The sequence below is a fragment of the Salmo salar genome, chromosome 01 (assembly GCF_965601325.2).
Source record: "Salmo salar chromosome 01, fSalSal1, whole genome shotgun sequence".
NCBI lineage: Eukaryota > Metazoa > Chordata > Actinopteri > Salmoniformes > Salmonidae > Salmo > Salmo salar.
The window spans coordinates 146,012,108-147,039,610 of record NC_138291.1 but is presented as its reverse complement, the minus strand read 5'-3'; the positions used below and the strand labels follow the sequence as shown (position 1 = coordinate 147,039,610).

Genomic DNA, 1,027,503 nt, shown 5'->3' with positions numbered 1-1,027,503 from the left:
ACATATCAGCAAGTTGGAGGAATACGACAGCACTGTTTACAGTCCAGCTTGCAGTTGCTTTCATGGTAAGAGGCATGACATCTTTTGACTCTCAATCCAATGATTATACAACCTCAGAGGATATGTTAACATGCTGTAAGTATGGATCAATTACATGGGTAATACATCATTCATAGAAGTGGCGGTGTATTTTTTGCCATGCAAAAGCAGTTCACACATTATCATCAGAATGAAGACATAACCATGTAAACAGGTGTTAGTCATACATTGACAACACTTTCAAAAAACGTATGGTTCCTTATAACAGCCTACAACAGACTCTACAAGGTTTGAAAGCATTCCACAGGGATGGTGGCCCATGTTGACTCCAATGCTTCCCACAGTTGTGTCAAGTTGGCTGGATGTCCTTAGGGCGGTGGACCATAATTGATACACACAGGAAACTGTTGAGCATAAAAAAACACAAACCGGTGCTCTTGACAAAAACCGGTGCTCCTGGCACCAACAGTACTACCATACCCCATTCAAAGGCACTTAAATATTTTGTCTTGCCCATTCACCTTCTGAACGGCACACATACACAATCCATGTCTCAATTGTCTCAAAGGTTAAAAATCAATCTTTAACCTGTCTCCTCCCATTAATTTACACTGATTGAAGTGAATTTAAAAAGTGACATCAATAAGGGATCATAGCATTCACCTGGATTCACCTGGCCAGTCTATGTCATGGAAAGTGCAGGTGTTCTTAATGTTTAGGTACTCAGTGTATGTAGGCCTGCTTACAGTACAATTATTTTCAAGTCACCGTAGATGTTTATCAAGTGATGCACCAGTCTGTTTGGCCTTCAAATATCCACACAAACTAATCAAAATGCTTTTGATACAAACTGATTTATTTACAGTTATGTTTTGAGATGGATGCCTGATCATAATGAAACCATGCTCTGGAAATGGCCTCCAAAAGAAAGAAGTCCGTTAATTCCTAGCACTGCACAGACTTTGTAAACCCCAAAACATAAAAGGGTATTGTGCAGCTGCCCGCCAGGTCAGCCTCTCTTACCTGACTGCACACAGCTCCCTGGTTTTAATCTGGAGCAAATGGCACACAGCTTGGGGCTGATTGGTCAGATGCCTCCTCTGTATTCCGACAGTGATTTTCTCCTGACCTTTACCGCTGTGTGATGCTGCCCATGGTTTCACTGAGAGGCAAACAACAAGAGGAGGAGGAGAAAGAGAAAAGTGCTAGGGTGGGGAGTTGAGTGGATGGGGATGCTCTCTTGAATACATTGTGATTTATTATGTTGTCCAAGTATTACAAAGCTGGCAATGCAGTCAATTATTCTATTGCAGCATGGTAACATTCGGTCAAGTAATGGATTTTATGTGCAGGGAGAGAGGAATCTATTTTACATGTCATTGTTCTCAGAGGACCTGATGAGGGTCACCATCTCAGTACAGTCTGAACCTCATGTTTTAGGAGCTGACTTCCCTAGAACAACCCCATAGTAATACCCTACTTGAGCAATAATTCCATGTCCTCTCACTGACCCTATGTTCACACACACACAAACTAATACATAGGAGATTGGCCACCAGCGCCGTTTACTTCCAGGTCAACATTTAATATTACTGAGTGTTCAGTGTTTTTTTATTGTCTCGCTTTTTCCTCCCTCGTTTCTCTCCGGATGTTTACCATATGCAAATGTTTTTTTTGTAATTGCCTTAGAGGATTCTCAGTGGTAAATAATACAGGATTACGGTATGCTTACCAGTATGAAATCTTACTGCAGTACATAATGGATTACAGACTCAGGAGGTAAGAGAAAACATCCATGATGGTGTTAAGGGAGAATATGGTGAGATGGCAGAAAAACATCTCATGCAAACCAATAATATGTCATGGACTGTGTAGAACTGAATAATATAAATACATTTAATACTAACAACCCCAAAGTCAATAGCAATTATTTTTGTTGACAATATACTGTAAGTCACTCACCAAGGAATTCACGTTACATACAGTAAAACATGGCATATTATAAGGCCTAGATTCAATCAGATCTGCCATTACCCGGGATAACCAACAACTGTGTAGCATATAATTGTTTTTGTTTAGCGTTGTTCGAGGTGTAACTGCGTTGGAGCTGTCAATTCAGCCAGCGGCTCCCTACATTATACCTATTGGGGACATTGCCATTGGATGCACAGAGATGCATTAGTAGAAATCGAACACTGGAATTTGAGATGCAGTCTACACCTCGATTAGGCTGATAGAAATCCTTATTATTTTGTTTAATTATATTACATTTGAGTGTCATTATTTCTATATAGCCTACACTTTCTCATTCTAAACTTCTAATGTGGCTGAGACGGGTGTGGCTTCGTGACAATGAGCAGCCGCTCACCGATTTGACAGCTCCAGCTTAGTTACACTTCCGACATCGCCTAAACAAAAACTATTTTATGCTATGCAGTTGCTGGTTATCGTGGGTTACGGCAGATCTGATTCAATCTAGCCCCTAATGAAATTAAAACACATGATGGGTGGCAGTGGGAATCAAATGAACAGAAAGCAGGCAGAAGGAAACCCTGTTTGGTAACGTTAGTCTTGCAAGTGTATTTCCATTTTCTTCCCGAATTTATATCAACATATCCAAACACCATGTCAGCATGTGACTGACTCGATTTTGTTTTTAGTCTTACCTTGCTATTTTAAAGTTTAAAAAAAAATGCATTTAGTTGGGGTAATGACAGGCACCCTGCCACCAGCAACAGAGCACTGCAGAAAGCTTAGACAAGCCACTAATTTATCAGCATAATAGGGCAAATTTATCAAGGCCACATTGGTCTCTGCAGGGCATGGATTTGAGCTGGCAGGGGTCTAATGGCTGAAGGGGGGGAAATATTTATCAAGGCGGTGAGAGATGACCACAGAGGAGGGATACATAACCTTCAACCTCCAGCTACAGCATAGCTGGGAGAGAGAAGGATTATGGGAGATACAGGGAAGCAGACTTTTGTACCCGGGTACTATTTGGCTTTGGTCCCTGGGAGGAGAGCAGATGGCACAGTTAGAAGATTCATTTATATATGTTTGATCTTTGCCTTTGAGGAAAGGGATTGAAGCCCTATGGATAAACTGTAGTGTATATAGGGCCATGGGTTTGCTGTAAATCATTATGGTAAGTAGCTATCAGTGGTGGAAAAGGAACCCAATTGTCATACTTGAGTAAAAGTAAAGTGTCACGTCCTGACGATAGTAAGATGTTATTTTCTATGGTAGACTAGGTCAGGGCGTGACAGGGGGTGTTTTGTGTTTTCCTATGTTTTCTATATCTATTTTTAGTTCTAGTTTTCTATTTCTATGTTGTTGTTTTTTGGGATGATCTCCAATTAGAGGCAGCTGGTCCTCGTTGTCTCTAATTGGATATCATACTTAAGTAGGTTTTTTTCCACCTGTGTTTGTGGGTAGTTGTATTCTGTTTAGTCTATGTACCTGACAGAACTGTGCGCGTTCGTTTTTCTCTTTGTTATTTTGTCTTTAGTGTTTTTGAGTTAAAATAAATTTCATCATGAGCACTCAACACGCGGCGCTTTGGTCCCCTCTCTACAACAGCCATTACATAAAGATACCTTAACAGAAAATTACTCAAGTAAATGTGAAAGTCACCCAGTAAAATCCTACTTGAGTAGTCTAAAAGTATTTGGTTGTAAATATAGTATAAATCATTTCAAATTCCTTATATTAAGCAAGCCATAGCCAGGGGCACGCTCCAACACTCAGACATCATGTATAAACAAAGCATATGTTTAGTGAATCCTCCAGATCAGAGACAGTAGGGATGACCAGGGATGTTCTCTTGTGTGAATGTGTGAATTAGACCATTTTCCTGTCCTGCTAATCATTCAAAACAAGTACTTTTGGGTGTCAGGGGAAATGTATGGAGTAAAAAGTACATTATTTTCTTTACAAATGTAGTGAAGTAAAAATAAAATTCTAAGAAATATAAATAGTAAAGTAAAGAAAAAAAATACCTAAGTAGTACCTTCAAGTATTTTTACTTAAGTACTTTACACCACTGGTAGCTATAGGATTATTCCAAATGTAATAAGTCATTGAGGGCTCCATTTTAACAAACCTAACGCAATGGTAAATCTTAGCACTTGCCATAGCATTATATTTCTAGGGCAGTGGAGGCTGTTGAGTGGAGGACAGCTCATAATAATGACTGAAATGGAGTGGAATGGAATGGTATCAAACACATGAAAACCATGTTTTGATGTCATTCCATTTACTCCATTCCAGCCATTATTATGAGCCATTCTCCTCCTCAGCAGCCTCCACTGGTCTAGGGGTGTGTCAGAAATATTTTAACTATATTAACAGCAGGAATTATGGGTGCAGTAACTGGCGGTGGTGCAGAGGGCTGTGTTTTTGATGAATAAACAAGTTGTAGGTGTGTTGAACCCTGGTTACTTCAAGTTGTGTATTTACAGTCTTTTATGTATTGTGTTGTTATCAATTCCATTTTGAATGTTAGTCATTTATAGTCTAATTTGTTAAATAGCCTGCAGAAACAAATGAACAAAATATATGCCAATCCCATATTTGCAGTCCACATTACTTGCATGGCTTTAATATGGACATATGTTGTTAAATATAGCACTCACACTGATGTAGGCCTACTGTAACATGAATTATGTCTGAGCCATGCCAAAAGTTGTCAAAAAGCAAGATTATACTCACTATTGACAATACCTAAAAAGACAGTGATTAATTCTAATCAAATTAAAATAAAACAAAACAACAACTTACAGTTAAATACAGTAAACGCTAAATACAATTACAGATACCATAATTGCTCCCCGTGCTCATATAATATTAGGTCTAAAACAACGTAGACTATGGAGGGTTTACGCACATCCAAACTTTTCCTATGAGCTGGAAATAGATCCAATATAAAGAGAATGTCCACTCACCGTTATAATGCACCCAAATATAATGTTTATAAACCTAATGGAACCATCTTACAGAGGCTACATCACCGCTACTTTTAATGTAATCTCAACTGCAATCTAGGTCCTGGTTTTGCTATTAGATGAAGCACAGCGATAACACATTCAGGAAAACTCCACCCCAAATCTATATTTTGGTATTTACAATCTTATGATGCTGTTGCATCATATGACACTGTTTGCTAACTGAAACTGGCAATATTGCTGCGCGCTTTTAAGAACACACCTCAAATATTTCCACCTCTCCCACCACAGCGCAAGCAAGCTGATGTTAGACAGGTAAATTACCAATCCTGGCGCAAAGGTTGGAAAAAAGAAGAGCGCTGGCTTTTACAAGTCGAAATTGTCAACGAGTTTGCATTTGACACTTAACACCAGTCGAAAATAGAGCCCTGAGTTACAGAGAAGCATATTTTCAACCAACCTGTAGATATACTTTGACCATTAAATTCCTTCAAAGATAACTACCAGTAAGTAATAATGTTTGCTTTTTTGATATCCTTCCTCCAGACACAACTTCCGTCTCTAACTTTATATGTGGTAATCTGTAAGGTCAGGGAGTCCAAACCCTTTAGTCCCCAATCTGTTTGAGCCAGAGAGCTCAACATTACTCCTCCTTGGCAACAACAACAGCAAAACAGGAAGAAAGCAGTTTGAGAAACAGATATTAAACAGGAAAAAAATGATGTTCTGCCTTTCGTCTTTGAAAATGTGTGGTGTGTTATTTTTAGTTAGCTCTTGTTTGCATCAAGGCGGCTGTCTCCTAAAGAGATGCATCACACCACAGCGATGAGAGCAACAGGCATAAACCAGCACCTGTCACTCTGTCCTTTGTGTATTTGCAACAGTGATGGGTCGTTCCATGAAATTACTCCGTTTTGTGTCCCTTTGATATTTTAAGTAGAAATTGTGCACCAAAACTGAATTTTAAAACCCTGTTATATTAAATGATGTGCCCTAATATAGAGAATAACTCTGTTACATGAACTTAACTCTCGTTTTTATATGGTGAAATTATTCATAAAAAAAAACATAAAGAAACATTGAACATCTAATAGTAAAATAATAGTTCAAAAAGCAGGTGAGCTGGTTCTACTCTTTTTGGCCATTTTCTGTCACGACTTCTGCCGAAGTCGGTTCCTCTCCTTGTTCGGGCGGTGTTCGGCGGTCGACGTCACCGGTCTTCTAGCCATCGTCGATCCATTTTTCATGCTCCATTTGTTTGTCTGGTTGTCACACTCACCTGGTTTCAATTAACTAATTACATGTTGTATATGTTCCCTCTGTTTCCCCCATGTCCTTGTTGGGAATTGTTTATTGTAAGTACGTGTGCGATACGGGTTTTGTTGCCCATGTGTTTTGTTATTTTTGTATGCCGGTAGTTATGTATATTAAACGGCTCTGGCTATTTACCAAGTTCTGCTCTCCTGCGTTTGACTTCCATGCCACCAGTTATGCACCCCTGACATTTTCTAGTGTTTTGTGGTGGAAAACTGTGCAGGTCGAGAATAACACGTCAATCCTGTTGCCCATAGATAGACAGGCTAGAAATGTTTAAACAATTTAAATGTTTTGGGGAATCTTGCATTCAATTGAACCTTCCTGTTGCACACAACAAGCTTCCATTCCTCCTGTCACAAGGAGATTTATAGGTGATTTAAGATGAAATCGTCAACCCTGTTACTTTATTTGGCACTTAATAGGCACTTACTATAGTAATTTTGTTATTTAACCTCTTGAGATGGGAAAACATGTTTTTTATGAAGTTGAACATGTTCTCTTTATGAAATAATGTTAGAATTATGTGAACGACCCCAATAGAGTATCATCTTGAGGCATGGCTTGTCCACTGAGCTCCCAATCAATTTGTCTTGTTCATAAACACATAGTTTTAGAACAATATTGAATAGCATAAACTCAACCTACGCCTGGTCATAGAAAATAGGTATTACACTTGTATCTAGGTGTATTGTATTCCTAGAGAAACTATATCATGTAGTGGAACACAGCATAGCTTGAGTAGCATCTCTGAAAACATTTTGTGAATCATTTATGCTAGTATTCTGACTGAGGCAATAACTCCCTTACTGGAGCAATGGAGGAACTCAACAGAGAACTGAGATACAAATCCATAATGCCCTCGCTTGGATAACACTCCTTCTGCTAGCTCCATGAAAGAACACAGAATGTGATGCTCTGCTGGTAGCACACTGTTCCTTAAGGGACTTATTCAGACTTAGGAAATGTACAGCTTTCCTACAATTGTCTTTCCTACGCACTTCTCAGTATTTGGTATTCAGACTTACCTTACTCAGTTGTGTAATACATTTCATTCAACTGCTAAAAACCCTCCCACTTACTGGCCAATATCTATTCTTGTGGAGTTTTCATTCAATAGGGTTTTCAGTTCATTTATCTTAAGCCATCCCTTTAAATACCGTGTCCTTTGTAGTGCAGATTTTGTTGACAAACTCACTAGAACGAGTTCAGAATATTAGGGATCAATGAAAGAAAGCCATCTATTTTATTTATTTATTTATTTAACCTTTATTTAACTAGGCAAGTCAGTTAAGAACAAATTCTTATTTACAAAGACGGCTTACCTCGGCCAAACCCGGACAACGCTGGGCCGATTGTGCACCACCTATGGGACTCCCAATCACGGCCAGATGTGATTCAGCCTGGATTCAAACCAGGGACTGAAGTGACACCTCTTGCACTGAGATGCAGTTCTTTAGACCGATGCGCCACTCTGGAGCCCCCATCTAAATACAGTACCAGTCAAAAGTTTGGACACACTCATTCCAGGTTTTTCTTTATTTTTACTATTTTTTACAATTACATTTACGTCATTTAGCAGACACTCTTATCCAGAGCGACTTACAAATTGGTGCATCCACCTTATGATATCCAGTGGAACAACCACTTTACAATAGTTCATCTATATCTTTTTTTTTTTTGGGGGGGGGGGGGGGGGGGGGGGGGTTAGAAGGATTACTTAATCCTATCCCAGGTATTCCTTAAAGAGGTGGGGTTTCAGGTGTCTCCGGAAGGTGGTGATTGACTCTACATTGTAGAATAATAGTGAAGACATCAAAACTATGAAATAACACATATGGAATAATGTAACACAAAAAGTGTTAAACAAATCAAAGTGTATTTTATATTTGAGATTCTTCAAATATGAATTCATAGTTTTGATGTCTTCACTATTATTCTATAATGGAGAAAAAAAATACTCTGATCTTGTAGATTATTTAGGTTTAGGAAAGTATTTATGAATCATAAAAAAACAGGTTTGGAGAGCCTTTACATAGTAAATATATTGTAGAATCAATAATACAGTGGTTTGTTTCATCCTTAAAGGCACCATGTTCAATTCTTAAATTCATGTTCATTTTGGAAGATTAGTGTACATATAATTATAATAGGGAGAATAGTATACAATAGTAGACTATATCCTCATCTATTGCCTGCACTCATCATCCTGTTCACCGACGGTTTGGTCTGCACTCCGTTCCATAACGATGTAGCTCTTTCCTGCAGTGAATGGCTAAAAACGCCCTATTCGGCCTCATGGGTGGAATGTTAATATTTTTCATCATTTCATCATTTCAAAAACCAACTAAAATGTGGTGTACAGGTTTATTCTTTTGTTAATGTCCATAACCATGTGTGTGAGGTGTATACTTCAGTCTCAAAGTAGATTTGTTTAAGACTACCAAGAATCACTCTGTGTGACCCTGATTTAGCCCACTGCAGTAAAAGGTTAATTAGTCTACATGTCATTTTTTTATGTTATCAACCGTTATTAACGATCCACAGCAACAACCACACGGCTGTGATGGCGTTTACAGGGGAAGCAAATGAAGGTAAACGAAGCAATGGAATTAAATGGAATGATAATGTAGGCTATACCAACTGAGGGGAACTAACAGTAAATTGGCAGTTGAATATGTGTGGTTATTAAGCCAACTGACGGTCGATACTGATAGTGGCTAATATTTAACATGATAGAAATAGGAAACAGAGAAGGTCAGGGTAGCCTATAATTAAGACATTGGAGAGTGCCCATCCCTCCAAGTTAAAAGGCCATACAATTTAAATAATGACAAATAAGTTCATAAACTTTACTGTAGGAAAGTTGATATGTTGATATGCTTCAGTTTGCTGATTTATGACTGGTTTAATATTTGTCTCCAGCGAATATAAGGTAAAATAGATGTAAAACAAGTGTAATTTATATTTACAATTTCCTTATCCAAATGGCTTGTTCGTTTACCTAGCTCTTATCAATAGCTCTTATCAATTAGTAAATGATAGTGCCTGGAGAATGGTGTTATTTCTGTTGGACAAAATAAAGTGGATGGTGTTCCACTTAGGACCGGTAGGTTGGCTAGACCTTATTTATAGTTTCCTAACGTGTAAAGGTGGTGGAAATATTAGGGAATTAATTCAAGGTCAGAATATGGCGTATCTATAGACACACCTCTGCCACACCTTCATTTATTCGATCTCAACCCCAAACCAAAGGCTGGTGAATAGCATTACATTTGCATAATCATGTATTTACTTTGATGTAGCCAAGCAGGCATCAAGCTTTTACTTAGAAGCTTTCCCAAGGTGTCCCTAAGTATGTTCAAAGAAATCTGCCTGCCTAGTACCTATACGGTGCTATAACACTAACTCCCAGAAGGAAAAGACGGATGCAGAGACAGCCTGTGAAGGTGAGTATTAAAACGTGGATTCTCTACTTCTTTACAAAGAGCTAAGAAAGAAATGTCTCAAGCAAACCTTGATGCTTCAGTGGCAACAACCACATCTGTGTCATTATGTAATGAAAAGCTTTTTAAGTTGTAACAGCCTTGCTCACAAACAATACGGCAACAGACTGGTTCAATGCAGAATACAAAGTAGAAAACAGTATTTGTTCATTTTATTTATGTTTTAAAGATGGTTAAACAGAATATATTCGTAGAAGGAACCTTTAACGACAGACATTATTTTATTTTATTTAACCTTTATTTATTCTAGCATGTCCAACTTGTTTTACATTTTATTTTATTTTTGTCTCTGGGTAGCAGCAGAAACACTCAAGAGTACAGAGGAAATTAGATATCTGACAGTTATAATATTAGGTCTTGTCAAAAACACATAGCTGTCCTTTAAATAAGTGCTGTGATGAGTCATCGTCAGCCAGAAAGTTGTCTTGGCCACTGCAACTGAGAAGTGAGACAATGTGTTTGTGTGACAGGGAGTGGAGAAAGACTAAGACACACAGCTCATTTAGCTTACGTTGATTTCCAACATCAGTCTTTAGAACAGGGGTAGGCAACCAGATTCAGCCACGGCATGATTTTTGTTGGAGTGGATGGTTAGGTGGCTGGAATTTAATTATAATAACTTGTACACTGCAAGTGGACCACAACTAAGCCCAAAAAAGAGATTGTATTAGAAAATAACAATCATTTCATACCTTGATTACATTGCCACACGATCACAGATTGCTGTTGAAATGGTGCAAAATTGCACAGAGACTCGCATTTACATAAGCAAACATTGATCACATTGCTCTACAACAGCTGCTAAATAACCTGTCAACATTTCAGTAATGCCAAATGCTATAATCACAAAGACTTGTTAATTCTGTTTAAACCCATCAATAGGACTTCAATGAGGGGGAAACCATGAGTTCTTTCTGCACATCTTCATGGGAATACTTGGTGAACATACTTCCTAAATGTATACTTTTTTTTTGCTGAATTCATTCATGGTGGTTTTAGTCTTTTTTTATACCAAAAACTAAAATAAAAAAATTATGAAAAAATGTGTACTGTGAATATATTATAATACACACAAAGCTAAATGGACATCAAACCAGGCTCCAGTTCCAAACCAATGTTTTTATCATATTGTTGTGCATATCTCTGTTTGATGTAGGTGTCTTCTGAAGGAGAGATAGAGAGGATGCATTCCAGGCACAAGATACCTGCCTCCACCCAATTGCGGGATCAGTGTCTTAATTACTGCCTGTAATCAGCCAGCGGAAAACAGATCTTCTCGCTCATTACATGAAATGCTAGTGTCACAATAGACTTTCCATGGCAACAACTGTTATGGCTATGCCAAATGAAAGCGAAGTCAATTTCCCTCTATGGGGAAAATTCCACTGTAACTTGAAACAGCCCAGCATTGTGGGGAAGAGAGGGAGAGGAGAGGTAGCTAGAGCAAAATAAAACAAATTGCCAAATTGCTTTGAGATGAAGCTGACACAAAAAATGTAGAAGCACTTTGGGTGGATGTGTCCTGTCTGTTTACGTTTCAGGAGTGACAGTTTTGTTTCTCCATCAGTAGAGGCCTGAGGCTAGGAAAAGGATGTGTAGGCTACAAACACTTACCACCAGAGGTGATGAGATGAAGGGAATGAACTGAACACAGGTTGGCGTGTGCGGTTAAGGGCATGTTTCTGTTCCTCACACGTGTGGCCTCTGGTGCCTAGTTTCTTGATGTAGAACAGGCTGCTGTCCACAGGCAACCTCAAAGGCTATAGAAGCCATTACAAGGTGCTGTAGTCATGACCAGCCTGTTGCCGTGGTCCTATTATCCACCTTAGCAACATCTCCACGCCCACGCTGCACAAAGACAACAGAGAACACTCATCCAGGACATGATGCCACCGCAACCTCCGCCGCCGTGCCAAGCCACACAGTTAATCCTTAAGAGTCGATTGACGCACCCGTCCGTCAACATAATAAAACAATCCCCATCAATCCACTACATCCGCCTATGTCGGCCTTCCGCATCTGCGGTGGAAAGTGGCAGAGCGTTGTTTGTCAGACCAGGAGACGTCCAGATAATTGGTCTTCTCGCGAAAACGTCAGTAGTATCCGAACGGCCATTAGTTTGGCCTACAAACTACTATGACCACTCTATGAAAAAATTACTCTCACAAATACAATGGTGTTGTCCATTTTGCTCTACGACCCCCACAAATCCCACGGGACCAGACTGAAGTCGGCGCCATCAATGTGCCAACTTCTGTAGCGTCCCAACCATTTGGGCTACAAACTAATATGACCCCTTTCCAACGTCATACACATTTAAGGGTTAATTACCTTCTCTTTCTTGCCGTGGCACCTAAATGAAATATCCAACCAACTGTATTCAGTCACTGTAGCATTCATCCTCCTTCACTTCCATCAAGAAATCAAACAGTCAAACATTTATCTTTTCTTGTCAACATTTGACTGCCATCACAACATGAATTACAGAAATTCTAAAGCACGCAGTATGTTGTCCTTTTGATTATCTATTACTTGTCAGTGGGAGAAAAGAAGAAACCCTGCAATCTACAGTTTGGAAACATGAAATTGATGTCTTTGATTGCTGTGGGAGCAGTAATGTGTGCACACAAAGAATGAAGAGGTGTCCTTGTGATTCTCCTGGTGAACAAGTACATAGAATATATTAGGCTCCAAGCACTGTTCAATTTACTGTGAACATAGATGTTTAGGCACAAAATAATGAATACATTTTACAAATTGAAAAATCATGGTAGGAAGTGCAAGTGGATGAACCAAAAATTTCAGACCAAAAGCAATTAATGTCTCATTTTAAGTGCTGCACAAAACCATCTTTCTCCCATGAGCAAAGCATTTCCCCATCCTCTCCCACACGACTTCACAATTCTAAGTCATACAGTGGAGAGAGGAAAATACCTGAACAAACTTTACCTTCAGTGTCAGGTAAACATGCAGAGGCCCTAGAGATATAACTAAGGGTCAACTTGTGTTTTTCCCTCTTAAACATGGTTCTTGTGGATTTGGTTAATTAGTTGCAGACAGGTGTTAATTAGCCCTGGCGAGGGGGTGATTCAAGGATTGGTTTGGTTCTGATCCATCCTCATATGTCTCTGGGAGGTCTATGCTTCTTTGATCTTACCTGTAGGGCTGAACGCACCGCAGCGCTTGTCATTTCCAATTAGGATGTTAAACAGATCTCCCAAAGATATCCTGAATCTTTCTATCTTTTTCTCTTCCCAATCAGGTGGGATGAACAGGGGAGACCACAAATCTATAAAGAGCTAGGGGGGGTTTGCACACATTTTCTCTTTCAGGTGTCCGACTCGAAACTGTAGCTCACGGTTGGAGAGACACAGGAGCACCATGGTAAAGAAGAGGAAGCAAAGTCAAAGAGGCTCGGAAACATTCTTCATCTGGGTTGGAATATCTGAGAGCATACATTTTTTTTGTCATCGTTCCGAAGACAGCATTTAAAAGGATGCCTAATAAAGTTGTGCAGGTCTACTTTGTCAGCTGCCCTTGATAGATAATCCAATGCATCCTATTAAAATGAGTTTTAAGGAAGAAAATCATCAAAGCCCTCTCCCAACCTTGGGAATAGCAATAGCATACCTTTGTACTGAGTTTGATTTGTTGAAACTGACATGCACATTGCTTCTTTCCCTGAATATAGATTCCAGTCAGACTTTAGCTCATGATCAGCACTGAGATGTGGATAAGATTTCCAATAGATCTCTATGGAGATAGAAGTTTGGCATCATCTTGGGAGCTTATTATGAAAATAGATCATCTAAAGATTATTATTATTCTAAACATACATTTTATCTTTCTGCAGTGCTTTGACATATCCCTGTTGCATCATGGTTCCAGCATTTCTTTCTCATAATTCTTCCTATAGTCTAAGGCTGTAATGTAAACATCCCAAAGGGCCCATTACGTTCAAAATTAAACTGTGATTTATGAAAAAAACGACGTCATGAGAATCGGGGCCTGGAAATGGATTAGACGCTACAGCATTTCACCTGTGTCTCATTTTGATCCCCGCAGAGACTCAAGCTATGTTCCTCACTGCAGCATTTGCAACAGTGAATCATGTAAGTACCTTTGTTTTGTAAGTGATGAGGGATAGGTAGGGAGAGCGCAATTTCTCTGAATCGCGTGCAAATGGAGAATAATGGAGGATTAAAGAGTAGAATTTGCATATGAACAAGCCATTCACTTCTGGGAAATGCTTGCCTTGAAACGCTGATGTGCGAATGCTCAGTGCCTTGTGTTGGAAGATGTGCAGAAAGAGCTCATGGTTTCCCCCTCATTGAGGTCCTATTGATGGGTTTAAACAGAATTAACAAGTCTTTGTGATTGTAGCATTTGGCATTACTAAAATGTTGACAGGTTATTTAACAGCTGTTGCCATGCTGTGGAGTAATGTGATCAATGTTTGCTTATGTAAATACGAGTCTCTATGTGCAATTTTGCACAATTTCAACAGCAAAATTATATTAACAATTCACATAGGAAAGAACAAAATAACTGGGCTAGAAACACAAATGTCCTATTTAGCACTGCTTGGGTAATAAATGACTATGTATTGTACTGTATGGAGAATGTGGCTATATTCAGCTGCATAATCACAACTTTTGAGACACAAAGGAAACGAGAGAGGATGAGAGAAGAAGGGAGAGAGAGAAAGAGAAAGAATGGTTGGAAGAGAGAGGGAGGGAAAATCCATCAGATATAGAGACATGTCACTCATGAGACAAAATCAGACAGCTTTATTTCCAGAGAGAATGAACAGGAGAAAGAGAGGGATAGACGAAGGTTTGAAAATAACGTGGGGTGCAGACAGACAGAGAGAGAGAGAGGAAAAGAAAGAGAGAGAGTGACAGTGAGAGAGGTTGCCAAGACTACTGCAGAATGTTGAAAGAGAAGAAATTACACAAGAGAAGAGAAAAATAACAAGTTCTCAGTTACATATTTGAAGCAAATACTTTCAATCATGAACAGGACACTGAGGTCCGGATCAGTATGCAAAAATAGAGAAAATCAGATAGGGGGAAAATACTTTTTTCATGGCACTGTATTACCTTTTAATGTGGCACAAACACAACCACTCATGAAGTTCTCATCTTTGTCAAACGAATCACTTCAAAAAGTTAGACACCTTCGCACATTCGCCTACTCCAAAATAGTTACATTATCCAAACAGTGAACCAGCCAAAGAATGAAAGGAAAGAGACATTTCTTACAAAGGACCAAAAGGTGTAATGACATTCAACGATTGTCATTAGGCCTACAGTCTTGAAGCCTGAATTAATTGCTGTGTCTTGCTGACAAATTTACCTTTTTGTAAAAAAGAAAAGTCGGGACACCTGAAAACGGGCTGAAATCCGGGACGCAAATACAGCTGTATCTCTCCGGAGGTCATAGGCACTGGAAACAGTGAGGGCCCACTTGAAATAATGTTGCTAGGGAAAGATAAAGACAGATTGAGAGAGAGGCAGACAGGCAGAGTAGACAGAGAGAGGCAGACAGGCAGAGTAGAGATACAGTGAGGGAAAAAAGTATTTGATCCCCTGCTGATTTTGTACGTTTGCCCACTGACAAAGAAATGATCGGTCTATAATTTTAATGGTAAGTTTATTTGAACAGTGAGAGACAGAATAACAACAAAAAAATCCAGAAAAACGCATGTCAAAAATGTTATAAATTGATTTGCATTTTAATGAGGGAAATAAGTATTTGACCCCCTCTCAATCAGAAAGATTTCTGTCTCCCAGGTGTCTTTTATACAGGTAACAAAATGAGATTAGGAGCACACTCTTAAAGGGAGTGCTCCTAATCTCAGCATGTTACCTGTATAAAAGACACCTGTCCACAGAAGCAATCAATCAATCAGATTCCAAACTCTCCACCATGGCCAAGACCAAAGAGCTCTCCAAGGATGTCAGGGACAAGATTGTAGACCTACACAAGGCTGGAATGGGCTACAAGACCATCGCCAAGCAGCTTGGTGAGAACGTGATAACAGTTGGTGCGATTATTCGCAAATAGAAGAAACACAAAAGAACTGTCAATCTCCCTCGGCCTGGGGCTCCATGCAAGATCTCACTTCGTGGAGTTGCAATGATCATGAGAACGGTGAGGAATCAGCCCATAACTACACGGGAGGATCTTGTCAATGATCTCAAGGCAGCTATGACCATAGTCACCAAGAAAACAATTGGTAACACACTACGCCGTGAAGGACTGAAATCCTGCAGCGCCCGCAAGTTCCCCCTGCTCAAGAAAGCACATATTCATGCCCGTCTGAAGTTTGCCAATGAACATCTGAATGATTCAGAGGACAACTGGGTGAAAGTGTTGTGGTCAGATGAGACCAAAATGAAGCTCTTTGGCATCAACTCAACTCGCCGTGTTTGGAGGAGGAGGAATGCTGCCTATGACCCCAAGAACACCATCTCCACCGTCAAACATGGAGGTGGAAACATTATGCTTTGAGGGTGTTTTCTGCTAAGGGGACAGGACAACTTCACCGCATCAAAGGGACGATGGACGGGGCCATGCACTGTCAAATCTTGGGTGAGAACCTCCTTCCCTCAGCCAGGGCATTGAAAATGGGTCGTGGATGGGTATTCCAGCATGACAATGACCCAAAACACACGGCCAAGGCAACAAAGGAGTGGCTCGAGAAGAAGCACATTAAGGTCCTGGAGTGGCCTAGCCAGTCTCCAGACCTTAATCCCATAGAAAATCTGTGGAGGGAGCTGAAGGTTCGAGTTGTCAAACGTCAACCTCGAAACCTTAATGACTTGGAGAAGATCTGCAAAGAGGAGTGGGACAAAATCCCTCCTGAGATGTGTGCAAACCTGGTGGCCAACTACAAGAAACGTCTGACTATGTGATTGCCAACAAGGGTTTTGCCACCAAGTATTAAGTCATGTTTTGCAGAGGGGTCAAATACTTATTTCCCTCATTAAAATGCAAATCATTTTATAATATTTTTGATATGCATTTTTCTGGATTTTTTTGTTGTTATTCTGTCTCTCACTGTTCAAATAAACCTACCATTAAAATTATAGACTGATAATTTCTTTGTCAGTGGGCAAACGTACAAAATCAGCAGGGGATCAAATACTTTTTCCCCTCACTGTATGAATGTGATGAAAGAACCTGAACCAACTGTCACTAGTTAAACTGACAGAAAGGTGGGGGTGTTCATTTCATTTGGAATAAGCTTTTATTTTCATATTTACCACAGTATCAGTACAAAATTGCATTTTAAACAAATAGGACAACAAATAGTAATTTGCAACTCCCTTTGGTCCCACCATACTATACTCCCTGCTATGTGATGGCTTATTATGTGACTGCTTTGCCATTTCATGACCCCTCTGTCTCAAACAAGGCCTGTGAGTCTGAGGAGGCTACGGGATCAGTGTCCCCCCACGGGACGGTTGAGCTAACGTAGGCTAATGTGATTAGCATGAGCTTGAAAATAACAAAAACATTTCCCAGGACATAGGCATATCTGATATGGGCAGAAAGCTTAAATTCTTGTTAATCTAACTGCAATGTCCAATTTACAGTAGCTATTACAGTGAAATAATACCATGCTATTGTTTGAGGAGAGTGCACAATTATGAACTTGAAAATGTATTAATAAACCAATTAGGCACATTTGGGCAGTCTTGATACAACATTTTGACCAGATATGCAATGGTTCCTTGGATCAGTCTAAAACGTTGCACATACACTGCTGCCATCTAGTGGCCAGAATCTAAATTACGCCTGTGCTGGAATAATGCATTATGGCCTTTCACTTGCACTTCAAAGATGATGGTACAAAAAAAATACAAAAAAATGTATGTTTTTTCTTTGTATTGTCTTTTACCAGATTTAATGTGTTATATTCTCCTACATTAATTTCACATTTCCACAAACTTCAAAGTGTTTCCATTCAAATGGTATCAAGAATATGCATATCCTTGCTTCAGGACCTGAGCTACAGGCAGTTAGATTTGGGTATGTCATTTTAGGCAAAAATTGAAAAAAAGGGTCTGATCCTTAAGAGGTTTTTAAGTGAATGCAAAAGCCATTTTGGTTAAGTTAAGCTGCTATTCAAGCACCATCTCAGATCATTGGCGCTCTCTGCCTAGGATGGCGCCCGCCTCAGAGCACGCACGCGCCATCTGACACCCGTCTTCCGGAGTGGTCATGGCAACCTGAAGGCTTTTTTCAATAATTTTTCTTATCAGAAACAATTATGCCGAGATCCACTTCTAAAACCAAATCATCACGATGCATCGTGTTCTTGGAAATAATAAGTAGCAAGGCTACCATTCAATGGCGGAAATCGAAAAGCATGCTGTCACGCCTAAAGGACTGTTGAATAGTTTTGATAACAGAGGACCAGGAAAGAGCTTATTTCTACCACTCACATCACACAAATCATCTAATTGAGATCGGCTGGAATGTTCTCGATGCAAAACACTCAATATTTCCCTCCACAAAAAACCTTTCAATGATATGAGTGTATATGAATGGAGACTATCCTCAGACCCCAAAATAATGTCCCATGGGCTTAATTCCAAGTGCTTTACAGGCAGGGCTGGGTCAGTTACTTTTCAATGTAATCCGTTACAGTTCCTAGTTACCTGTCAAAAATCGTAATCAGTAACGTAACTTTTGGATTACCCAAACTCAGTAATGTAATCTGATTACATTCCATTATCTTTAGATGACTTTCCCCTTAAGAGACATTATAAGAAGACAAAAATGTATGTTACCAATTGAACGACATCTATTGCAGGATAAATCAATGTTAAAGTATACATATCTGGCCATATATAGATGTAAAATTGTACTTTATGGGCTGGTTATGTAGGCTTCTTCTAACCCATCACTTTCTACTACATATAATAATATGATTAAATGATATCTTTACATTAAAAACCAAAGTCTATCAGAATTCCAGTCATTCCAATAACTGTTATACCCCTTGTTCTTCAAGAATAGGACTTGGAAATATGGAAGTATAGATTAGACAAATTGTTTTAACTGAGCATCAAAGCTAAGGACTTATTAGCCAGCCCTACTCTATTGTTTATTTTGTCATCATGAGGGACTGATTGGGCTCATTGATTGAGTTGAAAATAAATGCTGCGCTCATGGAATGGTATGCTTTGATCAATAATAAGTGATATCCGTATCGCAATAGACTACACCACTGCTGTCATCCTTACCTCCAAGCATTTATTCATGTTGGAATATCTTTGGATGCCGACAGTAGTCGCACCATTGGAAGACATAGCTTGGACTGTAGCCTACAAAAGCCTATTCCTGCTCTTTTCCCGCGATCCATTAAACACACATAGTGGTCTCTGACTTGTGGTTAGACTCGCTCAGGTGAAACAAATGTTGATTTGAATGTCATTGAGAAAACAGAGGTGTCTAATTTTTTGTTGTTGTTGCAAACTTCCTTTCTGAATTTAAATGTAATCCTCGAGGTAATCATCTAGTTTTCAAAAGTATCTGTAATCTGATTACAATATTTTTGCTGGTAACGTAACGGATTACAATTACAGTTTTTTTGTAATCCCTTGCATGTAACGGATGCAAGGGATTACAAAAAAACTACTCCCATACCCTGTTTATAGGCATAGAAAATCACTCTCTCTCTCTCAACTGACCTGTGGATGAAAATGACATGGATTCCGGTATACCATTCTCCCTCCCTCCCTCCCTCCCTCTCTCACTCCCTCCCTCCTCTCTATATGCAGCGGAAATCAAAGAGTGCTGAGCCAGGAAAAAAAAAGATGCCATCAATCTCCACTTGTCCCTGACAGTCACGTTTTCCAGACAGAGTTACACAGCACTCAGAGATGCAGTTTTCTCCCTTTCCAAGCTGTAAATAGTGCTCCTGTAGCAACCTTCTCATGTTATCTACCCCTTTCTATTTAAACACACACTATTTACCAAGGGAGGACTCACACAGTGGGCCTATCTTTACATAACCCCCGTGTGTGTATTCCACTGTGTATGACTCATCTTATATGACATAATAGAATCCACGTGGAGATTTAGAAATGTATTAATACATTCCAGTTGCTGAATCGCATATGTGAGGAATTTTATATGAGTAAAGATTTACTTTTTTGCAGTCTCTCCAAAGTTGGAATAAATCAGTGGTCATTATTCTAATACGATAGTCTACAAAGCAGATGTTAGCCTCTCTGATAGGCTTAATAATCTTCTGCATCCCCTTTTTTCCCCCTGCTTGGATAATGCTATTTCAGATATTTTTATGATGATCTTTCTAAGTATATGAAGTGTATTTTGCAGCACTCCCTGCTCCAGCCTAAGCCCTGGAAGATCAACAACATTATTGTCGGCCGGGAGAACAAATTCCCTGATTTAATCCCTGGAGTGGTTTTTATAGACCGACAGAGACCCACTCCACCTGACATAACCTGAAGGATGTGAGAGAGACCCCTGGTTTTAGAACCTCACACAGAAACTGACTGACCTGCCTGGAGCGTATCTGGTAAACAAGACCGCAGGGCTTCTGTTGCCCTTGTCCTGACCCCAGGCTGCTTCCGTGTAAGTCGCCGACACATCAGTTATACTGCTGTTTACCTCGGCACAGGTGGGCTAGACTTAACAGATCATGACTCCCCTCTCTGCTTGGGCCCTATCATGTGTTCTGAGTGCCTGGCTGGGTGAACTCTCCCAGACTGATGCATCGTAGCTTCCTCCTTCCTGTCATTGGTGTCATAATGACAACACCTGTGTCACATGGCAGGATTGTCCAGGACGGTGTATGTTGCTCTTAGATGATGTAGCATCAGGAGTCTACCGAGCAGAACATTACAAGTCCAGCATAGCTATGGTCTGTTGGGCATCTGAAATATCCCCCTCACTCTGTAGCCTGAGGCGGGGTGAGAAACAGTTGCTTTGTGTAGGTGTTTCTGTCATGGGATGACTGGAGCTGGCTGAGGCACATCTTGTGTTTACAGAGTTTCTCAGTACTTTCCACATAATAGCACATAGGTAGGTGACAAAAGCCAGTTAGTTGGAGGAGCAACATCTATTTTAATCAAAATAGCACATTTTAATATTCATGGAACAGCTACAGTATATAGTCTAGAGACAGTAGTATATCAACCAATTTGGAAAGACTGGCAGGGGTCTAATGGTATTCTCAAGTCACATTAATAGTCTATGAACACAGTTCAAGGTGTGAAAAAAATGAAACATCACTTTCCGATGTCCTTGTTTCCTCAAGTTGTTAAAAGACTGAAGATACTCAAAGGGCATTGCTTTATTCGGTGTAAGCACAGAGAAGCCGTGTTTTTGCAACAATGTGTGAAAAGCTCACAGCCAACATTTTGTCTCCAAGGCCCTCCTCTAGTCTCCCTCGTTGTGTGCTTCAACGGCAAAGCTTTTACTGTATCGACAACCAAGGAACAGTAAGAGGACCGAGCAGAGAGAAATTACATGTGAAGTGAGCTATTTGAGGTGGGAGACCAACTACAGCCATTATTATGGGTCGTGAGCATCTGGAGGGCATGTGAGAGTGGTGGTAGGAGCGAGAGAGAGAGAGAGAGAGAGAGAGAGAGAGAGAGAGAGAGAGAGAGAGAGAGAGAGAGAGAGAGAGAGAGAGAGAGAGAAAGAGAGAAAGAAAGGTTGGCACTGGCCCTCTGCAACCTCTGTTGCAAATCATGATGCAATAAGCGAAGTAGCTCACTTTTCTAAATGAGAATATAGACAAATGACGGATAGCGATAATCTGAGAAGTCAGCAGAGCACGTCGAACGTCTCAGTGCCCACACAGCCATGTTAAAACACTGGGAGGAAATAGATGGGGAGGGAACCAGGGAACCGCATTGGATGTAAAAATGTTTAAAAAAATAGCCAATACGGCATTAGCATCGCTCCAGTATTCCAAACAGAGCAACGACACCGAAGGCATGCCACAGCCGCTGAGCTTAAATACAGTATACATATACACCTGCTGGGCTGAGAGGACTGGGTGGACTGAGAGGACTGGACTGAGAGGAAATGTCTTCACTGTAGCTCTGTTCGAATACCAACCATGCCATGTAGGACTGTGGGCCAACAGTATGTGTGAGGCTAGAAAAAAAGGAAAGATTAGATGTATCTCTCTCAGAGCCTATCCATACAACAGAACGCCAAAGATCTTAACCAGTACACGTTCCCTCACCTTGGTATGACCGGGCCATATGTACTGTGTGGTTCCAGACAGTTTAAGCTATGTCAGCTGCCCTAAATAATGCCATCACCTTAACAAGCAGGCATCAGCAGTGCAGTGGGGGAGGATTAGCCATTGTTCGGCTGGCTGCTTGTTGTCTCTCCTGCTGAAGGGCAGATGGAAATTGCTTGGGGGGAAAAATTATTTAATCACCAATGTCAATATTAATATGAATCACCCAGAAAGCAATTGTGTGAACAAAACATAGCCCAGGGTTGACGAGGCAAGAAAACACGTGTACACACCTATGCACACGCACAAACGCACACACACACACACACACACACACACACACACACACACACACACACACACACACACACACACACACACACACACACACACACACACACACACACACACACACACACACACACACACACACACACACACACACACAGCAATCTGGATCAAGCCAAGTATGATTCTTTGCAGGGATAAAGATCATTTAAGGCCTAAAACTGCAATAGTTGCGAGCGAACTCCATGGAAATAGTTTAGGGCAGACAGAGATAGGCCATATCCAATAGGGCATATATAGTGCAATCAGAAAGTATTCAGACCCCTTGACTTTTTCCACAATTTTTTTCATTACAGCATTTTTCTAAAATTGATTAAATTGTTTTTTTTCCCTCATCAATCTACACACAATATCCAGAATACCCTTAATAACAAATTTAATACAAATAAAAAACTGAAATATTACATTTACATAAGTATTCAGACGCTTTACTCAGTACTTTGTTGAAGCACCTTTGGCAGTGATTACAGCCTCGAGTCTTATTGGGTATGACGCTACAAGCTTGGCACACCTGTATTTGGGGAATTCCTCACATTTTTCTCTGCAGATCCTCTCAAACTCTGTCAGGTTGGACGGGGGGCGTCGCTGGACAGCTATTTTCGGATCTTTCCAGAGATGTTGGATTGGGTTCAAGTCCGGGCTCTGTCTGGGCCATCAAGGACGTTCAGAGAATTGTCCCAAAGCCACTCCTGTGATGTCTTGGCTGTGTAATTAAGGTCATTGTCCTTGGAAGGTGAAACTTCTGAGCACTCTGGAGCAGGTTTTCATCAAGGATCTCTCTTAACCTAGCACCATCAGCAAAGTATTCTCCAGATGTGACGCTTAGCATTCAGGCCAAAGAGTTCAATCTTGGTTTCATCAGACCAGAGAATCTTGTTCCTCATGGTCTGAGAGTCTTTAGAGAACTTTTGGCAAACTCCAAGCAGGCTGTCATGTGCCTTTTACTGAGGAGTGGCTTCCACCTGATTGGTGGAGTGCTGCAGAGATGATTGTCCTTCTGAAAGGTTCTCCTATCTCCACAGAAGAACTCTGGAGCTCTGTCGGAGTGACCATCAGGTTCTTGGTCACCTCCCTGACCAAGGCCCTTCTCCCCCGATTGCTCAGTTTGGCCAGCTCTAGGAAGAGTCTTGGTGGTTCCATTCTTCCATTTAAGAATGATAGAGGCCTCTGTGTTCTTGGGGACCTTCAATGCTGCAGAAATGTTTTGGTACCCTTCCCCAGATCTGTGCGTCAACACAATCCTGTTTCTGAGCTCTAAGGACAATTTCTTCAACCTCATGGTTTGGTTTTTGCTCTGATATGCACTGTCAACTGTGGGACCTTTTATAAACAGCAGTCTGCCTTTCCAAGTCATGCCCATTCAATACATTTACCACAGGTGGACTCCAATCAAATTGTAGAAACAACATAAGGATGATCAATGGAAGCAGGATGCGCCTGAGCTCAATTTCGAGTCTCATAACAAAGGGTATAAAATATTTCTGGTTTTTATTTTTAATAAAATAGCAAACATTACTGAAAACTTGTTTTCACTTCGTCATTATGGGGTATTGTGTGTAGATTGATGAGGAAAAAAATGATTTAATATGTTTTAGAATAAGGTTCTAGCGTAACAACATGTGGAAAAAGTTAAGAGGTCTGAGTACTTTCAGTATGCACTGTACCTTTAACCTTCAGTGTATCAGTGTAAGTCATGTATGCTTGACCTCTCCAAACAAATATTGCCAGAAAAGCTTCTACACTTTTTGTCTCAATTGCCTTTTGAACTTCAGTTGCCTTGGTGTGGTTGGAGGGTTAACACATTATGTTTACGGTGTCCAACGTATCAACCTTGGCCCATTCATCATTATACTACATTTCATGAACCAAACTATTGACTCTCACGACTGCAAACTGATTATGAGTGGGCTAAAACATACCAGTATTCTATACTGCTCAAAAAAATAAAGGGAACACTAAAATAACACATTCTAGATCTGAATGAATGAAATAATCTTACTAAATACTTTTTTCTTTACATAGTTGAATGTGCTGACAACAAAATCACACAAAAAGAATCAATGGAAATCCAATTTATCAACCCATGGTGGTCTGGATTTGGAGTCACACTCAAAATTAAAGTGGAAAACCACACTACAGGCTGATCCAACTTTGATGTAATGTCCTTAAAAAGTCAAAATGAGGCTCAGTAGTGTGTGTGGCCTCCACGTGCCTGTATGACCTACCTACAACGCCTGGGCATGCTCCTGATGAGGTGGCGGATGGTCTCCTGAGGGATCTCCTCCCAGACCTGGACTAAAGCATCCGCCAACTCCTGGACAGTCTGTGGTGCAACGTGGCGTTGGTGGATGGAGCGAGACATGATGTCCCAGATGTGCTCAATTGGATTCAGGTCTGGGGAACGGGCGGTCCATAGCATCAATGCCTTCCTCTTGCAGGAACTGCTGACACACTCCAGCCACATGAGGTCTAGCATTGTCTTGCATTAGGAGGAACCCAGGGCCAACCGCACCAGCATATGGTCTCACAAGGGGTCTGAGGATCTCATCTCGGTACCTAATGGCAGTCAGGCTACCTCTGGCGGGCACATGGAGGGCTGTGCGGCCCCCCAAAGAAATGCCACCCCACACCATGACTGACCACCGCCAAACCGGTCATGCTGGAGGATGTTGCAGGCAGCAGAACGTTCTCCACGGCGTCTCCAGACTCTGTCACGTCTGTCACATGTGCTCAGTGTGAACCTGCTTTCATCTGTGAAGAGCACAGGGCGCCAGTGGCGAATTTGCCAATCTTGGTGTTCTCTGGCAAATGCCAAACGTCCTGCACGGTGATGGGCTGTAAGCACAACCCCCACCTGTGGACGTCGGGCCCTCATACCACCCTCATGGAGTCTGTTTCTGACCGTTTGAGCAGACACATGCACATTTGTGGCCTGCTGGAGGTCATTTTGCAGGGCTCTGGCAGTGCTCCTCCTGCTCCTCCTTGCACAAAGGCAGAGGTAGCGGTCCTGCTGCTGGGTTGTTGCCCTCCTACGGCCTCCTCCACATCTCCTGATGTACTGGCCTGTCTCCTGGTAGCGCCTCCATGTTCTGGACACTACGCTGACAGACACAGCAAACCTTCTTGCCACAGCTCGCATTGATGTGCCATCCTGGATGAGCTGCACTACCTGAGCCACTTGTGTGGGTTGTAGACTCCGTCTCATGCTACCACTAGAGTGAAAGCACCGCCGGCATTCAAAAGTGACCAAAACATCAGCCAGGAAGCATAGGAACTGAGAAGTGGTCTGTGGTCTCCACCTGCAGAACCACTCCTTTATTGGGGGTGTCTTGCTAATTGCCTATAATTTCCACCTGTTGTCTATTCCATTTGCACAACAGCATGTGACATTTATTGTCAATCAGTGTTGCTTCCTAAGTGGACAGTTTGATTTCACAGAAGTGTGATTGACTTGGAGTTACATTGTGTTGTTTAAGTGTTCCCTTTATTTTTTTGAGCAGTGTATATTCTATACAAACAGTCTATATACACTGAGTGTACAAAACATTAAACATGAAAAGACATCTGTTCTTTCCATTAAATAGTCTGACCAGTGAAAGCTATGATCCCTTATTGATGTCACTTGTTAAATCAAACTTAATTTGTCACATGCGCTGAATACAACAAGTGTAGACTTTACCGTGAAATGCTTACTTACAAGCCCTTAACCAACAGCACAGTTCAAGAAGAGTTAAGAAAATATTTACCAAGTAGACTAAAATAAAAAAGTAATAATAAAAAGTAACACAATAAGAATAACAATAACAAGGCTATATACAGGGGCACCGGTACCGAGTCAGTTTGCGGGGGTACAGGTTAGTTGAGGTAATTTGTACATGTAGCTGGGGGTGAAGTGACTATGCCTAGATAATAAACAGCGGGTAGCAGCAGTGTACAAAGGATGGATGAGTGGGCGTATGACGCGAACATCTATCAATCCAAAGATTGTGAGTTTCAATCTCATCACGGACAACTGTAGCAAAATTTTTTTTTCTCTGTTTAGTTAGGTCAGGGTGTGATGGGGGTGGGCATTCTATGTGTTTTGGTTCTATGTTTTGGCCGGGTATGGTTTCCAATCAGAGGCAGCTGTCTATCGTTGTCTCTGATTGGAAGCCATACTTAGGCAGCCTTTTTCCACCTGGTTTGTGTGGGTAGTTGTTTTCTGTTTCGTTAATGTAACCTGACAGAACTGTTGGCTGTCATTTTGTTTCTTTTGTCAAAGTGTTCGTTTTCATTCAAATACAATTATGACCACTCAACACGCTGCGCCTTGGTCCCCTCTATACGACGCCCATTACAATGGCAAGCCTAACTAAAATGAGTATAATATGTTACGTTTGGTATGGTTAGGTAAGACAGATGATTACTTAAGGCAAAAACTAAAGTAGGATGGATGAGTGGGCGTATGACGCGAACATCTATCAATCCAAAGATTGTGAGTTTCAATCTCATCACGGACAACTGTAGCAATTTAGCTATTTAGCAACTTTTCAACTACTTATTACTTTTTAGCTACTTTGAAACTACTTAGCATGTTAGCTAACCCTTTCCCTAACCCTAACTTTAACCCTTTTAGCTATCCCTTCCCCTAACCTTAACCTTAAACCTTCCCCTAACCCTAACCTTAACCCTTTAACCTAATTCCTAAACTTAATGGTTCATCTGAGGGCATAGCGGGATATCTCAAAAGCGTCCGGATTAGTCTCCCGCTCCTTGAAAGCGGCAGCTCTAGCCTTTAGCTCGATGCGGATGTTGCCTGTAACCCATGGCTTCTGGTTGGGATATGTACATACAGTCACTGTGGGGACGACATCGTCGAAGCACTTATTGATGAAGCCGATGACTGAGGTGGTGTACTCCTCAATGTCATTGGATGAATCCCGGAACATATTCCAGTCTGTGCTAGTAAAACAGTCCTGTAGTGTGGCATCTGTGTCATCTGACCACTTCCATATTGAGCGAGTCACTGGTAATTCCTGCTTTAGTTTTTGCCTTTAAGCAGGAATCAGGAGGATAGAATTATGGTCAGATTTGCCAAATGGAGGGTGGGGGAGAGCTTTGTGTGCATCTCTGTGTGTGGAGTAAAGGTGGTCTAGGATCTTTTTTTCTCTGGTTGCACATGTGACATGCTGGTAAAAAATTGGTAAAACTGATTTAAGTTTGCCTGCATTAAAGTCCCCGGCCACTAGGAGAGCCACTTCTGGGTGAGCAATTTCTGGCCTTATAGACTTGGTTGAGAGCGGTCTTAGTGCCAGCTTCGTTCTGTGGTGGTAAATAGATGGCTACGAATAATATAGATGAGAACTCTCTTGGTAGATAGTGTGGTCTACAGCTTATCATAAGGTACTCTACCTCTGGTGAGCAATACCTTGAGACTTATTTAATACTAGACATCGCGCACCAGCTGTTATTGACAAATAGACACACACCCGCCACCCTCGTCTTACCAGAGTTAGCGTCTCTTTTCTGCCGGTGCATGGAATATCCCGCTAGCTCTATATTGTCCGTATCGTTGTTCAGCCACGTCTCGGTGAAACATAAGATGTTACAGTTTTTGATGTCCCGTTGGTAGGATGATCTTAATCGTAGGTCATCAATTTTATTCTTCAATGATTGCACGTTAACAAGAAGAACAGTTGGCAGTGAAAGTTTACTCACTCGCCTACGGACTCTCAGAAGGCTGCCCGATCTGCGGCCCCTTTTCCTGTGTCTTTTCTTCACGCAAAAGGCATGGATCTGGGCCTGTTCCAGTGAAAACAGGATATCCTTCTCGTCAGACTCGTTAAAGGAAAAAGTTTCTTCCAGTCCACGGTGAGTAATCGCTGTTCTCATGTCCAGAAGTTATTTTCGGTCATAAGAGACGGTAGCAGCAACATTATGTACACAATAAGTAAAATAAATAAGTTACACAAAATGCAAAAAAAAATACAAAATAGCACAATTGGCTGGGAGAATGTAAAATGTCAGCCATGTTCTTCAGCGCCATCTTAAGACAGGTCCTCTTCAATCAGTGTAGATGAAGGGGAGGAGAAAGGTTAAAGAATGATTTTTAAGCCTTGAGACAGTTGAGACGTAGATTGTGTATGTGTGCAATTGAGAGGATGAATAGGCATGACAAAAGACTTAAGTGCCTTTAAGTGCTATAGTAGTAGGTGCCAGGCGGTTGACACCGGTTTGTGTCAAGAACTGCAACGCTGCTGGGTTTTCACACTCAACAGTTTCCCGTGAGTATCAAGAATGCTCCACCACCCAAAGGACATCTAGCCAACTTGACACAACTGTGGGAAGCATTGGAGTCAACATGGGCCAGTATCCCTGTGGAACGCTTTTGACACCTTGTAGGGGCCATCCTCAAACGAATTCAAGCTGTTCTGGGGGTAAAAGGAAAGTGGACGGGGTGCAACTCAATATTAGGAAGGTGTCCTTAATGTTTTATACACTCAATGTATACAAACAGTGAATGGATTTCCAGGACCTGGTATAAAACACCATTGTTCCAGTGCTGGAAGAAAGCATGTTTGAATTCATGCCTTTGTTTTTTCTGCTGTAGACATTTTATATCTTGTGCATCCAGAGGGAGAAAAATATCTAATGCATCGGACCATTGCCATTGCTTGGTCCAGTACATGGCCATTGGTATGTACAGTAGAGGGGATGGTGAAAGCACCGAGTGTTCTGATAATATGCATCTAATTACCCCCTGGCTGTTGCTGTGGTAAGCGGACAGGGAGGTGGCATTATCTCCAAAGTTCTATGGCAGATGGCAGGATGTCTGAGAGGGCTGCTTGAGAGAGAGGGAGCGAGGGAGGGAGAGGGAGAGATAGATGGAGGGATGCATAATCACCATCTGACTCTTCCTCCCCTATCTCCTCTCTTCTTCTTTTCTCGCGTCTTAAAGGATCCATCAGTTCAAATCGATTCAGCACTCTGTGGCACATTAAAATGCAAGTCGTCCGAATCCATTCATTCATTGGACAAACGGAGGGCCTCTCAATATTCTGACTGGGGTCAGACCAGAGTATGAGTCAGTGTGGAGGAGAGGTGAGGAAACAAGAGGGGTTCTTCCATTTTAATGTGCAGAGAGAACAATTACACCTGCTGCAGAATGACCTTTCCCCTGACTTTTCATTACTCATCATCTCCCTACTCTCTGGGTTGCTGTACTGTATAACTTACAAGTAGAATTCAGAATAACAGTTTTATCATAGCTACTCTTCTTCACATCACAACCCATGTCCACTGACGTTGATTACTGCAGATAATGACATATCTGGGTAGGAGAGGCTGCTTGTGTAATAACCACCATACTTTCAAGTAAAGGTGCAGCTGGGACTTCTATACAGTAGAAGTAAACCAGGGATGGGCAACTTTGATGGTGGCCACAAACAATCTGAACTCATCATGAAGGGCAGAAGTTGCTCGCGGGTCTGCATACCTACATCCATACTGACACATGCAGTCAGAGCCCGCACTAGCCTTTTGGGTGCCCTAAGCTAAATTTTGTTGAGGAGCCCCCACTGACCTTGCAAGCAAAACATTTTAGCGGCCCCCATCTTGACAGCGTTGAGAAAAGGTTGCCATTTGCTGCAATTCAACACATTTTGCCATGGGGCGGAGAGAAGATATTGCAATTTTATAACAAATGTTATGCAATACTATTCATTTTTCCATGGAGCAGAGGGAAAATGTTGCAGTGGAGAGAAAATGTTGCAGGTAATTTCATGTAATAATTTTTGGGTGAGGGGGATATTGATCCGCTGGCCAACAAAAGGGGGGCCACCAGTTGCCTTTCCCTTCAGTAAACAATATTACTCTACTTCTGCTCTCTTTTTCAAGTGTAAATCGTTTTTGAAAAATGATATTAAATTTTTCTCCTTGTAATAACAAAAACAATAATGTATTGCTTCAACCAGTGGTGTAAGGTACTTAAGTAAAAATAGTGGAAAGTAATACTTAAGTATTTTTTGGGGGGTATCTGTACTTTACTTTACTATTTATATTTTTGACAACTTTTACTTTTACTTCACTACATTCCTAAAGAAAATTATATACTTTTTACTCCATACATTTTCCCTGACACCCAAAAGTACTTGTTACATTTTGAATGCAAGCAGGACAGAAAAATAGTCAAATTCACAAACTTATCAAGAGAACTGCCTCTGATCTGACAGACTCACTAAACGCATACTTTGTTTGTAAATTATGTCTGAGTGTTGGAGCATGCCCCTGGCTATCCATAAATTAAAATAACCAAGAAAGTGATGCAGTCTGGTTTGCTTAATATAAGGAATTTGAAATTATTTACACTTTTACTTTTGATACTTAAGTATATTTTAGCAATTACACTTACTTTTGATAGTTTAGTATATTTCAAACCAAATACTTTTAGACTTTTACTCAAGTAGTATTTTACTGGGTGACTTTTACTTTAACTTGAGTCATTTTCTATTAAGGTATCTTTACTTTTACTCAAGTATGAGAATTGTGTACTTTTTCCACCACTGGCTTCAACACAACAATTGTGACCATCAAAGCAGCCGTAAATTAGCCTTCGTAATGTCTCTGAATCTCCTCTCATTTATTCTCTTTTTAATTGTATCTCTCTTCTATTCTCTCTATTTTTCCATGCCTTCTCCTAACATTCTTTAAATCCCTGCCAGAGGAGTGGTGCTGATGGGCAGCAGAATCCCCCCCCCCCCCCACGCACACACACACACACACACTATTTCTGGTTATTGCTGTTGTTGTTATTAGTTAGATGTCTCTCTCTTTCCCTTTTCCTCCCGTCTGTCAACCAGCGCTGTGCCTGCAGGACACCAGAGAGGAGGACTGGCATCCTCTATGAGGAGGAAGCAGCAATTGCCCTCACGCTCCACTGCCCACAAGCCCCCGGGGGACCACAAGGAGAGGGGAAGGTGGAGGTTGACAGCCCCCAAACACTCTGCTTTCGGTTTCACACGTATCATGTGAGCACGCATACACACATGCATGTGCACATGCACGCTCGCACACAGGCAAGCACACACACATCGTGCATGCACACACATACACACAAGCACACACAGAACATGCAAAGAATATTCTGCAGTTTACATCCGGAGGAAGGTAGCCTGACTAATGCTCGGATGAAGCCTGACCAATGCTCAATGCACTTTGCTTATTTTCAGTTATTTTATGTCTAGTCCAGTTCCTTACATAATCCAGTTTGAACCCTAACTTATTCCATGGACATTAAGCCAACCTCACAGATTGATAGTGTGTCATGTTTCTCAAGGAAGACGTGTTGTGAACAAGTGAACAGATCGCTGTAGCCCATCACAGCATGTTGCCCCTTTGGTTCTCATTGCTGTGATTCTGGTGAAAAATATGATGACAAATGGTCTAGTAAGGATTAATATGGTTAGGAACACATTGGCAGAGGTGTCGGCTCCTCTTTAATATCCAATTATTTAATCCAGATTAAAGATACGGATACATACATGGAGGAACATTCTCCAGGAGAGATGGACTATGTTGAAAGAGTGATTGGTAGCATGACATTATAGCTCAGTAATAATCGGGTAATAACTAAGTATTTGCAACATTACCTGTTTCTCTTTAGTTATACCGTTATATCCCTTTAAATATCCCAACTAACCCATGGTTTGTTACCTGGAAACAGAGATGGTAGTTTATATGTAATAACATAGAATCAAGGCTGGTGTCGTGTCTTTGGCTATGCCGGATTAAGTGATATGACAGGCTAATTTATAAAATGATTTCTCTGTAATTAATATTACCTGATTAAGCTAATCATGTAAATGTAATTAACTACAAAGTCGGGGCACCACGGAAGAACGTTTATAGAGCTGTTATCTTCCGAATAAACTCTTAAAATACTTAGTAATATTTTACATCGATAGCCGTCATCTCAATCCTCACCTTATTTTCAGTCTCATAATGAAAGTTGTAAATTCTTGGCTATCTTCACGAACCCTGGCTAACAAGTTGAATCAGCAATACAAAATTGGGTTTCATTATTTATTTACTAAATACCTAACTAATCACACAGAATTACAAATACACAGAATACAATGACGTCATACAGAAAACGTCCTGGTGGACGGAACCTGTATCATGGCTGGTTACACAAAGGAAAGGGGGTTGGGCTTGAATGAAAGAGCGGGAAGATTTAGGAACAAAGAAACAGCAGCTATGCTATCGTAAATACATTATCTTATGCATTCTAAATTACCGCCCATTTGGAAAAGGAAAATGCAATAAATATTTACTCTGAGCTGCGCTTCGGTAGATTGGTCGTAGATGCTGGCCGGGTTGGCCAACAGATCTTCCTGTACTCGGAACAATGTCTCTGGTGGTAAATTGGATACCTGGTGGTATCTTCGTCCATCTGTTAGACTGGATCCGTTGTCCGTCCTTTCCTAGCCCACGTCGACAGCGGTAGCTGCTAACTCAACGGCTAGGAAGTATCACTTCTGTAGTGAATAAGCTCAAAGTTCATACCATTCGCCATCAAAGCTCACGCCGAGGTTGGCATAGTTCTGTCCTTGATATGTGTGTCTCCTTCTAACGTGGAGGCTGCAGCCCTCCCGTACTGGAACTGGTGAATGTCTTTTCGTCAAAGGGTTATATAGTGGAGTGAGGGGAAGGAGGTGTTTCATCGTTTATAACCCTTGTCTCTTCACAGGGTTGGACCACTGATCGAGCAGGGCACTTTCCTTATGAAAACCCAATTCTCTCATTTGGAAGCTAAAATTACATTTAATCTCCTAACAAACAATTTCAATATCAAACATTTCAATTGCATAACAATTCCATGTGACTCTGATAACTAGAGGGTGTATACTTTCTCAGATACAGTTTATGTCGTCCTGTCATCAGTCATAATGTCTCAGATGACAACCGAACTGACATACATACTCATTACGTTCCCAAGCATATTTCCAACTGGTTTTATTAACAAAATATGTGGTACCTTTCCACATTTGTTTGATGTTCCCAGACTCTCTATATTTAACAGGACAGCAGTCCTTCAGTAGGGTCAGTAAGAGAGGGGAAGGGGGAAAGGTATTTATGAGGGGGGGTCATAAACCTTACCCACAGGCCAATGTCATGACACTGGAAAATGCAACATTACCTGTTTCTCTTTAGTTATACCGTTATATCCCTTCCCCATAACAGACAAAACATGACAGTGGCATATGTCCTTGTATAGTGACACTAAGGGCTCTATTCAATCCATATTGCGGAAGTTCAGCATTACAGCGTGAAATTTGAAATGTAATTGAAATTTAAAGGAAATGTTCCCGCATTAGCACAGACTGCATTCACAGTAAACCGCTGCATATGTCAGTTCAATCAGAAATTACCTTTACATTTCTATCACACAATCTGAAACGCTTCAACTATACAGATTGAATAGAGCCCTAAATTACTATGACATGACAAACAAAGCCCAGTTCACAATCAGAGGGTTTTTTATTGACAAAAAATATCTGCACAAGATATGATTAACATGGATATACATGTAACAAGTGACATTTGGAGACATGCTCTAACAAAAAGGGAAAAGACTGCTCAAGGATGAGTTCTTGATTACGGGAGAACGGCATAAAAATGACACAGTGAAAGTTGAATCCCCCTCCTATTTTCTTGAGTTCAAACCAAAAAATGTAGGAAGAGTTAAGCAAGCTACTTATTTCTATGTGTAGGCTCTTTGCATTAGCCTAGACATACAGCAAAAAAAATATCTTTCTTAACTCTTCCTCAGTATTGGTTATTTTATTAATTTAGTCTTTATCAAGAAAATAGTGGTGACTTAACGTTCACTGGGTCATTTTACCTCATTCTCCTGTGCGTCATCAATAACCTTTCTTTGAACAGTCGTTTTCCTTTTAGCTACAGCATGTCGCCGAATGCCACTTCTCATATCTTGTGCATATCTTTATTTGTCAATAAAGAAACCTCTGATTGTGAAATGGCTTTGTTTGTCACTTGAGCACTTCAATACATTATTATAAATCACAGACATTTTGGATTTGGAGGAAACTCCACTCCATGGCCATGTTGACACCTGCTTGTCGACCATCTCATTCCAAAATCATGGGCATTAATATCGAGTTGGTCCCCCATTTGCTGCTTTAACAGCCTTCACTCTTCTGCGAAGGCTTTCCACTAGATGTTGGAACATTGCTGCGGGGACTTGCTTCAATTCAGCCATGAGTATTAGTGACGTCGGGCACTGATAAGGCCTGGCTAGCAGTCAGCGTTCCAATTCATCCCAAATGTGTTCGATGGGGTTGAGGTCAGGGCTGTGCAGGCCAGACAAGTTCTTTCACACCAATCTCGACAAACCCTTTCTGTATGGACCTCGCTTTGTGCACGGGGGCATTGTCATGCTGAAACAGTACAGGGCCTTTCCCAAACTGTTGCCACAATGTTGGAAGCACAGATTTGTCTAGAATGTCATTGTATGCTGTAGCGTTAAGATTTCCTTTCACTGGAACTAAGGGGCCTAGCCCAAACCATGAAAACCAGCCCCAGATCTTCATTCCTCATCCAGAAAACTTTACAGTTGGCACTATGCATTCGGGCAGGTAGAGTTCTCCTGGCATCCACCAAACCCAGATTAGTCCGTCGGACTGCCAGATGGTGTCGCGTGATTCATCACTCCAGAGAAAGCGTTTCCACTGCTCCAGAGTCCAATGGTGGCGAGCTTTACACCACTCCAGCCGACGCTTGGCATTGCGCATGGTGATCTTAGGCTCGGCCATGGAAACCCATTTCATGAAGCTCCCGACGAACAGTTCTTGTGCTGATATTGCTTAGAAGCAGTTTGGAACTCGGTAGTGAGTGTTGAAACCGAGGACAGATGATTGTTACGCGTTACGCACTTCAGTACTCGTGGTCCCGTTCTGTGATCTTGCGTGGCCTACCACTTCACGGCTGAGCCCTTGTTGCACCTACACGTTTGCTCTTCACAATAACAGCACTTACAGTTGACCGGGACAGCTCTAGCAGGGCAGAAATTTGAAGAACTGAATTGTTGGAAATTTTGCTATGACGGTGCCACGTTGAATGTCACTGAGCTCTTCAGTACGGTCCATCCTACTGCCAATGTTTATCTATGGAGATAGATATCTATGGAGATAGATATCTATGCTCGATTCTATAGACCTGTCAACAACGGGTGTGTCTGAAATGGCCAAATCCACTAATTTGAAGACGTACTTTGTAGTGTATTTTGGTAACTTTGGTCACTACTAGCTAATATAGAAAGAGGTGTCAGCTCCAGGACGGAGAGCAGGAGAGGGGATAGTGTCTCTTGCGTTTGGATGCCTCCAGACATCTTACAGAAGAGAAGGCACATGGTGGACATCCCTCTCTTTCCCCCTCCCTCGCTCTTCCCCTCCCTCCTTACTTCTCCCTCTCTTTTCCCCTCTCCCCCCGTCGCCCTCCCTCTCTTCCCTTCACTCGCTCTCTCTCTCCTTCTGTGCCATGTCTTTCGGGCCTATTCCAAGCTGCTCTGTCCCTGTCAGCATCTGTTAGACTCAGAGACATTCAAGGTGTTTTCCCCCTGCAGAAAAACATTCAGTGCCTCCAACCCCCCAGTCTGACACAGCAGCCCACCCAATTTATTATACTGTAATTTATCCATGGGCCTTATATTGTATATAAACTGCATTATGCATGCAGGGCTCACAGTTATCATATTTATGATTTACACCTCCATACTAATCCAAAGCCGTGATTAACTACCAATCTTCCAGCTTGTGCCTACATACATAGACCCGCAATGAACCACCCAACTTCATCTTCCTGCGTTCATATGCTGTGTTCCTGATTGAGATATTACTCATGTGGCAAACTGTGATTACGCTATGAACTTTTTCTCAGGAAGGTTTTCCCATATGGGAAATACTTCTTGCTGGATGCTATTTTTGATCTGCATAGTGATATTCCGAGGTGTTTTTGCTGTATATCTGTACTATACCCTGGCAGCTGGTATCAGTGAATAGCAGCGACCTTTCTCAGCATGGTGAAATGACTGGCTCACAAGCCCCTGTGCCAGACTCAGCTCTCCCCAGACGCTAGTTAAAAAACAATGTTGACCTATGCATGTCTCCAGGACTGTATATCTCAGCCAGAACAGCACAGAGGAAATAATCCGCCCATTTTAAATTATTATGTAGCCCTGAGTCCCTAAATTGATTTTCTTTTGAGCAACGTGCTCCTAGCTGCGACTGTTGGACATCTGAGTATTCTGCACTTCTTTTTTTATTTGTATTGATTTAGTATTAGACTAGACTTCCATGATCCCACTTATTTAATTGGATTTCAGACAGTTTTTCTCTAACGTAGGAAACAAATAACTAATCTGATTTGGACATGTGTTGGAGATTAATTAGGCATTAATTTAGACCTGAACTCTAACAATGGCCTGCTTCATATGCAAATTCAATTGAAAAGGTGACCTTCTTTCTTCCTTTTTTTACAACATGAGTTTCATTTAGCTACCATACAGTGTTTGTCTGACTGTTACGTTGAATGACCAGGGTTCGGGTTTCTGAGTGTGTTTTATGACTGAAGATTGTATTTGTGAGCTTTCATCACATAATCTGATACAGAAATGACATTTACAGATTTAGCCATCTCATTTTAAGAGCTCTGTGTTTTAAAGGTATATTGGGCACTGGGAAACAGGTGATAGTGTCTGGTCACGTCGTCCCAATCTCTCAAAGGTCAGGCTGGACATCGCTCAATGCTCTCATTATGTCTCCGTGGAAACTAGTGTCTGGGGAGAAACAGTTGAACCTTTCTTTCATTACAGCACTATCAGGGTATTAGTTTATATTGGGGTGAGAGTTCACCGCTAAAATTCTATCAGTCTCTCTGTGGTCAAGAAGCGACTCCACTCCTCTGACAGACAGAATGTCTTGAGAGTGCTTGGTTGATTGCCTTCCTCCATCTTTTGCCTCCTCCATTTTTTAGGATGGTACCTATTGTTGCCTGCTGTGATGGATAAACTTTAATAAAAAAGACAACTCTGAAAAACTTACAAAATCCTGAAAGCTGTCTTCTTTATCCCCACTTTGCTGTTTTTTTATGTCTTGTTGTCGCCACGTTGGAAAATATTAAATCATCATCCCTTCTCCCTGGGGTGAATTTGCAAAACCATCCGTAAAAATAAGAAGGCAGCCACAAAAAAGCAAAAGCACCAAAAAAAAATCCATAAATAAAAGCTTCAAAGAGGGCATCTGAGAGAGAAAGGAGGAAAGCTCAAAACACGTCTAAAAAAAAGTCCAAGATGAATCCTCCATAATTCTCCTGGATTGGTGTGTCGGAAGAATTCTGCTACACTCTGTGGCTTGAGATCACCTCCAAATACTTGAAGTATCGCAATTAAACTTTACAGCGTTGAACAACTACGTTAAACAACACCTGTGTGTGCAGCGTAGAATCAAACCAGAAACAGTTAATTTACTGTACGTCTTGCTGCTCCTTTCATGAAATAATAGATATCCATACTATATCTCATGCACACACAAGGGTGGAGGCAAGGGTGGGGGCAAGGTTGGGGGCATAGAGAGAGAGAGAGTAAGAGAGAGAGAGAGTAAGAGAGAGCAAGAGCGAGAGAGAGAGAGAGAGAGATTAAGAGAGTGAGTAAGCAGGAGACTTAAAAGGTGATGGTCAAAAGAGAGTACCTTAAAACCCTCAGAAGGGTACTGTAAGACCAATTTAAATGAAGAATATCTGGCAGCCTCCATCCCCAACGCCGAGATGGCAGGGAAGGTGACCTCCACTAAACAAGTGCCTGAGCTCCGACTTGCCTTCCCTGCATCTCTCTTCTGTCACTTGGGCAATCAGGGAGCCAGGCACAATCCCCCTATCTAAATTGCTATCCCTTAATGGAACACTTTAACCTCCTCCTTAAATAGCTACGGGAAAATGAGCCCCTCAGACTTCGGTAGCGCCGGCTGAAAATAGGACTCATCAAACAACACTTTTCCAGAATTGCTTGACAGATGCTTTCTCCTTTCTCTCGTTGCTGAGGGGGAAAATACAGTTACCTGTTTGACACTTGTAGACATGTGGTGTAATAGTACCTCGTCTTTCACAGCCTTTTCCAGACAACGCGTATCTCAACAGTTTCTGCAGCATTGCTCTTCAGGGGAAGCTGAGGAGGCTCCTGTGGCTCGTTTCATAACTATTATTAACTGCTTCTCAGTTTACTCCAGCAAGACCTGTAGGCATTGTCTTATGCATTTTGACTTTTTCTGAGAGCAAGGGCATAGACACTCCTCACAATAACTGCTTTAATGGAATTGAACAACAATTGAACAATTCCAGGTATTCTTGTTTCCACCAGGTGGTCTGTAGATACTGAAAGCACAAATATCCCTCCAGATGAAAGAAAGGCCAGCATCAATCTGATCAAGCCTGGACCGACAGCAAAAATTAGATACATGGGAAGAAATTAAATGATAAACTCTCTTGGAGACCAAGTCATGATATAGCTGGCAAAGACTGGCTAATGAAGTTGTATATAAGGATATATAGGAGGGAATATAAAAGTGACATTAGTCACATTTTGTATTTATATAATGGGTTCGTAACGTGTAATAAAGCTATTCGCTCTCTTTTGTCACTCTCCTATTTGACGCAATCTTACTGTTGGCCTAAGAGTGGGAAAAGCAGGGGCTTCTATAGAGCAAGTATTAGGGACTGGCTAAATAGGAGGAAATTAAGGCTAAGTCTTATCAACACCTTCCCCTGACTGACCTGCCATGAGGTTTTTCTAATATCCATGTCCCCAAATGTACATTCACTGCAAACTAGTCCCGCCAAGTTCAGTGGGAAATCCCAAGAAAGCAATGATGAGAACTGATGGCAAATTTTAACACACCATAAGGCATATGCACAAATTAAATGAAGCCAGATAGAATCTAATTAATAATGATCGCTGATTGAATGACAACTTGTTTATGCAACACATCGATGAAAGACAGAGACATATTTGCCAGACGCAAGGTTAGAAATCATTAGGGTTAGGAATCATTCCCATCAACCGACTCAATGGCAAAAATCACCTTAATTGACCATTTTGGTCCCCTTTAAATGATGTTCAGCTTATAAAACTTCATAAAGCCTTCATAATGCCTTCCTAAGAACTACATAAATGTGTACAAAGCATCCATAACAGTATGGCATGCGTTATAAAGGGGTCATAAATGTGGCATAACTGTGTGACATAATCACCAATGTCAGATGTGACATAAGCCACTATGTCGAATATGACATAAACATGTGCTTTATAAAGGGTGACATGTTATGCTGCAGGATGACACGCGCTCTAAAGAGAAGTCATGTTAGTCACATTACACCAGGCAACAATTACCTTGATGAAAGTGGCTTTCTTCTGAAACCAAGTTACATGTTCCTCAGTACACAAAGACGCACACAAAATATAACAAGCCGTACCGTGGGGTTCTAGACCCAGTCAGGTCTTTGACACAACAATATAACAAGCCATACCGTGGAGAGCTGGACCCAGTCTGTAGACCCAGGTTCTGTAGGACTACTCCAAATCCTCTTGGCTCTGACACACACATACACTCAAACGCAAGCTTTGCAGTTCCATCAACCTATCTAAATACCTATCACACCCTGTGTATCATGACAACTTTAAAAAATTGTCAGAACGTTTATAACCTATTAATTGACACATTATGTAGTGTCCTGTACTACTCAGTTTGAAGTGAGGCACCTTCGGTCATTCATAACACATTCATAAAGACTCTATAACGCATGACAATGTACTTACCTTAAAAGTCAGACACCTTTGGTCATTCATAAAACATACATAAATGCCTTATTTCATATGACGCTGTACTTACCATAAATTCAAACACGTTTGGTCATTCATAACACATACATAAAGGCTTAATGATGTAAACACAAATGTATTAACTCTAAAGGAATCAACAGTAAAAACAAAATAAACATTAAAGAAAAGTTTAAACCATACATTTCCTTTTATTCATACATTTTTAAAACAATACAAATACATTACATTTTCAAAAAGTCCAGCAATGCAGTTACATTGAACATTAGACAGGTCTGTGAATAGTGTAGCTTGACCCTGAGCTGGCGGACTAATGGTTCTTGCTTCTCTGCCTGCTGGAGGTACTGCATGTTGGTTCCAACCTTAAAAGTAACATTAAAGAAAGTTAGCTAGCTAGCAATTACTGTGAAGTCACCGAAATTATTTGAAATAAGGATTGAGCTAGGTATGTAATATAACTCACTGCTTATATAACTACTACAAACAAATTTAAAATTACAATAAATAAAGGTTAACTTACTTATTTCTTTGCCGTCCAGAGGCACCACAAGTGGGCATTTGATTTGTGAACTTCATCACATGTGCATTTACTGCCCTACAGAAACACCGCTAACCAAACAGCGCACGCACATTGAATTAAATCTAACTACACTCAAAAATCTAAGTGTCTTCGATTTTTCCAAGACCTCAAAAGTGGTCCCTGATGTGGTTTAAGCATTGTTGTGAACACAGAAAATCCATAAAATCCCAGTTTTTCTATTAAAAAAGTGTGAAAAAAGTGTGGGGAATCCCCCTGAGACAATGGAATATGGGGAAAAACCTGAATTTGGCAAAGAATAAATATGGATTTTAAAGGGCCCTACCAATGTCTTTTTGCTGTCCATGACTGCACTTTGGAGTGTGTGTCATCCTGCAGCAATGCATTTTGGAAAAAGTAGAAATCAGGTCCAATATTTGCTGTGCACCCAAGAGGGAAAGAGGTTGGGCCATCCTATAAAGGGTTTAGAGTAATAAAATATATGCCATTTATCCAAAGTGACTTACATACAAAGTGCATGCATTTTTACGTATGGGTGGTCCCGGGAATCTAACCCACTATAATGGTGTTGCAATGCTCTACTAACATGCAAGACAAGGTTATAAATAATTTGTGAAGACTCATATGATTTATAAAGCCTTTATTAAAGACGCACTATGCAGAAATCGCTCTGCCATTTCCTGGTTGCAAAAATACTAATAATTCGCCTAATTTCAGATTATGTGACAAAACAAGCAAGTAAAGTGTAGAGAATCGTTGTACCATCTAAACCACTGTGAAATATATTTTCCATAACCAAAGATATTGTATTTTGAGCTGTTTGAAGCTGGTGTACAAAACCGAAAGTAAGATGCAAAAACAGATCTACCGCTTCTTATACTTGCTTTCAATAAGAATGACAGACCTATAACTTACATTTCTTGTTCAAGAACAGGTTTATGTCACAATTGACATTGGTGGATACTCTATGCCACACAGTTATTCCACATTTATGAAGCCATTTGTGTAGCAATATTATTTGTATCTCAAAGTCATTTGCATTGCTAGTTATAGCCTAATGTTAGCTAGCTAGCTAACATTGAACCAATTTGGTTAATTTTTAGCTACCAGCAGATTCATGCAGGGTAGTAACATTATTGTTGGGATAATGGTTCATTGTTTAGCTACCAAGCTACATGTCTAAACAAAAGACTCCACTATGCAAGTAACCATTTCACTGTACCCTTTACACCTTCTGTTTCCTGTGCATGTGACAAATAAACTTTGATTTTATTTGATATAGTATGTGTTTACCAGAGATGGTAATATGAAGAACATGAACTGCACCAAAGTCAAATTAGGATATAACGTTAGGCCAACGAGACAGTGTCTAAATTCAAAAATTCTACTGGTAAATTGCCCTGATTTTATTTTGTCACACTCACAACCGTAAGCAGTTTTCTGTGATTAGCTCGCCATTAACTTACACAGTTGAAGTTGGAAGTTTACATACACCTTAGACAAATACAATTCCTCACATTTAATCCTAGTAAAAAATCCCTGTCTTAGCTCAGTTAGGATCACCACTTTATTTTAAGAATGTGAAATGTCAGAATAATAGTAGAGAGAATGATTTAATTTAGCTTTTATTTCTTTCATCACATTCCCATTGGGTCAGAAGATTACATACACTCAATTAGTATTTGGTAGCATTGCCTTTAAATTGTTTAACTTGGGTCAAACGTTTTGAGTAGCCTTCCACAAGCTTCCCACAATAAGTTGGGTGAATTTTGGCCCATTCCTCCTGACAGAGCTGGTGTAACTGAGTCAGATTTGTAGGCCTCCTTGCTCGCACACGCTTTTTCAGTTCTGCCCACAAATGTTCTATTGGATGAGGTCAGGGCTTTATGATGGCCACTCCATTTCCTTGACTTTGTTGTCCTTAAAGACATTTTGCCTCAACTTTGGAAGTATGCTTGGGGTCATTGTCCATTTGGAAGACCCATTTGCGACCAAGCTTTAACTTCCTGACTGATGTCTTGAGATGTTGCTTCAAAATATCCAAATAATTTTCCTACTCATGATGCCATCTATTTTGTGAAGTGCACCAGTCCCTCCTGTAGCAAAGCAACCCCACAACATGATGCTTCCACCCCTGTCCTTCACGGTTGGGATGGTGTTCTTCGGCTTGCAAGCCTCCCCCTTTTTCCTCCAAACATAACAATGGTCATTATGGCAAAACAATTCTAATTTTGTTGTTTCATCAGACCAGAGGACATTTCTCCAAAAAGTATGATCTTTGTCCCCATGTGCAGTTGCAAACCGTAGACTGGCTTTTTTATGGCGGTTTTAGAGTAATGGCTTCTGCCTTGCTGAGCGGCGTTTCAGGTCATGTCGATATAGGACTTGTTTTTACTGTGGATATAGATACAGCATCTTCACAAGGTCCTTTGCTGTTGTTCTGGGATTGCACTTTTCGCACCAAAGTACGTTCATCTCTAGGAGACAGAATGAGTCTCCTTCCTGAGCGGTATAACGGCTGTGATGTCCCATGGTGTTTATACTTGCGTACGATTGTTTGTACAGATGAATGTCGTACCTTCAGGCGTTTGGAAATTGCTCCCAAGGACGAACCAGACTTGTGGAGGTCTACAATTTTTTTGAGGTCTTGGCTGATTTCTTTTGATTTTCTCATGATGTCAAGCAAAGAGGCACTGAGTTTGAAGGTAGGCCTTGAAATACATCCACAGGTACACCTCCAATTGACTCAAATTATGTCAATTAGGCTATCAGAAACTTCTAAAGCTATGACATCATTTTCTGGAATTTTCCAAGCTGTTTAATGGCACAGTCAACTTAGTGTATGTAAACTTCTGACCCACTGGAATTGTGATATGGTGAATTATAAAAGTGAAATAATCTGTCTGTTGTTGTTGGAAAAATGACTTGTGTCATCCACAAAGTAAATGCCCTAACTGACTTGGCCAAAAGTATAGTTTGGTAACAAGAAATTTGTGGAGTGGTAGAAAAATGAGTTTTAATGACTCCAACCTAAGTGTATGTAAACTTCCGACTTCAACAGTAAATAATGATTTTCTTGTGAGTTTATTTTCCTGTAATAATGAATACAAATTAGCTAAAGTCAAGACGTTGCCAGCTATATGATATGGTCATTATTTGAACTGGCTTGCAAGCTAACTTAGCGTTAGCTAGTTGGCGAACACACTAGAAAGATCCAAAACATTGTTTAGAAAGTTGCTTTTAGTTGCCTGGTTTGCTAGATTGAAATACACAAATTAAATTTTTAAAGGATGGATTTATTGGTGTTAAAATACACCAGTTATGCTATTTTGGACCATCAGGTTGCTGATGTCATGCAGCATGTCGTTTTTGTGTTGATACTTTTTCATAACGGCAACGACAAGTTTGAGGTCAGACAGCAATAGAATGTACAGTACCAGTCAAAAGTTTGGACACACCGACTCATTCAAGGGTTTTTCTTATTTAAAAAAAATATTTTCTATATTGTAGAATAATAGTGAAGACATCAACACTAGGAAATAACACATATGGAATCACGTAGTAACCAAAAAAGTGTTAAACGAATCAAAATATATTTTGATTCAAGCTATATTTTAGGAGCTTCAATGTAGCAACCCTTTGCCTTGATGACAGCTTTGCACACTCTTGGCATTCTCTCAACCAGCTTCATGAGATAGTCACCTGGAATGCATTTCAATTAACAGGTGTGCCTTGTTAAAAGTTAATTTCTTTCCTACTTAATGTATTTGAGCCAATCAGTTGTGTTGTGACAAGGTTAGGGGTGGTATACAGAAGATAGCCCCCTCATCGATCTACAGACAATAACCCAAAAATGACAAAGAAAAAACAGGTTAAAATTTTTTTTGCAAGCATTTACAAAATAAAAAAATTAAATATCACATTTACATAAGTATTCAGACCCTTTAATTGGTATTTTGTTGAAGCACCTTTGGCAGTGATTACAGCCTTGAGTCTTCTTGGGTATGACGCTACAAGCTTGGAACACCTGTATTTGGGGAATCTCTCCAATTCCTCTATACAGATCCTCTCAAGCTCTGTCGGGTTTGACGGGGAGCGTCGCTGCACAGCTATTTTCAGGTCTCTCTAGAGATGTTCGATGGGGTTCAAGTCCGGGCTCTGGCTGGGAGACTCAGGGACATTCAGAGACTTGTCCCGAAGCCACTCCTGCATTGTCTTGGCTGTGTGCTTAGTGTTGTTGTCCTGTTGGAAGGTGAACCGTTGCTCCAATCTGAGGTCCTGCGTGATCTGGAGTAGGTTTTCATCAAGGATCTCTCTGTACTTTGCTCCATTCATCTTTCCCCCAATCCTGACTAGTCTCCCAATCCCTGCCGCTGAAAAACATCCACACAGCATGATGCTGCTACCACCATGCTTTACCATAGGGATGGTGCCAGGTTTCCTCCAGACGTGACGCTTGGCATTCAGGCCAAAGAGTTGAATCTTGGTTTCATCAGACCAGAGAATCTTGTTTCTCATGGTCAGAGGTCCTTTAGGTGCCATTTGGCAAACTCCAAGCGGGCTGTCATGTGCCTTTTACTGAGGAGTGGCTTCCGTCTGGCCACTCTACCATAAAGGCCTGAATGGTGGATTGCTGCAGAGATGGTTGTCATTCTGGAAGGTTCTCCCATCTCCACAGAGGAAGTCTGGAGCTCTGTCAGAGTGACCATCAGGTTCTTGGTCACCTCCCTAACCAATGCCCTTCTCCCCCGATTGCTCAGTTTGGCCGGGCGCCCAGCTCTAGGAAGAGTCTTGATGGTTCCAAACTTATTCCATGTAAGAATGATGGAGTCCACTGTGTTCTTGGCTACCTTCAATGCTGCAGACATTTTTTTGGTACCCTTCCCCAGATCTGTACCTGTCTCGGAGCTCTACGGACAATTCCTTCAACCTCGTGGTTTGGTTTTTGCTCTGACTGTGGGACCTTATATAGACAACAGTGTGCCTTTCCAAATCATGTCCAATCAATTGTATTTACCACAGGTGGACTCCAATCAAGTTGTAGAAAAATCTCAAGGATGATCAATGGAAACTGAATTTCGAGTCTCATAGCAAAGGGTTTAATACATTTGCAAACATTTCTAAAAACCTGTTTTCACTTTGTCATTATGGGTTATTGTGTGTAATCCATTTTAGAATAAGCCTGTAACATAACAAAATGTGGAAAAAGGGAAGGAGTCTGAATATTTGCTGAATGCACTGTATACCAGTTTCTTGGTCTGAGTTTCTACTTTCATCCAATGTAAAAAACACTATTTCAAATGTTGCTACATAAGACCGAATCGAGCCGGTCGGTCACATATGGTAAAGATGCTCTGTAACACATTTCTGTAGTGCTTATGAAGGCATTATGAAGGCTTTATGAAGTCTTTATAAGCTGAATGTCATTTAAAGCGGGAACACAATTTTTAATAAGGTCCCAAACCCTGAAAATCATGTTTTTCATCAAATTGGATAATATTTGAATAAAACCAGTTCATAGTAGGTTGACTTAAGTATATGGAAAATTATTGTAGCTGGTACATTGACAAAGTTACTGGTTCCCTCCCCCCATGTCAAATGCTTGGATTCAGGAGGCAGGCATTACTTCCATCTTTATGCAACTTCACGTAAAGCCACAACTTTTATACACCAATGGTAGCGTGTTTATAATCTTAACTAACTTAAAAATGTAACGCATTAAAAGCATCATAATGTGCGCATCATATGGCTTATTTTTGATAGCTCAAGCAGAACGTGGCAGAATGACACTGGTAACTAACCCCTTTTCGTTTGTGTTGTGACTTTTAGGTAGAATGAAAACATCAGACAGCACTGGCTGCTTATCATTTTGGGTGGATAGGCTGAGGATGCACTAGAAATTACGAAAATGTCACGCGCATGTAGTGCACATTTCTAGTGACGTCGCTTTATTAATTAGGGAGAACAATAGATGGGTCTTATGAGTAAGGTAATCCTGAAGACAGATGCTGTACCATCATTGACAGTGAATCTTGCAAGCGCTGACCATAATATAAGTATCAGAGTTGGACACTGTAGCCAACATTTTGGTGTGATGGAGGGCTAACGTTAGCTAATGCAACTGTGTCTGTTTCTACTTTGATTTGTGAACGGTATCTTTTCTGTAACATGTGGGGAATTTGAGTGTGAGACATTTGCATAATGATTACAATTTAGGCTGTACCTGGCAGCTATGCATTTCAATGAGAATGCCGACCGCAGCCAGGCAACCACCGCAGCACGAATGCTGCGATACAAAATCAGCTTTCCCAAGGCAAAAAAGGGGGGATATGCTGTGAAGCCTGTGAAGAGACCCAACATACTGTAAGTCATAGTTCTTCATTCCAAGTCTGCATCAATTTAGCATTTCAGCCACATGATACTGTAATTCCAAATACTAACATTGAAAAGATGTACTAAAAAGTCCCCAACTAAATATTGCATATTTCAAGAACTTCTAAAACATCAGAAAACACATTGCAGAATAAGTAGCTCACTACATAAACTAATTGATAGCATCATAAATCAGTATAGTACTGTAAATTAAATTCACTACCCATAACATTTCCCTTTTCAAACACATTACAGGCTACATAGACAGGTTCCTGGATCTCCTCTTCAACGAGGTCACCCTTGATCCAGCACCATATGTGGGGAAGCTATGTGATCTGTCCATCCCAAGACCCCTGTCTGCCCAGTATGGGAGGCATGACAAGGAGGAGGCCATCGTTGGATTTGTGCATGACTGCTGCCTGCTTGAATGAAGCCAGGGGCATGGGTCCCCCTACCCTTCTCATCAATCTCCCCTCCCCATCGAATTGTACAAATGGGCCCTGCACAAAGTAGGGGGCCTATATTAGGCTTATGGCTCTAATAAATTGTTTCATGTCAAATGACGACACCATTATTTCTCAACATATTTTTTTCATGAGTATTCATGTTGATGAATATTTACACTATGCTGACCTAATGTAAATGATCAACTAAATGTCTGACCAAAAAACTAAATATTGAGCTTTTTGAAATGTATAATGTTAAGGCAGAGATACCAAGACATTGTCCAGTACACTTCTTGTATGCGGTTTTCCCCCTAATGTCTTTTGACGAAGTGTATCAGTGAACTTTATTCTGTTGTTAGTTACAAAACAGTTGAAAGGCAATTGTGTTTAGCTCCTGTTCGTCAAATACCCAACAGTCCATGAAGAATTCTGTTTAACCCACAAAGGAATTTTGGAGAGAAAATGGGTTGAGGCAAACTATTTACCCTTGAAAGTCAAGTCATCAATAACATGTGGCCCATTGTTTACCTAGTTACTTGGCAACGACCACAAGGGCATTTCAAAGAGCTGTCAGTCAAGGTGAGCTCATGAATATAAGTTCCCTGCCCACTCAACCTGTTCTTTCAGGCTTCCTGATAGTTGGAGATGAAATTTGGAGCATTTTAATTGTGTAAAAAAATTATAGGTGATGTTTTGGTCACTAAAAGGCTGTTTTTACTGTGTGGGACCTTGAAGTAATTTCCAAGATTTTCAACTAAATTAATTGATATCATTATATCCAAAATCAAATTTTCAAATTTATTTTTATATAGCCCTTCGTACATCAGCTGATATTCTCAAAGTGCTGTACAGAAACCCAGCCTAAAACCCCAAACAGCAAGCAAAGCATGTGAAAGAAGCACGGTGGCTAGGAAAAACTCCCTAGGAAAAACTCCCTAGAAAGGCCAAAAACCTAGGAAGAAACCTAGAGAGGAACCAGGCTATGAGGGGTGGCCAGTCCTCTTCTGGCTGTGCAGGGTGGATATTATAACAGAACATGGTCAAAATGTTTGAAAATGTTCATAAATGACCAGCATGGTCAAATAATAATAATCATAGTAGTTGTCGAGGGTGCAACAAGCACGTCCGGTGAACAGGTCAGGGTTCCATAGCCGCAGGCAGAACAGTTGAAACTGGAGCAGCAGCACGGCCAGGTGGACTGGGGACAGCAAGGAGTCATCATACCAGGTAGTCCTGAGGCATGGTCCTGGGGCTCAGGTCCTCCGAGAGAAAGACAGAAAGAGAGAAAGAGAGAATTAGAGAGAGCATATTTAAATACACACAGGACACCGGATAAGACAAGAGAAATACTCCAGATGTAACAGACTGACCCTAGCCCCCCGACACATAAACTACTGCAGCATAAATACTGGAGGCTGAGACAGGAGGGATCAGAAGACACTGTGGCCCCATCCGATGATACCCCCGGACAGGGCCAAACAGGCAGGATATAACCCCACCCACTTTGCCAAAGCACAGCCCCCACACCACTAGAGGGATGTCTCCAACCACCAACTTACCGTCCTAAGACAAGGCCGAGTATAGCCCACAACGATCTCCGCCATGGCACAACTCAAGGGGGGGGCACCAACCCAGACAGGAAGACCACGTCAGTGACTCAACCCACTCAAGTGACGCACCCCTCCCATGGACGGCATGGAAGAACACCAGTAGGCCAGTGACTCAGCCCCTGTAAAAGGGTTAGAGGCAGAGAATCCCAGTGGAAAGAGGGGAACCGGCAAGGCAGAGACAGCAAGGGCGGTTCGTTGCTCCAGCCTTTCCGTTCCTCTTCACACTCCTGGGCCAGACTACACTTAATCATAGGACCTACTGAAGAGATAAGTCTTCAGTAAAGACTTAAAGGTTGAGACTGAGTCTGCGTCTCTCACATTGGTAGGCAGACCATTCCATAAAAATGGAGCTCTATAGGAGAAAGCCCTACCTCCAGCCGTTTGCTTAGAAATTCTAGGGACAATTAGGAGGCCTGCGTCTTGTGACCGTAGCGTACGTGTAGGTATGTATGGCAGGACCAAATCGGAAAGATAGGTAGGAGCAAGCCCATGTAATGCTTTGTAGGTTAGCAGTAAAACCTTGAAATCAACCCTTGCCTTAACAGGAAGCCAGTGTAGGGAGGCTAGCACTGGAGTAATATGATACCATTTTTTGGTTCTAGTCAGGATTCTAGCAGCCGTATTTAGCACTAACTGAAGTTTATTTAGTGCTTTATCCGGGTAGCCGGAAAGTAGAGCATTGCAGTAGTCCAGCCTAGAAGTAACAAAAGCATGGATTAATTTTTCTGCGTCATTTTTGGACAGAAAATTTCTGATTTTTGCAATGTTACGTAGATGGAAAAAAGCTGTCCTTGAAACAGTCTTGATATGTTCTTCAAAAGAGAGATCAGGGTCCGGAGTAACGCCGAGGTCCTTCACAGTTTTATTTGAGACGACTGTACAACCATCCAGATTAATTGTCAGATTCAACAGAAGATCTCTTTGTTTCTTGGGACCTAGAACAAGCATCTCTGTTTTGTCCGAGTTTAAAAGTAGAAAGTTTGCAGCCATCCACTTCTTTATGTCTGAAACACAGGCTTCTAGCGAGGGCAATTTTGGGGCTTCACCATGTTTCATTGAAATGTACAGCTGTGTGTCGTCCACATAGCAGTGAAATTTAACATTATGTTTTCGAATGACATCCCCAAGAGGTAAAATATATAGTGAAAACAATAGTGGTCCTAAAACGGAACCTTGAGGAACACCGAAATTTACAATTGATTTGTCAGAGGACAAACCATTCACAGAGACAAACTGATATCTTTCCGACAGATAAGATCTAAACCAGGCCAGAACTTGTCCATGTAGACCAATTTGGGTTTCCAATCTCTCCAAAAGAATGTGGTGATCGATGGTATCAAAAGCGGCACTAAGATCTAGGAGCACGAGGACAGATGCAGAGCCTCGGTCTGACGTCATTAAAAGGTCATTTACCACCTTCACAAGTGCAGTCTCAGTGCTATGATGGGGTCTAAAACCAGACTGAAGCGTTTCGTATACATTGTTTGTCTTCAGGAAGGCAGTGAGTTGCTGTGCAACAGCTTTTTCTCAAATTTTTGAGAGGAATGGAAGATTCGATATAGGCCGATAGTTTTTATAATTTCTGGATCAAGATTCGGCTTTTTCAAGAGAGGCTTTATTACTGCCACTTTTAGTGAGCCTGGTACACATCTGGTGGATAGAGAGCCGTTTATTATGTTCAACATAGGAGGGCCAAGCACAGGAAGCAGCTCTTTCAGTAGTTTAGTTGGAATAGGGTCCAGTATGCAGCTTGAGGGTTTGGAGGCCATGATTATTTTCATCATTGCGTCAAGGGATATAGTACTAAAACACTTTAGTATCTCCCTTGATCCTAGGTCCTGGCAGAGTTGTGCAGACTCAGGACAATGGAGCTTTGGAGGAATACCCAGATTTAAAGAGGAGTCTGTAATTTGCTTTCTAATGATCATGATCTTTTCCTCAAAGAAGTTCATACATTTATTACTGCTGAAGTGAAAGCCATCCTCCATTTGCGAAGGCTGCTTTTTAGTTAGCTTTGCGACAGTATCAAAAAGAAATTTCGGATTGTTCTTATTTTCCTCAATTAAGTTGGAAAAATAGGATGATCGAGCAGCAGTAAGGGCTCTTCGATACTGCACGGTACTGTCTTTCCAAGCTAGTCGGAAGACTTCCAGTTTGGTGTGGCGCCATTTCCGTTCCAATTTTCTGGAAGCTTGCTTCAGAGCTCGTGTATTTTCTGTATACCAGGGAGCTAGTTTCTTATGACAGATGTTTTTAGTTTTTAGGGGTGCAACTGCATCTAGGGTATTGCGCAAGGTTAAATTGAGTTCCTCGGTTAGGTGGTTAACTGATTTTTGTCCTCTGACGTCCTTGGGTAGGCAGAGGCAGTCTGGAAGGGCATCAAGGAATCTTTGGGTTGTCTGAGAATTTATAGCACGACTTTTAATGCTCCTTGGTTGGGGTCTGAGCAGATTATTTGTTGCAATTGCAAATGTAATAAAATGGTGGTCCGATAGTCCAGGATTATGAGGAAAAACATTTAGATCCACAACATTTATTCCATGGGACAAAACTAGGTCCAGAGTATGATTGTGGCAGTGAGTAGGTCCAGAGACATGTTGGACAAAACCCACTGAGTCGATGATGGCTCCGAAAGCCTTTTGGAGTGGGTCTGTGGACTTTTCCATGTGAATGTTAAAGTCACCAAAAATTAGAATATTATCTGCTATGACTACAAGATCCGATAGGAATTCGGGGAACTCAGTGAGGAACACTGCATATGGCCCAGGAGGCCTATAAACAGTAGCTATAAAAAGTGAGTGAGTAGGCTGCATAGATTTCATGACTAGAAGCTCAAAAGACGAAAACGTCATTGTTGTTTTTTTTTTTGTAAATTGAAATTTGCTATCGTAAATGTTAGCAACACCTCCGCCTTTGCCGGATGCACGGGGGGTATGGTCACTAATGTAACCAGGGGGTGAGGCCTCATTTAACACAGTAAATTCATCAGGCTTAAGCCATGTTTCAGTCAGGCCAATCACATCAAGATTATTATCAGTGATTAGTTCATTGACTATAACTGCCTTGGAAGTGAGGGATCTAACATTAAGTAACCCAATTTTGAGATGTGAGGTATCACAATCTCTTTCAATAATGGCAGGAATGGAGGAGGTCTTTATACTAGTGAGATTGCTAAAGCGAACACCGCCATTTTTAATTTTGCCCAACCTAGATCGAGGCACAGACACGGTCTCAATGGGGAAAGCTGAGCTGACTACACTGACTGTGCTAGTGGCAGACTCCACTAAGCTGGCAGGCTGGCTAACAGCCTGCTGCCTGGCCTGCACCCTATTTCATTGTGGAGCTAGAGGAGTTAGAGCCCTGTCTATGTTCGTAGATAAGATGAGAGCACCCCTCCAGCTAGGATGGAGTCCGTCACTCCTCAACAGGCCAGGCTTGGTCCTGTTTGTGGGTGAGTCCCAGAAAGAGGGCAAATTATCTACAAATTCTATCTTTTGGGAGGGGCAGAAAACAGTTTTCAACCAGCGATTGAGTTGTGAGACTCTGCTGTAGAGCTCATCACTCCCCCTAAAATAACTCTTTATTAATGGTAATACAAACTCCCAATGCATCATGTGCATACACTTAAACAATAACTCTTCTCCAAAGACAGCTACTGCCTCTATCTGTTTTTGCAGTGGCAGGGTGAGTAAACTGCAAAGCCAGTCAGTTTTCCCTTCTTTTCTATTTTCTATGTGCTGTTACTATCTTTCTGAACTTCTACCCGACCATAATTCCCTCCTCAAAGCATCCTACTCTCACAAGCAGTTCCATTTCCCCTCTCTTACATTGTTGATCGGCTACCTCTCACCTTACCCCATCAGGATTAGATTTGAGCAGAAAGGATGTGTGTAGTGGGACCTGCCAGGGACTGCAGCATCCATAATACATTCCTACGAAGTCCCTCAAACCCTCTCCAGTAGCCAGCCTGCTGCATCGGGGGGAATTGGGAAAGACATAATCACAGTCCCATTGACTTTCTCAGTCGGATGTCGCTTTCATCTCGGCTGGAGTCCCCTCGCCTGCTGAGCTGATTCTGATTCACATGGAGGGAGAGCTGAGAGAACCATCCCAGGCCCAGGGGACCAACAGAGACCAGCACCAAGCAGGATTAGCCTCAGACCTCCAGCCAGACCACCAGCCAGACCACCAGCCAGACCTCCAGCCAGACCAGCAGCCAGACCAGCAGCCAGACCACCAGCCAGACCCGGGGTGTAGAAAGGAAAATGTGGAGCTTGACTCATCAGAGTAGACTCTGCAAAAGTGAAGCTGCATGGTCATTCGTTTGGTTTGATGACTTTCATGATCTGCGTCCAGTCTCAGACACTATACCCACACTGTTGATATTACCCAGGGCCAACCAGGCTGTGGGTGTTATCCAGTCATTTCAAAGGGCACATCATTTTACTTGATGGCCTCATCAAAATACAAGCCTGGCAAAGAACAGATAGCCCGGTAGTGCAGTATAAAGTATGTTTCTCTCACTATGGCCATTGGCCAGTAAAAACTGAGGCGTCCTAGTTTATGAGGAACACAATTTATGTAATGCCCCACATCCACCTCATTAATTCTCTCATCTCTAGTTCTCACCCACCTACCAGGATCCTGTTAGCCCCCTATAATCCGGCTCAGAATGGCACCGTTCCTAGATTGTCCAAGGCAAAGAGATTATCTACGGCTTTCATTGGAGAAAGCAGCAGAAGCAGGACCGAGCCTATGCTTTTCTATTGAGGAACTACAAGGTGCATATATGCTACATTCTACCCCTTCAGCACTTGAACTGCATACTGCACCTAGACTCAGTACATGTTTGCAACAAGTCAAAACATACAGGGTTGAACACATCCAGTAGGTATACGGGTATGCAGTTGTTTCTCTCTGTATAGAGATGAAATAAGATGTCTCCGTCATGGCAACCTATTTTTGGTATGAACTTGTAACCTTTGAAAGACTGGTCCTTCTCTTTTAGAGTTTGGATCCTGTTTGGAGGCCTACTGTTGATTATTCAGATACCTGGCATGGAAAATGGGTCAGTTACTTTAATCAAAGCATCTGACCTGGCTGGTTTAGTGCTTCATAGTCTATGAACAGATTAGAGTGAAGTGATGTGGGTCACCCTGCATGCTGGAACATCATCAGCATTGGGAAAAATAACAATCCTTCTAAATATTCTGTTATTCTAGTTGCATGGCTTATATTGCACAATGGTCCATTAAATAGTGATTTACCTAGTCTGTGATGTCCTTATACTCTTGTTCTTTCCCAGGCAGGTCCCTGAGTAAGCGGGTCTGCTGACTGACCTCCGGGGGGCGAAGGGCATTAACGTCTACTGTGGTGTGAAACTGACCTGCACCCTGTGACCAAGGTGACTGTTTCTGCCACATCCCATGACACACTTCTGCTTCTGATGGATTGACTGACCACTTTGCTCTGTGTGGCTGAGTGTGTGTGTGTGTGTGTGTGTGTGTGTGTGTGTGTGTGTGTGTGTGTGTGTGTGTGTGTGTGTGTGTGTGTGTGTGTGTGTGTGTGTGTGTGTGTGTGTGTGTGTGTGTGTGTGTGTGTGTGTGTGTGTGTGTGTGTGTGTGTGTGTGTTTGTGTGTATATGTGTTTGTGCGTGCATGTGTACATGTACGCACAAACATGTACTGTACGTGTTTTGTGTCATAAGGTTTTGATTGTCCCTAAAAAGCAGGGAGATGCAGTATAATATGATACTATACACTTGTCGAGCAGCTGTTTCTCTTGATGTCTCTGCATAGACAAGAGTGGGTTTTCTGCATGTCTCATGCTAATGACTCCCCACACACTTTTTCCCTCTAATGATCTCTCGCTCCTCTTGTCTTTCTCTTATCACTATACTGCATGCTCCCTCCATTTATCTTGCATGCTCCCTCGTTTTAGAAAGCTAGTAACAATATTCCTAGATTTTCTACTCATCAACAGTAGCGGTGCGTGGGTTAAATCACTGAGGAAGCCAAGCCAAACCAGAACAACCTATGTTGTGATAACTGCGTTGTTTGCTCTATAACCCATTAGTTCATAAGCACCCGTGTTATACAAATAGGCCGTGACAACAAAAAGACAACAGTCACACATATGTTTATTTCATCAGAAAACCGGAGAGAAATATCTGTCCAGTGAAGTCCACAAAGCAAATACTGCATGTAACAAACAGTTACAACACCTGCAGCATGGTCAAGCAAGTTCATGTTTTCGGCAGTTTACTGAACAACTACTGATTTAGAACCACATAGTTACCACAAGTCAACACAAAGACAACAGGAGCACTGCCTCAGCTAATTCCAGCACCATTTTAGCTTAAACCTTTAAACATCATCAAATCAACTGGGCTATATATGCTTACTTTAATACACCAAAAACAAACTTAAAGATGCCAAAACTATTTAGTCCAATCAATGTTGTTAAATATCACGTGGCTGTCCATAGTACTGATTTCTGTTTGTATGTGTGTGTGTGTGCATGTAAAACAAAAAATGCTGACTCACACATCTTGTAGACTAGTTGAACGCCAATGCAATCCTCCCGAGAGGCGCAGCGGTCTAAGGCACTGCTTCTCAGTGCTAGAGGCGTCACTACAGACCCTGGTTTGATTCCAGGGTGTATCACAACCGGCCGTGATTGGGAGTCCCATAGGACGGCGCACAATTGGCCCAGCGTCGTCCGGGTTTGGCCGGGGTAGGCCGTACATTGTCAATAAGAATTTGTACTGACTAAAATAAAAATAAATAAAAATCCTCTCCTTCATGTTGGCAAAACGGTCTATGGCTGTGTCATACAGTACACTTCCTGACCCCTCCTGTCTCAGCCTCCACTATTTATGCTGCAATAGTTTATGTGTTGGGGGCTAGGGTCAGTCTGTTATATCTGGAGTATTTCTCCTGTCTTATCCGGTGTCCTGTGTGAATTTAAGTATGCTCCCTCTAATTCTCTCTCTCCTTCTCTCTCTCTCTCTTCTCTCGGACCTGAGCTCTAGGACCATGCCTCAGGACTACCTGGCCTGATGACTCCGTGCTGTCCCCAGTCCACCTGGTCATGCTGCTGCTCCAGTTTCAACTGTTCTTCCTGCGGCTATGGAACCCTGACCTGTTCACTGGACGTGCTACCTTGTCCCGGACCTGCTGTTTTGGACTCTCTCTCTATCGCACCTGCTGTCTCTAACTCTGAATGATCGGCTATGACAAGCCAACTGACATTTACTCCTGAGGTGCTGACCTGTTGCACCCTCTACAACCACTGTGATTATTATTATCTGACTCTGCTGGTCATCTATGAACGTTTGAACATCTTGGCCATGTTCTGTTATAATCTCCACCCGGCACAGCCAGAAGAGGACTGGCCACCCCTGAGAGCCTGGTTCCTCTCTAGGTTTCTTCCTAGGTTCTGGCCTTTCTAGAGAGTTTTTCCTAGCCACTGTGCTTGTACATCTGCTGTTTGGGGTTTTAGGCTGGGTTTCTGTGCAGCACTTTGTGACATAAGCTGATGTAAAAAGGGCTTTATAAATACATTTGATTGATTGATTGATTTAGTTTTGTCGTCATGGGCTACCTAGCTAAAATGCTGCTAGCCTAACTTCCTCGCACGGGCAACAATGACCCAGTTAAGTTAGATAGCTCCTGAGCCTGCTAGGCTACATCTAGACTACATATTCAACTTCAATCATCTCAGGCCAGAGGCACAACTTAAACATGTATGGTTAGATCAGAATCGCCATCATAATCATTGGCCTGTATAGAGAATTACAGTGCAGTCGGAAAATATTCAGACCCCTTGACTTTTTCCACATTTTGTTACGTTTTCAGCCTTGAGTCTTCTTGGGTATAACGCTACAAGCTTGGCACACGTTTATTTGGGGAGTTTCTCCCATTCCTCTCTGCAGATCCTCTCAAGCTCTATCAGGTTGGATGGGGAGCGTCGCCGCACAGCTATTTTCAGGTCTCTACAGAGATGTTCAATCGGGCTCTGGCTGGGACACTCAAGGACATTCAGAGACTTGTCCCGAAGCCACTCCTGCATTGTCTTGGCTATGTGCTTAGGGTCATTGTCCTGTTGGAAGGTGAACCTTTGCCCCAGTCTGAGGTCCTGAGTACTCTGAAGCAAGTTTTCATCAAGGATCTCTCTGTACTTTGCTCCATTCATCTTTCCTTCGATCCTGACTAGTCTCCCAGTCCCTGCATTTGAAAAACATCCCTACAGCATGATGCTGCCACCACCATGCTTCACCGTAGGGATGGTGCCAGGTTTCCTCCAGATGTGACGCTTGGCATTCAGGCCAAAGAGTTGAATCTTGGTTTCATCAGACCAGAGAATCTTGTTTCTCATGGTCTGAGTCCTTTAGGTGCCATTTGGCAAACTCCAAGCGGGCTGTCATGTGCCTTTTACTAAGGAGTGGCTTCTGTCTGGCCACTCTACCATAAAGGCCTGATTGATGGATTGCTGCAGAGATAGCTGTCCTTCTGGAAGGTTCTCCCATCTCCACAAAGGAACTCTGGAGCTCTGTCAGAGTGACAATCTGGTTCTTGGTCACCTTCCTGAGCAAGGCCCTTCTCCCCCGATTGCTCAGTTTGGCTGGGCGACTAGCTCTAGAAAGATTCTTGGTGGTTCTAAACGTCTTCCATTTAAGAACGATGGAGGCCACTGTGTTCTGGGGGACCCTCAATGCTGCAGACATTTTTTGATACCGTTCCCCAGATCTATGCCTTGACACAATCCTGTCTCGGAGCTCTACGGATAATTAGTTTGACCTCATGGCTTGGTTTTTGCTCTGACATGCACTGTCAACTGTGGGACCTTATATATGCAGGTGTGTGCCTTTCCCAATCATGTCCAATCAATTGGTTCTTCTTGGTTCTCTCCAGACCTGACTACCCTTGACCAGCACAAAAACATCCTGTGGCGTTGTGCATTAGCATCGAACAGCCCCCGTGATATGCAACTTTTCAGTGAAGTTAGGAACCAATATACACAAGCAGGTAGGAAAGGCAAGCTTCTTCAAGCAGAAATTTGCATCCTGTAACACAAACTCAAAAAAGTTCAGGGACAAGGTAAAGTACATGGAGAATAACAGCACCTCCTCCCAGCTGCCCACTGCACTGAGGATAGGAAACTCTGTCACCACCGATAAATCCACTATAATTGAGAATTTCAATAAGCATTTTACTACGGCTGGCCATGCTTTCCACCTGGCTACCCCTACCCCGGTCAACAACCCTGCAACCCCCACAGCAACTCGCCCAAGTCTCCCCCTTTCTCCTTCTCCCATATTCAGTTAGCTGATGTTCTGAAAGAGCTGCAAAATCTGGACCCCTACAAATCAGCCGGGATAGACAATCTGGACCCTTTCTTTCTAAAATTGTCTGCCGAAATTGTTGCAACCCCTATTACTAGCCTGTTCAACCTATCTTTCGTGTCGTCTGAGATTCCCAAAAATTGGAAAGCAGCTGCGGTCATCCCCCTCTTAAAAAGGGGGGACACTCTTGACCCAAACTGCTATAGACCTATATCTATCCGACCCTGCCTTTCTAAGGTCTTCGAAAGCCAAGTTAACAAACAGATTACCGACCATTTAGAATCCCACAGTACCTTCTCCACTATGCACTCTGGTTTCAGAGCTGGTCATGGGTGCACCTCAGCCACGCTCAAGGTCCTATACGATATCATAACCGCCATCGATAAGAAACAATACTGTGCAGCTGTATTCATCGACCTGCCCAAGGCTTTCGACTCTGTCAATCACCACATCCTTATCGGCAGACTGAACTTGGTTTCTCAAATGACTGCCTCGCCTGCTTCACCAACTACTTCTCCGATAGAGTTCAGTGTGTCAAATCGGAGGGCCTGTTGTCTAGGCATCTGGCAGTCTCTATGGGGGTGCCATAGGGTTCACTTCTTGGGCCGACTCTCTTCTCTGTATACATCAATGATGTCGCTCTTGCTGCTGGTGAGTCTCTGATCCACCTCTACGCAGACGACACCATTCTGTATACTTCTGGCCCTTCTTTGGACACTGTGTTAACTACCCTCCAGACGAGCTTCAATGCAATACAACTCTCCTTCCGTGGCCTCCAACTACTCTTAAATACAAGTAAAACTAAATGCATGCTCTTCAACCGATCGCTGCCCGCACCTGCCCACCCGTCCAGCATCACTACTCTGGACGGTTCTGACTTAGAATATGTGAACAACTACAAATACCTAGGTGTCTGGTTAGAATGTAAACTCTCCTTCCAGACCCACATCAAACATCTCCAATCCAAAATTAAATCTAGAATTGGCTTCCTATTTCGCAACAAAGCATTCTTCACTCATGCTGCCAAACATACCCTTGTAAAACTGACCATCCTACCGATCCTCGACTTCAGCAATATAATTTACAAAATAGCCTCCAACACTCTACTCAACAAATTGGATGCAGTCTATCACAGTGCCATCCGTTTTGTCACCAAAGCCCCATATACTACCCACCACTGCAACCTGTACGCTCTCGTTGGCTGGCCCTCGCTTCATACTCGTCGCCAAACCCACTGGCTCCAGGTCATCTACAAGACCCTGCTAGGTGAAGCCCCGCCTTATCTCAGCTCGTTGGTCACCATAGCAGCACCCACCCATAGCACGCGCTTCAGCAGGTATATCTCACTGGTCACCCCCAAAGCCAATTCTTCCTTTGGCCGCCTCTCCTTCCAGGTCTCTGCTGCCAATGACTGGAACGAACTACAAAAATCACTGAAACTGGAGACACTTATCTCCCTCACTAGCTTTAAGCACCAGCTGTCAGAGCAGTTCACAGATCACTGCACCTGTACATAGCCCATCTGTATATAGCCCAAACAACTACCTCATCCCCTACTGTATTTATTTATCTTGCTCCTCTGCACCCCAGTATTTCTACTTTGCACATTCATCTACCATTCCAGTGTTTAATTGCTATTTTGTATTTACTTCGCCACCCTGGCTTATTTATTGCCTTACCTCCCTTATCTCACCTAATTTGCACACATTGTATATAGACTTGTTTTTCTTCTGTATTATTGACTGTATGTTTGTTTACTCCATGTGTAACTCTGTGTTGTTGTATGTGTCGAACTGCTTTGCTTTATCTTGGCCAGGTCGCAGTTGTAAATGAGAACTTGTTCTCAACTTGCCTACCTGGTTAAATAAAGGTAGAATAAAATAAATATATAAAAATTGAATTTACCACAGGTGGACTCTAATCAAGTTATAGAAACATCTCAAGGATGATCAATAGAAACAGGATGCACTTGAGCTCAATTTCAAGTCTAATAGCAAATACTTATGTAAATAAGGTATTTCTGTTTTTTATATTTTATAAATATGTTCAAATTTATAAAAACCTGTTTTCGCTTTGTCATTATGGGGTATTGTGTGTAGATTGGTGAGGAAAAAAATGTATTTAATCGATTCTAGAATAAGGCTGTACGTAAAACAATGTTTAAAAAAAGTCAAGGGGCCTGAATACTTTCCGAATGCACTGGTACAGAGAATCAAGTCAAAACCACAAGTCCAAATCCCCATCAATGGCTTAGGAAAGGGCTGATTTAGCAAATCAAATCAAAGTGTATTTGTCACGTGCGCAGAATACAACAGGTGTAGACCTTACAGTGAAATGCTTACTTACAGACTTTAACCAATAGTGCAAAAAAGGTATTAGGTGAACAATAGGTAGGTAAAGAAATAAAACAACAGTAAAAAGACAGGCTATATACAGTAGCGAGGCTATAGAAGTAGCAAGGCTACATACAGACACCGGTTAGTCAGTGTGATTGGGGTGTATGTACATGTAGATATGGTTAAAGTGACTATGCATATATGATGAACAGAGAGTAGCAGTAACGTAAAAGAGGGGTTGGCAGATAGTGGGTGGGACACAATGCAGATAGCCCGGTTAGCCAACTGGTTGGTCGGCCCAATTGAGTTAGTATGTACATGAATGTATAGTTAAAGTGACTATGCATATATGATAAACAGAGAGTAGCAGCAGCATAAAATGAGGGGCTGGGGGGGCACACAGTGAAATAGTAGCCATTTGATTACCTGTTCAGGAGTCTTATGGCTTGGGGGTAAAAACTGTTGAGAAGCCTTTTTGTCCTAGACTTGGCACTCCGGTACCGCTTGCCATGCGGTAGTAGAGAGAACAGTCTATGACTGGGGTGGCTCGGGTCTTTGACAATTTTTAGGGCCTTCCTCTGACACCGCCTGGTGTAGAGGTCCTGGATGGCTGACAGCTTAGCCCGAGTGATGTACTGGGCCGTACGCACTACCCTCTGTAGTGCCTTGCGGTCAGAGGCCGAGCAATTGCCGTACAGTGATGCAACCTGTCAGGACGCTCTCGATGTAGCAGCTGTAAAACCTTTTGAGGATCTCAGGACCCATGCCAAATCTTTTTAGTTTCCTGAGGGGGAATAGGCTTTGTCGAGCCCTCTTCACGACTGTCTTGGTGTGTTTGGACCATTCTAGTTTGTTGTTGATATGGACACCAAGGAACAGCCCCGTCAATGAGAATGGGGGCTCGGTCCTCCTTTTCCTGTAGTCCACAATAATCTCCTTAGTCTTGGTTACGTTGAGGAATAGGTTGTTATACTGGTACCACCCAGCCAGGTCTCTGACTTCCTCCCTATAGGCTGTCTCGTCATTGATCAGGCCTACCACTGTTGTGTCATCTGCAAACTTAATGATGGTGTTGGAGTCATGCCTGGCCATGCAGTGGTGGGTGAACAGGGAGTACAGGAGGAGACTGAGCACGCACCCCTGGGGAGCTCCAGTGTTGAGGATCAACGTGGCAGATGTGCTGCTACCTACCCTCACCGCCTGGGGGCGGCCCATCAGGAAGTCCAGGATCCAGTTGAAGAGGGAGGTGTTTAGTCCCAGGATCCTTAGCTTAGTGATGAGCTTTGAGGGTACTATGGTGTTGAACGCTGAGCTGTAGTCAATGAATAGCATTCTCGCATAAGTGTTCCTTTTGTCCAGGTGGGAAAGGGCAGTGTGGAGTGCAATAGAGATTGCATCATCTGTGGATCTGTTTGGGTGGTAGGCAAATTGGAATGGGTCTAGGGTTTCTGGGATAATGGTGTTGATGTGAGCCATTACCAACCTTTCAAAGCACTTCATGGCTACGGACGTGAGTGCTACGGGTCTGTAGTCATTTAGGCAGGTTGCCTTTGTGTTATTGGGCACAGGGATTATGGTGGTCTGCTTGAAACATGTTGGTATTACAGACTCAATCAGGGACATGTTGAAAATGTCAGTGAAGACACCTGCCAGTTGGTCAGCACATGCACGATCACACGTCCTAGTAATCCGCCTGGCCCCGCAGCCTTGTGTATGTTGACCTGTTTAAAGGTCTTACTCACGTCGGCTACGGAGAGCGTGATCCCACAGTCGTCCGGAACAGCTGATGCTCTCATGCATGCGTCAGTGTTGCTTGCCTCGAAGCGAGCATAGAAGCGATTATGCTCGTCTGGTAGGTTCGTGTCACTTGGCAGCTCGCAGCTGTGCTTCCATCTGTAGTCTGTAATAGTATGCTAGCCCTGCCACATAAGACGAGCGTCGGAGCCGGTGTAGTATGATTCAATCTTAGCCCTGTATTGACGCTTTGCCTGTTTGATGGTTCGTCGCAGGGCATAGCAGGATTTCTTGTAAGCTTCCGGGTTAGAGTCCCGCACCTTGAAAGCAGCAGCTCTACCCTTTAGCTCATTGTGAATGTTGCCTGTAATCCATGGCTTCTGGTTGGGGTATGTACGTACAGTCACTGTGGGGACGACATCCTCGATGCACTTATTGACAAAGCCAGTGACTGATGTGGTGTACTCTTCAATGCCATCGGAAGAATCCCAGAACATGTTCCAGTCTGTGATAGCAAAACAGTCCTGTAGTTTAGCATCTGCTTCATCTGACCATTTTTTATAGACCTAGTCACTGGTGCTTCCAGCTTTAATTGTTGCCTGTAAGCAGGAATCTGGAGGATAGAGTTATGGATAAATTTACCAAATGGAGGGCGAGGGAGAGCTTTGTACGCGTCTCTGTGTGTGGAGTACAGGTGATCTAGAATTGTTTTCCCTCTGGTTGCACATTTAACATGTTGATGGAAATTTGGTAGAACTGATTTAAGTTTCCCTGCATTAAAGTCTCCGGCCACTAGGAGCGCCGCCTCTGGGTGAGTGGTTTCCTGTATGCTTATTTCCTTATACAGCTGGCTGAGTGCGGTCTTAGTGCCAGCATCTGTCTGTGGTGGTAAATAAACAGCCACAAAAAGTATAGCTGAAAACTCTAGGCAAGTAGTGTGGCCTGCAATTCATCACAATATAGAGACTTCCTAGAGACTTCCTTCGATTTCGTGCACCAGCTGTTGTTTACAAATATGCACAGACCGTCCCCCCTCGTCTTACCGGGGTGTGCTGTTCTATCTTGTCGGTGCAGCGTGTATCCCGCTAATTGAATTGCCATGTCGTCATTCAGCCACGATTCCGTGAAACATAGGATATTACAGTTTTTGATGTCCCGTTGGTAGGATATTCGTGATCGTACCTCGTCTAGTTTATTGTCCAATGATTGCACGTTGGCGAGTAATATTGACGAGTATTGACGGGTGAGTAGCTAGCAAGCTAGCTACTCATCAACTCAAGCAGACCAGAAACAGACAACGTTTTTCTGAAGCCAGGACAACCCACAGTTGAGCTCAGCTCACTGCTGATTGGCTATTTATTTTTATAAAGGGAGACCAAATGCTTGCTTGCATCAATCAAATACTACAATGGAGACATGTTATACTCTTTTGGTCCAGACGGCATCAGTCACATGGGCTGCACATACTGAGACACGGGGGCGTTGTTTCCCTCGCTCAGAGGATTTCTCCATTGAGATTCAGCCACCTGCGAATTGACGGAAAACTACGGAAGCACAGAGAGCACTGAGAAATTATTTCACAATTTAGTGGGTCAAATATTTGGGGAAGCCTTGCTTCCCTTGGCATCCATGAATACACATCAATGTTCATCACTCTCTGCCTCCCCCTCTCATTGTTCCACTCTTTCACCTCTCTCTCTCTCTGCATCAATGTTGTCACAGCATTTCTCTATCTCTCTCCCTCTCTCTCTCTCCCACCCTCCCTCTCTCCACCTTTCCCTCTCTCTCCCCCTCTGATTCGGGGTGATTTAGTAGATGGACAGAGCACCCGGAGGATGACAGCAGTGCTGAACTCCCACACAGTGGTATGGTGCCAGCTTCATTTATGGGATGAGTTATAGATTTCCTTCCCTATGCGTGGATGGGAAAAGTTAAAAAGTGCTAACGACATGACTGAGTTTGGATTTCATTACAACACGGTGCCACCGGCAGCCTTGGCTCTGTCTCCTAATGGAAGCTGGGTTTGTCAACTACACGTTCTTGGTATTTGGAGATGGATTTTAGAGTTGATTGACTCTGGACTAGGGATTGCATGGAAGCTGAAATGTGTTTGATTTGATTGTTCATAGGTTGATGGTCTTTCAGTCCATGCTGTTTGATGGGATGAGACCTTAATAAATAGTGTTTTAATGGAACACGTCAATGTTATGCAGGGCAACGACACAGTGCTATACAAACTCATGCTCTGAGTCATTTTTTGTTATTGGAGCCAGGCATAATTCATAAAAGTGCATATACACTGAGTGTACAAAACATTATGAACACGTGCTCTTCCATGACATACACTCTTAGAAGAAAAGGTGCTATCTAGAACAACCTTCGGCTGTTCCCATAGAACCCTTTGAAGAAACCTTTTTGGTTCCAGGTAGAACCCTTTTGAGTTCCATTTAGAACCTTTTCCAGAGGGTTCTACATGGATCCCAAAAGAGTTCTACCTGGAACCAATTTGGAACCCTTTTTTCTAAGAGTGTAGAATAACCAGGTGAATCCAGGTCAAAGCTATGATCCCTTATTGATGTCACTTGTTAAATCCACTTCATTCAGTGTAGATGAAGGGGAGGAGACAGGTTAGATAAGGATTTTTAAACCTTGATACAATTGAGACATGGATTGTTTATGTGTGCCACTCATAGGGTGAATGGGCAAGACAAAATATTTAAGTGCCTTTGAACAGGGTATGGTAGTAGAAGCTAGGCTCACTGGTTTGCGTGTGTCAAGAACTGCAACGCTGCTGGCTTTTTCACACAACAGTTTCTTGTGTGTATCAAGAGCAGTTCACCATCCTAAGGACATACAGCCAACTTGACACAACTCTGGGAGGCATTGGAGTCAACATGGGCCAGCATCCCTGTAGAACACTTTTGACACATTGTAGAGTCCATGCCCCGTTGAATTGAGGGTTTTCTGAGGGCAAAAGGGGGTGCAACTCAATATTAGGAAGGTGTTCTTAATGTCTTTTTGACATTTCTGAGAGGCGTATGTATAGCTCTCATTCTTTCTAGTGTATAAGCTCACATCAACGTTGACAAATTACCTGCTTAGGCACTCTGTATCTACACGTCTACACTCTTAGAATTAGTGGTGACTCGAGGAACCCTGGAGATCCTCAAGGAACCATTGCTAGTCAATGTTTCATATTTGCATTTTTGGTTACTTGAGCGGTTCTTGGTGTGTTGAGTCGATAGAGATGACGATCGCGGCTCCAAGTGGCATTTCTCAGCCATTAACCTCTTATCCTACTTATCCCCTCAGATATCCTGCTCCTCTGTTTTTCAACTAAGTCGTTTTTCTTCCCTTGCTATGTTTTTTCATTTAGTTTTTCATGTTATTTTCAACTATTCTTTTAACAGGAGAATTTAAGGACATTTTTGTCTCTTACCCCATGCCGTGCATCCCCCTGGCAAATGAAAGTCACAAATTAAAACCAAATAAAAATTATATTTTTAGAGTCGCCCACTTCAAAAGTCACCCCGTAGTCTGCCTGGAGGAACAACTGTCGGCACAGCAACATCTAAAGGCATCACAGCAGGGGGCACGCCAGTTGAAAGAGGCCTCTTCCAAAAATGTGTCCGCAGGGTGCAGGATATATGCAGTACCACAGACCTCCCTCGCCCAGGCACAACTGAGATAGCATCAACCTCAGACATTACTTGATTAAAACCTGTGGGCTTACCAGCTCCTCCTCCTTCTCCCCTGCCATCCTTTCTCTTTCCAATAGGAATCTCTCTCTCTCTCTCTCTCTCTCTCTCTCTCTCTCTCTCTCTCCTCTCGCCCCCTCTCCCTCCAGTGTGGCATAATGCTGTCTACTGACACTTACCCCAGCCCACCCACCCATGTCTGATGTTGGTTTGCCCTCCCAACCGGCCCCAGCATCACTGGAAAGCAGCAGAGGGCTCCACGGGGTCAGAATCGTTCTCTCTCTCTCTCTCCCTCCCAATCTGTGTGAGAGTGTTTACAGGGGACTAATTGAGCTGTTGGCCTTGTTAATCTCACTAATTATACACTTCATACAAGAGGGGGCAGCACCCCATGGGGTTTCTCTGGGGTTAAGAGCCCCATTGTTGACAACACAGCCAGATGGACAGACACAATGAAGAGAGGAAGGAGAGAGTTAAGGAGAGAGAGAAAGGAAGAGAGATAGAGATAGTAAAATCAATGTTATGCACAATAACATTCTCTACAACTGCTAAGAGAAAGACAGACAAAGGGACAGACAGACAGACAGACAGACAGACAGACAGACAGACAGACAGACAGACAGACAGACAGACAGACAGACAGACAGACAGACAGACAGACAGACAGACAGACAGACAGACAGACAGACAGACAGACAGACAGACAGACAGACAGACAGACAGACAGACAGACAGACAGACAGACAGACAGACAGACAGACAGACAGACAGACAGACAGACAGACATGCACACTAATAATTTGATATTCAACTGATTATGGCAGTAGGCCAAGTATGGCATTAGTCATATAAACACCTTACTCTGCTTATCTTAATCAGCCAAAGGTCATCATTTAAGTAAGCATACGCCGAATAAAACACCTGGTTTTCTGAGCAATCTTTTGAATTATTAGGACATGTAAACACCTTTATCTGAGTTCCAACAGTGATCTGCGCATGTGAACGTTCCGTATTTATGAAAGTCCCATCAGGTAGCCTGAATTCAGATGTGTAAACAAGACTATTAGGGAAATTGTTCTCCTTGCAAAGCATGTTAACGTTTTAATCAAACTGTTATATTCATCTGAGTATTCACAATAATCGTATTAGAGAGAGAGATAGTGAAGCTATCTAAGGGAGTGAGAACAGCACTGTTCAAGCCAGCCTTTTCTATTAATGAGGTGATTGTTGTATGAAACTGTCCAAAACTTAAACTTCAAACTTCTGAGAGGAGGAGAGGAGAGGTTGTGTCCTCGACCAGGAGTCTGCTGTTCTTTAGTTTGATCTGTGTGTAATTAGCTACTTTACACTGCAGTAAGCAGTAGATTAACGAGGTGGATTTCTTCCTGCTAAAGCTTTGATCCGGCAAATCTTTATTCTATTAGTCAACGTATTTGAAGTGTTTTATTCGCATAATAATCTGCTAATACACAATTCAAATGCATAATGCAGTTTCTGCCACTGATATATTTGCTTCTGTGTTTTTGCATGATCATTTTGTTGTGAGATGTACCGGTAGGTAGTTAGCAAACACACATACTTAGCGGAGTGTGATGATGATATTGTTGATGTCAATTTGTTCACCTACACACTGACTAATGTGTGAAAGTTGTGCATAAGTGAAATCAAGTGAACAAGAGCCTTAACTTTTCATACAGTAGTCTATAACCCTGTCATGGAACCTAGCCTCTGTGATGTTGTGACTCTCAACACTGTGATATCGACACAGATAACTCTGAGGTATTTTGTTGCCCTGGTTGGTTAGCCTCAGCATAGGGTCACTGAAGGTTGGACTCCTGCCAAAGGCCAGACAGACTCATACTTGGTCTTATGTCGTCAGAGAGGTAGGAGAGGTCTAATCTCATTAGAGAGAGATATTAGGTAGTTTCAAACAATATTGAATAAATAACGCCAATCTTAGATTTTGTATGTGTGGGTTGCTGCTGTATTTCGATGGACTGCTGAATGGTCACCTAAATAATGCAAATAATGAGGGGGGTAAACTAGGCAAATGGAATATTAACACATAAAACAGAAGTGACGGGAAAGGACAAAGCAAGTCAAGCATGTCGTGACCTGTCTAATACATAATGTACATATCATGTGCATCTTATAGAAAATGATTAATCTGACAAGTAAAGGATGCTTAATTTGAAAAGCAACCATGCAAACCTCTTCATTACAGGGTTGTAGAAACATGCTTTATGCATTAGTGCAGCTAACTGGAACTGATTATGACATGTTCAAGTATGGTTTCCTTAAATGAGCTGTTGCCACCCCCACCATTCACACACACATTGTTTTTATCTATGATATACAACACTTCAAAGTAGATCTACATACAGTTGAAGTCAGACGTTTACATACGCCTTAGCCAAATACATTTAAAATCCGTTTTTCACAATTGCTAACATTTAATCCCAGTTAAAATTCCCTGTTTTAGTTCAGTTAGGATCACCATCTTTCATCACATTCCCAGTGGGTCAGAAGTTTACATACACTCAATTAGTATTTGGTAGCATTGCCTTTAAATTGTTTAACTTGTGTCAAATGTTTTGGGTAGCCTTCCACAAGCTTCCCACAATAAGTTGAGTGAATTTTGGCCCATTTCTCTGGACAGAGCTGGTGTAACTGAGTCATGTTTGTAGGCCTCCTTGCTCGCACACACTTTTTCAGTTCTGCCCACACAAGTATGCTTGTGGTCATTGTCCATTTGGAAGACCCATTTGCAACCAAGCTTTAACTTCCTGACTGATGTCTTGAGAAGTTGCTTCAATATATCCATATAAATTACCTTCCTCATGATGCCATCTATTTTGTGAAGTGCACCAGTCCCTCCTGCAGCAAAGCACCCCACAACATGATGCTGCCACCCAAATGCTTCACGGTTGGGATGGTGTTCTTCGGCTTGCAAGCATCCCCCTTTTTCCTCCAAAGATAATGATGGTCATCATGGCCAAACAGTTCTATTTTTGTTTCATCAGACCAGAGGACATTTCTGCAAAAAGTACAATCTTTGTCCCCATGTGCAGTTGCAAACCGCAGTCTGACTTTTTTATAGTGGTTTTGGAGCAGTGGCTTCTTCCTTGCTGAGCAGCCTTTCAGGTTACGTCGATATAAGACTCGTTTTACTGTGGATATAGATACTTTTGTGCCCGTTTCCTCCAGCATCTTCACGAGGTCCTTTGCTGTTGTTCTGGGATTGATTTGCACTTTTCGCATCAAAGTACGTTCATCTCTAGGAGACAGAACACGTCTCCTCCCTGAGCGGTATGATGGCTGCGTGGTCCCATGGTGTTTATACTTGCAAACTATTGTTTGTACAGATGAACGTGATACCTTCAGAAGTTTGGAAATTGCTCCCAAGGACGAACCAGACTTGTGGAGGTCTATAATTTTTTTCTGAGGTCTTGGCTGATTTCTTTTGATTTTCCAATGATGTCAAGAAAAGAGGCACTGAGTTTGAAGGTAGGCCTTGAAATACATCCACAGGTACACCTCCAGTTGACTCAAATTATGTCAATTAGCCTATCAGAAGCTTCTAAAGCCATGACCTAATTTTCTGGAATTTTCCACGCTGTTTAAAAGGCACAGTCAACTTAGGGTATGTAAACTTCTGACCTTCTGTAATTGTGATACCGTGAATTATAAGTGAAATAATCTGTCTGTTAACAATTGTTGGAAAAATTACTTGTGTCATGCACAAAGTAGATGTCCTAACCGACTTGCCAAAACTATAGTTTGTTAACAAGAAATTTGTGGAGTGGTTGAAAAACAAGTTTTAATGACTCCAAGCTAAGTTTATGTAAACTTCCGACTTCCACTGTATCTAGGCTGAGTGTACAAAACATTAGGAATGTCTGCTCTTTCCATGTCGTAGACAGACCAGGTGAATGCAGGTGAAAGCTATGATCCCTAATTGATGTCACTTGTTAAATCCACTTAAATCGGTGTAAATGAAGGAGACAGTTTCAATAAGCCTTGAGACAATTGAGACATGGATTGTGTATGTGTGCCATTCAGATGGTGAATGGGCAAGTGCCTTTGAACAGGTTATGGAAGTAGGTGCCAGGTCCGCCGCTTTGAGTGTGTCAAGAACTGCAACGCTGCTGGGTTATTCACGCTCAACAGTTTCCCCGTGTGTATCAAGAATGGTCCACCACCCAAAGGACAACCAGCCAACTTGACACAACTGTGGGAAGCATTGGAGTCAACATGTGCCAGCATCCCTGTGGAACACTTTCAACACCTTTTAGAGTCCATGCCCGATGAATTGAGGCTGTTCTGAGAGAAAAAGGGGGGTGCCACTCAATATTAGAAAGGTGTCCTTAATGTTTTGTACACGCTGTGTACTTTTACCACTGTACAGAGTTTACTGTGTTTATGAATAACTTTTATTGTGTATCGTTAAATATACTTTTTCCATTTATTTCCTGTGTTATTTCCCAGTATATGGGAGACAGACACAAGGAGAGAAGTCATAAACTGGAAAAATAGCATTTGGAAGAGAGAAAGAAAGACAAACAGCTAGTTAACAGGGAAAGGAGGAGGAGAAAGAGATGACAAGGAAGGAGATAGAGCAGCTTCTACAAAAGAAAGCCAGCATCCTGTCTTTTGTGTCTTGGAGCACTTCATGCTTCTGCTTCCATTAACCTCCAGCATGACAGGAGGAAAACAAACAGATAGTTCCCCCTCTTTCTTCCACAGTGTGTCAAACTGAAATGGGCCACGTGTATCAGAGGTGCGAGATGAATCACAGGCGACACAGATTAGGAGTCAACAGGGTTCCCTTCCTCTGACGGGGCCCTGCTGGAGGGACCATTAGAGAATCAGAGCATGTGCAAGGAAGGGGAGGCCCAACACTATCAAAGCATCTCAAACAGAATTCCTCTCAGGCAACTCTGCAGACAGCTGTGAAATCGATCAGGCCCTCAAAGTGTGTGAGAGTGATGTGTGAGGGAAGGGAAATTAGCATAACTGCCATTCCCACAAAGAACTTTCAAGAGTTTTCAGACAGCTACCAAAGAGTTCCAAAGAATTTAAAGTGCTTGACCTAATGCCCGGTCTCATGTACTCACTTGATTTATATTCTAAATTGATGTACCTTTGATAAGTTAACTGATACGATCAGAGGCCAGAGCAACCATCCACAGGTACACAGCCCACACCCAGCCTTCCACCAACGGAGAAGTATTTTCCATGAGAGAAAACAGAGAATGTTTCCATTGCCCTTAGTCACCTGTGTTCTATATTCAACATGTGTCTCTCTCGGTGATGTCACACAGAGAGCAGATAGGATCTTCCTTTCGAGACTGATGGAGCGATAGGCATCTCTCCGGAATTTAGCATTTGGGGGAATGGATTGCCTGACAGGTCAGAAAAGCTCTCAGCCTCCTCAAAGCGAGCCCCCGGCTAATCGTCCAAATTGAAAAAGTATTTACAGGCAATCTGCCATGCCTATCTGGAATGGCCTAATCGGATCTGAGGGCTAGCTAGTTTGGTCCTGGTTGGATTGTTTGGAGTTGGAGACCAGAGTGTGTACTCTTTTTCCCTCTGATTTTTCCTCTCTACTCGCTTACCTACTTTTGGGATAAGACTTTAACTTTGTCTCACCTGCCAGTCACATAGCTCAAATAGCAGGTGAGTAGAGGTGACTTTTCCTTTGTCAAACACACTTCTCGACTAAAGAGACATGGCAGGTAAGACACATTGCAGGGCTAAGTGCAGCTTTGTTGTTCCCTAATCCAGACCAAATCTGGATGCTACACAATTGCCATTTTATGGCTCTACAACTTTAGAGGAAGCACACCAAAGACAAATACCATAGAAACTCTTGACAGTCAGGAGATGAGTCACTAAATGCCGTATTCTTTCACGTCAGACCCTGCTTTGATGTTAGAACTACACACTGCAATCGCACACAAGAGATAAGAGATGAATGCAGACATATGTAACTTGTGCAGTCATAAACTGTCAACAATTCATGTAAAACCACAGGGAGAAGCTGACTTGCATAAAAGCTGTTGTATAGCAAAATGCAGGAACTCAGTTGGGGTCTCAATGTACTGTTTTCATCTCGTTTAAAGCCCCCAAAAGGCTAAATGCCCTAGCAAAATGCCGTAGTGACTGGGTGTAGTGTATGATATAGGGATGAAGCTGATAATACACAGGATGAAGCTTATATACTCAACATACTGGAAACACTTGATAAACTCAGTGCCCTTTCCCTCCACAAGGGCCATGGACGTGCGTGCCACGAGGGTGGGAATTGAGAAGGACCCATTGAGGATGAATGCTTGAAAAGGGTCGTTTTGGATGGAGTGTGAGGTTCTATGCCAGAGTGAATTTGCATGTGAATGTAGCTGAACGTGTCTGGGTTCGAGTTGGCTGGGCAATGGCCCTGAAAATCTTTTGAGTCTCAGTAAAGCCAAAGCTCCTCTTACTCGTCATTTACATAACCCAATAAAAGGATAATGAGCAGTCACTGAGCTGTCAATTAAAGGCCCAGTTACCTTCTCTATAGCCGGTTTGTTGTGTAGCTCGACACACCAGGTTGTTTCAGGTCTCCTTGAAGGTGGTGGTCCTCCAGAGGATTCTAGGATGTACTGAGGCCTGCTAGGCTGCTAAGAATAGAAAACCATGTTACCAACCTAATCAACACCCCCTTCTCTCGCCACCCACAGCTTGTCTGTGTCAGCGTGCCTGTGTGTTTATAAGTGCATGTGTGTGCATTTATACAGATTCCTAATTACACTTAATTGTATGTGATGTAAGTATGGGATAATTACTCTTATAGCGGAGAGATAATTTGCAGACTTGTTTACGCTGCTGTGCGTTTTTGTTGCCGATCTTACTTTGATACCTGACGGTTTTTTACTTTTTCATTACCGTATATTTTTACTTTTTCCCTCACTCAACTTTTTTCCTCACTCAACTTTTTTCATTCATCCCCGGAGGTTTTATCTGGACATGGTTCGTCAGGACTTCAAACAGCCGAAGCTAAGTAACATTAACATGATGCCTTCTAATTGCAGTCGTTGTATTTATAATATACAGGAGAACGATCGCCTTACGGCAAGGATAGCTGTGCTGCAAGCCCAGCTTCAGACGCGATCGTTAGGCAAGGGTAATTTCAGTGTAGGAAAGGATGAAACAGCGTCTGTGCCACCAGTAAGTACAGATAGTAACGTTAGTATAAACCCCCTCGCACGGTCCCCGCAGCCGGACATCTTTCTCATGGCTTCTGGAGGGAAACGCTGTAGGAATGCTCAACCGGTGTCGCTTATTCAGCCGACAGAAACTTTCAACCGGTTCTCCCCATTAAGCGAGTCGGAGTCGGAGGCCGAGACTTCTCTGGTCTCTACTCCTCCCGTTGTGGGGTCTGAGACGCCGACGGCTCCCACCATTAGCTCTGACAAATTGAAAACCCTAGTCATTGGCGACTCCATTACCCGCAGTATTAGACTTAAAACTAATCATCCAGCGATCATACACTGTTTACCAGGGGGCAGGGCTACCGACGTTAAGGCTAATCTAAAGACGGTGCTGGCTAAAGCTAAAACTGGCGAGTGTAGAGAGTATAGAGATATTGTTATCCACGTCGGCACCAACGATGTTAGGATGAAACAGTCAGAGGTCACCAAGCGCAACATAGCTTCAGCGTGTAAATCAGCTAGAAAGATGTGTCGGCATCGATTAATTGTCTCTGGCCCCCTCCCAGTTAGGGGGAGTGATGAGCTCTACAGCAGAGTCTCACAACTCAATCGCTGGTTGAAAACTGTTTTCTGCCCCTCCCAAAAGATAGAATTTGTAGATAATTGGCCCTCTTTCTGGGACTCACCCACAAACAGGACCAAGCCTGGCCTGTTGAGGAGTGACGGACTCCATCCTAGCTGGAGGGGTGCTCTCATCTTATCTACGAACATAGACAGGGCTCTAACTCCTCTAGCTCCACAATGAAATAGGGTGCAGGCCAGGCAGCAGGCTGTTAGCCAGCCTGCCAGCTTAGTGGAGTCTGCCACTAGCACAGTCAGTGTAGTCAGCTCAGCTTCCCCCATTGAGACCGTGTCTGTGCCTCGATCTAGGTTGGGCAAAATTAAAAATGGCGGTGTTCGCTTTAGCAATCTCACTAGTATAAAGACCTCCTCCATTCCTGCCATTATTGAAAGAGATTGTGATACCTCACATCTCAAAATTGGGTTACTTAATGTTAGATCCCTCACTTCCAAGGCAGTTATAGTCAATGAACTAATCACTGATAATAATCTTGATGTGATTGGCCTGACTGAAACATGGCTTAAGCCTGATGAATTTACTGTGTTAAATGAGGCCTCACCCCCAGGTTACATTAGTGACCATACCCCCCGTGCATCCGGCAAAGGCGGAGGTGTTGCTAACATTTACGATAGCAAATTTCAATTTACAAAAAAAAAAACAACAATGACGTTTTCGTCTTTTGAGCTTCTAGTCATGAAATCTATGCAGCCTACTCACTCACTTTTTATAGCTACTGTTTATAGGCCTCCTGGGCCATATGCAGTGTTCCTCACTGAGTTCCCTGAATTCCTATCGGATCTTGTAGTCATAGCAGATAATATTCTAATTTTTGGTGACTTTAACATTCACATGGAAAAGTCCACAGACCCACTCCAAAAGGCTTTCGGAGCCATCATCGACTCAGTGGGTTTTGTCCAACATGTCTCTGGACCTACTCACTGCCACAGTCATACTCTGGACCTAGTTTTGTCCCATGGAATAAATGTTGTGGATCTAAATGTTTTTCCTCATAATCCTGGACTATCGGACCACCATTTTATTACGTTTGCAATTGCAACAAATAATCTGCTCAGACCCCAACCAAGGAGCATTAAAAGTCGTGCTATAAATTCTCAGACAACCCAAAGATTCCTTGATGCCCTTCCAGACTGCCTCTGCCTACCCAAGGACGTCAGAGGACAAAAATCAGTTAACCACCTAACCGAGGAACTCAATTTAACCTTGCGCAATACCCTAGATGCAGTTGCACCCCTAAAAACTAAAAACATCTGTCATAAGAAACTAGCTCCCTGGTATACAGAAAATACACGAGCTCTGAAGCAAGCTTCCAGAAAATTGGAACGGAAATGGCGCCACACCAAACTGGAAGTCTTCCGACTAGCTTGGAAAGACAGTACCGTGCAGTATCGAAGAGCCCTTACTGCTGCTCGATCATCCTATTTTTCCAACTTAATTGAGGAAAATAAGAACAATCCGAAATTTCTTTTTGATACTGTCGCAAAGCTAACTAAAAAGCAGCCTTCGCAAATGGAGGATGGCTTTCACTTCAGCAGTAATAAATTTATGAACTTCTTTGAGGAAAAGATCATGATCATTAGAAAGCAAATTACAGACTCCTCTTTAAATCTGGGTATTCCTCCAAAGCTCCATTGTCCTGAGTCTGCACAACTCTGCCAGGACCTAGGATCAAGGGAGATACTAAAGTGTTTTAGTACTATATCTCTTGACGCAATGATGAAAATAATCATGGCCTCCAAACCCTCAAGCTGCATACTGGACCCTATTCCAACTAAACTACTGAAAGAGCTGCTTCCTGTGCTTGGCCCTCCTATGTTGAACATAATAAACGGCTCTCTATCCACCGGATGTGTACCAAGCTCACTAAAAGTGGCAGTAATAAAGCCTCTCTTGAAAAAGCCGAATCTTGATCCAGAAATTATAAAAAACTATCGGCCTATATCGAATCTTCCATTCCTCTCCAAAATTTTAGAAAAAGCTGTTGCACAGCAACTGACTGCCTTCCTGAAGACAAACAATGTATACGAAACGCTTCAGTCTGGTTTTAGACCCCATCATAGCACTGAGACTGCACTTGTGAAGGTGGTAAATGACCTTTTAATGACGTCAGACCGAGGCTCTGCATCTGTCCTCGTGCTCCTAGATCTTAGTGCCGCTTTTGATACCATCGATCACCACATTCTTTTGGAGAGATTGGAAACCCAAATTGGTCTACATGGACAAGTTCTGGCCTGGTTTAGATCTTATCTGTCGGAAAGATATCAGTTTGTCTCTGTGAATGGTTTGTCCTCTGACAAATCAATTGTAAATTTCGGTGTTCCTCAAGGTTCCGTTTTAGGACCACTATTGTTTTCACTATATATTTTACCTCTTGGGGATGTCATTCGAAAACATAATGTTAAATTTCACTGCTATGCAGACGACACACAGCTGTACATTTCAATGAAACATGGTGAAGCCCCAAAATTGCCCTCGCTAGAAGCCTGTGTTTCAGACATAAAGAAGTGGATGGCTGCAAACTTTCTACTTTTAAACTCGGACAAAACAGAGATGCTTGTTCTAGGTCCCAAGAAACAAAGAGATCTTCTGTTGAATCTGACAATTAATCTGGATGGTTGTACAGTCGTCTCAAATAAAACTGTGAAGGACCTCGGCGTTACTCTGGACCCTGATCTCTCTTTTGAAGAACATATCAAGACTGTTTCAAGGACAGCTTTTTTCCATCTACGTAACATTGCAAAAATCAGAAATTTTCTGTCCAAAAATGACGCAGAAAAATTAATCCATGCTTTTGTTACTTCTAGGCTGGACTACTGCAATGCTCTACTTTCCGGCTACCCGGATAAAGCACTAAATAAACTTCAGTTAGTGCTAAATACGGCTGCTAGAATCCTGACTAGAACCAAAAAATTTGATCATATTACTCCAGTGTTAGCCTCCCTACACTGGCTTCCTGTTAAGGCAAGGGCTGATTTCAAGGTTTTACTGCTAACCTACAAAGCATTACATGGGCTTGCTCCTACCTATCTTTCCGATTTGGTCCTGCCGTACATACCTACACGTACGCTACGGTCACAAGACGCAGGCCTCCTAATTGTCCCTAGAATTTCTAAGCAAACGGCTGGAGGTAGGGCTTTCTCCTATAGAGCTCCATTTTTATGGAATGGTCTGCCTACCAATGTGAGAGACGCAGACTCAGTCTCAACCTTTAAGTCTTTACTGAAGACTTATCTCTTCAGTAGGTCCTATGATTAAGTATAGTCTGGCCCAGGAGTGTGAAGGTGAACGGAAAGGCTGGAGCAACGAACCGCCCTTGCTGTCTCTGCCTTGCCGGTTCCCCTCTTTCCACTGGGATTCTCTGCCTCTAACCCTTTTACAGAGGCTGAGTCACTGGCCTACTGGTGTTCTTCCATGCCGTCCATGGGAGGGGTGCGTCACTTGAGTGGGTTGAGTCACTGACGTGGTCTTCCTGTCTGGGTTGGCGCCCCCCCCCCCCCCCCCCCCTTGGGTTGTGCCATGGCGGAGATCGTTGTGGGCTATACTCGGCCTTGTCTTAGGACGGTAAGTTGGTGGTTGGAGACATCCCTCTAGTGGTGTGGGGGCTGTGCTTTGGCAAAGTGGGTGGGGTTATATCCTGCCTGTTTGGCCCTGTCCGGGGGTATCATCGGATGGGGCCACAGTGTCTTCTGATCCCTCCTGTCTCAGCCTCCAGTATTTATGCTGCAGTAGTTTATGTGTCGGGGGGCTAGGGTCAGTCTGTTACATCTGGAGTATTTCTCTTGTCTTATCCGGTGTCCTGTGTGTATTTAAATATGCTCTCTCTAATTCTCTCTTTCTCTCTTTCTGTCTTTCTCTCGGAGGACCTGAGCCCTAGGACCATGCCTCAGGACTACCTGGTATGATGACTCCTTGCTGTCCCCAGTCCACCTGGCCGTGCTGCTGCTCCAGTTTCAACTGTTCTGCCTGCGGCTATGGAACCCTGACCTGTTCACCGGACGTGCTTGTTGCACCCTCGACAACTACTATGATTATTATTATTTGACCATGCTGGTCATTTATGAACATTTTAACATTTTAACATTTTGACCATGTTCTGTTTTAATATCCACCCTGCACAGCCAGAAGAGGACTGGCCACCCCTCATAGCCTGGTTCCTCTCTAGGTTTCTTCCTAGGTTTTTGGCCTTTCTAGGGAGTTTTTCCTAGGGAGTTTTTCCTAGCCACCGTGCTTCTTTCACATGCTTTGCTTGCTGTTTGGGGTTTTAGGCTGGGTTTCTGTACAGCACTTTGAGAATATCAGCTGATGTACGAAGGGCTATATAAAAATAAATTTGATTTGATTTGATTTGATTATAGGTGTCTGAATTATTATGATGTTCTTACAGTGACTGTATGGAATATTCCTCTCTTAGCACTAGTTGAAGGTCACTAGAGTGGTAGTTTATGTTGCCATGACAATTAGTTGCTGGGAAAAACAAGAAAAAAAGAATAAGTAAAAGAGTCCAGAATCTGTGGACTTCTTCCCACTACCACACGTTCTTTACTCTGTCCCAGAGCTACTTTCTCGATTACACATCGCTCCCTTCCAGTGAACCCTGGCGAATGACAGTCAGCCTTTTGAGTGGGGCTGAATTAAGCAAGCAGAAGCTCATTAGGTAAGCAGGCTGAAGTAATTGAAAGCTAGGAAGGAGTTGGAAGGTGTCAGGAAACTTGGATCCATATTCATCCGTACACTTTGCAATGTGTTCTTACTTCTGTGTTCACATTCATCTGACCCCCGACTGAAGGGGCGGGCTTAAACCATCTAAACACATGTACAGTTATATCAGTCTGCCTTTAGACAGTCAGACCAATTCAGATTTCCCCCCCCCCCCCGACTAATTGGTCTTTTGAGAGCTGATCTGATTGGTCAAATGACCAATTAGTGAAAAAAATATCAGAATTTTGCTGCCTGTCTAAATGCAACCATAGTGAACAGGCTGAAACCAATGAACTGGAGAAGTGGAAGAGATTGTATATAGGGCATTGTCAATTAGGATAATGGTCTGACTCAACATTTTGTGTTTGCTTTGTGAACCATTCCAAAACAGTGTGATGTTTAGAATAATCATCTACATGTGTATGTTTCCATCCCATGGCTCATGCTATGTTGTTGTGCTCTGTACCTCTATGCTCTGCTACATCACACTCTGCCGTGCTGCAGAGGCCCAGGCAGCAGACTCCGCTATGTGTGGTGATTAATCTCCATGTGACCTTGTGTCTTGGGGGCCTGTCAAACACACAGGCCACATGGGGTCTAGAGATGTCTGGGGACAACTGGGATGACCGTGGCCATACGTCTCCCGGGGACAGTGGCCAGACAGTCCACCTCATGACCATGTTTCATGACGCCCAGAGTCTTTGTCCCCAGCAGACCATTCACGGACGATAGATGCCCACATGAATTACATAAACAATAATAGTGGTCCAACTGTGAAAGAATCCTCCAGAGGTGGGGGTTACGTCTTTATAGAGCACATCAACAATAACAGATTCAGCTGGTAGTATGCCTCTGGATAACAACACATAACACATAAAGCACAGCAACAACCTGCTGGTAAAGGCTAGGGATTACAATAACACTTAAAGAGGAGGCGCTGTGAAGTAGACTGATGTTGAAGTGTATATCTCAAAGTAATGCTTAAAGGAGCACATCAGTGGCCTGATACTGAGAAAATGTGGTGCTTGAAGAGTCAACAAAAGCTAGGGAGAAAACAGAGTGGTGTCAGAGACTCCTTTCTCCTTGCAGGGTTGTAGAGTCAGATCAGTGGCGCTGCTAGAAATAACTTCACACAGACTAACAATGCCGCTTCCAAGGAGTTCAACCAGGGGCGGACTAGCCATCTGGTTTTTCAGGCAAATGCCAGATGGGCTGGTACATTTTTAGCCCAGCGGGCCTGTCCAACTTTTTTTCTTCGCACAAAATTATAATTATCTTGTAAAAAAAATGGGGGCTTCAACAAAAAAAACGGTCTGGTTCGTTAGAAATGCCTGGGTCGATTTTTGGTCACAGTCCACCCCTGAGTTCAACTAGAGCTGCGTAATTTCCTCTAACCAACCACTATGTGCTCTGATGAACAACACTTCTTCCATCATCAGGTCATCCATGTCTATAGCAACTCTTAAACGTGCATCAAACACAAAAATCCAGTAACACAGAATAAAGGTTTTAGCACTGTTTTTACTAATGTTACTGCAACATAGGGTTATGTTTAATACCCATAAAGGAGATCATGCTCAATATAAGAATATGCAAAAAACTTTTACAGATTACAATTACTGCCTAAAGGTTACTATCTATCTATCCATCCATCCATTTATACATCCATCCATCCGCCCATTTACCGTTGAAGTCGGAAATTTACATACACCTTAGCCAAATACATTTAAACTCAGTTTTTCATAATTCCTGACATTTAATCCTAGTAAAAATTCCCTCTCTTGCGTCAGTTAGGATCACCACTTTATTTTAAGAATGTGAAATGTCAGAATAATAGTAGAGAGAATTATTTATTTCAGCTTTTATTGCTTTCATCACATTCCCAGTGGGTCAGAAGTTTACATACACTCAATTAGTATTTGGTAGCATTGCCTTTAAATTGTTTAACTTGGGTCAAACATTTTGGGTAGCCTTCCACAAGCTTCCCACAATAAGTTGGGTACATTTTGGCCCATTCCTCCTGACAGAGCTGGTGTAACTGAGTCAGTTTTGTAGGCCTCCTTGGTCGCACACGCTTTTTCAGTTCTGCCCACAAATTTTCTACGGGATTGAAGTCAGGGCTTTGTGGTGGCAACTCCAATACCTTGACTTTGTTGTCCTTAAGCCATTTTTCCACAACTTTGGAAGTATGCTTGGGGTCATTGTCCATTTGGAAGACCCATTTGCGACCAAGCTTTAACTTCCTGACTGATGTCTTGAGATGTTGCTTCAATACAGCCACATTATTTTCCTCCCTCATGATGCCATCTATTTTGTGAAATACACCAGTCCCTCCTGCAGCAAAGCACCCCCACAATATGATGCTGCCACCCAAATGCTTCACGGTTGGGATGGTGTTCTTCGGCTTGCAAGCCTCCCCCTTTTCCCTTCAAACATAACGATGGTCATCATGGCCAAACAGTTCTATTTTAATTTCATCAGACGAGAGGACATTTCTGCAAAAAGTACGATCTTCGTCCCCATGTGCAGTTGCAAACCGTAGTCTGGCTTTTTCTATGGCGGTTTTGGAGCAGTGGCTTCTGCCTTGCTGAGCGGCCTTTCAGGTTATGTCAATATAAGACTCGTTTTACTGTGGATATAGATACTTTTGTGCCCGTTTCCTCCAGCATCTTCACAAGGTGCTTTTCTACTGTTCTGGGATTGATTTGCACTTTTCGCACAAAAGTACGTTCATCTCTAGGAGACAGAACACGTCTCCTTCCTGAGCGATATGACGGCTGCGTGGTCCCATGGTGTTTATACTTGCAAACTATTGTTTGTACAGATGAACGTGGTGCCTTCAGGTATTTGGAAATTGCTCCCAAGGATGAACCAGACTTGTGGAGGTCTACAATTTTTTTCTGAGGTCTTGGCTGATTTCTTTTGATTTTCCCATGATATCAAGCAACGAGGCACTGAGTTTGAAGGTAGGCCTTGAAATACATCCACAGGTACACCTCCAATTGACTCAAATGATGTCAATTAGCCTATCAGAAGCCTCTAAATCCATGACATCCTTTTATGGAATTTTCCAAGCTGTTTAAAGGCACAGTAAACTTAGTGTATATAAACTTCTGACCCACTGGAATTGTGATACAGTGAACTATAAGCAAAATAATTGTCACGATTCCCACCGACGGTGGCGCCCCCTCCTGCTCGGGTGGCGCTCGGCGGTCGTCGTCACCGGCCTATTAGCTGCCACCGATTCCCTTTGCTTTTCCCTTTTTTTATTTTTTAAGACACCTGTGGTCAATTAGCCATTAGAGGGGCTATTTAGGTTAGCTGGCCCGCTCCTTTTCGTGCGGGATTAATTGTTGTTTCCGACTGTCTTGTTCATGTTCGGCTTGGCATTGTCACATCTTATTTATTCCCGTGTTTGGGAACTTTGTTTTTTGTTTCTCAAAGTGTTATTAAAAAACAACACTCCCTGTGCTCGTTGCTTCCTGTGCCTCATTCCTAAACCACGACTACCAACGCTGTTACAGAATCCCGCACCACCATAAAGGTATGGAATCAGCGGAAGCAGCGGGCACTCCTCTGCCCTCGATGGAGGAACGCGTGCTCCACCACACGACGGTCCTACATCGCATTGGATCGGCAATGGACCAGATGATGGGGAGGATGGACCGATGGGAGAGAAGTGGTATCCTCTCTCCACCTCCACCTCCCCCGATACAGCCATCTTCGCCTCCCATGACGTCTGGCTCTGGCGTGCTTCGTTTGGCGCTCCCGAGGGAGTATGATGGGGCGGCGGCTGGGTGCCAGGGGTTTTTGCTCCAGCTTGAGCTGTACCTGGCCACCGTCAGACCTGCTCCCACGGGGGAGGAGAGCGTGAGTGCCCTCGTTTCCTGCCTGACGGGCCGAGCTCTGGAGTGGGCTAATGCGGTCTGGAACGGTCCAGACTCGGCGAGGGACCACTACCCAGAGTTCACCCGCCGCTTTCGGGCCGTGTTCGACCACCCTCCGGAAGGAAGAGCGGCGGGTGAACGGCTGTTCCACCTCAGGCAGGAGACGAGGAGTGCTCAGGACTTCGCGCTGGTGTTCAGGACCTTGGTTGCTGGGGCGGGGTGGAACGACAGGGCCCTCATAGACCACTACCGCTGCAGTCTCCTGGCGGACGTCCGCAGGGAGCTGGCCTGTCGGGACACAGCTCTGTTCCTGGATGAGCTGATTGATATGTCCATATGTCTGGACAATTTGCTGGCTGCCCGCGGGCGTTCGGAGAGGGTCCTGCCCGTTCCACCCCCGTGCACCCCTGCCCCTACCCCTATGGAGGTGGGTGGGGCCGTGCCAAGGGGCACCGGAGGAGGTGGCTCCTCCTGCACCAGCTGTGGTCGGAGAGGACACACGGCCGACCGGTGCTGGAGGAGCCATTCTGGGAGTTGAGATGACAGGCAGAACACTTCTCGGTCACCTCAGGTGAGTCAGCACCAGATTCACCCAGAACCCCCTGTTGGTTACGTGTTTTTACCAGTTTTTTTTACTACATTTTTCCCCTCTTCCCAGCATAGGGCGCTAGTCGATTCAGGCGCAGCTGGGAATTTTATGGACCGTGGACTTGCCATTAAGCTGGGCATTCCGCGGGTGCCGATAGATTCCCCTTTCCCCGTGCACTCCCTAGATAGCTGACCATTAGGGTCAGGGCTAGTCAGGGAGTCTACGGTGCCATTGGACATGGTAACGCAGGGGAATCATATGGAACGCATTAGTTTTTTCCTTATTGATTCGCCTGCATTTCCGGTGGTGCTGGGGGTCCCCTGGCTGGCTGGTCACAATCCCCATATTTCGTGGAAACAGGGGGTTCTCCAGGGGTGGTCAGAGGAGTGTTCAGGGAGGTGTCTAGGAGTTTCCATAGGTGCCACGTCGGTGGAGAGTCCAGACCAGGTGTCCACCGTGCGCATTCCCCCTGAATACGCCGATTTGGCGATCGCCTTTTGTAAAAAGAGGGCGACTAAATTACCACCTCATCGACAGGGGGATTGTGCGATAGATCTCCAGGTAAACGCTGCGCTTCCCAGGAGTCACGTGTACCCCTTGTCACAGGAGGAGACGGCGGCTATGGAGACATATGTCACGGAATCCCTGGGACAGGGGTACATTCGGTCCTCCATCTCACCCGCTTCCTCGAGTTTCTTTTTTGTGAAGAAAAAGGAGGGAGATCTGTGTCCGTGCATTGATTACCGAGGTCTAAACGCTATCACGGTGGGATTTAGTTACCCACTACCTCTCATCGCTATGGCGGTGGAATCATTTCACGGAGCACAGTTCTTCACAAAATTGGATCTCAGGAGCGCGTATAATCTGGTGCGTATCAAGAAGGGAGACGAGTGGAAAACCGCCTTTAGTACCACATCAGGCCATTATGAGTACCTCGTCATGCCGTATGGGTTGAAAAATTCTCCAGCCGTCTTTCAATCCTTTGTTGACGAAATTCTCAGGGACCTGCACGGGCAGGGCGTGATTGTCTATATCGATGACATTCTGATATATTCCGCCACCCGCTCCGCGCATGTGTCCCTGGTGCGCAAGGTGCTTGGTAGGCTGCTGGAGCATGACCTATACGTTAAGGCTGAGAAGTGTGAGTTTTCCAAATGAGCCGTCTCCTTTCTGGGTTATGGCATTTCCACCACGGGGGTGGTGATAGAGTGTGACCGCGTTAAGGCCGTGCGTAATTGGCCGACTCCAACCACGGTGAAGGAGGTGCAGCGGTTCTTAGGCTTTGCCAATTACTACCGGAGGTTTATCCGGGGTTTTGGCCAGGTAGCGGCTCCCATTACCTCACTGCTGAAGGGGGGGCCGGTGCGTTTGCGATGGTCGACGGAGGCGGACGGAGCCTTCAAGAAGTTGAAGACGCTGTTCACCGACGCACCCGTGTTGGCGCACCCGGACCCGTCTTTAGCGTTCGTAGTGGAGGTGGACGCATCTGAGGCTGGGGTGGGTGCCGTGCTATCACAGCGCTCGGGTACGCCATCGAAACTCCGCCCCTGTGCTTTCTTTTCGAAGAAGCTCAGTTCGGCGGAGCGTAACTACGATGTGGGGGACAGGGAGTTGCTAGCGGTGGTCAAAGCTCTGAGGGTGTGGCGGCACTGGCTTGAGGGGGCTAAACACTTTCTCATCTGGACCGACCACCGAAACCTGGAGTACATCCGGGCAGCGAGGAGACTGAATCCACGTCAGGCGAGGTGGGCAATGTTCTTCGCCCGGTTTAGGTTTACCATCTCCTATAGACCGGGTTCCCTGAATACTAAGGCCGACGCGCTGTCCCGTCTCTATGACACGGAGGACCGGCCCATCGATCCAACTCCCATCATTCCAGCATCTAGGCTGGTGGCACCAGTGGTATGGGAGGTGGACGCGGACATCGAGCGGGCATTGGTGTTGGAACCTGCGCCTGCGCAGGTGCCCGTGGGGTGCATGTATGTGCCGCTCGGTGTTCGTGATCGTTTGATTCGGTGGGCGCACACGCTACCTACTGCGGGTCATCCTGGTGAGGCGAGGACAGTGCGGAGTCTAAGGGGGAAGTACTGGTGGCCCACCTTGGCTAAGGACGTGAAGTCCTATGTCTCTTCCTGTTCGGTGTGTGCCCAGAGTAAGGCTCCTAGGCATCTACCGAGAGGGAAGTTACAGCCCCTCCCCGTTCCACAACGACCATGGTCGCACCTGTCCATCGACTTCTTAACAGATCTTGCCCCCTCTCAGGGGAACACGGCGATTCTGGTGGTTGTGGATCGGTTCTCTAAGTCCTGCCGTCTCCTCCCATTGCCCCGGTCTCCCTACGGCCCTGCAGACTGCGGAGGCCCTATTTACCCACGTCTACCGGCACTACGGGGTGCCGGAGGACATTGTCTCTGATCGAGGTTCTCAGTTCACATCCAGGGTCTGGAAAGCGTTTATGGAGCGGCTGGGGGTCTCGGTCAGTTTGACCTCCGGTTATCACCCCGAGAGCAATGGGCAGGCGGAGAGGGTGAACCAGGAGGTGGGCAGGTTCCTGAGGTCGTATTGCCAGGACCGGCCAGGGGAGTAGGCGAGGTATATTCCCTGGGCTGAATTAGCCCAGAACTCACTTCGCCACTCCTCGACTAACATATCACCCTTTCAGTGTGTGTTAGGTTACCAGCCGGTCCTGGCACCATGGCACCGGAGCCAGACCGAGGCTCCTGCGGTGGAGGACTGTGTTCAGCACTCCAAGGAGACCTGGAGAGCCGTTCAGGACTCACTAAAGGAGGCCAGTGCGCGGCAGAAGAGGAGTGCTGACCGCCACCGCAGTGAGGCGCCCGTGTTCGCACCGGGAGACAGGGTCTGGCTCTCGACCCGGAACCTGCCCCTCCGCGTGCCCTGCCGGAAGCTGGGGCCGCAGTGTGTGGGGCCCTTCAAAGTCCTGAGGAGGATAAACGAGGTGGGTTATCGGTTGCAACTCCCTTCCTATTACCGTATTAACCCCTTGTTTCATGTGTCTCTCCTCAGGCCGGTGGTAGCTGGTCCCCTTCACGAAGATGAGGTGCCGGAGGTCCCTCCGCCCCCTCTGGACATCGGGGGGTCCCCGGTGTACAGCATACGGGCCATTCTGGACTCGAGACACCGGGCAAGGGGCCTGCAGTACCTCGTGGACTGGGAGGGGTACGGCCCGGAGGAGAGGTGCTGGGTGCCGGCGGAGGACGTCCTGGACCCATCTATGTTGAGGGATTTCCACCACCTCCGTCCGGATCGCCCTGCGCCTCACCCTCCGGGTCGACCTCGAGGCCGGTGTCGGTGCGCTGCAGGAGCCGCGCGTCAGGAGGGGGGTACTGTCACGATTCCCACCGACGGTGGCGCCCCCTCCTGCTCGGGTGGCGCTCAGCGGTCGTCGTCACCAGTCTATTAGCTGCCACCGATTCCCTTTGCTTTTCCCCTTTTTTTATTTTTTAAGACACCTGTGGTCAATTAGCCATTAGAGGGGCTATTTAGGTTAGCTGGCCCGCTCCTTTTCGTGCGGGATTAATTGTTGTTTCCGACTGTCTTGTTCATGTTCGGCTTGGCATTGTCACACCTTATTTATTCCCCTGTGTTTGGGAACTTTGTTTTTTGTTTCTCAAAGTGTTATTAAAAAACAACATTCCCTGTGCTCGTTGCTTCCTGCGCCTCATTCCTAAACCACGACTACCAACGCCGTTACAATAATCTGTCTGTAAACAATTGTTGGAAAAAAGTACTTGTGTCATGTACAAAGTAGATGTCCTAACCGACTTGCCAAAACTATAGTTTGTTAACAAGAAATTTGTAGAGTGGTTGAAAAAGTTTTAATGACTCCAACCTAAGTGTATGTAAACTTCCGACTTCAACTGTATCTATCTATCTATCTATCTATCGATCTATCTAGATATGCCTTGTAAATGCTTTACCTACTATTCATAGATTATTTTTATGATAAGATATTGTCATCACAATGTTCCTTCGGTACAAAAGTATACCAGTGATTCACAGTCAATGAATTCAATAGATTTTAATGAGCTTCAATGCATAAGACCTTGCTCAAGCATAAGACCTTGCTCATTATACAGCCATCCCTGTGCTTATTCAAGGGACTGTAAAGCAGAGAAGCATGTGCTGTGCTCTCTTGGGTCTGGTCCCTGGTCTGTGACGGTATGATGAATGATGGCCGAGGGGGGAGGAGACAGTGCCAGGGCAGGTCTGACAGACGTTCCGTGTGCCACGTGTGTGGCTTTGTCTCAGAGAGCATGCTCATCTTTGTCCTGCTGTCCCAGCGGCTGCCGGTGGCATCAACGCAGGGCCTGTCGGGAGCCGAAATGGTGGATTTAAAGAGCCTCCCGCCTGTGTGACGTTTGGCAGGTGGTGGCTTCAGAAAGCATTGTTTTCTCAGAGGGAGGGATTTCTGCAGTAAAACCCTGCCATGCTTACTGTTGTTGGACTGCCTGGGCATGCACACTGGGGCTATGGAGACTTTAATACCTGTGACAGGACTAGAGGGGGACTCCAGGCAAACTGTACTGGAATTCATACTGTTTTAGAGTTATTTTGTTATGAATATCAATATTTCTCAGGGTCAATCTGTAAATCATTGTCACTCCCGCATACAGTACACTCACAGAGATTGAGCAACTACATGCGCTGTCCTTGGTGCTGAAAATGGTATGCGTATTCAAGGACAAGATGGTCGCTGTCCAGTGCTGAATTTTATGTTAATTCTTGACAATTGAATGCTATAGGTTTATCTGCTATACAAGTGTTGATCCCCAAGGCTGCAGTATTCTACACTGAATTCATTCTATACTGGTATCAGTATGGAGACTAAGTGCCCTTATTACTTTTATCTCTGTGTGCTTATGGAAATGTACTTTGTTCAAAACTGTGTGTACACACACACCAACCCCCATCACACGCAACCCAACTGAGTTTGTTTGCTTCATTTGGCAGTGCCTCTGTCACGTTGAGAGACCTCTCATCTCCAGGCGCCAGTGGAGTGAATGGCCTTTCATTAATCTGCCTGTCCACACTGGAGACCTCCCCTAATTAAAGGAATTGTTTACCTTTGAGCTGGCACGACCGCTGAATTATTGATGATTAGCCTGCCCTGGTCACTCCACTGGGTCTGCCACTGCGAACACACCGGCCAGTGGATGGATACATGCCAACACATACCCTAAGTCTGTTGTCTACACTGTTAGAAAAAAAGGGTTCCAAAAGGGTTCTTCGGCTGTCCCCATAGGAGAACCCTTTTTCGTTCCAGTTAGAACCATTTTGGGTCCCATATAGAACCCTCTGTAGACAGGGTTCTACCTGTAACCAAAAGTGTGCTTCCTGCAACCAAAAAGGGTTCTTCAATGGGTTCTCGTATGGGGACAGCCGAGGAACCCTTTAAGGTAGATAGCACATTTTTTTCTGAGAGTGTAGGCCAGGGGTATGGTCTCAGGGTAGTAAGTTAGGGGCCTGTTGATATCCCTTTAGTGGTGTGGGGGCTGTGCTTTGCCAAAGTGGGTGGGTCATACCCTGCCTGGTTGTCCCTGTCTGGGGGTAACTTTTGGGGTGTTCCCCGACCCACTATCTCAGTCTCCTGTATCTATGCTGCAATAGTCTATGTGCCGGGGGGCTTTTGTCAGTCTGTTATATCTGGTGTAATTCTCCTGTCTTATCTGGTGTCCTGTGTGAGCTTAGGTATGCTCCCTCTAAATGATCCCATCTCTCTCTCTCCCCTCCTGGAGGACTTGAGCCCTAGGACCATGCCTTTAGACTATCTGGCCTGACAACTCCTGGCTGCCCTTGTCCCCAGTCCACCTGGTCATGCTGCTGACTCAGTTGCCTGCGGCAATGGAACCCTGACCTGTTCACTGGACGTGCTACCTTGTTGTGCTACTGACCCAGTTTCTGTTGTTCTGCCTGCACTATGGAACCCTGACCTGTTCACTGGTCGTGCCTCCTTGTCCCGAACCTGCCGTCCCCCCTCGCACATGCTGTCTCGACCTCTGAGTGCTCAGCTATGAAAAGCCAACTGACATTAACTCCCGAGATGCTGACCTCTTGCACCCTCTACAACCATTGTGATTATTATTTGACCCTACTGGTCTTCTATGAACGTTTGAACATCTTGAAGAATGATCTGGCCTTAATGGTCATGTACTCGTATAATCTCCACCCGGCACAGCCAGAAGAGGACTGGCCACCCCTCAGAGCTTGCTTCCTCTCTAGGTTTCTTTCTAGGTTCCTGCCTTTCTAGGGAGTTTTTCCTAGCCACCGTGCTTCTACATCTGCATTGCTTGCTCTCTGGGGTTTTAGGCTCATTTTAGGTATTAGCACTTTGTGACAACTGCTGTTGTAAAAAGGGCTCTATAAATTAAATTGATTGATTCACAGACTGTAAATGTAGCGTGATATGTTCTCCTATTTAAACTAAGATTCTATAAACTAGAACAAAATGATGTAGGTAGCAAGGCCATGGTTACTGTATGTGTCTTGTTATGTGAGCATGCATTGTTATAGGTTTTAGGATGAGAATGATTCTGAAAGCTGGCTCCAGATGCAGTAATGTACTGTTGTATGGCACTAATGTAATATGTCCTTGATAATCTAATTGCTGTAAAACTTGACCTCTAATACCCAAAACTATGAACTCTGTCAATGTCAATACATCTGGTACATTATAGAAAAGGCTGCTGAAAGCTGATCCCATACTGAATGACTACTGAAAACAATGGTCCTTGGGCATACATTTAAACCTAATTAATTAATTGAAACCTTATCTTTAGTAACCAATGATATTAATTGTATTTAGCTTTAATGTGAAAGGAGACAACTTTAATAGCATATACAGAATAAATCCCTGTATCTTTCCTGTGGATAAAAAAGCAACTCAGATGAAACCAAATCCATGAATGATTACCCCCAACAATAAGTAAATCCGCAGAACTAAAATTCAATTTTCAGAAACCCCAAAGCGAGACGCCATTCAAAGCTCATGAGGATTTGGACTTAAGACGACTTAGAGGTGATTTATGCAGTAAGCCAAATGGCTATGCTGGGAGGAGAGGGAGAACGAGGCCCCAGCAGCCTTAAAGAGGGAGCCTGTCTCTGTGTCATGACTCACTGAAGCAATGTGCTGTATGACAAGCAAAGATGCCGGTGAGCATCAGATTGCCACAGGATGTGTTCCAGTGGGCGATTCCAGTGTCTATTCCCCTCTAAATCAGCTCTTACCTCCTACCCTTTGTCACCAGAGGCCAGCCTGTGAAAGAATAATGGTGTAGGCTAAAGTGTCAAACTGCTTATCCATGCCCACTGGGTATGACCATTCCAAATATATCTGACAAAAACATTTACATTCATGTTTGAGTTTATTCGCAACTGTGAACAAAATAGTATTTTATAGATAGCATTTGTCAGTAAACAAACAAAAAACTTGGGCTCCCAAGTGGAGCAGTGGTCCAAGGCACTGCATCGCAGTGCTAGAGGCGTCACTACAGACACCCTGGTTGGGAGTCCCATAGGGCTGCACACAATTGGCCCTGTCCGGGTTTGGCCGGTGTAGGCCGTCATTGTAAATAAGAATTTGTTCTTAACTGACTTGCCTAGTTAAATTAAAACAAAAAGTTACACATGTTTATCCAGGAAGGACACTCCAATCAGCATGAAATGTTACATTTGTAATGGTATGGTATGTATTCATTTGTGGATGTCCATCATCTGTTTTGTATGATATGTTCCGAATTACAATTTGTACAATATTTTACGAATTGGAATTCGTACAATATGTTACCAATTTTCAAAACGTATGATATGTTACGAATTCCAATTTGATGTGGCTAACATTAGCTAGGCTAGGAGTTAGGTTCAGGGGTTAAGGTTAGGGATAGGATTAAGGGTTATAGAAGAAGGGTTAGCTAACATGCTAAGTAGTTGCAAAGTAGCTAAAAAGTAGTAAGTATTTTCAAAGTTGCGAATTATCTAAAATGCGAAAGTTGTCTGTGATGAGATTCAAACACACAACTATTGGGTTAATAGGCGTTTGTGTTATACGCCTTCCCATCCACCCCGACCAACCACCCTACTTTCGTTTTTGTCTTAAGTAACCTTCAGTCTTATGCAATCATACCAAACATATCATACTGATTTGAGTGTCCAGGATTTACATTTACTTTGTTACATCTAGTCTTGAGACCAGGCTGAGATATACAACCTGCTGCTCATAGAGACCTTGCTCTTCACAATATAAAAAGACCAATAAGAGATTGTACTGCTGAGACCTACATGAAGGTTTTGTGAAGAACATTTATTGATCATTGAAAACATCCTGTGGCGTTCTGCATTAACATCGAAAAGCCCCCGAGATATGCAACTTTTCAGGGAAGTTAGTAACAAATATACACAGGCAGTTAGAAAAGCTAAGGCTAGCTTTTTCAAACAGAAATGTGCATCCTGTAGTACTAACTCAAAAAAGTTCTGGGACACTGTAAAGTCCATGGAGAATAAGAGCACCTCCTCCCAGCTGCCCACGGCTCTGAGGCTAGGAAACACTGTTACCACCGATAAATCCACTATAATTGAGAATTTCAATAAGCATTTCTCTACAGCTGGCCATGCTTTCCACCTGGCTACCCCTACCCCAGTCAACTGCCCGGCACCCTCCACAGCAACCCGCCAAAGCCGCCACCATTTCTCCTTCACCCAAATCCAGATGGCTGATGTTCTGAAAGAGCTGCAAAATCTGGACCCATACATATCAGCCGGGCTAGACAATCTGGACCCTTTCTTTCTAAACTTATCTGCCAAAATTGTTGCAACCCCTATTACTAGCCTGTTCAACCTCTCTTTAGTATCGTCTGAGATTCCCAAAGATTGGAAAGCTGCCGCGGTCATCCCCCTCTTCAAAGGGGGTGACACTCTAGACCCAAACTGCTACAGACCTATATCATCCTGCCCTGCCTTTCTAAGGTCTTCGAAAGCCAAGTTAACAAACAGATTACCGACCATTTCGAATCCCACCGTACCTTCTCCGCTATGCAATCTGGTTTCAGAGCTGGTCATGGGTGCACCTCAGCCATGCTCAAGGTCCTAAACGACATCATAACCGCCATCGATAAGAGACATTACTGTGCAGCCGTATTCATCGACCTGGCCAAGGCTTTCGACTCTGTCAATCACCACATTCTTATTGGCAGACTCGACAGCCTTGGTTTCTCAAATGATTGCCTCGCCTGCTTCACCAACTACTTCTCTGATAGAGTTCAGTGTGTCAAATTGCAGGGCCTGTTGTCCAGACCTCTGGCAGTCTCTATGGGGGTGCCACAGGGTTCAATTCTCGGGCCGACTCTCTTCTCTGTATACATCAATGATGTTGCTCTTGCTGCTGGTGATTCTCTGATCCACCTCTACGCAGACGACACCATTCTGTATACTTCTGGCCCCTCTTTGGACACTGTGTTAACTAACCTCCAGACGAGCTTCAATGCCATACAACTCACCTTCCGTGGCCTCCAACTGCTCTTAAACGCAAGTAAAACTAAATGCATGCTATTCAATCGATCACTGCCCGCACCTGCTCGTCCGTCCAGCATCACTACTCTGGATGGCTCTGACTTAGAATACGTGGACAACTACAAATACCTGGGTGTCTGGTTAGACTGTAAACTCTCCTTCCAGACTCACATTAAGCATCTCCAATCCAAAATTAAATCTAGAATCGGCTTCCTATATTGCAACAAAGCATCCTTCACTCTACTCAACAAACTGGATGCAGTCTATCAAAGTGCCATCCGTTTTGTCACCAAAGTCCCATACACTACCCACCATTGCGACCTGTACGCTCTCGTAGGCTGGCCCTCGCTTCATACTCGTCGCCAAACCCACTGGCTACAGGTTATCTACAAGTCTCTGCTAGGTAAAGACCCTCCTTATCTCAGCTCACTGGTCACCATAGCAGCACCCACTCGTAGCACGCGCTCCAGCAGGTATATCTTACTGGTCACCCCCAAAGCCAATTCCTCCTTTGGTCGTCTTTCCTTTCAGTTCTCTGCTGCCAATGACTGGAACGAATTGCAAAAATCTCTGAAGCTGGAGACTCATATCTCCCTCACTAGCTTTAAGCACCAGCTGTCAGAGCAGCTCACAGATCACTGCACCTGTACATAGCCCATCTGTAAACAGCCCATCTATCTACCTACCTCATCCCCATACTGTATTTATTTATTTATTTATCTTGCTCCTTTGCACCCCAGTATCTCTACTTGCACATTCATCTTCTGCACATCTACCATTCCAGTTTTTAATTGCTATATTGTAATTACTTCACCACCATGGCCTATTTATTGCCTTAACTTACCTCATTTGCACTCACTGTATATAGAATTTTTGTTTTCTTTTGTTCTACTGTATTATTGACTGTATGTTTTGTTTATTTAATGTGTAACTCTGTGTTGTTGTATGTGTCGAATTGCTATGCTTTATCTTGGCCAGGTCGCAGTTGCAAATGAGAACTTGTTCTCAACTAGCCTACCTGGTTAAATAAAGTTGAAATTTAAAAAATGTAAAATATAAAATTGACTGCGTTGCTGGTTGTAATAAAATAAGCTGCCTGGGGATAATGGAGAGCATGCAGGTGCATAGGTTGTTAGATATGGTGCATATGCAGAAGGATATGACAGAGTGAGAGTATGTACAGTATAGGAGAGATGGCTGCATATATGCTTGCTGAAAGGATAGCAATAATTGCCCACTATAAATAGTCTTGAAGTAGAGCCGGATGGGAAGAGAGATGGGACGGGTCCTTTCACCATTTCTCTCCACCCTGTGGAGTGCTCCTGCTGAGAGGAGGGAGGGGAAATGAAAGATGAAGGAGGGAGGGGAAATGAGAGATAAAGGAGAGAGACCCCATATGGGTTCTCTTAACCAGCCGTGCTATTAGCAGCCAGCATGATCAGACTCCCACATCCGCCAGGGTAGACAGTGGGTGGGGTCAGAGCCTGGTGCAGGAAGTCTTTCTAGCAGCCGCTGCTGCAGTATGGGCAGAGTGGGCGAATAACAACCAGGGTTCTGGAGAGGCTGTACTCAAGTGCCTGCTAAACTACGTCATTCACATTTACAATGCAAATCATTATAAGGGGATTTGTTAAAAGCATCTGGTGGAAAGTTACTGCATCACGGGCTTTGGTTTCTTGATTGTACCGTAGCACTTTGTTCATTCAATGTTTTAAACATTTTGGTTGGACAATGTTATGCTATGATGGAGATCAGTTGACTGGTGAAACAGGACAATATCAACCATACGTACAAAACACTCCGTATTGATATGTTATTTAACAAAATATTGACCATATTTTGGTTCATAGCCTGCCATAATCAAGTGGAATTCAAAGTCTTAAAGAGAGACTGAAACCACCGATTCACCAATTCTGCATGTGTTTTCCTGTTGCTCAAGGCCGCAGCCATGGAGTTAACATTGGGGGGACCAAATCTGCCGGGGGGTCTGCCCCCACACCTAATTTTCCTGCCATTTAAAATATTTCAAAAATTCCCTAACACATGGGATTTTTTAAAAATAATGTCTTATAGTGTATTGTATTTTTTTTAACCTTTTCTTGTTTCATTGTCTGTAATGGCAGAGATTAGGGATTAATAAAGTACAACCATAACCATATAAACAGAAATCTATGCATTTTTAAATAAAGACAAGTCCAGATATTGTGGCCAAGGTTTAGCAAATTGTTGTTTTTATTTACAAGTAAACTTGGGTGGGCAGCAGGGGCATTTGCTCTGCTCTCTCTCCTCTTGTCCTATCATGTCTCCAGCCCTCTCTCCTCCGGTCCTATATTCTCCTCTCCTCTCCAGTCACCTCTTCTTCTCTCCTCTCCTCTCCTCTCCCCTGCTCTCCAGTCATCTCTTCTCCTTTCCTCTGCTCTCCTCTTCTCTCCAGGCAATGACATGTGTTTTGACTTTACATTCTTCAAGCAAAGGATCCAAAGGCCTTTTTGCGCTTATCGTTGACACCGATAAAAGACTGGCATATTCCTTCAAGGTCCAGTCTGTCCAGTTACTCCTGGTGCACATGACACATGGCCACATTATTCAGCCTTGTTTGACTCATCGATGATCTAAGCCATGTCTTAAGCCTCCTCAGGGCACTAAAACTCCTCTCAGCCTCTACAGAGGAGGCAGGGACGACCAGCAGAAGCCTTACTAAAGCTTCCACCTGACTGAAGAGACTTCTCACCTCTGGCACCATTTCCCAAATAATGCTAGCAACATCTGAGCTCGTTTGATATGTGTTATTAGTCCCAAACATGGCCAACTGTGCACCTGCAGTAGTCTTGAATTCAATTCAGGATACTCGTCTACCACCTTGTCCATGTTTCCGCGTACTGTAGCAGCACATTTTCAAGCTGCTACACATTTTCAAGCTGCTGCTTGTGTAATCCAGCTTGATCAAACCTCTGTATGAATTGAGTATTCACTGTGTCCAAGGCGTTGTAGAATTGGGCTCTGTTCAAAGACTGGGCATCCGGATGGATATGGGCTGCAGCCTGACCGGTGTAATGCTTTGTAGGTTTGCGGATATGAGGCATCTGAATAGGTTGTAGGTCCAACTTTGTTGCCATAGCACTTGCTTTTGCGAACAAGACATCAAAGTGCTCCTCCGTTCACTTGTCCTGCATGCTTGTTTTGACATGGTCCACAGCCTCCAACATGCCTGAAACAATCGGTTTCCTAAGCTGCAGGGAGGTGTTCAGGCACTCAAGCCATTACAAGGCCGAGCACAGTGTTCCCTTTTAGAAATGTTCCATGAAGACCATTAGCCTTAGTTGAAGTGTCAGATGAGCTGCATGATTTCATTTCTTCAAGGGCTGTCAGCATTGACTCATACTGGCTGAGAACTGAGTGGGTGGCAGGGGTGCGAACAGTCCACCTGGTCGGACAGAGAGGTTTCAACTAGAGATTGACCGATTAATCGGAATTGCCGATTAATTAGGGCCGATTTCAAGTTTTCATAACAATCGGTAATCGGCATTTTTGGACACCGATTATGGCCGATTACATTGCACTCCACGAGGAGACTGCGTGGGAGGCTGACTACCTGTTATGCGAGTGCAGCAAGGAGCCAAGGTAAGGTGCTAGCTAGCATTAAACTTATCTTACAAAAAACAATCAATCTTAACATAATCACTAGTTAACTACACATGGTTGATGATATTACTAGTTTATCTAGCTTGTCCTGTGTTGCAAATAATCAATGCGGTGCCTGTTAATTTATCATTGAATCACAGCCTACTTCGCCAAACGGGTGATTTAGCAAGCGCATTCACGAAAAAAGCACTGTCGTTGCACCAATGTGTACCTAACCATAAACATCAATGCCTTTCTTAAAATCAATACACAAGTATATATTTTTAAACCTGCATATTTAGTTAATATTGCCTGCTAACATGAATTTCTTTTAACTAGGGAAATTATGTCACTTCTCTTGCGTTCTGTGCAAGCAGAGTCAGGTATATGCAGCCATTTGGGCCTCCTGGCTCGTTGCGAACTGTGTGAAGACCATTTCTTCCTAACAAAGACCGTAATTAATTTGCCAGAATTGTACATAATTATGACATAGCATTGAAGGTTGTGCAATGTAACAGCAATATTTAGACTTAGGGATGCCACCCGTTAGATAAAATACGGGAACGGTTCCGTATTTCACTGAAAGAATAAACGTTTTGTTTTCTAAATGATCGTTTCCAGATTTGACCATATTAATGACCTAAGGCTCGTATTTCTGTGTGTTATTATATTATAATTAAGTCTATGACTTGATAGAGCAGTCTGACTGAGCAGTGGTAGGCAGCAGCAGGCTCGTAAGCATTCATTCAAACAGCACTTTCCTGCATTTGCCAGCAGCTCTTCGCTGTGCTTCAAGCATTGCGCTGTTTATGACTTCAAGCCTATCAACTCCCGAGATTAGGCTGGCAATACTAAAGTACCTATTAGAACATCCAATAGTGAAAGGAATATGAAATAATAACTACAACCTAAAACTTCTTACCTGGGAATATTGAAGACTCATGTTAAAAGGAACCACCAGCTTTCATATGTTCTGAGCAAGGAACTTAAACGTTAGCTTTTTACATGGCACATATTGCACTTTTACTTTCTTCTCCAACACTTTGTTTTTGTATTATTTAAACCAAATTGAACATGTTTCATTACTTATTTGAGACTAAATAGATTTTATTGGTGTATTATATTAAGTTAAAATAAGTGTTCATTCAGTATTGTTGTAATTATCATTATTTCAAATATATATATAAAATCGGCCGATTAATCGGTATCGGCTTTTTTGGTCCTGCAATAATCGGTACCGGTGTTGAAAAATCATAATTGGTCTCCCTCTAGTTTCAACAAGGTGAAACCATGCTTGATTTTGCGATTTCCTGGAAAATTACCTTGAACTTGCCAGATCGATTAAAGAAGCCCCCCAATTCATGCACCAGACCCATTGAATCTCTTACTAGTGGAGAGGCTACACAGGAAGCCTGTGTAACTAAGTTCACGCAGTGTGGACCACAGTGACAATACACAACCAGCAGTTGTTCTTTCCTTAAAATGGCTTGCACCCCCTGCAATCATCCAGCCATGTGTGCGGCACCATCATAGGTTTGTTCTCGAAGTTGGGACAAAGAAAGGCCTAAACGCATCATCACATCACATGCCATCTTGGCTATATTTTGCCCTGTCGTTGATGACACTTCATAGAGTCCCAGGAATTCTTCCTTTGGTTGTAGATATGCATCTACAAAGCGCAAACATATTGACTCCTACTCAACTCCTGATATATCCTGGGTGCCATCAATGATAAGTGCGAACTGGACCACTGGCATTGATGTTATTTCCGACACAATTTCTTTGACGATTGTATTGCCCACTAATTTTTTTATTTTTTTTTGCATTTGGGGACTGCTGAAATCAAAGTGACATTTCAGCCAGGTGGTCAGCTCTGCATCGCCCTCTGCCGTGTACTTTAGAAGTTGGCTAAAATTCCCACTCTCCTTATCAAAGCCTCAAAAAGCCTGACCTTGCCGCGCCAATTACTTCACACCCCTAACAATCTTCATAAGATTTCTCCTCGCTTGTTGCTGCTGTCTTTCAAGCTCATGTGAAAGTTGCATATTAACAGGCTTTGGCTCCTGAATCCGAGTCATCACAGCTCATTTGTGACACTGGCTGTCTTTATGCGCACTAAATTTCTCCGGTGCCTTCTTCCAATTTTGAATGCCATTCTTGAATCTGCATCTGCTTTTAACGCAAGCTTAGACTTTTGTGTTGCAAAGTATTTAGCACAATAGAAACAGAGGACCCCCTTTAAGGAGGGGCTGTAATGGAGCCAAGTATAATCTTTAAACCATTTCTCCTGAAAGTAGAGTATTTGATAGGGTTTGACTAGGTATGACATTCACATTTGGCTGATTTGGGCGAGGTCCAAGCTCCCCTCCCTCCCTCTCCTGCACCTTCGTCTTCACCTGCCTGCCTGTCTGCTCTCTCTCTCTCTCTGTCTGTCATTGTCTCAAACTCACTCTCCCTGCTTGATTATATTATCTGATATACACATGAGAAGCCATACTTAGAGGAATATCTCAGCTTAAATGAACATTAGGACTAGACTGTTGTGATGTCATTTTTTGGTCTTAACCCTCAATATTTGCTCCTTTTCTCACTCACCTCCATGTCACCTGCTCTCCCTGTCCTGTTGGCATCCTTGTGCAATCTCTCTCCCTCTTTACTCTGAACGCACCAGAGTGGTCCCTGTGCCTAAACTCAAATCAAATCAAATCTATTTATATAGCCCTTCTTACATCAGCTGATATCTCAAAGTGCTGTACAGAAACCCAGCCTAAAACCCCAAACAGCAAGCAATGCAGGTGTAGAAGCACCTAACCTCAGTGGGCCCTGTGCCTAAACCTAACCTCAGTGGGCCCTGTGCCTAAACCTAACCTCAGTGGGCCCTGTGCCTAAACCTATCCTCAGTGGGCCCTGTGCCTAAACCTCAGTGGGCCCTGTGCCTAAACCTAACCTCAGTGGGCCCTGTGCCTAAACTTAACCTCAGTGGGCCCTGTGCCTAAACTTAACCTCAGTGGGCCCTGTGCCTAAACCTAACCTCAGTGGGCCCTGTGCCTAAACCTAACCTCAGTGGGCCCTGTGCCTAAACCTAACTCAGTGGGCCCTGTGCCTAAACCTAACCTCTGTTGTGCCAACATTAATTGTGTCGTAGGAACAACACCAACACGGCGATATCAGATCAGTCATCAATATGTGCTCCTTTTTTCACTCACCTCCACATCACCTGCTCTCCCTGCCCTGTTGGCATCCTCATGCTCTCTCTCTCCCTCTTTACTCTGAACGCACCAGAGTGAACATGAAATAAATATTATCAGTAAACAAGTGGTGTTTCTTGCCATGATGTTCAGGAATGGATAACTAACCATTTCTGATCTGAATGGCAATAATTATTATATCAAGAAACATTGACTCATCTGTTGTACTACTGTGTACTTCAATCATCTGACTGGTACTCATTTTCTCACTGCTCTCAACTTACTTTTCTTCTTTTCTGATGCCCAAAAAACTGACGACTGTCACTGCTACCCATCCTCTTTTTCATGATGACACTCACTGTGAATGAAAGCTGACTGTAATAAAACTGCTTGCACTTTAATCAAACAAACACTAATAATGCTATTTATCATAAGCAAGTACAGCTATAAAGTATACTATACGAATATGCAATAAAAGAAAGCTACTACTGTCTACATAAATTACACATGCAGCGCAACATAAATTATTGACACTTTACTCAGACTTCACGTGGGCTTTCTGACAAATATAACTTAATAAAGACATTAACGTTAGTTGAATACGCCCGTGAACACCATTGTTGGTCCCTGGGTGAATGTGTGGCAAATGAACTTTCCAGGTAATTTTCACTAAAACGTTTGTTTCCACTCCATGCAATTACTGTCACTTTTAAGCAAAATATTATTTATTTCCACAATTACTGTTACAGCGCAAAATGACGTTTTGACGTTGATGTAGCCTACATAACACTCATATTACATTTGAAAGTAATGAAAAGGACAGACAGTACAGTGCTTGACATTGATTGTACCTACCGACAGCAGTCGGGGCAAAGGCTTCTGCTGGGGTACGGCAACACCACTTGGACAAACCACACGCAGAACTGCAGTACATCGTAAAACGAGAACCGGTAGTAATACTAATGGCAATTTGTTTGTTTAGTTTAGTTATGATTATGATTACATTTGCTAATAATTATTTCAAATGGCGGTGCGTGGTTGCCTCTCTTAGCATAGTAATTATTTTTTGTAACTTTTTTTTATATCAATATATTGGGGGGGAACATTTTGAGCATATATATATTATAATATATATTATAATTACGGCCTTGCTGTTGCTCAATAAGAAAAAAAAATGTTCAGTCTTGGAGGGTGTGGTTCGATGTGGCAGTTACTGATGTTTGTCCCCCATGAGACACCATATGACTGAAGGCAGTATCACTTCCTCAAAATAGTCAGAATGAATCTAAGATAACTCAAATCTGTTATGAATTTTGACGTTTTTTGCCGAGGAGGTTTTAGTCATGCAATTTTACAACTAACTAAGGTTTCTGGTGCAGTATTTCTCAAGTTACAAGATGCGCAACATTTTGTCTTATGTAAACAAATTCCGAGCTGCTGCTCACTGCTGGAAAGGTCTCAGTCTGTGCCATTGGATAGAGTGCAATTTACGCAGTTGTTCATCCCGTGTCAATGGGCAAATGGACATTGTGAAAATCAAAACCCAACCCAACCCTCAAGTAGGTCATGACAAACTCAGTTTTGGACGATACTGATTTTATGACCAAAGTTAAGCTAGGAACTTGCACTTAAGTAAATTCTAGCAATGGAATAAATGTTTCTGACTAATACCGTTTTCAACAAGAGAAGTTGGTTCTTGAGTTCAGCTCGCCTTTAAGGCTGTTAATTCTGGCTCCAAGCATGCATCAGCCGCCTCCAGTCGCTCCCTTGGCATGGAGATACACAAGACGAGTCTGTGGTAATTGAATACAGCCAGCCCAGCCGCCCAGGCCCCTGCATGATCCTGCGGGAGTGCCGGTGCACCTGTAAGTGAGGCTGAACACTTTATCCCGTGGCATTAGGCCTCCATGTTTGAGTTAATACCCCAGAGTAGAGCCTCTATCCACTGGCATTAGCATCTGACACTCCACCGCAGAGCAGGGAGCTCACACTTTTACTCACAGCATCAAAATCTCGACTGGGTTTCCTCACTGTATATATACACAGTGATTATTATATATTATTTTACTTTGGAACAGATACGGTATGTATTGAGTTGTAGTTATTGGATGTCAGATATTGGTTGACTTCAAATCCATGCACCAAAGACAAATATTTACTTGGTCACTGTCCCCTGAGGGTTTTGGGTTGATCCCTGTGGTCACACAAGTGTCCATAATCACTATACTTAACATGGGTGCTATTTTATCCTCTTCTTTCAGACGAATCAGCCTTCCGAAGTGGACCCCCTCTGATCTGTGGTTTCCTTGGGATGCAATGTGATGTACTGGCCTGTGTCCTCTGTGCTGGAAGAGCAATGCCATCCCTGAATTAGAACTGACAGGGTTATTTCATTTGTGCTCAGTGGGTGGACCAATAAAGAGAGCAGGATCAAATTAATAGAGGAGATTCTTTTTCCGTGACATGTCCAGGGGAATTTCCATTAGCAGAGGGGAGGATGAACAAAACCACCTGAAATCAAGAAGGGATGTATGTGTGTGTGTGTGTGTATGTGTGTGTGCACATTCGTCATCTGGTTGTTCTCTCTCCAAATGCCATCCATGGAGTGTTCTTATTTTTCCATTCATTTCCACAATGTCAAGCAAAAGTCTACCTCAGTCCTCCTCCAATTACTGACATTCTTTACCCTTTGCTGCCAAAATGCCACGATATATTCCAGTAGAAGTGTTGCTCAGATTCCGTAAGATATTCTCTACTCTTTTCATATTGTCGGGATACTTGTATACATCTCCTCGACAACTACTTAAGCTGTTGTTTTAGCTTTAGTCTGTAAGGTCCTAAATCAAATGAAATACTCAGTGTGTGTAATGGGTGTGTAGGTGGGCGTTATGGGGGTGGGATTCGCAAGATGTATCACTGTTGGAAAATCAACATCAACCGGCAGTAAGCTTGTACATTCAATACGTAATTCATCTGTAGTTCCAAGCTAATGGCCTTCTAAATGAGTCCTGTTGAGATCTCCTAGATCGATCATTAGGTCATTTCGCTTGAAGTAAACATGCGTTATTTAAAGAGGACCACGGTCCACAGAGAATACTATGAGCTTTGAATATAAACACTTTAAGGGTCAACTGCCACTATCACTTTTTACTTGTCCTTCATTTGTTTTCCTGTCCATGTCTTCCCCCACTTTCTCCCTCCTTTAGCCTCAGTGTCTGTCTGCACCATAGATCTAATGTCTGGACAGGTGCTTTTCAACGTGGTCTCAAAGCATTTGGTATTATTCTGTGAGTAAACCTGTGACACTCCATTTAGTATGATATGTTACATTTTGTATGGTATGTATTCATTTGTGGATGCCAATCATCCATTCCGTATGATATTTTACGAATACAATTACTATGATATGTTACTAATTGCAATTCATATGATATCTTACGAATTGCAATCGTATGTGGCTAACGTTAGCAAGGTGGCTAGGTGCCTAACGCTAACATTAGCTAGGCTAAGGGTTAGGGGTTAAGGTTAGGATTAGGAGTTAGTCTTATTTATTCCATTTTATTTAACCTTTATTTAAGGTTAGGGTTAAGGTTAAAGGGTTAGCTAACATGCTAAGTAGTTGGAAAGTAGTAAGTTGTTGCAAAGTTGCTAATTAGCTAATGTTGTCCTTGATGAGACTTGAACACACAACCTTTGGGTTGCTAGACGCTCGCCCACCCATCCACTCTGACTAACCACCTTAATTTTGCTTTTGCATAAAGTAACGTTCTGTCTTAATTTAGCATACCAATCCGTAACATACACTACATGGGCAAAAGTATGTGGACACCTGCTCATCGATCATCTCATTCCAAAAATCATGGCCATTAATATGGAGTTGGTCCCCTCCTTTGCTGCTATAACAGCCTCCATTCATCTGGGAAGGCTTTCCGCTAGATGTTGGAACATTGCTGCGGGGACTTGCTTTCATTCAGCCACAAGAGCATTAGCGAGGTCGGGCACTGATTTTGGGCAATTAGGCCAGGCTTGCAGTCGGAGATCCAATTCACCCCAAAGGTGTGCAATAGGGTTGAAGTTCTTCCACACTGATGTCAACGAACCATTTCTGTATCGACCTTGCTTTTTGCACGGAGGCATTGTCATGCTGAAACAGGAAAGGGCCTTCCCCAAACTGCTGACACAAAGTTGGAAGCACAGAATCGTCTAAAATGTAATTGTATGCTGTAGCTTTAAGATTTCAATTCACTGGAACTAAGGGGCCTAGCCCAATCCATGAAAAACCGCCCAAGACCATTATTCCTCCTCCACCAAACTTTATAGTTGGCACTATGCATTCGGGCAGGTAGCGTTCTCCTGGCATCTGCCAAACCCAGATTTGTCCGTCGGACTGCCAGATGGTGAAGCATGATTCATTGCTCCAGAGAATGCGTTTCCACGGCTCCAGAGTCCAATGACGGCAAGCTTTACACCACTCCAGCCGATGATTATCATTGTGCATGGTGATCTTAGGCTTATATGCGGCTGCTCGGCCATGGAAACCCATTTCATGAAGCTCCCGACAAACAGTTATTGTGCTGGCGTTGCTTACAGAGGCAGTTTGGAACTCGGTAGTGAGTGTTGCAACCGAGGACAGACGATTTTTACACACTACACACTTCAGCACTCGGCGTCCCCTTCTATGAGCTTGTGTGACCTACCACTTCGTGGCTCAGCCATTGTTGCTCAGCCGTTTCCACTTCACAATAACAACACTTGCAGTGTTGGGGCAGCTCTAGCAGGGCATAAATTTGACAAACTGACTTGTTGGAAAGGTGGTATCCTATGACGGTGCCATGTTGAAAGTCACTGAGCTCTTCAGTACGGGACATTCTACTGCCAATGTTTGTCTATGAGAGCATGGCTGTGTACTCAATTTTATACACGTGTCAGCAACGGGTGTGGCTGAACTAGCCAAATCCACAAATTCTAAGGGGTGTCCACATACTTTTGGCCTGTAGTGTATCTTACTTATTGAACGTCCCGGGCTTATGTTTGATATGTTACGTGTAGTCTATGAGACCAGTCTGTGCTTTTTGACCTGTCTGTACTTTGCTACCGGCCAAGAGGTTCCTGTCTGTTTGTCTGAGCTAAATGGCAAAGCAAAACGAGACACAACCTTCCCTCTTCAGCTCAGCAAAGTGGTCAAGATTTATGGCCAAATACCTAGACCACTGACCTCCAGCTTTTACGCATCATCTGATGTCTTCTACCACAGAATGATCAGCTCTTGAGCTACAATGAAGATAGATACAGAGAGAGGGATACAGAGAGGGAAACTATTCCAAAACAAATATATAACAGGTGTTATTTTTTTTACTTTTTAGGTTGACAGGTATGACTATGGTGGTAGCTTGGATGCTGTGATCTACTGCAACAACAGACTGAATAGTAACACACACACACGGTTGGCAAGGACGCTACATTAAGGTATTCCACAGGCGTTTCTCTCCCACTCGTCAGTGCATGGTGTTTCTCTGACCTGTCTCCTGTCACAGCACTTATATTTACAGGGTGGAAATCTGAGCTGAAGGGCTTTCAAACCAAAAACAATCACTGTCCAGGTCAGGATGGACAGAGAGAAGAGAAGGGAGGGGGAGAGAGGAAAATGAAGAAATAGAGAGAACAGGGGAATCAGAATAGAACAATAATGAGAGGAAAGGGGAAGATAGAGCAGGCAGTGTGTAGCTGGGAGACCCACAAGGGATGGGTGAACTCAGTGCATCCCAATTTCCATTTGTTGCTGCACAACCCCAGATGATTATAGTGTAATGATGGTTATTTTAACTGGGCCTTTTTCATATTGCTTATTGCTTTAACCCTTGGGAACCGCCACACACATGCATGCATGCATGCACACACACACAGGCACACACACACACACACACACACACACACACAGCTCAATAAGCATTCACACAGACAAGTCAAACCCTCACAAGCCTCTATTGAAATACTTGTTCAAGGTCATGCATGTGTCTAGTGTTTGACTCGCAAACACTTATGAGAGAGTGAGCCTTTATGTACTGCTTTGTTTAGCGAGTTTTCCTCTTGAGATGGCCTAGCATCCAATCATCCATTTTGAATCAGATCGGAGACGATAAGTGGATGGCTGCTGTTATCCAATCAGCACTTACCTCAAGATCAAAACAAAAGCCTGGCTGTCTTTCTTTACTCCATCTCTCTGATATATGGCTATATATGCACAGGGCCTGTTTAATAAAGGGGCTTAGGGGGCCCTCGAGGCAGAGAAAAATGGAAATATGTATTTAGAAATATATATTTCACTGCAACAAACAACCACAGGCCTTGGGGGCTGAAGAACCAGAGAAAAATTGAAAAATATACATTTTTACAGTTAAATTACATATTTACTAATAGGCACATACATTTTTTAATTTTTTAAATGTCTAATTCTCTCTCAGTATGAAGTGAGGGTGAGGGGGAGCCAGGCATGCAGCGTAAATACTTATTCAGATGTTGTTTGTTGAAAGCTAGTGAATCCCTCTCTTCCAATCATCGGGGCATGGTGTCATGTGCATGCATCCAGTAGGTAATGTAATGGACACCAGCTTCTATACCGCAACTCATTCAAGCATTTCAGGTCTGCTCTCCTGGGACCTCGTTATATGCAGAGCACTCTGTAGAGTACCCACAGCTACTGTACAGGGCTGACTGAACAGGATATGAGGTGCTTCTTATGTAGGCCATTCCTCCGTTTCAATGCAATTTGTTCCTATGAGAAGATCTCACATTGTTTTCACCAGCAGCTGTTTTTTTCAAGGTTCAGTGCCTATTTGATGGTTAAGCGTAAAACCCATCACCCATGATGAGTTGGAGCGAGGGTATCTGTGAGTGTTGTGTTCTGAGCTGTGCTATGCTACAGTATGCTGTGCTGTGGGGCAGGCCTGTGCTGAGAGGGAGGTCATGTCTGTGATGTCTTCTGAAGCCTCCCGGTCTTTTATCATCCAAAAGGGAGCAGACCCGGCGGGCTGTTGGGAAAGGAAGGCTATCATCAGAGGACACGTTTAATTTCCATAAAGAGGACTTTGTTTCCTAATTAATCTCCTGGCTCCGGCGCCCTGCTCCACTCCTGTCACTTCCTCGGAATGAAACACGGCCGGCAATTTGTTAAATCAATTATTCCGGAGAGGAAGCAGCCTTTTGGCGAGCACGCACACAAACATAGGCTAAGCCGCACACACATGCATGAGATAGTTAGACGGTAGATGAGATGGGCTGCTGTGGAGAGGCAGGATGGCCTTCAGGAGGATGGTGGAGTGTGTTGTTGGAATAAGGGGCTCAGCATTAAGAGCGCAAGAGAGAAAAGGAGTTTGTCCTTGTTGACATGGCAGAGAGATTTGTAAACATGAGTCTGATAAGGACTCACCTTGGCCTTTCGTCCTGAGCTCCAACAAAACAGCACAGCGGCTTCTCAAGAGACACGATCCACACAAAGAGGGATGAGGAGAGGGGACATAGAGAGGTAAAGAGCCGGGGCAAGAGAGAAAGGTAGATGCTGAGAAGGAGAGGAGGCAGAGCGAAGCAGAAGAAGGGGTTAGAGAGAAAAAAAATTGGAATTCTCTCAGTCTCTTTCTCTCTTTTTTAGGGGGTGGATCAGCTTTAATATTGCAAATAGATTGTGGCTTCTATGAATGTAATTTTCTGCATAATTTCCAATCCCCCATTAAAAAAAATAATAATAATATTTTTTTTCTGTTTTTATGTACAGTATATATTTTCCTTTATTATTTTCCCCTAACCCTATCACCCCTCGCCTAATTGGAGTAAACTAATGGACAACAACACTTAGGCCTCTACTTTCAGCTTATACATACTATATACAGTTGAAGTCGGAAGTTTACATACACCTTAACCAAATACATTTAAACTCAGTTTTTCACAATTCCTGACATTTAATCCCAGTAAAAAGTCCCTGTCTTAGGTCAGTTAGGATCACCACTTTATTTTAAGAATGTGAAATAGTAGAGAAAAATAGTAGAGAGAATGATGTATTTCAGCTTTTATTTCTTTCATCACATTCCCAGTGGGTCAGAAGTTTACATACACTCAATTAGTATTTGGTAGCATTGCCTTAAAATTGTTTAACTTGGGTCAAATGTTTCGGGTAGCTTTCCACAAGCTTCCCACAATAAATTGGGTGAATTTTAGCCCATTCCTCCTGACAGAGCTGGTGTAACTGAGTCAGGTTTGTAGGCCTTCTTGCTCGCACACACTTTTTCAGTTCTGCCCACAAATATTCTATAGGATTGAGGTCAGGACTTTGTGGTGGCCACTCCAATACCTTGACTTTGTTGTCCTTAAGCCATTTTGCCACAACTTTGGAAGTATGCTTGGGGTCATTGTCCATTTGGAAGACCCATTTGCAACCAAGCTTTAACTTCCTGACTGATGTCTTGAGATATTGCTTCAACATATCCACATAATTTTCCTCCCTCATGATGCCTTCTATTTTGTGAAGTGCACCAGTCCCTCCTGCAGCAAAGCACCCCCACAATATGATGCTGCCACCCCCGTGCTCCACGGTTGGGATGGTGTTCTTAGGCTTGCAAGCCTACCCATTTTTCCTCCAAACATAAGGATGGTCATTATGGCAAAACAGTTCTATTTTTGTTTCATCAGACCAGAGGACATTTCTCCAAAATTACGATCTTTGTCCCCATGTGCAGTTGCAAACCGTAGTCTGGCTTTTTTTATGGCGGTTTTGGAGCAGTGGCTTCTTCCTTGCTGAGCGGCCTTTCAGGTTATGTCGATATAGGACTCGTTTTACTGTGGATATAGATACTTTTGTAACCGTTTCCTCCAGCATCTTCACAAGGTCCTTTGCTGTTGTTCTGGGACTGATTTGCACTTTTCGCACCAAAGTACATTCATCTCTAGGAGACAGAACGCATCTCCTTCCTGAGCGGTATGACGGCTGTGTGGTCCCATGGTGTTTATACTTGCGTACTATTGTTTGTACAGATGAACATGGTACCTTCATGCGTTTGGAAATTGCTCCCCAGGATGAACCAGACTTGTGGAGGTCTACAATTTTTTTATGAGGTCTTGGCTGATTTCTTTTGATTTTCCCATCATGTCAAGCAACGAGGCACTGAGTTTGAAGTTAGGCCTTGAAATGCTTCCAAAGGCACACCTCCAATTGACTCAAAAGATGGCAATTAGCCTATCAGAAGCTTCTAAAGCCATGACATCATTTTCTGGAATTTTCCAAGCTGTTTAAAGGCACAGTCAACTTAGTAAACCTCTGACCCACTGGAATGGTGATACAGTGAATTATAAGTGAAATAATCTGTCTGTAAACAATTGTTGGAAAAATGACTTGTGTCATGCACAAAGTAGATATCCTAACCGACTTGCCAAAACTATAGTTTGTTAACAACAAATTTGTGAAGTGGTTGAAAAACAAGTTTTAATGTCTCCAACCTAAGTGTATGTAAACTTCCGACTTCAACTGTACATCTTACGGACACAATCTATTTTACTTTAATTATCTTTTGTTTGTTTTTAGTCCGTTCATTCAGCTACCCTCAACCCCTCCCATCTATCTCTGAACACCATCCAGTTTTGATGGTGTTCATTTGCCATATATCTTTCAAATTGGTGATGTTTCACAAAAGTTCTGAACCTTTCTATTTTCATAGTTATTACAGATTGTAAATTAAAGATAAACATTTTTGCTAAGAGTATTATTATATTATTGATCGATTGACTATGCCTTTTCAGATCACCCAGTAGTGCTATCTGCAGAGTTAGCTCCAGGTAAATGTTGCAATTCTTCAGCCATTCCTGAACCTGCGACCAAAAATAAGCTACATATGGACAGTACAAAATCTGCAGCGCTGGGATGGTTGTGTTCCCATATATATATAACATTCTGTTGGTTGCAAGAATTTTCTATAATAATTTAAATTGAAAAACTGTTGTCTCTTTCTCTCTTTGTCCCTCAATGTCTTCCACAAAGTTTTGAATGAGCAGTTTCACCTTGAATCATTTATATGGTGAAGGTGCTATTTTCTAAAAAGTTTCCGAACACCTACTCATTCAAAGGTTTTTCTTTATTTTTACTATTTTCTACATTGTAGAATAATAGTGAAGACATCAAAACTATGAAATAACACATATCGAGTCATGTAGTAACCAAAAAAGTGTTAAATAAATCAAAATATATTTTATATTTGAGATTCTTCAAATAGCCACCCTTCGCCTTGATGACAGCTTTGCACACTCTTGGCATTCTCTCAACCAGCTTCATGAGGTAGTCACCTGGAATGCATTTCAATTAACAGGTGTGCCTTAAAAGTTAATTTGTAGAATTTCTTTCTTTCTTAATGCATTGTGTTGTGACAAGGAAGGGGGGTGTACAGAAGATAGCCCTATTTGGTAAAACACCAAGTCCATATTATGGCAAGAACAGCTCAAATAAGCAAAGAGAAACGACAGTCCATCATTACTTTAATACATGAAGGTCAGTCAATGCGGAAGTTTTCTTCAAGTGCAGTCGCAAAAACCATCAAGCGCTATGATGAAACTTAAAAATATATATATATATATATTTAACCTTTATTCAACCAGGAAGGGCTCACTGAGATTTGAAATCTCTTTTTCAAGAGCATCCTGGCCAAGATAGACAGCACTAAGTCATTACACAATTACAGACATACAACATGAACAACTACAGGTAATCTAGTAAAAAACATAGAATTCACAAGAGTCTAACAAACTCATAAAACAGCAAATTAAAAACATTGACAGGTCATGGAATGCGCCTCAAAATCCTTCATCATTGATTTAAAAACACCAATCGAGACAAGCTCTTCCAGTTTAAAAGTATTTTGTAAGGCGTTCCAAGCCGATGGCGCAGAGTACATAAAAACCCTTTTACCAAATTCAGTTCGGACATTTGGAACAGTTAGCAGGATAAAGTCATGTGAACGAAGAACGTACCCACCACATTTCTGAACAATAAAAATGCCCAAATAAAATGGTAGTAAACCCAAAATGGCTTTGTAAATAAAAGTATACCAGTGACTGAGCCTATGATTGACTAGAGAAGGCCAGCCAACCCTTGTATATAAAGTGCAGTGGTGCGTGAAAGTTTTGCAGTTTAAAATAAATCTCAATGCTCCATGGTAAAGGGTGTCAATTGATCTCAAACACTGAACGGAAGCATTCATATATGAAATATCCACATCATCTAGTAAAGGCATAAATGTAGCTGATACTAGCCTACCTCTGGCTTAAAAAAAAACAGGCCTTATTCCAAAAATAAAATCCTAACTTCAGCTTTAATTTAAATTTCTTTGTAAGTTGTTGAATATGCAATTTAAAAGAGAGGCCGTCATCAATTAAAATTCCAAGATATTTATATGAGGTTACAGTCTCAATCTCATTGCCCTGACAGAAAAGTTCACAGGTCTATTTCTTGCTTTAGAAAACACCATTAGTTTAGTTTTGTCAGTATTGAGGATGAGCTTCAACTGTTGAACAGTATAAAAAGCAGTTTGCAAGTTCTGGAAAGCTTTTGTGAGAGACGAGGCACAACAATAAATAACAGTATCATCAGCATAAAAGTGAAGTTGCGCATTTTGCACATTTTTGTCTAAATCATTTATATAAATATTGAATAAGAGGGGACCAGGTAGAGAGCCCTGGTGCACACCATTACAGACAGACAATTTAACATACATGAGCCCATCAAATTCAGTGCACTGAGCAACTGCATGCTCCGAAAGACCTACACTCGACAATCTCTGCCTCAGTATACCATGATCAACTGTATCAAAAGCCTTAGAGAGATCAATAAAAAGTGAGACACAGTGTTGTTTTTTGTCAAGGGCTTCAGTGATATCATTTAAAACCTTCATGGCTGCTGTAATTGTGCTATGCTTCTTCCCGAAGTCCAATTGGTACATTGATAAAATAGACTTAGTATATAAAAACTCTTTCAGCTGTTCAATAACAAGTGTTTGAAGTATTTTCGCCAGAGGTGATAGCTTTGAGATTGGCCTATAATTATTTAAAAGAGTTGGATCTCCCCCTTTTAAAAGTGTTAGGACAAATGCTGATTTCCAGATCTTTGGAATTTCATTACATTCCAGGGTTAGATTGAACAGATATGTAAGTGGTTCAGCTATGACATCAGCTGCCAGTTTTAAAAAGCAGGGATCAAGAAGATCAGGACCTGCAGGCTTTCTCTGATCTAAGGATTTCAGGGCTTTATGTACCTCCTGCACCGAGAATGACAAAAAGCTAAAAGTTTGACCAGCTCTCACTGGTTCATCCACACAGGGATGTACAGAGAAAGAGGATACTGAATCAAACAGCCTACCAGATGATACAAAGTGCTCATTGAAACAATTCAGCATTTCAGTTTTGTCATATACAGCAACAGAGTCCTTCAATACACATGACGGTAATTCATTAACACTTCTTTCACCTAATAGCCTCCCAAAACTTTCTACGGTCATTCAGGTTATTAGTGGTAACATACATAAAATATTCAGACTTGGCCTTCCTGAGAAGAAAAGAACACTTCGCAGCTGCCTAAAAATAAGCCAATCAGCATCAGAACATGATTTCCTTGCTTTAGCCCAGGCTAGATTACATTTGTGAATAATACAAGACAGCTCAGAAGAAAACCATGGATTATCCCGCCCTTTAACCCTGAACCTGGGAATGGGGCATGTTTGTTTATTATTTGGAAAAAAAACATCTCGAAAGAACTTCCAGGCAGTTTCCACATCAGGAATAAGCTCCATCTTGCTCCAGTCAAAATAAAACAAATCATGAAAGAAAGCCTGCTCATTTAAACTCTTAAAATTTCTCTTACGAATAAAGCATGGGTTTATCTTAGGAACCTTAGTATTTCTAACAGCAACAACAGCACAATGGTCAGTTAAATCATTACAAAAACACCAACTGCAGAATATTATTTTGAAAATGTGTCAATATTAAATCAATCAGGGTAGATTTCTCTGGACATTTGAGATTTTGGTGGGTGGGTGTGTTAATCAACTGGGTAAGATTCATAGGATAAAAAAAAATTAAATCATCAGACACCGGCTTTAACCAGCACCAGTTGAGATCACCAATCAAGATAATTTCACTGTAAAGAAGTTGAGACATAACGTGCATCAGAGAAGAAAATGCATCACCGAGAGCAGAGGGGGGTCTATAACAACCAATCACAGTTATAGAGAGACTGGCTCTCATGAGGAGCGCCATAGGAATGGAAGACCCAAGAAACACGAGCAATGGGCATTAGATCGTTGGAAATTTGTCCTTTGGTCTGATGAGTCCAAATTGGAGATTTTTGGTTCCAACCGCCGTGTCATTGTGAGACGCGGTGTGGGTGAACGGATGATCTCTGCATGTGTATTTCCCACTGTAAAGCATGCAGGAGGAGGTGTTATGGTGTGGGGGTGCTTTTCTGGTGACACAGTCTGTGATTTATTTAGAATTCAAGGCATACTTAACCAGCATGGCTACCACAGCATTCTGCAGTGATATGCCATCCCATCTGGTTTGGGCTTAGTGGGACTATCATTTGTTTTTCAACAGGACAATGACCCAACACACCTCCAGACTGTGTGAGGGCTATTTGACCAAGAATGAGAGTGATGGAGTGCTGCATCAGATGACCTGGCCTCCACAATCCCCCGACCTAAACCAAATTGAGATGGTTTGGGATGAGTCGGACCACAGAGTGAAGGAAAAGCAGCCAACAAGTGCTCAGCATATGTGGGAACTCCTTCAAGACTGTTGGAGCATTCCAGGTGTAGCTGTTTGAGAGAATGCCAAGAGTGTGCAAAGGCAAAGAGAGGCTATTTGTAGAATCTCAAATTTAAAATATATTTTGATTCTATTTTGATTTGGTTAATACATGATTCCATATGTGTTATTTCATAGTTTTGATGTCTTCACTAGTAAAAATGAAGAAAAACCATTGAATGAGTAGGTGTTCGAAAACTTTTGACCAGTAGTGTACATCCATGTGAATGTGTGGAGGGGACCTAGCAATCTATCTTCTGTCTGCTAGTGTAGAGGTAGTTCTTCACAGAAACTGCTTAACAAGGACACTTGTGAATTCAAGCTCTTTCTCTCTCTCTTACTGTATGCTTTGAAAGTGTCTAAATACACTAGCTCTGTCTGTAATAGAATGGCTATAGAAATAAGAGGAGGGACAGGCCTGAACACAAAACATATCTGTAGATTCTGTCTGACTCATTCTTGATCTTAAGACACAAAGAACGGACCACTATTCATTTTAGAGATGAGAGATATTTGAGGGGTGCAAAATGAAAAAACTGATTCTCAAATTGAAAGATAAACAGTAGAGAAAGTGATGCTGATGGCTATTCTTCCGGGCTGTATTAGAGGAAAGAGGAATAGGCATCGCAGGATGTGTTTGAATAATGCATTCCATCTTGTTGTGGGACACATTTCATTAAGCCTAGCAGATGGGGCCGACGCTCCATGCGTCCACTCATCTATCATAGGAAATTCATCAGGCCTATCCTCTTCCTGCTCAGACAGCATGTATGTGATAGGACCCTGTCCATCTGATCAGATAACTGACTGCCCACACTTATTCATTTCTCTTTCCATCTTCCTTTACTTTCTCTCCTCCCCAATCCCTGTCCTCCTCCCTCCATTGCTCTTTCCTCCCCACGCCTTCTCTGACTGACCCTAATGACCGCTGCATATAATCCTGATTCCCGACCCTGCTGCCTGCTCTCTCTCTCTCTCGCTCTCTCTCTCTCTCTCTCTCTCTCTCTCTCTCTCTCTCTCTCTCTGTGTGGAGGGCACATTCACTCTGCAACTTGCTAACACTACTGTAATTGGTATGGGAATGACTTCTGAGGGAGGAAAGCAGCCAATTAAAGCCTTTAACATGAGCGTTGGGGTCATGGGCAACAGTGTAGACAGGGGCCATGCTGATTTGAGAAGAGGTCAAGATGGATAAAGAACATCTGTATGTCTGACATTGTGTTAAAGCTCTCCCACAGCTAGCCTTGGGTTGATGTGTGTGGGCTTCACTGGGTATGATGGCTAGGGCATCGGGTAATTGGTATTTGGAAAGTGGAGGTCAAAGCATTAAATGCTTGACCTATGGAGTGCTTGTTGATGCATAGTTGATAATCAACCCTCAGTATCGAAGCTCATCATATACAATAATGAATGGAGGTTGAGATTACCAGATAATGACTTGATCTATTTATAATCTATTTATTTGTGGTTTTCAACATGAACATGTTCAGAGTTGGATGCACTCACTGAACAATCATTTTGCTTATGAGTGATTCCTCACAAAACCCAGACAATTTCGAAATGTAATCATAGAGTAGTCCTTTGGAGGAAGGATTGTTGACATATATATCTAAAAGCATAATTGAGAAATAATTTAACAAAGTTGGAATATAAATGACATTTTATCCAGGCCTAGTTTATGACTTTAGTGTTTTAATCTGTATGTGCTACAAAGCAAATATTGCTTGCTCTGTAATATGAGTAGCATTTTGTTTTCAATGACTTTGTTTTACCTTAATTTGTGAATAATGAAAAATCAAAACATGTTCCAGAGTGGATTCGCTGCTACTTTTAGAGTTATGAACCAATTTGTAAGCATTACCAACAGAGTGAATGTGAAAATGGATTCAAAATGGTGCCCTCGGCTGGTGATTTGCAGGGTGTGCAATGATACAAGTAAAAGGAGAGCTGTGATTGGTTACGTAGCTGTCTATGCCAATTTCTCTGTATAAAATAATGTTCAACAATATATTTAAAAAAATGTGCAAAAAAAACGTTATATTTTAACATGCATGTTTATATTTTTCAATATTAAATTAATTAAAATGTAAAAAAAGATTGAAATCAAAATACTACTCATATTACAGAGCAAGTGGTAAAGCTTCATATGACACCAATGTTTGCTTTGCAGCACCTACAGACAAAACACTAGAGTCTTAAAGGAGGCCTGATACAAATGTCAAATATATGTTAAGAATCCTTCCTCCAAAGGATTATTCTATGTAATACATCTTGTGAAAATCCCTGAAATCATGGTATTTTTATGTCTGGGTTTCGTGAGGAATCACTCTGATTTTGTCCATTTATTGTGTCCTTGTTGTTGATCAGGGGAAAACCTCTCCAAGGTATTGAAGCCAAAGTGATCCATCCGAAGGGGATTTTCAAAGAGCTCGCTACATATCCCAATCCTAAAAGGAAACAATGGCTCTGACGGCTATTCACAAACTGAAAAGAGCAGAGTCCTACGGGAGCTAACGGCAGGTCATCCCACCCTCTCCACAGGCACTCGATGCAGACAGATCTACAGTAAGTAAAGAAAGAAGCTGGGTGGATGAGAGTTAAATCAACAAAAGGTAGGGGTAAAAACACAAGAATGAAAAATATACTATATTTCAAAGAAATGAAAAGGGTTTGGAGGGAACCGGGAGAGGTGAGGAGAGATGACATATAAGGGGAAAATAAAATTGGAAAATTGCAAGTAAATCCCTGGCTCAGCTTCAGAGAGGGGTGAAGGTTGAGGTGTGTGTGACAACTGGTGTATACAGTACATATACGTGTGTGTGTGTGTGTGTGTGTGTGTGTGTGTGTGTGTGTGTGTGTGTGTGTGTGTGGAGAAATCAGAGGATCGTCTCTGTAATGGTTGGAATGGAATGAATGGAAAAGTATCAAACACATCAACCAAATGTAAACAACACAATGTTGCTTTCATTCCATTCCAGCCATAACAATGATCCCCCCCCCCTCCGGTTTAAAGTGACGCCAGACTCCACTGATGTGCACGTGCATAAACGTGCAAATGTGAAGCAAGCTGGTCAAAATGTTCCAACGAACACCCTGCTGTATTAATCAGTTCAGGGCAAGGAAATTGAGTCATAACTCTCAATTCCAATGAGGCGTGGCTGGATCATGATGTACACAGTGTCTACCCTCACCGCATTCCCAAGGCTTCTTATCACTCCATGACCTGACCTGGCTTTCTGGCCTCACACCTCCAGGTCAACAAAAATCACTGCTGTGTTTGAGCAGGATAACCTTGTCCCTCTTTATCAGTGTGTAATCTCTCACCGTCTGTTCTTTTATATTCCTCGTGAGTGGCAGATGTGAGCTCATCTCAGACAGGGCTGATACAGTCTCTGATTCCATCTGGCTCAAAAACCTCTCTCTCTCCTCGTGAGCTGCTGCTGCTGTTTCATAAGCATCAAAAGTGCTAGAAGGGGTATTAGTGGGAGCAATATGTGTGAGAGTCGTACCAGTAAATACTAATGGTAGTATTTATTTACAGATGAGTTTAGCTATGATGGTCCAGATGTTGATAATACAACTCACTCCTATCTGTCTTGCACGGCTCTCTATCTATCACTCCCGCCTCTTCCTCTATATCTATAATTTACTTTCTCTCTCTCTATCTATATATATATCTCTCTATTCCTCCTTCCATCATATGGTTGAGGGGGTGCAGCTTTCTAAGACAGTAGTGCTCTTGGAGAGAGGATAACCAAATCCCCGCCAACTAAATGACAAGGGGAAGGGTACATGGTGTACTTTAGACGCTGCAGCGATACCAGGGACACGTGGGTATCCTTGTATGCTAAATCCCCCCTTTACCCCTGTCTGGGTGTTAACGCTCTGCGCCATATCGCTCCCAATCTGTAGTCCTGGCTCTCCTGAAAACCCCATTATGGGAGCTAATCCCCAGCAGTGCTCCCTCCATGCTCGCTGCTACTCCCCGCTCAGGGAGACCCAGGCTGGGCTAAATAATTCAGGCACCGCTGGGCCCGTGCTACAGCCTGCCCAAAGCTAGGACCCTGCATCAAAATTAATTGGTGTGTTTTTTCTCTATCTCCTCTTATCCTCCTGCCTTTATCCTATGCGGTAAAGTATGGCTTACGCCATTGTCAGGCTTTTGAATTGTTTTTGCAGTGGAGAAGCAGCAGGGAGCCACATATGACACCACAAGCTAAGCATATGTGTCGACGTGGAGAACAAGAGAGAACACTTCAGATATGTTTGATTCTGAAGACTACACTGAATGAGTAGCTTTACTACTACCAGTAATGATTTTTTGTTGGGCTCTCATAAAAGTGCTGTACTTTTCTACAAAGTGAGAGAAAACACGGAAAGGAGAGAGAGAGAAAGGAGAGAGTGCTGGTCCCTTTGGGGGCCGTCCCAGACTGACTCATTTCTGCCAGATCTATCTAAATGGATCTGGTCTCTGTGAAAAAGCCTCGGTCTGATGAGAGATGGGAGGCACAAAGAGGATAAGAAAGAAACCATAAATACAGAGAATAGTTATTGAGGCTGCTGAAAACTAGGCTGGCTGAGAGGATCTGACCCGACTGACCCGACTGAAATGCAAAGGTGTCGTCAGAGTCAGTGCTGCGGCAGATGAGAACATAATTACTGGTACTGACACAAACTGCTGGACTCGGCTTTAACTAGGCCTATCTGTCAACATGGCTTATTGTAGATACTGTAGCTATCCTGTTTAGCAACATGGGTGCTATATCACAGTTGGTACAGTATGTGAGCTCAGGTATAATTGCCTTGCTGTTAGAGATAATATTACGACCTAAGAAACCATCTACAATAGCAGGTACACTTCTCTGGCAACATGCTGTATTGAGAATCATTTTAAGCTAGTATTTCTCTATTTCTTTGTTCTTTAAAATAGCACTATGATTAAAGGGAAAAGTTATTCAGGTCTGAGTGCAAAGTTATGAGGTCACGTCTCGGCCACTCATCACACACATAGAACCAGAGAAGAGTACAGGTACACAACAATAATGTCTCATTAAAGAAATGGCTCATAATGGCTTATTAGAAACATAGTTAGTGGTTGACCCAGTGTGGAGAGTGCAATGTGAAGAAGAAAACGAGGGATATAAAATACCTGATCTGTTTCTCTGATGTAAAGAGAAACAGAAACTCATTCTTAATAACAAATATTTAGAGTAAATATTGAGTTTCTGAAGTAGTCATCAAATATTGATATATGCAAATACCAGCAGAGGAATACAGGGGGGTATGGACCGCTTCTGGCAAGGTTATTGCTAAGGGAATGAGTCATTCTGAGAACATGAATGGTCTGAAAAAGCTCTCTAACCACCAGAACCATGGTATGTACTGTGAATGAGACCGACTGATGCACATTCCCACCAAAGCCGTTAGAGGCTGGCCACCCTGTGTAAACATGAATGTAGGACTTCTCCTCACCTATTACTAATTATATTCTCTCTCCTCTAGGATTTCCACCAGGCACCTATTGAGCTGTCTGACAGATCTGCTCAGGCCTGGCCTCCAAGGCTGTGGAGATCAGATGCTGTACAATGCTCCCATAGCATCTGCTTTGAAAACAACACATTATTGCAAAGCCTCATAAATTATGTTGTTTGCTAGCGTAAGTCCAAGCCAGAAGCAACTACTAGCATCTTCTCTGGCTTACATAGAGCTGTATTGACGAGAGAGAGCTAGTGACTCAATTGCCTCAGAGCTATGGTTCCAACAAGTGAGGACCACTAGAATTGGATAGGGACCGATCTCAAACCGTCTCCAGATCCATAAATGAATGATGAATGGCATACAAGTATCAATACCAGTTTTTTTTACTAGATTAGGGCCACACAGAATGAGAGGTTGGAGTGAGTAGCAGATGTGGCAAGGTCTTTGGGCATTGTGAGTATTGTCTCCTCTTAGACCCCCCTTTAAAGCCTCCTCAGGGGGCCCTTAATGGAACAACAGCTGTGCCGGCGCTATTTCTCATTTAGTTCACTTAGAGGCTGCCTCCTTATCAGCGGCTCAGAACAACAACACAAGGTTGCCCTTCCTGCGCTCCTCTCTTTCTCTAAAGCTCCTCTAACGTGATTGTAAACTTTTTAAATTACATTGTGCTTCTGGAGAGTTGCAACATTGAATTTGATAAAACCCTCTAGAAACCAAATGCAGCGTTTTCTCTGAGGCAGCTCCCTGATCACCCCAAACCAACAGCACACACGCACACACACACACACACACACCACACAAAGGAATGCATGCGCACACAGCAGCACACACACAAATGTACAGAATGGTTAGCTGGAGGAGAATGGGGGAGGGTCATGCTTTTTCAATTTCAGACAAGGGGAAGGTTTAGTATTTTTTGTATCTAGTCCAGGGGAAGGTCATGTAATTTGTAATTGATGAAATTTCAATATTTCTCAGTTTTAGAATTGGTAACTTATTATGCTATGCATCGATGTGTGCCCAATGCTGCCCCTTGTCTCTGATTCTCCTCTGGGCCTGCAATATCAAGTGCACCTATAGGCTATTTATTGTGGTCTCAATCAAATTATCCATAGCCTATAAGCTATAGGCTATGAAGTGCATGATCAGAAAACCACAGAGCAAAGTTATATTTCTAAGATAGCTGCTGGAATGGTGTAAATATAACTAGTCTGCATTATTCCAACCCTGAGCCCCAGCCTGCTCTGCTCTTACTGATCAACAACCTTTGTGTGCTGCCTATCCAATGCTGTGCTGTGTAGGCCTACAATGACAGTTCAAGAGGAGAGACAGTACGGAATAAAAAAAAATTATGAAATGTATGCAATGTAAGTCGCTCTGGATAAGAGCGTCTGCTAAATGACTAAAAATGTTTAAAAAAAATGTAAATAATTAATTTGTTTTTAGGCCTATTCCCAAAAATGAAATAGCTTGTGCGCGGACTAGCCTATAGCCTATGTTCTGTTACATTTTAAAAGGAGAGCGCGAAGTTGAGAAGGAAGGACCAGAGGTCAAATTTGATAGCTTGTGAATACTACAATGGATTTTATTAAAAACAATGTGCTTTTTACCCATGATGTATTTATCAGAGTTATTGACCTCACAACACACCAGATTCGAGTAACTCACAATGTGGTGCTGAAACTTGAAGCAGCAGCCGTGGCACCATCTGTAACGGCAGTCATATAGAGGGGACCAAGGCACGGCGTGTTGAGTACTCATGATTATTATTTAATGAGAAAATGAAACACTTTACAAAGGAACAAAAACGACAGCAAACAGTTCCGTCAGGCAACAACCACAAAACACCTACCCACAAAACACCATAGAAAACCCCCAACTTAAATATGATCTCCAATTAGAGACAACACGAACCAGCTGCCTCTAATTGGAGATCATCCCAAAACTCAACATAGAAATAGAAAAACAAGAACTAAACATAGAAACAACAAACATAGACTGCCCACCCATATCACACCCTGACCTAACTACACAGAGAAAAAACAGCTCTCATAGATCAGAGCGTGACAGTACCCCCCCAGGGGGTGCTACGCCCCAAAGGTGTGGACTCCCGGCCGCAAACCTGAGGGAGGGTCCGGGTGGGCATCTGTACTTGGCGGCGGCTCTGGTTCGGGGCGTAGCACCCCCACCGCCCGCTGATCCCACCGCTTCTGTATGTCCGGAGGAACCAGACCGTGGATCATCGCCGGAAGCTTTGTACCGCCAACCGCCGCTGAAGACTCCGGGATGCAGACCGCCTGAGGCTCCGGACTGGGAAGCGTCATTATAGGTTCTGGACTAGGGACCGTTGCTGCAGGCTCCATGCCATGGATCATCTCTACAGGTTCCGCACCATGGATCATCACTGGAGGCTTCGTACCATGGATCATCTCTACAGGCACCAGGCCATGGATCATTCCTACAGGCTTCTTGCCATTGATTATCCCTACAGGCTCCGGACCATGGATAATCCCTACAGGCTTCTTGCCATGGATTATCTCTACAGGCTCTGGGCCATGGATCATCTCTACAGGCTTCGGACCATATATTATCACTGGAGGCTTTTCTCGTGGAGCTGGAACAGGTCTCACCGGACTGGAGAGACGCACTGAGGACCGGGTGCACAGAGCAGAGCAGGCACCGGACGTACTGGGCTATGGAAATAAGAGCAGGCACCGGACGTACTGGAAATAAGATAAAATGAACACGTAGGCTAATACGATGCAAATACAATGATATTCATGCAATGCCTTTACTATAAATGAAATCTTTCCACCCCTACTCTTGTTCACGGTGGTCTGTGAACTCACAACCTTCTGGCCCGCAGTCATGTGCCTATCAAATTCCTGTGTTGCCATGCAATGCATACATGACAAAGAACAGTTTCCAAAACTCTGGTCTGTCCAAGAAGCGAGGGTAAATGGTAGGCATGTTCTCTGCTATCTACTTTATGTTTTAATTATTATTTTGGTTATAGGAGAGGGTCGCTTTTTTCAAGGGTTCAGGGAGTGTTTAGGTAAAATATATTTTGCTGAAGGGAGGTCCATCCATTTTCATTTAAGAGGTCAGATTTTCTCCATGTAACCCTTAATATAAATCCACTATTCCCCGGTAAGACGTCATTGTAAATACAAATTTGTTCTTAACTGACTTGCCTAGTTAAATAAAGGTTAAATTGAAGAAATGTAAAAAAAAATAACATTCACTCCCTAAGCATACCCACACAAACCCAAGAGGACACTCTAATACAATTAGCTGCAAAGCAATTATTCAAGCACTGAGTTTAGGTTTGATGATGTGTCAAAATGCTTGTCAATGCTTTTTCCCCTCTCTCATTCCCCAGGTTGCAGCAGTGATCATCCAGCATTCTGTTCATCGACATCAAGGGGGATTTCAGTAAACATCACACATTGCAGACCTCCTAGTCTCCTAAATCCTTATACTTTTAGCTGCAGCAGATGGTCCGGTGGAGAAGAGGTCAAAAATGTCCTCAGTGAATATGATGACACAGCAGATTTATTACAGGAAGCATTCTAACAACTATATTGGCTATGAAGTGTTCCATTCACAATTAGGATGCAAGTCTGCATGACTAAGAGGTGGATAGAAGAGAAGACGAGAAATATACTGAACAAAAATATAAACGCAGCATGCAAGAATGTCTGAGATTTTACTGAGTTACAGTTCATATATGTGTTACGTTCGTCAATGGAAGGATCGGACCAAAGTGCAGCGTGGTAGGCGAACATTTTACTTTTATTTAAAAATGAACACCGACAAAACAACAAAATACAAAACGAACGTAAAGTTCTGCAGGCTACACAGCAACTATACAAAAACAAGATCCCACAAACTAAAGGTGGAAAAAAGGCTGCCAAAGTATGATCCCCAATCAGAGAGAACGATAGACAGCTGCCTCTGATTGGGAACCATACCCGACCAACAAAGAAATAGAAAACATAGATTGTCGACCCTAGGCACACCCTGACCTAACCAAATAGAGAATAAAAGGGATCTCTAAGGTCAGGGCGTGACAATAAGGAAATCAGTCAATTGAAATAAATTAATTAGACCCTAATCGATGGATTTCACATGACTGGGTAGGGGTGTACCCATAGGCCCACACACTTGGCAGCCAGGCCCACCCACAGGCGAGCCAGGCCCAGCCATTCAGAATTAGTTTTTCCCCACAAAATGGCTTTATTACAGACAGAAATACTCCTCAGTACCCTCCCCCCACCCCTCCTCAGATGATCCCGCAGGTGAAGAAGCCGGATGTGGATGTCCTGAGCTGGCGTGGTTACACGTGATCTGCGGCTGTGAGGCCAGTTGGACATACTGCCAGATTCTCTAAAATTACTTTGGAGGCAGCTTATTGTAGAGAAATTAACATTAAATTCTCTGGCAACAGCTCTGGTGGACATTACTGCAGTCAGTATGCCAATTGTACGGTCCCTCAACACTTGAGACATCTGTGGCGTTGTGTGACAAAAATGCACATTTTAAAGTGTAATGTTCCTGCTGTTTAAACTGCTTTTTGACTTGTCAGGTGGATGGATTATCTTGGCAAAGGAGAAATGCTCACTAAAAGTGATGTAAACAAATGTGTAAACAAACATTTGAGAGAAATAAGCTTGGAAAACATATTGGATTTTTTATTTCAGCTCATGAAACATGGGACCAACACTTTACATGTTGCGTTTATATTTTTGTTCAGTGTAGATAGTGCCATTTGAAACCAGGACAGTGTAGATAGTGGTGCATGAAACGAGGACAGTGTAGATAGTGGAATTTGAAACCAGGACAGTGTAGATAGTGGAGTTTGAAACCAGGACAGTGTAGATATTGGAGTTTGAAACCAGGACAGTGCAGATCAGGACTGGGAATATATATTTGCCATCACGGGCCAGAATCATATTACAGGATTATACATCATGTGTATGATTGTGTTGACAGATATATCTACTGTAATTCATGTCCAGAAATGCTAATTATTTTATTTTTTAACATGCACAGAAATAAACCACATCCATGTTCTCCTTTTGGTAGTTATTTTCATTATTAAACATGCAATGAACTACACAGAGAGAAAAAATACTGTGCAATCAGCAACACAGACAGAACTCTTGTCAACGGGTATGCACAAAAACACAACAAAGAGAGAGAGCTCAACATTACATGACTAGAGCAGCGAAGTCAGGTTTTGTTTCTGACGTCGCTATGCGCAGGATTGCTGAGAGGTGAGAGTTAGTAAGAAATTATATGTGCCTTGACTTGTTATATTTCATCAATGAACATGTCTGTTCACATACATAGGTTGGCCCAAACAGTACAAACATCTTCTGAGCATGACTTCTAATCTTTCAAAAGTTTTGTTAATTGAGAGATGCATAGAACCTCGTCCGTGACATTGTTTTAAATAGTTATCCAATCACTGCATCAGACTGAAGATCGATATGCTCATGTTGCAGGTCAGTGGGAGCGTTATCCACATTGAAGGAGAGGAAACTATAGTTTTAGCAAGTCTACTTTGTGCATGACACAAGTCATTTTTCCAACAACTGTTTACAGACAGATTATTTCACTTATAATTCACTGTATCACAATTCCAGTGGGTCAGAAGTTTACATACACTAAGTTGACTGTGCCTTTAAACAGCTTGGAAAATTCCCCAAAACTATGTCATGGCTTTAGAAACTTCCGAAAGGCTAAATTACATCATTTGAGTCAATTGGAGGTGTACCTGTGGATGTATTTCAATGCCTACCTTCAAACTCAGTGCCTCTTTGCTTGACATAATTGGAAATTGAAAAGAAATCAGCCACAGAAAAAAAAGACTAAAAAGAAAAAAAGACCTCAGAAAAAAACAAATTGTAGACCTCCTCAAGTCTGGTTCATTCTTGGGAGCAATTTCCAAATGCCTGAAGGTACCACGTTCATCTGTACAAACAATAGTACGCAAGTATAAACACCATGGGACCACGCAGCCGTCATACCCCTCAGGAAGGAGACGCGTTCTGTCTCCTAGAGATTAACGTACTTTGGTACGTTAAAGTGCAAATCAATCCCAGAACAACAGCAAAAGACCTTGTGAAAATGCTGGAGGAAACACATACACAATTATCTATATCCACAGTAAAACGAGTCCTATATCGACATAACCTGAAAGGCCGCTCAGCAAGGAAGAAGCCACTGCTCCAAAACCGCCATCAAAAAGCCAGACTACAGTTTGCAACTGCACATGGGGACAAAGATCGTACTTTTTTGGAGAAATATCCTCTGGTCTGATGAAACAAAAATAGAACTGTTTGGCCATAATGACCATTGTTATGTTTGGAGGAAAAAGGGGGAGGCTTGCAAGCTGAAAAACACCATCCCCACCGTGAAGGACGGGGGTGGCAGCATCATGTTGTGGGGGTGCTTTGCTGCAGGAGGGACTGGGGCACTTCACAAGAATGATGGCATCATGAGGAAGTAAAATTATGTGGAATTATTGAAGCAACATCTCAAGACATCAGTCAGGAAGTTAAAGCTTGGTTGCAAATGGGTCTTCAAAATGGACAATGACCCCAAGCATACAGTGAGGGAAAAAAGTATTTGATCCCCTGCTGATTTTGTATGTTTGCCCACTGACAAAGACAAAATGATCAGTCTATAATTTTAATGGTAGGTTTATTTGAACAGTGAGAGACAGAATAACAACAAGAAAAATCCAGAAAAACACATGTCAAACATGTTATAAATTGATTGGCATTTTATTGAGGGAAATAAGTATTTGACCCCCTCTCAATCAGAAAGATTTCTGGCTCCCAGGTGTCTTTTATACAGGTAACGAGCTGAGATTAGGAGCACACTCTTAAAGGGAGGGCTCCTAATCTCAGTTTGTTACCTGTATAAAAGACACCTGTCCACAGAAGCAATCAATCAATCAGATTCCAAACTCTCCACCATGGCCAAGACCAAAGAACTCTCCAAGGATGTCAGGGACAAGATTGTAGACCTACACAAGGCTGGAATGGGCTACATGACCATCGCCATGCAGCTTGGTGAGAAGGTGACAACAGTTGGTGTGATTATTCGCAAATTGAAGAAACACAAAATAACTGTCAATCTCCCTCGGCCTGGGGCTCCATGCAAGATCTCACCTCGTGGAGTTGCAATGATCATGAGAATGGTGAGGAATCAGCCCAGAACTACACGGGAGGATCTTGTCAATGATCTCAAGGCAGCTGGGACCATAGTCACCAAGAAAACAATTGGTAACACACTACGCCGTGAAGGACTGAAATCCTGCAGTGCCCGCAAGTTCCCCCTGCTCAAGAAAGCACATATACATGCCCGTCTGAAGTTTGCCAATGAACATCTGAATGATTCAGAGGACAACTGGGTGAAAGTGTTGTGGTCAGATGAGACCAAAATAGAGCTCTTTGGCATCAACTCAACTCGCCGTGTTTGGAGAAGGAGGAATGCTGCCTATGAACCCAAGAACACCATCCCCACCGTCAAGCATGGAGGTGAAAACATTATGCTTTGAGGGTGTTTTTCTGCTAAAGGGACAGGACAACTTCACAGCATCAAAGGGACGATGGACGGGGCCATGTACCGTCAAATCTTGGGCATTGAATATGGTTCGTGGATGGGTATTCCAGCATGACAATGACCCAAAACACACGGCCAAGGCAACAAAGGAGTGGCTCAAGAAGAAGCACATTAAGGTCCTGGAGTGGCCTAGCCAGTCTCTAGACCTTAATCCCATAGAAAATCTGTGGAGGGAGCTGAAGGTTCGAGTTGCCAAACATCAGCCTCGAAACCTTAATGACTTGGAGAAGATCTGCAAAGAGGAGTGGGACAAAATCCCTCCTGAGATGTGTGCAAACCTGGTGGCCAACTACAAGAAACGTCTGACCTCTGTGATTGCCAACAAGGGTTTTGCCACCAAGTACTAAGTCATGTTTTGCAGAGGGGTCAAATACTTATTTCCCTCATTAAAATGCAAATCAATTTATAACATTTTTGACATGCGTTTTTCTGGAAAAAAAAAATTCTGTCTCTCACTGTTCAAATAAACCTACCATTAAAATTATAGACTGATAATTTCTTTGTCAGTGGGCAAACGTATAAAATCAGCAGGGGATCAAATACTTTTTTCCCTCACTGTACTTCCAAAGTGGTGGCAAAATGGCTTTAAGGACAACAAAGTCAAGGTATTGGAGTGGCCATCACAAAGCCCTGACCTCAATCCTATAGAAAATGTGTGGGCAGAACTGAAAAAGCGTGTGCGAGCAAGGAGGCCTACAAACATGACTCAGTTACACCAGCTATGTCAGGAGGAATGGGCCAAAATTCACCCAACTTATTGTGGGAAGCTTGTGGAAGGCTACCCGAAACGTTTGACCCAAGTTAAACAATTTAAAGGCAGTGCTACCAAATACTAATTGAGTGTATGTAAACTTCTGACCCACTGGGAATATGATGAAAGAAAGAAAAGCTGAAATAAATCATTCTCTCTACTATTATTCTGACATTTCACATTCTTAAAATAAAGTGGTGATCCTAACTGACCTAAGACAGGGAATTTTTACTAGGATTAAATGTCAGGAATTGTGAAAAAATTAGTTTAAATTATTTGGCTAAGTTTTATGTAAACTTCCGACTTAAACTATATACGTACCTTCAACATAAATGTCCCACAAGCAGTGGGAGTGAAATCAATACACAAAGGCAAGTATTCATTGGCTTTTAATTTGAATAACAAATACATTTTTCAAAACTTTACTTACGCAAATTCTTTATGTGATCTGAGCATGATTCCATGGGCCATGCATATGGCCCCCGGGCTAGCCTTTGACCAGGCCTGGTGTAGATAGTGGAGTTTGAAACCAGGACAGCTATTTTGGAAACAGAAATAGAAAGACGGAGGAACGTGGGTGGGAAAGTATAGATAAGGAGGATATTATCTGAATAGGGAGACAGAGATATAAAATGGGGGGAAGACTGAATAGAGATTTAATTTGATTTATTAGGATCCCCATTAGCCAACGCCAATGGCGACAGCTAGTCCTACTGGGGTCCTACAAAGAGACAGCGAGAGACTGAGGAAGCAGGTTGAATGGTAGACTACAGTACATGACTAGAGTTTAAACCTCCCACACATGGCATTTCTCTCTGACTGTGGAGCATCTCAGTCCTGCCCCGAGAGCAGGTTATCCAAATTTCAGAGACCATTCCCCTGACTACATGACCGTTGCCAAGTCTTTATTGCAGGAAAGTGCGCTTTTGGATGGAAAGTCTTTCATGATTTTATCCAGCTCCCCCTGAGTACAGCCCTCAATGACCAGTCGAGTTCTGGTCACCCAGGAGATAAGCAGGAACTGCCATTAAAAATTACTTTTCCCTTCTTCTTAGACAGTCACTACCCACTGCATTTTTTTATTTATTTCTTTCTCTCTTTCTTTCCTTTTCTTTCTTTCTTTCATTCATTTTTCAGGCTGAAAGTTTTACTACCTTCTCTGAACATTTTAAATAAGCATTGACTTGACACTTGAGGTGCACATCAACATTTATACTCATTAGTAGGATAAAAAGTTCTGAAAGAGGTTAGTAGCTTGAAAGCATGAAAGTGAAATTACAGCGAAAAATTAAACATGGAAAGTAGCCTCAATGTATTATTCGTGGTTAATTACATTTCCCTCCAAAGGGGACAACCAAAAAGCTATATGTTCAGATTGCCATATTAGCTACCTTCAGCAAGTCAAAACATAAACGGCAGATACTTTGCAGCAGGTGGATGTCAGCACCCAACCACTCACCTAACTAACCCTGAAGAGACAGCAGGCCAGCAAAGATTACAGCAGCAGAATAGCACTGGGCTCTCCTATCAGTGACCACAGAGAGACTGGGGCTCTGGTGCTTGATTGGCATGTCTGCAGTCCTATCTCTCCGTCTGTCCCACCCCCTCCCCATCTTTTCACCCTTCGCCCCTCTCCCCATTTCTCATCCCATTAATGCCTGAATTATTCAAAGCAGAATAAATTGATTTCTTGATAGCTGATAGTCTCAAATCAAAACCATATCTCAGGCCCGTCCATTTGTTAGGCAATTTTTGACAATCAAATATTCATAGAGGAATAAACGTTAGGAGATCATTTGGCTTCTGGAGAGATAAAGTAGACACATTGGAATTTCAAATGAGGAAAATCAAGAAATACACAATTAACTATGACAATATGCAGGTCCAGAGTAATGAAAAACTGAAAAGTTACTTTACATTTCATACTATTCATGATCCCTTTTATCTTCAGTTTTATGAATCACAAAAACACCAGACATTATGCTTTAAAGGGGCAATCTGCAGTTGCTACATCTATTTTTGGACTTCTAAATGTATGATATGTAGGAACCCAAAATGTTTGTAAACAAAGTAAATGTAAACAAACACTGTATAACCTCAAGACATGGTTAATAAGAGAAAATGAGCACGAGCAGGAGGGAGAGAAAGAAAGAGGAACGGAGCGTGAGATCAAACGGCAGCCAACCCCATCACAGGGAATGAAGGAGTAAGAATTAGTCAAGAGACTGTGGTTTTGATTTCCCAGAGTGTACTGCTAATGTACTAATGAACTCTCCCGGTCTTCAATGAGAGGCCAACGCTGATTGATTCACCCAGGATATAGAGGGAAAAACACCAGAGATATTAATCATGCTGATAACATCAGTACTCAAATCAAGAGAACCTTTGTGCAATTATATGAAATTGCTGTTTGCGTTTCACATCTTTCCCTCCTCGCTGTGCATGACGTCGAAACATTGTGTCTGAAATTAGAGCAGTATTCCAGTCATGCTCAATTCAAAGACCTACTGTAAACCAGTGGTGTAAAGTACTTAAGTAGTAACACTTTTCCAAGTAGTACTACTTAAGTCGTTTTTTGGGGTATTTGTACTTTACTATTGATATTTTCGACTACTTTTACTTTTACTTCACTACATTCCTAATGAAAATAATGTACTTTTTACTCCATCCATTTATTGTGACACCCAAAAGTACTCGTTACATTGTGAATGCTTAGCAGGACAGGAAAATGGTGCAATTCACGCACTTATCAAGAGAACATCCCTGGTCACCCCTACTGCCTCTGATCTAGTGGACTCATTAAAGACAAATGCATTGTTTGTAAATTATGTCTGAGTGTTGGAGAGTGCCCCAGGCTATCTGAATTATTTAAAAAAAATTCGTTGTGCTGTTTAGTTTGCTTAATATAAGCAATTTGAAATTTTTTATACTTTACTTTTGATAAAATTGTGCCGTTTGGTTTGCTTAATATAAGCAATTTGAAATTATTTACACTTTTACTTGTACTACTTAAGTATATTTAAAATGAAATACTTTTTGACTTTTACTCAAGTAGTATTTTACCGGGTGACTTTCACTTTTACTTGAGTCACTTTCTATTAAGGTATCTTTACTTTTACTCAAGTATGGTACTTTTTCCACCACTGGACCTAACTGGATGGCATTTAATTAACAGAGTCTTCTCTCCTGGGAACTGAATCCATGACATAAGGCCTTTAATAATGCAAAATCCATGAGATGGGACACTCCTGTAGGCTGTGCTCAGAGTTGTGAGACTAGAGTATGCAATAGCTATGGGTTCATAAGATGCATTAGAGGAAAAAGGTTACAGTGAGCAATAGTATTTTGGACTGTGATTTCACATGGTAACAAAGAGGATTCATCATATTGTAGCAACAGTTTCATACCGTATAGCTTGGGGGACTGTGTTTCATAACATGAAACCATTTTACCCCACCATATACTGTTCTATTAATGCACTGTAAAAACAGAATATGGGCTTTATATGATATGAATGCACAATACGTTGCAGATTGCATTTAGTGTTTCATTGCTGTGCTTTGTACCCAACTTTATGAAAGGAGCTGCATCATTCCCAGGATATAACTGCGTCATACCACAGTACAAATAACTGTTTCACTAAACAACACAAGAGCAATTGTTATTACTGTCTCGCAATTGTTTGGTTGGCATGGTATTGTAGCAAACGGGGAGCAGGGACGCGAACCCGAGTCCAAGGCCAGCGCTATGGTGTGGCAAAGCCGGGCAAGGCCACCCCAGATAGAATTTGTGCCACCCCAATCATAATATTACAATTTTTAAAAAAGGATCTGTCGCTGTGCACTTGAGCAAGCAACGTAACACTAATTGCTCCAGGGGCGCTTTACAATGGCAACCCTGGCCGTGACCCCACTCCTTGCAGGTGTCTCAGGGTGAGTTGGGATATGCAACAACAAAAACACTTTTCCAGGACAAATATAAGCACCCCCCCAAATAATAATAATATGAATAATTATTATTATTATTATTTAATGACCATGTAGCGCCAATGTAGCGCCTCCAGGCCTGCCAGTAGTGCAGACCAGGACCAAGGCTATATGCTGGTGTGCACTCATGATCTGAAGAGGCGGGGGAGGGTGAAATAATGTAATATTTAGTAGTTCAAATCCAAAAATGCATTCTGATTGGGCACCTAGCCATGCAATGTCATAAGGTACCATCTTCATTACCTTGTTTAGGAAGCTCATTGTGTCCTAGGGTGAGGTAAAATGTACAGTTTATTTTCTCACAGAGAGGGAAAAGGTTGTTCATTTTTGCAGACGACTACAGCTAGCTTCGTTAAGTTTTGGTAGTGGCGAACAGAGTAATTATAGCTAGTTGGCTAAGCTTTGATCAGCATGGATATCCGAAAATGGCTGGGCACTGACAAAAGCAAAACAACTGAGGACCACCATGTCGAAACTGATGCCTGGCACACGAGCAGCCTGCTAGCCTGATAACCAAGGTTCATATGCCTAGCAGCAAATGCAATGCCAGCCAATCCCCCACACCGCCTGCTGACATACAAGAGCACGAGGGTAACATCACAACTGCCAGGCTCCCGAGTGGCGCAGCATCTCAGTGCTAGAAATGTCACTACAGACCCTGGTTCAATTCCAGGCTGTATCACAACTGGCCGTGATTGGGAGTCCCATAGGGTGGTACACAATTGGCCCAGCGTTGTTAGGGTTTGGCCGGTGTAGGCCGTCATTGTAAATAAGAATTTGTTCTTAACTGACTTACCTAGTTAAATAAACCTGCACATCTGTTGCCACTAGCACCTGACGATGATAATGAGCCAACGCAGGTTTGTCTTGACACTTACCCAAGCTGCATTTTCAGTGGAAGAAAGCGGATCTTTTGTAGCGCCTGGTTCAGCGACAGAGAGTGGCTTGAATATTCCTGCAAGTCAGATGCAGCCTTCTGTCATCGTTTTAGCATCGTCTCCAATGCTAATTTAGACAGAGCTTTCACTCAAAATGGCTACTGAAATTGGAAACATGTCATTGACAACACTCAGGGCTGGGGAAGCAAGCCTCTTGTATAGAGCATTTGAAATGCATGATTTTATGGAAGACAAACACGAAGCACAATGGGAAAATAAATGTCTCACTCTTGTGAATACTGAGCAGCTAGGAAGATATCATCTTTATCTGTGGACATTTCTTGCAGTAAATGAGCTTACTTTGCGAGGGAGTTTGAATGCGATTGACTCGATGGAAGAAGGAAGCAGTGGACTTTTTCTGTCAATGTTGGAATACATGCTGAGAAAAGACAACGAACTTGCAAAAGCATTTAGCACAATTCCACGTAATGCCACACATACATCCCATGACATTCAGAACGAAGTCATAGATCTTATGGGTAAGATTTTCACAGAGGAAATTGTGAAGGAAAGTGGTATACACTGAAAGTAGATGGAACCAAAGACCCAACTGGATGAGAGAACATTTATATTGTCATTCTTTATCACTAACTAACCTTGTTATCGCTAACTAACAAACCACTATCGCTAACCAACCTTGTTATCTCAGCACTAACAAATGTTGGCCTCAGCACTGAAAATATTCCAAGTCAATGCTACGAGTGGGCTAGTGTTTCCCTGTGTCCAGGAAACACAGGGGTGTGCAGAAAATATTTCAAGATAACTTTAATTGCAAAGTGCCATTACCGACTGCATTTGGCTGTGGTGCACGCTATGTTGTATGAGGAGGCGGCATAGGACTTTTACAATATGTGTAACTCCCTGTACAATTTCTTTAGGAAACCCACGGTGGCTGCACAGTACACTGGGGAAAGACTTAAAAGACTTATTGATCAGAGATGGACTGGCCACCTCGCCATGGTGTCAGTTATTTTGAAATCAAGTGACCACATCACAGAGATGATCTGTGAAATCATATATACTTGCGCATATGGCACAGAAGTGAGACTTATGGTGAAGTGGCCAGACGGAAGCCACTCCTCAGAAAAAGGCACATGACAGCCCACTTGGAGTTTTCCAAAAGGCACCCAAAGGACTCTCAGATCATGAGAAACAAAATTCTCTGGTCTGATGAAACCAAGATTGAACTCTTTGGCCTGAATGCCAAGCGTCACATCTGGAGGAAACCTGGCACCATCCCTATGGTGAAACATGGTGGTGGCAGCATCATGCTGTGGGGATGTTTTCCAGCGGCAGGTACTGGAAGACTGGTCAGGATCGAGGGAAAGATGAACAGAGCAAAATACAGAGAGATCCTTGATGAAAACCTGCTCCAGAGTGCTCAGGACCTCAGACTGGGGCGAAGGTTCACTTTCCAACAGGACACCAACCCTAAGCACACAGCCAAGACATCGCAGGAGTGGCTTCAGGAAAGTATCTGAATGTCCTTGAGTGGTCCAGCCAGAGCCCAGACTTGAACCCGATCTAACATCTCTGGAGAGACCTGAAAATAGCTGTTCAGTGGCGCTCCCCATCCAACCTGACAGAGCTTGAGAGGATCTACAGAGAAGAATGGGAGAAAGTCCCCAAATAAAGGTGTGCCAAGCTTGTAGCATCATACCCAAGAAGACTCGAGACTGGTGGGGTCTGAATACTTATGTAAATGTTATATTTAAGTTTTTATTTTTAATACATTTGCAAAAAATTATAAAAACCTGTTTTTGCTTTGTCATTATGGGGTATTGTGTGTAGATTGATGAGGGGGAAAATCTATTTCATCACTTTTAGAATAAGGTTGTAATGTAACAAAATGTGGAAAAAGTGAAGGGGTCTGAATACTTTCTGAATGCACTGTAAGACCACAGGCTTATTGAAAGCTACGCCAGAGCCGAGCTTTAAGTTTATTGCTGACATGAATCAAGATCCTGGGGCTCCTCGACCCTCCTAACAAGTTATGTCAGTCAGAAGCTACTGATTTGCACACTGGTGTCAAACTTGCCCGCTGTATGTATGGGTGCTTGAAAACTGTGATATGTGACGAGAGGGAGTGTAAACAACAGTTTTTCAGCACTTTGGATGCCGTGCTGGGGGAAATGTCATCACAATTTAGCAAAGGAAATATTAAACTGGTGTTAGCTCGTACTGCCATGGATCGGAAGCGGAGTTTATTGTGGCTTGCACATTCTTGCAAAGTGAAATCGCAACCACAGCCAGCGACAACAAATGGAGCCCAGTCAGTGTTCTTCAAAGATATGGCAGGCCTTTGTCAGCAGTGCCAACTGTACTGTTGGCACTGAAGCATGAATTAACATTTGGGGCATCTACAGCAATGTGCAAAAATTCCTTTTCCACCCTGAAGAACGTATTCAGTGAACACAGAGAATCCTTGTACCATCTAAACCGCTGTGAAATATATTTTCTTTAACCAAAATATTGAATTTTCAGTTGTTTGAAGCTGGTGTACAAAACCGAAAGTAAAAGACTCAAAAACAAAACTTAACGAGAAGCCTAGAACAGATCTACTGCTTCTTAGACATGCTTTCTATGAGAATGAGATCTATAACATACATTTCTATGTGAATTTAGTCTATTTGCACAAAAAGTGACAAATTGCAGCTTTCATTTATTGGTTTTCCCTCATGTAAGACTGGTTGTTTGGCAGATTTTTTTATGTAATGTATAGTTACTAAAGGCCTTTCCTTTTTACTTCAATGCATGTTATATTTATCTGTGATTCTTAATGTCATTGCTTGTTTTTGCGGGTCGAATTTCTATTTATAGATATACTGCTTTGCGCTATTTTATGGATATAGGGATAATGACCAATGTAGCCTATTGGTTGTGCTCTAAGGTGAGGCCTGGCGCGGTGCTCCTATTGCCCTGGCTGTCCATTTTGGTGGTGCTGAAATTGGCAGCGCATCCTTTCATCACGCTGACTGGCAGTGCCTTCTGTCCATGGTCCTGAATCAAAATCAAATCAAATCAAATTGTATTTGTCACATGCGCCGAATACAGCAGGTGTAGGCCTTACAGTGAAATGCTTACTTACAAGCCCTTAACCAACAATGCAGTTTTAAGAAAAATACCCCCCAAAAAGTAACAAATAAAAGTAACAAATAATTAAAGAGCAGCAGTAAAATAACAATAGCGAGGCTATATAGAGGGGGGTACTGGTACAGAGTCAATGTGCGGGGGCACCAGTTAGTCAAGGTATTGAGGTAATATGTACATGTAGGTAAAGTTATTAAAGTGACTATGCATAGATAATAACAGAGTGTAGCAGCAGCATAAAAGAAAAGGGGGGGGGGGGGTCAATGCAAATAGTCTGTAGACATTTGATTAGATGTTCAGGAGTCTTATGGCTTGGGGGTAGAAGCTGTTTAGAAGCCTCTTGGACCTAGACTTGGCGCTCCGGTACCGCTTGCTGTGCGGTAGCTGAGAGAACAGTCTATGACTAGGGTGGCTGGAGTCTTTGACAATTTTTGGGCCTTCCTCTGACACCGGCTGGTATAGAGGTCCTGGATGGCAGGAAGCTTGGCCCCGGTGATGTACTGGCCCGTATGTACTACCCTCTGTAGTGCCTTGCGGTCGCAGGCACTACAGGGTGAGCAGTTGCCATATCAGGCAGTGATGCAACCCGTAAGGATGCTCTTGATGGTGCAGCTGTAGAACCTTTTGAGGATCTGATGACCCATGCCAAATCATTTCAGTCTCCTGAGTAAGAATAGGTTTTGTCGTGCCCTCTTCACGACTGTCTTGGTGTGCTTGGACCATGTTAGCTTGTTGGTGATGTGAATGCCAAGGAACTTGTAGCTCTCAACCTGCTCCACTACAGCCCCGTCGATGAGAATAGGGGCGTGCTCAGTCCTCCTTTTCCTGTAGTCCAGCGGTCCCCAAGCACCGGGCACATTTGCTACCGGGCGTCATGGAAAGGATGAATCATTTAAAAATAATAATTTTAATCAGTAAAATAAATGAATAATTATATATAACTATAGGCTATTTGTGCAGTAATTACATTGAAATTGGTGCAGTCTGTTCTGTTGGTCCTTTTCTCACCACTCTTTAGTAATGCGAGCGCCGCGAATTCATCACGGTCTGCGTGAGTTGTGTTGCCCGCCAACTTTGTACTAGCTAGCTATGTTAGCTGACATGAATGAAAACAAACAAACGTCGCTGGAGAGCTTCTTCAGAAGGGGTAAGGGAGATAAAAGGCCCAACAACGATGTCGATAATGCAGAGACAGCAGAGCCAGAGACTGCAAAGAAAAGAAAGCCTCATTCAATAGAAAATATTATGAATCCTACCTAAAATATGGCTTTACTCGCATGTTCCAAGCCCCCTGTGCGTAGTATGTGGAGATAGGCTATCTAACGAGGTAATGAAGCCCTCAAAACTGCTTCGGCACGTCAAATCCAAGCAACCTGCATTTAAAGACAAACATGTTGAATTCTTTGAGCGAAGAAAACCTGAACAAGAAGGACAGAAGCAAGTCTTGAAAGCCACCGCATTAACAAATGTGGTTGCACTGAGAGCGTCATACTTAGTGGCTAGCCATATTGCTAAGGCCAAGAAGCCTTTCACTATTGGCGAGGAGTTGATTCTACCTGCTACTAAGGACATTTGCCGTGAACTCTTAGGAGAGGCTGCAGCTAAAAAGATAGCACAGGTTCGTCTTTCAGCTACCACCGTCACTAGGCAAATTGATGAAATAGCGGAGGACATTGAGGCACAATTGTTAGAGGCTTAACAAGTCACCATGGTACGCAATCCAGAATGACGAATCTACTGATGTCGACAACAAGGAAATACTGCTTGTTTATGTGCAATATATATTTCAAGATGATGTGCAAGAGGATATGTTGTGTGCGCTGTCCCTGCCGACTAACACAACAGAACTATTCAAGTCTTTAGATGATTACATGTCAGGAAAATTGGATTGGTCATTCTGTGTTGACGTATGCACAGATGGGGCTGCTGCCATGACTGGATGGCTGTCTGGTTTCACTACCCGGGTTAAATAGGTTGCGCCTGAATGTGAGTCTATGCACTGTGTCATTCACAGAGAAATGCTGGCTAGCCGAAAAATGTCATCTGAATTTAACGTCGTATTAAATTATGTTATTAAAGTATTCAATCACATCAAAGCACACACCCTTAACTCGCGTATGTTTGGCAGCTTTGTGAGGAAATGGACGCAGAGCACAAACACCTCTTATACACAGAAGTCAGATGGCTATCCAGGGGGAGATCGCTTGCTAGAGTGTTTGAGTTACGAAAGCCGCTGCAGAGATTTCTTTCAGAAAAAATGTCACCACTGGCAGCACATTTCAATGACGAGGAATGGGTCGCAAAACTCGCTTACCTGTGTGATATATTCAACCTGCTCAACGAACCCAATCTGTCACTTCAGGGGAGAATGACAACTGTCTTTAAGTTGGCAGATAAAGTGACTGCATTCAAAGCCAAACTGGAACTGTGGGGATGACGAATGGACAAGGGCATACTTGACATGTTCTAAACATTAGCGGGGATTTTGTGAGAGCCTGGGCCGTCTTTCTCCCAGCTGGTGCGCAATCAACTAGCTTTGCTGTCAACGGACTTCGAGCGTTACTTCCGAGCCGCCAAAGACCCACAAAGGGCGAAGGAATAGATCCGCGACCCATTTGTGAATGTCCCAGGTGAAATGTCCATGTTTGTGCAGGAAGAAGATCAACTCCTTGAGGTTGCAAATGATGGTGGCCTTAAAAGTATGTTTGAGATAACTTCATGTCTGCCGAACGTTTGGATTAAAATCAAGGCTGAATATCCTGAGATAGCCATAAAAGCACTGAAAACCTTGCTTCCATTTCCAACATCCTATATCTGCGAAGCGGGGTTTTCCGCAATGACGGCAACAAAAATGAAATTACGGAGTAGACTGGACATAAGGAACACCCTTCATGTCACCCATCACCCCTAGATGGGGCCGTCTTGTTGCCGGGAAACAAGCTCAGCGACATGGTGAGTTGCAATGTTTTTGTTATATGGTCTTTAGAGAAAAATAAAAAATAAACTTTTTTTATAATATCATCAAGTTAGACCTACTTAAACTAAAATGTTATGAAAAAAGCGTCTATACTAAACTTATAGGCCTTATCAATATTCCGGTCATGTTTGAGGGCACTATGGTGTTGAACGCTGAGCTGTAGTCTATGAATAGCATTCTTACATTGGTGTTCCTTTTGTTCAGGTGTGAAAGGGCAGTGTGGAGTGCAATAGTGTGGATCTGTTGGGGTGGTATGCAAATTGGAGTGGGTCTAGGGTTTCTGGGATAAGGTGTTGATGTGACCCATGACCAGCCTTTCAAAGCACTTCATGGCTAGAGACGTGAGTGCTACGGGTCGGTAGTCATTTAGGCAGGTTACCTTAGTGTTCTTGGGCACAGGGACTATGTTGGTCTGCTTGAAACATGTTGATATTACAGACAGACAGGGAGAGGTTAAAAATGTCAGTAAAGACACTTACCAGTTGGTCAGCGCATGCTCGGAGTGCACATCCTGGTAAACCATCTGGCCGTGTGGCCTTGTGAATGTTGACCTGTTTAAAGGCCTTACTGAATCAATGGTTACATTGTCTGCTGTTTTAATGAGCGCATCATAGGCTATCAGTCTTCGTGTGGCTTCTCTTTAACATTGCTTGCTTTCTTGTGTGCAAAATGACAGATGTGAGAGCTTTCAAGGAGCAGGACATTAATCCGGACACTTACAATAAATCTTGCTACGCCCTCCGACAAACCATCAAACAGGCAAAGCTTCAATACATGACTAAAATCAAATTGTACACCAGCTCTGACGCTCGTGTGGCAGGGCTTGCAAACTATCACAGATTACAAAGGAAAACCCAGCTGAGAGCTGCCCAGTGTTGCGAGCCTACCAGAAGAGCTAAATGCCTTCTATGCTCACTTCTAGGCAAGCAACACTGAACCTTGGGTGAGAGCACAAGCTGTTCCGAACGACTGTATGATCACACTCTCCATAGCGATGTGAGTAAGACTTTTAAACGGGTTAACATTCAGATTTATTACCAGGACGCGTACTCAAAGCATTCACTGACATTTTCAACCTCTCTTTGACCCAGTCCGTAATACCTACATGTTTCAAGCAAACATAACCTGTCTAAATTACTACCGCCCCGTAGAACTCACATCTGTAGCCATCAGTTGTGTGTATTCATGAATGCCAAGGTAAGCCAGGCTTCCACAAATATTTGACCAATATTATTTTGTAATTATAAAATAATTCATCTTTTGTCTCTGTGTTTTCACAGTTTTTCCGTCAATTCATCAAAACAGCCCCACTGTCTCAGTATGTGTAGCGCATGTATCTGATGCTGTCTGGAACAAACGAGTATGACATGTTGCCGCCGTAGCATTTGATTGATTGATGCCCGCAAGCATTTGGTCTCCCTTGATTTAAAACCTCTTGCGGCTTGGTGTAGCGTTCCACTACGTCAACATCCGGTGAAATTGCAGAGTGCGAAATGCAAAATACAAAAATTGTAATATTAAACATTCATGAAAATACAAGTGTCTTACATTATTTAAAAGTTTAACTTCTTGTTAATCCAACCGCGTTGTCAGATTTCAAAAAGGCTTTACGGCGAAAGCATACCATGCGATTATCTGAGGACAGAGCCCCACATCAAAATACTTTTTTAAACCAGCACAGGCGTCACAGAATCACAAATAACGATAAAATAAGTCACTTAGCTTTTGAAGATCATCCTTTGTTTGCAATCCCAAGGGTCCCAGCTACACAATGAATGGTTGTTTTGTTTGATAAAGTCCTTCTTTATATCCAAAAAAGTCTGTTAAGTTGGCGCCATTGATTTCAGTAATCCACTCGTTCAACATGCATAAAAACGAATCCAAAAAGTTACCAGTAAAGTTCGTCCAAACAAGTCAAATGATGTTTCAAATTAATCGTCAGGTACTCTAATATCTAAATAAATGCTAATATTTAAGACAGAGAATAGTATGTTCAATAGGGAAGATAAATAACGAAGAGCGCGCACCTCATTCACGCGCGCAACAAGACTACTTTGCTAATGAGGGACACCTTGGATAAACTACAACTACTTGTTCATTTTTCAAGAAACAAGCCTGAAACCCTGTCTAAAGACTGTTGACATCTAGTGGAAGCCATAGGAACTGCAATCTGGGTCCTATTTATTTGTATATCCCATAGGCTAGCATTGAAATTGCCTGTGACCTCAAAAATACATTTTCCGGATGGATTATCCTCGGGTTTTCACCTGCCATATCAGTTCTGTTAAACTCACAGACATTATTTTAACAATTTTAGAAACGTCAGAGTGTTTTCTATCCAATGCTACCAATTATATGCATATCCTAGCTTCTGGGCCTGAGTAACAGGCCGTTTTCATTGACTACAGCTCAGCGTTCAACACCATAGCGCCTTCCAAGTTCATTACTAAGCTAAGGACCCTGGGACTGAACAGCTCCCTCTGCAACTGGATCCTTTACATCCTGACGGGCCGCCCCCAAGTGATGAGGGTAGGCAACAACACATACTCCACGCTGACCCTCAACACAGGGGCCCCTCAGGCTTGCATGATCTGTCCCCTCCTGTACTCCCTGTTCACCCATGACTGCATGGCCACACACGACTCCAACAGGCTCAACATTAAGTTTGCCGACAACATAATGGTGGTAGGCCTGATCACCCCCGACAATGAGACAGCCTATAGGGAGGAGGTCAGACCTGGCAGTGTGGTGCCAGGACAACAACCTCTCCCTCAACGTGGTCAAGACAAAGGAGCTTATCTTGGACAACAGGAAATGGAGGGCCGAACACACCCCCATTCACATCGACAGGACTGTTGTGAAGAGGGCATGACAATGCCTCTTCCCCTTCAGGAGGCTAAAAAGATTTTGAGAGCATTGAGAGCATCTTGACTGGCTGCATCACCTCTTGGTATGGCAACTGTGCGGCATCCGACCACAAGGTGCTACAGAGGGTAGTGCGTACAGCCCAGTACATCACTCGGGCCAAGCTCCTTGCCATCCAGGACCTCTATACCAGGCGGTGTCAGAGGAAGGCCCTAAAAATTGTCAAAGACTCCAGCCACCCAACTCATAGACTGTTCTCTCTGCTACCGCGGTACGAGAGTGCCAAGTCTGTGACCAAAAGGCACCTGAAACAGCTTCTAACTCCAAGCCATAAGACTGCTGAACAGTTAATCAAATGGCTACCCGGACAATTTACATATGACCCCCTTTATTATTAATGTATTTATCTTCATTGTTATGCACTGACTCCCTTGCACTGGCTCAATGCACACTCACTTGACTCTACCCACACACTCACTACACTGACAGTCCGACATACACGCACACTAACTCACACACAAAACACACACACATGCATATTAACAAACACACACACACACACACACACACACACACACACACACTGCTGCTACTCTGTTTATTATATATCCTGATTGCCTAGTGACTTTTACCCCTACCTATTACCTCGACTACTGCTTTGTTATTGTTTTGATTGTGTTACTATCTATCAGGTTTCAGGTAAGACCCAAATACAGACTGTGTTGAAGTAACATTGTTTATTACAGCAACAGGTTAGGCAAACGACAGGTCAAGGCAGGCAGGGGTTGAAAATCCAGAGTAGTGGCAACAGTACAGGACGGCAAGCAGGCTCAGGGGCAGGCAGACAGGTCAGGCAGGCGGGCTCAGAGTCAGGACAGGCAAGGGTCAAAACCAGGAGGGCAAGAAACAGAGAGACTGAGGAAAAACAGGAGCTGAGACCAAACGCTGGTTGACTTGACAAACAAGACGTACTGACACCAGACAAACAGCGGACACAGGTACAGTATTAGTACCCAGGGGGAAATGGGGAAGATGGGCGACACCTGGAGGAGGGTGTAGACAAGCACAAGGACAGGTGAAACAGATCAGGGCGTGACACTATCTCCTTTTTTATTTAGCAAATATTTGTTTTACTTTTAAAGTCTGCACTATTGGGAATGGGCTCGTAAGTAAGCATTTCATTGTAAAGTCTACACCTGTTATATTTGGAGCATATATAATTTTATTTTATTTTATTAGAACATTTTATTATTATTATTTATTATTATGCGATAGGCTACTGTAAAAGTGACGTCAATACTATAAAAACGACACAGCTTACTTTTCACCCCCACCCTGCTCTCGTGCTATGGGCATTTACTTTTATTTGCGGCAGATTCAAATTGGCTACTGTCATATAGGACATTTCACATTAGCTATGAACATAGAATATGCACTTAGTTTGATTTAGTTTGCTTTTCTGAAACTCTCTTACAGAAAATATTTGGCACCTGGAGAAGTGGCAGCTTGGCTCACTGTAGGTTACACTCATTGCGTAGTGTAACAAATTCAACAGAAATGTTGACTATAGCTCTAATTATTGAAGTTCAAGCTATGAAGCCTGTAAGAAACTTTGATAGCCCAGTGGGGCATATCCTGTCCAGCTGATCTGTGCAAGTTGGTAGGCAAAAATTATGTGTAGATCTACGCAGCTACCGCTGCATTTCGGATACACTTGTATGTCATAGTGAGACACATATCTTTGTGTTATTATGCTGAACAAAAATATAAACACAACATGCAACAATTTCAACAATTTTACTAAGTTACAGTTCATATAAGAAAATTGAAATGAATTCATTAGGCCTGAATCTATGGACCTCACATGACTGGGCAGGGGCACAGCCATGGATAGGCCTGAGAAGGTATAGGCCCACCCACTGGGGAGCCAGTCCCAGCCAATCAGAATTAGTTTTTCCCCCACAAAAGGGCTTTATTACAGACAGAAATACTGATCAGTTTCATCAGCTGTCCGGGTGGATGGTCACAGACGATCCTGCAGGTGAAAAAGCCCGATGTGGAGGTACTGTGCTGGCGTGGATACACTTGGCCTGCGGTTGTGAGGCCGGTTAGACGTACTGCCAAATTCTCTAAAATGACGTTGGATGTGGCTTATGTTAGAGAAATTCATATTCAATTATCTGGCAACAGCTCTGATGGACATACCTGCAGTCAGCATGCCAATTGCACTTTCCCTCAAAACTTGGCGTTTGCATTGGCATCGAATAGCCCCCACGATATGCAACTTTCAGGAACCAATATCCTCAGTCAGTTAGGAAAGCTAAGGTTTGCTTTTTCAAACAGAAATTTGCTTCCAATAGCACTAATTCCAAAATGTTTTGGGACACTGTAAAGTCCATGGAGAATAAGAGCACCTCCTCCCAGCTGCCCACTGCACTGAGGATAGGAAACACTGTCACCACAGATAAACCTACGATATTCGATAATTTCAATAAGCGTTTTTCCACGGCTGGCCATGCTTTCCACCTGGCTACCCCTACCCTGGTCAACAGCTCAACACCCCCTGCAGTAACCTGCCCAACCCCCCCCCCCCCCCCCGCCCCCCCCCGCTTCTCCTTCACCCAAATCCAGAAATTGTTGCAACCCCTATTCAAACTCACTTTCGTATCGTCTGAGATCCTCAAAGATTGGAAAGCTGCCACGGTCAGCCCCCTCTTCAAAGGGGGAGACACTCTAGACCAAAACTGTTATAGACCTATATCCATCCTGCCCTGCCTTTCTAAAATCTTCGAAAGCCAAGTTAATAAACAGATCACTGACCATTTCGAATCCCACCATACCTTCTCCTCTATGCAATCTGGTTTCCGAGCTGGTCATGGGTGCACCTCAGCCACGCTCAAGGTCCTAAACGATATCATAACCGCCATCGATAAAAGACAGTACTGTTCAGCCGTCTTCATTGACCTGGCCAAGGCTTTCGACTCTGTCAATCACTGCATTCTTATTGGCAGACTCAATAGCCTTGGCTTCTCAAATGACTGCCTCGCCTGGTTCACCAACGACTTCTCAGATAGAGTTCAGTGTGTCAAATCGGGGGGCCTGTTGTCCGGACCTCTGGCAGTCTCTATGGGGGTGACACAGGGTTCAATTCTCGGGCCGACTCTTTTCTCTGTATGTATCAATGATGTCGCTCTTGCTGCTGATGATTCTCTGATCCACCTCTACGCAGATGACACCATTCTGTATACATTTGGCCCTTCTTTGGACACTGTGCTAACAAAACCAAACGAGCTTCAACGCCATACAACTCTCCTTCCATGGCCTCCAACTGCTTTTAAATGCTAGTAAAACTAAGTGCATGCTCTTCAACCGATTGCTGCCCGCACACTCCCGCCCGACTAGCATCACTGCTCTGGACAGTTCTGATCTAGAATATGTGGACAACTACAAATACCTAGGTGTCTGGTTAAACTGTAAACTCTCCTTCTATACTCACATTAAGCATCTCCAATCCAAAATTAAATCTCGAATCTGCTTCCTATTTCGCAACAAAGCATTCTTCACTCATGCCGCCAAACTTACTCTCGTAAAGCTGACTATCCTACCGATCCTTGACTTCGGCGATGTAATTTACAAAATAGCCCCCAACACTCTACTCAGCAAACTGGATGTAGTCTATCACAGTGCCATCCGTTTTCTTACCAAAGCCCCATATACTACCCACCACTGCAACCTGTACGCTCTCGTTGGCTGGCCCTCATTACATATCTGTCTCCAAACCCACTGGCTCCAGGTCATCTATAAGTCTTTGCTAGGTAAAGCCCCACCTTATCTCAGCTCACTGGTCACCATAGCAACACCCACCCGTAGCACGCGCTACAGCAGGTACAGTTGAAGTCGGAAGTTTACATACACCTTAGCCAAATACATTTAACCTCAGTTTTTTACAATTCCTGACATTTAATCCTAGTAAAAATGTCCTGTCTTAGGTCAGTTAGGATCACCACTTTATTTTAAGAATGTGAAATGTCAGAATAATAGCATAAAGAATTATTTATTTCAGCTTTTATTTCTTTCATCATATTCCCAGTGGCTCAGAAGTTTACATACACTCAATTAGTATTTGGTAGCATTGCCTTTAAATTGTTTAACTTGGGTCAAACGTTTCGGGTAGCCTTCCACAAGCTTCCCACAATAAGTTGGGTGAATTTTGGCCCATTCATCCTGACAGAGCTGGTGTAACTGAGTCAGGATTGTAGGCCTCCTTGCTCGCACACACTTTTTCAGTTCTGCCAACAAATTTTCTATAGGATTGAGGTCAGGGCTTTGTGATGGCCACTCCAATACATTGACTTTGTTGTCCTTAAGCCATTTTGCCACATCTTTGGAAGTATGCTTGGGGTCATTGTCCATTTGGAAGACCCATTTGTGACCAAGCTTTAACTTCCTGACTGATGTCTTGAGATGTTGCTTCAATAATTCCACATAATTTTCCTCCCCTCATGATGCCATCTATTTTGTGAAGTGCCCCAGTCCCTCCTGCAGCAAAGCACCCCCACAACATGATGCTGCCACCCCCGTGCTTCACGGTTGGGATGGTGTTCTTCAGCTTGCAAGCCTCCCACTTTTTCCTCCAAACATAATGATGGTCATTATGGCAAAACAGTTTCATCAGTTTCATTTTGTTTCATCAGACCAGAGGACATTTCTCCAAAAAGTATGATCTTTGTCCCCATGTGCAATTGCAAACCGTAGTCTGGCTTTTTTATGGCGGTTTTGGAGCAGTGGCTTCTTCCTTGCTGAGCTGCCTTTCAGGTTTTGTCGATATAGGACTCGTTTTACTGTGGATATAGATACTTTTGTACCTGTTTCCTCCAGCATCTTCACAAGGTCCTTTGGTGTTGTTCTGGGATTGATGTGCACTTTTCACACCAAAGTAAGTTCATCTCTAGGAGACAGAACGCGTCTCCTTCCTGAGCGGTATGAAGGCTGCGTTGTCCCATGGTGTTTATACTTGCGTACTATTGTTTGTACAGATGAACGTGGTACCTTCAGGCGTTTGGAAATTGCTCCCAAGGATGAACCAGACTTGTGGAGGTCTACAATTTTTTTCTGAGATCTTAGCTAATTTCTTTTGATTTTCCCATGATGTCAAGCAAAGAGGCACTGAGTTTGAAGGTAGGCCTTGAAATACATCCACAGGTACACCTCCAATTGACTCAAATGATGTCAATTAGCCTATCAGAAGCTTCTAAAGCCATGACATAATTTTATGGAATTTTCCAAGCTGTTTAAAGGCACAGTCAACTTAGTGTATGTAAACTTCTGACCCACTGGAATTGTGATACAGTGAACTATAAGCAAAATAATCTGTCTGTAAACAATTGTTGGAAAGATTACTTGTGTCATGCACACAGTAGATGTCCCAAATGATTTGCCAAAACTATAGTTTGTTAACAAGAAATTTGTGGAGTGGTTGAAAAACGAGTTCTAATGACTCCAACCTAAGTGTATGTAAACTTCCGACTTCAACTGTATATTGCACTGGTCATCCCCAAAGTCAACACTACTTTGGCCACCTTTCCTTCCAGTTGTCTGCTGCCAAATACTGGAACGAATTGCAAAAATCTCTGAAGTTGGAGTCTTATATCTAACTTATCTCTAACTTTAAGCATCAGCTGTCAGAGCAGCTTACCGATCACTGTACCTGTACATAGCCTATCTGTAAATAGCACACCTCATCCCCATATTATTACTTACCCTCTTGCTCTTTTGCACCCCAGTTTCTCTACTTGCACATCATCATCTGCTCGTCTATCACTCCAGTATTAATGCTAAATTGTAATTATTTTTGCCTCTAGGGCCTATTTATTTCCTACCTCCCTACTCTTCTACATTTGCACACACTACATAGATTTTTCCATTTTTCTTTTCTTTTGTGTTATTGACTGTACGTTTGTTTATGTGTAACTCTTGTTGTTTTTGTCACACTGCTTTGCTTTATCTTGGCCCGGTCGCAGTTGTAAATGAGAACTTTTTCTCAACTGGCCTACCTGGTTAAATAAAGATAAAATAAACAAAATAAAAACATTTGTGGCATTGCACATTTTAAAGTGGCCTTTTATTGTTCCCAGCACAAGGTGCACCTGTGTAATGATCATGCTGTTTAATCAGCTTCTTGATATGCCACACCTGTAAGGTGGATGGATTATCTTGGCAAAGGAGAAATGCTCACTAACAGGGATGTAAACAAATCTGTTCACATAATTTGAGAGAAATAAGCTTTTTGTGTGTATGGAAACTTTCTTGGATCGTTTATTTAAGCTCAAAAGACATTGGACCAACACTTTACATTTTGCGTTTATATTTTTGTTCAGTATATATATATAAAAAAAAACATAAGTTATACCACTCTTACAGCCTACATTTCAGATCCATTTTCTTCACATTTGAACAGCAGTAGGACCAATCTACCTTATTTTATTAGGGCTCTAAAGCAATACTAGTTGTGCCTCCCCATGGATTTAAAATGCATCCTCTGGCGTGTCATCCTGGAGCCGGGCCTTCCTGGCGTTAATAGCAAACACCCTACGCATTGCGCCAATAGGGTTAACCCACTTGGTGGGAATTATAGCATGGCATACAGCAAGGATTGCTACAGTATAATACTCATACTATTTGAATCCAATGTCTCATTTCAGTCAAGTACAGTAGTACACTACCAGCAGCCTATGTAGGCCTACAACATGACAGCATTACACAGTTAAACCCTCAAATTACTGTTCGATTTTAGCAGGGCGCACCTCCCTCACCTGCTTCGCCTGGTCATGTGACAGGCAATAGTCCTGTTCAACACGGGCCAACTTAATCAAATCCCCTCTTTGTTCCAGTATACACTGTTGCCCTCGGGCTGGGATTTCAATAGAGATAGTTGGAGGACTCTTGTGCCCAAAATACAATTTTAGTATGGGCAGCGCCATTAAGGACCTACACCATTTTGGGTGGGACTTCCTATGGGTCGAGGAAGGATGTCATAATTCCATCCAGGTCATCAGGAGGGATCAGTTAACCTTGGCTTTATACCTGTACAAACAACACACTCCAGGTGGGAGTATGCACCCTTTTAGTTTGTTTACCAACTCATAGAAGTAGAAGAAGAAGAAAATGTACTACTTCAAAATGGGGATGGCCTCAGTGGCGCTGCCAATGCGCTCACAGATGACACAATGGGACAGATATAATGACGCATCCTCTAATTATTTCTATGGGGATTTCTGAAATATCAGCTGGTGGACATATTGGATTTTGCCGGAAGTCGTATTTCATAATAATAATAATGATGATAATAATAATAATACATGTTATTAATGCCTTTCAAGATACCCAATAAAATAGCAAAAATAAACATGACAATAATAAAAGTAAAGTGCATTACAACTAGAGTGGAAAAGCTTAAACATTAGAAGTAATAATTACTTTTCATTGACTTTGAATTCAACTTACTAAAGTATTTGGGGTTTTCAGTCAGCATAATGCATCGTTCAGAAACATACATCTCTTTTCCATAAAATATATGTTCTAATTTTCAAACAAGGTTTAATTGGGAATGTCGATAAAGCATTTTTATCAAAAGCAATCACTTTTGTATGTGAAAACACAGAATCCTACTCAATTCATGGGGGAGGCCACCCGGTTCGTAGCCCGGTTCCAGAACAAATGCCATCACTTTGCACCCAGTGCAAAGTCCTCTCACCCAGGCGCCCAAGCCAGCTTAATCGAATCCCCTCAATGGTATTGTGGGAAGAAACCAGTCACAGGAGGTTGGTGGCAACTTAAATGGGGAGGACGGTATTTTATTTCCTCATTGTGTCGTAGCCAAGCGGAACCTGATGTCAACGATTCCCAGGCAAGGTCATTTGACATGGAGCCCAGTCTACTGTCTCTGTTCCAGCATCTTTTCATGGTGTTTATTAGGCTTGGTTTTAACAGGATGAAGGTGCTGCTAACTGTGAGTCATTCCAGAAACTGTATCATTCATTTTTGAGACGGAGGCAACCAGTGGATCTTGGCACTGAGTTTTGGATGAGAGTGCCAGTAAGTAAACAACATATTGCCTAGATGATTTCTGAGAGAATGAATGTGTGCATATAGCTACAGGAAATGTGAAGGCTATGGTCAGTGAGTGAGGAGAGTGAGTGACACTGACAGACAGATGCACTTGGTTGCTGTGTCAATCCACACACTGAGCAGTGACTCCAGTGCTTGGCAACATGGTCCTATGCTGGTTTTCTTTCAGGGCAGGGTAAAAGGGTGCATTTTTACTGCAAATATTTTAAGGGCTTCTATCTTTCTGTCTGGTCTGATGCCAGATGGAACATGATACAGACATGGGCAGTGGTCCAGTGAATTAAGCTCTCCTTTTTTGAAAGGTAACATTTGTTATATGCTTTTTCTTGTGGGTACACTGCATCACGGAACCAACTCCACTGCGTGACAGTTTACAAGATGTCCCATTTGCTATCAGGATATTCAAAGCTGATGCTTCAGCGTCATCAAGTGGAGCTACATTAAATTACACCTAAACAAAAAAAAATAATCATTGCGATTTCTGTAAATCCTCTTAAGTGTAGACCCCATTCTGTACATAATATCCCCCATAATACAACTTGCTGAGAGCCGTACTGCAAAATCACATAATTTTGTAACAGGAAATGAAAAGCATAATGGATATACATTAAAAAAACTACAACAGCAAAGAAACAGCATCCATGGACCTTGAATGAGATGATGAATGTTCTATTTAAAACTGCAGATAGAATCCCTACACACACACACACACACACACACACACACACCCACGCACATTTACACACTATCAATAAGTGGTAATTTAGTATATGGACTCACAGAAATCAATGATTTTCAAATATAAAACTGCCTTGTAATCAATTGCATTTGCCGGTTAAAGTGAATCAATGGGGATTACTTGACCAAATTTGGAACATCACTTTGGCTCAAGAGACACAGTCCATTCTGTTATCTGAGAATTCTAATTTACTGAAAGAACCATGTGGGCTCCTCAGGGCCAATGTCACATTCCCTTTATTCATGTCCTCCTAATTTCTCTTTTGATCACTGACTGCAATTATTGTACCTGCTCTTCTGTTTTGATCAAGTCATATTCATTTTGCTGTGGTTACTATTGGTACCTTTTTTTCACTTCTCTTTAATAACAAACCTAGGTTTTATTTTATGCGGTGGTGTTTAAAACCACCCCCTAACAATGTGATCAATCACATTTGCAAAAATCTACATCCTATTTATTGTGAATTTGTTTGTATTGCTAATAATAATCTTTCCCTTATCTCTGATTTACAGCTAATTGAAACCTGAACATCAGTTCCAGACTTTCAGGAATGGTTGTTTAAGGACATGTATTTTCTTTGTTATTATGAACTGTGTGATGAATCTGGCACCTCTAGTGTCACATCTGGTATCACATCTGGTATCACATCTGGTATCACCTCTGGTATCACCTGCCACTGTCCATATTGATACACTATTCCACTTCTCTATTGAAGGTTGGGATATCAGAGATTAGATACTCTATCAGCCTTTAGTAAGATTATTTAGGCCCCCAGTTTAACTTTGTGTGACTCGTTTGATTCAGGTTGAAGGTGAAAGTTTCAGCTGTCTCCTCTACTGTCTGTGTCTATTGAATAAAATGACCCAGCAATGCTTTGTTCTGGGAACAGTCTCTTTGATCCCAGTGCAATTTACAGTTAATTTATACATGTAAAACACTAAAATCAATGACCAGTTCTGATATTCAGAGACGGAGTCAACTATCTAGGGATATACTAGGGATACGCCTACTTTCCTCATATTCTTGCCAGCTATCCGTCATCTTTGAACCACACACTGTATTGGGAGAGAAAAAAAAGAAAAAAAAAGGTTTTAGCCTGGAACAATAACCAGTTTTCCTCTGGACAAATGAGGCTCAGAGGCTGGCATGCAGGCAGACAAGTAGGAGGATCGGCAGACAGATGAATAAACATACAAATTATAGACAGATTGACAGACTAACCTTAGTCATTGACTACTGTGTGAGTTTACCAGTGAAAGCGGCCATGCAGTAGACGTGCATTGCATAAGCCAATGATGTCACTTCACCAAGACCTTTAGTACAGCTGTGCTTGTATGTCTGGGGATGATAGGTCAGCTGAGGTAAGGCCCTGTTGAAAGACTCCTATGGCTGTGGGGAGAAAATAAAGGTTGAAATAAAATATCCCATTTAATCTGATTGCAAAAAAATCTATGCAACAGACCTTTCCTAGACACGCCCAACAGCCCTGTGAAAAACCTTTATGCTTTTAATTAGCAACATAACTCGTTTTTAACTGTCATAAATAACTTCATCTGTATCATAGGAGACACCCTGAAAGTATAATTGTCTTAATTGGCATCATTCACACAAACATTCATTTTTATTGTATCATGTTTAAATGGCAATGCCATTTTTAATAACACCTGCCCTAGACTGCTTGATTCGTTTTTTTAAAAGACAACACAAAACAGACAGCAAAAAAGCTGATGCATCCTTGTCTGAACCTGAATGCAGGGTTTGAGTTCACTCTGACAATACATTCCTAATGACAATGTGCCGGTTCAATAATATTGTGGTTTTGTTTCTATGCCTATTTTATAATCCTGTGTTGTGTAAGACAGTTCAGCCTGGGTCATTTCTGTAGGGCTTACCCATGTAGGCAACCCTATAACCAGAGCCATGCAGTCACATGACCAAGACTGATCTCCTGGTAGACTGGGTCAATAGATGGGTCTGTCCCTCTACCTCTGTCTTGAGGATGTGCTTGCAAGTGGCAACATGGGCGTGGGCAACAGAAACAATGTAGTAGTTTGTAAACAAACACACTGTAAACATTGCTATGGCTGATTCAATTGAATTCCAGCCATTCCAAGTGAGAGGATTAGACAAATCCTTTTTATTTATGTGTACGCTGTGTACAGGATTACCTTATAATGTATCTGTAATGCACAGTACCAGTCAAAAGTTTGGACACCAACTCATTCAAGGGGTTTTCTTTCTTTTTTACTATTTTCTACATTGTAGACTTCAAAACTAGGAAATAACACATATGAAATCATGTAGTAAGCAAAAAATTATTAAACAAATCAAAATGTATTTTATTTTTTATATTCTTCAAAGAAGCCACCCTTTGACTTGTTGGCTGCTTTTCCTTCACTCTGCGGTCCAACTCATCCCAAATCACCTCAAATGGGTTGAGGTCAGGTGATTGTGGAGGCCAGGTCATCTGATGCAGCACCCCATCGCTCTCCTTCTTGGTCAAATAGCCCTTAGACAGCTTGGAGGTGTGTTAGGTCATTGTCCTGTTGAAAAACAAATGATACGCCATCCCATCTGGTTTGCGCTTAGTTGGACTATCACTGCAGAATGCTGTGGTATCCATGTTGGTTAAGTGTGCCTTGAACTCTAAATAAATCACAGACAGTGTCACCAGCAAAGCACCCCCAGCCCATCACACCCCCTCCTCCATGTTACACGGTGGGAACCACACACAGGGAGATCATCCGTTCAACTACTCTACGTCTCACAACGACACAGCGGTTTGAACCAAAAATCTCAACCAAATCTCAGACCAACGGAAAGAATGTCTATTGCTCGTGTTTCTTGACCCAAGCAAGTCTCTTCTTCTTATTGGTGTCCTTTAGTAGTGGTTTCTTTGCAGAAATTGGACCATGAAGGCCTGTTTCACACAGTCTCCTCTGAACAGTTGATGTTGAGATGTGTCTGTTACTTGAACTCTGTGAAGCATTTACAGTGCCTTGCGAAAGTATTCGGCCCCCTTGAACTTTTCGACCTTTTGCCACATTTCAGGCTTCAAACATAAAGATATAAAACTGTAATTTTTTGTGAAGAATCAAGAACAAGTGGGACACAATTATGAAGTGGAACAAAATTTATTGGATATTTCAAACTTTTTTAACAAATAAAAAACTGAACAATTGGCCGTGCTAAATTATTCAGCCCCTTTACTTTCAGTGCAGCAAACTCTCTCCAGAAGTTCAGTGAGGATCTCTGAATGATCCAATGTTGACCTAAATGACTAATGATGATAAATAGAATCCACCTGTGTGTAATCAAGTCTCCGTATAAATGCACCTGCTCTGTGATAGTCTCAGAGGTCCGTTTAAAGCGCAGAGAGCATCATGAAGAACAAGGAACACACCAGGCAGGTCCGAGATACTGTTGTGGAGAAGTTTAAAGCCGGATTTGGATACAAAAAGATTTCCCAAGCTTTAAACATCCCAAGGAGCACTGTGCAAGCGATAATATTGAAATGGAAGGAGTATCAGACCACTGCAAATCTACGAAGACCCGGCCGTCCCTCTAAACTTTCAGCTCATACAAGGAGAAGACTGATCAGAGATGCAGCCAAAAGGCCCATGATCACTCTGGATGAACTGCAGAGATCTACAGCTGAGGTGGGAGACTCTGTCCATAGGACAACAATCAGTCGTATACTGCACAAATCTGGCCTTTATGGAAGAGTGGCAAGAAGAAAGCCATTTCTTAAAGATATCCATAAAAAGTGTCGTTTAAAGTTTGCCACTAGCCACCTGGGAGACACACCAAACATGTGGAAGAAGGTGCTCTGGTCAGATGAAACCAAAATCGAACTTTTTGGCAACAATGCAAAACGTTATGCTTGGCGTAAAAGCAACACAGCTCATCACCCTGAACACACCATCCCCACTGTCAAACATGGTGGTGGCAGCATCATGGTTTGGGCCTGCTTTTCTTCAGCAGGGGCAGGGAAGATGGTTAAAATTGATGGGAAGATGGATGGAGCCAAATACAGGACCATTCTGGAAGAAAACCTGATGGAGTCTGCAAAAGACCTGAGACTGGGACGGAGATTTGTCTTCCAACAAGACAATGATCCAAAACATAAAGCAAAATCTACAATGGAATGGTTCACAAATAAACATATCCAGGTGTTAGAATGGCCAAGTCAAAGTCCAGACCTGAATCCAATCGAGAATCTGTGGAAAGAACTGAAAACTGCTGTTCACAAACGCTCTCCATCCAACCTCACTGAGCTCGAGCTGTTTTGCAAGGAGGAATGGGCAAAAATGTCAGTCTCTCGATGTGCAAAACTGATAGAGACATACCCCAAGCGACTTACAGCTGTAATCGCAGCAAAAGGTGGCGCTACAAAGTATTAACTTAACCTGTTGGGGCTACAGGTTAGCAATGAACCCCGAGTCGGGATTGCTAACAAGGCTGGAAATTCAAAACATCAAAAATCTAATAATTTCAATTTCTCAAACAATCAACTATTTTACACAATTTAAAAGATAAACATCTCCTTAATCTAACCACATTGTTCGATTTTCAAAGAGGCTTTACGGCAAAAGCATAAAGTTAGATTATGTTAGGACAGTACATAGCCACAAAAGTACAAACATCCATTTTCAATTCAAGGTCAGGCGTCACCAAAAGCAGAAACCAGCTAGAATTATGCACTAACCTTTGTCAATCTCCATCAGATGACACTCCTAGGACATTATGTTATACAATACATGCATTTTTTGTTCCATAAAGTTCATATTTATATCCAAAAACAGCATTTTACAGTAGCGTGAAATTCAGATTTTTTTCTTCTCTGAAATGCTTCCGGTGAACATAACAAAATTACTATTCGAAAACATTGGTAAATTATAATATTGTCATTCAAAGAATAATATATTATCATCTCGTAATTGCTACCGAATGGCCAGATCTCAAAATAACTTTACTGGGAAATCACATTTTGCAATAAACGGGGTGCTATGCTAAGAACAATAAGCTATGCTATACAGTTAGCATCATCTAATATCGATAATAACATTGTAAATATCCCCTTACCTTTGATTATCTCCATCAGAAGGCACTGCCAGGAATCCCAGGTCCGGAACAAATGTGGTTTCTTTTGACAAAGTTCATAATTTATGTCCAAATAACACCAAGTAGTTAGCGTTCATTATGCTCCCACAAAACGTGGTGGTGGGGGTGTAAAATCACGCCGAAAAGCTAAAAAAAAACTAGTAAATAATCTATTTACGTTCGTTCAAACATGTCAAACGTTGTTTAGCATTAATCTTTTGGTCCATTTTTAACGTTAAACATCAGTAATATTTTCACACAACCTATCCTATGTCTAGATAAACAATAATGACAACCTCACGCTTCTCAGATTTATGCGCAGGCGCAAAAAAATGAAGTGATGACATGTCAACTTCCTTGCATTCTAATTTGCTCTCTGTTGATCATAGACGCTTCAAACAACTTTTATAAAGATCGTTGACATCTAGTGGAAGCCGTAGGTGTTGCGAAATTAATCCTTTCTCACTATGGTATCTATAAAACAATGACACTAAATAGTACAGTCACAAAATTCACTTTTTTTTTAAATCTATTTTTCACAGGTTTTTGCCTGCAATATGAGTTTTGTTATACTTACAGACACCATTCAAACTGTTTTAGAAAATTCAGAGTGTTTTCTATCCGAATGTGTTAATAATATGCATATCCTAGCTTCTGAGTTGGTGTAGGAGGCAGTTAAAAATGGGCACATATTTTTTTCAAAATGTCTCAATACTGCCCCCGAGCCCCAACAGGTTTTAAGGGGGCTGAATAATTTTGCACGCCCAATTTTTCAGTTTTTTATTTGTTAAAAAAGTTTGAAATATCCAATAAATTTCGTTCCACTTCATGATTGTGTCCCACTTGTTGTTGATTCTTCACAAAAAAATACAGTTTTATATCTTTATGTTTGAAGCCTGAAATGTGGCAAAAGGTCGAAAAGTTCAAGGGGGCCGAATACTTTCGCAAGGCACTGTATTTGGGCTGCAATTTCTGAGGCTGGTAACTCTAATGAACTTATCCTATGCAGCAGAGGTAACTCTAAGTCTTCCTTTCCCGTGGCGGTCATCATGAGAGCCAGTTTCATCATCATGCTTGATGGTTTTTGCGACTGCACTTGAAGAAACTTTAAAAGTTCTTGAAATGTTCTGCATTGACTGACCTTCATGTTTTAAAGTAAGGATGGACTGTCGTTTCTCTTTGGTTATTTTAGCTGTTCTTGCCATAATATGGACTTGGTCTTTTACCAAATAGGGCTATCTTCTGTATATCACCCGTACCTTGTCACAACACAACCGATTGACTCAAACGCATTAATGAACTTTTAACAAGGCACACCTGTTAATTGAAATGCATTCCAGGTGACTACCTCATGATGCTGTTTGAGAGAATGCCAAGAGTGTGCAAAGCTGTAATCAAGGCAAAGGGTGGCTACTTTGAAGAATCTCAAATTAAACATATATTTTGATTTAACACTTTTTTGGTTACTCTTTGATTCCATATGTGTTATTTCATAGTTTTGATGTCTTCACTATTATTCTACAATGTAGAAAATAGTAAAAATAAAGAGAAATCCTTGAATGAGTAGGTGTGTCCCAACTTTTGACTGGTACATTACGTCTGACTGTAAGCACTGCAGCCCATTTCACGGGCGTAGGAGGGAACAAAGTGATTCATAGCTACATCATGATTAGGGAATGCAGTTTTTGCTGGCTAGACAACATAAATCTAATTTGTGTCTATAGCACTTCCAATTATTTTTATAGAAACAAAGAAGTTGTGTTTATAATGTCTTCCCTAATGCTGCTTTTTTTAAATAAAATAATTGGCTCACAACAGAGGGTGTGTGGTAATAGTATTGATTAATGACTTGAAATGTTTCACCTAGTTGCTCTGATTGGCCAGGGTGGAGACTGGAAACATCTGATTGGTTATGCGACACGGATCACATGAAGAATCAAAAGCTAGGGGTACGAGTAGCATCTCATTAAAATAGAGCTTAAATGTCTTGTGAAAGAGATCATTCACATTGAGTGTCGAAAGGTGTGATCGATACCGTAACAATATTTCGAATGGAAAGAACTGGGAGGTGATTTTCACATGCAGACACACACTCATGACTCACACATGCACACGAACACACAGACATTTACACTCTGTCGATAAGTGGTAATTTAGTCCAATCTAGTACAGGTTTAACTGAATGGACAGCAGAGACAGAATGCAATATGACATTTTATTAAATAGTTCAGGCAATGGCCTCGTCTCCGAGGGAAGATCCTCGGAGCCAGATGATATGATGGCAGGTAGCCCTATGCGGGGCTGCTGGCATCAACACCCTGCTGGGAGAAAGGACTTCCAATGACGGGCCTTATAAGGTTATTATAGCTGGTGGTGGGGAGGTGGAGGGTTGTATAGGCTCACAGAAATCAATAATTTTCAAGTGTAAAACTGCCTTGTAATCAATTGCATTTGCCGGTTAAAGCGAATCAATGGGGATAACTTGACCAAATGTGGAACATCGATTTGGCTCAAGAGACACAGTCCATTCTGTTATCTGAGAATTCTAATTTACTGAAAGAACCATGTGGGCTCATCAGGGCCTATGTCACATTCCGGTGGAAAGTCCAGACCAGGTCTCCGCCGTGCGCATCCCCTCAGAATATGTCGATTTGGCTCTCGCCTTCTGTAAGAAGAGGGCGACTAATTCACCACTTCATCGACGGGGTGTACTGTGCGATAAATCTCCTGGTAGACGCAGCACTTCCCAGGAGTCACGTGTATCCTCTGTCACAGGAGGAGACGGTGGCTATGGAAACATATGTCTCCGAATCCCTGGGGCAGGGATACATTCGGCCCTCCACTTCACCTGCCTCCTCGAGTTTATTTTTTGTGAAGAAGAAGGATGGGGGTCTGCGCCCATGTATTGACTATCGAGGTATCAATCAGATCACTGTGAGGTACAGCTACCTGCTGCCTCTCATCGCCAGTGCGATCGAGTCAATGCACGGGGCGCGCTTCTTCACAAAATTGGATCTCAGGAGCGCTTACAACCTGGTGCGTATCCGGGAGGGGGACGAGTGGAAGACGGCATTTAGTACCACCTCAGGGCATTATGAGTACCTCGTCATGCCGTACGGGTTGATGAATGCTCCATCAGTCTTCCAGGCCTTTGTTGACGAGATTTTCCGGGACCTGCACGGGCAGGGTATAGTGGTGTATATCGACGACATTCTGATATACTCCGCTACACGCGCCGAGCATGTGTCCCTGGTGCACAGGGTGCTTGGTCGACTGTTGGAGCATGACCTGTACGTCAAGGCTGAGAAATGTCTGTTCTTCCAACAGTCTGTCTCCTTCCTAGGGTACCGCATTTCCACATCAGGGGTGGAGATGGAGAGTGACCGCATTTCAGCCGTGCGTAATTGGCCGACTCCCACCATGGTAAAGGAAGTGCAGTGGTTTCTAGGGTTTGCCAACTACTACCGGAGGTTTATCTGGGGTTTTGGTCAGGTAGCAGCTCCCATTACCTCACTGCTGAAGGGGGGACCGGTGCGACTGCAGTGGTCGGCTGAGGCGGACAGGGCTTTTGGTCACATGAAGGCTCTGTTTACCTCGGCTCCCGTGCTGGCTCATCGGATCCCTCTTTGGCGTTCATAGTGGAGGTGGATGCGTCCGAGGCTGGGATAGGAGCTGTGCTCTCTCAGTGCTCGGGCACACCACCAAAGCTCCGCCCCTGTGCTTTTTTTTCGAAGAAACTCAGCCCGGCGGAGCGAAACTGTGATGTGGGGGACCGGGAGCTGTTGGCTGTTGTCAAGGCTCTGAAGGCGTGGAGACATTGGCTTGAGGGGGCTAAACACCCTTTTCTCATCTGGACTGACCACCGCAATCTGGAGTACATCCGGGCGGCGAGGAGACTGAACCCTTGCCAGTCAAGGTGGGCTATGTTCTTTACCTGTTCTGTTTTCACTCTATCTTACAGACCAGGTTCCCAGAACGCTAAGGCAGACGCACTGTCCCGGATGTATGACACAGAGGAGCAGTCCATGGATCACACTCCCATACTTCCGGCCTCTTGCCTGGTGGCACCGGTGGTGTGGGAGCTGGACGCGGACATCGAGCAGGTGTTACGCACAGAGCCCACTCCCCCCCAGTGTCCAGCTGGGTGCCTGTACGTTCCGTCTGCTGTCTGCGACCGTTTGATCCATTGGGTCCATACTTCACCCTCCTCTGGTCATCCTGGCATCTGTCGGATGGTGTGATGCCTTAGTGGGAAGTACTGGTGGCCCACCTTGGCCAAGGACGTGAGGGTTTATGTTTCCTCCTGCTCGGTGTGCGCCCAGTGCAAGGCTCCCAGGCACCTGTCCAGAGGGAAATTACAACCCCTACCCATTCCACAACGGCCGTGGTCGCACCTATCGGTGGACTTCCTGATGGATCTTCCTCCCTCACAGAGCAACACCACGATCCTGGTCGTTGTGGATCGGTTTTCTAAGTCCTGCCATCTCCTCCCTTTACCCGGTCTCCCTACGGCCCTACAGACTGCGGAGGCCCAGTTCACACACGTCTTCCGGCACTGAGGACATAGTTTCTGATCGGGGTCCCCAGTTCACGTCTAGGGTCTGGAGAGCATTCATGGAACGTCTGGGGGTTTCGGTCAGCCTCACCTCAGGTTTTCACCCCGAGAGTAACGGGCAGGTGGAGGGAGTAAACCAGGATGTGGGTACGTTTCCGTGGTCATATTGCCAGGACCGGCCGGGGGAGTGGGCGGCATTCATCCCCTGGGCAGAGATGGCCCAAAACTCACTCCACCACTCCTCCACTAACCTCTCTTCTTTCCAGTGCGTACTGGGGTATCAGCCGGTTCTGGCACCTTGGCATCAGAGCCAGATCGAAGCTCCTGCGGTGGACGAATGGTTTAAGCGCTCGGAGGAGACCTGGGACACCGCCCATGTGCACCTACAACGGGCCGTGAGGGGGCAAAAAGCGAGCGCCGACCGCCACCTCAGCGAAGCCCCGGTGTTCGCACTGGGGGGCCGGGTCTGACTCTCAACCCGAAACCTGCCCCTCCGCCTGCCCTGCCGGAAGCTGGGTCCGCGGTTTGTGGGGCCATTTAAAGTCCTGAGGAGACTGAACGAGGTAAGCTACAGGTTACAGCTTCCCCCAGATTATCATATTAATCCCTCGTTCCATGTGTCTCTCCTCAGGCCGGTGGTGCCTGGTCCACTCCAGGAAGCTGAATTGCGGGAGGTTCCTCCGCCCCCTCTGGACATCGAGGGGGCCCCAGCGTATGCTGTTCGAGCCATCCTGGACTCGAGGCGTCGGGCAAGGGGCCTTCAGTACCTCGTGGAGTGGGATTTCTAGCCACCGCCGATCCACTTTTCATTTTCCATTTGTTCTGTCTTTGTCTTACACACCTGGCTTCACTCAACCAATTACTTGTTTATTATTTAACCCTCTGTTCCCCATGTTGTGTTTGTGAGTGATTGTTTATTGTAATTCGGTCCGTCTTTGTGGGCTCGGGATGTTACTTTGTAAATTTGTCTTTTTGGGTAAAGTACGTTGATTACTCATATCTGCTGTCCTGCGCCTGACTCTCTTCACCAGCTACACACAGGACCCTTACATGGTGAGAAGACCAATTTTTGGGATGTCTCAGGGTCTGAAAAACACAGCTGTAGCTCGGCCACCTTCCACCGCAGATGCAGAAGTCCGCCATAGGCAGTTGCGATAGATTGAGACGCAGCCGATGAAAACAAAAGGTCTAGCTTAATTTGATGGATTTCGATGGGGATTTTTTAAATTATGTTACTTAGATTGATGCACCGGTGTGTCAATAGACTCATGTTTAATTAGGCCTACAGTTGCATAGGGCAGGACTACACGATGTAAAACTGCATAAAGCAAGCTCAGCCTTGTGAGTTGTATGTCCAATCATGTTGCTTTCTCTGTGTAAAGGAAACCCACCTAGTCCCCTTCTTTAAAATATAATTCATAAGAACAAGTACAAGTTTGCTGCAGATTTACAGGGTTTTCATCCTCCTCAAGGCCGGGAGTTTTTTTAACAATGTGACCTGATTAGAAAAACTCTGGTCACATCATAGCCCATATTCAAACTTTTTACAACAGATTTATCATGTCATACAGTATGATACAGTATAAGGTCCAAGGTTTTACCTGGTTAGGTTACCAGATCAGGAAAAACAACAGCCCCAGAATTGTTTTCTTTGCCACACTGCTCTGGGACCTATGGTGCCATCTCTGTTAGCAAGCATCTACATCCTGTAAATAGTGAACTTGTTTGTATTGCTCAATAATCTTCCCCTTATCCATGATTTGCAGTAAATCCCCAGTGCCCAGCTAATTGACCATGAACATCCGTTCCAGACTTTCAGATATGGTCGCTTAAGAACATGTCTTTTCTTTGTCTTTATACATCTGGCACTTCTAGTATCACATCTGGTATCACCTCTGGTATCACCTCTGGTATCACCTGCCACTGTCCATATTGATACACTATTCCACTTCTCTATTGAACGTTGAGATATCAGAGAGCAGATACTCTATCAGCCTTTAGTGAGATTATTTATGCCCCCAGTTTAATTTTGTATCGCTTGTTTGATTCAGGTTGAAGGTGAAAGTTTCAGCTGTCTCCTCTACTGTCTGTGTCTATTGAATAAAATGACCCAGCAATGCTTTGTTCTGGGAACAGTCTCTTTGATCCCAGTGCAATTTACAGTTAATTTATACATGTAAAAAACTAAAATCAATGACCAGTTCTGATATTCAGAGACGGAGTAAACTATCTAGGGATATACGTGGGATAAGACTACTTTTCTCCTATTCTTCCCAGCTATTCGTCATCATTGAAACATACTGCATTGGGAGAGAAACATTTTTCTTAGCCTAGAACAATAACCATTTTTCCCAAGGCATATTAGGCTCAGAGGCTGGCATGCAGGCAGACAAGTAGGAGGATCGGCAGACAGATGGATAAACATAAATAATATAGACAGATTAACAGACTAACCTTACTCATAGACTAGTTGTGAGCTCACCAGTGAAAGTGTCCATGCAGTAGACATGCATGCATCAGCCAGTCACTTCGTCGAGACCTTCAGTGCAGCTGTGCTTCTATGTCTGGGGGTGAGAGGTCAGCTGAGGTAAGGTTGAAATAAAAGGTCCAGTTTAATCTGAATGCAACCAATCAACTCCCTCAAAGATATTGCCCAGACACACCCAAAAGCCCTGTTAGAAACGTTAAGCTCTTAATAAGCATCAGGTTTTATATGACTAGTTTTTAACTGTCATAAATAACTTCATCTCTATCCTAGTAGTCACCCTGGATGAACAGTGCCTTCGGAAAGTATTCATACCCATTCACCTTTTCCACATTATGTTATATTACAGCCTTATTCTATAATGGATTTAAAAAAACCTAAAACATCCTCAGCAATCTACACACAATACTCCATAATGATGAAGGGAAAACAGGTTTTTAGAAATGTTTGCCAATGTATTACATACAAAAAACAGAAATACCTCATAAGTATTGAGACTCTTTGCTACGAGACTCAAAATTAAGCTCAGGTGCATCCTATTTCCATTTATCATCCTTGAGATGTTTCTACAACTTGATTGAAGTCCACCTGTGGTAAATTAAATTGATTGGACATGATTTGGAAAGGCACACACCTGTCTAAATAAGGTTTCACAGTTGACAGTGCATGTCAGAGTAAATACCAAGCCATGAGGTTGAAGGAATTGTCCGTAGAGCTCAAAGACAGGATTGTGTCGAGGCACAGATCTGGGGAAGGGTACCATAAAATGTCTGCAGCATTGAAGGTCCCCAAGAACACAATGGCCTCAATCATTCTTAAACAGAAGACGTTAGGAACCACCGATACTTCCTAGAGCTGGCCGCCCGGCCAAACTGAGCAAATGGGGGAGAAGGGCCTTGGGAGAAGGGAGGTGACCAAGAACCCGAGGTCACTCTAACAGAGCTCTGGAGTTCCTCTGTGGAGATGGGAGAACCTTCCAGAGGACAACCATCTCGTTAGCAGTCCACCAATCAGGCCTTTATGGTAGAGTGGCCAGACAGTGGAAGTGACTGGGAGACTAGTCAGGATCGAGGGAAAGATGAACGGAGCAAAGTACAGAGAGATCTGTTGAAAACCTGCTCAGGACCTCAGACTGGGGTAGAAGGTTCACCTTCCAACAGGACAACGATCCTAAGCACACAGCCAAGACAATGCAGGAGTGGCTTCTGGACAAGTCTTTGAATGTTCTTGAGTGGCCCAGCCAGAGCCCAGACTTGAACCTGATCAAACATCTCTGGAGAGACCTGAAAATAGCTGTGCAGCAACGCTCTCCATCTAACCTGCCAGTAGCTTGTAGCATCATACCCAAGAAGACTCAAGGCTGTAATCGCTGCCAAAGGTGCTTCAAAAAACTACTGGGTAAAGGGTCTGAATACTTATGTAAATGTGATATTTGTTCTTATTTTTAATAATTAGCAAACATTTCTACAAACCTATTTTTGTATTGTCATGATGGGGTATTGTGTGTAGATTGATGATGGGGGGAAAAAAACTATTAAATCAATTTTAAAATAAGGCTGTAACTAGGGCTGCCAGGAACATGTGATACAGCTGCCTGGTGAAGCAAGTGCAACTGCTGCCCATTGGGAAGCAATAGTGGAAAGCACTTTGATACAACACCGTTGCACTGGTCATTCACACAAGCTTGTCGTTATGTTAGCTACAGTAATTGGAATTTCAATCAAATTAATTTATAAAGCCCTTTTTACATCACCATTTTACATCAACCAATGTCACAAAGTGCTGTACAGAAACATCTCAATCTAAAATCATGGGATTAATATGGAGTTGGTCCCCCCCCCCCCCTTTGTTATAACAGCCTCCACTCTTCTAGGACGGCTTTCCACTAGATGTTGGAACATTGCTGCGGGGACTTGCTTCCATTCAACTACAAGAGCATTAGTGAAGTCGGGCACTGATGTGGGACGATTAGATATTGCTAGCTGTTGTACATATGTATATTATGGGGTTTTATATAATCTATTTTACAAGTGTACTGAGAAGTGACTGATTCCAGCTGCATCAGAAACCAATGAAGTGTTGACTTCAACTTCTGGATCATGTCATTGTGAAATGTATTTGGATAAACTAGCTTCAATCTTACTTCTAAAACAAATCATGCAGGGAGCTGGTGTATCATTTAAACTTTAATTTGTTGGCAAGTAAACATGTTTTAATAAAACAGATTAGTCTGTCAATATAGCATATAAGTAGACATGGCTTGTATTCAAGACGGTTTATTTGCTCTGGAAATCTATGCGAGTTTACACAGCAGTATGCAGGATCAGTAATGTATGACATATATACAGTAGAAGAAAAATATACTACTAACATTTATAATAAATTATAAAAATATTAGCTATAGTGGAATAGTTATGTCTGAAACACCCTCTCATCAATCAGAATTATGTAGGGAGAAACACCCCAAATAGTGTCCAGCGGTGAAGTATCCTTTTAATTAACCAGCGCCATGCTGCTGTTGTTGCCAACTAGCCAGCATAAACTAGCTAGCTGGGAAGAGCATGGCTTATCAGGACAACTGACTGAACCGAATCCATTCAACTCCACTCGAGTCTCAGCTGCGCAACATACGTCATCAATTTGGGAACCAGGCGTGTCCATATAGCTGCTCCCATGTTCCCTGAAAACTGGAACATCCGGTTGTTGGGTATTTGGAACATACTAGACAAAGATGGATATACTGACAAGATACACTACATGACCAAATGTATTTGGACACCTGCTCGTCGAACATCAATCAAATTTCAATCAAATGTATTTATAAATCCATTTTTACATCACCCTTTTTACATAAGCCAATATCACAAAGTGCTCTACAGAAACATCTCATTCCAAAATCATGGGCATTAATATGGAGTTGCTCCCCCCCTTTGCTGCTATAACAGCCTCCACTCTTCTGGGAAGACTTTCCGCTAGATGTTGGAACATTGCTGTGGGAACTTGCTTCCATTCAGCTACAAGAGCATTAGTGAAGTCGGGCACTGATGTTGGGCGATTAGGCCTGGCTCGCTGTCGCATTCGAATTCATCCCAACGGTGTTCGATGGGGTTGAGGTCGGGGTGCTGTGCTGTGCAGGCCAGTAATGTTCTTCCACCCCGATCTCGACAAACCATTTCTGTCTGGATCTTGCTTTGTACGCAGGGGCATTGTCATGCTGGAGCAGGGAAGGGCCTTCCCCAAACTGTTGCCATGAGGTTGGAGGCACAGAATCGTCTTGAATGTCATTGTATGTTGTAGCGTTAAGATTTCTCTTCACTGGAACTAAAAGGCCTAGTCCAAACCATGAAAAACAGCCCCAGACCATTGTTCCTCCCCCACCAAACTTTACAGTTGGCACTATGTTTTCGGGTAGGTAGCATTCTTCTGGCATCCGGTGAAGTGTTATTCATCACTCCAGAGAATACATTTCTACTGCTCCAGAGTTCAATGGCAGCGAGCGTTACACCACCCCAGCAGAAGATTGGCATTGCGCATGATAATCCTAGGCTTGTGTGCGGCTGCTCGGCCATGGAAAACCCTTTCATGAAGTTCCCGACAAACAGTTATTGTGCTGATGTTGCTTCCAGAAGCAGTTTGGAACTCGATAGTGGGTGTTACAACCGAGGACAGGCTATTTTACACGCTACGCGCTTCAGCACTCGGCAGTCCTGTTCTAGGAGCTTGTGTGGCCTACCACTTTATGGCTGAACCGTTGTTGCTGCTAGATGTTTCCACTTCACAAGAACAGCACTTACAGTTCACCGGGACACTTCTAGCAAGGCAGAAATTTGACTAACTTACTTGTTGGAAAGGAGGCATCCTATGATGGTGCCACGTTGAAAGTCTCTGAGCTCTCCAGTGAGGCCATTCTACTGCCAATGTTTGTCAATGGAGATTGCATGGCTTCGTGCTCGATTTTATACACCTGTCAGCAAAGGGTGTGGCTGAAATAGCCAAATCCACTAATTTGAAGGGGTTTCCATATACTTTTGTATATATAGTGTACATGTCTCTACGCCCCAAACAATGGGAGCCATTGTTCACAAAGCAGCACGGCAGGCTCTCTAGCTCCCGACTATCCTTTATTTGGATTGGTGGATACATCTAATCATTGTAATCCTTTTTTAATATTCGATGAGTATTGTTGACATCAACTGCCTGTATTCAATGGAGAGAGATGCTATGCTACTAGCCTCATACCATGAATATGCATAGCCTTCTCGAAACAAAAGTGTTTTTTCTCAAAGTTGCCGAGATATCACGTGTCCTACTTTTATCAGTAAACACGTAACAATTTAAGCATTATGAAACGTCTAATAGATCAAGTAAACATCACATAGCAAATAAGTCATACATTTTTTTGCTGACCAAATTTGACACTTTCTCATTGACCTCCAAAAAAAATCCTTTCTTGGTGGGCGAAATGTTGGGGTGCCCTTGTTGCTGGGGATTGGAAGTGTCCAGTGTAAGAGAGGCAGGTTGAAGTGGCCAGAGTCAGAGTATTGCAGAAGGTGAAGTATGCTGAGGCAGTGATGAAAGTAGAGGAGGATGGGTCAAGGGTGAGGGATCCAGAGAGGATCCCTGTGACTAGCAGATCTGTGCCAGCACAGAGGGCTAGGCCAACGAGTGATATATGCTTCAGTAAGGTTGGCTTCTTAGCGTTCATAGCAATGGTTATAAACTGTGCCGCAGAAATGGAACTTAATCATAAAAAATAGATGTAGGCAGCTGCAGAGAAGTATTTGGGTATACGAGGTTTGACTTCAGAAGAGTTACAGGGTGTGTTGAGTGTTGGTGTCCGGTCCTCTCAAGCCATTGGCATGGTGCAGGAGCAGATAGGTTCAAAGTAGTGGAATGGGGTAGTGGATTTTTAATGAGTGTAGGGTTAGTTGGAACTGTGTTTTTTTTGTATCATTAATAAATAAATAAAAATGTGTGTGACTTTTTTCCATTTTGTATCACAAAGTATAATGGGTTTATATTATAGTCCAGTTGGGGGTGGTAATGCAACATATTGGATGCCAACTGCCATTAAACCCCAAAGAAGAAGAATGCCCCAGTATGTAGGGGATCTACTTTCAGGCATTTATTTTTGCCTGCTAGCTGCAACATGGACTCATGGATAGACATTACATAGTAAATGTACATTTGTCATACTTCAATTGGTATGTATATATTTGTTGATGTTCATCATCCATTTCATATAATATGTTACAAATTACAATTTGTTGTGACTAAAGTTAACTAGGTGTCTAACGTTAGGGTTAATGTTAAGGGAAGGGTTAGCTAACACACTAAGTAGTAAAAAGTAGTAAGTAGTTGCAAAATGTCTAATTAGCTCATGCTGCAGTTGTCCTTCATTAGATTCAATATGCTTGTTACACGTAATGAACGTTCACGTTATGTAACCATACCTAACATAACATATCAAATTGAATTTGATTGTCTCGGATTTACATTTAACCTACTATGTTACGTCTAGCCTACTATGTCTATTAGACCAGTCTGCAACATTAGATTAATTTGATCATGCCACACTTCATTCATACAGGAGGCTCCGTTTGACGAAGGTGGAGACAGGAGACATTTGATTGGTTAAACCACACGGTTCACGTGAAGACACAACTGCTGGGGGCACGACTCACGAGTTGTAACTCATTAAATAGCACTTGGCTGTCTTGAGAGAACATTCACATGAGCCGTCGAAAGAGGTGATACTGTAACAACGTTTAGAATGGAAACAACTGGGAGGTGATTTTTCCGAAGCTATTCAACGTGTTTATTCTGTTCTTCAAGCTAATTACAGATAGACTTTATCAGAGTGGTTTTGGAGTGAATATTCCGTAAGTAGCCTACGCTTATTCTTATTTTTTGGCCATCTTTTCACAAATTAGGGCTACTTCGTATGAAATGTGTGTGTGTGTCCATGTGTTTAGTTTTTATAGCTCGTTAACTGGGTCGTTTTACGAAACGGTGGCTTTCCTGTCCCACAAGAAGTGTCTGACTGACAATGTTTTTTTCTTTAAATTGAAGTGTTTTAAGTTAAATTGCATTTTTTTTTTAACGTTGAACAGGATCAGTAGCATTAAATTGGCTAATCTCTGGGGTCATGAGTTCAAGAGACATATATATTTAGTGTTAAAAATAGTTGTCTCACTTTAACTGTCGTAATACAGAAGCAATAATTGGCTTTATTTAGTTGTTTACTTAAAACCATTACTAATGTAAAAAATAATTTCAGGGAATAGCTGCCTCAAATCCATATCACTGGTGTTAGCATACGCTTTCATAGAAAAATAAAATAAAAATACCACTTTGAACAAATTCAACATCCCTGACTTTTTCCTGGGTCAAATGTTCATTGGAGGCAGGGCCATTTTTTTTCAATTGCATGGTGGGTGTGCATTCTAGCAATTTGGTCATTTCATGCAAGGTCTTAAGATGTGTCAGTGGTTTTATAGTAAGGGGAAAGGACATTTTAATTATAATGTATCAAATCATATGATTAAGTGATTTTTTTTTTTTATGGGTGCCATTTTAGCTAGGCATCTTGTCTGTAGATTTGTCACTGGTGTTTAGTGTTACCTTCACTGATTTTACACATTTCTGTTTTTAAAGTAAATTATTACTAATGAAAACATTTTCTTAAATGTACATCTTGTCTTTGGTTTATGTATGCAACATCCTGAACTTCCATAGTGTAGTTTGGGTTTGAATCATCTCAAATGTAAAATTGTATAATTGTCAGATGCTCATTCCAGTTATTTCTGTCTGTCCATGACATTAGGGTTTTAACAGTATCATTATAGATTGAGTATTACATTTTGTGTTTTTCTTGTTCACAGATATCATTCTGGTCTTTGCTAGAACAACTTTTAGCTCCACTCCATACAACGTCCATTCTGAGAATGAACTGTACACAGTAAGTGTTCACTAAACCTTTGGATCTCACCTAAAACATTTGTTGATGTTAGATATGTTTTGGGGGGGGGGATGCATCCCCATTTCTAACCAGAATTTTCTCCTTCCATCCTCAGAGTGCTTCATGTGTTTGGAGGCCACTCCATACCCCAGCAGTCTGCCATGCCAGTGGACCTTGCCATGCGACTGCGACTGTGCCTGAGCCAGAGCCTGCCCCTCTGTCACCTACAAGGTGTGTCCCCTCTGAAGGTCCTGAGACCTCACCTTCACACCAGAGACTACCGGTCTCCCAGCCTTCACACTGCGGCGCTGCACTCCTCATCTTCATCCTCCTCCTCCTCCTCCTCCTCCCCAGAGCGATCAAAGACCAAGAGCTGTGTGCGCAGGAGCAGTGCCAGCCCTAAGAAGAAGCGTGTAGTGTTTGCTGATACTAAGGGGTTGTCTCTCACTGAAGTGCGACTGTATATTCCAGACAACTTCTTTTCCACGGCCCAGAGGGCTGACTCCTCTACCTCCTCCTCCCCTGTCAGACCGCAGGGCCTGTTGCCGGGTCCTGCCGGTGGGAAGCAGCAGCTCTGGAGATTAAGTCTGGCCTTCCCCCAACCCATGGCAGACTTCAAGACCTTCCAAGCCCGCCTGCAGGAGGTCCTGGTGCAGCTGGAGAGCTGCAGTGTGACTGAGCGATCACTGAGTGGCACCGTGCGTGTCTGCAATGTCAGCTTTGAGAAGGCTGTGTACGTGCGAGTAACCTTTGACTCGTGGCGAAGCTACCAGGACATCCCCTGTTCCTACCTGCAACAGCGCTACGGGGGTGCTGAGACTGACGGGTTTGCCTTTGATGTCCCCCTCCCCCAAAACCTGGATCCCAGCGAGCGTCTGGAGTTCTGTGTGTTGTTCCGGCCAGGCAGCGGGACCATACTGCGTTGGGACAACAACGGGGGACAGAACTACTGTGTGTGTGTGGAGCCCGAGGGGGCTGGCTATAGTAAAGCCCCGGTACAGCGCCGCATCACCACTCCCCGCTCCCTCCAACGTCCCCCCTCATGGCCAAGGAGTGGAAGAACCAGTCTGAAGAGCCCCCCTTTACCCTGGACTCTCCCACTCCTCAGAAGCCTTCATCAGCCAGAGTTCGGGGTGACTGGATAACTGTCACTTTCTGGTAGAGTGAACTCTCCCTAGTTTGGTCAGGAGCGAGCCAGCTTTGCCTTTTCTGATTCAGGTGTGGATCTAAGTAGCTGTCTCAACTTGCCAGCTGGACAATCTGTTGCTAAGAAAATGTGCAATGTTAAACCTGATTTTAATCTTGATTGAGGAAGTGACTCATTGAATTGACTGTTTAAAATTGACTTGACCCCATCTGATGGTCGACGTTAGGACTACAATGTGTTCCTTTGTAGTGGCCCTTACGTCCACGGCTCATCTGGGCCCCAACTAATGTGAAATTGATTTGCACCTTTGTATTTCTTACAGAATATTGTCCTGTGTTACTGTTATTACATTTTTTTTTTAAATCAATTTCAGTGGTTAAGTTTCCCAGCGCCAAGATCATAATATCTTATTATTTTAGTGTACCTAGGCTTCTGGGAAATGTCCAGATGTTTTTAGGTGTATATGGGGCACTAATTGTACAAACCCAATGCCCTCCCACTGAGGCTGGATGTTCTTTATAACTGCCATGCAGACACCAACTTCAGCCACCTTAACTGGCCTTTGAACAAATGTAATGTGCTTTGTGTTTTTATTAAACATTTGAAAATAACATTAAGTTCTCATTCTACTACTTGCACATAGCAATTGACACAAATGATACATTGTAATTACTTCAACACTATGGCCTATTTATTGCCTTACCTCCTTTGCACACACTGTATACAGGTTTTTTGTTTGTGTAATTGTTTTTGTCGCTTTGCTTTATCTTGGCCAGGTCAGTTGTAAATGAGATCTTGTTCTCAACTGGCCTACCTGGTTAAATAAAGGTGAAGTAAATACATTCTGAAACTTCATGGATAGTTAAACAGACACAACATACCACCCTCCAGTTTCCTATACTAGTTATCAGAAGACATCTAAGCTAACCCCTACTATAAGCATGTATACCAAAATGAGCAACTCAAATGAGCTTACTTTGACAAATGTGGATGGAATCTTGCACATTCTTTCTGTTGTCTCATGAATGGAATGCAGTAGGAACAGGTTTTTGTCCAAAGCCGATGAACAGCAGCGATTAAAACTAATCAAGTTTTATTTATTACAAAAAACACGGGGTAAAATTAAAGTATTAGAACATGAAGGACAAACAATACAGCATCAAGACACCATCAAACATGTATCAGTCTTTCTGCAACAGAGTCTTATGTGTGAGGGTGCATGTGCATGATAGTGATATAAAATATATGTCATAGTTTCCTTTTTCATGATCACAATCTTGTGAAACCTGAACCCTCCAAGATACCCCCCCCCCCCCCCCAGTTCCCCAATAGCTGTCCCTCAACCATTCGAGACCCCGCCCACAGTTTCCCCCCCCCCCCCCACCCCCCCCCCCCCGGAAGAAAAATAAATAAATACAATTAATTCCATTCCCCACCGCCAAATGGACCAACAACCAAGAGAATGAACTAAAGAGAAAAAAGGAAAAGAAAACAGCAAACAATGCAAAAAATATAAAATAAAAAAAAATATTTTTTTTAAACAAAGGACATCAAGGACAACTGAAATAACAGCAATGCCAACTGTATATGTTTGTGTGCATGTCTGGCACTATTACATGTATGTGTGTGTTCTTGTATGTGTTTATTTGAATGAGAGTGTGTGTATATGCATGTGTACAAACACTTGCACGGCATCAGCCTCAGGCAAACCGGCATTAGTTGTAAAAACACTGCCACTTAGTGTCATTCAAATGCACTTTTGTTTTATTGAGACTTTTTTTTCCCCCTTTATCTTTTGACCATCATTCTCTCTCTCACACAGCAACTCCACTCCCACTTGTCTCCAATTCCACATACCAACCCTCGCTTCCCTCAGCCCATCCCATCTATCTCTGCTGGCCACCCACTTCGGGTTTCTACGCAACACATATCTTTCAACTATGCTGTGATGTTTAATGTACAATTTCAATCTATCTAATCGAATAGAATCTACAGATTGCGTGTTGAAGATAAATACTTTTACTAAGAGTATTAGTAATTGACTGACCCGTTCTCTCCAGATCTCTAACAGTACAATTTCTCAGGTCAATTTTAGATCAATGCTATGCATTTTCAGCCATTCCTGAACCTGAGACCAGAAACAGGCTACCTGAGGGCAATACCAAAATAAATAGTCTATTGATTCTGTATCCTCACAACTAAATCTGCAGAGCTTCGATGATTTTATGCCCCAAATATTTAAGATTTTGTTGGTGGGAAGAATTCTATATAATTTTAGCTGAAAAGCACGAAGTCTTGAATCTTGCGTTGTTTATATATCAACTCATACACCCTGTACCATGGAATCGGTACATCAGAAATCTCTTCCCAACTATTTTGCAATCTGTATGGCACAGTTGTCAACATCCTAACTTATCAAGCTTTTGAGTTGTGTCCATATTAGTATATAAGTCAGGTGTGCAGTTTGCTCATGCTTCCACTACCGAACACTATCTAAAGGCTTGTTATTGTGCTCTACATCAATAAGGCTCAGATTTCCCTGGGTGTCTTCCTATCTGCCACATCATGCATTCCAAACAGCCTAGCCTATGTCAATGGATGTTCTGGGTGGAGGAGTGATACAATGGCATGCCTCCACATGAGCCACCCTGACTGGCACGCCCAACTATCTGCAGTACTGTTGGGTAATGCTGTAGAGCCTCCGGCAACGTGAACATCAGCTCACTTGGGCGGTAGAAACAGCAAGTGGTTTGTTACCATGGCAGCATTGGAGCCTGTGTTTACATGCTAGGGTGGAGTCACCATGTGTTCGGAATAGGGAGTGATGGGAGTCTGCTTTCACTTGTTCTCTCTTCCCCCCCTCTAGGACTATAATGTCCTTGGACTAAAGATGTTGTGAATAGTTCCAGGTAGTTAGGTCAGCCTGAAACTAGTGTGTGCGTGTGAACACGGATCTCACATTGTATGGTCATCATGAAAGGTGATGCCATGTGTCATGACCCCTCCCCACAAAACATAAACATGATAGTTCTCTATTTCCAAATACAACTCAAAAGCCAGCATGGCATGGGTCCACTATTGTATGTTTTGACCAACATGGACTTGGAGCATTTCATATTATTCTGTATGTAAATCCGAGACACTCTATTTAGTATGAAATATGTTTCGTATTGTATGTATTCATTTGTGGATATCCATCAGCCATTTCGTATGATATGTTACAATTTTGCAAAACGTACAATACGTTATGACTTGGCGAAACGTACTATATGTTATGAATTTGCAAAATGTATGATATGTTACCAATTCTAGCTATCTGGCTAATGTTAACTTGGCTAGGGGTTAAGTTGAGGAGTTAGGTTAAATGGTTAGGGGAAGGGTTAGCTAAATGCAAAGTAACTAAAAGTATTAAGTAGTTGAAAAGTTGCTAAAATGGTAAAGTTGTCCGTTGGCCTCCCGAGTGACACAGCGGACTAAGGCACTGCATCGCAGGTTTGATCCCGGGCTGTGTCTGAGAGAACCATGAGGGGGTACACAATTGGCCCAGTTGTCCGTGATGAGATTCGAACTTGTGTTATATTTGCCTGCCCATCCACCTCGACCAATCACCCCACTTTAGATTTTGCCTTAAGGTAACCGTCGGTCTTATGTAACCAAACATAACATACAGGTATCAAACTAATTTGAGAGTCCTGGATTTACATTTACTGTGTTACGTCTGACGTCTGAGACCAGGCTGTTCTGGCAGGCTGGTACAGGTAGGCCTACATGTTGTGGAATGTTCCAAGTTCCAACCCCACAACGAAACGGCACATGCTGTTCCAAAGAACAGAAACACTACATATTACCCAATAATTAAGCCAAGTTAAAATGTCTGGACATGTGTAAAACTCTCCCAATGAAATGTCAGTCGGTGGTCTTTTTCTAAGATGCAGGCCAGTAATTTGCCGCCAACCAGTCTGCTTCTCAGTGCCATTCTGAAAGCTCCCCTGTTGAGTCTAGTGTTGTCCCACCTGAATGCTACTAACATTTATGAACCACTCGCTAAACATAGGGTTTATGTTGCTGTGTGAAGTTTTTTTGTCGCTTATTGCTGCCGCTCTTCACCATGACAAGAGGAAGAGGGGGAACGCTCTTTTGTCTGTGAGCTCTTTTGTCAGCAGCACACCTGAGATGGGCCTGAGCAGACAAACAGAGAACTGGTCACATTGCGTTCCACAGTTTGGCAGGTGTTCAAATATGTTGTGCATATTCCTCTCAAAGTGCATGACTTGTCACTAGTAGGACATATGAAAACATTGGTTCCCTCTACTGGGGGTTTGAATGTTGGCCTGCAGAGTACAATATTTGGGCCCTGTTTGAATTATAATCTCTTTGCCTCCCTCTTTCTTTACTTCCATAGTGGACAGTTATCCAAATAGAGAAACAGTGACACTAGTGTGAGTTTCTCAATCTTTATTAAGTTTAATCTGTTACTTAGTTTATCATCCACACAATCTCAAATATAAATAAATCCAGAGTACAGTAGAACGAAGTGTGTTACTGGCTGGTAGGTCGTGAGTTACTGGCTGGTAGGAGCGAGTTACTGGCTGGTAGGTCGTGAGTTACTGGCTGGTGGTCGTGAGTTACTGGCTGGTAGGAGCGAGTTACTGGCTGGTAGGTCACAACCAGATATAGGACACAACAGGCAACATCAATAGCTGACAACCAAATAGATTCAACTCAAAAGTCATGACTTGAAAAGATAAGGTGGTTTTAGCAGGGGAAAGCAATTGAACAAGGAGCTACCTGGAGCACTGAAGGAGCAATGGTGGAAAAAGTGCTAAATTGTCATACTTGAGTAAAAGTAAAGATACCAGAAAATGACTCTAGTGAAAGTCACCCAGTAAAATACTACTTGAGTAAAAGTCTAAAAGTATTTGGTTTTAAATATACTTAAGTATCAAAAGTAAATGGAATTGCTAAAATGTACTTACTGTAGGTATCAAAAGTAAAAGTAAACCATTTCAAATTCCTTATATTAAGCAAACCTGTATTTAATTTTTTTTTTTTTTTAGGATAGTCAGGGGCACACTACAACACTCAGACATAATTTACAAATTAAGCATTTGTGTTTAGTGAGTCTGCCAGATCAGAGGCAGTAGGGATGATCAGGGATGTTCTCTTGATAAGTGTTTGAATTGGACTATTTTCCTGTCAAAATGTAACGAGTACTTTTGGGTCTCAGGGAAAATGTATGGAGTAAAAAGTCCATCATTTTTTTAGGAATGTAGTGAAGTAAAAATTGGCAAAAATATAAATAGTAAAGTATAGATACCCCAAAAAACGACTTTAGTATTACTTGAAAGTATTTTCACTTAAGTAATTTACACCACTGTGAAGGAGCTATCTGAACCATGTTGTGTGATGGCTGCAGGTCTATCCAGCAGGAGCAGGGTCCTCTGGGGCCTTATTTCCTGTCACACTCACAGATGAACTTCTCACCACCATCATTGTTGCCTGAGGATGTGAGAGAAAGGACAATAAGGAGGGTAGAGAAAGAGAGTGACATGGAAAGAGCAAGGTAAAGAGTGTGATGAATACCATGAACAGTACTATAAATAATGCAGTACATCGCTAATCATTGTTGTGTATGAGGTGAGAGGGAAGGGGACTCTTTGGAGCAACAACTGACCTTTCTGAGGCTCTGGTCACAGTCATGGGCATAGGACTCGGTGTAAGGATTGTCAACGATGGCCCAACATTCATTGTGCTGCATGGTATCATTGTACTGTAGCACTTGCCATGGATGATACCATAGAACACACTAACTCTGAGACAATATCAGAATAACACACACGGGCAAAACTTTGGTCAGTACTTTGGTGGCAGCGATAAGTAACAAAGAAACAACACTTTAAAGCAAAACCTTCATTAATGTCAAGTCAACATAGATTCATTAGTGGTTGGGATAGAATGTGTGTGGACTGGAATGGTTTTAACCCTATTGCCATATTCCCAACCCTTGTCCCTTGACCCTTAACCCCTGACCTGTCCAGATCGTCCACAGGGGACCAGAGCCTCACTTGTCACAGTAGCATCCGTAGTCAGTGTAGTCCAAGATGGGCCAACTATCAGGCATGGTGCAGGGGATCATGTCTCTGAACTGCCACAGGGCCCTGTCGTTAAGGTTGGTTCCCTGGGCTGTAAGAAAGATGATAAAGGATGTGTCAGATCAGATTAATATAAATATTAAGATTTGACCCCTTTACTTGTTTTCTTCATCCATTGAATACATTTGACATATTCACAAATATTGGATAATGCTAACGAGGATGATGATAATGATCGAGACTTACGCATGACAAAATTCAATTGAAACTGTTGCAGGTAAACTTGCCCGATTATAATTAGATCGTATGAAGCTGCTAGTCAACAACAGAGAAGCCCAAAGCCACAAGGAAAACTGCTTGGAGGGTGTTCATGTTGTCAGCCAATGAGAAGTGAAGTTCTGGACCTACAGTAAATCTCTGAAATAGGGTCTACTTATATTACTTGTAACTCAGCGACCTTGAGGCGCTTTCCAAGACAAACCAGTAGTAAACATTGTGGCAGATACTGTTTACAGGAGAACATGCAGCCCCTCTTTCCAGACACATATGGTCATGTCTGAGATTGAGATTTTAGTCATTTAGCAGACGCTCTTATGCAGAGCGATTGGGGTTAAGTGCCTTGCTTCAAGCCACACCAGAGATCACAGGAGAACATACAGTCCAGTCCAGACAGACACAACTGAGCTTGTCTTGTCTCAAATAAGATAAAATAAATGACAGTCCATCATTACTTTAAGATATGAAGGTCAGTCAATCCGGAAAATTTCAAGAACTTTGAAAGTTTCTTCAAGTGCAGTCACAAAAACCATCAAGCGCTATGATGAAATTGGCTCTCATGAGGACCGCCACAGGAAAGGAAGACCCAGAGTTACCTCTGCTGTAGAGGATAAGTTAATTAGAGTTAACTGCACCTCAGATTGCAGCCCAAATAAATTATTCACAGAGTTCAAGTAACAGACACATCTCAACATCAACTGTTTAGAGGAGACTGTGTGAATCAGCCCTCCATGGTCAAATTGCTGCAAAGAAACCACTACTGAAGGACACAAATAAGAAGAAGAGACTTTCTTGGGCCAAGAAACACAAGCAATGGACATTAGACTGATGGAAATCTGCAAAACACCAGTTTTAATGTCAACAGTGAAGAGTTCCTCTGTCCAGTGTCTGTGTTCTTTTGCCTATCTTAATCTTTTCTTTTTGTTGGCCAGTCTGAGATATGGCTTTTTCTTTGCAACTCTGCCTAGAAGGCCAGCATCCCAGAGTCGCCTCTTCACTGTTGACGTAGACACTGATGTTTTGCGGGATCTATTTAATGAAGCTGCCAGTTGAGGACTTGTAAGCCATCTGTTTCTCAAACTAGACACTCTAATGTACTTGTCCTCCTGCTCAGTTGTGCACCGGGGCCTCCCACTCCTCTTTCTATTCTGGTTAGAGCCAGTTTGCGCTGTTCTGTGAAGGGAGTAGTACACAGCGTTGTACGAGATCTTCAGTTTCTTGGCAATTTCTCGCATGGAATAGCCTTCATTTCACAGAACAAGAATAGACTGACAAGTTTCAGAAGAAAGTTCTTTGTTTCTGGCCATTTTGAGCCTGTAATCGAACCCAAAAATGCTGATGCTCCAGATACTCAACTAGTCTAAAGAAGGCCAGTTTTATTGCTTCTTTAATCAGTACAACAGCTTTCAGCTGTGCTAACATATTTGCAAAAGGGTTTTCTAATGATCAGTTACCCTTTTAAAATTATAAACTTGGATTAGCTAACACAACGTGCCATTGGAACACAGGTGTAATGGTTGCTGATAATGGGCCTCTTTACTCCTATGTAGATATCCATGAAAAATCATCCGTTTCCAGCTATAACAGTCATTTACAACATTAACAATGTCTACACTGTATTTCTGATCAATTTGATGTTATTTTAATGGACAAAAAATGTCCATTAAAAAAAAAGTCTACAAAAAAAAAAGGAAATTTCTAAGTGACCCCAAACTTTTGAATGGTAGGTTGTATATAATGTTGAAGTCGGAAGTTTACATAAACTTAGCCAAATATATTTAAACTCAGTTTTTCACAATTACTGACATTTAATCCTAGCAAAAATCCCCTGGTCTTAGGACAGTTAGGATCACCACTTTAAGAATTTAAGAATGTGAAATGTCAGAATAATAGTAGAGAGAATGATTTATTTCAGCTTTTATTTCTATTCTTTTCTTTCTTTATTTTTATTACATACACTCAATTAGTATTTGGTAGCATTGCCTTTAAATTGTTGAACTTGGGTCAAATGTTTCGGGTAGCCTTCCACAAGCTTCCCACAATAAGTTTGGTGACTTTTGGCCCATTCCTCCTGACAGAGCTGGAGTCAGGTTGTAGGCCTCCTTGCTCGCACACGCTTTTTCAGTTCTGCCCACAGATTTTCTACAGGGTTGAGGTCAGGGCTTTGTGATGGCCACTCCAAAACCTTGACTTTGTTGTCCTTAAGCCATTTTGCCACAACTTTGGAAGTATGTTTGGGGTCATTGTCCATTTGGAAGACCCATTTGTGACCAAGCTTTAACTTCCTGACTGATGTCTTGAGATATTTGTTCAATATATCCACATAATTTTCCTCCCCTCATGATGCCATCTATTTTCTGAAGTGCACCACCCCCGTGCTTCATGGTTAGGGTGGTGTTCTTCGGCTTGCAAGCCTCACACTTTTTCCTCCAAACATAACAATGGTCATTATGGCCAAACAGTTCTATTTTTGTTTCATCAGATCAGAGGATATTTCTCCAAAAAGTACGATCTTTGTCCCCATGTGCAGTTGCAAACCATAGTCTGGCTTTTTGATGGCTGTTTTGGAGGAGTGGCTTCTTTCAGGTTTTGTCAATATAGGACTCGTTTTACTGTGGATATAGATACTTTTGTACCTGTTTCCTCCAGCATCTTCACAAGGTCCTTCGCTGTTGCTCTGGGATTGATTTGCACTTTTCGCACCAAAGTACGTTCATCTCTAGGAGACAGAACTCGTCTCCTTCCTGAGCGGTATGACGGCTGCATGGTCCCATGGTGTTTATAATTGCATAATATTGTTTGTACAGATGAACGCGGTACCTTCAGGCGTTTGGAAATTGCTCCCAAGGATGAACCAGACTTGTGGAGGTCTACAATTGTTTTTCTGAGGTCTTGGCTGATTTCTTTTGATTTTCCCATGATGTCAAGTAAAGAGGCACTGAGTTTGAAGGTAGGCCTTGAAATACATCCACAGGTATACCTCCAATTGACTCAAATTATGCCAACTAGTCTATCAGAAACTTCTAAAGCCATGACATCATTTTCTGGAATTTTCCACGTTGTTTAAAGGCACAGTCAACTTAGTGTATGTAAACTTCTGACCCACTGGAATTGTGATACAGTGAATTATAAGTGAAATAATCTGTCTGTAAACAATTGTTGGAAGAATTACTTGTGTCATGCACAAAGTATATGTCCTAACCGACTTGCCAAAACTATAGTTTGTTAACAAGAATTTTGTGGAGTGGTTGAAAAACAAGTTTTAATGACTCCAACCTGTGCATGTAAACTTCTGACCTCAACTGTATATATATCAATATATATATACATACACACACACACACACACACACACACACACAAACACACTGGACTCCGACATTGCTCATCCTAATATTTCTTAATTCCATTATTTAACTTTTTAGATTACTGTGTATTGTTAGATTTTTCTGCACAGTTGGAGCTAGGAACACAAGTATTTCGCTACACCCGCAATAACATCTGCTAAATATGTGTATGCGACCAATCAAATTTGATTGGATTGATATACATTTATTTGAAAAGTACTGTACGAGATGAAGTACAGTAGTTTTAGTGAATTTATAGTGTCCCAGACACTCTGACTCAGGCAGATGTGTTCCCAGAATAGCTTTGAGATAACATGGCATGACACAACAGACACACTACTAGATAAGAAGACGAGGTAACATTGTTGAATTTCCACCAATTGGGTGAGTGGTTGGAAACATATCACAACTTTCATTGCAATTGAGCTCAGGGCAAACCAAAGAGTCACATTACTAGTTGACCAAATGCTTTTTTTTGTTTTTTTTTTTAAGTTGATGCGACAATACATCAAAATCACACACATTTATACTCATGTAGATTAAACATATATGTTGTGGTTGTATGGGGAAAGACATGGTGAGAAATATGTGTCTGAAAATTGGGACTGTGTGTACTCCTGCAATCACTCTCTTCAAGGTCTCTATCCTTTTCACCCCAAAACATGTCCAGGAAAGAAATGTCCATATTGCATTGGGGAAGATTTTTTTGTTCCTGACATATTGCTGTCTTCACACTTTTAGAATACCATCTGGCTCCTCCCCCTAGGATTAATAGGGCCATGCCTCAACAAAATGTTACCTATTACTTGAACATGAAAGAATACTAATATAACACTTCAATAGATTCACAATATTCGGTTCAACGAATACTGTGGAAATCAAATCGAACAAAGGGGTGGATACATTTTGATTAGATCTTCCATATGTGACACTCAAATTGATAGTCAAGGGGCTATGCCCATCTACAAGAGTTGTATTCCTATCCATACTGGTAAACCCTTTATTTCAGAGATACCACACAATAAGAATGCTATAAAATCAATTATCTTTATTGGGATAGAAATCTGGAAACAAAGAAGAAAAATGTACACAACATGGTCCAAGAGGGTTACATTAACAAGGATGTCGAAGGAGCTTCAGCCTCATTAATTCATCTCCATCTCTGCTCGTCTGTCACCCCACTGAGTTGGTCCCTTGGATTCACATGTAGGGGAGGTGTTTTGACCATATATAGTCATTTAGAAAATATACACAGCACTATCTAATAATTACTTAACTTACTACTATTTAAATAAAACATGTGCACTGATACGCAAACGGATATAGCTGGTGAAGCATAATGATACAAAGGCCAGGCACACTGGCCAAATGGCAAGTAACAGAGGCTGAAGAGAAAATCCCAATAAAAAGGCAGGAAAAAAAATCTATGATTATTACTACTGTACAGCAACACTGGGGCATCCATCCAAAATCAAACACTATATGGTTTTCCATGATATTGTATCTTACCTACTACTTCCTGTTCTACTATTTCCTGTTCTTGTCTGATGAAGGGACCTCCTGTCATCAAGCACAGGCCACAACACAACCCTTATGTATTATCAGTCAGAATTCACCACCACCCCCAAAATGTCTCTATCCTTCCTATGCGTAACTAATCTGCTACCTAGTACTCCTCTATGTCTATAACAAAGCAAGGTTGGCGATCAGCAAATGGGATGGCAGTCATTGAACAAGAGGAAAGGCAGACTGAGGAAGATTGGGGTGATAGAAATAATTCAAAACTGAGATATGTACAGGTGTAATGCTGGAGGCTGTGCTGTGAGAAGCTGTGGTGTCTGCGGTGCAAAGGCAGAGAAGCCATAGACCTCTGGTCAGATCGGCTTATACAGCAGGGTGGTGACATACTTCTTCTTGTAGCGATGAGTCGCACTAAGCACCATCACACCATCCTGAGAGGAGAGAGAAATATACTCCATTAGCACATACTTGACATTTCCCTTCACCTCTCCAAAAGCAACTCTCCTGGGAGTCCTTCTGTTACCTCTTGCAGACGTTGAATCAATCTACTAAGGCTCCATGGCTTTGATTTAATCTTTCTGATCTCCCTGTGGTCTTACCTTGATGGACAAGGCGTAGAGGTGATTGAGCATGACATGATTGGGTTCTGGGAGCAATGCAGGGTCACACTGAAGAGGAAAAGAGAATACATCTTACTCCAGTGCATGCACATTACTGTCAATTACATGAATAGCTCTCATGTCTTCATCATTGATATTCCCATGAGGGTTTGGATTCAGTTGTTAGAGTCTTCTACTCACAGAGATTCCTGTGTCCTTGTTAAGGATGACCTGTAGCAAGTGAGGTGGGAGAATGGGCGGAGACTTGAACTTTTCTTCCTGCTTGGGTATGTAAGGGTCCTGATGGTACGGTCCGGGAGGGGAGCTGGACAGGTCTAACTCACAAACAGATGGGAGGAGGGGCAAGTTAATAAATACAATGGGAGAGCGAACACCAAGATTTGTCTAGTTCATATTTTGCTATTGCAAGTTGAAATCTAACTTTATAACACCATGGAGACATTTTCCAATACAGTAGCATAACTTGAATGGATGAACACATTATGGATACTGACCTTGACACTGACCTGACATATCAGAGCATTTCTGTGAGTCCACCATAAGTGCATCAAACACCTCAAAGTCAGTCTTCTTCACTTGGATGACATTGTTGACTGTGCCTAGCTGGTTGGTTACAACAGGCTGGCGGGCCACAAAACCAGCAATCAAACAGAGAACTCATAAACATTAAATCTGTTACAGTCATTCACTCCCATATGCCTGTGTAAATAGCTAAGTAGACAGTTGTTCCTATAAAGCCATTACAACACGTAAAACAGAGGTCGTTCTGGTCCCAAAAACACGCTGCTCACCTCAGCTGGATCATGGGTCCACGTCCCGTCCACATAGAACTTATACTGATGCTCCCCTTCAGGCAGATCCACAATTGCCACAAAGTTGTTCTGACTGAAATAGAGAACAAACTAACATTAAGCGTTATGAATTCGGGGGCAGAAATGATTAAATATTAAAGCATTAGACCTCTCACTAAAGGACTTCATTCATACAAAAGCTATACTTAAATCCAAACTGGTTCTCTAGCAGATAGGTAAGAATGGCTCACCCAGTGTTCAAGAATTGCCTTTTTCCTTGATTCAGATTACAACCTCTCACTTATTTGAAAATGAAATAATTTCCAAAATATCACTATTTTTAGAACAAGCCATAGAAAGTTGGTTGCAATTTCAGTTTAATCCACCAGAAAAGACAGAACAAATGTTATAACAAATATTATAGTTAAACTCAAATATACTAATTGATTTTTAAAAAAAATATGGAAATGTCTGCTCTGTCCAAAATTACAACCAACTTATTGCAGCATTACCGCAAAAATGGAGGAGGAAAGTGAAAGGGGGAGAAAGTAAGTAACTTGTCTGTTGGCCCTAAATTAAAGACCATAATTGGTTAAAGAAAACTGTGATAAATAAAATGTATACCAGTTTGATTTAAGGACCAAAGAATTGACAGCTGTGTTGTATAGATTGCAAAATAGTTGGGAAGAGATTTCCAATGTACCAATTCCATGGCACATGGTTCATGAACTGATACACAAAAGGATGCCGGATTCAAAACCTAAGAGTTATTCATTTTAAATGATTTTACATTTTACATTTTAGTCATTTAGCAGACGCTCTTATCCAGAGCGACTTACAGTAGTGAATGCATACATTTCATACAATTTCATACATTTCATTAAAAAAAAATGTCTGTGCTGTTTACAAAACTCTTGCAACATATATAATGTTATATATATGAGGGATACAACCATCCGAGCTCTGCAGATTTTGCCACGAATAGACAGAATCATCAGATCATATGTTTGGTACTGTCCATATGTAGCTTGTTTTTGGTCACAGGTATGGCTGAAGAATTCAAATGAAATTGTATTTGACACATGCGCCGATTACAACAGGTGTAGACCTTCCCGTGAAATGCTTACTTACAAGCCCTTAACCAAAAATGCAGTTAAGAAAAAAAGTGTTAAAGTATTTACTAAAATAAACTGAAGTAAATGTATAAAATAAATAAGAAAAATAATTAAGGACCAACAATAAAATAACAGTAGCGAGGCTACATACAGGGGGTACCGGTACCGAGTCAATGTGCGGGGGCACCGGTTAGTCGAGGTAACTAAGGTAATATGTACATGTAGGTAGAGGTAAAGTGAATATGCATGGATAATAAACAGAGAGTAGCAGCAGCATAAAAATGGGGGTGTGGGTGGGGAGGGGGGGAGGACAAGGTAAATAGTCCAGATAGCCATTTCATTAGCTGTTCAGGAGTCATATGGCTTGGGGGTAGAAGCTGTTAAGAAGACTTTTGGACCAAGACTTGGCGCTCCGGTACCGCTTGCCGTGCGGTAGCAGAGAGAACAGTCTATGACTAGGATGGCTGGAGTCTTTGGCAATTTTTTGGGCCTTCCTCTGAAACCAATTCTTAAAAAGTAGCCACCCTTTGCCTTGATGACAGCTTTGCACACTCTTGGCATTCTCTCAACCAGCTTCATGAGGTAGTCACCTGAAATGCATTTCAATTAACATGTGTGCCTTGTTAAAGTTAATTTGTGAAATATTTTTCCTTCTTAATGTGTTTGAGCCAATCAGTTGTGTTGTGACAAGTTAGGGGTGGTATACAAAAACTGCAAGACAAACAAAGAAGATGGGCTTTTGAAAAAGTAACTATTTTTCATAAAATTGTACAGTTATCTTAGCTAGCTGAATTGTTTACCAGTTGCTAAGCAGTTGCTAAGGACTCTCCTGGAAGAAGCTAGCTAGTTAACAAAGAATAACAAAGAATATCTAGTTAACAGAAGAAAAGAAAGACAAAATAAGGACAGAATAAAAAGGACATCAAAGTGAAACAGTCCTCTAAAGACACAAGAGACAATAGTACAAGAAACAACGCTTCTATTGCATTTATATTCTATTTCAATAGCTTCTTCAAGGTTTCCAAGATGGCGTAGCAGTCAGACGTCCTTTGTCCTCGTCTTGTCCCGTGTGTATGTATTTTATGTATTTTTCTTCGCATATCTTTTTGTATATTTTTTCTAGAAACTCAACTTCAAAACACTCTCCTGCAACCCACCTCACCAAATGTGGTGCTGATCTGTTTTTTTTATTTATCCTTTTTTTTCTTTCTTTTTTTTCTTTCAAAAGTATTATTCACCTCGTAAAGCTATCGCCAGTTTTGTACAACGCGACTCAGACCAGAGCATACCGGACCTATTTTCTCTCCATATCCCCGAATTTCTACTGCAGCTCTGGACATTTACACCTGGATCTTGCAGCTAACTAGCTGCTATTCGAGTGACTATTGGCTAACATCGATTCCGGAGCAAACACCAATTATCCCGGAGCTAGCCAGCTGAAGAGTTCCATCAGCCACTCCTGGGCTACAATCACCTATCCGGACCCGTTTTACTGCCGATGCGGAGCCCCACTGGGCCTTCACGACTGGAATTCCGACGTTACCTGCCCGAGGGAGTTATTCAACTGGCCCCTCCACCGCAACAGTAACCTGAACGCCCATCTGCTAACTGCGGCCCGCTAATCGTTAGCTGTCTTGAGCATATCGGCTGCTATCTGAACAGGTCTATCAAACAATCTTCTTGGGCCACTATAACTGTAACTATTTTGTCAATTGGATTGGTCCCCTCTACCACACGGAAGCCACTAATCTACCGACGGAAACGCACGGAGTGGCTAAAAACAGACCTCCATCTTCTGCTAGCTTGCTACCCATGGCTCGGCTAGCTGTCTGAATCGCCGTGACCCCAACCAACCTCACTACTCACTGGACCCTTATGATCACTCGGCTAAGCATGCCTCTCCTTAATGTCAATATGCCTTGTCCATTGCTGTTCTGGTTAGTGTTTATTGGCTTATTTCACTGTAGAGCCTCTAGCCCTGCTCATTATACCTTATCCAACCCTTCAGTTCCACCACCCACACATGCAATGACATCACCTGGTTTCAATGATGTTTCTAGAGACAATATCTCTTTCATCATCACTCAATGCCTAGGTTTACCTCCACTGTATTCACATCCTACCATACCTCTTGTCTGTACACTATACCTTGAATCTATTTTTATCGCCCCCAGAAACCTGCTCCTTTTACTCTCTGTTCCGGACGTCCTAGACGTCCAATTCTCATGGCTTTTAGCCGTACCCTTATCCTACTCCTCCTCTGTTCCTCTGGCGATGTAGAGGTGAATCCAGGCCCTGCATTGCCTAGCTCCACTCCTATTCCCCAGGCGCTCTCTTTTGATGACTTCTGTAATCGTAAAAGCCTTGGTTTCATGCATGTTAACCTGTTAGGGCTAGGGGGCAGTATTGACACGGCTGGATAAAAAACATACCCGATTTAATCTGGTTACCACTCCTACCCAGTAACTAGAATATGCATATACTTATTACATATGGATAGAAAACACCCTAAATTTTCTAAAACTGTTTGAATGGTGTCTGTGAGTATAACAGAACTCAAATGGCAGGTCAAAACCTGAGAGATTCCTTTACAGGAAGTGGCCTGTCTGACCATTTCTTGAACTTCTTTTCCATCTCTATCATTTACTAAGGATCTCTGCTCTAACGTGACACTTCCCACGTCGTCCATAGGCGCTCAGAGCCCGGGAAAAAACAGAATGTCGTCATTCCAGCCCCAGGCTGAAACACATTATCGCCTTTCTCAAGTGGCCGATCAAGGGACACTGGGCTTATGCTCGTGACCCGACCGCCCCCGCCTTTGGGATTTTTTTCCTCTGTTTGCCGAAAAGGAGATTCCCTGTCGGAATATTATCGCTTTTCTACGAGAAAAATGTCGTAAAAATTGATTTTAAACAGCGGTTGACATGCTTCGAAGTACGGTAATGGAATATTTAGAATTTTATTGTCACGAATTGCGCCATGCGCGCGACACTTCTTTACTATTTCGGATAGTGTCTGGAACGCACGAACAAAACACCGCTATTCGGATATAACGATGGATTATTTTGGACCAAACCAACATTTGTTATTGAAGTAGCAGTCCTGGGTGTGCATTCTGACGAAGACAACAAAAGGTAATGAAACTTTTATAATAGTAAATATGATTATGGTGAGTGCTAAACTTGCCGGGTGTCTAAATAGCGAGCCCGTGATGCCTGGGCTATGTACTTAGAATATTGCAAAATGTGCTTTCACCAAAAAGCTATTTTAAAATCGGACATATCGAGTGCATAGAGGAGGTCTGTATCTATAATTCTTAAAATAATTGTTATGCTTTTTGTGAACGTTTATCGTGAGTAATTTAGTAAAATGTTAGCGAATTCCCCGGAAGTTTGCGGGGGCGTATGCTAGTTCTGAACGTCACATGCTAATGTAAAAAAGCTGGTTTTTGATATAAATATGAACTTGATTGAACAAAACATGCATGTATTGTATAACATAATGTCCTAGGGTTGTCATCTGATGAAGATCATCAAAGGTGAGTGCTGCATTTAGCTGTCTTCTGGGTTTTGGTGACATTATATGCTGGCTTGAAAAATGGGTGTCTGATTATTTCTGGCTTGGTACTCTGCTGACATAATCTAATGTTTTGCTTTCGTTGTAAAGCCTTTTTGAAATCGGACAGTGTGGTTAGATTAACGAGAGTCTTGTCTTTAAATGGCTGTAAGGGAGCCCGATAGAGGTTAACATTAGAAGCCTCCTCCCTAAGTTTGTTTTATTCACTGCTTTAGCACACTCTGCCAACCCAGATGTCTTAGCCGTGTCTGAATCCTGGCTTAGGAAGACCACCAATAACTCTGAAATCTCCATCCCTAACTACAACATTTTCAGACAAGATAGAACGGCCAAAGGGGGCGATGTTGCAATCAACTGCAGAGATAGCCTGCAGAGTTCTGTCCTACTATCCAGGTCTGCACCCAAACAATTTGAACTTCGACTTTTAAAAATCCACCACTCTAAAAACAAGTCTCTGACCGTTGCAGCCTGCTATAGACCACCCTCTGCCCCCAGCTGTGCTCTGGATACCATATGTGAACTGATTGCCCCCCATCTATCTTCAGAGCTCGTGCTGCTAGGTGACCTAAACTGTGACATACTTTACACCCCGGGCCATCCTACAATCTAAGCTTGATGCACTCAATCTCACACAAATTATCAATGAACCTACCAGGTACAACTCCAATGCCGTAAACACGGGCACCCTCATAGATATCATCCTAACCAACTTGCCCTCTAAATACACCTCTGCTGTTCTCAACCAAGATCTCAGCGATCACTGCCTCATTGCCTGCATCCGTAATGGGTCAGTGGTCAAACGACCTCCACTCATCACTATCAAACGCTCCCAGAAACACTTCAGCGAGCAGGCCTTTCTAATCGACCTAGCCCGGGTACCCTGGAAGGATATCGACCTCATCGATATCCTTCCAGGATGCCTGGTTATTTTTTTTAAATGCCTTCCTCACCATCTTAAATAAGCATGCCCCATTCAAGAAATTTAGAACCAGGAACAGATATAGCCCTTGGTTCTCTCCAGACCTGACTGCCCTTAACCAACACAAAAACATCCTGTGGCGTTCTGCATTAGCATCGAACAGCCCCCGTGAAATGCAGCTTTTTAGGGAAGTTAGAAACCAATATACACAGGCAGTTAGAAAAGCCAAGGCTAGCTTTTTCAAGCAGAAATTTGCTTCCTGCAGCACAAACTCAAAAGAATTCTGGGACATTGTAAAGTCCATGCAGAATAAGAGCACCTCCTCCCAGCTGCCCACTGCATTGAGGATAGGAAACTCTGTCACCACCGATAAATCCACTATAATTGAGTATTTCAATAAGCATTTTATTACGGCTGGCCATGCTTTCCACCTGGCCACCCCATCCCGGTCAACAGCACTGCACCCCCCACAGCAACTCGCCCAAGCCTTCCCCATTTCTCCTTCTCCCAAATCCAGTCAGCTGATGTTCTGAAAGAGCTGCAAAATCTGGACCCCCACAAATCAGCCGGGCTAGACAATCTGGACCCTTTCTTTCTAAAATTATCTGCCGAAATTGTTGCAACCCCTATTACTAGCCTGTTCAACCTCTCTTTCGTGTCATCTGAGATTCCCAAAGATTGGAAAGCAGCTGCGGTCATCCCCCTCTTCAAAGGGGGGAACACTCTTGACCCAAACTGCTACAGACCTATATCTATCCTACCCTGCCTTTCTAAGGTCTTCGAAAGCCAAGTTAACAAACAGATCACCGACCATTTCGAATCCCACCGTACCTTCTCCGCTATGTAATCTGGTTTCAGAGCTGGTCATGAGTGCACCTCAGCCACGCTCAAGGTCTTAAACGATATCTTAACCGCCATTGATAAGAAACAGTACTGTGCAGCCGTATTCATTGACCTGGCCAAGGCTTTCGACTCTGTCAATCACCACATCCTCATCGGCAGACTCAACAGCCTTGGTTTCTCAAATGATTGCCTCGACTGGTTCACCAACTATTTCTCCGACAGAGTTCGGTGTGTCAAATCTGTGGGCCTGTTGTCCGGGCCTCTGGCAGTCTCTATGGGGGTGCCACAGGGTTCAATTCTTGGGCCGACTCTCTTCTCTGTATATATCAATGATGTCGCTCTTGCTGCTGGTGAGTCTCTGATCCACCTCTACGCAGACGACACCATTCTGTATACTTCTGGGCCTTCTTTGGACACTGTGTTAACAACCCTCCAGACGAGCTTCAATGCCATACAACTCTCCTTCCGTGGCCTCCAACTGCTCTTAAATACAAGTAGAACTAAATGCATGCTCTTCAACCGATCGCTGCCTGCACCTGCCCGCCTGTTCAGCATCACTACTCTGGACGGTTCTGAATATGTGGACAACTACAAATACCTAGGTGTCTGGTTAGACTGTAAACTCTCCTTCCAGACTCACATAAAACATCTCCAATCCAAAATTAAATCTAGAATTGGCTTCCTATTTCGCAACAAAGCATCCTTCACTCATGCTGCCAAACATACCCTTGTAAAACTGACCATCTTACGGATCCACGACTTCAGCGATGTCATTTACAAAATAGCCTCCAACACCCTACTCAACAAATTGGATGCAGTCTATCACAGTGCCATCCGTTTTGTCACCAAAGCCCCATACACTACCCACCACTGCGACCTGTACGCTCTCGTTGGCTGGCCCTCGCTTCATACTCGTCGCCAAACCCACTGGCTCCAGGTCATCTACAAGACCCTGCTAGGTAAAGTCCCGCCTTATCTCTGCTCGCTGGTCCCCATAGCTGGACCCACCCGTAGCACACGTTCCAGCAGGTATATCTCACTTGTCACCCACAAAGCCAATTCCTCATTTGGCCGCCTCTCCTTCCAGTTCTCTGCTGCCAATGACTGGAACGAACTACAAAAATCTCTGAAACTGGAAACACTTATCTCCCTCACTAGCTTTAAGCACCAGCTGTCAGAGCATCTCACAGATCACTGCACGTGTACATAGCCCATCTATAAATAGCCCAAACAACTACCTCTTCCCCTACTGTATTTATTTATTTATTTTGCTCCTTTGCACCCCAGTATTTCTACTTTGCACACTCATCACCTGTCAAATCTACCATTCCAGTGTTTTAATTGCTATATTGTATTTACTTCGCCACCATGGCCTATTTATTGCCTTTACCTCCCTTATCTCACCTCATTTGCTCACATTGTATATAGACTTATTTTTCTACTGTATTATTGACTGTATGTTTGTTTTACTCCATGTGTAACTCTGTGTTGTTATATGTGTCGAACTGCTTTGCTTTATCTTGGCCAGGTCGCAGTTGTAAATGAGAACTTGTTCTCAACTTGCCTACCTGGTTAAATAAAGGTGAAATAAAAAATAAAACAATTAAAATACAGAAGATAGCCCTATTTGGTAAAATACCAAGTCCATATTATGGAAAGAACAGCTCAAATAAGCAAAGAGAAACGACAGTCCATCATTACTTTAAGACATGATAGTCAGTCAATCTGGAAAATTCAAAGAACTTTTAAAGTTTCTGCAAGTTCAGTCGCAAAAACCATCAAGCGCTATGATGAAACTGGCTCTCATGAGGACTGCCACAGGAAAGGAAGACACAGAGTTACCTCTGCTGCAGAGGTAATAAATGCATCACAGAGTTCAAGTAACAGACACATCTCAACATCAACTGTTCAGAGGAGACATCGTGAATCAGGCCTTCATGGTCTAATTGCTGCTAAGAAACCACTACTAAAGGACACCAATAAGAAGAGACTTTCTTGGGCCAAGAAACACGAGCAATGGACATTAGACCAGTGGAAATCTGTCCTTTGGTCTGATGAGTCCAAATTTGAGATTTCTGGTTCCAACCGCTGTCTTTGTGAGACGCAGAGTAGGTGAATGGATGATCTCTGCATGTGTGGTTCCCACCGTGAAGCATGGAGGAGGTGTGATGGTGTGGGGGTGCTTTTCTGGTGACACTGTCAGTGATTTATTTAGAATTCAAGGCACACTTAACCAGCATGGCTACCACAGAATTCTACAGCGATACACCATCCCATCTGGTAGTGGGACTATCATTTGTTTTTCAACAGGACAATATTCCAACACACCTCCAGGCTGTGTAAGGGATATTTGACCAAGAAGGACAGTGATGGAGTGCTGCATACAATGAACTGGCCTCCACAATCACCCGACCACAATCGATCTGTAATTTTAAAGCTGGTCTACCCCCTTAAATAAAAAAATAAAAAACAGTAAGGGCATACATACAGTATACACTGAGTGTATAAAACATTAGGAACACCTTCCTAATATTGAGTTGCACCCCCTTTTACAAGGTGCCGAAAGTGTTCCACAGGGATATTGGCCCATGTTGACTCCAATGCATCCCACAGTTCTGTCAAGTTGGCTGGATGTCCTTTGGGTGGTGGACCATTCTTGATAAACACAGGAAACTGTTGAGCGTGAAAAACCCAGCAGTATTTCAGTTCTTGACAGACTAAAACCAGTGCGCCTTGCACTTACTAACATACCGCGTTCAAAGACACTTAAATCTTTTGTCTTGCCCATTCACCCTCTGAATGGCACACATACACAATCCATGTCTCAATTGTCTCAAGCCTTAAAAATCCTTCTATAACCGGTCTTAATCTACACTGATTGAAGTGTATTTGACAGGTGACATCAATAAGGGATCATAGTTTTCACCTGGTCAGTCGATGTCATGGAAAGAGCAGGTGTTCCTAATGTTTTGTACATTAAGTGTATACTCACTCACAACACTGTGTGAATTGCACCAAAGGCAGGTCAACAATAATGTTATAAGTATGATGCCCTTCTCATAGCTGCTAACCCACCTCCTGGTTAGGGGGATCTTGTTGGCCCAGTTGTTGAAGGATCCGGACAGAAAGACCTCCTTTCCGCTTCCAGTCCAGCGGAACACAGTGGGGCGGTCCAGTGTGGGCCCTTTATCAGCCTCCAGGTCCTGCCGCCATGCAAGGTACTCCTCTTTCTCTAGTGGAGCCTAGGAGACGAGGGAAGAGGGAGAGATGAGTCTCTGTGTGTGTGAGAAATGGGAAGAGGGAGAGATGAGTCTCTCTGTGTGTGTTTTGACCAATGGGTAATATACTATGTTAATACTGTAGATAATCCTCTAAGAAAACCAATGGTCCAAACCTAATGTCTCCATCATAATCCATTCAAAAGTTATTGAAGTTTTTACCCTTGAAGTACAGACAGAATTAGTTTGTCATCCTACAGGGTGACTAAATGGAGGACAGAGAAAAAAAGTGGTAATAAATCTGGAAAAAATGGCATCAAGTCAGCTAGGCGGGATTCTGTGCAAGAATTAAGGCTACTGTCTACCTGACAATCCACAGGACATAAAACAATGGAGGTAAGATGGATAGGACACATGACATGTAGTATTTTATTTAAGATTCCCGTTCTTTTTCAAATATTTCTCACCAAAACAGGCGTATCTCTGTGAAATGTCAACAGAGCACTGAGCTTATACCCAGCTTTTTATTTTCAAAGCCTTTTACATTTCATTCAGCTCATGTCATGCTAAATTAGCTTTTTAAGACCCACTGAAATAACTTTGAAGACGACGACCACAAAATGTAAAATCCTCAACAAGAAGAAAGCGAGAAATCTGCACCACTATCAACAGAGCTCGGTGCTTATTATGGGATGTATTAGGTTACGAAATCTGTCTTTTTGGATAGAATGTTAATGATATGATAGAGAACGACCACACTTGAACGATTCAGAACATGAATAATCATATTTGTCTTGGTAAAATGTATTTTAGAAACATAAGGAAGATACATTTTATCACCAAAGTACGTTTTCTCTGGGGCAGAGTGGTTGGACACCCTACATAATTACAGAGGTTTACTCCTGTAAAACTGACCTTGATGTCCTCTCCATGGAACATATCAGCATCCTCTGGACTGTCTATGAGGATTTTAGGCCTGTCGCCCTCCTTGGTGCGGCTGTCCCGTCTGTGTCCCGTACCCATACCGGTGTTAGTGTTCCCCATGGTCCCCTCTGTGTCAATAAGCCAAAATCACTGTGGACAAAGGTTGGAAAATTGCTTAAACTAATGGGACAACAGTAAAAAAAAAACTAAAATCAATAAGGGACATCAGGAACAGAGAATGTGGGCACATCTAAATACTATGTGTAGGGTAAATGCATTTGAATTCAACCACTTTTTCACAGCATCCCCTTTAATTTAAATGGAAGAAGTGGTCAGAAAGATTGTTTTTGGACATGAATGCCAAAACATTCAGGAGATAAAGGTGCTCAAAGCGGACCCATTTTGCATACCCAACAACAACATGAGACATCCATGTCTTCAGCACTGGAAAAGATAAACGGTTGAGTTTTTATATAATTAAAACTCTCACAGTGTTGACAAACTATTCTGTTACTTCTTTGAAAATATATATATAATCTAAAATGAGTAAACTACAATTTTTTTCATATTCGCATATGTTGAAGCTTAGACCTTATTTCACATCATCGGAGGTTTTGGTGTGCCCACAATCGGTTAAGACACAACATGATCTTGAATGAGTGTCATTTAAATCATAGGCCCATTCTCTGAATTACATTTCTATCACTTTAGACCACTGCAATTTAGCTCGTACACATTGAAATGTTAATTGAATTTAAATTGTAACTTGTAATTACTACCACAAAGACGGCTGCCAGTTCACCCACCGGCGAATGTCAACTTAAATGGTCATGTCTATTCTATGATCTATATTTCTATGATTTCAATGTCAGAGTGACCATCGGGTTCTTGGTCACCTCCATGACCAAAGCCTTTCTCCCCCGATTGCTGTTTGGCCAAGCAGCCAGCTCTAGGAAGAGTACTGGTGGTTCCAAACTTCTTCCATTTAATAATGATGGAGGCCAATGTTCTTGGGGACCTTCAATGCTGCAAACATTTTTTGGTACCCTTCCCCAAATATGTGACTCGGCACAATCCTGTCTCGGAGCTCTATGGACAATTCCTTCGACCTCACGGCTTGGTTTTTGCTCTGACATGCACTAAAGTTGCAAACGTTTCTAAAAACCTGTTTTTGCTTTGCCATTATGGGCTATTGTGTGTAGATTGATGAGTATTTTTTAATTTTCTCTATCCATTTCAGAATAAGGCTGTAATGTAACAAAAGGTGGAAAAAGCCAAGGGGTCTGAATACTTTCCGAATGCACTGTGTATATACATATATATAGTACCAGTCAAAAGTTCAGACACACCTACTCATTCAAGGGAATTTCTTTAATTTTACTATTTTCTACATTGCAGAATAATAGTGAAGACATCAAAACTATGAAAATAACACATATGGAATCATGTAGTAGCCAAATAAGTGTAAAAAAAAATCAAAATAGATTTTAGATTCTTCAAAGTAGCCACCCTTTGCACACTCTTGGCATTCTCGCAAACCTTTTCACCTGGAATGCTTTTCCAACAGTCTTGAAGGAGTTCCCACATATGCTGAGAACTGTTGGCTGATTTTCCTTCACTCTGCAGTCCAACTCATCCCAAACCATCTCAATTGGGTTGAGGTCAGGGGATTGTGAGGCCAGGTCATCTGATGCAGCACTCCATCACTCTCCTTCTTGGTCAAATAGCCCTTACACAGCCTGGAGGTGTGTTGGGTCATTGTCCTGTTGAAAAACAAATTATAGTCCCACTAAGCGCAAACCAGACGGATGGCGTATCGCTGCAGAATGCTGTGGTAGCCATGCTGGTTAAGTGTGCCTTGAATTCTAAATAAATCACTGACAGTGTCACCAGCAAAGGACACCCTGACAATCACACCTCCTCCTCCATGCTTCAAGGTAAAAACTACCCATGAGAAGATCATCCGTTCACCTGTTGAAACCAAAAATCTCAAATTTGGACTCATCAGACTAAAGGACAGATTTATACAGGTCTAATGTCCATTGCTCCTGTTTCTTGGCCCAAGCAAGTCTCTTCTTCTTATTGGTGTCCTTAAGTAGTGGTTTCTTTGCAGCAACCTTCATGTCTTAAAGTAATGATGTAGTTTCTCTTTGCTTATTTGAGCTGTTCTTGCCATAATAAATATATTTTATTTAACTAGGCAAGTCAGTTAAGAACAAATTCTTATTTACAATGACGGCCTACACCAGCCAAACCCAGACGATGCTGGGCCAATTGTGTGCCGCCCTATGGGACTCCCAATAACGGACGGTTATGATACAGCCTGGATTTGAACCAGGGTGTCTGTAGTGCCTTAGACCGCTGCACCACTCAGGAGCCCAATATAGACTTGGTCTTTTACCAAATAGGGCTATCTTCTGTATGCCACCCCTACCTTGTCACAACACAACTGATTTGCTTAAACACTTTAAGAAGGAAAGAAATTCCACAAATTAAGTTTTACCAAGGCACACCTGTTCATTGAAATACATTCAGGTGACTACCTCATGAAGCTGGTTGAGAGAATGCCAAGAGTGGGCAAAGCTGTCATCAAGGCAAAGGGTGGCTACTTCGAAGAATCTCAAATATAAAATACATTATATAAACACTTATTTTTTGGTTACCACATGATTCCATATGTGTTATTTCATAGTTTTGATGTCTTCACTATTATTCTACAATGTAGAAAATAGTAAAAATAAAGAAAACCCTGGAATGAGTAGGTGTGTCCAAACTTTTGACTGGTACTATGTGTGTGTGTACATATATATAACACACACACACACACACACACACACACACACACACACACACACACACACACAAATAAATAGTTTGACAACCCCGTTTGTAAGCTTTTAAATTATATACATCTCAAATGTGATTTTTGCAGTGATTAAGACATGGTATGGTAGGGAATGCAAAATAGGTCAACTGAGCAGCTTTGTCTCTTGAATGTTTTGGCATTCAGGTCCCAAAAAAATCCCTTTCTGAGCATTTCTAAAATTGGAAAGGTTTCGTTCAAATAAAAAGGGGTGCTATCAAAAAGTGATTAAATTCAAATGGATTTACTCCATAATGTTAGCTAGCTACAGTGCCTTAAAAAAATATTCACACCCCTTGACTTTTTCCACATTTTGTAGTGTTACAAAGTTTTCACTGGACAGTCACTTTAAGCTGCAATATCTAACTTTTTAGTTACCCTACCAAATTTACATATAAAATGTGAGTTATAGGACTCTCATTCTCCTTGAAAGACAGTCTAAGAAGTGGTAGATCTGTCCTATGTGGAATATATCTATGCTTCACGTTGAAAATATATTTCACAGTGGTTTAGACGGTACAATGATTCTCTACGCTTGTTTTGTCACATACACCGAAATCAAACTATTAGAAATTTAGCAACCAGGAAATGGCAGAGCGATTTCTGCCCAAAAATGATGGATATAATGACAAGATACTTCTCTCCCCACCTAACAGCCTCATCCCATGAATATGCATAGCCTTGTCAGGACAACTCCGATATAAATAGCAAATAAGCCATTTGTTTTTTGTTGTTGATCAAATTCAACAATCTCATTGATCTCTATACAAAAACTCCTTGCTTGGTGGGCGAAAAAAACACCAACTGCTTGAGGGAGACAGATTTTCCATCAAGTGGAGGCTCTCTTTGCCGCTTCCTGTTTGTTTCTGCATAGTGCACCTTTAAAACAGGCTGACATCAATGGATCAACTACCAATTCCGGGAAACGCAGTAAACAATACGGGAATTACGCTTTTTATAACCCTTACTTGCAGGTGAATGGATAAATTGCTTTGGGATAATTTAAACACTATATTCTATTTTAAACAACGAAAATACATCCGCAACAGGGCCCGGATACGCTACATAATTGCAATTTGTTTTTTGGAAGGAAAACGATTTAACTCAGATTGTAATTAATTATAGGTCATATTTCATACTAGACATCTGGAAACACCGGACAGTTTAGTATCCCTGGTTAGGGTGTTGTGTTAACTTAGCTAGCTAAAAACATTAGCTAACGTTCGCTTTACGTTACCAAGCAATGTCTAGTAGCTATGTCAAATAATTTGTGTGTGCTTCCCTGGGGTCAAACTTTTCCACATGGTCGGATATTAAATGTTTTACCGGGAACAGATAATAGATGCGTGTTGTGTAGGCAATCGGGCAAGCTCTTTTCGAGCTGCTGCAACCGATGGATCATTGGATGCTATAGTTACTAACTAGCTAGCTAAAGTAAACAGCTAGCTCCCTCTGTGGCTATATCTGATTTAACGTTGACAAGAACCACAAACTGAGAAGGAAATATGAATATTGAAAACCATACCTTAGAATTGATGTCAGTTTACACCACTAAATTGCTCGTCTTTTATTTTACAATTTTCCCACGTTCTGTTGTTGACACCACAACCTTCCTCATCATTCCAGAGTGCCCCGCCTCCTTTCTTCCTTAACTGTCAGTGCATGCAGTTTCACTTTCTTACCACCAGGTGGAAGTGTCGACCTTTGATGGGCTATCAAGGCTCAGTCCAGCAGGGAAAATTTGATTTCTAGGACATAAAAGTTATAGACCATCCCAGCTAAACACTCATTATTTAAGCATTATTTAGACATTATTTCAAACATTTTCCTTGTGTATATCTATAGTCACATAACAATGTATAATCCCTGTGCTGAAAGTCAAACCAGTAGTCCTTGTGTTTTTCATGCAAGTCTTTCAAGTCAACTTTACAATCATGATGGCGGGCAGTCAAACAAACAAGAATGGTCACTTGCTTATAAACTTCTGATATGGTTTTTCCAACACCCTACAGTTCTTAGCAGCTTGTGAAATAGCCCTGAGTGGCTGGCTCTGGCTGCACTGTCTGGTGGCTCCCTATCTTTAGTCTGTCTGGGTGTGAGGAGAGCTACAGAGGAGACTGCAGATGATTCTGTCCCTGTTTCATCCTCACCTTCTGCATGTCCTTAATGCCAGTACCAATTACTCCTTTACCAGCCTCCCTCCATAATACACAAACAGAAGGCTAGTGAGGGGAGGATGGCTCATAATGATGCCTGAAATAGAGAGAATGGAATGGTATCAAACTCATGGAAACCATGTTTGATGCGTTTAATACCACTCCATATTATTCCGTTCCAGTCGTTACTATGAGCCCATCATCCCCAATTAAGGTGCCATCAGCCACCTGTGATACACACGCTCATCCACTCATAAACAGACACACTCATTATACATAGTTGCAAAAATCTCTGAAGCTGGAGTCTTATACCTCCCTCTCTAACTTTAAGCATCAGCTGTCTGAGCAGCTTACCAATCACTGTACCTGTGCATAGCCAATCTGTAAATAGCACACCCGACTACCTCATCCCCATATTATTACTTACCCTCTTGCTCTTTTGCACCCCAGTATCTCTACTTGCACATCATCATCTGCACATCTATCGCTCCAGTATTAATGCTAAATTGTATTTATTTTCACCACCAGGGCCTATTTATTACCTACCCCCTTACTCTTCTACATTTGCACACACTGTACATAGGTTTTTCTATTTTTCTTTTCTTTTGTGTTATTGACTGTACCTTTGTTTATGTGTAACTCTGTGTTGTTGTTTTTGTCCCACTGCTTTGCTTTATCTTGGCCAGGTCGCAGTTGTAAATGAGAACTTGTTCTCAACTGGCCTCAAACACACTTATCAAGACATAGACACGTACTCTCTCTCTCTCTCTCTCTCGCGCTCATGCATAGGTCAGGTACACATATACATAAGGCATCCTCACAAACATACGGATACCCTCCAGTTTTGCTTGCTACCGCACAGGGAGCCTGTGCCCTTTGCTGTGGCTCATAATGAGGTCTCGGATCAAAGTGCTGTTCAAAGGGATGCTGGGTTGTGAGGCTCACAGACAGTAGGAGGCTAATTGTTACCAAGCTATCTAAAAACATAATCATTATATTATAGTAACATGGCCCCATGTTTAAAATCCAATCTACCTTCACCCGAATGCCTTTTATTCAAATATTGAGCTTTACTTTCTAGCTGGGAGCAGGATGGTGCTGATAGTCCAGTATCCCTGTGGTGCCCTGTCTGTCAATCACACGGCACAGCATGCCCCTAGAGGCCAGGCCAGTCAGCAGTCCTTCCTTTGAGCTCAGTGGGACATTTGTTACCCTTTACATTGATTTACACTGACCTTCATTCAGTCACACAAGAGACTCCGTATAGACACACTCTAGCTTGAATGGGCCTTGACCCTGCTGTCACTGAGTGGATCATTGCTGTGGTAAAGAATAGCAGTGCTGTGAGCTATGTTTGAGACAAAGGCTAAATCAAATTCAACTTCAAATTAAATTGTATTTGTTACACTTTGTAAAAAACAGTTGAAATGCTTACTTACCAGCCTTTCCCAACAATGCCAAGATATTGTTTTTAGAAATAATAGAAAAATAATAACATGAGGATTGCATAATGGGTAACGATAACGTGGCTATATACACAGGGTACCAGTACCAAGTTGATGTGCAGAGGTATGAGGTAAATAAGGTAGATACAGTTGAAGTTGGAAGTTTACATACACCTTCACTAAATACATTTAAACTCCGTTTTTCACATTTCCTGACATTTAATCCTAGTAAAAATTCCCTGTCTTTTAGGTGAGTTAGGATCACCACTTTATTTTAAGAATGTGAAATGTCAGAATAATAGTAGAGAGAATTATTTATTTCAGCTTTTATTTCTTTCATCACATTCCCAGTGGCTCAGAAGTTTACATACATTCAATTAGTATTTGGTAGCATTGCCTTTAAATTGTTTGACCCAGGTTAAACATTTCAGGTAGCCTTCCACAAGCTTCCCAGAATAAGTTGGGTGAATTTTGGCCCATTCCTCCTGACAGAGCTGGTGTAACTGAGTCAGGTTTGTAGGCCTCCTTGCTCGCACACGCTTTTTCAGTTCTGCCCGCAAATTTTCTATAGGATTGAGGTCAGGGCTTGTGATGGCCACTCCAATACCTTGACTTTGTTGTCCTTAAGCCATTTTGCCACAACTTTGGAAGTATGCTTGGGGTCATTGTCCATTTGGAAGACCCATTTGCGACCAAGCTTTAACTTCCTGACTGATGTCTTGAGATGTTGCTTCAATATATCCACATAATTTTCCTACACATGATGCCATCTATTTTCTGAAGTGCACCAGTCCCTCCTGCAGCAAAGCACCGCCACAACATGATGCTGCCACCCCTGTGCTTCACGGTTGGGATGGTGTTCTTTGGCTTGCAAGCCTCCCCCTTTTTCCTCCAAACATAACAATGGTCATTATGGCCAAACAGTTCGATTTTTGTTTCATCAGACCAGAGGACATTTCTCCAAAAAGTATGATCTTTGTCCCCATGTGCAGTTGCAAACCGTAGTTTGGCTTTTTTTATTGCAGTTTTGGAGCAGTGGCTTCTTCCTTGCTGAGCTACCTTTCAGGTTTTGTCGATATAGGACTCGTTTTACTGTTGATATAGATACTTTTGTACCTGTTTCCACCAGCATCTTCACAAGGTCCTTTGCTGTTGTTCTGGGATTGATTTGCACTTTTCGCACCAAAGTACGTTCATCTCTAGGTCGACAGAACGCGTCTCCTTCCTGAGCAGTATGACGGCTGCATGGTCCCATGGTGTTTATACTTGCATACTATTGTTTGTACAGATGAACGTGGTACCTTCAGGCGTTTGGAAATTGCTCCCAAGGATGAACCAGACTTGTTGAAGTCTACAAATTTTTTTCTGAGGGTGTGTTGTGGGTGTGCTGATTTCTTTTGATTTTCCCATGATGTCAAGCAAAGAGGCACTGAGTTTGAAGGTAGGCCTTGAAATACATCCGCAGGTACACCTCCAATTGACTCAAATGATGTCAATTAGCCTAACAGAAGCTTCTAAAGCCATGACATCATTTTCTGGAATTTTCCATGCTGTTTAAAGGCACAGTCAACTTAGTGTATGTAAACTTCTGACCCACTGGAATTGTGATACAGTGAGTTATAAGTGAAATAATCTGTCTCTAAACAATTGTTGGAAAAATTACTTGTGTTATGCACAAAGTAGATGTCCTAACCGACTTGCCAAAACTATAGTTTGTTAACAATAAATTTTTGGAGTGGTTGAAAAACGAGTTTTAATGACTCCAACCTAAGTGTATGTAAACTTCGGACTACAACTGTATGTACATATAGGTAGGGATAAAGTGACTAACCAACAGGATAGATAAACAATAACAGCAGCGTGATGAGTAAAACGTTTGTGCAAAATAGTTACAGGGGCTAACTACACTGCTCAAAAAAATAAAGGGAACACTTAAACAACACATCCTAGATCTGAATGAAAGAAATAATCTTATTAAATACTTTTTTCTTTACATAGTTGAATGTGCTGACAACAAAATCACACAAAAATAATCAATGTAAATCCAATTTATCAACCCATGGAGGTCTGGATTTGGAGTCACACTCAAAATTAAAGTGGAAAATCACACTACAGGTTGATCCAACTTTGATGTAATATCCTTAAAACAAGTCAAAATGAGGCTCAGTAGTGTGTGTGGCCTCCACGTGCATCAATGCCTTCCTCTTGCAGGAACTGCTGACACACTCCAGCCACATGAGGTCTAGCATTGTCTTGCATTAGGAGGAACCCAGGGCCAACCGCACCAGCATATGGTCTCACAAGAGGTCTGAGGATCTCATCTCGGTACCTAATGGCAGTCAGGCTACCTCTGGCGAGCACATGGAGGACTGTGCGGCCCCCCAAAGAAATGCCACCCCACACCATGACTGACCCACCGCCAAACTGGTCATGCTGGAGGATGTTGCAGGCAGCAGAACGTTCTCCACGGCATCTCCAGACTCTGTCCGTCTGTCACGTGCTCAGTGTGAACCTGCTTTCATCTGTGAAGAGCACAGGGCGCCAGTGGCAAATTTGCCAATCTTGGTGTTCTCTGGCAAATGCCAAACGTCCTGCACGGTGTTGGGCTGTAAGCACAACCCCCACCTGTGGACGTCGGGCCCTCATACCACCCTCATGGAGTCTGTTTCTGACCGTTTGAGCAGACACATGCACATTTGTGGCCTGCTGGAGGTCATTTTGCAGGGCTCTGGCAGTGCTCCTCCTGCTCCTCCTTGCACGAAGGCGGAGGTAGCAGTCCTGCTGCTGGGTTGTTGCCCTCCTACGGCCTCCTCCACATCTCCTGATGTACTGGCCTGTCTCCTGGTAGCGCCTCCATGCTCTGGACACTACGCTGACAGACACAGCAAACCTTCTTGCCACAGCTCGCATTGATGTGCCATCATGGATGAGCTGCACTACCTGAGCCACTTGTGTGGGTTGTAGACTCCGTCTCATGCTACCACTAAAGTGAAAGCACCACCAGCATTCAAAAGTGACCAAAACATCAGCCAGGAAGCATAGGAACTGAGAAGTGGTCTGTGGTCTCCACCTGCACAACCACTCCTTTATTGGGGGTGTCTTGCTAATTGCCTATAATTTCCACCTGTTGTCTATTCCATTTGCACAACAGCATGTGAAATGTATTGTCAATCAGTGTTGCTTCCTAAGTGGACAGTTTGATTTCACAGAAGTGTGATTGACTTGGAGTTACATTGTGTTGTTTAAGTGTTCCCTTTATTTTTTTGAGCAGTATATTTAGCAGTCTTATGGCTTGGGGGTAGAAGCTGTTCAGGGTCCTGTTGGTTCCAGACTTGGTGCATCGGTACCGCTTGCCGTGTGGTAGCAGAGAGAACAGTATGATTTGGGTGGCTGGAGTCTGACAATTATTATGGCCTTGCTCTGACACCGCTTGGTATAGAGTTCCTGTCCTGGATGGCAGCGAGCTCGGCCCCAGTGATGCAAGTTGCCATACCAAGAGGTAATGTAGCCAGTCAAGATGCTCTCAATGGTGCAGCTTTACAACTTTTTGAGGATCTGAGGGCCCGTGCTTAATCTTTTCAGCCTCCTGAGGGGGAAGAGGCATTGTCATGCCCTCTTCACGACTGTTGGTCTGTATGGAGCATGATAATTCCTTAGTGATATGGACACAGATGAACTTGAATCTCTCAACCTGCTCCACTACAGCCCTGTCGATGTTGATGGGTCTCTGACCTTCTCCCTGTAGGTCTCATTGTCGTCAGTGGTCAGGCCTACTACCGTTGTGTTGTCGCCAAACTTAATGGTGTTGTTGGAATCATGCGCGGCCACACAGTCGTTGGTGAACAGGGGGTACAAGAGGGGACTAAGCATGCACCCCTGAGGGGCCCCAGTGTTGAGGGTCAGCGTGGTGGTTATGTTGTTGCCTACCCTTACCACTTGGGGGCGGTCCGCCAAGAAGTCCAGGATCCAGTTGCAGAGGGAGCCATTTAATCCAAGGGTCCTTAATTTAGTGATGAGCTTGGAGGGCACTATAGTGAGCTGTAGTCAATGAACAACATTCTCACATATATTAGTTGAGTTTCTTCAGAGCTGCCAATAAACAGAATATCATCACTTAATCTGTTATGAAAGCGTTATAAAACGCTCATCTAAGAAAATATCCCCAAGCTTAAAACTCCATTTAGAGATGGATCCAATCTTTTATTTTTCAGAAGAACAGTCTTGACAAACTCCTGAGGATAGTGTTCAGTGGTGTTGGTGGCAGTAGCCACTCACAGTAACCATTGTACTCCTACCACCGCAAGGTAGGGCTTCTTAGAAAACCACCCAGCCAGGGAGAATGTGGATCACTCTGTGCCTTTCACGCTTACTGGCGCCACATGAACACCTGAGGGGTTTCAATGAGCCACTCCACTCAACACTCTATGGGCAAACTCCTTTGTTTGTCCAGTGAGCTGCTTAGGATACAATGGTTAGTCACTATCGATATAGTGCTCTTGGCATTTATTTACAGATTTACCTTGATAGAGCAAATGTAATCTCGTAAAGACACTAACGTTTGTTCCCTGAGCATTGGACACTTAGCAAAGAAACACGTAGCACATAGAGTCCATTAGGAGGGTTAATGTCATGCATTTATTTCAGCACTGTCACATATTCCCCAGCCTTAACCATCTTAGCATTCAAGTACCAGACATTAGACCTTCATTACATGAGCATAAACATGATATACTGTAGCACCTGGGAAAATGTATCAACATGTTCCCCTAACTAACCCAAACTGTAATGTCACTCCATAAAGCCAATACATTTCACAGTTAAATGTACAAGTCGAGTCTGAAGCAATGCTACTGCAAGTATCATCAAGGCCGAATGTGTGGGCGCCAACATTACTCATCCTACGGAGATCCTTTTAAATGCATGATTTCAATTCCAAGAAATAACCCTCAAAGCTGTACAATTCTAAATTTCAGTGTTCAAATAAAATTAGAATGGCAGCAGCAGATTATTCCACTTTGTCATGTGCAGTGGTTGTACAGGAGCAAATATACTTATGGATGAATGAACAGGCCAGCTACTGGATTAGTGTCCAATACAACAAAATTCACAACCTTCCTCATAGTCTTTGCTTAAAGATAGCATAAATGGATCTTAAACAAGTGAGTGGAAAAATGGAGGGTAGAATAAATACAGCGTTTTAAATGCATAATAATATATGTCATTATACTTATATGGCATATGTCTTGATATATAATATTATGTATGCACATAGCTTTCATTCCTGTTTGGTACATGTGCTGATCAGGAGCAGTTGCACTGTCAGTCTTAACACAGAAGTCTATCCGTTCGTCAACCAAGATTTGAAGGGGCTTCAAAATCTCCCTCAATGACAGATACTATTTTACTTTCAACAATTATGATACAATACAGAAGATGATCCAAATATGATGCTTGAACCAAAACAGGTTATGTGATAGCCTATCAATCTGATTCTTATCGAATTCAAAATCAATCACACAAAGGGTGTCTTAGACTGTAACATGACAAATGGAATGTATAAAGTAATCATTTAGGGCAGCGTTTCCCCAATTCCGGTCCTCAAGTACACCAAAAGGTACATATGTGTTGTGGCCCCAGACAAACACACCTGATTTTACTTGTCAACTAATCATGAAGCCCTTGACAAAAACATCTGATTTAATTTGTCCGGGGCAACAACAAAAATGTGTGCCGTTGGGGGTAATCAAGAAGCACTGATTTAGGGGAAAGTGAGCCTCCCAGGATACCCCAAGCCTTCAAAGCACCACTGAATTGTTGGCTTGTGTGTGAAAATGGACTGTTGCCTTTTTATCCTTAGTGTTTCATGAGTGTCTATAACAAGTGGGTTGTCAGCTTGTGTTGTCATTTTACTGTCAGTAAGTACTTGTAGGTCATTGAATGTTGTTTTCAGTGGGCCGTTGATCTGTGGTGTCAGTGGACCGTTGATCTGTGGTGTCAGTGGGCCGTTGATCTGGGGTGTCAGTGGGCCGTTGATCTGGGGTGTCAGTGGGCCGTTGATCTGGGGTGTCAGTGGGCCGTTGATCTGGGGTGTCAGTGGGCCGTTGATCTGGGGTGTCAGTGGGCCGTTGATCTGGGGTGTCAGTGGGCCGTTGATCTGGGGTGTCAGTGGGCCGTTGATCTGGGGTGTCAGTGGGCCGTTGATCTGGGGTGTCAGTGGGCCGTTGATCTGGGGTGTCAGTGGGCCGTTGATCTGTGGTGTCAGTGGGCCGTTGATCTGTGGTGTGAAGCAGGAGATCTGTTGATGGCTTGTTCTGTCCAGTCCCTTAGTGGTGCAGGATTCCTCTATTGGGCTCAGGTTTGTCCCCTACAGTGCCATGGTATATGCTCTCCCAGGCAGGGTGAGGTCTCGTGGGCTATAGTGGTAGGCGGATGTGCATGGCCAAGCTGTTGGGCCGTGCAGCCAGGATGTAGATGGCACTCTCCCTCAGGAAGTCTTCCCAGCTCACTGGTCTGGTGATGGGAACAGAGAGGTTAGGGAGCCAACTCCTCTAAACCGAGGCCTGCTTACTGCAAACACACAATTATATTTAGTACATACCTGTTGTCATCTTTCTGACTGCTTCTCTCACTGCTGGAGCTGGCTGGACTGCTCTCAGATATGGGGCCAACGTGGCTAATACTGCCTCAGGAAACACACATGACAGAAATATTGTATCACTATACAGTACAATTGGCGGCATTGAGTTTCCAACATGTCTGCCAAGGACAAGACACCCTTTTCTTTCAAAAAGTGTTTTGTTTCAGCTGTGAAGAGGTCAGGTGCAAATATAGTGCAAAACCACATTCCCACTGAAAATGTCTCAGTGGGTTATTGAGACCAAATGGCTCTCTTCCAGGCCACAGCCAAACTCATGAATTATTAAAGATTGAGAAAGGTTCAAGGTCTGCTTTGTGAACCTCCTCTGTGAAAGATTAATACTTGAACACCTTCTGTTACATCCTCAATCTCCTCGCACTCTGGCTTAATATTATGTTTATATTATACATTCTCCAGCTTAAAATGATGTCTATATCATATACTATACGTAAGCTCTATGCAAAAGCTGAAAAAAAGAAGAAAAAACAGAAAACAGCAGCTTCTGACCTAAGAGATGAATTAGAATGCATTCTCAGTTCTGGGCGTAGACCCTCTCACGTCAACTTAGCCCCCTGTGTCCCCAAAGCTGATGAGTGAAGCCTTCTAGAGCTTCTCACAGAAAAACAAAAGCCTATCTTTTGAGCTTTCTAATGAGAGGACTGGATCAATCTTATCAAACCAACAGGGAATCATCACAGGAAGGACTCTTGGAGTATAGGCTAGACATCTCAATTGTTCTTTCAACTTTATAGCTACCACCTATAGTGTTTGATCTGTGATTTCATTATTCCTCAGGTGGACTTTATCCTGGCCTTGGTGGGTGGGGAAGTGAAATGATGGGTGGAATGTCAAAAGGGAATAGGTTGTGTGAGATTACTTGTGGATTCAGGGCTTGGATGTGCCGAAGAGAAGAAAAATACGTATAACCCATGCCGTGCTGTGTCACTTACCCACAATTCACAGGAGAACACAATCCAAAGAGTCTGTGAAGGATGGAATGGCATTACATGACATATAACAATGAAGGAGGGTAACACAGGGTAGTGCATGCACGCACACACTTATTGTGAATTAATTGGTATCAGAGAGAAGGTCTAGATCAATGTGAGACCAACACAGATGAAGAGAGGTGAGTTATAGAAATAAAAGCTAGCTTAAGTAAATTATTTCATACAGCTCAGAGCAACCCTGAACAGGGCCAGCTCTACGAGGTAGCAAAGCCGGGCATGGTTATGTCATAAGGTACCTCCATTACCTTGTTAAGGAAGCTCATCGGATCCCGGGTTGGGGTTTCTTTCCTCACAGGGGGGAAAAAAAGTTGTTCACTTTTGCAGACAGCTAATAATAACCTAGCTAGTAGATACTAGCTTTGTTACGTTTTGGTAGCGACAAGCTGAATAATTATAGTTGGTTGGCTAAGCGTGTATCAGCATGGACATCCAAAAATGGCTGGGCACTGCCAAGAGCACAAAAAAATAAAAATACATTTTAAAAAGAGGACCATGTCGAGTGCGATCCCAAGCTCACTGATGAGCCTGCAGCAGGCACGACCACTGAGATGGAGAAGAGCCAGGGCCTATCAGCAGCTGCACAAGGGTAACATCACAACAAGCACCTGTACCTCTGTTACCCCAGTCATAGCAACTGACAACCTGTTGTAGCTAACCAAAACTGAACCAGTGGAGTTTATTGTGGCTCGAACATTCTTGCAAAGTGAAATGGCAACCCCAGCCCCCAAAAAATAGAAATGGACCCCACTGAGTGTTCTTCAAAGACATGATGGGTATTTGTCAGCAATGCAGACTGTGCTGTTGGCACTGAAATATGATTAAATTCAGATGAAACCCCAGCAGTCAGCTTTAGTTCACAGCTCTCACAGGCACAGTCAATTTGCTGCATCTCACACCATAAAAAAACGAATATTAGTCATTTGTTTGTAGAGCAGGGTTCCCCAACTGGCGGCCTGCAATTTCATAGATATATTTTTTTATTATTGTTGGACAAAAAAGACTGAAAACACCAGTAAAATCAGCTCCAAGGGAGCTTTGGAAATCTGTTCCCAAGTATTCCCACGCATAATAGAGATATACTGTATGTGATCGTATACAAATTCAAGCAAGGTTTGAAATGATTATGTTTTAGTACAAAATTATATCCGTTTGGGCTTCTTGCAGTCAATTTGCAGTCTACAAAATATTTGTAATTATGAAAAATATCCTCCCGCAGCTGAATTTTAATTGATGTTCGCTGTTGTAGAGTATGAGGTGGATAGAAGAGCAGAAATGGGTCACATTGAGTAGGAGCGCTTGACTGCGAGTCTGTGACAGACATTAAATTAACTTTTCAACCTCATCTCCTGTAGATGGATGGTCATGGGCTCAGTCTCAGCAGTGTTACGCTCACCTCACGTTGCAGGACTGGGACTCCTTGCTGAACTTCTGAAACCAGGACTGCTGGGCCCAGCGGGTCTCTGCTCCCGTAACCACACCATCTTTATCCAGGTCCAAACCCACGAACACTAACCGCACGTGGTCCCTCTCCTTAGCGCTCAACAGACGCACCAATGAGTTCTGGGGACAAGGCAGTGTTAATTATGGCTCTCTTTTTTCAGATTTAGTCCAGTCTCATTTTGACTAAAATATCATTAAGTCTTAGTCACATTTTTGTCATTTGATTAATGATTTAGTTTAATTATTGTCAAAATGATGAAAACAGTGGGCCATTTGTCAAATAAATGCCCTTTCATTTTAGTCACATCACATTTTTATTGCCTCATTAACCTATATAGTTAACATAAATCAGTGACCATGTGCACAAACATACATAGCCTTGTCCTACCAACATATTGTAATACATAACATCCTATTCTTCCCAATAGCAGAAATATGACAAACAAACTCAGCAAAAAAATAAACGTCCTTTTTTCAGGACCCTGTCCAAATAACTTCACAGATCTTCATTGTAAAGGGTTTTAACACTGTTTCCCATGCTTGTTCAATGAACCATGAACAATTAATGAACATGCACCTGTGGAACGGTCATTAAGACACACAGCTTATAGACTGTAGGCAATTAAGGTCACAGTTTTGAAAACTTCAGACACTGAAGAGGCCTTTCTACCGACTCTGAAAAACACCAAAAGAAAGATGTCCAGGGTCCCTGCTCATCTGCGTGGAGGTGCCTTAGGCATGCTGCAAGGAGACATGAGGACTGCAGATGTGGCCAGGGCAATAAATTGCAATGTCTGTACCGTGAGATGCCTAGACAGAGCTATAGGGAGACAGGACGGACAGCTGATCATCCTCACAGTGGCAGACCATGTGTAACAACACCTGCACAGGATCGGTACATCCGAACATCACACTTGCGGGGACAGGTACAGGATGGCAACAACTGTCCGAGTTACACCAGGAACGCACAATCCCTCTATCAGTGCTGAGGGCTTGTAGGCCTCACCAGACATCACCGGCAACAACGTTGCCTATGAGCACAAACCCACCATCGCTGGTGATGTAGTTGAGTCACTAAACGTCATGTCCAAATCGGGAGTCCCAAGTCCCCTGTACTCGAGTCCCAGTCCAAGTCCGATTCCCCAATAGTCACAAGTCCCTATGGCTGAAGTCCGAGTCCCAGTGCTCAAGTCCTGGTCCAATTGCTCAAGTCTGAGTCACTGGGTCCACATTAACTCAAAATAACAATATTTACCAAGTCAGTGTAGTGGAAAAAGGAAATTGGTCAATAAATTGTTTGCTATCCCTTTTCCTTTTTTTCTGTGCCACCAAATATTTCTGGTAATGTTACCAGTTGCAAAACGTTGTTGAATGTTGCAGGTAGAAATTCCATGAATAGAGCCAACGTTGTTCCTTATGCAACACGTCAGCGAGGCATGTTTGTTTTACAGATCATATTTCTATATCTGAATGTTCCAAAATGTTCCGTCCTGCTGAACACACCCCATGTTAGCTATAGCTAGCTAATGAGGTAACATAACTGAACAAGATGTAGCCTAAAATGGTTAACGGTCCGGTTCACAAGTAGCCTAGTTTAGAATGGCCTGCTATGTGCTCTATGAATGTAAAATGCGGCCCACCAATGCACGGTATTATCGGTCAGATCTTTGAACGGTAAGGGCTAGATTCAAGCCTTTTTCTCTGACGAAAAGAGGGAGACTTGGCTACAGAACCTGGCTATGAAATGCAGTGGGGAATGTGGGAAGGTTGAATGAGACTATAACTTCAAAGACATTCTACTTTCCTACACTCAAGGGAGATAAAGGCATAGCTAGACTGTTGTTTTGCCATTAAACTCAATGCTGTTATTGTTTTTAATTTCGTAAAGCTGCTTGTGTTTCTTAACCAGGCAAAGGGTAGCTAACTAGAAGGCTGATGGTGACTGGTTAGCTACAAGGAAGCAAGAGAGTGCGGCGGAGCTGGAGCGGAGCCGGTCTGCCCACACTCCCCGGAGCCGAGCCGGTCTGCCCACACTCCCCGGAGCCGAGCCGGTCTGCCCACACTCCCCGGAGCCGAGCCGGAGCGGAGCCTGTATGCCCACACTCCCCGGATCGGAGCCAGAGCCTGTATGCCCACACTCCCCGGATCGGAGCCAGAGCCTGTATGCCCACACTCCCCGGATCGGAGCCAGAGCCTGTATGCCCACACTCCCCGGATCGGAGCCAGAGCCTGTATGCCCACACCGGTCGGCCGGCGGATCGGAGGGCCAGAGCCTGTATGCCCACACTCATCGCTTTCTCCCCTGCAGTTCACCAGCTGATGCAGGCTGTGCACCAGGTGTGGCATGTACATCCCATTGCTAAACAGAACTGTGCTTCTAATATTAATTGTGCTTATCACTGAAAAGCTCTCAATCTCTCCAAAAACTCTTGTCCAGTCCACTTAGTAGTCAGATTTAATTTTGTCTCGTTTTAAACACCTGAAATAAAAGAATGTTTGTTTAGTTATAGTTTCTGGGTCTATTTAGACAGTTATGGTCTCGTCAATTGCCACTGAGAAATAGGTGTTTGACTAATATTTGAGTCACTATTTTTGTTGACGAAATTGACACTGGAACAAGGGAATCTGGAGTATGTGAGGGTGTATGTGTGTGTTTGATGGGTTCTGGTACCTCTGTGCGGAACTTCCTGAGCACTCCCAGGGACTCATGGTATAGGAAGTCAGACCACTCAATCTGGCCCCTCTTCTCTGGGTCCAGGGCAGCGAACTGAGCCAGTACCTCCTCTTCCTGCTCATCAGACAGGTCCTTCTCAAACAGTTGCTTGGACACAAAGTGGCGGTACTGCAGCAGCTCATCCGACACCAGGCACGACTCTACACAGCAAGAGCAATTGAACCAAAATTAATCTCCACAAGCAGTGATCCAAAATACAATTAGTTTATGATTAATTTTACAAAGGTGAAATGCCTCTTGTTGATTTCCCTTCACACAGTAGGAAACAAGGCTGAAATAGTGTGCAGTTTTATAGCTACCTGTAAACAGACAATTGCTAACAAATACATACATTAACAGGTAGTTACCAATAATTCCTGTTTAGACCATTTTTTTTGTTATTATGAGCATGTGCGCGTTACAACAGAGAGCTTTTGGCACCTTTCTGTACTCAGTAATTCATAACGCGCTCAGAGGGTTGGTTCAGAGATGCTTGAAGAGCTGTATGAGAACAGCCCTGTATGCATGTACTGATCTATTCATCTGTCAACTGTGCTGTACCAAATAAAGCATACTTGTCCCGGCTTATGGAGATCTGTCAGCTATGAAATGTATTGTTCTCTAGAGCTTCAGCAGTATGACTGACCAGGGATGATCTTGCACTGCTTGAAGGTTTCCATTAGGCTGTACATCTCCTCTTCAGTCAGAAGCAGGTTCACATTGTCCTGTGGGAAGGAAAGGTCATGGTTAAATGGGGAGAGATCTGATACAAACTGGCATCTGAAGTAAAGTCAAGTAGAAGGTACTGGAAAGCAGCACAAAGTAGGCTTGGGCGGGATACCGTATACTGAGGTATTTGGAAATAGCCTCAGGATGTTTTTTTCAATACCTTTGAGACGTTTTCTTCGTTCAATAGATTTTTATATTTGTAGCTTCTTTAAGTAAATACTTGCAGTCAACTTGTGCAATACGATAGGAAATAAAGCAGATCACGGTCTTCATTTCACATTATAAAACTTACCGAAGTTCCAAAAAACAGCTGAGCCAGTCATATGTTTGTTAGAAAATAGCACAACAGGAGAAAGCGGGAGCAGGTGAGTCCAGCGGTGTATTGACAGGGGTTGCGTTTTATATTGAAAGGCTGTTGTTTTTGATTCAATAGAGTGATCAGTGGCGTGCAGCTACAGTTTTCCTTCACAGAAAATACATTAGTGCAACACATTCGGCAGAAAAATAGCTTAATTTATCAGCTGACAACAGAAGCGCAACGCTATGAAAAAGCAAAGTCTTTGTTGCAAAATCGACGCATGGCCATCATATTTCTAATGTTTATCATAGAAATAATGTAGCCAGCTACATTTCCTAATGTTTTGCTTAATTAAAGTTAATCTTGCATTTTACCAGAGAAAAGTAGGCTACACCACAAAAAGTAGGCAACTGAAGCACAAAATGTGTCTGATGCCTAGCAATTTTTTTTTAAAAAGAAGCATTTTAGATCTGTGTTTACAAAATGCAGCAAGATATCTTAGGGATTGAACGCTATTTATAATAAGGGTTACATGGAGAAAATTGGACATCTCTAAAATGAAAATGGCTCTCCCTTGACCAAAATATATATCACCTAAACCCTCCCTAAAAGTTTGAAAAAAAAAACAAAAAAACAAGTGACCCTCCCCTATACCCAAAATAGTAATTAAAACAAAGCTCATTCTAAAAATGTAATCAATCAATTACATGACCCTCCCATGGACTAGATTAAAAAAAAAGAAAAAAAAAAGTGTTATCTAATCCCTCCTCTTGACTGAAATTGAAAAAGCATGACCCTTCACCCTCCCCAATATTCCTCCAGGAACTAATTCTGTGAATTTCGATCCATTCCTTATGGGTTTTATATTTTTTCATTGTGAAAAACAAATATAATTTTGCGTTAACGCGTCCCCTAAGTTTAACTTGCTAGTTAACTAAGTGGCTGAATTAATAAGGAGATGGGGCATCATATAGTGTTCGCTTTGTGCTGTGTTTGAGAAGTCTGTACAGCTGCCACTGCTATGATTTTCTTGCGTTTTTTCTCCTCTCTGTTTTGTCCCTCTGCTCTTCCCCTCTCTTCTCTGAGCAGAGCAGGCAGAGCATGTACACATGCTGCTCCAGGGCCAGTACGGTTCTTCCTAAAAGACAAGCATGCATCAAAACTTTGTTCAATGCACAATAGAGCTTGTTCACATTAGCTTGTAAATGTCCAAACTCAAAATTCGGTAGTTCCTACCTATATGTATAAAACGTTGACCTTTGCAATTCACTTATTTACATTCCCGCTATGTTAGAATATTTAGCTAGCAGCCTCCATGGAAATTCACTATTACTTCTGCAAATTTGGTAATAGACACGCAATGGGATTTTGTGCCCCATTGTGTACTATGCCAGTAATACCATAAATCCCAGGATAAGAGAAGGACGGTATGACGAGATGAAAATCTGGATACCGCCCAGCCCTAGCACAAAGTGTGACCCACTGCATGCGGTATAATCACATGTACCATAATTATTTGAAGTGTTCTGTAGTAGATTATATATGGTGTGTGCCCTAATGGATAAATGTGCAGTGTGTCTGAACGCATGAAGTTCAGCATGCGTCATACATGTTCCAGAAAGCCTTGGCGTGCTTATTATGCAGTTTCTCTGAAGCTATTATTATCAAGTATGTCAAGTGTATTAGATGGTTTTATAGTATCGCTTCTTAGAAACTGTCCTGAAATAAACAACCACGGTAATAGGAAAATATAAGCCTAGCAGCCATTTTACTACACTCCAGAAAGGTGATGAGTCTGAATGTGCACCATATGTCTACCTGATTCTGTCTACCATGCTGTTCAAGCTAAAAACTTGGCAAGGGAGCAGCTCAGGTCGAACACATTAAAACTTAAATTAAGTTAATTATCTGCAGGTGTGTGGTGGATGCGGAGGCACTCAACCCTGATGAGCAGGTTGAGAGGAGGGAGTTGGAGGACAGAAGGTAATAATTGGGTTGGATAATTGTCCATGATGGGTGAAATCTCTGGGTCGCCCAGGGTTATGAGATCACATGAATATCAAACCATTTGATTTCCAGTAGCGTCACCCACCAAAATATGTTTAGATTATAGCTTTACGCACTAATATGGAGCTTGAAAACAGGATATGGAGTCCAGTGTTCTTTGGGCTTTCACTAGCCCCTTTAAGGAATCAAATAAACAGTAGCTTCGGGAAAGATAGGAGTATTCTTTAGAGCAGTGGTTCCCAAACTTTTTATAGTCCCGTACCCCTTCAAACATTCAACCTCCAGCTGCGTACCCCCGACAGCACCAGGGTCAGCTCGCTCTCAAATGTTTTTTTGCCATCATTGTAAGCCTGCCACACACACTATACATGTATTAAACATAAGAATGAGTGTCACTTCCCACGAGGCAGTTTGTGACAAAGAGCTCTTATAGGACCAGGGCACAAATAATAATAATTTTGCCCTTTATTTAACCATCTTACATATAAAACCTTTTTTGTTCATCAAACATTCTGAATAACAGGTTAATGAGAAGGGTGTGCTTGAAAGGATGGACATAACTGCAATGTTGGGTTGTATTAGAGAGAGTCTCAGTCTTAAATAATTTTCATGCTAGTGAGGGCCGAGAATCCACTCTTACATTAGGTACGTGGTTGCAAAGGGCATCAGTGTCTTAACAGCGCGATTTGCCAATGCAGAATCCTCTGAACGCAGCCAAATCCAGAAATTCAATTTTCACAGAACCGCTTGTTGCAATTTGATGAGGCTCTCTTGTTCAGATATCGGTAAGTGGACTGGTGGCAGGGCATGAAACGGATAACGAATCCAGTTGTTTGTGTCATCCGTTTCAGGAAAGTACCTGCGTAATTGCGCACCCAACTCACTCAGGTGCTTCGCTATTTCACATTTTATATTGTCCGTAAGCTTGAGTTCATTTGCACATAAAAAAATCATACAATGATGGAAAGACCTGTGTGTTGTCCTTGTTAATGCAGACAGAGAAGAGCTCCAACTTCTTAAATCATAGCCCCAATTCTGTCCCGCACATTGAATATAGTTGCGGAGAGTCCCTGTAATCCTAGATTCAGATCATGCAGCGAGAATGTTTTTTAAAATCACCCAGATAGGCCAGTCATGTGAGAAACTCATCATCATGCAAGTGGTCAGACAAGAGAAAATTATGGTCAGTAAATTCTTCTTTTTTTTTTTAAGTGTCAATACTTTGCCCCTTGATAACCAGCACACTTCTGTACGTTGTAAAAGCGTTACATGGTTGCTGCACATATCATTACATAGCGCAGAAAATACACAAGAATTCAGGGGCCTTGCTTGAACAAAGGGTTAGGTTAGGTGTCACAAAAGCTAATTAATTTGATGTCACAAAGCTGACCAGTACTTTAAAAATATCCTCTGCCGTTGTCCTGGTTTCAAGTGGTTTGCAGAAAAGGATGTCTTCCTTAATTGACCCCCCATAAACATAACGGACATATACCAGGAGCTGTGCCAGGCCCGCCACGTCTGTTGACTCATCCAGCTGTAACGCGTAGAATTCACTGGCTTGTATGCGAAGCAGTAATTGTTTCAAAACATCTCCTGTCATGTCACTGATGCGTCATGAACCAGTGTTTGATGAAGGCATTGGCCTTTTCCCCCCAGCCATATCCATGGCAGCAGGAAGCATTAAGTCCTCCACACTAGTATGGTGCTTGCCTGTCCTAGACACTCGGTAGCTCACCATATAAGATGCTTCTAGCCTCTTCTTACTAATGGTACATGTTGCTTTTATACATGTCTTACTACTCAAAAGTCGTCTTAATTCTCGCTCAAAAAACTAACGTGGCTTATTTTTCAAATTGGCATGTTTTGTTTCTAAATGTCTGCGCAAGAGTGAAGGTTTCATCGAGTTGTGAAATTGTACTTTTGCATATATAACACACTATGGCTGAGGAAAGGTACTACTCCCAATATAAGTGAACCCCAAATCAATGTAGTTCATCATATTTGTGCCTTTGATGGTCCAACGTCCCTGTCTGTTGTTCAGCGCTTTCCCCGGGCAACGGGGCAGTAGCTCGTCGGCTGCATCAGATTCACAACTGTCAGTGTCCATGCTAGCTGGGCTAACAACAAATGTAGAATTACTGATGCTAGCATTGAATGTGCTCGTGGAAGCAGAACAACTTGTGTCGTTGACAGGTGCAGGTGTAGCACTGCTGGTAGTAGCAGTACTACCAGTAGAGCTGGTCCATTTAGACACATATGTGGGCCTTATTTTATTTGAACCATTTATCAATTTGAGCAAACGGAATGAGCAGCAGCTACGTTTGGCTACATACGGACTGTTAGTGGAATTCCCACGAGAGTGTAACGGTTAATGTGATTGGATGTTAATTATTTGACTAGGCTACCTGTATTTGACATTGTGTTGTTATTTCGCTGAACACTAGATGGTTCAATTTTCTTTTTGGCAGTGAAACGAGGCTATTCAGTCGAGAAAAAAAAAAACTCACCCAAATGTACAGCCACGTTGGAAAATATACAAATTTACTGTTTGAAAATGTGAAAGGCCAATATTTTTTAATTTGGCGTACCCCCGACGGCATTGCGCGTACCCCAGTTTGGGATGACCTGCTTTAGAGAGTTTATTTATCACACATATGCTAAATAGTCCAAACTCTGCCTGCCAGACTATCGTAACAGGGGGTGTCCAAACAGGAGAACGTCAGAAGAGGAGGGGATGAAGAGGTGGTGAATCAAATCTGGGGGCTGCAAGAGACACACTGCATTCAATACGAGTCAACAAATAATACCATCATTGTGAGTGCATTGATTAGCCTGCATGGGGAGACAGTTTCCTGGGCCTGGCAGTGTACCATACTCACTCTCACTCAATATCCACCATGCTCAAATCACCTCAGCACCGGGAGACTGCTGACTTCATGTTTGAAAGAGCAAAATCAGTTCTGTATCTGTACATAGTGGGATGTGTTGAACTTGGTGTATAATTAAAACACCACAACCCACTTTCTTGGCTACTGTATGCATGTGTATTCTCTGGCAGGTTTGTTAAACTATTGCTCAAGATCAGTTCATGGTGAAAATAATCCCATTTGAAATCCTCAGGGAGCTATAGTAAACATACACTACATGAGAAAAAGTATGTGGACACCTGCTCATCGAACATCTTATTCCAAAATCATGGGCATTAATATGGAGTTAACCCCCCCTTTGCTGCTATAACAGCCTCCATTATTCTGGGAAGGATTTCCGTTAGATGTTTGAACATTGCTGTGGGGACTTGCTTCCATTCAGCCACAAGAGCATTAGTGAAGTCGGGCACTGATGTTGGGCGATTAGGCCTGGCTCGCAGTCAGCATTCCAATTAATCCCAAAGGTGTTCGATGGGGTTGAGGTCAGGGCTCTGTGCAGGCCAGTAATGTTCTTCCACACCGATCTCAACCCATTTCTGTATGGACCTTGCTTTGCACATGGGGGCATTATCATGCTGAAACAGGAATGGCCTTCCCGAAACTGTTGCCACAAAGTTGGAAGAACAGAAGAATTGTCTAGAATGTCATTGTATGCTGTAGCATTAAGATCTCCCTTCACTGGAACTAAGGGGTCTAGCCCGAACCATGAATAACAGCCCCAGACCATTATTCCTCCTCCACCAAATTTTACAGTTGGCACTATGCATTCGGGCAGGTAGCGTTCTCCTGGCATCCGCCAAACCCAGATTAGTCCGTCGGATTGCCAGATGGTGAAGCGTGATTCATCACTCCAGAACGTGGTTTCCACTGCTCCAGAGTCCAATGACCACTCCAGCCAACGCTTGGCATTGCTTATGGTGATCTTAGGCTTGTGTGCGGCTGCTCGGCCATGGAAACCCATGTTATGAAGCTCCCAACAAACAGTTCTTGTGCTGACGTTGATCCAGAGGCAGTTTGGAACTCAGTAGTGAGTGTTGCAACCGAGGACAGACGATTTTTAAACGCTTCAGCACTCAGCAGTCCCATTCTGTGAGATTGTGTGGCCTAACACTTCGTGGCTGAGCTGTTGTTGCTCCTAGATGTTTCCACTTCACAAGAACAGCACTTACTGTTGACCGGGGTAGCTCTAGCAGGAAGAAATTTGACAAACTTACTTTTTCGAAAGGTGACATCCGATGACTGTGCCACATTGAAATTCACAGAGCTCTTCAGTACGGCCATTCTACTGCCAATGTTTGTCTATGGAGATTGCATGGCTGTGTGCTCGATTGTATACACGTCATGAACGAGTGTGGCTGATATAGCCGAATCCACTAATTTGAAGGGGTGTCCACATACTTTTGCATATATAGTACAACAACAGTAATAAATTGGATGCCCTAGATATTTCTGATGATATTGTCATCTCCCGAGTAACGCCTGGAGTGTTTTTTTTGTATGTGTTAATCCACAATCCAAACAAGTTTAAATAGGTTACTCTATCGTGAGCACTTTGGGGATTTGTGCACCGAATCAAATTATAACATATTAAAAGTAATTCCTTTTATGTTACAAAGACCCTTAAGCAATAACAATAAAATTTAGGGACACTGTTGCTGTGACTTTCTGGTCCCCTTGACAGTGGAAAAGTCTAGTCAGAAGTGACAGCAGCACCAGCTCTAACCACTTCAGTCAAAGCCTGTGGATGAGAAGAGAGGTGATAATGGCACAACACCAAAGCTGTGAAATTAAAATGTCAAATGGGGACACAGCTAGACATTTTGGATGACTGTACTAGGCAATAAAATAAATAGTATTTGTTTCTGCAGCGTCAATGAAGGTTCTTTCGCTGTCCCCATTGGATAACCTTTTTTGGTTCCAGGTAGAACCTCAACCTCCTTTCTGTGGAAAGGGTTCTACCTGGAACCAAAAAGGGTTCTTCAAAGGGTTCTCCTATGAGGACAGCCGAAAACCACTTTTAGCTTCTAGATAGCACATTGATTGTAGAGCTGAACTCTTCTGAGATGAAAATGTGTCTTTTTCTCACTGTCATCCTCTTCTACTATCACTCTTCATCTCCTCCCTCTCACCCATACTAAATGCATGCTCTTCAACCGATCATTGCCCGCACCTGCCCGCATCACCACTCTAAACGGCTCTGACTTAGAATATGTGGATAACTATAAATACCTAGGTGTCTGGTTAGACTAAACTCTCCTTCCAGACTCACATTAAGCATCTCCAATCAAAAATTAAATCTAGAATCGGCTTCCTATTTCGCAACAAAGCATCCTTCACTCATGCTGCCAAACATACCCTCGTAAAACTGACCATCCTACCGATCCTCGACTTCAGCGATGTCATTTACAAAATAGCCTCCAACACTCTACTCAACAAATTGGATGCAGTCTATCACAGTGTCATCCATTTTGTCACCAAAGCCCCATATACTACCCACTACTGCGCCCTATACACTCTCGTTGGCTGGCCCTCGCTTCACTCTCATCGCCAAACCCACTGGCTCCAGATCATCTGCAAGTCTCTGCTAGGTAAAGCCCCACCTTATCTCAGCTCACTGGTCACCATAGCAGCCCCCACTCGCAGCACGCGCTCCAGCAGGTATATCTCACTGGTCACCCCCAAAGCCAATTCATCATTGGCCACCTTTCCTTCCAGTTCTCTGCTGCCAATGACTGGAACGAACTGCAAAAATCACTGAAGCTGGAGACTCATATCTCCCTCACTAGCTTTAAGCACCAGCTGTCAGAGCAGCTCACTGCACATAGCCAATCTGTAAACAGCCCATCTAACTACCTCATCCCCATACTGTATTATTATTATTTTTTTAATCTTGCACCCCAGTATCTCTACTTGCACATTCATCTTCTGCACATCTACCATTCCCGTGTTTAATTGCAATATTGTAATTATTTTGCCACCATGGACTATTTGTTGCATTAACTCCTTAATTTTACCTCATTTGCACTCACTGTATATAGACTTTGTTTTCTTTGTTTTGTACTGTATTATTAACTGTATGTTTTGTTTGTTCCATGTGTAACTCTGTGTTGTTGTATATGTCAAACTGCTGTGCTTTATCTTGGCCAGGTCGTAGTTGCAAATGAGAACTTGTTCTCAACTAGCCTACCTGGTTAAATAAAGGTGAAATAAATAAAAAAATACTGATCTTGGGCCAGATAGGAAAAAGTCAATTGTGTTGCATAGTATTTGGGGACATGGTGTGTTCAGGTTCATAAAGTGTGTGCTGTTAACAGTTAGTAGTCAGAGCGTTGGGCCAGTAACCGAAAGGTTGCTGGTTCAAATACCCGAGCCGACAAGGTGAAAAATATGTTTGTGCCCTTGAGCAAGGCACTTAACCTTAATTTGTATTACTATGGTTACCATGTAAAATAACATGTCACAGCACCAGTCCGGTGTATGTGACAATAAAACTATTTTTTTCTTATTTTTTAACAGTGGCAGGTATGACTCTAGGTAAAAAATAAAAAAAATAGATACAAAAAATGTAAAACAACTTTGTGGAGCGTGGTTGGTCCATGTGAATCGCCAATGGGAGGTTCAGATTGAGTGACTCACGCAGTAGTAGCAGCTCCAGCCTGTCGCAGTGTGGGCTGTCTCCCTCATCTCCTGCAGGAGTTCGGTGCGCAGGTAGCCCAACTCCCTCAGACAGCCGTCATGGAAGACTCGTGTGCAGGTCCTGCAGGGGAACAGGTCGTTGGCCGTCCACACCTCACACACCTCGCACATCTCATCATTGACCGGCTGGAGGAAAAGGCAATTAAGGTCACTAGGTTAAAGGGCATACTCAATTCATAAAACTCATTGGGGTTTGATGCCTACGTAGGAGGACTGCGAGTTGTATTTCAAATCAACTATGGTGAAAGATGCATCCGTATGTCTGTGAAATTGAAGTCACTCACACACAGACTCTCAGACAAAGCAGCTTTGAATGATGAAGGCAAGCGGTCCTCTCCTTGAAGTTAGTCTTGGCTGGGTATTGGCTTGATTAAACAGTGAATACAAATAATTATGCCATTGTCTGCTGATTATGCCATGTACTCAAATATTTTATTTAAGTTTGGATTCAAAGCTTAGACAGCAATGTTTTCTTTCGTAATAATTTAATAAGTATGGAGTGACATTTTAGCAGTATCAGTTTAGTCTTGGTCTTCTCCTCTGATTTCAGGTCTGTCCCTCAGAACTGGATTTACAGGAGGTACACACTTGACTGTCAACACAGTGAAAATGATTATAGTGGGAAGTTGACTATAGCACAGGCAGTTATTAGAATAATAATAAGTTAGATTCAATTCACTGTCTGGGTATTTACCTTTTTAACCTATCATGGTCATCTGGACTGACCTTGTCAAACCTGGTCCCTGACAGGTGACCATAGCCAGATGGAACCATACCTCCTCCATGCTCAATACTCAAACCTATGAATTATATCCCACAGACAGTGTGGTCTACACGCTCATCACATTATGAAACGGATGTAACGCTACAGTAGTTTCTAACTAGCTTGTCTTCTCATTATGTGGGAGGATTCTTATTATTCTGAAGAGGCTGATAGGAAAGGAGAAATGACTATTGGTTCTACCCAACCATGAAGGAGGCTGAAACTGCTTTTCAATATCACAATTATAGCAGATTTTTTGTAACTCCTTGATGACTAATTATGATTTTTTTTTATACTCTTATGTGAAGTATCCTACAGCTCCAAATATAACAGTTTAATTTAGGTCTGATTTGGAGTGCTATAATAATATATGCCATTCAGCGTTTTGTTGCTGCTATGGCCATCCGTTTCAGTCAAACGTTTATGTTTTATATTTTCCTCTCCAGTCTGACCCTGGAGCTCGTGTTATTGTAACATATCATTATTAATTACTGCAAGTAGTCCACTCTCTATTCAATTTGTTATATCTGAATAGCACCATTAGTGATAGCAAGCATAACAATCCTCTCTAAGAGTCCTTTTATAACAATGTGCTCTTCCTAATAGCCCCAACCAGCTGATTGGTCATCTGGTACACTGCTGAACCCCGCCCCCATCCCTGACCACCTCAGGATCCCAATTAGTTATGGTGGCCCTGGGTAGTGAGGCAGGGCCAAGGCCTCCTCTCTGAGACAGCCCGAGTACCCGCCCACACCACAGCACGCGCTCTATGAAGAGCACTTAGACAAAAATTTTACGGTGGAGTGGAAATAGCTGGTGTGTTTAATTAGTCATATGTACGGGATAGACATGGTCCAACGAAATGCTTCCTTGCTCATCTATAAATGCTTATTTCACCCATGGGAGAAAATGATAGACTCACCATACTTAACAGTTGTTTAGGTCTCTTTTCAGTCAGAACATCAACTCAACTGGAGTGCATGGGAGATAAGACTGTTGCATGGGAGTGCATGGGAGATAAGACTGTTGCCATGGTAATTCCTTTAAAATCTCACACGCATCTTTAAAATCCCAAGATTCGGGGATTTAAAGAACAAAAAGTGTGGATTTAGTCAAAGTAAACCCTTTATTGAACAATACCTTACCTGCTCTCTCTGTCCCAGTGCTATTTCTACAGGCTGGTCATCATTGGCATCTCTCTTGGGACGTACAAATGCAGGTGGGGTGAGCTGATGGCCAGTCTTGTCCAGTTCCTCAGGCTCCACCCCCTTCCCATCCCGTAACCTATTCCAGGCCTCCTGGTTGACCTTACACTCGTCCCTGGTGGGAGCCGGAGCTGGAGCAGCAGCTTGCTGGGAGGTCCCCGAGGGTCCCACTTTGCTGTCTGCCTCCCCATGCTCCCCCTCCTCCTTTGGATTTGGTGGTGGCAAGGATTCAGCCGGCCCCTCTCCTTCCTCTCCAGATCTTTCCCCCTGGTTTGTTGTGGATGGAGCGCGTTCCTTCACGCCCTGCTGAAAGGCAGAGACGACCGAGGTGCATTTCTGCACCTGCTGCTTCTTAGACATGAGCACTCCCATTACTATAGATAGAGAGGGGAATGAGAGAGAAAGAGATGGAGGGGGGGGGGGGGGGGCGAGAGAGGTCTTCATTACTGCGTGCGTGCATGGCATAAATATCGATTGAGCGATATGGTTCATTAGACTTGCCATTTTATCAAGAGTTACTATCAAACTGATATACTGAACAACTTTTTGTGGTGTTTGTGTGCTTGCATTACTTGCCTTGCTCTTAATGGTTCCATTCTCAGGCCTAGTGACATATGATCTATCACCAGATTGATGAGCAGAAGCGGCTGAGCTCAATCACATCCCACTGGGCACAGATGTCAATTCAACATCTATTCCACTTGGTTCAACATAATTTCATTGAAATAGAAACACGTAGAAACAACGTTGATTCAACCAGTGTGTGCCAAGGTGGATAAAATGGAGCAGTAAACATAAATCAACAAATGAAATGGATGGGAATCGTAGAATAAAACCCAGTAATCTCCAGACAACAAACAGAACATATGTAACTAACTACTTGTGCTCATAAGTGATCATGAATTCCATTATTGAAAATGGGGCAGTTGGATTCAAGTTGATTACACGGTACTTAGAGGACACATGTTGTGATCTGAAATCCAATCCCATTCATCAAGAGTACAACAGGAGTCCTTCCGTGACTCTGTCCTCTCCTGTCATTCTCCAGTTGAAGGGCTTTAGGCTTCAGTTCTTAGGGCTTTTGGTGTACTATTCCCCCCTGCTCAATGACAGGATTTGGAGGACATTCTCTCCTCACACCCATAGGCCTTTACTGATACAGCCTCCTGTGGACCTCCACTAACTAGCAGCTCAGACAGACAGAGACAGAATGTGAACACAAGCTCAAAGTCCTCTTAGTGACAGGAGGAGATAATTATGCTGGTGTAATTAACCTCACCCAGTGATGTGTCCTTCCTCCCTTAGCTCAGAGTGTTGAGGTGATGGGGGACGGGTGATACAGTGACACAGTGATGAGGCTTAGGAGCCAGGATGTGTCTGCGGAGTGGTCTGTCTGGGTACTGTCTCATATTAGATAGTATTGAAATCAGGAGTAGTGGCAAGGTCCAGGGTGGTCATCTTTGTTGAATCTACTCAAAATGTACTGAGGAAACATACGATTTGTCACGTGCACAGGATATAACAGGTGTAAAACAGTACAGCGAAAATGCTTACTTGCAAGCTCTTTCCCAACAATGCAGTATTAAATATCAATGGTAAGAGGAAATAATATAAAATGTTAGCTAGCGTAAAAGGTGTTTCCAGACACTAGAATTAAGTTAAATGAAAGTGAAGAGCTTGCACTGTGAATAAGGAAAGAGCATGCAGGGGATCATATAAAAACATGAGCAGGTTAAAAATAATAATCTCCTTTGCCCATGTCAGATATCTTCTATGATGGGAAGTCTGACTGTGTCTGGGAGTTGGAGCTCACATATTGCTGCAAGACTCATGGCACCAGGTTGTGGGAAGAGTCTATAGAGCTCACAGGGCATCTGAGGAAAACCACAGGGAGGCTACAGTCAGGCTCCACTGGAGGCCATCGCTGGCTGACCAGACCTGGCACACACACTACCATCCTGACTACAGGGCCTGGCACCCCCTGATAGATATAATAAATAATCCACCTCTCATTACTAAACATCTTCCCCTGGAGCTGGAACTGCTCGTAGAGACTGAGCAGCGTAGCAGTCCTCCCCGTTTTGAGGTTAAAGGGGCAGTGCAATTAAAACATGATTTTCAATTTTTTTTAAATGATATTTCCACACTATGTGGTCGAAATAACACTCTGAAATTGTGAAGATTACATATAAGCCATTTGGAGAAGAAAAAGAAAACAGAATTTCAGCCTTTTCAGATGGGATGGAATTTTTGGCCCATATCATGATGTCACAATGTGATCTGGTTATAATAGACCAATGACTGTTCACCTGGGTAAGGGAGTGGGCTCTAGACCATCCTATCAGCCAATCAAGGCTGTGTGTAACGTGTATGCTGGGAGTTGGGAAGCAAGTACAGGGAGTGAATTTAATAATAAATAGACGAACATGGCCAAAACAAGAAACATGAGCAGCATACAGACATGAACACAGAGTCAATAACACCTAGGGAAAGAACCAAAAGGAGTGGCAGTTATAGGGAAGGTAATCAGGCAGGTGATTGAGTCCAGGTGAGTGATGAGGCGCTTAATGATGGTGACAGGTGTGCATAATAATGAGCAGCCTGACGACTTTGAGCGCCAGAGAGGGAGTACACGAGAGTACCCTCTCCCTGACGCGCAGCTCCAGCTGCCAACCAGAGGTACGATCCCGGAGACCAGGAGCAGGTCGATAGCTTCTGCTGAGGCGCGGGGGGCCTGACAAGCCGGCTGAGGCATGGGGAGCCCAGCTGAGGCATGGGGAGCCTGTCGCGCCAGCTGAGGTATGGGGAGCCTGTCGCGCCAGCTGAGGCATGGTAGCCTGACAAGCTAGCTGAGGCGTCCTCGGTAGACACGGCAACGGACGCTTGACGGGGCAACCGGGTCTTGTAAACCTGACGAGCCGGCTGAGGCATAGAAGCCTGATGAGCCAGCTGAGGCACCCCCGGTTGCTCCGGTACCTGGACCCGACGTCACCTACACAAAAAAAAAAAAAACACAAAACACTCCCCGATGCTCCCCTTTGGTGAGGCGTTATTCTGTAACATGTACACTGGGAGTCGGGAAGCAAGTACAGAGTAAATATTTTAATAAATAAATAAACACTGGAACAAACCAAGAAACACGGGTAGCATACAGACATGAAACAATAATGCCTAAGGAAAGAACCAAAGGAAGTGACATAAAGGGAAGGTAATCAGGCAGGTGATTGAGTCCAGGTGAGTCTGATGAGGCGCAGGTGTGCATAACGATGGTGGCAGGTGTGCGTAATAATAAGTAAACTGGCAACAATGAGCGCCAGAGAGAGCGAGCAGGAGTAGACGTGACAATGTATGTAAATATCATCCCATTTGTTTCCTAATGCCTGCATGATCACTGAGCATTTCAAGGGCCAAAAGAGGCTCAGGGAAATAAATTATTAAACAGTGGTTTAGACATAGTGATTACTTAAATTAATAAAGACTGCATGGGGGCTTTAACTTATTTATTTTTCTTGTGGAGGCAAGTTGAAGCTGACAAGTTGGTCAGTGCTTTGTACCATAAAGGGAATTGAGAAATATGCCACTGGTTGTCTAGCAGGTCTGCTAACCCAAAGCTTTTGCCAAGTAACTGTCACAAAATAATATACTTCCCCTAACACTTGGCTGGTGTTTTGGTAAGAATGTTTTACACGAATCTTACCTCATGAGACACTCAGAATGTGTAGCCTATAATCCAGAATTTATAGTAGTGAAAACTGCATTTATTTACAAAAGGGGATAAAGACTCAATATGTCTAAGATGGCAACAACCTTTATCTTTTGGCCCACATACTACAACTCAGGCTAAATCCAGAGAAATGTGTAGGGGAGGAGTGCTGTGGTTCCGTCAGGCTGGCTTTTCGCTCGTTTCCTACAGGAGCAGCTGGGTCAGACCACTCTGAATGATTTAAATGCCCCTGGATCATTTGGGGAGGGGGGGGGGGGGGGGGGGGTGCATGGAGTGGAAAACATTGCCACTCCTTGGGGCCGGACCTGACATACATGCATGGCAGAGAGAGAATCCCAGTCTGAATGAGCTGCACTGCGACAGCCTGAATATTCTCCCACTTGGTCTTGAGATATGGGCATCATTCTTGGCCCTTTTATTGGCACTTGTCTCTTTCATATTTTTCCGTTTAACAAGACCCGTAATACCTATGGAGAACTGGGTATTACTGTAATAAAGCAAGAATAACGATTGTGCGGCGTTTTTCGTCAGAGCAGCAGCATAGTGAATTTGCTCAAGCTAAGAGGAGCACTTTCACATGCAGTGACCATTTCTGAATGTAATTTTTTTAATGAGTGGGCAACACACACTGTTAGATGTCTTACACAACTACTTACTCAATGTGTGGATCCAAGTGTAGATTGTTGCCTACAGAAACTTCTGAATCAGTCTGATTAGCTTGTTCATTTTAACTAAGACCTCAAACTGGGTTTGCGCTCTGTAGAAGCAAGGCACCCGATGGTGGTGAACAAGATGGATGACGCTCACTGCACCGTCTTGGTGTAGTTAAATATTGATCATGTTGGAGGAAGATAAGAGCACCATGGTGCTCTTTAAATCCCTCTGACCTAGCGCTCACTCCCAGCAATCCTGTTTGTAGACTGTCTACACTCCACTGGTCAGACATGATCTATCAGAACGAGACCATGTCTGGCACTGCTAGGCAGCTCTAATGGAAGTTCTTGGGTGTTATATAGAATCTCATTTTGTCCCGCAGAGATGATATTTTGGCAAAGGCAGAGCATATGCCAAACAGGAAATGAATCGTGGACTGGAATTAGAATGGGTTGGATCCTGTGAGCCGTGTATCAGGGGCAGATCAGGACGTCTTGGTTCTCCATTAGTATTCAGTCAGACACCTCCACTGCACAGGTCTCTAAAACACGTTTTATGCACGTAAAGTCATACCGTATAACAAAAATAAATCACGACAGCTGTGATGGAAACAGGAAGGGTCGGTACAGTTTTATAAATGTCGATAGACAATTTGTTTGTTTGACACAGTGGGATCTTTTTGTGCCTGTAAAATTATTTATGCAACAAATTGAAGTGGAAACAATTTCTTGCTCAATTGTTGATAGAATAAGCATCATGTAAAGGCAAATTTGCGGTCATCCCACTAGGCAGAGACATCAATTCAACATTTTCATTGAAATGACGTGGAAACAACGTTGATTCAACCAGTGTGTGTCCACTACATTTTGAAAAAGCATGCAGTTTATTATGCTACAGATGAAAGTTCGAATGAACTTCACAGGGTGGTGAAAGTGTATGGTGATGAGCTTGATGCTCATTACCAATAAATATCTAGGGTCATAATTTGTATGCAATGACATCATGTGTCTGTGTGTGTGTCCTCACAGTCCCTGCCATTCCATGAGATGTTGTTTAATCCATTATTTAATAAAGGTAAAGTTGGTGTTAGCTTGAGTAATTGGAGATGGGAGTGAACTTTTGCCTTGAGCGCATGCGCAAAAACCTGATTGGGTAAGTTTGCCATTTATTGCAATAGTTTGTGACAAAACCATCAATAGATTACATTTTCCAATGGAAACATTGAATTTGTGTTTTTATTTTGTACATGAGAACTTAAAGAGTGGTTTTTATGTGCACTGTTGTCACACACAGCCTTTTATTCGCAACAAGTCAGGTTGATGGAAACAAACCTCTGCTGGGAAAAATTTGATTTTTTTCCTCCCCATGCAGATTTTATATAATATTCGCATGAAAATCTATCGCAAATTGGATGGAAACCTAGCTACTGTGGAATGTCATCCAAGTTTAGCGCCTTCATGATTTATTTTCTTCCTGCATTATACAAACTGGTGGATTTAAAAGATTAGTTCAATGAATCCAGTTTCACAGTAAGGCCTGAGGTTCTAGGTCTGACTACAGAGTTGACTGTACATGTGACATGTTTTTCTTCACAGGTCCATTCTGGGTATGTGTTGATTAGAATCCCAACCAGTCCTCTTTTTCATGCTGGGATCATTTGGGGGGGGGGGGGGGGGGGGGGGGGCAAAGCGTTCATGGGAATGAATCCCATTTAGCCAAAGATCTCATCCACGGACCCACAGAGCAAAGACCTGGAACTAATTACACTAACAAGTTTGCCAATGAGCAGAATCGTTTATAAAACGTACACAGACACACACACAGACACACACACACACACACACACTGGTAAGCATACATAAAAATGGCAGAGACAACGGTTTCTTTTTAGAAATACAGCCCATCAGGCAGAGGCTGTATAATCACATCTGCGTGAGGAATACTGCCATAGTTCTCTGTGCATGTAGAGAATGACAGACAAAATCTCCATGCCCTGCTGGGATTCCTCATCTCTGGTACACCGAGAACACCTCTTCTCTGTCCCAGAACCCAACAAAGACACCCAGGGGGCTGACAACTGTCTGGTTAGTCCCAAAAACAACATATGGTGAGTTAAAATTCTGTTTGTGTGCCGTCTGTGGTGCACAGACAGAGGCGCTTGGAAGTAGAGGAATTTAAATCTAAATGCATCCTTAGAGAGCAGCTCCTATGTTGGCATTGACAGGCTGCCAGGCAAGCAGAAAGGCTGTGCCAGTCAATACACTGAGGCTGAGCGAAGCGGACAATGGCCACTGTGAGAACGGCAGAGGAACATGCACAAGCTGCAGGGATCTGTCGCAGGCTGTTGAGCAGGACTCAGTCCAGGGCTCCAGGACTCCCTAGGTACAGGACCCGTGTTGACCCCAGGATGGGACATACTACCCCAGGTAGTATTGAACTCTGTTGCTCTGTTCTGCTCTGTTGCAGGTAGCCTACTTAGTGGGACATGATTCAGCCTTTGGTCTTGAGGAATAGCAGGCTGTTATTTTCCCCCCCACCCACAAGACTAACTCCTTTTCCTGCCACCATTAACTGAAGTGAGCCATCCTACACTGCCCAAAGAGAGGTTATGATGCGCAAAATGATCAAACGTGGCTAGGATCTACCCCCCCCCCCTGCTGAGTGCTGACCTAAATCGGCTGCGAAACGCTCTGTATTCCAGCCAGTTTAAGTGGAACGATTCCAATCATTTTTCAAATGAACTGTCAGTATGCCAACATTCCATACAAACAATGCAGTCAATCAACAGCCATACAGTAGCTGAAATCAGTTGATGACTTAATGCAACAAGTACTGATATTTTATAAACACTCAGTTTTCCTAGAAAACAAACATTGAGACATTTATGGTCTGTTTACATATATTTTAAAGGCTATTTATATTGGTATAAAACTGGTGTAAATGTATTTATAATCATGACAATATTTTAGGTTGACAGTAATTATTACACAATCTCTGATATACATCAGATGCCTTACTTTCAATTTCCTGCATAAGAAAAAGAAAGAACTGCATCACCTATGCCACAACTACCATTCATTCAAATTAGACTGGTTTGGATTTCTCCCTGACCACAATGGCTGCCATTTCATATCATTTTGGAACTTGGGGCCATAGCCACTCTAGGAATTGAATAGGATATCTGTGGTTTCACCCCTATAGCACACACATAGCGTTGCGAAGGCCTTGCTGACACCAGGTCACTATATCCAGCCTATGAATGTTTAGTTTAAAAAAAACACAGCCATCAATCATTGGCAGATGAAGAAAAATGCTATAGCCTAGCTCCTGCAAATCACCCGAGATGCCTTTTCGTCATGCATTAATTACATGCAACTCTGAAATGTGTTATGCAACAATTTTGCTGTTGGTCTGTATGTCATATTGAAAATAAATGGAATTTACCTGAGATAAAAATCGGACAACTCTCCACCGCGATTTGGGACTTTTTTTCCTTGTGTCTCACGAACAGCTACCCAGCATTGCAAGGCTTCGATTGAATGAAAAGTACGCGTTTAGCCTACTCAAAATAGCCTGGATTTCACAAATATATACTGCAAATGTGACACGAATTACCTATCCGTGATAAGAGTGACAAGAGTCCGTCAAAACGCTGACGTGGACAGCTCCAGTGCTGAAATATTTTTCTTGCCACTTGCACGTGTGGAGAGCGACAGTACAGCTCCGCCAAGAGGAACGCGCCCTTGAAAATGCAGCCGTACGCACAGCACAGTCACAGCCAATATAAAGAACCATGGAGCAGGTGCTGTGCACTAATCACACCCACACTAACAACACGCCTTGCTAGTCAATCGAAAGCATCGAAGAGCTAGATAACTTGTAGGCCACTAAATCTACCTTCTTGATTGGCCGGGACCAGTTCTAAAAAAAAATGACGTTTGTGCCAGGATACACTTATAGCCAATAACCTCCCAGAAAGGTTGAGAACGTCATGTAAATGGAATGTGGAGGCTTTCACAGCCCTCACTCACTGCTCTCATGGATCAATATCATCAACTCAAAACAACATGATGCAATCTGTCTGGAGATCTAATGGAAGCCTATAGAACTATCTGTTGACACAGTTAGGATACTCATCGGTACAGCACAAGACATGCAACCAAAGGACTCTTTACAGTCCCAGAACAGAGGCTGGGAAACTTTACATGGAACTCTGCCACCCCTGGTAACTCAAGCTAGCAATAAAACCAGTTTCAAAAATCACTTTACTGCACAAAGGGGCCTGGAGAGAGACAGCCACATACATACAAATGTACAATGTATTAGACCTAGATATTGCGTGTATATGCTGACATGTAGGCTGTGTGATGTTTTAAAATGTATGTATGTATTTCACTCCTTGACTAATATGTTATGTACTATGTATCATGTCATGTGGACCTCAGGAAGAGTAGCTGGTGCTTTTGCAGCTGCCAATGGGGAATCCTAATAAATACCAAATAGTTCAAATTTAAGTTCACATCTTCCAAATGCATTGGAACTTATATTTTGACATATTCAATTGCAGTACTGCACATGTGAACAGAGAAGAAATTCAAATGAATATCATAAATTGTAGTCCTTGTGCCTGAACACTCAGCTTCTGACCACATGACTTCAAAAGCCCTCAGTTTCTGAGCACATTGCTTCACTAAGATTGCCCTTTCTACATACACTCCCCTCCATATGAATTTGGACAGTAAAGCAATTTTTTTTTAAATTTGGCTCTATATTCCAACATTTTAGATTTGAGATGCATTTTGTTGGATGCATTTGCGGTTTGTTTTGGACTATGTTTAGCCCAAAAGGAACTGAATGTTGAAAAATATTGTACCATTTTGGAGTCACTTTTGTCATAAGTAAGAATAGAAGATGATTCTGAGCACTCCTGCATTTATGTGGATGCTACCATGATTATGCATAATCATGAATAATGATGAGTGAATTTACAGAGGCACAAAGATCATACACACCACCCCCCCAAAAGAAAATGCTAAGCTCCCCTGTTATTGGAAAGAGGTTAGTTAGCATGTTTTGGTGTAGCCTCTAACCTTTATCATCATTATTCATGATTCATTTTAAATCATGGCATTATCAGGATTAATTTATAAATTGTTCGTAAATATCTTACCTACTCACTTCAAAATAAAATTCCTTAAGGTCGTTATTCAGTTACTATTGGGCAAAACATAACACAAAACAAACTGAAAATGCGTCCAATGAGTTTGTAGAGTCACAAGCTTGATGTAGTCATTGCGGGCAAGGATATGGGACCAAATACTAACCGCTTTTGACATTAATACCCTTTAAGTGACTAGTTTCCTTTACACACTGACCGGCTTGGATGGTGCAATGGAACAGATCATTAGCAGTTCATCCACAATGCAATAGCATTGCCATTAGCATTCATTTGGCTGGATTTAGGAGAATAGCCTTGGCTGCTTTTCATGCACCCTAATGAACAAATTCCCCAGCACCATACCAGAGACAGTGTGTCACAGTCTCCTATCCCCTTTCGTTCGCACCCGTACCCTCCATAGATATGGTAATTGTTGCATTGCCTTATGGTTGAGCCAAGATTGATGTGAGTGAGTGATATGCTTGCTTCCTTTGTCCTTTTCTTATACAGACCTTCAACTCAAGTATGAACCTTTACAAGGCCTTTCATTCTTCCGTCTGCGATCCTTGTGACTGTCCCACTGTAGATGGAATTTCCTAAATGGTTGACTGTTCAGGATTCAAACCAACATAATGAAAAGCACATCCACGCTCTCGCTCTGCTCAAAAGAAGATTCAGAAAATAAAAATGTAATTCAATGATCTGTTTTATCAAACAACCCCAAAACATTCATTCATCAAAGGGCAAGTCAAGGCTTTCATCTGTTGTATACCATGCAACAAAAAAAAAAAGATTTACAGAGCACAAAAGAGAGCTGGCTATTATCCAAGTTGTATCCATTCTCTCATTTCTAATCCATGTCAAATGTTTTAATTGGAGATTTTCAAAGGTTATAAAAATATTTCAGTGTCTCCAGATTGATCATCTTTCATTCCCTTTTTTTGTTCAAGCTGGACTGTTGCATTACAATTACTGATATGCCCACAGCCTCTCCTTCCAAGTGCAGTTATACTGTATCTGTATTTTGTCTAAGACAGCCGAGACAACGATACCTTTCACAGTGTACTCTTCATCAAATCAGCTCACACTGCCAAACAGTGTCTGTCAGAGACTTAAAAAGGAATGTTTAGAGGCCAAATGTGCTGCCGCAAGGAGATTGTTCCAGATCATTGTGAGTCATGATTTAAATATTAACCAAAACTTTGTTTTTCAGAGAATATGGGGATTTTCTTTTTTCTCTTCAGTTCAATTCAGTCCCCATCAGAGGACCATCAAAACTCAGTAACAGAGTGAGCAGACAGTATAGGAGGAAAAGTGAGTTTAGAACTGACGTGGTGCTGTCCAACCTATTTAGTCTAACATGATTCAATCATGTAACCGGAGGCTGTACAGTATAATACTTTAAGTGCAATGCTTCACTATAGAGAAACTCCCAACCTTGGCGGTTGGTCTTTCTTCCCTTTTCAAATAGCTACGATAAAATATTCTAGTAGTGCAGGGGTTTACACAAAGAGATAGAACCCTATGGGTTTACACCCTTCCAGAAATAATCAACGACCTACATATGACTGACCCTGGAGTGTGTCATTCTCTGAGATAACCCAGTTTAGCCTCCTTTCTAAACTGGGTTAAAACAGTCCTTCATGGTTTGATAGGATTTAAAATAGAAACTTAAGAAAACATCTGTGCATCCCTATGTTACTGTATTGTGTTAATATTTACTAAATAAACTATAGTTTAAAAAAAGTAACGTTTCTTAACTGCATTGTTGGTTAAGGGCTTGTAAGTTAACATTTCACTGTAAGGTCTATACCTGTTATAGTCAGCGAATGTGACAAATACAAATTTGATTTAAACATGAATAGGAGGGGGGGTGGGGGTTGTAAAAGTATAGTGATGCATGTTGATGTCAGGACTGTAGTCGAGCAACTAAAACATCTGATTTAGAACTACTCCAATTTGTGAATTGTTGCTCTTGCAAAGTGTCATGTCTCGATTGGCACTGTGCAACTGTCCTTATAGGCCCTTCCTTCATAAACCTGGGAGATAGAAACAGCTGGTTACACCACTGGTTACACCAGTGGTGTAACCACCTTACCAGACATAATAGAATGTAATGGTGACTAGATTAGGGTCCTAATGCTGAAACGCGATAGAGACTACTACAGTTAATAGTCTCCTTCATTCAGGTGTCAGAATCACATTTATTCACACTATAGGCACTGAAGCTAAAAACTACAGACTATATTTTAAACACTAAGCTACATTGTAACTAATATACAGTTGAAGTTGGAAGTTTACATACACTTAGGTTGGAGTCATTAAAACTTGTTTTTCAACCTCCACAAATTTCTTGTTAACAAACTATAGTTTTGGCAAGTCGGTTAGGACTGTGTGCATGACACAAGTCATTTTTCCAACAATTGTTTACAGACAGATTATTTCACTGTATCACAATTCCAGTGGGTCAGAAGTTTACATACACTGAGTTGACTGTGCCTTTAAACAGCTTGGACAATTCTAGAAAATTATGTCATGGCTTTAGAAGCTTCTGATAAGCTAATTGACATAATTTGAGTCAATTGGAGGTGTACCTGTGGAAGTATTTCAAGGCCTACCTTCAAACTCCATGCCTCTTTGCTTGATATCATGGGAAAATAAATCAGCCAAGACCTAAAAAAATAAAAATAAAATAAAAATTGTAGACCTCCACAAGTCTGGTTCATCATTGGGAGCCATTTCCAAACACCTGAAGGTACCACGTTCATCCGTACAAACAACAGTATGCAATTATAAACACCATGGGACCATGCAGCCGCCATACCGCTCAGGAAGGAGACGCGTTCTGTCTCCTAGAGATGAACGTACCTTGGTGCGAAAAGTGCAAATCAATCCCAGAACAACAGCAAAGGACCTTGTGAAGATGCTGGAGGAAACAGGTACAAAAGTATCTATATCCACAGTAAAACAAGTCCTATAAATCGACATAACCTGAAAGGCCGCTCAGCAAGGAAGAAGCCACTGCTCCAAAACAGCCATACAAAAAGCCAGACTACAGTTTGCAACTGCACATGGGGACAAAGATCGTACTTTTTGGAGAAATATCCTCTGGTCTGATGAACCAAAAATAGAACTGTTTGGCCATGATGACCATCATTATGTTTGGAGGAAAAAGGGGGATGCTTGAGAGCCAAAGAACACCATCCCAACTGTGAAGCACGGGGGTGGCAGCATCATGTTGTGGCGGTGCTTTGCTGCAGGAGGGACTGGTGCACTTCAGAAAATAGACGGCATCATGAGGGAGGAAAATTATGTGGATATATTGAAGCAACATCAAGATATCAGTCAGGAAGTTAAAGCTTGGTTGCAAATGGGTCTTCCAAATGGACAATGACCCCAAGCATACTTCCAAAGATGTGGCAAAACAGCTTAAGGACAACAAAGTCAAGGTATTGGAGTGGCCATCACAAAGCCCTGACCTCAATCCTATAGAAAATTTGTGGGCAGAACTGAAAAAGCGTGTGCGAGCAAGGAGGTCTACAACCTGACTCAGTTACACCAGCTCTGTCAGGAGGAATGGCCCAAAATTCACCCAACTTATTGTGGGAAGCTTGTGAAAGGCTACCCGAAACATTTGACCCAAGTTCAACTATTTAAAAGGCAGTGCTACCATATACTAATTGAGTGTATGTAAACTTCTGACCCACTGGGAATGTGATGAAAGAAATAAAATCTGAAATAAATCATTCTGTCTACTATTATTCTGACATTTCACATTCTTAAAATGAAGTGGTGATCCTAACTGACCAAAGACAGGGGATTTTTACTAGGATTAAATGTCAGGAATTGTGAAAAACTGAGTTTAAATGTATTTGCTAAGGTGTATGTAAACATCCGACTTCAACTGTATATAAAAACTAAGAAACAATTTAACAGGATGATGTGCAATGGGATATATATACACACATAAGGTGGCGGGAGGTTTTCGTTGTGATTGACCTGAAACGTTTGCCAGAGGGGAGTCTTCTGAAGCGGGAGGGCTCGGAGTGAACGAGGTCGGCGAGGATCTTTCCTGTAAGCTTCCTTTTCCTGAAGGGCAGGACCTCGATGGAGTGCAGGTGCAACCGATGACCCTCTCAGCAGACTGGACAATTCGTTGCAGTTTGCCCTTGGACCACGCATTCCCAAACATTGATCGAAGAGGTGAGAATGGACTCGAGGATGGCTTTGTAGAACCAGATCACTATCATCTGGGAGAGTCTGAATTTGTTCAGCTGTGCAAGAAGTACATCATCTGGTGTGCCTTTGTGACTGCTGTAATGTTGTCCTCCTACTTGAGGGAGATGATGGTCCCCAGGAATCTGAATGATTCAACCATACTTTCAGCTGAGCCATAGATTATTTTAATTTATTATTATTTAACCAGGGAAAAAAGGCATTGAGATCTAGGTCTCATTTGCAACATTGCAGAAAATAAAATTATACACAATTTAAAAACAAAATTAAATAGCAAATATTACATACACAATCAAACATGTATCAATATGCTTCCTGAAGACAATCACCATCTCCACGGTTTTGATAATGTTCAGCTCCAGGTTATTGAGCTGGTCCTCTGTAGCTCAGTTGGTAGAGCATGACACTTGCAATGCCAGGATAGTGGGTTTAATTCCTGGGACCAACCATACATAAAATGTATGCATGCCTGACTAAATTGCCTTGGATGAAAGCATATATTATACTACTGTGACTGCACTAGGAAACCATTCGGCCAACTTCTCTCCAGTACATAGACTCATCATCGTTGGAGATAAGGCAAATCAGGGTGGTGTCATCTGCAAATTTGAGTAGCTTGACAGACACGTAGAGTGAGTGGGGGGGGGGGGGGGGGGGCACGCAACCCTGTGGCCCCTATGCTGAGTGACAGAGACGTCGCTACATTGCTGGTAAATTAGTCTGTGGCTTAGCATTCACAATCAAGCAACATAACTTAACTAATATTAGGGATGATAAGAGATTTTGCTTCTTGTAGAGTGTATAGGGTAGATACCAACACTAATGTATTAAACAAATAATTGACTGGTTGAGTTTGCTAGATGAAATCTATCGATGGTGCCTCCTGCTGAGCAGTCGATTGCAATGCTTTATGGCCTCTGAAGGAACCAAGTCAATAATTCACATATGATGGAAGAAACCCTGCGGAATGGTGCTTGTCTCCTCTTGGGTAGGAACAGTTCAATCTTGAGGTTTGGATCCTTGCATTTTACAGCTTATACCTTAAAGGGCAACTCCGCCACTTTTCAACCTCATATTCATGATAACCAGTGTCTACATCTGAAAACTGCACATTTTTAAGTTTGGTATAAAACATTTAAAAAAGTTCTACCCAATGACATCAAAAGTTACATTTTAAAAACAGTGGTTTTCAAACACTGAGAATAACGGTGACATGGGGAGCAAGAAAATACCATCCCTCTGGCTATAAACTCATTGCAGGTTTTGAAAAATCACTGGTTTTTCTTACTTTTAATCCTAACGTGTGATGTCACAGACGCATTTTTCACAGATAGCGTCATTTTCACAGACACTGGTTTGGTGCTGGAGATAATGAATATGAGGTTGAAAAGTGTCGGAGTTGGCCTTTAAGGCTAGGTGACGGCGCATCAGTAGTCTAGTAAGCTGAGCCAACAGTGTGGACCTGCCAAACAGTCATTATGGACCACAAAACATCCATTAGGACCAGTGAGACGGCCAGGCAGAACCGCTGACAGCCTTGAGCAATGAATTTAATTAAATGTGTCACAGGTTTCTGCCTATTTATGGCACAGCTGGAGTACAGAGGACAGGCTGTAACGCTGGTGAGCACAGCAGGAGATTTATATCATATAATCTCCCCTGATAAAAAATAAAATAAAAATAGACCAAACACCATTTCAAAACCTGAACATTATGATGTGTAGCTTGCCAAGTGGAAAATAAAAAAAGTATCTTAAATGCAGATAAATGTGATATATACACCGACCTGTCATAAATATGTGCGGAAAAAGAGAAGAAAGCTAAATGCAATTGAACAGATCAGCTGGAGGGTCTAATTATCTCTTGGGGAATGCTGTGCTAAGGAGAGTCATGTTTGATGTTTTGTTTACGCAATCAATTACTTATTTTTCTATTTACACAGTATTTGGGTCATGACTCTTGGGTCCCGTGTGGCTCAGTTGGTAGAGCATGGTGCTTGCAACACCAGGGTTGTGGGTTCGATACGATTCCCACGGGGGACCAGTACAAAAAAAGTATGCACTCACTACTGTAAGTCACTCTGGATAGGAGTGTCTGCTAAATGACAAAATATAAATTACCAGCTGTGTGTACATCGCATAGCCCTACATTAAGTTGATGGATATCGATTATGCCGGAATGAGGACATTAACACAAATGAAACATAGGGTTTTCAGAAATGGGGCATCGGGGAGAGTATCTGCCACATCTCTACCTAAGATGGAGAGAGGATGATTTGGGTGGCGGGGGGGGGGTGTTTGTACAATGTAAATCAAGTTAATGCTTCCTCTCTAAAATGTACACTGTCAGACAGGAAGCATTAACTTGACTAGCAATGAACCATCTGAAGAAATGCAATTAGCAGCTTACAATAATAGATAAGATTATCAAACTGTACAGTAATGCTTCATCTAGAAATTTTTCATGATTATTCTACAAACCATCAATAGTGTTGAAGCATTTTTCATATTTATTTCTGTGTCTGGATGATGAGTGAAAGAAACTCTTCATCATTACAGTTGCAGACTGTTGCATGATACAATAAATCCATAGGCATTTGGTTAAAAAAAAATTGAAAGCAGAAAAATTATATTTTTTGTTGTTGAGTTTACAGACTTCAGACAAAAAGTTGACTGAAAACGTGCTACTTTCATAAGTATATAAAAAAAACCTGCTGAGATGAAATGCATAGCTGCAGAGGAACACATATCTAGTCTTGACAAATAGGATGAAATGCGACGCAATCATGCTATGAAAGTGTAATATTAATTAGAATGGATTCTAATTAAAATGATTTAATTAGGTTATTTTAAAGCAGGAATCCCTAATGGTGAAACTGCCATGTCCGTTTGCGATATTGCAACGACAGAGAAGTTACTTCAAACAACGAACACTGTTTTTTTTCCTTCTGACATCATTGCACACATTTACCACGATGTTGGATGCTCCTCAGTTCCATTAACAAAACAAAAACAAAAAGTGCTCGGGCGAACAGTGGCACTGTTTCCCTTTTGCCGATTTCAGCTTTAAGTATTCTGTTAATTTAATAGACCTGCTGCCTCAGTAATAAGTAAAACAGGATTACTAACAAAAATAGATACGTTTAAATACTATTTATACAGCCAGCTGAAAACTATGGCTGACAGCAGCCTGACAAAACCTCAACATGAGAGGACCTCTGCTGATTAAAGAGGAGAAAGAGATGAGCAGAGAATGGTCACCTCTGACTTCATTCCTCTTGATCAAATCTCTTATTTTCCAATAGGGTAGTTCATTGTTCATTTGTCTTTTAGCAATATATCTTTGATTTACTGTGAGGGCACTTCACTGAAGAGTAACTTCATAAAAGTTGGACAGTAATGAATTGAAAGTGCATTAGCTTTAGAGTGAGGAGAAAGAAGGCCCCTTCTGTCTGCCAGACAATCACTCAGATGTCAAATATAAATAGTGTTGACGGCACAAAAGGAATTCCATCTTACCGTGGCAGTAATCCAACAAACCGCTTTACAGCACTTCTTCCTGTAAAGGAAATAGGTATAACCAGAACCTGATGTTGTGGTGCACTGAGCATTCAAACTTTCAAAGCATCAGAGGGAACCTCTCCTGCCAGAGTGTTAAGACAACACATGTGACAAAGCCTGTCTGCACTGCTTTCCATTGCATGCTATTTGCAACCAATTGAAGGCTGTCTAATTACTGGGCTCCTCTCATTTGCTGATAAGGATTTGGGTGTGGCCGTCCAGAGGAAGGAGCTCCATGGAGTGGACACCAGGGCTGTGTTCAGTACGTTTTTACGTTCTGGAAAGTTAAATTGAACAGAAATAGTGCTGTACTGAACGACCAGTTGAAAACGGGGAGGGGTTGGGCTGTGGAATGCTGTCAGCACGCTGTCAGACACTTCCCTTTAAATATGTCACTTATTACTTCAAGCCACACCCACCAAAGGGGAGCAAACGTACCTCAAAGTCCGTTTAAGAACATTTTGGGGGAAACGTGTCTTTCAGTAAACCGTACCACAACATAGCAAATATTCAAGCTAACTGAGTGCACCTACAGTAAACACTTCCTTGTATGTAAAGAGAAAATAAATTACTCTTTACTTGGTCTTGGTCTGTTCATTTCCATATTTGCCAGCTCAAGCAGATTTCTTAGAACCTTAGAAGACTTCCCCGCTAATGAACATCATAGCATAGTCTTTGCATTGTTACATTGGCCTCACAACCACAAGGCTGCAACTGTACCCTATTACAGTGCCCTATTTACAAGAATACATTTGAACTTTGTATGTCCTTCCAAATGAACATAAAAAAGTAATCACCGTAATGTTGAATAAGTCAACACAACATAAGATAGGCCTACTTTAATAAGTGGTCAACAAATTACTGTTGCGTAAGGGAATATGTGACGTCATTTGGAGGTAATGCTTGAAAACTGAGAGCTGCAGGGGAACATCTACTATCTCACTGATCTAATTACCCTCTTCCGCACATCCTCACAAATTACTGTACGGCTGTCTACCCAAATCACCAGTTGGATAAGTAAAAAGTGCCTCTCTCCAAGGCAGCATGACACCTTGCAAACAGAGAGATGGAGAGACATGCAAAGGCAACATGATCTCATCAACTCACTGCGCTAAAGTTTGTTTTTGTTCAGATTCAGCACCAATGAACCCAGCTGTGGTTCCTGAGATTGCGGACTGATGGGCGCAAGGGAGACGCAAGATAAAGATATACATCCATCACATCCAAACTGAAGGCGTCACCGCTCCAGTGATGATGCTCTAATGTACTTGAGTCAGAAAGACAGGCTCAGCTTGCATGCATAATTGATTTCGTTGCTGGGCCAGATTAAAGATGGGCATGCTTTTGTGCGCGATGAGAGGCGGAAAATGTTTTCTGTTTGGCCCTAATGTGAAAGGAAATGGACTGCCACTTATCAGGATGCACTGTTATGAATGCCTTGTTTATTGGTTCAACTCATCCTGTTGTTGGCATGGATACAGTGTGAAAAGAGAGGGTTAGACAAAGAGAGGGGAGAGGTCAAGAGTCTGAATCTACAGTGAGCTCCAAAAGTATTGAGACAGTGACACATGTTTTATTGATTTGGCTCTGTACTCCAGCACTGTGGATGTGAAATGATACAATGACTATGAGGTTAAAGTGCATACTGTCAGCTTTAATTTGAGGATATTTTCTTCCATATCGGGTGAACCGTTTAGACATTACTGCACTTTGTAGTGAATAATGATGAGTGGGAGTACAATATTTGAGTGTCTTTTGAGAGTTTTTTTCACTCATTATTCATGATTCATTTAGGATTCAAGATTCATACAGTCTTGAAGGAGTTCCCACATATGCTGAGCACTTGTTGGCTGCTTTTCCTTCACTCTGCGGTCCAACTCATCCCAAACCATCTCAATTTTGTTAAGGTTGGGTTATTGTAGAGGCCAGGTCATCTGATGCAGCACTCCATCACTTTCCTTCTTGGTCAAATAGCCCTTACACAACCTGAAGGTGAGTTGGGTCATTGTCCTGTTGAAAAACAAATGATAGTCCCACTAAGAACAAACCAGATGGGATGGCGTATCACTGCAGAATGCTGTGGTAGCCATGCTGGTTAAGAGAGCCTTGAATTCTAAATAAATCACAGACTGTGTCACCAGCAAAGCACTCCCACACCATCACACCTCCTCCTCCAAGCTTCACGGTGGGAACCACACATGCGGAGATCATCCATTCACCTACTCTGTGTCTCACAAAGACATCGAGGTTGGAACCAAAAATCACACATTTTGACTCATCAGACCGAAGGACAGATTTCCACCGGTCTAATCTCAATTGCTCATGTTTCTTAGGCCAAGCAAGTCTCTTCTTCATATTGCTGTCCTTTAGTAGTGGTTTCTTTGCAGCAATTCGACCATGAAGGCCTGATTCACGCAGTCTCTGAATAGTTTATGTTGAGATGTGTCTGTTACTTGAACTCTGTGAAGCATTTATTTGGGTTGCAATCTGAGGTGCAGTTAACTTTAATGAACGTATCCTCTTCAGCAGAGGTAACTCTGAGTCTTCCTTTCCTGTGGCAGTCTTCATTAGAGCCAGTTTCATCAAAGCATTTGATGGTTTTTGTGACTGAACTTGAAAAAACTTTCAAAGTTCTTGAAATTTTCCAGATTGACTGACCTTCATATCTTAAAGTAACGATGGACTGTCATTTCTCTTTGCTAATTTGAGCTGTTCTTGCCATAATATGGACTTGGTCTTTTACCAAATAGGGCTATCTTCTGTATACTGTACCACCCCTACCTTGTCACAACACAACTGATTGGCTCAAACGCATTAAGAAGGAAAGAAATTCCACAAATTAACTTTTAACAAGGCACACCTGTAAATTGAAATCCATTCCAGGTGACTACCTCATGAAGCTGGTTGAGAGAATGCCAAGAGTGTGCAAAGCTGTCATCAAGGCAAAGGGTGGCTACTTTGAAGAATCTCAAATATACAATATATTTTGATTTGTTTAACACTTGTTTTTTGGTTACTACATGATTCCATATGTGTTCTTTCATAGTTTTGATGTATTCACTATTATTCCACATTGTAGAAAATAGTAAAAATCAAGAAACACCCTGGAATGAGTAGGTGTGTCCAAACTTTTAACTGGTACTGTTTCAGGCTGCCTGGATGGCTGTACGGCCTTGTGGTGAGGATGTGCACCTACAGTAATTGGACGAGGAGAGCAGTGTGAAAACCATACCTACGGTATAAGCTGTCATTGGATCCAAGACAACAGACTCCGGAGCCCATGGATTTTGTATTTTGTTTAATGTTGATGTTTTTTGATGTTTGAAGTATTTTACACTTGTCAGTATAAAGATGGCTGAGTCATCAGCTACATCTGCTCTTCCTTCATACCCGGCAGGTCTTTCTTTCTGCGTGCTTTAGAAAATCACTATTTTGTACCTATCAACATTTTCCATTCTTTTTTCTTGAGGATATTCAATTGTGTTTGAAAGAGGATTGTTGTTTGGAAGCAGATAGGACAGCCTCTTGTAGCAACTAGATTGAAATGACAGGAACAAGATAGGCTAAGATATTACATTGCTTCTAGCGGTTTGTCTGTGTGTTGTTGGATAAGGAAGGTAGATATGTGGACAAATGGGTGAGTATGTATTCCCTTCCGATTGCTTATTTCTGATGTAAAATTGTAAATCAAGGCACTGAATGCTGTCATTTTTTTCGGACTTATATTTCTCTGAGATGGCTATTTTTCATGCGTTTATGATGGCCTCAAAAGAATAACTGTAATAGTTTTAATGCCTGTAAAGTTGAAATTTCATATGCTTTTATATTGAATAATCAATTTCTGGGGCCCATTCCTTAAAACTGAGAACAAATATGCCTGGAGGATTTTTATGAGCATTGACACATCCCATTGGGCACACACTGGTTGAATCAATGTTGTTTTTAACGTAATTTGTCAACGTATTGTGACATGGAATCAACGTGGGAAATACATTGGATTTGAAAAAAGTCATCAACCAGTACTGTTTTCATCTCATTTCAACCAGTGTTGTAAACATGGTCTAAAGCATTGCATTTCAGTGCATTAGGTGTCACCACAGTCCCTGGTTTGAATCCAGGCTGTATCACAAGCGTCGTCTGGCGTCGTCTGGGTTTGGCCAGGGTAGGCCGTCATTGTAAATAAGAATTTGTTTTTAACTGACTTGCATTGTTAAATAAAGGTTGTTACGTCAATCTCATTTCGACATAATCATCAGAACTATGTGTACATTGAAAATGAGTACAAAATTCCACATGGAAACATAAAAAGTTTATTTATTTAACCGTTATTTAACTAGGGAAGTCAGTTAAGAACAAATTCTTATTTACAATGACTGCCTACCCCGGACGACACTGGGCCAATTGTGCACTGCCCTATGGGACTCCCAATCAGAGCCGGATGTGATACAGCCTGGATTTGAACCAGAGGCTTGTTTCAACGTCATGATATCAACCAAAAATGAAGAGATGTATTGAAATACAATGTGAAGCTACAGTTCAGCTATTTCTGCCTGAACAGTGACTCCTACTGGTACATGAGTGAGTAATACACTTCAGTGAGAACAAGGCTTCCATCCAAATGCCTACAATACCTTTATGTAACCTGCTTATCGTTGGAAATAAGCTGTGTTCGTTTCAGCTGAGCTATCATGTCAACACATTTAGGTATTGATCAGCTTTCATATTCATTTGCATAGACTATCTAAATAACATTGAGCAGTTGAAAGTAACTCTAACTTTTCTTATACAAGCTGTATGTGAAAGTAAATTCAGAGTGAGGTTGGGTTTATGTCAGTTTCATTGACATCTGATTTGCCAAACAAAGGACACCATCATTTCAATGTGAAGCTAGGTATACTGTCATTCATCCAGGGTTGATTGGATCTTTGGAAGTTTAGAAGTAGTTATCATTAGCCCTAAAAATAGGAAGCCAAATTCTTGATATTAATAGAAAACATTTACCTTTGAATATAAAATATATATTGAATATTGGATGAGATTGAAAAAATATTTAAACAAATATTTGTAACGTATCTACATGGAATTTTCAATGCAATTTCAACATATGCGGCAGGTAGCCACGTGATTAGAGCGTTGGGCCAGTAACCGAAAGGTTGCTAGGTTGAATCCCTGAGCTGCCAAGGTAAAATCTTTTGTTCTGAACATGGCAGTTAACCCACTGTTCCTAGGCTGTTATTGTAAATAAGAATGTGTTCTTAAGTGACTTGCAAAGTTAAGTACACTGAACAAAAATGCTAAGATTTTACTGAGTCACAGTTCATATAAGGAATTTAGTCAATTTAATTGAATTAATTAGCCCCTAATCTATTGATTTCACATGACTGAGAATACAGATATGCATCTGTTGGTCACAGATAACTTAAAAAAACAAAGAATGGATCAGAAAACCAGTCAGTATCTGGTGTGACTGCACATTTTACAGTGGCTTTTTAATTGTCCCCAGCACAAGGTGCACCTGTGTAATGATCATGCTGTTTAATCAGCTTCTTGATATGCCACACCTGTCAGGTGGATGGATTATCTTGGCAAAGGAGAAATGCTCACTAACAGGGATGTAAACAAATGTGTGCACAAAAAAATCTGGAAATAAGCTTTGTGTGCGTATGGACATTTTCTGGAATCTTTTATTTCAGCTCATGAAACATGGGACCAACACTTTACATGTTGCTTTTATATTTTTGTTCAGTGTAGTTTATGAAGATTATGTTGAAATGAAATTTATGTAACAACCTGTTAGTGAGTTTAGTCAATGTATTTAAGTCAACGTTTGACCCATAATTTCAATGTTTACGAAGCTGGTTGAAATTAGATGATGTACTGGTTGATTACTTTTTTCAAATCCATTGATTCCACGCCATAATACGTTGACAAATTACATTGAAACAACGTTGATTCAACCAGTGTGTGCCCAGTGGGATTGCCATAGATTCTTTATTATGACATATCCCATTCTGAGGACAAATCTATAATTAGGAAGTACACAAACACATTGAGTCCTTCTCGTTCACATTGTGAATTACAAAGTAGTAATTGGCTGTGAGAGAAACATTTTGACAAATTACAGGTACAGGCAATACTGACAAGTCTCAGACTCATTTTGTCCTTTTTTCTCCCTCTGTTATTTTTTGCCCCAGTTGGTGTTGTGCTGAGTGTGGCTGCAGAGAAAAGCTGACAAAGATAGATTGTCCCTTCACCACAGTTTAACATGGAGTTTACAGTACCAAACTCCTTCCATTTGTTTTAAATGGTTATTGCTCCAATTCTGAGACCAACATATGCTGGCTTGTTTGTGTCCACAAACACATTTCTATTTACTTGATAAATGAACATCTGTTGCAGTTTTGATGGTGCACTGTGATGTAATGACGCTGGAGAGGATGGCTGCTGTTTTATTGGCTCAACTGTGTTATTTTGTTAGTTTTTTTGCATTGTTTGTAACTTATATTGTACATAATATTGCTGCTACCGTCTCATATGACCGAAAAGAGCTTCTGGATATCAGAACAGCAATTACTCACCTTGAATTGGACTAAGAATTCTTCTTTAATGAGTCGGATGAGAGGGATTTACTCCAGACACCCGAACAGGCCCTCCTCTCTGTCATTTGCAGGAGAAAGAGACGGAAGTGGTATCGCGGAAGGAAATCAGGGCGCCTTGTGAGGATCCGCCGACCAGTGGCTAATCTGCCTTTGCCATTGGTCCTATTGGCCAACGTACAATCACTGGATAATAAATTGGACGAACTAAAAGCACATAACCTACCAACGGGACTTTAAAACTGTAATATCTTATGGTTCACCGAGTCGTGGCTGAATTATGACATGAATAACATACAGCTGACGGGTTATACACAGTATCGGCAGGATAAAACAGCAGACTCTGGTAAGAGAAGGGGTGTCGGTCCAGGTATATTTGTAAACAACAGCTGGTGCATGATATCTAAGGAAGTCTTGAGGTTTTGCTCACCTGAGGTAGAGTATCTCATGATAAGCTGTAGACCATACTATCTACCTAGAGAGTTTTCATCTGTATTTATTGCAGCTGTCTACATACCACCACAGACCGATGCTGGCACTAAGACCGCACTCAATGAGCTGTATTCCACCATAAGCAAACAGGAAAACGAGGACGTGTACTCCGAGCACCAACTGGCAAGTGTCTTCACTGACATTTTCAAACTCTCCCTGTCTGAGTCTGTAATACCAATATGTTTCAAGCAGACCCCAGATCCCTGTGCCCAAGAACCCTAAGGTAACCTGCCTAAATGTCAGCTGACCCGTAGAACTCACGTCTGTAGCCATGAAGTGCTTTGAAAGGTTGGTCATGGCTCACATCAACACCATTTTCCCAGAAAACCTAGACCCACTCCAATTTGCATACCGCCCCAACAGATCCACAGATTATGTAATCTCTATTGCACTCCACACTGCCCTTTCACAGCTAGACAAAAGGAACACCTTCAGTATGTGATAATGCTATTCATTGACTACAGCTCAGCATTCAACACTATAGTGCACTCAAAGCTCATCACTTAGCTAAGGATCTTGGGACTAAACACCTCCCTCTGCAACTGGATCCTAGACTTCCTGACGGACCACCCCCAGGTGGTAAGGGTAGGTAACAACACATCCACCACGCTGATCATCAACACGGGGGCCACTCAGGGGTGCGTGCTCAATCCCCTCCTGTACTCCCTGTTCACTCATGGCTGCACGGCCAGGCACAACTCCAGCACCATCATTAAGTTTGCCGATGACACAACAGTGGTAGGCCTGATCACCGACAACGACGAGACAGCCTATAGGGAGGAGGTCAGAGACCTGTCCGTATGGTGCAAGGACAACAACCTCTCCCACAACGTGATCAAGACAAAGGAGATGATTGTGGACTACAGGAAAAGGAGGACAGAGAACTCCCCCATTCTCATCGACGGGGCTGTAGTGGAGCAGGTTGAGAGCTTCAAGTTCCTTGGCGTCTACATCACCAACAAACTAATATGGTCCAAGCACACCAAAACAATCATGAAGAGGGCACGGCAAAACCTATTCCCCCTCAGGAGACGGAAAATATTTGGCATGGGTTCTCAAATCCTCAAAAGGTTCTACAGCTGCACCATCAAGAGCATCCTGACGGGTTGCATCACTGCCTGGTATGGCAACTGCTCGGTCTCCGACCGCAAGGCACTACAGAGGGTAGTACGTACGGCCCAGTACATCACTGGGGCCAAGCTTCCTGCCATCCAGGACCTCTATACCAGGCGGTGCTAGAGGTAGGCCCAAAAAATGTCAAAGACTCCAGCCACCCTAGTATTAGACTGTGCAAGCAAACGGTACCGGAGCGCCAAGTCTAGGTCCAAGAGGCTTCTAAACAGCTTCTACCCTCAAGCCATGAGACTCCTAAACATCTAATCAAATGACTACCCAGACTATTTGCATTGCCCCCCCTCTTTTAGGCTGCTGCTACTCTCTGTTATTATCTATTTATGGTCACTTTAAAAACTCTACCTACATGTACATATTACCTCAATTACCTCGACTAACCGGTGCCCCCGCACATTGACTCTGTACCGGTACCCCCAGTACATTATATAGCCTCGCTATTGTTATTTGATATTTAAATTTTTTTTCCTATTTTTTGTTTTATTTTATATACATTGCTCAAAAAAATAAAGGGAACACTTAACCTGTTTTGGATAGGGGGCAGTATTTTCACGGCCGGATAAAAAACGTACCCGATTTAATCTGGTTACTACTCCTGCCCAGTAACTAGAATATGCATATAATTATTTGATTTGGATAGAAAACACCCTAAAGTTTCTAAAACTGTTTGAATGGTGTCTGTGAGTATAACAGAACTCATATGACAGGCCAAAACCTGAGAAGATTCTATATGGGAAGGGCCCTGTCTGACCATTTCTTGGCCATCTGTAGCCTCTTTATCGAAAATAGAGGATCTCTGCTGTAATGTGACATTTTCTAAGGCTCCCATAGGCTCTCAGAAAGCGCCAGAACGGGGAATGATAACTCTGCAGTCCCTGGGCGAGAAACAGTAGGGGTTTTGGAAAGTGGTCGTTCTGGGAACAATGACACTGGCGCACGCGTGCATGTGAAGACTCCATTTTCTATTTTCAGTGTTTGAACGAAAACAACGTCTCCCGGTAGGAATATTATCGCTATTTTACGAGAAAAATCGCATAAAAATTGATTTTAAACAGTGTTTGACATGCTTCGAAGTACGGTAATGGCATATTTCGAATTTTTTTGTCACGATACGCGCCGGCGCGTCACCCTTCGGATAGTGTCGTGAACGCAAGAACAAAACGCAGCTATTTGGATATAACTATGGATTATTTGGAACCAAAACAACATTGGGTGTTGAAGTAGAAGTCCTGGGAGTGCATTCTGACGAAGAACAGCAAAGGTAATCCAATTTTTCTTATAGTAAATCTGAGTTTGGTGAGTGCCAAACTTGGTGGGTGTCAAAATAGCTAGCCATGATGGCCGGGCTATCTACTCAGAATATTGCAAAATGTGCTTTCACCGAAAAGCTATTTTAAAATCGGACACCGCGATTGCATAAAGGAGTTCTGTATCTATAATTCTTAAAATAATTGTTATGTTTTTTGTGAACGTTTATCGTGAGTAATTTAGTAAATTCACCGGAAGTTTTCGGTGGGTATGCTAGTTCTGAACAAAACATGCTAATGTAAAAAGCTGGTTTTTGATATAAATATGAACTTGATCGAACAAAACATGCATGTATTGTATAATATAATGTCCTAGGAGTGTCATCTGATGAAGATCATCAAAGGTTAGTGCTGCATTTAGCTGTGGTTTTGGTTTTTGTGATATTATATGCTAGCTTGAAAAATGGGTGTGTGATTATTTCTGGCTGGGTACTCTCCTGACATAATCTAATGTTTTGCTTTCGTTGTAAAGCCTTTTTGAAATCGAACAATGTGGTTAGATACAGGAGAGTCTTGTCTTTAACCTCTCTAGGGTCGGCGGGACGAAATCGTCCCACCTACATAACAGCCAGTGGAATCCTGTGGCGCGTTATTCAAATACCTTAGAAATGCTATTACTTCAATTTCTCAAACATATGACTATTTTACACCATTTTAAAGACAAGACTCTCGTTAATCTAACCACACTGTCCGATTTCAAAAAGGCTTTACAATGAAAGCAAAACATTAGATTATGTCAGCAGAGTACCCAGTCAGAAATAATCACACACCCATTTTTCAAGCTAGCATATAATGTCACATAAACCAAAACCACAGCTAAATGCAGCACTAACCTTTGATGATCTTCATCAGATGACACACCTAGGACATTATGTTATACAATACATGCATGTTTTGTTCAATCAAGTTCATATTTATATCAAAAACCAGCTTTATACATTAGCATGTGACGTTCAGAACTAGCATACCCCCCGCAAACTTCCGGTGAATTTACTAAACATTTACTAAATTACTCACGATAAACATTCACAAAAAGCATAACAATTATTTTAAGAATTATAGATACAGAACTCCTCTATGCACTCGATATGTCTGATTTTAAAATAGCTTTTCGGTGAAAGCACATTTTGCAATATTCTGAGTAGATAGCCCGGCATCACAGGGCTAGCTATTTAAACACCCAGCAAGTTTAGCACTCACCAAAGTCAGATTTACTATAAGAAAAATGTTATTACCTTTGGTGTTCTTCATCAGAATGCACTCCCAGGACTTCTACTTCAATAACAAATGTTGGTTTGGTCCCAAATAATCCATAGTTATATCCAAATAGCGGCGTTTTGTTCGTGCGTTCAAGACACTATCCGAATGGTAAAGAAGGGTGACGAGCACGACGCATTTCGTGACAAAAAATATCTAAATATTCCAATACCGTACTTCGAAGCATGTCAACTGCTGTTTAAAATCAATTTTTATGCCATTTTTCTCGTAAAAAAGCGATAATATTCCGACCGGGAATCTCTGTTTAGGTTCAAAGACGATAGAAAATAACAACATGGGGTCGACTCGTGCACGCTCCTAAGCCCATTGTCCTCTGATTGAGCACTTGCCAAAAGCGCTAATGTGTTTCAGCCTGGGGCTGGAATTACATCATTCAGCTTTTTCCCACCTTCTGAGAGCCTATGGGAGCCGTAGGAAGTGTCACGTTACAGCAAAGATCCTCAGTCTTCAATAAACAGAGTCAAGAAGCTCAAGGAATGGTCAGACAGGCCACTTCCTGTAAGGAATCTTCTCAGGTTTTTGCCTGCCATATGAGTTCTGTTATACTCACAGACACCATTCAAACAGTTTTTGAAACTTTAGGGTGTTTTCTATCCAAAGCCAATAATTATATGCATATTCTAGTTACTGGGCAGGAGTAGTAACCAGATTAAATCGGGTATGTTTTTTATCCGGCCGTGCAAATACTGCCCCCTATCCCCAACAGGTTAAAATGGTGTAAAATAATCATATCATAATTATAATCATATTAGCGGAACATCTAGATGTCAGAGGTTTTAAACAACACAATGTAACTCCAAGTCAATCACACTTCTATGAAATCAAACTGTCCACTTAGGAAGCAACACTGATTGACAATAAATTGCACATGCTGTTGTGCAAATGGAATAGACAACAGGTGGAAATTATAGGCAATTAGCAAGACACTCCCAATAAAGGAGTGGTTCTGCAGGTGGGGACCACAGACCACTTCTCAGTTCGTATGCTTCCTGGCTGATGTTTTGGTCAGTTTTGAATGCTGGCGGTGCTTTCACTCTAGTGGTAGCATGAGACGGAGTCTACAACCCACACAAGTGGCTCAGGTAGTGCAGCTCATCCAGGATGGCACATCAATGCGAGCTGTGGCAAGAAGGTTTGCTGTGTCTGTCAGCGTAGTGTCCAGAGCATGGAGGCGCTACCAGGAGACAGGCCAATACATCAGGAGACGTGGAGGAGGCCGTAGGAGGGCAACAACCCAGCAGTAGGATCGCTACCTCCGCCTTTGTGCCAGCAGGCCACAAATGTGCATGTGTCTGCTCAAACGGTCAGAAACAGACTCCATGAGGGTGGTATGAGGGCCCGACGTCCACAGGTGGGGGTTGTGCTTACAGCCCAACACCGTGCAGGACGTTTGGCATTTGCCAGAGAACACCAAGATTGGCAAATTCACCACTGGCGCCCTGTGCTCTTCACAGATGAAAGCAGGTTCACACTGAGCACATGTGACAGACGTGATAGAGTCTGGAGACGCCGTGGAGAACCTTCTGCTGCCTGCAACATCCTCCAGCATGACCGGTTTGGCGTTGGGTCAGTCATGGTGTGGGGTGGCATTTCTTTGGGGGGCCGCACAGCCCTCCATGTGCTCGCCAGACGTAGCCTGACTGCCATTAGGTACCGAGATGAGATCCTCAGACCCCTTGTGAGACCATATGCTGGTGCAGTTGGCCTTCGGTTCCTCCTAATGCAAGACAATGCTAGACCTCATGTGGCTGGAGTGTGTCAGTAGTTCCTGCAAGAGGAAGGCATTGATGCTATGGACTGGCCCGCCCGTTCCCCAGACCTGAATCCAATTGAGCACATCTGGGACATCATGTCTCGCTCCATCCACCAACGCCACGTTGCACCACAGACTGTCCAGGAGTTGGCGGATGCTTTAGTCCAGGTCTGGGAGGAGATCCCTCAGGAGACCATCCGCCACCTCATCAGGAGCATGCGCAGGCGTTGTAGGGAGGTCATACAGGCACGTGGAGGCCACACACACTACTGAGCCTCATTTTGACTTGTTTTAAGGATATTACATCAAAGTTGGATCAGCCTGTAGTGTGGTTTTCCACTTTAATTTTGAGTGTGACTCCAAATCCAGACCTCCATGGGTTGATAAATTGGATTTCCATTGATTATTTTTGTGTGATTTTGTTGTTGTCAGCACATTCAACTATGTAAAGAAAAAAGTATTTAATAAGATTATTTCTTTCATTCAGATCTAGGATGTGTTGTTTAAGTGTTCCCTTTATTTTTTGGAGCAGTATATATATATATATATATATATATATATATATATATATATATATATATATATATATATATATTTTTTTTTTTTTTTTAAATGTAAAATTAAAACTGTATTGTTGGTTAAGGGCTTGTAAGTAAGCATTTCACTGTAAGGTCTGTTGTATTTGGCGCATGTGACAAATAACATTAGATTTGATTCTGATACGATTTTTACTGTATGTCTTTCACTGGTTTACACAAAAAGATCGTATGCAAACTATCTTCAGTTTTTCCTGAAAAACATTTAGCTCTTTCCTCAAACTCTTGATATCTGCTGATATAAAGCTCATCAGTTGCTCAACGGCTTTCAAAGGCTTAATTATTTCAAAATCAAATTCAAATCAAATGTATTTATATAGCCCTTCTTACATCAGCTGATGTCATAAAGTGCTGTACAGAAACCCAGCCTAAAACCCCAAACAGCAAGCAATGCAGGTGTAGAAGCACGGTGGCTAGGAAAAACTCCCTAGAAAGGCCAAAACCTAGGAAGAAACCTAGAGAGGAACCAAGCTATGAGGGGTGGCCAGTCCTCTTCTGGCTGTACCGGGTGGAGATTATAACACAACATGGCCAAGATGTTCAAATCTTCATAAATGACCAGCATGGTCAAATAATAGTAATCACAGTGAACAGGTCAGGGTTCCATAGCTGCAGGCAGAACAGTTGAAACTGGAGCAGCAGCACGGCCAGGTGGACTGGGGACAACAAGGAGTCATCATGCCAGGTCCTCGGGCTCAGGTCCTCCAAGAGAGAGAGAAAGAAAGAAAGAGAGAAAGAGAGAATTAAAGAGAGCATACTTAAATTCACACAGGACACCGGATAAGACAGGAGAAATACTCCAGATATAACAGACTGACCCTAACACATAAACTACTGCAGCATAAATACTGGAGGCTGAGACAGGAGGGGTCAGGAGACACTGTGGCCCCGTCCGATGATACCCCCGGACAGGGCCAAACAGGCAGGATATAACCCCACCCACTTTGCCAACGCACAGCCCTCACACCACTAGAGGGATACCTTCAACCACCAACTTACCATCCTGAGACAAGGCCGAGTATAGCACACAAAGATCTCCGCCACGGCACAACCCAAGAGGGATGCGCCAACCCAGACAGGAAGACCACATCAGTGACTCAACCCATTCAAGTGACGCACCCCTCCTAGGGACGGCATGGAAGAGCACCAGTAAGCCAGTGACTCAGCCCCTGAAATAGAGTTAGAGGCAGAGAATCCCAGTGGAGAGAGGAGAACCGGCCAGGCAGAGACAGCAAGGGCGGTTCATTGCTCCAGTGCCTTTCCGTTCATCTTCACACTCCTGGGCCAGACTACACTCAATCATAGGACCTACTGAAGAGATGAGTCTTCAGTAAAGACTTGAACGTTGAGACTGAGTCTGCCATTCCATAAAAATGGAGCTCTATAGGAGAAAGACCTGCCTCCAGCTGTTTGCTTAGATATTCTAGGGACAATTAGGAGGCCTGCGTCTTGTGACCATAGCATACGTGTAGGTATGTACGGCAGGACCAAATCTGAAAGATAGGTAGGAGCAAGCCCATATAATGCTTTGTAGGTTAGCAGTAAAACCTTGAAATCAGCCCTTGCCTTAACAGGAAGCCAGTGTAGGGAGGCTAGCACTGGAGTAATATGATCACATTTTTGGGTTCTAGTCAAGATTCTAGCAGCCGTATTTAGTACTAACTGAAGTTTATTTAGTGCTTTATCCGGGTCGCGGGAAATAGAGCATTGCATTAGTCTAACCTAGAAGTAACAAAAGCATGGATTAATTTTTCTGCATCCTTTTTGGACAGAAAATGTCTGATTTTTGTTACGTAGATGGAAAAAAGCTGTCCTTGAAACAGTCTTGATATGTTCGTCAAAAGAGAGATCAGGGTCCAGAGTAACACCGAGGTCCTTCACAATTTTATTGGAGACGACTGTACAACCATCAAGAGTAATTGTCAGATTCAACAGAAGATCTCTTTGTTTCTTGGGACCTAGAACAAGCATCTCTGTTTTGTCCGAGTTTAAAAGTAGAAAGTTTGCAGCCATCCACTTCCTTATGTCTGAAACACAGGCTTCCAGCGAGGACAATTTTGGGGCTTCACCATGTTTTATTGAAATGTACAGCTGTGTGTCATCCGCATAGCAGTGAAAGTTAACATTATGTTTTCGAATGACATCCCCAAGAGGTAAAATATATAGGGAAAACAATAGTGGTCCTAAAACGGAACCTTGAGGAACACCGAAATGTACAGTTGATTTGTCAGAGGACAAACCATTCACAGAGACAAACTGATATCTTTCCGACAGATAAGATCTAAACCAGGCCAGAACTTGTCCGTGTAGACCAATTTGGGTTTCCAATCTCTCCAAAAGAATGTGGTGATCAATGGTATCAAAAGCAGCTGCAGAGCCTCGGTCTGACGCCATTAAAAGGTAATTTACCACCTTCACAAGTGCAGTCTCAGTGCTATGATGGGGTCTAAAACCAGACCGAAGCATTTCGTATACATTGTTTGTCTTCAGGAAGGCAGTGAGTTGCTGCACAACAGCTTTTTCTACAATTTTTGAGAGGAATGGGAGATTCGATATAGCCCGATAGTTTTTTATATTTTCTGGGTCAAGGTTTGGCTTTTTCAAGAGAAGCTTTATTACTGCCACTTTTAGTGAGTTTGGTACACATCCGGTGGATAGAGAGCCGTTTATTATGTTCAACATAGGAGTGCCCAGCACAGGAAGCAGCTCTTTCAGTAGTTTAGTTGGAATAGGGTCCAGTATGCAGCTTGAAGGTTTAGAGGCCATGATTATTTTCATAATTGTGTCAAGATATAGTACTTGAGCGTCTCCCTTGATCCTAGGTCCTGGCAGAGTTGTGCAGACTCAGGACAACTGAGCTTTGGAGGAATACGTAGATTTAAAGAGGAGTCCGTAGTTTGCTTTCTAATGATCATGATCTTTTCCTCAAAGAAAAGGGGTGCAACTGCATCTAGGGTATTGTGCAAGATTGAATTGAGTTCCTCAGTTAGGTTGTTAACTGATTTTTGTCATCTGATGTCCTTGGGTAGGCAGAGGGAGTCTGGAAGGGCATCAAGGAATCTTTGGGTTGTCTGAGAATTTATAGCACGACTTTTGATGCTCCTTGGTTGGGGTCTGAGCAGACTATTTGTTGCGATTGCAAACGTAATAAAATGGTGGTCTGATAGTCCAGGATTTTGAGGAAAAACATTAAGATCTACAACATTTATTCCATGGGACAAAACTAGGTCCAGAGTATGACTCTGGCAGTGAGTAGGTCCGGAGACATGTTGGACAAAACCCACTGAGTCGATGATGGCTCCGAAAGCCTTTTGGAGTGGATCTGTGGACTTTTCCATGTGAATATTAAAGTCACCAAAAATTTGAATATTATCTGCTATGACAACAAGGTTCGATTGGAATTCAGGGAACTCAGTGAGGAACGCTGTATATGGCCCAGGAGGCCTATAAACAGTAGCTATAAAAAGTGATTGAGTAGGCTGCATAGATTTCATGACTAGAAGCTCTTTATTCTAGTGAGATTGCTAAGGCGAACACCGCTATGTTTAGTTTTACCCAACCTAGGTCGAGGCACAGACACGGTCTCAATGGGGATAGCTGAGCTGACTACACTGACTGTGCTAGTGGCAGACTCCACTAAGCTGGCAGGCTGGCTAACAGCCTGCTGCCTGGCCTGCACCCTATTTCATTGTGGAGCTAGGGGAGTTAGAGCTCTGTCTATGTTCGTAGATAAGATGAGAGCACCCCTCCAGCTAGGATGGAGTCCGTCACTCCTCAACAGGCCAGGCTTCGTCAACAAAGTTGGTAGTTTCTGCCTCAGCGTTTTATTCCTGGACCCCCCCCAAGTAAGGTCAGGTAACGCTGTAAAATTCCAATATGCTATCTCACGGGACTAAACAACAATTCAGACAGCAGACTGTGCACACGCTTCAAAAGAAGATAGGTGGACCAAAACACACTGTGAAAACACAAAACACACTTAGCAAAAACACTGTCCCTCTTTTTTTCTCCCCATTATAAATTTTCCAACACTATCGATTCTGCTCGCTCCAGGAAGTGAGTGGTAGCCGGTGAAGAGGCTTTCACCCTGTAGTCCTGAAAACATCCTTCCTCTGTGTTGCCAGTAGCTGCAGTAACATAACAGAGCCGTGATAGACAGCCTCTGGGAATCAGGCAGAATTTCATGATCCAATCCGCCAAGAGTGGTGATCCTGAACAGGCTTCATTATCATTATGGTCCCCTGAAGACCTCCAGGGCTATGATCAGCCATGCACATTCCTCTTACATGGCTTCTTAGGAGCACTTAAGGGGATTACTGGAGAATAAGGGACTCCTTGAGTATCCACTCGCGGACTTGGACATTTAGTATGCAACAATAAGACATGGAGCTTTCTGCAATCCACAGCTGTGCAACCCTTGACTGTGGTGTGATGCACTTTAAGCATATTATAGAAGGGATAGGACTTCTGTATATTTACAATAGAGACTTTAATCTCATCTGCTTAAAAGCAGATAACTGTTAGAATGCCAGTTGGTGAAGAGAGGTGCATTTGGAAGGTAAGCAAAGGAGCCCTCCACAAAGATCCACATCTGGAAAAGAGGCCTATTTTGGTGATTTAGTTTGGTTCTTCCTTTGCTTTCCTCCTGCCTTGCACAGACAAACGTAGAAAATGCCTGCCCTTTGCTCTCATCAACAATGATGGTTAGTTATGGTAATATGTTACTCAGCATCCTCATCCTGTTTCACTTTATCAATGCAGAAGTTATCCACTCCCCTCCCACTGTCCAATGATGTTAACAACTGCAGATAAAAATGTAAGATGGAACAAGATACATAATTGGTTTGAAGGCTTGCTTCCATGTCCTCTAACACATTTTCAAACAGTCCATTTTATATTTTCCAACGTGGCTGTACATTTGGGTGAGGTTTCTTTCTCGCCTGAGTAGCCTCGTTTCACTGTCATAAATAAAATTAAACCATCTAGTGTTCAGCAAAATAACAACACAATGTCAAATACAGGTAACCTAGTCAAATAACTAACATCCAATCACATTAACCGTTACTCTTTAGCGGGAATTCCACTAACGGTCTGTATGTGTAAAACCCCAAACGGCAAGCAATGCAGATGTAGAAGCACGGTGAATAGGAAAATCTCCCTAGAAAGGCCAGAACCTAGGAAGAAACCTAGAGAGGAACCAGGCTCTGAGGGTTGGCCAGTCCTCTTCTGGCTGTGCCAGGTGGAGATTATAACAGAACATGGCCAAGATGTTCAAACGTTTATAGATGACCAGCAGGGTCAGATAATAATGAGAGTGCGCTGACCCTGGTGCTAGAGGGGGTATGCAGCTGGAGGTGGACTGTTTGAAGGGGTACGGGACTATAAAAAGATTGGGAACCACTGCTCTAACACATCCCATACAGAACTAAACTGAAGGGTTTTGAGAACACCTTGGGAAGTCCACAGCCGGACCAGGATGTGATGGACCAGTGAAAACATCGACTCCAGGTTAGCTTATACCTCTAGTCATGACAGGCAAGTCCTGAAAGGATGAGAAGGTCTATAGTTGCCCACAACAACCGTGGTACCTAGCACTGTTTCTTACTTTAAACAGCCATTAGGTCAGAGTTCAGAACTCTCTTATGATATTCTTCCAATACAGCTAGAGAGGAAGAGGCGAAGCGAGAGGGCTGACACTGCCCCCCAAAATCTGTCCGTGTGAGAATAAAGCGTGAAGGAGACCAAATGGAGATGTTTTGTATGGAGGCCAATGAGAGTGTCGAATTTGGTCAACATAACATTTTATTGGTAATTTGCTAAGTGAAATAGACGTTTCGTAATGTTTTGGTTGTTATGAATGTACTGATATAAGCGGACGCACGTGGCTTCCTGGCAACTTTGAGAAAAAATAGTTTATATCGTAGTTGTGCCTGTTGTTCACGTGGATCTTCCCTCTAATTGGCTAGAATATTCCCGCCTGTTCCCCCCTCCTCCAGCCTGCCTTCAGCCTTTGAGGAAATGTACTCCCATTGTTAGAGCAGACATTCCAGTATCTTGTCAATATAATAGATCATCCTTGATACATTATATCTCAAGTATAAATACAAAAACAGGCTCAATATTCGTGCAAGAAAATAGTATACTGTAGCTTCTCCAACAAAGTCTGCTCTTGCAACACACTGATAAAAAGCCTCCCATAGTTTCTCCCAGGCAGACCCAGTGATTATCCTGGATGCTTTGTGTAGATGGTGCATTAGTGAACAGAGGTTGAAGGTTAGAGGAGTGTAAGGAGTAGCCCACTGGCTCCATCCATTAGCCTGGGTTCCTTCAGCCAAATCAGTACCACTGCCCCATCCCAAACACACAGACACACACACACACCCTCCCATCCTCTTTCAGTGCACTGTCAGAGCTCTGCTCCGGGGAACTGAAAGAAAGAAAAGAGATATTATCACAGCCCCTCGTCTCTCGCTATCTCTCATCCTCAAAGTGGCAAGGGGTTGAGAAGGGCGGGAGCAGCTCTGAGAAGTGCCCACATGAGTGAACTGCTGAGGGGAGCCCAGAGAGTGAGAGGTAGACAGAAAGAGGCAGAGAGAGCGATAGAGAGACAGACAGAGAGAGAGATGGGGAGAGAGAGAAGAACATCATTCCTGTGTGAGAGGCAGAGAGGCAGAGTAAGAGGCTGCTGAATGGGTGTGTGATTGCAGAGTGTAATAGTTGCCAGTGGGATGGAACACTGGGAGGACCAGAAACAGGGTGCAGTGTATGAGACTGACACAAAGTGACTATGAAAGGGAATAAATGGAAGGGAAAGAAAATAGAGCAGCAGGAGACAGATGGGAACTTTATTTTCGTACACAAGCCCTTTCCGGTTCCACTTCTGCAAAATTGATGAAGGCTAAATCAAAAAGTGCTTAGATGTAAAAACTTTGTTTATTTTTTATAATAAATGAAAAGCATTCCCCAGATATCCTCAATGTTGGTGAAGAAAACTACAGTAACATCCTCACCCTTGCTGAGAAAGCAATTTACAGTGTTGAGAAAGCTGAATTTTGTCTCATATCATAGAGTGTAGGACTGTAATCGGTTCGTTCAGGGCTGCAGGCAATGAAGGATTCTGGGACATCTGGGATGTGTGTGTATATGTGTGTGTGTGTGTGTGTGTGTGTGTGTGTGTGTGTGTGTGTGTGTGTGTGTGTGTGTGTGTGTGTGGTGTGTGTGTGTGTGTGTGGGTGTGTGTGTGTGTGTGTGTGTGTGTGTGTGTGTGTGTGTGTGTGTCTGGTGTGTGTTGTGTTGTCCAAGTTCCTAATCTTAGCAGTAGCCCCAGTGGAGAGAGAAATCAGTCTCAGTCCAGGGACAGAAGAGACCGACTCAGATGATTACCCGCCAGCTGGGAAAATATCATATCCAAAAGAAATCAGGATCTGTCTGGTGTGTGATCCTATGTATGTGTGCTACTCTTCCTGTAATATAACATTAGCATTAGACAGCTTTTGATATCAATCAAATCCACCGAAAATGATTCATGTGAATCTCTAAGGTCATATTCAAAGTATCCCCAGCACTAAATATTGTTTTTATACAGCAAAATGACTGCCTAATGATGTAATTCTATTCCATTACCCTGTAGCCATCCACAAAGCAGGTACATATTTCCTGTGGAGCAAAAGGGGAAATTAATCTAATTTACAAAGCATGCTCTGCCTCACCTCATCTTCATAAATCACCAGAAGATGACGCACTTTGACCATCACCTCTTCATGACGGTTGATTCTGCTCAAATCAGGCAAATTGACCCTGTATCAGAAAATGGAGACAATCTGCCGCTATAATGAACTGCCCTCATCTAATGTCTGTATAAATGACTTTCAGTGGCACATCCCATTTGAGGTATTTTTCATACAGCATGGGTTAGAAATACTAGAAACACATTTTATATGGATAGTGGATTGAAACTTGATAGGAATATGAATACAGCCCAGGCTCTGTCACATCCCTGACAGAACAGACTGGTTGTTTCAACTTCAACTGTCAATCTGAGGGAGTAAGTATGTTCCCACATTAGTCTGCCAGGTTTTGGTGTGAAGCTGGGATTTAGAGGAGTAGCCTGAGGAAACTTCACCTACATATTTACATTTACATTTAAGGCATTTAGCAGATGCTCTTATCCAGAGCGACTTACAAATTGGTGGATTCACCTTATGATATCCAGTGGAACAACCACTTTACAATAGTGCATCTAAATCTTTTAAGGGGGGGGGATTAGAAGGATTACTTTATCCTATCCTAGGTATTCCTTAAAGAGGTTGGGTTTCAGGTGTCTCCGGAAGGTGGTGATTGACTCCGCTGTCCTGGCGTCGTGAGGGAGCTTGTTCCACCATTGGGGTGCCAGAGCAGCGAACAGTTTTGACTGGGCTGAGCGGGATCTGTGCTTCCTCAGAGGTAGGGAGGCGAGCAGGCCAGAGGGGGCTTCCATGAATATAGAGATGTCACATTCTCATGAGCCATTAGATGGTGAGTTACAGGGAGACATGAAGCTGATGTCCCAATGCTCAATTCTTCCAGCTGGCATACTGTTGTCATCGGAGACAGATATGCTAGGCCACAACTTGGGCCAGATTCTTTTTTAGAGGAAAATAAACATAGAACTTGCATAGAACAGAATTATGAAATAAAGGTTATGAGAATAAGGAATAACCCATCCAGGTAAAAGTGTAAATCTGTCTTAAAGTCTTTTCCTAGAAATGTCTTGCACCAGCTTGTTCCTAAGTAACCTCATCAAAGATACAACACCTTAAGCATGTACTGAAACTCATAGACTTGTTTCTCTGTACCTATCCCTTGACGTTGTTAGAACCTGCTCTATCCTACTAACACCAGAGACTGTACTGGTATGAGTTCCTCATTGTGTTTTAGAAATGGATGTGAGTAACAAACTGGTGTAAGACATTTCTTCTCCACCATGAACAACTCTCTCGTTACTTTACAAATACTATAGGAAAAGACTTAAAGACAGATTTACACTTTTACCTGGATGGGTTATTCCTTATTCTCATAACCTTTATTTCATAATTATGTTCTATGCAAGTTCTATGTTTAATTTCCTCTAAAAAAGAAAAGGTGCAATCTCTTAATCTGGCCTAAATTGTGGCCTAGCATACCTCTCTCTGATCATAACAGTATGCCAGCTAGAAGGATAATATCGACGTATACCCTGATTCGATGAGTGAGTTTATAAGGAAGTGCATAGGAGATGTTGTACCCACTGTGACTATTAAAACCTACCCTAACCAGAAACCATGGACAGATGGTGGCATTCACGCAAAACTGAAAGTGCAAACCACCTCATTTAACCATGGTAAAGTGACTGGGATTATGGCCGAATACAAACATTGTAATTATTCCCTCCGCAAAGCAATCAAACAAGCGAAATGTCAGTATAGAGACAAAGTGGAGTCGCAATTCAGCGTAGCAGGCACGAGACGTATGTGGCAGGGTCTACAGACAATCACGGACTACAAAAAGAAAACTAGCCACGTCACGGACACCAATGTCTTGCGTCTAGACAAACTAAACACCTTCTTTGCCCGCTTTGAGGATAATACAGTGCCACTGACGCGGCCCGCTACCAAGGACTGTGTGCTCTCCCTCTCCTTCTCCGTGTTAACCCTCGCAAGGCTGCCGGCCCAGACGGCATCCCTAGCCGCGTCCCCAGAGCATGTGCAAACCAGCTGGCTGGTGTGTTTACGAACATATTCAATCTCTCCCTATCCCAGTCTACTGTCCCCACATGCTTCAAGATGGCCACCATTGTTCCTGTACCCAAGAAGACTATCGCCCCGTAGCACTCACTTCTGTCATCATGAAGTGCTTTGAGAGGCTAGTCAAGGATCATATCACCTCCACCTTACCTGTCACCCTAGACCCACTTCAATTTGCTTACCACCCCAATAGATCCACAGACAACGCAATCGCCATAACACTGCACACTGCCCTATCCTATCTGGACAAGAGGAATACCTATGTAAGAATGCTGTTCATTGACTATAGCTCAGCATTCCAGACTCACATTAAACATCAATCCAAAATTAAATCTAGAATCGGCTTTCTATTTTGCAACAAAGCATCCTTCACTCATGCTGCCAAACATACCCTCGTAAAACTGACCATCCTGCCGATCCTTCAAATCAAATCAAATCAAATTTATTTATATAGCCCTTCTTACATCAGCTGATATCTCAAAGTGCTGTACAGAAACCCAGCCTAAAACCCCAAACAGCAAGCAATGCAGGTGTAGAAGCACGGTGGCTAGGAAAAACTCCCTAGAAAGGCCAAAACCTAGGAAGAAACCTAGAGAGGAACCAGGCTATGAGGGGTGGCCAGTCCTCTTCTGGCTGTGCCGGGTGGAGATTATAACAGCACATGGCCTAGATGTTCAAATGTTCATAAATGACCAGCATTGTCAAATAATAATAATCATAGTAGTTGTCGAGGGTGCAACAAGTCAGTAACACAAGAGTAACTGTCAGTTGGCTTTTTCATAGCTGATCTTTGAGAGTATCTCTACCGCTCCTGCTGTCTCTAGAGAGTTGAAAACAGCAGGTCTGGGACAGGTAGCACGTCCGGTGAATAGGTCAGGGTTCCAGCAGGTCTGGGACAACAGGTCTGGGACAGGTAGCACGTCCGGTGAACAGGTCAGGGTTCCAAAGCTGCAGGCAGAACAGTTGGAACTGGAGCAGCAGCACGGCCAGGTGAACTGGGGACAGCAAGGAGTCATCAAGCCAGGTAGTCCTGAGGCATGGTCCTAATGCTCAGGTCCTCCGAGAGAGAGAACAAAAGAAAGAGAAAGAGAGAATTAGAGAGAGCATATTTAAATTCACACAGGACACCAGAAAAGACAAGAGAAATACTCCAGATGTGACAGACTGACCCAAGCCCCCCGACACATAAACTACTGCAGCATAAATACTGGAGGCTGAGACAGGAGGGGTCAGGAGACACTGTGGCCCCATCCGATGAAACCCCCGGACAGGGCCAAACAGGTAGGATATAACCCCACCCACTTTGCCAAAGCACAGCCTCCACACCACCGGAGGGATATCTCCAACCACCAACATACCATCCCGGGACAAGGCCCGAGTATAGCCCACAAAGATCTCCGCCACGGCACAGCCCAAGGGGGGGCACCAACCCAGACAGGAAGACCACGTCAGTGACTCAACCCACTCAAGTGACGCACCCCTCCCAGGGACGGCATGGAAGAACACCAGTAAGCCAGTGACTCAGCCCCCGTAATAGGGGTAGAGGCAGAGAATCCCAGTGGAAAGAGGGTAAACCGGCCAGGCAGAGACAGCAAGGGCGGTTCGTTGCTCCAGCCTTTCCGTTCACCTTCACACCCCTGGGCCAGACTACACTTAATCATAGGACCTACTGAAGAGATGAGTCTTCAGTAAGGACTTAAAGGTTGAGACTGAGTCTGCGTCTCTCACATGGGTAGGCAGACTATTCCATAAAAATGGAGCTCTATAGGAGAAAGCCCTGCCTCCAGCTGTTTGCTTAGAAATTCTAGGAACAATTAGGAGGCCCGCGTCTTGTGACCGTAGCGTACGTGTAGGTATGTACGGCAGGACCAAATCGGAAAGATAGGTAGGAGCAAGCCCATGTAATGCTTTGTAGGTTAGCAGTAAAACCTTCAAATCAGCCCTTGCCTTAACAGGAAGCCAGTGTAGGGAGGCTAGCACTGGAGTAATATGATCACATTTTTTGGTTCTAGTCAGGATTCTAGCAGCCGTATTTAGCACTAACTGAAGTTTATTTAGTGCTTTATCCGGGTAGCCGGAAAGTAGAGCATTGCAGTAGTCCAACCTAGAATTAACAAAGGCATGGATACATTTTTCTGCGTCATTTTTGGACAGAAAGTTTCTGATTTTTGCAATGTTACGTAGATGGAAAAAAGCTGTCCTTGAAACAGTCTTGATATGTTCTTCAAAAGAGAGATCAGGGTACAGAGTAACGCCGAGGTCCTTCCCAGTTTTATTTGAGACGACTGTACAAGCATCCAGATTAATTGTCAGATTCAACAGAAGATCTCTTTGTTTCTTGGGACCTAGAACAAGCATCTCTGTTTTGTCCGAGTTTAAGAGTAGAAAGTTTGCAGCCATCCACTTCCTTATGTCTGAGACACAGGCTTCTAGAGAGGGCAATTTTGGGGCTTCACCATGTTTCATTGAAATGTACAGCTGTGTGTCTTCCGCATAGCAGTGAAATTTAACATTATGTTTTCGAATGACATCCCCAAGAGGTAAAATATATAGTGAAAACAATAGTGGTCCTAAAACGGAACCTTGAGGAACACCGAAATTTACAGTTGATTTGTCAGAGGACAAACCATTCACAGAGACAAACTGATATCTTTCCGACAGATAAGACTTAAACCAGGCCAGAACTTGTCCATGTAGACCAATTTGGGTTTCCAATTTCTCCAAAAGAATGTGGTGATCGATGGTATCAAAAGCAGCACTAAGATCTAGGAGCACGAGGACAGTCGCAGAACCTCGGTCTGACGTCATTAAAAGGTCATTTACCACCTTCACAAGTGCAGTCTCAGTGCTATGATGGGGTCTAAAACCAGACTGAAGCGTTTTGTGTACATTGTTTGTCTTCAGGAAGGCAGTGAGTTGCTGCGCAACAGCTTTTTCTAAAATTTTTGAGAGGAATGGAAGATTCGATATAGGCCGATAGTTTTTTATAATTTCTGGGTCAAGATTTGGCTTTTTCAAGAGAGGCTTTATTACTGCCACTTTTAGTGAGTTTGGTACACATCCGGTGGATAGAGAGCCGTTTATTATGTTCAACATAAGAGGGCCAAGCACAGAAAGCAGCTCTTTCAGTAGTTTAGTTGGAATAGGGTCCAGTATGCAGCTTGAAGGTTTAGAGGCCATGATTATTTTCATCATTGTGTCAAGAGATATAGTACTAAAACACTTTAGTGTCTCCCTTGATCCTAGGTCCTGGCAGGGTTGTGCAGACTCAGGACAACGGAGCTTTGGAGGAATACGCAGATTTAAAGAGGAGTCTGTAATTTGCTTTCTAATGATCATGATCTTTTCCTCAAAGAAGTTCATGAATTCATCACTCCTGAAGTGAGAGCCATGCTCTCTTGGGGAAAGCTGCTTTTTAGTTAACTTTGCGACAGTATCAAAAATAAATTTCGGATTGTTCTTATTTTCCTCAATTAAGTTGGAAAAATAGGATGATCGAGCAGCAGTGAGGGCTCTTCGATACTGCACGGTACTGTCTTTCCAAGCTAGTCGGAAGACTTCCAGTTTGGTGTGGCGCCATTTCCGTTCCAATTTTCTGGAAGCTTGCTTCAGAGCTCATGTATTTTCTGTATACCAGGGAGCTAGTTTCTTATGACAAATGTTTTTAGTTTTTAGGGGTGCAAATGCATCTAGGGTATTGCGCAATGTTAAATTGAGTTCCTCGGTTAGGTGGTTAACTGATTTTTGTCCTCTGACGTCCTTGGGTAGGCAGAGGGAGTCTGGAAGGGCATCAAGGAATCTTTGGGTTGTCTGAGAATTTATAGCACGATTTTTAATGCTTCTTGGTTGGGGTCTGAGCAGACCCTTGACTTCGGCGACGTGATTTACAAAATATCCTCCAACACTTTAGTCAGCAAATTGGATGCAGTCTATCACAGTGCCATCCATTTTGTCACCAAAGCCCCATATACTACCCACTGTGACCTGTATGCTCTTGTTGGATGGCCCTCGCTTCATATTCATCTCCAAACCCACTGGCTCCAGGTTATCTATAAGTCTTTGCTAGGTAATGCCCAGCCTTATATCAGCTCACTGGTCATCATAGCTGCACCCACCCGTAGCTCCAGCAGGTATATCTCACTGGTCACCCCCAAAGCCAATTCCTCCTTTGGCCGCCTTTCCTTCCAGTTCTCTGCTGCCAATTACTGGAACAAATTGCAAAAATCACTGAAGCTGGAGACTCATATCTCCCTCACTAACTTTAAGCACCAGCTGTCAGAGCAGCTCACAGATCACTGCACCTGTACATAGCCCATCTGTAAACAACCCATCCAACTACCTCATCCCCATACTGTTATTTACTTTTTTTGCTCCTTTGCACCCCAGCATCTCTACTTGCACATTCATCTTCTGCACATCTATCACTCCAGTGTTTAATTGCTAAATTGTAATTATTTCACCACTATGGCCTATTTATTGCCTTACCTCCCTTATCTGACCTCATTTGCACACACTGTATATATACTTTTTTTCTATTGTGTTATTGACTGTATGTTTGTTCATTCCATGTGTAACTCCGTGCTGTTGTTTGTGTCGCACTGCTTTGCTTTATCTTAGCCAGGTTGCAGATGTAAATGAGAACTTGTTCTCAACTGACCTACCTGGTTAAATAAAGGTGAAATTAAAAAATAAAATAATAAAATCATGAAAAAATTCAACACCATAGTACCCTCCAAGCTCATAATTAAGCTAGAGCACCTGGGTCTCAACCCCTACCTGTGCAATTGGGTCCTGGACTTCCTGACGGGCCGCCCCCAGGTTGTGAAGGTAGGAAACAACATCTCCACTTTGCTGATCATCAACACTGGAGCCCCACAAGGGTGCGTGCTCAGCCCCCTCCTGTACTCCCTATTCACCCATGACTGTGTGGCCATGTGTGCCTCCAACTCAATCATCATGTTTGCAGACAACTCAACAGTAGTAGGCTTGATTACCAACAACGACGAGACAGCCTACAGGGAAGAGATGAGGGCACTCGGAGTGTTGTGTCAGCAAAACAACCTCTCACTCAACGTCAACAAAACAAAGGAAATGATCGTGGACTTCAGGAAACAACAGAGGGAGCACCCCCCTATCCACATCGACGGGACAGCAGTGGAGAAGGTGGAAAGTTTTAAGTTCCTCGGCGTATACATCACAAACAAACTGAAATGGTCCACACAGACAGTGTGGTGAAGAAGGCGCAACAGCACCTCTTCAACCTCAGGAGGCTGAAGAAATGTATTTTGTCACCTAAAACCCTCACAAACTTTTACAGATGCACAATTGAGAGCATCCTGTTGTGCTGCATCACCGCCTGGTATGGCAACTGCACTGCCCACAAGCGCAAGGCATTCCAGAGGGTGGTGCGCTCTGCACAACGCATCACCGGGGGCAAACTACCTGCCATCCAGGACACCTACAGCAACCAATGTCACAGGAAGGCCAAAAAGATCATCAAGGACAACAACCACTGCCTGTTCACCCCGCTACCATCCAGAAAGTGACGTCAGTACAGATGCATCAAAGCTGGGACCGAGAGACTGAAAAACAGCTTCTATCTCAAGGCCATCAGACTTATACAGCCACCACAAACACAGAGCGGCTGCTGCCTACATACAGACTTGAAATCATTGGCCACTTTAATAAATGTATAACTAGTCACTTTAATAATGCCACTTTAATAATGTTTGCATATCTGCATTACTCATCTCATATGTACATACTGTATTTTATACCATCTATTGCATCTTGCCTATGCCGCTCTGTCATTGCTGATCCATATATTTATATGTATATATTCTTATTCCATTCCTTTAATTAGATTTGTGTGTATTAGGTAGTTGTTGTGGAATTGTTAGATTACATGTTAGATATTGCTGCACTGTCAGAACTAGAAGCACAAGCATTTCTCTACACTCGCAATAACATCTGCTAACCATGTGTATGTCAATAACATTTGATTTGATTTGATAACTTATTTTCCCAATAATATAAGACCAAGGATTTGACTGAATGAAATTATTAAATCATTGATACCAAGATGAAAAATGCAATGTTTCTTAAAAAAATAAACACTTTATTTATTTACATAAAATGAGCTATACAATATAAAATCAAGCTTATAGTAACTGTGAGCAACATTTTGACAATTATGTTCTGCAATACATGACACATGACACAGTGTTGGTCAAAAATAATTAAACGGTATCACAGCGCCATCCACCTTAAAATGAGAACTAACTTTCAGTCCCATTCACTAAATATTTGAAATATTGAATCTTTTCAAAGGACGTATACTGGAGCTCCGAGGTTTAAGGATCACCCACAGCCTTTCAGTGTCTTTTCTTGCCTGATGAGAAATAAAGCACATAGAGTAACAGGTTAATACAGAGACAGGTTGGGAAACCTCACTGTTAAAGGAAGAATATAGATGAGCACCATGACTGACTATTTGTATCATTAATAGAATTGTTTATTTAATTGCATCATAGTTTTACATAGAAGCTCACCATTCTTCCCTTTTCTGGCCTTTCCCTTATGCGATTTCCTCTTCAGTTGCTTGATGAGTTTGGCCACCCAGTTGTTCTTGGTGGCAGGAGGAGCACACAGTCTAAGATTCTTCTTTGTGACAAACCTGTTGACAGAAGTAAATGGCAGATCAGACACATTGCATCAATGCAGTCACACACAGGCAGAAAACATTCACTTGTGGCTAGGGTGATGGGTTCAATTCAGTCTGTAGAAGGTATAATGTTGCTTACACAGTGGCAGCTATCCGACATCCTCCACTGACTGTCTGGATACTGTATGACTTCACCACTCTGTGGGGAAGCTTGGTATCGGTCGTTGTCAAGCAGCAGTCCATAGCCTGATCTGTGCTTGCTGAAGGGACACACACACAAACACACAGCAGGTTGGATTATACCCTCTGTGTATCCCTTCTGTGTGCGTATACTGTTCTACTCAAATTAAATTTCAATACTCTCTTGAGAAGATGAAGAGTGTGTTTACAGTTCCACAGATGATGATAACAACTAGTGATTAATGCACAGCATCATGTTACTAAGAGGTTATTAGAGTAGTTACTATAACTTGCAGCAAAAGTAGTAATAACAGCAACTCTGCAGTAGAAAAGAAGAGGATCTCACCTGCTACATGGCTCCAGAGGACTGATGCCAACAGAAGAAATGCAGCCACCTGTAAAGACATCCTGTCTCAGTTGTGCTCTGTCTTAATGCGTTAGACAAGGATCTGCAGATCAATGGACTTCTGTGGTTCAGGCACAGCTTTATATCCTCACTGTAGAACTCCTTTCACTTTCACTGTCCTCAAGTCACGCACCCATTTCCCGTAAACCATGCTTCAGCTCAGTACGCCCCTTGACCTCTCACCTTTTTAAAGAAAACTAAATAGAGGCTCTGCCAGTGCTTTCTTCTGAGTTCAAGAATACTTTCACTGCAGTTACGCCTCCAGGCAATAATGTCTGTAAATCATTGTCACCGTTGATGGGGAGATAAGCAACCTATGAGAACTGATAATAGAGGATGGCCACAATCCTGTGCGTGGGTGTGTTTTAATGTGTGTGGCTTGTGTCAACTTGTGTTGGTTTGTGGTTGTTTGTGTGTATGTAAGAGGGGGGCTGTTACTGTAAGTCAGTACTCTTTCTTTTATGTATGTGTTTTACTGTGTGACAGAGGGAACACACACGTCTGAGGCAGGCTACGTCTATGATGTGTTTGTCTGCCCTTACCTGTCTCTCTCCCAGATATGAATTGTGTGGAACCTTCTCAAATGCACCATAGCATAAAATGTACATTCCAGTGGTTGTCTTACTAACCCTGTGTCAGGTCTAGGCTGAAACGCTTACGAAGACTGATGAGGCATGAAGAGAGACAAAGGCTTAGTGTTACCTTTGATCCTGCGTTGAGCTAAATGTGTCTCCCTTCCAGCTCGTTTTGCTATTATATGCTACCCAGTCTCTATGATGGATCAAGCCAGAGAGAGGCAGCCTTCTCCTTCAAAACCCAGTGATTAGAACAACTCTTTTTACACTGCGTTTTATCAAAGGGGTACACAGTGTGGCTTCTCAATACTCAATACTTATCATTAAATCTCTTCCCTTGTTTAGAATATCTCTGCACACAGAATGGGCCAGTAGCTTGTAACAAAATAAGCTGCGGAACATAGTACTGGCACTGCCCTTTTCCCATTTTGTTATCTGACACATAACTAAACCCATCAGAGTCCTAATAAACTTGCTTGTTCAAACTTGTATCTCGTAAAATGTGTTCAGATCGGTTATTAGGAATGATTATCTAATCACTGTGAAGTCTCTTCAAAGTGTCATGTCACATAAACACCACATTGTGTCAATTCATACCAGTTTCACATAACTCTATTCAAAGCCTGCCAGATCTATGCTGGGATCTTTGTTGGGTAAGCCTATTCCGGGAAAGAGAACCCTTGATAATGTACTGGCATGAGAGATATAGGTTATGCAGGTAAGTAAGGCATGGCACAATAGATGGCAGTCCTCCAGTGGCAACAAGGGGACTGTCAGTCAGTGCTTTGTTCTGCTGTGACAGAGACATGTAATTACCAACGGCTGGAGCTACAGAGACCTGATGAAGATGCCAAATGGAGGATGACAGTGCCAATGACTGTTCTCATGTTCTCCTGTTTCATAGGCCATGAATGTTTAGTACCTTAACAATTAACAACCCCTCGCAGCAGTCAAATCCTAATAGACTGTGGTGGTCATCCGTAGGTGAGTAATTTGCCCCATGCTCACCTCATGTCAACCGTAAAGTTGGAGCTGGCCTGCCGATGCCACTACAAAGTTATGTAGATGTCCAGTCAACAAACAATTAGCCAGTACTAAGAGGGTTGTATGTGTAATGGTATGTCTTGTTTTTGGCCAGAAGCCAAGCAGAAATTCATTGTAACAGTTCCAAGAATACTTGCTTTTTGGGAAGTCATTCCACAGGGATCCCTGACAGATAACATAAGACCAACAATGACACGCTATGTACACCTCATTTCACAAGAAAGCAATGTCGTACCAAATCAATCCTAGCTTCTAAAATAAGCAGTACGAGACTGTTTAACAATGTATATTGCACACTTATTTTGCACAACCATTCCTTTATACTCTGACAGTGTTCGTCAAGTAATCTTTAGTAATTAACCTTGTGTTCAAGGAAAGGCTGTAGCAGTGGCACTGCATATTTGTACATGATTATGATGTTAATCTTCTACTGGGTGGTAAAGGAGAGCCAGGGAGTTGTGGAAAGCCCCAAGTTCACTCTGCAAAAATCAGAGATAAGGCTGTTTGACCCTATGGCAAGTGTCACCCTGACCAGGGGTCAATAGCTACAATTCCCAGAAATTCGTCAGGCAGTCAGCAGGGGATTCCCACCCTCTCACAAAGCTACGGAAACTGCTGATGTAACCTTGAATCGACAGAATGTATCAACTCCTACCTCACAGCCTGAACCAAGCTATGGAAATGGGCTGCACATGGACTCCTCTCTTCAGGTGGGAGTGCCAAAAATGTGGAAAAACAGTTCTTTCAGCTTCACTTTGTTCTGTTTTTTAAAATTGGACATTGTTTCATGTCTCAATTAGCAACACATTTCAAGCCTAACTTCCTTGAGCAGAGCTGTTCTGTTGTAATGACTGTGACTAGTAATGACTAGTGTGACTGACAGACCAACTTCGGTCCTGCTTCATAAAGCCTTCATAAACACCACATACATGTGTTACAAATCATCTTTAACCATATGTCATGCTTTGTAAAGGGTTCATAAATGTGGCATAACCACCCATGTCAAATGTGACATAACCCACTATGTCAAATATGACATAAACCTGTGCTTTAAAGACCTTATAAATCATATTAAATTGAGGCTTCACAAAGCATTTATAACCCTGTCATGCATCTTGGTAGAGCATTGCAACTCTAGGATAGTGGATTCCCAGGACCACCCATACTTAAAAATATATTCACGCATGACTGTAAGTCCCTTTCGATTAAAGCTTCTAAATTGTATATATTATATTATATTACTCAAACATTTCTAGGATGGCCCAACCTCTTTCCCTTTTGGGTGCACAGACAATATTGGACCTGACCTCAACCTCCCCAAAAATGCACACTCTAAAGTGCAGTCATGCACAGCAAAAAACTTCGGTAGGGCCTTTTAAAATCTGTTTCTATTTTTCACCTTTTTTCAGACTTTTTAAGTAGAAAAACAACAACATTGGATTTTAACACTTATTTTGCCAGGTAAGTTGACTGAGAACACATTCTCATTTACAGCAATGACCTGGGGAATAGTTACAGGGGAGAGGAATGAGCCAATTGGAAGCCGGGGATGATTAGATGGCCGTGATGATACAGTATGAGGGCCAGACTGGGAGGCAAGCTAGCAGTGGGATGCAGGGTGGTATGCTGCTAGCGAACAATGCCTAGACCACATAATTGGATGACTTTTGAAGTCTGGGAAAAATCTAAGGAAAACTTACATTTTCGAGTGTACTATCCCTTTAATTCAGTGAGCATGCCCTGTACTGTTGTTTGGTTAGCGGTTTTCTGTAGCTCAGTAAGCCACGTGATGATTATGTATTCCATATTCAGTGATTTGCTTTGTGGCCAATGGAATGGGTGGCGTAAAAGGCCAGCAACACTCCGTATTATTCAGAGCCCCATGACATTACACCATATATACATTCTACACACCTTACTGAGTATTCCCTACAATACTTTTACCAAGGCACCCAGTATAGTTCTTGCTCTTCACCGGACAGATGCTTCTCTCCGGTTTTGTGATGTAGTTTAATTTATTCCGCCATGGTGTGACTGTTGTCTTTATGCTGTCACAGCCTTATTGTATATCACGTGGCGTATGAACGAATGGGTTATAGAGCAAACCATGCAAATATCACAACATAAGTTGTTACATGGGTTTTTTACTGGCTTGGCTTCTCCAGTGATTTTACCCATGCACAGCTACCGGCTATAAGCCAATATGTATTCCATACACAGTGATTCGAATTGGGGGCATTAATGTGATCTTGGAAAATGTTTTTTTTAAACCCCCATTAAATGCAAATGTCCCTTAAATATGAACACGTGGATTATTGTTCATGTTTAGACAATTATTTTCATATATCATGAATACAGGTTATTGACAGTTTTCTACTATTTGTTGGGGACTTTTATTTAGAACATTTCTGAAATTCTGTGACCCAGACGTACTTTTTTAGTGTTGCTGACTAGATGCTGATCATGTGAGTTCAAAAATTAAAGGCCCACTTGTGGTGCCACAGGACAGCGAAAAACAAGTAACTTAACCTTTATTTATTGTAATTTAAATTAGTTTGAGTTAAATGACATACTGTACTTACCTCCATTGTTATTTCTAATAATTTCGGTGACTTCACAGCAATTGCTAGCTAGCCGAAATTAAGCTAGCTAGCAGGCTCAGCAAAAATAAAATTCCCCTTAGATAAGGCCACGTCTCGTCTCATTCACGTCATGAGATTTGTAAAGGAAAGAGGAATATTATAATATGAATCTAATGGATTTTCTCATCTCCCCATTTAGAGTTTCTGGCACAGCACAGAAATGCCCTTATCCAGATGGTGTGACAAAAGGCATTTCCTAACAGACCTGTTAGCTTTCTTTGTTGTTACTTTTAAGGTTGGAACCAACATGCAGTACCTCCAGCAGGCAGAGAAGCAATAACCATTTGTCCGCCAGCTCAGGGTAAAGCTACACTATTCACAGCTCTGTGTAATATTCAATGTAATTGCATTGCTGGACTTTTTGAAACATAATGTATTTATTTGTATTGTTTAATAAAAAATACAAATAAAGGAAATGTATGGTTTAAACATGTCTTTGTTTATTTGTTTTAGCTTTTATCTATGATTTCCTAAGTGTAAATACATGTGTGTACATCATTAAACCTTTTTGTATGTGTTATGACTAAAGGTGTCTGACTTTATACTCAGAACAGCATCTTATGATACAAGGAATTCATGTGTGTTATAAATGGAAGTACTGCGTCATGAATGACTGAAGGAGTCTCACTTCAAACTAAGTAGTACAGGACATTACACAAAGAGTAAATAAATAGGTTATTAACATTCTGCTGATTTATGAAGATTCACAGGTTATTGTAGTATGTGAGGGGTATTTAAATGCGTTTGTGTGTGTCAGAACCAAGCTGATTTGGAGTAGTCCAACCTGAGACTACCGCACCAGGTATTCCTCTTCTGTTCCCATGCTGGAGACCAGGGCTTGATTACAACCTGTTACAATGGTGACAACATTCTGGAGCTGATCTTTCAGCGGGGAAGTGGGTGAATGTGTCAAAGACCTGATTGGGCCCAGCACCCCACGATATGGCTTGTTTTTGTGTGCATGTTTGTGTACTGCGGAACATGTAACTTGGCTCCAGAAGAAAGCCACTTTCAACTTCTTTAGGTTGGGGGCTTTCATCAAGTTAAGTGTTTCTTGGTGTAATGTCATCCCCAGGTTATTGCACAAGAAATATAAGCCTGGGATATCAACCATTCAGAGTTGGCCTTAGTGGGAGTGACCATAGAATTCTACAGGAGTGACCTTACGGAGTAAAGTATGTCATCATAATTATGGCTAAACCCTGGCCATTTCCACTATTTATTTCATTTGAAACTTAACTAATGAAGGCCAAGTGTGATGCGTTGGCACACCGGACCTTCCACACATTTGGCCGATAGTGTCTGGGAATGAGATTAGGTGTAATGTGACTAATATGACCTTACTTTAGAGCGTATGCAATCCTTCAGCAAAACATGTGTCACGGTTGTCGTCGGTGAATGAGGACCAATACGCAGCAGGTACGTGTATGCTCATCTTGATTTTTAATTACTCTCAAAATGAACATAAAAAAATAAACACGAAAAAACGAACGACAATAACAGTCTGACTAGGCACACGGCTAAGCACAGAACAATCACCCACCAATAACACATACAAACACACCCTAATATATGGGACTCTCAATCAAACAAACATAGAAACACACACACTAGACTAACCATAGAATTAACTAAACATAAACCAAAACCCGGAAATACTAAATCAAACACCCTTTACACAAACACACCACCCCGAACCACATAAAACAAATACCCCCTGCCACGCCCTGACCAAACTACAAAACAATTAACCTTATATACTGGCCAGGACGTGACAGTACCCCCCCCTTAAAGGTGCTACCCCAGAAGCAGTTCAGGGCAGTCTGGCCACTCCGGCAGTTCAGGGCAGTCTGGCCACTCCGGCAGTTCAGCGCAGTCTGGCCACTCCGGCAGTTCAGCGCAGTCTGGCCACTCCGGCAGTTCAGCGCAGTCTGGCCACTCCGGCAGTTCAGCGCAGTCTGGCCACTCCGGCAGTTCAGCGCAGTCTGGCCACTCCGGCAGTTCAGCGCAGTCTGGCCACTCCGGCAGTTCAGCGCAGTCTGGCCACTCCGGCAGTTCAGCGCAGTCTGACCTCTCTGGCGACTGTTGACTGGCGGGCAGCTCTGACGACTGTTGACTGGCGGGCAGCTCTGACGACTGTTGACTGGCGGGCAGCTCTGACGACTGTTGACTGGCGGGCAGCTCTGATGATGACTGTTGACTGGCGGGCAGCTCTGATGATGACTGTTGACTGGCGGGCTGACGCACTATAATCCTGGTGCGTGGTGCTGGTACCGGATATACCAGCTAATGAACACGCACCTCCAGGCTAGTGCGGGGAGCGGGAACAGGACGAGTCGGACTGGGTTGACGCACTTCCGGGTCCGCAGGAGAGACAGGAGCTGGAAACCCAGGCTATGGAGGCGCACAGTCGGTCTAGATCTTACCTCCTGCACAACCCGCCTTGGCTGGATGGAACTAGTAGCCCTGTACGAGCGGGGTGCTCGTACAGGGCAGACTGGGCTGTGCAGGGGCCTGATGGTAGCCGTGCGTAGAGCGGGAGTTGGGTAGCCTGGTCCTCGGAGGCGTACCGGCGACCAGATGCGCTGCGCAGGCATCCTCCTACCAGGCTGGATGCCCGCTCTAGCACGGCACCTGCGAGGGGCTGGAATAACGCGCACCGGACTGTGCGTGCGTATGGGTGAGATAGTGCGCTCCTCAGCGAAACATAGCGCTCTCCACCCCATACGCTCCTCCATATAACCACGGGTAGCTGGCTTCCGGCTCTTCTTACGCCTAGCCAAACTACCCGTGTGCCCCCCCAAACATTTTCTTGGGGGTGCCTTTCGTGCATCTCCTTCAGCGCGTCCACTCTGGCCTCGTACCACCGCCTCTGCCTTGGCTGCCTCAATTTCCCACTGCGGGCGGCGATAATCCCCAGCCTGATGCCAGGGTCCGGCCCCGTCCAGAACTTCCTCCCAAGTCCACTTCTCCCGCCAGTCCAACTCGAACTCCGTCTGCTCCTTCCTCTGCTGCTTGGTCCTTTGGTGGTGGGTGATTCTGTCACGGTTGTCGTCGGTGAATGAGGACCAAAACGCAGCAGGTACGTGTATGCTCATCTTGATTTTTAATTACTCTCAAAATGAACATAAAAAAATAACAAACACGAAAAAACGAACGACAATAACAGTCTGACTAGGCACACGGCTAAGCACAGAACAATCACCCACCAATAACACATACAAACACACCCTAATATATGGGACTCTCAATCAAACAAACATAGAAACACACACACTAGACTAACCATAGAATTAACTAAACATAAACCAAAACCCGGAAATACTAAATCAAACACCCTTTACACAAACACACCACCCCGAACCACATAAAACAAATACCCCCTGCCACGCCCTGACCAAACTACAAAACAATTAACCTTATATACTGGCCAGGACGTGACAACATGTCACATTTATGAACCCTTTATAAAGCATGACATACTGTTATGGATGCTTTGTAACACATGTAGTGCTTATGAAGGATTTGTGAACACAGTATAAGCTAAACAATTTAAAGCAGGACCAACACTTTCATAAATGTACAAACTATTTAATTTGAGTTTCACAATAAGATCAATTTAGTTCATTGGTTATATTAAACAAAAGTAATATTAACAAAAGTATTTGTAACAAACAAAATCTATGGCAACTGAACCTATCAACTCACCAACACTTATAACAAGGCATGACTCAGATTGGCATAAATATAGTACCCACTACCTTCCGCCAAGAGAAGTAGACATCAATCATTCACTTAGACAGCTTGAGCAAGGGAGCTCTATTGCATTGGGGCAAATTCAACCTGAGCTCAAATAACATCCCTTCAGTTTCATGCATTGCAGACTAGAGGTGAGAAATGTAACATGTCCTTGTCCAGTGACCTACAGCACACTGTACCTACCACAGAGAAATAAATAAAAACAGTCAATGCTTATGTCCTCAATTTCTACTTTTTCTTTTTTTCCCCATCCAACAAGTCACATCACACAAGGCATTCATTAAAGCTAGGCACCTGTCCAAGGGAAAAGGTGCTTTAATGGCTCACATAAGACTACAGACCTGTATATTTGTGATTAGAAAACATTGAGGATTAGAAAACATTGTTATAAATCATACTGTTATTCGAGATGAATTAAGACAGTTATTGCTGATGCTGTAAAATATTGTAATATAATCGTCAGTGTTGGCAGTAAGAAACCACCATTTTTAAATATAAAAACAAGATAAGAATTGATAATTTCCTTCAGCAGACACTTGAGATGACAGACATAATGCACTTTGCTGGGATGGATTAATTCATTGCTTTTTGCACACTATCCACCCATTTCCTGTTGACTTGTCATACATAACTGAGCATGTGCCAGAGAGCATTGTGGGTCCCATAGGCCCCTTTCCCATCCACTCTGTAAACAGCCTCATTAACTGGCCACCCGATAGGCAATACAATGGAGAGTAATGCTGTGAAGGCTTGGATCTGTCCCATACATGACCAAGGAGAATAAAGTGGAGTATTACAGATGTTCTTCAATGGTTTTAGAGTTTGTCGTTTTGAGGATGGACGTGAAAAGTTCCAACCATCCAGTTCCATTGTGGTCCGTCTGCATTGACAGAGCAAGAGGAGAGAGCACCTTTGTTGACATCATACAGCCTACACTGAAGTTGAGTTTGAGAGGACAAGTCACCCAAACACCTCAGTCCTTCTAGATACTTACGGCTGCCCTTATGGCGAATTCCCCCCCCCCCCCCCCCCCCTCTGTCCATCCTTGCACCCCCCCAGAACCAGAGAGGGATGTACAGTGTAGGGTGCCTTAGTGGGCCCTGGTCAATTGCAACAGTGCAATAGCAGCTCTACCCGGAAGTGTCAGGGAGGAGTCTCTTAAACCAGCGCCCCACTGCCACATCCACCCTCATCACCAGGGTCACCCCCACCAGCACAAACACACTGCTCACCAGGAACCCTGAGGCCTCAAACATCAACCTGCAAATATATAGGAAACATGTTAAGAGAAGACATAATGCTTAATAGCATGCTAGAGAAGACAGATGACACATTTTGAGAGCATGATCAGGGACTTAGACAAACCCAATCACACAGAGTAGGAAGGAATGACACAAAGCCAATGCTGTGGTTACTGTGAGTTGGGAAAGATACTTACTTGGGTGCAAAAACCTTCCACACCATTAAATGTCTCCTGAGGATAGCAGCTGCACAGACTGATGCAAAGACCTGAAAGAGGGGAGAGGAGGTCCTGAGTCAATGGCAGAGCAGTAGCGTGTGTGTTAGGGATGGGCATGGTAATTCTACTATCCGAAGGGGCGTTATTATTCAAACACTTGTGAGAGTATTCATTTTGATAAATGTAGGTCTATTTTAAAACGTTGTCTAAATGAAATAGTTCAAGTTACCTTGTTACACACAGGCATATTTTCATGACGTTTGAAATTTTTAATTTAATAAAAACAAACTTTAAAAATGTAGTGTTTATGTACGGTCCATTGAGCTACTGCTGCTTCAGACGTCACATGGCTGACAGTACACTGTTTACAGCTGTAAATGTAGCCTACATTTGAGGACACACAAAGTGATTATTTTAATATCATTGTCTCTCTCATGGACTATGGGTTATGTTTTACATGAAAAGGCATTTTATACTATTACAGCATTTATCCCTCCGGTCAGCCCTGACAACGATATGCTATTTTCCCTACTTTAAACAACGATTAGCCTACGGGCACACACCAACAGAGACCTGACACAGATCAATGCAAAAATCTCACCAGAACAGAATCAGTTCTACAATGGCAAACTTCAGACTTCTTTTTCACTGTTGCTAATAGCCTAGGCTACTGTTAGCCAGAAACTACCGGAGAATAGCACCCAGAAAACAACTGCATACGGTTGTGGCATTTTGCGTCATTCTGATTAGTCAAGAGCAATATTTTTGTTATTTAAATAAACTTAAAATATGCATGATATTATTCTAATAGTGCTTACCTGTGCCCCGTTAATGAAGAGGTAGCGTGTTGCGAGCTGTAGAAGGGCAGAGCTGAACTGCTGGGGACTCTCCCTTAGTCTCATCTCCATGATAGCATTGTCCTCTCCTTCCTCCCCACCCCCTCCTCTTCCTCCTCGTCCCCCTCGCACCTCACACACCAGCGGCCAGAAGAGAAGCAGCGGACAAGCCACTGTATTCACAAACATACAGACACATCAGCATAAACTGACCATCATATTCATGATCAATATTCAGGTACACTGTGTAGCCATCAATTAACTTAAGTGGTTGTCAGTATTGAAATGTGGTACGGTATTACGCATAGACTGAAATAATGTCTGGAGGGATACGATTATAGCCACATTAACCACGATGTCAATCAACCTAAACACATTAGAATTCTTACTGTACAACACAGTAAACGGGTGAGTACCTGCAAAGAGGATGTGTGAGGAGAAGGTGTTGAGGGTGACCAGTGAAGCGGGGAGTATGGTGCCCGTGTGCCCACTAGGGAAGCCCACGAAGGCAGCAGCCCACTGGATGGATGGGAACGTAGGCAGATGGCCTGTGGCATGGAAGAACTGAGTGGCAGCCAGGGACCACAGCACTACCGGGGTCCAGGGCACAGAAAAGCCACCTGGCAGAGGGAGAGACAAGTCAAATCAAAGTAAAACCTTATTGGTCGCACACACATATTTAGCAGATGTTATTGCAGGTGTAGCGAAATGCTAGTGTTCCTAGCTCCAACAGTGCAGTAATATCTAACAATACACACAAATCGAAAAAGTAAAAGAATGGAATTAAGAAATATTAGGACGAGCAATGTCGGAGTGTGTCTGTCTGTCTGTATGCATGTATGGATCTATCTAGGTATGCACACTACCGTTCAAAGGTTTGGGTCACTTAGAAATGTCCTTGTTTTTGAAAGAAAAGCACATTTTTGTCCATTAAAATAACATCAAATTGATCAGAAATACAGTGTAGACATTGTTAATGTTGTAAATGACTATTGTAGCTGGAAACGGCAGATTTTATATGGAATATCTACATAGGCGTACAGAGGCCCATTATCAGCAACCATCACTCCTGTGTTCCATTGGCATGTTGTGTTAGCTAATCCAAGTTGATCATTTTAAAAAGGGTAATTGATCATTAGAAAACCAAATGGCAATTATGTTAGCACAGCTGAAAACTGTCGTCCTGATTAAAGAAGCAATAAAACTGGCCTTCTTTAGACCAGTTGAGTATCTGGAGCGTCAGCATTTTTGGGTTCGATTACAGGCTCAAAATGGCCAGAAACAAAGAATTTTCTTCTGAAACTCGTGTCTATTTTTACTCTGAGAAATTAAGGCTATTCCATGCAAGAAATCACCAAGAAACTGAAGATTTCGTGCAACGCTGTGTACTACTCCCTTCACAGAACATCGCAAACTGGCTCTAACCAGAACAGAAAGAGGAGTGGGAGGACCCGGTGCACAACTGAGCAAGAGGACAAGTACATTAGAGTGTCTAGTTTGAGAAATAGACGCCTCACAAGTCCTCAACTGGCAGCTTCATTAAATAGTACCCGCAAAACACCAGTCTCAATGTCAACAGTGAAGAGGCGGCTCCGGGATGATGGCCTTCTAGGCAGAGTTGCAAAGAAAAAGCCATATCTCAGACTGGCCAATTAAAATAAAAGATTAAGATAGGCAAAAGAACACAGACACTGGACAGAGGAAGATTAGGAAAAAAAGTTATGGACAGACGAATCTAAGTTTGAGGTGTTCGGATCAAAGAAGAACATTCGTGAGATGCAGAAAAAATTAGAAGATGCTGGAGGAGTGCTTGACACCAATGTGATGGTCTGGGGTGCTTTGGTGGTGGTAAAGTGGGAGATTTGTACAGGGTAAAAGGGATCTTGAAGAAGGAAGGCTATCACTCCATTCTGCATCGCCATTCCATACACTGTGGAAGGCACTTTATTGGAGCCAATTTCCTCCTACAACAGGACAATGACCTAAAGCACAGCTCCAAACTATGCAATAACACATTAGGGAAGAAGCAGTCAGCTGGTATTCTGTCTATAATGGAGTGGCCAGCACAGCCACTGGATCTCAACCCTATTGAGCTGTTGTGGGATCAGCTTGACCGTATGGTACGTAAGAAGTGCTCATCAAGCCAATCCAACTTGTGGGAGGTGCTTCAGGAAGCATGGGGTGAAATCTCTTCAGATTACCCCAACAAATTGACAACTAGAATGCCAAAGGTCTGCAAGGCTGTAATTGCTGCAAATGGAGGATTCTTTGACGAAAGCAAAGTTTGAAGGACACAATTATTATTTCAATTAAAAATCCTTATTTATAACCTTGTCAACGTCTTGACTATATTTCCTATTCATTTTGTAACTCATTTCATGCATGTTTTCATGGAAAACAAAGACATTTCTAAGTGACCCCAAACTTTTGAACGGTAGTGTATGTACAGTGCATCAAGAAAATATTCAGACCCCTTGAATTTTTCCACGTTGTTACATTACAACCTTATTCTAACATTTGATTAAATCGTTTTTTTTCTTCTGTGTGAGACACACACACACAGTACCAATCAAAAGTTTGGACAAGCCAACTAATTCAAGGGTTTTCTTTATTTTTAGTATTTTCTACAATGTAGAATAATAGTGAAGACATCAAAACTATTAAATAACACATATAGAATCATGTAGTAACCAAAAAAAAAGTGTTAAGAAAAATATATTTTATATTTGACATTTCTTCAAAGTAGCCACCCTTTGCCAAGAGTATGCAAAGCTGTCAAGGCATTCTGACAATCAGCTTCACCTGGAATGCTTTTCAAACAAACAGTCTTGAAGCAGTTCCCACGTATGCTGAGCACTGTTGGCTGCTTTTCCTTCTCTCCGCGGTCCAACTCATCCCAAACCATCTCAATTGGGTTGAGGTCGGGTGATTGTGGAGGCCAGGTCATCTGATGCAGCACTCCATCACTCTCCTTCTTGGTCAAATAGCCCTTATACAGCCTGGAGGTGTGTTGAGTCATTGTCCTGTTGAAAAACAAATGATAATCCACTAAGCGCAAACCAGATGGGATGGGGTATCGCCGCAGAATGCTATGGTAGCCGTGCTGGTTAAGTTTGCCTTGAATTCTAAATAAATCACAGACAGTGTCATCAGCAAAGCACCCCCACAACTCCTCCTCCATGCTTAACGGTGGGAACCACACATGCGGAGATCATCCGTTCACCTACTCTGCGTCTCACAAAGACAGAGGTTGGAACCAAAAATCTCACATTTGGACTCAGACCAAAAGACAGATTTCCACCGGTCTAACGTCCATTGCTCAAGTTTCTTGGCCCAAGCAAGTCTCTTCTTCTTATTGGTGTCCTTTAGTAGTGCTTTCCTTTCAGAAATTCAAACATGAAAACCTGATTCATGTAGTCTCCTCTGAACAGTTGATGTTGAGATGTGTCTGTTACTTGAACTCTGTGAAGCATTTATTAGGGCTGCTATTTCTGAGGCTGGTAACTCTAATGAAAGTATCCTCTGCAGCAGAGGTAACTCTCGTTCTTCCTTTCCTGTGGCGGTCCTCATGAGAGCCAGTTTCATCATTGCGCTTGATGGTTTTTGTGACTGCACTTGAAGAAACTTTCAAAGTTCTTGAAATTTTCCAGATTGACTGTTTCGCTTTGCTTATTTGAGCTGTTCTTGCCATTTCACGTGTTATTTCCACGTGTTTTCATAGTTTTGATGTCTTCACTATTATTCTACAATGTAGAAAACTGCAAACATAAAGAAAAGCCCTGGAATGAGTAAGTGTGTCCAAACGTTTGACTGGTACTGTGTGTGGATATATATATATATATCCTTGCAAAAGTATTCATCCCCCTTGGCGTTTTTCCTATTTTGTTGCATTACAACCTGTAATTTAAATTTATTTTATTTGGATTTCATGTAATGGACATATACAAAATAGTCCAAATTAGTGAAGTGAAAAAAAAAAAAAAACGTGTTACAAAAAATTACAAAAAGGAAAATTGGTGGGTGCACATGTATTCACCCCCTTTGCTATGAAGCCTCTAAATAAGATCTGGTGCAACCAATTACTTTCAGAAGATACATAATTAGTTAAATAAAGTCCACCTGTGTGCAATCTAAGTGTCACATGATCTCAGTAATATATATACATATATACATATATATATATATATATACACACATACATACATACATATATATATATATATACACACACATACATACACACACACACATACACCTGCTCTGAAAGGCCACAGTGTCTGCGGCACCACTAAGCGGCACCACGAAGACCAAGGAGCTCTCCAAACAGGTCAGGTACAAAGTTGGAGAAGTACAGATCAGGTTTGGGTTATAAATCTCCACAGCGGAGATTGGAGTATCCGTCCACAGGACCACTTTAAGCCTACACTCCACAGAGCTGGGCTTTACGGATGAGTGGCCAGAAAAAAAAGCCATTGCTTAAAGAAAAAAAAATAACCTTTTGGTGTTTGCCAAAAGGCATGTGGGAGACTCCCCAAACATATGGAAGAAGGTACTGTGGTCAGATGAGACTAAAAATTTGCTTTTAGGCCACCAAGGAAAATGTTATGTTTGGCGCAAACCCAACACCTCTCATCACCCCAAGAAAACCATCCCCACAGTGAAGCATGGGGTGGCAGAATCATGCTGTGGGAATGTTTTTCCATCTACAGGGACTTTGAAACTGGTCAGAATTGAAGGAATTATAGATGGCACCAAATACAGGGAAATTCTTGAGGGAAACCTGTTTCAGTCTTCCAGAGATTTGAGACTGGGAAGGAGGTTCACCTTCCAACAGGACAATGACCCTAAGCATACTGCTAAAGCAACACTAATGGTTTAAGGGGAAACGTTTAAATGTCTTGGAATGGCCTAGTCAAAGCCCAGACCTTAATCATATTGAGAATCTGTGGTATGACTTAAAGATTGCTGTACACCAGCGGAACCCATCCAACTTGAAGGAGCTGGAACAGTTTTGCCCATCCCAGTAATTGCTGCAAAAAGTATTGACTTTGAAGGGGTGAATAGTTAAAAAAAACTGAACTTGAGCGTGCTTGTCTTATTTCTTGTTTGTTTCTCAACAAAAAACATTTTGCATCTTCAAAGTGGTAGGGATGTTGTGTAAATCAAATGATACAAACCCTCCAAAAAATCAATTTTAATTCCAGGTTGTAAGGCAACAAAATAGGAAAAATGCCAAGGGGGTGAATACTTTTGCAAGGCACAGTATATTCTGAAAAATAGTATAATGAACAGCAATAGTTAAATAGGATAGGCCTTGACTACAATACAGTATATACATATGAAGTGGGTAAAACAGTACGTAAACATTATTAAAGTAACCCGTGTTCAATGACTATGTACGTAGGGCAGCAGCCTCTAAGGTGCATGGTAGAGTAACCGGGTGGTAGCCGGCCAGTGACAGTTACTAAAGTTCAGGGCAGGGTACAAATAAGTCAGGGGCAAATAAGATAAATCCATAATCATTAGTATCTCTAGTAGTTAGTTCGAGACAAACATGCAACATATGCAAAAGTAAAAATTACAGGCATGTTATAAAAGATGAAAAGAGGAACAAATAGTCAGACCATTGATCACACACTGTGAGCAGCTTACCAGAGTGCGCCCCCTGCAGGGCTTTGAGGGTAGTGGAGGAGGCGTGTATCTGCAGCAGGGCTCCCATCTCCAGGAGCAGCAGCAGGAAGGACAGGGACATGCCCTCTGGATGCAGCAGCAGCAGGCCCAGCCCTAGCAGGCCGCACAGCAGGACCACGGGGGCCGAGTAGACCGTACCCAACCCGTAGGCCTCCACGGCAGGCCGGTCGCCCCCCTCAGGAACCCTGGCTGGTTCTCCATCCTCCAGGGAGCGGCGCATGCGCTGGTAGAGCTGGGGGATAAGGTGGTGCAGCTCTGCCTGGGTGCTGATGCCCGTGCTGGCCCGGTAGCGGGGTGGGGGGAGCGATACAGGGCCTCGGACAGGGGTTGCAGCCCTGCTCTTGATAAATACGGTGAGCGGGTCCAGCCATAGCAGCGCCAGCCCTACGCCCAGCAGAGAGAAGGCAACCCTGGGGAGGGCCCGCTGGCCCAAGCTGATCAGCTCAGCCAGGTTCCGAAAGCTGTCCTCTGGGGTGGCAGCCACAGCCCAGTGGAGCCCCAAACAGACAGACAGCAGAGGCAGGATCCAGCGGGCCGTGAACACCGTGCCACCAGGGCTGTTCAGGTTGCCGTAGTGCCGCAGCCAGCGCCGCAGCAGGTAGGTCCAGGCGCCCAGAGAGGCCAGAGACAGGATGTAGTGCAGGTTCTTCAGACGGCTGTCCTGCACCCGTGACAGGGGGGAGAGGAACGGGGAGGGCTGGCAGGAGCCCTGCTCCTCACGACAGCCGTGGAAGAAGAGGGAGAGGTAGAGAGAGCCCACTAACACACCCAGGCAGGCCAGGAAGGTGCTGCTCTCCCTCCTCACGGCTAAGGGGGACAGAACTGGGGAGGGCAGCAGCCCAGCGGGTTTCAGGGGGTCATGGACAGGGGGCAGCAGGAGGCCGTCCCAGTTGAGATGGAAGGGGACATAGAGGCTCAGGGAGAAGAGCAGAAAGGTGACCACACGGCCCTCTGCTATTACATAGCTGTCAGAGAGCAGGGAGGCACAGCGCAGGAGGAGCACCAGGAGGGGAGGGGTTAATAAGAAGCGAGGCAAGGTCAGCCAGCCACGTCTTGGGGCCACCTCTCCACCCTCAGCCGCTGTAGTCTTCCTGGCCCGTCGGGCTCTCCAGAGGACCAGTACCTCAGAGGAGAGGGCTGCAGCCGCCAGGCACCAGGACCCCTCAGCATAGCCCTGGGTGAACAGCTGACTTGCAGCCACACACACCCCCACCACAGTGGCTGCCACCAGAGGGACCCTCAGCAGACCACTCTCCCTCACCAGCACAGAGGACATCTCAGAGAGGACGTAACACAGCACGCAGGCACACGCCAGGACAGCTATGCCGGCAGCCATCTTGGCTGGGTTGAAGTGGGCCCAGGTGGCGCGGCAGGTGTCCCGGACAGAGGTCAGGTACTCCTGCAGGGAGGCCACTAGTTCTGGGGTGGGAGAACGGCCCTCTTTGACGGTGCTGAGGTACTTGGAGGAGAGGCGGGAGAAGTCTGCCTGCAGCTGAGACAGACTCTCTGGAGGGATGTCTTTGGCCATGCTGGAATAGGTCTCTAGGAAACGGTTGACCTTCAAAAAGACAAAAAAGGGTCAAATTTATCATTTGTGTGGTCACGATACCAGAATTTTGGCTTCGATACCGACACCAGGTTTAGCATCACAATACCATCACCATGCTTGATACCACGTCAAAACAAGATGTATTAGCCAAAGTCACAGAACGGGACTTGATCCAGAAAGATCTTTTGAGTTCAATATCAGTCATGCCATTTTTCAGAGATAGCCATGTATGCATTAATGAAATCAATTTTACAATCAATTTGACTTTGTTTTTACCAATATATACTGAACAAAAATATAAACGCAACATGTAAAGTGTTGGTTCCATGTTCATGAGCTGAAATAAAAGATCGCAGAAATTATCTATACGCACAAATTGCTTATTTCTCTCCAATGTTGTGCACAAATTTGTTTACATCCCTGTTAGTGAGCATTTCTCCTTTGCCAAGATAATCCATCCACCTGACAGGTGTGGCATATCAAGAAGCTGATTAAACAGCTTGATCATTACACATGCCAGCCCAGGACCTCCTCATCCGGCTTCTTCACCTGCGGGATCGTCTGAAACTGAGGAGTATTTCTGTCTGTAATAAAGTCCTTTTGTGGGGAAAAACTCTTTCTGATTGGCTAAGCCTGGCTCCCCAGTGGGTGGGCCTGGCTTCCATGTGGATGGGCCTATGCCCTCCCAGGCCCACCAATGGCCTAATTAATTTATTTCAATTGAGTGAAATTGTTGCGTTTATATTTATGTTCAGTATAACTACATAACGGTAATCATTTATTTGAATGGTAAATCTCTATTGACAAATTGAGTCAATCAAGATGTAGCCTATCCACATTACAAGTGAATGCATATTCAATAGGAGTGTGGGCATGCATTGAGTTATTGAGCTTGTCTTGGCTGATTTCAAAGGGCTATAGACATAAAACAATCTGTTTCCTTTCCATTTGGGACTTATTGTATTGAACTGATGAACAACATTTGCATAGAAGTGCGCCATATCTCTTTATCCCGTGTGGCTCAGTTGGTAGAGCATGGTGTTTGCAACGCCAGGGTTGTGGGTTCGATTCCCACGGGGGACCAGTACGGCGAAAAATGTTTTATGAAATGTATGAATTGTATGCATTCACTACTGTTAGTCGCTCTGGATAAGAGCGTCTGCTAAATGACTAAAAATGAAATGTAAAATTACTTCATTCACACAGAGCGAGAGAGACAGGAGAGACGTGGCTGAGGCGAGGGAGATGAAGTGAATGAATACATTTTTTTGCAATGACTATGTTTTTGGTGACAATGAGCTTTAAAAATCATCATATTTTGCATTATGGTTTGCATATTATCACAAACAAAGTACAAGGGTCATGAATTGATGTTAGCTTCACCTGTAAGCTAGCAAGGAAAGTTAGCCTACAAAGCTGGAAGCTACCTGTATCTTCTTGCATTGTAAAGTGTTCTAGCCTGTAATGGAAATTATTTTCTAAACAGTTGCAACATTTCTACATGCCATATTATTGAAGTGTGTTAACTTCAGTGTAGCATGAGTGAGGAGCTAACATGCAGCCCAGACTCCCAGTGAGGGAAGCGGTTCCTCAGTACAGGCTAAAGCTAGCAATGAATAAGTGGAGCAGGTACGGTGAGCTTGCGCTATAAGGGGACATCAGCTGCACTTATAGAGAGTTGATCCTCTCTCAAATCAGTAGATGATGTGAGAGAAGTACTGAAAGTAACAAATTCTAGTACTGAATCATTTTCCATGTTCTAGTATCAAAAAAGTACAGAAGTTTCGGTATACCGTACAACAAATGTGCAGCCAATTGTAATGTTCAACATACATCACATGTGCATCTGACATGATAACAGATCTTTGGGATTACCTGTTTGGCATTGATCCACAGTGCCTCTGTCTGGCTGAGACCTGCTGGTGCACCTCCTGTCTGGCTGTCTGCAGGGAACAGAGGCAGCAGGACCTGTCCCACACTGCTGTAGGGGATGGGGATGCCCAGGAGCAGGGCCAGGGTAGGCACCAGGTCTGTCTGGGGCACCATCTCAGGATCACTCTACAGGGAGACAGAGACAAAACAAGGGTCATTAAATGTGGAATGATTAATGCAACACTCACTATTCCTATCATGATTGTTGAGGATATTATAGGAATGGTGGGAATGTGCAGCTGCTATACTCACCTGGGAAGGGGATGCTGGAAAGAGGGGAGAGGGGCTGTAGAGGAAGATGGCAGCATCAGTCTCCTTCTGGCTCTCTCCCCCGTGGTCACCTGTATCTGTCATACCGTGATCTCCCATAACCACTAAAAGGGTGTCATTCTGCAGCCGATCAAGCACAGATCTTGGGGACAAAACAATGGTCAGACTGGTAGAGCCATGGTATGTCATCTGACATACCGCACACAGTATTTTAGAGAGCATTGTACAAATGCAATCCTAAAGACAGTTCTTTAAAATGGCATTGATATTACATTCTGTACTACTGAATCTAAGAGAGTATGATATAGCCTAGTGCTACTGTGGCCAGGAGACCTTATAATTCCCACTGACCTGATGACCCCATCCATCTGGGTGAGCTTGTCAGCCATGGCCGGGTGGTCAGGACCAAACCTGTGGCCACAGTGATCCACCCCCAGGAAGTGAGCTACCAGCACATCCCAGTCATCACTTACCACTGAGGAAGAGAGGAGAGAGAGAGATGTGAAGGAGAAGTCCAATACTGTACACCACAAATGCAAATGTGTCTGGCTGTCTGCCAATGCTTACTGATGTTGTACAGGTGCTGCAGAATTCCATTGTCCACTGTGTGCAGATCCTTGACATTGAAAGAGGGGAAGGGCAGGGAACGGTGGAACTTTTTGGGGAAGAGACTTTCCCATGTGTCATCACCCATGAAGACCACTCTCTTGCCTATAGAAAGGAGAAAGGGAATAATCAGGCAAAGCCGAGTTCAAATCTTCATCATGTCCCATCTGTGCCTTTCTGAGTATAACCTTAAATGTTTTACTTACAGGATAGCGAATTGAGCCAGACTTTATAGACTGTCACTCACCCACTTCTGCTAGCTGGTGAACTAGGTTGTCCTCCAGGATGGCGCTGGAGGCAAAGTTATTGCCCACATCAATGAAGGTGGGCAGGGAGCCTGTGGTGAAGCCCTTGATCCTCTGCATAGTGGTGGTGGGGGGGTCGGCACGGAATGGGAACAGGCGGGCATGGGAGGGCTTTGATGAGGTCACTTCCTCCAGCACGGGCAGCTTGTTCTCGAAAGGGCGGGGCTCTTTGTTTGCGGGGTCAAAGCGGGCAAAGTCGATCTTCAGGGCGTCTATGATGAGAACCACAGCTTTGCGGAAGCGTGGCTGTCCTTGGCAAAAGTCCCCCTGCTGGCCCCCTGGCAGCAAAACATCCCCACAGGTGCTGGTCCGGTTGACCTCCAGCCTCACCAGCAGGAAGCCGCCCACAAACAGGAAGATGCCAATGTAGAACATGGCACACAGCCACAAGAGCAGAACTAGGATGGGGAGTCTCTTCATCCTAGGGACAGATCATAGACTGTATATGGGCCAAATGCATGAGTGTAGAAACAATTTGCTGGTTGTAGCTGGAATCTTGATCATGACATACAAATGTCAATAGCCAACTGATAATCACGTTCATTGCTATAGCGGCAACATTTCTAACGTGATTTAAAAATAGTATAGAATCTTGCAATATATGTACACATTCAACCTCTATGTAACCGTAGGCTACCACTAACAGCAAACTGGCTAACGTTCGCTAGCTACTGGTACACAAGAAGTGCCATAGCATCCATAACCATGGGCCAAAAAGTTAAATTATCTGACGTGTCCTTTCCTTAAGACTGGCTGCGTTAGAATTCAAGTTAGCGAGCTGGACTTGTAACTTGTTACCACGTAGCTATTTACATGATCTGTTTTAAATGCAACAGCCATATCGCTGATCAGTTGCTAGTGCTAGCTAGCCTAGCTACCAATCTGTACCGTTACTAGCTAACGTTACTGACCTTGTAGAGCTCCGTTTTGTCCTCTCTGAGACGGGTCTTGTCGATAACGAGTGTATACACGACCGCCAGCAACGAGACAGGTGCCTCAGGTACACACAGTGCGATAATATTCCCTCTTACCTTCATTGGGACTCCAGCTCAGCTATTCATTCAACTACCAGCGCCTAGCAGATCGGAAGCGCATGTCCCTACACGGTCACCTTTCGCTGTAACCCCACTTCCGGTATATACTTCTTCTTCTTTGGTATTATTGTGGTCTGCAAAAAATATATATAAATAATAATTGCATGCTACCACCTACTGTATCGGCTGTGTATCAGCCTACTATTCTGTAGTACGAATTAATTACACAATGTGAAAACATTTCCCTACTAAGTAACCCTGCTTACATTAAAATCTCACCACTATTCCACTACTTTGGCCCTATCTCATCCTACTCCAGGCCAGCAGCCTGGAAGGACGGAACACTATCATTCAAAACATCCTGTAACTCTTCCGCAGTAAAATCTAAGACACCCAAGTACTTCTCTGCAACTGCCACCACAACATCTATCCTCTGTGATTTACGTTCCATTCCTGCGGTACAATCGACAACCAGGGCCATGAACACCAAAAAAGCAACCTTACTGAAGCACATTATTCATATCACTATAGGCCTCGGGCCTACTCACAGGTATCCTCATAGGATCCCTTACCCTGGACCCATTTTCCTCTACTATTCTCTTCACTGCCTCAGCATACGACACCTTCTGCACTACTCTGATCCTGGCAACCTTATCCTGCCTTTCTCTCAAAGGACACCTCTGATCTCCAGCACCATGGGCACCCCAACAGTTTACACACCAGTAGTGGAAAAAGTACCAAATTGTCATACTTGAGTAAAAGTAAAGATACCTTAATAGAAAATAAAGTCAACCAGTAAAATACTACTTGAGTAAAAGTCTAAATGAATTTGGTTTTAAATATACGTAAGTATCAAAAGTAAATGTATTTGCTAAAATATACTTAAGTTTCAAAATAATAAATAATGATTTCAAATTCCTTATATTAAGCAAAGCAGACGGCACCATTTATTTTTATTTTATTTTATTTACGGATAGCCAGGGGCATACTCCAACACTCAAACATAATTCACAAAGTATGTGTGTTTAGTTTGTCCACCAGATCAGATGCAGTAGGGATGACCAGGGATGTTCTCTTGATAAGTGTGTAAATTGGACCATTTTCCTGTCCTGCTAAGAATTCAAAGTGTAAAGAGTACTTTTGGGTGTCAGGAAAAATGTATGTTGTAAAAAGTACATTCATTTCTTTAGGAATGTAGTGAAGTAAAAGTTGTCAAAAATATAAATTGAAAAGTAAAGTACAGATACCCCAAAATACTTTAGTACTTTACAGTATTTTTACTTAAGTACTTTACACCACTGTTACACACACAACATTTCCACCAATACTATACATTCCTTTTTGTCATGTCCTCCTGCATCAAAACTCAGTAGTAGAGACAGTGTCTTCCCTGGTCTATGCTGACATTCGCACTGCAACATATGGAAAGTGCTGGAAATTCGGACTCGGGTTATTGTCAAGGCCTACATAACAATGATTAAAAACATCTGAAAGTGTTAGAAATATTAAACATTCACAATGTATTTTTTATTATATTTACAATAATGTAAACGTATATTTTTTTCATGAAACAACGCATCATCTGGAAAGATAATCGCCAAAGTTCCATTTCCCCTATCAACAGGGGGACGTGTTTAACCAGTGCACCAATTCGATGTTGTAACTTCGTTTCCTGAATCGGCCGAGGGTCACACATGAACAAATATTCATTCATTTCACCTAAACCACATAGCTACATATCAGCCAACAATTAAGTTAAGAAAATGTTCCGAACATTGTGCCGGACTGGCGGTGCCCTTTTAATGGTAAGAGACATGCTAATTCAAACTAGCTAACTTTAGGTAATTACTGTTAGTCTACTGAGTTAGCTTGCTACTGTACGCCAGCTAGCTTGCCTTGCTATCATGTGTTCACTGAGATGTTAGTCAGCTACCTAGATAACTAGTTACACAATATATACAAAAGTATGTGGACATCCCTTCAAATTAATGGATTCGGTTATTTCAGCCACACCGTTGCTGACAGGTGTTTAAAATCTAGCACACAGCCATACAATCTCCATAGACAAACATTGGCAGTAGAATGGCCTTACGGAAGAGCTAAGTGACTTTCAACATGGCAACAAGTCAGTTCGTCAAATATCTGCGCTGCTAAAACTGCCCTGGTCAACTTTTAAGTGCTGTTATTGTGAAGGTGAAACGCAAAGTGGTAGACCACACAAACTCACTGAATGGGACCACCAAGTCTGTCCTCGGTTTTGAACACTCGCCACCTAGTTCCAAACTGCCTCTGGAAGCAATGTCAGCACAATAACTGTTTGTCGAGAGCTTCATGAAATGGGTTTCCATGGCCGAACAGCCGCACACAAGTCAAAGATCACCATGTGCAATGCCAAGCGACGGCTGGAGTGGTGTAAAGCTCGCCGATATTGGACTCTGGAACAGTGGAAACGTGTTCTCTGGAGTGATGAATCACGCTTCACCATCTGAAATAATAAACTGGTTGGCTGGGACGATGGGATCTCCATACATGCAGTCTTCCTCCAGGTTTAGCGGATTTAGCGGATGCCAGGAGAACGCTACCTGCACCAATGTACAGTGCCAACTGTAAAGTTTGGTGAAGGAGGAATAATGGTCTGAGGCTGTTTTTCATGGTTCGGGCGAGGCCTCTAGTTTCAGTGAAGGGAAATCTTAAAGCTAAAGCATACATTGACATTCTACACGATTCTGTTCTTCCAACTTTGTGGCAACAGTTTGGGGAGGGCCATTCCTGTTTCAGCCTGACAATGCCCCTGTGCACAAAGCGAGGTTTGTCGATTGATGTGGAAGAACTTGACTGGCCTGCACGGAGCCCTGACTTCAACCCCATCGGAACACCTTTGGGATGAATTGGAAAGCCGATTTGAGCCAGGCCTAATCGCCCAACATCAGTGCCCGCCCTCACTAATGCTCTTGTGGCTGAATGGAAGCAAGTCCCTGCAGCAATGTTCCAACATCTAGTGGAAAGCCTTCCCAGAAGAGTGGATGCTGTTAGAGCAGCAAAGGGGGGACCAACTCCATATTAATGTCCATGATTTTGGAATGAGATGTACGACGAGCAGGTGTCCACACTTTTGGTCATGTAGTGTGTCGTTGGCCAGTTGAAAATGCCCTCAACAGTACAATCACATTTTATTTGTCACCTTAGCCGAATGGTGCTTTCACAGAGTTTATAAACCTAAATCTGCGCTCTTTGTTGCTATTATATTTAGTGTTGCACGGTGTACCGGTACCACGGTAATATCATGGTACCAAAACGTTTATGAACCAACATATTAGAATACCATTTCATATGATAGATACTACTGACTTTTTCAGCCCTACCCATCTGAAGAACCTGCTTGTGTCTGTTATAAAATCTTTATAAAGTCAGTTTTGTTTATAAATTCAGTTGAATTTAAGCTACAGCAGCTAGTCTCTTGTATGTGCAGATCCAATAATATCCACTTTCATGTGCATATCACTTGTGGCATCTGTAATCGCCAACCGCATCCCCTATCAGCCCTCACTCACCTGCTTCTCTCCGTCCACTCTTTGCTCGCTTTCCTCAGTCAGTTTGAAAAAATATATAATTTAGCCGGGATGCAGACCCTGATGAGTCTTCTGTTACAATGTATGAACATTGCTCTTTTGTATCATTTCATCACATGTTATAACCAAGAGCACAGACCAGTCTGAGTAGCCTTTGCAAGCTCACTGTCATGCAGCCTCTGAGTGTTGGAGATGGAAAAAGCACCGCTCCGCGACAGGCATGCTTGCAGCTTTACAGCAAAGAAAATGGCTTGTCTCTAGCCTAAAAATTTGCCATATTACCAGAGAAGCCTTTTTTCTTTCTATCGGGATTCACACTCATTTTATATAATTTCACAAACCATGTCGAGGGACACCTTAAACTAATCCTGGGTTGCGAATTATTGGTTTGATAATATACAATATTGTTCAGTCATCTTACCTAGGTAGCTAGCAACCTGGTAACTTGACAGTAGGTTTTGGCAAATGTAATGGCACATAAAGAAAGGAAAAGAGCTTGCTACTCATGAGATGTGCTTAAAAATTTAGGATTCATATAGGCTTAATGTAAGCCTAAACTATCGTGTGCCTCCCATAGCCTGTTCTGGACTTGGATTGTGAAGAGACATCTTGTGGGGTATGCATGGGTGTCTGAGCTGTGTGCTATTAGTTTAAACAGACAGCTCAGTGCATTCAGCTTGTCAACACTTCTTACAACAACAAGTAGTGATGAAGTCAATTTTGAGCCATGAGCGATTGACATGCATATTAATGTTAGCTCTCATGTAAATTTAAGGGCCAGCTGTGCTGCCCTGTTCTGAGCCAACTGTCATTTTCCTAAGTCCCTCTTTGTGGCACCTAACCACACGACTGAACAGTAGTCCAGGTGCAACAAAACTAGGGCCTGTAGGACCTGCCTTGTTGATAGTGTTAAGAAGGCAGGGCAGCACTTTATTATGGACAGACTTCTCCCAATTTTAGCTACTGTTGTATCATATATATATATATATATATTTTTTTTTTTTTTACTATTACAGTTACAATCCAGGGTTATTCCAAGCAATTTAGTCACCTTAACTTGCTCAATTTACACATTATTTATTACAATATTTAGTTTAGGGTTTAGTGAATGATTTGTCCCAAATACAATGCTTTTAGTTTTGGAAATATTTAGGACGAACTTATTCCTTGCCACCTGTTCTGAAACTAACCTCAACTCTTTAAGTGTTGCAGTAATTTCAGACGCTGTAGTAGCTGACGTGTATAGTTTTGAGTCATCCGTGCACACAAAACACTGGCTTTACTCAATGATATGTCATTAGTAAAGATTGAAAAAGGTAAGGGGCTTAGACAGCTTCCCTGGGGAATTCCTGATTCTACCTGCATTATGTTGGAGAGGCTTCCATTAAAGAACGCCCTCTGTGTCCTGTTAGACAGGTAACTCTTTATCCACAATATAGCAGGGAGTGTAAAGCCATAACACAAGTTTTTCCAGCAGTAGACTATGATCGATAATGTCAAAAGCCGCACTGAAGTTTACTAAGGGTTGGTAACATGCTGATTGGTCGACTATTTGAGCCAGTAAAGAGGGCTTTACAATTCTTAGGTAGCAGAACTACTTTTGCTTCCCTCCAGAACTGAGGGCACACACATTTCTAGTAGGCTTTGATTGAAGATGTGGAAATATCGTCTGCTATTATCCTCAGTAATTTTCTATACAAGTTGTCAGACCCCGGTGGTTTTTCATTGTTGATAGACAACAATAATTGTTTCACCTATTCCACACACATAATTCAAAATGACAATACTTGTTTTTCAAAGTTTGGTCAGTTATACTTGTATGTGTAGTGTCAGTGTTTGTTGCTGGCATGTCATGCCCAAGTTTGCTAATCTTGCCAATGAAAAAATCATTAAACTAGTTGGCAATATAAGTGGGTTTTGGGACGAATGAGCAATGTGATTCAATGAATGATGGAGCTGAGTTTACCCTTTTGCCCAAAATTTAATTTAAGATGCTCCAAAGCTTTTTACTTTCATTCTTTATCATTTATCTTTGTTTCATAGTATAGTTTATTTTTTTTAAATTCAGTTTAGTCACCTGATTTCACTATTTGAAGTATGTTTGCCAATTGGTTGTTCAGCCAGACTTATTTGCCATTCCTTTTGCCTCATCCTTCTCAACCATACAATGTTTAAATTCTTCATCAATCCAAGGGGGTTTAATAGTTTTTAGTCATTTTCTTAATCAGTGCATGCTTATTATTAACTGGAATAATCAATTTTATAAATGTTTCAAGTGCAGTGTCTGGTTGCTCCTTATTACACACCACGTACCAGCGAACGTTCTTTACATCATAAACATAGGAATCACTACAAAACGTAATGTATGACCTCATACTTTGGTTTCCCAAGATATGGCTTCTATATTGTGATTACTGCATCCGATGGATTTGGATACTGCTTTCAAGCTTATTTCTGCAGCACTAGTAAAGATGTGATCAATACATGTTGATTTCATTCCTGTTCTGTTTATAACTACCCTTGTCAGTTGACTGATAACCTGAACCAGGTTGCAGGCACTAGTTACAGTTTGAAGCTTTTTCTTGACTGTGCAGTTTGAAATCCATTGAAATCACCCAGAAAATAGAGAGGTATATCACATACATTATCAAGAATTTCACACATTATCCATATACTGACTGTTAGTACTTGGTGTTCTACAGCAGCTTTAAAAAAGTTTGTGGCCGTACGCACATCCTTAGCATAAAGAAGCAGCTTCCCACAAGAATGGGCTTTAGGTGAGACAGATGAACTGGTAGCCATATTATTTCAACAGTATTTAACATGAGATGCTCTCTTAGCTTTACAGGAGTGTGGTTCGGAATATAGACCGCAACACCGCCACCATGGCATTTCTGTATTTTCTGTAGATGTCATAACCATGTATTGCTACCACTGTATCATCGAAGGTATTATCTAAGTGAGTTTCAGAGATAGTCAGAATATGAATGTAATCTATAACTAGCAAGTTATTGATTTTATGAACCTTGTTTCTTAGGCTACATATGTTAATGTGGGACATTTTTAGCACTTTTCTGGGATGCTTGATTGTTTTTATTGCTTTACTGGGAAGCTTATCAGAAGTAGACATGCTCGTGTTTATGTTTGAGCTGATAGTGCAGGGTGAGCTGCACATGGTGGACTTCCTACTAGGGCACACCGCCACAGTGCTAACAGTGTAACTCTGGTTCATAGGCACATGATTACTGCATACAATAGCTGTAGGATCAACAGAGACATTCAGGGCATTTAGAAGGACAAATTAAGTTACTTACGTTGTTTGCCAACGCCCCTGGGCTAATGTATATTTGCTGCAGCATTATGACAATTTAGCAACACAATGGTAGGGATCAACTGAGCTGGTCTTGGGACATTAAGTCATTCTCAACGCAGCCTTGAAATGCGTGGAGAGAGTCCAGGAGCCAAGATGATTTGGACGGAATCCGTCATTCCTGTAGAGCATCTTCTATTTCCAGAAGGTGTCGAAGTTATCTATGAAAGTGATTCCAACAGAACTACATAATCTTTTAGCCAGGTGTGTAATGCCAGTAGCCTGTTGAATCTTTCACAACCGCGGCACGACGATGGTACCGGACCTGAAATAATTGGCTGCTTTTTGGGATCTTTCAGTGCTAGAATCAGTTATTTTAAAATCAATTTTCAGAAGTTCCGAGCTAGCCCTCGTCATTTGACCCCAAATGGATTACGACAGCGTCAGCTCTCGGCATCTGTCTTAGAACAGTCAGAAGCTGCCTTGTAATGTCCTGTACTCGTGCTCCAGCATAGCACAGGGTTTTTTCCCCCGGGAGCCAAGATGTTTCTTGGTTTCTGTTCATCACTCTACTTTTAGAAATATTGATATTGACAGTACGTTTGTACATCCACTGTATATCTGTAAAGCCACTACTCATTCTCTTATAGCTCTATGTTCTCTCTACCTATTTGTATATAATGTATGTAAACACTAAATTCTAAGGTCGGTATTCTGTCTCTTAATGTTGTCTCTAAATGTTGTCTATCACTAGCAGCACCATATCACCAAGTACAATTCTAAGTGTGTAAATGTACCTGGTGAATAAAGGTGATTCTGAAGTTGCAACTCTAATGGAGTAACCTTCTGATGCAACAATGTGTAATGTACATTGATGGTGATTTTGTTTCCCTCAAGCATTCCCAGAGAACAGTGCCCACAGTCCCAGCGTTGTGGGCGACACAAGCCCAGCAGCGATGGGCGTCCAGTCTGCCCATGAACACTGTGGTTCTGTTTGTGCCACAACAAGAATCCTGGGTTGTGGAAAGGATGGGCCGCTTCCATCGCATCTTGGAGCCGGTAATTTAACCATTGTTTTCCAATTAGCCAGTGATCTGCACCCTTAATTACACTTTCACACTATGTCACAGTTTTATATCCCGAATGCATAAAAATGATCAATTTACTCATTTGTCTTTCACTTTTCTGGATATTCTGTAGGGCTTGAATTTCCTAATACCAATACTGGACAAAATTCGTTATGTGCAAAGTCTTAAAGAGATAGTTATTGATGTCCCAGAGCAGTCTGCGGTCTCTTTAGGTGAGTGGCAACTGTGTCACTATTGTCTTCACTGTAAGCCAGTCCTCATTATTCTCAGTCGGTCCTTGTCTCGGAATGAACTGATATCTGATTACATCCACAGATAATGTGACACTACAGATAGATGGAGTCCTCTATCTTAGGATATTGGATCCTTTTAAGGTAAGTTTGTAAAGTCCATGATTTCTTGAGGTTGTTGTTCATGGAAGTTTTTGCTTTGTTTGTAGATATTGATAACAAGATGTACTTCCTTCCAGGCCAGCTATGGAGTTGAGGACCCAGAGTATGCTGTCACCCAACTTGCCCAGACCACCATGCGGTCAGAGCTGGGGAAACTGACCCTGGACAAAGTATTCAGGGTGAGTCTCGGGTTCTTTTTTACAAATTTTGTTTGATATTTTTTTTTAACCTAATTTCCTTGTTTTATATTTCTCTATTTCTCCAGGAAAGAGAGACCCTTAATACCAACATAGTGCACTCCATCAACCAGGCATCAGATGATTGGGGAATCCGTTGCCTTCGTTATGAAATCAAGGATATACATGTTCCACCACGTGTCAAAGAGTCCATGCAGATGCAGGTGAGAGGGGCTGGCCCTGCTGCCAACAAACTGAGAGACAGGTCTTGAACCTCCAAACTATTTCTGAACATGATCTTATCTATAGATTAGTGATACATTGCACATTATTAAGACTTAGCCTATCAGTTTTGTATGTTTACACTCTTTCTGACTGCCTTCCGTTGTGTAGGTGGAGGCAGAGCGTAAGAAGAGAGCCACTGTGCTGGAGTCTGAAGGTCACAAGGAAGCAGCCATTAACGTTGCTGAGGGTCGCAAGCAAGCTCAGATCCTGGCCTCGGAAGGACAGAAAACAGAACAGATCAACAAAGCAGCTGGTAGGTTAATACACATATCTAGATGACTTAAGGCCTTTGTTAACTACTAATGATGGTGTGAAAGTTGGACCGTTGTTTTTGATGTAAACTAAGTAATGTAGACTAAGTTTGCTTTATCTGCCTTAGTTGAATGTAAGTCGATCTAGATAAGGGTCTGCTAAATTACGTAAATGTTTCTGTTGTGCGAGGCAGCTTGATGTACTGAGCTTTCAGAAAGTATTCAGTCCCCTTTTTCCACATTTCAGCCTTATTCTAAAATTGATTAAATAAACTCAGCAAAAAAGAAACGTCCTCTCACTGTCAACTGCGTTTTATTTTCAGCAAACTTAACGTGTAAATATTTGTATGAACATAAGATTAAACAACTGAGACATAAACTGAACAAGTTCCACAGACGTGACTAACAGAAATGGAATAATGTGTCTCTGAACAAAGGGGGGGGTCAAAATCAAAAGTAAGTCAGTGTCTGGTGTGGCCACCAGCTGCATTAAGTACTGTAGTGCATCTCCTCCTCATGGACTGCACCAGATTTGCCAGTTCTTGCTGTGAGATGTTACCCCCACTCTTCCACCAAGGCACCTGCAAGTTCCCAGACATTTCTAGGGGGAATGGCCCTAGCCCTCACCCTCCGATCCAACAGGTCCCAGACGTACTCAGTGGCCATGGCAGAACACTGACATTCCTGTCTTGCAGGAAATCACGCACAGAACGAGCAGTATGGCTGGTGGCATTGTCATGCTGGAGGGTCATGTCAGGATGAGCCTGTAGGAAGGGGACCGAATGAGGGAGGAGGATGTCTTTGCCGTAACGCATAGCGTTGAATTTGCCTGCAATGACAACAAGCTCAGTCCGATGATGCTGTGACACACTGCCCCAGACCATGACAGACCCTCCACCTCCAAATCGATCCCGCTCCAGAGTACAGGCCTCGGTGTAATGCTCATTCCTTCGACGATAAACGCGATTTAGACCATCAGCCCTGGTGAGACAAAACTGCGACTCGTCAGTGAAGAGCACTTTTTGCCAGTCCTGTCGGGTCCAGCGATGGTGGGTTTGTGCCCAAAGGCGACGTTGTTGCTGTTGATATCTGGTGAGGACCTGCCTTACAACAGGCCTACAAGCCCTCAGTCCAGCCTCTCTCAGCCCATTGCGGACAGTCTGAGCACTGATGAAGGGATTGTGCGTTCCTGGTGTAACTCAGGCAGTTGTTGTTGCCATCCTGTACCTGTCCCGCAGGTGTGATGTTCGGATGTACCGATCCTGTGCAGGTGTTGTTACACATGGTCTGCCACTGCGAGGACGATCAGCTGTCCGTCCTGTCTCCCTGTAGTGCTGTCTTAGGCGTCTCACAGTACGGACATTGCAATTTATTGCCCTGGCCACATCTGCAGTCCTCATGCCTCCTTGCAGCATGCCTAAGGCACGTTCACGCAGATGAGCAGGGACCCTGGGCATCTTTCTTATGGTGTTTTTCAGAGTCAGTAGAAAGGCCTCTTCAGTGTCCAAAGTTTTCATTACTGTGACCTTAATGACCTACCATCTGTAAGCTGTTAGTGTCTTAACGACCGTTCCACAGGTGCAGGTTTGTTAATTGTTTGTTTTATTGAACAAGTATGGTCAGCAGTGTTTAAACCCTTTACAATGAAGATCTGTGAAGTTATTTTGTTTTTACGAATTATCTTTGAAAGACAGGGTCCTGAAAAAGGTTCTTTTTTTTTTTTTTTGCTAAGATTATATTTTTTTCTTCATCAATCTACACAAAATACCCCATAATGACAAACCGAAAACATGTTTTTAGAAATGTTTGCTAATTTATAAAAAAATAAGCATACCTTATTTACATAAGTATTCAGACTCTTTGCTATGAGACTCGAAATTGAGCTCCGGTGCATCCTGTTTCAATTGATCTTCCTTAAGATATTTCTACAACTATATTGGAGTCCACCTGTGGTAAATTCAATTGATTGGACATGATTTGGAAAAGCACACACCTGTCTATATAAGGTCCCTCAGTTGACAGTGCTTGTCAGAGCAAAAACCAAGCCATGAGGTGAAGGAATTGACCATAGAGCTCCTAGTCAGGATAGTTTTTTTGGCTCAGATTTGAGGAAGGGTACCAAAACATTTCTGCAGCATTGAATGTCCCCAAGAACACAGTGGCCTCCATCATTCTTAAATGGAAGACTCTTCCTAGAGCTGGCCGCCTGGCCAAACTGAGTAATCGGGGGAGAAGGGCCTTGGTCAGGGAGGTGACCAAGAACCCAATGGTCACTCTAACAGAGATCCAGAGTTCCACTGTGGAGATGGTTGTCCTTCTGGAAAGTTCTCCCATCTCTGCAGCACTCCACCAATCAGGCCTTTATGGTAGAGTGGTTAGACGGAAGCCACTCCTCAGTAAAAGGCACATGACAGCCCGCTTGGAGTTTGCCAAAAGGCACCCAAAGGACTCTGACCATGAGAAACAAGATTCTCTGGTCTGATGAAACCAAGATCAAACTCTTTGGCCTGAATGCCAAGCGTAACGTCTGGAGGAAACCTGGCACCATCGCTACGGTGAAGCATGGTGGTGGTAGCATGCTGTGGGGATGTTTTTCAGTAGCAGGGACTGGGAGACTAGTCAGTATCTAGCGAAAGATGAACAGAGCAAAGTACAGAGCGATCCTTTATGAAAACCTGCTCCAGAGCACTCAGGGACTTGTCCCTAAACACACAGCCAAGACAACGTAGGAGCAGTGGTGGAAGAAGTACCCAGTTGTCCTACTTGAGTAAAAGTATAGATGCCTTTTAATAGAAAGTTACTCAAGTAAAAGTCACCCAGTAATCTACTACCTGAGTAAAAGTATTTGGTTCTAAATATACTTATGTATCAAAAGTAAAATTATAAATAATTTCACATTCCTTCTATTAAGCAAAGCAGGCGGCACCATTTTTGTGTTTTTAACATTTATGAATAGCCAGGGGCACACTCCAACACTCAGTGTGTGAATTGGACCATTTTCTGTGTCCTGCTAAGCATTCAAAATGTAATGAGTACTTTTGGGTATCAGGTCAAAAGTACATTATTTTATTCAGGAATGTAGTAAAGTAAAAGTTGTCAAATATAAATAGTAAAGTACAGATACCCCAAAAAACGACTTAAGTAGTACTTAAAGTATTTTTACTTAAGTACTTTACACCACTGGACAGGAGTGGCTTCTGGACAAGTCTCTGAATGTCCTTGAGTGGCCCAGCCAGAGCCCAGACTTTAACCCAATCGAACATCTCTGGAGAGACCTGAAAATGGCTGTGCATCGACGCTCCCCATCCAACCTGACAGAGCTTGAGAGGATCTGCAGAGAAGAATGGGAGAAACTCCCCAAATACAGGTGTGCCAAGCTTGTAGCGTCATACCCAAGAAGACTCTAAGCTGTAATCGCTGCAAAGGGTGCTTCAATAAAGTACTGAGTAAATGGTCTGAATACTTATGTAAATGTGAGATTTCAGTTTTTTATTTTGAATAAATTTGCCCAAATTTCTAAATTCCTGTTTTTGCTTTGTCATTATGGGGTATTGTGTATAGATTGAGGAGAAATAAAACAACTTAATCGACCGATTATGATTTTTTTTCAGCGCCGATACAGATTAATCGGCCAATTCGGGGTGTGTTTTTTTTAATTTTTTTACATAAAAAAAAATATATTTTATTTGTAATAATGACAATTACAGCAATACTGAATGAACACTTATTTTAACATAATATAATACATCAATATCAATTTAGTCTCAAATAAATAATGAAACATGATCAATTTGGTTTAAATAATGCAAAAACAGTGTTAGAGAAGAAAGTAAAAGTGCAATTTGTGCCATGTAAAAAAGCTAATGTTTAAGTTCCTTGCTCAGAACATGAGAACAGAAACCACTTCCTTTTAACGTCTTATTAACTTGTCTTCAATATTCCAAGTTAATAAGTTTTAGGTTGTAGTTATTATAGGACTATTTCTCTCTACGATTTGTATTTCATATACCTTTGACTATTGGATGTTCTTATAGGCACTATGGTATTGCCATCCTAATCTCGGGAGTTGATAGGCTTGAAGTCATAAACAGCGCTGTGCTTCAAGCATTGCGAAGAGCTGCTGGCAAACGCAGGAAAATGCTGTTTGAATGAATGCTTACGAACCTGCTGCTGTCTTCCACCGCTCAGTCAGACTGCTCTATCAAATATCAAATCAGACTTAATTATAATATAATAACCACACAGAAATATGTGCCTTTTGGTCATTAATATGGTCAAATCCGGAAACTATAATTTTGAAAACAAAATGTTTATTCTTTCAGTGAAATACGGAACCGTTCTGTATTTTATCGAACGGGTGGCATCCATAAGTCTACATATTGCTGTTACATTGCACAACCTTCAATGTTATGTCATAATTATGTAAAATTCTGGCAAATTAATAACGGTCTTTGTTAGGAAGAAATGTTCTTCACACAGTTCGCAACGAGCCAGGCGGCCCAAACTGCTGCATATACCCTGACTCTCTCTGCTTGCACAGAACGCAAGAGAAGTGACACAATTTCCCTAGTTGAAAGAAATTCATGTTAGCAGGCAATGTTAACTAAATATGCAGGGTGAAAAAATATATACTGCTAAAAAAAATAAAGGGAACACTTAAACAACACAATGTAACTCCAAGTCAATCACACTTCTGTGAAATCAAACTGTCCACTTAGGAAGCAACACTGATTGACAATACATTTCACATGCTGTTGTGCAAATGGAATAGACAACAGGTGGAAATTATAGGCAATTAGCAAGACACCCCCAATAAAGGAGTGGTTCTGCAGGTGGGGACCACAGACCACTTCTCAGTTCCTATGCTTCCTGGCTGATGTTTTGGTCAGTTTTGAATGCTGGCGGTGCTTTCACTCTAGTGGTAGCATGAGACGGAGTCTACAACCCACACAAGTGGCTCAGGTAGTGCAGCTCATCCAGGATGGCACATCAATGCGAGCTGTGGCAAGAAGGTTTGCTGTGTCTGTCAGCGTAGTGTCCAGAGCATGGAGGCGCTACCAGGAGACAGGCCAGTACATCAGGAGACGTGGAGGAGGCCGTAGGAGGGCAACAACCCAGCAGCAGGACCGTTACCTCCGCCTTTGTGCAAGGAGGAGCAGGAGGAGCACTGCCAGAGCCCTGCAAAATGACCTCCAGCAGGCCACAAATGTGCATGTGTCTGCTCAAACGGTCAGAAACAGACTCCATGAGGGTGGTATGAGGACCCGACGTCCACAGGTGGGGGTTGTGCTTACAGCCCAACACCGTGCAGGACGTTTGGCATTTGCCAGAGAACACCAAGATTGGCAAATTCGCCACTGGCGCCCTGTGCTCTTCACAGATGAAAGCAGGTTCACACTGAGCACATGTGACAGAGTCTGGAGACGCCGTGGAGAACGTTCTGCTGCCTGCAACATCCTCCAGCATGACCGGTTTGGTGGTGGGTCAGTCATGGTGTGGGGTGGCATTTCTTTGGGGGGCCGCACAGCCCTCCATGTGCTCGCCAGAGGTAGCCTGACTGCCATTAGGTACCGAGATGAGATCCTCAGACCCCTTGTGAGACCATATGCTGGTGCGCTTGGCCCTGGGTTCCTCCTAATGCAAGACAATGCTAGACCTCATGTGGCTGGAGTGTGTCAGCAGTTCCTGCAAGAGGAAGGCATTGATGCTATGGACTGGCCCGCCCGTTCCCCAGACCTGAATCCAATTAAGCACATCTGGGACATCATGTCTCGCTCCATCCACCAACGCCACGTTGCACCACAGACTGTCCAGGAGTTGGCGGATGCTTTTGTCCAGGTCTGGGAGGAGATCCCTCAGGAGACCATCCACCACCTCATCAGGAGCATGCCCAGGCGTTGTAGGGAGGTCATACAGGCACGTGGAGGCCACACACACTACTGAGTCTCATTTTGACTTGTTTTAAGGACATTACATCAAAGTTGGATCAGCCTGTAGTGTGGTTTTCCACTTTAATTTTGAGTGTGACTCCAAATCCAGACCTCCATGGGTTGATAAATTGGTTTTCCATTGATTTATTTTTGTGTGATTTTGTTGTCAGCACATTCAACTATGTATGATTATTTCATTCATTCTGATCTAGGATGTGTTATTTTAGTTTTCCCTTTATTTTTTGGAGCAGTGTACTTGTGTATTGATTTTAAGAAAGGCATTGATGTTTATGGTTAGCTACATTAGTGCAACGCCAGTGCTTTTTTTCACTAATGCGCTTGTTAAATCATCACCCGTTTGGCGAAGTAGGCTGTGATTCGATGATAAATTAGCAGGCGCCGCATTGATTATTTGCAACGCAGGATAAGCTAGTTAAACTAGTAATATCATCAACCATGTGTAGTTAACTAGTGATTATGTTAAGATTGATTGATCGTTTTTTTTATAAGATAAGTTTAATGCTAGCAAGCAACTTACCTTGGCTCCTTGCTGCACTCGGGTAACAGGTGGTCAGCCTGCCACGCAGTCTCCTCGTGGAGTGCAATGTAATCCGAGTCCAAAAATGCTGAAACTTGAAATCGGCCGTAATTAATCGGTCAACCTCAACTTAATACATTTTAGAATAAGGCTGTAACGTAATAACATTTGGAAAAAGTCAAGGGGTCTGAATACTTTCTGAATGCACTGAACAAGTACACCCACTGGACAGGACGCTAGCCTTTGTGACCGTTTCTGATGAGACTCTTGTTATCTTCACCTAGGTGAGGCCAATGCTGTCTTAGCCAAAGCAGAGGCCAAAGCTAAGGCTATCCGGCTGTTGTCAGACGCTCTAGCTGAACAGGTAAAATAGTTGTGATGGCTTCATTGTGTATATGTGTGCGCACATCTAGATGGCACATTGACCCAACTGTGATTGTGTTTCGAACAGAATGGAAATGCTGCAGCCTCCCTCAGTGTGGCTGAGCAATACGTCTCCGCTTTCTCCAACCTGGCCAAAGAGTCCAACACCATCCTGCTGCCCTCCAACTCTGGTGACATCAGTGGCATGGTCACACAGGTCTGTCTCTGTTTCTTAAGCTATTTATGTGTGATTGCTCAGCCCATCTTCCCTGGCCCTCCCTTTCAACACACCCCTGTCTCTCTGTCTCCTCTCTCAGAACAGTAACAGTCTATATCTTCCCCTCAGGCTATGACTATTTATGGCAGCCTGGCTAAGCAGAGCTCAAAAAAGTTAGAAAGTGTGTCCCCAGAGTGGGCCATGGAGAAGAGTGAGGAGCTTGTACCACCAGCCCCGTAGTGAATGACGTCAAGACCACTCAAAGCAGTCACCGAACCGGAAGCAGTGCCAGACAACCATGAGGCGCCAAGGCATTGTTGCCTGGTTAGCACCACCACTGTCTGGCCCAAAGGACACACTATCTGTTGCCGATTGAAGGACATTGAAACAGGAACAGGATAAGAACGTAAAGACTTGCTTAGAGGCCTGGAAACATCAACCCATTTGGGAGGATTCATGTCACTTACACATTGTTTAATTTTGATTGAGTGTTATTGCACACATTACATACATATGTTCCAATTACAAATCCACAAGCTGTCATCTTGGTACTCTTCTCTTGCATCAAATACCAAATGACTGCGATGATGGGTATGATAGTAACTTATGGTAAACTAGTAACCTGATTTAAAGCGTTCTGTTTAAGTGCTGTATTGTTGTATTTTATATTTCCAACTATTTGTCCTTCATATGTTTTCATTTCATAGTGTCATGAATGTTTTACTTCATGTGAGAGCTTGTGACCTGACATTAAGATCCTCCCAGGGTCAGAGCAAGCAGAGGAAGGAATAAAGGTCAGGTATTTGAATAGTTAGGATGCAATCTCCCCTGGAATACTTTCAATTTGGCTGCATTTAGACGGGCAGACCGTTCTGATCTTTTTTCTACTAATTGGTATCAGATCACATCAGACCAATCACATCAGATCTTTTTCAGAGCTGATCTGATTGGTCAAAAGACCAATTAATGAAAAGAATGATACCTGTGTAAATTATAAACTACATCAAGTTAAGTCACCAAAAGTACTTGTAAGAAAATGACCTTGGATGGAAATATAATTGTTGAAGTGGAATGTTTTGGAGGAAGGTTTTGCATAACATAGCAAGTTTATTGATTTAAATGGCCAATATACCAATAATGGTCATCCATTATTATACTTTCACTATTAAAGGAATTGTGATTGACTTTAGGGACGATTGTAACACCTCATCACAATAAATCTTGGTTGCGAAAATTATTGGTTTGAATGATTTGGAAGTGGACACAGCAGTGATTTCATGTGATTTTTTTCTCCATATTAACTGTAGTAAATGTACATACAGAAGTCATGCTCTCTGAAAACGATCTCAGTGAGATTTCTCCTAAGATGCAATTTTCTGAGGATTTTTCACCTTCGATATCACATGATTTCCATCAGTATGCATGTTATACAAAGGAAAAGCCTCAGGGGGGGGCTGTTGAGTTATTCAGTGGTAGTTTGTCTACAAAGCTACTTTACAGCCTTAACCATTTCTGTTGCACCGTGACTGGGGGCTCAACTCCTTATGTCGTCCTCCATCCTCATTTCGCCTGCTTTCGAAAAATGTCAAAGGTAATCTCGAAGGCAAAGGGAGGAAACGTGGAAACAAATGCCCTTGTATGAAATGAGACTAGGCCGCTAGCACGTCATCAGGCAGGAGGAATCCCAAAGTATGTGTTAAGTGCCCCAAAAATTAAGCTTCTTTTGCTAGACATTTTATAGATCAAAGGATAAATAGAGAATTTTCTCCTCTGAGAAAACAGCTGATTCAAAGGGGAATCAGCAGATTTTAAAACGCGTCCATGCTAGCTTTAGGGAGGATGCTCTTGTGCATCCTCTGCCGAAGTAGATAATCGAGGAGGTGAGCATACTGTTCGCCTACTAACGAATTGACACTTTGACCACCTATCGGTTTCCGGGTCACAGAGGAGAGGATGGAATTTTGTATAATTGAGAATTGTTCAATATCGTCAATTATCCCATGAACCACCCAATCAAAGCTTTACATGCTGACCAAACCACCTCTGTGTCATCGTGCGTATGTTGATTTTCACTATCCCCACCAAATGTGTTCATGACACGCAGGTTAAAATACCAAAACCAACTGTGAACCAGCTATATTGGTCAAATTCTAGGTTATCCTGATGGTTATATAGGCATAATGACATCACTCAGACTCAACAATGACAAGGTATTGGCCACCTAGATATGTACATAATGTAGTTTATTTTAAATAGGAAGCACTGTCAGCAGAAAATACAATAGTCTAGAATATCCATGTGAATGGACAATAAAGGGCTATCAAAATGTATTGTTGATGGCAACATTGTTTGTGATATTGTAGGATTTACTCTTGTGACACCATTGCTTCCAAGCAGTTTTGTGATAATCATTTTAATCATTAAGAAAATTACTCCAATCCTTAGTGGTTATTTATTTATTCTTTCAGCATGGGTTGTTGTCATTTGTATCATACGCTTGCCCGACACATTTTACTGAACATACATTGTGATATTTCTATCCATTTATGTCTCTATAGAAAATGAACATCTGGAAAAAAGCACAAGCATACTTTTTTAATCCTTAAGGGAAGATAAATATGTAGCCTTATGTTGTGTGCAAATTTGATATAGGCCTATATTTTGACCAAAAAGTTACACTTTTTTAATTCTATATTTTTTGTACAGGTGAAAACGACAAAACAGGCCACTAACTGGGAGCGACAAGTCTGCGTCACCACCTGTTCCCTCATTCTGTGGTTTTTAGTCTCTCTTCATTGATTGGTCAGAACTTTCTGTACGGTCCGCCCTTTTCAGAGATTATGCTCACTCAATGGATGGACTAGATGTCATTAGAGAGTATTTCGGCGCCGCCTTCTTATCTCAGTGCCCTCAGGTTAGTCTAATGAATTTTATCATGGCGTGCCCGTGGCAGGGGGCTATTGCTCTCTGCCGAACCTTTATGTTGCCCTTTACAGCATCTCAAGCCCACCTGTAACTCTGTGACAACTTAAAAAAGTGATTGGAGACATTGTTTGCAATGTTACCGGGCTGAGCGCATTTTTTCTGAGACGTTTGGTACATTTCTTTAACTAGAGGGATTGTCAGAGAAAAGCTCTTGCCATGTCTCTACTTTGTGTAAGAGGTGAGTTTTTCCCTTTTTCTTTAATACATTTTCATGGATTTTTGACTTCATAAATCGAAAGCAAAACAATGGTTTCAAGTGAAGTAACGTTAGATTGTGAATCCCAGCAGTAACCGGTTTGAAAACCAAATAGACCAAACTGGATTAATTGAACTTTTGCGGCTGTGATTATTTTTTTATTTTCCTTGTTGAAACAAAGTTGTTTCCTTATGTGTCTCCCTTATGCAGATGTAAAAGATAAACGCTCGAAGTTAATATATTGTATAAAAATAGTTTATTTAGGCAATTTAATTTGGACATGGAGATGATCTATTACATAATTCTGAGATGGGAGCCGTCACCTCTACCACCAGCTGTTTCCCAGCGTTTCTGCTCTTGTCAGCTGAGTTAACGTTTGTTAGTTTGACATGTCAGTTTCCAAATTACAGCATTAGCAAAAAGCAGTTTTACTTGCTAAACATTTTTTGCTTGTGTAATGGTTGTTATTGGCTATCAAAAGTATATTTAGAATTTGGTTGACTATTATATCAAGTAAACCAAAGCCACCTAAATTAGATTGTGTACTCTTATGGTACACAATCTGGTTTTGCAATAGTGTTATCGTTTGTGTGGTGTGTGTGTGTGTGATCAAGACACTGGACAGCCTTTTATCTTTAGTTTGTGTGATGTCTAAGATCACCATTGCCATGTCCTCTAAACATCTCATTTACTTCACAAAGAGTAGCCTACAATCCAATTTGTGTGGTAGTGTTTCTGCTTAACATCTAAAGTGTCTTAACAAGACTGTATACTACAGTTCAGGTAACATTTTGCAAATGAGGTTGTCTGAAGTCAAATAAGTGTCAACTTAGTCAAAACCACATTTCTGCTCTTATACATGTGTAGTATACAGCCATTATTCATGCTTGACTGGCATTTTTGTCGGGGTTAAGCTGGCTACCCATGTTTGATTCTTTTTCTGGGGGTACTTGATACTGGCACAATGTATGCTTGTGCAGTGACTCATTGTTCAATTGATGATGTAATTAGTCATTGAAATTATGCACAAAATACCATCAAGGAATAGAGGCAAAAAATACAATTTTGCTTGACTGAGTTCTCTGAACTTGTCAATTATTTATACTGTAAGAAAAGCTTTTCCCTGTTTCCTTTTTCAGTTCTGAAAAATACTAAAATGAAGCAAAATATGACTCAGATATATCTATTAATGAAACTGAAAAATAATTACTAGTATCTGATTAGTTTTATTAGCTCCCCCTCTGTCGTCAATACCTGTGGCTCAGGATCAATACCCATGAATCTGCGGCTGGTACGGGAAATCTCTCTTTTTGGCACTGAGGGAAATAAAACTGCTTTTTATCCCAGTCTTTCAGGCCTATCTCCATCAACACTAATAATGTTTAAACAACATTTTATGCCCGACATCTCATGTTAGTCTACATAGCAGACCAGGTAATAGACCAGTGTCAACCATGCTTGAAGCATTATTTTCATTATCTCTTCAAACATTATATTTTGGCAGGTACATAATGGCACAGATGTGTGATTGTGGTCATTAGGAACAGCAGTTGGCAGAGGTACTTTTTGATGGAACTTGTGTGCCTTGTCACAATTTCATAGTAATCAGGCTCCTCCCACCTAACAAGTGAGGCGTCTAAGTTTTTAGCTCACTTAATTGAGTCAGTGGCTTTTGTTGTCACATCCAGACTTACAGCAGGTGCATGACACCAGATGGTGAGGTAATAAAACGGTAGAAATGATAGCCGTCTTCTCTTGGCATCTCTCCATGGGCTAACCTTAATTCTCCACATCCAGTAGAATCTTGTTTGACACCTCATTAGGCCAAGCCTCTACCTGGGCCTGTCACAGGCCAGAAGAGATGAGGGCTTGTGGCAGTGTATGGGTCATGAGGAGTCTGGACAGGTGAACACAGCACATCCAGAGACGAACACTCTAATTTACAGTAATTTAGCATGTTTGTTTAATATCCTGTGGTTTCCTCGAACACGTTAGTCCTAGAAAATGTACAACATCCATTTATTGATTAGTATTGGGAAAATGGAAGCTGGAGCCACCGTAGTTTAGTCTACCAACAAACAGATAGTGGTGCATTGAATCCTAGACCGGATGGTCGGCCTGTATGTGATTGGCTGCTGTGACTCACCCCTTCCCCCATACAGCAGTGTCATGGTTTTTTGTTTATTTATTGCCCCTAGAAAGGCCCATCTCCATGGTGATGTCTTTACACAACAGATATGTGTTCTAGCCCTCCAAGTGTGACAGGTGGACAGTCACAGAGACCCCTGCTGTGTGTGGATGAGGGCGGAGCTGGGTGGACAGTACACATGGACCTCTCATAATAATATGGTCCTGCAAACCTAGGGATTGTATTGTGTGGATGCTGAATAGGCATCCTGGTTTGGTAGATGATTATTATTGCAGACTGAGTGTTTTAGGAGTACCACCAAGCCTTTTCAAATGCTAAGTGTGCCATTGACATGGAGAGGGATTTATTCTGTGGCTCCTTTTGAATAAACACTGATGTGTGTCTCTTAGTGCTATAAAAAACACAGTGTTCGTGACAGTCTTGATGAAATGAAAGCACACTGTGCATGATGAAATGGGCCATGTTGACTTTGTCACAGATTCAGCTGCGTCAATAATCTGATATGTAGATAGAGGGACAGAAGGATAGCTCGAGATGTATGGACTAGGCCTATAAATCATGACGATGTCATGTTGACAGGGCGAAAGAGAATTGGTCAGAGAGGACAGCGAGTTTGAGAATAAAGTGCAGTGAGAGAGCTGAGAGATTGCAACAGTAATCCCCTGGCCATCTGTTGTTCTGTCTCGCTCTCTCTGTCTCTGTTTCTCTCTGCTCTCTGGTCTGCTTTCCCGCCCATAGGCTCCACCTGATCCGCTCCAGTGCAGTGTGTAAATACAGAACAATAGAAGCCTCTTACCCTGCTCTTCTCTTCCTGGCTCCCTGTGCCGCCTGACAACACTCCCTAGGCATGCGTGGCCGGAGTCAGCAGTGTGTCTGTCCCATCCACAATATGTGGTCACGTGACTTGCATCCTCTGACCCCAATTTAAGGGTTACCAGTACTAATCCTCCGAGCTGAGTAACAGTCGCAAGCCAGGCAGGCGTCCAGTGAATTCACTGGTGGAAATCCCTTAACTCAATATTCAAATGCACCTTGTGCTGGGCAGCTGCCAACTCCCAAACATATCTTAAAATTTGACTGGATGTGATCAATGATATAGTTGGTATGTAGTATTCTTATTGGACCTTTTTTCTGTCCCATCATTTTATTACTCTGCTGCTGTGTGTTTTCAGTCTACTAAAACTAATATATACCTTATCTTCAATTATATATAGCCAATTGTTTCCTTTTACTGCTTTGGATACAGTTAGGGTTCTTTTGTTGTTCCTATCTTTTGGTTGAGAAACAAAGCTATGGTCACACATCAGGTGAGCACACAGTAGAGCAGATTAGAACAGTAGGTTGATAGGGGAACTGAGCAACTGCCCCTGGCCAAACACTGATGGCTTCCTCCAGTCACAAAGATGAACGGCTGAGCAGAAGAGAGATAAGAATCACTTTCCATCATAATGGCCCCTCGCTTTATGGCCCTCTGCTCTGTTCGCCGCCGCTTACAATGACGTCAGCTTGATTGGGACATCATGCCTGCCGTCGTGCCAGCTCACAGGCCAGAGTCACAGCCTGGTGGCCTAGAAGAGCTGTTCTGGAAACACTGACGTCACACTCCTGACCCTCTGCTTTTCCACTGCTCCCTTTCCTATTTCCGCAGCCAGTGGGAGAATCGCAATTGGATTTCCTTGGTTCCTCCAAGAGGAAAGATAATAAATAAATAAATAAATAAATGAGCTTGTATGAAATTACTCTTCTCTAGCGCGTCATCATCAGGCAAATGACAATTACAGAAGTGGAATCCCAAATGAATGTGTAAAGTGATGAATAGAATGTAGCTGGTGTTGCTAGACTTTTTATATATAAAAGGATAAGTAGCATATCAGTTTGTGCGCATGCTTTTCTCATCTGAGAAAACAGCAGTTTCAAAGGAAGTGTGGTGGATTCCAAAACTCTTCCACGGTAGGATACACCAGAACATCCTCCCCCACAGGAGGCAATCGAGGAGAGGAGCAAATTCCTCCGTTCACCTATTAATGAATTGATGCTCTCCTACATATGGCGACCGCTTGTCGGTTTCCGGGTCACGGAGGAAAGAGGAGTCGGAGTGGACAGACCTTTGCCCAATTGAGAATGTCTCTGTGTGTGTGTGGAGAACGGAAGATGGCAGGTGCATTTTGAAAGCGCTCTCACCTCCATTTCCCTCCTTGGGGTCGTCTCTTTGCCACGTTGTTGCTGGGGAGGTTAAGAGGCTAACTAAGATGGGCAAATAAATGGAGCCACACTCACTTGGGCTGCATGTTATTCTAGCTGTGTGCAGAGCGAGAGAGGGGGAAGAGCTGTACGGGCTGATATTAAAATCATGTAGAGTCAGCTCCTGTCACTCACTGCCACCCGATCCTGCCCATCTGCCATCCCAGCCCTGTCGTTTAGTCGCCGGTACATAAGGCTGAAGCAGCCATCACAATTAATCCCATCTAAACCATCTTTCAAATCCATAACCCTTATTGTATAGATACAGGAAAGGACTGAAGTCCGCCAGGTCTAAAAATACACCGGAGTGCACTAGATGTTTTTCTGCTCTCGTTGTCCACATAGTAGATGAAAAGAGAATTTGCTATTTTTTTTTTTTTAAACATCTGGTAGGCTTATCATCATCATTGCCCTTGTTGTATGTTACATTCTGCTTTGTGATACCTATATTTTGTGTAGATTAATCCGCCATTCAACCAATGACTACCGTTTCACCATTCTGACTTGTGCTTCACACACCTTACACTGGAATGATAGGTATGACTTTGACTTTCTGCGAACTGAAGGTCATTAGGCCAATATTAGGCTATCCCTAGACATTTGAAATATCTTCATGCCGAGAAGAGCCTTCAGGCTTCTGTCATAATGGTCCATTTTAAGTAAAAAAACTAAACAACTATTATTGCAGGGGAAGTTTGGTAAAACTAATTCCGTCTGAGTTGTCCACTGGAAAAACGGACATGCTGTGGTAACATTTATATAACCAACATTCTATAGTAATACTAGTCCTGTGCGACTAGGATTTAGGGCTCTCCATATTCCAGTCTATCAGGGTTTTGTCCAGGCAAAGGTTGGGATTATGGATCCAGTGCCAGAGAACATAGCCTATCTGGGAGGGCTAGGTCAGTACGGGAGTGGATTGTGTATTATGGGATTTGACTGTGAAAGATTACAGCACAGAGGTCAATATGAAAGTGTGGCCTCAGATTAGTGGTACATTTATTAGAAACATCTGAATATTTACATGAAAAAACTTGATAATCATGTAACATGTTATTTTAACTCCTTTTTATGATGTTCAATGGCGTATTGAAACATCATTGTTTATTTTATTTTTAAAATATTGATGTTTTCAGCCTTGCTGTTCTCCATCGGAATAACTAATCAGTTTTTATGAAAGTATCCCACATATTTAGGGTATAAACTTTAGGGTTTAGATCCATTTTTTTGTGAGTATTTAGTGATTGTCTAAAATGTGAGAGGCTGGTGTTTTCTGCTGCTAGGTTTAGGTTGAGAGGATATTGTAATGCTGATGCTCACTCATACAGACATCACCTGGATGGCCACGTCTCACCCTGAACAGGTTCCTACTCGACGCTTCATCAACACGTGCTCCATCTGTTGGTCTGCATACATTATTCATGAATTTCAGGCCTCACCTACACATGTCATGTGCTCTTTTTTCTCTGTGGTTGTGGCTGATTGGTGTTTGTGACTGGTTCCTGGTCCCTGATTCACCAATTGGTATGCACTGCTGGGTTACACTCAGCATGATGGATCTGACTGCAGCCTCTCAGGGGATGCCATTGAGGAGACATGAAGTGACCACGGGATCATAGTCATTGTACACAATGTAGTCTACAGCAATTTGTTTCTGATAAAGCTGTGTGATATCCCTGAAGTAAGCCATGAGCAGGGATACTGACTTGCTGTCTCTTTAAAAATAAATAAAAAACACATCTTTGATGTTTCTAATGGTTATTTTATGTTTCTTTTTCAGTAAAGAAAGCCAAGCTACATGGATCACCGGGTAAGTCCTTAAACTCTTTATTTTATTTTAGTGTTATGTCTTTGAATGTTGTCCCAAACTAGAAACTTGTGGGTGTGTCATAAATATTTTAGCTATTTTGACAGTGGGAATTATGGGCACAACACCTGGCGTTAGCGTGATAAACGCAACATACGTTTTATAGGTCTGACGAGGGTTTGACCACTCACTGGCCAATGAAAACCTGCTCCGAAGCTTTTTGAGGTTGTAATAAACAGAGTGGTGTCTGTTTTCTACCTACAAATATAGCTGTCTTTTGAACGGTTTAAGCTACCAAATATTATGACCCCATCACTGAAAGATAAGACTCGCAGGAACACGTATTGCCTGATGATCTTCTGAATTTCACAATATCTTTTTGATGCATTTGTCACTGCAAACCATACATCCTTATGATTGAAGTACTGTCAGACTGATTTGGCACTGGTGCACGTTTTTAAGGACACACCTCAGATATTGCCATCCCTCCCACCTCAGCGCAAGCGAGCACATAAAACAGGTAAATTACCAATCCTGCTGCAAGGGTTGGAAAATAGCAGAGCACCGGCTTTAACAAGTAGAAACTGCCAACAAGTGTGTGTTTGACAATTTTCAGCCTAAAAATAGAGGTGTTACCGAGGTATTTGGAAATGGCCACGGGATGATTTTCAATACTGTCAATGCCGTTGAAACAATTTATTTGAAGTTTTCATTAAATTAGAATATCTGTAGTTACTTATTCAGTAAATACCTGCAGTGAACTTGTGCGATCGTTGGAGATAAAGCAGGTTGCGTTCTTCATTTCACCTGTCACATTATTTTACATTATGAAGCTTACCGGTAGTCTCCAGTCTAGGGCTGTCCTGACAAAAAAACAATCTTGGTCCAATCGATTGGTCTAAATTTTTAACATGTATTTTTCCATATATAGACACACCCTATGTGTTTTTAATAAAATCAACTATGTGCATTGAGCTTATCTGATGCTTAAAGCTTATGGTTTGATGAAATAAGACAAATGCCTCACGAGGGCGCCAGAGATCTATATAACCAGAAGAAAAAACACTTAACTTGACCCAACTATTCTCCTCCAGCTCCTGCTGGCTTTCGCAGATTCTGCTATTACTCTCCTGAAGTTGCTTGTAATACGCTACACGAGGAGTTGGCAACCTTTCTCATATTGAATGCCAATTTATCTTTTCTACCAATCTGTGTGCCAGTTATGGTTTTCATATGCACATTTGTGTGTAACAGTTTCATTTAATTTATAATAACGTCTCCATATCTCAAAATCATTGCCATGTGGTTAATCAAAATTCCATCAAATCTAAATGAAAATGATGAACCTAAAAAAGTAAATGCCATTGCCAACTATGTAAAAAATAGCCTACATAAACCCAACAAATAAAAACATTGCAGCCTGCAGGTAGAAAAAATCCTATACAACCTCCCGACTGGTGCAGTGGTCTAAGGCACTGCATCGCAGTGCTAGCTGTGCCACTAGAGATTCTGGGTTAGAGTCCAGGCTCTGTCGCAGCCGGCCACGCCCGGGAGACCCATGGGGCGGTGCACAATTGGCCCAGCGTCGTCCGGGTTAGGGGAGGGTTTGGCCGGCAGGGATGTCCTTGTCCCATTGTGCACTAGCGACTTCTGTGGCGAGCCGGGTGCAGTGCACGCTGACACGGTCACTAGGTGTACAGTGTTTCCTCCGACACATTGGTGCAGCTGGCTTCCGGGTTAAGGGGACATTTTGTCAAGAAGCAGTGCGGCTTGGTTGGGTTTTGTTTCGGAAGATGCGCACAGCTCTCGACCTTTGCCTTTCCTGAGTCCATACGGGAGTTGCAGCGATGAGACAAGACTGTAACTACCAATTGGATACCACAAAATTGGGAAGAAAAAGGGGTAAAACATTTTTTGCCAACACCTTTCTGCAACGAACTTGAAACTTTGTATCAACTATTAAGATGGGTCCAGTCATGACGTTTATGCTAGCGAACTTGCAACATTGTATAAAATATTCCGGGCACTCAGTTTCCTGCGCCAGTGAGCTCGGGACAGACACAGCTCAACAGGTCAACATTCACAAAGCCGCAGGGCCAGATGGATTACCAGGACATGTACTCAAAGCATGCTCTGACAAACTGGCAAGTGTCTTCACTGACATTTTCAACCTCTCCCTGACCGAGTCTGTAATACTACATGTTTCAAGCAGACCACCATAGTCCCTGTGCCCAAGGAAGCGAAGGTAACCTGCCTAAATGATTACCGCCCCGTGGCACTCACGTCGGTAGCCATGAAATGCTTTGAAAGACTGGTCATGGCTCACATCAACAGCATCTCCCGGATACCCTAGACCCACTCCAATTCGAATACCGCCCCAACAGATCCACAGATGCCGCAATCGCAATTGCACTACACACTGCCCTTTCCCACCTGGACAAAAGGAACACCTATGTGAGAAATGCTGTTCATTGACTACAGCTCAGCATTCAACACCATAGTGCCCACGAAGCTCATCACTAAGCTAAGGACCCTGGGACTAAACGCCTCCCTCTGCAACTGGATCCTGGACTTCCTGACGGGCCACCCCCAGGTGGTAAGGGTAGGTAACAACACGTCTGCCGCACTGATCCGCAACACTTGGGCCCCTCAGGGGTGTGTACTTAGTCCCCTCCTGTAATCCCTGTTCACCCACGACTGCGTGGCCAAACACGACACCGACACCATTAAGTTTGCTGATGACACAACAGTGTGGCTGATTTGAGAAGCTCCTTGATCACTGACAACGATGATAGCCTATAGGTAGGAGGTCAGAGAACTGGCCGTGTGGCACCAGGACAACAACCTCTAACTCCGTGTGAGCAAGACAAAGGAGTTGATTGTGGACTACAGGAAAAGGCGGGCTGAACAGGCCCCCATTTAACATCAACGGGGCTGTAGTGGAGCGGGTCGGGAGTTTAAAGTTCCTTGGTGTCCACATCACCAACAAACTATGGTCCAAACATACCAAGACAGTTGTCAAGATGGCACGACAAAACCTATTCCTAGACTGAAAAGATTTGGCATGGGTCCTTAGATCCTCAAAAGGTTCTACAGCTGCACCATCGAGAGCATCCTGACCGGTTGCATCACCGCCTGGTATGGGAACTGCTGTGAGTACAGCCCATTACATCACTGGGGCCAAGCTTCAAGCAATCCAGGACCTATATAATAGGCGGTGTCAGAGGAAAGCCCATAACCTTGTCAGACTCCAGTCACCCAAGTCGTAGACTGTTTTCTCTGCTGCCGCACGGCAAGCTGTGCCGGGGCGTCAAGTCTAGGACCAAAAGGCTCCTTGGCAGCTTCTACCCCCAAGCCATAAGACTGCTGAACAATTAATCAAATGACCCCCCCCCCCCCCCCCCCTCTCCTTTGTTTTGTACACTGCTGCTACTTGCTGTCTGTTATCTATGCATAGTCACTTCACCCCTACCTACATACCAACAAATTACCTAATCTGTACCCCGCACATTGACTCTGTACCGGTACCCCCTGTGTATATAGCCTCGTTATTGTGTTTTTATTATTTTTTTCCCCCTTTTTTTCAAGTTTATTTGTTAAATATTTTCTTAACTCTTCTTGAACTGTACTGTTGGTTAAGGGCTTGTAAGTAAGCCTTTCACTGTAAGGTCTACACTTGATGTATTCGGCGCATGTGACAAAGTTTGATTGGATTTTCATAAGAAGTAGTCAGGTAGGCCTATTTTATTAGGTTTCTACTGGATGAGAGCATGACATTTTTCCCCTTTCACGCTGAGTGGTTATCAAAAGGGAGAGAGCTGGAAAGATTTTTCAAATACATCAAGGAACTATTGTAATTATCAATGGATGTAAAAACATACTTTGTTTGCTTGCTGTTTGAAGCGAAGAAAGCATTACTTTGAGAAGCTCCATAGGTCATTAGTGGTGGTGCGTTAAGCCAATCAGACTATCAGATCCCCAAATGGGCACATTTTATATGCCAACATTTGCACCTATAGGCCTACATCTGTGTGTGCGTCCTTACTCAACATTGACAGGAGCGCTCCAAACAAAAGACAATGACTACATTGACAACTTGTAAATGGAATGAAATAAACCAAAACTTGTTTCTCACAAGTGTAGCATTGTTTGTGCACTCAGCAAACAATGTTTCCACTCCTACATTGAGAACGGGAAGATTGGAATAATAATATTGAATGCATTAACAGAAATACCATAACCAAAGAAACAAACATTGTAGATTTAAAGTTCATTCCTATAATTTCTGATGTACTACTGGTTATATATGTAATAGGGAATTGATATACACTAACGATCAAATGCGAACAATTCACACAATTAAGTAACAATGAATGTGCACAAATTGGCTAGAGAGCGCATTCTGGAGAGAGAAGTGCATTGTGCATCTGGGTGCATGGTCAATCTGATGTCTGCATTGGTCATGCAGCATTTACGGTCATACAGGCTCAGCAGAAGTCAGGGCATTCATACTTCTTGTGATTCATGGAGCAGTGCAGTTGTTGTCAAGGAAGTGAGTTTTTGTTTATACAGGATTTACCGCCTCCACCTAGCGTCAACCAATCATGTCAATGCGGAGCTATACAGAGCCCTCCGCATTGTTACAACATTTGGGAGGTGCATGGTGATGCGGTACAGAGCTGGATTTGGCCTCTGCATGCCTCTGGAGGCTCCACGATTGCGTCACACCCTGCATATGGTGCTTCCGACCACATTTTCGGATCAAGCATAAATTGGCTTTTAGTCTAGGTCTCCACAATGGATTAGTTCACTGAGATGGGGGCAAATATATATTTGTTTGTTTGTTTCAGTCAAGCAGTAACAAACACTCTTGGTCAACCAACAGCCTAACGACCAAACAATCGACCGGTCGACTAATGGGCTAGGGCTGTCCTAAGTCACGTTTGTTTACAAACACACAACGACAAGAGACCAGAGCCTTGTGAGTCACTCACTGTGGGGCAGCACGCACCAGGTGATCTAGTTACAGTATGGAATTCACAAAATGATAGATATCTTATAATTCTCACCTTAACTGTCTAAAATGTGCTAAATGTTGTGCATTTGGTTTGCTAACTTAGTAGCTAGTTATATAGTCTTGCAAAATGAAACTTATCTTGGTAACAGCAGAGAATCCCCTCCTGGATCAAGAGCCTTCCTTGCTGTCTATTTGTTTTGTGTGCAGCAAACTGTGAGTAGAATGTTTGAGTTGCTTGCATAACTTTATGAGTTGGGATGACTGTCCTGCAAATAGCTTGCATTTTGCTATGAGATTTGACATGTACTTGTTAGCATTGCTAACCTTCAGATTACAGAGGCTCAGTGGGGTTTGCCCCTTGTGTTCAGTGCCGGTGTTACTGAATATCCCAGGATGGCACAAGGTCTGTTTGACAGTCAGAAAACTGCCTAAATCTAACGTGCACAGACCTTTTGTGGGGGCATCCCAAAAAAGGTTTCCCACAACCGCGGTCACAGATTCATTCAGCAATTATTACAAGTGGGGAAATCAGCACAATCGGATAAGTAAAGTATTTTGCAAAACTATTTTGATCTAGAATAAATTATCAATTTATTGACAATAATTCCAGTCAAAATAGAAGATGGGCTATAATATTTATTACTAACATTACTATATCCAACTCCATTTGTTGCCACTAATATGTATCCCGGTGGTTTTCAAACTTTGACCCGCTACCCCCCCAAAAAATTGGTACAAAACTTGTGACCCGTACATGTGCACATTCAGTGCATTCAGAAAGTATTCAGACCCCTTCCATTTTTCCACATTTTGTTACGTTATAGCCTTATTCTAAAATTGATTAAATAAAAAAATGTTACTCGTCAATCTACACACACTACCCCATAATGACAAAGCAAAACTGTTGTAATTGTATTTTTAAAAAAAAACAGTATTCAGACCCTTTGCCATGAGTCTCAAAGTTGAGTTCAGGTGTATCCTGTTTCCATTGATCATCCTTGAGATGTTTCTACAACTTGATTGGGGTCCACCTGTGGTAAATTCAATTGATTGGACATGATTTGGGAAGGCACACACCTATCTATATAAGGTCCCACAGTTGACAGTGCATGTCAGAGCAAAAACTAAGCCATGAGGTCGAAGGAATTGTCCGTAGAGCTCTGAGACAGGATTGTGTAGAGGCACAGATCTGGGGGAAGGGTACCAAAAAATGTCTGCAGCGTTGTGAAGGTCCCCAAGAACACTTTGGCCTCCATCATTCTTAAATGGAAGAAGTTTGGGACCACCAAGACTCTTCCTAGAGCTGACCTCCCGGCCAAACTGAGCAGTGGGGGAGGAGGGCCTTGGTCAGGGAGGTGACCAAGAACCGATGGTCACTCTGACAGAGCTCCAGAGTTCCTCTGTGGAGATGGGAGAACCTTCCAGAAGGACAACCATCTCTGCAGTACTCCACCAATCAGGCCTTTATGGTATGGTGGCCAGACGGAAGCCACTCTTCAGTAAAAGGCACACGACAGCCCGCTTGGAGTTTGCCAAAAGGCACCTAGACACTCTCAGACCATGAGAAACAAGATTCTCTGGTCTGATGAAACCAAGATTGAACTCTTTGGTCTGAATACCAAGCATCACATCTGGAGGAAACCTGGCACCATCCCTACGGTGAAACATGGTGGCAGCATCATGCTGTTGGGATGTTTTTCAGAGGCAGGGACTGGGAAACGAGTCAGGATCGAGGGAAAGATGAATGGAGAAAAGTACAGAGAGATCCTTGATGAAAATGTGCTCAGCACCTCAGACTGGGGTGAAGGTTCACCTTCCAACAGGACAACGACCTTAAGTACACAGCCAGGACAATGCAGGAGTGGCTTTGTGGAAGTCCCTGAGTGGCCCAGACAGAACCCGGACTTGAACCTGATCGAACATCTCTGGAGAGACCTGATAATAGCTGTGCAGCGACGCTCCTCATCCAACCTGGCAGAGCTTGAGAGGATCTGCAGAGAACGATGGTAGGAGATATTTCCCAAATACAGGTGGACCACGCTTGTAGCGTCATACCCAAGAAGACTCGAGGCTGTAATCGCTGCCAAAGGTGCTTCAACAAAGTACTGAGTAAAGGGTCTTTATACTTACGTAAATGTCATATTTCTATTTATTTTTAATAAATTTGCCAAAATTTCTAAACATGTTTTTGCTTTGTCCTTATGGGGTTGTGTGTGTGTGTGTGTGTGTGTGTGTGTGTGTGTGTGTGTGTGGACATTGAAGGGAAAACATTTATTTAATACATTTTATTATAAGGCTATAACGTGTAAAAAGTCAAGGGGTAAATATTTCCAAGTGCACTGTACATGCAAGTGTGCACACGCTCACAATTGCTGTACAAATCTAGCCTGTCATTACAGCCATAAACGTTGATGCATTTTCAAAATGCAAGATCGGCTACAGAAATAAACTGTTTTACAACTGCATTTGGAGCAGAAATTCATTCATGTTTGCAGCCAATATCAACTAGGGATATATCATGTAGCTTTTTTGGAGTCCAGGGCAAAGAAAATCATATACCCTACATTAGCGGATGTTGCAGGATTGGACGGAAAGCATGTTCTGTCTGCACTGCGCCATCACTTTGGAGGGCAGCCTGCCTGCAGAGTGCTCGTTGCCAGCCGGGAAGCCTTGTTCTTCCTTGTCATAAACACATTTGCAGAATATGTTACGTCTTCATCTCATAATATTGAAGGCAGTGCGATGTTACAGCTGCTTATATTTAGACATGTAGCCGCTCAAACTAGGCCTATATGGAAAATGATCAATCAAATCGCCAGGTTGCCTATTATTGTTTTGGCAGAGATGCCTCCGAAGTATGTTTGGTCATTGGTCAACATCAACAATCAAGACGTGCAACTATTGGTTCTGAAGCGTAGATGAGAATTTAACCACGACTTGTGGGTTCCTAACAACAACGACAAAAAATGTATACAAAATAAATTAATATTTTGGGGGAAATTCTACCACCACTGAAAAGGGCACTTTGGAGGGACAAAGGGTAAAGTGCTCTGCACAGGTAGAGCCCTATCTGTGCACGTGCCTGCCTATGTGTGTAAACCTTAAAGCCTTCATAGCAGCTAGTCACTTGCACCCATTTATCTTGTAGGTCAAACAGTTAAATGTGTCAGGGCAGTGATTGGTTGATTTGTATATTGCATAATCTCATGGAGCTGTGTGTCCCTGCTTCCTGCCTAGCTCTAGCCCATGTGTTGCAGGTTAGCTGCTCAGATAAGTGTTGGCTAAGTCCAAATCCCCACGCCCTCCACCTAGGCAAATCCTTCCACTGTTTGCCTTCACACCTATCCCATAAGCCCCATGAGCGTGTTCCTGGCTAGCAGTAGCTGCAGCAGTGCAGTGAGTCACTGCTGATCTTACCATGGGATCTCCCAGTGTGGTGTAACTCATACCTCAGGTCCTTGACTAACCCTTGTCTTGGTTAATGATCACTGATTCCCCAGACTTTATCTCTTAAATTTGTTTGATTCTTGTCTTAAAACAGTTAAACTTCGTACTTTTTCTGGGATGTGTTGTATAGTCCTAGGTGAACAGCCTATGTCCTAGGAGGTAAGAGAGCAGTATCCCTCTGGCCCCTCCTCCACTTGTGACATCAGCTCAGCCGCAGAGCAAACACTCCACTCCACTCCTTCTCTGCTCAGAACAGAAGACAAAGTCTGTTCAGTCTCCTCCATTGTGCTGTGGGCTACATGTAAACATTCACCTCACAGACAAGGACAGGACCAGTTTGCCGGCTGTTTTTGTCTTTTGTCTGTTTATTCAGTTCTATTGAGCCTGTAATCATGGCTTGATTTGTAAGCTCTGGTCTGTGAGAAGTTCTGTGACTTGACTGAGGTGATAGAGGTTAGTTGCAGAATAAACATGGACACGCATATGCAGGCACACACAGACACGCACATTCACGCGCGCACAAGCCTTTTAATGTTTTGGTCTCTGGTCAAGTGCTTTTACCAAACATTAAGATTGACCTTGAATTGGCCTGGGATTTTTGCGAGGGCTTGCATCATGCTGCTTCCATATTACCTTGAAACCGGCCAATGGTTTGATGGGTGATTCCTTTGTTTTCCGCTCTAGCAGAGTTCTGGTACTCAGAATGAAGACTTGACACGAGGCTGTGTGGTTGATTTTAAGTTTTCCTGGAAGTATCAACGGGGTTATATAGTCCTAGAACTGGACAGAATGTGGCTGTGTTTTATGGTGGTCACTGTGGGCAGGGGAAAGAGGATGGTGTAGCTATACTGCACGGTACAGTACGTGTCTTCTGAGGCAGTGTTTGGTTGAGCTCAATGTTTTGACTACTCCGTGTTAGAATAGTTTTTCAATTGCAGATTAATCCAGCTGGTCATGCTTGACATGAATTGTTGTTGTTGCCCAGAATACAAATATACTGTAGCTACTAGCAAATACTTACCCACCACATACATTTGTACTGTAAGCTATTCATAAAACACAACTACCTCAGGTGCTTCTTGTGACAGAGGAATATGTCTCCTACAACATTGATGAGAGGTCTTAATTTTAAATGTCAGCCTTTCCAACCACACGTGTTTTCCGACTAATTTATTGAAAAACTCAGCATGCGTTAATAATGAATGAAGACACTTGACTAAGGCATGTGGGGTGAGTTGGAGCGACAGACAGAGGGGCTCGGTGAGCTCCCTAAGAATGGCTTCGTAACCTGTGCAGATCATTACATGATCTTCGCTGATCAGTCTCCACACTCTGATCGTAGACCGTCAGCAATCATTTCCTGCTCGAAGCTGGACTGTCTATGCTTCTTGATGCTGGATCAAATCAAATTGTATTTGTCACATGTTTCATAAACAACCGGTGTAGACTAACAATGAAATGCTTATGGGTTCTTACCAACAATGCAGTGTGAGAGAGGAAAAAAAGAGATGAGTAAAAGTAAATACACTGAGTAGCGATTACTTGGCTATATACACAAGGTACCAGTACCTAGTCGATGTACAGGGGCACGAGGTAATTAAGGTAGATGCAGTTGAAGTCGAAGTTTACATACACCTTAGCAAAGTACATTTAAACTCAGTTCTTCACAATTCCTGACATTTAATCCTAGTAAAAATTCCCTGTCTTAGGTCAGTTAGGATCACCACTTTTATTTTAAGAATGTGAAATGTCAGAATAATAGTAGAGTGATTTCAGCTTTTATTTCTTTCATCACATTCCCAGTGGGTCAGAAGTTTACATGCACTCAATTAGTATTTAGTAGCATTGCCTTTAAATTGTTTAATTTGGGTCAAATGTTTTGGGTAGCTTTCCACAAGCCATTTTGCTACAACTTTGGAAGTATGCTTGTGGTCATTGTCCATTTGGAAGACCCATTTGCGACCCAGCTTTAACTTCCTGACTGATGTCTTCAGATGTTGCTTCAATATATCCACATAATTTTCCTCCCTCATGATGCCATGTATTTTGTGAAGTGCACCAGTCCCACCTGCAGCAAAGCACCCCCATTGCATGATGCTGCCACCCCCGTGCTTCACAGTTGGGATGGTGTTCTTCAGCTTGCAAGCCTCCCCCTCCAAACATAAGGATGGTTATTATGGGCAAACTGTTCTATTTTTGTTTCATCAGACCAGAGGACATTTCTCCAAAAAGAATGATCTTTGTCCCCATGTGCAGTTGCAAACCATTGTCTGGCTTTTTTATTGCTGTTTTGGAGCAGTGGCTTTTTCCTTGCTGAGCGACCTTTCAGGTTATGTCGATTATAGGACTCGTTTTACTGTGGATATAGATACTTTTGTACCTGTTTCCTCCAGCATCTTCACAAGGTACTTTGCTGTTGTTCTGGAATTGATTAGCACTTTTTGCACCAAATTACGTTCATCTGTAGGAGACAGAACACGTCTCCTTCCTGAGTGGTATGACGGCTGCGTGGTCCCATGGTGTTTATACTTGCGTACTATTGTTTGTACAGATGAATGTGGTACATTCAGTCGTTTGGAAATTGCTCCCAAGGATGAACCAGACTTGTGGAGGTATACCATTTTTTTTCTCATGTTTTGGCTTATTTCATTTGATTTTCCCATGATGTCAAACAGAGGCACAGAGTTTGAAGGTAGGCCTTGAAATACATCCACAGGTACACCTCCAATTGACTCAAATGATGTCAATTAGGCTATCAGAAGCTTCTAAAGCCATGACATAATTTTCGGGAATTTTCCAAGCTGTTTAACCTCTTACATCTAGACGTTCCGCTAGCGGAACACCTGCTCCAATATCCAATGATAGGCGTGGCGCGAATTACAAATTCCTCAAAAATACAAAAACTTCAATTTTTCAAACATATGACTATTTCACAGCATTTTAAAGACAAGACTCTCCTTTATCTAACCACACTGTCCGATTTCAAAAAGGCTTTACAGCGAAAGCAAAACATTAGATTATGTCAGCAGAGTACCCAGCAAGAAATAATCAGACACCCATTTTTCAAGCTAGCATATAATGTCACAAAAACCCAGAAGACAGCTAAATGCAGCACTAACCTTTGATGATCTTCATCAGATGACACACCTAGGACATTATGTTATACAATACATGCATGTTTTGTTCAATCAAGTTCATATTTATATCAAAAAACTGCTTTTTACATTAGCATGTGACGTTCAGAACTAGCATACCCCCGCAAACTTCCGGGAATTTACTAACAATTTACTAAATTACTCACGATAAACGTTCACAAAAAGCATAACAATTATTTTAAGAATTATAGATACAGAACTCCTCTATGCACTTGATATGTCCGATTTTTAAAATAGCTTTTTGGTGAAAGCACATTTTGCAATATTCTAAGTACATAGCCCAGCCATCACGGGCTAGCTATTTAGACACCCGGCAAGTTTAGCTTTCACCAAAATCAGATTTACTATTACAACAGTTTGATTACCTTTTGTTGTCTTCGTCAGAATGCACTCCCAGGACTGCTACTTCAATAACAAATGTTGGTTTGGTCCAAAATAATCCATCGTTATATCCAAATAGCGGCGTTTTGTTCGTGCGTTCCAGAAACTATCCGAAATGGTAAATCAGGGTCGCGCGCATGGCGCAATTCGTGACAAAAAAATAGTAAATATTCCATTACCGTACTTCGAAGCATGTCAACCGCTGTTTAAAATCAATTTTTATGCAATTTTTCTCGTAAAAAAGTGATAATATTCCGACCGGCAATCTCCTTTTCGGTAAACAGAGGAAAAATCACAAAGACGGGGGCGGCCAGTGCACGCGCCTAAGCCCACAGTCCCTTGATCGGCCACTTGAGAAAGGCGATAATGTGTTTCAGCCTGGGGCTGGAATGACGACATTCAGGTTTTTCCCAGGCTCTGAGAGCCTATGGAAGACGTAGGAAGTGTCACGTTAGAGCAGAGATCCTTTGTAATGTATAGAGATGGCAAAGAAGTTCAAGAAATGGTCAGACAGGGTACTTCCTGAACAGAATCTTCTCACGTTTTGGCCTGCCAAATGAGTTCTGTTATACTCACAGACACCATTCAAACAGTTTTAGAAACTTTGGAGTGTTTTCTATCCAAAGCTAATAATTATATGCATATTCTAGTTTCTGGGCAGGACTAATAATCAGATTAAATCGGGTACGTTTTTTACCCAGCCGTGAAAATACTGCCCCCTAGCCATAACAGGTTAAAGGCACAGTCAACTTAGTGTATGTAAACTTCTGACCCACTGGAATTGTGATACAGTGAATAAGTTAAATAATCTCTGTCAACAATTGTTGGAAAAATGACTTGTCATACCTTTTTCCCCCACTGTACTTTGTGTATTTGATCCCCTGCTGATTTTGTACGTTTGCCCACTGACAAAGAAAGGATCAGTCTATAAGTTTAATGGTAGGTTTATTTGAACAGTGAGAGACAGAATAACAACAAAAATATCCAGAAAAACGCATGTCAGAAATGTTATAAATTGATTTGAATTTTAATGAGGGAAATAAGTATTGACCCCCTCTCAATCAGAAAGATTTCTGGCTCCCAGGTGTCTTTTATACAGGTAACAAGCTGAGATTAGGAGCACACTCTTAAAGGGAGTGCTCCTAACCAAAGCTTGTTACCTGTATAAAAGGCACCTGTCCACAAAAGCAATCAATCAATCAGATTCCAAACTCTCCACCATGGCCAAGACCAAAGAGCTCTCCAAGGATGTCAGGGACAAGATTGTAGACCTACAGAAGGCTGAAATGGGCTACAAGACCATCGCCAAGCAGCTTGGTGAGAAGGTGACAACATTTGGTGCGATTATTCGCAAATGGAAGAAACACAAAAGAACTGTCAATATCCCTCGGCCTGGGGCTCCATGCAAGATCTCACCTCGTGGAGTTGCAATGATCATGAGAACGGTGAGGAATCAGCCCAGAACTACACGGGAGGATCTTGTCAATGATCTCAAGGCAGCTGGAACCATACTCACCAAGAAAACAATTGGTAACACACTACGCCGTGAAGGACTGAAATCCTGCAGCGCCCCCCCTGCTCAAGAATACATATACATGCCCGTCTGAAGTTTGCCAATGAACATCTGAATGATTCAGAGGACAACTGGGTGAAAGTGTTGTGGTCAGATGAGACCAAAATGGAGCTCTTTGGCATCAACTCAACTTGCTGTGTTTGGTGGAGGAGGAATGCTGCCTATGACCCCAAGAACACCATCTCCACCGTCAAACATGGAGGTGGAAACATTATGCTTTGGGGGGTGTTTTTCTGCTAAGGGGACAGGACAACTTCACCGCATCCAAGGGACGATGGACTGGGCCATGTACCGTCAAATCTTGGGTGAGAACCTCCGTCCCTCAGCCAGGGCATTGAAAATGGGTCGTGGATGGGTATTCCAGCATGACAATGACCCAAAACACACGGCCAAGGCAAGAAAGGAGTGGCTCAAGAAGAAGCACATTAAGGTCCTGGAGTTGCCTAGCCAGTCTCCAGACCTTAATCCCATAGAAAATCTGTGGAGGGAGCTGAAGGTTCGAGTTGCCAAACGTCAGCCTCGAAACCTTAATGCCTTGGAGAAGATCTGCAAAGAAGGAGTGGGACAAAATCCATCCTGAGATGTGTGCAAACCTGGTGGCCAACTACAAGAAACGTCTGACCTCTGTGATTGCCAACAAGGGTTTTGCCACCAAGTACTAAGTCATGTTTTGCAGAGGGGTCAAATACTTATTTCCCTCATTAAAATGCAAATCATTTTATAAAATTTTTGGCATGCGTTTTTCTGGATATTTCTATTGTTATTCTGTCTCTCACTGTTCAAATAAACCTACTATTAAACTTATAGACTGATCATTTCTTTGTAAGTGGGCAAACGTACAAAATCAGCAGGGGATCAAATACTTTTTTCCCCCACTGAAGATGTCCTAACCGACTTGCCAAAACTATAATTTGTCAACAAGAAATTTGTGGAGTGGTTGAGAAACTAGTTTTAATGACTCCAACCTAAGTGTATGTAAACTTCCCACTTCAACTGTACATATGTAGTGTCTTCAAAAAGTATTCATAACCCTTGATTTTTCCAAATTGTGTTACAGCATGAATTGAAAATGTATTAAATAGAGATTTTTTTTGTTGTCACTGGCCTACACATGATATCCCCATAATGTCAGTGGAGTTATGTTTTTTGAAATTTTAACAAACGAATACCAAATGAAACGCTGAAATGTCTTGAGTCAATAAGTATTGAACCCCTTTATTATGGCAAGCGTATGTAAGTTCAGGAGTAAAAATGTGCTTAAGTCACAATATGTTGCATGTGTGCACATGCATATTATCTGTAATATTATCATATATCCCTACACATACATATTATCTGTAAGGTCCCACTGTTGAGCAGTGATTCAACCATAAAGACCAGGGAGGTTTTCCAATGCCTCGCAAAGAACGGCACTTATTGCTGGATCGGTCAAAAACAAAAGTGACATTGAATATCCCTTTTGAGCATGGTGAAGTTATTAATTCCACTTTTAGATGGTGTATCAATACACCCAGTCACTACAAAGATACTGGCATCCTTCTGCTCAGGGATTTCACCATGAGGCCAATGGTGACTTTAAAACAGTTAGAGTTGAATGGCTGTGATAGGAGAGAACTGAGGATGGATCAACAACATGGTAGTTACTCCACAATACTAACCTAAATGACAGTGGGAAAAGAAGGAAAAACATTCATCCTGTTTGCAACAAGGCACATAAGTAATACTGCAACAAATGTGGCAAAGCGATACTTTTTTTTTTGTCCTGAATACAAAGTGTTATGGTTGGGACAAATCCAATACAACACATTGCTGAGTACCACTCTTCCTATTTTTAAGCATCGTGTTGGCTGCATCATGTTATTGATATGCTTGTGATCGTTAAGGACTGGGGAGTTTTTCAGGATAAGAAAAGAAACGGAATGGACCTCAGCACAGGAAAAATCCTAGATGAAATCCTGGTTGTCTGCTTTCCACCAGACACTGGGAAATAATTTTCCTTTCAGCAGGGCAATAACCTAATACACAAGGCCAAATCTACATTGGAGTTGCTTACCAAGGCAGTGAATGTTCCTGAGTGGCCAACTTACAGTTTTGACACACATCTACTTGAATATCTATAGCAAGAACTGAAAATGGTTGTCTAGCAATGATAACAACCAATTTGACGGAGCTTGAAGAATTTTGAAAATAATGTGTACATTTTGCACAATCCAGGCGTGGAAAGCTCTTAGAGACATACCCAGAAAGACTTACATCTGTAATCGCTGCCAAAGATGACTTAGGGGTGTGAATACTTATGTAAATGTCTGTGTATTTAATTTTCAATACATTTGCAACATTTTCAAAACATGTTTTCACTTTGCCATTATGGGGGGGGGGGGGGTTGTGTGTGTGTGTATAGATTGAATTCAGGCTGTAACACAACAAAACGTGGAGTAAGTCAAGGGGTATGAATACATTCTGAAGGCACTGTAACGAGGAATAAAGTCACTAGGCAACAGGATAGATGATAAACTGTAGCTGCAGCATTATGCGATGAGTCAACATTTTTTTTTGCAAAAAGAGTCCATGCAGATAGTCCAGGTAGCTATTTAACTAACCACTTAGCAGTCTTTTATGGTTGTTCAAGGTGCTGTTGACTTCAGACTTGGTGCATTAGTCCTGCTGGCCATGCAATAACAGAAAGAACAGTCTGGCTTGGGTGGCTGGACCCTTTGACATTTGTTAGGGCCTTCCTCTGACACCGCCTGGTATAGAGGTCCTTGATGGCAGGGATTTTGGCCCCAGTGATCTACTGTGCCGTACGCTCTACCATTTGTAGCACCTTGCGGTCGGATGTGAAGCAGTTGCCATACCAAAAGGTGATGCAGCTAGTCAAGATGCTCTCAATGGTGCAGCTGTAGAACTTTTTGAGGATCTGACAATCTTTTTAGTCTCCTTAGGGGGAAGAGGTGTTGCCATGCTCTCTTCATGACTGTGTTGGTGTGTGTGTGGGGGGACTATCATAGATCCTTAGTGATGTCGACACCGAAGAACTTGAAGCCCTCAACACACTCCACTACAGCACAGTCGACGTGAATGGGGGTGTCCTCGGCCCTCCTTTTCCTTTTGTCCACAATCATCTCCTTTGTCTTGCTAACGTTAATGGAGAGGTTGTTGTCCTGGCTCCACACTGCCAGGTCTCTGACCTCCTCACTATAGGCTGTATATCATCGGTGATCAGGCCTACCACCGTCGTGCTGTCAGCAAACTTAATGATGTTGTTGGAGTCATGTCCGGCCAAACAGTCATGGGTGAACAGGGAGTAAAGGAGGGGACTCAGCACGCACCCCTGATGGGCCCACGTGTTGGGGGTCAGCGTGGCAGATGTATTGCCTACATATCCACAGATGTGTAGGCACCTGGGGGTGGGCCATCAGGAAATCCAGGATCCAGTTGCATAGGGAGGTGTTCAGTCCCAGGGACCTTGGGTTAGTGATGAGCTTAGTGGGCGCTATAGTGTTGAATGGTGAGCTGTAGTCAATGTACAGCATTCTCATACAGGTGTTCCTCTTGTCCAGGTGGGAAAGGGCAGTGTGGCGTGCAATAGAGATTGTCATATGTGGAGATGTTGGGGCGGTATGTGAATTGGAGTGGGTCCAGGGTGTTGATATGAGCCATGACCAGTCTTTCAAAGCATTTCATGGCTACAGACGTGAGTGCTACGGGGCGATTATCATTTAGACAGGTTACCTTGGCGTTCTTGGGCACAGGGATTATTGTGGTGTACTTGAAGCATGTAGGTATTACAGACTGGTAGGTATTACAGACTGGGAGAGGTTGAAAATGTCACTGAAGACCCTTGAACAGTGTTTTCCACCAGCGCCGGCTGTCGGCCGACTACAGTGTCATTTTCAGCCGGGTACTTTTTCCATTTCCATTAACTAGGCTACTTTTCAATTCACTAGTCAGAAAAAAGTCTGCCGAGCCATCTCCCGCTAAAATGAACAATATGCTTCTTCTAGCGATCTATTGTTAAGACAGGCGCCTGTCAGTCACGAAGTGAGTGATGACAGGGAAAGACTGCTCGTTTGACAGTCTGCTGTCGGTCCGACCTCTCGATACCTGGGTGTGTGTTGTGTGCACAGTGTACTGTGGTTGCAGTCAAATTTCTACACGGTGGGATAGAGCATGAATTTGCACGTCCCATATAATGTGGTAATGATGAATCTAAAATCAGTTAACCTATTGTTTTCTGGCATATTCATTTTCTTTCGCGTGCAGGGTCCGACTTAAACGATGGCCTGCCGGGGCCAGTGGAAAACATGTTGGGCCAGTAGATCTCGTCAGTGGCCAGTTACTTTTCATTATAGGATTTGTTTTATTTTTATAAACTTTATTTTCATGCAGATAAACTTTACCTGAAAGTGGGAGTGTTCACTAATGATTGATTATAAGCAAGTGTTTTGCTAACTTAGTCTAAACATTCTACATCTCCTCTTTCCAACTGTGATGCTAGATGCGAGGGGGGTGCAGAGCGCTGTAGGCCGTGGCACTTCAGAAAAAATATTTGTGGACTTTTATGCAATGCACGTTTTCATTGCTTGCTAGTAAATGAATATATCGTGTTTTTTTTGTTTTGTTTTTTAAAGGTTGGATATGTCTGACTTTAATTATCAGCAGCAGTTGACAAGGTGATTCTGGCGCTGAGGCCTATAACCTAATGTGCTAATGTTGTGTCAAATGGACAATGCGCCAATCCTTTCCAACCTGGCATGGTATAATTTGATAGTCTTTTCTTAATTTATAGACCAACACCGATCAGGCCCGGTCCTGGCCGATATGCCGCCCTAGGCGAGACCCAAAACAATTCCGCTCTCCAATCCCCGCAATGTAGAATACTAGCCTAGGCTTTAGTGTCGGCCCACAATGCACTTTTATGAATGCCCATGTGGTAGCCTACTGTTTGTAAAACAATTTACTGTTAATCCCTGTAATTTAGTTACATTCATTTCTGTTAATGCATGTATCAATTACTGTAATCAATCTCTGAGTGGAAATGTTTGCAGAGTTCATTCATAACCTGCTACACTTGTGAGAAACAGGTTTTGGTTTATTTAATACCACACTCCATATGAGCATGTGTCTGGTTTCTCTGTCCTGTTAATGTTGACAGAGCGCACACGCACCTGAGGATTCATAGAAGTAGCTGGCATGCTTCTCGCAAATGTCAAATGTAGTAAAGTGTCTAGCTCGGCTTCTCAGTCATTTTTTTCTTCACTTCACACAGTAAGTCGAGTCTTTTTTTAAATCTTTTTTTTTTTTACATCCATTCAAATTGTTCAAATACTGTGCGTAACTATTACAATCTTTACAACACTCTCCCCCTCGATAATCAGCATCGCTGATAAATAGGCTATGGACGTGGTGTTTTTGTTTCTATTTTAATGATTGTCAATTTCATCTTCATAGCTATCCCCTTCATACATTCCTTGTCAATTCATTGTCAAATAACCATGCAGAATTCTTTGTTTTTCACGCAGGAATAAAATATAAAACGTTTATTTTGTAAATGCAGTTCTAAAATGCTGCTTATTGTAATTTCTGCTCGGCATCAGACTAATGTTGTGCTTTAGTTGCACTTCTCCACTCTGACATGGGCATTCTATCATCAGACAGCACTCTGACTGATATGTAGCTACTTTTCTCAGGTACTTTTCTCAGTGTAGCCAGCCTACTTTTCTCAGGTACTTTTCTCAGTGTAGCCAGCCTACTTTTCTCTGGTAAAATGCAAGATTAATTAAGAAAAACATTAGGAAATGTAGCTTGCTACATTCTTTCTATGATAAACAGAAATATGATGGCCATGCATAGTTTTTTTCGGAAAATACCTTGCTTTTTCATTAAACTCATTTAGCCTACTTGTGTGGCTACCAGCCAAATAGCGTTGCACTTCTGTTGTCATCTGATAAATTAAGCTATTTTCTGCCTAATGTGTTGCACTGTGTGTTCTGTGAAGGAAACTGTAGCTGCACGCCCCTGATCACTCTATTGAATCAAATACCCCGGTATACGGTAAATACTATATACCGTCCAAGACTACTCGTGGCTTTGATTGACGAGTGCTTTTACAGAGGTGTGCACGTGTGAGTTCGCTGATTCTCTCCATGTCCATTCAGAAAGTTATCTTGACTGTCTGAACTCCATCTCTTTTAATAAAAATCTAATGCACCTGTCATGATTTAATCTTGTAAAAGGCCTATTTTCGGTAGCTTGGGCTACATTTTATTTCTCTCTTTACGGCATCATCTCTTTGAAGAACATATGCCATTGAATGACCACAGCACAGGGCTTGTGACGTTATGCAAATATTTCTGGGAAAAGTGGGAGAACACATCGGACTTAGTTTGAATGGTTTTGTGCGTCGAAATATGATCTGTATTAAAAATGTATATATGCAGAAAAGTCAACGGACAAGGTAGACATCTTTATTTTCACTCCGTTAATATTGTCAATATGAAAATGCAACATCCTCTCCAACCTGCCATTATTTAACTTGTTGGTTTATTCATATTTAGGCCTATAAGTAATAACATGAATAAGATTGAAATGACATGATAATAACAAAGTGTAATGGCTTGTTTCAAATAGCTTTTATTAAGAAGCATATCCATGAAAACAAGTGTACAAACAGAATTTAACCATTGTCAGTGACAGTGTACATTGGCCTGGCCAATTACCGTAACCTCATATTCCAAGACAGTAACAGCCCTATTTCAGTTTCCCTGTATTACAATCACCGACCACTAGGAGCGCAACCTGGATGAGCATTTTCTTGTATGCTTATTTCCACCAGCGTGCAGGCATGCGTGCCGCTGCACGTGGGTGTGTGTTATGACAGAGGGTGAGTGTTTCTTCCTAAAGGTAGATGGTATCATTCCTTTGTGCAAGGTGGAAGAGTTCTTTCAGGGAGAGACCGCAATCACTACGTGGCTCTGATCTAATCAAGGCCTCCTCCTTCTCCCCTTACCTTTTACCTAGTATTAATGGGAAGCAGCAAGTGTGGTCAAGACAAGGCATGGGGCATCTAATTTGTAAGGGGGAGATGGTGAGTGTCTTCAGGGCATGGTTGTAATTTAATGGCTGTTGTTACTGACTGCCTGTCATCCTAAGACTCTAATTAGACCTGTGTCTTCTCACCCCAAAAGCCCTGGGCCTGGTGTCACTGCTAGGGACCTAATAGCTTACAGCTGGTGTCAATATAACTAGTCCTCTGGGGCTAACAACATAACTGCAGGGCTCAAAACTGTGGCCAAACATTTGCAAGGCTTTGACAAAAAAAATGTTTTATTGGTGCTAGGGTGCCAGTAATAATTTATTTTTTTCCTCAACTGTTCAGAGGAGACTGCGTGAATCAGGCCGTCATGGTCGAATTGCTGCAAAGAAACCACCACTAAAGGACACCAATAATAAGAAGAGATTTGCTTAGTCCAAGAAGCACAAGCAATGGACATTAGACTGGTGGAAATCTGCCCTTTGGTCTGATAAGTCCAAATGTGAGATTTATTTTTTGTTCCAACAGCTGTGTCTTTGTGTGACGCATGGTAGGTGAACGGAGGATCTCCGCCTGTGTGGTTCCCACCGTGAAGCATAGAGGAGGAGGTGTGATGGTGTGTGGGTGCTTTGCTAGTGACACTGTCAGTGATTTATTTAGAATTCAAGGCACACTTAACCAGCATGGCTACCACAGCATTCTGCAGCGGTACGCCATCCCATCTGATTTGCACTTAGTGGGACTATCATTTGTTTTTCAACAGGACAAAGACCCAACACACCTCCAGGCTGTGTAAGGGCTATTTGACCAAGGAGAGTGATGGAGTGCTGCATCAGATGACCTGGCCTCCACAATTGTCCAACCTCAACCCAATTGAGATGATTTGGGATGAGTTAGATCGCAGTGAAGGAAAAGCAGCCAACAAGTGCTCAGCATATGTGGGAACTCCTTCAAGACTGTTGGAAAAGCATTCCTATCTTCACAATTATTCTATGCATAAAAGAGTAAAAAAAAAAAGAAAAACCCTTGAATGAGTAGGTGTCCAAACTTTTGACCGGTTATGTATGTATGTATGTATGTATGTATGTATGTATGTATGTATGTATGTATGTAAAGTCAAGGCGTCTGAATACTTTCCGAATGCACTGTATGTATGCGTGCATTCGGAAAGTATTCAGACGCCTTGACTTATTCCACATTTTGTTACATTATTCTGAAATTGATTAAATTGTTTTTTCCCCCTTATCTACCCACAATACCCCATAATGACATTTTTTTTTTGTTGTGCCTTTTGGGTAACTCCAGGCTGTCATGTGCCTTTTACTGAGGAGTGGCTTCCCTGGCCACTACCATAAAGGCCTGATTGGTGGAGTACTGCAGAGATGGTTGTCCTTCTGGAAGGTTCTCCCATCTCCACATGGGAACTTTGGAGCTCTGTCAGTGACCATTGGGTTCTTGGTCACCTCCCTGACCAAGGCCCTTCTCCCCCGATTGCTCAGTTTGGCCGGGCGGCCAGCTCTAGGAAGAGTCTTGGTGGTTCCAAACTTCTTCCATTTAAGAATGATGGAGGCCACTGTGTTCTTGGGGACCTTCAACGCTGCAGACATTTTTTGGTACCCTTCCCCAGATCTGTGCCTCACACAATCCTGTCTCGGAGATCTACGGACAATTCCTTCGACCTCATGGCTTGGTTTTTGCTCTGACTTGCACTGTCAAATGTGGGATATTTTATATAGACAGGTGTGTGCCTTTCCAAATCATGTCCAATCAATTGAATTTACCATAGGTGGACTCCAATCAAGTTGTAGAAACATCTCAAGGATGATCAATTGAAACATGATACACCTGAGCTCAATTTGAGTCTCATAGCAAAGGGTCTGAATACTTATATAAATAAGGTATTTGTTATTTTTAATACATTTGCAAATATTTCTCTAAACCTGTGTTCGGTTTGTCATTATTGGGTGTTGTGTGTAGATTGAGGGAAAACAATTTTATCCATTTTAGAATAAGCCTGGAACGTAACAATGTGGGAAAAAGTCAAGGAGTCTGAATACTTCCCGAATGCACTGTATGTGTGTAAATATTAAAAAGTGTATTGTTGTTTCCAGACCTAAAGTGGTCTCCTGATGTGTTTGAAGCATTGTTGTGGACTGAGAACATCCCATTTTTGTACGTTTTCCTATAAAAAAGTGTGTGTTTTTTTTTTTTGAGAGTGAACCTGAAAAACCTAGGACAACTCGGTAACCTGGAAAATAATACCAGGAAAAAGGTTGAACTGATTTTCATAGGGCCTGTGGAGTGAATCGCTAACAATAACACCCTTTTTGAGATTGCGAAAGGTTGTATTTCTTCCCTCCAAACAATCAATTTAAATATATTGTCAAATTGGAATTAATTATGTTTGGAGGGTAGGTCATTATTGGCTATAGACTTCTTGCTCAGCCCGCTAATTAAGAACATTTTAAATTATGTGCGCATCGTTCGCTTTCTCGGGCCATTATTATTTTCTTTCGGACCAGTAGCTTTCAGTTGGCACTAGCAAATGTACCTGAATGTCAAGCCCTGCTGTTGTTAATTCGCCTGGTTATCTATGTAATGAGTCCTCTGGGGCTAACAGGTGTTATTCCATTAGTGTTAATGCTTTGTTTCCTTCTCTGTAGAATGTGGTCCGTGCGTGGATGACGTTGTTGCCCTATACAGTCTCATTCTGTACCTGTTCTAATGATTTAATCTGAAGTTTTGTTGAGCTTGTGTCCATGGCATAATAAATGTTTATTTTTGTCATTTTTGAAACCTGTGTAAACCGGTGGAGAGGCATTGGGATGTGACGTAACCAGTCTAAAACTGATCTGGTGACATGTATATTTTCCCAGATCGACAGACTTGTATAAAGGTGCGTGTTTGTCGGCGATCACAGCTCTTCTTGGAAAACAGGTAATTTTCCTGAGTGTTGTGTATAATTGTCTACTGGTTTGTTGGACGCCATTCAAATCCATAGTCTGGGCGCTTTGGTGCTGGCGTGTTTGTGTAGCTGTGTTACGGTACCACTACCAGTGTATCTGATAGTTTAGATTACTGTTTCTAATCCTGGCCCCTCCCCTCTGCCCCAGGCTGTGGGTCAAGCAGAACCAACAGCACTATGGGAGGGCGGGGTGGACGGTGGCGCGGGGGCTGGTAGCTGGCAGAGTGCGTCAACAGGCACGTGTCGGGCCCGCCCGCTCTCGCAAACTGGCGCAGGAAATGAGAAGTGGTGGTTATGTCACACGGGCTCTCTAATCTCCCCTGGGCTGGCGCTGCTGCAAACCGCTGTTGGCTCCTTTTTGGGAGAAACCAACCAACAACGTTATGTTATGCTGACGTTGAGGCTGAGCACTGGCTGTGTAAAGCTGTACGCTACAGCCAGGGCCACTGGGATGGGCTCATCCCGATCTACCCTCCTCCTTTCATCCCTCTCTCCATGTCAGTGCTGCTGGAGGGATAGAGGGAGTTACTACTGCAACGTTAGACAGAAGGGCCAGCCGACGTCTGGTTACATATCCTCCTACCACTAAAGTGGAATATGTTTCATGTTGTAGCCTTCATATATTTCAATAACAATCAAGATGGAGATTGTCTTCTCTACCTATTATTTAGATTTGATGCAGAACATAGTATACTGTACTATACACTGAGTGTATACAACATTAGGAACACCATCCTAATATTGAGTTGCACCCCTAAAGTTCTTTGGGCATGAACTACAAGGTGTCAAGTGTTCCATAGGGATGCTGGCCCATGTTGACTCCAATACTTCCCACAGTTGTGCCAAGTTGGCTGGATGTCCTTTGGGTGGTGGGCCATTCATGATACAAGGGAGACTGTTGAGCGTGTAAAAACCCAGCAGCGTTGCAGTTCTTGACACCCTCAAACCCCGTTCAAAGGCACTTAAATATTTTGTGTTGCCCATTCACCTTCTGAATGGCACACATACACAACCCATGTCTCAAGGCTTAAACCTCTTTCACCTGTCTCCTCCCCTTCATCTACACTGAAGTTGATTTAACAGGTTCCTAATGTTTTCTACAGTCAGTGTATAATATCCTCCATTAAATGTGAAATAGTTTGCCAATCATTGTTTTATTAAATGGAACTACCTGCTTCAGTGCTGCCTTTTTCAATATGTTTATGAATCAATGGTATTTTAACCTTGGTCTTTAACTTGATAGTATGATTGATGGTGACCTTTTCTGCTGTAGAAGCAGGTCACAAGTATAACGACTTTCTCTGCATCACGTAGGCCTTATGTACTGGCTTGTTTCAGTATCAGAGGTGAAGTGGTGATCATGCCCAGAGCTATGTTCGGGAGGCTGCTCTGCAGTGAGGGAATCCAATCTGCCTGGGGAGAGAATGGCTCGGCTATATTTTGCTGCCTTCCTGGCGGTGTCCGACTCTGTAGTGAGATTAGCAGGGTCAGTGCATGGGGCTGTGTGCAGGGCATGGGGGGGGAAGGGGAAACAGACTTATCTCCTTGGACTCTCACTAATGTCGCCAACTGTCAGTTGGCGAGTGAAGCTGCTGGCCAAGCTAGCTTTACTGCTACTGTACAGGCCCCAAGTCTGATCTATGGTCAATCATGTTACTATCCATGTTGCATCCCATCATGGCCACGTCTGCCACCATGTTTTTTTTCCTTCTGACCTGCATACAGAAGTTGTATGATTCTTGTCTGGCAAATCATTTGATGTCCTGCAGATTACTGCCTATGTCATATAAAGACAAAGTAATATGGAGACTTCGTCTCCTACATGTACACAGTAATATGTTTATGACTCAATGGTATCTTTCTCTTTTGTTCCCTCCCACAATTACTGAGGTACTTTCAGCATGACTATCCTAATTATGTGGTGGGGATAAGTACTGTTTATCAGTATTGTATACTGAACAAAAATATACCACCATTTGCATCATGGAGCGTGACACATCTCCTTCGCAAAAAGTTGATCAGGCTGTTGATTGTGGCCTGTGGAATCTTCTCCCACTCTTCAATGGCTGTGTGAAGTTGCTGGATATTGGCGGGAACTGGAACACGCTGTAGTATATGTCGATCCAGAGCATCCCAAACAAGCTCAATGGGTGTCATGTCTGGTGAGTATGCAGGCCATGGAAGAACTGGGACATATTCAGCTTCCAGGAGTTGTGTACAGATCTTTTCGACATGGGGCCGTGCATCATGCTGAAACATGAGGTGATGGTGGCGGATGACAATGGGCCTCAGGATCTTGTGACGGTATCTCTGTGCATTCAAATTGCCATCGATAAAATGCTATTGTGTTCGTTGTCTGTAGCTTCTGCCTGCCCATACCATAACCCCACCACCACGGGGCTCTCAGCAAACCACTCGCCCATACACATGGGCTTCGGTTGTGAGGCCTGTTGGACGTACTGCCAGATGTTCTAAAACGGCTACTCCCACCCAGAGGTACGTGACAATGCCGTTGGGGGTACGCCAAATAAAAATGTGATTCACATTTTCAAATAGTCCATTTTTATATTTTCTAACGCGGTTATACATTTGGGTGGTTTTTTTCTTGCCTGAGTAGCCTCGTTTCACTGCCAAAAATCAAATTAAACCATCTAGTGTTCAGCGAAATAACACAATATCAAATACAGGTAGCTTAGTCAAATAATTAACATCCAATCACATTAACCATTACTCTTTCGTGGGAATTCCACTAACAGTCTGTATGTAGCCTAACGTAGCTGCTGCTCATTCCGTTTGCTCGAAAACCAGGACAACAGAAGTGGATATTTTTAAAGTACTGGACAGCTTTGTGACATCAAATGGACTTTGGTGGTCAAGATGTGTTTGTATCTGTACTGATGGCGCAAAAGCCATGACAGGAAGACGTAGTGGAGTGGTAATGTGCATGCAAGCAGTTGCTCCCAACGCCACTTGGGTACACTGCAGCATCCACAGAGAGGCTCTTTCTGCCAAAGGAATGCCTGACAGCTTGAAAGACGTTTTGGATACTACAGTGAAAATGGTTAACTTTGTTAAAGCAAGACTCCCTCGCGTGTATTTTCTGCACTATGCAATGATATGGGCAGCAACCATGTAACGCTTTTACAACATACAGAAGTGCGCTGGTATTCAAGGGGCAAAGTATTGACACTTATTTATATATATATATATATATATATATATATATATATATATATATATATATATATATATATATATATATTTATTTATTTATTTTAATCATTTTTGTAAAATTTTTTACTGACCATCATTTTCACTTGTCTCTGACTGCTTGCATGATGATGAGTTTCTCACACGACTGGCCTATCTGGGTGATTTAAAAAATAAATAAATAAATAGAATATATTAAAAAAATATATTCTCGCTGAATGAACTCTCCAACTGTATTCAGTGTGCGGGACAAAATTTAGGCTATGATTAAGAAGTTGGAGCTCTTCTCTGTCTACATTAACAAGGACAACACATGTCTTTCCATCATTGTATGATTTTTTTGTGTGCAAATATACTCAAGCTCACGGACAATGTCAAATGTGATATAGCGAAGCACCTGAGTGAGCTGGGTGCTCAATTACACAGGTACTTTCCTGAAACGGACGACACAAGCAACTGGATTCGTTATCCCTTTCCTGCCCTGCCTTCAGTCCACCTACCGATATCTGAACAAGAGAGCCTCATCAAATTGCAACAAGCGGTTCTGTGAAAATTTTTATCAGAAGCCACTGCCAGATTTCTGGATTGGGCTGCGCTCAGAGTATCCTGCCTTGGCAAATGCGCCGTTAAGACATTGATGCCCTTTGCAACCACGTACCTATGTAAGAGTGGATTCTCGGCCCTCACTAGCATGAACACTAAATACAGGCACAAACTGTGTGTGAAATGATTTAAGACAGACTCTCTCCAGTACAACCCAACATTGCAGAGTTATGTGCGTCCTTTCAAGCACACCCGTCTCATTAACCTGTGGGGAATTATTCACAATTTGATGAACAAATACTGTTTTATATGTAAGATGGTTAAATAAAGAGCTAAATTATTGATTATTATTATTTGTGCCCTGGTCCTATAAGAGCTCTTTGTCACTTCCCAGGAGCTGGGTTGTGACAAACTCACTAATTATTATGTTTAATGTGTGATTGAAGCAGGCTTATAATGATGGCAAAAGACATTTGAGAGTGCTCTAACCCTGGTGCTAGTAGCTGGAGGTTGAATGTTTGAAGGGGATCGAGACTATAAAAAGTTTGGGAACCATTGCTCTAAAGCAACGTTGGAGGCGGGGATAACATTCAATTATCTGGCAACAGCTGTGGTGGACGGTCCTACAATCAGCCTGCCAATTGTACACTCCCTCAACTTGAGACATCTGTGGTGTTGTGTGACAAACTGCACATTTTAGAATGGCCTTTTTTAATGTCAACAGCACAAGGTGCACCTGTGTAATGATCAAGCTGTGTAATCAACTTCTTGCTATGGCACACCTGTCAGGTGGCTGGATTATCTTGGCAAAGGAGAAATGCTCACTAACAAGGATGTAAACAAATTTGTGCATATGGAACATTTGGGCAATCTTTTATTTCAGCTCATGAAATATGGGACCAACACTTTACATGTTGCGGGTTATATTTTTCTTCAGTGTATATGAGTCCCCTCCATGACCTCATGTCATCGTGCAGGCTTTTGACCTCCTTTCTCATCTCTTTGTATTACAGACAAGTTCAATTCATATGTGACGCTGAAGGTACAGAATGTCAAGAGCACCACCATCACCGTGCGAGGGGACCAGCCATGCTGGGAGCAGGACTTCATGTTGTAAGTGACCAGTGACCACACACTTCTTAGACTGCTCTTCCTGTCCTATGCACTCACACATTGTCGTATAGGCCACAACACACCTGCTGTTTGTGTGGAGTATAGAATAGTCTGTCTGAAGGCTCTAAGTGTCGCTGTTTTCATACAGTGTCAACAGAATCATGTAACATCAGGTTTGTTTTGGTTGATGAGGATCAGAGAGTGAAGGTAAAGGGAGGCTCTATGGCTCTGAGCTCAACAGACTTTATTGTGACAGTATGTCCTCCATGCTCAGTCACTAACACCTTTTTTTGATTAAGGCTGACGTGCTGATTTGGCTTTTGTAATTATGCAGCAGATGCAATCACCCGAGTGCTCTATCCTACAGACAGGTGAGAGCAGGAAAGCTAGCCTGCCGCTGGTGGTAATGCTCTGTAGCTACACTTCAGGTTTATGATTTTCAGACAGTAATACGTGGCAGTAGGTCACAGTCAGGGATTTCCAGTTTTGTCCCCATTGTTGACTACCGGGTGGGTTGTTTCGGGAAAGGTAGCTAACCGGTTCTCACAGCTGTTCACTTCCTTATTGTTAATAATCTCATTTTCTCTTTTTAGTGTTCTGATTCTAGGCTGTGACGTTGTAACTGTAGATTTAGTCTTTGTGTGTGTGCGGTCATTGTTCTGTTTATTTTTCCAGAACTGTCACAAGGATGTTGCGGAGTGTAAATGCTCTGCCTTAGTGCTGTTTATGAAACACAATACGATAGCTTAGCACATCACTCAACGGTGTTGCCATCAAACATTCAGCTCAGGCACCTTGACGAGCACCACCTGTTACTGTAAATCATGTTTAGCAAATGTGTTAGTTTAGCACAAACTACAAGTCCTATGCCAATGAACAGGACAGTGTATGGTCTAGCTGAGGTGAGCAATTGAAGCGCTAGCGAATGGCATTGGCATGTTAAAAATGATATCTAGTGTATGTAGGAAAATACACAAGTTTACTGTTATATGGAAACTGGCTCAGCTCAATTTCTTCCTTCTCCAGTGATGTCTTTTCTTGCCAGAAAGCTGTAGCCTATTGGTTCTGTGGGTCAACCTTTATGTAACAGCTTCCCTAATTGATATCGATCACGTTCTATATAATTGACTCCGAATACTTTAGTGGATGGCTGCACGTTGGTCTTCTTAATGACACAGCAGATTGCCAAAGGGTCTTATGGTTTGTCAGGGCAGGCTTCTGTTTCTATGTTAGCCAGAGGGCCTTGGAGACTAGAGGCCAGATCAGACCACACCTTCCTTGTGAGATAATGGCCATCCCCACCTAGAGACGTGCTCAGGCCACCAGAGGTTACAGAAAACAGGCGTGTAGTGACAGCTGTGGATGGATATGTATATCTTACATCCCACACTCGCCGTATCTCTAGGTAGGGCTTTTTCCATAGCGCCTCTGCTATGCTGCTCAGAGTCATTATAGACCTATTGTTCTTAATGCTCTTTAGGTGTACAAATACAACACGGTTTGATAGAGCTTAGCCTACAGTATGTGATGTTAAGAGCCTACATGGAATTGTCTCATTTGGACTGGGGCTTATGTTTACACTGATGGTGTTGTTTTTGACGATTGAGGTAATGGAAGGATCTTTCACTGTTTCCGTGACGCGGTGCTCCAGGAAGTGACATAGAGGAGAGCCTTAATGTTTCTGTGCTTGAATGAGGCCTCAACAGAACCATCTGTCTCTATGGCAACTCATCAATTAATCATTATTCTCTCCTATCCCTGCTTTTTGAGTGTTTAGAGAAAGTAATGGGGGAAAATTATAAATGCAGTATTTTCCAGCGTTGTTTCCCGAAGCCTGTTGGGGTGGGGTCCTGTGGTTCATTCCCATCTCACTCCACAGACAATGGGAAGCTCAAATGAAACATGCATGGATTTCTGAATGCTGCTTTCACATGAATCAGTCCGTGCCGTGGGTTCTTTAGTTTGTGTTTCTATGCTGCAGAAAGAGAGAGCTCAAAGTGAAGTCAGTGTGTGAATGAATCTGTTTACTATTTTGATATGTTCAAAATTATCTACTTATTGTTTGTATTTGTTTTCTAAAAGTATATTGGTATGACCATAAGCAATTTATACAAGTACCTGGTTAATCATGTTTGCATCCACTGTGGCCACGTAAGAGCCTAAGATTGACAGTGGTTGGTTTTCTCATTAGGGTAATAGTGTAGTCGTCATTTGGTGCATCTCTTTAAGTGTGAGTGGTTTAGAATATCTTTGTTTGCACCTGGGCTCACTCTTACTGCCACTGTTACTCAGGGCAGTGCACTTTTGATAATTATCTTCTTTCTTCTTCCTATTGTTTTTGCCGCATTAAGTTGTCAACCACAGTAGATGCCAGTATGCAAATGAGATGGATACATCATGAGTAATAGTCGCTTTCGAAGGAGATGCTCTTTTATTGTTATCAAGCTTTACTTCCATTTGAATGGCAAATAAAGGACTGAATGCATCACAACGTCTGACATGATGCGTAAACAAACAAAGACCACAAGTAGTCGATGAGCAGCAGGCCAGACAGTAGTACTTATCCTAGTTTCTGTTGTCATAGTTACTTCGATGTTTCCATTTGAATGGATGTGACTCACTACATAATGAATGCAACCATCCTTTAGAATATTTACAGTTTAGTCCTATACAATGTTACCTATGGGCTCAATCACTTTGTCTCTGTCTATCAAACGTTATCCAATGAGAGTTGATTATGACCCAATCTTCTTCATTCCCACCCTCTGTCTCTCCAGTGAGATAAACCGTCTGGACCTGGGGCTCATCGTGGAGGTGTGGAACAAAGGCCTTATCTGGGACACCATGCTGGGGACTGCCTGGATCCCCCTCAAGAGCATCCGCCAGTCAGAGGAGGTGAGGAACACAGAGAACGCACACATGCATCCAAACGTACACACACAATTACATCAGACATCCAGCTCAAATGTTAAAACCATGTACACAGATATGTCTGGGCACTGTTTTACCACCCGGTTAGTTTAATCTGGTCTGTCTATGACCTCTGACCTTGTCTTTCTCTTCCTTCAGGAGGGCTCAGGGGAGTGGACCTTCCTGGATGCTGAGGTTCTGATGAAGGCTGATGAGATTTACGGCACCAAAAACCCAACGCCCCACCGGCTTCTGCTGGACACGCGCTTTGAGCTGCCTTTCGGTAAAATGTCAAATAGATCACCATTTTTCGATTGGGCACATAGCTATCACAGGATATCTCTTTTATATAATAGGCTCTCTTTAAAATGTATTTGTTGCTTCTATAGACTAAATCATGGTCAAATAGCTTTTACCGTTACTGTAGCTAAAGGTACGATGCTGAAATGTTGTAGGTCTGTTTTTGTTGTTGCATTGGAAGAAGTGACAGACATGAGGCACAGTAATGATTTGTACAGTAGTAGCTTTTCCAATGACCTGTGCTTTAACGTACGTCACCAGACATGATATCGATTGGCTGAAATGCCAGCAGGTTGAGTAGTGAGCCTCTTGGATGCAGCCGCTCTCGTCTCTCTACACTGAGAGGGAACAGTTATGTAATTTGTACGTCACTTTCGACATCGCTGTCCCTTAATGTTGCCAGTATTGGCGTCGGCGTGCATAAAACACTTCAGATCGGTAACTTCAAAGTTAAAACTGTGGGAGGAGCTCAGGCTGCTTTCAGGTGTTTAAGGGCAGGCCTTTGAAGGTAGGGGAGATGAGGCTGTGTGTTTGTCTGGGTTCTTTGTACAATTGATCCCATTCATTCACCAGGAAAGGGGTTTGGTTTCATCTGCCTTTGAAGCCCTGGCCTTTTGTGTTTGGCTCTCTTTAATGTCCAGTGTCTCTGTAAAGGATCATGGCCCATCTGGGCACAGGGAGGGAGTGGGGGCTCTGCTCTAATAGACCAGCGGCATCAAATGAAGTTGTATTTGTCACATGGGCCGAATACAACAGGTGTAGACCTTACATTGAAATGCTTACTTACAAGCCCTTAACCAACAATGCAGTTTCAAGAAAATACCTTTAAAAAAAGTAAGAGAAGAATAACAAATAATTAAAGAGCAGCAGTAAATAACAATAGTGGGGCTGTATACAGGGAGTACCAGTATAGAGTCAAAGTGCAGGGGCAACGGTGTCGAGGTAACTGAGGTAATATGTACATGTAGGTAGAGTTATTAAAGTGACTATGCATAGATAATAAGAGAGTAGCAGCAGCGTAAAGGGGGGGGGGGGGGGTTAGCTTGGGGGTAGAAGCTATTTAGAAGCCTCTTGGACCTAGACTTGGCGCTCCGGTACCGCTTGTTGTGCGGTAGCAGAGTCTAATACTAGAGTGGCTGGAGTCTTTGACAATTTTTAGGGCCTTCCTCTGACACCGCCTGGTATAGAGGTCCTGGATGGCAGGAAGCTTGGCCCCAGTGATGTACTGGGCCGTTCGCACTACCCTCTGTAGTGCCTTGAGGTCGGAGAACGAGCAGTTGCCATACCAGGCAGTGATGCAACCCATCAGGATGCTCTCAATAGTGCAGCTGTAAAACCTTTTGAGGATCTGAGGACGCATGCCAAATCTTTTCAGTCTCCTGAGGGGGAATAGGTTTTGTCGTGCCCTCTTCATGACTGTCATAGTGTGCTTCGACCATGTTAGTTTGTTGGTGATGTGGACGCCCCGTCGATGAGAATGGGGGTGTGCTTGGTCCTCCTTTTCCTGTAGTCCACAATCATCTCCTTTGTCTTGATCACGTTGAGGGAGAGGTTGTTGTCGTTGCACCACACGGTCAGGTCTCTGACCTCCTCCCTATAGGCTGTCTTGTCGGTGATCAGGCCTACCACTGTTGTTATCGGCAAACCTAATGATGGTATTGGAGTCTGGCCAGGCCACGCAGTCATGAGTGAACAGGGACTACAGAAGGGAACTGAGCACGCACCCCTGAGGTGCCCCTGTGTTGAGGATCAGCGTGGTGGATGTGTTGTTACCTACCCATACCACCTGGGGGCGGCCCGTCAGGAAGTCCAGGATCCAGTTGCAGAGGGAGGTGTTTAGCCCCAGGGTCCTTAGCTTAGTTATGAGCTTTGAGGGCACTATGGTGTTGATCGCTGAGCTGTAGTCAATGAATAGCATTCTAATATAAGTGTTCCTTTTCTCCAGCTGTGAAAGGGCAGTGTGGAGTGCAGTAGAGATTGCATCATCTGTTGGGCGGTATGCAAATTGGAGTGGGTCTAAGGTTTCTGGGATAATGGTGTTGATGTGAGCCATAACCAGCCTTTCATAGCATTTCATGGCTACCGACGTGAGTGCTACGGGTCGGTAGTCATTTAGGCAGGTTACCTTAGTGTTCTTTGGCACAGGGACTATGGTGGTCTGCTTGAAACATGTTGGTATTACAGACTCAGACAGGGAGAGGTTGAGAATGTCAGTGAAGACACTTGCCAGTTGGTCAGTGCATGCTCAGAGTACACATCCTGGTAATCAATCTGGCCCTGCGGCCTTGTGAATGTTGACCTGTTTGAAGGTCTTACTCACAACGGCTGCAGAGAGCGTTATCACACAGTTGTCCGGAACAGCTGATGCTCTCATGCATGTTTCAGTGTTCCTTGCCACAAAGCGAGCATAGAAGTTATTTAGCTCGTCTGGTAGGCTTGTGTCACTGGGAAGCTCTTGGCTGTGCTTCCCTTTGTAGTCTGTAATAGTTTGCAAGCCCTGCCACATCCGACGAGCGTCGGCGCCGGTGTAGTATGATTTTGATCTTAGCCCTGTATTGATGCTTTGCCTGTTTGATGGTTTGTCGGAGGGCACAGAGGGATTTCTTATAAGCTTCTGTCAGCTCTAGCCTTTAGCTCAGTGCGGATGTTGCCTGTAATCCATGGCGTCTGGTTGGGGTATGTACGTACAGTCACTGGGGACGACATCCTCAACGCACTTATTGATAAAGCCAGTGACTGATGTGGTGTACTCCTCAATGCTATCAGAAGAATCCCGGAACATATTCCAGTCTGTGCTAGCGATGCCGTCCTGTAGTTTAGCATCTGCTTCGTATGACCACGTCATTGTTGCTTCCCGCTTTAATTTTAGCTTGTAAGCAGGAATCAGGAGGATAGAATTATGGTCAGATTTACCAAATGGAAGGCGAGGGAGAGCTTTGTACACGTCTCTGTGTGTAGGGTAAAGGTGGTTGCACATTTAACATGCTTATAGAAATTAGGTAAAACTGATTTAAGTTTCCATGCATTAAAGTCCCCGGCTACTAGGAGCGCAGCCTCTGGATGAGTGTTTTCCTGTTTGCTTTTGGTGGTATACAGCTCATTGAGTGTGGTCTTAGTGTCCGCATCGGTCTGTGGTGGTATGTAGAAAGCTACGAAAAATACAGATGAAAACTCTCTTGGTAGATAGTGTGGTCTACAGCTTATCATGAGATACTCTACCTCAGGCAAGCAAAACTTCGAGACTTCCTTAGATATTGTGCACCAGGTGTTGTTCACATATATGCATAGGCCCCCGCCCGTGTCTTACCAGTCTGCTGTTCTGTCCTGCCGATACAGTGCGTAACCCGCCGGCTGTATATTCTTAATGTCGTTTTTCAGCCGCGACGCAATGAGACATAAGATATTACCGTTTTTAATGTCCCGTTGGTAGGATATATGTGCTTTCAGCTCGTCCCATTAATTTTCCATTGATTTGAACATTAGCTAGCAGGATGGAAGGTAAGGGTAGATTAGCCACTAGTCTAATCCTCGCAAGGCACCCTGATCTTTTTCCACGAAATCTCAGTTTCCTTCAAGTGAATCACAGGGATCTGGGCCTGGTCGGGTGTCTAGTAGTATTTCCCTCCCATCCAACTCATTGAAGAAGAACTATTCATTCAGTTTGAGGTGAGCAATCGCAGTTCTGAGGTCCAGAAGCTCTTTTCGGTCATAAGAGACAGTAGCAGCAACATTATGTACAAAACAAGTTGTGAACAACGCAAAAAAAAAATAGCATGGTTGGTTAACAGCCGTTAAGACGGCAGCCCTCCCCTCCAGCGCCATCATAACATCATAATACCTTGGTAGTAGCTATTAATGTATACTTTATCTGTCTGTACATTAGTCACTTGTTGGGCTGGTTATGTCCTCAAGTAAAGGCTTGTGCAGTTTTGCAGCCCATAAAAGTCCTGTACTCTGCTTCTTATGTCTCTGTGAAGTTCTGCCACTGTCAGGACTATGATCCTTTTCTTCTGGGCATTCATTTGCCTCTGTCATTACAAACGTTTCTACGGTGGAGCTGTAGTACCGGTCCCTGGCACCCAACAGTGCAGTTTGAGGGCCTAGCCAACTATTAGTAATGTCTTATTCTTAAGTGGCTTATGATATATTTAAAGGGCCATGAATATGTAATGGCAGCATGGTGTATGTGGGAGCACAGATGGTGTAGGTTAGGATGCAGCTCACCAGTCACCTGTGTGTGTGTGCGTGCACCCCTCTCTGCCAGACATCCCAGATGATGAGGCACAGTACTGGACCGGCAAGCTGGATCGCATCAACACTATGAGGATCCATGATGAGGTAAGGCCTACCCAACATGCAAGGCGCCAGGAACAGTGTGTCAAATATGTAGATGCAAAATGTACGTATTTATATTTCAAGCAGTTACACCGGTAATCTATTTATGGAAATAGCCTCTGTTTGCATATTGTAAAATACCATGTACATTGCGGTCAAATGTTTTGTCACCTTATCTCGTGGATTACACTTGGCTCTTTGCATTCACTAGCACACAGTAATACATGTAACTAGACAATGGAACTAACTCTGGTCATATGACTCTTTCCTCACAGAAAACACTGGTTAGGTACTGTATTGACATGTGTTCATCACTGTTTGCTGTGCTCTGAAGTGACAACATAGATTGTAGATAATAACTAACTATTGCATGCAGTGGCATTGAAGTCATGGTGGTGATACAAATATTATACAAATGCAGGAGTTTGAGAGTGACGATGATCCTTTGTTGTTGTGGATGATGGTCAGAGGTCACAATTCCTGTTCTCTTTTCCTCTCTCCAGTACCCTCTGCAGGATGAGGTCCAGAGACGCCCCATGCCGCTTGCTGCCTCCCAATGCTGTGAGTGGCTGACTTCCACACCATAATATCCCACTAGATGGCGATCTCTCATCCCCGTCTCTCTCTGGCTTACCATTTAGTTTGGGCTTTTCACGTTCTATATTTGCTTGTCGTATTCCTGAGTTATGTGTGAATCTCCTAACCCAGACTTAACATCAAGTAAGCCTTTTATCCAATACATTTTTTCCAAAACAGTCACTGCTCATGCAAAGTTATGAAGAATGTCAACACACAGGGATGCCACTTTCATGCATGGTCATAATTCCCCCTCCCAAGTCAGGCACTGTTTTTGCATACTCTCCACTACCTCTCACTTTACTTCTCTGCCAACACCCTCACCAGGCAACTATTTCGGATGGGCTGACACACTGAGTATGTAAAACAGTCTTTTTTGTGATGAATTTTATCCCTTCCCAAAGCTTCACCTTGGCCTATCCTCAATGCATTGTGCATGTTATCCAGCACCAAAAACAATCGCTACAGCCAGCCCCCCCCCCCCCCCCCCCCCCCACACACACACACACACACACACTCCTCTACACCTCATGTCAGAGTTTCATCTATATTTCTTGAGTTTCATCACCTTTATCAATTTCCCCACGGGACATGGAAATACACACATCGTTATTATTTCTACCTGCATGTAAACAAAACTGGACAATAGCAGTTAAGCCAAGATCTGTTTTTGCAGTCAGCGGGTCACCTTGATAAGCATAGTGGAAGTTGATGACTTCCTGAACAGATGTCAATGAGATGCAACCGCATCGTCACACAGACAGGGGGCAGTGTTCGCCAGCCTGTTTTGAAAAATGGAAACATCAGTTTGTCCTGAACTATCTATTTCACTTATCAGTCTGGAGCGCAGCCCAGCTCAACTTGCACCTTAAGCAGGCCACTCAGCTCAGGGTCAGCATTCTGCAATCCAAAGGACCTGTCTGCGTGCCAAAGTTGAGACTGCGTCACTGAGGAGAGACAATGTCAACATTGCATTTGAATTTCTTAACTGATTCATTTTGGAGTTTCCCTTTTTGACTGTTTAATGACTTATACGTTCAGTCGCATCACATTCCCCTTCCCACTGTGGTTTACTTCCTGGTTGGCTTGCATTCAAAGGTGCATGACCCTTGCCCTCCTTACCTCCCTCTTACCTGACCCTTCCTGACCCCAGTGTATATCACCACTTGTTCTTATTGTGTAACTCATATATGTATGAGGCGAACATGTTTTTCTTTTTTTTTGTGAAATTGTGAGCATCAGTGGGATATTGTAGTGGAGATTCTGTAGTCATTTTTAGCAGTTGTTATAATGCCTAGGTCTCTAGAAGTTATCTTGTGGAGCTTGTCCTTTTGCCCCTCTTACAGCCCTGGATGACCATGACAGTGCGGTGGACGACCGGGACAGTGACTACCGTAGTGAGACCAGCAACAGCTTGCCCCCACGCTACCACACCACGACCCAGCCCAACTCCTCCATGCACCAGTACCCCATGGGCCCCCGGCTCCAGAACCACCTGGACTCCTGCACCGACTCCATCCGCAGCTTTGACATGGACTACAGAGACCACCGTGGTAGCAGGTAGAGCTTCTGAATATCAACCGCAAACGTACAACACATGCCTCTACACAAAATTCACAGAAATGCACAAATTCAACCCGTAAAAGATTGCACACCTGTTCATATATTCTACAGTCATACATATTGACAGATAGTGAAGGATGTCCAGAGTTAGGACATTAATAAAACATGTTTAGTGCTGTATCGGACATTTTATTTTGTTTTGTTAATTTTCTATGTTTAAAACAAACTATGTAAATAAATCATATTGCAAATACACCCAGTTAGCTGAGGGCCTGGATCTTAACTGTTTTGTTTGTTAGAGGGCTTCCCTCTTTCAGACGATTAAGGGACATCCACCCTCCTGGGACAGAATGGCAGAATCAATTGGCTGCCTTTGTTGTACCCGGAATCCAAGCATATTTCTCAAGTAATATGAGTAGCTTTAAATCTAGTCAGTTTATGTTCATTTGTCACTGGCACATGGTTTGACACCGCATAGGAAGGAGGTAAACGATGTCACCTGCTTGAATATAAGAACAGTGCCCCCGAGGACGTGCTACTTCCATCTGCTTAGGGTGTGCGCAACCGTGCAAGATAACCCAATAGCAATTGAGTCTTTGGTGTTTTGTGTATTTGGATCTAGTATAGAATTTCATTTAGTTAATGGAATGTGAAAATGCAGTGTAGCTTTGAAGAAGGAACAGATTTGGTCTTAAACAATGTCGAAATTGTCCAACTGCTTAGATTGTTTTCCCATATGGAGCACAAATAATCTGCCAACTCCATTCATGTACCCAGTGTAGAGTGGGTCTTTGCTCTCTTACATGTGTGACTTGCTGTGGAAAACATGTGCTTCAGTGAGATTGTGGTAAATCTCAGTCTGTGTGGACAGATAGAAAGCTGATCCGGATAATTCCATAACATCTGAAAAGAAAAGTGGGATTACAGCCAGGAAAAACTGATTTAAAATTGACGTATTGTTATATGAAACTTCTTTGGCAGTTTGAATGAAACTGAGCTTAGTTAAGCCTGCTCTTGTCTCATATGGGTCTTTGTGACCCTGGTTTTGGAAGGGAAGGTTCAGTAAGAGGGAAATACTGCCCTCCCTGACCATATTTCTATGCAGTCTGTAAAATTACTTTGGACAGAGATACTTCAGGTTGGATTTCAGGGCTTTTGTGCTGTTATTGATAATCCCCCAGAATGACAAGATCACGCACATAACACGGGCATATCAAACAAACTGAACACACATTCACCAAATAGTTATTTACACATGACAAACATTTTTATTTATCGTATGTATTTAATGCTTATTGTCTGTCACATGGGCTTTATTACTTTTCTGTTCTCTTATAATTTGCAATAATTTCTGTTTGCTTTTTTCTTTCCGGTTTTTGTCCCCCCTCGCTCATCCCATTTTGCCTCTACTTTAATCCATGAACCTAAACTAGAGCAATAAACCATAAAGGGAGGGTCAGGATCATCCCTGTAGATTCTGGCATGGGTGTGGAGGATTGGGAAAGCAAATACAAAGTGCAGGGGAGAAATCAGCTGAGCGAGTTCCTGGACAAGGAAGAGAATTGTTGGGTTGAGGATGATGTTATTCTCCGAATGGGGAGAGCTCTCACTGAGCCCTCAGGCAGCTCGCTCTGCCAAAGCACACAACGCAGTGGCATCCTACCTGCCACCTACCCAGTGTGCTATGACACTATCGATCGGCGGCGGAGAAAAAAGATCCGGGATCCAGGAGGGCTGGCCTTCTCAGAGGCGGAGAAACTCACAGACGAGCCTTTTCCCCCTGACCTTGCACTCCTCCGCCAGAAGAGAGGGGAGCTAGTGCTGCGGCAGGTGGCAGAGATCGAGGAAGAGGAGGAGCAGATGACGCCATGCCTCAAGCCATACAAGAATGGACTTCTTTACAAGACTAGGATGTGGGCCAAAAACAAGCTGGGGGACACCTTGGAGAACTATGTGGCGTATCAGGAGGAGGAAGCTGCCAGAATGAGAACAGGTTTGGCGTACGATTCAGAGGAGGAGCTCCAGCACTCCATGGGATCAGAGGAGGAGCTCGAGGAAATTGCCTCCTTAGCGGAGGCCATTCACTCTGAGAATGGGAGGGTCCAAGGCAGGTATGCTTCATCCCATGGAGGTCACATAGACAAGTATCAGAGTTATCTGGTTAAGAAGAGTGGAAAGGGGAAAATGGGAGGATGGGCTCCTGAAGCAATGCTGTCTCCAGTGGAGGAACCAAGTGACGAGTATGTAGATCCCATGGATGAGCTCCAGTGCCTAGTTGAAACAGTATCAGAGTACCTGGCTGAAAAAGAGGAGGAAATAAGCAGGTATGGGTCTCTTCCCAAGTCATCCAAGTCAAGGTTATCTTCCCAGGGCAGCATAAGAACAGAATCTACTGGAGAGGACCCAAGGACCCCTATTGATGTCAAGGAAGAGACCCAGACAGAGGCTCCACCTGAACCAGGAATATCTGGAGTGAAACATGCAATGAGTTCATTATTCAGTTCCTTCACAGACAAGGTTAGTTCAGCACCCAAGCAGCCACACTCTGGTTCTGCAGAAACTAAAGAAGTACCACCTGCACCATCTTCTCAATCTGGTATATCTAAGCTATTTTCATTCATTCCAAAATCCACCAGTCCTGCTCGTGTAGCTCTTGTATCTCCTACAGCTCACCCCAACAGAACATTTTCCTTCAATTTGCCTTCCCAGTCTGATGCCAAGACACAAGTCCAGAATCAAGAAATGCCAGCCATGAGAACAGAGATGTATAGTACAAGTGATGAAGTTCAGGACTCTGCAACAAAGCCACAAACACCAGCAGTCACTTCAGTTGTTGAGAAAATGAGTTTTGCTATAAAAAAATCTGGTGAAGTGGTAGTGAACTCCACCGAGGGAAAACAATCCCCAGGGAGAAGTGGCTCAAGAGAGGGCTTTCAAAATCTTGTAAACTGGGAGGAGAAACATATCCAGCAAGGTGAACAGTCAATGGCTGTGGGAGGAGGCAGAAGACTTGATAATTCAAGAAATGTACCCCAAAATAAACAATTTGTTAATACACAAGGAAAAGTTGTGCATATGAGACCTGACTCTATGACTGCCTCTCAGCAAAATGTGCCTACTTCAGTGGATGGGAAGTCCATCAGCCAACCAGAACCAGCGAGTTCAGGGTTCTTTAGCCCTTTCAAGAAATCGTTCAGTTCATTGATTGCACCAGTTAACCCTGTTCCCCCGCAGGGCCCTCCACCTGTTGCAGTGTATCCTGTATTTGGGTCGGCACCAGATATTACATCAGAGAAGCCTGTGGAGGAGCCATCTTTAGGCAGTAAGCTAAAACTCCAGTTTCTCTCCTCTGACAATGTATCTTCCCAACAGCCTCCAAAAGCAGCAGGAGGAGGAATGTTCTCTGGGTTCATGAAATTTGCTTCTGGTGAGGATGTCAGTGCTTCCAAACCCCTAGAAATTCCCAGTCAAGAACAGGCCCAGCATCACCAATTGCCCCCAGTTCCACATCAGCAACATCAAAGGCCTCCACCAATGTCTCTTGGGATGCAGCAAGCTCCTCCTGAACCTCAAGGTTTTTTGACAGGTCTTTTTAAAGGGGCCGCCACTGACGATACATCTAAGGTTGGCTCCAATCAGCCCCAGCAAGGAGGGCTGTTGTCAGGACTTCTTAGATTTGGCTCTGGAAGTGACTTATCTGGGAACCCACCACCACAGCAAGTCCCCTCAAACAGTCAACCTCCTAGTGCCAGTAATCGTCAACAGTTCCCTCCTCAACCTCCCCCACAACAAATTGCACCTCCTCCTTCTCAGCCTGGGGGTATTCTCTCAGGGTTACTGAGGTATTCCTCTGCAGAAAACCTTTCACCTAATGTACAATCTCCCCAGGGCCAACAGCAAGGGGTGTTCCCTAGAAATCACCCCAGTCAGAAACAAGCACCAAGCCCATCCCAACAACCACCCTCTCAACAAGCACCCCCACAACAAGGAGGACTTTTCTCTGGGTTGTTTAAATTGGGTTCCTCTGATAATGTTTTGAGCACCCAAACAACTCCCCTCCAGCAGCAACAACTGCCGTCTGGTGGTCCTCGTAATCAGCAGAACTTCAACCACCAGAATATGCAAGGGCCAAACCGTGGTCCACTGAGGGACCAGGCTTTTCTAGACAATAAACCAGGCTTCTCTAGACAACATACAGTTCCGAAACCTGCTCAACAAGGTGGTCTCCTTTCTGGACTTTTTAAGTTTGCTTCTGCAGACAATGTATCTACCAATCAGTCCCCAATACCTCAGACACATTCTGCAGCTCCTCTCAATCAGCCTAGCCAGCAGTACCCAAACAGGCAGAATGTGCCGTTGCAAAACCAAAATCAGCCTAGTCAACAAGTACAAGACCAAAATCAACCAACACAGCAGCCTAGTCAACAGGTACAAAGCCAAAATCAACTAACTCATCAGCCCAGTCTGCTGTCTGGGCTATTCAAAAAATCTTCCACAGAAAATGTGCCTCAGCAGTCGCCACCAATCAGCCAAGAAAGACAGCAACATGTAATTTCGCCACCAAATGTAATCTCGCCAAATACCAGACAAAATCTAACTCCTTCACGGCCAGAGACTGCAAGCCAGCCTGGAGTTCTCTCTGGATTGTTTAACAAGTTAACAAAACCCTCTGGAAATGTTGAGGCCTGCAATCCGTCACCAGCCATGCAAATACAACATCATACAGTAACTCCAGCTGGACAGCCTACACAGCAAACTCATCCATCTACACACATACCACATCAGGTCCCACATGAACCCAATGAGGAGGCTGACAAAAAGCCAGGCTTTCTATCAGGACTATTCAATAGGAATCCAACAGATGAAGCCTCCACTCATAAATCAGCAGAAATTGTCAAGCACAATCTAGAGCCAAAGACACTATCTGAAAGCTCCCCAGGTTTTCTCTCAAGCATGTTCAGAACTGGGCCAAGCAACACTGTAGCGAACCATACTTCTGAGTCTGAAATGGAGAGGAGAGAAAGTGGTCTCCTTGGTCGCTCCTTTCCAAGACAAAACAGAAATGTTGCAGAAATTGCACCTGGCTCATGGGAAGCTGAGACTTTAGATTTAAGGACATCAGCTACTTATGCTAGGTCTTTTCAGAGCCGACCATCCTACACATCATGCAGCACTGGCCATTTACCTCAGTTAATGCACTACCATGGTTCTCTTCAGTCAAACCACCCAGTAGCCACCTCTTACAGTGCAGAAAATATGTTATCCCTTTTACAAGGGCATCCAAATACTGCAGTGATGTCATCCCAACAATATCTTAATCAAAGTAACCATTCTTTATATTCAATAACCGGACAGGATGGTTACCAAGATCTGTTGGAATCATATGGAGTCAATTCTAGTTATGGTGAAAACCAATGGATCCAAGAATCAATTCTGTGGCAGCAGCTTCAAAATCAGTCACAGACTTATCACACAAGTGATGTGAGTTATGTACAGCCTCCAGAAGGAGCAGTGTTCCAAGACTCCACTCTCTACTGTAGCTCCACAAATATAGATAATCAATATAGTTCCCCTCAACCATGGCATGAAATTGACTATAACAAAGAACCGATTAAGCACCACCAACAAGAGGTGCCCAAAAATGTTGACAGCAATCCATATGCCAAGAAAAAATTATGGAACAGCTATGATGACTTGGGAAATCTGCATACTAATCAAATGATGGAACAGAAGGAGTACTGGACTGAAGAAGAGGGTGCATTGAACTTGAGCACCAAAATGAGTAATGCTAAGTTTGGTAAGTGGAACTCCTTTGATAATGGTAGCTGTTACAGTCTGAATGGCATTTCATATCATGAGGGCTATTATGAGGAAAATCCACCTAATCTATCTTATTCAGCTAATTGGCAATATAGTGACCAAGGCATGGTTAATCAAAGTCAATTGAGTTTGACTAGGTCATTTGATTGCAGTTACCCTAAACCTCACAATGGAGAGATGGAAGAGTGTATGTACTTGGAAGAGACAGAATGGTACCAGCAATGGCTTGTACTTTTGGAGCAAGGTATGTGGTGGCCAGCTGATGATGGGGATTGTGGGTACTTTGTTTACACTGATCATGAATACATATATGCCTTGCTAACAGATGCAGGAGGTACGATGGTCTATGCTTGTGCACCTGAGGGAGAGTCCTTGGGAACTGGGCCTGATAACTTCCCAAGTGCTTGGCTACAAAATGAAATGGTCACAGTATGTGGATTTAAAGTCCCTCTCTATAATGAAGATGAGCTCCTCTGGCTCCCTGGACAAGATCAGGGTGATCCCAAACTCCTCAATGCCCCCCTGGACCTATCTGCTGCCTATAGAAAAGGAAATCAGATCATGAATTTGAACCTGGAGCGCTTCTCTCAGATGTTTGAGAGCTCCTTCCTTGCACAAAAAGAACAGGCTGTAGATTTCTCACTATATAGACTGAACAAAGTCAGAATGGATCCAAGACAACCCAACCATGCCTATCATAATCCATATATGGAAGTCATAGACCTTTCGTGTTCTAACAGGGATCAGAAAGGCCCTTATTGGAACAATCAGCAAATGAAGGAACTTCTCTCTCAAAAGGTTGCTGTCTCACATAATGCTACCCCCACCATAGATTCCTCTCAACAACGCTTGAACAACTGTTACCAGCCTCGTCAAAGAAGGCGTTCATCTTTTGGGGTCAGAGTCAGGCATGTAGATGACACACCAGAGGAGGAATGGAGACAGAGAGTGACTCCAGGAGAGGAAATACCTAATCGCCAAGTCAAGAAGTTCTCTTCATTCATTTCCTCAATGGTTGGCAAAACCGCTGAGTCAGATTTGAACAAAGGAAGAGCTGGCTTGGCTTCTCGCGTTAATGGAGAACAACATAAACCACCTGGGACTGAGGCTACCCCAGTGGACCAACAGGCCAAGAGCATACTTTCATCAGGTTTCCAGAGTCTCAAATCAAAGATTATCAAAGAAGATCCCCCTGCTACAACAACTCCGGCTCAGAGTGCAGTTCAACAGACAGAGAGACCAGCCGCATCCACCTCTTCGAGAATTCTACCCACACCTCCCGCATCTGGACAATATGGGCAACCTCCAGCACAACCACAGACTGTTACTCAGAAACCTAGACTTGCACGACAAGCCACCATGTCTCAGCAAGCTGCTCCACCAACACAGCCCACAGTGCCAACCAGTTCCATGGACCCACTCAATAAATCTGTCTCTCCCCTACAACCACAATCACAGTACACCACAGATAGATCATCTGTAAAACCAGTGGAAAAACCAGCTGAACAACCACAGGGAGGATTTATGAGCTTTTTCAAGTCTGCCCTACTGATCGAGGAGCCAATGCGAGAGCCCCCTAAACCCCCAGAACCATTGTCAAAACCACAAGATAGAACTGGTTCTACTGCTAGCTTACCTGGCAGCACATCCCCGAATAAACAGGAGGACACAGGCGCTTCTAATCTTTTTGGGTCAATAGGCAGCTTCTTTAGTGCAGAGTCTCCTCCATCACAGCAACCAAAACCTGTTGTTAAAAATGAGCCAAACAGAGTTGTTACACAAGGTTCTCAATCAAGACCATCTCTACAGAAACAACAAACAATGGACGGAGTGCAACGTGGGGTACCACATCCAGCTCCTGGTCAGCCACCAGGTAAAAGCATGTCACAAGTATTTCCTCCCAATACAAGCACTGGCCCCACCCCAGGCCGATCACAGACTATGACACCAACCGGACAAACCAAACAGGAGCCACCCCCCAAACCATCAGGTGGACTGTTCGGCTTTATGGGAGAAATTGGAGACATGATCTCTGGTACACCAACAACTACAACTGCTACTAAAGAGGAATCTCCTGGTATGGGGTTATTGTCCATGTTTGGGGGGTCTAGTCCTCAGCAGGCACCAACCCAAACTGAGTCATCTCAAGCACCTCCTCCAGAACCACATGTTAAAAGTTTATTCTCAATGTTCGGTGGACCAAGTCCACCACGGGGACCATCACAGGCGGCAACACCACAGGCACCTCAATCTGAACCCAGTCCACCACAAGCTCAACCACAAGCTCAACCTCAACCAGAGACTAGCTCTATTCTTGGGGGACTCTTTTCTGGTTCATCTGCCAGTGAAAGCCCACCAAAAGGATTATTTTCAATGTTTAGTGGCCCCAGTGCCCCACAACCTCCAGGACAAGTTGGGTCAGCTCCAGAGTCCTCTGTCCCAGAATCTACAGTGCATAAAGAACCACCTACCAAAAATGTGTGTTCCATGTTCAGTGGCCCTCTGTCACCCCCACAAGCAAGCCCTGTTGATTCGGTAGCCACAGTACCTACTCCTGAGTGTGCCAATGCCCAGAAGGAATCCATCTCAGGTATTCCACCTCAGGAATCTGCCCCACCTAAAGAGCCACCAGCTACAGCTGCCCCTCAAACTGCGGGTTCTATGTTGGGAGGGTTGTTTGGAGGATCTAGTCCGCAGCCAGCTACAACTGCCCCTCAAACTGCAGGTTCTATGTTGGGAGGGTTGTTTGGAGGATCTAGTCCACAGCCAGCTACAGCTGCCCCTCAAACTGCGGGTTCTATGTTGGGAGGTCTGTTTGGCGGATTTAGTCCACAGCCAGCTACAGCTGCCCCTCAAACTGCGGGTTCTATGTTGGGAGGGTTGTTTGGAGGATCTAGTCCGCAGCTAGCTACAGCTGCCCCTCAAACTGTGGGTTCTAAGTTGGGAGGGTTGTTTGGAGGGCCTAGGCCCCAGCCAGCTACAACTGCCCCTCAAACTGCGGGCTCTGTGTTTGGGGGATTGTTTGGAGGACCCAGTCCACCCCCAGCACCTATTCAAACAGCAAAACCCCCTGAGAACAAAATATCAACAGCTGCACCTCGCACAACTCAAGCAGATGGCACTATAAAAATAAAAGAGCAGGGAAATGCACCTGAAGATGGTCCTGCAGTTGAGGCTGTTGATTCTGCAAGCACATTACCTACCCCTGAGTGTGCAAGTGCCCAAAAAGAATCCATCCCAGAGGGTGCACTTCAGGAACCTGCCCAACCTAAAGAGTCCGAAGCCCCTAAAGAGCCACCAGCTTCAGACACTCCTCAAACTACAGGCTCTATGTTGGGAGGGTTGTTTGGAGGGTCTAGTCCCCAGCCAGCTACAGCTGCCCCTCAAACTGCAGGTTCTATGTTGGGAGGTCTGTTTGGAGGGTCTAGTCCCCAGCCAGCTACAGCTGCCCCTCAAACTGCAGGCTCTATGTTGGGAGGTCTGTTTGGAGGGTCTAGTCCCCAACCAGCTACAGCTGCCCCTCAAACTGCAGGTTCTATGTTGGGAGGTCTGTTTGGAGGGTCTAGTCCCCAGCCAGCTACAGCTGCCCCTCAAACTGCAGGTTCTATGTTGGGAGGTCTGTTTGGAGGGTCTAGTCCCCAGCCAGCTACAGCTGCCCCTCAAACTGCAGGTTCTATGTTGGGAGGTCTGTTTGGAGGGTCTAGTCCCCAGCCAGCTACAGCTGCCCCTCAAACTGCAGGTTCTATGTTGGGAGGGTTGTTTGGAGGGTCTAGTCCCCAGCCAGCTACAGATACTCCTCAAACAGAACCCACAAAACCCCCAGAGAACAAAATATCAACAGCTGTGTGTGATACCACTCCAGATACCACTGCCAAAATAAAAGAGCCGGGAGACACCCCTAAAGATGGTACTGCGGTTGAGGCTGTTGATTCTGAAACCACAGCGTCTACCCCGGAGTGTGCCACTGCCCAAAAGGAATCCATCCCAAAGGGTGCACCTCAGGAACCTGCCCTACCTAAAGAGCCAGAAACCCCTAAAGAGCCACCAGCTACAGGACTTCTCTCCCTGTTTGGAGGTTCTAGTCCCCAGCCAGCTACAGCTGCCCCTCAAACTGCTGGTTCTATGTTGGGAGGTCTGTTTGGAGGTTCTAGTCCCCAGCCAGCTACAGCTGCCCCTCAAACTGCTGGTTCTATGTTGGGAGGTCTGTTTGGAGGTTCTAGTCCCCAGCCTGCTACAGCTGCCCCTCAAACTTCTGGTTCTGTGTTGGGAGGTCTGTTTGGAGGTTCTAGTCCCCAGCCTGCTACAGCTGCCCCTCAAACTTCTGGTTCTATGTTGGGAGGTCTGTTTGGGGGTTCTAGTCCCCAGCCTGCTACAGCTGCCCCTCAAACTGCAAGTTCTATGTTGGGAGGTCTGTTTGGAGGGTCTAGTCCCCAGCCAGCTACAGCTGCCCCGCAAACTGCAGGTTCTATGTTCAGCGGTATGTTAGGAGGGTTAAGTCCCCAGCCCGCAGCTACTTCTCAAACTGCAGCTTCTATGTTTGGGGGGTTGTTTGGAGGGTCCACTCCCCAGCCAGCTAAAACTACTCCTCAAACAGCACCAGCAAATCCCCCTGAGAATAAAATATCAACAGCTGCCCCTGACGCCACCCCAGCTGATAGCACTGACAAAATAAAAGAGCCAGGAGACACGGGCACCGTTACTTTACACGAACACTCACAATTATCTGAGGCACCAAAACAACCTGACACCAAAACTCAGCCTCAGGAGTTGGTTGGACTCAAACCTGATGGTAATGCTGTTGAAGTAGCCCAGGATCAAGGGATTGAGAAACTTCCTGCTCCAGCTGTGGACTGTCAATCAAAAGAAGCGGAAATCCCTGCATCATCAGGGCAACCTGATAAAACAGAACAGCCCTTGAAATCAGAACAACCTCCAACGAATGATCAGTCCAGTTCTGGAAAAGAAAAGGCTGCATCTGTGGAAGGAGAAGTAATACATGAGAAGCCCATTGTAATTGTGGGAGAGCCTGAGAGTAAGGGAATGGACAAATCAGGCCCACCAGTGGAAAGTACCCAGAAAATTCCCCAAGCTGACCAGTTGACTAAGACTGAAGAGCCAGCCCCCAAATCCCTGTTTGGGGGTTTTATGACAGGAACCAGTGATGCAGGAAAGTCTTTTGGATCCATGTTTTCATCTCCCCCCACAATTCCCAAAGCCATTCCCACAATGCCTCAAGCAGAAGCAGGTGGTGGTCTGTTCTCAGGATTCAAAACGATGTCTGCAGGCCTGTTTCAGGAGGAGAAGCCAGGCGCAGCAAAGCAAGAACCATCCACAGCCTCTCTATTTGGGACAAAATTAGGTTTCTGGGGGGCTGCTGCCGAACCTCCCAAGCCACAAGCTCCTCCGGTTATTACCACTCAGCCCAAAGCTAATGATAAGCCAACCAAGGAGACAAGTGATCAAAGTTCGGTAGGTCCCCATGACTTAGCCAAACCCCAGATTTGCATCTCCACACCTGACGTAGATCCTTCAGCATCCCTGTCCCAAATGGAGAAGGAAAGCCTTGTAGAACCACTCCCCTCTGCAGATTCCACCTCTGAAGTGCTGCTGGACAACCAGTCCAAGAAGGACCTATTGAGTTCTAAAAGGCCAGTAGAAGCATAATAAATGGTCTTCCCCAACACCATTTATGATGCATTGATATTTTGGGGAGAGTAATCCGGGTCCAGCTTCGCACTCCACCCCACTGAATTCTGTGTTCTGTTTTTCCTTTAACCGTGTTTGTTTTTAGCGTTTGTGCTACTGTAGCCTTGTGGTGTTGGTGGTTGATTGTGAAGTATATTATACCCATCGTGGTATAGTGATAATAAGCTAAGTATTTCTTACTCTTGAACTCCTAACGTAAGATTAATTCTATTTGCAATTAGAATTCTATGAATGCATTCAAAAGAAAGTCTAACCTTACAGAATTCCCTGTTGTCATTGTTTGATCAAATTAGAGATTTCAGTAACTCATTGTCCCCCAGATATAGAAATACAGAAAACCAATACAGACAAACAATGATTGAGATAATTTAGTACATTCAAATTCATTTCAGGCAATTGGTGTATGCATTCTAATTTGCCAAAATGTAATTTTTTTTCTCTCTCTAAGGTTAGATGTCTTTTAAAATGGTGTACAATTCAGTAGAAACAATGGACTAGTTGTAATAACGTCTATATCCAATTAATGAGCCCAATCAGTTGCATGATTCAAAGTGTTTTTTTTTCCTCACAACAGTTATTATTCTAATATTAAGTCTCTTCCCTTACCTCTTTTTCACCACTCCAGTCCGGTGGAAAGTAGTCGCTTTGGGTCCTCTGGAAACCTGAGCCAGACCAGCTCCCAGCTTAGTGAGACAGGCCAGGAGAGTGCTCCAGGCTTAGGGCTAGAAGAGTCCTTCCACTCTTACCACAGTACCACCTTCTGCCCCTCTACCAATGGCCAGCAACCCACCAACGGACACCTCCCCAGCAATGGACACGCTGTTTTGGGGCAGGAGGAATTGCGCAGACCCTCCCTGGATGTGGGGAAGAGCTTAAATGGCTCTATGAAGAGATTGGACCACTCAGTCGAGAAAATATCCAATAAAATGCTGCAAAGGTGAGTCTGACCTCCAGCAAGTGTCATACATTTCAAACACTTAGATAAGCATCCACATTTTCGAGCAGTAAATATTACAAGTACAGTATTAGTGAGTGGTCATTCTATCTCTTTCTCCCCACACACCCCAGTTTCCACGACAATGGGCCTCCATTGCCCTTCTCTCCATCCAGAATACGCTGGTTGAAGGCCATCAACAAAGTGAGGGTACAGCTGCAGGAGGTAGGAAGTTATCGCAATGTAACTTGTCGGTCCTTTGCTCTTATCTTTTACTCACTCTCTACACATTTGCAACCACCATTTTATTATCCTGCTACCTGTTTGTATTGTTTCCCCATCTGCATGGTTGGGTTTCACCTCTATGGTAGTTTGAACTAGGCAAACTATATTTCTTATTGAAAGTGTATTTAGATGGATTTACTTGTTTACTGCTATCTGGGTGTTCCCTCAGTGAGGTACCAGAGGGGTTTTCATGTTGTACATGCAGATCATCCCTCTAAGGTCTACTGGGAGTTACTTATTGTTGCATAAACATGTATTGAACAACCAGAATGTGTTACTCTGCTTGGTATTTCAGTACAGTACACAGTTTACTCTCTGGAAAATGTACAACCTTTAATTTCTTGCACTCTGGCCTCTCCAAACAACCCCCCCCACTCCCTCCCTCCCCCCTCTCTTCAGACCCCTCTAGTTAATTTCACCTCTCATCCTGACACCATGTAATTGTGAGAGGTAGGCCTTGGCTTCTCTTTGTAAAGTTACACGTGACCTGGTGGCCCTGTGCTTCAGAGGTGGGTAATTATCATTAATGGATTGTTAACTCAAGAATGAATCGCTCTCTCACCCAACAAAGAACCTCTCAAATGTAGCCTCTCGTCTTCTCGTGCTATATCAGATTAGTGTTTTCCATAATACAACCCAAGCTACAACCAAATTATGTGTAGTTCATAAGTAAGTATGTTGATGTCCAAAATATCTTCTGAAAAACAGAGTTCAGTCTACAGTACTTATTTATTTTGCTCCATGATCCCTGTTGTCGTCTTCCCTGTCTATGGATCTATCCCTCTGCAGCAACTGAGCTAATGGAGTGGTGAATTGAGCCTAGGGGAGAGACTGAGCAACTGAATGAGAGAAAGAGGGAGAGATGCAGGAAAATGGGGAACGAGTGTGAGGGGAATAAAGTACAGCTTCAATGTTGTTTATCCCATTTTTCTTTTGCGTATTTTGCCGAGCAAATGTAGGCCATGCTTTTTCCTGTGATGAAGATGCTCACTTGGGGTGAAAGGATATTGGGGAAGTGTTGCACATACGGAAATAAAAACTGACACGCCCAGTTAGATATAAAAAGGTACAAGGTAAAGGAATGGGCTGAGATGTTGGCAGAATAATACTGTCAGAAACCATGTTGATTTCACATAGTAGACTTGGTGCTTAGGACTCATTTGAATGAGATGGTGGCCAAACCAGTATCTCCAAACTGTCGCTCAAGGAAATTGAATACATCAAAAAATGAATGACCTCTGTCAACCTCAATTTATCCTTATTCTCTGTGAGGTCGGTATCTGGGTTGGTGCTGCTTTGAGGTTTTACATTGAAGCCAGTCTGTCTGTTGGTCAGAGACAGTTCATATACAGTGTGAGGCCTGCTTTCAGCTGTAGCACAGATTATGTTGTCTAAGCATGCACTCGATTAATCAAACTCCACCCGCGGTTAGAGACCAGTGCTGGTCGTAATGAACAGGTTACAGTTGTTGTGCAGTGTCTGGTTATGAGGGAGCAGTTGTCATAGCCCTGATCCATTATACTAATTGCTATAGGGCCGGTAGAGAGAGGGCCATGTAAATGCCTGCTGATGGAAGGCAACAGGAGAGATGTAGAGCAAGGTGAAAGCCATACACAGTAAGTGTTATTTATTTTGGGACATCAGGAGGGACTTAAGACACAAGCCTGTATCCTGACAAGACTGTGTAATGAAGTACAATTAGTCATTCATCAGTCAATAAAGGTGTCAAAGGACAGGATAAATCTAATTGGGTGCTACAATGCATCTTAACACACATTTTCACACATTTTGGAATGGATATTAGCTTGTGTGTTTGTCTGGGTACATCAGTGTGTATGTCATATACAGTGCCTTCACATTTTGTTGTTAGTCTGAATTTTAATTGGATTCAATTGAGATTTTGTGTCACTGGACTACACATTACCCCATAATGTCAAAGTGGAATTATGTTTTTAGAAGTGTTTACAAATGAATAATAAATGAAATGTATTCAACCCCTTTTTTTATAGCAAGCCTAAATGAGTTCAGGAGTAGAAATTTGCTTGACAAGTCACATAAGTTGCATGGACTCTGTGTGCAAAGAGATACAGACATCCTTCCTAACTCAGTTGCCGGAGAGGAAGGAAACCGCTCAGGGATTTCACTAAGTCCAATGGTGACTTTAAAACGGTTAGAGAGTTTAATGGCTGTGATAGGAGAAAACTGAGGATAGATCAACAACATTGCAGTTACTCCAATACTAACCTAAATGACAGAGTGAAAAGGAGGAGGCTTGTACAGAATACAAATATTCCAGAAACATGCATCCTGTTTGCAATAAGGCACTAAAGTAAAACTGCGAAAACTGTGGTAAAGACTTTTACTTTATGTCCTGAATACGAAACGTTATGTTTGGGACAAATCCAACAACACATCACTGAGTCCACTCCTCATAATTTCAAGCATGGTGGTGGCTGCATTGTGTTATGGGTATAGTTGTCATCAGCAAGGACTAAGGAGTTTTGTTTTAGGATTAAAAACAAATGGAATAGAGCTAAGCACAGGCAAAATCTTAGAAAACCTGGTTCAGTTTTCTTGCTAACAGACACTGGGAGACATTCACCTGTCAGCAGGACAATAACCTAAAACACAAGGACAAATGTACACTGGAGTTGCTTATCAAGATCACAATGTCTTGAAAATCTTTGGAAAGACTTCAAAATTGCTGTGTAGCAATGATTAACAACCAACTTGACAAAGCTTGAAGAATTTAAGGAATGTGCAAATATTGTACAATACAGGTGTGCAAAGCTCTTCGACTTACCCAGAAAGGCTCAGCGCTGTAATCGCTGCCAAAGGTGATTCTAACATGTATTAAGTCAGGGGCCTGAATGATTAACTATTACAAATATATTAGTGTTTTATTTTTCATAAATTCTAACATTTGTAAAAATAAAAAAATCTTCCACTTTGACGTTAGTGTTTTGTATAGATTGTTGACAAATCCATTTTAATCCCACTTTATAACACCAACAAAATGTGAAAAAAGTCGAAGGGTGTGAATACTTTCTGAAGGCACTGTATGTGTGAGTTATGAAGTCAAAAGGGTAGGCACACAGCCAAACGGAGAGAGTGAGTGAGGACAGCGGGAGGAGACCGATAAAGAGGGGGAAATGAAGAGGGAGACTGAGAGCTGGCATTTTCACAGTTTCAGATTAGCTTTGTGCTGGAATATGTCGCCAGAGGACAGAGCGAGCGAGAGAGAGAGAGGGAACAAGAGAAAGTGAACGCACGAAAGAGTGGGAGAGAGGGGTGGGAGGGATACTTAACTGGGAATGAACTGTCATGTGAGCCTACACTCCTCGCTCCTGCCCTTCCTGTGTTTGTACATCTGGAATGAGAGAGAGTCAACACTTCCCCTGCGTCTGTCAATCTGGGTGAAGACGACCAGTCGTATGTGCTTTGAATGTAGAGCATGGAATTAAATGTACAGTACCCGGAGATATTTAACGAACGGAAAAAAATCCATGGTGACTTTTACGATTTTGCGCTTGTCATCTATTGAGCAGTTTTCCACATGGGGTAAGGTTTATTGAATGATATGCATCTGTAGAAATTGTGTTCTTGCATGAAGTTTGCATTCAATATTGCACTACATAAAGAGAATGTTTGCTCCTGACTTTTATTTGTGAAATGTACTACTAATAGAATATCTGCTTTTCATAACAAAGTGTAATATTGAATTATAGTTGAGTAATGTTTTTACAAATATTAAAGGACAACTTTGCTCTTTGTTTACCTTTATTTTACTAGGCAAGTCAGTTAAGAACAAATTCTTATTTTCAATGACGGCCTAGGAACAGTGGGTTAACTGCCTTGTTCAGGGGCAGAACCACAGATTTGTACCTTGTCAGCTCGGGGATTCGAACTTGCAACCTTTCGGTTACTAGTCCAACACTCTAACCACTAGGCTACGCTGCCGCCCCTGTTGCCTGAATAAGAAAAAGAGCGGCCAATCGATCAGTTGAAAATGAACAAAGCAAACCAGACTTTTTTTCCCCAGGCCGCAGACCATGAAGGAAAGAGAGAAAAGACATTGCTCTTGGGCACTTCAGTGACTCTGTCAGAATTACCCAGACAGGCTCCTAGCAGCTGCCTCCCCCTCTCCGTAGTCTGGACAGCTTACTGTGGAGGCTGAGCCACTGGCCATTCAGACTATATGGGCCACTGGCTGGCTAGGTTAAATGGGCCAGTAATGGTCTTCAGGAGCTTCTGCTGAAAGTAATTTGTCTAAATTACATTTAGATAATCAATGTGTATTTTACCTCAACGTTTCTGTTAATCTTGTCCCTGTTTATTTTCTGATTGTCATAGTTAATGGAGTATGATATGAAATGGCTAAAATGGGTCATTTAAATGGAAAGTTAATGGATGTGGATATCTAATTCCTGACAGTCGTGGACAGCTGTTATAAATGTATATACATCACTAATAGCCAAATGGTTCTGGCAGGCTAGCTGTTCTTATTGCTATGCATGATTATGCCTTCCTGCCAACTGTGCTCTTATCATGCTAATGCACACCTCCAGAACTTGAGTGGTATTGGACAGAGGTAAAACCTCTGGTATAGGAGCGGGTTAATGAAGTTTCCCACCAAAATTAGTTTTGTGACCAACTGTGGTAAATTTGCAGCAACTTGTGAACGTCTGGCAAACAATTCTAGGAAACTTGTGGCCAACTTTCTGTTTGCTGCAAACTCCGTATGAATATGCAAATTAGATCAGGTTTTTGGTTACTCTGTTAAACAACATTGAAATGTATCGACATAAACCAAATCTCATAACTTTAAATGAACTTCAGAGAAAAAAACTAAACATACTAAATGTACAGTACCAGTCAAAAGTTTGGACAGCTACTCAATCCAGGATTTTTCTTTTCTTTTTACTATTTTCAACATTGTAGAATAATAGTGAAGACATCAACTATGAAATAACACATATGGAATCATGTAGTGACCAAAAAAGTGTTAAACAAATCAAAATATTTTATATTTGAGATTCTTCAAAGTGGCCACTCATTGTCTTGATGACAGCTTTGCACACTCTTGGCATTTTCTCAACCAGCTTCACCTGGAATGCTTTTCCAACAGTCTTGAAGGAGTTCCCACATATGCTAAGCACTTGTTGGCTGCTTTTCCTTCACTCTGCAGTCCAACTCATCCCAAACCATCTCATTTGGGGTGAGGTCAGGTGGTTGTGGAGGCCATGTCATCTGATGCAGCACTCCATCACTCTCCTTCTTGGTCAAATAGCCCTTACACAGCCTGGAGGTGTGTTGGGTCATTGTCCCATTCGAAAAACAAATGATAGTCCCACTAAGCGCAAACCAGATGGGATGGCGTATTGCTGCAGAATGCTGTAGTAGCCATGCTGGTTAAGTATGCCTTCAATTCTAAATAAATCACTGACAGTGTCACCAGAAAAGCACCATCACACCACCTCCTCCATGCTTCACGGTGGGAACCACACATGCAGAGATCATCCGTTCACCTACTCTCCAACTCACAAAGACACGGCGGTTGGAACCAAAAATTCTCATCAGACCAAAGGATGGATTTCCACCGGTCTAATGTCCATTACTCGTGTTTCTTGGCCCAAGCCAGTCTCTTCATATTGGTGTCCTTTTAATAGTGGTTTCTTTGCAGCAATTTGACCATGAAGGCCTGATTCACGCAGTTTCCTCTGAACAGTTGATATTTAGATGTGTCTTACTTGAACTCTGAAGCATTTATTTGGGCTGCAATCTGATGTGCAGTTAAGTCTAATGAACTTGTCCTCTGCAACAGAGGTAACTCTGCGTCTTCCTTTCATGTGGCGGTCCTCATGAGAGCCAGTTTCATCGTAGTATTTGATGTTTTTTGTGACTGAACTTGAAGAAACTTTCAAAGTTAATGAAGTTTTCTGGATTGACTGATCTTCTCTTAAAGTAATGATGGACTGTCGTTTCTCTTTTGCTAATTTGAGCTGTTCTTGCCATTATATGGACATGGTCTTTTATCAAATAGGGCGATCTTCTGTATATCCCGCTACCTTGTCACAACACAACTGATTGGCTCAAATGCAATAAGAAGGAAAGAATCTCCACAAATTAACTTTTAACAAGGCACACCTGTTCATTTTAAATGCATTTCAGGTAACTACCTCATGAAGCTGGTTGAGAGAATGCCAAGAGTGTGCAAAGCTGCCAAAAAGGCAGGCCACTTTGAAGAATCACAATTATAAAACATACTTTTTTTTTTGGTTACTACATTATGCCATATGTGTTATTTCATAGTTTTGATGTCTTCGCTATTATTCTACAATGTAGAAAATAGTAAAAATAAAGAGAACCTTGAATGATTACAGTAGGTGTGTACAAACTTTTGACTGGTACTGTACATCACGTCAGAGAATGTGTAGGAATATATGATACATTTTTAAAACCCAGTGAAACAAAGCCCTATTGTCTAAATATGTTTTTCACAAGATAAGATTTCATAAGATAGGATTTATTATTAGAATTGATGTGCACTCTCTGATTGCAATCTGAGAAAAACAAAACGTGTGTGTGTGACAGTCTTAAGTGGTGTTAACTCAGATCTGTCTAAAAGACAGTGCCAGAGCAAATCAATAGATTTTCACATTCACTGACACACTTTGGCTATTTTAGGTGACAACACATACACACACACACACACCATGCTGTTTTGCCATACAAATACGGTCTACATTTGGGTCGAAAATATTGGGTTAAAATATTGTTACACAGAGAACATGTTTTAAAATGTTACATTTGAAGTTCACTCTACTAAGGACATGGACTAATAACTCATTACTTGTATGTATTTTATTCATAAAGCACTTTTCACAATCGCTAAAAAGGAACATTTTGTATTTAAAATAAATTGTTGCGATAGAATGAAAGTGTAACACAACGCGCTTCAGTAGTTGAACCAAAGGCTAATAAGCCAGATACCATACTGTAGGCAAAAAGCAGGCACAAATGCATTGAAAAAGAAACTAAAAGTAATTTTAACAGAGCTATAAATCGTGGCTTAAGAGCATATTAGCATTGGAATGAGACACTCATGGCTCATCCGTCTATTGATCTATTAATTCATAGGAACATATCAGCAGGAGGGCTGTGCGTCCTCCTGTCACTTCTCACACTACATACAAGAGCAGATACTTATCCACTATTGTTCAGTGGAAAAAATACATGCTCGCAACAGTCTTGCTGCGGGGGATTTTGTTCTTTGCAGCTAATACACTGTGGTCTGTAGGAATTCCCATGCTGGGGCACAGTGGGAAAATTGATATCAACACATCATAGTACTTGAAGCACACATCCAGTGCCCAAAGCAGTGTGTACCTTGCTCCAATGCTGGTGCATTAATGACCGTAAACACCTGTGAGCAGTCCCTAAGAGTCAACACAAATGGGTAGGGTCTGGTCACCTCCGCCTGGTGCAGGTACTCAACCATGTTGGTCCCAACTTGTTAGAGAAATAATTTGCTTTTAGAATATGAGGACTTGTCAGGCACACTGACAATGCCATCACACACAATTTATTTGGTATATTTTATAGCAATTTACATCAATCAACACCCAATCCCTGTTTGATGCCTACGTCTTCTATTCATTTTGGGCTGGGGCATATAGTTTCATTTACACAACACTAACCATGTTTCCAGCCAACCACGTTCATTTGGCTGAATTACCTGACGCATGAAAAGTCATGACCGGGCTGATGGAAAGATTAAATGCCTACAGACAACTTGTTTGTTTGACGTAGTGGGATGTCTCTTTTAACCCAGAGTAACCAAAATGTATTACGTGAGAAATGGCAGCGGAAACTCCTTTACCACAAATATTGCTATAATAACCGTCATATCAAAGTAACCCTGGACAAGCACACCTGATTCAACTTGTCAACTAATCATCATGGCCTGAGTGAGTTGAATTGAGGTGTGTTTGTCAAGGGCTAAAACGAAACTGTACTGTTGGGGGTACTCGAGGACCAGGGTTGGCAAACACTGGGCTAGAACGCATGTGCCAGAGGGGGCACATTTGCTATATAATGCAACCACAACCGTTTGTGACAAAACTATCAGTAGAGTTGAAAATGCAATGTAAACCCATTTAACTTGTTTTTTTTTTTATTAGGTACATGAGAATTTAACAGCAAAAGTTATTTTTATGTGCACTTCGTCATCACGCATAGCCTTTTATCCGCAAAAGGTCAGTTTGCTGGAAACGTCACCGGTGGGAAAATGTGTATTGTTTTATGCAGATTCGTTTTATATTTGCATTTAAATCTGTCGCAAATTGAATGGAAATCTACCCAATGTCTTTGAGTGTGCAGTAATGCGTAACAGATTCTGGAATGCTGTTCCTTTCATTCAAGGTTTACAAAAGGCCATCTAATTTTCCCATCAATCTCCCTATGCTTATCCAATATTTAAACTAACAGGCTGAAAGTCAATGAAGGGCTTTCTGGTCTCATTGAAGCTGGGTCGGAATGTCTTCCTGCCTAATTTGTATACTGGTGTTGGGAGGACCACTGTCAGAAGTCTTAAAGCGATGTCACCTTGTGTATCTGGCGAGAAGAATGTTTAGTGAATAACTTGATAGTTTCAGGCTAAAAATTAATGAGCATGTGAGGTACCACCAGCAGGGTTATTTCAAACTATACCTGCACTTCCAATATAAGTATTTAGGTCTGTTTCTCTCTGGGCTGGTAAAGCAAAGTTTTTTTTTTATTTTTTTTGGTCCTTGAAGACTGCAATCCAGTACCGGTGAGTTTCCATGAGCAGTCCGAGTTTGAAATGTAGAAGTCCTGAACAATCTGTTGTAAAGCAGACTAACTTTTTTTGTAATATTTTATTACCGCCCCATATGACTTCAAATTGCGTTATGTTGTAGCCAGACAAACGATTACTTTTCCGTTGCAGTTGATCGTTCGTCTGGCTAACACCTAACTCTTGAAGTCCTCCTGACTTCAGAGTCTGGAATGGCTCTTTGATGTTGTCGGCGCAATGCGTCGATAATGAAGGGGGCTGTGCTTTTACTGGTTGGCTCTCCTCTGTCTTTCTCACTCAAACAGCCATACACTGAGTACTGCCCACTTCTATTACAATGGTTGGATTTTCAGATCCGAACAATGAGAGGTCTCAACCCTGAGGGAAAAATAAACATCTGAGAGAAACAATCAAACCCTATTGTGCAATTTATTAGAACATATTGCATTAACAAACAGCCTCCTTTCCAAGACCAGTGTGGTCACAGCTCTCCCTGCGCTGTGAGTCACGTGGGTTGCGTCAGCCAGGCTAGTTAATCCCAGCAAACAGAATAAAATTAAAGTCTGTTTTTGTAAAAAATGTAATCCACCATGGCCTGGAGTATCCAGCAGATGTGGATACTCTCTGACTATCTCAACTGTCTTGGCCCCATTCTGTCTGGTCCACTGAGCCCTCCGGATCATGGTCTCCTTCATGTACTCTGCAACCTGGTTGGCTGGCCAGATGTTGTTCAACCACTTGGTCGTCTGGGCTGCGCTCTCATATTTGACTCTGTTGTGAGCACAAAGTATTCAATAAATAATAATACTCCTTTTAACAATCAGTTTTCATAATACACTAATCTTTCAACATATACCTGGCAAGACCCGGCTACTGCTCAAGCTTGGTGTGTCGCTTGGTGCGTCCACAGTCCTATATGTTTCCTGAGGACCTTCCCTTGTATATCAAAAAAGGTGGCGTTTACAGAATACTCACTGCATGTACGGCTTATGTTCTTTAACTTTAGGCTATAGTTGAGTCGCTAGCTAACATGCTACTGAACCGTGACACTAGCATATTGACATGCATATTGGTATTAAAAGACTGCAACGTATTCACCTAAAAATGTGTTTAGGCAAATCATTAGTTATCTAGCTACCTAATCACATGAATTGTGCAAAAATATGATAGTTAACATTAACTATTTAAGTGCTAGCCAGCCAGTCAGTCAGTGGCGCTGACCGATTTGAAACTGGTATCACAAAAATGTGTTTCACTCTATCCCATAAAACATGACATTGCTAACTAGGCACCATTTAGCTAATAAAATATTAGGAAGTTTAATAATAAGTTACTCTCACTGGCCAACTTTGGCAGGTACTGTAGCTAGCTAGATGGATTGGTTTCTAATTTCCAACTGATGTTTCTCATTTCTAATCCCCTTGATTGGTCAGTAACGCTTACTGGTCTTGGAACTCATGTGTTTACCACAAATGCTGCTGGTAAACTGTTTGCCACTAGTGGAAATAAATGTTGCTACCAAAGGTTTGCCACAGATGCAAATAGAATCTTGGGAGAAGTGTCTGCCAGAAAAAACCTTTGGCAAACTATTTCATTTGTAGCATATTTGCCACAAACTTGCTGGAGGTTTGCAGCAACAAATTCATTTTTGTAAGGGAGGGCCTTCTATGCCTTTAGAGAAGGCCTAAGGATTAATGAAATTATTTGTAGTTTTAAAATACAGATGTATTTTTAATTTCATTACTATTTCATTGATATTCAAATTCTAATTTTCTTTTCAGTGATATTCTGATTTAATCGCTTCAGTTTGTGTTGGGATAGAAAGGGTTGGAACAAATGAATCATAGTGGACAGAACAAGCAAGGAGATGGGCAGAGCCAAGCACGAGCTAGTGAGATCCTATTGGCGCGTTCAAGCATGCATTTGCATATTCCCATTAGGGAACACCTGCTCTTCCATATTTGGTAGTGAGTTGAAACTCCAAGTGGATGCTTAACATTTATACATCCGGTGAAATATCTGTCTCATTGTTCGATCTGTGGTATTAGGGCAGAATTTTGGAGTGACAGTGGAATCAATCAATAACATTTTGACTTGTAATAAGTGAGAAAGTTTTTGCAGAAACCTATGGAAACAGGTTTCCCACGGTCTCGCTAGCTAGCTTTTGTTGTAGGCAAGGGGTATTCACCTGGGGTCGGCGAACCCCTAGGTACTGCTGAGGATTTTTATGATCGCTAGCAACAACAGAATAAACAAATTACATTCCTACAGAAGAAAAGAGGAGAATGTCTTCTTTCTAATGATGATTCTCAACTCCTAATCTTGAGCAAATTACACTCATTGGAGCCAGTGTATTTACTGGAGTATCTGACATACAATAGGCTTTGAAAAAGCACCCTGCGAATAGGTTAGCAGTGTGGCAAGTGCTGCTGGTAAGCTTTCTTGACTTGGACTTACATTTTTGCCAACACATGGTTAACATTTGTTAAACCAGCTAAACAGCTGCTCTTAGTGAAAATGTGTTTGGAGTTACCTTTTGTAGCTAATAGACTATGTTAAAGTTTACACTTCCTCTTCCAATTATAATGTGGGGAGGTCAAAATAATGAAAAATTATCTACCAAATCAATTCATTTTAATATGTTGATTACTTCTCCTTGCCTTTGTCATTCACTTGATGATACGAAGAGACGTGACTTTGTTTTGTTTTTGCTAACGCATGATGGGTGTCCCTGGGTCACCGGTTTGTCTAGGAGGGGTCCCATGGCAAGAACATTTTGAAGACCCCTGTTCTAGGCTAGTGTGCAGCGACTGCAGCAGGTGTTATTGAAGAGGATGGTGCTAATAGCTTCACCCTTTTCAAGATTAACTTTGAACAGGAAGTTAAGTTTCATCGTCTGGTGCGTGAAAGTGTTTTTAAAAAATGTTTTATTGCATCTCACTTGCTGTTAGCTATCTCTTTGAAAGTAACTTGTGTGTGAAACATTGCTGTATTTAAACTTTAGCTCGCCGGTTACTTTGTGTGCTAAACGTGAGATTTTTTTTGCGCTGGGAAGTAATATTTGTACATTTTGGTTGGGAAATGCTTAGCCTAATGGTTGTGTTTTGTATTCTTATGATTGGGACCTACTGGCTTATTATGTCAGTGAATGGGCTGCTTATCCTTTAGCATCATGCTGTGTGTGACTGCTGTCTCTATCGGCTCTGCATATTATGGTTGCTGTTAGGCATGGGCGGTATACTGTATACCGGGGTATTTGGAAATAGCCACAGGAGGGTTTTTCAATAAATACCGTTGAAAGTATTTCTTTGAAGTTTGTTTTTTGAAATTGGAATATTTGTAACTACTTTTTAAGTAAATACCTGAAGTCAACCTGTGCAATACGTTAGGCGATGAAGCAGATCGCGTTCTTCATTTCACCTGTCACATTATTTTACATTATGAAGCTTACTGTAGATCCCCAGAACAGTTGAGCCAGTCACGTGTTTGTTTGTAAACGGCACAACAGGAGAAAGCGGGAACTGGGAGGAGTAAGGATTTGGCCTGCCTCAATTCTGAAATAACTTTATTTTGATAAGCTTGAAATGGGCATGGTCTACTAAACTTAACAACCAAAAACGCATATCTAAGTTTAGCTTTCAGGTGGTTTATCAAAGTTATCTGGCTAACTCATTGATCCTGCTTTTGTAGTACACCCTCCTGGTGAGTCCAGCTGTTTATTTGGTTTAACTTGCTTACGAGCCCCTAACCAACAATGCAGTTTTTAAAAATACGGATAAGTATAAGAAATAAAAGTAAAGTAAATAAAGAGCAGCAGTTAAATAACTATAGTGAGACTATATACAGTGGTACCGGTACAGAGTCAATGTGCGCGGGCACAGGTAATATGTAGGTAGAGTTATTAAAGTGACTATGCATAGATGATAACAACATAGTAGCAGCAGTGTAAAAGAGTGGGGGGGCAGGCAATGCAAATAGTCTGGATAGACATTTGATTAAGTGTTCAGGAGTCTTACGGCTTGGGAGTAGAAGCAGTTGCTATCCCAGGCAGTGATGCAACCAGTCAGGATGCTCTCGATGGTGCAGCTGTAGAACCTTTTCAGGATCTGGGGATCTGATACTATGTTCATGTTCTTTTTCTTGATTTGGGCATTTGGTACAACATGTTGGAAAAAAAAATTCCCCCACTGAAGGCCGAGGACCAATACCCACGTTTCGCCACTGTCTCCTCCTATATTTGTACATACTCTTAGTTTCTCCGCCTTAACACCAGCCAGAGAATTACTCCCCTATCAATTTCAGATGGGAGCAAAGCCGTTTTTGCAGTACTTTTGTGATGTTACATTGTGAACTTGCGTCTAATATAGTACTAGGCATAGGAGGCACGTCCATAAGGTACATTGAATTAAATTGTCAAAATGATTTAGCCTAATTAGCCTACTCCTGTCAATACAGAAATCAATTAAATCATAAAAAATGGGCTACTACACCAGAAAGCATGATTTGGCCACAGAGGATCATTGGCTGCTGTCGGAAGGGTGTGCATGTTCAGTCTTTTATCATTTTTGGGTCAGTGCTACTTGAAAAAAATAATTCTAGCAATTTCGTCCTCGGTTAGATGGATTTCATAGTGTATTTGTCTCCCCTTCTTGTAGGCCTATTATATGCATGCGACAATGTTTTTTTATGTGCAACTCAATATTGGGAAGGTGTCCTTAATGTTGAGTATACTCGGTGTATGTTTTATCTTATTGGTCATTTTCATAGATATGTTTGGTATGTGCTCGAGCTACAGTATATGCAATCAAACTCCAGTCCAGTTAGACGTAGATGATAAACGAGCTCAAAAGCTGACGGGAAAGAAAGTTAAGCCAACAACCCTGTGCTCTGTTTGACACAGACTTTTTGGTCTGGGCAAATGGCCACAGAACCACACAGAATGATGGTGGTTAAACTGACCATTCTGTCATTCAGTCACAGACAGCAGCACGGGGAGGGAAATTGTGCAGCACTGATTCCCCTCAGCGGGTTGGTTCTTAACAGCATAATGGCACACAGTGAGTGGATAGGGTTTGGCTTTCACTGTGTCTGAGCTGCTTCAAACAACCAGGATCAGTGGGGATGAGGGTTAGATGAACTAGCAATGAATCCTTAAATGTTAGTTGGCTGTTGCGTAAGTGCGTGTTTACTTATTGCCTCACTATAGAGTACATTTGTGGATTTCCATGTACATTCAGGTTCATAATTATTGGCACCCTCTAAGAATCTGTTCGATGTGCTCTATTTCTATGCTTCCCGGTCTAAAGTTTCTTTTTTTGCGTCTTTTGCTTTCGGTTTTGTACACTAGCTTCAAACTGCAGAAAATATTTTGGGGGGTATTTAATGACAAGATACTGTATTTTACAGCGGTTTAGATGGTACAATGATTAGCTACACTATCCATTGCTTGTATTATCACAAACTGATATTTTAGCATCAAGGAAATGGCAGTTCGATTTCTATATTTTTCACCTTTAAACTAAATATATTTATCTGAGCAATTGTATTAGTAACAGCCCCAGACCATTATTCCTCCTACACCAAACTTTACAGTTGGCACTATGCATCGGGTAGGTAGCGATCTCCTGGTAGCCGCCAAACCCAGATTCGTCCGTCTGACTGCCAGATGGTGAAGTTGAGTCATCACTCCAGAGAACACGTTTCCACTGTTCGAGTCCATTGGCGCTTGGCATTGCGCATGGTGATCTTAGGCTTGTGTGCGGCTGCTCGGCCATGGAAACCCAGTTCATGAAGGTACGGACAAACAGTTCTAGTGCTGACGTTGCTTCCAGAAGCAGTTTGGAACTTTGAGTGTTGCATCCGAGGACAGACGATTTTTACGAGTTACGCGCTTCAGCCCTTATCGGTCCCGTTCTGTGAACTTGTGTGGCCTACCACTTTGCGGCTGAGCCATTGTTGCTCCTAGACGTTTCCCCTTCACAAGAACAGCACATACTGTTGACCGGAGCAGCTCTAGCAGGGCAGGATTGTGAAGAACTGACTTGTTGGAAAGGTGGCGTCCTATGACGGTGCCACGTTGAAAGTCACTGAGCTCTTCAGTAAGGCCGTTCTACTGCCAATGTTTGTCTTTGGAGATTGCATAGCTGTGTGCTTGATTTTATACACCTGTCAGCAACGGGTGTGGCTGAAATAGCCGAATGCACTAATTTGAAGGGATGTCCACATACTTTTGTATATATTGTGTATCTCTACTGCAGCTGGTGTGTGCACAAAAATTACCCTGACTCAGAGGAGAGAATTGAGCAGTCAACTAATTACCAGGCTGTCTTCTGATCATGTCCTAATTATAGAGTTTATACCAGCTGTACGGTGTCCGATCATTTCCCTGCTCCTTCCTTCTCCATGACTGAAGAGAGGGGGTGAGTGGCCAACCCACTGATGTACAGAGCCTTGGTTTGACTCACAATGACCCCCAATATCAATGTGGGGTTTTTATCACAATTCCACGCTCCACCATAATCTATCTCTCTGGCGTTGCAGAGATGAATGCCCTCTACTCCCACTCTCCCATGCCTGAGTGTCTGTGTTTTGTCTGTGTGTGTGTTTTGTATGTTTCTGCCAGCAGTGTAAATAGGAGTGCATGAGCTAGCTAAGTTCTTATGTGTGTTGTTTGCAAACCATATAGAAACTGACTCCTCAAATAACTCATCCAGTCATCCATTGCAATTTGACTTATCTTGGCTATAGCACCACTTATTTAATTAGTTTTTTAATGATATCACCAGACATTATATAGCAGCCATTATATAGCAGCAGGAATCTGGTGTTTTTCTCTCTCTACTTTCTGGTCTGTTGGACTGAAAAATGTGTATACTGGCAAGGTCTCAAAATGAAGGTGGAATTATAAATATGTTTATTGATTCTCTGAGGGGTTTGTGTACTGTATGCCAATGACTGAAATGTAAAGGATGAAATGGCTTGTACGCATGCATAAGGGAAGGTTCATGTTGATAGGAAACAAGCATTGCAAAATAAAGAAAATCATTGTGGATATAATAATGTTTAGAAAAACAAAGTTATGAGAGAAATAATACGTCTCTGTCTTCTCTGCCTTGCCAGTCATGGACAAGGCTCTGTGAGCAGATCAGTCTCTTCTACATCATCAGGATGTTGTGTGGTCACACAAAGAACTGAGGCCCAGGGTGCTGGTTGGCCCCTGAGGACGAAGACCAGGAAGCCAGGCCCCCAGACAGTCCTCAGGGATGTTCTCTAGGGGCCACGAGAGGGGCCTCAGTGGACCAGATGAATCCAGCGATGTAGAGGCACCTCAGAGTCCACACAAGTGGTCCAAGAGGAGGGAGCTGGGGGGTAAGAAGAGCACTCAGAGCCCCAAGGTGGGCCGGAGCCTGCGGAGGAAGTTCCAGAAGTTCCAGCAGGGCCCGGCAGGGCCGGGGGAGCCCTCCATCCACCAGCCCCAGGATCTGCTCTCCCCTGTGGAACAGGACATGTTTATATGCGGCCTGAAGAGAGACCCCTCCAGTGGGGAGTTCACTGGACTCCACTCCTCCCTGCCCAATGGCCGAAGTCACACAGGGACTCTAAACCTACCTGTGGCTGGGGATATGGCGCTGAACAGAGAGTGCTTCATCAACGCCCCCGGTACTGTAAGTACCAACGGCCCGACCGCAAGCCTACCCACCTCTCCCTCTGGAGAGAACAGCAGCGCTGAATGTCAGGATGGGATTGGGGTTGTGGAGGACACACACAGACCTTCTCCTAGTGAAGGGGAAGAAGAGGAGGAAGATGAGGGAGAGAAATGCTCCAGTGACATCGTCGAACACATCTTGAAAGAGCTGAGAGGTATCAACAAGATTCAGGAGGAGATCGCAGACCTGCGGCAGTACCTGACCTCTGTGAGAGGCTCAGTGGACGAGGTCTCCTGCTGTGTGGATGCAGTGCTGAATGAGATAGGGGAGCTCTACTCCTCTGGAGCCTCAGCACCAGGACCCCAGACCCCTCAGAGGCTTAGCGTCAGACGTGGCAGCCCGGGCAGTCAGAATGTCGTCACAGCCTTCCACAGGAGGGCCACCAGTCCTTTACTGGAGCACCGGCAGGGGTCTTGGGACAAAGACCCAGTGATGATGATGGTGCCACCACAGGGGTCACCTAAAACATGGAGAGAAAGGTTAGCTCCTTGCCAACCCGAACCAGCCGACCAGGAGAATTCCGACCACAGCTCAGACGTGCCCTCTTCACGACCAGGGCCAAGTCAAGCCAGCCTTTCCTACCTTGAGCAAGGGTATGCCCATGACTGCCCCAGCACCAGCTCCCTGTCGTCAGGCCACAGCTCCAACACTCTGGACCGGGACGCCAGGTACCGCTCGGTTAAGGCCAGGCTATGGCAGAGTGGCTGGGCCTCGGCAGGCATGCAACACAGTGTGAGTGGAGATGGGGGGTGGAGCGAGGAGAACGGCTGGAGTGAAGAAGACATCTACTCCTGTCAGAACAGTGGGGAGGAGGTGGAGGACCACTGTGCAGGGCCAGGTGGCTGGGACAGGTACACCACAGGAGAGACCAGCAGCACCCCAGGCCAGTCATCCCACAGCAGCTCAGAGCACCTGTCCCTGCTGTTCGGCATCCACAAGAACTCCCCCTCCAGCTCGTCCAGTGTGGTGGACTGGCGGCACCCCAGGCAGCAGGGCAGCAATGGACACTTAGTGTGTGACTGTTCAGCCAACTGCCCATATTCTCGGAGCTCCGGCTACCACACAATGGACGCCTATGCTGATGTGGGGAGCTGTGGGCCGTCCAGGAGCATGAGTCGCTCCACTGTGCTGCTCACAGACTGTGATGATGGCTACCTGGAGCTGCACTCCCCCAATGACCGCTATACGTCCTCTGCTGACACCCTGGATGTGGGATCCGTTGAGAGCCTGGACAGGGAGTGGACTGAACAGTCTGTCCCAAGAGACGATGCAGGAGAGTGGGGGTCGGGGAACCTGCCTAGCCCTGAGCCTGAGAACACCCAGCTCCTCAATGTGGGATTTGATGTGAAAAGCATTGGGAAGGCTGTGCTCACCTTTAGGTCTGCTCTGAAAGGGGCTCTGAGGAAGCTGGAGGGATCAAGCCCGGAGCCTGGCAACGATGACAGTGAGTCAGAAGCAGCTCCCTCTCCTGTCAGACCTTGTTCCCCTGAACCCCCGGAGGGAGAGATCACTATGCCAACTGATCACGTTCGCCCTGCGTCTCCACTGGAAGAGTACAGCGAGGCCTCAATCTATGTGGACTGCAGCCCAGCCCAAGAGAACCTGCCTTGCTCCCTACAAGCATCCCCAAATGAAAGGACTCACTCCCCCTGCACCCCTACCGAGTATCATTCCATGGAGCATTTAGAGAGCCAAGGAGAGTATCAGACTGATGGAGAACTGTCCAACCCAGAGCTGACACCAGACCACAGTCCTCCAGGAAGGGCTGGGAAGAGTTCAGCAGATTTTAACATCAGCCCAGAGAGGATAGGGTTAAGTCCAACAGGGTTAAGTCCAATAGGAGAAGACCACGATGGAGCTGATCAGGATGAGTTTAGAGAACAGGATGTTGTTAGCCCTAAGAAGGAACGCCTTGCTAATCTGCAGCGCATCCTGAAAGAAAAGAGACAGAGATGTAAACTTTCCAAAACTTCCCAAGGATCCCAGTCCATGTTCTCTGAGGAGGAGTTCAATCCAGGTAGATCTCTTTTCGTGTGCTACATTATTTGCAAGTACAGCAAAAGAATTAAGTAATCTAACACTCATTCCCTATGTACCTAAACTCTGACTGCTTTTCTCTGGCTGCATTAGATGGAAATTACACATTTAGCCCATGATTTATAACTTTTAATGTAGCAGTATAAGATATGATTGATCCTGACACCTTGGATTGAAAATTGTCACTATTGATTGCTTGTGTAGTTGACCTGGTTATTTATGATCTTCTTAGCTATTTATATCCATGAACCCTAATGTTGTCTTTTTTGATGGATGTTCTTCCTTCCAGATGGCAGCAGAGAAGATGACCAGGTTACTCTCATGAATTTCAAATGAGCTCCCTTTTCAGTTATGTTTTGTTGTTTTCGTTTACACAGATATATTTTGAGTTTTGGTGCGACTGTTGCATTTGCCGTTGGGTGTTTTTATATCGTATGCATGGAGCCAAGCATGGTCCCTTTTGTTTGTCATATTTTCAACTGAGCTGTTTAACTCTTTGCTTGTGATTTATTTTTGAGGTTTGCTCCTAATGAATGCATTTTCAAATGGATATAGAATAATGTTTTGATCGAATTAAAAGCACCTATTATTTCTGTAAACCTGAATAGAGTAAAATAATGATGTTCTTGGCAGGATCAGACCAATAGAAAACACTGTGGTTAAGTTGTTTTTCGAGAAGCAATATTCTCGGCACCGGCTTCAGTGTTTACATGCAACAGCCGATCCTGCCTGGTTCCCTCAGAACTGTTTCAAACGCTGTCAGAACCTCCTAGTACTGGGAGAGGAGAGCCCCAGAGGGGTCCAGCTACCTAACTGTAGCCCCATTCATCTGAGTGGAAGAGGAGCACTGGCACCGATGAAACACTTTACCTCGGAGGAAGAGAGATTAAACATTTTTCGTTATTGTAAAACTTCAAAAGAATTATCCAACGTACTTCCCCACCAATGTTCTCCCTGTTGTACTCTGAACTGCGCAGCAAAAACAAGTTGTGCCTTGCTTTATTTGCATCTGTACATTGTAGTGATGTGGGACAGCAAACTGCTCGTTGTGTTCATCTCCTTCCCACATCTGATTTGACATGCACCCCCCTCTTGCTATTGAGATAAACACATATATACATATACCGGTCAAAAGTTTTAGAACACCTACTCATTCAAGGGTTTTTCTTTTATTTTTACTATTCTCTACATTGTAGAATAATAGTGAAGACATCAACTATGAGAACACATATGGAATCATGTAGTAACCAAAAAAAGTGTTAAACAAATCAAAATATATTTACTATTTGAGATTCTTTAAAGTAGCCTCTCTTTGCCTTGATGACAGCTTTGCACACTCTTGGCATTCTCTCAACCAGCTTCACCTGGAATGCTTTTACAACAGTATTGAAGGAGTTCTCACATATGCTGAGCACTTGTTGGCTGCTTTTCCTTCACTCTGCGGTCCAACTCATCCCAAACCATCTCAATTGGGTTGAGGTCGGGTGATTGTGGAGGCCATGCCATCTGATGCAGCACTCCATCACTCTCCTTCTTGGTCAAATAGCCCTTACACAGCCTGGAGGTGTGTTGGGTCATTGTCCCATTTGAAAAACAAATGCAGAATGCAGTAGTAGCCATGCTGGTTAAGTGTGCCTTGAATTCTAAATAAATCACTGACAGTGTCACCAGCAAAGCACCTCCTCCTTCATGCTTCACGGTGGAAACAACACATGCAGAGTTTATCCGTTCACTTACTCTGCGTCTCACAAAGACACGTCAGTTGGAACCAAAAATCTCAAATTTGGACTCCTCAGACCAAAGGGCAGATTTCCACCGGTCTAATGTTCATTTCTCGTGTTTCTTGGCCCAAGCAAGTCGCTTCTTATTATTGGTGTCCTTTAGTAGTGGTTTCTTTGCAGCAATTCAACCATAAAGGCCAGATTCACGCAGTCTCTTCTGAACAGTTGATGTTGAGATGTCTGTTACTTGAACTCTGAAGCATTTATTTGGGCTGCAACCTGAGGTGCAGTTAACTCTAATGAACTTATCCTCTGCTGCAGAGGTAACTGGGTCTTCCTTTCCTGTGGTGTCCTCATGAGATCCAGTTTCATCACAGCGCTTGATGGTTTTTGCTACTGCACTTGAAGAAACTTTCAAAGTTCTTGAAATTTTCAGAATTGACTGACCTTCATGTCTTAAAGTAATGATGGACTGTCATTTCTCTCTGCATATTTGAGCTTTTCTTGTGTATACAACCGCAACCTTGTCACAACATAACTAATTTGCTCTAACGCATTAAGGAAAGAAATTCCACAAATTAACTTTTAACAAGGCACACCTGTTAATTGAAATGCATTCCAGGTGACTACCTCATGATGCTGGTTGAGAGAATTCCATGAGTGTGCAAAGCTGTCATCAATGCAAAGGGTGGCTACTTTGACGAATCTCAAATATAAAATATATTCCTACATGTTTAACACTTTTTTGGTTACTACATGATTCCATGTGTTATTTCATAGTTGATGTCTTCACTATTATTCTACAATGTAGAGAATAGTAAAAATAAAGAACAACCGTTGAATGAGTAGGTGTGTCAACTTTTGACTGGTACTGTGTATATATAAACAATGATCGTATCGGTTGTTGAATTTTATCTATTTTAGGCTTTTCAGTTTGGCCACAATCATGCCATGTATGGATCAAATGTAATCCTCTCCTTGTCTCGAGACATTACTTAATATGCTGCTGTTCTGAAAGCGTTTTGTTCTGCATGTACCATCCAAGAGGTGAAACTCAACCTGCTGTCTTTTTCCATTCTCTCTAACCTCTGTGTACATTTTTAACATATAAGATTAAGTATATTACTGTGGTCTAATTACTGAATCTGAAAAACTAATGTGTGTTAAATCCTGCAGGGACGAGATGATGGACCCAAATCCAGACAAGCTTGGATCAAACCAGGGTAAATCATGATGCCCAAATCATTTCTGTCAATGTTGATTTATATTTCGCATGCCTTTTTAATGTGCTGGAAAAGCTGATGCATGTGTTTCTGTGTATTCTGTACGAGTGTATCATTCTGTTCCGTGTCCACAGCGGTGGAAGTGGTTTGTTTGGGATTGACAGCATGCCAGACCTTCGTAAGAGGAAGCCAATACCTCTGGTCAGTGACGTGGTAAGTGTTGCTTCCCATCCGTCTCAATGCTTCAAATCACACTTTCTGTCCTGTCTGTCAGTACATGTTTTTCTATCCTGTAATACCAGAACAAGAGAAGCATCTTGATAATTAAGGATTCAATTGATATTTTCAGCTTTTGCTTGAAAAAAAGTGCTATCATCATAAGGAATCACAGAGCTATCACCCAGTGAGGCAGATGTGAAACCAGTGTTACAATCTCTCTAATTATTCCCCACAACTCTCTTGAATGCAATCACTCTCCTTGGTCAGGCTATGGTAAGTGGAAAAAACACAATTGCTCCTTTCCTTTTGTAGTCAGAAAAAGAATATGACTGTATATCAAGTAGGACAAGAGATTTTACACCATGCAGCTGTTCTGCAAATAATGGGCAACAGGGGTTTCATGCTGCACCTGAGTAACCAAATGCACTGTAGTGTTCCTACTTGATATAATCATTTAAAACAATACTCCCTTCCTCGTATTCTACCTCCCCTTAATTCATTCATATGATAGATTGATTTGTTCTGTTGGGTTTTATTCTCCACCCTTACATGCTGAGCCATGTACAGACCATCACTACCGGGGTTTTATCTGAATCCTCCATTGGTAACACACACACCTGGGTTAAGTGTCTCGACTGGTCAGTGATGGTTTAGTTCCTCCCATGTTGTCACCTTACATGACGTGTTGTAACAATCCTTACATTAGTTCCTTCCTTCACCCGGTCTGGTGTTTAAAACTCTATGGGCCTTGTACTACTCACTTGGGTAGTACACTCACTGGGTAAAGGTTCACAGAACACTTACAATACTCCACCAATCTGTGTGATCACTGTTTGGGTGTAGTTGTGTTAACATGGCAACTAACAAGATTTTCCCCTGTCGTCCACAGTCACTGGTCCAGGCTAGAAAGGCTGGAATCACCTCTTCCATGGCCGCGCGCTCCTCCGTCAAAGACGAGGAGCTGGTGAGTACATTATGGGATGCATGTTACTCAACTGAATTAATCAAGACTCTGTTCAAAACTCACCTGAGAGGACCAATATCATAGGAACAAGTAATATCTCAGTATCCTCTCTCCTCCCCCTCTGTAGAAGAACCATGTTTATAAGAAGACTCTACAGGCTCTGATCTACCCCATCTCCTGCACCACGCCCCATAACTTTGAGGTGTGGACGGCCACCACGCCCACCTACTGCTACGAGTGCGAGGGGCTGCTTTGGGGCATCGCCCGCCAGGGCATGAGGTGCTCCGAGTGCGGGGTCAAGTGTCACGAGAAGTGCCAGGAACTGCTGAATGCTGACTGCCTGCAGCGTAAGTACAGCACAGCTGAAGCTAGACAGAGGAAGTATGTTTAGGATCCTTTTGCGACGACACAGCCGTATTGCTAAACTGAGCTATCTGATGCATTCAAAAGCTAGTCACATGATTGACAGTGTATGAGACATAGATATGCATTTTGCAATAGATTTGTTTTATAATTTCTCTGATTGGCTGGATTGACACTTTTCCAGACTTTGTCTACCGAGTTAGTGGCTCGAACTTTCCTATTGAATTACTTCTACCTCCTCACCATCCCAGAATACAGCTGTCAGTGACATGTAAAGTACAGTGGAATTATATGGTGTACTCCGTTGGTTATGATTGATGTTGCACAAAATACATAATTATACATCCAACTGCTTTCAGTCATTCCACTCGGATGGTCAAATAAATAGCTTTTAACAACTGGGTAGATATATTCGAATGTTTACATCACAACCTTCACATTATGGTGCCAAAAAGAGACTCCTATTCCATGTACTGTATTTGGGTGGTTTCTGATGTTCTAGGTGCTGCGGAGAAGAGCTCCAAGCATGGGGCTGAGGATCGTACCCAGAACATCATCATGGCCATGAAGGACCGCATGAAGATCAGGGAGAGGAACAAGCCGGAGATCTTTGACGTGATCCGGGATGTCTTTGTCGTCAGCAAGGCGATCCACGCTCAGCAGATGAAGACCATCAAACAGAGTGTACTGGACGGAACCTCCAAGTGGTCGGCCAAGATCACCATCACAGGTACACAGACATAGAGAGTAATGGTATTGCACCAGTGGTCACGTTCCATGAACTGTTCTATTGTACTGTAACTAGTCTTCTCTCCCCATCTGACTATGTCCATGTCTCCTTTATTGATTTCGAATGACTCTGTGTCGTCCTGTCTGTCCACCTGTGGTATGATGTTTCCCTGTCTCACTGTTCATTTGTCTGTCTGCAGTGCTGTGTGCCCAGGGACTGCAGGCCAAAGACAAGACGGGTTCCAGCGACCCCTATGTCACGGTCCAGGTGGGCAAGACCAAGAAGAGGACCAAAACCATCTACGGCAACCTCAACCCTGTCTGGGAGGAGAAGTTCCACTTGTGAGTCTGACTTGGCCCTGCACATGTAGTCAGTAGTATTATCTCGCGAGAGCGCGTGTTCCTATGTGTAAGCAGGCCAAGACTTCAAGCCTCAGGCAGTCTAGGTTTCCTCACCCAAAGGAAGTACGTGGTCATGTTTAACCCACTTCCAAAATGTCCCACGCTGTCTGGAGCCCTTTGACAATGGGAGACACTAATTTATTCAGGGTAGTGGTGCACACAGGCGTAATTAACTCTTCCCCTTAAATTACATCAGGCCACACCTAGTTCAGTTCAACTACCTTAGAATGAGCTGCAATATTAGCATCCACGCAATGTAATTACCATGCATATCTGTTCTTGGTATGAAATCTTCACATTAACGCTACCTTACTCATTTTCTCCCCCAGCGAGTGTCATAACTCGTCGGACCGCATCAAGGTGCGTGTATGGGACGAGGACGATGACATCAAGTCCCGGGTGAAGCAGCGTCTGAAGAGGGAGTCCGACGACTTCCTGGGTCAGAGCATCATCGAGGTCCGCACGCTCAGCGGAGAGATGGACGTCTGGTATAACCTGGGTATGTCCTCGCTATCCTGCAGTATAACGTCGACTGTATGTGAGACGAAGGTGGCTGCCTGTGTTCATGAGACCCATCATTATTATGTTAAGTGAATGTACAGATAAGTCAAAGGGATCAGAATGGTAAGAATGACCGCGTCAAAGGGGGACATTCCACTGCATCGCAGCCCTGAGAAATAGTAGTGGGTTCACACAGGGCCTGTTTTGGAGTTGTTGATCCAATGTTAATCTAATGTCCATTGCTTCTGTCCATACCAGGCCAACTCTGAGCCATTGGAAAGTGTCCAGGCCCTCTCCCTTTCACAGCCTCTCCTCAGTCCTCACATGCCCCTGTGCTCCCTCCTCATTGTGTCCAAGAGGCTCTATTTTTAGTGTGTGTACACGGGTCTCAACGTGGAAGTGCTTTTATTCAGCCACCGCGTTGAGGGAATATTCCCTTCTGATCTGATGGGGTTGGTGTGCGAATCAAAACGTTTCAGATGATCAAAGGGGGAAGGTTGTTTGTTTTGTTCATGCTTCTTTTATCCTGGAATCCTCCGTTTTCCAGATATGTACTGCTCTAATCCCTATCACTCATACATCTACTCTTCTAAGTTATGCCAAAGGCATATTCTGTTAGCTTCCTCGTTGCATCCGCCAATCCCCTCCCTTTCCGTTTTGAATTATACTCTATCATTATTATACTCTATAGGAGGGCTGAAATCAACCCTTTGAACTACCAGATTGTTAGTTGCTACACAGTGCTTTGTCTTAATGGCTTGTCTCTCCCAGGGTTAGTTAATGATGGGTAGAAAGTCTAAGGAAAAAAAACATTGAATCAAAATGTATTTGTTACATACACAGTTTACAGCAGGCATAAAATGTGCAGTGAAATCCTTATGTGCTAGCTCCCGCAACACCCAAGACCTCTTACGGTAACACAGTGGGTTAGTTAGCACCCTAGTGTATCTGCCTCTCATATGTCACCAGCTCTGTTCTACATCTTAGCCCTCTTCTGTAGTCCAGTCTGTGTTGTGCTTGTACCTCATTACCCACGTCTCCCTTGGCCAGCAATACCATTTTTCTCGCCCAATGGCACAGGCGAGGAGTGGCCCTAAGGCTCCTACTTGCCCTGGATGAAAACATTGGCTGTCACCACCATGGTCTTTACTTTCCCCTGGGCTTACTCTCACTTGTGCTTCCTCTCCTGCCCCTTTCTGTCTTCCTTTGTCCACATGGCTTCTTTCTTCCTCTGTTTTCTAGCTTTTACACTCTCCATTTTGGAATGGGCTGGTTAGGGACTCAGGAGGAGGGTGGGGTGTTGAAAAAGCTTGTCAATGTTCTTCTAGCTTTAAACACTTTCCAAAAGTGAATTGTTTCATCGCCCTTAGCTTTCCTTTTTCTTCCTCATCTTAATGATAGTCAACCTTTTTAGGGATGCCTCACTGTCTGTCATGGACTTCCTATCCCTGCAGATGAGACACACCATGAGTTACTGATGTGGTGTTTGTTTGCGTGCATGGGTATGTGATTAACTGTGCCATTCTGAAGCTGCAGGCCTCTTTCTTTGCCTGTTTAATCATGACTTTTTGAAAACGACTCCACCATGATACTGAAAAGGCCTTCAAAGGAACAGCACTTCTTGAATGTTAAAGTGGTTGTGCAGTGTGTTAGCCTGATGACAAGCAAAACATCTGTACACTTTCCCTAGACTGTGAAATATACATTTAGCTGATGTTACTCATTGACTGTGTTCGATACGACACTAAAAGAGATGTGAAATCATAAGCAAAGCCACTCTCTCTTTCACCTCCTCCATCCTCTTAGGGGAGATCTCCTCCTTGATTAATATGTAGCACACTCCAGTCGTATCGCGACCGCTTAGACGACACGTACGAATTACCCTGATAATGTGGCTGTCAGGGGAAATAGCCGGGGGTGAGCTGCCGAACACGCCACTTCCAGAATAAGACCAGCTGAAGTGTCTTCAGCCGGAAGAACAAGGACAAATCCATACAACCCTGAGCCCTTGTCCTCAGTACAAACTGTAGTAATACTAGTAGTATATTACCCACTGAATGGCCTTGTAGCGGAGCCACTGTACACCCATTGATAGTAATAGTCTGTAATTGCCATTTGATTAGCAGACCTGGTTAGTGTGACAGATCTAGATTATAGTAATTGACTCACTGATGTGTGTGTGTGTGTGTGTGTGTGTGTGTGTGTGTGTGGTGTGTGTGTGTGTCTATTGTTACAGAGAAGAGGACCGACAAGTCAGCCGTGTCCGGCGCTATCCGTCTCCACATAAGTGTGGAGATCAAGGGAGAGGAGAAAGTGGCTCCCTATCACGTTCAGTACACCTGTCTACACGAGGTACAACACTCAGTACATCTCTCTGTTCGTATGAATACTGCAGACACCATCAGTGAAACTAGTCCTAAACCAGCTCAGAAACCCAGCTACTTGTGGGTCTCTGTATCACACGGACATTGTGGCTGTCTGCCTTCCAGAACCTCTTCCACCACTCAACGGACGTTCTGGGCCAGGGGGTGGTGAGGATCCCAGATGCCAAAGGAGATGATGCCTGGAAGGTGTACTTTGACGAGGTGGCCCAGGAGATAGTGGACGAGTTTGCCATGCGATACGGGATCGAGTCCATCTACCAGGCCATGACGTGAGTCAGAGGAATCTGACGACCTACTCTAACTTTCTCTTGCTCTGTTCAATCTCTCTCTCATTCTCTCTTGTTCGCTCTCTTGTTCTCTCACTCTCGTTTCTTCTCTTTCTCGTTCCCTCTCTTTTGTTCACTCTCTTTCTCTTGTTCCCTCTTTCTTCTCTCGTTCTCCGTTTCTTCTCCCTCTTGTTCTCTCTCTCTCTCGTCTCTTATCTCTGTTATTTATCTTATCTCTCTCTTGTGCTCTCTCCGTCTCACTCTCTGTCCTTCTCCCCCTCTCCTCCCCCTTTTCTCTAATATGAAATAGCCATTTGGTGCTGTTGTCATTCGCTGGTGGCCCCAAATGAAGGAAAGTCAATTATAAATTGTCTGAAAATGTCTCTGTCTCCATGAGGTGCCATTTTCCGTACAGATGCCTGTTAACCAGCTCCATCATTTACACAAAGCACACTCAGGTGGCCATCCCTCAGACGGAATGGGGCAGGGGCCTGATGGGAGAAATGAGACAGCCATCCCACGTAGTGAGGGATCATTGGGTGAAAACCTGACCCCAGAGAGAGTGCTAGCTAGCTAAACATAGGCCTGCTTTTGTGCAGTGTGTTGTAAATCCTGATACGTCCCTGAAATCCACTGCTACTGTATATTATTTTGCCCCATAATGAAAGATGTCTGTGTGGTATAAATTGGGTCAAATTACATAAACATGTTCTTAGCATTTTGACCTGAACATTACATTGCGATAATTATGGTATGTGAACAAGAGACATAATGAAACTTTAAAATAGTAGAATCAACCAACATTGAGCTGCTGTCTCTGAGCCCTCCCTGACAGGGCCCTCTCCTGGTGTGTTTAGGCACTTCGCCTGCCTGTCCTCTAAGTACATGTGTCCTGGCGTTCCGGCGGTGATGAGCACCTTGCTGGCCAACATCAATGCCTTCTACGCTCACACCACCGCCTCCACCAATGTCTCCGCCTCTGACCGCTTCGCCGCCTCCAACTTTGGGGTTCGTATGGCCCCACACCCCTTTCTCTCCCAACCCTAATAACACCATCTGCCTTGTAGTTGTCATATACCACAGGTTGTCTTCCTCTGGATGATTTTCACCTTAATTCGCTCTTCCCTCCAACAGAAAGAGCGCTTTGTCAAGCTCTTGGATCAACTCCACAACTCCTTGCGCATTGACCTCTCCACATATAGGGTAAGTTGAGAAGTTTTAACATTGACCTCTAAATATGCACCTTCCCCTTTTATCTCTGTTTTTCTCATGGAATGGTCCCCAATTATTCTCCCTCAGAACAACTTCCCTGCCAGCAGTAAGGATCGTCTCCAGGACCTGAAATCCACTGTGGACCTACTGACCAGCATCACTTTCTTCAGGATGAAGGTATAGGCCAAAGGGCTAGGCTACAAAGACTCTCTGTGAAGAAAACTTTTCTCTACTCCTGCCTTTGATGTGTTTTGTCTTTCTAACTCTCAATGAGTAAGAAAGACAGTACGGTGCTATGACAGTAAATCATCACCATATAATATCACTCTTTATAGTGCTGTGTAAGAGTTCTCTCTCTCTGTAACGCTCATCTCCCTCTGGTGTTCAGGTCCAGGAACTGCAGAGTCCCCCCAGAGCCAGTCAGGTGGTGAGGGACTGTGTCAAGGCCTGCCTCAACTCCACCTACGACTACATCTTCAACAACTGCCAGGAGCTGTACAGCCACCAGTACCAGCTGCTGGACACAGTGAGTCACACAGTCGATCTCAGTTCTACTCACTGCCATTTACACTAACAGAATTAATGCAGGTTATTCATATTAGGGTGTCTATCCATTCTACCCAGAGTGGTTGAAAATGCACTTTGGTGACGACATTTCACTTCATTATGTTAGAAAATACATTTTACCAAGGCAAGTATAATTGTTCATGTTCTGAATCATTCAGTGGGGTCTTTCTCTACCATACCATTAACATGATATCAAAAAGTCAGATGTCAGAACCTAATACATCCCATAATAAGCACCAAGCTCAGTTGACAGAGTGGTGCAGCTTTATCGCCGACACTTTTGAGGAATTTACTTTTTGCCTTCCAAGTTGTTACTGAGTGTCGCAAATATCAAAATTAGCATGACATTGAGCTGAATTAAATGCAAAAGGATTTGAAAATAAATAAAAAGCTTGCAGTACTCTCAGTGCTCCGTTGACATTTCACAGAAATGCGCTTGTTTTTGTGAAGTCTTTGGGAAAAGAACAGGAACTTCGCATGAATATGAACAGCGTATATTAAAATACTACGTCACGTCTCAAAATCACTATTTATCTTACCTCTCATTTGTTTTATGTCCTCCGGATTCGAGAAGAAAGATGGCGGGTTCAACAGTGAGCCTGTCAGTTAACCTTATATCTTGCACAGTATCCCCCCTAGCTGACGTGATGCTGTTTTCCTGATTTATGACCACTTTTTTTCCTCTGGTCTCCATTCATTTTGTCACCCTAATTTTAACCATCCTACAAGGGTAAAAACTCCAAAAACCTTTGAATGGATTATGATAGAAACATAAAGTTTGGATCATTGGCTTTCGTAGAGGAGTATCTATACAATTTACATATCATTTTGCCCGTTGGTCCAAATTAGTTTTTGAGTCAACACCCTTTTCATATGAATATGTCAAGGGATATCACTTTAATCCAGCAGTGTTACATGCGGTGTTTTGTCTGACTGGGAGTGTGGTTGTGTTCTGGTCCAGCACAAAGAGGATCTTCCCCTGGAGGAGCAGGGCCCAAGCATCAAGAACCTGGACTTCTGGCCCAAACTGATCACCCTTATAGTCTCCATCATAGAGGAGGACAGGAACTCCTATACACCCGTGCTCAACCAGTTAGTATCCACACACACTAATAATGTATGTACTCCTGTAATATTTCCAGTGTGTAATGATGCTCTCAACCATCTCTCCTCCAGGTTCCCTCAGGAGCTGAATGTGGGGAAGGTGTGTGCTGAGGTCATGTGGGCGCTGTTCTCTCAGGACATGAAGTATGCCATGGAGGGTGAGTCACCACGGATGACCTATCAGGAGCCGAGCAGACACGTGTCCAATCTGCGTCAATTTGGGGTCAAGCTCCTCAACCACTAATACCATTTTCCCAGTCTTAATGGCCCTACCTGGCCTTTTGTCTGAGTGTGTTTGTGTGCGTCGTGACTATATGGCGAAAGAATGAGCCCCAGAGTATACAGTTGAAGTCGGAAGTTTACATACACTTAGGTTGGAGTCATTAAAACTTGTTTTTCAACCACTCCACAAATTCTTGTTAACAAACTATAGTTTTGGCAAGTCGGTTAGGACATCTACTGTGTGCATGACACAAGTAATTTTTCCAACAATTGTTTACAGACAGATTATTTTGCTTATAGTTCACTGTATCACGATTCCAGTGGGTCAGAAGTTTACATACACTAAGTTGATTGTGCCTTTAAATGGCTTCGAAAATTCCATAAAATGATGCAAAACCGCAATAAAAAAGCCAGACTATGGTTTGCAACTGCACATGGGGACAAAGATCGTACTTTTTGGAGAAATGTCCTCTGGTCTGATGAAACAAAAATGGAACAGTTTGGCCAAAATGACCATCGTTATGTTTGGAGGAAAAAGGGGGAGGCTTGCAAGCCGAAGAACACCATCCCAACCGTGAAGCACAGGGGTGGCAGCATCATGTTGTGGGGGTGCTTTGCTGCAGGAGGGACTGGTGCACTTCACAAAATCGATGGCATCATGAGAAGGAAAATGATGTGGATATATTGAAGCAACATCTCAAGACATCAGTCAGGAAGTTAAAGCTTGGTCGCAAATGGGTCTTCCAAATGGACAATGACCCCAAGCATACTTCCAAAGTTGTGGCAAAATGGCTTAAGGACAACAAAGTCAAGGTATTGGAGTGGCCATCACAAAGCCCTGACCTCAATACTGTAGAAAAGTTGTGGGAAGAACCGAAAAAGCGTGTGTGCGCAAGGACGCCTACAAACCTGCCTCAGTTACACCAGCTCTGTCAGGAGGAATGGGCCAATATTCACCCAACTTATTGTGGGAACCTTGTGGAAGGCTACCCAAAACGTTTGACCCAAGTTAAGCAATTTAAAGTCAATGCTACCGAATACTAATTGAGTGTATGTAAACTTCTGACCCTCTGGGAATGTGATGAAAGAAATAAAAGCTGAAATAAATCATTCTCTACTATTATGCTGACATTTCACATTCTTAAAATGAAGTGGTGATCCTAACTGACCTAAGACAGGGAATTTTTACTCGGATTAAATGTGAGGAATTGTGAAAAACTGAGTTTAAATGTATTTGGCTAAGGTGTATGTAAACTTCTGACTTCAACTGTACATGTGGAGTGTACTATAGGTACTAAGTAACAGTAGAAGGAAAAGGAAATCTCCCCAGTCTGTCTTCTCCACCCCGTCTGTGGCTCCGTCTCTGTCTCAGCATTGTGTGTGTCTTCTACCATGTCTTTCTTTCAGTAATGGATAACGTTGATCATTACCAGTGGCTTCAGGGTAAGACTGCATACTGTACTGTAAATAAGAGACCCTCTTCTTATGCTATTCTACAAGATGTGCCAGTATTCTGTTAGCCGTTAGATATTTCAGCAATAAGGCCCGAGGGGGTGTGGTACAGTATATGGCCAATAAACCACAGCTAAGGGCTGTTCTTAGGTACTGTTCTGGATACAGCCCTTAGCCGTGATATATTGGCCATATACAACAAACCCCCGAGGTGCCTTGTTGCTATTATAAACTGGTTACCAACTTAATTGGAGCAGTAAAAAAAAATGTCATACCCCTGGTGTACGGTCTGATATACTACGGCTGTCAGCCTGTCGGCTATCAGGGCTGGAACCACCCAGTTTATAAAACGTATTTTAGTGTATTTCTACCAGAGCACTACTGTGTGAATCTGGCCAAAAGTTGACAGAAGTTACGTTGGCAAACCATTTGCATTCATCAGTTGTGTATGGCTCGTCTCCATTCCATCCTCCTCTCCACTTCTATCTTCATCTATTTATTTCTATTGTGTTGCCTTGTTCTTGTCTTTCATTTCGTTCCTTCGGTCCGTGCTCATTTCTCTGTGTTCTAGCCCCATCTGAATTCCACCTTCGTGGGCAGACGTTTTATGCTGGTAAGAGCATCAACTCCCACCCCATCACTCCTCTTGTCTTGTTCTCCTCCCAGAACCCCCAACATATAAACATAGTTAGATCTGTGTTTCCAGTGAAAACTGTCATTCCCATCAGAGATGCAAAGGTAATCCTATAGGGAAGGCTGTTTCTCTGTGGTCGGACAGTTTCCGACGATGTTTTACTTATTCCGTCTCTGATTTCATTTCTGAGGATAGAGAATGATGTGTAAGGCGGAGGGCTGAGTGGGATGACTAGGGAGGGAGAAGAATGGGGAGCCAAGCTACACTGAAGCCGAGTATGGAGAGAGGGATGAGGCGGGATGGAGCGAGAGAGGGGGATCCCAGGGGAGGATGGAGGAGTTCTGGGGATGTGAGATACAGTAGAGCTTCATGCGGTGCAGAGCGAGAGGGCTACAGACGCAGGGAGTAGATGGGCTGGGTGTGAAAGCTGCTCATGTCTCCCAGGACCCCATCTATTACCTCCTCTCCCCAGAGGTGGATTGTACATCTCTAACTTTCCTCTGTCCTCATGAAACTCCTTTTCACACTCCCAATGAAAGATGTCTCTCACAGGAGAGTTGTGTGTGTGTGTGTGTGTGTGGTGTGTGTGTGTGTGTGTGTGTGTGTGTGTGTGTGTGTGTGTGTGTGTGTTAATCACCGTGCCCAGGGGCACAAGGGGAGTGGAGCCGCCCACCACACACTCAGCCTGCAGTAAGCCCACTTCAAAGCCCAGTTGAGAGAGGAGAGCCCTCATGTCACCTGGCTGTGGCTGTACAGCCCGCTGGGGGTGGCTGGCTGCTCTTCACTCCTCTACCTCCAAGCTTACTGAATCCTACCTGTTCTGTGCCCTAAATATCCATACTACTCTTACAGTAATATTATGACTCACACTCATACATAGGTGCATATTTATGCACACTTGTACACAATGACACACACGCGCACAAGAAAGAAACACACCCTCAGAGACACACCGTCACTCTCTGGTGTCTGTCTCCACAGAGCATGAGAAACACCGGCTGTGTAAGAGTGCTGACTACATGAACCTGCACTTCAAGGTCAAGTGGCTGTACAACGAGTATGTGAAGGACCTGCCAAACTTCAAAGGGGTTGTACCCGACTACCCATCGTGAGTTAACTATGACTTGTCTAAACTTAAGAAATGTGTATAAAAATAGGTTCACTCTATTTTACCCCTTACGCCAATCTTTCCCATGTGCAGGTGGTTCTTACAGTTTGTGCTGCAGTGGCTGGATGAGAATGAAAGTGTTTCCATGGAGTTCATGCATGGAGCTCTGGAGAGAGACAAGAAAGATGGAGTGAGTAACGGGAAAATAACCCATCTTTGTCAGCTCTTCACTATAAACTATATAGTTACAATTGTCTCCGTCCCCTTCTCCCACCAGTTCCAGCAGACATCTGAGCATGCTCTCTTTTCTTGCTCGGTGGTGGACGTCTTCACCCAGCTCAACCAGAGCTTTGAGATCATCAAGAAACTGGACTGTCCTGACCCAAAGGTCATGGCCCACTACAGCCGACGATTTGCCAAGGTAACCTTACCCTCTTTGTCCTAGCTACCTGTCTGACCTGTAGACAAATGCCTGTTGGGATACATTGCTCTCTCATATCTCCACCATCTGTGAGATTCATTTTAGGGAACCTCTCCCTGAGTCATGCTTGAGTTCTACTTTTGGCTTGAAATGTTTTTCAAACAATAGCTAGGTTTCCAGCAAATTGACTTGTTGCGGACAAAGGCTGTGCGTGATGACGTAGTGCACATAAAAATAACGTGTGGTTACATTTCCATGTACCAAATAAAACAAATACAAGATAAATGGACTTCCACCGCATTTTCAACTCTAATGGTTTTGTTCATAAAAAACGTGTGTTATATTGCGAATGTGCCCACTCTGTGCTTGGTGTGTGCGCTCTAGCCAAGAGCTTGTACATACAGTGCAGATGTGCTACCTACTGAACCAGTGTCTGGGCAAGGGAGAGGATGAATATGATGACATCTCTGACCAGAAAGCTACCATTCACCAGCTCTGCAAGAGTTTTGTCAAAATATGCTTGTTACTCACCAAATTTGCCTGCATCTAATGTAATTTACTGCCGTTACACCTGGTATGTATTGTACTTCCAAAATGGGTCTAAATAAAAATTTACAAGCAATAATTTTTTTAATGTATTGTTTTTGACCGGAAGAGGCATCGCTAGGGTTGCAAAATTGTGTGAACTTTCAATAAATTCCCTGGGTTTTCCAGAAATCCTTGTTGGAGGATTTAGCATGTCGTGCTCATTCCCTCCTGATTCTGGGACCCTCCAACTGGGATTTGGGGGAAAACCAGGAACATTATTCAAACCCTAGCAGTGCCTTTTCTGGTCAAAAACAATACATTAACAAAAACAATACATTTGCTTGTACATTTTCATATACACCTATTCTGGAAGTACGTACCGGGCATAACTGCAGTAAATGACAATTGTTGCATATTTGGTGAGTAGCAAACATATATTGACATAACTCGCAGAGCTGGTGAGTGGTAGCTTGAATGGTAGCTTTCTGGGCAGGGAAGAGATCTTGTCATATTCATAATTTATTTTCCCCAGATCCTGGTTAAGCTACCTACATGATGAGATTATTAAGGACTAAATAGTGAGATTATTTTTGTTTCTCAAATGGCAGCCAAGCATTGATCATTATGTCACCAGAATAAGACCCTAAATATTTATTGGAAAGCAACATCAAGCTCATCACCATGCACTTTCATCACCCTGTGAAGTTTTTTTAATTTAAATTTTACCCCCTTTTTCCCCCCAATTTCCATCTTGTCTCGTCGCTGCAACTCCCCAACGGACTAGGGAGAGGTTAAGGTCGAGTCATGCGTCCTCCAAAACATGACCGCGCTCCTTAACACCTGCCCACTTAACCCGGAAGCCAGCTGCACCAATGTGTCAGAGGAAACACCATTCAACTGATGACCGGAGTCAGCCTGCAGGCGCCCGGCCCGCCACAAGGAGTTGCTAATACGCGATGAGCCAATTAAAGCCCCCTCCGCCAAACCATCCCCTAACCAAAATGACGCTGGGACAATTGTGTGCCGCCCTATGGGACTCCCGGTCACGGCTGGTTGTAACATAGCCTGGGATCAAACCTGGGTCTGTAGTGACACTGCGATGCAGTGCCATAGACCACTGTGCCACTCGGGAGGCCCAACCCTGTGAAGTAGATCAGAATTTATTTCATCTGTAGCCTAATAAATTGTATGCTTTCCCGAGTTGTAGTGTGAGGACCACGCAACATATCATTGCGTGACTCCAAGTTTATCCCGCCATTTTTCGCCCAATGAATTTAATCACACAAAAATATCCCACCTTGTCTAGTGTATTTTGTTTTCTCGACGTTTGAAAAGTTTAGCGACAAATTAGCTTTTCCATCAGGCCTGTCGTAAAAAAATGTTATCCAACATGTACTTTACTCGCATGAAATGGTTGGATGGAAACCTGGTTACTGGGAGAAAAAGTTTGGCATTTGCTCAAACCTTTTGAAATAGCCCCAAATCTCATTAAAGTGATTCATGATCATGACCGCCCATTGCGTTTTCTTCGGAAAGCAGCCAACTCTGCCCTTTAGAGAAATCCTTACTATTGCTTTTTTTATTTTAGAGTACTATACCCTTATTACAGATATTAGCCCCAGAAAATCCTATTTGTATAAAAGCAGCCAGAGCATTGTCTGGGGGACTTTAACATTTGTGTAAAGGAATTGGTTATGATATGTTCTCATTAAATAGAAATGTCTAATGCGACAGTCGTTCTTTCTAGCTGAGCTTGGGCTGGCACAGTCTATAGAGAGACTGAGGTTTTTCATCACAGAGAATATATTCAGGGAATGCATTCCTACTTTGAGGACTCTTTCCAGCAGTAGGGCAGAAAAGTTACCCGACAGTTACCTCACATACCCTCACTCTAACTTTACCTAAAAAAACACACTAGCCTCTAGCCAGTGTTAAAGGCCACTTCCCATTAACAGAAAAGGATGACAGTCGTTTAGTGGTTGTAATGAGATAATATATTTCCAATGACACTGTAATGACCTGTTTTCCTCCCCACAGACTATTGCCAAAGTTCTTCTGCAGTACAGTGCCATTCTGACCAAGAGCTTCCCCTCCTACTCTGACAAAGAGAAGATCGTAAGTCTTCATATTCTGCCTTAGACAACATACAGTGCATTCGGAAAGTATTCAGACCCCTTGACTTTTTCCATATTTTGTTACGTTAGACTTATTCTAAAATGTATTTAATTGTTGTTTTTTTCCTACATACAATACCCCATAATGACAAAGGGAAAAACAGTTTTTAGACATTTTAGACAACATTTTGAAAAAGTCAAGGGGTCTGAATACTTTCCGAATGCACTCTATCCTTAGTGTTTTCAATGGGAGTTTCAACCTCTAAATGGTCTCTCTATCGCTCGCTCTCTTCCCCTTTGTAGCCCTGTGTACTGATGAATAACGTGCAGCAGTTGCGTATCCAGCTGGAGAAGATGTTTGAGTCCATGGGTGCCAAACAGGTAAGCAGCAACACTATGTACGGGAAAAGATGATAACAAATAGCTTTTTTTCACAGATGGGTAAGATGGCGTTGGGGTGAACAATGTTCATACTCACTGTGCTCCGGACCACCAGGAACCTCCTGGAGAAGACTACAGGCGCGTTGTGTCTCTGGGCTCATGCAGGCGGTTGAGCAGTCATAGGTGTTTGCAGGTTTTGATTTAAAGCAGTGAATGATGTGCTACTCTGGCATCACACCTAGAGAAATGAAGAACCTCAACTATTTGCTCTATGTGAACACATGGTTCAAATTGCTTTTGTGTGTGACTGTTCTTCATAGACAAGATTATGAACATGTTGTTTGTGTCTTTCCGTACCAGATTGCAAAAGCGGAAGCAATGGTAGGGAGATGGTTCACGTGACTTAGAGTTGAGAAGTGGATGTGTGCTACTGTAGTATCCTGCCATGTGGAATAAAGCATTAGATCAATAGCCGCTATAAGCCAGTGCTTATTGTGTAGACTACTAGACTGTTACATTAACATATGCCCTTGGTGATTCTATTATGTCCCTAGATCAATTTCCTAGAGTGCATAAAGCTATGTGCGGTCTATAGGTTTTCATTACCGTCCCTACAGTATGTTTAGCATCCCTACTTAAGAGCACAATGTAGTATCTATATGTTTAGGACATGCTTTATTCTGAATGATTGTTCCGTTCTTACTGCGTAGTAAGTCACTTATTATGTGGTTTGGATGTTGAGTAAAGCAGTTTGTAGTTTGGCCTAGTAATCCCTTCGTTTTGGTTTACGCGTCCATGGCTGAATTGTAGCACTAGACTTTGACAAATTGACTTGAAATAGGTGTTTCCTTCGCTGCTTAAGCTTGACGAGCAGGTGGATGATGAGGAAGAAGAGGACGAGAAGGTGGGTGTTTACTTTTGATTGGAGGCTGTTTGATAGTTGCCAAAGTGGTGTTGTAGATCCTGTTGCATATTAAGTATTGTCTAACTCACCTTCCCCCTGACTAGCAGGTCATAACTGAGGATGAGGAGAGAAAGACTCTGGTGGGTATTTATCATTAGAAGACTGTAGAATAGAATTCACCCTCTATAGAGCCTTTAGGTACCCCCATTGTAAAACCATAGACAGTCAACTACTGGAGCTAGATTTCTCACATGATAGTTCCCTGTGGCCAATTAGATGAGTCTTTAGTCTTTTGAGGGTATGGAAGTGTAATGGTAAGAACTTCTGCACCCAGAGGATCCGTTTCAGATTATTGGGGCTGTGAAAGTGTGAAATGCATGGAATAAGATAGTATCCAGAATTGTTTGTTTTATTCACTGCTGATGAATGGCACATGGCTTGTGGTTGGGTTTTTCTAAGGTAAGACAATCAGTGTTCATCTAATGAATGTAGAGAGTGGAACTTTAATCTGAGCTGTGTTTTCAAAGAAGCACAACTCTGGGGTTGTGTGAAGCCGTGATGTTGTCGTCGAAGCGCTGCATCGTGCTGTGAGGAGATGAACTTGAAAGGCGGACTGTTCTGGGCTCCTGTAGAGAAGCAGGGGGATGTGGGAGGGAAGGAGTGATTAGGAATTGAGTTATCCCAGATGAAGCTTAGTAGGAAGAGTTCACAGGAACTTCACAGTGCACGCTGACTCGCGCTCTTCTGCCTGTCAACACAAATTAGACACTTAAAAGACAAGACACACTGTTCAAGTTTCATTGTCAACAAGCACCAATTTAAAATAAATAAATAAATAAATTCTGTTTTGTTTATTTTGACAGAAATACTCAAATAAACTACAGTATCTTCAAAATTGTACAATATAATGGAATGGTCATAAACCGTTGACTGATAATGAACATTCTGCTGTTACCACATGTCTATCTGTGTCCTGGAAAGCCAACACACAGGTCTTCATTATAATCACTCTGACCTTCAAACTGTGGTGCTGACTTTGTGCAGTTAGCAGGAATAAAAGAAACTTGGGCATTTTCCCCCTCTTTTTCCCCCCCTAGGGCAACATGGGCAAAATGATAGAATGGCGGCAGGTGGGTGTAAGACGAGGACATTATGTATGTGCATGTATGGACGTTCTGTACATGGATATATATAAAATATATTGTTTTTGAACCTCAAATAGAAAACTGACGATCCCTTTTCCGTACAGTGCATTCGGAAAGTATTCAGACCCCTTGACTTTTTCCACATTTTGTTACGCTACAGCCTTACTCTAAAATGGATTGAATTGTATTTTTTTTCCATCATCAGTCTACACACAGTACCTTATAATGACGAAGCAAAACGTTTTTTTTTTTTTACATTTTTGCAAATGTATTAAATAAAAAACGGATCATATTTACATAAGTATTCAGACCCTTTTCTCAGTACTTTGTTGAAGCACTTTTGGCAGCGATTACAGCCCTGAGTCTTCTTGTGTATGACGCTACAAGCTTGGCACACCTGTATTTGGGCAGTTTCTCACATTCTTCTCTGCAGATCCTCTCAAGCTCTGTAAGGTTGGATGGGGAGCGTCGCTGCACAGCTATTTTCAGGTCTCCAGAGATGTTTGATCGGGTTCAAGTCCGGGCTCCGGCTGGGCCACTCAAGGACATTCAGAGACTTGTCCCGACTGTGTGCTTCGGGTCGTTGTCGTGTTGGAAGGTGAACATTTGCCCCAGTCTGAGGTCCTGAGCGCTCTGGAGCAGATTTTCATCAAGGATCTCTGTACTTTGCTCTGTTCATATTCCCTCAATCCTGACTAGTTTCCCAGTCCCTGCTACTGAAAAACATTGCCACAGCATGATGCTGCCACCATCATGCTTCACCGTAGGGATAGTGTCAGTTTTCCTCCAGACGTGACACTTGGCATTCAGGCCGAAGAGTTTAATCTTGGTTTCATCAGACCAGAGAATCTTGTTTCTCATGGTCAGAGTCTTTAGGTGCCTTTTGGCAAACTCCAAGCGGGCTGTCATGTGCCTTTTACTGAGGAGTGGCTTCCTTCTGGCCACTCTACCATACAGGCCTGATTGGTGGAGTGCTGCAGAGATGGTTGTCCTCCTGGAAGGTTATCCCATCTCCACAGAGGAACTCTGGAGCTGTCAGTGACCATCGGGTTTTTGGTCACCTCCCTGAAGAAGGCCCTTTTCCCCCGATTGCTCAGTTGAGCTGGGCAGCCAGCTATAGGAAGAGTCTTGGTGGTTCCAAACTACTTCCATTTAAGAATGATGGATGCCACTGTTTTCTTGGGGATCTTCAATGCTGGTACCCTTCCCCAGATCTGTGCCTTGACACAGTCCTGTCTTGGAGCTCTATGGACAATTCCTTCGACCTCATGGCTTGGTTTTTGCTCTGACATGCACTGTCAACTGTGGGACCTTTATATAGATAGGTGTGTACCTTTCCAAATCATGTCCTATCAATTGAATATACCACAGGTGGACTCCAATATAGTTGTAGAAATATCTCAAGAATGATCAATTGAAACAGGATGTACCTGAGCTCAATTTCGAGTCTCATAGCAAAGGGTCTGAATACTTACGTAAATAAGTACATTTCTGTTTTTATTTTGAAATTTGCACCAATTTCTAGAAACCTGTTTTCGCTTTGTCATTATGGGGTATTGCGTGTAGATTGCTGAGGAAATTGTTTATTTAATCAATTTTAGAATAAGGTTGTAACATAACAAAATGTGGAAAAAGGGAAGGCGTCTGAATACTTTCCGAACGCACTGTAAATACAGAACATGATACTGTACTGTCTGATACTGCTGTCGTTGTTGACATGGTCGGCTGATGTAACTTGTAAACCGACTCAGTGTATCAATCAGTTCTCTGAGGGTTTATCAAGTGTTCCGCCTCTAGCTGGAGGTTCACAGTATGTTTTGTGTTCTGTCTCACTCCAACCCTTCAGGAAAGTGTGGAGGAGGAGGTGGTTGAGGAGGAGCAGGTTGAGGTTTGTTGGTGTAGTAGAGGTTGTGTCAGTGACACACTGTCACTGATATCGTCATGGTCACATATCGTCATTCCCACTCACTGCCCTTCTCTCCACTCACGTAGTGGTGGTCACACTCGCATTCGCCACGTCATTGTGCCTTCTCATGGTGGGAACGGACACCACCATCGTTACCGGGGTGACTTTGATCTTGTTGGGTTTTTCACTGGTCATCTGTTTGGTGCAACACTCTTCCCCTATATGACTATGGTACTGTTGTCCCTTACCTGTTCTCTAAATCCAAGTGCAGCTGTCTTGCGCTTCATTACAGACATCTCCTTCCCACAACTTCATTTACTTTCAGACTACTATGCAGTTTAATGATTTAGTTATTTTCCCTTTTCTTTTGTTTTCAATAGACTGACAAAGAGAAGGTGGGTTCATTACAAACAAGTGTTGCATACATACAGTATGTAGTCCTACAGTTTGTATGTATGCAAAGGTTTACTGTACCTCTTTTTACAATTTTGTCTTTTGGTTAAGTCTATTATCCTAAATCTTCTCCTGCTGTTAGTGCTAGTTGGATTTGTTGCTGGTCCGTACTCTAGTTATTGCAACAAAAGACACATTTGACAGATGTTCTTTTTATTTTATTTTTTACTTCTCTCAAAGATGGATGCACCCCCAGAGGAAAAGGTGGGTTAGAGTTTGTGCCTTTCTCCCTGGGTTATATAGTTGAGCAGTAGCTATGCTGCTCACAAAAATGTCACTGGTTCATTGGTCAACACATTTCCCAGTTGGTACCATATTATTTTATAGCACCATCAGATATTTGCCATGTATTTCTAGTTTTTACCTCATACTAGCTCTTGATAAATACGGTCATCTCCTTTTTTTCCCCCTCCCACTCTCTGATAGCCTGAAAAGAAAGACGAGGAGAAGGTGAGTGTAGTAAGGATGTGACATCATCAGTGCCCATCTCCACTAACACTGTATCACTCTCACTAACTGTCACTTACTCAGCAGTATACACACGTACAGGAGGCTCATGAAAAACATACTCAATCTCTCCCTATAGCCCCTGTAAGCCCTCCTCGTATCCACTGGTGCAGAACTCCTTCAGTAGTCTCCCCTACAGCTGTCCTATACTCTTGTCTGGAATCTAGACATGTAGTCTAGTCCCTGGCAGTCCATGTATCAGCTGGCCTATTGAAGCATTAGCTTAATGGGCCACATCATGTTGTCATCTGTCTGGCTGGGGTTGCTTTAGGCCTCTGAGATGGTTTCTGTCAGACTGATGCTGTGGTTGTTGATACGGGACACATTGTGACCCCTGGTGGTCCTCCAATACGATATACTTCTGAGTCAATGAATCTGCTGTCATATTAAACCGCCATTTTCTTTCATCTGCTTTCTTTGAAGGTGGTGATTATTACCGACAAAAAGGTGGGTTAGTCTACAGGAGTGTTGGCTCTAATAACAATGACTGTAACTAACTGGAAGGGAAGTAGCAGTGACATTGCAAGTATAGGGAATCTCCCTACTTCAAACATTTTTCACAGTTTCTCTGAAAAAGATGTTTGAGTGACCATTGCCTTCTCTTGCCATGCTTGTTCATCTACTGGCAAAAAGCAAAATAACACGTTTTCTCCATTGCTGCTGGATTATTGTGTGTGCTCTACTTTGGCTTACAATCCGCATACTTTACAGTATGTGTATTATCTGGCATCAAAGGGAATTATGTTGCTGTTTTACCCCATATCTATGGTTTTTGAGAATCATGCTTAACTGTTGTACAAAAAAATGTTCTGTACTCAGACTTATTACACTGTCTCTGTGTGCTCTCTGCGTCTGTCTGACTATCTGCCTGTCTGTCTGCAGCTGGACACAGAAGCCAGTGACCTCCTGAATGAGCTTCAGGTCAAGCTGAACAATGTGCTGGATGAGCTGAGTACCACGTTTGGAAACAGGTACACACATGCTCCCACACAGTCCCAGGATTCCAACATGTACACTCTCCCCATACTATGTCACTCATAATGTTTCTACTGTAGACTCATGCACACAGCTTCAGTCTGTAGTATATGGAGTCCATTTTGGCTCTGAACCCTAACCCCTGTGGCTCCTTTCTCTCCTGTAGTTTCCAGGTCCGTATTGATGACTGTATGAGACAGATGGCCTCTCTGCTGTACCAGATCAAGGGCCCAGTCAACGCCAACAGCCGCAACATGGTGGAGGCCGACTCCGACAACATGCTACGGCCACTTATGGACTTCCTGGATTCCAAGTGAGTGGATCCCTCCTGCTTCTCTATTGGCTGCTGATTTGGTGGCGTCCATTTTGGTGCATTCCCACTGAAGTCAGTTGTTTTTGTCAGTATGTTGTGCCATGTTGCGTGATTGTGTATTTGTTGATTTGCTGTATGTGTTGTCTCATTAAACGTCTGTGTGTCTATGCAGGTTAACGCTGTTTGCCACAGCGTGTGAGAAGACTGTTCTAAAGCGGGTTCTGAAAGAGCTGTGGAGGATTGTGATGAGCAGCCTGGAGAAGACCATCGTCCTGCCCCAAGGAAACGACACCTTCGTAAGGCCTAACACCCCTCCCTAACATTTACCTTCAAACCTGGCCCTTTTCCTCACCACACTCTACTCCAAACACACCGTCGCCTAATGTTATGTGCATTCCTCTCCTCAGGGGGCCCAGATCCTGTCTGCAGCCAAGGAACTGGGGCAGCTCTCCAAGCTCAAGGATCACATGGCAGGAGAGGCCAAAAGCCTGACCCCTAAACAGTGTGCTGTCATGGATATAGCACTGGACACAATCAAAGTTTGTGTTTGAGTTTATAGGCGAACATACACATGTGGTAAAGTGACTACTTAGATGATGAGGGGGCTGTGTTGCTGATCCTTTAATTACAGGCCTCATTCATTTTATAGTAGGGAACCAAACCTTCTCCCTCTCTCTCACTCTTCTGCAGCAATACTTCCATGCAGGAGGGAACGGTCTGAAGAAGGCGTTCCTGGAGAAGAGTCCTGAGTTGACCTCACTACGCCACGCTCTGTCCCTCTACACGCAGACCACAGACACGCTCATCAAGACCTTCGTCACAACACAACACACACAAGGTGAGGCGGCGCGCATGCACACACACACACAATAGCATCAGTCTGCTTCCCATTGTGTCTAACTAAATACTGTATATTAGTCATAAAATAAGACCTTTGCTTCTCCCATGATTTGCCACCAGGGGTCACCAGAGGCTCCAGTGCTCCCTCTTGAGTACTGTTCTATTTAGTATTGGGCTTGAAGTTGATCTATCAGCTAAATACTGTGTGTGCCTCTGTTACATACCTGGAAACTAACTTTCTCTGGCTCTGTGACTGTTCTGTGTGCTGGGATTTGTCTAACTCTAAAATGACTCACTGCTGCCATTTGACACTTTGTTTGCTTATTTGTCTTCTCTCCTGTGATCTTTTCTGCTGCCTCCTCACCAGTGCACAATGGGAAGGGTATTAGGTTAACTCCCAACGAAAAAATACAACCCTCCAGGGGTAGGTGGTGTCAACAACCCCGATCTCCTTTACTCTGTGTACATAAACCCCCTCTCATCTCCCCCTGTGGGTGAGTTCGCCCCAAACACCAACCTTGACTGCTCCTCCTCCTGGTTGTATGACCCTACCCATACCCTCTCCTCCTCCTCCTCCTCCCTAAAGGATACTACTGGTATCTATAATCACACTGACCACCACTGGAAGATAATGTCTTGTGTTCCCATCTGTGTGTGCTAGGGTCAGGAGTGGACAAGCCGGTGGGAGAGATATCCGTTCAGATCGACCTATTCACCCACCCTGGTACTGGGGAGCACAAAGTCACTGTCAAAGGTTTGTATATTTGTAGAGTTAAGGAAAACAATTACTGCAATAAACCCTTTTCTGTGTCTCCCCATCCCAACAAACAAACTAATCTCCTTCCTCGTTGTACCAGTGGTGGGAGCCAATGATCTGAAGTGGCAGACGTCTGGGATGTTCCGGCCCTTTGTGGAGATCACCATGATTGGACCCCACCTCAGTGACAAGAAGCGCAAGTTCCAATCCAAGTCCAAGAACAACAGCTGGGCGCCCAAGTTCAACGAGACCTTCCACTTGTGAGTCCAGAGTCAAGCAATAGTACAGTAGCCTGTTGCCTAAAATGATCAATGTGTAGTCCCTTGAAATAGCCATTGCTCATTGTAAAAAAAAAAAGTGTAAAAAAGTATCTCTCTCCCTCCCCTCTTCCATGTCTCCTCAGTATCCTAGGTAACGAGGATGGCTTTGAGTGCTACGAGCTGCAGATGTGTGTGAAGGACTACTGTTTTGGCCGTGCCGATCGGGTGGTGGGCATGGCTGTGATGCAGCTGCAGGATGTGGCAGAGAAGGGCAGTGTGGCGTGCTGGTGCCCCCTGGGTCAGCGGGTCACCATGGACGAGACAGGCCTCACCGCCATGCGCATCCTCTCCCAGCGCTCCAACGACGAGGTGGCCAAGGAGTTCGTCAAGCTCAAGTCTGAGATACGCTCTGAGGAGGAGGGCAGATGAGGTCTCCCTGAAGGAGGGGTGTGAAGGGCCTCTAGTAAAGTGGGAAGTAATAGGAGCACATTGACTACTACTACTTTGGACTAATAATGTCCCCTGGCTGCTACTGGCTGTTTGATGGACACTGGTTCACCATTACACTGTCACTCACTGTGTGTTTCTCAGACTCCCATTTTGTGTCCCTCACTCCCTATCTCCTACACAGACGTAGTTAGTTTCTCTCTCACTCAATGGTTATTAGACACAATCTCACACGATATTGTACTTACTGTGGGTTGGCCAGTCTGGCACTATGGACATGCCATGGGCGCTATATGCCAATCAATTCCTGCCAGCCTGTATGCACTTCAGCACAGGGTCTCCCCCTCACCCCACAATCCCCACCAGTGTTCATGTGCAATACCCCCCAACTGTGGCCATATGTTTGATGCCTTACACTTTAGAAGCTGTGAATGTGTGAAGTTCAGACAGAAAACTGTAGCTGTAGTAGAAAGCTGTTTATCTTCCTCAATCTCTCTTTAGTGTTCTTCAGGATCCATGTTCAAATCTCATTGATGCCACTATTCGGGTCAAAACGCAGGATGTCATTGTTTGTGTTTTGGTCGAAGTAGATTCACCTGGTTTCTATCGTTTGGACTTCTACCACATGTCAAGTACCCTACTCCTAAATATAGTGTACAAATCCAGTTTTTTTTCCTGTAGAAAAGTGAAGTGTGTTTTTTTTGTATTGAAATTAGTGCCGTGTGGTGGTTCTGAAGTGAGTTTTACATTTGACTCTCCCCCCTATTTTTTTGACATGAGGTACTGTAACGGCAACAGCACTCAATATAAAGGGTTTGTAAGTTGTGTGCCTTGTCAGGTGTTGGACTTCTATTCATAACCCATTAGTCCCATACAGTGTTAACAATGCACTTTGAATGAGAATTACTGTAATACTTTTTAGTCTAAATTGTCATAAATGTTGTTAATGCAAAGGGCTGCCTTCTATCCAGAGAGAAACCTTCCTTTTAAGGATAGAGAGTGGTGAGCACTTTTTAATATGGACTATTGCTTCTTACATCAAAAAACGACAATAGTGTATGTAGGGCCCTGTCTTGAACTTAGTAATCACTGCTAAATAACCCTGTTGAATACAACATTTTACAAACATTTGGCTAATGTTGCCAACCCTCAATGACAGCCATTTTATTTTTAGTTTTTATGTATTTATTCTGTATGTAGAGTCTGGTCTACTTTGCAAACAGAGGGCTGCTAGATGGCATTTGAGTATAGTTTTGAATAGCTTTTTACTGCAGTTTTCTAGCAGGACCCTACAGATACTAAGTGGACCTAGAGGGGCTTTTGGGACCAGAGGAGTTTAAACAATTTTCATCTCAGATGAGGGAAAGGCTAGCCTCGTATGGTTCGTAACGAGGCTAGGAAAAGGCAGTCCAAGCCCTCGGTTTGCAAATATTTTCCTGCTATGTTTCCTTGTATCTCTGAGTGGCCTTACATTGGTGATAATAGAAGATTTCTATATACATGTTTTTACCCCCCATTTTCTGTGTATTTCTTTTCTCACAACGATGCAGAGAGTTGGTCAATTTGACCTGAATCAACCGTATCAGACTGCTGTTACTTTATTTTTGTTTTTAATTGTATTGGAGGATTTATATTTGTTTAGATGTAGTCATTTTCTTAGATATAGTATTTATATTTTTGTTGTTTTCCATTTTGATCCCTCTTAAAAAAATGTTGGAATGATGTGGAGATGTTCAGTACGGTATCATGAGTTCTGTTGGATCTACAGTATACAGTAAGGGGTAATGCATGAGTTCTGTTGGATCTACAGTATACAGTAAGGGGTAATGCATGCCTGTCATATCCCTGATAGAAATGAGAACATATCACTCCTAACAAAAATATTTAGCGATTTGTCAAGTTACACTGCCGTTGTCCATACAATAATAGTCAGTTTGATATTCACACAAAGAAGAAAACTGCAACATCACACACTGTTAAAGCTATGTCTGGGCTTTATATGCAGTATCTACAGTACCAATGTGAATACATCTTTTTGGCTGTTGATTTAGGGGGAAAAGTCTACTTCTAAGGAGGGCACTGCCACTAAGATACATGTTCCTTGTGCCAAGCTGTGCAAGTGTTCACTTTTTATCGTTTCATTACATTTTTTTAATACATATTTTTTAAATCTTGTGAACCATTGCACTATAATTAAATCACTACAATAGTTAGTTAGCACGTGTTGTATGTCTGAGTAACTGGACTTTTGTGAAGTTTTATTTGTATTTTGCAACTGGAAAGATCATGGTATTGATCATTAAAATGTGTACATTACAATTTATTAATTTTGTATAAAGTATTTAAGAAATAGCTATTGATGTGTCTGGCTAATTTATTAGGGGTTCACAGCGAACTCACATAGATTGGTTACTTTTATTTCAAATTTGGCACACAGAAACTACAGGCCAACTACCGATTGGCCTATAGGTGACAGTTATAAGCAGTCTCACTTAAACCCTCATATCCAGCGGCCCGTTTGACCTAAACACTTGAAACCTTGTTTGTAGGTGTCTTTCCTCATCCTGAACAAATTCTCCTCAAGGACCCATAATGTCCGTCAGGATAGATTTTCCTCCATATTGGACTTTTTTTTTTTTTTTACTTTTTAAAAACGTATTCTCATGAACCATACACTCTAAATAACACCAAATGCAGTATGTAGGCCCATGGTACATCACTTAGATTTTCTCAAATTAAGGGATTGGTTAAGAGATGACTGAGTAATTGATAAATCAGGAAATCTGCTTTTATTTGTCCATTTAAATCCACTAGACAATGGCCCATCAACTCAAAACTTTTTAGGGTCATCACAGACGTTACCATGATGAACCGTGTTAAGTTTGGCATTTATCTTCAAAAATAAGGAACCTTAGCAATCAAATTTGACTATGTAAAACTAATGCTTTAAATAATGATAAAAAACCTCTGACTAAATTTGGAATGTAGGACCATGGTACTTCTCCAAACTTAGCTTTTCTCAAGCTAAGGGATTGGTCAAAAGATGGCTGAGTTATTGACAAATCTGATTTGTGTCCATTTAAACCACTGTAAATCCACTTCCACAGTGGCCTATCAACTTGAAACGTGTCATCGCTATCATGGTCGTCCCTAAAATGAACCACACTGAATTTCTTGTTGATTTCTCAAAAAACAGGGAAACTATTAACAACTAGTTATTTTCATATTTAACGCTAATGCTCAAAATCATCTTCTGCTCATGAACCATATGCCAGATTCACTCCAGATTTTGTGTGTATAGACTCATTACATCAGTCGCTTAATGGTTTTGAGATTTTTTGTTGCTGCATTCAAATATTGTATGGCCGGACTGTACCTAATAGATGCACGTTAGCACTTATGCTAATGAAAAAAATACTTCATCTTCTCATGAACCATAAATCAGATTGACTCCAGATTTGGAATATAGACTCAATGAATTAGCCTCTAATGAATTTGAGAATAGTCAGCCACACTACACTACTAGATGACACCATATCAAACCAGGGCTATAAGAACTGAGCCGATGGACATGGGGCCAGGAAATTTGGCATGGAGCACCTTCCTAATATTGAGTTGCACCCTCTTTTGCCCTCAGAACAGCCTCAGTTCGTCGTGGCATGGACTCTACAAGGTGTCGAAAGCGTTCCACAGGGATGCTGGCCCATGTTGACGCCAATGCTCCAACTTGTGTCAAGTTGGCTGGATGTCCTTTGGGTGGTGGACCATTCTTGATACACATGGGAAAATATTGAGTGTGAATAACCCAGCAGTGGTGACACACTCAAACCGCCTGGCACATACTACCATATCCTGTTCAAAGGCACTTAAATATGTGGTCTTGCCCATTCACCCTCTGAATGGCACACACATACAATCCATGTCTCAATTGTCTTAAGGATTAAAAATCCTTCTTTAACCTGTCTCCCCCCCTTCATCTACACTGATTTTGAAGTGGATTTAACAAGTGAATTCAATAAGGGGTCATGGCTTTCACCTGGATTCACCTGGTCAGTCTGTCATGGACAGAGCATTAGTTAGTTCCTAATGTTTTGTACACTCAGTGTACAGTGCCTTCTGGAAGTAATCAGACCCCTTGACTTCTTACACATTTTGTTAGGTTACAGCCTTATTCTAAAATTGATTCAATTGTTTTTTCCTCTTATCAATCTACACACAATACCCCATAATGACAAAGCAAAAACAGTTTTTTTCTAAATGTTTGCTAATTTATAAAAAATGAAATATCACATTTACGTAGGTATTCAGACACTTTACTCAGTACTTTGAAGCACATCTGGCAGCGATTACAGCCTTGAGTCTTCTTTGGTATGGCGCTACAAGCTTGGCACCCCTGTATTTGGAGAGTTTCTCACATTATTCTTTGCAGATCCTCTCAAGCGCTGTCAAGTTGGATGGGGAGCATTGCTGCACAGCTGTTTTTTAGGTCTCTCCAGGGTTCAAGTCCGGCCTATGAGTGGGCCACTCAAGGACATTGAGACTTGTCCCGAAACCCCTCTTGCGTTGTCTTGGCAGTGTGCTTAGCTATTTTTTGTCCCACCCTTCAGCTCTCCTCAACGCCTCCCATCTACAGCTGAAGTCAGAAGTGTACATACACCTTAGCCAAATACATTTAAAACTCTGTTTTTCACAATTCCTCACATTTAATCCTAGTAAACATTCCCTGTTTTAGGTCAGTTAGGATCACTACTTTATTTTAAGAATGTGAAATGTCAGAATAATAGAGTGATTTACTTCAGCTTTTGTTTCTTTCATCACATTCCCAGTGGGTCAGAAGTTTACATAAGTTTGCCCACTGACAAAGAAATGATCAGTCTCTAATTTTAATGGTAGGTTTATTTGAACAGTGAGAGACAGAATAACAAAAAAATCCAGAAAAACGCATGTCAAAAATGTTATAAATTGATTTGCATTTTAATGAGGGAAATAAGTATTTGATCCCCTCTAAATCAGAAAGATTTCTGGCTCCCAGGTGTCTTTTATACAGGTAACGAGCTGAGATTAGGAGCACACTCTTAAAGCAAGTGCTCCTATTCTCAGCTTGTTACCTGTATAAAAGACAACTGTCCACAGAAGCAATCAATCAATCAGATTCCAAACTCTCCACCATGGCCAAGACCAAAGAGCTCTCCAAGGATGTCAGGGACAAGATTGTTGACCTACACAAGGCTGGAATGGGCTACGAGACCATTGCCAAGCAGCTTGGTGAGAAGGTGACAACAGTTGGCGCGATTATTCGCAAATGGAAGAAACACAAAAGAACTGTCAGTCTCCCTCGGCCTGGAGCTCCATACAAGATCTCACCTCGTGGAGTTGCAATGATCATGAGAATGGTGAGGAATCAGCCCAGAACTACACGGGAGGATCTTGTCAATGATCTCAAGGCAGCTGGGACCATAGTCACCAAGAAAACAATTGATAACACACTACGCCGCGAAGGACTGAAATCCTGCAGCACCCGCAAGGTCCCCCTGCTCAAGAAAGCACATATACATGCCCGTCTGAAGTTTCCCAATGAACATCTGAATGATTCAGAGGACAACTGGGCGAAATTGTTGTGGTCAGATGAGACCAAAATGGACCTCTTTGGCATCAACTCAACTCGCCGTGTTTGGAGGAGGAGGAATGCTCAAACATGGAGGTGGAAACATTATGCTTTGGGGGTGTTTTTCTGCTAAGGGGACAGGACAACTTCACCGCATCAAAGGGACGATGGACGGGGCCATGTACCGTCAAATCTTGGGTGAGAACCTCCTTCCCTCTGCCAGGGCATTGAAAATGGGTCGTGGATGGGTATTCCAGCATGACAATGACCCAAAACACACGGCCAAGGCAACGAAGGAGTGGCTCAAGAAGAAGCACATTAAGGTCCTGGAGTGGCCTAGCCAGTCTCCAGACATTAATCCCATAGAAAATCTGTGGAGGGAGCTGAAGGTTCGAGTTTCCAAACGTCAGCCTCAACCTTAATGACTTGGAAAAGATCTGCAAAGAGGAGTGGGACAAAATCCCTCCTGAGATGTGTGCAAACCTGGTGGCCAACTACAAGAAACATCTGACCTCTGTGATTGACAACAAGGGTTTTGCCACCAAGTACTAAGTCATGTTTTGCAGAGGGGTCAAATACTTATTTCCCTCATTAAAATGCAAATCAATTTATACAATTTTTGACGTGTTTTTCTGGATTTTTGTTGTTGTTATTCTCTCTCTCACTGTTCAAATAAACCTACCATTAAAATTGTAGACTGATCATTTCTTTGTCCGTGGGCAAATGTACAAGATCAGCAGGGGATCAAATATTTTTTTCACTCACTGTACACTCAATTAGTATTTGGTACAATTGCCTTAAACAATTTAAACTTGGGTCAAACAGTTCGGGTAGCCTTCCACAAGCTTCCCACAATAAGTTGGGTGAATTTTGTCCCATTACTCCTGACAGAGCTGGTGTAACTGAGTCAGGTTTGTAGGCCTCCTTGCTCGCACACTTTTTCAGTTCTACCCACACATTTTCTATAGGATTGAGGTCAGGGCTTTGTGATGGCCGCTCACATACCTAGACTTTGTTGTCCTTACGCCATTTTGCCTCAACTTTGGAAGTATGCTTGGGGTCATTGTCCATTTGGAAGACCCATTTGCGACCAAGCTTTAACTTCCTGACTGATGTCTTGAGATGTTGCTTCAATATATCCACATAATTTTCCTCCCTCATGATGCCATGTATTTTGTGAAGTGCACCAGTCTCTCCTGCAGCAAAGCACCCCCACAACATGATGCTGCCACCCCCGTTCTTCACAGTTGGGATGGTGTTCTTCAGCTCCCCCTTTTTCCTCCAAACATAACGATGGTCATTATGGTCAAACAGTTGTATTTTTGTTTCATCAGACCAGAAGACATTTCTCCAAAAAGTGCAATCTTTGTCCCCATGTGCATTTGCAAACCATAGTCTGGCTTTTTATGGCCGTTTTGGAGCAGTGGCTTCTTCCTTGCTGAGCGGCCATTCAGGTTATGTTGGTATAGGACTTGTTTTACTGTGGATATAAATAATTTTGTACCTGTTTCCTCCAGCATCTTCACAAGGTCCTTTGCTGTTGTTCTGGGATTGATTTGCACTTTTCACACCAAAGTGTGTTTATCTCTAGGAGACAGAACGGTCTCCTTCCTGAGAGGTATGACGGCTGTGTGGTCCCATGGTGTTTATACCTTCAGGCGTTTGGAAATTGCTCCCATGGATGAACCAGACTTGTGGAGTTCTACAATTTTTTGGCTGATTTCTTTTGATTTTCCCATGATGTCCAGCAAAGAGGCACTGAGTTTGAAGGTAGGCCTTGAAATACATCCACAGGTACACCTCCAATTGACTCAAATGATGTCAATTAGCCTACCAGAAGCTTCTGAAGCCATGACATCATTTTCTGGAATGTTTAGAGGCACAGTCAACTTGGTGTATGTACACTTCTGACCCACTGGAATTGTGATACAGTGAATTATGAAATAATCTGTAAACAATTGTTGGATAAATTACTTGTCATGTGCAAAGTAGATGTCCTAACCGACTTGCCAAAACTATAGTTTGTTAACAAGAATTAGTGTAGTTTTAATGACTCCAACCTCAGTGTATGTAAACTTCCGACTTCAACTGTATCTCTGAAGACCATCCGGTTATGATTTCTATTTGCCATTTATTTTTCAACTGTGCTGTGATGTTTCACAAAAGTTCTGAACCTTTCTATTCTCATAGTTTCTACAGATTGTAAATTAAAGATTTATTTTTAATTCTAAAAGTATTATTGATTGAATGACTTTTAAAATCACCCAACAGTGCTATTGTAGTTAGCTCCAGGTAAATGTTGCAATTCTTCAGCCGTTCCTGAACCTGTGACTAAAAACAAGCTACATATGGACCATACCAAAACAAATGATCTAATGAGTCTCTTCGCAGATAAATCCACAGAGCTGGCATGGTTGTGTCCCCCATACAAATAACATTCTATTGGTTGCAAGAATTTTGTAAAATTTAAATTGAAAAACTACTGTAAATGTTGTATCCCGCGTTGTTTCGTGTGCCATGGAATCGGTACATTGAAAATCTCTATCCAAATATTTTGCAATCTATTTAGCTCAGCTGTCAATTTTTTGGTCCTTAAATTAAACTAGTATAACTTTTTTTTTCTACCAATTTTCTTTAACCATTTTGGTCTTCCCTTACTTCTTCCACTTGCCTCTACCATTTTTGTGGTATTGCTGCAATTAGCTGGTTGTAATTTTGAGTATAGCAGACAATTCCATATATTTTTGATAGCTGCGTGTGTCAACTTTTAACCCCTTTTTCACCCCAATTTTGTGATATCCAATTGGTAGTTAGTCTTGTGCCATCGCTGCAACTCCCATACGGACTCAGGAGAGGCAAGGGTCATGAGCCATGCGTCCTCCGAAACACGACTCTGCCGAGCCGCACTGCTTCTTGACACACTGCTCACTGAACTTGGAAGCCAGCCGCACCAATGTGTCGGAGGAAACACCGTCCAACTAGCGACCGAAGTCAGCTTGCAGGTGCCCGGCCCGCCACAAGCAGTCGCTAGAACGCGATGGGACAAGGAAATCCTAGCCGGCCAAACCCTCCCCTCACCCGGACGATGCTGAGCCAATTGTGCACCGCCTCATGGGTCTCCCGGTCATAGCCTTCTGTGACACAGCCTGGGATTGAACCTTAGACTGCTGCGCCACTCGGGAGGACCAGATTATACAATATTTGTAAAAAAACATTTTTTTTTTCTTAATCATTTTAGTTTAAGCATAATATTTGTTGTCTAATCTGAATAAAGGGGAAAAGGCCATTCTTAAGGTGCGACATTCTTACGAGTTCGCTAGAGAACCAGTTCGAATTTAAGTATCTTTTGTATGACTGAGGACTTTAGTGAGAGGTCTAATGCTTTAATATTTAATCATTTCTGCCTTCTGTTTCATGTTCATTATATAAATATGTCCGTTTAATTTTGTCTTGCCTGCTGTTCCAAATTAAATGGAATATTTTTTGCTCATAAAATTAAAAAAAATAAGTCGCTAGGTGTAGGCAAGGCCATAAGCAAGTAGGTAAACTGGGATATGACTAAAGAGTTAATTTACACAAACATACAGGTATTTTCCTTTCCATGGTAGCAAGATCTTATCCATTTTTGCTAACTTTCTATTCAAATGAATTGTAGTGAGAATTTCTTTCTTTTAGAATATGAATATTGAGTAAGTCAACTTCACTCTCAGACCATTTTATTGGTAAACTGCACGGTAATGTAAAAATGATCTTTTTTATCCAATAAGTAATATAGTTCACTTATCATAATTCGGTTGTAATCTAGAGAGGTTAGAAACATTACCTAGATCCTCTGAGGCTGTGGAGGGATCCAAATTGTGGATTTAAAAGAAAACATGAAAGGAAACGCTACAGCATACAATGACATTATAGACGATTCTGTGCTTCCAACGTTGTGGCAACAGTTTGGCGAAGGCCCATTGCTGTTTCATGCAATGCCCCCATGCACAAAGCGAGGTCAATATAGAAGCGGTTTGAGATCCATGTGGAAGAACTTGACTGGCCTGCACAGAGCCCTGACCTCAAGCCCATCAAACACCATTGGGATGAAATGGAACGGCGACTGCGAGCCAGGCCTAATCGCCCAACATCAGTGCCCGACCTCACTTATGCTCTTGTGGCTGAATGGAAGCAAGTCTCCGCAGCAATGTTGCAACATCTAGTGGAAAGCCTTCCCAGAAGAGTGGAGGCTTTTATGGCAGCAAAAGGGGGACCAACTCCATATTAATGCCCGTGATTATGGAATGAAAGGTTTGACGAGCAGGTGTCCACATACTTTTGGTCTTGTAGTGTATGTTCTACAGGTTTTTGGCAATACCTTGAGTTATAAAAGACACATGCCCTGTAAAGACCACTGTGTCATTGAAGAAGGGTCATGAAGATGTCCATACCCACAAGGTAAGACTTACCCACAGTTATAATGACATGATGTGTCTCTTCAACAGCTTGGTATCATGTGTCTATATTCGTGTCTGTGCGTCCTTTTACCCATTGGCTCATAACGTAGTCCTCGGGACTACAGAGGACCCTTTGTACTCATGTCCAGGTATTGGATTTCACCTGTAGCTCTGAAGGGCTGAGATTCTGATCAACATCCTCCCACTACTTTCATAACAATTATCGCAACTCCGATGGTACTGACACTTCAAGTCCACGTATGAGCAATTTCATTGTCTGATAAGAGTAACATTTATAGACATGAATAAATCTTGTCAAAATCAATATGTAATCTATTGTAACTTTGGGCAGTATGCCTGTTTGATATGAATTCATATTGGAAGTGGAAAGTGGTGTGCGTCTGCGCATGTGTCCCCCCCTCCGGGTGTGTGACATACCTTGCATCCTCTGATCTCCCTGGTCATTGCTCCATTGTTTGTTCTGATTGGCTAGTGTCAGTCCCTTACCTCACAGTTTTACTGCCTCTGCTCCTGCCCTGCTCTGTGGCTCACCATCGAAGTCCAAAGATCGCTGCCTGTAGTGTTTGCTCAAGCTTTGTGCCATTACACTGAATGGGATCCCGTTCCGTTACCTGCTGCTGACTGTGGCTCCCCCAGCCCTTCACATCCCAGCACTGGGACTCCACCTTTTCTGCTCTGCTCCTGCCTTCTACCTAGGGGTCTGTGAGGAGCGTCTGTGTCTACGTCTCGGCCTGTGTCTGTATTTGACCAGACGGAAGCACAGGTCTGTCTCCTGGATTTCTTTCTAGTTCAACTAAAAAAGGGAGGGCGCGCTGAGTGAGAGAACTGGGAGTCATTGGTGTTGTACTTTCTCCCTGCTCCTCTTATTTGTACCTATCTGTGTGTTTTGCTGAAGGACCTTGCCGTTCCTAAGGACTCTGATACCATTCTTCTCACTGACGTAAGTGACTGAAATGATTGGATGTTTTTATGACTTTCTACTGATACTGCTGCTAACAATGTTGTGAACCTGTTTCTGGGGTCTAGGAGGGAGTCTCTACAAGTTCGGAGACTTCAGAGATACAGTATTTGGCTATGGAGTAAAACCTGATCAAAGTCTAATTGACCTCCAGCATCTCAATTATCTTTAACACAGTAAAGCACTGTATCCAAGTGTATTTTCTGGTACAATGAAGGGAGCAGAGATGTCCAATGTGAGTCTCAACTAAAACAAAAATGAATGGAATACTGTGTGTGTTGTTTATGGGTGTGGGAAAGCATTGTGATTACCTAGTTGATTTAGTTTTGGGTGTTGTGGTGGGCGTGAGAGGGATAGATCACCTTATGACCTCTGGTTTGGAGTTGTGGATACAGCTGTTGATTTGTCAGTTTCTGCCAAAAATACATTTAGCTGTGGTGATTGAACTGCACAGTGTCATGGTGACAACCCTGTTGACATTATGGACGCACAGAGACTTCAAGTCGTCTCCCTCAAAAATATATGACCCATTATTGTAAACCCATTGTGGAAAGGAAAATTGCTCTGTTGAGAATCTGAAATGGCAAATTATATAAGTGGCTCATCATGTTATCTCCATTGCTATATACTATAAATACATATAAATTAAATACAGTTTATGTAACTCTAATGCTTTCCATTTACTTAAATAAAAAGTATATGAGGTTGAGCTGGTGGCGCCCATCACGAAGGACCTAGAAAACAGATAAGAATAGAGATAAGAACTTGAGAGGAGCTTTGTGAATATACTGTAGGGAATACCAGGTCTAATGTTCAGGGTTATAAGCTATCTCAAGTGTACTGACTCAGTATGGATTATCAACAGGATATTTTTCTCTGGTACTAAGCGTTGATAAGGATTGGTGTTACATCTCAACATGACATACAGTGCATTCAGAAAGTTTTCAGACCCCTTGACCGTCTCCAAATTTTGTCACGTTACAGCCTTATTCTAAAATGGATTAAATCGTTTTTTCCCCCTCATCAATCTACACACAATACCTTATAATGACAAAGATAAAAACGTTTTTAGAATAAAAAAAAAAAACTGAAATATCACCTATACATAAGTATTCAGACCTTTTATTCAGTACTTTGTTGATGCACCTTTGGCAACGATTACAGCCTCGAGTCTTCTTGGGTATGACGCAACAAGCTTGGCACACTTGTATTCGGGGAGTTTCTCCCATTCTTCTCTGCAGATTCTCTCAAGCTCTGTCAGGTTGGATGGGGAGCGTCGCGGCACAACTATTTTCAGGTCTCTCCAACGATTTTCGATCGAGTTCAAGTCCAGGCTCTGACACTCAAGGACATTCAGTGACTTGTCCCGGTTGTGTGCATAGGGTCGTTGTCGTGTTGGAAGGGGAACCTTCACCCCAGTCTGAGGTCCTGAACGCTCTGGAGAAGGTTCTATCTAGGATCTCTCTGTACTTTGCTCCGTTCATCTTTCCCTCGATCCTGACTAGCTATCCAGTCCCTGCCGCTGAAATCATCCCCACAGCATGATGCTGCTACCACCATTCTTCACCGTAGGGATGGTGCCAGGTTTCCTCCAGATGTGACGCTTGGCATTAAGGCCAAAGAGTTCAATCTTGGTTTCATAAGATGAGAGAATCTGAGAGTCTTTAGGTGCCTTTTGGCAAACTCCAAGCAGGCTGTCATGTGCCTTTTACAGAGGAGTGGCTTTCGTCTGGCCACTCTACCATAAAGGCCTGATTGGTGGAGTGCTGCAGAGATGGTTGTCCTTCTGGAAGTTTCTCCCATCTCCAAAGAGGAACTCTGGAGCTCTGTTAGAGTGACCATTGGGTTCTTGGTCACCTCCCTGATCAAGGCCCTTCTCCCCTGATTGCTCAGTTTGTTGGGGCAGCCAGCTCTAGGAAGAGTCCTGGTGGTTCCAAACTTCTTCTATTTAAGAATGATAGAGGCCACTGTGTTCTTTGGGACATTCAATGCTGCAGACATTTTCTGGTACCCTTCCCCAGATCTGTGCCTCGACACAATCCTGTCTCGGAGCTCTACGGACAATTCTTTCGACTTAATTGCATGGTTTTTGGTCTGACATGCACTGTCAACTGTGGGACCTTATATAGACAGGCGTGTGCCTTTCCAAATCATGTCCAATCAATTGAATTTACCACAGGTGGACTCCAATCAAGTTGTAGAAACATCTCAAGGATGATCGATGGAAACAGGATGCACCTGAGCTCAATTTCGAGTCTCATAGCAATGAGTCTGAATACTTATGTAAATAAGGTATTTCTGTTTTAAAAATGTTATACATTTGCAAAATGTCTAAAAACCTGTTTTCCCTTCGTCATTATGGGGTATTGTGTGTAGATTGGTGAGGAAAACAATTAATGTAATCTATTTTAGAATAAGGCTGTAACATAACAAAATGTGGAGAAGGGGTCTGAATACTTTCCAAATCCACTGTACTCTACCAGTGAGTATAGAGTGAAGAAAACTTAATCCCTAGCACGTTAATGTACATGAGCTTTTACAAGAGCTTCACCCTTGATAGATGAAACTAATATGGTACAGTCAATGTCTTTATGAGGGACTATACATTTTACTTGCTCTGATCAGATTTGTATTTTCTTCTATTTTTGGGTCATTACACCAATTAGGTGCTTTTTGAGTAGTGTATCTTTTTCCACCATCTCAAGAGGTAGTAAGTGCCAAATAAAGGGTAACACTTTATTTGGATAGTCCATCTGTAGATGGTCTACAGACTATTTACTGACTATCAGAAACATTTCAACAATCTCCTAACCTTAACCCTTATCCTAACCTTATTCTAAACCTAACTGTAACCTTAGCAAGCAGTTGCTTATCAGCAGATAGTTTGTTGATAGTATGACCATCTGTAGAGCAGCCCATCTACAGATGGATTATCCAAATAAAGTGTGACAAAATAAAGTAACAGGGTTGACCGTAACAGAGTTGATGACTTCATCTTAAATCAGCTGTAAATCCCTTTGTCACTGGGGGAATGGAAGCTTTTTGTGTGCAACAGGGAGGAGGAATTAAATGCAAGCTTCAGATTCTTATTTTTGTATTATTAATATTACGTTTCTAGCCTGTCTATCTATGGTTGATGTGTTATGCTCGAACTGCTCAGTTTTCCACCACAACATACCAGAATTTTTTTTTTTTTTTAAAGAGTAGACCCAGATCACCTGCTGTTACACTATAATTTGACTATTAGATGTTCAATGTCTCTTTAGATTTTTTTTAAAGGAGTAGTTTCACCATATTAAAACAAGACTTAATTTCATGTAACAGCATTGACCTTAAAATGAGAGACGGGGTTTGTTTTACTTTAAAATAAATCACTAATAACATGAAATAAATAATCTTTAAAAATGACTTTGTCAAAGCAACAAAATAACTAGGGTTTCACAATGAGGGTGAAAACTTGGAAAAATGTGTGTGTGTTAAAATCTTCCTAGAAGTCACAGAGGATGCACAGAGGGAAACTTTAGCAAGTCTTTATTGAATTTTACATGTGGTCTATATTAAAGGCCCTTAATTTTATATAACAGAATTTTAAAATTAAATATTTGTGCACAAATTACTGAAAATATAAAATATCATCGAATGACCCTTTTAACACGTTTCAAAGACTCCTAATGGAACAAATTACACTGTACTAAAGATGAGTCATAGTTTGGCGACATGGACTAAGATATTCCCAGGGACTATGGTTTATTTTAATTTAAAAAGGCTCCAGCCACAGTAATCCAGAACAACATTTATGAAATTCATATTTCAGGGATTCTTGAAAGATGGGACAATCTCAACTTTTCTTCACAAATATTTGTCTTAATATTAACAACATTTGAAATATACATTTTGATAGACTAAAGTACAGTATCTATCACCATGTAAAGGAACAATATCCTGATTAAATGCAACTAAATGGATTTATGTGACCTCTGCCAGACACCATAAAAGGCATTTCATTTCTGCATTTATTGTTCAGCAAGTGATAAAAGGCCTTGAATGTTTAATTCTAACATTAGATTAGTCAAATATGTAATACAAATCTCCAAACATATTTTTGTTTTGTGTTATAGCACTATATAATGCTCCAGGGTTAATTTATTTAGCTTTTTGGCATGTTTTTCTAGATTCAGAACATAAAACAACATTTTTATAAAGCAAACATACCTTACTGTAGGTCTGGAACTGCAAATACTTCAATAAGTTAAGAATATGTTGCAGAACAGTGATTCAAATAAAATTCTGAATATTGACATAAACTTGGATTTGAAAGAATATCTGTCCCTAAAAAAAATACTTTTCATTTAGAAAACAGCCTATTTGGCATTGATATGAGTCAGAAACATTTATTCTACTGTCAAAATTGACTAAGTGTAAATAGGATAATTCTGGTCATAGTCCGTCTCGTCCAAAACAGAGTTTTGTGAGACTTGTGGTCGTGACTGCATCACAAGTTTGGGTTTGTTTCAATTGTTTCAATCCTGCCCACATGCCCAAAGCTGGCAGCACACAAGTAATCATCAATTCAGAGTGCAGCAGTACACTACCCAATCATAATGCCTGTGGTAAATTTGGATCACCTTTGGATATCTCTATGGGGCTAGGTAAGGACCAATGGTAAATTACACAATGTACATGGGACAATATGTTAAAACTCCAAATTTGAATGACTTAACTTTAAACCAACTATAAATTGTAGAAATTAATATACAAATATTGAAAGCATATGTATATTATGGAGAGTGGTACTCAGTAATATGTTGTATTGGATTTGCCCCAAACATAACACTTTGAATTCAGGCCAAAAAGTTAATTTCTTTGCCACATGTTTTGCAGTATTACTTTAGTGCCTTGTTTCAAACATGATGCTTGTTTTGGAATATTTGTATTCTGTACAGGCTTCCTTCTTTTCACTCTGTCAATTACAGTAGGTTAGTATTGTGGAGTAACTACAATGTTCTTGATCCATCCTCAGTTTTCTCCTATCACAGCCATTATACTCTGTAACTATTTTAAAGTTACCATTGGCCTCATGGTGAAATCCCTGAGCGGTTTCCTTCCTCTCCGGCAACTGAGTTAGGAAGGACACCTTTATCTTTGTAGTGTTTGGGTTTATTGATACACCATCCAAAGTGTAATTACTATCTTCACCAAGCTCAAAGGGATATTCATATGTGATAAAAAACAAATGTACCCATCTAGGTTCCCATCTTTGCGAGTCATTGGAAAACCTACCTGGTCTTTGTGGTTGAATCTGTGGTTGAAATTTCCCTACTCGACTGAGGAACCTTAGAGATAATTGTTAAACACTATTATAGTCCATGCAACTTAAGCATAAAACTTGTTAAGAAATGTTTTACTCCTGAACTTATTTAGGCTTGTCATAACAACGGTGTTGAATACTTATTGACTCAAGGCATTACAGCTTTTCAAGATTTTGAAAAATATAATTCCCCTTTGACATTATGGCGTATTGTGTGTAGGCCAGTGACAAAAAATCTAATCAATTTAATACATTTTAAATTCAGGCTGTAAAAACAAAATGTGGAAAATGTCAAGGGGTGTGAATACTTTCCGAAGGCACTGTACATGTTTTTGCCTCTAAAAATACAAATTCAACGCAAACATTTCTAATATATGGAAAATTATTCAATCAAAAATCTTCAATAAAAACAACCATTCTCTGAGATCTTTCAGTACTCAGCACGGAGTTGACAAAAAACCTAATTAAAATGTACATATTTTAACAAAAATTCATATTCTATCTTAAAGGTCCAATGCTGCCATTTTTATCATATCAAATGATTTCTAGGTAACAATGAAGTACCTTACTGTGATTGTTTTCAATTGAAGATGCACTTTGTAGAAATCGCTCCGCCATTTCCTGGTTGCAAAAATTCTAATAGTTCACTTAATTTCAGTTAATATTCATTATTGCCAGTTTTTAGAATTTGAAACACATTTTTGGAGATTTTGAAAATGGGATCCTTTGCTCCAGACAAGGGCATATTTAGAAAATTCCAAAAACTAAAACTAATCTTTTCCCATATAAAATTCCACTAAATATAATTGTGTTGTTTAAAATAATGTAAAAATTATATAAAACAATCCACTATAAAAATTAAGTTTCCCTGCCTGACAAGGATTGTCTCGATTTTCAAGAGTCCCTGATTTAGTTGAATTAGGCCTCCTCCAGGATCCATTTAATCTGTGTATGAGAAACCTATTCATAGAAACCTGCTCCTTGTCCAAAACTTAAGAGAATCCCTATAAAGCCCATTAGAGCACCTCTGTAACGTTATCAATGCTGTATTGTTGCTCAATTTCACCTAGTCAATTCTCTGTGTTCATTTCGATATCAGGAAACTCACTCTGTGTTTAGGGAACAGGTGTGTGCCTCTGTCTGTGGGCAGAAGGATATGTATGGAGGCGGGGGAGGTCATTAACTAATTATTGCTCTCAGTAGTGTAAAACTGATAAGAGTGGTCGTTACCAATGACACTACATTTAAAGGCCTACATGAGTACAACACTGCAAGGCTCACCATGAACTTGTCATAATAAAATTATAGCTGTTCTACACTTGCTGTTCCACACATTGGTTAGAGAATATAGACCTAGTATACCATCTACTGCATCTTGCCTATGCCGTTCGGCCATCCATATATTTATATGTACATATTCTTATTCATTCCTTTACACTTGTGTGTGTATAAGGTAGTTGTTGTGAAATTGTTAGATTACTTGTTAGATATTACTGCATAGTCGGAACTAGAAGCACAAGCATTTCGCTACACTCGCATTAACATCTTCTAACCATGAGTATGTGACAAATAATATGTGATTTGATTTACTAGAGTAAATGAGACCATTCCTGTCGTTAAATAGTTACAGTATACTGTAGCTGCACCACCCTTGTATGAAGAAATCACGGTCAGGAATTTTCCCAACCTTGCTTCTCATCATTTTAGATAACAAGTTTCACTATTATTCCATTATGTTTGTAGCTACTATTCCACATCCCCCATCTGTTTTTTTCCCCCAGGTGGAATATGGAAGTGTTGAGGTGAACATGGGATCCCTACTGTCACAGTTGGGTCTGGAGTGTGGGGGGAAGGCTGTGAAAGGTGAGTTAAATGACCTGCTGATGTCTGATGCGGAATTTATTATTTTACTGCCACACCTATGTCTCAGCCCTAAAGTGTGCTAAAACCAGAGTTTATTGGTGGAAAAGTTGCTACTTTTATGGCCACACCAGTGATCTTTAAATTATGTTGTGTTTCCACCTACAGAGGAAGAAAGACATCTACGAGCAAATGACAGAGAACTCAACTTGTCTTACAAGTACGCTGTGAGTACTGGGGTTGACTATTCATTCCAAACCAATGTTTACACGATGTGTGTCTGTATATATGTTGTATGCATGTTGTATATGTTTTCATGTGTATGTGTCACAGTAACACGTTCCCCTCTTGCTCCCCATGCAGGACAATGCCATCAAAACCTCCAAATACAACGTATTCACCTTTCTCCCGCTCAATCTGTTTGAGCAGTTCCAGAGACTGGCCAATGCCTACTTCCTCTTCCTCCTCTGTCTCCAGGTAACCTTTACACAGCCACTCTGAGCCGTATCCTCTCAATGCTGCACAGGGCTGAGTCCTGTAGACAAATGTACTGGGACTGTACACCTACATACTATACTTGTTAGGAGAACATCAGTATGACACAATGTACATGTAATTGGACATCTTCACTTGCTTTCAACAGACATTAGATATGCTTCTCTGAACTCTCTTCATTTTAACCAGTTATAATATCTTATCCAGTTATCTTTCAGCATATCTACGTATGATTTAGATAGCACCAGTCCAAGGCCAAATCAAGGGAATCATTGTACACATATTCAAACTCCTGAAAAATACAAAAAACGTACATTGAATCTGAGTGCAAATGTGTATTTCTTCATAGTATCCACGTAAGCTTCCTCATGCCAATGGAGCTGGCTGTAGGCCTATACAGTACTATACACAGACTGTACAAAACATTAAGGACCCCCCCCTATTTGCACTCAGAAAAGCCTACATTTGTTGGGGCATGGACTCTACAAGGTGTTGAAAGCGTTCCACAGGGATGCTGGCCCATGTTGACTCCAATGCCACAGTTGTATCAAGTTGGCTGGATGTCCTTTGGGTGGTGGATCATTCTTGATACACACAGGAAACTGTTGAGTGTGAAAAACCCAGCAGCGTTGCAGTTGTTGACACAAACCGGTGTGCCTGGCACCTACTACCATACCCCGTTTAAAAGCCCTTAAATCTTTTGTCTTGCCCATTCACCCTCTGAATGACACACATACATAATCCATGTCTCAATTGTCTCGGCTTAAACATCCTTCTTTAACCTGCCTCCTCCCCTTTATGTACACTGATTAAAGTGGATTTAATAAGTGACATCAATAAGGGATCATAGCTTTCACCTGGATTCACCTGGTCAGTCTATGTCATGGATAGAGCAAGTGTCCTTAATGTTTTGTATACAGTGTATAGTAGGGAGTATAGTAGTACAATATAGCAGCAGAAAGGTGAGTTTTGTCTATCCTGGCTCCTCTCAGAGCATCCCAGAGGTATCGTCCCTGCCCTGGTACACCACCGTGGTCCCCCTGGTCCTGGTGCTCTCCATGACCATGGTCAAGGACTGCAGCGACGACATGGTGAGCTCAACATCTACTAACTACAGTATTAAGACCGCATGCAAGAGATGGTCCACATAGACCTGTTTGTCGTCACAATTATGTACGTGTCCTGGTCTCCAAATCCTCATTCTCTTTCCGTTTCCTTTGCCTGTGTAGAACAGACACAGATGTGACAGACAGGTGAACAACCGGAAGGTGGAGGTCCTCATCGAAGGAGAGTGAGTCTCTTTTTTGTTGTTGTGTAAACCAGATTCTCAGTGCTTGGAAAGTGCTTGAATGTCACAGATTAGCAACAGTCTCAAGAGGGAGAGGCTACAAGGACATGCCTGGTACCCAAAGGATATGACTTATGTTGCGCAGTGAGAGTTTTGTGGGGACAAACGGATTCGGTTCAGTCAGTCATCATAATGAGACCTCTATTTGGATGTTAAATGACGAGACAGAGTCATTGATGCGAGTAACCAGTCTTGTTCGGTACATTGCAATACGTCCGGGTATATCAAGCACGCCGGTAAAAAACACCGGTGTTGCAGTAATTAACATTTACCAACAGATGGTATCAACGTGCCATCTTACACCCATAACAACCTCCCCAGCTTGCTTAGTTTATGCTTGTGACAAGAAACTTAAATTTCAGAATCATTCCGTTTTTATAGGAGTAATTGTTCCTTATTTGTAATAAATTTTTTAACTTTAATGCCGTAGTTGTAGGCTACATTGAAAATCACTAGAATAAATGTCCTTTAGCTGTCCCCCTGATATTGGCTACGCTATCTAACTACTTCCCTCTCCTTAATCCAGGAAAGCAGTCCTCAGCAAGTGGGAGCATAGGGCACCTTGTGCCAATTTCAAAGATTTTACTGAGTTACAGTTCATATAAGGAAATCAGTCAATTAGGCCCTAATCTATGGATTTCACATTGGTTGGTCACAGATACCTTCAAAAATAGGTAGTGGCGTGGATCAGAATACCAGTCAGTATCTGGTGTAAACAGACACATCTCCTTCACATAGAGTTGATCAGGCTGTTGATTGTGGACTATTGATCAATGGCTGTGCAAAGTTGCTTGATATTGGTGGGAACTGGAACACGCTGTCATACACGTCGATCAAGAGCATCTAAAACCTGCTCAATGGGTGACATGTCTGGTGACATGTCTGGTGACATGTCTGGTGACATGTCTGGTGACATGTCTGGTGACATGTCTGGTGACATGTCTGGCCATGGAAACACTGAGGCATTTTCAGCGTCCAGGAGTTGTGTACAAATCCTTGCGACATGGGGCCGTGCATTATTATGCTAAAACATAAGGTTGATGGCGGCGGATTAATGGCTCAATAATGGGCCTCAGGATCTCGTTACAGTATCTCTGTGCATTAACATTTCCGTTGATAAAATGCATTTTTTTTAGTTGCTCGTAGTTTATGCCAGCACATACCATAACCCCACCACCACCATGGGGCTCTCTGTTCACAACTACTTGCCCACACGATGCCATACACACTATCTGCCATCTGCCCGCTACAGTTGAGACCAGGATTCATCCGTGAAGAGCACAGTTCTCCAGCGTGCCAGGGGCCATCGAAGGTGAGAATTTGCCCACTGAAGTCGGTTGAGGTTCCCTTAAACTGTTTGCGACAGTTTGTGCAGATTATTTGGTTGTGCAAACGCACAGTTTCATCAGCTGTCCGGGTGGCTGGTCTCAGACGATCCCGCAGGTGAAGAAGCCAGATGTGGAGGTCCTGGTCTGGCGTGGTTACATGTGGTCTGCAGTTGTGAGGCCGGTTGGACGTACTGCCACATTCTGTAAAACAACATTGGAGCGGTTTATGGTAGAGAAATGAACATTTCATTCTCTGACAACAGCTCTGGTGGACAGCATGCAGTCAGCATGCCAGTTGCACGCTCAAAATATGCCACACCTGTCATGTGGGTGGATTATCTTGGCAAAGCAGAAATATAATGTAAACAAATGTGTTCACAACATTTTATAGAAATAAACTTTTTGTGCGTGTGGAACATTTCTGGGATCTTTTATTTTAGCTAATGAAACATGGGACCAACACTACATGTTGCGTTTATATTTTAGTTCAGTATAAATGCCTGGCTCTCACTGAACCAAATCCATTCGTGTCCAATCAACTGCGCAACACACGTCATCAATTTGGGCAGCAGGCATGTCCATATAGCCTCTCCCCTCTCAAGAGGTCTATATATTTCTTATGAATGCATCTGGTGGTGACGTCAGTCAGTGTTCTTAGCGTTCTCAAACACCAGAGGTCACTGTAGGCTTGCTTTAGCGCTGCATCATTACATTCTTGCTCTTTTCAGACTACAGAGTGAAAAGTGGATGGATGTTCAAGTTGGGGACATCATCAAGCTGGAGAATAATCAGTTTGTCACGGTAAGGATGGAGGTGATAAAGGTGTCTGCAGATGGTGATAAGGTCAAAGGGCAGATGTACAATAGAAATACAATCAGCCAGTGAGGTTCACCAGACATTCTACAGAATTGAAAATCGAACTGATTTCATAATTTATGGGGTCTCTCTCTCTCTCTTTTTCTCTCTCTTTTTCTTTTTCTCTCTCTCTCCTTTTGTTTTGTCTATCACTCCTTCTCCAGGCTGATCTTCTGTTGCTGTCCAGCAGTGAGCCTCTCAATCTTGTCTACATAGAAACTGCTGAACTAGACGGGTGTGTTTCTGTGTGTTGCATGTGTTTGTGTTTACCTTTCACACCTGTGAAATTTCACAGCATTTTTTTAATTGTATCAGCTCTCCCTCTGTGTTTCTCATCCTGCTTTCTTCCTCCTCTAGAGAAACTAACTTAAAGGTGAAGCAGGCCCTGACTGTGACAGGGAAGCTGGAGGATAGTGTAGAGAACCTGGCCAACTTCAATGGTAAGACTGGAAAAACTGATAGATTATCATGGCTTAAAAGTCTAGATCGTATTATTTAGAATACTCTTACCTGTTCATCAGTCACTGTTGTATAGTCCCTGAACCTTTCTGTCCCTGCGTAGGCGAGGTGCGCTGTGAGCCTCCCAACAACCGCCTGGATAAGTTCACTGGCACCCTGACCCTGAAGGGAGAGATGTACTCACTGGACAACGAGAGGATCCTGCTGAGAGGTTGCACTCTGAGGAACACCCAGTGGTGCTTCGGCCTGGTCGTCTTTGGAGGTGAGCCATATCGGTCCACATAATGACAGAGACATTACCTAACAGGTTAGGGTGTCCCTTTATATGGCCAAAACATTCATTTAAAAAAAATCCTCAACCGACGATAGATCTATTCATTCTTTTAGGTCCAGACACCAAGCTAATGCAGAACTGTGGAAGGACCACATTCAAACGGACCAGCATTGACCGCCTCATGAATGTGCTGGTGCTGAGTGTGAGTATGAGTATTATACACACACAGACATACACACACACACACACACACACACACACCACACACACACACACACACACACACCTCTTAACTGTTGTGTTTGGTCTTCCAGATCTTTGGTTTCCTGATGATTATGTGTTTAATCCTGGCCATTGGGAATGGGATCTGGGAATACCAGGAGGGCTCTAAGTTCGCTGCCTTCCTGCCCAAGGGGGTTAACGCTCCCTTCTCAGCCTTCCTCACCTTCTGGTCCTATGTCATCATCCTCAACACTGTGGTGCCTATATCTCTCTATGTCAGGTCAGTGCACTTCACATCTTCTCTAGGAGTGACAAACATATATTTTAGATGTTGTTGTAAAAAAAAAGAAAAATATGGAAATGATAATGGACCTACATTCATACCGGTTTTTTGAATGTGTCCAGACAATAATCACTGAAATGAAAGCTAGACAGTCAGGGAGCATAAAAAAATCCCCAAAATATGGATAGATGACTATTTTTTGGCCAATTTTGACGGTGAGGAAACATAACCAATTTTCAGTGCGGCCCTCCGGATCTCGTTGAAGGCCACGGCCTCGTGGCAAAATGAGTTTGGCACCCCTGATCTAGTCATTCACTGCATGTGCATCTAAATGTGTTCCTCTTACTGTGCCTTTGGTGACAGGACTGTTTCACCACTAATCATCAAAGTGAATTGATTGCATTTCTTTCTCTCTCCCTTTCTTTCTCTTCCTCCTGTGTATTGGGTGCAGTGTGGAGATAATTCGCCTGGGGAACAGTTTCTACATAAACTGGGACAGGAAGATGTATTATCCCAAGAGTGACACGCCTGCCGAGGCCAGGACCACCACGCTCAACGAGGAGCTGGGCCAGATCAAATACATCTTCTCTGACAAGACCGGAACACTCACACAGAACATCATGACCTTCAACAAGTGCTCCATCAACGGAAAGTCCTATGGTGAGGCCTGGCGCTGGAATACACACACAAAAACAGTTGTCATGTGTTTACACACACAAATGCATTAAGACTTAATTTAATACACATTGGCGCCAATCAATCACTGTACCATGTAACTGACTAAATGTGCTTCTGTTCTCCAGGGGAGTTGTTGGACTTTTCAGGACAAAGAGTTGAGATTAATGAGGTGAGAGGAGGAACAGGGTGTGTTGGGTTTATGGATTTAATGTATGAAAGAACATCTCTAAGTCCCTTTCTTTGGCAGTAAGTCTTTACATTCTGTGGCACAAACATTCCTAACCCTCCCTTTTCTCTCTCCGGTAGAAAACAGAGAAGGTGGACTTCTCTTGGAACAACTTGGCAGACCCAAAGTTCTGTTTCCATGACAACAGCCTGGTGGAGGTGGTGAGGGAGGGCAACCCTGAGGTGCAGGCCTTCTTCCGCCTGCTGGCACTGTGCCACACTGTCATGCCTGAGGAGAAGAAGGAGGGTGAGCAAGCGCCTCCTGCTGGATTCACATGTTATTGCATGGGTGTAGGTGACCGTATGGAGGCTTGAGGTAGAAGTTGTACTTCACCACAGCCCTATGTCTACCCCTTAATGGGAGAACTATCTGTGTTACCAGTGGTTGGGACAACTGCTACCTACTCCATAGGCTAGACTAGTCTGGCTACCAGTCTTTTTAGCTAGCATTCCACTCTTTGCCATTCCTCTGGCAAATGACAGGAGTGGCAAGGAGTGGAATGTTAGCTAGAAAGACTGGTACCCAGGACAAGGTTAGACACGGTGACAAATGAATCACTCCATTGTGATCTTCTAGGTGAGTTGTACTACCAGGCCCAGTCACCAGACGAGGGCGCTCTGGTCACAGCAGCCAGGAACTTTGGCTTTGTGTTCCGCTCTCGTACGCCAGAGAGCATCACTGTGGTGGAGATGGGAGAGCTGGTCACCTACGAGCTGCTGGCTGTTCTGGACTTCAACAACGTCCGCAAGAGGATGTCGGTCATCGGTGAGTCCAACCAACACTAACCGTTATGCTTTTACAATTTTAAGGAAATATGTGAAACCATAGCTATCTAGAATGATCTGAATGACATGAAGAATCTATGAATCTATAAAATTTGTTCAAACTTTGGTGGCTTTATTGTAAGAGGTTGACTTTTTTAGTTTTTTGATTTGAGCAAACCAAACCTGATTATATCTTGTGTGGCCCCAAGTGCGCAGTCCAGAGGGAAAGCTGACTCTGTACTGTAAGGGAGCAGACACCATCATCTTTGAGAGACTGAGCCCTTCCTGCAGCAACCTAACAGAGGTCACCACCGAGCACCTCAATGTGAGTAACCAGTATGTCTGTGTCTGTGTGTGTGTTTATGATGATGTATTTCTTGTGGACCATGTGAATATATGTAAAATCTTACAAGATTGACTATATCTTGTGTCCAACCCTGTACATGTGTATACGACTATAACTCTAAACTGTTCCATTGACAGGAGTTTGCTGGAGAGGGTCTGCGTACGCTGGCTCTAGCCTACAAGGACATAGACCCAGAGTATATGGAGGATTGGAAACTGCGCCACCATGTGGCCAACACTGCCATGGACGAAAGGGAGGAGAAGCTGGATGCGCTGTATGAGGAGATAGAGAAAGGCCTGCTGGTGTGTACCACAGAAAAAATATATCATTTCAATGTCTTATCATAAGCCCCACAAGACAATCTACTAGCATAGACTGAATCTTACTGAATCTTAGCGTTTTTACCGGTATGTGTGTAGCTGTTAGGATCCACTGCCGTAGAGGATAAGCTACAGGATGGAGTACCCCAGACCATCGAACAGCTCTCCAAAGCCGACATCAAGATCTGGGTGCTCACTGGAGACAAGCAAGGTGGGTCATCTTCCTCAGAATACACTATCAGGCTGTATCACATCCGGACGTGATTGGGAGTCCCATAGGGCGGTGCACAATTGGCCCAGCGTCGTCCAGGTTTGGCCGGGGTAGGCCGTCATTGTAAATAACAATTTGTTCTTAACTGACTTGCCTAGTTAAATAAAGGTTAAATAAATAAAATAAAAATCAATAGGCAAAAAAAAATATCTGGCACTTCCTGAGTCTCTTTTCTCTCTGTCGGGATCAGAAACAGCAGAGAACATTGGCTACTCCTGCAACATGTTGAGAGAGGAGATGAATGAGGTTTTCATTGTGTCGGCAAACACAGCAGAGGAAGTCAGAAAGGAACTTCAGTGAGTCCACAGACAGACCATTGGCAACCACATTCGTAGCTTGAAGCACCACAGTACGGCGACATGTAAAAGTACCTATCTCTCCTTTTCGACCTGACCAGGACTGCGAGGAGGCAGATGACACCTGATGGACCAGAGGAACCTACTGTCAAGAAGAGTAGAAGTGGCCTGTTTTGTCTTCTAAAGACGGAGACGGTGGCGGATGAGCCAGTGAATGGAGAGTACGCTATGGTGATTAACGGACACAGTCTGGTAAGGACAAGGACCCTGGTGGGTCACAGGACAAGGACCCTGGTGGGTCACAGGACAAGTTACTGGAAACATAATAACATAACATAATATTCTGAGCCCTGATTGACAGATGTTGTAATTACTTTTTTAATGATGATCGTACAATACAAAAAATAAATGTTTTAAAGTGAACAAATGACACACACACACACACACACACAAAAAGGAGGAATCTATTGGTCCTAGTGATGGTCCTAGTGATTGTGTCAATCCACTGTGTGTGTGTGTGTGTGTGTGTGTGTGTGTGTGTGTGTGTGTGTGTGTGTGTGTGTGTGTGTGTGTGTGTGTGTGTGTGTGTGTGTGTGTGTGTGTGTGTGTGTGTGTGTGTGTGTGTGTGTGGTTCTTTGTGTGTCTGGTTCTTGCGAAAACAGGACGTGTTCCAACACTAGTGGAATTGTTCCAATATTTCATGAACAATCCTTCATTACTTTCCTTCTTCCCGTCCCATCTCACTCTCCCCCCACCCTCCCTCTCCACCCAGGCATTCGCCCTGGAAAAGGACATGGAGATGGAGCTGCTGCGGACGGCATGTATGTGTCAGACAGTGATCTGCTGCAGGGTGACTCCACTGCAGAAGGCCCAGGTGGTGGAGCTGGTGAAGAAGTACAAACAGGCCGTGACTCTAGCCATCGGCGACGGGGCCAACGATGTCAGCATGATCAAGGGTAGGAGGGAGATGGGGAGACTGGAGAAGGAATCCGATTATATGAACTACTGTAGTTAAAGACTGATCCTGATGCTAAAAGTTTGACTGCTATTATACGATTCCTCTTATCAACTCATACACACAAGCACACACTCATCCTCTCACTCTCTCTGTCTCCCTCGACCCCTCTCTCTTGCCCCCCCCCCCCCCCAGCTGCTCATATAGGGGTGGGTATATCAGGTCAGGAGGGTATGCAGGCGGTGCTCTCCAGTGATTACTCCTTCGCTCAGTTCCGCTACCTACAGCGCCTCCTGCTGGTGCACGGCCGCTGGTCCTACCTGAGGATGTGCAAGTTTCTGCGCTACTTCTTCTACAAGAACTTCACCTTCACCTTTGTCCACTTCTGGTACGGCTTCTTCTGCGGTTTCTCAGCACAGGTGAGACAAAAATGCACACACCGACACATAGAGGCATGACGGAAAAGCTGTCTGAGATTCCTCTTTTTGTCAAGCAAATAAAGTATGTTTTGGTTCATTTAGTTAATTATATTTTCGCTAGTGCCAGGAGTTTTTGCTGAGCACATGGCCAGGCCAGGAAAAACTCTGGCATGTATGTAATGTGTGTATGCTGTGTCGTTTTCCCACAGACGGTGTATGACGATTGGTTCATCACCCTGTTTAACCTAGTTTACACAGCTCTACCTGTGCTCAGCTTAAGTCTTTTTGACCAGGTAATTATAGTGACATATCTGACATGTCTGTAATGTACGTCAGTGACATATTATTCACACCAAGTATTTATTCCAATGTGTGTACTTAATATGTTTGTATTCACGTGTTTATCTTTAGGATGTGAATGACTGGTGGAGTTTCCAGTACCCCCAGCTCTACACCCCAGGCCAGCTGAACCAGTACTTCAGTAAGAGGGCCTTTGTCTACACAGTGTTACACAGTGGCTACAGCTCCCTGGTCCTCTTCTTCATTCCATGGGCAGCCATGTACGACACGGTCCGAGATGACGGCAAAGACATTGTGGACTATCAGTCCTTCGCCCTGCTGGCCCAGACCAGCCTGCTCATTGCCGTCAGTATACAAGTAAGTAGGGAGGAGTGCATTGACTTACGATACAACATACGGTATGGTCAGTTTGTGGTGGTACATGAGTGTCCTGTGAATTAATGTTGGGTGGGGTTACAGCTGAGGTGAAACCATATCCCTATAAATACACACACACACACACACACACACACACACACACACACACACACACACACACACACACACACACACACACACACACACACACACACACACACACACACACACACACACACACACACAGTAACAGAGTCTGAGGTAGCTGCATGTGTCTTTGTTAAAGCTGGGTCTGGACACCCATTATTGGACAGCAATGAACCAGTTCTTCCTGTGGGGCAGTCTGTCTGTGTACTTTGCTGTCATATTCACCATGTACAGCAATGGCATGTTCCTCACCTTAACCTCCTCCTTCCCCTTCATTGGTGAGTAGTACCCCTCAGCACCCCCCATCAATCCACCTCCTCTCCCTTCATCATTCATGTCTTTCTGTCTGAACGTTTGTTAGTACTGTGGTGTGTATGTTCATAGGCATGTCAGTTGGTGACATCATCTGTCACTATGTAGATAAGTGTCTGTATCTAAACGCATGTTGTCATGCTGTACTGTATGTAACAGGCACAGCCAGGAACTCCCTGAACCAGCCCAACGTGTGGCTGACCATGCTACTCACCTCCATCCTCTGTGTGCTTCCCGTGGTGGCATACCGCTTCCTGCGCATCCTGTTGTGGCCCACCATCAATGACAAGGTTAGAGGTCGAGGGTCAACACATTTTTCATTGGCATAGAAGATTCACAAATGATTACATTTCCCTCACTGTCTCTCTCATTTCTCTTCATCCCTCCCCCTCTAGGTGAGGTACAAGGTGAGACAGGACAAGGTGCTGCCCCCTACCCCTCACCGTGTCCAAGCCCGCCGCACCAGTACCCGCCGTTCAGGCTATGCCTTCTCCCACGCCCAGGGCTACGGTGACCTGGTGACCTCAGGCAAGTTTCTGCGGAGGACCCCAAAGAGGCGGCCAGCCCTCTTCTCCCAGACAGACTCCCCATTGGCCCAGACCCGGCCTCAGTTCTACCGCACCATCAGTGAGCGGGAGGAGCCACCACTGAGTCCCTAGGACTGATGACCTAACAAGCACACAGTGTTCAGGTCATTAAGTCTGAAAACCATCACTCAATCCATTCCAAACATCTATCAAATATCAATCAGCCATGTTTCTGTGAAACACTTCAACACTTGAGTCTGATTTCCACTGATGTGAGGATGTGTAACATTCTTTGACTGGATTTAAAAAAAATACAAGGACAACCCCAAGCCTGAATTCAGCATTTATTGAATTAAGAATGAATTAAGAATGAAAATACTGTAATTTAATAGGATCTCTATGGTGCCAAGCTTAGATGTATGTGTAAGTACTTGTAACTGTGAAACAACTATTGGTGAAACAGCAAAAATATCATGCTGGACATTAGTCAAAGTGATAATTATGTGGTATTATGTTCAAGATTTTACAATGCAGATGTATAATATGTTTTATTATAGATGTATACATGAAATGTAGTTATTATTGAGTCATAATGGTGTTATTATACGATTTGGTGAGACTAAAATGATCTTGTTGAATCTTAGACAAACTTTCTTTGAATATTGTTCAACTGACATTCTGACTAACTCACATAGTAGATGTATTTTTGTAATATTTGTTGGACCTACATTAAGTTGTAATCTTTTTTTTTAAATCTGGGAATAATGTAATTTGTTTAATGTATTGTCGTTATTGTATGACAATGTGAAATGATTCTCAATCACTGAAACACTAATCATAGACACTCTCCAATATGATTTCAATTATGTACTTTTTCAGCATTGTAGGCTACAGCCATAATAAATGTTTGATATTTTTGTATTCCTTTGTTGTTGTGATTGTTGTTTTTAGTCATTGATTATTTTAAAGTAGACGAGTCTAAATAGCCTACATTTATTCCTATTCGCTATTGTTATTGTTGGAAACGGCTTGAGTGGCAAGTCCTGCGCTGTGCGCATTGGATAGACACGTTGTGACGCAAATATACTGTATACCGCTGACCCGTCTGGCCTCTGTTTTCATCAGCACTAGAAGCGCGGCGCCCTGACTGTTGGAAACAAGGAACTGTCCTGCAACGGTTGGAACTATTAAACAATGTACAACAAAATTATCGATTGAAACCTTCAAACTACCTGCAACATCCACCGTATGTATATTTAATGTTGTTTATTTTACGTAATACATCACCATTCGAGGGGCGCATGTTTTATTAATCATTCAATTACATTATGTTGAAGAGTTTGAAGGAAACATATATCGTTATTCTTCTCAATTATATAATATGCATATGCATCCATTGTAACTTTAAGTTGGAAAATTGGGAGAAGATTACAGTGCAAGTTTTTACCTACAGCTATTAGAATAAAATGTAGGTTAGGAGATGCCTATGCGTAGGCTTTTCCATGATGCTTTCCTGACAAATGTAAATGCATTTCTTTGTTTTTTATTGCTTTAGTGTGTGTTCATTTTGAATGTTATTTAATGTAAACGGATTTAGGACATTGTAGTGCGACTGGCAAACGTTGGTCATGTGTGTGTTGCGGTAGACTACAGGCATGATGCGGTGACACACACGTTCTGGGCTCCGCTGTCAGTTTCTCGCTTTCACACTCGCCCTATTTCACTCGCCTTCCCCATCTTTCATGCAGACCCTATGTCTGGAAAGCTGTGTGTGTTTTGGAGCGATTTCAGTGCGAACAGAAATTGTAGTTCAATTAGGCTACATCATTTGTCATTTATATTAGGATATAGAATTTGAATTTAATATTTTTAAATTTGTAATGCACAAATGTAATTATAGATTTCATCATTTGAACTTGTATTTCATCATTTGAAACTGAATTTAATCAATATTGCATTACATTTTAAAATTCAATTTCATTTAATATTCAAATTGAATGTTTATATATTCAGTTTCAATATGGTAGATATTGAATTCATTGTCTGTGTATCAAGTTTACAAACTATTATTGAATATGTTAATATATTTCATATATTCAACTTCTCAGATGCATTCAGATTCAGTTTTCTAATTCAGTAATCTAAATTCCTATTCAAAACCAGAGACAACATCATGGTACTTTGGCAGCCAGGAAAGGTAGAAGAGAACATATAGAATAAAACACTGTGGTAAACAGAAGCTTCTGGTGGTTTCTGAAGCCAATGTGGCATGTTGAATACATTTTCTTCCTATGAATTTGGCTCTACCGTTGGAACTGTTTTGTCTATAAACTATTATGACCCCTTTCCTGAAAGCTATACTCTCTGAAGCATGGACGTGCCTTCTGTTCCCCTCTATGATGATCACATGTCGCGTAAGACACGTTAGAAGGGAGTGTCACAAAAAACACAATTTGGCCCCCATAAGAATATAGTTGAATAGCCCTGTCATAACCCCTCAGGATAGTCTTTCCACTCCCTTTTCAATTTTGCTCTTGTGACTGACTGGGTTCGAAACAGGTCTCCTGCATGTCACAAGACTGTGTTAGCCCACTTAGCTAAAGCCTGTAAGTTCAGGAAGTTCATATAAAGCTACTGCTGCTACTCGCTGTTCATCAGATATGCATAGTCACTTTAACCATATCTACATGTACATACTACCTCAATCAGCCTGACTAACCGGTGTCTGTATGTAGCCTCGCTACTTTTATAGCCTCACTACTGTATATAGTCTGTCTTTTTACTGTTGTTTTATTTCTTTACCTACCTATTGTTCACCTAATACCTTTTTTGCACTATTGGTTAGAGCCTGTAAGTAAGCATTTCACTGTAAGGTCAACACCTGTTGTATTCGGCGCATGTGACAAATAAACTTACATTTACATTTAAGTCATTTAGCAGACGCTCTTATCCAGAGCGACTTACAAATTGGTGGATTCACCTTATGATATCCAGTGGAACAACCACTTTACAATAGTGCATCTAAATCTTTTAGGGGGGGGGGGGGGTAGAAGGATTACTTTATCCTATCCTAGGTATTCCTTAAAGAGGTGGGGTTTCAGGTGTCTCCGGAAGGTGGTGATTGACTCCGCTGTCCTGGCGTCGTGAGGGAGCTTGTTCCACCATTGGGGTGCCAGAGCAGCGAACAGTTTTGACTGGGCTGAGCGGGAACTGTGCTTCCTCAGAGGTAGGGAGGCGAGCAGGCCAGAGGTGGATGAACGCAGTGCCCTTGTTTGGGTGTAGGGCCTGATCAGAGCCTGAAGGTACGGAGGTGCCGTTCCCCTCACAGCTCCGTAGGCAAGCACCATGGTCTTGTAGCGGATGCGAGCTTCAACAGGAGGCCAGTGGAGAGAGCGGAGGAGCGGGGTGACGTGAGAGAACTTGGGAAGGTTGAACACCAGATGGGCTGCGGCGTTCTGGATGAGTTGTAGGGGTTTAATGGCACAGGCAGGGAGCCCAGCCTACAGCGAGTTGCAGTAATCCAGACGGGAGATGACAAGTGCCTGGATTAGAACCTGCGCCGCTTCCTGTGTGAGGCAGGGTCGTACTCTGCGAATGTTGTAGAGCATGAACCTACAGGATCGGGTCACCGCCTTGATGTTAGTAGAGAACGACAGGGTGTTGTCCAGGGTCACGCCAAGGTTCTTTGATTTGATTTAACCTTCCTGGGCAAGGTGGGACGTTTGCGTCCCACCTAGTCAACAGCCAGTGGAATCGTGTGGCGCGAAATACAAATACCTCATAAATGCTATAACTTCAATTTCTCAAACATATGACTATTTTACACCATTTTATAGACAAGACTCTCGTTAAACTAACCACACTGTCCGATTTCAAAAAGGCTTTACAGCGAAAGCAAAACATTAGATTATGTCAGGAGAGTACCCTGCCAAAAATAATCACACAGCCATTTTCAAAGCATGCATATATGTCACAAAAACCAAAACCACAGCTAAATGCAGCACTAACCTTTGATGATCTTCATCAGATGACACTCCTAGGACATTATGTTATACAATACATGCATGTTTTGTTCAATCAAGTTCATATTTATATCATAAACCAGCTTTTTACATTAGCATGTGATGTTCAGAACTAGCATACCCACCGCAAACTTCCGGTGAATTTACTTATTTACTCATGATTAACGTTCACAAAATACATAACAATTATTTTAAGAATTATAGATACAGAACTCCTTTATGCAATCGCGGTGTCAGATTTTAAAATAGCTTTTCGGCGAAAGCACATTTTGCAATATTTTGAGTAGATAGCCCGGCCATCACGGCTAGCTTATTTGACACCCACCAAGTTTGGCCCTCACCAAACTCAGATTTACTATAAGAAAATTTGGATTACCTTTGCTGTTCTTCGTCAGAATGCACTCCCAGGACTTCTACTTCAACAACAAATGTTGTTTTGGTTCGAAATAATCCATAGTTATATTGAAATAGCTCCGTTTTGTTCGTGCGTTGAGGTCAGTATCCGAAGGGTGACGCGCGGGCGCATTTCGTGACAAAAAATGTAAAAATATTCCATTACCGTACGTCGAAGCATGTCAAACGCTGTTTAAAATACATTTTTATGCGATTTTTCTCGTAAAATAGCGATAATATTCCAACCGGGCGACGTTGTATTCGTTCAAAGAGAGAAAGAAAAACATGGAGTCCTCTCGTGCACGCACGCTCCAGTGTCAGTGTTCCCTGCCTGACCACTCACAAAATCTCCTGCTTTTTTTCGCCCAGAGACTGCAGAGCTCTCATTCCACTTTCTGGCGCCTTCTGAGAGCCAATGAAAGCCTTAGAAAATGTCACGTTACAGCAGAGATGCGATATTTTTGATAGAGATGCCCTAGAAGGACAACAAATTGTCAGACAGGGCACTTCCTGCATGGAATCTTCTCAGGTTTTGGCCTGCCATATGAGTTCTGTTATACTCACAGACACCATTCAAACAGTTTTAGAAACGTTAGAGTGTTTTCTATCCAAATCTATTAATTATATGCATATTCTCGTTTCTGGGTAAGAGTAGTAACCAGTTTAAATCGGGTATGTTTTTTATCCGGCCGTGAAAATACTGCCCCCTAGCCCCAACAGGTTAAAACCTCTTACATCTAGACGTTCCGCTAGCGGAACACCTGCTCCAATATCCAATGATGGGCGTGGCGCGAAATACAAATTCCTCTCAAATCCGAAAACTTCCATTTTTCAAACATATGACTATTTTACAGCATTTTAAAGACAAGACTCTTGTTAATCTAACCACACTGTCCGATTTCAAAAAGGCTTTATAGCGAAAGCAAAACATTAGATTATGTCAGCAGAGTTCCCAGCCAGAAATAATCAGACACCCATTTTTCAAGCTAGCATATAATGTCACAAAAAACAAAACCACAGCTAAATGCAGCACTAACCTTTGATGATCTTCATCAGATGACAACCCTAGGACATTATGTTATACAATGCATGCATGTTTTGTTCAATCAAGTTCATATTTATATCAAAAACCAGCTTTTTTACATTAGCATGTGACGTTCAGAACTAGCATACCCCCCGCAAACATCCGGTGAATTTACTAAATTACTCACGATAAACGTTCACAAAAAAACATAACAATTATTTTAAGAATTATAGATACAGAACTCCTCTATGCACTCGATATGTCCAATTTTAAAATAGCTTTTCGGTGAAAGCACATTTTGCAATATTCTCAGTAGATAGCCCAGCCATCACGGCTAGCCATTTAGACACCGACCAAGTTTAGCCCTGATCAAACTCCGATTTACTATTACAAAAGTTTGATTACCTTTGTTGTCTTCGTCAGAATGCACTCCCAGGACTGCTACTTCAATAACAAATGTTGGTTTGGTCCAAAATAATCCATCGTTATATCCAAATAGCGGGGTTTTGTTTGTGCGTTCCAGACACTATCCGAATGGTAAATCAGGGTCGCGAGCATGGCGCAATTCGTGACAAAAGATTTCTAAATATTCCATTACCGTACTTCGAAGCATGTCAACCGCTGTTTAAAATCCATTTTTATGCAATTTTTCTCGTAAAAAAACGATAATATTCCGACCGGGAATCTCCATTTAGCTAAACAGAGGAAAGAAAACAAAGCTTTCGGTCGACGCGGGCACGAGCCTGAGTCTCACAGTACTGTAACCAGCCACTACCCAAACGCGCTACTTTGTTTCAGCCAGAGCCTGCAAAGCCACGATTCAGCATTTTGCCGCCTTCTGAGAGTCCATGTGAGCCGTAGAAAGTGTCACGTAAGAGCAGAGATCCCCTGTAATTGATAGAGATAATCAACAAGGCCAAGAAATGGTCAGACAGGGTACTTCCTGTACAGAATCTTCTCAGGTTTTGGCCTGCCAAATGAGTTCTGTTATACTCACAGACACCATTCAAAAAGTTTTAGAAACTTTGGAGTGTTTTCTATCCAAAGCTAATAATTATATGTATATTCTAGTTTCTGGGCAGGAGTACTAATCAGATTAAATCGGGTACGTTTTTTTATCCGTCCGTGAAAATACTGCCCCCTAGCCATAACAGGTTAAAGGACGATACACTGCTCATACTGAGACTCAGGACCTCTGCATCGCAAAAACACGTAACCCCCCCCCCCCCCCCCCCCCCCCAACCCCCCGAAGCATTCCAACCCAACGCGCTATTGAAAAAGGCCTCCTTCAATGGCGCAAGGTGAAACACTTCAGGCTGAAGAGTGAGTTTATGAATCCCCATCTGTTACATTCACACCCCAAATTCACTCCACAGCGACCCCAGTGGTTAAACTGAGCGCAACTGTAGATCTGAGTCCAGTGGCACCATTGTAAAGGATGCCAGGCTGCCTGCGAGTACCGCTTCCCTATGATATAGGTCAGATGGAGACTCAAACTCAGGACTTCTGCCTCATAAACACACGTGACTGCCATCCTGAAGCATTCCAAACCATCACGCTATTGAAAAAGGCCTCCTTCAGTGGCGCAAGGTGCACAAGGCCACTTCAGGCCGAGGGGTGAATTTCACAGATCCCCATCTGCTACACTAATACATGTTAGAGGTGTTCGTTTCAAGTCTCCGGCAAGGGTAGTCATAAGGGTAATGTGACTGACTAGGTTAAGAATGTGTTAGCCTGTTGAGCTAAAGCCTAGACATTGGTCCTGTGACTTGGATGGGCCTCTTCAAGGAGGAGGTCAAAGGGGGGTGAAGTGTAAGACAGGTGGTTTGGTGACCACACTCGCATAATGAGTAACTTGTCTGAGACCTGAAAAGTTGCATTGCCTGGCACACAGGAGCCCTGGGTTAGAACCCCATCAAACAAACAAACACGTCATTAGGTCTCAGGCAAGGTTGCTCATCACACGCATGGATCACCAAACCATTAAATGGGGTGGACAGATCCTTCTGCTTCTGTTTGCCACAGGAAGGGTTGTTGTTGTGCAACAGGCCTGATTTCGAACCCAGTCAGTTATATTGGTGCCATGATCTCTGAGTTGGAGGTCAAAGGGGGGTGAAATGTAACGGAGGTGGTTCGATAAACCACGCTCTTTTGATGAGTAACCTTGCTGGAGACTTTAAGACTTGTGTTAGCTTACTGAACTCATCCCGTTGAGCTTTAGCTAAGTGGGCTAACACAGTCTTGTGACATGCAGGAGGCCTGGTTCGACCCCAGACAGTCACAAGAGCAAGATTAATAGGGAGTGGAAACTGGAATGACTATCCCTAGAAGGGCTATGACAGGGCTAATGAACTATTCAGCCAAATTGCGGTTTTTGGGACACTCCCCTTCTGATGTGTCCTGCGCGGCATGTGATCATCATAGAGGGGAACAAAAGGCACGTCCATGCTTCAGAGAGTCTAAGCTTTCAGGAAAGGGGTCATAATAGTTTATAGCCAAAACGGTTCAAACGGTGGAGTCAAAAAGATAATTATTTCAACATGCCACATTGGCTTCAGAAACCACCAGAAGCTTCTGTTTACCACAGTGTTTTATTCTATATGTTCTCTTCTACCTTTCCTGGCTGGCAAAGTACCATGATGTTGTCTCTGGTTTTGAATCGGAATTTAGATTACTGAATTAGAAAACTGAATCTGAATGTATCCGATAAATTGAATATATGAAACTTTGATAAACTTGACATAATAGTTTGTAAACTTGATACACGGACAGTGAATGCAATATCTATCAATATATAAATATTGAATTTGAATTTTCAATTATATTGAAATTGAATTTTAAAACTGATAGCAAAAAGTTCAAATTATGAATTCTATTATTCAATTTCTGCATTACAAATGAAAAAATATTCAATGAAAATTCAATATCCTAATACAAATTCGAAATGATCTAATTCAAATAAAATGTCTGTTCGCACTGAAATTGCTCCATAATACATACACACACACACTTACCCTAACCTTAACTCCAAAACCTAACCTTAACCCTAAACCTAACCATAGCTTCTAACCCTAAAACGAACCCTAGCTCCTAACCCTAAACCTAATTCTAACACTAATTCTAACCTTAACCCTAAACACCCTAGAGATAGCATTTGACCTTGTGGGGACCAACAAAATGTCCCCAGTTGGTCAAATGTTTTGTTCGTTTACTACTCTTGTTGGGACTTCTGGTCCCAGTGAGGGAAAAAACTCACTATACAGTGAGGGAAAAAAGTATTTGATCCCCTGCTGATTTTGTACGTTTGCCCACTGACAAAGAAATGATCAGGCTATAATTTTAATGGTAGGTTTATTTGAACAGTGAAAGACAGAATAACAACAACAAAAAATCCAGAAAAACGCATGTCAGAAATGTTATAAATTCATCTGCATTTTAATGAGGGAAATAAGTATTTGACCCCCTCTCAATCAGAAAGATGTATGGCTCCCAGGTGTCTTTTATACAGGTAACGAGCTGAGATTAGGAGCACACTCTTAAAGGGAGTGCTCCTAATCTCAGCTTGTTACCTGTATAAAAGACACCTGTCCACAGAAGCAATCAATCAATCAGATTCCAAACTCTCCACCATGGCCAAGACCAAAGAGCTCTCCAAGGATGTCAGGGACAGGATTGTAGACCTACACAAGGCTGGAATGGGCTACAAGACCATCGCCAAGCAGCTTGGTGAGAAGGTGACAAATGGAAGAAACATAAAAGAACTGCCAATCTCGCTTGGCCTGGGGCTCCATGCTAGATCTCATCTCGTGGAGTTGCAATGATCATGAGAACAGTGAGGAATCAGCCCAGAACTACACGGGAGGATCATGTGAATGATCTCAAGGCAGCTGGGACCATAGTCACCAAGAAAACAATTGGTAACACACTACGCCGTGAAGGACTGAAATCCTGCAGTGCCCGCAAGGTCCCCTGCTCAAGAAAGCACATATACATGCCCGTCTGAAGTTTGCCAATGAACATCTGAATGATTCAGAGGACAACTGAGTGAAAGTGTTATGGTCAGATGAGACCAAAATGGAGCTCTTTGGCCTCAACTCAACTCGCCGTGTTTGGAGGAGGAATGCTGCCTATGACCCCAAGAACACCATCTCCACCGTCAAACATGGAGGTGGAAACATTATGCTTTGGGGGTGTTTTTCTGCTAAGGGGACAGGACAACTTCACCGCATCAAAGGGATGATGGATGGGGCCATGTACCGTGAGAACCTGGAACCTCCTTCCCTCAGCCAGGGCATTGAAAATGGGTCATGGATGGGTATTCCAGCATGAAAATGACACAAAACACATGGCCAAGGCAACAAAGGAGTGGCTCAAGAAGAAACATTAAGGTCCTGGAGTAGCCTAGCCAGTCTCCAGACCTTAATCCCATAGAAAATCTGTGGAGGGAGCTGAAGGTTCGAGTTGCCAAACGTCAGCCTCGAAACCTTAATGACTTGGAGAAGATCTGCAAAGAGGAGTGGGACAAAATCCCTCCTGAGATGTGTGCAAACCTGGTGACCAACTACAAGAAACGTCTGACCTCTGTGATTGCCAACGAGGGTTTTACCACCAAGTACTAAGTCATGTTTTGCAGGGGGGTCAAATACATATTTCCCTCATTAAAACGCAAATCAATTTATAACATTTTTCACATGCATTTTTTAAATTTGTTTTATTCTGTCTCTCACTGTTCAAATAAACCTACCATTAGAATGATAGACTGATCATTTCTTTCAGTGGGCAAACGTACAAAATCAGCAGGGGATCAAATACTTTTTTCCCTCACTGTAGTTAAACACGTACACACACGCACAGTTTTCCTTCCACTCTGTTTGATAAATATTCTGTTGAAATTACTGAACATCGTCTTTTTTTACCTTGTCAATCACCTTGCCCATTCCGTATTACCCCTACCTTACAACAATTATTTTCACAGAATATAGGCCAAGCTGTTCTAATCTGAGCATCATAATGTCTTCTGTACTGCCCTCCAACTGCTCGTTACAGAGAAACAAACTTGATAGAAACAGACAACAACAACTGAAGTTTGTCATCTTGATCTGTCTTCCACTAGACCACAGCCTCTGATTCCATGGCTAAGAACAGAATAGTGAGTTGTCTGTGTATCTCATGTTACGACAATTTCTTCTCTCATATGAATGGATTAGTAGATCTGACAGAAATGTTGCTACCGCAATAGTTGGGGTTAATCACATCAGGTTGATCTGGTTTCCTCTAATATTCCTGTATCCAGGCCACAATGAGTCTTTGCTCCACTAGTTTGTGTCTATTAGTAGCCAGGCAGGCATGGGTGCTGACTGGGACACAGGGGGCATATCAAATATGCAGTGCAGTGGTTAGTCATCTGCAACAACATCCTGTCAGCCTGCATGGCCCACTTTCCACAGGAAGTTCTCTCCTGGTATTTAATTCAATTATCTTATTTAAAGGTGAGAGGCTCCAAGGTACTGTCAGTGCACAAATCCCAGTTCTCACTGATATGACATCTATGTGATCAGAGATCATCTTCAACTGGGTAGTTCCACGAAAGGAGTACCTTTTGTGTCCCTTTTATATTTTAAGTAGAAATTGTGCAACAATATAGAATTTTAAATGAAGTGCCCTTTAACAGGCACTTACTATAGTAATTTTTTTAAATGTAACTTCTTGAGATGGGAAAACTCATTTTTTATTAAGTTGAACATGTGCTCTTTATGACAGAATGTTACAATTAGGTGAAATCAAACTTAAAAAATTTTTTTTTTTACCAAGTTGCACTTCTCAAAAGGCACTGAATTGGTGGAACGACCCAACTGTTGTGCCAAATCAGGAACAGTAATCTTGTTGATGACAAGTGATGCTGTTATGTATTTCTCCAGTAAACCGATTGATTGAGACACAGAGACACATAGGCCTATATCCTGTGATTAAAATATGAGGTTATTTATGAAAGTGTCTGCAATGGATATTACTACAGGTATTGTTATGTTATGGCAGTGATGGATAGGTTGGAGATATTTGTTGACGTGTTATTTATTAGAAACCTTTGAGCATAAAGAGGATTTTTCCAGTCTTTCCCTGGTCCCTGGCGCCAGATGTTGCTGAGATTATTTACAGATTACACCCAGATGAGGCACTGTGAGGGGTGTGAAGGATGCAACACCTCTCACCAGCAACACCCTGTACCCCAGAAAATGCAGCAAACAGACATTTTGAATTTAGAATCTCTTCAGGGTTATTTATAGTGACTTGACTGCAATGTGAAAATAAGCTTCAAAATTCAAGATGATAGACTATTTGGATGATTTAACAGAATTCAGAAAATGACAGGGGTTTCATATTATAAAACAGAGGCATGACATACAATCATACACACTCACATCAAGCTCCCTTCATGCCAGGAGGAGAGTACAGCCCACCCTCGCCCCCCAAAAATACAAAATATATACTCTGTCATTGAATTAGAAATTCAGTTTAGTTTCATTCAGTTCTTCGAACCTGATTTGCTAGTTTCAGTTGTATAAAAATATTTATATTTCGTTTTTATATTATTTAGATTTAGTGGGACAGAAAGCATGCATGTGAGTCTCAGAGGCATTTGTGTTTATTTTATTTATGTATTTTTTTATTTTTTGGGTGGGGGGGTCACTTGCAACTGGAGGGCAGAGGGCAGAATGGCAGGTAGGCTCGGGGTCAAGGCAGGCAGAATGGTCAAAACCGGAAGAACTAGAAAACAGGGACTAAAGAGAACAGGAGTACGAAAAAACACGCTGGTAGGCTTGACGAGACAAGATAACCTGGCAACAGAAAACACAGGTATAAATGCACAGGGGATAATGGCGAAAATGGGCAAGCACAAGACAGCACAAGACAGATCAGTGTGTGACACCAGCCAGATTCCGTAGCTTGAAAACTCCCAAAAAGCTTAAAAACACCTTTGAAAACCCCATTAGATTTTTTCCCAAAGTCTAGAAAAAAATACTACAACTGAAAATAATTCATGATGGTTTTTATTTTTGTTATTTTTGGAGTAAGCAATATTAGTTTCAGTATGGTTTTAGTTTTTCAAACGGGTTTGTTAATTATTTTATTTCAGTTTACTAAATAGTTTTTTCAGGATTCGTTTTCATTTCAGTTTTCATTTACTATAATAACCTTGATATATATAAACAGTATGTGATAGTCTGCTGTGTGCATAGGTCTAAATGTTAAAGGTCCAATGCAGCTGTTTTTATCTCAATTTCAAATAAGTACCTTACTGTGATTGTTTTCATTGAAAATTGTCAAAAAGATACAAAAATAGCTTCTTAGCAAAGAGCAATTTCTCAAGCAATAATTTTTCAAGGACTGTCTGGGAGTGGTCTGAGTTTGGAAGGGGAAACTGAAATCTAGCTGTTATTGGCAGAGATTTAGAACTCTCTTTATTACTGGTCTATTAACACTATAACTGCTAAAGCAGTCATTTGGACTGCTCATGAATGTATTATTTACTGTAAAAAAAAGTAAAGTCATGCCCCTCCTTCATTCTTGACTTTTCCTAAATAAGTCTATATAACACACTGTTGTTGTTAGAATCTTAATATCACACACAGAACTGGAGTTATAACCACTTTTAGGAGGGCATGTCATTTTTTGAATGGTTTTCCCCATTGCCCCTCCTTCGCCTGGCAGTAGGGCCTGTTCCCCTCTTTTTTCTAACAGTTGAAGGTGCCGTGCCCAGTTGATAATCACCCCGATAATTGCTTGGAAACTGAACCTAAACTATACTGAAATTAGTTTCACATATATAACAACAGATGAAATAAATGAAGTAAAGTATGATGGGGAAGTAAAAGTATTATGGGGAAGAAAAGGGACAAATGGGTGAGTTGAAAAATCTGAAAAAGGTGGGTAGGCGTTTACTTGCGTTTACCCTTCACTAGGCTTACACCACTGTTGGTAGCCTACCCTCTCAGGCAAGGCAATTTTTAACAAATGAACACATGCAGAATAGCATACATTCAGTATAAAACATGAGTTGAATCAAAACATATTTTACACCGAAGTTCAAGAGTTGTCCATAATTCATGATTTAAAGTTGAGCTGACAGACGTTTTGCACTGTTTCGCTATGGCTTTAGTCATCAATCTAACAAGAGGGTAATATTTCGTTAATCTAGTAGTGTCCCCTCCCTAGAAAGCTATGACCTTTGGCTTTCACCAGGAATTGTTCATTTATGTCTGAGAAAGAAAAAAAACTTTTCAACCAATATGATCCAGTACACAATAAAAGTACTATAAAATCTATACCAAGATGATAATATGATAAAATACAATTGTGAATGAATAAGCCTTTTCATACTTTATAATATGTCCATATATTGCTATAATCTGTTTTAGGAATATCTACCAAAATATTTCACCTTCTTTAATACTTTACCAAACATATTATGACATTAGTGAGAGTCAAAATCTGTTAAATTTGTGAACGTCTAAATCAACATTTTGTCCATTTAAACAGAGTGCGTCCCTCTTATAGACGAGGGGGAATCCTTAGCATATACAATGTGTCTGTCTCCGACGTAAAACAAATTTTGACTTCCACACAAAATTACTTCTTTACTTATTTTAGGTTTAAGGAAATGTGTAGGTTGGATTCTTTGTCGTAGAGCTATGAAAGTGATGTATTTAGATCCGCCTTCTCAGGACAAATTCAAAGATTGCTTTGACATAACATTACGGTGAAGTGATATAAATGGATGTAATGATGCAGCCGACCACCAGAGGGAGGCAAATACAAGTTTAATCGACAGAGGACATTTACATGGTCCTAGGAAGGTCTGGATGGCTGTCTTCTGACTTATAAAACGGTGGGAAATAAATAAAATAAGTAATGTAAACATATACATATTTTTTTCAGCAATTCTAGTGTACGATTTTGGGAACTGTCAGTTTTAATGCATGGAGTATTCACAGATCGTGTGACATAAAACACTACCTTTCTTTCTTTACATTAATGACATTTATGGCAGTGTTATTTGTCATTATTAAGCGTTTAACAATAGCGTTAGCCTTGATGCTAATTGTTGCATTCCTCCAATAGAGTTCCAGACACTTGTAGAATCTATGCCAAGGCACATTGAAGCTGTTTTGGCAGCTCGTGGTGGCCCAAAGCCTTATTAAGACACTTTGTTGGTGTTTCCTTTATTTTGGCAGTTACTTGTATATAAAACACAGGAAAATCACATTTCTGACTGCACTGGGCCTTTAAGAGGTGTACATGAATAGCTGTGTTGTGTAACACGGTCTTTCTATCAGACTATCAAGTTTCAAGTTTTATACAGTATGTTTGTCCATGTAACGTCCTCTGTCATGTGTATGCTGACAAACTTAAAACTCCTGATTCTCTCTACTGCAGTCCCGTTGATGTGGATCGGGGCGTGTTCCATCCTCTAATTCCTTAAGTCAACAATCAACTCCTTTGTTTTGCTGAGGTTGAGGGATAGGTTGTTGTCCTGGCACCAGAATGCCAGTTAACTTACCTCCTCTCTATAGGCTGTCTCGACGTTGTTGGTTATCAGGCAGTATTGTTGGTTATCTCGTCTTTGTTGGTTATCTGCAGTATTGCTGCCCCAGTTGCAGTGCAGAGTCAGACAGACTATGAGTAGCCAGTGGCGATTTTAGAATGTAAATCTTGGTTGGGCAAACTAACAAAAAAAATTGGGGGATGCATGCCAGCAAAGCCACTACACAACACAACACTAAACAATACATGAATTGCAATATAACGGTGACAAACAGTGCCCACAAACTGTTAGGGCCAACAGCAGTCCAAACACCTTGCCACTACTACACCTGGCTATCAGCAGAGCCTTGTCTGACAGCGAAACAGTTCATTCAGCCTCATTTACTGCCTTTAACACACACTGATATGGCTGACTTGCTTAAACAAATGTGGTTTCTACTGACAATTGAGATGTACAAACTATGGCATAAGGGGACGATAAGCAGACGAGGCAATCCGTAATTTTGATTAAGACATTAATGAACATAGTTAATATAAATATTTGTTCAGCACTTTTGAAATGTACAGCGACAGAATTCAGAACATGGGCCGTTCTTACAGTATTCTCCCTGTACACCAAGTCAGAACCGTAGTATAAATAATGGGGGCATATAAGCAGACAATGAAAGCTCTTACAATATTCAATGATTACATTTCTCTAAACCGGTTATAGGCTACATGTGCACCACCAAGTCAGAACAGTAGGCTAAATTAAGAGGGGAAAATAGACCAAATTATTAGGGTGAGGCACATGGGCAACTAACAGCTTACTACACAACATACACTTAGTATTACTTTCTAAGCTACAGTATACATATCTCCCTGGCATTTTACATCATTTATGCAGCAGCTTTACAATACAATTTTGGACTCACCTTGTTGTGCTCACTTGAACTGGAAGGTGGTGTGGCGGTCTTTCGCAGGCAAATTTTGTCATCAAAGTCTGGCATTCTCTGGATTTATGGTGTTTTCAAGACAACAGGGAACTCAGAAAAAACAAGGTATAATCATGATGACGTCAATGATCTTCAGGTTGTAGCTCTAGAAAGAGGCCAGAGATCCCGATTTGGATGACCATTCAAAATGTATTTTCCCAGTCGGAGCTCGTTTTTTCCTGAGTTCCCAGTTGTCTTGAACTCACTGAAGTCAGATTTCCCAGTTCTGAGTTAACTGTTGTTTTGAGCGCGGCAGAAATCATGCTGGATTGACAGCATGGCTTATGCTAGCGTCCCACCTGCGGGACACAGCCAGTGAAATATCAGGGCGGCAAATTCAAAAACAACAAAATGTCATAATTCAACTTTCTCAAACATACAACTATTTTACACCATTTTAAAGATAAACTTTTCATTAATCTAACCACATTGTCTGATTTCAAAAAGGCTTTACAGCGAAAGCAAAACATTAGATTATGTTAGGAGAGTACATAGACAAAAATAATCACACAGCCATTTTCCAAGCAAGGACATGTGTCAATAAAACCCAAAACACAGCTAAATGAAGCACTAACCTTTGACGATCTTCATCAGATGACACTCCTAGGACATTATGTTACACAATACATGTATGTTTTGTTCGATAAAGTTCATATTTATATCCAAAAACAGCATTTTACATTGGCGCGTGATGTTCAGAAAATGTATTCCCACCAAAACGTCCAGTGAATGTGCACATCAATTTACAGAAATACTCATCATAAACGTTGACAAAATATATAACAATTATTTTAAGAATTATAGATAGACTACCCCTGGATGCAACCGCTGTGTCAGATTTTAAAATAGCTTTACGGAGAAAGCACATTTTTCAATATTCTGAGTACATAGCTCAGCCATCACGGTGAGCTATTCAGACACCCGCCAAGTTCGGCGCAACCTAAACTCAGAATTAGTATTAGAAATATTCTCTTACCTTTGCTGATCTTCATCAGAATGCACTCCCAGGACTGCTACTTCCACAATAAATATTGTTTTTGTTCGAAATAATCCATATTTATGTACAAATACCTCCGTTTTGTTCGTGCGTACAGATCACTTATCCAAAGGCATAACGCGCGAACGCGGAACGAGAGACGAAAAGTCAAAATGTTCCATTACCGTACTTAGAAGCATGTCTTTATGGTATTTTTTATCTCAATCTTTATGGTATTTTTAACGGAAAATTGCGATAATATTCCTACCGGACTATAGCATATTCATTCAAGAAGAAAAAGAAGGAGGGGCGCGCTCGCGGGACCGAGCATATCCAATCTCTTTGTTGCCAGGCAGACCACTCATTAACTGAGCTCCTATTATCTGCCCAGTGACAGGAAAATGCTCAAACCACTTTCTGAAGGCTTTAGACAGCCAATGGAAGCCTTAGGAAGTGCAACGTCCCCCACAGACACTGTAGCTTCGATAGAGAATCAAAAGAAGAACTACAATTCTCAGACTTTTCACTTCCTGCTTGGATTTTTCTCAGGTTTTTGCCTGCCATATGAGTTCTGTTATACTCACAGACACCATTCAAACAGTTTTAGAAACTTCAGAGTGTTTTCTATCCAAATCTACTAATAATATGCATATTCTAGTTTCTGGGCCAGAGTAGTAACCTGTTTAATTGGGTATGTTTTTCATCCGGCCATGAAAATACTGCCCCCTAGCCCAGACAGGTTAACAAATACGCGGCCATAAAGAAAATGAGAATTAAAAACAGGTTCAGCCCCTGGTTCGACCATGATCTGTCAGAGTTACTCCACCTCAAGAATTCAATTTGGCAAATTGCTCAGCACATGCATACTCATGCTGATTGGCTCTCGTTAAGGCAAATTAGAAAAAGTGCACTCAGGCTATCCGGAAGGCCAAAGTTAGTTACTTTAAGGAGCAGTTCTCTCTCTGTGGGTCTAACCCCAAGAAGTTCTGGAAAATGGTTAAAGACCTGGAGAATAAACCCTCCTCATCACAGCTGCCCATGTCCCTTAATGTTGATGATGTGGTTGTTACTGACAAGGAGCACATGGCTGAGCTCTTTAATCACCACTTCATTAAGTCAGGATTCCTATTTGACTCTGCCATGCCTCCTTGCCTGTCCAACATTTCCTCATCTCCCACCCCTTCTAATGTGACGATCCCCGATGCTCCTCCCTCTTTTTCCCCTGCCCCACTACAGAGTTTCTCACTGATTCCGAAGTGCTAAAGCAGCTCCTTAAACTTGACCCTTTCTTCTTTAAGGTTGCTGCCCCTATCATCGCCAAGCCTCTCTCTGACCTTTTTAACCTGTCTCTCCTCTCTGGGGAGGTTCCCATTGTTTGGAAGGCAGCCACGGTGCTTCCTTTATTTAAAGGGGAGATAAAGTTGATCCTAACTGTTATATACTGTAATTTCTATTTTGTCCTGTTTACCCAAAAGTGTTGGAAAAACTTGTCAATAATCAACTGACTGGCTTTCTTGATGTCTATAGTATTCTCTCGGGTATTCAATCTGGTTTCCGCTCAGGTTATGGATGTGTCACTGCAACGTTAAGGGTTCTAAATTATGTCACCATTGCCCTTGATTCTAAGCAATGTTGTGCTTCTATTTTTATTGACTTGGCCAAAGCTTTTGATATGGTAGACCATTCCATTCTTGTGGGCCGGCTAAGGAGTTGTCACGACTTCTACCGAAGTCGGCTCCCCTCGGGCGGCGTTCGGCGGTCGACGTCACCGGTCTTCTAGCCATCGCCGCTCCACTGTTCATTGTTCCATTTGTTTTGTCTTGTTTCCCCGCACACCTGGTTTACATTCCCTAATCACACTACATATATATTCCCTCTGTTCCTCCCATGTCTTTGTGTGGAATTGTTTTTGTTACATGTTTCGTGTTACGCGCCAGGCTGGTTTTCCCTGGGTACCGTGTTGTACCCGAGTGTGTTTAATTGTTTAACTTATGCATTATTTTGACTGTTGTCGCGCTTTGCACTTTTGCCATTTGGCTGGAGGTTTTTGACGCAGTTGCGTCCGTCTGTTGTTACTTCTGCCAATTAAAGTGTGCGCCTGATCACAACTCTCCGCTCTCCTGCACCTGACTTCTTACCAGTAGCGCACAACCTGACAGGAGTATTGGTGTCTCTGAGGGGTCTTTGGCCTGGTTTGCTAACTACCTCGCTCAAAGAGTGCAGTGTATAAAGTCAGAACATCTGCTGTCTCAGCCACTGCCTGTCACCAAGGGAGTACCCCAAGGCTCGATCCTAGGCCCCACGCTCTTCTCAATTTACATCAACAACATAGCTCAAGCAGTAGGAAGCTCTCTCATCCATTTAAATACTTATACTCAGCTGGCCCCTCCCTGTATTTTGTGTTGAACGTTCTACAAAAAAGCTTTCTTAGTTTCCAATGATCTTTCTCTGCCCTTAACCTTGTTCTGAACACCTCCAAAACAAAGGTCATGTGGTTTGGTAAGAAGAATGCCACTCTCCCCAAAGGTGTGATTACTACCTCTGAGGGTTTAGAGCTTGAGGTAGTCACCTCATACACCTCACACATCCCTGGGTTGCTCCTCTTTTCAGTTTGCTGCAGCTAGTGACTGGAACGAGCTGTGAAAAAACACTCATACTGGACCGTTTTACATCTTCATTCAAAGACTCAATCACGGCTGCTTCGCGTGATGTATTGTTGTCTCTACCTTCTTGCCCTTTGTGCTGTTGTCTGTGCCCAATAATGTTTGTACCATGTTTTGTGCTGCTACCAAGTTGTGGTCATGTTGTGTTGCTACCATGCTGTGTTTTCATGTGTTGCTGCCATGCTATTTTGTTGTATTAGGGTTCTCTTTATGTAGTGTTATGGTGTCTCTCTTGTCGTGATGTGTTTTGTCCTATATTTTATTTTTTATTTTTAATCCCAGCCCCCGTCCCCACAGGAGGCCTTTTGCCTTCTGGTAGGCCGTCATTGTAAATAATAATTTGTTCTTAACTGATTTGTCTAGTTAAATAAAAGTTAAATAAATACAATTCTAATGTACCTCTATGGCAGCACCTAAGGGGCTAGAATTTTCGAGCTCTACCCTTAGATTTGGCAGTGACATAGTGTCCCCATGAGTGACAGAACACTGAGCCACTCACGGCGTAACTAGAGAACATTACCAACCCCTACGCTCCGTATTTTCCGCTGGCTGCCCCACCACCACAGAAAGCACGGATCTAGGCTGAAACACCTGTATTTTGGACCTGCTTTACTCAAGAAAGCAAAAAAGAGACCATGTTTGTATGGAGGCTTTATTAACTCAATATAACTTTTTTTTTTACATCGTTTGCAAACTGATGTGTGACACATATTAATGGCAAAATAACATGAAAAACAGGCAACCTCCCCCAAAAAATTGGTCTAAAAATGTGGGGCCCCGCCCAGCCTGCCCTGAATGACGGGTCGCCACTATGAGTAGCTATGGGTGACTTTTGCTATGTGAGGAGGAAGGGAGCACGCCATGGCTGACTGAGTGAATCATGCAGCGCTGGTCATGCTGATGGCTTGGGGCAGAGGAGGCATTAGTAGTCCGAGTCTGACTATAGACTCCAGAATTAGCATGAGGCTTCATAGTAGCATTGGGCTGCTTATCTGATCTAGTATCATCATAACCCATTTAATGCTCTCCTTTCCTCCTGTTTCAGATGTTTCCTTCAGAGCATGGAGACTCTTTCAGTAATAACATCAACTGCTGAGCTGAGAGAATGAACAGGACAGCCAGCCTATCAGGGGACACCCTGATCGCGTGTCACTTTCCCCTGGTGCAGCTCCCCCCCTGGCAGCTTCCTGTGCAGGCGGCTCTGTGCAGCAGCTCTTCCAAGCGGCCAGGTCGACTGTGTTCCAGCTCCGTGGGTCTGACCCGCGCTGCCTCCCTCCCCGAGCAAGGCAACCTCCACAGAGAGCCCTTCCACAACCGCCTCAGACATATCTCCTCCAGCTACTGGAGCCTCAACGAGGACTGGGGCGAGGGGGACGGGGAGGGGGGCAGTGACAGCAGTGGGAAGTGTGACTCTGGATCATCATCAGAGGAGGCGTCACAGATGACAATCTCTCAAAGACATAAACAACACCCTGTAGTTAGAGGTACTTTACGGCTACACAACTCCTTTCTCCCTAATGAAGGGGTGGATGAAGATGAGGAGGATGAAGATAGTGATGGAGATAACCTGCACAGATACCATGAGGACTCCTCTTTTGTGCTGCAGCTACATGGAAACTCTAACTGGGCCCTGAGTAATGCTGGGAGGCGGACCTCCAAACCTTCTAGCCAATCAGCCAGTCAGAACCATGACAACAGGGGTAAAACTGTGTTGAAGGACTGTGGGGAGCAGGAGAGACTGGAGGAAGTTGAAGATAATATGCTAAAATGTGGTGATGAGAGCTACTGCTTCAGCTATGGCCAAACAAAATGTTTCCCTGAGTCTTTCTCTGATGGGCTTCTAGAGTACGTCACAGACTCCTCCTGCAACAGCTCAGATGGGGTTCTCGTCAACTTTAGCGCGATCTACAACAAGAGTAACAACCCTGCCACCCCAAACGACCTCAGCAGCCCTGCAATGCAGTCATCCCAGCCAGCAGAAGGCACTGTCGTCCTAAACCTGCAACCTTTCCCCCAGGAGCCCCAGGGTCCTCAAGCTGCTGGCCCCAGTCAGGGGGGCAGAACAACCTCCTCTTCTCTTGACGGGGAGCCTTCTGTCCCCTGCTGGTCACCACAGGCGCTGGACTCCAACTGTAATGTCTACCTTCCCCACGCCCAGGGCCTCCTGTCCTCTCTGGAGGTCTCTGACCTCACTTCCTGTCTCCAGAGCCAGGCCAGGCTGCTGCCCACAGGGACCACCCAGAAGTACTACAAGCTGGTGACCTGTGACCTGTCATCCCAGTCAGCCTCGCCCAGCCCAGCCTGGTCCAGCACCACCAGCGTCACCTCAGAGGGCCACTACTTCCTCTTCAGTAAGGCCCGGGGAGAGCAGAACCAGGGGGAGAAACAGGTTGGCATACCACAATGACTTACAGTATGTTTAAAAAGATGCACAACTTTTGAATTTCTTCTTCAGGTTTTGACTAATTTGTAAGATGTATGATGAGCAGAATGACTTTCATAGCAGTTGACATTCCTGTCAACTAATCAAAGTTGTATCTCTTTCTCCATGGCCAGCAGGAAGAAGGCTTAGACAAAGAAGGGAGGAGAGCTACCCCATTGCACCGTTCTCGCTGTATGAGCTGGGACTCCCAGCATGTCACCTCCTTTGCTGAGATTGCCTACTGTAAGAGACATACAGACAGCTGCCAGAGCTCCAGCCACTCCCACACCTCCCAGGATCTGTGTCCCATTCAAGAGGCAGATTCCCTGGGCCAGAGTAGCAGCCACTCCCCCCTACTCCTGAGTTCCAACCAAGGCAGTATCACTGTGTCCAACCAGCCTTCTGTGTCACCGAACCATGAGACGGAGGAGGAGGGTAAGAAAACAAGCCAGTTGGTATTTTTACATGAGTAATTATGATTCAGCTGATCTACCCTTGTTTTTTCCTTGTCTTTAAAATGTTTCATCCCCTCTCCCTCTCTCCCTCTCAGGGGCATGTTCATGGGCCACTCCTGTGGTTCGATACAGTAAGGCTCAGAGGCCCACCTCGCTGCCCATCCAGCCCTTCGTCCTGCTTCCCCCAGCGGGTAAACCTCAGAGCCAGCCCCTGGGCTCCCTGCTGGACCAGTACATCAGCCACAAGAACACCAAGCCCAGCTCTAGCTCCCAGACAGGGTCCAAGTGCATAGGCAAAGGCAACAGACTCCTGACCCACCTGCATCCCTCACCACTAGGCAGCTATGGAGCCATCCTCCTGGAAGGCCCCTCTAGCTCTGATACCTGCTCCACCTGCACCCCCAGTCCACAACACTTCCAGTCCAGACTCAACTGGACACACTCCAGTCCATACAGGCCCCACACTAGCCTTGGTCTCACTTCGACCAGTCCAAAACAAGCACAAACAAGCACCAAACTAACCCAGGCTTATTCATGCCAGGACCAGCTCTATGAAGACCTAGACCAAACCTACCCCAGCCCAGCTCAGGCCCACAGTAGCCCAAACCAGTCTCATTGCAAAGATTCAATCAAACGGAGCCAAGGCATGGCTCAGATCTGCCAAGATCTCATTCGCCTGTCCCCAGTGCAGAAGAGCCTCAACCCAGTCCTCCTGACCCACAGCCCTCACTGCCCCATCTCCCATGTAGCAACCATGTCACCCTCTGACAGTCACATCCATCATCCAGACCTGCTGGTGTCCTTCTCTCCAGACCCACCCTTACTGCCCCACAAGACTATCCCACTGTCCTCAGTCCCTATGACTGGGTCTGCAGCCTCTCATCGTAGCCTGACAGCTGCTCTCTCGTCAGTGTCCTCTCTGAGCGCCCTTCTGCAGCCCCTGGTGTCTGCAGGGCCCAGTGTAAAGCAGCATCAACAACAGCCCTGTGACTCCTTCAGCCTGAGTGACAGTAGGCCACCTGTGGAGTTCTGCCTGTCACCTGAAGCCTCCTACGAGTCTCTGTCCATCAGCCACCTGCAGAGGAGAGGTGAGGAAGCGGGAGGGGCCTGATCTGTGTGTAGGTGATAGAGCATGGATCAACCTGGTCTCAGAGCATTTCATATTATTTTCAAGTCAAATGAAATTGTATTTGTCACATGCGCCGAATACAACAGGTGTAGACCTTACCGTGAAATGCTTACTTACAAGCATATAACCAACAATGCAGTTTTAAGAAAAATATTTACTAAATAAAATTTAAAAAATAAAAGAACAACAATACAATAACAATAACGAGGCTATATACAGGGGGTACCGGTACTGAGTCAATGTGTGGGGGTACAGATTAGTCGGGGTAATATGTACATGTAGGTACAGTAGGGGTAAAGTGACTATGCATAGATAATAAACAGTCTTCTTGACACCGCCTGGTATAGAGGTCTTGGATGGCAGGAAGCTTGACACCAGTGATGTACTGGGCCGTACACACTACCCTCTGTAGCTCCTTGTGGTCGTAGGCCAACCAGTTGCCATACCAGGCAGTGATACAAGCAGTCAGGATGCTCTAGATGGTGCAGCTGTAGAACTTTTTGAGGATCTGAGGACCCATGCCAAATCTTTTCAGTTTCCTGAGGGAGAATAGGCATTGCTGTGCCCTCTTAACGACTGTCTTGGTGTGTTTGGACCATGATAGTTTGTTGGTAATGTGGACACCTAGGAACGTGAAGCTCTCAACCTGCTCCACTACAGCCCCATCGATGAGAATGGGGGTGTGCTCGGCCCTCCTTTTCCTGTAGTCCACGATCATCTCCTTTGTCTTGATCACGTTGAGGGAGAGGTTGTTGTCCTGGCACGTGGCACCACACTTCCAGGTCTCTGACCTCCTCCCTATAGGCTGTCTCATCGTTGTCGGTGATCAGGCCTACCACCGTTGTGTCGTCGGCAAACTTAATGATGGTGTTGGAGTCGTGCTTGGCCACGCAGTCATGGGTGAACAGGGAGTACAGGAGGGTACTAAGCACGCACCCCTGAGGGGCCCCCGTGTTGAGGATCAGCGTGGTGGATGTGTTGTTGCCTACCCTTACCACCTGGGGACGGCCCATCAGGAAGTCCAGGATCCAGTTGCAGAAGGAGATGTTTAGTCCCAGGATCCTTAGCTTAGTGATGAGCTTTGAGGCCATTATGGTGTTGAACACAGAGCTGTAGTCAATGAACAGCATTCTCACGTAGGTGTTCCTTTTGTCCAGGTGACAAAGGGCAGTGTGTAGTGCAGTAGAGATTGCATCATCTGTGGATCTGTTGGGGCGGTATGCAAATGGGAGTGGGTCTAGGGTTTCTGGGATGATGGTGTTGATGTGAGCCACTTCATGGCTAGAGACGTGAGTGCTACGGGTCGGTAGTCATTTAGGCATGTTACCTTAGTGTTCTTGGGCACAGGGACTATGGTGGCCTGCTTGAAACATGTTGGTATTACAGACTCGGCCAGGGACAGGTTGGAAATGTCAGTGAAGACACTTGCCAGTTGGTCAGCGCATGCTCGGAGTACACATGCTGGTAATCCATCTGGCCCTGCAGCCGTGTGAATGTTGACCTGTTTAAAGGTCTTGCTCACATCGGCTACGGCGAGCGTGATCACACAGTCGTCCAGAACAGCTGGTGCTCTTATGCATGCTTCAGTGTTGCTTGCCTCGAAGCGCGCATCGAAGTCGTTTAGCTCGTCTGGTAGGCTTGTGTCACTGGGCAGCTCGCCCAGTGACCCAGGGCTTCCCTTTATAGTCGGTAATAGTTTGCAAGCCCTGCCACATCCGACATGCGTCTGAGCCGATGTAGTAGGATTTAATCTTAGTCCTATATTTACACTTTGCCTGTTTGATGGTTCTTATGAGGGCATAGCGGGATTTCTTATAAGCGTCCGGGTTAGAGTCCCGCTCCTTGAAAGCGGCAGCTCTAGCCTTTAGCTCAGTGCGGATGTTGCCTGTAATCTATGGTTTCTGGTTAGGGGATGCACATACGTTCACTGTGGGGACAACGTAATCGATGCACTTATTGATGAAGCCATTGACTGATGTGGTATACTCCTCAATGCCAACGGATGAGCCCTGGAAGATATTCCAGTCTGTGCTATTAAAAGAGTCCTGTAGCTTAGCATCTGTGTCATCTGACAACGTCCGTATTAAGTGAGTCACTGGTACTTCCTGCTTTTGTCTTTGTTTGTAAACAGGAATCAGGAGGATAGAAATATGGTCAGATTTGCCAAATGGAGGGCGAGGGAGAACTTTGTATGCGTCTCTCTAGAGTTTTTTTTCCTCTTGTTGCACATGTAACATGCTGGTAGAAATTAAGTAAAACGGATTTACGTTTGCCTGCATTAAAGTCCCCGGCCACTAGGAGCGCTGCATCTGGATGAGCATTTTCTTGTTCGCTTAAGGCTTTATACAGCTCGTTGTGGTCTTAGTGTCATCATCGATTTGTGGTGGTAAATAGACAGCCATGAAAAATATAGATGAAAACTCTCTTGGTAGATAGTGTGGTCTATAGCTTATCATGAGATACTCTACCTCAGGCGAGCAAAATCTTGAGACTTCCTTAATATTTGATTTTGCGCACCAGCTGTTATTGACAAATAGACACAGACCGCCACCCCTGGTCTTACCGGAGGCAGCTGTTCTGCCTTGCCGATGCACGAAAAAAACAGCCAACTGTATATTATCCATGTCGTCGTTCAGCCAAGACTCAGTGAAACATAAGATATTACAGTTTTTAAAGTCCCGTTAATTCTCCAATGATTGCACGTTGGCCAACAGGACGGATAGTAGAGGTGGGTTACTCAGTCGCTGACTAATTCTCACAAGGCACCCAGACCTGTGTCTCCTGTATCAGCGTCTTCTCTTCATGCAAATGACGGGGATTTGGGACTGGTCAGGTATCTGGACTAAATCCTTTGCGTCCGACTCGTTAAAGAAAAAAATCTTTGTCCAGTTCGAGGTGAGTAATCGCTGTTCTGATATCCAGAAGCTCTTTTCGGTCATAAGAGACAGTGGCAGAAACATTATGTACAAAATAAGTTACAAACAACCCGAAAAAACTAACATAATGCCACAATTGGTTAGGATCCTGTAATACAGCAGCCATCTCCTCCAGCGCCATTCTCTCACGTACTCTGTACGTAAATCCGAGACAATCCATTTAGTATAATATATTATGTTTCGTATGTATTGTATTCATTTGTGGGGGTCCATCAACCATTTCGTATGATATGTTACAAATTAAAATTCGATCATAGGTTACGAATTTGCAAGTCTAAGCCCTGTCTAAGCCAGGGGAGGGGGGGTGGGCTGTTCTACTAAGCTATATGGAATTGTTTTAAGGTCATACCAAAGATCATTTAGCTATTTGATTTGTAATTTTAAGAACCCTTAAAGTATCAGAAATATACAGTACCAGTCAAAAGTGTAGACACCTACTCACTTCCTTTAGATTTGTTTTTTTTTGGCTATCTGTTGTTCCATGTAGTGAATCTGTTATTCAATGCATTTATATGGGCTAATAGTAGAGTAGTAAGGCCAAATAAACATTTTAATATATTGTTTTTATATATACAGTACCAGTCAAAAGTTTGGACACACCTACTCATTCAAGGGTTTTATTTTAACTTTTTTCTACATCGTAGAATAATAGTGAAGACATCAAAACTATGAAATAACACATATGGAATCATGTAGTAACCAAAAAAGTGTTAAACAAATCAAAATATATTTTATATTTGAGATTCTTCAAAGTGGCCACCCTTTGCCTTTTTGGCAGCTTTGCACACTCTTGGCATTCTCTCAACCAGCTTCATGAGGTAGTCACCAGGAATGCATTTCAATGAATAGGTGTGCCTTATTAAAAGTTAATTTGTGGAATTTCTTTCTTTCTTAATACGTTTGTGCCAATCAATTGTGTTGTGACAAGGTAGGGATGGTATACAGATGATAGCCTTATTTTGTTAACTTCTCTAGGGCCAGTGGGACGATTTCGTCCCACCTACGTAACAGCCAGTGGAATCCAAATACCTTAGAAATGCTTATTCAAATACCTTAGAAATGCTATTACTTCAATTTCTCAAACATATGACTATTTTACACCATTTTAAAGACAAGACTCTCGTTAATCTAACCACACTGTCCGATTTAAAAAAGGCTTTACAACGAAAGCAAAACATTAGATTATGTCAGCAGAGTTCCCAGCCAGAAATAATCAGACACCCATTTTTCAAGCTAGCATATAATGTCACATAAACCCAAACCACAGCTAAATGCAGCACTAACCTTTGATGATCTTCATCAGATGACAATCTTAGGACATTGTTATACAATACATGCATGTTTTGTTCAATCAAGTTCATATTTATATCAAAAGCCAGCTTTTTACATTAGCATGTGACGTTCAGAACTAGCATACTTCCGGTGAATTTACTAAATTACTCACGATAAACGTTCACAAAAAACATAACAATTATTTTAAGAATTATAGATACAGAACTCCTCTATGCACTCGCTATGTCCGATTTTAAAATAGCTTTTCGGTGAAAGCACATTTTGCAATATTCTAAGTAGATAGCCCAGCATCACAAAGCTAGCTATTTAGACACCCACCAAGTTTAGCCCTCACCAAAGTCAGATATACTATAAGAAAAATGTTATTACCTTTGCTGTTCTTCGTCAGAATGCACTCCCAGGACTTCTACTTCAATAACAAATGTTGGTTTGGTTCAAAATAATCCATAGTTATATCCAAATAGCGGCGTTTTGTTCGTGCGTTCAAGACACTATCCGAAAGGGTAAAGAAGGGTGACGCGCCCGACGCATTTCGTGACCAAAAAATTCTAAATATTCCATTACCGTACTTCGAAGCATGTCAACCGCTGTTTAAAATAAATTTTTATGCCATTTTCTCGTAAAAAAGCGATAATATTCCGACCGGGAATCTGTGTTTTAGTACAAAGAGAGAGAAAATAAAAACATGGGTCGCCTCGTGCACGCGCCTCAGTCTCATAGTACTCTGACCGACCACTATCCAAACGCGCTAATGTTTTTCAGCCAGGGGCTGCCTCGACATCATTCAGCTTTTTCCCGGGTTCTGAGAGCCTATGGGAGCCGTAGGAAGTGTCACGTTACAGCAAAGATCCTAAGTTTTCAATAAAAAGAGTCAAGAAGCTCAAGGAATGGTCAGAGAGGGCACTTCCTGTACAGAATCTTCTCAGGTTTTTGCCTGCCATATGAGTTCTGTTATACTCACAGACACCATTCAAACAGTTTTAGAAACTTTAGGGTGTTTTCTATCCAAAGCCAATAATTACATGCATATTCTAGTTTCTGGGCAGTAGTAATAACCAGATTAAATCGGGTATGTTTTTTATCCGGCCGTGTAAATACTGCCCCCTAGCCCTAACAGGTTAAAAGACCAAGTCCATATTATGGCAAGAGCAGATCAAATAAGCAAAAAGAAAGGTCAGTCAATCCGGAAAAGTTTAAGAACTTTGAAAGTTTCTTCAAGTGCAGTCGCAAAAACCATCAAGCGCTATGATGAAACTGGCTCTCATGAGGACCACCACAGGAAAGGAAGACCCAGAGTTACATCTGCTGCAGAGGATAAGGATTAGTTACCAGCCTCATAAATTGCAGACCAAATAAATGCTTCACAGAGTTCAATTAACAAACACATCTCAACATCAGCTGTTCAGAGGAGACCGCGTGAATCAGGTCTTCATGGTCAAACAGCTGCAAAAAAACCACTACTAAAGGACACCAATAAGAAGAAGAGACTTGCTTGGGCCAAGAAACATGAGCAATGGACGTTAGACTGGTGGAAATCTGTCCTTTGGTCTGATGAGTCTAAATTTGCGATTTTTGGTTCCAACTGCTGTGTCTTTGTGAAATGCAGAGTAGGTGAACAGATGGTGTGATGGTGTGGGGGTGCTTTGTTGGTGACACTGTCAGTGATTTATTTAGAATTCAAGGCACACTTAACCAGCATGGCTACCTACAGTATTCTGCAGCGATACACCATCCCATCTGGTTTGCACTTAGTGGGACTATCATTTGTTTTTCAACAGGACAATGACCCAACACACCTCCAGGCTGTAAGGGCTATTTCACCAAGAAGGAGAGTGATGGAGTGCTGCATCAGATGACCTGGCCTCCACAATCACCCAACCTCAACTCAATTGAGATGGTTTGGGATGAGTTGGACCGCAGAGTGAAGGGAAAGCAGCCAACAAGTGCACAGCATATGTGGGAACTCTTTCAAGACTGTTGGAAAAACATTCCTCATGAAGCTGGTTGAGAGAATGCCAAGAGTGTGCAAAACTGTCCTCAAGGCAAAGGGTGGCTACTTTGAAGAATCAAAAATATATTTTAATTGGTTAAACACTTTTTTTGGTTACTACATGATTCCATATGTGTTATTTCATAGTTTTGATGCCTTCACTATTATTCTACAATGTAGAAAATAGTAAAAATAAAGAAAAACCCTTGAATGAGTAGGTGTGTCCAAACATTTGACTGGTACAAAAATATGAAAATGTTTATTTGGCCTTACTACTATTAGCCCATACAAACGCATGGAACAACAGATAGTCCAAAAAACAAATATAAAAGGAAGTCTCTATCCTATATCTGAGACATATAAGAAAGATCAGGAAACATATATTTCTTAACCAGTGGTGTAAAGTACTACTTAAATATTTTGGGGGGTATCTGTACTTTACTTTACTATTTATATTTTTGACAACTTTTACTTTTACTTCACTATATTCCTAAAGAAAATAATGTACTTTTTACTCCATACATTTTACCTGACACCCAAAAGTACTCATTACATTTTGAATGCTTAGCAGGACAGGAAAATGGTCTAATTCACGCATTTATCAAGACAACACATGGTACTCCCTTCTGCCTCTGATCTGGTGGACTCACTCAACACAAATGCATCTTTTGTAAATTATGTCTGAGTGTTGAAGTCTGCTCCTGGCTATTCGTACATTTTAAAAACAAGAAAATGGTACTGTCTGCTTTGCGGAATTTGAAATGATTTATACTTCTACTTTTACTTTTGATACTTAAGTATTTAGCAATTACATTTACTTTTGATACTTAAGTATATTTAGAACAAAATACTTTTAGACATTTACTCAAGTAGTATTTTACTGGGTGACTTTTACTTTTACTCGAGTAACTTTCTATTAAGGTATCTTAACTTTTACTACAGAATGACATTTTGGTACTTTATCCACCACTGTTTTTAACCCTGTCACTAAACAGTCTCCATATATACAGTACTTCTCAACTTTACACAAAGAGGTCATAGTTAGTGTGTAGCCCAAACTGTACGGAAGCTACAGACAGAAGTTGGCAGGTCGGCTGTACCGACCTCAGACTAGTCCCAAGAAACTTATGGGGGTCGTAGAGCAAAACGGAGTTAAGTTAATGGGGTTAAGGGTGTTTTGAGCTGAGAGCATATAATGTGGATTGTGTGATGTGATGTTGACTGTGTGTGATGTCAATGTATAAATCGGAGGATGTATGTGGTAGGTAAACAGTGTCAGTAATCTAGTGTTATGTCACAATGGAAAGTCATTAGACTATTACTGAACAGTCATTATGGGAAACTGGAATCCTGTTACTCTGTGCTGCTGCTGGGTTCCAAAGAGAGTAGCAGCAGAGCTTTCTGCAGCAGTGCCTTCAATACCCTGAAGGGGGTTTCTTTAAAACATGACCTATTTTTCTCTCCCTGCATTGGATTGGCTGAGACATTTAGTGTGTGAATGTGAGTGTGCAAGCTCCAGTGTATGTTTGTTGCAGTGGGTGCAGTGTTGTTGATACGTTGGATATATGATTCACAGATTTATGTTATTTTAGTGTCACAATACAGACACACATGATTATAACCAGACAATGTAAATGTCAATCCCATGCTTGTGTGCACATTGTCTTGTGAAAGCAAAGCTTGCACAGTGATGCACTGTCCGTTTGGCAGGGAAGAGCATTGTAGGCAGATTCAATACGCATTAAGAATGTACCCTGACATTTTAGAGAGAGCCAGAGCAAGATGGAAGGGAGATGAATCATGGATGTTCCCATGTGGTTCTGTATATACACCCTTTTTATTCAGTGTCTGATGTTTCTGGTTAATGAATCAAATCTGTTTTATGTCAGTCCCTCAGGCATTTTGATAACCCCCCTGCATGGCACAGAATATGAAATGAGCTAACTCCTGATTGCTTCTTTCCATGTTTCTCCAGGTCTGCTGAAATCTGTGAGCTTGGCAGTGGATTTGATCATGGCTCATTTTGGCACCAGTCGAGATCCTGGGGAAAAGGTAGAGTACAGCAGAGCTAAAAGCAATCTGAAGGGAACTAGGAATAACCAATTCCCAAAAACTGACAGTAACCTTGAATAGGATGAATCAACTCCCATAAATGTATGGTATTTTTAGATTAAAGTGTAATTATTGATCATGATCATACGATAATGTCCCACTTCTCTCCAGATCCGGCTAGGGAACAGCTCTAGGAGTCCCACCATTGGTGGTCTAGTCCTGGAGCATCTGTGTCCCACCATCCAGAACATTCTGCAGGATGGCCTTAGGGACCACAAACTTGACCTGATCATCGGTCATCGACGCAACCACGCCTGGAATGTGGTGGAGGCCTCCACTCAGACAGGTCAGAGACACATGGTGGTGATGATGGTAATGATGATGATGTGGGTGGTTGTGGTAGGTTTGATGCTGATGAGGGAATGACTACAGTGCTGCATTTGCTAATGGGGGTTGTAGTTCAATGGTCTCTGTTCCTATCTAAGGCCCTACCAACCAGGTGCTCCACAGCCTGCTGTCCAAGGTGAGGCAGTGCTCCCTGCTGACCAGCCACTGTATGAGACTACGAGCCTTCATCATGGGCCTGCTCAAGTGAGTCCCTTCAAGTCTCAGTCTTTTTTAGTGTATCAAATTGTGTTCTAATGGTGATTTATTAAATGTTATGATTGTAAAATGAGGGACTTATATTCTCTCTTTTAGCTTGAGAGCCTTGGAATTCTGGCTAAATCATCTCTACAACCAAAAAGGTATGTGTTTAGATTTTTTTAATTTCTCCAAATTGTTATTAGAAAACATATGGTTCTTGGAACATACCTCTCTCATACTCTTCCCAACTCTCCTCTCCCCAGACAAGGTGACAGATCACTACCATCCATGGGGTTTCCTCGCCATGTCACATGGGCAGTGTCAGCCTCTGTTCCAGGAGCTCCTCCTCCTGCTGCAGCCTCTTTCCATGTTACCCTTTGACCTCAACCTGCTGCTGGAGCCCCGCCTGCTGCAAAACAGACAGCTCTGCTCCGAGGAACAAGCTTCACCATGCTCCACCTTTCTCATGACCAGTTGGCCCCTATTGAGAGGAGACAGACAGGGGGCATATGGTTCTATGGATGGTCCCAGAGATAACAGCAGGCCACCAGGTGACCGACACCAGCTGGTACAGCATCTTCAGGGGTCCACCCAGGGGTCAAAGGTCATGGGTCAGGAGAAGTGGGTGAGGCATTTAGGCAAGTCTAGCAGAAGTCTGTGGTCAGCCACCAGTCCAAGGTGGTGGCAGAGACGGCCTGCCCACGCAGAGGGGGGGGTGGAATATGGACAGATTTACATGGATGTCATCCACACTGAGCCTCAGCAGGGGATGGAGGGGAGGAGAGAAGGTGAGAGTTCACAGGAGGGCAGGAGGGAGGGAACTGGGCTGGAGACCCCCAGGATGCCGGCAGACCCCCAGGATGAGAGTCTCTCCCAGGGTGGGCTACGCTGGGCCAAGCTGTTTGGATCAGGAGGGAATCCCCCCACCAAGACACAGAGGGCACCTCAAAATCTCAATGGGACACAGGCCCAGAAAAGGTCAGAATTACTGAACTGAACTATGGCTAAGCTGTTCCTATGGTGTTATTACAATTCCTCCTTTATAACTGTATTTCTCTTGTCTTAAAGGAGACCTTCACAGTGGCTGCAGTTGGACAGGTCTCAGCTGGGCCTATTGGCTCATACAGTGTGGTCAGGGAAACTCCCAGCTCCACAGCCTGACCAGAAACACCAGTCATAGACATGGTGCCCCTATGACCACACTCACCCAACCCTCTGATGAGTGGAGAGGGATAGGGCGGAGAAGAAAAGTTACACCACCAAAAACATCAACCGCATGATCCTGATTCAGTGTTATAGTGCACAGTGTTACACACAGACACCTCAGCTAGAACACACTCACACTGGTCAGAAAAGCACAGTAGACCAGTTGATACAACTATCGGAGCATGGGTGATACTTTTTGCTATGTTATTATTAGGCAATAACAACTCCCCCCATGTATTATTAGATTTACAAGTGCTTCTTTTCATCTGTCATGAATTGGGATTTATGCACTATATTCTCCCTGTAAACCTGTCAATCAAACTGTGTGGTCAGAGAGGCTCCTCCCATGTTAGGGTCTTGCCTTAGTCTGAAAGCCTTGTACAACATCCCAGACTCTGCAGAAGAAACCAATTAGTATGTCATGGAGCTGCATGCATACCATACAGTAGCATCCTATTCTCCTAATAGTGTCCATCTGATCCTCTACCTTCCAACCCCTACCCTGTGACTATCCTATGTGCGAATGGAATGACAACAAAAAATGCAGAAAGGCAATCTTTACTAGCCATGTTTACTAGTGCCACATATTAGGCCAGTCAGCAGCCTTGTGCAGTGGCTTATCTTCCAAAAGGAGGTTGCCTTCACATTCAACTAGACAAACATGTTCATGAGGTAATCCTGACTCTAGCATGGTAAAAACAAACGTTCAAGGAGTCATTAGGTGCTAATTTAGGCCTACTACTGTGTGTGGTTGTACTGTACTACCTACGTCAATATCCTATTATACTGGGGTTTTTTTATGCGAGAACTAGAGTTTTGTAAATATTTAGGAAAGAAAAGTCTAGATTTGTGGAACTGTTAGGTTCCAAATGGAGTGTGTTGTTTGCACAATATAAAGCTATCATGTTGTGTTTCAGGTGTACACCGTTTTGATAGGCCAGTACTACTAAGCTAAAGAGAAAGGCAAAGTCTGGATTTACATGACAGGAATGACTTGGTTATTATAGCCTTTGCAATAAATGTGAAAGTGAGTTTAGCATATTTCCTCCACAACCTAACTGTCCTTCCCCTAAAACCTTAGAAGAATGGGCGACGCTGGGGCGGCAGGTAGCCTAGTGGTCAGAGCGTTGGGCCAGTAATCGAAAGGTCGCTGGTCCCCGAGCTGACAAGGTAAAAATCTGTCGTTCTGCCCCTGAACAAGGCAGTTAACCCACTGTTCCCCGGTAGGCCGTCATTGTAAATCAGAATTTGTTCTTAACTGACTTGCCTAGTTAAATAAAGGTTACACAGAATGCACCCTCTCTGAGTGTAAGTTCCCAGTGACAATCAACCTTTCTGAATAAAAAGGTATTGATTTCTCTTGTGACTTATGTTTCACATCCACTTGTACAGCAGGTTTAAAAAAATCTACACTATCGTTCAAAAGTTTGGGGTCACATAGAAATGTCCTTATTTTTTAAAGAAAAGCACATTAGCTAACACAACGTGCCATTGGAACACAGGAGTGATGATTGCTGATAATGGGCCTATGTAGATATTCCATAGAAAAATCTGCCGTTTCCAGCTACAATAGTCATTTACAACATTAACAATGTCTACACTGTATTTCTGATCAATTTAATGTTATTTTAATGGTCCAAAAATGTGATTTTCTTTCAAAAGTTACCCCAAACTTTTGAACGGTAGTGTATATCGCTAAATACAGGAGAAACAGTGTTCCACTGCCCATATTGACAGTGTGTACATGTTCTGTTCATATATCATTATTATGTTTCACTCTGGGATGTACATAGTCCACAGACCAAAGTTTTGCTGTTCCACAGACATATGCATTTATTTCAAAGTCCTTGGATTCATCACTCAAAACAACTCCATGATGTGTTCTCTACCCTAGTTCTTTATCAAGTCATGTGATTGTCTTGTGGATTGTACCTCCGTTACTGAGCTCTGGCCTCTATCTTCTGAGTGCCGCTTAGCCCTAGGGCATTGTGGGTAAGCTGTCCAAAGGTCTGCCCGTACCTGAACTTGTGTCCTGTGGGCAGATCAAAATAATATTATAGTTAAGCATTAATGTTACAGTATCACATGATCTACCATGTGATGATATGATACATTTTAAAACAAAATATGGAGATTTCAGAGCTGTGTGTGTGAGGCTTGGTACTATAGTGTTTTGATGAAATTTAGGGCCACCTGGAACATGGCCGGTGTAGGAGGGCAGCAGGCCCCGGTGGGACGGGTAGACTGTGGGGATGGGGGGCAGGACTCCTGATTCCTCCCCAGGGAGGCGCAGGGAGGTGGGGTCACTCCTCATTTCCTTTCCAAACTGGACCAGGGCCTTGTTGGTGGTGATGGGGTAGCCCGTGCCAATCAGGAAGCGAGATTTGGGCACGTACCCTGTGAAACCTAAATACATGCCTCAATGGAAGATCTAGTCAATACAGAGACTCATATACAGTTGATTGCATTGCATACACTCATACACGCAAAAGTATGTGGACACCTGCTCGTCGAACATCTCATTCCAAAATCATGGGCATTAATATGGAGTTGGTCCCCCCTTTGTTTCTATAACAGCCTCCACTCTTTTGGGAAGGCTTTCCACTAGATGTTGGAACATTGCTGCGGGGGCTTCCATTCAGCCACAAGAGCATTAGTGAAGTTGGGCACTGATGTTAGGAGATGAGGCCTGGCTCGCAGTCGGCGTTCCAATTCATCCCAAAGGTGTTCAACGGGGTTGAGGTCAGGGCTCTGTGCAGGCTAGTCAAGTTGTTCCACACAATCTCGAAAAAAAACATTTCTGTATGGACCTTGCTTCGTGCACAGGGGTATTGTCATGCTGAAACAGGAAAGAGCCTTCACCAAACTGTTGCCACAATGTTGTAAGCACAGATTTGTATAGAATGTAGTGTTACGATGTCCCTTCACTGGAACTAAGGGGCCTATCCCGAACCATGAAAAACAGCCCCAGACCATTATTCTTCCTCCACCAAACTTGACAGTTGGCACTATGCATTGAGGCAGGTAGCGTTCTCCTGGCATCTGCCAAACTCAGATTCGTCATTCGGACTGCCAGATGGTGAAGCGTGATTCATCACTCCAGAGAATGCGTTTCCACTGCTCCAGAGTCCAATGGTTGAGAGCTTTACACCACTCCAGCTGACGCTTGGCATTGTGCATGGTGATCTTAGGTTTGTGTGCGGCTGCTTGGCCATGGAAATCCATTTCTTGACGCTCCCGACGAACAGTTATTGTGCTGACGTTGCTTTCAGAGGCAGTTTGGAACTCAGTAGCGAGTGTTGCAACTGAGGACAGACGATTTTTATGCGCTACGAGCTTCAGCTCTCGGCGGTCCCATTTCTGTGAGCTTGTGTTGGCTACCACTTCGCGGCTGAGCCGTTGTTGCTCCTAGACGTCTCCACTTTACAATTACAGCACTTACAGTTGACCGGGACAGCTCTAGCAGGGCAGGAATTTGACGAACTGACTTAGAAAGGTGTCATCCTATGACGGTGCCAAGTCCTACTGCCACTGTTAGGCTATGGAGATTGCATGGCTGTGTGCTTTATTTTATACACCTGTCAGCAACGGGTATGGCTGAAACAGCTGAATCCACTCATTTGAAGGGGTGTCAACATACTTTTGGCCATGTTATGTATGAGTTTTTTTTAAATGGTACCTCTGGTATACTGTACCTACCTGAGATGAAGTACTTGTGTGGACTGCTGTCCTCCATGAAGTAAGGAGACACTTTGGGCTTCCAGGGGTCCAGGGCCTCGTAGGGGGCTGGATCTTTGGAGATGGCCGTCAGAGGGGTGCTCAGTCTCCGAGGCTGAAGGGGGTATACAGAATGGCAGACAGACAGACAGACACTATGGTTGAGACAGAGAAGGTGTTCAAGCTTCTGGCTCCTACCAACGGCCCTATCCCAGACTATAGACCTTTGATTATAAGAGGAGAAGATTTTCTCGCATGGTATCAATGTAAAGTTATCATTCACTCAACCTAAGTGACTAACAGTAATTGCTTGTGTTGTTGAGCTTTCCTGTCAGCTCCTACACAACGAGAGATAATGGGTGTGAATCTCAAAGACTTAATTGGTTTGAATCTATGGGTGGTCTATGATTGGAGAGCTCTCCAGGTCATGCAGCCGGCCTCATTTAGACTGAGACAGAGAGTGATAAATGACACAGGATCTCAGCATGGATTATTAAACAGTGTGTGTGTGTGTGTGTGTGTGTGTGTGTGTGTAAATAGGAGAGAGATTAGAGCTGATTACTTTAAACTCGGAATTGGTGGTGTTGCTGACAAGCGGTATGTCTGCTGATGCCAGACGAACCCTCTTCTGCTGGTCTCGGTCAAACTCAGACAGTGCCTCGCGACACGTCTCAGCATAGGTACGGGAGAAGTAGTTCTGGCTTTTGGGGACAAAGCCTGGAAAAGACACCATGTCAACACAATGCAAAGCATACTTTACAGATGGAAGAGATGTTGGGTGTTCTGCTTAATGTATGGAAACTGAGTAACAGTGTGTTTACCAGTGTAGCCCGGTATCATCCTCTCTAGATTCCTGCGTTCTCCATGGTGGCTCCTCCAGTTCTCGTCCCGCGGGCCCATGTCTGTCTCTGTGGAGGGGAAGCGGCCCGTGTGGAGGACCAGGCGACGTGAGCGCGACACCTCCGGAGAGGACAGCAGCTTGGCAGTCAGCTGGCCGTAGGTCTTCCCCAGGTGGTACTTCAGCTGGGGGCAGTAACCTGCATACCTGAGGGGGGAGAGAGAGAGAGAATTGTGATTAGATTTCAAACAGGCCTATTTGGCAGTATTCTCTGTTATGTTGACAGTAGGCCTAGCGTAAATATTTGAAACCCTTTTTTTATTTACAATGCTTATATCAAAGTAAGGCTTTATTGAGGTGAAAGGTGACTGTATGGATCTCATGGTATTTAGTTTAAGCTGTGTTGTGTTCCTTAATGTCAGCGAGTGTAGCCTCAGAGTTCAACCTTCCTGGGAACAGTTGCCATGGGTGATGGCCATCACAAAATACTTCTGGCCTCGAGCACTGGACTTGCTCTTGCTCATGGACATTTCTTCGTGTAGCTTTGTTCAATTGTTTGTGTTAATTCCTTAGGCCTATAGTAGGCCGAATGTATGCTATGTGTAACGACATAAAAAGGCATAATATAATCAAGTCAAATGTAAAGGTATGCGCAAGCATAAAATCAATGGAATGATGCACGAATACAATAATGCGTCATTAAAAAGGTTTAGAATTTCACTATAAATAGCACACCATGCACGTAATACAAATAACATGTCAATACAACACGCATCTAATTAGAGTGTATATTTAATTAATTAATTTGAAAGAATTCAAAAGCAAAGAGGCCGTTTCAATGTGAATAACCTACCCCGGTATGTACTGCGGATCAGGTGTCACCAGCACCTTGCTGAATTTGGGTGGGAATTCATCCATGTTGACCGCACACTGTACCACTGAACACGGAACTTGAGATGGAGGCCGAACAGCAGCCAACTTTGCAGTTCTCTGTTTGCGTGTGGTTGCCAGGTGGAGAGGATGTGGACAACGCGCAGAGATATTTCTTCGACTAGACCAGGTCAAGAATCCATTATTCCGTCATTGTTGGCTTTGTGAGGTAAGACGTTCATTGCGTTGACGTTCTGTGCGCCCTTTTGCCACCGACATTCTAAAGCTTGTTGTGGTTGTTAAGTACTGTACTGTAGGCTACAGCTTGTTCCTTCTGTCCGCGGTGGTAAATAAGCACCGCCATCACACATTCCCATGCACCTTATGGTCAAATAGGTGTAGTGTCATTTGAATAAACACTATCCTACCAAATATATACATTTCACATTTTAATTTTATTCAATAGCCAAAGTTGTTTTTACACAAGCCCTCCTGTTTTAGCCATCTCACATGTTTCCCCCACTTTTTATTATCAGATCTTATATTTCCCTCCTGTTTTAGCCATCTCACATGTTTCCCCCACTTTTATTATCAGATCTTATATTTTCCTATGGGAAAAATGTATAAATAAATGAATTGATGAATTAATTGTTCATTTTGACAGCATGAAATAGCGACACCTGGTGAATTAAAGCAGTATTGCTGCATTGGCTGGGATATTTCCTGGGCCACTCGAGCTACTACTCTTCTGAACTACATCGTCATCCCGCTGTGGAAGATCGTCTCCCATGAACTGCCAGCTCCTTTGAGATTCTTATGAAAGCACTATATAAAATACATCTATAGTATTATTATGTGTTCACAGTAAATCTCTGAAACCTGTTGTTGTTCTTGTATACTTTTTCTTCCTTGATATGGTAAAATATTTCAAACATAGATTGGTAACTTTTTACTAATTTGGCACACAAACTAGAAGCGGTTAGTTATAAGCAGTCTCACTTAAACCCTCATATCCGATGCCCAGTTTGACCTACAGACTTGAAACGTTGTATGTAGGTGTCTTTCCTCATCCTGAACAAATTTGCCTCAAGGACCCTTAAGGTCTTTCAGGATAGATTTTCCTCCACCTTGGAAAGTTTGGAAACCTTTAAAAAATGTATTTTCATAAGCAATAACAACACCAAATGTGGTATGCTGGCCCATGGTACATATCTTAACTTAGTTTGAGAAAGCTAAGGGACTGGTTAAGAGAGGGTTGAGTTATAGATAAATCAGGAAATCAGATTTTACATGTCCATTTATATCCTTTGTACCCCTAATAATAGATGTATTATATACAGCGCTTATCAACTTCAACGGGTCAGCAAAGACATTACCATGATGAACCATGTTAACTTTAGCGTTGATATCTTAAAAAGTAAGGAAACTATTACTACAACAAAAAAAATATATGTAACTCAATAAAAATCTTCTCATGGACTAAAAGTCAGATTCACTCCAAATGTGGTATTTGGACTCCTCACAATAGTCCCTAAAGAGTTTGAGAAAATAACGTTGATGTATTCAAAGCTGGCCACACTATACCAGTAGCACTAGAGGCATCACTACAGACCCTGGTTCGATTCCAGGCTGTATCACAGCCGGGACGTGATTGGGAGTCCCATAGGCCGGCGCACAATTGGCCCAGCATCGTCCGGGTTAGGGTTTGGCCGAGGTAGGCCGTCATTGTAAATAAGATTTTTTTTCTTTAACTGACTTGCCTAGTTAAATAAAGGTTAAGTAAAACAAAACATAAAGGATGCATTTTAGCACACATGCTAAAATATGCAAAAAAACACTTAAAAAATCTTCTCATGAACCATAGGACCAAATGACACCCAAATGTGGAATGTAGGCCCATGGCACATGTCTTACCCTAGTTTGAAAAAGCTAAGCTAAGTGATTAGTCAAAAGATGGCTGAGTTATTGACAAATCCAAAATCAGATTTCATGTGTCCATTTAAACCACTGTAAATCCACTTCCACAGTGGCAGGATAGTTCCTGCATGATAAAGTGCTTGCTTTGTTATCCAGCTGATCTTGTGTCCTTTCTATCATCATGTGAACCCCGTTCATTGCTGCTTGCATCTATATTTATTATTATCATCATCATAGGGCATGTGTAGAAAAAAATGTAATACATACATACAGTGGGGGAAAAAAGTATTTGATCCCCTGCTGATTTTGTACGTTTGCCCACTGATAAAGAAAGGATCAGTCTATAATTTTAATGGTAGGTTTATTTGAACAGTGAGAGACAGAATAACAATAGAAATATCCAGAAAAACGCATGCCAAAAATGTTATAAATTGATTTGCATTTTAATGAGGGAAATAAGTATTTGACCCCCTCTCAATCAGAAAGATTTCTGGCTCCCAGGTGTCTTTTATACAGGTAACGAGCTGAGATTAGGCGCACACTCTTAAAGGGAGTGCTCCTAACCGCAGCTTGTAAAAAAGACACCTGTCCACAGAAGCAATCAATCAATCAGATTCCAAACTCTCCACCATGGCCAAGACCAAAGAGCTCTCCAAGGATGTCAAAGACAAGATTGTAGACCTACACAAGGCTGGAATGGGCTACAAGACCATCGCCAAGCAGCTTGGTGAGAAGGTGACAACATTTGGTGTGATTATTCGCAAATGGAAGAAACACAAAATAACTGTCAATCTCCCTCGGCCTGGGGCTCCATGCATGATCTCACCTCGTGGAGTTGCAATGATCATGAGAACAGTGAGGAATCAGCCCAGAACTACACAGGAGAATCTTGTCAATGATTTCAAGGCAGCTGGGACCATAGTCACCAAGAAAACAATTGGTAACACACTACGCCGTGAAGGACTGAAATCCTGCAGCGCCCGCAAGGTCCCCCTGCTCAAGAATACATATACATGCCCGTCTGAAGTTTGCCAATGAACATCTGAATGATTCAGAGGACAACTGGTGAAAGTGTTGTGGTCAGATGAGACCAAAATGGAGCTCTTTGGCATCAACTAAAATCGCCGTGTTTGGAGGAGGAGGAATGCTGCCTATGACCCCAAGAACACCATCTCCACCGTCAAACATGGAGGTGGAAACATTATGCTTTGGGGGTGTTTTTCTGCTAAGGGGACAGGACAACTTCACCGCATCAAAGGGACGATGGACGGGGCCATGTACCGCCAAATCTTGGGTGAGAACCTCCTTCCCTCAGCCAGGGCATTGAAAATGGGTCGTGGATGGGTATTCCAGCATGACAATGACCCAAAACACACGGCCAAGGCAACAAAGGAGCGGCTAAAGAAGAAGCACATTAAGGTCCTGGAGTGGCCTAGCCAGTCTCCAGACCTTAATCCCATAGAAAATCTGTGGAGGGAGCTGAAGGTTCGAGTTGCCAAATGTCAGCCTCAAAACCTTAATGACTTGGAAAAGATCTGCAAAGAGGAGTGGGACAAAATCCCTCCAGAGATGTGTGCAAACCTGGTGGCCAACTACAAGAAACATCTGACCTCTGTGATTGCCAACAAGGGTTTTGCCACCAGGTACTGAGTCATGTTTTGCAGAGGGGTCAAATACTTATTTCCCTCATTAAAATGCAAATCATTTTATAACATTTTTGGCATGCGTTTTTCTGGATTTTTGTTGTTGTTATTCTGTCTCTCACTGTTCAAATAAACCTACCATTCAAATTATAGACTGATCATTTCTTTGTATGTGGGCAAACGTACAAAATCAGCAGGGGATCAAATACTTTTTTCCCCCACTGTACATATATTCTAATATCATATTCCTGAGTGACAATTGCATTTCACATCAGTGTTTACAGGTGCCGATTCTGCCTGTACACTCAAAACAGATTAGTTATGTGTAAATCCAAATAGAAAATAAGCGAGTGGCAGCCTATGTATAGGCTATGCTTGTGTAAGTAAGTGGCTCAGATAGGTCACAGCCTTTGGAGTTTTAGGCCACGTACAAACTTCATGAATGAGTGACAACCGACAATATTGTGTGGACATCTTGATGTATAAGTCTTCTTTGTGTCTGTGAGCTGATGAGACATACCGCCACTATTCACGAGGGAACTGGAATGTAGATCCTTATCAGAATAACCAGACAGGAAGGCTCCTTCTACACATTCCAGGTCCTGAATCTGAGATGCTTTACCTAGATTATGTCTTATCAGTCTATGTCTTGTCACACCTCACATCACACCTACCCAGTCACGTACATGACAAACCTCTCTGTTATGTAAGGTATTATTTTCCAAAAAGATTGATCTTTCATCAGCAGTTAACTGGTTGAGAGGCACCACAGTCAGTCTGTGGGACTGACACATGGTGTTGCTATCACTTTGGCCTTGTCATGGCTTGCCCCTGTCATACCTGAGTTTCATGGTGTTTGGTGGGGGAGTTGGGGGCTCAAGTGAGCGTGAGTCATACTCCCAAGACAAACCACAGAGATATGCCAGCGAACAGCCACTCCACACAGGCCTCCATATGCATGCAGCATCAGCGCCGTGATAGGATGATTGATGAGGAGGTGTGTCATAAGAATGCAGGCGGACCGTCAGGGATGTTTCAAATTCTACATCCCAAACTCACTTCAGTTAATGACTATGTGGGCGTCTCTAAACCAGAGACTTTTCATTTTCCTCCTCGTGCTGCTACCATTTAGCAGAAGAAGAGTGAAGAGGAGGAGACAGGATTTGGGTTTTTGAAATGGATTTCATGCGCTTTAGCCATCTTCCGGAGACCTGGGTGATTGAGGGCCCCCAGGAGAGAGTAGCTATGGAGGGCCAGTGGGAAGGAGGTGAATCTGGAGAGTCCATCACGCTTTCAGGGGCCACTTTCATGTCTAAATCTAACGTGGGGACACTGATGCGGTCTGATACAGAGGATTCTGGGGTGGAGATCTGTTCTGAGGCTTCTCTCCCCTCCTCTCCTCCCTCTGTGTCCATGAGTAATACAGATATTGATCCTACAGTCAGTGACGAGGATGGATTCCCCTCTACCTCTCCTCCATGCTCTCCTGTCTTCTCTCTGCCATCTTCTTGCTCCTCTTCCTCCCTGTCCCTCTGCCCCAGGGCTCAGCGGCACAGGGAGATGGCTGCGGTCATGCACCTAAAATTGGAGCAGGCACTGAGGAGGGCAGACTCTGGAGACAAAGACGCTGTGCCCCGACAGCGGTGTCACACGGCTTCACTACCATCACCTCACTCAGTGACCCGTATACAGAGGGCAGGTCACAGGTCAGGGAGTGCTGGTCTGAGGAGGACAGTCAGCCAGTCAGTAGTGGAAGAACAGGCCTCAACGGCTGTGCTGCAGCACAGAGGAGGGCTCTGCCCACATCACAACACTCTGCCTGCTCAGACTGACACAGAGGTAGGTTTCTATTGAAAGGAGTTGTTTACTTCAATCTCATGATTCTCTGACTGTTTTCTTACCTTCAAAGTAGTAGTGGTTCAGAGTGTTGTGCCAAAAGGTTGCTGGTTCGAATCCCCGAGCCAACTAGGTGAAAAATCTGTCGATGTGCCCTTGAGCGAGACACTTAACCCTAATTGCTCCTGTAAGTTGCTCTGGATAATAGCGTCTGCTAAATGACTAAAATATCTATGTAATCTAGAGTTTTCGACTAGACAGTGATCCATAGTGTTTTTTCCTCTTCTTGGTTGTATAGGACATGTTCAGTAGTCATTTGAAAGTTTATTCCCAAATGTACATTAGAATCGGATTGTTATCACTGTTGTTGTTGTTATGACATATGTTATTACACAAAAACATATTACACAATATGCCGGACAGAAGTCCATTGTCATGTTCAAGCGGTATACCAAGCATAAATCCTTTCATGTCTTTTTTTACAATGAACTGAAGGAATGTCAGGGAGGAAATTAGCGTTTTACCATTACCACAGTTAACAGTTGCAACACACACACACACAGTTAGACACACAGAAAAACAAACACTAATTGCATCGACTGAATCAGTGTCGTGTCTGTAGGTTGTCATCTTTCAAATATGTTAGCTTTGTTTAGGAACTCAGACTTTTAACTTACTGCTGCTGAGACTTGTAATAGTAGAATGTATTTTCGACATTTTGTAGTGCATGGGCAGTTTTCTTCTTGTTATGTCATTCACTGACAGACCTTGGAGAGCTATTTTAAACCTGTCAAATCAGATGTCCAGCTGATCAATTGCTGGCTATGTTAGCTGGTTAGCCTGACTTTCCCGTCTAGCTATCTAAATATTGTAGTTATCATGACAAGATTACGCGCCCAGGGGCTTCAACTCCCCCAGGGGGCCCACATTGATTTTGTTGAGTCACTCAGGTACCATAGCACACACAAGACATGGCAAAACGTGTATACTTGCTGGAAATTATGTTTAAAACTGCAACATTTTCTTTCAGCCTCATGGCCAAATGTGTAGAATTACGGGGAATGATCTTTAAAATGGCAACATTTTCTCTCCGCCAACAAGAAGGGTGGGAACAGTTTGAACAATTTGGGGTTGCATGGGTCATGAGGTGGTGTTTGTTACTATGCCGGTAAATGACAGTATCCATCCGGGCCTACAGTCTGTTGTAGAGTATCAGACAGTGAACCAGTCTGTCCAGGTGAGCAACAGGAATGAGTGGAATGGAGCCAAGCTGGTGTGGTGCTGCCTGGGAAGATAGAGTGTGTGGGTGATGACCTGAGCAGTCTGCTGTGTTGTTGATAAGACTGTGACGGACATGTCACGCTTCTGCGTCAGATGGCAAAGCGAGGGCAGTCCCATTGGGGAAAAATTCTTTATTTAGTCATTTTGGCGGAGATAATATTTAATCGTTATACAACTTATCCGTTTTCTGCACCAAGGATTCCTCTTTGTATAGTTATTATCCAGTGGTCATGTAGTGTTGACAATGTTTGGTGTAATGAAGCAAAGAGATGCTTGTGTTTCATGTTTGCCTCAGTAATAGAGGATCATTAAGTCTTATTAAATGGGGATATTAGTCGGTGTATGTGGAGGTCTTTGCTCTCGCCAGGACTCAGAGACTGGGTGCTGAGTGTTTTTGAGGAGGGCAAAGACCAGTTAAAGGCCACCTCATTAGCTTAGCTCTCTTTGGGGAAGAAATATATTTCCTGCTCCTAATGATGGTGCACTTTATGTATTTGTATTTATTAAGGATCCCCATTAGCTAGTCTTCCTGGGGTCCAGCAAAATTAAGGCAGTTACACAATTTTAAAAACATTACCATACATTCACAACAGATTTCACAACACGTTAAGTGTGTGCCCTCAGGCCACTACTCAACTACCACGTATCTACAACAAATGTGCATTGCTGATTAGTTAGGTCTGCTGCCCCAGAAGTCATAGCTTTAGATTGCTAATCTATTCAGAGCAATAAATGTTTTGTGAAGTAATACACCAGAGTTAATTTACTGTATACTTTTCCATGTGCACTGTTATCTTCCTGCATGTGTCGTCTTTACAGATCAGGGAGAAGGATGTGTGTGAGGAGGAGTATGAGGGGCTCACCCCTGGGCTGGGCTACCTGGAGCAGGTATGCCGGATGCTGGAGGAGATCGCCAGGCTACAGCTACGTAACCAAGGGTTACAGGTGGAGATGGATGCTCTCCGGGAGCAGCAGCGGAGCCAGGTAAAAATATATGTTGACATTTGGCATCTCAGGATCATGTGTAAATAAAGAATTATGTGGATGAAGCTATAAACAAGTCAATATTTGACTAGATGTGCTGTGACCATTGACACAGTCAGTGTAACAGGTACAGTTGAAGTCGGAAGTTTACATACACTTAGGTTGGCGTCATTAAAACTCATTTTTCAACCACTCCACAAATTTCTTGTTAACAAACTATAGTTTTGGCAAGTCGGTTAGGACATCTACTTTGTGCATGACACAAGTAATTTTTCCAACAATTGTTTACAGACAGATTATTTCACTTATAATTCACTGTATCACAATTCCATTGGGTCAGAAGTTTACATACACTAAGTTGACTGTGCATTTAAACAGCTTGGAAAATTCCAGAAAATGTCATCATGGCTTTAGAAGCTTCTGATAGGCTAATTTACATAATTTGAGTCAATTGGAGGTGTACCTGTGGATGTATTTCAAGGCCTACCTTCAAACTCAGTGCCTCTTTGCTTGACATCATGGGAAAATCAACAGAAATCAGCCAAGACCTCAGAAAAGAAAATTGTAGACCTCCACAAGTCTGGGAGCAATTGGGAGCAATTTCCAAAAGCCTGATACCACGTTCATCTGTACAAACAATAGTACGCAAGTATAAACACCACGGGACCACGCAGCCGTCATACCGCTCAGGATGGAGACGCGTTCTGTCTCCTAGAGATTAATGTACTTTGGTGCGAAATGTGCAAATCAATCCCAGAACAACAGCAAAGGACCTTGTGAAGATGCTGGGGGAAACAGGTACAAAAGTATCTATATCCACAGTAAAACACGTCTTATATCGACATAACCTGAAAGGCCGCTCAGTAAGGAAGAAGCCACTGCTCCAAAACCGCCATAAAAAGCCAGACTACGGTTTGCAACTGCACATGGGGACAAAGATCGTACTTTTTGGAAAAATGTCCTCTGGTCTGATAAAACAAAAATAGAACTGTTTGGTCATAATGACCATTGTTATGTTTGGAGGAAAAAGGGGGAGGCTTGCAAGCCGAAGAACACCATCCCAACCGTGAAGCATGGGGGTGGCAGCATCATGTTGTGGCGGTGCTTTGCTGCAGGAGGGACTGGTGCACTTCACAAAATAGATGGCATCATGTGGAAGGAAAAATATGTGGATAAATTGAAGCAACATCTCAAGACATCAGTCAGGAAGTTAAAGCTTGGTTGCAAATGGGTATTCCAAATGGACAATGACCCCAAGCATACTTCCAAAGTTGTGGCAAAATGGCTTAAGGACAACAAAGTCAAGGTATTGGAGTGGCCATCACAAAGCCCTGACCTCAATCCTATAGAAAATTTGTGAGCAGAACTGAAAAAGTGTGTGCGAGCAAGGGGGCCTACAAACCTGACTCAGTTACACTAGCTCTGTCAGGAGGAATGGGCCAAAATTCACCCAACTTATTGTGGGAAGCTTGTGGATGGTATCCCGAAACGTTTGAACCAAGTTCAACAATTTGAAGGCAATGCTACCAAATACTAATTGAGTTTATGTAAACTTCTGACCCACTGGGAATGTGATGAAAGAAATAAAAGCTGAAATAAATCATTCTCTCTACTATTATTCTGACATTTAACATTCTTAAAATAAAGTGGTGATCCTAACTGACCTAAGACAGGGAACTTTTACTCGGATTAAATGTCAGGAATTGTGAAAAACTGAGTTTAAATGTATTTGGCTAAGGTGTATTTAAACTTCCGACATCAACTGTAATTAACCAACATTTGACTTGATGTTTCTATCCATATAGAATTCAGAACGCAACCAGTGTGACTTCAAGGCTTCTGAGGAAGGCGGCCCCTCTGCCAATGAAAGACTTGAAGTCAAAGATTATGAGGACTTACCCTACCAATCATCTGATAGCAATAGTAATGTGCATCAGCATTTTCGACTTAGGTCAACATCGGACATAACACTCATGATGGGACATCTAAGTGAGTTACAATCCAATGTTAATTCCCCCAGTGTAAACAGTCAAATACTGTGTCATCATTGGTGTATTTAGGTTGAAACTGAAGGTTTTGAATTGTGTGTGTTCTAGAGAAGGGGAAGGAAGTGTCTGGAAGGAGGTACCGGACAATAGAGTATCTACTTGAGCATCCCGAGGATGATGAAAAGCAGGTGAGATGATGTGAACTCAACTCACACACGCACACATACACACACACACACACACACACACACACACGCACATACACACACACAAGCATGCATATATGCACAAACACACACAAGAACAAGCATACATGTATGCAAGAACACACGAACACAAGCATGCACGCACACACACACACACACTTACTTATATTGTATACACACTGAAATAGACACAATTGTACACTTCTGCTACTCGCTGTTTGTCTGTTACCCATGCATAGTCACTTCACCCCCACCTACATGTACAGATTACCTCAACTAGCCTGTACCCACGCACACTGACTCGGTACCGGTGCCCCCTGTATTTAACCTTGTTATTGTTATTCTTATTGTGTTACTTTTTATTATAACTTTTTATTTTAGTCTACTTGGTAAATATTTTCTTCTTCTTGAACTGCACTGTTGGATAAGGGCGTGTAAGTAAGCATTTCATGGTCAATTTTACACTTGTGTTCGGCGCATTTGGCAAATAAAGTTTGATTTGATTTTGATATTTAAGCTATATTTTTGTATTTGTGTGTGTTGCTAGATGCATACAAACCTATGGTAGAGTATGTCTGTGTGAAAGTGTGCTTGTATGCTTGTGTCTATGTGTAAATGTTTTTTGAATGAGTCTGCATCAATGTCTCTGTTGACAAATATCTACTGTATGCTTCTCTCCAGGAAAAAGAAGAAGCAGGAAAGAAAGAACGGGGAAGTAGGACAAAGACCTGGAAGCTGAAGATTGGTTCTCTGAAGAGGGAGACCACAGAGAAAAGCAGGTGAGACAACATTGACACCTAGAGGACAGTGTGTGTGTTGTCATACTGTGCATGATGCTCTTAGAAAATGTCCATGGCTGCTCTAACATGGCAGCCAAATGGGAATGATGCACTGTTGCATATATAATGCAGAGTGTGCTGAGGAGCTGTGGAGAGCACATATTTAGCCTAGGCATCTGTTCATGAAAATTCACTCTGACCCATCCCAAATAGCCTCTTTGTTTACAATCACACATAGGCTTATGTTAGTGGCCTACCTCAGTTTCGCGAGGCCCCCTGCAAGGTCTTTCTGCCCAACCCCCCCAAAAAATATGTTTTAGGACTTCTACACATTTTGCCGTGGGGCAGAGAGAAAAATGTGCAGCTTTATAGCTAATCTCATGCTATTTTGCATATTTTGCCAAGAGACTAAGAGAAAATTGTGTAGTTTTAAAGCTAATTTCCTGCTATTCTACACATTTTGCCATGAGGCAGAGAAAAAATGTTTCAGTTTTAAAACTAATTTCCTGTCACTCTAAACATTTTGCTATGGCTTATGACATGTTCATATGCTATCTTGGGGGGAAAGGCCCCCAAACAGTGCTTGTGAGGCCCCCCACAATGGGGGCTCCGGAGTGGGATGTGGTACACCAGTGCTCGCTGTACATCTAAGGAATTATGTTGTAAGACATAAATATTAATTTCAGTGTTTTAATGGTTCTGGTGCATTATTTGTCTTTCACATAAAGCCAACAGATGAATTCATCCGTGAAGAAAGCTAGCGGGCGTTGGTTGGGACAGCTGTTCAGGAGCAGGAAAGCTGTGCCAGAATGAGAAGAGCAGAATGTTCCAACATTACAGTCATTGGTAACATTCCTCCTCTAAGACTTGGAGAATGAGGACATATACTGTAGCACTTTTTGCACAAAGCTGTGGAGGAATAGGACTCAAATCTATTTAGTCATCTCATTATATGGATATTGACATGTATATTTATTGTCTAATTCTTAGTAATTAAATAGGAATTTTAATGTGATCACAGTGATCATTGTCCCACAGTATGTTTTAAAGATACCAAACAGCAAAATACGCAGTAAGGCCTGAGGGGGTGTGGTATATGGTCAATATAATATTGGCTAAGGTGCTGTTCTTCGGTACGATGCAACGCTGAGTGCCTGGATACAGGCCTTAGCCATGGTATATTAGCCATATATTACAAACCCCGAAGGTGCCTTATTATCTATTATAAACTGGTTACCAACGTAATTAGAGCAGTAAAAATAAATGTTTTGTCATACCTGTGGTGTACGGTCTGATATACCACGGCTTTCAGCCAATCAGCATTCAGCGCTCGAACCACCCAGTTTATAATCTGATTTAGCCACTCTCTCTTGTATTCAGGATCCTGAGTTGGCTCTAGAAAATGTCTCCTCCATATTTTTTCACTCCATATACACGCCCCTTTTAAACAATTCAGAGGCAAAGATAAATATAACCGTTGGTTTTCTTATGAGCTATCTGAGGAGTATTTCTGTCTGTAATAAAGCCCTTTTGTGGGCTCCCAAGTGGGTGGGCCTATGCCCTCCCAGGCCCACCCATGGCTGCGCCCCTGCCCAGTTGTGAAACCCATAGGTTCAGGCCTATTGAATTTATTTAAATTCCTTCTATGAACTGTAACTCAGTAAAATCTTTTAAATTGTTGTATGTTGCATTTATATTTTTGTTCAGTATAAATCAAGCTATTTTTTAAGCTCTATCTCAGGATTTTGAAAAATCAAGTCCTGTCTGAATCTGGCATTATAACTGAGAAGAATGGGATAAGTGATGCTTTTAATCGTCATTTTATCTCGGCAGGCTTTTTACTTGAGAGAAACGGTGGTTTAATTGACCCTGGTCAGTCAATAGACTGCTCTTCACTCTGCCAGCCTCTCACTGACTCGACAGTTAACCCGTCAACTTGTAGTTAATCTTTGTTTTCATTTAAACATTTTACTACCTGGGATGTGCTAGATGCCTTGCTTATGATTGATGTAAATAAAAATACACTGTGACTGATATGCTTGATCCATTTTTTCTGCAGCTCTCTGCCCCCCTGATTGCTGAATCATTAACCCATATTTTAACCTGATGATTATATCTGGTACTATCCCCAACGTTTGGAAGGTGGCCCATGTACTCCCCCTTCACAAAGGTGGTGACCCTTGTGAACTAAATAATTATCGCTCTATTTCTAAACTTTCTTGCCTAGTTAAAATATTAGAATCCTTGAATAATTCTCAGCTAAGATCGTTCTTATCGTTGAAATGTATTCTAATTGTACATCAGTAGGGTTTTAGAACAGGTCATAGCACTATCACTGCTGCATCCCTAGTTATTTACGTTTACATTTTAGTCATTTAGCTGATGCTTTTATCCATAACGACATACAGGACAAATTAGGGTTAAGTGCCTTGCTCAGCGGCACATCGCCAGATTTTCCGGGGATTCTTAACTGCTAGGCTACCTGCCGCCCCATTAGTTATTTAGTTATAAATTATGTGGTTAACTGTATGGATAAAAGGTAACGTTGTGTTGCCCCCTTTATTGACCTGTCAAAGGCCTTCGATACTGTTGATCACTCACTGCTAATTTAAAGGTTTTCCTCAATTGGCCTAGACCAGGCTGCATGTAACTGGTTTAAAAATTACTTGACAGATAAAACTCAATGTGATGGTGTTAAATCAGGTTTTCTGGACATAACGAAAGGTGTCCCGCAGGGGTCGATTCTGGGTCCTGTACTTTTTACTGTTTATATTACCATAATTGACAACCTGCACTTGTATGCCAATGATACTGTTGTGGATGCTATTGCCGAAACACTTGACCAGGCTCTATCTGAACTACAATCTGCCCTCATTGTATTACAGAAAAACATTATTAACCTGAAATCAGTAATGAATGCAGGTAAAACTAAGGAGGAGGTCATGCCTCTCGGTAAATAGTAGAAAGCAGATTATTCAGTCGACGTTCCTATCAGTCCTAGACTATGATGACATTATCTGTATGAACACAGCTGCCACCTCATTAAAGCCGTTAGATGCAGTTTATCATAGCACACTGCTCTTTATTACGGATGACAATTTTAGTACTCATCACTGCATTCTCTACCAGGAAGTTGGTTGACCCTCTTTGATGTCGTAGGTTGATGACGTAGGTTGATACATTGCTATGTTTTCATGTTGATACATTGCTATGTTTTCATGTATAAAGCCCTTTTACAAAAAGTCCCTCTGTGTCTAACATCATTACTAAACTTTAGACATATCAGTTACCACACCTGGTCTCAGGGATGGATAATTCTGGAAATTCCTTTGGTCTCTACTGAGTTAGGTAAATCAGCTTTTTGTTTTCTTGCTCCTTATTTGTGGAACATTCTTCAAAATGTTCTTAAATTTGACATTTTGGTTCCTCTAGGGCCCTCAAACTCAACTCAGGACCTTGAAGTCAGTTCCACTGCTTTTTCCCCATTGTTTTCCCCACTGATTTAGACCTGGGACACCAGGCAGATGCAATTAATTATCAGGTAGAACAGAAAACCAGCAGGCTCCGGACCTTGTAGGGTAAGAGTTGAATACCCCTGCTCTAGGGAAATTCAGAAAGCTGATTGAGGACCTTATTACTGATTAATGTGTTTGTTTTATTGACCGTGTTTTCTTTCAGGTTGCATTTTGTATTTCTATTTCATGTGTGTATTTTCTGTAATTTCTGTAATTCGGGGCTCATCTGTAAAATACACCTTGGTGTCAGTATGACTCCCTGATAAAATAAAGGTTAAAGAAAAACAAATAACATTTTCAAAGAACATTTTCCAAATGAATAAAAAATGAAGACGTATTGATTGTTTGTCTTCACACCCCATAGTTAATACTTGGTGGAAGCACCTTTGGCAACCAGGGATGCTGGCCCATGTTGACTCCAATGCTTCCCACAGTTGTGTCAAGTTGGCTGGATGTCCTTTGGGTGGTGGACCATTCTTGATACACACGGGAAACTGTTGAGCATGAAAAACCCAGCAGCATTGCATTTCCTGATAGAAACCAGTTTGCTTGGCACCTACTACCATACCCCGTTCAAAGGCACTTCAATCTTTTGTCTTGCCCACACATACACAATCCATGTCTCAAGGCTTAAAAATCCTTAACCCATCTCCTCCCCTTAATGTACACTGATTGAAGTGAATTTAACAAGTGACGTACATAAGGGATCATAGCTTTCACCTGGATTCCCCTGGTCAGCCTATGTCATGGAAAGAGCAGGTGTCCTTAATGTTTTGTACACTCAGTGTATTTCACCACTTGTCCATGTCTGTATGGATCCCCATGTCTGCAACAGGATGATTATTTTCACATTTGGTCTTTTTTAAAGGGCCAGTACAGTAAAAAACGTGATTATCCAGTGTTTTATATATATTTCCACATTGAGGTTGGAATAATACTGAAATTGTGAAACTTGTGATAATGCCCTTTTAGTGTAAGTGCTGTTTGAAAAGTCCACTTGAAATTTCAGCCTGTTTTGGTGGGAGGGAGTTGTGGCCTTCAATGGTGACATCACCATGTGGTAAATTAGTTAATAGACAAATTAGAAAGAGAGTTCCTAACATAACAGCAAATTTTCAGTTTTCCTCTCCTAGACAGTCCTAGCAAAATTCTTTCTTGAGATATTGCGCTTTCCTAAGAAGCTATTTATGTTTCTTTTTGACCATTTTAATTGAAAACAAGAACAGTATGGTGCTAGATTGTTGCCCAGAAATTATTTGATATTGAGATAAAAACGGCTGCTTTGGACCTTTTAAGTATACCAAAATACTGCCTGCCTTCAGTAGTTAGAGTGAAAAGAATAATAAATATGCTGTCTTAAATGAGAGAGTAATGTTTGTTCAGAACACTTGTTCTGTGCTGCTATGCCCTGTACCAAGATATGAAACATACTTTGATTAGATCTTCATTGCAACAAACTATAACGATACCCAATTTATGAGATTTGAGGCACTTATTAATGCAATCGTAACAGAGATTTCTTCATCCTTACTGGATCTTGATTGAAGCCGTGATATAATTTATGCTCCTTTTATTGGATCTCCAATCCATGACTACCCCAGTTGTTATGCACCTGATCATGACTACCCCAGTTGTTATGCACCTGATCATGACTACCCCAGTTGTTATGCACCTGATCAAGACTACCCCAGTTGTTATGCACCTGATCATGACTACTCCAGTTGTTATGCACCTGATCATGACTACCCCAGTTGTTATGCGCTTGATCATGACTACCCCAGTTGCTATGCACCTGATCATGACTACCCCAGTTGTTATGCACCTGATCATGACTACCCCAGTTGTTATGCACTTGATCATGACTACCCCAGTTGTTATGCACCTGATCATGACTACCTCAGTTGTTATGCACTTGATCATGACTACCCCAGTTGTTATGCACCTGATCATGACTACCCCAGTTGTTATGCACCTGATCATGACTACCTCAGTTGTTATGCACCTGATCATGACTACCTCAGTTGTTATGCACTTGATCATGACTACCCCAGTTGTTATGCACTTGATTAGTTCCAGGAAAATAAAATCTTCCATGAGAAAAGGGCCAATTTATTTACAGTAACTGACAAGTCATCAGCACTCCAAATAACCCTGTGGGGAAATGTATAGGCTGTTCATCATAACAATTACACTTACACGATTACCAATGTACCGCTTATTATTGACAGTAAACAGTGCAGCGGTAATGACGCGCGGAGGAGTTAGTCTGATGATGAACTGAGCTATAGGGCTTTTTCCTCTTTCACCACAAGACAGAGGTGTGACTTCAGATAAATGTATAAACATCCTAAATCATCAACCTAACAACCTTATATAATAGTCTCTACATGACTGAACATCTACAGCCAGTTCAGACCAAACAGCAGTGGGTTTTTTTAAAATCATTTGTTTATTCTTTATTGACCTAGGTTGAGGGGATAGGCCTCCCCTAGCATTCCCATGTAAAGAGATGTCAATGACAAACACATCCGAACAAGAGAGGGGGAATAGGATTCATACTTCATACATAAAATACATTTATTTGCTATTTCCCTGTTTTCGTCTGCAAGACAGTGTCCTTCACGATCCATTTGACCCAGACAGCATCCATCTGTGCTATTAAATATAGAGATACATCTGTGTGGGGTTGTATGTACGTGAGAAGAGAGGAGGCAGGTTGTATGTACGTGAGAAGAGAGGAGGCGGGTTGTATGTACGTGAGAAGAGAGGAGGCGGGTTGTATGTACGTGAGAAGAGAGGAGGCGGGTTGTATGTACGTGAGAAGAGAGGAGGCGGGTTGTATGTACGTGAGAAGAGAGGAGGCGGGTTGTATGTACGTGAGAAGAGAGGAGGCGGGTTGTATGTACGTGAGAAGAGAGGAGGCGGGTTGTATGTACGTGAGAAGAGAGGAGGCGGGTTGTATGTACGTGAGAAGAGAGGAGGCGGGTTGTATGTATGTGAGAAGAGAGGAGGCATGCCAGTTTGGCCCCTGCCTAGATCTCTACATGATGCCACAGGAGGACAGGGGGTTGGCGATCTGGCAGGTGCAGGCTGACTGGCAGTACTGGCGTACCGTCTGGTAGCAGCTCCGGTCGGCCTCCCCGCCCCACTGCACCGGGCCATTGGGGTCAGAGGGCAGCCGGCTCAGGATGCTGGTGTTGATGGCCAGGGCAGCCAGCCCATAGTCAGTGAACAGCACCGTCTCACGCCTGCACGTTGGGCACGAGATGAACTTGTACTTGGGGCAGGACTCGTAGAGGATCTGCAAGCACTCCTCGCACACCGAGTGCAGGCAGGAGAGGATGCGTGGACGCTTGCCTGCAAAGTTGTAGGTGTGGCCGCAGGTGGGGCAGTCCAGGGGCTCACAGGGCATCACGGGCCCCGAGGAGGAAGAGGAGGTGGAGGAGGAGGTGGAAGAAGAACGCAGCACGTACTGGTTGACTATGACGTCCTCCATCTTGTAGTGGAACTGGTGGTAGCAGATCTCTGCGGCGCTGGCTTTGCGCTGGGCCAGGTAGCTCTCCCTGCGGCCCATGCGGGCCATGGGAGCTGGGGGAGATGAGACCATGGGTCTGGTGGGGGCCAGGTCAGTGCAGGTCATCTCCAGGGCTAGGTCACTGCACGCCTGGTTCACAATGATCTCTCCCTCTCCCCCTCCATCCCATGCCACCCGCGGGGGAGGGGTGAAGCAAGGCTGGGTGACTGGCACCGTGCATTCCCGGGGGAACTTTTCCGACTGGATGATCTTGACGGTATCCATGGGGATGGTCACAGGCTGCCGCCTGAGGCAGGACATGGACATTAAGCTTATTTGTGTGTCTGTGTCTTTGTTAGAGAGAGGGGGCTGTGGGTGGTTCAGCGGGCGATGCCCCTGGCTTGGGTTGGGCGTGGGGCGGGGCTCTGAAGTGAACTGGGGGTGTCAAAGTCAGCCATTAGAGGGGACATGGGGACGTATGATTCTGTCCATTGTTTCAATTAGAAGGCCTCCCACGTCTGTGGTGCTGTTACCCTGAGTCTTTATGTGGGACAGAAGGACAGAGGACTGTAGCCAGAGGCCTTAAACCTGGAGCAGTGAAATAGACTTTCCTATTACACAGAAACACTGTCCTCTGATAACACTACTGATAGACAGCGATAACAGTCCGAGCCTGGAAGTTAGTCCTCTTAAAACTAGTCTGTGCAGTCTTAGATATACAATAAAGATATGTACTGGATATTCAACCACAGTAACAGCTGGACAACAGACAGGACTCAACACATCAGCACAAAGATATGTTTTCAGTGATAAGACCAATAAATAATCTTATATGTACATATATAGATACTAATATTATACACTTACACAACAGGGTTGTGAAGAGTTCTACTCTCTCAAAATGGAGAGCTCAAGCAGCACAGGCTGTTCAGTAGTAATTCAGTCTGTATTGTCTCACACAGCGTCCTGTGGCTTGTCAGGGGAAACTGACTCAAACAGGGCTTGGGGCTTGCTTGTTTCTAGGTTGTTGCTGCTCAAACCAGAACTTCCTTCCTGTTTCTGAGGCTGTGGAATGGCCTTGTGTGTGAGAACAACCTGTAGACACTCAGGCTGGAACCTTCTCTCTCTCTCTCTCTCTCTCTCTCTCTCTCTCTCTCTCTCTCTCTCTCTCTCTCTCTCTCTCTCTCTCTCTCTCTCTCTCCTCTTGGTCGAATATGGTTTTGTGTCCTTTGGCTTCCTTGGCTGGAGTCTGATAAGGCAGAGGTCTTTTTTTAGGAGGCAATGGAAATCCCCTGCTCCTTAACAAACCACTCCTGAATTCCTCTAAGGAAGGGGTGCTTGACTTTCAAACTGAGTCCACTAGTGTAGCTGTTAAAGGTCTCTAGGGAGACCGTGTTCTCGTCACGGTCTGTCTGTCTGTCCCTCAGCGGTTCAGAGTGACAGCAGTGGCCTTAGACAGTCAGATGGTGTGACTGTCGTCCTCACAGTCCTCTTTGGCTGAGTTACCTGAGGAAGGAGAGGAGAGTTTGCTAAGTTAACACCACTCATCCAGATAAGTCACACATGAATCTGCCATGACTATGTATTATTGTTAACTAATGTTATTGCAATACTATAGGATGGATGTGATACGATATGTGGATGGATATGGATACTCTCTCTATTTTAAGACATGCCTCTTTAGGGAGTACACTGAAATATTAAGAATAGAGCACCCTTCTTTGAAATCCTTAATAACTGTAGAGAAGGGGCTCTATTTATTACCAAAGCATACTGTGGTCGTAGTTGTCTGAAAGAATGATGAGTCTGGGTGGTTTTAGTCTCCTCACGCCGCTAGCGTCCTATCAACTCCCATTATCATCCTACTATATGGTGCATGAAAGAGATGCATGTTTGGTCAGCGGCAGATGAGCAAAACCATCGCTATCATGAGGGTGTGTGACTAGGTTTCATTATGCAGGTGGTGTAAATGTATGACTGGATGTAATACTATGTCTGTTTCCACAGCAACGCAACAAGGAGTAAAATTGCACATCTTATCTCTTCCACACAAGGCTCTCGTTAGACGTGATGCACGAAGAGAGAAGGAGAGAGAGAGAGAAGGAGAGAGAGAGAAGGAGAGAGAGAGAGGATGAGAGAGAAAGAGGAGTGCAGCGGTCCTAGTTACTATTAATGGTCTATTTCTCTATGCATTTTACTGTGGTTTCCTGCCCCCAACCTCCCTTTATGATGCCTGGCTAATTCACATCAATACTGTATGTCTACAGTGTATATGTTTCACCATTGAGGTAGAATAGTATTCATTATTCCTTTCAGTGTCCATTCATCCATCCACGCCACCACACGCATACCAGACACCTGAGGTACTGTATGTACAGTATGTAATCATGTCAGTCAGAGACAAGGGAGCTGTCTTATGACGTTGGACGAGCAACATTCAGGCCGACTGTCCAAAGAGCCTCACAGCAACACACCCTCGGAAATTAATCATGCAAAATGAACATCTCATTTGGCGACAGTGATATAAAAATGGAAGCTGATGACGAAGGAGGCCTCCTGCTGAGGCGTGACGTTGGTGCCTTATGATAGACGCCCCTCTTCAGTTATGTAAGAGGCTAATATCAGAACTAGACTCAGTATTAACACACATAGAGGAGGGTTACAGCTGTAGCAGCCCCACATTAGTCAGTCAGGCCTATGTTGTTAAGATACCAGGCCTCTCTCTCTCTGTCTGTCTGTCTGTCTGTCTGTCTGTCTGTCTGTCTGTCTGTCTGTCTGTCTGTCTGTCTGTCTGTCTGTCTGTCTGTCTGTCTGTCTGTCTGTCTGTCTGTCTGTCTGTCTGTCTGTCTGTCTGTCTGTCTGTCTGTCTGTCTGTCTGTCTGTCTGTCTGTCTGTCTGTCTGTCTGTCTGTCTGTCTGTCTGTCTGTCTGTCTGTCTGTCTGTCTGTCTGTCTGTCTGTCTGTCTGTCTGTCTGTCTGCAGCCCTGCCCAGCCCAGTAGTCAGCCTGCCTGCCCAGGAATTAAACTAATGAAATCATGTGCTGAACATTTGACCCTGTCAGCACAAACAAACAAGGGAGAAAAGGGAGAGCCGGAGAGATGGCGATAGCAGCGCTCTGGCGAGAGGAGAGACACACAACACACACATTCCTACATATGTACGTACACACACACTAACACCAAGAACACTCTCACCCTTATTCTGTACTTCCCAATCACATACACCACCCATAACATTTTAGGACACACAAATTGAATAGACAGATTAACATGCGTGCAGAGATGCTATTAAACGCTAATAAACCAGACTACTTATAGTCTCATCTTCCATGGACTCATTACAGATTCAAGAATACAGTTAGTATAGAAAGTCATCACCCCCTTTCAAAATGTTCACCTATTGTTGCCTTACAACCTGAAATTAAAACACATCAAATCAGACTTTTTCCGGCTTTATTTACACACTGTAATCCACAATATCCAAGTGAGAATTTATTTTTTTAAATGTACTCTGAAAATGTATTCAAATTGAAATAGTAAAATACTCTATTTGAATAAGTGAACACCCCCCTGAGTTAATACTTGGTGGAACCACCTTTTTCTTGAATTACAGCCATGATTCTCTTTGAATACGTCTCTACTAACTGTGCACACCTAGACTGTGTAATATTTGCCCATTCTTCCCTGCAGAATTGTTCAAGCTCAGTCGAATTGCATGGTGACCGCTCATGGACGTGAAGATGGTTCACGTTTCAACATGACATTGACACAAAGCACACTGCCAAAGCAACCGTATTGTGACTGAAGAACAGGAAGGTGAATGTCCTTGAGTGGCCTAGTCAGAGCCCCGACCTAAATCCCATCCAGAATTTGTGGAATGACTTGAAGAGTGCAATCCATGAGCGGTCACCATGCAATTTGACTGAGCTTAAACAATTCTGCAAGGAAGAATGAGCAAATATTACACAGTCTAGGTGTGCAAAGTTAGTAGAGACGTATTCAAAGAGACTCATGGCTGTAATTCAAGCAAAAGGTGGTTCCACCAAGTATTAACTCAGGAGAGTGTTCACTTATCCAAATAGGGTATTTTACTGTTTTACTTTTAATAAAATATTATTTTTTTTTTACTTGGATATTGTGGGTTAGTGTGTGTAAATAAAGCCGGACGAAGTTTAGTTTGATGTGTTTTCATTTCAGTCTGTAAGGCAACAAAAGGTGAACATTTTGAAAGGGGGTGATGACTTTCTATACTAACTGTACATGTAGTCTGGATTATTCACATCCATTGGCATTTCGCCACACATGTTTGTGTGATTGTTTACGTGTGTCGGTCTGTTTTTCAAAATGTTCTAGATTATTTTGGAAGTTCCTGAAAAACAGAACCAATGCAGAAACAAACATGACCAACAACAACAAAAACTGCCAGAACATCCCTACCATCTTCCACTCCCCCATTCCTCCTCCCTCCATTTTCCTACACACACACCTAAACTGCTGAGTCCAGCTGCCTCCCTCACACTGCCTCCTGGCTGCATTCCACCTGTGCAGTGCAGGGAGCAGGAGAAGGACACGGTGTTCTGACTGAGTCAGACACTATCAGCAGGCTCTCTCTGCATCTCCATGACACACACCTTCACCCTCAGCCAGGGGACCTGAACTGGACCAGGCAGAATGACTGGTTGACTGGTACCTGTGCCTCTATAACACACCCAGCAACGGTACACAGAGAATGTTGACTATGTTCTGATTAGTATCCACAGCTCTGTCTTGGCTGATAAAAGATATGTGCTGCTCTGCTCTACCATGTGGTGGTTATAATGTATTATGATTACATAAATGGTATAATGACCTTAGAGCTGGCTGTGGACAAATCCCCAGATGTGTCCCTGTTGACTGCAGTGAATCTGCATAAAGTGCTATACTCTAAATGCCTGTGAATTCCATAAAGCACCGCTTAATGTTGTTGTCGATTAGTATAGGCCTATATAATGCTGATTATGATAGGATTCTAATTTGCATGGTTGTTTTTTTAAATCATTAGATGTTGGTCGTTATCATTTTCATGTCTGCGCTGTGCTACCATAAAGTGGTATTCAGATGTGTACATTCAATGTTGTCAATGTGTAAATCCATCTACTGTAAGAAATCTGTTTTCTGAATTCTGACTAGGATGTTGATGTGCATTCTGCTCTATTCTTTGTACATAATCCTGTTGGGATTGAATGAGGAGATATGAGGAGTGATTATGTTAGTGTATGTGTGAGGGGGAGGTTAAAGAATTCAACTCCTTCCATTCAGGAGTGGGTGGCAGGTAGCCTAGTGGTTAGAGCGTTGGGCCAGTAACCAAAAGGTTGCTATATTGTATCCCTGAGCTGACAAGGTAAGAAATCTGTTGTTCTGCCCCTGAACAAGGCAGTTAACCCACTGTTCCTAGGCCGTCATTGTAAATAAGAATGTGTTCTTAACTGACTTGCCTAGTTAAATAAAGGTTAAAAATAAAAATGAATAAATAAAAAATTCAAAGCAGACGTCAGCCATTTTCCCCACAATTCATTACAGCCAAACACTCTTTGTGCTCCCTCTCTCTCTTCTCGCCTCTCTCTCTCTCTCTGTGGCAACATGGCCGGCCACAGAGCTTGTTGGTGTCGACACCAGCAGAAAAATTATAACGATAATGGCCCCTCTTGACACACAGCCTCATGAAGGACTTATGAGGGACACGTCGAGCCACATACAAATCAATATTCCAGTGGCTCGATTGATTGAGCTGATTGATTTTTGTGGAGACTTATGTCTCAGCTCAGGGAGAAACAGACACTGTTGCTGTGATGAGGAGGGGTGTAGATGGAGATCTGTAACTGATGAGCATGTGTGTATTTGGGGAGCTTGGCTCAGTGAGAAGGAAGGAGCAGGTTTAGCACGGTGGCAGCGTGTGGGAGTGGTGCGGCAGTGGCAGCAGCAGTTATGCAATCACAGCATGGCAGCAGGAAACAGCACTCGGACTGCAGTCAGCACCAGCACAGTGCATGGTCAATATGGAGATCCCTCAGTGCTGTTGACAGCTACAGAACAGGCAGTTCCAGCCAGGCCCCTCCCCTCCCAGAGATCTGTCATATGTCATGACCTCTGGGGATATGATACCCCAAAGGTAGCTTAAAGATACCCTTTCCCCTGCAGTCAACACACAATGGAATATCTGTAGACCGAATCGGACCCCCCACCAGGTGTGTGTGTGCTTGTGTATGTGCGTGCATGTGTGTGTGTAGCTGATGCATACGTGTGTGTGTGTATGTCTGGGCGCGGGCATGTGTCCAAGGAATGGAGGATTGTGATGCAACAACCCTCTCATCTACAACAAAGACACGGTACTACAGCTGTACGATTTTAATTTGACCCCTTTTGCCGCAGGAGGAAAATAATTCTGCAGCAGGAGGATTTGAATATCTGAAGAATGGTTAGAATCGCCGCCAGGGGGGAAGCTGGAAGTGGTGTTTGTATACAGTGCACACTGTAACTACACTTTACCTTATGTAGGTTACGTACAGGCAACAGCACGACTCGTGTTAATTCTTATGTGGATTATCATAAATTAACATTTTTGTAGGGGGTAGATGCATTTTTCGTTAGGGAAAATCTGTTTTTTTTAGATCAATTGTCTTATTATATGTGGAAGGCAAGCAATAGGCAGAATCTATGAATGGCTTTCTCAGTGCCTGTGTGGTCCAGTGGTTACAGCCACTGATCCTGGCACACATATGCCAGAGTTGGTGTGGATTTGAATCTGGCCCTTTGACTCATGGATCAACATCTATTTTTGAAGCATTAATTCAGAGTGGTTACAGGGTTGATTCCTCTTGGTTACAGGGTTGATTCCTCTTGGTTACAGGGTTGATTCCTCTTGGTTACAGGGTTGATTCCTCTTGGTTACAGGGTTGATTCCTCTTGGTTACAGGGTTGATTCCTCTTGGTTACAGGATTGATTCCTCTTGGTTACAGGGTTGATTCCTCTTGGTTACAGGGTTGATTCCTCTTGGTTACAGGGTTGATTCCTCTTGGTTACAGGGTTGATGCCTCTTGGTTACAGGGTTGATTCCTCTTGGTTACAGGGTTGATTCCTCTTGGTTACAGGGTTGATTCCTCTTGGTTACAGGGTTGATGCCTCTTGGTTACAGGGTTGATTCCTCTTGGTTACAGGGTTGATTCCTCTTGGTTACAGGGTTGAAACAGAAACAACTCAAAGGTTAACAGTTTAGGCGTTAATTCCAAGTTGTTAAGGTTAGGGCCATGGTTGGGGGAAGGCTTAAAACAAAACAAATAAAATGACGCACCTATGGATCATCAGTATTCATAGTATTCTTAGTGAACTGCCATAGAGCAGTGGTCTAAGCAGCGCACTCCGAGCCTCATGAGTGCTGGGCGATATAGCGTCCAGCCTGAGTCTACATTGGGCCCACAAGTTAAATGCATTTATTTCCATGTTTTCAAGAAGTCAAACAAATAGTCTGATAGTTTACACATCCAAGAAGTGTCTCAGCTCAACAAAGTCGTCTTTGGGTAGGCTCAAATGCATAAACATCTTGACAGCTTTACGAAATAACATATTAAAGCCACACAATACAGGCTTTCAATCCAAAGACCAGAACTATGTTGACAAATAATACATAGCCTAACTATAAAGCGTGGACGAGCATCCACACTGGAGGAAAGTGTATCGTTCTACAGTAGTGCTACATCTGTCAATCAACTGATGGCCCAAATCAGCTCATCAACTCTGACAGGGAAACACAGTAGCATATTATCCGTTTTCACATCTTTCATTATGTGACAATGATAGGCTAACGGGTAGCCTAGAGAATGTAGCCTATTGGAATATAATCAAATAAAAAGGGGCCTATTGCAGCCATCGATGGCACTAGATTATCGCCAGCTGATGTCTCGTTAAACCATCAATATGCTCTAAAATCACCTGCACAGCTGATCTCAATTGCCACCTTTATTGGTCACCTCTACTGCTGCCTGAAATATGACGTCGGTGTTACCTTAGTCCTGCTTGCAACCAAAGTAAATCGAGATATGTTCGCCCTCTGGCTGGTATTGTAATCAGAACAACTTAGTCCTTTTTAACAAACTAGGGGCAAATCATCTATTTGACAAGGATTCCGTACAATAATAATAAAGTGTTTCCTCGTTTACCACGGCAAATCTACCGTGGTAATTTACCCGACTCTTTGTATGAATGGAAACTAATGTTGGTGTAGACTATTGTTATTATTTTATTAGTTTCCTATTCATGTTATCCAAAAGGGTCTGGTAAGGTCATTTCTTATCAAGACCGCGGGTAAATATCCCTGGACTGTCCATTTGAAATGTGTGAATATATCAAGTCAATCTAGGGGATTGAGTTAGTTGTGCCAGTAGGGCCAGAATCGAACCCACGGCGACACAGTAGACCACCTATATGCCCTAACCTCAAGACCATAATGAGCTCAATTTTGCTGCATTCCAAATACATGTTTGTACATTTGAATGTTGCAGTAATAGGTCCTAGGCCTAGCGTTTGAGCGAGGGAGAGAGAAAATGATTTTGAGAGCAAGCCCTGATCCAAATGACTCGACAGTCCCTGCATGGAGAGAAAGAGAACTGCTCTTTATCAGGGACTTACGAGGCTCATTCTAATTTCCTGATGCAGCAGGAAAATTCTCAGCGACAAAAGAGTGATCAAGGCAAGATCCGACATCTGGACAAACACACACAGACACACACACACACCAGCACATACATTGGCACACACACAATATGGAACGCACATGCACAGACATAAATATTCCACAGAGCCCTCTTTCAGTGTACACGGACACATTGATGCATCCTTGATCAAGCCTTTTACCTGTGTTGTTGTTTAGTCCTGTCGTAACATATCGTCTCCCAGTTCTCTTACCACCTTGCTGTGTGTTGTTGTTGTTGTTGTTGTTGGTTTTGGATATTACTGAGCTGTGAGGTGACAATAGTCTTGTTACAGGGTAAAGCTTCCATGTGCGTGTGAAGCTGATAACATGGTCCATTGGTCTCAGTTCGTCTGAGAGTAGAACAGAAGGTGTTTTGCCAGAGGGGCAGAGGAGGAGGAGGAGGAGGAAGAGGAGGAGGAAAAGGAGGAGGAGGAGAGGAGCGACGGAGGCAAGGTGATCATTCCTGTCTGTGAGACCCTGAGAAAACAAACGATGGAGGTGGAGGGAGGAAGGGAAGGTAAGATGGAGGCTGAGCTGTCGAAGGATGGATGCGTCACTCCTTCCTTTAGTCACAGTGATGGAGGACAGAGACTGGTGGTGGAGCCCACCTCTTCTTCTCCTCTGTCGGTTCCCTTCGTCCTTCAAACTCTCTCCCTCTCGCCCTGTCGTCTGCGGTGTGGCCGAGCGGCGGTTTCTAGCAGCTCCCTCTCCATCCCTCCTCCTGTCTCTTTCTCTCTGCCTGTCAGTCAGCCAGCCAAATAGGTTGTGTAATTACGTGTGCTCCTGTGATGCCTCTCTGGGTATCTTCCGCTCCTCTCTCTCTCTCTCTCTCTCTCTCTCTCTCTCTCTCTCTCTCTCTCTCTCTCTCTCTCTGCTCTCAGAGCCTCAGGTCTTCAGGTACTCACTGCTGTCTTTCTTTCATCCTCTCTTCTTTTCTTCCACTCACTCGTTATCTCTCCCCCAGTGGCGTCTCTGTGCTCCTTTTCGCTCACGCCTGCCGTTTGTTAGCCTTGCTCCTTCTCTGCTGCTGTCAATGCGCCTCTGTGCACACACTCACACACTGGCTCACGCATACACACACACGCTTGTTCTCTGTTTCTGTCTCCCTTACCACATGTATGTGGCTCTCTCTCTCTCCCTCTCTTTCTCTCTCTCTCTCTCTCTCGATCTCTGTCTCTGGACCTGACAATTTCTATTGCATGTTTTCTCCTCCCCCTCTCTTGCTCTCTCTCTCCTTGCTCTCTCTCTTATCTTGCTCTCTCTCCCTCCCTGCCTCTCTCTCTCTCTCTCTCTGCAGTCTCCGCTGCAGTGCCTCTGCAGGCTGGATCACGTTTTCTAGTTGCCAGTGAAAATATTTCAGCCAATGAGGGCCCTGAAAACCCACCCCCCCTTCTACCCTACACTCACTCACACCACCTACTGAAAGATGGAGGCTATGTGCAGAGAGCACTGAATCATACTCCATATACAATATTAATCCATCACACACAAACAAAAACGTATTCTCGGTACACAGGCCAGGCACACAGGAAATACAGGAAGCTGCTAACAAATAGATCTGATCTGCAGAGTGCAGCACTGAACATAAATCCAATAAACAAATTCATTCAAATATGGAATATTTAACAACACAACACCCATGAATCATACATTACAGACCAACATACTATAATGAGCCACACAGTTCATATAGGGAAAACAGACAACATACTAAAATTAGCATTATATCTGCATTTTTCAAAACAACATAGAAATGTTGAATACTCATGGTGAGATTTCACTGAAACGCAGTATCACAGAAACATGGGATATTCATGTCATTAGCTCGCTTTCACAAACACAAAGTGGCAGACACTTAAAAGCAGTGTCCCTGTCTGGCCGTCATGCCACAGCCTCAGCCATCACAGACTAGCATTACGTAACGAGGATTTGAATCAGTTTCCCATCTCCACAGGCCTGCATGTTGACCTATAAATAATCCTCAACTCGGACTGAAAAGATGATCTATGAAAGAATATCTGTGTGTGCTTCTGTATAACCCAAGCATTGAGAAAACATTCCATTGAAGTTGCTTGATTCTTTGTACTTTGGCTGTAACAGAGAAAGAAATATCTCTCTATACACACATGTATTGTATGAGCTAGATACAGTAAGTAGCCTAATAACCTAATGTGTTTTTCAGTGTGTTAAAGGAATACTTCACGATTGTTCCCCAGAGTCAGATAAACTCATGGATACCATTTGTATGTTTCTGCATCCATTATGAAAGAAGTTAGAGGTAGTTTCGCGAGCCAATGCTACCGTTTGCACAATGACTTGAAGTCTATGGTATCTACTAGCATGCTAGCAGTTACCATAGACTTCCAGTTATTCCTCTGTTAGCAACTTCCTTCAAACTGCACGCAGAGACATAACAATGGTATCCTCTGGGGAAGTATACTCTGGGGAAGTAGATAAAGAGTTGAATTGCCAAAATCCCGATGTATCCCTTTAACAGTCTGAAAAACAAATTAGGTTATCTTTATGATGATATTATTATTATTATGTTATTATTGTTATTATGATGAAATAGGGATGTGAGAGTGTTACACAGCAAGAAAGATACAGAGACAGTGTGTGTGTGTGTGTGAGAGAGAAAGAGAGAGAGAGAGAGAGAGAGAGAGAGAGAGAAACTTCCAAAGCCATCACCTACAGAGAAATTAACCTGGAGAAGAACCCCCTAAGCAAGCTAGTCCTGGGGCTCTGTTCACAAACAGACCCCCAGAGCCCCAGGACAGCAACACAATTAGACCCAACGAAATCATGAGAAAACAAAAATATAATTATTTGACACATTGGAAAGAATTTACAAAAAAACGGCGCAAACTGGGATGCTATTTGTCCCTAAACAGAGAGTACACAGTGGTAGAATACCTGACCACTGTGACTAACCCAAAATTAAGGAAATATTTGACTATGTACAGACTCAGTGAGCATAGCCTTGCTATTGAGAAAGGCCGCCGAAGGCAGACATGGCTCTCAAGAGAAGACTGGCTATGTGCACACTGCCCACAAAATGAGCTGCACTTCTCAAACCTCCTGCCAAATGTATGATCATATTACACAGACCCACAAAGAATTCAAAAACAAATCCAATTTTGATAAACTCCCATATTTATTGGGTGAAATACCACAGTGTGCAATCACAGCAGCAAGATATGTGACCTGTTGCCACAAGAAAAGGGCAACGAGTGAAGAACAAACACCATTGGAAATACAACCTATATTTATGTTTATTTATTTTCTTTTGTACTTTAACTATTTGCACATTACAACATCATATATAGACATAATATGACATTTGAAATGTCTTTATTATTTTGGAGCTTTTGTGAGTGTAATCTTTACTGTTCATTTTTTATTGTTTATTTCACTGCTGTCTATTATCTATTTCACTTGCTTTGGCAATGTAAACATGTGTTTCCCATGCCAATAAAGCCCCTTAAATTGAGAGAGAGAGAAGAGAGAGAGAGAGAGAGAGAGAAGAGAGAGAGAGAAGAGAGAGAGAGAGAGAGAGAGAGAGAGAGAGAGAGAGAGAGAGAGAGAGAGAGAGAGAGAGAGAGAGAGAGAGAGAGAGAGAGAGAGAGAGAGAGAGAGAGAGAGAGAGAGAGAGAGAGAGAGAGAGAGAGAGAGAGAGAGAGAGAGAGAGATTTTGTGCAAAAATAATACAATTCATATGTGGATGTTTTGAGACAAGAGACAGATGCTTCTAAGATGGCAGCGTGTTAGAGGGACTGGAATAGCACCAACAGGCAGAGTTTTCTGTGTTCTTTTACAATTACGCCAGGATTCAATCCAAAACCTCACTATAGCACACTTGACGTTGAAGGGTTATGGTTGCGCTCAGTATTACAGCTGTAGGACATTATAATACCATTCTAGGGTTAGGGTTAGATGCAATATAAGGCAAGTGACTTCAATGACTCATTTCTCTGAATAGGGGTTCATGAACATCACCAGATTCACTGGGAATACATTACATAGTATGAAGAAATACTCCAGGCCGCAGCGTCGTACTACTTGTCAGACATAGAAAACTGAAACTGTTTAGGCCTACTGGGCGTTGGGGTGGGCTTGGTGTGGGGTTTGGGGCGTCCGTTGGTGGCTTTTGAGCATTTATTTGGAATCATGTCTTAAAGGTACACTCAGTAAAATCATGTTGCCACGAGCAGCACCGGAGATATTGAGATGAGCGAGATGCAAGACTTCGCTCTCACATAGTCACACACAGTATCTGCTCACGTGCACGGGTTCGCTTCACGCTGTTCACAGCGTCGTAGCCAGGGCACCAGAACAGTGGAGAATTGTATGAATCCTATAAATTAAAATGGCCAATTTGGGTGCAATCCATAGAGTTCAAATTGTCTTTCAACAAAATAATCTGTTTCTAACTACAGAAACCATTTTAGAACAATCTGCAATGGTGGGTGTCATGGCTTGCTGAAATGACATGGAACAACCCTAATACCATTCTAGGGTTAGGGTACACTACTTGTAACAGGTATACTTAGGGCTCTATTCAATCTGTACAGTTGAAGTGTTTCAGATTGTGTGATAGAAATGTAAAGGTAATTTCTGATTGTACTGACATATGCAGCGGTTTACTGTGAATGCAGTCTGTGCTAATGCGGGAACATTTCCTTTAAATTTCAATCACGCTGTTAAAAGGAACTTCCGCGATGTGGATTGAATAGAGCCCTTACACTAAAAGAATGTAAACCACCCCATGTGACTGTGATATTTTACATTCTTGGTCCTCCAGATGCATTTACTGTAATGACAGGCAGGGGGCAGTAAAGAGAAGCATGGCTCGGATGTGTGTGCGTGTGCATGGAGTGGGTTATTACTCCAGTACCATGAGGAAATGTACTGCTCCTTCCATCTTTGAGATATCATTCATTAACACATAGCAAAGCAAAATAGCGAGAGGAAAGAGGAAATATGGCACCACTTTTGACCTTTGATCGCCAGGCTCCATTTACCGTAGTCAGTCAGAGATTGCATGTGTGATAGTGAGTTTGTGAGTCCATCCCTCATCTCTGAAAAATAGGGTAGTTCTCAACTTTGGTCGAACTAAGGTTGAATACTTTATTAATTCAGTAAAAGAAAGCTACCAGATACATGTCATACGTGTTCAGTTGGTAGTGCATGGTGTTTGCAATGCCAGCATGGTGTGTGCAACACCAGGGTTGTGGGTTTGATTCCCATGCGGGGCCAGTACAAACAAAAAAAAATGAAGAAAAAAAAAATGCATGAAATGTATGTATTCACTACTGTAAGTCGCTCTGGATAAGAGCGTCTGCTTAATGACTAAAATGTAAATGTGTTGTATTGGCCTTTTTCCTCTCATTGCCAACAACATTTGATGTGTCAATGCTTTAAAATCCACTGGCTGTACAGTGTTATCTTGGTAATGATACTCTTTCAAATCTCAAATTATGGAAGTTTATTCCTACTGCAGCCCCACCTGGTGTTAATATACCAAACCATAGTAACTTCATGAAGGGCAGAAAGTTCAAAGTGAACATTGGATACCATTGGACACCGAGTTCTATTCAGATCCTTCATCAGCATCATCATCAGTATCATCATCATCATCATTATCCTCTTTATCATCCTCATGATCTTCATCACACATTCAACATACATGCACATACATTTAAAGTCCACAAAGCAAAGAACAAAAACACCAAACGAAGGAGCGTTGTGACTCCCAGTTAGAGGGCCTAGGCCAGTCGTTTACGTATGGAGCCAGGTAAGGCGTTCGTAGCATTGACCACGTTGCGGGGGTGTGGAGATTACAGAGTTAAGAGGTTAAGAGCGACCTGTACAGATGATGGATAGAGGGAGGGAGTGTAAGAGGGGTGGCAATTCACAGTGTGTTGTGGGCCTGTGAGTCTGGGGGGATTTCAGGGTTGAAAGAGGAGGCTACTCAAGTTTATGGTTAGACAGTGCAGACTCCAAGGCAGTGGAGGTCCAGTATGAGGAGATGTTTAACCGTAGAAGCCGTGCAAGAAGACACAGACGCACAGGAGGATGATGGCGTTGGCATTGACCACGTTCCTCCACATGGGTTTCTCTGAGGTGTCTGTGAGTTTCCTCTGCAGCTCAGCCTGCTCCTCAGCACTCAGCTTGGGAGCATTCGATTTCTCCAAGCCACAGAAGCTCAACACTGCCTTCTTACAACAGCCTGGCTCCTCTGTGGGCTCTGCACAGACACACAAACATACAGGGATGACGAAACAGTGTGTGGTTGTAAATGTGAGAAATCAAATCTGTATGTGTGTCACGGAGTAACAGATAGAGATCGGAGAGAGACCTCTCTTACCTTCAATATCCACAAAGGCAGGTTCTTGATTTTCTTCCCAATTGTCTAGCTCCAGATCCACCCTCTCCTCTGTGCTGTTCCTCAGCTGCCAGCACAAGCGGTGCAACTGCAGATGGATGGAGGGAGAGGCACGGGACAAACACATGGGAAGAAATGAATTTAGAGATAGCAGAGAGACTGCGTTTTTATTCAATTAACATTCACGGATGGAAGAATAACTAAATAAGTTTGACTATTGGGGGCGGTTGTAACTTACATGTTTGTCGTCGATGGGTTTGGTCATGAGGGAGATGCTGACTATCAGCAGGCAGGAGATACAGAACAGAATAATGGAGAAGTAGAGGTAGTGGACCCCACAGATGATCTCTGGACATTTAGTGGGGGTCACACAGCTTCCTGTCCCATAGGCAAACTCACTGATCATCCTGGTTAAGCCAATAGCCAGGCCTATCGTAAGGCCATAGAACACACCCTGAAAGTGGGGGGGTCTGTGACTCAACACATTTTCATAGTTCACTTCCAATTGCACAAACATCACGTATAACATGAACATACACAGGAACAAGGTATTAAATGGTGAAAGTGGTAACCAGGGTCCTTTGAGCCTAGCCAGCAGAGTTCAGATAAACTACTTAAGCAATAAGGCCCGAGGGGCATGTGATATATGGCCAATACACCACGCCTAAGGGCTGTCATTTATGCACGACGCAACGCGGAGTGCCTGGATACGGCCCTTAGCTGTGGTATATTGACCATATACCACAAACCCCTCAGGTACCTTATTGCTTAATTGGACAACAGGTTAAATAAACCAGTTCAAACCACAAGTAGCTCAAGGAAACTAGTTTATATCACACTGACTTTGGTTAAGTTAGAGACTCACCGGCTCATTGACGCGCTTACAGAAGATGGCGAGCATGAAGGTGGCGGCGATGGGCGGGGTCAGGTAGCTGGTGATGGACTGGATGTAGTCAAAGAGCTGGCCGCTCTGAGCAGACTGGACCACAGGGATCCACGCTATACTCACCCCGATCAGAACCAGGATAAACACCCTACACAGCCAAGAATAATACATCAATATCAATATTACCCATTTATCTAAACTCTAACATAGACAAACACAAGCATATACACACATGTATTATAGCAAGTGAAGTCCAAAGAACTGGAGCAGGCTGAGCTGTGTGTTACTGTACCTCCCAGCGATCATGAGTTCCTTCTCGGAGGCGGAGCTGCGTATCTTGGTGTAGATGTCCATGGTGAACAGGGTGCTGGCGCTGTTGAAGATGGAGGTCAGGGAGCTCATCAGAGACGCCATCATCACCGACAGCATCAGCCCTCGCAGACCTGCAGGAGAGAGGGGGAGGATGGGAGGAGAGGGCAGGGCGGGGGGGATGCAAAGGAGAACAGGAATGGAGGGAATGCGGATTAGGATAGGTGTGGAAAAGAGAAAAGAGAAGGAATGAAGAGATTAACAAATGTGATGGTTGATTGTATTGGCAGCAACAACTGTTTTCCTGGAATAAGGAGTAGTACTTATTGAATCCAGTATTTGTAGCAGTAGTAACAGTGTTGTAGTAACATAGTCCCTGTGCAGTGCGGTGCCAGGACAACAACTCTCCCTCAACGTGAGCAAGACAAAGGAGCTGATCGTGGACTGCAGCCGAACACGCCCCCATTCTCATCGACAGGGCTGAAGTGGAGCAGGTCGAGAGTTTCATGTTCCTTGGTGTCCACATCACCATCAAACTATCATGGTCAAAACACACCAAGACAGTCGTGAAGAGGGCATGACAACACCTTTTCCCCCTCAGGAGGCTGAAAAGATTTGGCATGGGTCCCCAGATCCTTAAAAAGTTATTTAGCTGCACCATCGAGAGCATCCTGACCGGTTGCATCACCTCCTGGTATGGCAACTGCTCGTTATCCGACTGTAAGGGGCTATAGAGGGTAGAGCGTATGGCCCAGTACATCACTGGGGCCAAGCTTCCTGCCTTCCAGGACCTCTATACTAGGAGTGTCAGAGGAAGGCCCTAATTCAATTATTTTTTGTCAAAGTCACAGACTGTTCTCTCTGCTACCGCACGGCAAGCGGTACCGGAGCGCCAAGTCTAGGTCCAAAAGGCTCCTTAACAGCTTCTACCCCCAAGCCATAAGACTGCTGAACAATTAATCAAATGGCCACCTGGACTATCTACATTGACCTCCCCCCCCTTGTTTTTACACTGCTGCTACTCGCTCTTTATTATCTATGCATAGTCACTTTACCCCTACCTACATGTACAAATGACCTCGACTAACCTGACTCGGTAACGGTACCCTGTACATAGCCTCAGTATTGTTATTTTATTGTGTTACTTAATATTACCTTTTTTTTACCTTTTTTTATTTCGTAAATATTTTCTTAACTCTATTTCTTGAACTACATTGTTGGTTAAGGGCTTGTAAGTAAGCATTTCACGGTAAGGTCTACAACTGTTGTATTCGGCGCATGTGACAAATACAATTTCATTTCATTTGATAGTGGTGCTAGGACTGTCATTGTTACTAGATGGACTAGTATCTTCTGTTACCCACCATTTGGCATGAGGTCCACCACCAGTTTGGGATAAGCAATGTTGGTGCAGCCAACACTGGCCCCACAGTACCTCAGACACTCCTCTGGTTCCACGCACGCCACCTCGTTTGGGTAGAGGATTCGGCTGATCATGCCAGGGAAGACCATGAGGAACATGGGCAGCAGCTTCAGGTAGCCACACAGGATACAGCCAGCCTTGACATGGGAAAGATTCTTGGCAGATAGACAGCGCTGAACAATCACCTAGGTGACAGGAGAGATAAAAGGCCTTCAGTGATAAAAGGCCTCCAGGTGATGGATTAAGTTTTCATGGTCAAAACATAAGTATGGTGCCTCTGTATTGCTTGAATATGTCAATATCCAGAGTAGAGGGGAATGAAAGGGGTTTGATGTAAAATGCACTCATCATTCCTTCCATGCACCATACAATCACAGATCTTCTGACAGGCACAAATGTGTATGCAGCTTTTCTAGCGGAAATATTCATCAAATGAAATGTTTCCCTTTCCAAACGTGACCCAAATTGCTGATCACAGAAGAAGGCATGGCGCTATCATATGTGAATTAGAGAACCTTAAGCTTTGAGTTCTGCTAATTGAATAAACTGTTTCAACTTGCATATTTAACGTGTGTGAGTGAGCGCTCGCTCATGTGTGTGATTGTGTAAGTCAACATCCTGTTCTTTTTTCACAGTCACCTCTGTGTTCCCGGCTTTTAGTCTTATTTAAGTCTGTGGGAAGGAAGTGCATTTGGGTCTAACTAAAAGCATGCCTTTCTTCATAAGGCAGCCACTTAAGCTAAGACAAGCTGAGAGCTGTTTGGAAAGAGTGGCCATAGTAATGATACACACATTAGTGTGTGTGGGGTATATATGCAAGATACAAGTGTGTGTGTGTGTGTGTGTGTGTGTGTGTGTGTGTGTGTGTGTGTGTGTGTGTGTGTGTGTGTGTGTGTGTGTGTGTGTGTGTGTGTGTGTGTGTGTGTGTGTGTGTGTGTGTGTGTGTGTGTGTGTGTGTGTTTGTGTGTGTGTGTGCGCGCATGTAACTAAGGGAGGGTGTTAGACTTATTCATTCCCTATGGAGCAGTAGGCTACCTGATCAGTGCACCAGTACCAGGTGGCCTGGACAGTGAGGCCAAACACCAGGCCTGGCCAGGGCAGGTCCCCTGTCACCGCGTCCCTGAAGATGTGGAAGGAGTCAGGCCGAGGCGTGTAGCAGCTCTCACTGATGTTGACCCCAGTTAGAGTGGGTATGGCCTCCATGTAGCGCGTCTGGAAGTTCTCATAACCTCCCACCTCATTGAAGGCTGAGGAGACAGGCAGAAGAGGGTTGGGAAAGAGGGATGAGAGAGGTTGGAGGAATTGGAAGAAGAGAATAAATCAAGGAAATTATCCTCTGTAGAAAGGGGGAAGGAGAAAAAGGAATGCATGGAGGAAGGGAATAAAGAAGGGAGGACAAAGAAGAAGAGATATAGAGTTATAGGAAAAGGAAAAGAGGCAATGAATAAATACATTACCATAACCCATGAGGGTGAATAAATACATTACTATAACCCATGAGGGTGAATAAATACATTACCATAACCCATGAGGGTGAATAAATACATTACCATAACCCATGAGGGTGAATAAATACATTACTATAACCCATGAGGGTGAATAAATACATTACTATAACCCATGAGGGTGAATAAATACATTACTATAACCCATGAGGGTGAATAAATACATTACCATAACCCATGAGGGTGAATAAATACATTACCATAACCCATGAGGGTGAATAAATACATTACCATAACCCATGAGGGTGAATAAATACATTACCATAACCCATGAGGGTGAATAAATACATTACCATAACCCATGAGGGTGAATAAATACATTACTATAACCCATGAGGGTGAATAAATACATTACTATAACCCATGAGGGTGAATAAATACATTACCATAACCCATGAGGGTGAATAAATACATTACCATAACCCATGAGGGTGAATAAATACATTACCATAACCCATGAGGGTGAATATAAACATTACCATAACCCATGAGGGTGAATAAATACATTACCATAAACCATGAGGGTGAATAAATACATTACCATAACCCATGAGGGTGAATAAATACATTACCATAACCCATGAGGGTGAATAAACACTTTACCATAAACCATGAGGATGAATAAATACATTACCATAACCCATGAGGGTGAATAAACACTTTACCATAAACCATGAGGATGAATAAATACATTACTATAAACCATGAGGATGAATAAATACATTACCATAACCCATGAATAGGAATAAATACATTCCCATAACCCATGAGGATGAATAAACACATTACCATAACCCATGAGGATGAATAAATACATTACCATAACCCATGATGATGAATAAATACATTACCATAACCCATGAGGGTGAATAAATACATTACCATAACCCATGAGGATGAATAAATGCAATACCATAACCCATTAAGATGAATAAATACATTACCATAACCCATGAGGATGGATACATGCATTACCATAACCCATGAGGGTGAATAAATACATTACCATAACCCATGTGGATGAATAAACACATTATCAGAACCCATGAGGATGAATAAATACATTACCATAACCCATGAGGATGAAAGATCCCACGACCATGATGATGGTCTGCAATGTGTCTGTGTAGATCACTGCAGCCAGTCCACCTGAAGCAGAGTGCACATGGTGAGAGTCAGCACAACACAATCCCACTCATTACTCATACAGGGTTACAGTCAATGACTAAGCTGTGGAAAACTACTGTAGTACTCATTTACACTGTAGACGTGATGTTTATTTTTTACTTTAATGATTGCCCTTGGTCAAAAGGGATAGCCTGTTAGTGATCCAGTTGTTAGTTTGATGTTTGTCTATCATATAGACTCTATAACTCCCCTCAGTAGTTTTGTACGGTATATGAATATACATGTAGGTCATTGATATTCATTTGAGCACAATGGTAATAGAGAAGATACGGTGGCCTACATACATTTGCGTGGGGCTGCCTTACAGACTGAAAATCAAGCCCTAGCAAAGAATAACAGTGCACACAATGTTTGCTGTTGACTGCACCTCGAAAGCATCGATGTGTCACGTGTGCATGACACTATTTGATGCTGTGAGTCACTCTATTTTCAGCAGTTAACTCACCTTCATGTATGATATTTACAAAACCTACACTAAACTCCATTACATGTTTATATGAGCATTATGGAAACCTAATCCTGTACAGAGACTTTTATTTTATATTTAACCTTAAATTAACTAGGCAATTTACAATGACGGCCTACCCTGGCCAAACCGTAACCCGGACAATGCTGGGCCAATTGTGCGCTGCCCTATGGGACTCTCAATCACGGTTGGTTGTGATACAGCCTGGAATCAAACCAGGGTCTGTAGGGATGCCTCTAGCACTGAGATGCAGTGTCTTAAACCGCTGCGCCACTCAGCAGACAGTCTACACTAACCTCCATTACATGTTTATATGAGTATTATGGAGACCCAATCCTATACAGAGACCGTGTTGTGTCACTGACCTTGCTGATGGCCTGTCAGTGAACTAAAGTCCAGGAATTAATGCATCATTACAGAGGTGAACAACAAGGTTTTATCAGGGAGTATGGGTAATTACCCATGTTGTACAGGAGATAAACAGCCTTGGAGGAAGGCATTTGTGCCGTCAGACATAGTCTGCTATTAAGACTCAAATACAACAATACAGGATGGACTTTACTCGACTCTGCCATGGTTACAGATAAGAACTCCATATTGGTTTAAATGGACATAGTTGATATAGGGCTCCTCTCAGTGAATGAGCTATATATATCGCTGCTATACACTGAGTGTACAAAACATTAGGAACACCTTCCTAATATTGAGTTGCACCCCCCTCCCCCTTGCCCTCAGAACAGCCTCAATTCGATGTGGCATGGACTCTACAATGTGTGGAAAGCATTCTACAGTGATGCTGGCACATGTTGACTCCAATGCTTCCCACAGTTTGGTCAAGTTGGCTGGATGTCCTTTGGGTGGTGGACCATTCTTGAGACACACAGGAATCTGTTGAGCGTGAAAAACCCAGCAGCGTTGCAGTTCTTGACACACATTTAAACTGGTGCACCTGGCACCTACTGCCATACTCTGTTCAAAGGCACTTAAGTATTTTGTCTTGCCCATTCACCCTCTGAATGGCACACATACGCAATCCATGTTTCAAGGCTTAAAAATCCTTTGTTAACCTGTCTCCTCCCTTTCATCTACACTGATTGAAGTGGATTTAACAAGTGACATCAATTAGGGATCATAGCTTTCACCTGAATTCACCTGGTCAGTCTATATGTCATGGAAAGAGCATGTTTTGTACACTCAGTGTATATCCCTGCTATATACAGTTATGTAGTGTATAAATTGAGAGTATGTATTAATATACCTGTGACAGTGTATAGAGCAGTAATACTTAGCAGGAGAATCACAGCAAGGTAGATATTCAGCCCCAGAGCCTGGTTAATAAAGATGGCTCCAGAGAACATATCTGCCTGAGAGAGAGAAAGAGAGATTGAGAGAGAGAGAGTGAGAGAGAGAGAGTGAGAGAGAAAGAGAGAGAGAGAGGGGATTAACGACAAAGGAAGGGCTTCTATAGGGCTAGCACACAATTTTGGATGAAGAAAAAATTCAATACAATAACTGTCATAAACGAACAGCTGACTGAAGACCAGATGGCCGAGTATTCGTGAAGTTGAGTCTGTTTCTACGTACATAAACTAACATGGACTTTTAACAACGTGATGAAACTTTGTTGCCCCTTGCTGAAACAAGCAATAAAACTGGCCTTCTTTAGACTAGTTGAGTATCTGGGGCATCAGCATTTGTGGGTTAGATTACAGGTTCAAAATGGCCAGAAACAAAGAAGTTTCTTCTGAAACTTGTCAGTCTATTCTTGTCCTGAGAAATGAAGGCTATTCCATGTGAGAAATTGCCAAAAAACTGAAGATCTGGTACAACGCTGTGTACTACTCCCTTCACAGAACAGCACAAACTGGTTCTAACCAGAATAGAAAGAGGAGTGGGAGGCCCCGGTGCACAACTGAGCAAGAGGACAAGTACATTAGAGTGTCTAGTTTGAGAAACAGGCGCCTCACAAGTCCTCAACTGGCAGCTTCATTAAATATTACCCGCAAAACCGTTATTTTAATGGACATCAAATTTGCTTTTCTTTCCAAAACAAGGACATTTCTAAGTGACCCCAAACTTTTGAACGGTAGTGTATATATACAGTGTACCTAGTTGTTTTTATGGACTGAACATCAGTAATATACAATGAACAGTCATATGAGTGACTCACTGAGATCTTAGTGAAGACATAGAGGAAGAGTGAGAGCACTGAGAGATAGATGCGGATGCGCTGGCCTCCGAACCTCTTCCTCAAGAACTCTGGCATGGTCACCACCTAAACATATCCAGTAGACATGATTACATTGTGGAATAGCACTTGATTATATGCTACAGAAATGTAAGAAATGGCATGGTATAATGGTAATTACACTGTAATAGCAGAAAAGGTTGTTCTCACCCCAGCTTTGATGTAAATGGGAACAAAGAGCCATCCAAGAATGATCACCACCACGAGGGCCTGAAAAACACAAATCCTAAGGGCTCAGATGGGGAATTTATGAAATGACAGATTTCTTTTTACTAGAAGTGTTACTTCTTTCGCCCACTGCTGTTCTCTAGTATCGATCATATAGTGACATTTAACCTACAGGCTTATCAGCCCCAATATAGAGAATAAACGTGTAAAAAAAACGTTTATACAAATAATTGCAGAGTGCAATAGAAATAGAGATGATATGATAACAGAGATAGAGATGAGATGATAATAGAGATAGAGATGAGATGAGATGATGATAACAGAGATGAGATGATAACAGAGATAGAGATGAGATGATAATAGAGATAGAGATGATAATAGAGATGAGATGATAATAGAGATAGAGATGAGATGATAACAGAGATAGAGATGAGATGATAATAGAGATAGAGATGAGATGATAATAGAGATAGAGTTGAGATGATAATAGAGATAGAGATGATAACAGAGATAGAGATGATAATAGAGATGAGATGATAATAGAGATAGAGATAGAGATGAGATGATAACAGAGATAGAGATGAGATGATAATAGAGATAGAGATGAGATGATAATAGAGATAGAGATGAGATGATAACAGAGATAGAGATGAGATGATAACAGAGATAGAGATGAGATGATAACAGAGATAGAGATGAGATGATAATAGAGATAGAGATGAGATGAGTGATAATATCAGGTACGTTTCAGAGGTTATGATGATGTTTGCATGAGAGGTTATCATGGTATTTATTTACATTAGACGTTGCCACTCACATTCCATTCAAATCCGCCAATGGCAAGTCCACCTGCAGCCGCAGTCCCTGCGATGCCAACAAAATGCCCACTGCCAATGTTGCTCGCAAAGAGGGATGCCCCAATCTGGAGAGGAAGGACAGAGGAATGTTCATGATCAATTTATACAGAAAGTAATGATATTCTTTCACAGTTTTTGGATATGGAAGGTCATTGAGAAGAACTTCATTCATAAAGGAACATTTACAACAACAACAGGTGTACCATGTAAGATAAGGTTGCCAAGTACGTGGTCCATAGAAGGGAAATATGCAATTAAGTTAGACACCTCACGTGTACTGGTTCAATCAACATCAGTCATTATTGAGTCATTAGGAGCAGTCTCAAATGAAGAGCATATGATTTATGGGCTTCCAACACATCAAGATAAAAGATTATGACCTTGATTTAAGTATGAGCTGGACACTTCCATGGAATACAGGCACGTACTAGGATAGTTCAGGAGAACAGGGTGTGTCTTTCCAAATATGGGCCAGTGTCATAAACAGTGGCCGGTAAATTAGAGCGAGTTCGATGCCTTTGAACGTAATAATGTATCAGCATTCAGGGCTCGAACCACCCAGTTTATAATATATAATAGACTGTCCTGAGAGAAGACATACTCACTGGCCACCACACCATGCTTCTTCCTGCAAGGAAGAATCCACCTACGGTGGCTCGGTTTGTGCTCACCATAGCCTGCAAAGAGAGACGGATTAATTGAGTAGTTTTGAGATACTATATTCATGTATCAGGGATCATGTTGATCAATAACCTTGTTGTTACATGATACGGTCGTTTGCACCTTTTTCAGTTATATATACAAGGTCAATATACATTTTTGTTTATAAGGTGTTTAATTTGACTCTGTTAGTTTCACACAGTTGGTTTACTACATCTTGGAAACATTGTTTGGGTCAATCATCAATCAACACTAACCACTGGGCACACACTGGTTGAATCAAAGTGGTTTCCACATCATTTCAATGAAACTACATGTACGTTGAACCAACGAGGAATAGATGTTACTTTGATGTCTGTGCCCAGTGGGTGTGTAGTTAGTACTGTATCGACTCTCCACACAGCTGAAACAATATGACAAATGCAAAAGTATTCCTCAGCAATTTATTCAAACATACTTGGTGACTTGTTCTATAAATGTCTGGCAATATTATACATTTTGCAGCTGGGCATAAATTGAAGCAATCCAGGTACTTCAATGAGAGGTCAGTGCACTTGGTAATCATAGGTTACTTGACACTTGGTATTCATAGGCTACTTAACACTTGGTATTCATAGGTTACTTGACACTGGGTATTCAAAGGCTACTTGACATAACTTGAGGAAAATTTCCGCATAATGTACCTGGCACAATGGCCCAATTGGACAATATCTGCAGCAACAAGTGTACTGCATGAGTCCAGTCATTAACCCATTAGTGATTATGTTATTTGGAGGACATCTGAATTACTTTGTATAGAAAGTGTAGAATATCATAATTCATATTTTATTTTTGTAAATATAAGGACATATTATCACTCAGAAGGAAACTCATCGAAACACTATCCAGATGCTTCTATTTTTTTATTTAAAAAAATCATATTCAGAATAGAGAAAATAACTTTTCTCCAGATTCAACTAAAACATGCTCTCTTTTCCTTTCTGAGGGATTAACTATTCACAGACACAGAGTTGTTTTAGTGTCAATGTGTCAATGGAAAGATTAAGGAACTCACCCATATTCCGACTGCCAGGACAACCAAAAAGTAGATCACAATGACGGAGATATCCGCCGGGTTGTTGAGGGCCACGGTGCCATTGTTAGGCACACTTCTAACTAAGGAGAACCCAAAATAATCCTGAGTCATTTTGTCTGTTCTGAGCTGCAAAGGTGACCAGAGGACAGGTGTATTGTAGAAGCCTCTCTCCTTTACTGCTGTGCTACTGATTCCCCTGTCACCTGCAATGCTACTTATGTACTACTGACCCCACAGATAGGTATGTGTGTGCACGTGAGCACGTATGTACGTGTGCGTGTGGACCAGTGGAGGCTCCTCAGAGGAAGAAGGGGAGGACTGTCCTCAACAGTGAATTTCAGAAAAGTGTAAATAGTGAAACATTTAAAAAGTTATCATTTTTAGATGAAACTATACTAACTATATTCACAACACCAAATAATTGATTAAAACACACTGTTTTGCAATGAAGGTTTACAGTAGCCGCAACAGCACTCTGTAGGGTAGCACCATGGTGTAGCCGGAGGACAGCTAGTTTCCGTCCTCCTCTGGGTACATTGACTTCAATACAAAACCTAGGAGGCTCATGGTTCTCACCCCCTTCCATAGACTTACACAGTAATTATGACAACTTCCAGAGGACATCCTCCAAACTGTCAGAGCTCTTGCAGCATGAACTGATGTCACGTCCTGACCAGTATAGAGGATATTTTGTTATTGTAGTTTGGTCAGGACGTGGCAGAGGTTAGTTTATTTATGTATTACGGGTTTTTTTGGTCACTGGTCTATGTTTGTATTTCTATGTGTATGTTCTAGGATAGTTTTCTATGTGTAGGTTGGGTGCTGGACTCTCAATTGGAGGCAGGTGTTTCTAGTTGCCTCTGATTGGGAGTCCTATAAATAGGTGTGTGTTTTGTTTGTAACTTGTGGGTAGTTGTTTGATAGCACTGCTTTTGTTGAGCCTGCTTCTCTGTTCCTGTCGTTAGCTTGTTTATTGTTTTTCCGTGGTGTTCGCATTTTATTTAATAAATATGTTGAGCACGCAACCCGCTGCGCCTTGGTCCCATTCTCTCTTCCACGACAGCTGTGACAGAACTACCCACCATACCAGGACCAAGCAGCGGAAGAAGGAGCAGGTCATTAACTACATGGACTATGACGAAGAATTGACTTGGGAGGAGATTCTGGACGGGGCTGGACCTTGGGATCAGGCTGGGGATTACCGTCGCCCACGGGAGGAGATCGAGGAGGCGAAGGCTGAGAGGCGGCGTTATGAGGCTATGGACGCGCTGGCGAGGAAGCCGGAGAGGCACCCCCAATAAATATTTTTGGGGGGCACACGGGTAGTTTGGCTAGGCCAAGGAAGAGCCGTAAGCCAGCTACCCGTGATTATATGGAGGAGCGTATGAGGTGGAGGGCGCCATGTTTTGCTGAGGTGCGCACTATCTCACCCATGCGCACGCACAGTCCGGTGCGCGCCATTCCAGCCCCGCGCAGATGCCGTGCTAGAGTGGGCATCCAGCCTGGTAGGAGGATGCCTGCGCAGCGCATCTGGTCGCCGGTACGCCTCCTAGGACCAGGCTACCCTACTCCCGCTCTACGCACGGCAAACATCAGGCCCCTGCACAGCCCAGTTCGCCCTGGACCAGCACCCCGCTTGTACAGGGCTGTTAGTTCCATCCAGCCAGGACGGGTTGTGCAGGCGGTGCGGTCACGGCCACCTGTGCACCTCCATGGCCCAGTCTTTCCGGTTCCTGCCTCTTGTGCTATCCCGGAAGTGAGTACCTCCAGTCTGGCACGACCAGTACCAGCAACCCGGACCAAGCTTCCCAGTAGTCAGCCTAGTCCTGTTCAGCCTGTTCCCGCTCCCCGCACTAGCCCTGAGGTGCGTGTGCCCAGACTGGCACATCCTGTACCAGCCCCACGCATCCGGCTTCTAGTGCGTCAGCCCAGCCTCGCCAGTCTGGAGCCGCCAGAGCCGCCCGCCAGTCAGGAGCCGCCAGAGCCGCCCGCCAGTCAGGAGCCGCCAGAGCCGCCCGCCAGTCAGGAGCCGCCAGAGCCGCCCGCCAGTCAGGAGCCGCCAGAGCCGCCCGTCTGTCCGGAGCCGCCTGAGCGGCCCGTCTGTCCGGAGCCGCCTGAGCGGCCCGTCTGTCCGGAGCCGCCGGAGCGGCCCGCCTGTCCGGAGCCGCCGGAGCGGCCCGCCTGTCCGGATCCGCCGGAGCGGCCCGCCTGTCCGGATCCGCCGGAGCGGCCCGCCTGTCCGGATCTGCCGGAGTTGCCCGCCTGTCCGGATCTGCCGGAGTGGCCCGCCTGTCCGGATCTGCCAGAGTGGCCCACCGTTCCGGAGCTGCCATCGCCGCCCGCCAGCCGGGTGCAGCCATCGCCGCCCGCCAGCCGGGCGCAGCAAGGGACACCCGCCAGCCGGGTGCAGCCATCGCCGCCCGCCAGCCGGGCGCAGCCAGGGTCATCTGCCAGCCGCGCGCAGCAAGGGTCGCCCGACAGCCAGGTGCAGCCAGAGACACCCGCCAGCCGGGTGCAGCAAGAATCGCCCGCCAGCCGTGCGAAGCCAGGGTCGCCCACCAGCCCCCCGGCGCGGCCAGGGGCACCACCTAAGTGGGCGAAGTCGAGGGTGGAGTGGAGGCCACGTCCCGCACCTGAGCCGCCTCCAATATAGGTGGGTTGGGAAGGGGGGGGGTGTAGCACAGTGCCGTCGTTGACGGCAGCCACCCTCCCTTCCCTCCCTTTAGTTTAGGGAGGATTTTTTTGGTTTGCTTTAGGGGTTTTCTGTGTTTTGTGTAGGTGCATCCGGAGTCTGCACCTTTGGGGGGGGGGGGGGGGTACTGTCACGTCCTGACCAGTATAGAGGATATTTTGTTATTGTAGTTTGGTCAGGACGTGGCAGAGGTTGGTTTATTTATGTATTACGGTTTTTTTTGGTCACTGGTCTATGTTTGTATTTCTATGTGTATGTTCTAGGATAGCTTTCTATGTGTAGGTTGGGTGCTGGACTCTCAATTGGAGGCAGGTGTTTCTAGTTGCCTCTGATTGGGAGTCCTATAAATAGGTGTGTGTTTTGTTTGTCACTTGTGATTAGTTGTTTGATAGCACTGCTTTTGTTGAGCATGCTTCTCTGTTCCTGTCGTTAGCTTGTTTATTGTTTTTCCGTGGTGTTCGCATTTTATTTAATAAATATGTTGACCACGCAACCCGCTGCGCCTTGGTCCCATTCTCTCTTCCACGACAGCTGTGACAACTGACATGTTGTCCACCCAATCAAAGGATCAGAGAATAAATCTAGTACTGAAAGCATAAGCTATAGCTAGCTAGCACTGAAGTTCATAAAATCTGGTGAGTAGTTGACTCAAGGAGAAAGAAAAAAATAGTTAAACAGTTTTGAACAAATTCATTTATTCAAAAATGAAGGAGAAGCAAGAGAGAGAGAAAGAGAGAGACTTTGTCTTTTTTCATTTTCACCTACCTAGCTAGTTTAGCCTACTCAAACACCCTGCTCAAACAGACATGAATACTATGTTAGCTAGTTGGCTATGGTAGCTTGCCGGCTATTGCTATCAAACACTGGAACTCTTCGAAGTCAAGGTAAGCTTTTGGTTTTATTAATTTATTGCCCGCCAGTGTAACTGCTTAACTCCTTGCTGACTGTACACAGTAATGCATGATCGTAGCGGGTTTACTAACACCTTAGTTCTAGTAGCTATGTTGACTATGACATTATTTAATATGGTGACAACGATGTAGGATGTGTGTAGCGGTTAGTGGTTATGATATGAAGGTTTGGTTTGGAAAGGTTTTTTCCTCTGGTCACAGACAGCTGATGTGTTGTGCACTGAAGTCCACAAGCGCAGGGAAAAGGTGAGAAGAGGCGAGTGCGTAGATGCGAGAAGCAATTCTACAATGATCAAAAGGATCATGCTGTTTGTATGTGGCTGCTATGAAAGTGAACTCTGTTTGCGTGTGATCAGAGGTGTATTCATTCCGCCGATTCTGTTGTAAAAACATTTCTTAAACGGAAGCAAAAGGAACAAAATATGAGAAACCTACCTGAATTTGTCCTATAAAAAAATCTTGTTTGCAACTGTTGGACAAATGATTACACCCTAGATCAGCTAGAGGCAACAAGAGTGTGCAAGGTAGTGTTGAATGTGTCAATGTCTGTCTCCTTGATTACTCAAATTTCTCTCGACCTGTGCTCCTACATTGTAAGCTTTCATTCATAGGCTAGGTTGTAGCAAGCTCATGATGTGTATAGGTCAAATTCGACAATCATGTAGTAGCCTAAATCTATGGATGTTACATTGAGCTGGGTTAATTGTATATGAATGACAGTTATCCAATGTGTTGTAGTAGCCTTCCCTGTAGCTCAGTTGGTAGAGCATGGTGTTTGCAACACCAGGGTTGTGGGTTCGATTCCCACGGGGGGCCAGCACAGAAAAAAATAAATAATGAAATGTACTAGTTCTATGAAATGTATGCATTCACTACTGTAAGTCGCTCTGGATAAGAGTGTCTGCTAAATGACTAAAATGTAAAAATGTAAAAAAAATGTAGTAGAAATAAGGCCAAGCTCATAAAAAAAGATTGCTGTCCGTCGTCTTAAAAGGCACCAACCACCACTGGTGTGTTGGTTAATAGGGTGTTTGAGACAATGCAAAGAATGTGCTTTATGGCAAACAAAGGGTCATTGAAGGGGAAATCAACAGTTACTACATCCATTTTTGGACTTATAGATGAATTATATGTACCCATTGATTCTTGAAGAATTTACAGTAACTTATGCCTCATGAGCTTAGTTCAACTGTTGTACCCTATCAGAACCCCAAATGTAAGCTTGTTTTACTCCAATGTTTGTAAATAAACACAATATAGCATAAGAACGATCATTTTGATATCATGGTTGGTCAGTCCTTGCATCCATAGCTCTGTCTAGGAATTTGAGAATGGTTCCATTTCTCCAAACCCATCCCTCAGCTTTTTACCAAAACAGTGGCAGGCAGTAGCTTTGTTATTGTTTCTACTGCTGATTGGCGCTTTAATGATCAACTGAACCGAAAATACTTAGAAGAAAAAATATATCCTATAAAATACAACTTGTAAGCCACTCCACTTTCAGAATTACACTAACCCTAGTCCTAATGGAAACGGCTGATTGATAAAACTCTGAAAGTAGGTGACTACTGTAGGTAGATACATCAACTGTGAAAGTGCTGTGGCACCAGGTCAATTGTGGACTCCTGGGAGAAAGAGCACACCAAAGAGCATACAGGAAAAACAATAAATTGGGTTTTTGATAGAACACAACCATGAGGAAGGGTTTATTGGCTATAATAGGACATGTTTAATGGGGAAATATAGTAATACTAGCATTAAATGTATGTTAATGGACATGGCTGTTGACTGTAAGCCCAGTCCATGAACTCTTCTGTCAATATTATGATTTATTTCCACAAGGAAACTAATTCTGAATCAAGGTAACAGTCAATCAAAAAGGTACATTCTTCACAAAACTACCTCACTCACAGAGTAAACACACACAGAGAGTGGGTTAATGATTATTCTGCCCCTCCTCTATTCCTCTTTAGGTTGCTGGTGAAGACTTGAGTGTGCGTGTGATAAGGGGCTATCCATAAAATGTTATTAATCTCTCTCATCACAACTACAAACAATCTGGTTCACATACATTTACATCAGCCATTAGTCTCTACAGGTATAAAACATTTACAATGTCACTGTATGATCTTACCCTTGTATTGTTCCAAGGGTTGGGTAGGTTACTTTTTCAATGTAATCCGTTACAGTTACTAGTTACCTGTTCAAAATTGTAATCAGTAACGTAACTTTTGGATTACCCAAACTCAGTAACGTAATCTGATTACATTCAGTTATTTTTAGATTACTTTTCCCTTAAGAGGCAATTGAACATCTATTGCAGGATAAATAAACGTTAAAGTTTACATAGCTGCCCCTGAACAAGGCAGTTAACCCACTGTTCCTAGGCCGTCATTGAAAATAAGAATTTGTTCTTAACTGACTTGCCTAGTTAAATAAAGGTAAAATAAATTTAAAAAATATATGGACGTACAATTTCACTTTATGGGTTGGTTATGTAGGCTTCTTCAAACCCATCGCTTTTTACTAGATATAATAATACAATTAAATGATATCTTTACATTAAAAACCAGTCTATCAGAATTCCAGTCATTCCAATAAATGTTATACCCCTTGTTCTTCAAGAATAGGACTTGGAAATATGGAGGTATAGATTAGCCAAATTGTTTTACCTGAGCATAACCCCAAAACGAAGGACTTATTAGCCAGCCCTACTTTGTTGATTATGATTTTGTTGTCATGGAGGACTGATTGGACTCATTGATTCGAGTTAAAAAATGGATGCTCATGGAATGGCATGCTTTAAGCACTACTGAAAAGTGTTATTTACATGTGAAAATTAATGCCATATGCTGCATTTGCTATAGGCCTATTGTTTACCTTTTTGTTAATGCCTATTTGATATCTTGATAACATGCAGTTGTTTAAAGGGCAAATCCAAAGATAAAACGGTCGCCCCGCCTCTGCTTTGGTAAAAAGCTGAGGGATGGGCCTGGGGAAATGTAGCCACAGAGATTAATAGACAGAGCTATAGATGCAAGGACCCATGATTTCAAAATGTTTGTTTTAACAATGTTATAAATTAGATATACACTACCGTTCAAAAGTTTAGGGTCACTTAGAAATGTCCTAGTTTTTTAAAGAATAGTACATTTTTTGTCCATTAAAATAACATCAAATTTATCCGAAATACAGTGTAGACATTGTTAACGTTGTAAATGACTACTGTAGCTGGAAACGGCAGATTTTTTATGGAATATCTACATAGGCGTACAGAGGCCCATTATCTGCAACCATTACTCCTGTGTTCCAATGGCACGTTGTGTTAGCTAATCCAAGTTGATCATTTTAAAAGGCTTATTGAGCATTGGAAAACCCTTTTGCAATTATGTTAGCACAGCTGAAAAATGTTGTGCTGATTAAAGAAGCAATAAAACTGGCCTTCTTTAGACTAGTTAAGTATCTGGAGCATCAGCATTTGTGGGTTCGATTACAGGCTCAAAATGCCCAGAAACAAAGAACTTTCTTCTGAAACTCATCAGTCTACTCTTGTTCTGAGAAATGAAGGCTATTCCATGTGAGAAATTGTCAAGAAACTGAAGATCTGGTACAACGCTGCGTACTACTCCCTTCACAGAACAGCGCAAACAGGCTCTTAACACAATAGAAAGAGTCGGAGGCCCAGGTGCACAACTGAGCAAGAGGACAAGTACATTAGTGTCTAGTTTCAGAAACAGGCACCTCACAAGTCAACTGGCAGCTTCATTAAATATTACCCGCAAAACACCAGTCTCAACGTCAACAGTAAAGAGGCGACTCCGGGATGCTGGCCTTCTAGGCAGAGTTGCAAAGAAAAAGCCATATCTCAGACTGGCCAAATAAAAATAAAAGATTAAGATGGGCAAAATGAACACAGACACTGGACAGAGGAACTCTGCCTAGAAAGCCAGCCTCCCAGAGGCACCTCTTCACTGTTGACATTGAGACTGGTGTTTTGAGGGTACTATTTAATGAAGCTGCCAGTTGAGGACTTGTGAGGCATCTTGTTTCTCAAACTAGACACTCTAATGTACTTGTCCTCTTGCTCAGTTGTGCAATCTGATTACGATATTTTTTGCTGGTAACGTAATGGATTACAGTTACCCGTTTTTTTGTAATCCCTTACATGTAATCTGTTTTTTTGTAATCCCTTACATGTAACGGATTGCATGTTACTCCCCAACCTTGAATGCTCCTATATCATCACCACCTGATGCTTCTTCCCTGACCCTGAGCTTTTATCTTAGCAATTTCAAAGCCTGAACTATGCCCAACCTCACTCCTCCCTGAGATGATCGAGATAAGCCTGTACCAATATAAAAGACTGACAATTTAATTGATAGAACTTTGATTGGTTTTGGATCATGATTGTTTTCTACTTCTTTCATCCTTGTATTCCTTGTAGTGGGATGTTTGTAATACCAGTCTCAGCATAGACCTATAAATCAATAATAAAGTTGAAAGATTGCAACAAAAAATCCCTTTAATGGGGCTGTTAAGTTATTATGGACCTTGTAGTCGGGAGGGTAAAAGTACCAGAAACAACCACCAGGTAAGTAGCGACTCTGGAGATTAACATGGTAAAATGCAGCACAACAAAGAGCCAGGAAGGTAAAAAAAAAAAAAAAGTGGTAAAACAAGCCAGGGTGGTGTTCAGTTGGGCATATAGAATCAAAACTTTTGCAACAGAAAACTAAAATGGGTCATATTACACCTACTACTAGCCTACTGTCCATTTCACTCCAACGGAAGTGTGTAGCTAATTCATTGGAAATGTAGGCTGCCCCAAGACCCCATTCTGACTTTGTCCATCGGGGGGAGGAATACCATGAGAACATTCTCACAAAAAAACACAATACAATCCTACACAGTGATGTGTGCGTGTGTGTAATACAGAGATAATCGGAATGAGAAAGAAAATACACGTTCAGCAGGAAACATCATGACCAAATAGCTCATGACCGCAGGGCCACAGATTCACTCATGGCGACTGATGCACACGAGCATGCTGTTCATCCAAGCATTCACACAGAACAGGGTATAAACCCACAAGTTCCCAGGGTAGGTAATGTTTTAATGGCATTATTTTAATGACCACACATTATTCATAATAATAAACAAATGTACTTGCACAACTGAAAACTCCAGACACCGTCCCATCAACCTTCAAAAGGTGGACATTTCAAAATGGTATGATTGCTGGCACACACATTGACAGGGGCTAGCAGTGCACACAGAGATCAGAGGGCAGAGTGGAAAGGGCAACAGACAGGAAATAGAGAGGAGGAACAGACAGACATCTTACAGTGACAGGGGGGCATAGAAAGGGCTCAAGTTCAGGAGGAGATCACAACCACATTCTGGTCAATAGTAACATTTCCACTATGCTGTGTAACGTAATGAAATACATTTTCCCTAATTAGAATTACAGACATCCACTCATGATCGATACTAAATTGTCCTCACGAGAACATCCTGTGGAAATGTCACTTGAATACCAACTAGTCAGTTAATTATCAGCAACTATGGAAGGGAGGGGATGGAATGGATCGAAGCAGAAAAAAAATACCACCTAGCACACAGGAAGTGGGCCAGGGACAGAAAGCCTTGGAGGACAGAAAAGAGGGAGAGAGTTGAGCAGGACAGTATGAGAGGGTGAATGCAGCAAGGGAAGAGGTGAGAATGTAGGACAAAAATGGCAGGCCACTAGAGAACAGATTATTCCTGATGAGGCCTTAATTGAGCATGATAATGGCACAAAGAGACGAGCGATGAGGAAGAGATTAGAGAACAAAAGATCTGAAACTAGTAAAGAATGGGGGGGGGGGGGGGGGCAGTGGGAAGGGGAGTGGCTAACTCTAGCTAAAGACTATCAGGGGTTAGGAGGAGGTGGTCTCAGGGTTGGGCCTCTCCCCCCTCGCTGTCCTGCTGGTCGCTGGTCCACAGGGTCAGGTTGTCCCGCAGCAGCTGCATGATGAGGGTGGAGTCCTTATAGGAGTCCTCGTTCAGATTGTCCAGGTGTCCGATGGCCTCATCAAAGGCCTCCTTGGCCAGCTTGCAGGCCTCCTCGGGGGCGTTTTGGATCTCGTAGTAGAACACAGAGAAGTTGAGGGCCAGACCTAGGCGGATGGGGTGGGTGGCCGCCATGCTCTTGCTGATCTCGTAGGCCTCCTTGTAGGCGCCCTCGGAGGACTCCACGGCGGAGGTCTTCTTCTCGGCCGTGGCCACCTCGGCCAGGTAGCGGTAGTAGTCGCCCTTCATCTTCAGGTAGAACACCTTGCTCTCCAGCTGGTCTTCTCCGCAGCTCTTGATGAGGAACTGGTCAAGCAGGTTGAGCACGTCCTGGCAGACCGTCTCCAGCTCCTTCTCAATGGTCTCCCGGTAGGCCTTCACCAGCTCCAGCTTCTTGTCGTTGCCATCGGCCATGGCCCTCTGCTCGATGCTGGAGGTGACGCGCCAGGAGGACCGCCTGGCTCCCACCACGTTCTTGTAGGCCACGGAGAGCAGGTTGCGGTCGTCGTTACTCAGAGGCTCACTTAGCTCAGTCACCTGGTGAGGACATAGAAGTGTTGCAAAGAATGGTGTCAGGATGTGAAAATGCTACCATATCATAAACCTTCCATAAATTGAACAAATGTACCATTGACCTAACATTCCTATCCTGAAGAAAAGCTCTAGAAATTGACCAATGACAAAGGTGTGACGTTGCAGGGTGCATGCATGCCTAGGTGGAGAAAGCCTAGACTGTGCTTGATTCTTAACTGTGAATATTAAACCCTCTTTTTTATATAAAGATGCTTGTCTTATGCCTTTTGAGAAACAGGCTACAATTAAGTCATAAGCTGAATATGTATCCATCATCATCGATACATCAAACTGCAGCAGCCATTTCCACCCTTGCAGACAGGTTTGTGGGTGCGTTTGTAAAGGAGCAAAATCTGGTCGTTTATAAACTTCCGCCATCATATTTGTTCGTAATTTAAGAAATTGTACCTCTGTCTGGCATAAATGTGACGACTATTCTGTATATTAGTCTATTACAGGAAAGGTAAGACCAGCTTTCAAGCTTGGAATAGCTAGTTTTATTCAATCGGCCCAAAGTGCTGTAGTGAACGAACGCACCCAACGTGTGTCCCTGTTCAGCCTCTAGGCTAGTACTGCTACTACTGCATCATAGACCAGCCGTAGCCACGAAACCAGACAACCACCAGTTTCATTGTTAGCTCAGCTAGCTCTTTAGCTACCACATTCACTTCTAAAAAATATATGGCAAAATAACATAGCAACAGAAGCGAAATAGCCAACCTTGGTATTGTGTGCACCAGGTTTCACATTGATTTATGATATTACACAGAATTCTGGAAATTATTTCTTAAATTAAGACGATAATCCCAGGTACTATAGTTAGTTAGCAAGTTAGCAAGAGGCAACATTGTCTGACTAGTGAATAATGTAATAATAGATGACCTTTGTTACAAACTGATATGAATTACTGTCACATTTGGCCATTCTTCCAAGTGAGTTGCATTGCTCATTATGCAAAATTATGTCTACCTGTTTCATCGCTGAGGCCATGTCATCGTAACGCTCAGCCTGCTCAGCCATACGGGCTCTCTGGATCAGTTGCTCTCTATCTGCCATTGTCGCTGTTGATGTGCCGAAGGTCGGGCAGTCAGTTCCAAGATACGGGAGGCTATTGACGATAGCTAGGTGTATTCGAAAGCAATGTGTATTTTCCCGATGACGTCCAACGCTACACACAGCACATCAAATGTCACTGCGGATTATCTCTAAAAACTCACTTACAATACTAGCTAAACAATGGTGAAACAATACGTTTTTCAATGCTGCCGAGGCGCAAATTAGAATTAAGATAATCAGTGACTCCCCTCCAAGTCCTCGCACCAACCCCTAACCGACTCTATCTCAACACCCGGTGGCTAACTAGCTACTGCGGCCTCCCACTGCTATCGACATTGGGTGATGCTCCAAGAGTCCTGTCTATCCGGGGCGGGGGGGGGGGGGGGGTGAAGGCTGCTGCTGATATTTCAAGATGACGTCACTTTCTAAAAATAGAAACGTGCGGTGCAGGCGTGCACCTGCGCAGTGCAACGTACTGCATCGGTTGCAGCAACTGAGAGCGCGTGCGTGTAGGGTTGCAGCTAGTGTGACCTCACATATGGCATACAAGTAATGGTTCCAGCATAGTAGGATGGAGATGTGAACATATAGGACATAAGCAGTGCCTTCCCTTACGTCTACCCAGTCCCAAAGCCATGATAGCGTTTATGCCAACCGCTGTAATGTACAAAACATGACTGAAAGGTACAGAAGACCTCTGTGTTGCTGACAAGTGTTCCCTCCCCTCATCCCTAAAAGGAAATCACTCCCCATTCCAGCGTCTCTTCCCTGTAACTGGGTAGGAGGAGGAGTGTATGACACACTTCTGTATATTATCAGGGATGTGATATTATTCCAATGTAGCAGAACATCTAGCTACCAGCAGTGTTGGGGAGTCGTGAGCTAAATGTAGTTCAACTAGTAACTATACTGAACTAAAATATAAATGCAACAGGTAACGTGTTAGTCCTATGTTTTATGAGATTAAATAAAAAGATTGCAGAAATTTTACATACACACAAAAAAACGTATTTCTCCCAAATGTTGTGCACAAATTAGTTTACACCCGTTAGTGAGGATTTCTCATTTGCCAAGATAATCTACCTACCTGACAGGTATGGCATATCAAGAAGCAGATTAAACAGCAAAATCATGGGCTCCCGAGTGGCGCAGCGGTCTAAGGCACTGCATCTCAGTGCAAGAGGCATCACTACAGTCTCTGGTTTGAATCCAGGCTGTATCATTTCCGGCCGTGATTGGGTGGCGCACAATTGGCCCAGAGTTGTCCGGGTTTGGCCGTCATTGTAAATAAGAATTTATTCTTAACTGACTTGCCTAGTTAAAAAATGAAACATTACACAGGTACACCTTGTGCTAGGGACAACAAAAGGCCACTCTATAATGTGCTATTTTGTCACATGCCACAGATGTCTACATTTTTGCAATTGGCATGCTGACTGCAGGAATGTCCACCTGAGCTGCTGTCAGAAAATTGAATGTTAATTTCTCTACCATAAGCAGTCATTTTAGAGAATTTGTTAGTACGTCCAACCGGCCTCACAACCACAGACCAAGTGTAACCACGCCAGCCCAGGACCTCCACATCTGGCTTTTTCACCTGTGGGATCATCTGACACCAGCCACCCGGACAGCTGATGAAACGGAGGAGTCTGAAATGAAGCCCTTTTGTGGGGAAAAAGAAATTCTGACTGGTTGGGCCTGGCTCCTCAGTAGGTGGGCCTATGTACAATTTGCAGACTGCAGTAGCTTGGTGGTAGTTGAACTAAATTCAAATCTAGGTAGTGTTTATTACTTTTTTGCCATGTAGCGGTGTAGCTAACTGAGATTCCCTAAAAATCTCAGTTAGTTCGTAGCAAGTTAGAAGAATTTAGGTTAAGGTTAGGACAAGGATTAGGGAAAATGGTCTCCTAACCTTTTACAAAATAACTTTAGTTAAACTATATTTTTCTTAGGGGTAGCTTTAGTGTAGCTTAACTTCTTCCAGCGTGAAGTTATTGGTAGCTTGGTAAACTATATTTTCAGAGTAGCTTCCCCAACATCGGCTACCAGTCACTGAGAAGGTAAACTAGCATTACATTATCCCCTTGCAATAAAACATCCTGAACAAACCCCAGAAAAACCTCTTGATATTTATTTTGTATTCATTTCTGCAACAAATGAATACTCCTCAAAGTTTTAAATTTCACAGTTGCACTCGTAAACACATGTACAATTGAGAGCATCCTGCCTGGTATGGCAACTGCACCGTTCACAACCGCAGGGCTCTCCAGAGTGTGGTGCAGTCTGCCCAACGCATCACCGGGCACAAACTACCTGCCCTCCAGGACACCTACAGCACCCGATGTCGCAGGAAGGCCAAAAAGATCATCAAGGACATCAGCCACCCAAACCATGCCTTGTTCACCCCACTATCATCCAGAAGGCGAGGTCAGTACAGCTGCATCAAAGCTGGGACCGAGACTGAAAAACAGCTGTCTCAAGGCCATCAGCCTGTTAAATAGCCATCACTAGCCAGATTCCACCCGGTTACGCAACCCTGCACATTAAAGGCTGCTGTCCTATATACAGTTGAAGTCGGAAGTTTACGTACACCTTAGCCAAATACATTTAAACTCAGTTTTTCACAATTTCGGACATTTAATCCTAGTAAAAATGTCCTGTCTTAGGTCAGTTAGGATCCCCACTTTATTTCAAGAATGTGAAATGTCAGAATAATAGTAGAGAGAATGATTTATTTCAACTTTTATATATCTTTCATCACATTCCCAGTGGGTCAGAAGTTTGCATACTAATTGAGTGTATCTGGTAGCGTTGCCTTTAAATTGTTTAACTTGGGTCAAACGTTTCGGGTAGCCTTTCACAAGCTTCCCACAATAAATTGGGTGGATTTTGGCCCATTCCTCCTGACGGAACTGGTGTAACTGGAGTCAGGTTTGTAGGCCTCCTTGCTCGCACACTTTTTCAGTTCTGCCCACAAATGTTCTATATGATTGAGATCAGGGCTTTGTGATGGCCACTCCAAAACCTTGACTTTGTTGTCCTTAAGCCATTTTGCCACAACTTTATGAAGTATGCTTGGGGTCATTGTCCATTTGGAAGACCCAATTGCAACCAAGCTTTAACTTCCTGACTGGTATCTTGAGATGTTGATTCAATATATCCACATAATTTTCCTACCTCATGATGCCATCTATTTTGTGAAGTGCACCAGTCCCTCCTGCAGCAAAGCACCCCCACAATATGATGCTGCCACCCCCGTGCTTCACGGTTGGGATGGTGTTCTTCGGCTTGCAAGCCTCCCCCTTTTTCCTCCAAACATAACGATGGTCATTATGGCCACACAGTTTCATCAGACCAGAGGACATTTCTCCAAAAAGTACGATCTTTGTCCCCATGTCCAGTTGCAAACCGTAGTCTGGCTTTTATATGGCGGTTTTGGAGCAGTGGCTTCTTCCTTGCTGAGCGGCCTTTCAGGTTATGTCGATATAGGACTCGTTTTACTGTGGATATCAATACTTTTGTACCGGTTTTCTCCAGCATCTTCACAAGGTCCTTTGCTGTTGTTCTGGGATTGATTTGCACTTTTCGCACCAAAGTACATTCATCTCTAGGAGACAGAACGCATCTCCTTCCTGAGCGGTATGACGGCTATGTGGTCCCATGGTGTTTATGCTTGCGTACAATTGTTTGTACAGATGAACGTGGTACCTTCAGTCGTTTGGAAATTGCTCCCAAGGATGAACCAGACATGGAGGTCTACAATTTTTTTTTTAGGTCTTGGCTGATTTCTTCTGATTTTCCCATGATGTCAAGCAAAGAGGCACTGAGTTTGAAGGTAGGCCTTGAAATACATCCACAGATACACCTCCAATTATGTAAATTAGCTTATCAGAAGCTTCTAAAGCCATGACATTTTCTAGAATTTTCCAAGCTGTTTAAAAGCTGTCAACTCAGTGTATGTAAACTTCTGACCCACTGAAATTGTGATACAGTGAATTATAAGTGAAATAATCTGTCTTTATAATTGTAAAGAAAATTACTTGTGTCAAGCACAAAGTAGATATCCTAACCGACTTGCCAAAACTATACTTTGTTAACAAGACATTTGTGGAGTGGTTGAAAAATAAGTTTTAATGACTCCAACCTAAGTGTATGTAAACTTCCGATTTCAACTGTACAGACTTGGAATTACCGGCCACTTTAATAATGGAACCCTAGTCACTTTAATAATGTTTAAATAAAGTTTACATACTGCTTTACCCATCTCATATGTATATACTGTATTCTATTCTACTGTATTTTAATCAATAACATCTGCTGTGTATGTGACCAATAAAATGTGATTTGATGTAGATGCGTATACCAGGTTCAGATTAGTTATTTTATTATTCACTTGAGGTGAAGAAAAAGTAGCAGCTTAGTAGCAGGACCAGAGGAAGGAGAGTCTCTGCTCCTCATGCATAGTCTTCATATTAACTGTCATAACACTTGACCTGCCACCTTGACCTAGATGCAAAGCACAAGTCCTGCCACAGATGGGACATAGCACACTTATACAAGGTGTTGTTGAGGAGAATTCTTCCCGAAAACCTCAACACTGCAGCCAATGCATTCCCATTTCAATTGATTTGTCTGTCTCTCTTTCTCAGTTTCACCTCTCCATCTCGTCTTCATGGAGCACTAGCGTTCATTTTCTCCTGGCAGCTGTCCCAAAAGTTCACCAGCCTCTTGTCTTTGTTGGCGCAGAAGTCAGTGAAGTCTCTGAGCAGGCGGTCAGCCAGCTTCTCGTCCCCAAGCACACCCGTCCTCCAAGCCTTGGTCAGCATGGTATTGTAGGCCCAGTAGTAACCCACCAGCTCTTCCGATCCAAACAGGCCCTGACTGGCTGATGCTGTTGAATTCCTCCTCCTCCGCTGCTGCCCGCTAGAGTACTTCCTCTTGGAGTAGGGCAGCTGGAGGAACACTGTGCCTAGAGAGGGAGGTAGAAGGGGAGCGGGGAGGACAGAGAGGGACAGGAGAACAGTACTGTGAGGGAGGGTGTTAGCGATATCAAAGGGCATATTGAAAAAAAATGTGTGACAGAATTAGAAATGATGCTCATCTTTGTGTTAATATGTGCCTACCTGTTACGTGGATGTATTGAGGTTTGTTCTCTGACGGGAAGTTGAAAGCAGAGGCAGAAAACTTGTCTTGGACAAAACCGAATCTGAGCGAGAGAGGTAAGTGAGAGAATCTTTGGATAAACACCTAAAGCCCTTTGCAGCACATATAGTGCCTCAGAGTTTATTTATAGACATCTCCATCCCATGTTTACAGAGAACAACAAAAACGTTTCTGCCACATACACCAGATAGGTGGAGTGAAATGTGTAGTTTTACAGGGTCAGCCATAGTAGTGCGTCGCCCCTGGAGCAAATTAGGATTAAGAGGCTTGCTCAAGGGCACGTCGACAGATTTTTCACCTTGTCGGCTCGGGTATTCGAACATGCAACCTTTCGGTTACTGGCCCAACGCTCTAACCGCTAAGCTACCTGCTGCCCTCTAAACTATGTATAGAGAATCACCTACCGGTATAGTATGGCCTCCTGAAAGAGCTGCATTCTATCCCAATACGTCTCTGGTTCAAACCCTGTCAAACAATTATCACAGCGGAATAATATAGACAAGCATGAACACCCAAAGCAACACCCAATAAATTGTTTATGCTTCTGCCCCTGAACGTTTACTTACAATCTATGTTAAAAATAGGTACTCTATAAAATGATGGAGACAAACTGTGTACAATGACAGTGGTGTAAAAATCTCCTAGTGTTTCCTCACCCTCAAACAGGTTGTCGCTGCCGTCCCTCAGCAGACGGTGGATGTGGAGAGGGATGAAGAGCTGGGCCCGCAGTGGGTCACCATATAGGTAGGAGGGCAGGGCAAAGGGCACCTCCAGGACGGGCACCAACAGGAACCCACAGGAGGCAGCCTTTCTGTGCCAGCCTTGGACCTGTCGAGATGGGAGTATGGTGGAGAGTCAAGATAAACATGGGTCTTGTTTTCAAACTCTCTCGTCCAAGCAAACAATGTGATGTGTAGTGATGTCGGGAATTAGTGAGCCGTTTTTCGCCCTTATGGTTTAATTATCAGCTGGCATGCCTTGTATGACATCCTGAAATATTTAATTTAGTCGTTTACTACATATCTGTGGCAACATCAAGAAATATGTCAGTAGGTCTTAAAAAGATCTTACATGAAATAATGCTGACAGGAACTTTTAATCTTAGTCTTAATGTGTAGAGTGCTAGACTAACTTTTTGCACTGGTGGCACTACCAACGTTTTCAGTCGATGGCACTAGCACATGATTTGGTCGCACCAATTAAATTGGGCCGTTTTTTGGGGAAGCATTTAGAAATGTAAATTCAAAACAGAGCACGATGAATGAACTGTGCATCGCAATCATTCAACCAAGACTTCGTACCAAACTTTTTGAATACCCATTGCTGTTAGAATACATTTTTATAAAAGCACATTGTGAACCAAAAACAAACGTGACCAGATAACAAAAAATTCACTGCCACCCTAGCGACCAATAAAACATTGTCAAGTCAAAGGGTCGCAAATGCGAGCGTTTTGGTCACAGTTTGAAGCCCTGAGAGTGTCTCTAGTGAGTCAATGGACATTCCCCCTCTGTCTGTCCTCGTCTTACCATCTCAAAGAGAACAGCTGCAGTGACGGCCATCCAGTGCAGCTTGACCTCGAAGGCAGCATTGAGGGAGAAGTTGCCATGATAATAGCAGCTGCACCACTCGGTGCGGTCGCTACGATTGTTAACGTCCACATCCAAGGTGACTGTCTTCTGCTCTGGAACAGTGGCAGCTGAGGAGAGAGACAAGGAGGGAGGGGAGAGAGAGAGCAAGGGAGTAGAGGGACAGGCCCAGAGATCAGGCCCAAAGGGAGAGATGGTTGTAGAGATGGACAGGCAGGAAGAGGACATTTACATGGATATTATGAGATTAAGAGGATGAGAGTTGTTGGAGTATATGGCATATGGTACAAATGTTTGTGATGGAGTTAGAAACTTCACGAAGAATGTTAGTAAGTTATCGAAAGTCAGTGAAGCCACAATATTCCACCATAGCATCCTCTCTTGCCCTGAAATACCTCTTATGCTCAGAATCTCTCTCCAGGGTTGGGGTCAATTCCATGTCAATTCCAGTCAATTCAGGAAGTACACCGAAATTCCAATTCAATTTCTCTTCAACATCTTTCAGTTAGGACAATTTGGAATTTGTTTTACCTTGTGAATTGACCCCAAACCTGTTCTGTACTGACTATGTGCTAAGGATGCATACATCACAATTCTTTAGAAATTATGATTTGTTTGTCCATATGATTATTTAATTCTGAAAAGGTTAGCGTGTTATTTTAAAAAAAATAAATTAAAAATAGGCCTATAGGTTTTAAATTACCAGTACACTGTTAATCACTGGAGACAACACAAACATGGTCATCATGACAAACATACGCATACAATAAATTCTTTCTACAGCTAGATTTTGGTGTCATTGTTTCATGATTTGCTGGAGAGGAACCATTGAGTTTATGTATAAATTACTATATTTTAATGGTACTGAATTATGATTCACAACTCATATTAATCTCACAGAAAAGTGTCCAAATAAACCAGATTTTATGGGAGAAAAGTTTTTGCATTTATGTTTTCAGCAATGTTGGGTACAATGACCATATCTGTTTTCTGAGCAGATGGGGGCATAGCCTACTGTTAGGGGTGTTTCTCTCCCAGTGTCAGACATTTTCATGGCAATAAGCTGGTTTATATAAACCAGAAATCCATTCCAAACTCATCAGTAATTTAAAGGGGCAATCCTTAGTTGAAACAATTACAAAGCGGTCACCCTGCTTTGGAAAAAGCTGAGGGATGGGCCTGGAGAAATGTAACCACTCTCAAATGAATAGACAGAGCTATGGATGCCCCCCCGCACCTCTCTGATTCAGAGCAGTTGAGTTAAATGCATTCAGTTGTGCAGCTGACTAGATATCCCCCTTTCCCTACTTTATAAATCCAAAAATGCATGTAGCAACTACAGATTGCCTCTAAATTGCTGTAAAAGTGGCAGCATAAACAGCATCAAATCACAGTAAGAAAAATCACAGTGAGACAGAGAAAGAAGGATTGGTGAAGAATCCCTAAATGCATTAACATTCTCACAACATTTTATAGTGGAAACGCATTAAATAGTATAGAGAGAAAAAGCAAAGAGGACAGTGCACTGCACACCACTGCACTACTGTACACAGCCACTACTACCACACCATGCACTAAACACACCACACCTAGTTCTCTAATTGGACGGAAAAGAGAACTACCACACCAATTACTGCTCTAATTGGAAGAAGTAGATGCAAATCACATCCATCAGCGATCTGATTGGATGGAGTTGTTTTCAAATCAGTCAACAGCGGCACGAGTACAACCATTAGATGTAATATGTACTGTACTTTACATACTGACATGCCAATTCAAGCTCCAACTGGAGGCAGAGGGGGTTGGGATGAGAATGGGAAGAGGTTTAGGTGTGCCACCAACCCAAGCTCTGCAAGCTGGAGTAGATAGATCACCAGCAATCACATGCAGCCCTGTTGTTGCCCGTATGGGGGATGGGTACTGAGGTCCAATGCCTTGTGTCACACAGAAGGAACAATGTCACCAGGATAATTATTAGTTCAGATGGCAAGTCATTGATTCAATGATGTGAGAGCAACGTTGCGATGGTGAGAAATTCAAGTCATGGAAAGTACTTCAAGAGTCAACTTGTCATTAGTATATCATGAATCATAGGCCAATTATTCAAACCTAAGAATAAATTAGCGAGAGTTTGATGGTTTTGATGGATGTTCGTAAGTTCCCTGAATGCCTCAATCAAATAGAATAGTAGCTCCTCAGTTATGGAATGATAAGTTAGAGATCAGCTTTTAACAAGTTCCTAATGATTTTTGGGAACTTATTGTCAACAATACAAACCAAGTTAATGGAAAAATGTCTAACAGGATCTCAACCAACCATGTCCCAATCTGATGACCAAGTTAGCACCACTTCATATTTGCATACGGAGGCATGCAGGAATCTTGTCTGGTGGCTCTGTGTGACACCTGCTATGGGACCCTCCCTCCCAAACCCCTGAGGGCCTGTTCCAGGGTATGTGTCTAAACCCCTGAGGGCCTGTTCCAGGGTATGTGTCTAAACCCCTGAGGGCCTGTTCCAGGGTATGTGTCTGACTGGAAGGGACGGGGGAGGCATGCTCATTCTGATTGTGGGGGGGGGGGGGGGGGAGTCATGCCCATTTTTGGGTGGGGTTGAGGTGGGTGGGCTGAGGCTCAGCTCTGGGGAGGAGCAGCCTGTGTGTACCTAGCAGTGCTGCGGCCTGGCTGCGTCCTCCAAAGCTGCGGCTGAAGGAGCTGTGCCTACTTGCATAAGAGGCGGGCCGGCTGGGCAGCCAGGGCAGAAGGAAGGCCGGGAGGTCACAAGGTCGACGCTCCTCCAGGACGAAAGCCACCTCAAACCACTTCCTCTGAAACAGGGCAAAGTCCTCCAGGGCTGCCGTTGACCAGCCCTGTGCCACAGGAGGGGGCAGCTGGGATGTAGGGCCTGGAGTACAGTAGAGATGGAGAGATAGATGTATGGTTATTATTGAGTCCGGTTAGTTGTTCTCGAAATGAGAACAATCAATATCGGCATGACTGAGAATCAATGACTGGAAAGAAGTCAGTGTGTGGAGCAGGCAGGGTTGGGGTCAATTCTACGACAATTTAGAAAGTAAACCAAATTCGCTGCATTGAAAAGCAAAGAGAGTTGGAATTTCAGTGCACTTCCTGAATTGACTGGAATTGAAATGGAATTGACCCCATGTCTGGTGGGCAGCATGGAGGACTACCTTGTCCCAGGAGAGCAAACCAACGTTAAAATTATACATTTTCAGATTAGCTTTGTGCAGACTAAGTGTCTCTTTAACCTCGCTCGCTGTCTTTCTCTGCCACTATCCTGTAGAAGTAGAAGCCATAGACAAAGGTCCTCATGGCATCCCCCGATGCATGGGCAACCAGGCCCTCATCCAGCATCTTCTACAGAAACACAGGGGACACAGCAATACTGTTAAAAACACAAACACACAAATGCTGGCTTCACTACATACAGTGTGTATCCGGCACATGCTTTAACAAAACCAGATAAACATATACCTACCTGCATGATGTCGACAGCCATGCCTTGTGTGGCCACACCCTCTACGTTGTTGACCAGCCAATGGACGATCTCAGCACTGATGAAGCAGTTAGGCGGCAGGCCCTTCTGCTCAGGTAGAAGCTGCACACCTGTTCTATATATATATATATCACATAACAGGACAGAACACTAGCTCAAACACACCCATCTAACTGCAGGGACAACAACAAACCATACCTAAAACACTTGAGGTATGTGTTGTGGTTCACGCCAACACACACTTGTTTTACCATCCTTGTGGGGACAAAACAATTGATTTCCACTCCAAATCTTATTTTCCCCTAACCTAACCTTACCTTAACTCTAAGCCTAAAAAAGCTTTTTTTCTTATGGGGACCGGCGATATGTTCCCACTTGGCGGAATTTTCCTTGTTTTACTATCCTTGTAAACACACACACACACACACACACACACACACACACACACACACACACACACGGTCTTACGTGGGGTGTTTGATGGCCTCTAGTATTTCCATCAGGGTGGAGGATGAGGACAAACACAAGGCTCCAGTACCAGACTGTCCACTGTAAACACAGACATAAAAGTCTGGTTAACATAACACTTTCCAATTAGAAACATGATTTTGAACACTTGACATTTGAAAAACTGTATTTCTTTCCCACCTGGTTTCTGTGGCTAAGCTGGGTCCTGTGTCCCCTGTTGCCTGGGCTGCAGCCCCACCGGTCGCCACCACCCCAGCCCCTACCTGACCACCTTTGTCTGTGGCTCCTCCTTCAGCAGGATCTGTAGAAACCTACAGGCCAATCACCAAAGGTTAGAATGAAGTCAAACAATGTCAGGCAGTCACTCTGCTGCATTCTATTTATTTCATTACATATCAAATCACTCCTGGTCTCATGAAGAGGATAACTCGCATCTGGGATACATTACCATGGTTGACTTGGCTCAAATCTGCCAGTTACTAGTGTAATGTGTGGTCTCTTCACAAACAACAAACGATGTGTCTATGGTAGACACATGCAGATTTCATGCCAGAAGGACAGTGCAGGATGCAAGTTAACAAAATAGCTACACGGGCTGAGTTTACCTTGTATCTTTATTGACCTATGTATGTGCACACTCACAGGGCCCTACATAAACTTACACACTATCATTCCAACACACACACCCGCACACCCACTCCATCATTTGCTGACACACACATAATATGCACATACATTTATACTGACTCGACAAACCCGCACACCCACTCACGTCTGCTGATGCTACTCTGTTTATATATTATCCTGATGCCTAGTCCCCTTACCCCAATACATATCTACCTTCATCACTCCAGTATCACTGCACATGTACAGTGCATTCGGAAAGTATACAGGCCACTTGAATTATTTCACATTTTGTTACGTAACAGCCTTATTTTAAAATGAATTTTAAAAAAAATTCCCTCATCAATCTACAAACAATACCCCATAATGACGAAGAAAAAACAGGATTTTAGACATTTTTGCAAATGTATTATCAACAAAAAACAGAAATAAGTTATTTACCTAAGTATTCAGACCCTTTGCTATGAGACTCAAAATTGAGCTCAGGTGCATCCTGTTTCCATTGAACATCCTTGAGATGTTTCTACACCTTGACTGGAGTCCACCTGTGGTAAATTCAATTGATTGGACATTATTTGGAAAGACACACAGCTGACTATATAAGCTCCCCACAGTTGACAGTGCATGCCAGAGCAAAAACCAAGCATTGAGGTGGAAGGAATTGTCCATAGAGCTTTGAGACAGGATTGTGTCGAGGCACAGATCTGGGGAAGGGTATCAAAACATTCTGCAGCATTGAAGGTCCCCAAGAACACAGTGGCCTCCATCATTCTTAAATGGAAGAAGTTTGGAACCACTAAGACTCTTCCTAGAGCTGGCCACCCAGCCAAACTGAGCAATCGGGGGAGAAGGGCCTTCGTCAGGGAGGTGACCAAGAACCTGATGGTCACTCTGACAGAGCTCCAGAGCTGCTCTGTGGAGATGGGAGAACCTTCCAGAAGGACAACCATCTCTGCAGCAGTCCACCAATCAGGCCTTTATGGTAGAGTGGCCAGACGGAAGCCACTTCTCAGTAAAAGGCACATGATAGCCCGCTTGGAGTTTACCAAAACACTCCTGAAGGACTCTCAGACCATGAGAAACAAGATTCTCTGGTCTGACGAAACCAAGATTCAACTCTTTGGCCTGAATGCCAAGCGTCACATCTGGAGGAAACCTGGCACCGTCCCTATGGTGAAGCATGATGGTGGCAGCATCACGCTGTGGGGATCTTTTTCAGTGGCAGGGACTGGGAGACTAGTCAGGATCGAGGCAAAGATGAAAGGAGCAAAGTATAGAGCGATCCTTGATTACAGGCAACATCCTGCCGCTAAAGCTGCCGTTTTCAAGGTGCGGGACACTAATCCGGATGCTTATAAGAAATCCCGCTACGCCCTCAGATGAACCATCAAACAGGCAAAGCATCAATCCAGGATTAAGATTGAATCCTACTACACTGGCTCTGACGCTCGTCAGATGTGGCAGGGCTTGAAAACTATTATGGACTACAAAGGGAAACCTAGCCGCGAGCTGCCCAGTGAAGTGAGCCTTCCAGACAAGCTAAATGCCTTTTTTGATCGCAAAGAGGCAAGTAACACTGAAGCATGCATGAGAGCACCAGCTATTCCAGATGACTATGGGAACACGCTCTCCTTGGGCCGATATGAGCTAGACCTTTCAACATTCACAAAGCTGCGGGGCCAGACGAATTACCAGGACGTATACTCAAAACTTGCGCGAACCAATTGGCAAGTGTCTTCACTGACATTTTCAACCTCTCCCCTAGTCTGTAATACCTACATGTTTCAAACAGACCACCATAGTCCCTGTGCCCAAGAAAGCAAAGGTAACCTGCCTAAATGATTACCGCCCCGTAGCATTCACATCGATAGCCATGAAGTGCTTTGAAAGGCTGGTCATGGCTCACATCAACACAATCATGCCAGAAACACTAGACACACTCCAATTCGCATAGCGCTCCAACAGATCCACAGATGACGCAATCTCAATCCACACTGCTCTTTCCCACCTTGGCAAAAATAATACCTATGTAAGAATGCTGTTCATTGACTACAGCTCAGCTTTCAACACCATAGTGCCACCAAAGCTCATCACTAAGCTAAGAAACCTGGGACTGAACACCTCCCTCTGCAACTGGTTCCTGGACTTCCTGATGGGTCGCCCCCAGGTGGTAAGGGTAGGCAACAACACATTTGCCACACTTATCCTCAACATCAAGGCCCCTCAAGGGTGAGTGCTTAGTCCCCTCCTGTACGCCATGTTTACCCATGACTCCAACACCATCATTAAGTTTGCTGACACCACAGTGGAAGGCCTGATCACCGACAACGATGAGACAGCCTATAGGGAGGAGGTCAGAGACCTGGCAGTGTGGTGCCAGGACAACAACCTCTCCCTCAATGTGAGCAAGACAAAGGAGCTGATTGTGGACTATAGGAAAAGGAGGGCCGAACAGGCCCGAATTAACATCAACGGGGCTGAAGTGGAGCAGGTGGAGAGTTAAGTTCCTTGGTGTTTACATCAACGAACTATCATGGTCCAAACACACCAAGACAGTTGTGAAGAGGGCACGACAACACCTTTCCCCCTCAGGAGACTGAAACAGCTGCACCAGAGAGCATCACTGCCTGGTAGGGCAACTGCTCGACATCTGACCGTAAGGAGCTACAGAGGGCATTGCGTATGGCCCAGTACATCACTGGGGCCAAGCTTCCTGCCATTCAGGACCTAAACTCAGCAAAAAAGGACCGTCTTTCAAAGATAATTCTTAAAAATCCCAAAAAACTTCACAGATCTTCATTGTAAAGGGTTTAAACACTGTTTCCCATTCTTGTTCAATGAACCATAAACAATTAATGAACATGCACCTGTGGAACGATCGTTAAGACACTAACAGCTTACAGACGGTAGGCAATTAAGGTCATAGTCATGAAAACTTAGGACACTGAAAAGGCCTTTCTACTGACTCTGAAAAACACCAAAAGAACGATGCCCAGGGTCCCTGCTCATCTGCGTGAATGTGCCTTAGGCATGCTGCAAGGAGGCATGAGGACTGCAGAGTGGCCAGGGCAATAAACTGCAATGTCCATACTGTGAGACGCCTAAGAGACAGCGCTACAGTGAGACAGGACGGACAGCTGACCGTCCTCGCAGTGGCAGACCACGTGTAACAACACCTGCACAGGATCGGTACATCCAAACATCACACCTGCGAGACAAGTACAGGATGGCAACAACAACTGCCCGAGTTACACCAGGAACGCACAATCCCTCTATCAGTGCTGACTGTCCGCAATGGGCTGAGAGAGTCTGGGCTGAGGGTTTGTAGGCCTGTTGTAAGGCAGGTTCTCACCAGACATCACCGGCAACAGCGTCGCCTATGGGCACAAACCCACCGTCGCTGGACCAGACAGGACTGGCAAAAAGTGCTCTTCAATGGCGGGTCGGGGTTTTTGTCTCACCAGGGGTGAAGGTCGGATTTGTGTTTATCATCAAAGGAATGAGCTTTACGCCGAGGCCTGTACTCTGGAGCGGGATCAATTTGGAGGTGGAGGGTCCGTCATGGTCTGGAGCGGTGTGTCACAGCATCATCGGACTGAGCTTGTTGTCATTGCAGGCAATCTCAACGCTATGCGTTACAGGGAAGACATCCTCCTCCCTCATGTGGTACCCTTCCTGCAGGCTCATCCTGACATGACCCTCCAGCATGACAATGCCACCAGCTATACTGCGCATTCTGTGTGTGATTTCCTGCAAGACAGGAATGTCAGTGTTCTGCCATGGCCAACGAAGAGCCCGGATCTCAATCCCATTGAGCACATCTGGGAACTGTTGTATCGGAGGGTGAGGGCTAGGGCCATTCCCTCCAGAAATGTCCAGGAAATTGCAAGTGCCTTGGTGGAAGAGCGGGGTAACATCTCACAGCAAGAACTGGCAAATCTGGTGCAGTCCATGAGGAGATGCATTGCAGTACTTAATGCAGCTAGTGGCCACACCAGATACTGACTGTTACTTATGATTTTGACCCCCCCTTTGTTCAGGGACACATTATTCCATTTCTGTTAGTCACATGTCTGTGGAACTTGTTCAGTTTATGTCTCAGTTGTTGAATCTTATATTCATACATATTTACGCGTTAAGTTTGCTGAAAATAAACGCATTTGACAATGAAAGGACATTTCCCCCCCGAGTTCATATAATAGGCAGCGTCAGAGGAAAGCCCATAAAATTGTCAAAGACTCCAGTCACCCAAGTCATAGACTGTTTTCTCTGCTACCGCACGGCAAGCGGTGCTGGAGCGCCAAGTCCAGGACCAAAAGGCTCCTTAACAGCTTCTACCCCCAAGCCATAAGACTGCTGAACAATTCATCAAAAGGCCACCCTGACTGCTTACATTGACTGACCACCCCCCCACTTGTTTTTACACTGCTGCTACTCAATGTTTATTATCTATACATAATCACTTTACAAATTACCTCGACTAACCTGTACCCCCGCACATTGACTTGGTACCGGTACCTCCTGTATATAGCCTCGTTAATGTTATGTAAATATCTTATGTTAATTTTAGATTTTTTTTACTTTAGTTTATTTATTAAATATTTTCTTAACTCTATTTCTTGAACTGCATTGCTGGTTAAGGGCTTGTAAGTAAGCATTTCACTGTAAGGTCTACACCTATTGTATTTGGCACAGGTGACATAACATTTGATTTGATGAAAACCTGCTCCAGAGCGTTCAGGACCTCAGCCTGGGGCGAAGGTTCACCTTCCAACAGGACGACAACCCTAAGCATACATCCAAGACAACACAGGAGTGGCTTCGGGACAAGTCTCTGAATGTCATTAAGTCAGAGCCCGGACTTGAACCCAATCGAACATCTCTGGAGAGACCTGAAAATAGCTGTGCAGCGACACTCCCATTGTCATTATGGGCCATTATGTGTTAATTGATGGGGGGGAAACAATTTAATCCATTTCAGAATAAGGCTGTAACTTAAAATGTATAAAAAGTCAAGGGGTCTGAATACTTTCCGAATGCACTGTAAATATTGGACTTTTTAATATACAGTACCAGTCAAAAGTTTGGACACACCTACTCATTCCAGGGTTTTTCATATTTAAAAAAATATTTTCTATATTGTAGAATAATAGTGAAGGCATCAAAACTAAGAAATAACACATATCGAATCATGTAGTAACCAAAAAAGGGTTAAACAAATCTAAATATATTTTACATTTGAGATTATTCAAAGTAGCCAACCTTTGCCTCAATTCCAGCTTTGCACACTCTTGCCATTCTCTCAACCAGCTTCATGAGGTAGTCACTTGGAATGCATTTCAAATAACAGGTGTGCCTTGTGAAAAGTTAATTTGTGGAATTTCTTTCCTTAATGCGTTTGAGCTAATTAGTTGTGTTGTGACAAGGTAGGGGTAGGTATACAGAAGATGGTCTTTTACCAAATATGACTAAGTCCATATTATGGCAAGAACACCTCAAATAAGCAAATAGAAACAACAGTCCATCATGACTTTAAGACATGAAGGTCAGTCAATCCACAAAATTAAAAACGTTGAAACTTTCTTCAAGTGCAGTCGCTAAAACCATCAAGCTCCATGATGAAACTGGCTCTCATGAGGACCGCCACAGGAAAGGAAAACCCAGAGTTACCTCTGCTGAAGAGGATAAATTCATTAGAATAACTGCACCCCAAATAAATGCTTCACAGAGTTCATGTAACAGACACATCGCAACATCAACTGTTCAGAGGAGACTGCGTGAATCAGGCCTTCATGATCGAACAAAAACCCCAACAAAAACACTACTAAAGGACACCAATAATAAAAAAATACTATCTTGGGCCAAGAAACACAAGCAATGGACATTAGACTGGTGGAAATCTGTCCTTTGGTCTGATGAGTCCAAATTTGAGATTTTTGGTTCCAACCGCCGTGTCTTTGTGAGACGCAGAGTAGGGTGAACGGATGATCTCCGCATGCGTGGTTCCCACCGTGAAGCATGGAGGAGGAGGTATGATGGTGTGGGGGTGCTTTGTTGATGACACTGTCTGTGATTTATTTAGAATTCAAGGCACACTTAACAAGAATGGCTACCACAGCATTCTTTAGCGATACACCATTTTATCTGGTTTGTGCTTAGTGGGACTATTATTTGTTTTTCAACAGGACAATGACCCAACACACCTCCAGGCTGTGTAAGGGCTATTTCACCAAGAAGGAGAGTGATGAAGTGCTGCATCAGATGACCTGGCCTTCACAATCACCCGACCTCAACCCAATTGAGATGGTTTGGGATGACTTGGACCGCGGAGCGCTGGAAAAGCTGCCAACAAGTGCTCTGCATATGTGGGAACTCCTTAAAGATGTTGGAAAAGCATTCCAGGTGAAGCTAGTTGAAAGAATGCCAAGAGTGATCAATGCAAAGAGTGATCAATGCAAAGGGTGGCTACCTTGAAGAAAATATATATTGATTTGTTTAACACTTTTTTGGTTACTACATGATTCAATGTGTGTTATTTCATAGTTTTGATGTATTCACTATTATTCTACAATGTAGAAAATAGTAAAATAAAATAAAAACCCTTGAATGAGTAGGTGTGTCCAAAGTTTTGACTGGTAATGTATATAGTAGGCTTACTACTTTGTGTATTTCATATCGCTTATTCTTATTTCTCGTGTATTTTCTTTCAAGTTTTACATTGTTATTGATGATTGCAAAGTTGGGTTTTGAGTTTGCAAGAAAGGCATTTCACTGTACTTGTGCATGTGACATTAAAACTTGAAACAGGACAACACCACCACACACACACACACACACACACACACCACACACACACACACCCCCCCCCTTCTACTCTAACAGATGCAGCAGCATCCAGTGCCCCTAATTACTGACCTGTGTGTGATAGATGTAGGAGGAACGAGGGCTACGTATAAAATCCAAAATGAAGGCAGCATCCTGTTAGCATAGGAAGAGGGATACACCACAGGACGAAAAACCCAAAGTCCATCAACAGGAAAAGAAGGAAAGGAGAGAAAGTTGGGGAAGGAGAGAAGGAAACAAAAGCAAAGCGAAACCCCATAATAAGGAAGCAAAGATAAACCCCTATAAAACGGCAAACCAACATTCCATACACACCAACAACAAAGAATGCCCACAACCAAAACGCCCCAATTGAGCTCCCTTTTACCCAAGCCGGAAATTGAGCTCCCTTTTACCCAGGCCGGAAATTGAGCTCCCTTTTACCCAGGCCGGAAATTGAGCTCCCTTTTACCCAGGCCGGAAATTGAGCTCCCTTTTACCCAGGCCGGAAATTGAGCTCCCTTTTACCCAAGACAGAAAGCCCTTGATCATTGTGTTCCTTCCCAAAACCACACAAAGACACCCACCTTGCGAGGGCTGTCCACATATGTAGTGGTCATGGTGGCAGTGGAAGACTCACTGGTGGCAGCTGAGGGTTTCCCCTGTTGTTGCTGCTCCTCTAGAGTCCTGCAGACAGGAAATGCATCATCATTGTGAGACCGGTACCTTCAATGTCAGATACCCTGTGCTTCTAATAATTTGGAAACACACAAGGTTCCATTGAAAGCACACAGACAGGACAACTACACTCACTTTTGGTTCTGCTCCAACTCCAGGAGAGCTGATAAAGCGGAGGTGCCTTTCTTGCCCAGAGGGGGCGCTACAGGCTCCGGAGGGTAGGCAGAGAGAGGACCAGTCACCTGCAAACCCTTCATCGCTGGTCCTTTCTACAGACAGAATGAGAGGGGAAGACAACAACATTGGCGTAGGATCATTGTTCCTGGCAGTCAGTTTCCCTCTTAGCTGGGTTTGCAAGACTGCTCAATCACATCTTTTGAGTTTTTTTTGTCTTTTGAAATGAGTAAGACAGTGTTTTAGGGTGTTACCCTGATGATCCTGTCAGAGCGGTGGCGTCTGCGGATGCGGTTGAGTCCCTCCAGGAAGCGGATGAAGCCATCCAGCAAGGCCCAGTCCCCGGTGCCCGTCATGCCCTCTCTGCCCGCCACCGTGCCCACTCCCTCCCCGTAAACGTCCCAGTGCCCCTCCCCGTCCGCCACACGTCTAGCTCCCCCGGCCGGCAGCAGCAGGAAGCGGGTCCGCCAGAACTTCAGAGAGTCTATCAAACTATGGCACACGACCAGTAGAAATTAGAGTTATTTGGAAGTGTGACATACATACACACTGAACAAAAATAGAAATGCAACACGTACATTTATTTTTACATTTAACCTTTATTTAACTAGGCAGGTCAGTTAATAACAAATTCTTATTTACAATGACGGCCTACCCCGGACAAACCCGGACGACGCTGGGCCAATTTTGCTCCGCCCTATGGGACTCCCAATCACGGCCGGATGTGATACAGCCTGGAATCGAACCAGGGTATCTGTAGTGACACCTCAAGGACTAAGATGCAGTGCCTTAGACTGCTGCGCCACTCGTGTTGGTTGCATGTTTCACGAGGTGAAATAAAAGATCCCAGAAATGTTCCATACACACTAAAATCTTAACTCTCTCAAATGTTGTGCACAAATTAGTTTACATTCCTGTTAATAAGCATTTGTCCTATGCCAAGATAATCCATCCACCTGACAGGTGTGGCATATCAAGAAGATGATTAAACAGCATGATCATTACACAGGTGCACCTGGTGCTGGGGACATTAAAACACCACTCGAAAATGTGCAGTTTTGTCACACACAATTCCACAGATGACTTAAGTTCAGGGAGAATGCAATTGGCATGCTGACTGCAGGAATGTCCACCAGAGCTGTTGTCAGAGAATTGAATGTTAATTTCTCTACCATAAGCTGCTTCCAACGTCGTTTGAGAATTTGGCAGTACGTCAAACCAGCCTCACAACCACAGACCACGTGTAACCACACCACCCCAGGACCTCCACATCCAGTTTCATAAACTGCGGGATCGTCTGAGACCAGCCACCCGGACAGCTGATGAAACTGAGGAGTATTTCTGTCTGTAATAAAGCCTTTTGTGGGGACAAACATATTTCTCCCCAGTGGGTGGGCCTGGCTCCCAAGTGGGTGGGCCTATGCCCTCCCAGGCCCAGTCATGTGAAATCCATAGATTCGGGCCTAATGAATGTGTTAAAGCCTTCCCTGGGGCTGAACATGGCTCTGTGTGTGACTGTGTGTTTGCTGAGCATAGGTACCTGAAGTCCTCAGAGCCAGCAGAGCAGATGTACTGGTCCAGATAGTTCCACTTGTACTCCTCCAGTCTCTCGTGACCAAACTCCACCCAACAGGACAGGAAGTGGGCGTCAGAGTGAGGGGGGCACAGACTGTAGGTGTACTGGATCTGGGCCGACTCATACGGGTACCTGACACACACACACACCACAGGTGAGTGACATGCAAAAAGTACAGTTTGATGATTTAGCTGGGAGTATGGATCTAATGTAAGGCTGGAGACTTACTTGGGAAGGTAGCGGGTAACAGTGATGATTTTATCCTTCAGGCAGACTTTATGGAAGGTACGGCCCATACTGAGCCAGTACAGACTCTCCTCCTCTTCTGGCCTGCGCCGAGAGACCAGCCCTGAGAAGGAGGAAGAGAGAGAGAGGGTAAATGACTGCACTTGGTCCAAACTGAGATAACTGTGGTTTACCAAATGATTACATTATGCAAGTGAATATGCCGTATAACAGACTCATTAGCCTCTCTACGTGAACAGTGTCAGTCTGCTAACTGTGACTGTGGTGTTATTAGGTAACTGTGTCAGAGCTGAGCCACAGGCCCGGACAGAGACAGTATAGAACACCTCTGGTGTAGAGTGGACTACTGCTGAGGGGCGGGGCCACAGCGGGCTGGGGTTTCCTTTTGTTTGGTTGGACGATGATCTGGTAGCCCTGCATCAGCCGCTGACAGATAAACTCCTCAAACACCTGAGGGGCACTCATCACCGGGGCCTCATCATCCCGCCTGAGACAGAGAGAGACAGGGTGAGACCCTGCATGTACCTGCTGGTCTAGTAGTTGCTATATATTTCTCAGTAGACCATGCAGTCAGTCAGTGTTGCAGAAGTCATTTTGTATACTACGTGAGGTGTGCGTGTACTCCGCGTGTTACATTTTCTACCCCTCCAGGTCAGTGTGTGGCAGCATGTTGTACCAGCCCTCAGTGTAGTCGTTCTACAGTGTGTGTGTGTATTTTTGGTTTTACTATCCTTGTTTTGACCAGTAGAACATTTGGACAAGTGGGGACATTTCACCAGTCCCCACAAGGAAAAGGCTATTTTAGGCTTACAGTTAGGGGATAGGTTTAGGGTTAGGGAAAATAGGAATTTGAATGGGAATCAATTGTTTGGTTCCCACAAGGACAGTAAAACAAACATGTGTCCTGTACCTCTCCAGGTCAGTGTGTGGCAGGAGGTCGTAGCAGCCCTCAGTGTAGTCGTTCTGCAGGGTCTGCCATTCAGGGAAGTAGTCGGTGGTGAGAGGCAGACAGGCGGGTGTGGTCAGAGACTTCCAGTCTACCCCCACCGTGCAACAGAAGCTGGGCACTGTCGGGGGGGCAGACAGCAGCAGGGCTTCAGGGGAACCCCCGCCACACACACACGGAGCCAACCAGACAAAAATACCATACGTACATACATACATCACAGAGACAGACACAAACAAACAAGTGCCCCGTGGCAAACACACATACCACCCAACAGGGTGCATTTTGTGGACGAGGAGGAGGTAAGGAAATAGGAAAAGGACAAGCAAAAGAGAGAAATACATTTGGAATGAAAGGAAGGTGTGCAGAGGTGGTTGATAAAGTAGGAGGAGGGGAAAGTGTGGAACAAAGATACAGGTTGGAATGATAAAAAGAGTGGCGTGGGAAAAACAACAGCCAACGACAGACAGAAACAAACAAAAAGTAGAGAAAGAGAGAGGGAGAGAGAAAAGAGAGGGAAGGAAAAAAAGAGAAGAGGGTTATTCTCATTGCCTTCATTACACCTGATGATGATTCCAGTGTCATTGACAGAAGTGGAGCTCTGATCAACACATGCAGGAGATTGAGGCTCTGTGACAATCGACCTGGCAATCTGTGATGATGTGATAAGCAGTGATCTCATCAGCAGTGTGATTACAACACATGCACGCATATATGACTCATACAAACACATATGTTATATATACACACACAGTACATGCAAAACAAACACACTGCACATGCCACAGAGAAATGGACTGAAAGTCATGCGTTTACATTTTAGTCATTTAGCAGACACTCTTATCCAGAGCAATTAGGGTTAAGTGCCTTGCTCAAGGTCACAGACAGATTTGTCACTTAGTCAGCTCGGGGATTCGAACCTTTTGGTTACTGGTCCAACGCTCTTAACCGCTAGGCTACCCATGCAGACAGTCAGGAGTCTCACTCACACACCACACACACACACACACACACACACACACCTGGAAGAGGCTAATTAAGCACATACACTTGAGAGCAGAGACTATAATATTATTATGTATGATAGAGTAAAAGATAGCAGATACACTGAGGAGAGAGATGTGAAGCCTGAGGGAGAAAATGGAGGAAGCCGAGAAAGAGTTAGAGAAGCTGGAAGATAGAGAATGGAAGTGAGAGATACTCAGATGTAGAGAGAAGGACGTTAGAGATAGGGGGGGTGGGTGCGTGACCCAATAACGTGTGACCCTTTATGAACCCTAGTCTTTCCCTCACAGACAGACACCGAACGGAGGATTCAGCCAATCAGGGGTTCAGCTGAATAAGCTCTCAGTTCATGTGAGGGCTTATTCCAATTATCAGTTCGGCTGTCAGGCAATGTTCACAACCAAACTGATAGGATATTGTGTACATGACATGTGTGTGACTGTGTCAAAGTGTGTCTGTGTAGTGAGTGTGTTTTCTTTCTTAGGGCAGCAGACTCACTTGGATCCGGACTGCCAGAGGAAAAGTCCTCCAACGAGGAGCCACGGTTTACCGGTGTTCCTGCACAGACGTTATCAGCATTAAAACCAACCGCGTGACCATCAACCATATAACATTAAGAGAAAAGATAGTTGGCAGGGTTTGTGTGTGATGTATAACAATGCTTATATAGTGAGTCAGATGCACTAGTGTGTGTGTGAATGTACCAGTGCTGTTGCTGCTGGCTGGGCTGCCATGAGTATACTCCTCCATCCCTCCGCTGGAGTACAGCCCATTTTCTCCTGCCTGTCGTCTCTCTGAGGCTGTCCGTCTGAACACACAGTCCACAGGGGGGAAATAATCAATAGACAACTATAATTACAATTTTTTTTTTTAAAGGGGGCATGACCTTCCCCTGGGGCGTGTCTAACCTGCCAGTGGCTTCATGATAGGCCAGTTCCAAGAGTTCAGCGGAGGTGTGGGCGGGGTCTCTCTGCTCGCTGCCCTGCAGTTCAGCCATGTTCTGTCTGGTCTGGTGGTGGATCTGGATGGCCTCTCCTGACGGACCTGGAACACATCCATTACACATTAATTACGTTCCACGTGAAAGATGTCCTGTACTGGAACGTATGCATTGTACCTGTAGCATCATGACTGCCCTGTGCTTGTGGTACACTGATACTTCTATTTTGTATTATTATCTCAAAATGCGCGTCAGCCAATTAGAATCGTCAATGTAGTCGGACGTGCTAAAATGCTACATGTCAGCTGTTCCCATTACATAACCTGGCACATTTAGCCCTATGCTAACCTGACCAGGTGGTAGTGATTATTTAATGTAACAAATTCCACATCAGCCTATCAAAGATCTTAGACTATATATCCACCAGCCCAACGGCATTTCTTAAAATAGGTTAACTTGGCCACCAGAGATATTTTAAACCTCCAAATGTTACTTTTGTTTCACTTGGTCGGTCATAAGTGTAGTGTGTCAATATTGCATGATACATCCTTGACTAAGATATGTATCTTAATATGTAACCGTGAATTTGCGGGGTACTGTAACCGCGGGTTTGAGGCTCCCTCACATCCAAGCTTTTTTGTTAAAGGACAAAACATTTCACTTCTGGTCCTCAATGCTCGATTCAAATAACGCACTTGATTATTAGCAGAGCTTGACTACAAGACTGAAGACAGATGCAGCTCCTTATTAAATGTATTCTTAATCTTAATTTTCAATGTGTTAGATGCACTTCCCTTCGCAACACACAATAAATGTGATGCAGGCCGATGCAGAATTACAGAAAACAATCATGTCCAGCTGGTGTTGTCAGAACAGAGCTAAGTGTGCCATGTTATTTTAAGGGAAAAGCTAACATTCAGCGTTCTATCACGTGCAACTACGTCAAAGATTTTAATTGGCTGATGCGGATTCTGAGACAGAGAAAAAGTTTAAACTAGCGGGTTTCAGTCTGTATCTAATTCTAAGTGGATGAAGGGGTGCGTGTGTGTGTGTGTGTGTGTGTTTGTGTCCTCACCCACAGGGAAGGTGTGCATCCAGCGCCTGCGGTTGGAGGTGAGCTTCATGGGCATGCGTGAGGGGGCGAAGGGGTTAATGAGGGCCCTCTGAGGGGTGTAGCCCCCTGGGCGCACATGGAGGGTGGACTCAGCACTCCCCACAGTGAACCTCCCCGGAGCACTGGAGTCCCGCTGAGATTCCATCATCTTCTCCAACAACTCTGAGAGAGAAACAGAGAGACATTAGCACAGTTGTAATAAACACTTATGGCTACTCAGCACATGAATCGATACCACATCCTCACGATTAAACATCACACTAATTACTCATACAAGGGGTTTATTCCTGGTACCTCTGGTGCTGGTGTAGCCCAGGGAGCTGCTGACCTCTCCGTACTGGGCTGGGGGCAGACGGGGGATCAGCAGGATGTTGGACACCCTGCCCAGGCTGTCATCAGAGGCCAGGCTCCGCTGCTCGTCAGGCCCACAAGAGCGGACAGGGGGAGACACACCGCCCCCTAGAACCCCACTCACATCCGCAGACCCCCAGCTTCTCCTTCCACTCACTTCCCTCTCTCGGACCACCCTAGAAGACCGTCACACTGAGTTACTCCTATCCTTACTCTTAACTCTATTCATTGGAAGTGTGCAATAAATGTGTGGTTGGGTTTAAGCGGCACCTGAAGTTGGTGCTCCTCTGGGCTCGGGACGGCCCGGGGAGTCTGAACACCTGTGCATCATGGGCATCGTAGTCCACCTGGATGGGAAGGCTGTTCTCGTCCTTCGGAGCCCCAAGAGCTGAAAGAGGCAATGAAGAAGAGGCACAGTTTGTTAGAGAAGAAAAGGAAATGATAGTTCATCGCAGGGGGGTTTAATCAATAAACACATTCTCTCTTACTGTGCTCTTTGTTGTTCTTGAATTTTTCTGCATGGAGCTAGACATAAACAGATGGAGAAAATAAATGACAGGTGAGCTGAAAGCCTAATTCAAAATATTGTCTGCATCTGGATTAGGTCTATATATGTACCTTGCGTCCTGCCAGCTTGATGCGAGGAGTGAAGCAGCTGCAGGAGTTCTGGCTTTTGGATGTGTAAAAGCTGTGGTCATGGTAACAGAAAGAGATAACATCAGAAAAACATCCCTTCCTTTCTCTAAAACCCATTCATCTCTTCACCAGGAATATTCAACAGTCTCCCATCCTGAAGTATATGAACCTCGCTTACCCATATTACCCTTCCTCTGTCCTCCTCCATCTCTCCATCTCTATCCGGAAGCTGTGTCTGTCTGGTCTTACCTGTGGTTGATCCAGTGGGGCAGGTTGTAGTCATCCCCCAGTCGTGAGTCTCCAGGCACTGTCCTGTTGTGCAGCTTGTTAACATCATAGGGAAAACATACAGTAACCATCCAATACAAAGACGGTGACATATTGTAGAAAATCATAACTCAGAAAACAGTAGCAATAACAGACATTCTGTATCTGCACATCAGACCCGGGAAGAAAATAGTTTTATTTTGTAGTTTATTTGAAAATACCAACTCTTCAAATAATTAAGGTAGTCAAATATAATTTATATACAGTTTCAACTAAAAGGCAGCTATTTTCTTTGATATTCAAATACAGGTCTTAGAAAACCAAATCATATTTTAAGGTATTTGAAAACATGAAAGTTATTTGAAAACCACAACAGTTAGTTGAATTAGTCTGAATATAATAAAACACATGGTTTGGATGGCTCATAGATATTAATATAGCCTATAGCCTAGAATTAAATACATGGAGGACATGGAATCACCTCAACATTAGACTAGACACTTTTTGCAGCTTCAAAATGACTGACAAAGGTAAATTAGTAAGGTAATACAGTAACACTTGACATCAGGTTCTTATACATGTGTAGTAACTTAGTGATTATTAAAAAAGCGAAGTTATATAGGACTTCGGAAATAGCTTTATAATAATGGAGTTATTACATAATTGGAATAAAGAACAGTAACTATGACTTGTGTACAGTAGTTACAAAACTCAGCTCATTGCAATGCAATTCAAATGCATTGACCAAAGTATTTTGTATGCAAATAAAATGTTGCTCAAAAGGTAATGAGATTTTTATTAAAACAGGCACAAGAACAGTTTAATGTTAAAGTGTTAATGAGAATGCTAAAAGTAACAAAATATGGCTATTATGTTTTGAAAGGAAACTAAATATCCCAAAACTGCCTTCTACTTTTTTTTGTCACTTTCTGAGATGTGTATTTAAATTGTTTTAAAAAGTAGTCATTTTTGAGGATCTGTTTTCAGACAGATGTAGTCACCGCCAAAGTAACAATTTGTTCCCCGTCCACAAAGCAGTTAAAACAGGTCTGCTGCACATCGACTTGAGTCCAAATAATTTGGTCATAATGATGATAGAGGCATTTCCAGGGTTTAAAGAAAAAATGTATCCATGACAAACTTAAGTCCATCTCAGGCAAACTTTTTGGCTCGAGGGCCACATTGGGAGGGTCGCACAGATTTTTTATAGACAGATTTCTTTGTCAGAATTGATTTGCGGGCCAGAAAAAGGGCAATTATTTGAAAATATATAGGTCCATTATCATTTCTCCAAACGTTCTAGTTTTAGATGTTCAAGTGTGGCTGGAGCTTTTTTTTTAAACCCAAAATAATAAAAAATACAATTGTTTACTAAAACCCTCATGCGTCATCCATATTACAGAAATCCGTCGCAGTGAAGGAGAACTTTAACCTCTGAGTTTATATTTGGCTTCAGTCAGTCTTACCTTAAATAGAGGCACTGCATGAAGTGGCTGCTCTCCCATACACACCAAGTCTACACCGATACCTGGCAAAGGAAAACAAAATGTCAGAATAATCCCTTTAGTCCTATCACCTTCTAATAGCAAATAATTTATGAGCATCAACAATGTACAGTGCTTCAGAAAGTATTCAGACCCCTTGACCTTTTCAACATTTTGTTAGGTTACAGCCTTGTTCTAAAATTGGTTACTTTTTTCTCATTAATCTACATTCAATATCCCATAATTACAAAGCAAAAGCAGGTTTTTATAGATTTCGCAAATGTATAAAAAAAATCCCAAAACAGAAATATCACATTTACATAAAGTATTTAGACCCTTTACTCAGTACTTTGTGGATGCACCTTTGGCAGCAATTACAGCAATGAGTCTTCTGGGGAATGACGCTACAAGCTTGGCACACCTGTATTTAGACCCTCTCAAGCTCTGTCAGGTTGGATGGGGAGCGTCGCAGCACAGCTATTTTCAGATCTCTCCAGCGATGTTCGATCGGGTTCAAGTCCAGCCACTGGCTGGGCCACTCAAGGACATTCAGAGACTTGTCCCAAAGCCACTCCTGCATTGTCTTGGCTGTGTGCTTAGGGTCATTGTCCTGTTGGAAGGTGAACCTTCAGCCCATTCTGAGGTCCTGAGCACTCTGGAGCAGGTTTTCATCAAGGATCTCTCTGTACTTTGCTCCGTTCATCTTTGCCTCGATCCTGACTAGTCTCCCAGTCCCTGCCTCTGAAAAACACACCCACAGCCTGAAGCTGCTGCCACTATGCTTCACCGTAGGGATGGTGCCAGGTTTCCTCCAGACGTGACACTTGGCATTCAGGCCAAAGAGTTGAATCTTGGTTTCATCAGACCAGAGAATCTTGTTTCTCATGGTCTGAGAGTCTTTAGGTGCCTTTTGCCAAACTCCAAGCGGGCTGTCATGTGCCTTTTACTGATAAATTGCTTCTGTCTGGCCACCCTACCATAAAGGCCTGATTGGTGGAGCGCTTCAGAGATGGTTGTCCTTCTGTAAGGTTCTCCCATCTCCACAGAAGAACTCTGGAGCTCTGTCAGAATGACCATCGGGTTCTTGGTCACCTCCCTGACCAAGGCCCTTCTCCTCCGATTGCAGTTTAGCCGGGCGGCCAGCTATAGGAAGAGTCTTGGTGGTTTAAGAATGATGGAGGCCACTGTGTTCTTGGGGACCTTCAATGATGCAGAAATGTTTTGGTACCCTTCCCCAGATCTGAGCCTAGACACAATCCTGTCTAGGAGCTCTACGGACAATTCCATCGACCTCATGGCTTAGTTTTTGCTCTGACATGCACTGTCAACTGTGGGACCTTATATAGATAGGTGTGTGCCTTCCCAAAACATGTCCAATCAATTGAATTTACCACAGGTGGACTCCAATCAAGTTGTAGAAACATCTCAAGGACGATCAATGGAAACAGGATGCACCTGAGCTCAATTTTGAGTAGCATAGCAAAGGGTCTGAATACTTAAGTAAATACGTTTGTGTTTTTTTTCTTCTTTGTATAAATTAGCAAAAAAACATTTCAAAACCTCTTTTCACTTTGTCATTATGGGGTATTGTATGTAGATTGCTGAGGATTAAAATAAGGCTGTAACGTAGCAAAGTGTGGAAAAGGTTAAGGGATCTGAATACTTTCAGAAGGCACTGTATATGACTGTCCATCCCATTACTGCTGTTATAACTACCTACCATTGTCAATCATGCGCTGCTTGGTTAGGATCATGAGCAGTCGGTCCACTTCAAACACGCCCACCCCCGGCGTGATGACCACAGACATCTGACCGGTGCGGTCAAAGTTGCGGTTTATGTAGTGCTTGTCAAAGACTGTGAAAGTCACAGTACCGTATTTAAGTCATAAGGAGACAAGATGATATGTGGCTCAATATGAACACTGAGCATCACACAAAATAATGAGGAGATGACACACTCACCGTTGAAAGACAGGTTAATGGCCTCAAGGTAATTCCCCTGAGCAGCAGTAGAGTTATGGCCGGAGGGGAAACCAACTATCACAACAATAACCACATGTACACAAGTAAACATAAATAATATGGTAACGTTCATAAGTGCCCTGCTCATAACGTTAAATGTACAAAGTTGTGTCTGATTCATTACCCGCTTCTTTTAGCCGCACCAAGACAGGATACTGAATGAAGAGCTTCTTGATGGTGACCAGTAGAGAGGTCCACTCATCACGTCTCTCAGTCTGAGCCACTACCCTACAAAGACACAACACAAGAGAAACACCATGAGTCAGTCAGACCGTTGACAGATGAGGGAAAGAGTTCAACTGGTAACTAAAACTAGAAATCAGTAGACATACAAAATCGGACATTGTGAAAATAGAATTGAAATAGACAATGAGGCTTAAAGACAGAAAACCTGTAGAAATCTTCATAGAAACGGCCTTCGTGGTCCTGTCTGATGGAACCTCTCAATATCTCAGGAAACTCCTCTACAGAAGATGGGAAGAAAAACAGAACATTTAATCTAATAATAGCTAGCAGGTGATATTCCTGATGTCTCATGAAAACAGAAATAAAAGGGCTCACCCAAGGTTTTAGCATTGTAGAAAGTGCGTGAGAAAAGCACCACTGTCACTTCATGGCTGCAATACCTCTCCTGAAAAGTCAACAAAATCTCACTAGGATAAATACCTTTAGAACTGCATTGTTTAATGCAGGGGTGGGCAATTCCAGTCCTCGAGGGCCTGATTGGTGTCACAGTTTTGCCCCAGCCCCAGCTAACACACCTGACTCCAATAATCACCTAATCACGATCTTCAGTTTAAAATGCAATTTGATTAATCAGCTGTGTTTGCTAGGGATAGAAAAAAAAGTGCGACACCAATCAGGCCCTTGAGGACTGGAGTTGCCCACCCCTGGTTTAATGCCTATAAATCTGTTGATTAAGTTGAATTAATGGGTTTATGCATTGCAAGTGTAACACAGAACATAAGTCACAAACCTTCCATTTGGCAAAAAGATCAGACAAAAAACCACTGACTGCTTTCTCAAAGTAGAGATCCCCTGAAAACAAATGAAAACGTTATTTTCCTCCTCATTGACAAACTACAGGGCTCATTGCTCAATGCCAATCTCAGTACACCACCCACTCACTCAAGACAGAAGAAACACAGCCTCAATCTCACACACTCAACAATACCAACACCTGATAACCTGGGATAGAAGAGAAACTAACCGTAGATATCAAAGTCCCACATTTCGCAGCTCATCTGGATGAAGATGTACACCATGGCAGAGGTCGACCTGAACACCACCTGCATTAAACACCACAAATATGAAAAGGCACTATCGTAGGGAGACTGGAGAACATATTAAGTAACTACATACAGTGTCCTGCAATATCTTAATAGACAGTTACCTTTGAAGGTGACATTGCTTACCCTGGTGTCTTCACTGATGTAGCCACAGGTGACTTTCTCTCCTTTCACCCATAACTCACTGGCCTGGGCTCTGAGGGTAACAGAGACAGGATACAAAGTAAGGGACAGAAGCTCACATAATAACATATTTACACATGAAATAGCATATTTATTATTATTAATGCATTAAGAATGGTATTGCATACCTGATCCCTGCAAATTCCACTTTCTGGGTCACATAAGCACAGGTGCTCACCTAAGATAAATATAGTTAATGAAGTTCTAATAGGCACATATTCAAGAAGTAGGCTACCTTAACAAAACACCAATAGCATATACAGAGGTATTCAAACAGACTCCCTCTCACCAGACTCTTCTTCAGGCGCCACATGTCTCCCCTTCCAATGTATTGGTCTTTGAACGTGAGCTCTACAAGGTCCAGAGTTACATCCTACCACAGAAATCCATATATAGCATGAGCTCACTTTAAAAATCATCTTGAACAATGTAATTCAATCAAATACTATTGGAAGTATGATTCATGGAAAAAACACCTTTGGATCCACAATGTTTACAATGACATCCTGGTATGCCCGGAGTTTGAAGGCTTGCGCCACCGTCTGGTCCACACTGATTGTCTCTGGAGGAGAGGATGAATGCATTGTATTTAGGCTACAGATTTACTGCTGAGCTTTCCTTGTACATGTAATTTACAATCAAATGGGATATTGATCAGTTCATTAGCTAGGTTCTATAGGGGCTTCCCCTAAAACTGGAGGAAATGTGTCATGCTTTACCTTTCTGGAGGTCTTCTTTGAGACTCTTCACCTGCAGCAAGAGAGGGCTGTTGGAAAATGAGGAGAATCTATCATAATTTTGGACCAATACACAGACCCAGGCAAAAGATAACTTTTTGGCATGCATCCTCACCTGTATTCATCTGTGGGGTGTGCAATCTCAATGATGTCCCCAAGGGAAACTTGAGGGAACACCTTGGGGTTCACCACCAGCTCATCATCTGTGTATAAGGACGGGTTATTGTTAACGACAGAACAGCATTCATTTCACCCAACACATGATAAATCAATGTGAACCGTTTTACACCGTCACTGAAAGGAATTCACTCACCACTGCCTCCAAAGCCTTTCTTGTGCACCACGAGTTTGTATGTTTTATTCTTCATGATGAACAAGCTAAAGAAGGCACACCGAATGCATGTTATATCACCTTTCGGTTACACCCAACTATCTCAAACCGAAGAAACGAGAAGTTGTGTAGACACAAATAACACCCTATCAGTAACACAGGGCTCCACGCATGGGACACCACTGACTTGACGGACTCGTTATGGTGGCTAACGTTTGCTGCTACAGCTAACTTGTGAGCTTTTAGCAAATTACATCTACCTGGAAACACAACGTGAGAAAATGCACACAAAAGTTGGATGAAGTTCAGACTTGCCTTTACAACGCATTAATATGAAAAATAGGTTAAACGTTATTGAAATTAGACGTTTCGTATATTGTTGTTTTTACTGCACAGCGAGGGTTCAACTTCCTGAAAAACATGGCGTGTTCCCGCCCATAGATTATAAAGTCATTCAACGATTGGTTTCTTGTCAGTTGTTGACGCTAGCCGATTGGGTGTTCCAAAAACAGAGTACCAAGTGGTATTGGCTACTGTGGGTGCGTTCGTAAATTCACTCTGGCCATCTACTCCGCTTTCTGAGAAATCTCGTCTGAGTGTGTCAGAGCGTAGAATAAATGCTGAATTTAGAACGCTCAACACCCGTTGAATACGTCCGGTGTCGGTAAACTTCGGCAAAAAAAACGTTATTAAATTGTTGTCAGCAGCACAGTTACAGTCACCGGGAATGGATAACATGAAACAGCCTAAACCACTTCTGCAAGGGAGAGTAAAATGGTGAGAGTGAAGTATTCTCTCGTTTGTGTCTTGGAGTAGCTAGCAAGCTAGCCAACGTTAGCTTGGGTGCTTGACTGCCGTTGGGAGGCCAGAACGCTCGGATCAACCCTACTCCTCAACCTGTGTGCCCTCTGAACGCTCCGAATTTACGAATGGACAATCTGACTACGCTCTGGATTTACTAATGGACAATCTGACAACGCTCTGGATTTACGAACGCCCAGAGCGCACTTTGAGCGCGATCTGGCACTCCAGAATGATTTTACGAACACACTCTGGGTGTACTTCATTTTCATTCCCGTGCACTTTAACACAGATTATTTATATTAACCACATACTCTAGTGACCGCTCTAACAATGAAAAAAAATGTTATTCAACAATGGAAGGCAGTAGGGAGGAGGCAAGACCATTCTAGACAATGTGAGGACAGATACTCGTGTGCAAAACGGTTTCCACTAGTTACCACAGCCAAAAGTCAAAATCGGCTATATCGTAATTTAAGGTTAGGGGCAGGCATAAGGTTACCAATGTGGTTAAGGTTAGGTTTAAAAATCATATTTTAAGAAGAGAAACTGTAGAAATAGGCGGGAGTTATGACTTTGTGGCTGTGGTAACCAATGACGAGAAGGCACAACTCCTATTTAACGTGTTTTTTTGTCTTATATCAATACACTCGTAACAACCTAATCATTACGAAACTTATATTTGGTCAAATAAGCCACAAGTAGCAAATAAGTCATTCCTTTTTTTGTTAACCAAATTCGACACTCTCATAGACCTCCATAAAAAAAACGCCACAATTACGCCACTTTCTAGAGAAGACAGATTTTGGGCCCAGTTATCGCTTTCACTTCCCCTTTTCCTCTGTGACTCTAGTCCCCTTGGCCAGGGATGGGACTCAGTCGGGTCCAAATTTACTGTTGCGAGGTAGAATACACAAGATGCAATTTCGAAATTTGGTTGTGCGTGAACAGTTTTTCTCTTATGTCAGTCACTGATACTCACTCAATTAGCCCATGTCAGCTAAACATTTATAGATTGGTAAATTAGCCAGCTATCTAAACTTGTAGTAATCAAGGTCGAATTAGAGCCCCCATTGATTTTGTTAGTCTCACTCTCTCCACCCTATGGCATAATGTGTAGAATAGCAGGAAATTCGCTGTAAAACTGCTCATTTCCTCTCTGCCCCATGGCAAATGAGTAAAATTGCACGAAATTAAACCTAAAACTTAAAAATGTGCATGAAATTAGTTCTAAAATTGCTAAATATTCTCTCCGCACCATGGCAAAATGTGTGGAATTGCAGCAAAATGGCTTTAAAACAGCAACATCTTCTCCACACCCCATGGCAAAAGTGAATAATTTACACAACATTTTGTTATCTATCTGGGGTGAAACTACGGCCCCTCGCGATGACTTCAGATTATTTGTGGCCCCCACCAACATCAAAGTTGCCCATCCCTGCCCTATGCGGACGAAAGCAGGGAGGGAGGAGCGCCCTCAAATCGAACAGTAAAATGTGCCGGTCAGCCATTTTGTCAACAAGGCAGCATAGTTTCATCGTCCAGAAATAAATGATAGAATTTTCTGACTATTTTTCATTGGGAAGGCAGATAAAGTATTTTTATCAAAAGCAATCCCTTTTGCATGGGAAAACACAGAATCCTAGTAAGTACTACACATGCTTAATTACATCTCTTTTGTTTTGAGCAGACTTCACCGTGGGCTTTGAACAGGGTACCTGACTCAGGTCTGGGAGGCAGCCCGGTTCCAAATCGAATGCAATCAACTTTCATCTGGTGCAAAACCCGCCTACACGTGCTCCCGAGATCCCCTGGGGGGGGGGGGTTCAATTAATCTCGCCCGGGCGCCCATGTAGGCGTGTTTTGCACTGGCTGAAAGTTGATTGCATTCGATTTGAAACCGTCCTTCCACCCAAACATGAGCCAGGTGCCTGCGAAGTGACATAATTAAGCACGTGTAGTAATGAGCAGGATTCAGAGTTTACTGTTTTCACATGCAAAAGTGGTGGCTTTTGATAAAAATGGTTTATCTGCCTTTCCAATGAAAACTAGATTGAAAATTCTCACATTTATTTTATGGAAAAGAGATGTTATATGTTTCTGGATGATGGCTTCTTGACAACATGACCGAGTGGCGCAGATTACAGTTCCATTTAAGAAAGGTGATCCTCCCTCCCTGCTTTCTAACCCCCTCGCTGGTGGAGTTCAATTGGCATGGCCTGGGTCAGTGGAAATGTCCCTTAAGGACCAATGGAGTGGTCTAAAATGACCCAAACTCCACCTACGGGGGTACCGGGCCATGTAAAACGAACCCGACCATTGTTTCAGCCATAGAGATCCTCATTCCATATTCTATGGTTCCAGCATACACTTCTGTTGCCCTAGGTTTGGGATTTCTTAAGACTAACAGCAGCAGTTTGGGCTCCCGAGTGGCGCAGCGGTCTAAGGGACTGCATCTCAGTGCTAGAGGCGTCACGACAGACCCTGGTTCGATTCCAGGCTGTATCACAACCGGCCATGATTGGGAGTCCCAATGGGCGGTGCACAACTGGCCCAGCGTCGTCCGGGTTAGGGTTTGGCCGGGGTAGGCCGTCATTGTAAATAAGAATTTGTTCTTAACTGACTTGCCTAGTTAAATATATATATTTTCTAACATAGTGATGTCCTACTACTCTAATAATGAATAAGATATTTAACCTCAAGTAATCATACAATAAAACGTTTCTAGTGTTACAGGGTAGGAACCATTTTGGGGACCATGCTGTCTTGAGCAATTGTTTTGGGTGTGGTCAAATTTGTTCATACGGTATGCTTGTTTCTCTGTATCAGTGTGTTTATTCAAATTGTACAGAATATGTATCTCTTAACAAGTTATGCCACTGCAATAATGTCTTGTTTGCAGTTCATTTTTTGTGTTTGGAGAGATGTTGATGGGGGTCCAAGCAGTATATTGAACCCTAGCTACAGAATTGTAACGGGATATATGATGCTCCATATCGCCAGTGCTTATTGTGGAGCTCCTGCACCTAAATGTAAACAGTTCCGGCATCCAAAATGAGTTCCAGCACCTATTTTAGTCCAAGTCAAGCACTGCATATCTCTATTACAGCTTCGCACAGAAGTAACCTGTGCAATACTTTCTTCATTCTCAATTTAGAAGAATTGTGTAACTTATCAATAGTTTATAACTGTCTGTGTCCAGTTGCAGGTGGTCCTCCAAAAACCAGAGAAAATTCAGAATTATATTAAATCCACTTTTTGCACAGAGTGCATCAGAGTGCAAAAAGGGAACAAAGTTCCCTAACCAATTTAGCTGTCAGACATCTTGCATTTCCCAACATCTTTCTTCTTTGATGAGGTTTAAGAGTGGTTGGCATCTAATAAATGTTGCATTACTGCCACCTACTAGACTGGAGTATAACTCCCTTATACATTGCTTGAAAAAAACATGGGGAAAAAAGAAAGAAATCAACAAATACTCTACCATCTACCCTACACTTACTAAAAACCCACCACCCTACTCGACTATTTAAAACAATCTAGTCCTTCACAACATCTTTGCAGGAACAAGTCGTTTTTATGCGCTGCGGCCACAGCCAAATTAAGAAGTAGATGACAGCGCGACCAAAACAGAGATCTACACACATGCAAGAGGCAAAACATGGATTTAATATAATTCTGAATTGTGTCTGGTTTTTGGAGAACCACCTGCAACTGGACTTGGACATTTATAAGATACACTTTTCTTTGCCAATGGAGATAGAAGAAAGTATCCCCAAGCACAGGGTTAGTTGAACAGCATCACATATCTTGTTACACAATGTTGTAGCTAATTGAACCTGTCCTCCATTGAGGTGATTCTTTAAGTTCATGCATTTGTATTTCTTGAATTTACTGTTTGTGTAAATGCGGTGGCTAACTGTTCTTTGTTTTCTTTAATGCCGAATTGTTTTGTCACTGTTTTTGGTCAGTTGTGAACTCGGTCAGCAACTAGCTCTGTAGCACTTTACAAAGTGAGAGTCATCCACTGAAAGGAACTGAGATATTTAGATGTCATGAAGACCCATACAAAAATATGAAACTTTATTTTGATAAGGGGTAATGTCATCACCAGCCAGCTCTGTCTCTGTGCAGAAACAATTCAGCCTAGGAACGAGGTTAGCAGTAATAACAAAAATACGCAATAAAATTATTGTAAATGTATCTGCAGAATGTTAGGGCTACACAATACATAATGATAATACAGTATATTACATAAACTATCAAACCACTTCTTCTACAAATGAGTCTGAAATGCACCCTAATTTCCAAAATTCGACAAAATACTGAATTCATAAAATACTTTACAATGCATATAATAAAGGTCATTGATGACCGGATTAAAATCAAGAAGTTGATACATTATATCCCAAAATGGCAGTACTAAATGATGATTATAAAGGCTGTAGACACTTGTGTGTCCGTCCACGTATGAATGATACCAGTGAAGACTGAGAAATAGAGGCACATGTCAGTCACAGCTCTTTCCACTTTTAAAATCCACTATTTCAACATCTTTCTACACATCTCACTCTCCTTCCTTCTCTTGACTCCTACTTCAAGTCCTCTTCTCTTTCCTCAGCAGCAATTCGTATTCACTGCTTTGGACTGGGGCTCCTCCAGGTTGGCTCTGTCAGATTCTAAAGGGAAAGATACCAAGAACATCAATACAGAGTATTGCAATTTACAACCTCAATTCAAGTCCAATCTGAGATGAGCAACTGACAACATATTTATTCCCAAAGCTTTAAATAAACATCCACTATTTTCCTCTCTATATATGTCCCTCCACCTACACTCTCTGACCCAAACCCCTCTGTTGCCCTTTGAGTTGTCTCTTACTGATGCTGTCTCCTCCTCCAATTCGAGTGGAGGTGATCCCTCTCTCCATGTCCTTCAGTACAGAGTCTTCAAAGGCCAGAGATGCCACCCGGAAGAAGAACCCCTGCACGTTCTCCCCTACACAGTCACACCGATAGTGAGTGTCATTATCATATCATCAAAATGCTTATTTACAGTAACAAGACAAGCAGCTGCATTGAAAGCACATGGCCCAGACACACTCCATACAGTGAAACAGCTCTGATTACACAATAAGCACATTGCACACCTGGAGACCATCTCTTTGTAATTCTCCTGTGGTCTCTAAAACCACAGCTATGCTTGTGTGTATTAGGTCGTTGTTGGGGAATTGTTAGATTACTTGTTAGATATTACTGCACTGTCGGAACTAGAAGCACAAGCATTTCGCTACACTCGCATTAACATCTGCTAACCATGTTTATGTGACGGATAACATTTGATTTGATATGCTAACGTCAACATGAACATCGCAATGAAGTCATGGTTTCATGTTATAATAGGGTTTTTTGCTCATAAAATACCTGTCTTGGCCGAAACAGACCAAAACTCAGCTTTCATTTTAGTTGCTATCTTGATGGCGTCTCTCTCAGTCCTCCGGCGCTCCTCTGGAGCCTTGGGCACAGAGAGAGAAAAGATTCATCAATTGTATTTGAAAGCATAGAAAAGAGCCACAAGACAGAGCTAATGGATATGGTTCTTCATTACGGATATGGGGGGGGGAAAAGCATATTATACACCTATGTGTGCCTATCTACAATATCTATCTATCTGCCAAGAACCATGTACATATTTGTGCACTCACAAGTAGGTCACTCTTGGTTCCAACCAGGAAAACAGAACAGGAGCCAGGTTCATTCTCCCTCATGGCCTCATCTAACCACTGCCTGCGAGCGATAAAGAGACATTTCATTTGAGAGGACATTTTACTTTGATTGTTCTGATTTATCTTTGTGCTCGCTCTTGATTTCATATTATATTAAATACACCTACCATGAGTGCTCCAAGCTCTTAATGTCTGCCATGTCAAATACTGTGATTATCACTGTAATAAAAAACACAGAGGCTTAGATACAGCAACAGGGTTTCCATATTCTACAATGGCTGCGTTTACACAGGCAGTCCAAACCTGATCTTTTTTTTACTAATTAGTCTTTTGACCAATCACATCAGATCTTTTCACATCAGATCTTTTTCAGAGCTGTGAAACTAGTGAAAAAAAGAACAGAATCGGGCTCCCTGTGTAAACGCAGCCAAAGGCATCTCACTGGCTGCCTCTGTCTTACCTTGAGCTCCTCTGTAGTATGCTGAAGCGATGCATTTGAATTTTTCCTGGCCAGCTGTGTCCCAGCTATATAGAGAAAGAGAAGGAAAAAAAATCACTTTCGAATACAAGTAAAGAATAACAAGTTTCTAATAAAATAATAAAGCACATAATCAAACTGAAACCAGAGCATGACCCTCACTCACATCTGAAGGGAGAATGGAGCTCCTGAGAGCTCAAACCTCTCAATCTCAAAGTCCACTCCTATGGTAGCCTTGTAGTCTCTGTCAAATACATCTTTGCAGAACCTGAAAATGCAGCACAGAATATACAAACATGTTAGAAGGCTGTTTACCACCTAAAAGGAACATGATATAGCAGCCAGGTCGCAAGCTGAATACTTTACCGGTTTATTAGGCAGGTCTTGCCCACATTAAGGTCACCAACAACCACTGCTTTAGACATCTTCAGTCTGTCCCATCTTCAAAGGAAATATTGAACAGCTAAATCCAGTGTTGCTTTTCCAGATAAATCCAATACCAATCAATAAGTGAATCAGTCAGACATGAATCAATCAATTCATCTAACCAGGCAACTCACCCCTGATGCCTGTCGGCTCTTTCTTTGCAGGCAGCCTTGGCCCTGGTATCCCAGTCCTCCTTAATCTGCAGACAGGCCTGTGGAGTATAACACTGGAAACAACAGTCGCATCAACGTTAACAGACATCACTCTCCGACGTACAATCACACAGAAGAGTTTAAATGCATTGTTTGGTATCTGGAATGAAAACAATAATGCAGCACTGACGTTTATTTTGTTATGAGCTTCCATCTGACATACTGAAGGCATTTTTAATGGTGTGTCATGAAAATACCAGCTGTCTACGAAGTCTTGCTGTTCCAGTTATTCCTGCTGACATTACTGTAAAAGCGCTTCTCATATCCAGGCTTGAAAAATGTCACTCAAACTCCCCTGAACTTTTAATTTAATCTACTTTTGAAACGGCACCAAGAGACTGTGGGGGGGAAATACCTAAATCCTTGCGTATTAGGAATACAGTATGTGTGCAACATCCTCTGAAGCTTTTGCAGCCCTGGCAATTTACATTTTCACTACTTATTTGACGAGACAATTTAAAATACATAAAATGTTACATCAGGCAATGCATACATATGTCAAAATTGTCGCGGATACATATCCAAAAAAAAGTCAGGACACTTGTTTCTATTGTGGTCCTATATTACCTACTCAGAATACTGTCCTGACCAAGAAGAGTTTAGGTGTCACTGCATGCTGTTAGAACATATGAGTTGGGCCTACTCAACAACAGCTGACAGAGAGGCTTCATTGGGTACAGTAGGTTACTAGACAACATTAACTTTATTAGTGCCGTTTTCAGAAATAGCCAGCCCTGTGATCACACACTCAGACAACTGTAAGCCCCTGTGTGGATGTCACACGGTTTCAATAACACCAACCACATACTGTTGCCCCCTCCATTCCAACCTGTTTTGAATGACAGCACCTGTGACTTTTAACAAACGGTACAGCAGAGCCACTAAAACATTATGGGAGCTTTGAGTTGATCCAGATGGCTAACAGGCTGGTAGCAGGTTGCTGGTGTGTGCTCAGGTACCTTTGGGAACTTGGATATGACCCTGTCTCTGCTTACAGGTGGTGGGAAGTGCATCATCCCGTTCCTCATCTCCTGCATTATGGTAAGGCTGTGTGGTGGTCTGCCTGTGAACGAGAATCCTGGCTATGACCAGTGCAAAGTACTGATTAGCTAAATGAATTCCCATGCCGTAAGTGTGCAGACTCCTGTGAAGGGTGCACCCCCTTCTCTAAAACACTGCAGTATGATTATTCACACATCAATAACTATACTGGAGTGTTTTAGGGAAGGGGCTTCGCATTCATTATTATGTAGGCCGTGCACAAATTAGGCTTCAGCGGCCTAAGGTTTGAACTCCAGTGTCCATATAATATTTAGATAGCCTTCATAAAGCTCGGAAAATGACTCAACGATAACATTTCACAGATGAACAAAGAAAAGGTATGTTTAGCGACAGTGATAATAAAAAACACTATGAAGTGTGGAGAATCTAGACTTGTGTGTGTGCAAGTACAGACGTTTGTTTATATTCTAGAACACAAAGTGGCTACGCTACAAGACGCAATGAAATGGCAACATTTGGCCAATGAAAGTATCCGCAACATAGTACCTTGAAATGAAGAATGATGTGTAAACTACTCACGGATTCTTGTCAACTGTTCCGTCGTTGCTGCTAAAAAAAATCGTTCACTTGAATCTCGAGCTGCAAGCATCAGATCTACCCCGCATCTCCATGACAACTACCTTTCAGTGCCCTACAGGGATATTAGTCATGTGATAAAAGCATGGCAGCCAGGCAGAAACGCGTAAATTAAACGATTGTTAGGCTATTAAAATGTCACATGTATCGAGTGGAATGTGGCCATTCTAACAAACAACATGTTTTGGATGATCCAATAGCTAGAATCGTGTAGAATTTTAAATGACGTTAGGTCAATGCGGGTATGCTGTATCTGCTCCTGTGAATACAAGGGCCGTGTGCAGCTAGCTGCAGTCTATTACATCTGTTCGCATTGATGAGAAATCCTGGCAAGTACACTAAAGAAACTGAAGTATGTGTTTGGTTTTGTTGCTGGTATTATGCACTTTCTGTAGTAAGAATAGTGGTCTATCTCTTTCTCCCCCCTCTTCTCTCGTCAGCATGTTTGAACACACAAGCTCTCAAAACGACACAGAGAGAAATGTAATTAATCGTTTTGGACCTCCAGGTGACTGCAGATGAAACTGTCTGTGAGAAGGCAGTTAATAAGACCAATCATTGAAATGATCCATAGCTCTGAGAGGTTTAATTTCCCTCTCTCATTAAGAATGTATTGGTTCATCAGCTGGAAGTGTCTCAGTGGGGAGACATGTAGAGGCCACTCACTGCTAAGCACTTTTTCTGAGTGGGCACAAGGTAGGCAATTATCTGGCTGGTGGGGGGGTGGGCAATGTTACATACATTTGTTAAATCATATCCCACTTCTGTTCTCAGACGGGTGTCTTCTCAGTATGCCGTGAATCCGGCACTGCTGCACGTTCCATTCTCAGCCACGGGGAGGCAGCAGAGGTCTAGATACAGAGCCACCCATGCATACTGCTGGCTGTGTCATGCAAAACAGGTTTGATTTTACCCCACTTACTACCTACATTATCTTCCTATCTTCTCATTATAAAGGATTGTCCAACTGTCAAGTAGGTCCCAGGCCTGGAGCCTTAACAGGATCTGTGCCAAAGTGTTGTCAGTGCCAACTAATATCCTCTTTATGTCCACTAACCCAAATGCATGTGGGACAATAGCTCCCTTTCACCCAAGGTGTAATTCCATTTCATCACTGATCAATAATGATGGACTGTAAGGCAGTGTATGAGGCTTAATTGCACCCCTCACCTCCCTAATGTTAATGCTATCCTGTTGCAAAGCCATTTGGGCCTATCAGTGACAGAGACAGGACAAACAGGTGGCAGATAGGCAATTTAGTAGAGGACAATATCACACCGTCTGGAAGATGACTTTTCAATAGACATTCATGTGTCCTCTCTGATTTTCAGCATAGAACTTGGGCCTGTTATTGTGTTTGTTTCATGAAAGTATTGTGTTTGTTTCATGAAAGTATTGTGTATGTTCAACCCCTCTGTTGGCAAATGGCATTTTCAGTCATTTTCTATTTCTACTGCACTTTACTGTGATCATTTGAGCACAGAGTCTGTCATAAGCTGCAAATTGCACAGAAATCTATATAAATCTAGTTGTGATCCCATGGAGTTACAACAACAAGATACAAAGCATATGAAGCCATTTGCTTTTCAACACCAGTAGATGCCTTAAGAGCATTTCTGGTGGAAACACAAAGCATGCTCCAGAAACATTGCTCTAGACTGTCAGTGTTATAATTTCTAACAATTTGTGAGTGCAAAACTTGTTTCCATGTGTGGCTGCTCGGTTTGTTCCGCATTGTTTCCACTTTACCCACTAACAACATTGTGATCATTCATACTATAGATGGTCAGTCTGCTGTGGACACCACAGTGGTTCATGCCTTTGCAATGGGATCTACTGTAAGACATATTTTGAGCTTTTTAAATTGTATTTCCTTGATGGATGGATAATATAGAACATTGACGGTCCTGTCTGTTTGTTCTCCATACACTTTCAATTATACACCCATAACCAGCTCTCCTATCATCCAGTAACTCAAATGTTTTCTATAGGGGAGAGTGGGGTAAGTTGAGCCACCCTTGTTTCTAGGAAACCATACTGAAAATTCATAATTTGACCAAATGTTAAGGAAGAGGCTGTCATTACATGGAGTCTGTGAAGGAAGAAACCACATGGAAAAAGTGGTAAAAAAATAATAGATTTCCACCAAGTCAAATTAATTTGTGTTGGGGTCTGTTTAAGCTTCTATATGAGGTCCTGAACCTAGAATGAAAGTGCATCCTTGTAGTTGTGTGGGCTAATATAGTCAAAATGTTTGTCTTTGTGTAAGTTGAGCCAATAGCAAGTTGAGCAAATTGAAGTGTTTTCTTCCCTGGCTTATTGCTGGGATATGAGGTAACAAGAGGGCCTAGCCTATGTACTTTTTTTTTTTTTTACACTTTTAACAAAGTCTTTTAGGTGTTAAGCCTGTGTTAAATATGTTTAAAATGCTTAAAAGACAAAAAAGCAATTGTTGAAATGTGTTTGGGAAATAAAGATGCACATGCTTTAAAAAAGGTAGTGGTAATATTTCATTCAGTACATACATTTGAAGGCAGCTTAACTTATCCAATACCCAGGGTAAGTTGTACCAAGGGACCACTTTTTTTTGGGACAAGCTATGTTTTCAAAACTGTGATGTGTAAATTAATTCAGATTATTTTCTGGGTTACATTTTAGTCATTTAGCAGACCCTCTTATCCAGAGCAACAAACAGGAACCGTTGGGGTTAAGTGCCTGGCTCAACGGCACATCAACAGATTTTCAACTAGTCAGCTTGGGGATTTGAATCAGCGACATTTTGGTTATTGGCCCAACGTACTTAACCACTAGGCTACCTGCTACCAAGGAATATACACATCCTGAAATAAAAAGTGCATTCGGAAAGTATTCAGACCCCTTCACTTTCTCCACATTTTGTTACGTTACAGCCTTATACTAAAACAGATTTTTTTTTTTAAACTTCCCCTCATCAATCAATCTACACACAATACCCCATATTAACAAAGCAAAAACTGTTTTTAGACATTTTTGCTAATTTATACAAAATAGAAAACTGAAACATAACATTTATGTAAGTATTCAGACACTTTATCAGTACTTTATTGAAAAAAAAAAAGAAAGTACTTTATTTGAAGAACCTTTGGCAGTGATTACAGCCTTCAGTCTTTTTCGGTATGACGCTACAAGCTTGGCACACCTGTATTTGGGAAGTTTCGACAATTCTTCTCTGCAGATCCACTCAAACTCTGTCAGGTTGGATGGGGAGCGTTGCTGCACAGCTATTATCAGGTCTCCAGAGATGTTAGAATGGGTTCAAGTCTGGGCTTTGGCTGGGCCAATCAAGGACATACATAGACTTGTCCTGAAGCCACTCCTGTGTTCTCTTGGCTGTGTGCTTGGGGTCGTTGTCCTGTTGGAAGGTGAACCCGTCGCCCCAGTCTGAGGTCCTGAGCAGGTTTTCATCAAGGATCTCTCTGTACTTTGCTCCGTTCATATTTGCCTCCATCCTGACTCGTCTGCCAGTCCCTGCCACTAAAAAAGATCCCCACAGCATGATGCTGCCACGACCGTGCTTCACTGTAGGGATGGTGCCAGGCTTCCTCCAGACGTGATGCTTGGCATTCAAGCCAAAGAGTTGAATCTAGGTTTCATCAGACCAGAGAATCTTGTTTCTCACGGTCTGAGAGTCCTTTAGGTGCAATTTGGCATACTCCAAGTTGGCTGTCATGTGCCTTTTACTGAGTAGTGGCTTCCGTCTGGCCACTCTACCATAAAGGCCTGATTGGTGGAGTGCTGCAGAGATGGTTGTACTTCTGGAAGGTTCTCCCATCTCCACATAGCAACTCTGGATCTCTGTCAGAGTGACCATCGGGTTCTGGTCACCTCCCTGACCAAGGCCCTTCTCCCCCGATTGCTCAGTTTGGCCAGATGGCCCGCTCTAGGAAGAGTCTTGGTGGTTCAAAACTTCTTCCATTTAAGAATGATGGAGGGGCACTTTGTTCTTGGGGACCTTCAATGCTGCAGAAATGTTTTGGTACCCTTCCCCAGATCTGTGCCTTCAACACAATCCCGTCTCGGAGCTCTACGTACAATTCCTTCGACCTCATGGCTTGGTTTTTGCTCTGACATCCACTGACAATTGTGGGACCTTATATAGACAGGTCTGTGCCTTTCCAAATCATGTCCAATCAATTGAATTTACCACAGGTGGACTCCAATCAAGTTGTAGAAACATCTCAACTCAAACTCCATAACATACTCACAAAATAGGAGTATTGATGGAGACCACACACACACACACACTATAGATGAGGCTTTGATCTCAACAAGGTTAAAACCATGTGCGGCTACAGGGTCATTAGGTCAGGGTTGAGATGAAGTAATCAGGCATGAGTCTAACAGCCACTGTCCGGTCCCCAGTCTGGAATAGTAATTTCTGGTCACCTGCTGAGGGTCAGACTGAGCATTCTCCCCCACAGAGCTAAATACCTCAACAGCATAATTTGAGATGTAGAAATTAGGGATGGATATATATCGTTCTCCCACACATCCAGGACATCTACTCGAAACGGGTGCATGAGCAAGGCACGCAGCATCATCAAAGACCCTACACACCCCAGCCACGAGCTGTTCACTCCCTTACCGTCGGGCAGATGGTATCGGAGAATGAGGTGTGATAGAAACGGTCTCTGAGCCTGTTGGTATCTACAAGCCATCAGATGGTGGAACACTTGAATTGGACTGACCAACTGCTCTGATTCTACGCACCTGAGCACACATGCACTCACTCATGCATACACCTACACAGACATACACACACACACACACACACATATATACATTCATGCTACACACACATCACAACTGCTGCTACCAGACTCTTATGTTGATCAGTACACTGGCCCCCATCCCCCCCTTTCCCCAATACACGTGTAAATATTGGACTATAAATTGTTCCTTCCTGTACTATACTTATGCTAAAATGTTTATTCTGTTCTACTGAGCCATTTATATTATGTTTGTATTCGTATCTTTTTTTATTTCTTATTGTTGTCTTGTTGTTGCAGTCAGTGACGGTGCCGGAGAAGATGGCTGATGTTTTACGTGTTCCTAACCGATTGTGTTTTTATGTTTGTTTTTTTGCGTTGTTTCTAACTTGTTTTTTAACTTATTTTGTACATAATGTTGCTGCTACCGTCTCTTGTGACCGAAAATAACTTCTGGACATCAGAACGGCGAATACTCAACACGAACTGGCAGAAGATTTTTTTTCCTTTAACGAGTCTGACGAGCCCAACGTGAACACTATACTGCTTTCCCGGGAACAGGCGTAAATCCCCGTCATTTGCGTGAGAGACGTCGGAGAAAAAGAGGACGGAGGTTGGGCTGCTTTCTGAGAATTCGTAGGCGATCGAATAAATCCCGCCCTCCGTTCTTCTAGCTAACGTGTAATCATTGGAAAATAAAATTGATGACCTACGAGGAAGATTAAACTACCAATGGGACATGAAAAACTGTAATATCTTATGCTTCACGGAGTCGTGGCTGAACGACGACATTATCAACATACAGCTGGCTGGTTATACGCCGTACCGGCAAAATAGAACAGCGGCGTCTGGTAAGACAAGGGGCGGCGGACTATGTATTTTTGTAAATAACAGCTGGTGCACGATATCTAAGGAAGTCTTAAGGTTTTGCTCGCCTGAGGTAAAGTATCTCATGATAAGCTGTAGACCACACTATTTACCTAGAGAGTTTTCATCTATTTTTTGTAGCTGTCTAAATACCACCACAGACCGATGCTGGCACTAAGACCACACTCAATGAGCTGTATTCCGCCATAAGCAAACAGGAAAACGCTCACCCAGAAGCGGCACTCCTAGTGGCCGGGGACTTTAATGCAGGGAAACTTCAATCGGTCTTACCAAATTTCTATCAGCATGTTAAATGTGCAACCAGAAGGGGAAAAAACTCTAGACCACCTTTACTCCACACACAGAGACACATACAAAGCTCTCCCTCGCCCTCCATTTTGCAAATCTGACCATAATTCTATCCTCCTGATTCCTGCTTACCAGCAAAAATTAAAGCAGGAAGCACCAGTGACTCGGTCAATAAAAAAGTGGTCAGATGAAGCAGATGCTAAGCTACAAGACTTTTGCTAGCACAGACTGGAATATGTTCCAGGATTCTTCCTATGGCATTGATGAGTACACCACATCAGTCACTGGCTTCATCAATAAGTGCATCGATGGCGTCGTCCACACAGTGACCGTACGTACATACCCCAACCAGAAGCCATGGATTACGGGCAACATCCGCACTGAGCTAAAGGCTAGAGCTGCCACTTTCAAGGAGCGAGACTCTAACCCGGAAGCTTACAAGAAATCCCACGATGCCTTCCGACGAACCATCAAACAGGCCAAGTGTCAATACAGGACTAAGATCGAATCGTACTACACCGGCTCCGATGCTCGTCGGATGTGGCAGGGCTTGCAAACCATTACAGACTACAAAGAGAAGCACAGCCGAGAGCTGTCCAGTAGCTCGTCTGGTAGGCTCGTGTCAATCTACTTCTATGCTCGCTTCGAGGCAAATAACACTGAAATATGCATGAGAGCACCAGCTGTTCCAGACGAAAGGGTGATCACACTCTCCGCAGCCGATGTGAGTAAGACCTTTTAAACAGGTCAACATTCACAAAGCCGCAGGGCCAGATGGATTACCAGGACGTGCACTGCGAGCATGCGCTGACTAACTGGCAAGTGTCTTCACTGACATTTTCAACCTTTCCCGGTCAGAGTCTGTAATACCAACATGTTTTAAGCAGACCACCATAGGGCCTGTGCCCAAGAACACTACGGTAACTTGCCTAAATGACTACTGACCCGTAGAACTCACATCTGTAGCCATGAAGTGCTTTGAAAGGCTGTTCATGGCTCACATCAACACCATTATCCCAGAAACCCTAGACGCACTCCAATTTGCATACCGCCCTAACAGATCCACAGATGATGCAGTCTCTATTGCACTCCACACTGCCCTTTCCCACCTGAACAAAAGGAACACCGATGTGAGAAAGCTATTCATTGACTACAGCTCAGCTTTCAACACCATAGTGCCCTCAAAGCTAGCTCATCAATAAGCTAAGGACCCTGGGACTAAACACCTCCCTCTGCAACTGGATCCTGGACTTCCTGACGGGCTGCCCCCAGGTGGTAAGTGTAGGTAAAAACACATCTGCTACACTGATCCTCAACACAGGGGCCCCTCAGGAATGCGTGCTCAGTCCCCTCCTGTACTCCCTGTTCACTCATGACTGCACGACTCCAACACCATCATTAAGTTTGACGATGACACAACAGGCCTGATCACCGACAAAGACGAGACATGCTATAGGGAGGAGGTCAGAGACCTGGCCGTGTGGTGCCAGAACAACAACCTCTCCCTCAATGTGATCAAGACAAAGAAGATGATTGTGGACTACAGGACATGGAGAACTGAGCACGTCCACATTCTCATTGACGGGGCTGCGGTGGAGCAGGTTGAAAGCTTCAAGTTCTTTGGTATCCACATCACCAACAAACTGACATGGTCCAAGCACACCAAGACAGTTGTGAAGAGGGCACGACAAAACCTATTACCCCTCAGGAGACTGAAAAGATTTGGCATGAGTCATCAGATCCTCAAAAGGTTCTACAGCTGCACCATCGAGGGCAACCCGACTGGTTGCATCACTGCCTGGTATGGCAACTGCTCGGCCTCTGACCACAAGGCACTACAGAGGGTAGTGCGTAAGGCCCAGTACATCACTGGGACCAAGCTTCCTGCCATCCAGAACCTCTATACCAGGCAGTGTCAGAGGAAGGCCCTAAAAATTGTCAAAGACTCCAGCCACCCTAGTCATAGACTGTTCTCTCTGCTATCGCACTGCAAGTGGTACCGGAGCGCCAAGTCTAGGTCAAGAGGCATCTAAACAGCTTCTATCCCCAAGCCATAAGACTCCTGAACATCTAACCATTTGGCTACCCAGACTATTTGCATTGTGTGTGTGTGTGTGTGTGTGTCCCCCCCCCCCCCCCCCTTTTACGCCGCCTCTACTCTCTGTACATTTTACCTCGACTAACCGGTGCCCCCGCACATTGACTCTGTACCGGTTCCCCCTGTATATAGTCTCGCTATTGTTATTTTACTGCTGCTCTTTAACTACTGTTAACTTTTTTATTTCTTATTCATATTTTTTAAACTGCATTGTTGGTTAAGGGCTTGTAAGTAAGCATTTCACTGTAAGATCTACACCTGTTGTATTCGGCGCATGTGACTAATACAATTTCATTTGATTTGTTCGAGAAGGAACCTGCAAGTGAGCATTTCATTGTACGATGTCTGCCATGCGTATTCTGCACATACAACTAATAATTACACTTGAAACTTGATACATTATTGACTAAAATGCATTGCATTTTAACACATTTTAATGCATTGTTATTTGATAAGCTGGAAGATAAATTTATTTTTCAGCAACTTCTATCATTCCATGTGGGCATACTTCAAGAAGCAATAATGCATCGATTCTGCTGTTATACATTTTATGTAATCGCCGGTTAATACTTGGTCTAACGACATGTTTGTAGACAATTAGAATGCGACAAGTGTCGCTGGTCAAAACAACATTTAATTTATACTCCGGTGGAATGACTGTAGATTGTCGCTGCGACTGTCAGTTTCCTTGTAGCACTGACATGAAAAAAGTTAAATGGCTGGTTTACAGTCCATCTCTCGACATGTAGACAATTGTCGTAGCGACATCATGAACATTCTATTGTCGTCCGACACCAAACTTATGAACGTTATGAAAAAGTATAAGCAGCCATGTGCTCCAGATAGCATACTTTCTCTATTTTAACACCAATAAACCCATCTGTTTTAAAAATGAATTCAGTAAATGTCAACCAATCAGCAAGCCAGGCAACTAAAAGCAATTTTTTTAAACAATGTTTTGGTTCGTTAAAAACTAGTTAGCTAGATGGCTAGCCAGTTCAAATAATGACCAGAGGGTAGCTGACAATGTCTTAACTTTAGCGACTTTTTATTCATTATTACAAGAAAATAAACCCAAAAACATTATTATTTGCAAGGTAATGGCGAGCTTACAGAAAATCACTTACTGCCAAAGTGTGACGAAATAAAAGTAGCTCATTCTATCTGATCATTTTAGAACTGTGGCAGTCCGGTAACCACGACAATGGACGTTGCGACAGTCGCAGAGACTTTTTTCATGTCTGTGCGACAAGGAAACTGACAGTCGCAGCGACAATCTACAGACATTCCACCAGAGTATAAATTAAATGTTGTTTTGAATTGTCTACAGACTTGTCGTTAAACCGGCCTTTCATAATAACAATGACAAGTTTGATGTCGCTACGACAATTGTCTACAGACATGTCGATAGACAGACTGTAAACCAGCCATAAGAAGCAGGCGCTGTGGATGGCCAAACAATGACCCGTGGAACCATTGACCCCCTTCCTACTGCTAATCAGGGTTTGTGCTCTGAGTGGAATTTGTAGCTATCCCAACCGCCTCTGCCACCCTGTCAAATCTCTGCTGCAACAATTTATCACTTAAATCAATTTACCCGTAATTTAATTACCTACTCTAATTGTGTGTTAGCTATTTGTCCCTCCCTGGTAGTGTAGCATGGTGGCTCAGATAAGAACAGGCTCTTTTAATGGTGATTTAGGAGGGAGAGAGAGAGATGGCTTCGAAACAGAGAGAGAGAGATGGCTTAGAAACAGCATGTCCCACTCAAAATTCCGAAAATATTTTTTGTTGTTGGCGGGTGTGGTGTTAGATTAGAATTAAAGGTATGAGACAGCAAAACATAATACCACTGCTTCATCAGCATGGTGTGGAACCTGTTATCATAAAGATCTGAAACATAGTAGTGTGTACTGTATTTCCCTGTCTACTCCCATCCTACCCATGACCAACGCCCAAAAACACATTCTCTGCACAACCAGCATTTGCATAATTCATTTTATTTATTATTATTTTATTTTTATTGTTTGGCTAAATTGGTTGTTTTTTGTTGAAGTGAACATCCTGTAAAGTCAAGCCTGAAGCCCTTAGCTGAGTTGTTTGCACTTCATCCTCTTCGCTGAAAAGGTGAGGGAGGGTTGGAGGAGAGAAGTAGAGCAGGGCTTTCTCTCTCTCTCTTTCACATTCTCTCTCTCTCACATTATCTCTCTTTCTCTCTCACATCATCTCTTTCTCTCTCTCACACATTCTCTCTCACTTACAGTATTCCAACTCAACCTTTTATTTATTGTTTTAACAGAGTGAACCTTACAGTATATTTACACATCATACCCACTATATCACAATTACCAAGTAGATAGCGCAAGGAGGATTAAACTGAAGCGTTTGTTTTTTCGCATTCATATTTTTTGCAGTCCTCAAACTTTTTTCCCTTTAACCCTCCCCGACCCACTCTATCATCTCATGCTGGGTTTGTAATGAGCTTGTCATTGGCGTCATCATCATCACCATCTTCATCATTATCATCATCGTAATCTCAATTTATAGTACTCTTTTCAATAAAATTCCTCTTAGACAACAGCTGTACAATCGTACACAGTGTTTGACTTGTGTGTATATATATTTTAGGGAATATATTAGTTAAACCTAAAATAACAGAAAACAAATCCAAAATAAAAAATGATCAATATCCCAGTTAACAAAATCATGCATGTTTTAATGTTTCTGTCAATAAAACCAACATTATTGATGGGATCTGTTTTTATTTACACTAAAATTGGCACTGTTTTTGATGTCTTTGTTGCTGGAAACTGGAATGATCTTAGAGAACACCATCCACTCTATGGAGTGTAACACTCTCCTGGTAGGTCAGAGACCTGCTCTAAGGGGCAGGTTTGACAAACATAATCTTTTTAAAAACAAAAAAAAATGAAAATAAAATGAAGAGGGACAAACAGATAACCTTAAGGAGCCATTTAGCCCTCAAGAAATGAGATACAGTGTGTGTAGAAAATACCCTTTACTTCAGCTTTCAACTCTGGCAGTTTTCTCCTTTGGATAGAAACCCTGTGACATAAGTCATGTCCTCCAACTATTTTCCCAGGACACCTGTGACTCACCATCTCCCTATACCTTGCCAGGTAAACCCGCTGTCCAGCTTTTAGGGGAAAATCCACAGGAATTTATTGATTTTCGCAAAGCAGCATTAATTGACTGAGGCAAATCAAACAAACTAAAATGACAAACGTAACTCTGAAACTGCCAGTCAAGAACTCCTGCTCAATACCAGATTTGGCAGGCAGAGGGTAGGGGTAGCTGTCTTCAGTTTCCATTGTTTCCACGCCAAACAAGTGCTTGACAGTTGATCCCAAGTCCTTGTGTGTGAGCAAACATAAGCGTGTGCGTGTGTGTGTGTGTGTGTCTCTATATAGTCAGTGCAAACACATTTATGCTGACCTTGGGTAAATCTCATCCTGACCTTTGACCCTCAACTCTAATATTTCAAGCAGATCAGTTGATCCTATAGCCGTCCCTGACAATCCCAACCCCCCTCGCTCCACCTTGCAGGTTCTCTCTTTCCTACACTTCCTCAAAGAGACTGACAGACAGGCGTTGTGTGTAACGGGCCTGGTAGCGAATGGGTCTACTGCTGCCATGCAGCCCTCTCTCCCCTCCCCACCCTATCCCCAGTCCTAGCACAGCCCAATGTACTTGAGATTGTTCTGGATGATCACGTCCGTGACGGCGTCGAACACAAACTGGATGTTGCTGGTGTCTGTGGCGCAGGTGAAATGCGAGTAAATCTCCTTGGTTTCCTTGTTGCGGTTGAGGTCCTCGAACTGCCGCTGCACGTAGACTGCTGCTTCCTCGTAGGTGTTCTGACCTCTGTAGTCGGCGAAGCACACAGTCAGAGGGATGCGCTTGATCTTCTCAGCCAACAGGTCCTTCTTGTTGAGGAAGAGGATGAGTGAGGTGTTGGTGAACCAGTTGTTGTTGCAGATGGAGTCAAACAGACGCAGGCTCTCTGCCATACGACTCTGTAGAAAGGAGGGATGAAAGGGAGAGAGGAGGCAATCATGAGAAAATTGTTGTTCCCTCATGTGAGACACAGCCTATTGATATGTAAGAGAAAGAGGCTGACGTTGGGCTAAAGCTGAAGATGGCGTTAAATTAGTCATTTTTAGTGATTGTGAATATGATTTGCTGTAACTGCTAAATCTTCAAATAAATAAAATAATGTTTCCAAAAACTCATTGAAAATGAGAACACGATTTGACCCTGTAGTGTAGATTAAAAATCTTTCTGGCAGTTGTTCAGATCTCCACTCGAGCAGGCAAAGGTGTGGTTTATATGTTGTGTAAACATGGACTGGAGACTCGGTCAAAGACCTGCACTTGAACTCTCATCCCGGAAAAAAACAGAGCAGGTCTTCTCTCTCACTTCAAGCTTAACATGAGTAGAGAACTGTCACTGCCCACATGATAAGCACTAAATGAGTTACTGGAACTATGCACAGTTAAAAAACACATCAATGTCTTGATTTTGAGGTCGGATGATGTACAGATAGCCTTGCCCTGTCTGACGTAAGACAAATGGGTGAAATGAGTATGAAATGTCTTTCAAATCAACGGTATTACGTTTCAGGGAATTTCCATGGTATTTTACACTGAACATAACCATGAACAGCAACAATTCTCAGTGTGGACAGATGGACTAAGCGACAGAATAGACTTGATAGGTTGAGTACATCTCTTAAGCCCATCCCAGGGATGACATAAAAAAAAATTATAATAATAAAAAAATAAAAATGCATGAAATGAAATGTATGCATTCACTACTGTAAGTCGTTCTGGATAAGAGCGTCTGCTAAATGACTAAAATGTAAATGTAAAATATTTACTCTACCTTTTGAGCTTTAGCCATGGGAGCAAAAGCATAGCCTGCCTGACATTGGCTTTGCCCAAAACACAACTTCACTGTCTGTTTTCTTTCTATGATTGCAAGATTGTGTTTTTGGAGGCATATTAAATTAAGCAATATACAATCTTTTGGTTCTTAGTTTTCTGCTACTAGACCAAGACCCATTTGTTTGTGCTGCCTCGGAGATGTCAGCTGTGTATTATCCAAACCCCTAGGATACATTCTATTTTCCTCTTAGGATGTTTTCCAAATTCATGAATGGGAGCCAGTTCTGTTAAAATGTGTAGCCATGAGGGTCACAGTCATAACTGTCAAGATCACATGCTCCCAAAAATGCAATTTGTTGTGAAGGTTTGTGTTTCAAACCTCTAAAACGCATGAAATACAAAATGCAAAACCAAAGAGGACTGTAGCCCTTTACACTTGTACCCATATACGTGTTGAAAATGGCAGATTTGGGCCCTGATAATTGCCTAAATTGGAATGCAGTGGCTGTACAGTCGTGGCCAAAAGTTTTGAGAATGACACAAATATTAATTTCCACAAAGCTTGCTGCTTCAGTGTCTTTAGATATTTTTGTCAGATGTTACTATGGAGTACTGAAGTATAATTACAAGTATTTCATAAGTGTCAAAGGCTTTTTTTTTACAATTACATGAAGTTGGGGCAAAGGGTAAATATTTGCAGTGTTGACCCTTCTTTTTCAAGACCTCTGCAATCCGCCCTGGCATGCTGTCAATTAACTTCTGGGCCACATGCTGACTGATGGCAGCCCATTCTTGCATAATCAATGCTTGGAGTTTGTCAGAATTTGTGGCCTTTTGTTTGTCCACCCGCCTCTTGAAGATTGACCACAAGTTCTCAATGTGATTAAGGTCTGGGCAGTTTCCTGGCCATGGACCCAAAATATCAATGTTTTGTTCCCCGAGCCACTTAGTTATCACTTTTGCCTTATGGCAAGGTGCTCCATCATGCTGGGAAAGGCATTGTTCGTCACCAAACTGTTCCTGGATGGTTGGGAGAAGTTCCTCTCGGAGGATGTGTTGGTACCATCCTTTATTCATGGCTGTGTTCTTAGGCAAAATTGTGAGTGAGCCCACTCCCTTGGCTGAGAAGCAACTCCACACATGAATGGTCTCAGGATGCTTTACTGTTGGCATGACACAGGACTGATGGTAGCGCACACCTTGTCTTCTCCGGACAAGCTTTTTTCGGATGCCCAAACAATTAGAAAGGGGATTCATCAGAGAAAATGACTTCACCCCAGTCCTCAGCAGTCCAATCCCTGTACCTTTTTGCAGAATATCAGTCTGTCCCTGATGTTTTTCCTGGAGAGAAGTGGCTTCTTTGCTGCCCTTCTTGACACCAGGCCATCCTCCAAAAGTCTTTGCCTCACTGTGCATGCAGATGCATTCACACCTGCCTGCTGCCATTCCTGAGCAAGCTCTGTACTGGTGGTGCCCCGATCCCGAAAATGAATCAACTTTAGGAGATGGTCCTGGTGCTTCCTGGACTTTCTTGGGCACCCTGAAGCCTTCTTCACAACAATTGAACCACTCTCCTTGAAGTTCTTGATGATCCGATAAATGGTTGATTTAGGTGCAATCTTACAAGCAATATCCTTGCCTGTGAAGTCCTTTTTGTGCAAAGCAATGATGACGGCACGTGTTTCCTTGCAGCTAACCATATTTGACAGAGGAAGAACAATGATTCCAAGCACCTTTTGAAGCTTCCAGTCTGTTATTCGAACTCAATCAGCATGACAGAGTGATCTCCAGCCTTGTCCTCGTCAACACTCACACCTGTGTTAACGAGAGAATCACTGACATGATGTCAGCTGGTCCTTTTGTGGCAGGGCTGAAATGCAGTGGAAATGTTTTTGGGGGATTCAGTTCATTTGCATGGCAAAGAGGGACTTTGCAATTAATTGCAATTCATCTGATCACTCTTCATAACATTCTGGAGTATATGCAAATTGCCATCATACAAACTGAGGCAGCAGACTTTGTGAAAATGTATATTTGTGTCATTCTCAACTTTTGGCCATGACTATACAGTAAAATGCTATAAATTACGTCAGAGCTCAGGCTCTGCGCTTCACAGCGCTGTAGGATATTGACTGACAGCCGTTCTGAGAACATGAGCACCACACGAGACAAGTTGCCCCATCACTCCCGCCAGTTGGGCAACTTTTGGACATTTTTGTCATCTGAGTGAGGGAAATGCTGTAAATTAATGAGACGTTAAGGATTATAATAAATACTGATTTGATGTCATACAACAGGCTAGTCTCAGACTAGCCATAAACAAATATCCGGGACACTGAAATTAGTATGATGTGTTATGTTTGGTATGGCTACATAAGACAGAATTTAATTTAAGGAGAAATTTAAGGAGAAAAACATGAACGTCTAACAACCCGAAGGTTGCGTGTTCCAATCTCATTACAGACAGCTTCAGCATTTTAGCTCATTTGTAACCTTACTACTTTTTAGCTACCTTCAACTACTTAGCATGTTAGCTAACCCTTCCCTTTAACCTAACTCCTAAACTCAACCCTAACCTTACCCCTAACCCCCTAGCCTAGCTAACATTAGCGTTAGCCACCTAGCTAATGTTAGTGTTGGCCACCTAGCTAACTTTAGCCACAATAAATTGGAATTCGTAGCATATCATTTGCGTATTGTAAATTCGTAAATACTGTACGAATTGCAATTCGTAACATACTCTATCATATGAATTGGATGATGGATGATGGACATCCACAAATGAATACATATCACACCAAACGTAACATATCATACTAATTTGAGTGTCCTGGATTTTCGTTTACTATGTTATGTCTACCCCTGAGTCCAGATCGCAGTCATACAAGCAAGCCAAACACCCACGAGTCCAAATGTGCACTTGACATTTCCATATCATGAAACTAAAGACATTGACACTGTATATGACAATGATCACTTTGTTTGATATACAGTTACAAGATGACATGGTGTCATAGCCTGGGTTGTTCTGAACACAATGAGCCTATGTTTGTCTGTTTTGAAGAAAATTTGTCTCAGAACGTGCACCTCAATGCACTCATGACTCCTTTCTATGCGCATCACAATTACGTTCTGTTTCTCTGAATTGCCTTGTGAAAGCCTAGCACTGTAAGATCCTATTTTAGAACTTAGCTAGTCATGTTGTCAGTAGAACAAGCTTTCAAATCATGCTCACCTGACCCAGATTGCTAATTAATATTGGGCTGTTTTTGGATTGTGTAAACAACAACAGTAACTGTGTGATGGTGGGGATTCAGGTCTGTGTTCCAAACAAAACAACTACAAGTGTGCTTGCTCTAGTTCCTCAACGACACAGCTAGGAGAGCTCAAAAAAACACCTTATAGTTGAAGACTCTTCTTTGAGTCATACAAGTGCATTGAAATGAATCAAGAACTGTGCACGCTTTGGAGAGGAATGTGGTCACTTGGAGACCCCAGTTAGTCCTCTCACTCAAACTCTTGTCATTTTTATGAAGTTTTATGAAGGTGTTTAAACACGGTCAAGACCTTTCCTTCCTCTGGAGGCCGCCAAACTATATATGCATGCTGTGATCCTCTCGCATCTGAGATATTGCCTCACATGCTGGTCACAAGCAGGACCTACTATTCTGAAACCAATTGAATCACTCTACAAACAAACACTTAAGATTTTTGATAACAAACCAAACAGTTACCACCATTGTCATATCATTTACAAACATCATTTATTTAGTCTAGATAGCTTTAAGCAGAATGTAGATGCAAGCCTTGTCTTTAAGATCCTGCATGGTCTTGCCCCTCCACCCCTATGCCAGCATATCATGCTCAAGGAAAGCACCTCCAGGATAACAAGGGCAGTAACTAGAGGGGATTGCGTTGTCCCTTTTCGACACAGTAAAATCGGCCTTCTCTGTTAGAGCTACAATATACTGGAATACAATGCCCATGGATTTGAGAAGCTACCTTGTTTATTGTACTTTTACATTTCAATTGAAAACATGACTAAAATCTATCCAAACCTGTACACATTCAGTCTTGTGTCAGGTCAACTGTTGTGTCCTCACCTTTTGGTCTAATAATTTCCCCATAATCTCCAAACTGTTCCCTTTCAATTGCTACCATGGTTATGCATATGCTTTTCATATTTCTTCTATAAGAAACATTTCAATTTAGCCCTATCCATATACATTAGTCCAATTCCCATGATTGTAAAGAGTTAACAGCTCCCTAAATCACTGGCATACTGAAATATATATTCACATTACTGGGGAGAGGAGTTGTTATATATCAAAGAAGAACAAGGAAACAGTTGTTGGTCATGCAGTGAATCATAGTTTGAGCACAAGGGAGTGCTGGGCAGTTGTGAAGCCAAATGTGAAAAGAACAGTCTGACTGACATCAGTACAGATGCAGCAAGTAGAGCTCTGTCATGCATGAGGCTTTTCCCAAGATGTACAATATCTATGGGATTAACAAAAATCTTTGGTCTGATAGATTTCATATTCCATTATAAGTCCCCGGTACTAAAATGATTAACACTAGACATGGTGTGTGTGTGTGTGTGTGTGTGTGTGTGTGAGAGAGAGATATGGGAGGCTGCAGGCATGTGGTGTGAATCCAGTAGCTTGTGACTGAGTGAGGAGTTCAGTCTGAAGACTGGGCTGCTGTTTAAAAGGTTACACAAAACATCATGGTGCTCTGAGCAAATCACAAGATATGTTCAGAGAGATAGAAGGGAGAGAGAGCGATAGAAGGAGGGAGAGAGAGCGATAGAAGGAGGGAGAGAGAGCGATAGAAGGAGGGAGAGAGAGCGATAGAAGGAGAGAGAGAGAGCGATAGAAGGAGAGGGAGAGAGCGATAGAAGGGGAGAGAGAGCGATAGAAGGGGAGAGAGAGCGATAGAAGGGGAGAGAGAGCGATAGGTGGGCAAGTGCAATTAAACAGTTTAATAACTAGAGGTTTGTAACGTATAAAGTCTCTGTCTCATTTACTTGATAGCTTCCCTGTGGCTCAGTTGGTAGAGCATGGTGTTTGCAACGCCAGGGTTGTGGGTTCGATTCCCACAGGGAGAAGGAAAAGGAAAAAATAATAAATGCATGAAATGAAATGTATGCATTCACTACTGTAAGTCGCTCTGGATAAGAGCGTCTGCTAAATGACAAAAAAAAAAAATATATATATATATATAAACCATCCACACTTATTTGTTGTTGCGTACAATATGTAGTGTTTTGCAATGTTAAACAAGGGACTAGGCAAATGAACTCATTTGTATACCGTAAGTTCTATGTTCTATATAAGTTCTATGAACCAATCATCTGAATATACAGACTTGTTATGGATCCAGTGCTGTGGCGCAAGACGCAAGCCTCTTTTCTCTGGCATAAGTAGGCATCCTTAGGGACTGATCTTAGGACCCTAAGCAGTGTACACTAAATAAGGTCAGAGCCAGAGGCTCCGCCTCCATTTGTTCTCAGGGTGTCTACACCAGAACCCTGCTGCGTGGAGAGGAAGGCAGCAGCCCACCCACTGTGCTTTGGGACTCTACCCTCCTTACCTGTTCATTCCGTCATCGTTAGAGTTAAAGAGGGAGAGAGGAGGGAAGAGGGGAAAGCGGAGTAGATACTAGGGTAGCAGCACACAGCAGGAAGCTCCCCCTCCCCTAGACCCTGAACACACCATCCCTCCCCGTGGCCTATCGGCAGAGCCCCCCTCACCCTCCCTCCCCGTGGCCAACCGGCAGAGCCCCCCCTCTCCCTGAGCACTCTAGACACACAGGCCTTAATTAAGATGAAGTATTAATGAGGAGGTTCAATCCTGTGTTAATGCTTTCTTTCAAGTAAATACAAATCTCTGGAGTGAGTGAGGAGCCACCCCTAGATAATTCAATTAAGGTTCGATTCGAATGGCACTACCTTATATACTAAAGAAACATATAAACTCAACATGCAACAATTTCTATTATTTTACTAAGTTACAGTTCATATAAGGAAATCAATCAATTGAAATAAATTCATTAGGCCCTAATCTATGGATTCCCTAAACTTGAGACATCTGTGGCATTGTGTTGTGTGAAAAAATTGCACATTTTAGAGTGGCCTTTTATTGTTCCCAGCACAAGGTGCACCTGTGTAAGGATCATGCCATTTAATCAACTTCTTGATATGCCACACCTGTCAGGTGGATGGATTATCTTGTCAAAGGAGAAATGCTCAAAAACGGGGATGTAAACAATTTGAGAGAAATACGCTTTTTGTGCGTGTGGAAACTGTCTGGGATCTTTTATTTCAGCTCATGGAACCAACACTTTACATGTTGAGTTTATATTTCAGAAGTCTAAAGTTTGAACACACCTACTCATTCTTGATTCTTTTTACTATTTTCTACATTGTAGAATAATAGTGAAGACATCAAAACTATGAAATAACATATGTAGTAACCAAAAAAGTGTTAAACAAATCAAAATAGATTTTAGATTGTTCAAAGTAGCCACCCTTTATAAAGAAAAACCCTTGAATGAGTACGTGTGTCCAAACTTTTGACTGGTACTGTATATCACTGTACATTAAGATATGGGACACAAATAATACAATTGCCTCAAGAATATCATACACAACGTTTTCCATTATTATTTTTCATTATAATTGCCAGAGCCTCAAAAAAAGGGATCTATATACACACTACACTTTTATTAATCAAGGTAGTTTATCGCTCTCTCCCTGTTTTGTAATGCTACCTGAATATTTTGAGCTAGCGTTACCTCACGTCTTTTCACCTGATGCTCTGTAGCTGTCTGTAGCGCTTGTTACTCCACCCTATCTCTCTCTCCTCTCTCTCTGTGTCGGTACGCTGTGCTGCTACTCACTGCAGCCTCACTCAATCAAAAGCTCTGGGCTCTGCAAGATTCAATTAAATGTGCAGCCTATAAACAACATTTAATTCCAGGATAAATTCAATTCAAGAAGCTTCCATGATTCATTTGAACGGATTCAACATTTTACTGTGATTGATTTCCCTAATAAACCCCCATACCATAACAATTGTGATTTTACAATGAATACATTCCTCAAGGACCCTAAAGCCTAAAGTGTCTATCACAGTCCAAAACGTGGACCTTACACACACTAGCGTTCTAGAATATTGCACCGCCGGCTTTCAAACTTTTCGAATTCTCAGCGCAGCTCAAGCAATTTCTCCAACTGTCAACACATTGAAATGAATAGAGTAGGTGTTCCAGAGACACGTTGGTTTACTGCAAGGGGCACATTCCATGGTGGTCTCAGAGTGCTATGTCACAATGGGACGCCGGACTGTCGCATCTCAGTGTCTATGGACTATGATTTATGCTTTACTCTCATGGCAGCCTGGTCTCAGAGACTAGACTTATTAACATAGCAAATGTAAATTCAGGACACCCAAATTAGTATGATGTGTTATGTTTGGTATGGTAACATAAGACATGTGGTTAGTTAAGGCAGTGGTTGGTTGGGGTGGATGGGTGGTCGTATAACGCAAATGTCTAGCAACCCAAATGTTGCGAGTTCGAATCTCATCACGGACAACTTTAGCATTTTTGCTAATTAGCAACTTTTCAACTACTAACTACTTTTTAGCTACTTTGCAACTACTTAGCTTGTTAGCTAACACTTCCCTAACCATAACTTTAACCCTTTAACCTAACTCCTAAACTTAACCCTAACCCCTTACCCCTAACACCTAGCTAGAATTCATAACATACACTACATGACCAAAAGTATGTGGACACCTGCTCGTTGCCACAAGAGCATTATTGAGATCTTAAGTTCTGATCTTAAATTCTGTTTTAAACACCTCATAGTTGGTGAGTGTTTCAGTAGCTAACCCAAGAATGGTCCTACTCTGTCATCCTATCGGCTGTGAAACCCAGTTTCCAATTAGACACAATTCCCCATTCATTAACATGAAATTGTATTAGCTTAAGTTTTTCAATTATGACTTTCATATTAACAGCGTGAGAAAGTATGCTTACGCTCCTTAGGAGATTTTAGAAGTGTGGTCCTATTTTGGATCCTCTGGAGTCACTGGACACTTTAATTTAACACCTCTACTATGTCTATGGGGCTTAGAGTGCAGTCACATGTCACTGTAGCAGCTCTGTGAAATGTATGTCCACTGTACACCACTCCAACCAGAAAGCTCTTGTACTTTGTTTTCACCTCACATACACACAGTATGGAACCCAGTTGCTCAGCCCTCCCTACCGCATACAAACATGTATTCGTTTACAGTACACGCAGGCAGGCAGAACACACACATGTGGATGCACGCACACACACCCTCCCTAAGTCACAGCTCACTGTCAACAGCCCAGGATTATTAGGAGCATTTGACTAGTCTGTTACTAGGCAACTGAAGCCATGGCAACCAATTCATTATGAAGACAGGGATGGGACAGGAAAAATGCATCAGGGAATGGGTGGGTGGGGAAAGAATTGCAAGACTTTAATTTTTCCTCACAAAGACAGCCATCCTCTCTAAAAACCCTGTGTAGCATGTCCTACCAGGGATCCAGTACTACACTACATGTGATGGAATAAGAGAGAGCAGAGTCTCTTTTCCTGCTGGTTTCTCAGGTGGTGATGTCATTCAGCCTTCTATTCCATGTTAGTATATCATAATCTGAGGTCATCATGTGTTCCCCTAGCCTCCTGTATTTTTTTACATTTAACATCAGCCAATTGCGCATGTTAAAACAGATGTGAAATATTGCAGTTTAAGGCCACCATTGCAACTGGGTCCATTTTGTTATAGAGCATGGTTGAATGATGACTGTGGTTATGGAGGTTGTACTATAGGGTCATACGAGCTCCATTAATTAAGTAATTGTAGATCCAAAGCTTTTCCTCAGTGGAGAAAACTCAGCACTCTTCTCCCAGTTCTGCTTCACTCTCTAGGAAGCTTTATCTTGCTCCTTTGTGTCCCTCTCTTTCCCTATCTCTCACCTAATCAGTCCGGGTTTCAAACACATGTGTTTTGATTATATGTTATATAAAATAGCCTACTATTTGAAAGTATTTTCAAATACTATTTTCAAAAACCTGGGTTAAATGCATGGGAGTGTATTTGAGCATTTTCAAATACATGCCAATACTTTCCAAGTACATCCCAATATTCAACTACTTTTAAAATAAAAAATATCTCAATACTTAATTTGAAATGTATGTGAAAGTAATTATCAGTCCAATTCCCATTCTATTTGCCATGGTCTTTCAACCTCAACCCATCTCTTTTGATTAGTAACAGTCCCAAAACCTAAACCATAAAACATACACGTACACTGACAACAACAAAAAATACAATCAGTGAACTGCCTAGAGAGTGTCAGGGCCTCAGGTGTCCCTTCTTGTCTCAGAGAGTCCATCAAAGATGCACACAAAAAAAGAGTACCTAAAATATATTCATGTTTAAGACTAATTATTCAGGCCCTCTCTGATCCCTCCCCTTTCTGTTAGAGAGAGAGAGAGAGATCTAATTCAGAGGCTCACCACAACCTCTTTCTCTATGTCTCCCTCTCTTATTCCCTCTGACTCTATTCTGATTCCCTCTCTGACTCCATGCCTCTCTGATTCCCTCTCTGACTCCCTGCCTCTCTGATTCCCTCTCTGACTCCTTGCCTCTCTGATTCCCTCTCTGACTCCATGCCTCTCTGATTCCCTCTCTGACTCCCTGCCTCTCTGATTCCCTCTCTGACTCCATGCCTCTCTGATTCCCTCTCTGACTCCATGCCTCTCTGATTCCCTCTCTGACTCCTTGCCTCTCTGATTCCCTCTCTGACTCCATGCCTCTCTGATTCCCTCTCTGACTCTATTCTGATTCCCTCTCTGACTCCATGCCTCTCTGATTCCCTCTCTGACTCCATGCCTCTCTGATTCCCTCTCTGACTCCATGCCTCTCTGATTCCCTCTCTGACTCTATTCTGATTCCCTCTCTGACTCCATGCCTCTCTGATTCCCTCTCTGACTCCATGCCTCTCTGATTCCCTCTCTGACTCCATGCCTCTCTGATTCCCTCTCTGACTCTATTCTGATTCCCTCTCTGACTCCCTGCCTCTCTGATTCCCTCTCTGACTCCATGCCTCTCTGATTCCCTCTCTGACTCCATGCCTCTCTGATTCCCTCTCTGACTCTATTCTGATTCCCTCTCTGACTCCATGCCTCTCTGATTCCCTCTCTGACTCCTTGCCTCTCTGATTCCCTCTCTGACTCCCTGCCTGTCTTCAGATACATTCTCATCTTCTTCTGAGGATTTATGAGAGACATTGAGACATACTACATTGAGTCAGACACTAATACTTCTAGAGCTGTTTTTGTCATTTCTGACATAGTATGTGCTTGAAGGCTTGAAATACACCAGAACTTAGTTTGCACCAGAACCAAATGTTTCTTTAAACAGAATACTTCATATGACGCTGATTGGAGCACTAGGCCACTGTGTAGGCCACTGTGTAGGCCACTGTGTAGGCCACTGTGTAGGCCACTGTGTAGGCCTATTACATAGCATCTAATTAACAATGAAATATTATTCATGGTCATCCCTCAAACCTTCATACCACTTTGGGTTGAAAAAGCCTCTTGCAATAAAGGGGAAAGCTGTGGAAACTGTTCCAACAGACATTTTACTAATAAGGGCTCAAATCAGCCGTGCCTGCCAACCACACCCGGAGTTCAGAAATAATGTCCACTGGCTGAAGCCTCAGACAGACAAGGGGAGGAAAAGGGTGGGCCCTCTGATTTCCTCCAAACAATCCCCTTTTTTCCTTCTCCATTCCTCACTTCCTCTCCTTCTCTCTCTTCACCCCCCTCTCAGTCAATTGTTCCCGCACCTGTGACGTCCTACTGCTGAACAGTGCCATCGCAAGCTGCTAATTCTCACAGGTACACCCTCACACCTTACACTATGAAGTCAATTAACACCTAACTGCATTATCCTCTCAAGAAGGTATTTATAACTCGCTAAAAAGGGCAGCCGGTAGCTTTGCGGTTAAGAGCGTTGGGCTAGTAACTGAAAGGACACTGGTTTGAATCCCGGGGCAGAGTGGGTGAAAAATCTGCCCTTGATCAAGGCAATTGAGCCTGTGAGTCGCTCTGGATAAGATGACTCAAATATAAACTAATTGATTTCATGTACTAAATCAGTGAGTGCCTTGTTGGCTGCTTTTCCTTCACTCTGTGGTCCGACTCATCCTTAGATGCAGGAAATGCAGAAGGTTGTAAAGAGCGGTATAGAGTAGTGTTGACGCAGCAGAGATAACATCAGGCTCGTGCTCTTGCATGTGTTATCTGCTCCTAATGCTTCTCACAAAAGGTAGCCCTTTTTTTGTGCAAACAAATACAACTAAAAAATAAATAAATACACCTTTAGCCCTCTGTCTAGGAATACAGTCTTCCCTTTTCATGCTTTCACGGGGTAAAGCTATCATATCCACACAGAATGTCAGATACACTGTATATTCCTCTTTGAAGGGTTAGTTAGGGTTTGTTACTTGATCATTTACCTGTTTTTAACTCCAACATTCTGAGGACACATGCTAGAGGTCAACTTGGGCCCCTGCCATTTTGAGTCACATGATATCTATTCAATTCTGCAGAAATGAGTAGTGTGGCCCTAGATGTAATGCACCCTGAGAAGTGTGAAAAGGAGAACACCACAGTGCCATATCTAACAGCAGGCCCCAAGGGTGTGATGACAGAGTGTGGACAGGAACTGGCTGGTTGTGTAATGGCTAATGTTGCATGTGTTGCCCAATGGCTTCCCTTACCGTCTGGTTGTCCTCGTATAGCTTGAGGTCATAGCCGCTTAGCTCCACACAGAAAATGATGGCGGTCACGCCCTCGAAGCAATGGATCCACTTCTTCCTCTCCGAGCGCTGCCCCCCCACGTCCACCATCTTGAAGGTGAGCTCCTTGAAGGTGAACTTGTTCTCCACGATGCCCGTAGTCATGTCGCGGGAGCACAGGATGTCCTCCACGGTGGGGATGAACTCGTTGGAGGAGATGCGGTCCAGGTCGTTCAGATAGTAGGCAGTGTTATCCTCCAGGTGGTACTCGTTGGAGCGGCAGAAGCACTCCTGCACGCCTGAGTCGGCCCACAGGCGCTTCATGACCCCTTGCAGCTCCTCTGTGATCTCCCCTTTGCTCTCGGCCGGCCCGGTTAGGGCGAAGAGCTGCACGGCGTCATAGGCGCGGTCGGGGTTGTGGAAGTCGATCTTGAGCGTGGCCAGGGCACGGATGATGCGTGTGAGCGAGTCGATGGCGTTGTAAAGGATGAGGGGCTTGTACTCCTTGCAGGCATCCAGATTAAAGCCTCCACTGTGGATGATCTTCATCTGCTTGACGATGGTGCTCTTGCCAGAGTTGCTGGTGCCCAGCAGAAGGAGCTTGATCTCACGCCGCTGCCGCTGGCTCTCCGAGCGCAGGTGGCGGTCGATCCGCCGGGAGCGCCGCGCCGCCTCCTTCTCCTCCGAACTCTGCCGGCAACCCATGGTCGTCTGCCACGCGGTGAACACCGAGGAAAACGTGGTGATCACAGAGGAGAACGTGGTGATCACAGAGGAGAACGTGGTGATCACAGAGGAGAACGTGCCGGGTGGAAAAGGGGGCGCGTCCGGGGTCAAACAAAAATAATCTGGAAGATCAAAAGGAACAGAGATAAGAGACTAATGAAGAGAGGGAGGGATGTCAGAGCAGGAATAGGATTACGTTTGAATCTTCAAAGCTGCAGGGGCTTGATGGGAAGAGAGAGAGACACCTTCCACTCAGAGCAAACAAAGAGAAACGAGAACCATAGAGCAGGAATGACTCAGGAATATTTCATTCTCCTCGTGATCTAGAGGCTGGCGATGGCACAGAGCTCTACCGGGACATGGTGGGATGCCCACACAGAGCCTGGAGCTGGGGCTTGGGCTGGATTGCCTAATTCCACGAGTGCTGGGGGTCATATCAGGGGTCACCCCCTGAGGAAACTTACGGAGCAGGAATGGGGATGCAGGTGTTAGTGGAGACAGTGTTCGGGGATGATGTGTAGGTGCAGCAAATCCCCCTCGCTCTCCTCCCTCATGGCTCTCACGTCACCGCTCCCTATCTTGGTGACAGCAGTCATCCAGGGCAGTCCTTCACGCCTTGTCTGCCTCCTCTCTGGGCTATATTCTGCTCCGTTTCCTCCTCGCAGTGGTGCGTCTCAGGAAACTGAAGGCCCCCGTTTCTGCCAACAAAAGAGGGAGGAGAGACATGATCAATGAACACAGTCATGACGAATCAGAGCATAGGAGCCTTAGAGAAAACCAAGAAGTGGAGCTGAGCTGCTTCATTTACGTCTCACAAAACACACAAAATGCACATAGTAAAATACACACTCAAACAAACATGTAGAGAGAGACACACACAAGGGACACAAAATATCATACCCCCAAAACTGACAGTGTATTTCCACTACAATGCATGTGGAGCACACAGCACCCGTTCTCTTGGTCAAAGCCCAGACCTGTATCTCGGATCCTCAGCTGTGTCGCCATACTGTCCCTCTCAGTGCTCACTTCCTCTTTGCTGTTTCTTTCTAACAGGCGTTTCTCCTATCTATCTCCATCTGCAGCCCTGTGTTACCATAGACCTTCTGAGTCATACACAAGAAAACACACAAACACGCATACACACACACACACACACACACACACACACACACACACACACACACACGCACGTGCATACACACACACAAAAGCAAACCCAAAAGATATCCAGGGTGTGAAACGGAAACACATGCAAGATGAATGTTTCTCCCCCTAGCCGCTCTCCCCTCACTTCGCCCCTGGACTCTCCCGCTCTCCTGTCTACCTAAGGCTCTGCAAGCTGATGTCATGTGTGCTGTTTATTTACTATCACAGTGGAAAATAACTGCCTCAAGCCGACAGGTGCCTCTCACTCTTTCATTCCACTGCAAAGGCTGATCTCTGCCTCAACCTCCAATTTGTGATCCTGCAGGTGCATGGTTCAAAACAGTCAGGGAAAAAAATTATCGCAGCTTTGGGTATCAAGCAGAAAACAAACAGATTGCCCTACAAAAATGCTGAAAACATTTTGCACCATGTGGATTTTTATGGATTATTAACATTTTCTTACATCATATAATCACCGTGTGAATACACTGCATTTAATGTGTTGGAATACTGCAGGTAGTCTGGCCCAAAATGATTGGCACCCTTGATAAAGATGAGCAAAAAAATACTGTATCAGATAAATAATAACGACACTGAGTGAACAAAACACTAGGAACATTTGCTCTTTCCATGACATAGACAGTCCAGGTCAAAGCTATGATCCCTTATTGATGTCACTTGTTAAATCCACTTCACTCAGTGTAGATGAAGGGGAGGAGACATGTTAAGTAAGGATTTTTAAGCCTTGAGACAATTGAGACATGGATTGTGTATGTGTGCCATTCAGAGGGTGAATGGGAAAGACACAATATGTAAGTGCCTTTGAATGGGACCTGTGTTTATCAAGAATGGTCCACCACCCAAAGGCTATCCAGCCAACTTGACACAACTGTGGGAAGCATTGGAGTCAACATGGGCCAGCATCCCTGTGGAACGCTTTCGACACTTTGTAGAGTCCATGCCATGACGAATTGAGGCTGTTCCGAGGGCAAAATGGGGTGCAACTTAATATTAGGAAACAGTTCCCAATGTTTTCCACAGTTGTGTCAAGTTGGCTGGATGTCTTTTGGGTGATGGACCATTCTTGATACACACGGGAAACTTAAATATTTTGTCTTGCCCATTCACCCTCTGAATGGCACTCATATAAAATCCATGTCTCAATTGTTTCAAGGCTTAAAAATCCTTCTTTAACCGGTCTCCTCCCCTTCATCTACACTGATTGAAGTGACATCAATAAGGGATCAAGGCTTTCTCAAGGATTCACCTAGTCAGTCTAGGTCATGGAAAGAGCAGGTGTTCCTAATGTTTTGTACACTCAGTGTAGCTCAGTATTTGTATTATTTGTTTTATACAGTCTTTTTTGCTAATCAGGACCAAGGGGTGCCAATCATTTTGGACCTGACTGTATATTACAGTGAATGGGCTGCATTATGAGATCGGACTCTGGGACTCTGATAAATAGATGCACATTGTGACAGGACAGACCGTATGCTATTGGTTGTGTAACAAATGTGAAATCACACTGTGGCCTAGTTTTGTTGGCCAGACTACACTCTTCAGACCTGTCACACAGAGAGAGAGACAGACAGACGGCGAGAGACAGGGAGAGACAGAGAGACAGACAGACGGCGAGAGACAGGGAGAGACACAGAGAGAGAGAGACAGACAGACGGCGAGAGACAGACACAGAGAGACAGAGAGAGCATTCCCCAAAGTTAGTGAGGTCCACTCTTGGAAAGACTAGGAGGACTGTCTGACACAGCAGAAGCACCACACAACGCAAACAGGAAAGACAGTATTGTTCTTCTGCTTCGGGCACCTGATTTCCCAAGCTCTCAAAATGGCGGAGCCAGCCAAACCAGTTAGAAAGCTGCACATCACTGATTTTCAGAGGCCATAAAAGGAGTTATTACAACGAACGGTGCATGAGCTCATTTCAATGTGCAATTTCAGCGTTCCTCAGCATTGCCATACTGCCTCAGAGGTAATGCTTCTTTAGATAACTGCTGAGGAGGTGGTGGGATGTGTATTTCTTCATGATTACGCAACAATATCCCCACATTTAACGCAGGCTCTTGTGAATGATATTACCCATTTCCCTCTCTGAATGTACAGACTGTCGTACACTTAATGGTGGGTTTATTTGTTCAGTTAGATTAGATAGATTGACGGTTTAGGTATTAGTTGAATGGCGAACTAGCATGCTATTTGTCTTTTGGCGTTAACATTACACTTTTGCAAGCATTTAAAGGCAAACATGCAACTGAGCTAAATGATCAAAGCTGAAATACACCAATGGGCAAATTATTTTGATCAGTTCAAGTATCACTTTACTCCCTGGCTCTGCATTTTGGTTGTTCAGTTGACCAGTTAATTCTACATGTAGGCCACTGACTTGATGGCATGACAAGGTATGCATTATGTTAGTGTGGAAGCACAAACACCAGGGGCAAGATGAGTCACGAGGTCGGTCGGCAGGCCTTCCACTCTGAACACGCAGATAGTCCGGTATAATGGGCACAGTGGAGTGCCTTCTCTGCTTACGGAACTACAGAACTGCTTGCACTCTTTCTCGTAAGGCACGTGCTAAGTGAGAGGGGGGCATATGGGGTTAGTATCACTTCACAAATATTATTTCAGTCAACTACAATACCCCAACTACAATACCCCACCCTTTCTGTGTCCATATGAAACCATACTTTTTGAAACTGTAGAACTGGATGCACTTTAAACCTGGTTACCCGGCGCACACAGCACCAGTTCACTGAATCAAGGACAGTAGTTGGGATGTGGAGAACAATGGCGTTGTGTGAAGTAGTGAGGGCGTGTCCCTTTTTAAGTACGCGAGAGGAGGAAGAGGGAGCGCGGAAGGGGCCGTGGAGAGAGGCCAGGCCAGACTCCTGTTTAATGGTGAGCACTGAGGTAATGTGATAGTCAGGGTGAGACCAGCTCTGTCACTCTCTCGCCTCTCCTTCGCTACTCGTTGCACACGACACAAATGGCTTCCTCTCCCTGAGCTCACCTCCTATTTCTAATTAGACCGTGCCGCGAACAATTACAATATCTAATCATGATTAGAAATGAGCAGATGTACTACAGTCAGTCTGTCACGGTAGTGTAATGGGCTATTTCTGTCATGATAGTGGAAAGCACCAATTTGTCGTCAGAAAGAAGGTCAATCATATTAGATTGGGAGGTGATGGTAATCCTCAGAGGGTTGGGTAATAGAAGATTCCTGGTTAACGGACAGAATGCAAGCACAGACCTTTATTACGTGCTTAAATAATTACCATAATTTCCGGACTATTAAGCGCACCTGAATATAAGCCGCACCCACTGAATTTAAAAATATATATATTTTCAACATAAATAAGCTGCACATGTCTATAAGCTGCAGGTGCCTACCGGTACATTGAAACAAATGAACTTTACACAGGCTTTAACGAAACACGGCTTGTAACAAAAATAAATTGGCTTTAACAAAACACGGCTTGTAACAAAAATAAATAGGCTTTAACGAAACACGGCTTGTAACAAAAAATACAAAATTAGCAGTAAGCTTTAGTTGTCTTTTTGCACTGAGTCAATTCCTCACGCTGCTGTTTCCAACATCTTATCATCGACTCATTAAGACCAAGCTCCCGTGCAGCAGCTCTATTTCCTTTCCCAACAGCCAGATCAATCGCCTTCAACTTGAAAGCTGCATCATATGCATTTCTCCGTGTCTTTGCCATGATGAGGGTGACAAATCATCATTACACAGGTGCACCTTGTGCAGGGGAAATTAAAAGGCCACTCTAAAATGTGCAGTTTTGTCACACAACACAATGCCACAAATGTGTCAAGTTTTGAGGGAGCGTGCAATTGGCATGCTGACTGCAGGAATGTCCACCAGAGCTGTTGCCAGATCATTTTTATGTTAATTTCTCTACCATAAGCTGCCTCCAACGTTGTTTTAGAGAATTTGGTAGTACGTCCAGCTGGCCTCACAACCGCAGACCAGACAACGTGTATGGCGTTGTGTAGGCGAGCGGTTTGCTGATGTCAATGTTGTGAACAGAGTGCCCCATGGTGGAGGTGGGGCTATGGTATGGGCAGGCATATGCTACGGACAACGAACACAAATGCATTTTAACAATGGCAGTTTGAATGCACAGAAATACCGTGACTAGATCCCGAGGCCCATTTTCTGTGACCAGCAGACGCATCTCTGTATTCCCAGTCATGTGAAATCCATGGATTAGGACCTAATGAATTTATTTCAATTGGCTGATTTCCTGATATGAACTGTAACAAATTGTTGCATGTTGTGTTTATATTTTTGTTCAGTAACGTTATATGATACCAGGACTATCCACACATCACCACTCTTTTTCACATGTAGTACGGACATGATCTTTTCCTTACAATTAATAAATAAAATAGGACTATGAAAGAGGTTGCAATGGGGTCAGTCTGCTAGCCTTCCTTTATCCGATGGGCTGGGCTGAATTAAATAGAATTAATCGAGAGGCACATACAGACTGTAGAGTGAGACAATGAAAGCCAAGCCAGACAATTTAAGAATTGAGGAACAGCCAGGTGCTGTTTTTGTGCTAGTGTCATGTTTAGTGATGATAGAGTTGCTAGACAGAGGAGTAATGTTGTTCTCAGGTCATTATGTTTTCAAAACGAAGGAGGCAGAGCGGAGTGTGTGATGAGTATGGTTTTTGTTAACTATCAATGGTTTAGAAATGAGGTGAACAGGTGTGTGTGTGTTCATGTTTTGTATTTGAAGAGGGATCCTGTTAGGTGTTCAGAGCAAACATACTGTACTGTCCATTGTCCAAAGGTTTCTGACACAACAGCCAGCTTGACATGTGTTGAAATAAACATAAATAATCAAGTACAAATACCGGTATACAGGAGTGTGATTTTCAAATTCAAAAATACACCTGAAGAAGTGTGTTGTTTTAGATATGATAAACTCTGCATACAGGTAGTTCCGAGAGCATGCAGCAGCTCCCCCAGTTCCAGGGTTACCATGCCTACCTTGTATGCCACTGCTCCATCTCTCCTGCCACTGAACAGGCCTGGCTCTGGCAATAAATAGATTATGTAAGTCCTGACAAAAAGCACAATGGCATCTCTGTCTTATTGATGAATACCGTTGTTACATAAAGCATCTCACCAGCAGTGGCATTGTGCGATATGCCCCAGTCCCTCTTCACTCATGTCTACACACACACACACACACACACACACACACACACACACACACACACACACACTGCGCATGCCCCCCTCCTCACACACGCATACCACATGAACACACATGAACACCCCAGGTCTCTTCCCAACAATCACAGTCACTGGTTATTTTACATCACGCTGAGGTTACTTCCCCCCCCCTCCCCTCTCTCCTCTCTTCCCTCTCCCTCCTCTCTGTCTCTTTTTCTCTCACACTCTCTCTTTCTCACTCCCTTTCTCTTTCCCATCTCTCTCTCTCTGCCGACGGTCCTCCGTGAACCTCAGACAGTAAACTGTGTAATAGGGATCGTTTTGCACAACGCTTATGGTTCTAATGTTCCATTTACCCATTGGTCCATGACAGTGCAGGGACAGGGACAGTGGTTTTGGGAGAGAGGGCGGGTAGAGGGTTTAGTACCTGCTGGAGGCTGGGGTTCCTGTGGTAGCCTGGCAGACTGAGGGTACTGAGGACACCAGACTAAATAGTCAGTCAGTTACAGTTACCCTCCCTGACCTGGCTCCCCCAGTAGACATGAAGACAGTTGAGCTGTGTGACACATTAGCCTATAGTGTTTTCAACCAGTTCAAGGCCTCTGAGGGGAGGACGGCTTGTAATAATGGCTGAAATGGAGTCAATGGAATGGTATCAAACACATCAACGATATGGTTGATATCATTCCATTGACTCCATTCCTGCCATCATTATGAGCCGTCCTCCCCTCCACTGTTTTCAACCAACAAAATTATTGTTAACGATCAATAATGACCAACTTCCTGGCATTGACAACTTCAATAGAAAGCTACTGAGGATTGTAGCTGACTCTATAGCCACTCCTATATATGTCATATCTTTTATCTGAGCCTAGAAGAAAGTCTTTGTCCTCAGGCCTGGAGGGAAGCCAAAGTAATTCCGCTACCCAAGAGTGGTAAAGCTTTCTTTACTCTTTCTAATAGCAGACCTATAAGCTTGCTACCAGCTCTTAGCAAACTATAGGAAAGAATAGTTTGACCAAATACAATACTATTTCTCTGTAAACAAATTAACAGACTTTCAGCATGCTTATAGAGAAGGGCACTCAAAATGTATTGCACTGACACAAATGACTGATGATTGGTTGAAAGAAATTGATAATAAGAAAATTGTGGGAGCTGTACTGTTAGATTTCAGTGCAGCCTTGGATATTATTGACCATAGCCTGTTGTTGAAAAAACTTGTGTTATGGCTTTTCGACCTCTGCCATATCGTGGATTCAGAGCTATCTATCAAATAGAACTCTAAGGGTTTTCTTAAATAGAAGCTTCTTTAATGTCAAACATGTAAAGTGTGGTGTACTGCAGGGCAGCTCTCTAGGCCCTCTACTCTTTTCTATTTTTACCATTGACCTGCCACTGGCAATAAACAAAGCATGTGTGTCCGTGTATGCTGATGTACACATCAGCAACCACAGCTAATGAAATCACTGAAACCCTTAACAAAGAGTTTCAGTCTGTTTTGGAATGGATGGCCAGTAATAAACTGTTCCTGAACATCTCTAAAACTAAGAGCATGGTATTTGGTACAAATCATTCCCTAAGTTCTAGACCTCAGCTGAATCTGGTAATGAATGGTATGGCTGTTGAGTAGACAAAATGACTTGGCATTACCTTATTACAAACTGTCATGGCCAAAACATATAGATTCAATGGTTGTAAAGATGGGGAGAGGTCTGTCCGTAATAAAGAGATACTCTGCTTTTTTGACACCACACTCCAAAAAGCAAGTCCTGCAGGCTCTAGTTTTGTCTTATCTTGATTACTGTCCAGTCGTGTGGTCCAGTGCTGCAAGGAAAGACCTAGTTAAGCTGCAGCTCACCCAAAACAGAGCGGCACGTCTTGCTCTTCATTGTAATCAGAGGGCTGATATAAATACTATGCATACCAGTCACTCTTGGCTAAGAGTTGAGGAGAGACTGACTGCATCACTTCTTCTTTTTATAAGAAACATTGTGTTGAAAATCCCAAATTGTTTGCATAGTCAACTTACACACAGCTCTGACACACACACTTACCCCACTAGACATGCCACAAGGGGTCTTTTCACAGTCCCCAAACCAGAACAAGAAAGAAAGTGTACAGTATTATATAGAACAGAACTCCATTCCATCTCATATTGCTCAAATAAACAGCAAACCTGGTTTCAAAAAACAGATAAAGCAACACCTCACGGCACAACCCCTCTCCCCTATTTAACCTAGATAGTTTGTGTGTATGTATTAATATGTAGGCTACATGTGCCTTTAAAACATTTTTTATGTAGTTCTGTCCTTGAACTGTTGTTGTCTATTAATGTTCCATAGTATTCCATGTTTTGTGTGGATCCCAGGAAGAATAGCTGCTGCTTTTGAAACGGCTAATGGGGATCCTAATAAAATACCACAAGAAAAGCAGCGCAACCTAAATAGGCTGTGAGTAGGCTTGGCTTGGTGAACGACATTACGGGAACAGAAAGTTGGGAGAGAGAAGAGCTGACGTGATGGGACTCGTGATCATTTAGACAGATAAATGTTGGTGTGTGTGAGGCTGTCCAAACTGCCTTTATCTGGCTTTGACGTTTATACAGCGGCATGTGAATCAATGACTGCCCTGGTGTAGTTGTACTTAGAAATGAGATCCAATCAGCTTAACATGTCCTTTAATCTATTCTCTGTCGTCATCGTCAAACTAAAAGTAGGATGCCATTCAGATTGTTTTCATATTGAATAAAGTGATTGAATTAGACCACTGTAAAATAAATAAATGTTGAGAGTCAAAAATCATATCTTTTTTTCTCTTAGGCGACCAAGAAATTCAACGACCTGTGTTAGTGGACAAAATCTGTATCTAATATTCCTGTGAATTCTAGCTGGTTAGATGGGAGAGAGCTGAGTGACAAATGTACACATTTTCTCAATGTTTAAACAGACATTTTTAACATTTAATCGTTAATTACATGTGAATTGACAATTCGGATATAGTCATGCGTATGACCTCTATGGGGCGATGCAGTTCAAATCTACCGTAGTCCAGGCTACCTACCAGACGGCGCTCACCTTACTGCTGTCCCCCTCCCAGTCAGCAACAATAGTAGTTAATGCCTTTTTTACCTTCTCTTCTGTGTGCCTCTCCTCCATGTTCTAGGTGGTCAGTACATGGTACCCCTCCTGTCTCAGCCTCCAGTAATTATGCTGCAATAGTTTATGTGTCGGGGGGCTAGGGTCAGTCTGTTATATCTGGAGTATTTCCCCTGTCTTATCCGGTGTCCTGTGTGAATTTAAGTATGCTTCCTCTAATTCTCTCTCTCTTTCGCTTTCTCTTTCTTTCTCTTCTCTCGGTGGACCTGAGCCTTAGGACCATGCCTCAGGACTAGCTGGCCTGATGACTCCTTGCTGTCCCCAGTCCACCTGGTCGTGCTGCTGCTCCAGTTTCAACTGTTCTGCCTGCGGCTATGGAACCCTGACCTGTTCACCGGATGTGCGCTACCTTATCGCAGACCTGCTGTTTTCAACTCTCTGTCTCTACCACACCTGCTGTCTCTAACTCTGAATGATCGTCTATGAAAAGCCAACTGACATTTACTCCTGAGGTGCTGACCTGTTGCACCCTCTACAACCACTGTGATTATTATTATTTGACCCTGCTGGTCATCTATGAACATTTGAACATCTTGGCCATGTACTGTTATAATCTCAACCCGGCACAGCCAGAAGAGGACTTCTCCATCCGGGCCGTCACAGTTTTTTTCCGACATGGCATCTTGCAGTCCGGTTCTAGATATGCCATCAGGGTATTGAAGCCGACATCCTCTACCAATGACAATGGCTGTATTTGAACTGCAATCATTTCTGTAATCAGCACTGTGATTATTCTCACTCACACTTTTTTCGTGTGAAAAGCTTGTCTAATGTCTGTTGTTGGGGGCCTGTGCTGCTGCCAGCAACGGTTTGGGTCTCACAGTACCTCCCTGCACTCTGATTTACATTTTGTGTAAAACCCCACCAAAAAACTTTTTTTTTTCTAGATGTTAACGATCCCAATTTCATTTAAATGTTTAACACCCCTAAAGGACACAGAGATGATGGCTTGCCAGCCTTGTGACCAACCAACTGACCAATGAAACCATTGTCAACAAACTAGTAATGCAATAATTTTTTTTAAATCAAAACATTTCCCATGAGACGGATCTGGGCCTTCATTTTAGCCAACACAGGCCTTTTGTTCCGATAAATCAGTTGTGAACAATGGGATGAGGCCATGAGGCACATACAGTATATGTTGTTGAATTACTTTTTTGGCTTGAAGACACAAGTTTTCTATCTTTCTCGCAACAAGCTAGGGATTCTGAGGTGCACTGTGACGTCTGACTGATTGAGACAGTACACATGACTTAAATCAGCCAGTTAATTGTTCCTGATAACTCCTGCTCAGAGCAAAGTACTCTGGGACAGGGAGGCAAAGGAAGATACATACAGAGTTTAGAGAAAGACAGAAGGGTTGATACACAACCCGAAAATTGATTTGATCTGTAGCTATAAGAAAACAAGACCAAGTCACAAAATAATAACTGAAACTGATTCAGAGTGAAAAGTACTGAGATTGAGATTGTAGTGGAAACTTTCAATGATAAACTTGCTGTTACTGGAACACTGAGAAATTACTAATTATCAATGCATAGCCTGCAATTCAGTAACTGGAGATGATTGATTTACAGCATTTGGTTAAGAGTGGAGGAAAGACCCATGACCACCCTAGATGTTCTGAGGCGTAATTCACCGTTGGTTTCATTAGTGTTGGATTGTATTATAATTCAAAGTGTATTGAATTTGATCCAGTAAAGTGGAAGTGCTCACTCAAAAATGTGCTAAAATATAGCTTTAAAATGAGGCAAAACACACATACCAAAACGCAGATACCAGCAGGCTGCCTTCAAAAATCTCGGGCAACAACCAGAAAGTCAATATAATATCCCTCAGGCAGCAGAGAAAAAGATCAATGTCACTCCACTACAACCTTCCATCACAAACAGACAGCACAATGTCCTCCTGCCTCTGAAAATTAGGACTGGCTTCATATGTTCAGTAAACGTGGACATTTCATGAGAATGCTTTGCATGCTTGAGGCAAATGTTTCAACCTAAAAAATGTCCTGTATCGCTGTAGTGAGTCACTGCCGGTGAGCTCACTCATACCATCCTACGTCAGAGCCATAGTAGATGTAGGTCGCAGACTGAGTGATCTTCAGGACTCAGCACTTTGTGTTGCATTATGCAAGATTGAGAGTTTGGCCTGAATAGAGTTGTTGCTTCAATATGCTGGTTAGTTGGTTCCCTACTGGCTCTGGGTTTCCCATAATAAGCCAGACCTGATCCCAGTTCACAATTCTGATGTCCTCAATGTCGTTTGTCCTTGAGGAATGGAATGCTGCTAAAATAGATCAACCCGTAAGAAACAGGCCTCTATATACAGTATCAGAGCATATTATCAGACATTAGTGCAACTGTCAGACACCCAGTAGATGTGGAATATGTACAGATAGAACACTCCATTTGACTAGACTGTACATTTAGAGCACCAGTGACTTCTCAAAGAGCCCTAAATGAGTCCATCATCAGAACTGGGTCTGCGATTCGCTCTCCCACATTACAGTGATTAGGGGGAGGGGGGGAGAGTGTATATTACAGTGATTAGGGGGAGGGGGGAGAGTGTACATGACAGTGATTGGGGGGGGAGAGTGTACATTACAGTGATTAGGGGGAGAGAGTGTACATTACAGTGATTAGGGGGGAGAGTGTACATTACAGTGATTAGGGGGAGAGAGTGTACATGACAGTGATTAGGGGGGGAGAGTGTACATGACAGTGATTAGGGGGGGAGAGTGTACATGACAGTGATTAGGGGGAGAGAGTGTACATGACAGTGATTAGGGGGAGAGAGTGTACATTATAGTGATTAGGGGGAGGGGGGAGAGTGTACATGACAGTGATTGGGGGGGAGAGTGTACATTACAGTGATTAGGGGGGGAGAGTGTACATGACAGTGATTAGGGGGAGAGAGTGTACATGACAGTGATTAGAGGGAGAGAGTGTACATTACAGTGATTGGGGGAGAGAGTGTACATTATAGTGATTAGGGGGAGAGAGTGTACATGACAGGGATTAGGGGGAGGGGGAGAGAGTGTACATTATAGTGATTGGGGGAGAGAGTGTACATGACAGTGATTAGGGGGAGAGAGTGTACATGACAGTGATTAGGGGGAGAGAGTGTACATGACAGTGATTAGGGGGAGAGAGTGTACATGACAGTGATTAGGGGGAGAGAGTGTACATGACAGTGATTAGGGGGAGAGAGTGTACATGACAGTGATTAGGGGGAGAGAGTGTACATGACAGTGATTAGGGGGAGGGGGGAGAGTGTACATGACAGTGATTGGGGGAGAGAGTGTACATGACAGTGATTAGGGGAGGAGAGTGTACATGTCAGTGATTAGGGGGAGAGAGTGTACATGACAGTGATTAGGGGGAGAGAGTGTACATTACAGTGATTAGGGGGAGAGAGTGTACATGACAGTGATTAGGGGGAGAGAGTGTACATTATAGTGATTAGGGGGGAGAGTGTACATGACAGTGATTAGGGGGAGAGAGTGTACATGACAGTGATTAGGGGGAGGGGGAGAGTGTACATGACAGTGATTGGGGGGGAGAGTGTACATTACAGTGATTGGGGGGGGAGAGTGTACATGACAGTGATTAGGGGGAGAGAGTGTACATGACAGTGATTAGGGGGAGAGAGTGTACATTATAGTGATTGGGGGAGAGAGTGTACATTATAGTGATTAGGGGGAGAGAGTGTACATGACAGTGATTAGGGGGAGGGGGAGAGAGTGTACATTATAGTGATTGGGGGAGAGAGTGTACATGACAGTGATTAGGGGGAGAGAGTGTACATGACAGTGATTAGGGGGAGAGAGTGTACATGACAGTGATTAGGGGGAGAGAGTGTACATGACAGTGATTAGGGGGAGAGAGTGTACATGACAGTGATTAGGGGGAGAGAGTGTACATGACAGTGATTAGGGGGAGAGAGTGTACATGACAGTGATTAGGGGGAGAGAGTGTACCTTACAGTGATTAGGGGGAGAGAGTGTACATGACAGTGATTAGGGGGAGAGAGTGTACATGACAGTGATTAGGGGGAGAGAGTGTACATGACAGTGATTAGGGGGAGGGGGGAGAGTGTACATGACAGTGATTGGGGGAGAGAGTGTACATGACAGTGATTAGGGGGGGAGAGTGTACATTACAGTGATTAGGGGGAGAGAGTGTACATGACAGTGATTAGGGGGAGGGGGGGAGAGTGTACATGACAGTGATTAGGGGGAGAGAGTGTACATGACAGTGATTAGGGGGAGAGAGTGTACATTACAGTGATTAGGGGGAGGGGGGAGAGTGTACATGACAGTGATTAGGGGGAGGGGGGGAGAGTGTACATGACAGTGATTAGGGGGAGGGGGGAGAGTGTACATGACAGTGATTAGGGGGAGAGAGTGTACATTACAGTGATTGGGGGAGAGAGTGTACATGACAGTGATTAGGGGGAGAGAGTGTACATGACGGTGATTAGGGGGAGAGAGTGTACATTACAGTGAGTAGGGGGAGGGGGGAGAGTGTACATGACAGTGATTAGGGGGAGAGAGTGTACATTACAGTGATTAGGGGGAGAGAGTGTACATGACAGTGATTAGGGGGCGAGAGTGTACATTACAGTGATTAGGGAGAGAGAGTGTACATGACAGTGATTAGGGGGAGGGGGGGAGAGTGTACATGACAGTGATTAGGGGGAGAGAGTGTACATTATAGTGATTGGGGGAGAGAGTGTACATGACAGTGATTAGGGGGAGAGAGTGTACATGACAGTGATTAGGGGGAGAGAGTGTACATTATAGTGATTAGGGGGAGAGAGTGTACATTACAGTGATTAGGGGGAGAGAGTGTACATTATAGTGATTAGGGGGAGAGAGTGTACATGACAGTGATTAGGGGGAGAGAGTGTACATGACAGTGATTGGGGGAGAGAGTGTACATGAAAGTGATTAGGGGGAGAGAGTGTACATTATAGTGATTGGGGGAGAGAGTGTACATGACAGTGATTAGGGGGAGAGAGTGTACATGACAGTGATTAGGGGGAGAGAGTGTACATGACAGTGATTGGGGGAGAGAGTGTACATGACAGTGATTAGGGGGAGAGAGTGTACATTATAGTGATTAGGGGGAGAGAGTGTACATTACAGTGATTAGGGGGAGAGAGTGTACATTACAGTGATTAGGGGGAGAGAGTGTACATTATAGTGATTGGGGGAGAGAGTGTACATTACAGTGATTAGGGGGAGAGAGTGTACATGACAGTGATTAGGGGGAGAGAGTGTACATTATAGTGATTGGGGGAGAGAGTGTACATTACAGTGATTAGGGGGAGAGAGTGTACATGACAGTGATTAGGGGGAGAGAGTGTACATTATAGCGATTGGGGGAGAGAGTGTACATTATAGTGATTAGGGGGAGAGAGTGTACATGACAGTGATTAGGGGGAGGGGGAGAGTGTACATGACAGTGATTAGGGGGAGAGAGTGTACATGACAGTGATTAGGGGGAGGGGGGGAGAGTGTACATGACAGTGATTAGGGGGAGAGAGTGTACATGACAGTGATTAGGGGGGGGAGAGTGTACATTACAGTGATTAGGGGGAGAGAGTGTACATGACAGTGATTAGGGGGAGGGGGGGGAGAGTGTACATGACAGTGATTAGGGGGAGAGAGTGTACATGACAGTGATTAGGGGGAGAGAGTGTACATTAAAGTGATTAGGGGGAGGGGGGGAGAGTGTACATGACAGTGATTAGGGGGAGGGGGGAGAGTGTACATGACAGTGATTAGGGGGAGGGGGGAGAGTGTACATGACAGTGATTAGGGGGAGAGAGTGTACATGACAGTGATTAGGGGGAGAGAGTGTACATGACAGTGATTAGGGGGGGAGAGTGTACATGACAGTGATTAGGGGGGGAGAGTGTACATGACAGTGATTAGGGGGAGAGAGTGTACATGACAGTGATTAGGGGGAGAGAGTGTACATGACAGTGATTAGGGGGAGAGAGTGTACATGACAGTGATTAGGGGGCGAGAGTGTACATTACAGTGATTAGGGGGAGAGAGTGTACATTATAGTGATTAGGGGGAGGGGGGAGAGTGTACATGACAGTGATTAGGGGGAGAGAGTGTACATGACAGTGATTAGGGGGAGGGGGGGAGAGTGTACATGACAGTGATTAGGGGGAGAGAGTGTACATTATAGTGATTGGGGAGAGAGTGTACATGACAGTGATTAGGGGGAGAGAGTGTACATGACAGTGATTAGGGGGAGAGAGTGTACATTATAGTGATTAGGGGGAGAGAGTGTACATTACAGTGATTAGGGGGAGAGAGTATACATTATAGTGATTGGGGGAGAGAGTGTACATGACTGATTAGGGGGAGAGAGTGTACATGACAGTGATTAGGGGGAGAGAGTGTACATGACAGTGATTAGGGGGAGAGAGTGTACATTATAGTGATTGGGGGAGAGAGTGTACATTACAGTGATTACAGTGATTGGGGGAGAGAGTGTACATTATAGTGATTGGGGGAGAGAGTGTACATGACAGTGATTAGGGGGAGAGAGTGTACATGACAGTGATTAGGGGGAGAGAGTGTACATGACAGTGATTCGGGGAGAGTGTGTACATGACAGTGATTAGGGGGAGAGAGTGTATATTATAGTGATTGGGGGAGAGAGTGTACATGACAGTGATTAGGGGGAGAGAGTGTACATGACAGTGATTAGGGGGAGAGATTGTACATGACAGTGATTGGGGGAGAGAGTGTACATGACAGTGATTAGGGGGAGAGAGTGTACATTATAGTGATTAGGGGGAGAGAGTGTACATGACAGTGATTAGGGGGAGAGATTGTACATGACAGTGATTGGGGGAGAGAGTGTACATGACAGTGATTAGGGGGAGAGAGTGTACATGACAGTGATTAGGGGGCGAGAGTGTACATGACAGTGATTAGGGGGAGGGGGAGAGTGTACATGACAGTGATTAGGGGGAGAGAGTGTACATGACAGTGATTGGGGGAGAGAGTGTACATTACAGTGATTAGGGGGAGAGAGTGTACATTATAGTGATTAGGGGGAGAGAGTGTACATGACAGTGATTAGGGGGAGGGGGGGAGAGTGTACATGACAGTGATTAGGGGGAGAGAGTGTACATTATAGTGATTGGGGAGAGAGTGTACATGACAGTGATTAGGGGGAGAGAGTGTACATGACAGTGATTAGGGGGAGAGAGTGTACATTATAGTGATTAGGGGGAGAGAGTGTACATTACAGTGATTAGGGGGAGAGAGTATACATTATAGTGATTGGGGGAGAGAGTGTACATGACAGTGATTAGGGGGAGAGAGTGTACATGACAGTGATTAGGGGGAGAGAGTGTACATGACAGTGATTAGGGGGAGAGAGTGTACATTATAGTGATTGGGGGAGAGAGTGTACATTACAGTGATTAGGGGGAGAGAGTGTACATTATAGTGATTGGGGGAGAGAGTGTACATGACAGTGATTAGGGGGAGAGAGTGTACATGACAGTGATTAGGGGGAGAGAGTGTACATGACAGTGATTCGGGGAGAGTGTGTACATGACAGTGATTAGGGGGAGAGAGTGTATATTATAGTGATTGGGGGAGAGAGTGTACATGACAGTGATTAGGGGGAGAGAGTGTACATGACAGTGATTAGGGGGAGAGATTGTACATGACAGTGATTGGGGGAGAGAGTGTACATGACAGTGATTAGGGGGAGAGAGTGTACATTATAGTGATTAGGGGGAGAGAGTGTACATGACAGTGATTAGGGGGAGAGATTGTACATGACAGTGATTGGGGGAGAGAGTGTACATGACAGTGATTAGGGGGAGAGAGTGTACATGACAGTGATTAGGGGGCGAGAGTGTACATGACAGTGATTAGGGGGAGGGGGAGAGTGTACATGACAGTGATTAGGGGGAGAGAGTGTACATGACAGTGATTGGGGGAGAGAGTGTACATTACAGTGATTAGGGGGAGAGAGTGTACATTATAGTGATTAGGGGGAGGGGGGAGAGTGTACATGACAGTGATTAGGGGGAGAGAGTGTACATTATAGTGATTAGGGGGAGGGGGGAGAGTGTACATGACAGTGATTAGGGGGAGAGAGTGTACATGACAGTGATTAGGGGGAGGGGGGAGAGTGTACATGACAGTGATTAGGGGGAGAGAGTGTACATTATAGTGATTGGGGGAGAGAGTGTACATGACAGTGATTAGGGGGAGAGAGTGTACATGACAGTGATTAGGGGGAGAGAGTGTACATTATAGTGATTAGGGGGAGAGAGTGTACATTATAGTGATTGGGGGAGAGAGTGTACATGACAGTGATTAGGGGGAGAGAGTGTACATGACAGTGATTAGGGGGAGAGAGTGTACATGACAGTGATTAGGGGGAGAGAGTGTACATTATAGTGATTGGGGGAGAGAGTGTACATTACAGTGATTAGGGGGAGAGAGTGTACATTATAGTGATTGGGGGAGAGAGTGTACATGACAGTGATTAGGGGGAGAGAGTGTACATGACAGTGATTAGGGGGAGAGAGTGTACATGACAGTGATTGGGGGAGAGAGTGTACATGACAGTGATTAGGGGGAGAGAGTGTACATTATAGTTATTAGGGGGAGAGAGTGTACATGACAGTGATTAGGGGGAGAGAGTGTACATGACAGTGATTAGGGGGAGAGAGTGTACATGACAGTGATTTGGGGAGAGAGTGTACATGACAGTGATTAGGGGGAGAGAGTGTACATTATAGTGATTAGGGGGAGAGAGTGTACATTACAGTGATTAGGGGGAGAGAGTGTACATTACAGTGATTAGGGGGAGAGAGTGTACATTATAGTGATTGGGGGAGAGAGTGTACATTTTAGTGATTAGGGGGAGAGAGTGTACATGACAGTGATTAGGGGGAGAGAGTGTACATTATAGTGATTAGGGGGAGAGAGTGTACATTACAGTGATTAGGGGGAGAGAGTGTACATTATAGTGATTGGGGGAGAGAGTGTACATGACAGTGATTAGGGGGAGAGAGTGTACATGACAGTGATTAGGGGGAGAGAGTGTACATTATAGTGATTGGGGGAGAGAGTGTACATTACAGTGATTAGGGGGAGAGAGTGTACATTATAGTGATTGGGGGAGAGAGTGTACATGACAGTGATTAGGGGGAGAGAGTGTACATGACAGTGATTAGGGGGAGAGAGTGTACATGACAGTGATTGGGGGAGAGAGTGTACATGACAGTGATTAGGGGGAGAGAGTGTACATTATAGTGATTAGGGGGAGAGAGTGTACATGACAGTGATTAGGGGGAGAGAGTGTACATGACAGTGATTAGGGGGAGAGAGTGTACATGACAGTGATTGGGGGAGAGAGTGTACATGACAGTGATTAGGGGGAGAGAGTGTACATTATAGTGATTGGGGGAGAGAGTGTACATGACAGTGATTAGGGGGAGAGCGTGTACATGACAGTGATTAGGGGGAGAGAGTGTACATGACAGTGATTGGGGGAGAGAGTGTACATGACAGTGATTAGGGGGAGAGAGTGTACATTATAGTGATTAGGGGGAGAGAGTGTACATTACAGTGATTAGGGGGAGAGAGTGTACATTACAGTGATTAGGGGGAGAGAGTGTACATTATAGTGATTGGGGGAGAGAGTGTACATGACAGTGATTAGGGGGAGAGAGTGTACATTATAGTGATTAGGGGGCGAGAGTGTACATGACAGTGATTAGGGGGAGGGGGGAGAGTGTACATGACAGTGATTAGGGGGAGAGAGTGTACATGACAGTGATTGGGGGAGAGAGTGTACATTACAGTGATTAGGGGGAGAGAGTGTACATTATAGTGATTAGGGGGAGGGGGGAGAGTGTACATGACAGTGATTAGGGGGAGAGAGTGTACATTATAGTGATTAGGGGGAGGGGGGAGAGTGTACATGACAGTGATTAGGGGGAGAGAGTGTACATGACAGTGATTAGGGGGAGGGGGGGAGAGTGTACATGACAGTGATTAGGGGGAGAGAGTGTACATTATAGTGATTGGGGGAGAGAGTGTACATGACAGTGATTACGGGGAGAGAGTGTACATGACAGTGATTAGGGGTGAGAGTGTACATTATAGTGATTAGGGGGAGAGAGTGTACATTATAGTGATTGGGGGAGAGAGTGTACATGACAGTGATTAGGGGGAGAGAGTGTACATGACAGTGATTAGGGGGAGAGAGTGTACATGACAGTGATTAGGGGGAGAGAGTGTACATTATAGTGATTGGGGGAGAGAGTGTACATTACAGTGATTAGGGGGAGAGAGTGTACATTATAGTGATTGGGGGAGAGAGTGTACATGACAGTGATTGGGGGAGAGAGTGTACATGACAGTGATTAGGGGGAGAGAGTGTACATGACAGTGATTAGGGGGAGAGAGTGTACATGACAGTGATTGGGGGAGAGAGTGTACATGACAGTGATTAGGGGGAGAGAGTGTACATTATAGTTATTAGGGGGAGAGAGTGTACATGACAGTGATTAGGGGGAGAGAGTGTACATGACAGTGATCAGGGGGAGAGAGTGTACATGACAGTGATTGGGGGAGAGAGTGTACATGACAGTGATTAGGGGGAGAGAGTGTACATGACAGTGATTAGGGGGAGAGAGTGTACATGACAGTGATTAGGGGGAGAGAGTGTACATGACAGTGATTGGGGGAGAGAGTGTACATGACAGTGATTAGGGGGAGAGAGTGTACATTATAGTTAGGGGGAGAGAGTGTACATGACAGTGATTAGGGGGAGAGAGTGTACATGACAGTGATTAGGGGGAGAGAGTGTACATGACAGTGATTGGGGGAGAGAGTGTACATGACAGTGATTAGGGGGAGAGAGTGTACATAAGTGATTAGGGGGAGAGAGTGTACATTACAGTGATTAGGGGGAGAGAGTGTACATTACAGTGATTAGGGGGAGAGAGTGTACATTATAGTGATTGGGGGAGAGGAGAGTGTACATGACAGTGATTAGGGGGAGAGAGTGTACATGACAGTGATTAGGGGGAGAGAGTGTACATTATAGTGATTGGGGGAGAGAGTGTACATTACAGTGATTAGGGGGAGAGAGTGTACATTATAGTGATTGGGGGAGAGAGTGTACATGACAGTGATTAGGGGGAGAGAGTGTACATTATAGTGATTGGGGGAGAGAGTGTACATGACAGTGATTAGGGGGAGAGAGTGTACATGACAGTGATTAGGGGGAGAGAGTGTACATGACAGTGATTGGGGGAGAGAGTGTACATGACAGTGATTAGGGGGAGAGAGTGTACATTATAGTGATTAGGGGGAGAGAGTGTACATGACAGTGATTAGGGGGAGAGAGTGTACATGACAGTGATTAGGGGGAGAGAGTGTACATGACAGTGATTGGGGGAGAGAGTGTACATGACAGTGATTAGGGGGAGAGAGTGTACATTATAGTGATTGGGGGAGAGAGTGTACATGACAGTGATTAGGGGGAGAGAGTGTACATGACAGTGATTAGGGGGAGAGAGTGTACATGACAGTGATTGGGGGAGAGAGTGTACATGACAGTGATTAGGGGGAGAGAGTGTACATTATAGTGATTAGGGGGAGAGAGTGTACATTACAGTGATTAGGGGGAGAGAGTGTACATTACAGTGATTAGGGGGAGAGAGTGTACATTATAGTGATTGGGGGAGAGAGTGTACATGACAGTGATTAGGGGGAGAGAGTGTACATGACAGTGATTAGGGGGCGAGAGTGTACATGACAGTGATTAGGGGGAGGGGGGAGAGTGTACATGACAGTGATTAGGGGGAGAGAGTGTACATGACAGTGATTTGGGAGAGAGTGTACATTACAGTGATTAGGGGGAGAGAGTGTACATTATAGTGATTAGGGGGAGGGGGGAGAGTGTACATGACAGTGATTAGGGGGAGAGAGTGTACATTATAGTGATTAGGGGGAGGGGGGAGAGTGTACATGACAGTGATTAGGGGGAGAGAGTGTACATGACAGTGATTAGGGGGAGGGGGGGAGAGTGTACATGACAGTGATTAGGGGGAGAGAGTGTACATGACAGTGATTAGTGGGAGAGAGTGTACATGACAGTGATTAGGGGGAGAGAGTGTACATTATAGTGATTAGGGGGAGAGAGTGTACATTATAGTGATTGGGGGAGAGAGTGTACATGACAGTGATTAGTGGGAGAGAGTGTACATGACAGTGATTAGGGGGAGAGAGTGTACTTATAGTGATTGGGGGAGAGAGTGTACATGACAGTGATTAGGGGGAGAGAGTGTACATGACAGTGATTAGGGGGAGAGAGTGTACATTATAGTGATTAGGGGGAGAGAGTGTACATTATAGTGATTGGGGGAGAGAGTGTACATGACAGTGATTAGGGGGAGAGAGTGTACATGACAGTGATTAGGGGGAGAGAGTGTACATGACAGTGATTAGGGGGAGAGAGTGTACATTATAGTGATTGGGGGAGAGAGTGTACATTACAGTGATTAGGGGGAGAGAGTGTACATGACAGTGATTGGGGGAGAGAGTGTACATGACAGTGATTAGGGGGAGAGAGTGTACATGACAGTGATTAGGGGGAGAGAGTGTACATGACAGTGATTGGGGGAGAGAGTGTACATGACAGTGATTAGGGGGAGAGAGTGTACATTATAGTTATTAGGGGGAGAGAGTGTACATGACAGTGATTAGGGGGAGAGAGTGTACATGACAGTGATTAGGGGGAGAGAGTGTACATGACAGTGATTGGGGGAGAGAGTGTACATGACAGTGATTAGGGGGAGAGAGTGTACATTATAGTGATTAGGGGGAGAGAGTGTACATTACAGTGATTAGGGGGAGAGAGTGTACATGACAGTGATTAGGGGGAGAGAGTGTACATGACAGTGATTAGGGGGAGAGAGTGTACATGACAGTGATTAGGGGGGGGAGAGTGTACATGACAGTGATTAGGGGGAGAGAGTGTACATTACAGTGATTAGGGGGGGAGAGTGTACATGACAGTGATTAGGGGGAGAGAGTGTACATTACAGTGATTAGGGGGAGATGGGAGAGTGTACATGACAGTGATTAGGGGGAAAGAGTGTACATGACAGTGATTGGGGGAGAGAGTGTACATGACAGTGATTAGGGGGGGAGAGTGTACATGACAGTGATTAGGGGGAGAGAGTGTACATGACAGTGATTAGGGGGAGAGAGTGTACATTACAGTGATTAGGGGGGGAGAGTGTACATGACAGTGATTAGGGGGAGAGAGTGTACATTACAGTGATTAGGGGGGGAGAGTGTACATGACAGTGATTAGGGGGAGAGAGTGTACATTACAGTGATTAGGGGGAGGGGGGAGAGTGTACATGACAGTGATTAGGGGGAGAGAGTGTACATGACAGTGATTGGGGGAGAGAGTGTACATGACAGTGATTAGGGGGGGAGAGTGTACATGACAGTGATTAGGGGGAGGGGGGGAGAGTGTACATGACAGTGATTAGGGGGAGAGAGTGTACATGACAGTGATTAGGGGGAGAGAGTGTACATGACAGTGATTAGGGGGAGAGAGTGTACATGACAGTGATTAGGGGGAGAGAGTGTACATGACAGTGATTGGGGGAGAGAGGGGGTGTGTGTGTATGACAGTGATTAGGGGGAGAGAGGGGCTAGTGTGTGTATGACAGTGATTAGGGGGAGAGAGGGGCGAGTGTGTGTATGACAGTGATTAGGGGGAGAGAGTGGCGAGTGTGTGTATGACAGTGATTAGGGGGAGAGAGGGGGTGTGTGTGTATGACAGTGATTGGGGGAGAGAGGGGGTGTGTGTGTTAGCTGATAACACTTACTGCCCCAAGATGTGTCAGCTGACAAAGTCCCCCCAGAATTACCCAGGATTCCTGTCAAATGAGGTGAGGGGAGGGGCCTCCGGCAGCCTCCGTGGATTCTATATGGACAAATGAATCAGTGCTGCAACCAGATCTGGGCCCTTGTGTTCAATCAGCAAGTTCAATGAATGTATTATAATCATTCATTTCCTAAACCTTCTGGGGTACATCAGAGGTCGACCATAACTTTCTTCCTGTTGTCTCCTGACTCGTGCCAGAACTTTTAATTGGCCTCAGGAAATCCCAGGCGTCCTCCCATGTTCTGGGAGCTTGGTGTAGGATGTGTGGGATTGGGTCATAGTGAGAGCATTTACTCCCCTACTGAGGCTGCTGGGGTAGGACTCCAGGCCAACTTCACAATTACTCTTTACTACCAGGGATAACATCATGGAGGGAATATGGCCATTGATGAAATGACAGAACACTTGTTCTGTCATAACATGTTTACCGCACAGACTAACAATGTGATATACGGTTGTCAAAAACTGTTGTTAGATTTACAATTAAAGCATAACTAAACCGTGTTTATGATTATCTTATGTAGGGATTAGGATGAAACATTCAAATAACGTGTCACCAAACCCATGTCTTAAACTAAGAATACAAAAAATACTTTTGTTGTCCTTGCCTCACCCCACACATCCCAAATATGGACACACACACAGAAAGCACACAGTATAAAGGAATGCTTCCTCAGCCAGTACACTGGCTCAGCTTCTCTAAAAACACCCACTGCATGCTGGGGGCTTTTGCATCACACATATCCCCAGGAGCCGTAATAATAGTTATTTAACTGAATTATTTGATAAATGTTTTGGTTTTTAACCCCGACAATCATTCAGTTGTTTGAGAACATTTGTGCATGGACCACTTACAATTTAGACTGAAGATCTGGCGTTGACCATTGTATTTGTTCATGATATAGTACACTCACTCTCACTCTTTCTGGCCCTGGGTGGGAGGCAGATACTAGGTGTTGATTGATTAGGATCCCCATTAACTGACACCAATGGTGACAGCTAGTCTTACCGGGGTCTGACACATAACGAAAAATACATTACAGACAAAATACTTTACATTTTCCATACATTTAAAAACATTACCATGTAGTGTGTGTGTGTGTATATATATGTGTGTGTGTGTGTGTGTGTGTGTGTGTGTGTGTGTGTGTGTGTGTGTGTGTGTGTGTGTGTGTGTGTGTGTGTGTGTGTGTGTGTGTGTGTGTGTGTGTGTGTGTGTGTGTGCATCTATCAGTTACACATACATGTCAGTACATACACACAACAAATAGGTCACATGGGTATATTGTTCCTACATCATGGTAAACAATGAAAGGCAGTGTTCATTTTTCATCCCTCCAAAACAGTGGGCTGTAGAGAGGGTTGGGAGCAGGGTAGTGGTGGGGGCTCAGTGTAGTTACTAGCAGATCCTATGTGATAAGGGACTGTGTTTGCTGTGCCTCGCCTCAGCGCCTGCCTGTGCCCCTCTGCCTTCCCGTCCCGCCGATGGAGCGGGTCACACTGAATCACAAGGCCAGCCGGCGCTGACAATGGCACATTTGTGCACAGACAGAGCCGTGAGCCAGCCCACTCAAGGGAAAGGATGGTAGAAGGTGGAGCGAGTCCAGCAATCTGTGTGTGCGTGTGTTGTGTCTGTCTATATGTGCCTGTATCTATGTCTGTCTGTCCATCTACTTGTGTGTGTGTGTGTGTGTGTGTGTGTGTGTGTGTGTGTGTGTGTGTGTGTGTGTGTGTGTGTGTGTGTGTGTGTGTGTGTGTGTGTGTGTGTGTGTGTGTGTGTGTGTTGTGTCTGTCTATATGTGCCTGTATCTATGTCTGTTTGTCCATCTACTTGTGCCTGTGTGTGTGTGTGTGTGTGTGTGTGTGTGTGTGTGTGTGTGTGTGTGTGTGTGTGTGTCTCTCAATGTCTGTGAAACAAAACTGGGATAGTTATTTGAGTGACAAAACAAACACTCAGTCAGGCTGCTTTGTAGCTTATTCACTCTTCAACCTGCTTAATACCAGTTGATAGTATTCTTATTTAACATAATCATATTTCAGGACAAGGCTCAGGCTACTTATCTTTCCACTAACACAGGCACAAACACAGTTATATTTTTCTCATGACCAGTGGAGGCTGCTGAGGGGAGGACGACTCCCCTGGTTTCCATGTGTTTGATACCAGCCCATTACACTCCATTCCAGCTATTACTATGAGCTGTCCTCCCCTCAGCAGCCGCCACTGTTTTTTTGGAACAGAAGGGAAACTGTTGGGGAACAGCCATTTTGTGTCTGCTGTAAACCACTGACTGTTAGTTAACATCCTGCAGTTGATGCTTTCATCATTGGGTCAAGATGAGGAAACTTAACTGGAATTGACTGCAATAGCAAACACCAGTACAGCAGCATCATCAATATGGGTGCCGTATTGAAAGAATACTGGTCAGTGTAGGGCAGTCTCTCCACACAGCTGCCACGCCACGATTCTGGCAAGCAAGACTATGGAAAAGACTGCAATGTGCAGTAGACGTTACTGAGGAGCAGTATCAGATATGTATAAATCTAATTTATGGCATGTTAAGATACAGGGAAATCTTGCACCATATACACCAACTCACAAAAAGCGTATTATTCCACACTGGACAGGCCCTCAGTCAAATGTATCCTTAAGTACTTCCATAGATATTGCTGACAGCAGTTGCTATCAGTCATAAGACAAGGCTATCAGTCATAAGACAAGGCTATCAGTCATAAGACAAGGCTATCAGTCATAAGACAAGGCTATCAGTCATAAGACAAGGCTATCAGTCATAAGACAAGGCTATCAGTCATAAGACAAGGCTATCAGTCATAAGACAAGGCTATCAGTCATAAGACAAGGCTATCAGTCATAAGACAAGGCTATCAGTCATAAGACAAGGCTATCAGTCATAAGACAAGGCTATCTGACCTACTTTGTTTCCTCCAAACCTTGACGTTTAAAAAAAAAATCTGATGCAGACAAAGAATGATATGTCATTATCCAATTTAACGTAGTGTTCAAGGGTATCTATACACATGCACGTGTGCACACACACAAACACACACAAACAAACACACACAAACAAACACACACACATACACACAGTTACAGACTTCTGTTGGCCCATGACCTCCACATCAATTTAATATTCCATTACTAGACCTGCACAAACACAAACATAGTATACACACCCACATACACATACTCAAGCACACACACTCAAAAACTGTCACCTCTCAAACCCTCTCCAACACCCCCAATGGTCCTCCAGTCCAGAGCATCCCCCACCCCTCCCTTCCTCCACCATCTCCTCCATCTCTCCTCCACCACCTCCTCCCCTCCACCACCACATCCTCCCCTCCACCACCTCTACCACCTCCTCCTCCTCCACCAGCACCTCCTCTACCACCTCCTCCTCCTCCACCACCACCTCCTCCCCTCCTCCACCACCTCTTCCCCATCACCACCACCTCCTCCTCCCCTCCTCCACCACAACCTCCTTCCCTCCTCCTCCACCACCTCCTCCCCTCCTCCACTCCTCCCCTCCTCCTCTATCACCTCCTCCTCCTCCGCCACCACCTCCTCCAGCACCTCCTCCACCACCTCCTCCCCTCCTCCTCTATCACCTCTTCCTCCTCCGCCACCACCTCCTCCAACACCTCCTCCACCACCTCCTCCTTCACCACCTCCTCCCCTCCTCCTCCACCACCACCTCCTCCCCCTCCACCACCACCTCCTTCCCTCCTCCACCACCTCCTCCTCCTCCACTCCTCCATCACCTCCTCCTCCTCTGCCACCACCTCCTCCAACACCACCTCCTCCCCACCTCCTCTACTACCTCCTCCCCTCCCCACCACCTCCTCCACTACCTCTTCCCCTCCTCTACCACCTCTTTCTCCCCTCCTCCACCACCTCCTTCTTCCCTCCTCCACTATCGCCTCCCCTCCTCCACCACCTCCACCACTTCCTCCTCCACCACCTCCTCCTTGTACTCTGTCATATGACTGATGTTATGTGTGAGGAATGGAACACAAAGATGCTCTGTTGGTTCCTTTGCTCTGCCCTCAGTAATTAGTGCTGGGAAGAGGGCCCATCTTCCTCAGGCTCACACACAGGGTCCTAGTTCTGAGCGCCAGCACAGATTAGCGAGGGAGAAAGAGAGGAGGGAAGGAGAGAAAGAGAAATTCATTTATGTAGATTTACATAAAACTCAACGATAACCTAATCCTTACTTACTGTAACATTACTACAAACAGATAAAGCCCCACCCTAATTTGGTTCAGTCCAATTGACAGTCAGAAATCCAGGAAGCTAGTCAGCATGATGGGTCACAAGAGGCTTGGCACAGTATTGGACCTAGCAGAATAACAAATAAAAAAGGTAGATCCTGCTTAAAAGGGTTCACAGTAGTCGTTATTTCTGTGTTTACTGCATTCCAGAGTAGGTTATCAGAGTTATTCAATTGCTAAAGGAATTAGCAGAACAATTTCATAGAGGCCGGTTTGGTGAATATACCCACAGCCTGCAGGCCTAGAGTAATATGATACAGTATAACATTAAATATGTCCACATAAATCATTGTTCTTAAGTGTAAAAGGAGATAGACATATTGTATAATTTCCCCGTACTATAATATAATCAATTTAAGTGGTAAAGTCAGCCAAGTCTTCTAACCTACAAGGGCATAGATGAGGGAAGCATATGGTACAACCCCATTGTCCTTCTCAGACCAAAAAACATAGAGACAAACCGGCCACTGTCCCTTTAAAGCTACAGCTGTCCCAAGCCATTATGTCTCACAATGGAGGGGCAGAGGCAACCTTACAGAGGGTTTAGGAGGGGTCAAATTGAACTTAACCGTTGTTTTTCCTGCTGGATATGTTCTTTGGGGAACTTTACTGGCAGGTTATTAAAAGCCCCATTCAAAATGGCAGAAATGTGTTGTGCTATGCTTGTACTGCTGTGCCCAAATTCCAAGTAGGTGATATATTGTAGACCAATATGGCAATTATATTAGTTTGTGTCTTGTATGACACTGCATGGGCAATGGCATCATGTGAGTGTGTGAGTTTAACCAATTTGTGTTAGCAAAACCTTAGAGAGCGCTCAATGAAGGGGTGTGATTTACTTTGATATGATCCCTGTCATTCATTCTTACAGCCAAGGTCACCAGAGACCTCTGACTTTGTGTTAAGCCCCATTACTGCCCTTTCCAGTTCCTTCTCCTCTCAGTCCAACTTCCGGCTTCAATCCCACTCTAATTGCATGGGTTATCAAGCTACATCATATTAGAGTGTCATCTAGGCTGTTAGCTTGAAAAGCAAATCTGCAAATAGAAGTGGGAAAATGGGATATGTGAGGAAATCTTTTTCAGATCTCATACATGTAGTTATTTCCTGAGATATACTTATTATTGTGTAACAGAAAATACAGACACGGAATGCTGGGTCCTAGGCTACATGACGTTTTTGTTTGAGGTGATATAATGTACTGTAGGACTTAGGCATGTGATTCTGTCTTTGGTGGACATCTCCCATAGTGCAGAAGGAGCTGTGTCTGACATGGCTGCACCAACATTCCAAGCAGTGACATCACTATGGGTCACATTTCTTCTCTGTAGAGTTACCAGTTGAAATTGTTGACATACCTCCATAACGTAAAGCACACCAAGATTTTAAAGTATGTGAAATGTCTGACCTGACTTTATTACTTTTGCTTGGTCCACGTCTATTTTTTACCCTACCCGGTCCTTCTGTGTGTTCTAGTACCTTCTACGTGTAAACTGAACCTTGTGATACTTTCTAACACACTGAAGATGAAACTATGTGATAGCCATTTAGATTTAACATGAATGACTGCAAGAGTTACACTAGACATACAGTACCAGTCAAAAGTTTGGACACACCTACGGTCCTCATTCAAGGGTTTTTCTTTATTCTTACTATTTTCTACATTGTACAATAATAGAAGACCTCAAAACTATGAAATAACACATATGGAATCATGTAGAAACTAAAAAAGTGTTAAACAAATATTTATATTCTTCAAAGTAGGCACGCTTTGCCTTGATGACAGCTTTGCACACTCTTGGCATTCTCTCAACCAGCTTCACCTGGAAGGCTTTTCCAACAGTCTTGAAGGAGTTCCCACATATGCTGAGCACTTGTTGGCTGCTTTTCCTTCACTCTGCGGTCCAACTCATCCCGAACAATCTCAATTGGGTTGAGGTCGGGTGATTGTGGAGGCCAGGTCATCTGATACAGCACTCCATCACTCTCCTTCTTGGTCAAATAGCCCTTACACAGCCTGGAGGTGTGTTGGGTCATTGTCCTGTTGAAAAACAAATGATAGTCCCGCTAAGCGAAAACCAGATGGGATCGCTGCAAAATGCTGTGGTAGCCATGCTGGTTAAGTGTGCCTTGAATTCTAAATAAATCACAGACAGAGTCACCAGCTAAGCACCCTCACACCATCACACCTCCTCCTCCATGCTTCACAGTGGGAACCACACATGCGGAGATCATCCGTTCACCTACTCTGCGTCTCACAAAGATACGGCTGTTGGAGCCAAAAATCTCAAATTTTACCTCATCAGACTAAAAGACAGATTTCCACCGGTCTAATGTCCATTGCTTGTGTTTCTTGGCCCAAGCAAGTCTCTTTTTATTAGTGTTCTTTAGTAGTGGTTTCTTTGCAGCAATTCGACCATGAAGGCCTGATTAACACAGTCTCCTCTGAACAGTTGATGTTGAGATGTGTCTGTTACTTGAACTCTGTGAAGCATTTATTTGGCCTGCAATTTCTGAGGCTGGTAACTCTAATGAACTTATCCTCTGCAGCAGAGGTAACTCTGGGTCTTCCTTTCCTGTGGCAGTCCACATGAGAGCCAGTTTCATCAAAGCTCTTGATGGTTGTTGCGACTGCACTTGAAGAAATGTTCAAAGTTCTTGAAATATTCCATATTGACTTGGCTTGACTTGATTAAACTACCAACGGGACATTCAAAACTGTAATATCTTATGCTTCACAGAGTCGTGGCTGAACAACGACATTGTCAACATACAGCTGTCTGGTTATATGCTGTATCGGAAGAATAGAACAGCGGCATCTATTAAGACAAGGTGCGGCGGACTATGTATTTTTGTACATTTCTAAGGAAGTCTCGAGGTTTTGCTCACCTGAGGTAGAGTATCTCATGATAAGCTGAAGACCACATTATCTACCTAGAGAGTTTTCATCTGTATTTTTCGTAGCTGTCTACATACCACCACAGACTGATGCTGGCACTAAGACCGCACTCAATGAGCTGTATTCCACCATAAGCAAACAGGAAAACGCTCACCCAGAGGCAGCGGTCCTAGTGGCTGGGAACTTTAATGCAGGGGAATTTAAATCGGTCTTACCAAATTTCTATCAGCATGTTAAATGTGCAACCAAAGAGAAAAAAATCTGTGGACCACCTTCACTCCACACACAGAGACGCATACAAAGCTCTCTCTCGCCTTCCGCTTGGCAAATCTGACCATAATTCTATCCTCAAGATTCCTGCTTACAAGCAAAAATTTAAGCAGGAAGCACCAGTGACTTGACCAATGAAAAAGGGGTCAGATGAAGCAGATGCTAAGCTACGGGACTGTTTTGCTAGCACAGATTGGAATATGTTCCGGGATTCCTCCGATGGCATTGATGAGTACACCACATCAGTCATTGGCTTCATCAACAAGTGCATCGATGATGTCGTCCCCACAGTGACTGTACGTACATACCCCAACCAGAAGCCATGGATTACAGGCAACATCCGCACATCCGCACTAAAGGCAAGAGCTGCCGCTTTCAAGGAGCGGGACTCTAACCCGGAAGCTTATAAGAAATCCCACTATGCCTTCCGACAAACCATCAAACAGGCAAAGCGCCAATACAGGACTAAGATCGAAACGTACTACACCAGCTCTGACGCTCGTCGGATGTGGCAGGGCTTGCAAACCATTACAGACTACAAAGGGAAGCACAGCCGAAAGATGCCCAGCGACACGAGCATACCAGATGAGCTAAACTACTTCTATGCTCGCTTCGAAGCAAATAACACTGAAACATGCATGAGAGCACCAGTTGTTCCGGAAGACTGAGTGATCGTGCTCTCCGCAGCTGATGTCAGTAAGACCTTTAAACAGGTCAACATTCACAAGGCCGCAGGGACAGATGGATTACCAGGACGTGTACTGTGAGCATGCGCAGACCAACTGGCAAGTGTCTTCACTGAAATTTTCAACCTCTCCCTGTCCGGGTCTATAATACCAACATGTTTTAAGCAGACCACCATAGTGCCTGTGCCCAAGAACACTAAGGTAACCTCCCTAAATGACTACCGACCTGTAGCACTCACGTCTGCAGCCATGAAGTGCTTCGAAAGGCTGGTCATGGCTCACATCAACACCATTATCCCAGAAACCCTAGACCCACTCAATTTGCATATCGCCCTAACAGATCCACAGATGATGCAATCTCTATTGCACTCCACACTGCCCTTTCCCACCTGGACAAAATGAACACCTTCAGTATGTGAGAATGCTATTCATTGACTACAGCTCAGCATTCATCACCATAGTGCCCACAAAGCTCATCAATAAGCTAAGGACCCTGGGACTAAACACCTCCCTCTGCAACTGGATCCTGGACTTCCTGACGGGCCGCCCCCAGGTGGTAAGGGCAGGTAACAACACATCCACCACGCTGATCCTCAACACAGGGGCCCCTCAGGGGTGCGTGCTCAGTCCCCTCCTGTACTCCCTGTTCATTCATGACTGCACGGCCAGGCACGACTCCAACATCATCATTAAGTTTGCCGATGATACAACCTGATCACCGACAATGACGAGACAGCCTATAGGGAGGAGGTCAGAGACCTGGCCATGTGGTGCCAGGACAACAACCTCTCCCTCAACGTGATCAAGACAAAGGAGATGATTGTGGACTACAGGAAAAAGAGAACCAAGCACGCCCCCATTCTCATCGACGGGACTGGAGTGGAGCAGGTTGAATGCTTCAAGTTCATTGGTGTCCACATCACCAACATGGTTCAAGCACACCAAGGCAGGCATGAAGAGAGCACAACAAAACCTATTCCCCCTCAGGAGACTGAAAAGATTTGGGATGGGTCCTCAGATCCTCAAAGAGCACCATCGAGAGCATCCTGACTGGTTGCATCACTGCCTGGTATGGCATTTGCTCGGCCTCCGACCGCAAGGCACTACAGAGGGTAGTGCGAACGGCCCAGTACATCACTGGAGCCAAGCTTCCTGCCATCCAGGACCTCTATACCAGGCGGTGTCAGAGGAAGGCCCTAAAAATTGTCAAGGACTCCAGCCACCCTAGTCATAGACTGTTCTCTCTGCTACTGCACGGCAAGAGATACTGGAGCGCTGAGTCTAGGTCCAAGAGGCTTCTAAAAAGATTCTACCCCCAAGCCATAAGACTCCTGAACGTCTAACCAAATGGCTACCCCCCTCCCCCCCCCCCCCCCCTTTACACCGCTGCTACTCTCTGTTGTTTTCATCTTTGCATAGTCACTTTAATAACTCTACCTACATGTACATGTACATGTTACCTCAATTACCTCGACTAACCGGTACCTCATCACATTGACTCTGTACCGGTTCCCCCTGTATATAGTCTCGCTATTGTTATTTTACTGCTGCTCTTTAACTACTTGTTACTTTTATTTCTTATTCATATTTATTTTTTAAACTGCATTGTTGGTTAGGGGCTCGTAAGTAAGCATTTCACTGTAAGGTCTACACCTGTTGTATTTGGCACATGTGACTAATAAAATTTGATTTGATTTGATTTGATATGTCTTTCTCCAGAGATCCCAAAGCATTGTGGGATTTTCTTCCACCATTTTTGCCTCCATTTTTAGATGTCTGAGGGCCTGGATGTTGGCTGTTTCACTTCATTCTTTCGGACTATCGCATGCAGCCAGTTCTTTAGTCTGCATCATCCATCATCTCCGGTGACACTCGGCTAAACAGCCCTGTCCCCTCAATGTTTCTCATTACATTCTCTCCATCTCTCCTCTCTTGTCCTGTTTTCCTCCTGTTTCCCAATCTCCTTCTCTCTCCATTTCTCTCTCTCTCTCTCTCTCTCTCTCTCCACTGCATCAACCTCATCTGCCTCCCCACTGTTAAACCCCCTAGCCCCTCGACCCCTCCCTGCGCAGGTTATCGCTCTCTCTCTCACTCACACATACACACAAACACACATAGACAGACTCTTGGCACTGCACTGCTGACTCTGACCCCTCTCCACAATCCACGGTAATGCCTCATTAGAGATACGAGGGATTTTTTAAATAAAACAAATGACCCTCAGTGCTGTGGCCGATGGAGAGCAGTGAACACACACACTCTCTCACTTTGTCACAATCACACTCATGCACACACATCACAAATACACCTCCACACACACCCATCCCGGGTCAAAACGGTTATCGATCGAAGTGCTGATGTTATTGTTGATGTGGGCTGGCAGGCGGAGCGCTGCTAAATGCCGATGTGAAGCCAATGTCCAGTCCAGTGCCTGCCTGCAGAGCAAAGCTCCACGGGGTGTGTGCTCCTCCCACCGCAGTGTCACATTCACTGTCTAACTAAGGCAGTCATGAGAGCCATACAGCAGATCCTACGTGACAGTGCTTTTACTGGCTCTCTTCTCTCTCTCTCTCATGGTCGCTGGGATGGACAGAGCATGCACACACACACCTTTAAGGTATCCTTCCCATTTCACATAAACCCAACATTACAGACAAGGATGTATGAAGGAGGAGATGTGCCACAGACAGGCAGACACCAGCTCTCCTTGTCCATGTCTATATCTACATAGAGAGCAGGGAGGGTGGAGGAGGGGACTGGTTCCATCTCAGAACATCACCATCCTGAGCTCAGCTGAGAGGAAAAATGTTCTGTTCCTCCGTATTATGAATACAGTCACATAGCAATTCCTCACCCCACCCCAGACAAACAAAGGGGGCCCAAAGGAGGCCAAGTTAGCAGTGATGACAAAAAAAGGGTGTGTGAGAAAATAAAGCAGGCAGGCTTACCGTTTCACCGTCCAGCGTCCATTCACCAGGGATACTGCAGACAAACACTTGCTGGAAGAGAAAGGCTGTGTGAACTCCACCTTTAGTCCAACATTCTCCTGTCTTTCACACCCTCTCTATCTCTTTCTATTCCCCTCTTTCTCGCCTTTCTTATTATTGTCTGTGTTCTATTTCCTCTCTTGTTTGCTCCAAGGCAGTTGAGACACTGCAGCGGTGGGGGAGGAGGGTGTGTGTGCGTGTGTGTATGTGTGCGTGTTTGAGTGTGTCAGAGAGCGGAGGGAGAGAGAAATGAAGGGAGGAGTCAGCAGGGATAGAGAGAAGGGGAAAACGGACAGGATTAAATCATGAGAGAAACAGAGAAAGAGGTAAAAGGGCACCAAGCTAAACAGAACACAGGGCTGTGACAAAAACAGGATACAATAGAAGCTGTCTGCTGCATGCAATGAGAAGGGGAAACAGACAGAGACCCCTATGAGAAGCAATGGAAAGGACAGCTTATGTGTGTGTTTCAATGTGTAACAGCCCTGCTTATTCTCTTTCTCTGGTCTATGACAAGTCAACAGCAAGATTGGTTGTGATTTCATTGATGGCTGAAAAAGCATGCACGATAGAGAGAGAGAGAGAGAGAGAGTGGGAAGGGGAGAAGAGAGGAGAGGAAGGGAGGGATAGGAGTGATGACGATATGGGGCTGGGAGGGGGATTGGATAATGGTGTAATGTGCTGTTTCCGTGCCAACTGTTTCTGTGACAGAGGGACCACTTCCTTTACTGCTATTGGCTCTAACCAAGAACAAATAGATATGCTGACAAATAAAAAATCCTACCTACTTTGCGATGTGAAGGGGTAGGGCTTGCTGTTCTCCTCAGCTCTCATCTATCTTTGATAAAAACGGGCCTTTTGTGTCCTGCTTATACCCATAATAAGGTAACACACACACACACACACACACACACACACATACACACATATACACACAGGTTATAGTGCTTAAGCCGCTGCATGAAGCTAACTGCACATCCATCATTAAGGATATGGGTTGTGTGTAAGGAGCCTCCTCCCGCCACACACATACCCCCTGGCTAGGAGAAATAAACCCAGTATCAGATTGCTGGGGTGTAGTGAGGAAATGAGAACTGTAATTAGAACACCTATACCATGCTGTCAATAAATTCTACTACACTGAACAAAAATAAAACGTGACACCTAAAGTGTTGGTTTCATGAGTTGAAATGAAAGATGCCAGAAGTGTTCCATGTTGTGCACAAATGTGTTTACATCCCTGTTAGTGAGCATTTCTCCATAACCAAGATAATCCATCCACCTGAAAGGTGTGGCATAACAAGAAGCTGATTAAACAGCATGATCATTACACAGGTGCACCTTGTGCTGGGGACAACAAAAGACCACTCTAAAATGAGCAGGTTTGTCACACAACACAATACCACAGATGTCTCAAGTTTTGAGGGAGTGTGCAATTGGCATGCTGGCTGCAGGAATGTCTACTAGAGGCCAGAGAATTGAATGTTAATTTCTCTACCATAAGCCACCTCCAATGTCGTTTTAGAGAATTTGGCAGTACATCCAACCGGACTCACAACCTCAGACCACGTGTAACCACGCCAGACCAGGACCACCACATCCAGCTTCTTCACCTGCGAGATCGTCTGAGACCAGCCACCCAGACAGCTGATGAAACTGTGGGTTTGCACAACTGAAGAATTTCTGAGCAAACTGTCAGAAACCGTCTCAGGGAAGCTCATCTGCGTGCTCATCGTCATTACTAGGGTCTTGACCTGACTGCAGTTCGGCATCGTCACCAACTTCAGTGGGCAAACACTCACCTTCGAAGGCCACTGCCACCCTGGAGAAGTATACTCTTCACGGATGAGTCCCGGTTTCCGTAACGAGATACCGTGACAAGATCTTGAGGCCTGTGGAATACCATTGTGACGTAGAGGGGGGACACTATTTGGCATGACAGGCCCATTGTCGTGCCATTCATTTGCCGCCATCACCTCATATTTCAGCATGATAATGCACAGCCTCTGATAATCCAGCCTGACAGACAGATGCTGTGACGGGGACCGGAAGCTTGCCATTGTCCCACCGCAGCCTCTCCCTCCCTGTTGGCTGCTGAGTTATGGATCATTAATGAGCTAATGCTAGCTACTCGATCTTATCAGACAGTCTCTCTCTAGTCTCTCTCTCTTTCTGTCTGCCTCTCACTCTTACACTGTAAGGAAGACTGGAAGTGAGGAATTTCATCTTCTTCATAATCCTTCCAATTTAAGAATCAGTAATCTGTCAGTGTTTTGAGTTCAAAAGAGGTAAAGCGGCAGAGAGCTAGAAATGAAGAGGAAGGGATGGGTTTAACCTATTTGTCTCTCTCCTAGAAAGTTATAACCTCCAATAAGACAATGTGATGTGGCAAAACTTCAATATAGAGAGGGGATATGGTCCAATCCACAGTTTAGAAAGGTTTGTGGTCATACGCACATCTGTAAAAAACATAGGTGCTGGGCTAATAAAGAATACTAGTATAGAACAGAAGGCCCGCACACTGTTAAAGCTCCCAATTCACTGCTTTATGACAAAGTTTCGAAATGTCAATAAAGCAGTGAATTGGGAGCTTTAACAGTGTGCGGGCCTTCTTGTTCTATACCCAATCCACAGTTTGCCACCAAAATTGGTCCTGTCATTCCAATATCTCTCGAGTAATGACATGAAAAATTGGCATGAAAAAGCCTCTCTGAAGTTGCCTCATAAGTAATCTCACGCACCAGTCGGCTCGCGCTAGCAATTCAAGCCTGGAGACGAGGTTACCTCATATGAAAACAATGTCTTCTTGACCCAATTCATTGCCACTGTCATGCAACTTTCACCACAACACGTTCATCAGTTACAGGAGGCTGCTTAGGGGCGGATGGCTCCAGCCATTACCATGACCCCGTTCTCCCCAATGAAGGTGCCACCAACCTCCTGTGGTTCACCTACAACAGAACCCGGTCTTTGTGACAGTCTTTATGTATGTATAGCATCTTGTCATCTTATACCTAATAGGATTTAATAGATAAGTGCCCTACATTTACACATACAGTTGATTTGACATACATGGCCTGATTTATCACACATTGCCACTGGTGCAAAGTGCGTAGCCTACAGTTATTTTCATTGAGGATTAAAACACAGCTGTTGACCAGAAAGTACATAAAGGTTCCGAGAATGCCTAAGTCAGTATTGTGGTCTATCTTTGTTACTTTAGTTCTGATCTCACCTGAAAATCCAAGGCATACAATATTTGCTCTGGTGCCCATACATACAGTACTTCCTGTGTGAGTTAGTCACATGGCTTTCTTCAATCTACAGAGGAATATCTCTGTTATGCTGATGATTCTGCTGTCATTGAAAGATTTACTGTGGATTTACTGTAAACTACATTTAGAATGTCTAGGTATTTGCCCTTATGAGTAAATTAAAGTGTGTGTGGGGGAAAAAGACTGAGACATACAGTCTTTGACAAAGTAGCATTTTGACAAAGAAGCATATCTGATCATATACAGGAAATATATCTGTTTAGAAACCTTTAAGTCATGCAACCAGTTCTGCATATCTTGTGTTCATCCTCTTAGCAGAGCTCTCACTTTCTCGGCATCATCTCCAGTAATAGAGGATGAACTGAAAGGGCAAATGATCACCAGCTATCAATGTCATATCATTGACAGAAGCATTTTGCAGCACCGCAAAGCACACGCACACATCCAGCTAATAACAAACAATTAGTGGCATTTTCCAACTTGCCCTCTTGTAGACTGTAAACATATTTTTCACGTATTTCCTGACAAACATGAAACATGAATGTACTAGTATTGTTTATTTAAAAGCCAGAGGTAACCTTCTCAATATTGTTTGTCATCATTGTTCTGTTTGTCATCATGAACCACCCTTTGTGTCCCTGCTGTGCACCGCTGCTCTCATTTAGGGACAGATACAAGTACTAGATACAGATTCATAATAATGATTGTCCCTTTCAGTGTCCCTCGTGACCCATCCCCCCTCTCCCCTCTGTCTCTCTCTCTACCCTCTATGACACTATTGCTTCATCTCTCTCTCTCCCTCTATCCCTCTGATTCTGTCTCACCCTTCCTCTGTCTCTCCCCTTCTCGCTCAGATGGTCTCTATGCCGCTCTCCCAGCTTCCTGTCTCTCTAATCCTTAATCCTGTGGAAATCGGTCAGGCGGAACGGGGCAGCTTTGATCAGGCTCTCATATCAGACATTGTAACAGTGTCGGCTCCCCCGGATCCCACAGAACCCTGGAGCCCAGAGGTACGGAGCCAAGCAGAACAGAGTCGAGGAGCTCCAAGCAAGAGGACACACCCAGCCACCCAGCCCGCCATAGGAGACAGGCAGACCGCCACCTCAGCCACAGCACCAGGACACCAGCCTCTCCGTTTCCAAACATTGCATCATCACAGCGGCATCAGTGACAACTGAGTAACCCTGTTGTATCATTTCACTATGTGATATCTGCATTGTTGTTCCACTTAAGGCAAGCAGTGTCTTTCAGTTTCGAAGAAGATCTTCCATCCCCAGACAATGTGACTCAAATCTGTATGGATCTCGTAAAACAGCCATTGTTGTTGTCGATCCCGTCCCTGAGAATGAGTTTCAGGTGTCTGGTATTGTGTGGCACAGCCAGGGATAATACCTGCTGCCCGCCCCGTGGCAGCGATGCCACCCAACACCTGTTGGGTAAGGTGGCACAAATGTGACAGGAACAGGAAAGCTAGACTCCTGTAAAGGTCAGGTTTGCTAAGGACATCCACCAGAGAAAGGTCCAGATACGGCACAGCTTGTAATGTGTCAAACGGCTTCCCCCTGACACCCACACTCTTCCCTGTCTCGGACTCCTGTCCTTATCAAGAACCTCAAGTACCTCGTACCTCTGCACATTGATCAAGTACTGGTACTCCCTGCATATAGCTCAATTCTTGTATATTTTATTTTATTCCTTGTATTAGTTACTATTTATTTTTTATACTCTGAATCATTGGAAAAGGTTAGTAAGCAAGCATTTCAGTTTAAAGTCTACAGGGCGGCAGGTAGCCTAGTGGTTAGAGTGTTGGACCAGTAACCGGAAGGTTGCTGGATGAAATCCCTGAGCTGACAAGGTAAAAATCTGTTGTTCTGCCCCTGAACAAGGCAGTTAACCCACTGTTCCCTGGTAGGCTGTCATTGTAAATAAGAATTTGTTCTTAACTGACTTGCTTAGTTAAATAAAGGTCAAATAAAAAGTCTACACAAGTTGTATTTGGCGCATGTGATACATAAGCATGTACTAGTACTATGGAAAAGAAAGCCAATCTCTCACATTTTTGTCAGGCACCCAATGCTGCTGTAAATGGGTAATGCATGTCTTCCGATAACATAGAAGGTTTACGGTCTGGGATATGTGGTGTAAAAGAGCATAATGCTATCAGACAGAGGAACAGGGCGTGGCAGTGTTAACAGCGTTAACAGGGATGTCGGCAGGCTGGAGCTCTCTCCCTGCATCCACTACAATACTGACACTGCGTTCAGACCCCATTTTAATAATCAGTTCAGAAATGTAATCAGGTGTTTTGAATCAGCCTGAGAGACTGTCGCCCAGCTGTGAACAGGATGTGCAGCATCTGATATGACCCACCACCACAACTTCTTCTACATCTCCCTCTCTCACTCGCTCTCTCTTCAGATTATTTTCAAACCACTGCTAATTTCCTTCAGGGGGGGTTTGAAACAGAAATGTTCCCAGTGCAGTAGGTGAGATGATTACATATTTCATCACCCACCAGTTCTCCAAAAATTAGCTGCATTGATATAACTCTGATTGTGCTTCTCCTTCGAGAAGTTCATCCCTGTGCCCTTGGCCTTCATTAGACAGAGAGAGCGAGAAAGATTCTTCCACATAAAATGGTTAAGACCGATACATTCCCAACCAGAGCTTGGATGCTCTACATCATGCAGCTAGGACAGATGTACTGGTGATGAATGGGTATTTAATGAGCAGGGATGACACATGAAACAATGAGAGCAGAGAGCAGAGGCAGTGGGTGGCAGGCCTGAGTAACAGAAAATGTTCAATCACAGATTTGGTACACAGACGTGCTTCAGAGAATGAGCACTCCCCCTGTTGACCTAGATAAAATCTAACAGCAGGCATCGCTCTATCTCTATCTCCCGCTTCCTCAATCTTCTCTTCTCTCTGTTTGTCTCTCTAGCTCACTTCCTCACTGAAAAACATGTATTTAGGCATAAAAAGGAAAATAATATTCAGACTACTCTAACTAGAAGAGAGACAAGCAGATGATGCAGCAACACGTTGGTGCCTCTCCTACAAGCCCCTGATGTTGCATTGTGTTTGTGTGGTTGTTTTCTGGGATGTGAGAATGTAGATGGGTTGTTGAGATGATCGATGGCAGCGGTTCAGGTAAAAATCATACACTGAATGGATCTGGTCCTCTATGGTTCTTGTGCTATCCTCCTCTGCTTTGATACATGCTCCACCCTGGTTTGAATGTAAAGCCCGACATCTAGAGGCCAAATATAAGAATGTATCCTATCGATATATTTAATTTTTTCACCCAACTATATCAAATCTTAGAACATTACAATAGGAGAGGGGTCATATAGCTAGCTAGCTATGACAAACTTTTTCAATAATCCTTTTCTGAAAGTCTGCATTACATATTTTTTGTAATTTTATTGCACTCTAATCCACTTCTGAATTTTGTTTTGCGATGCATCGAAACAGATGTATCTAACTTAAATTACAACAGTATTACCGTTCTACAGTTTGGCCCCAAAAAATGGTATTGCATTAACAAAAATAAGACTGTATTATATACTGTAGACTTACTATGAATTACAGCTGCCATGCATTTGACTTGCTGCGCCATATGCATATGGCAGTCATGTATCTCACAAAGGGGCAAAGTCTTGTGCAAACAAACAGAGCTTTGAGCTTATCTCTTTCACACACACGACTGCAGAGTGTTAAAACACACCTACAACAACATCCCTTTTCTGCGTACTACAGGTAGTGCTTCACGTCAATGTTACCACTGGTGACCCAAGCATCAGGGTCACAGAAACTGTAACTGGGTGTTATGAAAAGTTTACAACTTTGTAACAATCAGTAATGTAACAGTAATGGAGCTTGGTTACTTGTATATTACATGAAACAGCCTCTTGAATAACTGAATCTGTACAGGAAGTGTAAAAAATATGTTATAACATGTTTAAAGATGTGATAGAATGTAGATTCTACTGGCTGATCTCTCTGACTGTTCCCCTTTCCAAGAACTAAGGAAATTCATTTTAACATCAATCTCTGAAAAAATCTAATGAAATTGTATTAGTCCCATGCGCCGAATACAACAGGTGTTACAGTGAAATGCTTACTTACGAGCCCCTGACCAACAATGCAGTTTAAAAAAAATACGGATAAGAATAAAAATTTAAAGTAACAAGTAATTAAAGAGCAGCAGTAAAATAACAATAGCGGGGTACCGGTACAGAGTCAATGTGCATGGGCACCGTTTAGTTGAGGTAATATGTACATGAAGGTAGAGTTATTCAAGTGATTATGCATAGATGATAACAACAGAGAGTAGCAGCGGTGTAAAAGAGAGGGGGTGGGGGTCAATGCAAATAGTCTGGGTAGCCATTTGATTAGGTGTTCAGAAGTCTTATGGCTTGGGGATAGAAGCTGTTTAGAAGCCTCTTGGACCTAGACTTGGCGCTCCGGTATCACTTGCCCTGCAGTAGCAGAGAGAACAGTCTATGACTAGGGTGGCTGGAGTCCTTTTTAGGGCCTTCCTCTGACACTGCCTGGTGTAGAGGTCCTGGATGGCAGGAAGCTTGGCCCCAGTGATGTACTGGGCCGTTCGCACTACCCTCTGTAGTGCCTTGCGGTCGGAGGCCGAGCAGTTGCCTTACCAGGCAGTGATGCAACCAGTCAGGATGCTCTCGATGGTGCAGCTGTAGAACCTTTTGAGGATCTGAGGACCCATGCCAAATCTTTTCAGTCTCCTGAGGGGGAATGGGTTTTGTTGTGCTCTCTTCACGACTGTCTTGGTGTGCTTGGACCATGTTAGTTTGTTGGTGACGTGGACACCAAGGAGCTTGAAGCTCTCAACCTGCTCCACTGCAGCCCCGTCGATGAGAATGGGGACGTGCTTGGTCCTCTTTTTCCTGTAGTCCACAATCCTCTCCTTTGTCTTGATCACATTGACGAAGAGGTTATTGTCCTGACACCACACGGCCAGGTCTCTGACCTCCTCCCTATAGCCTGTCTCGTCGTTGTCGGTGATCAGGCCTACCACTGTTGTGTCATCGGCAAACTTAATGATGGTGTTGGAGTCGTGCCTGGCCGTGCAGTCATGAGGGAACAGGGAGTACAGGAGGGGACTGAGCACGCACCCCTGAGGGGCCCCAATGTTGAGGATCAGCATGGCGGATGTGTTGTTACCTACCCTTACCACCTGGGGGCGGCCCGTCAGTCCAGGATCCAGTTGCAGAGGGAGGTGTTTAGTTCCAGGGTCCTTAGCTTATTGGTGACCTTTGTGTGCACTATGGTGTTGAATGCTAAACTGTAGTGAATGAATAGCTTTCTCACATAGGTGTTCATTTTGTCCAGGTGGGAAAGGGCAGTGTGGAGTGCAATAGAGATTGCATCATCTGTGGATCTGTTGGGGTGGTATGCAAATTGGAGTCGGTTTAGGGCTTCTTGGATAATGGTGTTGATGTGAGCCATGACCAGCCTTTCAAAGCACTTCATGGCTGCAGACGTGAGTGCTACAGGTCGGTAGTCATTTAGGCAGGTTACCTTAGTGTTCTTGGGCACAGGCACTATGGTGGTCTGCTTAAAACATATTGGTATTACAGACTCGGACAGGGAGAGGTTGAAAATGTCAGTGAAGACACTTGCCAGTTGGTCAGCGCATGGTCGCAGTACACATCCTGGTAAACCGTCTGGCCCAGCGGCCTTGTGAATGTTGACCTGTTTAAAGGTCTTACTCACATCAGCTGCGGAGAGCGTGTTCACACAGTCTTCCGGAACAACTGGTGCTCTCATGCATGTTTCAGTGTTATTTGCCTCGAAGTGAGCATCAAAGTAGTTTAGCTCATCTGATATGCTTGTGTCACTGAGCAGCTCTCGGCTGTGCATCCCTTTGTAGTCTGTAATGGTGTGCAAGCCCTGCCACATCCGACGAGCGTCAGAGCCGGTGTAGTACGATTCGAACTTAGTCCTGTATTGACGCTTTGCCTGTTTGATGGTTTATCGGAGGGCATAGTGGGATTTCTTATAAGCTTCCACGTTAGAGTCCCGCTCCTTGAAAGCAGCAGCTCTAGCCTTTATCTCAGTGCGGATGTTGCCTGTAATCCATGGCTTCTGGTTGGGGTATGTATGTACGGTCACTGTGGGGACGACGTCATTGATGCAGTTGTTGATGAAGCCAATGACTGATGTGGTGTACTCCTCAATGCCATCAGAGAAATCCCAGAACATATTCCAGTCTGTGCTAACAAAACAGTCCCGTAGCTTAGCATCTTCTTCATCTGACTCCTTTTTAGATTTGCTAAATGGAGGGTGAGGGAGAGCTTTGTATGTGTCTCTGTGTGTGGAGTGAAGGTGGTCCAGAGTTGTTTTTCCTCTGGTTGCACATTTAACATGCTGATAGAAATTTGGTAAAACGGATTTAAGGTTCCATGCATTAAAGTCCCCAGCTACTAGGAGCGCCGCCTTAGGGTGAGCATTTTTCTGTTTGCAGAATACAACTCATTCAATGCTGTCTTAGTGACAGCCTCTGATTGTGGTGGTATTTAAACAGCTACGAAAAATACAGATGAAATATACAGATGAAAACTCTCTAGGCAGATAGTGTGGTATTCAGTTTATTGTGTGATACTCTACCTCGGGTGAGCAATAGCTCAAGACTTTATTAGATATTGTGCACGAGCAGTTATTTACAAAAATACATAGTCCGCTGCCCCTTGTCTTACCAGACATCACTGTTCTATCCTCCCGGTGCAGCGTATAACTAGTATGTTGTTAGTGTCGTCATTCAACCATGACTCTGTGAAGCATAAGATATTATTATATTTTGAATGTCCCATTGGCAGTTTAATCTTCCGCATAGGTCATCTATTTTATTGTCCCAAGATTGCACGTTTGCTAGCAGAATGGAAGGAAGTGGGGGTTTATTCGATCGCCTACGAATTCTCAGAAGGCAGCCCGCCCTCTGGCCCCTTTTTCTCCGCCTTCTCTTCATGGAAATAAGGGGGATCTGGGCCTGTTCCAGAGAAAGCAGTATATCGTTCACGTCGGGCTCGTCAGACTCGTTAAAGGAAAAAAAGGATTCTGTCAGTCCGTGGTGAGTAATCGCAGTCCTGATGTTGTCACGTCCTGACCAGCAGAGGGAGTAATTGTATTAGTTTTGGTCAGGGCGTGACAGAGGGTTTGTGTTGTGTATGCATTTCTATGTTCTGTCTAGTTTAGTTTTTCTATGTTTAGGATTGGGTGTTGGACTCTCAATTGGAGGCAGGTGTTTCTAGTTGCCTCTGATTGAGAGTCCTATATAGAGGTGTGTGTTTGGTTTGGTTATTTTGTAGGTAGTTGTATTTGCACTGCTTGTAGTTATAGCCTGCAAATCTGTTAGCTGTCGTTGTTTCGTGTTCGCTATAATAAATATAAGCACGCAACCCGCTGCGCCTTGGTCTCTACATTACGACAGATGTCCAGAAGTTATTTTTAGTCATAAGAGACGGTAGCGGCAACATTATGTACAAAATAAGTAAAAAAGTTGAGTTTGTGATGTTGAAATTAGAGACTAAATGGATTAACTAGGAACTTCACTACATGGTGCACATAGCATAGGCCACTGTTTCCCAACTCCAGTCCTCCAATACCCCCTACAGCACACATTTTTTACGCATTTTGTTTTGTAGCCCCAGAGACAAACACACCTGATTCAACTCATCAAAGGCTTGATGATTAGTTAACAAGTTGAATCAGGTGTACTTGTCCAGGGCAACAACAACAATTTAAAACAGAGTGGATTTTGGAGTGGGAAGTGGTGAGTTGGAGCTTGATTTATTCACCAGATACCTCCTCATTTTACATAGCCTAACAGAGGCCTCTAGAAGCCATCACCACTGCATCAATTTAGCTGAAGCAATGGCCTCTTAAGGCCTGTATCTGGATGAGAGACATTGACATGATGGGCCTTCAACACAGGAAGGCTCAGGCTTCAGTCCTGTCCAGACTGCGGAGTCCTGATAAAAAAATATATAAATTGCCCCTGTCCACCGCCTCCCACCCCATCTCCCTGTAACATACAATGGACTTCCATCAAAATGTAGACGGTGGACATCTAGGGGCCACAAATGACACAATGCAGGACTTTGTGACATATATTATAAGAGATAATTGTTGACTTAGTTGAGCCTTTAAGGAAGTGAATTAACGTAAGCTTGTGGTAAATACTGAAGGATGCCTCTCTTGCCCCCTAAATCTGTTGTTGTGTTGGTAGGAACAGATTGTACATAATCTCTAAGAACAGCAGCTCCTTGCAGATTTTGGTAATCCTAGGCTGATATGTCTTGGGGAGAGGGAATCCCTGAACCTATGCAGAGGCGACCCATCATCTATTTTGAGCCCCACATTTTTACAATTTTTTTTTTTTTTTTTAATAAACAGGCTTGTTTTGCATGTTATTTTGGCATTAATACGTGTCACATATCAGTTTGCAAACAACGTAAAAAAATATATATATATCATAAAGCTGCATACAAACATGGTCTCTTTTTTGTTTTCTTGAGTAAAGCAGCTCCTTAATGCAGGTGTTTCAGCCTAGCTCAGTGCTTCTATGGTGGTGGGGCAAGCCAGCAGAAAATATGGAGCGTTGCGCCATGATTGGCTCATTGTTCTGTCACTCATGGGGACACTACGTCATCGCCAAGTCTAATGGTAGAGCTCAAAAATTCAAGCCCCTTGGGTGCTGCCATAGAGTTACATTAGAAGTGCCCATCCAAGATGGCTCAAGGTCATTGGCCACAGATAAAATTATGTCAAATCCCGTTATATCTACAGTAGCTTTATTTGAACATCATACTGGACATCATACTTTCAAAATCTTAGCTAGCAGTCATTATCATGAATCAAGTTGACAATCTATTGGCAAATCCTTTTAAATCCTTGTCATATGATGAGAAATAATGAAGAGAAATTATAGATAAAATGTATCAGTGCTCATCGGCCATTCGACATAAACATTCCACAACAAGTTGGAAATCACAAATTCAACATTGAGTGGTTTGGAAGGAATGAATCATGAATTTACATGTTTTACATGCTAAAATCTCCACTGACCCTATGTATCGCCTCTTCTTTCATCCCCAGAAAAGGCACCATACCCACTATCCTGTCCCCATGTGCACTGTGCATTCACAGGTGGCCTGTCACTGTGGTCACCTATGGCTGTTGCATCCACTGTCTTTGAGTTGACTAGGGTGAAACTAACAGGTTGTACCACAGCTCAAAAATAGCATACTAGGCATCAGCTATGGCATGAACCACCTCAGATCTCTGCTCAGTTCAAGAGTTCAAGGCTAAACAATATTTCCTCTTTAATAATCTGAACATTGATTGATCATCATAGAAAGGACACTTTCTTTCTTTATTAAGGATGAGATACAGTAGATCACAATATATATGCTCCTCACATAATTGGAGAGGTGCTTGCAATGGTCTCATGTTCACTCAATTGACTACACTGGAATTGTGCACTCCCTGATCAGAAATATGACTGCCTCATTTGGAGGTACCAATACTAGGTCCATAGTTCTGTATAATGATTAAAATGGTGTGTTTGTTAATTAATGCAATTGACTAACAAAGAGTAAAATGTCACATAATATGGTTCAAGTGGTATTGAGGTGCATTGACCAACGTGGTATCTCCGCTGCTTCCACACTGCTAACTAGCGAAAGAACCCAGTTCAAGTTCCATTGTACTTCAGTGAACACACGTTACTTGTGTAATCTGTGTGAAACTAGCCTCAATACGTTTCAGCCACAATAATGGAATTTGCGGTTCGCCTTCAAAATAAAAGTCCTAATTGAAAGTGATTGAACCTGATAAAAAATAGTGGAACATGCCATATTTGGACTAGCCAGGGGTGTCAAACTCATTCCATGACGGGCCTAGTGTCTGCAGGTTTTTAGTTTTTCCTTTCAATTAAGATCTAGACAACCAGGTGAGGGGAGTTCCTCACTAATTAGTGACCTTAATTCATCAATCAAGTACAAGGGAGGAGCGAAAACCCGCAGACACTCGACCCTCTGTGGAATGAGTTTGACACGTGGACTAGATAATGATTAACAAGGTTGGAATGTTGTTATAGAAATTAAACAAAAGACAATAATTAGTTAATTTGACAACAACAACAAAATATATATATATCTGTTGATATCGCACTGTGGATATATTACACTTCAAAATTGCATTGGGGGCATACTTATATGCACTGTACTTATATATACAGAGTCATATTCCTGTTAGGCTGAGAGAGGATCTCATGTCATATGATGTGGAAGTAATATGGCTACAGGTTCATCTGCCTCACCTAAAGGCTATTCTCGTAGGAAGTTGCTATAGACCCCCATGTGCTAAAAGTCAGTATTATGGACTATACAGTATGTGCTCGATAATGTATGTGATATCAACAGAAAGGTATATTTTCTGGGTGACCTAAATATTGACTGGTTGTCATCAAGCTGTCCACTCAAAAATAAGCTTTAAGCTGTATCCGATGCCTGTAATCTGGTTCAGGTTAACACTCAACCTACCAGGATATTTATAAACAGAACAGTGATCATAATATAACAGCCATATCTAAAAATTACAAATAAAAGCTCCAAAGACTGGAACTAAAATAGTGTATAAGCGATCATACAAAAGGTTTTGCAATGATTCATATGTCGAAGATGTGATTTGTTGGTCTGATGTTTGTAATGAGGAGCTACCTGACGATGCACTTAAAATGTTCATGATACATTTCTTCTTCTGGTTACTGATAGACATGCACCTATCAAGAAACTGACAGTTAGAACTGCCATATCTCCATGGATAGATGATGAATTGAAAAACTGTATGGCTGAGAGAGATGAGGCAAAGAGAATAGGATATAAGTCTGACAACACAGCAGATTGGCAAACACACAGCAAATTGAGAAAACGCGTAACTAATCTAAACAAAAAGAAGAAAAAAACTATACAATGGAACCAAGATAAATAATAAAAAGAATACCATAAATGAAATTCTTGGCCAAAAAGCGAACTCAGCTCCATCCTTCATTATTAAGGCAGATGGCCTTTGATGTTGCCAACCACTTTAATAACTTTTTTGTTGACAAGATTATCAAACGTAGGCATGACATGCAAACAACAAACACTGAGCTTTCATATTCATGCATATTGGACCAAATAATGAAAGACAAGTATAGTAGTTTTGAGTTCCGCAAAGTTGATGTGGAAGAGGTTAACAAAATTGTTGCTATCTATAAATAAGGACAAGCCACCTGGTACTGACAATCTGGATGGTAAATTGCCGAGGTTGGTAGTGGAATACATTGCGACTCCTGTGTGCCACATCTTCAATTTATGCCTAGAAGACGGTGGGAGGCAAAGGTCATTCCGCTGCCCAAGAATAGCAAAGCACCCTTTAATGGTTCAAACAGCCAACCAATCATCCTGTTACCGGTGCTTAGCAAACCTTTGGGGAAAAATTGTGTTTGACCAAATACAATGTTATTTTACAGAAAACAAATTGGCAAAGGACTTTCAGCATGCTTATAGGGAAGGCATTCAACACACTTGTCACTGACTGACAAAAATGACTGATGGAATGTAAGAAATGTATAATAAGAAGATTGCGGGAGCTGTTTAGTTAGACCTCAGTGCAGATTTTGATATCATTGATCATAACCTATTGCTGAAAAACTGATGTGAATTTACATCCCTCTGCCTTATCATGTATTGAGAGTTACCTATTTAATAGAACACAGGGTTTTATTTAATGGAATCCTCTCTAATGCAAATAAGGTTGAGTGTGGTGTACCGCAGAGAGGCTGGCATGGGCCATTATTGTTTTCTGTTTTTACCAATGACATTCCACTGACGTTGAATAAAGCATGTGTGTCTATGTACAGTGCCTTGCAAAAGTATTCATCCCCCTTGGCATTTTTTCTATTTTGTTGCATTCCAACCTCTCATTTAAATTGGTGAAGTGAAATTTAAAAAATGATTTGTTTCAAAAAAATCGGTGCGTGCATATGTATTCCCCCCTTTGCTATGAATCCATTTCATGGATGTTGCACCCATGAAATGGGGTATCAGCCTACTCAGTGACAACCATAGAACACAAATGTGAAGAGTTTTCAAAAATATTACCATCGCAACACTTATTGCAGGATTTTGAAACCAGTGTGAAATGAGCCATATTAAGCTCACCAGTCAACATACTTTCTATTGAACATTCATATTGCAATATACAGCCTTAACTATGGATCTTGGGTCCATGAAATGGGGTATCAGCCTACTTGGTGACAGCATTTAAGATACCCAATAATGACAAATTGCAACATAAATAATGTTTTAATCAGCATTTATTTAAAGAAATTATTTTCCAGAGATCCATAGGTAAGACTGTGCAATATTTATGGAAACTCTTCACAATTGTGTTCTGTGGGTGTCACCGAGTAGGCTGATACCCCATTTCATGGGTGCACAACCTCTAATTTAGGCTGTCCAGTCCAATATGAATGTTCAATATGTATATAATAGGCTGAATGTTTAATGTGGCTCATTTCGCACTGGTTTTTAGATTCCCACAATAATAATATTTGCGGAAACTCTACACAGTTGTCTTCTGTGAGTGTCACTGAGTAGGCTGATACCCCATTTCATGGGTGCAACATCCATAGCTTAGGCTGGTCCATAGCTTAGGCTGGACAGTGCATATACGTCTAACACATCCACAGAGGATTTTTTCGTGTCAAATTAACAAATTATAGTATTTTGTTGAATTTATATAACAACATTCCGACCTTGTTCATTAGCATTATCTAGTCCAAATATGGCATGATTCCACTATTTGAATCAATTTCAATGGCGAGCTTTTATTTTGAAGTCAAACCGCAAATTCCACTATTGTGGCTAATCCTTATTGTGGTTAGCTTCACACAGGTACTTGTGTAAACCTCTCTTGCAAGGGCGATATTGCGCGTGCCCGTGACTCTCTCGCCATAGAAAATAAAGCTATCTGCGCGGCTTCCATTACAGCCGAGGGTGCAGACTTAGGGAATATCTGAATATAGACGCTAGAAAACACCCCCTAAATATGGATTTACAGCGAGTGTAGGATCCGTTGAGACTCGGGCCTGCTTGGGGGCAGTGAAACGGCAGGACACTCGCGAAACTGATGAAATATTGAGGGTTTTTTTCTCGGCGTGCTTTGTCTTGGCCACCTAGCAAACCATCATTGTAATTCGATTGGAAGCTATTCGGCTGGTGTTTGCTAGCAGGTCTGGGGGCTGGTGTACATCGCCATGTTGTTATCAAATAGTGACTGTTAAAAAGACCAATCTTGAAGTAAAGGCGGCAATTGTGTCCACCAGGTCCTACCGTTTTGCCACAGGGACACGAATCTCTACAGTCGCGGAACCCACCACTGCACTGTTGTCGTCGGCGACATGGCGGAACAAGGCTACTCTTCTTGGTGAGTAGGCATTGGCTAACCAGACTGAATTGATTGGTGTAGTTATGCCATTTTTACACTGCAATTCACAGATACAGCAACATATCTCGTTCCTACATGAATCAGCCGCTATTTTCGCTTAGTTAGAATGAGATGGCCCTCTTCAAATTGTGTTAGTGAACTGAACGTTAGCTTGCTACGGTCCAAGTTACAGTAGGCTAGCGTGAACGGGGTTAACTAGCCAGCTAGCCGCAAGTTAGCTCAGACTCGTCTCCCTGGTGGCATTACCATTGCTTTAGAACTACGAAAAGGGTTCAGTGGCATATTTAAGCTAGACGAATGCGCAAGGTTATTGCTAGTTAACGTTGGTTCGCCAACTCATACCCACATGTTATTTAAATAGTTTAAGCCCCTCGACAATATATTTGTTAAAATAAATAGCTTATTGCTACCTCTCGTAGCCAGTTGCACACAGAGAGTTTATCGTAACTAACGTTAGCCAGACAGTTTACGCTTGCTAGGCAGAAAAGCTCACCTTAATTCATGAAATGTCATTGTGATAACGTTATTTATACCACGCCCGGTGTTTTATCGCGTCAGATGAATAGATAGGGACGTTGTGCCATCCATTTTTTATTTTGTTAGCAATTAAGTGCGCAGCTGACTTGCTAGCTATTCAACACAGCTAACTAATTTAGCTAGTTCACTAACTAATTTAGCTAGGTAATATTGATTGTCCTAAATAGTAGCTAGCTAGCTAAATAAGGCATTGTCTTTATAGATCTGGGTGTATCTTCCCGCATCATTGTTAGCTAGCTAGTTAGCAATCAGTAGTTACATGTGCCATAATGATGGCTAACTATTTTCTATTTTGTACGATGCCTACATACATTTTTAAATGTATGATTGCGATAGATGCCATTCAGACCAGTATAGTAACTTATTGGGCAGTACATTCCATGTCATGTCTCTCTTGTTCACAATTGGAAATCGGGTCATTTGTCTACAATTTTTTTAGGTGTTTTAATTGAAGTCTTGTGCTGCAGTTCATGGAATTATTGAAGTCTAATTTTGTGACATCTCAAAATTACTGGTAGTATTTTCTTCTGTCTTAAGTATTGATGTGGAGGCAAACATTTAGGTTATGCCACTAAGACCAAGTGTATTTTGAATGAGTATGCTGCTCCTGGTGATCAATGTTTGGAAAATAGTGACCCCCCCGTTTAGTAGAACTAAAATACTGTAATGCCAGAGCCATTATGTTATGTAGTTATAATAAGCAACACACATGGTCAGCCTAATAGTATTTTGACCGTTCTATCTTTTAAAATGTATGTTCTGTGTCTTGGTTACAAAAATGTATGTCATAATTACTTGTTATTTGTATTTTTTTAAACTGCATTGTTGGTTAGGGGCTCGCAAGTAAGCGTTTCACTGTAAAGTGAACGACACCTGTTGTATTTGGCGCATGTGACTAATAAAATGATGTGATTTGAAGTTAAGATAAAAACGTACCACTTAATTAAATCGCAACCCTTCTGAGTAGATTAAATACGAGTTGTTTTTAACCAGAGTTTGGCAATTCTCTAGCTGCACCTACCATCCTGGGACATGGTCTCACTCAGATTTCCCTCTAGTGAAGCGCATGAGGTCAGACTGAGGCACAATATTTTACCATGCCTGTCTTGTAAGACCTATAAGGAAGCATTGTTACATTGCCTAATTGGTGGCAACTACCTAGTGAAATGTAACAATTCTACCAACATGCTGTAATTTATTACAACAGCCTCAGCATTGACAGTGTCATGAGGTGTTCTCTTGGTTATCACAACTTTTGGGGTAATATCCTACACAAATGCTCTGTATACAGACATTTTTGAGAGATTCTGATTGTTTTGCTCATGTAGGGCTACCATGAATAATGATGTAATTTCAAACCAGCACACATTTTTGTGGGTCAATCAGAATTGTCAATAGTCATTTGCTATAGCAACATGTTTTGAGAAACTAATCCTTGTCCTCTGTCGCTTGGTGGCTGAGTCCTCAGTGACCAAAGCATGCATGCCTTTGGCTTGGTGGTGTACGGTTTTGGAATTGTGTTATGAAGCCTTGTTTCTCCCAAACAAGGAAGTCTTATGGCCCTTGGGCTTCTGTCCAGCCCTCAACATTCCAGGATTGTATTTGATTTTTAAATGTTCCATTTATTTAGTCCATCTCATCCATGTGAGCACAATTGAGGGACAACTTGACCAGTTTACTTGCTGTATATTGTTTTATTTTTTTTATTTTTTTACTTAATACAATCCATTACTTTGACTTCAGTGGGGATTTTATATTTGTTTATAAATGTCCAAGCACTGTCTGGAGATGTATTACCACTCTCTGAAAACAATAATTATTTAATTTGATCTGAGTTAAATCCAAGACTGGCAACAGAGAAGGCCGAATTTCTCATTGGAATGCAAGCCTACGGTGGCTGGTTCAGAAGGTGCCTGTTAATGGTGTTTTACAGCTCTGTTAGGGATATAGACCAGCATGCTTTTTATAATGTTATGCAAATGGCATATATAATGAACAAAATTATAAAGGCAATATGCAACAATTTCAGAGATTGTATTGAGAATCAGCACCTATAAGGAAATCAGTCAAATTAAATAAATACATTTGGCCCTAATCTATGGATTTCAAATGACTGAAAATACGGATATGCTTCGGTTGGTTACAAATGCCTTTAAAAAAAGGTAGGGCCATATATCTGGTGTGACCACCATTTGCGTTATGCAGCGTGACACATTTCCTTCGCATAGAGTTGATCAGGCTATTGATTGTTATCCCACTCTTCAATGGCTGTGTGAAGTTGCTGGATATTGGAGGCAAGTGGAACATGCTGTCATACACGTCGACCCAGAGCATCCCAAACATGCTCAATGGGTGGAATGTCTGAGTATGCAGGCCATGGAAGAACTGGGACATATTCAGCTTCCAGGAATTGTGTACGGATCCTTGCAACATGGGGCAGTGCATTATCATGCTGAAACATGAGGTGATGGCGGCGGAGGATCTCGTCACGTGCATTCAAATTGCCATTGATAAAATGCAATTGTGTTTGTTGTCCGTAGCTTATGCCTGCCCATACCATAACCCCACCGCAACCATGGGGCACGTTGACATCAGCAGAACTCTCGTCCACACGACGCCATGCACGTGGTTGTGAGGCTGGTTGGAGGTACCAACAAATTCTCTAAAACATGACGTTGGAGGTGGCTTATGGTAGAGAAATTAACATTCAATTCTCTGGCAAAAGCTCTGGTGGACATTCCTGCAGTCAACATGCACGTTGCGTGCTCCCTCAACTTGAGACATCTGTGGCGTGCTGTGAGACACAACTGCACATTTTAGTGGCCTTCTATTGTCCCCAGCACAAGGTGCACCTGTGTAATGATCTAGCTTTTTAATCAGCTTCTTGATATGCCACACCTGTCAGGTGGCTGGATTATCTTGGCATAGGACAAATGGTCGTTAACAGGTATGGAACATTTTGGGGATCTTTTATTTCAGCTCATAAATCATGGGGCCAACACTACATGTTGCGTTTTTATATTTTTGTTCAGGATAGAGAGGGAGAGCTGTGGTGTGTGTGTGCGGAAGCCCTATGGGGAAAAATACATCTCAGTAAGTCTGTATGCAGACTTTAGGAACACGTCTTTTCTGGGACTGCCTGGACCATAACACCACTAACGAGGCGTAGCACTGACCTTTTATCCCGTTTCAACAGTAAACTACATGACGCTGCTCCCTCCCCTGATAGACAGCTTTAGTCATTTCTGTATTACTGACTGAATGAATGAAATGGACAGGAGATACCCGCTTTTTCTCAAACTAATTACAAGTGTGGCGTATCGGGCCTGGCTATTCCTGTTTGGCAGAGCGCATGAATAGAGTAGAGCCCGACCGATATGGGATTTTTGGATCCAAATCTGATTTTAGTGGAAATATGAACAGATGAGCGATATCTGCCTTTTATTTGTATTTTTTTTAACTGGAATTAATTTTTTGTGTGTTTTAAAACAGCCCCATGAAGATACTCAAAGATGATTTCTTAAATTTCAGGAAAGAACAATCACGTAAGCGCCGCAATTTTTTTTAATGGAAAAACTGTTACTTTTGTAAAAAGGAGGATTAACTGCACAGATTCCAGCAAAGAAATTGTCTAGGCTCTGAAGAATGAGCTGCCTCGTGCTAACCAGCTGGAAAACGACAGTACACTTTTTCAATGTATTGGTATTTAGTTGTTTACATCTTATTTCTTTGTAGGGCAGTAGCCACTGGATTCTGGCGGCAGGTAGCTTAGCGGTTAAGAGCGTTGGGCCAGTAACCGGAAGGTCGCTGGTTTGAATCCCAGGGCCATCTAGGTGATACATCTGCCAATGTGCCCTAGAGCAAGGCACTTAACCCTAATTGCTCTGGGTAAGAGTGTCTGTCAAATGACTGTAAAATGAAAGGGAAAAACATCATTCTCAAAATTCAAAGTACTCTCGCACAGCGAGTTAGCTAGAACTTGTCGTGGAAATGGGGGTGGCAAAATGTGAATTTAGACCCGTCCTTATCAAGCGAAACCATGCATCAAAACGTAGCTACAAAGTGTTACTTTGTGACTTGCTAAGCTTTTTACTATCTCAGAAAACATTTGATTGGCAGTGCTTGAAGAATGCCCTTCACAAAGAGCAAATATAGCACACCAGATTTTGCTGGCTTCACTAAAGGGCTGTAACATTGATGTTACCACAGATTTGAATGTTTTTTGTTTGTCACGACACCCAACTCCCTAACATGACACTTTGTGTAACAGTATATGGCCAATACACATTTTTGGTTTCTGTCTACTTTGCGGTCACCGTAGAAGAAGTAACTGTTCGTCAGTAACTCTGTGGTAGTTCACTCTTATGTAACTGGCGTAGTTGCATTGGCCAGGTTGTGGTCCAGTCTTACTGTAGCGCAAGGCAAGATGGGGCTTATAGCCATGTAAAGAGTGCCCCCCCCCCCCCCCTCAGGAGAAAGTGAAATGCAGTCATTCAATTAACAGCTTTTATTTGCTGAGTTTTCTCTGCATCTTACAATCGTGGCCAAAAGATTTGAGAATGACACAAATATTAATTTCCACAAAGCTTGTTGCTTCAGTGTCTTTAGATATTTTTGTCAGATGTTACTATGGAATACTGAAGTAATAATTACAAGCATTTCATAAGTGTCAAAGGCTTTTATTGACAATTACATGAAGTTGAGGCAAAGAGTCAATATTTGCAGTGTTGACCCTTCTTTTTCAAGACCTCTGCAATCTGCCCTGGCATGCTGTCAATTAACTTCTGGGCCACATCGTGACTGATGGCAGCCCATTCTTGCATAATCAATGCTTGGAGTTTGTCAGAATTTGTGGGGTTTTGTTTGTCCACCTGCCTCTTGAGAATTGACCACATGTTCTCAATGGGATTAAGGTCTGGGGAGTTTCCTGGCCATGGACCTAAAATATCGATGTTTTGTTCCCCGAGCCGCTCAGTTATCACTTTTGCCTTATGGCAAGGTGCTCCATCATGCTGGGAAAGGCATTGTTCAAACTGTTCCTGGATGGTTGGGAGAAGTTGCTTTCGGAGGATGTGTTGGTACCATTCTTTATTCATGGCGGTGTTCTTAGGCAAAATTGTGAGTGAGCCCACTCCCTTGGCTGAGAAGCAACCCCACACATGAATGGTCTCAGGATGCTTTACTGTTGGCATGACACAGGACTGATGGTAGCGCTCACCCTGTCTTCTACGGACACACTTTTTTCCGGATGCCCCAAACAATCGGAAAGGGGATTCATCAGAAAATGACTATACCCCAGTCCTCAACAGTCCAATCCCTGTACCTTTTGCAGAATATCAGTCTGTCCCTGATGTTTTCCTTGGAGAGAAGTGGCTTCTTTGCTGCCCTTCTTGACACCAGGCCATCCTCCAAGTCTGCCTCACTGTACGTGCAGATGCACTCACACCTGCCTGCTGCCATTCCTGGCAAGCTCTGTACTGGTGGTGCCCCGATCCCGCAGCTGAATCAACTTTAGGAGACGGTCCTGGCGCTTGCTGGACTTTCTTGGGCGCCCTGAAGCCTTCTTCACAACAATTGAACCGCTCTCCTTGAAGTTCTTGATGATCCGATAAATGGTTGATTTAAGTGCAATCTTACTGGCAGCAATATCCTTGCCTGTGAAGCCCTTTTTGTGCAATGATGATGATGGCACATGTTTCCTTGCAGGTAAGCGTATTTGACAGGAAGAACAATGATTCCAAGCACCACCCTACTTTTGAAGCTTCCAGTCTGTTATTCGAACTCAATTAGCATGACGGTGATCTCCAGCCTTGTCCTCGTCAACACTGACACTTGTATTAACTAGAGAATCACTGACATGATGTCAGCTGGTCCTTTTGTGGCAGGGCTGAAATGCAGTGGAAATGTTATTTTTGGGGATTCAGTTCATTTGCATGGCAAAGAGGGACTTTGCAATTTATCTGATCACTCTTATTAACATTCTGCAGTATATGCAAATTGCTATCATACAAATTGAGGCAGCGGACTTTCTGAAAATTAATATTTGTCATTCTCAACTTTTGGCCATGACAGTATCGGTCCTTTTCAGTGGATTAAACGCAGATACACAAATATAAAAGCAACATGTAAAGTGTTGGTCCTGTGTTTCATGAGCCAAAATAAAAGCTTATTTCTCATTTTGTGCACAGCGTTGTTTACATCTGCATTTAGTGAGCATTTCTCCTTTGCCAAGATGATCCATCCACCTGACAGGTGTGGCATATCAAGAAGCTAGTTAAACAGCATGATCATTACACTGGTTCACCTTGTGCTGAGGATAATAAAAGGACACTCTAAAATGTGCAGTTTTGGTACACAGATGTCTCAAGTTTTGAGGGAGCATGCAATTGGCATGCTAATTGTAGGAATGTCCACCAGAGCTGTTGCAAGATAATTTAATGTTCATTTCTCTACCATAAGCTGCCTCCAACGTTGTTTTAGAGAACTTGTCCGTATGTCCAACTGGCCTCACAACCGCAGACCACGCCAGCCCAGGACCTCCACATCCAACTCCTTCGCCTGCAGGATCGTCGGGGGAAGGGGTGCTGAGGAGTATTTCTGTCTCTAATATAGCACTTTTGTTGGGTTAAACTCATTCTGTTTGGCTTGGTCTGGCTCCCCGGTGGGTAGGCCTATACCCTCCCAGGCCCACCCATGTCATGTGAAGTCAATAGATTAGGGCCTAATTTATTTAAATTGGCTGATTTCCTTCTATGAACTGTAACTCAGTAAAATTATTGCTTTTATATTTTTGTGAAGTGTATATATCGGTCAACCAATAAATCGGTCGGGCTCTAGAATAGAATAGGCTAGTAACTACAATCCTTTTTATATGAACTCGGGGCCTGGTTTTCTACCAGGAAAGGATGACTATGGTGCCAAAGGATCAACCCAATTCCAGTAGTAAAGACTAACAGGATTCTTTATGCCTATAGGCCTATAGTGAATGCCTTACGAAAGTTCACACTCATGTATGTTTTATATTTTCAATTAACATTTTATTTACATTAACATACATAATTGAATATTTGCACAGCCGAATGTCTTGCCATATCTCCTGGATGTTAGGTAGGCTAGCTGTGTCTAAAGACATAAGACCTCTGCAGTAGGATTAGACTATCAATATTGTAATGCAACCAGCACTTTTTCGCTATTGCCTTTCATTGATTGCACGGCGCTGGATGAGTGTTGTGGCATTAGGCTACTTCCGCAAAACACAATGTTAGCAGCCTCCATGAAGTCTTGCTTAGACCAACGCCAAGCAGACGTTGGTCGAAATACTTATGCAGTCAAGACGTCTTAATTTCTATCCATATGTATTTCGCTTTGAAAGTGGTGAGTAGTAGTGCTCTTCCCGACCCCAAAAAATCTTAGTAGACCGAGAGTCGTCGGTTCTTTCGACCAATCGATTGGTCGAAATTTTAAAACGTCTATTTTTTCCCATATACAGTTGAAGTCGGAAGTTTACATACACTTAGGTTGGAGTCATTAAAACTTGTTTTTCAAAATCTCCACACATTTCTTGTTAACAAACTATAGTTTTGGCAAGTTGGTTAGGACATCTACTTTGTGCATGACACAAGTAATTTTTCCAACAATTGTTTACAGAAAGATTATTTCACTTATAATTCACTATCACAATCCAGTGGGTCAGAAGTTTACATACACTAAGTTGACTATGCCTTTAAACAGCTTAGAAAATTCCAGAAAATGATGTCATGGCTTTAGAAGCTTCTGTTAGGCTAATTGACATAATTTGAGTCAATTGGAGGTGTACCTGTGGATGTATTTCAAGGCCTATCTTCAAACTCAGTGCCTCTTTGCGTGACATCATGGGAAAATCAAAAGAAATCAGCCAAGACCGCAGAAAAACAATTGTAGACCTCCAAGTCTGGTTCATCCTTGGGAGCAATTTCCAAACGGCTGAAGGTACCATGTTCATCTGTACAAACAATAGTATGCAAGAATGAACACCATGGGACCACACAGCCGTCATACCGCTCAAGAAGGAGACGTGTTCTGTCTCCTAGAGAGGAGCGTACTTTGGTGCTAAAAGTGCAAATCAATCCCAGAAAAACAGCGAAGGACCTTGTGAAGATGCTGGAGGGAACAGGTACAAAAGTATCAATATTCACAGTAAAACGAGTCCTATAGCGACAACCTAAAAGACCGCTCAGCAAAGAAGCCATTGCTCCAAACCCGCCATAAAAAAGACAGACTACAGTTTGCAACTGCACATGGGGACAAAGATCGTACTTTTTGGAGAAATGTCCTCTGGTCTGGTGAAACAAAATTAGAACTGTTTGGTCATAATGACCATTGTTATTTTTGGAGGGAAAAAGGGGAGGCTTGCAAGCCAAAGAACACCATCCCAACCGTGAAGCACGGGGTGGCAGCATCATGTTGTGGAGGTGCTTTGCTGCAGGAGGGACTGGTGCACTTCACAAAATAGATGGCATCATGTGGATATATTGAAGCAACATCTCAAGACATCAGTCAGGAAGTTAAAGCTTGGTCACAAATGGGTCTTCCAAATGGACAATGACCCCAAGCATATTTCTTAAGTTGTGGCAAAATAGCAACAAAGTCAAGGTATTGGAGTGGCCATCACAAAACTCTGACCTCAATCCCATTAGAACATTTGTGGGCAGAACTGAAAAAGTGTGTGCGAGCAAGGATGCCTACAAACCTGACTCAGTTACACCAGCTCTGCCAGGAGGAATGGACCAAAATTCACCCAACTTATTGTGGAAGGCTACCCAAAACATTTGACCCAAGTTAAACAATTTAAAGGCAATGCTACCAAATACTAATTGTGTATGTAAACTTCTGACCCACTGGGAATGTGATGAAAGAAATAAAAGCTGAACTGAATCATTCTCTACTATTATTCTGACATTTCACATTCTTAAAATAAAGTGGTGATCCTAACTGACCTAAGACCAGGGAATTTTTTTTACTAGGATTAAATGTCAGGAATTGTGAAACATTTCAACTCAGTTTATTTGGCTAAGGTGTATGTAGACTTCTGACTTCAACGGTATATGCAGTACCAGTCAAAAGTTTGGGCACTTAAACCCTTGAATGAGTTTCTTTATTGTTACTATTTTCTACATTGTAGAATAACAGAGAAGACATTAAACTATGGAATTGTGTTAACCAAAAAGTGTAAAACAAATATTTGAGATTCTTCAAAGTAGCCACCCTTTGCCTTGATGATAGCTTTGCACACTCTTGACATTCTCTCAACCAGCTTCATGAGGTAGTCACCTGGAATGCATTTCAATGAACAAGTGTTCCTTGTTTAAAGTTAATTTGTTGAATTTCTTTCCTTAATGTGTTTGAGCCAATCAGTTGTGACAAGGTCAGGGTGGTATACAGAAGATGGCTCTATTTGGTTAGACCAGGTCCATATTATGGCAAGAACAGCTCTATTGTAACAAATAATGGAAAACCCTTGCATTAGTAGGTGTGTCCATACTTTTGACTGGTACTGTATATATTTTCCTCACATCAACACCATCATCCCGGAAACCCTACACCCACTCCAATTCGGATATCGCCCCAACAGATCCACAGATGCTGCAATCTCAATCGGACTCCACACTGCCCTTTCCCACCTGGACAAAAGGAACACATACGTGAGAATGCTGTTCATTGACTACAGCTCAGTGTTCAACCCCATAGTGCCCACAAAGCTCATCACTAAGCTAAGGACTCTGGGACTAAACACCTCTGTCTACAACTGGATCCTGGACTTCCTGACAGGCCACCCCCAGGTGGTAAGGGTAGGCAACAACACATGCCACGCTGATCCTCAACATGCTTAGTCCCCTCCTGTACTCCCTGTTCACCCACGACTGCGTGGCCAAGCACGACTCCAACACCATCAAGTTTGCTGACGACACAACAGTGGTAGGCCTGATCAACGACGAGACAGCCTATAGAGAGGTCAGAGACCTGGCTGTGTGGTACCAGGACAACCTCTCCTGCAATGTGAGCAAGACAAAGGAGCTGATCGTGGACTACAGGAAAAGCAGGGCCGAACAGGCCCCCATTACCATCGACGGGCTGTAGTGGAGCAGGTTGAGAGCTCCAGGTTCCTTGGTGTCCACATCATCAACAAACTATCATGGTCCAAATGCACCAAGACAGTCGTTAAGAGGGCATGACAACATCTTTCCCCCTCAGGAGACTGAGAAGATTAGGCATGGGTCCCCATAGTAACTCCTATTGCCAATACGTAAAAATAGCCTACATAAAGCTAATAAATAAACCTTGTAGCCTGCTGGTAGACAATATCCTGACTTTAAAAAAATAATAATTAAATCCTAGAAATCAAATTGACTAAACAGCCTGTCTTTTTTTAACCTCTTACATCTAGACGTTCCGCTAGCGGAACACCTCCTCCAATATCCAATGATAGGCGTGGCGCGAATTACAAATTCCTCAAAAATACAAAAACTTCCATTTTTCAAACATATGACTATTTTACAGCATTTTAAAGACAAGACTCTCCTTTATCTAACCACACTGTCCAATTTCAAAAAGGCTTTACAGCGAAAGCAAAATATTAGATTATGTCAGCAGAGTACCCAGCCAGAAATAATCAGACACCCATTTTTCAAGCTAGCATATGTCACAAAAAACAAAACCACAGCTAAATGCAGCACTAACCTTTGATGATCTTCATCAGATGACACACCTAGGACATTATGTTATACAATACATGCATGTTTTGTTCAATCAAGTTCATATTTATATCAAAAAACAGCTTTTTACATTAGCATGTGACGTTCAGAACTAGCATACCCCCCGCAAACCTCCGGTGAATTTACTAAATTTACTCACGATAAACGTTCACAAAAAACAATTATTTTAAGAATTATAGATACAGAACTCCTTTGTGCAATCGAGGTGTCCGATTTTAAAATAGCTTTTCGGTGAAAGCACATTTTGCAATATTCTGAGTAGATAGCCCAGCCGTCACGGCTAGCTATTTAGACACCCACCAAGTTTAGCCCTGACCAAACAACGATTTACTATTAGAAAAGTTTGATTACCTTTGGTGTTCTTCGTCAGAATGCACGCCCAGGACTGCTACTTCAATAACAAATGTTGGTTTGGTTCAAAATAATCCATAGTTATATCCAAATACCGGCGTTTTGTTCGTGCGTTCAAGACACTATCCGAAGTGTAAATAAGGGTCACGCGCACGACGCATTTCGTGACAAAAAAAAATCTAAATATTCCATTACCGTACTTCGAAGCATGTCAACCGCTGTTTAAAATCAATTTTTATGCCATTTTTCTCGTAAAAAAGCGATAATATTCCGACCGGGAAAGCGTGTTTACGTACAAAAGAGAAAATAAAAGCATGGGATCCCCTCGTGCACGAGCCTGAGTCTCATAGTACTGTGACTGGCCACTATCCAAACGCGCTAATGTTTTTCAGCCAGGGGCTGCCTCGATATCATTCAGCTTTTTGCCGCCTTCTGAGAGCCCATGGGAGCCGTAGGAAGTGTCACGTAACAGCAGAGATCCCCTGTATTGGATAGAGATAATCAAGAAGGCCAAGAAATGGTCAGACAGGGTACTTCCTGTACAGAATCTTCTCAGGTTTTGGCCTGCCAAATGACTTCTGTTATATTCACAGACACCATTCAAACAGTTTTAGAAACTTTGGAGTGTTTTCTATCCAAAGCTAATAATTATATGCATATTCTAGTTTCTGGGCAAGAGTAATAATCAGATTAAATTGGGTACTTTTTTTTATCCGGCCGTGAAAATACTGCCCCCTAGCCATAACAGGTTAAGGAACTTGAAACATTGTATCAACTTGGTTCCACCTGAAGCTAGTGCTAGCAAACTTTACATCTTTGTTTAAAATATTCTGGGCCCTCAGGAGCTCACTGGCACGGAAAACTAACAGACACCGCTATTGGTGCAAGGAATCAGGTAGGCCTATTTAAAAAAAAAAAAAAAAAATTTAAATTCCACCGGACCCGAGCATGACCACTCATAAATTGAATGAAATAAATCAACCTGTTTCTCAGAAGTGTAGCATTGGTTGTGCCCTCTGCAAATGTCATGTCCACTCCTACAATGAGAACGGTAAGACTAATAATATTTTGAATGCAGTAACATAATTACCGTAACCAAACAAACATTGTAGATTAGAGATTGTAGAAATGAACTGTAAATGTAGTCCTACTACTGGTGTGCCATCCCCGCGGCCTCCAATGGATTAGTCCACTCAGACAGGTGCTGAATCAGACAGGTGCTGAATCAGACAGGTGCTGAATCAGACAGGTGTCTCGTGTGCCATTAAAAAAATAATAATAATAATAATAATGTGTTGATTTTTGACTGCTTGACTAAAAATCTTGGTCGACCAACTGCCTATCGACCAAACAATTGTCCAGTCAACTAAATGGGGTCATCTCTAGTGCGTGGTGATGCAGATCCCCTCTGCATCTGAATATTTTATGGAAGAAGTGGATTTTGCATCTCCTGGTTTGAAAAGATGTCAGTCAGGCCCATTGATGGGCTAAGGAACATTTCTCTCCAGCGTGTTTGAGAGAATGTTTGTTTGTCAACAGGGCAATCCATTAGCTTTTAGTTTGCCCTGTGATTTGTTATGGTAGTGATTGACGCGTTACCTTGCAAGTTTACGCTTCACAGCTCATAAGTATGTATGATTGATGCCGTTTCATGTGTTTCCTAACACTTATCCAGGGGTGTAATTTAAAGGGTTGGAGTGCAGTCGTACGGCAGGCGATGGGATGCATAGTTATCGTACGGCAGGCGATGGGATGCATAGTTATCGTACGGCAGGCGATGGGATGCATAGTTATCGTACGGCAGGCGATGGGATGCATAGTTATCGTACGGCAGGCGATGGGATGCATAGTTATCGTACGGCAGGCGATGGGATGCATAGTTATCGTACGGCAGGCGATGGGATGCATAGTTATCGTACGGCAGGCGATGGGATGCATAGTTATCGTACGGCAGGCGATGGGATGCATAGTTATCGTACGGCAGGCGATGGGATGCATACTACTGTTTCTGTTGGGGGTGTGTCCTCTTCACGCCAGAAAACATTTCTCTCTCAGGGCTGGCTACAGACGGACATGAGACGGGTCAGGGGTCAAACCGGCACCTCTCCGATGAAGGCAGGGTTGCACAGTGCAACCATTATGCTCTTATTTACCCCCCCAGAGATGAACCTGTCAGTGCTCTACGCTGAATTTCTTTTTACAAGGACCGTGTGCACCTAGGTTGAAAAATGTAGGCGCACAAATACAGTTAAGGAGTACAATGAAAAAAGATTTGAGATGTTAAAGATGGAATTCTTTAATTTTTCTAGGTGCATTGATGTTCCTAAATACAAGTTCCAAGTTGCACAGCAAAATATTTAGGCACAAAAGCAAGTAAAATGGTTGTACTGTAGAGCCCTGCCGGTGCAACCTTTTTTATTTATTTTTCATCTCAGGAAGTGGAACATGTCTTCCACTGACTCTCTCCCCCTCTGGGACACCTATTAGTTGATCTACAACTTTACCAGTGATAATTAGCCTGCCATGGGCATACAACACTGAGGTCATGCCTCCGGTCCCATCCACACCTTTTAATGTAAACCAACAGATTTGATTACAGCTGGTAACACATGTAGGGTAAGGTTTACTGTGCCAGATACCTGACCGGTCATGATTTCTCTCTCAACCTGACCGGTCATGATTTCTCTCTCTCAGCCTTCCATCAGCATGACCCAGTACCCAAAGCTGAGATGAATGTAGGCAGTCTACATCCCATTTGAACAGCTATCTGTTTGTGTTTTCTCTGTTTATTCATGCGCTCCTCAGATTTGTAACCCTGTGTATTTTTGATCATTTTTAGCTTGTGTATGAGCTTTTTAGGCACGCTCAAGCTGCTACTACCGAGGCGTATCTCTAGGAAACCAGAAGTTGTCAGCCGGCCATGTCTGGCAGATAAGGTTAAAGCTGCAGATTAGTGGGTTTAGAATGTTAAATCCATAAAAGTGTCTCTGTGCTGCAGCTCTCGTGCCACAGATGGTCCACCATCCTTCCTGTTAGTCAGCTGTCTTAATTGTCTGGGACATTGACATGTTTCCTGTGCTATTTCTACAGCCTTCCCAATTGAATAGCCAGTGTCCCTATTAAGATTCAATGAAACGCACACTACTGGTCTGTTTATCAAATTGCAATACATCTTGGCACCTACGTATTGTAGTACTATCGTGAGGTCCCTGGTAATTCCCACCCCATCTGTGTACGTTCACTTGTTTGTTGCACAAAGAACTGCATAAATAAATGTGGCTAGAACAAGACGAACATACACATACATTAGATTAATGCCAGTAAGGGTTAGGCTACGGTTTCTCCTCTTTGATTGTGTATTTTTCAAAGACTCTTTCATTCAGTCCTCCAAACCAAAAACAAACATCTGTTAGGAACACAGAGTATGAATAGCAACTAGTATGTCGCGCTCCTTTTTTAGGTTCCTTTCTACTTGCTGAAGGAAAGAAAATGTATTGATTTGGTGTCAAGGGATTTCATTTAAGGTTTGACTAAAGGGATTATGAATACCAGGATTCCAAATGGGAATATACTCTTCAATAATATGTTCATTATAGTCTTATGACACAACTGACCAATGTCAAGCTTTGTTGACATACAGTGAGGGGGGGAAAAAGTATTTGATCCCCTGCTGATTTTGTACGTTTGCCAACTGACAAAGAAATTATCAGTCTATAATTTTAATGGTAGGTTTATTTGAACAGTGAGAGACAGAATAACAACAAAAAAATCCAGAAAAACACATGTCAAAAATGTTATAAAATGATTTGCATTTTAATGAGGGAAATAAGTATTTGACCCCTCTGCAAAACATGACTTAGTACTTGGTGGCAAAACCCTTGTTGGCAATGACACAGGTCAGATGTTTCTTGTAGTTGGCCACCAGGTTTGCACACATCTCTGGAGGGATTTTGTCCCACTCCTCTTTGCAGATCTTCTGCAAGTCATTAAGGTTTCGAGGCTGACGTTTGTTAACTCGAACCTTCACCTCCCTCCACAGATTTTCTATGGGATTAAGGTCTGGAGACTGGCTAGGCCACTCCAGGACCTTAATGCGCTTCTTCTTGAGCCACTCCTTTGTTGCCTTGGCCCTGTGTTTTGGGTCATTGTCATGCTGGAATACCCATCCGGGACCCATTTTCAATGCCCTGGCTGAGGGAAGGAGGTTCTCACCCAAGATTTGACGGTACATGGCCCCGTCCATCGTCCCTTTGATGCGGTGAAGTTGTCCTGTCCCCTTAGCAGAAAAACACCCCCAAAGCATAATGTTTCCACCTCCATGTTTGAGCATTCCTCCTCCAAACACGGCGAGTTGAGTTGATGCCAAAGAGGTCCATTTTGGTCTCATCTGACCACAACACTTTCACCCAGAGTTCCTCTGAGTCATTCAGATGTTCATTGGCAAACTTCAGACGGGCATGTATATGTGCTTTCTTGAGCAGGGGGAACTTGCGGGCGCTGTAGGATTTCAGTCCTTCACGGCGTAGTGTGTTACCAATTGTTTTCTTGGTGACTATGGTCCCAGCTGCCTTGAGGTCATTGACAAGATCCTCCAGTGTAGTTCTGGGCTGATTCCTCACCGTTCTCATGATCATTGCAACTCCACGAGGTGAGATCTTGCATGGAGCCCCAGGCTGAGGGAGATTGACAGTTCTTTTGTGTTTCTTCCATTTGCGAATAATCGCACCAACTGTTGTCACCTTCTCACCAAGCTGCTTGGCGATGGTCTTGTAGCCCATTCCAGCCTTGTGTAGGTATACAATCTTGTCCCTGACATCCTTGGAGAGCTCTTTGGTCTTGGCCATGGTGGAGAATTTGGAATCTGATTGCTTCTGTGGACAGGTCTTTTATACAGGTAACAAGCTGAGATTAGGAGCACTCCCTTTAACCTCTATGGGCTAGCGTCCCACCTACTCAACAGCCAGTGGAATCCCGTGGCGCGATATTCAAATACCTTAGAAATGCTATTACTTCAATTTCTCAAACATATGACTATTTTTTTACACCATTTTAAAGACAAGACTCTCGTTAATCTTACCACACTGTCCGATTTCAAAAAGACTTTACAACGAAAGCAAAACATTAGATTATGTCAGCAGAGTACCCAGACAGAAATAATCAGACACCCATTTTTCAAGCTAGCATATGTCACAAAAACCAAAACCACAGCTAAATGCAGCACTAACCTTTGATGATCTTCATCAGATGACACTCCTAGGACATTATATTATACAATACATGCATGTTTTGTTCAATCAAGTTCATATTTATATTAAAAAACAGCTTTTTACATTAGCATGTGACTAGCATTCCCACCGAACACTTCCGGTGAATTTACTAAATTACTCACGATAAACGTTCACAAAAAACATAACAATTATTTTAAGAATTATAGATACAGAACTCCTTTATGCAATCGCTATGTCCAATTTTAAAATAGCTTTTCGGTGAAGGCACATTTTGCAATATTCTGAGTAGATAGCCCGGCCATCACAGGCTAGCTATTTTGACACCCACCAAGTGTGGTACTCACCAAACTCAGATTTACTATAAGAAAAATTGGATTACCTTTGCTGTTCTTCGTCAGAATGCACTCCCATGACTTCTACTTCAATAACAAATGTTGGTTTGGTTCCAAATAATCCATAGTTATATCCGAATAGCGGCGTTTTGTTGTGCGTTCAAGACACTATCCGAAGGGTGACGCGCCCGGCGCGTTTCGTGACCAAAAAATTCTAAATATTCCATTACCGTACTTCGAAGCATGTCAAACGCTGTTTAAAATCAATTTTTATGCGATTTTTCTCGTAAAAAAGCGATAATATTCCGACCGGGAGTCGTTGTTTTCGTTCAAAGAGAGAAAGTAAACATGGAGTCGGCTTGTGCACGAGCGCCGCAGTCTCATTGTTCTCAGATCGACCACTATCCAAATGCGCTACTGATTTTCAGCCATGGCCTGCAAAGTCATCATTCAACTTTCTGGCGCCTTCTGAGAGCCTATGGGAGCGTTAGAAAATGTCACGTTATGCCAGAGATCCCCTGTTTTGGATAGAGATGATCAAGAAGGCCAAGAAATAGTCAGAGCGCTTCCTGTTTGGAATCTTCTCAGGTTTTGGCCTGCCAAATGAGTTCTGTTATACTCAGACACCATTCAAACAGTTTTAGAAACTTTAGGGTGTTTTCTATCCAAATCATTATGCATATTCTAGTTACTGGGCAGGAGTAGTAACCAGATTAAATCGGGTACGTTTTTTATCCGGCCGTGCAAATACTGCCCCCTATCCCCAACAGGTTAAGTGTGCTCCTAATCTCAGTTTGTTACCTGTATAAAAGACACCTGGCAGCCAGAAATCTTTCTGATTTGAGAGGGGGTCAAATACTTATTTCCCTCATTAAAATGCAAATCAATTTTTGACATGCGTTTTTCTGGATTTTTGTTATTCTGTCTCTCACTGTTGAAATAAACCTACCATTAAAATTATAGACTGATCATTTCTTTGTCAGTGGGCAAACGTACAAAATCAGCAGGGGATCAAATACTTTTTTCCCTCACTGTATGCAACACTGAAGGTATAGTATGGGTTACTCTATTATACTGGGTGGGTTGAGCCCTGAATGCTTTGGTATATCAGACCTGTTTTATTTTTACTGCTCTAATTAAGTTGGTAACCAATTTTTATAATAGCAACAAGGCACCTCGGATGTTTGTGGTATATTGCCAATATACCACGGCAAAGGGCTGTATCCAGGCACTCCGCGTTGCGATGTGCATAAGAACAGCCCTTCGGGCCACACTTAAACCTAGTCTGTGGAGGAAATGGAATCTAAAATCTTTCTCTCTCTCTGTCTATAGGGCGTACTCCCTGGTCGACTCCAGCCAGGTGTCCACCTTCCTCATCTCCATCCTCCTCATAGTCTATGGCAGCTTCAGGTCAGTCTACCCTGTCCAACCCTCTTCCATCACAGATGGGCCAACACTGGTCACTGTGGGTCTCATCTTTATCATGTTACTTCCATTACATTGAGCGCCTATGAGCTATCCAGTCACTGTAAAACAAGTCTTTGACAGAATAGCAATGTGAGAAGCTTGATTTTATTTCAGATAGTCAACCTCTCCACCTTTCCCTCCATCTCTCCCTGTGCAGATCATTAAACATGGACTGTGAGAACCAGGAAAAAGATAAGGATGGTAACCCTGTCCCGAATGGGGCCTTCAACAATGGCAACACAAACAACAGTGAGTCTCACATATTTGGTGAGACATAAGACATACAGGGCGTGTGTGTTTTTTTTTTTTTTTATAAGTTGGAAGTCGTCATACCGTGGATTCCGTATATTTTGTGGTTGGTTGGTTTGCTGTTACACAGGCTGTAGATGCAGCACATGCAGAAATGTGTGTGCCTGTCTCTGCCTGTGACTTGTCTTTCTCAATCCCTGTGTGTTTGAGCATTCTCACTTGTGCATGTATTGTGTGTTGTAGGTATTCAGACCATAGACTCCACACAGGCTCTGTTCCTGCCCATAGGAGCCTCCGTGTCTCTGCTCGTCATGTTCTTCTTCTTCGACTCTGTCCAGGTGGTCTTCACCATTTGCACCGCAGGTACCTGACCCGTCACACGCCACATACAGGCGCCTTAATGTCACAGAGCAGTTTCTTGCCCATCTTAAAGGCAAGCTGACGTGTATATATTCCCTAAGAGCATGATGTTATATTGATGGGGTCATATGGTGCATTGATTTAACAGAAACATTTTCTCTGCATAATTCTTATTAGGCTTGGGCAATACCCCGGTATACGGTATAAATGGTATATTTCGAAATACCGACGGTATGGTTTTCAATATCGTTTTCGGGGGGGGGGCGGCTATGCCACTTCTTATAACTAAGTTAAGTCTAAGATGTGTCAAATTATTGCCAGCTCAGGGCTCCAGCTATGCATTTGGTTTGCTAACTTGCTAGCTAAATGGCTAGATGTCAAGATCAAGCGTCTTGGTTACAGCAGAAACATTCAAATGTTTTTATTAAATAGTGCCCCTAGTGTCCACATTCAGTAATACTATATACCCCTTTAGGGTACAGAGGCTGTATGACAATCTGGATACCTACCGCCCAACTAATTGTTATGATGACAATGATTGACTCTGCTAAACTGACTGAAACCAATGGAACGAAACAACAAACTGTCTGGCTGCTATTTCTTTCTCGTTCTCTTATTGATCTTCCTCTATGTTGTTCCTCTTCAGTTCTTGCGACAATTGCGTTTGCGTTCCTCCTGTTGCCAATGTGCCAGTACTTGACCAGACCCTGCTCACCACAAAACAAGTAAGGAAGCTGAGAGGCTGCCATGGCCTACAACCAATAATGTGAAGTCTTTAATTCCCCTTTTTATGTTTGACAATGCGAAGCATCTGGCCTTCAAATATTCCAGCTTAATCGGAATTCTTCAACCTGAACCCCTGTGTGTGGGTGTGTTGAGGACATTGACTCAAATTGGCTGTATCTACACTTTTGACCCCGTACATATCGACTTGCGTTTAGAGGTGATGTATTTTCCAGTGAGAAGTGATTGTGTTTTGACCAGTGTGTATAAACCATTTCTCTCTCTCTGCCCCCCTGTAGGATCTCGTTTGGTTGCTGTGGGCGCTTCACTCTGGCCGAGCTCCTCTCCTTCTCCCTCTCTGTCATGCTGGTGCTGATCTGGGTGCTCACTGGACACTGGCTGCTCATGGACGGTATGTCAGTGTGTCATGACTGTCTTGTGTTTGTGTGTGGTAGGGGGCGTTGTCTTGCCATTGTAAGGTTTGCCTTTAGTTTCTCTCTAATCTCATGTCTCTCAGCTCCATTACAAGTTTTTTGAGCTGTGTGTTCGTCTGGTATTCCGGTCTCTCTCAGCGCTGTGTCTCTCTCTTCTCCTTCTCTCAGCGCTGTGTGTTTATTAGTCTGATATTCTCTCTCTCTCTCCTCAGCTCTGGCCATGGGGCTGTGTGTGGCCATGATAGCCTTTGTACGGCTACCCAGTCTGAAGGTGTCTTGCCTGCTGCTATCAGGGCTGCTTATCTATGACGTGTTCTGGGTAAGATGGCTGCTCCCATCCCTCCCTCCACCCAGCTGACCCAAATACAACCACTAAAACACAGGCAGGGACATGAGTCATCAGACACAAAGGACCCCAGCTGTAGACAATGGCTGAATCTCAAACTGAATACTTTGAGCACTCGATCACACACCGTGTGCGTTCACGAGCCAATCGAGTCCATCTCAAACTCTAGTTTGTCGAGCCGTCAAGACCTCCACTGAACCCTTCGGAAACCTCTTTATCGAGTGGCATCCGCTGCTGACTCAGTGCCCTCGGCAGCAATTCCTTCCCATGAATCTCAGCACGTTACCTAATAACAACATAATTACTATTTCTGCCGTTTTTGCCAAGGTCTTAGTCACACAATTTTAAATCTAGCTAAGGAGTTCAGTGCTTGAAGACGCAGTATTTCTGACATTTGAAAATGTGCACGAAAACCTGTCTATTCTCTTGCTAAGCCTGGGCCAGTCAGGCCATGTCAAAGCTTACCAGCTAGTGCAACACTAAGGAACATTATTTTATCACAACGAACAAGTTTTAATGAAGCAGCAACTGTCCTTCTCCGAGTCAGTGCAGTATCGCGCCCACAGGGCTCAGCTGACTCAATTACAGTATAGCGATTGGTGCTTTGGTAAATGACGAAGTATGGAATGCTAAGTATAGGTCAACAACTTCATCAGCAAGCTGTCCATCTATCGTGAATATGTCCCATCCGAACTACACACTGTTTACTTGTGCAGTGGTGCTAAAATCCTTGCATAACATTAGTTTGAATTCCATTCCAACCCTGTTTGTTAGTGACTCTAGCTAACATCAGACAGGCTGCAACCAGCTAAATTGGCTCATGAAGTCACTTGCGACCAATATACTGCCACATATTTTGTGCATGAGTAGCTACAGAGTTTTTACAGCTTCCTCACCGTCTATCAGAGTATGCGTGTCTGCCCATGTTTCATATCGAGTCATGCTACAAGACAAGTCGCAGGGGACTCTGCTTGCAACTGGATTTCAAATTATGGCAGTTGTGACATTGAGTGCTTATCATCTCAATTCTAATTTTGCCCAAAACCTGCAGACTTGAGCGATCACTATCGAACACAAGGGCCACTCCAATAAAGGGCTTAGGGGCCAAATGTTCAGTTTGAGATTCAGCCACTGTCAAAGCAGCTTACTAAACGTGTGAAGACGTAAGGTACAGCGAGTGCCGCTGTTCCAGGTCTCTTATGTTTCTTGAGGTGGACAGAGCAGCACACCATAGATGGCGTGGAAATATCCGACTAACAGGACAGTAGCCGTTTCTCCGCTGTACACTATGGTGGAGCCTAAAATGCCATCTCTATCACCTTTATCGTGGTTAGACTACATGTCAGACAGAACTACAAACATGGCTATTTTCCAAGGATCGCTTGAGCCACCGGAGATGACTCCTCTGTCTGCCCTGCAGGTGTTCTTCTCGGCCTACATCTTCAACAGCAACGTGATGGTGAAGGTGGCCACCCAGCCAGCTGACAACCCCTTAGACGTGCTCTCCAGGAAGCTCCACCTGGGCCCTGGGATGGGCCGCGACGTCCCCCGATTGTCCCTGCCGGGCAAACTGGTCTTCCCCAGGTACCACAGCCTCACCGTGGGGAGTGGATCTATGTTTAAACCTCCAACTGCATTCACTACAGCTGTTCTTATGAGCTCTGAAACTCAAGCTTGCATTTCCTCCCACTCTGTCCTGCTTTGTCCCCTCCTGCTGTCTCCTTATTACCCTCTTTGCAACCTGCCATTCACCGTGTTTTGGTTGTCTGTGTTTTTCCTCCCTATATCTCATCCCTCTCTCCCTCCAGTTCCACAGGCAGTCACTTCTCCATGCTGGGGATTGGGGACATCGTGATGCCCGGGCTGCTGCTGTGCTTCGTGCTGCGCTACGACAACTACAAGAAGCAGGCCAGCGGGGAGGCGGGGGGACCAGGCACGCCTGGACGCATGGGGCGCGTCTCCTACTTCCACTGCACTCTCATAGGATACTTTGTGGGTAAGGACAGGGTGAGAGATGGAGACGGGAGGAACCGTCGTGTAGCACAAGGCTGCCCAAATCTGTCCCTGGAGAGCTTACCCTCCAGTAGGTTTTCTCTCCAACCCCAGTAGGTAACTAACCTGATTCAGCTTATTAACCAAGGTAAAGGTCGACTTTGGGCGCAGAAATAACGTCTTTAAAACTGTATAACTTATCATTTCACCATCATACCAGGTCATTTTAATGCTGAAAAACAAAGATGAATAAGATATTTGGCTACAGAAGTGCCATTTGTTACTGATCTCTACAGCTTCTGTCCAAAAACAAATCCTGTGAAATGACGTCATGACATACTGGAGGAGTTACTGGCTAGCTTAGCTAGCAAACTAGCTACGTCGGTCACGGTGCGCATGACCAGAGTAACACAACGATGAATCACCAAAGGCACACCCCATTTCTGTTTGAAAATTGAGAAGGAGGCGGAGTTGGACTTTTTTTTTGTGCCCAAAGTCTACCTTTAATTATTAGAATCGGGTGTGCTAGATTAGGGTTGGAACAAACAGGACGGTAGCTCTGCAGGAACAGAGTTGGGCAGCCCTGATGTAACGGAGAACCACATTCTGACTTGTTGAACCCAGTCAGTAGAGGGTGCTGTTGTCTGGTTAACTAGACTAGTGGCAATAATATAAAGGGAGGTGACTTCATGCTTAGAGAATTAAACAACAATAGTGTCATTCTTGGCTGATTTTTGAATTTAGTTGTATTGTGTATGCAGTACAGGGAAGCTTCCCTCTGTCCACAATGTCATATTGCGTAGTCTACCTTAAACTCCATAGTATGAGTGTTTCTGACCTGTCGCCGCTCCTTCCAGGCCTGCTGACTGCCACTGTGGCCTCCAGAATCCACCGCGCGGCTCAGCCTGCCCTGCTCTACCTGGTACCCTTCACCTTGCTGCCTCTGCTCACCATGGCCTACCTGAAGGTACATATGGGGGGGGTTCTGGAAAAGGGGGGAGCGGTGGGGGATAATGTGATGGCGTTAGTCATTTATGTAAGTTCAGAGGTCAGACAAAATAGCAGTACTGCTGGGGAATAATTTTATAGGACACAAAGCTTGTGTGAATGTGTTGACTGAATGCTGACAGTCAGAAGCTATGTTTCCATTCATTTGTCCAGAGTTTTTCTTTTTTGTCGACATTTACAAAGTTGTCATAGAAAATGGATGCAATTGCCTGCTATGGTGCATTTCCACTTAACTGTGTTGTGTAGATAAAAACAGCTGGATGTAATGCCATCACACAAAAGAAATAAACACTTTTTTGCAACAAAAAAACTAGAATGTCTAAAAAAATGAAGTGTATCCATTTAGGTGAACTCCCACCTATCTGTTTCATGTCTCAGGTAGCCTACCAAGGTATCGCCATGGTGAAACTTGCACTCCTGTAGATCTTTAAATAATTGGATGATGAAACTTGCATTCAGCCAACCAGAAAAGCAAGGCAAAGCAATTCAGGCTTTCTTGAAAGTCAGGAAATTCCTTGTCTTGCAAAGAAATATTATTATGGCTGAAATAGATTTAGCAAGCAGTAGGCATTTTGAATTAAATGTGGAGTGATGATTATGTCACATGCCCAGCGTACCTTAAAAATACAATTTATTTGAGAAACACTGTTTCCAACTTCATTTTCTGCAAGTTTGACAAAAAGCTACCCCTGTCAAACGGATAAAAATGTTGACGTCTTTAGAACATGTCTCCTATAGCTGCCGGTTCCATTACACGTCGCAATGGTGTGACATTTTGCTTTTGTCGAATAAACCTGGGTCAATGGAAACCTGCCTATTGACTGAGATGAACCAATGGAGGCAGTGCTTAAGTGGTAGAGGAGTAATCCAGGTTCAAGGCAGATAAGACACCAGGCCAGTGACCAGAGGTAATGGATGTTGAGGATAGCCACTAACACGGGTGGGAGAGTAGGCAAAGATGGGTTGATATCTGTGGGTAGGGCTGGGCGGTATACGGTATTTTATGACATACCGGTATTGATGCAGGGACCGGTTAGGGTTTTTACTTTGCCTTCTATACCGGTATTTGAATGTTTGGTTTGTTAAATGTGATACGCCAGGTGTAATGTCAATTTTTATAGTTTACTTCGCTACTTGAGTCATCTCTCTCCGCTCTTTCTCTCCGTGCCACTTTCCACACAGACCTAGCCACACTCCCTGTCACTCAAGGAGCGCGTTTGATGTGCCTCAACCACGAGACACTTTCGTTCAGTCTGCATGGTCAATGCAGCACATGTAACAATGTTGATGACGACAATGCTGTTTTCACTTTGCTTCTTATTATAAATCCACTAGCATTCTATAATGACACTATTAGTTTGTTTCTTACATTAGTTTGTCTTAGCAAGTTGCCCTAAATCTTGAGACGCTAATGCTAATAGCTAGCTAGCAAATAAATGTACTGAGTAAGAGCAAACGTAGCTAGCTAATACAGCCGGATAATACCAGTGACGGTGTAGACTTAAATCGGCATGTTTGCAACAGTATCTTCTAAAGCAAAGGAATATGACAAGCAAAAATATGTCAGCCACATGAAGTAGCTGAGAGAACCTGCAATATAGCCAAAGCTTATAGTGTCCCTTAGGAAACACTTATCGGCACTTTAGTTCTTACCCTGTCACAATAACTCCTCTCTGGCATTTTAATTCGTTGTCATCTCAAACAACACTATATTCAAAGTGGCCACTATTATATTCTAACTATATAATTAGAATAGTCATATTTCCATGATTCCAACAGTTTTGCTCAAATTCAAGTCAAATCGCAATTGCAACATTTGGTTAAAAATAAGCCCTAGATTATTTGCCCATATTGTGCAGCCCTACGTGGCAGTGTGGAACTTCTCAATTGAGCAGTGGTGTAAAGTACTTAATAAAAATACTTTGAAGCACTACTTAAGTTGTCAAATAAAAACAAGTTTTACTTCACTACATTCCTAAAGAAAATACTGTACTTTTTACTCCATACATTTTCCCTGACACCTAAAATTAGTAGTTACATTTTGAATGCTTAGCAGGACAGGAAAATGGTCCAATTCACGCACTTATCATGAGAACATCCCTGGTGATCTACTGCCTCTGATCTGGAGGACTCACTAAACACACATGCTTTGTTTATAAATTATGTTGGAGTGTGCCCCTGGCTATCCGTAAATAAAAAAACAAGCAAGTGGTGCCATCTGGTTTGCTTTAATATAAGGAATTTGAAGTGATTTTTTTTATTTTTACTTTTGATACTTAAGTATATTTAAAACCATGTGCTTTTATTCAATTAGTATTTTACTGGGTGACTTTCACATTAATGTATCTTTACTATTACTCAAGTATGACAATTGGGTACTTTTTCCACCACTGCAATTGAGTGCAGGAAATGCAGAAATTATAAAAGTACTGACATTTTGTTTTGGTTGAATTGAACAGTATAAAACAATCAGAATTGAGAGACTCATTGAAATCACTTAGAATGTATATGTTGCTACCCTAGGAACACTCACTACTCATAAAGCAAATGTAGAACTTTTTTATAATTAAAAAACTGAATTTTCATAGTATTTTTGGGGGGGAAAATACTATGATATAATATTTTGGCCATATCACATCTTGGTGAGGATTGCATTCAATAGTGTGGTAGGTAAAGGGAATCACTTGGGCTCCTGAGTGGTGCAGTGGTCTCACACTGCATCTCAGTGCAAGAGGTGTCACTGCAGTACCTGGTTCGAATTCAGGCTGCATCACATCCGGCCATGATTGAGAGTCCCATAAGGTGGTGCACAATTGTTCCGGGGTTGGCCGTCATTGTAAATAAGAATTTGTTCTTAACTGACTTGCCTAGTTAAATAAAAATCTAACTCTGGCGTGTCCTACAGGGAGACCTGCGGCGCATGTGGTCAGAGCCTTTCCACACCAAGGCCAGCAGCTCCCGCTTCCTGGAGGTATGATGCACCCTGGGAACACAGCCAGCGTGGGGAGGACCATGAGAGTAGAGGGAGCGTGTGCACTGAAGAGAGGCCTCGTCCTCATCACTCGTTCATTCTTTCCACCCATCCTCTGAGCAGCAGACCTCTCATATGGACACCAGTGTGTGGACCTCATTGCCAGACAACTCCTTTTTCTTCTCATTCTCAGTCTCCCTCCTTTTCTCACATTTGACCTTCTCTTTCCTTCCCTCTATATTCCCTCCTTTTCTATCCTTTCCTTATTTTCCATCCCCCCCTCCCTTCCCATGACCCATTTTGCTAGGCCTCTCACTCTCTCCTTTTGCTCTTGGTCTCCCTCTGTCTTACTGCCATACCGCCCCTCCATCTCTTCCCATTTATGTATCTGACTGACTCTGCCGGACTCCAAGGCCAGGTCTCCCCTTATATGGATTACTTGTTGTGGGACGTGACTGGGTCTTTGTCATTTACAAATCTTGTAATTATTATTCTGGAATGATTTGGTATGAACCGCAGAGAGAGTAGGCAGAGCTGCTGCCACTACGCAGGACAATGACATCGGTGCACAGGACCAGCAGCCGACGGGAGAGAAAGAGAAGGAATGGTTCATCACTCTCCCTCCCTCTGTCTCTGCCATCCCCCTCCTGTCCCGTGAACACCTCTCTTTCCTCTACACCCTCAATCTTCCTCCCCCTCTAACAATCTCCCACCTTCTGTCATTTGCTGCCCCATCACAGAAACATGTATTTTATTTAGAAAAGATTTTTATTCTTGGCATATACAGAAATGATGCATTATAAATTGTGAATGTGTCCCTGCTATTGATGGGGATGCATCTCTCTTTGTAAATATGTGTACACACACATTTGGGTGTCATGTTGTTTGGGTGTGTGTGTGTGTGAGAGAGCATAGAATGAGAGATTGTGTTATTTCATTATGAACAATTTAATAATGTTTTAGATCCAGCACAGGTATAAAGACATCGACAATGACTCGACTCGTGGAGTGACAAATCTCTGACTTGGATCGCAGCTTTGTTCTGGAAGGATAGTCGCACTGGGGGAGTTTTCCTTGTGTACACTTCTTCCCACGAGTGACAGAATGGACATTGGGAAACCCTTAGATAACCCTTGACATGTGCCATGTCTGTACCTGGAGGTGTCTGTCTGTGTGTGATCATATAGCATTACCTCCATAATGTCTAATGGACCTTGAGAGAGAATCTCTATTACGCCCCTGAGGGATTCAGCTTAATAAAGGATTGTAATCAATGGACCCTGAGAGGTTCAAACTAACCCATAGCTAGTTTTTACTGTCAAAGGTTTAGTATCCCAGCAGTTTTTGGATTGTCATTCCTCCCACAGTTTGTGGTGCTTGTCAGTTAGATCATAGCTTCAATGATATTGGAATTAAAGTATGTATGTGTGAGAGCGAGAGAGTCAGAGGGAGAGCGAGACTTGAATGGAACATGCAGTTTGTCTTGGGTTTTCTTTACCTGTTTTTTTTATTTATTTTTATGTTGGTTCTCTGGCCTTGCATGTCAAGTGTACAGTGTGTGTCATTCCTCAGACTGCATCAACAACTCAAACTCTCTCCTGGCCAAAACCAAGGCACTGAGCTTTGCCAGCAAGGCTGCACAGAGGAACGTTACATGGACAAAGGCCAGGGGTCTGGAGGACTCTGAACAGTTGTGACCCAACAGGCCAGCTGGCAGATTTGAGACTCGTTTAGCCCTGACTTCAGTCTGGCTAATCATTACCTGGACATTATCTGGCTGTGGGACAGACCACCGTCAGACAGCCTAAACATCATGGACTTCATGTAACTACAAAAAAACAAACTCCCCTCTGCCTCTTTATGGACTTGGCAAAGAAAATGTAAAAAAAAAAAGAAACAATGCCGATCATGGTGATAAATAATTGAAGAAAAATTTGTTTTCATTTTTTTATGGAAGATCTTTCTTTTTATCCCCTTTGTATTAGTTTTTCTTTTCTTTTTTTCTTAGTGCTGTAGGTTTAGTTCCTTTCTTTCCTCTCCTCCCTTGCAGCAGAGGGCTCTAGCTCTTTTGGTGCATTGACATTACAGCTGAATGGATTCTGTATACAATAAGTTGAATAAAGTAAGAACTGTTTAGTGAAACATGGACCTTGATGAGCTGAATCTAAAATATTTTGTCTTCTTAATCCCCCTCCCTGTGCCTCTCCCCCTTGTCAGGATTCTGCTGTAAATAAACATGACTCGAACTGTACGGCTCCTGTGTACGGCTGTTTTTATACAGGCTTACGTTGGGGTCGTGTCAGACTCACTGTTCAACTTACACTGGTATTGGTTCTGTATCAGCTACTCTGGTAGGAAGTTGAGACCTTTCCATAGATTACTTTCACACTAGCTACATTAGCAGGGATCATGTTTGATCAATTCAGTCATACTCTGTGATGATGCCAATGTTACTGGTAGTTTATATTCAGAATATTCTGTTTTTTTTAATAAGGAATAGATGTTGAAATATGTTATGAAATAAAATATGAGCAAAATGCCATTTATGGAAAGATGCTGTATTTCCAAGATATACCACTGGATGGCGACACTGTCCAAGTCATGCTTGAGGTCGGTTGAAAATGAAACTATACATGAGCAAGTCTGATATGAATAGCTCCCTCATCCACACTGCATGTGAATTATGCATATGGTATTCTTCACAAAGAATTTACTTAGGATCCCACAAGAGAATTCATATTAGATGCTTTTGCCCTTTATTTCTAAACCTTAAAACAATACTGATATTCTCAGTTTGAACACTGCTGAAAGTGTCTGCTGATTGGTTTTAAAGCACTGTATGGTCTGTCAGTGGTTCCCAACATTTTTCGGTTACTGTACCACCACCTGAAGTTTGCTCTGCCGGGAGTACCCCCTTGTGTATTTTACCAGTAAGCCTACGGTATCATGAGTCTTCTCATGTACCCCCTGTGGATTGGTTAAGTAGCCCTGATTAGCATCCACCAATCTGTATGGGGGGGGAAAGAGGTGTGTTGTTGGGCTGTCAGGTGTTTTGTATGCCTCCCATGATCTGAAAGGCTACCCATTTAAGAAGCTGTAAGGTACAGTATGTTACCTGTGTGTTTTACCCCTGCGGAGCGTCTGACGTGTATCATTCTATGTTGTAAAGATGCCTTTATACTCTGTTTTCCATGCTCTAGACTAGGTCCACCAGAGAACGTTGAAGGATTATTGGAAGCTCTAGCATGGAGGAGCCTTTTTACCTTCTGTGGGAAAATGGCTGCCTCTGTGTCGCATCAAAGATGCTGAGTCAGGGATTTCTATAGAGCACAGTGTGAAAGACCACTGGACCAAGCTTGGCGATGGGTGGCAAAACCGCTGAGTCACCACCTCTGATCCGGTTACACTTGTCTACCTAAATAGGAAAGTGGGAATTAAGATGATGCATTTTATCTATTCAAAACTGTCCGCAGATGAATTTGGCCAGGATCTGAATGTGCTGTTGGAGGGGGGTGGGCTGTGAAAACATGAGGTTTTACCAGAAGACCCCTGGTTGAAATGTCCAGCTTACTGAAACCACAACCACCCCTCCTTGTCCACGTCAGACATTTATCAGAATAACTACAAAATGCCTGTCAATCTAAAGGCTCTCACACCTAGCAAATATGGCGAGGAATTCTGTACCATTTGACAGAAGTAGAGGGAGTGCTGGTGGGAGAAGAGGGACCAGATTGAAATGGTTAAAGGTGGTGGTCGTAGGGGGGGCAGGAAGGGAGAGGGCTTCCAGGACATTGGAGGTTGGGAAGGGTCAGTGAGGTCAAGGCAGAGAGAGCGAAAGACCGGGGCTTTTCAATTCCCAGGGTCCGCCCCTCGTCACGTATTTGCCAGTTAGACGAATCCACCGGGGCCATGGGGATTGTAGCATGTCATCTGGAACACGGTTCGTCAAGCTAGGTGTCCTAAAATAAGAAGTCAACCCACCATTGGAATGTAGGGTTCTGTGTGAAGAGGTCCTTAAGTCCCTTTCACAGGAATCCTCATCTAAGACGAGGCAGCCCAAGAACTAGCCAACCACTGAGTAGATTGAGAAGTGATTTACTCTTGAGAGAGTAAGGTTATCTGAGCCAAATCATTATTTTCTATCTGCCAAGGAGAACTGTTTTGACAATGACATCACTCATGTTAGCATATTATGGTCAAAAACAGAATGATAAAAATCATACTCAATGAAAAATGTATGTTATCTAATTACAGAATAAGCATGTTTATTATTCAGTAATAACATTAAAGTCTTTTGTAGGCCTTTATAACTTCTGCAAAATCAGGTAATATAGTAAAATTACTCAACTCAGGTAGCCTACTATCAAAGTGTGCATGCATGTGCTGGTTGTGGCCCATGCTCACACCCATGCTAATGGGAGAGGTTTCTCCCCCCCTCCTCTCCCCTTCCATCATGTCCTCCACTCTGGAATTCCAGGCTTGTTTAAATAAGGTTTGCCTGCCCGGGCGCAAGTGGATTCCCCTCTGGCCCTCTGACCCGGAGGGCATTCAGTACATAAAGTGAAGAATTCCTCTGAAGTTCAGTTAATGTGGTCGGGTTTTCATCCTTTGGACTCAAACAGTCACAGAGTGGAAAGAAAAACAATTGTGGCGTACACCAAAGAGCGGAAGAGACATAGGTCGAGTGGGCTGCTCTTTATATGTATATGTAAAATGCCATTCTTACAAGAAGATAAATCTCAACAATGTTGATTTATGTAATTACCTGTATGATGTCCATCATTTGCTTTGGATGGTGGATATAAATGGGATTGGCTAAACTGAAAACAAGTTTTAAAAAATGAAATAAAAAATACATTGTTTTAAAAAATGCACTTGCATTACCAGTTACTCCTATAATGATCTACTATCCTTTGGTCAATTTCACAATCAGTTGTATGAACTTTTGAATGTTTTAACACGCTGCACAAACACTTCTCACCCAACTTCACCAGCTGAACCATGACTACATTCCAAAGCAACACTCCCAAGCGCCTGGAGAAACTGTCAGGCTTAAGATGGAACGTCTGAGATGTTTTCTGTGGTGCTGAGCTTCAGAACCAGTCACCATATTGCTGGAGACGCTGTAAAAGGCAGTGCCACCCACACAGCTGGAATGTCATGTATGCAGTGGATAGACCCTGTTTCTGGAGGGAGAGAGGAGGGGAGCCTTCTGTGGTAGAGACCGGGTACACAGCACACACAGGGGCTGGGTGCTAGAGGTGGGGTCTACTCTCTGTGTGAGAAAATATGGGGAACACTCACACCCCACCCCCACACTCACCAAAAAAACGAATCCATTAACATTTTTTTGGTTGGGAAATTATCAATGACTATCCATCAGTTGTTTGCCCTTCTCCTGATGAGGCAGAATCTGAAGAGAGATGGGGGTTGGGAGAGGTTAAAGGGCAGAGGAAGAAGGGAGTTTGGAAAAAAGAAGGGAACAATAACTCCAATGTTTAAAAGGATCCTCTCAGCCCCATGACATCTCACAGTTCAGAGTTTAGAATCAAAGCATGAAAAATGTAATTTCACCACATTTTTCAGGATTCACACTCTTCAAATATGCTATTGGAAAAGGCTATTAATTATTGGCTTGGATTTATTTTTGTTGTGTGTGTGTGTGTGTGTGTGTGTGTGTGTGGTACGTCAAGATAGAATTTGAACTGGTCATATATAGGACAAAGCTAAAGCTGGGTAGAGGATTTTATGCTCATTTCCCTCTATTTGTAATGCAGAAATAGCAGGGAATGTCTATCCTTAGTGTCACTAATACTTTGAAGACAGACACTTGGCTAAATGTTGCAATACAGTCTACGTTGAATCTTAAATAGCAGCATAATCAAATAAACATGTCTGAATTGTTACATTCTTAATCATATGTTTGCAATGGTTTGTTGAAACAGTAAATTGCCTAAATATTGAATATATAAATATCTATGACCAGCTTTATTCAAGATTTTCATATGAAATATTAAAGCGTTTGGGTAAATATTTAGTTTGTTTGTAAGTAAATACACCCCTAAAAACCTGTGATATAATGTTGGAAAATACCTATTTCGTTATCTTAAAATATATTTTGTTCATTTGCAAAATGTATCTTATTTTGGGAAGGATATTCCTTTTCAATAAAATACAATTGCCCTTCCAAAAGCACAACTAAAGTCAATTCTCTTTTGATGTTTGTTGTTTTGAGTTAAACAGTACATCAACATGTTCAGGATTTCATCAAGTACAATTCTGAAAATATTAGGATTCAATTATGATTCAAATGCTTCAATCACATCAAGGAGTTTAAATGAAACTTGTATTAATGTTCATTCTTGATCACATGAATGAAATTAGTATACATGTATAACCAATGCAATTCTGTTTTTAGAGTTGAATAAATAACTAGATGTCAAAGCAATGAGCAAACAGTAATGAATCAAATCATCTTTCTCAATTATTTTAAAGTTACCGCTTTGCACAGGGAGGACAGAACTTGAAAACCTAGACTGTACAAATGCATTATTGATTATATCAGTGGTATTCTGCCACAAAAGATACATTCATTAGTTCATTTAATTATAAGTCAGTTAATTATAAAAAATGAATTATACAAGTCTTTTGTTTAATGTATTTTGTATGTAATTATAATAAGGTCAACAACACTGATAATGATAGTAAGAATAAAGATCTAATTAACAAGATAATTGTTTTTATCATAATACATTTTAGTATTTACATTACCGCTCATAATCTTGTTTTGTTTGTGCCACAAACCCAAGTCCTTGGTACAAAACTCAACAGACGAATAAACAGATGCTTATTTCTTATTGGATTAATCATTATTAGAAAGGTTGAAGTGAACATTCTGGATACTATGAGATGATACATGAAAGTTTCTCTATTCTGCTGGGATTCTTTTTACTGTCGCAATACTCAAACTTATCTCATTCTCTACCTTGCTCTTCTCTCTCCCAGAGAATCATTTATTTATTTTAGATTGAATTCAGTTCCCCTTAGGAATCCATAAATGCAGTTACACAAATGTTTTCCCATCAATACCTCTTATTTGCTGTCCATGGCAAGTCTCTCTCAGACCAACAATAACGTTTATCTCAGTGAGACAATAAAAGACAGTTCATTGGCCAGTATCTTGTCAAATCTCATCCCCTTTCCATTCCTTTAGCTTCCCCTCTATTCTCTTTCATAGATTGATCTATTGCATATTGTAACTTATGTTCATGAAAATGTTCATGTTTTTCTATTCAGGTTCTATGTCAGTTTGCAATCTTGAGCAAAATCGATAGTAGTTATAATTTGTAATGATCTCTTTGGTCTGTATTGTGCTCTGACATGGCAAGAGATACACTGCATCCCATACTAAGCCGGGGCTTTGAAGACAAGGTCGAAGAGGGATGAATGAGGTTTGGGGGGGCAACGAAGACTTGCTATCAAGAAACTTGTTTGAGTGGCACCTTTCACAAACCCTTCAAAGTCCAGAGCGGGAGCATTGATCAATGTTCGTGACTGTTGTCTGTTCTCTTTTTATATAGAAAACACAGTTTAATCAGGCTACTTCTGATAAACTAAGGAGTGGTGATGAAGAGACTTTCTGTAGCCTACTGCTTTATAAAAAGAGACGAGTGAGAAACAGAGGGACAGTGAGACCAAGAACTCCTCTTCTGTGGTGTTTAATGGCAATGTGTAAACCAAGAGATAGAGAACATCACTGGCCTCCTATAATATCTCTGTATCCCTCTGAATTCATCATGCCCCGCCTTACATCAAACATTTTTTGCCGATTGGCAGCACAATCAGATCCCTTCAGAGTGGGGTAGGGTGGGGTGGTGAAAAGTGGGCCCTTTCCCACAGGACAATACCATTATTTCAGCTCCCCTGATCAGGAATGCCAGATTTCACAGCCCACTACTCTCCTCCAGGCGTCAATCAAAGCTTTGCAAGGGTTCAGTCGCCTACTGGGACCGCCCCACTGGTCCTCTTCACAGTTATGACCCAACCTGAGAGCTCCCAAAAATCTATAGTCTATATTCAAGTCATGAAACGAGACAACAGTCCTTATACTTAATTTAGAGTTTAAATTAGCCCAATGACATACTATTCATCCACTTTTGGGTGTTTTTAAGAAGTGTCAAATGTATTATTTGCTTATTTGAGTGGCATAGCTGTGTGTACATAAGTGTGCAGGAGTCAAGTCTTATTAGCTAAAACTTGGTAATTAAATGGGTGGAGGACTATGTCCAAATATCTACATCTCTGACTAAAATATGAATAGGTCTAACATTTTAAATATGGGGTTATTTAGTTAATCACAAATAACTGTTTATTATAGACTAGGCTACTTTATACATATCTTGAGTGGGATTGAGGTTAACATATGTCCTAAAGCCAATCATTCTACGAAAATGGTGGCTTCCTGTCTTCCGCCTTAACCACCAGGAAAAATACCTACAAATTTCAGATAATGACACAAAATATATGTTTTTGTTTAAATTGAAGTGTTTTATTGTTAATAAAACATATGTAAGACAGTTATATTGCAAACATATTGTAGAATACGGTCAGTACCAGGAAAATGTCTGGTCCTTCGGGTCAGGAGTTGTGCTTAAAAGTTGTGCTTTTGAGTAAAAAAATATATTTTTTAATGTCGTAGTACAAAGGAAAGTATTATACTTATTTAGTGGATTACTAAAATGTCAACTAAATATTACAAATATCAATTTCATGTCACTGGTGTTACCCTTCTATAAAAAAAAATAAAAGAATAATAAATTATAATAATAAAAACATTTTTAAAAAATGCAACATCCTGACAACTTCTTACTGGGTCAAAGGTTCATGGTGGGTCTGCACTCTCTTTTCATTTGTTAGCAATTTGATGATTAAGTTGGTAATTTCAAGCGAAGCGTTAGGATGTGCCACTGGTGTTACACAGTTTATAGTAAGGGGAAAAGGACATTTGATTAAAATAATTGATCAAATCACATGCTTTTCTGATTAATTTAAGAAGTGTGGTTTGAGCTACTGTGGCTGCCTACTTAGATATTCTGTATTTTCTGAAGATTTGGTGTTACTAGTCCAGGGTTTCCCAAACTCGGTACATGGGACTCCAAGGGGTGCACGTTTTGGCTTTTTGCCCTAGCACTACACAGCTGATTCAAATAATCAACTAATCATCAAGCTTTGATCATTTGAATCAGCTGTGTAGTGTTATGGCAAAACAAAAAGAAAGTTGTACTAGTCACTGGGGTTACCATCACTGGTGTTATTATAGAAACATTCCTTTTGTTTAAAGTCCATTATTACTAATCAAAAACATTTCTTAATATTGTCATTAACCTTTTCTGTCTTTGATTATATAAGCAAATTAAATAGCCAAACTATATTCTGGAAAGCCTGAATTGTCATTAAAATATAGGTGACACCAGTGACAAAAAGGCAACACAAGCATATTTAATGTAGTACAAATATTAAAATGCATTACATTGTTAACTATTATCTGACTAAGTTATGGTAAAAAATTATAATAATAATATTTTTTTGTTGAGTTGGCTGGTCAAAAAGCCTCGACCCTAATAACATCCACAAGCATAGCCTTATCGTAATCATTATGGTTTAATCCTGTTATAATCAATTTAAACACGCGTGTGACTTTTACAGTCGAAAAGGGTGGATAGAGTGTACTGAAAAGTAATGGTGATGAGAAATTTGTGAATGGAAGATAGTTAATCATGCATTCATTATAGGCTGTGGTGCTCCTTGTAGCCTATGTGACCAATCCTGGAACCGATAAAACGTTGAACACCTCGAAACTAAACCAATGGCTTATCATACGGCAAAGACTAGCGCAAGAAGAAGCCAATCAGTAGAAGGCATGCAAACGAGGAATTTGCTCCGGCAGCCTCTGAATGTCAAGTAGTCAAAGATGGAGGCTGGATCTGGGAGGCCGTGCGGTTGTGCATGAAAGATTTGCTATTTTATCTACAAGCGCGAGAGAAATGGCTTTATACTTAGGCGTTTTGAAATGACGGGATGAATTCCTAATGTTGCGGACAGATAGTTGTGGTTCATAGTGGGTTTTGTCCCTATATTTTTGGTCAACTTTTCATATTTTTTTTTGCCTGATGGATTGATTGTGGTCCCTCCCTTGGCTAGGTATCATTTATGAATTTGGGGGGTCCTCTGTGTGAGTAGTATTGGGCGGAAATGGCGGGAGCTCAGGGCGAAACTGGCAAATTGGTAAGGGTGGAGAAGAGTGATATTTAAAAATAATTAAGGGAAGAGAACATCAAAAGAAGGGTTTATCATTTTCATGCGCATCAGGACCTTGCTATAAAGACTGGGCAAGGAAGAGCTCCCTCTACAAGATTCGACCAGTTTGTGTTTTCCTCATTCTGGATTAATCAGGAAAAATGCATGTTTAGTCCTAAATCAATGCAGCACGTATAATTTGCTGGCTATTAGAATTGTGAGCGACATTCACGATCATGGATTGTGCATAGAGTCAATGTAGGCTATGTAACAAGTCGTCTGTGTGATAGTGAGAGAGCTGGCACGTTTGGTTTGCAGATTGTATCCATTCCTGCTACTGATAAGTATCCTTTTGAAATAGAAGTTGAAAGCTCAAGAAAAACAAAGGTTCGTTGACAAGTTTGTGTTCTATGTTGGTATTAGGCCTATGTGAAAGATCTGAATTATGTAATTGTAATCCATGGGGGCTACAGAGGTAACACTGGTCTACTTTGCAATTTACACGTAGGCTATTCGTTTTGCACATTTTTCATATTTTTTTATTTGTCTTGTTATAAAGTAATACCACGTTTATTATATTACAGGGCCTAAGGTAGTCTATTCACTAGCAGCTGTAGATGAATTTCATGAGTTGAGCAAAATGCTATGTTCAAAAGTTATCGCCTGAATGGCTGACAAATTATAGAAAAAAAATATTAAAGCTTATCTAATTATCTTTTAAATAGCCTACCTCTGAGTTTTTATTTTGTTCCACAGATAATACAACAAATAGGCATAATACATTATTGGTTGTTGAGGAAAGATTTCGGAGTCTAAACACAAAAGTGAACAAATGATAAATGTGCCTGATTAAGTTTCAACTATGGTTTTAAGAGTACAAAGTCTACATGAAAACGTTGCACAGTAACAAAATGTCCACCTGTTCTCAGAATTAGAATACATTTCATTAGAACTAGATCAGGGAAAACCCCTTTTCTCTCAGTTGTGTGAGGAACAACTTATCTTTTTTATGATGCATCTCAAAATTATATAGGCACAATTAAACCTGTATAAAGTAATTAGATGATTGACAAATATCTGTATGTTTTGTATTAAAGGGAAAGAAATGAAAATAAACAACCGTTTAGGCCTGTATGATAATGATGCTTTCAACATCTATTTTTCTGGCAAAGGAGTTCTGGTAAAATGTAGGCCTCCCTTTAAAACATGTTTGAGTGAATTAGAGGGCAAGTCGTCTACTTGCATGTTTTTTTCTAAATTGTCTCCAGAAACTACTTCTTGATAACGGTCATTATTTCCCTCTCTTAAATTGCTGCATTTCCTGAACTACTTGGTGTTAACTATAGTAACTCTCTCTAAACATTGTATATTTCGTGAGGAGTAGCCTATTCTTGTTTTTAAACTGGGTCAATTAATCTGGCAGATTAGAGTTGATCAGCCACTGCTTGTTTGATAGTGTCATGGTGGAACAGGAGGATTGGAGTAAGAAGAGCTACTGTCTTCAGACGAGGCTGATGGTGTCCATGTTGTCGTCCATTGCCCTTTTTCTGTTGTACTACTGGGCATTGAGATGAGCAGTGCAATATTAAAAGGGCATTGGCTGATGAAACGGAGAGCCACACCTCCCTCTATTGCCGTAACCTCTCACCCCTCTGAGTTGACAGACAATAAATATGAGGGGCCTACACATGTGGCTGTGTGTGAGGCTACAGGAACACTAAATATCAGGCTCCTTAATAACTTCTTTACAAAGATGAAACTTATGTTGTTTGTTTCTGAAGTTGAACATGTGGACCGCTGTCAGAAGATTTTAAGTCAGTACAGCTTTATGTCTTTAGATGTTATTGTGCCCACATGTTATGAGTCAGTTAAACAGTATTTTGCAGCTATGATCATTTTACATCTGGTGTGTACAGGTATTTGTAAAATTGTTAGGTTTGAATCTATATTCTATTTTATGGCAATCTAACCACCCAAGTAATGTTCAAACTATTGATGGGAAACGTGAGCTACACACGGCTGCTTATGTAAAAGTGGTTTAGCTTTAGCTGAATCTTTTCTATTGGCAATGGAGAATGGCTGTCCCCATGTCCACGTGCTGACACATGCTGAGGTCAGCTGCTTTGACAATGTTGCACTACTGTACCATTCATTCTAGCAGTGCAATAGTATTGTCATAGCATTTGGCCTCAGCCCTCTCTGAATTGGTGGTAAGGGGATGGTGGGTGAGACAGGAATAGTTTTATTGCTTTCAAAGTCTGTGTTTCAGAAGTATAGTAGTAAACTCTTGTGAACTATAGACATGTGGCCCCAGTGTGCTTTTCAACAGGAGCATCTAAAAGTAGCCCACATAGCACTGTAAAAAGTTTTAAATAGCTCACTTCAACATCCTAATTTAATTTAGTAAAATATGTTTTCCAGATTCCAAGTAGTTATAGTGGTAAGTGAAACATCAGTAGAGCACAGTTGTATAAATTAGGAAACAAATGACATCCTAAGACTGAAAATATTTCAATGTAGTTAAAGGCAAGACACTAGACAACATTTGTTTCTGTGTAGTTGTTTTGTATTCCGATTCTTGATGTTTTCTAAAATATGTCCTTTTAAATTGCAAAAAAATTAAATGCTTCAATTTCTGTCTCTTAAGCCAGTTTAAAAAGTTGTACAGTAACTTAGTGATAGTATCTTGTTGTGTACCCTTGTGTAAGTTCCCCAAAGTAAATGAGCACCCTCTGTACTGGGCAATAGTTTATATATACACTAGATGACTATTAGGGGGTGCTGTGTTGAAGCCACTATGCCGCCATTTTGGCACTCCCCCACTGTTGTAAGTTTTTTTTTAAATTGGAAGCCATAGAAATGCATTTATTATTATGTATACATTACTTTTTGTCACATTTATTCTATTACAGACACATTAATCCAATGCATACTTTTAAATTAGATTATGTTAGCGAAACATTTTTAAAAAATGAAGACATTAATATATTTTCCTTAAAGTTTAATTTTTAGAGATTACTAATGTTACTGTCCCCACTACAACAACAAATAAATACACATCATTTTGTCCTTGAAACATTCAATTTAAATATTGTAGAATTCAAATAATTCCTATGTAGAACTGCTCTTACTAGGGAGTGCCAATGTGGCTGACCAGTGGCTTCAAAGCCTTTCAATGGCCAATACACAGGATCAGCAATCCAGGGTTTATATACATCATTGGTAGTGGCAGGCAGATCGGTGGGGGAGGGGAGTGTTTTGGAGGAATGCAGTGAGGCAGGTCCTATTCTGTGTATGGTGGTGGTGGGGAATGGGGTGAGCTGGGATGGGGGTGCAGGGAGTGCTCCTGTGTGTGTCTCATTTGGGAGCCCTTCAAAGGATCAGACTGCTGGGAAGTTGGTTGTGAGTGTCATCAGGAAATGTATTGTCTTGCTTCAAATAATTATAAACTCAGCTCTGTTTTTAGCTCAAAACTAAATCAAATTAATGTTTAAGCTAACATTCAACTGCCAAATGGAATTATCTTTCAGTGGAAGATTAAACATTTCTTAACTGTACAGAGAAAAAAGTGTAAGTGTTGGAGAACATCTCAAGGCGAGCTCCTTGATCAATGTCACACAATGTTGGTGTACTTTTGTTTCTATTTTTCTCTTTAAAACCCCATCAACTGCCAGTCTGAGCAGACAGTCCCATTAATACATTAGGTTCATGTATTTTCTGTTACTGAGCCTATTTGATATTTCTGCAGCTACACTATATATACAGAAGTATGTGGACACCCCTTAAAATGAGTGGATTTGGCTATTTCAGCCACACCCATTGTCGAGCACACAGCTAATGCAATCTCCATAGACAAACATTGACAGTAGAATGGCCTTACTGAAGAGCTCAGTGACTTTCAACATGGCACCGTTATAGGACATCACCTTTCCAACAAGTCAGTTCGTCAAATTTCTGCCCTGCTAGAGCTCCCCCGGTCAACTGTAAGTGATGTTATTGTGAAGTGGAAACATCTAGGAGCAACAACGGCTCAGCCATGAAGTGGTAGGCCACACAAGCTCACAGAACGGGACAGCTGAGCACATAAAAATCGTCTGTCCTTGGTTGCAACACTCACTACCGAGTTCCAAATTGCCTCTAGAAGCAACGTCAGCACAAGAACTGTTCGTCTGGAGCTCCATGAAATGGGTTTCCATGGCTGAGCAGCCACACACAAACCTAAGATCGCCATGCGCAATGCCAAGAGTCTGCTGGAGTGGTGTTAAGCTTGTCGCCATTGGACTCTGGAGCAGTGGAAACGCGTTCTCTGGCATGATCAATCACGCTTCACCATCTGGCAGTCTGATGAACAAATCTGGGTTTGGCGGATGCCAGGAGAATGCAACCTGCCCCAAATGCATAGTGCCAACTGTAAAGTTTGGTGGAGGAGGAATAATGGTCTGGAGCTGTTTTTCATGGTTCGGGCTAGGTGAAGGGAAATCATAACGCTACAGCATATAAATGACATACAATTATATTCTAGACGATTCTGTGCTTCCAACTTTGTGGCAACAGTTTGGGAAAGGCCCTTTCCTGTTTCAGCATGACAACACTCCCGTGCACAAGGCAAGGTCCATAAAGAAATGGTTTGTCGAGATTGGTGTGGAAGAACTTTACAGGCCTGCACAGAGCCCTGACCTCAACCCCATCGAACACCTTTGGGATGTATTGGAACGCCGACTGCGAGCAAGGCCTAATCGCCCAACATCAGTGCCTGACCTCACTAATGCTCTTGTGGCTGAATGGAAGCAAGTCCCCGCAGCAATGTTCCAACATCTAGTGGAAAGCCTTCCCAGAAGAGTGGAGGCTATTATAGCAGCAAAGGGAGGACCAACTCCATATGAATGCCCATGATTTTGGAATGAGATGTTCAACGAGCAGGTGTCCACATACTTTTGGTCATGTAGTGTACTTACCCAGGCTTTGTACATTTTTGAAGAATATTAATTAAAAAGCGACTTTGTTTGCTTTAGGGAGGGACAAGATATTTATTAATCATTGAGTTGATTTCATCTTGTAGTGAATTCAGTATTAGTAAGGTGGAGCAGATCTATCTCAACCACTTGACTGTGCGAAATTCCCCCAGAGTGAAGAATGTGACTTGTTGAGGCTTGCTTGCATTGCTTTCTGGGAAATCCTGGAATGCGTGGAATGGGGGACGGTGCCATGGGTGTGTGTGTCTGCAGTCATATCTGACTGGGTAGAGCACTGAGAGTCCTGCACTGAATCCAACAGGTCAGTGGTTTGGAGCACCACTTGTGTGTGGCTCAGGCAAGCTCCATTACACCCTGTTAACTGCAGAGGATAAGTTAATGAGTTAATTAGCTAGTCATACAGAGGTCTCACAAGGCTGTCTGAGACACAAAGTTCTCCCAATTGTTTCACCAAAAACAAAATACCGTTTTTTTAATTGATTCCCAAAAACATTTTCATAATGTTAAAATGTATGCTTTTGAGTGAGTACATGTGCTGTGAATAAAAGCTATGGTTTTAATCTGGGTTTTGTGTTGGTCTGCTGTTAGAATAAATGAGGTAGCTATATGTTTATTTGAGAGAAATAAGATCAAAAAGAAAACTGCAAACATTTAATCATTAGGTTAAAATGAACTGTTGCCATAGTTGTATTAATTTTCTTTAGATACCTGACTTTATTTTGTCTTTATCTAGATTGAGTCTCAATAATGAAATGCTAATACTGTACATTGAAATATTTTGATTCATCATTGAAATTGGTCTTCATTGTATAGTTATAGAATCATTTGTATTTCATTTATTTATAGATCTATTTGGGAAATTGTAGGCTATGTAAAGGCCACATTGCCTTGAACAGTTTTGTCGTGTTTTTGTCTTGAAAAGCAATGATATGCAATTAAATCTTGTGTAGCTGTAGTCACGGCTAACTGCAATGATTGGCCATTGTATAGAAAGGGCTCGTGAAGAATGAGGAACAAGGGCAAAGTGGATACACATGACGCACCCGTGTTCCCAAACGTGACCCAGCTTCAATCTGTGGGGCCACCTTTAGCAGTGAAAATAGGAAGAATATGCCATATGTTTTCAACCGGAAAATACCAATTAGGCCTAGGTTTCTACATTTATGAGATGTAGTAAATATAACTAAGCCTATATTTCTTGTATCATTTGAAGGTTGATTAAATAAATAATTTAAAACTGCTGAAAACTTGGAAGATTAGGATATACGAGCAAATGACTTAGCTTTACGTGCTTAAATTCTGCCTATGAATCTGTGTTACTAAAATCAAATATTTAAGAAAATGATTTTGACAGCAAATGCAGTAATCGGATGTTATTAACATTTTCAACGATCTGGCGAGAGGCAACGAAAAAAACATCCATTGGGCCAGTAGCACACGCTTGCACCTCAATATGACTGAGCTTATTTGAACATTCAATATTTGTGTTATTCGATTAATTCAGTTACATTATCCACTTCACATTACAATAAACCAATGCTTTCGATGGTAAAGGGGTTTAAATCCCTGTTATTTTGAATGTGGAAGAAACACATTATGAACCTACAGTATAGTCTTCCAAGTTTCGATTATAAAAATGACATCCCACCCATAGGTTTGCATACAGTTGCAAGCGTTTTGCACAGAACAGCGATTTGATGCCATCCAATGGGCAGAGAGCGTACATACACCTCAAAAACCTTCTTTGTTACACTCAAATTAATGTCAAAATGCTGTCATTTTGTTTCACCGTTGTAGAAAGGATACATGTTTTGGAGTCCTTACTTTTATTTGATCTATGAATGTTTGGGACAAAACAGCTAATTACATGGTCCCCATAGGCTAGGTTAGGATTCTAAAAAATAAAATAGGGTATGCTGTGAAGAGTAGCCAACAAGAGAAAAAGTAAATATTTGTTATACTGTATGTAATACTTGTCATAAATCCATCTAACTTTGGTCAAGTAATACTCACCAAACAAGCATATCCACCACCAAAGAGCTCGCGACATCCTTATTGAACATAGGCTAATGAGCCAACCTGCGTAATAATTCATCACAAACAAGTGATATTTTATAAATGGTCACTGAACATGTTTTAGTTTACATGCTCATTGAAGTTAACATACATTTGCACAGGGAACAAAATCAGTATTGCATATATGACGTGTAAAAGTACTGTAGCTAAATAGATAAGCAAAAAAATACATATATTATTAAGACAAATATTCACTTATATACATTAACCTAGAATCAGTGTCTATCCAAATGGTCTTTTCCCTAACCCTTGGCAAACTGATCACATGGGGAAAATGCAGGGGTGATTGATGAAAAACGAGTTATGAAATTGTCTTCCAGGAGGTGGCGCTATATATGTCTTATATTGTGTCTTAAAAAAATTGCCAGTCCAAAAAACACACAAACACCTTTTTTTCTTGATCTGGAGGAACAGTCATGTCAAAACGGAATAATTGTTTTGTCAAATACATCCTCACGTGTCTTTCAGTTCCACTGTGTTATCCTCACTTGCCCTCTGTAAGAAAATAAAGGTTATATTTTTAAATCAATATGGACTACAAAGATATACTTTTTCAGGACTTAAAGCAAGACTGTCTATTTTAACAGATAAATACAGTGTTTATTTAAACGGAAAATGCAACATTTGTAAATAACAGATAGCTGTGTAGGTATGAGTGTCCAACCTTGGCTTCAGCTATCTTCTGGATTTGATCCAGAACAGAGAACTCAGGTGACGGGAAGTCAAGGGGGTGATTATCCACCGAGGATTCATGGGGCATCTGGACAACATCAGGAAGAAATGGTTTTTTTTCATGGTAATTTCAGCAAGAGATTTTATGCAAGAAGAGATGCATGTCCTTGTTATTATCACAGGGATATCTGAGGTGGGACTCACCAGGACGGGCGGGGCTCTGAACAGGTAACTGAAGGGGTAGTGGAGCAGGTTGATGCAGGTGGAAGAGTACAGGTCAGCGTAACGCATGAGCTGGCTGGCAAACAGAGTCTGTCTGGAGCCACTCCGCAGCAGGCTGCCCATCTGCCCATAGGACAGATCCATCCTATAGGTCACCACCTGTAAAACACAAGGCAACGTACCCCACATTAAAAAATAGTACAGTTAACTATAAAATACTACAGTACTTACTATATAATTCTGTAGTAAACTATAGTATACTTAATAAGCAATAAGGTACGGTGGGGTGTGGTATATTGGCCATATACAACACCCCTCTCATACTTTATTACTTAAGTATACTTTAGTTATATACCTTATTTCTCAAGTATTGATGCCCTCAAGGAGAAAGCCTCCACTTCTATGTTCAAGATAATAAAACAAAAACACTATAGTAAATACTACAGTGAGGTCTGCAAAAACACCACAGTAAATACTATTATTGAATCAGGTTTTTTTTTGTCAGAGGCTACAACAAAAATGTGTGCTGGTGGGTGTACTCGAGAACTGGAGTTGGGAACCACTGTATTAGAACATTTCTCAGAGAGGGATTATGTGTCAGTGGGCATGGTTTACCTTCATCCTGGTCTGAATGGCAGTGATGTCTGGGCACTCTCTACAGCTACTGTCCAGATGCCTAAGGAGAGAGGCCAGTCAGATTGACAACATCATGCACAGCTCTGTCAAGTGCAATAATAGGCGAGTGTCACTCATAGAACAAAGGAAAAGCCCACTCACTTGTACAACTCAGCTAAAAATATATCAAGATGCTTCAGCTCTTCAAAGAGATCTTGTGGAAAAAGAGACACTTATCAAAATGGTGTCCAAGATTACATTACCTAAGGTATGTAAAGTGGCCACGTTATGTGGTATATGATAGGTCCGTTTTAGGGTCACTGTGAGGTCATGAAGAGGAGGTTGACCATGTTTGTACTCACGGTTCTTCTCTGTCCACACCTGCAGCTCTCTGGCCAGCTCAGGCACCACCAGGAAGGTCTTCCAACCTTGCCTCTTCTTAGACTTCAGGATGTCCCCAAAGATGTGGTCACCCACATAGAGAATGTCCTTCCCCTTCACGTCCAGCAGGTCACATACAATGTCTGAGGAGCCTGCAGGGAGGAGAGACAGATACAAGAGGATGGAAAGTTGAGGAGATGTGACACCCACTGATATGACTCCCACTGAAACCAAGATGGGTGAAACTCACTATTCCTCTCTCAATTTAATACCATCTTAATCCCTTTATCTTATCTTCCCATTTCCTCTGTCCCTCTTCTTAGAATGTTACCTTTTTTGATGATAATATCCCAGCTTGGTTGCTTGGAAGTTGGGGAAATGTACATTTTTGTTTTCTTATTGGTTCTGGGAATGAAGCCATATGTTTCCTGACTGGTAAAATTCTGAGAACGGAAGTGAAAACTTTGCCTGTTCTGGAAACATACATGTTTAGGTTGCAGGGAAGTTCTGAGAACGTTTTACTATGGTTCCCTGAAAGTTTTCCTGGGAGGTTTTAGTAATGTTCTGAAAATAGAAATTATAGGTTATATGAAGATAATTAAATAACGTTCTGAGAACATGTTTCAATAAGACTGATAGCTTAGTTTTGGTTAACTGTTTTGAACACCAGCACAGATAGGCATTAATCATGCAAACACATTTCTTTTTAATTGTGGCACGGTGCCAGTCAGATTCGAACCTATGATCTTTTGTTCTCTATCCATGGAATTAGTTCACTGTGCCACCAGGATTGAACTAGCATGCCATGTTTTTTTTTTACTCATACAAAGCTGGTCATTTTAGTCTACTCAAACAGACCCCATTTCAAAAGAAAATAAACACTCATTAAGCCAATTAGTGTGCGCGGCCAACACACTTGAGCACACTTAAGATAGAGTTTTGTTGATGCTGAAAACAGAATGTATATGTTTTTTAATAAATTCTTAGAACGGTTCTCTGTACGTTATTAAAGTTTTCTTGTGTTTTTTATGGAAAGTTTTCTTAACATTCTCAGAACAATTTGAGAACATGACTTTAAATAGAACCATGAGAAAACCTGTAGGAAATGTTATGCTGAAGTACTGAGATTTCCACAGAAGAACGTTGTTTCTTAACGTTCTAGTAACTATTTGAGAACATTCACAATGTCAAACTAGTTGGAGAATGTTCCTAGAACATTACCAAAATGTAAATGACATGTAACCATGTTTTAACTTTTAGGAAACATTCTGTTAAAGTAATGAAATACCAAGAATATCATGTTTTTTGTCAAGTTCCTTAAATGTGCTGAGAATGTTCCAAAGCCAATGAACTCTCCACTGGCTTCCAGTTGAAGCTCGCATCCGCTACAAGACCATGGTGCTTGCCTACGGAGCTGTGAAGGGAACGGCACCTCCGTACCTTCAGGCTCTGATCAGGCCCTACACCCAAACAAGGGCACTGCGTTCATCCACCTCTGGCCTGCTGGCCCCCCTACCTCTGAGGAAGCACAGTTCCCGCTCAGCCCAGTCAAAACTGTTCGCTGCTCTGACACCCCAATGGTGGAACAAGCTCCCTCACGACGCCAGGACAGCGGAGTCAATCACCACCTTCCGGAGACACCTGAAACCCCACCTCTTTAAGGAATACCTAGGATAGGATAAAGTAATCCTTCTAACCCACCCCCCCCCCTTAAAAGATTTAGATGCACTATTGTAAAGTGGTTGTTCCACTGGATATCATAAGGTGAATGCACCAATTTGTAAGTCGCTCTGCATAAGAGCGTCTGCTAAACGACTTAAATGTAAATGTAAACTATCCTGCACCATTCCCAGAAAGTTGTGGGAAGGTTGTATGGAAAATAACCATAGGAAAACCATGCTCTCACCAAGCTCTAAGAAACATATTGTTATGTGCTAGCTGGGATTAACATTTTCATTCTTACCGCCAGAGTAGACAGTTCCATGCTGGAGGTCTCCAGTGTATGTTCCAATACGGAGCTTCCCTGTGTTCTATGTTGGATAGATATGAACAAAGCCATGTATTTAGAGAGTTGGGCCAATGTGGTTTCTGCATTATGACGCATTTACAGTGCCTTCAGAAAGTATACACACCCTTGACTTTTTCCAAATGTTGTTGTGTTACAACCTGAATTTAAAATTGTTTTTCCCCCCACTACACACAATACCCCATAATGCCAAAGTGGAATTATGTTTTTAGAAAGTTTTACAAATTAATACAAAATTAAAACTGAATTGTCTTGAGTCAATAAGTATTCAACCCCTTTGTTATGGCAAGCCTAAATACGTTCAGGAGTAAACTTGTAACATGGACTCTGTGTGCAATAATAGTGTTTAACATGTTTTTTCAATGACTACCTCATCTCTATACCCCACACATACAATTATCTGTAAGGTCCCTCAGACGAGCATTGAATTTAAAACACAGATTCAACCACAAAGACCAGGGAGGTTTTCTAATGCCTTGCAAAGAAAGGCAACTATTGGTAGAAGGGTAAAAATTTAAAAAATAATACATTGAATATCCCTTCGAGCATGGTAAAGTTATTAATTACACTTTGGATGGTGTATCAAGACACCCAGTTACTACAAAAATACAGGCGTCCTTCCTAACTCAGTGGCCAGAGAGGAAGGAAACCAATGGTGACTTTAAAACCGTTAAAGAGTTTAATGGCTGTGATAGGTACAGAGTGAAAAGAAGGAAGCCTGTACAGAATAAAAATATTCCAAAACATGCATCCTGTTGGGGGACAAGGCACTAAAGCAAAACTGCAAAACATGTCCTGATTACAAAGGGTTATGTTTGGGGCAAACCAAGTATAGTGGTGGCTGCATCATGTTATGGGTATGCTTGTAATCGTTAAGGGCTGGGGAGTTTTTCGGGATAAAAAAATAAACAGAATGGAGCTAAGCATAGGCAAAATCCTAGATGAAAACCTGGTTCAATCTGGTTTCTACCAGCAGGACAGTAACCTAAAACACAAGGCCAAATCTATACTGTAGTTGCTTACCAAGAAGACAGTGAATGTTCCTGAGTGGCCAAGTTACAGTTTTGACTTAAATCTACTTGAAATCAATGGAAAGACCTGTCTAGCAATGGCTGTCTAGCAATGATTAACAACCAATTTCACAGAGCTGGAAGACTTTTCAAAATAATAAATGTGTTGCACAATCCAGGTGTGGAAATCTCTTAAAGAATTACCCAGAAAGACTCACAGCTGTAATCACTGCCAAAGGTGATTCTAACATGTATTGACTCAGGGGGTTGAACACTTTGACAGAGTATTTTGTGTAGATTATTATTATAAAACTTTTTTTTACAATTAAATCCATTTTAATCCCACTTTGTAACACAACAAAATGTGGAAAATTCAAGGGGTGTGAATACTTCTGAAGGCACTGTACATGACATTCAACATTCTTTGGCAGCCACAATGCTATATAACTGAATGTATAGAATTAGAACAATATACACAATTCTAAAAATTGGCATAACTCTAAATATATGGCTCTGGATTAGAACATTAATCTAATTGCGAGGTGTGTTAAAGGATATTTTCTATACACACCATGTGATGATGAGTGAAAGGTTCTTACCGTGTCCACTTGTCTCAGCACAGTTCCCTCGGCAAAGAACAGTGGCTTCCTGGTATCCACGACGACAAGGTCAAAGAAGGCGCGCCACGGTTTCTTTGGGTACTTAAGAAAAAAAATGTTGAATTGCTCATTAGAATGAATGGTATTTTTTTCCCCAAAACCCTTTTCCTTAATTTGAAACTGGAGACACCTAAACTAACCTTGGCACCTGGTGGAGTTTCAAGCAAGTATTTCATGATAGCCTAGGGAAAAGAACAAAGACACATCCTTAGTATAAAAGTGAATAGAATAGAATGTATTGAATAGAATGGACATCATGTATTGTATAGAATGTATAGAATCATGTACCATCATGTACCATCATGTACCATGTACCATATTCGTATTCATTCCTTTACACTTGTGTGTATTAGGTAGTTGTTGTGGAATTGTTAGGTTATATTACTTGTTAGATATTACTGCATGGTCGGAACTAGAAGCACAAGCATTTTTTGATTTGATTAACAACTGACCTCCGTGTAGTTGTAGTCACTGTTGGTCGCCAGGAACACTTTGGCCACCTCCTTAATACGAGTCAGGAGAACAGGCAAGTTTAGCTATCGAGAAGAAGAGAAAAGGAGAGGGTCAATTCCTCTGGATAGAGAAAGTTTAGGTCATCTCAGAGACTTTGTTGAACGTCACTAATTCATTGAGGTATCATCTCATAAATGATGTCCAAAGCACTTGGTCAAAATACTGTATCCAAAAAAGGTATCCAATATGGAACAGCAATTAAGGGAGGTTCAAAGTTATTTTCACTCACGTCTCTGATGACGTATTTATCCAGATTCCTCAGAGTGCTTTCCTTCAGACTGCCCTACATGACAAAATGGAGAGAGTCAGTCTTTACACAAAGGCACAGACAGTAACGTTTCATAATGTGTGAGTATGTGTGTCGGGATGGGGTGGTGTATGTACTGTATAATGCTGACCGTATCATGAACATAGTCCATTGCATCTCGAACATCCTGGAACATGCTTCTGAAGGACATGAACAAGTCACCATGTTTGAAGCCTTTCTGGCAGCTAAAAAAAAAGAAGGAAAAAAAAGTACAGAAACTACAGTCACATTATTCACTCATGTTTTATGATTTACTATTCTCACAGCTGTAGAGAAAAAGAGTCGGCAACGAGAAGAGGGAGGAGGATAAAAGAGTCCACTCACTTTTCGTATCTGCTGCATCTGGTGAAGAGGTCCACAAGGCAGCCGTCCAGATAGGTCTCTGTGGGAGGAGCAGGAGGGCCGTTACAAAGTAACTCTACTTTACTTTATCTGCAGCATGATTGTACAGAACTACACAAAATAACACTGTTGTTGCTACCTGAAAGGTTGAAGAGAGTATTGAGGATATAGAAGCGGTCAGTGTTGCCTCTCTGAATGAAGTTGTTGGGGTAGTAGTCTTGGATCTTGTCCCTGTAGAGTAGGAACGTATGTGTACAACTAGCAAATTAAGGAGTAGCCACAGGTGCATACGTGTAACATGATAAAAACATGCATACTGTGAGTAGAACCTCATTAAGTAAGCTGGTCTGACAACCTCCCCAATAACACCAAACAGCTACTATTGGAGCATTTCTGGATGATGAGTCATTCAGAGAGAACCCACTGAGCCAGAAGATAACAAGATAACAGACAGAATGCACGTATCCCACCAGCACTATCAACGTCACAAGACCTCTCTTTTTGGAGTCTCTTGACTATGACGTTCAGCTAGAGCTGGAGAAACATCCACTGGCCTTCTCCACTGAAGCAACACTGTAGTCTGCCTCACTGTAAGAGTATGAGGCAAGGATACAGTGGCGATTGAGTGGATTTGAACTGGAACCAGAGCCTCTTGATGGCTCCGCTGCTGGTAGGGGATCCCAAAGACATCTAAATCCTGATATATGATTGGAAGATGGGCACAGGCCCTCTATGTACATGTCCAGCTAAAGTATAATTAATATAGTCTTTCATCTTTCATGATAAAAAAAAAAAACTAAATACACATAGTCCTACATACAACTCACAATAACCCAAAGATTAACTCATAAGGAACTCACGTAATCATGCAATAACACACATGTAAACACATACAGACATTCATTCGCAAATCCCACGGCACCAGGTGGTGGATATAAATATACTTTTTAATATTTGTGAGCTGGTTATCTGCATATCTGCATCCAACTAATGTTTAGAAAAAACGTTTAACATTCCTGCACACCTTGTGGAGTATCATGTTAGCTGTTAGCAAGTTTCAGGGGATATTTTGCGTTCATTTCTCAGTCCTCTGTGAAACAACCAGGAACACGGGGGCTGTTTTATGTTGTAAGCTGAATATAACGGCAGTATGTAGGCCTACTGAGACAGATGCTCACAGTTGGATCTGACCAAGGTCAGGATCAGGCTCCCTTGGTCTCCAACATCCTCCGTTCTCTGGTAGAGCAGGGCAACCCACAGCCCATCCCCCTGTCATCTCATAGCCTAGTTTCTCAGTCAGTCCATCTCCTGTACCCTCAACAAGATAAAAACAACTCCTTCATACAGCTGCAATGTATAGCCTACACACAGGTAGTGTATTCTGCTTCTTCTATGAAATGTAACAACCAGCGGAGAATCACAAAATTCTGTGGATTCAGTTTGATAAGATGTGTATAATATATTGGTCTTTCAGAAAACATGGTATTTTAAATGAGACATGAAAATAGTCACATGTTGAACTTGTGGTTTTCTGTGACCATGCTCTTTTGATGTTTCACCCTGATGACCCACTGAGTAGACATGCCGTTTTGCTGTGTGTGTGTGCGCATGCGGGTGTGTGTGTCATTCCCCTGTTCCCCTGCTTAGATGACTTTGCAAAGTGGTTGTGCAGATGTGCCCTCAGTGACAGTGTTGACCCAAGGACATCCTGTTACAGAATTACAAACCGTATACGCACGCACGCACGCGCACACACGCACACACACACACACACACACACACTTGTATAACTAACTTTGTGGGGGTCACACAATTCAGTCCCATTCAAAATCCTATTTTCCCTAACCTAACCTAACCCTTACCTGAAAACCTAACCTTAAACCTAACTCTAGCTCCTAACCCTAAAACTAACCCTAGCTCCTAACCTTAACCCTAAAACAAATTCTAACCCTAAACCCTCTAGAAATAGCATTTGACCTTGTGGGGACTAATACAATGTCCCCAGTTGGTCAAATTTTTGTTTGTTTACTATTCATGTATAATGAAACACGTCCACATGCGCACACACACACAAACTATTGCATTTCCTGTGATGTATCACTCACCTTTTTAGAAAGGTGAAACCATGACTGCACAGCAGAATGTTTCCATTGGAGTCCACCTTCAGCAAGTTACCATACATTGTGTCAAACACCAGGCCGCTAAGGAGGGAGGAGAGATTGGGATGAAAAGGAGGAAGAGAGAGCCAGGGGTGGATATGGTTATGCAGAGATAAGCAGAGAGAGGAATGGATGGGAGAGGGATAGATGATGATATCTTTTAGATTTGTGGCTGCTCTTGATAGTATCAGTAGGTTACTTTTTATTTCTGCTCTATTTTGACCAATCTTGTTATTCTACTGTTACCAGGCCTTTGGGGAAACTATCTCTGCAGGAGGTCTATCTGCTGATGAAGTGATAAAATGTCAGCTGTTTCTCCAGCATAGTGTCCCCCTGGGGCAAGGATACAGGAAATAGAATGCACAGAGCAACAAATGACTTGAAAAATAATGGTTAGGGGTCATTTCATAAGTAGACTCCCATGAAGAGCCCCATCCTAACTAACCAAGCTTTGCATCAACACAATGCTAAGGAGCTCTATTTCATGTAGAACAGAAGTTAAAAATATATATATATTTGTGAGTAAAGGGTCATGTTATGTATTACCAAACTGACCATGTAAAAATAAACAGTATGCAAATGTGTGTGGGATCAACAGGAAGAGAGAACTCACCGTGTGGGGAAGGTAGGGTCGTAGGTGTAATGCAGTAGCTCATGGGATAGCCTATAGACACCAGCCTGTCTCTGAGCAGCTCAAAGCCCAGATCCTCATAGTCAGGAGACTTGTACTCTACACACACAGGACACATGAACAATCAGTATTCATCAGTGAAAATGTAACAATGTTGCTATCCTCATATACTGTTCAATATAGCTCTGAGCGGTATACTATAAAGTATCAAGCTAACATGCCTAAATATTTTGAAATAACTTTTTTTTTTTAAGGATAAGCTTGAAACGGGCATAGTCTAACAAACAAAAACAAATTTAAGTTGATCTTTCTTAATGAATCAGGAAATCTAGTTATTTCTGGTTGTTTACCAAAGTTAGTGGGCTAACTCATTAATCCTGCTTTATAATATACCCCCTGATTATACACCTGAAATCTATGAGACATAGGTCTTCAGATTTTCTCCAAAAGCCTGCCTTTTTTGGCCCTTTACCAGTACAATCACATTTTCTCTTTGTTGGAGTAGGTCTACTGGGCTACTATACTGAACAAAAATATAAACAAAACATGTAATAATTTGAAAGATTTTACTGAGTTACAGTTCATACGAGGAAATCAGTCTATTGAAATAAATTCATTAGGCCCTAATCTATGGATTTCAGATGACAGATATGCATCTGTTGGTCACAGATACCTTAAAAACAAGTAGGGGCGTGGATCAGAAAACCAGTCAGTATCTGGTGGGACTACCATTCACGTCATGCAATGGGACACACCTTGGCATAGAGTTGATCAGGCTGTTGATTGTGGCCTGTGGAATGTTGTTCCACTCCTCTTCAACGGCTGTGCGAAGTTGCTGGAAATTGGCGGGAACTGAAACACGCTGTCGTACACATCTGGATCGATATCAAATTTCCATCGATAAAATGCAATTGTGTTTGCTGTCCGTAGCTTATGCCTGCCCGTACCATAACCCCACCACTGGGATTCTGTTCACAACATTGACATCAGCAAACCGCTTGCTCACACGACGCTATACACATGGTCTGAGGTTGTGAGACCGGTTGGATGTACTGCCAAATTCTCTAAAACAATGTTGTTGGCGGCGTATGGTAGAGGAATTAACATTCAATTCTCTGGCAACAGCTCTGGTGGACATTTCTGCAGTCAGCATGCCAATTGCACCCTCCCTCAAAACTTGAGACATCTGTGGCATTGTGTTGTGTGACAAAACTGCACATTTTAGAGTGGCCTTATTTTCCCCAGCACAAGGTGCACCTGTGTAATGATCATGCTGTTTAATCAGGTTCTTGATATGCCACACATGTCAGGTGGATGGATTATCTTGGTAAAAGAGAAATGCTCACTAACAGGGATTTAAAGAAATTTGTGCATTGGAGAGAAATAAGCATTTGGTGCGTATAAAACATTTCTGGGATCTTTTATTTCAGCTTATGAAACATGTAATATTTTTGTTCAGTATAGATGAACTTACCTGCCAGAGTGTAGTCCATGTCAAAGCCATAGCATTTGATGTTCTCCAATGGTACACTCCTATTGACAAACACCCTGTAATCAAAGGAAAACAGGACAGTTGGAGTTTCCGAAGTGATTATCTGGGAGACAAACAGGGGCCAGTTGAGGAGAAGCAGATCTCATATGGGCATGTCAAAGCTTTTCAGAATATCCAATCAGCTGTACAAGAGTATTTAATGGCATGGCTTGAATGTGGCTCCAAATCTGACCTATTGTCTAAGACCAGTGGCTGAAACATTCAAGAGTAGAACTCATTTTGACAAATTGACTCAACTTGCTTCAAGCCCATGGAAATCAATCAACTTGAGCCCAATGCTGGTCACATTGGGATATGCCTCACCAACTATATTCTTGGGAACCAACCATTAAAGAATATCTTATGCTGCACATTCAGCTCGTAGTGCCGTATCGGGCTCTATATCCTACTGCACTACATCACATCATCACAGTCCTACTCTTATCAGTTCATTAACATATGTCTTCAACCCTGCCAACATGGACAGCCACGTCCATCTAGACTCTAGAGGAAACCCATTTAAGGTGATGGTTTTTTTAGGAGGCTGCAGTGGTATTGGCAAGGATTTCCGAGACTTGGCACTGCTTATTTTTTAATGACAGTCACGTACCGTGATTAATGTATCCTGATTCAACTCATTGAGCACACTCTGCGTGTGATCAAACTTTGCAGTCGATGGTGCCGCAGCAGAAATTGTGGTCAGTTCTCTCTAGCCTCTACCACACAGAACTCCACCTAATCATCAGTAACAGGTTTATATTTCAGTAACGGATAGCCTATGTAATAACTAAATCCATATGTTAGAACAAAAATATTTTTGTTCAATCAAGAATGGAACAACGACTTGGAAACCACAATGAAAAGACAGAATGGGCAACTTCTGAAAATAGATTGCTGTATTCAGAAGAAATACCAAACTAGTTAAAGAGAGATTGCTTTCGTATATATCAAATCAGGACTCTGATCAGTTCAGTCATTCACAAGGTAACCTCAGAGGGGGTTCCTGTGTCACCAGGTGACATGGAGCCTCTATCAGTGACACCCGGGGAGAGAAACCCATCTCCCTCCTGTCACAGTGGCCTACACCTCACCCCGTCTATCTGTCTGTCTGTCCCCAGCTCCTGCCAATAGCAGCCAGTTCAAACATATGGGGTTGCTGTTAATAATTCACCTGACAGCTCTTGTTCTGGAAGCGTGTTGCTGAGGAAGCCTCACTTGAGCGAACAACAACAGTCACCCTGAGACAACAGTCACCCTGAGACAACAGTCACCCTGAGACAACAGTCACCCTGAGACAACAGTCACCCTGAGACAGTGGGTGCCTGGGAGGTATGAACAAGGCTACTGATGGAGTATATCTGGTTTGAAGCATGAATAGTGTACACTGACAGTAATTGGTTAAATAATATACCTAACACTGGTGTAAGGGGATATTGAAGTGTCCCCCCAAGTGTGGTTTACACCTGGGTGACTGAGAACTTGTATCAAGGCTAGAAAAGACCTAAGACGCTCTTCTCTTTTAGAGCACAGCCAAACAACTAGCCTATCATGTGGAGGAAGAACAGAAATGAGTGACTCTTACAATCGAGGTGTGAAAGAGAAGGCGTCCCTGATCTCACATGCCATTCCTAATCTCCACTCCCATCCACCAATCAGAACAGGTAATGTGAATCTGTCTGACAGATATCTGGGGTGGCAGGTAGCCTAGTGGTTAGGGTGTTGGGCCAGTAACTGAAAGGTTGCTAGATCGAATCCCCGAGCTGGCAACTGCCCCTGAACAAGGCAGTTAACCCACTGTTCCTAGGCCGTCATTGTAAATAAGAATTTGTTCTTAACTGACTTGCCTAGTTAAATAACAAAAATCTCTCTGTGCATTGTCAGAACCTGATACAGCAAGGGTGTTGGATCACAGTAACAAAGCGTATAGGCTACATTTTCCAAAATTTTCACAAAGTTATAAAATGCTCATGTAAAAAACAGAAAGCACATTTTCTCCAAGTATTTGAAAAATGAAGAAAAAAAAATAAGTTGAGCCAATTAGTGTATATGACACAGGACATGCCCTATGACCTTATGCAAACCTGTATGATATAACCATTCCTGGACTGGCCTCTACAGTCTACAGTTTGTGTCACATTTATACTACAGCATTACCAGTTTTGTAAGCACTAGTGTAGGATTGGGCCCAATACTGAGCTACACATGTCATATCTTTATGGATGTAATAAATATTATGCTACATCAAATAATAACTCACTTGTGCTGATATTCCATGTTCTTCACCAAGGGCACATCTGGTGAAATGCTCGGGTCTCTATCAGATTTAGTAGGTTGATCTGTCACAATCCGAGTCGGATACTCCATAGTCGTCGCTGTAACAGCCTCTCTAGATAGGGGGATAGTGAGATCTGACATGGGTAGCCGAAGTCCTAGCTGTCATCTCACTAGAAGCTTACTAACTGGAGAGGCTTTTAATGCTCCAAAATACGCAGATCTGTGCGTAAAGGGGTTCACTACACGTCAGTAAACAGCCCCTCCCTTGCTTTAAGCTTCGTGGTTCGGTAGTTAAAAGTGGGTGCGGGGACTCTGGGACCTACTGCATCCTATCTTGTCTATGAATTGGTCAAACTCACAGCGGACTGGAAACTGGCTTAAAATACCAAGATAATGTAATCAGTCACACACACGCAGAGAGGAACGTGCGTATGGCTTGAGTTTGCTGATATCACTTCTGCGATATGAGTGAAGATTTTCACAATGAAGTACTAAAGAAAACAACAATTCGTTTTACATTAGGCCACATACAGGTAACTGCCCAAATAAATGAAACACCAACATCGTGTCTTAATAGTTCGTTGGCCAGCACGAGCCTCCAGAATAGATTCAATGGGCCTTGGCATAGATTCTACAAGTGTCTGAAACTTTATTGGAGGGGTGAGACCCCCTTCTCCCACGATAAATTCCATAATTTGGTGTTTTGTTGATGGTGGTGGAAAACCCCTTCTCAGGCGCAGCTCCAGAATCTCCCATAAGTGCTCAATTGAGTTGAGATTTCTGATGGGTGGGTGGCTGACACACGCACGCGCACACACACAAACACCCCCATATGTTCCTTTGAGACCCGTCTTTCAAAGTCACTGAGATCTCTTCTAGCCGTGGTACCCAAAATAATGGGCAACTGGCATTTTTATACATGACCCTAAGCATGATGGGATTTTAATTGCTTAATTAACTCAGGAACTACACCTGTGTGTAAGCACCTGCTTTCAATACACTTTGTATCCCTCATTTACTCAAGTGTTTCCTTCATGTTTGCAGTTACCTGTATATCTATAACACTTACTCCCGATTACAGGTGAGAGAGAGAACACATTGAATAATTCTGATAATAATCCTAAACACCACAGTAATGGAAAAAAATACTATCTCAGAATGAGTGCAATAAATCAAACAATTAAACTGTGTATGGCAGCCTAGACTCACTAATAAGAAACTCAAGGCGAGCTGATTGAATCATTCCCTAAGGGATGTAACTTGTTCATCAGTAAACCACATACAGTATGCTGACTTTAGGAGTGTCAGAGGTAAAACCTCTCCCTCCCTGATTAGCGCCTGTTTGCCTGGGGCCAGAGCCTGATAACCACAGAGACCTGGGCCTGATCACAATACTAAACACATTTCTTAAAGAGGACCCAGAGAATTAACAGTTTTATCACACTGTACTCACCATCCCAAAGGTCAAAGTTATTGATTTGCCATTAAGGTGTCATTAGACTGGAAATGGCTTGGGTGTGGGGCAAATCTTTACAGAGGAGTTTTAACAGGAAGGACACAACGATGTACAAGTCAGACACAATGTCATTGATGATGGCAAATGTTAAGAGTTTGATGGTTGTGCGTGCCTTGATATGATGGGGTTAATGAGGTCAAGTCTATCCCTCCCCTGAGGATCCCCTGTTGGGATGCATCCTGTGAATCTCGCCAGTGATCTAGCCCATCTATACAACTACCTCTTCCCCTACTGTATTTATTTATTTTTGCTCCTTTGCACCCCATTATTTCTATTTCTACTTGGCACTTCCACTGCAAATCTACCATTCCAGTGTTTTACTTGCTATATTGTATTTACTTCGCCATCATGGCCTTTTTTTGCCTTTACCTCCCTTATCTCACCTCATTTGCTCACATTGTATATAGACTTATTTTTCTACTGTATTATTGACTGTATGTTTGTTTTACTCCATGTGTAACTCTGTGTTGTTGTATGTGTCGAACTGCTTTGCTTTATCTTGGCTAGGTCGCAATTGTAAATGAGAACTTGTTCTCAACTTGCCTACCTGGTTATATAAAGGTGAAATAAATAATATCTCCATCGTGGTGAGGTTCCTGGTCTCAGACATGTTGTACCACCCAAACACCCCAGACAGCAAACAGTAGTAGTCCAACTTTTCCTGTGTAAAAACATACTGTGAATGCATGTGTATGACATCAGCTGCCACGGTCCCACTTAACAAATAAGAGTCCCAATACCTATGTAATTACCGTGTAATTACAATCTAGATACTCCCTGTCACATAATACTTACAGTACCACTGTTATACCTGTTTGTGTACGTGACAAGGTATGAGAGAGAGGCTGATGTGCTCACCACTATGAGGTGGACGAACAGCACCAGCCAGTTGAGGGTGCGCCGATGGTGAAGGCTGCTGACTTGAATGACTGGTTTAAGTGGAGAAGAAGGTGAAGATGAGAACTATACTGCAGTATGGGATCCAGGAGATTTGGATCTGAACAACAAATAACAACAATCGGTGTGGCTTATTGATGAGCCACTGATGTTGCCACCCATTGTAAAAGATTGATGTAACCCAGTGATAATATATAGGGACATTCTGTGGCATTATGAATGAATGACATTCATTAATTCATAATGACCATCGTTCCATTCATGGAAAAGATGTCACCCATGATGACAGAGCAGTGTGTTGCTTATAAAGTGTGACTTACCTGCAGGTAGAGTGACCCAGAAGACCCTGGGAAACTGCCATGCATAGGGAATCCCTGTAGAGGAGCAGCCTTTTTCCTGTGCTATCAATGGTGAACGTGCATTAGGATGGCAGATATGGCGTCATTGTTTTAGCACTATACATTGAGTTTTTAAACTACGGTGCGCAACATGGTTCAGTGTGCCAATAAATCAGCACAATCGACTTTGAAGCTAAAATTGGGATCATGAATACTATGCAAATGAACATACAAAAAAAGAGCAACGGAACTTAGCAAAAAGAGGAATTTGTGGTAAGTGCATGGGGTCTACCATATTTATGCACCTCTGCTATTACCATCACCTGTCATACCAATCAGTGTCAAGTACTTACGGTAGAAGTTTCACTGTCGACTCCAGATAAATGACACGCCACAGGGGGGGCACTCTGAGTACATACAGTGCCTTGAGAAATTATTCCACATTTTGTTGTGTCACAGCCTGAATTCAAAATGTATAAAAATGTATTAATTTTCTCACCCATTTACACAAAATACCACATAATGACAAAGTGAAAGTGTTTTTATAAAATAAAATACAGAAATATCTCATTCAGATAAGTATTCACACATGTTAATTACCTTTGGCAGTCTTCTGGAGTAAAAAGTCTTCAAGCTCTGTGAAGTTGGTTGTTGACCATTGGCCATTTTCAAGTCTTGCCATAGATTTTCAAGCCGATTTAAGTCAAAACTGTAACTAAGCCACTCAGGAACATTCAATGTTGTCTTGGTAAGCAACTCCAGTGTATATTTGGAGGTTGGAGGTATATTTTAGGTTATTGTCCTGCTGAAAAGTGAATGTATGTCTGTTGGACTGCAGACCGAACCAGGTTTCCTCTAGGATTTTGCCTGTGCTTAGCTCTATTCAGTTCCTTTTTATCAGAAAAAACTCCCTAGTCCTTGCCGATGACAAGCATACCCATAACATGATGCAGTCACCACCATGCTTGAAATGATGAAGAGTGGTACTCAGTGATGTGCTGTTTTGGATTTGCCCAAAACATAACACTTCGTATTCAGGACATAAAGTTCATTCCTTTGCCACATTTTTTGCAGTTTTACTTCAGTGCCTTATTGCAAACAGGATGCATGTTTTGGAATATCTTTATTCTGTACAGGCTTTCTTAATTCCACTCTGTCATTTAGGTTTTTATTGTGGAGTAACTACAATGTTAGTGATCCATCCTCAGTTTTCTCCTACCACAGCCATTAAACTCTAACTTTTAAAGCCTCCTTTGACCTTATGGTGAAATCCCTGACCGGTTTCCTTGCTCTCGGTACCCTTCTTTGTTAGGCATTGGAAAACCTCCCTGGTCTTTGTGGTTAAATCTCTGTTTGAAAATCACTGCTCGACTGAGGAACCTTACAGACAATTGCATCCTGAACTTATTTAGGCTTGCCATAACAAAGGGGTTGAATACTTATTGACTCAAGACATTTCAGCTTTTCATTTTCTATTAATTTGTAAACATTTCTAAAAACATAATTCCACTTTGACATTATTGGGTATTGTGTGTAGGCCAATGACACAAAATCTCAATTTAATCAATTTAAAATTCAGACTGTAACGCAACAAAATATGGAAAAAGTCCAGGGGTGTGAATACTTTCTGAACGCACTGTAATTACAGGCTTGATAACATGTAAGCTCTGTTGTCAAACCCCTCCTTTTAAAGGTCAACCAAAACATGAAGAACGGTCATTTTCATTTCACAGTGTTCATCAATGTTAATATAGGGTTAATTAGGGTTAGTGGTGAGGGATATGTGAAATAGGACTCACACAGGTCACAGAGGTGGAAATCTCACACAGACTGGTTCCCAAGGCAACATGGCGCAACTGGTGGGTGGGGATCCTCGTCATATGGAACTCGTCAAATTAGTAAAGGCACATCTGAAGAGGAGCAAAATGACAAAGTTCATCACTCAGTCAATCAGACATACTGTATCTAATTGAAAAAAAACGTAAGATTCTAGGTAGGCTTTGATCAGAAAATGACATGACCATGCCATTCTACATTTGTATACCCTTTTGCTCACTCTAACTCTAAACACACTGATCTCATGGATCGACTTCATGCATCAACTCACAGCATTGAAGGTGACGAGGACGGCGAGGAGTTGCCAGTGTACGGCCTGGTCCAGGATCAGGTCCACCACAGTGTTGCTGTGGACCCCCTTCAGGGAGGCCTGCTCCACTAGCATCTCCTCCACCTCCACACTGTGGTCTCTGCTGCCCCACAGCCTGCGGATGGCTACAGAGGGAAAGGCCAAATAAGATACACAGGTGGAAAAGGACATAAAGACAGCTGAGTCAGGCATAATGATGATTGTGAGGATGACTATGATAACACTAATTGCAAGTACACTTTTGGTGAGGTAGTTTTCCTTAGGCAACCTGTTACCTGTCCATATTCCTCACAGAGCTCCACCCAGGTGCTTACCTTTCTCACAGCCCTGGTGGTCGCCCCGGTCCAGCAGCAGGTATCGGGGTGACTCTGGGAGGAGGGACAGGGTGGCAGGCTAGAGCATGGCGGTCGCACCACTGAAGCCCAGCAACCACCTGTCCTCTGTCCCCAATAACTCACTGCAAGGACAGAAGGCTATCACATAGTGTTCATTCACCACGGGTTAAACTGATATAAGCATCCCTGACTGACACACTAGAACCGACAGCTCACCTGATCCCCAGAAGCTGAGAACTTCCCCATAGACACAAACCACCATTCCTCACAGCCGTTAAAGGGTACATTACATCACCACATTGGGTGGAGACTGAGGCTAACACCTGCAGCACACACTGGAAAGGACAGACCATATCACAGACACAGTTTGTCAGCATAATTCCTCTAGTGAGATATTAAAAGACAGGTATAAAGATGACCTTGTTTTGTGGCCTACAGTAAAATAATGATATCAATTCATAAGATGAAATCAGCGGACCTGCATTAACGCCATAGAGGAAATGTCCAACCATGATCATCTCAAAGGACATGGCCGTTTTGCACAACAGCATCATCACAGCACTGCCAATGACAAACAGGTTGTTCAATAACAGGCATCTCTTTTTGGAAAGTGTGGTGGACAAAATCATCATAATTAATGTTCTACTACATCAAATAGTAACCACACCTTCAAATAAACAGAGACCTCTGGAGGACCCAGATGCAGACGATGAAGGACCAGATAAGTCACTTCCCACTGCTCCTAGGAGATCCTATGCTGCTGTTGGCATGTGGTGTTCACCAGCTCCTTTATGAACTGCAGTAACACCAAGAGGGTGGCCGTGACGCTATGGAGGTTGGGTCAGTCAAACATTTATGGATCTCAAACCATTTCTAATTTTCATTGGCATGTATCCAACTGAAGTTGTTAGTTTGTTGAGAAAAAAAGTTATTCAGAGCTATTACACTCATTTCCAAAACAATAAGGTAACAATAACTGCACTTGTTTTGTAAAGCCACATTTATCTGTTAATACTGACATGGTGGTCTACTCTTGACATTTTAATACTTTTGATGTGGATTTACAGTACTCACAGAAGTGAGGTCAGGACAGATACACAAAAAATATGTGGACACCTGCTTGTCGAACATCTCATTCCAAAATCATGGGCATTAATATGGAGTTGGTCCCCCCTTTGCTGCTATAACAGCCTCCACTCTTACAGGAAGACTTTCCACTAGATGTTGGAACATTGCTGCCGGGACTTGCTTCCATTCAGCCACAAGAGCATTAGTGAGGTCGGGCACTGACGTTGGGCAATTAGACCTTGCTCGCAGTCGGCTTCACAATTCATCCCAAAGGCGTTCAAAGGGGTTGAGATCAGGTGTTCTGTGCAGGCCAGTCAGGTTCTTCCACGCGGATCTCGACAAACCATTTGGACCTCACTTTGTGCACAGGGGGATTGTCATGCTGAAACAGGAAAGGGCCTTGCCCAAAATGTTGCCAACGTTGGAAGATTGTCATTGTATGCTATAGCCTTAAGGTTTTTTTCTTCACTGGAACTAAGGGGCCTAGCCCAAGCCATGAAAAACAGCCCCAGAGCGTTATTCCTCCTCCAGTAAACTTTAGATGGCACTATGCATTCGGGCAGGTAGCGTTCTCCTCGTATCCGCCAAATCCAGATTCGTCCGTTGGTATTTGAAATAATAAATAATCCCACAGAGCAGCAGCAGCCCCCCCCCCAACCCCCCTTTCTAGCGATAGCTACTTTGAGGAAAAATGTACTTAATATGACTGTGATGTGGTTGTCCCACCTAGCTATCTTTAAATCGCTCTGGATAAGAGTGTCTGCTAAATGACTAAAATGTAAAAATGCATTAAAACTAAAATAGCACTAGCAATTATAATTCACAAACAAGTAGTGATATAGTTGGGCATTGCGTAGTTATCATTAGTCACAAATGGCCAATCCAAAATTAACGTACAAGATAATCAGATATTGCCACTTAACAGGAGTGTCTAGGCATGTGATATGCATGTAGCTAGTCCCTGGTTCAATGTAATGTCTTCAATGAGGGCAAATGTGACATCCAAAATAAAGATGCCTAACTGAAACTGGTGAAATGTTAACTTATACAGCTAAAATTAGTAACCAACAGGATCAAACATCAAAGCAACCACACCGTGCCCTTATAAAAACAAATGCACATCCTTGTAGGGAAGAATAAGATACAACTTATTATGTGCATCCTGCAATGTCAAGTGGTACCTGGAAAGAGATTACACATTGCACACAATTGACATTAATATAATAATTGATCCAAAAGATTTGTTTAACTATTTTTTTTATATTTATTGCCTTTCTACCTGTATAAAACATGGTTGTTATGGACAAAGTCACATTGATGATACAATTAAAATGAGCTAATACAACAACCTTTGAATTAAAAAAAATGTTGCATGAACGAAACTAAGTTCAAATACAAACCTCCACCCACCCCAAACAATTATTCTTCACTAGGCACATATATGTTTTGAGCCACAACCACTATTCTCAATATAATTATTTTCACCCCTCCCTCAGTCAATATGACAGATGTTGTAGCCGATCATGTTAGAGACAGAGGACAACTCAATGCATTCAGATCAAGCTCAGTGACAACCCCCCTTTCTCCATCTCTGCTCCTTTCACAGCAGGACGTAGCGTGTGATGCCTCCCCCTCGCTGTTCTCGCAGACGCTGGCAGTGACGCAGCATGCTGAGGATGCTCTGGAAGCGCTTGTCCACCTTCATCTGAGTGAACTCTTTAATGTCAGCTTCTACAATGAAAAACAGACCTGTAGGGAACACAGAGGAGTAGTGTGATAGTTTGTTTCCATTAGTATGCAGGTTGTCATAACAATGCCATCTGGGTCAGAGAAGATAATGGCCCTTGCTTAGAGACAATTACTCAATGCAATGACCAACCTTGTTGTGTGTCAAAGGACAGCAAAGCAGAGAGCCTTCTTTAGAACAGAGTAGTTTGACTGAGGTACCTTTTGTGTCCTTGTTCTCTTCCTCCTTAAATCGTTGATGAAGCTTGCGTGTGGCATTGTTAAGGGTTTTTGCTGGCTGGTTCAAGATCTTGTACTTCCCTGTTACGGCTGTGTTAATGTTTTCCACAGCAGTGTTTAGCTGTTCATATGTCAAACGGCCTTTCATGTACCTAGAGAGAGAGAGAGTTACAGAAGAAATATATCTTACAATAACAATAAAGAAAAAAAAACATTTAAATAAATAAAGCTACATTGTAGTATGTGGATATAGTGCTGCTGAGGAAGACTCACTGAGGGATGGTATCAAACTCTGGGCTGGTGATGAATTCCATCTCTCTGATCTGTTTTTTTGAGGTTTTCCTGGGGTGAACCTGCTGGACTGGCTGCACATTCACAGGTCCACTCTGACCCACAGGCCCTATTCCGCTGGGATATCAAAGGAGGGGCAAAATAGAGGACAACACATTTACTTGGTTTGTACTCAGTAGCTTCTCCTCTGGGCTCCCGAGTGGCGCAGAGGTCTATGGCAACTGCATCTCAGTGCTAGAGGCGTCACTACAGATGCTGATTCGATTCCAGGCTGTATCACAACCGGCTGTGATTGGGAGTCCCAGAGGGCGGCGCACAATTGGCCCAGCGTCGTAACGGTTTGGCCGTCATTGTAAATACGATTTTTTTCATAACTGACTTGCCTAGTTAAATAAAAACAATTATGACATCCTCCAACACACACACACACACACACACACACACACACACACACACACACACACACACACACACACACTCCTTACTGGACTGCTGGCTGTCCCTTCCTGGGCATGTGTGTGGGCATGTTGTCCCTAAGGTTCTTTCCATCCTGCACATCCTCCTCGAAGAAACCCTCTAGTTCCTGTGAAACAAAAAACAAATTTCACACTGACATACAGTACAAATAGCATACTTAAAGATATTGCAATCCAGACAAGCTAAAAGGACCCATCTAAAAATGTATTGTGAAGAACGCATGAAATACCTTTAAATGCTTAAGTAGGTCTTTTTGGCGGCCAACACATTTCTCAAACTGGTCAAGGAGTCCATCTATTGCAAGGATATCTTGTCCTATCTTCCCTAGAATGACCCGCTTGTCTTGATCTTTTGCTGAAAATAGGGAATAAATCAAAGTTTAAAGTTTAAATTAAGTTATGCAAAACCATTGAATTCCTGTTAGCTGAAACAGTGTTTAAATACATGAGATAACAAGCTATATATATTATTATATACATACATACATACATTACATAAATACACACATCTCAGTTCATCATACCAATTGTCCGCAGCTCCAAGACACGTCTTGTGGATGAAATCCTGTCATTCAAGTGCAGGGTTATATCCTCAAGCTCACAATGACTCATATTGCTGAAAAATAAGATGGGAAAAGGCCCAGCTGTTCAATAAAATGAAAAAAGGCACAGGCTGGAAGACTTCCTGCTGTTCAGCCAATGTTCATTTTGACAAATGAATCTTGAAGAATGCCTTAGCCTAAATGCCTCATGGGCTTATTAAATGTCTTCCACTATCATAACCCAAAATATAACGGTTAATTACCCCATTGTTTCTTTTTGTTATCGCTTGATGTCTTTTGTCTCAAAAAACAAAGCTTCAGGAAAACAATGCCTTTCTAAAAACGTTGCAAGTAACAGTTGCCAATAAAGAACGCATTTGAAGCGTTACAACATTCTTACAGTAGCTAGTTATATGTAAAGTGTTTGGGGGGAAAAAAAGACTAGCTAGGAAGTGAAAATACATAATCAACCTCCTAGACTGTCAATCCTATCTAGCTCAATATATGAATTTCGCGAGTAGCTGGCTGCATTCAACCACATTGAGTTCAATCATGGACACTTACTGACAATTGTTGCTGCTTCGCGTGATGCATTGTTGTCTCTACCTTCTTGGCCTGTGCCAAATAATGTTTGTACCATGTTTTGTGCTGCTACAATGCTATGTTGTTGTCTTATGTCTTTATGTATATAGTAGTGTTGTGGTGTCTCTTGTCGTGATGCGTGTTTTGTCCTATAAAATGTATTTTATTTTTAACCCCAGCCACCGTCCCTGCAGGATGCCTTTTGGTAGACCGTCATTGCAAATAAGAATTTGTTCTTAACTGACTTGCCTAGTTAAATAATATTACATTAAAAAAATGTAGTCACAACGATGGATAGCTAACGTTAACTAGCTAGATAGTTAGCTTATCTGAATCCACACTGGCTCAACCGTCCAGTTAGTCAAAACCATGTCCTGACGTTAAAAACCCAAGTAACACAGAGTAACTTACCCAAAGTTATCAACTCGTAGTTGACTGAGTGTTTCGAGATAGCTAATGTTCTGTTCTTCAACCTCCCTCCCGCGGGCACAATTCGAATCTTACCGCTGTGTCCACAATGATCACTGCTGCAATGCAGTTGCGCAGCCAACCAGACGGAATGCCCTGCCAATCTTTAAAACAGTAACATTTCCTCAGCCTCATGGCAACGTTTGTAGAATAGCATGAGACTGGCTATACATCTGGAAATGGTCTCCCTGCCCCATGGAAACATTTGGAGAATTGCAGTAATTGTTTTCATAAAACAAAATGTATTCTTAAAATGTTTTTAATAATTGGCATTGCGGGGCCTTGCGAAACTGCAGTACGCCACTGCAGCCATGGCTCTGAATACCGTGACAATCAACAACCATGAGGACCCCTCCAGACGAATAGATAAAGCCCCAGTGATGGCTTCGGAAGAAGGAAAAGACGGTGGAAGTGTATGCTGAGCTCGAATGAAGCAGACCATTGAGCTACAGTGGCAAGAAAAAGTATGTGAACCCTTTGGAATTACCTGGATTTCTGCATATATTGGTCATAAAATTTGATCTGAACTTCATCTAAGTCACAACAATAGACAAACACAGTCTGCTTAAACTAATAACAAACAATTATACATGTTCATGTCTTTATTGAACACACCGTGTAAACATTCACAGTAGGGTGGAAAAGGTATATGAACCCTTGGATTTAATAACTGGTTGACCCTCCTTTGGCAGCAATAAACTCAACCAAACGTTTTCTGTAGTTGCGGATCAGACCTGCACAACGGTCAGGAGGAATTTTGGACCATTCATCTTTACAAAACTGTTTCTGTTCAGCAATATTCTTAGGATGTCTGGTGTGAACCGCTCTCGAGGTCATGCCACAGAATTTTAAATCGGGTTGAGGTCAGGAGTCTGCTTGGGCCACTCCAGAAGGCGTATTTTCTTCTGTTGAAGCCATTCTGTTGTTGATTTACTTCTGTGTTTTGGGTCGTTGTTGATTTACTTCTTTGTTTTGGGTCATTGTCCTGTTGCATCACCCAACTTCTGTTGAGCTTCAATAGCCTTACATTATCCTGCAAAATGTCTTGATAAACTTGTGAATTCATTTTTCTGTCGATGATAGCAAGCTGTCCAGGCCAGAGGCAGCAAAGCAGCCCCAAACCATGATGCTCCCTCCACCATACTTTACAGTTGGGATGAGGTTTTGATGTTGGTGTGCTGTGCCTTTTTTCTCTCCACACAGTGTTGTGTGTTCCTTCCAAACATCTCAACTTTAGTGTAATCTGTCCACAGAATATTTTGCCAGAAGCACTGTGGAACATCTAGGTGCTCTTTTGTGAACTTCAGACATGCAGCAATGTTTTTTTTGGACAGAAGTGAAATCTTCCGTGGTGTCCTCCCATGAACACCATTCTTGTTTAGTGTTTTACGTATCGTAGACTCGTCAGAGATGTTAGCATGTTCCAGAGATTTCTGTAAGTCTATAGCTGACACTCTAGGATTCTTCTTAACCTCATTGAGCATTCTGCACTGTGCTCGTGCAGTCATCTTTGCAGGACAGCCACTCCTAGGGAGAGTAGCAACAGTGCTGAACTTTCTCCATTTATAGACAATTTGTCTTACTGTGGACTGATGAACATCAAGGCTTTTAGAAATACTTTTGCAACCCTTTCCAGCTTTATTCAAGTCAACAATTCTTAATCTTAGGTCTTCTGAGATCTCTTTTGTTCGAGGCACGGTTCACATCAGGCAATGCTTCTTGTGAATAGCAAACTCACATTTTGTGAGTGTTTTTTATAGGGCAGGGCAGCTGTAACCAACATCCTCAATCTCGTCTCATTGATTGAACTCCAGGTTAGCTGACTCCTGATTCCAATTAGAGTGTATGTAAACTTCTGACCCACTGGGAATGTGATGAAAGAAATAAAAGCTGAAATAAATCACTCTCTCTACTATTATTCTGACATTTCACATTCTTAAAATAAAGTGGTGATCCTAACTGACCTAAGACAGGGAATTTTTACTAGGATAAAATGTCAGGAATTGTAAAGAACTGAGTTTAAATGTATTTGGTTAAGGTGTATGTAAACTTTCGACTTCAACTGTAAGTATTCAGACCCTTCACTCAGTACTTTGTTGAAGCACCTTTGGCAGCGATTACAGCCTTGAGTCTTCTTGGGTATGACGCTACAAGCTTGGTACACCTGTATTTGGGGAGTTTCTCCCATACTCCGCAGATCCTCTCAAGCTCTGTCAAGTTGGATAGGGAGCGTTGCTGCACAGCTATTTTCAGGTCTCTCCAGAGATGTTAGATCGGGTTCAAGTCCAGGTTCTGGCTGCGCCACTCAAGGACATTCAGAGACTTGTCCCGAAGCCACTCCTGCATTGTCTTGGCTGTGTGCTTAGGGTCGTTGTCCTATTGGAAGGTGAAACTTCGCCCCAGTCTGAGGTCCTGAGCACTCTGGAGCAGGTTTTCATCAAAGATCTCTGTACTTTGCTCCATTCATCTTTGTCTTGATCCTGACTAGTCACCCAGTCCCTGCCGCTGAAAAACATCCCCACAGCATGATGCTGCCACCTCCATGCTTCACCATAGGGATGGTGACAGGTTTCCTCCAGACGTGAAGCTTGGCATTCAGGCCAAAGTGTTCAATCTTGGTTTCATCAGACCACAAAATCTTGTTTCTCATGGTCTGCTAGTCTTTAGGTACCTTTTGGCAAACTCCAAGCGGGCTGTCATGTGCCTTTTACTGAGGAGTGGTTTCCGTCTGGCCACTCTACCATAAAGGCCTGATTGGTAGAGTGGTGTAGAGATGGTTGTCTTTCTGGAAAGTTCTCCCATCTCCACAGAGGAACTCTAGAGCTCTGTCAGAGTGACCATCAGGTTTTTGGTCACCTCCCTGACCAATGCCCTTCTCCCCCGATTGCTCATTTTGGCCGGGCAGCCAGCTCTAGGAAAAGTCTTGGTGGTTCCAAACTTCTTCCATTTAAGAATGATAGAGGGCACTGTGTTCTTGGGGACTTTCCATGCTACAGAAATGTTTTGCTACCCTTCCCCAGTCCTGTGTCTTGACACAATCCTGTCTCGGAGCTCTACAGACAATTCCTTCGACCTCATGGCTTGGTTTTTACTCTGACATGTACTGTCAACTGTGGGACCTTTTTCTAGACAGTTGTGTGCCTTTCCAAATCATGTCCAATCAATTGAATTTACCACAGGTGGACTCCAGTCAAGTTGTAGAAACATCAAGGATGATCAATGGAAACAGGATGCACCTGAGCTCAATTTCGAGCCTCATAGCAAAGGGTCTGAATACTTATATAAATATGGTATTTCTGTTTTCTATTTAATACATTTGGTAAAATTTCTAAACCTGTTTTCCCTTTCATTATGGGGTATTGTGTGTAGATTGCTGAGGATTTGTTTTTATTTCATCAATATTATAAGGCTGTAACGTAACAAAATTTGAAAAGTCAAGGGGTCTGAATACTTTCCCAAGGCACTGTATGTGGGAAATCTGTTTTGAGGTGTTAAATGGTGAAGTACGCACTGGGAAAAGTGGACTCTGTCAGAGTGACCAGGAGTGGTCTTATTTTGATCAATTGTATTTCTTAAGAACAGTGGAAGATTGCAGTGAGCCTCAAAATAATCCTTACATCCAAAGAAGTTTTGAACTTCGGAGTAGAGCACCCGTCAAAGCAGTCATCTCAGGGGTGACGACAGATATTCAGGTTGAATACTTGAAGAAAATTCCTGGTGTGGTTGGTGCCCATCGTCTGACCCGCTGGGTCAATGGAGAAAAAGAAGAAAGTCTGTCGGTCCTGTTGTTTTTTGATGAAGATCAAATACCTACGCTTGTGAAGCTTGGTTATGTAAGATACGGCGTAAGAGCTTTCGTTCCCAAACCATTGCAATGTAAGAATTGTAAAGGATTTGGCCATGTTTCAATTGTGTGCAGACGGACAGAGTATATTGAAGAACGGTGTGTAGAAGGACGATGGTGTTGCAATTGTGGTGGGGATCATGATCCCGAGTTCCTGAGTGCCCTGTAAGGGTGAAGGAGATTGAGGTGGCAAAAGTTTGAGCGGTCAATCGAATCTCCTATGCGATGGAAGTTAAAAGAATTGAGAAAACAAGTGATGTTAGTGAAGACATAGTAGTGGATGCACCACAGCCTGTGGTAAATGTTTGCTGCCAGTCAAAAGACACCGTATGTTAAAAAGGTGGATTTTGAGGAATTCATTGCCATAGTTATAAACTGTACGGCACAATCCTCAATGAAGTCGAAGAAACTTTGTGGCTGTGGCAGAAAAGTTTTTGGGACTTAAGTATTTTACATCTGAAGACTTGCAAGGGGTACTGGCGGTGGAAGACCCGTCCTCCCAGGTTTCCCTTAAGCCTGTGTAGGGATCAGATCTGTTTTATTTTTTCACAGAGAAGTTGTTTATTTTTTGGTCGTTTTTTTTGTGGTATTTTGTTCCATTTTTGGGAATCCTGTTTCCGTCCCGCACAGTAGGTGGTGGGATGCACATTAAATTGTGTGATCGCCAATATACCATAGAAAAAGATGCCTTCAGAAGGGAAGCCATGTACTCTGGTATCGAGTCCTCATCTCCTGACAATTGAAATGCATCTAGTTTTACTGTCAGAGACCATGTTCATTGGCAGGCTATATGAAAATGAACGCTGTTGTGTTGATATGAGCATACAAGGTACAGTATATTGTGGTTCATGTGAGAGTTAGGAGTGGGCAGTGAGCTCACCATCCTGGGACTGAGGCAGTCATGTCCTCTATAGAGTCCTTACAGCTTGATGACCTTCAATGTCCTGCAACATAAATGTGAAATAATTTTACTATTGGGCATATACACTCACATCTAGTGTATGAGCAACACAAGCTCAAAGGAAGCACACAAAAAAAGCACATAGCCTGGGTATGGCGGGTAACATTAGCAAAATGCTTGTGTGTAAACAGTTTCCCTCTCCTCACTGACCTTATGACAGCGGTCCTCTCCCTGCATATCATTAAAGGGGTTGCATTCGATGTCGTGCAACATGACCACATAGGCTGAGGTCATGTTGATGGCCAGGCCTCCAGCCTTCGTAGACATTAAGAACACAAAGATGTCCAGCTCTGTCTTGCACTGGCCAATCAAAATGATTCTACAAGAGGATGGGAGAATCATCCTCTTGATCCCCCCCCCACCACTGACATAAAGAGATTTCTATTAATAAGAAAAATATTACCGTTTTTGTCAATTGCTAACAGGCGTCAGACAATGCTGAAGCCACTTTTTCAAAAAACTTCAGTCTGCATTACCAACATTCATCTTGGCCAAACAGTTAATCTCAACTCCAAAACTAAGCTTGTTTGACCATAACACCGCAACAATTCTCACTCAGAAAGCATACATTGTCACTCATAACACACTGACCTAAAAAACACTAACGGAGCATTAAATAAATTAACTTTTCTCTTAAGTTTTAATGATTTTTCACATAAATCAGTATTTCATTATAGAACAAGAATAACACCTTTTCACTTTATTGACTGTACTAAAGTATATGTAACAAGTATGAATCAGAAATGCAGCAATTTGCTTCAAGATACTTTTTTTCTATATATCTTTACATATAGTCATTTACTTGTGAAAAATAAAAAGTTGAAACAAAAACAAATTCCTGAAATTCCAAGGCTGCAATAATAATGACAAAAAACAACAACATGTATAATACTGTACAGTACTGTGAGGGTTCTAGTTCTTCCTCTCTCCTGTATTTGGCCACAAGTTCTCATCAACATCACATCTTATCTGGCGAGGCATCTTGGAAAGCATCTTCTGGAATGTCTAATCCAACCCTGGCAGTCTTCAGGAGAAGTGTCTCCACACCCCGCATTCATGGCATCCAGTAAGGACATCTGGTCATGTGGATGGTGGTCATAAACCTTCCACCTTCACGCAGAGAAAAACTCCTATGGGGTTTAGGAAGGGAGAGTATGGAGGCAGGAATAGTACTGACATCCTGGGATGTGCAGCTAACCAGTCTGTGACTGCAGCAGAGTAGTGGAATGCCACATTATCCCACACAACAATGAAGGTAGGGGAGTTTCTTGCCCCTCTCTCCTCCGCTGGCACAAGTCGATTATGCAGGTCATCCAGAAAATAAATGAGCCTCTCTGTATTGTAGGGGCCAATGAGTGGTTTGTGTAACAGCACACCATCATTGGACAGTGCTGCACACATTGTGATGTTAGCTCCTTGTTGGCCTGGGACATCCACGGTTGCTCTCTGTCCAATCACATTTGTTCCCCTGGGGATTGTTTTTGCCAGGTTGAATCCAGCTCCATCCACAAAGATGAATGTATGTGCAGTTTGCCCGGCTTCCATCTCCATTACTCTCTAAAATACAGTAAATCCACAGTTTTACAGTACTTTACATTATGAATAGCTGTGTATGTACCCTGTTTGGTTATTGAACAGACATCTTACCTGGACATATTGATAACGGAGTTCTTTCACACGTTCACTGTTTCATCCTTATTTTATGTTTCTCTAGGACTCTAGCAATTGTCGTTGTGCTGACCGTATTCACATTCCCAAAAGTGATATTTTCTGCCAGCACTCTGTCCCACATTTCTAGCAGTTTTATTGTCAACAATGGCAATTTCCTGAGCATCTGATAATATTCTGCCTCTCCCTCCTGTGGGAGGCAACCCTTGGATCCTACTGAAAAACACAAAACAATCAATATATTTCAAAATGTCAGTACATGTAAAATTGTGAAAATACTGTATTGTAATATGTAGTTCAATTATCATTGAAGGATGCACATTTCACCTGTTGTTTTGCCAGAAAATTCGTACTATTGATGCAACTGTTGAACGCTGCAGATTTGGTTCCACCTTAAACCAGCCTCTCTCAGAGAGACCATGGTTTACAACATGGTCAATAATTGTGGCCCTTATCTCATCGGAGACTACTGCTCTTGGTCTTCCTCTCCTTTGTCCTCCACGCATTCTCCCTCTCCCTGCCACTCTTCTTTCCCCACCAACCTGTCTTCCTTGATCCATGTTTCCAAACTACATCATTCCGAAGCCGTTCTCTTTTGTCTGTTTGGTAATGAGACTAAAAACAGGACACGTGGGTAGGCTCTCAGCTGAAATTGCCATCAACTGTGTTTAGAATTATTAAATATTCTGCTGAGATTTTCTATGTGTTTCAATCTGGTTACTGCAGAAATGCACATTTTCCATCATTCTGTTTTGAATGTGTTTTTAACAGTTTTGGAAACACTGTGTTAGCATTTGAAAATGTGCTGCAAATATAGTTTTGCAGGTGGTGGGGTATGAATGAGAAAAGAGTTCATGGATTTCAGAGAATGTGGTCATTGAATGCATTTTGTGTGAAAACAATGAAAAATGATTCACAGATTGGTCCACATACACTTGTTTCACTGACTTTGTGAAGAGTTTTGACAATGTAACTTCAGTTGTGACCAATGCATGTTAGCAAATTTAAAAAAAATACGAATTTTTCTAAAATTGTGATTAACAGTTAATGTCCAGATTAATGTCCAGAGTCCCTGCCTGTGACCATTTTCAGTCCAAACTACTTATCAATCCATTCTTAAATGGCAAAAGCCTTTCATATTCTATTAGGGGGAAAAGTTAACAGCTCAATGAAACATAACTAATTTGATAGATTGTTTCTAAACATGTACAGCCTCTGCTATATGCACTCAATGAAAAGTATAGTAAGGTAAGTCTGGTAAAAAATGATTTGCCTTGCGAGATGTAGGGACAGAGTACAACGCCCTGATTCATCAGACAATTCTTACCTGTCAGACATGGGTGTTGACCCATCCAAACGAATGTAGCGATGCTTCACGTGCTTCAGGAACATCTCCTAGAATGTCCAGCATCATGGTGAACTGGCTGAAAAGCACCACTCTATCCCCCTGACAGAGGAACACAGTCAGTGATTAATGACTACAGGACTGGAGGGATCAGAGAGAAATGTGGTTGACTGCATGTTAGAAGAGGAAAAGCCAAGAGTGATTGTAATTGAAAGCAGGGAAGAGATGGAGTGTCTGACAAAGGTAGAGGAACGGGGAAGAAAAGGGTGACTGGTTTTATGGGGGGGGGGGAGAAGAAACCCCCAGGGAGGGAGATGGAGAAGGCTATAGCTGGTTCATTACGGGTGAGGCATACTAGTGTATAATAAAGAAGCTGTCTCCATTTGTTCAACTTCCACTTTCACTGTAGCTTTCTTACCTTGTTTTTGAGAGAGGACAGAAGCTGTGTGAGCAGGTTGCGTTTTCCTGAGTCCAGGAGCATGTCTGTGTTCAGCTGATAGCCTTGTACGGACGGGTACTGCAGACAGAGCCGGTGCAGCTCAAAGTCTGTCATGACGTCCATATCCTCCTTGATCAGCGCTGGGTCTGCGTGACGGTGGGTCGGGTCAAGGGTCAAAGCAATTAGACTGACCAAAACACACTGTAATCCCCTTAGCTTCCAGAAGCCCCATCAACAGCAGCTGCTGCAGTGGTAACAGTAGACGAAACAGCAGTAACTTTCATATTAGTGGTAGTGGAGGTAGAACTGCCAATAGCAGTTACAAACTCATTCAATAACTGTAATTCTCTTAAAACAGGTAAGTGTTCAGGTCTGACCTTGAGCATGAGTCGACTCAGCAGTCAGTTTAGTAGTGGTATAATGCTACCGGTGCAGCAGTGGATGATTGACCATCTTTTTAACTGTTTTTATTTATTTCACCTTTATTTAACCAGGTAGGCTAGTTGAGAACAAGTTCTCATTTACAACTGCGACCTGGCCAAGATAAAGCAAAGCAGTGCGACACATACAACAACACAGAGTTACACATGGAATAAACAAACATACAGTCAATAACACAATAGAAAAAGTCTATATACAGTGTGTGCAAATGAGGTAGGATAAGGGAGGTAAGGCAATGAATAGGCCATAGTGGCTAAATAATTACAATATAGCAATTAAACACTGCAGTGATAAATGTGCAGAAGATGAGTGTATTGGGCATTGGTCAGTTCTCTCTCTGAGGACACATGGGCACATGCTATGGTCTTAAATCAGTTAATCTGTGCATCTTAAAATTAAATTTGTTTTTCTTTTTAGTATTCCCTTAAGCATATTATCACTTTTCAAATGACCAAGATACCTTTATCTCATTATTCCTCTCCCTAACATACTCTCTCCATTGGTGGATCCCTACAGATTCTGCATCAAGGTGTTGTAGAGCTGCTGCTTCTTGTCACTCATGGCACAGAATGTTGGTCATACACTGCACAACTTCTAAAATCTTAACAACTTGGACGTGCTCACATTTCCTGATTTCCTTGTCCCAAATGTTTCATTCCATCCATCCTCAACCCCAGGACGTGGGTGCTCACAATACACAACGATTCCCTAGTTGATCCTGCCATGCTTTTCTCGGTTGTCACAGGGTGAAAAATGCTGATGTAAACAGTGAGCTGCTTTATTAGTGTGCAAATTCTCAGGTACAGAAACATCAAAAAGAGACAGAGGTGCAGAATATGGACTTAATAATGATAATATGAAATTATCATTTTGTTTTCTCTCATGGTAGGACACAGATCTTATATTGGTGGAGTTTGTTTTGCATGGACTGGTGGCCCAGGTGGGTGGAGATTTCACTTAAGGACCATGGTCTAAAATGCGCAAATTCAACCCATCTGGGGCACCGCGGGACATGTAAAACAAACTCACCCATTGAAAAGGAAGCAGCGTTCTCTCCACAGCTCCACTAATCTGTCTTCCGTTACCTCGGTCCACATGGTGCGTGTTGTTGTTGATTTCCTCTTCGCCATCATTGTTTTGCTCTCACATGCTGAGTGCTCATTGGCAGCAGTCCTTGCCCAAACGCGTCATAGCAGTGCTCATTCCACAAGCTGCACAACCCAAATTTCTGACATGTGAGAAAATTATCAGGACATCCAACAGGGGTCTGGAGAACGGAACAGCCATCATCATGGCGTCCTTGACCCGCTCGAACTATGCGAGTCCAGACATACTGATCCTAGCCCAAGTTCATAGGATTTCACACTGAACATGAACATTCATATAGTGTGCATCATATGATATCACAGTCCCAAATCATGCCATAACCATATCAGGTAATGAGTTTAGACCAAGCCATTCACTACCTCACTCTTGACACGTCTGAGGATGAAGGGTTTCATGATAAGTTTGGCATAAGCGATCCTCTCCATCTCAAAGCTGCTCTGCTCCTCTGAAGATTTCCGACGGGAAATAAAGATTGTTGGATGAGTCAAACTTGCTGCGTATTAAGCTGAATATTTTGGAGTGATCCCATAGCATGTGTTCTAGCCTCACCATGACAAACATGTTGGCAAGCTGTGCAGTGCTGCTGGAGAACATATTGGGCATTATGAAGTTGAGCAGTGACATGAGCTCCAGGAGGTTGTTTTGCACTGGGGTCCACGTCAGCAGCAGATGCTACTTGCCTTGAGATCAAATCAAAATCAAATCTGATTAGACTTATATAGTGCATACCATACAGCATTTTACAAAAGGTGTCAGAATACACTGCAGTGAAAATGAAGACAGTGGGGTGACTCACAGGAGATAAACAAGACATTGTTCAGGCAGGAAGAGGAACATTTTAGAGGCCAAGGTAAACACCATTAAATGATGGGCCTCCCGAGTGGTGCAGCGGTCTAAGTGACTGCAACGCAGTGCTAAAGGCATCACTACAGACCCGGGTTTGATCCCAGGCTGTGTCGCGGATATGGAAGGCAGATGGGAGGAGATAAGATCAGGTGGGAGTCGGACCATTCTAGACAATGAGAAGGCAGATACGCATGTGAACAAGAGGCCATACAAGTAGATAGATATATGACTCATCTTTGTATCTGTGCCATTATAGCATCTGTGACAGCATGGGCACACTAATAAAGCAGCTCACTGTTTACGTCAGCATTTCCCCCCCTACGACAACCGAGAAAGGCATGGCAGGATCAACTAGGGAATCATTGTGTATTGTGAGCACCCACGTCCTGGGGTTGAGGATGGATGGAATGAAACATTTGGCACAAGGAAATCAGGAAATGTGAGCACGTCCAAGTTGTTAAGATTTTAGAAGTTGAGGCTATCTCCATTTTAAAATAGTACATTTCCTTCTTCTTCATTGGCTGATTGCTCCCATACACATATTATATCTCTCTCATCAGTGCATTCGTAACAACCTAACCATTATGAAACTTCTATTCAATCAAATAAGCCTCACGTAGCAAATTAGCAATTCAATGTTTTGTTGACCAATTTCGACACTCTCCCATTGACCCCCATAAAAAATTCCTCACTTTGTGGGTTTATTTTCGTGGACAGATTTTGGGCAGAGTAAAACCTATCATTTCGCCTCTTCCTCTCTGCTGTTTCAACCAAGGTGACCAATGAAAGCCCTCCCTCCCCCGGTGCCCCCAGCAATGTACTGATGTTGATGGCCAAGAGGTGGCGGTAGAGCAGCGAAGCTCATGTTCTTCAGCTCATGTTCTTCAGCTCATGCTCGGCGTACTGAGCTTTCGGGACAGGCTGCGGTCATTGCCGATAGTCAGAGCGTAGCTGGCAGCAGACACACAGCAGCTCAAGGAGCCACACAAGGTTCCCACAAGTAGTCTGTAAGGCATGGCAACCACTTGACTACCATGAATAATGAATGAGTCACAGGTTCAGCTTACAAAGACCTTTTCAGGTTCAGTCAAACGCTGAATATATTATCATTATTGGAGTGTTAGCAAAAGCCTGGCTGGGGTGACTTACACGGCTGATGGTTTTACAAGATCTCCACTAATTCCCCTGGATATTTCCAGAGGCACTTAGGCTAAGTGTCTCGCTCAGAAGACACACAGCAGTTAGCTAACATAGTAGGATGTGAACCTGTAGTCTACTAGACTCAAGTGTACTTCTGTGTATAGTCATTCTTGCATAACCGTCATTCTTCGATTTTGGACTTACGGGAAATTATTATGTTGTAGTCGACCCGTTTGTTGAGAATATCATATCGAAGGAACCTGTGACCCTCCACAGACCCTAAACACACACAATATAAATAGGACAATCTAAACAATCTATATTTGGTAATCCTTTCACTTCTGGTGACTTAAACCAACAAGTTGAAATCTGTATAATCAAATCAATGTTAAGCCTTAACCATGATGGCTACAGTATGATGTGTCCCACCATTCAGAATGAACAGATGAGTCACTCACCACAGTCCACCAGAGAAGCAGTCTGTTAAAAACGAGGACTGGCACAATTACCGTATAACCGACGATTATGGATGAAGACCGAACTAACAGCTGACTGAAGACGGGACAGCCGGGCATTCGTGCAGTTGACTCTGTTTCCATGGTAACGTGGAATCTTTACAATGTGATGGAACTTTGTTGTTCCTTGCTTTAACAAGGAAACAGGAAAGAGATGGCCTGGATGGTCTTCCCCCAAACCCTGCCAACAGAAGACAGGAGGTGGTTCATTACAAACACTGATTTACAGAGACTGAATTGGCACAACAAAAAGAGAGCCCTGCTTCCCAATCACAATAACACAGGATTTCATCTGTTGTCATGCCATGTGTGCCGAGTCTCAGAGGAGCTGAAATAAACTGTTGGAGACTGGTCAGGAATAACAAGTCACCATTTCATCAGCAAGGATTCCACTTGGGTTGTTCTGGTGTAGCAGAGTCAGCCTATTTTGACCAATTAGGTGATAAGGCTTCAACTGGAACCTGGAGAGGTCAAAGTAACAGAAGGATGTGTGTGTGCGTTCAAAACTGCCTATGTACATCAAATCAAATCATATTTTATTGGTCACATACACGTATTTAGCAGATGTTATTGTGGGTGTAGCGAAATGCTTGTGTTTCTAGCTCCAACAGTGCAGTAATATCTAACAATTTCACAACATATACCCAATACACACAAATCTAAGTAAGAGGAAGTAAGAATAGTTCTTTCCGGCTGTATGTAATAACACAAAAAATGTTCTGGGCTAACAATGTAAGGAATAATACATAAAAAAACAAAATACTGCATAGTTTACCAAGAGCTAAAAGCGAGGCAGTCCTCTCTGTCGGCGCTATTATCAATTATTTACATGTATTAGATTGTGTTTGTCTACGAAAATCATTCTACACAAATATCTGAATGTGTATGTTAGTGAGATGAGTATAAAAACAGCAGCTAAACCCACTTGCTGTTGAGGATCTCAGGCTGTTTCTAGAAGCCCTTAGCCCTCTCTACCACTTGAGTCACGTCCTGCATCATCTTGTTGGTGATGTTCTCACACTTGGTCAAGAGGCTGTGCTCCACGTCCTGTTCCCTCAGGACCGCACAACAGCCCTGCACCAGGTCAGTGGAGAGGCCGTTCCCTCCGCCGAGAACAGCCACCTGAGGGTACACACACACTTTAGACCAATTAGCAAGTAAGGCCTTCAACTGAAACTTGGAGAGGTCATAGTAACATAGGGAATTCAGTAAGGAATCACGATGAAAAGAAAACTGTGTGTGGGTTCATACAGGTTTTTTGTGCCACTCACCAGATTCTCCCACTCGTTAAATAGGCGCAGCTCGACAATCCTCTGGGCCTTCTTCACAGAGCAGCCAGAGATGAGAGACAGCTCAACCGGTGATGCCTCATAGAAAAACCAGAGGATCTGGCCCTTCACATTAGACCCTGTTCCAACCTCCTGATCTTAGCCTGAGGCATCCAAGTTCATCTCCATGCCCTCAGCAGACACATCAAAGTCATCACTGGCCTCGTCCTCAGAGCTGGTGCCTGGATCTGGAATCACCTTCCTCCTTTAGTCTGCTCCTTCGGTCAGCCTATTGAAGGTTTTAATTATGGTCCCATTGGTAGGCTTGTGAGGTAGTGATGGGGGATGTCCAGGGGGTTTGGCTGCCTGGCATGCTGAGGTTTAGGGGGGGAAACTAGCTGATGATGATGCCTGGGTGTCCTCTTGACTGGACCTCTCTAAGGAAGGAAAAATAATCAGTCTACAGGACCTGGGAGGGAATTTGGGCTACCTATTGCCTCAAATACTTTTTCTCAAATAAATCAAATTGATGCTATTCTTTTAACACAGGAAACTATAGGGCTACAAGACAGCAAAGGATTTAACTAGCTACCTCAAATAATGTCAATGTTTTTGTTTTGTATAAACAGGCACACATAACAGACACACACACATGCACCATGAAACACAAAACTCTCACCCATTTACATTTTAGTCATTTAGCAGACGCTCTTATCCAGAGCGACTTACAGTAGTGAATGCATACATTTTTCCCCCGTACTGGTCCCCCGTGGGAATCGAACCCACAACCCTGGCGTTGCAAACACCATGCTCTACCAAATGAGCCACACGGGACCACCCTCCTCTGAAAACTTGCACAGTGCTTATATGATTTCCTCAAAATGTCAACCATGCTCCAGAAGTGGTTCTCTAAGCTCTTGTGTGCATGCAAGAAAAGACAAATAGATACAGTTGTAAACCGAAACCACACATTTTTGTCAAAGGGATTATTAATAATTAATATGTAACTCCCACATTTCAAACAATTTTGGTTCACATTTGCCAACATTTAGGGCATTGATGAATGTGTTGTGGAACTGCAGTGACAGAGAACACAGGCACTGTAGAGAGGGATTCTACAGCCTTAGTCTGTAGAACGGGGATCTTAGTCTGCAGCTCTTCCAGCTGGGCTCTGGACCCTCGTCCTCAGAAACATCTGTTTGGTTGGACAAAAACACACTGGCGCGTGAAGTCCTAAGGCAGACAGGCCAATTAGAGTGTGAGCTCCTCCCCACGCAAGCCTACCCCTCTGTACTGGAGATGACAAATAACAAATGAACAAGCAAGGTGGCAGTATATCATCTTGGTCAGGGAAATAAACTGCTAACCTCAAGGTCAAAACTCCAGGTGGGGCACACGGCTCTTGTGCCCTTGAGTGCGGCACTTTAGCCAAATTACTTCAGTAAATCTCTAGCTCAACACAAATAACTCACACGTCAGGTGTAAACTGAATATGCACCCCCACCCTGGTTTGGGGGTGTCATGGAGGCTGGAGGAGGTATTGGACTGCAGTCAGGTGGACTCGAGGACCGGGACGATACCAATATTGCAATATTGTTTCCAACGCACAAATGTGGCACTGGATGACAACATGATGTGTGTTTCCAGCATTAGGGCTGTTTTCCTAAAGAAGTTAAATCTGCTTTGTGTTTTGTTTCCTTGCCTCGATACTAACGAGTATCGCGATACTGGTATTGTCCCGGCCCTAGTGGACTCACCACTAAATCTTCCTGGAGGGCTGGTTTCTTGCTGGAGTTGGATGCCCCACTCTCCTGGGAGCTGTTACACACCTCTAGTCTCCTCTTACGGGCTGGGTCTAAAAAAAGACATTAAGGGGGGCATATTAACACATCATGAACATCACCACACTGTCTCTAGTTTGTGTTGCTGGGAATAGAAACCCCAGAGATGAATTGTACTTAATTGCGCTTATCTCAGTTAAACTTATCTTTCATGTTCACGTTTCACTAACTCATTGAATTCCATGTCACAGAGCAGGCCACAGAACATGACACAGCAGATCCCATCCCATTCCATAGTATTGGTAGAGCATGGTGTTTGCAACGCCAGCATGGTGTGTACAACGCCAGGGTTGTGGGTTCGATTCCTAAGGGGGGCCAGTACAAAAAAACGAACAAAAAAAAAAATGCATGAAATGTATGCATTCACTACTGTAAGTCGCTCTGGATAAGAGTGTCTGCTAAATGACTAAAATGTAAATGAAAACATGAGAGCTTTGGTAAAATTGTCCTCAAAATCTTGAATAGTGTGTGTACAGTATGTGTAATGTATTTGGCATCAGATCCCCCTAATCACTTGTACATGCTTTGTGTTGAAGGTATGCTGCAGATAAGAGGGCAGATTTCCTCGGCCCTGTGTAAACCTAGAGTGGTCTACAGAATTTAGATGAGTTTGGTGACTAACTTACCTCCCAACAACATAATGGATGACCCAGATATCTCCTCATCTGATTCAGAGTCCAGTACCACACTGTTCATGCCTCTCATTGAGCCAGGCCTTGGGGGACGTTTGGCCGCTGAGGTCTCCAGGACAACAGTCTCTGCAAGTGAAAAATGTCAAAGCAAAAGACTCAACACACAAGTGCCTACTGTGAGAGCATGTTGACTGTTTTGGGAGATGCCTTATTTTGCTATATATTTGGTGTGGTCAGGGTTTATGTAAGGGTTACATTTTTCCAAACGTGTCTTGGATTACATCCCAGTAAGTGTCAATACTGGGTCTGGTATCAGGAAATACAGGGACCACCCTTGCCAACCCCAACCCCAAAATATAACTTTCTTCGATAAATATTACGTCTATGTCAGGGTTCCCCAAATGCGGTCCTGGAGCCTCCACTGGGTGCAAGTTTAGTTTTTTGCCCTAGTACTACACAGCTGACTTAAATAACCAACTCATCATCAAGCTTCGATTATTTGAATCATCTGTGTGGTGTTAGGGCAAATACACAACCGTGTTCGCGCTAAACAAGCAATATTGTGAAATCAAACAAGCCGGCAAACATGACCGTTCGCTGTCAGCAAGAATCACAACCTACATAGCTAATGGATCTTTCACCAGACAGGATTTCAAACGTTGTTATTTTGTTTTCGATTGATGCTGATTAACTAACGTTAGCTACCTAGCTTGCATTCCGTTCATTGAGATAGAGATTACCCTGCTAATGTCGACACTAACTACTGTACGTGAATTAGTCTACCTCTGACCTACACCAGTAAGATAGCTAGCTACATGCTTGCCATCAGGCGTCCTCTTTACTGATTACATATGTAGAACATTTGCAGATAGCTAGCTACATGCTTGCCATCAGGCGTCCTCTTTACTGATTACATATGTAGAACATTTGCAGATAGCTAGCTACAACTTTGTTTCCGCTGAATTCCAAAAACAGCACGTGGTCAGACAGACCAGCCAATCAGAGACAAGTGCGCATTGCGATCTCGTGCAAAAGAAAATCCCATTTTAAAGGGATAACGCTCAGTAGGTGACACATGAATTACATGTTCTTGAGCACACTGGACAGCTCCAATAATTTCAAAGATTGAGTCACTGGTGCATAGGGGCTTTTTCTAAACTGGAGATGCCTTCTCTGACATAATTCAAAGGGGTTTGGAGTTTTATTAACCAAGTAGTGTAAAATGATCCATATAATAGTCTATTTTAACCACATCGCCTAAACAGGCTGTCAGGATTCAGATCATTCGGGATTCAGAAAATACAAGATTCAGTTTGAGAGAACAATGATGTTGGATGTTTCAAAAATACACATACAGATTCTATAATAATGTGTGGTTGCAGCAGTACCCGATACGTGTGGGTGATTGGGTTCAGGCTTTGCTTTATGGCTCCCCAGATGCTCAATCTCGAGCAGTTGCCTATATTTCCTCCAGGTGACATAACTCCTCCACTCCATTAATAACACCGCTACCAGCGAACACATCAATCTGAAGATGGAGACGGCTGCCCCCAGTCTGGCTGGAATGCAAGTCACATGGCCTGTGAATGTAACCAAGATTAACAGGCACAGACCATGTGAATGAAATTGCTATCTCCAACATCTTGAGTGGCTCAATCAGCACATCAGCTACGCATCGGCTACTATCGATTGATAAAATAATTTTAAAAAATGGTTTTGAGCGATACAAGGAAGAGTAACTGCTGCTGTAATTGTAACTCATCTGGACTAAGCAACTAGTCAACCTATCACTTTCAATGTTCAAGAGTAGGCTACAGTATTAGCCCGAGTAGCCTACACTTGATCAATTGAGAGGCTTGGTTGATGAAACAACCCACTGGGCAAAAAAAATGGTTGAATCAACATTGGTAACACGTCATTTCAACAAAACAAATATATGCGATGACTTGAAACAAGTGAAAAACTGATTGGATTTGCAAAAAGTCATCAATGTAAGGGAATTTCGTATTTTTTTTCACTCAACTTTTAACCTAAATCTAATAACATGGTGAAATGTTTGGTGATTTCACGTTGAACTCACGTTAGTCGACAACTCAACCAAATGTAAATCAAAACGAGGCTTGTGCTTATCCTATCCAAGGGGTGGGGCTACATTTCTGGGCTCCCAAACGTGTCCAAGTGCAAGTCTTGGCAGCAGTTAATTTTTCGTAGATCATGAGAGAGATAACAACACAACGTAGGCTTTAATTCGCTAAAAACACATACTGATGTTTTTCCAATGGTGCTGACGGTGCACATTTACCATCACCATTTTTTTTTTAATCTATAACGCGCTTTCGACGGCGGTAGCCAGTGCGGCAGCCAGTGAGCCCATTCAAACCTACCACCGCCAAAATTATTTGGTGGCCTATCAGTAGCCTAAACTACATCAAATGGACAAAACATGTTTTCATTATTATTATCTCTTACATTCGATACCAGCCTAATGTAGTGCATGCTGATAAAAGGCATAGCAGATTTTTGATCAGAAGAATATTGGATGATGGGAAAACTCCTGAACAAGATATGCTATCTTTTAGGCCATGTGTTTGTATTGCTTTACATTACGTTAGTTGTTATTTAATGACTGTAATGGATATAAGAGTGCATGTTGAATGTAATCCACGTTTTTATTGACATAGACATTGTGTACACTCTTATAAATGGATAAGTCAAAACATCACACAATATGAGTTGATTTTGTGTAAATGGTAGGCTACCCCACTGGCATTTTACAGTGAACATCAGAGTGAACATCATTGAGAGGTCCCTTGTATAGCAGTACGCCTAGGTTATGAGCATATGTAATATGCCCTCAATTATTTTTTTCCCTTATCTTGATGTTCATACTTGAACAGTCTCACTTGTAAGACATTGTTTTTCTCTACTGACATGCTACTTTCCTTGAATGAATGTTCGAAAAAATGTTGCAACCTTTTCAATGACGTCAAGACGGTTGTTTTGGTCCTGTCTATCCAATTGGAGCCATCACTTACATTCTACAGGAGCCGAAATGGGTCTAATCTTGCTCCGTAGCTGTCCTCCAGGACATACCACAACGCCCTTCAGCGGGTGTATGGTGGTACCCGACTGCTGCTTTAAACAGCAGCACTGACATGGAAACCCCTTTGCAGTTGCAGAACGATTTCCTTCAAGAGCAGCAGTTCCAGCATCACTGTAAGTACCAGCACTACTGCGGACGAGAGGAACGGCTCACTAAGGAGCGTAACCAATGCTGCACCTGCAATAACTGTACATGTGATGCAAGAAAAAGCCTAGTTTTTCGCGGGACGTCGCCGACCACTCAAGGAACTTTAAGGACGCCATCCGTAACGTATTCGAGGCAAGGTTCCCAGTTTAGCGTCTGTGAGTTCACGCCCTCCAGTCATGGTAGTTCATCCAGACATCATTACCATCAGCAGTGCCACAATCGGCAGTGGGGCAGCCCGAGCAGCAGCCACAGAGACAGTAACTCGTATAACGAAATAGCCATGAGTAGCTGCAGATACAACGGCGGCGTAATGCGACCGCTGAGCAACTTGAGCTCGTCCCGCAGAAACCTACACGAGTTTGATTCCGAATCCCAGCCTTTACAACCAATCTCAACCGCAGATGCGTCGGACACCCTAGCCTCTAAACCGGAGAACAATTCCACCACCCTAATGCCTTACGCATCGGGAGACGGAGGGGGTGGATGTAACAACAGTGGCAGTAAATCGGGTAAAAAGAAGAACCAGAACATTGGGCAAAAGCTTGGACATAGAAGGGCCTTGTTTGAGAAAAGGAAGCGTCTCAGCGACTATGCTTTGATCTTTGGGATGTTTGGGATCGTAGTTATGGTTATAGAGACTGAACTCTCATGGGGAGCCTATGGAAAGGTGCGTAACTCAAACCCGGTAGGCTGCAGGTCCATCTTGGTCAGAAGGATTCATTGGCTGGCATGTCGAGTTTACCAGGAAAAACCGCAAGTTTAATTTTAAAGAGATTTAAACCAGTAGTAGCATAGTCGACTTGTTTTCTTTACACATCAAATATTTAGACAGTGAAGACTTAACCCATAAACCATCTGATCAGCCATAACTTGCATGGCTGGTCTCTCTCTTGCAGCCTGGTCTCATAGACTAGACACAAAAATTGGTATGATATGTTACGTTTGGTGTGTTTACATAAGACAGACGGTTACATAGGGTGATCAGTCAGGGTGAATGGGTGGGCATATAAAGCGAACCTCAAGCAACCGAAAGGTTGAGCGTTTGAATCTCATCACGGACAACTTTAGCTAATTAGCAACTTTTCAACTACTTACAGCTTTTTAGCTACTTTGCAACTACTTAGCTTGTTAGCTAGCCCTAACCTTAACCCTATTAGCTAACTCCTAAACTTAACCCTCAACCATAGCCTAGCTAACGTTAGTCAACTAGCTAACCACCTAGCCACCTAACTAGAATTCGTAACGTAACATACATTTTTCAAATTCGTAATATATTGTACATTTACAAGTTAGAAACATTGTCATATTGCAAATATGTAACATATTATGCATTTGGAAAATGTGTAACATAATGTACGTTTTGCAAATTCGTAACATATAATACGAATTGTAATTCTTAACATATCATATGAAATGAGTGATGGACATCCACAAATGAATAAATACCATACGAAACGTAACATATCATACTAAATGGACTGTCTCAGGTTTACATACCGAATAATACAAAATGCTTTGAGACCAGGTTACTCTTTGAGCCTAAGTGGGTTTACAAACTCCATTGACATAGTGACACATGATCTCTCAAGCATTAAAGGAATAGCCTTAAAGGAAAACTCCACTCAAAAACAATCTTTTGGTATTTTTTTCATTAGTCCACTGTTGATACAGTTCCAAAATGTTTTCCATGTCAGCATTCAAGTTTTCAAGATCTAGATCTTTCAAAATAAAGTGTTACAGTATGAAGTGCTTTGCTAGGTTTTACTAATATACTGTAGCCTTGTACTATATTGAACTAGCTATGTGCAAATCCAATATGTAGGCCTACCTTACAGGAGTTTCCTGAAATGTTAATGATTCAATATATAATAGTATATTTCTATTTTGTAAGATTAGTACTGTTTGTTGCATGAATACATGTGTTGTTGCATTACTATTGTTATTTTTCTCTTTACAGGAGTCATTGTATTCATTAGCTCTAAAATGCCTGATAAGCCTTTCTACAATCATTCTTCTTGGTCTGATTATCATATACCACGCAAGGGAGATTCAGGTAACATGGTTATTTTTCATGTCATTGTCGTTCACATCCCTTGACAGGTTAGCTGTGGTTATAATAGTGTCATAATAGTGTTATTACGCATTTGCTATCCAAGTGTACCATGCTGTCAAAGTGCACAGTGAGAAAAAGTATAAAAATCTATGCACTCACTACTGTCATTCCTTGCTCTGGATAAGGGCATTTGCTAAATGACTAAAACATTTCTTATCAATATGAGTGTGAGTTTGCAGAACAATTGTATCCAAGACATCAAAACCAAATCAAATTTTATTGGTCATGTACACATATTTTGCAGATGTTATCGCAGGTTCAGCTAAATGCTTATGTTTCTAGCTCCAACATTGATGCGATAAATCAATTTAACTGACTTTACTGAGTGCAATTACTCTGAAATGAAGTGAATTATTTCCAAATTAAGTACATTTCTTCTTTAGCGGGTGACATAATCTAATTATGTGTCATTGAAAACTTAAACTGACTTATAAATATCTTAATGAGATGAGTTGCTTTATCATAACCAAAACACTATTGCTCCATTGTTTGCTCCACAAACAATGATATATCTCTCTACCTATTGCTCCAGGTTTTTCTTATCATTGGAGACTTTGTAAACAAATATCTTCAAAAAATGAATTTCTATGTTGCTCTAATGGAATGTCATTCCTTGCCCACTCTGATGGTTTATGCTTATCTAATCTGGAGAGTCTAGCTTTAAGAAGTTGTTATTCCAATGTCTACTTCAGTCTGTTATAATTTCTATTTCATTTGTAGTCTTTTAGGTATTTGTGATTTCAACAATAATTGATAACATATTAAAACACCCTAACCAGAAAGGTATTAAAACATATGAACATATGTTTTAACATATTAAAACACCCAATGAGAAAGATCATCTTATTTATTGGAGAATACTTATTCTAATTTGTTTGAGAATCAGTGGGTAGAATAGGAGCAGTAGCCAAATCAATATTTTACTATGATAGTGGCTGGCACTTGCATCTCAAGATTGGCTCCTGCATCTTCCAAACCTTCAGGGGTTAACTGGTCTGGATTGTCAGCTTCCTTGAACGGTTGAAGCACTTGGACAAACTAAATTTTATGACCTTGCGTCAGAGCATTGTTGCATTACTTAACGTTTTTTTCTTCCTGCAATTCAGCACTTATGTCTCTCTCGGTTGTAGAACCACTTAATTAAAATAATGAATGGTGCTCCCTCAGTTGTGTGGCTTGTCGAGAGGTGGACATATATTACAGTATTGTCAGGGACCTATTACGTTGCTCCACCTGAGTAGAATTGACCAGAGAAGAAATACATTTGTCTATGCCAAGCATTTTTTTTACCATGCTGAGGCTGCATTAAAAACACTCTTCTTATGCAGTCTCCTTTCTTTGAAACGGCGAGAAAACATGAAGGCTATTTACATTATTTTCAAACACCATTGTAAAACAAAGTAGATTAACCTCATGTAGCGATAAAGATTATGTGCAAGGAAAATCCTGCCATTATCAAATAAATATTACTTGTGTCAAGTCCATGAAATAATCATACTTTCTCCTTTCTCTCATGACTATATTCGGGTTCAATTTTGGACTAGAATTCATATGGTTTAGCTTGAGGGATACAGTGTATGAATAGGCCACTAGTTCATTATCTTTTGTATTGTTGAATTACAATGGCCTGTATTCTTTAGCCTCTTTGTTATATTTAGGGCTTACAAGCCCCAGAGGGATATCAATCATTGAAACAGCTCAACAGTACAATGTGCCTCCTTTTCAAATGGCCTACTGTAAACTTAGAAAATGGCCTACTGTAAACTTAGAAAATGGCCTACTGTAAACTTAGAAAATGGCCTACTGTAAAGTTTTAAAATTGACTGCGGTAAAGTTTTCAAATGGCCTTACTGTAAAATTTTCAAATTGCATACTGTAAAGTTTTCAAATGGCCTACTGTAAAGTTTTCTTTGTGAGGGATGATAGAAACGCATACTGATCAATACCATATTTTGATACATAACAAAACCATTTACATTTCCTTGGCAAAGGTTCTCTATTGCTGTCTACATAATAGAATGCAGTGTAAGCTTCCAAGAGGGTATCATTTCCAGGGTTCTCACTTAGGTTTCTGCCCTTTGGTTTCAGCCCTATGGTTTCAGCCCTTTGTGTTTGTGTTATTTAATAAACACGCTGTACATGTCATAAACTAGACTTCCTTGAGTCAACCAATTTGCTGACAACATCAAAGGGAATGGAGTATTTTGAATGACTATTACAACGATAGAAAAGCACAAATACGCTGCGGGGTTGTTATTAGAAATATCAGATTGATACGTTTTATGGCTTACATTCAGTTATTCGATTTTCATATCCTCCACAGTCTTATTCAGACAGGTATATGACTCAATATAGCAATTCTCACCTTGATTAGTGACACTCACTTAAATTCCATATCTGCTGTTATTGCTGTTTGCAGCTATATTATTACACAATACTCTCCTTAGTCAGTTGATTGTGACCCCACTCAATCGCACTTTTATTGCTACTTGCAGCTGTATCAGTAGTGGTGGTATTGGTATATATCTCTACCTAGGGAATCCTCTAACCAGGATTTCTGGAAAACCAAGGAATTTATTGAAAGTTCCCAGAATTTTCCAACCCTATCTCTACCACAGAGCGTGCACCCTATCCTGTCCTCTCAATATTGGCTGTTTTCCATCCTCATTGAGATAGATTATGCATGCACATCCATCTGTACTCACAGACGCCTGTCAAATATAGATGCATAGTTCAGACTGAAGAGAGGTGCCCACACGCTGCTCCAGCTCCTTTGAAGTGATTTACTTATCCAAACTGTACAAACAGGGAAGATTTGACTTCCACACTTTTTTGGCTGCTTAGACAATATAGGGACACACCTCTTGGTTTTAGTTTCTGTCCTCATAGTGCCGGAAATGTCCCTAGGTCAGTCTGAGGACAGCTCTTGGACATGGGGAGGCTTCAGGGACGTGTCTTCTAGATTAAAGGGATTCTTCAGGATTTTGGCAATGAAGCCCTTTATCTACTTCCCCAGAGTCAAATGCACTAATAGATACTATTTTTATGTCTCTGCATCCAGTGTGCTATGAAGGAAATTAGAGGTAGTTTTGCGAACCAATGCTAAATAGGGTAGCGCAAAGAATGGAAGTCTATGGTATCTACTAGCGTGCTAGCAGTTATCATAGACTTCCAGTCATTGCGTTGAGTTCATCTGACTCTGGGGAAGCAGATAAAGGGCTTCATTGCCAAAATCCTGACGTATCCCTTTAAGATGGCAGTGATCGGTGACATGGTGCATTAGTAGGATTTCTCTCCATCTTCCTTGTGTGATGTCTCAAAGTTCAGAGACCCTCAAGACTCCTCTATCCAATTAGAAGCCATATAATGTTTTTATATACACTCATATTCTGTATGTAAACGCCAGCAATCGGCTAACAAATGTTGTAGGGCATGCTATTTCATGTTGAAGGTATGATACCGACGTCATACTTCTTTTGGTGACAGCTAGCGATCTATAATAATTGTGTCGTTTGTTTGCTCTGCTGTCTGTTCCGGTGGCGGTCGGTGACGTTTAAGATGAGGGAGGATGATTATTTTTCTTATGAGCATGGCCTTATTTCTATAACAGCATATTGGATGACTGTCATTCAAATTCTATTTACCCAGCTCAATGTAACATCAATAGGTTTAGGCTAATTCATGATATTCAAAGTTTTCCTATACCCATCATGAGGTTGCTACAACCTAGCCTATGAATGAAAGTTAACAACGTACATTACTACTGTCCAGTGTCTGTGTTTTTTTGCCCATCTTAATATTTTATTTTTATTGGCCAGTCAGAGATATGGCTTTTTCTTTGCAACTCTGCCTAGAAGGCCAGCATCCCGGAGCCGCCTCTTCACTGTTGACATTGAGACTGGTGTTTTGCGGGTACTATTTAATGAAGCTGCCAGTTGAGGACTTGTGAGGCGTCTGTTTCTCAAACTAGACACTAATGTACTTGTCCTCTTGCTCAATTGTGCACCGGGTCCTCCCACTCCTCTTTCTATTCTGGTTAGAGCCAGTTTGCACTGTTCTGTGAAGGGATTAGTACACAGCGTTGTACGAGATCTTCAGTTACTTGGCAATTTCTCGCATGGAATAGCCAAAATTTCTTAGAACAAGAATAGACTGACGAGTTTCAGAAGAAAGTGCTTTGTTTCTAGCCATTTTGAGCCTGTAATCGAACCCACAAATGCTGATGCTCCAGATACTCAACTAGTCTAAGTAAGGCCAGTTTTATTGCTTCTTTAATGAGCACAACAGTTTTCAGCTGTGCTAACATAATTGCAAAAGGGTTTTCTAATGATCAATTAGCCTTTTAAAATGATAAACTTGAATTAGCTAACACAACGTGCCATTGGAACACAGGAGTGATGGTTGCTGATAATGGGCCTCTGTACACCTATGTATTCCATTAAAAATCAGCCATTTCCAGCTACAATAGTCATTTACAACATTAACTATGTCTGCACTGTATTTCTGATCAATTTGATGTTATTTTAATGGACAAAAAATTTGCTTTTCTTTTAAAAACAAGGACATTTCTAAGTGACCCCAAACTTTTGAACGGTAGTGTAGATGCAATGGTCGAGAGAAATTTGAGTGATCAATTTCATTGACAGACATTGACACATTCAATACCTTGCACACTCTTGCCTGCATCTAGCTAAGTGTAATCATTAGTCCAATAGTTGCAAACGGGAGTTTCTATTGGACAAATTCAGATATGTTTATTCCAGCTTTGTTCCGTTTGCTTCCGTTTAAGATTTTTTTTTAAACAAAATCGGCAGAATGAATACACCCCTGATCATACGTAAACGCAGTTCACTTTCATAGCAGTCACATACAAACAGTATGATCCCTTTTATCGTTGTATAATTCCTTCTTGCATTTACGAGCTCTCCTCCTCTCACTTTTTCCCTTCGCTTGTGGACTTCATATCATAAGCGCTAACCGCTACACACAGCCTACATCGTTGTCACCATATTAGCTAACATCATAGTCAACATAGCTACTAACGTTAGAACTAGCACGTTAGTCAACCTGCTACAATCATGCAGTACAGTGTAGAGTCTGCAAGCAGTTACACCGGCGGGCTCTGGTGGCAATAAGTTAATAAAACCAAAAGCTTACCTTGACTTGGAAGAGTTCCATTGTTGGATAGCCATAGCCAGCTAGCTAACATAGCATCCCTCTCTGTTTGAGCCGGGTGTTTGAGTACGCTAAACTAGCAAGCTGCATTCGCTAGGAAAGTAAGTGAAAGTGAAAAGAAATATTACCAACGAAATATAGCTATCTCTCTCGCTCGCACTCTCTCTCGCTCTCTCGCTCTCTCACGGTCTCTTGCTTCTCCTATATTTCTGAAGAAATTAATTTGTTCAAAACTGTTCAACTATTGTCTTTCTCTCTCTTTGAGTCAACTACTCATCACATTTTATGCACTGCAGTGCTTGCTCGCTGTAGCTTATGTTTTCAGTACTAGATTCATTCTCTGATCCTTTGATTGGGTGGACAACTTATCAATTCATGCTGCAAGAGCTCTGATAGGTTGGAGGACGTCCTCTGGAAGTTATCATAATTACTGTGTAAGTCTATGGAAGGGGGTGAGAACCACAAGCCTCCTAGGTTTTGTATTGAAGTCAATGTACCCAGCCCTGTCTAGCTTAGTTTGTTCTGGATGGTGTGTGTTTGTGCTGTGTGTGTGCGTGCCTCTCTGTGCGTATTAAAGACACGGTGTTGTAACTGCAGGAGAGGCTGTGCGTTTCTCACAGGGAAATCTGTCCTCTGCCTGAGATGCCAGACTGGAGTCAGATAACCATTGCTTGCTGGTGATCTCAATGTTTTCACTGAACAAACAGGCTTTCAAGGGCACACATACTCTGCCTCTGAACAGGATGAGAATCCACATGTATTAATTGATCATGTTTGCTACCCCATGATACATTTTATGATCAGAAACATAGATGTTATATATGAGAAACGTCTCCAGCTAGAGCACTCCAAACAAAGGGAGATTTACTTATGATATTATCTTTTCATATAGATTTTTTATTTTAGTTGAATGCTACGCATTCAGTGATCACTTGATTTCAGATGCAAAATAAAATGTAACATACAGCTTGAGATTTACTCAGCAAAGTAGCCTCTTAGTGCCTCACTTTGATATCATAAATAAACCATTGCATGAATTTCTAATTGGGCTGAACCTCTCAACCTAATTCACTAATGAGATTGAGCGATTTCTTTCGCTCAGTGACAAGATATATGTTCCCATCTCCACATTACACAGACAGATTAAATATTGAGCTGGACTCCATTAGTTATATTGAGCATACTGAAACCAGTAACCAACCCAGGCAGCAACCAACACAGTGAGCTTCTATGGATACTTTAAGAAAGAAGGTCGACAGAGAGACTAAGGAATGGGATGACCTCAAGTACATCCTTAATGGTGTGGTCTGGGCAAAAATGTCCGCACTGTGGCATAGGCTCACCCCGGCTGGCGTGGGTGCAGCGTTCGCATGATGAGCAAAGGAATAGTCCCTTAATGAATAAACAGTATTTGTATCCATCAGACGACAAGCCAACCATCTGAGAGCAGCCACTGGACCGTGACAGGAGGCTATATTTGAAGAGATTGGCCTTAGTTGGAACTGGTCACTCTGGGTCTTTGTGTCTATCATTGTGCATTACAGGGGTTCTGCTTGTAGGACACCATGCGTAGCGACACTGCTCTTTCTCTCTGTTATAAAGATCATCTTCTGTGTGTGTTTGCGTTGGTGCGTGAGCATGGGTCAACAGGCCATTTTCTATGCGTCCCTCTCTGGTCCCTCTTGGGCATGCTCTTTATTAGGCTATGGATCATGGGATGGACTATTGTCGCAGCATTGAGGACCTTTTAAGCTTAGTAAGCCATAAACCCCTTCCGTCTTTTTTATTCTAGGAGGATATGAACTGGACATGTTATACGTGCGTATGATATACTGTAGAAAGAGACTTGACTGCTGTCCCTTCTTAAGCCACATGCATAATTCCAGGTTTTCCACTGCAGATGTACTGTAACTGTAAGTTACTCCCCCGCTCCCTCATAACTAGTGCTTCTGCCACTAGCATGGAATATTTTTGATGCTCAGAGGTAAAGAGCTCTTGGGTATTGTATTTCAGGTCATGAATGACCATAATTGCTTTTACAGACCAATAGGCTTTTCTTATATGACCTGGTTTTAAATGTTTAATTACACTGTTTTAAAGCAAAACACTTTCTTTTGTTACATTGAGTTGTTGTCTCAAATACAAATGAGAGCTTTCGTGCTGTGTGCAGACAATATTCTGTTTGGACTGTTTTGATGGCTTAGGTCTGTGAGTAAGATAGCTTCTGTCACATAGTGGAGTAACAGCTTGTGTTTCCATGTCTAAGTTACACTCCCTTGGAAACATTTACCAATCAAGGCTATACCAACAGAGAGCCTGGTTAGTGTTACAGCATCTCTCAGCCTAGGAGTCTGACAGATGTCAGTGCTCTCAAGGAGCTAGATGTTGTTACAGTATGTATTTAATATAGGCATCAGGCACATAGTTGTGTGCTTTAGAATTATATTTGTGGGGGAACCTTCCAATGTGGTGTTTTGATGAATGAATTGGGTAGAGATGTTGTGTGGGAGGGTTTTGTATACGTAGCTGCAATGTAGTTTGAGCTAGAATGTGGGTCGTTCGTCTTGAAATCTGTATTACTCCGTCTCTGTGTTGTTTTCTTTGTGATGCTCTATGCTGCAATGGTTTTTACGGTTGGAATTTCCGGTAGCTTTCGATGGGAAGCGTTTGGCTTGCAGGCTAGCTTTAATGGGAGTGTGACATTTGCCAGGATGTTCTAGTGGAATGTTCTTTGTGTGGCAATGGGGTGTAGGTGGCTGTAGTGTCAGTGTGCCTGTGGGATTGGAAGGCTGTAGTATGTGCAGTGCTAGCCTGGTATCAACTGATAAGCGTCAGTCTGGTATACTTTTGCAGAAAGATATGCATCACGAGAGGTGACGCATAAATCAATACATTGGATTCAAGGCAAAAAAGTCTGTGAGTGTATATGTTTGTCTGTCTGTGAGTGTATATGTTTGTCTGTCTGTGAGTGTATATGTTTGTCTGTCTGTGAGTCTTTCACCAACTTACCCATTGTAGCTGTATCACCAACTTTCTTTTACCTTGAATGGAATGTATTGACTAATGCGTCAATGCCCTTGACGCACATCTAGAGGTGGAGGTGGGAGAGAGGAGGGAGGGAGAGGAATATAAAGAGAGATGAGAGGAGGGGGAGGGAGGGAAAGAAGGAGGGAGAGAAAGAGAAGGGGGCGCATGAGAGAGGGGGTGAATAAGGGAGTGGGAAGAGAGGAAGGAGAAAGAGAGATAGGAGAGAGAGATGGAGAGAGAGAGACAGGGACATGTCTGTCTGTGAGTTTATCTGCCTGCCTGCCTGCCTGCCTGCCTGCCTGCCTGCCTGCCTGCCTGCCTGCCTGCCTGCCTGCCTGCCTGCCTGCCTGTCTGCCTGCCTGCCTGTCTGCCTGTTTGTCAGAGTTTTTCACCATTTCACCCAATGCAGCTTCATCAGCAACTTTTAAATGCAATGTATTGACTTATGGGTCATGTCTCGTGATGCATATCTGTTTTCAGGGTGTCGTAGAGCTAGAGATGTGAAATTAAAGCTTTCTTTGGTCGTGGGAAATGTATATCTATTTCATTGATTCAAGATTTAGTCATGTATTATCGCTAAATATATTATCTAGGTCATTGATGCCATTACACTTTGAGGAATGGGACAGCATTTTTTTCTCTAATGAGGATCCTAGAGTTGTACTAAATGGGGGTTCGTTGGCAGGATGTCAAGTCATAATCTGTGACTTCACTTATTTATCTCCCAAGTTTTTGTGCTCATAGAGAAATCTGAATTATTAAACGTTCTGGTGTTTTGACTGATCTGCTAACATATTTGGCTGATATGTGATAGATTTCAGACTTCTCATTTTGTTTGAGACTAATTGATCTTGAATATTTCATTTTCTTTCATTCTTATTCAGAGGTTTAGACAGTGGGGTGGACAGTAGGAGCCATGGGAAGCACATACTTTACAGGACCAATTACAAAATCTCAAACAGAACTGTTGTTTGAAAAGTCAGACCAAAGACCAAAAACAGATTTGCATAATCATGTTCCCCACACACTGGAGGGACAGATATCTCTAGACGCAGCGCCAATAATTTAAGCATCATAGGATGGCTTCAGTTAAAATGTGTTAAATTTCCCTTTATATTGAATGGCTGAGGTCACAGGGAATATTGCTCTGAAATTTGATAATGGCAACATTTTATGAAGTATCTCCCACCAGTTGTGACAGCCCGTATACAACCCATAGACCTTGAGGTGATTGAGTGCAGGAGGGAGCGGATGAGGTGAACTATCGGTATTGCGTGTCAGAGAGGGGAGTGATTTGACAACTGTAGAGAGGAAGCTAACGTTGCTCGATTTCATTTAGTCTGCAATCTATCTGCAGAGGAGTATGCCAGGTGCAAGGGAGGAAGCCATCTCTAGAGACAGAGGGTAGTAGTTTATCTGTAGATCATAAACACAGTCAGATAGATCACTTTGATTGAATTACACTGAGGGGTGTGTTTGGTCTGTCGGTAGGGGACGAGGCCAATGAGGGCATCAGTTCAGGGTGGATGGAAGCATTGAGCAATAAACTGCGGGACTGGTGGATAGCTTTAGACTGGAGTGAGAGAGATGAAAGGTGTTTATGAGGAGAAAAAGTGGAAAGGAGTGGAGGCCGATGAGGAAAGAGGAGATGAAGAGGAGGTGTACAGCACGGCTGAGTGTGGATAGAGGAGGATAGGATAGAGGAGTGTCATTAAAGGGAGTGAAATCAGTCTACATCAAAGCCCCCAGTGGAGTGGCCTACCTTCTGCTCTGTGGCCAGGCGATAAGAGACCTATGCTAATGTGGGAGGTGGCAGATGTTCTCATCAGTTTAATGCTTTGAAGTCGGAAATGTTATCCACATGCAGGAGGTCCCATAGACTTCCGTGGCAGAACAGTGTGAACAGTGTAGCGAACGCTAACAGTTAGTAATGGGAATCACTGAACGTCGATCAGTCAGAAACCTGAGTTCATTCATTTCCATTGATTGAGTGTGCTCGTAATGGTTTATGGTTTTTATCCATTTAGAATGATGCCATTGGGATTCATATGCAAGGCTGCATTTAACCAGAGCTAGTTCAGTAACCTCCATCTGCTTCCCTCTCCCCCTCCATCCATGTTGTTATTCAGTTATTCATGGTAGACAATGCAGCAGACGACTGGAGGATAGCCATGACCTACGAGCGCATCTTCTTCATCTGCCTGGAGATCCTGGTGTGCGCCATCCACCCCATCCCAGGGAACTACACCTTCACCTGGACAGCACGCCTGGCCTTCTCCTACACCCCGTCCAAGACGGACGCGGACGTGGACATCATCCTGTCCATCCCCATGTTCTTGCGGCTGTATCTCATCGCCCGTGTCATGCTGCTCCACAGCAAGCTCTTCACAGACGCCTCGTCCCGCAGCATCGGGGCGCTCAACAAGATCAACTTCAACACACGCTTCGTCATGAAGACCCTGATGACCATCTGCCCTGGCACCGTGTTGCTGGTCTTTACCATCTCGTTGTGGATCATCGCTGCGTGGACCGTGAGGGCCTGCGAGAGGTCTGGACCTGCTGCCCTATCGCTGTCACGCTATGCTGCACAAAGCACTGCATGAAACATAAATAAGACACCATGGTTTGGTCAGGGGGAACAGGCGTTAACTCGTTGTGCATCCTATTGGAGGCTTACATCCAGATATAGTGCTCCCTCCTCACATTCCCAGCCATACCACCATTTTTGTATGCAGATCTTCTGCTTGGGAATGTCAAGGGATAGACAATTATGGCCCATAGTTTACGTCTTGTTAGGCGATAGGAGAAACTGTTTACACCTTATTTATATTGCACATGAATGAGGCATGGATGTACTGTACGTATGATGTATAAGACGTGTAAGTATTTGGCAAGCTGACTCCAGGCTGACTCTATCTATACCTTCCATTCCAGATACCATGACAACATGGACATAACCAGCAACTTCCTAGGAGCCATGTGGTTGATCTCAATTACTTTTCTAACCATTGGATATGGGGACATGGTCCCCAACACTTACTGTGGAAAAGGAGTCTGTCTCCTCACTGGTATTATGGTGAGCCCTACACTCTTACAAAAAAAGGTGATATCTAAAACCTAAAATAAATCTTCAGCTGACCCCATAGGAGAACCCTTTGAAGAACCCTTTTTGGTTCCAGGAAGAACCCTTTTGGGTTTCATGTAGAACCCTTTCCACGAGGGTTCTACAGATGTCAGATCTTAATTTGACCCCTTTCATCGCAGGAGGAAAATAATCCTGCAGCAGGAGAATTTGAATATCTGAAGAAGTAGTTAGAATCGCCGCCAGGGGGGCAGCTGGAAGCAGAACTACATTGTAGGCTACCTTATGTCGGCTACGTACAGGCTACAGAGCGTTTCGTGTTAATTCTTATGTGGACTATCATAAATTAACATATTTGTAGGGGTAGATGTATTTTTCATTAGGGAAAATCTTATTTTTTTAATCAATTGTTTTATTATATGTTGAAGGCAAGCAATAGGCAGAATACGTTATGTTGGTCGCCTCAGTGCCTGTGTGAACTTGCGGTTACAGCCACTGACCGCAGCACACAAAGCCTATGCCAGAGTTAGTATGAGTCCGAATCTGGCCCACTGCCCTTTGACTCATGGATGAACGCCTATTTTTTATGAATTTATTCTGAGCGGTTACAGGGTTGATTCCTCTTGGTTACAGGGTTGATTCCTCTTGGTTACAGGGTTGAAACAGAAACAACTCAAAGGTTAAAAGTTTAGGTGTTAATTCCGAGTTGTTAAGGTTAGGGCTATGGTTTGGGGAAGGCTTAAAACGAAATTATAAAATATTACACGCCTATGGATACTCTTAGTGAACTGCCATAGAGCAGTGGTCTAAGCAGCGCACTCCGAGCCTCATGAGTGCTGGGCGATATAGCGTCCAGCCTGAGTCTACATTGGGCCCACAAGTTAATTGCATTTATTTAAATGTTTTCAAGAAGTAAAACAAATAGTCTGATAATTTACACATCAGTGTCTCAGCTCAACAAAATCACCTTTGGGTAGGCTCAAATGCATAAACATTTTCATAGATTTACGAAATTAAATATTAAAGCCACACAATACAGGCTTTCAATCCAAAGACCAGAATACATAGCCTAACTATAAAGCGTGGACGAGCATCCACACTGGAGGAAAGTGTATCGTTCTACAGTAGTGCTACATCTGTCAATCAACTGATGGCCCAAATCAGCTCATCAACTCTGACAGGGAAACACAGTAGCATATTATCCGTTTTCACATCTTTCATTATGTGACAATGATAGGCTAACGGGTAGCCTAGAGAATGTAGCCTATTGGAATATAATCAAATAAAAAGGGGCCTATTGCAGCCATCGATGGCACTAGATTATCGCCAGCTGATGTCTCGTTAAACCATCAATATGCTCTAAATTCACCTGCACAGCTGATCTCAATTGCCACCTTTATTGGTCACCTCTACTGCTGCCTGAAATATGACGTCGGTGTTACCTTAGTCCTGCTTGCAACCAAAGTAAATCGAGATATGTTCGCCCTCTGGCTGGTATTGTAATCAGAACAACTTAGTCCTTTTTAACAAACTAGGGGCAAATCATCTATTTGACAAGGATTCCGTACAATAATAATAAAGTGTTTCCTCGTTTACCACGGCAAATCTACCGTGGTAATTTACCCGACTCTTTGTATGAATGGAAACTAATGTTGGTGTAGACTGTTATTATTTTATTCGTTTCCTATTCATGTTATCCAAAAGGGTCTGGTAAGGTCATTTCTTATCAAGACCGCGGGTAAAATATACAGCGTACAACTGGTGACCGTATCAGCGTGTGCCCAGTCAAACCCTCCCCTAACCCTGGCTCCAGATAACATTGGGCCAATTGTGCGCCACCTCATGGGTCTCCCGGTCGTGGCTGGCAGCGACACAGCCCAGGCTTGAACCCGGGTCTGTAGTAACGCCTCAGGCACTGCGACACAGTGCCTTAGACCGCTGTGCCACTTGGGAGGCAATTGAAATCAATTTTGACCTTAGGCTACACTTGACACTTAGCCTAGTGGAGACCAATATCTATCTGGTGCGATCAAGCTATGTAAAACAACGGTTATTGATGTTTATGGCTGCAATTCAGATACATTTTTGTACATTTTAATGTTGCCGTAATAGGACCCTAGGCCTAGCGTTTGAGCGAGGGAGAGAGAAAATGATTTTGATAGCAAGCCCTAATCCAAATGACTCGACTGCCCCCGCATGGAGAGAAAGATAACTGCTCATTTTCAGGTACTCGCAAGGCTCAATTGAATTTCCTGATGCAGCAGGAAAATTCCCTGTGCCAAAAGAGTGATCAAGTTAAGATCCGACATCTGTACATGGAACCCAATGGGGTCCTATGGGGACAGCAGGATAACCATTTTGGAAACGTTTTTTTTCTTAGAGTTTATTGCAGAAATTATATTACATTCTCATGCCACTGCGGCTCTCTTTTTCAGTGCTGCTTATAAGGTAATTTTTTTAAATCTAGCCCTTGGGTATCTGACTTTTTTTTTAAACCTTACAATATTTATTTTTTTAAATCTCCGGTGGGGTGGCAGTGCAGATTCATGTATATTCAGAGGATATTGTTTTGAGAATCTTTTTTAAAGCATAATTTCCTAATATTATGCTTCTAAAAGTAGGTTACATCTTTTTAAACGTTCACAATAAAGTCAACCTCTGTAACAGTGTCTATTTATTGTTCCTCCCAGGGAGCTGGCTGCACAGCCTTGGTGGTGGCTGTGGTTGCAAAGAAACTGGAGTTAACCAAAGCTGAAAAACATGTTCATAATTTTATGATGGACACCCAGTTGACAAAAAGAGTAAGTAAATACTTTACTTGCATGTCGTTTTTCATTTTAAAATTTGAAAGAATAATCTCAGCTGCCCCGTTTCCCTATTGTGCGGCATTTCAGGAAGACCAAGCATGGTTGAACATGAGTACAGTATGTTTTCCATTACATTAGGAGTATTTTATTTACCATGAACGGTGTTTCTAACCCTACTCTTTGTGTGTCAGGTGAAAAACACAGCTGCAAATGTACTCAGGGAGACGTGGCTCATCTACAAGAACACCAAGCTGGTCAGGAAGATGGACCATGCCAGAGTCAGGAAGCACCAGAGGAAATTCCTCCAAGCCATTCATCAGTAGGTACCCTGCCTAAAACTCTGCTCCTGGCAGTGTGGTAAATACATATTCCACCTTGGTATCTGCAGTCTCACACTTTCTCATACATACAGTATCAAAGATCAGAATATGAACCTGAGATCTGAATTGTTTGACACCTGTAGCCCAAATCTATATTTACAATGTGGAATATTTACCGTTTTTCTTTTCTCTTGGTCATTTCACTCTATTGTTTTGTAATATTGATAAGTTGGAAGGGTGTCAGGAAGTGTTTAGTTCAAAAACATGTCAGATGTGCCCTCTTAACAGCTCAGTGGTCAATACTGTGGGATATCTAAATGGCAGTTACAGAAATTATGCAGATGATATGCAAATCGAATGTATTTACTTCTCTTTTGAGAAATAATGAATTATAGAAACAGTCATGCTAAATGAGTATGCACAAACATTTCCAGAAACCCTCATAGGTCAATGATCTAACTTTAAAGTTGACTTGGTAGTAAGATCATTCTGATGCTAACTGATAAATTCTATATCATTATATAATGACGTTACAGTGTTGTTACTGTGCTACTGCAAAGTGTAGGCTATAATTGCAAAGTAGTCATTCAATCTTTTTTATTGAAAGCAATTGACTTATTAGATCAGGAGAATGTAAAATGACTGGGAGATCTTTCTCAATTGCTGATAACTTATCTGCACTTAATTACTGGTTGTCTAATCTAGTATCTTCAAAGCAACTGTAAACCATGACAGATGTGCTGGGAAGGGCCCGAACCCTTTTTACCATAACCTAAACTATTCATGATAAACTCTTGAGGACCATTTTCACTCCCCTGCCTTCTCAGCGGTGGCAGTAAAACCTCTCATCTTTCTCTCTCTCTCGCTCCCTCTTCCCTCCCCCTCTATCTCATCCTGCATCACCATGATGTAAGGAACTTCCAGTTCTATTGCGTGTCAAGATGACTGTGAGTGTCTTTGTTGTGTACCTAAAGTCTGAGTCAAATGTCATGCTGACCTCTGGGCCTACACTCTGAGTTGTTCCTTTAGCATGTATCCTTATGATTAGCCAGTTTACCTGTCAGGTAGTTTCTTAGACAGTCTACAGGGAGAATGCAAGTGCTCTCTCTAAAACCCTATTGATTTTCATGTCCTCTCCTCTTGGTGTACCGAAGCTGTCTTACAAGCCTAAGCCTACTTCTAACATTGTATTTTCCCCCCTTTAACTACGCAACTGACTATCATATCAAACGCAATGAGATATTTTTCCTCTTTTCAGATCAGATTTGGTTTACATTACTATGATGACTAGGGTCTGATTGTAATCATATGCTATGGTGAAAATGTTCTCTTGTTTGATGTATTTTCTGTGATGTGTTAACGGGTCTGTGTGGTCTCCTGTGTGGAGCTTTTCATTTGCTCATGATTCGTTTCTTCGTGCGTCGTTTACCATGATGACATTAAGAGTTTCGATTTTTGAAAGGGATTCCAGGTAGAGAGTATTGGCTGCTTCTGCTGCAACCCCCATCCGAAATGCGGCTGTTTTATAGGCTTCTGTCATAGTTGCGCAGGCAGAGTTACTATGTCCTTTATAGCTGAGTTCAGGCTATTTGTGGTAATGACAGCATATCATGTCATCCTCTTCTCTAGGATGAGCTAATAATGGGAAACCCTCAGAGCTTTGGCAGAATCTCCACAGGACCAGATTCAGTTGTAAAATGCCACTTCCACTACTTTGTTCAAGGGCATGACCATCTCACCTTTTATACAGGCTCAGTAAGCTGTATGAAGAGGGAGTGGGTCTTAGCAGAGGAGTTGGGGTTCAGAAAGCACCTCCTGGTGTGTGTTAAGTGATGCCTGTGGCCTCAGCTGCAGGGTTCAGCTCCAAGTGTGGGCTGCCTGGGAGGATGTACATACACTGTGTTATGAAGAGTCAGTGGCCACAGAGAGGGTGTGCCTGGGAGCATGCTCATCCCTCAAATGGAGCTGTATCGCATTAGTGGAAACCAAGACTGTTCTCAGGGCAGGTCTGCCAGTTTTGACTAGCAGAAGTGACTTTTCGTAGCAGATTTGGATAATTAACGTGGTAGGTTAGGAGAATGAGGTTAGGGTTAGGAAGAATGAGTTAGGGTTAGCTAAAATTGTCCCTGACGCAACTCGAACATACCTAGCTACAACCAGGCCTGTCCTGAGAACAGTCTTGGTTTGCTCAAGTGGAGTGCTGGAGAGGGGTCAGTGACCTGTCTTGAAGCAATAGTGGTGGGAAAGTATGAATAATCCCAATGCTTCCTCCTCTGGCCTGAGCCATATCAATCGCCCTGTAAGATCCTCCACCAATAGCATTTAGGGGACAGGTCCGAGGGGAGGAGGAGGTAACTTTGTCTTTTTCCATGGTCTCTGCAGTGTTCCTGGGGAAAACCAAGATAAATGTTAGCTAGAGAACGTGTCAGACTGCCACGGCTGTCTGTCTGGTCATTGGTTCGCTCAGTGAGGCTGGTCTGACAGTGCTGCATGTCTGATAAACTGGGCCGGTCTGTAGGGGAGGATTAGGACAGGACCTCGGGGAGTGGCTAGCAGGGGCCTGATCAGAATAATGTGACAGGAATATTGACGTTTTAAACCCCATGATTCCTTGGTTATCTGCTGGGAGGTAAAAAGATACTGCTGCCTCCCGAGTGACGCAGTGGTCCGCACTAGAGATCCTGGTTCGAGTCCAGGCTCTGTCGCAGCCGGCCGCGACCGGGAGACCCATGGGGTGGTGCACAATTGGCCCAGCGTAGTCCGGGTTAGGGGAGGGTTTGGCCGGCAGGGATGTTCTTGTCTCATCGCGCACTAGCAACTCCTGTGGCGGGCCGGGCGTAATGCACGCTGACACGGCTGACACGGTCTTGGCTGGGTTGTGTTTTGGAGGACGCACGGCTCTCGACCTCGGAGTTGCAGCGATGGGACAAGACTGTAACTACCAATTGAATACCACGAAATTGGGGAGAAAAAGGGGGTAAAAAAAAGATGCTGCTGATAGGGATGATGGTATTAAGTCGATGTTAGGGTTGTTATTCAAAATGGCAGCAGTGGGATTCAGGTTGCAGTACCCAGGCCTGAACTGGAGACTGATCTTGCCATCTGGATGCATTTATCTGATGTTGTAATAACTCATTTGTCAATTTTATGTTTCCTTTTTTTTCCTGTTTGTGTCGACAATGCAATAGAGCTCGAAAGTAAGTCTTCGCCTCACATGTAGCTACAGAAATGTTGTGTGCATGCAAATGAGAGCTTGCCTTTTTGACTCAGTGATGTGACAAAAAATGACACTCCTTCATTTGATAAGTGAAATTCATACCATAGCTACACATTTTGATTTCCCATCGAGTAATGATTGATCACACAATGTCACATAATGTACATTTGTCAGGAACACTATATTTCATTTGATATAGTTACACAACACCGTTAAGATTGGAATTTGTCTTTTAGATCATTACCTGAACAGCATGAGGATTAGGCCAAAATAAGTTAATATGATGAACTAGTGACTAGCCTACAAAAACTCAGCATGGTATATTTAGACAAAGCAAGACCTCTCGATCAATTCCGCCCTACTTTTCTTCTATCAAAGCCGTTACACATCTGCCAATTAAACATCAATGCTAATGTTCCCATGTATCTTCCTTTGATGAATTTCAATTATGGGTGATGGAGGGTGTTATTCTTTCCATTGTTGCATGAATTTGATATTTAATCAGAAAGCAAGCCGCTGATTAAACTCCAATGAACTGTGCTTTCATGAACCGAAGGATGACCACTAGTTCTTGAGGAGAGCCTTGCTTTAATAACTACAGAATAGAATATATCTGTCTAGGTCAGTGTTTACTCCCCCTATCAATCTGCCTTGGCTACATTAACCAGGGCTTGGGGTCATCTTTCGCCTTGTGAAACCATTGTGACGTCTGTTACAGTTGCATTCCCTCCATTTCTCTCTTGGATGACTGGTAGCAACAAAGACAGTGTCCATTATGAATGCGCCAGTAGAATTCACAGATTTATTGAACCTTTATTTATCCAGTTAGTCTCATTGAGATAAAAATCTATTTTTCAACAGCGACCTGGTATGTAGCTCATAGCTGCACCGAGCTAGCCACACTCTCCTTAGTCTAGTGTAATGGCCTTAGTTTATCACATTGGTGTGACGCATTTGTCTAGCTACACCTAGCATGATGCATGTACACAGCCAGATGTTTTACAATATGTTGGAGGAGATGAGAGGATTATTTGGCAGGCACACAGACCATCCTCTGTATAATGCAGTTTGACAGTCCCCTGGAGCCTGCACCCATCCAGGAGGCAGGGATGAGAGGCAGGAGGGAGGTTGATGTACAGAAGGAAGCGGGACAGGAAGCAGCATGCGTCCGTTAGCTTGGTAACTCAGTGCAGGTGTGAGACAGGGACACGACCTTAGAGGGGAAGGTCGGGGTAAGCCTCCGGGATCTTGTCCTGCTTTAAAGACATTGTGCTATAACTGACACAGCATGAATGCCAGTAGTCAGGCCGGGGCAGAACGGCCTGTCCATTACACTGAAGACCATTTTTGGATCAGTCTTTTCACAGCGAGGTAAACAGGGGTCATGACAAAGAGCATCCCAGAGAAAATCTATGGTGCAGCACTATTGAGATTGCCTTAAAGAATTCAAAAGGGCATTGAAAAGCTTAGTATAGCTGTTTTCCCCCTGATGAATAGCAAAGCAGATAAGCACCAATTGAAATAGCAGGACCGCACAGGAACACTGAATCACAGAAGGACATAGAATATTGAGCATGAGAGGGCAGGATGCTTTCACATTATGACCCCAGCTTCCTGCCTGCCTTGTTCATCAACACCATTTGACAGCTATTGGTCATCCAACCGTGAAATGCAGAATTCTGACAAGTCTAACATCTTTACTGCACAAACATTTTAATGTTGATTCGCTCATGTCTTTCACTCTGGTAACTTTTCTCCTTTCAATTTGCCAGATTACTTGAACAATAAAAGTGCTATTTTTGCAATAACATTGGCTAGTTGTTTTAGAATGTGCTTCTTTTGGACTATACAGCTACCCCTCACTAGCCGTTGAGGCATCGTCCTTTGCCTGTAGTGTCCTTCAGTGGCTCCTGTAGTGCCCCTTGTTGCTCTGACCTGTCATCTAGCTCCACACATTTCTGCCTTTGTATTGCAATGCCTAACAATGATGCTCCATTGCATGAGACTAGATGAATCTGGGCCTATTAGCAGAGGGTCCCTGAAGACCCCTCGTGTTCTCCTCCTTGTTCTATGGTGCTGTACACCCTCAAATTCAGTCTAATTAGAGCCGCTAACTCAAAGCCCATCTCATCAGTTTATACAATTAGTCTGAGAGCATTGGGTTTTATCTGAAAGAAAAAACTGGTCACAAGGGCTATGTTACTGTCATGCCTCCAGCTCACTGTGTGTTGGTCTCATTCTGATTTAGCATGCAAAACGGGTGGTTGCGGGGGGGGGGGGGGGGGGGGGGTGGGGGGGAGAACTCTTGATATCCCGAGTACAGTTGCTGTTTTTGACTCCCCAGTGAGTGTGGGTGATAAACATTTGCTTTAGTAGCCTAATTAAACTGGAGATTTGAATTATTTAAGCCAGCTGTATGGATTAAAGCAAGTTACTAATTTCACTCTGGCTCTTGAAGAAGTGTATTTTTGTGTTTTTAACTGGTCTGCATCACCAAGACAGAAAGGCCTCATACCAGCTGGATGAGTTTCTCACTATGTAACAATGTAGCATATCACTGTTAGTAACTAGGTCATTTTACATAAGATACAGTACCAGGTGGATGTTCTCTTTGATCAATAACTGGTATGCTACATAAAGCTGCATCTTTATTGTAATCTTGATCCTTTTTATGATAACATTTTTCATATTTTATCATTAAATTATATTTTACAATGCTGTATTTATGTTGAACAATGAATTAATACCCGCTTTTGTGTAGAGTTTGGCTATCACAGCACTTTAGTTGGAATAGCTCAGATTGACAAAGTATCTTTCTATTTTGAGAATGAAAATGATCTAACTTGAATTACTTGAAGGTGGATTAAGTAATTCACAGAATCAAACAGAAACGTCTTCCAGGTGTTTGGATGAAGCTTTTAGCATGTGTATAAATGTTTGCTATGGTTAGAAAACCAGGTCCCACGACTTAGGATAGTTTATATACTGCATTAATCGTTTATTTCAGCTAAATCCCATTGCAACAGATTGTATCTACCTAGTTGAGCCCTTGTATATGTCTTTGTTTCTAGAGTTCAGGGGCTGGAGATTTACTGCAGTAATAGACACATTCTCCTCTCTGGCAGCTTCTCCACTCTGGTCTTCACTTGCATGCAGTCAATCAAACTGTCTGAAACCAATCCTGCATTCTCTACACACATCCTGTGCATGTCCTAGGAGTGAGTGTATTCCTTCTGTGTGAACAGATTTGTTAAACCCATCTTTACCGAATAGATACATTTGTTGGGTTCTGAATGGTCTTCTGTTCAGATTGAGAAGTGTTAAAATGGAGCAACGCAAGCTGAATGACCAAGCAAACTCACTAGTGGACCTTGCAAAGGTAAGCTGGACTGACAAACGTCACATATTCCAGTTTATTTTGGTTGTGAAGTTTGGTTGTGCATTTGGATTGATCTCTATCTAACCCACTTTTTGATTTGAAGGATTCCATGTGATACATGTGATATCAATGCATTGGGGGAATTAATAACACATTTTCATATAAATAAACAAAGTCTACAGGTGTCAAATAAACAGACTTTCCATATGAATGTTAAGAAGAACCAGTTGTGTAATGTCATTCAAAGAAAATAAGATGCGTTATATTTCTACTTCTTGAACTGGGTGCAGGACAGCCTGGTCCCAGATCTGTTTGTGCTCTTGCCAACTCATTGGCATGACAATGAGTGACAAGGAGTTGGCATGATAGCACATTAAACAGACTGGCTCTCAGGCTAGATGCAGGAATGTTGTTGGTGGAAACATACAGTATCTTGGTTTCAAAGATTATAGAACGATATACATACTGTTAGGGGTGGAAAATGGGGGGAAATCCCTATGGGAACCCTCCAATGTAAATTCAGTGCATTTGTACATGTCAAAATGATTAATGAAAATGAACTACATGTAAAAATGCACATTTTTGCATGTCAAAATAACTTCCCAGAGGGAACCTGGTTTCCCCAGGTTCCCTCCATTTCCACCCCTTGTTGTAGGTGAAAACCTACAGTATCTTTGTTTTAAAGATTATATAAAGGAATGCATATTATTTTATGCGATCAGGATACCCATCCTGATGGGTACGTCAAACTAATTTACCTTTAGGTTTGGTTTCCCAGACTTAGATTAAGCCTAGTCCTGGATTAAAAAGCATGGTCAAGGAGAATCTTGAAATGGCTTTTTAGTCCAGGAGTTTTCTTAATTTGTGTCTGGGAAGCCACCCCTTGATGGTATTGAACACATTGCTATCTTTCAGCAAATCTCTCTTTGGTGGTGATCTTGTGACAACAGACGTTGACACACCTTAGGGAAAGACTAGGCAGAGAGCTAGACTGACGCAACAAAACAACACAGTATACTAACCTGGAAAGGGAGACACGCTGTGAGTCTGATGTGAGGATTCAGCCAGAAACAATGACAGAGGAAGGGAGAGAGAGAACTGACATTCAAATGTCCACCACGGTCAAATTGGTTTCAGGCCACCATGCCACATAATACATTAGGTAGTTAATATCACCCTATCACAGAGTGCTATGAAGGCTCACAGTGAGTTAGGAGAGGGTTAAGATTGGGGAAGATGACTAGTACAGCCCATTCTGCCATCTTTAATCAATGTCATAAGTGGCTCTCGCCATCAGAGGGCAGCATAGCATTAATCATCACAGTACATGAGCTCCCCGTGGATAGATGGAGATGTATAATGGAACTTAAAATAACTTTGGCAGCTGCATAGCCTTTGCCAAGCTATGAGAAATCCCTCACATAGCAGTGGTTTCCCTACAGTTGTAGCAATTTTGGGCACAACATAAAGCATTTGGGGCTCCTGAGTGGCGCAGCGGTCAAAGGCACTGCATCTCAGTGCTTGAGGCGTCACAACAGACACCCTGGATCAAATCCAAGCTGTATCACAACCGGCTGTGATTGGGAGTCCCATAGGGCGGTGCACAATTGGCCCAGCGTCGTCTGGGTTTGGCTGGTGTAGGCTGTCATTGAAATAAGAGTTTGTTCTTAACTGACTTGCCTAAATAAATAAATATATTAATACAGGATACATTAATAGTGTGGTAGGCCTACAATTACAGTATCCTAAACACTTTTTTCAGCATTTGTCCTCAAACTGAATTACCATTTCATTAATGAAAATGCAGGATATTTATTTATTTTAATTTTCTACACTTTGTTTTACGGAGTCAGTTGGTAGCCATTATAATTTCAGCTACTTGGTGTTTTGGGTATAAATTGGGTCAAAGGCCTATGTATACCCACACGTCCAGTTTCCTAGACCCAGAGTCGGCTAAATCTGGGTCAGTGAAATCAGCCCACAATTACACAAGCATTTCTGTGCCTCAACTGAATATACTTACAGTTCCGGTCTACCCTTCACTGAGTACTGGTCATATTTTATTAGTGTTATATTTTAAAGATTTAATGCATTCCCAGTTTAATTTGTTTATGATGAACTGAGTCAAGAGTATGCCTCTGTTAATCTAGAGTTGAAATAGGAAGTTTACATACACTTAGGTTGGAGTCATTAAAACTGGTTTTTCAACCACTCCACAAATTTCTTGTTAACAAACTATAGTTTTGGGAAGTCGGTTAGGACATCTACTTTGTGCATGACACAAGTAATTTTTCCTACAATTGTTTACAGACAGATTATTTCACTTATAATTCACTATCACAATTCCAGTGGGTCAGAAGTTTACATACACTAAGTTGACTGTGCCTTTAAACAGCTTGGAAAATTCCAGAAAATGATGTCATGGCTTTAGAAGCTGCGGATAGGCTAATTGACATAATTTGAGTCAATTGGAGGTGTACCTGTGGATGTATTTCAAGGCCTACCTTCAAACTCAGTGCCTCTTTGCGTGACATCATGGGAAAATCAAAAGAAATCAGCCAAGACCGCAGAAAAACAATTGTAGACCTCCACAAGTCTGGTTCATCCTTGGGAGCAATTTCCAAACGCCTGAAGGTACCACGTTCATCTGTACAAACAATAGTACGCAAGTATGAACACCATGGGACCACGCAGCCGTCATACCGCTCAAGAAGGAGACGTATTCTGTCTCCTCGAGATGAGTGTACTTTGGTGTGAAAAGTGCAAATCAATCCCAGAACAACAGCAAAGGACCTTGTGAAGATGCTGGAGGAAACAGGTACAAAAGTATCTATATTCACAGTAAAACGAGTCCTATAGCGACAACCTAAAAGGCCGCTCAGCAAGGAAGAAGCCAATGCTCCAAAACCGCCATAAAAAAGCCAGACTGGTTTGCAACTGCACATGGGGACAAAGATCATACTTTTTGGAGAAATGTCCTCTGGTCTGATGAAACAAAATTAGAACTGTTTGGCCATAATGACCATTGTTATGTTTGGAGGGGAAAGGGGGAGGCTTGCAAGCCAAAGAACACCATCCCAACCGTGAAGCACGGGGGTGGCAGCATCATGTTGTGGGGGTGCTTTGCTGCAGGAGGGACTGGTGCACTTCACAAAATAGATGGCACCATGAGGAAGGAAAAATTGTGGATATATTGAAGCAACATCTCAAAACATCAGTCAGGAAGTTAAAGCTTGTTCACAAATGGGTCTTCCAAATCGACAATGACCCCAAGCATACTTCCAAAGTTGTGGCAAAATGGCTTAAGGACAACAAAGTCAAGGTATTGGAGTGGCCATCACAAAGCCCTGACCTCAATCCTATAGAAAATGTGTGGGCAGAATTGAAAAAGCATGTGCGAGCAAGGAGGCCTACAAACCTGACTCAGGAATGGGCCAAAATTCACCCAACTTAATGTGGGAAGCTTGTGGAAGGCTACCTGTAACGTTTGACCCAAGTTAAACAATTTAAAGGAAATACTACCAAATACTAATTGAGTTTATGTAAACTTCTGACCCACTGGGAATGTGATGAAAGAAATAAAAGCTGAAATGAATCATTCTTTCTACTATTATTCGGACATTTCACGTTCTTAAAATAAAGTGGTGATCCTAACTGACCTAAAACAGGGAACTTTTACTAGGATTAAATGTCAGGAACTGTGAAACTGAGTTTAAATGTATTTGGCTAAGGTTTATGTAAACTTCCGACTTCAACTGTATGTCTATCCACAATTCACTTCTTACAGAGCGAGGCTCAGATTGGTTTTGGCAGGGCAATAACTCTAAATGTTGCATTTTGCTGTCGCCTCAAGGTCCCATCCTTATTTTCATGAATTCAGAGTCAACCATAAAATTGCTTCCTCATTTCATGGGCAATACATCAAGATTTCCAATATAGGTTTAATCTCTCTAAGCATATACATTCTAAATTCCTTGATCATCTGTGGAAAATGATTTATTTTAAAACATCATAGGAAGTGGTTGTGGTAGTGATGCAACCTAGCGAAACGTTATCATCCCCAGTTGGAGTGTGTGGTGAATAGCTGTCAGTGTTGTTTTGGTCCTCAGTGGATCACTGTGATTCTAAACAAGCCACCCAACCCATTATTCCTGCCCCAAATGAGAAAAGGACAAGATGAATGATGGATGGCATTGGCCACAGGCTGGCAGTGATTACGTTCATAGTGAACATTAGCTCGGTACACAGCAGCCCTCACTCCCACTCTCCAGCCCCCACAGAACTGGATATCTCACTGTTTGATAACATGCCATGTCTCGAGAGGAAGAAGATCAACTTCCTGGCGCAGAAGTTTAGTAAGTGTATACAGCAGAATTTCTCTGCAAGTTATCAATTCATATTTGATTTGCTTATCTTAAGCATCCGGTTTTCCCACTGGGCACATACATCAATTCAACATCTGTTCCACGTTCGTTCAACATATTTTCATTGTGATGACGTGGACACAACGTTGATTCAACCAGTGTGTGCCCAGTGGGTTGTTTGTTGTGATGATGAACCTCTGTAAAATGTTAATTAGGCTACCCGTGTCCAGACACACTATTTGTTATATTATGTTGATCTGTCTCTGTCTACATTGACTCAGCTGTGTGTTTCTAACACTCTTTCGATCACAGTGAATAATCATTTCATTTTGGAGGGCACTTTAAGATTGTTCTCTGTCACCTAGACAGTTGTGTTGTATCCCTTTTGTCTGAGAATAGCCGTAGACTGAGTTCAGTTCTGACAGGAGTGCAAACTAATAGCCTGTAAAATCAACATCTACAGGGGACAGTTTAGTGTTGTAGTGAGGAACAGTGGCATGATTAGATACTTAGAATGATGCAACCCACGATCAAATGAATCACAAGCTGTATCTAGTCAGAAGTATTAATTTCGTGCTGTCTCTTCTCAGCTAAGGGGCAACTCCTAAGTTCAATTTAAGTAAAATTTCAACTTAGCTTTTTGACATCAATGCATGACTAAGTGAAAATTTGACTAAGTCAGGATTTGCCCCTCAAATGTCTCTCAAATGCACTGTTGCCATGTGTGTCTGTCTATGTGTATTCTTGTGATGTCTTTGTTTTGTTCTCTTCGTCGCTGCTGTCTTCACCTCTGGACAGATCGTCATTGTAAATAAGAATTTGTTCTTATTTATTGACATGCCTGTGTAAATAAAGGTTCATAAAATATGCAAAATAAGGTAAATAAAACAAATAAATAATTTTACAACTGCCTGCAACCTCTCTAGCCTTAAGCACCCCGTGCTCTGGGAGCCTCTCACCTTCTTACTCTGACTGTGTGTCCCTCCTCCTCCAGACTCAGAACATCATGTATGACCTGATCTCAGACCTGAACGAGAGAGGGGAGGACATGGAGAAGAGGATCGCCATGCTGGAGACCAAGCTGGAGACTCTGCTGGGGAACCTGCAGGCCTTGCCAGGACTCATCAGCCAGGTCATCAGCCAGCAGCACAGGGACTTCCTGGAGGTGCAGCTCCAGCCATACGACAAACACAGCCCTGAGCGCTCACAGTCTGTCTCCAGACGGAGGTCGTCCTCCACGGCACCACCCACCTCCTCCGAGAGCAGCTAGAGTCCAAGTGGAACACCTACAAAGAAGACTTTTGCCATCATATGGCCAAGTTGCATTTATTGTAAAGCCTTATGGTTTCAATAAGTGTTATCCAAATTCTGATGACAGAATGCAAGGTACCGGGACAATGGATTTTAAACTGATGCTGTTTGTTTTTTATTATCTCAAAAGATGATGTTTTCCTTGCTCTGGTGACAGGACTGTAGAAAAATATGCTTTCCTCAGTAAAAACTATTAGGCCTATCGATGGGGGCTGTGATCAGAACTATACTCCATCTCTATGCAGAGGTAGCCAGTTTTAGGACAGCAAGGTTACCGGCCGGGTGTAAAGATATGGCACTAAAATAGTGCTTCTTCTCACAGACTTTGTGCTTCCGCTGGCTTGATTCAGATGCCGTGTTCCTTAAAGCAAGCTGAGAAATCACGGGACCTGTCAATCAGCAAGCATTACAGCAATACTTTTTATTGAGGAAAAAGTATTTGATGGAGATGAATGAACTGCAGACAAAGGGCAGCACAAGAAGGCACCCACATACTGTCACTCAGAGGCACCATATGCAGCTTGAAATATGAGGAAAAAACATATCTTTTAGGTTAGAAACGGCATCAACTATAGCATTTTTTGTTGTTGTTGAGTGCCCCTGTAGAATGACTATTTTTGGGGCCACACTGCAAACAATTTAGTCCTCTTATCAAAATGAATGCATCTAAATCTGTACTTGCACTTACTTTTTAATCAATGCTCTTCAATACTGACTGACATATTATATACATTTTTGTTGCTCCTTAAAATAAGAACAATTTAGATGTTTGGGCATGGATTTATGGTCATTGCTCAATTAATAAATTGTGAATTAGTGAGGGTGACTCAAGTCAAAGCCCTCATGCTATGTACCACAAAGGGACCTCAATATCAAACTGCTAGGTTACTGAAATTAATACTTTCAATTATCATAAACACAGTTTGTTCTTTCCTCAAAATATCTCAACTCTTGTCCTGGAGGCACTTAATATTTATACTGTTTTTTGCCTCAGCTGAGCAACGCTAGTTGGTTGCAATGCAAACCAATAACTCACAAGAACTGTAACTCACTTTTAAAAGAAAATTCATATTTTTATATGTTCATGAGGATAAGCACACCTCCGCACACCTCTTACAATATGTCTTTCACACAATATTTACAAGTAAATGATGATGGAGAGATATGAACAGAATAAATGATGCAACACATTGCATTGGTCGAGATGAAATCCAGCATATTCAACATATCTCCCAGTAAACCTCCAGGACCAGGGTTAAGAAACCGTGTTGAAGGTGCCTCCCATGATCCCTACCATGATCAGGCCTGTCTTGTTTCTGAAACGATAGCTTACTTCAGAAGAGGTTCAATATATCTCTTTCAAAAACCATAGGAATATATACATTGTTAGTTCAAGAGGAATGTAATAGAAGATGATATAGCAACTTACGGTATGATCACTAACCACATATCCTTAATAATGAGTGGTGGTTATCAGATTGAGAAGTAAAATGTCAAAACCTAACTGCAAAAAAGTAATCTCTGACACATATAATTGTGAAAATATTGTATGTGCTCAAGATTATAGCATTATTATCAACAAAGCTTTGTAACTTTGTTTTGAACAGCAATAGCTTGGCCACTGGCCAGTCACAAAGGGAAATAAAGGTAACCTTCCACCATTTATGCACATTTTGGCAATATGCACCCTCCCTCCTGCAAGGTTTTCAGAAGTCAAAGGAGTGTGCCACATTCATCTGATGGGCACTTATCTAGTCAACTTTCTGCAATGACCTTGTCCAACCAACCAAAAGCTCAATCCCATCTACAGTGTTGAATGTACTGTTGTTGGTATTAGAGCTTTAAAACAATGACAGTCGATCCAGAAATTTTAGCAACATAGATACTTTTGAGACATTATGTACTGTATGCGATAGAAATATTAAACAATAAAAACTACTACTTACCAGATGCGTGTGCATTACTAATACCATCCATTTGACTGGAGGGGGGGGGGCACAGACGGAAGGAAAGAGAGAGACGGGGACGGACTGAGGGAGGGAGGGGGAGAGAGAGAGACGGGGACGGACTGAGGGAGGGAGGGGGGAGAGAGAGACGGGGACGGGCTGAGGGAGGGAGGAGGAGAGAGAGAGGGGTGGGGGGGACAGAAGGAGGGAGGGAGGGAGACGGGGACGGACTGAGGGAGGGAGGGAAAGAGCGAACGAGAGAGAGCAAACGAGAGAGGGGGGGCGGACGGACGGAAGGAGGGAGGGAGGGAGGGAGGGAGAGGAGAGAGAGACAGGGACGGACTGAGAGAGGGAGAGATGGAGGGGGAGAGGGGGGGTGGGGGGGACGAGAGGAGGGAGGGAAGGAGAGAAAGAGACGGGGACGGACTAAGGGAGGGAGGGGGAGGGAGAGAGCGAGCGAGAGAGAGAGGGGGGGCGGACAGAAGGAGGGAGGGAGGGCATGAGAGAGAGATGGGGATGGACTGAGGGAAGGAGGGGGGAGAGAGAGTGTGTTGAATTATGCAGCATCAGATACATTTAATTTATGATTTGGCAAAACCAAGCATGAATCTTGTATTTGAAATGTGTTAAATTACATAATTTCTGCAACATTTGTCATTGCTGTTGCACGAAATATGTCATATCAGCTAACTTGTTTTATTTGTATTTTTGTATTCTTATTTTTTTATGCCAGATAGCTAATAACAATCTGCAAACTACTTCATTCCAGTAGGTGGCGCCAACTACATCGCCTTTTCTGAGTTTGCCCGGTAGGCCATCGAGTTTCTTTGGTTTGCTTCCCTCTTCCTCCTCGCGAGAGCCGCCAAGACTCTGAGACCCCAGCCACAGGTTGAAAGCATGGGTGCTAGCTGTTGCTAGCTAGTCTTGTTTGATTGCGTGAGAAAACAAAAAAATTGAACAACTTTGCTATTAAACTTGTTTAATCGTTATAGTGATATCATCTAAGGACCAGCAACAAGATGAGTTTACTCGCCAAAATAGCAGAAATTGAGGCCGAGGTAAGTTCGTTAACGGTCGCGAATGCTAGCTAACGCGTTAGCTGTGAATCACGTTTTGTTTGGCCAATTGACTCGATGGCTAGCTAGTTGGCTAAATTTAACTTGGCTTATCAAGGCCTTACAATGGATTTCTCCTCTAAAAAATGAATAGAACCATAATATGATGTCAGACACCCGAGTCTGAGCATAGCTGTGTGTTATTGTGCTTTTAATGTAAGCTAGTTGGCTACTGTAAATACGCTAGCTAACGTTATGTTGTTGGCAGGGTAACTAACTAGCTATTATACACCAGTAGCATGCTAACCGGCGCCGGTACGTATAGAACCACGCCGGAGTTCACCAGTTTTGACAGATTGTAATTAACCCCGGTGTCGTGATGGCAATGTTTACTTTGTGATCAGTCGAAAGCCAGCCATCGGAACAACTTGGCTCTGGACAAGTAGGCCTAGCTAATATTATAGTTATGTCTGTTGTCGTATTGTGTGAATATGAATGATTTAAACATCCCCTGTCTGTGTTGGGTAGATGGCTCGGACTCAGAAGAACAAGGCCACGTCTAACCACTTGGGGTTGCTCAAAGCTCGTCTGGCCAAGATGAGGAGAGAACTTATCACACCAAAGGGAGGCAGTGGAGGAGGCACAGGGGAAGGCGAGTCCTGACTCGTGATCATCATATTTTGTGTCCCGCTACACAACAGTTCAGTGGAGATAAGTTGAGGTGGACAAGATCTTGTCATATTGTAATGAATACTAATGTGTCACTCTTTGTTGTATAGGTTTTGATGTGGCAAAAACAGGTGATGCCCGTATCGGGTTTGTAGGGTTCCCCTCAGTGGGCAAGTCTACTTTGCTAAGTAACCTGGCAGGGGTGTACTCTGAGGTGGCGGCCTATGAGTTCACCACCCTCACCACAGTACCAGGAGTGATCCGCTACAAGGGTGCCAAAATACAGGTACTTTATGTGCATCTTACACCTCAGCTTAAAGGGAAAATCCACTCTAAAACTATGTGGAACTTTCAAGAAGACAAGTGTCACTTCCACATCATCATGATGATGTGGAAGTGACACTTGTCTTCTTGAAAGTCCAATATCTTGAAAACTTGACTGCTGACGTGTAAAACATTTTGGGACTGTATCAACAGGGGAGTAATGAAGAAAATACCAAAATATGTATTTTGGGTGGAGTTTTCCTTTACGGCCAATAGAGGACAATCTGTACTAACAGTGATAATTGGTATTTTTGTTACTTGTAATTTTTACTTAATTTGTGGTTGTTTTTAAGTTGTTTTGCAGGAGATGTTTCAGTATTTGTATGTTTATTCCACTTTTGTGTCTCCAAGCTCCTGGATCTCCCAGGTATCATCGAGGGGGCCAAAGATGGCAAGGGTAGAGGACGACAGGTCATCGCAGGTGAGAGCCATCGGTGAACCATCAGAGCCATACACAAACATGTCACACTCACACACCTTGAAGGTAGTTTGTAACTGTGGTCTTTCTTTTCCCAGTGGCTCGAACCTGCAACCTGATCCTCATAGTGTTGGATGTTCTAAAGCCTCTGGGCCACAAGAAGCTGATTGAACACGAGCTGGAGGGCTTTGGAATCCGCCTCAACAAGAAGCCGCCCAACATCGGCTTCAAGAAGAAGGACAAAGGAGGCATCAACTTCACCGTCACAGTACGTCTGTTTTAATACAACACTTTCACGTCCAGCTCAACCTGTTCCTATTTCTCTCTCTCTTCAGTTATCTATCTCTGGAAGTAGTTTCTTCTTTTATCCCTCTCATTTGATTTCAATGAGCTTACGCTGGTGTTCTTGCTCCTTCTCCAGTGTCCACAGAGTGAGCTGGACGGTGACGCAGTGAAGAGCATCCTGGCCGAGTACAAGATCCACAACGCTGACATCACCCTGCGCAGTGACTCCACGGCTGATGACCTCATTGACGTGGTGGAGGGAAACCGGTAAGCAGCTGAGCACTTCTACAAACTCAGATGTCATTTTTTATTTCGTTTTTTAAATTCTTAATCCTCAATTAATCTATAATTGGATCCAACCTATACCCCCTAGCCAAAGTCCCGCTATACCCCATTCCAAATTAAGGTCAATGCTCCCCTACAGACCTGCTGACATAACAGTTCTGTTTAATCCCAACAGAGTGTACATCCCCTGCATTTATGTGCTCAACAAAATTGACCAGATCTCCATTGAAGAGCTGGACATAATCTACAAGGTGCCCCACTGTGTGCCCATCTCTGCCCACTCCCGCTGGAACTTTGATGACCTTCTGGAGAAGATGTGGGACTACCTGCACCTAGTGCGCATGTAAGGAAACACACTCAACCTAACAGCCCTTAGATGGGACATTGGAACCCTATATGAAATATAATTCCTATTACACACAGAACTGTTTTGTACTGCTTGGATAAATGTTGTTTTTGTGAATTAATCATTTGAATGTGTTGTCCCCCAGATACACCAAACCCAAAGGCCAGCTTCCTGACTACACATCTCCAGTTGTTCTACCTACTGAACATACTGCAGTGGAGGACTTCTGTTTGAAGATTCATAAAAGCCTCCTCAAAGAATTAAAATAGTGAGTACGAACTATACTGTTGATGAATGGCTTTTGTGCATCTTGTTGATGTTTATGAAAAGACTGGGGTACACTCCGAGTATTTAACCGATTTAAAGCCACAATCAGCAAGACGTAATGCACTTTTAAAAACGATATACTATATGTAAAAAAAAATATATATATATATATATATATATATATATATATAATATTTATCCATTTTCTTTTATTTATTTATTTTCAAAATTCACATGGGTACCCAATTCTGATATGTTTTCCTCTAATTGGTCTTTTGACCAATCACATCAGAGCTGATCTGATTGGTCAAAAGACCAATTAGTGAAAAAAAGAGAGTTGGGCTGCCTGTTTAAACGCAGCCTTAGCTGCCGCTGTGTCCAGCACACAGACAAATATGATTCATTGTTGCAGTTGGTTGGTATTGTTCTAACACTGCGTCTTCCTGTCTTTTCAGTGCTCTGGTGTGGGGTGCTTCAGTGAAACACAACCCCCAGAAGGTGGGAAAAGACCATGTCATGGAGGATGAGGATGTTATCCAGCTGGTGAAAAAGTAAAAAGACTTAATTTTCTCATCACAGGGAATAGTCTGCTGCTCATGAAGACCCCTCAAACATATCCACGAGAACATCTGTGTCTTGTGGTTCTCAATTTTATTTTGGAATTTGAAAAACGGAAAAGAAAAAATATGAATGTCCATGTTGCGTTTACCTCTCATTTATGCCGACATGTGATTCATTAAATCCATCGAAGAGTATTATCCTTGAATCTCAAAAATATCAAATAAACACCATAAATATGACTTCTGGGATCGTCTTTTATTTTACGTCATAAAGGTCATTGGGTTTATGCCTTGAAAGATGCACTGTAATTGGTATGTTGAACAACACTGACAAATATAACTTCATAACATTCACATTTCCCTCACAAAATCCTGCCCCACATGGGTGTGTCCTGCTCCATCTATCTGTACTTTCAATGGTGAGAGACTACCTGTGACTCGCTCAATACGGAAGTGGTCAGATGACACGGATGCTACGCTACAGGACTGTTTTGCTAGCAAAGACTGGAAAATGTTCCGGGATTCATCCAATGGCATTGAGGAATACTCCACCTCAGTCATCGGCTTCATCAATAAGTGAATCAATGACGACGTCCCCACAGTGACCGTACATACAGTTCCCAACCAGAAGCCATGGACTACTGCAACATCCGCACTGAGCTAAAGGCTAGAGCTGCCGCTTTCAAGGAGCGGGATCTTAACACGGAAGCTTATAAGAAATCCCGCTATGCCCTCAGACGAACCATCAAACACGCAAAGCGTCAATACAGGACTAAGATCAAATAGTACTAGACCGGCACTGACGCTTGTTGGATGTGGCAGGGCTTGTAAACCATTACAAACTACAAAGGGAAGCACAGCCGAGAGCTGCCCAGTGACACGAGCTTACCAGACGAGCTAAACTACTTATACGCTCGCTTCGAGGCAAATAACACTGAAATATGCATGAGAGAGCACCAGCTGTTCCGGAAGACTATGATCACGCTCTCCGTAGCCAATGTGAGTAAGATCTTTTAACAGTTAAACATTCACAAGGCCGCAGGGCCAGACGGATTACCAGGACGTGTACTGCAAGCATGCGCTGACCAACTGGCAAGTGTCTTCACTGACATTTTCAACCTCTCCCTGTCCGAGTCTGTAATATCAACATGTTTTAAGCAGACCACCGTAGGGCCCGTGCCCAAGAACACTAAGGTAACTTGCCTAAATGACTACTGACCCGTAGCACTCACATCTGTAGCCATGAAGTGCTTTGAAAGGCTGATCATGGCTCACATCAACACCATTATCCCAGAAACCCTAGACCCACTCCAATTTGCATACCGCCCTAACAGATCCACAGATGATGCAATCTCTATTGCACTCCACACTGCCCTTTCCCACCTGGACAAAAGGAATACCTAAACTCAGCAAAAAAAAGAAACGTCCCTTTTTCAGGACCCTGTCTTTCAAAGATAATTCGTAAAAACCCAAATAACTTCACAGATTTTCATTGTAAAGGGTTTAAACACTGTTTCCCATGCTTGTTCAATGAACCATAAACAATTAATGAACATGCACCTGTCGAACGGTCGTTAAGACACTAACAGCTTACAGACGGTAGGCAATTAAGGTCACATTTATAAAAACATAGGACACTTGATAGGCCTTTCTACTGACTCTGAATAACACCAAAAGAAAGATGCCCAGGGTCCCTGCTCATCTGTGTGAACGTGCCTTAGGCATGCTGCAAGGAGGCATGAGGACCGCAGATGTGGCCAGGGCAATACATTTCAATGCCCGTATTGTGAGACGCTTAAGATGGAGTTACAGGGAGACAGGACGGACACCTGATCTTCTTCGCAGTGGCAGACCATGTGTAACAACACCTGCACAGGATCGGTATTTCCAAACATCACACCTGAGGGACAGGTACAGGATGGCAACAACGACTGTCCGAGTTACACCAGGAACGCACAATCCCGACATCAGTGCTCAGACTGTCCGCAATGGGCTGAGAGAGACTGGACTGAGGGCTTGTAGACCTGTTGTATGGCAGATCCTCACCAGACATCACCTGCGGTTTTGTCTCACCAGGGGTGGTGGTCAGATTCGCGTTTATCGTCAAAGGAATGAGCGTTACACCGAGGCCTGTACTCTGGAGCGGGATCGATTTGAAGGTGGAGGGTCCGTCATGGTCTGGGGCGGTGTGTCACAGCATCATCGGACTGAGCTTGTTGTCATTGCAGGCAATCTCAATGCTGTGAGTTACAGGGAAGACATCCTCCTCCCTCATGTGGTACCCTTCCTGCAGGCTCATCCTGACATGACCCTCCAGCATGACAATTCCACCAGCCATACTGCTCGTTCTGTGCGTGATTTCCTGCAAGACAGGAATGTCAGTGTTCTGCCATGCCCAGCGAAGAGCCTGGATCTCAATCCCATTGAGCAAGTCTGGGACCTGTTGGATCGGAGGGCTAGCGCCATTCCCCCCAGAAATGTCCGGGAACTTGCAGGTGCCTTTGTGGAAGAGTGAGGTAACATCTCACAGCAAGAACTGGCAAATCTGGTGCAGTCCATGAGGAGGAGATGCACTGCAGTACTTAATGCAGCTGGTGGCCACACCGGATACTGACTGTTACTTTTGATTTTGACCCCCCCTTTGTTCAGGGACACATTACTCCATTACTGTTAGTCATATGTCTGTGGAACTTGTTCAGTTTGTCTCAGTTGTTGAATCTTGTTATGTTCATACAAATATTTACACATGTTAAGTTTGCTGAAAATAAACACAGTTGACAGTGAGAGGACATTTATTTTTATTCTGAGTTTATGTGAGAATGCTATTCATTGACTACAGCTCAGCTTTCAACACCATAGTGCCCTCAAAGCTCATCAATAAGCTAAGGACCCTGGGACTAAACACCTCCCTCTGCAACTGGATCCTGGACTTCATGACCCCAGGTGGTAAGGGTAGGTAACAACACAACCAGAAATAACTTTTGATTTTAAGGTTCATGAAAAAAGCTCAAATTGGATACATCTTTTCATCGTGTTAAATAAATTAGACCATGACCATTTCAAGTTGACCTTTCTACAAAATAAAAATGTATTTAAAAAAAATTATATTTAGGCAAGTTAGCTGGCTAACTATCCTGCTTTGTCGTATACCCCTCTGGACTACACATTACTTACCCAGAGACCGTCTCACTGTGTCCAATACAAAGGCTTTATTTGAAAGGCCTGTTGGCCACTGATTTATATGACATTAACGATACAGGCAGTCAGTCAGGCTGGCATCCCACCCCCTCTCTCCAACATGGGTGGTTATTCAGGTTAATCAGTTCATTCACTCAAGACACAGTCTGGGGACATTCTACCCCATCTGTTCAGAAACACAGATAACCCACCAGTGAATAGCATTTCATCAGATCTTGAAGCACTTTGGCATGTATACATTATCTAATGCCAATGTGTAGTAACCCAGCTGTATGAGATGGATCAGCCATTTTGTGTCAGAGCACTCTCTAGTTGCCACACGTTAGCAGTTACAAAGACAAGGATTTTTTTATTTTTTTTGCGCTTGATTAGATGGATATCATGATAGGGTCATATTGGAAATTTGCTCAGGACACTTTCAATAAAGTGCCTCCGTGTGTTAATGATCACAGAATGTTTCACAGGACAGGACACATCTGATCAAATCTGATTTCAAAATAGCTTATTATAACCAAATAAAAGATACATGTCACGTTCTAAGGAGGAGGATTTTATCTGAATCCATAAGCATGTCTGTCTATGATGTACAGCGAGTAAGGGAGGGTGGTATGGACATGGCCTAGTCAGCAAATAGTGCATTTTGAATTGATCACTGCCTTTTACTATATTGTCCAAGTAATGTCACAACTGAACACCAATATTGTCAAAGCATACATTATGGTACACAGCCTTATCGCTCACACAAAATATATCATTTTTTAATTGAAATGTTTCCACGTGTTTGGTTCTTATTTTGTGTCTTTTTTAGATAACACTAACGTGTTCACTCTAAAGTAGCATTTCAATATATTGCTTTAATTACATTTTTATAACAGGCATCCAATGACAACAGATCTAGTCAATAACACATGTATTTGCAAGAAAGTATCCTTTTCAGTTGTTCAAGTGAGGGAAAAATCTGCCACAAGGGGAAACCTAGCATTTGCCCTCAACATTTCCTGTAACAACTCTCCAATGGTATGAAGAGGACTTTATCTAGAGTGTATTCAATGTTGGAGATAGTTTTCAGTCTTTGAGACAGAATGGCCACTCTTTCTGAGAAAAGCTGCAGAGGTTTAGACAGAGCAGTGGCTGGCTGGTCATCAGCGGCATGAGCGATGCTCCTTGGGACAGTGCCCCTCCCCCACCCTTCCCCTCTGTAAATTATAGCAGCACTTTAGGTAATGAAAGAGTTGAAGACCGGCCACTAATAAAAGCCATTAAGTGAATAAAGCACTTCCCCCTCTAACGAAATTAAAGAATCTGCCCCTTTGGAGAGGGGAGGACTCTCTATTAATATTTATGAAATGCGGAACCAACCCCCCCAAACTCCCCATACCACATACAATCCCACCCTGCCCGAGTCCTTCTCGCCAGTCCACCTATCCCAGGAGAAAATCCCTAACCCCTCCTAACTTGAAGGAGGGGCTGGGGGTATGGGCTTTGGGGGTGTTGGAGAAGACGCAGTCATGACAGTCTGTCTCCAGTTGAGCAAGAGGCGAGACACCCAGCTCAGAGGAGCACCTGCTCTTCCTCACAACCCTCAACTCTACCCCACCAAGCTGGACGTCCCACCATCGGCTCTGGGGCAGGAAGGATGGAGACTGAGGGTCTCCATGGACAGACCAGGTTGGAGGGAGTGACTTTCCAGTGACACCAGTTGGAGTGCTTCAAAGACGGCTAAGGTATAATGGACATGTGAGGTATAACGGGTAATGTATATTGAAATTCTGAACGTTCTAGTGTTTCGATGTTTTATATTTGCCTAATTGTCTTGAGATCCTCTGACAGCTTCCATGACCCTTGGTCCACAGTACCCCTGGGTTTACAGCTATTTTCTGTAGTCTTGCCTTCAGTGGAAGAGGACAAAGATGATGGTTCATCCAAGTCCTGTGGACGAAGAGAGACAAATTAAACTTTCTCCCGTCTAATATACAGTGTATTCTATAAATTGTGAAGTTTATAGTTTAGAAAAATATAGCTTAGTTTGAAAGACCTTAGTTTAGGACACTCAGAGAAATTCAAATTGTTAAAACAGCATGTGTGAAATCATATATCCATGCATAAAAACCATGACACCATCCCACCAACCATAATACCATCGCGCCACCTTTGTCCACCTGAAACAATCAAATACTCAGATGGACAGCTCTGTCTTTGCAGTGCAGTTTTCCCTGAACATGTCAACCTTCCATAGTCCATTTTTTCCCTTCTAGTCTGTTACCAAAACCCCACTGCTCATCGATCTATACACAAGTTGTCACACTCTTCCATGCATGCATATCTTTTCTCATTTCATCACACAAAGTGGTTCAGTTGTCGGAGCTTAACTTGATTATCACTGAAACCCTTCCCATTTCAATAAGATATCCCAGGGGATATAGTAAAGAATGGAGGTAACAATATTTCCAAAGCCGCTGATGGGGCTGTCCTCACAGATCTTTTAGAGAAATCATCCGTTTTTCATCTGTGGAGGGCATTATTACATACTGACTGACCGCTGAGTTCAGTGACCGATAACCAGGTTTGAGCTGTCATGTCAAAAGTGGTTGAGTCTCAGGTCTGATGAGATGTCAAATGTCTACAGATGGACACTGGTGATATGGCTGGCTGTATCTGCTGTTCCCGAGCTGTTCCATCTTTGTCCTTGGACATTGAGACTATTCTTTGTCCATTAGCTGGAGGACCTAAGAGCTGGAGATATTGATGTACTTTAACAAGATAACCATCATTCCACCAAACTCTGTTTTCATTGATTCCCCATAACGTAGTAGTAATTTCATTAACAAACTCTTCCTGTTGTTCTGTTTTGATTCATATTATGTCGATTTAAAAAAAATCTGAGTTAAACGGTGAAAATGTATGTGTTTTAGTTATCCTATGGGGTGGGGTACGAGGGATGGGAGGGCGGGGTTTGTCGCAGTCTATGCGCAGGAAGGGCGGTGCCCGCTTTCACTGCAGTGAGTGTGACCTATGACTAATCCTTTTTTGTAATTTTCTTGATGTCCCTAGCCACACTGTATTACGAACACTGCCCCTATCTCAAAAGTGTGTAAGTCGGTGTCATTTGGGTCCATCACTCCCCAGGTCTGCAACCCTCCCTGATGCCAATGGACATCCACCACTTCTCCTCCTGGGCTATCAATGCCGTAGAGCTGTGGTGTTGTCCTCGGAATACAAACAGAGTTGTTGGAAGACCAAAGCATCAAGAAATATCATATTCTGGTGGCGGATTGTTCCTTTCATGATTTTAGAGCGGATTACAATATTCACTCATGATGGACTGACTGGCTCCAGTCATGCATTTTTCTATCAAAGTGATCAAAATGTACTTTTTACAGGATTCTACTTTTTTAGCTCTACCATCCCACCTTTAATTGACCAGATTGAACCTGGTCCCACATAACCTCAGATGGCTGTACATCTCTGCCCAGGACCCCATTGTGCTTGATCTAACCATGCAGTACTTCTTCTGTCCATGGTGGTGCCAAGCACTTTGGAGTCTTGTGAGCACTCTCCGCACTACATGCTTAACTGGATGTAAAAAATAATCCTACATCTTTATCCATAGTTATGACAGAGTTTTGTCCAATTCGGATTCTCACCATTCTTCTCTGAGGTGTGCCCTCGTTCACCCCTCCTCAAGGACTTAAAGGGGTTGGATTGGTATAGACAGTGTATGTAGATGGACTTTCAGTACAATATTTCTTACACCCATCCTATGCGTTTTAATACTTGAGGGTGTACGAGTACATACTTTAAAGAGGAGGAGAATTAGGCTCCATTGATGCACTAGTCTAGTGTGAGGTCAAAAGTCACAACTGCACATTTTCCATTGGGTAAGATCTGAAGCCATTTTTGATTTGAAGGACAATTTTTTAACCCCTTATATTCTGACAAGTACGTTGTTTCTGTGGGTCCAAATAAATTAAACAAAAAGACTGTGTGAATCTCTGAAATTGAAATGAATGTGTCAGTGTTAAATTGACAAGGATTGGACAGGACAAAAGGAGAGAGACTTATTGAATTATTGTGAATAAAGCAGTTTTGTGGTTTCCTACAAGCTGGCTGCAGCGTGGCAGATTTATGGCCACAATCAATTAGCGCAAGTGTCTCCACATTTGACTAAGGCACTTAATCTCCACCAGTAGGTCAGACTTTACAGTATCAAAGTACTCAAGACTGTGGACATATTGGCTCTGAAAACCATACTGCTGAGACATTAATTTACCATGTCATTTGGCACAATGTTACTTATGCCAACAAGTTTTCAATCCCAGAGATAATGGGCATATAGACTGATATCACGTGTATACTCGGCTTTCTTTTTATCCAGTTTTCTGGTCTGAATTTACAATGGAGGGTATTTTATGCAGTCTCTGTGTGGTGTGAAAGGAATTACCTTAAGATAACATTCGCTAATTTGAATAAACTCTCAAAAACATTGTCAGCCTCTGATTTTAATGTTCAAAGAAGTTTTATCCAAAGGTACACGTTCTTCAGACTTTTATGGTTCATTTGTATCATAAAATGCTTTATGATTTGTATCAACTGGGTTTGTCAACCAGATGATTCAGTCTAAGCACAAATAAAACATCCGATGTCATCATATATGGAAGCAATGAGGAAATGGCTTCCCCCCTCTAAAACAGAACTGACCATGTTCCCGCTCAGTCAGAGAACGTTTTATTTACCCACTTATCTCTGTCATGCCATAAAAACCAAACCTTGCTTTCTTTGTCTAGGAAAAATTATCTTGTAAACCAATGTGATCCGAATGCGTGTTGCCGTTTGAATACAGGCTGTGCCCTCTTCAGTAGGTCACGGATGCCATACATTATCATACTGCACATTTCCAGTGGATGGTGTGGTTTGACATTTCTACCGTTTCACATCCTGGACCTGCTTCAGCCATCGGTTGTCTACATATAACACTGTATAGGAGTTTAGGCAAAGATTTCATAGGAGAACGTCAGAGTGGGGCGGGCGGCAAAGATTTAAATGTCCATAACAATTGTTCATTTTGGCAGAGAAGTACATTTGTGTCCTGAAAAGATTTAGGTATCGGGCTAACACAGATCTGGCCACTGGGGGTACGTGGCACCCATCTTACAAAAGAAGGTTTAACGGAATAAATAAAACACATTCAGGAAGGAGCAGCTTGGCATTGCAGGAGAAACAGCACACGACTGACAAATGACTCCTAGGTAAAATTGTTATGTGGGCCCTAAAGGGACAGGATATGCTGATTTTTTAAATGTTATTTAACTAGTTAAAGTTAAGAACAAATTCTTATTTACAATGACAGCCTTCCCCGGCCAAACCCTAACGACGCTGCCAATTATGCGCAGCCCTATGGGACTCCCAATCACGGCCGGTTGTGATACAACCTGAAATCGAACCAGGGTCTGTAGTGACGCCTCTAGCACTGAGATGCAGTGCCTTAGCCCGCTGCAGAGCCTTAGCTAACGAGTGGTGCAGCGGTCTGAGGAAGACAATGGCACTGCACTAGCTAAAGCATGCGAGCAAGATGATATGTTGTAAAACCTTTTTATAATACATTAGTATTTCACTACTTGTTAACATTGCATTTCAATAAGCATTTAACACATTATATAGCATTTCTAAAGGCTTTTTCATCAAAGTTATTATAGTGTAGCCAAAGATTAAGGCAAAATACAATATACTTCAAATGGATTTATTGAATCTGATTAGTTGCTCCATTTCAACATGGAATCATACAATGACGACTTCTTTCCTGGTTTCATAGATTTTTGTTTTCTTCTCAATTTCTTTCACACAATTTCTAAAGAATCACCTTCTGGAAATCATATCCAAGGTGTTCAACTGCATGTTGAAAAAGAGATTTAGTTTATAGAACACACCACTGTGACCTACGGGAGGTGACATAGTTGTCTAGAAAGAAAAAGTGATAGCATACCAGAAAGTGGTACAATCACAAGGTGGACATTCCCAAAACATTGCATACAGTAGTATTTCAATATAGAAACCAAAGTTTCTTATGTTCAGCATACAGTAGCTCTACAACTGACCATCTCAAAACAAAAGCTCAATTAGAGGCAATTTCCTCTCACAACATTTCAAACATTTATATACTGCTAACTGAACAGTTTTTTCCCCCAAACAGAAAACAAGTGTGTTTATCAAAGGTAAAAGTAGGAAAACGATCTTCAGACTTGATGAGAGTAAGTTACTTTAAAGGGATGGTTCCGGATTTTGGCAATAAGGCCATTTATCTACTTCCCCAGAGCCAGATGAACTTGTGGATACCATTTTTATGTATCCGTGTCCAGTATGAAGGAAGTTAGTTTGCTAGCAAATGCTAACGCTAACTAGCGTCAGCACAATGACTGGAAGTCTATGGGTATCTGAAAGCATGTTAGTAGATACCCATAGACTTCCAGCCATTGTGGGACCCAAGGAATTAAACAAAATTACCCATACCATAGTTCAATAGCATCCTTTTAATCAGTGGTGTAAAGTACTTAAGTAAAAATATTTTAAAGTACTAAAGTAGTTTTTTGGGGTCTGTACTTTAACATTTATATTTTCCAACTTTTACTTCACTACATTCCTAAAGACAATAATGTACTTCTTACCCCATACATTTTCCCTGACACCCAAAAGAACTCGTTACATTTTGAATGCTTAGCAGAACAGGAAAATGGTCCAATTCAAGCACTTATCAAGAGGTCATCCTACTTCTGATCTGGCGGACTCACTAAACACATGCTTATTTTGTAAACAATGTCAGAGTGTTGGAATGTGCCCCTGGCTATCCGTAAATTAAAACAAGAAAATGGTGTCGCCTGGGTTGCTTAATATAATTCATTTGAAATGATTAATTCTTTCACTTTTGATATTTAAGTATATTTAAGAAATTACATTTACTTTTCATACTGAAGTATTTTAAAAAACCAAATACTTTTACTCAAGTAGTATTTTACTGGGTGACTTTCACTTGAGTCATTTTCTATTAAGGTATTTTTACTCAAGTATGACAATTTGGTACTTTTTCCACCACTGTTTTTAATGCACTTTTACATTTCTAACTCAGTAATGGTGAACTACCAACAATCTGTTTAATGTACTGTAGTCACGCATGTACTGTATACTGGAAGCATAAATTCATGAAAGTCACTGAAAAAAAAATACCTGTTTTAACCAATATCAGCAACACAGACAAAAAATACCTGTTTTAACCAATATCAGCAACAGACAAAAAATACCTGTTTTAACCAATATCAGCAACACAGACAAAAAATACCTGTTTTAACCAATATCAGCAACACAGACAAAAAATGAATATCACACAGAAACCGGTGTTAATTCCAATTGTACCAGATTGTCAGGCTGTAAATAGAGAATTCACATGTGTTTATCTATCCCACAGAGCACACATTCATGCCCCTTGGTCCACCAGAAGGAACTAGCTAATATATCAGACTGAAAAAAAACCCCACATTAAATATATTAGACATATACACACAAGGATGCAAAGGGAACATGATGTTACTACACACGTGCCTTCCAAAGCTCATCAGTAATAGAAAAAGTGTTGCACTACTGTAAGTAAGGCTACTTTCACTGTGAAGGTACAGTAACAGCTGAGCAAACAAACATCTTCCTCTGTAGTGCAAACTATCAAGCAGTCTGTCCTAATAATGCCTGTTCCATTACTTTGAACTTTGTACTCAGGACAAAGTACAGTTATTCAGTCACAGTCATGGGGGCAGCAGGTAGCCTAGCAGTTAAGAGTGTAGGACCAATAATCAAAACGTTGCTGGTTCAAATCCCAGGGCAGACTAGGTTAAAAACATCTGTCCATGTGCCCTTGAGCAAGTCATTTAACCCTCATTGTTCCTGTAAGTCACTCAAGATAATGTAAATATCCATTCCATTGGAAAGCAGATAGTTAGGTGACAAGAACACACATGCTTATTTTTTTATAGAATTTTTGGATCAGGGCATAAAACATGGACGAGTGGAGGGGAACTGCAATGCAAGTAAAACAAAAACCAGCAAGAACACTTTCCCATAGAGGATTTTGCGGTTGCCATAAGACACCTTGGACAGGAAGACACTGGTAATCTTCAGAAGGCTGTTAGAAGTGACCTGGCAGTTTAAAACACAGACAAGATGTGACAGACAAAGAAGTGAGAAACCTCAGTTCTGCAGACAAAAACGTCACTAATCCCATAACGTGAAAAAGAGACCACTAGAGCCCTTAAATTCACTCATCTGTGGAAGTCAATGTGCCAAGGCATTCAGCTACAAAGCATGTTCCTTGAGTTCCTGGTATCACATCGTGTTTATTTATAGATGTTCTTCTTTCTCAGTTGTATAAACAAACTATGCATGCATGCATGTAGCTAAGCCTTTACTGCGAGCTATTTCAGTGCGGATATGACCAAATAAGGAACACAAACAAGGTGGCTGGAAGAAACTACTAGACATGGTGGATGACGTGAGAAACAATGCTTTGGCAACATCTCTATAGGGGAAATGTTTTTGGTGCAGTCTCGCTAGTTGGTGTAGCAGCTAGTTAACAAAAGGAGGCATGATGGACACCTCTCCCCTCAGGATGTTGGCTGTCTAGCACTATTGTTTCAAGGCAGAAAGCTCCAATGGCAATTCTCCTGGCAGAAAAAGAGAAGTCTTTCCTCCAAAGTGTTCAAAGGCTCTTGTTGGTACAATTTAAGCTTCTCATGACAATTATGTTATCAATATGGCTGTGACCATTATAACCACTCAAATAGCAACAGTATAGCACGAGTACAGCATATCTTCAACGTATGTATATTCCAGCTTCATTTGATATCCCATCACCCCTTGTCCAAAAGCTTGTGTTTTGAAGCTCGTTGAATGCGAGCAGGTGCAGGTTACTCTCCCCAACCCTGCTTAAAAAAAATGTCCCTTAGGCGTAGATCTGCCCAGGGCGCGTGTTGTCCCCAAGCCGGTCCTGGCTGGGCTGGTGCTTGGTGTCCTTGGACTTCACGGCGCTGGCATAATCATAGATCCCTACCTCCAGGTTCTTAGCCTTCAGGGCTGCAGTATGCAGTTTCTCCAGAAAGTCAGGCATACCTATGAGTGAGGAGGACAAAAGCTGATGACCAGGATAACATACAACCACAGGGCAAACCACAGTCATGGCAGTGGAGACTGCTGACCTCAAAAGACCTACTTTTTTCCTTTTAAAGGGTTTGATTGAATACTCTAACCTAAGGTGACTCTCCATCCAGATAAAAGTAAATCAGACCAAGAAGCAAAGCAGTGAGCTACAATACCAGCAGATCAAGTTGTGGGTCATGCTGAAGAATCAGCCAATAACTGTAGCCCAGCTACCGCAGCAAAAACAAAAAAGAATCTCTCTCCCATTGAGTTAGGTCAATATAATAACATATAATATAATAACACCTGAAACCCCACCTCTTTAAGGAATACCTAGGATAGGATAAAGTAATCCTTCTAACCCCCCCCCCCTAAAAGATTTAGATGCACTATTGTAAAGTGGTTGTTCCACTGGATATCATAAGGTGAATGCACCATTTTGTAAGTCGCTCTGGATAAGAGCGTCTGCTAAATGACTTAAATGTAAATGTAAATAATAGTTTTGCATAGTCAGTGGCTGCATTTGATGGAAAGATCGCTGGGAATTGATGGTTCCTTTTGTGTCCTACTGCCCTTCAGTGAAGCACTTCTGCTGTGTCGCTTCAGAGAAATATCTGACTCCATGTACGTACATTTACTATGAACAGATGGCTGTCCTTTTGAATAAGGAGGGCTGTTCCTGTAAATATCCCATACATCTTTTGTTTGATATTCTAACAATTACTACATCCAGTTTACACTTGGGGATAATCATTAAGCTCAGTGAAGAGAAACCAGGAGTATGAGGGCTCACCACTGGACACCATCCAGCTCACACAGTAGCGGGGAAAGGCGGTCTGAGGGTCGTCGCTGTAGGTCAGAAGGTAGTTAAAGCCATTCTGTGGGTCAGGACGACATGACAAGGTCAGATACTGTAATCTAACATGCACACAATAAGCATACGTCACTATAGGGTAAGATTATCTGTTGTCTTATGATAGCCTCTCTATTCACCTCATCAAAGGACTTGTGAGGGCGAATGACCATCTTGGACTGGTATGAGTGGACTCTGACATAGTCCTGAGTTTCTGGGACTCCAGGATGCTGAACTGCTCTAAATGACCAAAAAAGGGAGAAAAAGGGAGAAGAGAGAGTAAATAAAAAATAAAAAAAGATTCCAAGCATCTGAGTGGAAAAAAAAGTGATACAAAATTACCTCACATTTGTATTTAAATAGAACTATTTTACATAAAGTCAACCCTCACCTGGAGATCAGGACCATCAGATTATTCTCCACATCAACATTGTAGCGACGCACATAAACATAGTCCCTCGAGTACATGGGATACTGTGGGAAGATAATCCAACACATCAAAAATACAATATAAAATGTAGGATACAACTACACGTTGCCATCTGTGACCTACGACACAGCCCTTATTCAGGGAAACCTCGCTTCTGCTTCATAAAATACAATACTGCAGAAGTTCCCAAGCTAGGGGTCATGACCCCATGTGGGGGGGGTCGCCTGATATGTAAATGCATTCACGGGAGAATTTCCAAAATCATGAGGAAAAAAAATGTACACAATACCAGTCAAAATTTTGGACACGCCTACTCATTCAAGGGTTTTTCTTTATTTTTACTATTTTCTACATTGTAGAATAATAGTGAAGATGTCAAAAATATGAAATGACACATGGAATCATGTAGCAACCAAAAAAGTGTTATAAAATAAATGTTGATTTGTCTATTTGAGATTCTTCAAAGTAGCCACCCTTTGCCTTGATGACAGCTTAGTACAGTCTTGGCATTCTTTCAACCAGCTTCATGTGGTAGTCACCTCGAATGCATTTCAATTAACAGGTGTGCCTTGTTAATAGTACATTTTTGGAATTTCTTCCCTTCTTAACCTGTTATGGCTAGGGGGCAGTATTTTCACGGCTGGATAAAAAACGTACCCGATTTAATCTGATTATTACTCCTGCCCAGAAACTAGAATATGCATATAATTATTAGCTTTGGATAGAAAACACTCCAAAGTTTCTAAAACTGTTTGAATGGTGTCTGTGAGTATAACAGAACTCATTTGGCAGGCCAAAACCTGAGAAGATTCTGTACAGGAAGTACCCTGTCTGACCATTTCTTGGCCTTCTTTGTCATCTCTATCCATTACAAAGGATCTCTGCGGTTACGTGACACTTCCTACGGCTTCCATGGGCGCTCAGAGCCCGGGAAAAAGCTGAATGACGTAATTCAAAGCCCTGGCTGAAACACACGAGCGCTTTTGCTAAGTGGTCTATCAGAGGACAAAGGGCTTAGGCGCGTGCACTGGCCGCCCCCGTCTTTCTTTTTTTCCCCTCTATTTACCGAAACGCAGATTCCCGGTCGGAATATTATCGCTTTTTTACGAGAAAAATGACATAAAAATTGATTTTAAACAGCGGTTGACATGCTTCGAAGTACGGTAATGAAATATTTAGAAATCTTTTGTCACTTAATGCGCCATGCGCACGACCCTTATTTACCATTCGGATAGTGTCTAGAACGCACGAACAAAACGCCGCTATTTGGATATAACGATGGATTATTTTGGACCAAACCAACATTTGTTATTGAAGTAGAAGTCCTGGGAGTGCATTCTGACGAAGAACATCAAAGGTAATCAAACTTTTCTAATAGTAAATCTGATTTTGGTGAGTGCTAAACTTGGTGGGTGTCTAAATAGCTAGCCCTGTGATGCCGGGCTATCTACTGAGAATATTGTAAAATGTGCTTTCACCGAAAAGCTATTTTAAAATCGGACATCGAGTGCATAGAGGAGTTCTGTATCTATAATTCTTAAAATAATTATGTTTTTTGTGAACGTTTATCGTGAGTAATTTAGTAAATTCACCGGAGGTTTGCGGGGGGTATGCTAGTTCTGAACATCACATGCTAATGTAAAAAAGCTGGTTTTTGATATAAATATGAACTTGATTGAACAAAACATGCATGCATTGTATAACATAATGTCCTAGGGTTGTCATCTGATGAAGATCATCAAAGGTTAGTGCTGCATTTAGCTGTGGTTTTGTTTTTTGTGACATTATATGCTAGCTTGAAAAATGGGTGTGATTATTTCTGGCTGGATACTCTGCTGACATAATCTAATGTTTTGCTTTCGCTGTAAAGCCTTTTTGAAATCGGACAGTGTGGTTAGATTAACGAGAGTCTTGTCTTTAAAATGCTGTAAAATAGTCATATGTTTGAAAAATGGAAGTTTTCGGATTTTAGAGGAATTTGTATTTCGCGCCACGCCCATCATTGGATATTGGTGCAGGTGTTCCGCTAGCGGAACATCTAGATTTAAGAGGTTAATGCATTTGAGCCAAGCAGTTGTGTTGTGACAAAGTAGGGGTGGTGTGCAGAAGATTGTCTAACCAAATAGGGCTAAGTCCATATTATTGCAAGAACAGCTCAAATAAGCAAAGAGAAACGTCATTCCATCATTACTTTAACTTCTCTAGGGTATGTGGGACTGTAGCGTCCCACCTCGCCAACAGCCAGTGAAATAGCAGAGCGCCAAATTCAAAACAACAAAAATCTCAATTCAAATTTCTCACACATACAAGTATTATACACCATTTTAAAGATAATCTTCTCAATAAACCAACCACACTGTCCGATTTCAAAAAGGCTTTACGGCGAAAGCATAGCATTAGATTATGTTAGGACAGCACCTAGACAAGAAAAACCACACAGCCATTTTCCAAGCAAGGAGAGGCGTCACAAAAACCAGAAATACAGCTAAAATGAATCACTAACCTTTGATGATCTTCATCAGATGGCACTCATAGGACTTCATGTTACACAATACATGTATGTTTTGCTCGATAAAGTTCATATTTATATCCAAAAAAACCATTTTATATTGCCGTGTAATGTTCAGAAATGTTTTGCCTCCCAAAACTTCCGGTGAATGAGCACATCAATTTACAGAAATACTCATCATAAACGTTGATAAAATATTCAACTGTCATTCAAAGAATTATAGATACACTTCTCCTTAATGCAACCGCTGTGTCAGATTTCAAAAAAGCTTTACAGCGAAAGCACACTTTGCAATAATCCGAGTACGGCGCTCAGTCACAAAACCAAACCCGCCATTTTGTGGAGTCAACAAAACTCAGAAATAGCATTATAAATATTCACTTACCTTTGATGATCTTCATCGGAATGCACTCCCAGGAATCCCAGTTCCACAATAAATGTTCATTTGTTTCGATAAAGTCCATCCTTTATGTCCAAATACCTCCTTTTTGTTCGCGCGTTCAGTCGAGTAATCCAAATCCACTGTGCTCGCGCAGTTAATTCAGACGAATTGTCAAAAAAGTTATATTACAGTTCGTAGAAACATGTGAAACGATGTATAGAATCAGTCTTTAGGATGTTCTTATCATAAATCTTCCATAATATTCCAACCGGACGAAGCATGAAACAACGTTCTAAAGACTGTTGACATCTAGTGGAAGCCGTAGGAAGTGCAAAACAACCCCACAGACACTGTATATTGGATAGGAAATCACTTGAAAAACTACAAACCTCAGATTTCCACACTTCCTGGTTGGATTTTTTCTGGGTTTTGCCTGCCATATGAGTTCTGTTATACTCACAGACATCATTCAAACAGTTTTAGAAACTTCAGAGTGTTTTCTATCTTACTAATAATATGCATATCTTAGCTTCTGGGACTGAGTAGCAGGTAGTTTACTCTGGGCACCTTCTTCATCCGGACGTCAAAATACTGCCCCCTACCCAAGAGAGGTTAAGACATGAAGTCATTCCGGAAAATTTCAAAAACTTGAAAAGTTTCTTCAAGTGCAGTCGAAAAAAACATCAAGCGCTATGATGAAACTAGCTCTCATGAGGATCGCAACAGGAAAGGAAGACCCAGAATAACATCTGCTGCAGAGGATACGTTCATTAGAGTTAACTGCACCTCAGAAATTGCAGCCCAAATAATGCTTCACAGAGTTCAAGTAACAGACATCACGACAAACTGATCAGAGGAGACAATGAATCAGGCTTTCACGGTCAATTTGCTGCAAAGAAACAACTACTAAAGGACACCAATCATAAGAAGAGTCTTGCTTGGGCCAAGAAACACAAACAATGTACATTAGACCGGTGGAAATCTGTCCTTTGGTCTGATGAGTCTAAATTTGAGATTTTGGGTTCAAACTGCTGTGTCTTTGTGAGACGCAGAGTAGGTGAACGAATGATCTCCGCATGTGTAGTTCCCACCGTGAAGCATGGAGTCGGAGGTGTGATGGTACTTTGCTGGTGACACAGATTTTTCTGCAGCGATATGTCATCCCATCTGGTTTGCGTTTAGTGGGACTATCATTTGTTTTCAACAGGACAACGACCCAACACACCTCCAGCATGTGTGAGGCCTATTTGACCAAGGAGAGTGATGAGTGCTGCATCAGATGACCTGGCCTCCACAATCACCCCGACCTCAACCCAATTGAGATGGTTTGGGATGAGTTGGACCGCAGAGTGAAGGAAAAGCAGCCAACAAGTGCTCAGCATATGTGCGAACTGAACATTAATGCCATGTTCAAAACAACTGGGAACGGTCATCTAATTCCAACTCGCAAACTTGGGCCTCTTTCTAGAGCTCTGACCTAAAGATCACTGACGTCATGATTTGACCTCGTATTTTTCAAAGTTCCCAGTTGTCGTGAAAGCACCATAAAACTCCTGGTAGCCTACCCTTCACCAGCTCTGTGTGAAACTGGATTCAGTGCTCTCTTTTGCATTAAAACCAAATATCAATCCAGGCTGGATGTGACAGCAGAGATGCGCACTGTCAAGCACCTCCCTGACTTTGAGAAGCTCAGGCGCGACGTGCATCTAGCCACACCCATCTCATTAGTGGTGGTGAGATAGGAGACATTATGTCAGACTAATTTGCTATTGACTGTAATAGCCCCACGTAAAAAAAATATATGATGGTAAGTTGACAGTACAATCAGAAATACTGTTAGAATGTTTTTCAATTGACTGCCATAGCCCCAAATAAAAAGTAAACATTGGCTGTTAATTAGATTTATTTTACTTTGGTGGAGATCACGAGACTTTTTAGATATCAAAATGGGGTCGTGGGACAAAATAGTTTGGGAACTCCTGCTAGCAAGTATCTGTAATAATCAAATTGAGAGCATCATGAGCAAGGCAAGAACATGAAGCACTCACAACAGTCTACAAATGTTACTTTGTAACATCAGAGAGAACCCACTGAGGCATATCACAAGTGCATGACTTTGATGATAAGCATGAGTTCTGCATTTCTAGTGTGTGAGTTGGCAGGGGAAACTTACAGGGAAACGTGTGGCCCAGTGCACAACCTCTGAGCCTGTGTTGACGTCCCGGTCCACCACCTCCAGCTTGAGAACCAGAGCATCCCATGTCTTCCTGTACACCGTGTCCAACTGGGGCAAAGGGCAGAGCATGAGACAAGAGAGGAGCAGAGGCGTAATATAGCACGCACATACAACACCTAGAGCTACATACTTGCACAAAAACCTTACACTCCAAGCGCAGTTGGGTAAATAGACAACAAGAGCTAAATATGGACATAGACACTCAAACGCAAGAGGAGCGTATGAACATACAGGGAATCTGGTGCTGAATCTACACACAAGTCACTTGTACAGGTGACACCACACATTTTACTACAGAATACATTTCTTGAAGGGTTCATTAAAAGCACGAAGTTTCCTCTTGCACACAAATGTGTTTTTTTGCATTAAATTAATTTAGCAATTTAGACAGTTAGCATAAAGGAAACTAGCTTAGTACCTGGACATTGAAGAACTGTCGGGGGGTGACGTCGTTATAAGAACCCAAAACTGAAAAGATGAGAGGGAAAAGGGTCTTAATGATGACACCAGGGATGTCCGACAAAATAAAAATCTTCATCGACCATGAGACGTCGGTTCTTTCAAAAAAATCGACTGGTCGAAATTTTCAAACGTGTATTCTTCCATATATAGACACATCCTACGTGTTTTAATCAAATCAACTACAGTGTAGTCGGAAAGTATTCAGACCACCTGACTTTTTCCATATTTCATTATGTTACAGGCTTATTCTAAAATTGATTAAAGTTGTTTTTTCCCACCCTCATCACACACAATACCCAATAATGACAAAGCAAAAACAGGCTTTGAAATTTTTGCAAATGTAGAAAAAAAATACAACATTTAAAATATCACATTTACATAAGTATTCAGACCCTTTACTCAGTACTTTGTTGAAGAACCTTTGGCAGCGATTACAGCCTTGAGTCTTCTTGGGTATGACACTACAAGCTTGGCACTCCTGTATTTGAGGAGTGTGCCCCATTCTTCTCTGCAGATCCTCTCAAGCTCTGTCAGGTTGGATGGGGAGTGTTGCTGCACATCTATTTTGGGGTCTCTCGACCGGGTTCAAGTCTGGTCTTTGGCTGGCCCACTCAAGGACATTCAGTGACTTGTCCTGAAGCCACTCCTGCATTTTGGTGTGTGCTTAGGGTCCTGTTGGAATGTGAACCTTTGCCCCAGTCTGAGGTCCTGAGCACTCTGGAGCAGGTTTTCATCAAGGATCTCTCTGTACTTTGCTCTGTTCATCTTTCCCTTGATCCTGACTAGTCTCCCAGTCCCTGCCGCTGAAAAACATCCCCACAGCATGATGCTGCCACCACAATGCTTCACCTTAGGGATGGTGCCAGGTTTCCTCCTGACGTGATGCTTGGCATTCAGGCCAAAGAGTTGAATCTTGGTTTCATCAGACCAGAGAATCTTGTTTATCATGGTCTGAGAGTCCTTTAGGTGCCTTTTGGCAAACTCCAAGCGGCTGTCATGTGCCTTTTACTGAGGAGTGGCTTCCATCTGGCCAAACTACCATAGAAGCTTGATTGGTGGAGTGCTGCAGAGATGGGAGAATCTTCCAGAAGGACAACCAACTCCACAGAAAAACTCGGGAGCTCTGTCAGAGTGACAGTCAGGTTCTTGTTCACCTCCCTGACAAAGGCCCTTCTCCTCCGATTGCTCAGTTTGGCCGGGCAGCCAGCTCTAGGAAGAGTCTTGGTGGTTACAAACTTCTTCCATTTTAGAAAGATGGAGGCCACTGTTCTTGGGGACCTTCAATGCTGCAGAAATGTTTTTGGTACCCTTCCCCTGATCTGTGCCTTGACACAACCCTGTCTCGGACCTCTACGAACAATTCCTTTGACTTCATGGCTTGTTTTTTCCTCTGGCACGCACTGTCAACTGTAGGACCTTATATAAACAGGTGTTTGTCGTTCCAAATCATGTCTAATCAATGAAGTTATTTTACTGAAATCCCTAATTTGTTTAGTTAAAACATTCCCTATTCCCTCAACCCTTGCTCTCTTTCCATGACACATGTATGCATTGCATGCACGAGACCAATAGGGCCTGACCTACAGCATATCATAATCACATCAATGAATTTGTTATATCAAACTTTGAACACTAAGTTAAAGACTGGAGGTATTGCTTGCCTGAGATAGAATACCTCATGATAAGCTGTAGACCACACTAGCTATATTATTCGTAGCCGTCTATTTACCACAACAAACCGATGCTGGCACTAAGACCGCACTCAACGAGCTGTATAATGCCATAAGCAAACAAGAAAATTCTCATCCAGAAGCGGCACTATTAGTGGCTGGGAACTTTGATGCAGGCAAACTTAAATCCATTTTACCTAATTTCAACCAGCATGCCACATATGGAAAAAAAAAAAATCACTAATAAACTCTAGACCACCTTTCCTCCACACACAGACACACATACAAAGCTCTCCCTTGCCCTCCATTTGGCAAATCTGACCATAAATCTATCCTCCTGATTCCGGCTTACAAGCAAAAACTAAAGCAGGAAGTACCTGTGACTTGCTCAATACGGAAGTGGTAAGATGACGCGGATGCTACACTACAGGAATGTTTTGCTAGCACAGACTAGAATATGTTCCCGGGATTCATCCGGGGATGGACATTAGACCGGTGAAAATGAGTCCCAATTTGAGATTTTTGCTTCCAACCTCCATGTTTTTGTGAGACGCAGAGTAGGTGAACGGATGATCTCCGCATGCGTGGTTCCCACTGTGAAGCATGGAGGTGGTGTAATGGTGCTTCGCTGGTGACACTGTCAGTGATTTCTTATTTTTTTTTGTATTCAAGGCACACTTAACCAGCATGGCTACCTCATCATTCTGCAAGCCGAAGAACACCATCCCAACTAGAGGTCGACCGATTAATCGGACTGGCCGATTAATTAGGGCCGATTTCAAGTGTTCATGACAATCGGTAATCAGCATTTTTGGACACCGATCATGGCCGATTACATTGCACTCCACGAGGAGACTGCATGGCAGGCTGACTACCTGTTATGCGAGTGCAGCAAGGAGCCAAGGTAAGGTGCTAGCTAGCATTAAACGTATCTTATAAAAAACAATCAATCTTAACATAATCACTAGTTAACTACATATGGTTGATGATATTACTAGTTTATCTAGCTTGTCCTGCGTTGCATATAATCGATACGGTGCCTAATTTATCATTGAATCATAGCCTACTTCGCCAAACGGGTGATTTAACAAGCGCATTCACAAAAAAAAGCACTGTCGTTGCACCAATGTGTACCTAACCATAAACATCAACGCCTTAAAATCAATACACAAGTATATATTTTTAAACCTGCATATTTAGTTAATATTGCCTGCTAACATGAATTTCTTTTAACTAGGGAAATTGTGTCACTTCTCTTGCGTTCTGTGCAACAGAGTCAGGGTATATGCAGCAGTTTGGGCCGCCTGGCTCGTTGCGAACTGTGTGAAGACTATTTCTTCCTAACAAAGACAGCCAACTTCGCCAAACGGGGGATGATTTAACAAAAGCGCATTTGAGAAAAAAGCACAATCGTTACACGAATGTACCTAAACACCAATGCCTTTCTTAAAATCAATACACAGAAGTATATTTTTTAAACCTGCATATTTAGTTAAAAGAAATCTAGGTTAGCAGGCAATATTAAACTAGGGAAATTGTGTCACTTCTCTTGCGTTCATTGCACGCAGAGTCAGGGTATATGCAACATTTTGGGCCGCCTGGCTCGATGCAAACTAATGTGCCAGAATTTTACGTAATTATGAAATAACATTGAAGGTTGTGCAATGTAACAGGAATATTTAGACTTATGATGCCACCCGTTACGGAACGTTTCTGTATTTCACTGAAAGAATAAACGTTTTGTTTTCGAAATTATAGTTTCCGGATTTTACCATATTAATGACCTAAGGCTCGTATTTCTGTGTGTTACTATATTATAATTAAGTCTATGATTTGATAGAGCAGTCTGAGCGGTGGTAAGCAGCAACAGGCTCGTAAGCATTCATTCAAACAGCACTTTACTGCGTTTGCCAGCAGCTCTTCGCAATGCTTCAAGCATTGCGCTGTTAATGACTTCAAGCCTATCAACTCCCGAGATTAGGCTGGTAATACTTAAAGTACCTGGCCTCCCGGGTGGCGCAGTGGTCTAAGGCACTGCATTGCAGTGCTAGCTGTGCCACCAGAGATTCTGGGTTTGAGCCCAGGCTTTGTCGCAGCCGGCTGCGACCGGGAGGCCCATGGGGCGGCGCACAATTGGCCCAGTGTCGTCTGGGTTAGGGAGGGTTTGGCCGGCAGGGATATCCTTGACTCATCGCGCACTAGCGACTCCTGTGGCAGGCCGGGCGCAATGCACGCTGACCAGGTCGCCAGGTGTACGGTGTTTCCTCCGACACATTGGTGCTGCTGGCTTCCGGGTTGGATGTGCATTGTGTCAAGAAGCAGTGCGGCTTGGTTGGGTTTCGGAGGACGCATGGCTCTCGACCTTCACCTCTCCCGAGTCCGTACTGGAGTTGCAGCGATGAGACAAGACTATAACTACTACCAATTGGATACCACGAAATTGGGGAGAAAAAAGGGGTAAAATAATACAATAATAAAAAAAAAAAGTTAAATACTAAAGTACCTATTAGAACATCCAATAGTCAAAGGTATATGAAATACAAATGGTATAGAGAGAAATTGTCCTATAATACCTACAACCTAAAACCTCTTACCTGGGAATATTGAAAACTCATGTTAAAAGGAACGACCAGCATTCATATGTTCTCATGTTCTGAGCAAGGACCTTAAACGTTAGCTTTTTTACATGGCACATATTGCACTTTTCCTTTCTTCTCCAACACTTTGTTTTTGCATTATCTAAACCAAATTGAACATGTTGTTTCATTATTAATTTGAGACTAAATTGATAGATGTATTATATTAAGTTAAAAAATTATTTAAAAAAAAAATAGTGTTCATTCAGTATTGTTGTAATTGTTATTATTACAAATATATATATATATAAAAAAAATATATATATAAAAAAATAAAAATAAAAATCGGCCGATTAATCGTTATCGGCTTTTTGTGGTCCTCCAATAATCGGTATCGGCGTTGAAAAATCATGGAACACCATACCAACCGTGAAGCACGGGGGTGGCAACATCATGTTGTGGAGGTGCTTTGCTGCAGGAGGTACTGGTGCACTTCACAAAATAGATGGCACCATGAGGAAGGGAAATTATGTGGATATATTGAAGCAACATCTCAAGACATCAGTCAGGAAGTGAAAGCTTGGTCGCAAATGGGTCTTCCAAATGGACAATGACCCCAAGCATACTTCCAAAGTTGTGGCAAAATGGCTTAAGGACAACAAAGTCAAGGTATTGGGGTGGCCATCACAAAGCCCTGACCTCAACCCTATAGAACATTTGTGGGCAGAACTGAAAAAGCGTGTGCGAGCAAGGAGGCCTACATACCTGACTCAGTTACACCAGCTCTGTCAGGAGGAATGGGCCAAAATTCACCCAACTTATTGTGGGAAGCTTGTGGAAGGCTACACGAAACATTTGACCCACGTTAAACAATTTAAAGGCAATGCTACCAAATACTAATTGAGTGTATGTAATCTTCTGACCCACTGGGAATGTGATGAAAGAAATAAGTTGAAATAAATCACTCTACTATTATTCTGACATTTCACATTCTTAAAATGAAGTAGTGATCCTAATTGACCTAAGACAGGGAATTTTTACTCGGATTAAATGTCAGGAATTGTGAAAAACTGAGTTTAAATGCATTTGGCTAAGGTGTATGTAAACTTCCGACTTCAACTGTATATATGCGCTCATCTCAGTGAACTAATCCACTGTGGTGCTCTAGACTAAAAGCCAATTTATGCTTGACACGAAGATGTGGTAGGAGGCTCCTTATCGAGGGTGTGATGCAATTGCAGAGCCTCCAGAGGCATGCAGAGGCCAAATCGAGCTCTGTAGCACATCGCCATGCACCTCCCTAATTTTGGGCAGTACATCCTGTAGAAAACAAAAACTCACTTCCTTGACAACAGCTCTACACTGCTCCACGACGCGCAAGAAGTATGAATGCCCTGACTTCTGCTGAGCCTGTATGACCGTAAATGCTACATGACCAATGCAGACGTCGGATTGACCATGCGCCCAGATGCACTTCTCTCTCCAGAATGCGCTCTGCCGAATATTTGTGTCCATTAATTGTTTCATAACTTCATTGTGTGAATTGTTGTGTTTGATTGTTAGTGTATATCAATTCCCCATTACATATCACCAGTAGTACATTTACCGTTAATTCCTAACATTTCCAATCTACAATGTTCGTTTCTTTGGCTACGGTCATTTGTTAGTACATTAAATATTATTATTCCAGTCTTCCCGTTATCATTGTCAGAGTGGACACATTGTTTGCAGAGTGCACAACCTATGTTACACTTGTAAGAAACAAGTTTTGGTTTATTTCATTCCATTTACGAGTTTTGTCAATTTAGTCATTGTCTTTTGTTTAGTGACAGCAATGTTGAGTTAGGATGCGCAAGCATACAAGTAGGCCAATAGGCTACCTGGCCTGCGCGTAAATGTAGGCAAATAAAATGTTCCCATTTGGGGATCGGATAGTATTTCTGATTGGCTTAATGCACCACCACTAATAACCTGTGGAGCAGGCAATGGTGATATAAGTTACTTTTTAGGCTTGTTTCATTTCCATTTGGATAGAATTTTGATTAACCACATGACAATGATTGAGATATGAAGACGTTATTATAAATGACATTTCACGAAAATGTGCATATGAAAACCATAACTAGCACGCAGATCGGTAGAAATGGTAAGATAAATAGGCATTCCACATGAGAAAGATTGCAGACTCCTCGTTTTGCCTATTACCGGCAACTTCAGGAGAGTCATTTCAGAATCTCCACAAGCCACAGCAGGAGAATAGTTTGGTCAGGTTAAGTTTTTTTCTTTTGGTTATCTAGATCTCTGGCTCCCTCAAGGCATTTGTTTTATTTAAAATCAGACAAGTTTCAGTCAACAAAGATGATATATATATATATATATATATATATATATATATTTTTTTTTTTTTTTGTCAACAAAGATACATTTTTTGTCAGGGACAGCCCTAGTGCCATCCCCACGGCCTCCACAGTTCACTCAGACAGCCATCTTGTACACCATTATTTTTTGCTACTGCTCGACTAAAGAAATCTTGAACGACCAACAGCCTATCGACCAAACAATCGACCAGTCGACTAAAAGGGGTCAGCCCCTTGATTAAACTCAGACATGTAGATGATGATCATGGCAAAAAAAGAACATGGAAAAGAGTGCAAATCTACATCAAAGGGTTGATGAAATGATGACAAACCATATAGTCACAAAGAAAAGGTTTACTGCATGTTCTGGATGTCAAAGATCTGTGACAATGCAGGCTTACCTCTGTATTCACACAAGTGGCTTCCCTCAATTGGCCGCCTCCACACTTTGAAATTCTTCTTCTCCATGACAACTTCCCAGCTTGTCTCCACCTGCCCTTCAGCCTTCTCTGAGGATGCACTCAGATTCTTCACTGACTCCAAAGCTTGGAGCTCTAGTCCACACCTTTGGATGTGAGCAGAGTTAGAGTTCTTACCATAACAAGCGACATGTACTGGTGTTGCTGTATATACAGGTTTTAAACACTCAACATGCAAAGCATACCGCCTGCTTTCACATTACAGGACAAGGTTGATGTAAAGGTAGTCCTAACATTCCACGCCTGCATTATGTAAACAATTGGGCAAATAACAGTGTACATTTATATGCACAACAACATGTTTCTCATTTAGAGTTGGAAGTAACAGCTTGTCGCTACCTGTGTAGTTCTTCATCTCGGACCTTCTCGTCCTCCCACAGGAAGACACCGGCCAGTGCAGCCACAAGCTTCCCCGTGGAAGCGTGCTTGTTCTGGAGTCGACGCCATATGCTTCCTACCAGGGTCCACCTAGTTCGCTCTGAGTACAGGTTTGCGTAAAGCTCTCCAATCTGATAGGCGCGTCGAAGCCTCTGGCCTGTCACAAAGCTGCAATGGTTGGCAAAAATTGACAGCAGGCCTTGCTTCTTATTGTCAGACGCCACTTTTTTACTGGTGCCCACCCCGGATCTCTGGAGCCATGATAACAACAGGCCCATGCGTCTTCTCATCCATGTCGTGGTTTCGGATTTGCCATTGCCAATTCCCTGTCTCACTGTATTACTGCTTTGAAACCAAACAGCACACACACTGATTTCACATAATTTTATAAGTCGCCGTGGTGTAGACTGAAACATTCTGCTGATTGTGGAAGAGTAAGTTCGACCACTAGAAGTGACAGCTTATTAAAGCAAGTGCACGCCTATTAGTTAACTTTCCTATCATATGTGATATCTGTGGTGTATTTGGAACATTTGTTACCAACAATGTCAATTGTAACGTTGTCAGTATTGATGGGAAATTAACTAACTACGAATCATTTATATAACATAGGAAGTAAACACTGCCAAAGATGCAGATTACTCTAACGCTAGGTGGTTATGTTGTTAACTTAAAGGCCTAAGAGATTACAACAAAGTATCAAACCAGGTCTCAAACTGTATTTGACATTAGCTTGTTAGCTAAGCTACGCAATTCAAGAGCACGAGACAAGCACCAGCTAACGTACCAGCATTGAACCGATGGTATTTGAGTGACGGCAGGCACAATGTACAGTTTATGAATAGTCGTATAAACCACTATTGATTTTAATAGTCGTCCATTTGGTTCAATTATTAGCTAGCTCACCAATTTAATCGTACTTTCAACTCCGTGCAATAACCAGCATCACGTTTTTCTTACACATCGAAGTCAGTCGACATGATATTTGTCCCTAGTTACCACAGCCACAAAGTCATAATCATGGCTAAAACCCGCCTATTACTACAATTTATCTTATTAAAATCTGATTTAAAACCTACCCGTACCCTAACCTTAACCGCACTGCTAATTTTAAATTAAGACCAAAAAGCTCATTTTTGTTTCATACATTTTTAAGATATAGACCGTTTTGACTTTGTGGATGTGGTAACTAGTGACAAAGGATCAAGCGCTTGTTCACGCCAATGGGGTTCAATCCCGGATAGCACTAACCAATAGAGTTCACACCCCCCTCGAGAGTACCCGCCTTATCTGGTCAACACAATTATTATTGGTTTCTTATCATTGGGGTGCTATTTCATTTGTAGTAGTTGGTGTCAATCTTTTGATTAGCCACTAGCAGTTAAATTGGGATCCTGATTTCATTCTGCAGTGAAGGTCCACGATAAAAGTGAAATACAAAAAAAGGTGAAAATAAGTCTATATGCTATCCGTGATCCTTGGGACGTCTCTACCCTAAACAATGGCTGTGTTCGAATACCCATCCTAAAATACTATTAGTTCCTTTTAGTATACTGTAAATGAACGGTTTCATTTCAGTTGAGCGTACTAGAGCTTCGCCTGTCTACCAGAAGTTTATGCTTTTGCTATCTTGTTAGCATAACAAATGACTGGCTAAACATTTTACGAATCCCGGGTGTGCTCTGGGTGTAGTAGGATGGCCCTCGGGGTATCTGTGCCTATCTATGTATGACGTGCGAGGGTTAGGTTAGTAAACATGCTGGAGCTAGAATCTCGTGCGTCCTTATTTTAGATAATACTACATGGTGTCAGAAGTGGGTTTAACATTCACATAAACGTGAAAGACGTACCAAGTACATCATACATTCAGGCTGTTTCAAAGCAGGGAGGAAATAAAACAGAGCATATTATTTTGCTAGCTAACGAGCAAAGACTAAGTTACTGCTAAGCAACATGTTGCAAGAGGAAGAAACTGGCGGGATTTCAGGGTTTGTGACTCCAAGTTCAACGGGCTCTGGCGCAAACACGGACAGGCCAGTGGCTAGTGCTGATGGATTTCACATTAGTCCCCTGGAGAATTTTGATTGTATGGACATTCAAAACTGGCCGAAATGGATCAGGCGCTTTGAAAGGATACAGGGTAGCATCAGGCTTAAACGTGAAAAATGAGGCATTTCAAGTTAATACACTGATCTACTCTATGGGTGATGAAGCCGAGGATATATTAAATGCTTTAACGTTGACTGAGGAAGAGAAACTTAACTACAGTGCCGTTAAAGACCGTTTTGAAACATTTTGTAGTTCAAGTGTTTGTCGCAAATGTGGGAAATCCCCTTTCCACAGATGGAAATATTGCCCAGCAAAGGATGCGGAATGCAGGAAATGTCACAGGAGAGGACACCTTTCAGCTGTCTGTCGATTAAAGCAAATGCATGAGGTCTCAGAGGAGGTACAGCAGGACAGCATCTTTCTGGGAGAAGTAAGGGAAAACAATGCTGGCTGGCATTCAGACATTAAACTCAATGGGGAGGTTGTGTCATTTAAACTAGACACTGGGGCAGCAGTGACAGCTATCCCAACTAGGCTGTATAGCTATAGTAGAGATGGCCCTTTGCTCTCTGCAAACAAAAAACTGTACGGGCCCAGTAATAAGATATTACCAGTAGTAGGGCAGTTGGTGATTAAACTGGAGAGTAAAGACAAAAGTGCCATCCAGCCTGTCTTCGTCATTGACTCTCTGGCCAGACCGTTGCTGGGGCTGCCAGCAATTGAAGCATTGCAACTCATTGAGAGAGTGAGTGAACTGGAGGACCCAGGTGAGGTTTTCAAAAAGAAATTCCCACAAGTGTTCTGGTCTAGGAAGGATAGAAGGTGACTACAAAATCCGCCTAAAAGAGGATGCTGTCCCCTATGTCCTTACTACCCCCTGCTGTGTGCCTATCCCTTTATTGGCCAGAGTAAAGGAAGAGTTGGGGAGGATGGAAGAAATTGGGGCAGTGTCTAAAATAGAGAGTCCCACAGACTGGTGTGCAGGGATGGTAGTGGTATCAAAAGCCAATGGGGACATAAGGATCAGAGAGTGCTGGCCCAGTACCGTCCCCAGGCTAAGACAAAGGTATCAGCAGATGCATCATCCTTTGGGCAAGGGGTGGTCCTCATACAGATGCAGGACAACATGGAGTGGCGTCCAATAGCATACATCTCCCAAAGCTTATCCGACACAGAGCAAAGGTATGCACAAGTGGAGGAGGAGGCGTTGGCTATCACATGGGCATGTGAAAGGCTCAGCCAATACCTTATTGGCCTGCAGTTTACAGCAGAGACTGACCACAAACCACTGTTGGCTCTGTTAGGGACAAAAGCACTGGACGACTTGCCTCCCAGAGTTCTGCGCTTCCACCTCAGATTACTGAGGTTCACCTACAAGATGGTGTATGTGCCAGGGAAGGCACTGATCACAGCAGATACACTCTCCAGGGCCCCAATTAAACATCCATTATCAGAGGAGGAGCAATGTCTAGAGGGTGAGGTACAGGTGTCCAATAATGCAGTAAGGGACAGCCTACCTGCATCTCAGACCAAACTGCAGCAGATTGCAGAGGAGCAACAACAAGACCTCATCTGCTGACAGATAGTGCAGCAGTGCAAATAGGGATGGCTCAGGCAGGAGGAACTGCCTCAGCTGCTGAAGCCCTATTGGGTGCACCAAAGTGACTTCCACTGTAATGGAGACCTTCTCATGAAAGGACAACAGATAGTTATCCCAGAGACTCTACAACCAGAAATGCTAGACAGAGTGCATGAGGGACACATGGGGATAACCAAATGCAGACTGAGGGCTCAACAGTCAGTGTGGTGGCTTGGTCTGAGTACTCAGATTGCCAAACTGGTGGCCCAGTGTGAGGTCTGTACAAAATGTCAACCTTGTCATCCGGAGCCAATGATGGCAACGGAGCTGCCAAAATGGCCATGGCAAAAGGTTGGGACAGATATGTTCTATTGGAAAAATGACACTTATCTGCTAGTGGTAGATTAATATTGAAGATACATTGAAATAGCAAAGACACCCATAAGCACATCAGCTGGTGTTATCAATGGATTAAAGTAAATTTTTTCCAGGCAAGGGGTCGCTGAGGTCCTGGTTACAGATAACACTCCCCAGTTCTCTGCAAGCTCGTTTTCTGCTTTTGCCGCAGAATATGACTTCACACATGTGAACAGTAGCCCCTACCATGCACAGAGTAATGATGAGGCAGAGAGAGCTGTGAAAACAGTCAAGGGACTGCTGAGAAAGAACAAGGATCCATACAGGACTCTGTTAGCTTACAGAGTTACCCCACTGCATCATGGGCCGTCGCCTACCGAGCTCCTGATGGGCAGGAGGCTGCGTTCCCCATTGCCTGTCTCGCCGGCTCAGCTTAAACCCCGATGGCCTAACAGGAAGGCCTTCGCTGAGAGGGACAAACGGGTGAAACAAACTTTAGACTTTAATCGGAGACACCGTGCTAAGGAGAGGCCAGAGCTGACCGAAGGTCAACATGTGTGGATTACACACTCAAAGACACCAGCAATAGTGCTGAGGAAAGCAGATGCCCCACGCTCCTATGTGGTGGACACAGGCTCAGAAGAGGTACGAAGGAACAAAACACACCTCAGAGCTCTTCCAGATCTACCAGCCACACAGACTGAGGCCACAGAAAATGCACAAAAATAGGGTGAAGGAGAGAGAATGCTCACAGAGCCACAAGCGTGCCCAAAAAGGGATGGAAGCCACCAGAGTGGCTGAAAGGCTATGTTACGTGAAGAGAAAACATACTGTTGGGGACCATACCCAGCAAAAAGTTCAAATCAAATTAAATGTATTTGTCACATACACATGGTTAGCAGGTGTTAATGCAAGTGTAGCGAAATGCTTGTGCTTCTAGTTTCGACCATGCAGTAATATCTAACAAATAATACAACCTAACAATTTCACAACAACTACCTTATACACACAAGTGTAAAGGAATGAATACGAATATATACATAAAAATATATAAATGAGTGATGGCCGAACGGCATAGGCAAGAGGCAGTAGATGGTATAGCGTACAGTATATACATATGAGATGAGCAATGTAGGGTATGAGAACATTATATAAAGTGGCATTGTTAAAGTGGCTAGTGATACATTACATCAAGATGGCAAGATGCAGTAGATGGTTTAGCGTAGAGTATATACATAAGAGATGAGTAATGTAGGGTAAGTAAACATTATATAATATAAAGTGGCTAGTGATAAATTGATTACATAAATTTTTCCATTATTAAAGTGGGTGGAGTTGAGTCAGTATGTTGGCTGCAGCCACTCAATGTTAGTGATGGCTGTTTAAGAGTCTGATGGCCTTGAGATATAAGCTGTTTTTCAGTCTCTCGGTCCCCGCTTTGATGCACCTGTACTGACCTCGCCTTCTGGATGATAGCGGGGTGAACAGGCAGTGGCTCAGGTGGTTGTTGTCCTTGATGATCTTTTTGGCCTTCCTGTGACATCGGGTGGTGTAGGTGTCCTGGAGGGCAGGTAGTTTGCACCCGGTGATGTGTTGGGCAGACCTCACTACCCTCTGGAGAGCCTTCCGGTTATGGGCAGAGCAGCTGCCGTACCAGGCAGTGATACAGCCCGACAGGATGCTCTCGATTGTGCATCTGTAAAAGTTTGTGAGTGTTTTTGGTGACAAGCCAAATTTCTTCAGCCTCCTGAGTTTGAAGAGGCGCTGCTGCGCCTTCTTCACCACGCTGTCTGTGTGGGTGGACCATTTCAGTTTGTCCGTGATGTGTTCGCCGAGGAACTTAAAACTTTCCACCTTCTCCACTACTGTCCCGTCGATGTGGATGGGGGGATGCTCCCTCTGCTGTTTCCTGAAGTCCACGATCATCTCCTTTGTTTTGTTGACATTGAGTGTGAGGTTATTTTCCTGACACCACACTCCGAGGGCCCTCACCTCCTCCCTGTAGGCAGTCTCGTCGTTGTTGGTAATCAAGCCTACCACTGTAGTGTCGTCTGCAAACTTGATGATTGAGTTGGAGGCGTGCATGGCCACTCAGTCATGGGTGAACAGGGAGTACAAGTTAATGTTCATACTGTGTAATTGAATGCTTTCATACTGTTGCAGGATGTGAAGTAGCATGTTAAGAGAATAATACTGGTTTCCAAATTGCATTTCAGTTATGCTTCAGTGGTTATGCATGTTGAGTTCTTGTTCATGGGAGAGGGGAAGATGTAGTAGGATGTCCCTTGGGGCAATGAAAACACTACCAAGATTTGAATTTAGTTCAACTACCACCAAAATACAAATCATTTTATAACATTTTTGACGTGTGTTTTTCTGGATTTTTTTGTTGTTATTCTGTCTCTCACTGTTCAAATAAACCTACCATTAAAATTATAGACTGATCATTTCTTTGTAAGTGGGCAAATGTACAAAATCAGCAGGGGATACTTTTTACCCCACTGTGTGTGTGTGTGTGTGTGTGTGTGTGTGTGTGTGTGTGTGTATATATATATATATATTAGTAAATATACTGCTCAAAAAAATAAAGGGAACACTTAAACAACACATCCTAGATCTGAATGAAATAAATAATCTTATTAAATACTTTTTTCTTTACATAGTTGAATGTGCTGACAACAAAATCACACAAAAATAATCAATGGAAATCCAATTTATCAACCCATGGAGGTCTGGATTTGGAGTCACACTCAAAATTAAAATGGAAAACCACACTACAGGCTGATCCAACTTTGATGTAATGTCCTTAAAACAAGTCAAAATGAGGCTCAATTGTCTGTGTGGCCTCCACGTGCCTGTATGACCTCCCTACAACGCCTGCGCATGCTCGTGATGAGGTGGCGGATGGTCTCCTGAGGGATCTCCTCCCAGACCTGGACTAAAGCATCTGCCAACTCCTGGACAGTCTGTGGTGCAACGTGGCGTTGGTGGATGGAGCGAGACATGATGTCCCAGATGTGCTAAATTGGATTCAGGTCTGGGGAACGGGCGGGCCAGTCCATAGCATCAATGCCTTCCTCTTGCAGGAACTGCTGACACACTCCAGCCACATGAGGTCTAGCATTGTCTTGCATTAGGAGAAACCCAGGGCCAACTGCACCAGCATATGGTCTCACAAGGGGTCTGAGGATCTCATCTCGGTACCTAATGGCAGTCAGGCTACCTCTGGCAAGCACATGGAGGGCTGTGCGGCCCCCCAAAGAAATGCCACCCCACACCATGACTGACCCACCGCCAAACCGGTCATGCTGGAGGATGTTGCAGGCAGCAGAACGTTATCCACGGCGTCTCAAGACTCTGTCACGTCTGTCACGTGCTCTGTGTGAACCTGCTTTCATCTGTGAAGAGCACAGGGCGCCAGTGGCGAATTTGCCAATCTTGGTGTTCTCTGGCAAATGCCAAACGTCTTGCACGGTGTTGGGCTGTAAGCACAACCCCCACCTGTGGACGTCGGGCCCTCATACCACCCTCATGGAGTCTGTTTCTGACCGTTTGAGCAGACACATGCACATTTGTGGCCTGCTGGAGGTCATTTTGCAGGGCTCTGGCAGTGCTTCTCCTGCTCCTCCTTGCACAAAGGCGTAGGTAGCGGTCCTGCTGCTGGATTGTTGCCCTCCTCCACATCTCCTGATGTGCTGGCCTGTCTCCTGGTAGCGCCTCCATGCTCTGGACACTACGCTGACAGACACAGCAAACCTTCTTGCCATAGCTCGCATTGATGTGCCATCCTGGATGAGCTGCGCTACCTGAGCCACTTGTGTGGGTTGCAGACTCCATCTCATGCTACCACTAGAGTGAAATCACCGCCAGCATTCAAAAGTGACCAAAACATCAGCCAGAAAGCATAGGAACTGAGAAGTGGTCTGTGGTCCCCACCTGCAGAACCACTCCTTTATTGGGGGTGTCTTGCTAATTGCCTATAATTTCCATCGGTTGTCTATTCCATTTGCACAACAGCATGTGAAATTTATTGTCAATCAGTGTTGCTTCCTAAATGGACAGTTTGATTTCACAGAAGTGTGATTGACTTGGAGTTACATTGTGTTGTTTAAGTGTTCCCTTTATTTTTTTGAGCAGTGTATATATATATGGGGAATACAACCATCCCAGCTATGCGGATTTTGTTGCGAAGAGACAGAATCATTAGACCATTTGTTTTGGTACTGTCCATATGTAGCTTGTTTTTGGTTGCAGGTCCAGGAATGGTTGAAGAATTGCGACATTTACCTGAAGCTAACTCTGAAAATAGCACTGCTGGGTGATTTGAAAAGTCATAGTCAATCGATCAATAATATAATAATACTTTTAGCAAAAAAATGTATCTCAATTTACAATCTGTAGAAACAATGAGAATAGAAAGGTTCAGAACTTTTGTGAAACAGCACAGTTGATAAATATATGTCAAATAGAAATAAAAAATGGATGATGTTAAGAGATAGATGGGAGGGGTTGAGTGGAGCTGAAGGGTGGGACTAAAAACAAGATAACTAATGTAAAATATACTGTGTCCATAAAATGTGTATAGGTTCAGAACTTTAGTGAAACAGCACAGTTAAAAATATATGGCAAATAGAAATCAAACTGGATGGTCTTCAGAGATAGATGAGAGGGGTTGAGGGTAGCTGAAGGATGGGATTAAAAACAAACAAAATATAATTATTGTAAAATGCATTGTGTCCGTAGAGTGTATGTAGTGTGTATAAACTGGAAGTAGAGGCCTAAGTGTTGTTGTCCATTAGTTTACTCCAATTAGGGGAGGGGTGATAGGGTTAGGGGAAAATAAGAAAGGAAAATGTATTTTACAAAATATATAAATATATATATATATATATACAAAAAATATATATGGGGGATTGGAAATGATGCAGACAATTTCATTGATGTAAGCTACACTCTATCTGCAATATTAAAGCTGATCTACCTTCTAAAATATATATATATATACAGTACCAGTCAAAGGTTTGGACACACCTACTCATTCAAGGGTTTTTCTTTATTTTAACTATTTTCTACATTGTAGAATAATAGTGAAGATATCAAAACTATGAAATAACACATATCGAATCATGTAGTAACCAAAAAAGTGTTAAACAAATCAAAATATATTTTATATTTGAGATTCTTCAAAGTAGCCAGCCACACTTTGCCTTGATGACAGCTCTTGGCATTCTCCTAACCAGCTTCATGAGGTAGTCACCTGGAATGCATTTCAATTAACAGGTGTGCCTTGTTAAAAGTTAAGAAAAACCCTTGAGTGAATAGGTGTGTCCAAACTTTTGACTGGCACTGTATCAACAACAACAAAAAAGTTGCAGTCACGGGAAATAATGCATTGTTTATGAAGATGAAGAAAAAAAATCTTAATGAAAACAACAACAAATTTGACAGAGAGGTAGATGTACAATATTCCGATTTTGGGCCATCACAGATTTGCCCCCTGGGGTCCCAGGAGTCATTCCTATCAGTTGTGTGCTGTTTACTCCTGTATCAATGTTAATATGGCAAGCTGCTCCTTCCAGGATGTTTATTTATTTATTTTATCCAACCTTTAGTATGTGGGCCAAAACAAGGGAGGGGATGTTCTGATTAGTGGTGTAGTAGAGGGGAAACGCACTAAACCCAGTGAATTTAGAATTAGTTCAATTCGGCCTCCCACATGCTATTGGAAAATGTGGGTCTTGCCCATTTTGAGTTTGTACAATCTTTAACATTACACTTTATTGCGTGGGATGCTGCCATAGAGCTACACAACAGAACACTTTTCATCAATGAATCATGAGGTTACAGTGTAGGTCGATGATTGACAGATTTTCAGAATGGGGCTGGGCATGACGATGGGTGTTACCAAAGCGCCACCCTCTGATGCTCCATAAAGACTAGCACCCGAAATGTATAAATGCGGATATAACGGCTCGTGACGCAGTCAAACGCTGTTTTTACAGGAATATAACAGACTAAACGGCAAGAGTACGTTAATATACATTTTTTGCTTTATATAGTTATATAAATATTTTTAAATTCAAACTAGTCGTTTTCCGTGATTGTTCGTTTCCTGATCCCGCGCGCGCTACTGAGCAAGTTATGCGCGGGCTGAACATGTCCTAGTCTTCTTCAACATTGACAACATGTGGTAAGTTAAACATGTCCTTATTTATTTATTTTAAATAGTGCGGTTTTAATTGGTAACTAATTCACGTTTTTGTAACGTTGGTTACTGTGACTGATATTTATGTAAATAGCTTGCCGGCTAACGCTAGCAAACGTTTGTTCAATCATGATACTAGCTAACATTAACAAAAAAAGTTATTTCACATTGACCGTACATCGTAAGGATTATAAAGTCAGCTACCGAGCTATACTTTAGCTTAATTGTCATTCATTTATAATAATGAAGCGTCGCTAATAATAGCTAGCTTTCTAGTATAGTTTATATGGCGGGTATTGACTATTACATTGGTAAACCTAGTTAGGTAGACGACGGGCTACGGTTTAGTTGTTACGAACATGCGATGTTGCTGGTGCGAGTCATGATTGAATGAATTATGACACGTGCTCTGTGCGTCGTAGTTATAACTAGATGTCTCTGCAGTTTTAACTTAGCTAACGTTGTTACCCATCATGTTAAATGTCTAGGCAATAGTTATCAACTTCACGATACCCGAGGATGTTGAGTGCGGAGGCGATTCGTTTGTTGACGGAGTGTAACTTTAGCCTACCTCCGACTATAATCGAGTCGGTATCAGTCGATACTTTAGGCAGGCCAGCCTGTATGTAAATTATTGCATTAGTAACGTGTAGCTCACTACCTATGTTTGTCCTGTGTAGTTGCAATATTATTCGTTGGGTGCTGCAATCCGTATTATATTTTAAATATACAATTTTACACGCCTCCGCTAAGGGAACCGGCGTTATTTAACGCAGAACGGACAGCCCAGTCATTGAACGGCGCAATTTTAAAAGGTCACATAATAAAGTGATTAAACTACGTATCGCAGAACCCAAATAAAATAACTCCACTATACACAGGACCAACAGGGGTACAAGTTAACGTTACGTATGAAATAATGGATATGTTTTACGGCAAGTATCGACTGATACCGACTCGGAGGTAACCTACACTCCGCCAAAACTCGCCGCCTCCGCACTCAACTCCATCGGGCATTGTGGAGTTGAGAATTCTTGGCTATTTAACGTTAGCTGGCTAGTGTTATGTTGCATCGTCGTGTATACATTTCTCTGCTACGTTGGCAAGGAGTATATTGGCAATTTCTGTTATGTTGTCTAGCTGCGTTTGGTTAGTCTCATCCTGCGACATCCCCCAAAATGGCTTCCTTATTGCATTGTCTTCAGGCAAGACAGACTGTATCTATAGCGGTACCCATTCGGTCATTGCACGAGACAGTCTGGGAACGAAGTTGGCTCAATTGCACACATAGTAGCTCACCAGCTCATTTAGCTAAGTAGCGAGCAAAGTTTTGGCGTTAAAAGATTTAAAAACAGTTTTTTTTACTGAATTTCTTATTGAATGACCTGGCCACACTTTAATTTCGAAAGAAGTAGATATGGTCAGGCTCTAGGTTAGCTATTGGTACTACTGCTGTTTTGAGTAGGATTGCAAAATGGTTAACCATGTGTTTTTTTCGGGTTAGTGGAACCCTAGTTGCTGTGGTAGGATTTGAACATCATAGATTTACCTGCAGCTGGTCTCCTCTGACATAAGATTGTATATCAATGAATGATCTGAGGCACACTTCAAGCATTGAAGTTGGAAGAAGGGATGATTACTTAACATAGACATTTCTCCCTCTTGTCTTTCAGGATGTTCTGTCATTCACCTACAGTGACTGTTGAACAATGCATGTCTGTTCAGTCTGTGTGATTGCCCAAAGCCAAAGAAACCCTAACAAAGCTAGTAAAATTACAGGATAGCAATAATACTATACACTTTACCTCACCATAATTTATTGATGTTCAGTCAGGGACAGCACATAGGCTACTCTCAGTAGGTTCAGTTAACCCTCAACTTTAAGGGTTAGGGTTTCAAAGAGAAGTAATTGTATACACACATTGATACCTCATTTAATTTTGCTGCTAGCAAATATCACATTTATTTTGATATACATTCCCTTATATCGTGACATCAATCTTTAGAGCAATCAATCACGCACAATGGTTTCGACTACTCTTGCCACCCTTACCCTGGTGGGAACCACACTAGGGATCACGGCCCAGATCACTGGTGAACCACTGACAGACTACATGTGGCTTCTCATAGTTGGCTTTATCATCGCCTTCATCCTAGCCTTCTCTGTGGGGGCCAATGACGTGGCCAACTCGTTTGGCACGGCAGTGGGCTCTGGAGTGGTCACCTTGCGGCAGGCCTGCATCCTGGCCACTATCTTTGAGACCGTTGGATCTGTGCTTCTGGGAGCCAAGGTCAGCGAGACCATCCGCAAGGGCATCATCGACGTGGGCATGTACAACGGCTACGAACATGTGCTTATGGCTGGCTCTGTCAGTGCCATGTTTGGTGAGTAAAACAAATGATTATAATACCCCTTTGTGGGTAAGACATTTTATTTATTTCAATTTGGACATCTTGTGTATGGTTGTACTATGATGTAATGTTGAAATAGAGCTGGAACTGTTTAAATGGTCAAGTTGGCTTTTATGCTGCTTCTTAGGTTCTGCTGTATGGCAATTGGTGGCCTCTTTTCTCAAGCTGCCCATCTCAGGGACCCACTGCATTGTTGGTGCTACCATTGGCTTCTCACTGGTGGCCAGAGGTCAACAGGGGGTCAGGTGGCTGGAACTCCTTCGGATTGGTGAGTCAGCAGCTTCCATTGACCACAGCTTACTTTCTGATCCCCAGTAGTAAAATTAACAGCTTCTATTATGTGCATTGTTTTATTCAGACAACTTTGTACGAGTAATGCAAGTATCTGGTGTTCCTGAGAGCACTAAGCAATGCTTATTTTTGTAATCTCCACAGTTGCCTCCTGGTTTCTCTCCCCCCTTCTGTCTGGCATCATGTCAGGTGTCCTTTTCTACTTTGTTCGTATGTTCATCTTGCACAAGGTAAGCTGACAAATCTGCTTCTATCTAAATCTAGATGTTCTTCAATTGTATGAAGCTTCTTGTTGGAAATGCTTGTAGTCTGTGCCAGAACATAGATGTCCCAGACATCATAACAAGGTCATTATATTAAACAAATAATAAAGACACTCCTTGTTCTTTGGACAGGGGTATTATTCTCTGTGTAATCTCACAGGCCATTATGTTAAAATGTACTGACACACCACCTATTCTGCCATCGAATGTAAGCTGACAGTACAATGGGGAGCATGGTGTTTCTGATTTCTGTTTGTCCCTATGTAGAAAGACCCGGTGCCCAATGGTTTGAAGGCCCTGCCTGTCTTCTATGCTGTCACAATGATGATCAACCTATTCTCCATCATCTTCACTGGAGCTCCAAGTGAGTATCGTTGTCCCAGTCTGCCTTCACCATGCATGCCTGCCTACAGCCTAAAATAATCTGCTCCCTTAGCCAGTCGGATACCTACACTCTTTTTTTTTTTTTTTCAAGACTGAACCAGACTGCTTACTGTTCTCGGAGAAGGCCTGTTATTTTAACCTGTTGTGTTTTGGGTCTTTTCTTGAATGTGGTTATCTCATCATGATAGAATTAAATTACAGAGAGGAGTACTTCACAACAGGGAGCTAGAAATAGGATTTATCTTTATTCTTGACGACAGTGTGTCCCTTTCCCACACAGAGGAAGCAACTGGGTGTCTTTTGCCTCCGTCAGTAGTCTCGTTGAGTAGGGCCATATAAAATCTGCCTTTGGGACAGAATCCAGATGTAAAAAAAAAAGAGAGAAACAAAATGCAACAATGATTTGTATTTTCCTGTGACTTTCTGAAACAGCACAGGAATGCCCCAGTCTGCGTGTTGTATGTCTGGTCTATACTTTGTGTAGCTGTTAGCGACAATGCTAATGATATCTGTCTGTTGGTAGATGGCAAGACATTCCCAAAAACTCTCAATTAAATGTTAGCTACAATGTAGCATATGCCTACATAGCAGAATGAAATCATGATTATTTGCATCAATCCATTGGCTATTTGTTTTGTAAACTATGCAACTACGAGTGCTATAGAAACACTGCTAACCAAACAACGGTCTCTAGCTGGTGCACATTTTCATTAAAGGGTAATTACACCCACATTTCTTAGCTATTTCTTTCCTTTCTCAGACACCAAGTGGTTTACTGATGTGGTTTATGCATTGGTGTAGACTTACAACATCCAATTTAGTTTTTTTCTATTAAAAAAGTGTGCTTTCTGGGAGCATATAACAGAAGCCTGGAAGAAATTGATTTCATAGGACCCTAATTGAGAGCACTGTGAATTTTAAGGTCTGCTATATTGGTAACTTTTTAGCTTTGAAACTCTAATTAAATGAGCAACTTTTGCTCCTTGTTTTCTTCTACCTACAGGACCGAACAGTTCAAGAATTCAACTGGCCTGGGCCATTAAATGAAGGCTACAGGCCAGAGTATGACTTGATGTGTATATACGCACATCAGCACACCCACTCAGAGGAGACCACATGCACTCAGTCACATAATGTATTGTTGTCAGTCACATCTACATGTGAGTGTACTGTACATGGGGACCTTTTACTCTGGGGTACCTCACATGAAGTTCCATACAGAGATTGCATTCCAGGAATCCTGCTCAATATATTCCCACACAACTGAGAAGAGCTCAGGGAGGGATTAATTGGAGAACCAGATATTACATAATGACATGTAGGCCTACTGTAGTCACACACTCGCTGAGGAGGACGTATCTTTACACATACTGGCACACTTTTAGACTCTGGCCACTGCCTGTAACTGGAGCCGGCTTATTACGGGGCTAATCCTGATCTTTAGCCACACTTGGTCGGTCAGTCACTTCCTCATGTTATAAGCACCTGGATTAAGAATTCAAGACAAGAGCCCATGATTAGCCCCTTCCCCCACTTCCCTTTTTTCCCCCTGTTCATTCAGGTGCATTGTATCCAAATGGGTTGTACTATTTCAGAACACATTTCAACTGTCCTCACATGAGAATCTTTTGAACCACAGAAATCACAGGATAAGTAATGGATTACATCACCTTTTTTGGCTCTGGAGTTGTGTAATAGTGGTGACTGATCTACTAGTCTAATACAGCCCCATTTAAACTCAATGGGTGAAGAGGGAGGCGGCCAAGACAGGGAACTGTACATTTTGTTTCCTGTTTTAGGACTGTTTCTTTCGGTTTAACAGGGTGGTGTGAAAGCACTCAGGCAATCCTGCAAGCGCGTTCCTATACACAATATAGCCGATCCTAGTGCCAGAGAGCTCAGTTGGAATGGGTGAAAAATGAATGTATCTCAGGCCTGAGAACTGAGGTCAAGAGTGGGTCATTTACAGAAGAGGCCTTGGTGTTCCACACCTTGTAAATCACCAAAGTTATTTTAGCACAGCTCTATTTAGTCATTAGGAAGCTGTACTATAGAAGGCTTTGCCGACAGAGGAAAGGGCAGTCACCATTTTATGAGCATGTCAACATTTAGCCTACGTTTGATTTGTGGAACCAACCAAGCAAATACTGGTCCCCTCTAGTTAGAGAATCAAATATATTTCTTCACTCACTTGGATAACCTGCCTGCCTTCACTACAAACTGTTCACTTTCAAACAGTGAACACACCCCTTGTTCCTATATTTCAATATGCTTTAGCTAGAATGCTGATTTTCTGCTTCGCTTCCCCTTTGGAAAACAAACAGTGGGTGGCTTGGTTGCTTAGGTTACACTAAACCATTGGGAAAATAGAAATGACTGATCACAGTGGAGCAGCTGAGAAGAATGGGTTTAATAAACTGAACTGTGACTCAGTATACACTGCATGCCAGAAATACTACAGTCTCTAAATGTCTGAATGGTACATCTTGATAAGGCATATTGCCTGTTTACACAAATTAAACTTTTTGGTGGGGCTCAATAAGCGGACACCAGCTCATTACCGGAGTAAACGGCAATTGAGAAATGAGTTTATAGTTTTCTGTGGTATAAGGCCCTTACTGATTTTTAGAACATAATAGACTCTGATAGGCAAGCAATGCTAAATGCAACTGAAATAGTTTGGGTAGCCTACTTTTATGTTCATACAGTTAGGAAAAGTTGAGCGTTGACTTTTTTTTTAATTCTGTTTACTTTTTAGTCTATCAACATTGTTTATTCTACTAGTGGTAGGAGTGACACGAACTGGGACCATAAAGAGGATAATTGGCCAAAGCCACCCATCCCAACTATACAATTAACGGTCATGGGGGCTGGGGCTGAAATACTCTTGGGGGAAAAACGACAAACCATATAATTGTGTAATGTAGGCCACGGGATGCAAAGGTTTAGAAGGGAGGGGTTTGGAACGCAGCAGTTGTTAAATTCCACTTCCAGAGACCTCCATCATTCATCCCACTGGATGGAGTGGTGTAGACTCGCCCCTTTTTGTGGGTGTGTTTATTACAACTGGCCCGTTGCTGTTTTTTTAGCCCTTTTTTGTCTCTAGAAATGTACTCCACTATAGGTCATCAGCACGTACTGTCAACAAATGTCCCTCAGCACATACTGAATAATACAGACTCCATTCTCATCTTTCGGGGACACTTTGCCCACTGTTAATTTGGCCCCAGCCACCCCCTCCTACCCCACACAAATGTCTACTGGCCGCACCTGTTTTGGGCTGTCCCACGGTCACTGAGTCATTCTACACTAGTCTAATGGAAGAAGCCTCCGCTGTTCTTAGAAGAAAAACATTCTAACGCCCCCTTCCCATTTCCTCTGCCTCTCCCCTCCTGGAGGGGGTGAGTTTGTTGCGTAACTAAATACTCATTGCTCATGTGGCACGGCCTGCAGTCTCCTGCTGCTGCATGTGAGGATGAGTCAGTACAGACTACACAGGAGAGAGCATGATGGACTCTGCCCTTCAATGAACACCGCGATGAGACACCGTTATCTCAGGGCCCTGGCCTTCCATTTCCTTTAGTTTTTCACATCCCAGCATACAGTAAAAAATATTATGCGTGGTCAAGGTAACCGCAAACGTGTAGCTTTAATTTTCGAGCTGCACTTTTGTTATTTACTCTATATTGCTGACTCTCCAACATGTCGCTTGCTGCCCCCCAGGGTAATCTGTCGTGGTCCTTTTCCCTGTCAGCAGCACGCACAAGACCGCATTGGCACCCCCACAAACACTATCGCAGTCTTGGCACACTGTCTTTTATGCTACTGTGAACACTGTTAAAGGCTTCCTTCTATTTAAGTCCTCTCTCCTAACCTCTTTTTAAGGCACTCACTGTGAGAGGAGCATGTGAATGCGACATCCCTCGTCATTCACATGCTCCTCACCCACGGCATTGTGTAACTGTTCAGATATATGGGCACGCTACCGTGCCATATTTAACTGGGACGTGTGCCACTTGCTGTGGCCGTTCTTGTAGCTAGTGGTGAAGGTGTGTGTTTGAGGTGATGATATTTTCCCTGGAAATATGACCATGTGCAATGAGTAGATAACCATGGATGACCAAAGGAGCGTTCTAGCATTTCACCCTCTTAATGTTTTTCTCTGTACTCTATGTTAATTTGTTATCCTATTGAATCATTCTTTACTATGTTATGGTTGATATTGTATAATTTAGAGATGTTTTTTTTAAGGTGAATATTTATAATAGGAATGGGCTACTGTAATTCTAGCAGCTAGAGATGAGGAGCCAGGTCCAGATAAAATATTAGTCTGAAGACCTACTGTAAACCTTTAGAAAGGTAGCTCCTGCTGCCTTGTTTTTCAAAACCATCTTTCCTCTTTCTCCTTCTGTCTGTCACTGCTTGGTTACTCCAGTGCTTGGATTTGACAAGATCCCATGGTGGGGCACACTGCTCATCTCTTTGGCCTGTGGTGTGCTGACCGCCCTGTTGGTCTGGTTTATAGTCTGCCCACGCCTCAAGAAGAAGATTGAACGTAAGTCAATTTTCTTTCCCCTTAAGTTTGCCACACCTCTTACAAAGCTGTTCATTTATGGTTTTATTTGATTAGAGAATTTGAAGTACTCATTCCACGGTCTTACCTGGAAACTGGGTTTGATTGGGTGCTGTTGAAGTACTGCCCTACATTTGGGCACGGAAAGTGTCAGGGATTAATACTGCGTGTGTGTGGCTTCAACCATTCACGCCAAGGTTTTAATCCAGCAAATGGATTCAGGGCCGCAGATATGTTGTTTTACACTAATTCTGTGTTCTGGCTTGTCTTGGAAGTACTCAAGTCTGATCTTTTTAATACAAATCTGCATTGAATTGACAAGGAGCTTAAAATGCAGGGTGACAATTGTGCTGGTCAAAAGTAGACCTGTCTATTAATAGTGAAAAGGAGTCGCATCACGTCATCTGAAATCCAGGATGAAAAGGTTAACCCTTTTCTTAAATAGCCTCCCTTTGAATGGGTACAAAAATGAAAAGTTAGATTTTATATAGTCTGTATTATCTTAACTTCACTATAAGGGGCCAATAGTTGGTCTTGTGAAAGGTTAATACATTTGCTGCTGATGTACAGCTGACATATCCGTGATAGAACTGTCTGGTAGGGTCCTATTCTACTAAATAGAGGTGCTTAATTGGTTCATAGTGATCCACTCATTGGCCTTTACCTCAACTAGAATAGCCATGGGTTGACTTAAAGTATTGACGCGAAGTTGGCACTGAATCACAGGGTTAAGGCTGCAGGTGACTACTGACGTAGCTCAAGCCGAAAACAAACTGCTGCCGCCTCAGCTCCTGTACTAACCAGTTTGGATGACGCAATCGGGTCAACTGGCTAGGAAGCAGACCAAACCGTTCTTAGGACTCACGAGGTGGACATATGTTTGCATTGAGTATCTGAAATCGCAAACAAAGTCATACAGGATACATCCACTTTCAGACCTTATCTACATAGGCCTACATGTAAAGGTTTTAGTCGATGGCACAATGTAAATATGCTAAAATTAGTACAGTCATTAGCCCTTTTCACCTGCGCTTATGAACACTTTGGCTCTCTCAAATTTGAATGCGTTTACCCCTATAGTAACTGCTTTTGTTTTTTTTCTCAGCTGGTTATGCAATTCTTGTGTAATTCTTAAATGTTGAGGTGTATAAGAACCAAATGTGCATGTTCCCTCACTGTACCGTATTCGTGTTTTGTCTCGAGCCCAGGCAGTCTAACTCCTCTTCCCCCTCCAGGAAAAATCAAGTCTTCCAGCCCCTCTGAGAGCCCCCTGATGGAGAAGAGGGAACTGAGGGAGGGGCCTGTACCCTGTACCATCCTGACGCCTGTCCCTGAGGAGCCCCCTTCACCCCCCTCCCACGCTGACCCAGACACACTCTCCCAACCTCCCCAAGAGGAGCGCAGGGTCACCTTTGGCATTGGCGATTCTGATGATTGTGACAAGGAGTCTGAGAACGGCAATGCCAATGGTGAGTCATGGGGAGGTTCTGGCTGCCTTGGTAAATAGGTTGGGAAAAGTTAGAAAACGAGATAAATATTCTGTGAATAATAATGGTAATCCATGACTGACTACACTGTTGCTTACTTTAAAGTCTATTTTTAATCAGTCCCAAAAGTGCAGTTCAGCAACGGCCCGGCTCACGTCCCCAGCAACGGTTACAGCCAGTACCACACGGTGCACAAGGACTCCGGCCTCTACAAAGACCTGTTACACAAGCTCCACCTTGCCAAGGTGGGCGACTGCATGGGTGAGGCAGGCGACAGACCCATCCGCCGCAACAACAGCTACACCTCCTACACCATGGCCATCATCGGCATGCACGGGGACTTCCGGCCCAAAGAGGGCGAGTTCCACGCCAGTGAGGACAAGGGTACAGAGAAGAAGCGTGTGCGCATGGACAGCTACACCAGCTACTGCAACGCTGTGGCCGAGCACGGAGCTCCTGAGGGCCTGGGGGAAGCAGAGGTGACTCTGGAGATGGGAGAGGAGGACGCTGGCAGCAGCCGCAGCTCTCTGGAAGAGGATGGCCATGACCATGACCGCCCAGAGGTCTCAGAGCTCTTCAGGTTCCTCCAGATCCTCACAGCCTGCTTCGGCTCCTTCGCCCACGGGGGCAACGACGTCAGGTAGGGAGATGTTCCATCTAGGATGATTTGTCAAGATGAATAGTCATTTTACGGCTGTTTTTAAGTCTTTTTGGACTAGTAGTATTGTTGCTGCTTGTATGTTCATGTAGAGGGACTTTTTGTACTTGGTTTGTATTTGCGTAACCTAGTCTCTCTCTCCTGCAGCAATGCCATTGGTCCATTGGTAGCGCTGTGGCTGGTGTACAATAGTGGTTCTGTGAACTCCAGTGCCCCCACACCCATCTGGCTGCTGTTGTACGGAGGTGTTGGCATCTGCCTCGGGCTCTGGGTGTGGGGTCGCAGGGTTATCCAGACCATGGGCAAGGACCTCACCCCAATCACTCCCTCCAGGTATGTACCAGACTGACAAATCCAAGTCAGTCAAATGGCACCTTTACAACATAACATTCCCCACAGACCTGAGACTTGGACAGACAACCAACCGTTCACTCAATTCTGGATTTATTTTCCTTGCAGTGGTTTCAGCATTGAACTTGCCTCAGCCCTGACCGTTGTGGTTGCCTCCAACATTGGCCTGCCTGTCTCCACCACCCACTGCAAGGTAAGCTGTTCAGCCTCGGACACAGTGGTCTGACGGGGAGGAGGGCTGGGTAATGTGGAAGGCAGGGAGCAGTAAACAGGATGTCTGCTTTTTGGCAGTTCAAACTGGTTTTAATTTCCACTTTAAAAAACTAGAAAGCAAGATAAAAACTGAATCCAGTCAGCTACTGTTAGGGGGAGTGTTGTCCACGTCTTAATGGGCCATGGTTCCTAAGTGTTTAACAAAGGTCAGTGCGTCAATCGTGTGTGTGTGTTGCCAGGTTGGCTCTGTGGTAGCGGTTGGCTGGCTGCGCTCCAGGAAGGGTGTGGACTGGCGTCTGTTCCGGAACATCTTCATGGCCTGGTTTGTGACTGTGCCCATCTCTGGCCTGATCAGCGCTGCCATCATGGCCCTCTTCACCTATGTCATCCTGTAAGCCCAAGGCTTCCTGCACCCCACAACAGGGGAGGAGAAAGAACAAGTGCCCACTCGCACCAGGGGAGAGGAGGGGGAGTGAAAAGGAGAAGTGGTTGGAAGGCAATTATATGCCCCTAACCAACATACCTAAAGGAAGAAATACATGAAGAAATGTTAATGGTAAAAAAGGATGTTGTGATATTGGCCTGTGGTTTTTGGCTGTGTCATTCTCAACCTTAAGTGATGGTTGTTGGTTCCGCCAGATTACTTCCAATGGGACATTCATTTTTTCTGACTTGGCTGTATTTTTTTTGTGCTTTTCAATGCTCATGATCTTGTAAATAACTAATCAAAGCATTTTCTGATTCTCCACTACTTCCATTTTTTTATTGTGTAATTATGTACATACTACCATGTTCCTGTTTTTTTAATCTTATTTTACAAGTTCGTATGACACAATTACAATGCAGTATTGGCCTTTATTGAAAGATCTTTCTCCTGACCTACATAATAAAAATGCTCAAAGTAACCTAGAATAAGCAGTATTTTTAGGTTGAAAGTGAAGTTATTGGGGTGTTCACCACCTTTACATGCCATTGTCAAATGTGTTTGCGTATCTTTTTGTCACTAATCAAGTTAAGAATTGTGTGTGTGGAATTGTTTTTCCTCATGTGCAGGGGTGCTTGTTTTCCCCTCGCCCTTTCCTGATCAGAGTTTGACTGTCACTCAGCCATTCAGCAGAACCCTAGTCTGTGTAGAAGTACAGGAAACAATGCGCAAGCCCCTCTGAGCTGATTGTCTCAACTTGTTACAATGGTCCCTCAGATTTTCCTCTATTTTAGGTAAGTCACTGGCTCAGCATTATTCTAATGCAATAGATTGTTTTGTCAGACTACCTAATTTAACTGAAATGTGCTCAACATGAAACCAGACTGAGTAGACCCCTTTTGTTTCTCTACTTACCTATGCTCTTTGAGCACAGAGCAGGTGTTATGGTCCTGACCTCACCTAGCTCTTACCACACTGGCTCTTGGGACAAATTATAATTTATTCATTGGCAAAATGGCACATTTTTCTAAGTAATGTGTTGTGGTCTGAAACAGTCACACTTTCATATCGCTAGTTATTTTAAATACAATTGTTTTAATGGCATTGTAAGAAGTTAATTGTCACTTTCAATTGTTTTGAAGCAAGTGAAGGTTAAAACGATGTAGTACCATACATCAGTATATATTCTGAGTCAGCTTTGGCATTATTCATGGTGATAGCAGACCTCTACTGAACACGAGGTTACCTGAACAAATATTCTGGTGGAATGTTGGTAAATGCTGAGGGGAAACATTCAAATGAAAAGACCATATATTTCCTGTTAAACTTGATTGCGTCAAACTAGATGGTGCAATGTGTTAGTTCTGCTCAAGCCTTCTGTAGTCTATTTTTGTTTTGCAATTTAACTTCAGAATGTTTACTTCCCTGTACTCATGCTCTGTGGAATGTACACTTGCATACACATTGGGTTACTCTTGCCACCTCCTCTCAGCTAAATGTTTTTATATCTGGTTGATGAGATTAGTGAGGTGGCAGGTTGCTACCCTAAACCTGGTGTGGGGACCTTGACCAGAGGCTCTGTTAGAAAAGGGGGGGGGGGGGGGGGTGCTGTGATGCCATTGAGCATTGCCGTACTAAATGCATTTAGACTTATAAATGCTTTAGTTGCCTTTTTTTTTTTGTAGGCACCAAAGAAAAGACTGGTTTGTTAAGCACAGACCGTCTACTCAGACTGGACGAAGGAAAATAAATACAAATTGAAAGCTATTACCTTGTATTTTCTATCTGTATTTAAGTTTTTATTTTATGAATTAAGGTGCTGTGAAAGACTCACTTCTCAGAAACGATGACATTTCAAATAAAGACCTATTGCATAAGGATGGTCACAGCAGTGTAATAGAATGGTAAATGTTTCTCTTTATTGACAAACTGTTCCGCTGCAGTGTTCCTCGGGTTCTGTAATGGAAGGTGGGGAGGTCTGCAGGCTCCGCCTCCTGCAGGCTCACTCTACCTCAGCTGTGATGCAGATAGTGAGAATTGATTCCTTTAGGTTCTGACCATCACACACATCCTACTCTCCCAGGAGTCTCAAAGCCTCGTTTATGACTCATCAACCAACCCCCATCGCTTCCTGACCTGAATCATTCTAGTACATAAGCTGTGAAAAGTCATTGATACGGAACATTAGGGCTCCTTTTATGCCCAGTAAAGTGAATTGTCACGTAAAGGGTAACCCCATGATCTAGAAACTAGTTGTAAATGATTACAATACATATTTATTTTCAGGGATCAAGACCCAAAGCCTAAGATGATGGACTGAACATGTAGACAATGACCTTGACTATTGACCTTGGTCCTATATTTTGTCCAAAATGTGCCTCCGTTGACTCATACAGGCTAGGAAAGGAACGGTGCATCTCGGGTCCATAAATAACCCAGGACACAGCAGATGATGCAGAATTAATTAAGCACAGATGAGCGTCTGGGGATAGGCATCTTAGAGTGCCCTGGATTTCTGTCCTAGAAAGTCTAAAAGCAAGGGGGGCAATATTCAAACAAACAATGTTGCTTCTGCTGTCATTGTCCTAGCAGTTGTGCAGTAAAACCTAGGACTTGTAGTTTAACTAATTCAACTAGTTTATCTTGTGACTCGTTCTAGGACAGTCTCTCCATGGAGTGTTTTGGTCATGAGGTTACTAATAAAGTCTAGCTCTATGATGTGGTTTTCCCCATGAACTCACAGAGAGGAAATCTTGACCATATAAAGAATGCTTGACAACTGGTGTATAACGTTTATATTTTTTACAGTGATTCAGACTGGCTGGCATAGGTAACTTTTTTCACTGTCTTTTTGCAAAAGTAGCTTAACTATTATTCAACATATGTTGATGTGCTCACTACAAAGAGCAGTTTTTAGGACAACAAAGATGTCATTACTTGTTCGCGTGAGTGTAATGTGTTCACTGCCAAGATGCTATTATACAACCTTGGTAAATTTGTGCTTACTGTGTGTTGTAAGATTTCAGTTTTACCAGACGGAAATGTAGAGGGTAACTAGAGGGTAAACCGATGAAGCTCATTCCTTACCCGTCTATTTCATCCCACTTGGGACACAGTCTTTTCTGAATCAAGTCAAACCCCAGCAGTCTCACATTTTATGAGTGGAAATATTCAACAGCTAGAGCAAACGCATGCAGGCACATACATGGAACATGGATGGAACATGGATACTAGAGGGGTCAAATTAAGAAATGATCACCTTTGCAAGACGGGCAACAAGACCATTGTCAGTTGTTCAAACTATGACATGTACTAACAAGTAGATATCAGTCATATCCTACCTAAATTGCCCATTTCATTGGCTTAAACGTCGGCTTCAAGGTATTCTAGGAACGGACAGAAGACATTAAAATCATATTTTAACACAAAATGTAATACCAGTGAGTGATTGGCTAGTATTGGGTTTCAAATGTGTTGTGGATATTTTGTTACATTGGATATAATCATCTTCTCTGAGTAACTTGAGAAAACATGAGACTCCGAATGTTCTATGCTTACCTCGCTTGTGCCTCATACCTGTGAGGAAAAAGGTAACCCAAGGTTATAACCCAAGGTTATGAGAGTATATGTGTTTTTACATGACACACTATATACAGTGCCTTCGGAAAGTATTCAGACCCCTTGACTTTTTCCACATTTTGTTACACTACTGCCTTATTCTAAAAATTGATTAAATAAAAAATTAAATCCTCAGCAATCTACACACAATACCCCATAATGGAAGAAAAAAAAAACGTATTTACATAAGTATTCAGACCCTTTGCTATGAGCCTCGAAATTGAGCTCAGGTGCATCCTGTTTCCATTGATCATCCTTGAGATGTTTCTACAACTTGATTGGAGTCCACCTGTGGTAAATTCAATTGATTGGACATGGTTTAGAAAGGCACACACCTGTCTATATAAGATCCCACAGTTGACAGTGCATGTTAGAGCAAAAACCAAGCCATGAGGTCGAAGGAATTGTCCGTAGAACTCTGAGACAGGATTGTGTCGAGGCACAGATCTGGGGAAGGGTACCAAAACAATTCTGCACCATTGAAGGCCCCCAAGAACACAGTGGCCTCCATCATTCTTAAATGGAAGAAGTTTGGAACCACCAAGACTCTTCCTAGAGCTGGAGGAAACCTGGCACCATCCCTACGGGGAAGCAAGGTGGTGGCAGCATCATGCTGTAGGGATGTTTTTCAGCGGCAGGGACTTGGAGACTAGTCAGGATCAACGCAAAGATGAACGGAGCAAAGTACAGAGAGATCCTTGATGAAAACCTGTTCCAGAGCGCTCAGGACCTCAGACTGGGGCGAAGGTTCACCTTCCAACAGGACAACGACCCTAAGCACACAGCTAAGACAACGCAGCAGTGGCTTCGGGACAAGTCTCTGAATGTCCTTGAGTGGCCCAGCCAGAGTACGGACTTGAACCCGATCGAACATCTCTGGAGAGACCTGAAAATAACTACAGCAACGCTCCCCATCCAACCTGACAGAGCTTGAGAGGATCTGCAGAGACAGGTGTGCTAAGTTTGAGCCGTCATACCCAAGAAGAATCAAGGCTGTAATCGCTGCCAAAAGGGCTTCAACAAAGTACTGAGTAAAGGGTCTGAATACTTATGTGATATTGTGATGTTTTTGCTTCGTTATTATGGGGTATTCGTCTAGGAGCAACAATGGCTCAGCCACGAAGTGATAGGCCACACAGCCTCACAGAACGGGACCGCTGAAGTGCGTACCGCGTAAAAATCTTCTGTCCTCGGTTGCAACACTCACTACCGAGTTCCAAACTGCCTCTGGAAGCAACGTCAGCACAATAACTGTTCATCGGGAGCTTCATGAACTGGGTTTCCATGGCCGAGCAGCCGCACACACGCCTAAGATCACCATGCGCAATGCCAAGCTTCGGCTGGAGTGGTGTAAAGCTCGCCGCCATTGGAGCAGTGGAAATGCGTTCTTTAGAGTGATGAATCACGCTTCACCATTTGGCAGTCCGACTGACAAATCTGGGTTTGGCGGATGCCAGGATAACGCTTCCTGTCCGAATGTATAGTGCCAACTGTATAGTTGGGTGGAGGAATAATGGTCTGGGGCTGTTTTTCATGGTTCGGGGCGGGCTAGGCCCCTTAGTTCCATTGAAGGGAAATCTTAACGCTACAACATTCAATGACATTCTAGACAATTTTGTGCTTCCAACTTTGCTGCAATAGTTTGGGGAAATCCCTTTCCTGTTTCAGCATGACAATGCCCACGTGCACAAAGCGAGGTCCATACAGAAATGGTTTGTTAAGATCGGTGTGGAAGAACTTGACTGGCCTGCACAGAGCCCTGACCTCAACCCCATCGATCACCTTTAGTGATGAATTGGAACGCCATACTGCGAGCCAGGCCTAATCGCCCAACATCAGTGCCCGACCTCTCTAATGTTCTTGTGGCTGAATGGAAGCAAGTCCCCGCAATGTTCCAACATCTAGTGGAAAGCCTTCTCAGAAGAGTGGAGGCTGTTATAGCAGCAAAGGGGGGACCAACTCCATATTAATGCCAATGATTTTGGAATGAGATGTTCGACGAGCAGGTGTCCACATACTTTTGGTCATGTAGTGTATTTTGTTAAAGATTAAGAGGTAAATACTCGCCATCTACATCCTCATCAGACTCAGACTCTGTTGGAAAACGGGAGAGTTAGGCTTATACATATACCTAGATAAATCTGAAATATATCATTTTTATAATCTACAGGTGTGTCTTGGAACACCATGCATTCAACCTTTCCTTACCCTCATGGTCTGCGTCAACGTTTCTGTCTGCTGGAAAACGACAGGAGTAAACTTATGTCATCTGAACAAACTAAGCAAAAACCACATGCCCATCAATAACTCATTTTTTCCCCTGTGAGTTTTGTAATAACATGTGACACATGCTCTTACCCATATCCTCCTCCTGAGTGGCATTCTGCTCTGTAATTTTTTTTAAATTAAATAAATTATGACACGGCCCACATTTACAAAATCGTATGGTAAATCACATTTTATCTGTCACATGCTTCGCAAACAACAGGTGTAGACTAACAGTGAAATGCTTACTCACGGGTCCTTTTACAACAATGCAGAGTTACAGATTAAAAATAGAAATATGGTTGATTAATAAGTATGCACATGCATACAGCAGACCACAGTGCTTACCAGTATTTTCATCTTGAACAGCCTCTACAGTAGACATATGAAAAATAACATTTGTTAAAAGAAAACAAGAGGTCAAATCGTATTATTTCACTATCAATAGGCCAAATGCACAAAAAGACAGATAATGGCTCTGATGTCCCCTTATTTGTTTTTAGAAGTGTAGGATTCCCTTACCCAAGTAGTGTACATCTTCACTATGTGCATTCTCTGTAGATGGAAGGAAATATGGAAATGATTGTTCCTTCATTGTGTTAATTAAAATGAATACAAATTATATGGCGACACAATTTCAGACAGGTCATAGACTTAAATCATTTCCTGTGTCACTGTCTTACCATTCATTTGCGCTGCTTCGAACTCCTGATCTGAGGACAGAGAAATGCAGGGAAATGATTTTTGCTTAATGCAAACTTTAGCACTACGAGCCATTTGTGCCCTTGAGTACATAAAAGAGAGAAGTTCAGTCAAATTCATTTCAGTTGTTAACGATAAGGCAGTTGCTGTGCATGGAGCAGAAGCTCCTTTATACGCGTCTCTGAGATATGGATCATTGTACTTCTAATTTGCGGGTCACTTAGCTGCTCCAGCCCCACTGGAAAAAGTCAAAAACCTATGAGTTGACAGGAATGCACTCAACATCATCAATCAATCATCATCAATCATCCTCATTGTCATCATCCATAATGGGCTTCCTTACCATCCTCTGCAAATGTGTCCTTTTTTTCTGCCGATTCCAGGGATGCAGCGAGAGCTGGGGATGTCAGAAAGCAATTTATTATCAAATTTGAATATTATATTCTCCAACACAAATCATATGTGATTATATCTCACCAACTCATATTTTTCTCAGGCCATGTTATCCATCAAATGTAAGGATTCAATAGAAACCCAATCACATACAAATAGGCTACAGGCCTTATTTATAGGCCTTATTTAGGCCTTATAGGCCTTATTTACATTACCATTGCATAATACAACATGAAACAGCATTCATCTCAGTACAATGCTTCATCAAATGACACAACTGAGGGATATTTAAACACACATATATTGGACATGTTATGAAATTAAGAATATAAACCACACAATTATCATACCAGTATGGAATCCTGTTGCGGCCAGAAAGAGGAATATGGGCACCTCGACTCTCATCTTGGCTCCGTGGTTGGTTATAGTGGGTGTTATAGGGTCAGTCCAAACTGGGTATTGTTTTTTTGTCGGCCAGTGGCCCTTTTATACTGTCTCTCTCATCACATGCTTGCATGGACAGGCGGCTGTGGTACCATTGTCCCTCCCTACCTGTGGGCATCTGGGTGGCACATCCCGGCCACAACACAACAGACGTGTCATTATTCAGGGTGTGAATGCCACCCATTGTCGGCTCCTCTGTCAGATGCCCCTTTATTTGGGGTGCTGGTGTGTGATTGGAAGGGGAGGGTGTTTGTAGGACGGTCTGTCCATGTTGTCAAAAGCAAACAATTTCCTATTTTTTATTGTGTATCATTGACACTGTGTTCTGATGTGGGGTACAGACCACCTCAGAGAGACAATTCATCCATTGTGCACAGACCTGATGATGTCATTTTTGGTACAGAGCATTCTGTTTTAATTCTATTTTGTTTGGGAACAGTGAATGATATCTGTATGACATGTGAACCCCTCACTGATCTCTGATAATATCATTGCTACTGTAACTTTTTTTCAATAATTTTGTTACGTAGCAATGTCACCTTTACTTTTAGTGACCAATTTCAAAATACAGTTGAAGTCGGAAGTGTACATACACTTAGGTTGGAGTCATTAAAACTCGTTTTTCAACCACTCCACAAATTTGTAGTTAACAAACTTTAGATTTGGCAAGTCGGTTAGGACATCTACTTTGTGCATGACACAAGTAATTTTTCCTACAATTGTTTACAGATTATTTCACTTATTCCAGTGGGTCAGAAGTTTACATACACTGAGTTGACTGTGCCTTTAAACAGCTTGGAAAATTCCAGAAAATGATGTCACGGCTTTAGAAGCTTCTGATAGGCTAATTTACATAATTTGAGTCAATTGGAGGTGTACCTGTGGATGTATTTCAAGGCCTACCTTCAAACTCAGTGCCTCTTTGCTTGACATGATGGGAAAATCAAAAGAAATCAGCCAAGACTTCAGGTTCATCCTTGGGAGAAATGTCCAAACGCCTGAAGGTACCACGTTCATCTGTACAAACAATAGTACGCAAGTATAAACACCATGGGACCACGCAGCCGTCATTCCACTCAGGGAGGACACGCATTCTGTCTCCTAGAGATGAACGTACTTTGGTGCGAAAAGTGCAAATCAATCCCAAAACAACAGCAAAGGACCTTGTAAAGAAACAGGTACAAAAGTATCTATATCCACAGAAAAACGAGTCCTATATTGACATAACCTGAAAGGCCGCTCAGCAAGGAAGAAGCCACTGCTCCAAAACCGCCATAAAAAAGCCAGACTACGGTTTGCAACTGCACATGGGGACAAAGATTGTATTTTTTGGAGAAATGTCCTCTGGTCTGATGAAACAAAAATAGAACTGTTTGGCCATAATGACCATCGTTATGTTTGGAGGAAAAAGGGGAAGGCTTGCATGCCGAAGAACACCATCCCCACCGTGAAGGACGGGGGTGGGAGCATCATGTTGTGGGGGTGCTTTGCTGCAGGAGGAACTGGTGCACTTCCCAAAATAGATGGCATCAATCGGAAGGAAAATTATGTGGATATATTGAAGCAACATCTCAAGACATCAGTCAGGAAGTTGAAGCTTCATCGCAAATGGGTCTTCCAAATGGATAATGACCCCAAGCATACTTCCAAAGTTGTGGCAAAACGGCTTAAGGACAACAAAGTCAAGGTATTGGAGTGGCCATCACAAAGCCCTGACCTCAACCCTATAGAAAATATGTGGGCAGAACTGATAAAGCGTGTGCAAGCAAGGAGGGCTACAAACCTGACTCAGTTACACCAGCTCTTACAGGAGGAATGGGCCAAAATTCACCCAACTTATTGTGGGAAGCTTGTGGAAGGCTACCCAAAACATTTGACCCAAGTTAAACAATTTAAAGGCAATGCTACCAAATACTAATTGAGTGTATGTAAACTTCTGACCCCCTGGGAATGTGATGAAAGAAATTAAAGCTGAAATAAATCATTCTGTCTACTATTATTCTGACATTTCACATTCTTAAAATAAAGTGGTGATCCTAACTGACCCAAGACAGTAATTTTTACCAGGATTAAATGTCAGGAATTGTGAAAAACTGAGTTTAAATGTATTTAGCTAAGGTGTATGTAAACTTCCGACTTCAACTGTATGAAGCAACCTTCAAAATATAGTTTACAAGGCTACCAATTACTTCACACTGGAAGGTAAAGCTACCCTTAAGAGAAAAGTGTTACCTTTACTACATCAAAACTACCTCATGAAAAATGTTATCTAAATCTTTAAATGTCATATAATACAAAGTTATGAATTCAAGAACACATCACTCTGGAGTCAGATGTTAACAGTGCAATGAGATCAGTGTGACAACCAGAAAGTGAGTGTGTGTTGACTGTAGTTGAAGTAGTTCTACTACCGAAAACACTACGATGATTTTAATTTAGTTAACTACTGCCAAGCTAATGCAAAATGTAGTTAAATTACTAGTTGAACGACATGTAGTGGAACTACTCCACAACACAGGGCAAATGGCGTTATCTGCAAATAAGAAAATGTGGTTTGTGCTTTGAATGTCCAGTTTGTTGAAGAACATGTGGCTATTTGCACCTTTGGGGCCTGGCAGAACATGTATTGTTTAATTAAAGATGACATTCATCACTTCAGTGTTATCTCTTTATTCTGATTGTAAACATTGATTTCAAGTCCCCAAGTCTCCTATTTACAAAAAATGGACAAAACAAGATTGAAGTCATTTAATTTTTCCTGGAAATCCATAGAAGACCATGTCAAATACAGCATAAAACATATCGCAATTACAAACTCTGATTTCAAATTAGTTTACAAAAGCTTGCATTTCCATGCCAACATTTGGGAGTCAAATCAGCTGATTTCAAAATACTGTCCCTCTTCCATCAATATAGTTAATGTCTAAACGTCTGGGAATTTTGCTATAAAATTTGTCATATTCTATATATCAAAGTGCACCATTTTCTATGGTTGTACAGTATCTAACACATTATCACAAACACATAGAAACCCCAAAAACCTCAAAAAGTGTGTTAGAAAGGCTAAACCAACAACGATTATTTTCAGAGTCATTCTAGACAAATTACAGAGACACGTGAAATTTACCTCCCAGAATAGAAGACAATATTTTCTGAAGGATACTTATCACTCACAGTAAAATAGATTTACTTTGTGTTCTTATATTTCACTTTGGTCCCAATGGAAGACTAGTTTCATGGCACAATTTGCTCATCACATAGATGACATAAACATACCTAAAACATGCCAAAAACAGAGACTAAATATTTTCTGAAAGCAAGTAGAAAGGCGGATTCCCAGATATAAAGAGCATTGCTTAGTAATTTAAAAGGCACAATTTAGAAATATGTAAATAGACTATAGTACATTTTCAAATGACATCAAATGATCAGTGCGAATAGGGGTTTGTTCTTCATGGGTGTATTCATAATTGTATAACACCAAAAACTTTGCAATAATCTGTTGGCCAATTTTCCTTGCAAGAACTATTCAATTGCACAGCCGCTTACATTTCACCAACCAATTTGCTTTACAACCTTTTCAACACTACGCCAGAGGTAGAGAGCTTGAGACGCAGCATGAAGACATACGTGGGTCTAGAGGAGCCACAGGGTACCTCATCCAGATGTATTTGACACATTTAGAAACGCAGAAAGTTAGCAGCACCATCTAGTGCAGCTTTATATGTGAAAACCCAATGCATGAACATATTAAACAATAATTGTACTTTTACCCTGCAGTATAGCATAGCTCGCTATGCTGATGTCACAGTGATCATTCTATTCAGCACAGTATTAGAATATCTCCTGAATATCTGATGAAAATGATGTGCTAATGTTGCAGTTGATATTATTTCAGTTGAATTTTTCAAATCAAAATATATCAATATAGTGGGTCAATGGATATAGCTTCATAATTGGGAAGAACACCCAATACTACTGTTCACGTACGCAGGAGTGTTTTAGTGTGAAATATCTCTGACTGATATTATTGCTGTATATTATTACTTTTCTCCACCTCTGTTGTCCCTCCCTCCCTTTTCAAAGCTCTCCTCTCAGACGTGTGTGCAGGTCCTCCTGATCGATTCTGCCCACCTGGGAGTTCCAGCGGTGATGTGCCAACAGTGCCAGGTTCCTGGCTGAGATGGCGCTCATCTCCATGGCGCTGGCTGCCCACTCCACAGCATTCAGGTAGTACAGGCGCTCATGGAGGATGAACGGAGGGGTCCTACGGTGAGGTGGATTGTAAGCGGGGTACGCCAGCCACTTCGTTTCTGAGGTGGAGTCCCATGATAGGAACATGTCCCGGAGCTGCTCCTGGGACAGAGGCTGAGGAGAGAACACCTTCCACACCTTGCTCTCGCTGGCTGGCGGGCGTAAGTAGCTTGGTGGGATGTGCACAGGGTCAATAGAGCTCAGGCTGTTGATGATGGAGCCCTTGGTGTCTGTGGTGAGAACGTCTGACACACTGAAGGTAGAGGGCTTCTCAGAGGTGCCCAGGTAGGACACGTTGAGGAGGCCGTGGACCAGGGTGGTGACAGTCTGGTGGTAGCGCCCAGGGTACTGGGAGGGGATGGGCGGGGAGAAGCCTGCAAAGGTGATGTCAGACTTTCCCTGGTGGAGAGGTGTGGCCACAATCACTATGTCATACAGGGAATGGGCGGAGCCAGAGTCCCCAACATAGTTTACCTCATAAAGACTGGCTGTGATACCTGTGAACAGGAAAGAGAGACTGAAAAGATTTGGCATGGGTCCTCAGATCTTCAAAAAGTTCTACAGCTGCACCATCGAGAGCATCCTGACTGGTTGCATCACTGCCTGCTATGGCAACTGCTCGGCCTCCGACCGCAAGGCACTACAGACGGTAGTGTCAAAGACCCCCTAGTCATAGACTGTTCTCTCTGCTACCGCACGGCAAGCGGTACTGGAGCACCAAGTCTAGGTCCAAAAGGCTTCTTAACAGCTTCTACCCCCAAGCCATAAGACTCCTGAACATCTAACCAAATGGCTACCCAGACTATTTGCATTGCCTGGCCCCCCCCCCCCCCCCCTTTTACGCTGCTGCTACTCTCTGTTATTATATATACATAGTCACTTTAACTCTACCTACATGTACATATTACCTCAATTACCTGGACTAACTGGTGCCCCCGCACATTGACTCTGTACCGGTACCCCTTGTATATAGCCTCCATTTTTTTACTTAACACTTATTATTTCTTAAAACGGCATTGTTGGTTAAGGACTTGTAAGTAAGCATTTCACTGTGAGGTCTACACCTGTTGTATTCGACACGTGACAAATAACATTTGATTTGAGTAGACCCTTAGCAGCTACAGAACAGATTTTATATAACTTGCAGATTTATGTACTAAGTACCTGTGCTGTTAGTTACTTGAGGCATTTGTGTATATATACACATAATTGCACCCCCTTTTGCCCTCAAAACAGCATCTATTTGTCGGGGCATGGACTCTACATGGTATTAAGCATTCCACAGGGATGCTGGCCCATGTTGACTCCAATGCTTCCCACAGTTGTGACAAGTTGGCTGTATGTCCTTAGGGTGATGGATCATTCTCGATACAAGGGAAACTGTTGGGTGTGAAAAACCCAGCAGAGTTGCAGTTCTTGACACTCTCAAACTGGTGCACTTGGCACCTACTACCAAACCCCGTTCAAAGGCATTTAAATATTTTGTCTTGCCCCTTCACCCTCTGAATGGCACACATACACAATCCATGTCTCAAGGCTTAAACGTCCTTCTTTAACCCGTCTCCTCCCCTTCATCTACACTGATTGAAGTGGATTTAACAAGTGACATCAATATGGGATCATACTGCTCTTTCCATGACATAGACTGACCAGGTGAATCCAGGTGAAAGCTATGGTCCTTTATTGATCTCACTTTAATGTTTTGTACACTCAGTGTATGTACCTGCTTTAGATGGTCGCAACTTGACAGAGATAGCAGTGACTCGTGCTGGGATGAGCTCGGCCTTGCTGTGGTACAGGAGTCCTGAGCACACCTTCTTATTACCTCCGTCCACTGCCCACAGGCCTGGGTCTGCCCCTGCTAGAGACACCGCCCCTGGAGACAACATCACACCACACATTTCACAAGGATTAGTTCAGTTTCCTTATGTTTTCAAGATAAAAAACATTTGATTGGATGGCCACATAAGAGCACTCAGAACCACTTATCAGACCACTTTGGTGTGCATTTCTTTTTGTTACCTAAAAACCTACCCACAAATCCATTGATGCGCACACTTTGGCCATAGTTCACACGGGTGACAGGTGCCACAACGTCGTTGAGGAAGCTCTGAGAAAAGCCCTCCCCCAACATGGCCTCCTCCAGTGTCTGATTGGCTAGTGTGAGGAAATCGTCACCACCCATTGCATGCAGGAGCTTCTCCACACTGGTGAAGGAGTAGCCAAACTGCTGGTACTGGTAGATTCTGGAAAAACAAGAACCAAAACATCACATACCTACAATTAGCACTCTTCTCTCATTAATAATTTCATAATTTTCAAAGGTTTTGACTGCTCAGTTGTAAATAGACAGGTAGCAGAAACTAAAGTCTCACCTCATGAACTTATCCAGAACACTTTCCACCCACATCTGCATCCGCAGGAAGTTGAACCCGTACCGCCAAAGCAGGCGCAGGAAGTTCACAATAAACCAGTCACTCTCTTCAAAGATGAGCTCTTTTCCATTGAAGATGGCCATTTTTCCAGGGACATCCCGCCTCTGGGAAAGGCCTGAGAGAAACAGGGGAGAAATAAAGATGTGTGTCATTAGACTGTCTGTGCATGTGTACTGCAATCTTTCAGGAACAAGCAAGTGTGTCTCTCATAGGCCAACATGTCTCACCTAGTCTTTCAAGGAAGTGCTTCATGTGCAGATTTAGAGGGTGGATAACTGCGCCCCCCGTCTCGTACTCATAGTCCCCCATGTTGTGGGTGGCCAGTCGCCCCCCCACAGTGCCTGGCTCAAACACATCGATCTTCACCGCTGCCCCAAACTCCTGTCTCAGGAAGTAAGCTGTTGCTGTGCCACCGATGCCCGCTCCAACCACAGCTGGTAATAGAATGAAACCGCAATGTCATTAGAGGTCCAAGGGGAGTAAAATGAACAATTCATAAGTGAAAAAATGTGTGTCATGTAAATATGTGTAATAGAAATGCTCTCTGGGCCAATAGAACTAAATTCATGGAGATTTGTGAACACACCTATGCAGAACGGATGTACTAGTGTGTAGCCACACAACACTGGATGCCATTGACAATGGAATGTGGAGTCTGGACTAGGATTGGTTTACCTATCCTCTTGGGTGGATCTTTGTCTTCTGGAGCTGAGGCTAGACTCCTCCGTCCAGCTTGACAGAGCCCCAAGAACAGGAGTGCCCTGATTGACATGGTTCTTGAAATCATCATGGGTATTCAATTCCTTTCAAGAAAGGTTATCTGAGTAGAGATAAAAAAAAAAACATATTTCAATTACAAAAATAACATAGGCTACACATTCACACCTGATCAGTAGTCAGAAACATGTCACTTTAATATGATTGTGTGAATTGCTGGGTCAATTAAGGACAGACAGCATAGACTGGTGGTGACATGTGTACTATCAGTGTTTTCAATAAATGTGTTAATCTCTCTGGGTCAAAGGGCAGCACACTTGATCTTTTGAGGAGCAGTCTTTCATGGAGATGGGCATTTTTTACTGTTTGATATCTTAAAAACATAAATGATATGACCCCTCTTAGTTATTTGGCTAAAATCAGACAATTAAAAAGGTCTGATAACTGATAAGTGTACACTGCTCACCATTTCAAATGTCAGTAGAGGTGAAGACTTCTCAAGGAGTTCACAATGAAGTTTTACTAGCTACGAGTTTACAAATGATTTTAAAAACGAAGCAAGCTATTGACTTATCTAACTCGTAATTTGGTCAAATAAGTCGCTGAGAAACAAATATAGATCCCGCACAGTATTTTAAATTTAAAGTTAAGACTTCAAAGCGGAGACTTCGGTCACGTCGGTACCATATTGGGAACCGGAAATTACCAAGATAATGCCGGAAGCTAGAGTGGATGTGACGTTGTTTGTATTAGAACGGAGAGGCATGCTTTCAGCCTTCTAATCTTGCAATAACTTATCGTATGTAATTGGTGTGGCTGTTATTCAGCTGTGCATCGTAGCTAAACGTTATCTTCTAACAGTTCAGCTTAAATAGTCACTCAAATGAGAGCAACATTTGAGATGACAGAGGCACATCAAGCTCGTGTACTGAAAACCATTGAGGATATGGTTCAAAGTTTAGAACGGAACCACATTCGCAAGATGCAAGTAAGTGGTCATGTAAATGCAATTTCAGCTATGTTCAAAACATCCAATATAATCCAGTATATTGTGCAGTGCATTATCAACAAATCACCCTCTCTTTCTCCATGCGTACATCATTTGCAACCTGTAATTGTCAACACTTGGGCTTATCAGGTGCCCAGTTCAAAAATGTAAGAAAATCTTTCTTGTGCATAATGTAGCCAGGGTCTCATGTTGAAGTGCAGTGCAGAGTGCTGCGAGCGCTCCATAGACTCCATGTCACAGGTGCACAATTGTATTGAACACTGCAACACCCCTCTGGCTCAGGCCCAAGGACTAGTGACCAATGAACTGGAGAAATTTCAGGTGAGTATTTTTTGTTTTAGTTGATAACAACTTGAATATCTTGTGACAGCCGATACAGAGAATGTGTAGCTTGATTGTGATTATTTTTCTGACTCTCCATGCCCAGGACCGGCTGACCAGGTGCACCATGCACTGTAATGACAAGGCCAGGGACCTGTTGGACTCTGGGGCCAAGGAGCCAGCCGTGCGGGCCCTGATGGAGAACTGTGTGGGCAGCTGTGTAGATGACCATGTCAACCTGATCCCCAGCATGACACAGACTCAAAGAGAACCTGAACTCTATTCCACAGTGAGAAGGGGAGAGCGTACAGCAGATGCACGAGACATCTTGGACTCCATGCTACAGTGACAAAGGGGTTCATAAAGTTTACTCTCGGACTGTAATAACAGCAAGGATATCTAAACAATTGGAAATGCAGTGTTTCCCCTATATGCATTTGAATAATAGATGCATTGATGTATGCCCAAGGAAGACCCCATAACCCCCCCTCTCCACACTAACTGCTGGAAAAAATCCTAGGCGTAACACTGAAATGGCAGATCCAATACCTCAGTGAGGGAAAAGGACATTTGGGGTTTACAGCTTGCAAGGGTGAGATTTGAGTCCATGTCAGCAAGGGTGGTGGGGATATACCTCTGCTCAGTCAGAAGAAACTACAGATCCCTTGCAAACTGGTTGGCCTACATGTTTCTGTGTGGAGCACTTACTGTTTATTGGTTTAACTTAGACCAGAGACATGCCAGATGAATGTTCTCAGCAGGCCTGTGACCACAGAATTGTCTAACATCAAAATACTGCTATTCGTGAACTGTGTGTGAGGGTAATTTATTACATTTCCTGATAACCTAGCTGTTGTATGATTGTCTTTATTCTGCCTGTGACTGTGCTCTTAATATCTGCAACCTGTTCTGTGAAACTTTCCCTCCATCAGTTTTTTTTATATAAAAATGTAAACTATGGTAAAAAGGGAGGAATTGCATTGGTAATATATTTTAGCCTGAAATTCTTTAGCTGCGTCTTTTGGCAAGTCATCAAAATGTGAATTATAATGCAACACACACACCTTATACAGCTTTTGAAAACACCAGTTTTAATAACTAAGCATGTACAGCATAGTGAAACCTGTATAATGTACAAATGTATGCACAGACACTAACGGTGAACTAATTGACAGCATTTCAGTGAGGATATTACAGCACAAGTTATTAGTCATATGTACAGGATACACATGGTATACACTGTCCAACGAAATGCTTACTTGCAGGTTCATTCGACAATGCAGCAATACGATATGAATGACTGCAAAGTGTGAAGGTAAGCCCCCACTGTTGAGGAAACTGACAGATCAGTAAACTATTGTCAAGACTGCCATGTAACTTTGGTCCAAAATAAATCAATATGCACAACATCTTACAATACATTAAGGCAGGTATATTACAATTATCCAAAATGTAGACTAGAAATTAAAGTAATATTTTGAAAGTTTAAAAGCAGCACCATATTCTGCCATAGGTATTTGAAATTCACATCTAATTCAGACCCACTAGTGGCCAACATACTCAACTAGCAATACCGTATGTGTTAGTAATTACATAGATAGTAATGGATAATTCCCTGTGAGAGATGACCATGGTCACACTTCTGATAGCACCACAGCCCACCCGTGTGGACTATTTATTGGCAGTGTAAGTTTTTTTTCTTTCATTAAAAAAGCAAAATAAATATAAAAAGGCATATCAAATGAATGAAATCAAATAACCATAAACTGAAGAACAATGAATATTTTTGAAAAACAACGTATCCCAAAACACAATAGACTGGGCTAAAGAGCATGCAGATGCCAGGGCTGTGTGGGGTAGAAGCTGTGGGCCACAGCCTGGGGCAGGGGGGCTGGTTGAGGGTGTGGAGCTGATATCAGGATACACTGCGGGCGCTGCTCTCTGGTTCAGGGGCATCAGGACGGCGGTCCATATGAGGAGATGTATACTGGAAGTTACAGCACACATAGAGGGGGAACGACAAGAGCCGACTGTCCAGGTTCATCACCACATACTCCTGGAAAAGAGACAGGAGTAGAATGTAAGTTACAGCCATAATTATTTCATCCGATTCAGGCAATACTTAAGACCGAGATGTGTTAATTTCAAGAGGGGAGGAAAGTTTCAGAACGTAGATTATGTGTGGTCTGACTGACCTGGTCTTTCTCCAGGGTGAGAAGCTGGTAACCAGTAGATCGACTACACACCAGCTTCCCACTATTATCAAAGGAGGCCAGGCGTAACCTGAACAGAGATGAACAGCGAATGACAGGTGAGGGGCTAGTCAGGCCTGACAGAGCACATGTAAATCACGTGGCAGTTATACAGAACATAATTATACCATTACTACTACACACACAATGCACTGCCAACCTTTGAAATCTATAGCTGTCCTATGCGTGTTGTGCTGATCACAGTCTAGGTCCTGTCTGCAGCGTGGAACACTAACCTGTATGCTAGATGCCTCCGAGGCTGCAGACTCACAGCTCCCCCACATGGCTGGCTCAGTGTATTCCTCTTGAACACTATGAAGCGGTTGGTGTAGGTCACTAGCAGGTCAAAGCCAAAGTTGAAACCTGTCCACCGCCAACAGTACTAAGCAAGAATAAAAAGTTAAAACATCCTCTTATTTTATCTTTGCTTTTAAGTGCTTATTATATGATTCAGAATAAATCATTTCCTTATTACACAGAGACTAATCGTTTGACTCACATCTCCATCTTTGGTCAGTTTCCTGCCACACCTCATACTGCTTGACTCAAACTCCTCCTTGTTGGCATCCTGTGGACTACAAACACAAATGTCTTACTATAGAAATAAATAGTAATGGCGTCTTTTTGAAGGCATCAACTCTGCCATGGTTCATTGGACAATGCCTACGTAGAAATTAATGTTTCTTTTTGGTTAAACGTGGAAAATAAGGTCTGTGGTAAACACAGGCTTAGGAGATCTTATACATTTTGTTCTGTGAAATTATCTTCGTCAGCTAATGTCACTTTTTGTGAATTTTGAAGCGTTTATGTAATAAATAAAAAACAAAGCACATAAAGGCTTCATAATTCATAAAGGTCATGTTAACTGACTGATATTATCTCACAGAACAAAACCTATAAGATCTCCTAAACCGGTGTTAACCTCAGAACTTATTTTCAGCGTTTATCCCAAAACCCTATTCTTTCCCCATTAATTTCCGCCATGGGGTGGCCGAACGAACCAGAGGTAACTCATTTCAGGGTTTTAGGACTACAAGCTGGCGAGCTCTATTCTAGCGGAAATATATTTTCAGTCACTGAAAGTGGCAGATTGGCATTAATGTTGTCATGGTGCGATATTGCTGGTTTGGAGCTCCAGTTCTCACCCATTGTCATTGTCGTGCTCCGTCCGTAGCATGGCAAACCACTGGCTCTTGTACACGGAAGTCAGCCAATCTGTGGTATGAGGAGTTGAACAGAGTAGATCAAAAATGACTACAAAAACAGTTAAGTGAATGTGAAACATAAACCACTATCCAATCATCAACCTTACCGGGTGGGAGAATGTTGTCTCTCTCCAGGATGCGTGCAGACGCCAGGTCGTTGATGATGTATTGAAGGCGCACGTGACTGAAGACGGGAGTAAAGGGAGCGCCGTCCTCTGTTTTTAAGAAGGGCTCCTCCTCTCCCAACTCTGCAACAGCATGCACGTAAGGTCCATTAGAAAAGACTGGTCAGCCAGCGTCTGTCTATTCTAAAACCCCTTGTTCAGATAGGCTTGTAGCTAGCTATGACATGCACTGTGGAACAGAACGTACCAGTTCTGCGTTTGCAAAGCCAGGTGTCAGCGTCAGCCAGCAGTTGCTTGATGGGACCGTCCCAGGATGGATTGAGCTGAAGGAACATCCACTGAGGAGAGGGAGAGTTACAAAGAGAGGGTATGAATGAGAACGAACAAATGGGGAAGGGGGAGATAAATCTACGGTCTTCCTTACAGTAGAGACAGCCCAAAAGGCTGAAGTAGTACCTTTTTCAGGGCTGTGTAGACGTCCATCTCCACCTGCATGACGAAGAGGTCAGACGACTGGATCAGCGGTTCCATCACGTCCGCTCTGCAGATACAGCACACACCCCGCTCACTGACCACACAACACGTAGCCTCTATTACCAGTATGTACAACAGTTCTTGTGCTTACGTTGCTTCCAGAGGCAGCTTGGAACTCGGTAGTGACTTACAGTTGACCGGGGCAGCTCTAGCAGGGCACAAATTTGATGAACTGACTTGTTGGGAAGGTGTCATCCTATGACGGTGCCACGTTGAAAGTCACTGAGCTCTGCAGTAAGGCCATTCTACTGCCAATGTTTGTCTATGGAGATTGCATGGCGGTGTGCTCAATTTTATACACCTGTCAGCAATGGGAATGGCTGAAATAGCCGAATCCCCTAATTTGAAGGGTCCACATACTTTTGTATATATAGTGTATGAGCCCTAGGGAAAAATATGAAAACATTAAAGAGACGCACCCTAGCTCCTTCATCAGGTCAACATTCTGATGGGTCATGAGGTTATTGAGGAGCCATTCCTGACACCTGCAGCAGACACACAAGCATAAGCATGTAGAGCGAGACGAAAATAATTAAAATGTGTAATATTATTCAATAGGAGTGTAATGATGGGGCTTACTTCTTCATAACAGAGTCCAGGCCGTAGATGCTGGCAGAAGAGTAATAGCCACACACAGTCTTGACACTAACGTTCTCTTTCATGGTCTCGCCACATTGCTGGATCAGACCATCCTGCAAAGACACAAAGGCATGGCTTTGATCATCTATTATCATTCAGAAAATTCCATTCCAGTAACTTTCAACCCACACATATCACTATCATCTCAACATTATATACAGTTACATTCCATGTAAAATATACTGTAGTGTGATAATGACCATCTACTGACCAGTTGGAGCATACAAGCTGCTGCTAGGATACTGACCACCCTGCTGGGCTTGATCAGAACATCATCCCGGTACAGAGATCCAAACACTACCTGCAGAGCTAAAAACACACACAACAAATGTGTATAGTAACTGCAAAAAAGAAGTTCAGTGACATAAACAAAGCGATTTGTAGTATTTTATTCCTGACAGCAGTATTGTAGTACTCGAGTCCGACTCGAGTCCCGATTTTGATGACTTGTGACTCAACCATTAGTGACTGGGATTCTCCTTTCTCGTGACTTGTATCTGCACTTGGACTGGCTACTATGATAAGCAGAATTTTAGCAGCACTGGGTGCACATATCTGCAAGGGTTCTGTTCTCTAGCAGTGGAAAGGATGCGCCACACCTGGCACACGCAGCCGACATCAGCTGGTGAGCTGCAGGGGAGCAAGTGATGATTGTGGGCAGACAAGTAGGCAGGCAGGCTCCGCTTCGATCATCGGCTAAGCGACACATCGCGCAAGCGACTGTCCTGCTTCCCCGTAACCACCAGTCAACTGTTTAGCTTTGCCTGGTTAAGAAACACAAAGTGCTTTAAGAAATTGAAAACAATACTAGTATCGAGTTTTTATTCGTGACTCGACCATTGATGACTCGGACTCCAGCCATAGGGACCTCTAGACTCGACTTGGACTCAAGGTTTAGTGACTCGACTACAACACTGCCTGAGAGTGACTTAAGTCCTCACCCTCTGTGTCGATGTTCTGGTCTGGGATCTCTAACGGTATGACCATCATGTTGGACTCCTTCCAGGATCCACTGAACATGCTGGAGAAATACCCTGACTACATAATTAAAACACAGGGAGGAGAGAGGGAGTGGAATGAGTCACAGGCATTGGCTTTGTTGAGACTTCAGTGTGTAGTGTACACAGAACAGTGCACTAACCTGGCACAGGTAGACTTTGTGCAGGTTCCACTCCTGCCCAAGGGCACAGATGCGGATGTCACTGTTCTCGCCGTTCAGGAACAAGGTCTGATAGATGTACTTAGAAGTGCTCTTTAGCTTCTTCCTGTTACAATTCCAAAACAAACCAGCAGAGGGCAGGCCAAGGTTAGAAACAGGCTGGCCATATGAAAGACATGAAAGATGTGTGAATACCTCACCTGTGCTGTGAAGGGCTCTCTACATAGTCTACGCAAACAGAGTAGACAGCGTCGCGTTCCAAAAATTCTGCCGCACACATGTACGTGGAACTACGTAGTGCGTGCCGCAAACGGGGCTCTGTTTGTGTAGACCTTTAGTGTGTTTTTCTCTTACTCTGTTTTGCTGTGTGGTGTGTGTGTGTGTGGGGGGGGGGGGGGGGGGGGGGGGGGGCACCTGTGTTCATGAAGTTGTGTGTATGCGTATGGCTCTTCTCACCTCCGTGGTGTGTCCAGTAAGGCATCTTCCTCATCAGGCTCACTGTCACAGTCGCAGTGTGCAGTCCGTTTCCTCTTTCTGCACTCACATCCATGCTTGCCACTGGCACATGCAGTCTCAACTGCTTCCTCCGGATCCTGGGAGGAGGCCTGCATGCGGCTGCCCAGGGTGCCCATCTCTCCCCTGTACACTACACACAAAACAAGACCGTCAGCATGGATGCATTGTAATTCATGAGCTTCACTACTCAGGGGTAAACTAGATTAGGTCACTTTTTTGTTGATGAGTAACTATTTCTTAAAGTTATCTAGGTTCAGACCAGGAGAACTTTCACAGTTGTTTATATACACTACATGACAAAAAGTATGTGGACACCTGCTTGTCGAACATCTCATTCCAAAATCATGGGCATTAATATGGAATTGGTCCCCCTTTGCGGCTATAACAACCTCCACTCTTCTGGGAAGGCGTTCCACTAGATGTTGGGACATTGCTGCAGGGACTTGCTTCCATTCAGCCACGAGAGCATTAATGAGGTCGTGCACTGATGTTGGGCGATTAGGCCTGGCTCGCAGTACGGCGTTCCAATTCATCCCAAAGATGTTCGATGGGGTTTAGGTCAGGGCTCTGTGCAGGGCAGTCAAGTTCTTCCACACCGATATCAACAAACCATTTCTGTATGGACCTTGCTTTGTGCACTGGGGCATTGTCATGCTGAAACAGGAATGGCCTTCCCCCAAACTGTTGCCACAAAGTTGGAATAAAATAATCGTCTAGAATGTCATTGTATGCTGTAGCGTTAAGATTTCCATTCACTGGAACGAAGGGGTTTAGCCCAAACCATGAAAAACAGCCCCAGACCATTATTCCTCCTCCATCAAACTTGACAGTTGGTACTATGCATTGTGGCAGGTAGTGTTTTCCTGGCATCCGCCAAACCTAGATTTGTCCATTGGACTGCCAGATGGTGAAGCGTGATTCATCCCTCCAGAGAACACGTTTTCACTGCTCGAGTCTAATACACCACTTCAGCCGACGCTTGGCATTGTGATGGAAACCCTGTTCATGAAGCACCTTACGAACAGTTATTGTGCTGACGTTGCTTCCAGATGCAGTTTGGAACTTAGTAGAGAGTGTTGCAACCGAGGACAGACGATTTTTACTCACTACGCGCTTCAGCACTCGGTGGTCCCGTTCTGTGAGCTTCGTGGCTGAGCCATTGTTGCTCCTAGACGTTTACACTTCACAATAACAGCACTTACAGTTGACATTGGCAGCTGTAGCAGGGCAGAAATTTGCCTAACTGACTTGTTGGAAAGGTGGCATCCTATGACAGTGCCACGTTGAAAGTGTCTTACTTCTTCAGTAAGGCCATTCTACTGCCATTTGTCGTCTATGGTGATTGCATGGCTTTGTGCTCGATCGTATACACTTGCCAGCAACGGATGTGGTTGAAATAGCCTAATCCAGTAATTTGAAGGGGTGTCCACATACGTTTGTATATAGTGTAAATGATAAACACAATTAAGTCCTGTCCTCTGACAACAATACTGCGGTAGCTAACAACGGTAGCAGGCTAACAATCTCAGGCACTGTGTCCAGCTATCATTGTTTTTGTTGTTGCCACAGCTCCTTAGCTAGCTACCTACACAACACAGCTAGCTAGCTACTTTAGCGTACGACCGGGTAGCTAATACATGTAATAGCTAGATAATTTACGATATACAGAAACTTAATTTACCTGATATATATAACAAGGCAAACCCGTCGGCTAGCAAGCTTTGTTGACAATGAATTTAAGCACGCCTAGCTATGTTGCTAGCCAGCTCAGCTGTGACAGGTCACAGACGTAACTTAGCTACTGTTAGCTAGTACAGTACCTAAACAATAAGCCTCCTCAGCTAAATTTTTTGGGACAAAAAGGTAATTTAGCACCAGATATTGCGGAGCTAGTTAATCCGGCCAAATACGATCTACCAATAGCCTGAACATCATTAGTAATGTTTAAAAGGATATTTCAAGAACCATTGTCAAATTGTCTTCCTATTTTCCATAGCTAAAACGATGCAGATACCACAGGCTCAAGATTTGTCTTCTTCTAGCCTGCTAACTATGATGTGCCTCACGCGCTTCTGCGCATTGTTGCCATCTACTGTACTGTAGGTGATATGCAGATTTGGACAGGCTACCTGGTGCTAGCTAGTGTGGGAATATGTTTATATTGGATGATTGTTCAACCAGATTTATATATTTAAAAAATGTGTAGGTGACCAATGACCACTCCCAGAAACAATGCAATGTTATTTCAGGAGGTAATTTAGATGTGTTTTATTAACCATCTCCAAAGACCATTCTCATCCCAACCGCCGTGGTCATATCATTTCCAGGTCCCCACTAGCAGTAGTAGATGTGTTTCGTGAAGAAAAAAAAAACCAATAGACGCTGAGCACGGTTTCAGGTTCCCGGTCGACTTTCCATACAGCCTTCCTTTAAACACGGGCTGACACGTACCCAACTGTTTACTTGTGTTGAATAACTCCCCGGGAAAAGGAGGTGCCTTCTTCTGCTAGGTTGACCTCCCTGTCCATATATCTAGTGTTTTTTGTGGTTGCGTAACCGAGTTAAGTATGGAGGCAGGTTCGTGCGACAATGCTGCTGCAGGTATGTAACAATTGTTGCTTTGCAGCTCTGCTTTCAGTAAATTGTTACACTGTTTATAGCAAGGTGAGATTTAGTTTGAGTAATACGTTAATTACGGTGAGTGAGTTGCATTACATCCTTCTTATACGTGCAACATACGCAATGAGTTTATAATCAGGAAAAACTATTAATTGGGTCTTATGGTTTATAGTGCATTGTGGCATTTACATACAGTACACAACACATACCTATTGCATTCTTGTGAACAGTAGGGTAAAGATGTTTCTCTTCTGAAGTGTGAATTGGTATACATCTTTCCCCTTCTCGCTTAGGTACTCCTTTCATTGAGTAGTCTTCAGAACAGGGGGACTCTTCTGGGAGTAGTGATGAAGGGACCATGGACAAGGAGATGGCACCAACAGCAGAGAGGGTAGTGGAAAGTGAGAGCAGGATGAAGCATCTGTTTGGGTTTGAGAAGGAGGACCTGTCCTCCTGGCATCACCAGGTGTATCTCCTAAACCACCCGACTAACCCTGCTTCTCTGGGCATCTTCCACTTCGTGTTTGGTGACCTGTCAGTCATTTTCACTAAGCTTAGTTATCCTGAGTCAAAATGGCTGCAGGATCTGTCATTTTAATTTGTGCCTGAGGATGTAATAAATTGAATAAGAAGTTGAGTGTCATATGCTAGTCAAATCATCAGCTGGTGGTCAGGTGAGTGTAGTCTTGTGTCTGGCATTGGTATAGCATAGCACTTATAACACCAGATAAGTGGGTTCGATTCCCAGGCTCACCCATATGTAAAATGCATGCAAGCATGACTAAGTCGCTTTTGAGAAAACCGTCTGCTAAATGAAAGATATTATTATAATCTTCTGTCTCTGTCCTGCAGGCATGATAATGACAATAGACATCACACAGGAGCGAGGCCATAGCCACCTGGATGGGGCTCCCGTGTGCCGCATCCATCTCTTCAACTTCCTGCAGCCGCTGCCTCTTGATTATATGTACCTGGTCTATGTGGTAATGCTCTTTGGTAGGTCAAGTTCTGATTCAGTGATTAGAACAGCAACTGTATGCTGTCCCCTTTGTGTGTGTGTGTTTTAATGAGAGCATCAATGTTCAATTTCCATGTTTGTGTCTTCTTTATAGGTGCTGTGGGAATCATGCTGGGCTGTTTCTACCGCCTCTCCTGTCTCATGTTCATATCCACCTACTGGTACATCTTCTTCCTGGACAAAACAGCATGGAACAACCACTCTTACCTCTACGGCCTCATTGGCTTCCAGCTGACATTCATGGACGCCAACAGATATTGGTGAGTAGTTAATCTCTTATGAAACCATTGTACTAAAGAGTTGTTAGGTATAATATATTTGGTTGATTGACATTCTTTTTTTTCAGTATCTTTCTGTGTGTGTGTGTCATTGTATGCACACTTATGCACTTATAGTACCAGTCAAAAGTTTGGACACACCTACTAATTCAAGGGTTTTTCTTTGTCTTTATTATTTTCTACATTGTAGAATAATAGTGAAGATATCAAAACTATGAAATAACACATGGAATTATGTAGTAACCAAAAAGTGTTAAACAAAAATATATTTTAGATTCTTCAAAGAAGCCACCCTTTGCCTTGATGACAGCTTTGTACACTTTGCATTCTCTCAACCAGCTTAATGAGGAATGCTTTTCCAACAGTCTTGAAGGAGTTCCCACATATGCTGAGCACTTGTTGGCTGCTTTTCCTTCACTCTGCGGTCTAACTCATCCCAAACCATCTAATTTCAGTTGAGGTCAGGTGATTGGAGGCCAGGTCATCTGATGCAGCACCAAATGGGATGGCGTATCGCTGCAAAATGCTGTGGTAGCCATGCTGGTTAAGTGTGCCTTGAATTCTAAATAAATCACAGACGGTGTCACCAGCAAAGCACCCCCACCCCATCACACCTCCTTCTCCATGCTTCACGGTGGGAACCACACATGTGGAGATCACCTGTTCACCTACTCTGCGTCTAACAAAGACACAGCGGTTGGAACCAAAAATCTCAAATTTTGAATAATGTTCATTGCTCCTGTGTTTCTTGGCCCAAGCAAGTCTCTTCTTCATATTGGTGTCCTTTAGTAGTGGTTTCTTTGCAGCAATTCGACCTGATTCACACAGTCTCCTCTGAACAGTTGATGTTGAGACGTGTCTGTTACTTGAACTCTGTGAAGCATTTATTTGGGCTGCAATTTCTGAGGCTGGTAACACTTGATGGTTTTGGCGACATTTTCCGGATTGACTGACCATCATGACTTAAAGTAATGATGGACTGTCGTTTCTCTTTGCTTATTTGAGTTGTTCTTGCCATAATATGGACTTGGTCTTTTACCAAATAGAGCTATCGTCTGTATACCATCCCTACCTTGTCACAACAACTGATTGGCTTAAACACATTAATTAACTTTTAACAAGGCACGCCTGTTAATTGAAATGCATTTCAGGTGACTACCTCATGAAGTTTGTTGAGAGAATGCCAAGAGAGTGCAAAGCTGTCATCAAGGCAAAGGGTGGCTACTTTGAAGAAGTAGCCACCTTTTTCCATGTGTTATTTCATAGTTTTGATATCTTCACTATTATTCTACAATGTAGAAAATATTAAAAATAAAGAAAAGCCCTTGAATGAGTAGGTGTGTCCAAACCTTTGACTGGTACTGTATATTATTATTTTCAGATCAATAGATGGATTACTTAATCCTTAGAAATAGAATGCCCAAGTGCCACATTGGAACTATACTCTTCTGAGGTTTCAGGTCTGTGCCAAATGCATTATATTGAATCCAAGGAAACTTGTCTTCATTACTACTCTATTAAGCGTATCTGCCTAATTACATGTGTGTGATAAACCTTTAGGATGCTCCTATAATATGAATATCTTGATATTTGTCCTTGGCAGATTTTCATAGTATACTTCATTGTTGGAATCAAGAAATTGGATGCAGACTGGGTGGGGGGGATATTCCATGTCATACTTGGCACACCATTGGCTTTTTGACCCTTTCAGGTTAGTTAAACAGGGCCCTGCTCTGTCATGTTTTGCATGGATTATCAAACTGCCCCAATCTCACAATGTTGTATGCGTTTTATCCTGTGTGTCTGTCCCACAGGATGATTCTGCCTACTGAAATGGTGAGTCTACTGGTTGTCCATGGAGGTGGTCTTTGTCTGGATCTGTCTGCCGGCTATCTGCTGTTTTTCGACGCTACACGCCCTTTTGGCATTTTCTTTGTCAGTTACTTTCCCTGTATGAATTCCCAACTCCTCAGCATCGGTGAGAACCCATTGATTAATTGTATTTAGTTATCGTAACGAATGATCAAATATTATAATTCAAAATCCATGAGGGCTGCTTGTAATTACTAAGCATCGTCATTAAACGATTGCATTGATAAGTATTTCCTTATCACTTATCTTTTTTTATTTATATAAACTTTATTTTACTAGGCAAGTCAGTTAAGAACAAATTGTTATTTACAATGACGGCCTATCCTTGAGGGCAACATAATGCAAGCAGTCTCCTGTGACCCATAAAGCATTTTCAAAGCTATCTTTTCTATAATGATCCACTATTTAAGTTCATCTATAATCCCCTATTGATCACATTGTCCTTTATTTTATCTCCTGGTATGCTTGTCTACACCATGCTGGCCACGAGTCCTCTCTTCTGCTACCCCGACTGGCCCAGGAACTTCTTTAGTCGCTTCCCAGAGTTCCTCAGGCCAGTGCTGCCGCTCACGTCTCCTCCCCCACAGCCCAGCATCTCCTGTGTTTACCCAGAGACCTAAAACACCTCTACAGGATCCACTCTGCGCCCAAGGCCTCCAAAACACGGTTTAAACACAAGCTGGCAACTCTGTTCACCATTCTTTACATGGCTGAACAGTTCTTCCTGCCTTACTCTCACTTCATCACACAGGTACTACTGTAGAAATGGAGGATGAGTTTGTGATAAACTTGTAGTCCTTTCCATGTATTGAATTAAGAAAAAGCCCTGATTTGAATGTCACAGTTGGGAGTCACTGAGTGTACCGCTGTCAGCTAAAGTTATTTCCCAACTCTACGGGTTACCAGAATCATTTCTCAATCAGTGTCAACACTGCTATACGTCAGCACCAAACAGTAGTGTAGACTGTGTTGAGTCAGCAGAACGATGGGAGTTGCAGAGGGGTGTGGAAGGAGGCTTTGTAGAAGTAAAACTGGTCCATACATCCTGCTGTCCTGATCTGGAGTGCAGTTCTGTTTTTTATTTTACCTTTATTTAACTAGGCAAGTCAGTTAAGAACAAATTCTTATTTTCAATGACGGCCTAGGAACAGTTGGTTAACTGCCTTGTTCAGGGGTAGTAGAAAGGGATCTTATACGGTCTCTTTTGATATTCCTTATATACAGTTGAAGTCAGAAGTTTACATACACCTTCGCCAAATACATTTAAAGTCAGTTTTTCACAATTCCTGACATTTAATCCTAGTAAAAATGCCCTGTTTTAGGTGTTAGGATCACCACTTTATTTTAAGAATGTGAAATGTCAGAATAATGGTAGAAGGAATGATTTTTCAGCTTTTATTTATTTCATCACAGTGCCAGTGGGTCAGAAGTTTACATGCACTTAATTAGTTCTTGGTAGCATTGCCTTAAACAATTTATACTTGGGTCAAACGTTTTGGGTAGACTTCCACAAGCTTCCCACATTAAGTTGGGTGAATTTTGGCCCATTCCTCCTGACAGCTGGTGTAACGGAGTCAGTTTTGTAGGCCTCCTTGCTTTTTCAGTTCTGCCCACACATTTTCTATAGGTTTGAGGTCAGGGCTTTGTGATGGCCACTCAGTACCTTGACTTTGTTGTCCTTAAGCCATTTTGCCACATCTTTTGGAAGTGTGCTTGGGGTCATTGTCCATTTGGAGACCCATTTGCGACCAAGCCTTAACTTCCTGACTGATGTCTTGTGGATATATTGAAGCAACATCTCAATTTTCCTTCCTCATGACGCCATCTATTTTGTGAAGTGCACCAGTCCCTCTCTCAGCAAAGCACCCCCACAACATGATGCTGCCACCTCCGTGCTTCACAGTTGGGATGGTATTCTTCAACTTGCAAGCCTCCTCCTTTTCCTCCAAATATAACGATGGTCATTATGGCCAAACAGTTATATTTTTGTTTCATCAGACCAGAGGACATTTTCCAAAAAGTACGATCTTTGTCCCCATGTGCAGTTGCAAACCATAGTCTGGCTTTTTTGTTGCGGTTTTGGAGCAGTGGCTTCTTCCTTGCTGAGCGGCCTTTCAGGTTATGTCGATATAAGACGTGTTTTACTGTGGATATAGATACTTTTGTACCCGTTTCCTCCAGCATCTTCACAAGGTCCTTTGCTGTTGTTCTGGGATTGATTTGCACTTTTCGCACCAAAGTACATTCATCTCTAGGAGACAGAAGGCGTCTCCTTCCTGAGCGGTATGACGGCTGCGTGGTCCCATGGTGTTTATACTTGCGTACTATTGTTTCTACAGATGAACGTGGTACCTTCAGGCGTTTGGAAATTGCTCCCAAGGATGAATCAGACGTGTGGAGGTCTACAAAAACTCTCAGGTCTTGGCTGATTTCTTTTGATTTTCCCATGATGTCAAGCAGAGAGGCACTGAGTTTGATGTTAGGCCTTGAAATACATCCACAGGTACACCTCCAATTGACTCAAATTATGTCAATTAGCCTATCAGAAGCTTCTAAAGCCATGACATAATTTTCTGGAATTTTCCAAGCTGTTTAAAGGCACAGTCAACTTAGTGACCTGAAAATAGTTGTGCAGCAATGCTCCCCATCCAACCTGACAGAGCTTGAGAGGATCTGCAGAGAAGAATGGGAGAAACTCCCCAAATACAGGTGTGCCAAGCTTGTAGTGTCATACCCAAGAAGACTCAAGGCTGTAATCTCTGCCAAAGGTGCTTCAACAAAGTACTGAGTAAAGGGTCTGACTACGTATGTAAATGTGATATTTCAGTTTTTAGCAACAAACAAAGTTTGTGGTTTGTCATTATGGGGTATTGTGTGTAGATTGATGAGGATAAAAAAAAAAAAAAAACATTTTAGAATAAGACTATTGTAACAAAATGTGGAAAAAAGTCAAGGGGTCTGAATACTTTCCAAAGGCACTGTGTGTGTACATTGAGTGTACAACAAATTAAGAACACCTGCTCTTTCCAAGACAGACTGACCAGGTGAATCCATGATCCCCTATTGATGTCACTTGTTAAATCCACTTCAATCACTGGAGGTGAAAGGGAGGAGACAGATGCACAAAAATCATATATATTTTTTTACGTCTGCCATTCAAAGGGTGAATGGCCATGACATAGAATTGAAGTGCCTTTGAACTGGGTATGGTATTAGGTGCCAAGCATACCAGTTTGTGTCAAGAACTGCACCACTGCTGGGTTTTTCATGCTCAACAGTTTCCTGTGTGTAGGAAGAATGTTGGCTGAATGGACATCCAGCCAACTTGACACAAATGTGGGAAGAATTGGAGTCAACATGCGCCAGCATCTCTGTGGAATGCTTTCGACACCTTGTAGATTCCATGCCCCAATGAATTGAGGCTGTTCTGAGGGCAAAAGTGTGGGGGAGTGCAACTAAATATTAGGAAGGTGTTCCTAATGTTTGGTATGTTCAGTGTGATATATACTGAACAAAAATATAAACACAACATGCAACAAGTTCAACGATTTTCCTGAGTTACAGTTCATATAAGAAAGTCAGCCAATTGAAATAATAAATTAGGCCGTAATCTATGGATTTGACTTGAGTGGGCAGGGCGCAGCCATGGGTGGGCCTGGTAGGGCATAGGCTCACCCATTTGGGAGCCAGGTCTCAACCAATCAGAATGAGTTCTTCCCCACAAAAAGACAGACAGAAAGAAAGAGACAAATACTTCTCAGTGTCATCAGCTGTCCTGGTATCTGGTCTCAGATGATCCCGCAGGTGAAAGAAGCCGGATGAGGAGGTCTTGGGCTGGCATGGTTACACATGGTCTGCTGTCGGACGTACTGACAAATTCTCTAAAACGACATTATGATGAACATTAAAATCTCTGGCAACAGCTGTGGTGGACTTTCCTGTAGTCAGCATGCCAATTGCAAACTCCCTCAAAACTTCAGACTTCTGTGGCATTGTGTTGTGTGACAAAACTGCACATTTTAGAGTGGCCTTTTGTCTCCAGCACAAGGTGCACCTGTATAATGATCATGCTGTTTAATCAGCTTCTTGATAATCCATCCACCAGACAGGTGTGACATACCTTGAGAAATGCTCGCTAACAGGGATGTCAAAAATATATATATAAACACAACATGTAAAGTGTTAGTCCCATGTTTCAAGAGCTGAAATAAAAGCTCTATTACATTTTCCATATGCACAAAATGCTTATTTCTCAAAAATTCTGTGCACAAATGTGTATAATTATTGCTTTTTGACCTAGGGCTATAACAACTGGACCAATGGCCTGTATGGGTACTCCTGGGATGTGATGGTTCACTATTGCTCCTACCAGCATGTCAAGACAGAAAAACAGGAGAGGTTGGATACCTCAACCCTGGGGTAAGCCACTGAACCATAACACCAATATAGAGTCATAAGAAAGGTTAGAAAGCAAAAGTGGAAAACATGGGGATTGTGACACTGAGGAGTATAAGCTCAAGTCGATTCATTAACCATTCAACATCCCATCTGAACAATGATGGCACTCTGGGTCTGATTTTTAAGTGAACTACATACAGAAAGTAATCAGCCCTACATACAGTAGGACCTCCAGAGATAAGAACACATTGGGAATGGAGGTCGCCCATAATGTTCATTCATTCACTTCAACACACCTTTGTAGAAATTATTGATTGCGTAAATCTTATTTAATTATGAACTTTTCTGTGACAATATCTGGGAGAAGGCGGATCTGAGTACCTTGTACTGCAATACTCATGAAGGTTTTGTGAATGTCTTATGTATACCCCATTCATGTGGTGTTCATGTTTTGTGTGTGCGTATTTACATGTTCTGAAAAGCTCTGTGGTGCTCCTGTAGGTGTTCACTCAGTCGGCGGTGGAAGGACCATGGGGACATGCTGAAGCAGTGTGCCACCTGCCTGAGGCGCCACCTGCCTCACTACAACATCTCTGACCCAGAGATCTACTTTGACATCTGGGTGTCCATCAATGAACGCTTCCAACAACGGTACTACATGGCCTTTTTGTGATCTTTCACATCCTCCACATGGATAGAAATGTTCTTCGCAGTTTGGTCTTGAATTCTCTTTTCCCTTCCATTAGGATCTTTGACCCCCATGTGAACATTGTGAAGGCAGACTGGTCACCATTCGGCCCAAATCCATGGCTCACACCTCTGCTGGTGGACCTCTCTCCCTGGAGGACCAAGTTTCAGGAGATCGAGGACTCTTTGGACAACCAGACAGAGATCGTCTTCATCGCAGACTTCCCAGGTTCGGGGTCTCCCCCTCTCCCTCATTGTTTTCCATTGAGAGTAATTATATTTGGGTAATTTAGCAGACTCTTATCCAGAGCGACTTACAGTTAGTGCAATCATTTTAAGATAGCTAGGTGGGTCAACTACATCACAGGCATAGTAAATAGACTTTTACTCAAGGTGAGGAAGGAGGGGGATTATTTAAGATACTCTTTGAAGAGGTAGGGTTTGAGGTGCTTTCAGAAGATCGGCAGGGACTCGGCTGTCATAGCTTCACGGGGAAGCTGGTTCCACCATTGAGGTGCCAGGACAGGGAAGAGTTTGGACTGGGCTGAGCGGGAGCTGCCCTCCTGTAGGAATGGGAGGTCCAAGAGACCAGAGGTGGTGTAGGGTTGGGGGTGTAGGGTTTGAGCATAGCCTGAAGATAGGGAGTGGCATTTCCTCTTGCTGCTCTGTAAGCAAGCACCATGGTCTTGTAGTGGATGCAAGCTTCGCCTGGAAGCCAGTGGAGTGTGCGGAGGAGCGGGGTGACATGGGAGAACCTGGGAAGGTTGAAAACCAGGAGGGCTGCAGCGTTCTGGATAAGTTTCAGGGGTTTGATGGCACAAGCTGGGAGCCTGCAGGAGCGAGTCACTGCTTTAATGTTTGCAGAGAACGACAGGGTGTTGTCCAGGGTCACACCAAGGTTCTTTGCACACTTGGAGGCTGACACTGTGGAGTTGTCAATCGTGATGGAGAGGTCTTTGAGTGGGCAGGCCTTCCCTGGGTGGAAGGGCAGCTCCGTCTTGTTGAGCTTGAGGTGGTGGGCCGACATCCAAGCTGAGATATCTGGCAGGCATGCAGATATGGGTGTCGCCACCTGGGTGTCAGAAGGGGGGAGAAGGAGAAAAGTAGTTGTGTCATCCTCATAGTAATGATAGGAGAGACCATGTGAGGATATGACGGAGCCGAGTGACTTGGTGTATAGAAAGAATAGGAAAGGGCCAACATGGTGATTACTGATTCCTCACCCAAAGTACATTTCAATCCTAATCATGCATGTGTTGGTTCGTCTTTCCTCTAGGTCTCCACCTAGATAACTATGTCAGTGAGGACCTGGGCAACACCAGTGTGCAGGTGCTGCAGGGCTTGCTGAATGTTGAGATAGTGGATGAGAAGAACTACACTCTCCAACCTGGAGAGCAGGAGCAGGTATACTCCTTCGTCACCCTACCTGCTTCAGCCAGCCTGTAATAACACCCTTCAATGGATGACAGCTGTACTGTAGTCATTATAATGGTGTGGAACTTACTGCTAAACATATGTTTCACATTCCAGTTGCCATGATGTAGCTAGGAGTACTCATTGTATGTGTGTGTGAGCAGCTTCCTGCTGGGGCCTACCATAAGGTGTACAGTGTCTGAGGAGCCGTCGTGCTACATGGTCATCTACGTCAACACCACAGAAGCAGCGCTACAGAGGAACTTCACTAAGCTGTTTGAACTGCATGAGCGGGTCCGCAACGGAACAGGTCAGGGCTTAAATATACAGCGCATTCAGAAAGTACTCAGACCCCTTCGCTTTTTCCACATTTTGTACGTTACAGCCTTATTCTGAAATTGATTATATAAATGTTCCTTAATAATATACACGCTACCCCACAATGACAAAGCAAAACTGTTTTGTGTGACATTTTTGCCCCTTTATTAAAAATAAAAAACATACCTTATTTACATAAGTATTCAGACCCTTTACTATGAGACTTGAAATTGAGCTCAGGTGCATCCTGTTTCCATTGATCATCCTTGAGATGTTTCTACAACTTGGAGTCGACCTGTGGTCAATTCAATTGATTTTGAATTTAGCCATGAGGTCGAAGGAATTCCGAGACAGGAATGTGTCGAGGCACAGATCTGGGGAAGGGTAGCAAAACATTTCTGCAGCATTGAAGGTCCCCAAGAATACAGTGGCCTCCATCATTCTTAAATAAAATAAGTTTGGAACTACCAAGACTCTTCCTAGAGCTGACCGCCTGGCCAAACTGGGCAATCGGGGGAGAAGGGCCTTGGTCAGGGAGGTGACCAAGAACCCGATGATCACTCTGATAAAGCTCCAGAGATCCTCTGTGGAGATGGGAGAAACTTCCAGAAGGACAACCATCTCTGCAGCACTTCACTAATCAGGCCTTTATGGTAAAGTGGCCAGATGGAAGCCACTCTGCAGTAAAAGGCACATGACAGCCCGCTTGGAGTTTGACAAAAGGCACCTAAAGGACTCCCAGACCATGATAAACAAGATTTAACTATTTGGCCTGAATGCCAAGCGTCCCGTCTGGAGGAAACCTGGCACCATCTCTACAGTGAAGCATGGTGGTGGCAGCATCACGCTGTGGGGATGTTTATCAGCGGCAGGGACTGGGAGACTAGTCAGGATCAAGGGAAAGATGAACAGAGTAAAGTACAGAGAGATCCTTGGTGAAAACCTGCTCCAGAGCACTCAGGACCTCAGACTGGGGTGAAGATTCACCTTCCAACTGGACAACGATCCTAAGCACACAGCCAAGACAGCGCAGGAGTGGCTTCGGGACAAGTCTCTGAATGTCCTTGAGTGGCCCAGCCAGAGCCCAGATTTGAACCCGATCAAACATCTCTGGAGAGAGCTGAAAATAGCTGTGCAGCAACGCTCCCCATCCAACCTGACAGAGCTTGAGAGGATCTGCAGAGACTAATGGGAGAAACTCCCCAAATACAGGTGTGCTAAGTTTGAACCGTCATACCCAAGAAGAATCAAGGCTGTAGTCGCTGCCAAAGGTGCTTCAACAAAGTACTGAGTAAAGGGTCTGAATACTTATGTAAATAACATAATTATACAATTTTTTTTTTATACAAACCTGTTTTTGCTTTGTGGTGTGTAGATTGATAAGGGAAAAAACTATAATACATTTTAGAATAAGGCTGCAACGTAACAAAATGTCAAGGGGTCTAAATACTTTCCGTATGCACTGTACACACAATAGGAACTAGCACGCAACATAAAGGAAGTGCTAAGCCAGTGTTTCCAAACCCTGGTCCTCCAGTACAAATGTTCATTGTAGCCCTGTACAAACACACGTCATTCAACTCATTGAGGGCTTGATGATTAGTTGACAAGTTGAATCAGGTGTGCTTGTCCAGTGTTATAATAAAATGTGTACTGTTGGGGGTACTGGGACCAGGGTTGGGAAACACTGTGCTAAGCTAACACATTGTCTTGTCCCTGCCTCCAGAGCTCCAGCCACTCATCACTGGAGACAATGATGACGGGTCAGAGGTCAATGTGATGGATCCCGTCGTCCGGCTGTTTCTATGCCGACAGCGACGAATTAAGGAAGTGAAGAAGCACAGGGAAGCCAACATGTTCGAAAGGCTGAACCGGTTTACTGTGGAAAAAGTACATGTTGCGGCGAACGTGAGTGTTTTGTTTTCATGCAACTACCAAAACCCATGGCAAAACTCATACTTATGTCTGTATTTGTCTCAATGTCCTTGTCCGCAAACAATTTCCCCATTAGGATTATAGTCATTATCCTGTCTTCACTTAAACCCATGCGATTCCTCCACTTTCCACTGGTATCCTGCACCAGCTTGGCGCGTTTCTATGTTTTGTAGTAAAAAAGGTAAATATAAGCGTTTCCAATGACATCATCGGTATGCATCATGATTTTAACCAATTGTCTACAAATTGGTTGTCACTTATCTTATCTATTTTACTACAAAACATAGAAATGTGCCATTTTCACATACACTACATGACCAAAAGTATGTGGACAACTGCTCGTTTAACATCTCATTCCAAAATCATGGGCATTAATATGGAGTTGATCCCCCCCTTTGCTGCTTTTACAACAGCCTCCACACTTCTGGGAAGGCTTTCCACTAGATGTTGGAACATTTCTGCAGGGACTTCCATTCAGCCACAAGAGCATTAGTGAGGTTGGGCAATTAGGTCTGGCTCAGTCGGCGTTCCAATTCATCCCAAAGGTATTCGATAGGGTTGAGGTCAGGGCTCTGTGCAGTACAGGCAAGTTCTTCTACCCCATTTCTGTATGGACCTCACTTTGTGCACGGGGGCATTGTCATGCTGAAACAGGAAAGGGATTTCCCCAAACTGTTGCCACAAAGTTGGAAGCACAGAATGTCATTGTATGCTGTAGCATTAAGATTTCCCTTCACTGGAACTAAGGGGCCTAGCCCGAACCATGAAAAACAGCCCCAGACCATTATTCCTCTTTCACCAAACTTTACAGTTGGCACTATACATTCGGACAGGAAGCGTTCTCCTGGCATCCGCCAAACCCAGATTTGTCCATCGGACTGCCAGATGGTGAAGCGTGATTCATCACTCCAGAGACCAATGGTTGTGAGCTTTACACCAATCCAGCTGACACTTGGCATTGTGATCTTAGGCTTGTGTGTGGCTGCTTTTGACCATGTTAATACCTCAAGGATCTGACCCTTTTCTCAAATTTCACCTAAAATGACATACCCAAATCTAACTGCCTGTAACTCAGGACTTGAAGCAAGGATATGCATATTATTGATACCATTTGAAAGGACACACTTTGAAGTTTGTGGAAATGTGAAATTTATGTAGGAGAATATAGCACTTTAGATCTGGTAAAAGATGTTTTTTTGTTGTTGCGCCATCTTTGAAATGCAAGAGAAAGGCCATAATGTATTATTCCAGCCCATGTGCAATTTAGATTTTGGCCACTAGATAGCAGCAGTGCATGTGCAAAGTTTTAGACTGATCCAAACGCACATCTGTTCAAAATGGGGGAGACACCGATCCCGTCAAGGTTAATGTTCAGATGGTGCTGAATTCTCCTTAATGTAGACATTAGCATTTTAGGAAGGAGTACATGTCATATAAGGCACATATCTTTGAGGGTACCATGCGCTCTGTGTTGTAGGTTTCTGATGACAGCCATAGCCATGTGTAACCTGGTGGTGGGCCTCCCTCTGGAGCAGCTGACCAGGGAAGTAACCAGAGACAGAGGCCAACCAGGACGATGTCTGCCACGATCAGCTCTAGGAGTATTGTTTGTGTGAGAAAATGTATTAGTAAATTAATTTAATGACAGTGAGAAGATGCTAGACTGTCAAAGGATTTTTGTAAAAGCCTGCATTGTATTTGAAAATATGTTTGGAATTGTGCAGGGGCAAGTTTGTTATGACTGATCCTCCTGTTTTACAAAAAAATACATTCCAAGATTGTTGGATTTAACTTATGCAAAATTAAACATGCACCTTCACAAAAGGTCTCTCTTTGCTATGCCTAACTTTGTCATTTGATTGAGGGTAATAATTGTGTTTACTTGATAGCTACCTACACATAGCTAGCTAGAATAAAATGTGTTAACAAGAAATTAATTAAAAGCAATACAAATAAAGTTGTCCAGTAGTGGTGGAGCTGAACTTCATATGCTAGCTTTACTATGAGACAAATGACATTGCGCATTATAAAACCTATGGTAACAAGTCAAACATTGTCTCCAAAATGCAGCTGGTACTTTTCTAATAACGTGATACAAAATTTGCATTCTCAGTGTTTTGAACTTTAACACTCATGCATGCTTCAGATTTTGGGTAAACCTTAAACGGGGGAAATGTAAAAGATTTATGAATATGTAGTCCACACAAATGCCAGGAAGTTTCACTCATTATTTGAGAAAAAAAGAGAAACCGTTATTGAAATGTCATGCTTTATTGCAGTCTGTCTTAATCATGATATTTTACAGATTACTGTGCTCTGCCTAAAGTGCTACAGTACAACTCCACAGTGTCATTAATGGTAGGGTGTCATGGCACAAGATACATACTGTACAGGACATACATATGCTTTATACACACACACACAAGGAAGATACATAAAAAAAAAAAAAAACATTGGATTTGTTAACACTGGGCATGATTTTCTCTCAGTTGAAGTGGACAGTTCTATACATGACTTAAACTAACCCAAGTTTACCTTTCATTTAACAATTTTTTCACTAAGTGCGCTAGTGTCCACCTGGTCTCAATTCAGAGAACACATTGGATAGAAATAAAGGATGGCAGAGAATTCTAGTCAATAGAATGCCCAGACCATCCTCATATTTTAGAGTATCTATAGTATTAACCATCCATAATTGTCTAACGAATGACAAGTGCAAAGTAATGTTAGACCAACTAAACTCTACAAAAAAGTATCAACTGTGTATTATTACAGCACCGCTAAGAGTTTAGATCTGGAGAGCTTCAGTCGCTAAGTTGGATCAAAACTCTGGCATTTTAAAATGGCCCTTTGTTGTAGGTTTACAGCAGCAGTCCCACGTTCAAAAAGAGCAACAATGAACCACATTGTTCTTCTTTACAATAGAGACACACTCTAAGATAAGGCAGACAAACAAAATACATCTTATTACACAGACAAGTTCAGCTTCCCTTTTTCTATTTCAGCTTTTTAACCACCCGTTTGACGCACTTGATCGGTTGCCCTTCATTAATTCATAGCTAATATAGAGTTAACCGTTTGACCTATTTAGGTTATTTCATCAACATATCACAGTGTAAAACCGTGAGGTCTCACCTTCATTTTAGGGAAATACCATTAGTAGATGCATACAGCCTGCCGGTCCATAAGGCTGAGTCTATATGCATACAGCCTGCCGGTCCATAAGGCTGAGTCTATATGCATACAGCCTGCCGGTCCATAAGGCTGAGTCTATATGCATACAGCCTGCCGGTCCATAAGGCTGAGTCTATATGCATACAGCCTGCCGGTCCATAAGGCTGAGTCTATATGCATACAGCCTGCCGGTCCATAAGGCTGAGTCTATATGCATACAGCCTGCCGGTCCATAAGGCTGAGTCTATATGCATACAGCCTGCCGGTCCATAAGGCTGAGTCTATATGCATACAGCCTGCCGGTCCATAAGGCTGAGTCTATATGCATACAGCCTGTCGGTCCATAAGGCTGAGTCTATATGCATACAGCCTGCCGGTCCATAAGGCTGAGTCTATATGCATATGCCTTAGCTCCATTTTCATTAACGGGGTAGTGTACCTAATAAACTTTGAGTGTCAGTATAGTATTCATTTTATGTGTCTGTGTCCATGAGTTTCTAGTGGATAGACCAATGGTTCAAGAGAAAATAGCCTAGTTAATGGGGGGAAAAAAGCATATTTAATATTAAACACCAATGTTGTTCACTAAATTGATGGTTAACATTTAGGATAATCCTTGACAGCATTGTCATAATTTATTTTAAAGTGATCTTATTTGATTATTTATTTTACATGTGATAAGGCCACACAGAAGGCCAGAGATTAGACACCTGTGATAATCTGATGTACTCAAATGGGCCACTAGATGTCTTGTAGTAGATTAAATAAAATCCTTGAAAATTACCAAATTCTGGTAGTTTACTGGTAACTTTTAAAATGTTCAGTAATATACCCTCCCTTTGCAACCATGATCATGATACAGTAGTGTTCATCTTTGAGTAACAATACTTCAGATAAGGCATCTCTCATAAACATATCCATTAATGCTGGGAAACAAACTACAAAATGACTATGAATAGATAAAAATGGTATATATATATCCACACACACACAACTATTAGAATAATGTTCACAAAATTGAGACGCTTACAAGTTGTACATTTCTGAATCATCCCTTTGTCGTCAAGAGTTAGTAAGTCCTCCAAACTGGCATACAGTAACTCTACCTTGGTTGAAGGTCTGGGTAAAATATTCCATGTATCACTCCTTCTATGACAACATTTGAAAATGTATCTACGAGGAGAAAAAAGTCAAACTGATTTGTTCTATACAATATTATGTTTCCCCTTCAAATGATTAGCTAATGTATTTACCTAATTAAATATTACGCAAAGAGATCTCACTTTAATATTGCAACGATATTGATTGTCTATTCATGGGCATGTGAAGATGTGTAAAGATGTGTTACCGTGGGTGGATGGGAGCAGGTAGGGGTCTCGCTGGTAGATCATGGTTGGCTGATGGGTCAGTTTACTACAGAGAGACCAGGGAGAAGGATAAGGGGGTTAAGAATCACAAGCCTGAATGCCAGACCTCTGACAAAATTATGCTGAATAGTTAGCCATTTTGACATTATACTTTGGAATTAACCTACATCACAAACTACTATAAACTCAAACTATACAAAGGTAAAATCCACCCAAAACCACAAATTATTTTAATTTACAGTGTTAAATAACACTAATATGTGAGAAGAATATTTGAGAACAAATATGTTTCATTTTGGCGTTATAACAAGGTTGGTAGAAGCATGGGGAATTTTTTTAAATAATAATTTAAAAATGAACATTTATTATTTAAAAAAAATAATATAAAAAAAATAAAAATCGCTGTTGAAATACGTTGCAGCTCAAGTCGATTACAAAATCCGCAATGCAATGCTCTCTCTATGGGCTAGCTAGCTAGAAAAAGTAGCTACACACAATATTACCAAAGACAATATCAGCATGTAACGGAGATAGTTAGCTGTAAAATCGCATAAACAAACTGCACTACCAATTTAGGAGTATACAATCTCACCATGTTCAACCTACATTCCTATTGCCTTTCTATAATATCTCTGGCAACTGCACCATACAATGCACCCTGGACTAAAGAAGCCGACAAATAGGAAAAATGTGCTAGACCCTCCATTAAATTACAAATATCTCGAGGTAGGAATATCACTAAAATATGGTCAATGGCTCATTTGAGAGAAGACATCTTCCCGAGTTATGACATCAGCCAGTATTGAAATTTGACAATGTATGATAGGTTTTCGCAATCTAAAAGTCGTATTCCTATTAACTTCCAGTGTAGTGAGAGCAACTATTACGGTGCTACGTAATACCGGATTTCTGCCTGTTTGAACGCCAATAACACAGATACACATTAAATGACACAGGGAATTGATAGGAACAAATACAATATAACATTCAAAATGGATTAATCTTTCAAAATCACTTAACAAACCTTGACTCTTCAGATTCCATTTCAAATGACCTTTAATGAAAGAAAAACATTCAAGATTCAGAATCAGTTTGGGGATTTTTACATAAAGGCAGGAACTCTATTCTTGCGGAGAGGAGAGATGTTCTATATAGGGCACACTGTATAAAAACTCACCCACAACTTTCTGTTTTTGGCAGCGAGGGAAAGTGGCGGATGTTGAGGAAATCCAGGAATATCTTTGGGAGAACTTCATTCTCCATAATTATAGTCTGTTAAATAATGGACACAAGAAACAAAAGCAAATGGAATTTGGGGAAAAAAAATCTAATTGTACCATTTTAATGAGCTGTATTGATACAAAATATGGGTTAGAGGAAATAGTCAGTGTAAACCTGTAGGTGTTTTCCATTACCTGTAGGTAGAGTTCCAGACCATGTCTTCTCTGCTCCAGAACTTTGGGAACCCAGTTACGTACATGCTTAGAGGGGATCTCAGGCAGCTTTATGCTCTTCTTCAGCTGAAATAAGCACATTTCAAATTGAGCATGGTTACAGGGCATGGATTAGGGTAGAGGAAAAATTCAAAGCCTAGCTCAAGCCTAATTCCAGCTATTATGATTTTCATATCCTTCACCCATAGACTAAGGCTATTCCACTAATTATCACCCCACTAACCTAGTTCCAGCCGTATAACATTATTCACAATGATGACTCAGTATATGTTCTGAAAGTATTGTGGGCTCTGTTCTTGCACCAGGAATATACATAAAAGTATGTGGACACCCCTTCAAATTAATGGATTTGGCAATTTTAGCCACACCTGTTGCTGACAGGTGTATAAAATCGAGCACACCAACATGCAATCTCCATAGACAAACATTGGCAGTAGAATGGCCTTACTGAAGAGTTCAGTGACTTTCAACGTGGCACAGTCATAGGATGCCACCTTTCCAACAAGTCAGTTTGTCACATTTCTGCCCCGCTAGAGCTGCCCCGGTCAACTCCAAGTCAAATCAAACTTTATTCATCACATGCGCCGAATACAACAAGTGTAGACTTTACCGTGAAATGCTTACTTACAAGCCCTTAACCAACAGTGCAGTTCAAGAAGAAAATATTTACCAAGTAGACAAAAATAAAAAGTAACACAATAAGAATAATGAGGCTACATACAGGGGGCACCGGTACCGAGTCAGTGGTACAGGCTAGTTGAGGTAATCTGTACATGCAGGTGGGGGCGAAGTGACTATGCACAGGTAACAAACACACAGCGAGTAGCAGCAGTGTACAAAAGGGGGGTGGGGTCAATGTAAAGTGTCCGGTGGCAATTTTATGAATTGTTCAGCAGTCTTATGGCTTGGGGGTAGACGCTGTTGAGGAGCCTTTTGGTCCTAGACTTGGCGCTCCGGTACAGCTTGCCGTGCGGTAGCAGAGAAAACAGTATTACTTGTGTGACTGGAATCTCTGACAATTTTATGGGCTTTCCTCTGACACCGCCTATTACACTGCGTGCACAATTATTAGGCAAATTGTATTCCTTGGGATTCATTTTGTTGAACAAACACAATGCTCTCAGTCAATCCAAAATGTTATCGAACCTCAAACCTGAATGTTTAACAAAGGAAAAGTGAGTTGTCTTTCTCAGGGAAATATACTGCTCAAAAAAATAAAGGGAACACTTAAACAACACATCCTAGATCTGAATGAAAGAAATAATCTTATTAAATACTTTTTTCTTTACATAGTTGACTGTGCTGACAACAAAAATCACAAAAATAATCAATGGAAATCCAATTTATCAACCCATGGAGGTCTGGATTTGGAGTCACACTCAAAATTAAAATGGAAAACCACACTACAGGCTGATCCAACTTTGATGTAATGTCCTTAAAACAAGTCAAAATGAGTCTCAGTAGTGTGTGTGGCCTCCACGTGCCTGTATGACCTCCCTACAACACCTGGGCATGCTCCTGATGAGGTGGCGGATGGTCTCCTGAGGGATCTCCTCCCAGACCTGGACTAAAGTATCCGCCAACTCCTGGACAGTCTGTGGTGCAACGTGGCGTTGGTGGATGGAGCGAGACATGATGTCCCCAGATGTGCTCAATTGGATTCAGGTCTGGGGAACGGGCGGGCCAGTCCATAGCATCAATGCCTTCCTCCTGCAGGAACTGCTGACACACTCCAGCCACATGAAGTCAAGCATTGTCTTGCATTAGGAGGAACCCAGGGCCAAACGCACCAGCATATGGTCTCACAGGGGTCTGAGGAGCTCATCTCAGTACCTAATGGCAGTCAGGCTACCTCTGGCGAGCACATGGAGGGCTGTGTGGCCCCCCAAAGAAATGCCACCCCACACCATGACTGACCCACCACCAAACCGGTCATGCTGGAGGATGTTGCAGGCAGCAGAACGTTCTCCACGGCGTCTCCAGTGCTCAGTGTGAACCTGCTTTCATCTGTGAAGAGCACAGGGCGCCAGTGGTGAATTTGCCAATCTTGGTGTTCTCTGGCAAATGCCAAACGTCCTGCACGGTGTTGGGCTGTAAGCACAACCCCCACCTGTGGACGTCAGACCTTCATACCACCCTCATGGAGTCTGTTTCTGACCGTTTGAGCAGACACATGCACATTTGTGGCCTGCTGGAGGTCATTTTGCAGGGCTCTGGCAGTGCTTCTCCTGCTCCTCCTTGCACAAAGGCAGAGGTAGCGGTCCTGCTGCTGGGTTGTTGCCCTCCTACGGCCTCCTCCACGTCTCCTGATGTACTATCCTGTCTCCTGGTAGCGCCTCCATGCTCTGGACACTACGCTGACAGACACAGCAAACCTTCTTGCCACAGCTCGCATTGATGTGCCATCCTGGATGAGCTGCACGACCTGAGCCACTTGTGTGGGTTGTAGACTCCGTCTCATGCTACCACTAGAGTGAAAGCACCGCCAGCATTCAAAAGTGACCAAAACATCAGCCAGGAAGCATAGGAACTGAGAAGTGGTCTGTGGTCCCCACCTGCAGAACCACTCCTTTATTGGGGGTGTCTTGCTAATTGCCTATAATTTCCACCTGTTGTCTATTCCATTTGCACAACAGCATGTGACATTTATTGTCAATCAGTGTTGCTTCCTAAGTGGACAGTTTGATTTCACAGAAGTGTGATTGACTTGGAGTTACATTGTGTTGTTTAAGTGTTCCCTTTATTTTTTTGAGCAGTGTATATAAGTGTGCACAATTATTAGGCAACTAAATTACAAAAATAATTTCTCTCAACTCAATTGTTTATTCTCAATTTTTAGAGTAAGTGTAACAGATAAGTAACACAAAATGACAATTATATAACATTTTTGGCCTTTCAAAAATATTCAGTGACCAATATAGCCACCCTTATTTTCAATAACTGCCATGAGCCTTCCATCCATGGAGTCTGTCAGTTTCTTGATCTGTTCACGATCAATTTTCACTGAAGCAGCAACCACAGCCTCCCAAATGCTGTTCAAAAAGGTGTATTGTCTTCCATCACTGTAAATCTCACATTTGAGAAGGGCCCACAAGTTCTCAATAGGATTTACGTCAGGTGAGGAAGGGGGCCAGGTCATTATTCAGGCGTCTGAGGCCCTTGCTGGCTAGCCAAGCAGTGGAGTACTTGGATGCATGTGATGGAGTATTGTCCTGCATAAAGATCATGGCCTTCTAGAATGCTGAGGACTTCTTCCTGTACCACTGTTTGACGAAAGAATCTTCCAAAAACTAGCAGTAGGTTTAGGAGTTGAGTTTCAGTCCATCTTCAACCCGAAAAAGGTCCAACTACCTCATCCTCAATGATAGCAGCCCATACCAGTACCCCTCCTTCACCTTGCTGGCACCTGACTCAAAGTGGTGCCCTGTGTCCATTACTGATCCAGCCAGGGGCCCATCAAGAGTCACTTTCATTTCATCTGTCCATAAAACCTTTGAAAAATCTGTCTTCAGGTATTTCTTTGCCCAATCTTGACACTTCAACTTATGAATCTTATTCAGTGGTGGTCTTGTTTCAGTCTTCTTGACCTTGGCCATGTCTCTGAGCACTTGACACCTTGTACTTCTGAACACTCCAGGTAGGTTGCAGTTCTGGAATACGGTGGCACTGGAGGATAATGGGTTCCTGGTAGTTTGACGTTTAATTCTTCTCAAGTCTTTTGCAGTTAATTTGCGCCTTTTCTTCCCCATGCGTTTTTTGCGCCCCAGTTGACTATTCACTACAAAACGTTTGAATGTCCGGTGGTCACACCTCAATAGTTTAGCTATTTAAAGAGTGTCGCATCCGTCTGAAAGGCATTTTATATTTTTGGTTTTTCAGTGTCAGTTAAATTTATTTTTTGGCCCATTTTACCTGAGGTAATGAGGCTGCCTAATAATTATGCACACCTTGATATAAGGTGTTATTCACTTTCGCCACACCCTCCCTCATTACACAAATACATATCACCTGAAAATGATTAAATCCAATAAGCATTCAAGTTTATATGGTTTGGAGTTTGAAAATGTGAATAGAAACAATGATAAGATCAGAATACTCACTTGCCTAATAATTGTGCACGCAGTGTATATAGGTCCTGGATGGCAGGAAGCTTGGCCCCAGTGATGTACTGGGCCGTTCGTACTACCCTCTGTTGTGCCTTACGCTCAGATGCTGAGCAGGTGGTGATGCAACCGGTCAGGATGCTCTCGATGGTGCAGCTGTAGAACCTTTTGAGGTTCTGGGGGCCCATGCCAAATCTTTTCAGTCTCCTGAGGGGGAAAAGGTTTTGTCGTGCCCTCTTCACGACTGTCTTGGTGTGTTTGGACCATGATAGTTTGTTGGTGATGTGGACACCAAGGAACTTGAAACTCTCAACCCACTCCAGTACAGCTCCGTCGATGTTAATGGGGGCCTGTTCAGCCCTCCTTTTCCTGTAGTCCACGAACAGCTCCTTTGTCTTGCTCACATTGAGGGAGAGGTTGTTGTCCTGGCACCACACTTCCAGTTCTCTGACCTCCTCCCTATAGGCCGTCTCATCGTTGTCAGTGATCAGGCCTACCACTGTTGTGTCATCAGCAAACTTAATGATGGTGTTGGAGTCGTGTTTGGCCACGCAGTCGTGGGTGAACAGGGAATACAGGAGGGGACTAAGTACACACCCCTGAGGGGCCCCCAGTGTGTTGTTGCCTACTCTTACCCCCTGGGGGCGGCCCGTCAGGAAGTCCAGGATCCAGTTGCAGAGGGAGGTGTTTAGTCCCAGAGTCCTTAGCTTAGTGATGAGCTTCGTGGGCACTATGGTGTTGAACGCTGAGCTGTAGTCAATGAACAGCATTGTCACATAGGTGTTCCTTTTGTCCAGGTGAGAAAGGGCAGTGTGGAGTGCGATTGAGATTGTGTCATCTGTGGATCTGTTGGGCGGTATGCGAATTGGAGTGGGTCCAGGGTGTCCGGAAGGATGCTGTTGATGTGAGCCATGACCAGCCTTTCAAATTACTTCATGGCTACTGACGTGAGTGCCACAGGGCGGTAATCATTTAGGCAGGTTACCTTCGCTTCCTTGGGCACAGGGACTATGGTGGTCTGCTTGAAACATGTAGGTATTACAGACTCGGTCAGGCAGAGGTTGAAAATGTCAGTGAAGACACTTGGTCCGCGCATGCTTTGAGTACACGTCCTGGTAATCCGTCTGGCCCAGCGGCTTTGTGAATATTGACCTGTTTAAAGGTTTTGTTCACGTCGGCTACTGAGAGCTTAATCACAGTCATCCAGAACAGCTGGTGCTTTCGTGCATGCTTCAGTGTTGCTTGCCTCGAAGAGAGCATAACAGGCATTTATCTCGTCTGGTAGGCTCGCGTCACTGGGCAGCTCACGTCTGGATTTCCCTTTGTAGTCCGTAATAGTTTAAGCCCTGCCACATCCGACGAGTGTCTGAGCCGGTGTAGTAGGATTCAATCTTAATCCTGTATTGACGCTTTGCTTGTTTGATGGTTCATCTGAGGGCATAACGGGATTTCTTATAAGCTTCTGGATTAGTCTCCCGCTCCTTGAAAACGGCAGCTCTAGCCTTTAGCTTGATGCGGATGTTGCCTGTAATCCATGGCTTCTGGTTGGGATATGTACATACAGTCACTGTGGGGACGTGGTCGTTGATGCTCTTATTGATGAAGCCGATGACTGAGGTGGTGTATTCCTCAATGTCATTGGATGAATCCCGGAACATATTCCAGTCTGTGCTAGCAAAACAGTCCTGTAGTGTAGCATCTGCGTCATCTGACCACTTCCGTATTTAGCGAGTCACTGGTACGTCCTGCTTTAGTTTTTGCTTGTAAGCAGGAATCAGGAGGATAGAATTATCGTCATATTTGCCAAATGGAGGGCAGGGGACAGCCTTGTATGCATCTCTGTGTGTGGAGTAAAGGTGATCTAGATTTCTTTCCCCCCTGGTCGCACATGTGACATGCTGGTAAAACTGCATTAAAGTCCCCGGCCACCAGGAGCACCGCTTCTCGGTGAGCATTTTCTTCTTTGCTTACAGCCTTATAGAGTTGGTTGAGAGCGGTCTTAGTGCCAGCTTCGTTTTGTGGTAAATAGACGGCTATGAATAATACAGATGAGAACTACAGCTTATCATAAGGTACCCTACCTCAGGTGAGCAGTACCTCGAGACTTCTTTAATATTAGACATCGCGCACCAGCTGTTATTGACAAAAAGACACACACCCCCACCCCTCGTCTTACCAGAGGTAGCGTCTCTGTTCTGCCGGTGCATGGAAAATCCTGCTAGCGCTATATTGTCCGTATCTTCATTCAGCCACATCTCGGTGAAACATATGTTACAGTTTTTAAATGTCCTGTTGGTAGGATCATCTTAATTGTAGGTCATCAATTTTATTTTCCAATGATTGCACGTTAGCGAGAAGAATGGAAGGCAGTGGGAGTTTACTCGTTCGCCTCCGGATTCTCAGAAGGATGCCCGATCTGCGTCCTCTTTTCCGGCGTCTTTTCTTCACGCAAAAGGCGTGGTTCCAGTGAAAGCAGGATATCCTTCTCGTCGGACTCGTTAAAGGAAAAAGTTTCTTCCAGTCCGCGGTGAGTAATCGCTTTCTGATGTCCAGCAATTCTTTTAGGTCATAAGAGACAGTAGCAGTAACATTGTGTACACAATAATAAGAAAAAAAAGTTACGCAAAAGATATTACAAATAGCACAATTGGTTGGAAGAATGTAAAAGGTCAGCCATGTTCTTCGGCGCCATCTTAGAATGGTGTGTTGTTATTGTGAAGTGGAAACATCTAGGAGCAACAACGAAGTGATAGGCCACACAAGCTCACAGAACGGGACCACCGAGTGCTGAAGCGCGTAAAAATCGTCTGTCCTCTCACTACCGAGTTCCAAACTGCCTCTGGAAGCAACGTCAGCACAAGAACTGTTCATCGGGAGCGTCATGAAATGGGTTTCCATGGCCGAGCAGCCATGCGCAATGCCAAGCGTCGGCTGGAGTGTTGTAAAGCTCGCCACCATTGCAGTGGAAAAGCGTTCTCTGGAATGATGAATCATGCTTCACCATCTGGGTTTGGCGGATGCCAGGAGAATGGTACCTGCCCCAATGCATAGTGCCAACTTAAGTTTGGTGGAGGAGGATTAATGATCTGGGGCTGTTTTTCATGGTTCGGGGCGGGCTAGGCCCCTTAGTTCCATTGAAGGGAAATCTTAACGCTACAGCATACAATTACATTCTAGACGATTCTGTGCTTCCAACATTGTGGCAACAGTTTGGGGAAGACCCTTTCCCGTTTCAGCATGACAATGCCCCTGTGCACAAAGCGAGGTCCATACAGAAATGGTTTGTCAAGATCGGTGTTGAAGAACTTGACTTGCCTGCACAGAGCCCTGACCTCAGCCCCATCGAACACCTTTGGAATAAATTGGAATGCCGACTGCGCCCAACATCAGTGCCCAACCTCACTAATGCTCTTGTGGCTGAATGGAAGCAAGTCCCCGCAGTAATGTTCCAACATCTAGTGGAGAGCCTTCCCAGAAGAGTGGTGGCTGTTATAGCAGCAAAGGGGAGACCAAATCCCTATTAATCCCCCATGATTTTGTAATGAGATGTTCAACAAGCTGGTGTCCACATACTTTTGGTCATAGTGTAAGTCAGTCAGTGGTACACAAACTCACTATTTTATGCAGGTTATGGAATTCACTGTAGCGTTTCTCCACTGTATGCTGTCTACCATTCATTAGCACCTCAATTTTAAAGACCTGGTGATGAAAAGAAACAGCCATCATGGTTAGGAAATGTGAACGTACAGAGAGATATGCCTTGAATCAATTCACAATCGACAGTCATGGCCATTTAAAAACAACATTTTCCAACACAATACATTAATTACACCAAACTGCTCTTTAGTGACTTTGCTATCAAGGAAAACAACCGGGAGGTCAGGGAACGTGTTAAAGCAGTTGATTGATGTTTCACATCCTGTCAGTGTTATGGACAAAAACGTTTTTACTGTCTGTAAAATTTGTGAAATGGAATGGATCGCGCCAACCGGGTCTTCTCTACTCTCACTCGGTCTAGTCACGTCAAATAAACGTTAGTTGACAGCATTGGTTGACAGTTTGCCTTGAGAGTCGCTAACAATACTCAAAGTTAATAAATATGCTATTGGTTTGTTTTCAACCATTTGTTGCAAATTTGCAATGTTAGCTATGATTTTTGTTTTGCGGAGGCTTACTGGTGCAAACATTCAAGATCTTACCGTGTACCCTTTCTCCATCGGATTGTCCTCTGAGCGGAACGATGGAATGGAAATCCTGACGTTATGCATTTTGGCAAAACAAACCCGAACCTAAATGCATAAAATCCTGAGTTATATATTAACTTTCAGACACATAGGGAGGCTTTGGTAGCTAGCTACGGCTAGTGTTGGAATGGATTCTTCTTCTTGTTGTTTCTGTAGTGTGGAAGTGGCAAAAAGTCACACTGCTCCCATCTACAGGGGTGGAAAGTTATTACAACGCGAGACGACCAATATGTTTCTAAAATCAATCAACTGCGTGAAAACCTGCTTGAAAATCTATATTTTTGAAAAACAAAATCACAATGAATGTCACAATGATTTATTCAAGTAGATTTCCTGGAATACATCAAAACGTTGCAGTTATATCTTCTTTCATTGCATAAATATCAAACAAAACAGGAAAAAAGAGACCACTAGCAGACTAACCATAAGCACCAGCATTTCACAACACAAACAATGTTTTAGAGCACGGGCGCAGTATGTACTTCCTTATATCTAATAATTTTCAAACCCTTAGGGTCATACAAATAATCTAAAGTGACCTTGAATTTAAGTTGTAAACATACAGTTGAAGTCAGAGGTTTACATACACTTAGGTTGGAGTCATTAAAACTCATTTTTCAACCACTCCACACATTTCTTGTTAACAAACTATAGTTTTGGCAAGTCGGTTAGGACATCTACTGAGTGCATGACACAAGTCATTTTTCCAACAATTTTTACAGACAGATTATTTCACTTATAATTCACTGTATCACAATTCCAGTGGGTCAGAAGTTTACATACACTAAGTTGACTGTGCCTTTAAACAGCTTGGAAAATTTCAGAAAATGATGTCAGGGCTTTAGAAGCTTCTGATAGGCTAATTGACATCATTTGAGTCAATTGGAGGTGGACCTGTGGATGTATTTCAAGGCCTACCTTCAAACTCACTGCCTCTTTGCTTGACATGATGGGAAAATCAAAAGAAATCAGCCAAGACTTCAGAAACAAAATTGTAGACCTCCACAAGTCTGGTTCATCCTTGGGAGCAATTTTCTAACACCTGAAGGTACCACGTTCATCTGTAGAAACAATAGTACGCAAGTATAAACACCATGGGACCATGCAGCTGTCATTCCGCTCAGGGAGGAGATGCGTTCTGTCTCCTAGAGATGAACGTACTTTGGTGCGAAAAGTGCAAGTCAATCCAAGAACAACAGCAAAGGAGCTTGTGAAGATGCTTGAGGAAACAGGTACAAAAGTATCTATATCCCCAGTAAAACAAGTCCTATATCAACATAACCTGAAAGGCCGCTCAGCAAGGAAGAAGCCACTGCTCCAAAACCTCCATACAAAAGCCAGACTACGGTTTGCAACTGCACATGGGGACAAAGATCATACTTTTGGAGAAATGTCCTCTGGTCTGATGAATCTAAAATAGAACTGTTTGGCCATAATGACCATCGTTATGTTGGAGGAAAAAGGGGGATGCTTGCAAGCTGAAGAACACCATCCCAACCGTGAAGCATGGAGGTGGCAGCATCATGTTGTGGGGGTGCTTTGCTGAGAGAGGGACTAGTGCACTTCACAAAATAGATGGCATCATGAGGAAGGACAATTATGTGGATATATTGAAGCAACATCTCAAGACATCAGTTAGGAAGTTGAAGCTTGGTTGCAAGTGGGTCTTCCAAATGGACAATGACCCCAAGCATACTTCCAAAGTTCTGGCAAAGTCAAGATATTGGAGTGGCCATCACAAAGCCCTGACCTCATTTCTAAAGAAAATTGTGGGCAGAACTGAAAAAGCGTGTGCGATCAAGGGGGCATACAAACCTGACTCAGTTACACCAGCTCTGTCAGGAGGAATGGGCCAAAATTCACCCAACTTATTGTGGGAAGCTTGTGGAAGGCTACCTGAAGTGTTTGACCCAAGTTAAACAATTTAAAGGCAATGCTACCAAATACTAATTGAGTGTATGTAAACTTCTGACCCACTGGGAATGTGAAGAAAGAAATAAAAGCTGAAATAAATCACTCTACTATTATGACATTTCACATTCTTAAAATAAAATGGTGATCCTAACTGACCTAAAACATGGAATTGTTACTAGGATTAAATGTCAGTAATTGTGAAAAACTGAGTTTAAATGTATTTGACTAAGGTGTATGTAAACTTCCGACTTCAAATGTACAAGCTACTAATAGCAAGCAAATGTAAATAATAATATTAACAATAACAGGGTGAAAGGGATGAGATGTTTGATGATATGATTGACATAAAACACATAAAATGATGAGGGAAATGGCACGGGTGAAAAATCTGCATCTTACAATGCGGTACATTCTGTGCTCTTAAAGCAAGCTGAAGATGGATTCCATACAATGTGGTGCTGAATATTGTGTAATTGATATGTAAAAACAAGCAATTTCTCACTTGTGAGCTTTGAATGTCTGAAATTCCATTTATTTGATTTACGCCATTTAAAACCTGTCAAAACTATTGTAATGTAGTATACTTTCAATTTGAAACCTATAAATTCAATTAATAGTTTATTGCACTTATAGAATGGCTTTAGAAAAACATGTTTAACTTAGGCATGACATGAACCTCTGAGTTTTGGTTTACGTTCACCTGAAAAACGAAGTCAAACTTGACAAGAGTGTGACCATTCTTACACATTTTCAGTTAGCCATGTGTGTCCACATTTTGTTCAAGATGTTTTCTTGGCTGTCATGGAGTTTTTACAGAAATGCTTCTCAGTGGTTTGGAGAATGACTTCCCCCTCTTAATATCTGAGAAGAAAAGAAGAAAGCATTTCGTCACACACAGCATAATATATCTTGTAATGTGAGTTATGATTAATCACGTGTTGAAGCATCATGGGCCCGTTTTCCAGACCTACGCCTACTCCTGACTCTTGCACTAAAAAACATGCACAATAGTTTGTAGAATGAGATGAGGAGTTTTAAGACTCACTGTGAGACGTGACATCCTGAAACATAGGCATAGTTGCCAGTATAGCGAACCTCACAGCGCACAATGTTGTTGCTGTAGTCAGACTCTGGAACCTGATAGCTGGGGTTCACACTAATCTAAAACACAGAAAGAAAGGGGTGAGAGTACAAATGTTTCATATTTCATAAAGACAATGAAAATGTGGTCTAAAACAGTTGCAACATTGATTCCGAACACAGTCAAGGCATTTCAAATCAGCCTTTTTGCTTCTCAGAGCTGGTGTTTGAATACCTTGGGACACGTTGTTCAGCACCAAAGTGCCAATAATGTCATCTGTTTTTGTGACAAACCTTCAGGACGTAGTTCCCAGGTTTCACATCTGTAATATCGATCCACTGGCAGTCGATGTCTGCGTTATAGGTATCATAACATCCTGGACTCAGGCCCTATGATTAGACAACAGTAAGCAGCCCTCTCATGCCATTACAGACAGAGTATTCGACTGTAAGTAAGCATCTCTGCTGGATATCATAGCCTGGTACTGAACAGCCATACAATCTACAGAGAAATAGTAAATGTTGGATATCCCTTTGATTCGATTGGTCAACATAACATAAAGCAACACGTGTTGTGTCGGTAACCTGGGTGTGTGAGGTGCAGGCAAAGCGTCTGTAGTAGCCGTAGTCACAGGAGCTGTCCTCCAGGCAGAAGCTGGCCTTGTGTCCCTCGGCCACACTCCTCCCACCTGAATCCAGCAGGTCATAGTGGCTGAACTCATCCATGCTGTGGTAATGCCTGGAAAGAAGCAGGACAATGGAGTTTGATCAGTGGCTAAATAACTGATTCAATCACTTTGTCATCACTCTTGCTGGCATTCAATCAAACATGTAGGTAGAAACTGAGAAAATAATGTTGTTCCAATGCAGAGAAATACATCAAATCAAAGTTTATTTGTCACGTGCGCCGAATACAACAGGTGTAGACCTTACAGTGAAATGCTTACTTAAAGGCTCTAATCAATAGTGCAAAAAAGGTATTAGGTAAGTAAAGAAATAAGAACAGTAAAAAGACAGTGAAAAATAACAGTAGCGAGGCTATATACAGTAGCGAGGCTATATACAGACACCGGTTAGTCAGGCTGATTGAGGTACTATGTACATGTAGATATGGTTAAAGTGACTATGCATATATAATGAACAGAGAGTGGCAGTAGCGTAAAAGAGGGGTTGGCGGGTGGCGGGACACAATGCAGATAGCCCGGTAAGCCAATGTGCAGGAGCACTGGTTGGTCAGGCCAATTGAGGTAGTACGTACATGAATGTATAGTCAAAGTGACTATGCATATATGATAAACAGAGAGTAGCAGCAGCGTAAAAGAGGGGTTGGGGGGTGCACACAATGCAAATAGTCCGGGTAGCCATTTGATTACCTGTTCAGGAGTCTTATGGCTTGGGGGTAAAAACTGTTGAGAAGCCTTTTTGTCCTAAACTTGGCACAGTACTGCTTGACATGCGTAGTAGAAAGAACAGTCTATGATGGGGGCGGGGGGTTTTGACAATTTTTAGGGCCTTCCTCTGTCACCGCCTGGTGTAGAGGTCTTGGATGGCAGGCAGCTTAGCCCCAGTGATGTACTGGGCCGTACGCACTAAACTCTGTAGTGGCTTGCGGTCGGAGGCCGAGCAATTGCTGTACCAGGCAGTGATGCAACCAGTCAGGATGATGCTCTCGATGTTGCAGCTGTAGAACCTTTTGAGGATCTCAGGACCCATGCCAAATCTTTTTAGTTTCCTGAGGGGGAATAGGCTTTGTCGTGCCCGCTTCATGACTGTCTTGGTGTGTTTGGACCATTCTAGTTTGTTGGTGATGTGGACACCAAGGAACTTGAAGCTCTCAACCTGCTCCACTACAGCCCCGTCGATAAGAATGGGGGCGTGCTCGGTCCTCGTTTTCCTGTAGTCCACGATCATCTCCTTATTCTTGGTTACATTGAGAGATAGGTTGTTATTCTGGCACCACCCGGCCAGGTCTCTGACCTCCTCCCTATAGGCTGTCTCGTTGTTGTCGGTGATCAGGCCTACCACTGTTGTGTCATCTGCAAACTTAATGATGGTGTTGGAGTCGTGCCTGGCCATGCAGTCGTGGGTGAACAGGGAGTACAGGAGGGGACTGAGCACGCACCCCTGGGGGGCTCCAGTGTTGAGGATCAGGGTAGCAGATGTGTTGCTACCTACCCTCACCACCTGGGGGCGGCCCGTCAGGAAGTTCAGGATCCAGTTGCATTGGGAGGCGTTTAGTCCCAGGATCCTTAGCTTAGTGATGAGCTTTGAGGCTACTATGGTGGTGAACGCTGAGCTGTAGTCAAGGAATAGCATTCTCACATAAGTGTTCCTTTTGTCCAGGTGGGAAAGGGCAGTGTGGAGTGCAATAGAGATTGCATCATTTGTGGATCTGTTTGGGCGGTATGAAAATTGGAGTGGGTCTTGGGTTTCTGGGATAATGGTGTTGATGTGAGCCATTACCAGCCTTTCAAAGCACTTCATGGTTACGGATGTGAGTGCTACGGGTCAGTAGTCATTTAGGCAGGTTGCCTTTGTGCTCTTGGGCACAGGGACTATGGTGGTCTGCTTGAAACATGTTGGTATTACAGACTCAATCAGGGACATGTTGAAAATGTCAGTGAAGACACCTGCCAGTTGGTCAGCACATGCCCTTAGCACACGTCCTGGTAATCCGTCTGGCCCCGCAGCCTTGTGAATGTTGATCTGTTTAAAGGTCTTACTCACGACGGCTACGGAGAGCGTGATCACACAGTCGTCTGGAACAGCTGATCCTCTCATGCATGCTTCAGTGTTGCTTGCCTAGCATAGAAGTGATTTAGCTCATCTGGTAGGCTCGTGTCACTGGGCAGCTCGCGGCTGTGCTTCACTTTGTAGTCTGTAATAGTTTAAGCCCTGCCACATAAGATGAGTGTCGGAGCCGGTGTAGTATGATTCAATCCTGTATTGATGCCTGTTTGATGGTTCGTCGCAGGGCATAGTAGGATTTCTTGTAAGCTTCCGGGTTAGAGTCCCGCACCTTGAAAGCGTTAGCTCTACCCTTTAGCTCAGTGCGAATGTTGCCTGTAATCCATGGCTTCTGGTTGGGGTATGTACGTACAGTCACTGTGGGGACGACATCGTCGATGCACTTATTGATAAAGCCAGTGACTGATGTGGTGTACTCCTCAATGCCATCGGAAGAATCCCGGAACATATTCCAGTCTGTGATAGCAAAACAGCCCTGTAGTTTAGCATCTGGATCATCTGACCACTTTTTTATAGACAGAGTCACTGGTGCTTCCTGTTTTAATTTTTGCTTGTAAGCAGGAATCAGGAGGATAGAGTTGTGGTCGGATTTACCAAATGGAGGGTGAGGGAGAGCTTTGTACGCGTCTCTGTGTGTGGAGTACATGTGATCTAGATTTTTTTTCCCTCTGGTTGCACATTTAACATGTTGATAGAAATTTGGTAGAACTGATTTAAGTTTCCCTGCATTAAAGTCTCCGGCCACTAGGAGCGCCGCCTCTGGGTGAGTGCTTTCCTGTTTGCTTATTTCCTTTTATAGCTGACTGAGTGCGGTCTTAGTGCATTTTATACTGTTTCAGGTACAGGTCCAGTCAATGAGGCTGAGACCTACAAATCAGTTGTACAAAAACAAGCTGCAGGATGTAGGTCAATATGTACCCCGTACTTGATGTTGGTACAGTATGTGACTTACCTCAGAGTATAGCTATGAGCTGAGGTAATGTGAAATGCAGATACTTTTGAATGTATTCATTAAGACAAGGTTAGAGACTTTTCCCTCTGAATGTTCTGGCTACACATCCAGCATCACATTCCTCATATGCAGCAGATGTTATGGGTTGGAGTCAAATATTTAGAAGTGGAAATTGGAGTCAAAAACATTGACATAGACTTTTGCATTGCTATATATTGCCAGACAATTCCGTCTGATGAGACCAGTATGTTGATGATCAAAATGTGGACATTAATCTACTCTGTGTGTGAGAGAGAAGAAATAAGAAAGAGTGAAAGAAAACAGAGTGTTTGTGTAACTGGCAGACAGAGACGGAGACAGAGAAACACACATTTCCAGAGCGAGGTGGAAATGGCATATAGACAAACAGACATTGAGAGAGACTCACTGGTGACAACTGTGCCATTCCCAGGAGTAGCGCGGTCTGCTTGGCAGGAAGTCAGCCGTCCCTTGGTTCTTCACCCGTTGTGGGAACCTCAGCAGCATCCGGGTGTCATAGTCTCTGGCGCTGTAAGCCGAACTGCCCCCCCAAAACAACATCAACAATACAATTGAATACAGAACTGAATACAGATTTGAACACAGAATGGGATCGAGTGCATTCATAAGCCATATACACTCTACCTCCTTTTTAAGAAAGCGTATGATCTTACATTTCTGGGAAAGGTTTGGAAGAGGGAGGAGTGGTTCCTTTCAAAAAGGATATGGCTGTTTGGGTTAGTTTTGATAATGAGTTTACAGTCTGGCTAGTGATGATTTTTCCACGTAAACTGCAGAGCGTTTAAATGATTCGTTGAATTCTACCATTCCACCCAACTGGTGGTAGGATTCTATTTATCCACTAAATGCATCCCACAGGGCACACCATGTCATTTCAACATGGACATTTGGGTAATATTCCATCGAGATGTTGATCAATAAGATTTCAACCTTTATTCACCCACTCAAAAATACAAGCAGAAGTTTGCTGAATTCCCAATGTGTTGTCACCATGCTTTCAACCATCTAAAAGCACAACCAAATTCCAATAGAAAAACAATGTTTGATTTTTGGTTTAGTTGTCATCTAAATGTGCTATCACTGCACTTTCAACCATTTAAAAGCACAAAGTAAAATGGTAATACAATGTCAGTTATTACAACAACTTAAAGGGACAGTTCACCCAAATTACAAAATGACACATTGGTTTCCTAACCCTGTAAGCAGTCCAAGGACACGGTATTACAGCAATTCATGCTTTGGTTTAGTGTCCCTGACACTGTTATATCGGTCCCATGACTTGAATGGGATTTGTGCAACAAATGCTAAAATGTTAGCATGTGGAAAGAGTGCCAGGGAAACTAAACCAAAGCATGAATTACTTTCATCATGATTGCTGTCAGACTGCTTACAGCAGTGGTCACCAACCTTTTCTAAGTCAAGATCAGTTTCTGAGTCAAAATGCAAGCTGAGATATAACGCTAAGATTTTTATTTTACGTAACTTAAAAAACGTAAGCCTATGAAACATTAACCTATTAAAAACAGTAAAACAGTTCTGTAGCAATGAGGTTTGTGCAGTACGTTATAGGCCCAATACATTATCACTGCATATTGGCTTTGCTTGAAATGCCCTGCCAATGCGTTGTAGTTCACACCATTTTTTAAAATTACATTTCAAATTTGAGGTAGGCTATATGATCACATTGGTAATAGATCCGTTGTTGTATTACTTGTGAGGCACAGCTGTGTACATTTTAATATTTAGTGGGCTGATGATGCCTGCATCTGATGGTCAGTCTCAGCGGAGGGAGAGAATAGGAGACTGGAGTCCGCCTCTCAACGTCCCTCCCCTCTCCCTTTCCTTTGCTGACCAAAAAGTGTGTCTTCCAGCTGATGGCAAAACTCGAGTCCCACAGCATTATTCCTGCCTCATGCACAAATTCATGGTGTTACTCCTATGAACAGAGAAAGTGAAATATTCATCTAATAATAACGCAAGCCTATCTATACACTTTCCTACTCATTGCAGCTGCAGTGTTGGTTGTAGTGCGAGTCGAAGTAGGAAGAACCCGCATTTTGATAGCCTATAAAAGTGTTGGATAAAAAGTGTTGACAGTGCCGAGTAAGAATTTAAATTCACTCATAAAACAGCAGCTATTTGCTGTGTTCATTGACAGTCTCTCTCTAGTCATGGTTTTAAAAGATTTGAAATCTAACAGTGACAACTTTGCTGTAGCTTTCTTTTAAGCCTGCTACTTTACTGCAGACATGGTAATCTGAGCCATCCGATTGGCCAGCGGTAGGCCTATAGTGCACTTGATTTGCTCTCCGGGCCTGCTGAGAAGGCAGAGTTTGTACCTTCAGACACATGAAATGGTTCAACATTGGATCACCTCACCTACCCAGCGCGCAGGGCAGCTAAATTGGGTGCATCTACCGCTAAGAGCGCGAGACAAATACAAAAAAAAAACAGGAACCCAAAGTGTTTTCTTTGTTTTTTTTACAGAAATATTTGGCAATCGACTAGGAATGCCTTGGATCGCGATCGACTGGTTGGTGACCACTGGCTTACAGGGTAAGGGAACCAATATGCAATTTTGTAATTTGGGTGAACTATCCCTTTAATGTGGTATCACTGTGCTTCATCTAATAGCACAACCAAATGACCTGTATAGCAGTTGAGATTACATTAAAAGTACATAGTGCAAGGGATCAATGCTGTTCAAGATTATGCAGATTATTACAGCTATTGTGAAGATCGCTACAGACCTACGACCTTTGAATGCTATCATGAACATGCACACCTTCGATGATTACATAAGAAGACATTTATAGTTACAGTAGGCTAACCTCAAAATGTGGTCATGGATGTGTTACTCATTTTAAAGTAGAATAAATACTGTTACATTAGTTTGTAAGATAGCCTCAATTTAAGGCTATTTACTGTATTACAAAAATATTATTGAATTGTGTCTTGTTGACAACACTACCAAATACCAACATTTAAAGGACATCTAATCCTTAGATAGTTTAATCTGAGCCACTTGCTTAATCCTAATCTTTATCTTTTATTTTTGGTTTACTTGGAGACTTGAATCCAACATATCATTTGTTAACTTGTAAAAAAGTTAATAGGCTATTAAATGTATTGCAGAAGTGATATTGTGTTTGGTTATCAACAAATTTCAGTATGTCTACAAATTAATAGTTTATATGTTGGATTCACATCTCCATCTCAACCAAGAATCACAGTTAAAGAAAATGAATAAATCAAATCATACTTTATTTAAAGTACATTTAAAGTTTGATTTAATTTCAGTTAGTCCTATTCACTTAGATTTTTGGTTGCGATGGAGACGTGAATCCAAGATCCATAAATTATTAATTTGTAAACAAACTGAAATTGAAGCCAGAATAAATTACTGGCAGATATCGAGCTATCCAAGCAGACGATACATCTCCTTCAAATGTTGATATTTAGTTGCAATGACAACTAAACACAATTCAATATCCAGTTTGTCTCCATCGCAACCAAAAATAAGTTAAAGAATAAGACTAAATCTAATCAAACTTTAAATGCACTTTAAATAAAGTTTGATTTGATTTAGTACTATTCTTTAACTTTGATATTTGGTTGAGATGGAGACATGAAACCAACATATTAAATGATTAACTTGAAGATGAAATTTGAAATCAACAAATGTTTGAAATCCTAGGCCTATATACACTGAACAAAAATATAAAACGCAACATGTAAAGTGTTGGTCCCATGTTTCATGAATTAAAATAAAAAATCCCAGACATTTTCCATATGCACAAAAAGCTTATTTATCTCAATTTTTTTGCACAAATGTGTTGACATCTGTTAGTGAGCATTACTCATTTGCCAAGATAATCCATTTACCTGACAGGTGTGGCATATCAAGAAGCTGATTAAACAGCATGATCATAACACAGGGGCACCTTGTGCTGGGGACAATAAAAGGCCACTCTAAAATGTGCAGTTTTGTCAGAAAATCCAATGCCACAGATGTCTCAAGTTTTGAGGGAGCGTACAATTGGCATGCTGACTGCAGGAATGTCCACCAGAGCTGTTGCCAGATAATTAAATGTTAATTTCTCTACCATAAACTGCCTCCAACATCGTTTTAGAGAATTTGGCAGTACATCCAACCACTAGCGGTTCTGGGGGGGGGGGGGCAGTGCCCCGTGACAACAATTTTGGACCCCCCTAAATGTGGAGTATGAAATCATTTTTACATAAGTCATTTTTGCTAGCATTCTTTTTTTACATCCGTTATTAGACATTGGAAACTCGGAACACTAATTTAACCCACACATTTTCTAGAGGGATGGCTTTAGGCGGAACACAACAGAATCGTACCATATGCATCTGCATTATGAACATGGTCTTTTGCCTGCTAATGCCTGCAATGCAGTGAAGAAAACGATATGACAACAATAACGTCTAATGTAACTGGCCCCTCTAATAGTACAACTGGCCCCAGCTTCCCCCCCCCCCCCAGTTGAAATGGTCTAGAACCGCCACTGCGTCCAACCGGCCTCGCAACCGAAGACGACGCAAGCCCAGTACATCCCATTTATACTTAAGTATACTGACACTTAAATATATTTGAGCAATTACATTTACTTTTGATACTTAAAAAAACGAATATTTTTACACTTTTACTTGAGTCATTTTCTATTAAGGTATCTTTACTTTTACTCAAGTATGACAATTGGGTAATTTTTCCAACTTTGAAATTATGTTGACTTTGATTCAACCAGTTAGCGCCCAGTGGGAAGTGTATGCTGCTCTAAAGTAAACCAAAACCGCAAACACTCAAGTGTTAAGACTCACACACATTCTGACTCACACCTTGAAGTTGTTGGACAATAACCTTCTTTAAATCCCATAGAGTTTGTTCCAGTAATACCTTGACAAGCAATTCTCTTCGTTTGCACATCTGAGGTTGTACATAGGAACTCTCTGGACATATACGGAGGCTTGAATGTAGTATGCGTCCGGCACAAGATCAGGCAGACCTAGAGGGGATATATTTGTTTTTATCACAAATGATTGTAATATCAAGAAAAAACGATGACACAGACCGTATCTTTTTAATCTTTTTACAGCTACATGTAGGCTACTGGACAAAATATTCTGGCACTGCAGCAAACGCATTCCAAATTCCAACCCTTCAAACATGCTGTCCAATAGTCCACCGTCTTACCGTTCTCATGGTACCCTGTACCATACCCAGGTCTCTCTCTGCGCCTGGGACTCTCGTACACGTCATAGTAATTGTAGTAAGGATTATCTGAATCTGAGGTCTTGTATGGGTTGTAAGGATCATCCCCTGCCATCACGTCTTCTCTTCTCGGCGATGGGGACAGTTTGTCCTGTGTCCCATTCGTCGTGCCATTTGCCTTAGTTTCTGCATGGCCACTTGGATGGACATCCTGATGCTGGTGCCCCTGTCCCCTCGGGGGCCTTGGAACTTGAGGTGGTAGCCAGCGCGGGCGTGCTCCTGCACTGGACACTGTGTGGGTAGACGAGGGAGACTGTCTTGAGGAGTCAGAAGGCTTGTTAGCTTCCCCATCTCTAATGATGGTGACAGGTCTCTCCTGCTCTTTATTGGCGCCTCTTTGCTTTGGTGGTCGATATTCTGAGCCGTGACTCAGAAGGCTAAAAACGTTACCATTGTGCGCCCATTGTATTGTCTGCCGTATACCTGGCACTTGGTTATTAACTTGTCTTGTCTCTGGTGGATGCCGCTGAGATTGGACAGTTTGCAGTATCCAAATGAATAAACATACGTGCGCACAGGCATAAAAAATGCCAAATTTACACGCGCCCATAATACAATTAATTCAACTAAATAGATTGACTAATAATTAGAGATATTTTAATTTCTGTGGTCTAGCATTTGTACTTTGAAACTAAAGTACATTAAAGTAAGTCTAATTTACACCAAATTAAATCCTGAAAAATCTGCAACAGTATTGCTATGTTCCCCACGCAACTTCACATCGTTCTGTTCCGAGGTTTGCAGATGCGTTAAGAGTGGAGAGGAGGAGTTTAACATTTGACGTTTCTAATTCGGTTTTTAGACAAGCTCGGTGCTCATGTAATAAATAGACGGAAAGGCTACTTGACACCGACCCTCCAAATGGCTCTGCTCCAGAGTTGGATAACAGAAAACCATGTGTTATGGTTTTTCTTGCAATGTCTGAAGTTACATAACTGTCTGACATAAGGCTTTGTGTAATGTAATTCGAAAGAGGGGAGGATGTGTAGCCTAAAAATTAACCATGGAGTAAAATGACAATTATACAGCATTTTGTAAATGAAATATGATTGTTTAATTTGCTTTTAGATACATTTATCTAAGATACATAGTGGCTCAATGAATCAACAGGTCCTTCAGTAAATACCTATGTCACCCTGATATATTACGAATTGCAATTTGTACAGTATGTTACAAATTTGCAAAACGTACAATATTGTACAAATTTGCAAACACTTATAATATGTTGAGGCAAATTTGTACAATATTGTACGTTCTGGGTAATCAAGGTGGAATCACTGATGTGTAGACTTTGCTAATGACTGCTTATGTCTTGGAAAAACACAACACAGTAAAAGCACGTCTTTCTGCAATTATCCCACCCAGGAGAATATCCTGGGAGAAAACACCGCACGCACGCACGCAGTATTTTATAGTCAGACCTTAGTTGGGAAGATTCTGATGGCCTTTTTCTCATAGCATGTGATAAGAAAATAACAAGTTCCTCAGCCAGATTAACAGGAACGCAAATGTTATGACAAATAGCACTTACTCTGTCGGATGAACTCTGACAAAAGTGCAACCCATTGTGCCAAAATCTCAGCACATCAACTTTCTCATAGGAGGAGCTCTGAAATGTAAACAGGATTGCATGATGGGTTTACATGTCATTGGAAAGTCCACTCCCAAGTCCCATCAACCTAAACTGAACAAAATATTCCAGTTATACTTTTCCAATACCCTCTTTCTTTTTGGCCCTTCTTTGGCAATGTGATTATCTTATTTCCAAGCTTTCCAGTATGATTTTATGTCGCAGTTATTTTATGCAATGAACACATTGAGGTCTCTGTGTTCTTTGACTTGGGAGTGTTTTATTGTGGCCTCTGGTTGCAGTGTGACCACGTTGACCCCTAAAGTCCTGTACAAATCTAAACCTTTACTCTTCTCTTGCAGTATGCCAATGAAAACACTTCCCTGTTGTTAACACTAGGCCTAGGGACATAATACATGGTTGGGAAATCTTAATCAATGGTTTTCATTTCTCTCTGTCTAGCCGTCTTTATACATGACTGACCACAGTAGCCACGACTGCACTGCAGTACCAGATGAAAAAAACACAACACAATCTAATCTCTCAATCCACAGCCAACACTGCTGTACACTATCAAAATACACAAAGTACAATGTACACTAAGAATCCTGAAACTAAGGGAGCAATGTTATATCCACACCCACATGTGACATTAGGGGACAGGTTGTAGCAAACCAATATACTGCATATTTTTTATGTCACATAGTTTTGTAATAGGAATGTTTTCCATTGGACACTGGGCACTTTCTATTAGTCATTCATTCAACAGTATTGTACATTGCAGATAGACTAATCAATGTGTCCACAAAGCTCTTTTCATCAACCACAAAAAGACAAAATATGGAAATATGGAAAGAAGCACTTGTTTTTAACCTCCTAAAATTATAATAAATGAACATATTGTATTTTTGCATAAATTGGCATAGAATTTGTCATTGACCTAACACTGGAAAAATCCTACTTTATAGAATAGGCCAGCCAGTAGTGATTTATAAAAGTCTGCTTTGCACATCTGCTTTCCGACAAGCGTCACATGACTTCACATCATCCCTTGTGTAAGCTCTCTAAAGGCAAATCAGAGCCAAGAGGCATTATTTGACTTCCCCAAAATGTGCCCGCCAACCGTCTTGGAATTGAATAGCAGACATTTGATCCCGTGAGGTGGAGTAGCCATTGGATATAGTCAAAACACAGTTCAATCTGAAATAAGCAACAAAGACAACTATGGGGATACAATGATCTATTTAAATGTACAGGGCTCTCAAAAGGAACAGTACCCTTAGTGAAAAAAACAGGCTTCTAACAAACAGTTGTGACAAACCTTTGGCCAATTTGCAGCAAACTCAGTATGAATATGCAAATTAGATCAGGTTTTTGGTTGCTGTGTGTTAACTACATAAACCAAATCACATAGAACTTTAAATGAACTTGCTTCCCACAGAGAAAACTAAACTAAACATACAAAATATACCAAACAACGTATTCAATGTCTTAACAGATACAAATAAATCCAATACAACTTGAAGTCATCAGCATGGTAATGAAGAAAAGAGCAAAGACTGGATATTTCCCCCAAAAATATTAAATAAACAATTTATATGTTGCTACAACATTTACATTAGAGAACTGTGAACACCATGGGGATATTGACTGTAGGATGTTTAAAGGGGCAACTACAGAATTTACATCAGCCAAGTGATAACTGAGCAATAGCTTTCAACCAATGGAAGTTTAAAAGATAATTAACAACAGTGAAATAATTAAAACAGAAAATTCAAACACAGTTCAGAACTATTGACTTTTCTGAGTGAACTTTGGAGAACTTTGAACCCTGTAGAAGTCCTTCGTCCAAAGTTTGTTTCAGTGCATGCATTCAACAATCTGAAAACACACAACAACAAAAATGTGGATACTGAAAACATTTTCTATTTTGGCATCTTAAAAGGTAGACTCAGCAGCTAATGAGCGGGTTCGGCTTTGGAAAAACGGAGTCAGCTGTTACGAAGTTACCTTGGTGTTGCTATGCTTCTCACTGAAACTGGCTTTCTAAATATTTTTCAGCAAGGAAACAATGTTTCTGCCGTGTACAAATGCTATATAAACAAACGATGTAGCTAGCATAAACTGGGACTTAGGCCTACTAAATCTCCCTTTAAATGTGTTGCCAACTGTTCCTAGAGAGGCACAGTGTACAAGATTTTCCTCCAGCCATGCCTCAACACAATTGGTTCAAACTAATCATGATATTCAATCTAGACTGGGGACTTCATCATTAAGAGACAGTTGTCTACTAGTTGTCTTTGGTTCCTGACTCAGGTGTATAAGGCTTGCGTGGAAGAAAACCAACCAAAAATGGTGTTATGCCTAATATGGCAATTCAAAAATGAATTCATGTTAGCTTTTATTTCAAAGCCATGTGTGCAAGAAGCTTTGACTTGGTGAACACATAGTTCTCTGTCCTCAGATTGATTGAAGGCCAAAATCAGTTTTTTGTTATCTTGTAACTGATTGCTAATAGAAAGAGAGAAGGAACAACATGATCAAGATGTGCTAGCTACTAGTTCAAAGCAATGAAAGATCTAATTGTTACAAAGAATGAATGCATTGGCTACATTTATGAGAATAACACATGCATTTGCATTCCTTACCAAGCTTGAAGAGGACACGCTCATTTATCACTCAATAAAAGTGTTATGAGGGACTGCACCACAAACATCTTTCCAGGGAGTTGATGCATCCTCCTCCCAATACAGCCCCTTCCAACACAACGGGTAGGGGAGGGGTATCCATCTGCAAAAAGTAAAGTCTTGCTTTGACGTCAAGTCAGCTCATATTGTTGTAACCTTAGCTGTTGTGCTAGCTAACATGCTACTGAACAGTGACACTAGCTTATTGACATCCATATTGGTATTAAAAGACAAACGTATTCACCTAAAAATACAAGTGTTTACGCAAATCATTAGTTAGCTAGCTAGCTATCACATTAATTGTGCAAAAATACGATAGATTAAAACTGGTATCAACAAAATGTGTTTCTCTCTATACCATAAAGCATGACATTGCTAACTGGGGATCAATTAGACAACACAATTGTTTTGTTTATAGGAAGCTTAATGAATAAGTTAGACACTCACCTGAACACTTTGGTAGGTAGCAAGCTAGATAGTTTGGTTTCCATTTTCCAAAATATTTTTCTAAGCCCCCTGATTGGTCGTCAACGGTTACTTGTCTTGGAACTCATGTGTTCATCAGAAACGGCTTCTGATGAACAGTTTGCCTCTAGTGACAATAAATATTATTGTTGCCAAAGGTTTGCCGCAGATTCACCAGTAGTGGCAAACATTTGCGAACTTGCAACATTTTGTGGCACACTATTTACAGTGCCTTCAGAAAGTATTCACACCCTTGACTTTTTCCACATTTTGTTGTGTTACAGCCTGAATCTAAAATGTATTAAATTGAGATGTGTCAATAGCCTACACACAATACCCAATAATGCCAAAGTGGAATTATGTTTTTAGAAAGTTTTACAAATTAATAAAAAATCAACAGCTTAAATGTCTTGAGTCAATAAGTATTCAACCCCTTTGCTATAGCAAGCCTAAACAAGTCACATAATAAGTTGCATGGAGTCACTCTGTGTACAATAATAGTGTTCAACATGATTTTTGAATGAGTACCTCATCTCTGTACCCCACACATACAATTACATTTAATGTCCCTCGGGCGAGCAGTGAATTTCAAACACAGATTCAACCACAAAGACCAAGGAGGTTTTCCAAAGCTTCGCAAAGAAGGGCAGATAGATGTAAAAATAAAGTAGACATTGAATATCCCTTTGAGCATGGTGAAGTTATTATCAATACAGCCAGACACTACAAAGCTACAGGAGTCCTTCCTAACTCAGTTGCCGGAGAGGAAGGAAACCGCTCAGGGATTTCACCATGAGGCCAAACAGTTAGAGTTTAATGGTTGTGATTGGAGAAAACTGAGGATGGATCAACAACATTGTAGTTACTTCACAATACTAACCTAAACGACAGAGTGAAAAGAAGGAAGCCTGTACAGAACAAAAATATTCCAAAACATGCAGCCTGTAAAACTGCAAAAAATGTGACAAAGAAATACACTTCATGTCCTGAATACAAAGCGTTATGTTTGGGGCAAATCCAACACTCTTTCTAAATTATCTGCCGAAATTGTTGCAACCCCTATTACTAGCCTGTTCAACCTCTTTTTCGTATCGTCAGATTCCCAAAGATTGGAAAGCTGCCGCAGTCATCCCCCTCTTCAAAGGGGGTGACACTCTAGACCCAAACTGCTACAGACCTATATCTATCCTACCCTGTCTTTCTAAGGTCTTTGAAAGCCAAGTTAACAAACAGATTACCGACCATTTCGAATCCCACCGTACCTTCTCCGCTATGCAATCTGGTTTCAGAGCTGGTCATGGGTGCACCTCAGCCACGCTCAAGGTCCTAAACGACATCATAACCGCCATCGATAAGAGACATTACTGTGCAGCCGTATTCATCGACCTGGCCAAGGCTTTCGACTCTGTCAATCACCACATTCTTATTGGCAGACTCGACAGCCTTGGTTTCTCAAGTGATTGCCTCGCCTGGTTTACCAACTACTTCTCTGATAGAGTTCAGTGTGTCAAATCGGAGGGCCTGTTGTCCAGACCTCTGCCAGTCTCTATCGGGGTGCCACAGGGTTCAATTCTTGGGCCGACTCTCTTCTCTGTATACATCAATGATGTCGCTTTTGCTGCTGGTGATTCTCTGATCCACCTCTATGCAGACGACACCATTCTGTATACTTCTGGCCCCTCTTTGGACACTGTTAACTAACCTCCAGACGAGCTTCAATGCCATGTCCTATTTATTGCCTTAACTCCCTTAACTTACCTCATTTGCACACATTGTATATAGACTTTTTGTTCTTTTTTTCTACTCTATTATTGACTGTATGTTTTGTTTATTTCATGTGTAACTCTGTGTTGTTGTATGTGTTGAATTGCTATGCTTTATCTTGGCCAGGTCACAGTTGCAAATGAGAACTTGTTCTCAACTAGCCTACCTGGTTAAATAAATAAAAACACATCACTGAGTACAACTTTTCACATTTTCAAGCATGGTGGTGGTTATGGGTATGCTTGTCATCGGCTAGGACTAGGGAGTTTTCTGGGATAAAAATGAATGGAATAAAGTTAAGCACAGGCAAAATCCTAGAGGAAAACCTGGTTCAGTCTGCTTTCCAACAGATACTGGGAGAATAATTCAACTTTCAGCAGGACAATAACCTAAAACACAAGGCCAAATCTACACTGGAGTTGCTTACCAAGACGACATTGAATGTTCCTGAGTGGCCTAGTTACAGTTTTGACCTAAATTTACTTGAATATATATGTCAAGACTTGAAAATTGTTGTCTAGCAATGATCAACACACAACTTGAAAGAGCTTGAAGTATTTTTAAAAAGATAATGTGGATAAAGAGGATAAAGCTCTTAATAAAGATGTACCGAGAAAGACTTACAGCTGTAATCGCTGCCAAAAGTGATTTTAACATGTATTGACTAAGGGGTGTGAATACTTACGTGAATTAGACATTTCTGTATTTAATTTTCAATACATTTGAAAAAATGTCTAAAAACACATTTTTCCGTTTTCATTATGGGGTATTGTGTGTAGATGGGTGAGAAAAATAACAATTTAATCAATTTTGAATTCAGGCTGTAAAACAACAAAATGTGGAATAAGTCAAGGGGTATGAACACTTTCTGAAGACACTGTAATTTGGAGCAAATTTGCAGGAGTTTTGCCACAAATTAACTTTCCTGTCTTTGGAAAGTATATCAGTGTCAAAATATGTTAATTGGAAAAACAAAAGCAGCCTCAAAAGACATGTAAACAATGGTACATATTTTTTTATTGTTTTCTAGCTGGAGCAGGCTAGTACTCCTATCAATGTGGTTTTCCATTCATCTGTTAAAGCATTCAAATAGAAAATGTGTATTTTCCAGTTAAGTTATATATACACACTATAGATTTATTATAAGTAGAGTTCTATTTCCAGTAAATCGAACAGACGGTCTATCTTTCCAGAGGAAAAAGGAGGAAAGAAATGTTGTCATTTGAACATGATTTGATTAGTTGGCTGTAATTGCCAAGACTTTTATGATTCAGCATACCAATAGTTCCCCAAAAAGTGAAAATATGCGTAGTTGTTTCTGGGTTGGTTCCTCTGTTCCACCGAACAGCAGAACCATCTGTACTGGCCACTGTTTGTCAAGTAATTTATTGAATCGCTCCATGCAGACTGCTCTCTCTGGTAAGGGCAGCACAGTGTTCCTAGCCAGTGGAACCACATATGCAAGCCATTAGCCAAGTTCCTTTGTCCACGTGGCTTGAATTCTCGCTTTCCGACTTTGGGCACAGACAGCCTTGTGGACACGTTACGAATTATTCAGACTGCCACTTCTAAAAAGTATTGGATAAGAAACTTCTGTCAGCAGTAGGAAATGAGGCTGCAGGAACTGACATCAACTGCATCCTAATATCTCAAGCAAACAACTTCAACTGGTAGATCAGAGCCAGCTTGTATAGGATATAGGCTATGGCAGAAATATACCAGTGTTTGATTTTTTTTCACCTTTCAACATCAAGACAAAGATATCCCACTCGGCAAAAACTGGTTGAATCAACGTTGTTAACACGTAATACAAAATAAAGATATATATATATATATATATGATGAGTGAAAAACAGAGATATCACTGTAAGGGAATTTCTTATTTTTTAAATCCAACTTTTAACCTAAATCCAATGACATGGTTAAATATTTTACATTTTACTTTGAATTCACATTAGTTGACAACTCAGACAAATGTAAATCAAAACTAGATGTTAAAATGACGTCTGGGCACAGTGGGATATGTTTTCCCTACCTCTAAACGTCCTTGTTCAAATTGCTCTGCTTAGTATGGGCTGCTTAGTGGTGATACTATTATGTCTTCCTCCTGTCCCTCACATACACCCCAACACAGCTTATTATTTTCCTCCCTCAAGTATTTTATCCAGTCACCGTTTCCCAATCCACATCCCCTTTGCAACATCAGTCAAATTATCTTCTGGTCATAATTTCCAACACCACCAAGCATTTGAAACTAGGCTTCCACTTCTATACTGCAGACAAATAAACATCAAGATGGAAATGGTCAATGTTTTTTCTTTCATAAACTGCTGGTTTCGATTACTCAACTCAATTTAAGAGTATAGAACTGCATCTTGGCAGCACACACATATACACATACCACAGGCTACGTGGCATTCTGCACGTGTAGGCTTCCAAATATCAGTAGGCTTATACACAGCATCCAGGAGGAGCCCCTAACTGAGGCAGAGATGAACCCCAGAGACCCCCACACTGTACTGCCCCAGCCCACAACTACACTGGAGCTGCTAGTTTCACTCCTACTCCATAATGATCAGTTCTTTTCAACCTCCTAAAGTCTGGCATCTGAAATACATGGGAGGAGGCAGTCTGTGGCTCAAAGTGAACCCTGGACTTCTGAATGTTGGCAAATACTAAACGCGTAATGTAATGGATGTCTCATTAATTTATCTTCTTTCCAGGACAATCACCATAAACTGTGTGCATTGTCTGGGTAATATGGAAGCAAAAATTGAAAGAAATGGACAGGATATAGTAAAATCAAGAAAGACATGTGAGGGGGGGAAGAGTGATATAACAGAGAAGCCAGGTCAGAAGGGTAATCTGAAGCAAAATTACACTTAAGATATTTCAAGTTTCCTTTTTGTTGTCCTGTTCAGTTCTATAACTGCCACTGCATTCGCAGTGGTCATAATTTGCGGTCACTACAGCTCACTTCACCAAAGCTTAGGAATAGCACATTGACACCATCTACTGGGCATATAATATATTGCAGCCAACCAGCAAACAGGTGGTGGCCCTTTATTTTGGAAGTGTGCAACACTGGCACTTATCTTGTGGAAGATGTTGCAGGTACCAAACAGAGAACCAATAGTATCTTGGTGGACATTTTACAGAGCAGTTGCATTTTAAAAGACCTACAAAACATTATTTGTGTGTCTCTAGTAGTGGTCTCACCTTTTATTGAGGACGTGTAGAATATGTTTGTGTTCTCCTCTGATCCTTGGCTTGCAGTCAGAGGCACATCCAAGAAACTCCATCAAAATATACATTTTGAGATGACACACCATGACACGTTAGGAACAGAAAGCTAAACGACAGGTAGCTTTAATCGTAATAGGTTGTCTTGCAAACAGTGCCTTCTCACCCACCCTAAACCAAATCCAGTGAAATTGCACATACAGCACTGTACAGCCACTATTTGAACACAGCCTTGACCTTCAACAAAGAGTAGCCTCTATCAATCAGAAACTGTCCGGGTAGGAGGTAGCACATTTCTTTCAAAGCTATGTATGGGATTGAAACAACAAAATGCAAGTCCAGGGCATAGGTACATTCATAGCTATCCTTTATAAGATATATGATGGCCAAGGAGGAAAACACTGAAATTGAGCTGGCCAACAGTGGAGGTAAAACAGTATAGGAAAATCTATCAGTGTAGGCCGTCATATTGTAAATAAGAATGTTCTTAATTTAATTAAGGATCCGCCTGTTTTTTTGTACCATCATCTTTGAAATGCAAGAGAAAGGCGATAATGTATTATTCCCACCCAGGTGCAATTTAGATTTTGGCCACTAGACGGCAGCAGTGTATGTGCAAAGCTTTAGACATCCAATGAACCATTGCATTTCTGTTCAAAACTTTGTATCAAGACTGCCCAAATGTGCCTAATTGGTTTCTAAATACATTTAAGTTCATAACTGTGCACTCCTAAAACAATAGCATGGTATTCTTTCACTGTAATAGCTACTGTTAATTGGACAGTGCAGTTAGATTAACAAGAATTGAATGTTTCTTCCCATATCAGATATGTCTATGTCCTGGGAAATTTTCTTGTTACTTACAACCTCATGCTAATCACATTAGCATGTCTGGTCAATTCAATGTCTGGTCAGAACACCCGTTTCACAATAGAACACAGAATTCTCTGCCCGGAGAACCGAAACATCCTCAACGTCCACAGTGTCTGGAGAAGCTTTACAGACCCTGGTGAAAGTTTGTCATTTGTGTAGTGCAGGGATGGCTGATGTGCGGTGAGTCTCCATCCCTAGCAGGGTCTCCAGCAAGTTTGAAGAATTCATTGACCAAGTACTCATTTGTTAAATCCTTGCAGAACTCCGTTTGCAGACTGGCTCCCCCCAACCAAACAGCAGATTACTGGATGGGCAACAGCCACAAACTGAACACTCCCATGACACGCACAGAACTCTGCTATTACATACTTCACTAAACTGACCAACGCACACAACACATAGCCCAGGGGCCTTAGAAACAGCTACTTAAGAACTCTAAAGATGTATTTTGTTAAGCTGCCACCCCAAACCTTAGCTGTGTTCGAATACTCATACGAACCGCACTATTTGTGACGTGAATTGAGTATATGCTATGCTTATTGGTCCTAGTTAGAATGCCAAAAGTTCCCGGATGACGTACTAAATTCGCCAAAATACGAAGTATGCATGCAGTGGACTCCATTTCCCTGCTTTTAGGGTCCATAATGCAATTCTTCAGAAAATGAGTGTGGCTTCATAACTTTTCAGTTTTTAAGATAATGGAAGAAAATATGCAGCCGAAGTCCGACGACAGCGGATACAAATGTATTGCTTTAACTAATGACAAATGTTAAGAAAATGCTGAGCTGTTACGTTGGTATAAAGGGTCAGGAGACAGGCGCAGGAATGCGTAATAGTTTTTAAAATTATTTACCCAAATTACAGCGAGCCTTGTACAGGCAAGGGGACGAAGAGCAAACAAACACGTATACAAAACACAGGGTTGAGACCCAAACAAAAGAGCGAAGAGTACCTCAAAGAAATACACGGGACGAGACCCGAAAACACAAGTGCACAATGATACAACACGGGATGAGACCCGTATTCATCTGCACAATACAAGCGACCCGAAAGCCAAAACAACAAGGCACAGATACTCACACGACCAACGGACATTGGAACAATAATCGACAAGACAATGGTGAACAAAGGGCACACTTATACAATTACTAATCAGGGGAGAATATGAGGACCAGGTGTGCGTAATGACACAGTTCAGTTTCTAGAGGCCGGTGACGTAGACCTCCGAAACTGGTGCAGCAAAAGTACTGGAGGCATCTGTGACATGATCAATGTAATAAAGTAATGACTTTTCAAATAAGTTACTTTACACGTTATGTTGGCTGACAATTTGTTAGCTATGCTATCCATACTAACCCCATAGCATTACAGAAGTATGTACCGGTATGTTAGCTAGTTACCTAACGTTCATCGAACTTACATCTAACTTGCCAGGTAATATATTAACTATCTGCTAACTTACTACCCAACGTTTATTGACTTAATTATTTACATCATTCTTAGCTAAGTGGAATAGTTGTACGTTTCAATGGCTATCTACTGAGATTTCAGAGCCCTCTAGTGCAGAATAACTGATACATTTACGAAACACCTGTTGAATATGGCCGGTGTCAGTAAACATCAGCAAAAAAGTTGTTGCCAGCAGCACTGTTACAGTCACCAACACTCTGGATAACATGAAAACAGCCTAACCAGCTCTGCTATGGTGAGTAAAATGGGCAGAGTGAGGTGTTCTCTCATTTGTGTTTGGAAGTAGCTAGCCAACATTAGTCAGTTAGCTTGGGTGCTTGGCTGCCGTTGAAAGCTCGGATCAACCTTACTCCTTGGCCAGTGTGCCCTCTGAACGCTCCGAGAGCGAAACGCTCTGGATTTACTAATAGCAATCTGACAACGCTCTGGATTTACTAATGGACAATCTGACAACGCTCTGGATTTACTAATGGACAATCTGACAACACTCTGGATTTACTAATGGACAATCTGACAACACTCTGGATTTACTAATGGACAATCTGACAACGCTCTGGATTTACTAATGGACAATCTGACAACGCTCTGGATTTACTAATGGACAATCTGACAACGCTCTGGATTTACTAATGGACAATCTGACAAAGCTCTGGATTTACTAATGGACAATCTGACAAAGCTCTGGATTTACTAATGGACAATCTGACAACGCTCTGGATTTACTAATGGACAATCTGACAAAGCTCTGGATTTACTAATGGACAATCTGACAAAGCTCTGGATTTACTAATGGACAATCTGACAATGCTCTGGATTTACTAATGGACAATCTGACAAAGCTCTGGATTTACTAATGGACAATCTGACAACGCTCTGGATTTACTAATGGACAATCTGACAACGCTCTGGATTTACTAATGGACAATCTGACAACTCTCTGGATTTACTAATGGACAATCTGACAACACTCTGGATTTACGAATGCCGAGAGCGCACTTTGAATTTATGAAAACACCCGAAATCGCATTTGTTCTGCAAACAGGCTAGCAAGAGGTATCATAGCAACAGCATCAACTTCACGGTAGACAGGAGAAGCTCTAGTTACTGAAACGATACCGTTCATTTACAGTATACTAAAATGATCTAATAGTATATAGTATGTAGTATATACTCATTAAGTATGTAGTATACAGTATGTTAGTATGGGTATTCGAACACAGCTCCTGTCTTTGTAGTATTGTTGTTTTGTATATATTGCATATTTTACATTGTATTATATTAAAAGTGTTTTGCTAGTTTAGGATTTCACTATTTTGTAATTATTTATGATTGATGATATGATTGTAAATTGGTGTACAGTTCAGTTTAGGACTGCAAGAAACCAATAAAACTTACTACAAAAATAATCTGTACATGCATTTGCACAAGTGACAGGCAACTTCCAATTTATTATTCTATGCTACAATGGCGTTCTGCAAACAAACATTAGAGGTTCATTTTTATTTTCATTTTCTGATGCAGTACATATTCATACAGTTAGACATATTCAACATATTTCAATCAAATGAAATGTTTGTTAAATAAATCATAAAAAGCAGTAAAGAAAATAGGAGTGCAGTACACATTTAAATCATTACACAATTCAGGAAGTGTGCTTCATTTAACAAAGTCGAATGATAACTGACTTGAACGTATGCTACGAATATAATCTAATACTGTTAAATTTGTTGATAATAAACTAATTACAATTATACAAAATGTGCAACTAAAACTTCTAACTGATTTACTGTAGTCCTACATGTTCAGTGCCAATGTATACTTTCGAGGCGGTGTGTATAGAGGAATTCAGCATTAGTTTTTCTTTCTGTTTAGTAATAACTTTACTTTATAATTTGTAAACGTTTTGATAAAATATTTGGCATTCCTTTGCACAAATCAATGCATTGCAATTCATACGTTAAGCTACTCCTTGGATTTTTGCCTCGGAATGAATAAACACAAAAAGTAACAAAAGTTGTCGGCCAGCTGGACAGAGATGGTGGAGGGCTGCTGGATGGCGTTGCTGCTGGGCCCCTGGGATCCGGGGGGGGGGCTCACTTCAGGGGGATCTAGAAAGGAATACAGAAAAAGAGGGTGATTTTTGGAAAGAGGGGTGGATGGGTTATTAACTGATTTTGAACCAATTACCTTGTTATCCTGGTCTGACTGCTCCGGCTCCTGTTCCTGCTCCTGGTTCTGGTCCTGCTGTTTGGTCTTAGTTGGTCTCACAATCCAGGCTTGGAGGTTGAATTGTGGGATACGGTTGCAGTCGATGATACGGTTGGTCCCACGATTGGGGATCTTGAAAGGGTTACTGGTGACTTGTAGAATGCCAGTGTTGTCACACATGATCCGAGCCAGAGAGGCACAACTAAGGGCAGCCCTCTGTGCCGAGGTAAAGACGCCTGGGTTTTCATACCACAGCCTGTGGATCAACAAGCATGATGAGGACATGAAACACACATGCATACTCTGACTGACAAACACACACTCAAACAACCACTCCCTCTCACTCACACTCAAATATGCAAGCTCGCGCACACACAGACACACACACACCTGTCTCCCTGGCGAATCCTCTGGAACTGGGTAGCTATGAGGCAGGCGAAGAGAGGCCCGACACGGCCTCCTCGTACAAAGGGTTCAGCCACGCCCCCCATCCACACGTCAATGTTAGCTGGGGTGCCGTAGAGCTGCAGCAGTCTGCGGGCCAGGTCTTTGTTGTTCAGAACTACAGCCAGCTGAGCCTGGTTCCTAGGAGTTGAGAGTCCACAGAATTTACGCCAAGCATTGTAGCCTAGGTTGGGCGACAGAAAGAAAATAATTAGTGCATGGAACAGATTGATAGAGCTATATTGAGGAAGAGAGAGAGATGAAGGACATTTTAGAGTTGGTGTTCACATGCGTAAAGGATAAACTGTAATATGAGTATAACGGTATAGATGTATTTATCTGTGGTATCAGTATAGTTTGTAGAGGGGATAAGGCAGGTGTGTACCAGGCAGGCCATGGTCACGTCCCCGCTGCATGTTGAGGGAGCCCAGGTCCAGAGCCAGGTGTTGTACGAACTGGAAAAGTTTCTCCCTCAGAGCGTCCACCATCATGTGATCCTGGGTGTTCAGCTTAGCAGGCCGACCCACCAGACCTCGGATCAGAGGGTCGATACCACCTGAAGGAGGACAGAGAGAGAATTGAATATTTAAATGTTTATCCTTTTCTACCATCAAAGTTAATTAGTTAACAATTGGCAAGGGTTCTACATAGCATCCCTATGATTATCTCCCACCACTCACCCTCAAACACCAGCCTCCAGGGGGTGAAGAAGGCCTTGAACAGAGGCACACTGGGGAACTTGGCATTTTCCCTGTAGTTGCTATCCAGGCGGGACAACATGGGCTGGATGGCCAGGTGGGCAAAGCGGTATGCTGCTGTAGCAAACACGTTGGCAATGCTGGGATCAATCTTCTCATCGTAGCCAGGGTAACGGCCGAGCTGGCGGGCCATGGTGTCTGGGCCCACGATGTGCGGCAGGTAGTGCTGGAACACAAACACCTAGGAGGGATTGAAAGGAAGAGCGTGAGAGAGACACATTTGTAGATGTGTATGTGATAGGGAAGCTGTGTCTGTGAGAATATTCAAGAATATTTACGTGTAAGAATGAGAAGCAGAGGGAAAGAGAGTGTGTGTTAGAGAGTATACACTGGACGAGTAGCGGAGAGAAGGAACTGCCACCCTGAGTATCAGTGATATGTGTCTATTTGTGGTACCTGGGTGTAGGCACCCATGATCTTACGGGCCTCCTGATAGAGTGTCTCAGCATCCCATTGTGGGTTGAGGCGACGCAGGGCACGGGCCAGACGGTTGTGCTCTCGCATGAACATTGTATGAATAGATGTTAAGGCTATGTTCTCATCCACACGGGCATCACCTGGCAGACAGAGAATGACTTGTTTGTCTGTGTCTGGGCAGCTATTGTACATGACGGTTAAAGAATTGCTTTAATTAAAATGTGAAGTTACTGGAAGAAAATGTTGAGCCGTGGTCTCATTCTGTTCTTTAGACTTTCACTTAAATATACTGTACATTGGTCTATACTCCTCAAACAAACAGAGTTAAAATGCTAACCTGCAATAATGCAAAACGGGGTGCAACTTAGTATTAAGAAGATGGTCTACTTTTCAGACAAACAAAGTTAAAAGGCTAACCTGCAATGAAGCAGGGCACCTCCTTGGCATTGGTTTGGTTGGTGACTCTCTGACGGGTGGCACACATGTTACCCGTCACTTTCGTGAAGGGTAGCAGTTCACGGCCATTGTCTGTGAACTCTTTGTTGACACGCAGCAGGCCCCCATCGTTGGTAAGGTCACGGAGGTCACGCGCCAACCCCTCCTCAGAGCCGTACACCTGCCCCAAGTCCAGGAAGGCCGTAAGGGTATTGATCTGCTCCCTCTTGTTGGCCACGCCACCGAAATTGAAAGCAGACTCCCCTGTGCCGCACACGGGCGCTGATCGGAAGACCGGGATGCAGCTGTCTCGGCCAGTGGGCAAGCGTGGGTCTCTGGGAGGAATCTGGTCATGGAGGAAATAACAGACGTTGAAGACCTAATAATCCATGGACCATGGATAGAAAATGGCAAGATATACAGAGATGGCTGTATAGTCATAGTGCATGCTGTAAGTGAAGGCTGTGGGATGTGATGTGAGAGCTGTGACTGACCTGGATGGGGAAACAGGGTTCGGAGCGTTCACAGCTCTCGTCACAGTCCAGGCCGTTGCTATAGGAGCGGATGCTGGGGGAGAAGGGCGTGAACGTCAGGTCATGGTCATTCCACTGGCCAAAGAGGGTGACCATATGTGTGAACTCGCGATCGCACTTAACACCAGCATCATTGGTCGCCAGGATACGGTTAGAGACCTCCCTTACCTGCAAACACGGAGGGAAGGAGAGAAAGAGGGCAGAGGGAGAAGGATAAATACAATTATGTTACTTCATACATAACTTGTGGTAACATAGTAGCAGTTTTTCCAACTATATTTTTTGTCATCATACCAGAGGGAGTATAAAGTTGTTGAAGCGTGTGTTTCGCTCCCAGCCTCTGGGTCGAGAGACCCCATCGTCATACTGAGCAGGCAGCCAACGAGTGAAGGGTGTATTTGAAGCTCCAAGACGAGGGTACTTCCTGATAAGCATGAAGAAAATACACAGAAACTTCACTTGAGAAACTCAAGGGATATGGCTACATCTATTCACTCAGCCGACCTCAGACATAGTGTACACATAGTGAACTTCCCCTTACATTCCACCCTACACAACTTCTGTGTGCAAAGCTTTCAGATTGTTGCATGAAAGTATTAAACCCGCCATGCCCTGGTGCTCTTACAGGTTGTTGCAGACGCTAGTGGCTGTGCGGTACTTGTTAACGTTGGGTGTGGTGTGGCAGGAGGGTTTGCTGACACGAGCTGCACAGCCAGTTACCCGGACAATGGTGTCTAGCTCCTCTGGTGTGAGCAGGTCTGAGAAACAAGAGAGAGGGATAACAAAAACTTGTATGTGTACTTATTACGACAGTGTGTGCCTATATCTGAGTGAATATGTATTCTAAATTTCTCACGGAGTGAATGTGTGTGTATGTATGATGGTGTGTATTACTGACCTGTTGCGTTGAGCGAGCGTTTGTGCAACCTGTGCGTGCTGTGGACTTTCTCATGGATCAGTCTCAGGGTGTTCTCCAGGTAGTCTGCAGACCGTACAGCAGAGCGTGTGTCCCTGGCAGGCTGCTTCAGGAGACGCAGGACATCTGAGGGCCTGGTGGACTGCCCACGCACTCTCTCCAGACTCCTGACAAGAAGATGGAGTTATGAACAGAAACATGCTCCTGAGATTGAATAAAATCGCAGTACAGAGGCAGATTTAGTACTAATGCCATACAAACGTAATTCAATGTTTAACAGATGCCCCTCTTCCCTTCATCAAAAATAAAATACAAATCTGAAAAATGTAAAAGTTTTACTGAAAAATTGCATGGTTATATCAAACATTCGGTCCTAATTCTTCCATTGAAGAGATTCACAACTTCCTCTCTGATTGTGACAGAACTATACCTATTTTAGGCTCCCTCAAGAGGCTAGTAATTTCTTGATTAGGTTGCTCAGTGTTGAACTAAGAAGTTAACACGAGGGTCTATAATTTTTTCTCTCTAGCCTCACTTTAAAAAAAATCTGTTAAGCATTTCATTAAATCTGTATGGCCTAATAATTAGAAATGATGAGAAATTGAAATGATGAAACCATTATTTTCTAAAGGAAATACAAAAAGTAAAATAAATGGAAATAAAGAGGAATAAGAAAGACTTCCGTAGTGCAAATCCATCTGTTCGACTGAGTGAGACAATTTTGCTAAATGCACATAGTGACACTATTGCTGCTATCTACAAAGACAACTGTCAGGTTCACTCACTTTTCTCTGGAGTACTTGTAAGCTTCATCTACGAGTCTCTTTGCCTCCTCCACTGAACTTTGAATGAATGGGCTACCCAAGCTTTCCTCTGTAGACAGGTCTGGCTGGCTGAACATCAGGCACAACCCCAATGCCAGGAGGGAGGGAAACGGCTTCATCTCTGAAAAGCAAAAAGGGCTTCATCAGATCATCTTTCGAAAAACCATGCTGTACTCTGAAATGTCATGTGGCCCTTAGCTGTTTTTCAGATTGTGTGAGAGAGAACTTTTCAGAAAATACTACTTTTACACAATATTAATAACAGATTCATAGCACATGGATCAGAATTACCATGTATAACAGACAAAAAAATGGAACCTGATTAATAGACAAGAATGAAACATGCTGCATAAAAAGTGTATACAATTGTCTTACCTTTGTTTTAACAACTGTTGTTGTGAAGTCTTGTTGAGAAGTCAACACTTGCCTGAAGATGTATGGTGCTCTCTCTAACTATTCTATTTATAGTTAATGTTGCAAAGCCTCGCCTCCTGTCATCTGTCATTTCTGAGGTGTCTGACTGAATTATGCACAGTGCCTTCAGAAAGTATTCATACCCCTTGATTTATTCCACATTTTGTTGTGTTACAGTCAGAATTCAATCTACAATCTACCCATCTACACACATTACCCCATAATGACAAAGTGAAAACATGTTTTTTGAAATGTTTTAAAATGTATTGAAAATGAAATATAGAAATATCTCATTTACATACAGTAAGTATTCACTCCTCTGAGTCAATACTTTGTAGAAGCACCTTTCGCGGCAATTACAGCTGTGAGTCTTTTGGGGTATGTTTTTAAGAGCTTTGCACACCTGGATTGTATGATATTTGCCCATTATTCATTTAAAAATTCTGCAAGCTTTGTCAAGTTGATTGTTGATCATTGCTTGACAGCCATTTCAAGTCTGGCCATAGATTTTCAAGCAGATTTAAGTCAAAACTGTAACTAGGCCACTCAGGAACATTCAATGTCGTCTTGGTGACAAGCATACCCATAACATCATGCAACCACCACCATGCTTGAAAATATGAAGAGTGGTACTCAGTGATGTGTTGTGTTAGATTTGCCCCAAACATAACGCTTTGTATTCAGGACATTAAGTTTATTTCTTTGCCACATTTTTTGCAATTTTACTTGAGTGCCTATTTGATCATGGTATTTGATTCCCTGCAGGATTATTGTCTTGCTGTAGCAAGCTGACTCAAATTAAGATCCTACATCTATAGCTTTAGTCTGTTGTCATCATGCTTTTGCTTAATGTTGTTTCCACACAGAAACTGTTACTTGAGAAGCGACCTACATAGGGAAGTAAGATCATGAACTCTTAACATGACTAAGGTAATTAACATGACAATGGCAATTAACATGTCTACGGTAATTAACATGACTATGGTAATTAACATGTCTACGGTAATTAACATGACTAAGGTAATTAACATGGCCAAGGTAATTAACATGGCTAAGGTAATTAACATGACTAAGGAAATTAACCTGACTAAGGTAATTTACATGACTACAGTAATTTGAACTAAAACAGCCACACCAATGCTTTGGACCTGGTTAAGAAATTGAAACATTTTCATCCTGATTTCAGAGTGACACTTATTGATGTTATCATATGGAAGGTGCCAAGATTTATAGTTTTCTTCATTCGGTAAAGTTACATAGCCTAGACTCACAGGGGTATTCAACTCTGACCCTACGAGGTCCGGAGCATGCTGCTTTTCTGTTCTACCTGATAATTAATTGAACCCATCTATTGTGCCAGGTCTAAATCAGTCCCTGATTAGAGGGGAACAATAAAAACAAGCGGTGGAACCGGCTTCGAGGTCCACAGTTGAGTTTTAGAGGTAGAGGATACTTTGCAACATTATACATGAAGAAGAATTTATGGTATGTAGTATGCCATGCCTTTTTTCAACACAAGATACTATCATTATAGAATAGAAGAGGTCAACACACCATTAAAATAATGTAGCTATCTTAGTTATTAATGATGCAAGGGTTGCCTCATAACCCGCAGTCGGGCAGGTTTAGGGTCATGAAATATTATGTGGATGAGAATGATCGGTGGCGGGTGGGTGGCGGCTGGGTTGAATAAAGAGAAAACAATACCTTTTAAAAATCCATAAATGTATCATTTTTAGGCAATTTATAGGCTACATTTAGGTTTTTCTTTCATTATTTTAAGCTATCTGGCATTAGTACGTAAGCCTACGTATTGTTAGGGCCTAAAGGCGTTGAATGCTTTCCAGTCTAAACAGTTCGGAAGAGTTTGTACATATATTATGATGACATGTTGTGACATTATTGTTCGTTTTGGACTTCAGGCACACACCATTTTTTCTTGGACCAACCCGAAGTCGGTAGCTGAAGTCTAAGACCATTTCTTTGCTGATTGGTAAACAGTTGGGATTCTTCAGTAAAGTCTTTATTGTCATTCAATGAGAAATGACAAATTTTCATGCACATTTTTTTTATTGAGAAATACTGCACAAAACATCTTAGTTAGATGTAAAATTGCGCGACTAAGATCTCCTCTGCAAAAACGTCAAAAATAATGACAGATTTCTTGAGTAGGTTAGATTAATTGTGACGTCATCTCAAAATAGACAAACAATACTATTGCCGCTTTTTTCTCTCGGGAGTATGCTAGCACACTCGCTCTGTTCCCGTAGGTGACTTCGGCTAGCCGCCAGCCGAACTGAAGCATGCCTTAAATGTAGGCTATGTGCGCCAAATATACTACACGCAAATCGCCAATTGCTTTAGGGAATGGGCAGAAAAAGTTAACGTTGATCCAGAGGGGACAATGTCAGAGTTTAATTCAATATTAGAAAAGCTGTGAGTTAACCATAAAAAGAGGGAATGACTAGACTCCTAGTCTCTGCCGCTGAAAAACATCCCCACAGCATGATGCTGCCACCACTGAGCTTCACTGGGGAAGGTGCCAGGTTTCCTCCAGATGTGACACTTGGCATTCAGGCCAAAGAGTTGAATCTTGGTTTCATCAGACCAGAGAATCTTGTTTCTCATGGTCTGAGAGTCTTTAGGTGCCTTTTGGGCAAACTCCAAGTGGGCTGTTATGTGCCTTTTACAGAGGAGTGGCGTCCGTCTGGCCATTCTACCATAAAGGCCTGATTGGTGGAGTGCTGCAGAGATGGTTGTCCTTCTGGAAGGTTCTCCCATCTCCACAGAGGAACTCTAGAGCTATGCCAGAGTGACCATCTGGTTCTTGGTCACCTCCCTGACCAAGGCCATTCTCCCCCGATTGCCTAGTTTGGCCGGCGTGCCAGCTCTAGGAAGAGTCTTGGTGGTTCCAAGCCTCTTCCATTTAAGAATGATGGAGGCCACTGTGTTCTTGGGGACCTTCAATGTTGCAGAAATGTTTGGTACCCTTCCCCAGATCTGTGCCTCGACACAATCTTGTCTAGGCGCTCAACGGACAATTCCTTTGACATCATGGCTTGGTTTTTGCTCTGACATGCACTTTCAACTGTAGGACCTTATGTAGACAGTTGTGTGCCTTTCCAAATCACGTCCAATCAATTGAATTTACCAAAGGTGGACTCCAATCAAGTTGTAGAAACATCTGTAGGATGCTTAATGGAAACAGGAGGCAATTGAGCTCAATTACAAGTCTCATAGCAAAGGGTCTGAATACTTATGTAAATAAGGTATGTCATTTATTTTTTGCAAACATTTCTTAAAACCTGTTTTCGCTTTGTCATTATGTGTATTGCTAAGGAAAAAAATGCATGTAATCAATTTTAGAATAAGGCTGTAACGTAACAAAATGTGGAAAAGGTCAAGAGGTCTGAATACTTTCTGAAGGCACTGTACTTCCCACGGCTATGATTGACACTCCCCAGAAAAAGAAGTCCTCTGCAATATTTCAATGACATTTTTCAAAAACAAAATAACATGTATTTAAGTATGTTTTTGATATAAATGGGAGATTAACATTAGAACTTTTAAAAAAAATTATACTTTAAGTAGATATTTTAAACATAGTTCTTATTTGTTTTTATGTTTAGCTCACATAATATAATTTAAAAAGTGTCTGTAATAGAATACATTTGTCAAAAACAAATGTAGACAGTAATAAAGGCATTTCTATATCTTCCAAAATATATTTTTTAATGGTTGGGGAGTGCCAAGATGGAGGTGCGGTGTCTTCAAAACCCCTGTCAGTCATAGTGTATATACAAATCATTGGTTATTAGCAATTACAGGCGGGTGCGTGTGAACAGCTGCTCCGTGCACCACCATTAGTTATATCATTTTTATTTTCATTTTCTGATGCAGTGTATATTTATGCAATAAAACACAGAAATACAGTATTTCATTAAAATAAAATATTCAAAAAATAAACCATAAAAAAATGAAGAATATAGGATACAGATGCAGTACACATTTAGATCAGTACAAAATTGTGTGCAGTACAAAAATTGTGCAGAATCTTTAATTTAAAAAGTCTGGTCATGACTGACTTGAACATAGGCTACGAATATAACCTAATACAGTTACAGTTGTTGATAATAAACAAATTATATTTTCGAGATAAGGCGGTGTGTATAGAGGAATTCAGCAGTTTCTGTTCACTAATACATTTACTTTATAAAGTAAAAACATTTGCTATTTTTTCATCTGTTTGCATTCTTTCACACAATTCAAATACATGACAATTCTTACAGCACTCCTTGATTTTTTTTGGTCATAGAATAAATCAACAACACCTAAAACACCAAATGATCAGTTTGCAGAATGCAAAGAAATCTCTTTAAAATCCTGTTAAAAATGACAAGAGGCCTTACTACTGTAGTTAATTGACCTTGACCAGCTGCAAGGAGTGCATCAGATTTCCTGAGAATCAGCTGGCTGACGGAAGGCCATTGACACAACTGATTGTTACGCCACAGGTCCGCCCTATTAACCGCTGTGCAGAAGAAGGGAAACGTGTTAGATACCAGGTATTGTGCTGGTGGTTAATAACGCCCCTGACTCTGTGTTGTAATGGTTCCACCTGTTGTAGACAACCTGACAGAAAACTGTAAGTGTGAGGAAGTGGTCGGCCAGCTGGACAGAGCAGACTGAGAGCTGCTGGGTCCTTGGCGTTTGGGGGGCCTCACATCAGGGGATCTAGAAAGGAATACAGAAAAAGAGGGTGATGTTTGGAGAGAGGGGTGGATGGGTTATGGATGAATTAAATGTCACCTTGGTGCAGAAGTATTGAGTTATTAACGGATGTTGAACCAATTACCTCGTTGTCCTGGTCCGACTAGCACTGATGCTGTTGTTGTTGTTGTTGTTGCTGTTGCTCCTGATCCTCCTCCTGGTTCTGGTTCTGCTGTCTCTCTCTCCAGGCTTGGAGGTTCAATTGCGGGATACTGTTGCAGTTAATGAGTTTGTTCTTGCCTTGGATGAATGGGTCATTGGACACGACTGTTATGCCAGTGTTGTCACAGATGATCCGAGCCAAAGAGACACGACTCAGGGCAGCCCTCTGTGCTGAGGTAAAGACACCTGTGTTTTCATACCACAGCCTGGGAATCAACAAGCAAGAAGGGATATGAGAGACACTTGCAATCATACTCTGGCAAACACATGCTGGAACAACCACTCTATTTTTTTGGAACGGGGCATGCATATTTAAGATGGTGAGGAAAGCACTTTTAAAGAATAACCAGGCATCCTCTACTGATGGAATGAGGTCAATATCTTTCCAGGATATCCGGGCCAGGTAGATTAGAAAGGCCTGCTCGCTGAAGTGTTTTAGGGAGCATTTGACAGTGATGAGGGGTGGTCATTTGACCGCGGACCCATTACGGATGCAGGAAATAAGTCAGTGATCGCTGAGATCCTGGTTGAAGACAGCAGAGGTGTATTTGGAGGGCAGGTTGGTTAGGATGATATCAATGAGGAATCCTGTGTTTACGGATTTGGGGTTGTACCTGGTAGGTTGATTGATAATTTGTGTGAGATTGAGGGCACCAAGCTTAGATTGTAGGATGGTCGGGGTGTTAAGCATGTCCCAGTTTAGGTCACCTAACAGCACAAGCTCTGAAGATAGATGGGGGGCAATCAATTCACATATGGTGTCCAGGGAACAGCTGGGGGCAGAAGGTGGTCTATAGCAAGCGGCAACGGTGAGAGACTTGTTTCTGGAAAGGTGGATTTTTAAAAGTAGAAGCTCAAATTGTTTGGGCACAGACCTGGATAGTAAGACAGATCTCTGCAGGCTATCTCTGCAGTTGATTGCAACTCTGCAGTTCTATCTTGTCGGAAAATATTATAGTTAGGGATGGATATTTCAGGGTTTTTGGTGTTCTTCCTAAGCCAGGATTCAGACACGGCTAGGACATCCGGGTTGGAAGAGTGTGCTAAAGCAGTGAATAAAACAAACTTAGGGAGGAGGCTTCTAATGTTAGCCTGCATGAAACCGAGGCGTTTACGGTTACAGAAGTAAAAAAATGAGAGCGCCTGGGGAATGGGAGTGGAGCTAGGCCTTGCAGGGCCTGGATTAACCTCTACTTCACCAGAAGACCAGAGGAGGAGTAGGATAAGGGTACGGCTAAAGGCTATAAGAACTGGTCGTCTAGTACGTTCGGATCCGCCCTCTTCGGTGGCGACTCTGGTGCTGGGATCGTCGCCGGAAGCTCCGGACCATGGATCGTCGTCGGAGGAACCGGACCGTGGATCATCGCCGGGGACTCCAGACCGTGGATCGTCACCAGAGGAACCGAGCCGTGGATCGACGTAGGAGGTTCTGGACTGTGGACCGTTGTGGGAGGTTCCGGACTGTGAACCGTCGTAGAAAGTTCTGGACTGTGGACCGTCGTAGGAGGTTCCGGACCGTGGACCGTCGTAGGAGGTTCCGGACTGTGGACTGTCGCAGGAGGTTCAGGACTGTGGACTGTCGCAGGAGGTTCAGGACTGGGGGCCGTCGCCGGAAGCTCTGGACTGGGGGCCGTCACCGGAAGCTCTGGACTGGGAATCGTCACCGGAGGCCTGGCGCATGGAGCTGGCACAGGACGTACCAGGCTGGGAAGACGCACTGGAGGCACGGTGCATGGAGCTGGCACAGGTCGTACCGGGCTGTGGAGGCGCACTGGAGGTCTGGAGCATAGAGCTGGCACAATGTGTCCTGGACAGATGACAAACTTCGCACGGCAAGTGCTGGGAGCTGGCACAGGACGCACCGGGCTGTGGAGGCGCACTGGAGACATAGTGTGTAGAACTGGCACACATTGTACCGGAACAATGACACGCTCCTCAAAGCGAGTGCGGAGAGCTGGCACAGGACGTACTGGGCTGTGGAGACGCACTGGAGACTTGGTGCGTGGAGCCGGCACAGATGGTACCGGACAGATGACACGCTCCTCAGGACAAATACGGGGAGCTGACACAGGTGGCATCGGACGACTAACATGCTCCTCAGGGCGAATGTCTTGCCTCCCCAGCCAAACCAACAGCTCTTTCGCTTCACTCTCTTCACATTTCGCCAACCACTCCTCGAAGGTCTCTATCTCACCCCTCCGTTCTCTCTCTCTCAATCTATCCAACGCTTCCTCCATGGTCTCTAACTCACCCCTCAGCGTCGCCGACCACCCCGTGTGCCCCCCCCAATTTTTTTTTTTGAGGTTGCTTCTTGGGCCTACGTTGTGACCGCGAGCCCCGATGTCGTCGCTTTTCCTCCTTCGCTGCTTCCGCCTCTTCCATGGCAGGCTTTTGTCTCCTGCCATTATTTCCTCCCAAGTCCAGGATGTCCTCCACTCCTGGCTTTCCTCCCAGGCCCAGGATCCCTGCTCCTCCTGGGCACGCTACTTGGTCCGTGGGATCTTCTGTCACGACCGTTGTTGTAAGAATCGGATCAAAATGCAGCGTGGTTTAGGTTCATCATCTTTATTACGTGAACGGGCACAAAAAAACAATAAAGAACAAAACGAACGTGAAGCTATGAAGTGCTCAAGGCAACTATACACAAACAAGATCCCACAACTAACAGGTGGGAAAAAGCTGCCCAAATGTGATCCCCAATCAGAGACAACGATAGACAGCTGCCTCTGATTGGGAACCATACCAAGCCAACCTAGAAATAATGAAACTAGAATGCCCACCCTAGTCACACCCCGACCTAACCAAAATAGAGAATAAAGGATCTCCAAGGTCAGGGTGTGACAAAGTGCTATACAGAAACCCAGCCTAAAACTCCAAACAGCAAGCAATGCTGATGTAGAAGCACGGTGACTAGGAAAAACTCCCTAGAAAGGCCAGAACCTAGGAAGAAACCTAGAGAGGAACATGGCTCTGAGGGGTGGCCAGTCCTCTTCTGGCCGTGCCGGATGGAGATTATAACAGTACATGGCGAAGTTGTTCAAATGTTCATAGATGACCAGCAGGGTCAAATAATAATAATCACAGTGGTTGTAGAGGGTGTGACAGAGGGTGCAACAGGTCAGCACCTCAGGAGTAAATGTCAGTTGGCTTTTCATAGCCGAGCATTCAGAGTTCGAGACAGCAGGTGCGGCAGACAGAGAGAGTGGAACAGATTGATAGAGCTATATTGAAGCAGAGAAAAATTTAAAAGATTCATCTTGAAGGCAACATTTTTTACCCAACAGATTTGGCGTCAACAGACCTTCTTCGCTGAAAAAAACAGCATGGCCAATCTGGTCACCAGCCTTTGCTGTGTTTTGGACACTGGTGAAATAAAATGTAAATGAAATAAAACATTTATTTGTCACATGCCGAATACAACTGGTGTGGACTTTAGCATCAAATGCTTGCTTACGAGCCCATCTCAATGACGCAGAGTTAAAAGATTCTATAACAAAAAAAAAAGTGCTATCAGAATGGTGGTATGTGGACGTGCGTACCAGGCAGGCCATGGTCCCGTCCCCGCTGCATGTTGAGGGAGTTCAGGTCCAGAGCCAGGGCCAGACGGATTACCAGGACTTATACTCTCAGCACGCGCTGACCAACTGGCAAGTGTCTTCACTGACATTTTCAACCTGTCTCCGACCAAGCCTGACCAACATGTTTCAAGCAGACCACCGTAGTCCCTGTGCCCAAGAACACTAAAGCAACCTGCCTAAATGACTACCGACCTGTAGCACTCAAGTCTGTAGCCATGAAGTGCTTTGAAAGGCAGGTCATGGCTCACATCAACACCATTATCCCAGAAACCCTAGACCCACTCCAATTTGCATACCGCCCCAACAGATCCACAGATGACGCAATCTCTATTGCACTCCACACTGCCCATTCCCACCTGGACAAAAGGAACACCAACGTGAGAATGCTATTCAAACAGCTCAGCATTCAACACTATAGTGCCCTCAAAGCTCATCACTAAGCTAAGGACCCTGCAACTAAACACCTCCCTCTGCAACTGGATCCTGGACTTCCTGATGTGCCGCCCCCAGGTGATAAGGGTAGGTAACAACACATCTGCCACGCTGATCCTCAACACGGAGGGCCCCTCAGGGGTACGTGCTCAGTCCCCTCCTGTACACCCTGTTCACCCTCGACTGCATGGCCAAGCACGACTCCAACACCATCATTAAGTTTGCCGACGACACACCAGTGGTAGGCCTGATCACCGACAACGATGAGACAGCCTATTGGGAGGAGGTCAGAGACCTGGCAGTGTGGTGCCAGGATAACAACCTCTCCCTCAACGTGATCAAGATAAAGAAGATGATCGTGGACTACAGGAAAAGGAGGGCCGAGCACGCCACCATTCTCCAAAGTGGAGGAGAGATTGACTTCATCACTACTTGTATTTGTGAGAGGTATTGACATGTTGAATGCCCATGCATACCCCACAAAACATGCCACCAGATGTCTCTTCACAGTCCCCAAGTCCAGAACAGTATATGGGAGGCGCACATTACTACATAGAGCCATGACTACATGGAACTCTATTTCACATCAAGTAACTTCTGCAAGCAGAAGAATCAGATTTAAAAAACAGATAAAAATACACTTTATGGAACAGTGGACACCGTGAAGAGACACAAACACAGGCACAGACACATGCATACACACACGATAATATACGCACTATACACACATGTGGATTTTGTGTTGTAGATATGTGCCAAGGCAGCAGCTAATCGGGATCCCATAATAATTACAAATACCCCTCAAAGGACATCCAGCCAACTTGACACAACTGTAGGAAGCATTAGAGTCAACGTGGGCCAGCATCCCTGTGGAAAGCTTTCGACACCTTGTAGAGTCCATGCCCGACGAATTGAGGCTAATCTGAGGCCAAAATGGTGGGGGGCAACTCAGCATTAGGAAGGTGTCCACATCAGGCCTGGAAGTCACATTATGATGGCTTGCAAAATGATGTATAATTCCTATTGGGATCTAGACAGAGTTAGGATATCCAACAAGTAGAATTGTTAATTAATCACCCGCAACCTGCGTTCAGAATGACTGCCAGGGAAGGGACGATTGAATACTGAGACTACCTCAATCATCTAAATCCAATTACTAATAGATTGGATTAGTTTAGAAAACTGTATGTTATTTATCTTTGTTAGGCATCAAATTAAATCAACCAATCAATGTACTTGCAAAAACACAGACATTACATTAAACAACAATTCTGAAAATCTCCCTGCAATAGAGCATGCTGGGAAATATTATATATGGTTCTATGTAAAACCCTCGTTCCAAATAATTATTCTTGCCTTCCAAAGAATCATCAAAGTACCCGTTCTTCTGACCAAAACGGTTCTTGGTAGAACCCTATCCCTCTGCAAAGAACCCATTTGGAACCCTTTTTTGTAAGAGTGCAGAAAAGGGCAAGATATACAGAGATGGCTGTATAGTCGTAGTGCATGCTGTAAGTGAAGGCTGTGGGATGTGATGTCAGAGCTGTGACTGACCTGGATGGGGAAACAAGGTTCGGAGCGTTCACAGCTCTCGTCACAGTCCAGGCCGTTGCTGTAGGAGCGGATGCTGGGGGAGAAGGGCGTGAACGTCAGGTTATATATATAACTTGTGGTGACATAGTAGCAGTTATTCAAAATACATTTATTGTCATCATACTAGAGGGAGTATAAAGTTGTTGAAGCGTGTGTTTCGCTCCCAGCCTTTGGATCGAGAGACCCCATCGTCATACTGAGCAGGCAGCCAACGAGTGAAGGGTGTATTTGAGGCTCCAAGACGAGGGTACTTCCTGATAAGCATGAAGAAAATACTATTTATATTTATTGATGTTATCTTAGGTCACAGTAACAATGTGTCGATGCAGTGCATTTGGATAGAAACATTTCTGGTATGCAACGCAATTTTAAAACTATTTTGTGTTGTTCTTTGTGGAATAAGGGAAGGGAACAAAAAAAAGCCCTTGGTAATATTTTATCTGTGATGATAATGTTTGTTCCATGATTAATCGTCCGAGTATAGGGTTTGTGTCTGGTCAAGGCATGAACATTCAGACCCATCTCAAACAATGATACTGCAGTATTATCTGTTTCTGAACACATAGACCAACATAGAGTTTTGTTTTGCATGGCTGATTACTAATTGCTCGGACCTGCCAATGTGACAGACACATAAGAGCATGGTTGCAACACACAGTGTTTCCTGAGGCATGCCACTCTGTCATGTTCACCAGCCTCTATGGCACCATGCAGTCATGAGTCTTTTGTTTCCCTGTTGCATTCGGGATCCTCAGAACACGTTTTGCATAACCACTAACAGAAATATCTCTGGGGAAACTATGAGTCATTTTGTGATAGCCTACATGGCCCACACTGGAACGTGTTTAGCCAGTCAGGAGCGGAAAGTTCACTTTGAGGTTTTAGTCAGATTTACCAATAAATTATTTATCTTTGGCCAATACAATGACACAGCGAAAACGAAATAGAGGCCACATGATTGCACCAGTGGTGAGAGGCTGGCAGACTGTGGAGCACTTAGGTTCCTCCTAGCCCCAACACCTTAGGCCGCATGCTTCCATGGCCTATTCAGTCCTCTCAGCATCCAGCCATCAAGAATCAATGTAAATACCTTGAACTATACTTGAGGTATGGCCCAAGAAGTGGGTCATTAGTGAGATAAAATGTATCCCGTTGCACAACATGGATAATCACCATATAGACCATATAGGTTCTACAATAAGGAAGTGCCCCTGAGAACAGCCTTAACAAATGGACATAAACTATAATAGTTGATATTCTAATCAGACCTGGGTTCAAATACTATAAAGGGTATGTCAATTACATTCGAAGAAATCGGTAGTAATTATTTTGATATTTCTTCTTTGAAAATACAAGTAGTTGAGTATTGGAATGTATTTGGAAATGCACTTTGAAAGTATTGGCATGTATCAGAAAATACTCAAATACACAGACAAGTGTATTTTAAAATACAAATATGTAAACACTCCATCCATTTGAACCCTGGTCTGTTTGGTATGTGAAATAACATATTTGGAAATGGTTTCAAATAGTATGCTATTTATAGGACATTATTTTAAAATACTTAAAAATACTTCCAATAGAAATAGTTGATTCGGGCAACATTATTTGAAAAAACTCAAAATACAAATAATCAAATACAAATGTATTTCTATTTTAATATCATAACTGAATACATTTCTTATCGTATTATGCAAATTGATAAAAAAGAAGACAACCTCCCCTGCAATGTACACTATCGTTCAAAAGTTTGGGGTCACTTAGAAATGTCCTTGATTTGTAAGAAAATACATTTTTTGTCCATTAAAATAACATCAAACTGATCAGAAATACCAGTCTCAAGTCATCAGTGAAGAGGCAACTCCGGGATGCTGGCCTTCAAGGCAGAGTTCCTCTGTCCAGTGTCTGTGTTCTTTTGCCCATCTTAATCTTTTATTTTTATTGGCCAGTCTGAGATACAGCTTTTTCTTTGCAACTCTGCCTAGAAGGTAAGCTAATCCAAGATTATCATTTTAAAAGGCTAATTGATCATTAGAAAACCCTTTTGCAATTATGTTAGCACAGCTGAAAACTGTTGTCCTGATTAAAGAAGCAATAAAACTGGCCTTCTTTAGACTAGTTAAGTATCTGGAGCATCAGCATTTGTGGGTTTGATTACATGCTCAAAATGGCCAGAAACAATGCCCTTTCTTCTGAAACCTGTCAGTCTATTCTTGTTCTGAGAAGTGAAGGCTATTCCATGAGAGAAATTGCCAAGAAACTGAAGATCTCGTACAACGCTGTGTACTACTCCCTTCACAGAACAGCGCAAACTGTCTCCAACCAGAATAGAAAGAGGAGTGGGAGGCCCCGGTGCACAACTGAGCAAGAGGACAAGTACATTAGAGTGTCTAGTTTGAGAAACAGACGCCTCACATGTCTTCAACTGGCAGCTTCATTGAATAGTACCCGCAAAACACCAGTCTCAACGTCAACAGTGAAGAAGTGACTCCGGGATCCTGGCTGGGATTAAAAATTAAAAATAAAAAAATTAATATAAGACAAAACACACATCATGACAAGAGAGACAACACAACACTACATAAAGAGAGACCTAAGACAACAACACAGAAAGGCAGCAACACATGACATCACAGCATGGTAGCAACACAACATGACAACAACATGGTAGAAACACAACATGGTAGCAGCACAAAACGTGGTACAAACATTATTGGACACAGACAACAGCACAAAGGGCAAGAAGGTAGAGACAACAATACATCATGCAAAGCAGCCACAACTGTCAGCAAGAGTGTCCATGATTGAGTCTTTGAATGAAGAGATTGAGATAAAACTGTTCAGTTTGAGTGTTTGTTGCAGCTCGTTCCAGTCATTAGCTGCAGCGAACTGAAAAGATGTGCGACCCAGGGATGTGTGTGCTTTTGGGACCTTTAACATTCTGCCATTCTGTGACTGGCAGAACGGGTGTTGTATGTGGAGGATGAGGGCTGCAGTAGATATCTCAGATAAGGGGGATTGAGGCCTAAGAGGGTTTTAGAAATAAGCATCAACCTATTGAGCTGTTGTGGGAACAGTTTGACTGTATGGTTGTCAGTGTCAGTGTAGTGGAGATGAGGAATAGAGTCAATCGCAGGACACCGAACTGAGTAAAATATACGTATTTACTCTAGAAAAGCTCATCAGTCAAACAGTCAAATCCACGCAGGGATAAAACAATAATGACAAACACAACTAACACGATCAACAGGAAAATAATAACACACAAAACATCATGATAACCAGAGGGTTTAAATAGGGAAATAATCATAACGAAATGGGAACCAGGTGTGAACAATCAAGACATAACAAATGGACAAAGAAACATGGATCGGTGGCAGCTAGAAAGCCGGTGACGATGACCGCCGAACGAACAAGGAGAGGCACCAACTTCGGTGGAAGTCGTGACAATGGTACGTAAGAAGTGCCCATCAAGCCAATCCAACTTGTGGTAGGTGCTTCAGGAAGCATGGGGTGAAATCTCTTCAGATCACCCCAACAAATTGACAACTAGAATGCCAAAGGTCTGCAAGGCTGTAATTGCTGCAAATGGAGGATTCTTTGTCGAAAGAAGGACACAATTATTATTTCAATTAAAAATCATTATTTATAACCTTGTCAACGTCTTGTCTATATATCCTATTCATTTTGCAACTCATTTCATGTATGTTTTCATGGAAAACAAGGACATTTCTAACTGATCCCAAACTTTTGAACGGTAGTGTATATTTTCCAACGGGGCTATACATCTGGGTGGTTTTCTTCTCTCCTAAGTAGCCTCGTTTCACTGCCAAAAATAAAATGAAACCATTTAGTGTTCATCGAAATAACAACACAATGTGAAATACAGGTAGCCTAGTCAAATAATTAACATCCAATCACATTAACCATTACTCTCTTGCGGGAATTCCACCAACGGTCCGTATGTAGCTGCTGCTCATTCCGTTTGCTCAAAAATGTACAAATGGTTCAAAAAGGTAAGGCCTGCGTCCATAGAGACACATATCAGCTCTACTGATAGTACTGCTACTACCAGCAGTGCTACACCTGCACCTGTCGACGACCCAAGTTGTTCTGCTTCCACGAGCACATCCAATGCTAGCATCAGTAATTCTACATTTGTTGTTAGCCCAGCTAGCATGGACACTGACAGTTGTGAATCTGATGCAGCCGAAGAGCTACTGCTCCCTTACCCGGGAAAGCACCGAACAACAGACAGGGATGTTGGACCATCAAAGAGGCACAAATATGATGAGAACTACATTGATTTGGGGTGCACTTATAATGGGAGTAGTGCCTTTCCTCAGCCACAGTGTGTTATATGTGCAAAAGTACTGTTTCACAACTTGATGAAACCTTCACTCTTGCGCAGACATTTAGAAACAAAACATGCTAATTTGAAAAACAAGCCACAGGAGTTTTTTGAGCGAGAACTAAGACGACTTTCGAGTAGTAAGACGTATAAAATCAACAGATACCATTAATAAGAAGGGGCTAGAAGTGTCTTATGTGGTGAGCTACCGAGTGTCTAGGACAGGCAAGCGCCATACTATTGTGGAGGACGTAATTATTCCTGTTGCCGCGGATATGGCTGGGTCAATGGTGGGGGGAAAGGCCCAAAAAATATACCGACAATGCCTTCATCAAACAACACTGTTTCACGACGCATCAGTGACATGGCAGGAGATGTTATGAAACAATTACTGCTTCGCATACAAGCCACCGAACACCGTTTGCTCAAAAACACGACTGGCCTATCTGGGTGATGTTTTATCTCGCCTGAATCATCTGAATCTAGGATTACAGGGAATCTCCGCAACTATATCAACGTGCGGGACAAAATTGAGGCTATGATTAAGAAGTTGGAGCTCTTCTCTGTCTGCATTAACAAGGACAACACACAGGTCTTTCCATCATTGTATGATTTTTTTGTGTGCAAATGAACTCAAGCTTACAGACAATGTCAAATATGATACAGCGAAGCACCTGAGTGAGTTGGGTGCACAATTACGCAGGTACTTTCCTGAAACGGATGACACAAACAACTGGATTCGTTATCCCTTTCATGCCCTGCCTCCAGTCCACTTACCGATATCTGAACAATAGAGCCTCATCGAAATTACAATATGCGGTTCTGCCTTGGTAAATCGCGCTGTTAAGACATTGATGCCCTTTCCAACCACGTACCTATGTGAGAGTGGATTACATGCCGTCCATGGGAGGGGTGCGTCACTTGAGTGGGTTGAGTCACTGACGTGGTCTTCCTGTCTGGGTTGGCGCCCCCCCCTTGGGTTGTGCCATGGCGGAGATCGTTGTGGGCTATACTCGGCCTTGTCTTAGGACGGTAAGTTGGTGGTTGGAGACATCCCTCTAGTGGTGTGGGGGCTGTGCTTTGGCAAAGTGGGTGGGGTTATATCCTGCCTGTTTGGCCCTGTTCGGGGGTATCATCGGATGGGGCCACAGTGTCTTCTGATCCCTCCTGTCTCAGCCTCCAGTATTTATGCTGCAGTAGTTTATGTGTCGGGGGGCTAGGGTCAGTCTGTTACATCTGGAGTATTTCTCTTGTCTTATCCGGTGTCCTGTGTGCATTTAAATATGCTCTCTCTAATTCTCTCTTTCTCTCTTTCTGTCTTTCTCTCGGAGGACCTGAGCCCTAGGACCATGCCTCAGGACTACCTGGCATGATGACTCCTTGCTGTCCCCAGTCCACCTGGCCGTGCTGCTGCTCCAGTTTCAACTGTTCTGCCTGCGGCTATGGAACCCTGACCCGTTCACCGGACGTGCTTGTTGCACCCTCGACAACTACTATGATTATTATTATTTGACCATGCTGGTCATTTATGAACATTTTAACATCTTGACCATGTTCTGTTATAATATCCACCCTGCACAGCCAGAAGAGGACTGGCCACCCCTCATAGCCTGGTTCCTCTCTAGGTTTCTTCCTAGGTTTTTGGCCTTTCTAGGGAGTTTTTCCTAGGGAGTTTTTCCTAGCCACCGTGCTTCTTTCACATGCATTGCTTGCTGTTTGGGGTTTTAGGCTGGGTTTTTGTACAGCACTTTGAGATATCAGCTGATGTACGAAGGGCTGTATAAATAAATTTGATTTGATTTTGATTTGATTTGATTCTCGGCCCTCACTAGCATGAAAACTAAATACAGGCACTGTATTTGGAAAATGTGTGGAAAATTATTTAAGACAGTCTCTCTCCAATACAACCCACCATTGCAGAGTTATGTGCATCCTTTCAAGCACACCCTTCTCATTAACCTGTGGTGAGTTAAGAGGGTCTACACCAGAAGTGAATGGTTATCTGTTGGAGGAATGTATATGGTAGAGGCAATTAAGCTTGGAATGTACTGAGTGCAGGGAAGATGATCATATGTTGGCAGGCACTGGAGAGCACCCAAATCGGGGTATATATATTACCACTGGTGAAAATATGTTTTTGTCTTTTGCAGCTGTATTGACACAATGGGTGAATAAACTTGGTTTAAGTTTTACTGATTGTCTGTGAGATTTAATAGGTTCATTTAGAACCTAACACTTTCAAGCATTCAGTCAGGGATGTCTAGTTGTAAATTAGTTTTGTTAGAGGATCCACATACTAAAATTACAGCTTCTATTGAATTGGGACCAACATTATGTTTGTACAACTCAGTTCCGCAATACCAAAGAGAATACATAAAGCTTATCACACTTTTCTGTCAAGCTCTGATTGGTGAGGGCTTTATGTGGCAGGTGGACCCTGTCTATACCCCAGTTCTACATTGAGCGGGTGTTCATTTTTCAAGTAGAGTCTTTAAGGGAGAGACTGACTGATGATGGCATTTTTCAAGCTTGTATTCGTTGTCTTAATTGCTTACCAGACCACAGGTACGAGTCCGCTATACATTATTGACATATAAATTAATGTTTTAATTCAATTAAACATGTAATTAAAATGTGTAGTCTTGTTCATGAGACATTTAGAACTATAAATGGAGGGCTCAATTATTTAATAATCTTTTAATATTTCCACAGCTCTGGCGAGGGTTGTCACTGGGGAGGAAACACAAAACGCCTGGGACAAGCTGAACGTAAGAACTATTGTTATTTTGGAACAATGATTCCCCCATTTAACCCCCAAAATATAGCCATACTAGTGTATGCAACATATTGTGCTGCCTACTGTACTAACAACCAACTGGCAAGGTTCAAAGCAGATTCAGAAAGCTAACAAATATGGTAAGAAAAAACTGAAATGTGTATTACTGGGACAAAATTACCGTTTGGGCACACCTACTCATTCCAGGTTTTTTCTTTATTTGTACTATTTTCTAAGTTGTAGAATATTGGTGAAGACATCCAAACTATGAAATGACACATATGGAATCATGTAGTAACCAAAAAAGTGTTTTAGATTATTCAAAGGACCCACCCTTTGCCTTGATGAGAGCTTTGCACAGTCTTAACATTCTCTCAACCAGCTTCATGAGGTAGTCACCTGGAATGCGTTTGAATTAACAGATGTGACTTGTTAAAAGTTAATTTGTGCAATTCCTTTCCTTGTTAGTACGTTTGAGCCAATCAGTTGTGTTGTGACAAGGTAGTGGTGGTATACAGAAGATAGCCTTAATTGGTAAAAGGCCAAGTCCATATTATGGCAACAACAGCTCAAATAAGCAAAGAGAAATGACAGTCCATCATTACTTTAAGACATGAAGGTCAGTCAATCCGGGAAAATTGAAAAAACTTTGAACGTTTCTTCAAGTGCAGTCGCAAAAACCATCAAGCACTATGATGAAACTTGCTCTCATGAGGACCGCCACAGGAAAGGAAAACCCAGAGTTACCTCTGCTGCAGAGGATAAGTTCATTAGAGTTACCAGTCTCAGAAATTGCAGCCCAAATAAATGCTTCACAGAGTTCAAGTAACAGACACATCATCAACTGTTCAGAAGTGACTGAGTGAATCAGGCCTTCATGGTCAAATTGCTGCAAAGAAACCACTACTAAAGGACACCACCAACAAAAAGAAGAGACTTGCTTGGACCAAGAAACATGATCAATGGACATTCGTCTGGTGGAAATTTGTCCTTTGGTCTGATGAGTCCAAATTTGAGATTTTTGCTTCCAGCCGCTGTGTCTTTGTGAGACGCAGAGTAGGTGAACGGATGATCTCCGCATGTGTGATTCCCACCGTGAAGCATGGAAGAGGAGGTGTGATGGTGTGGGGGTGCTTTGCTGGTGACACTGTCAGTGATTTATTTAGGATTCAAGGCACACTTAACCAGCATGGCTACCACAACATTCTGCAGCGATACGCCATCCCATCTGGCTTGCGCTAAGTGGGACTATAATTCATTTTTCAAGAGGACAAGTACCCATCACACCTCCGGGCTGTGTAATGGCTATTTGACAAAGAAGGAGAGTGATGAAGTGGTGCATCAGATGACTTGGCCTCAACAATCACCTGACCTCAACCCAATTGAGATGGTTCAGGATGAGTTGGACTGAAGAGTGAAGGAAAAGCAGCCAACAAGTGTTCAGACTGTTGGAAATGCATTCTGGGTGAAGCTGGTTGAGAGAATGCCAAGAATGTGCAAAGCTGTCATCAAGGCAAAGGGGTGGCTCCTTTGAAGAATCTAAAATCTAAAATATTTAAAATAATTGTTTATATAAAGAATTGTTTAACACTTTTTTGGTTATGACATGATTCCATATGTGTATATTTCAATTTCATTTCTGTATTCTTGTTAAAGAAGAAGGTAGAAAACAGTCAGTTTATAAAAGACAGGGAAATATTTTGCAACACGAAAGAACAGTTAATTAAAATCAAGCACTGCTTTTCAGGCAGTGCATTTTCAGGAATAATATAAATGTCCACTTATATACTGAGTAGAATAAATGGAGGTCTTTTCCTCAGTATCCCACCACAACTTTGTGTTAGCATTCTTCTCTTTTCCTCTCCTCCGCTCAGAAATGGGACAGCTGCCAGGACTGTGCCCAAATAATTGAACTTCTTACAGCCCTTCTCTCCAATCCAGACATGCAGGTGAATACATCAGCAGAACACACCTGAAGCATACATGTTGTAATTCATAAAAACACCAATAAACACTCATAACCACCCATAAACACCCGTAACCACCCATAACCACCCATAACCACCTATAACCACTCATAACCACCTATAACCACCCATAAACACCCATAAACACCCATAACCATCAGATCGCTACAGATCGCTACAGGTGAATGCATGTCCATTCACCTGGTTCAGTTTTTGTTCCTGGTTGTCAAAGTAAGGTTGAGGATAGAGTCTTGAGGTTTCTTTTGAACAAACCAGAAGGAAACACAGACTTTCAGTTCCTGATATGGTTTTCACCTGTAACACCCCTATGACGGCCATCTCAAACCCTCACTCTACACTAGAAGTGGTACAGTATGTGCATTTCTGTTCTGCACTGCTGTGGAATTAGAGACACCCTGTTTTCTATCTAAACATGAAAAGAAACTACTAAGTATTTTACTGTAGCTTTTGATACTTTCTTTAATACGTGTTAATGATTGTAGAAAACAATAAATATACTTAATGCATCTCAAAGTGATTTCAGGGTCTTTCTCAACCTCTGCCACTCCTCCATCCCCAGACCAAGATCAGGAGCGAGCTGGAGAAACTGTGTGACCACATGCCAGGTCCTGCAGCACCTAAACTGTGCCAGGAGCAGGTGGATAAGAACCTCCCCCTGTCCTTCACCTTCTTGACCAGCTTCGTCGTAAGTGTTAGTGGGAGGTTGAGAAAGATCCTGGTTTGTACTTCTTCAAATAATTCTGACTGAATTAGCCTAAGTTAAGCTTCTCTCCTCTCCCACAGAATCCAGCTCAGGTGTGCTCCGTGTTGGGACTGTGTGGCTCCCAGTCAGAGGGCCAGCAGCATGACCTGCTGACCAATCACATTCAAGACACTCTGAAGTCAGCCATGTCAATGACAAAGGTGAGACAGAAAGAACAAGACTAATGCTCTCTCTCTCTGACCTATTCTGTGTCCTGCTGACTGTTTTTGTCTGTCTGAACCTGACTGTGTTTGTCTGTCTTCATCTTGTTTTCTTTCTCTCTATCTACCAGGTGCAGTTCTCACCACAATGTACCCTCTGTGTTTATCTCATCAAGTTACTGAAGAGTATGCTGCCAAAAGTAAGACATGCCTTAGAAATACAGTTACTGTAGTGATTACATTTATTTAAGGCATACGCACACACAAACACACACATGCCCTGTATCTGTTTCCCCTCCCAGATGGCTGTGATTGATATGCTGGGGAAGGTGTGTGGCATTCTGCCCTCATCTTACAGACATCAGTGTGTGAACCTGATAGAGAAGTATGGTAAGATGCTGATGGACATGCTCCTGAGCTACATCACCCCTGAGGCCATCTGCACCCTCATCCAAGTCTGTCATGGCATGGAGACGCTTGTCAGTGGTGAGTTCATAACCACTTCCTCGTTCATCTTTCCTGCCCTGCACCACCACCGCATAGTCACTTTTCTCTCTATCCATTTCCTCTTTTATATTTCCTTGTTTTGAAATTACTTTCTCTCTCTCTCAGAGAGTGCTCCTCTGTCTGACTGTGACTCCTGTCTGACCCTGGCGGTTTTGACCCATCTACACCTGGGCTCCAACGCTTCAGAACCCCAGACCGCCTCCTTCCTGGGCTCCGTCTGCCAGCTCCACCCCAACGCCCTCCCTAAGGTCAGCCCTGCCCCCTGGTCTACATCGCCCCTCATCTCACATAGGAGCCTTATAGAAGCCTCTGGGCTCATGTCTTATTTCTCTCTTTTCAGTGTGACGGCTTCACCCAGCTCCATGGCCACCAGCTGAAGGGGGTTCTGGGTAAACCAGAGTCTGCCCTTAATGTGTGTGAGGTATGTCATATTTAGATTCACTCAACTACATACTGTAAGATAACATGAAATTCACTTAAATCCAAGTTTCTATGGGTTGGGTGGGGATGTACTGTAAGTGGCTGTGAGAGTAACTCGAGGCATTTGTTTCTCAGAGGGTGGGTCTGTGTGGGGGAGTGAGAGAGGCAGGAGAACAGAGAGAGGACCCATGCATTCTGGGCACCAGCTACAGGTGCAGAGACCTAAAGACTGCCCTGGAATGCGGGGTAAGGCCACCAAACAAACCCAAAAAGTTTTATTCAACCTTTCTTTTAGCAGGGAGTCCCATTGAGACTAAGGTCTCTTTTTCAAGAGAGCCCTGCATTATATAACAAATTACACAATATAAAATACAAAAAGTATAGTACTCATTTCAAAACAGAACAAAGGTGTTTAAATCTTGGCATGCAATGTGTCTCATGCAGACAGTGTCCTTCTGCCAGAAGTTTGTGTGGAAGTAAGAACCTTCACCCAGCACCTACTCACAAAGTGGATGGTAAGTTGACTTGACATACAATATTTGTTTCAGAAAACTGGTTGTTACAACTCAGGTAAATGTGGGTCCACTCTCTTTTCAGAATGACGATCCAAGATTTAGAGCCTGCAGCCTTTGCTACAATGAATGACCCCAAAGCGTTCAACATCAAATTGTAAATATTTGATATTTACTGTGTCAATATCAGATAACATTTCCTGCAGACATGGACATTGATTGCACTGAGTATTTTGCCAATGATATTTTATAAAGCTCTTTTGTCCTTTTATCTGCTGTACACAACAGACTCTGTATGAACTCTACAGAGCAAGTTTTAATTAATTCCTAGGGCTGGGGATTTCTCAAGAGGACACAATGAAGATATTGAAACTAGACATTCTTTATATTAGCAGTAAAGGTGGCCTAGAAAGGTACTGGGGAAATGATTAGATTAAACAAGAGCTGAGGTGTTGACACACCAACGATATAAGGAACTACTGACTTGCAACGTGTATGCTTGCGATTTTAGCTGTAGATGGGTCATACAATCCTTCTCATTAGTTGTATTCATGCCCATTCTCTTTGTTACTGAAATGTTAAAAATAAGGTGTGATCAGAGCTAAACAACTATATCAAGTAATTTACTCAAATAAAAAACTGTTTCCTTTACAGCTACTGACCCTTGTCTAAATGGTGCAGTGCAATCCAAACACTGTACATTACATTGTCCTCATTAGGAACATGATATTCTACCTCTCCCAATTCAGTTGCTTCTCTGTTATAGTTCCCATGGAGGTTAGTGCTGCAAGAGTAGCATGTTGACGAGAACCAAAAAATAAAAAGACACTTACAGAATGCCAGAATAGACTTTTATTCAAAGACTTCCCATGTGGGACAGCGTTTCAGGTCTTCCGGAAATGGAACATTTGAGACAAGGGAAGAGGTGTTTAGGGGTCAAGAGACAGGCTATATCACATGTGATGGGTTTGGGTGGCGAGGGAGGGAGGGAGGGAAAACACTAGAAAAGGCACTTTTTCACCTTCAGTAACCAGACTGACAAGAAAGTAGAGAAAACAAGAAAGACCCAGTCCCCACAGACCCACTAGAGAGCATTGTAAACAAGGCCGGTTTCTCTGTACAACACCAGCCAGACTTTTGCTACCATCTGTGGGCCTACGGGAACAAAAATATTACATTTGTTTTACTTCTGGGAGGTCAGTCATCTCACAAACCCTTGTCGCTGAAATATAAATAACACTGGCGAATGCTTAGAGCACCACCTTGTGGCCGCAACCCAAAGTTTTTCTGTAGAACACTTCAGGAACCAGGCTAAAGACAGCCCCTCATCAGGAGTGACAAGCTGAGTTTCTCTGTAGCCACAGTCTACGGAGGGGGGAGTGCCTCACATGACATCTTCAAGTGACAAAGAAGGAGATAGAACTAGAGATATGGAAGGTGCATCCCAACAAGCCAGCGGTCATTAGCAGCTTCTGACTTCTCTGTAACACATCAGAAAACATGGTCTGAAGGGATGACACTTCCAAACAAGGTACCATATTTTACGACAAACTCACGTCCCTCTTCACCAATTACATTTTTGGTTACGTCTAACAAAATGGCAAAAACGTTTCTTACATTTTTATAAAAACAGCTAAGGGGACAAGAGTTGCATCCTAACTACCCAATTACTCCTAGCAATCTTCAACCCTAAATGTGCCATGACTTATTTGTCCCAATGGAGAAACATTGGGTGGGGGTTAGGTACAGGGAGGAGGGAAGGGGGTAGTCTTTAAGCTAACATTCCACTCCTTGGCACATGACATGGAGTACAGGGAGTGGATAACCTAAAGATGCTGGTAGACAGGCTAGGGTGAGAATATATTTCTGTGAAGTCAAATCACTACAGAACAGTCAGAGGGAAAGACAGGGAAATGGATTTCAAGGAGTGTGCAAGCAATTTCAAGTGGGTAGAGAGGAGGGGACAGAGGTGTAACATTTTTCAATAAGGGAGTAGACAGCGTTTGGGGGGGGGGCATTCTTCCCTCCCAGAGTGTGTAGGTTTTTCTGTAGTACACCTACAGCTCTGGGTGGGAAGGTTGGGGTTCAGTATTTAAGCTTTTTAGGGACCTCCCAGGGGAAGGCCTCCCGCCCAAAGTGGCCATAGGCAGCGGTCCGCTGGTAGATGGGCTTTTTCAGGTCCAGCTCCCTGGAACAGAGAAACACAATAAGGTGTTGGGTAAATAAATAAATGCATAGATTTACCAGAGGGCAAACCAAGCTGTCGTCGCCATTTAAATGTAGAACCCCTCCGCCAACGAGGACCAGCTTTGACCCCATGGAACCCCTTGCTGACAAAAAGTGTTGCCGGCAGCCACCATTGTTCCGCACTACCTGACAATGACACCAGGGCGGAGGTCAAAGTTCTTCTTGACAATGTCCAGCAGCTCCCTCTCGCTCTTCTGGGAAGTCCCATAGTGGAAGATGGAGATGGACAGGGGATGGGCCACTCCAATGGCATAGGCTACCTGAAAACACATCCACTTATTAACAAACAGGATCAAGATTTACATGACAGGTAATTATAACATATGCTACCTTTACTTTTCATCTCATTGCAATTCATAACAGCTAGAAGTGAATGACTCGCATAAGGTTCAAAACATGACTCCACAAGCTGAAGACCACAAAACAAAAAGACAAACCGTTAGGTAACAGCCATTAGCTCATTCCTCACCTGGACCAGTACACGCTTGCAGAGCTCAGCTTTCACCAGGGACTTGGCCACCCAGCGGGCAGCATAGGCAGCAGAGCGGTCCACCTTAGTGTAGTCTTTCCCAGAAAAGGCCCCTCCACCGTGGGCTCCCCAGCCTCCGTAGGTGTCCACAATGATCTTACGTCCTGTCAGGCCAGCATCACCCTGTGAAGGGGAGAGGAAGAGTAAGCCAAGTAGCCCAGGACAGCCTTGGAAGTGTCTGTATCTCGTGTTGATAAGAGTGCCTACTTTTTAATATCTGACTGACAATGTACCTACTTAATCACATCTCTATGGATCATTTCTTTCTTCCCCTACATCGTCTATGGGTCTAGAAAATATCTCACCTGAGGACCTCCGATGACGAAGCGGCCACTGGGCTGCAGGTGGTAGATGGTGTCGTCATCCAGGTACACGGTGGGCACCACAGCCTTCACAACCTGCTCCTTCAGCACGTCCCGCATCTCATCCAGGCAAATGACCTCGTCGTGCTGCACAGACACCACGACAGTGTGCACACGCACTGGAAGCATGGCCCCACGGTCCTGCCTGTACTGAACAGTCACCTAGAGAGGGGGAGACCAGGTATGAAATGTAATTCAAAGTGTACAAGCATGTTGTACAAGGTAAGGCACTAGGATATCTGCATACGAGTGGAGATAGCTGTGCCTGAAGTGTGCCTGTAAGGACTGCTTTATAACATACTTCTGGAAATGAATTTCCATGAGTTGTCAGGAGATCATATTTTTACTTGATTACAACCAAAATGAAAATAATTCCACTAGACTAGTCTTTCTGGTTCCACCCCTGTGTATGTACATAATCATTTTTTTTTATTTTTTTTTTAAGATGTCCTTTTCTGCCAACTGAACATAATCTTCTGGTAACCAAAGAAATACTCCTGCCTTGCCCAATGGGTGAGTGCATTTCAGACCTTAACCCATAAGAGTCTAAACCAGGAGGGGTGGGGGTACTACTAAGCTATATGGAATGGTTTTAACAAGGTCATACCAAGGATCATTTTGCTATTTGATTTAGAATTGTAAGACTCCTTTAAGTACATTTAAAAAATATATCTAAAACTATAATTTGATGTAAAACTATTTATGACCTTACTGCTATTAGCCCATACCAAAGCCTTGAATAACACATTCACTAAATGGAACAGATAGCGTGGTGGATGAATCAGAATTAGTTGGGTAACATAGATAATTAAGATGTCTTATCTGCATAATATGCTTATATGAGATACTTGTTATTAGAATGTATCCCTTTGGACTGGTGTTGGCAGTTCAGCTTCTTCCCTCAGCTGGGGCTCAGTCACCTGGGGCCCAGAGAGGGGAGAGGTCAGGCTTGTCTTTCACATGTCCCTGGTGCTATGCAGAATATCAGAAAGGGAAGAGGACAGGAGGGAACATTGTCTTCATATGTGAATGTATCTGTTAAACCATGTGAAGGGACGGTGTGATTAATGGGGAATCAATTACTGGTTTCCACAATGTCTGTGCGCCAGTCACTCCCTCCTTTGGCCTTGGGGGATGTGTGTGGTAGTGTCTATAGAGTTTACAATTGATTTATGCCATTGGATGAGTTGGTGTTTTTGTGCTAGGAGTAACAGGAACAAGATGGCAACCTTGTCTTAGGAGCCAAACTGAAGGATAATTTATAGCGAATGCCCTCTGGCTACGGGATACTCCTTTCTCATTCATAAAGTCTCACTTTGTGAACTGTTCCTAATATCTGTGGTTTGTTATGTCGACTAGAGGGTGGATCTTTGCTATAAAAGATCTCAGTAGCCATTGTGTTGCCACTCAACAGATCATTAGAAATGGTGAATCGTTGAAAGTCATTGCTATTGCAAAGCTCTTATTATTAAAGATGTAGTTTAAGTATAACTGACCTGTGTGATAAGTTTGTCTCTCCTCATTTGATAATACAGAAATTAACCACCACAATAGCCCCCCCCCCCCCCCCCCAAAAAAAGTATGTTCTGAAGAGTCTGTCCTATATCTGAGGTATAAGATCAGGAATGTTTTTTTATATTTTATTTTTTACATGTATTTAACCCCTTATTTTTGGCACTAAACAGTCTAAGCAGAGGGTTCTACTAAGCTATATAGATTTGCTTTAAGGTCATTCCAAGGAAAATTTTGACATTTGATTTTGAATTTTAAATGTCAATCCCTGCCGTATTTGGTGTGTAGACTGCGGTGCTGAATCTAACCTGAGTTTTGGAGTCTGGTCTCAGCCAGGGCAGGGTTCCGTTGCGGCGCAGTTCAGCCATCTTGGCATTGAGCTTGTGGGCGAGGACGATGGTGAGGGGCATACACTCCTCAGTCTCATCAGTGGCATAACCAAACATCAGACCCTGTAATGCAAAACACAGTCAAGCACTTGGTGCGGAGACAAAAACCATAAACACTAATATGCAGTTGAGCATGAGGTCCAGTCAATTAGTCACCGACTCACAAACGGTCAACGACAAGAGCCTTCTAACCTGGTCTCCAGCCCCCACATCCTCCTCTTTGCGGTCCAGGTGAACACCCTGAGCGATGTCAGGGGATTGCTGCTCCAGGGCCACCAGGACGTTGCAGGTCTTATAGTCAAAGCCTATGAGAAGGGAATAGAGTCATACCTCAGTGTTACTTACTGTCTGTATCTCTTTGCCAAAGCTAACCCTGTGACTTCTTAAAACCATGTATTCAATTCAATCAAATCAGAGCAAATTTGCCATAATACCCTTGGATGAGTCATCATAGCCAATGTGCTTGATGGTGTCCCTGACAACCTTCTGGTAATCTACACTGGCCCTGGAGGTGACCTCCCCTGCCAGTAGAATCATCCCAGTCTTAGCCACCGTCTCTGAAAAGATGCAGACCGAAAGATAAAGCATGTGAGCAAAAGACTGGGGACAGATGGAGGGAAATCAAGTGAAGGAAAGTGAGTGAGTCTAAGGTAAAGGTGTGCATTAGCTAACTAGGATGACGAAGGGGGGGGGGCAGAAGCAAGGGCATGTTACAGCATCAGACAGTGCAACATGGACAAACATACAGTAACATTTTCTTTTTTTATAGATGTGATTGATCCTTACCGCATGCCACTTTGGCATCAGGGTCCTGCTTGAGATGCGCATCGAGCACAGCGTCGCTGATCTGGTCACAAAGCTTATCTGTCAAACAAGAGAAACGAGAGTTATGGGCTGTATCCTGCAGCAAAAGAATATCCTGCTAAACAATTCCCCAGACAGGTTATGCCTGCAAAACCAAGAACCTTATGGACCAAACTTGCAACACAAGCCAGACTCCGCAGCCAAGTATACCGTGCATTCGGAAAGTATTCAGACCTCTCCACATTGTTACATTACAGCCTTACTCTAAAATGGATTAAATTGTTTTTCCCAGTCTCATCAATCAACACACATTACCCCATAATGACAAAGCAAAAACAGGTTCAGACATTTTAGCCCCAAAAAAATGAAATATCAAATTTACAGAAGTATTCAGACCCTTTACTCAGTACTAGAGGTCGACTGATTAATCGGAATGGCCGATTATTTGGGGCCGATTTCAAGTTAACAATCGGTAATCGGTATTTTTGGACACCGATTGTGGCCGATTCAACAACCAAAAAATTGTTTACGCCTTTATTTAACTAGGCAAGTCAGTTAAAAACACATTCTTATTTTCAATGACGGCCTTGGAACGGTGGGTTAACTGCCTTCTTCAGGGGCAGAACGACAGATTTTTACCTTGTCAGCCCGGGGATTAGTTTTTGCAACCTTCCGGTTACTAGTTTAACGCTTTAACCACCTGCCTTACATTGCACTCCACGAGGAGACTGCATGGCAGGATGACTACCTGTTACGCGAGGGCAGCAAGAAGCCAAGGTAAGATGCTAGCTAGCATTAAACTGATCTTATAAAAAACAATCAATCTTAACATAATCATTAGTTATCTACACATGGTTGATGATATTACTAGTTTATCTAGCGTGTCCTGCGTTGCACATAATCGATGCGGTGCCTGTTAATTTCTCATCAAATCACAGCCTACTTCGACAAACGGGTGATGATTTAACAAGCGTATTCGCGAAAAAAAAAGAACTGTCGTTGCACCAATGTGTACCTAACCATAAACATCAATGCCTTTCTTTAAAATCAATACACAAGTAGATATGTTAAAACCTGCATATTTAGTTAATATTGCATGCTAACATTAATTTCTTATAACTAGGGAAACTGTCACTTCTCTTGCGTTCCGTGCAAGCAGTCAGGGTATATGCAGCAGTTTGGGGCGCCTGGCTCGTTGCGAACTGTGTGAAGTCCATTTATTCCTAACAAAGACCTTAATTTGCCAGAATTGTACATAATTATGACATAACATTGAAGGTTGTACAATGTAACAGGAATATTTAGACTTAGGGATGCCACCCGTTAGATAAAATACGTAACGGTTCCGTATTTCACTGAAAGAATAAACGTTTTGTTTTCGAAATGATAGTTTCCGGATTCGACCATATTAACGACCAAAGGCTGTTTTTCTGTGTTATTATGTTATAATTAAGTCTATGATTTGATAGAGCAGTCTGACTGAGCGATGGTAGGCGGCAGCAGCAGGCTTGTAAGCATTCTTTCAAACAGCACTTGTGTGTTTGCCAGCAGCTCTTCGCTGTGCTTCAAGCATTGAGCTGTTTATGACTTCAAGCCTATCAACTCCCGAGATTAGGCGGTGTAACCGATGTGAAATGGCTAGCTAGTTAGCGGGGTGCGCGCTAATAGCGTTTCAAATGTCACTCGCTCTGAGACTTGGAGCAGTTGTTCCCCTTGCTCCGCAAGGGCCGCAGCTTTTGTGGAGCGATGGGTAACGATGCTTCGAGGGTGGCTGTTGTCGATGTGTTCCTGGTTCGAGCCCAGGTAGGGGCGAGGAGAGGGATGGAAGCTATACTGTTACACTGGCAATACTAAAGTGCCTATAAGAACATCCAATAGTCAAAGGTATATGAAATACAAATGGTAGAGAGAGAAATAGTCCTATAATTCCTATAATAACTACAACTTCTTACCTGGGAATATTGAAGACTCGTGTTAAAAGGAACCACCAGCTTTCATATGTTCTGAGCAAGGAACTTAAACATTAGCTTTTTTACATGGCACATATTGCACTTTTACTTTCTTCCCAACACTTTGTTTTTGCATTATTTAAGTCAAATGGAACATGTTTCATTATTTATTTGAGGCAAAATTTATTTTATTGATGTATTATATTAAGTTAAAATAAGTGTTCATTCAGTATTGTTGTAATTATCATTACAAATAAATTAAAATACATTAAAAAACAAATTGGCCGATTAATCGGTATCGGCTTATTTTGGTCCTCCAATAATCGGTATCGGCGTTGAAAAATCCTAAATCGGTCGACCTCTACTCAGTACTTTGTTGAAGCACCATTGGCAGCGATTACAGCCGCAAGTCTTCTTGGGTATGACGCTACAAGCTTGGCACACCTGTATTTGGGGAGTTTCTCCCATTCTTCTCTGCAGATCAAGCTATGTCAGGTTGGATTGGGAGTGTCACACCCATTTTCAGGTCTCTCCAGAGATGTTCGATTGGGTTCAAGTCCGGACTCTGGCTAGGCCACTCAAGGACATTGAGTCTTGTCCCGAATTCACTCCTGCGTTGTCTTGGCTGTGTGCTTAGGGCCATTGTCCTCAGTTGGAGGTCCTGAGCAGGTTTTCATCAAGGATCTCTCTGTACTTTGCTCTGTTCATCATTCCCTTGACTGACAAGTCTCCCAGTCCCCGCTGCTGAAAAACATCCACACAACAGGATGCTGCCACCATGCTTCACTGTAGGGATTGTGCCAGGTTACCTGCAGACTGACCTCTTTGGCCTGAATGCCACATCTTGGTTTCATCAGACCAGAGAATCTTGTTTGTCATGGTCAAAGTCCTTTAGGTGCCTTTTGGCAAACTCCAAGCAGGCTGTCATGTGCCTTTTAGTGAAGAGTGGCTTCTGTCTGGTCACTTCACTACCATAAAGGCCTGATTGGTGGAGTCCTGCAGAGATGGTTGTCCTTCTGAAAGGTTCTCCCGTCTCCACAGAGGAACTCAGGAGCTCTGTCAGTGACCATCGGGTTCTTGGTCACCTCCCTGACCAAAGCCCTCTCCCCAGTTTGCTCAGCTTGGCCGGGCGGCCAGCTCTAGGAAGAGTCTTGGTGGTTCCAAACTTCTTCTGTTTAAGAATGATGGAAGCCACTGTGTTCTTGGGTACCTTCAATGCTGCCAAATCTCTGTAGTACTCTTCCCCAGATCTGTGCCTCAACACAATCCTGTCTGGGAGTGCTGGACAATTCCTTTGACCTCATGGCTTGGTTTTTGCTCTGACATGCACTGTCAAATGTGAGACCTTATATAGACAGGTGTGTGCCTTTCCAAATCATATCAAATTTACCACAGGTGGACTCCAAGTTGTAGAAAAACCAAAGATGATCAATGGAAACAGAATGCACCCAAGCTCAATTTCGAGTCTCATAGCAAAGGGTCTGAATACTTATGTAATAATAATCTATTTTAGAATAAGGCTCTAAAGTAATAAAATAGGGAAGGCGTCTGAATACCTTCCGAATGCACTGTATGAGCGACAGCTGCAAAGACCTACAGTAGCCACATTCCTAACAGCAATACATTCACACCCTGGCCTGCAGCCCTGCAGGGACACAGGGACAGTTATTGGATCAAGCCTCTACAAGACCTCACAACACCAGCACTATGTTGAATTCAATTTAATGGATTATCATATGCGCTGTAGCGTTACCAGTGACCGCTTTCTCAAAGCAGTTTCTTGTGCCAAAAGGTACATGCGACAAGCTGCCCACAGTTGCACTGCAGTCCCTGGAGAAGAGCTCTAGGCCTATATTTAGAATGGAGATAATCAGCTGCAATGAAGCTGTCCCCCTCCCCCATATGTCGAGTGAGCACGGCACTTAAACTTGTACTGGACAGCTGTAGCCAGAACACCTGGTTAGCTACTGTAATGCAAATGGAAATTTAGTGGACTGACTTAGCATTAGCAAAGACAAAAAATGCAAAAACGCGTTTCAAAAAAATATTGAAATCCTTGTTCACCTAAGTACTCAGACCATTTGCTATGAGACTCGAAATTGAGTTCAGGTGCATCCTGCTTCCATTGATCATCCGAGATGTCTACAACTTGATTGGAGTAAACCTGTGGTAAAATCAATTGATTGGTCATGATTTGGAAAGGCACACCTGTCTACACAAGGTCCCACAGTTGACAGGTCACGTCAGAGCAAAAACCAAGCCATCAAAGAAATGTCCGCAGAGCTCCGGGACTGTCGAGGCACAGATCTGAGGAAGGGTGCCAAAACATTTCTGCAGCTTTGAAGGTCCAAGAAGACAGTGGCCTCCAACATTCTTAAACAAAAAGTTTGGAACCACCAATACTCTTCCTAGAGCTGGCCACTTGGCCAAACTGAGCAATCGGGGGAGAAGGGCCTTGGTCAGGGAGGTGACCAAGAACCAGATGGTCACTGACAGAGGAACACTGGAGCTCTGTCAGTGACCATCTGGTTCTTGGTCACCTCCCTGACCAAGGCCCTTCTCCCCCTTCCAGAAGGACAACCATCTCTGCAGCACTCTACCAATCAGGCCTTTATGGTAGAGTGGCCAGACAGACACCACTCCTCAGTAAAAGGCACATGACAGCCCACTTGGAGTTTGCAAAAAGGCACCTAAAGACTGAACATGTGAAGCAAGCATCCCACCTAGCCCATAGAGGTTAATACTTTCTGAATGACCTGTATTTCTATGCTTTGGTTATGTACACAAGCTTCAAACAGCTTAACATACAATACGTTTGGTAATGGAAAATATATTTCACAGTGGTTTAGATGGTAATGATTCACTATACTTGTTTTTTTTGTCAAACTGAAATTAGGCTAACTATTAGAATTGTAGCAACCAGGAAATGGCAGAGCGACTTTTACAGTGAATCTTTAATAATGCTTTAGTAATTTTGTATAAAATTCCTCTCGTTTTAATTCCCACTAACGTAAGTTGAAATTGAACTGTTTTAAACTTCTGGCTTCCCACTGTATTGTGTTTTTGTGCAGCCCAATACAATAGGGTAGGGTGTCCACCCCCACAGCCCAGTGGGTACTACCAAGACATATGATTTTTCATGTTCTGAATCATTCAGTGTGGTCTCAACATTTAATTACAACTATATCGAAAAAGTCAGATTTCGTAACCTAATACATACAATAAACACCGGGTTCCTGAGTGGTGCAGCAGTCTAAGGCACTGCATTGCAGTGCTAGAGTTGTCACTACACACCCGAGTGCGCTTTCTCGGAGTGAGAATTTTAAACGCTGTAGTGCAAAATCAATATCCATGTTACCTGTATATTTGTTTACGTTCTCCAGATTCCACGAAGATTAGTTCAGCCGTAAGCCTGTCAGTTAATTTATCCTTAATTCTTGCACAGCATCCAGCCTCGGTGACATAGTTTTCCAGAGTTTTGACCACTTTTCTCTAGTTGGCCTCCATTGATTTAGTCACTAATTTTGGCCATCCTACAAGGGTAAAAACTCCACTAACGTTTGACGGATTATGATAGACAAAGTTTGGACCATTGGTTTTCTTAGAGGAGTATGCGTTTTTGAACGGATATCCTAAATAGGGAGCAATGTTGTCGTGTAAATACACCAGCGTTGTTATTATATGTTACGCGGACCCATGCTTCTGCCAATCAAAATGTCACCGACACAACTGAACCGCACTGTAATTAACTGGTATTGACAGTCGGAAAGCTCAGCTAACCCAGTGAACGGATAACAACAACGAGTTCGCGGTCTATTGATGCAACACCTGTGTTTGACTCCGGCAAATGTACGAATACATTTACTGTAAGAAAAGAATATATCAAAACAATATGGCATACATGTTCAGTTTTTCAACGAACGTGCCACCCAACAGTGGTGATTTAACAATCCAGACAAGTAATTTAGTGACCTACTTTTCTGGATTAGCATTATCTGCTACTAGCTAGCTAACTAGACACCACATGCTAGGGCAAAGGCATCCCGCGTGGCCTGAACATAAACTATAAAGAAATGGGCCTGATCCTATCGCGTGTTGCCCATTCATAATATCGTCCGTCTCAAAGATCAGAAAATGTGAAAACATTGTCAATTAGCTAGCTGACGAGCCATACAAACAGTATATTAAGTAACGTTATGCGTGTTCGTAAAAATGCCTGGTACCCATTTTTTAGCAATTTGTTAATGTAACGTTAGTTGTTACTGAATCTACGCCATGACCTTGTGTCGAAAAATAGAAACTAGTTAACGTTACCTAGCTAGCTAAAATAAGACCGTCGCATTGCAAACTCACCTGGATGACCTTCTCCAACAGATTCAGAGGTGAACAAAAAGCAGTCTTCATCAATGAGCGAGTTATGGAAACCGTTCAATTGCCGGTTCATTTTAAAGGAATTGTTATTTGCCGAGTTATAACTAGCTGGCTACCTAAAATGTGTCAATGGTGGTTTAACAAAATATGATTTGTCTGATAGTAATTATAATGCCCAATAAAAAATAAAAAACAATACCAGCCTCTGAAGACTAGTTATTTTACCGGTGTTCTCGAAAAACAAGTTGGTGGTGGTGTTATTTATCCTTTTTCTCGCGTCTTCTTCTTCGGGATTGGGTTGGCGGATCGCATTCAACTTTTAAGGTGCATACACTGCCACCTACTGGAGTGTGAGGCCAGTCACAGCCTAACTACATAAAATTATCTTCTTTAATCATGTTCCTCTAAGAAAGTAAAATAGAGCCCTAGACACCACTTCCCCCCCACTACACCACCCAAACCCCAATCCAGCCTCTCTAACCCTTTCACACAGTCTCTCCCTATCTACATCATACAATTCACAAATATCAACACGTGCTCCACCGTTTCCTTCTCTAAACACTCATCACACAGACCTGTTTCATGTCTCCCTATCATCCACAATGTGGCAATCAAACATGTGCTCCCAAACCATAGTCTACTCCACACAACTTCCTCTCTAGTACATCCCATACTGACCGATGCACGCAATAAAATTGCCTCCCCTTACTACTACTACTATCCCATCCCTGCCGAAGATCAAGCCCTTTTGCCCAGATTAAGGACTTGACTTCCCTACGACCCAGCGGGACCTGAATAGCACCGGAGGTTGATGGCCCCTTAGTTGGGAGGACGGGCTCGTGGTAATGGCTGGAGCGGAATGAGTGGAATGGTATCCTGGTTTCCATGTGTTTGATGCCATTCCATTCGTTCTGTTCCAGACATTATTATGAGCCGTCCTCCCCTCAGCAGCCTCCACTGCTGAATATCTACCCCCTCTCTCCTCATAGCACTCTTAGCCACCACATCAACCTTCTCATTACCCTCCACACCCACATGGGCAGGAACCCAACAAAAGCTTACCTCCACTCCCATCCTCTCCAATCCCATTAACAGCACCATCATCCACAACCAAGTCTCCCCTATTCAACCTGAGCGTCTTCACACTACTCAACACTGCAGCCGAATCAGAGCAGATCACCACTCAGAGTGTTTTCACCTCCTCTACCCATCTCCAACCTATAATCATGGCCATCAACTCTGCCGTATACACTGACACATAATCAGTTAACCGCTTACATACTCTAATGTAAACACCCCAGCCACCACCCTTCCACTGTACATATCCTTAAAAAGGAATCAAACCGATGATCTATATATCTCTCCACACACCATCACACGTCCTCACCTGCCCTCAATCATGTCCACATCTACACTTGGTTTTGGAAACAGCCACAGAGGAATGTTGCCCAATGCAATTGCCAGCCCTATCTCTTTCTCCCCCAGTCCATATTCTACCACCGTCTGTCTGATTGTCCATTTGTATGCTCTGTGCTTACACCCTCCTCGCTCCCAGTATTCCTCAGTTGCCGTGACTGCAGGATGTCATTCTAATTTCCCTTTCAACCTCACCCAGTACGGTGATGCAAGTTTGTCCCACCTTATGCTCAGTGGCAGTTCCACACTGTCCACCTGCAATGTCTCAACAGGTGTCGTCCTGAAGGCACCCACACACAATCTCAGGGCCCTTGCTGTATCCTATCCAGGCTCTGTAGTACTGTTTTGGCTGCCGATCCATATACAAAGCACCCATAATCCAAAAATTACCTGATCAATATACAACAGTGTTTGTCTATCTGATCCCCAATCATATCCTGCCTCTGCCCTCATGAGGTTCAGCACCTTCCTACACTTAATTTCAATATACACAATGTCTCTTCCACATAAGCCTCTAATTTTTTTTACATTTTAGTCATTTAGCAGACACTCATATCCAGAGCAACTTACAGTAGTGAATGCATACTTTTCATCTCATTTCATATATTATTATAATTGCTTTTCTTCTCTGTACTGGCCCCCCGTGGGAATCGAACCCACAACCCTGGCGTTGCAAACACCATGCTCTACCAACTGAGCCACATCAAACCACATACCTAAATACTTAAACTCAAGACACCCTACCTATATCCTGACCGTATATTTGCAGCTTAGCATCTTTAACCTTCCTCCTAGAAAACACCATAAAGCAGGACTTGGCCACAGACATCCTAAACCCACACGTTAAAGACAAATCTTCCACAACTCCCACAGCTTCTTGTATCTTCCTCATCAAATATTTCACATTCCCACCTCTCTTTGCCGCTTCATCAGCATACAAGGCCAGACCCACTCCCTGTCCCAACTCCTTAAATATGTCATCCATCATCAGGGTGAACAACACTGACTAACTACACTTCCCTGAGGAGTACCATTGTCCACTTCAAACCGCATTTACAATTCTGACCCACCCTCACCCATATGACTTGATCAAACAGGAAGTCCCTGATCCAGTTATACAGATGTCTCCCAATACCCAATGCACTCAACTTGATCAACAACCCTTCCCTCCACATGGTATCGTAAGCTTTCTCAACGTCAAAATACACAACACTCATCACCTGTTTTATTGTCAAGGCCTTGGCTATCTCTGTACTAACTGTCACCAGGGCATCCATGGCAGAACTCCCTCTCCTGAAACCACTCTGTGCTCTGGTCATCAAACCCCTAACTTCCAAGAAATACATAATCCTACTCACTATAATCTTTTCATCAACTTACACTGCCCGCCCTAGGAGAATCTTGGTTTTACAAACGACAACACCACCGCATGTTTCCACCCAGCAGGTATCACCCCAATCCTCCACACTTTATTATACAACCCTAACACTGCTTCCAACACACTGTTCGGTGCATGCTTAAACATCACATAACCCACCCTATCTTCTCCAGGAGCCGTCCGCCTGCAGCTCTACAATGCCCTTGTCATCTCAAACATAGAAAACTCTGCATCCATAGCTTCTCCTGACTCCCCGTTTTTCTTTAAAACATTTCCATGCTCCTTTAACTTTTCCCCACGTCTCCTCCTACTCTCATCACACAGGTGCTAACATATTTGAACCGCTGCAAATGCACCACCTAGGACATTTTCCTTTCCTTTACTTGATACAGCTGTGACGTTTCCTTCTACAGACACTGGAATTCCAGCAATTTTACTGTTCCCCAACATAAAAATAAATAAATCCAAACTGCACTAATTTCGGTCCCTCTACCAATAGTGGAGCAAAATTCCCGCCATGCCTCTGCCTTTTTGCCCTCTTAATCGTTCTTTATCGCTCTCTTCCTTTGATACTCCATGAGATTCGTTTTCTGTCAATCCATTCACTCATATGTACCCGTAGAGCTATATACCCTTCCTGCACCACCTTTGAGCAGTCATCTGTCCACCATGGCACCACCCTCCGTCTTCCTCCCCCCGAACACACTGGAACAGTCACATCTGCAGCTGATATAATTACAGATGTTACTGCCTCAGCGTTCTCATCCACAGACCCCTCCATTGATACTGTTTGTCCCGCCCGCTCACACAGGTACTTGAACATCTTCCAGTTAGCATTCTCAAAGCACCACCTCATGTTATTACCTCTACTCTGCACACACACACCATTATTGACCTTACATCGAACCGGAAAATGATCACTCATCACTTCCCATTCACACCTCCCTGCCTCCGCCGCAGGTACCAACGTCAAGTCCAAGCATGACTCCACATTGATTCTTGTCCCCCTCCCATCATTAACACCCACTAATCCCCTTTCACCAATAAATTCTTCAGCTCTACTCCCATTGTTATCTTTAGGCATACTTCCCTAGAATTCATTATGGGCATTAAAATCACCACACCATATTACCTTCCTACCCCTACATGTCCTATCAATCCCTTCTAACTATGCTAACATGAACGGTTTGCAGGGGTTGTAGAAATGAACTATTACAATCTTACCCCTACTCCTATATACTTCTATTCCCACACATTCCATTTCTTGTACCTCCAATACTCTGTACGCCATCCCCTCTTTAACGAACGTAGCACAACCCCCACCCGACCCCTCCACTCTATCATACCGTACCAAACTGAATCCCGGAATCACAAACTCCAGTTGAGGTTTGAGCCATGTCTCTTGTATACATACTACATCTGGTACTACATCCATGTCATATACAAACTTCTTAAACTCCTGCCCATTAGCTATTAAGCTTCTAGTGTGTCACGTCCTGGCCAGTATAAGGTCAATTGGTATGGTAGTTTGGTCAGGACGTGGCAGAGGGTATTTGTTTTATGTGGTTCAGGGTGGTGTTTTGGGAAAAGGGCGTTTGATTTAGTATTTCCGGGTTTTTGGTTTATGATCTATGTTTATGTAATTCTATGTCTAGTCTAGGTAGTCTGTTTTCTATGTAGAGTTAATTGGGGTGGACTTCCAATTGAAGGCAGCTGTGTGGTGTTGCCTTTGATTGGAAGTCCTATATTAGTTGGGTGTGTTTGTCTGTTTAATTGTGGGTGATTGTTCTGTGTTGAGCCTTATGCTTTGCCAGACTGGTTGTTGTTGTTGTTGTTGTTGTTGTTGTTGTTGTTGTTGTTGTTGTTGTTGTTGTTGTTGTTGTTGTTGTTGTTGTTGTTGTTGTTGTTGTTGTTGTTGTTGTTGTTGTTGTTCGTTCGTTCTAGTGTTTTGTTATTTTGGTATTCATTTTGAAAATAAATAAACGTCAAGATGAGCCTGCACTTACCTGCTGCGTTTTGGTCCTCCTTCACCGACGACAAGCGTGACATAGTGTTTCACTGAAGGACCTCAAAAACCATACTAAATAGGATGTTCCGACCCATCACCTCTTGGCTGATTCAACATCTCATGCATCATTACTCCAGTTGCTTCTGTAATTCCCAGGAAATCTTTGGCCTCGCGTACCACCACGTCTATGCTTGCAGACTTTTTGTTAACCTGATCACTCATATTCATCACCCTACACATGAACGCCAAGAAATCAACCCTGTTCACCACCAACGATTCTTTTGTAACCGCACACTGATATTTCATGGAAACCGAGTTTGTGCGAGTCCCTCAGCTCCCCCTTCCATCGGACTCCGCTGTGCCAATTTCTTCACAGGTTCTGTACTTTGAACTCTCCGTGCTGCTTCAGCATATGCTACCTTGTTTGTGATCTTATATCTCAGTATCTCCTCTTCCTGCTTCAGTACTATACAGCACCCAAATGCAGCACTATGTTTCCCCGACATAGTTACAGATGCTTGCCTTAACCTCAACTCCACACTTGCCATATTCATGCGGTCCCCCACACTTCGCACAACGTCTCTGCCCCTTACAGATGCCAGCCACATGTCCCATGCGTTGGCACTTAAAGCACCAAAGCGACTCTGGCACAAACTCCATAACATACAAGCTGATGAATGCTAGATGTGCTTGTCTCGGAAGATTCACTTCAAACTCTAGCAGCGTCATAGTGCTTTCTACTCCACCCTACCTTTACTTACTGTTCATTCGCCTCGCCTCAACCACTTTCCCTCCGGTCACCTCCCTCTTAAATTCCTCCATTGACACCTCCATTGGTACTTCCGCAATGACCCCTCTCACTTTCACCCTACTGCAAGGGATTTGGCATTTCACCCCACCTCCATTTAGAGCCTCCATTTTCTATATCTTGTCCCTCTGAGCTATATTAACTGCAAATATCAATACCTTTCCTTTCCCTACGGACCTTGCATCTTTTACATGTCATATATCTGATTTAATGGCCTTGACAATGTTATCAGATGTAACACTCTGCTGGTTGGCTGAGGAAAGACCACCATTACTCTGTTCTCCTGTACCTCATGTCCCTGCATGTTTGCTTTTCTAGATTCCCCCCCATCTGTGGTAAATCCACCCTCATCCCCTTTTCTGAACCTTTTCCTGTTGTTTTTTCCATACAGTCAGGTCTAGTGAATCGGTCAAAACTGTTGGGGCATTGGGCATTTTTATGAGAGAATATCTCTCCATGCCTCTATCAGTAGAATTCCGTGACAGCGAATATCAGCATCAGTTCCTGTACTCTGACCAAAGTCCTGTACATTTAATGGGGAGAGATCTCCTCTGTATATTTGGAAGTAACATTATGTGTAAAACAGAGGGGTTAACAGTAACCCATGAAGAGGGACATGATGATTATCTGATGTTGATGTCTAAGTTTTGTGACTGGTACTATTCATGGGATGTTACAAATGACTGCACTACACTTGAGTGTGTTCTTTCATTTAAAAAAAAACACTGGAATCATGCAGGCAGCTTCATGTCATATACAGACTTGCATTGCATTTCCCACTTCTCACCATTGACCAGGGACCTCCACTTTGAAGAATCTTGGCTACCACAAGTGTATCAGTCAGAGCAGTTGATATGTGAGAAAATGTATTGCAGTAGTGATTTCGGAGCTTTATGGGTTAGTTTAACCCCTGCACAGAAAAAGTGATATCTGTTTGAGAATAGTGTGCCTCATGTGTCTATTGCTAAGTCAGACCAAATTGAGTGGGAGGATACTGGAGTTTGGATGACAGGGGTGTCGGGAAATACTGATTGGCAAACTATGTCTGGTGGGTCACAGTTCTCTTTAGGCACTGCTGCCATCTAGTGGCCAAAATCTAAATGGCACCTGAGCTAGAATAATACATTATGGCCTTTCTCTTGCATTTCAAAGATGATGCAAGAGAAAGTATTATCTTTTACCAGATCCATTGTGTTATATTCTCATACATTCCTTTCACATTTCCACAAACTTCAAAGTGTTTCCTTTCAAATGGTACAAAGAATATGCATATCCTTCCTTCAGGGCCTGAGCTACAGGCAGTTAGATTTGGGTATGTCATTTTAGGTGAAAATTGAAAAAAAGAGGCGGATCCTTAAGATGTTAAGCACTCGCCTTGGAAGGCAGTTCCATCATGTTGCCACAATGTCTGTGCTCACGTGGGTGTGGTTACTGACTCAGCAAAAGCTTACATGAAAAACTATTCTCCTCTAGAAGGCTAAAATCACATTTAATCTTCACACAAATAGTTTAATATTTAATCATATAACTTTTACAACATTTTGATGTAAATCTGATAATTGGGATGTATACATTTGTAGAGTTATAGTTATTTAGTTATACAATCCTTAATGATATCACAAAACAATACATTTTTGACAGGATTTATTGTTTGGATCCCCACCAACCATTCCAGACATTTGGATTTGAAAACGAATGTTCCAATGCACAATATTTTGATGTTTGAAGTTTTGGAAAGAGTTTCTCTCTACACACAAAGGATTTTTGACTTCTCCACACTGCAGTGCAAAAGAGAGAAAGTTTACGACCGGCCGTTAAAGTCATATAACCGGCCCCACTCCCCCCTTCCTCTCTGGTGGAAGAGAGTGGGGTGCTGTCTTTGATTCTCACCCAGAAGGGAAAGTTATGAAATGACGCTGTGCATGCGAGAGCCCCAATTGTTCCAAACCAGACTACACTGCTATCAGCGGTACCAGCAACAGCAAATTGGTTTTCAGTTGTTGACCTGGCTAATGCTTTTTTCAGCATTCCCGTCGCACCAGAGTCACAGTTCTGGCTTGCATGCATGTTGTTAAATCGCCACTGGACTTGGACGGTGGCGCTGATGGGGTACACCAAATCCCCCGCATTTTTTTCTTCCGCATTGGCACAGCATTTTGAGGGTTTCATGCCCCCCGAGGGGAGCAAGCTGATACAGTACGTCAACGATTTGTTACTGTGCTCTGAAACCTTTGAAGCATGCAAAATTGACACCAGAGCTCTGTTCATGATTTTAGCAGAAAATGGCCATAAAGTCTCATAGAAAAAGTTGCAACTTGTCTCCCAATCAGTAAAATATCTGGGCCATGACATTACTCCAAATGGTAGGCAACTGGGCTCAGAGAGAGTCAATGCAATTCTGTCTGTGCCACAGCCAGTAACAAAGCAGCATATGATGACACTTACTGGAATGGCAGGGTACTGCAGGGCATGGCTGCCTGAATATGCAGAGGTTGTCCAGCCATTGTCTGGTCTAATTTACGGTCACAAGATGGCAATGAATGACAAGATAAAATGGACCCCTGAAGGACTGGACTCTATTGACAGACTGAAACAATTGTTGACTTCTTCTCCCTGTTTAGGATTGCCTAACCACTCTAAACCTTTTAACGTTTTGGTTTGTGAAAAGAATGGGTTCATGTCGTCTGTCCTTACACAGGAACATGGTGAAAAGCAGAGACCTGTGGGATACTACTCCAAGAGACTTGACAGTGTGGTGAGGGGGCTGGTGTGTTGTCTTAGGGAAGTAGCAGCTGCTACAGAAGCAGTTTTGGCATGTGCTGATATTGTAGCAATGTGCCCACTAACTGTTCATGTCCTCCATGCTAAAGAGATGTACCATTTTGAACCCGGCAACTCTGTTGTCTACCGAAGATGACGGGGAACCACATGACTGCACCGCTCTGGTGGTGCTGGTGTCAAAACCACGTTCTGACCTATCGGATATACCACTACTTAATGCTGATTTTGAATTTTTTGTAAATGGCTTTGCACTGCGATCAGATAATGGACCGCCATTGGTGGCATAAGCAGTAACTTCTGCTTCCACTACACTGGAGAGCACTAAACTCCCCTCTGATCTGTCAGTACAGGCAGCTGAATGATTTTTGGTACATTGTGGAGACAGCGTGGGTTCCTCACCTCCTCTGGAAAGACTATTTCCCATTCAAAACTAGTGGACAATTTGTTAAAGGCTATTATTTTGCCTTCGGAAATTGCTGTTTGTAAATGTCAGGCTCATACTAACTCTTCTGACCCTGTCTCGAAAGGAAACACAGTGGCTGATCTATCTGCGAAAGCTGCCAAAACACTCCTCTGTCTCACCCATTCTCCAGATGATCTTACTTCCTGTTTCTGTAAAAAACATGTTTTCTTTACAGGACGTTTCTGACCTGCAATTGTCTGCAGGCCTGGTGGAACTTCGCCTATGGAGAAACAATTGTATATATGACCCACAGGAAAATCTATGGTTGGGATCAAATGGCCTGACAGTTTTGCCTCGCTCCACTTTTCCATATATGGCTAAGTTGGCACACGGTCGAGAGCATGTGTCAAAGGGGGAGTTGTGGATATTGTAAATAATTTTTGGTTTGCTCCTGGGTTTTCAGTATTTGCTGAACAATTTGGTGCAAAATGTGTGACATGCATGAATAACAATCCAGGGAGAGGTGTTCCTATGTCTGTATCAGCTCATCCAAGGCCCGAAGGGACTTTTGAAAATTTGATGATGGATTTTATTGAACTAACTCCATGCCAGGGGTACAAATATTGCCTGGTAATAGTTGATGCATTCTCTAAGTGGGTTGAAGCATTTCCATGCAAGCATGCACAGCAATGACTGTTGCAAAGAACCTGCTGTGAGAAACCATCTCTAGGTGGGGTCTGCCGTCCAAATTAACATCAGACAACAGCTCACATTTTGTAAATATGGTAATACAGAGCCTGTCAGAAAGGGTACAGATTGACCTAAGGACACATTGTAGTTATCATCCACAAAGTGGGGGGCTCGTGGAGAGAGCCAACCAATCGGTAAAAGTGAAATTAACTAAACTTATGGCTGAAACTGGACTGTCATGGGTGACATTGATACCCCTGGCTTTGATGTACATGTGCGGCCGAGCGCACTGTACCACTGGTTTGGCACCACATGAGATACTCACAGGAAGACCCATGAGAATGTTAAACATCGCTTTCCCACAAAACAGGTTGACTTTGATGGGCTGCGACGACCAAATGATCTCTAAATAATGTTCTGAAAGCTATCTTTTCCAGGGTGAAAGCAGCTCTACCACAAGCGAAAGAGAGGGGTGTCTACACAAACTGTAGCCTGGTGATTGATTGGTGATTAAGGATCTGCGCAGGAAGTACTGGAACCAAAAGCGTTGGACTGGCCCATTCCAGGTGCTCCTGACAACCCAGACTGCTGTGAAGGTTGCTGAGACATCAACGTGGGTTCACGCCAGCCACTGCAGGAAGGTGCCATATGATCCAGTTCCAGATGTACTGGAGGATGGGCCTCCGCCTGCCACTACCTAGTTGGCCGTGGGAGAATCAGGATGAAGTCAGAAGAATCCTGGTATTTGCATTCTAAATGCCACCGCAGTCCCACAGTGGGAATTAAATAACAGCCGCTCCAGCTCGAGCCAACGCCAGGCTCAGGACAGGAGTCCAGTAAACAATAGCCGCTCCGATACCAGAAGAAGCAGGAGGTCAATGCATCCTCCTGTTATGTATGTAGTCTTTTTCCACACTCAGAGATCTCGCCGTTCTTACAGTGTTCAGTAGAGGCCAGCATTAATGACACTCTATATGCACTGGAAGTGCTCTTCTTGAATGAAACTTCATGGGGTAAACCTTCACAGGGTTAAACTTTGAAGGAAAAATGCTTTAATGGTGATTTGGCATCGACAAAAGATATGAGAGACGGATTTGATTGTAAACGTTGGTGTACCAAAATTGTTTTATAACCTAGACACTGTGTACCAGAACCAATTCTAATCCAACCCCGGGGAACCCCATTCCAAACCTGCCATTGTCACAACCCAAGTAATATCTCCATACCACAATCTAATGAATCCTATTTGGGAATGTCAACATATGTTAGTTATAGAGTCTTCCCAATAGGATGTAGCTGGATAAATGGAACATGCGATTCTAACTGGCCCGGTAAACTGAATGTGGGGCAGACCACTATTTCGACAGAAACAGACGAGTGATCTCCACAACAATAAGGCTCAGCCACGTTTACTGATCATTATTGGATCTGTGGTGATAAGGCATACCTTTATTTAGCAACAATTGGACAGGGTGCTGTGTTTTTGGTAAATTAAATATCTCCATTGTTGTAATGCATAAAACAAACTATCCCATTCCAAGCAGATTAAGACGGATTAGGAGGAGCATTTCACAATTGAATGATGTTTCAATTGCTGGATAATGCCCTCACTATGCCATTGCTTGATGATCATGCTTTATCTGAGGATGATGATGAGAATAATGATGATGTGAATAAATGATAGAATGCCTGATTTTCAAGATCAATTTCCTATTCCTGATTACGTATCTGATGATGAGGACCCCAACCCTGATCTTAGGGCTGAGGGTATTGAACTAATGGTCCACTCAGTTTATAGAAAATGTCCCACAAGAAAGGTAGATGTTCTTGGTGTAAAAATCAATGAATGTTAAGGATGGACATTTTCATCATGCTGACCCATACCATCGTGCATGGTGCCAGCGTGATGACTGTCCTATTTGCTGTAATGAAGCTTGTGTGCGAGTTTTTTTTCATGTTTAATTTTCTGTTCCATATTGACTGTTTTGATTAGAAAGGTCTAAAACTCAGCAACCCAAAGGAAGGATGTTTACCGTGGATGAAATGTCAGGCTCCAGAAAGATGTATTTGGTTTGTTTAAATGTATTGAGCGCACCTGAATATAAGCCGCACCCACTGAATTAAAAAAAATATATGATTTTGAACATAAATAAGCCGCAGGTGCCTACCGGTACATTGAAACAAATGAACTTTACACAGGCTTTAACGAAACACGCCTTGTAACAAAAATAAATAGGCTTTAACGAAACACGACTTGTAACAAAAATAAATAGGCTTTAACGAAACACGGCTTGTAACAAAAATAAATAGGCTTTAACGAAACACGGCTTGTAACAAAAAATAAAAAATTAGCAGTAAACAGTAGCCTACCAAGAAAGTCATTGGTCACTATCTTCCTCTTCCTGAGCTTGTGTGGCCTACCACTTTGTGGCTCAGTTGTTGCTCCTAGACATTTCCCCTTCACAGTAACAGCACTTACAGTTGAACGGGGCAGCTGTAGTAGGGCAGAAATGTGACATACTGACTTGTTGGAAAAGTGGCATCCTATGACAGTGCCATGTTGAAAGTCACTGAGCTCTTCAGTACGAGCCATTCTACTGTCAGTGTTTGTCTTTGGAGATTTCATGGCTGTGTGCTCGATTTTATAAACCTGTTAGCAACAGGTGTGGCTGAAATCCACTAATTTGAAGAGGTGTGCACATACTTTTGGCCATGTAGTGTAGGTTGTAATCTCATTATTAATCAACATATCAACCAAATATTACCTAATTCTCCACGTTGAAATGACGTGGTGTGCCGAGTGGGTAGCTACTCTAACTTCATTGATATGTGACTGTACACTCAGTTATGTTTCTTGCCGCTTGGTCTACTAGATTATGATTCATATATGTAAAGAACATTTCCCACCCTCAGTCCACATTAAGTTCACTTTATTAGTCAATTGCACAGAAGGTCCAATCGAAATGAGATTTTCACTTTTAACCCAACACCTCCGAAAGACACAAATGTTTTGGGGAGGTGCAGGAGGCTGCCACATTGGGCACCCAGGGAGCTGTTGTGGGGGTTAAGTGCCTGGCAATGGCATCTAGGATTTAATACAAGCAACCCTCCGGTTGCCAGCTCACTTCCCATCAGATTTTTCTTGTTGGACCTGGGATTCGAACAACAACCCTCCAGCTGTTGGCTCAACTCTCTAACAGCTAGACTACCTGTCACACAGAGCTCAGAGCTTTAGTCTAAATTGATAATCTTTCTAATCCTCCGAGTAATTATTCTGATTGCTAAAGAACAGGGGAACCTACGGCTACCACACAGCTTGTGTGTATGTATCTCTCAGTCATGGAGTCATGACAGTGTTTCCTTTCTCTGCTATGTGTAACACCTGGGGCTGCAACTGTCAGATTCATTTTGAGTGTCTGCCATGTCAAGGTGTGACTGTGCAGCCTACAGTAGCTTTTGAATTGGGAGACAGTGTGTGTGTTTGTGTTTGTGTGAGAAGCCTTCTCAGCATATTCAGGGCTTTCCCATAGGATAAGCTGCTTTCCATTACCCCTGTCTCAAAGCCCCTTCTCCCCGCCTGACTTAAATGGTCCTCGCACACACACACACATATTTGCATCTGTCTAACAACATTTTGCTAAAAAGGCATGGCACTTTTTCACCAGTTCTATTGTTCTCTATCCCAGTTCTTGACTTCATTCTTTAGTTTTTTTTAAATTTAAGATGACAGACACCAGTTTCATTGTTTTATCAAATCATTCAATACCATGGGATGAACACAATGTTCTACTTCCAGGACTGAGACAAACTTGATACTTTTAGTCCAAACATTTCTCATGACATGAAATAACATAGGTACAGCAGATCCCATTATTGTATGGGACACTTTTAAGTGTGCCTTTAGAGGCCATGTAATTCAATACTCATCTTTAAAACAAAATATGTTTAAGTCAAAAGAATCCATATTAAGATGGAAATAGAGGGGGACTAACAGTACAGATAGATAGCAATACAAACAGTACCATAGAGGCATGGAATATGTTAGAGGTAAAACAAAAAGAAATGGAGGAACTTGTGAAAAAAAGATCAAGTGTAGTATACAATATTATAAAAAATAAAGCAAACTGGGGGAAAATGCACAAAATCTTCAACATAGAAATGCGACCAAAAATAATTTACTGAAACTTGTTTCCAGTGTTGGAGTCACTGTCACGTCCTGACGAGTAAGGGGTCATTTTGTTATTGTAGTATGGTCAGAACGTGGCAGGGGTGTGTTTGATTTATGTGTCTTGGGTTTTTGGGTGATGTCTATTTAGTCTATTTCTATGTTCAGGTTTTGGTTTGGCCTTCAATTGGAAGCAGCTGTTCTTCGTTGCTTCTAATTGGAGGCCATATTTAAGTAGAGGGTTTTTGTCACTGTGTTTGTGGGTAGTTGTTCCATGTATAGCTGTGTAGCCTTACAGGACTGGTCGTCGTCGTCGTCGTCGTCGTCGTCGTCGTCGTCGTCGTCGTCGTCGTCGTCGTCGTCGTCGTCGTCGTCGTCTGTTATTTTTGTTAAGTGTTCACGTTTATCCAAATAAAAAAGGAAGATGAGCATGATACCCGCTGCGCCTTGGTCCACTTTTTACGACGCACCTGACAGTCACCCATGATTCACCAAATTATATTTTGAAAGAGGAAGCAAAGTACTTTAAGCATCTGATTTTGTTTCAGTCTCCTCCATCTCCAGTAACCAAAGTTAATTGTAAGGATTGTTTTCCTATTAATAATGTAAAATGAACAGTTGTACAGAAAGACAAATTACAGAGGAGGAACTTATTGATGCAATTAAAGCCTTTAAGTCCAGTAAAACTCCAGGGCTGGATGGCATACCAGATGAGGTATACCAAACCTTTTTTGATATACTCAGAGGACCTTTTATTAGCATGTTTTAACCACTCCTATAAAAACGGTAGATTATCAGATATTCAACAAGAAGGTCTGATTTCATTATTAATTTACAGGACCCAAGTGGTAAATATAAAGATCCAGTCTACTGAAATACTTATCTCCCTCATTAAAATGCAAATCATTTTATAACATTTTTGACATGCGTTTTACAGGATTCTTTTGTTGTTATTCTGTCTCTCACTGTTCAAATAAACCTACCATTAAAATTATAGACTGATCATTTCTTTGTCAGTGGGCAAACGTACAAAATCAGCAGGGGATCAAATACTTTTTTCCCTCACTGTACTTCTCAGAAAGTAGCCACTATTGTCAAGAGGAGTAAACAAGGTTGTCCGAAATCGGCATATCTATTTATTATGGCCATTTAAATGTTAGCAATAATATCAAGGGCCTAGAATTCCAGGGCTTAAAAACAAATGTGTCATTGTATGCTGATGATTCATGTTTTATTTTAAATCCACAGCCTCATAGATGGTCTAGATACTTTACAACTTTTACATTACCATGTAGTTTACCAATAAAATGGTCTGATGGTGAAGTGGAAATACTCAGTATTCATATCCCAAAAGAAAAAAATTAGCTCATTACAATACATTTTAATAGAAAGTTAGCAAAAATAGATAAGATGTTGCTACCGTGGAAAGGAAAAGCCCTGTCAATCGTTGGAAAAATCACCCTGGTTAACTATTTAGTCATATCCCAGCTTACCATTTGCTGATGGCCTTGCCTACACCTAGCGACTTGTTTTTTAAATTATATGACCAAAAAAGTCAATGAGATCTTCACTTTCTTGGCAATTTCTCGCATGGAATAGCCTTGATTTCTCAGAACAAGAATAGACTGATGAGTTTCTGGCCATTTTGAGCCTGTAATCGAACTCACAAATGCTGATGCTCCAGATACTCAACTAGACTAAAGAAGGCCAGTTTGATTGCTTTTTTAATCAGAACAACAGTTTTCAGCTGTGCTAACATAATTGCAAAAGGGTTTTCTAATGATCAATTAGCCTTTTGAAAAGATAAACTTGGATTAGCTAACACAACGTGCCATTGGAACACAGGAGTGATGGTTGCTGATAATGGGCCTCTGTACGCCTATGTAGATATTCCATAAACAATCAGCCGTTTCCAGCTACAATAGTAATTTACAACATTAACAATGTCTACACTGTATTTCTGATCAAATTGGTGTCATTTAAATGGACAAAAAATTTGCTTTTCTTTCAAAAACAAGGACATTTCTAAGTGACCACAAACTTTTGAACGGTAGTGTATATATATACAGTTGAAGTCGGAAGTTTACATACACTTAGGTTGGAGTCATTAAAACTTGTTTTTCAACCACTCCACAAATTTCTTGTTAACAAACTATAGTTTTGGCAAGTTGGTTAGGACATCTACTTTGTGCATGACACAAGTAATTTTTCCAACAATTGTTTACAGACAGATTATATCACTTATAATTCACTGTATCACAATTGCAGTGGGTCAGAAGTTTACATACACTTAGCTGACTGTGCCTTTAAACAGCTTGGAAAATTCCAGAAAATAATGTCAGGGCTTTAGAAGCTTCTGATAGGCCAATTGACATAATTTGAGTCAATTGGAGGTGTACCTGTGGATGTATTTCAAGGACTACCTTCAAACTCAGTGCCTCTTTGCTTGACATTATGGGAAAATCAAAAGAAATCAGGTAGGTACCACATTCATCTGTACAAACAACAGTAAGCAAGTATAAACACCATGGGACCACGCAGCCGTCATACTGCTCAGGAAGGAGACGCGTTCTGTCTCCTAGAGATGAACATACTTTGGTGCGAAAGTGCAAATTAATCTCAGAACAACAGCAAAGGACCTTGTGAAGATGCTGGAGGAAACAGGTACAAAACTACCTATATCCACAGTAAAACGAGTCCTATATCAACATAACCTGAAAGGCCGCACAGCAAGGAAGAAGCCACTGCTCCAAAACTGCCATAAAAAAGCCAGACTACGGTTTACAACTGCACATGGGGTCAAAAATCATACTTTTTGGAGAAATGTCCTCTGGTCTGATGAACAAAAAATATAACTTTTTGGCCATAATGACCATTGTTATGTTTGGAGGAAAAGGGGGATGCTCGCAAGCCGAAGAACACCATCCCAACCGTGAAGCACGGGGGTGGCAGCATCATGTTGTGGGGGTGCTTTGCTGCAGGAGGGTCTGGTGCACTTAACAAAATAGATGGCATCATGAGTAGGGAAAATTATGTGGATTTATTGAAGCAACATCTCAAGACATCAGTCAGGAAGTTGAAGCTTGGTCGCAAATGGGTTTTCCAAATGGACAATGACCCCAAGCATACTTCCAAAGTTGTGGCAAAATGGCTTAAGGACAACAAAGTATTGGAGTGGCCATCACAAAGCCCTGACCTCAATTCCATCGAAAATTTGTGGGCAGAACTGAAAAGGCGTGTGCGAGCATGGAGGCCTCCATCTCTACTCACTTACACCAGCTCTGTCAGGAGGAATGGGCCAAAATTCACCTAACATATTGTGGGAAGCTTGTGGAAGGCTACCCGAAACGTTTGACCCAAGTTAAACAATTTAAAGGCAATGCTACCAAATACTAATTGAGTGTATGTAAACTTCTGACCCACTGGGAATGTGATGAAAGAAATAAAAGATGAAAGAAATAATTCTATACTATTATTCTGACATGTCACATTCTTAAAATAAACTGGTGATCATAACTGACTGAGTTAAAATGTATTTGGCTAAGGTGTATGTAAACTTCCGACTTCAACTGTATTTACAAAAAAAAAATATGGGGGATTGGAAATGATGCAGACAATTACATTGATGGAATCCACAATCTATCTGCAATATTAAAGTTGATCTCCCGCAAAAAAACTAAACAAAATCCTAATAACATCAGAAAAATTTGGAACATAAGTAGGTTACACCAAACATTGTGTGACAGACTGTGTGAAAAGAAGAAGCTGACCAGAAGATGGCAGTTACAGTTACATATTAACCTTCTAGTTTGCAGAATATATGATGACAATGAGTTAAACCTCACATGTGCAATATGAAAATATCTAGATCATTGTTACAAAACCTGTGGACTCTTTGCACATAATAATTATGAGCTGTCCAATTGAATGTTCTGTGCATGATAATACAAAATCAAGTCTCTTTTTCATGTTGTTTGTTTTATTTTCTTCACACACCCTCACACAACCAATATTTCAACAACCAAAACAAACCACTAAACCATTAGAAGTCTTAACGCTCTGAAAATAAGACAATATTCTTTTCTCAAACATGTACAGTGCTACACATATACACACAAGATGGGAAGATTCAGAAACAAACCACTTTAATATAAGCTGGAGCTTGGGAGTATAGAAAGACAGATATCATACCACACCAAGTGATCCAGGCCGATAGGTAGAGCATATTTATAGACATCCCTTCAACTTACTATATAACAACAATAATGTACATTGCAGATTTACTCTTGCTTTGGTTTTACATTTGTGTACATACAGTATTGATACGAGTCTGTGTAGCACTTCTTGGGGTAACGCTTAAACTTTTAGCGATTTGGACTAGCCCCCTACAGGATGGAGTCACTGATAAGTAGATTGCTCTTAGATGTAAAGCCCCATATTTAGGGGACTTTCAGCAGTTCCGAACAACATTTTTGTGTACAGAGCGCTCTGCGAACGGCGCAACATCAATTGCTGTGCACTCCGTGAAAGCTCTGGTTGTCACTCTTCTCATGCTGCTCTCCGCTCTCAGCTGAGATGCAGTATGTGAAATTGCATATGAAACGGAGAGCCTAGCGATTGCAGATAAAGCGGTCTCATCTCGCTGTAATGTTCTCAGATGGATTTAGAGCTCACAACATGAAAAAATAAAAAATAATTTCGTAGAATTGAAACAATGGGACTTTCTCTTGGTCACAGTGGGAGGAAATCACTTTGTGCTTAAAGCTGGCGTCACGAGTCTGCTGGAATTTGAATGGCGTCTCTGCGTCGCTCAGAGGATGTTGGGGTGAAAAGTCTCTGTCGTCAGTTATTTGAAATGGTGCCAATTTTGTATGATCATATTTATTTTAGTTATAAGGTGAAATCTTAGAGTAAGTCATTTATAATTTCATTGTAACTATATTTTGAAAGCATTTCAATAATTAAAATCCATAATCCATATTCCCCCACTTTTGTTGAATAGGAAAACAAATACATATATGATGTTTCATATTTTCATATTTGCACAGTGTACTTGAGCTTGTATCCTCAAAAGTGACTACACCTTAGCAATTTATAACTATTTTTACCAGAATGGTGGGATTGTAATCTTTCTGGCAGTATAAGCATTAGCTGGTATTGTTTATGGCCCTCTCATGATAAATAATTACTTTTGGGTATGTCTATTTAGGCAGAAATCTACATTTTGACATTACATTTAACAGGTTTTAAGAAATAGAGACAACTGGTTGACCACCATGTGGAATGTTGCAAACTACATCTCGTACAATGCACTGCTTTTATGAGTGCAGTGACAGTGTGAGGTCAGATCAGCATAGAAATAATGGACCATATCAGCCCTAGATACTATCATCATATGGTCTTTACTGGCCTCATTTCAACAGTCTTATCTTAGGGCTAGATTCAATCTGTATCGCAGAAACAAATTTAAGGGTAATTTCCGATTGAGCCGAACATATGCAGCGTTTTCCGTGAACACAGTCTCCGTGAAAGCGGGAACATTGCCTTTAAATTTTGAGCTATAATGCTACAAGAATTCTTCGATATGGATTGAATTCAACCTTTAATGTCTCTGCATATTCATGACCCCACAGATATTGTTGGTTGGGCTCCTCATAAACTTGTCTCTCCAGTCTTGCCTGGTGACCTGCCCCCTGTGGGGGTGACCTGAGTTTGTCTATGCTCCCCCAGGATGGCAGCGATTAGAGCCTCTGGGGCTGAGACCCCGCCTCCAGGGGACACAGGGCTGCGGGGGGTGAGCGGGCTGATGGGCGACGGCAGGGTGTCCTGGGGGGAAACCAGGCGCTCCTTCTTAGCAGCAGAGCAGGGCGAGCGGCTGCTTGGGAGCCCCTCTAGGGGACGAGGATGCAGGCTGAGGCCCTGCAGGGAGGGCATGGGGGTGTTGGAGTGAGCAGGACTGCGGCTGCGGCGATGGTGGTGTTTTCTTTTTCCAGGGCTTGGGCTGCGGGAGCTAGCAGGGGCCAGCAGGACCAGTGTGCTGTCATCCTCCGAGCTGACGTCAGAACTGTCTGAGCGGCATACTGGTGGGGCTGTCGGGCTGTGCACAGGAACATGGATCTATGGGAGATGGAGGAAGGTTGGAGAAGAGAGTAAGAGAAAAGGGTGGGAGGGAACAAAATTAGGAGAAAAGGACAAATATCCATCAGAACTGAATGGCAGACAGCAACTGCTTAATTCTCTGTTCATTGAACAACATGGGAAGGAAATGTCAGGAAGGGTCCTGACCTGAAAGGGCGATGTCACGCCGATAATAGTGTTCATGTTATTACTGTAGAAACCCAAAATGTATTCCCCTTCATCCCTGGGTAAATCCTCCTCTGTAAATGTCACCTGAGAGAAAGGGGAAGAGAGTGAAGAAAAGTACAAATAGAGAAAATGGAAACATAGAAAGTGGATGTGTGGATAAATGTTTTCTCATCTCAATGGATAAATGAGGTTGAGTTTGTGGGAGTATGTTTGTCAGGCTTTGTATCATACCTGTGACCCATGATCTGCTTTGGCCCACACATATGTTACATAGTCCTTGTGATGTTTGAACCCAACCTGTGTAGACAAATCACAGACTTCAATTGACCATGGAACAATTACGCATAGCCCTAATAACCTACAGATATTGTGTGAGAGAAAATATGAAATCTCACTGCTTTGAAGTTGAAGTCACAGTTACCTTGTATATTGCAACCCAGTCCCATGAGCTGCGCTGGAAGTTGGACATCACAGTGAATCTGACCGTGGCATCAGAAACCTTAGTCCACTCCTTCACATACTCTAACGTTACAAGAGGAAGGTCCACTTTAAATGGGAACTGAGGGAGAGAGCATGAGAGTGAAAAATAAACAGAGAGATAGAAAGATAATTTCAGAGGGTGATTCTTATGTGATTACTTTCTAAGGCTATAATGTAACAGTAACTGTGAAGGTTTTTCACCATATCTGGATAAACATCAAACAGTGACTGCTGGGGTGAGACCCCAGGGGTCACAGGGAGGTTGGACTTACATGTAATGAGAAGACAGCAGAGACAGGCTTGTGGTCGCTGCAGGTGTAGCCCATGTGACTGCGGTAGGAGTGTTGCACCACCTTGGTTGCCCCACCCAGCCAAGAGGTCAGGCCGCGCTGCAGCGCCGCATTGTGGGTAGGAACAGGGGAGCCCGTACAACGCAGACGCCACAGGATACGGTCTGTCCATGCTGGCTTTCGCTTCTTACTGCTGTGAGAGGAACAGAGAGAGAGATAATAGTGGGAATTGGAGATCAGTGAATCAGTCAATAGAGGTGTTATTATGAAACCAATAACTTGCCAATTTTGCTGCACTCATTATGTCTAAGGCCTAGCTACAAGGTCTGTAACCTGATTTGATGTGTGCATAAATGTGAGAAGTAAACCAGTTGTTGAATGCATGTACCCGGGATACAGAAACCTTACCTTAGGTTCAGGGCCACCTCAGTCAAAGTGGTAACCCATAATAAATAAAAACAAAAGAAAACTACAAAGAATGTATGAATGTTTATGTTTATATATATATGTATATGGGTATGTGTATGTATGTATATAGATATATATACACTGCTCAAAAAATAAAGGGAACACTAAAATAACACATCCTAGATCTGAATGAATGAAATAATCTTATTAAATACTTTTATCTTTACATAGTTGAATGTGCTGACAACAAAATCACACAAAAATAATCAATGGAAATCCAATTTATCAACCCACACTCAAAATTAAAGTGGAATACCACACTACAGGCTGATCCAACTTTGATGTAATGTCCTTAAAACAAGTCAAAATGAGGCTCAGTAGTGTGTGTGGCCTCCACGTGCCTGTATGACCTCCCTACAACGCCTGGGCATGCTCCTGATGAGGTGGCGGATGGTCTCCTGAGGGATCTCCTCCCAGACCTGGACTAAAGCATCCGCCAACTCCTGGACAGTCTGTGGTGCAACGTGGCGTTGGTGGATGGAGCAAGACATGATGTCCCAGATGTGCTCAATTGGATTCAGGTCTGGGGAACGGGCGGGCCAGTCCATAGCATCAATGCCTTCCTCTTGCAGGAACTGCTGACACACTTCAGCCACTTGAGGTCTAGCATTGTCTTGCATTAGGAGGAACCCAGGGCCAACCGCACCAGCATATGGTCTCACAAGGGGTCTGAGGATCTCATCTCGGTACCTAATGGCAGTCAGGCTACCTCTGTCGAGCACATGGAGGGCTGTGTGGCCCCCCAAAGAAATGCCACCCCACACCATGACTGACCCACCGCCAAACCGGTCATGCTGGAGGATGTTGCAGGCAGCAGAACGTTCTCCATGGCGTCTCCAGACTCTGTCACGTCTGTCACATGTGCTCAGTGTGAACCTGCTTTCATCTGTGAAGAGCACAGGGCGCCCGTGGCGAATTTGCCAATCTTGGTGTTCTCTGGCAAATGCCAAACGTCCTGCACGGTGTTGGGCTGTAAGCAAAACCCCCACCTGTGGACATCGGGCCCTCATACCACCCTCATGGAGTCTGTTTCTGACCGTTTGAGCAGACACATGCACATTTGTGGCCTGCTGGAGGTCATTTTGCAGGGCTCTGGCAGTGCTCCTCCTGCTCCTCCTTGCACAAAGGCGGAGGTAGCGGTCCTGCTGCTGGGTTGTTGCCCTCCTACGGCCTCCTCTACAGCCTCCTGGTAGCGCCTCCATGCTCTGGACACTACACTGACAGACACAGCAAACCTTCTTGCCACAGCTCGCATTGATGTGCCATCCTGGATGAGCTGCACTACCTGAGCCACTTGTGTGGGTTGTAGACGCCGTCTCATGCTACCACTAGAGTGAAAGCACCGCCAGCATTCAAAAGTGACCAAAACATCAGCCAGGAAGCATAGGAACTGAGAAGTGGTCTGTGGTTACCACCTGCAGAACCACTCCTTTATTGGGGGTGTCTTGCTAATTGTCTATAATTTCCACCTGTTGTCTATTCCATTTGCACAACAGCATGTGAAATGTATTGTCAATCAGTGTTGCTTCCTAATTGGACAGTTTGATTTCACAGAAGTGTGATTGACTTGGAGTTACATTGTGTTGTTTAAGTGTTCCCTTTATTTTTTTGAGCAGTATATTTACCCCAAAAATATATGGGGGATTGGAAGTAATGCAGACATTTACATTGATGGAAGCAACAATCTAACTGCAATATTAAGCTGATCCACCCCCCCCCTCCAAAAAAATAACTACCAAGAGGCATGCCTAAAATAAAGAGGCTAACTAACACAAAACAACACCAAACACTGACAGGCCGAGAAGCATCTGGTCAAACACACACACACGCACGCACGCACGCACGCACGCACACACACACACACGCACGCACGCACGCACACACGCACGCACACATGCACGCACACACGCACGCACACACGCACACACACACGCACACACACACACACACACACACACACACACACACACACACACACACACACACACACACACGTCATCCTGATTGCTCACACCTGTCAACTTCTCTAGGCTTCCTGGCAGAGCACATCCCTTGACCCGGTTGGTGCTGCCACCTGGGGATGGAGTGTGGACGTGTATCCTGGTAGTGCGCTGCCTAACTGTGTCCTAACACTGAACTACCCCCCATATCATAGCAAGTCAGTAAAAAGGGAGCGTCACATCAATCACAAACCATTTATTGCTCTACACAGTATCACGTACCTGGTGTCGTATGTGTGTGTCCCCACATCAAACTTATATGTGGGGGGGAAGTTGAGAGGGCCTTCTAAGAAGCCATCTAAGATGGACTCACTGTTTTTGGCTATGTTGAGCTGCAAAACAAACATGCGAGAATGAAGAGAGAGAGAGCGAGAGAGAGTGGGAAAGAGAGACACAGACAATACAATTGAATCATCAAAGTAGCTTGCTTGACTTGATGCAGCCACTGTGTGATTGAATATTATTGGGTGTAGGTTCATTTTTGTTGGTGCTATAGCTATCTCTGCTGGTATTTAATCAACAGTCATTGTTTTCAAAGATAAACATGACTTCCATTTGGTACTCTGTTTTCAAAGAAAATTCAATTTTGACTTTAAAAAGAAAAGTCAAATAACTGACAGATTTCTCACCTGGTCTCTCTCCCACAGCAAAGGTAGTTTATTGCTGTCAATGGCACTCTTCACCACATGAATGTCATAGTCCTCTATGCGGAAGTTAAGATCTCCAAACCAGAACACCACACTGGGAGAAGAACACAGGACCATTTCACCACTCTATGAGCCAACGACTGATCATCAGAACACCAGGCTCAAAGATGGCGCCGGAGGGTAGGGCTGCCGTCTTATCGGCTCTTAAGCAACCATGCTATTTTGTCAGTTTTTTCGCGTTGTTCGTAACTTGTTTTGTACATAATGTTGCTGCTACCGTCTTTTGTGACCGAAAAGAGCTCAGAACTGGGATTACTCACCTCAAATTGGACGAGGAGTTCTTCTTCAATGAGTCGGACGCGAGGGATATACTACGGACACCCGACCAGGCCCAGATCCCTGTGATTCGCTGGAAAAGGAAACGTAGGTTTCGCGGAAAGAGATCAGGATGCCTTGTGAGGATCAGGCGACGAGTGGCTAATCTGCCCTTGCCTTCCATTCTGCTAGCTAACATTCAATCGCTGGAAAATAAATGGGACGAACTGAAAGCACGTATATCCTACCAACGTGACATTAAAAACTGTAATATCTTATGTTTCACCGAGTCGTGGCTGAACGACGACATTAAGAACATACAGCTGGCGGGTTATACAGTCTATCGGCAGGACAGAACAGCAGCCTCTGGTAAGACACGGGGCGGAGGCCTGTGCATATTTGTAAACAATAGCTGGTGCACGATATCTAAGGAAGTCTCAGGGTTTTGCTCGCCTGAGGTAGAGTATATCATGATAAGCTGTAGACCACACTATCTACCTAGAGAGTTTTCATCTGTATTTTTCATAGCTGTCTACATACCACCACAGACCGAGGCTGGCACTAAAACCGCACTCAATGAGCTGTATTCTGCCATAAGCAAACAGGAAAACACTCATCCAGAGGCGGCACTCCTAGTGGCCGGGGACTTTAATGCAGGGAAACTTAAATCAGTTTTACCTAATTTCTATCAGCATGTTAAATGTACAACCAGAGGGGAAAAAATTCTAGACCAGCTTTACCCCACACACAACGACACGTAGAAAGCTCTCCCTTGCCCTCCATTTGGCAAATCTGACCATAACTCTCTCTTACTGATTCCTGCTTACAAGCAAAAATTAAAGCAGGAAGCACCAGTGACTTGGTCTATAAAAAAATGGTCAGATGAAGCAGATGCTAAACTACAGGACTGTTTTGCTAGCACAGACTAGAATATGTTCCCGGGATTCCTCCGATGGCATTGAGGAGTACACCACATCAGTCACTGGCTTTATCAATAAGTGCATCGAGGATATCGTCCCCACAGTGACCGTACGTACATACCCCAACCAGAAGCCATGGATTACAGGCAACATTCGCACTGAGTGAAAGGGTAGAGCTGCCGCTTTCATGGAGTGGGAGTTTATAAGAATCCCGCTATACCCTCCGATTAACCATCAAACAGGCAAAGCGTCTATACGGGACTTAGGTCGAATCGTACAACACCGGCTCCGACATTCGGCGGATGTGGCAGGGCTTGCAAACTATTGCAGACTACAAAGGGAAGCACAGCCAACAGCTGCCCAGTGACACAAGCCTACCAGACGAGCTAAATAACTTCTATACTCGCTTCAAGGCAAGTAACACTGAAACATGCATGAGAGCATCAGCTGTTCCGGACGACAGTATGATCACGCTCTCTGCAGCCGATGTGAGTAAGACCTTTAAACAGGTCAACATTCACAGGCCATTGGGCCAGACGGATTACCAGGACATGTACTCCGAGCATGCACTGACCAACTGGCAAGTGTCTTCACTGACATTTTCAACCTCTCCCTGTCTGAGTCTGTAATACCAACATGTTTCAAGCAGACCACCATAGTCCCTGTGCCCAAGAACACTAAGGTAACCTGCCTAAATGACTACCGACCCATAGCAGTCACGTCTGTAGCCATAAAATGCTTTGAAAGGCTGGTCATGGCTCACATCAACACCATTATCCCAGAAACCCTAGACACACTACAATTTGCATACCTAATCCAACAGATCCACAGATGATGCAATCTCTATTGTACTCCACTCTGCCCTTTCCCACCTGGACAAAAGGAACACCTATGTGATAATGCTATTCATTGACTACAGCTTAGCATTCAACACCCTAGTGCCCACAAAGCTCATTACTAAGCTAAGGACCCTGGGACTAAACACCTCCCTCTGCAACTGGATCCTGGACTTCCTGACGGGCCACCCCCAGGTTGGAAGGGTAGGTAACAACACATCCGCCACGTTGATCCTCAACATGGGGGCCCCTCAGGGGTGTGTGCTCAGTCCCCTCCTGTACTCCCTGTTCACTCATGACTGCACAGCCAGGCACGACTCCAACACCATCATTACATTTGCTGATGACACAATAGTGGTAGGCCTGATCACCGACAACGATGAGACAGCCTATAGGGAGGAGGTCAGAGACCTGAACGTGTGGAGCAAGGAGAACAACCGCTCCCTCAACGTGATCAAGACTAAGGAGATGATTGTGGACTACAGGAAAAGGAGGACCGAGCATGCCCCCATTCTCATCGACGGGGCTGTAGTGGAGCAGGTTGAGAGCTTCATGTTCCTTGGCATCCACATCACCAACAGACTAACATGGTCCAAGCACACCAAGACAGTTGTGAAGAGGGCATGACAAAACCTATTCCCCCTCAGGAGACTGAAACGATTTGGCATGGGATCCTCAAAAGGTTTTACAGCTGCACCATTGAGAGCATCCTGACTGGTTGCATCACTGCCTGGTATGGCAACTGCTCGGTCTCCGACTGCAAGGCACTACAGAGGGTAGTGCGTACGGCCCAGTACATTACCATGGCCAATCTTCCTGCCATCCAGGACCTCTATACCAGGTGGTGTCAGAGGAAGGCCCTAAAAATTGTCAAAGACTCCAGCCACCCTAGTCATAGACTGTTCTCTCTGCTACCGCACGGCAAGCGGTACCAGAGCGCCAAGTCTACCCCAAGCCATAAGACTCCTGAACAGCTAATGGCTACCCAGACTATTTGCATTGCCCCCCCCCCCCCCCCCCCCCATGCTGCTGCTACTCTCTGTTATTATCTATGCATAGCCACTTTAATAACTCTACCTACATGTACATAATTACCTCAATTACCTTGACACCGGTGCCCCCCGCACATTGGCACATTGACTCTGTACCGGTACCCCCTGTATATAGACCCGCTATTGTCATTTACTGCTGCTCTTTAATTATTTGTTATTCTTATCTCTTACTTTTTTAGGGATTGTCTTGAAACTGCATTGTTGGTTAAGGGCTTGTAAGTAAGCATTTCAATGTAAGGTCTACTACACCTGTTGTATTCCGGGCATGTGACACATAACATTTCATTTGATTTGATAATTAGGACCAGGAGTATTTCCTGACCACACATGACCTGACCACCTGACCTGACCACCTGACCTGACCACATGATCTGACCACCTGACCTGACCACATGACCTGAACAAGAAAAAAACGGTGACACTTTACTTGAAACCCAGTGACATAGCACGTTATGACACGGGCATAACCATGTCATAATATGTCATAACAGCTGATGTAACTTGTCATAATCCTAACATTGTCATGACATGTATTTTTACACATATATTGCGTTATTTTATGGCTGGTTATGACACCTACATAAGAGTGTCAAAACCCATATTTATTCAAGTAATTTTTTTCCCTGCCAAGAAGTTTCCTTTCATTTGAAAGTTTGTTTCTTAAATCATTTGTTGTTGTAATTAATGTTTTTTCATCATATTTTAAATAACTTGTAGAAAATACACTTTATGACACTGTCATGAAGCATTATGACCATCCTGTGTCACTTTACTTAGACTAAGAAAATACACTTCATGACACTGTCGTCAAGAAGCATTATCATATATAATCCTCTCTAGGTTTCTTCCTAAATTCCTGCCTTTCTAGGGAGCTTTTCCTAGCCACTGTGCTTCTACTGTACATCTGCATTGCTTACTTTTTGGGGTTTTAGGCTGGGTTTCTGTATAAGCAGTTTGTGACATCTGCTGATGTAACATCTATAAATACATTTGATTGATTGAGATAGGCCTATCAGGTACATGCTCTTATGTCAGTCATCAGTCAAAAAGAGGATGTCTTGTCCTGCTCCTGAAATATACTCCTGTATTCATCCCAGTCATCAGCAAAAGTGCATTGGGGTAAGTGAATGTCTGATATCAATGTGTGCGCATATACAATGCTAATTTAATATGGTCAACAACAAAAAATAATGATATAACATAAACATACTGTTGACACGTAGGCTGTGGTGTAATGGAATGTTTTGCCTTGTGTGGTAGGTTATGTGGGTTTTGACAGTCTTATGTAGGTGTCATAACCTGCCATAACAAATGCAATATATGTCACATATGTTATGACAAGTTATGTCAGCTTTTATTACTTTTATTACAACGTGTTATGATGCTGGGTGTCAAGTAAAACGTCACCAAAAAAACTCCCATAGGTGGTCAGGTGGGATAAACTCCTGGCCCTAGACATACTGTTTACATCAGCCCTCCCCATCCAAATGACCCACTCGTGGTCCAGCACACCCGAGGCAGTCCCGCCCTCAAACTGCTGTTGCTGCAGAATGCTCCCAAAGTCCTCCATGCGCTGCTCCAGGTTTCGCATGTGAGCCGGCAGGTGACAGTTCAGGAAACACACCGGGTGGCCGAACATCGTCATCCTCGCACTTACACCCCCTTTATTACCCTGGGGGAGGGGAATAGAGAGATAGTATGAAAATGTAACACACACTGATGGATAAAAGATGGATGCTCTACCAGCCTTTGTAATCAAACATCCACTGTGATAAGGATGAAAGGACAGATGGTATTTTGGTATCGTCTGTATCAAAGATCCAGACAGTCAGACAGTCCTGCTGCGCTGACCTCAGAGAGAAGGAGACTGCTCCGGCAGCCAGTATTGATGCTGACATCAACACGCTCAGGAAGGTCACACGTACGCACGCACGCACGCACGCACGCACGCACGCACGCACGCACACACACACACACACACACACACACACACACACACACACACACACACACACACACACACACACACCCTATTTTCTCTCTCCCTGGCATATTAACATATTTTGATGCAATTTAAAAGCTACAGTGCATTCGGAAAGTATTCAGACCTCTTAACTTTTTCCATATTTTGTTACGTTACAGCCTTATTCTAAAATAGATTACATGTATTTATTTCTTTATCAATCTACTCACAATACCCTATAATCACAAATCAAAAACAGTTTTGCAAATGTATTACAGATAAAAAACAGAAATACGTTATTTACATAAGTATTCATACTCTTTGCTATGAGACTCAAACTTGAGCTCAGGCGCATCATGTTTCCAATGATCATCCTTGAGATGTTTCTACAACTAGATTGTAGTCCACCTCTGGAAAATTCAATTGATTGGACATGATTTGGAAAGGCACACACCTGTCTATATAAGGTCCCACAGTTGACAATGCATGTCAGAGCAAAAACCAAGCCATGAGGTCGAAGGAATTGTCCATAGAGCTCCGAGACAGGATTGTGTCGAGGCACAGATCTGAGGAAGGGTATCAAAAAATGTCTGCAGCATTGAAGGTCCCCAAGAACACAGTGGCCTCCATCATTCTTAATGGAAGAAGGTTGGAATCACCAAGACTCTTCCTAGAGCTGTTTGCGCGGCCAAACTGAGCAATCGGGGGAGAAGGGCCTTGGTCAGGGAGGTGACCAAGAACCCGATGGTCACTCTGACAGAGCTCCAGAGTTCCTCTGTGGAGATGGGAGAACCTTTCAGAAGGACAACCATCTCTGCAGGACTCCACCAATCAGGCGTTTATGGTACAGTGTCCAGATGGAAGCCACTCCTCAGTAAAAGGCTCATGACAGCCCGCTTGGAGTTTGCCAAAAGGCACCTAAAGGACTCTCAGACCATGAGAAACAAGATTCTCTGGTCTGATGAAACCAAGATTGAACTATTTGGCCTGAATGCCAAGCGTCACGTCTGGAAGAAACCTGTAACCATCCCTACAGTGAAGCAAGGTGGTGGCAGCATCATGCTGTGTGGATGTTTTTCAGCGGCAGGGACTTGGAGACTAGTCACGATGGAGGGAAAGATGAACAACTCAAAGTACAGAGAGATCCTTGATGAAAACCTGCTCTAGAGTGCTCAGGACCTCAGACTGGGGCAAAGGTTCACCTTCCAACAGGACAACGACCCTAAGCACACAGTCAAGAAAACGCAGGAGTGATTTCGGGGCAAGTCTTTGAATGCCCTCGAGTGGCCCAGCCAGAGCACAGACTTGAACCCGATCAAACTTTTCTGGAAAGACCTGAAATAGCTGTGCAGTGACGCTCCCCATCCAACCTGACAGAGCTTGAGAGGATCTGCAGAGAAGAATGGGAGAAACTCTTCAAATACAGGTGTGCCAAGCTTGTAGCATCATATCCAAGAAGACTCAAGGCTGTAATCGCTGCCAAAGGTGCTTCAACAAAGTTCTGAGTAAAGGGTTTGAATACTTATATAAACGTGATATTTAAGTTATTTATTTTTTATAAATGTTTTTTTATAAATGTCTAAAAACCTATTTTTGCTTTGTCATTATGGGGTATTGTGTGTAGATTGCTGAAAAAATAACAACAATTGAATCCATTTTAGAATAAGGCTGTAACATAACATAATGTGGAAAAAGTCAAGGAGTCTGAATACTTTCCGTATACACTGTATGTATTTAACAAGGGTTTTTGGACACTGCATTTACCAACAAGCTCCTATTTTAGAGCAGGGGTTGCCAGGGTGACACTCACCCAGTAGCCCCCGAGGCCTGTGCGTGTTTTCTCTGTCTGCAAACCCCTCAGAAATGGAAGATGACAAAATTTTGAAAACACCAGCAACAGCACCCCCTGCATACGCTGGGACGTCACCTACAGCGATAGAGGGGGAGGTGAGAGCGAGAGAGAGAGAGAGAGAAATAGAGAGTAACTATCCACAGAGATTGAGACAGTGACTGGCCTGGCACAACATTGCGAGTTAACTCTTTACTGACCAGCACATATCCAAATCGACTCAGTGTGTCCATGCAGAGTTCACTCCACTGGTCAGTGAAGAGAGCATCCTTCAGCCGCTTGTTAATCATAGAGTTCACTTCCTGTAGCCTGAGTGGGGAGGAATAGAGAAAGAACAAGTCATAACTCAGTGGGAGGAGAAGAGGAATAAGAAGAATGTTTGGATGATTAGATGATTAGATGTGGTGACATCAGTAGTAGAGGAGAGATCAGAACAGTGACAGAGGTATGATGGAGGAGACATTGAATGCTGGCACCGTTTTGATTGGAGCAGAAGCTCACCCAATGATAAACATGTCTGTGCTCCCATCGCCAGCATGCGGCCCAAACAGAGAGGTGATGTCATCAGGAGGAAGAGCAGAGCCCACATTCCATGTGACAATGTGAACCCTATCAGAGGACGACACAGGAGGTAATGCACATCCTACATTATCAGTAAAACTACATACATTAGTTAAACTTTACATACACTATATGTCCAAAATTATGGGGACACCAGCTCGTCGAACATCTCATTCCAAAATCATGGGCAGTAATATGGAGCTGGTCCCCCCTTTGCTGCTATAACAGACTCCACTCTTCTGGGAAGACTTTCCACTAGATGTTAGAACATTGCTGCGGGGACTTGCTTGGGCGATTAGGCCTAGCTCGCAGTCAGCATTTCAATTCATCCCAAACGTATTTGATGGGGCTGAGGACAGGGCTCTGTGCAGGCCAGTCAAGTTCTTCCACACCAATCTCGACAAACCATTTCTGTATGGACCTCGCTTTGTGCACGGGGGCATTGTCATGCTGAAACAGGAAAGGGCCTTCCCCAAACTGCTGCCACAAAATTAGAAGCACAGAATCGTCCCGAATGTAATTGCATGCTGTAGCGTTAAGATATCCCTTCACTGGAACTAAGAGGCCTAGCCCGAACCATGAAAAACTGCCCCAGACCATTATTCGTCCTCCACTAAACTTTACAGTTGGCACTATGCATTGAGGCAAGTAGCGTTCTCCTGGCATGCTCCAAATATAGATTTGTCTGTCAGACTGCCAGATGGTGAAGCGTGATTCATCACTCCAGAGAACGCGTTTCCACTGCTCTAGAGTCCAATGGTGGTGAGCTTTACACCACACAAGCCGACGCTTGGCATTGTGCATGGTGATCTGAGGCTTGCATGTGGCATTTTGGCCATGGAAATCCATTTCATGAAGTTCCCGACGAACAGTTCTTGTGCTGACGTTGCTTCCAGAGACATTTTGGAACTTGGTAGTGAGTGTTGCAACCGAGGACTGATGCTTTTTACGCGCTACGCGCTTCAGCACTCAGCAGCCCTGTTCTGTGAGCTTGTGTGGCCTATCACTTCGCTGCTGAGCCGTTCTTGCTCCTAGACGTTTCCACTTCACAATAACAGCATTTACATTTGACCGGGGCAGCTCTAGCAGGGCAGAAATTTGACGAACTGACTTGTTGGAAAGGTGGCATCCTATGACGGTGCCACGTTGAAAGTCACTGAGCTCTTCAGTACGGGCAATTCTACTGCCAGTGTTTGTCTATGGAGATTGCATGACTGTGTGCTCGATTGTATACATCTGTCAGCAATGGTTGTGGCTGAAATAGCCAAATCCACTAATTGGAAGGGGTGTCTACATACTTTTGTAGTGTAGATTTGCAATCATAACTGTGCAGTAATGTAATTATTATGTAATAATGTATAGCTCAATGTTATGGAGACTATAAACTGCACCTACAGGAACAATCTAATCTAATATCAGTAAAAGTGATTTTAGTGGTTGTGAATAGAGAGAGAGAGAGAGAGAGGAGAGAGAGAGAGAGAGAGAGAGAGAGAACACTGTCTGGGACCTCTGTCAAGGAAATGTGCAGCCTGTATGCATTCTGTCTAGTTCAGATGGTTCTTACTGAGATGTATGGCATTTGATTCACATGACACATTCTGGCTCATATCAACCCATCATCCTGCAAATGGCTTCTAAACCTGAGGCTGGGTTCTGCCTAGCTCGTTTGCCATGCCAAGGACGGAAAGAGAGAACAATCTCCATGGAGACAACAACGTGTTACTGTATTTAGTCAGGGAGTAGAAAGAAAAACTAGAACAAATGACGGTTGGCATGCTACTGAAATAGTACTTGGCGTCATCATTCGTGATCTGTCTCACCTGAAGCCGTAATCTGTTTCTCCTTCAGTCTTGTCGGTCTGTGGCTGGTTCTTCACAGCGCCCCCAGGGGATCTGGTCCTCTGGGGTTGTGGACTGGAGCCTGGTTTAGGGCTGAGGCTGGATGGCGGGGTGAGGCATGGCTGAGGCAGGTTAGGCTGTGGGATGAGGTAAGACTGGCCTGTGTAAGGCTGACTGCTATGAGGACTCTGAGGGCTGCGGGACAACAGGGAAGACTCTGTAGGGGACTGGGACAGGGAGATGGGGCTGTGTGGTCCAGGAATGCGGTTTGGAATAAAGGCCTTATCCTTCATATCAGCCTCTGGACCTCTGGAGGAATTCAGTGCAGTAGGTCTGGGACGGCTGATATTGACTGGAACTGCAGCACTGGACCCAGGCTGTACATTCTCCGGCCTCACCGGGTCTGGCATCTCACGTACACCTGAGGCCTGAACTGGACCCATTCCTGGGAGTTTCCCAGACCCTACTATGGGACAGGTCATAGAGGTGTCCTGGGCTGTTGGTTGCAGGGGTAGAGCAGGTCCTGGAACAGCATTCAACCCAGGTTGTCCAGAGAGTCTTGCTGGATCTATGCTGCTTTGTTTCTGCTGCATTTGATCCATTAACCTGATTAGTAACCACAAATCACGTGGAAGGGATGGGAGAGCGTTTGTTAGATAAAGAGATTGAACAGATGGGAGAGCAATTACAAGAGAGAGGAATGTGCAGTCTGCTGGGCTGGTTGTGTAACTGATGCAAATGTAGAATGAGAAGATGAGAGACCTGTGTTTGTTTTCCTTCACAACCCCTTCCCTCATCCCCCCTCTGATCACAGACTGTCTCCATCTAACACCGATCCTGTGGCCCGACTGGGAGGGGGAATTGACATGGAGCCAGAAGGGGGTGAGGGAACTGGCTCACACTGAGTACCTGTCCACCTCCTGCCCCCCAGTCCCCAGACATCACAGCCGACATCATAACCATACTAAACCATAGGCAGTCGGTGGGAACCAACTTTCTACCCCAATCCATGTCTACTTTCCTGTTGCTTAGCAATACATTTCAGTCCCCTAGTCCAACCCCCTTTCTATCCCATGACTCCCTGCTCCATTCCCTCCTTGCATCTTCCCTTTCAACTACTGTATGTTATGGAGGGGAAGGGTGGGCTTTTCTACTCTTCAAACTAACCTATCATGCCCCTCTGCCTCAGAAAATGCAGGTAGAACAATGTATATCTCTAACACACTCTAACACACACACTATGTGTGGCAGCGAGATAGTCTCAGACAGAACACCAACCCACTGCAGCAGTAGATACAGAGCAAGAACACAATGGGTCACATGACATTAAGTAGGCTACATAGTAGTCCTCACTCTATGAGAATCAGCCTATAAGATGCCAGTGACAGCAAGAACAGCTCACTTACCAAACGCATTGTTTGTCCGCCGACCTCCATAAATGAAATACCCCCCTGATTTATTCATAACATTCAGAGTGGCTCTGGAAACTGAAAGGTACATGTGACCACTTGAATGTGCAAGGATAGCCTAAACATAATAGATTGTGGTTGTGGTCATGGAAGGTGTGTCACTGTCAATAAAGCAATACATTGGAAGAAAAAATCCATCACAAATGTTGTTGTTAGTGGCTATATACATGTTGATTCAGCCATTGAATGGACAGCCATCGATCACGTGACACCAATCATTCCTATGTGAAGACTCAATAGCACATTGAAGCCAAATGGTGTCGATTAAGATGGCATCTCATGGGTACATAACATGCACAGTTTGAGGTACTCCAGGAAGTGACATTGCAGGCTAGCTCAGTGCTGCCCCCTCTCATTGAGTAACTCCAGTTGAAGGTGGCTGGGGTACTGCAGGCTGCTATTAGCAATTCAATAATCCTTAGAATTTATTTTGTGTGCAATTTTAAAATAATTGGTTAAAGAACATACATCTGGTGTATTAGAAGCAATTACGTAACATGATTGTCTTCTAAAAAAATATATTTTCACAAAGATTGCCATTTTCCCATTCACTACAGTGTTTGCTGACAATGCCTGCAGTACCGTGGTCGGCCTTGAACTCCCGTGGCTTCAATGAGAGGGAAGCCACAGAAGCCCTCATTCTCCCCTGGAAGCCCTGGTTTCAGAAGAGGTGGAGTCATATAGGTGGACTACAAGTGACCTACAGCAGCTGTAAGAAAGCCTGTCCCTTTAAGAGCTCAGTGATGATGTCACAGCTGTCGCAAGCTGGCAGTGTTTAGTTCATTACCAAGCGCAGCTTGCCACCTATAGCTGTGAACACAACTCTCAGTTTTGGACATTATTTATTTTCTGACCAATGTATTCATCACTGTGCGTGAATACCAAAACTGTAAGGTTTATGTTTTCCCCCTGTTTTACTGACGAAGTTGTCAATAGTTTAAGAATATTTTCATAATTATTACAGCATTATGTGTTTCATTTTTTATGCTGAATGTGCCTTATCTTAGTATTGATGCTTATTATTTTCAGACCACATCTTGTATGGATAAATGGACAGTTAATTGGATAATCAAATCTGAATGACATGACACAAAATTGCAAACATTGTTAATCTCCAATCAACATTAAAGAATCCTAAACTGCGGAACTGTCTCTCCCACCATCTCTCTAATAGGAGTACAATCTCCATAACTTCACCTACTCAATCACTGAATAAATTCCAGAGGCATCATCCTCTAATTCATGGTCCTTAGAGTTGGATTGTGTAAACCACCTGAAGATATGGATCCGACAAATACGGACCCATCCAAGACAGACATCCCCTAGCTCACCTGGGCGATTATACTGTTGAATATCTCCCCACCACTCAGACACCCCCCTCATTAGGACGAAGGAGTAGTCGAGCGGACATCCGATCAGAGAGGAGTGCTACCAGATCCAGATATAGTGCCAGCTTATCGGTGAGTCGCTTCCCAGATCTATCCCACTTCCAAGCAGCTATGTTGGAGAAAAGAATGAAGCTCATGGAGTTTAATGACCTACAACGCCAGCTAGAGCAAGATCACAACGTTGACGTAGTGTCGACGCATAGCAGCCGAAGCCAGAGAAGTTCAGCGACAACAGGAAGAAACTCAGTGTCGACAGGAGGAAGCTCATTGGGCCGGAGAACCAATAGCTACACAATTGAACAGGCAGCGGCATCTACAGAAGGTAGCTAATGAGCTAGATCTAGCCAAGCTTGTCACATCCTTTCTTAAAGAAAGAGATGAAGGCGTTGATGCAGCCAGAACCCAGATGACTCAGTCAGAGCAGAGGAGCCCCTCACCAGCACTGTCTGATGAATCATGTGACAGCTTTGCGTCTGTCCCACTGACACAACCACAACACGCCAACCTAGGAGAAAGAGGCGGAGCCTATGAAGACTCACATCATCTTCTCCCTGCCTACCCGAGGCACTCATCAGCAGCTCCTGTGGTTCCGCACCCTGCTCCAGCTCTCGTGGTTCCGCACCAAGCTCCAGCACCTGTGGTTCCGCACCCTGCTCCAGCTCCCGTGGTTCCGCACCAAGCTCCAGCACCTGTGGTTCCGCACCCTGCTCCAGCTCCCGTGGTTCCGCATCTTGCTACAGCTCCTGTGGTTCCGCACCCTGCTACAGCTCCCGTGGTTCCGCACCCTGCTACAGCTCCTGTGGTTCCGCACCCTGCTCCAGCTCCTGTGGTTCCACACCCTGCTCCAGCTCCTGTGGTTTCACACCCATACCCTGTTCCAGGTGAACCCTACTTAACTGCGGGACAAAGCATACCTTATCCAGTCCCAGCAGCACCAGGCTTCCATCCAGGTTTAAGCGTGCCCTATCCCAATCCAGCAGCACCATATCCTGCTCCATCATACGGCATGCCGAAGCAGTCTTTGCCCTACTTTGAGAGGGGTAGAGAGAGTGACTTTTGCCCTCCTCAAGATGGCCCTAGATACCTGATGAGCAGTCACAGACACCTAAACGAGCGGTATAAGTATCAAGTGCTCCTGGCCCACCTGAAACTACAGAGTGCAGTCCAGCTTGCTAAGGCCTACATGCACGACCCGAGACCTCACACTGTTGCCTTAAAAACCCTGCAGGACAAGTACGGTCAGCCCCGCCAACTCGTCCAGTGTGAGCTAGCCACCATCCTAAACTCCCCTGCCATCAGGTTCGGAGATGCAGAAGCCTTCGACACCTTTGCCCTATCATGCTCAGGACCCTTGAGGGGCAGAATGGCTATGAGCTCAGATGTAGATCCCACGTCGACCATCTCTTGAGCAAGCTACCGGGATGAATTCGTTGAGTACTGCTTAGATTGCGGCATCCTGAGGACTGGCACTGAACAGACGTACACCCTACACGACACCCTACAAGTCCCAGGCTAACCGCATATCAAGCAGAGCCACAGCCCTCTATCAATGTGATATGCCTTAGCCATTCAAGAAAGACCACCGTGCCTTAACGAGACAGAAGGATAAATCTGCTTCAATCCTTTTCAACGCAAGTGAAGATTCAAACCCAAAGGAGCCTGCTCAATCCAAGGGAGAAATCCAAATCCAAGCCATACTGTGACAGTAAAGAACACTTTCTCAACACATGTGAAGAGTTCAAGAAGCTGAACACAGGACAAATCGTCAAGTGGTTAAGGGATGGAAAAAGGTGTTGGAAGTGTGGACGATCCCACAAAGCTGATGCTTGCACTCTCCGACGACCTTGCAAGACATGTAAAGAGCAACACCTAACGATCCTTCATGATGCCATACAGGAAAACCAGAAAAGCGTGATCATGGTGAGTATCCCGAAGACCAAGGTGTACCTGAACAGACCCAACCAATCAGCGAAAGTAATGCCACAGGCTGTTCAACAACTTAACCTCAATTCTAAGCCTGAGACCTTCACCCTCATGACAGTTCGACAAGACGTTGTGCAACTGCAAGGTGCCTCAGTTACCTTTGACATGTTCCCCCTGCTCAATCCTTTCAAGAAGTATCAGATAAGACCGCAGACAACCTAGGCCTTTCCAAACACTCCCACCAAAAGCAACACGACCACCTCCGTAAGCTGCCTTTGCCACCGGTAGCCCAAGCCCAACCTCTGCTGCTGATTGGTTCAGACATGCCTCACCTCCTGATACCCATACAGCTACAGTGTACAGGCCCGCCTGGTGGACCCATTGCCGTCCACACCGAACTCGGCTAGTCCTTGCAAGGCCCTACTAGCTTAGTCCACACAGCACCAGCGGATTTAGTTTTTTTTTTAACATAAAATATATTTGTGGTCATATTTGCAGTGAATGTAACAAATTAAAGGCCTATTATTATTATTGTTAAAAATGTGTTTGTGAAAAGTCATGTAAAATTGCTTATAACACCATTATACTTCCTAAACGGTTATTTATTTTTGGAAGAAAAAAATGATCTAAAAATAAATATACTCTAAAAATAAAGATATTAAAATAATTCACGGACCACCTGCAGTACCCCCATGGACCACAGGTTGGAAACCACTGACCTAGAGATTCTTTTCTACCCATCTGTCACACATCAAAGATTACATATGATCTATAACATCACTTGATACAGGTCTACTCAGCCATGCACCTCTTTGCTACGGCACACTGAACTATGAAAAATAAAAAACAAGAATGTATGATCAATCAACATGCAATAATAATCACATACAGACATGCTGTGGGGTTGCACACACTCTCTGTGACAAATAATTTACCTTTCATCTGCAAGGTGAAATGCTTCGCCAGTGAATCGGTCTCAATCTGGCGCAAGGCAGGGCATGATGAAATACTTATCCAATTGAATTAGTCCATGATATGGGACAAATATCTACAGGTTTTCAATCGTCAAAACACCAGCACTTTACTGTTAACGTCTTTCTTCTAGACTCATCTGAAATATACTACGCCCCGGGGAATGACAAGTCGATACCGTGGCGAATGACAGCCCGTGAGTGACACTAGCGCGACCTGTCAAAGGTGAAAAACCGGGCGCTGTTCCCGGTACGCGAGTTTAGTGTCCTAAAACGTGAAAAACAGTAGACTAGTGCCTGATGTCCAGTAAACACAGCATCCTTGAGATAGACTACTGGTGGAGCTTCTGTGCGCGTGATACCGACTGTCCAGTTAACGGGACAGTTGCCTGCGCCTCGATCCTGCTTACCTGCTATCTCACCGGTGCAACTGTTTTCCTAGAGAGGAACCAACATCACTTACACACCGTCCTGAGACTGATTAAGAATAGAGTCAGAGCTGGCGACCGTAATAAATGCACCCAAGATGAATCTCAACCTCCAAATTCAGCTGACGTTGTGACTAGGATTACATAAATGAATTGAGCTTCTGTCGTGTCAATTATGTAATTAATCCGAGAGTTAGTCGTACACCGCCATACAGAGAATTAAAATGTCACAACGTCAGGCAGGTTGCTAGGCTACCTTAAAGCGCAGACTAGTGTAATGATATCGTTATTACAGGACACTGCGCAAGAGCGCCCGGAGTTGGTGCCCCACGTGACCACTATGCTTGAGCGCAGTTAATCATATTTCAAGCAAAATCATTCTGACAGGATTGGCAGAGATTACATAATTGAACTGTTATGTGAACTATGATTGCCCGTTTAAACCGTAAAATGTAGGCTCCTGGGGTGGATTGATTAATATATCTGGTAAAACAGAGTAGGCTTATGTCATTAAACAGATTTTCAACATTTTGATGCTACCTTTATAATTCTATAAAATATATGCAACAAATTGTCCACCTACAGGTTTTTGTGACAATGCACCACACAACCAATAAGCAAAGCATACGGACTTCGGGCACTTCAACATCATGGTTTGCGTTTTAAGGTGCTAAGGTGCTCAAGGAATAGCCTCAGAGAGGAGGCAAGAGCCTCATTAAAGGAAAATTCCACTCAAAAACTTTCGGTATTTGTTTCATTAGTCCTCTTTTGATACAGTTCCAAAATGTTTTGCATGTCAGCAATCAAGTTTTCAAGATCTTTAACTTTCAAAATATTAAAAAGTGTCACAGTATGATGTGTTTAGCACTTTCTGTATTTTGAAAGTTCTCTATCTAGAAAATTGATTGCTGATAAGCAAAACAATTTGGGACTGTATCAATACTGGACTAATGAAACAAATACCAAGAGTGATATTTTCCTATAAAGATCCAATGCAGTCGTTTTTACTTCAATATCAAATCATTTAAGTACCTTACTGTGATAGTTTTCAATAAAATTGTAAAACAAAAGTTTCAACAATTTCACAGTGTTATTCAAACCTCAGAGTGTGCAAATATACATAAAACACAGGAAAATCTAGGTTTTGACTGCACTGGGCCTTTAAGCTTTACTGAATAACTGGGCCTTCTGGGAGGATATGTATTATTATAGGACGACTTGTTGGGAGAATGATGATTTGCAACAGACAGTGCATTTCAGTATCACAAAATCAAAATACAGCCAGACTGGCCTGCTACTGTCCCTTTCTAGACCTTATAAACTGTCGAGGGTACACCCACAACTGATCCAAATGGAATGAATGGAATAAAACATTTAAATCACAGGGCGTTACGCCATTATTCAAATTACATTTTTACTGCAGTTTACAGCTTAGAGTAGAATTTTGTTCTCACTTGTACTCACCATAATACAAGTATTCATTGCATTGTGGCATTCTAGGCTACACTAGATAATGTTATTGTCCCTAAACAAGATCAACAGGGGAGCTTTTGAGCTGCATGTTTCATGTCTTCACTGTTCTTTCATACACAATGACACACCTGGCCTCTTCACTGCCAATCAGCTATTCCTCCTTGTTCTTGTGGATTTATATTGAAAATGTATGCAGCTTTGAATAATTGTATGTTTGGCTAGTTAACCTATTGTAGATCAGGACAAACGATCCCCCTACCACTATTGTCACTGTGAATGGTAGATAGAGGGCAGGATATACAGTTAGACTTGCAGACTATATTGACCTGTGGTATAGTTAGCTGGCGGAAAAGTACCAAACCAACTTGCTAGAGCAGGTGCAAGCAAGCAGAAGAGTAAATTACCCCCCCCCCCCCCCCCCCCCCCCAACCCATTCACAATGAAAATAAAGATATTGCAACTCGGTGTTTATATAGTATGATTCTAGTCTGTCCCTGAGCACATGGTGGTCCCGAGTAGTTTCGAATGAATCAGTCTTACTGTGAGCCACAGCCTTAGAATAGACTTCAGCGATATTTGCAATTTTTTGACAGTTACCAAACACGGTAATGATTGGGCAACAATCCTCTTTCAGGCTGAAAATGGTATGGGTTCCCCATAATAGAAATGTGGTAGGCTAGGCCTACTCTAAAATGTGATCAGAACAAAATAAATGTTCACAAATCAAATCACATCATTCACATTATATTTGACCTCATGCACAGTATCTTTAATCCATACATAGCCTACACACAAAAAGGCATTATAGTCAGGGCACAGCACCTCAGCACCCCAAAAGACCATTCACAAATTCACTATGGCTCTGACTGAGATTAATGTAGATGTGTAATCTCAGTGGAATGTACTGATCCTCAGTGCCAACTGTCTTCTGAAAACATACACAGATAAGTGTAAGCACACACAAACCAATACAAAGACACCCACACACAAATAATCAAAATCCCAGCTATGTGCTTACAAGCTGCTGCAGCAAATTGCAAACGTTTATATCCCCTCCCCATGGCACGTGGACGCAACATGTATTTAAGTATATTGTGAAACAGTGTATTTAGAGTTTCTTTTTAGTTTTAACTAGGCCCTTCTCCACCAGGCATCGGTAGAACTCCTGGATGTATGTGTACACACACTTCCAGTCAGGCTCATTCATCCGCAGCAAGTCTTCAACGTCCAGCAGAGGGGGGCAATCTGCCAGCCTCCTGCAGCCAAAAGAGAGAAGAGGAGAGAGACACAGGCCTGAGCAATCACAATCATTATGTCCCCAGGCAGGATCTACTGGCAGTTGAGCTAGAGGACACTACAGGGGAGTTAAAAAAAGTGTTTTTGTCAAGTTTAATCTATCCCTGCACAGCCCTTGGGGCCTTCATGTGCATAAAGTAGGAGAAAGCGCATTTTGTCAGAGTAGGTTTCTGTGGCTATGTGTGTGTTTCAATGTTTGTTTAGAACATATACAGGGAACTTACTCTGCAGTGCTGAAGGCCAGCTCAAAGTTGTCCTTGCGTGCGTTGGGGTTGAGGATGGAGTACTCAAATGCATCTGGGAAGAACCTGTGCACCAGCGCACAGAACGCTATGCCATCACTCCAACTAGAGGAGAAGTTGTGGATTTCCACCCCCTGCATGGAATAAGGGAGGAAGGGAGAGAGAAAGAGAAAAACAAAGAGAGCAGGGAGAGTGTGGATTTACAAAGACAATTATATAGTGAAGTAAGGTTGGTATGCTGGGGACACAACAGGACATTCATGTAGACATAAGATGGAGAGTGTTCATATTCCCTGCCGTTCTGGGTGGCATCCTGTTTATGCACAACATTTGCATATCCTCCGGTGAGAACCTGCCCGAACTTGTTGAGTGCTCAACACATTTCCCCCTGGTGCACCTTGCCTTTTGTTGTTTCTTTACTGATAATAACTTTGTACATGTGTGCATTCATGCAACAAAACCACACACACACACACAAACACACAGTATTCAACATCATTTGCCATTAGACATCATAACTGTCTGGAACTGGAGTTGTTGACATCTTTCCTAACTAAGATTGAGGCCAGCTTTTGTATGACTAGCAACATTTAGTGAGCATATGCTCCTTTACAAGTGGTCCCTAGAGACGGATTAGTACATCAGCTACGCTAAGGCATACTCCAGTAACTATTATGATGGAAAACAACGGCCAACACAGAGTCCCCGTCCCAGCATGGCCCGGTGAGTCTGACACATCTGGATGACTATGTGTTGATTTTCTCTCCACATCAAGGGCTCCCTAGTGTTCACGGTGGTCTAAGGCACTGCCTCTCAGTGCTAGAGGTGTCACTACAGACCCTGGTTTGATTCCAGACTGTATCACATCCGGCTGGGATTGGGAGTCCCATAAGGCTGCGCAGTGTCGTCCGGGTTAGGGTTTGGCCGGGGTAGCCATCATTGTAAATAAGAATTTGTTCCTAACTGTCATGCCTACAGTAGTTAAATAAAACATTTGAAAATAAAAATCACCACGTTCCACCAGCGATGATGGAGCCATCCAACATGACAACAACAGCGGCATCAGTCAGTAGTGCTGAACTGAAATTTCTGTTTTTGTTTTTTTTTTTAAACAACTAATTGACCTACATTGGTTCAATTATTTGAATTCCATTTTGTTCGTTTTTTTTCTGTGAGCTCAATGTGCAGACTCTCTAGAGACAAATCAGATCAAGCCCGGACTGTGCAACGTAGTCGGGAGTTGTAGTTTGCAACAGGCCAATATTCTACATAGTTTAGTGCACAAAAAAAGTGGTAATTAACAACAATGATCATAATCCATTGCATACTTACTTGTCCGGTCTCTGTGGGGCAGACAATGAAAGGGAGATAAGAGACAAAAGACATGCGATCGAGAGGGAGTTGCTTCGTGAGGTATCTGTAACTGAATATACAATATCTAACTGATTAATATTTGGTATTCAGCAGTCATAAAAGTATGCCTTATTTACTTTGAAGCACTACTAAAATAATGATTTTGTCAGACAGCATAGGCAGCAGCTCTATAGAGTAGTCATCAAATAAAACAAATGTAATACACACAACAATTGACATATTTGTAATGTGATTAAATGATGGTTAATAAGTGATAAGCAGTAATGGGCAGTCACTACCATCATGGGACTTTTGTTAATTGTTTTATTTTGCGTTGTTACAGTATTCAACCCACATAATGCATAGTGCATTTAATGTTTAAAAATATTATCGAAACCAAAATCAAAAAACGTGAATCTTTTTTTTACAATCAAACTCAAACTGAACCGACCTCAAAAAGCACCAATTGCTCAGCACTACCAGCCAGGGGACCTGCATCAACTATTCAACTCCCCACGTCCAGGAGAATATGAGGACGAGAGATAGTGATGAATGGAGGCATGTGTTATGGACATGAGCAAGCAGATGAAGGAACTCTCAGTTGTTATGGGCAACGTAGCACGAGCGCCCTACCCCCACAAGTACAGTCGTGGCCAAAGGTTTGAAGAATGACACAAATATACATTTTTACAAAGTCTGCTGCCTCAGTTTGTATGATGGCGAAATGCATAAACTCAAGTAGGTTATGAAGAGTGATTTGCCATGCAAATGAACTGAATCCCCCAAAAACATTTCCACTGCATTTCAGCCCTGCCACAAAAGGACCAGCTGACATCATGTCAGTGATTCTCTCGTTAACACAGGTGTGTGTTGACGAGGACAAGGCTGGAGATCACTCTGTCATACTGATTGAGTTCGAATAACAGACTGGAAGCTTCAAAAGGAGGGTGGTGCTTGGAATCATTGTTCTTCCTCTGTCAACCATGGTTACCTGCAAGGAAACACATGCCGTCATCATTGCTTTGCACAAAAAGGGCTTCACAGGCAAGGATATTGCTGTCAGTAAGAATGCACCTAAATCAACCATTTATCAGATCATCAAGAACTTCAAGGAGAGCGGTTCAATTCAGGGCGCCCAAGAAAGTCCAGGAAGCGCCAGGACCATCACCTAAAGTTGATTCAGCTGCGGGATCGGGACACCACCAGTACAGAGCTTGCACAGGAATGGCAGCAGGCAGGTGTGAGTGCATCTGCACGGACAGTGAGGTAAAGACTTTTGGAGGATGGCCTGGTGTCAAGAAGGGCAGCAAAGAAGCCACTTCTCTCCAGGAAAAACATCAGGGACAGACTGATATTCTGCAAAAGGTACAGGGATTGGACTGCTGAGGACTGGGGTAAAGTCATTTTCTCTGTTGAATCCCCTTTCCGATTATTTGGGGCATCCAGAAAAAGCTTGTCCGGAGAAGACAAGGTGAGCGCTACCATCAGTCCTGTGTCATGCCAACAGAAAAGCATCCTGAGACCATTCATGTGTGGGGTTGCTTCTCAGCCAAGGGAGTGGGCTTACTCACAATTTTGCCTAAGAACACAGCCATGAATAAAGAATCCTCCGAGAGCAACTTCTCCCAACCATCCAGGACCAGTTTGGTGATGAACAATGCCTTTTCCAGCATAATGGAGCACCTTGCCATAAGGCAAAAGTGATAACTTAGTGGCCCAGGGAACAAAACATCAATATTTTGGGTCCAGGGCCAGGAAACTCCCCAGATCTTAATCCCATTGAGAACTTGTGGTCAATCCTCAAGAGGCGGGTGGACAAACAAAACCCCACAAATTCTGACAAACTCCAAGCATTGATTATGCAAGAATGGGCTGCCATCAGTCAGGATGTGGCCCAGAAGTTAATTGACAGCATGCCAGGGCGGATTGCAGAGGTCTTGAAAAAAAAGTGTCAACACTGCAAATATTCACTCTTTGCATCAACTTCATGTAATTGTCAATAAAAGCCTTTGCCACTTATAAAATGCTTGTAATTATACTTCAGTATTCCATAGTAACATATGACAAAAATAGCTAAAGACACTGAGGCAGCAGACGTTGTGGAAATTAATATTTGTGTCATTCTCAAAACTTTTGGCTACGACTGTACACATATCCTTATATCAACAGCCTATACGAATATCCCTCATACATCTTGCAATACAACAGCTTTCCTCACCTGGAGCCTATTCCCAACCCTATCAAACACTCATCCTGGAAGTCAGCCCAATTCACTCCCCAGTGAGAACTACTCAAGTTGAACTGACACAGCTGGTTCCAGCTCCTCAGCCCGGGCCCCAGCCATTCCAGCCATCCTGGCCAGCATCACCGATAGGTCCAGCTCAGCATGCCCAGACACCTCCACGTCCTGGGTCACAGCCCCTAGATCCAGCGCAACCTGCCAAGTCACCTCAGCCCAGGCCACAACCAGCGCCACAACCCGGGCCACAGCCAGCTCCTCAACCCGAGGCACAGCCAGCTCCTCAACCCGGGCCACAACCAGCTCCTCAACCCGGGCCACAGCCAGCTCCTCAACCCAGGCCACAGCCAGCTCCTCAACCCGGGCCACAGCCAGCTCCTCAACCCGGGCCACAACCAGCTCCTCAGCCACAGGCTCCTGCACCATATCCCGTGCCACAGTATCCAGTGCCACCCTACTGTCTGCAGATAGTACCACAGTATCCAGTGCCACCCTACTGTCTGCAGATAGCACCACAGTATCCAGTGCCACCCTACTGTCTGCAGATAGTACCACAGTATCCAGTGCCTCCATTTGTACCTCAGCCTCAGCCTCAGCCTATGCCACCTATGCCGCATAATGGAGATGGCCATTACGCCATTCTACGGGATACCCAAGCCTAATACACCATCTTCAGCTCCGGCAAGGAGAGTGACTTTGTCATGTTAAAGAAGGGACTGGACAGTGTACTTGGCAGACATCGGCACCTAACAAAGGAATACAAATAACAGGTACTGCTGGATCCCCAAAGCTTCCCAGCACCTACCAGGTGGCTAAACGGTATGTGAATGACCCAACACCATATATCAAGTCTAAGCAGGCCCTTTAGCAGAGGTACCGTAAAACCCAGAAAACTGGTCCATGGAGAACTAAAGGCTATCCTGAACTGTCCTGCTGTCAATCCCGGCATCACCCAGGGGTTTGAAGATTTCGCTTCAGCTGCCTACACACTAATGTGGATGTTAAGCACCATGACCGGGTCATCTAGATCTGAACTAAGTTGTGGTTCCCACATTCACACACTGCTCACCAAGCTTCCCTCCAGCTACAGAGACAGTTTTGCTGAGAAACTATATATCCCGGGGCATCATCAGTGGCACAGACCAAATATACACACTACTGGATTTCGCACAGTGGCTCGCAAATAAGTCCCAGGCTATTCAAGGCTACCATCTACCTCAACAGTGAACAGGAGACAGAGAGTGTTTCTTCTCTAACATGCAGATCTTCATTCCCTAACTCCGGTTCTACTTCCACACCCAGGAGGAGTAAGTACAAGCCTTTCTGCCCTTACTGTAGTTCTGAGGAGCCCTTCCTAAACTCCTGCACAGACCTCATTAAGTTGAACCCTGCTCAATGGGCTACATGGGTCCAGGAAAAAGGCTACTGCTGGCGTTGTGGAAGAGGCCACAAACCAGAAGACTGCACCCTTAGGAAATCCTGTCTAGCCTGAGGACACTTGCACCTGACTATCCTACACGACATGACCATGACACAGAGCCATCACTAACGTTCACCTCAACTAGTCTAGCCACTCCAGTCGAGTCCCCCTGAAGGTCCTCCCACTCTGGAACAACATAAAGTCAGTGGAAACCTTCGCCCTACTGGATGATGGTTCAGAGAGAACCATCATTCTCTTGAAGGTGGGACACCAACTCGGTCTACCAACTCGGTCTACAGGGCCCAGAGGAGAAGTTGGCCCTCCAAATAGAGTGGGATGTTGTCCAGCTCCTAGGGCCTTCCCAGCTGCCCCTTGGAAGCACCGATACGTGCACCTGCAAGGACTGCCTCTCCAAAACTTTAAAAGGGCCAGTCCCTGATAGATTCAGACAACCCGCACGTAATCACCCCTACTCAGCCTGTGGACCCGGGCCCACCAGAGACTCCCGTCGCAGTATGTTCTGCGCTGGGTTGGGCTGTTGAGGGCCCTACCGACCACCTCCCTGACTCAAACCCTGAGCGCCGGCTTCTTCCGACATCCACCACTGCACTACCTCCGGGTTCCTCCAAGCCTGAGGACTCCAGTGCTGCAGTAAATTGCCCCACATTCTGTGGCCTCATAGTAACAGAGCTACAAGACCAGCCAACAGTGTCTTCAAGGGGCAGCTGCCCGGAGGCCTCCGTCCTCTGCCCCTCAGGGTCTGTCTAAGCCAGGCAGGAGAGAGCGCAGATAACTACACCCACACAGACAGTGTGGACTCCTCCCATGCAATCCTAGACCTCCTAACACTGTTGCCAATGGAGCAGCCACGGTTGAGAACCCCCAGCTAACAACTAACACAACTTTAGAGAACGTTCCCTTTTATGAGTCTCATTAGGTCATTAACTAGTATTTTCATAGGAAAGTTCTTGTGATGTGCCTGAAATGTTTCCAAGAGACCATTCCCTTAATGTCAAATATAACTTATCTCAGAATGTAAGATATTAATGTTCTAGACATGTTTTATGGGAACGTTGTAGGAACATTTCTGTGTATCAGTTGTCAGGACAACACCTGATGGAACCAAAGAAACGTTCTCCCCAAAAAGTAACACGCCTTGTTACTGTTGTCGAGCCAATCAAGGCCCTGATTGGTGAACCACTCATAGCTCTTTGTCTGTTGGCAAGGTTAGGGATACTCACACAGTGCTTTTATTTAATAATAATGACTGTATAAATTAACATGCACATTGTGAATATGTGTGTCAAATATGTAAATTAAAAAAACTGTGTGATTATCCATTGCCAACAAACAAAGAGCTGTGAATGGATCAGTGGTTCACCAATCAGGGCCTTGATTGGCTCAGCAACAGTAACAAGGCATGTTACTTTTTGGGGAGAACGTTTTTTTGGTTCCATCACGTGATGTCCTGACAACTAATACACAGAAATGTTCTTGCAATATTCCCTTGAAATGTGTCTAGAACATTATTATCTTATATTCTGAGAACATGGCAACCATGTTCTGTGTATGTTTGATGTGACGTTGATGGAATATTTTCCTAATGCTCAGAAAACTAGACACATGTTCTTGCAAGGTCCCATGAAACGCATATAGAACATTAACGTTGTATATTCTGAGAACATTGTAAACATGTTCTAGATAACGTCTGCTTGACATTAAGGGAATGTTCTCCTAACTTCAATGACAAAACATGCTAAAAAGGATCTCAGAAGGTTTTTACTAACATAGATAGAATGTTCCCCTAACTAACAGAAAACTGGACACTCAAACATTAGGGCAACATGACTGGTAACATTACAAAAATGTTCTCTCTCCCTAGAATTGTTAGCTGGGCAAATCCTCCCAACGCCGAGGAACTCTTTATCACAGCCCTTACCTATACTTGACCAGCTCCAGTGTTGGTTGAGTTAATCATGTACAGCCTCCCAGAACTCTGTGGGAACTTTAAATTGAATTACAAATATGCCTATGTCATTGGGGGCAGCTGTATAATATTCCCTGCTGTTCTGAGTGCTACCTCACTCACCTGTTTCTGTGCATGAGTAGATATGTTTTTGCATATCCTTCGGTCAGAACCTGTCCAAACTTCTTGAAGGCAGCAACATATTTCCCCCTGGCGCACCTTGTCTTTTCTTGTTTCCTTACCGATAATAACTCTGTACATGTGTCGTTCATGCAACAAAACCACACACACACACTTACAAACAGTATTCAACATCATTTGCCATTAAACATCATAACTGGAACTGAAGTTGTTGACATCTTTCCTAACTAAGATTGAGGCCAGCTTTTGTATGACAAGCAACATTTAGTGAACGTACACTCCTTTACAGAGAGACCTCAAATGCTTACCTCATATGGTTCGGTTTTGGCCCTGCACCAATCCAGTAACATCTGCTTGACATTTTTCATGTTGGGTGCTGCAGCGACAGGGGAAGACTGATGGGCTGTTGTGATAGCTGGGTTGGCCATGCTAGGGAGAGAGGATAAACACGTTATTTAACACATTCTTAGTGTCACTGTGCTGAACAGACATACACATGCAGAATTTGATCAATCACACGTGAAGCATGGCTGACTGTTAGCTCAATGACTCACCTGCTAGGTGTCTTAGACAAGGAGCTGGTGGTTGATGCAGGAAATTGGCTGTGCACTGTAGAGAAACAGAAGGGGATAGCAAGAAAGAGACAGGGAGTGATTTTGAGTAGGGGAAAAGTTAATCTCTCGCAATTCCACTTTGATTTGAAAGCTTGAAGCTTGAAGTGTGTGTGCGTGTGTGTTTATGTGTGTTTGTGTGTGGCACGCGTGTGTGTGTGTGTGTGATGTGTCCTGGTGAGGATATGATACTCACTGTGGGATTTAGGCTGGTGATTGCTGGTCTGGCCTCTGTTCATTCCCATTCGTCCTGTGCCTGCTTTACTCAAAGCCTGCTGTCTCAGGTCATCTTGCCGTGACCCCCGCTCTTTCTCTCGCTTCTCTTTAGAGAGGAGGAGAGAAGTAGAGGGAGAAATAGCATTGTCGTATAGAAGAAGGACTGCGAGTAGACATTAGAAACGATTGTCAGTAGTTATAGGTACTAGAAGAGCTGGGAGAGTGAGAAACGAAAGATGTGATCCTGTCAAATTTCACATTGAAGTTCTCTCTGACCTTACCTCTCTTCTTCTTGAGCAGGTCCCTCAATGCAGTGCGGATCATTCGCTTTTCATCAAAATCCACAGCCTTATCCAACTGTCAGAGGTAAACACACGCAGAAACCAATAGATGAGAAGTCCAAAATCAACCCAACTACTGCATGTCTATGTGAAGTACGCACCGCGAGTGCCCCACCAGTTTATTCAGGACTTCTTCATCCTCAATAGCAGCTAGCTGCTGACTGGTCGGTGTGCCTGACGACGTGTCGCTGGGGGTCGTCTCGGAGGCCTCGTTGGCAGACGCAGCCCCCACTGCTCCCTCATCAGGTCCCGCCTCCATGTCCAATATACTGTATGGGACTTATAAAGAAGGTGGATAATGGAGATAAGGGGGTTCCAACGGCAAGAACTCCTACACAAATATCTAAAGAGCAAGAGCAAATAACGTTGTTAGTTTGATTATCATCCATCATTGATGGATCCATGGAAAGCAGTAGCATAGTTGGCAGACATACATGGGCCTACATAAAACATCAACCATCTCTCTTTTCCCATGTGGCAAGACACGTGGTCAGAGGAGGAGGACAAAGTATAATCATTTGGTGGGGGCTTATATTGGTCCTCTTTCACACATGCACAATTGTGTATTAATACACCTGTGAATTGGAAATGTGTTTTTTTGCATATCCCAGAGAGACCCTCAGAGAGTGAGGTCAGAACCAGGCTCTGCCATTATCAATGGTGACCCTGGAGCAATTAGATGCCTTGCTCTATGGCACATCACCAGATTTTTCAACTTGCCAGCTCAGGGATTCAAACTAGCGACCTTTTGGTTACTGGCCCAACACGCGAACCGCTAGGCTACCTGCCACCCTGTGTGTGTGACACGTGTGCGTGTGTGTGTTTACAGCATTTGTGTGCTAGAGAGGAAAAAGATGTGTAGGTGTGTGGAGAGGAGAGGGATAGTTCTATCTTTAGTAGCCATTATCAGTACATACTGTACCATCATTCATAAAATATAGTTTAGAATTACCTTCATAAAACTAACAGGGTTAGGCACCATTGGCATTTTAAGTTTCAACTCCCAGTGATGTGCAGAGAGCAGAAATGTCATCATTTAAAGGCATAACACCCTCTGTTCAACCTGTAGTCTGTTCAGCAATCTGAATATAAACACCGGGGGGGTCTAAACTGACATAAACCATGCTGCTCTCGAGAACTGTTTGATTTAACACTGAAGTGCCCTTCTTATTCTCTTAGCAACTGGCCTAGAGCAGCACACAAACAGTATAAAACAAATATAGTAATAACATGTACAAATATAGTAATGTAGCTTCGCTCATTTAAACATCAATCATCCATGAAATTTGCACAAGTACATAGAATGAGAAAAATAGATGGATAAAAACACAGACGCACAGACTGACCTAAATATCCAGAAAGTAACTACACATACAGTACACAAAGCATAACGTCAATTCATATAGAGGAGATAAACCCACAGGGCACACCACGTCATTTCAACATGGATAACTGGGTCATATTTGGTTGAGAGGTTGATCAATGAGATTACAACCTATATTCACCCACTCAAAAGAGACAGCCAAAAGATAGTTGAATTCCCAATGTGTTATCATTATGCCTTCAACCATCTAAAAGCACAACCAAATTCCAATGGTAAAACAATGTTTGATGTTTGGTTAAGTTTTCGCTGTGCTTTCAAGCAAGTTCAAATGGGAATACAATGTCAGATATTTTGTTTATCACTGTGCTCCATCTAATAGCAGAACCAAATGACATGGTGCAAGTGATCAATAACATTTGCGATACTGCACAGATTATTACAGCAATTGTGAATTTCTCCATACTGCCCTACCAAGCAAAAAGGCAGTAACTGCTCATTTGGTTGAAAATTAGTTGTAATTTTCCTACATTAAATACATGCTTAATCATGTGGACATGTATCCTTCCTCTGTTGTATTGTGTTTTGGAGAAAATGGGGGTCGTGTTAGCAGTAACTGCATAAAGTTACTGTGAAACCAAGGTAAATAAAAGCCATTTTTCTCAGTTCCACGCTATGAGCAGTTACTGCCTTTTTGATTGGTAGGGCATCATAGACCTGCGATGACCTATGCATGATGTCTTGAACATGCATGCTTTATATGATAACATAAGAAGACATTTATAGTTACAGTAACCTCAAAATGTGACCAGGGATGTGTTACTCATTTTAAGGTTAAATGTTTCATTCGTTTGTAGTTTGCCTTAACTTCAGGCCTTTCACCGTATTAAAAAAGTAATATTGAATTGAATTTGGTTGTCAACGCAACCAAATATCAACATTTGATGGAGATTCATCTTCTGCTTGGATAGTTCCATCTATACCACTGACTTAGTCTGGCTTTAATTCCAGTTTGTCTACAAATGAATAATTGATATGTTGGATTCATGTCTCCATCTCAACCACACATCTAAGCCCTTTCCTGCAGTCAATGACCAAAAGCACCCTCTTTGGCCTCATGGGTGGAATGTTATTCATATTTTTCATCATTTTAGAATTAATAAATATATATTAACAGTGAATATCTGGTGTTTCTATGTCAAACAGTTTGTTATATTTCAGTCTTCTGTGATGTATATAAAGTGTAATATTGAGTTGCAAACTCAACATTGAATACATTTGAACTCTATATCTGACGTAGAAAACGTGTCTTATTTTTATAAGCCCGTAACCATATGTGTGAGGTGTATACTTTTGTTTCAAAATAGATTTGTTGAAGACACTGATTTAGCCCACTGCAGTAAAAAGTTAAAGAATCGGACGAAATCAAATCAAAGTTTAAATCCACATTAAATGCTTCTATGTATATAGGCCTAAATAGCATCATTGATGATCTATGAGTGATACAGTATGGTCACATTTCATTTGCTCTGTTAACCCTACCCTTTGGAATGACTTCAATAACAACAATGAATCTATTTTATTTTTAAGTAGAGATTTCCCAACAATCATTCTCATCATAGAACATTGGCAATAATCAGTGTTAAACATCATGGCTAAGCAGGGCTGAGCTTGGTTAAAACCCTGGATGGGAGACTAAATGGTACTATAGCTGTAGATATAAACATTCTCCAGTAGGTGCTTCTCAGCCTGTAGTTTTTTTTATGATAGTGGATGTAACGTTGAAGATCTGACATTGATGTAAAGGTACAAATTCAACATATTTTATGCAAAAAGTAACCACCCGCAACCGCAGGGCTCTCCAGAGGGTGGTGCAGTCTGCCCAATGCATCACCGGGGGCAAACCACCTGTCCTCCAGGACACCTACAGCACCCGATGTCACAGGAAGGCCAAAAAGATCATCAATGACAACAACCACCCGAGCCACTGCCTGTTCACCAGTAAAGGTGCATCAAAGCTGGGACCGAGAGACTAAAGAACAGCTTCCATCTCAAGGCCATCAGACTGTTAAGCAGCCATCACTAGGTGGCTTCCACCCGGGTTACGTAACCCTGCGCCTTAGAGGCTGCTACCCCATATACATAGACTTGAAATCACTGGCCACTTTAATAATGGAACACTAGTCACTTTAATAATGTTTAAATATTTTCATATACTGTCTATGCCACTCTGACATTGCTCATCCTAATATTTATATATTCTTTCATTCCATTCTTTTACTTTTAGGTTGTGTGTATTGTTGTGAATTGTTAGATATGACTGCACTGTTGGAGCTAGAAACACAAGCATTTCGCTACACCCGCAATAACAGCTGCTAAACATGTGTGTGACAAATACATTTGATTTGATTACAAGGTTTTTCTATGTTGACATTTGGTTACCGTGACATAATCCTGTGTTTGAAATTTCACCCTCAAAACAACCGTTGATGAATTTTTAAAATCCATATATTTTTCACAATACGTTGACAAATTACATGGAAACTGTTGATTCAACCAGTTTGTGCCCAGTGGGAAGGCTGTTATAGGAATTGAGACTAGACGAGACAGCAAGGGAGTTAGAGTGAAAGTGTCACAGACCTACCTGTTCACTGGGTTCTGTCGGTGCGTCTTAGGGGACAACGCAGCAGCTGTTTGCGGCAGGTGATGAAGACTTGCGTTTTCCCTCGATGTTCAGTACCCCTGTCCCACTCTCTCCTCTTCCTCAGACTTGCACAAGGGAGGGCTGAGCCCTAACACCACACCCCCTGCCTCAGCATTGGGTCAGAATGGATGTTTTGGGGGGGAGAGGGGTACTAGTGAAAATAACTACTCAGGGGAAGGAGGAGGGAGAACAGACTGAATCGTGGGACTGTCTGTCCTCCCTTCCCTTACTACTTCCTTCAAAACTCTTCTCCTCAATTGACCTTTATGTCATGTAAAACTTTAGGAGGCTTAACTAGATACATTACCAGGTCTTTGTAATGACACCATTTTGACACAAAGCTGTTTATCAGTGAGTGAAATGTTGTTTAGAGAGCCCTATATACAAATGATTTGAGAGTAAGGGAAAGGGTGAAATGCTGAGCAGAAGGGGGAGCAACAACACTACCTTATTCAGGCAAAAAAGCCAAGGAGTTGTTCAGCGACATCACTCTGTTTACAGAGAGCCAAGACATCCCTGTATGGGAAGAAAGAACACACACATATTTGGCCGAGAATTTAGATAGAAAAAATGATCTACTCTCATTATGTTATTTTCATACGACTAGGTTGACTGGGGGATTTTGAGGTCAAACATATCAGTAACCAGGGAAATGGCTCCACCATGTATGTGGTAAACTGAATAAAATTCATACAGTATTGTATACAGGTAGTCTGGCTATTTATTTTACTACAGTGTGTTTGGGCTGTTTGTTCAACTGTACTTTGTGTGTTTGCTTAGTGTGTCTAGACATGCCATTGTCCATTTTGCTAAACTAAAATACGACAGGAGACACATATGTTTTTGAACCAGTATATTTGAGCCAGCCTTCCATGATTGTAAAATCAATACAATAAAATTATTATTTACATGTAACGTTTTCAGACAACATTAACAGTATATACATAAGAGTCATACACTGTAAAGGCAGCATCTCCATAACTCGTCAGTGCAATATGTGCGTTGCTCTGCCCTTATAGCCAGTCAAAGACAACCTCTGTGTGAACAAGCAGCCTGACTAGTCAAACCCAGAGATGTCAAACTGACTCAGTCTGACAAATCAAACCCAGATCTGTGACGCTGGTACAGTTTAAATAGGTATTCTAAGGGCTGTGTGATTAAAAAGTACCTTATCATAAATTCAAAGTTGCTAAACAAAATTGGCCTTTCGATCAGTAGGCTATTTAACAAACAGATTATAACAGTTGAGCAGTAGACAAACCGTTGTTGTGGGCAGACATGCTTTCAGCTATTTGATCTCGCTTCAACTGCCAACTTACTTAAGTCATTAAACAAATGGTCTACAACAAACTATGTTGAAGACTGAGGTATTTAACTACCATCAATAACATGATCCTCTCAATAGAACTCTGTGTTACATTTTTTGGGGAATGGCATTCATCTTATCTTCATTCAAATGACTAATTTATCAGGTTGAGGCTGGAAACAAATAATTCTGTGTCTACTGCTGTGCATATGACAACATATTGGGGGGAAAACATCAGGCGGGTATAACAAAAAATATATAACCATTTTCAAATAGTCTATCAAAGGCTGAACTGAGGGGCTAAGTCTCACACCTGAAGGTTCTTTGACTGGGGAAGGAAGATTAGAAACAACTTCATTCAACATCTTCATAAGGTCCTTTCAGTAGCACTGGCCTTAAGATGGGTGTAATTGAATGACTGTATATGAATGGACAAAGCCATTGATCACGTGACACTATTCATTCCTATGTGAAGACTTCATTTCGCATTTGAAGCGAAATTAAGTCGGTTAAAGGGCCTCCCGAGTGGCGCAGTTGTCTAAGGCACAGCATCGCAGTGCTAGCTGTGCCACTAGAAATTCTGGGTTCGAGTCCAGACTCTGTTGCAGCCGGCCGCAATCGGGAGACCCATGGGGTGGCACACAATTGGCCCAGCGTTGTCCAGGTTAGGGGAGCGTTTGGCAGGCAGGGATGTCCTTGTCCCATCGCGCACTAGCGACTCCTGTGGCGGGCTGGGTGCAGTGCACGCTGAAACGGTTGCCAGGTGTACAGGGTTTCCTCTGACACACTGGTACGGCTGGCTTCTGGGTTAAGTGGGCATTGTGTCAAGAAGCAGTGCGGCTTGGTTGGGTTGTGTTTCGGAGGACGCACGGCTCTCGACCTTCACCTCTCCCAAGTCCGTACGGGAGTTGCAGCGATGAGACAAGACTGTAACTACCAATTGGATACCACGAAAAAGGGGTAAAAAAAACATTTTTTTAAATTAAGTCGGTTAAGATGGCGTCTCATGGAAACATATCATGCGCAGTTTGAGCTACTCCAGGAAGTGACGTTGCAGGCTAGCTCAGTGCTGCTCCCTCTCATTGAGTAACTTTGAAGGCCGACGGGGGTACTGCAGGCTGCCATCAGCAACTAAATTGTCCGGATAACTTCTTCTGTGTGTGATTTTAAAATAATAAATTCAAGAACATACAATAATAATATAAGCAATTATTGTTACCATGTTTATTTAGACAAAGATTAATCACGAAGATTGTCATTTTCCCATTCACTGTAATAGAGGATCCTGTTTTCGGCAAACAATGCCTGCAGTACCGTGGTCAGCCTTGAACTTTGTGGCTTCAATGAAAGGGGGCCCTCGTTCTCCTCTGGTGTAAATACATCAGATTCGGTTCCAACAGCCAAAGATCTACAGTAACTTGTTGGAATGCAATCTCACGGCTGAGTCTGGGAGTTACGCTAGAACTGCAGTCACAGAACATACATTACCGTTCAAAAGTTTGGGGTCACTTAGAAATGTCCTTGTTTTTGAAAGAAAAACACATTCTTTGTCCATTAAAATAACATCAAATTGATCAGAAATACAGAGTTGACATTGTTAATGTTGTAAATAACTATTGTAGCTGGAAACGGCAGATTTTTTTATGGAATATCTACATAGGTATACAGAGGCCCATTATCAGCAACCATCACTCCTGTGTTCCAATGGCACGTTGTGTTAGCTAATCCAAGTTTATCATTTTAAAAGGCTAATTGATCATTAGAAAACCCTTTTTAAAATATGTTAGTGCAGCTGAAAACTGTGGTACTGATTAAATAAGCAATAAAACTGGTCTTCTTTAGACTAGTTGAGTATCTGGAGCATTAGCATTTGTGGGTTTGATTACAGGCTCAAAATGGCCAGAAATACTTTAATTACTTTCTTCTGAAACTTGTCAGTCTATTCTTGTTCTAAGAAATGAAGGCTATTCCATGCGAGAAATTACCAAGAAACTGAAGATCTGGTACAACGCTGGGTACTACTCCCTTCACAGAGCAGCACAAACTGGCTCTAACCAGAATAGAAAGACGAGTGGGAGGCCCCGGTGCACAACTGAGCAAGTGGACAAGTACATTAGAGTGTCTAGTTTGAAAAACAGACGTCTCACAAGTCCTCAACTGGCAGCTTCATTAAATAGTACCCGCAAAACACCAGTCTCAACGTCAACAGTGGAGAGGCGACTCCGGGATGCTGGCCTTCTAGGCAGAGTTGCAAAGAAAAAGCCATATCTCAGACTGGCCAATAAAATTAAAGATGAAGATGGACAAAAGAACACAGACACTGGACAGAGGAACTCTGCCTAGAAGGCCAGCATCCCGGAGTCGCCTCTCCACTGTTGACGTTGAGACTAGTGTTTTGCGGGTACTATTTTTAATGAAGCTGCCAGTAGAGGACTTGTGAGGCGTCTGTTTCTCAAACTAGACACTCTAATGTACTTGTCCTCTTGCTCGGTTGTGCACCAGGGCCTCCCACTCCTCTTTCTATTATGGTTAGAGCCAGTTTGTGCTGTTCTGTGATGGGAGTAGCACACAGCGTTGTACGAGATCTTCAGTTTCTTTGCAATTTCTCGCATGGAATAGCCTTCATTTCTCAGAACAAGAATAGACTGACGAGTTTTAGAAGAAAGTCTTTGTTTCTGGCCATTTTGAGCCTGTAATCGAACCCACAAATGCTGATGCTCCAGATACTCAACTAATCTAAAGAAGTTAAAGTTTTTCTTTCAAAAACAAGGACATTTCTAAGTGATCCCAAACTTTTGAACAGTAGTGTACGTTAGTTGGCCAAGTGACAGACCAGTTGACTACATCTCCAGTTACTGAGTGACTTCTGACATATGTCAGTGTTCTGGACACATCATGTAAGAGCTTTCCAACTTCAATTAAGTAGTTTTAGTTTCTGATCAAAGTCAATTCTGGTAAGAGACATACTACAGCTTTTGTATTCAATTTAGTAGGTGGCAAAACAGAAATCCAATAACAACTTCCTCTTTGTCCTGTGTAAGAATCATAAACAGGACAAAGAATAGTGTTGCTTACAGAAGAAAAAAAAAAAAAAAAAAACCTTTGCATCATAAATATTCAAAAATTCAAATGGAGTTACAATAACACTGTCCAGCAGAGGCCAGTTATAAAGACTAAATGTAAAGGTTAAAAACAGTGGCACCCTCTGAGTGGAGAAGACATTTCTGTTCGAGTGGCGGTAAGGAGAGGATGATGAAATACTTTTTATGGAGTGTGCTAAAGATGAGTGAGACTCCTTAGAGAGTGGATAGACCTTATAATAGACATTTGCTGCAGTGAGAACTGCTGTAAAGGTAGGAGGTTATTAAACTGATTATAATAGGTTCCTTTTATTAAGAGGAAATGAAGGGAAATACAATAAGGAGTCGTTGAGTGGGACAAGGTGGCTCCCCTCAGATCTATGCCTCACTATGCAGTAGATTAACATTGTGGTTTACTGGCTGCCATGCCTACAAACAGCCAGGAGAAATGATATGCTGAACCTGTTAGCTTGAATGTTTCCGCCATTGTAAACTTCATCTAGACAAAAGCTATAGCACTATAACAAATGCAGAACCCCTATTTTAAGATCCCCAAATAAAAAGCTGCCAGAAAACCTCTTTCCCACTGATACGAGACCAGGGGAAGGTTAGGTAACAGTACCATATGTTTTTAAAACAATTTTTTTGTGCCCATCCATATGAGGAGTGTTCCTAGTCCTTCCCACCCAACCATCCCACTGAGCACTCACTCAGAGAGAACATTTTCACAGTGGAGTAGTGTGAGTAACAGTGCATGATATCTCATGAGATGTATCACATAGTTTGTGTGCTCATGCATGCATACCAGTATGTGTGCATGTATGGGTATTTGAACAGTACAAACTCAACTGTCACTTTCCTAAAGGCATCTGTTTTGTTTAGTCAGCTGGCCTAGACTGACTTCTGTTCTATGAGACCATGGCTGAAATAAATACATTGGCACAGTGAAGAGGTAAAAACAACCCAACCAAACAAGTTCTGTCACTCATGTCGTCATCATCAACTATGACATCATGAGGTCACAGCCCATTTCCTGAACCTCTCCACAGAACCACCTGACTTAACTAACCCTAAGGACAGGAAAGCCTATTCTCTCTCTCTCTCTCTCTCTCGCTCTCTCTCAGTCCATCTTGTCCTCTCGCTTGCCGCCAGCATCTACCCTCTCCTGCTGGTCTTGGGGGGGCGGTTGGAATGGGCCAGCAATATCCTCCTCCCTCACTCGGCTGAGCTCCCTGGCTTTAGCTCGGCGTGCATCCAGGTAGTTGGAGATGAACTCAGAGTTCTGGTAGATGAGCATGCCAGAGAGAGTAAGAGCCACCCCGGCACAGCTGAGCGCTGACATCTCGTTGCCGAACAGCAGCTGGGAGAGCAGCAGGTTGCCCACCACGCTCAGGTTGCCCAAGATGTGCAGGGTGACGGCGGAGGTGAGGGTGATGACGCAGCAGCTGGCCAGGTTGTACACGACAGAGCCCAGGCAGCTGAGCAGAATGAAGAGCCACAGCTTGTGGTCATAGTGCATTGGAGACTCCAGCACGGCCCAGTTCTCCAGGGCCAGAGCAGCTACGGCCAGGATGCAGAAACTGGGGATAGACATCAGGTACAACAGGAACACAGAGTTGATCTTCTCCTCCTGGAGCAAGATACCTGAGAGACACACACAAAGAAAAGCATTTAAATATAAGAGAGAAGCAGAATACACACACAAGTAGGCTTAAATACAAAGTAGTCTCATGACAGACTAAACATTATAGCGCAAACACAAGATTTGGTTTTGGGTGGCGCGATTAAATACAAAGATAAGAGAGGATAGAGAGAAATAAAACCTAAATCATACAAAACACCACTGTAGTTCCACATTCATATCATTGAGATGTGTTATATTTGTGAAACAACACGTCAGCTAATTGCATGGATACCAAGGGAGTGAGCCGCCTGTAGCAAAATAACAAGACACGTGCACCACTGATATGTGTCATATAAAGTAAACAAGTGAGACCTTTACGAGGGTAGTTTGAAAATAGCAGCTGAAACACGACACGACACCATCCAACTGCATTGGTATTTCAGGGTGGTGGTTCTGAGTGAGTATAAAATCCAGACCATGAGTCATTATTTTAACATAATGTCAAATCTGCCATGTTCAGAACATGGAAATGTCATAGGTTTGTTTACTTAGAATGGATTTCACATCATGAGACTAGCAGGTTCATTATCAGTACAGCACTATACAGTACACTAACAAAACAAGTAGAGAAAATACATGAACAAAATCATGCTGTTCAAATACAGGAAAGAAATTAAGGAAGACTCAAGAGTTTTAATCTATATTTTACATAGCTGTCTATTTTTACATTACATTTGTCATTTAGCCAACACTCTTATCCAGAGCGACTTACAATAGTGAATGCATACATTTCATACATTTTTTTTTCCTCTGTCCTGGTCCCCCGTGGGAATCGAACACACAACCCTGGCGTTGCAAACACCATGCTCTACCAACTGAGCCACACAGGACTATTTGCCACCACAAAGCGATGCTGGAACTAAGACGTAAACAAATGAGAAAATGCTCATCCAAATGCGGTGCTCCTAGTGGCCAGTGATATTAATGCAGGAAAACTGAAATCCATTTTACCTAATTTCTGGGGCTGAGCTCCCTGCCATCCAGGACCACTATACCAGTCAGTGTCAGAGGAAGGCCCTAAAAATTGTCAAAGACTCCAGCCACCCAAGTCATAGACTGTTCTCTCAGCTACTGCACGGCAAGCGGTACTGATGCACCAAGTCTGGAACCAACAGGAAACTGAGCTGCTTCTACCCCCAAGCCATAAGACTGCGACATAGTTAGTTAAATAGTTACCAAGACTATCTGCATTGAGCCTTTTTGCACTAACTTTTTTGACCCATCACGTACATGCTGCTGCTACTGTTTATTATCTGTAACTTTATTTGTAGTTATATTTACATATCTACCTCAATTACCTCGTACCCCTGCACATCGACTCGGTACTGGTTACAAGTTATCGTTATTCATTATGTATTTATTATTACTTTTATTATTATGTCTTTTAGTCTTCTATTATTTCTCTATTTTCTTTCTCTCATCATAGTTGGGAAGGGCCCTTAAGTAAGCATATCACTCTTAGTCTACAGCTATCGTTTACAAAGTATGTGACATAATATTTGATTTGATTTGAAAGTATGACAGTAATAAAATGATAGGACTAATTCCTGGTAAACAGGATGGAACTCTGCCACAGAACTAGAATGAGCTCTCTGCCTGGTTTACCTGGCAGGAATTAGTCCTTTTTGAGAAGTTTTTATTGGGTCAGCCCTGTCAGTAGTTTTGAAAGTGTCCTTAGCAACAGGCAACACAACACCTCTAGCTAGACTGGGTGTGTTACTTGGTGACTCAGAGCACCAGTAAAAATGTCCAGCACTGACTGCAGTGTGGGAAGTTTAATATGACCATGGGATTGGAGAGATCACCAAATATACACTCTGACTGATGTCAGAGAATTTCAGTTAGTGGACATGTTTTCCAATCTCTTGAAAGGAAAGTATTTAAGTACACAGGGACATTTCTGATTTGTCCTCCAAAATCTGATAGCACCCATATGTTGATATTGCTTAGGGGTCATTCCATATAATTCCCATCACTTCTGACTGCACCCCGTTTGATTTGAACGAAACCTTCCATACATGTTTGCCCATGGTAGAAGTAGTCAGAAAGTGACTAATTCAAGAGATAGAGGTGCTTAAAGTTGACCCATTTTGCATACCTGTCACATCCTGACCTTAGTAAGATGTCATTTTCTATAGTAGTGTAGGGCAAGGCGTGACAGGGGGTGTTTTTGGGCTGATCTATGTTTTCTAGTCCTATGTTTAAATTCTATTTTTATATTTCTATGTTGGATTGTTTGGGGGTTGATTTCTAATTGGAGGCAGCTGATCCTCATTTGCCTCTGATTAGAGATCATATTTAAGTAGGGGTTTTTCTCATTGTGGTTTGTGGGTTATTGTCTTTTGAGTAGTGTGTTGTCATCTCTGTCATGTTTTTGTATTTTCAAGTATTTCAGTGTATTGCGTTCAGTTTAACTTTTAATAAATATGTGGAACTACGAACACGCTGCATTTTGTTCCGCTCCTTCGAACAGCCGTGACAGAATAACCCACCATAAAAGGACCAAGGAGCAAGAGGAATGGACATGGGAGCAGATATTGGAAGGCAAGGGATCCTGGACATGGGAAGAAATCCAAGCCGGTATGGATCGCCTCCCATGGGAACAGGTGGAAGCAGCGAGGGAAGTGCAGCGACGAGATCAACAGGCAAGGCAACGAAGTAAGTGCGAGAGGCAGCCCAAAGGGGGGGGGGAGACCTGAGCCAACTCCCCGTGCTTACCGTGTATGTGGAAATGCGCACTGTATTGCCCATACGCATTCAAAGCCCGGTGCGCTTGGCGCAAGCTCCTCATCGTTGTTGGGCTAAGATTGGCATTCAGCCAGGAAGGAGTGCCTGCTCAGCACGTCTGGCCACCAGTGCGTCCACGTCTGGCCACCAGTGCACCCAGTTTATCCTGCACCTGCTCTACACACGGCAGCCCTCATTCCCCAGCACAGCCCAGTTTGCCCTGTGCCAGCGCTCTGCCCGTGCCAGGCTACAGTGACCAGCCAGCCAGGACGGGTTGTGCAGGCCGTGCGCTCCAAACCTCCAGTGTGTCTCCAAGACCCAGTGTACCCTGTGCCTGCTCCGCGTACTCTACCTCCAGTGCGCCACCATAGCCCAGCACATCCTGTTCCTGCTGCCCGCACTAGCCTGAAGGTGTGTGGTAATAGCCTGGCGCCTCCTATGCCAGTCCCACGTAGCAGAACTCCAGTGCGTCACCAGAGCCCAGTACATCCTGTTCCTGCTCCCCGCACTCGCCCTGAGGTGCGTGTTACTAGTCTGGTGCCTCCTATGCCAGCCCCACGCATCAGGCCTCCAGTGCACCTGCCCAGTCCGGGGTGTCCTGTTCCTGCTCCTCGCACTATTCCTCCAGTGTGCATCCATAACCCGGTACAGCCAGTGCCTGCTGTGATCACTCGGCCCTTAGTGCGTCTCCCCAGTCCGGTGAGACCGATTCCTGCTCCTCGCGCTCTCCCTCCAGTGCGCCTCCGCAGCCCGGAGCCTCCAGCGACGCTCCGCAGCCCGGAGCCTCCAGCGACGCTCCGCAGCCCAGTGTCTTCAGCAGCGGTTGGCGGTCCGACGCCCCCGGCGATGATCCATGGTCTGGTTCCTCCGGACATACAGATGCGGGGGGATCAGCGGGCGGTGGGGGTACTACGCCCGGAACCAGAGACATTAGTCACCCACCCTACCCTCCCTTTGTTTTTTGTGGTTGCTTTTTTGGGTTTTTGTTTGCATTGAGTCTGCACCTTTGGGGGGGGGGGGTGTACTGTCACGTCCTGACCCTAGTAAGATGTCATTTTCCATAGTAGTGTAGGGCAGGGGGTGTTTTTGGGCTGATCTATGTTTAAATTCTAGTTTTCTATTTCTATGTTGCATTGTTTGTGGTTGATCTCTAATTGGAGGCAGCTGATCCTCATTTGCCTCTGATTAGAGATCATATTTAAGTAGGGGTTTTTCTCATTGTGGTTTGTGGGTTATTGTCTTGAGTAGTGTTGTCCTCTCTGCGTCACGGTTTGTTTTGTATTTCAGTATTGCTTTCAGTTTCACTTTTAATAAATATGTGGAACTACGAACACGCTGCATTTTGGTCTGCTCCTTCAAACAACCGTGACAATACCCCACCCTAGCATGAGACATGTCTTCATCACTGAAAAAATGTAATGAATGGTTGAGTTTAATATCATTTGAGAATTTACAAACAGGGTTGTCAAATGTTTTAAGCTTTAATGTCAATTATCTAAATGCGTAAACTCAGATTTTTGTCTTTATACGTTTTAGCTTAGACCATATATTACATCATCTGAGGTGTTTGTTGTGCCTGCCATCAGTTGAGACACAGCATACTCTTGAATACAGGGTGAGTGTCATGTTTTGGCTGATAATGTGAAAAAGTTGAAGTAAACTTTCAAATGGTATAGTACTACAAAGATGGTTGGAGGTCTACAACCATCATTAAATTATAAAATAATGCTCCCGCCTCAGACAATCTGGACCCTCTTTCAAACGTTATCTGCTGAATTGTTGCAACCCCTATTACTAGCCTGTTCAACCTCTTTTGTATCGTCTGAGATTCCCAAAGATTGGAAAGCTGCCGCGGTCATCCCCCCCCCCCCCCTCTTCAAAGGGGGTGACACTCTAGACCCAAACTGCTACAGACCTATCCTACCCTGCCTTTCAAAAGCCAAGTTAACAAACGGCTTACCGACCATTTTGAATCCCACCGTACCTTCTCCGCTATGCAATCTGGTTTCAGAGCTGGTCATGGGTGCACCTCAGCCACGCTCAAGGTCCTAAACGATCATTGTAACCGCCATCGATAAGAGACATTACTGTGCAGCCGTATTCATCAACCTGGCCAAGGCTTTCGACTCTGTCAATCACCACATTCTTATTGGCGGACTCGACAGCCTTGGTTTCTCAAGTGATTGCCTTGCCTGGTTTACCAACTACTTCTCTAGAGTTCAGTGTGTCAAATCGGAGGGCCTGTTGTCCGTACCTCTGGCAGTCTCTATCGGGGTGCCACAGGGTTCAATTCTTGGGCTGACTCTTCTCTGTATACATCAATGATGTTGCTCTTGCTGCTGGTGATTCTCTGATCCACCTCTATGCAGACGACACCATTCTGTATACTTCTGGCCCCTCTTTGGACACTTAACTAACCTCCAGACGTGCTTCAATGCCATACAACTCTCCTTCCGTGGCCTCCAACTGCTCTTAAATGCAAGTAAAACTAAATGCATGCTCTTCAATTGATCACTGCCCGCACCTGCTCGCCCATCCAGCATCACTACTCTGGACGGCTCTGACTTAGAATACGTGGACAACTACAAATACCTGGGTGTCTGGTTAGACTGTAAACTCTCCTTCCAGACTCACATTAAGCATCTCTGATCCAAAATTAAATCTAGAATCGGCTTCCTATATCGCAACAAAGCATCCTTCACTCATGCTGCCAAACATACCCTCGTAAAACTGACCATCCTACCGATCCTTGACTTCGGTGATGTCATCTATAAAATGGCCTCCAACACTCTACTCAACAAACTGGATGCAGTCTATCACAGTGCCATCCGTTTTGTCACCAAAGCCCCATACACTACCCACCATTGTGACCTGTACGCTCTCGTCGCCAAACCCACTGGCTACAGGTTATATACAAGTCGCTCTGGATAAGAGCGTCTGCTAAATGACGTAAAGGTAAAGTCTCTGCTAGGTAAAGCCCCGCCTTATCTCAGCTCAATGGTCACCATAGCAGCACCCATTTGTAGCACGCGCTCCAGCAGGTATATCTCACTGGTCACCCCCAAAGCCAATTCCTCCTTTGTCTTTCCTTCCAGTTCTCTGCTGCCAATGACTGGAACGAACTGCAAAAATCTCTGAAGCTGGAGACTCATCTCCCTCACTAGCTTTAAGCACCAGCTGTCAGAGCAGCTCACAGATCACTGCACCTGTACATAGCCCATCTGTAAACAGCCCATCTATCTACCTCATCCCCATACTGTATTTATTTATCTTGCTCCTTTGCACCCCAGTATCTCTACTTGCACATTCATCTTCTGCACATCTACCATTCCAGTGTTTAATTGCTATATTGTAATTACTTCGCCACCATGGCCTATTTATTGCCTTAACTTACCTCATTTGCACTCACTGTATATAGACTTTTTGTTTTATTTTGTTCTACTGTATTATTGACTATGTTTTGTTTATTCCATGTGTAACTCTGTTTCTGTTGAATTGCTATGCTTTATCTTGGCCAGGTCGCATTTGCAAACGAGAACTTGTTCTCAACTAGCCTACCTGGTTAAATAAAAGCATAGCCTACCCTACTGAAACGTACAGCACACAACACCATCAAACATAGTCCAAATACTATTGTAGGACTACGTAAATCCATGACTCTTATTTACCATGCGACTCACGTCGACCTACACATAATAAACCATAGGCCTAAAATTAAAAGACTGACTAGAACATAATTGAAATTTCAAATGGTACCACAAAGATGGTAGGAGGTCTACACATAAAAGAATGTTGCCTTGAGTGAGAATATCCATTGTTATAAATTAAACTATCAATCTTTCATTGGAAACCTATTGAAATCCTAGATATATAGATAATAGGATAGACATTTGACAGTGGGTGGACCATCAGCCATCTTACTGGTAGTAATTAGAAGTTTCAATTCAATTTAAATGTCAATTGTGTAGCAGCTAAATTGTAGCAAAGATTGTCTATTATACAGTATTAACAAGATATTCGAGTGACCGCTCTAGCAATGGAAATACATGTCCTCAAACAGAAAGCAGGCGAGATCATGTGGGACCATTCTAGCCAATGTGAGGGCAGATGTGTGTGAATACCAGGCCAAAGAGATTACTCATCTTTCTATGTGTACCATTATAGCATGGGCAGTGCCATTGAGGCTAGCTATCTCCATTTTAAAGAAGTACATTTTCTTCTCCATTTGCTGATTGCTCCCAACTCATAGGAATCCCCACCCAGTGGACTACTTTAAACTGGGGGAAGTCCTCAACAGCAATGTCCATGCTAAAACAGATTATATCCATGATGAGTCCTCTATCTCTCTCTATGACAACAGGCACAACTCCAATATAATGTTTCTTTCAAAATGCCACATGCGTCCACCTATATCAGTGCATTCGTAACTAACAACCAAACCATTACAAAACGTATATTTGCTCAAATAAGCCTCACATAGCAAATTAGCAATTACATTTTCCTTTGACCAAATTCACTCTTTCACTGACCTCCATACAAAAATGTTATTTATTTTCTTGGACAGATTTTGGGTGGAGTAAAACCTTTCTCTTCGTGTCTTCTGATTGCAGGGGTCTGAAGGGATAGGTCCATTCTATGAATTATATTTCTATGATTGAAATTATACTCGAGTATGCTGTCTCTCAATCGATGATGGGCACAACACAAATACTTCAGATGATGAAAAATAGGTTCTAAGCTACAACATTTGAAAATGAGAAACATCTGAGTTTACACGTTTTTAGATAATTGACGTTAAAACTTTCAAATTATATATTTTTTATATTTCTAGAAATCATAAAATAGTTTGACAACCCTGTTTGTAAACTTTCAAATTATATCAAACTGAATCTTTTTCAGGGATAAAGACATGGATGTCTTATGGTAGGGTATGCAAAATGGGTAATCTTTGAACACCTCCACCTCCTAAATGTTTGGGCATTCAGGCCAAAAATGTAACTTTCTGACCACTTCCACCATCGGCAAACATGTAAGAAAGGTTATGTTCAAATCAAAAGTCAGAAAGTGATTGAAATCCATAGGAACGACCCCTAGGGCTACAACAGAAGTTTATTATACAGTTCAACATTTATAAAGTGATGACAAATATGTCAACCACCATCAGAGATGCAACATAACAACTATCATAAAGACAATTTGAAGGTAGCAGCTGTGACTAACCTTGCTGGATGGTTTTGACACCTCTCAACATTGTCGCAGCGAATACGAAGAAGCAGCCTGTCTGGTCATACTGGACCTCGCCCATGATGCTGAACGAGGCTCCCAGACAGATGGGCATCATGGCTGTGTATTTGAGGATGTGGTGTTGCTTGCCCAGGATCAGAGTGGAGATGGCCAGGGTGAAGATTGGCGTGGTGGTGTAGATCATTTGGGCAAATGACAGCTGGACATAGTTTAGACCCACGTTGCCAAATGCGATGCTGGCACAAAATGTCAAGCTCAATAGAAACACCTTGCATTTGGCGCTGGTGGTAAGGTCCTTCTGGTTGTCAACCCCACCGTTTTGCTGGAGCATTCGCAGTTTAATAAGCCCATAGTCCACCACTATCGCTGTCAACATGTGCAGGGCCGACAGCAGTAACGGGTACCTGAAGTTGTACACTGCAAAAATCCATTTGTTAAGACTGGAGATGGTTGTCCCCGTCACAAGCCAGACAATGACAGCAGACAGAAGGTGCAACATCTCCGCCTGTGGCCTTTTCCCAGGCTCGCGCCAGGTCACCTCGCATTTAGAGAGGCCATCGGTGCTAATCATGTTGGTTTCATCCTCGTTTCTGTAAGGCAAACACATCTTGACTTGGTTAAGCAATAACTAGCCAACTAAACTCCACTCCATGATTCACGATGGAGTTGAGCAGTGACTGTGTGGGCGGACTGAAGCTCCAACGTAACATAAAATTTAGTTTTTATCAACAACTACTGTTTTCAGCACCCAAAGAATAGCCCGCAATTACACAGAACAATGTTGTGTGTACTTGCAGCTAAATTGACTTGAAAATGGCTTAAATTGACTTGAAAATGGCTGTGTAGCAATGATCAACAACCAACTTTACAGAGCTTGAATCATTTTTAAAAGAATAATGTGCAAATATTGTACAATCGAGTTGTGCAAAGCCCTTAGACTTACCCAGAAAGACTCACAGCTGTCACCCAGCTGCCACCTGCCAGCTGCCACCCACCACCATTCTTGGAAATATATAGAGATGTGCTCAGTGATGTGTTGTGTTGGATTTGCCCCAAACAGAACGCTTTGTATTCAGGACATAAAATTCATTTCTTTGCCACATTATTTGCCTTATTGCAAACAGGAAGCATGTTCTGGAATATTTGTATTCTGTACAGGCTTCCTTCTTTTCACTCTGTCAATGAGGTTAGTATTGTGGAGTAACTACGATTTTGTTGATCCATCGTCAGATTTCTCCTATCACAGCCATTAAACTCTGTTACTGTTTTAAAGTCCCCATTGGCCTCATTGTGAAATCCCTGAGCGGTTTCCTTCCTCTCTGGCAAGTGAGTTAAGGATGCCTGTATCTTTGTAGTGACTGGGTGTATTGATACACCATCCAAAGTGTAATGAATAACTTCAACATGCTCAAAGGGATATTCAATGTCTCCTTTTTTTTATTTGACCCATCTACCAATTGGTGCCCTTTTTTGCAAACCATTGGAATACCTCCATGGTCTTTTTGGTTGAATCTGTGTTTGAAATTCACTGCTCGACTGAGGGACCTTACAGATAATTTTATTTGTGGGGTACAGAGATGAGGTAGTCATTCAAAAAGCATGTTTATCAATATTATTGCACACAGAGTGAGTCCATGCAACTTATTATATGACTTGTTAAGCAAATGTTTACTCCTGAACTTATTTAGGCTCACCATAACAAAGGAACTGAATACTTATTGACTCAAGACATTTAAGCTTTTCATTTTGTATTAATTTGTCCAAAACACAATTCCTTTATGAGGAACTTTATAAGTCAAAATGCAAGCCAAGTGCAATTCTCTGCAGGGCGCGGGAGATGAAGTGCACCTACAATGTATTGTGTGATATCAATTCAATGCATGGGCGGAGAAAAGTTATAGTGGGCAAAGTTCGATTTCCCCAAAAATTACTAAAAATGATAGGCTCATTACATTGACTGGAAATAAATGGGCAAGACAAAATACTTAAGTGCCTTTGAATGGAGTATGTTAGTAGTTGCCAGGTGCACCGGTTTGTGTCAAGAACTGCACCGCTGTTGGGTTTTTCATGCTCAACAGTTTCCCGTGTATCAAGAATGGTTCACCACCCAAAAGACATCCAGCCAACTTGACAAAACTGTGAGAAGCATTGGTGTCAACATGGCCAGCATCCCTGTGGAATGCTTTCGACACATTGTAGAGTCCATGCCCCAATGAATTGAGGCTGTTCTGAAGCTGTTTAACTCAATATTAGGGAAAGGGGATACCTAGTCAGTTGCACAACTGAATGCATTCAACCAAAATGTGTCGAATCAGAGAGGTGCGGAAGGTGTTCTTAATGTTTTGTACAGTTGGTGTAGTGGCGACCCGTCATTCAGCGCAGGTGGAGTTGCCTGTTTTGCGTGTTATTTTGGCATTAATAGGTGTCACATATCAGTTTGCAAACAATGTAAAAGAAAATAAAAAAAACATTGAGTTAATAAAGCCACATACAAACATGGTTTTTGCTTTCTTGAAAATTCAAGCCCATTGGGTGCTGCCATAGAGTTACATTAGGAGTGCCCATCCAAGAAGTCTCAAGGCAAACACCACACACGACAAAACACCACTCCAATGAGGGACCACGAGCAGACGACGCTGTGAGTGGAATTAATTACTCTCACAGCAAGACCAGCAGCAGCTACCCTCCTGTACAAGATGAGAGAGAAACCCGTTCTTCTTCCAGAACAGTCGTAATGTTCCTGAAGCTGATAGGAGAGGAAACTGAGAAGTTGACACGGGAGATACTGGAGCTATCGGAAGAGCTAAATTAATCCGCCTCAATTGGTCCCAAACAGTTCAAGCCACTAACTACCCAGGCTGACTCGCAACAATAAGGATAGAGCCTCACCTTCATTAATAATGGCCAACTCACCGGCCCCCCATAGCAGGCGCACCTCGACTAGTCAGCCTGAGTGGGCACAGCTGGTGACAACCAGAGATGATAAACTGCAGTTACAAAGGCAGTGTGATAAGATAGAGCACCTAATTGAAAACCTTAGGATCAGAGGGCTCTCCTCCTCAGACCAGTCATCCTTATCATCATCATCTACTCAGTCAACCCCTCGACATCATGAGTCATCGCACCAGCGAAACCGGTCGACTTCTCATTTCAGAACTCGGAGCACTAAAGCGCCACCCAGAGGGCTGACTTCACAGGATCGCCAACGTCAGCCCTAACCTAACCGTTGCGGTCAGCCTACACCTGATCGCAGTCGTCAGCCCACACCTGATTGTCGCCGTCGCGACTACTCACCTGACCGTTACGGTCAGCCTACACCTGATTGCCGTCGTCAGCCAACACCTGACTGTCACCGCCGTGACTACTCACCTGACCGACGCCGCTGCGACTACTTACCTGACTGCTATGGTCAGCCTACGCCTGACTGTCGTTGTAAATCCTCAACTGATTGCCATTGTCAGCCCACGTCTGACTGTCACCCCCGCAACTACTCACCTGACCGTCGCCACCGCGACTACTGACTTGACCATTGTCATCACCCCTCACCTGACCATTGCCACTGCAACTACTCGCCTGACCGTCGCCGCCCGGCCTACTCACCTGATCGTTGTCGGCACTCACCTGTCCGCTACCGCACACCTTCTCCACCCAGCCGGGAGTGCGTCTACCGACACCATGGATTCCCTCACAGAACTGTATGGCCAGCACCACCAGCTTTCCCTCCAATGCATCACAGGGTCAATGGATGGCCCCAACATCAAGAGTGGTGAAACCAAGGCATTCCAAAGATTCGCTCTGATGGTGCACTCAGAGTGAGCTACACTGCAGAGACCCTCTGCAATGATCGACCTTCCAGCAGCAGCAAGGTGCTGCTGAAAATGAGTCGAGTCATCTTGCGGAGCGGCAACAAGTCACTTGACACGTACACCCTGTTGAACGACAAGTCAGAGCGCACTATACTTCTACACGAAGCAGCAGAGCAGGTAGGCCTCCTAGGCAATCCTGAGGACTTGACACTTTGTATGGTGCGTCAAGATATCCTAGACGTCCATGGAGCTTCTGTGTGAGTGCCCCCTGTTAGTCAACCAAACGTCACTCGCTCTGAGATCTTGAAGTAGTTGTTTCCCATGCTCTGCAAGGGCCATGGTTTTTGTGGAGCGATAGGTAACGATGCTTTGTGGGAGGCAGTTGTTAATGTGTGCAGAGGGTCCCTGGTTCGAGCCCAGGTTGGGTCGAGGAGAGGGACGGAAGCAACACTGTTTCATTGATGCTGCGGAAAAGGAGGAGGTCAAAGGGGGGGTGAGCGTGACAGGTGTGAAATAGTTAGCGAGGTGCGTGCTAATAGCGTTTCAATTGGTGATGTCACTTGCTCTGAGACCTTGAAGTAGTTGTTTCCCGTGGCTTTTGTGGAGTGATAGGTAACGATGCTTCGAGGGTGTCAGTTGTTGATGTGTGCAGTGGGTCCCTGGTCCGAACCCAGGTAGGGTAAGGAGAGGGACGGAAGCAAAACTGTTACATATGCATGTTTAGGCCAGTGCTTGCTGGATGGTTTTGACACCTCTCAACATTGTCGCAGCGAATACGAAGAAGCAGCCTGTCTGGTCATACTGGACCTCGCCCATGATGCTGAACGAGGCTCCCAGACAGATGGGCATCATGGCTGTGTATTTGAGGATGTGGTGTTGCTTGCCCAGGATCAGAGTGGAGATGGCCAGGGTGAAGATTGGCGTGGTGGTGTAGATCATTTGGGCAAATGACAGCTGGACATAGTTTAGACCCACGTTGCCAAATGCGATGCTGGCACAAAATGTCAAGCTCAATAGAAACACCTTGCATTTGGCGCTGGTGGTAAGGTCCTTCTGGTTGTCAACCCCACCGTTTTGCTGGAGCATTCGCAGTTTAATAAGCCCATAGTCCACCACTATCGCTGTCAACATGTGCAGGGCCGACAGCAGTAACGGGTACCTGAAGTTGTACACTGCAAAAATCCATTTGTTAAGACTGGAGATGGTTGTCCCCGTCACAAGCCAGACAATGACAGCAGACAGAAGGTGCAACATCTCCGCCTGTGGCCTTTTCCCAGGCTCGCGCCAGGTCACCTCGCATTTAGAGAGGCCATCGGTGCTAATCATGTTGGTTTCATCCTCGTTTCTGTAAGGCAAACACATCTTGACTTGGTTAAGCAATAACTAGCCAACTAAACTCCACTCCATGATTCACGATGGAGTTGAGCAGTGACTGTGTGGGCGGACTGAAGCTCCAACGTAACATAAAATTTAGTTTTTATCAACAACTACTGTTTTCAGCACCCAAAGAATAGCCCGCAATTACACAGAACAATGTTGTGTGTACTTGCAGCTAAATTGACTTGAAAATGGCTTAAATTGACTTGAAAATGGCTGTGTAGCAATGATCAACAACCAACTTTACAGAGCTTGAATCATTTTTAAAAGAATAATGTGCAAATATTGTACAATCGAGTTGTGCAAAGCCCTTAGACTTACCCAGAAAGACTCACAGCTGTCACCCAGCTGCCACCTGCCAGCTGCCACCCACCACCATTCTTGGAAATATATAGAGATGTGCTCAGTGATGTGTTGTGTTGGATTTGCCCCAAACAGAACGCTTTGTATTCAGGACATAAAATTCATTTCTTTGCCACATTATTTGCCTTATTGCAAACAGGAAGCATGTTCTGGAATATTTGTATTCTGTACAGGCTTCCTTCTTTTCACTCTGTCAATGAGGTTAGTATTGTGGAGTAACTACGATTTTGTTGATCCATCGTCAGATTTCTCCTATCACAGCCATTAAACTCTGTTACTGTTTTAAAGTCCCCATTGGCCTCATTGTGAAATCCCTGAGCGGTTTCCTTCCTCTCTGGCAAGTGAGTTAAGGATGCCTGTATCTTTGTAGTGACTGGGTGTATTGATACACCATCCAAAGTGTAATGAATAACTTCAACATGCTCAAAGGGATATTCAATGTCTCCTTTTTTTTATTTGACCCATCTACCAATTGGTGCCCTTTTTTGCAAACCATTGGAATACCTCCATGGTCTTTTTGGTTGAATCTGTGTTTGAAATTCACTGCTCGACTGAGGGACCTTACAGATAATTTTATTTGTGGGGTACAGAGATGAGGTAGTCATTCAAAAAGCATGTTTATCAATATTATTGCACACAGAGTGAGTCCATGCAACTTATTATATGACTTGTTAAGCAAATGTTTACTCCTGAACTTATTTAGGCTCACCATAACAAAGGAACTGAATACTTATTGACTCAAGACATTTAAGCTTTTCATTTTGTATTAATTTGTCCAAAACACAATTCCTTTATGAGGAACTTTATAAGTCAAAATGCAAGCCAAGTGCAATTCTCTGCAGGGCGCGGGAGATGAAGTGCACCTACAATGTATTGTGTGATATCAATTCAATGCATGGGCGGAGAAAAGTTATAGTGGGCAAAGTTCGATTTCCCCAAAAATTACTAAAAATGATAGGCTCATTACATTGACTGGAAATAAATGGGCAAGACAAAATACTTAAGTGCCTTTGAATGGAGTATGTTAGTAGTTGCCAGGTGCACCGGTTTGTGTCAAGAACTGCACCGCTGTTGGGTTTTTCATGCTCAACAGTTTCCCGTGTATCAAGAATGGTTCACCACCCAAAAGACATCCAGCCAACTTGACAAAACTGTGAGAAGCATTGGTGTCAACATGGCCAGCATCCCTGTGGAATGCTTTCGACACATTGTAGAGTCCATGCCCCAATGAATTGAGGCTGTTCTGAAGCTGTTTAACTCAATATTAGGGAAAGGGGATACCTAGTCAGTTGCACAACTGAATGCATTCAACCTAAATGTGTCGAATCAGAGAGGTGCGGAAGGTGTTCTTAATGTTTTGTACAGTTGGTGTAGTGGCGACCCGTCATTCAGCGCAGGTGGAGTTGCCTGTTTTGCGTGTTATTTTGGCATTAATAGGTGTCACATATCAGTTTGCAAACAATGTAAAAGAAAATAAAAAAAACATTGAGTTAATAAAGCCACATACAAACATGGTTTTTGCTTTCTTGAAAATTCAAGCCCATTGGGTGCTGCCATAGAGTTACATTAGGAGTGCCCATCCAAGAAGTCTCAAGGCAAACACCACACACGACAAAACACCACTCCAATGAGGGACCACGAGCAGACGACGCTGTGAGTGGAATTAATTACTCTCACAGCAAGACCAGCAGCAGCTACCCTCCTGTACAAGATGAGAGAGAAACCCGTTCTTCTTCCAGAACAGTCGTAATGTTCCTGAAGCTGATAGGAGAGGAAACTGAGAAGTTGACACGGGAGATACTGGAGCTATCGGAAGAGCTAAATTAATCCGCCTCAATTGGTCCCAAACAGTTCAAGCCACTAACTACCCAGGCTGACTCGCAACAATAAGGATAGAGCCTCACCTTCATTAATAATGGCCAACTCACCGGCCCCCCATAGCAGGCGCACCTCGACTAGTCAGCCTGAGTGGGCACAGCTGGTGACAACCAGAGATGATAAACTGCAGTTACAAAGGCAGTGTGATAAGATAGAGCACCTAATTGAAAACCTTAGGATCAGAGGGCTCTCCTCCTCAGACCAGTCATCCTTATCATCATCATCTACTCAGTCAACCCCTCGACATCATGAGTCATCGCACCAGCGAAACCGGTCGACTTCTCATTTCAGAACTCGGAGCACTAAAGCGCCACCCAGAGGGCTGACTTCACAGGATCGCCAACGTCAGCCCTAACCTAACCGTTGCGGTCAGCCTACACCTGATCGCAGTCGTCAGCCCACACCTGATTGTCGCCGTCGCGACTACTCACCTGACCGTTACGGTCAGCCTACACCTGATTGCCGTCGTCAGCCAACACCTGACTGTCACCGCCGTGACTACTCACCTGACCGACGCCGCTGCGACTACTTACCTGACTGCTATGGTCAGCCTACGCCTGACTGTCGTTGTAAATCCTCAACTGATTGCCATTGTCAGCCCACGTCTGACTGTCACCCCCGCAACTACTCACCTGACCGTCGCCACCGCGACTACTGACTTGACCATTGTCATCACCCCTCACCTGACCATTGCCACTGCAACTACTCGCCTGACCGTCGCCGCCCGGCCTACTCACCTGATCGTTGTCGGCACTCACCTGTCCGCTACCGCACACCTTCTCCACCCAGCCGGGAGTGCGTCTACCGACACCATGGATTCCCTCACAGAACTGTATGGCCAGCACCACCAGCTTTCCCTCCAATGCATCACAGGGTCAATGGATGGCCCCAACATCAAGAGTGGTGAAACCAAGGCATTCCAAAGATTCGCTCTGATGGTGCACTCAGAGTGAGCTACACTGCAGAGACCCTCTGCAATGATCGACCTTCCAGCAGCAGCAAGGTGCTGCTGAAAATGAGTCGAGTCATCTTGCGGAGCGGCAACAAGTCACTTGACACGTACACCCTGTTGAACGACAAGTCAGAGCGCACTATACTTCTACACGAAGCAGCAGAGCAGGTAGGCCTCCTAGGCAATCCTGAGGACTTGACACTTTGTATGGTGCGTCAAGATATCCTAGACGTCCATGGAGCTTCTGTGTGAGTGCCCCCTGTTAGTCAACCAAACAGGTCCTTTGACATCCACAGAGCCTTCACAGCTGGGCGTTGCACCGCATACCTACTGGACAAAGCCCTTCAGAAAAGATATTGGCACATCAAAGGCCTACCCCTTCAACTGCTGGATCAGGTGCAGCTGTTAATGCACATCAGATCAGACTATCCCCATCTAATCACCCCAACAGAACCAGTGCATTTGAGTCACCCTGGCAAAGCTGCCACCATCAAGATTCAGCTCAGATGGACCCTTTATTTCACAACACAAATCAGTTAACAACAAATTCTTATTTACAATGACAGCCTACCGGGGAACAGTGGGTTGGTTAACTGCCTTGTTCAGGAGCAGAACAACAGATTTTTACCTTGTCAGCCCAGGGATTCGATCCAGCAACCTCCCAGTTACTGGCCCAACGCTCTAACCACTAGGCTACCTGCCACCCCTTCGAGGGCCTTCAAAGGGTCTTCAAACTTCCACAGATGTCTCAGGTCACACTGCTAAGGTGTTACGTCAAGTATTCACGTTTTCAGTGATGCCTCAGAACATGCGTACGGTGCCGTCGCGTACCTCCGTACTGAAGACACCAATGGACGGCTCCAAGTGGCATTCCTTGCAGCAAGATCAAGAGTGGCCCCAAAACGGAGAACAGTCCATGCCAAGACTCGAGCTCTGTGCTGCACTCACCAGTGCCCAGCTGGCCGTGGTCATCAGAAAATAACTCACCTTGGAAATCCATGAGGTCATGTACTGGTCGGATACTACAACAGTCTTAACCTGGCTCCAGTCAGACTCCTGTAGGTACAAAGTATTTGAAGGCACAAGAGTCACAGAAATACAGGAGCTCACGGACCCCAGGCCAGGCGTTACATGGACACGGAGAGAAATCCGGCTGACAATATCACACGCGGCAAGACGCTGTCTCAGCTTTCAGAACACAACCTTTGGAGTCAAGGTCCTCCATTCCTGTGGCAGGCCCAGTCATCCTGGCCGAGAAGACCAGACCAAGTACCCCCTGATGAAGCAGAGGAGCCTACCTTCTGTGGGCTCCTGTCCACGGACACCAAGTCGTCTCTTCCTGATGTTGCCCAGTTCAACACTTTCCATGAGCTGGTGGAAGCCAGCGTGCAGTTGCTACACGGAGCGGCCAGTAGTGCCGACAGCCCTTCAGCCAACAATTTCAAGCAAGCAGCAATTCGAAGTACTCAGACATGCTCAGTCTGAGATCTTCGCAGAAGACTTCTCCCTACTAGAAGCAGGCAAGCCAATCCCTCTGAGCAGCTGTCTGGTGACGCTGACCCCGGAGCGTGACAACGACACCGGACTGATTCGTGTTTGAGGTCGTCTTCAGAGGTGTGACCTGTTGGACCCTGACGTTCTTCACCCAGTGGTTTTGGACCCAGGTCATCCACTCACCAGGTTGTTGATCAAGAAATATGATGAGCAGCTGAGGCACCCGGGCCCAGAGAGGGTGTCCGATCGAGGAACAAATTTCAAGGGAGGGGAGCAAGAACTACACAAGGCCTTCATGACTCTCCACCAACAGCTCCAGTAACAGTTAGCCAGTCAGAAGATTCGATTCACCTTCAACCCACCAAATGCACCACACTTTGGAGGATGCTGGGAGAGGGAGATCAGATCCATCAAGACTGCCCTGCAAACAACCCTTGGTGCGCAGACCATCTCCAAAGAGGTGCCGAGGACTGTCCTAATCAAAAAGAAGGGATGTTGAATTCCAAGCCCTTGGGATATGTGTCTTCGGACATCACAGATTCGGATCCAATCACTCCTAACTCTCTTCTCATGGGGCAGCCAGACTTGTCACTAGCACAGGTGGTCTACCCAGAGTCTGAACTGCTCAGTCGCAAAAGATGGAGACACAGCCAAGTTCTAACCGACCATTTCTGGCACTGCTTCATACGGAACTACTTACCTGCCCTTCAAGGCTGCCATAATTGGCACAAGGATAAGGAAGACCTTGTAGTTGGGACCGTTGTGATGATCAGTGTCCTAGGGCACTCTGGCAAGTTGGAACTGTAAACTCAGTTATCCCTGGAGCAGACGGGAAAATGAGGACAGCAGAGATCCAAGTCAAGGACAGAACCTACGTCAGGCCTGTTGCTCGACTCATTAAGCTGCATGCCCTTCCTCAAGAAGCTACTGACCCTTAGCTGGCTTGTCAGTTTAATCAAATATGTACAACACATTTGGGGGCGGCTGTAAATACACCCCTCGTCTTCTTTCCAAGACCCCAACTTTCCTTTGGGTTTCCTATTGGAATATGGTCACGCCAATTATCATAATATTATTAGCCAATTAGCAGCCTTTCCCCCCATGACTTAACATAATACCAGACCAGGTAGGGCTTCAGACAGTCTGTAGTTTCCATTCTGATGACCAACCTGTTTTCTCTCCTGCTTATTCTACCCCCTTAGGAGAAATTGCTTTTCTTTCTAATGTTTATTGTGTGTGCAGCTAAATGTAAGTGCCAATATCCTGGTGTCTTGTTGTTTGGAGCTAAATAGTGCCTGTTGTAAATATGTACCATTTGTGTTAAACTTGCTACCGTGCATACTCCTTGTAGCGTTAGCATTAGCATTGTCATCCAGAATGTATTACTATTTAGCATGCTTATTAGCGATTAGCATTTGTCTGTGGTGCTAGGCCATTTTCAATTTTAGATTGCTCATGTTTATTTTGTTTTATAATGTGTAGATATTTCTACATTGCACTATTGTTCTTTGTTCAACTAACGTGTTTGGGTCCACATAGCCTATTTAGTAGTTGACATGCAAATACGCATATTTTTCCCATACTGTGCTATAGCCTAAGTTCTCCTCTTTTCTTTACAGAACCACAATTACTATCAGAGAGAGTGGTGTTGTATGTGTGTGTGTGGATCTTCATTAAACCCTTGAGCTGGAACTACTGCTTCCTCGTTTTCTGAACAGACACCCTGTGGTGGTTGCTACCAACCTAAAATCCAGGACATAAGATTTTTATCCCTTTTTATTGGTCCTTCGAACTCCCCATATTTTTCACACCCCCTCCCTACCGCTTGCTATGAATTATATCTGATGGTGTATGTGTAACTGGTGTAAAATGGCTAGCTAGTTAGCGGGGTGCGCGCTAATAGCGTGTCAATTGGTGACGTCACTCGCTCTGAGATCTTGAAGTAGTTGTTTCCCATGCTCTGCAAGGGCCATGGTTTTTGTGGAGCGATAGGTAACGATGCTTTGTGGGAGGCAGTTGTTAATGTGTGCAGAGGGTCCCTGGTTCGAGCCCAGGTTGGGTCGAGGAGAGGGACGGAAGCAACACTGTTTCATTGATGCTGCGGAAAAGGAGGAGGTCAAAGGGGGGGTGAGCGTGACAGGTGTGAAATAGTTAGCGAGGTGCGTGCTAATAGCGTTTCAATTGGTGATGTCACTTGCTCTGAGACCTTGAAGTAGTTGTTTCCCGTGGCTTTTGTGGAGTGATAGGTAACGATGCTTCGAGGGTGTCAGTTGTTGATGTGTGCAGTGGGTCCCTGGTCCGAACCCAGGTAGGGTAAGGAGAGGGACGGAAGCAAAACTGTTACATATGCATGTTTAGGCCAGTGCTTGACTTGGACCCAAATAGCTGCCGGGACCATTTATATTTAGGTGCAGGAGCTCCTCAATAATAGGTTAATACTTTTGAGAAAATATTCTAATATTCTATTCTATAGGAGATGCAGGAACTCAAGCAGGAGATGCTCTTGCCCAAGTCAAGTACAGTGCTTAAGTAAAAAGACAAATAATGTCCCATTTAGAACACTGACAAGTAGAGCATAATTAGTTTTTTTGTTTGTTTTTCTTGCTCAGTCTGCGCCTACACAGTCCCAAATCGCTATGTCAGAGTTTACACTTCTTCTTCCATTTATAACGTGGGGAGGTCAAAATAACAAAAAACTATCTACCAAATATATTAATTTTAAAATGCTGATTACTTCACCTTGCCATTATCAATCACCTGATGATAAGACATGCAGGGCCGGCTCTAGCCTTTTGGGGGCCCTAAGCTAGATTTGGTTGGGGGGCCCCCCCACTAAGCAAAGAGAAACATTTACTTTTTAAAGTACATTTCCTGCAGTTCTACACATTTTGCCATGGGGCGGAGAAAATATTCTGCAATTTTATAACACATTTCATGCAATTCTACACATTTTGCCATGACTTGTGCTATCTTAACTGAGTGAGAGTGACAAACAAAATCAATGGGGGCCCCGTGGAGGTCAGGGCACCTGGGCACATGCCCTGTGTGCCAGGTCGGTATTCGACCATGATTACTACTGTACAAGTTTAGATAAATGTCTAGACTAACTTACCAATCTACAAATTGTTAGCTGACATGGCCAATTAACTGACTGTCAGGGACTTACAAAAGAAGAGAAAAACTGCTGATGCACAACCACATTTCAAACTTGCACCTTGTGTATTCTACTATTCTAAAAGCCAATTTAGGCTTGATCCAAAGATGTGGTCATGGAGGGTATGATGTAATTGCGGAGCCATGCAGAGGCCAGATCAAGCTCTGTACCGCATCGCTGTGCGCCTCTCAAATTTTGTAACAATGCGGAGGGCTCCGTATAGCTCCGCATTGACATGATTGGTTGATGGTAGGTGGGGGCGGTACGTCCTGTGTAAACACAAACTTCCTTCCTTGACAACTCCCTTCACAATAGCTCTGCTAATTGCAAGAAGTATGAAAGCCCTGAAGTCTTCATCACAGTATTTATTTTATCTTTATTTAACTAGGCAAGTCAACTAGAAAAACACCTTATTTTCAATGACAGTATAGGAACAGTGGGTTAACTGCTGTGTTCAGGGGCAGAATTACAGATTTTTACCTTGTCAGCTCAGGGATTCAATCTTGCAACCTTTCGTTTACTAGTCCAACGCTCTAACCACTAGGCTACCTGTCGCCCCAAGGCTACCTGCCGCTGTACGGCCACTTCAGACGTCGGATTGACCATGAAAAGCATTTTACTCTCAACAGTAAGTTGAAACCTGACTGAGTTCCTAAAAAAATAATATATATAAATGTGGGTTAGGGGGCCTAAGCAACCGTTTATGTCACTTATGCCTGGAGCCGGCCCTGACGACATTATTGGGGGGTCCCTGGGTCACCAGTTTGCCTGGGAGGGGGTTTCCTAGGCAAGAAAAGTTTTAAGACCCCTACCTTTGAAAACTGTTGACTCTTCTACTTCCTCTACAGGTGAGTCTGTAATTGGTTACAATTTCAAATCCAAAAGTTATGACAGAGAAAAGTTTCCAAAGAGTATTACATTTGCTACATTCAGCTGCATAGCCAGCGGTGGGGATGCTGTACATCTTTTTGCCTGAGCTGGCCCTGCAAATTGATATCTGTCCCTATCTGTCAGCTATTACAGGACTATTAAAGTCCCAGTGCCCAATTTTTTAAATTATTTTAATTCAGATTTTTCAGGGGGCACCATTACTTCCCGCGGCTATATTTAGCTGGCTACATATCTCCTACTGTTGTTAGCCAGAATGAAGTCGCCAGCCAGGAATGTAAGCAAGCCTCCGCTCTAGCAGCTGCAGTCGCAAGTAGCTATCGAAGATTAATTCATGCGAGGGGTCTCGTGATTAATAGTAGCAGAACTACGACGATTCATTTAACCCACTCAACAGCTAGGCTACACATGAAACATGAATCAGAAGGGGGTAATTGTTCACTTCATTGACCGTGGGTCATTACGATGCAAATAAATTGTTGTCGGCCCCGAAAGAGTCCTTGATCTAGCGTCATCATGCTTTGCTTCATCCAGCGCGAGCGCGGTGTAGAAAATCATGACGTGTTCTATCAACTTAAGTTGTTATAACCTACCCTGTCCTACCCGTATACATAGGGCGGCAGGGAGCCGTCCTAACGGTTAAGAGCCATGGACCAATAACAGGAAGGTCGCTTGTTCAAATCCCTGAGCCGAGTAGGTAAAACATCTGTCGATGTTCCACGGAGCAAGGCACTTAGCCCCATTTGCTCTGGATAAGAGCGTCTGCTAAATGATGTAAACCTAAAACAAAGTCGGAATAAAATATTAGACATGATAAACGACGAAACACAGAATCGTCAGCTACCACTGCAATGACAGACCAGATTAAACATCCTCACCATACGCACATTTAACATCACGCGGCAGCATAACGCTATTGCCTATGCTTTTTGGTTACATTTACCTCTTTCTTTGTGGATCTTTGGCTTGGTAACATCACAAAAACATCCCGGGCTCACATAGCGGAATGCTTGTCTGCCTCGTTACCGCCCGATCAGCGGTGCGGTTCACGTCACTGCAATCACCCTCTCTTCATTCACTGGGACAGTCACTAAGAAAAGATGACCTCGGCTAGGACAAAAGCTGACAGCGGAAGAAGAAGCATTACTCTATTATGCAGTGTAAGCACATATGGCAGATCTCTAAAGGCGTTTGTTTTTATATAACACTTCATAAAACATGTCTGCACAAATTTGAATTACATAACCTAAACAGAGCACTCAATGTACACAGTGAACAAACGTTGACCTACTGCTGACTATTAAAAAACAAACAGTACACCAACGCAAATATAGCTTATGGGAAAGAAATCACAGTGAGAGATTGTTCCCCTCTCACCCCCACCCTGCTCTCCCACCCCCAAGTGAGGAGTTGTAGTGTGAAGTATGCATGAGTAGGACACTTTTTGGTAGATTGCTATGTAGACAATCAGAATCAGTTATTTAAGTGATGTGCATTTCCATTAATTAATGTTGAAACAACTTGATAATGTATTATTCAGTGGATGCTACAACCCCTAAAACAACATCAGACCCGTACTTTTGCTAAAGGGCCTCTTTCAGTGTCAGTGGGACGCTTTAGTA

General features: G+C 42.9%; 38 protein-coding genes, 2 long non-coding RNA genes and 2 pseudogenes across 76 annotated transcripts; 14 read left to right on the top strand and 28 right to left on the bottom strand.

Annotated features, from left to right (window-relative positions):
• Nucleotides 1-167,354: 167,354 nt before the first annotated feature.
• On the top strand, nt 167,355-170,977 carry LOC106565196 (protein phosphatase 1 regulatory subunit 3C-B). 2 transcript variants are annotated; one of them, XM_014132062.3, is made up of 4 exons: nt 167,355-167,462; nt 167,849-168,048; nt 169,143-169,219; nt 169,335-170,977. In XM_014132062.3, exons 3-4 carry the CDS (start codon nt 169,206-169,208, stop codon nt 170,362-170,364), a joined length of 1,044 nt encoding a protein of 347 aa, XP_013987537.3. In that variant the 5' UTR covers nt 167,355-167,462; nt 167,849-168,048; nt 169,143-169,205; the 3' UTR covers nt 170,365-170,977. The 2 variants fall into 2 exon arrangements, with proteins under 2 accessions (XP_013987537.3, XP_013987529.3); XM_014132054.3 differs by having other exon boundaries at nt 167,849-168,140.
• Nucleotides 170,978-181,503: 10,526 nt separating this feature from the next.
• prkab1a (protein kinase, AMP-activated, beta 1 non-catalytic subunit, a) lies at nt 181,504-198,127 on the bottom strand. 2 transcript variants are annotated; one of them, XM_014132031.3, is made up of 8 exons: nt 197,996-198,127; nt 193,599-193,757; nt 192,541-192,707; nt 183,013-183,106; nt 182,716-182,842; nt 182,402-182,535; nt 182,201-182,269; nt 181,504-182,032 (listed from the first exon to the last, which is right to left on the bottom strand). In XM_014132031.3, the coding sequence occupies exons 2-8, from the start codon at nt 193,725-193,727 to the stop codon at nt 181,955-181,957; spliced, it is 798 nt and encodes a 265-aa protein (XP_013987506.1). In that variant the 5' UTR covers nt 193,728-193,757; nt 197,996-198,127; the 3' UTR covers nt 181,504-181,954. The 2 variants fall into 2 exon arrangements, with proteins under 2 accessions (XP_013987506.1, XP_013987516.1); XM_014132041.3 differs by having other exon boundaries at nt 182,728-182,842.
• Nucleotides 198,128-204,683: 6,556 nt separating this feature from the next.
• On the bottom strand, nt 204,684-231,764 carry LOC106565165 (PHD finger protein 24). Of its 2 annotated transcripts, XM_014131994.3 has the most exons (9): nt 231,319-231,764; nt 223,437-223,870; nt 221,469-221,654; nt 212,518-212,596; nt 211,830-212,032; nt 209,112-209,278; nt 207,659-207,691; nt 206,670-206,750; nt 204,684-206,581 (listed from the first exon to the last, which is right to left on the bottom strand). In XM_014131994.3, the coding sequence occupies exons 2-9, from the start codon at nt 223,866-223,868 to the stop codon at nt 206,485-206,487; spliced, it is 1,278 nt and encodes a 425-aa protein (XP_013987469.1). In that variant the 5' UTR covers nt 223,869-223,870; nt 231,319-231,764; the 3' UTR covers nt 204,684-206,484. The 2 variants fall into 2 exon arrangements, with proteins under 2 accessions (XP_013987469.1, XP_013987496.1); XM_014132021.3 differs by lacking the exon at nt 207,659-207,691 and having other exon boundaries at nt 231,319-231,762.
• Nucleotides 231,765-269,839: 38,075 nt separating this feature from the next.
• Nucleotides 269,840-271,095, bottom strand: ccl19b (chemokine (C-C motif) ligand 19b). The gene is made up of 4 exons (XM_014133457.3): nt 270,933-271,095; nt 270,546-270,666; nt 270,294-270,418; nt 269,840-270,133 (listed from the first exon to the last, which is right to left on the bottom strand). The coding sequence occupies exons 1-4, from the start codon at nt 270,991-270,993 to the stop codon at nt 270,117-270,119; spliced, it is 324 nt and encodes a 107-aa protein (XP_013988932.1). The 5' UTR covers nt 270,994-271,095; the 3' UTR covers nt 269,840-270,116.
• Nucleotides 271,096-278,336: 7,241 nt separating this feature from the next.
• pigo (phosphatidylinositol glycan anchor biosynthesis, class O) lies at nt 278,337-292,842 on the bottom strand. 2 transcript variants are annotated; one of them, XM_014131980.3, is made up of 11 exons: nt 292,692-292,842; nt 291,603-292,081; nt 291,317-291,460; nt 291,101-291,224; nt 290,732-290,891; nt 290,423-290,605; nt 286,960-288,556; nt 281,724-281,927; nt 281,290-281,480; nt 280,451-280,521; nt 278,337-280,272 (listed from the first exon to the last, which is right to left on the bottom strand). In XM_014131980.3, the coding sequence occupies exons 2-11, from the start codon at nt 292,078-292,080 to the stop codon at nt 280,143-280,145; spliced, it is 3,282 nt and encodes a 1,093-aa protein (XP_013987455.1). In that variant the 5' UTR covers nt 292,081; nt 292,692-292,842; the 3' UTR covers nt 278,337-280,142. The 2 variants fall into 2 exon arrangements, with proteins under 2 accessions (XP_013987455.1, XP_013987445.1); XM_014131970.3 differs by having other exon boundaries at nt 292,572-292,785.
• A 1,540-nt stretch (nt 292,843-294,382) lies between these two features.
• Nucleotides 294,383-310,047, top strand: stoml2 (stomatin (EPB72)-like 2). Its single transcript, NM_001141736.1, has 10 exons — nt 294,383-294,499; nt 300,471-300,632; nt 300,774-300,873; nt 300,977-301,035; nt 301,131-301,232; nt 301,319-301,453; nt 301,623-301,767; nt 308,518-308,597; nt 308,685-308,813; nt 308,943-310,047. The coding sequence occupies exons 1-10, from the start codon at nt 294,458-294,460 to the stop codon at nt 309,051-309,053; spliced, it is 1,065 nt and encodes a 354-aa protein (NP_001135208.1). The 5' UTR covers nt 294,383-294,457; the 3' UTR covers nt 309,054-310,047.
• Nucleotides 310,048-311,751: 1,704 nt separating this feature from the next.
• On the top strand, nt 311,752-416,996 carry unc13bb (unc-13 homolog Bb (C. elegans)). 2 transcript variants are annotated; one of them, XM_082955323.1, is made up of 39 exons: nt 311,752-311,976; nt 318,165-318,194; nt 346,529-346,628; nt 349,406-349,523; nt 349,698-349,821; nt 354,103-354,176; nt 354,677-354,734; nt 356,096-356,309; nt 368,464-368,775; nt 368,907-368,997; nt 390,516-390,562; nt 390,697-390,775; nt 391,671-391,745; nt 391,873-392,092; nt 392,611-392,838; nt 393,038-393,179; nt 393,569-393,738; nt 395,977-396,092; nt 396,230-396,393; nt 397,248-397,398; nt 397,525-397,593; nt 397,690-397,779; nt 397,991-398,128; nt 399,131-399,261; nt 399,346-399,431; nt 402,563-402,689; nt 402,783-402,879; nt 402,967-403,110; nt 405,676-405,753; nt 406,056-406,133; nt 411,931-412,019; nt 412,190-412,336; nt 412,509-412,632; nt 412,744-412,875; nt 413,027-413,174; nt 413,544-413,600; nt 413,838-413,930; nt 414,034-414,193; nt 414,337-416,996. In XM_082955323.1, the coding sequence occupies exons 1-39, from the start codon at nt 311,955-311,957 to the stop codon at nt 414,620-414,622; spliced, it is 4,809 nt and encodes a 1,602-aa protein (XP_082811449.1). In that variant the 5' UTR covers nt 311,752-311,954; the 3' UTR covers nt 414,623-416,996. The 2 variants fall into 2 exon arrangements, with proteins under 2 accessions (XP_082811449.1, XP_082811450.1); XM_082955324.1 differs by lacking the exon at nt 413,544-413,600.
• An 8,175-nt stretch (nt 416,997-425,171) lies between these two features.
• On the top strand, nt 425,172-444,931 carry atp8b5b (ATPase phospholipid transporting 8B5b). Of its 2 annotated transcripts, XM_014131737.3 has the most exons (29): nt 425,172-425,465; nt 425,598-425,642; nt 432,750-432,831; nt 432,997-433,055; nt 433,192-433,305; nt 434,316-434,414; nt 434,553-434,614; nt 436,728-436,800; nt 437,019-437,089; nt 437,212-437,294; nt 437,417-437,575; nt 437,701-437,789; nt 437,902-438,089; nt 438,544-438,752; nt 438,896-438,939; nt 439,077-439,242; nt 439,573-439,761; nt 439,970-440,085; nt 440,244-440,408; nt 440,526-440,637; nt 440,888-440,993; nt 441,095-441,245; nt 441,766-441,949; nt 442,144-442,367; nt 442,577-442,660; nt 442,779-443,024; nt 443,311-443,449; nt 443,643-443,773; nt 443,879-444,931. In XM_014131737.3, exons 3-29 carry the CDS (start codon nt 432,777-432,779, stop codon nt 444,140-444,142), a joined length of 3,582 nt encoding a protein of 1,193 aa, XP_013987212.1. In that variant the 5' UTR covers nt 425,172-425,465; nt 425,598-425,642; nt 432,750-432,776; the 3' UTR covers nt 444,143-444,931. The 2 variants fall into 2 exon arrangements, with proteins under 2 accessions (XP_013987212.1, XP_082811448.1); XM_082955322.1 differs by lacking the exons at nt 425,172-425,465; nt 425,598-425,642 and adding an exon at nt 425,731-425,895.
• Nucleotides 444,932-445,077: 146 nt separating this feature from the next.
• On the top strand, nt 445,078-478,967 carry LOC106565078 (AP-4 complex accessory subunit RUSC2). The gene is made up of 10 exons (XM_014131717.3): nt 445,078-445,256; nt 464,651-465,994; nt 466,162-466,462; nt 466,578-467,570; nt 475,806-475,882; nt 476,054-476,228; nt 476,368-476,473; nt 476,582-476,628; nt 476,731-477,445; nt 477,536-478,967. Exons 2-10 carry the CDS (start codon nt 464,711-464,713, stop codon nt 477,645-477,647), a joined length of 3,810 nt encoding a protein of 1,269 aa, XP_013987192.3. The 5' UTR covers nt 445,078-445,256; nt 464,651-464,710; the 3' UTR covers nt 477,648-478,967.
• Nucleotides 478,968-479,481: 514 nt separating this feature from the next.
• On the bottom strand, nt 479,482-483,268 carry cimip2b (ciliary microtubule inner protein 2B). Of its 2 annotated transcripts, none has more exons than XM_045690405.2 (6): nt 483,082-483,268; nt 482,212-482,435; nt 481,953-482,107; nt 481,373-481,505; nt 479,867-480,091; nt 479,482-479,705 (listed from the first exon to the last, which is right to left on the bottom strand). In XM_045690405.2, the coding sequence occupies exons 1-6, from the start codon at nt 483,144-483,146 to the stop codon at nt 479,611-479,613; spliced, it is 897 nt and encodes a 298-aa protein (XP_045546361.1). In that variant the 5' UTR covers nt 483,147-483,268; the 3' UTR covers nt 479,482-479,610. The 2 variants fall into 2 exon arrangements, with proteins under 2 accessions (XP_045546361.1, XP_013987221.1); XM_014131746.3 differs by having other exon boundaries at nt 479,867-480,079.
• On the top strand, nt 483,189-483,980 carry LOC106565085 (uncharacterized). Its single transcript, XR_001319607.3, has 2 exons — nt 483,189-483,327; nt 483,763-483,980. It is a non-coding gene; the product is annotated as an uncharacterized LOC106565085 (long non-coding RNA).
• Nucleotides 483,981-487,646: 3,666 nt separating this feature from the next.
• On the top strand, nt 487,647-495,766 carry si:dkey-106l3.7 (uncharacterized). Its single transcript, XM_045690404.2, has 6 exons — nt 487,647-488,497; nt 490,595-490,759; nt 492,565-492,748; nt 492,856-492,935; nt 493,635-493,732; nt 494,461-495,766. Exons 1-6 carry the CDS (start codon nt 487,835-487,837, stop codon nt 494,543-494,545), a joined length of 1,275 nt encoding a protein of 424 aa, XP_045546360.1. The 5' UTR covers nt 487,647-487,834; the 3' UTR covers nt 494,546-495,766.
• A 3,569-nt stretch (nt 495,767-499,335) lies between these two features.
• On the bottom strand, nt 499,336-510,786 carry rnf208 (ring finger protein 208). The gene is made up of 2 exons (XM_014131645.3): nt 509,648-510,786; nt 499,336-502,267 (listed from the first exon to the last, which is right to left on the bottom strand). The coding sequence occupies exon 2, from the start codon at nt 501,086-501,088 to the stop codon at nt 500,288-500,290; it is 801 nt and encodes a 266-aa protein (XP_013987120.2). The 5' UTR covers nt 501,089-502,267; nt 509,648-510,786; the 3' UTR covers nt 499,336-500,287.
• Nucleotides 510,787-514,956: 4,170 nt separating this feature from the next.
• slc5a1 (solute carrier family 5 member 1) lies at nt 514,957-526,842 on the bottom strand. Its single transcript, NM_001171787.1, is given in 14 exon segments — nt 514,957-515,733; nt 515,854-515,959; nt 516,110-516,325; nt 516,737-516,905; nt 517,050-517,200; nt 518,431-518,674; nt 519,525-519,736; nt 521,063-521,143; nt 522,907-523,012; nt 523,819-523,923; nt 524,047-524,106; nt 524,882-524,986; nt 525,527-525,598; nt 526,636-526,842. Coding segments are annotated over 14 exon segments (1,974 nt in total). The 5' UTR covers nt 526,768-526,842; the 3' UTR covers nt 514,957-515,518.
• An 8,509-nt stretch (nt 526,843-535,351) lies between these two features.
• ywhah (tyrosine 3-monooxygenase/tryptophan 5-monooxygenase activation protein, eta polypeptide) lies at nt 535,352-538,298 on the bottom strand. Its single transcript, NM_001140221.1, is given in 2 exon segments — nt 535,352-536,847; nt 537,853-538,298. Coding segments are annotated over 2 exon segments (741 nt in total). The 5' UTR covers nt 537,940-538,298; the 3' UTR covers nt 535,352-536,193.
• A 4,008-nt stretch (nt 538,299-542,306) lies between these two features.
• depdc5 (DEP domain containing 5, GATOR1 subcomplex subunit) lies at nt 542,307-571,185 on the bottom strand. Of its 9 annotated transcripts, XM_045690352.2 has the most exons (43): nt 570,413-571,181; nt 570,080-570,144; nt 569,882-569,969; nt 569,749-569,795; nt 569,506-569,591; nt 569,319-569,402; nt 569,158-569,207; nt 568,973-569,042; nt 568,768-568,846; nt 568,534-568,595; nt 568,119-568,188; nt 567,949-568,021; nt 567,682-567,785; nt 567,498-567,572; nt 567,256-567,390; nt 565,518-565,579; nt 564,034-564,107; nt 563,767-563,836; nt 563,637-563,673; nt 563,419-563,536; nt 563,092-563,324; nt 562,759-562,959; nt 561,652-561,787; nt 561,448-561,551; nt 561,242-561,301; nt 559,703-559,886; nt 559,119-559,279; nt 558,775-558,895; nt 558,511-558,678; nt 557,225-557,462; nt 556,932-557,065; nt 556,706-556,805; nt 556,212-556,274; nt 548,853-548,983; nt 548,673-548,753; nt 548,187-548,319; nt 547,957-548,065; nt 547,353-547,592; nt 544,632-544,801; nt 543,759-543,930; nt 543,507-543,567; nt 543,063-543,145; nt 542,307-542,908 (listed from the first exon to the last, which is right to left on the bottom strand). In XM_045690352.2, the coding sequence occupies exons 2-43, from the start codon at nt 570,132-570,134 to the stop codon at nt 542,610-542,612; spliced, it is 4,821 nt and encodes a 1,606-aa protein (XP_045546308.2). In that variant the 5' UTR covers nt 570,135-570,144; nt 570,413-571,181; the 3' UTR covers nt 542,307-542,609. The 9 variants fall into 9 exon arrangements, 7 of the variants coding, with proteins under 7 accessions (XP_045546308.2, XP_013986966.3, XP_013986974.3 ...); XM_014131491.3 differs by having other exon boundaries at nt 570,080-571,181; XM_014131499.3 differs by having other exon boundaries at nt 547,413-547,592; nt 570,080-571,181.
• A 3,781-nt stretch (nt 571,186-574,966) lies between these two features.
• rab36 (RAB36, member RAS oncogene family) lies at nt 574,967-587,411 on the bottom strand. Of its 3 annotated transcripts, none has more exons than XM_014131606.3 (11): nt 579,321-587,411; nt 578,699-578,817; nt 577,662-577,753; nt 577,468-577,542; nt 577,268-577,369; nt 577,084-577,148; nt 576,791-576,842; nt 576,603-576,684; nt 576,322-576,412; nt 575,780-575,896; nt 574,967-575,577 (listed from the first exon to the last, which is right to left on the bottom strand). In XM_014131606.3, the coding sequence occupies exons 1-11, from the start codon at nt 579,388-579,390 to the stop codon at nt 575,516-575,518; spliced, it is 927 nt and encodes a 308-aa protein (XP_013987081.1). In that variant the 5' UTR covers nt 579,391-587,411; the 3' UTR covers nt 574,967-575,515. The 3 variants fall into 3 exon arrangements, with proteins under 3 accessions (XP_013987081.1, XP_013987089.1, XP_013987098.1); XM_014131614.3 differs by having other exon boundaries at nt 578,699-578,802; XM_014131623.3 differs by having other exon boundaries at nt 578,699-578,821; nt 579,321-587,410.
• Nucleotides 587,412-589,664: 2,253 nt separating this feature from the next.
• Nucleotides 589,665-639,783, bottom strand: gnaz (guanine nucleotide binding protein (G protein), alpha z polypeptide). Of its 6 annotated transcripts, none has more exons than XM_045690399.2 (4): nt 639,488-639,780; nt 605,350-605,583; nt 604,142-605,007; nt 589,665-591,436 (listed from the first exon to the last, which is right to left on the bottom strand). In XM_045690399.2, the coding sequence occupies exons 3-4, from the start codon at nt 604,862-604,864 to the stop codon at nt 591,092-591,094; spliced, it is 1,068 nt and encodes a 355-aa protein (XP_045546355.1). In that variant the 5' UTR covers nt 604,865-605,007; nt 605,350-605,583; nt 639,488-639,780; the 3' UTR covers nt 589,665-591,091. The 6 variants fall into 6 exon arrangements, with proteins under 6 accessions (XP_045546355.1, XP_082811447.1, XP_082811446.1 ...); XM_082955321.1 differs by lacking the exon at nt 639,488-639,780 and adding an exon at nt 616,181-616,340; XM_082955320.1 differs by lacking the exon at nt 639,488-639,780 and adding an exon at nt 614,389-615,392.
• A 15,991-nt stretch (nt 639,784-655,774) lies between these two features.
• Nucleotides 655,775-685,328, top strand: sppl3 (signal peptide peptidase 3). 4 transcript variants are annotated; one of them, XM_014131576.3, is made up of 11 exons: nt 655,775-656,307; nt 674,860-674,937; nt 675,152-675,243; nt 675,487-675,606; nt 676,250-676,328; nt 676,623-676,738; nt 676,973-677,079; nt 678,527-678,690; nt 678,915-679,102; nt 679,956-680,065; nt 683,012-685,328. In XM_014131576.3, exons 1-11 carry the CDS (start codon nt 656,282-656,284, stop codon nt 683,081-683,083), a joined length of 1,152 nt encoding a protein of 383 aa, XP_013987051.1. In that variant the 5' UTR covers nt 655,775-656,281; the 3' UTR covers nt 683,084-685,328. The 4 variants fall into 4 exon arrangements, with proteins under 4 accessions (XP_013987051.1, XP_013987061.1, XP_013987035.1 ...); XM_014131586.3 differs by having other exon boundaries at nt 655,776-656,307; nt 676,626-676,738; XM_014131560.3 differs by having other exon boundaries at nt 655,776-656,307; nt 675,152-675,261.
• Nucleotides 685,329-699,704: 14,376 nt separating this feature from the next.
• nt5c2l1 (5'-nucleotidase, cytosolic II, like 1) lies at nt 699,705-714,050 on the bottom strand. Its single transcript, XM_045690323.2, is given in 19 exon segments — nt 699,705-700,917; nt 701,087-701,182; nt 701,299-701,475; nt 701,932-701,992; nt 702,094-702,145; nt 702,294-702,464; nt 704,276-704,342; nt 705,948-706,049; nt 706,148-706,189; nt 706,460-706,543; nt 706,750-706,803; nt 706,919-707,012; nt 707,152-707,209; nt 707,309-707,400; nt 709,275-709,370; nt 709,942-709,987; nt 709,990-710,058; nt 711,434-711,507; nt 713,748-714,050. Coding segments are annotated over 19 exon segments (1,635 nt in total). The 5' UTR covers nt 713,906-714,050; the 3' UTR covers nt 699,705-700,875.
• A 4,563-nt stretch (nt 714,051-718,613) lies between these two features.
• slc2a11l (solute carrier family 2 member 11, like) lies at nt 718,614-719,947 on the bottom strand. The gene is given in 8 exon segments (XM_045700555.2): nt 718,614-718,786; nt 718,976-719,118; nt 719,213-719,230; nt 719,232-719,319; nt 719,475-719,641; nt 719,676-719,723; nt 719,725-719,792; nt 719,942-719,947. Coding segments are annotated over 8 exon segments (711 nt in total).
• A 1,364-nt stretch (nt 719,948-721,311) lies between these two features.
• On the bottom strand, nt 721,312-724,368 carry ska1 (spindle and kinetochore associated complex subunit 1). Its single transcript, NM_001146667.2, is given in 7 exon segments — nt 721,312-721,813; nt 722,012-722,181; nt 722,303-722,437; nt 722,806-722,903; nt 723,027-723,151; nt 723,321-723,412; nt 724,332-724,368. Coding segments are annotated over 6 exon segments (765 nt in total). The 5' UTR covers nt 723,409-723,412; nt 724,332-724,368; the 3' UTR covers nt 721,312-721,664.
• A 5,442-nt stretch (nt 724,369-729,810) lies between these two features.
• Nucleotides 729,811-741,398, bottom strand: LOC106565060 (uncharacterized). Its single transcript, XM_082955314.1, has 12 exons — nt 741,057-741,398; nt 740,430-740,561; nt 739,720-740,108; nt 737,966-738,399; nt 737,620-737,816; nt 737,065-737,155; nt 736,689-736,875; nt 732,625-732,791; nt 732,189-732,308; nt 731,189-731,476; nt 730,841-731,077; nt 729,811-730,750 (listed from the first exon to the last, which is right to left on the bottom strand). Exons 6-9 carry the CDS (start codon nt 737,065-737,067, stop codon nt 732,192-732,194), a joined length of 474 nt encoding a protein of 157 aa, XP_082811440.1. The 5' UTR covers nt 737,068-737,155; nt 737,620-737,816; nt 737,966-738,399; nt 739,720-740,108; nt 740,430-740,561; nt 741,057-741,398; the 3' UTR covers nt 729,811-730,750; nt 730,841-731,077; nt 731,189-731,476; nt 732,189-732,191.
• Nucleotides 741,399-743,247: 1,849 nt separating this feature from the next.
• kcnn2 (potassium calcium-activated channel subfamily N member 2) lies at nt 743,248-774,428 on the top strand. 2 transcript variants are annotated; one of them, XM_014131534.3, is made up of 9 exons: nt 743,248-744,352; nt 745,643-745,738; nt 756,130-756,548; nt 756,935-757,076; nt 759,773-759,883; nt 760,081-760,208; nt 763,398-763,406; nt 766,736-766,805; nt 772,164-774,428. In XM_014131534.3, the coding sequence occupies exons 1-9, from the start codon at nt 743,591-743,593 to the stop codon at nt 772,437-772,439; spliced, it is 2,013 nt and encodes a 670-aa protein (XP_013987009.1). In that variant the 5' UTR covers nt 743,248-743,590; the 3' UTR covers nt 772,440-774,428. The 2 variants fall into 2 exon arrangements, with proteins under 2 accessions (XP_013987009.1, XP_013987020.1); XM_014131545.3 differs by lacking the exons at nt 763,398-763,406; nt 766,736-766,805 and having other exon boundaries at nt 772,164-772,314.
• Nucleotides 774,429-775,235: 807 nt separating this feature from the next.
• Nucleotides 775,236-778,875, top strand: drg1 (developmentally regulated GTP binding protein 1). Its single transcript, XM_014131454.3, has 9 exons — nt 775,236-775,484; nt 776,010-776,133; nt 776,261-776,436; nt 776,826-776,895; nt 776,991-777,160; nt 777,314-777,444; nt 777,638-777,805; nt 777,954-778,076; nt 778,531-778,875. Exons 1-9 carry the CDS (start codon nt 775,446-775,448, stop codon nt 778,628-778,630), a joined length of 1,101 nt encoding a protein of 366 aa, XP_013986929.1. The 5' UTR covers nt 775,236-775,445; the 3' UTR covers nt 778,631-778,875.
• An 8,681-nt stretch (nt 778,876-787,556) lies between these two features.
• Nucleotides 787,557-806,414, bottom strand: LOC100380539 (StAR-related lipid transfer (START) domain containing 7). Of its 2 annotated transcripts, XR_006757491.2 has the most exons (9): nt 805,298-806,414; nt 804,881-805,044; nt 797,833-797,882; nt 797,352-797,462; nt 792,249-792,331; nt 791,998-792,097; nt 791,798-791,882; nt 789,161-790,977; nt 787,557-789,122 (listed from the first exon to the last, which is right to left on the bottom strand). XR_006757491.2 is itself a non-coding variant. In NM_001173824.1 (8 exon segments), coding segments are annotated over 8 exon segments (1,215 nt in total). In that variant the 5' UTR covers nt 805,753-806,279; the 3' UTR covers nt 790,186-790,810.
• An 8,823-nt stretch (nt 806,415-815,237) lies between these two features.
• On the top strand, nt 815,238-827,063 carry LOC106564912 (sodium-dependent phosphate transporter 1-B-like). Its single transcript, XM_014131420.3, has 11 exons — nt 815,238-815,511; nt 817,200-817,911; nt 818,066-818,206; nt 818,374-818,459; nt 818,760-818,856; nt 823,312-823,431; nt 824,685-824,918; nt 825,057-825,576; nt 825,742-825,927; nt 826,054-826,138; nt 826,398-827,063. The coding sequence occupies exons 2-11, from the start codon at nt 817,551-817,553 to the stop codon at nt 826,551-826,553; spliced, it is 1,986 nt and encodes a 661-aa protein (XP_013986895.1). The 5' UTR covers nt 815,238-815,511; nt 817,200-817,550; the 3' UTR covers nt 826,554-827,063.
• Nucleotides 827,064-828,389: 1,326 nt separating this feature from the next.
• LOC145853658 (uncharacterized) lies at nt 828,390-834,014 on the bottom strand. 2 transcript variants are annotated; one of them, XM_082955313.1, is made up of 11 exons: nt 833,911-834,014; nt 833,511-833,564; nt 833,149-833,178; nt 832,988-833,020; nt 832,814-832,837; nt 832,559-832,588; nt 832,409-832,435; nt 832,268-832,294; nt 830,141-830,158; nt 829,924-829,968; nt 828,390-828,598 (listed from the first exon to the last, which is right to left on the bottom strand). In XM_082955313.1, the coding sequence occupies exons 1-10, from the start codon at nt 833,963-833,965 to the stop codon at nt 829,946-829,948; spliced, it is 321 nt and encodes a 106-aa protein (XP_082811439.1). In that variant the 5' UTR covers nt 833,966-834,014; the 3' UTR covers nt 828,390-828,598; nt 829,924-829,945. The 2 variants fall into 2 exon arrangements, with proteins under 2 accessions (XP_082811439.1, XP_082811438.1); XM_082955312.1 differs by having other exon boundaries at nt 828,394-828,598; nt 832,409-832,438.
• Nucleotides 834,015-836,737: 2,723 nt separating this feature from the next.
• On the bottom strand, nt 836,738-842,145 carry pcyox1 (prenylcysteine oxidase 1). 2 transcript variants are annotated; one of them, XM_045690214.2, is made up of 7 exons: nt 841,877-842,145; nt 841,369-841,513; nt 840,921-841,127; nt 840,634-840,808; nt 840,281-840,504; nt 839,982-840,134; nt 836,738-838,755 (listed from the first exon to the last, which is right to left on the bottom strand). In XM_045690214.2, exons 2-7 carry the CDS (start codon nt 841,481-841,483, stop codon nt 838,085-838,087), a joined length of 1,545 nt encoding a protein of 514 aa, XP_045546170.1. In that variant the 5' UTR covers nt 841,484-841,513; nt 841,877-842,145; the 3' UTR covers nt 836,738-838,084. The 2 variants fall into 2 exon arrangements, with proteins under 2 accessions (XP_045546170.1, XP_013986859.1); XM_014131384.3 differs by having other exon boundaries at nt 840,293-840,504.
• On the top strand, nt 842,103-843,589 carry LOC106564906 (protein FAM136A). Its single transcript, XM_045690249.2, is given in 4 exon segments — nt 842,103-842,398; nt 842,596-842,740; nt 842,847-842,992; nt 842,994-843,589. Coding segments are annotated over 3 exon segments (321 nt in total). The 5' UTR covers nt 842,103-842,398; nt 842,596-842,605; the 3' UTR covers nt 843,034-843,589.
• A 216-nt stretch (nt 843,590-843,805) lies between these two features.
• On the bottom strand, nt 843,806-851,221 carry LOC106564898 (germ cell-less protein-like 1). Its single transcript, XM_014131397.3, has 15 exons — nt 850,852-851,221; nt 849,111-849,300; nt 848,637-848,760; nt 848,437-848,533; nt 847,707-847,804; nt 847,436-847,548; nt 847,276-847,341; nt 846,779-846,863; nt 846,570-846,660; nt 846,305-846,445; nt 846,138-846,207; nt 845,492-845,567; nt 845,229-845,374; nt 844,936-845,023; nt 843,806-844,796 (listed from the first exon to the last, which is right to left on the bottom strand). Exons 2-15 carry the CDS (start codon nt 849,284-849,286, stop codon nt 844,656-844,658), a joined length of 1,512 nt encoding a protein of 503 aa, XP_013986872.1. The 5' UTR covers nt 849,287-849,300; nt 850,852-851,221; the 3' UTR covers nt 843,806-844,655.
• A 133-nt stretch (nt 851,222-851,354) lies between these two features.
• On the top strand, nt 851,355-865,324 carry LOC106564883 (vitamin K-dependent gamma-carboxylase-like; annotated as a pseudogene). Its single transcript, XR_014392011.1, has 15 exons — nt 851,355-851,771; nt 852,083-852,785; nt 852,902-853,067; nt 854,467-854,545; nt 854,689-854,796; nt 854,900-855,061; nt 855,415-855,708; nt 859,258-859,376; nt 859,420-859,433; nt 859,869-860,006; nt 860,102-860,271; nt 861,319-861,446; nt 861,620-861,765; nt 863,500-863,647; nt 865,186-865,324. The product of XR_014392011.1 is annotated as a vitamin K-dependent gamma-carboxylase-like (transcript).
• A 636-nt stretch (nt 865,325-865,960) lies between these two features.
• LOC106564872 (sorting nexin-24) lies at nt 865,961-878,198 on the bottom strand. 2 transcript variants are annotated; one of them, XM_014131353.3, is made up of 7 exons: nt 878,006-878,197; nt 877,422-877,505; nt 869,665-869,769; nt 869,427-869,521; nt 869,274-869,303; nt 868,231-868,295; nt 865,961-868,055 (listed from the first exon to the last, which is right to left on the bottom strand). In XM_014131353.3, exons 1-7 carry the CDS (start codon nt 878,072-878,074, stop codon nt 867,985-867,987), a joined length of 519 nt encoding a protein of 172 aa, XP_013986828.1. In that variant the 5' UTR covers nt 878,075-878,197; the 3' UTR covers nt 865,961-867,984. The 2 variants fall into 2 exon arrangements, with proteins under 2 accessions (XP_013986828.1, XP_013986836.1); XM_014131361.3 differs by lacking the exon at nt 877,422-877,505 and having other exon boundaries at nt 878,006-878,198.
• Nucleotides 878,199-878,350: 152 nt separating this feature from the next.
• LOC106564861 (protein-lysine 6-oxidase) lies at nt 878,351-901,773 on the bottom strand. Of its 2 annotated transcripts, none has more exons than XM_014131341.3 (7): nt 901,759-901,773; nt 889,702-889,810; nt 885,172-885,303; nt 881,630-881,783; nt 881,339-881,434; nt 881,010-881,125; nt 878,351-880,825 (listed from the first exon to the last, which is right to left on the bottom strand). In XM_014131341.3, exons 2-7 carry the CDS (start codon nt 889,743-889,745, stop codon nt 880,819-880,821), a joined length of 549 nt encoding a protein of 182 aa, XP_013986816.1. In that variant the 5' UTR covers nt 889,746-889,810; nt 901,759-901,773; the 3' UTR covers nt 878,351-880,818. The 2 variants fall into 2 exon arrangements, with proteins under 2 accessions (XP_013986816.1, XP_013986807.1); XM_014131332.3 differs by lacking the exon at nt 901,759-901,773 and adding an exon at nt 889,999-890,851.
• LOC145853507 (uncharacterized) lies at nt 892,872-894,971 on the bottom strand. Of its 2 annotated transcripts, none has more exons than XR_014374539.1 (3): nt 894,781-894,971; nt 894,295-894,436; nt 892,872-893,527 (listed from the first exon to the last, which is right to left on the bottom strand). It is a non-coding gene; the product is annotated as an uncharacterized LOC145853507 (long non-coding RNA). The 2 variants fall into 2 exon arrangements; XR_014374538.1 differs by lacking the exon at nt 892,872-893,527 and adding an exon at nt 893,535-894,157 and having other exon boundaries at nt 894,781-894,969.
• Nucleotides 901,774-903,633: 1,860 nt separating the features above from the next.
• On the bottom strand, nt 903,634-909,195 carry LOC106564853 (eosinophil peroxidase). The gene is made up of 13 exons (XM_014131319.3): nt 909,059-909,195; nt 908,645-908,804; nt 907,842-908,026; nt 907,569-907,701; nt 907,238-907,367; nt 906,905-907,111; nt 906,393-906,756; nt 905,955-906,115; nt 905,481-905,739; nt 905,186-905,356; nt 904,747-904,984; nt 904,336-904,612; nt 903,634-904,256 (listed from the first exon to the last, which is right to left on the bottom strand). Exons 2-13 carry the CDS (start codon nt 908,800-908,802, stop codon nt 904,242-904,244), a joined length of 2,298 nt encoding a protein of 765 aa, XP_013986794.1. The 5' UTR covers nt 908,803-908,804; nt 909,059-909,195; the 3' UTR covers nt 903,634-904,241.
• A 17,269-nt stretch (nt 909,196-926,464) lies between these two features.
• On the top strand, nt 926,465-931,740 carry LOC106564846 (prosaposin). The gene is made up of 12 exons (XM_014131306.3): nt 926,465-926,548; nt 926,696-926,751; nt 928,634-928,708; nt 929,307-929,432; nt 929,531-929,650; nt 929,782-929,850; nt 929,953-930,136; nt 930,263-930,405; nt 930,498-930,578; nt 930,713-930,823; nt 931,022-931,092; nt 931,175-931,740. The coding sequence occupies exons 1-11, from the start codon at nt 926,494-926,496 to the stop codon at nt 931,055-931,057; spliced, it is 1,056 nt and encodes a 351-aa protein (XP_013986781.1). The 5' UTR covers nt 926,465-926,493; the 3' UTR covers nt 931,058-931,092; nt 931,175-931,740.
• A 186-nt stretch (nt 931,741-931,926) lies between these two features.
• On the bottom strand, nt 931,927-943,552 carry LOC106564841 (S-adenosylmethionine synthase). The gene is made up of 9 exons (XM_014131294.2): nt 943,235-943,552; nt 936,915-936,992; nt 936,563-936,685; nt 936,321-936,433; nt 936,048-936,191; nt 934,171-934,389; nt 933,806-933,988; nt 933,463-933,596; nt 931,927-933,277 (listed from the first exon to the last, which is right to left on the bottom strand). The coding sequence occupies exons 1-9, from the start codon at nt 943,323-943,325 to the stop codon at nt 933,175-933,177; spliced, it is 1,188 nt and encodes a 395-aa protein (XP_013986769.1). The 5' UTR covers nt 943,326-943,552; the 3' UTR covers nt 931,927-933,174.
• Nucleotides 943,553-960,504: 16,952 nt separating this feature from the next.
• Nucleotides 960,505-984,468, bottom strand: LOC106564838 (inositol polyphosphate 5-phosphatase K). Of its 2 annotated transcripts, XM_014131280.3 has the most exons (13): nt 982,142-984,468; nt 976,409-977,032; nt 974,529-974,636; nt 974,228-974,336; nt 973,989-974,105; nt 971,712-971,887; nt 967,075-967,186; nt 966,668-966,777; nt 963,960-964,170; nt 963,629-963,766; nt 963,439-963,504; nt 963,187-963,291; nt 960,505-963,018 (listed from the first exon to the last, which is right to left on the bottom strand). In XM_014131280.3, the coding sequence occupies exons 2-13, from the start codon at nt 977,026-977,028 to the stop codon at nt 962,554-962,556; spliced, it is 2,337 nt and encodes a 778-aa protein (XP_013986755.1). In that variant the 5' UTR covers nt 977,029-977,032; nt 982,142-984,468; the 3' UTR covers nt 960,505-962,553. The 2 variants fall into 2 exon arrangements, with proteins under 2 accessions (XP_013986755.1, XP_045546122.2); XM_045690166.2 differs by lacking the exon at nt 982,142-984,468 and having other exon boundaries at nt 976,409-982,134.
• Nucleotides 984,469-984,820: 352 nt separating this feature from the next.
• LOC100194678 (uncharacterized) lies at nt 984,821-998,116 on the bottom strand. The gene is made up of 8 exons (XM_014131266.3): nt 997,869-998,116; nt 994,019-994,182; nt 993,844-993,919; nt 993,543-993,668; nt 993,290-993,344; nt 993,044-993,164; nt 985,599-985,750; nt 984,821-985,334 (listed from the first exon to the last, which is right to left on the bottom strand). Exons 2-8 carry the CDS (start codon nt 994,160-994,162, stop codon nt 985,187-985,189), a joined length of 822 nt encoding a protein of 273 aa, XP_013986741.1. The 5' UTR covers nt 994,163-994,182; nt 997,869-998,116; the 3' UTR covers nt 984,821-985,186.
• Nucleotides 998,117-1,002,607: 4,491 nt separating this feature from the next.
• Nucleotides 1,002,608-1,016,009, bottom strand: LOC106564816 (solute carrier family 35 member E4). Its single transcript, XM_045690156.2, has 2 exons — nt 1,011,946-1,016,009; nt 1,002,608-1,003,958 (listed from the first exon to the last, which is right to left on the bottom strand). The coding sequence occupies exons 1-2, from the start codon at nt 1,012,574-1,012,576 to the stop codon at nt 1,003,435-1,003,437; spliced, it is 1,155 nt and encodes a 384-aa protein (XP_045546112.1). The 5' UTR covers nt 1,012,577-1,016,009; the 3' UTR covers nt 1,002,608-1,003,434.
• Nucleotides 1,016,010-1,016,115: 106 nt separating this feature from the next.
• On the bottom strand, nt 1,016,116-1,027,220 carry LOC145850365 (solute carrier family 35 member E4 pseudogene; annotated as a pseudogene). Of its 2 annotated transcripts, XR_014374529.1 has the most exons (2): nt 1,026,825-1,027,220; nt 1,016,116-1,017,120 (listed from the first exon to the last, which is right to left on the bottom strand). The product of XR_014374529.1 is annotated as a solute carrier family 35 member E4 pseudogene, transcript variant X2 (transcript). The 2 variants fall into 2 exon arrangements; XR_014374527.1 differs by lacking the exon at nt 1,026,825-1,027,220 and having other exon boundaries at nt 1,016,116-1,018,818.
• Between the last annotated feature and the right edge of the window lie 283 nt (nt 1,027,221-1,027,503).

Bases quoted from the DNA above. Each gene is read 5' to 3' on its own strand.
- rab36 (XM_014131606.3), bottom strand. From the start codon at position 579,390: ATGCTTGCAGCTCGAGATTCAAGTGAACGATTTTTTTTAGCAGCAACG. The intron at 577,543-577,661 runs GTGAGTTGCCTG...TTTCCTTTGAAG, and splicing joins AGAGCCGACAGGCATCAGGG to ATGGGACAGACTGAAGATGT. The intron at 577,370-577,467 runs GTAAAGTATTCA...CTGCATTTTCAG, and splicing joins AAGACCTGCCTAATAAACCG to GTTCTGCAAAGATGTATTTG.
- LOC106565165 (XM_014131994.3), bottom strand. From the start codon at position 223,868: ATGGGAGTGCTCATGTCTAAGAAGCAGCAGGTGCAGAAATGCACCTCG. The intron at 221,655-223,436 runs GTAAGGTATTGT...CTTTTCCTCCAG, and splicing joins CACTGGGACAGAGAGAGCAG to CCGGTCAATGATGAGATGTG. The intron at 212,033-212,517 runs GTCAGTCATACT...CTTGCTGTGTAG, and splicing joins GCAGTGCAAGATCATCCCTG to AGTCGTGCCTGGTGTCGGAT.
- pigo (XM_014131980.3), bottom strand. From the start codon at position 292,080: ATGAAGAGACTCCCCATCCTAGTTCTGCTCTTGTGGCTGTGTGCCATG. The intron at 288,557-290,422 runs GTAATCCCAAAG...GTCTTTTTGAAG, and splicing joins TGTGGATCAATGCCAAACAG to GTCAACCGTTTCCTAGAGAC. The intron at 280,273-280,450 runs GTAAGTATCTTT...ATATATTTGCAG, and splicing joins TGGAAGGTTTTTGCACCCAA to GTTGATGTTTGAGGCCTCAG.
- ccl19b (XM_014133457.3), bottom strand. From the start codon at position 270,993: ATGTCTTTACAGGTGGCTGCATTTCTTCTGTTGGCATCAGTCCTCTGG. The intron at 270,667-270,932 runs GTGAGATCCTCT...GTGTCCCTTCAG, and splicing joins CCTCTGGAGCCATGTAGCAG to CAAGCACAGATCAGGCTATG. The intron at 270,419-270,545 runs GTAAGCAACATT...TTCTGTCAACAG, and splicing joins TGTCGGATAGCTGCCACTGT to GTTTGTCACAAAGAAGAATC.
- unc13bb (XM_082955323.1), top strand. From the start codon at position 311,955: ATGTCTCTACTTTGTGTAAGAG. The intron at 390,776-391,670 runs GTAAGTGTTGCT...TGTCGTCCACAG, and splicing joins TACCTCTGGTCAGTGACGTG to TCACTGGTCCAGGCTAGAAA. The intron at 413,931-414,033 runs GTTTGTATATTT...TCGTTGTACCAG, and splicing joins GCACAAAGTCACTGTCAAAG to TGGTGGGAGCCAATGATCTG.
- LOC106564853 (XM_014131319.3), bottom strand. From the start codon at position 908,802: ATGAAGCCGTTTCCCTCCCTCCTGGCATTGGGGTTGTGCCTGATGTTC. The intron at 906,757-906,904 runs GTCAGTCACAGC...CTCCATGACCAG, and splicing joins AACCCTGTTTCCCCATCCAG to ATTCCTCCCAGAGACCCACG. The intron at 905,357-905,480 runs GTGAGTGGTGGG...GTCCTCCTTCAG, and splicing joins CTGGAGGCTGGTGTTTGAGG to GTGGTATCGACCCTCTGATC.
- LOC106564838 (XM_045690166.2), bottom strand. From the start codon at position 977,223: ATGAGGGAAGGGGTTGTGAAGGAAAACAAACACAGGTCTCTCATCTTC. The intron at 963,767-963,959 runs GTAAGTCCAACC...TCTCTCCCTCAG, and splicing joins CTGCTGTCTTCTCATTACAT to TTCCCATTTAAAGTGGACCT. The intron at 963,292-963,438 runs GTATGATACAAA...CCTTTCTCTCAG, and splicing joins AAGCAGATCATGGGTCACAG to GTGACATTTACAGAGGAGGA.
- LOC106564816 (XM_045690156.2), bottom strand. From the start codon at position 1,012,576: ATGTGTTTGCCTTACAGAAACGAGGATGAAACCAACATGATTAGCACC. The intron at 1,003,959-1,011,945 runs GTTAGTCACAGC...TGTGTCTCTCAG, and splicing joins TGTCAAAACCATCCAGCAAG to GTATCTTGCTCCAGGAGGAG.
- pcyox1 (XM_045690214.2), bottom strand. From the start codon at position 841,483: ATGATGATTTCAAGAACCATGTCAATCAGGGCACTCCTGTTCTTGGGG. The intron at 840,505-840,633 runs GTGAGACTTTAG...TTGTTTTTCCAG, and splicing joins GTTCTGGATAAGTTCATGAG to AATCTACCAGTACCAGCAGT. The intron at 838,756-839,981 runs GTACATACACTG...TCCTGTTCACAG, and splicing joins GTTGCGACCATCTAAAGCAG to GTATCACAGCCAGTCTTTAT.
- gnaz (XM_082955317.1), bottom strand. From the start codon at position 604,864: ATGGGTTGCCGGCAGAGTTCGGAGGAGAAGGAGGCGGCGCGGCGCTCC. The intron at 591,437-604,141 runs GTAAGGGAAGCC...TCCTTTCTACAG, and splicing joins TATACGAGGACAACCAGACG to AGTCGTATGGCAGAGAGCCT.
- kcnn2 (XM_014131534.3), top strand. From the start codon at position 743,591: ATGGAAACCCCTTTGCAGTTGCAGAACGATTTCCTTCAAGAGCAGCAG. The intron at 744,353-745,642 runs GTGCGTAACTCA...TTCTCTTTACAG, and splicing joins CATGGGGAGCCTATGGAAAG to GAGTCATTGTATTCATTAGC. The intron at 756,549-756,934 runs GTCTGGACCTGC...CTTCCATTCCAG, and splicing joins ACCGTGAGGGCCTGCGAGAG to ATACCATGACAACATGGACA.
- rnf208 (XM_014131645.3), bottom strand. From the start codon at position 501,088: ATGTCCATGTCCTGCCTCAGGCGGCAGCCTGTGACCATCCCCATGGAT.
- LOC106564898 (XM_014131397.3), bottom strand. From the start codon at position 849,286: ATGGGCACCCTGGGCAGCCGCATGCAGGCCTCCTCCCAGGATCCGGAG. The intron at 848,534-848,636 runs GTTAGTGCACTG...TTAATTATGTAG, and splicing joins ACAAAGTCTACCTGTGCCAG to TCAGGGTATTTCTCCAGCAT. The intron at 847,805-848,436 runs GTGAGGACTTAA...GTGTGTTTTTAG, and splicing joins CCAGAACATCGACACAGAGG to CTCTGCAGGTAGTGTTTGGA.
- si:dkey-106l3.7 (XM_045690404.2), top strand. From the start codon at position 487,835: ATGGATTTCATGCGCTTTAGCCATCTTCCGGAGACCTGGGTGATTGAG. The intron at 488,498-490,594 runs GTAGGTTTCTAT...TCGTCTTTACAG, and splicing joins CTGCTCAGACTGACACAGAG to ATCAGGGAGAAGGATGTGTG. The intron at 493,733-494,460 runs GTGAGACAACAT...TTTCACATAAAG, and splicing joins GAGACCACAGAGAAAAGCAG to CCAACAGATGAATTCATCCG.
- LOC106564846 (XM_014131306.3), top strand. From the start codon at position 926,494: ATGATGGCATTTTTCAAGCTTGTATTCGTTGTCTTAATTGCTTACCAG. The intron at 929,651-929,781 runs GTGAGACAGAAA...TCTATCTACCAG, and splicing joins CAGCCATGTCAATGACAAAG to GTGCAGTTCTCACCACAATG. The intron at 930,406-930,497 runs GTCAGCCCTGCC...CTCTCTTTTCAG, and splicing joins ACCCCAACGCCCTCCCTAAG to TGTGACGGCTTCACCCAGCT.
- LOC106564861 (XM_014131332.3), bottom strand. From the start codon at position 890,626: ATGGGCGCGTGTAAATTTGGCATTTTTTATGCCTGTGCGCACGTATGT. The intron at 889,811-889,998 runs GTAAGACGGTGG...TATCCCCTCTAG, and splicing joins TACAGGGTACCATGAGAACG to GTCTGCCTGATCTTGTGCCG. The intron at 881,784-885,171 runs GTGAGTCTCTCT...GCTTCTTTCCAG, and splicing joins GAATGGCACAGTTGTCACCA to GCATTACCACAGCATGGATG.
- LOC106564872 (XM_014131353.3), bottom strand. From the start codon at position 878,074: ATGCATAACGTCAGGATTTCCATTCCATCGTTCCGCTCAGAGGACAAT. The intron at 869,770-877,421 runs GTGAGTTTGTGT...TGCTTATTTCAG, and splicing joins TCCATAACCTGCATAAAATA to CTGAAGAAGAGCATAAAGCT. The intron at 869,522-869,664 runs GTAATGGAAAAC...ATTATTTAACAG, and splicing joins GTCTGGAACTCTACCTACAG to ACTATAATTATGGAGAATGA.
- LOC106564841 (XM_014131294.2), bottom strand. From the start codon at position 943,325: ATGAACCGGCAATTGAACGGTTTCCATAACTCGCTCATTGATGAAGAC. The intron at 936,993-943,234 runs GTGAGTTTGCAA...CTTGTTTGACAG, and splicing joins TGTTGGAGAAGGTCATCCAG to ATAAGCTTTGTGACCAGATC. The intron at 936,686-936,914 runs GTAAGGATCAAT...GCATCTTTTCAG, and splicing joins TGATGCCAAAGTGGCATGCG to AGACGGTGGCTAAGACTGGG.
- depdc5 (XM_014131491.3), bottom strand. From the start codon at position 570,134: ATGAAGAATAAAACATACAAACTCGTGGTGCACAAGAAAGGCTTTGGA. The intron at 569,208-569,318 runs GTGAGAGGGAGT...TATTTATCTTAG, and splicing joins GGCGCCTGAAGAAGAGTCTG to GTGAGCACCTGTGCTTATGT. The intron at 561,302-561,447 runs GTACATTCACAC...ACGTCTGTGCAG, and splicing joins AGCCAGCAGCAACAGCACTG to GAACACCGGTAAACCGTGGC.
- prkab1a (XM_014132031.3), bottom strand. From the start codon at position 193,727: ATGGGGAACACTAACACCGGTATGGGTACGGGACACAGACGGGACAGC. The intron at 182,843-183,012 runs GTGAGCAGCGTG...GTGGCCCGCCAG, and splicing joins GGACCCATGATCCAGCTGAG to CCTGTTGTAACCAACCAGCT. The intron at 182,536-182,715 runs GTCAGTATCCAT...TTTGTGAGTTAG, and splicing joins TATGTCAGGTCAGTGTCAAG to ACCTGTCCAGCTCCCCTCCC.
- stoml2 (NM_001141736.1), top strand. From the start codon at position 294,458: ATGTTCCGAACATTGTGCCGGACTGGCGGTGCCCTTTTAATG. The intron at 301,036-301,130 runs GTAAGTTTGTAA...ACTTCCTTCCAG, and splicing joins GGATATTGGATCCTTTTAAG to GCCAGCTATGGAGTTGAGGA. The intron at 301,454-301,622 runs GTGAGAGGGGCT...TCCGTTGTGTAG, and splicing joins AAGAGTCCATGCAGATGCAG to GTGGAGGCAGAGCGTAAGAA.
- LOC106564912 (XM_014131420.3), top strand. From the start codon at position 817,551: ATGGTTTCGACTACTCTTGCCACCCTTACCCTGGTGGGAACCACACTA. The intron at 818,460-818,759 runs GTAAGCTGACAA...GTCCCTATGTAG, and splicing joins GTATGTTCATCTTGCACAAG to AAAGACCCGGTGCCCAATGG. The intron at 823,432-824,684 runs GTAAGTCAATTT...TTCCCCCTCCAG, and splicing joins CCTCAAGAAGAAGATTGAAC to GAAAAATCAAGTCTTCCAGC.
- sppl3 (XM_014131560.3), top strand. From the start codon at position 656,282: ATGGCGGAACAAGGCTACTCTTCTTG. The intron at 676,739-676,972 runs GTATGTCAGTGT...CTCTCTCCTCAG, and splicing joins ACACTGGCTGCTCATGGACG to CTCTGGCCATGGGGCTGTGT. The intron at 678,691-678,914 runs GTACCACAGCCT...CTCTCCCTCCAG, and splicing joins GGCAAACTGGTCTTCCCCAG to TTCCACAGGCAGTCACTTCT.
- LOC106565078 (XM_014131717.3), top strand. From the start codon at position 464,711: ATGAACAGGACAGCCAGCCTATCAGGGGACACCCTGATCGCGTGTCAC. The intron at 466,463-466,577 runs GTAAGAAAACAA...TCTCCCTCTCAG, and splicing joins CCATGAGACGGAGGAGGAGG to GGGCATGTTCATGGGCCACT. The intron at 476,229-476,367 runs GTCAGAGACACA...TTCCTATCTAAG, and splicing joins GGAGGCCTCCACTCAGACAG to GCCCTACCAACCAGGTGCTC.
- LOC100194678 (XM_014131266.3), bottom strand. From the start codon at position 994,162: ATGGAGGCGGGACCTGATGAGGGAGCAGTGGGGGCTGCGTCTGCCAAC. The intron at 993,345-993,542 runs GTGAGTATCATA...GTTTCTCTACAG, and splicing joins TCACCAGCCTAAATCCCACA to TGCACAGCCAATTTCCTGCA. The intron at 993,165-993,289 runs GTGAGTCATTGA...CTCTCTCCCTAG, and splicing joins TTGTCTAAGACACCTAGCAG to CATGGCCAACCCAGCTATCA.
- LOC145853658 (XM_082955312.1), bottom strand. From the start codon at position 833,965: ATGAGAGTCGAGGTGCCCATATTCCTCTTTCTGGCCGCAACAGGATTC. The intron at 832,838-832,987 runs GTAAGGGAATCC...TGTCTACTGTAG, and splicing joins TGAAGATGTACACTACTTGG to AGGCTGTTCAAGATGAAAAT. The intron at 832,589-832,813 runs GTAAGCACTGTG...AAAAAATTACAG, and splicing joins TGTTCAAGATGAAAATACTG to AGCAGAATGCCACTCAGGAG.
- cimip2b (XM_045690405.2), bottom strand. From the start codon at position 483,146: ATGGATGAATTCCCACCCAAATTCAGCAAGGTGCTGGTGACACCTGAT. The intron at 482,108-482,211 runs GTAAACACACTG...TGTCTTTTCCAG, and splicing joins GATGATACCGGGCTACACTG to GCTTTGTCCCCAAAAGCCAG. The intron at 481,506-481,952 runs GTAATCAGCTCT...TACCCCCTTCAG, and splicing joins CCACCAATTCCGAGTTTAAA to CCTCGGAGACTGAGCACCCC.
- atp8b5b (XM_082955322.1), top strand. From the start codon at position 425,872: ATGAAGGGAGCAGAGATGTCCAAT. The intron at 439,243-439,572 runs GTGAGCAAGCGC...GTGATCTTCTAG, and splicing joins GCCTGAGGAGAAGAAGGAGG to GTGAGTTGTACTACCAGGCC. The intron at 443,450-443,642 runs GTGAGTAGTACC...TGTATGTAACAG, and splicing joins CTCCTCCTTCCCCTTCATTG to GCACAGCCAGGAACTCCCTG.
- LOC106565060 (XM_082955314.1), bottom strand. The intron at 732,792-736,688 runs GTAATTGTGCCA...ACCGTCACGCAG, and splicing joins CCATAATCGTCGGTTATACG to ACCCAGCGCTGATCAAGGAG. The intron at 732,309-732,624 runs GTAAGAAAGCTA...TTCCTCTGTCAG, and splicing joins TGTCCTCTCTCAAAAACAAG to GGGGATAGAGTGGTGCTTTT.
- drg1 (XM_014131454.3), top strand. From the start codon at position 775,446: ATGAGTTTACTCGCCAAAATAGCAGAAATTGAGGCCGAG. The intron at 775,485-776,009 runs GTAAGTTCGTTA...TGTGTTGGGTAG, and splicing joins TAGCAGAAATTGAGGCCGAG to ATGGCTCGGACTCAGAAGAA. The intron at 777,445-777,637 runs GTAAGCAGCTGA...TAATCCCAACAG, and splicing joins GACGTGGTGGAGGGAAACCG to AGTGTACATCCCCTGCATTT.